Source organism: Triturus cristatus, chromosome 3_1 (genome assembly GCF_964204655.1).
Source record: "Triturus cristatus chromosome 3_1, aTriCri1.1, whole genome shotgun sequence".
Lineage (NCBI taxonomy): Eukaryota > Metazoa > Chordata > Amphibia > Caudata > Salamandridae > Triturus > Triturus cristatus.
The window spans coordinates 258,880,147-260,033,579 of NC_140583.1; the positions used below are offsets into that span (position 1 = coordinate 258,880,147).

The 1,153,433-nt window shown below is 46.7% G+C and overlaps 1 protein-coding gene across 7 annotated transcripts; it reads right to left on the minus strand.

Annotated features, from left to right (window-relative positions):
* Positions 1-70,402: 70,402 nt before the first annotated feature.
* Positions 70,403-892,718, minus strand: SIN3A (SIN3 transcription regulator family member A). 7 transcript variants are annotated; one of them, XM_085643840.1, is made up of 22 exons: positions 892,614-892,687; positions 885,815-885,867; positions 776,057-776,270; positions 719,646-719,822; positions 666,725-666,831; positions 636,698-636,986; positions 635,527-635,775; positions 635,068-635,220; positions 591,987-592,157; positions 586,712-586,801; positions 492,434-492,552; positions 467,955-468,165; positions 439,714-439,830; positions 359,648-359,886; positions 234,043-234,226; positions 232,745-233,321; positions 167,005-167,174; positions 153,552-153,725; positions 144,744-144,836; positions 138,081-138,175; positions 72,476-72,674; positions 70,403-71,675 (listed from the first exon to the last, which is right to left on the minus strand). In XM_085643840.1, the coding sequence occupies exons 3-22, from the start codon at positions 776,237-776,239 to the stop codon at positions 71,445-71,447; spliced, it is 3,828 nt and encodes a 1,275-aa protein (XP_085499966.1). In that variant the 5' UTR covers positions 776,240-776,270; positions 885,815-885,867; positions 892,614-892,687; the 3' UTR covers positions 70,403-71,444. The 7 variants fall into 7 exon arrangements, with proteins under 7 accessions (XP_085499966.1, XP_085499968.1, XP_085499964.1 ...); XM_085643842.1 differs by lacking the exon at positions 885,815-885,867 and having other exon boundaries at positions 892,614-892,718; XM_085643838.1 differs by lacking the exons at positions 885,815-885,867; positions 892,614-892,687 and adding an exon at positions 892,357-892,494 and having other exon boundaries at positions 591,987-592,145.
* Between the last annotated feature and the right edge of the window lie 260,715 nt (positions 892,719-1,153,433).

The following is a 1,153,433-nucleotide window of genomic DNA, read 5'->3' on the forward strand; positions in this document are numbered from 1 at the left end:
AACCACTTTGCGGAGCCATGGTTCCAGATAGGCCATCATGTTCCCATTTTCGACCCCCCCTCCAGCAGGCCTAGGATGGCGATATTGTTCCGCCAACTGGGCCCTTCTCTATCCTCTGCCATGCGCTCCAGTGTCTTGACCCGGTTTGTAAATTCCGCCACTTGTTTTGCCATCACCTGGTGGGCTGGGGACAACTCCCAGAGACTCTACTCCACTACTTTCTCCCTTTGATTGAGTTTCTGATGCTCTGCACGTAGGACACCCAGCCCAACGACACCGAGCTTATATCTTGGTGCAATTACTCTTTTGTGTCTGATATTGCCTCCAGGATCTTGGCAGTTGTTGCTGAATGGGGTCTTCAAGCTGTTGCGGCCCGAATTACTCTAGGCCCACTAAAGTAGGTCTTCTTCTGGTTCCGGGACAGTGTCAGTTGGCTTCGTTCTGGACTTGCCTCTCCTTGCCTCTCAGATCAGTGGTAGCTGTGAATGCCCCTAGGCTCTACTTGGTTTGTCCTCCAGGGGGTGTTTGCCTCTGAGCCGTAGGTATGCGGCGCCCCATGCTCTGCTTTCAACAATCCCGCGCAGGGGGGCCCCCTCCCAATTGGTAGTGAATTTGGATTCCACACTGTGCACCACAGTCCCCGCAGTAGTCTCTGTCCCTTTCCACACGTGGCTCCCATAACCCAAGTGTCAGGCCTCGCCCAAATTGTGGCCAAGCCCACCAGCGCTGTATTGCAATGTCAAGTGGAGCCTCTCAGGCCTATGGCCTCTGCGGCTTTTTCCCAGTGTAGGGGTTCAGATGGCTCTCACCTGCTTCGCATCAATCATCATGCCTCTGCCCGGAGCTTCTCTGCTGTACGATTTCAGTGCTGGTCTGCTCAGGCCATGCAGGCTCAGGGGCACTGCGTCGTAATCTCCAGGCATCTTCACTGGGGTACAATCCTGTGTGCCATGCAGCAACGGGCCCTATCACCGCAGCCACAAGGTCCAGGAAATTTAGTGGGGCTGGGCCTTACTCTGGTGGGAGTCACCCCACCCGCGCCCTGGTATGTCCAACTGTGCCCAACTAGGTCTACCAGGTCCAAGGCCGAGGCCGTAAGCCACTATCAGCTCCCGACCCTCACGCCGCAGTCTGGGGGATAATTGACCGCTCCACAAGTTCTACGGCGCCTCTGGCTTCTGCAGGCCTACTTGATGCACCGATCCGCCAACACCACTCTCAATAGAGGTTGTCTTCGCCGCCGCAGAAGGCTGACTTCTCGACAAGGGAGGGCAGGAGGGGGGATCCCTGAAGCAAGCCGGGCAAAGCAGCTCTCAACGCCTGCTCTCGGGTCCGCTCCCGCCAGTGATCTTCCTGATGTTAGGCTCAGCACTCGCTCAGCTCCAGGCCAAGGCTCAACCGCCCGTTCGCCCCGCCAGACGCAGCTCTCATGATGATCCCCGCGGGCTCACAGCGAGTATGATTTCGCCCACCAGGGTCAGGCTTCCGCCTCTGCAGGCTGTAGGCTTCCACCAGCAAAGATGGATCCCAGGCAGGTAGGCAGGCCCATTGCACAACCCAGCCCCCAATCCTGCGTCCGTCACTGCAAGCTTTCCTTTCAGGGCCCCGTTTTCGTTTGGCTCCCACGGGCTCAGGCAGAGCACAGCCCCCTGTCCGTCGTACACCCCCTACGAGGTCAGCAGCCTTTCCCTGAAACAGCGATCACGTTCTGGAGAGTGCCAGTTACATCGCTTATGGACGGATAATTGTAGGGTCGGTGCGGAGCCACCAGCTCACACATCCTCCATTGCTGGATGCCAAGCCACGCCCCCCTTGTCAATACATCATCTTAATGATTAATAATTTGTGTAATCTCTAAACTTGATGGTTGTCAATGTGAGTTACCTAATATAGAATGATTCAAAAATGTAAAAAAAGTTCCTCATTTTTGGTTAGGCCAGTCTGTGTCTTTGTTTTGAGTCTTATTATATAACGATATTCTAATTGTCGTAATCTTTTGGTTTTGTCTCCTGTTAGAAATGGAGACCCCTGGTTGGCGTTGGTAGTGCCAGCGACAAGCAGGGAACCGTCACCTCTAGTCAGGGCGTAGGATTACCCTAAGAATAACCCCTGCTCACCCTTAAGGTTGCGTGGCGCGAGCAGACAAGGCTAATCCCCAGGCGGTATACGGTTAAGCATTTGAGAGCATCCACACAGCAAACACATCAGTTGTACCACAGAGGGACACCAGTCGGGTTTTTATAAAAATATGTAGACTTTTTGAAAATAGATATATTCTTATTCAGGCTTAAGTACAAGACCGTCAATAACGTTTTTAGATGCACACAATAATGGTTTGGATCAAGAGTTCTCTTTAAGTAATGCTTCGTATCAGGTTCTGTGCAGAGCGGGTCTCTGTGTTACGGACCCTCTGATCCGCGGCGCGCACTTTCCAGTGCGGGGGCACAAAATACCTGGCAGTGACTTGGGACGATGCGGGGCCACGAATGGGCGGTCGTCGGCAGCTCACAGGCAGGTCCGGCTCTCAGCAGCGCCGCGATGCGGGCGTTGGGGCGGGACCTCCGGAGGAGCTGCGGCAGAGTCCGGCTGCGGCAAAGTCCAGCAAAAGGGGGAGATTCCTTCAGGATTGAGGCTACTTCACCCGGGGCGGAAGGCGGCACTTAGCGGCGGGTACGGGTCGTACAGGACGGCTCTTTAGGTGCGGCGCGGCCTTGGGGAATGAGACAGTGCAGAGATACGCTTGTAGGTGCCCGCACAGGGTCGTCTTCTCGGACTTGCGCTGCGAGGTCGTGGCGGCTGTCGGCAGTGGCGGTGCGGCTCAGACGTGAAGGGGAGAGCGAGCCAGGTGCAGGGCGGCCCCAGCAGGACACGGTGGTGCGAGCTACGGCTTACTCAGCGGAGGCCCGCAGGGTCTGGCGGCAAAAGCACGGACTAGAAGCACTTCAGGGCAAAACAACGGTTGCAAGGCACACTCAGCAACGGCAACAGCGGGGCACGAGCACAGGCAGTCCAGCAGCTCGTTTTTGAAGGGGGAGAGAGCCCAATGGTCCTGGGGCTCAGTTCAGGGGGCAAGTTCACAAGCAAGCCCTTGGAGATTGTTCACAAAGCACAAGTTGATTCAAAAAGTCTTTCTCAGTCTTTTCCTCTCCTTCTTGCAGCAAGGCACCCACCACAGGCCAGTCTCTCAGGTCAGAGACAGTAGTCCTCCATGTAGCTTTCACAGGTCCTTCTCTTCGGGTAGAGGTTCTTCTTGGCGTAAACAGGATCTGCTTTCTTAGGAGCAGGGCTCCCTCTTTTATACAGCAATTCTTTTGTTCTTTGTCGCCAGGGGGGCCTTGGCCTGGCTCAGTCCGGTTTTGGAGCACTTTGTTGTGGTGACTCTGCTGTTTCCTTTCAGCAGCAGGCCAGAGACATCAGCCGCTCCACACGGGGCGGAGCCGGCATTGTGGTGGCAGAGCACAGGTCTATTCAGAGTCACGGTGTACTCCTCCCACCCATCCTGGTGTAATCTCTCTACCCACCACCTGGCAGCCAGCCTGTCTCCTGGAATTCCCCAGCCCTGCTCCTCACTGTTACTAGGCAGAACACACACACACAGCAGAGGCGGACTGAAATGGCCAGGTCAGTAAATACTAACTTTCTAAAAGTAGTATTTACAAACACAGGATATTAAAATAAACTTTCCTAAAAGAAGTATTTTAGGCATACTAAACTTGACTTTCTACCAGCTCTCTGAGTCCACTGGGATCACAGCGTGTAGTAATTCCAGCAGCCCATTCTGGCCTATGGAGAGCAGGTAGCCTTCAATAGTGAAAAACGAAAATGGCTGTAATTCACTATTAGGACATGCCACACACATCATGGCATGTCCTACCTTATACCTACAATGCACCCTGCCCTTGGGCCTACCAGAGGGGTGACTAATATGTAGTTAAGTGAAGGTTTGGGGACTGGCAAGTAGGTGCACTTGCGCAATCAGCGCGACAGTACCAGACCGCGCGCAGGTTCTGCAGTGGCAGACCTTAGACACATTTTGCTAGGCCGCTTCTGTGGGTGGCACAACCAGTGCTGCAAGCCCACCAGCAGCATTTGTATTTACAAGCCCTGGCACTCCTGGTGCACTTTACTAGGGGCTGATAGTAAACCAAATAAGCCAAACATGGACACCAATCAATGTATACACTTTTCAAAGGGAGCACTTGCACTGTGGCACTGATCAGCAGTGGCACAGTGCCCTGAGCAGCTAACACCAACAAAACAAAAGAAAGGCACATCTGCAAAAAGTGGAAGGGAAACTCACGCCAAGGTGCCAGGTCTAACATCTCCCCTACGTTCATCTGCGTCCAGTCCAAAAAAGCTCATTGCTCTCTAATCTGCATTCTGACATTGAATCATATGTTTTGCTGTGGCATAGTTGACATCCTTGTTCTCGAAAGGTCTTACATGCACCAGTGTTCTTTTCTTTAGCATACATGTAGTGCTTCCTCTATAATATGTCAACAATGGTTGATATCAGGAGTGTACAACACATGAATTGACACCAAATCGTAATAGTATTGTTTGATTAACAACACTGTTACTTTCACATGAATATGGTACTATACCATCAAATGTGGCATGTAAACAAACGTGATAAACAAAAGATCCAAGACAAGAAAACCCTGCTGGATCTGGATAGTTGAGAGGGCCCTTTGAATGCAAAGGGGGTGGAGGGATATGTTCTTCCACGCTAAATCAATTCAACCAAAAACTATGCCACCAAGGGTCATGGGGGTCGTAATATATGATGCACGGGACACGGGGTAGGGTTAGGTCACCCCACGTGGGTATGCTTGCTCCTAATGGCTTGTACGGGGATGGGAAAAAATCCTTTTTTAAATATAAACCTCACACACTCTAGTAGTGTCAGGGTGGGCTTAACTGTATTTCAGGGAGCACTTATTAGAAGAGTGACCTGGGGGCTTAACTAGAGATTAAAAATTGGAAGGCTCTCAGGTCTGGTCTCTGGTATGGAGATCTGGTGACCCTAGACCAGGAAGCCAGATCAGAACTTTCATGGTGGCTGGAGAACTTGGACGCCTGGAATGGGAAAGCTATCTTCGGATCTGCTCCGGAATTTGTTCTGGAATCAGATGCCAGCCTCCATGGTTGGGGTGCTCGCCTTCTCGACCAGAACACTGGTGGCGCTTGGTCTCTCGCGGAATCTTCCAATCACATATATTTCTTAGAACTGACTGCAGGTCTGTACGCGCTTATGAGCTTCAAACACTCACTCCATGGGAGATCTGTTCTTCTGAAGATGGACAACATCTCCGCAGTCTCTTATATCAACCGCCTTGGTGGTACCAAATCTGAAGACCTATCCTGTTTAGCCAAGAAACTTTGGATGTTTTGCTTAGAACACAAGATCTCTCTGAAGGCAGAATACTTTCCCGGGTAGTCAAACCTTTCTGCGGATTGGAATTCAAGATTGCTTTCAGACCTCACCGATTGGAAACTCAACTCGAATGTTTTCAATGTTCTATTTCATTTTTGGGGTCCACTGGACGTGGACCTGTTTGCCAGCAGATTAACTTTCCAACTTACGCAATATTTCAGCTGGATGCCGGACCCAGGCGCTCTGGCTGTGAATGTCTTCCTCCAATGCTGGACCAATCTTCAGGCCTATGCCTTCCCTCCGTTTGCTATGATCCAAAGGGTCCTACAGAAGGTCAGAAAAGACCAATGCTCCTTGGTGCTGATAACCCCCTTTTGGCCATCTCAGGCATGGTTCCCGACGGCTCTGGAACTGTCCTGCGACATCCCCTTTCTCATTCCAGCGAGCAAGTGACTGGTTTCCAACGCAGACGGAGAAGATCATCACCTAGTCTCCTCAGGGACTTTGAACCTTCTTGCTTGGAAAGTGTCAGGCAATCTAACGAATTGTCTGGACTTTCGTCATCAGCTCTCACTCTCCTCGGTGAATCATGGGCACCTGGAACGCACTATAGATACAATAACATCTGGAAAAGATGGGTTTGTTGGTGCATGGAGAGGAACCTGGATCCCGTGGAGGCTCCTATCGTCAATATAGTTAATTTTCTTGTCGAACAATTCGATAGAGGATTATCTTATAGATCTATCAATTGCTACAGATCAGCAATTTCCGCTCGACACTCCCTTGTCAACAATAAGACGGTAGGTAAAAATGTTATTATTTGTAGAGTTATGAAAAGCATTAGACTCAAAAGACCACCTAAACCTAAATACCAGACTATTTGGGATGTTAAAGCTATCATTGACCTTTTCTCTGCTTGGCCTGATAATGCTTTTCTTAACAGGAAATGCCTTTCGCTCAAACTTGCTACTCTTTTATGTTTAATTTCTTGTCGTAGAGTCTCTGATGTCAAATGCCTAGATATTTCTTATAGACAATATGATATGTTTGGAGTTAAATTTGATATATTTAGAAGGACTAAAACCATGTCAGACTCTATTTTCTATCCTTGTTTTGATCTCTGCAAGAGACTGTGTGTTGTAGACTGTATGAAAGAGTATGATCTAAAATTTAAAGACCTTCGCCCTTTAGATGCTAATCAACTCCTTATCTCTTTTGTTAAGCCTTTTAAACCTGTTTCTTCCTCGTCTATTGCTAGATGGGTCAAGTCAGTTATGAAGCTAGCTGGTATTGACCTTTCTAGATTCCAAGCACACTCTCTCAGAGGTGCCATGGCAAGCAAATCATTCTGGTTTGATGGTAAGTTGAATGATATCCTTAAAGTGGCTGATTGGTCAAACGCTTCTACTTTCGCCAACCACTACTGTAAACCTATCGAGCACATGTCTGATGTGTCCTTCAGGGCAACCAACATGCATAATGTAGCCTCCGGTCTTGTAATGAAATTGCGATTCTCATATTAACATGACTAGAGAATCTAGATTTCATTAAAGACACAGAGGCTATCATTATCCGTCCCGTCCCACCCTTGGATGGAGTAACTTTTGAACTGTTTTAATAGAATTTGGCTTATTTGTATATACATGTGCTTGTAATTCTTTTCATCTGATTGTAATTCTTTACATCTTCCTCTTAGCGTATTTACATTTCATCTTTCTTTTCAGACCGCTCCACATGATGTCCTGCTTCATTCCTCCAGGTTCAGACGTCTCTCCTTCTTCAGTCTCAAGTTCAAGTTCGATTTCTTCTTTGGACTTCCGCTGTTTTGCTTCATTTAAAAGAGGCAGTCTGTTTGTCTCTCATGCCTTTTATTGCTTCTGCTCACTGCATTCTAGAACGGTTTTGTCTTTATGATGTAGTGCGGCTGCTTGTGACTGCATTAAAGGATTAATGCATAATGATAGCCTCCGTGTCTTTAATGAAATCTAGATTCTCTAGTCATGTTAATATGAGAATCGCAATTCCTCACCTTGTCCTAGGTATCCCTTTATTCATTGAGATGGTGGGGAGACTAAAACAAGAGCTCGTGGGTAATCCGGATTGCTATGGTCCTATGACCCTATATTTGGACCAACATGTTTCAGCTCTACTCTAAGGCCCAAAGAGGTCCGGGGCTTTAATCAGGGTATCAGTTCAGTACCTCCCTGGTTTGTAGGTCAAATTAACAGCTGGCAGAATGGTGCCACGCACTTGTAAAGGGGCAGTGCTAATACTTGCCCGTCAGTGGTCTGTACGAGAAAATATTCAAGGCAGGTATTATGTAAAGCATACATATGGCATTCTTGCAGAATGAAAATTCAGGAGGCATGCATATCACACTGCGTGCGAGTTTAAAACGTATCTACGTGAGACAGTCATTCAAATTCATTGTGCATTTACTTATTAGAGATGATAAACGTGTAGTCCTTCTCATCACTCTATCATTCAGCCACGCAGATTATGTGGTTCTTCTGTTATGGAGCAATATATTTGTTGCCCTAGCGATATCATTTCAGTGTATCATTTTCATGCATATTATGGGAGGTAAATAGGTTCCAAACTCCCAAGCTAAAGTGATCACCATCAAATCTTAAAATCATACATTTATATTAAGTTCTCTGCGCAACATAAAATAATAATTATAAAGCAGGTGAATGCGTACAGAAATACTCACCCACAATTACTGGGTATCAAGTGCCTGAGGAGCAGGGAAGGGGTGCACTGTAGTCACACACTAAGGGCAAAAAGTTGTGGGAGTAAGCAGAGTGGCAGGTATTAGAGCCAGAGGGTCATAGGTGATCTTACCTCTTAGATTGGGTGCGACACCCCGCCACCGGACTAGCTAAATCCGGTCGTGCCACTTACTTCATCAAGGGTGTAGCCCCGGCTATTAGCCTGAATTGCCCTCCGTGTCTCCCAGCTTTCTGTAAAATGGGGCTGTGAGGCACCGGTATTTATGTTACAGCGTTGCTCAGTAATTGCTTGTCTGTTCTGCATTCACGTGAACAGTGTGCGGCATGATTAGCGTTCAACGTGACGTAGGACTACAAAATATCTCTTGAATGATTGGCAATGTAGTTGGACATCCCGGAGACCCGGAAAGGAACCAACGAAAGAATCAGATCGTATGAAATTCTTCATGGCTAACACCTATTTGCTATCTATCCGCATATTATAGCAATCGAGGATGGTTGACACGAGGCGCGGTGTGGGAGGATAGCCACCGCAGGATAACGCATGAGTGTTATACATCCTCTACATGTATATGTATGAAAACAAGCATTGAAAATACAATAGGTTTTGCCTTTAATTAAGTTAAAGCCATTTGCTTTGCTAATGGTATTGTATAGCAAAGTAAATGGCTTTAACTTAATGAAAGGCGAGACCTATTGCATGTTTAATGCTTGTTTAAACTGGTTTTCTTTCGTCTCTTTATCATCTTTTCTTTTTTGTACTGTCGTTTCCTCATCTTGTTTTCCTTCTCTCTCTCTGTTTAATACCGCTCACTCCCCATCTGTCCATTTCCTCCCTTTCTTTTGTTCTGTTTGCGCCATTTTTATTTCTTTGGGTCTTTTTTACTGTTCTCTCCCCATTTTTTTGCTCTGCTCTTCTCGCTTGCTACGCTCTCAATTACTTTTCTGCCTTCTCGCTTTTGGAGCTATTATTTCATGCTCTGTATGTTTGGTGCTTTAAATGGAAATATACAAGTGGTGGTAACTGGGAGCCCTAATCATGATACACATGTGCATAAACACACAGCTATGCTGTTTAGCATGGGCAATTTATGTTTTTTAATTTTCTGGTTTGAAAGAGCATTGGCAAAACCCATTTGCAAAGCCAATAAGTCTTCATTAGCAAAGCCAAGAGGGAAGCCCTAACAATTGGCTTTGCTAATTCTTGTTCTGCTGGTGACTCCCTCTCTTCCCCTCTTCCCACACATCTCTCCATCTCCTTTCCCTATTCATGGCTTAATTTCTCATGCTCTTCCTATGTCTTGGTGTCTCTTTTCCAGCCTTTCTTTCTTAACCCGTCTCCAACTCTTTCTTTCCAGACGAATCTCTGCCTTTTCCTATCTCACTTTTCCTATCTCTTGCGACTTGGCCTAGCTCCTCTTCTCCCTATACCTGCGGATTTCTCTGATTTATTTTATTGTCATTATTTTGTCTTCCTCCCTCCCTTCATCGCTGCCTCTTTCACTTTTCCTGCCTTGCTTATGTCTCTAGGAATCTCTCTTCTTTTCTCCCTCGCTTCTCGGGTCTCTCTTCCTGCCCCACCCCTCTCTCACATTAGGGTTTTTTTCTTGAAGTCCTCTTCCATCCTTTGCTTCAGTTCTGTCTCTTTATGTCAGCTTATCTAGTTTTACTCATATTTCTTTCTCACGTCTTCCTTTTTTCACCTTTCTTGTCTCTCTCCCTGCTTTTACCTCGCTCTCTTCATGTCTCCTTCACCTGTGTCTCTCATTATGTACCCTCCCCTCTGTTATCCTGTCTCTTTTCCTCCTCATGCTCCCTGTCTCCTTGCCTTCATTTCCTCTCCTCGGGTCCCATCCCTGCCTCCTCTTACTCTACTCCCCTCTCTCTAAGTGTCCATCTCTCGCTTTACCTCCAGCTCTGTCTCTCTCTCGAGCTCCTCTATATTCATATATATTCCTGACACTGCTAACACCTCGCCTGCGGCTAGCCCATCACGCACAGACCGAGGAACTTGAGGGGGGGCGGGGGACGACACAAAACACAATATCTCATCTCACGCTCTGCCAAAGCGGAAGTCAGGCAATAACTGGCCAAAAAGCAGGTGGCCAATGGGACGCCCACATTTAGGAAGGAACGATTAGGATGTAGATATGAATTATAGTTTGTAAATTCTGGAATTCAATGAAAGCCATGCAAATTGTGGCGATTTACGCTCATTTAGAAAAGGCCAGCAGGTGTAGTGGCACCAGGGCACCACAGCTACAGCAGTCTTTGCACAAAAGACACAGGAAGGAAGCATTTCCTCCTGGTTCCACTTATTTGCACCATTGCTAATCTGAGCGGGCAATTGGCCAACCCGAAGAAATTAATTTTCTTACTATGCCCGAGCCCACGTTAAGATGGGAGTTCCTTTTGGGTGGGAAGCAGCCTGACTCCTGCAACTGCCACTCTCCCACTATGTGTATGAAGCAAGAAGTCTCACAGCGTGTGCGCTCACACTTTGAGTGCCAGGGGTTCTCTCACACTCAAGAGTATCAAGGAGTTCTCTCACACTGTGAGAGTGAGGGTCCCCCTTTTACTGTTAGTGTCAAGTCAGCGCGGGAGGTTTGTATCAGGCTCTTCTCTCGATCAAAGTGCATCTGTGGGGTCCTGCCCACAGCCTCCTGTGGCTGTCTCTTTGGATGCAGCGGGTGTCTCTTTTAAATAGTGAAAGTAATTGCTCGGTGAAGTTAGGCAGCCACGGTGAGCTGACGTCTTTCTAAGCTCTCTCTGACGGTGGATGTCTCCTTCAAGTTGTAGGCAGCTAGTCACCGGGTGCCTCCGTCCAGTTGTAGGTTGTCCGTCTCTCGCAGTGGGCGTCTAGTCTCGGTACAGCTGTGAGTGGCATGTCTCTGGCGGTGAGTGTCTTTGTACAGCTGCAAGTCGCCAGTCTCTAGCAGTGCGTGTCTCTGTACAGCTGTCGGTCTCCTTTCCCTGGTGATCAGTCTATAGCGCGCTGAGTCTCGCCATAGCTGCATGTTTATTTTTCGGTGGCGTTGTGCTGTCTCTGCCAGTCTGCTCCCTCCGTACATGCCTGCGGTCTCGGCTGGCAGTCCATGCGCCTCTCTTTATTACCTACCGCCCCTCCCCCAGGGCCCTGCAGGCTGTAACCTAACCCTTGGGAGGCGCTGAGCAACATTTTGGCAGCCACCCCGAGCCTTGTATCAGATCCCAGCTTGTTTCTAGTAGTGAAATGCAATCTCCAGAGAATGTGCAAGAAGAGGCTGGCGCAGAAACTTGGCTGGAATCTCAGCGTCTGCTAAGCATCGTGTGATTCTGGGCAAATCACTTAATATCCCCGTGCCTAAAACCCCTGTTTAATGTATCTGGTGCTCACGCTCCAATACCTCCGGGACCATTTTTCTCTAAATAAAACTACAAAACAAACTAAAAACGGGAGCAATACATTTGTGCTGCCCATGTTTTAGCGCTCGCCAGTGAAACGAGTGAAATGCAATCTCCAGAGAATGTGCAAGAAGAGGCTGGCGCAGAAACTTGGCTGGAATCTCGGCGTCGGCTAAGCATCGTGTGAGTCTGGGCAAATCACTTAATCTCTCCGTGCCTAAAACCCCTGTTTAATGTATCTGGTGCTCACGCTCCAATACCTCCGGGACCATTTTGCTCTAAATAAAACTACAAAACAAACTAAAAACGGGAGCAATACATTCGTGCTGCCCATGTTTTAGCGCTCGCCAGGCAGCTTATGTAGATTTTTCTGTGTCTGCCGTCCCACTTGGACGGCCTGCTTTCCTTCTGAAGTAAAAGGTTTATTATCTTTATGGGCCAACGTGTTGCTCATAAAGATAAGAAACCTTTTACTTCAGAAGGAAAGCAGGCGAGCCAGTCCAAGTGGGAGGGCTCAAAAAGAGAAAAGTGTACGTCACAAAGAGCTCTTTCCCAACGGCTGGCCACCGTTTACCATAAATGGTGACGCCGGCCAATGGGCAAGAGGAGCGGGGCTTAAAGCCCGATAGTCAAAGCCCCTTAAAATTATAAGATCTCGCCAGCGAGACTGCGCATGTGCGCAGCCTACGCAGGCGAGCCCTAAAAAGGGTGTATACCCTCGTAGTCCTCATGGAATATATCACTACACGGGTGGTAACATTGGTGTAAATTTAGTTGACCGCTGGCATATAAAGGAAAAACAAAACAAAAATAAAACAGTATATTTGGATTAAATTCCAGCTGGTAAGTAACTCCCTACTCAGCCTGACAGTCTCCTAAATCAGTTTCACATATATATATATATATATATATATATATATATATATGTCTCCGTGGGCTTGCACTGGTTAGTATCTCAGTTGCCCCCATGGAATTTCATCATTTATTCCTGATTTATGTGTCTGTAACTTATATACCCAACGTGGTTCTTTGGTCAGTAGTTTCTTTATTAGGGCCCTAGTGTTGTCCATTCGTTCTAGTATCGTCCACTTAACATCCATGTCAGAATGTCCCTTCTCAAGGAAGTGTGTCGTTAATTTCGTGGACTTTCTCTTGCACCGTATGGGGAAAACTGAGATACTAACCAGTGCAAGCCCACAGAGACACATATAGATGTATATATTTGAAACGGATTTAGAAGACTGTTAGGCTGAGTAGGGAGTTACCAGCTGTAATTTAACCCAAATACGCAGTTTTTTTCTTTAAATGCCAGCGGTCGACTAAATTCACACCAAAGTATCCACTCGTGTAGGGATCTATTCCATGAGGACTACGAGGGGATACACCCTTTTTTCATACATATACATATAGAGGATGTATAACACTCATGCGTTATCCTGCGGTGGCTATCCTCCCAAACCGCGCCTCGTGTCAATCATCCTCGATTGCTACAATATGCAGATAGTTGGCTTACACCTCAAATACTATTTGCTGTGAAAAATTTCATACAATCTGATTATTTCGTTCGTTCGTTCCTTTCCCAGGTTTCTGAGACATCCAACTACATTGCCCATCATTCAATGGGCATTTTGTAGTCCGACGCCACGTAGAACGCCACGTAGCCTGCCAAGGAGTTTAAATCTGCCCTCATGGATGCCACCTGCACGCTAGCAATGTGCGCAGCCAACTTCAGCATTTTGGGTGATCTTAACTTGCATTTCGACCTTCACCATGATACTGAAATCGGCAGCTTGCTCGCAGATCTGGCGGCCTGCCAATTAAGTCAATTGGTCTCTGGCCCCACCCATACAGCCGGCCACTTGCTGGACCCCGTTTTTTCTAATATTCCTTCCGCTTCTGTATAGACACCCAAGCCAGTAGGTTGGTCTGACCACTTTCTGGTCTCTATGTTTTTCCCTGTCTTCGAGCCCCCGCTTGGTGCAAATTGAGGCTAGAGGATTTCCACGCCCTTCTTGCTGTCAACTCTCCTAAACTACACAGTGATTCTGATATGTCTTATAGATCACTTTGTAACTGGATTGTTCAAGCGCTGGATTCTCTCATCCCAGCCAAATGGTTTAAAGGTCACAAGTCGGACTCGAGTCCATGGTTTAATGATTCTCTGGCTGCAATACGTAAATCTTGTAAGAAATTGGAGCATGCCTGGAGAAAGGACTATGACCCCGTGGCTAAAAGTTGCAATCTGGCCGCTATTAAGAGCTACCATAGGACCATTCACACCGTCCGGGTGGCTTACTTCGCTAATGAAATCAAGCTAAGCCGCAACCCGGCCAAGTGCATTTTCAAAATACTCAAGGACCTCAGAGTTAGGAAAAACTCTTCTGCCTCCGTGATTATGTCTGAGCAACACTGTGAGGACCTGGCGACCTTCTTTGTTAATAAAGTAGAAACCATCTAGAGGTCTTTTCCTTTGGTGCCTCCACCTCCTGTTGCTCCCCACAGATAACCTCCAAAGAATGAAAAGGAGGCTATTTCCACCATTACGCAGGAATAGTTCGTACTACTGAATGGGAAAGTCAAATCTGGCTCTCCGGTAGATCCTTTAAAACCAGACCAGTTTAGGAACTATTTATCTGTGCTCCTGGCTCCTTTGTGCCAGGTTGTTAATACATCTCTCTCCACAGCTGTGGTCCCTGAGCTATGGAATACTTAAAAAAACCTTTGTTGGACCCGGCTAAAGTGGTAAATGTCTGTCCAAACCCTCCTTCCATGGGTAGCTTAGATCGCTGAGGCTCACGTGAATAACATCTTAACTGGGTTTTTGAATACTAATGGCACCTTGGATCCCTCCCAGAATGGCTTCCGCCCTGGTCACAGTACAGAGACTGCTCTCTTGGCTGTGACCGAACATCTGCGGACCATTCTTGACTCAGGACACACTGCGGCACTGATTTTGCTTGATCTCATTGCCGCATTTGACACGGTCTCCCACGGGATTCTTTTACATTGTCTGGAGGAGGCGGGTGTCGTAGGCCTAGCTCTGGAATAGTTTAGATATTTCCTGTCAGGGAGAACATTCCGAGTGACTGCCCCCCCGTTTCTCTCCCGTGTCCATTCCATCAGTCAGGGTGTGCCTCAGGTCTTTGCTCTGAGTCCCGTACTTTTTAATCTGTACATCCATCCTCTTGCTACGGTGGCTATGAACAAGGGCCTCACCATGGTCTCTTACGCGGACGATACACAGTTGGTGGTGGCCCTCTCCGACGGCTTCGCGCAGGATGCTTCCAAGTTTAGGAGCGGCCTGGCTGCTGTCGCAGAGTGGATGACCACCAACTGTCTCCAGCTGAACTCTAATAAAACGGATGTGTTGCTGGTAGGGAAAGACAGGGGACTATGGAGTGAGCAATGGTGGCCCACCACTCTTGGTAGTGCTCCCACCCCTAACATGGTGGTTAAGAACCTAGGGGTATGGATGGATATTACCCTCAGTTTCCAGGATCACATTAAGAAAGCGGCTAGCACTTGCTTCGGCCTTCTTCAGGGACTTAGGCCCTTGCTGGGGTTCCTTGATTCACCTACCCGTCAGCTGATTGTTCAATCAGCCATCTTATCTAGATTGGATTATACAAGCTCGCTCCTCTTAGGGCCTAATCAAGCTGTGGTTTTGCGCTTGCAGCGTGTCCAAAATGCTGCAGCCAGAGCCCTGTTGGGGCTCCCGCGTAGCTGCTCGTCTACCGGTGCTATCCGGCGGCTACACTGGTTGCCCATGGCCAAGCAGATTGAATTCAAGGCCCTCTGTCTGTCCTTTAAAATCTTGAAGCTTGCGTCTCCCAGGCTTCTGGCCAACCTGTTGGTACCTTATGTTCCTAGACGCCAGCTGCGTTCTCTGGGGCAACATTTGGTTCTGGTCCCCCGAGTGAACAGTCTCTGTGCTGGAGGACGGTCCTTCCGCTGTTTGGCAGCCAAACTATGGAACTCCCTGCCCTTCCAGATTCGTAGTTTGGACAGCTTGCTGGCCTTCAGTAAAGCCATTAAAACATACCTCTTCCCCTCGGCTTAGCCCTCTTCTCTGCCCTATGTGCACTATTTTTTTGCACCGACTTGCCCACTTTCTTAGCCTCTATGCTTGTCTGCTGTCCACGCCGTGACGCCTCTTCGCTGAGGCAGCTGTGCGCTATACAAGTCTAGTTAACATTAACAAATGTTATCACACAATCAAAGACTGAATCCAGGCCATTTGTAAGTATAAAAAAGTTATACTTTGCATTTTATTTAAGACCCAAAAGGTTACTTAATGTAGGTAAGTTGTAATACTTCCAAAGTATCAGTGTTTTTAAAATAGAAAGGTTTGTAGAGTTTCAAGCAGTACTTTTCAGTTGGAAAGAAAATAATTGGTATTCAGTATATCCAGTTAGAGCAATACATAGAGAATGCTAGGCAATCCTGTGGGGAAAAAGACGGTGATGGACTTACAAGTACCCGATTTACAGTTCCGGACTGTGGGCAATGTCGTTCGTGTGGAACTGGGGGCACGCAGACATGCGGGTTTCAGTATCTATGCTGCATCGGGTGATACCAGCAATGAGATTTACCGTTGTGGTCAGCGTAAAGTAATGTAGTAGGTTACTTTTCAGTAGACCACCAACATGGCTTCCGTCGTGGTCGCTGGCGTCTGGTGTTCGGCTGAAGGAATTCCACCATCGTCAGACTATCACGGGGAGGTCACAGTCAAGCAACAGAGCCAGAGGAGGCTGACAGGACCACTTGCAGGAGGGTACGGGTTCTCAGCTACAGTTTGGGTCGTGGGGGCCGAGAGGATCCCTTGAGGTAGTACAGGCCGTCCGGCTGGGATGCTTCACTTCTAGCAGGGCAGAGACGCGTCGACACAAGTGTCAGTCCTCTACCACTGTGGTCAGGGAGTTCTTTTGTAGAAGTAAGTTACAGCTACACCAGTGTCGGTCCTAAGTGTGGTGGTTCTGGTACCGGAGGATGCTGGGGACTACAGCCTCTAGTCCGAAGGGAGATTTTTGGACTAAATAAGGTGCGTTACCTTAATTTTTACTTTTAAAATGTATAATAAGAATAAAAGTGTGAATAAAATGTTTTTATAACTTGTAATAATGTGTATTAGTAAAATTGTATACAATTTATGTATAAAAAAAGAACGATGAAATTTACTAAAAACAAAGGTTACAGGGACGTACTAGTTAGGAAATAGAATTTAAAAAAAACAGAAATTTTCTGAAAAAAACAAAGGCAACAGGGCTCAGATTTTACACACACAAAACCAAAAAAACTGCAGCTGTAGTTAACTGAGATAACTATAACTCACACCCCAGCAATGCACGGATTATGACCTTACATATCACATCACTCATGGTCAGTGACATCACTGATAGCATCACTCATGCCATCACTGGTTACATCATCCTGTGAGTGTGTTTCTTATATGTTTCTGAGACTTAAAGATATATACTAAGCTACTGCATAAGTAAAGTTACTATTCTTTCGCTAATAATGATTGAATGGGGGGATGCTTTCCAACACTAGGGGAAAGTGCTACAATTCGCCTGGCTGTCATTACAAGTGGAGACTGTTGCTTGGTTGTCCGTGTTCAGGAAAAGGACTCTGCTGTGTCCAGCGCTACTTGGGGAGAGCCTCGGGTGATGCTATCGCTGCTTGGGACTTCTCATCCCATAATTGCCCTTGTGCAGAGCAGCTGTGATTGATTAGCTGGCGCTTTAAAAAGTCCCTTTAGTTCTCCCCACTTGGATCCCGGGAATCAGTGGTGAGAATGGATTTGATTCCTTCCTGCTGACTTCGCAGACTAGGTACGGTGTCTGTCCCTTAATTGATCTATGGACACCCATCGTCATTGCTGGCATCTTGTGTGTTGATAAATTGCTAGTAGTAAACATCAAATAAAGATTAAAAGCCTTTTGAAATGGGCAAACGTAAGTCCGCAGAAGTGCTAGTAGGGATGAAAACCAAAAGCAGCAAGATGGTATTGCCACAGGACCCATCCATCCAAGCTGAGTCTCCCTCCAAATCTGAATGATCTTGATTCTTAATTTGATGAGGTAAAAGCATTTCTGAGGGTGATAAAGGTAGCTTACTGCCAAAGACTTAACCCAAAGTTGCTCCAATGTTTGTTAAACGAAGGAAACCGACATCGCAAAATGGCTTAAAACTATCAAGAGGCAAGATGCCAGCTGGGCCCTCGGCCTGAACCTCCCAGCCTGTTCGGCCTAATGCAATTGACATTTAAGAAGGAAACCCATGTTATAAATCCCAAGCATGCTCCAAAAGATTTGGTGTTCTTTCGACCTTACCTCCATTGCAGGAAGTTGAAGGAGGGCAAGGAGGTTCCCATTATGATCTCAAGCATGTCAAAACATTATAGCTCCCAGGTGTGTAGGTAAATGCAGGCCCTTTATGTCTGACTCCACCAATAAAAGATGTGGCAGGTGAGCCTGCCGAAGCCCAGAGCTCTCCTCATCCTGGATCCTCAGAAATGTTTCTTTTGTATTAAAAAAAAATGCAGGAACAGATAATGATTTTAAAGGTGCAGGTAGCTTCCCTCACAACTGAGACAGGAAAGGTGCCCTGTTTTAGTCGGAGCCAAACTGGTGACGCGGGCCTCCCTATAATTTACATGCAGTTAATTTCTGAGCATAATAGGCACAAAGATATAAGTATGGGTGGTAGCGTGAACAAAAATCTTACTTCGCACATACAGTCAAAATGCTAGGATGGCCTATTAGAAGAGCGACCCCCTCTGCCCACAGTTTCCATCCTTATTCCCCAAACTGTCCAAAATACCCTATTAGCCATGAAAATGAAGTCCCAAGAGAGGTGCCCAAAGGGAATGAGTATAGAACAAGATCTGTTTTTTGCAAAGATCTATCTGACCAGCCAGTAAATGACAAGATCAGAGGTGCTGGGGTAAATTCTGTAGGGACAGGTTACCTGACAGGAGTCCCAAAGTTACCCCAAGTATGAGGAGCAGGATGTATTAAACAATAATGCATTATGATGTCTTTTGTATCTAATGTCAACCTGGCATTGTATTATATGAATTACATATGTGCTTGCAATTACATAGTCATGGCATTTTGTACTTAACTGCTGCATAAATTTCAATAACATTTTTTAAAAAAGTATGACGAGCAGGAGCAATCTCTAATTAATAAATCTACCCATTACATCAGGTGTGTTAGATATTGTTACTCAATTATAACGTCTGATATTTTAAACGCAGAACGCATCAGTAGCGCCAATAGTGTAGAGGGGGGCTATTCTTGTCCCTCTGCGAGGGTTAGAGCTGGCGGCTCATTTTCCTCAGCATTTCAACTGCACCAGGGCACCAGACAGGGATGTCCTCTTTCGCCCTCATTGTTTTTGCTGGCCATTGAGCCGTTTCTCTATCGCTTGAGAACTAACAAGGGTATTGCTGGAATCCCATTTGGAGATTGTGTCATAAAGTTGACCGCATATGCGGATGATGTCCTAATAGTGTCAGAACGGGAGGAGAAAGCTATACCGGCCCTCATGTCTACCATTGATGATTTCTCCAGGGTGTCTGGATACAAATTGAATAAAGATAAAACAGAGGTTAAAGTGCTGAATAATTTGGGTAACAGAGAGATTATGGGGGAATCTGGTTTGACGTGGCAGCAAGGCTGCTTTAAGTATTTGGGGCTGGAATTTGACAAAGATCTAATTACAACTTTGGAGGTTAATGAAAGTTTGACTCTGAAGAAAATATCTAAATTGTTAGAGGGATGGTCCCCGAAATTCCTTTCATGGTGGGGAAGGGCGGAAACCTTAAAGATGATGGTGACCCCACTAGTGAATTATCTGGCAAGTATGTTGCCAATGACATTCTCGGAGGCCTTCTTGAAAAGGGTGGACGGGCTATTTGGTGGATTCTTGTGGCAGGGGAAGAAGCCCAGGATATCTATGAAGAAGCTACAGCTATCAAAGGGGAAAGGCGGCTTGGGTCTTCCTAGCTTCAGGAACTATCAGACGGTCTTTCTATGTAAACAAGGGGCACAGTGGTTAAATGAGGACGTAGATTATACTCCGCTGTGGATCACAATTGAAAAATCACTGATTGGTACTGCCCCCCTAATGGCTTTACTCTCTATGGACCTCTCCCATCTCCCCCCACTCCAAATACATCCTATTAAATACTAGAAGAGCACTTCTAAGACTAGATCAGGCTCATAAAGTTGGTTTTCTGTGGAGGAAGTCTACTATGGTATCTTTATGGTATAATCCATCGTTTAAGCTGGAAGGGTAACCTCTGCAGTGGGGGGATTGGTCTAAGAAGGGCATTAATTTGGTGAAAGACTTATTTGAAGGGAGACATCCATTGCCGTTCTCCTCGCTCCAAGCCAGTCACCAATGGATTTTTATGACTTTTTGAAACTCAAGGTTATACTGTCTACTCGCTCCCTCAGCGTGAGTGACCCTTGGCTTCAGACCCAGGTTCCACGACTTTTGAAGTCGGGTCACTTTGTCTCTAAAATTTATAAATTACTTCTCCCTACCCCAGGGAAGGCGTGTAAGAAAAATGAATCCAAGTGGGAATCTGAGCCTAACTCTACCGGTTTAGTATTCGACTGGGATTTGATAAACACTGCTGCCCTAACTAATAAGATTTCCCCGATTCTAGCCCAAACTAAATATATGCTCATCAATAGGACATACTGGACGCCAGAAAAACTCCATAGACTCCATCTGAGAGATAGCCCCCTATGTTGGAATTGTGCTTCAGAGGTGGGAGACTTAGCCCATATGCTCTTTGGATGTCCTGTGCTGGGATTATTTTGGGGGAAAGTGTTTGATTGCATAGATCATATCTTCAAGGTCAACTTTAAACGAGAATTTGTTTATGTTATATTGGGGGTACTGGACCAGGAGCTTCATAATGACAATGATCGTCAACTGTTAGATATCTTGCTCACTTTAGCTTGAAAGGTGGTAGTATGCAAATGGAAAAACGCCGCCGAGGTCTCATTCAGGATCTGGCAGGAATGGCTCTCGTTTCTAAGAGGAGCTGACGACCCTGCTCTACACTCATCCCCATGGCGCGCTTCCCATAAGAGGCTCTGGAAATCCCTGGACAGATCTTCGTTCTCATTTGACCCGCCCTGAATAGATGTGATAGGCTATAAAGTAAGGGGTGAGGTGGTGGCGGACAGGCAACACACGAGGAGATAAGGCATTGGCAGTCATGGAGCGCATTTTCAATAGCGCAACCGGAGTTTGTGGGCTGAACCTGGATTCATGGCATATTTTAATTTAATTTAATTTGTTTTAAGTTCGTTCATGTTCTTTTGAAGTGAGGAGCTGATTTACGGACCGGCTTACGGATCCTTTGATATGTCGAGGGAATGTGATTTCATATATGTCTGGGTTGGGGGCGATTCCCCTATAGATTTGCCAGCTCTCTGGTCCCTTGGGTCTGTTTGCCGGGAATTGTACATGTCATTTATTGTCATTTATGGGTTGTTTTGTATGTTTTGTCATTTTTTCTATTTCTTTATCAATAAAAAAGATTTGAAAAAAAGAAAAAAAAAACTCACACTGAGATCAAACTCTTTAGTGGAGGGCCTATTCAGTTTAGCATGGTGTATGGACCCCCATATGAATACTTTTATTCGATTTAAGCAAAACCCAGCCGAGAATCTAATGTTGCAGCCTAATGTAAACTTAGTAACCCCTGCCATCTCAGATACTTCTATGGTTGATTTACTGGGAGGAGAGATATTACATATCTGTGAGAGGGAGGCTAAAACTGTGTCTCACAGAGATCTAGAGCCAATGATAATGATCCCATATGGTGCAAAATCAATCCAGAGTCAAACTAATGTTGGAACTATGGCATAATTGCCTCAGCCCAGGGTAAAATTAAGCAATACTCTACGTTTCCTGAAACGTAGCTGGGGTACGTTGTAAATTAGATGTTTGTTTTGGTTTCTGTAAAGCACGAGTGCCCGAGGGCTTATCAATGCTAAATGAGTGTTGCGAGCAAGGGTGGGCCATTGGAGGTTAAAGTGGGAACAGCCACACCTTAAGTTTCTTCCTAAAGCTGGGCTCCTCTTTTAGCAGTCTCAGCTCCCGAGGCATGGAGTTCACAGCTTCGGGACCAGGTGTGAAAAAGATCTGCCTCCCCATCTTGATCTCTTAGTTCTTAAAGTTCTCATGAGGTGGTCTTATGCAGACCTAAGACATCTCATCGATACATATGGGGGGAAGAGGTCTCTGGTTTTACAAGTGTCCCTGCCATTCATTGCTTTTTGAGCCAGGCAAAGTGATTTAAACTTGATCCTGGCATCAATGGGCAGCCAGTGAAGCCGTTTCAAGGACGACTTTACTGATTTGTATTTTAGGATTTTGAGAAGAAACCTGCCCGCCGTATTTTGTGCAACCTGCAGTCTATTTGTGACATATTTTGGTGAGCCCATATAAAGGGAATTGCCATAGTCGAGGCAGGACACCACCAGGGATTGAATCACAATTATTTTTAGGTGTTTTGGGATAAGCCCTATAATCTTCCGGATCATTCTAAGAAGGCCAAAGCATGTGGCCGCTAATTTGTTAGCTTGATCATCCATTGTTATTGCTTTGTCCAGCCACATACCCAGGTTCTTTATGGAGGATTTGGGGACGGGAGGGTTTTCCATGCCCTCTGGCCAACTCATCACAGGCCTGGGATAAAGGTTATACCCCAGCATCATCAGTTCTGTTTTGTCTCCGTTTAATTTGAGGCAACAGTTGGCCATCCAGTTCAACACCTTTTCCAGACAGGGCACTAATTGATGATGTTTCGAGTTCGGGCCATTCGCGAAGGAGACCACCAGCTGTGTGACATCTGCATAGGAGATGACAGCTAGCCAAGACTCCTGTACGATTTTTGCCAGCCATGCGCATATAAACGTTAAATAACGAGGGGCTGAGAGACAAGCCCGGTAGGACTCCACATATAGCTGGCATAGTGTAAGAGAGACAGGCGGTATCCATGCCATGCAGCTTTGCCAGCCCAGGAAGTGACTACATCGGAAGATATAAGGCACTGAAATTCGGAAGTTACTGGGAATTTTCCTGTATTCTATTCAAAAGTGTGAAGTGGAAAGAAGAGCGCATCAAAATCGGTGAGCACATGGTACGTTTGCATATTTTGTGATATTACTAATCATTGCATAAACTCACAGGGAGGCAGGAGGGTGGTGAGAAATCTGCAGAAAGAAATATTTAACAGAACTATTGTTACCAAAGTAACTTTCCTTTCAATGGAGACGACTACTCGCAGATTTCCCACTTTGAAATATTATCCTATATGGAGAAGATCGACTAGTGTTGATTAACCGTGTAAAAGCTAATATAGCAAACAATATATAATTGCTAGCATGAACCGCCCCTAGTGATTGCAGTAGACACTGCCATGGTTCTTTAAAAGTAGACACAAATGTCACCCAAAGAGTTTTTATTGACCAAGGTATGGGAGAGCTAAATGCAGACGGTAATCAAACAAGTGGCAACTTAATACAAACAGACTGGTCAGGAAAGTACATAAAGGACGATAATTCAGCTAAATAGAGGTTAACAATAAGAGACCAACAAGCCTTGTAGGGCAAGATAGAGCGAAGTGTAGAAACGCTCTAACCACGAAAAATCCAAAACTGCTGACTTGCACCAGTTAACAACCTTACTCAGTGGCCTGCATAAATTAGTGTTGTAGTTGGTTTATCTGCAGTCAAGATGTTCTTCAGTTCTCCAGATACACAGAATATATCTACTTTTTCAACAAACCACCCTGCTGCTAAAGCAGGTTCACCCTCAACAGGAGACGAAAAGGGGAATGAATACTTAGATCAGCATACCAATAATACCACACCTAGTCTGGAGGGATGGCGTATCAGCTATGTTCAATCATCCCTCACTCTGCAGGATTCTAGACAGAAGCAATCATTGGGAAAGAGTAAAGCAGACCCCGAGAACTGTGAAAACTAAGAGCCATCTCTAGGGAACCATTTTGGGGGGATGGAGGAGAAATTGTATGGCCGAAGAGATCCATGCATAGATATCCTATTCTGGAGAAGATCACATCGGTTAACTAGGGGTGAAATCTCACTCATGGACGTCTAAGGAAGTACTCAGAGCATCTGCACTCACTCTGATGGGGTCAACGAGGTGGTGAGCAAGTAGAGCAACCGGGAAAATTTTGTTTCAAAGCCAGTGACCACAATCCTATCACCTCCCAACACAGTGCCCAAGGCCCCACACCATCTTGCCTGTTGACATAATGGACGGTTGTTGTGTAATCAAATTGAACTTAAATAGTTTTATCCGAGATGGAAGGCAGGTGGGCGTTTAGGGAAAAGGCACAAAACATGCAATCACAACACATTTAAGTAGCAGGACTGCTCTGCTGGGGACCACAGGCCTCTCACCATGGTATCACCCAGGTGAGTACCCCAGCCCGATGAGGTGGTACTTGTAACCACAATAGCCTGCACAAATGGAGACCGGACTTGAAAACCCACCAATGGATTTGATGTGGTATCCACCATTGCAGATCAATGAAGAAAGGAATTGTAAAAACGGTTCCCAAGAAGATAGTCATGCTGGATCTATTGTTTCCTGAAGCAAGACTGAAGGGACTTGACCTATCATCTGACAAGTGACACCAACAGGATGCATGGCTAACAGGTATAAGAGCTCCAGAACGGGAATCAGTGTCTGATCCAGAAATATTGGAGCCATATCCTAAAGGTTTGCAATTGGTGGTCCTGCATGCTGGTAGGTGGTACCATGCGGCTACACGCCGTCAATCCGCTCTGGAAGTGACAAGTACAGCCACATATGCACACTGATGTCAGTTAATTTCTTAGGCTGTTTACGCCCTCAGACGCAGAGCCTATTGGCATGACCAGTGTCCAGATCTCCAAGTTTGGACCTTGTTGGATGGTAAGAGTCCCATACACAGAACGGGGAGTGCTGGTGGGGAATCTGCAGTTAGAGTATCGACCATAAGAATCGTTACTGAAAATAAGGAACTTGTTCTTCTGATGGTAGAAAAAAAGTCCTGTAGGACCGTGCAGGAAAAATACCTCTCTCAGCAGACTATTGAGGCAATAGTGCTTTGCAAACGTATCTACCAAAGATCATGTAGCCACCTGACAAGAATCCAAGACAAGCACTCCACGTTCCAGCACATTGGTAGCAGCTTTGGCTCGAGAGGCTGCTTCTTAGCCAGTGCGTAGCAGAGCTTTATGTATAGAACAATCCATTTGGAGAAGGTTTGCTTATGCACCGTCAACCCTTTCTGTGTCCCATAGAAATCCACAAAGAGCAGAATGTCCACCTGATTTTTTTGGGGTGGAAACTATATCAAAGATTAGTGCCCTTTTAGAGTACAAACAATGGAGTCTCTCTTCCTCCTAAGAGGGATGAGGTAGGGCAAAGAATGCTAGAGTGGTGATAGCCTGCCCAACATGATTTGAGGTTCCTCAACACTAACTTATCTGTGAAGAATATTTTGTAAGGTAGGTTGACAAAGAGCCTGCAACTCACACACACGCTCAGCCAGTGGAATGAAAAAGACCGTTTTCAACTACAGAAATCTCAAAGGCCAACAGTGCAGCAACTGAAAAAGGGTGGACATTAAATGTTAAATGTTGTATACTTGTAAAGCGCACAGCTGCCCCAGCAAAGGGGCGTCCCGGCGCTGTATACCACTGGGGAACCCATCCTGGCTTTCCCTGTGAGATGGTCCCTTACTGGGCATCTCCAAGGTGAAGACCAAGCATCCCCAGCGCTGATGGGGCCGTTAGTGGAGATTAAGCAAGCTATTGCCCAGAGTTGCTGAGTGTGATCCATGATTAGAGTAGGCACCGAGGCGAGAATTATCGAGTCCGCTGACCTTGGCCCAAGACCCTGCCGCGTCGGGAATCGAACCCTGGTCCCTGACCGACCTCTGCTTCCGGGTCTGCCGCCTCTAACCAGTGAGCCACACCACTAAAAAAGTGAGAACCAAGGTCAAGTCCTACTGTGACATCACAATGGGTGTTGGTTGAAACAGATGTAAACCTTTCAGAAATCTTATTACAACAGGTGATTTAAATAAAGAATACTGGCTCGGCAACTGCAAAAAAACCTGAAAGAGCCAACAATGCCCAAAGCAAGGCCTTTCTGGGTCAGCAACGAAACCAACAGAAACACTTCAGACAACTTGCACTGCTGTGGATCAATCTGGCAGATGGCACACCAACCTACAAATTTGTCCCAGTGGGGTACAACAATTTCGGAGAGGGTGCCTTGCCGCCAAGGTGACAATGACCTTTGGGTGTGACTGCCATTCATGGTCTGCTATGTGTCGGCGGCCGAGGCTGTCCACCTTGGCATTTAGAGATCTTGCCAGGCGATTTACCACCAGAGAAATTCCCTGTTGGCAAAGCAACTTTCAAAGGCATAGAGTCTCCTGGCAGAGGACTCAAGGCCCCACCCGCCCTGCTTCTTGAAGAACCATATGGCAGTGGTGCTGTCTGTGACTTATTGCACCAGCCTTTCTCTGATGGTGGACAGGAAGGCCTTTAAAGCAAATTGCCTTCAACTCCTACAAATTGATGTGGACTTCACCTTCTGCTGGGAACCAGAGTCCTCTGTTCTCCACCTCTCTCAATCGCTTTCCCAAACCACGAGCGATGCATCTGTGACCACGGTCAAATCTTGGTGGGGTTAGGTGAGGGGTCTGTCACTGACCCAACTGCAGTTCAGCAGCCACCACTGAAGATCTTTTGCAGATTCACTACTACAGTGGCCACTAGGACTTCAGGTCCCACTGCAGAGACTACATATGCCATCTAGCATATTTTAGCAGCAGTTATCAGGCAGCCAACTATATCAGCATCCTAAAGAGTGAAAAGCACCAACATCCAGGACAGAGCCTGAAACATAGGTAGCATAGTTTGAAAGTGCTGAACTCTCCGCTTGGGGGGGTCGGGGGGGGGGGGGGGGAGCCACGGAATGGCTCAGATGAAAAAGAGCATCTGCGTAGTAAGATGTGACTTTGGCACATTGATATTAAACCCCAACAAAATGAGGAGGTTTACTGTTGATGCTAAAGTGTGTTCAACTTTGTTTGGTTACTTAAATCCATTACAAATTAAAACAGCATAAACAGTGCATTACAATTTCATATGCAAGAACTTTGAAGCATTGAAATTAATCTGTAGTACTCCACTGATAAACAATTTTGCTTCTACAGGAAGGCTCAGGTATCAAGCCACCCTGCAACCAGCTCCAAGGTCAATGGTTAGCTTAAGGAAAAAAGTAAATTGTATCTATAAAAGAAAAGGAGAGGGGGGCGTGGCCAAGAAGGCAGCGTGGTAGGACGCACTCTTCTCGGCTCCTGCCCGTCGCCTGCCCGGATCGGCGTAGCCTGGCCCCTACGGGGCACAAATAGCTCGAGGTGATCCCGGGACCCAGCCCGGAACGCACCGGACCCGAGTCGGGCCCGAAAACCCAGTGTGGGGAGCGGACGCAGGCATCCCACCGAGGCCGCAGAGAGACGGACCCAGCCTCCCCGAGACGGGGCGGCTCCAACAACACAGTGGTCCACGTCTTGGACCATCGGGGCCAGCTACTCCTCTTCCGCCCGCCCCGGAACGAGCGACTCGCACAGCGATCCCCCCGGGCGCCGGGACTCTCATCCGGAGCGCAGCGCCCCAGTGAGGCCGCAACCGGGCTGTGGGTGTGGCCCGCTCCGCCCCCTATGCTATGGAGCAGGGGGAAGCTCAACTGGAAGACACCCGGGCGCCGCATCGGAGCAGATCAGGAGAGCAGCAAGATTCGCCGCAGGGCAAGGATGGAGTGCTGATTGCGGCCTGGTGGCCCTGCCGACGCACCGGGCCGCGCAGATCTCCGGGTTGGAGTTGGAAGCGAGTCCGCCGCAGAATGCGGCCGCGGCCTAGGCAAGGACACGGCCTCAGAGGCAGAACCCCGACGACGATCCTGATCAACTGCACTTGAGGACCAGACTGGTGCAGCCCCTCCCCCCCTGCTGTCACCCTCGCCACAGGCTGACCCTTTCCGGATGGACAGGGGCGGCCTCCCACGTGGTGCTGGGCCTGGTGGGCCCACACTGGCTGGCGGAGGCGAGTCCATCCCTGGAGACATGCGGGAGCCGCGGAGCACACAGTGAGCGGCTCGCATGCCTTGGCGCTGGACTGGTGCAGTGACTTTTGCCTGACTTGCGGGACCTGGTGGCTCAGTAGCGTGGGAGGCCCACCAAGGGGGAAGGAATTCTAGCAATACCCCACCACCCCTGGCTGGTGACTGAATGTGCATTGTGCGGGACCCGAGAGGCATTGAAGCGACAAGGGGGCCCTTGTATGTACGCCTGCGCCACCCCTCCCCGAGGTACCGAGCACGTGTCCCCAGTCCACGGCTGGGCGCTGCGGATCTCCCCCTCAGCCCTGGGCCAAAGTACCAACTGGACTCCTTGGGTCCCCACAGAGGCAACGGCCCGGGCCGCACTACTCCTGGCCAACGCGGATTCCCCCCAACAGCCCCGCAACGAGACCACGCGCAAGGCCACAACGCAGTAGAAGAGCCATAGTAGAAGAGACATAACGGTTTGAGAGCTGACTGACTCGGAAAACCAGCATCACAAGTGCTTAACGCTGCAGGGGGAAGACTGTGGTGGGACCCCACCTAATCGGCTGAGACCAGCGCCCCCAGCCACAGACTCCAACTTGCTGGCGAGTGCCCGAACCCCTGCCCTCCATACCGGGAGCTGGCTGTTTACTCAGGCAATAACTGTGGAGAGTGCAAGTGAGCGACTACGCCACCGAGTATTGTGGGTTGGCCCCACTCCCTACCTGAGACATCTACATTGCTGCAAGGCAGAAGGGTCCCAGCGAGAGCATAGCGGGACGCCACCGGCCCCTCTGGGTGACAAGAGCCTCTTGTCAGACGGCTTGCGTCCTTCAGAGCGGCCCACTGACTCTCTGACACCACACCGGTGAGCGCCTGAGAGGGGCGGAGGAGCATGTCCAAATCCAGGAACAACAAGGTGAAGCCCCTGAAAGACATCTTCGGCCGCTCACAATCCATCCCCAACATGGCTGCCGCGGCTCCTTAAGCCGAGGCCTCAACACACCCTACAGCTGCTGGAGATGAACCCATCACAAAGGCTTTCCTAGAGTCGCTGTTCCTCACTCTTAGGGAAGATATCCAATCAGGGAAAAACGAATTTGCCACGGAGATCAAAGAAATTCGCCAAGATGTCGACGGTGTTGGGGAGCGGGTGGCCACCCTCGAGGAGAAAAGCGACACCACAGCAACTGAACTGAACATGCTCCAGCAGGAAGTAATCCGGCTACAGGACCAGAATGTGGACATCCAAACACACCTGGAAGACCTCGAAAATCGATCCCGAAGACACAACATCCAGATCCGTGGAGTAAAGACCTCAGAAGACACTCTGTACCTGTTCACCTTCACAAAAGGCCTCTTCCATTTCGCCTTATCTTTCGTTACAATGGCAAACTCCACCAATTCCATTCTCTAGTAGACTCTTGCTGCCTACTGTGCCTAGCGACACCAAGCGAAAAAGACGACGACTGTAGCACCGCTTCAGGGCCCGAGATCTCCCCATCGGGATGGCGACGACAGGGCAGAAGACACCATCCTCGGAGACCGCCCAAATCAGAAATCGCTAGAAGCCAACAGGCAGCACTGACCGCAGCCACGGAGGCCCTCGCTGGAGAGGGCTGCACTGCCAAGTGAAGTCCCGGAGCTTTTTTTTTTCTCCCCTTTTTTGGACCCTCTCAATGCGTCACTGCTGATTCTGGATGGGCGGGGGTGCCCCTCCACTTGGCCACACTACGGACCCCAACTGGCTGATTGACCAGTCGTCCCGGGACGACGGACTATCTTTGTTAACTGTACTTGTTCGAACTGTTCTTGGGTTAGGGAGGGTTGGGTATTTTCTTTTTCTAGGGTTTTTGGGCTGTTTTGGAGCTAGTTCCCTTCGTCCACCTTCCCCTCCTTTCCAGATAGTTGGCCCTACTGACAGCGAGCTGAGACCCTCTTTCCCCAGCTATGTACGCCAGAGGCTTCTGCTGGGTATGGTATAGCCAGTGCTTCTTTTTCACGCTAGATGCCACATAAACCGTTCAGGATCCTAACACTCAATGTCCGAGGCCTCAATAATCCAATTAAACGCAGGGCGGTTCTCCACTATCTGGAAGTCTGCCGCAGACATATGCCTCCTACAGGAGACACATCTCATACCCATAGACCACCATAGGATGAAGTCCTGCGCTTTTCCCATGCAAATGTTCTCCTCTAACTCTACTAAGTCAGCTGGGGTTGCCATCCTCGTCCCCCGCTCCTTTCAGGGCAGAGTACTCCAGAAGGAAGCTGAGATTAAGGGTCGTTTGCTTACATACCAGTTTCTAGTAGCAGGAGTTTCCCTTATAGTGGGTTCCGTTTACGCCCCAAATGTGGGACAAGACAAGTTCTTCCACGCAGCACTCACTGAGGCGACGGCTAACACAGAGCGGTGCCTGCTACTGGGGGGGGGGGGGGGGGGGACCTGAACCTGGTGTTTGACAATCTTAAAGACCGTTCTTGTCAGTGCACAAATCAGGTTGGGGCTCTTTCTCAGGCTGGGCTGGCCCGTGTCCGGGAGTTAGGACTCACTGACCAGTGGTGCCACTTTCACCCTCACAGTCGGGCCTACACTTACTATTCAGGGGCTCATAAAACGTACGCCAGATTAGACTATTTTCTCAGCTCCGCCCCGCTGCAGGCGCTTGCGACTGATACCGAGATTCTCCCCGTGTCCTTATCAGATCACTCTCCAGTCCTGGCTTCCTTTCAGTTCCCGCGCGTCCCGCTACCATTACAACACTGGCGTTTGCGTGACACATTACTATACCAGGCCTCCACAGTTGACCCAATTAAAACTGCCATTTCAAATTATCTTGCCTTCAACGCTAACTCGGACACATCCCTTGCGACAATGGACTGCTCTTAAAGCCGTTCTGTGGGGATAATTCATTGCCATCTCGACAGCCAGTAACATAGAACGCAGTCGAAAATGAGCCGAGCTCACTAAACGGGTTGCAGAACTGGAGCAGATGCACCAACGCACTGGAGCGGCCAGAGCCTGGCGCCAACTCTGTGCGGAACGGAAGCAACTCGCAGCACTAGATCAGGATAAGGCCGAATACGCGGCTCTCCGTCTTTGCCATTCCTACTATACTGGGGGCGATAGGTGCGGCCGTCTTCTGGCCCACAAATTGCGAGAAGCACGGCAGCGTCAAGGGGTGCAGGCCATCCGACCATCAGGGGGCGAGCTTACTTCAGACGACGCAGCCATTGCGGAAGCCTTTCGAGACTTTTACGCAGAACTTTACTTGAGCGATCCCCTGGAAGCACTCCACAGTTCTGACTACCTAGAGGCCACACAGATACCCGCCCTTAACCCAGCGCAAGCGGATCATTTCGACAGGGACATAGGAAGTTATCGCGGCTATCTCCCGCCTCCGGCTCGGTAAATCGCCTGGGCCAGATGGCTATTCGGCAGCCTTTTATAAAACTTTCTGTGTACAGGTGGCCCCCTTATTACGGGATCTATTTAACACCTACGCACAAACTGGAGCCATCCCCGAGGAAATGCTAGAAGCGTCCATTGTAGTCATACCCAAGCCCGGGAAAGATAAAACACTTTGCAGTGCCTATAGACCAATCTCCCTCCTAAATGTAGATATTAAGCTCTACACGAGTATACTTGCGACTCCTGGTTCAGGCAGGTTTCATACCACAAAGAAAAACAAGTGATAATACAAAGAGGGTCCTACACCTCATTGAAAAAGCGTCTCGCACGCAGGGGGAATATATGTTATTGGCCATCGACGCAGAGAAGGCCTTCGATAGGGTACACTGGCCCTATTTAGAGCAGGTCCTGTTGAGATTCGGCTTCGGTGAGAAACTGCGCGCGTGAATACTGAACTGCTATCGCTCACCCAAAACCACAGTTCGAGTGAACGGTCAGACATCCTCCCAGTTCCCCATAGGTAGAGGCACGAGTGCCCTCTCTCTCCCCTCCTCTTCGCGCTTTATATGGAGCCGCTGGCGCTGCGGGTCAGACACCAACCCCTCATAACCGGGATCAAATTCGGCGGGGATGTCCATACTATCAGCTTATATGCGGACGACATCATGCTCTCCCTTTCTAGCCCGATCCAGGCGCTGAGGGCGCTCTTCATCGAATTACACTGTTTTGCGCAGGACTCGGGTTTTTAAATCAATATGGACAAATCAACCACCCTTAACATTTCTCTCACTCCACACACGTTGGCTTATATACGGGAAGAACATCCTATACAGTGGTCTGCCTCCACAATCCCGTACCTGGGGGTGCAATTAGGCTACTATTCAAGCTACCATCACCGCCAACTACGACAGGCTTCGCGCCCACATTCGCAAAGAATTAGGCCAGTGGAAACATCACACCCTCTCCTAGTTGAGCAGAATAGCGGCCACTAAGATGACTATACTACCCCAGATTTTATATCTCTTCCAGACACCACTTCGTCGTCGCCCCCCCGCTGGCTGGATTCAGCAAACTCAGTCGGACTTAGCACACTTCATATGGCAGGGCCGTAAACCTAGGTTCAAGAATGCGATAGCGGTTCTGCCGCCGGAACGGGGAGGAGTAGGGATCCCCGACTTACAGCTGTATTTTTACGCCACGCAGCTTCGCTACTTAGTGGAGTGGAGCCGCCTCGAATCCGAGAAGCATCAGTTGTTCCAAGACCAAGCAGTTGCAGCTAGGCCCCTGCAGGGTATCCCCTTCCTCCACAAGACACATAGGCCACCTAACCTCTACCAGGGGTGTGGAATTTTCCAAATAATCTACTTGTCCAAGGGACAAAATGCAACTGAGATCTACATGTCCTGGAAAATCCACTTGTCCCACCTACTTCCGTCCCACATCAAACATAAGGGCTCCGGCTGACAGAGAAACATTAATATATTTTTGTTTTATTAAAATCAGTAAACCATTTAAATGCTGTGCAATAGTAATGCTTAAGAAAAACTTGACAAGCGATATTATCCCTTTTAAACATATAGAAACCCCCCCCCTGTTTCACACAAGCACAGTCAAGAGTGATCTAGTTGTGTTCATTGGCAGAGCTCTGCATATCTGTTTGTATAAACTAGCACATACCAAATGAACACACCACCAGGATTGAACTCCTGTCAAGCGAAATCAGCATTTTCTCTTCTTCTTTAATGGTAGTACCTTTCATATCTTCCTCACCACCTCCCGATTTCACTTGTTTCCAATATTCTAGCCCGAGTTATTTTAAGACTTTGACTATGCTTGCATATGACCTCGAGAGTGAGACTGTCTCTGAGAATGTATTTTTAATAAAAGAATGACTTTTTTTTGCAGTTTAATAGCGCAAACTCGACCTGAACATATTGGAGCGCTTTAGATGAGCGCCAGTTACATTACTACACTTAGTTAAGCAGCGCCCTTCCGTACCAAATAAGCACGCGCCTGCAGTTAACTTTATTATGCCACTGCATGCGCTTTCCTTTCCTCACGCCTCCACGTGCTCCATCTGAGGTTTTTAATCTGCTACTGTATGCGCGCCTCTATCTTCTCCCCATGCCAGCGCTGCCACACTTTATGGCGCCGGAATATTAAGCTGATTAATTGCCCAGCCAAAACACAAGCACCATAGATGCCTCCTTGGTGGTGGAATTGGAGAGCCGTTTGTGACCTTTTGCGATGGAGGGAGCGTTCTTCAGCAGAAATACTGATTTCCAATACTGGTCACAACGAGCATTACGTAAAGCCTTCAGCATCAGAACATTGAGGCGGCTACTTTCGCTTTCGAAAATCAAATGTATTTTTAACCCCCGCAGATGAAGTCCAGGCACTAATCATTATCCTAAATCCTGCAAAGAGCCAAGGCTGATGAACCTCCACCAATCGGCACCAGACAGTTTTAAAATCCAAACCTTGTGCAGAAACCATTAATTCCGAGCCTGTTCTCGCCACTTCGCAAAGAAATCAGCGGTCCCGCCAGAGTGTGAGGTATCAAACAGTGAGAAGAGGACTGTCTGGTTTAATTTAATTTAAATATTTGTAAAGCACATGTCTGTTACTGGGGTACTGTTTTTCTGGCGCTAGGAGTTTTTCATAATTGAGATAGGAGTCTTTTAAATAAATATAACACACACGTTTTCATCGCTCTGTTGAAACCTTCCTCCATCCGAGTGGTGCACATTAGTGGGAGGGCGTACACGGTGGATTTAGAAGTGAAAAGGAATATGGAAAACTCTGAAGGGAGAGGGAACACGCAGGGTTGTTGGTGCAGAGGGAAGAAGCGGTAAATTACCCGTACATCTTTAAAAACATATTTCATTCTTAATTGGAAATCTGCCCCGTTTGTGAAGGTAACAAGTGCATTATGGGCGAGGAGGTTTTGACGGAGCAGCCCTGTCAGAAGGTAGGTGAAGGTATTTCATGTCATTACACCTTGAAGGACCAGGGGGTTGGGGAGGTTTCAGTCACTATGTATGCAGTGCGCCGTCGGCGATAAATTTAATTTGGACTCTGGTTAGCAAAACATTACGCACTCATGTTTGTTTCAGTTCCTTAATGCAGCCCTTTAGCAATCCCGTTTGGGCGGATGTACCCTGACACCAATCAATGAGAACATCTATCAGCAAGGGGAAATGAAAAGCAGTCCCGTGAAAGCAGAGGCTCTTGATTGCATTGTGAAGCATGTTGTGCGCTGGGCCAAATCATGATTCAGACACCGACAGGTGGGGATGACACTGTCAAATGGGTTTCTCGGGGCTGTAAATAGTTAATTTACAAAGTTTGTGAATGAAATCTTATTCAGAACATACTACGCGGCGCACAGTTTGGGAACAACTGCACTAATGTGATGCAACTTGATATGTGCAGTGCCCATGCCGCCCGCAATGTCAAGGGAACAGTTGGGTCCTTTTACAATTATGAAAGAAACTGCAGCGAAGACGCAGAGGCGCCGCTGCAGTTTAAAAAAAAATGCGTACAACGGGCTAAATTAAGCCCGAAAAATAGGCACTGGCCAATTGAGCATTTTCTCACACAAATGGGATAGATATCGCCCATTTGTGAGACAAATTGCCCAATCTGTGTCAGACATCTGGTATGAAAGGGAGTTTTAATCCACTCTGCATACCAATAGAAACGTGCGCAGTCGGCAGTAGCAGCGATTAGCCCGCACTTTCTGCAGCCGCAATGACGCCGCATTAGAGACGGTCCGTCAGCAGGCAGACAAGTTGTATTACAATATTTCAGTGCAATTTGTATGCACGCTGGGCAAAATAACACTAGCAGTGGTGGCAGGCGCTATGGCAGTGATTCATTTTACCTCAGAAATGTAATTGCCTCGCTCGCGGCGGTCTCGAAGTTCAACTGCTTGCCGAGACTGAGTGACGATTCACTCCGCAGCCTATCACTGGCTAGAGCCCAGTGAAGTCATGGGCTGCTAGCCAATCAGAGGCCTCCAAAGGCTCTCGGCAAGCTTGTTTGATTGGCTGTGAGCTCCAGAGTGCCCACAGCCTATTTTCTTTACGTGATTTAATGTCTACTTGTCCGTTGGACAAAATAGACATTAAATCTTCTTGCCCACGTATAAAAACTACATGGTTCGGGCGTCGGGCGATATGATTCCCCCACCCCTGCCTCTACGCATCCTATATGACGAGTACGACTATGGAGGCCTGGGACCGCACTGCCACCACCCACGAGCTGACATTTCCCTCCCCCCTAACGCCATTATTTAATAATCCAGAATTCCACCCCGGCATGGACGGTAAGGCCTTTGCGAGTTGGCGCCCCACTCCTTGCTGATCTTTGGGTCACCTGTTTGGCCTGGAGGGAATCATTCCATTCCCGCAACTCCGGACAGACTATGGTATTACGGAAATGGAGAGACTGCCCTATCTACAGCTCAGACATTGGGCTCTGCAGCCACAAGTTAAACCTGGTGCCCAACGACTCCTGACCACATTCGAGAAATGGGTTATTACCCCAGCCTCTGACAAAAAGCTAATTTCTGACCTTTACATACCACTACACTCACATATAACGCGGGGCAAGCGCGATGGGAACGGGAGCTAGGCTGGTCTCTCACCCACAAGGAATGGGACAATATCTATTATAGGGCTCGACACTCAGCGTACCACGCAGGCCTTACTGAGACACTGACTAAGGTGGTTACCTATTGGTACTACACACCAGAGCGCCTCCATCACTTCGATCCCCGTCAGAGCGCTCTGTGTTGTAGAGACTGTGGGGAGGTGGGAACCCTGGAGCACCTTTTGTGGAGCTGTGACGGCATTCAACCATATTGGTCCCACATCCTCGACGAAATAGATTCTCATCTTGATACGCAACTCCCACGCTTCCCTGCCTACATCCTCTTGGGCCTACCCAATCCGATAACGTATCCTCTAAAATCCCAAAAGGGCCGACTGATCGCTATCGCCCTGGGGGCGGCCACTCAGAATATACTGGCGCTCTTCCCAGCCCCCACCACACTCTGGATGGTTGCAGAGACTCTGGCTAGTACTAGGGATGGAGAAGTTAACTCTCACTCTGGCGGGCAGGGGGTCCGAGTTCCCGTAGCTGTGACGCCCCTTCCTAACATTGCTCATAACTGAACTCGGGGAACTGACCTGCCCCGCTACCTCAGACTTCTACGACTTGCTGAACGCAAATCCCACAGTAGGGCTCTTCGCGTAAATCCAACCGACCACGATAACTGTTCCATGATTCCTTTCCCCGATTTGTTCTGTTTGGTGGACGAGAGGGTGGAGGGTGGTAATGTTGGGTTTTTTATTGTGCTGCTTTCTTCTGTCTTTTTTAATGCTTTTCTTGCAGACCCGCTCCGTGCATATTACCTTGGTAATGCCATTAATCGCAACACTTGGTGTCTGTATTACACGGTCCCTGGGAGCAGGGGGTCTTGTTTTTTTTCCTCTTTATATGTTCTGAAAATCAATAAAAGATTTAAACCATAAAAGAAAAGGAGAGAACTACATCATAGAGGCAGGGTTGTGCAAAAGTGCAAAGTAGCAACCGACTTTTTGGATAGAGAAGTGCAAAATGCCAAAAAGCAGCTCGCTTTTTTCAATAAGAGTTGGGTGCCAGGGACGTTATCCCCTTTGTAGCTAAAGCATAATTGGGCTTAGAGCGCTATATATAAATACCTGGAAACTCAGAGTATGCTTCACAGACCTATTCGCACAATACTTTAAAATGGGTATTTTATAAACGAGTTCCACTGTAAAAGAAGGTTAAAAAAAATAACTGGTGCAGGGGTGTGGACTCCGCAGGGCAGGATTCTTCCCACATTGCAAGGTCCGCAGGTAAGAGCAATGACCATGCACCTCCATGGCACTGCTGGGTGGCCCTTCTTTTGAGCCGGTGCTTCTGTTCTTAGATCGTTTAACTGGACAATTTTGCCTCCATGGGCTGTAGAGCTGACGCGCTGTTGTGTAGGATATTTGAACTTGAGGGTAATGCCACACTACGGGTTGTGTCCTTCCTACTTAGTTTATTAACAGTGATGGCCACAACCTTGGCCAGCAAGATATCATAGAGGTGTTATCTGGATTAAGTGCGTTAATAATAGACTGCCGCCACGTACTAGTGCCTAGTATGTTCCATTCTGGCCGTAAGAGTTCTTTCCGTCCCTCCAACACAGAAGGGCAACTGCAAGCGATATGTTGCAAAGATTCCTCGTACCCACTGCAGCCCATTCCCATTATTGCTTCTAGAGGTCTGCACCATCTAGCCAGATGTTCTGAAATGGCCAGTCACCTAGCCTACGAGTTATAAACTTTAGGTTTATATTTAAAGTAGGTATAGGCCAGATATGGTTGTTGATGCCACAGCTGGTAAGAGTTGATAACTGCCCAAGAGTGCGTAGGCTTTGCCACAATATCTAGGGCAAGTTGGCATGAGAGATGACATACTTCCCTTCTGATGCTTTGCTTAAAGACATTTTGGGACACGTGTGAGGCCCAGACCTCTCTGGCATTTAGCGGATTGCAGCATTCTTCGAAGTAGAGTGTGGTTGTCTGCCACCACTTGATTGAATTTCATCCCATAATAGGGCCTCCAAAATTCCTCCTCTGGCCAGCCTAGCTTGTGACAAAAATTAAAAAACGCACCTGGCCGCTCCACCTGTTGGCCAATAATACTTAGATGAGTGGGAAGGGTAGTGGTTGAGATGCAAATTTTCCGACAATCACACTTGCATATCATGTTAACTATTATATGAGAAGCAGCGCATGAGAGTGACTTAAGGGCAAAGGGAAAGGAGTGTGAATTGTGAGGGGTACTTTAAACACAGTATTTAGTCAATTTTGCTTCAGGAGCAAGTCGCCAAAGTACAGGAAGGTATGGTTTCTTACCTGTAATCCAAGTTCTCTCTTTGGGGAATCTGCACTGAAGAACAAGTTACTTACCTTCGGTAACGATGTATCTGTAAGAAACATTAGTTAGTTAGATTCCTCACCTTAGAATATCCCCAGGCGTCAGACTGGATCCGGAAGATTTTTCGTCAGCAATACCCCTTGCGCGTCGCTAGGCGTCGTCTGCGGCTCCGCGTCCGTCGTCGGCGTCGTGCGCCGGAATGACGTCGGAGTACTTAGACGCCGCCCTCGCGCGCTGACGTCAGTTCTTGTACATAGCTTTCCGCGCCAGGAACGCAGAGCCATGCAAAGACCGACACTGGTGCCAAAAATAAAATCTAGGGGCCTGAAAAGGACAACCTTAACCCTAAATGTCAGTTCGCAGAACGGGGAGGATGGGTGGGTCGGTGAGGAATCTAACTAACTAATGTTTCTTACAGATACATCGTTACCGAAGGTAAGTAATTTGTTCATCTGAAAGAAACACGTTAGTTAGATTCCTCACCTTAGAATAGATACCCAAGCAATACCATCCCCGGTGGTGGGTCTGCGAACCAAGATCACACCAGAAAGTCCTGGAGGACAGAACGGCCAAAGAAGCCATCCCTCCGGACTTGGCTGTCAAGGCAATAATGCCTGGCAAACGTGTGTAACGAAGCCCACGTCGCCGCCTGACAGATGTCCTGCAAAGGGACTCCCCGTCCCAAAGCAGTAGTAGCCGCTGTGACCCGAGTAGAATGGGCGCGCAGCCCAACAGGAGGGTCCTTTTTTGCCAAAGAATAGCAAATTTTGATACACAAAACGACCCACCGAGAGATGGTCCGTTTGTGCACAGCTTTCCCCTTCTTAGCGCCCACGTACCCAACAAAAAGCTGGTCGTCCACCCGGAACTGTTTTGTGCGGTCCAGATAAAAGGAGAGCGCACGTTTTGGGTCCAGACGGTGGAGCCTCTCTTCCTCTTTGGAAGGATGCGGAGGCGGAAAGAAGGTGGGCAAGGTGACAGACTGCCCAAGATGAAATGGAGTCACCACTTTCGGAAGAAAGGAAGGACGAGGCCGAAGGACAACCTTGTCCGGATGAACAGAGAGAAAAGGAGGCTTTGAAGACAAAGCCTGGAGCTCACTCACCCGTCTAGCCGAGGTGATGGCTACCAGAAAAGCAGTCTTAAGAGTCAGAAGACGAAGAGGACAATTGTGAAGAGGCTCGAAGGGAGCGCACATCAGGAATGTCAAGACCAGATTCAAGTCCCACTGAGGCATTACAAAAGGGACAGGAGGGAACGTGTGAGTAATGCCTTTTAGAAAGCGTGTAACCACAGGGGACCTGAAAAGAGAAGGCTGATCAGGAAGCCGTAAGAAGGCGGAGATGGCAGCAAGATAACCTTTCAGGGTGCCCAGGGCAGAGCCCTGCCGGGCCAGAGAAAGAAGAAAGAGGAGAACCTCAGAAAGAGGGGCGGAAAGGGGATCCACAGCCTTTGCTGTACACCATGCCACAAATTTGTTCCACCGGCAGGCGTATACCGTCTTTGTGGAGGGACGCCTGGCTGCCAGAATGATATCACAGACTTCAGGAGGCAAGTCAAATGGCATCAACTGCCGCCGCTCAATCTCCACGCATGGAGGTGGAGGCTGGACAGGTTCGGGTGGAGGACCGTCCCCTGCTGCTGCGACAGAAGATCCTCCCGAAGGGGCAGACGTATCGGGGGATCGGTCAACATACTGAGTAGCTCGGGATACCAGTATCTTCGTGCCCAATCCGGAGCCACCAAGATGACTTGGGCCCGGTCGTGCCTGATCTTCTTCAGCACTCTGGGCAGAAGTGGTATAGGCGGAAAGGCGTACAACAGACCGCAACTCCACTCGTGACGAAAAGCGTCGCCGAGCGAGTGCCGCCTTGGAAATTCCAACGCGCAGAACTGCTGACATTGCGCGTTCTCTTCGGTGGCGAATAGATCTAACCAAGGCTCTCCCCACTGCTGAAAGAGACCTTGCGCCACGTCGGAGTTCAGACGCCATTCGTGATCCATCATGCACCAGCGGCTGAGTTCGTCCGCTCTGGCGTTCAGAGAGCCCGCCAGATGTTGAACCACTAGGGTGACGCCCTGGTGTTCCAGCCACGTCCAGAGGCGCAGAGCCTCCTGACAAAGGGTCCACGACCCCACCCCGCCCTGTTTGTTGCAATACCACATGGCGGTGGTGTTGTCCGTGAACACCTGCACGACACTGCCCCTGACAGAGGGAAGGAAGGCTTTCAGTGCAAGTCGGATCGCTCTCAACTCCAACAGGTTGATGTGGAGACGAGACTCCGCCGGAGACCAGAGGCCTCTGATCTCCGCCTCTCCCATATGGCCACCCCAGCCCAGGAGGGACGCATCCGTCACTACGACATGCTCCGGTTGGGGAAGGGAGAGGCTCCTGCCCATGACCCAATCGCGGTCCGTGAGCCACCACTGCAACTGTTGTGCAGTGCCCTCCGAGATCAAGACATGGTCGGACAGGTTGCCGTGATGCTGGGCCCACTGAAACTTCAGGTCCCACTGCAGAGCCCGCATGCGCCGCCTGGCGTGATGCACTAGTAGGATGCAGGAGGCCATCAGCCCCAGAAGCCGCAACACTAGCCTGACCGAAACCCAGGATAGAGGCCGAAAGATGGGAATCAGGGCCTGTATATCCCGGACCCGCTGTTCCGGTGGATAGACCCGGAACTGCGCCGAATCGAGAACTGCTCCGATGAAGAGGAGCTTCTGAGAGGGACTCAGGTGTGACTTCGGCACGTTGATGGAAAATCCCAGCAAATGCAGGAGATCCGCCGTAGTCTGGAGGTGGGAGACGACTGCCTGGGGCGAGCCCGCCTTCAACAACCAGTCGTCGAGATAGGGGAAGACTGGAACCCCTGATCTGCGCAGATGAGCTGCGACCACCGCCATCACTTTCGTGAACACCCGAGGGGCACTGGTGAGGCCGAAGGGGAGCACGGTAAACTGAAAATGCTCTTGGCCCACCGTGAACCGCAGGTAACGCCGGTGGGCCGGCAGGACGGGGATATGGAAATATGCGTCCTGCAAGTCCAACGCTACCATCCAGTCTCCGGGGTCTAGGGCAGCTAGAACCTGAGCCAAGGTTAACATCTTGAACCTTTCCTTTCGGAGGAAGGCATTGACGTTCCGGAGGTCCAAGATGGGGCGTAGGCCCCCCTTGCCCTTCTTGGGAACCAGAAAGTAGTGGGAATAACAACCACGACCTACTTCTGGACTCGGAACGCGCTCGACGGCCCCCTTGGCCAAGTGGGCCGAAACTTCCTCGCGGAGAAGATTCAAATGATCCCCCGAGATACGGTGGTGCTGCGGTGGCATGGCTGGAGGGGTCGTCTCGAAGGGGAGGGAGTAGCCCCTTCGGACGATTTGCAGCACCCACCTGTACGATGTAATGGACCGCCAGTAGAGCAGGTGATGGCGAACTCTGCCGCCCACTGGCGTGGAATGGGCCTGAAAGCTCGGACTAGGAAGGCTTTGAGGCGGATGCTGCCGGGGTGGATGTGGGCTGACCACGTCGTCCTCCAGATCCGCCACGGCAGAAACCACGTCCGCGACCGCGCGCAGGTTGGTTCTGCGGCTGGTGGCTTGGCGGACGTGAGGAGGCGCCCCTTCCTTGGCCACGAAAGGGGCGAAAAGCGGAGGTGTGCGCCCGCGGAGCCGAGAGGCCCAAGGACTTGGCCGTAGCCCGGGAGTCCTTAAAGCGGTTCAGCGCACTGTCCGCCTTCTCACCAAACAGGCGAGTGCCATCAAAGGGCATGTCCATGAGGGTGTTCTGGACATCCCCGGAAAATGACGTGGACCGCATCCAGGCGTGGCGGCGGAGCGCCACCGTGGTGGAAATCGCCCTACCCAGCGAGTCCGTGGTGTCAAGCCCACATCGTATGGCGTGCCGCGCTGCATCCCTCCCATCGGCCAAAGCCTGGGTAAGACGTGTCCGGACCTCCTCCGGACACAGGGGCAGCACGTCCTCCACCGTATCCCACAGAGAATGGGAATAACGGTCCAAGAGACAGGCGGTGTTCAAAGACCGCAGGCCCAAACTAAGGGACGAGAACAGTTTCTTGCCAAACTGCTCGAGTCTCTTGGAATCCCGGTCCGGCGGAGCGGTCGGGAAGGAGGATTGGGAGGTAGAGGCCTGGATAACCAGACTCTCGGGGGTGGGGTGTTGGGACAGGAAACTGGGGTCGCCCGGAGCAGGGCGGTGGCGCCTGGCAACGTTCCTATCCACAGGAGGAACTGTGGAGGGCTTGGACCAGGTGCCCTGCAGAACGTCAGTGAGGGCCTCATTGAACGGCAGCAGAGGCTCAGTGGAGCTTGCTGCGGTTTGAAGCACCTCAGTGAGGATGTTAGTCCTCACAGCCACGGCAGGCAGCTCGAGCCCAAGGGCTTCGGCCGCCTTGCGCAGCACCACAGAAAATGCTGCACCCTCCTCCGAAGCCACAGTCGGAGGAGAAGTGAATCCAGTGTCTGGCGAGGTATCCAGACCACTGGCCTCCCCCAGTTCATCTGCCCAGTCCTGTGAAAGCTGCGAGTGAACAGCCATAGGGTCCTCGAACCCCTCCCAGTCGCCCCCGTCTTCCGATTCCTGATAAACAGGAGAAATGATCGGAGCCGGACTGTAGAGATGATAGGTCTCAAGCGGCGCCGGACGCGGCGTCGGTCGACGCCGTTGCGGCGCCGGGTCCGGAATAGGGCTAAACTGGGGTTGGACGTCGTCCGGAGTCGGCACCGAAGGCGTCGGAGGTGTAGGCGTCTGCGCCGGCGTCGGTCGTTCATTCGCCGGCGCCGGTGGAGGAGTGGTTAGGTCAACCGGCGTCGACGGGGGCCCAGGCATGGGCCCCGCGGGGACCTGCGGCGTCGAGACCGGAGTCGTCGACGGCGCCGAAGCCGCCGGCAGGCAAGGTCGCCCAGTCGAGTCCGCGGGGCCCGAAGGCGCGCCAGCGGGCGTCGACGGCGGGGCCAGGCTCCTCATGGCCGAGAGGAAGGCACTGACCTCCGCCGGCGTCACGTTAGTCCCAGGGACCGGAGGGTATGGGGACGGGCGCGGCGCCTGCGGCTCCACCGGAGCCGCGGGGGTGGAACCACCCGGACCCTCGGCCGAGTCGCGCGACCGGCGAGGGGAGTCCGAAGAGCGATGTCGCCTCTTGGACTTCTTAGAGCGTTTGGACTTACCCGACGACTTGGAGCCCGACGATCGATGGTGGCGTCGGCTAGGGCTCCGCGAGCGATCCTTGGACCTCCTCCTGGACCGGGATCGCGCACGACGCGGAGCCGAGTGGCGAAGCTCGAGAAGCTTGCGGGACCGCTCCCGCCGAGCCTTCGAAGTCCGGGCCTGGCAATCGGAGCACGACTCCGCGTCGTGGTCGGGGCCTAAACAGTAGAGGCACCGGCAGTGGTGATCGGTCACCGACATCAGTCGATGGCAATCCTCGCAAGCCTTGAACCCAGGCATCCTACCGGCACCAGATGTCGACAGACAAGGATCAAAAGTGATCAAAAAAGATTTAGTCAAAAAAGACTAAAAGGGGTAGCTCTCCCGGATCTGCGCTTACTGGCGCGGAAAAAAGAAGAACTGACGTCAGCGCGCGAGGGCGGCGTCTAAGTACTCCGACGACGTCATTCCGGCGCACGACGCCGACGACTGACGCGGAGCCGCAGACGACGCCAGCGACGCGCAAGGGGTATTGCTGACGAAAAATCTTCCGGATCCAGTCTGACGCCTGGGGATATTCTAAGGTGAGGAATCTAACTAACGTGTTTCTTTCAGATGTCATAGGCGTTTGAGTAGTTTTGCCCACGTGCAGGAATCCCAAAGAACTTTTTCATATATATCCTCTTAGGAGTAGACGTTCGCTTTTCTTTAGGAAGGCCTGCAGATACACTTAAGAAATATCATATTATGAAGCATATAACATAGGCTACAATGGAGGAATTCTTCAGGTTTTACTTGCAAAAGGGTGGGAAAAAACATACATAGTATAACATTAAAGCAAATATTGAACACAGTAAAAATCTTTTTCACAAACCCTTCTTGCAAAAGTAGATGATGAAGGATAGCAGGACAGTGTAGCCTCATAGGCTGCTATTATGCGAGTTTAAACCGCTGTCTGTGTATTTAAGGATTCAGAGACCACCAGTATCCCATCATGTCCTGTAGATGCCAGTTGCAGTTCTTTTTGACTGGGATGGGGGAGGATCGCTTATGACTTCAGTGGAGATTCCCCGAGAGAGAACTGGGATTACAAGTAAGACACCATACCTTCTCTCTTGGGGGATCTCCACTGATCGTCCCAAGTGTTTGAATAGACTACCAAGCCAATCCCTATCAAAGGTGGTGGAAAAAAATAGAGGAGAAAACACTAGGGTTGTATTAAGCAAACATATTTCTGAGGGAAGCCTGTCCCACTTGGGCATCTGCTCGAGCACTGGAGTCTAATAGTGCTTGCTGAATGGGTGCACAGAGCGCCGTGTAGTCGCTTTATAGATCTCCGTGATAGAGGCATTATGCATCAAAGTTTCAGTAGGTGCTTTACCTCTAGTAGAATGTGCTTTCGGTTTAGCTGACAAAGTCTTGTTGGCTTTTAGGTAACACAACAGCATGCAAGAGACTATCTACCTGGAAATTAATTGCTAGGAAGTGGCCAAACCTATATAGCTTATAAACAGCTGGTCCGATCTGCGGATGTCTGCAGATGCCACGTCTTATCCAGATAAAATTTGAAGACGCCCCTTATATCCAGGGAATGGGGATATTGTTCAGCCAGGGTTGAAGGATTCTGAAAGAATGTTGGCAAAGATATGGTCTGATTAACATGAAAATCAGACAAACTTTGGAAGGAATTTAGGGCGAGTCCAGAAGACTACCTTGCTTGAGTGGAAAACTGTGAAAGGTTCATTAGAGCATAAGGTCTGGATTTCGCTAACCCTATGAGCTGATGTTATTACTACAAAGGAAGAGATTTTCCATGAGAGAAGCTGAAGGGATGCCTTATGAATGAGGTTGAAAGACTCCCGGATGAGACGTGAAAGGCCTGTTAGGCTCCCAAGAAGGGGAAGAGCATCTAATGAGAGGGAAAACTTTCTTTATGTCGTCTAAAAGAATTCTTAATTACAGGGATCTTGAATAAAGAAGTTTGCGAAGGACATTTTCTGGAGGAAGTAAGGGCTGCCAAATTAACTTTTATGGATGAGAACTGCAACCCAGATTTTACCAGATGGAGAAGGTAGGGAAGAATCACATCTTCCTGGCAAGATGTAGAGTCTATGTTCTTGGAAGAACACCAAATGGAAAATCTCTTCCATTTGAAGGCATAGGCTGAGCAGATTGAAGATCTTTTTGCCCCTTTGAGGATGTCTTGTGGCAGGTTCAGATGTCCATACTGCACTAGCTCATGACCCATGCGGCCAAATTCAAGAAGAGGTTGGGGTGAACCATCAGCCTTCGAACTTCGTTAGCAGGTCTGGTCTGTATGGCAGCTTAAGATGTTGATGCTGTGGCTGGTGAAGAAGGTCCGTAAACGACCAGTAATCAGGCCATTTGGGGGCTATGAGGAGGAGCTTGGCTTTCAAGTAGGAAAGTTTTATTAGAACTGACAGGATCAATGGTATCAGCAGAAAGGAGTAAAGAAATTTGTTGGACCAGTTGATCCATAGGGCATTCCCCAGAATCCCTGGTTGGAAGTATTGCGAGGCGAAGTTGTGGCATTTTTTGTTTTCCGTTACGGCGAACAAATCAATGTATGGCACACCCCATCACCTGAAGATATTTTGTACGACGTTGTCGTGAAGGACCCATTTTTGGTTTTCTTGCAGAACCCTGATGAGTATGTGAGAAGCTCACCTGGTATATGATGTCCACTAACGTAAAGGGGCACCTTGCACCAGTCCAGAAAACCCTTATGGTGATTTAGGAGTTCTTAGACAATCTTAGAAAGCTCTTTAAGTGGTAGCTGTGGAAGGCAGCCTTCAGGTTTAGTCCAGAAGGGGTGTAAAGCAGCTTGTTTTACCAGAATGCAATCTGGTAAATGTGAAAAAGAACCACACAAAGTATTTATAAAAATATGTATTTATTATAGAATACTCTCTAGTATGTTCTAATATCTCCAACACGGAGAATAAAACACAATGCACACAATACTTTAGCAAAGAAACACAGTAAATAGCACGAAATACAGTGGACCACAGGAGGGAACCAAACCATATACTATGAAGTGGTATAAAAACCACGACTGACCGGCACGTTGACCTCCAGTACCGCCTCGGCAGAATCCACGTCCGCGACCGCGTGCAGGTTGGTTCTGCGGCCGGTGGCTGGGCGGACGTGAGGAGGCGCCCCTTCCTTGGCCACGAAAGTGACGAAAGGCGGAAGTTTGCGTCCACGGGGCCGAAAGACCCAAGGACTTGGCTGTGGCCCGTGAGTCCTTGAACCGAGCCAGCGCACTGTCCGCCTTCTCACCAAAAAGGAGAGTGGCATCAAAGGGCATGTCCATGAGAGAACTCTGGACATCCCCCGAAAATGACGTGGACCTCAGCCAGGCGTGACGCCGAAGCACCACCGTGGTGGAAATCGCCCGACCCAGCGAGTCCGTGGTGTCAAGTCCACACCGTATCGCGTGCCGTGCTGCATCTCGACCGTCAGCAAGTGCTTGAGCGAGGCGTGCCCGGGCCTCCACCGGGCACAAGAGCAGCACGTCCTCCACCGTATCCCACAGAGTGGGAATAACGGTCCAAAAGGCAAGCGGTATTTAAAGACCCCAGCCCCAAACTCAGGGACGAGAACAGTTTCTTGCCAAACTGTTCCAACCTCTTGGATTCCAGATCCGGAGGAGCGGACGGGAAGGAAGATTGGGAGGTGGAAGCCTAGATAACCAGACTCTTGGGGGTGGGGTGTTGGGAGAGGAAACTGGGGTCGCCCGGAGCAGGGCGGTGGCGCCGGGCAATGTTCCGGTCCACAGGGGGAACTGTGGAGGGCTTGGACCAAGAGCCCTGTAGAACGTCTATGAGGGCCTCATTAAACTGCAGCAGAGGCTCAGTGGAGCTTGCTGTCGGTTGAAGGACCTCTGAGGACGTCAGTCCTCACGGCCACAGCAGGCAACACCAGCCCTAGTGCTTTGGTCGCCTTTCGCAGCACCACTGAAAAGGCTGCACCCTCCTCCGAGGCCACAGTCGGAGGAGAGATGAAACCAGCGTCCGGGGAGGTATCCAGACCGCTGGCATCCCCCAGTTCGTCTGCCCAGTCCTGTTAAAGTTCACCCTGGAGGGCCATAGGGTCCTCAGAACCCTCCCAGTCGCCCCAGTCATCTGATTCCTGATAAACAGGAGGAACGATCGGGTCCGGACGGTAGATGAAACGGTCATCCATCGACGTCGGGTGCGGCGCCGTGCCGGCGTCGGGTCCGGACAGGGGCTAAACCGGGGAACTGCGTCGTCCGGAGATGGCGCCGGAGGGGGAACCGGTGTCTGTGCCGGCGGAGGAGGCGATGTGTGGTCGACCGGCGCCGACCGAGATCCAGGCCTGGATCCCTCGGGGACCTGCGGCGTCAGGGCCGGAGCCGTCGACGACGCCGCCGGCACACAAGGTCGCCCAGTCGAACCTGCGTGGCCCGAAGGCGCGCCTACAGGCGTCGACGGCGGAGCCAGGCCCCTCATGGCCGATAGGAAGGCACTGACCTCCGCCAGAGTCGCGTCAGACCCAGAGACCGGTGGGTATGGGGACGGAGGCGGCTCCTGCAGAGCCGCGGGGGTGGGACCACCCTGACCCTCAGCCGAGTCGCGCGACCGGCAAGGGGAGTCCGAAGAGCGATGTCGTCTCTTGAACTTCTTGGAGTGCTTCGACTTACCCGAAGACCCCGACGAGCGATGACGATGACTGCGGCTCCGCGATCGGTCCTTGGACCTCCTCCTGGACCGGGACCGAGGCGGAGCCGAGTGCCGAAGCTCGAGAAGCTTACGGGACCGCTCCCGCCTAGCTTTCGACGTCAAGGCCTGACAATCGAGGCAAAACTCCGCATCATGGTCGGCCCCCAGGCAATAAAGGCACCGGCGATGGTGATCCGTCACCGACATCAGGCGATGACAGGCGTCACAGGCCTTGAAACCAGGCATCCTACCGGCACCAGAGTCGAGTCGATAGACCAAAAGAAGTCAAAAAAGTTAGTCAAAAAATGACTAGGGGCAAGCTCTTCCCGGATCGGCGCTTACTGGCGCGGAAAAAAGAAGAACTGACGTCAGCGTGCGAGGGCGGCGTCTAAGTACTCCAACGTCGTCACTCCGGCACACGGCGCAGACGACGAACGCGGAGCCGCAGACAACGCCTACCGACGCGCAAACAGTATTGCTACAAAAATCTTTCCGGATCCAGCCTGACGCCTGGGGATATTCTAAGGTGAGGAATCTAACTAACGGGTTTCTTTCAGATCTCTATATACGATTGCTAAGCCCCCACCCCTCTTGTCAGGCCGGTCGGCTTTAAGAATAGCATAGCCTGCCGGGATGGCTTGCACCAGATCGACATTTGTAGTTGTATCCGCCCAAGTTTCGGTCACAAATGCTAGATCGAGTTTGTGGGACCCTACCATCTCTGCGTATTCCAAATTGTGTTTAACAAAGGACCGTGCGTTAATGAGCCTGGTCGAAATCAACGTTGTGACTCTTGCTTGCGGCTGTTTATGGGACCTTATAGCTGAGCATTTTTTAATTTTGGCAAAGCTAAAAGTTAGCTTGCACTGTTTGCAGAGTCTAGGTTCACTCTAAGTAAAGCAGTGCACACTTGGGCTTATAATTGGCCATGTTGCATGTCCTATTAAGAGACAACAAAGCCTCTCTGGAGAATAAGCGGCCAGGAGCAACACCAGTCGGAAAACGGACAGGGGTTATGACCCTGAGCCCGGCCGAGCTTGGACAGGCGCAAACGAGCTTGCCTTAGGCGTGCCTGCGTCAGCTCAGGCATCTCACCTAAATAGGTGTATGCGGCGGGAAACCACGCCCTGCCCCACCCAGAACTCAATCGGCACTAGCCGTGATGGAACGGGGCTCAGATCAGGACTGCCAGCAAAGTAAAGTGCAACGTATAAGATAAGCAAAGGTTTAAAAACAAGAATTAACACGAGGATGCAGAGCGAGAGAAATTGTGCAAATGAGCAGTTTTAAAATACCAATCAAAATGACAAGCTAAAACCCAAAAGAGTCAGACTAATAAAAGTGTAATTCTCAGACTAATGGCCCTCGGATTCAAAAGTCAGACTCCTTAGTGCAATTTATAGTATTTTAAAATGAGGCAACCTCACCATCAGTGGCCATCAGTTTTGACCCAAAAGCAACTTTTTCTCCTCCAAGGCCCTCTTAGCCCTCTTCTTTCCCATGGCCAGTTTTGGAATATCATCCAAAGCTGGGGGCTGCACCTTGGTAATCTCACAGTGAGACAGACCTGGTGAGGGCCAATGCCTAATTCAGACTGGAAACAAGTACTGGAGTCGGAACCAGTGCAAGTGCAGCTGGAGCGGTTAGAATGGACTAGGCCTCCGGGTAAGGGGAATAGGTGGATAACCAATGGGTGTTGCTGGGGTTGGACCGGCCACCAGGAACACAACTGGAGGCTCCCCCAAGGCTCTGTGTATTCTCAAGGCAATCCAGAGGGAGCCGCCATTGCCCTGAAAAATTGAAGCACAGCTTCTCTAAAGGCTGTGGGGTTGACAATGGCTGGGGAAACAGAGTGCATTGGGACCAGCCTCGACATATGAGGATAGCAGCAGAGCCTGTCCTTAAAGTGCTGACTGAACAACTCCTCCCTGGAGCAGGATTAGTGGGACAAAGGATGAGTCCTATTTAACTTCGTGCACTTGTGGCAAGAATTAGCCCTCAATTTACCCTCAACCTGGAGTAGGACAGAAACCTGGATCCAGAACAGGCTTTAAATTTGAAGCAGGTCGATGACATGCCTTTTTGTGTTCAGCAATGTATAGCTTTACCTCTTGCACCCGGATGGTCTTCAGGACATGCATCATGGAGCATTTGTCGCATGACACCACACAGTTAAATGCATAACCAACATCTTTTTCCTGCAGTCACAGCACAGTCTGAAGCCTGTGTTTTTTGTAGGGGACACTTTGATGCAATTTTGGGTGATGGGGAACAGACAAAGTTGAGAGTAGAGCCCTAGATCAGTTAAAAGGCATGGAAAGGAAGAAACTAATGTAATCAAGCTGGATTGACACCTATATATATCGTCACTTCTAGATGTAGAGTCAGTTTTCCATGAAGTCCGATAGTGCCAGCCTGGTGAAATTCATTCAAAAGGTGAAGAATATATAGGTGAGGAAAACATTACCTACCTGTAACAATTAATTTGCCACTTGTAGTGATGTAGATTCAGACCACCTAGTTTTAAGTGCAGGCATTGCAAGATGCTTTATTTAGGAGAGGTTTCGAGGTGACTTTTGATCCTTGCCCAAAACCCACAATGCATGAGGGTGAAGGCTACACCATTAGCTTGCTTTTCTTAAAAGAGGTGAGGGAAGGTATGTGGAGTGTTGCGTACCAGAAGTGTGTGTTTACAGGTGCATTATTAATATGATGATTTAAGTCTTTATAGGGTGAGGAAACAGGTATGAGCTGGCGAGCAGGGAGGGTGCACATGAATCTACAGCAAAAAATCCTAACAGACTGAAAAAATAGCCCTCACCCTAAATCAGTAACTTGCAGGCAGATGTGGAAGATGCATTAAACAAGGTTTTAATGACTGTTTGCCTGATCTGTGCTTCTTGTCCCACATTAATGTCTACACTGGGAGTCTCCAAAGAGAAGCAAGTCAGCTACGGATAGTTCACCAACACCCTAAAAGTAGCACTGTGAGATAAGGTCAAATCCTGCACCCCATTCAGAGGATACAGCTTATTAAAAAAAAAAAAAACAGAGGCACAGTTCGCCTGCAGACCTTTAAAGTGGCGGTCAGCCAAACAAAGGGCAGGGTCTTGTAAAAATCTTCTCTAACACACACACACACACACACTCAGCCTAAGTGTGGTCTGGCACATGACCATCTGTCTCCACTCTCAATTTGGAAGTCACAAGGAGATTGGCCATTGTAGGCCCTGCTCTATCAGTCACACAATATGTGATAAAAATGATCAAGAAGAGTGCCAGCAGTAGCCATTGTAGGCTCAAATAAGTGCTGGACCGCAGGAGCCACAGCAAAAATATGAGAATGGTATGCAAGATAAGCCTAGGAGCGGAGAAGAGCACAGTATGGGTCCAGAGCGGAGACAATTAATGTAATTATTAATGAAATGTGATGTATATGTATGATTATGTATCAATGTGAATGTCGATCCCAGGTATGAGTACTGGGAATAAGTTATTGAGCTTGTTCCAAATTTAATTAATCTGCCATGATTGGTGATAAATATTGGTGATAAATAGATACATTTATTGGTCACTAATTTGAGTATTTACTGTGTTAAATAACTTTTTCCTACAGTATACCAATTTTTCTGTTGAGTTTCCTGACAAACCATGGAGAAATGGTCCTCCATTAGTCGTTCTTTGAAAAGGCATTTCCACAAATGGAATGGCATACCGGTTCTGCACAATTTGAAGCACTCACTTGTTGGAGGTAATTGCAGACCATTGGGGCAGGTGGTGCCTGATCCTGCCACCAACATGATGGGTATGCTGGATGTAGGGTGCACTAAAGAGGCTTAGAGGCTGCAGCAGCCATAGGGGTGGGGGATTGGCTCCTGCGTCCTCTTTAGTATCCAGACCTCGCCCACGAAAGGACGGGGTAGGTTGCTGGACTTCCCTGTATGGTTGGTATTGCAGACGCACATACATGCCCCAACCAGATCATGTTAGGAGCAAAAGGATTGCTACTGAGCTCGGGCAGTTACAGACACCCCGAGAGCCATAGCAGTGATCTGGTTCTTATTCAAGTGCTCTAGCGCTGTGTTGACTTTGTCACCAAATAGGCGAAAACTATCGAATGGCATGTTAATCTAGGATAATTTGACATCCACCGATAAACCAGTGGACCGCAATCAGACAAGGCGCCGCAGTGCCATCGCAGAGGCCATGGCTCTGCCCAGGGAGTCTGTAGTAACTAGTCGACACCTGGTGGCAAACTTCTCTGCATCCCAACTGTTCACTTGGGCTTGGTTGAGGATGGCTCAGCCCTCCTCGGGAAGCGTGGAAAGCAGTGGCACAACAGATCCTGTAATGCACAGGAGTATCAGCCCAAAAGACATGCCGTGTTCACCGACCTCAAGGCCAAGCTAGTGGAATAGGAAAAGCATTCCTAAATGTGTCTAGGCTCTTAGATTAGCTGTCAGGTGGAGTGGAAAGAAACATGTTAGGGGTGACCTTATTTGTTGAGGCCTGTACAACCAGGTTCTCGGGATAGGTGTGCAGGGAGAGGAAGGCTGGATCTCCTGGGTCAGGACGGTGGCAACGGGCAATCATGTATTGCACAGAAGTCACTGTGCAAGGTTTCGGCCAGGTCCCCAGTAGAACGAAGGGAAGCAACAGTTCAGCCAAGCCCGCTCCAGGGTGAAGCATCTGTCAAGATGTTGGTTTTGACCTCTACTACTGGCAGCTGTAGATCAAGGGCTAACCCTGCACATCACGGGGTAAAGGACGCACCTTTTTCTGCAAAAGGGCCTGGAGTGGAAAGCAAGCCAGAGTCTGGAAAAGTGTCCAAGCCACTGTCATCACCAATCTCACCATACCAGTATTCTTCTGGCTCAGGGTTCTCCTTCAGAAGACCAAACCCTTCCTCCTCACTGCCTTTTTCACGAAGGAAGGATCTATCTAGGGACGGTAAGCCAAAAGGTAGGTATGGTTTGGGCGGCGCCCGCGCGGAGTTGGGGTTGATGAGCACGTCATGAAGCGGCACCAGGAATGATGCCAGATGGAAATGAGCAAGGATGGAAGAGGGCACCCACGGCAGTGCCAATCTGAATCCAGGGGCAGATCCAGAAGACCCAGCTGGCATGGGTGGTGGACCCACTGGTGGTAACCCAGTCAGGGCACCAAGGCACGCTAGAGGGAGATGGTGGTCCAAAGATGGCATGCATAGCATCCTAGAACTCCTAAAACTGAGCAGGAGTCCCATGGGCCCCAGGAAACTGAAAAGCGTAGAAGAGGCCAGACGCCAACTCCGTAAATAGAGTGTGGGGCCTCAAAATAACAGGTTGGGAGGAGGAACCTGAAGCACACTACGATTACTTCTTGTCTTTCTTCGACTTACCAGACTTCGAAGAGGACGTCTTGTAGCAAGATGAACCTCCCCGGCAACGGCTCAATCTCCCTCATAAACTGAACCAGCAGAACCTGCTTCTGCTGCACCGCCAGGAGCTACTTCGACCGCTCATGGATCAACTTGAGGTACATGGATGTGCACTTGGCGCAGGTCTTAGGGTCGTGACTCGGCCCCATCGTCAAACAAGTGAGGATTTAACATTGACATGTGTCTGTGACAGTTTAAAACTGGTAGGTTTTGGAGGTGACATGTTCCTAAACACACAGAAAAAGGGGTCAACAAAAGGAGAAAAAAAAAAAAAAAAAAAAAGAAAAGTAGTCAAAAGTGACTGATTAGCTCTCCGAATCCATGGTGTTAGCACATAAAGAAAGGAACAGCTGCCAGCATGCCGGAGTGGTGCTTATATTGGCCTGGTGACATCACTTTCAATATGCAGGATGCCAAAGCAGAATCGATCGACGCTTCCCATCAGCATACAGATGTACTGTTCAAGATTTTACAGTTCCAGCCTAATGTTAAAGGACAATTCAAAGGGGAGGAACCTGTAGTTAAAAATCTCTACCAGAAGATAACAAGCTGATGCCTAGGAACTGTGTACTTCCTAAAAATGAAATCTGACATTTCAAAAGAAAAAATTACATCTTTTCAGAAAAGGTTTTTCATCTAGAAAATTGAGTTTTTTGCACAAAATGGAAAGTGCAATTTGCCAGAAACAGATTTGCCTTTCCAAAACACAGTTAGAACTGTTGGTTCACCTGAAATGCTTGGGTGGTCGCTATTGATTATCCTGCATAAGGCAGTCACTAGTTTTAATATTAACACATGGTAACTATGTTTCAGTGCTAAAGCTTGCTATAAGCTACGGAGAAATTTCGGGGGGCTGAAGAAGCTCCCATTACGTAAAATGTTGGAGACCCCTGGTATACCCAGTAGTGCTCTGAAAAGGGATGAGGTGACAAAATTGCAGCTTTACAGATGTCTGGTAAGAATACCATTGTGGATAGGCACATTCTACCACTCAAATATACTGGATATTCACTCTTGAGAGGCCAGATTTGGAGATTAGTTTTCTTAAGCAGGCCTTTGTAAAAACTACAAACCGTTGCGTTGCATTGCATTTGTTGTAGGCCCTCTCTCTGGCAGTGTGAACCACCAAGGATGTGGGAGGTACATAGCCTCTGATGTACAAATAGATCTCCGGTGGTGTATTTTACTTCTTTACGACCCTTGGGTTTACAACCTTTCTTGTAACAGGCTCTTTGGAATTTTTGGCCACACATGCTAAACAACATCAGGCTGTTTAGCATGAGGAAGAACTGAAACAATCTTTCAGTATTGGAGAGTGTTTCGACCAGAAAGTCATCTTTCTCCACAGCTATATACAGCTCCAGTTTCTGGGTATCCACAGCTCCATCAATAATGGCGCAATATGCCATAGCATCACCCAGCGGAGAAGCCTTCATTGGGTAGGGCTCAAAAGAGGGGTTATCCTGGGGTACACGCTCTGGCCATGCCAGAGTTTTTCTCCATCATCAGTTAAGACTGGCTCTTCATATGGGTCAGGAAAATCTAGCCCATACTCAGTCTAAAAAGTCAGTGTGCAGTGACTGTTGTGATGAATGTGAGTTTGTTAGCAACTCCACTGGAGATTTAAGACTAATGTCTCTAGACTGGCCTTTTTTTGTGTGTCTGGAACATTCCTTCAATGTGACCTCATAAAATGGTGTATTTTCTTAGGTTGTGCGGACTCAGGCTCCTGCTTGTGGGGATGCACAGGTATTTACCATGTGTGGGTACTCGAGTCCAGGTCAATTTCTAAGCGGGAGTAAAGTGTTTGTGTAGTGTTTCTGTTGAGAAACATGACTTTGTTCCTCGGAGTTGAGCGACTGTCTTCAGTAGTGTGCTGTTCCCAGGGTATGAAAGTATGGCAAACATATAAAATCTAGCTTCTTGACACGGCTAAGCCACTGTGTCTTATGCTTACCAAGACATGGTGGGGAGAACTTTCGAATCCAGACGTCGCCATGGCAATTCCGCCTGACTATAACGTCTTCAGGAAGGACAGAGCGAAGGGTAGGGGCGGTGGAGTGGCACTGGTGGTGAAGAAAGGCACGGCTTGTACTATCTTGCCAGTGGAGGATATTCGTGGCTCGGAGTCCCTTGCTTTTTCCATCGCTCTGGCTCCGCATCAATCAGTCAAGGGATTATTGGTCTACAGACCGCCTGGCCCACCCGGAACATTCTTTGAAGATCTTGACTCCGTTTTACTGGGACTGGCCCTGAAAGCAGAACATTGCATCGTGGCCGGAGATTTCAACTTTCGGATGGATGATCCATCCGATGCGGCCGCTATTAAAATCTCTGAGGCTATGGCACCGCTGGGTTTGCTCCCCTATTTGCAGGGGCCGACGCACGACAAGGGGCACACTCTTGACCAGGTTTTCTCGACTTCCTCTTTGGAGGTCTTAGAGATTATCCCGGTACTATGGTCAGACCATCTGCTGGCTAAATTTTCGATCAAAGGCACAGGTAAATTGGCTGTTGCCGCCCCACAGCAGCTTGGTCGCACCCATAGGGAGTACCATCGAGTGACCCCTGAGATGCTGGCTCAGGCTGCCCTGGATCACCCCTGCCCCCTTTCTGGCGACCTGTCGAAGGATCTGGAGTCCTTGCAGGCATGGCTTTCTGACAGGCTTAACGATCTGGCCCCGGAATTGGCCCCCCGTCTTACTCCCAAACGAGTTTCCGCCCCTTGGTTTACCGCAGCACTGTCAGCTAGGCGGCAGCAATGCAAGGTAGCTGAAAGAGCCTGGCGGGTAAAATATGACTCGGATGCTAAGTTGACCTATAAGAGCGTGGTTAAGGAGTATCACCGGGACATTCGCCTGGGTAAGAAAGCCTACTTGGCAGGGAGGATAGAGGCTGCCTCCAACTCCTGTAAGGAGATCTTCTCTATAGTTAGAGAATTTATTTCTCCACGGACTAACATCTTTGAGGAGAGACCCTCTGATTCTTGGGCCTCTGATCTTGCTAGTTTTTTTTACTAGCAAGATCCAACTTATACAGGATTCTTTTCCATCGGTTGTATCTGTGGAGCGAATTAATTCTGAGGCCAATCGATCGTCCCCTGCTTTGCCAGGTTTGACGCTGGGCGTATTTCCACCTTTATCTGCGCCCGCCTCGTTAGCACTTCTGGGCAATTTGAAATCGGGCTCGCCCTTGGACCCATGCCCTGCTAAAATTCTGGCAAAACTGGCCGAGGTGGTTAATCCACTGGTTAACCCGCTACTGAATCTCTCGCTGAGTCAGGGAGTGGTTCCGCAGGCTTGGAAGCAGGCAATGGTCATCCCGCTGCTCAAAAAGCCTGGTCTGGATCCAAAGGCCCCAGTCAACTACCGGCCTATCTCTCTGCTGCCGGCTCTTACGAAAGTTGTTGAAAAGCACGTGCAGACGGTGCTGTCCAACTTTCTAGAGTCGAATGAGATTTTGCATGCCACTCAGTCGGGTTTTCGCCCAAATCTCAGTACGGAGACTGCGCTCCTCGAGGTCTCAGAAACCATTAAAGGGGTTCTGGATACTGGGGGCAAAGCCATGCTGGTGATGCTGGACTTGTCGGCGGCTTTCGACACCGTCCCCCATGATGGTCTTCTCATAAGACTCTATGAGATTGGACTACGGGGGACGGTGTTTAGCTGGTTTTCCTCCTTTCTAACGGGCCGCCGGCAAACGGTCTGGGCCTCGCCTGATTCCGCCGTGATGCCGCCTCTGGGAGTCGGGGTCCCTCAGGGCTCTATTTTGAGCCCGACCCTCTTTAATATCTTCATGACCCCTTTGGCGGCGTTGGCGGAGTCGTTTGGGGCCCGGATCGTATCCTATGCAGACGACACCCAGCTCCTCTTCTCGTGTAAGAGAGGAGGAGACTTTGATGGGGAGAGTATCCGGGATTGCCTTGGGGCTGTGTTTCAATGGTTTCAACTGAACAGCCTCAAGTGCAATTCCGATAAGTCCGAGGTACTTTTCTTTGGGTGCGATACGGAGCCAGTCTGGCAGGCTTGGTGGCCTACCAATATGTTCCCCCCAACTTGTTCATCCCAAATGGCTAAGAACTTGGGGGTCAAGATGGACAAGGGGTTGACTATGAAGTCTCAGATCCTGGGGGTGTCGGGCACTTGCTTCGGCCTCCTGAGGATGCTACGGAGGTTTCTTCCCCTCTTATCGGAGGAGCACAGGAGGCTGACTGTGCAGGCTCTGATAGGCTCCAGGTTAGATTATTCTAACGTTCTGTACCTGGGCCTGCCAGAGTACCTGTTACAGTGGCTCCAAATTGTGCAGAATGCTGCGGCGAGAGCGATCTTTGGCTTGAACAGACGCGTCAGTGCTGCGGGCTTGCTCCAGACCCTGCACTGGCTTCCAATCCGCAAGCGGATCGCCTTTAAGGCTTTGACCCTGACATATAAGGCCCTCCATGCGACGGGAGCAAAATACCTCCAAAGGAGACTTGCTTTCTACCGACCGGCTCGTTCTCTGAGATCAGAATCCCTGTTTTTGGCGTCCGTCCCGCGAGTAAAGAGAGCGCGCTTGGGAGGTCGCTCTTTTGGACTACTGGCGCCACAGCTGTGGAACTCTCGGCCTCTTACACTTCGGGGAGCCACCAGCTTACTAGCTTTTAGAAAGGATCTCAAATCCTGGTTGTTTACTCAGTAGGTCTTGTCTCGTTCGTTGTTTTTCTTTCTGTCTGTGTCACTTTCTCTTTTAATGTGTTATGTTAACATACTGTAGTCTACCTTAAATAAAAGCGCCGGGACACTCTTTTTGAGTAGCCGTGCGCTCTATAAAAGCCATTTTAACATAACATAACATAAGGTGGAGTTTTTGTCCTGGTCAAACAGAAACCTCTGCTTCAAAGAAAAACACGACACTAGATGGCAAGTATGCTAGCATGTGATCTAAAGCAGAACATGCTATCTAGTACTTTGAATTTTATATGAATTAGCACATGAAAAGTGGGCAAGGGCCATCTTACAGAAAACGAAATGCAGACTACCTTTGAAAAGTAAATGTTTATAACTGTACAAACTAGGACAGAACCCGGGACAGCCTTGTGGAAGAAAGAACAAGATGTATAAAAGGTTTTAGAGGGCCTCAGGGATGAAGCTGTGCTAGTTCACAGGTTACACTTCCTCAAAGTAAGCTTGAACTGCCCAGTGAGAAAGGTAGATTATGCCAATATTTCGAGAAAACATTTTGCTGTAAAGGTGATTAGTTATCTAAAATGTTTCTCTCCAAATATGCAGTTTTTATGTGACGAGTCTTGCTATGTAGCACAACCAAAGAGTAGGTTGACTAATGTTTTCATTTTACCATCTTTGGTATGATTTTAGAGGCTATTGGTTTCTGCACCATTTATCTGCTTACAAAGTGACGGTACTCACGGACTAAGGAAAACGCTACTTACCAGTATGCATCTGTTCTTGGCATGTAGGGCTGCAGAGTCACACACTAGTGCATAGATCGCCATCTGGTAGTGGGCCCGGATGATTACACTTTGTTGTTGTCCTGGAAGAGTCTTTGTATGGTAGAGGACTCCTCCTCCGTAGCATAGTGCGCATGGGCATCGACTCCATCTTCAGATTGTTTTTCGCCATTACGAGAAATTATGGAGTTGTGTGAGAACAGAAAGAGATGCCCATGAATAATGTATCTAATTAAGATATTACTGGAACAGATAGAGGCAGCCGGGGAGGCGTGTGTGACTCTGCAGCCCTACATGCCAAGAACAGATCCATACTGGTAAGTAGCATTTTCCGTTCAAGGCATATGGGCTGCAGATCACACACTAGTGCATAGATTGCATAGCAGTTCTCTCCCTTAGCGGCGAGTACCAGTATCTGTTGCAGTGGTTTGAAATAGTGTTTTGAGTGGAGCCTGGCCCACACTAGCTTGTTGTTTTGCTTGCACATCTACACAGTAGTACTTTGTGAATGTGTGCAGTGTAGACCATGTAGCTGCTTTGCAGATATCATCTAAGGGAATGTTCCCTAAAAATGCCATAAATGCCCCTAGTTTACGGGTGGAATGAGCCCTAGGGGGGAATGGATAGAGGCAGCACGGATGTTGTTACCTCTGCCTCTAGTATTGATACCTCTGTATCTTCCTCTGTAAAAACCTCTATTGGGCGAGGATTGGGTGGGAGTTTTGTAAGAAGAGGATGCAGTGCTGGTAGGAAAAGTTGTTGAGGCGCCCCTATATGAGGAGCGACGAAAGGACGCTCTGGGAGTTGGATGTTGTAAAGCCCCCATGGATTTTGCGGTGTCAGTGTCCTTTTTCAAGAGAGGTGTCAACTGAGGGGCCAAACAGATGCTGTTGGTCAAAGAGTTGATTAAGAATACTTGTTTGTACTTCTGGTTTCAAACCAGAACTACACAGCCTGCCTGCGTAAAAGTATGCCAGTATTTATTGCTCTTGAGGCTGTGTCAGCAGTATCTAGAGCGCAACGGATGGAAGTATTAGTAATAACCTTCCCTTCTGGTATTATATCAGTAGCCCTGGTCTTGTATTTGTCTGGTAGATGTTGTAGAAGGTTTTCAAGCTCATCGTAATGAGCCCTATCATATCTTGCCAACAGAGCTTGGGTGTTGGCAATTCTCCAGACATTGGCTGCTTGAGATGTCATGCGTTTCCCTGAAGCATCTAATAGTTTGGATTCTTTATCAGGGGGTGGAGCGTCGCCTGTGTGAGAATTTGCTCTTTTCCGTGCGTTGGAAACCACTAAAGAGTCTAATTGTAGATGGCCCTTGATACAGGTTGGGTCAGATGGCCGCGGCTTTCTATTTTTTCTCCAACCTGGGGTTAATTACCCTAGCTCTGACGGGATCTTTGAATACGTCTGGTGCGTGCTTTGTAACCCCTTTGAGCATTGGTAAGATGGTTGTGGTCTTATGAGAGGGCAATAGTGTGTCCATAAGGAAGTCGTCATCCACTGGGTCAGTATGGAGATCGACCCCATGAAAGGCTGCTGCTCTGTGAATGAGTTGTGTAAACCCTATGGTGTCATCTGGAGGAGATGGCATAGAGGGGTATACATCATCTTGGAGTAGATCAGGGGCATCTGGTGCATTGTAGTCTTCCCGAGGATCACCTGATGGGACAGGAATATCGTCTTGGTCCTCTAAGGGTTGCTAATCTTCTATTCCCTCAGAAATATCATTGTCATCAGGGTTATGTGGGCTGAGTGGTGAGTGTGTGGGGGAAATATAAGGATTTGGCAGTTCTGGTGAAGGTACCCTTATGGGAGAAGTTTGAGCATTTTTTTTTTGTGGAACTGAAGGTGCAGGAGGAGGTTCCAGTTGTCTTTTGCAAGGTACAGTGATTACATGTGCAGTCTTTGGATGGATATGAAGAGTCTTTTGTTTTGGGTCTGGGCAGAAAAGCTCTTCTATGGAAGAATCCTTCTTCGGGCCGATTTGTCCTGTTTGGAATCGAGCTGTTTGCTTGGTTTACCGATGTCCGGTACAGTCTTAGGAGCGGATTGAGGTTTGGGTTCTGAAGACTTGTGGTCGGAAGCTTTTTTCAGCTAAAATGTCTTCGGTTCGGAATTTTTTTTCGGATCCGGAGTTGTTGGTTCCGCAGCTTGTTTCGGGTCGACAGTTTTAGGTGCCGAAGTGTGCTTAGATGTCAAAGTTGGCTTCGGTGCCGAGCTTGGCATTGGTTCGACCGTTTTAGGTGCCAGAATTTGTTTTGGCGCCAGACTTGGCTTCGGTTCGATTGTTTTAGGTGCCGAAGTGTGTTTCGGTGTTGGACTGGACTTTTGTTCGACAATTTTGGGTACCAAGTTTTCTTCGGTGCCGAAGTCGGTATTGGTTTTACTTTCCGTTTGAAAACCTTTTGTTTATCGAGGTTGAGTGAAGGCTGACTCGAGCCCGGGTCGCGTATAGGCTTTTTGGAAGTTCTCATTGCCGGGCCGGAAGGCGGGACATCGGAAGTTTGTGATCGGTGTGCATCTGGGCTCGAAGGTGGAACCGAAGCCTCACGAGGTGTTGGGGTAGGAATAGGGTCGTTGTCTGTACTTGCGACCGGTTGACCAGCTGGAAGGGGATCGTCATCTTCTGCCTGCTCGTCGGCTCCGGAAGCTGAATCCTCTGCTTCAGAAATGATGACTTCTTCCTGCTGTTGCTTTTCTTCGGACTCCAACTGGACTAGAGTCTCCTGGACGAGGGTGTCTGGTGCCGATGAAGACTATTGTGCCATGACTTTCTGAGCTCCACGGTCCCTTATTGTCTTTTTGGACCGGAACGAAGCACATGCCTGGCAATCTCGGCTCTAGTGCTCTGGGGACAAGCCCAGATTGCACACCTCATGTAGATCAGTGTGGGGGAATTTGTGTTCACACCGAGGGCACTTTTTGAATGGTGTTCTTTCCATGAGCCGAAGGCCCAATGGCGCAGTTGGGTCCGACGGCCCTCGACGAGCACAGGAATCGAAAAGTGCAGGTTGTTCGAGATGTGTGTAGAAGGAAGTCTCGCTCGAAAACAATACCGACGGTAGGGATCGGGGAATGCGCGTCGACAAGAGATCGGTAGCAAAACCGAGCGGGAGCGACATACACATCCGAGCCCGATGGCGGAAAAAACAATCTGAAGATGGAGCCGATGCCCATGCGCACTATTCTCAGGAGGAGTCATTATCTACCATACAAAGACTCTTCCAGGACAACAACAAAGTGTAATCATCTGGGCCCACCACCAGATGGCGATCTATGCACTAGTGTGTGATCGGTAGCCCAAATGCCTCGAACATAAGTCTTTGGAGAAAAAACACCAAGTAAGCTCATCGAGGTATCACCTGATCAACTGACCTCCAGAATGAGAATGACGATCTTTTTTCAGGCCACGCAGGGGAATACAGACTACTGTGAAAAATATCTGAGAGATGCTACTGAAGGCAATTGATGGGGACCTAATCTTACTTGATCTCCCTGCACCATACATTACTGTGTACCATCCTAACCTATTACAATGCCTCTACAACTATGTAGCACATAGAGGAGTTGCCTTCGTTTCTACAACAGGTAATGGAACTAGTAAAACTGGAACCCGAAAGTACAACTAATGCACTGAGCAAATCTTCAAAGATCATCCATCTCTTCCTGTCTTTACAATATACACTTTCTCCCAAGGAAGGCACTTATGAGCAGTACAAGAAAACTCTCTTGACCTATGCTAAAGATACCCAGCTCATGTTCTGACTGGGTGCCAACAACTCAACCACCCGAACCATGCTCAGTAATGGGTGAAAGAACTGGAGATAAAAAACCAAAGTGTTACTCATTGGTAAGTTGAGCCACAGCTAACTAATATTCCAATGGCTAACAACTTGGGGCTATAACCCATTCCAACCAATAAACTGAAGGAAAAAAAAAATCAAAAACAAATCTGAGAATCCTCATGCAGGTGAATGCGGTGAAAAACAAAAAAACACACACTAATGCCCAGCTTCCAACATATGGTGGACCTGGTGTTCTTGGATGGACTAATGAAATAAAGTGTTTAATGGTCTCGTGAAAAAGTTCGTAAAAATCCTCAAGTTGAGACCTGACAGATGACGCCCTGAAACGCCAACCTAAAGGCGACAGAGCAATAATGTGGTTATGCTGGGTGCAGCTAAGTTGGCAGTGTCTGCGGTCTGGAAAAAGAAAGAGGTTCCAGCCTCATTCCAATTTGTGGCGGTCCCTAAGCATGGAAAAGATGATGGATTCTTTCCAACTTGTGGCGGTCCCTAAGCATGGAAAAGATGATGGATTCTTAGATGATTTAAAAAACTCAGAATTTACTTGGGGGCACTTAGTGTCCTATCTCTCAAAAGCCCGCCCATTATTTATTTTCCTTTAATGCTTTATTTCTCCTCTTGAATCTTCTTCCTTTTTCTTTCATTGTAATGATCGATGGGTTTAGGCGAATTGGGGACAGGTGGCGGAAAAGTATTTTGCTCGATATGTTTGAGTATGATCGCAATTTCAATTTGCACCAACATTGTTTCAATATTGCTACCTCGCTCTAAGGACACTGTTCAATGCAATGGCTTCTTTGTCAACACTGAGGTGGAATCTATTGCATTTTCTGCTATTAATGGATCTGTGTAAAATTAAAATTAAAAAGATTTGACAAAACAATATATACGTTGATATAGTACCAAGATGTAAGACTAGTATTAGACATAAAAAGACCAGACCACACATCATTTACTTTGTGTTTTCTAGGTTGGCTCACCCATGGAACATACTAATAAGTATGATATTCATGATGCACAAAGTGTACTGGTTCCAAGATTCCCAAATGCTTGAAAAGGTTATGCCTCCACTATAGCCTGGTTAACAATTTTAGATATCAAACATATAACAACTGCAAAGAGTACGTTCAACAAAATTGTTCAGCAGACACATCTCTATGACCAGCTGGCTCCGCAGCATTGAACACAATTTGCCATTTAACATGACCATCAGAGCGCCAGGAAACTGTTACATTACTCTTTCTTCAGTCCTTCCTGGCAGAGTGCAACAATGATATGGCACTAGTCTAGAACCCTGGTCAATCTCATTACACTGCATGTAGAAAAGATTAACCCTAGCAGGCTGCTTACCAAAGAGGGTATGGAATGTGACAGTCAACCGTTGTTTTAACAGGCTAGGCAGCAGTTAGATTGTAGGTGGTGCAATGTACTTTTGAAAAAAGGAATTATCAATCGTGAATTTCTGCCTTGATATTTCTTGGGGGTGCATCTCTGTATTTCAGCATGCAAGACTCATCACCCTTTCTCTGGATATGGATATGGATATATATATATATATATATATATATATATATATATATATATATATATATATATATATATATATATATATATATGGTATGTTTAGTGTTCAAGGGTACCTGCACATAGTGCGGAAGGATTTTGTTACTTACCCTGTAAGCATCTGTTCGTGGCATGTATTGCTGTAGATTCACATGCTCTGTATTCTCCTGCCATCTAGCGTTGGGTCTGGAGTTGTGCAAGTTTTTTTTTTTCCAAAGAAGTCTTTCGAGTCACGAGGTCGAGTGACTCCCTTCTTGGTAATATTGCGCATGGGCATAGACTCCATTGTTAAGATTGTCTATTTTTGAGATAGGCAGCATTTACAATCAGGTGTAACCGTATGGAAGTGTAAGCTAAATTCGCTTTCGGTAAATTTAGCATAGAATGTCTTGCACCATGGCTTTCATTGGACCAACTTGTTAGGATTGGCAGCAGCAAACAAAACGTTTCCATTTTGCTGCATAAGAGGCTCTAGTTGTGGGTCTGCGTGCTTCCTTGAGAATGGTCATACATTCTGGTAGTAAGTCAATATAGTCAAACTCTATGACTTTAGGAGACAAATTTCTAGGTTGACAGTTTTGGGATCTAGGTGTAGGATTTATGCTTGATTCTGTGTGAGAAGGTACGGCCTGTTGGGGAGCTTCTCGTGTAGCTAACTACTAAGAGATCTAGTAGTGATGTGAACGGCACTGATGCACCTAAGTGGGAGCTGCAAGTATTATGGTGAGAGACGTTTGCCTGAGCCTCCGAACCTCCCTGACAAACTCATCCATAGTGTGTTGCCCTTGGATAGTGGGTGTGGGTACCTGAAGGCAAAGTTTGGGTATCTTGGGTTTTCTAGTGTTGCAAAATAGCCGATATGAGGAAACCCTCACTTTGGAAATTAGGGAAAAAGGACTTGAGGGTGAAGTTCCCATTCGTGACTATGTGCTGCATTCTGCCGAGCAGGTGCAAGGTTGTTGTCTGGTCCTGGAAGAATATTCAGCTAAAAGGTAACTGTTGTGAAAATCCCACTTCCATATGGTCTTTTTGTACATGATACATGGCTGTCATATTGTCCACCCAAATTAGCACAACCTTGGGACAGGTGAGGAAGGAAAGTTTTCAGTGCTAGGTAAACCGCCTGAAGCGCCAAGTAGTTGATGTGTAGAGATTGATGTTTGCCAACACAAAGACCTTTCACTGTCAAATCTTGTAAGTGGGACCCCATCCTGTCTGTGATGGGTCCGTGGTGAGAGTGATGTGAGGAACAGGGTCCAGAAAAGCCTGCCCCTTTCACAGGTTGTTGGTGTTCCACTAGTGCTGAGTCTATCAACACTAGATCTTCCAGGTGGCCCTGTGACTGAGACCACTGCTGAACTAGACATTGTTGCAGAGGACGCATGTGTAACCTTGTGTGGGGAATTATGGCAGTCCAAGATGCCATCATTCCTAGCAGACACATGACAGTTCGTACTGTGTGTGTGTGGTTTGGCTGGAACTGGGGAAGAGTTGCCTGAAAGTTCTGAATTCAAGTAGGATTGGGGTAGGCTTATCCTGTGTGTTGAAAATTGCTCCTAAATAAGGTTGAACCTGTAGAGGTTGAAGATGAGACTTGGGGATATTGATAGTGAATCCTAGTCCGAGAAGTGGAGTCTGTTGTTGGCACTGCTCGAGAGTGCTGGTTTTGATGAGCTAGCAGATAGAGAAATATGTGGATATTTTGTCTTTGCAGTTGTGCTGAAACCACTGCTAGGCATTTTGTGAAACCTCAAGGAGTAGTAGTCACCCCAAATGGAAGCATTTTGAATGGATAGTGTTTGCCTGCTATAAAGAAATCTTAGGAATTTTTGGTGAGCAGGGTGTATTGTTATGTGGAAGTAGGCGTCCTTAGGTCTAGTTTTGCCATAAAGTCTGTGTTGCAGAAGAGGAATGACATCATGTAGAGTGACCATATGGAAGTTTTCCAATAGTATTTACTGGTTTAGAGGTCTGAGATCTAAGGTTGGTCTTAGAGACCTGTCCTTCTTGGAAATCAGAAAGTAAAGGGAGTATACTCCTAAACCTTGTTGTTGAAGAGGAACAGGTTCTAGGGCCCCTCTGAGAAGAAGGCTTGGACCACTTGTTTGAGAAGCGTTAGATGTACATGAGAGGTGGAATGTTGGGCAGTGTGGTAATGAGCTCCAGACAATAGCTATGTTGGATATTGGCCAGTACCCATTTGTCTATGGTGATGGAATCCCAGACTGGATGGAAAAACTGTAGTTTGCCCCTGAGAGGTGTTGTGTGGTTGGGAGGTAGGATTGGATAGTCACTGTAAGTAGTGGGTGTTGCTGCTCGTGTGGCGGAACCCAATCCCTTCCTTTGTTATTACTTTCTCCGAAGGAACCTCTAAAATAGCCCTTGGTGTAGAGGGGATTGAGTTTGCTTTTGTCGGGAAGCATCTGTAGAGGTGGATTATATGCCCCTCTAAAAGCCTCTAGAAGCGTAAGCTTGTTACGCTCCCATCACCTTAGCTGTATCAGTGTCCTTTTTTATTTTATCAAGGGTAGAATCCACCTGCGGTCCAAACAGGTGCTCTTTATCAAAAGGCATATTTAAGACTGCCTGCTGGCCCTCTGGTTTGAACCCAGAACACCCAAGTCAGGCATGCCTTCTGAGAAGGGCACTGGTAGTAATACCTCAGGCTGCTGTATCAGCAGCGTTAAGGGCATGGTGGATGGAGTGGTTTGTAATGGCCTGCCCCTCTGTGATAAGTTGCTAACCCCTTTTGTGATGTTCTTCCAGGGGGAACAACAAGAGTTCCTCCATCTCTTCCCAATGGGCTCTATTGCAGTGTTAGTAGGGGCCTTGAATTGGCAAAATGCCAATGGTTGGCTGTCTGTGCTGCCACCCTCTTCCTAGCAGCATCTATGCGTTTGCTTACTTTTTCAGGAGGGGGTATCCCCACTAGCCTGACTGACTGCCCCTTTGCATGCAGTAATTGCAACAATGGAGTCAGGTGGTACTTTAATCTGGATATACAAGGGGTCGCAAGATACTGCTTTTTTATATTTTTTGTCCACCCGCGATGTGGTGACCCGGCCAAGAACTGGCTCCTTAAAAATGTCCTCGGCATGTCTCATCTTGCCAGGAAGCATGGGCAAAAATTGGGTGTCCTTGTGCGTGGAAGAGAGGGTGACAAATAGAAAGACCTATTCTAGGGATTCTTTGCGCAGCTCAACGTTATGAAAAGCTGCTGCCCAAGAGATAAACTTTTAGAAGGAAGTGGCCTCCTCAGGGGGGGCGGGACAAGCTGGATATATGTCTGCATCTGGGGTAGCGGGATCAGTTTTGTATATATCCCAAGGGTCAGGATCACCAAATGACTACCCACTACTCCCCCAGTGTCCAAATTTAGTGACCCCCGAGGTGAAACATTAAGTGGGTTGTGTGTCGGAGAGAGTGGTGGTGGAGAGTGAGGAGGTGGTGGTGATGTTGGCGGAGGATGATAGGCAGGGCTGGTGGCCATGTCCTTAGTTTTCTTTCTTGGAAGAAGGAGAATATCGAGTGCCTATTAAAATTTTAATTTCCTCTTTGGAGGTAGAAAAGCAAGAATCCGACCAGTTCCCTCCTGTATTTGAATTTGTCTCTGATGAATGTCCATTTTTCCAAACTGGGTTTGAGAGGAAACGGGGAAGCCAATTATGCTTTTGAGTTTTGACTCCAAAGGTTTCGATACAGAGGTTTTCGGCTTAGAAGTGGGATGCTTAGTCGGTGCTGAGGAAGATTGGGTCCGCTGCTGAATCGGTAATGAAGATTGGCCTGGTACCGAAGCATGTTCTCGATCTGAAGAGGTCAATACCGAAAGCTTGGCTTTCGTAGAAATCTTCAGCGCCAGGCCCGAAAGTGGAGAGTCCAAAACAGTTTTTCGGATCAGACCATTGCCTGAAGGCAGTGGTGGTCCAGCGACCTCCATTATTAACAGGAGTGCCAACATTTTCTTGGTGGGCTTAAATGGAGGGGCTGATCAGAAGGTAGTTCCTGGGTCTCCATATCTACCTCCAGGTATGAATCAGAGCTTTCATTGATAAAGCCTCCTCTTCTTTGGTAGTCGGCTCCTCTTGAGTGTGTACTGCACTGAAAAGGTCAAGAGTGACTTCTGTGACATTTCCAGACGACTAGCCCTTCAATCCCAAAGGGATTTCCTGGACCGAAACACCTTACACCTGTTGCAGTCAGCTTCCTTATGGTCGGGCGAATGGCACAGGTTGCACACAAGGTGTTGGCCAGTATATGGGTGTTTTGCGTGGCAATGCAGGCAAAACCTGAAGGGTGTACCCTCTATTAGAAACACATTTTTAATGGAGCCAGTGACCGGAAGGAAGGCTGACCCGAGACAGGCAGTGCCCCCAAGGGCGGGAGGCCATAGCCCGAACAGACAAAATTGGAAAATAGCACAAAAGTGGAAAGCACGATCGAAAACAAAACTATCAAGGACAGTACAGAAACCAAAGATTTGTACCAAACTGAGTAGAAACAGCGCAGAGGCACACGTATCTGAACCAAACGGCAGAGAGAAAACAATCTATCAATGAAGTTGATGCCCATGAGCAATATTACCAAGAGGAGGAGTCACTCGACATTGTGACTGGAAAGACTTCTTCGAAGAAAAACAAATTGCACAACTACGGACCCAACACTAGATTGCAGCAGTATGCAGAGCATGTGTATCTACAGCCACACATGCTGTCAACCTTTTTGTAACATTTATTAGGACTATTAATGTCATTTCTACCATGAAGAAACATTGTTTAAGCCATGCTCATGCCAAATCTGAGATTCATATATGTTGTGTGTAAAATTACTTAAATTAGTACATCTTCCGAAACAGTTAAATTCTACATGAACGTAATAAAACTCCCTTTGCCTAATCAGGACTGGGTGAGCTATCTGTATATTCTTAGTATGTGAGGAAAGGCAAATCAGAAGATAATGAAAGTATGCTTTTTTTTTTTAAGAGTAGGCATCTCAATCACTATAACTGTACTTAATGTTTAGACTCTTGTAACCCCTGCCAAACACAAGTCTAAAACACTGGCTTAGTAATGAAAGCAAGCCCCTTAAAAAGAGGAACATTTTATAAGTACTGTGGTTTCTTACCTAATCAATGAAGAGGAACGACTTTGTGCATATACTTCAAATGAAGCCCTTTGTAAAAAGGTACGTGGTAGTTGTAACTTATCAAGAGCAAATATTGTCTGCCTCCCAGAGCTTCTGTTTCTAAACAACTCCACTTCGATACGCATTCTGAAAGCAAGGCGGTGCAGTATTTCAAATAAGAAATCTTTCAATCAACCAGTATCATGCGTGCATCCAAGAATTTGACCCACAGGAGGAGGTTTGAAACCTCACTTGTTTCAAAATGCTTTACCACCCATGGATACGAGAAATTAACCATATCCACACACAGACAAGCAAAATCCAGTGCTATATAATGAGGACAACCACACTTGCTTTCCTGGATTCATTTCATAATGATAGATGCATAATTAGTCTGACAATGTACTCCCTGTGAGGGCTAATGGGATATTATAATATATCCTGAAGGAAACTTAAATTCTGCAACTGTTTTGTGAATGGCAGCTAAGTGAATGAAAAACACAGAAGCCTTTTTTTAAAGTAGCATTCAAGTCTGACTGGTTGTAGAATCTTACAAACCAGTAGTCTCTTCACAGCTCTCATGCATATTATTAACGCAATATCAATGACATGAATCAAACTCCTTAAAGAAACATGAGGAGGACTCTGGTCTAGTGAGCACTAAAAATACATTCTTCGAGAATTTAAAAACAAGTAAGCTACTGAGTGCTGAGGATCTTTCACTATCAACATCCACTTATGACTGGCCATAACCTTTAAATCCTATATTCGAACATTTTAGGGACAAACTAACTTCTAGGTTAAAAAAATCCACAAATATGTACTTCTTAAAAAAGGGATTAATGCCTCCATACTTCATGCTACACAGAGCCAGAAGTCGAAAGGTTTCATTGAAAGATTGGAAGAGCTGTGTAGGTGTGTGTCAGCTTAAATGAAGGAAAATTATATACAGATGATCATACATATATATAATATGCAATGTGATAGTGTGTCTGCACCCAAAGTACAAGACAATATTGCCTATCCAGACCTCAGCTGAGTCAAAAACGTGATAAGCTACAGGCATATCAGTGTCTTAGTTTGTGATTCCCGTCTTACCTGCCTACGTTCGATTATGCAAAAGGTTTCCTGAACGAAAATGATATCTAAAACTTTCAGTTTATTTACATATAAAAAAAGGATGGAGAAGAAAATGGGTTGAAAATAAACTCACACAACCCCCCCTTCCACCTCCCAAAAAATGCACTAGAATATAAGTCCCTTTGGTAAAAACTGTAAGAAACATGGCCTTGCGGTCAGAGGTACTACATTGGAAATCAACTGGTAACTATGGTACACAAAAAAGGCTAGTATAGTCTTGTCACCACATCAAGCAGTTTTCTTTTCTTTAAAAAAACATTTGACACTGTACAGGTATTTACAAACGGCAGGTTCATTAGTGACATGGGGATGGGGTGACATTTAAAATGGTGCTTTAGCTTAGCTTGGAGGGGCAAGTAAAGGTCAGAAATAAAGAAGGATCACTGCTGGTTCACCAACACTGGATCTAAAACTTGGCAGGAGTTAACTATGAAGGTTGTCAATTGCCTCATCCACAAAAGAAAGTAGGTGGATGTAGTCAAGGCAATAGCTTAAATCCTGAACAATCTCACTGGCTGAAAATTGTAGTCGGAGACGTGCTTCCCCAATAGTCCCTGTAGACAGCATAAGGGTTATGACAGTTGGAAAGTAATCCAGATGTAGTGGGGAAGAGGATTATAGAGGAGAGACAGCACAAAACGTGTGTGCTGGTTGTCATTAAAACTTCATGTCTTAGCATTAATTACATATATTTATTTTTAAATATCTCCAGGCCGGGCCAAGTGTGTCCAGGAGTCCACTGTTGCTCCATTGTTCCTAGGTCGCTTCAGAATTACAGAAACAGTTCTGCAACTTCACGTGAGCTGCTGGCAAGTCTCCTCCACTATAAAGCAACAAAAAGTACCCCAGTGTGAAGACGTTCTCCTCCATCTTGCGACTCCAAAGGAGTAATCCTAGCTATGAACTATTAAAATCTGCTGGATGCAGTACTAGCCATGTGTAGCTGCCTCAGCGACGAGCACCAGGATGGGGCAAGGCTCTCAGGCCATTCCTTCGACACACACAAACAAATGATTAGATGCAATGTGTCAGTCCAGGGATTTATGTAGTCTTCAAGGTGCCCCCATATTTGACTCTGTATTTGTTGATGTTTACGTAGTGCAGGATTTCAGCCGCACAGGAAGTGGCACATGGCACCAGACCCTCCAGTCCTTCCCCCATTAGCCATTTGCTTGTGTCCGAAGCCATATCGCGAGTCACATGCTCCTTTGACCACCTGTCCACCCAAGCCTGGAACCTCTGGTGTAGCCGCTTGCTCACTCTTTCATGAGACTAAAGAGGAAATAGAAAATAAATTATTACAACAGCTTTATAGATTTAATGCAGTAAGGCCAGGGCTCGATCAGTGACACCACTTCCATCAAAATATTTTGCATTTCCAAAAATTGTAGCATTTTTTATGTAATCGTAAATTCATTCGTTACTGGCAACATCAATCATAACACACACTGATATGACACTATCACTTAAGGTGTCTATAGTATACTTGTGCTATGATCTTGCATGCACTGCTACTTATGAGCTCCAATTTGTTTCTCTGTTAAACCCTCAAATCTCCTAACGTACACACCACCATTTCATCACTTTGAGTAAAGGGTCCTGTTTGTAAAACACATAGGTTCATCAGAAATTAAGAAACTCACGCTAGCTTCCTTCAATTTAAGAAAAATCTCATTCATACTTCCCCTTTTCACATTACATAAGATACAGGTTTTGTACGGTAGTATTAAGATTTGCATGCACATTCCTCACATGGAAATCCTTTTCCCTGGGTGACAAGACACTTCAAAGGTGGTGAGCCTGTGCTGCACATGGTGAGATAACCTACAGCAGTTATGGGGACATATTATTAAGTGCCTAAGCATTTTAAACAAACAGGCAGTTCTACCAACAGTATTTTAAATGGCCATACTATATGCACACAGAAACCAGTGTGGATTTAATGTAGGACACATGGGAGATAAGAACCACCTCTAAATAAAACTTCTCCCTGGGCTTCCGCCCCCTTGTTAGATGGCGAGGAAGGCAAACTTCTCTCCTGCAATAGACTTTTTGCTCTTCAGTTTTCCTACCTGCTGAGCTCGCAGAAGAGCTGTCCGCCTGTACATGTAGTCCTCCGATTTGATCACGTACACCATCTTGTAAGAGTTGAGCTTGAATTTACATTCAAGTTTGTCCAGGCTTTCCAGGTTCTCCATGGGCTTCTTATTAATCCCCTCCTTCTCCTGCTGTTCCCGGCCCCGCTGGCATCGACGGATCCGCCGCAGGTTCCTGTAAGCCACAAAACCCAAGCAGAGAATTAATGCGCCATTGCCGGGAATGCTTACTGCTATACGTCGTACCATGGGCCTGGCATGTTTGTATCGGAACCAACTACGTGCAAGTTTAGATTCTTAAAGCTGAAAACATTGGGTGATATGAAGCTTACTAGTGAGGCACATGATCAGACATCTAGAAACCACTTAGTTGTGCAGCTGGAATACATTTCCACTGATCTCCCATTCAATTTCACAAATCAATAAATCATGGAGCATATGCTTGATAGTTAAACAGCTTTCAATAACTAATTTAACACAGAATATTCACGAACGTTTTAACAATATTTATTTCAGTTGCACCTCTCTTTTTAGGTAGCTTATCTGTGGGTAACGTGACACTGAATAGGAATAATAACTTGTTACATGTTTGTAACTTTTTTTTCCGTTACAATCCAAATCCTTTAAACTCAAATCAGATTTGCAAATATTCAGAAGGAAGCAGTCTACAGTGTAAAATAGGAGCACAATCTGACCAAGCAGGGTCAACTCAAGACCAGGAGCGCAGATACCGGTGCTTGTCAAAAGCAAGGACACAGTTACCCTTAATAAAGATCAAACTGAAGTTAAACTGCTAAATCATCAGGGCGAAAAGGACATCTTGGGAGAGACATGTCTGGCGTGGCAACCGGGACCAATTAAATATCTGGGTCTACTATTAACTAACGATGTCATAACTACATTGCGAGAGAATGAAAACTCCTTATCTAAGAAAATCTCTGAACTTCTGGATGGATGGTCACCAAAGTTTCTCACGTGGTGGGGAAGGGTAGAAACAATTAAAATGATGCTATCACCAATGATCAACTCCCTTATCAGTATGCTACGTATGATTCTGTCAGAAGACTTCATGAAAAAAAACTGATAGGGTTCTCAATGACTTGTTATGGCAAGGGAAGGAAGCTAGAAGTTCTCTGGCAAAACTCAAAAAGGCCAAAAATAGAGGAGGTACCAGTCTCCCAAACTTCAGAAACTATCAAACTGCATTCCTATGCAGACAAGGGGGAGACCTGGTTTGTGGACAGCCAACATTACCGCCCTTTATGGATGGAAGTTGAAGCTGATTTAATCAAGGGTATCCCACTTCCAGCAATCATGTCTATGCACACATCTATCCTACAGCATTCCAAATATATTATCCAGAAAACACGTCAGGCACTCTGACAACTAGAAACACACTCTACTGTTAAGCTTGCCAATTCAAAGACGGCTGCAATATGGTATAAGGCCAAAATAAGAATAGATGGCAACCTAATCTTCTAGCAGGACTGGTCATGGAAAGGTATCCGTGACCTATACGAGGGCACCTCTCCGAAATCCTTTTCCGAACTACAAATAGAGAAGAGGCCATCCAATCTTGATGTGTACAAATATTTAAAAACTCAATACAACCAGTTGACCCATCTCTATCGCCCAGACTATCCCAACTGCTGAAGAGCGGTCACAGTGTCAAGCATATATAAACTCCTATCCAAATCATATAATAATCTTACAATCAACAAGAAGTGGGAAGCTGGACCCAACTCCACTTCTATTGAATTTGATTAGGAACGCATACACGTCTCCCTTTAGGAATAAAGTCTCACCTACACTCTCTCAAACGAATTATAAATAGGTCTTACAGGACACCAGCTAGGCTCCACAAGCTTAATCTCATCTACTCATCTCAATGCTGGATTTGTGACTCTTACACAGGAGATCTTCTACACATTTTATTTCACTGCCCAATTTTGCAATAATTCTGGGATAGGATCTTTGAATATATAACACACATCATACATATCATTCCAAATAGAGGATTCTCATATATTTTACTTGGGTACCTAAATCCACGACAATGAATGAGACTTACTTGATTTAATACTCACTCTGGCGTGCAAAATAATCCTACGTAACTGGAAATCATTCAAGTCAGTCTCTTTCAAGATATGGAAAGAGTGGCTAATCTTTTTAAGAGGAGCCGACAACACTACTCTACAACTTTCCCCGTGGCACCCATCTCACAGGAAAATGTGGAACGCTATGGACTCTTCCTCCTTCATTTTTAAGCCCCCATGACAACCTTTGACATTCAATTCACCACGGGACACACATGAGAATTATCATATCCTAACCGAACAGTACATTATTATTACCTCGATTGCACGTCTCAGATTACTATCAAGTGCATCTATCTTTGCAATTGGTCTTATTATTTTTTATGTTGTTAGTATTTTTTTTATATAACCTAAAGGTGGTATAGCAAGATCTAATTTTAAGTAAAAGGTCTTAGTTACTTTTATATTGGTACTCGTCCAACTGTATCGCTACACATGCGAACAATGATTGTACGATTTTGATTGTCCACAAGCCTGCCAACACATGTAAATCTCTATCTTGTGTTACAATTGCATAAAATGACAGACTCGGGTACAAGTGTCAACCTGCTGTTAATTTCTTTTATCATTTGGTTTATCTTCTCTTTAGTTCCTTTGGTTGTATTCTGTAAAACTTTCAATAAAAACTATTTGAGAAAAAAAACACAAGGACACAGTCAATATTCAAGCTTTAATTACAATGCAATGGGTTAGTGGCAGTGAAATTTTGCTTTGGCAATGGTGAAGAAAGGAGCAACACATGGCATACTTCAAAGAATACCATTTTGTGAATAGAGATGTTCTTCCACAAATTATTTAAGAAAGTGAAGAACACCGAAGGACTTTTTTCATAAGGTCAAAGCAGATTTTTTTTTATTTAGGTCGAATATGGAGCTAGGGGATATACAGAAGAAACTTTTCATCTAGAAGCAATTCAGCTCTTGTGTGAAAAAAAGTTACGTTTGGTTTGGCAGGGCCATTTCTTATTGCATCCATTGAGATGCTCATATTCTAAAAGCTCCTGAAACGCACCAATTCTTTGATCATGAAAGGTACCATTGCTGATCCTGGGAATACTGATATTTATTCATAGTGTCACCAATATCAGTACACACCACTCAGATAACCTACTTATTCCCTTTTAAGCACTTGACACTTCATGGAGCAAAGTCAAGCATCCAAGGCTGCAAGATACATAGGGGCTGATTTAGATCTTGGCAGACGGGTTTACTCCATCACAAGGGTGACGGATATCCAACCCGCCGAAGTATAAATCTCATAGGATATAACAGGATTTATATTTGGGCAGACGGGACATCTGTCGCTGTTGTGAAGAAGTAACCCGTTCTCCAAGGTCGCTCATCAGGCCCATAGTAAGTAACGGCATAGGACTATATGCAATCAGCGCAATTTTCTGATTTTATTGTTAGGCAATTAAGACAGCATGTAATAAAAGGCAAAAAGGAAATCAAATCAGAAAGAGATCGCTCCTTCTAGTGCCAAGCTACAACCCCAAACATACTTAAACATTTTACAATACAGTGCGCATTATGACTCATTTTATGTAATACGGCAGTGTTCTCTAACAGTTTCAAAGCTGGTTACAATTTTTTTATGCTAGCAATGGTCTATATGCCGAGTAACTAGACAGAGGGGTACAGTTTAGTTTGCTTGCTATATATCTGGCCCCCTACTTCAAACGTTCGAGCATCTCTAGCTGTAAAGGTTGGCAATTCAGTGGTTTATAGACCCTGCCGACAAATTCAAGGCCAAACTGCTTAAAAAACCTAGCAAGCTGAGAACACCCACCGCCGATACTAACTCACAAATCCCACACTTGGTTTTGTAGAGGGGTTCAGATAGCCACAAGAACAAGACCCCAGAGACCAACTTATGTTTAAACTGATCTCGATTTTTAGCTCAAAAGCTCTGTAAGCAGGTAGAGGGTTGTTAGTGTGTTAGCACCTATCGCAAATCAGTTGGTCAAGGTCAAGATTTTTTCAGACTACCAAGACAGTGAGCAAGCACTGGAACAAATGGCTCAACCGGACAGTGTTTGGACCTGGGATTTAGCAATAGGACCAACTGCACTTTAGAAAGAGACTATCAAAGTGTATTTGCAATGGAAAAGATTCAAGCAGCACTCACTCAGGGAGACTGGCCACAACAAATGACAGGCATAACTAGAATAAAACCCTGCATTTCACTAAAGCTGGTCAGGTGTGGCTAAAGACACAATAAGATACATATGCTCCTGGACAACTTCCATCAATCACATAGCTAAAAAGATATCAGAGGACTTCCGGTTATGCTGATTGCCACAATCTTGGGTCTAAAGTGCAAGGCACGTTTAAAGGCTTCCCGGTGGGGCCCTGATGGCCACATTCTTCAGGAACGATTTAAGACCACAATAAAGAACAAATTCACACTCAATGCACAGTTGGTGGACAATGCAGAAACGCTTGAGAGAAACATTTACAATACTAATCTTGTTTAACATATATCTAGGCAGGCTGACATACTGAAAACCTTTAGAGCACATCGACACAAGCAAGAGAACAAACTATGCACACTAGAAAACGATCAAGGGAAAACCTGGAATGAGAAATTGCTATACATTATGTGAGCTAAACTAGGCAAATTCAATGAGATTGTAGACAATGAGCCAAATTACCTAACTAAAGGTATAAAAGCCAGCAAATATGGCAAGAGCGTTAGACTCTGGAAAACACTTGCACAAATAGTTTGCCTCTCTTTTGCTGGCAATTACATTAAAATCTCTTTGTAGCAAAAGACAACCAATATTCTGCAGGGGTGTACCAAATTCTATTCTGATCTTTATACCATCAAAACAAAACTCGTTTAAATAGATATCACTACCTACCTTGTTAACACTGCACTGGCATGACAATTCACCGTCAATACCTAGAAACCTTAATCTGGATTTAAGATATTAAATAGGATATCCAAGGCATGCCGTGTATCAGGTAGTGACAAACTAACTAGCGAATTCTAAAAAGAATATATACACATATTGTCCCTACCTGCTTGCAGTGTGCGTAGAGGCAAGCGCCAACTGGATATAATCCTGTGCAAAGACCCGCTAAAACATAAGGCAAGATAAATTTGCTCACAGTGTGATCATACCACCTTCATTTCCTTATAAGCGCTAAGATGTTTGCTAGAATATAAGCAAAAAGACTACTAACTTTTCCTGAATCTTGTCCCACCGGACCAATCAGGGTTCATTCTGGGCAAACTGACCTTGCTTAACCTATGAACCATTTTTGACCTACTACATATTGGACCCGCATATCAGTGCTACTGCAGCTCTTCTGAACACATCTAAAACCTTCGACTCTAGAGTGGAACCTATTCGTCAATCTCAAGTGAATGGATATGGGAAAGACATTCATTGGTTGGGTCAAATTACTATATAGCAGCCCAGTGTCACACACCCAAAATAACAACTCCGCACCCATAGAGATCCCCAGGGGCAACAGGCAGGGATGCCAATTAGGCTCAAATTTATTTGCTACTGCTGTAGAGCTTCTAGCCTGTACACTCATACAGACCTCTTTGAAATAGAGGTCTCAACTTAACATCAAGACAGCTGCACTCTCTCTGTATGCAGATGACATGCGAGTATTCGTTTAAGATCGGTACATAAACATACCCATTATAGGAGAGTATCTCAGATTTGTCTTACTGTCAGGGATAAACATTAACTAGGGCAAATCACTAGTTCTTCCACCGACACCAAGCAAATCGGAATGCAAACTAGATTTCCAGTTAACATGATGCAACTCTTCCATGAAATACCTGGGAATCTGGGTGAGTAGAGACACCGATGTGTGCTGCGCGAAAACTATGGTGCAGCCATGACCAAGGTAGAAGATCAAGTAAATCTTTGTAATAGCTTTCCACTGACGATGGCTGATATGATCACTCATATTGATGAACATTCATATGCCAATCTCTAGGTGCTTTATCAATTGCCTTTGATCAACAATAGCCAAACCAGCCTGGCTAGGAAACCAGATTAAATTTGAAACCTTCACAGTACAACATGATCAGGGCAGATTCATGGCGCCAGCTTTCAAACTTTATTATTTATGTGCCCAGGCCCACAATACACACTACTGTCACCAAGGAACAGAATATCAACTTCACTTAGAGGTTGAAATAGATATGCAACATTTATTCATAGTGATATACGCCAGACAGTGATTCGCACTGTTGCTGAGAAAGACACAGTGGTATGCACATTATGGGTCTGGGAAAGACTCCGTACTAGAGCTCAACTTTACTCACCGGAAGAACCCCTGCCACCCCCACTACATCCCCTCCCTCAACCCATACCCAGCTGTGACGCACACACTTGACTAAAATTTGTGCACCACATAATATAAAAAAAAGCAGCACATTAACAAAACACTAAGGGGCCAATTACGATGTCGGTCGGAAAGGCTCCGAATGGCATTCGGTTTGTACGAATCAGATTCGGAACCTGCGTTTCCGACCGACTCGGAAACACATCCGACCGACCAATTACGATAGTCCGAAACCATTTGGTCGTTCTGACCCGGTTCCGATCGGCATTCGGAGAAACTGAGTCGGTCGGAGCCGAATCGTACAGGTCTATGGACCCCGTTTCCGACTGAGGCATTACAATGTCTATTCAGACAGTCATCCTGAATCTGTTCGTCCGACACGGATCGGCAGCCTGAATGAGACTTTGGGGGCCCACAGCAGGCCCCCCCCTTCACCCGGAGACCTCTGGTTGGGGGCCGTGGGGGTACCAATGGGTCCCCTCTCTCTAACCATGCATGGTGTGTAGTAGGCACCAAGGGGTGCCCGCCACAGGGTGCAACGTTTTCCGCGACCACCACTTTTTTCAATGGGAGCCTGTGTTGTCGGTCAGAACACAGGCTCCCATTGAAGTCAATGGGAATCCGACCGAACGGTTTTCGGAAACATTGTGATGGATCGGACTCACCGAATCCGATTCGATTGGAAACCAATCCGACACAGAGTCGGTCAGAATGCTTTCCGACTGACATCGTAATGAGGTCCAGAATCTAACCAACTTTAGTGACATTAGCCCAGATGACCGCTTCCTCCCCTTCACAGATCTACAATGTGTAATACGCTGCACCCCACATGACACATTCCTTTATTACAGACTCGAGGATGCCAGAAAATTCACTTCGAAAACATTACCAAACACAACTACTCCACTTAACATCCTGTCATTACTGCTGAAGTCCTCCTCACAACGCCATGCAAAAGGAGGCACCCACCACCTCTTTGTTGGTCAGGAAAAAACGGTGTACTGACCCAAATCACAAGATATGACTGGGAACACTGCTGCGCCAAAACCAGTACTCTCACACCAAAAAGACTCAGATGAAAACATTTCAAATGTATTCACAGGATACAAAGCCCTTAGAAAGTGTAAACAAATGCAGACTGAGGGAAGATTCTAAACATACTAGATGTCAAACTGTTTTTTCATCTCGGCTGGGATTGCACACAAATAGCCATATATTGGCAGAGAATATTCAGACATCTCAGACCCGATGGGGCAGGTCTTCTTGTCATATGTTATCTCTGCTGGCGTTTCTAAAGGACATACTCGCTAGGAATAAGACATTTACACCTTTTGCACTACTTCCTACCAAGAGACAGATTTCATTACACAGGGGGCAACCTTAAACAAGAAAAATATGGCACAATAGTTCCTCGGACATCAAGATAAAAGATGTCTGGGGCCCTTTAAGATCCTATCTTTTACAGTGAGATACAGCTGCAACATGCACGTGATACTAGGTGCAAGGTAAACACATTACACAAATGCTTATCTAGCTAGGAAAGCGGCACAATGCTCAAACTGAATATCTATTATTCAGTGATTATATAAATACATCTGAACTGATATTGTCATTAAAGGCCTTTCTGTGCAAACTACACTGCAATAATTGTGTACTTGCCTCATCACGACGTTCACCTCTGTGGACTTTACTGTAACACTTGAGTACTCGCAAACATTTTCTCAGGGGCCACAAAGTACTGTCTGTGGCATGTCCGAGGGCCACACTGATGCCAGTAATACGTGGGTTGTGGTGATGTAGGGGGATGCGAAGCAGATGCATGGTGTGGACAACAAACAGAGCCTTCACGTGACGTCTGTCTGCCACCAACGCTTTATTCTCATGCACCAAGAATTCAAGTCCAACTATTAGATTCTAATGTAAAATGTGTGAGGGAAAGAGATAATCATCTGGTGGCTGAATTACGAAATGTGAAAACAGAAAACCTGGTATCAGTCCTGGCTTCCCCTCTTGATTAATTTCACTTTGCCTCCTATTTCTTCATTACCACATATGAGAGCCCCTCAAAATATACGAATTCAGGACGTGTGCTGTACAAGACCTTCTCTTGTGTTTTATTTAATAAACTATAATGTTGTTCCAATTACATATCAGCCAAGGCTACACATAAGGTGACCCTGACAAATGACTTGCCTCTTGGTTCAATAATGACATTCGTTTTCAGAATGTGGCGGCAGGAATGTTTCCAAGATCCCGTTTGAAAACTATTACTGCTAATAAATGCTTTGCAATGCAGTGATATAATCTGATCTACTAAGGTAAAACATACATGTATGTTGATAAAATACACTTTCTTGTACTTTGCAGAGAGTTTATCATTTAGTGCAAGACTTCTTTAAAGCTAAAGGTGTTTGAGTTGTCTAGGACACTTTCTTTTCTTCTTTAAGGTTACTTTAGTTAACATGTATATAAAGTATGCCCATGTGTTTCACAGCTTTCTGAATGTTCCTACTCTGTCAAGTGAACAGCAACCCAGTGTTGCTGTTCACCAGGGCTGCAACTTAAGGTTAGTAGGGCCCCATGCAGGCTCCGGCTGCACTTTGAGTATCCCTACTTTAAATACAAATAAAAATACAAAGGAACACTAAGCCACTGGGACGATCTGGTCCTATACAAGTTGGTTATAGACGTTTTTCTGGAAAGCGCCAACGCAGCTCCTTGGTCATAGGTATTGTGCTGCCTTTGGTCTTGGATTCTGACCACTGGGCTTGAGGGATGTGCTGGCTCCCAGAGGACTCTCGTCCAAAAAGAACCAACACAGAGTTTGGTCATGTGAAATTCTTTATGGAGCTTAGGGCTTAGCTTCCCACCTCAGCATGCTGTTGAGCTCCTTTTTTTCCTCTTAGGTCACAGCAACATGGTTCTCAGGAGTACAAGGCTTAGCCACAAAGGGAAAAAAAAAAAAAAAATCCAGCAAGGCATATGAACTAACAAACATTACAGTGATGGTTCATCTTGTAGTTTGACGAAGTACAAATGACTGGGGACTACTTTTTACCCTACTTTGGGGCATAAGCAAATGGCGTGTGCCAACAAATTGCAAGCTACGTTTAAGATTTCTCTTTCTATTGAGGGAAACTTAGAAACCTATTATACAATTGAAGGGATGGCAATTCTCCCCTGAACACCACCAACCAACTACAGTATTGGGGTGGTAGCTCTAAGCAAAGTGATAGGCCTGGGTGTCGCATCCAACATAGATAAATGACAGCCTGAAGGTCATAAACATGCACACTATTGGTGCAACATTCATACATGGTACCGCAAGAAGATCATGCATAGCTGCTGGGCCACCAATGAACAAGTTACTTACCTTTGGTAATGTCTTATCTGGTTGAGACTATCTAGCAGCCAAATCCTTACCTTAGAATGATCCCCAGTTGTCAGACTAGACGCAGAATTGTGTCTTAAGCAGTACCCCTGAGCCTGTAGGTGCGGTCGTTCAGCTTTGCGTGGTGTCAGCCACACCAGAAGTGATGTGTGCGGTGCCTATATGGGTGCCACCCCAGCACGCTAACGTCAGTTACTTTATGTGACTTTCCACGCTAGAAGCGCAAAGCCACAAAGCACACTAACCACTGGTGTGGAACACTAGGGCCCTGAAAGGGGAAAGCCCTGTCCCTAGAAATCCATTCACAGACCAGAGCGGGAAGGATGGGTGGGTAGGTGAGGAATCTATGGCTAGATAAAGTCAATACCAGATTCAGTGTTATCCAAGGTAGCTTTGTCCTCTGATAGACACTTCTATCCGCAGATTCCTTACCTAAGAATAGATACCCAAGCAGTACCTCCCTGGAGATGGGTCTGTGGATCAATTTCACACGAAGAAGTCCTACAGGATCGAACAGGTAAAATTCCTATCCCTACTGGCCTGAATATCCAGACGGGAGTTTTAGGTAAAGGTGTGCAAGGAAGCCTATCTTGGTGCATGGCAGATGTCCAGGACAGGAACTCTGTGTGCCAACGCAGTGGTGGCAGTTTTAGCTCTGGTGGAAAGACCTCGCTAGCCCTCATGGGGCTGTTTCTTGGCCAATGCGTAGCAGATTTTGATAAAGTACAATCCATCATGAGCTCGTTCTTCTGTACAGCCTGTCTTTTCTTCGCTCCAACATACCCCGCGAAGAGTTGGTCATCCACCCGGAACTCGTGTCTGGTCAAAGTAGAACGTCAATGCTCTTTTTGAGTCCAGATAGTGAAGTTGCTTTTCTTCCGTGGAGGGATGAGTGATGGTTTGGCCTCTGTGAAATGGAGTGACCTCTTTCGGCAGAAAGGAAGTCCTCGTACTTAAAACCAGTTTGTCTGGGTAGATCTTTAGGTAAGAAGGCTTGGATGACAAGGCCTGAAGCCCACTGACCCTCTGGGCAGATGTTATTGCCACCAGGAAGGCCATGGCCGTCTTGATGGTAAGGGGTCATGAGAGGACAGTTGTGTAAGGGCTCAAATGGAGCGCATATCAGGAACGTCGGGACCAGATTTTAGGTCCTGCTGCAGCATAATGAAGGGAGACGGAGGAAACATATGATGAAAACCTTTCACAAAGCACAAGTTACTTAACTTCGGTAACTATATATCTCGAACAAACATTAGTAGTGATAGATTCCATACCTTAGAATTACCCCCAGGCATCAGACTGGATCCGGAACGTTTTCGTCAGCAGTACCCTTGCGCGTCGGTAGGCGTCGTCGTGCGACTCCGCGTGCGTCGTTGGCGCAGAGATGACATCGCTGGAGCTACTTAGACGTGCCCACGCGCGCTGACGTCAGTTCTGTACACGACTTTCCGTGCCAGGAATGCAGAGCCATGCAAGAAACTGATCACTGGCGTCATGAAACTAGGGCTCTGAAAGGGGTGACCTTAACCCTAGAAATCAGTTCGCAGAACGGGGAAGATGGGTGGGGCAGTAAGGAATCTATCACTACTAATGTTTCTTACAGATATCGTTACCGAAGGTAAGTAACTTGTGCATCTAACAGAAACACGCAGTGATAAATTCCTTACCTTAGAATAGATACCCCAGCAATACCAACCTCAGTGGTGGGTCTGCGAACCAAGATCACACCAGAAAATCCTGGAGAACAGAACGGCCAAAGAAGGCATCTCTCCGGACTTGGCTGTCCAGGCAATAATGCTTGGTAAACGTTTGCAGCGAGGCCCACGTAGCTGCCTGACAGATGTCATGCAAGGGAACTCCCCGTCCCAAAGCAGTAGTGGCTGCCATCGTCCTGGTAGAATGAGCGTGCAGCCCCACCAGAGGTTCCTTTTTAGCCAAAGAATAACAAGCCTTTATGCACAGAACGATCCACGAGAGACGGTCCGCTTGTGCACGGCCCGACCTTTCTTGGTGCCCACGTAGCCAACAAAGAGCTGGTCATCCACCCAGGAACTGTTGTGCGCGGTTCAGGTAGAATGAGAGCGCACGTTTTGGGTCCAGACTGTGGAGGCTCTCTTCCTCTTTTGAGGGATGCGGAAAGAAGTTGGGCAAAGTGATGTTCTGCCCGATATGAAAGGCAGTGACAACCTTTGGCAGAAAAGATGGACGAGTTCTTAGAACCACTTTGTCCAGATGGACAGAGAGAAAAGGAGGTTTAGAAGAAAAAGCCTGAAGCTCACTCACTCTTCTGGCAGAGGTGATGGGCACCAGGAAAGCTGTCTTTAAAGTGAGAAGACGAAGAGGACAGTTGTGAAGTGGCTCAAAGGGAGCACACATCAGATATTGCAGAACCAGGTTCAAGTCCCACTGAGGCATTATGAAAGGAACAGGAGGAAAAAGATGAGTAATGCCTTTTAAGAATCTATTTACAACAGGGGACTTGAAAAGGGTAGGCTGATTTGGAAGCCGTAAAAAGGCTGAAATGTCAGAGAGATAGCCCTTGATAGTGCCCAGAGCAGAACCCTGCTGTGCCAAAAAAGGAGAAATAGAAGGACCTCTGAAAGAGGGGCAGAAAGGGGTTCCACAGCCTTTGCTGTGCACCATGCCACAAACTTACTCCACCTGCAGGCGTATACAGTCTTAGTGGAGGGACGCCTGGCTGCCAAAATATCACAAACTTTGGGAGGAAGGTCAAAAGAGGTCAACTGCCGCCGTTCAATCTCCACGCAAGGAGGTGGTGGCTGGACAGGTTCGGGTGGAGGACTGTCCCCTGTTGCTGCGACAGAAGATCCTCCCGAAGAGGCAGTAGGCTCGAGGGATCGATAGCCATGCTGAGTAGCTCGGGATATCATACTCTTCGAGCCCAGTCCGGAGCCACAAGAATGTCTTGGGCCCGGTCGCGCTTGATCTTCTTCAGCACTCTGGGTAGAAGTGGTATAGGCAGAAAGGCGTATAGTAGACCGCAACTTCTCTTTGGTGGCATATAGATCTAACCAAGGCTCTCCCCACTGCTGAAAGAGACCTTGCGCCACGTCCGAGTGCAGACGCCATTCGTGATCCATTATGCACTGGCGGCTGAGTTCATCCGCCCTGGCGTTCAGAGAACCTGCCAGGGAAATGCTCTGATGTTTCAGCCATGTTCAGAGACGCAGAGCCTCCTGACGTAGGGTCCACGACCCCACCCCGCCCTGTTTGATGCAGTACAACATGGCGGTGGTGTTGCCCATGAACACCTGCACTACTCTCCCCTTGACAGAGGGAAGGAATGCCTTCATTGCAAGTCGGATCGCCTGAAGCTCCAGAAGGTTGATATGGAGCCGGGACTCCGCCAGAGACCAGAGTCCTCTGATCTCTGCCTGTCCCATATGGCCGCCCCGTCCCAGGAGGGATGCATCTGTCACCACTGTAAACTCCGGTTGGGGAAGGGAGAGGGATCTGCCATTGACCCAATCACGATTCGTGAGCCACCACTGCAATTGTTGTGCAGTGCCCTCCAAGATCTGGACGTGATCGGACAGGTTGCCCTGATGCTGTGCCCACTTGAACTTCAGGTCCCACTGCAGAGCCCGCGTATGCCATCTGGCATGATCCACTAACAGGATGCAGGAGGCGAGTAGCCAGAGGGTCATCCGGACCGAAACCCGGGATAGAGGCTGAAAGATCGGAATCATAGCCTGAATATCCCGGACTCGCTGCTCAGGAGGATAAACCCGAACCTGCGCCGAATCCAGAACAGCTCCGATGAAGAGGATCTTCTGAGAGGTAATCAGGTGCGACTTCGGCACGTTGATGGTGAACCCTAGCAAATGCAGGAGGTCGGCCGCAGTCTGGAGGTGGGAGAGAGCTGCCTGGGGCGAGCCCGCCTTCAACAACCAGTCGTCGAGCTAGGAGAAGACCGGAACCCCTGATTTGCGCAGATGAGCTGAGACCACCACTATCACTTTTGTGAACATGCGAGGGGCGCTGGTAAGTCCAAAGGGGAGCACGGTGAAATGAAAGTGCTCGTGGCCTACCGTGAACCGCAGGTAACGCCTGTGGGCCGGCAGGACGGGGATATGAAAGTAAGCATCCTACAAGTCCAATGCTACCATCCAGTCTTGCGGGTCTAGGGAAGACCAGCCCTGCGGGTCTAGGGAAGACCAGCCCTGAGCAAGTATGAGCATCTTGAACTTCTTCCGGAGGAAGCGATTGACATTCCGAAGGTCTAAGATAGGACGCAGGCCCTTGTCCTTCTTGGGGACCAGAAAGTAGTGGGAATAACGAACACAACCTACTTCTGGCCCAGGAACGCGCTCGATGGCCCCCTTGGCCAAGAGGGCCGTGACTTCCTGTTGAAGAAGAGCAAGATGGTCCCCCGACATGCAGAGGTACTGAGGTGGCATGGCTGGAGGGGAAGTCTCGAAGGGGAGGGAATAGCCCCTTCGGACAATTTGCAGCACCCACTTGTCCGATGTGATGTTGGGTCAGTGGGGGATATGATGGCGAATCCTGCCGCACACTGGCGTTTGATGGGCCTGAAAGGTCGGACTAGGAATGCTTTGCAGTGGATTCTGCGGGGGTGGAGGTGGACTGACCCACCCGCTGGCCCCCAGAACCGCCTCGACGGTTCCCACGTCCGCGCTGAGTATGTTGCTGCGCAGGCCTGTTTCTCTGGAACAAACGTGTTGGGGCACCCCTTTCGTGGCCACGAAAGGAGCTTAAAGTGGAAAGCGGAAAAGGGCGAATGGCCGACAGGCCCAAGAACTTGGCCGTAGTCTGTGAGTCCTTAAAGCGTTCCAACGCACTATCCGCTTTATTGCCAAAAAGGCGAATGCCATCAAAGGGCATGTCCTTCAAAGTGTTCTGGACATCCCCCCGAGAAGCCAGTTCTCAGTCAGGCATGGCGCCGAAGCGCCACCGTCGTGGAAATCGCCCTGCCCAGTGAGTCGGCGGTATCAAGCCCACAACGAATAGTGAACTTCGCTGCGTCTCTCCCAGCTGCTATAGCTTGGGAGAGTACTGTCCGTGCCTCCTCCGGACAGTTGGGCAGCACCTGCACAACCGTATCCCACAGAGAGTGGGAATAACGGCCCAAGAGGCATGCGGTGTTCACTGACCGCAGCCCTAAGCTGGCAGATGAAAACAGCTTCTTGCCAAGCTGCTCCAGCTTCTTGGATTCCCTATCCGGAGGTGCGGAAGGGAACACGCTCTGGGAAGCAGAGGCTTGGACAACCAAGCTCTCGGGAGTGGGGTGTTGGGAGAGAAAGAGGGGGGTCGCCCGGAGCCAGGCGATGGAGTCGGGCCACGTTCCTGTCCACAGGAGCCCCTGTATTGGGCCTGGACCAAGTGCCCAAAAGGACGTCAGAAAGTTTATCATTAAACGGCAGCAAGGGCTCCGAAGAGGTCGCCGTCGGCTGAAGAACTTCTGTCAGGAGGTTAGTCCTGACGGCCATTGTAGGGAGTTCGAGGTGGAGGGCCTCGGCTGCCCTACGTAACACCACTGCGTAACTGGCTCCCTCCTCCGTAGACACGGTAGGAGGAGACAGCATGCCAAGGTCAGGTGATGTGTCAAGACCACTGGCATCCCCCAAATCTTCTGCCCAGTCCGGATCAGAATCACAATGCTGTGTGAGAGGGTCCTCAGACCCCTCCCAGTTCTCCCCTTCCTCCGAAGTCTGCGAAACAGGCTGAAAATAAGGAGGACGGATAAGGGGAAAAAGGGCCCCATCGGCGTCGGAATCAGCGCCGATCCGGCACCGTGTCCGGTTCAGGGCTGAAACTGGGGTCGGAAGTGGTGCCAGTGGGGTGGTGGAGGTGTTATAAGGTCAACTGGCGTCGACTGGGGTCCGATCCCGGAAGGTCATGCGGCGCCGGGGCCGGTGGAAGGACAGGATCCCCAAACGGGTCCGCGGGGCCCATAGGCGCACCGGCGGGGCCAGACGGCCCAAAGAGTCGGGCCATGGCAGCAAGAAACTCTTGCACCTAAGCAGGCGGACCCAGAAAGGGTGGGTAGGCCGGCGGCGACAGCGCAGGCTCCGCCAGAGCCGCGGGGATGGCACCACCCGCACCCTCAGCCGCGTGACGGGCGAGGAGAAGTCGAGGAGCGACAACGCTTCTTTGACTTCTTTTTGGAATGCTTCGACTTACCTGACCCCGAGTGTGAAGACTTAGACCCAGAGGAACGATGGTGACGGCTCTGCGACCGGTCCCTCGACCTCCCACGTGACCTTGAGTGGCGCGGAGCCGACTGCCGGACTTCTAGCAACTTTCGGGACCGCTCCTACAAAGTCTTCAGCGCCATGGCCCGGCAGTCGGGGCATGACTTGGAGTCGTGGTCGCGCCCTAGGCAGTAGAGACACGCGGTGTGGGTCCGTCAATGACATCATGCGGTGACAGTCCCCACAGTTCTTAAAGCCGGGCATCCCTACGACACCAGGAGTCGATCGACTTGAAGAAAATGAGACAAAAGGCCTATTAAAAACTCAGTCAAGAAGTGACTGGGGTACTTGCCCTTCCCGGATCTGCGCTTGCTGGCGTGGAAAAAGAAAGAACGGACGTCAGCGCGCGTGGAAGTAGCTCCAGCGACGTCATCTCGCCGCCGACGCCAACAACGCACGCGGAGCCGCATGACGATGCCTACCGATGCGCAGGGGTACTTTCCGGATCCAGTATGACCCCTGGGGGTAATTCTAAAGTAAGGAATCTATCACTACGGGTTTTTTTTCAGATCCTATTTACAATAAGAGATTAGAAGAGGGAAGGTTAGTCAGGCAATCACAGAAAAGCACAGACAGCAGAAAGTTATCCCTTAACAGTGTCTAGAGCAGAGCGCTGCTGGGCAAGAGAAAAAACAAACAGGAGAACTTGAATCAGGGGAGCAGAAAGAGGCTCAACTCGTTAATCTCTACACCATGCCACAAACTTGTCCCAACAGCAGAAGAATGCTGTTTTGGTGGAGGGATGCCTGGCTGCCAGAATAACATTGCAGTCTTCGGGTGGAAGGTTGAAAGCGGTCAACTGTCACCGCTCAATCGCCATGCAAGAAGACGGAGTGTTGACAGGGGTGGGTGAAGAACCCTCCCCCGCTGCAGCAAAAAGAAGATCCTCCCCAAGAGGTATCCTGATCGGAGGACTGATGGTCATGATCAACAGATTGCGATACCAGACTCTACGGTGCCCAGTTCGAAGCCACAAGGATGACTTGGGCCCGGTTGTACCTGATCTTCTTGAGAACTCTGGGTAGGAGTAGTATGGGTAGAAAGGCATACAGGAGGCCTGAGCTCCACTTGAGATGAAGATAGTCTCTGACCAAGAGCTGCCTTGGAAACTCCAGCACGGAGCTCTGCTGACATTTCTCATTCTCGTTGGTGGCGAACAGATCTAACAAGGCTCTTCCCACTGCTGAAAGAGACCTTGCACCACTTCTGGATGTAGATGCCATTCGTGAGTAGCTAGGCATCTCCAGCTGAGTTAGTTTGCTCTGGCTTTCAGAGAGCCTGCCAGATGTTGAAGCATCAGGGATAAGCCCTGCTGTTCCAGCCATGCTCAGAGACGCAAGGCCTCTTGAGAAAGGGTCCACGACCCCACTCAGCCCGGTTTGCTGCAGTACTGTAGGAAGCTGGCTCTTTGTATGCTATACCAAAATGAGGTATATTGTGCAAAAAGCCCATCTATTACCTTATGAGTGGACAGGGACTTGCACTAGCCATCCCAAGGTGCTCTACTAGAGGGTAGTGTGGTCGAGCAGCCTTAGTCTTATCAGAGAGGAGTATGAGACAACTGCAAATACACACAATAGTCAATAAATGCACACAACTTAAGGAGGCGATCCAAACCAATTTATAAAAATAACACGTATCCTTTATACATGTTTAGACACCAGAATAAATATGAGGCAAGTACGATTTTCAAGAGAAATACTTTGACGCTTAAAAAAAACAACAACTGGTGCATTTTTTAGAAGCTGCAATGTTGTGAAATCGGAGGAAAAACAAATATGGCTTTCAGGTAGAGTGCAGAGACTTACTGGACTAATTTCCTGGACTTAAGGGGAGTATGAGGCAAGGGCCAAAGCAGCACCAGCACCTCCAGGGACACTAGGTAGGGCTGCCGGGTGCAGTGGTTCAATACAGCGTCGGTTTCGCAATGCTAGTCAATGGGGATCATTTGCAGGAAAAGAGGCTACAGGTTTTAACTGGTAAGTCAGTCAGGCTGAACCAACAAGAGGTATCAAGTCTTGCGATGGTGGGGGACATGGGGACACTGGTGGTCCTCTTCTCCTTGGGCTCGGGCGGCCGGGTGCAGAGGGTCTTTGATGTGTCGGGTTTCTTATTCCGGGAGCATTTGAGGGTGGCTGCAGGCGACGACCGGGAGTTCACGAGGGGTGAAATCAATGTGGACTCTGTCTCTTGAGGGGTTGGGACCACGCTGACACCAATGGCCCACTTCTTGGATGCCCACGGCTTGGATGCCGTGGTGCCTGGCAGTATTGGGTTTTGGCAGTTCTGGAGTCTTCGCGGTTCTTCTTTGGGTTCCTCCAGGATGCCCTTCCGCTGCTCCACAAAACTCCTTGAATCTTTATTGAAGGCATGCAGTCCTCCCAGGCTTTGGAGGCACAATAACGTGCAGGACGAGACAACTTTAGTGCAATTCGATGGGAAACAGCAAACATGCTGGCAGGGCTGGTGCCAAGTCAGTTGCTTTTCTTCCGTCTTTGCTTTTGCGGCTCTTCAGTGTCCTTCATAGTTTGGCAGGAACTAATTTTCTGGTGCCAGAGGCTACCCTAAATACAGAATTTAGGGGCATTAGGGGAGTGTATGGTAGTAGCCAATGGGCTACCTACTCCTGGGGTCACTATGCCCCCTATACGACAACTTCCTGTGGGAAGGGGGCACAACCCTGTCCTAGAGTTCCTATGTTTGCCATCACCAAGATGGCTAACTTTGAAAAGTTGCCTCCACTTCAGTGAGCCCACCTTAAGGGTGGTACTAGACTGGGGGTGGACACACCTATCTGACTAATTTTCCCACCTGTTCAGGTGCCAAAGGTGGTTGGCTTCTTCTCTGGTGAGAGAAGGCATTCACATACCAAGGGTGGTGAGCTCTTTGAAGCTCCCCTGCCTTGGAATGCTAATCTACACTGTTAATCTGCAGCTCATTTTGTGGCAGGCTTTGTTTACCACCTCTTAAAAGCAAAGGCCCTCACCCTTGGCGGGTGAGAAACTTGTCTCTGGTGGCAGACTGACAAAAACCAGCCAGTCCGCACACCAGTAGCTGGTAGGTTTTCAGGGGCACCTCTAAGGTGCCCTCTGTGTGTAGGTATTAATAAATCCAACACTGGCTTCAATATTTGTTTATTAATACGAGATGTTTGATACCAAAAATCTCTATTTTTAGTGAACCCAACATGTAGCTGGGAAACTCGGTTTCACCAGTGTACTGCACATGCACTTAAAATGTCTTCCCTGTTCACTTGTACTAGCAGCTGACCAGCACAGGGGCATATCCTGCAGATATGTCCTCACATGCAGTATAGTGCACCCCGCCTTGGGGCTTCAAGGCATGCTGTAGGGGGTGACTTACCTATACTACAGGCAGTGTCTGGGGCCACAGCACACAGGGAAGTTTGCCATGTTGTTTTCTCACTTTTGTCTGCCCTAAGACAAGCAGCCTGCAGTGGCGGTCTGTATGTGTTTGGTGGGTGGTCCTTTAGGGTGGCACAATTTGTGCTGCAGCCCTGAAAGGCCCTCTTTAGCCTCCTGGACCTAGGTACCCCTTACTAGGGACTTACAAGGAATGCTAAAGGTATTGCAATTGGGGTACAATTGCACAGCTTAGGGAAAGAGATCTGGAACTGGGGACCCGGTTAGCAGGAACACAATGCACTTCCAGTCGAAATCATATCAAAAAGGTAAAAAGTGGGGGTGACCATGTAAAAAGAAAAGGCACTTTCCTACAAGGCACGTGGTGTTAATGGACTACACATGGGGTGGTGTTGTCTGTGAACAACTGTACTAGCCTTCCCCTGAAGGAGGATAGAAAGACTTTCAATGACTGGTGGATTGCCCGGAACTCCAACTGGTTGATGCAAAGTCCAGATTCTGCCAGAGACCTCAGATCGCCACCACTCCCAGATGGCCTTACCATCCCAGTAGTGACACATCTGTCACTACAGTCAAATCTGGTTGGTAAGGAAGTGGGATCTACTGCTGACCTAATCGCAGTCCGTTAACCACCAAAGCATATCTCGTGGAGTTTCCTTTCAGGTCTGGACCACGTCTGAGAGATTCCCACTGCAGATCATGTATATGCCAGCTGCCATGCGTCACAAGCAGGATGCAGGAGGCCATTAAGCCCAGCAGCCCCATTGTCAGTCTCACTGAAATCCAGGATAGAGGCTGAAACATCGGTATCATAGCCTGAATATCATGGACTTGCCGTACAGGAGGATAGGCTTGAAACTGCACTGTGTCCAGAACAGCTCAGATGAAAATGAGCATTTGAGAGGTAATCTGGTGCAACTTCTGCACGTTGATAATGAGACCTAGCAAATGCAGGAGATCTGCCGTACTCTGGTGGGTGACAACAGCCAGGGGTGAGCCCGTCTTTAAAGCCAGTCGTCGAGGGACACTGGTAAGCCCAAAGGGGAGCACAGCAAACTGAAAGTGCTTGCGGCCCACTGTGGAATGCAGGTAACATCTCTGAGCAGGTAGGTCAGAAATGTGGAAATATGCATCCTGCAAGTCCATCGCTACCAGCCAGTCTCCCGGGTCTAGGACAGATAGGACCCGAGAGTGAGCATTTTTAACTGCTTCTCGAGGAAGAAACTGAAAGAGCGCAGGTCGAGGATAGGACAAGACCTCCAGTCCTCTTGGGCACTAGAAAGTAGAAGGAAAAGCAACCACAAACTACATGTGGTGTCAGAACTCTTTCTATGGCTCCCTTGGCCTAGGGAGCTTGTACTTCCTGGCAGAGAAGGGATAGGTGGTACTACGTCAGCCTGTCGTACGAATGTGGCCTGGATGGAAGGGGAGGCAGCCCCTTTTGATGATCTTCAAAACCCACTGGTCTAATGTTATAGACTGGGGGGCAGGTGATGGCGGATCCCCCCCCCCCCCCCCCACCCCCACTGGGGTGTCCATGAAGAGGGCAGACAATAAAGGTATGGAGGCTGCAGCTTCCGGGGGAGTGAAGGACTGGCACGACTTCTGGCTGCCCGAACCATGGGGTCTGTAGGAACAGCCACAGAGAGACAGGGAAGCTAGCATGCTGCGGTGGTTGGGAGAGTACAGACGCAGCTGGAAGCCCCTTCAGAGGCCACAGAAGAAAAGAATGGAGGTGACGAGGGTCCAAAGAAAGGCCCAAGGGCCTGGCAGTAGCTCTGCTGCTCTAAAAGTGCTCCAGCGCTGGATCCGCTTTGTCTCCGAAGAGACAGGAGCCATCAATGGGCATGTTCATAAATGATGCTTAGACATCGCCAGAAAAGCCAGTAGTCCTTAACCAGGCGTGCCACCGTCGACTAAACGGCCCTGCCTAAAGAGTTGGTGGGGTCCAGTCCACAACGAATGGTGAACTTAGCTATTCCTCCTGTGGGCAACAGCCTGGGAGAGTACGGCCCAGGCCTCCTCAGGTACTGTTGGCAGCACCTGCGCAACCGATCCCACAAAGAGTGGGAATAGCGGCCTAAAGGCACATGGTGTTAATGGACTGCAGTGCCAGGCTGGTGGAAGAAAACAACCTCTTGCCTAACTTGATTCCCGATCTGGGGAGGTGGTTGGGAATGCGCAAGGACTTATTTGGGAAGAGGAGGCTTGAAACACCAAGCTCTCCAGGATGGGTGTTCCGTGAGGAATTTGGAGGTCCCCTTAGTGGTGAGATGGAGACAGGCTATTGTCCTGTTCACAGGAGGTCCTGTGTTGAGATTGGACCAGGTCCTAAGCAGGACATTAGTAAGTTCTTCATTGAATGGGAGAAGTGGTTCTGTAGGGGACACTCCCAGCTGAAGCACTTCCGTCAAGACGTCAGTCTTGACTATAGGAAACTGCCCTTTCTGACATGGTCACCCCCACCTTTTGCCCTAGTACTGATGCTTTTTGACTGAAAGTGCACAGGATCCCTGCTAACCAGCCCCCCATGCACTTTTCCCTAAAACAGGGTAAATGTCTAATTGTAACCCACTTGGCAAGGACTTTACAACCCCTGCAAGTGCCTAGTAAATGGTACCCCTGGTACCTAGAGCATGGGTACTAAAGAGGATCCTCAAGGGCTGCAGCATGTATTATGCCACCCTAAGGGACGCACACCCAAACAGCACACAGACTAGCACTAAAGGCTGCGTGAAATTGTGCAAACCATTCTGAAAACTCCAAATGGCAAACTCACTCTGTATCATGCCAAGGTACACTGCATATGCTATATGTAAGTCACCTCTACCGAGGGCCTTAGAGCTTTAAGGCGTGGTGCATTATATTATATGTGAGGGCACATCTGCATGAGCAGATAGGCTCCTGTGATGTCTAGTTCCATTGCTAAATATTGCAAGTGATCAGGCAGCCATCTTAAGGGCATGCACTGGGCCCTGGTCATTACAAGTTACCCAGCTACAAAATGGCTGCACTGAAAATAATTGTTTTTTTATCCTACTGGGGTGAGTTTGTACTAGGAAATTTCTGGCGCTCACAAAATTACGTCTTTTTAATTATATTTCACAGACCCAATTAACTGCAGTGCTCCAGGGGAGGGGAATCACCCCAAACACTCCAAATCGTGACCCTTAAATCCTTACAAGATAAATGCAATCCTCAGCACACGCATGATTATAAAAGACACTTCATTAATAATAATCGCACATGAAAATTTGTATGTTTTTTCTGGTCTGTCTCTTTAATTTTCGGTGCCCAGCCAACACGTGTTTCTTTGATAGGAGCATACCCCACGACTTCTTCAGTGCTATAAGAACCTGATAAGACCAATTTCAAATTCCAACCATATACAGCATATTACGCATTGCAATTAACACTACAGATCAAATCACCAGGGATGGTTTTGATGCACTCTGCATTATAGGTGGGAGACTTAGACAGAAATTGCGAGCCTGACAGGTAGGCTCTCTTATTATTTAGAGAGATTTGGGGACAATTTCCTTGTTGATCTCCAGGTTTCACACAAATATTGCAGGTGTATTTGAGATGTTGGGCACCACCAAATGGAGTCACTGAGATGGGGTGACGTAGTTGAAACCACATAATTAGGGGCTGCACATTTATAATACTATAACATTAACATATAAAGAATATTTCATGCATGAGTTTCCACAGTACAACATTGATTGTGATATCCCCTTTTCATGTTCACATCAACTGAAAGGATACTTCACAGTGGTTAGATGTTTCTTCACCATTTGTTAAATGCACTGTATAATATACAGTATATGGTTGGAATTTGAAATGGGTCTTATGTTCTTATCGCCCTGAAGAAGTCGGGGGGTATTCGCCTATTGACGAAACACGTGTTGGCTAGGCGCAGAAAATTAAAGACAAAGACCAGAAAAAACACACACATTTTCCTGTGCCATTATTAATAATGAAATGTCTTTTATAATCATGCGTGTGCTGAGGATTGAATTTATCCTGAAAATAATGGCGTTTGGTATCAAACACCTGGATGCCAGTGTCAGATTCATTGTGAAAGGCACCAAGAGGGCACCTAAGAGGTGCTCTCTGAAACCCTATTAGTCCTCTAGTGTGCTGGCTGACTGGCAATTTCCAGCCTGCTCCCAGCAACTAGCCCCCACTTTGGGCAGGAAAATCGGTGGAAAAATCAAGTTGGAAGGAGAAGTGTGCCCACCTTTGCCAATCCCACCCCTCAGGTGGGGGAGGTGAAGTGAAGCACAACTGTCAGTTGCCGCGATCTTGTAGATGGGGTGACCCAGCCAACCAGAGTGAGGCATATGCCTCTTCTCACTGCAGTGCGGCATAATAGGGGGTGCACCCACTCCAAGGAAGGGACCCATTGGTTCCGACCTGTACCTACCTGTAAAGCCTTTAAATCTAGTATTTAGGGGCAACACCAAACTTTGCCTCCTCAGACAAGAAGAGAGAAGGACAATAGAAGCCACGCTAAACTAAGAGTAGGACTCCCACTGACATGGCCCCAGCCATACCGGCCTGTCCCCACCTCGAACCTGCTCCAGTGAAATCCCGGCGTGTTCTACATCCAGCAGCCCCCAAGAACACGGAGGACCTGCCCTGCCTTAGCAAACAAGACTGTCTTCTGTTAGCACCGATCAGCTCGCCACAGGCTCTGGCTGCAGCCAAATCCGTGAGTCTGCAACACTCTGCACCAGAAGCCCAAGTACGAGTGGCTCAACACCACAAGGAGGTCTCCCCGGTGAACCTGACCTTGATCTGGTGATCTCTGACCTGCCTCGAATCTCCAATCGACGCCTACAGCCCCTTTCTGGAGGATCCCCCGACCGCAGCTGGAGCCGGTAAGAAAAAACAGACGCCTAAACACACCCCTGCACCAGACGTCTCATGGCCTTGGGTGGCCCAACCAACGGAGTCCCAGCATCCCCAGGCATCCCAACTTACCTCTCCAACTGGTGGTTGCCTCCAGAAGATCTTCGTCCCTGAGCCTGCAGTCTTTGTTCCAACCAGGGAATCCCCTTTGAAAGCAACAGGGCACCCAACGCCAGACCAGCACCCTGCCCCTGTGGGTCCACCTTGTGTGCTAAATCAGACCCCCCCTTTGCCTTGAGCCTAACACCAGGAGGTTTGCTCCCACAACATTGTGGCCTGCTGGTGAGCAGCCACCAACCGGAGGCCTCCTATCCCCAATTGGATAACATTGTGCCTCGACACTCTGCACCCGGCCGCCCTAGTGCCGCTGGCATTGCTTTGAGAGTGCATCCTCGACGTTGGTGGAACCCTGGTTCTAACCCCAGAAACCCAACTCCCACAACCAAGTACTTACCTGTAAACCGATAACTTCATTTCCTCCCATAGGATTGCACTGACTGCTTTTCTTTGAAAATTGTTAAGTGTGGAGTTGGTTTATATGAAACTCTAAAACAGCAAATATACAAAAACTTTTTAACTTACCTTTTCTCTAAGAAGTGTCCCAGTGTGATATCTAGGCATATCACACTGAGTAGAAGAAGTAATCTGAAAATCTGCAAAGTAATCAAAAGTAATTTAACAGTAATTTCAACTGTATTCAAAGTATTTACAAACCTGTAATTTGACACATACCCAGCCAATCAGACCACTTGGATATGTACTTACTTTGAGGAACCTCCACAAATTCAGATTTGCAGGTCAGTTGCAAATTTAGGGTCCTAACAAAATACCCCTTCGAGGCCCACCCAACATCTTTTTGTACAGAAAATGTCTTGTAACTACTGAATGGATTTACATTAAGCTACAAAAGAATGTAAATCCATTCAGCAGATGTTGGTGCAATGGACAGAAACAAATCCTCTATAGTTGAAAATGCTATTTTATATCACTTAGAAACCCAGCTAGATGGGTAAAGAGTTTCCAAAATTTCATGCACATTCATCAAACGGCAACTTCAACTTTACTTTAATATCATGTAGGATACAGGTCACGATCTAAAGAGATCAGAACGAATCGCAGCCCAAAGCAGAATAGATTCCAACCTCCACTGATTGTCCTTGATACAACCATTTTGCCATATTCTTCAATGCTCTGACATGGCTAAAAGGTGATGTGCCGGATATAAATCTTGTTGGTCCAATGTGGCCACCACCCTCCTGTGAATAGTTCTGCACTTTAAACATGTTTGGAGTAAAAACACCTACAAAGGCCCAAAACCCAACACTTCACCATATAAATCAAGAACTATAACACAACAAAACTACACTACCGACACATACAACCATCACAGATTTGCAGTAGAATAGAAAAAAACTAAAATCTTTTCTAACCAATATACTGAAAAGGCCTTACCCTTTAGATCAGTTTTGATTGTAAGCATAAATATCAAATTTTTAATATTTTTTTGTGCCAACCAGATTGGTCTGAAACCCACCAATGACAAGGCTTCACAGAGCTCACTCGCAAGACGGTAAAGCTGGAATATGGAACTAAAAGGATGAGTTAATCACTAGTAAACTCATCCTTCGAGTTCCAAAACCCAGCTTTACTGTCATGTGATTGAGTTTAGCAATGGAGGAAGTAAGAGCTGGCTGTTGGCTGTATTCCTCTATTAATTTCGTGCAACGTAGACTTCAGTGAGCAACTTGTTTAAAATGCCTTAAATTCTTGTAATTTTTGTCTGCTGAGCTCTGCTGCTTTGGAATTATGAGTTCATGGGAAGTAGACGGCTGTTATGTGGTTTCGCACCACTATCACTAAATGCCAGCCTTAGCTACCCCTCTCTACCTATTATGGCATCACTTGACAAATCCTAACCATCACTGGAATACGTCTCTAAGACAAACCATATAATGTGAACCTTTCTAGGATTAAGAGCCCACTTCTAAAGAGGCAGACAGTGGGCGAGAGAACAGGTGAGAGGAGATTTACCCCAAGAAAGAAAAGCAAAAGCCCAATTTTACCCCCCTTCAAAACACACCAAAGAGATGCTGATTTACAAAGATGTGTAATCAAATTAAAAACCTTCTTCAGATGTCAATTATAGCAGTAATTTTGCACCTAAATAGGCATAGTGTTCTCAGGAACCCTTGCTCTATGGAGCAAACACGTCATCTAACCTGCAAAACAGATCACGATGGTACAGAGCAACTTCTGTAAATCTTAAGTACGCAAAGGCAATACATCTTTCAACATACAAATGTATATCTATGGCACCACCCTTGCTTCTCTTTCATCATGTTTTCTATATGGAAATGTTTAAAAAGCAAAATGTTTTAATTAAAATACGTCCAAGAAATCATACATAGTGGGTGATATTCAGTTTACAACAACCCCTTTTCAAAATGAACACCCCCAACTCTCCCTCCCCAGGACAGGTACCTGAAAACTAGTCTTCATCCAAACCAACATTACGTATTGAAAAGTTATCGGATAGTGGCAGGGTTATGTAGCTTACCCTACCGCGCCCTGAGCCCCACCGGGCCGCACCCCCTTGTATTTTGGCTTGAGCAAAAGCCCCAGTTCAGATGTAACTGTCCGCCTGTCTCTGTAACGTGGATGGTAGACCCCATAGTTGATCTCACTGTCCGGATCTCCGCCCGTAGCCCGATGGTCCCCCGACTTTCCTCCATCGTTTGCCCCGCTTAGGCAATGTCGTCCGCCGCCTGAGGTGTTACTTCCGGCAATTCTAATTCCAAGTCCTCATTCGCACTGGCTGCCAGTGAGATTTCCGATCTATCCATTTCAATTCCGCTTTTGCTCGATCCAAGGCTAGAGCTCCCCTAAGTTCTGCAACTGCCTGCAGCACTCTGCACCCCTCAGATCTCCACTCCTTGGGAGACGGGGCACGATTTGGTAGTTTGCTATTCGCTCGCTGTTGTGTCAGGTCCGGGGATGGATTGCATCGCTCCTGGCCCTGACGAGAGTCCAGCCATTCCCACGCCTCTTGTGGAGTAGTAAAGAACTGTACCCCACTTTTGTTGGCCACTCGGAGATGCACCGGAAATAGCATTGCGTACGGGATCTGTAGTTGCCGGAGCTTCTTTTTGAGAGCTAAGAATGACGCTCTCTGACGCTGTTAAGTCTGGCAAAATCATTATCTTGTGATTGTCCATCTGTAGATCTTGTTTTTGACGTGCATGAAGAATGTGGTCATGATCCCTGAAGTGGAGAAGTTGCACCACAATTGGGTTTGGGCGGTCTGGCTAGTACTCTGTGAGCCCTCTCCAGGGTATAGAAAGGAGAGCACCCCTCCGGGGCCACCTCAGTCTTGAGCCAGTCCTCAAGAAAGCACACCGCATCCGTGCCCTCTGCTCTTTCCAGCATTCCCACTATTTGTATGTTTTTTCTGCGGGATCTGCCCTCTGTTCGTGCCTCTAGTATTTTGACCTCATCTTCCACCTCTCAGAGTTTTTTGTAGTGTAGACACCACTTCCGGAATGTCAGTGAGTTTTTTTCCGGTAACTGCGACTCGTTCTTTGAGTTTGCAGTGGTCATCTTTCAGCAAACTAAGGTCCATTCCTATCACATCGATTTTTGTCTCCAGTACTTCCCTGGAAGCCGTGATGGCCTGCATGATGTCCACTAGAGTGGGTCTCGCAGGATAAGCATCTTTCCCCATCTCTCCTGTTTCATCCTCATCATCAGTCTGATTTCCGCCCCCCCCCCCCCCACCCCCCATACTTAGGGTATTGAGCCCTTTTTTCCGGTGAACTTTGCCCATGCTCCAATCTCAATATTATCTTGTCAGGTCCCTGAGGAATCCACCTACTCAGGCAAGGGTTAGGTAGTGTCTTCCACTCCCTCTTGGATGTGGGATCCAGTACTGGTATTGCCTAATAGTACATTAATCAGGTGGGCAGCGCAACCCACTGAGGAGGCAAGGTCTGATAAGTCCCTCAGCGATGTCAGGGAGCCAGGGTGTGCTAACAGCTGCAACTCCTCGGCCTCACTCCACTAGTCAGAACGAGGTTCACTCCGCCCTCCCTGGAATCAGTCTGTCGTTCTCTGCTGTGCCTCTTCCCGGCTCTCCCCCGCGAGCCAGGAGCCTCTGGTCAGTAAATTCGCAGCTCCCCTCTAGACCAGGGCCAGATAAGGTCAAAATTTCCCATGAGCCTAGGTAACAAACAATTCATCTCGCCTCAGGCCTCTGCCATTAAATGGTCCCTGAGGCGTAGGTAGCTTGCAGTGCTGGGGGGGGGGGGGGGGGGGGGGGGGGGAAGAGACAAACAAGCAGTGCCACTTCAGCTGCTCACCTCTTCTTAAAAGATCTGCCTTGGATGTTCCCAGATTAGGACCTCAATTTAGGGCCAAGCTATGTGGCGTGGTGTTGTAGGCTAGCCGGGGACTTCTCTGTAGTCTCGGGCCTCCGCCCCCTCCTCATAAGCCAATTCAGAGGGCCGGGACCAGCTTCAGTGCCAGCTGGGGATCACTGGCCACTCCAGGTCTCAGGTGCGAGCCGTTTTTCTTGTGGAGGCAATGAGAGCTATCCGCCCTCGTCTCTACAATTTGCGGTTGTCCCCAGCAATACCACTGGGTGTACTACTGATAGCACCCCAGAAGAAAAAGATGGTGAAGATGCAGATATTCAAAAACTAGCCAAGAGGATAGCATTAAGGCTAAACTCCTAGCTATAGAAAAGGAAAGAGGTGAGATAGGCCTAGGACCTATCTCTGGTGGCAGCAAAATCATAAATAGGGAGAAGGATGAAGCTTTCAACCCGAAGATCTCCAAAGCGATCGTCCCAAAATATTCAAAGGTGACGATATCCCCAAATGGTTTACAGCCTTTGAGAGGGCCTGTAAAATGAGACAGCTCAACAAAACATATTGGGGCTCTTCTTTGGGAGCTATTCTCAGAAAAGTGTAGGGATAGACTCCTGACACTGAATGAGGCAGATGCTGAGCCCTATGACCTCATGAAGGATACCCTGATTGAGGGCTTTAGACTCACCACTGAAGAATACAGGATCAGGTTCAGAGAGACTCGAAAAATCCAAAATCAGACCTGGGTAGATTTTGTAAATTTTTTAAGGACTCTAGGTGGCTGGTAAAAAAGTAGCAATGTACAGGATTATGATGGGCCTTATAAAGTAATTTTGAAAGAGCATCTGTTAAGTAATTGTGGACCTGAGAAATAACATCAGTACCTGCTAGACCTAGTTCCTCTTTCTCCTTGGGGAAGAAGTCAGACCACTGGGCCACAACAATGGTGGCCAAAACTACTACTGGTGGGGTGACCAATTTAAATGGGTTGCCAGAGAAAGATGGTGAGCAAACAAAACAACAACAAAGACTTTTAAAGACCCCCAAAAACCTGCTCAGGAGCGTGGGCCCCGAAACTCCGCACAGTCTAAAGGTGGATACCAGGGTAAGAACTGGGATCTCAAGAAGGCTTGGTGTCATTGTTCTAAAGCTCTTGGACACTGAACTGGAGACTTTAGCTGTCCCAACAAAAGGAATATGCTACTTACCAGTATGCATCTGTTCTTGGCATGTAGGGCTGCAGATCTACACACTTTTGCATAGATCGCCATCTGGTGTTGGGCCCGGATGTTTGCAGTTTGTTTTTCCTCTTGGAAAGTCTTTGGAAGTCACGAGGTCGGTGACTCCTCCCTTGGTTCGTATTGCTCATGGGCTTCGGCTCCATCCTCAGATTGTTTTTCGCCAACAGGGAAAGATGGAGCGTAGTAATAACAGTGAAGAAACCCATGTGTGTTGTATCTAAATAAGATAGACCGTAACGGATACAGGTAGCCGGGGAGGCGTGTGTAGATCTGCAGCTCTACATGCCAAGAACAGATGCATACTGGTAAGTAGCATATTCCGTTCGAGGCATAGGAGCTGCAGATTACACACTTTTGCATAGACTATATAGCAGTTCCCAACCTTAGCGGCGACCACCGGTATCTGTTGCAGTGGTTTGAAATAGTGTTTTTAGTACAGCCTGGCCCACACTAGCTTGTTGCTTGGTTTTCACATCTACACAGTAATGTTTAGTGAAAGTGTGCGGTGTTGACCATGTAGCTGCCTTGCAGATATCATCTAATGGGATGTTCCCTAGAAAGCCATAGAAGCCCCTATCTTTCTTGTAGAGTGGGCTTTAGGGGGAACAGATAGCGTGCGTTTTGCTTTGTGGTAGCAAATCTGTATGCATTTCACAATCCACCTAGCTATCCCTGATTTAGAGATGGGGTTGCCTTTATGAGGTGGAGAGAAAGAGACAAACAATTGCTTTGTCTTCCTGAAAGGTTGTGTTCTCTGGACATAGGAAAGCAAGGCTCTTTTAACATCAAGTGTGTGTAGAGCCCTTTCAGCAACAGTTTGAGGTTGCGAGAAAAAAATGGTAGTTCTACCGATTGGCTTAGATGAAAGGGTGAGAGAACTTTGGGTAGGAATTTTGGGTTGGTACGTAGGAGAACCTTGTTCGGGTGCATTTGGAGAAAAGGTTCTTGTATAGCAAGTGCTTGTATTTCACTGACCCTTCTAAGGGAGGTGATGGCTACAAGGAAAGCTGTTTTCCATGTGAGGAATTGCAGTTCGCATTTATGCAAGGGTTCGAAAGGTGGTCCCATTAGCCTTGTGAGCACTATATTTAAGTTCCACACAGGTGAGGGTGGCACTCTGGGGGGAATTATTCGTTTTAGGCCTTCCATAAAGGCTTTAATGGCAGGCACTCTGAAAAGTGACAGGTGCTGTCTGTTTTGTAAGTAAGCAGCAATTGCTGCGAGGTGTAGCCGAATGGATGTATATGCTAGGTTACATCTGTGTAGGTGTAGTAAGTAGCATATGATGTGCTGTATGGATGCGTCTAGAGGGTTGATTGTGGAGTTACGGCAGTAAACAACAAATCTTTTCCACTTGGCAGCGTAGCAGGCTCTAGTGGTAGGACGTCTAGCTTCTCTGATAACATTCATACAGTCGGGGGGAAGGTTAAGGTATCCGAACTCTAGGATTTCATGGAGCCAGATCGCAAGGTTGAGCTGAGCTGGGTCCGGGTGTCTGATCTCTCCATGGTTCTGGGTTAGGAGGCATGGTGAGAGGTGTAATTTTTGGTGTGGCACTAATGAGAGTTCCAGCAACGTGGTGTACCATGGTTGTCTGGCCCATGTTGGAGCTACTAGAATGAGTGTGAGGGAGTGCTGTTGTAGCTTTCGCACCACTAATGGAATTAGTGGGAGAGGTGGAAAGGCGTATGCAAATTTGCCTGACCAGTTCATCCATATCGCATTGCCTTTGGACAATGGGTGTGGGTATCTGGCGGCGAAGCTTGGGCATTTTTTGTTTTCGTGGGTGGCTAATAGGTCTATCTGTGGATGCCCCCACATCTGAAAGAACGGGTGAAGAACCTGCGGGTGAAGTTCCCACTCGTGGATCTGCTGCATCTGTCTGCTGAGCAGATCTGCCATGGTGTTCTGGACTCCTGGGACATGTTGGGCTAGGAGAAAGATTTTGTGTGGAATTGCCCATCTCCATATGCTCTGTGCTAGTTGAGAGAGCTGTGGAGTGTGTGTGCCGCCTTGTTTTTGGATGTAGTACATGGCGGTCATGTTGTCCGTGCGGATAAGGACTGCCTTGCCTAAAATCTGTGTGTGAAAGGATTTTAGGGCTAGAAAGATTACCAGTAGCTCCAGAAGACTGATGTGGAGTAACTTTTGTTGCGGCGTCCATGTGCCTTGCACTGTGAGGTGTAGTAGATGAGCTCCCCAGCCGGAGAGCGATGCGTCTGTTGTCAGGATTATTTGGGGAACCGGGTCCAGGAACGGTCGACCTCTGGAAAGATTTGTGGTGTTCCACCACTGCAGAGAGCGATGGGTGCGACCGTCTACCAACACCAGATCTGTCAGTTGCCCCTGGGCCTGGTTCCATTGGCACGCTAAGCACTCTTGGAGTGGACGTATCTGGAGTCTTGCATGAGGTACTATAAAAATGCAAGAGGCCATCATTCCTATCAGTTGCATAAACACTCTTGCTGGGAAGGAATGTTGAAGTATGAATGTTTGACGCAAAGCTTGAATGCTTGCGATCCTTGCCGGATTGGGGTAGGCAATGGCTTTTGAGGTGTCTATGGTGGCACCGAGGTATTGCTTTATGTGGGATGGCGTAAGCTGGGACTTTTGGTGGTTCACCGTGAAGCCTAGTTGGTGAAGTAGCTGGATTGTAGTGGCAGTGTGGTGTACACATTGGTTGTAGGACGCGGCTTTTAGCAGCCAGTCGTCCAGATACGGGAAGACGTGAATGTGCTGCCTTCTGAGGTGTGCCGCCACTACCGCTAGGCACTTGGTAAATACCCGTGGTGCTGTTGTGACCCCGAATGGGAGCACCTTGAACTGGTAGTGTTGCCCGTCCACTACGAATCTGAGGTACTTTCTGTGGGCATGGAGTACCAGAATGTGAAAGTACGCGTCTTTCAAGTCCAGTGTGGTGAGAAAGTCGTCCTGGGAGAGGAGCGGAAGTACCTGCTGAAGTGTTACCATGTGAAAATGGTCCGAATGTATGTATGTGTTTAGAGGTCGGAGATCTAAGATAGGTCGCAGAGTCTCGTCTCTTTTCGGTATTAGAAAATATAGGGAGTAGACCCCTACATTTTGCGGATTGTGGGGGACCTGTTCTATTGCGTGTTTTTGTAGGAGGGAAATCACCTCCTGCTTTAGTAACGTGGAATGTTCTTGTGACATTGGGCGTTGCCTGGGTGGAATGTTGGGGGGGGGGGGGGGGGGGGAGGGGTTGATGTGAGTTCTAGGCAGTACCCTGAACGAATAATTTGGATCACCCACTTGTCTGATGTGATGGACTCCCAGACGTGAAGGAAATTTTGTAGTCTGCCCCCGACCGGAGTGGGATGGTCTGGGGGGAGCAGGGGAAAGTCATTGGGTAGGCGGTGTGGCAGAGCGGGCAGTATTTGTTTTGCCTCTGCCTTTATTGTTATTTCCTCTATATCCGCCTCTTTGATAACCTTTTGTGAAGGTGGACTGAGGAGGGGATTTGTAGGACGTGGACGCGCTATCTGAGGAGTAGCCTCTGCCCGTGCCACGAAAGGAAGAGCAGCGAAAGGAGCGTCTAGGAGGGTGTGACTGTAGGGCTCCCATAGATTTCGCTGTATCTGTATCTTTTTTCATCTTCTCGAGGGCTTCATCTATCTTTGGCCCGAATAAATGTTCCTGATCGAACGGGTGGTTTAATATAGAGGCTTGTACCTTGGGTTTAAAGCCGGACACTCTCAGCCAAGCGTGTCAACGGAGTAGGACACTGGTGTTAATGGCCCTGGAAGCTGTGTATGCTGCGTCTAAGGCACAGCGTATAGAGGTATTGGTTATGGTCTTACCCTCTTGGATTAGTTCATTGGCCCAATTTTTATATTTTTCTGAGAGATGGTGCATGATGGTTTCTAGCTCATCATAATGCGCCCTGTCGTATCTGGCCAATAGCGCTTGAGTGTTGGCGATACGCCATATGGTAGCTGCCTGTGACGCAGTGCGTTTTCCTGATGCGTCCAGGAGTTTTGATTCCAGGTGGTGGTGCTTCGCCTGACGCCTGGGAATTTGATCTCTTTCTTGCGGTGGATACCACTAGGGAATCCAGTGGCGCTGGCCCTTTGATGTAGGCAGGATCTGTAGGGGCAGCTTTATACTTTTTTTCTATACGTGGGTTTAGGACACTCGCCCTGACTGGGTCTTTAAAAACCTCTGGCACATGTTTTATTACCCCTTTGAGCATAGGTAGTATAGCAGTAGACCTATGTGCTGTATCAAAGGTGTCTAGGAGGAAATCTTCCTCTACTGGGTCAGTGTGTAGCTCTACCCCGTGATAATGTGCCGCCCTCTGAAGTAGGTGGTGAAAACCTAGTGAGTCTTCTGGTGGTGATGGCCTGGATGGATATAGGTCATCTTGTGGGACATCTGGACTGTCTGGATTATTATAATCATCCCAGGGGTCTGGGGATCCTGTAGGGGTGGGGTCTTGTGGCACATCTGCTGGGTCGTAGTATGGGTCCCCCTGATCATCATGGTCTGGAGACGGGGTCGGAGAGCGATGAGGCAGGGGTGGAGAAGGTGGAGGGGGCGGAGGTGGAGAGGGTGGAGGAGGCAGGGAAGGCACTCTGAAAGGGGAGGTAGCACAGTCTTTCCTCTTTGGAGGTGGAGGTGGAGCTGGTCTGTCCAAATGTCTCTTTTTAGAAGACAGTGAAAAATGTCCAGTTTTTGGATCCTTGGTAAGTGTCTTTTGTAAAGGATCCGGTGTAAAAAGTTCTTGGGACACTGGTTGTTCGGTCGGCGCCGACGGCTTCTTAGGCTTGTCTGTGCCGTGCTTTTTGGGAACCTCCGATTTTTTGTTTGGTGCCGATACAGGCCTCGGTGCGGGAGTATCGGTGCCGGGGGCCTTATGATGTTTGGTCAGCACCGTGAGGCTGGGTTTCGACACCGAGGGCTTTGGTGTGGAGCTCGGTGTCGAGGTAGAGGCCGATCTTTTCTTCGGTGCCGAAGGGTGTTTTTCGGCACTGCTGGCAGGCTGGCTCGAGCCCGAGTCGCCGGAAGGCTTACTTGGCTTCATCACCGGGCCCGAAGGTGGGGTGTTCGAAGCAGTGTCTTTGGTCTTGCCTAGGCCCGAAGGCGAAGGCGTGACCGAAGCCTTTTTGGGTGTCGGCGCGGGTGTGGGAGGGGGTATTTTACTCACGACCCTCTGCGCCGGGGTGATGTCCTCCACATCCGAGTCGTCGGCTTCGGAAGCACTGACTAGGTCCTCTTCGGTGTGCTGGTGTCCCGGAGGTTCGAAGTCGTCCCCGAAGATGTCGACTGGAACGGAGGTCGAGGAGTGCGCCATTTTTCTTCTGGCCCATCGATCTCGAATAGTCTTTTTAGATCTAAAAGACTTGCAGGCGGGACAGTCTCGAGCCTCATGTTCAGGGGAGAGGCAGAGGTTGAACACCTCATGAAGATCGGTGTGGGGGAATTTGGACCCACATCGAGGGCACTCCTTGAATGGAGTCCTTTCCATCAGCCGGGACTGTTGCCTGGAGAGGCCCGAAGGCCGCCGTCGATGACTGGAATCGAAAGTGCGTCGAAGAAGAAGGTGATTGAGGTAGATTAGTATATAAACAATACCGCGGAGAGCGAGGATTTCGCTTCGATTGTCGAACTGGAATGTTCGGAGCCGGAGCGCGAAGTATTACATCCGAGCCCGATGGCGGAAAAAAACAATCTGAGGATGGAGCCGAAGCCCATGCGCAATACGAACCAAGGGAGGAGTCACCGACCTTGTGATTTCCCAAGACCTTCCAAGAGGAAAAACAAACTGCAAACATCCGGGCCCAACACCAGATGGCGATCTATGCAAAAGTGTGTAATCTGCAGCTCATATGCCTCGAACATAATGCAGTAAATGCAGTGGTAAGTCCATAAGTGTCCAGATGGGATCACAGGTGAGCACTGACCATGTCAGATAGCTCACTGAGGCAACTTTAGTTTGAGAGGCTGGTGTAGATGTAGCTGCCCAGGCTGTCTGGCCCAGTAACCTGGAGAAGTACAGACAACAGCCACATATCAATGGGGTGAGAGTTGAAGTACTGAGAGATAAAGGTACACGTATCCTATGGTGACTGACTGAAAAACAGATATCCCCAGAACTATACCTGACCGGTGAGACACATACAGTCCACAATGCTGATAATCAGGCTAAGGTACATCCAATGGTGATGGTATCCTTAGAATGGGGAGGCCTTACTGGCCAAAGGTAGTTGATGGTATCCTCAACTATTTTTGTACAATGTCTGCTAGGCAACCATTTGTAGTCCTCAGCATGGGCTGAGGTCAACAGAAAGACCTATGCCTCTATGCACACCTGAATGGGTGCGTGTAAAAACAAGGAGCACAGTGCAGAGTCCATGGTGAAAAAGAGCCTGAGATAATGGAGCAATCTTCCAAGAGAAAATGGAAGAAGACTGGAAAACCAGCTTCTGAACAGACACCAGCTCAAGGAGAAGACCTGCCAGCCTTAGAGGGAACTGAGCCCCAGGACCTTACACAGCAGCACTCTTGGGCCCAGGGGGATGCTCTAGGGAATACCTGTACCAGGGACAGAGGACCTGTCCCACTCTTGAAATTTTAAGACAGCAAACTGCTACTCAGGAACATGGAGAGGTCATTGTCTCCCACTGGACCTACTGGGAGGCAGGATTCTTTTACACGGAGGCCAGAGACCCTAAACCTGGTGCCATTAGGAGAGTGGTGGTGCCTCACCAGTATAAAGAGTTTCTCCTCGCATTCGCCCAAGACACCCCCCTAGCTGGGCATCTTGGCCAGGCAATAACTTGGAGGAGGTTAGTCATCTACTTCTAGGGGTCAGGCATGTCCCAGAAGGACACCTGTCAAGCCATTAGCAAGACAGGTGGCCACCCAAAGCCCCCCCTAATTTCAGTTCCAGTGGTTGGGGTTCCTTCTGAAAGGGTAGGGGTTGACATTGTCAGTTCCCTTGACCCTTAAACTGCATCAGAAAACAGATTTATACTAGTAGTAGTATACCAGGTATCCTGAAACAATTCCCCTGGCTAGGGCACTCATTGGCTAGGGCACTCATTGGCATCTTTACCAGAGTGGGTTTGCTAAAGAAGATGGTGTCAGGCAGAGGTACAAACTTCATGTCTGGTTACCTAAACACACGAGGGCAGAATGTGAAGTGATCTATACGTTCACTACCCCATATCAACCACAAACAAATGGTCTTTTTGAGAGATTCAACAAGACCATGAAAGGTATGATTGGTGGACTCTCTGAAAAACTCAGGAGATGGGATGTCTTACTATCATGCTTGTTTTTCGCCTACAGGGAGTGCCACACAAGGGAGCAGGGTTTTCCCCTCTGTAGAAAGCTGGCTCTGTATATACTATAGCACCATCAGGTATAGTGTGCACAGTCTAGTGGAACCCCAAAGGTAGGCAGAGGTAAAAGTAGATAGCACCTTACTCTCTATTTGTGGTAGTGTGGGCGAGCAGTAAGGCTTTATCAGAGGGTAGTGGTAAGCATTTGTTGTACACACTCGAGCAGCAAATGCTGTCACACTGTCAAAGACTAAACTCAGACCAATTTGTTTGTATCAAAAGGAATATGCTACTTACCAGTATGCATCTGTTCTTGGCATACTTAGGATAGTAGATCGCCATCTGGTGTTGGGCTCGGATGCTTGCAGGTTGTTGTTGCCTTCGGAAGAAGTCTTTGGTCACGAGATAGGTGACTCCTCCCTTGGACGACAGTGTGCATGGACATCAACTCCACCGTTAGATAGTTTTTCGCCATGATGGGAAATGATGGAGTTTGTAGAAAAGAGAGAGATGTCCATGTGTGTTGTCTAAGTAATACAATGCTGGAACAGATACAGGTCCCGGGGAGGTGGGTGGGCGTGTGTGGCTCTGCAGCTCTACATGCCAAGAACAGATGCATACTGGTAAGTAGCATATTCCGTTCGAGGCATATGAGCTGCAGATCACACACTTAGGATAGACTATATAGCAGTATCTCCCCTAGCGGTGGTCACCTGTATTGGTTGCAGCGGTTTGAAATAAAGTTTTAAGGACAGCCTGACCCACAGAAGCTTGCTGCTTTGCTTGCACGTCAGCACAATAGTGTTTAGTGAAGGTGTGTGTTGTAGACCATGTGGCTGCCTTATCTTCTAAGGGAATGTTTCCTAAGAATGCATTGGAAGCCCCTATTTTGCGTGTGGAATGCGCTCTAAGGGGAACCGTTAATGTGCGTTTAGCCTTGTGGTAGCATATTTGGATACATTTAACTATCCACCTAGCTATCCCAGATTTGGAAATGGGGTTGCCTTTATGTGGTGGAGAGAAAGCAACAAACAATTGTTTTGTTTTGCGGAATGATTTGGTTATGTCAATGTAGTAAAGAAGGGCTCTTAACGTTTAAGGGATGAAGAGCTTTTTCAGCTACTGAGTCTGGATTTGGGAAGAACACTGGTAACTCTACTGATTGGTTAAGATGGAAGGGAGATATGACTTTTGGAAGGAATTTCGGATTTGTTCTAAGAACCACTTTGTTACGGTGTAATTGTAAGAATGGTTCTTGTATGGTTAAAGCCTGGATTTCACTTACCCTTCTGAGGGATGAGATGGCGATAAGGAAAGCTACTTTCCATGTGAGGAACTGTAGTTCGCATTTATGGAGAGGTTCAAATGGAGGTCCCATGAGCCTAGTAAGAACAATGTTGAGATTCCACACTGGAGAGGGTGGTAATGTCGGAGGAATAATCCTTTTTAGTCCTTTAATGAAGGCTTTGATCGCATGTACTCTAAAGAGTGACAAGTGTTGTCTATTTTGTAAGTAGGCTGCTAATGCTGCTAGGTGGAGACGTATGGATGAGTATGCCAAATTACATCTTTGCAAGTGCAGTAAGTAGCAAATGATGTCCTGGATAGATGCATCCAGTGGGTTTATCTGATTGTTAGAGCAATAAATGGCAAATCTTTTCCATTTTGCAGCATAGCAGGCTCGAGTGGTAGGTCTTCTCGCCTCTTTTATAATATTCATGCAGTCTGGGGGCAGGTTAAGGTAACCGAACTCTAGGACTTCAGGAGCCAGATCGCCAGATTCAGTTGACTTGGATCTGGGTGTCCGATCTCTCCATGGTTCTGGGTTAATAAGGACGGCGAGAGACGCAGTTTTGGTGTGGAACTAGCGAGAGTTCCAGTAGTGTTTGGAACCAGGGCTGGCGTGCCCATGTGGGAGCTACTAGGATCAGTTTGAGAGACTGTTGCCCGAGCTTGCGTACCACTAATGGAATGAGTGGGAGAGGCGGAAAAGCGTACGCAAATCTGCCTGACCAGTTCATCCATATCGCATTGCCCTTTGACTCCGGGTGGGGAAACCTGGCGGCGAAGGTTGGACATTTTGCGTTTGTGTGTGGCGAACAGATCTAGGTCTGGTTGGCCCCATTGTTGGAAAAAGGGCAGGAGGACTTGGGGATGTTCCCATTCATGGATCTGTTGAGTTTGTTGACTTAACAGATCTGCGATTTGGTTGTTAACCCCTGGAAGGTGTTCTGCAAGTAGGTATATGTTCTGGGGAATGGCCCATCTCCAAATGTTCTGTGCGAGCTGGAACAGCTGGAGAGAATGTGTGCCTCCTTGTTTTTGTATGTAATACATGGCTGTCATGTTGTCTGTCCGTATGAGGACTGTTTTGTTCTGGAGATGTAGTTGGAATGATTTTAGCGCTAGGAACACTGCTAGCAGTTCCAGGTAATTGATATGGAGCACTCTCTGTTGAGTGGTCCATTTGCCCTGAGTGGTGTGGCCGAGGAGATGGGCTCCCCAGCCTGTGAGCCATGCGTCCGTTGCCAGCACTATGTGTGGAAGAGGCTCTAGGAACGGCCGCCCTTTGGACAGGTTTGTTATGTTCCACAATTTCAGAGAGCGATGTGTGCGGCTGTCTACCAACACCAGATCTGTAAGTTGTCCGTGAGCCTGGTTCCACTGACGTGCTAGACATTCTTGCAAGGGAAGCATTTGAAGTCTTGCGTAAGGCACAATGAAGATGCATGACACCATCATGCCTAGGAGTTGCATGAACACTCTTGCTGGAAGGGAGTATTGGACTTGAAATTTCGTGATAAGAACTTGTATATTGGTTATCCTGGGATATGATAAGGATACGTAGGAATTGCAGTATACAAACTGGTTTCATTAAGGAGTTGGATAATCTCCAAAAACGACTATTACAGAGAGGATATCCTAAAAATATTCTTAACAAAGCCAGGGACAATATAATGAAGGTTGAGAGAAATACCACCCTGGTACAGAAAGACAGAAGTAGCTCTGCTGAGCGAATATCATTTGTAACGACCTATTGTTCACAAAAAAATGAAATTTTTAAGGCTCTGGGAAGAAATTGGGGTCTTTTGAAAGGTGTATCGGGTTTAATCAATGTCAAACCTGGGGTGGTATACAAACGCAGTCCTACTATAAGAGAAATGATCACAAGGAATTATATTGAACCTATAGCAAATGTGAATTTAAATTGGTTTCCCAAGCCACCAAATGGTTTCTTTACTTGTGGATCTTGTAATGTGTGTGATTTGGGCATCAATAAGATTAAGAACTTTATGTACATGAGAAGATACAATATTAAGGAATTCATTAATTGTAACAATGTGGGCGTTATTTATGCCAGAATATGCGCATGTGGAAAGATCTACATAGGAAGTACTAAGCGTAGTTTAAAGCTTCGAATACAAGAACATAGAAGATCTATAATGAATCATGATAACAGATCCCCACTGTATTTACATATTAAGGAGAAACATCCAGGGGAGAATGGTATCAAGTTCCATGGTATGCAGAGAATCTTACCAGGAAAAAGAGGAGGAAACTGGGAACTCAAGATTAGACAAAACGAAGCTAGATGGATAATACATTGCAGATCGGTAGAGCTAGGGCTTAACAGTGATACAGAGCTCCATTACTTTTTGGAATGTTGAATATTGATAATAATACGCTGTAATGTGGGCCTGTATACACATGACGATTTGGGACACAGTTATTATGAGTCATTCTCATAACATTGGTGTATATGGTAAGCGTGTAGGATAAACGGTTACTTCATTTCATCCTTTGAGGAATATATTATTTACTAAACTAATAAACATTCTTTGTCCTCACGGATTGAAATTTTATTATTCTTTGAGTAATAGGATATTTGAAAATAATATCTGGACTGATAAATGATATAAACTTGAAAGAGATAGAAACTTGGGATATGCAGATAGAATGTGGATGTACTTTAATTAATAAGGACCATTCAGGATTCTCGATGTTTTTTATTGGGAGAATATAATAATCGCTTAAACTTTATCTCAAATATATTTAGGTGTTGATTTGTATGAGGAATCTGTTTATGGGCAATATTGGCTAACCGCTATGTCGTTGACGGCAATGTATATGTAACACAACTAATCTGATTGGTTAGCGGAATGAATAGACGAAAACGTTTGTGACTAGTTAGCGAAGTGGGAAAACCTCTGTGCGTTTTTATAATTATAGACCGCCGAGGGTTTTTTAGCAACGGATTCACACGCTGATGTTAAAAAGAGACAAGATAACATCATTGTTGCATTGAAGAAAAAGCATCGTAATACGCCTCTATGTGGGTTTACGAGTAAGCATGTTTAATGGACCACTAATGTGCTTTAAACCAAGGATATACACGCTCATTATATTTATGTCGTTGACGGCAAAGTATATGTAACACGACTAATCTGATTGGTTAGCGGAATGAATAGACGAGAACACTTGTGACTAGTTAGCATAGTGGGAAAGCCTCTGTGTTTTTGTAATTATAGACCGCCGACGGGTTTTTTGGCAACAGATTCACACGCTGATGTTAAAAAGAGAGAAGATAACATCATTGTTTCGTTGAAGAAAAAGTATCGTAATACGCCAAATTTGATTGGCCACCGTTACGCGGACCGAGCAGGAAGCAATCGTAAACTATGCAAATAGAAGGCTTAGCGAGTTGGGAATATGATTGGTTAATGACACATTAAGGAAACGCTTTAGATTGGATAGGATACACCAGTTTTTACGTTTGAAGGAGACAGGCTGAATACTGATTTTGATTGGTTGGTAGTTTACGGACCAGATGGGAAACAGTTTATGATAATTAAGGAGTTCACCGGCGGGGAACGGGATTGGTTAATTTAAGATATGTGAAAGATACGAAGTAAAGCGGTGATACTCGAATGGAAGTGGAGGCCACTAGGAAGTCGTTGCTATAGGAAAGAAGGTATGTGGATATAAATGAATATTCTGATATAACATGACGGTACTTTGTTGAGTTAGGTTTAGAAAGGAATACTGACTTGGTCCTTTTGTGTCATTTTATAGGATTCATTTCGTGGAGGACACTATATAAATGACAGGAACGGATGTAGAATGAGCTGAGGATTAGTCATTGGCTATATGGAATACAAAAGTGAATAGTAATAAGGGAATAATGGATTATCATGTCTTATTTATTTAGAAAACTTAATTTTATGAGAAAATAAAAGACCATAATGAAACTGGCAGGTATGTGAGAGGTTATTATATACAATTAATAATCAGTGATAATAAGGATGAAATTAGATAGCCAATTACAACAAAGTTCAGGAATAATGAATAATATGCTTTGTCCTGAGATGGTTAACAGGCGAATTAGTGACAAGATTATAATATGACAAATTGTGATGTTATTCTTTATCAACACTATATGATTATGTTTTTGGGTAAATGCTTTAAATTTGAGATTGTTATATAGGCAGGCTATGGATGTTATATATGTATTAAACAATATATATTTGACTGTTAGCATGATTTTGGGGAACAGAGACATATGATGTATGTATTAGTGATATTTTCTTTTCTATTCTTGCAGCCCTGATGAGGTCCCAAGGGGGACGAAACGCGTTGGCTGTGTTTATGTATAACTAAGAGTTTGTTTGGACTTCTAAGAATGTGTTGAAGCATCAAATTGAAAATAATTTGAAAGAATAAAGAAATTTATTTGGAAGAAATCTCTTGGACTACAAAAAATATTTTTTGGACTACAATAATTTATTGTTAATTACTTACCCACTCCTTCCATTGATTGATATATTATTGGTTATCCTGGTTGGGCTGGGATATGCTAGGGCTATGGAAGTGTTTATGGTGGCTCCTAGATACTGATGTATGTGAGAGGGTTCGAGATGAGATTTGGGATAGTTTATTGTGAATCCCAAGTTGTGTAAGATTTGGATGGTTTGTTGAGTGTGTAGAACACATTTGTTGAATGACTTGGCTTTTATTAGCCAGTCGTCTAGATATGGGAAGACATGAATTTGTCTTCTGAGATGTGCTGCTACTACTGCCAGACATTTCGTGAATACTCTGGGTGCGATTGTTACCCCGCATGGAAGGACTGTAAACTGGTAGTGTTGTCCGTCCACCACAAACCTTAGATACTTCTTGTGGGCAGGATGTATGGGAATGTAGAAGTAGGCGTCCTTGAGGTCTAGTGTGGCAAGGAAATCTCCTTGTTGCAGTAGTGGGAGCACTTGTTGAAGAGTGATCATATGGAAATGATCTGAGTTGATATACAGATTTAGGGGTGTGAGGTCGAGTATTGGTCTTAGAGTCCCGTCCTTCTTGGAGATTAGGAAGTAGAGTGAGAATGCCCCTGTACCCTGATGTTCTAAGGGAACTGGTTCTATTGCGTGTTTTTGAAGCAATGAGAGAACCTCTTGTTTGAGGAGCGTAAGCTGGTCTGGTGACATGGAACGCTGCTTGAGCGGTATGTTTGTGGGGGGCGGGGGGGTAGTTGTGAGTTCCAGGCAGTAACCATACTGGATAATTTGTCTTACCCACTGGTCTGTTGTGATGGAGTTCCAGACAGGTAGGAACTGTTTTAGTCTTCCCCCGACCGGAGTGGAATGGTCTGGGGGGAGTGGAGGAAAGTCACTGTTTTGTGGCAGGGGAGGTACGAGTGTTGGTATTACCTCGACCTCGCCCCTTGTTATTTCCTCTGTATCCGCCTCTAAAATATCCTCTACTGGGGGATGATTGTGTAGCAGGTTTGAATGTAGAGGAGGTGTCCGCTCCCATATTTTTGGAGGCTCCTCTATAGAAGGAGCGCCGAAAGGAGCTACGTGGTTGGGGAGACTGTAATGCTCCCATGGACTTAGCCGTCTGTGTCCTTCTTCATTTTTTCAAGGGCAGTATCTACTGCTGGCCCAAAGAGCTGTTCCTGATTGAATGGCTGACTAAGTATGGTAGTTTGTACCTCTGGCTTAAAGCCTGAAATGTGTAGCCACGCATGTCGTCGAAGGAGCACACTTGTGTTAATTGCTCTAAAGGCGGTGTCTGCGGCGTCAAGCGCACATTTAATTGCTGCATTTGAAATACGTTTTCCTTCCTGGATAAGGTCATTTGCTGGGTCTTATATTGGTCTGGCAGATGTTGTAAGAGAGTCTGTAATTGATCGTAGTGGGCCCTGTCATAGCGTGCTAGTAGGGCTTGGGTGTTGGCAATACGCCAATGATTAGCGGCTTGTGCTGCTACTCGTTTGCCAGAGGCTTCTAACAGTTTTGATTCTTTGTCTGGGGGTGGTGTATCTCCTGTGGTTTGGGAGTTGGTGAGTTTCCTAGCATTGGAAACGACCAAAGAATCCAAAGGGAGTTGCCCTTTGATGTAATTAGGGTCTTCAGCGGCAGGCCTATATTTCTTTTCTATCCTTGGGTTGAGAACCCTGGCACGAACGGGGTCTTTAAACACTTCGGGGGCGTGTTTTATGACTCCTTTAATCATGGGTAGAACTTGAACAGACTTTTGAGATGGTTCGAAAGTGTCTAATAGGAAGTCTTCCTCTGGTGCGTCTGAGTGCATTGTGACGCCGTGGTAAAGTGCCGCTCTATTTAATAATTGGCCAAACCGCAGGTGATCGTCAGGAGGCGATGATTTAGAGGGAAATGGCTGAGGGTCAGGCATGTCTGGTAGAGGAAATGCCCAATCATCCAGTGGGGAGGTGTCTGGATCCGTGAACGGATCATTAGGGTCACCCCCACCCCCTAGGTCATCATCATCATCATGTGGAGGTGGTGTATGTGATGGAGAGGGAAGGTTGGTGAAGGCAGAGGGGGTGGGATAGGAGTAAGGAAAGGAGAGGAAGGAGGCATAGGGGATGTTGCAGAGTCCTTCCTGTTAACAGGAACCGGGGCAGGTGGTGTGTCCAGTTTCCGTTTTTTACAGGGCACCGCGGGGACATGTCCAGTCTTGAGGTTGATATAAATCCTTTTCTGCCTTGGGTCGATGGGATCTGGAGGAAAAAGTTCTTGTTCTTCAGGAACAGTCTTTGGTACCGATCTTTTCGGTTCTGATCGAGGTTTTGGTTGATCGGTGGATTGTTTGGCTTTAGGAGGCGTATGAGAGTCCTTAGCCATTGGTTTCGGTACCGATGATGGTTTCGGTGCCGATGTCTGTTTCGGAGCCGAAGGTGTATCTGTGGGCTTGGAACCTTTGGTGCCGGTTTATCTATTGGCCTTGGTGTTTTCGGGACCGAAGGCGTTAGAGCCGATTTCGGTGCAGAGTAGACTTTTGTCTTCGGTGCCGAGGGTGCCGGTTGGACAATGACATGCGGTTTGCTCGGTCCCGAGCTACCGGAGGCTTATGTTTCTTCAGCCCAAGCCCGGAGGCGGGGCTTCTGAAGGGTGTTTTCGGTCTCGACTGGGGCCAGCAGGCGAAGTCTTGACCAATGCCTTTGGTTTGGGTGGGGTTGGGGCAGGGGCAGTAGTACTCACACGTTGCCCAGGAGTGATGGGGTCGTCTGAGTCGTCTGCTTCGGAAATTATTTATAAATCTTCGGAATCTTCTTCCGGGACATCGGGGCCTTCATCAAAGATGTCCTCTGGTTCCGGAGCTGTTCTCTGTGCCATGATATGTCGTCGAGCCCTTCGATCTCGGATGGTCTTTTTGGATCAAAAGGATGCGCAGGCTGGACAGCTGGACTCGTCATGTTCAGGTGATAGGCACAGGTTGCAGACTTTGTGGTGGTCACTGTGCGGAAATTTTGCTCCACACTGGGGGCATTTTTTGAAAGGCGTCCTTTCCATGAGCCGTAGGCCACACGGCGTGGATAGGCCCAGCGGCCCGCGTCGACGTCCGGAATCGAGCTGATTAAATCGATGTCGAGAATGAAGGTGCTTCGATGTTTTGTATGAAGTTTTGCGCTTCGAAAAGCTTGGAATTGATATTTCCAACCGGAGCGGAAAAGTTGCATCCGAACCCAATGGCGGAAAAAAACAATCTAACGATGGAGTTGATGCCCATGCGCACTGTCGTCCAAGGGAGAAGTCACCTATCTCGTGACCAACAACAACCTGCAAGCATCCGAGCCCAACACCAGATGGCGATCTACTATCCTAAGTGTGTGATCTGCAGCTCATATGCCTCGAGCATATTATTTAGTTATTTTATTTCTAGAACCAAGCTAAGCCTGGTGCAGGTAAGTGAAATAAATGCTTTGGAAAATCTTATGCAATGTTGAATGCAGATTCGAATTCAGTTGATTGAATTACAGGTAAGTCAATGTTTCAAAATTACTTTTCAGTTACTTTACTAATTACTTTGCACTTTACTTTTCAGATTGCTTTTTAAGTTACTTTTTCCACTCTGTGTGATATGCCTAGATCTCACACTGGGACATTTCCTAGAGAAAAGGTAAGTAAAGCAGTTTTTGTACATTTGCAGTTTTACAGTGTTTCGTACAAACCAACTCCACACTTAAAACAATTTATGAGAAGGCCACGAGGTTGTGGGAGCAAAGCTCCTGGACTTAAGCTCAGGGAAAATGGGGTTTCAAGATCGCACAAAAGGTGCACCCTCAGCTGCACTTGGGTGGCTGGAAGCAGGGTGCTGGTTTGACGTCGGGTGCCCTGTTACTTTCAATGGGGAGTCTCCGATTTGCAAACACACTGCAGGCTCGGGGACGAAGGTCTTCTGGGCGCGACCACCACTTGCAGAGGTAAGTTGGGATGCTGGGGGTCGGTTAGACAACGTTGGTTGGGCCATCCAAGGTCGTGGGGCGTAGGGGTGTCTTTTAGGGTCAGATCTTCTTACCAGCTCCTGGGTGCAGTTGGGGGAGGGGGGGGGGGGGGGGAGGGGGGGTGGGACACTGGATGCTTGAGGCAGATCAGGAATCATTGGATCTCGGGTCAGGATCACCGGGGAGACACCCCTCTTGTTGTTAGGCCACTTGAACTCGGGCTGTGGGCGTCGGGTGCAGAGTGGGGCGGACCTTGGCGTCTGTTAACGGGAGACAAAGTCTTTTCCTTGGAAGGCAGGGCAGGTCCTCAAGGTTCTTGAGGTTGCTGGCTGCAGGACACACTGGAGTTTCGCTTCTGCAGGTTCGAGGTGGGACACGCCTGGATGGCTGGGGCCAAGACAGTGGGTGTCCGTCTCTTCTTAGCTTTGGCACAGCTGTTCCGTCCTTCTTTTCTTCTTGTGGTTTCTCGTCTGACTTCTTGATTTAGGGCTGCCCCCTAAATACTGTATTTAGGGGGTGTTTTAGGCGTTTCAAGGTCAGTAGCTAATGGCTATTGACCTTAGGGTGACTACACTCTTGGTGTGCTCACCCCACATGGGGGAGTGAGCACAATCCCTAATCCTGATTGGCGAGTGCCTGCCGTCTGCAAGATGGCGGGCATGGAAGAGTGGGCATCACCTCGCCTCCCCCACCTGAGGGGTGGGCACACGTTCTGGGCTGGCTGATTTTTCTCCGCCTGTCTTCCCGCTGAAAAGGAGGGGAGACAGGAAGGGGGCCTGCTCCTGATAGCAGGAGAGTTTGGGGGTCACATTACAAAGGCTACAAGTCCTTTGAAGCACCCCTACCACAGATGGCTCTTCCTGGCCTGGGGGAGGTGTGAACACCTCCGCCCAAGAAAGGCTTTGTTTCTGGGCTCAGGGAGCAAAGGCTCCTACCCCAGGTGTGCAAACATGTCTTGTGGTGGCAGGCTGGTGTGTACCAGTCAGAGAACTCACCAGAGACTGGTAGTTTTTCAGGGGGCACCTCCAATGTTCCCTCTAATTTTTTTCCTCTGTGCGCTGCAGCCATGGCTATGTGCGCCAGGAACCAGACCGCGCGTGTGGGTGCAGCGCTAAATATCACTCTAAACTTTTGCTTAAAAAAGTGAAAAGACGTTGCATTTCCACAAATACAGCACCACGTTAAGGGTCTTAAGGCATGTTTGCAATTTGGATACACACGCCATGACATAAATTGGTGACAAAGGCAAGTACACTTCGAGTTTAGAAAAGCACATGACTTCAATGGTGGTACCATCATAAGATTTTACTGCTGTAGGTGTAATGTTACTTGTTGTATTATAAATCTGGATGCAGAGACAGAAAGATGCAGCAAAATACCAATTTCCATTCTTGCCTGTCTGCTTTCTCTTTTTGTGCCTGTTTTCATGTCTTTCTCTTCCTTCTTCTTTCCAGTTGGTGTGTTTCTCTCTCTCTCTTGCTCGCAGTCAATATGAGATGAGGAAAAATAAATGCCAGTCCCTAAAAAACGAGTGAGGGTGAGACCACCAGCTCAAATTAACCACTGGGCACATGTAACGAAGAAAAACAGGTAAAATGTAATGGGTATTATCATCTTCCTTTAAAGATAGTGAAGGGTTGTAGTGAAAGGATAATAAATTACTGAGCCGCAAGGAGGAGAAGTTTGCACGTCACCTAAATCCTGCGATGGCTTTGTAGCACGAAAACACAACATGGATAAAAATCTGTACTTTCCATTGGTTTAAATGTTTAAGTAACAAAAATAAAAGTGGGATGTTCGAATGGTTTGTTAATGCCCCCAGAAAACACGTGGTTTATGCCAGGTGGCTAGCTTGTTTTACTATGGCATGAAACGGATATCAAACGTATATCAAAAGCAGTAAGTTGTAAACTATTGGTAGATGACAGCGGCAAAAAAAAAAAAAAAAAAAAAAAGATTAACTTCTTTCTGTTAATCATTATGCGGAGATTGTGTGTTTTTTTCATTTTAAAATTGCTGTTTTAAATGCATATTTAGCTGTCTGGAGGGGAGATTTTATGCCGGCTTCCTGCAGTGTTAAACAACATACACCCAGCTGCAAAGGAAGTTTTTTTCCCCCCCCCACTTTTTAGAGCCAGAGTAGGAGGTTACTCCGGTTGCCTGTAAAGCTCTTTATTCAGACCGTAGTCTGCCTCAAAGAACTGTAAGAGGGAAGGTAAGGGGGATTTTTAGAAGTGCTGGCTGAACAAAGAGGAAAAAACTCAATCTCAGTGATGTTTTTAGCTCACTACACACACCTAGCACCCAAGGACATGCAAGGACTGCTCGCCACTGGACATCTGATGCATCAACAGGGTGGCCATGTGTCTGCATGTCATCATATGCTTCCAGACACATACTTACTTTGCCCACCATCCTGGGAGACCTGGAACATAATTCTATCCTGGGCCTAAAAAGGGGTTCCCCAGCTACAGTGTTGCTGTATTTTTACAAACCCCATTGCAATGGCAACCTTCTCCTATTTAAACATTCTGCCTCAGTGCCAAAAAACACCGAAGCAGGGCAGCACTCTTGGGGAGTGGTTATGTGGTGAGTGACTCCAGGACGGGTAGATCAGATGAGTTGCATGTCTGGTGAGTAGGCAGGCCCAAAGTGAAACTAGATCAAAGAATAGTATTCCGGAGATGCAAGCAAGTAAGGGGGGGAAAGGCAGAAAACAAAGCTGGTTTTATTTAGTGTAGATGCTCAGCCCAAGTAACATTCAGCTTGGCCAGTCCACCTCCTATAAAAAATAAAATCGTTGTGCGATGGATAAAAAAAAAAGCAATAATTCACAATGTATTCAAAACCCAACATGCTCCTGTGTATATGTCCTGGTTTTAAAACAAACTCCCAAAATGTATCTATTAAGTAGGTTAACTACTATGATCATCATGCTACATACAACACACAGGCCATAACAGGCAGCAGGCACCACCAAACAATGTCCAGCAGCCTCTGTGGCGGCACTCACTAAAGAGCCAAATAGAGCAAGGCTGAGGGCTAATTGTGGGCCATTGTAAAAATATTCCTGGTAATTGCAGCGCAGTAGGGTGCTGCAATTAACAGGAATACATTCAGAGGTGCCCACAATCAGCCCACAGCCACGATCCATTAAGAGAAGAAATGCAGCAAGCCCAAAAGCACGACGTGCGCTTTACACGTCGTGCTTTTAAACTTGATGCATGTTTTTCTTAATTCTTTTTTTTGTTTTTAATAGAGCGCAGTTGCTGGCTGATTGTGGGCACTTGTGAAGGTATTCCTGTTAATTGCAGCACCCTACTGCGCTGCAATTAACAGTAATATTCTTACAATGGCCCACAATCAGCCCGCAGCCATGGTCCATTCAGAAAGAAAAGTTGCAAGTGCAGGAGACACTTGCTTTAGAACTTGACCCTGGAACCTGAAAATGACAGTTTTTCCCGCCGCTCATGTTTTAAAAGCGGCGGTGCGAACACTCTCCCGGTATGTGTGCGCGCTTCACTCGGGGAACACTGCGCGCTCGGGGTCACTGAGGTGTGCGGGCGCGCACCTTACATGGAACACTGGGCACCTCTAAGATGCCCTCAGAGTGCCTTTTTCATTAAAACCCACACTGGCATCAGTGTGGGTTTAATGTGCTGAGAAGATTGATACCAAACTGCCCAGTTTTCAATAAGGCCATTATGGTGCTGTGGAGTTCGTAATGACAAACTCCCAGCTCCATATATTCTTAATGGCATTACTGCACTTACAATGTCTAAGAATTGGCTTAGACACTGTAGGGGTACAGGGCTCATGCACCTGTACCCCCACCACTTGTACGGTGCACCCAGGTAGAGGGGTGGCTGACCCATGCCAGGGCAGTGGGTTGTAGGCATGGCACACAGGGATGTGTGCCATGTCGACTCTTCACGTTGTTCTGCACCAAAACACACAGCCTGCAATGGCAGCGTGCGTGTGTGTGTGTGGGCATGTATAACCCACACTCTGGGGACCGGCTTGGTCCTTATAGCGTGGGTTAACCTTGACAAAACCAGACAAAAACTATCTTTGTGAGGCCCGGTGCGCTATGAGGCCCGGTCCCCGTAGTGTGTTTAGGTACTTTCGAGGGAGTGTATCAAAACACTAAAAGTGCAGTTAGGTTTGCTTCGGTCCGCTTTATAACCTTCCCTACTATTAAGGCGCGCGTGGAGTTAAAATAGTAATTACACACTTCATTATGGTCAATGTCCGGTCCTCATAGTGAGAGATATATATATATATATATATATTCACTGAAAAAACCATAGGTTTCATACACGTTATAGTTAGGAGTTCGCATTTAAAAAACCTTGCAAATTCACTAAAAAAACCATAGGTTTCACACGTTATAGTTAGGTGGATATTTCACTCGTAAAAAACCAATGAAATTCCCCCGTTATAGTTAGTTCAGATAACTATAACTCGCGCGCCCGCAATCCTGCTCATGACGTCACATATTACATCACTCATGACATGGTCAGTGGCATCACTCATGACATCACTGATCATCCTTGTGATAGAGTGGCGGTCGCGCGAGTTATAGTTATCTGAACTAACTATAACGGGGGAATTTCATTGTTTTTTTACGAGTGAAATATCCACCTAACTATAACATGTGTGAAACCTATGGTTTTTTAAGTGAATTTGCAAGGTTTTTTAAATGCTAATTCCCAACTATAACGTGTATGAAACCTATGGTTTTTTCAGTGAATCCGTACGGTTTTTTAAATGCTAAGTTATGTATGTATTTTTATTTTTTTTGTATATTTATTTCACAATAAAAAAATGTTTATTGGTTTTTCACCGTGCGCGCACATTTCACAGATGAAGGGAACAGAGTCTTCCTCTTGAACTTTAGACTCTGCATCGGTACTTACTTGTAGGTACCACAAAAAAAACACTTCATAAACACAACGGCTCTTTTTAGAGCCCCCTAATATCTAAACACTTAAATGTGATTTTTATTTCTTTTTTTTTAATGTTTTTTTTCTGCCGTGCGCGTACGGTAAGCTTACCGTACGCGCACTCCGCGATTTTTTAAAAAAAAATGTAAAATGTATTTTTCATACTTTTGGGTCCTTCTTGGACCCCATGACAAACGCTAGGGGGTCTGCAACTCTCTTCTTTGCCTCCTTTTCACGTTCTCCACCTTTGTTTATCAGGGCAGCCGACACTTCCTGATTTCGACCGATTCGAATGTTTACAGTCATGTAACCACTAATCAGAATTGAGCTCGCGCACGGCCGCGTGCGCGTACGGTAAGCTTACCGTACGCGCTCGGAGCGCGCTTATAGATATATATATATATATATGCTTTTAAATGCTATTTTCTCAGGAACTACTGAACAGATTTACACCAGACCTGCAAAAGGCACATCCCTGACCTGAGGACTACCTCTCTGCCAAATTTCAAGTAATTCTGTTCAGCCATTCGGGCTGTAGCTTGGACTAAAGGTCCTATGGGAAAATGCCTGGGGAAAACGCGTTTTGGGACCCCCCCTTTTTCTCAGCCCCCGCTTGACGAATCCCCCCCCCCCCCCGAGACTTTCAGGGAAGGAGCGGAGCGTCCCACCTATTTTGAAAATTTCGCGAGGATTCGTCAACCGGCGCCAAAGTTATTCCAAATAGAATGTTGCGGATTTCCTATGGAAGCACGGTCCTAACACACTTATGCATAGATCGCCATCTGGTGTTGGGCCCGGATGTTTGCACTTTGTTATTGTCCTGGAAAGTCTTTGGAAGTCACGGGATAGGTGGCACCTCCTTTAGACAATAGTGTGCATGGGCATCGACTCCATCGTCAGATTGTTTTTTCGCCAAGAAGGGAAATGATGGAGTTTTGTAAGAAACAGAAAGAGATGTCCATGTATGTTGTATCGAAATAAGATAATACTGGACCAGATAAAGGTAGCCGTGGAGGTGGATGGGCGTCTGTGGATCTACAGCTCTACATGCCAAGAACAGATGCATACTGGTAAGTAGCATTTTCCGTTCGAGGCATATGAGCTGTAGATCACACACTTATGCATAGATTGCATAGCAGTACTCCTCCTTAGAGGCAACCACCAGTTTCTGTTGCAGTAGTTTGAAATAGTGTTTTAAGTACAGCTTGGGCAACACTAGCTTGTTGTTTTGCCTGCACATCTACACAATAGTGTTTTGTGAATGTGTGCGGTGTAGACCATGTAGCTGTTTTGCAGATGTCATCTAGGGGAAGGTTCCCCAAAAATGCCATTGAAACCCCTATCTTTCGGGTAGAGTGGGCTTTAGGGGGAATAGATAGCGTGCGTTTTGCCTTGTGGTAGCAAATTTGTATACATTTGACAATCCACCTTGCAATGCCAGGTTTTGATATAGGATTGCCTTTACGTGGCGGTGAGAAGGATACAAAAAGTTGTTTTGTTTTACAAAAAAGTTTTGTTCTGTCTATATAGTAAAGGAGTGCTCTCTTTACGTCCAGTGTATGAAGAGCCCTTTCTGCTACTGTTTGTGGTTGCGCAAAGAACACTAACAACTCAACAGATTGGTTCAGATGGAAGCGAGAGAGAACTTTAGGAAGGAATTTGTTCTGAGAACTACTTTGTTATGATGGAGTTGTACAAATGGTTCTTGAATGGTTAGTGCCTGTAGCTCACTGACTCTACTAAGAGATATAATGGCCACAAAGAAAGCGACTTTCCATGTGAGGAATTGTAGCTGGCATTTGTGCAGAGGTTCGAATGGAGGACCCATTAATCTTGTGAGGACGATGTTTAGGTTCCACACGGGGGAAGGAGGTACCCTGGGGGGAATTATTCTTTTGAGGCCCTCCATAAATGCCTTAATGGCGGGCACCCTGAACAGTGATAGGCGCTGTCTATTTTGTAAGTAAGCTGCAATGGCAGCGAGATGTTATCTAATTGATGTGTATGCTAGATTACATCTCTGAAGATGCAGAAGAGAAAATATGATGTGCCGAGTGGAGGCATCTAGAGGGTTGAAATCTTTTTCACTTGGCTGCATAGCAGGCTGTAGTGGTGGGGCGTCTAGCCTCTTTGATAACGTTCATGCAATCAGAGGGGAAGATTGAGGTAACCAAACTCTAGGACTTCAGGAGCCAGATCGCTAGGTTGAGCTGTGCTGGATCTGGGTGCCTGATCCCTCCACGGTTCTGTATTAAGAGTTGTGGGGAGAGGCGTAGTTTTTGGTGCGGGACTACTGATAGTTCGAGCAATGTTGTGTACCAGGGTTGTTTGGCCCACGTTGGAGCAACTAGGATCAGTGTGAGCGACTGTTGTTGCAGCTTGCGTACCACTAATGGAATGAGTGGGAGAGGCGGAAAAGCGTACGCAAATCTGCCTGACCAATTCATCCATATCGCATTGCCTTTGGACAATGGGTGTGGATATCTGGCGGCGAAGCTTGGGCATTTTGTGTTGTAATGCGTGGCGAAGAGATCTATCTCTGGCTGCCCCCACATTTGAAAGAACGGTTGGAGAACTTGTGGGTGAAGTTCCCACTCATGAATCTGTTGTGTCTGTCAACTTAATAGATCTGCCATGTGATTTTGAGTTCCTTGGAGATGTTGTGCTAATAGGAAAATGTTCTGAGGAATGGCCCATCTCCATATGCTCTGTGCTAGTTGAGAGAGCAGGAGAGGGTGCGTCCCCCCTGTTTTTGTAAATAGTACATTACTGTCATATTGTCTGTGCGGACTAAGACATCTGCCTGATAGCTGTTTCTAGAATGATTTTAATGCCAGAAAGATTGCTAGTAACTCCAAATGATTGATGTGGAGTAGCCTTTGCTGAGGTGTCCATGTGCCCTGTATGGTGTGATGAAGTAGATGAGCTCCCCATCCGGTGAGCGATGCGTCTGCTGTTAGCACGATCTGTGGAACAAGCTCTATGAACGGTCGCCCTTTGGAAAGGTTTTGGGTGTTCCACCACTGCAGAGAGCGATGTGTGCGGCCGCCCACCAACACCAGATCTGTCAGCTGACCTTGAGCTTGGTTCCACTGACATGCTAAGCATTCCTGTAAAGGGTGCATCTGGAGTCTTGCATGAGGTACTATGAATATGCAAGAGGCCATCTTCCCTATTAGTTGCATGAACACTCGAGCTGGAAGTGAGTGTTGCAGTTGGAATCTTGCTATAAGAGCTTGCATGCTTGCTATCCTGGCTGGACTGGGATATGCAAGGCTTTTTGAGGTATCTATTGTTGCACCCAGATATTGTTAGATGTGGGATGGTTGGAGGTGAAACTTTGGGAGGTTTATGGTAAACCCCAAGTCATGAAGTAGTTGTATTGTGGCGTGTGTGTGATTTACACACTGGATATGTGACTTTGCTTTTATGAGCCAGTCGTCTAAATATGGGAAGACGTGAATCTGTTGTCTTCGTAAGTGGGTTGCTACCACTGCCAGACATTTTGTGAAGACCCTGGGTGCCGTGGTGACTCCGAACGGGAGGACCTTGAACTGGTAATGCTGGCCGTCTACCACAAACCGAAGGTATTTCCTGTAAGCAGGGTGAATGGGAATGTGGAAGTAGGCATCCTTGAGATCTAATGTGGCAAGGAAGTCGCCTTGTTTGAGTAACAGGAGGACCTGTTGAAGAGTGACCATATGGAAATGGTCTGATTGTATGTAGAGGTTAAATGGTCTGAGATCCAAGATGGGTCTTACGGTTCCGTCCTTCTTTGGAATAAGAAAATACAGGGAGTAAACCCCTGTGTTCTGGCGATGAAGGGGAACTGGTTCTATGGCATGTTTTTGTAGGAGGGAAAGTGCCTTCTGTTTTAGAAGGGTCAAATGTTCTGCTGACATTGGACGTTGTCTGGGTGGAATGTGCAGGGGAGTGGAAGTGAGCTCCAGGCAATAACCGGATTGGATGATTTGTCTCACCCACCTGTCTGTGGTAATGGTGTTCCAGACAGGTAGGAACTGTAGCAATCTTCCCCTGACCGAAGTAGAGTGGTCGCGGGGGAGTGGAGAGAAGTCATTTTTTAGGGGTGGAGGCAGTACTAGTGTTGGTAGTTTTGCCTCTACCCTTATTGTTATTGCCCCTGTAGCCTCCTCTGTAATAGCCTCTTGTAGATGAGGTCTGTGTTGGACTTTTGTACGAAGTGGAAGGGTTTTCTGTGGAAAAACCTCTAGAAGAGCCTCTGTAAGAGGAGCGACGAAAAGAACTTCTGGGAGCTTGCGATTGCAAGGTTCCAATAGATTTGGCAATTCGACACCGAACTGGAGCGTGATGAACACATCCTAGCCCGATGACGGAAAAAACCAATCTGACGATGGAGTCGATGCCCATGCGCACTATTGTCCAAAGGTGGAGCCACCTATCCCGTGACTTCCAAAGACTTTCAGGGACAACAACAAAGTGCAAACATCTGGGCCCAACACCAGATGGCGATCTATGCACAAGTGTGTGATCTACAGCTCATATGCCTCGAACATATATATATATATACACACACACACACACACACACACACACACACATATACATACACACACAGGGCCTCTAAAGGTGGCACAATAAGTGCTGCAGCCCTTATTATGCCGCCCTTAGAGGCCTTGTACCTTTACACACACACTGCCTTTGCAGGCTGTGTGTTTTAGTGCAGAACAATGTGAAGAGTCGACATGGTATACATCGCAGCGTGCCATGCCTACAACCCACTGCCCTGGCATAGATCAGTCACCCCTATAGCTGGGTGCACTATACCTGTGGTGAGGGTACAGGTGCATGAGACCTGTACCCCTACAGTGTCTAAGCCAATTCTTGGGCATTGTAAGTGCAGTATTGCCATTAAGAGTATATGGTGCTGGGAGTTTGTCATTACGAACTCCACAGTACCCTAATGGTATTACTGAAAACTAGGAAGTTTGATATCAAACTTCTCAGCACACTAAACCCACGCTGATGCCAGTGGGGCATTTAATGAAAAATGCATACAGAGGGCATCTTAGAGATACCCCCCTGAAAAATGACCTACCACTAGTCTCCAGGCTGAGCAGCTGCTCGCCAGCTGCCACCACCAGACATGTTTCCTGGGACGAGGTGCCAAGCCTCCACCCCCAGGATGGGCAGGGTCCACGAAGGGGAAGCTTCAAAGGATTGCCGCCTTTGTGAGCTACCCCAGCAATACTTAGCAACATAGTTTCCTGCCTGTAGTACAGGATTCTTTACATTTAATATGTGAAATGGTTTCTGTCTGTGTCTGACTGCTCAAACATGGGTAGTTAGATGGATAGGTGGACATGGAATTATGATACTCCCTTTGGGACAAATTGGAGATTGGTTTTCAACACCAGGTCTGTATGTATTTGGAGATCAGGTGTGTGGATAGTTTGCATAGATATGATCGTTATTAAAAAGGTCGTCTTTCATGAACGGTGCTTTAGAGTTGTTCTGTGCAATAGTTCAAAACACTGCCTCATTACTAGTGATTGCAATAGTTTTAGGTTCTATTTTCAGGTATAACTGACTTGGGTGGGTAAATTCTATTTGTTGCCTCCATGGAACTCTAAACTATAGGTTCACATCTGCAGTACCCATAGTTTATGCAATTACAGCATACTAATACAAACTAAAAAGAAGCATTACACATGGTATATCTCAGTAAATGAATCAGATATTTGTAAATGGAAAAACAAATGTCTACCCTCTTTGTAGATGCATAATTACTACAGCAAGACAAAGGAGGAATAGTGTGATAACTTCCTACTACCACAAACCTGGGGTGCTTTTTGTCAAGTAAATATAAATGTAAAGAAAGCATCTTCAATATCTATGTCATAAAATTGTCTTTCTATAGTGACTGAACATTAGCTTTTAAAGTTAGCATTTTTAATCTTACAAACTGTTGTCCTAAGAAATAAGGAAAAATACATGCAGTACACTCACTAGTTTACTCAAGAAATGGGGATGGACTTTAATGCCCACTGGTAGCAATAGAGAAAAGCAATTGTAGGATGACCCTATGGCTAGAAAGAGGCAGGCTATGGTTCTGAATTGATGCAAAAGTAAGATGTACCTTTGCATCAATGCTGAGCCTTAACCTGTTAGAAAAGAGAGGGATGCAAAACGTCAGACTATCCTGGCCTAAATATCTAATATTTAACTTTACATTTGAAGTAGAGCCAACACAACTGAATTTAGAATCAGTGAACATATATATTCCATAATGAAATAATGTAGTATTAGATGTCCCCTTAGTACAACTAAGCATTTTTGTCCAAGTAGAGGGCTGCAAGCCAACACTTGCTAGTTCTAGCAAAGAAAGGGGGAAACCAATGGGGGCATGAGGTTCCAAAGTCAGTCTACCCTGTGCAATCTCTTTTTAATAGCATCTCTGTGCATCATGCCTTCTTAGATGGAATAATCCTCTAAACAGTGTTGTTGTTCAATATAATTCCCTGCCACTGTTAAGATGTATGCCATCCATATTCACTAGAAAAGGTAGGCTGCCTTATCAATATTGAGACTGTACGTAATTCGAAAAGCTGGGTGTCAATATAAGTTTGGTTATTTTCATCCTGTTGAAGCCTTTCAATGTGAAATACAAGAAAGCTTATGTATAATTAGTGAGACTTTTTCTTTAGCTGTAGAACAAGTTACTTAGCTTCGGTAACGATGTATCTGTAAGAAACATTAGTTAGTTAGATTCCTCACCTTAGAATATCCCCAGGCGTCAGACTGGATCCGGAAGATTTTTCGTCAGCAATACCCCTTGCGCGTCGCTAGGCGTCGTCTGCGGCTCCGCGTCCGTCGTTGGCGTCGTGCGCCGGAATGACGTCGTCGGAGTACTTAGACGCCGCCCTCGCGCGCTGACGTCAGTTCTTGTACATAGCTTTCCGCGCCAGGAACGCAGAGCCATGCAAGAGACCGACACTGGTGCCAAAACATTCTAGGGCCCTGAAAGGGATAGCCTTAACCCTAGATGTCAGTTCGCAGAACGGGGAGGATGGGTGGGTCGGTGAGGAATCTAATTAACTAAGGTTTCTTACAGATACATCGTTACCGAAGGTAAGTAACTTGTTCATCTGAAAGAAACACGTTAGTTAGATTCCTCACCTTAGAATAGATACCCAAGCAATACCATCCCCGGTGGTGGGTCTGCGAACCAAGATCACACCAGAAAGCCATCCCTCCGGACTTGGCTGTCAAGACAATAGTGTCTGGCAAACGTGTGTAGCGAAGCCCACGTCGCCGCCTGACAGATGTCCTGCAAAGGGACACCCCGTCCCAAAGCAGTAGTAGCCGCTGTGGCCCGAGTAGAATGGGCGCGCAGCCCAACAGGAGGGTCCTTTTTTGCCAAGGAGTAACAAATTTTGATGCACAAAACGACCCACCTAGAGATGGTCCGTTTGTGCACAGCCTTCCCCTTCTTAGCACCCACGTATCCAACGAAAAGTTGGTCGCCCACCCGGAACTGCTTTGTGCGGTCCAGATAAAAGGAGAGCGCACGTTTTGGGTCCAGACGGTGGAGCCTCTCTTCCTCTTTGGAAGGATGCGGAGGCGGAAAGAAGGTGGGCAAGGTGACAGACTGCCCAAGATGAAATGGAGTCACCACTTTCGGAAGAAAGGAGGGACGAGGCCGAAGGACAACCTTGTCCGGATGAACAGAGAGAAAAGGAGGCTTTGAAGATAAAGCCTGGAGCTCACTCACCCGTCTAGCCGAGGTGATGGCTACCAGAAAAGCAGTCTTAAGCGTCAGCAGACGAAGAGGACAATTATGAAGAGGCTCAAAGGGAGCACACATTAGAAATGTGAGAACAAGATTCAAGTCCCACTGAGGCATTACAAAAGGGACAGGAGGGAACGTGTGAGTAATGCATTTTAGAAAGCGCGTAACTACAGGGGACTTGAAAAGAGAAGGCTGATCAGGAAGCCGCAAGAAGGCAGAGATGGCAGCAAGATAACCCTTCAGGGTGCCCAGGGCAGAGCCCTGCCGGGCCAAAGAAAGAAGAAACAGTGGAACCTCAGAAAGAGGGGCGGAAAGGGGATCCACAGCCTTTGCTGTGCACCATGCCCCAAATTTGTTCCACCGGCAGGCGTATACCGTCTTTGTGGAGGGACGCCTGGCTGCCAGAATGATATCACAGACTTCAGGAGGCAAGTCAAATGGCATCAACTGCCGCCGCTCAATCTCCACGCATGGAGGTGGAGGCTGGACAGGTTCGGGTGGAGGACCGTCCCCTGCTGCTGCGACAGAAGATCCTCCCGAAGCCTTTGCTGTGCACCATGCCCCAAATTTGTTCCACCGGCAGGCGTATACCGTCTTTGTGGAGGGACGCCTGGCTGCCAGAATGATATCACAGACTTCAGGAGGCAAGTCAAATGGCATCAACTGCCGCCGCTCAATCTCCACGCATGGAGGTGGAGGCTGGACAGGTTCGGGTGGAGGACCGTCCCCTGCTGCTGCGACAGAAGATCCTCCCGAAGGGGCAGACGTATCGGAGGATCGGTCAACATACTGAGTAGCTCGGGATACCAGTACCTTCGTGCCCAATCCGGGGCCACCAAGATGACTTGGGCCCGGTCGTGCCTGATCTTCTTCAGCACTCTGGGCAGAAGTGGTATAGGCGGAAAGGCGTACAACAGACCGCAACTCCACTTGCGACGAAAAGCGTCGCCGAGCGAGTGCCGCCTTGGAAATTCCAACGCGCAGAACTGCTGACATTGCGCGTTCTCTTCGGTGGCGAATAGATCTAACCAAGGCTCTCCCCACTGCTGAAAGAGACCTTGCGCCACTTCGGAGTTCAGACGCCATTCGTGATCCATCATGCACCGGCGGCTGAGTTCGTCTGCTCTGGCGTTCAGAGAGCCCGCCAGATGTTGAACCACTAGGGTGACGCCCTGGTGTTCCAGCCACGTCCAGAGGCGCAGAGCCTCCTGACAAAGGGTCCACGACCCCACCCCGCCCTGTTTGTTGCAATACCACATGGCGGTGGTGTTGTCCGTGAACACCTGCACGACACTTCCCCTGACAGAGGGAAGGAAGGCTTTCAGTGCAAGTCGGATCGCTCTCAACTCCAACAGGTTGATGTGGAGACGAGACTTCGCCGGAGACCAGAGGCCTCTGATCTCCGCCTCTCCCATATGGCCACCCCATCCCAGGAGGGACGCATCCGTCACTACGACATGCTCTGGTTGGGGAAGGGAGAGGCTCTTGCCCTTGACCCAATCGCGGTCCGTGAGCCACCACTGCAACTGCTGTGCAGTGCCCTCCGAGATCAAGACATGGTCGGACAGGTTGCCGTGATGCTGGGCCCACTGAAACTTCAGGTCCCACTGCAGAGCCCGCATGCGCCGCCTGGCGTGATGCACTAGTAGGATGCAGGAGGCCATCAGCCCCAGAAGCCGCAACACTAGCCTGACCGAAACCCAGGATAGAGGCCAAAAGATGGGAATCAGGGCCTGTATATCCCGGACCCGCTGTTCCGGCGGATAGACCCGGAACTGCGCCGAATCGAGAACCGCTCCGATGAAGAGGAGCTTCTGAGAGGGACTCAAGTGTGACTTCGGCACGCTGATGGAAAATCCCAGCAAATGCAGGAGATCCGCCGTAGTCTGGAGGTGGGAGACGACTGTCTGGGGCGAGCCCGCCTTCAACAACCAGTCGTCGAGATAGGGGAAGGCTGGAACCCCTGATCTGCGCAGATGAGCTGCGACCACCGCCATCACTTTCGTGAACACCCGAGGGGCACTGGTGAGGGCGAAGGGGAGCACGGTAAACTGAAAGTGCTCTTGGCCCACCGTGAACCGCAGGTAACGCCGGTGGGCCGGCAGGACGGGGATGTGGAAATATGCGTCCTGCAAGTCCAACGCTACCATCCAGTCTCCGGGGTCTAGGGCAGCTAGAACCTGAGCCAAAGTTAACATCTTGAACCTTTCCTTCCGGAGGAAGGCATTGACGTTCCGGAGGTCCAAGATAGGGCGTAGGCCCCCTTTGCCCTTCTTGGGAACCAGAAAGTAGTGGGAATAACAACCACGACCTAATTCTGGGCTCGGAACGCGCTCGACGGCCTCCTTGGCCAAGAGGGCCGAAACTTCCTCGTGGAGAAGATTCAAATGATCCCCCGAGATACGGTGGTGCTGCGGTGGCATGGCTGGTGGGCTCGTCTCGAAGGGGAGGGAGTAGCCCCTTCGGACGATTTGCAGCACCCAGCTGTCTGATGTGATGGACCGCCAGTGGAGCAGGTGATGGCGAACTCTGCCACCCACTGGCGTGGAATGGGCCTGAAAGCTCGGACTAGGAAGGCTTTGAGGCGGATGCTGCCGGGGTGGATGTGGGCTGACCTCGTCGTCCTCCAGAACCGCCTCGGCGGAAACCACGTCCGCGACCGCGTGCAGGTTGGTTCTGCGGCTGGTGGCTAGGCTGACGTGAGGAGGCGCCCCTTCCTTGGCCACGAAAGGGGCGAAAAGCGGAAGTGTGCGCCCGCGGGGCCGAGAGGCCCAAGGACTTGGCCGTAGCCCGGGAGTCCTTGAAACGATTCAGCGCACTGTCCGCCTTCTCACCAAAAAGGCGAGTGCCATCAAAAGGCATGTCCATGAGGGTGCTCTGGACATCCCCAGAAAATGACGTGGACCGCATCCAGGCGTGACGTCGAAGCGCCACCGTGGTGGAAATCGCCCTACCCAGCGAGTCCGTTGTGTCAAGCCCACAGCGAATGGCGTGACGCGCTGCATCCCTCCCATCGGCCAAAGCCTGGGAAAGACGTGTCCGGGCCTCCTCCGGGCACAGGGGCAGCACGTCCTCCACCGCATCCCACAGAGAGTGGGAGTAACGGTCCAAGAGACATGCGGTGTTCAAAGACCGCAGGCCCAAACTAAGGGAAGAGAACAGTTTCTTGCCAAACTGCTCGAGTCTCTTGGAGTCCCGGTCCGGCGGAGCGGTCGGGAAGGAGGATTGGGAGGTAGAGGCCTGGATAACCAGACTCTCAGGGGTGGGGTGTTGAGACAGAAAACTGGGGTCGCCCGGAGCAGGGCGGTGGCGCCTGGCAACGTTCCTATCCATAGGAGGAACTGTGGAGGGCTTGGACCAGGTGCCCTGCAGAACGTCAGTGAGGGCCTCATTGAACGGCAGCAGAGGCTCAGTGGAGCTTGCGGCTGTTTGAAGCACCTCAGTGAGGATGTTAGTCCTCACAGCCACGGCAGGCAGCTCAAGCCCGAGGGCCGCGGCCGCCTTGCGCAGCACCACGGAAAATGCTGCACCCTCCTTCGAAGCCACAGTCGGAGGAGAGGTGAATCCAGTGTCCGGCGAGGTATCCAGCCCACTGGCCTCCCCCAGTTCGTCTGCCCAGTCCTGTGAAAGCTGCGACTGAACAGCCATAGGGTCCTCGAACCCCTCCCAGTCGCCCCCGTCATCCGATTCCTGATACCCAGGAGGAGCGATCGGAGCCGGACAGTAGAGATAATGAGTCTCAAGAGGCGTCGGATGCGGCGTCGTCGGATGCGGCGTCGGGTCCGGAACAGGGCTAAACCGGGGTACGACACCGCCCAGAGTCGGCGCCGGCGCCGGTGGAGACGGCGTCGGCGGCGCCGGTGGTGTGGGCGTCGGCGTAGGTGGTTCAGGCGTCGGCGGAGGAGGCGTAACGAGGTCGACCGGCGTCGACGGGGGCCCAGGCATGGGCCCCGCGGGGACCTGCGGTGTCTGGACCGGAGTCGTCGACGGCACCGGGGCCGGAGCCACCAGCGCGAGGTCGCCCAGTCGAGTCCGCGGGGCCCGAAGGCGCGCCAGCGGGCGTTGACTGCGTGGCCAGGTTCCTCATGGCCGAGAGGAAGGCACTGACCTCCGCCGGCGTCGCGTCAGTCCCAGGGATCGGAGGGTATGGGGACTTGCGCGGCACCTGCGGCTCCGACGGAGCCGCGGGGGTGGAACCACCCGGACCCTCGGCCGTGTCGCGCGACCGGCGAGGGGAGTCCGAAGAGCGATGCCGTCTCTTGGACTTCTTACAGTGTTTGGACTTACCCGACGACTTGGAGCCCGACGATCGATGATGGCGTCGGCTGCGGCTCCGCGACCGATCCTTGGACCTCCTCCTGGACCGGGATCGCGCAGGGCGCGGAGCCGAGTGGCGAAGCTCGAGAAGCTTGCGGGACCGCTCCCGCCTAGCCTTCGAAGTCAACGCCTGGCAATCGGGACACGACTCCGCGTCGTGGTCGGGGCCTAGGCAGTAGAGGCACCGGCGGTAGTGATCGGTCACCGACATCAGTCAATGGAAATCATCGCAAGCCTTGAATCCAGGCATCCTACCGGCACCAGATGTCGATAGACAAGGATCAAAAAGGTTTAGTCAAAAAAGACTAACAGGGGTAGCTCTCCCGGATCGGCGCTTACTGGCGCGGAAAAAAGAAGAACTGACGTCAGCGCGCGAGGGCGGCGTCTAAATACTCCGACGACGTCATTCCGGCGCACGACGCCAACGACGGACGCGGAGCCGCAGACGACGCCTAGCGACGCGCAAGGGGTATTGCTGACGAAAAATCTTCCGGATCCAGTCTGACGCCTGGGGATATTCTAAGGTGAGGAATCTAACTAACGTGTTTCTTTCAGATTGAAATTATTAATACTCTAGTATACTGCAGTAATGAGCTATTGCATATCTGCATCATCCACAGATATCCTGAGCTACTTTGTTTTATTTTTGCAAGCATGACAACCTATTGGGTCTTCACAGTTTATAACAAAGGCCTTACAAGCGCTGGATCCAGTCAGTTTGTTATCTTATTTAAGGAACGTGAGCAGAACTTGAAAGGAGTTTTCCCTTGTGGAGGACCAAAAGTTGAAATTAAGTTATAACAAATATCAATATCATATCACAGGGTCTTTAGAATGTCATTTTAATACCAATGTAGGCTCAGCTGCATATTAAAGCTTTGAAGTATAAATGTTAAATTGCCTCAGGGTGGGGGAAAATAAGAAAAATATATTTAGGATCCAAAGGCTGAAAAATATTGTGAAGTGTGGGCCAGCAGGATTTTGGTCTTCCAGTTTATTTTCAGGATCTTCATTACATTCTTCAAAAACTCACTTGAACCTATCACAATGCCAAGCTCATGCATAGAATGCAGATTTCAGAATAGATACTGCAAAGTGATTTTGTGCAGCACAGACTTCCAGCTACATACATTTTAGTACCCAATGTCATGTGTGTGTGCAGGGATCAGGACCATTTCTGAGAAAGGCTGGTAGGATTGCTATCACATGTAATACATTCTGGAAGTGTAGCATGGGGCAAACTTTTACGAGATTTCACAATATCTAAACAATTTTTGATGCATGGTCTGTAAAACGTTGCTTAGTGAGTGCGCACGCACACACAGCTCGTTTTGTAAGTTTGTGGACATTTCATTAATTTCCACCAGAGTACTGGTGAGTGAACAAAAAGTTCTTGTAGATCAGATGGCGAAAGTTTTTCACACCTGATCATTACAAAAATATATATATATCACAATTTCACAGTCTTTCACCCTTTGCCAGCCCTTTATGCATAGAACATTACAGTTCCCGACTTGATTCATCCCTTCTTAAATGGGATGTAAAAAAATAACTCACCTGGGCAAAAAAACTGGCTTCTGGGCTAGATGTTCCCGTAGTTCAGGGGAGGTCGAATCAGAGTTTCCATATCGCTCCACGTAGTCAGACCAGCGCTGAAATCACGCACAGAGCAAAAGGTGGTTACCAGAGGGGTCAATATCCAACCCAGAAATTAAGTCTGCCTTGGCCCCAGCAGATTATTGCCAGGTCCTACACAAAACCCATTTTAAATTGGTGGACGGGGAGCTTCTGTTTGAGATCAGAGGGAAATTTTCCAACATCAGAATTTACACCTCTTGTTCCAAATCTAAAACCATCCAAAGTTTCCGCTCTTGCCACTTATGTATTTAACACCCTCACCTTGTATCAAATCATGAACAAAAAAAACTGTTGTGTTTCTCGTCCCTTCCAAGTGGAATCCCAACAGCTTGGGAACAAATCCTCCTGGCGCTCACTCCAGGGATACAGTAGGAATGTGCCCACAGATTAAGCTCAATGCTGCCCACCATAACAGTACCTTACTCGCTCTGTACTCAGTCCTGGGACTCCTTTCCTTCATCATATGGGATATCCTTACCAAGGCAGTGAAGAGAATAAAGATGTGAAAACTGGTTAAATCTCTCAAAATATATATTTTTTTAAAGTGCATTTGCGACCATAACCACGCAAAAGCCTTCACCTTACCAGTGGGTAAGCCTTACCCCTTACTCTACCAGGATGAACTGACTGGAGACGAGTGGAGAGGGCAGGTTGTGTGAAGCAAGTTAGGTAAAAGATTAAGAGCACAGAAGTTTCCAGTAACAAATGTTTACTTTAACTTTCTCAGCTCCTTTCTTTGACACAGTAAGGAGTGCTACTCAACAGAACAAGACTAAGGCAGCTCAATGATTCATACAAACAAGCACTGGATAATATGAGCATTTGCTCTGTAAAAGGTGTACAAGACAATAAAAAAAAGAAAGGTAATAGAACTTGCTGCCTTGCAAATTACTTCAAAAGGAAAATGCCACTGAACAGCAAATGCCGCCTCAGCCAAGAGGGAGCAGTAAACTATATATAAAGATTGAAAGCCTTTCACTCAGGGTAAGTACCACCATAATTAAAAGATCGTCTGCACGAAGAGACAGACTTGGCATGCTCCAGGTTCAACTAGAGGGGGTCTCCAGTGACAGATCTACAGCAAATGAGGTTGAAAATTATATGTTGTGAAGGGTTTCCAGGAAGCCCCAATGATGACTTTCTTCTGAAAGGCAAAAAAATACCATCAAGACAGTAGAAACCAAACAGGCGGCAAGCTCATCAATAAAGGGAAATGTTGGAAAAACTGTCAAACCCTGCTGAGCAAAAATCTATTTGCTTCTCACCACACCTTTATGAGCCTTAAAAATACATCTTATTCTGACTCACAAGAGTGATTAAGTAACTTGAATAGTGAGCATCTATGGTAATTGCCTATCACATTTGGACCAATCGGAACTAGGGCAAGAAAGGTATAACAAATTATCCTAATTCAATTTAGGAAGGGATTGCCCAAGAGATGCATGCATTTGTGGGTAGGAATCAAACGTCATGTCCTCCCTAAAGTCTAATAGATAGCCACAGTAGTAGAACAGACATATCACACCCAAAGAGCATACAAAGGTCTGCTTCACATTTGCAGTTGGAGGAATCCTGATATGGGAGTAGCAGAAAGGGGTCCCACATTAGGCAGGTCTAAAACACATTTGCACCGCTGATTTACACAGCAAAACAGAGTGGGCCAAGCTCTGCCTTTTCCTGCAGAGCACTGGAGAGTTGCCTTTAAAGAGAAGGATTCTTGCCATGAACAGAAGGGAAGATTGCCCTGAGGGAGAAAACTGCTGTGGATTGTTGCAGTTGCCTGTCCTCCAGGGCCAGTTTTATGGCTCTGAATGGTTCTAAATGTAGCATAACAGTCCAAGACTAACAATCAAAGATCAGTAACAAAACCAGTTTCAGCTGATGAAAAGGTACCACAACCAAGAGGTAAAGTTTGTTTATCCTCCAATGGGGATATTACTGGTGGGAAGTGAAGAGCAGGAGGCAGAAGATCCTTCTGGAGCACAAAGCTGAGAAAGAGGAGAAGTATTTTTGAAATACATAGTGTGGCCAAAGTAATATTCTAGTCATTGGAAGACATAAGGACTGTGGAATTTCAAATGTGTACTCTGTCACGTCTGCCGTTTGGATAATGTTTGACAGACATTTCTTACTTTAACATTTAAAGATGCATTTGGGGAGTTCTACAGCGTAAAGGGATACCAAATAATGTTCAGTTATTGGTTAAGCCCAAGAAAGTGATTTACCACCTGTCTACATAAACCTCCTTTAACAAAAGTAGATATACGGACAGCAGTCACTGGCTTTAGGCAATTTATAGAATCAACTCAAACTACTGATCCAAGTACAGATTTGGGTCCTTCTCAAGTGAACTGACACTGCTTATATAAAGGCTTTGGGCAGAATATACACCAAACTGGAGCACGTTTAAAAATGAGAAGGAAACTTGAAGAAATGTTTGCCGTGGATGCCATGTAAGGACATTACAATAGGAACCATTTCACTGGCACAGAGCTAATACTCAAGTTGGAGAGGCTATGATTTGCCTCAGGGTTACCATGTTGAGCTCCTCCATTAGTCAAAAGCTATATATTCATAGAAAGAAACTTTGGATAAACAGCATGATTGAAATGACCAGGACATATGCTATTTTACAGAGGAAAAGGAGTTACTCCACCTTTGAAAGGATGCAGAGTAAGGGTGTAAAAATTGGTTACACAAAAATATTACAACACAGGCGGTAGAGGGAGTCTGAATCCCTGCGCTGCTACAGACGAATATTTTTGGTCCAGTGGAAGAAAATAACTATCCCCACCCACAATGCATTGGTGATCTTTGATGAAGACTTTCAAAACAAGGGGGAACTCTGTTCTGCTTGTTAGCCTAATCAAACTAGGAACCTGAGGGAGTAGAAGTGGGCAAACGAAGAGCATTAACTAGGCTGGAATGCTCTGGTGGCTTGTATGCCTAGACTAGTTGTGCCTTTCAGAGGCATACATAACTAATCATGTCCATTTATGAACTAATAGTATGTCCATTTATAAAACAGCTCATGAACCTGGCTTGTTTCAGAATGGTTCAGTACTTTTCAAGTAATACATCATATGGGTGCTTGTTTTTTGGCTAAGCTAGCTAGCACTAGATCCATTGTCTAAAAGGGGTACTCGCGTACCTTGAATCACAAGCTGTTCATTGCACAGCCTACCTAAAAAAGGGTGCTATGTTTTTCTCCTCCCATGTACTAGTAATTGACTGTCTGGAGCAGGGAAGAACAAGTTCCTTTCTACTCACTCATCCCCATTATACACTCACTTCATAGGCACCAGTAAGTTTTTAGCAACAGCCAAGTGTGGCACTGAAATCTGAGACACAGAGATGGGCCCTAGTAAGGGGGCAGCTGAAGTTGCTTTGGATGGGCCCTGAAATAGAACCATTCTACCTGTTACGTGTCAAACACCTGACTGGCAACCAGGCCCAGAACTTCTGAGGTACTCACAAACCAACCAAGCCCTCGTGATATACCATGTAGGGGCTAAACCCACTTGTGGCAGAATTTCGAGTACTTGTGGGCATGTGGGTTTTAGTGGTAGCCCCTCCTTAGTTAATAAAGAACACAGCGCTCTTTCATTTGTTCTAGGATACTTCAGGAGCTCTGCATGGTGCTCACTGTGGACAATCTGAATGGAGACAGTGAATCATCTATGGTAGACGGCCTGCAAGAGCAGTGAGCTCTCAGACTCAAGTCTCCTTCTACCCCAGGCAAGGGTCTGCATAAGGAAAAAATTTCGATGGGTTCACGATTTCTTACTCTTTGATGTTTCTTGTCCACATCAATACGAACGTTGTGCAAGCATAAATCTCAAAGAAATGTCATTACTGTCAAAAGTGTTGGTAGCTCTTTCAAAATTAGAGAGTTGAAGGTGCTTCAAGGAAAAGGTTGTAACATGGCCCAGTTTTTAGAAGTACATCCCATTTTAATGATGTAAGAGAGGGCAACACATCAGCCAGATATTTTAAAACTGGCAGATACAGTTTAATTAAGCTCAAAAATGGGGGGACGGGAGGTTGGGGGGGGGGGGGGAGAAAAAAATATAAGTCTGGATAAAAAAATGTGTTCTATGAAGATGTTTCCATTCCTATCAGTACTAAAGAGAGAGCCAAAGTACGAGAGCCATGCATACATAGGAATTCAGTTTTGAAAGTTGCCTTGCAAAGTCTTAAGTCTCTTTCCTATTTACGGAAGGAAATCCCATACACTGAAGGAAGGGGGGCTGAGGACATAGTATCTGTCTGTACATAAATCCAGCAACATTATAACATGTGCCACCCCTTTTATGCATTTTGAATAACTGAAAATAAACATTTAAAACATGCAATAAGCATCCACACAAACAATTCATGGCCACTTTCCAATCTACATTAGCAGGAAAAAAAATCCAACAGTCTGCCTTCAGAAGCCAGGAAGCAAGTAGAGATGTAAGCATTTTACAGATACACATTTTCTTACAATTTATTTTAATAGCAATTAAAGGTTTAGCAAAATGGCGGCAAATCCACAAACTTCACTATGTGCCAGAGCACCGCCAGATAATTGCAGCTACTTACCCAAAGAGACATTTACAATTCAATGGTAAATTCTACACTTCTGTCAAGCAGGCAAAGCAAGGAGGAGTGTGAAGGCATAATAGTTTAAAAGGCATTCTTATTGGTTTTAAACAGACAAATAACTTTATAACCCACTTTTAAAGAGCTGAAAAGCAGGGTCCTATCTTCACTACTATGTTTTGACCAATATGCCATTTCACATCCGGCAGCCAATTAGGTTACAAAAAAATACTTTATATGTTATAATTTATGAATTGTCTGCAGAAGGCAGTGCATGTGTTTTTTAATTCCGCCTTAACTAAACACTATTCTATCTTTGTGAATCACCCTGGAAAACTCTACCTTCTACCAACCAATTACAATAGGACAAAACAAAAAAGGCAGAGACAGGAAAGTCAAACAGAGAAAAGGAAAGGCAGAATAGAGTAGTGTGATGTTAAAAGGCTGAAACCATCTTTAAAATCTATAACTAATTAAGATGAATTACGACGTTTGGTAGCAAAAGACAAGGCATCAGACTATGTGCAACAACAGCCTGTAGGGAGCCTTCAAAATGTGTCTATCATCAAACACAGACCTATGGTTTGTCTTTGGAAGATTACGGATCATTGGTACATAGACAATCGGTTTGCAACTTTGTCATTTGTCAAGGCCATGACACTGAAACATGTTATTTGTATACCATTCATTCATTACAAAAGATAGCCCTTTTTTAACAATGATGCCCTTGTACACTAGCCTTTCAATGTCCCTAAAATCATTGACAGAACTTTCTTTTTTGAATAAAGGGCACTTTTCTTGTTTGCATAGCCTTTCATAAAAAACATCCTGCCACAACGATTTTTACATCCAGCAAACACGTTCCAACATGTTTCAACTTTGAGAAAGTGGCAGCTACACAAAACGGGGTTATCAGTAAACAAAAACGTTCTTGCAATATATCGACAACATGTATTTTCTTCAAAATTCCTATTTAAGACACAAAAATAACTTTTTTGTAGTTTTTACAAAAAGGAAACCAGAATTTTTCTCCTACTTCCTTATAAACAAGTCTTACTGGAACGGTTACACAGTTTCTCTTTTCTGCTTTGTTTGTACCTACCCACAGCGCACTATCAAAGGAAATAGACAGTGGTGTTAAAGTGTTCAGGGGGCATATCATTAGTAAAAAACGCAATTCCTTTTAAATCTCAAAAATATGGTGGCAGCTTCTCTATTCGTCCAATTCAAAAGGCGATGCACGATCCTTTTTTAATTTTTGCTGATGTTTGGGCATAAACGGGGTCATCATTACATTCAAGTTTATTCTATTCAGTTTTGACAATTCGGCCCTAAAAAGAATCAATCTAGTCATTGAAAATATCAAAACCAAAGCCACATTGACCAACTCAATCATATTAAAAGGGATGAAAAGGATAGAGTGAGGAAAAAGTTGAGACATGGGAGTGCCTGAAAGGACAAGTGGGAGTAGCAATTACCTGATTATATGTAAAAGGTAAAGAAGAAACAGTGGGGAGAGACTGGTAAACAGAAGATAAAGAAGGAAAGCTGATTTAGATACGATGGAGAGGAAAAATAAATTAGAAAAGGAAATGAAAAAAAATTGTGACACCTAGAAATAAGAAAAGGAACAAAGGAAAAAAATCACTATACTCACTGTAGATCGTTAAAACTTTTTATTTTTATATTACAAGTTTTTTTCTTGATTGTAACAAACCACATGGATAACAAAAATGCACATCGATTTGGCCTATGAACAAGTTTGACTGGACAATGAGACCATCGCTGGAAGGAAGTTAATTGCACATTTCAGTGTTTGTGTTTTCCCAGCCTGATTTTCTTAAGTATTTACAGTTAGAAATTGTCCCTAAAAAAAATAAATAAAAAACACCAAAAAGTCAGATTTCCACCCTGAATGGCCCGCTGTGAGCAAGGTTTCCAAGAGCGTCCTGTGCAGCATGAGCTGCACTGAGAGTCTCACGTGAGAGCCGCTCTTACCTCCGCCTCAACAGGGTCATCTGAATTCTCCTCCTCTGTGTCCAGCAGCTCAATAGTTAAGACAACCTGGCCTCGACTCTGGTTGAATATAAGCTGCAAAAAGAGAAAATGTATTCAGAAGAAAAGTCCTAACAAACCAAAAGATTTGCATACATTGATAACATCCACTATGTTCTGTTTGTTTCAGCCAAAGAATAGGTAGGTCATGAAGTCTGTTATTTTATTGGCATCTCCTAGAATGATGGTTTAAAGAACAAGTTACCTACCTTTGGTAACGCATTATCGGGTAGAGGCTGTTTCTAGCCACAGATTCCTTACCTTAGAATTATCCCCAGGGTCAAATTGAATTTGGAAACTTTTTGTGAACAGTACCACGGCTCGGTGTGGCGTTGTCCGTCTCGGTGTGGTGTCACAAGTGACGTGCGTGGTGCCTGTATAGGTGTAACCCCAGCGCGCTGAGGTCAGTTTCTTTTTGTGACTTTCCACGCTAGGAGCACAGAGCCACGAAGAACACTGACCACTGGTGTGTAAAACTAGGGCCCTGAAAGGGTATATTCATGTCCTTTAGAAATCCATTTGCAGAGCGGAGACAATGGATGTGTCAGTATGGAATCTGCGTCTAGATAAAAGTCTCTACCAGATAAGGTGTTACCAAAAGCAAGTAAGCTGTTCATCTGATAGAGACTTCTAGCCGCAGATTCCGTGCCTTAGAATAGATACCCAGGTAATACCAATAGGAGGTGGGTTTGCACAACAGTTTCACACTAAAAAGCCCTGCAGGACATAACGAGCAAAGAGCAGGGCTTCGAAAAATCCACTTGCCCGCTCGCAAAATGCACTTGCATTTAAGAGCCAGATTTAATTAGGACAAGCTATTTTAGGTCCGAGTAGAAGACATACTGACATTTGACCTCTGTCTCTGAAAGCCGAGCAAATGTGACAAGATAGCAATAAAAATGCCTTTAAATCTTGTTAAGTGGTCACATTTCCATGACTTTTAGAGACAGAGGTCAAGTGTATTACAGTTAGGTTGAGTAGATTTTTTAAGTTACTAGACCCGCAGGTCTAGTAACCATTTTTAGATTTTTCGAGCCCTGAAGTGACTGGCAAAACTGCTGCCATTGCCTGTTTTAGGTGGTGGCAAACCGATCTAACCAAGGCACTCCCTACTGCTGAAAGAGACCTTTCATCACCACCTTCAGATGGAGAGGTCATTCCAGATTGGCTAGGCATCTTTGGCGGAGTTCATCTGCCCTGGTGTTCAAAGAGCCTGCCACGTGTTGAACCACCAGGGACATGCCCCGATGTTCCAGCCATATCCAGAGGCGCAGGACTTCTTGACAAAGGCTCCACGGACCCCACTCCTATTGTTGCAGTATCACATGGTGGTAGGCAGTTCATAAACACCTGCACTAGCCTTCCCTTGGAGGGTAGAAAGGTTTTCAAAGCCATCTGAATCACCTGGAGCTACTGAAGGTTAATGAGGACCCAAACTCCGTGATGCAGGTGACAGACCTAGCACCAAATGGTGGTCAACTACACCGAAACAGAAAAAGAAAAAACAGACTATTCTGGACCCAACGACTAGATGGCGGAATGATGCACAGCATGTGAATCCAGAAAAGGATTCACGCTGCAAAAGTGTAACTGTCACACTGAAGAGTTAGAAATAAACTTGTTAAAGTAACCCAGAGTATTCCCAAGATGATCTTAGCATGAGCCAGAAAAAGAACTGAGACTATGAGGCAAACTGCCAGTACGATGCATGCAGGAAGGGAAGCTTCGTGCTCCTTAAAGTACCAGTGTATTTTTCTCTTACACTCAGTGAACTCTAGACCAGAGGGGGAACAGATAGCGTGCGTTTTGCTTTGTGGTAGCAAATCTGTATGCATTTCACAATCCACCTAGCTATCCCTGATTTAGAGATGGGGTTGCCTTTATGAGGTGGAGAGAAAGAGACAAACAATTGCTTTGTCTTCCTGAAAGGTTGTGTTCTCTGGATATAGTATAGCAAGGCTCTTTTAACATCCAGTGTGTGTAGAGCCCTTTCTGCAACAGTTTGAGGTTGCGAGAAAAAAACCGGTAGTTCTACCGATTGGTTTAGATGAAAGGGTGAGATGACTTTGGGTAGGAATTTTGGGTTGGTACGTAGGAGAACCTTGTTCGGGTGCATTTGGAGAAAAGGTTCTTGTATTGTAAGTGCTTCTTTTTTCACTGACCCTTCTAAGGGAGGTGATGGCTACTAGGAAAGCTGTTTTCCATGTGAGGAATTGCAGTTCGCATTTATGCAAGGGTTCGAAAGGTGGTCCCATTAGCCTTGTGAGCACTATATTTACGTTCCACACAGGTGAGGGTGGCACTCTGGGGGGAATTATTCGTTTTATGCCTTCCATAAAGGCTTTAATGGCAGGCAATCTGAAAAGTGACAGGTGCTGTCTGTTTTGTAAGCAAGCAGCAATTGCTGCGAGGTGTAGCCGAATGGATGTATATGCTAGGTTACATCTTTGTAGGTGTAGTAAGTAGCATATGATGTGCCGTATGGATGCGTCTAGAGGGTTGATTGTGTTGTTATGGCAGTAAACAACAAATCTTTTCCACTTGGCAGCGTAGCAGGCTCTAGTGGTAGGATGTCTAGCTTCTCTGATAACATTCATACAGTCGGGGGGAAGGTTAAGATATCCGAACTCTAGGATTTCAGGAGCCAGATCGCAAGGTTGAGCTGAGCTGGGTCCGGGTGTCTGATCTCTCCATGGTTCTGGGTTAGGAGGCATGGTGAGAGGTGTAATTTTTGGTGTGGCACTAATGAGAGTTCCAGCAACGTGGTGTACCATGGTTGTCTGGCCCATGTTGGAGCTACTAGAATGAGTGTGAGGGAGTGCTGTTGTAGCTTTCACACCACTAATGGAATTAGTGGGAGAGGTGGAAAGGCGTATGCAAATTTGCCTGACCAGTTCATCCATATCGCATTGCCTTTGGACAATGGGTGTGGGTAACTGGCGGCGAAGCTTGGGCATTTTTTGTTTTTGTGGGTGGCGAATAGGTCTATTTGTGGATGCCTCCACATTTGAAAGAACGGGTGAAGAACTTGCGGGTGAAGTTCCCACTCGTGGATCTGCTGCATCTGTCTGCTGAGCAGATCTGCCATGGTGTTCTGGACTCCTGGGACATGTTGGGCTAGGAGAAAGATTTTGTGTGGAATTGCCCTTCTCCATAAGCTCTGTGCTAGTTGAGAGAGCTGTGGAGAGTGTGTGCCGCCTTGTTTTTGGATGTAGTACATGGCGGTCATGTTGTCCGTGCGGATAAGGACTGCCTTGCCTAAAATCTGTGTGTGAAAGGAGTTTAGGGCTAGAAAGATTGCCAGTAGCTCCAGATGATTGATGTGGAGTAACTTTTGTTGCGCGTCCATGTGCCTTGCACTGTGAGGTGTAGTAGATGAGCTCCCCAGCCGGAGAGCGATGCGTCTGTTGTCAGGATTATTTGTGGAACCGGGTCCAGGAACGGTCGACCTCTGGAAAGATTTGTGGTGTTCCACCACTGGAGAGAGCGATGGGTGCGACCGTCCACCAACACCAGATCTGTCAGTTGCCCCTGGGCCTGGTTCCATTGGCGCGCTAAGCACTCTTGGAGTGGACGCATCTGGAGTCTTGCATGAGGTACTATAAAAATGCAAGAGGCCATCATCCCTATCAGTTGCATAAACACTCTTGCTGGGAGGGAGTGTTGAAGTATGAATGTTTGACGCAAAGCTTGAATGCTTGCGATCCTTGCCGGATTGGGTAGGCAATGGCTTTTGAGGTGTCTATGGTGGCACCGAGGTATTGCTTTATGTGGGATGGCGTTAGCTGGGACTTTTGGTGGTTCACCGTGAAGCCTAGTTGGTGAAGTAGCTGGATTGTAGTGGCAGTGTGGTGTACACATTGGTTGTAGGACGCGGCTTTTATCAGCCAGTCGTCCAGATACGGGAAGACGTGAATGTGCAGCCTTCTGAGATGTGCCACCACTACCGCTAGGCACTTGGTTAATACCCGTGGTACTGTTGTGACCCCGAATGGGAGCACCTTGAACTGGTAGTATTGCCCGTCCACTACGAATCTGAGGTACTTTCTGTGGGCATGGTGTACCGGAATGTGAAAGTACGCGTCTTTCAAGTCCAGTGTGGTGAGAAAGTCGTCCTGGGAGAGGAGGGGAAGTACCTGCTGAAGTGTTACCATGTGAAAATGGTCCGAATGTATGTATGTGTTTAGAGGTCGGAGATCTAAGATAGGTCGTAGAGTCTCGTCTCTTTTCGGTATTAGAAAATATAGGGAGTAGACCCCTACATGTTGCTGATTGTGGGGGACCTGCTCTATTGCGTGTTTTGTAGGAGGGAAACCACCTCCTGCTTTAGTAACGTGGAATGTTCTTGTGACATTGGGCGTTGCCTGGGTGGAATGTTGGATGTGAGTTCTAGGCAGTACCCTGAACGAATAATTTGGATCACCCACTTGTCTGATGTGATGGACTCCCAGATGTGAAGGAAATTTTGTAGTCTGCCCCCGACCGGAGTGGGATGGTCTGGGGGGAGCAGGGGAGAGTCATTGGGTAGGCGGTGTGGCAGAGCGGGCAGTATTTGTTTTGCCTCTGCCTTTATTGTTATTTCCTCTATATCCGCCTCTTTGATAACCTTTTGTGAAGGTGGACTGAGGTGGGGATTTGTAGGACGTGGACACGCTGAGGAGTAGCCTCTGCCCGTGCCACGAAAGGAAGAGCGGCGAAAGGAGCGTCTAGGAGGGTGTGACTGTAGGGCTCCCATAGATTTCGCCGTATCTGTATCTTTTTTCATCTTCTCGAGGGCCTCATCTATCTTTGGCCCGAATAAATGTTCCTGATCGAACGGGTGGTTTAATATAGAGGCTTGTACCTCGGGTTTAAAGCCGGACACACTCAGCCAAGCGTGTCGACGGAGTAGGACACTGGTGTTAATGGCCCTGGAAGCTGTGTCTGCTGCGTCTAAGGCACAGCGTATAGAGGTATTGGTTATGGTCTTACCCTCTTGGATTAGTTCATTGGCCCTATTTTTATATTTTGATGGTTTCTAGCTCATCATAATGCGCCCTGTCTTATCTGGCCAATAGCGCTTGAGTGTTGGCGATACGCCATATGTTAGCTGCCTGTGACGCAGTGCGTTTTCCTGATGCGTCCAGGAGCTTTGATTCCTTGTCAGGTGGTGGTGCTTCGCCTGACGCCTGGGAATTTGATCTCTTTCTTGCGGTGGATACCACTAGGGAATCCAGTGGCGCTGGCCCTTTGATGTAGGCAGGATCTGTAGGGGCAGCTTTATACTTTTTTTCTATACGTGGGTTTAGCACCCTAGCCCTGACTGGGTCTTTAAAAACCTCTGGCACATGTTTTATTAACCCTTTGAGCATAGGTAGTATAGCAGTAGAACTATGTGCTGTATCAAAGGTGTCTAGGAGGAAATCTTCCTCTACTGGGTCAGTGTGTAGCTCTACCCCGTGATAATGTGCCGCCTTCTGAAGTAGGTGGTGAAAACCTAGTGAGTCTTCTGGTGGTGATGGCCTGGATGGATATATGTCATCTTGTGGGACATCTGGAATGTCTGGATTATTATAATCATCCCAGGGGTCTGGGGATCCTGTAGGGGTGGGGTCTTGTGGCACATCTGCTGGGCCGTAGTATGGGTCCCCCTGATCATCATGGTCTGGAGACGGGGTTGGAGAGCGATGAGGCAGGGGTGGAGGGGGTGGAGGGGGTGGAGAAGGTGGAGGGGGCGGAGGTGGAGAGGGTGGAGGAGGTGGAGGAGGCGGGGAAGGCACTCTGAAAGGGGAGGTAGCACAGTCCTTCCTCTTTGGAGGTGGAGCTGGTCTGTCCAAATGTCTCTTTTTAGAAGACAGTGCCAAATGTCCAGTATTTGGATCCTTGGTAAGTGTCTTTTGTAAAGGATCCGGTGTAAAAAGTTCTTGGGACACTGGTTGTTCGGTCGGCGCCGACGTTTTCGGGGCCGATGGCTTCTTAGGCTTGTCTGTGCCGTGCTTTTTGGGAACCTCCGATTTTTTGTTTGGTGCCGATACAGCCCTCGGTGCGGGAGTGTCGGTGCCGGGGGCCTTATGATGTTTGGTCGGCACCGAGAGACTGGGTTTCGACACCGAGGGCTTTGGTGTGGAGCTCCGTGTCGAGGTAGAGGCCGATCTTTTCTTCGGTGCCGAAGGGTGTTTTTCGGCACCGCCGGCAGGCTGGCTCGAGCCCGAGCCGCCGGAAGGCTTACTTGGCTTCGTCACCGGGCCCGAAGGTGGGGTGTTCGAAGCAGTGTCTTTGGTCTTGCCTAGGCCCGAAGGCGAAGGCGTGACCGAAGCCTTTTTGGGTGTCGGCGCGGGTGTGGGAGGGGGTATTTTACTCACGACCCTCTGCGCCGGGGTGATGTCCTCCACATCCGAGTCGTCGGCTTCGGAAGCACTGACGAGGTCCTCTTCGGTGTGCTGGTGTCCCGGAGGTTCGACATCGTCCCCGAAGATGTCGACTGGAACGGATGTCGAGGAGTGCGCCATTTTTCTTCTGGCCCTTCGATCTCGAATAGTCTTTTTAGATCTATAAGACTTGCAGGCGGGACAGTCTCGAGCTTCGTGTTCGGGGAGAGGCAGAGGTTGCACACCTCATGAAGATTGGTGTGGGGGAATTTGGACCCACATCGAGGGCACTTCTTGAATGGAGTCCTTTCCATCAGCCAGGACCGGAGCCTGGAGAGGCCCGAAGGACACCGTCGATGACTGGAATCGAAAGTGCGTCGAAGAAGAAGGTGATTGAGGTAGATTAATATCTAAACAATACCGCGGAGAGCGAGAATTTCGCTTCAATCGTCGAACTGGAATGTTCGGAGCCGGAGCGCGAAGTATTACATCCGAGCCCGATGGCGGAAAAAAACACTCTGAGGATGGAGCCGAAGCCCATGCGCAATACGAACCAAGGGAGGAGTCACCGACCTCGTGACTTCCAAAGACTTTCCAAGAGGAAAAACAAACTGCAAACATCCGGGCCAAACACCAGATGGCGATCTATGCAAAAGTGTGTAATCTACAGCTCATATGCCTCGAACAGTAAGTTCCAGGCCCCTCACCATGAGGCCACGCCAGCTTGTACCACCCATTGCCCATGCCAGTGTTGCCAATTACAGTACATACACAACTACTAGCCATCACACTGCTACAAGTGTGACAAATCAGACTGTTCGAGGCCCCCCCCTCAGAAATGGCTTGTGGGGCAGGTATGAGTTGTTTCAATGTCTATTTGAATAATAAACACCTGTTGTTGTGCTCTTCTCTATATTACATAAACAGTGCCACCATATGGCTGCTGTCATGAGTGCCGGTGTTGACAATTAAGTGCAGGTGCAGAGCACAGGAAACCATCAGTTCAAATGAAGCACTGCTGTTCAGCTAGAAAATGGTTTACATTACTGCTAGTATTCTTCGGTAAGAATTTTGTCATGCAATTAATGTTAACAACATGCTTATATCAGCTCATCAATTTGGATCCTCCCTTACATATGAGCACCATCCACTCATGATTTCAGAGCATCTTCCAATCTGTTATTTGTAACCCACACTACTTATTTTTCTTTTGTCAATAAGTACCTTCAGACTCAATCAAAGCTTGAAGAGAAAATTTATTTCTAGAAAAAGAAGCAGCAAATCAGCACTCGGCTCAGAAACCAATTCTTTTCTGGAAGTGTAATAATGAACCACCAAAGAGTAACTGCGCACAGAAAACAGAATTGCAGAATATTACAGCTGAATCGTGCATGAGGAGGCAAGCAAAAGGTAAAAAAAAAAGATCATCATTAGGATGGCCCTGAGTAATACCTTCTTGCGTTTGGGTGCTCCACAAATCATAGTACATACTAAGAAGCTATAAATAGGCATAAAGCAAAGAAAACAAGGGAGTAAATAATTGATCTTGCACTTTTAAGAGCCAGGCTCTCTAAAGATGAGGAATCCTTCCCCTTGAAGAATAAAGCTCAGTTCTGAGAACCCTAAAAGTATGAAATCTAACTGCATTAGAGACCACATATCCATTGGAAATAGCATGCGAGTATCATCCAAAAAGAAACAAATGGGTAAATTAGGGAAACGGAAATCACCAGATTTCCATATATGCGGGGAGTTACCCAATATTTGGTAGGTATTTCTCATTATTTGCCTTGAGCTGTTCCCCCCAGGGCAGCCTTTTTCACAATGCAAACTTGCCACTTTTCAAACCTTTACTAAAATATTTAGGAAATGTGTAACTTCATTGAGTATCCTAGAACTGGAGTTAGAATGGTAAACTTAAGTTCCCAGTGCCGCCATGCCCACTGCAGTTCAAATCCAGAACACAAACATGCTGTTTAGGGTATCAATTAATAATCCATGAGGTAGAACAGACAATACTCAAAGGATAGGCATTAAAAAACAAATAATACAACACAACATGCACATTCTCCGGAGTATACTAATTGAACTAAAATAATATTCTTAATAACAAACTTAAACCTGTTTGACCGTTCAAATTCCCTTGGCTGTCTGGTCTGCTCATTTTTCTGCCTATTCCTGAAAGAGTCCAGGTGAACCGATGCCCTTGCTGTGTCACTGTATCCCTGTGCCTGCTAGGCCTTTATGGAGTAACTGAATCTTTCTGTCCCATATTGGGATACCTTTGCCATCCTGAGAGTAGGGTTTATAGCAAGGGTGTAATCTGTAATCTAATGGAGAAGCCCTGGTCTTCTAAGAAACGCTGCATTAGGTTTCTTGACACATTTTCAACATTGCTACATACCTTGAAGCAGTTCTCATCAGCCATAAGTTGCTCCGCTTTTCGCTGGAAGTTGGCTTCAGCAAGGGTGCGGGATGACTGCGTGCCTAGAAGACCTCCAGTTGCTCCACAACTGCTCTCTGACAAATAAAGTTCCGTCACTTGTACACAGATCTCATCGCTCACTATATGCTGAAGCTAGGAAACAAAATGGTTGATTAGTAGCATAATTGAAAAGTTAAGGAGACAGATAATAAAGAAGGAAAAGTGAATCCCCAGACAAGGATATCTACATTAAATGTATAAACATTACAATATCTCCGCATGTGTGCAGTTACCAAAATTGGTATTGTAAATATTTTAATGAGCACAATCAAACCAACTGATATTAAGCATAAATTGGAGAAAGCAAGTGGGCTAGTTAAGACCTATTAATCCTTTCGAATTGGGAGAATGACGAGAGGGAGTGCTCAAGATAGCCACTAAGTTAATAAGTCTTGTGAGAACTGGCAGCCTCCTTATTGTGCCTTGTGCCAAATACCACCAAGATAGAATACCATTTCTAATCAGAAAGCCTTGGGTTGCTTCGGGAGCCAGACAGCGGGTGAGAGCTCTGAACCTGCTGAGTGCAGCCGCTTGGGCTGCGTGCGGCTAATTCAGCTGCAGCAAGCACCCACAGGAGGGGCGCACTCGGGAACTCCAGCAGCTTCATTTCTGCCGGTGTGGGTAAGACTGGTTTGAGGACTGCCGGCCCAGGGGAACTTGTTGCTAAGTTAGCGAAGGAACACTCTTAACTTTACATTAGAGCCAAAGTGGACTTTTGAGACTTGGTCTACTAGTGGGGCATACCCTGGATGTTACCAATTGTGAATGGGGAATAACCACATTCACTAGAGAGAAGAGGGATCGGGAAACGGAACCTACAAAGAACCACTGGAGCCACAAATTCAGAAGGCACAGTATAACTGTTTGTGAATGTGATTTTTTCTGTGTGTGGATAGCGGAAGAAATCGAATACGTCTACCTTTTTATAAAAGTGCGTACATGGCTGGGCAATGATATATTGTTGTGTGCATGTTGAGTTGTGAACATGTGACCACTAATCTGTATCTTTGCCACTCCCACCCATGCCAGGGGATCCTTGCAATGTCTGGATCATGCTATCCTAAGAGTCAATTGCAGAAGCAGTACTTGGCCAGTTACTCAGGATCCATAGTAATTAGGCCCCGGGACCTTGGGAGTAGAAGACTTCAACCACCATGGTTGGGCCTAGTAGCTGTGTGCTCCTTGGCCCTGTGGAAGGGGTTCTGAAATGCACTATCCAGCCTGTGTGGGCTTAATCTGTGGAAGTAGTTACAGAATGAGGCTTCTTGTTGAATACCTTTCCCTTTGACACGTTTTGAACATTACACTATATCCTTTTCCTATGAAATCTTCCTTTAACTATCACCAGATTCTCCCAGTTAGTTCGTAGTCTGTCATTAATTTTGTAACCCTTCTTGAAGTGGTCTTATGTGTAATATGGAGAATGGGATAAATGGTATGCAAGAGACCATCACACAGTAGTTTCATCACTCTTTTTACTGCCATTGTCCCTTCTGGTAGAGGAGAGCCTATTCTGTTAGTGCAGTGATTCTTTTTTATAAAAGGAAGACTTTCCCCTTTTTGGAGTTGAAGGTCGCCCCTAGAAAACCTTTTCTCAGGTGTGGGATGATTTCTCCAAATTGAGGGTAAAACACAACCTATGAATGGTGTGCATATCGTCCCCTGCCTTCTTGAAGTGAGCTGCCACCATCATGAGGCACTTTGTGAATACCCTTGGTGTTCACTTTATACCAAAGCGCAGCACTTTGAACTGGTAATAGGAGTTGCTTACCATAAACCTGAGATATTCCTTGCAATGCGAATTCATTGGGGTATGAAAACAGGCTTCTTTCAGATCTAAGGTAGCCATGCAGTCCCTTTCTAGCATGGTTATGGCCTCCTGGAGTGAGGTCATTTTAAACTTTTGTGTTTTTATGCATTTGTTTGCCTCATCTTTTGATACTGTTTTTGGACCACGATATACAAGGAATATGCCCCTTGTCACGCTCCGCAGGCATACTTAATCTATGGGTTGCTTTTGTAGCAGTTCCTTTAACTCATGATGTAGCCATTAACAAAATGGTTACTTACCAGTAGGAGTAGTTTTGCAGCTTGAAGAGTTTTCTGGATTCATATGCTGTGCATTATTCCGCCATAGTGGTTGGGTCTGGAATTGTCCATTTTCTCTTTTTTCTTTCTTGATTTGGTCGCCGTTTACCACCATTTGGTGCCAGATACGTCCCCTGTGTGACGTCAGAGGGTATCCTGGAGGTCGACGTGCGTGGTAGCCATCTTCGGATTCTTTTTTCTGTGTTACTTTGTTTTGAAATCCTTCTGATGGTCCTTAATAAACATTGATGTAGTCTTTTTTTCTTCCTACCTGTTTGTTGCCTTTGCAGTGGTAGGCTGGGTGGGTGGCATGTGAATCCAGAAAACTCTTCAAGCTGCAAAACCCCATTTTGTTTTGCAGCGTGAATACTTTTCTGGATTCACATGCTGTGCATTAGATTATGTAGCGGTTTCTCCCGTCCTGGGGAGGCTGTGGTACAAGGAAGTTTTTGAAAACAGGTGTTGTGGCACTCTGTCCAATTTGAGCTTCATTATTCATTTGTATGTCCACACAGTAATGTCTTGTGAAGGTGTGTAGTGATGCCCATGTTGCTGCTGCGCAGATGGCATCGATGGATACGTTGGCCATAAGTGCTAGTGTTGCTCCTTTCTTTCTAGTGGAGTACGCTGTAGGTTGCATGGTCAGTTCCTTATTAGCCTTTTTGTAACATAGTTGAATAGCTATTATCCATCTTGCAATTGTTGCCTTTGTGATTACAGATCCTGTGTTGGTGTGTGAGTAAGCCACAAACAATTGTTTTGTTTTCCTTATTCCTTCTGTTTTTTTCAGATAGTAACGCCCTCCTTACATCCAAGGTATGGAGGATTTTTTCTGCTTTAGTTTGTGGATTTTTAAAGAAAACTGGTAGCAGGATTTTCCGATTTAAGTGATATTGAGATACCACCTTTGGTAGAAACTGTGGGTTGGTCTTTAAGATTACCTTATCTTTGTGGATTTGCAAGTAGGGTTCCTGTATTGTTAAAGCGTGTAATTCACTCACTCTGCGTAGTGATGTAATCGCTATGAGGAAGGTTGTCTTTAGGGTGATATGCTTGATGTCTGCTTTCTGCATGGGCTCAAAGGCTCCTTTCATTAGTTGGGAAAGTACGGTATTTAAGCTCCATGTTGGTACTGGTGCGGCTCTTGGTGGAGCTATCCTTTTTGCTCCCTCTAAGAATCTTTGTATGACTGGTCTTGTGAAAAAACTCTTGCATGATTCTCCTCTTGTGTATGCCACTATGGCAGCCAGGTGCACCTTTAGGCTTGAGAAATGTATGCCGCTGTCCAAGAGGTAAGTTAGATATGTGATAACTGTTTCTTGGGTTTTTACGATACTTGTCATGTTGTTGGCGACGTACCATGTGGTATATCACTTCCACTTTGCTGTACAGCATTTTCTTGTGGATTGCTTTCTTGCCTCCGAGTATCTCCATCGTTCGTGATGGTAGATTGAGATGACCAAATTCTATGTATTCAGGCTGTTAGTTGTAGCGTTGCTGGCTCTGGGTGACAGATCTGACCCGGTTGTAATGTCACTAGGTCCTTTTTGGGCTTGATCCTGATCATTTGTCCCTTGGATAGTTCCAGGAGGGTTGAGAACCATGTTTGTCTTAGCCAACGAAGGGCGATGAGAATCATGTTTGTCCCTGGTTCTTTTGCCCTTTGCAGTAGCCTTTGTATTAGGGGTATTGGTGGAAAAGCGTAAACAAATGTCTGAGACCAGTTTAGTGAAAGCGTATTTTCGTTTGACAGGTGGTGTGGAAACCTCGAGGCAAAGCATTGGCATTTCTTGTTCTGTACTGTTGCAAATAGGTCCAACACTGGTGTTCCCCAGATGCTGAATAGGTACTGGAATATTGTTTGTTTCAGTTCCCATTCGTGTGAGCAGTTGTTCTGTCTGCTCAGTTGGTCTGCTGTGATGTTGTCTACTCCTGTTAGATGTACAGTTTGCAGATGTATGTCTTGCAGTATTGCCCAATGCCATATTTCCTGTGCGATATTGCTCAGAGGGAAGGACTTTGTTTCACCTTGCTTGTTCAGCTAGAACATGGTGTTAGTATTGTCTGTTTGTATCAGGATTGTTCTCTTCTGAATATGTTTCTGGAATGCCTTTATTGCCAGAAGAACAGTTTTCAACTCCAGGTAGTGTGTGTTTCGTGGAGTCCTCCTCGCTCCATTGTCTATGTATTTTTAAATTGCTTAGATGTGCCCCCCATCCGTTGAGGGATGCATCTGTTGTGATTGTCACAGATTGAGTTGGATCCCTGAAAGGTCTCCCCTGTGCTATGTTGTTGGATGCCCACCGTTTTGTCTGTGCTTGCACCCCTTGTGTAACCACCACTAGATCCTCCCAACTCCCTGTGGCTTGCGACCAGCTGTTGGTGAGCCATTCCTGGAATAGGCGCATGTGTAGGCGAGCGTGGGGAATGAGTGGGATGCATGATGCCATCATGCCCATAGTTTCATCACCTTCCTCTCTGTCAGAGACTGTCCCTTGTGATAGAGGGCTGATTTGTTGTGGATGGCTTGTATCCTCTCCTGTGTGGGATAAGCCTTTGCATCTTTTGTATTGAGTCTTGCTCCTAGAAATCTCTTTTCTCTTTCTGGGGTGATTGAAGATTTTTTGTGGTTTATTGAGAAACCCAGATTTTCCAGTGTCTGAATTGTCTTCTGGACATGAAGGAGGCATATTTGTTTTGTGCTTCCCCTTATTAGCCAATCGTCCAAGTAGGGGTATACGTGGACCTTGTCTTTTCTTAGGTGTGCGGCCACCGCTGCTAAGCACTTTGTGAACACCTGTGGAGCTGATTTTATTCCGAACGGGAGTACCTTGAACTGGTAGTGTGTTCCGTTGTGTAGGAATCATAGGTATTTTCTGTGTCCTTTGTTTACTGGGCTGTGCAGATAAGAGTCTGAGTTCTAGTGTTGCCAAGAAATCCCCTCTTTGGATTTGTGGTGGTATTTCTTGAAGTGTGCACATTTTGAAGTGTTGAGTCTGTATGAATTTGTTTATGAATCGTAAGTCCATGTTTGGCCTTAGGGTTAGGTCTTGTTTTGGTACCAGGAAGTATTGGGAGCAGTTTCCTGTGTGCCAATCTTGTCTTGGTACTCTCTCTATTGCCTGTTGTTGGTACAGTTCTTTGATCTCTATGTTTAGCAGAGTCTGTTCTGAAGTTGTGATCCCTTTCTACTGATTGTGGTAAAGAGATCATCTTCCCCCCACTGGTGTCTTGTGTGGGTCCTTTCTTGTGTTGGAGTCAGTTTGAGCCATTTCCTCTCCCTCTGGAAGTTTGGCCTCTTCCTCTCCCGTTACCTCACCCTCGTAAGGGCTGTTTCTGCTGCTGCAATCCCTGGTAGCTAGATTGCTGACTTGTTTGCTGGTTAGGGTTTTGTCCCAGGCTTTGTTGGAGTGGCTGTTGGACTTGGCTGAAGCTGCCTCTTCCGGTGGTCTTTCTGTTAGAGAAGCCTCCTCTTTTGAAAGAACCTCTTTGTTGCAGGTCCCCCATTGCCCCTGCTGTCTCGTTGTCCTTTTTAGTTTGTTGTAGTGATTCATCCACTTCCTTTCGAAATAGCTCTTGTCCATTAAAGGGTCTAATTACTATTGATGTCTGAACTTCTTGCTTGAATCCAGATATCCTGAGCCAGACATGTCTTCAGAGTATAGTTCCTGTGCACATTTGCCTGCTTGTGGCATCTGCTGCATGTAGTGCAGATTTTAGTCATGTGTTGACTATGTTTTTTCCCTCTTGGATTACCGCCTTTGCTCTCTTCCTGTCATCCTCTGGGAGTTTGTTGATCAACTCCTTCATTTCGTCCCACTGTTGGTGGCCACATCTGTTGAGCAAGGCATTTGAGTTGGCAATGCGCTACTGTGTCGCTGCCCCCTTTTCCATTCTTCTCCCCACTAGGTCCATCCTTTTGCTCTCCTTCTCTGGAGGAGGTCCTGTGTTGGAGACCGCATTTGTTCACCTCCTAGCCGTGGTTATAATGATTGAATCAGCTGTGACGTTTCCCTGTATGTATTTAGGCTCTTTTGTCGAAGTTTTGTACTTCTTCTCGACTCTTGGAGTGATCCCCTTGATGAAAGCTGGTTCTTTGAATGCCTCCTTGCCTTGGTCCAAAATACTTGGGAGCATGGGGAGGTATTGTGTGCCTCTTGTTGTAGGTGCCAGACTTTCCAGCAGGAAACATGTATCCCCTTTTTCTTCGTCTAGGGGCACCCCAAACTGGTTTGATGCCCTCTTCACCACTTCGTTGTAGAAAGCGATGTCATCTGAGGAGGATGCTTTCGAGGGATAGCTGCAGATTCTGCAGATTTCTTTCTCTGGACTCTCGGAGTCACGATCGTTCCAGTCATCTTCGAAGTTACCTTCATTCTCGTTATCCTCCGGTAAGTTTTTGTATTCCTCGGGGCCTTCGCTTCGAGGTTCCGGTGTTGGTGGAGAGTTGAAGATAGTCTCTTCCTCCTCCTCGGCTTCTTCTCCCTCTTTGGCGTCGACGTTCTCTGGTTCTGCTTCCAGTGCATTAGGGATTCGAAAATCTTTTAAAGATTCGTCGAACTCAGTCTTTCTTTGTAAGAGAGCAGCCATTTCTTCCTCGAGGCTTCTCCTTTTGTTTTGGACTTTCCCTCATCGGAGACCTTTTGATGGGTCCCGTGGGTTTCTTTTGATCGCGGGTGATCTTCGATCGCCTTTTTGTTAGACGTCAAGGCTGCCTTTGCCGGCTTTGGATCGTGGCCCTTCGGTTCCGACAGATCTTTGTTTCTTACCTTCTCAGTCTTCTTTTTCGACTCCTTCGCCTTCTTATCGGCGTGTCTCTTTTCGGCATCCTTTTCTATGAGTTCAACGTCCGAACCTTCGTGTGTCGATTCTGCTGGAGCTGCGAGCTCCTCCTCGTCGCTGGAGAACCCCATTTCGCTCATGCTAGGTTTCTTCAAGGCCTGCAACATCGTGTTGTAGTGGGCCTGTCTCTGGTTTCGGCGCGTCCTTGAGTGCCTTCGGCAGGAAAGCTGAACAGGCCCCACAGTCTTCGTCTTGGTGTTCTAACACCAGGCAGAGGTTGCACACGGTGTGTGGGTCTCGTTCTGCATTTTTGTGATGGCACTTAGGACAAAATTTGAAGGGTGTATTCTCATTGGCCCCTCCCTTGCCATTTGTGTCCTGGAGTGTTCCTCGTGTCGTTCTCAGACGATGTTCCGTTGAACTTTCAATGATAATCTTCCTTCTTGAAGTTTTTTCGGGCAAAACGCAAAACTTTCTTCCGAGCTTCACGTCGTGCTTCCAGACCCAACGACGGAAAAAAGAATCTGAAGATGGCTACCACGCACGTCGACCTCCAGGATACTGTCTGACGTCACACAGGGGACGTATCTGGCACCAAATGGTGGTCAACAGCACCAAAACAAAAAAAAAAAAAAAAATGACAATTCCGGACCCAACCACTAGATGGCGGAATAATGCACAGTGTGTGAATCCAGAAAAGGATTCACGCTGCAAAACGTTCTTTCCCCAAGTAAAAGCTTTTCTTTTACATTTGGTGGCTTGTGTTCCAATTCTGTGGAATATCCATACTGTATTATGTTTAGTACTGATTTCCTGGAGGAATTGTATAATTTTTCCCCCTACCGGTGTTATTTATTCAGGGGTCTTTCTTAAACAGTCATTTGGAGGTTAATGTCCCCTGGGGGTCTGGCACTTGCCCTCACTCTTAAGGCTGCCTTTAGTATTGTTAGGACTGCCATGATGTGGCAGATCCCAGGGCCATGGTGGCTTGTGTTGTTTATATCTGTACCTGTGGTTGGGCAATGTGGAAAGATGCTCTGCTAGGTGTACCGCTTTTAAAAGGAACCCATGAATTGCGAGGTACCCATGGCCTTGGTCATGTTGTTTCCTTTCACCTTTCTTGAAGTTTTTTGTCCACAGCTGACCCAAACAAGTTCCCCCTGTGAAGGGTATGTTAATTATAGAGGCCGGCATCTCAAGCTTAAACTCCAAATAATCTGAGCCATGCATGTCTCCTGAGAGTGGTACCTGTGCACATTTATGCGTTTGAGATTTCTGCAGTGTCAAAGGCAGATTTGAGGAATGTGTTAGCTATTATTTTGCCTTCTTGTATGACCCCTTCGCCTTTTTCTTACACTTATCTTGGAGGTGCTGCATCAGTTCTCATCACCTCTCAATTGTTAGTGGCAGTACCAGTTGATAAGAGAAATTCTGTAGGAAAGCTTATTATTTGAGGTAGACACGAGTCCATCTCAAAGGATAAGGCCACCATCTGCTAGATGACACACAAATTAAATAAAATAAACATGTGCTCAATCCCTGCTAACATGACACAAAGCAACCAGGCTTAAATCTAAGGTAATGTGAATAGTATCTAAGCAAGGCATACACAGAAGAAAAAGTTGCCCAAAACACACAATTCCACAACCTAGTTAAAATAAAGAGTAAATCTTAGGAGGAGAACAAGACCATGACATAGATATTAATGTCTGAAGAGTTTAGTGAAAATATAGCCACAAGAAAAAAAGCACAAAGTAGCAACAATAGTCAATCGGTTGGAGTGGTAGACAGGGAGCTAGGCAAACTGACAGTGAGTCCTGGTAGAATACACCAAATGGATTGGTCACAGTGAAAGTATGTCCCTTTTTAAGATGAAAACAACTCCGTCAGCAGGCTGCTGCTGAAACTGTAGCTGCCACCATGCAAATGGAAAGCGAATACTTGAAGCAGGTTAGAGCTTCGGAGACTTCTTGCTAAAAATTGATTAAGGCCAAACCCAAAATAGTACTTGATAGTTTTTTCGGAGGAGCTAGAAGCCTAGACTGGGATGAAGCTGAAATTCAATCCAATGCTGGGGAACTGCCAGTTGGATACTTTGCCCCCTAAAGCTCTGGAGAAAAAGTTTTTTTTAAAGTTTCCATATTTGTTTTGGTTCCCCAACAATCACATGGGTACACTTCAAAAGCCCCCAGGACTTATGGGGAATGCACTTGGAGACTCTCCGGGTGTCGGGCTGAGGCCAACAGCAATATGCAGTTGTCATTGGTCTCAGCTGCATACTCCAAGGAAAAGCCTCTTTCAACTTTGTTGCGTCTCTGTAGCTACAAAGGAGCTTGTCCCAGCTGACAACTAGAGTCTACTTCTTTGTCTTGGATACAAGAGGGAGCATGTTCAGTCCTTCAGCACTCCTCTAATGTCCTGCTGCATACAATGTCAGAGTGCCCCCAACTCTCAAAATCCAAGATGGGGAAAGCTGTCCCCCCCTTGTGCAGAGCCTGTGTGCCCACACATAGATATAGCCAAAGTAAAGAGCAGTCCCCTCTTATGTTGACACTCAAAATCTGTTTTGCGGGTAGCTTTCCTACTTCTGGGTTTAGTGACATCCTGACTACAAGGACAAAAACTGTGACTTTACATGTGTAACCTAAAATTTGTTTGTTACAGCACAGGATCCTTCGAAATTATTTAACTTCTTTAAAAGTACCCCCCAAAAAACCTATCACTATCTAGTTTGCTGGCTGACTGGTATCATCCAGCCTGCTACCACAGTTTGAGCCCCTGCAGGTAAAAGCCCACGCTGAGACAAGAAACAATGCCTGCTCTGGAGGAAGGTGTTCACACCTCCTCCAGCACAATGTGAAGGCCCGAGGTTTCAAAGCCCCCGATTCTTTGATATGCAACCCCAGCTTCCACAGACTTGGGAGTGTTCACCCCCTGCCCGGAAGCCCATTTGTCACCAGGACAAGCAGGAAATTAGCTATGCAAGTAGGCGTGTTGCACCACCAAGCTAGCACACCCCTAAGGTGGGCTGCCAGATGTGCTCCACGAAAGAAGGGTCCGACCATCTTGTTTTTGGTATAATTAGGAGCTCTGGGACAGAGGAATGCTTACTCCCCACAGGAAGCGGTCATATAGGGGGTGGAGTGACCCCAAGGGTAAGTAGTCCATTGGCTACTACCCTTCATTCCCCTTAATACCCCCTAAATTCAGTGGTGGTCCCTGACACCAGGAACTCAGATGCAACATACTACAAGAAGAAGGACAAAGAGCCGAAGAACGCAAGAACTGTAGACTAGCTGAGGACTTGGCACCAAACCCTGCCTGCCTGCTCCTGTCCCGACAATTGCAAAGACAGACTCATCCTGCAGCTGTGCATCCCCCCCAAAGCCTCTGAGGGCTGCCAGCACTTCGCCAACCAGCCAGCATCTTCCTTGAAGTGAAGGAGCCATGTCCCTGTTACCTGCAGGGAAGTGGAGGAGCCACTTCCCTGTATCCTGCAGGCACCGCTGGCATGCACCGATTGCAACATTTGGTACACAGATTTGCTGACCACCGGGCCAACCGACACATAAGCTGCCCAAGAAGAGGTCACCGTCCTCCAAGAGCACAGATCCGTCTCCTCACCAAGTTTGGATACACCAGGACCCACCTTGCACCAATACCAGGGGTACCGCAGCCCTTGCAGCAGCTTAGCCTTGTCTATAAGATGCAAAATCAGTTTAGTGTTGTCCGCGTAATGTCAGTTAGGGATAAAACCCGCTTGATCAGGGCCCACCAACCCAGTCATTAAAGGTGCGAGGCAGGCTGCTAAAATACCCTTGAATAGTTTTACATCAACATTTAAGAGGAAAATGGGTCTATAAGACCCACACTGTTGCTTGTCCTTGCCTGGTTTCGCTGAACCACTATGGAAGCTTCTGTCGTGGAAGGGGGGGTGGGGTGGGGGCTAGGGAGGCCCTTATGCGTTAATTGTTCTGCCTAGATCTATTTTTCAGATTCTCTGCATGGCACTGTAGGTCTAGCTGCTGATCTAAGAGGCACAGTATTTCCTGTTGCAATTACTCTATTTCTTCATCCCGGGTAATCTCATGGTTTTCCAACGCATCTACTCTATCTCCGATGTCGGTCAACTTTTTTCAAACCACATGTAATTCACGCACTAGATCTCTCTTGACCACCAACAGGTCATCCCGCAATGAGGCAAACAGGGTCTCCAGATATGGGCCACCCCACCTGATGCCATCTGCCCGTCCTTTTTCTGGGGGCCCGTGGATTCGCAAACATGTCCTTGAGTGTGCCCCCCTTGTTGCGTTTGGACGTCATGTAGCCAACTAAGTCTGTATCGGTAGACAGATGTCAAATGTCCTCAATCCAGAGTCCGCACCGGTCCCTGATCCAACCTCAACTAGTCATGCTGCACCTCATAGGGGAGTGGGCTCTCTCCAGTCAGTCAGTCGCAGGGCCCTTTCCACAGACCCTCACTGGAGCGAAGCATCCCGTTCAAAAAGGCCAGCCACGCACCTGATCATCCTGCGTCTCTCCGCCCCAGCGGCCAGCTCTCACAACAGGGTCTCTTCACCTACGTGATCTAGGCTTCAGGCGAGTTCCCTCGCCGGAGAAACCTCAGGGGCCCCCTCCGCCTCAACACCAGCCTCCGTGATCTCGGAGGGCTTAACTCGGGGCCCAGTTTCAACTCCAGGCCCTCAACTGCACACTGCCTCTCTTCCTGCCGAACTTTCAGAGCCTGCTGTCAGCCCCCAGCACAAAGGGCCACCCCCAGCCAAGACAAGGGGGGCCCAACCAGTCAGGCAGGACGCAGCCCTCTCCAAATGCAACCCAGGAGCACAGCCGTCCGGCTCCTCCGCCACCACCACAGAGAGGCTTTCCTAGCTTTTAAGGCCAAATCACATCAGGCGGCCCACTTTGTCGCTATGTGTGGACCACCACTGCTCTTCAGGTCCTCCAGGGGCCAATTAGAGGGGAACCAGCCCAGACCTTCGGCGGCCAACCACCCCAGCGGGTCGCAGCTCCAGCAGGCAGAACGACGCGGCCCAGACCTTCAGGGGGTTGGTGGGCAGTCGCAGGCTCAGCAGCATCTAGTCTGTCGCACCGCTCCCGCCGTCTTAGGTCTGCGCAGGCCCAGAAGCCTCCTTGCCAAGCCGCACGGTCTCAGCCCGAGAGTACAGCTTTGCAATAAGTTCGAGGAACCCCGTAGGGGGCTCCGCCATCCACAGCAGCAGCTCTTCCCCACAGCTCCTTGCTTGAGAATGATTGGGGGGACAGGCGGAAAGGCCGGGTGGCAGCAAGGATGGAGGGACCGAAAAACACGTCATATCCGTCAGCCATCTTGGCCACGCCCCACCATGTACCTTTTCACATGCATTGAGGATTGATTAGGAGGGCTCTACGAGTCAAATAGGGTATTGTATGACTCCTTGTCCTTGCGTAAAGCCAGGTTGAGAAGGTGTGCTCTCAGTGGTGTCCTTTGTTTTAGACTTTGAGTATCTAGGTTAACTCTGCCTTCTACTATCGTCTGTTTTGGCATCAAAGTGGCTTTTGAACCCAAATGCAAGACCTCAGTTCAGAACGGCTTTGATCTTGAGGTCTTAGGTTTTTTTGTGGTGTTTCCACACCCTTGTGTGGCTTCCTGTGCAGCGCTTTCCCCCCATGATTGTGGCAATTCTTTGACATCTGATCCTTGATCTCCCTGGGGGTATCTTAAACAATTTCAATTGATTAGGAGATTCCCAAGTCCGTAAGTGAGTGTTGGGGTTGTCTTGATTGCACCATTGCATAAGGCATCCAACATTGTTCCTCCCTCACTTCAATGTTTCAGGGAAAGAACTCAGAACACACTTACCTCCCTTTCAGCTGATGGTCTTTAAATAGTCACAAATTGCACACCTTGCATTACTTTCTGCACAATATTGTGGTGCCATTTGAGGCAAAATCTAAAAGTGGTGTTCCTTCACCAACATCGCCATGCTGTCAATTCTCTGACCATGTGGCCTAAGCCCAATAGAAAATCTGTGGTTTTCAAAGTTTTTTTTCAGTTGCGACTCCCCCCTTCGGGGTTGTTCCTGATCAATGACAACAGCGCTCTTTCGGTGCTTCCATGATTTTTCTGAACTTATGATCCACAGCTGTAGACCTTGCTACCGTAATTAAGAACGGAAAAAAGAATGTGAAGATGGTGACCACGCACTGAGGGTTCAGGGTGCATCTGAAATAGCCAAGGACAGGCATCCTATTAGTCATAGAAAACAGGAGTGGAAGGAATTTCCGAACCAAACCAAAAGATGGCGGAATCACGCACAGTATGTAAATTCAGAAAAGATTCAAGTTGGTAAAAACAACTTTTATTGAGCTTTTTGGTCTACACATTCTGAAATGGCTCAATGTTCGTTAACAATCAACTAAATCAAGATTAGCAATTAATGTAAGCTTCCAGCCTACACAGTACACGATCAAAACCCCCATTCCCATGCAGAAACAGTCTCACCTGTCGGACGATACTCTGGATAAGTTTGTCCATGGTAAAGGCAATAAAGGCATGGATGGTAAACATCTCTCGCAGGGAGTCCTCATACTGAAGTGCTTCCATATTGCCATCCAGAAGATTCCTCACCATGTCAAGAAATGCAGGATAGTAGTCCTCCACATCTATATCCACTGCAAAGAGAAAGGAAATGGAGCATTGGGGGGAAAGGATCATACACCACTTGCCTGACCAAGGCAAGAAAGAGACCACATCTCAGCTCCAGCTGAAACAGCATGTATCCTGGAAGCCTATTGCTGCAAAGCTGCAGAAGTGCACAATAATTACAAACAGAGGATGACAGGAAATCTCAAATGGCGAAGGAAGGAGCAAGATTGCCATCAAACTTATGATGGGAATTAATGTTCTGCAAATTCAGGCACTGGACCACACTAGTGCAATAAAAAAAAAGTCTTCTCCATTCATTAATGCATTCAACAATGAGAAGCTCCAAAAATTAACTTGTTGGTCATCCATGAAAATGTTTCATTAGTATGGATTTCCCAAACAGAAAGCGTTCAAATCCAAGCATTTTACACAATATTGGTTACGTCACTGGGTTATCCAAAGCTTTGTGTAATGAACCACTATTTTATTTTTAACACACCACAGGTCAATAGATTTGGCATGGAGGATGAAGTGCTTTCAGTATGAAAGAGGTAATACTTCAGGACAGCTTTAACTAGTGGCTCTGAAGGAAAATCTTGGGCTTTAAATAAACACTACTACAACAGTAAAGGATCAAAACAGGTACTCAGCACATCGCACAGTGTCAAATAAGACTATTAGAAGCGGGCTTGGTAGGCCATCAGAGCGATATACAAAACAAATTAGGAAAAGGAGAAGAACTCTATTATGTCTTTTTTGGGGGGGGGGGGAGGGTGGGGAGGAGGAGCGATTCGGATTGGTAGAAAGCTTGCTCGTTGTGAATTTCAGGATTAAGTTGTGATTTAAAGGAATAGTCATAGGAATGAACTTCAAAAGTGGTCTAGTTTAGAGAATTTAAGGTAAAGATTTTGATTTTGGATTGGTTTGAGGAAACACGAGGCATATCTTGCAACTGTTAAGTAGAAGAAGACGGACCATTATGACGCTATTTAAAATAAATGATGAGAAACACAGGTTGGTGTAGAAGGTCACTCTCAATTTGCATCAGAAATTGCCCGTCTGCTGACTCATCAGATTATGAGAAAGTGCTATCAATAAGGGGTACATAACTTATTTCACCTGGATGATCAAGAGGCAACATAGAGCCATTCAGTACCTCTTGTAAGTCAGATGTAGGGATGTAGAAGAGAATGAGAAGTGCATTTTAAATTTTCTTTACTGTGAGTGTAAGAATCTGTCTATTCGTATGGTTTCTTCGATTTGTGTCTATTGGGATTCACTAGAAAAAGCATTAGGGCACTATCTGAATATTTATCAAGAATCCAAAACCATTGTGACTATAAAGAGAGCTAGATGTCAAAGGAGCTCTTATGTTCCACACTGACAGGACCAAGCCATTCTGTAAATCGGACCAGCTTTTTGTCTTCCTGGCAAAGTTCTCACAGAGAACATCCCATCTCCAAGGAAGGCATAGCTAGATGGATAGTTAAATGTATTCATATATTGTATCATAAAGCAAAGAGGGGTTCTACCTGCTCCACCCAGGCCACACTTCACCTGCAAGAAAAGGGAAACCATGGCCTTCCTAGGAAACATCCTACTAGTGGATATTTCTAAGGCAGACACAGTTCAACAACACACACCATTAACAACCATGAGTTCCTCTTAACCCAGCCAACAGCCATGGTGGGCCAGATGTTAAGAATCTTGTTTCAGACATCAGCATCATAGTCGTCACCACTTTACAGTCTATGTTAAGCACGCAGATGCAGGGTACAATTTCACTACCAAGCGCCCAATGCTCTTCACTGGAGTCTGCAGGCATCACACTGGAGGTTGCGAGAGGGAGACTTAGAAAGTGCCCTCTTTTTACATGGTTTCCCCCACTTTTTCCCAAACTGCTGATGTACTTTGAGTGTGCCCTGGGATCCTGCCAAACAGGTACCCATGGCCTATGCGCTTTCCCTAAAACTGCATTGAGACAAAACCCAATTGGCACTCTTTGGCCACATGTCAGTCCCTTGTAAATGGTACCAAACATATCAAGGGCACTGTGGCCAGGGATGGCCTTTTAGGGCTGCAGCAGTTATTATGCCACCCTTAGAGGCCCTGTACCTTTACACACATACACAAATAGACACACACTGCCATTTTAGGCTGCATGTTTTGGTGCAATACAGAGTGAAGTATCGACATGGCACATATCTCTCTGTGCCATGCCTACTGCCCTAGCCTAGGTCAGCCATCCCTCTAGCTGGGTGCACTATACCAGTGGTGAGGTGCATGACCCCTATACCCCTAGAGTGTCTAAGCCAATTCTTGGACACTGAGTGCAATAATGCCATTAAGAGTATATGGTGCTGGGAGTTTGTCATAACAGACTCCAAAGCACCATAATGGCTTTCCTGAAAACTGGGAAGTTTGGTTTAAAACTTCTCAGCACATTAAACCCACACTGATGCCAGTGTGGTATTTAATGAAAAAAGCACTCAGAGGGCATCTTAGAGATGCCCCCTGAAAAAGGACCTAGCTCTAGTGTCCTGGCTGAATGGCTGCTCGCCAGCTGCCACAACCAGACATGTTTCTGACCCCCTAGGTCGAGGTGCCAACCCCCCTCCCCAGCCCCACAAAGATGGGCAGGGTCCACGAAGGAAGAGCTTGCCGCCTTAGTGAGCTACCCCAGCCCATAGCTGCTTCTAGCAACTGGCTCCCACTGGTTCAGACCCCCACTGTGGGCGGGAGAATCAGCGGGAAAACCAAGTGAGGAGGAGAGGTGTGCCCACCTTTGCCAACCCCGCCCCTCAGGTGGGTGAGGTGAGGCACAACTCTCAGTGCCCGCCATCTTGCAGATGGGGAGACCCAGCCAACCAGAGAGAGGCATATGCCCCCGTCCCACTGGAGGCCCATTGGTCCCAACCTTTAATTTACCTGTAACACCCCTAAATCTAGCATTTAGGAGCAACCCCAAACCTTGCCTCCTCAGACAAGAACAGACCAGAAGAGAAGAAGGACCGAAGAAGCCGTGCTGAACTAACAGGACGCCCAGTGACTTGGCCCCAACCTTACCGGCCTGTCCCCACCTCGAACCTGCTCCAGCGAAATCTTGGTGTGTCCTGCAGCCAGCAGCCCTCAAGAACCCGAAGGACCTGCCCTGCCTTCAAAACCCAAGACTCTGTCTCCTGTGAGCACTAAATTTGCTCATATACAGACTCTGGCCCCTGCCAAAACCATGAGTCTGCACCACTCTGCACCCGACGCCCACAGCCCAAGTTCGAGTGGCCCAACACCAAAAGGAGGTCTCCCCCGGCGATCTTGACCTGAAATCTGGTGATCTCGAATCTCCAATCCATGCCTGCAGTCCCTTTCCGGAGGATCCCCCTGACCGCGACCGGAGCTGGTAAGAAAACCCGACACCTAAAGACAACCCTGCGCCCGACGTCCTACGTACAGCCTTGGGTGTCCCACCGGACGGTGTCACACCATCCCCAGGCATCCCAACTTACCTCTCCAACCGCTGGTAACCTCCAGAACATTTTCGTTCCCGAGCCCGCAGTTTCTCTTGCAACCAGAGAATCCCAATTGAAATCAACAGGGCACGCGACGCCAAAACAGTACCCTGCCGCATCTGTGCCACTGCGGGTGTACTTTGGGTGCTAACTATGATCCACCTGTGCCCTGAGCCTAACCCCAGGAGCTTAGCTCCCACAACCTTGTGGCCTGTTCATGAGCAGCCACAAACCGCAGGTCCCCTATCCCCCACTGAATAACATTGGGCCTCCGCACTCTGAACCCGGCTGCCCTAGTGTCACTGAGAGTACTTTGAGAGTGCATCCTCGACCCTGGGGGAACCCTGGTTCTAACCCCAGAATACCAACTCCCACAAACTTGTAATTACCTGCAAACCGATAAATTCATTTCCTCCCATAGGATTGCATTGACTGCTTTTCTTGAAAGTTGTTCTAAGTGTTGAAATATTGAAAAACTGCATATGTACTAAAAGTGAATTACTTACCTTTTGTCTAGGAGATGTCCCATTGTGACATCTAGGCATATCACACTGATTAGCAAAAGTAATCCGAAAAGTAACGTACATAAGCAATCTGTAAAGTAACTAAAAAGTAATTCCTAACTGTTGACTTACCAGTAATCCAATCAATTGCATTTGAACCTACATTCAACTATACAACACTGCATACAATTTTGCAAAGCATTTATTTCACTTACCTGCACCAGGCTTGGCTTGGTTCTAGAAATAAAATAAATAATATTTTTTTATACAAACAAATTGGTCTGAGTTCTGTCTTTGAGTGTGAGACATCATTTGCTGCCTGGGTTTGTACAACAAATGCTTAACACTAGTCTCTGATAAAGCCTTACTTCTAACCCACAATACAACAAATAGTTAGTAAGGTTGTAGGAAGCTGACTCTGTATATACCATAACAAAGTGAGGTATAGCGTGCACAGAGTACAGTGGAACCCCAAAGGTAGGCAGAGGGAAAGTAGATAGCACCTCACTCTCTATTTGTGGTAGTGTGGTCGAGCAGTAAGGCTTTATCAGAGGACAGTGTTTAGCATTTGTTGTACACACTCAGTCAGCAATTGATTTCACACACTCAAAGACTGAACTTCAGACCAATTGTTTTTGTATAAAAAATTCTTTTAGTTATTTTATTTTCTAGAACCAAGCAAGCCTGGCACAGGTAAGCAATAAATACTTTATAGTAGTAATGCAGTAGTAACAGTTTGGATTGCAATTGTATATGCACTGCTTTGGAAATTACATTACACATACTTTGTAAAGGCTTTTTGGTAAAATGACCAGTAGATTACTTTGTAGATTAATTTTCTTACACAGTGCAGTATACCAGGATACTGCACTGGGACTTTTCCTGTAAACATGTGCGTAAAAGGCATATGCTACTTACCAGTATGCATCTTTTCTTGGCATGTAGAGCTGCAGTTCTACATTCTTTTGCATAGATTGCCACCTGGTGTTGGGCCCGAATGTTTGCAGTTTGTTTTTCCTCTTGGTAAGTCTTTGGAAGTTACGAGGTCGGTGACTCCTCCCTTGGTCCGTATTGCGCATGGGCTTCGGCTCCATCCTCAGATTGTTTTTCGCCAACAGGGAAAGATGGAGCGTAGTAATAATAGTGAAGAAACCCATGTGTGTTGTATCTAAATAAGATTGACTGGAACAGATACAGGTAGCCGGGGAGGCGGGTGGGCGTGTGTAGATCTGCAGCTCTACATGCCAAGAACAGATGTATACTGGTAAGTAGCATATTCCGTTCGAGGCATATGAGCTGCAGATTACACACTTTTGCATAGACTATATAGCAGTTCCCAACCTTAGCGGCGACCGCCGGTATCTGTTGCAGTGGTTTGAAATAGTGGTTTTAGTACAGCCAGGCCCACACTAGCTTGTTGCTTGGTTTGCACATCTACACAGTAATGTTTAGTGAAAGTGTGCGGTGTTGACCATGTAGCTGCTTTGCAGATATCTAATGGGATGTTCCCTAGAAAAGCCATAGACGACCCTATCTTTCATGTAGAATGGGCTTTAGGGGGAACGGATATCGTTTGTTTTGCTTTGGGGTAGCAAATCTGGATGCATTTTACAATCCACCTAGCTATCCCTGATTTTGAGATGGGGTTGCCCTTGTGTGGTGGAGAGAAAGAGAAACAGATGTTTGGTCTTTCTGAAAGGTTGTGTTCTTTGGATATAGTAAAGTAAGGCTCGTTTGAAATCTAGCGTGTGTAGAGCCCTTTATGCAACAGTCTGAAGTTGCTAGAAAAATACCGGTAATTCGACAGATTGGTTTAGGTGAAAAGGGGAAATGACTTTAGGTAGGAATTTTGGGGTGGTACGGAGAACAACCTTGTTCTGGTGCATTTGAAGAAAAGGTTCTTGTATGGTAAGTGCTTGTATCTCACTGACCCTTCTAAGGGAAGAGATGGCTACAAGGAAAGCTGTTTTCCATGTGAGAAATTGCAGTTCGCATTTATGCAAAGGTTCGAAGGGCGGCCCCATTAGCCTTGTGAGAACGATATTTAAGTTCCACACAGGTGAGGGTGGTTCTCTGGGGGGAATTATTATTTTTAGGCCTTCCATGAAGGCTTTAATGGCAGGTACTCTGAAAAGTGATAGGTGCTGCCTGTTTTGTAGGTAAGCTGCAATTGCTGCGAGGTGTAGCCGAATGGAGGTATATGCTAGATTACACCTTTGTAGGTGGAGAGTAAGTAGCATATGATGTGTTGTATAGACACGTCTAGAGGCTTGATTGTGTTGTTATGGCAATAAACAACAAATCTTTTCCACTTGGCAGCGTAGCAGGCTCTAGTGGTAGGGCGTCTAGCTTCTCTGATGACGTTCATACAGTCAGGGGGAAGGTTAAGGTATCCGAATTCTAGGATTTCAGGAGCCAGATCGCAAGGTTGAGCTGAGCTGGGTCCGGGTGCCTGATCTCTCCATGGTTCTGGGTTAGGAGGCATGGTTAGAGGTGTAGCTTTTGGTGTGGTACTACCGAGAGTTCCAGCAGCGTGGTGTACCACGGTTGTCTGGCCCATGTTGGAGCTACTAGGATCAGCGTGAGGGAATGCTGTTGTAGCTTTCGCACCACTAATGGAATTAGTGGGAGAGGTGGAAAAGCGTACGCAAATTTGCCTGACCAGTTCATCCATATCGCATTTCCTTTGGACAATGGGTGTGGGTATCTGGCGGCGAAGCTTGGGCATTTTTTGTTTTTGTGGGTGGTGAATAGGTCTATTTGTGGATGCCCCCACGTTTGAAAGAATGGGTGAAGAACCTGCGGGTGAAGTTCCCACTCGTGGATCTGTTGCGTCTGTCTGCTGAGCAGATCTGCCATGGTGTTTTGGACTCCTGGGACATGTTGGGCTAGGAGAAAGATTTTGTGTGGAATTGCCCATCTCCATATGCTCTGTGCTAGTTGAGAGAGCTGTGGAGAGTGTGTGCCGCCTTGTTTTTGAATGTAATACATGCCCGTCATATTGTCTGTGCGAATGAGGACTGCCTTGCCTGAAATCTGTGTCTGAAAAGATTTTAGGGCTAGAGAGATTGCTAGTAACTCCAGATGGTTGATATGGAGTAACTTTTGTTGCGGCGTCCATGTGCCCTGCACTGTGAGGTGTAATAGATGAGCTCCCCAGCCGGAGAGCGATGCGTCTGTTGTCAGGATTATTTGTGGAACCGGGTCCAGGAACGGTCGACATCTGGAAAGATTTGTGGTGTTCCACCACTGCAGAGAGCGATGGGTGCGACCGTCCACCAACACCAGATCTGTCAGTCGCCCCTGGGCCTGGTTCCTTTGGCGCGCTAAGCACTCTTGGAGTGGACGCATCTGGAGTCTTGCATGAGGTACTATAAAAATGCAAGAGGCCATCATCCCTATCAGTTGCATAAACACTCTTGCTGGAAGTGTTGAAGTATGAATCTTTGTCGCAAAGCCTGAATGCTTGCAATCCTGGCCGGATTGGGGTAGGCTATTGCTTTTGAGGTGTCTATGGTGGCACCGAGATATTGTTTTATGTGGGATGGTGTTAGCTGGGACTTTTGGTGGTTCACCGTGAAGCCTAGTTGGTGAAGTAGTTGGATTGTAGTGGCGGTGTGGTGTACACATTGGTTGTAGGACGTGGCTTTTATCAGCCAGTCGTCCAAGTATGGGAAGACGTGAATGTGCTGTCTTCTGAGGTGTGCCGCCACTACCGCTAGGCACTTGGTGAATATCCGTGGTGCTGTTGTGACTCCGAATGGGAGCACCTTGAACTGGTAGTGTTGCCCATCCACTACAAATCTGAGGTACTTTCTGTGAGCATGGTGCACTGGAATGTGGAAGTATGCATCTTTCAAGTCCAGTGTGGTGAGGAAGTCGTTCTGGGAGAGGAGCAGAAGCACCTGCTGAAGCGTTACCATGTGAAAATGGTCTGAATGTATGTATGTGTTTAGGGGCCGGAGATCTAGAATAGGTCGTAGACTCTCGTCCCTTTTTGGTATTAGAAAATATAGGGAGTAGACCCCTAAATTTTGCTGATTAACGGGAACTTGTTCTATTGCATGTTTTTGTAGGTGGGAGATTACCTCCTGTTTTAGTAATGTGGAATGTTCTTGTGACATAGGGCGTTGCCTGGGTGGAATGTTTGGGGAGGGGGGGGGTAGATGTTAATTCCAGGCAGTATCCTGACCGAATAATTTGGGTCACCCACTTGTCTGAGGTGATGGTCTCCCAGACATGAAGGAAATTTTGAAGTCTGCCCCCGACCGGAGTGGGATGGTCTGGAGGGAGCGGGGGGAAGTCATTGGGTAGGCGGTGTGGCAGAGCGGGCGGTATTTGTTTTGCCTCTGCCTTTATTATTATTGCCCCTATAGCCGCCTCTTTGATAACCCCTTGTGAAGGTGGACTGAGTGGGGGATTTGTAGGAAGTGGACGCGTTATCTGAGGAGTAGCCTCTAGATGTACTCCGAAAGGAAGAGCGGCGAAAAGAGCGCCTAGGAGGGTGTGACTGCAGGGTTCCCATGGACTTCGCCGTATCGGTGTCCTTCTTCATTTTTTCGAGGGCCTCATCTACCTTTGGGCCGAATAGGTGTTCTTGGTCAAAGGGATGATTCAGGATGGAAGCTTGTACCTCTGGTTTAAAACCTGATATTCTTAGCCAAGCATGGCGACTGAGGAGGACACTAGTATTAATGGCCCTGGAGGCTGTGTCTGCTGCATCTAAGGCACAGCGTATAGAGGTGTTAGTTATTGTCTTACCCTCTTGAATTAATTCATTGGCCCTAGTTTTATATCTTTCAGGGAGGTGGTGCATTATGGTTTCTAATTCATCATAATGTGCCCTATCGTATCTGGCCAATAGCGCTTGGGTGTTGGCGATACGCCATATAGTGACTGCCTGTGACGCAGTGCGCTTTCCTGACGCGTCCAGGAGCTTTGATTCCTTGTCAGGTGGTGGTGCTTCGCCTGACGCCTGGGAATTTGATCTTTTTCGTGCAGTGGAAACCACTAGGGAATCTAGTGGCGCTGGCCTTTTGATATAGGCAGGATCTGTGGGGGCAGCTTTGTACTTTTTCTCTATGCGTGGGTTAATGACCCTGGCCCTGACTGGGTCCTTAAAAACCTCTGGCGCATGTTTTATCACCCCCTTGAGCATAGGTAGTATGGAGGTAGACCTATGTGTGGTATCAAATGTGTCGAGGAGGAAATCCTCCTCCACTGGGTCAGTGTGTAACTCTACTCCATGATAGTGTGCCGCCCTTTGAAGTAGGTGGTGGAAACCTAATGAGTCTTCCGGTGGAGATGGCCTGGAAGGGTAAAGGTCATCTTGTGGGACGTCGGGAATATCTGGGTTATTGTAGTCGTCCCATGGGTCTGGGGATCCTGTAGGGGTGGGGTCTTGGGGCACATCCCCTGTATCGGGATATGGGTCCCCCTGATCATCATCGTCTGGAGACGGGGTCGGAGAGCGATGGAGAAGGTGGAGGGGGCGGAGAGGGTGGAGGAGGTGGGGAAGGTATTCTGAAAGGGGAGGTAGCAGAGTCCTTCCTCTTTGGAGGTGGAGGCGGAGCCGGTTTGTCCAAATGTCTCTTTTTCGAAGAGAGTGCCAAATGTCCAGTTTTTGGATCCCTGGTGAGAGTTTTTTGTAAGGGATCAGATGTAAATAGTTCCTGTGACAGTGTTTGGTCCGTCGGCGCCGAAGTCTTCGGTGCCGATGACTTTTTAGGCTTGTGCGTGCCAGTATGCTTAGCAGTGGGCTTGGGAACCTCCGATTACTTGGTCGGCGCCGGGGTGGGCTTCGGCTTGGAAGTGTCGGTGCCGAGGGCCTTATGGGGTTTGGTCGGTACCGAAGATGGCGTCGGTACGGAAGCGCTGGGTTTCGACCCCGAGGACTTCGGTGCGGAGCTCGGTGTCGAGGTAGAGGCCGGTTTCTTTTTCGGTGCCGAAGTGTGTTTCTCGGCACCGCTGGCAGGCTGGCTCGAGCCCGAGCCGCCGGAAGGCTTATTTGGCTTCTTCACCAGGCCCGAAGGTGGGGTGTGTGAAGCAGTGTCTCTGGTCTTGCCTAGGCCCGGAGGCGAAGGCGTGACCGAAGCCTTTTTGGGTGTTGGCGCGTGTGTGGGGGGGTATATTACTCACGACCCTCTGCGCCGGAGTGATGTCCTCCACATCTGAGTCGTCTGCCTCGGAAGCACTGACTAGGTCCTCTTCGGTGCGCTGCTGTCCCGGATCTTCGATGTCGTCTCCGAAGATATCGACTGGAACGGAGGTCGAGGAGTGTGCCAAGTTTCGTCTGGCTCTTCGGTCCCGAATAGTCTTTTTCGATCTGAAAGACTTACAGGCCGGACAGTCTCGAGCCTCGTGTTCAGGGGAGAGGCAGAGGTTGCACACCTCATGAAGATCGGTGTGGGGGAATTTGGACCCACATCGAGGGCACTTCTTGAATGGAGTTCTTTCCATCAGCCGGGACCGGAGCTTGGGTAGGCCCGAAGGCCACCGTCGAAGACTGGAACCGAACATTTGTCGATGAGAAGGTGAGTTGATTGAGGAGATCGCGATCGAAACAATACCGCGATGTGAGGTGAGGATTCCGCTTCGATCGTCGAACCGGAAAATGTTCGGAACCGGAGCGCGAAGATTACATCCAAGCCCGATGGCAGAAAAAAACAATCTGAGGATGGAGCCGAAGCCCATGCGCAATACGATCCAAAGGAGGAGTCACCGGCCTCGTGACTTCCAAAAGACTTTCCAAGAGGAAAAACAAACTGCAAACATCCGGGCCCAACACCAGATGGCGATCTATGCAAAAGTGTGTAATCTGCAGCTCATATGCCTCAAACACGTTTTTTTTTATTTAGTACAATTTTAAAAGGATTTCTTAGGTTTTCCAACTCCACGCTTAAAAACATTTCACAGAAAAACAGTCAATGTTATCCAATGGAGGAAAGGGAAATGCTACTTACCAGTATGCATCTGTTCTAGGCATGTAGAGCTGCAGATTCACACACTTAGCATAGATCCCCATCTGATGTTGGGCCCGGATGTTTGAACTTGTTTTGTCTTGGAAAAGTCTTTGGAAGTCACAGGACAGGTGACTCCTCCTTTGGACTATAGGGCACATGGGCATCTGCTCCATCCTCAGATAGTTTTTCGCCAGCAGGGAAATGATGGAGTTTTGTAAGAGACAGAAAGATGCCCGTGTATGCTGTATCTAAATAAGATAGTACTGGAACAAGATAAAGGTACCGGGGAGGCGGGTGGGCATGTGTGGATCTGCAGCTCTACATGCCAAGAACAGATGCATACTGGTAAGTAGCATTTCCCGTTCGAGGCATATGAGCTGCAGATCACACACTTAGCATAGATTGTATAGCAGTAACTATCCTTAGCGGCAACCACCAGTACCTGTTGCAGTAGTTTGAAATAGTGTTTTGAGTACAGCCTGGCCCACACTAGCTTGTTTTGTTTGCACATCCACAGAACAATGTTTTGTGAATGTGTGCGGTGTAGACCATTTAGCTGCTTTGCAGATGTCATCTAAGGGAATGTTCCCTAAAAATTCCATTGAAGCCTCTATCTTTCGTGTTGAGTGGGCTTTAGGAGGAACAGATAAAGTACGTTTTGCTTTGTGATAGCGAATTTGTATGCATTGAACAATCCATCTAGCTATCCCAGACTTCGATATGGGGTTGCCTTTGTGTGGAGGTGAAAATTACACAAAAAGTTGTTTGTTCTTACAAAAAGGTTGTGTTCTTTCAATGTAATAGAGCAATGCTCTTTTGACATCTAGGGTATGAAGAGCTCTTTCCGCGACTGTCTGTGGCTGTGAGATGAGCACTGGCAACTCTACAGACTGATAGAGGTGGAAAGGATGAATGACTTTAGGAAGGAATTTTGGATTGGTTCTGAGAACAACCTTATTGCAATGGATTAGTAGGAAAGGTTCCTGAATAGTTAACGCTTGCAGTTCACTAACTCTTCTAAGAGAAGTGATAGCTACTAGGAAAGCAACTTTCCATGATAGAAATTTGAGCTCACATTTATGCAGAGGTTCAAAGGGAGGACCCATTAGTCTTGTGAGAACGATGTTTAAATTCCACACAGGCGAGGGTGGTACTCTATCCTTTTGAGACCTTCCATAAAGGCTTTGATGGCAGGCACTCTGAAAAGTGATAGGTGTTGTCTATTTTGTATATAGGCTGCTATGGCAGCGAGGTGTAGCCTAATAGATGTGTAGGCTAAATTGCACCTTTGGAGATGTAGTAGGTAACCTATGAAGTGTTGGATAGGCACGTCTAGGGGATTGATGTAGGTATGACAGTATATTACAAATCTCTTCCACTTGGCTGCATAGCATTCTCTAGTGGTGGGGAGTCTAGCTTCCTTAATGACGTTCATGCATTCAGGGGGTAGATTAAAGTAACCGAATTCTAAGACCTCAGGAGCCAGATCGCAAGGTTGAGCTGAGCTGGGTCTGGGTGTCTGATCTCTCCACGGTTCTGGGTTAGGAGGCGTGGGGAGAGGTGTAGTCTTTGGTGCGGAACTACAGACAGTTCCAGTAGTGTGGTGTACCACGGTTGTCTGGCCCAAGTTGGAGCAACTAGGATGAGAGTCAGTGCTTGTTGCTGTAATTTGCGCAACACCATTGGAATGAGTGGGAGAGGTGGAAAGGCGTACGCAAATCTGCCTGACCAATTCATCCATATCGCATTGCCTTTGGATAATGGGTGTGGATACCTGGTGGCGAAGCTTGGGCGTTTGGCACTTGTGGGTGGCGAAGAGGTCTATCTCTGGTTGCCCCCACATTTGAAAAAATGGCTGAAGAACTTGTGGATGAAGCTCCCACTCGTGAATCTGTTGTGTTTGACGGCTTAACAGATCTGCTATGGTGTTTTGGACTCCTGGGACATGTTGAGCTAGGAGAAAGATGTTCTGGGGTATAGCCCATCTCCATATGCTCTGTGCCAGTTGAGACACTTGCAGAGTGTGTCCCGCCTTGTTTCTGTATGTAGTACATGGCTGTCATGTTGTCTCTGCGGACTAAGACAGCTTTGCCTGACTTGTTTTTGGAAAGCCTTTAAGGCTAGGAAAATGGCTAGTAGCTCCAGGTGGTTTATGTGGAGTAACTTTTGTTGAGGAGTCAACCTGCCTTGCATGGTGTGATGTAATGGGTGCGTTCCCCAGCCAGAGAGCGATGCGTCCGCTGTCATGACTATCTGTGGAACTGGCTCTAGGAACAGGCGCCCTTTGGAAAGGTTTTTGGTGTTCCACTATTGCAAAGATCGATGAGTGTGACCGTCTACCAACACCAGATCTGTTAGCTGACCTTGAGCCTGGTTCCATTGGCGTGCTAAGCACTCCTGGAGAGGACGCATGTGGAGTCTTGCATGAGGTACTATGAGTATGCAAGAGGCCATCATCCCTATTAGCTGCATGAACACTCTTGCTGGGAGAGAGTGTTGAGGCTGAAATTTGTTTACGAGAGCTTGCATGTTTGCTATCCTGGTGGGGTTGGGATAGGATAATGCTTTTGAGGTGTCTATTGTGCCACCGAGGTATTGTTGTATGTGGGACGGATGAAGATGAGATTTTGGGTAGTTTACTGTGAACCCCAAGTTGTGGAGTAGTTGGATAGTGGTGTGAGTGTGATGAACACACTGATTGTATGAGCTGGCCAGTCGTTGTGAGAAAGTGGCTCTGTATATACTGTTCCCAAATAGGTACAGTGTGTTCAGAGTCCACAGTCCCCAGAGGTTTGGCAGAGGCTAAAGTTAGATATAACCTTACTCTCTAAAGTGGTAGCTTGGTCGAGCAGTAAGGCAGTATCAGAGGACAGTGTAAAGCATTTGTTGTACACACTCAAGAACTGAACTCTAGGCCAATGGTTTATATAAAAAAAATATATGTTTGTTTTATTTTAGAAGCAACAATAGGTATTAAAATATACTTTCTCAGAATGAGATGCTTTAGGTAAACACTTTTGCAATATGCAATTGACTTTTGTAAATACTGGTTACAGATTGTTGCAATAGGCAACACAATTTCAAACACAATAATGCATTGAACTCAATGGAAGTTGTAAGTTATTTGCAATAGATTACTTTCAGGATTACTTTTGTAACTCCAGGACTGGTTCCTAGATTAAGCCCTGGGACAGTTCTTAGAAATAAGAGATAAAAGTCGACTTAGTTACTGTTGTGATTTTTAGGCAATATTTTGCTATTTTAAAAGTTGACAGAAGAAATTTGACAGAAAAACAGTCAATGATTTCCTATGGAAGAAAATTGGGTTAATGAGAAGTACAGTTGCGAGTACTTTTCAGGGTCAGTGCTGGGCACCAATACCCAGCACTGGGATCTCTCCTAATAGCAGGTGAGTAGTTTCTCGGTTGATTTTTGGTGAATATTTTAAGTTTTAGAAACTCTACACTTAGAAGAAATTTCAGAAGAAACCAGTCAATGTTACCCTATGGAGGAAAGGAATATGCTACTTACCAGTATGCATCTGTTCTTGGCATGTAGAGCTGCAGAGTTGTACACTTAGCATAGATCGCCATCTGGTGTTGGGCCCGGATGTTTGCAGTTTGTTTTTCTTCTTGGACAGTCTTTGGAAGTCACGAGTTTGGTGACTCCTCCTTCGGTCCGTACTGCGCATGGGCTTCGGCTCCATCCTCAGATTGTTTTTCGCCAACAGGGAAATGATGGAGCGTAGTAATAACAGTGAGAAACCCATGTGTTGTATCTAAATAAGATGTACTGGAACGGATACAGGTAGCCGGGGAGGCGGGTGGGCGTGTACAACTCTGCAGCTCTACATGCCAAGAACAGATGCATACTGGTAAGTAGCATATTCCGTTCGAGGCATATGAGCTACAGATTGTACACTTAGCATAGATTATATAGCAGTACCCAACCCTAGCGGCGACCACCGGTATCCGTTGCAGCTGTTTGAAAAAGTGTCTTTAGTACAGCCTGGCCCACCCTAGCTTGCTGCTTGGAATGCACATCTACACAGTAGTGTTTTGTGAAGGTGTGCGGTGTAGACCATGTGGCTGCCTTGCAGATGTCATCTAAGGGTATATTCCCTAGAAAAGCCATAGAAGCCCCTAACTTTCTTGTAGAGTGGGCTTTAGGGGGAACAGATAATGTTCTCTTTGCCTTTTGATAGGAAATTTGTATGCATTTTACAATCCACCTAGCTATCCCTGATTTTGAAATGGGGTTGCCTTTATGTGGTGGAGAGAAGGAAACGAACAATTGTTTAGTCTTCCTGAAGGGTTGCGTTCTTTGTATGTAGTATAGTAACGCCCTTTTTACATCAAGCGTGTGTAAGGCCCTTTCTGCAACAGATTGGGGTTGCGAAAAGAAGACAGGTAATTCCACTGATTGATTGAGGTGGAAGGGGGAAATGACTTTGGGCAGAAACTTCGGATTTGTGCGAAGTATGACCTTGCTGTGATGCATTTGTATGTAGGGTTCCTGTATGGTGAACGCCTGTATTTCACCAACCCTTCTAAGGGAAGTGATAGCTACAAGGAAAGCTGTTTTCCAGGTGAGAAACTTTAGCTCACATTTGTGCATTGGTTCGAAGGGCGGACCCATTAGACGTGTAAGAACCAAATTTAGATTCCATACAGGGGAAGGTGGTGCCCTGGGAGGAATTACTCGTTTAAGGCCTTCCATGAAGGCTTTAATAGCGGGCACTCTGAAGAGTGATAAATGCTGCCTGTTTTGTAGATAGGCAGCGATCGCTGCTAGGTGTAGGCGTATGGATGAATATGCCAGGTTACACCTGTGAAGATGGAGCAGATAGCATATTATGTGCTGTATGGATGCATCTAGAGGGTTGATTGTATTGTTACGGCAGTAAATTACGAATCTTTTCCACTTTGCGGCATAGCATGCTCTAGTGGTAGGACGTCTGGCTTCCATGATGATGTTCATGCAATCAGGGGGAAGGTTAAGGTATCCGAATTCTAGGATTTCAGGAGCCAGATCGCCAGGTTGAGCTGAGCTGGGTCCGGGTGCCTGATTTCTCCATGGTTCTGGGTTAGGAGGCATGGGGATAGATGCAAGTTTTGATGTGGTACCACTGACAGTTGTAGTAGCGTGGTGTACCACGGCTGCCTGGCCCACGTCGGAGCTACCAGAATGAGTGTGAGGGAGTGCTGTTGTAGCTTCCTGACCACTAATGGAATTAGTGGGAGAGGTGGAAAGGCGTATGCAAATCTGCCTGACCAGTTCATCCATATCGCATTGCCCTTGGACAATGGGTGTGGGTATCTGGCGGCGAAGCTTGGGCATTTTTTGTTTTCGTGGGTGGCGAAGAGGTCTATCTGAGGATGCCCCCACTGTTGGAAGAATGGGTGAAGAACTTGTGGATGCAGTTCCCATTCGTGTAGTTGTTGTGTTTGTCTGCTGAGCAGATCTGCCATGGTGTTTTGTACGCCTGGAACGTGCTGTGCCAGGAGAAAGATGTTTTGGGGAATTGCCCATCTCCATATGCTCTGGGCTAAGCGGGAGAGCTGGGGAGAGTGTGTCCCCCCCTGTTTTTGTATATAATACATCGCAGTCATATTGTCTGTGCGAATGAGGACTGCTTTGCCCGAAATCTGTTTTTGGAAAGATTTTAGGGCTAGAAAGATCGCCAAGAGCTCCAGGTGGTTGATGTGGAGCGATTTTTGCTGTGGCGTCCATAGACCTTGCATGGTGAGGTGTAGGAGGTGCGCTCCCCAGCCGGAGAGCGATGCGTCCGCTGTTAGAATCACCTGAGGAACCGGGTCCAGGAACGGCCGCCCTTTGGAAAGGTTTGTGGTGTTCCACCACTGCAGAGAGTGATGTGTGCGGCCGTCCACCAACACCAGATCCGTCAGCTGACCCTGGGCCTGGTTCCACTGTTGTGCTAGGCACTCTTGAAGTGGACGCATGTGGAGTCTTGCATGGGGCACTATGAAGATGCAAGACGCCATCATTCCTATGAGCTTCATAAACACTCTTGCTGGAAGAGAGTGTTGAGGAAGGAATGTTTTGCGTAAGGCTTGAATGCTTGTGATTCTGGCTGAGTTTGGATAGGCAATACCCTTGGAGGTGTCTATAGTGGCCCCGAGATATTGCTTTGTGTGAGATGGTATGAGGTGGGACTTTTGGTAGTTCACCGTGAAGCCTAGCTGGTGGAGCAGTTGGATGGTGCTGTTTGTATGCTGCACACATTGGTCGTAGGACGCGGCTTTTATCAGCCAGTCGTCCAGGTAAGGGAAGACGTGAATGTGTTGACGTCTGAGGTGTGCTGCTACTACTGCTAGGCATTTGGTAAACACCCGCGGTGCGGTGGTGACCCCGAAGGGGAGAACCGTGAATTGGTAATGTTGTCCGTCCACCACGAACCTGAGGTATTTCCTGTGAGAGGGGTGTATTGGAATGTGAAAGTATGCGTCTTTCAGATCCAAGGTTGTGAGAAAGTCTCCCTGGCAGAGGAGTGGGAGGACTTGCTGTAGGGTGACCATGTGAAAATGGTCTGAGTGTATGTAGGCATTTAGAGGCCGGAGGTCGAGAATGGGTCTGAGGGTCCCGTCTTTCTTTGGTATTAAGAAATATAGGGAGTAGACCCCTAGATTTTGTTGATTGACGGGGACCTGCTCTATAGCGTGTTTTTGGAGGAGTGAGAGTACCTCTTGTTTGAGCAGTGTGGAATGTTCTTGAGACATTGGACGGTGCCTTGGTGGGATATTGGGTGGGGTAGATGTTAGTTCGAGACAGTACCCTGACCGAATGATTTGGGTTACCCATTTGTCCGATGTTATGGACTCCCATACGTGGATAAAGTTTTGTAGTCTGCCCCCGACCGGAGTGGAATGGTCTGGGGGGAGCGGAGGGGAGTCATTGTGCGGGGGGGGTGGCAGAACGGGTGTTGTTGGTTTTGCCCCTGCCCTTATTGTGGTTACCCCTGTAACCACCTCTCTGATTGCCCTTTGAAAAGGTATTTTGAGGAGGGGACTTGTAGGAGGTAGAGGCGTTATCGGTGGAGGAGCCTCTGCCTGTGCCACGAAAGGACGAGCGTCGAAAGGAACGTTTGGAGGCTTGTGTTTGGAGTGCCCCCATAGACTTTGCTGTGTCTGTGTCTTTCTTCATCTTTTCGAGCGCTTCGTCTACCTTTGGCCCAAAGAGTGTTTCCTGGTCAAAGGGGTGATTGAGTATGGATGCCTGGACTTCAGGCTTGAAACCTGAGATCCTGAGCCAGGCGTGGCGACGAAGCAGGACACTGGTATTTATGGCCCTAGAAGCAGTGTCGGCTGCATCGAGGGCACACTTAATGGAGGTGTTTGTAATTAGTTTACCCTCCTGTATCAGGTCATGAGCCTTGTGCTTGTATTTTTCTGGAAGGTGCTGCATAAGAGCCTCTAGTTCGTCATAGTGTGCTCTATCATATCGCGCAAGCAGTGCTTGTGTGTTTGCAATGCGCCACATGTTTGCAGCTTGGGAGGCGGTGCGTTTACCAGACGCGTCCAGAAGTTTAGATTCTTTGTCTGGCGGTGGGGCATCTCCTGAGGATTGGGAGTTAGCCCGCTTTCTAGCTGTGGAGACAACTAGGGAATCTAGGGGAGCAGGGCCCTTGATGTAAGCAGGGTCTGTGGGTGCCGCCTTATACTTCTTCTCTATTCTAGGGTTCAGTACTCTGGCTCTGACAGGGTCTTTGAACACCTCTGTAGCGTGCTTGGTGACACCCTTAAGCATGGGTAAAATGGAAGTGGATTTGTCTTGTATATCAAATGTATCCAGTAGGAAGTCTTCTTCTACTGGTTCACTGTGCATGTCCACCCCATGGTAGTGTGCTGCTCTCTGCACTAAATGGTGAAACCCTAAGGAGTCCTCTGGAGGAGACGGTCTTGATGGGTATAAGTCGTCCTGAGGTACATTGGGTATATCAGGGTTATTGTAATCCTCCCATGGATCTGGGGTCCCTGGTGGAGTGGGATCCATTGGGGCGTCCGCCGGGTAATTGTCCGGATCCCCATCATCCGGATCTGGGGATGGGGTCGGATCGTAGTGAGGTACAGGTGGCGGAGACCTGTGAGGTGGAGGTGGTGGAGGAGGTGGAGGGGGTAGGGGAGGCGGTAGTGGGGAGGGCACTCTGAGGGGAGAAGTAGCAGAGTCCTTCCTTTTGGGTGGAGGAGGAGGAGCCGGAGCATCAAGGCGTCTTTTCTTGGTAGTTAAAGTCAAAAGCCCAGTCTTAGGATCTTTGGACAAAGTCTTTTGTAAAGGGTCTGGTGTAAACAGAGCCAATGGTGTCGAGTCGTGTGTCGGCACCGGTGATTTCGGAACCGGGGGTTTCGATGGTCTGTGTGCGCCATGCTTTTTTGAGGTCTCCGGGTGTTTCGGCGTCGAATGATGTTTCGGCGCCGGAGCATCGGTGCCGACAGATTTGTGTTTGTGTTTGGTCGGCACCGAGTGTCCAGGCTTCGGCACCGGTGGTTTCGGAGTCGAGCTGGATTTTGCAGTCTTCGGTGCCGGATGCTGTTTTTCGGCACCGGGTGTCGGCTGGCTCGATCCCGAGCTGCCATGAGACTTTGGGAGCTTCGACACCGGGCCCGAAGGTGGGGTGATCGAAGTTTTGGTTTTGGTTTTGCCCAGGCCGGCAGGCGAGGGAGTAACCTGAGTCTCTTTGGTTTTCGGCGTGGGGGTAGGAGGGGGCATATTACTCACGGCCCGCTGCGCTGGTGTAATGTCCTCCACGTCGGAGTCGTCGGCCTCGGAAGCGCTGACGACGTCTTCCTCCTGTTCGGTGTGTGTTTGCCCCGAAGCTTCAGCGTCGTCTCCGAAGATGTCCGGTGGAGCTGCGGAGGATGAGTGCGCCATGGTGCGTCGAGCTCTTCGATCTCGGATGGTCTTCTTCGATCGAAAAGACTTGCAGGCGGAGCAGTCTCTAGCCTCGTGTTCCGGAGAGAGGCAAAGGTTACACACCTGATGGAGGTCGGTGTGGGGAAATTTAGACCCACATTTTGGGCACTTTTTGAACGGAGTCCTTTCCATCGGCCGGGACCGGAGTCGCGGAGGGCCCGAAGGCCGGTGTCGATGAACGGGATGGAGAAAGTGCCGCTTCGAGAGATGAAGATGATGAAGGAACTCGAAGAATCGAGGATTTTCCGTCGAGGCTGGAACCGTAGAAGTTCGAAGCCGGAGCACGAAGTATCACATCCGAGCCCGATGGCGGAAAAAAACAATCTGAGGATGGAGCCGAAGCCCATGCGCAGTACGGACCGAAGGAGGAGTCACCAAACTTGTGACTTCCAAAGACTGTCCAAGAAGAAAAACAAACTGCAAACATCCGGGCCCAACACCAGATGGCGATCTATGCTAAGTGTACAATCTGCAGCTCATATGCCTCGAACATTGGGTTATCGGCTTTTGGGTAAGTACTCGACTGGCAGAGTTAAGGTTCTGGGCACAGACTCAGGGGTCTCCCAGGGTCAGGTAAGTACAGTTGTTACACCCTCAGCGGCACAGGGGCAGCCGGGTGCAGAGAGAGTTAGGCCCAATGTTATCCTATGGGAGGCCTTGGTTGGTGGCTGCTGACTAGCAGGCCACGCGGCTGTGGGAGATGGGCTCCTGGTCACTTGCTCAGGGCAAATGGGGAAGTAGATAGGTGTAGAGGTTACACTGCCAGGGCCACTCGGGCGGCTGGGTGCAGGGTGCTTTTGAGCCTTCGGGCGCTCAATGGATTTCAATGGGAAAGCTCCTGGTTGAACAAAGGCTGCAAGCTCGGGAACGAAGATTCTTCAGGTGCCACCACCACTTCGAGAGGTAAGTTGGGTAGTTGGAGGATAGGTAGGTACCCAGGAGTTGGGCACATGGGGACACAGGGCGCCTTGTGGTGTCGGGAAATCTTACCCTCTGTTGATCGCGGTTGGGGGGGGTACCTGGATCTGAGGCGTCATCAGGAGCGTCGGGGTGAGTCCTTGGGTGCCGGATTCGGGATCAGTCGCCGGGGGGACGTCCTCAGGGTCTTGGTTCACTCTAGCACAGGCCAGGCTTGGCGGGTGCAGAGTGTGCAGGGTTCGCGGTTCCGGGATGATGCCAGGGGTTAGAAGCTGGTTTTGAGCAGAGCCTCTGCTTATGGGAGTCCCAGGTGCTTAGAGCCAAAAGGTAGCCAGGTCCTCCGGGGTTTTTGAGGTTGCTGGCCACAAGAGGTGCCGGGATGTAGCAGGAGTAGGTTAGAGGGTCGACAGGCCGGTAGGGCTGGCGCCAAAGCAGTTGGTGTCTTCCTCTTCTTAGCAGCTGCACGGCAGGTCTTCTTTCTTCTTGCTCTTCTTTGTTTTTTGGAATCTGGAATCTAAGGAAGGAAGGTTCAGGGTGCCCCTAAATACTAGATTTAGGGGCGTTACAGGTAGGTAAAGGGCAGGGACCAATGAGTCCCTGCCCTGGGGTGGGTACACCCCCTATCCTGCCACTCTCATGTGGGAGGGGGGCAGTAGCCTAGTCCTGATTGGGCAGGGCCTCCCATCTTCAAGATGGCGAGAGCCCGGAGATGTGCTTCACCTCGCTTCCCCCACCTGAGGGGTGGGGTTGGCAGGCTGGCACATCCCCTGTCCTTATTTGGGGTTTCTGGCCAGTCTTACCGCCAGAGTGGGGGTTAGAACCAGTGGAGGCCAGTTTGCTGGGTACAGCAAATGGCCTGGGGAAGCTCACAGTGGCGGCATGCCTTTGAAGCTTCCCTCTGTCCATCCTGGGGGAGGAGACCTAGCACCTCGCCCAGGATGTGCATTGTTGCAGGACCAGGAGAGCGGGGGCTCTCCAACCCAGGGGTCCAGCAACATGTCTGCTGTGTGGCAGCCTAGGCTGCCTCCCAGACCAGACGTGGATTGTAGGTTAGGTTTCAGGGGGCATCTCTAACATGCACTCTGTGGTGCTTTGTACATTAAATCCCACACAGGCATCAGTGCGGGTTTAATGTGCTGAGAAGTTTGATACCAATCTTCTCAGTCTTCAGTGTTGCCAGTATGGTGCTGTGGAGTTCGTGTTTGACGAGCTCTCAGCACCATGTACTCTTAAATGGCAGCACTGCACTTACAGTGCCCAGGAATGGACCTGAGTGGGCACAGGGCTCATGCTCCTGTGCCCACACCACTGGCATAGGGCACCCAGCTTGAGGGGTGGCTGATGTATGCCAGGGCAGTGTAGGTGGTGGGCATGGCATACAGGGATGTGTGCCATGTCGACTCTTTGTTTTGTCTTGTACCCAGACACTCAGCCTGCAAGGGCAGTGTGTGTGTGTGTTAGGGTACAGGGCCTCTAAGGGTGGCACAATGAGTGCTGCAGTCCTTAGAGGCCTTCCCAGGTCACAAGGCCCTGGGGTACCATTTACCAGGGGCTGACCTGAGGCCAGAGATGTCATTTGAGTTTTGTTTTCAATGCAGTTTTTAGAGGAAGAACATAGGCCCTGGTTACCTGATTGGCAGCAGCCCAGGGCACACTTTGTCAAAGCACATCAGCAGTTCAGCAAAATGTCGGGGCAACCCTGCAGAAAGAGGGCACTTTCTCACACAGGTGCCATCTACATTTACCTCTGCCTACCTTTGGGGTTCCACTGGACTCTGCACACTATACCTCAGCTTCCTACAGAGACCGACGACAGAAGAGGTAAGCAGAGATGTAGAGGGTTGAGGGGGCACTGTCTAATCAGCTCACAAAGGCGCAGGGGCTTCAGGTGCAGGGGTGCCTTTAGAAGTTGGAGTATTCTTACCAGAGCCATTCGCGGATGGAGCCTCTGGATTCAGGCTGCAGTTGTTGCTGTGGAGTCCAGAAGGGGTCAGCCAACACTGGACTTGAAATCAGGATCGCTGGGAACCTGTTTTGGGTCCGTGGGCCACCTGGACCTGGGCCATAGGAGTCTGGTGCAGAGTGTGCATGACTCATGGTTCCGGAGGGCACTGGAGTCATTTGTGTAGGTTTCTTGGGGACAAAACCGCTGTCCTCGGGAGTTCTGGTCTTTTTCAAAGTTCAGGCAGCCTTCCTCGGGTCACTGGCTGCAGGACAGGCATCGTCATCTCACAGGGTCTTGGAAGCTTGGGCCAAGTAAGCAGTTATCTTCAGACTTCGCTGTACGGCGTCTACTTCGTCCTTCTTAGGTCGCAGGTCACATGTTCTAAAGTCTGAGAGAGCCTCCTAAATACTAGATTTAAGGGGCATTTTAAGGGAGTAACTGGTAGGTATAATGGGCACCTCACCTGGGGTGACTACATTCTCTAATATAAAGGTGGGCACACCTTGTAGCCTTTCTAAGTTTCCCTGCCCAAAGTGGGGGTGTAAACCAGGGGCTGCCATCTGATGCTACCAGCAGAGGCTGAGGGGGCACATTACACAAAGGCGGCAGGCCTTTGAAACTACCTCTTCGAGCACTCAGCCCATCCTGGGGAAGGAGGTGTGACACCCCCACCCAGGATGTGCATTGTTTCTGGTCTCAGAGAGCAGAGGTCCAGAAACATGACTGTGTGTGGCAGGCTGCCAGTCAGTGACCACACCAGGGTCGGGAGGTTTTATGGGGGCACCTCTGAGGTGCCCTCCGAGTACATGGTTTAATAAATCTCACACTGGCATCAGTATGGATCTATTACAAGGAGATGTTTGGTACCAATCACTCCTAGTTTCAGTTAAGCCATTATGGTGCTGGGGAACTTGAGTTGTTGAGTTTCCAGTCCATGTACTCCTTATGGCTTCCCTGGCATTTACAATATTTAAAAATGTACTTCGGTATTGTAGGGGCATATCTTCTTATACAGATATGTCCTCACCTGCGGTATAGTGCACCCTGCCTTATGACTGTAAGGCCTGCAAGAGGGGTGGCTTACTCATATCTTCAGGTATTGCTGGCTGGCATGCCACTTAGACAGGATGCCATTTTACCATGTCAGTTTTCACCTCATAAGGGCAGTGGCATGGTCCTAGTGAGGCGGGGTGCCAGGGGACCCACTTCAGCTCCCAGGTCCTAGGTACCCAGGGTACCACTTACAAGCGACCAACAGGGGGGCAGCAGTATCAATTGTGGATATGTTTTAGGGAAGAAGCACTGGCACAGGGGACCTGGTTGGTAGGGACCCCGTGCACTACAATCGAAACCATATCAAATACCAGGTAGAAAGGTGGGGCTAACAATGGCAAAAGAGGCACTTTCTCACACACACTTTCACTTCACGGTGTGAAAAATACTCTAACAGAATAGATGTACATGTATAATGTACATCAAGAGGAGGAGTGATACCATCTTAAGTGACTCAAGAGACTTCTTCGAACAAATACAACTTGCAAACGTCTAAGCCCAACATTAAATGGCAAAAGTATGCTAAGCATGTGTATCTACAGGCACACATCCTACAAACATGTTGTCTCTATCTCAAATGGATAAACATTCTGACAGAATATGCTGCAAAATGAGCATTGCTTGCTATACAATTTACAATTTGCCTTAGCTGCATAATTTGGTTCTCTATGCCACATAATAGGAAGAATTGAAAGTTAAATCTCTGAAGACTGGGTTGGGGCTGTCATTATGGTGAGGAAATCCATATTTCACAGGCAATGTTCAATTAATGGATCGCTGTGAAGTATTGGTTAGTATGCCAGCCCAAACCGCTGAATAGAATTTCACCAAATTTGGCAAAAAGGTGGCTGTTGGTCCAGAAAGCGACCTTTTTGTGAACTAGTGTTAATCCGTTCAGAAGTTTTGGATAGTAAAGTAAATAAAAAAAATGTATATATAGGGATGCTAATGCTTTGCAAACCTTCCTGATCTCGTGCTGAAATCGGATTGGCTGCCAACACTTTAACCACAACATGTTGTTAGCTATCTTGGGGCTTTGCTTTAGCAGAGTCCCAGAAACAATGTACCAAAAAAGAAAGAAAAGGGAGCAGGTTAGGAATACCCTAACCCTTTAGCTCTGGTCGTGGGATCACAACAGCGCCAAACAGCACTTATAAAAAAAGATTTGCTGCGAAAATGCGATAGAGCGGTGAATCTATGGTGCAAATGTTTTTTGTTTTTTTAAATAGATAAATAAACCAACAGCTCCTGGGAGAGCCAGGTCCCCAGGGCATGCAGGCTTTTTGATAAAAAGGAAGGGGTGCCTCTGGAACTACCACCACCCAATGGCTTATTATTGCAACACAAAGAGGGTGGGGAGGCGCCTTTGCATAGTGGTGGAGAAAGGGGAGTGTGAAGGGGGGAGGCGGCCTACGACTAGCTCTCAGCAATCCAAGTGTTGGACTTATTGGTGGTAACAGGAGAGGTTCTTGGCCCCCAAAGACCCTCAGTATCCCAGGTGACTTCATTCCCCAACCAGTAGTGCACCAGGAGGCGTGTTTGCAGGGTGGTGGAGAAAGGGGGAGGGCAGATGCCTCAGACGAGATCTAAGCAACCCCGCCGTGTGGGACTTACTGGAGGTAACAGGAGGGTGTGTGCACCCACTCACACACCCATTGAGACACTCACTCTCAAAGGTTACAGTTAGGAAATAAAATTCAAAAACCTTAGAAATGCACTGAAAAAAAACAAAGGTTACAGGAAAGATAGAGCTAGGCTCAGATTTCACTTGTACAAAAGTAGTTGAATTCAGCAGTTCTATATCTGAGCTTACTATGACTTACGCCCACACATATTACATCACTGATGACATCATCCACCGAACCACTCACACTCCTATACAACCTCACATGCACCCACTCACACAACTCACAAACCCATTCACAGACCCATACAAGTACTCACACACACACTTACTGATTCATAGAGCCACTCACACAAACACTAACTCACCAATACAGCGACTGATGCACTCAATACAGATGCTCACACATCCAGTCATACAGACACAAAAACACTGATTCATACACCCATACAGCCACTCATACACTGAGTCAGTTACCCATATAGAAACTCACACCTACTCACCCGCCCATTCAGCCACTCACAGAACCACTCACATAATCAAACAGTTACTCACAGACCCACTCACTCACACAGATACTAACACATGTACATACTCAACTATAAAGTCACTGATATAAGCACTCACTGTAGGAAGCCAGCTCTGTATAAACTATACCAAAGTCAGGTACAGTGTGCCTAGAGTCCAGGGGATCCCCAGAGGCTTTTCAGATACTACCTTATTCTCTTTTGTGGGAGTGTGATTGAGCAGTCAGTCTTATCAAGAGGCTGTGTTAAGCATTTGTTGTACACTTCTCAGGCGCAAAATTATTACACACACACTCAAAGACTGAATTCAAGACCAATTGTTTTGTATAAAAATATCACCTTGTAACTTTTATTTCTATAACCAAGAGACACTCAGCTGCAGGTAAGTACCACTTGTAGAATAGCAATACTTTTCAGGTACAATGGAAATGTGTATGCAAAGGCAGTGAAATAATTTACATTGATACTTAAAATACTTTGTGGTGTCAAATTAACAAAAGCTGTAACTTAGCAATGTGAAAGATAGACAGTGCAAATAAAAAGAAATGCAATGCCATCCTATGGGAGGAAAACAGTTTGTACATTGACAGGTAAGTACTCTACTTACACATTCAGTCTTCCGGGGTTTAGACCAACACTATGCTAGAGTCAGATCAAGGTAGGTAGTTCACCACCAGCGGCACAGGGGGGCAGGGTGTAGAGTTTACTTGGCCCAGTGTTAGTCAATGGAGACTAGGGGCACCCACAAGAGGTGCTGGTTGCAGATAAGTATCTGCGGTTTCAGGGCACAGACCCCGGGGGTTGAGGCAAGTACCGGGGGAGCCACAAGGCAGCACAAACCTACACCATCAGAGGTACAGGGGTGGCCAGGAGCAAACACAGCATCTGGCACCCAATGCAATCTTCTGGAGATTCTTCTTTTTGGACATAGGCTGCAGGCATCGAACTGGAGGGTGCAGGCAGAAAGTCAGCAACAGCACAGGCAAGTTGGGAGGTCACAGGGGCACCGCTGGTCAAGTCCCCCAAAGCCCAGGGGCTGCGTGTGCAGTGGTGCCTTTAGACGTCAGATTTCTTCTTATCGGTCCAGTCACAGATGGGGAAGACCCTTCGGATTCACATTGCTGGCACCTTTGTGGAGGTCAGCCAACACCGGACTCGCGATCGGGATCGCTGGGGAGACTTCCCTGGAAAGGTGAGCTACTAAAACTCAGGCCGTGGGCGCCAGGTGCAGAGTGGGCAGGATTTGTGGTTCCAGATGGCACAGGAGTCCTTGGAGAAGATTTCTTCAGGGTAGGTTCACTGTACACAGGAGATTGGAATCTTTAGTGAAGGCAGAAGTCCTCCCAGGATTTTCAGACGACGTTGGCTGCAAGACAGGTCGCCTTTTATTTTGCATACTCTTCAAAGCTGGAGACAGGCCGGTAGGGCTGGGGCCAAGTTAGTAGTCTTCAGGCTTCTCTGCAGGGTTGGCTTCAGAGAGGTCTTCTTTCTTCTTAGGTCATCGCAGATCTGAATTCTATGGTTCAGGATGCCACTAAAGTACTAAACTTTAGGGGCGTTACCGGGAGTTACAGGTAGTAGCCAATGGGCTACTTCCTTTAGGGTGACTACACCCTCTATATTTTTACTCCCTTTGGGAAGTGAACACACCCCTAACCCTATTGGCTAAAATACTTGCATTCAAGATGGAGGATTTTCTAAGGAGGGGTCACTTCAGCTTAGGGGTAGTCCTGGCTGAGAGTGGACACACCTCCCGACTACTAATTTACCTGCTGACCCTGCTGCCAAAAGTGGGGCTTGACCAGGAGGGCAGGCATCTCCACTAGCTGGAGAGGCCCTGGCTAGCATAACAGAGCGCAGGAAACCTTTGAGTCTCTCCACCCTAAATGCTGTTCCTGCTTGGGGGTGTGTGAAGCACCTAAACCCAGATCAGGTTTTTTTTCTGACCCACAAGAGCACAAGGACCCCACTTCAAGGAGTCAGAAACATGTCTGGAAGTAGGAGGCTTGTGCAGACCGGTCATCCGCACACCAGTGTGTTGGTCGTTTTTCAGGGAGCATCTATAAGATGCCCTCCGAGTGTATTTTACAATAAATCCAACACTGGCATCAGTGTGGGTTTATTGTGCTGAGAATGAATATGCTACTTACCAGTATGCATCTGTTCTTGGCATGTAGGGCTGCTGACATTCATATCTGTGCATAGATCGCCGCCTAGTGTTGGGTCCGGATGTTTGCACGTTGTTGTCCTGGAAGAGTCTTCGAAATATCCTTGGATAGGTGACTCCTCCCCTGGACTACAGTGCGCATGGGCATCCTCTCCATCCTCAGATTGTTTTTCGCCATTGTGGCAGTGATGGAGTAGATACAGAAAGTGATGACCATGCTTGCAGTAATTCGGAGAGCTGCAGCTGCGACAGGCGCCGGGGAGGAGGGAGGGCGATATGAATGTCAGCAGCCCTACATGCCAAGAACAGATGCATACTGGTAAGTAGCATATTCAGTTCGAGGCATGTGGGCTGCTGAATTCATATCTGTGCATAGAATACATAGCAGTGCCCTCTATTAGCGGCGGCTACCCGTGCCAGCTGCAGCGGTCTGAAAAAGTGTCTTGAGAACAGCCTGTCCTACAGCTGCCTGCTGTTTTGACTGCACATCTACACAATAGTGTTTTGTAAATGTGTGTGTAGTGGACCATGTGGCTGCTCTGCATATATCATGCAGGGGAATATTTCCTAGGAAGGCCATGGAAGCCCCCAACTTACGTGTTGAGTGGGCTCGTGGTGGAATAGTTAATGTGCGTTTTGCCTTTTGATAACAGGTTTGAATACACTTAACTATCCATCTGGCTATCCCTGCTTTGGAGATGGCGTTACCTTTGTGGTGTGGGGCAAAGGCAACGAACAGTTGTTTTGTCTTCCTGAATGGTTTAGTCCTGTCGATGTAGTACATGAGGGCCCTCCGTACATCTAGTGTATGTAGTGCCCTTTCTGCAACAGTTTGTGGGTTTTGGAAGAAAACGGGCAGTTCAATAGTCTGATTCATGTGGAACTGCGATATTACCTTGGGCATGAATTTGGGGTTGGTACGTAGTACGACCCTGTTGGCGTGAACCTGAATAAATGGCTCTTGAACGGTTAGTGCCTGGAGTTCACTAACTCTTCTTAGGGAAGTGATCGCTACTAGGAAGGCCACTTTCCAGGTAAGGAATTGAATCTCGCATGAGTGTAGAGGTTCAAAGGGTGGACCCATCAGGCGTGTGAGGACCAAGTTGAGGTTCCACATTGGAGCCGGTGGGTGACTAGGTGGAATGACTCGTTTGAGCCCTTCCAAGAATGCTTTGATGGCAGGCACTCTGAATAGAGAGAGGTGCTGCCGGGTTTGCAGATAGGCTGATATTGCGGTCAAATGGACACGTATAGAGGTGTACGCCAGATTGCATCGGTATAGGTGTAAGAGGTAACAGATGATGTTGTGGATGGATGCGTCCAGCGGGTTGATGTCATTATTACCGCAATAAATGACGAACCTTTTCCATTTGGCTGCATAGCAAGCCCTGGTAGTGGGTCTCCTGGCCTCCTTGATGATGTCCATACAGTCAGGTGGCAGGTTGAGATAGCCAAACTCTAGGACTTCAGGAGCCAGATCGCCAGGTTCAGCTGTTGCGGATCTGGGTGCTGAACCTCTCCATGGTTCTGCGTCAAATGCGCGGGTTTGATCCGCAGCCTTTGATGCGGCACCACGGAAAGTTCGAGGAAGGTGGTGTACCACGGCTGGCGTGCCCACGTGGGAGCAACTAGGACGAGTGTCAGGGAGTGTTGTCGTAGTTTGCGAGCCACCAGCGGTATCAACGGCGCTGGGGGAAAAGCGTACGCAAATCTGCCGGACCAGTTCATCCATATCGCATTGCCCTGCGACTTCGGATGTGGGAATCTGGCGGCGAAGCTTTGGCATTTTGCGTTTTCGCTTGTCGCGAATAGGTCTATCTCTGGATGACCCCACTGCTGGAAGTACGGTTGGAGCACTGATGGGTGTAACTCCCACTCGTGCATCTGGTGGCTGTGTCTGCTGAGCAGATCCGCCATCTGGTTGTCCTTGCCAGGGAGGTGTTCCGCCATGAGGAACATGTTCCTTTGAATGGCCCACTTCCACATGCTCTGAGCCAGATGAGACAACTGTGGAGAGTGTGTTCCTCCCTGCTTCTGTATGTAGTACATGGCAGTCATGTTGTCCGTCCGGATCAATACGACTTTGTTGCACAGATGTACTTTGAATGCCTTCATGGCCAGGAAGATTGCCATCAGTTCCAGAAGGTTGATGTGCATCTTCTTCTGTTGTGTCGTCCATAGTCCCTGCACTGTGTAGTGGAGTACATGAGCTCCCCATCCCTGGAGAGACGCGTCCGCTGTCAGTACTATTTGTGGAACAGGCTCTTGGAACGGTCGGCCCTTGCAAAGGTTTTGTGGGTTCCACCAATGCAGAGAGTTGTATGCCCGACCGCTCACCAACACTAGGTCTTTCAACTGTCCTTGAGCCTGATTCCACTGACGTGCTAGGCACTCCTGAAGTGGGCGCATATGTAACCTCGCGTGCGGGACTATGAAGATGCAGGAGGCCATCATGCCTATCAACTGCATAAACACTCGCGCTGGGAGCGAGTGATTGGGTTTGAACTTGGAGATCAGCAGTTGTATGCTGTTGATCCTCACTAAATTTGGCTGAGCTGTGGCCGCCAGAGTGTCTATAGTCGCGCCTAGGTACTGTTGTACGTGTGCGGGCTGGAGATGGGACTTTGGGTAATTTAGTGAGAATCCCAGACTGTGAAGAAGGTGAATGGTGCGGGACATGTGGCTTGCACATTGCTGGGCTGACTTCGCTTGAACGAGCCAGTCGTCTAGGTAGGGGTAGACGTGTATATGCTGCCTCCGTAAATGTGCTGCCACAGTAGCTAGGCACTTCGTGAAAACCCTGGGCGCTGTTGTCACGCCGAAGGGAAGGACTTTGAACTGATAGTGCTGCCCCTGAACAGTGAACCTGAGGTATTTTTTGTGTGAGGGGTGGATGGGTATGTGAAAGTACGCATCCTTGAGGTCCAGTGAGGCTAGGAAGTCTCCCTGCTTGAGAAGCGGAAGGACTTGCTGTAGGGTGAGCATGTGAAAGTGCTCTGAAAGAATGTACTGGTTCAGGGGTCTCAGGTCTAATATAGGCCTGAGCGACCCGTCCTTCTTTGGAATTAAAAAGTAGAGGGAGTAAACCCCCGTACCCTGCTCGTGGATGGGTACGACCTCTATAGCGCCTTTTAGAAGCATACTTTGCACCTCTTGCTGTAAGAGCGTTAAGTGCTCTGAGGACATAGGACGGTTTCTTGGTGGTATTGTGGGTGGAGTGGCGGTTAACTCCAGACAGTAACCGTATTTTACAATATCTTTGACCCACCTGTCCGTGGTGATGGAGTTCCACGTGGACAGGAACCTTTGTAGTCTTCCCCCGACAGGTGTTATGTGGTCGGGAGGAAGGGAGAGGGCGTCACTGCTTGTTCTTTGGGGAGGACCTGGTGTTGCCGTAGCCACGTCCTCTGCCCTTTGTACTGGAGCCACGATATCCACCTCGGGTGTTTTTATCGTAGGTGGTCTGTGTATTGCCTTTGTTATACGTTTGTTGTGACCCCTGTCCTCTACCTGCCCCCTTGTTTCCGGGGCGACGAAAGGAGCCGCTCCGAAAGGACTGAGTTTGGAGGGCGCCCATGGACTTTGCAGTGTCCGTGTCCTTTTTTATCTTTTCGAGGGTGGTGTCAACCTCTGGGCCGAATAAATAGTCGGGGTTGACGGGCTGGTTCAGTATGTTGTTTTGTACCTCAGGCTTGAATCCTGAGATTCGTAGCCAGGCATGTCGTCGCAGCATGACGCTTGTGTTTATGGCCCTGGCAGCCGTGTCTGCAGCATCTAGGGCACATTTGATGGAAGCATTTGTGAGTAGCTGTCCCTCTCTGATAAGAATTTCTGCGCCTTCTTTGAACTGGTCAGGGAGATGTTGGAGTAGTTGCTCCAATGTGTCATAGTGCGCTCTATCATAGCGAGCGAGGAGCGCTTGAGTGTTGGCTATGCGCCATATGTTGGCAGCCTGGGCGGCAACTCGCTTGCCGGAGGTCTCTAGCACCTTGGACTCTTTGTCCGGGGGAGGAGCGTCACCTGTCGTTTGCGAGTGTGCCCTCTTGCGAGCATTCGCTACGACGATGGAGTCAAGTGGTAATTGTCCTTTGATGTAAGTAGGATCCCCAGGTGCTGATCTGTATTTTTTATCAATCCTGGGGTTTATCACTCGTGCCCTGGTGGGTTCCTTGAAAATGTCCTTAGCTGGTTTGAGGACCCCCTTCAGCATTGGCAGAGTTTTTACATGTCTTTCTGAGGATGCAAAAGTGTCCATTAGAAAGTCATCCTCGATGGTATCTGAGTGAAGCTGTACCCCATGGTTATTTGCAGCACGTTCAATAAGAGCGTTGAACGCCGCAGTATCCTCCGTGGGAGATGTTTTTGCCCCATAGAGTTGTGGGTCCTGTGTATCGAGAGGTGCACTGGGGTCTGCAGGGTCGCCCCAAGTTTGATCAGGGTCCTGCTGGTCATCAGGGTCTGTGTCTACATGGTAGGGTGCTTGGTCATCCATGTAGTCCTCCAATGCATCCGTGTCGGAGCGTGTGGGGGAGAACCGGTGTGGATCCTGGTAGGAGGAATGGAACGGTTCGTAAAGGAGAGGTTCTGATTCCACAGGCAGCTTCCTTTTTAGTGGGATCCTGAAAGGGTCCAATGGCGGTTCCGAAGTTATTCTTCGGTCGTGGAGAATCATCCTGCCAGTGTCGGCGTCGATGACACGTGACGGAGACGTCTCGTCCGGTGTAACCGGAGTCTGGGTAACCCGTGTCCTGAGTTGGAACATCTTCGGGATTGTTGACGGAGGCAAGCCGAAGGTAATGTTGGCTGGCCCCGTAGAGGTTGCTGGAGCTCCGATCGGGCCGGAACCCGACGGGTCTTTGAGGGCCGCCGTGGTTTTGTTGCTTTGCGTCGCAGCAGGCCGCACTTGGGGGGTCTTTGAGGCTTTGGCACCGGGCAGGTTCGTAGAGCCGGGCGTGGATTTTTTCGGTGCCGGCGGGTCCTCGAGTCGAGGTGTGGAGATCACCGTCGACGTCCTCGATACGTGAGGCTTCGGCGTCGTCGAGGGAGCGACGCGAGGCGAAGCAGGCGGTATTGCCCTCGGTGTCGTTGGTGTCGGTAGCCGAGTAGGTTTCTCGGTGCCGATGGCCTTTTTCCGTTTGTCGACTCCGATGTCGCCCGACTCCAGTTCGGCACCGAAGTCCCTCTTGGTGCGGTCGGTGCCGACGCGTTGCGCTGGCGTGGAAGGCCTCGATCCGACCAGCGCCACTTTCAGTTTCGGTTTCGGATGAACCGGAGCAGCTTTCGGTTTCGGTTTTGTGGTAGGGAAACCAGCTGGCTTATGCAGCAATGGCTGCCGCTGAACGTCCGAGGCCGGGCCCGAGGGCGGGGCCGAAGAACTACGGGATGGGTCTCGGGTAAGGCCCGAAGGCGATCCCTCGACCGGAGCCAAAGGCTGTGGCGCTGGTGTTTCTTCGGTTTGAACAGGTAGGCCTTGTTCATCATTGGAGCTACTCTCTTCGGCCCCTAAGGCCTCCTCGTCGTCTCCTACCTCGGTGTCGTCTCACCTCTGTGGAAGAGTGACTCGTCGCCCTCGTTCGATCCGGGGTCGTGTTCGGAAACGGGACTGGAGGGTATGACTTCTAATTCTTCGACGTCGGCTTCGTCGAAGATGTCTGTTGGGGCCGGTGCCGCGTGCCGCGCCTCGAGTCTCGCCGCTCTTCGGTTCCTGAGAGTCTTCTTGGAACGGAACCGGGCACAGGCCATGCATGTCGATTCGTCGTGGTCCGGCGAAAGGCATTTGTTGCACACCGGATGGACGTCGATGTGTGGGTACTTCGCATTGCATACCGGACACCTTTTGAATGGCGTCCTGGATTCCATCGTCGAAGTAGTCGATGGACTGGTAAATGCGAAAGAAGTCGGTGCTGAAAGTTAGTAAACTAACAAAATTCTATCGAAACCCGATCGATAAACAGTACCGACGCGAACTAAAGGCCTTTTGGCCTCGACCAAATATTTTCCTAACTTGAGCTAAGATAGCACATCCGAACCCAATGGCGGAAAAAAACAATCTGAGGATGGAGAGGATGCCCATGCGCACTGTAGTCCAGGGGAGGAGTCACCTATCCAAGGATATTTCGAAGACTCTTCCAGGACAACAACGTGCAAACATCCGGACCCAACACTAGGCGGCGATCTATGCACAGATATGAATTCAGCAGCCCACATGCCTCGAACGTTGTTATATTAAACTTCCAAGCATTCAGTAAAGCCATCATGGAGCTGTGGAGTTCGAAATGACAACTCCCATGTACTCAATATGGCTTCACTGCACTTACAATGTCTAAGAACGGATTTAGACATAGTAGGGACATACTGCTCATGCAGCTATGCTCTCACCTGTGGTATAGTGCACCCAGTCTTAGGACTGTGAGGCCTGCTAGAGGGGTGACTTACCTATGCCACAGGCAGTGGTTTGTAGGCATGGCATACCTGGATGTGTGCCATGTTGACTCTTCAGTTTTAGCTGCACCAAAACACAGACCGCAATGGGCATGTGTATGGGTTATGTGAGGGGACTCTTAGGGTAGCATGATACATGCTGCAGCCCTTAGCAACCTTCTCTGGTCACAATGCTCGAGACCACTGGTACCTTTTACAAGGCATTAATATGTGTGTGAGAAGTGTACCAATTGTGGAAACAATGGTACAGTTTAGGGAAAAGTGCAAAAACAACAGTTGATGGACAGAATACAGAACAATGTCATACATTCACCCCAGTACAGAGATCTAGGCCTAAATCCATCGTTTTTTTGCTCACCATGCCGTTCCAGTTTGAACCCAGCCATATGCAAATCAGTCTTGACCCTGTGCCTCATGGGAACAGTCCAGCCCGAACTGCCAAGCCACGGACACGGGTACTGGGACCTGGTTAGCAGGGACCCGGTACACTCAGTCGAAGTTGCCAACTGTTGTCGCTCAATCTCTACGCAAGGGGGTGGAGTCTGGACAGGTTTGGGTGGAGGACCGTCCCCTGCTGCAAAAAATGGCAAATTCAAAGAATTTGTAATAGGATGGCACTTTGATTTATTACTGCCGTTGGACAGTTCTTGCAAATCCTGAGAATGCAGTCTTCCACGTCGCTTCCCCCTCTTTGCCTGCTATGTTTAAATAATGAAGCAGGGATTACATGAAGGTGGAAAATAATTTTTTGTGCACAGAGTGATTAATATTTATGACTTCACGGTTTGCTGGAATGAAACCTTTTAACACAAGTTGCTAGTGGCTGTGCTCAAAACTAAGTATCAGCTGCACAGTTCACGTGCAGCCTGCCACAACCAGTAAGCCAAGCTTACACAACGTTAGAGCGGTTTTGCATGTGCTGGATGCCTGTCCTGAAATATCTTCCTTCAATTTTCGTATTGGTTATTTCTAAATTAATAAAATCTGTTGGCTTGTGAACAGTGGCTTAATGCAATATGATGGGACCAGGCTGCCCTCCGCGAAAGCTAGTGAGGGGCACCTGTGACTACCATATTTTGCAGATATTACAAACCCCCCCCCTCCCCTCCTCCTAGTGAGTCCCAGAGGCAGCAGGGAACTGCATTACTCCCTGCTTGGGAAAACTATTTGCAAACTAATTTTTGACACTCATGCAAACGCCACACAGGGAACGTGAATGGTCGTAGGGCGATACAATACATGTCTTTACCACACATGCCTTGTCCAGGCAGCCTTTACCACGCAAGGTAAATATGATTTGGAAAACACACACATATACTCACTGGTAAAAACTGCGGTTAGTAAATAGCGTTAAAATACCTTTAGAAATACACTGAAAACAATCCAAAGGTTACAGGAACGTTATAATTAAGCAAATTCAACAGTTCTAGTTACTTGAGCTAACTACAACTTACGCCCCTGCAATGCACTGCTTATGACCTCACATATTACATTTATGATTGTTAAACATATATATTAAGTGACTACAAAAGTTAATTTAGTATAGTAGGTGTACTGCTAATGGGTGATGCTGCTTCTAACATATATTACGTGTGACTGTGTATAGCTATGTGTGAGATGGGTGTCTGGGTGGCTGTATGTGTGAATAAGTGGGTGTGTGAGGATATGTCTGGATGAGTTCATGGCTGTGTGAATGGCAGTACTGGGGAGTAAGTGGGTGTGTCAGTGGTTTTATGGGTGAGTGGCTGTGTGAGTGCTTGCATGGATGAGTGGGTGGGTGTCTGAATAGCTTTTTGAGTGAGTAAATGGGTGTGTAAGTGGGAGCATAGGTGAGAGGCTGTTTGGTTAACGGAGTTGGTGTGTGAGTGGCTGTATTGCAGAGTGAGTGCCTGTGTGAATGGCTGTATGGATGATTGAGCGGATGTGGGAGTGCTGGCATGGATGTGTGAATGGGTATGTAATTGGGGGTGCGAGTTCTTGTATGGGTGCGAGTTGGTGTATGAGTGGTCGTATGGTTGAATAAGTGGGTGCGTGAATAGCTGTATAGGAGATTGTATGGCTGAGTAAGTTGTTGAGTGAGTTATGTGAGTGGCTGTATGGGTGAGTGAGTTTTTATGTGAGTTATTGTACAGATGAGTGAATAGGTGTGTCTAGGTTATATGAATATTTAAAGAGGTATGTGAAATGTTCACCAATTACAGAAACAAGCATTCATCAAACAAATACACAAATGATAACGGTTTACATGTTGCTTCTTTATATACACTTTATTGATCTGTTTAATTTGTTTTAAATGTATAAGTAGTTACAGACTCCCTGAGTATGCACTGCGGACCCCCAGATGTCCTCAGACCACAGTCCAAGAACCTCTGAACTAGGGTCACTAACATGGCTGTCCAGGATGTTGCTGCAAGAGTATCAGGATGCTGAAAAGCCATTGATTGTGTTAATCTTTGTTGTAATAAAATAAATGTGCTGTTCGGAAAGAGTAATTACAGCACTCAAGAAAAGGGTAGGAAAAATACAAAAAAGGTAGAAGTTGCCACTTTGTCAGGGTCACCTCAAGCCAATCATTGATCATAGCAGCTCTTTATTCAATCCCATGAGAACTTCAGGGACCACCCAACTATCAGAGTTCAGTGCATAAAAATCACAATAGAATATATGGGGAAAATAGCCACCACATTGAGAAGGGAAACCTTAAAAAGAAAGGCTTCACGGTAACCCATATTTTACTTATTTCAATATAAATGCCGAACTATCAAAACTCAATACACTGTATATACAGGCAACAACAATGTTGTTTCTAGACTACATGATACTGGATAACCAAAAAAGTCTGTTAACATACCTAAAGCCTCATACGACCGTACGGTGACACTCCACTCTGGTAATCATTTTATTTCAGTACTTGCCTAAAAAAATTGAATTATGGAATTTTGTCTAAGTGAAGTCTTTTATGGTCCTCGACTGAAATTTTTTTTTGGTTGGATTGGAATGGAATTTTCTACTGAGCTACACTCCGACTCAGCTGGTTTTTAAAAACCAAATGAATTAAAGTGAATATTGTTTGGTATATGGTGAGCTTAAAAGCCCCAGAAGCCTTGTTCACTTAGCAAGAAAAGAGTTCAAATTACAAGATAAAAGCTATGCTTTGAAATTCTGAATTTTTTATTTTGTATTGCAGTAGAGATATCCCCAAATTCAGCTCAACTCAAAAAGAATAAGGAAACAAGATTTTCTCATTCATCATTAGTAAAGAACAAAGGACGAGCTCCTACAACCACTCTCTAGGGAATACTGTGTAAGGCTTTTCAGAGAAGATTGTGTAGACCACATCAAGAGGCTGATTATGAATATTTCCTGTTTTATCAAAAAGTCTGGTTATTTGCTAAGAACAAAACATGAGCCCCATAACCACCTTCATAACAAAACTGTGTATATGGCTTTGCATATGAGACCGGGTTTAACAGATTCAGATAATGAAGGTCCTGGCTGATTTAGACCTCTGTGTAAGAACTGGTATTATAACCAACACAGTGCATGCCATATCTGTAAATCACCAGGAGAGATAAACTAGCAAAGAGACATACCACCTTATAAAGTAGGCACAATCATTCAAACGAATCATACAAAAACACACACACTAGACAAGCATATGCTCTCCTCACAGGAAGATAGGTAAGGGACTCCAGTTATGGAGAAATGGATATACATTTATAGGGAAGAGCCATTACACAGTTGGCACAGTAAAACAAATAAGCATTTGCAACACAATAGACCATTTGGCTTTGCAAATTATAGTGTTTTTTTAGATTTTTATATTGGTACAAAAATATCCTTACAGTAGCATAGCTCCAAAAGTAAAATTCTTTTTTTTAAAGTTGTGCGTCCACTGTTTTTATTCTATTTATTTACTTTCGTAGCAATTGCGGCATGCCAGGCTTTAGCTTAAGATTATGAAAAGTAAGGTGCTGTGTGCTGCAATTGCTAAAAAAGTAAACCAATAGAAAAGAAATGCGGCATGCGCCCGCCTTTGCTTTTTTCTTTATTGACTTTAGTAGCAATAGTGGCACACCCTGCTTTAGAGGTTTAAAGCTAAGGCGTGGAGTAGTGTGCCACCCAAGTGGTATTTTTCTGCTTCTGTTATTGCATTCAGATATATAATACATCAAGTGACATTACACATACAACAAGCCAGCACTATTGGCTTCGACAATTTGTCTTCGTTGCATTAGAAAAATAAGCAACAACTATGGCTTTGTTGTTTAAAATATTAAAAATGTTTCAGTTCTTAAATGCACGTATGTGTGTGGATTATGAACAGTATGGTAACCAAGCAGGAATGCGGGTTCCCTTACTGAAAAACTATTTTCTAGCAAAGCAAGGTAAAATAAACTGGGAGCAGAGAGGAGCATGCGTCCATTTGAGACTTGTTAAGCTGGGACACTAAAGTTTTCGAACACCTGCTTATGTAGGACACAGGAAGCAATTAGGCGTAGAAAATCAGTGTTATCCGTAGCTCTTGGCACAGCTCGATCGATGTGTGGCCAGATGAGCTATCCAGCTGACAGTGAGCGACTATACTTTCCCGGTTTGTTCACGAGTCTGTTTGCCGAGGGGATGAGCCTGGAGTTTAAAGGTCATTGGGATTTGTAAGAGAAAATAGTCACTTTTTAGCCTGTAGTAGAATATAGATAGGCAGGAGGGAAACTTATTGGCATTAAGATTAATGAGCCAATAACTAGCATATTAATAATGCGCATTCAACAGAAATTCTAAAAATAGTGTGCGACATACCCACGCATGTCTATGTATAAGTCAGTAGCAAGTAAACTTGCACCCACATGCCTTACTTCCGCCTACCACACCATCCACAGTCCTGGCTTCTAACCACATCTAACAACAAAACAAGCATCGGAAACAATTGACGAAAGCCATATTTTGCTCCTTATTTTTGCATGATGACGTGGTTCCGTGCGGAAGTGCTATATAAATTTTACTTAATTCCTACACATCCCTCAGCTGTCAATTCGGGGAAAATGCATGCAATGTAAACAGAAGCATGCGTGCAAATTATGCCCCAGGTTGAAAGAAAACATTGCACTTTAACCAACACTTTCCCTAAAATAGTGGAGAATGGGGGGGGGGGGGGAGGGGGGCAAGGGAAGAAAAGGGATGAGTAAAAGAGCCGTGCAAAAACACATTTTTTAAAAGGGGGTTGCAGAACCCGGACAGCATGTCGTGCAAACAAATACAAATGAAGCTTCCCCAGCGCTTAACAGCCATTGTAGATACATTAATGGTGGATTTCGACAGAGGAGCCCTGGCTCTCTGAAACAGTGGCCGGGGAGGAGGAACTGCTGCTAATAGAAACTGCATGGAGCGCAGGAAGATGGCAGAGGGAGGGCAAACAGCTGATAAGATGTGGGCCTTTTTTTATGTTCATAAATGTATAACATAATGCGTTCACCCGCCAGCTTCTTTTAAATAAAGTACCAGCAGTGATTGCTGTTTTGCTTTCAAATTAAAACGGTTCGTAAACATGCATGCAGTGTAGGCAGAAGCACGTCACTTAAAGCATCGCGTTGAAAGAAAGAAACCACTGCAGTATAACCCGCGCATAACTGAAATATTAAGAGAATGGAAATGTTTACGCGAGTGGGGCGGCGAAGGGAAAGGATAGGAAAGGAGCAGCCTCCACCGCCCCGCCTGGCAGCCTCCTGTCACTCCGTATCCAGGTCTGAGCAGGGGAGAGACACTGTAGAACGGCGGTCGGGTAAAACTATTTTGTTTACTGTGTTCATGGAAGCATAGAGTCCTGCTTTTAAACGTTACCGAGAGAAAGAGCCGGCCAGAAGCCTGCGGTGCGGCACCCAGTATGGCCGCGCACAGAGGAGTTTGAGGGGGGTTGGGGTGCAAAAACGTATCAAACCTCTGAAAGCAAGTGGCGAACAGAGGAGCTTGATGGGGCCTGGGGCAAAAAACATATCAAACCTCGGTAAGCAAGTATAAATAAATACAAACAAGCATTTACAATGCAATGGTCTCGGCAATATTATAGGTAGAGCTATTGGTATTGCTCATTATTTTTTTATCATTATTGTATCCCTAAATAAATGGCATTGTCATTTCTATTGGCATTAGCTTTTGTTTTTGCATATGTGATACCTATTGCATTAGCAGAGAGAGAGTGAGGTAGTGAGATAGAGAGAGTGAGGTAGTGAGATAGAGAGAGTGAGGTAGTGAGATAGAGAGAGTGAGGTAGTGAGATAGAGAGAGTGAGGTAGTGAGATAGAGAGTGAGGTAGTGAGGGAGAGGGATGTTGTGAGCTAGAGAGTGAGGTAGTGATGTTTTGAGAGAGAGAAGTTGTGAGATAGTGAGATGTAAGCAGAGTGGTGTTGTGATGTAGTGAGATAGAGAGAGGTAATGAAAGACAGTGAAAGTGAGTTAGTGAGATAGAAAGAGTGAGGTAGAGAGATAGAGAGTGAGCGATGTAGTGAGTTAGAGAGAGAGTGAAGTTGTGATATAGAGAGTGAGGTAGTGAGAGTGAGGTAGTGATCTCTTTAGAGAGAAGTAGTGAGGTAGTGATATAGAGGGGAGTAGTGATGTATAGAGAGTTATGTAGTGAGAGAGAGTGAGGTAGATAGAGAGTGAGGTAGTGAAAGAGTGAGTTAGTGAGAGGTATTTTCTGACGTAGTGAGATAGAAACAGTGAGTGATGTTGTGAGATAGAGAAAGATTGAGGTAGTGAAAGAGAGAGTGAGGTAGTGAGGGATGTTGTGAGGTATTAAGATAGAAACAGAGAGTGAGGTAGTGAAGTAGTGAGATAGAGTGAGGTAGTGAAAGAGTGAGTGTAAGTGACTTAGTGTATTTGAGAGAGAGAGTGAGGTAGTGAGATAGAGAGAGTGAATTAGTGAGTTAAAAAGAGAGAGTGAAGTTGTGAGGTAGTGAGAGTGAGGTAGTGAAGTTTTGAGAGAGTGTGTTGTGAAATAGTGAGGTAGTGAGAGTGAGATAGAAATAGATAGTGATAGAGAGTGAGGTAGTGAGATAGAGAGAGCGTGAAGTTTTTAAGTAGTGTGTTAGAGTGAGAGATAGTTACTGTGGTAGTGATATTGTGTTGCTGTGAGAAAGAGAGAGTTGAGTAGTGAGTTAGAGAGTGAGGTAAAGAGTTAGTGAGAGAGAGTGTAGTATAGTGAGAGATAGGAGGTAGTGAGAGATAGTGAGGTAGTGAGAGAGAGAGAGTTAGGGAGAGAGAGTGACGTAGTGAGAGAGCCAACCCCACACACATACAGAACCAGCCTCCTCCCCCGCAGGGCCCGCCCTCTAATTACCACCCCGAGCCGGCCAGTCTCTTAAACCCTCTCTGCACTTCCCAGAGACTCGTAAAAGAGGGGGGGGGGGGGGGGGGGACAGAGGGGAGGGGAGGGCACGGGACTCGGCCATCACGGGCCTGGCAACGGAGCGCTATCACTGGGGTGAGAGAGAGCCAGGCTCGTGACAGAGACAGGAGAGGTGACGGGACAGGTACAGAGGGAAGTGCGCGAGAGATAGAGCTGAACCCATAGGCCTCCCAAGAGAAAAAGAGACAGTGATGGACGAGAGAAGCATTAGAGTGGAGGCAGGGAGTTACACATACGAGAGAGATAGGCGCACTGGACTAGAGATATTAGAGATGAGATGCAGAAATGCGAACAAAAATGTAAGAAACGAGAGAGAACAAGAGTGTTAGATATTGGGGGGGGGGGGAAGGGCTGACAAATGCGAGAGGAGAGACAGAACAAGCCATATTACAGAAGAGTGAGTAGGAAATATCAGAGAGGAGTGGGAGACTTACCAGGGGAAATAACGGAGAAATGGAACAAAAATATTAGTGAGGAAGAAGAGATAAAGTATTAAGTATGAGCGAAGGGAGAAATATTACATCGGAGAGAGAGAAAAGCGGACACCTTAGGATCCTATGCGCTCTCCTTGCCGCCACCCCTCCCTCCTCCCCCGCCCTCTAATTACCACCCCGAGCCGGCCAGTCTCTTAAACCCTCTCTGCACTTCCCCGAGACTCGTAAAAGAGGGGGTGGGGAGGGCGCGGGACTTGGCTTTCACGGGCCTGGCAACGGAGCGCTATCACTGGGGTGAGAGAGAGCCAGGCTCGTGACAGAGACAGGGGAGTTGACGGGACAGGTACAGAGGGAAGCGCGCGAGAGAAAGAGCTGGACCCACAGGCCTCCCAAGAGAAAAAAAAGAGACAGTGATGGACGAGAGAAGCATTAGAGTGGAGGCAGGGAGTTACACATACGAGAGAGATAGGCGCACTGGACTAGAGATATTAGAGATGAGATGCAGAAATGCGAACAAAAATGTAAGAAACGAGAGAGAACAAGGGTGTTAGATATTGGGGGGGGGGGGGGAGGGGAGGGAGGGCTGACAGAAATGCGAGAGGAGAGACAGAACAAGCCATATTACAGAGGGGAGAGTAGGAAATAGAGGAGTGGGAGTCTTACCAGGGGAAATAACGGAGAAATGGAACAAAAATATTAGTGAGGAAAAAGAGATAAAGTATTAAATATGAGCGATGGGAGAAATATTACAACGGAGAGAGAGAAAAACGGACACCTTAGGATCCTATGCGGCTCGGTCAGGGGGGACGAGACCAGAGCAGCAGCCAACACGGGAGCCAAGAGCAGGGGGAGAGGACGCCATGAACACCGCCGCCTTTCTCCGAGGCGAAGCAGAAACGCCTCGGAGAAACGCAGCGGCGGTTTCAGATTCAGGGGTGTGGCTAAAAAGTGGAAAGAATAGCACGGAACACGCCCCCGAATCTGAAAAAGACGGAGCCTATTTGGAGGGACGGCTCTCTCCTCCAATGAATGGCCTCAGTTTAGGAAGCCAGCCAATGGAGGAGAGGCAAAAAGAGAGGCGGGCTAAAGAGCCACTCTCAGAAACATTAAATCTCCGACTTCCGGTTCTGCCTTCGGCAGACCGGACGGTCCTCGACCTAAAAACGGTTGTAGAAGCCATACAGCATGTCTTGCCTATAGTGAGGCACCCAGCACGGCCGCAATCAGAGGAGCAGAAACCAGACAGAATGTCCTGCCCATAGTGCGGCACTCAGTTCGCCCACGAACAGAGGAGCTTCACGGGCGTAGGGTGGAGCAGAGCTCCACATAAAAACGGCCGCCATTGTCTCAAGTGCTGTGTGGGCGCACTGCAAATGCAAGAAGCGGCCGACATTGTTCTGCATACATTAGTCATGAAAGGAAATAGTGCCCACCGACTACATAAAGTAGACCGTGTAATACCACAAGTAAAAGGTTCAGTCGTTATGGGCGGTAACAAATGTAGACAAAGAGGTACCAAGGAGGGACTAACAAGCCTACAAACGAATTAGAAGCCATCATTTATGACAAATAATGACACATGCCAATGACAAATCTGGGCGGGGAGTGGGAGGGGTTTCTAGTGCATACCCTAATACTGCATGCCTCTCGACCTAAAAAGGTTTGAAACCCTGGATTCAACAATCATGCTGTCACCGCTGCCAGTTTCCTCATAGCCTGGATTATGGGAGAGTAGCAACCAGACTTAGGTTGGAGAGTTCACTTTTGTAAACAGATCTAGTCTCCACTGAAACAGCATGAGAACACCACTGAATTCACAGGGGGATACACAGAGGGAAGGTCCAATACAAAAAAAAACCCACAAAAAAAACACCCACAAACAGGCTGGGGCAATATAGCTGTTCAAAGACATGGAGAATATATTGATAACATCAGTCTTCAGAACCATTTAAGTTCTGGTTTGTGGAGTGATCATCTAAGCCATCTGGATTTTGTGCTTTTTGAACACCTGATTTTTGAGCTTTTACTGTGAGTGAGCCTCATAAACTGGGACTCACCTACTGTTAACTCATGACAAAATAGACTGAATATGGATTACATTGGTGTCCGCCTTGTGAGATAAGGCCGCTGTGCTGCAGCGAGGGTAAGGGGCTGTAAAAAAGTGGGTTTCTGTTGCAGTAAACCCGCAACTTTTTGCCAGACTACTGATGCACTTTTCTTGGTGTGCCCTGGGTCCCTGCCAATCAGGTTCCCAGGGCCTGTGTTCTTTCCCCAAAACTAACCCAATTGGCATCTCTGGCCACAGGTCAGCCCCTGGTAAATGGTACCACAGGTACCCAGGGCACTGTGACCAGGGAAGACCTCTAAGGGCCGCAGCACTTATTGTGCCACCCTTAGAGGCCCTCTACCTTTACACACACACACTGCCTTTGCAGGCTGCGTGTTTTGGTGCAGAACAAAGTAAAGAGTCAACATGGCACACATTCCTGTGTGCCATGCCTACAACCAACTGCCCTGGCATAGATCAGTCACCCCTCTAGCTGGGTGCCCTGTGCCAGTGGTGAGGGTACAGGTGCATGAGCCCTGTACCCCTACAGTGTCTAAGCCCATTTTTAGACATTGTAAGTGCAGTGCTGCCATTAAGAGTATATGGTGCTGGGAGCTTGTCATTACGAACACCACAGCACCATAGTGGCTACACTGAAAACTGAGAAGTTTGGTATCAAACTTCTCAGCACATTAAACCCACACTGATGCCAGTGTGGGGTTTAATGAAAAATGCACACAGAGGGCATCTTAGAGATGCCCCCTGAAAACCGACCCACCACTAGTGTCTAGTCTGAGTGGCTGCTTTCAGCTGCCACCACCAGACATGTTTCTGGACCCTTTTGTTTTCTCCTTCTCCGTCTGGCTGTAGCATCACACGTGCTTGTCTGAGGCCTTACCAGTCGGTATGCTAGTTGGTCTCATTTCAGCAGCCTCTGCTATTTTTGCTGGCCATTCAGCTCTGCAGTACTTGTTGAACTTTTCTGTACTAGACTTTTGGTTCTAGTTTATAAAATGCAAATAAAATATTTGGAAACAAAAAAGAGTAAGAGGCACAGCTAGAAGTCTGTGCTGATCTTGGAGGCTGGTGCTTTTTACCTGAAATTTAGCTTTAGAAAAAAGAAGACTAAAAGTGTAACCTGATTTACTCCTTACTAGACTGTACCTCACCTGTAACATCTGTACTTTGGGAACCCCACCCCCGAACTCCCTTAGGTGGTTCGGGCTCGCTCGCTGCACTGCTTTACCGTGTCGCAAAATGATGCATGTCTAGAAAGTGTGTCACCAACATGAAAAGTTTGGAAAGCTGTGGTGTAGAGCGTGGTCTAAATATCGAGGTTAATGGTATGTTGTTTTGTATGGTCATACATCAGTAACATTCTTGAAATAAAAAGAGATATGCCTTAAAAAAAAAAAAGAAAAGAAAATTGGCAATGTTATCCTATGGAGGAAAAACAGGTTATCAGTTCACAGTTAAGTAATAGTCTGTGGAGGGAAGGTTCTGGGGTTAGAATCAGGGGTCCCCCAGGGTTAGTGATGCACTTTTGTTTGACCCTCAGCGGCACTATGGCGGCCGGGTGCAGAGTATTGAGGCCCAATGTTATCCAATGGAGGATAAGGGGCCTCCTGTTGGTGGATGCTGGCAAGCAGGCCACACGACTGTGGGAGCAAAGCTCCTAGGGTTTAGGTCAGGGCAAATAGGGAACCAACTTGGCACCAAAGGTGCACCCTCAGCGGCACTAGGACGGCCGGGTGCAGGGTGCTGTTTTGAGGTTGGGTGCCCTGTTTTCAATGGAGAACCTCCGGTTTGCAAAAGCACTGCGAAGGACTTATGGGTGCGACCACCACTTCAAGAGGTTAGTTGGGAAGTTAGGCGTTGGTTAGGCACCGTTGGTTTGGGCACCCAAGGCCGTGGGGCGCCGGGTGCAGGGGTGCCCGATCTTCTTACCAGCTCCGGGTCGCGGTCAGGGAGGCCTTCTGGATTTAGGCTGCAGGTGTCGGCTGGAGGCTTGAGGCAGGTCAGGGGTCGCCGGATCTCGGGTCAGGATTGCCGGGGGGGACCTCCTAGTGAGAGCCCGGGCCGGGTTTGGCAGGTGCAGAGTGGGCTGGATTTAGTGTCTCTGGCTGGTGCCAGAGATTGCTGTTGAACAAATCCGGTGTTCACGGGAGAAACAGTCTTTGAAAGTGAAGGCAGGCAGGTCCTCCGGGGTTTTTGAGGTTGCTGGCTGCAGGACACACCAGGATTTCGCAGGACCAGGTTCGAGGGGAGACAGGCCTGTAGGGCCGGCCAAGTCAGTGGGCGTCTTCCTCTTGTTAGCTGCTGCACGGCTGTTAGGTCCTTCTGCTTTTCTTCTTGTTTCTTGGCTGGATCTGAGGAAGCCAAGTACGGCGTGCCCCCTAAATACTAGATTTAGGGGTGCTACAGGTAGGTAAAGGGCAGGGACTAATGGGTCCCTCAACTGGGGTGGGTATACCCCCTATCGTGCCACCCTCCAGTGGGAAGGGGACAGGAGCCTGTCCCTGGTTGGTTGAGTCCCCCCATTCTCAAGATGGCGGGGACTCAGAGTTGTGCTTCACCTCGCCTCCCCCACCTGAGGGGTGGAGTTGGCAGAGGTGGGCACACCTCTTTCCCTCACTTGTTTTTCCCGCCGGCTCTCCCGCCCAAAGTGGGGGGTAGAATCAGTGGGGACTAGTTGCTGAAAGCAGCAAATGGTCTGGAGAGGCTCACAATGGCGGTATGCCTTTGAAGCTTCTCCTTCGTGAACCCTGTCCATCCTGGGGGAGGAGGCTTGGCACCTCGTCCCAGGATGTGCATTGTTTCAGGTCCCCGAGAAGAGCAAGCTCTCGACCCAGGGTCCAGAAACATGTCTGGTGGTGGCAGCCTAAGCAGCCACTTTGTCAGGTCACTAGGAGTTGGTCGAGATTCAGGGGGCATCTCTAAGATGCCCTCTGTTGTGCACTTTACAATAAATCCCACACTGGCATCAGTGTGGGTTTAATGTGCTGAGAAGTTTGATACCAAACTTCCCAGTCTTCAGTGTAGCCATTATGGTGCTGTGGAGTTCGTAACGACAAACTCCCAGCACCATATACTCTTAATGGCAGCACTGCACTTACAGTGCCCAGGAATGGACTTGGGCATTGTAGGGGTACAGGGCTCATGCACCTGTACCCTCACCACTGGCATAGGGCACCCAGCTAGAGGGGTGACTGATGTATGCCAGGGCAGTGGTTTGCGGGCATGGCACACAGGGATGTGTGACATGTCGACTCTTCACTTTGTTCTGCACCAGGACACGCAGCCTGCAAAGGCAGTGTGTGTGTGGCAGTGTGTGTGTGTCAGGGTACAGGGCCTCTAAAGGTGGTACAATAAGGGATGCAGCCCTTAGAGGCATTCTCTGTTCACAGTGCCCTGGGGACCTGTGGTACCATTTACCAGGGGCTGACATGTGACCAGTTTTAGGGAAGGAACATAGGCTATTGGGTACCTGATTAGCAGGAGCCCAGGGCACACTCAGTCAAAGAACATTATCAATTCAGCAAAAAGTGGGGGCATACCATGCAAGAAAGAGGGCACTTTCTCACAGGAATTCGCCTCCGGTCTTTTATGTGCCAGTGGGAGCTGCCCCCAGAAGAAGGTGATGTCGGGGAGTGCTGTTGCGCCCCCACAAAGGTGCCTATGGGGCCCAGGCTCTCAATCCTGGGCCCCTGAAAAAAAAAAAAAATTCAGGGAGCGCAGTTGCGTGAAATGCCTCCCAGGAGCCTACACTGAGCCCTGATTAAAAATGAAGACGGGGAGTGCCGTTGGGCTCCTGTGAAGCGGTTCCCTGTACCCGGGACCCCATCTCTGGGCCCTGCCGGAGAGGAAGCTGGGGAGCAATGGTCGTGCCCCCGTGAAGAGGTTGGGGCCTGGGATAACATCTCCGGGCCCCGCAGAAGAAAAAGTCGGGGAGCACCGTTGCGCTCCCCATGAAGGTGGGTGGGTCCCAGGACCCTTTTCTGGACCCTGGAGAAAGGAGGTGGGCGGGGGAGTGCTGTCACTCTCCCCTGCGGCAGGAGGAAAATGGGGGGAGTGCCGTTGCACTCCCCAGAGGCCCTGCCCGGCCGGCTGCAGAGTCGGCCCGCTGTTGCGCGCAGTCCGGAATGAAAGGCCGGCTCCCGCGGCCGCACAGGAGGGTGCTGGCCAGATCGGAGAGTCGGCAAGAGCAGCAGGGGTGGGCTCCCCGGGCTGCTGTGCAACTTACCTGCACACGGGGTGCCCTGGTGGGAAAGTGGCGAGAGGCCACCAACGAAGGCAGCGTTATCAGATATGATAAGTACCTATCATTCCAAGTGATGCCTGGACAAGTATTCTTGCTACTTCGTTAGTTGAACAACCAGACTGTCAGCTACAGTGATTTAATTGTGTATATTGTATGGGCAGTATGAGATGCTCAGTCAGGGTTATGTGTTACTATGGAAGGTGTTCCCATTATAAATGCTAGTTGAAATAATGAAGTGGGCCGCCACTGGGGTGTTGCCAGTGGGAAAGGACCTTGCTCCAGGTTATGGTCAACTCACTATATTTGGGGGCAAGATGATGTTCATACATGTGAGTGGTGGCACGAGGGAGGGTTGGGAATGTTTACGCAATGTCAAAAAATATTTCCAACTTCTTATGTATATTTGTAAATTGATGCGTAGTATGGAGTAGTGTGTGTGTAATAAATGTACTCTTTTTTATAAAGAAAGTACAGACTGAACAATCAATTATTGAGTGTTATTTCTGCATACCTCTAAATGGCGATTACTAGCCCACACAACCACTTCAGACTGCTCTGCAACACTACCCCCTGAGAGTCAAGCACTACAACGGGGTATTTGGTTCCCAGGGAAGAACAAATGTAGACTAATTGGTGCAGGCCTCACAACTAATGCCTCGTTTTCCAACAGTTTCAGCTTGAGTACTATAGTTCAAGAGAAGCCATGGTATACAGTGGGAACAGATTTTTACATAAGTTACAGCCACAGTTTCAAAAAACCCTGACACAATCAGAGCACCCGACTCCCATGTGCAGACTTGACTAGCCCAGGAACACAGAGGACTACCAGCGCAATACAATCCACTTCCAGAGCAGCACCAACACTAATCTCAGCCTGGAATGGTTTCAGTAAAGAAGTCCTCCCAAGAGGCACACGGAAGATAGTCTGAAGAACAAGACCTCTCCCCCCCTCCCCCCCCCCGCAAAAAAAAAGGCTTACGCCGCTACCCGAGTGTGTCCTAATCTTCCCAATTGGTGCACTCGGCAGCTTCCTTACCTCCTGGAAGCAACTAAGAGGATCTCCAGCAGAAGACCGTATTTGCAGCTCCAGTGCATACCAGTGTTTGCCAACCAAGTACTTTCTTCTTCCAATGTCCTGAGGAGGCCCACAGCAACAAAGGTCGAAACGAGTCAACACTTTCTTTTGGAGGAGTCCTCCAATCTTAAAACACAATAAACAATGCTTTGGACACACATCTATAAACAAGAGGACAGGATGATCCTCCATGTGCAACCATCCAAAGGACTACTGCCCATGTAGACTGTGCAATAAGAAGTACAGCCACATTAATCAAATCCACGCGGAAGACTGAAGCAAGATTCTAATTGCCATATTAATTTCGTCTTATTTTTGTTGCATGCACTAGTTAGGTGATTGCTTTCCCTCTTTTTTATGTATGTTTATTTTAATGTTTAATGCTAATCTTAATGCACAATCTAGTAGAAAAGTGAAGATTATTACGCAACCCTATGTGCAAACAAAATCATGGTTTTTGAAATTGTATGAAGACACCAGTGATTACGTATTCACTGTGGCAATAACTTATGTAAGATCTGTTCCCATAGCACACCATAGCTTATGTTGAAACTGTTTTCATGCCCAGATATTGTAGAGTCATTAGGATAAACCCAAGATGTTGACACAAATACTATAGCTCATCAGTCTCTCCAGTGGCCATTAACTTGGATCACAGCAGAACTTCACAATTGTCCCTTAACTTGTTTTGTTGGACATTTCACTAGACTGACCCATAACCAATCCTCCTATGGATCCCACGAGACCCTCCCCATACCCTGAAATAAACCACAGCATATAGTGGAATACTGCTCCCTTCTTACGGTTCAAACGGAAAAGTGCTTTTCTGAGATGGGTAATTTTTTTAAATGAAAATGAACATAACATACGAAGACACTAGCAATTCTGCATCTAATATAAACTGCAACTTCATAAACTGCAAACACCAAAAGTCTTTAAGCACACAGAAGTTACTATAACTGCAACTGTAATTTAACATTAAAGGTATTTTCACCTGCTCGTAAGGTAAAAAATGGAGTAGTGCATGTGATTTATGGCATCATATTCATCATCAATGCTACATGAACTTGGTGAACTGGTCTTCTTGGAAGACCATTTTACATAGAGTTTTGTACTATTAAGTATGTTGTTAGTGTTCACTGACACAGCCGATTTGATTTGAAAATAGGTGCTTTGCCTAATTACCTGCTGATTACAGTAAAACTACATTCTTGTATAAGCCCAGAACACATGTATGCAAAATATTACAAGCATTACCTCAAACACACAAAAAAAACCTCAGCTGGGGCAACTACCACACCATTAAAAATAAAATAAAAATAAAGGATAGATATCCTACCTTTGCCATCTTTGAAGCATGAACAAGGGTTAGTGTTACAACAGCATATGTGCAACCTACAGGTCACAGGTTAAAAGAACAGCATGCTAACTTAGCCATATATCCTTGTGAAGCAGGAAACTCCACATACAATTAGTTATGCCTCCGTACAACAGAAAACCACTCTAGTACATGAAAGGACATGTACCAATGCAAAAATCACATTGTCCAAGGAAGTTACTTAACATGCGAGTGTTATAAAGAGATGTTTAGGTTGGAAAGCAGAAATGCGCTAGGGAGACTGCCAAGCCGGCTAAATAGTTGTGATTTTGTGACTGTAAACACCATTATAGCAGCGACTTAACCAACCTAACCTACTGCGTGTTTGGTTAAATGTTAGATTCCATCCGTCTGAAAAATTAAACAAGGTAAGTTTAAAAAACTACTGAACATGCATTAAGAACAAGATACTTACTATCAAGGCTCTTTCTAGTGTATACTCTATCCAACCACAGATTCCCCATCTTTAGAATATTCCCAGGCACCAGACTAAATCTGGAAGATATTAATGGCATTACTACCACTTAGTTCGGCATGAGCAGTAATGAAGGAGCCACTTGTAAGCACCACCCCTGCACGTTGATGTCAATTTGTTGACTGATTTAGGCTCAGGCCAAAGAAACTGCATAAAAGGCAAACTGCCTTTACCATTTGACTTGACTGCCAAGGCAATAGGGCTTTAGGAACATGTGCAATGATACCTACATCAAAACAGGACAGATGGCAAAGACAAGCACTCTGCGTGTCAGTGCAGTGGGCAGTCTTGGAATGGGCCCTTAATCCCTTACGGAGGCTGCTTCCTGGCTAGTGCGCAGCAAATTACAATGCAGAGGGCTATCCACATCAAGAGAGCCCTTTTCTGCTCTACATTGTCTTTCTTTGCCCCAGAGAATACAACAAAGAGCTGATGGTCCACTTCATGGTAATTGATGTGACCTATGTAAAAACCTAAAAGCATTTGGGATTCAGGTAATGGAGTCTTTCCTCCTCATTCGAATGGTAAGTGTAAGAAAGTGCCGTCTTTTTGCATGGCTGCACCCACTTTTTGCTGAACTGCTGATGTACTTTCACGGATGTGCCCTGGGCTCCTGTCAAACAGGTACCCAGGGCCTATGTTCTTTTCCTAAAACTGCATTGAAAACAAAACTCAACTGGCACACTGGCCACAGTTCAGCCCCCGGTAATGGTACCGTACCACAGGTACCCAGGACACTGACCAGAGAAGGCCTCGAAGGGCTGCTGCACTAATCGTGCCACCCTTAAAGCCCCCCACTCGTTCTGACCCCCACTTTGTGCAGGAGAACCAGTGGAAAAACCAAGTGAGTAAGGGGGGTGTGCCCACCTTTGCCAACTCCACTCCTCATTTGGGGGAGGCGAGGTGAAGCACAACTCTCAATCCCTGCCAGCTTGCAGATGGGGGGACCCAGCCAACCAGAGTGAGGCATATGCCCCTTTTCCCACAACTTTTGTGAAACACCCGAAAAATACTAGCGAGGTTGCAGGAGAGGACGGAAAAATTAAAAAGCCAGAACCACAAGTAGCACCTGTTGAACTGCAGGACAGGTACATGAAAGTATTTACAAAGCCACCATCTTGTCTGCTGGATCAAGGGCAGACCGAACGTGGGCCAGCATGAGCCCTTTGCAACTGTCCTTCAGCAAAAAGGTGTTCAAGAGGACAGAGAACTAAAATGATATGAAGTCCTCCATCTTCCTTCAGCAAGAGTATTAGCCATCCCTATGTGTAAGGCCAGAACCCTCTCTATGGCTCATTTGGCCAAAAGAGCCTGCATTTCTTGGAGCACAATGATGTTGTATGCCACAGAAACAGGCTCTAATTTGAGAGTGTCTAAAAGGAATAGCAGGGCCTAGTCTCGTTGAACGATCTGAAACACCCACCTGCCAGATGGTATCTTTTGCCTCTCTTGGAGGAAATGTCTAATCTTGCCTCCCACAGGGTGGCCATGTGCCACTAAGGGCAAACCAAAGCAGGTTGGAGGCTGGTGCAGCAGGGGTGAGGGACTAAGAACTGCACTGATCTTGATAGCTGGGGCGTTCCCCCGAAACGACTGGGAGGATTGCTGCAGGAGCAGTGGACCTTGATGTTGACAAGTACACTAGTCCTCCTGAGTAGCTTTGAAAGAGGAGAAGCTGTTGAGGGTACTGCCTCGGAGGGGAGGAAAGGCCTAAGAGACTCACAGTAGCCCGGTTTTCTTAAAAGCCTGCCAACACTCAATCAGTTTTCTCGTCAAAGCAGCAAGATCCATCAAACGTCTAGTCTATTAAAGATGCTTGCATGTTACCTGAGAAGCCTGTGGATCTCATCTAAGTATGCTGTCGAAGCACCACACTAGTGTTAGCTGCTATACACAAACAGTTGTAAGTGTTCTGCTTAGAATGAATCATAATGACGACCATCCAGGATGGCTTGAGCTAGGTTGGCCCGAAATTGTCCAAGGACTGCTAGCAAGATCTCACCAACCATATTTCATAAAGCATGGTAAAACCTTCCCAGCAAACAGCTGGCATTGACTGATCTGATGGCTCAGCTGGAGGAGGAAAAAAGTGCTTCCAAAAGTACCTTGGTTTGTTTTTACTGTCTGTGGGAGTCGTTTGAGTTGTTTTTACTGTCTGTCACGGTCTGTCAACTTCCCCTACAATTGTGTAAGAAGCAGACTCCTTCTGCCTCTTTGCAGTCTCTAAGAAACCTGAAGTGTTGTCAGTGCTTCACCAATTGCCAGAAGAAACTCCCTTGGAGTAAAGGAGGTACTGCCCTGCAGCCGCAGGCCCCAAAGATGCAAGGTGCGGTCCACAGAGTTGCTGCTTCCCGGCCAGCTCGACACAGCAGCTCTCCAAGAAGAGAACATCTTGCTCCTGAAAGTCAGATCTTTCTCCCCACTGAGTGGAAGGAGACCAGGTTCAACCGAAGTCGCAAAGGACCAATACCTGGGTACCAGACCCCTTGCAGCAGCCAAGGCTGGTTGTGCCCAGTCCGGACAGCAAAGGCGAGGAAGACCGACCTGCACTGTGAGGGGCTTCAAGGACAGTGAGACCCACTTCATGAGTGGCCCAACTGTCATGTTCGTCCCTCTTCTGCAACACAATGAGCAAGACGTGAGTCTGTGACCGCCGCCACCCAACACCTCAAAGCACTTATGCACCCACGCTCCAGAGCCACATTCCAAGAGTCCAAGGGAGGTGACTGTGCCAACAAGGTCTCTAGACCCACAAGAACTAGGCCCACGCTTTAGTTTGCCCAGACTTGACTTCCAGTCACCGCATGCAGCATCTTTCTGCAGGCACCCTCCAACAGCGATAGACACCTGCACTGGAATCCGAACCTAAAACACACCGCAGCACCGAGCCCCCCTCAGTCGGAGAAGTGGAGCTGGGGTGTCCCTGTGTGCCCTAAGATTTCAAGGGTCGAGCCCCCCCTGTCCATTCCCCAAGACTGGACCTCCAGTCCCAGCTTGTAGCTTCTTTGTAACTGGATCTCCCATTGAAGTGAATGGGACACTGGATGCCATGCCACACCTCTGCAACCGGACACCCCAGAGCTTCCAGAGGTAACCTGTTTATGTGGCCTTAATCATTAGCCCATACTCACCTTAAGTCCAGAAGAAGAGTACCGTAAGTCGCTGGCAAGTGCCGGAATACAATACATGTTTTCCTACATAGGAGAACAATGCCGGTCCAGAAAATGCACTGTGTCCATTCGTACAAAAACTGCACAAATTCATAACTCAAAAAGTACTTACCCGATTCCAATGCTCTTAGTATCTTATTTTATAATAAAGCATGTGTTATAAACTGGTGTTTGATTTATAGTTTGTGAGTATCATTTATTGCTCTTGCGTGTGTAATAAATGCTTACCACAACCCTCTGATATGCCTAACTGCTCTCTCAAACTACCACAAAAGAGAGCATTTGGCGTGTAATTTGTGCATCTGCAATTTCTTTGGGCATTTGCCCGGACTCTCTGCACAGTGTACCTAATTTTGGCACACAGAGCAAGCTTGATACACTACAGTCACATGGGGGAAGTGCTGTCCATGAACACATGCACTACCCTTCCCTTGATGGAGGGTAAAAAGGCTTTCAATGGCAGTTGGATCACACAGATCTCCAACATGGCGTGGAGTCTGGATTCTGTCGGAGACTAGAGTCCTCTGTCCTCTACCTCGCCCAGATGTCGGCAACATCCCAGGAGTGAAGCATGCGTCACGCCTGTGAGATCTGGTTGGAGAAGGGAGAGCAGTCTTCCTCTGACCCAATCGTGGTTCGTTAGCCACCACTGCAGGTCCTTTGGGGTTCCCTCTGAGATCTGGACCATGTTTGAGAAATTCCCCTGCTGCTGAGGATGCTGGAACTTCAGGTCCACTGCTGAGCCCACATATGCCACTGGCATGTGTCACTAGCAGGATTCAGAAGGCCATGAGGACCAGCAGCCTCAGTCTTACTGAAAACCAGGATATAGGCTGAAACATTAGCATCATAGCCTGGATACCCTGGACTTGCAGCTCGGGAGGATAAGCCCGAGCTGCACAGTGTTCAGAAAAGCTCTGATGAAAGGGTGAGCCTGAGATGGAGTCAGGTGTGGCTTCGACATGCTAATAGTGAACCCTGGCGTATGTAGGAGGTCTGCTGTAGTCTGGAGGTGAGAGAGGAGTCCGGGGTGAGCCCACCTTCAACAGCCAGTCGTCGAGATAGGGGAAGACTGACACTCCTGATCTGTGAAGATGAGCTGCAACCACCGCCATCCCTTTGGTGACCACCTGAGGGGCACAGGTAAGGTCAAAAGGGGGCACAGTAAACTGAAAACACCCATGACCTACCATAAACTGCAGTTAACGCTGATGGGCAGGCAAAAATAGTTTTGAAAATAGGCGTCCTACAAGTCCAAAGCTACCATCCAGCCACCTGGGTCCAGGATAGGCGAGACCTGAGCCAATGTGAACTTCTTAAATTTCTCCTTTTTGAAGAAGCAGTTGAGGGCGCTGCGATCTACGATAGGACAAAGGCCCTTGTCCTTTTTTGAGACCAGAAAGTAGCAGGAATAGCAACCACAGCGGACTTCTGGCGTCGGAACCCTCGCTGTGGCTCCCTTGGCTAAGAGAGCCACGACTTCCTCGCGGAGCAGGAAGAAAAGATCCTCCGTCAGCCAGTCATTAAGATGGAGGCATGGAAAGAAGCTGCTGTTGAGAAACTAAATGGGGACCCCTCCGACCCTGCATGGCCCAAGGGTACGCTGTAGGGGGTCGGACTACTAAAAAATGGTGCAGGACCTCATAGAACTCTTTGATTTGAGTGGTGTCGCTCTGACTCCTGGAAAACTGGGGAGACGCAGTGTTGGCCCAGGCTCTGAAAAACCAGCCCTTGAACGCAGATGTTCCTTTGTCACGTCAGCCAACAGACGAGAAGTCGAAGCACGCTTCGCCTTCTTGTGCCTTTTACTTCAGTGCCCAGGCAATCTTGAGTGGGATGAAGAGGACGTCAGACTCCTGGAACAATCCAGAGACCTTCCTCTTGAGTGGGACTGTGACTTTCTCGTAGTCGCATGCCGGGTCACTAGCAGCTTCAGGGATCGCACCCTCAAAGCCTTTGGTATCATGGCCTGACAGTCGTAGAACGACTTGGAGCTGTGGTCGTGCTCCAAACACCACAACCACACGAGGTGCGGGTCCCATCACCTATACGATGACAGGCGCTACAGGGTTTAAAACCCGTATTTCTTGAGGATATCCTCAACACACCAGGAGGAAACATAAAAAAAAAACGAACAACAAAACGTCTCAAAAATCCTGCCTAAAACTGACAGAGGGGTAGCTCTTCTCTCAGATCAGCGCTGGCTGGCATGGATATAAAAGAACAGACATTAGTGCACCGAGGTGGTGCTCATATAAGTGAAACAAACGTCACTTTTGGCGATAATTTTTTACTTCTATAGTTGACAATTAAAAATGAAATACCTCCTCTGGCCAGCCTCATTACAAGGGAAACGGAGGTATCAATCCTAGTCTCTTGTGAAAATTCATCTTGATTCTCTGCTTGGATTGCTCAAGATCTGAATACAACAGGTTGATAGGGCAGTGAGTTCAATTGTTGCGAAGGTCTCACTGAATTATAAGTTGGCGCCTTACTGTACTGTGAAGCACAACAGATACAGTAATCCCAAATGAAGAGGCACCCTGACGTCCTTGCGACAAATTATATGGCAGTAAATTCTCGTTTTTACTATAGAAGGCTAGTAGCTCCATTAGAAGTACAAAGTTACAGGCTGACACATAAGCCCCGCTAACTTCTGAATGGGACTACTAAAGCTGGTACTGTTAGGTCAATGGAGGAGGTGTTCTCTCCCAGGTAGGAAGCCACATGGGTGTTCGCACAAAAGGCGAGCTTCAAAGGCGAAGTCGCCTTTGAAAGGCAACTGGGTAACAGGGGCTGCTTTTTTTTTTTTTAAGTAGAAAGACTGGCACTAGGGATAGATAAGAGGAAGCCAGCTGTAAACAGGCTTTCCAGGGGCATGCAGCCCCCTTGGTAGCTACACCTGTGGGTTGGCATAACATGAGAGAATGGTTCTGCCATCTTTGGAGTGGGCAGAATGGTGCATCCTGGGATAGCCTGGTGCCACACTTCCCAGGAAGTGGTCATTAGGAGGGAGGGAACGTTGTAGCTTTTTGGTTACCAACTGCATCCTACCCCGAGGGCATTTTCTGTACATAAATAGGGCACCCCTGACACCCAGAACTCAGACCTCGACTGGATGGAGGAAGGACCGAGGAAGAACTACCCTGCTGCACCAGACCTCTGTTTGTAACAGTCCTTTCAAGGCATAAACCCTGTAGCTTTTGGAGGGGACATGATTGCCGTACACAGGGAAAACATTATTTTTGGGAAAAAAACTCCTCAACTGATGAGAAAAAAGTTGAAAGAGAATTTCAGATCCATGAACCCAGGTAGCGAAAGAAAGGAATGAATATGCTACTTACCAGTATGCATCTGTTCTTGGCATGTAGGGCTGCTGACATTCATATCTGTGCATAGATCGCCACCTAGTGTTGGGTCCGGATGTTTGCACGTTGTTGTCCTGGAAGAGTCTTCGAAGTATCCTGAGATAGGTGACTCCTCCCCTGGACCACAGTGCGCATGGGCATCCTCTCCATCCTCAGATTGTTTTTCGCCATTGTGGCAGTGATGGAGTAGATACGGAAAGTGATGACCATGCTATACAGTAATTCTGAGAGCTGCAGCTGCTACAGGCGCCGGGGAGGAGGGTGGGCGATATGAATGTCAGCAGCCCTACATGCCAAGAACAGATGCATACTGGTAAGTAGCATATTCAGTTCGAGGCATGTGGGCTGCTGAATTCATATCTGTGCATAGAATACATAGCAGTACCTCCTATTAGCGGCGGCCACCAGTGCCAGCTGCAGCGGTCTGAAAAAGAGTTCTGAGAACAGCCTGTCCTACAGCTGCCTGCTGTTTTGAGTGTACATCTACACAGTAGTGTTTGGTAAATGTATGTATAGTGGACCATGTGGCTGCTCTACATATATCCTGTAAAGGAATGTTTCCCAGGAAAGCCATGGACGCCCCTAACTTACGTGTTGAGTGGGCTCGTGGGGGAATCGTTAATGTGCGTTTAGCCTTTTGATAGCAAATTTGAATACATTTAACGATCCATCTGGCTATACCTGCTTTGGAGATGGCGTTGCCTTTGTGTTGTGGAGAAAAGGCAACGAAAAGTTGTTTTGTCTTCCTAAAGTCTTTAGTTCTGTCTATATAGTACATGAGGGCTCTTTTGACATCTAGTGTATGTAGCATTCTTTCAGCGACATTTTGTGGATTCTGAAAGAAAACAGGCAGTTCAATAGTTTGATTCATGTAGAACTGTGAAATTACTTTAGGCATGAATTTGGGGTTGGTACGTAGTACGACCCTGTTTGCGTGAACCTGTATGAATGGCTCTTGAATGGTTAGTGCCTTCTTAATGAAGTGATTGCCACTAGGAAAGCTACTTTCCAGGTGAGGAATTGAATCTCACATGAGTGGAGAGGTTCGAAGGGTGGACCCATCAGTCGGGTGAGGACCAAGTTGAGGTTCCACACCGGTGCTGGTGGGTGTGTTGGGGGAATTACTCGTTTAAGTCCCTCCAAGAAAGCTTTGATGGCAGGCACTCTGAATAAAGAGAGGTGCTGCCTGTTCTGGAGATAGGCTGCTATTGCAGTCAAATGGATACGTATTGAGGTGTATGCCAGATTGCATCGGTATAGGTGTAAGAGGTAACAGATTATGTTTTGAATGGATGCGTCGAGCGGGTTAATGTCATTGTTGTTGCAATAAATGACAAACCTCTTCCATTTAGCTGCATAGCAAGCTCTGGTAGTGGGTCTCCTGGCCTCCTTAATGATCTCCATACAGTGAGGTGGCAGGTTTAGGTAGCCAAACTCTAAGACTTCAGGCGCCAGATTGCCAGGTTCAGCTGTTGCGGATCTGGGTGCTGAATTTCGCCATGGTTCTGCGTTAAGAGTGCAGGTTTGATCCGCAGCCTTTGATGCGGCACCACGGAAAGTTCTAGAAAGGTGGTGTACCATGGCTGGCGCGCCCATGTGGGAGAAACTAGGATGAGTGTCAGTGAGTGCTGTCGCAGTTTGCGTGCCACCAGCGGTATTAATGGCGCTGGGGGAAAAGCGTACGCAAATCTGCCGGACCAGTTCATCCATATCGCATTGCCCTGCGACTGTGGATGTGGGAACCTGGCGGCAAAGCTTTGGCATTTTGCGCTTTCGTTTGTGGCGAATAGGTCTATCTCTGGATGACCCCACTGTTGGAAGTACGGTTGGAGTACTGACGGGTGTAGCTCCCACTTGTGCATCTGGTGGCTGTGTCTGCTGAGCAGATCCGCCATCTGGTTGTCCTTGCCGGGGAGGTGTTCCGCCATGAGGAATATGTTCCTCCGAATGGCCCACTTCCACATGCTCTGAGCCAGATGAGACAACTGTGGAGAGTGTGTTCCTCCCTGCTTCTGTATGTAGTACATGGCAGTCATGTTGTCCGTCCGGATCAACACGACTTTGTTGCATAAGTGTACTTTGAATGCCTTCATTGCCAGGAAGATTGCCATCAGTTCCAGAAGGTTGATGTGCATCTTCTTTTGCTGTGTTGTCCATAGTCCCTGCACTGTGTAATTGAGTACATGAGCTCCCCATCCCTGGAGAGACGCGTCCGCCGTCAGTATTATTTGTGGAACAGGCTCTTGGAACGGTCGGCCCTTGCAAAGGTTTTGTGGATTCCACCAATGCAGAGAGTTGTATGCCCGACCGCTCACCAACACTAGGTCTTTTAATTGTCCGTGAGCCTGATTCCATTGACGTGCTAAGCACTCCTGAAGCGGGCGCATATGTAGTCTTGTGTGCGGGACTATGAAAATGCAGGAGGCCATCATGCCTATCAACTGCATGAACACTCTCGCAGGAAGGGAGTGTTGTGGTTTGAACTTTGATATCAGCAGTTGTATGCTGTTGATCCTCACTAAATTTGGCTGAGCTTTGGCTGCCAGAGTGTTTATGGTCGCGCCCAGGTACTGTTGTACGTGTGCGGGTTGTAGATGTGATTTTGGGTAATTTAGTGAGAATCCCAGACTGTGAAGAAGGTGAATGGTGAGGGACACGTGGCTGGCACATTGCTGGGCTGACTTTGCCTGAACAAGCCAGTCGTCCAGGTAAGGGTAGACGTGAATGTGTCGTCTCCGTAGATGTGCAGCCACTGTAGCTAGGCACTTGGTAAAAACCCTGGGTGCTGTTGTCACGCCGAAGGGGAGGACTTTGAACTGATAGTGCTGTCCCTGAATAGTGAACCTGAGATATTTCCTGTGTGATGGGTGGATGGGTATGTGGAAGTACGCATCTTTGAGGTCTAGTGTGGCTAGGAAGTCTCCCTGGCTGAGCAGCGGGAGAACTTGCTGTAGGGTGAGCATATGAAAATGCTCTAACAGAATGTAATGGTTGAGTGGTCTGAGGTCTAGTATAGGTCTGAGGTCTAGTATAGGTCTGAGCGACCCGTCCTTTTTTGGGATTAGGAAGTACAGGGAGTACACCCCTGTACCCTGCTGGTTGACTGGCACGACCTCTATTGCACCTTTTTGCTGCAATAATGCTAAGTGCTCTGCGGACATAGGACGGTGCTTTGGCGGTATCGTGGGTGGAGTGGAGGTTAATTCGAGACAGTAACCGTACTGGATAATATCCCTGACCCACCTGTCTGTGGTGATGGCTTTCCACGTGGACAGGAACCGCTGGAGTCTCCCCCCGACAGGTGTTATGTGGTCGGGGGGGAAGGGAGAGGGCGTCACTGTTTGTTCTTGGGTGAGGACCTGGTGTTGCCGTAACCGCGTCCTCTGCCCTTGGTGCTGGAGCCACGATATCCACCTCTGTTGTTTTTATCGTAGGTACTCTGTGTGATCCCTTTATTGTATGGCTGCTGTGACCCCTGTCCTCTAGCTGCTCCCCTATTCCCGGGGCGACGAAAGGAGCCACTACGAAATGTCTGCGTTTGCAGAGCCCCCATTGACTTTGCAGTGTCAGTGTCTTTTTTTATCTTCTCTAAGGTGGTGTCAACTTCTGGTCCGAATAAGTAGTCGGGGTTGACAGGCTGATTTAGGATGTTGTTTTGAATCTCAGGTTTGAATCCGGAGATTCCTAACCAAGCGTGTCGGCGTAACATGACGCTGGTGTTTATCGCCCTTGCGGCTGAGTCGGCAGCATCTAGTGCGCACTTAATGGATGCGTTTGTAAGAAGTTGTCCCTCTCTGATGAGGAGCTTGGCTGCCTCTTTGTATTCGTCTGGCAGATGTTGGAGTAGTGACTCTAGCGTGTCGTAGTGTGAACGATCGCAGCGAGCCAGGAGGGCCTGTGTATTGGCAATGCGCCAGATGTTTGCTGCTTGAGCTGCAATCCTCTTGCCTGAGGTCTCCAGCACTTTGGACTCCTTGTCTGGGGGAGGAGCATCACCAGTTGTTTGCGAGTGCGCTCGTTTGCGAGCGTTAGCAACCACCATGGAGTCCAGAGGTAACTGACCCCTAATGTACATAGGGTCCCCGGGCGCAGGTTTGTATTTTTTGTTCAAGCCTGGGGTTCAGCACCCGTGCCCTGGTCGTTTCCTTGAAAATGTCCTTTGCTGGCTTGAGAACACCTTTCAACATGGGCAGAGTCTTGACAGTCCTCTCAGAGGAGGCGAAAGTGTCCACCAAGAAGTCGTCCTCAACAGTGTCAGAGTGGAGTTGCACTCCATGATTGGCTGCAGCACGTTCTATGAGGGCATTGAAGGCAGCGGTGTCCTCTGTGGGAGATGTTTTTGCGCCGTAAAGCTGCGTGTCCTGGGTATCTGTTGCGGCACCCGGGTCTGCAGGGTCATCCCAAGCTTGATCTGGGTCCTGCTGCTCCTCAGGATCTATATCCCTAGGGTAGGTGGTATCATCACCCATGTAATCCTCCATTGCGTCCGTGTCGGAGGGCGTCGGAGAAAAGGACTGGGGATCCGGATAGGAGGTATGCAGGCGTTCATATAGAACCGGTTCCGACTCTGCTGGCAGTTTCTGCTTTAGAGGGATTCTGTAAGAGTCCAAGGCCTGCTCTGGTGTGACCTTCCGTTTTCGGAGCAGGAGTCTGCCGGTGTCGGCGTTGATGAATTGGGACAGTGAAGGCTCAGTAGGAGAGTGTCCAGTAGATGGGGACCTTGTCTGGCGGACACGTGTTCGGATGTCGAACATCTTCGGCGCCGTGGACGGCGGCAAACCAAAAGTGATGTTGGTTGGTGCCGAGGGTGCCTTCGGAGCCTTTTTCGGGTCGGGGCCCGACGTGGACTGGAGGGCTGCCCGTTCTCTAATGCGTTGCAATGACGCCGCAACTTGTCGCACCGAGAACGCCGAAGGTTCTTTGGTGCCGAGTGGTTCTGTAGAGGTAGGCGTGGACTGCTTCGGAGCCACCGGGTCATCGATTCGAGGAGAGGTAGTAGCGGTCGACGGAGTCGATGACTTGACCCGTGTCGCTGCCTTCGAAGTGGACTCCGATGGAGCTGCCATCTTAACTTTGGTGGTCGGGTCCGATGGCTTCGGCGCCGGGGGCCGAGGCGCTTTTGTGGTACCGATGGCCTTCCTTTTCGGGTCGGTACCGATGTCCGCAGCAGCGAGTTCGGCGCCGAAATCCCTTTTAGCGCGTTCGGAGCAGACGGTTTGTGCTGGCGTTGAAGGTCTTCGAGGGCTTCGAGCCGACCACTGCTAGTTTCACTTTTGGTTTCTGTGGAACCGGTGCGACGATTGGTTTTGGTTTCGATGAAGGGAAACCAGTCTTTTTCGGCATTAATGGCTCTTGCTGGATGTTCGAGGCCGGGCCTAAAGGCGGGGCCGAAGAACTTGTGAATTGATCTTGGGTAAGGCCCGGAGGCGATCCCTCGACCGGAGCCGTAGAATGACGCACTTTGATAGCCTCTGTTTCGACGGGTAGGCCCTGCTCTTCACCAGAGCTATCTCCTTCGCCCCCAAAGGCCTCATCGTAGTCCCCTACCTCGTCGTCGGCTTCTTCCCTGTGGAAAAGCTCTTCATTGGCGTCTTCCGATTGGGAATCGTGTTCGGAAGCGGGGCTGGAATGTATTTCTTCCACGCTTTCAACATCTTCGTCCTCGGTGCTGAAGATGTTTGCCGGGGCCGGTGCCGATTGCTGCGCTTCCAATCTCGCTGCCCGTCGATTCCGGAGAGTCTTCTTGGATCGGAATCGGGCACAGGCCATACATGTCGATTCGTCATGATCCGGTGAGAGGCATTTGTTGCACACCGGGTGGACGTCGATGTGTGGATATTTGGCGTGGCATAAAGGACACCGCTTGAATGGGGTCCTCGATTCCATCGTCGATGTGATGTCGATGATCGGATGAAACGAATCCGAAAACTGGAAGAAGTTTCTAAACTAAGTAAGAAAGCTGTCGACACCGAGCGGGAACAGTACCGACGAAAGCTAAAGGCCTTTTGGCCTTAAACTAAATTTTCCTAACTTGAGCTAAGATGAGCACATCCGAACCCAATGGCGGAAAAAAACAATCTGAGGATGGAGAGGATGCCCATGCGCACTGTGGTCCAGGGGAGGAGTCACCTATCTCAGGATACTTCGAAGACTCTTCCAGGACAACAACGTGCAAACATCCGGATCCAACACTAGGCGGCGATCTATGCACAGATATGAATTCAGCAGCCCACATGCCTCGAACCTGATATAACCATGCAGAAGTGGTGCTTATCTGTGGCTCCATCATCACTTCAAGTCGGGAACTAAGTCAGCGAAGAGCCACATGGCACTAACTACTGGACCATAGCAGAAATGCTGTTAAAATCCTACAGATTCAGTCTGATGCCTGTGGATATTCTAAAGGTGAGGAATCTGCAGTGGCTATTAACTTCTGAAGAAGACTGTATGTAGGCCTGGATGGCTTGTCACAGAAAACCTGATATTTGCAGTGCATTATCCGGCAAAAGTTCAGAGCAGCAGAACAGTAGTGGAGATTTGCAAGACCATGCCTCCCCACTGCCCTGCAGACCCCAAATACAATGGTCAGGATACTCTCCTAACACTACCTTCAATAGTCCTTGGATGTTGGGCCTCTCCTCTACAAACCCAGCAACTGCTGAAAGCACTGCAACGAGTAAGGTGAAACCAGAGGGATGATCATTACATCAACATGCATAACATAACCCAGCCCTAAAATACCTCAAGCTAAATCAGGCTGCATGCTTCAGCACAGACTGGGTTAGGAACCAGTTCTGTGCATAATGCATAACCTGACCAAACTGCAGCATCTTTGTCAACCTTCCAATAAGACTGTGTAAGTAAACATCCTGCAAACAGAGTACTGAGCAACAATGTGTCATAGCACAATTGCTAGAACCGTGAAGTGAGCAGTCCTACCAAGCGAAGACAAAACATGAATATAAACATTACAAATAATGTGATATTTCCTTTATACTTTCAAGAATCTTTGTCTTATTGAGCACTAGATGTGCTACATGCTGGATCTTAATTTACTGTGGAAACTGGGAAGGCCTCTCTTTCAGGATGTCACGCCTACCCGTAGCAAATTGAGTTGGGACACTGATCTATCAGTTCCTTTCATTAGTATTCTCAATAAAAATTCTCTTACTTGCCACAAATCATACAACATTGAAAACCATGCCTTAAATCTGAGGGGAGTTGCACCCAGACAAAATTCTGACCTTCCCACCTCCACCCCATCAAAGCGCCATGGGATTAGCATTTAGGAGAAAAGAATGAAAATGGTGAGGGCTCCAAGGTTGCAACCCCTTGCCTAAATTTTACTGCTGCCACTTGCAGTGTTGGGGTACTAGAAATTAACAAATAAGAATGAGGCTGTCACTCACTAGGTTCCTTGAGTCTTAATTGAATGGCTGGGGTCTCGCTCTTGTCCCTCTTGATGCCAAGCACATCTCGCTCCCATTCGCGCTCGCGATTTTCTTCTTCAATCTGTCTCTCTGCTTGGTTATAAATGCGCAACAGCCGTGAGCACAAGATCTGGTGCAGCCGGAGGAAGATGTACCAGTTGCTGTTCACGTAAAAAAGGTTGTACACCTCATCCATGCCTCGCAGTTTCTGGGCAGCAGTGTTGCTGAAGAGCAGTTTGGCTTTGGGAGGGCTACCCCCCACTCCGTTGTGCTTTTTCACAGCCCCTGTGCTTTCATCCACATCCATTTCTTCCTCTTCCTCCTCCTCTTCTACATCTGAGAGTTCACCTCGCTGTGCAAAAAGCAGATCAGGGATGAAATGGTACATGATCTGTTTGATTTTGTACTTGTCCTCCTTCTGGATACCAGTCTGCCGTTTGACATGGTGGATGATGAGTGATGCTGCATCCTCCAAGATGTGCTTGTCCTCGTATACCAATGAAAGTTGTGGGCCGACCGGTGCCCCAGAGTTATCCTCCGATGCCTGTTCTTGCCTCTGAAATAGGAAAAGAGAAAATTAGTTCTTTCATGCTTCCAGCAGCAATCAGATCAGTTTTCATCTCTTGTCCTTTCAACTCATGGCTCAGCAGGTGGCACAGACCTTTCCTTCCGAAATTCCCAAGCAAGGCAATAATGGCTGAACAGGAAAAAACAGAGAACTATCTTTATCATGCTGGTCTCTGAGGCGACACAGATGTCTTTAATAATACATATCATTTGGGACGCTAATATGGCTGTGATGAAGATCACATTTACATGATTTGCAAGTCTATTAATGAACTAATTTTTGTAAGCACCCTCAAATTCAAATTGTGTGACGTATAAGGTTTCTTGAACGAAAGTTATGAGAGGATTCTTTTTGAAGACAATGTAAGGCAGAAAATGCCGAACTAGCAAAGCTCGCCATTCTGGTTTCAAATCTGTTCCTCACAAAGGTTTACCTCAAAACGCAGGAGGAAATTTAGAGTGCTCAATCTACGTTTGTCAATTAGGCTGTGGACACTAGCACTTGAGAAACTGGAATGAGACTAAAATACATGCAATAGTTGAGCAAGAATATGAGCTGGCTGCATGATGGGAAAATACAGGACACCTTGACATATCTTTGTAGGACAGTTAAAATAACTTAAACAATTCATAGTCATATGGTTGAGTATTGTAGAATGCACTCACTATCAATGTTGGAATATACCATTTTTTTCTGTAGTCGCACTCACCTCGTCGTAGATACTTTCAATCTCATTGAGTAAGCTCTTGGAACGCAATGTCTTGGTGTCATTTTGTTTGTAGTTGATACCCTGGTGATCTAGGGATTTTAAGTAGTATTTCTCATTTTGTTCACGCCAGATTTTGTTGAAACCCCGTTGGGCTTCCCGCCACTCCTCCTCTTTCATCTTTAACCTGCAGCACAAATGAGAAAATCTTAACACTGATAAAGACCCTATAATTGTACATGGGTCTACTGTCAGCAAAAGTGAAAGTAAGCAAAACAAGAAAATGGAAAAATACAAGAAAACTTAACATCCTGTGCCTCACGAGAGTAGATGGCTTTAGGGAATGAATACAAAAACTCCTGAAATACTTAAGAAAACAACATTAAACAAAGTAGAAACAAACACCAAAACGCAGCAAGCTGCCAGCAAATGTTTGTTTTGTGGTAGTTAGTTATTTGCTGTTAATACAGCCTTTTACAGCAGTTGACTGCCTCAGCTTGTGTCACTATGGTTTGTCCAGAGCTTTATACTGAAGAAAAAAAAACTTGGGAGCAAGATTTTTCTAAAGTGCTAAATTCCACAATCTGCCAGCACCAAATGCTGAAATTATTTTAAGTAAAGTAAGTGTATTTCGAGATCGGTTTAAACAAAGTTGTTTGCAACAAATTTTGAAATTAATTATTTTAAACAATATTACAAGTAGTTCAAGTACTCATAATTAATCCAATCTACTCAGAAGCATGTCAGTATCAAATCTCCACACTGCCATTCAACTTACACCATGTTTTGGCTGATAAAATGTTACATTACCACACCTTCACAATCATGGTATACCTACCAAAAACTCTACTTTCCCTCCCCCAAAGGTGCTGTTAACAATGCACTTACTTACAACAATCATTCTACGTTATTTGTTTCAGTTTTACTGCATCTTATCTTCCATTAAACCCTCCCAGACTCAATATCAAAGTTCATTAATGCTGACTAGAAGCTCAATCAGCATACAACCTCAATACTATCCTGCACAATAAATCAAATTTAAGTAATGAACGACTTAACTCATGGTAATTTTTGTGTCCATTTCTGTTTCTATACTGCGGTCATTACTTACCAATCTCTGCTGTTTGAACACTAGAGTGCCAATACACCACAATCCTGACTTGAGGAACATGCCCTTTTAGGCTTGGAGGAATATTCTCTGGAAAGGTCAGCCATGCTGTGTCAGTCCTGAACATTTATACTAGCCTGTTCTTTGATTTATCTCAAGTGAATTTAATAATTCGGAGGAGATCCGTTTTTTACTGTACCGTTCATCAGCCGAGCTTAGCTCTGTTAGAAGGGGGTCAACCAGACAAGCCATCAACAGATGACTACTTGTCTTAATCCTAGGCTATTAGTTAACTGTGTGCTGACAGTTACCCACTACTGTCTTTTATCATTCCAACAGGGACATGCAGAGTCCACCTGAAGTACAAATAACTGTCTTCTTGTGACGGTGTTGAGAGGTGGGGGGTGTAGAGATGTGGCTTTTTAGCAAGGATACCTCTTTGTAGAAAACACATAAAAAGTCAGAGTCAAGCAAACAGCAATTCAAAATCAGCTTGGAACTGCATCCTAATCCAGACGTCCTGTCATACCTCCGTAAAAAGAAATTTTTGTCCAGAGATTTATATTTGCTATTGGATCACTAGAGAAATAATTTACCTTGGGTAGAACATTGCTGATCCAGGCCAAGTTTTTCTGGACGACATTTTAAAAAATGGCAGATCTGTTGTAGTGAGGTTTTTAATATTTCAGGAACCATGAGACCTATATACTTCACTTTGGTGTCAAAACAGGTTTTGGGGGTGAAGTCGTTTTTATAGCGCTAGAAAATAACTCCCCAGAGCAACCCTTCAGCCATTTTCCAAAATGGCGTCTATAATAAAGGAAGAAGACACATCTACTAATGAAACAAATAATAATGGTTTTTAATCCTTTTATGTATACACCAGTGTTTAAGATCTAAATATAGAAAAAATATATATGTTTATCCCTCCTGTTTTAGACACATTTTCAGAGTTCTCTTTATTGGTTTTGACAATCGCTCATGGTACATTAGCAGAATCTTGAACTTTTGAGAAGAGCATATCGACAGGGACATTTTTTTGTAGCACAGGTTTTGCAAATAGATGTAAGTTCTGTGTTAGAGGCTTTTCAAATTTCATAGGTTTTAGCACCCCATCAATAGCTTATCAACCAAATTCACACGGATCTCTCTCTACTTAGGCATGATCCAAAACATTTACTCATCTTCCGAACAAGTAGAACGCTCTTTTAATGTGTCCACCCACAGAATAGGACGTTGGTGGAAGGTCCCTTAGCGGAAGTAATCTCTTGAACTCATTATACCGAAGATAGTAAAATGAGTGACAGTCCGAATTCGATTTCCACACAAGCACAAGGTATTTTTCAACGTCTTCAAAGTCACATTCTTCTTCTGTCTCAGCAAATCCTTTCAGAAACTTCACAGGCTCAGCAGTTAAAGCTCCAAGCTTTGTTCCAATTTTGCTCAGTGTCAAACTTTAAGAATATGTACCTTTACAAGAACACTGGGCATATCTGGGTCAAGTTTTTAGTATAGAATATGAAGCGGGATTAAGTGTCTTTTCTTGCCTGTTCCATAAGGTATCCATAACTCTGACAACCCTTGACTTATGAACATTGCAACAAATCTAAGTAGCACAATATTAACATCTGTGTCATTTGACAGTACAATGACTCAATTGGAACCATTTCGATCAGCCTACTCAGCATGTGGCACAAAACAAAGGTCAGCTTGTTCCAATTTGCTGTTAAGTTCTTGAACAATATGGCCCGTACCTTTTGAATATATCGCTGCAGGCGCCAACTCCTCATTGACAAGTGCAATAACTGGAAATTCAGTGTTTACTGAAGGATTAGCAATGTTTTGGCGAGTTAACATCTCCAAGTTCATCTTGTTCGGTGGTGTTGACCAGAATTTATTAAGTTGTACAGGTACAGGTGTAGAATATACGATACATGCAAGGTCAAGTGTTCAACTTGTAGACATTTGTCTGATTTTCTCACATTCTTTGACAGCTGGTTCACGATAACTGTCAAAGACAATATGCAGATTTATGCAAGGTGTCTACTAACTTTGATATCTGTAGAACAGTCTAAACGCCCTCTTCCACGTTTTACATGGATGGAATCTTGACCATTTGCAGTTGTGACAGTCTACAACAGCAGCAGTTTTCAATGAGAACACCTTTTTGAATTGAAAATCTTCAGGTGAAAGTTTTCTTTCGATCTCTTGTACAAGTTTGTGCTTTACTGGTTTGTCTGAATTATCAAATAATGGATTTGTAGGAAGACGATCAAGCAACAGAATGTCCTTGATAAATTCACCCCTTTCTTTTGCTACATCCATCTCTCTATGTGCTTGCGAAAGCATTTTCTTGTGACCTGTTTTGCAGTGCTTGGTTGGAAGAAGCTGGTATTATGGCAATTAAAGCGTGGAAGTTTAGCTTTAGTGATTATGTCAAACAGATTTTTTTCTTTCAATACCAATCTCTCCTGCTTCAGTTCTGTGTATAGTTTGATCCATGTTCCAGGACATCTAGTAGATGTGTCTTCATAAAGTTATCTGCATATCGTTTGGTCACTAAGTTGTGTAGTCACACAGGGTCAGTCATTTCAAAGGGGCTTCCTTGCTGCTGCATGAAATAATGAATGAAGGCTGGCAACATGTTTATTAAAACATTCCCCTCTCTTTCCCACAAGTACGTGGTAAGGAACAGTTTCATGATGGTCCATTAATTTTGAATTTGTCATCTCTCTGAAAACATTGCAAATAGAAAAGACTTCATAGTAAACTAACTGCAATTGAGCAAAATATCACTTTTACGTGTCTGACCAACAGTTCCCTTGGAGCTTTTCCGTGAACTCTGGATGGTCTGTTCCAGTTTCATATCTGGAGCGACAGCATTAAACGTTCCCTCTATCTCTCACCACAAAATGTCCCTGGATAAATTTTCTGTAGAGGTATAATTTTCAACCTCTAGCTTCTTCACTCTTTCCAAATACCAGGACCCAAATCTCAAGTAGTTTATGGAATCGAATTTGAGAAACAAGGTAATCAGTGACTCCACAATCTTCATGCGCAGCTCCCAGTCACCTTCCTGATCAGCATGTAGCACATTTTTCACTAGAGCTATCATGTGTAACACTTTTTTCACTAGAGCTATCATGCGTAAAACAATTCCCCAGTAATTGCAAAGTTCTAATTTTTCAAACGCTACATACTTGGTTTTCAGATTTTGAACTGAGTGTATTGAACATTGCCTGGCTTTGCATTATGTCTTTTGAATGTGGTGCACCCTGTGCCTTGTTCACTTCTGAGATAAGATATGCAAAACCTTATTAGTCATTCTTGTTCCAAAAACCATTCCAACACAATGTTTCTGTAGCCTCAGATATAATGAGCATACCTTGTTAGGAAGAACATGAGTTTCACTCAATACAGACCGGACAGCATTGCTTCCAAAGATTTCAGCCTCAATAAGTGCATCGTCTATGCCACATCCACTGAGATAACTTCCTGCACACCGCAACACAACTTTTCTCATGTGGAAAACATCGATCATTGGATAAAGATCATCAAATTCTACTGGATTGCTCATTAAAAAAGTCACTTACAATACAGAAAACACCTTAATCGCAGAAAATTGGCAGGATAGGCTAGTCTTCAAGCTAAGCACGCACAGTTTGAAACGTAATTTAGAGCTGTGTATACAGTTGCATAGTTAGTGACTTGAGATGGTATTACTGGTAAAACCCCAACCTTCTACAGTGGAACAGTTTTCTGGGAGATCACAGCACAAATTCCAGTCCATGGAGGAACTGGCTTTCCTTTATCATTCAGTCCGCACTGAATAAGTGAATAGATAAATTCAGTTAAATCAGCTTTGCAGACCGTAGCATCAAGTAGAAGAAGATCCTTGTCCGCACCCACTTTGAAACTTACTGGGACGTGTTGATGGCTTGTAGTAGTTTTGCACACATGAGCAAGGCAGTTGGGTTAAAAGTTTGCAGCTTTGTTTGTTTATGCCTACCACAGATTGCTACTTTATTGGTACAGCCTTGGAGAAAGCATCATGGCAGTATCATATGTGCTGGATTCTCCAGACAAAGAAGAGCTATCCTCAAAATCAAAATTGTCAAGAGCAGCAATTGTAAATCCTTTCCTGGTAAAGTGACTTGGAAGTGGTGTGCTGTCGGATTTACAAGATTTTACAACATGAGCTGCTAACAAGCTCCTGCTCTGTACTAAGTCATTATAACTTTATGATACACCAATCATATTTGCACTGGTCATGGATTGTGGGTAGTCATCATGTGTAGCAGCGTTTTTCTTTGCCGTCTCGTAATTCATAAAGCATGATTTGGAAAAGCCAATACATTTGCACAGCATAAGCCTATTGGTTCATAGGATTGTCTTCCACTTCTTTGCTTATATCTTCACAAGCCATCATCAATGTTGCCGGCTTCTGTACTGAACTCAAGAACTTTAGTTTTTACAGTTTTGCTTTGCTGATATTAAATAATAATATAAAAAATGTTACAACATTATCAGGCCTTCTTGTTAACGATCACGATTTGCGAAGCTCTGGGGCATCACAACATTGTTCATTAAGTCAAAAATCTAAATCTTTCAGAATGTTTCTTAAAATGGCTCCTGGTGATTTGACTGCATCCTGTGATTATATTTTGGCAACAAGAACTTCAGGAGTCAAACTAGCAGAGAACACCATTAAGTGGTTCATTCTTTTTGTTAGACTGACAAAAAGAAATTGTCATTGTACATTCTCAACAGAAAAATCCTAATTGCATTATTATGGATCAATACAGTTTCATCAAGGTGGACCATTATTTCTCTGATCTCACTGAGTGTGAACCCATAGCTTTAACACTTCATTTGCTTTTTCAAAGAGTGCAAACTTAACTAAAGGCTGGCGGTTACATTGGTGCTGGAAGCTCATTGAACTTTCATTTTTTTTTTTATTTATGCACGCATGCAGTTCAGGTGGACATACAAATTTGCTGCAAATACATTCACCTCATTGTTTAGATCAGCTACTTGGATGAAAACTGAATCTGGGAAGGAACTAGCTGCAGATAAAAACATGTTTGCCCTTTGAGACTCACATACTCTGTTCTTTCATCAATCCTTTTAGCCCTTGTTCTGGCGAAACCCCAGATAGTTGATCAGTAGCTGGAGGTGGACGACGGGTAGCCACCGATCTTCTAAGTGGATGGGCATATGATTTGGTTGTCATCGCTTTGGCAGAAGACTTGATTTCTTGTTTTGATTCACTGATTTCTGCTATTTCTTGACACATTTGTTCCAGGTTTTTTTCTACTGTATACTACTTGTTACAATGATAAAATATTTGATCCTCTTCACCCATCAGTTTTAATCTTTTGTGAACTTCGTGTTGCTGTATTTCTGCAGCATCTCAAACTCTCTTCTGTCCAGTCGCAGTTGATGTTAGCTTTTCTTTTGGATTAGTTTGGCAGGACACATTTTTCTTTGTGGAAGGAGTCCTCAGATTTTGCTGTTAGCAACACTCTGTCAGGAAGTAAAGATCCTCTGCTACCACCTGCTTTGCTCATATTGACTAATTTGAATGTACAGAAAACCTTACGCAAAAACAATATTAAAATAAATTACAGATCTGATGGCTAAAATACATCATTATAGAGCTGCCAGTTTGGAAAATGGCAGAAGGGTTGCTCTGAGGAGTTATGTTCTGTCTCTATAAGACTACTTGATCCCCAAAACCTATGTTTTGACACCAAAATGAAGTATATAGGTCTCAGTGTTCCTTAAATATATCACTGCAAAACATCTGCCATTTTAAAAAATGTTGTCCCAAACAATTCGACCCTGATTAGCCATGTCTACCCAAGTTAAAGTACTTCTCTTATGATCTAAAAATAGAAATACAAAATGTAAATCTCTGGACAACAATTCTTTGTCGGAGGTATATGAAGGGGCCATGACTATCCCCATTCTTTATGTGCCTTCAAATGACTGCCAGGTTCTAGGCTTAGTTGGTCTGGATATTATAACCCGGTCGAGGGCATTTATACATTGGCCAAATTGGTCAAGCTATAAAGCCCTAGTGCCAGGTAACAAACAGCATGGACACAAGACAGGGAAAGGAAGGGCATTTCACTAGCAGAGTTAATCATGTAATACAGAAGAACATATGGAGATTCTCACCCACCCACCATACAAATCCAGTACACCTCTCCAAGAGCAGCAGATTTTCAAGTCTTACATCCACCACAACCAGGTCCCTCACTCTCAAAAATGGGAAGGCTGTGGAAGACTATAGGATACTTAATTCTCTTAACTGTACATTTTTAATGCGCCAAATCCTATGTAAAATGACCCTCCATATATTATCTTGGACAAATGGCAGGAGGGGATACCAGACATCCTCAATCAAACGAAATGACACCACAGCAAGACAAAAAGAAAGACTAGAGCCATCTATTTTTTTCCAACAAGCACACCAGTGTTTCACCAAAGACTGTCCATAGGAGAAATACTAGCAACAAATTAAAATACAAATCCCTGTGACACTATGTTAAGTAATCGCTAAATTGGACAGAAAGCCTGGCTTTAAATCTCCACCAAGCACTACTCTAATACAACAACTCTGTTCTGGGGGCTATCAGACATCAGAGACAATACCCAACTTCTCTGCCTGCAGTAAGCTATCAAAAAACAAATCAAATTAGGAGATATATTGTTGAAATAAAACAGTACCTCAAAGGCTTATGTCAAACACCAAAGAACTGCCAAACCTTAAAAAACAAAAGAGACAGGAACAGTCCATTCTGAATTGCTAAGCTGGATCCTCTTGAAATCAGAACACAAGCAACCCAAGACTAGTTGGGGCTGTTCAGTTGGGTATAGCTTAGTTCCAGTGGCACAGTAAGCACAGAACCCACATCTGGGAATCCCTGTAGCACTTACGGCGTCACAATGAACATACCAAAAAGTAATGGATATAATGCTTGAACTAATCTCAGCCACTGGTATTTAATCAAGGCTGTATCCCAATCTATTGTTTTTTTGCCCACCATGCGACCTCAGATTAGACGCAGCTATATGAAAATTATCCTTTACCCTGCTACATTAAGAACAGTCCAGACCGAACTGCAAAGCCAGCTCCTTTCCATACCAGAACACAAGCAACCCATGGTCGGTTGCCCTTACTGGGGGCTCTTCAATCGGGTGTAGCTTTACTGCAGGGGCACAGTGAGCACCTGACCCACATCTGGGCCTCCCCACTGTTCTTAGAGAGTCAATATGAAAATACAAACAAAACATGGCTGGTATGCTTGAATTAATCTCAGATTTGCGTGTTTAAGAAATCCATAGGTTTATACAAGTAGGCCTGGAAACCTTACACCTAACAAACTCCCAATGAGTAGCTGCCCCTACAGCTATTCCTTTACACAATGCATCGATTTCTGAAAGGAAGGCAAGGAATAACTGGCAGAAGTCAAGGGAGAGGTGTGGTGCAGCAGCCAGAGCGGCTGACTCCAGAGCATGGGGCTCATGGTTAGGTCCCCGGCACCAGCAGTAGCTCAGCACCCTGTGATTCTGGGCAATAGCTCACTTAATCTGCCCGACGGCCCCCAGCGCCTTGAGACCCCTAAGGGTGATTAGTTTGCGCTTTACAAATACCAGATACATAAACAGGGGAAAAACACCAGCTGCAGTCATTGTGATGGTCTGACCAATGGTATTTAAGGTTGTACTAACCTATGTCCATTTTACCACCTGCCCCCTTTGGCCTGCATTTTCTAGTGCTGAAGTTTGATGGAGAACATACGGTCCACGAAGAGCACAGAGAGGCTCCTGACATCCGCGGCACCTAACTTTAGTGGTCAGTCCTTCTTAAGCACACTGGTGAAGTAGGGAATCGGAGCTGTCAAAGTGTGGACTGGTTTTCCATTGCATCCATATTAAAAACCGACTGTGTGGGCCCGAAAATGAATGAGAAACACAACAAACTGTGATCCGCAATGGTGTATGTCCAAACCTGATAGCTGAAAAAAAAGGACTGAGTCAGTGATCCTGCACATTCACCGCAAATGACAACACATCTTGTAACTAGAAAAATGTTTTCAAAGATAAGGAGATGCAATCATTGGTACACAACACTTGATGGCAAGACGTATCTATATAGAGCCAAAAATGCTACAAACACTATTTACTTTTTTGAAGAGACTCTTTGCTCCCCCCCCCTCCCCTTTTGTTTCTTAATTATATGTTTAATAAATGCCTTCAACTGTACCCCTTGTGCAGATGGGAAATGCTACTTACCAGTATGCATCTGTTCTTGGCATGTAGAGCTGCAGATCCACACACTTAGCATAGATCGCCATCTTGTGTTGGGCCTGGATGTTTGCACTTGTTAGGTCTCGCCTGACCCAGCGCATGCGCTCGTCTGGCGAGACTTATTGAGAGGGCTCCTAAAAGTGCTACCAGGCCAGCCTAGAGCTACAGTGCATGTGCGCGCACCACTTTTACCGCGATTACTTTCACTTTAGCGGCCGCACGGCCGCTTTGATATTTGATTGCGATCACTATCACTTTTGCAGCCGCTTGGCATAGCCAATAGGTCTCACTTTTGGGACCTTATAAGTGTTTAGTTATGCAACTGTTGCATGGCTAAACACTTATAAGGTCTCAAAGGCGAGACCTATTGGCTATGCCAATGCTTGTTTTTGTCTTGGAAAAGTCTTTGGAAGTCACGGGACAGGTGACTCCTCCTTTGGACCATAGTGCGCATGGGCATCGGCTCCATCCTCAGATTGTTTTTCGCCAGCAGGGAAATGGAGTCTTGTAAGAGACAGAAAGATTGCCGTGTATGCTGTATCTAAATAAGATAGTACTGGAACAGATCAAGGTAGCCGGGGAGGCGGGTGGGCGTGTGTGTATCTGCAGCTCTACATGTCAAGAACAGATGCATACTGGTAAGTAGTATTTCTCGTTCGAGGCATATGAGCTGCAGATCACACACTTAGCATAGACTGTATAGCAGTACCCATCCTTAGCGGCGACTACCAGTACCTGTTGCCGTAGTTTGAAATAGTGTTTTGAGTACAGCCTGGCCCACACTAGCTTGTTGTTTTGTTTGCACATCCACAGGATGTTTTGTGAATGTGTGCGGTGTAGACCATGTAGCTGCTTTGCAGATGTCATCTAAGGGAATGTTCCCTAAAAATGCCATTGAAGCCCCTATCTTTCGTGTTGAGTGGGCTTTAGGAGGAACAGATAAAGTAAGTTTTGCTTTGTGATAGCAAATGTGTATGCATTTAACAATCCATCTAGCTATCCCAGACTTTGATATGGGGTTGCCTTTGTGTGGTGGTGAAAATGACACAAAAAGTTGTTTGGTCTTACGAAAAGGTTGTGTTCTTTCAATGTAATAGAGCAATGCTCTTTTGACATCTAGGGTATGAAGAGCTCTTTCCGCGACTGATTGTGGCTGTGAGAAGAACACTGGCAACTCTACAGACTGATTGAGGTGGAAAGGAGAAATGACTTTTGGGAGGAATTTTGGATTGGTTCTGAGAACAACCTTATTGTGATGGATTTGTAGGAAAGGTTCCTGAATAGTTAACGCTTGCAGTACACTAACTCTTCTAAGAGAAGTGATAGCTACTAGGAAAGCAACTTTCCATGTCAGAAGGAGTAGTTTCTTACCTGTAACTCCAGTTCTGTAGTAGGGGTATCTCTGTTATAGTCATAATCTATGAATAGTCCCGCCCATGTGCGGGGACCCTGGAGCAATCAAAATATCTCTTAAGCTGTCCTGCATTTGCAAACCTGCAAAGACACTTAAGAGACAGACAAAATAATACAGCCTAATAACAACATGGCTGCACTGGCCAGCACTTCATCTGAAGTGAACACAAAAGCCAAAATAAAGTTTAAATGTCATTTTTATTCACATCTGACATGTTCCTTTATTGTATCACACTCCCTTCACCAAAATCCCTTTAAACAATAGAGAGGAAGGGGTGGACAGACAAGCCCTATAGGCTGTCATTATGTGTCTGCTAAAAGGATACCGTGCCTTTAAGGAACTCTCCAGAGACCCCCGGTATCCCAGGATGCACAGCCAAAGCAAGTTACTTTCAGTTCTTTTTGAAGGTGTATAACAACAAGCCTGATACTGTCAGGTTACTCCACCGGGGAGGAGGGAGGGTCGCTTATGACTATAACAGAGATACCCCTACTACAGAACTGGAGTTACAGGTAAGAAACAACTCCTTCTGTAGTAGGGGATCTCTGTGTATAGTCATAATCTATGAATAGAATGGCAAGCCCATCCCAACCAACAAACAGCGGTGGAGTAAAAAACCGAACACCAACAAATCACTGTGCAAACAAATTCCTCAGCGAAGCCTGTCCAACCTGCGCATCTGGCCTAGCATCAGAGTCCAGGCAGTAATGCTTTGTAAACGTATGGACCGACTTCCAGGTGGCAGCCTTACAAATGTCAGCAAGTGGAACATTCCTAAGCAAAGCTGTAGTCGCTGCTTTGCCCCTAGTCGAATGTGCTGTAGGCTTACCCCCTAACGTCTTATTAGCTTTCTGATAACAGAGCTGAATACAGGACACAATCCATCTGGAGATGGACTGTTTCGAGGTAGCTAGACCAGTTCTTACTGAACCATAATTTACAAACAGTTGATCCGACCTGCGGATGTCTTTTGTCTTATCTAGGGAGAACTTCAACACTCTACGCACATCTAGCGAATGCAGAGACCTCTCCGCCGGAGAGGAGGGATGCTGAAAAAATGTAGGCAAAGTTATCATTTGATTTACATGGAAATCAGATATCACTTTAGGCAAAAACGTAGGATGAGTACGCATTACCACTTTAGAAGCATGGAATACAGTATACGGCTCTTGACAACACAGAGCCTGAATCTCACTTACTCTCCTGGCCGATGTAATGGCCACAAGGAAGGCAGCCTTCCAGGACAAATGCTGCAGAGAAGCCTTATGAATAGGCTCAAAAGGTTCCCTCATTAATCTGGACAACACCACGTTCAATTCCCATGGTGGAGAAGGTCGTCTAACAGGGGGAAACACCTTACGCAAACCCTCCAAAAAATCTTTAATCACAGGGATTTGAAAAAATGAGGTTTGGGAAGGGCCCTTTCTATACACAGTCAAAGCTGTGAGATGAACTTTAATAGACTGAAAATTAAGCCCAGATTGAGCTAACTGCAGCAGATAAGGCAAAATAACATCTTCTTTACAGGAGGTAGGGTCAATGTCCTTTGCCGTGCACCATAAGCAGAATCTCTTCCACTCATAGGCGTAAGAAGTCCTCGTAGACTGTCTCTTCGCTTCTTTCAAGATCTCCATACAGTCCTGAGGTAGGTTCAAGTGTCCATACTGTACTAGCTCAGGAGCCATGCTGCCAAACTCAAGGACGAGAGATTGGGGTGAACCATCTGTCCTCTGAATTTCGTGAGAAGGTCTGGCCGACACGGCAGGCGCCGGTGAGGCAGAACAGACTGGTGAAGAAGGTCGGTGAACCACCATTGCCTCGGCCACTCCGGAGCAATCAGGATCATCCCGGCTCTGGATTGCGACAGCTTGATCAGCACCGCCGGAATCAGGGGAATGGGCGGAAAGGCGTAGAGAAACCTGTTGGACCAGCTGATCCATAGGGCATTCCCCAATGTCCCTGGTTGGTAGTACCTGGACGCGAAGTCGCAGCATTTGCTGTTTTCTGCCGTAGCGAACAGATCGATATCCGGAGTGCCCCACTCTGCGAAGACGTCTCTTAACACGTCGTCGCTTAGCACCCACTCGTGATTTTCTTGAACGAGCCTGCTGAGCGCATCGGCTTGGGCATTCTGCACTCCCGGCAGATGGGTCGCCATGATCGTTAGGTTCCTGGCCACCAGCCAATTCCAGATCGTCTGTGCCTCCCGAGACAGCGTGCGTGAACGGGAGCCCCCCTGCTTGTTGAGGTAATACATGGTAGTAGTATTGTCCGTCTGAACTAGCAGGGAGTTCGTCTTGAAGGAGGGATGGAACGCCTTCAGGGCCAAGTGTACTGCTCTGAGTTCCAAAAAATGGTAAGACATCTCCGTCTGTGACCATATCCCCTGAATCTGAAGAGGGCCCGAATGCGCTCCCCAGCCCTGGAGAGACGCATCGGTCACTATGGTCTGGACCGGAATATCCTTGTGAAAGGGAGTCCCCTTGCAGACATTCTCTGAGGAGCACCACCATTTCAGAGACTGTAGAGCGTGTTGGGGCAGATGAATCGTGTCCTCCCAACGCCCCCGCCTCTGGTCCCATTGATCCTCCAGACATTCCTGCAGAGGCCTCATATGCAGACGTGCATTGGGGGTGAGAAAGATGCAGGAAGCCATCGACCCCAGTAAAGAGGACACCGTCCTCACTGTAGGAGAGTGGGCTGAGAGGAGGTGCAGGGCCTTCCAACGGATAGATAAGCGTCTCTCCTCCGAAGGACACACGCTTGCGTTCAAAGTATTGACTGAGGCCCCCAAGTACTGGAGACACTGCACAGGGATCGGCACGTGGAAGCTTTGATCAGCCAATCGTCCAGGTATGGATACACAAACACTTTGTTCTGCCGCAAGTGTGCTGCCACCACTGCCATGCACTTGGAGAACGTCCTTGGTGCAGACTTCAGACCAAACGGGATTACCGTATACTGGTAATGGTTGTTGCCTACCAGAAACCTCAGGAACTTGCGATGCTTTTGTGCGATCGGCACATGAAAGTAAGCGTCCTGCAGATCTATGGCGCACAGCCAGTCTCCTCGATGCAACTGAGGATAAATCTGATGCAGGGACAACATACAGAACTTTTCTCTGCGGATCCACTTGTTTGCTTGACGCAGATCTAGGATAGGCACGAACTCGTTCTTGTCCTTTTTTCTGACGAGAAAGAACTTTGAGTAAAGACCTTTTCCTTTTTGCCTCAAAGGAACAGTTTCTATCGCCTTCTTCTTTAACAGAACGTCCGCCTCCCACTGGAGCTCCCGCACCATGAAGGGAGAGCGCACTGGTGGAATCTGTGGAGGCGGGCTGGTGAAACGAAGACTGTACCCATTGCAAACAATATTCAGCACCCACTTGTCCTGAGTTATTGTTCTCCACTCTGCCAGGTAGTATTGAATACTTCCCCCCCCCCCCACCGGAGCGGGTAACGGATGAGGGGGATGTGACCTTTCAGGGTTTCGACCCGGCCGGTCCTTTGTTCCCCGACGAGGATTGATGCTGGCCTCTGCCCCTCTGGCGCTTTTGAAAGGACTGCCTCGGGAACTGTTGTTGTTGACCAGACTGACGCCCTTGGCCGCGTTGTTTAGAATAACGCCTGCCATAGGAACGGAATGATCTCTTCTGTTCCTTGGGGTTTTCCAACCCCACGGCCTTCAGGGTTTCTGCTTCGGCCTTCATGCGGGCCATTTCATCATCCGCATGAGACCCGAACAACGTCGTGCCAGAGAAAGGCAAGTTAGCAATCTTTTGCTGCGCTTCAGGCTTTAGAGAGGTAAGTCTCAGCCAGGAATGTCTCCTCATGTGTACTCCATGACAGTACCCATGGGCCGCCAGCAATGACACATCCCCCGCTGCACTGATGATCTGGTTGGAGACCATCATGCCCTCATTCAACACCTCCTGGAAGTCTTCCCGTTTATCCCTAGGCAGGGAGTCAGCAAACTGTTGCAGGGAGTCCCATAACGATCGGTCATAGCGACCCAGCAGAGCGGAGGCGCTAGCAGCCTTCATAGTCGAGGCCGACGTAGAGCACATCCTCCCCCCCAAGGAGTCCATCTTGCGACTCTCCTTATCCGGAGGAGCTGTGGAAGAGGGCGACGTGGCATGTGCCATCCTAGCCGCGACCACAATGACAGAGTCCGGGGGAGGGTCCACCCTGAGGAACGCCGGGTCCGAATCAGGGGCCCTGTATTTCTTTTGCAACCTTGAGGGGGCAGACTTCACCACGGCCGGTGTCAAGAAGACCTCCATGGCTGGTTCCTCCAGACCGGGAACCAAAGGGAGGAGGGGGCGTGATAGATGCGCCTTGTGTAAAGTCTCGAATATCACAGAGGTAGGGGGAACTGGTACTGTCACTGAGATTCGCAATTTTGCCGCCCCTCTCATCAGAACATCTTGGAAAGTGGCAATATCATCCACTGGCGAGATTCTAATAGGCGGCGTTTCCGATAACGTGGGGGAAAGCCGTCCAGTGCCAGAAGAGTCCGAATACCTCGTGCCTCTGGATCGAGATCTATACCTCCGTCGTCCATGCCTTGTGTGAGTGGACGATCTGTGTCTGCTCCGTGACCTCCGGCGCGATCTAGATCGTGATCTCAGTCTCTTAGGAGCCACTGGCCGCCGAGGAGAAGGCGGGAGCTGTGGCACCGGAGGCGGTGGTGGCGGAGGTGGCGTAGGCCGCTTAGGAGGCGCCACTGGGAGCCGGGGGTCAGGTGGAGGAGGAGGAGGTGGTGCGGGAGGCGTCTGAGGCCGCGGCTGAGGCTGCGGTCGCGGTGGAGGCAGCGGCAGGGGGTCCATTGGAGACTCTCTCCCATCACTCCTTGCGGGAGAACCCGGACTAGCCCTGTCCGGACTTCCGTCCACCCTTCTCTTCTTTGCGGGTCTACTCCGTGAAGAGGCCGAAGTGAACGAGGGGGAGCGTCCCGCTCTCCTAGATCCACGACTGGAGATCATAATCACTGAAGAAGTGTTACCAGGCGATCTCGTCCTCGACGTCGAGCCGTGCGTGGACCTCGTACGGCTTCTCCTCGCCGTTGAGCGCAAACGGCGTCCCCTCGACGTCGAACGGCGTCTTCTCGACGTCGACCTCCTTCGCCTCGACGGCGAACTCCTTCGCCTCGACGGCGATCTCCCTCGACTCCCGTCGCCGGTGGCTTCGTGTCGATGTCGTCGACGTCGATCCATGAGTCAACGGCGAAGGAGGCGAGCGGCGCTGGCTGCGGGGCTCAGTACGACGTCTATGTTGTGTCGACGTCGACCTAGTCCGAGGTCTCGCCGGTCCCTCTTTCGCCGGCGAACGTCGAGGACGCCGAGATCCAGAGCCCTGGATCGACGGCGAACACACCGGTGCTTTACCTTTCGCCGTCGACGCCGTAGTGCTCGACGTCGAACGTGATCTTCCGGCCGGTAGGCGTCGTTTCTGCTCCTTTTTTGCCCGGAGGTCCCTCCAGTGGCTGAAGCATGGGCAGAGGATGGGGAAGGAGATCCTCCATGCCCAGAAGTCCCACCTGTTCTCTGCTGCTCCTGTCCCTGAAGGCGAATCTTGTCTCTGTCCCTTAGGGTCCTTTTGGAGAAGGTCTTGCAGATGTCACATGTAGCAGGGACATGTGAAGGTGATAAGCAGAGAATACAGACATCATGTGGGTCCGTCTTGGCCATTTTCCTCCCACACTCAGGGCATTTATCAAATAAAGCCATGCTAAGAGTGGGTCAAACTGCACCAAATTGCAGGATGCAGCAGAGAAAGGCTCTAGACGTCAAATGAACAAACTTTTTGATCAAAAAAACCAATTTTTATCCAAAATATCCACCCAAAAGGGTAGAGCTCAATGCTCCAGGGTCCTGCTAGCAGGAGCCGGAAAAAAGAACTGAAAGTAACTTGCTATGGTTGTGCATCCTGGGATACCGGGGGTCTCTGGAGAGTTCTTTAAAGGCACGGTATCCTTTTAGCAGACACATAATGACAGCCTATAGGGCTTGTCTGTCCACCCCTTCCTCTCTATTGTTTAAAGGGATTTTGGTGAAGGGAGTGTGATACAATAAAGGAACATGTCAGATGTGAATAAAAATGACATTTAAACTTTATTTTGGCTTTTGTGTTCACTTCAGATGAAGTGCTGGCCAGTGCAGCCATGTTGTTATTAGGCTGTATTATTTTGTCTGTCTCTTAAGTGTCTTTGCAGGTTTGCAAATGCAGGACAGCTTAAGAGATATTTTGATTGCTCCGGGGTCCCCGCACATGGGCGGGACTATTCATAGATTATGACTATAACAGAGATTCCCCTACTACAGAAGTTGGAGTTCACATTTATGCAGAGGTTCAAAGGGAGGACCCATTAGTCTTGTGAGAACAATATTTAAATTCCACACAGGCGAGGGTGGTACCCTAGGTGGAAATATCTTTTTGAGGCCTTCCATAAAGGCTTTGATGGCAGGCACTCTTAAAAGTGATAGGTGTTGTCTATTTTGTAAGTAGGCTGCTATGACAGCGAGGTGTAGTCTAATAGATGTGTGGGCTAAATTGCACCTTTGAAGATGTAGTAGGTAACCTATGATGTGGTGGATAGACATGTCTAGGGGATTGATGATGTTGGTATGACAGTATATTACAAATCGCTTCCACTTGGCTGCATAGCAGGCACTAGTAGTGGGGCGTCTAGCTTCCTTAATGACGTTTATGCATTCAGGGGGAGGATTAAAGTAACCGAATTCTAAGACCTCAGGAGGCAGATGGCAAAATTGAGCTGAGCTGGGTCCGGGTGTCTGATCTCTCCACGGTTCTGGGTTAGGAGGCGTGGGGAAAGGTGTAGTCTTTGGTGCGGAACTACAGACAGTTCCAGTAATGTGGTGTACCACAGTGGTCTGGTCTGAGTTGGAGCAACTAGGATGAGAGTCAGTGCATGTTGCTGTAGTTTGTGCACCACCACTGGAATGAGTGGGAGAGGTGGAAAGGCGTACGCAAATCTGCCTGACCAATTCATCCATATCGCATTGCCTTTGGACAATGGGTGTGGATACCGGGCAGCGAAGCTTGGGCATTTGGCGTTTTCGTGCGTGGAGAAGAGGTCTATCTATGGTTGCCCCCACATTTGAAAGTATGGCTGAAGAACTTGTGGATGAAGCTCCCACTCGTGAATCTGTTGTGTTTGACGGCTTAACAGATCGGCTATGGTGTTTTGGACTCCTGGGACATGCTGAGCTAGGAGAAAGATTTTCTGGGGTATATCCCATCTCCATATGCTCTGTTCCAGTTGAGACAGCTGCAGAGTGTGTCCCACCTTGTTTCTGTATGTAGTACATGGCTGTCATGTTGTCTGTGCGGACTAAGACAGCTTTGCCTGATATTTGTTTTTAGAAAGCCTTTAAGGCTAGGAAAATGGCTAGTAGCTCCAGGTGGTTGATTAGGAGTAACTTTTATTGAGGAGTCCACCTGCCTTGCATGGTGTGATGTAATAGGTGCGCTCCCCAGCCGGAGAGCGATGCGTCCGCTGTCATGACTATCTGTGGAACTGGCTCTAGGAATGGTCACCCTTTGGAAAGGTTCTTGGTGTTCCACCATTGCAGAGATCAATGAGTGCGACCGTCTACCAACACCAGATCTGTTAGCTGACCTTGAGCCTGGTTCCATTGGCGTGCTAAGCACTCCTGGAGAGGAGGCATGTGGAGTCTTGCATGAGGTACTATGAGTATGCAAGAGGCCATCATCCCTAATAGTTGCATGAACACTCGTGCTGGGAGAGACTGTTGAGGCTCAAATTTGTTTATGAGAGCTTGCATGCTTGCTATCCTGGTGGGGTTGGGATAGGCTAGGTGTCTATTGTGGCACCGAGGTATTGTTGTATGTGGGACGGTTGTAGATGAGACTTTGGGTAGTTTACTGTGAACCCCAAGTTGTGGAGTAGCTGGATAGTGGTGTGAGTGTGATGAACACACTGATTGTATGAGCTGGTTTTTATGAGCCAGTCGTCCAGATATGGGAAGACGTGAATGTGTTGTCTTCTTAAGTGGGCTGCCACTACCGCTAGGCACTTGGTGAATACCCGTGGTGCTGTTGTGACTCCGAAAGGGAGTACTTTGAATTGATAGTGTTGGCCGTCCACTACAAACCTTAGATATTTCCAGTGAGCTGTGTGAATGGGAATATGGAAATAGGCGTCCTTGAGATCTAGAGTAGCAAGGAAGTCGCCTTGTGAAAGAAAAGGAAGGACCTGTTGGAGTGTAACCATGTGAAAGTGGTGCGATTGTATGTACAGGTTTAGAGGTCTGAAATAGGCCTGAGAGATCCATCCTTCTTGGGTATGAGAAAATACAGGGAGTAAACTCCTGTTTTTAGGTCTCGCGCCTAGCGTTGCAGTGCGCAACACTGCTCGCGCAGCGAGAGACCTCTTGTACGGGGTTCAGAAATCAAGCCAGGAATCGCACAAGCTTGTGCGCGTGCTTTTCCTTTTGTGGCCCGCAATTGGCCTTTGCGTGCGTCTTTTTATTAAAGACAGCATGCAATTGAACAAAGGCGGGCGTATTGCTCCGCCCAGGGCCTATTGGTGTCTGTTACGCGCACCAAAGGCTATGTGGTTTCAATTATCGTGCCCAGACACGGCACGATAATTGAAACCACATGTCTCTCTGTGGCGCGCGCGCGCACCACTCGCGGGTGTTTTTTTTTTGTTTACTATATCGATCGCTTTCGCGATCACTTTCCCTGCCGCTTGTTTTTAAAGAGCTTCCTAGTCAGGATTAGAGTATCTTAGGAACCACGGTGAGTTTTGTACTTGATACAACATTTCTTTTTCTGCGGGAGATATTGGGTTTTCGGTGGAATGTTGTGACTGGCTTCAGGGCCCATGCGGTAATTGAATACGAGGAAGGGATCGTGACTGTGCACTCTCTAAGTATCCTTGTAGCAAATCGCCCCGCCTTTGTACCGGCCTAAAATCTAAAAGCTCTCTATTCCCATACAGCTGGATGTCATAATTTCTTTTTTCTTTGCTGAAACACAAAATTCAGCTCTTAAGAATTGTCCTTTAGACGATTATCGTGTTATGTGGTGCCAGCAATGCGGCACTAGTAACAGACTTTATGTATATAGTATTGAACTTAAGTAAGATCACTCGCACTCAGCTTCCTTTTATTAGCCGGGCACTGTGGAGGAGGGGTGGGTGTAGGGAAGTTTAGGGGATAACACTTTTTGGAGAGTGAGTTGCCCAGTGATGATGGTCACTGCTTTCTTCCCAATGATAGGTGTGGACACCTGGACAGCCGATGCTGGCTGCAGATGGACGTTATTGCTAGTGTTCATAGTTTAACTTGATGGTAAGTCAGTGCGCGGAAACGTATACAGATGCGATCAGGAGCATACATGACAAGCCTTTAAGAGTTCGCAAAAGGTCCATCTTGCTGAAGCTTTTGGTGACTAATAGTCATTGTCCAAGAGATTACACTATGATTTAGGGAAGGAGGGTTGCTAAAGTCATGTTGTTTGTGATGTTTAACCTTCAAAGGTATTCTTCAGGAGAGCTCCTTAGAGTCCATCTCTCAGCAGAATGTGCCTTGGACGTGTTGCCATTTGACTGTGTGTAGAGTGTCTGAGTTGCTTGCATGCGTTGTTGCAAGTCTGCCAATGGGCTGCTGCTAAGGCACTTGGAAGGGTGGTTCATTCGCAAGGCGTGTCGAAAGTCCACAGCACCGGTGAGGTTAGCATTTCAGTGGTCGGCTGTAGCTTCGGAGCACCATGAATGCTTCTGGAACTGCAATGTTTTATTGGTGGTCTAACTCCAGTCAGATTGTTAGTCACTAGAGATGGCAGTATTAATTTATTTCTGGGAGGAATTGGCAGACTGGTCTTGACCAGTTTAGTAATGCTTTCGACCTGGGTGTCTAAATGACCCAACAAGGCGAAAATATTTTGTTCCATGTGTACAGAGACTGAGTGACCAATTCCCAACCAATAGGCATTGTAGGGTACCCATCGCCTTTGCCTTGGAGAAATATTTAACCTCTTTACTCCTAGTAGTAGTTGCAAGCACATAATAAAGCAGCCTTCTCTTAGTAATATTTTGAGCTAGGCTGCCCATGGCAGCTGTGTTTCCCTCGCCAGCCCTTGTGTTGTTTTCACTTGCCATCCCCTGTGTTGTTTTCACTTGCCATCCCCTGTGTTGTTTTCACTTGCCATCCCCTGTGTTGTTTTCACTTGCCATCCCCTGTGTTGTTTTCACTTGCCATCCCCTGTGTTGTTTTCACTTGCCATCCCCTGTGTTGTTTTCACTCGCCATCCCCTGTGTTGTTTTCACTCGCCATCCCCTGTGTTGTTTTCACTCGCCATCCCCTGTGTTGTTTTCACTCGCCATCCCCTGTGTTGTTTTCACTCGCCATCCCCTGTGTTGTTTTCACTCGCCATCCCCCTGTGTTTTCACTCCCAAACCAGTGTTTCCTTTCTCCAACCCGTGTTGTTTTCACTCGACAGCCCTTGTTGTTTTCACTTCCCAAACACTGTTTTGTTTTCTTTTCCCAAACCCCTGTGTTGTTTTCACTCGCTAGCCCCTGTGTTGTTTTCACTCGCCTGCCCCTGTGTTGTTTTCACTCGCCTGCCCCTGTGTTGTCTTCACTCGCCTGCCCCTGTGTTGTCTTCACTCGCCTGCCCCTGTGTTGTCTTCACTCCCCAGCCCCTGTGTTGTCTTCACTCCCCAGCCCCTGTGTTGTCTTCACTCCCCGGCCCCTGTGTTGTCTTCACTCCCCGGCCCCTGTGTTGTCTTCACTCCCCGGCCCCTGTGTTGTCTTCACTCCCCGGCCCCTGTGTTGTCTTCACTCCCCGGCCCCTGTGTTGTCTTCACTCCCCGGCCCCTGTGTTGTCTTCACTCCCCGGCCCCTGTGTTGTCTTCACTCCCCGGCCCCTGTGTTGTCTTCACTCCCCGGCCCCTGTGTTGTCTTCACTCCCCGGCCCCTGTGTTGTCTTCACTCCCCGGCCCCTGTGTTGTCTTCACTCCCCGGCCCCTGTGTTGTCTTCACTCCCCGGCCCCTGTGTTGTCTTCACTCCCCGGCCCCTGTGTTGTCTTCACTCCCCAGCCCCTGTGTTGTCTTCACTCCCCAGCCCCTGTGTTGTCTTCACTCCCCAGCCCCTGTGTTGTCTTCACTCCCCAGCCCCTGTGTTGTCTTCACTCCCCAGCCCCTGTGTTGTCTTCACTCCCCAGCCCCTGTGTTGTCTTCACTCCCCAGCCCCTGTGTTGTCTTCACTCCCCAGCCCCTGTGTTGTCTTCACTCCCCAGCCCCTGTGTTGTCTTCACTCCCCAGCCCCTGTGTTGTCTTCACTCCCCAACCCCTGTGTTGTCTTCACTCCCCGTGTTGTTTTCTCTCTTCAACCCCTGTTTTCTCTCTTCAGCCCCTGTTTTCTCTCTTCAGCCCCTGTGTTTTCTATCTTCAGCCCCTGTGTTGTTTTCTCTCTTCAGTCCCTGTGTTGTCTTCACTCCCGAGCCCCTGTGTTGTCTTCACTCCCCAGCCCCTGTGTTGTCTTCACTCCCCAGCCCCTGTGTTGTCTTCACTCCCCAGCCCCTGTGTTGTCTTCACTCCCCAGCCCCTGTGTTGTCTTCACTCCCCAACCCCTGTGTTGTCTTCACTCCCCGTGTTGTTTTCTCTCTTCAACCCCTGTTTTCTCTCTTCAGCCCCTGTTTTCTCTCTTCAGCCCCTGTGTTTTCTATCTTCAGCCCCTGTGTTGTTTTCTCTCTTCATCCCCTGTGTTGTTTTCTCTCTTCAGCCCGTGTTGTTTCACTATTACCCTTCCACTCTGTAGCTTTTGCGACCCCTGCAACTCCTCCCATTGCTTTTGTGTCCATCCCATATTGCTTCGCTTCCCCCCCCTGTTGCTTCGCTGTTCCCTCTACCCTACTGTGTACACCCCTCTCCTGCATGTAGTGTGCACCCCTCTCCTGCATGTACCGTGTCCACCCCACTCCTGCATGTACCGTGTGCACCCCTCTCCTGCATGTGCCCTGTGCACCCCTCTCCTGCATGTGCCCTGTGCACCCCTCTCCTGCATGTGCAGTGTGCACTCCTCAACTCGGTGACTCACAACGCAGTGAGAAGCAGCGAGAATACACGTCTGCTAAGGATGTCAGTCTCAGAGGTGGACTCTGCAGGTGCACTGCATTTTATATTATTGTATTTTATATTATCCTCCTGGTTACAAAATAAATGCAGAAATGGTTTAAAAAGAAAAACCCTCTAAAGATGCAGTCCTGGAATGGTTCCTTTGCAGGTCAGTTCTCTGGGGCCTGTGGGACACTAGCTAGTAAGGCGCCCTTGTAAACAAGCCTTTGCAATGCATTAGGTCTCACATTTATGCGAGTTTAATCTATTGGCATTGCAAATGACAATGCCTTTTATTTATGTTTTAAAAACTAAAACAAAAATAAAAGGCATTGTTATTTGCAAACAAAAGAAAGCAAAGCTAGCGGTATCCCTCTGGGACAGCACCGCACAGATGCCTGGTTTCAAACGGGATATAGATAGGTATGAAAAACAATTCCATTGTCCCCTTAATAGTAAACCAACAGACAGGGTAATTCAATTGGAATACACCTCACTATAATCAGTAAGAGGAGCCACATAAATGCTAACAAGCCGGGAAGGTTTCAAAAACGTGCTCCTAGTAAAACAAGAAAGCAGGACCCGATGTATCCGCTTACCCGATTCCGCATCCGTTTTTGTGAAGAGACATCTTGGTTTTAGGCTGTTTTAGGTACCGTCATAAGTTTATTTAGTCTCCAATTTATTCTGCATTTTCTTGCATTATATAGTGGGCGACATGAGGCCATTTTTTACCTCCTAATCAAGTTCAATTCTCTACCTACCAATATGTAGCGTTCCTTTTAGGCATTACTTACTTGGACCATTGTCTCTCTCCATTCTTACCATTTATATTATACCAACTTGATGCTTGGGTTTCAGTTTATTCTAATATGCCCTAATTATCCTTAGGCATCCCTAAGAGCGACATTGCCACTTACATTGTTGGACAGAATACAAATGGGATCCATGCTGGAAGGACAAGACTCGACCTAGCTACTTCGCGAATAATAATTTTTTCCTTGTAATTTGAACTCAAGACACACACCCCTCTGAAGTGAGTACGCATTCCATCATTTAACAACTTGGTGATATGTTGTCAACGTATTCAGCTGGTTTATAACTTGACCCGCTCTTTGGCTTCTTCCTAGTGACATATAATGATGTTCCCAGCTACATGACTTTTGAAACAGAGAAAGACATTAAAAACACTAAGATTAACACAGCTACTCTTTTGGTGGGTATATCCTACTTCCTTAACCTTTGCACATACCTTTGTTGTCTCCCCTTTTCCCTGTACCTAATTTAGATAATTGTCTCCATTGATGACATGATGAGGGCTATCTAACTGTCAGATTTAACCATAAGTGAGGCCCCCGAATCATTCTTTATGAAGCATAGTGAGGATATTTCCAATGAAACCAAATATTTAGGTGATGATACCTCAATTATGCCAAGAAAATGTTATATCCTCCACTGTTTATTGCCAAAGGTCTATTTTGATCAAATTATCATATGTGAACCAAATTATTTGTGTTTATAAATAATCATTGGGATGTTGTGATGTTGTTTTTATGTTGTTATTGATGTGAAGTTTAACTAGGAACCATTAACTATCACAATGATTCTATGGTAGTTGACATCTATAAATAAATGTACATCTCAATGTTGATGATATTGTGGGCCTTTTCAAAATTTGGTCCCTTTGATGTTTGTTTACTGTATCATTTTAATAGTCTGTGCCTGTTGCTCATGTGTGTTATTTATTGTATGTATTTTTTATTAAATTTGTTGCAGCCCTGAGGAAGTCCCGAGGTGGACGAAACGTGTCGGCTGCTTTGGCTGTTTTTGGATGTTTTAAATTGTATATGACAATTGAAATAAAGAAGATTGCTTTGAAAAGAAACCTCACGGATTTGAACTAATTTTGGACATTTAGAGTGGTGCGACTTGTGCTGTTTTCATTGTTATTTGCAATGTCAATAGTTCAAACTTGCGTAAATGCGACACCTATTGCATTGCAAAAGCCTGCTTGTTGTTGCAGGGGAACTGGTTCTATTGCACCCTTTTGTAAGAGGGAGATCACCTCCTGTTTTAGCAGAGCTAAGTGTTGTGAGGACATTGGGCGTGGTTTGGGTGGTATGTGTGTGGGGGGGGGGGGGGGAGGTAGAAGTAAGTTCCAGACAGTAACCTGATTTAAGGCAGGAACTGTTGTAGTCTTCCCCCGATTGGAGTGGAATGGTCTGGGGGAAGTGGAGGGAAGTCATTGGGTAGGGGTGCAGGCAGAGCGGGTGTACTTGGTCTTGCCTCTGCCTTTGTTATTGTTGCCTCTGTAGCCTCCTCTCTGGTAACCTCTGGTAAATGTAGACTGGGCAGAAGCCTTATAAGAGGTGGAGGGGTTGTCTGGGGGTGCCCTTGTAAGGTGAGCGATGAAAGGAACGTCTGGGAGCTTGCAACTGCAAGGCTCCCATTGATTTAGCTGTGTCCGTATCCTTTCATTTTTTCAAGGGTTGGATTTACATTTGGGCCAAATAGGTGCTCCTGATCAAAAGGCTGGTTGAGGATGGATCTCTGAACTTCAGGTTTAAAACCCGAGATGCGTAGTCAGGCATGCCTACACAAAAGGACACTCGTGTTTACTGCTCTGGAGGCGGTGTCTGCCACTTCAAGAGCGCAATGGATGGAGGTGCTGGTGATAAGCTTACCCTCCTGTATGAGTTCATTGGCCCGGTTTTTGTATTTATCCGGGAGGTGCTGCATTATGGACTCTAGTTCATCATAATGTGCCCTATCATACCTGGCTAGCAGCACCTGAGTGTTGGCGATGCGCCATATGTTAGCCGCTTGTGAGGCTGTTTTTTTGCCAGAGGCGTCCAAGAGTTTAGACTCCTTGTCGGGTGGTCTGAAAATTGGCCCTTTTCCTAGCATTGGAAACTACCAGGGAGTCTAAGGGTACTGGGCCTTTAATGTAAGCTGGGTCGCCAGGGGCAGCTTTATATTTTTTGTCGATCCCGGGGTTAACTCGAGCGCTAACAGGATCTTTAAACACTTCAGGTGCATGCTTAATAACGCCTTTAAGCATAGGTAGTGTTGATGTGGATCTTTGAGTGGTGTCAAAAGTATCCATTAGGAAATCCTGCTCTATGGGGTCTGTATGCAAGGCAACCCCGTGGTATTGGGCAGCTATGTGGACGAGCTGATTAAATCCCATGGTGTCCTCTGGAGGGGAAGGCCTGGAGGGGTAGATGTCATCCTGTGGAACATTAGGGACATCTGGCATGTTATAATCATCCAAGGGGTCTGGGGAAGAAGGTGGACTAGGATCTCCTAGTGGCACATCGTCCGGACCCTCCCCCATGTCATCCAAGGTGTCATCGTCTACAGGTGCAGGAGATGGTGTAGGGGAATGGTGTGGTGGGGAGGTGGAGGAGGAGGAGGAGGAGGTGGTGGTGGTGGTGGAGAAGGTATTCTTAGAGGAGATGTAGCAATGTCCCTCTTTTTAGGTGGTGGAGCCGTTGCAGGTGCCTCTAGTGGTCTTTTCCTAGAACCAAGAGTGAATTGACCAGTTTTAGGATCCCTTATGAGTCTTTTGAGCAGGGTCTGGTGTGACCAGCTCTTCTGCTGGAGGTTGGTCTTTCGGTGCCGAGCGTTTCGGTTCCGTAGGCTTCTTCGGCACCGACTCTGTAGCGGTTCTGTGTTGTTTTGGGTTGGAACCGTGCGTCTTTACAGTCTCTGTGGCCTGTGGAACTTGTTGTTTTTTCGGTTCCAAGGCTTTCCTTGGCTCTGAATCAGAGCCCTTCGGGAGTGGTTTTTTGTTCGGCTCCGAATGTTTTTTCGGTGTCGACGAGTCGGTGCTTGTGGGTTTTGGGGTCGTGTGCTTGGATGTGGAAGCAGCTGTCGGCACAGAGGAGGAGGAGGGCGGTTTCTTTTTCGGTGCCGGCGGCAGGCTGACTCAAGCCCGAGCTGCCTGAAGGCTTAGTAGGCTTCTTTGCCGGGTCCGAGGGTGAGGCATGGGAAGTAGTCTCTCGGTGTGCACCTGGTCCCGAAGGTGAAGGTGTGACCGAAGCCTTTTTTCGAGGGTGCAGGGAGGGGGTCGGGGTCGATGTTCTTACTTACGACCCGCTGCGCCGGAGTGATCCCTTCGATGTCGGAGTCGTCTGCTTCTGAGGCGCTGACGAAGCCTTCTTCGACCCGCTCTCGCTCCGGGAATTCGACGCCCTCTTGGAAGACGTCGTCGGGGATTGATGTCGATGAGCGATCCATGGTTCTTCGCACGCGTCGGTCCCAAATGGTCTCCTTTGAGCAGAAAGAGGCACAAGCTGGACAGTCTCTGGCCTCGTGCTCTGGTGAAAGGCAGAGGTTGCACACCTCATGCAGATCGGTGTGGGGAAACTTCGACCCACATTGAGGACACTTCTTGAATGGCCTTTCCATGAGCCAGAAGCCAAGGCCCAGGTAGGCCCAAAGGCCTTCGTCGACTATCGGAATCGAGGACTTCGATTTAGAGAGATGCGCGATGATTAGGGTTCGCGATCGAGACAATACCGTCGAAAGGGTGAAGGATTGCGTGTCGAAAGTGGAATCGGTAACGGTTCCGAACTGGGAGCGCGACAAACACATCCGAGCCCGATGGCGGAAAAAAACTATCTGAGGATGGAGCCGATGCCCATGCGCACTATGGTCCAAAGGAGGAGTCACCTGTCCCGTGACTTCCAAAGACTTTTCCAAGACAAAAACAAGTGCAAACATTCGGGCCCAACACCAGATGGCGATCTATGCTAAGTGTGTGATCTGCAGCTCATATGCCTCGAATTTATTATATATATATATATATATATATATATATATATATACACAAATATTAAGTGTTGAAACAATTCATCTTCATTTATCTTTTTCATTTACTACTGTGTTGATTTCTCTATCATTTACTTCAATTTTTCTCAACTACGTTTATTCACCCTTCGTTCTATTTTATATTTTGAAAACGTTTATTTTGATGTATTATTAACTTTACTCTTTTTTTAATACAATTTTAAATATATAGTTTCTACCTACCTTTATAACCATTTATTTATTAGAAATATATTTAAAGATCCTTAGCAGTAATTGTAAGAAATATTTACATTGGCTTTATTATTCAGAAAATGTTTTATACCGATTTATATATTCATACCTGTAATGTCAAGGCACTAGTGAAGTGACTCCAGGTGCAGCACATCCAATGTAATGCTAGTGATGTGGAGTAAAGGGACTGATGTAGTGGAAGTACACATTCTTGACAGTAAATATTTTCAATGTCAAGCAATTCTTCACAGTCTTTCAGAACACGTATGTTGCAAACACACGTTTTGACAGACCGCAGTAAAAAAAAAAAACAGAAGGAACAAAAAGGGACAGTTCTTTGCTGCACCAAACCTGGCAGTCGTGAAATAAAACACTCTAGGATTTCAGAGCTAAGGCTAAATGATTTGTGGCTAGTTCAAGGTTTGCCATTAACTCTGACAAATTATTTTGCGGAAGGATTATTCAGTGATAACTTATTTTAATTCTTACCTTTTCTGCTAGCTGGTGAGGTGCTCGGTTTCCCAAGGAATGCAGAACCCTTTTGCTCTCTGTGGTATCTATAAATGATGAAGGCTGGTGCGCTTTTTGTGGGTCTCTCTAGCCCCCAAAATGTCTAACCAGCATCGACTATTAAGTTGCAACCACGGCGAAGAGTTGCACCAAAGAAAGGTCAACTCCGTCACCCAAGATGCTGTACATACTAACTTGGGTTCATCAAAGATCAGGAACTCAGACAGTGATGAGGGTCACTATTTTATCTACGGCCCTAATTAACTACTTTGTTTTCTCCATATTACGTGCCTTCTCATTCGATCAAAAGCACTCTAAAATCAAAGAATCTATGCCATTATGTTCCTACACACTTATTTTTAAATCTAAAGGTTATGCTGTGTAATGCGAGGTTATTGAGAAAACATCATTTTCTGATTGCTGAACTTTGTTGTTCACATAATGTTGAAGTTTAATGCCTGAAACATGGTTACAACACAATTCAGATTGCATACTTGATGAACTACAACCATCTTGTTGTCATATCTTGAGATTGGACTAAACTATTTAGTCCGGAGGTGAACCAGCCGTTATCTATTAAATGAACACTGATACTAATTCAAAATCTCTGAAGAAAACATTTATAAGTGAAGCTTTTGTCTGTGAATGCAAAAAAACATCTACTTTTATTTTACTGCTTCCCAAAATCTACCATCTCAGTCTCAAAATATATCATAGAAGATATTAGAAATGTCATCCTCAATGAAAGCATCACTGTCCTGGCAGACTTTAACTATCAACTAGAGAGCCCTCTCAGAGCGGAACAATACTTTTTGAGACAGCTTAAGCCTTTTTTTATATGGTCACCCCCAAGTTTTTTGACTGATGCTGCTGGTGTTTCGACAGAGTGCACGGAGGCCTGCTAAAAGACCACAGTTCCGGTGCCTGGACATTAAGAGTCTATGTCGAATCAGCTATACCCAATTGGAAATTGCTAACTTAACTGTAAGTCCCTAGTAAATAGCTCCCTTATACCCAGGGCATGTAAAGCAGAGGGGTATCCCAGGGCTCACAGCACCGATAGTGCTACCTTTGTGGTCCCCAAGTAAAACAAGTCCCCAAGTAAAACAAGTCCCTGAGTCCACTGCTGCAGACTGGTAGAGCATTGGTGCACAGCTAGTCCGACTTTGCAATTGGAAGCAATGGCAAAGCCACCACTTCCCCTAGACATGTGTACGACACAGTCAGGACATATACTTTACATGTCCTGACAATAAAATAGGCGAAAAAAACAGTTTTTACTGTGGATAGACTTGGCCACTCAAATGGTGAGTAAAGGGTTACAAGCTGACCCTCAGCTGTGCTTTTATCTAAAGTCAAAATTATTGTAACTTGTTGTAGTGAGCAGCTTTAGCAAAGCTGTCAAGTTGTTGCCTTTAAAACTTATGTGCCTTAGCGGGCACACAAGGAGCTTGCTCCATGAGACAATTCCCTGCACTCTGGAAGAGACCTCAGACCAAGTAGGTGTCAACTCCCTCCTGCAGTGAGCCCCAAAAGGCAGGCCTCAAAATGTGAGGCTTCCATTGAATGGCAGATGTATAGCATTAGGGGTGGCGGCTGCCCTATTGTTGAGGTTGACAGGCTGGCAAAAGAGGTAGAGGAGAAACCAGTTGCCAAACCAGTTTTCCCCATAGGCATGTAGCCCTGAGGTAGTCACACCTCCTTGGGGGAGAGCGCTAGGGGGATCCATACACCAGGAGAGGAGTCTTGAAGTGTGACCATATGGAAGTGTTCGGATAGTAGGTAGGGATTTAGAGCCATTGAATCTAAAATGGGCCAGAGAGAGCCATCCTTTTTGTATGTTAAGAAGAATAGGGAATAAATCCCTGACGAACAAGTTACTTACCTTCGGTAACGATGTATCTGTAAGAAACATTAGTTAGTTAGATTCCTCACCTTAGAATATCCCCAGGCGTCAGACTGGATCCGGAAGATTTTTGTAGCAATACCCCTTGCGCGTCGCTAGGCGTCGTCTGCGGCTCTGCGTCCGTCGTTGGCGTCGTGCGCTGGAATGACGTCGGAGTACTTAGACGCCGCCCTCGCACGCTGACGTCAGTTCTTGTACATAGCTTTCCGCGCCAGGAACGCAGAGCCATGCAAGAGACCGACACTGGTGCCAAAAAATCTAGGGCCCTGAAAGGGATAGCCTTAACCCTAGATGTCAGTTCGCAGAACGGGGAGGATGGGTGGGTCGGTGAGGAATCTAACTAACTAATGTTTCTTACAGATACATCGTTACCGAAGGTAAGTAACTTGTTCATCTGAAAGAAACACGTTAGTTAGATTCCTCACCTTAGAATAGATACCCAAGCAATACCAACCCCGGTGGTGGGTCTGCAAACCAAGATCACACCAGAAAGTCCTGTAGGACAGAACGGCCAAAGAAGCCATCCCTCCGGCCTTTGCTGTCTAGGCAATAATGCCTGGCAAACGTGTGCAGCGAAGCCCACGTCGCCGCCTGACAGATGTCCCGCAAAGGGTTTCCCAGTCCCAAAGCAGTAGTAGCCGCTGTGGCCCGAGTAGAATGGGCTCGCAGCCCAACAGGAGGGTCCTTTTTTGCCAAGGAATAACAGGTTTTTATACACAAAACGACACACCGGGAGATGGTCCGTTTGTGCACAGCTTTTCCCTTCTTAGCACCCTCGTAGCCAACGAAAAGCTGGTCGTCCACCCGGAACTGTTTCGTGCTGTCCAAATAAAAGGAGAGCGCACGTTTTGGGTCCAGACGGTGGAGCTGCTCTTCCTCTTTGGAAGGGTGCGGAGGTGGAAAGAAGGTGGGCAAGGTGACAGATTGCCCAAAATGAAAGGGGGTCACCACTTTTGGTAGAAAGGAAGGACGAGGCCGAAGGACAACCTTGTCCGGATGAACAGATAGAAAAGGAGGCTTGGACGATAGAGCCTGGAGCTCACTCACCCGTCTAGCCGAGGTGATGGCTACCAGGAAAGCAGTCTTAAGAGTGAGAAGACGAAGAGGACAATTGTGAAGAGGCTCAAAGGGAGCGCACATCAGGAATGTTAAGACAAGATTCAAGTCCCATTGAGGCATTACGAAAAGGACAGGAGGGAACGTGTGAGTAATGCCTTTAAGAAAGCGTGACACTACTGGGGACTTGAAAAGAGAGGGCTGATCAGGAAGCCGTAAGAAGGCAGAGATGGCAGCAAGATAAACTTTCAAGGTGCCCAGGGCAGAGCCCTGCCGGGCCAAAGAAAGAAGAAAGAGGAGAACCGCAGAAAGAGGGGCGGAAAGGGGATCCACAGCCTTTGCTGTGCACCATGCCACAAATTTGTTCCACCGGCAGGCGTATACCGTCTTTGTGGAGGGACGCCTGGCTGCCAGAATGATATCACAGACTTCAGGAGGCAAGTCAAATGGCATCAACTGCCGCCGCTCAATCTCCACGCATGGAGGTGGAGGCTGGACAGGTTCGGGTGGAGGACCGTCCCCTGCTGCTGCGACAGAAGATCCTCCCGAAGGGGCAGACGTATTGGAGGATTGGTCAACATACTGAGTAGCTCGGGATACCAGTACCTTCGTGCCCAATCCGGAGCCACCAAGATGACTTGGGCCCGGTCGCGCCTGATCTTCTTCAGCACTCTGGGCAGAAGTGGTATAGGCGGAAAGGCGTACAACAGACCGCAACTCCACTTGCGACGAAAAGCGTCGCAGAGCGAGTGCCGCCTTGGAAATTCCAACGCGCAGAACTGCTGACATTGCGCGTTCTCGTCAGTGGCGAATAGATCTAACCAAGGCTCTCCCCACTGCTGAAAGAGACCTTGCGCCACCTCGGAGTTCAGACGCCATTCGTGATCCATCATGCACCGGCAGCTGAGTTCGTCTGCTCTGGCGTTCAGAGAGCCCGCCAGATGTTGAACCACCAGGGTGATGCCCTGGTGTTCCAGCCATGTCCAGAGGCGCAGAGCCTCCTGACAAAGGGTCCACGACCCCACCCCGCCCTGTTTGTTGCAATACCACATGGCGGTGGTGTTGTCCGTGAACACCTGCACGACACTTCCCCGGACAGAGGGAAGGAAGGCTTTCAGTGCAAGTCGGATCGCTCTCAGCTCCAACAAGTTGATGTGGAGGCGAGACTCCGCCGGAGACCAGAGGCCTCTGATCTCCGCCTCTCCCATATGGCCACCCCATTCGAGGAGGGACGCATCCGTCACTACGACATGCTCCGGTAGGGGTAGGGAGAGGCTCTTGCCCGTGACCCAATCGCGGTCCGTGAGCCACCACTGCAACTGCTGTGCAGTGCCCTCCGAGATCAAGACATTGTCGGACAGGTTGCCGTGATGCTGGGCCCACTGAAACTTCAGGTCCCACTGCAGAGCCCGCATGCGCCGCCTGGCGTGATGCACTAGTAGGATGCAGGAGGCCATCAGCCCCAGAAGCCGCAACACTAGCCTGACCGAAACCCAGGATAGAGGCCGAAAGATGGGAATCAGGGCCTGTATATCCTGGACCCGCTGTTCCGGTGAATGAACCCGGAACTGCGCCGAATCGAGAACCGCTCCGATGAAGAGGAGCTTCTGAGAGGGGCTCAGGTGTTACTTCGGCACGTTGATGGAAAACCCCAGCAAATGCAGGAGATCCGCCGTAGTCTGGAGGTGTGAGACTACTGTCTGGGGCGAGCCCGCCTTCAACAACCAGTCGTCGAGATAGGGGAAGACTGGAAACCCTGATCTGCGCAGATGAGCTGCGACCACCGCCATCACTTTCGTGAACACCCGAGGGGCACTGGTAAGGCCGAAGGGGAGCACGATGAACTGAAAGTGCTCCGGACCCACCGTGAACCGCAGGTAACGCCGGTGGGCCGGATGGACGAGGATGTGGAAATGCGTCCTGCAAGTCCAACACTACCATCCAGTCTCCAGGGTCTAGGGCAGCTAGAACCTGAGCCAAAGTTAACATTTTGAACCGTTTATTCCGGAGGAAGGCATTGACGTTCCGGAGGTCCAAGATAGGGCGCAGGCCCCCCCTTGCCCTTCTTGGGAACCAGAAAGTAGTGGTAATAACAACCACGACCTACTTCTGGGCTCGGAACGCGCTCTACGACCTCTTTGGCCAAGAGGGACGAAACTTCCTCTCGCAGAAGATTCAAATGATCCTCCGAGATACGGTGGCTGGAGGGGTCGTCTCGAAGGGGAGTGAGTAGCCCCTTCGGACGCTTTGCAGCACCCACCTGTCCGAAGTGATGGTACGCCAGTGGAGCAGGTGATGGCGAACCCTGCCTCCCACTGGCGAGGAATGGGCCTGAAAGCTCGGACTAGGAAGGCTTTGAGGCGGATGCTGCCGGGGTGGATGTGGACTGACCGCGTTGTCCTCCAGTACCGCCTTGGCGGAAACCACGTCCGCGACCGCGTGCAGGCTGGTTCTGCGGCCGGTGGCTAGGCGGACGTGAGGAGGTGCCCCTTCCTTGGCCACGAAAGGAGCGTAAAGCGGAAGTTTGTGGCCGCGGGGCCGAGAGGCCCAAGGACTTGGCCGTAGCCCGGGAGTCCCTTGAAGCGAGCCAGCGCACTGTCCGCTTTCTCACCAAAAAGGCAAGCGCCATCAAAAGGAATGTCCATGAGAGTGCTCTGGACATCCCCTGAAAAGGACGTGGACCGCAGCCAGGCGTGACGTCGAAGCGCCACCGTGGTAGAAATCGCCCTACCCAGCGAGTCCGTAGTGTCGAGTCCACATCGGATGGCATGGCGCGCTGCATCTCTCCCATCGGCCAGCGCCGAGGAAAGCCGTGCCCGGGCCTCCTCTGGGCACAGTGGCAGCACGTCCTCCACCGTATCCCACAGAGAGTGGGAATAACGGTCCAAGAGACAGGCGGCGTTCAAAGACCGCAGGCCCAAACTGAGCGAGGAGAACAGCTTTTTACCGAACTGTTCCAGTCTCTTGGAATCCCGGTCCGGAGGAGCGGACGGGAAGGAGGATTGGGAGGTAGAGGCCTGGATAACCAGACTCTCGGCGGTGGGGTGTTGGGACAGAAAACTGGGGTCGCCCGGAGCAGGGCGGTGGCGCCTGGCAACGTTCCTATCCACAGGAGGGACTGTGGAGGGCTTGGACCAGGTGCCCTGCAGAACGTCAGTGAGAGCCTCATTTAATTGCAGCAGAGGCTCAGTGGAGCATGCGGCAGACTGAAGCACCTCAGTGAGGATGTTAGTCCTCACAGCCACGGCAGGCAGCTTAAGCCCAAGGGCCGCGGCCGCCTTGCGCAGCACCACAGAAAAAGCTGCACCCTCCTCCGAAGCCACAGTCGGAGGGGAGATGAATCCAGTGTCCGGTGAGGTATCCAAACCACTGGCCTCCCCCAGTTCATCTGCCCAGGCCTGTGAAAGTTGGCCCTGAAGGGCCATAGGGTCCTCAGGCCCCTCCCAGTCGCCCCCGTCACCCGATTCCTGGTATACAGGAGGAATGATCGGAGCCGGTCGATAGACAAATTGTGTCTCTAGCGGCGTCGGATGCGGCGTCGGGCGGCGCAGCACCGGCATCGGGACCGGCCAGGGGCTGAACCGGGGATCGACGTCGACCGGAGTCGGCGTCGGAGGTGGCACCGGTGTCGACGCCGGCGGAGGAGGAGGCGTGACGATGTCGACCGGCTTCGACAGGGGCCCAGGCCTGGGCCCCTCGGGGACCTGCGGCGTCTGGGCCGGAGCCGCCGGCGCGCAAGGTTGCCCAGTCGAGTCCGCGGGGCCCGAAGGCGCGCCGGCGGGCGTCGCCGGCGGTGCCCGGCTCCTCATGGCCGAGAGGAAGGCACTGACCTCCGGGTATGGGGACGTGCGCGGCGCCTGCGGCTCCAGCGGAGCCGCGGGGGTGAAGCCACCCTGACCCTCGGCCGAGTCGCGCGACCGGCGAGGGGAGTCCGAAGAGCGGTGTCGCCTCTTGGACTTCTTGGAGTGCTTCGACTTACCCTAAGACTTCGAGCCAGACGAACGACGATGTCGAGTGCGGCTCCGCGACCGATCCTTGGACCTCCTCCTAGACCGGGATCGAGAGTGGCGCGGAGCAGAGTGGCGAAGCTCGAGCTTACGTGACCGCTCCCGCCGAGCTTTCGAGGTCAGGGCCATACAATCGGAGCACGACTCCGCGTCGTGGTCGAGGCCCAAACAGTACAGGCACCGGCGGTGATGATCGGTCACCGACATCAGTCGTGACAGTCGTCGCAGGCCTTGAAACCAGGCATCCTACCGGCACCAGAGTCGCGAAAGTGACCAAAAAGAGTCAAAAAAGTTAGTCAAAAAATGACTAAAGGGATAGCTCTCCCGGATCGGCGCTTACTGGCGCGGAAAAAAGAAGAACTGACGTTAGCGCGCGAGGGCGGCGTCTAAGAACTCAGACGACGTCATTCCGGCGCACGACGCCAACGACGGACGCGGAGCCGCAGACGACGCCTAGCGACGCGCAAGGGGTATTGCTACAAAAATCTTCCGGATCCAGTCTGACACCTGAGGATATTCTAAGGTGAGGAATCTAACGTGTTTCTTTCAGATCCATGATGTAACATCCTCAGTATTATAAGAAGCTATGCCATACCTGTGGACAGAGACATGGTTGCATCTAGCTCTTTCCTAGACTCTGTCTCTCTTCCTGGTCTCTCTCCCATTGGCTCTGACATATTGGAGAAACCCTTTACTGAGGAGGAAATCGGGGATGCAATAGCTGGCCTGGCTTTTGGTAAAACTCTCCGTCTTGACGGCTTTCCCATCGAATACTATGCCACGTTTCGGGATATTCTTCTCCCCTACCTCGTCCTTATACAAGGAGGTCTGTCAGGCTTGCTCCTTTCCGGGACAACTAGACTCAGCCACTATAGTAGTGATATCTAAGACGCAACCCCCAGCTTCGTCATGTGCCAGTTACCGTCCTATATCACAACTTAGTGAGATTAAGGTTTATGGTATGGTATTGGCAAACAGGTTAAAACAGGTTGTGCCCAAGTTGATACAGCTGGACCGTGTAGCTTAATGCGCTTCCGGAGTACAAATGAAATAAGAACAATTGATGGACAGAATGTTGAACAATGCCATGCATTCACCCCAGTACAGAGATCTGGGCCTAAATCTATGTTTTTTTGCTCCCCATGCCATTCCAGTTTAAACCCAGCCATATGCAAATCAGTCTCGACCCTGTTCCCCATGGGAATAGTCCAGCCCACACTGCCAAGCGAGGTTCTCCCTGGACTAGAAACAAGCATCCTAGGACCGGTGCGGGGTTCCCCCCCATATCAGCCAGGCTAGCTTGACTCCAGTGGCATGGAAAGCATGGGACCCACGTCTGGGACTACCCTTCCCACCCGGGTGACAAATGCAAAAAGAACAATTGATAGACAGAATGCTGACCAATTTCATACATTCACCCCAGTACGGAGATCTGGACATAAATCCATCGCTTTTTTGCTCCCTTTGCCATTCCAGTTTAGACCCAGCCATATGCAAATCAGTCTTGCCCCTGTTCCCCATGAGAACAGTCCAGCCCAAACTGCCAAGCCACGTCCTCCGTGGACTGGAAACAAGCATCCTACGACCGATTTTGGGGTTTCACCCTTCATCAGCCAGGCTAGCTTGACTCCAGTGGCAACGGAGAGCACAGGACCCACATCTGAGCACACATATGTGTGTCTTTTTCTCCCGGAGTACAAGGCATCGTAATCACCCTCTCTGGCCTACCATCACCAACTGTCCAAGATCTAGCATCACTTGTCACGGACGTTGAAAAGGCGTTCAACGCGGTGGATTGGGGCTACCTTCACCTAGTATTGGCTCATGCTGGCTTTGGCCCGTGACTTTGGAAAATGGTCTGTGTTCTTTATTTTAATCCCATGGCACGAGTACGTGTCAACGGAGCCCTCTTGGCTCCCTTTTCTATAGAGCGGGAACCAGGCAGGGATGCCCCGTCACTCCTTCTCTTTGCTCTAGATATGGAGCGGCTGGCCCAACTCAACCGCACAGATCCCCAATACAGTGGATGGGCCTGAAGTACTGGCCACGAGAACCGCATTACTTTGTACACAGATGATGTTCTTCTATATCTTGCAAATCAGTCTGAGAGTGGCCCTCGGTGCCTCCAATTACTTAAGAACTTTGACAGGGCCTCTGGTCTGAGGATGAACCCCTCTAAATCTGTGCTGGTCCCATTGGTACCACCTAGGGACTGTTTCGATTGGTAGACACCCATTTCCCTTCTTCGACTTAGTTTTACATTTTTGGGTGTTTGGGTCCCTTTGCACCAGGAATTCACTTGGGCTCTTAATTTTCAGCCTCTAATCCTGAGGGCAAAGGCAGATCTGACAGGATGGCAAGCCCTTCCTCTTAATGTTAAGGGACACATTGTGTTATACAAAATGATGGTCCTGCCGTGATTTTTGTATATCTTTCTGAACTTACCACTCCAGTTATTACAAAAGTGGTTTTGTGAGTTAGATGGAACTGTGAAAACATTCTTGTAGCCCCACTTGGATTCCTCACATTGTCAACAAGGCCCCTTTGATGGCGGTCTGGGTACATTTAATCTCTACCTGTATTATCTGTCCTCCCACCTTCTTGTCATCCATGCTTGGTTCAAAGGGGGATGGTCCGATCCAGCCTATCGACTGGAACTCTCCCTGCTAGACTTTACCAGTTTGTAAGCTATGCTTTATAGCTCCCCAGTTCCAACTTCTATGCCTTTGGTAACTAAGATGGTGTTTCTTACATGGAGAGCGTCACTCCCACATGTACAATGGGAGGCCTGACATACCCAACAATGCCCTCTTTAGAATGGTACCCGGTTGGGGGGTGGGGGTGGGTGGGTGGGGGGGGGGTTGGGGAGTGAGGGGGGGGGGAGGGGGGAAGTGGCAATGCTCTGTGAATTTACAGCATGGGATCTTACTGGGATCTCGCAACTTGGAGCTCTATGGTCGGGAACACATACGTTCCTTCCAAGACCTTCACAAATGTATACACGTACATAGACCCAAGTTTATTAATATCTCCAACTCAGACACACGCTCCATACTCATGTATGATCAGTTGATCCCCTTCCTCAGTTTAACCCCTTGGAGGCCAAGCTTCTAATGGAAAGCCTGGGAGGCATTTCCCACATTTATCGTACCCTTATAATTAACTCCCTCCGCTCTTTAGAACATCTTAAAACCCATTGGAAGAGCTGGGTGAGCCCCATGGAGAAACATGATTGGCGAGATGCATTGATGGCCCCTCGCGAAATTACAATCTCCTCGAGACTGTGCAGACATATCTTTATTTCGCATTTCTCTCTCACACCCGCCTGTACCAGGCAGGCCTTCGGCCTAACGTGGTCCACGCTGCAGAATTGGGCAGGAAGATTTTTACCACATAGTATGGACTTGTACAGCAACACATCGTTATTGTACGGGGGGGGCCTTTGGCAACCACTGCACATGTATCTGCAGACACTGCCAAGTGAGGGAACGGACAGACTCTTTTTTTTGCCCTGACAACATTTGAGTCTCCAAGATGGCCTGTATGTGCCCACACTAATGGCTTAGTGTCATTTGTATCTAGCTGCATTCACCATGTTATACTGTTTTATGGACACATGCATGGACACAGTCGCAATCAGTTGTGCAAAATGCACCGTTCAATCTATGCCTTGACTTTCTTATTTATATTTGTGCTCTTTTTTCCCTAATTGTTTTTGCATTCTTCATCCTTCTGTATACATTGACAAGTCATAGCATTGTTATAGTGATACTGTTATGACATTGCTGTGATGTCTGTGCTGTTTTAAAACCGTAAAGAAACATTTTTTAAAACATAAAATCCAATAAGGAAAATGCTACTTACCCAGTATGCATCTGTTCTTGGCATGTAGAGCTGTAGAATCTCATGCTTTGCATGAGATCGCCATCTAGTGTTGGGTCCGGATGTTTGCACTTTGATTTTGAGGAAAAGGATTTCCTTAGTCAAGAGGTAGGGGACTCCTCCCTTAGGTGATAGTGCGCATGGTCATCGGATCCATCTTCAGATTGTTTTCCACAGACGGTGAGAGAATGGAGTAGTAGTAAAGAATAGAGATGTCCATGCGTAAGTAGGTTCAGTAAAAACAGAGAACTACAGCAGTTACAGGTACCCAGGGAGGTGGGTGGGCACATGAGATTCTACAGGTCTACATGCCAAGAACAGATGCATACTGGGTGAGTAGCATTTTCCGTTCGAGGCGTGTGAGCTGTAGATCACATGCTTTGCATAGACTATGCAGCAGTCTCCCGGAAGCGGTGACTATCCTGTAACCATTGAAGTTGTCTGAAATAACTTTTTAGCACTGCTTGACCCACATTAGCTTGTTATCTTGCGAACACATCTACACAATAGTGTTTGGTGAATGTGTGTGCTGCTGACCATGCTGCAGCTTTGCAGATATTAGTAATAGGGATATTCCCTAAGAAACCCATTGTAGCCCCTAACTTGCGAGTGGAATTTGCTCTAGGGGGTACTGTAAGAGTCCTTTTGGCTTTCGGGTAACAAATCTGAATACACTTGACAATCCACCTAGCAATTCCTGATTTGGAAATAGGATTGCCTTTGTGAGGTGGTGCAAAATCTACAAAGAGTTGTTTGGTTTTACAAAATGATTTTGTTTTTTCAGTGTAATACAAAAGGGCTCTTCTGACAGCTAAGGTATGTAAAGCTCGTTCTGCAACAGTCAGGTTGAGGAAGGAACACAGGTAATTCAACCGACTGATTGATGTGAAGTGCAGATACAACTTTAGGTAGGAATTTAGGGTTGATACGAAGAACCACTTTATCTTTATTTAACTGGAAAAAGGGTTCTTCTATGGTTAGTGCCTGTAGTTCACCCACTATCCTCAATGAAGTGATTGCAATGAGGAAAGCTGTTTTTCAAGTAAGGAACTATAGTTCACATTTGTGCATGGGTTCAAATGGCGGACCCATTAGCCTTCTGAGGACTATGTTAAGATTCCATACTGGGGCAGGTGGAAGTCTTGGTGGCATTAGCCTTTTTAGCCCTTCCATGAATGCTTTGATGACGGGCACTCAAAATAGCGATAAGTGTTGCCTTTTTTGAAAGCAAGCCGCTATGGCAACAAGATGCAGTCTGATGGATGTATAGGCCAATACTGACTGCTGCAAGTGTAATAGGTAGCACAGTAGGTTCTGTATGGAAGCATCAAGAGGGTTGATATGATTGTAATTATAATAGATGACAAAACGCTTCCATTTGGCTGCATAGCAGGCTCTTGTGGTAGGCTTTCTAGCCCCTCTAAAGTTCATACAGTCTGGCGGAAGGTTGAGATAAACTCTGACTTCAGGAGCCAGATCACAAGGTTGAGCTGTTGGGGAACTGGGTGTTTGATTTCTCCATGGCTCTGTGAGAGGATACTGGGAGTTAAATGTAATTTTGGTACCATAGAGAGTTCCAACAGGGTTGTGAACCAGGGTTGACGTGCCCATGTCGGAGCTACTAGTATTAGCATGAGTGATGTTTGCCGGAGTTTCCGAACCACTGATGGAATCAGTGGGAGAGGCGGAAAAGCGTAGCAAATATCCCCGACCAGTTCATCCATAGAGCATTGCCTTTGGACAACGGGTGTGGATACCTGGAGGCGAAGCTTTGGCATTTTGCGTTTTCTGGTGTTGCGAACAGGTCTATGTGAGGGACTTTCCAGGCTTGAAAGTATGGGTGGAGAACTTGAGGGTGAAGTTCCCACTCGTGTATCTGATAACTTTGCCTGCTGAGAAGATACGCAATTTGATTGTTGACTCCTGGGAGATGTTCTGCTAGGAGATAAATCTTGTGGTGCTTCGCCCACTTCCAGATGTCTTGGGCTAAGTGGGACAGTTGGAGAGAGTGTGTCCCCCCCTGCTTCTGTATGTAATACATAGCTGTCATGTTGTCTGTTCAGGCTAGTACAGCTTTGACAGACAGGTTATCTTTAAAGGCTTTCCTTTGGTTTTTGCTTTGTTCGCCATAAGTTGGCAGGGTATGCTCAGACGTGAGTCCCTTGCTGACTTTGCCACTGGATTCAAGCAAGCCTGGCCGAAGACGGCTGAAATGCCAGAAACCGGTCCTAGGAAGCTTGTTTCCGGTCCAGGGAAGGCATGGCTTGGCAGTTCAGGCTGGACTGTTCCCATGAGGCACAGGGTCAGACTGATTTGCATATGGCCATGTCTGAACTGGGGTGGCAGAGTGGGCTAAAGAACAGTGATGGATTAAACCCAGATCAGTTGACTGGGGGTGAGTGCTTGCAATGTTCAACACTCCGTCCATCATTTCCTTTGGTTTTTGCTTTGTTCGCCATAAGTTGGCAGGGTATGCTCAGACGTGAGTCCCTTGCTCACTTTGCCACTGGATTCAAGCAAGCCTGGCCGAAGACGGATGAAATGCCAGAAACCGGTCCTAGGAAGCTTGTTTCCGGTCCAGGGAAGGCATGGCTTGGCAGTTCAGGCTGGACTGTTCCCATGAGGCACAGGGTCAGACTGATTTGCATATGGCCATGTCTGAACTGGGGTGGCAGAGTGGGCTAAAGAACAGTGATGGATTAAACCCAGATCAGTTGACTGGGGGTGAGTGCTTGCAATGTTCAACACTCCGTCCATCATTTCCTTTGGTTTTTGCTTTGTTCGCCATAAGTTGGCAGGGTATGCTCAGACGTGAGTCCCTTGCTCACTTTGCCACCGGATTCAAGCAAGCCTGGCCGAAGACGGCTGAAATGCCAGAAACCGGTCCTAGGAAGCTTGTTTCCGGTCCAGGGAAGGCATGGCTTGGCAGTTCAGGCTGGACTGTTCCCATGAGGCACAGGGTCAGACTGATTTGCATATGGCCATGTCTGAACTGGGGTGGCAGAGTGGGCTAAAGAACAGTGATGGATTAAACCCAGATCAGTTGACTGGGGGTGAGTGCTTGCAATGTTCAACACTCCGTCCATCATTTCCTTTGGTTTTTGCTTCGCTCGAAAGATTGCCATGAGTTCTAAATGATTGATGTAAAGCAACCTTTGCTGTAGGGTCCACCGCCCTTGCACTGTATGTTGTTGAAGATGAGCTCCCCAGCCGGTAAGGGATGCGTCTGAGTTAACACTGTTTGTGGAATGGGGTCTATGAACTGCCGCCCTTTTGACAGGTTTTGTGTGTTCCACCACTGCAGAAAGCGAGGAGTACGGCCGCTTAACAACACTAGATCGGTTAATAGACCTTGAGAATTGTTCCACTGACTGGCTAAACACTCTTGAAGTGGACGCATGTGTAACCTCGCGTGGGAAACGATCATGACGCAAGATGCCAGCAATCCCTGTAGTTGCATAAATACTCGAGCTTGAAGTGACCGAGGGGGTTGAAATTTCAGAATGAGAGCCTGAATGTTTCGAATTCTGGCTGCCTTGGGATACGCTAGAGCCTTTTGAGTGTCTAGAGTAGCTCCCAGGTAATCCTGAACTTTGTTTCGCTGAAGATGTGTATTTAACACATTGACTGAGAACCCTAGCTGTTGAAGCAGCTGAATGGTTACTGAAGTGTGCTTGTGACATTGCTGATATGTGCCGGCTTTGATGGGCCAGTCGTCCAGATAGGGAAAGACCAGTATGCTTTGTCTTCTGAGATGCGCAGCTACTACCGCCAGACATTTTGTGAAGACTCTGGGGGCAGTGGTGACTCCGAATGGGAGCACCTTAAATTGGTAGTGTTGACCTGCTACTACAAACCTGAGAAATGTGTGGTGAGCCGGATGGATTTGTAGTGAGGTCATGGGATTAACTGCAGACATTGCTAAGTTAGCATTAGTTAGTATATGCTTAGCTGCCATTTTGCCGCTTTTTGCACGTGTTACTATATGGCTTTATTCTCATAAATACTCTGCTGGTGCATTTTCACACGAGAACTGTCTGCCTTTCACACATTTAGCTGTACACTGTGCTCCTCGTCTGCAGAGCGTGTACAAGGTCGAAAAACAATGTATGCTGTTGATTCACTTTTGGCAGTCCCACGCCCATAGACACATCTTATAACACAGCTGCACTACTGAAAGTCGGGTGCTTTTAATAGAGCATTACATGCATGAAAAGGCTCTTGGAGAAAATCATTCCAACGAAGAAAAGCTGTGCTTGCCCTGAGATGTAAATCCCTGCATCTAAACTTGGGGGTACGGGGTCCCCCTGACAAAGCCCAGCGGTCTTCTACAATTATAATAAACTAGCTCATAGCACTGGAGGGTGGTAAGGCGCAGTACTCCTGTTTCCACTGTCATTATAATATGGTTTCCCCTTTTGTGCTATATGGAATTGTAACAATGCTGATTATATTGTTCTTATGCATTTTGCTGCTAGTATTGGCTCGTGTAATGCATTATAGAGCACATTAGTTAAAACATTTTAAACTATACCGTGTCTCTGTTTACTCACGTTGTGGACAAGTATGAGCGTTTGAACGAAAGAGTGTTCTTCCCGCGATTCCTGAGAGGGTCAGAGTGACATGTTCTAGGATGTCTAATCATTGGTAGCTTCGCTGTAGTACAGAGAACGAATGAGACACTACAGCTAGTCGGCTTAGGGTTCTGGGCACCGAGGTGGGTTTTCTGGGACACCACTACACACCGAGGTACTGGTTTCCTGCACATAGTTCTCTGTATGTGCAGAATCCCTGCAACAGATGAAAGTAGGCTTCTTTTAAATCTATAGAAAGAAAATCTCCTTTTTGCATAAGAGGCAGTATCTGTTGCAGTGTTATGTGGAAGTGGTCTGACTGTATGTAAAGATTGAGTTCTCTGAGATCCAATATGGGTCTGAGAGAGCCGTCCTTTTTTTAAATTAGCAAGTAAAAGTAAAAGCGCCCGACCCTTGATGTTCTGGTGGTACGGGCTCTATGACTTGTTTGAGTAACGGGGATTGTACTTCTTGTTTGAGAAGGTCTAGATGATCCTTAGGGGGAATGTTTGGAGGAGGGTTGATGAACTCCAGGCAGTAACCAGAATGGATAATTTGGAGAACCCATTTGTCGTTGTTATTTTGTGTGTTGTGTAGTGTCTCGAAAAGGAAGTCCTCTTCAAGGGATTCTCTATGTAGCGGGACCCCATGGTAAGTAGCAGCACTACTTAACAAATCAACAAATCCTACACTGTCATCTGGTGGAGATGGCCTGGTAGGATATATGTCTGGGTCGTTGTCAGTGGGAGAATCAGTATTATAGTCATATCACACGTCTCTGGGCTGATCGGAATCATTATCCCCATCCCCAACACCCTGATTGTCAGGTGTGTGTGGTGGTGAGTGCTCAGGTGAAGTTGGCACAGGTATAGTCTGGGGTAGAGAAGGTGAAGGAAGAGGAGGAGGGGAAGGATTTGTCCCGACAGTTCTCTTCTTCAGTGGTATGTGATATTCATCTTCTGTAGTAGCACCTCTCTTTAAAGTCACTTTAGTGGTGATATATCCAGTCTTTGGGTGTATAACCAGAATTTTTTTCGGATCCGGTTTGTCCAGTGGATCACCGAAAACATGTTTTTTTAGGTGACTTCGGCGTGTCTTTGTGTTTCGGCTCCAAATGTTTCGGTGCCGATGGTTTCTTGGCTGGAGTTTTCGGATCCGAAGGTTGTTTCGGTACAGACGGCGGGTGTTCGGTGCCAGACTTTTTCTTCAGCTCCGAAGGCTTTGGCTCTGTGCTCGATTTGACATGGGGCTTTTCGGAGCTGGAAGGCTTTTTACTAAGCTTCGGTGCCGAGCCCGAAGGCGGGGCTTAGGAAGCTTGTTCTCGGCGCCCACCGGGGCCAGAAGGCGCAGGTTGGTCCGAAGCATTTTTCTTCGATGGAAGTGGAAGCTGGGGCAAGGTATGGACAGTACTCACGGTACGTTGTCCATGTGGGATGTCTTCATCCTCGTTGGAGCGGTGTTCGGAAATGAAGATGTCTTTGTGTTCCTCATTGGCTCCGATGAGCTCGTCGCCTTCCTCCTCGTCCGATTGAGGTCCGAAAAGGTCCGGAATGGAGCCTGTATGCTGTCTTTCCACGTCGCGTCGTCGGGCCTGTTGATCGCGAAACAGACTTTTTGGAGCGGAAAGCTCGGCACATGTCGCAGTGGTCTTCTCTGTGGTCTGGTGACAAACACAAGTTGCACACCTCGTGTTTGAGTCGTGTATTTTGCGTGGCACAGAGGACAGAACTTGAAAGGAGTTCATTCCATCGACTGCGAGTCGAACCAGGGGCTAGGTTCGACGGCCTACCACGAGCTCTCCGATCAAAATTGTCTTTAGGAATCACGGTCCACGAAGAAAGGGGAACACGATCAGAAACAATACCGTCGAGTGTGAAGTGATATGCGCCGAGAAGGACCTAAGGATCGAAGGATCGATGTCGAACTGGACCGCAGCGAGTTGCATCCGTACCCAATGGCGGAAAAAACTATTTGAAGATGGAGTCGATGACCATGCGCACTATCACCTAAGGGAGGAGTCCCCTACCTTGTTACTAAAGAAAACTTCTTCCACAAAAACAAAGTGCAAACATCCGGACCCAACACTAGATGGCGATCTTATGCAAAGTATGTGATCTACAGCACACATGCCTCAATCAGTTTAATTCTGGCTTAATTCAAGAGATACATAGCAAGGCATGCTTCCATAGGAGGACACTTGTATTAATGCCTCTGGCGGCGGTATCAGCAGAGTCCGGTGCACATCTAATGAAGAAATTAGAAGGAATATGCTACTTACCAGTATGCATCTGTTCTTGGCATGTAGAGCTGCAGATCTACACACTTTTGCATAGATCGCCATCTGGTGTTGGGCCCGGATGTTTGCAGTTTGTTTTTCCTCTTGGAAAGTCTTTGGAAGTCACGAGGTCGGTGACTCCTCCTTTGGATCGTATTGCGCATGGGCTTCGGCTTCATCCTCAGATTGTTTTTCGCCAACAGGGAAAGATGGAGCGTAGTAATAACAGTGAAGAAACCCATGTGTGTTGTATCTAAATAAGATAGACTGGAACAGATACAGGTAGCCGGGGATGCGGGTGGGCGTGTGTAGATCTGCAGCTCTACATGCCAAGAACAGATGCATACTGGTAAGTAGCATATTCCGTTCGAGGCATATGAGCTGCAGATTACACACTTTTGCATAGACTATATAGCAGTTCCCAACCTTAGCGGCGACCACCGGTATCTGTTGCAGTGGTTTGAAATAGTGTTTTTGTACAGCCTGGCCCACACTAGCTTGTTGCTTGGTTTGCACATCTACACAGTAATGTTTAGTGAAAGTGTGCGGTGTTGACCATGTAGCTGCTTTGCAGATATCATCTAATGGGATGTTCCCTAGAAAAGCCATAGAAGCCCCTATCTTTCGTGTAGAATGCGCTTTAGGGGGAACGGATAGTGTTAGTTTTGCTTTGTGGTAGCAAATCTGTATGCATTTTACAATCCACCTAGCTATCCCTGATTTTGAGATGGGGTTGCCCTTGTGTGGTGGAGAGAAAGAGACAAACAGTTGTTTGGTCTTTCTGAAAGGTTGTGTTCTTTGGATATAGTAAAGTAAGGCTTGTTTGACATCTAGCATGTGTAGAGCCCTTTCTGCAACAGTTTGAGGATGCGAGAAAAATACCGGTAATTCTACAGATTGGTTTAGGTGAAAAGGGGAAATTACTTTAGGTAGGAATTTTGGGTTGGTACGGAGAAAAACCTTGTTTTGGTGCATTTGAAGAAAAGGTTCTTGTATGGTAAGTGCTTGTATCTCACTGACCCTTCTAAGGGAAGTGATGGCTACGAGAAAAGCTGTTTTCCATGTGAGAAATTGCAGTTCGCATTTATGCAAAAGTTCGAAGGGCGGCCTCATTAGCCTTGTGAGAACGATATTTAAGTTCCACACAGGTGAGGGTGGTACTCTGGGGGAAATTATTCGTTTTAGGCCTTCCATGAAGGCTTTAATGGCAGGTACTCTAAAAAGTGATAGGTGCTGCCTGTTTTGTAGGTAAGCTGCAATTGCTGAGAGGTGTAGCCGAATGGAGGTATATGCTAGGTTACACCTTTGTAGATGGAGTAAGTAGCATATGATGTGTTGTATAGACACGTCTAGAGGATTGCTTGTGTTGTTATGACAATAAACAACAAATCTTTTCCACTTGGCAGCGTAGCAGGCTCTAGTGGTGGGGCGTCTAGCTTCTCTGATGACGTTCATACAGTCAGGGGGAAGGTTTAGGTATCCGAATTCTAGGATTTCAGGAGCCAGATCGCAAGGTTGAGTTGAGCTGGGTACGGGTGCCTGATCTCTCCATGGTTCTGGGTTAGGAGGCATGGAGAGAGGTGTAGCTTTTGGTGTGGTACTACCGAGAGTTCCAGCAGCGTGGTGTACCACGGTTGTCTGGCCCATGTTGGAGCTACTAGGATCAGTGTGAGGGAATGCTGTTGTAGCTTTCGCACCACTAATGTAATTAGTGGGAGAGGTGGAAAAGGGTACGCAAATTTGCCTGACCAGTTCATCCATATCGCATTGCCTTTGGACAATGGGTGTGGATATCTGGCGGCGAAGCTTGGGCATTTTTTGTTTTCGTGGGTGGCGAAGAGGTCTATCTGTGGATGCCCCCACATTTGAAAGAACGGGTGAAGAACCTGCGGGTGAAGTTCCCACTCGTGGATCTGCTGCGTCTGTCTGCTGAGCAGATCTGCCATGGTGTTTTAGACTCCTGGGACATGTTGGGCTAGGAGAAAATTTTTGTGTGGAATTGCCCATCTCCATATGCTCTGTGCTAGTTGAGAGAGCTGTGGAGAGTGTGTGCCGCCTTGTTTTTGAATGTAATACATGGCCGTCATGTTGTCTGTGCGAATGAGGACTGCCTTGCCTAAAATCTGTCTCTGAAAGGATTTTAGGGCTAGAGAGATTGCTAGTAACTCTAGATGGTTGATAATGGAGTAACTTTTGTTGCGGCGTCCATGTGCCCTGCACTGTGAGGTGTAATATATGAGCTCCCCAGCCAGAGAGCGATGCGTCTGTTAGTGTTATTTGTGGAACCGGGTCCAGGAACGGTCAACCTTTGGAAAGGTTTGTGGTGTTCCACCACTTCAGAGAGCGATGGGTGCGACAGTCTACCAACACCAGATCTGTCAGTTGCCCCTGGGCCTGGTTCCATTGGCGCGCTAAGCACTCTTGGAGTGGACGCATCTGGAGTCTTGCGTGGGGCACTATGAAAATGCAAGAGGCCATCATCCCTATCAGTTGCATAAACTCTCTTGCTGGAAGGTAGTGTTGAAGTATGAATCTTTGACGCAAAGCCTGAATGCTTGCAATCCTGGCCGGATTGGGGTAGGCTATGGCTTTTGAGGTGTCTATGGTGGCACCGAGGTATTGCTTTATGTGGGACGGTGTTAGCTGGGACTTTTGGTGGTTCACCGTGAAGCCTAGTTGGTGAAGTAGTTGGATTGTAGTGGCGGTGTGGCGTACACATTGGTTGTAGGACGTGGCTTTTATCAGCCAGTCGTCCAAATATGGGAAGACGTGAATGTGCGGTCTTCTGAGGTGTGCCGCCACTACCGCTAGGCACTTGGTGAATACCCTTGGTGCTGTTGTGACTCCGAATGGGAGCACCTTGAACTGGTAGTGTTGCCCGTCCACTACAAATCTGAGGTACTTTCTGTGAGCATGGTGTACCGGAATGTGGAAGTATGCGTCTTTCAAGTCCAGTGTGGTGAGGAAGTCGTTATGGGAGAGGAGCGGAAGCACCTGCTGAAGCGTTACCATGTGAAAATGGTCTGAATGTATGTATGTGTTTAGGGGCCGGAGATCTAGAATAGGTCGTAGAGTCTCGTCCCTTTTTGGTATTAGAAAATATAGGGAGTAGACCCCTACATTTTGCTGATTGGCGGGAACTTGTTCTATTGCCTGTTTTTGTAGGAGGGAGATTACTTCCTGTTTTAGTAATGTGGAATGTTCTTGTGACATTGGGCGTTGCCTGGGTGGAATGTTTGGGGGGGTAAATGTTAATTCCAGGCAGTAGCCTGACCGAATAATTTGGGTCACGCATTTGTCTGAGGTGATGGTCTCCCAGACCTGAAGGAAATTTTGTAGTCTGCCCCCGACCGGAGTGGGAGGTCTGGAGGGAGCGGGGGGGAAGTCATTGCGTAGGGGAAGTCATTGGGTAGGCGGTGTGGCAGAGCGGGCGGTATTTGTTTTGCCTCTGCCTTTATTGCTATTGCCCCTATAGCCGCCTCTTTGATAACCCCTTGTGAAGGTGGACTGAGTGGGGGATTTGTAGGAAGTGGACGCGCTATCTGAGGAGTAGCCTCTAGACGCACTCCGAAAGGAAGAGCGGCGAAAGGAGCGCTTAGGAGGGTGTGACTGCAGGGCTCCCATGGATTTCGCCGTATCAGTGTCCTTCATTTTTTCGAGGGCCTCATCTACCTTTGGGCCGAATAGGTGTTCTTGGTCAAAGGGATGATTTAGGATGGAGGCCTGTATCTCTGGTTTGAAACCTGATATTCTCAGCCAAGCATGGCGACGGAGGAGGACGCTAGTATTAAGGGCCCTGGAGGCTGTGTCTGCTGCATCTAAGGCACAGCGTATGGAGGTGTTAGTTATTGTCCTACCCTCTTGAATTAATTAATTGGCCCTATTTTTGTATCTTTCCGGGAGGTGGTGCATTATGGTTTCTAATTCATCATAATGTGCCCTATCGTATCTGGCCAATAGCGCTTGGGTGTTGGCGATACGCCATATATTGGCTGCCTGTGACGCAGTGCGCTTTCCGGACGCGTCCAGTAGCTTTGACTCTTTGTCAGGTGGTGGTGCTTCGCCTGACGCCTGGGAATTTGACATCTTTCGTGCAGTTGAAACCACTAGGGAATCTAGTGGCGCTGGCCCTTTGATATAGGTAGGATCTGTGGGGGCAGCTTTGTACTTTTTCTCTATGCGTGGGTTAATGACCCTGGCCCTGACTGGGTCCTTAAAAACCTCTGGCGCATGTTTTACCACTCCCTTGAGCATAGGTAGTATGGAGGTAGACCTATGTGCGGTATCAAATGTGTCGAGGAGGAAATCCTCCTCCACTGGGTCAGTGTGTAACTCTACCCCGTGATAATGTGCCGCCCTCTGAAGTAGGTGGTAGAAACCTAATGAGTCTTCCGGTGGAGATGGCCTGGAAGGGTAAAGGTCATCTTGTGGGACGTCTGGAATATCTGGGTTATTGTAGTTGTCCCATGGGTCTGGGGATCCCGTAGGGGTGGGGTCTTGGGGCACATCCCCTAGATCGTGATATGGGTCCCCCTGATCATCATCGTCTGGAGACGGGGTCGGAGAGCGATGAGGTGGGGGTGGAGAAGGCGGAGGGGGCGGAGGTGGAGAGGGTGGAGGAGGTGGGGAAGGTATTCTGAAAGGGGAGGTAGCAGAGTCCTTCCTCTTTGGAGGTGGAGGCGGAGCCGGTTTGTCCAAATGTCTCTTTTTGGAAGAGAGTGCCAAATGTCCAGTTTTTGGATCCTTGGTAAGAGTTTTTTGTAAGGGATCCGGTGTAAACAATTCCTGTGACAATGTTTGTTCCGTCGGCGCCGAAGTCTTCGGGGCCGATGACTTTTTAGGCTTGTCCGTGCCGGTTTGCTTAGCATTGGGCTTGGGAACCTCCGATTTCTTGGTCGGTGCCGAGGTGGGCTTCGGCGTGGAAGTGTCGGTGCCGAGGGCCTTATGGGGTTTGGTCAGTACCGAAGATGGCGTCGGTACGGAAGCGCTGGGTTTCAACACCGAGGACTTCGGTGCGGAGCTTGGTGTCGAGGTAGAGGCCGGTTTCTTTTTCGGGGCCGAAGTGTGTTTCTCGGCACCGCTGGAAGGCTGGCTCGAGCCCGAGCCGCCGGAAGGCTTATTTGGCTTCTTCACCGGGCCCGAAGGTGGGGTGTGTGAAGCAGTAACTCTGGTCTTGCTTAGGCCCGGAGGCGAAGGCGTGACCGAAGCCTTTTTGGGTGTCGGCGCGGGTGTGTGTGTGGGAGGTTGGGGTGGGGGATATTACTCACGACCCTCTGCGCCGGGGTGATGTCCTCCACATCTGAGTCGTCGGCTTCGGAAGCACTGACTAGGTCCTCTTCGGTGCGCTGCTGTCCCGGATCTTCGACGTCGTCTCCGAAGATGTCGACTGGAACGGAGGTCGAGGAGTGTGCCATGTTTCATCTGGCTCTTCGGTCCCAAATAGTCTTTTTCGATCTGAAAGACTTACAGGCCGGACAGTCTCGAGCCTCGTGTTCAGGGGAGAGGCAGAGGTTGCACACCTCATGAAGATCGGTGTGGGGGAATTTGGACGCACATCGAGGGCACTTCTTGAATGGAGTTCTTTCCATCAGCCGGGACCAGAGCTTGGGTAGGCCCGAAGGCCGCCGTCGACGACTGGAACCGAAGATTTGTCGATGAGAAGGTGATTGAGGAGATCGCGATCTAAACAATACCGCGATGTGAGTGAGGATTCCGCTTCGATCGTCGAACTGGAAATGTTCGGAACCGGAGCGCGATGGCGGAAAAAACAATCTGAGGATGGAGCCGAAGCCCATGCGAAATACGATCCAAAGGAGGAGTCACCGACCTCGTGACTTCCAAAGACTTTCCAAGAGGAAAAACAAACTGCAAACATCCCAACACCAGATGGCAATCTATGCAAAAGTGTGTAATCTGCAGCTCATATGCCTCGAAGAACAAGTTACTAACCTTCGGTAACGATGTATCTGTAAGAAACATTAGTTAGTTAGATTCCTCACCTTAGAATATCCCCAGGCGTCAGACTGGATCCGGAAGATTTTTCGTCAGCAATACCCCTTGCGCGTCGCTAGGCGTCGTCTGCGGCTCCGCGTCCGTCGTCGGCGTCGTGCGCCGGGATGACGTCGTCGGAGTACTTAGACGCCGCCCTCGCGCGCTGACGTCAGTTCTTGTACATAGCCTTCCGCGCCAGGAACTCAGAGCCAAGCAAAGACCGACACTGGTGCCAAAAATAAAATCTAGGGGCCTGAAAGGACAACCTTAACCCTAGATGTCAGTTCGCAGAACGGGGAGGATGGGAGGGTCGGTGAGGAATCTAACTAACTAATGTTTCTTACAGATACATCGTTACCGAAGGTTAGTAACTTGTTCATCTGAAAGAAACACGTTAGTTAGATTCCTCACCTTAGAATAGATACCCAAGCAATACCATCCCCGGTGGTGGGTCTGCGAACCAAGATCACACCAGAAAGTCCTGGAGGACAGAACGGCCAAAAAAGCCATCCCTCCGGACTTGGCTGTCAAGGCAATAATGCCTGGCAAACGTGTGTAGCGAAGCCCACGTCGCCGCCTGACAGATGTCCTGCAAAGGGACTCCCCGTCCCAAGGCAGTAGTAGCCGCTGTGGCCCGAGTAGAATGGGCGCGCAGCCCAACAGGAGGGTCCTTTTTAGCCAAGGAATAGCAGATTTTGATACACAAAACGACCCACCGAGAGATGGTTCGTTTGTGCACAGCTTTCCCCTTCTTAGCGCCCACGTACCCAACAAAAAGCTGGTCGTCCACCCGGAACTGTTTTGTGCGGTCCAGATAGGAGAGCGCACGTTTTGGGTCCAGACGGTGGAGCCTCTCTTCCTCTTTGGAAGGATGCGGAGGCGGAAAGAAGGTGGGCAAGGTGACAGACTGCCCAAGGTGAAATGGAGTCACCACTTTAGGAAGAAAGGAGGGACGAGGCCGAAGGACAACCTTGTCCGGATGAACAGATAGAAAAGGAGGCTTTGAAGATAAAGCCTGGAGCTCACTCACCCGTCTAGCCGAGGTGATGGCTACCAGAAAAGCAGTCTTTAGAGTGAGAAGACGAAGAGGGCAATTGTGAAGAGGCTCAAAGGGAGCGCACATCAGGAATGTCAAAACCAGATTCAAGTCCCACTGAGGCATTACAAAAGGGACAGGAGGGAACGTGTGTGTAATGCCTTTGAGAAAGCGTGTAACCACAGGGGACTTGAAAAGAGAAGGCTGATCAGGAAGCCGCAAGAAGGCGGAGATGGCAGCAAGATAACCTTTCAGGGTGCCCAGGGCAGAGCCCTGCCGGGCCAGAGAAAGAAGGAAGAGGAGAACCTCAGAAAGAGGGGCGGAAAGGGGATCCACAGCCTTTGCTGTGCACCATGCCACAAATTTGTTCCACCGGCAGGCGTATACCGACTTTGTGGAGGGACGCCTGGCTGCCAGAATGATATCACAGACTTCAGGAGGCAAGTCAAATGGCATCAACTGCCGCCGCTCAATCTCCACGCATGGAGGTGGAGGCTGGACAGGTTCGGGTGGAGGACCGTCCCCTGCTGCTGCGACAGAAGATCCTCCCGAAGGGGCAGACGTATCGGGGGATCGGTCAACAGACTGAGTAGCTCGGGATACCAGTATCTTCGTGCCCAATCCGGAGCCACCAAGATGACTTGGGCCCGGTCGTGCCTGATCTTCTTCAGCACTCTGGGCAGAAGTGGTATAGGCGGAAAGGCGTACAACAGACCGCAACTCCACTCGTGACGAAAAGCGTCGCCGAGCGAGTGCCGCCTTGGAAATTCCAACGCGCAGAACTGCTGACATTGCGCGTTCTCTTCGGTGGCGAATAGATCTAACCAAGGCTCTCCCCACTGCTGAAAGAGGCCTTGCACCACTTCGGAGTTCAGACGCCATTCGTGATCCATCATGCACCGGCGGCTGAGTTCGTCTGCTCTGGCGTTCAGAGAGCCCGCCAGATGTTGAACCACCAGGGTGACGCCCTGGTGTTCCAGCCATGTCCAGAGGCGCAGAGCCTCCTGACAAAGGGTCCACGACCCCACCCCGCCCTGTTTGTTGCAGTACCACATGGCGGTGGTGTTGTCCGTGAACACCTGCACGACACTTCCCCTGACAGAGGGAAGGAAGGCTTTCAGTGCAAGCCGGATCGCTCTCAACTCCAACAGGTTGATGTGGAGGCGAGACTCCGCCGGAGACCAGAGGCCTCTGATCTCCGCCTCTCCCATATGGCCACCCCATCCCAAGAGGGACGCATCCGTCACTACGACATGCTCCGGTTGGGGAAGGGAGAGGCTCTTGCCCTTGACCCACTCGCGGTCCGTGAGCCACCACTGCAACTGCTGTGCAGTACCCTCCGAGATCAAGACATGGTCGGACAGGTTGCCGTGATGCTGGGCCCACTGAAAGTTCAGGTCCCACTGCAGAGCCCGCATGCGCCGCCTGGCGTGATGCACTAGTAGGATGCAGGAGGCCATCAGCCCCAGAAGCCGCAACACTAACCTGACCGAAACCCGGGATAGAGGCCGAAAGATGGGAATCAGGGCCTGTATATCCCGGACCCGCTGTTCCGGTGGATGGACCCGGAACTGCGCCGAATCGAGAACCGCTCCGATGAAGAGGAGCTTCTGAGAGGGACTCAAGTGCGACTTCGGCACGTTGATGGAAAACCCCAGCAAATGCAGGAGATCCGCCGTAGTCTGGAGGTGGGAGACGACTGCCTGGGGCGAGCCCGCCTTCAACAACCAGTCGTCGAGATAGGGGAAGACTGGGACCCCTGATCTGCGCAGATGAGCTGCGACCACCGCCATCACTTTCGTGAACACCCGAGGGGCACTGGTGAGGCCGAAGGGGAGCACGGTAAACTGAAAGTGCTCTTGGCCCACCGTGAACCGCAGGTAACGCCGGTGGGCCGGCAGGACGGGGATATGGAAATATGCGTCCTGCAAGTCCAACGCTACCATCCAGTCTCCAGGGTCTAGGGCAGCTAAAACCTGAGCCAACGTTAGCATCTTGAACCTTTCCTTTCGGAGGAAGGCATTGACGTTCCGGAGGTCCAAGATAGGGCGCAGGCCCCCCTTGCCCTTCTTGGGAACCAGAAAGTAGTGGGAATAACAACCACGACCTACTTCTGGACTCGGAACGCGCTCGACGGCCCCCTTGGCCAAGAGAGCCGAAACTTCCTCGCGGAGAAGATCCAAATGATCCCCCGAGATACGGTGGTGCTGCGGTGGCATGGCTGGAGGGGTCGTCTCGAAGGGGAGGGAGTAGCCCCTTCGGACGATTTGCAGCACCCACCTGTCCGATGTTATGGACCGCCAGTGGAGCAGGTGATGGCGAACTCTGCCGCCCACTGGCGTGGTATGGGCCTGAAAGCTCGGACTAGGAAGGCTTTGAGGCGGATGCTGCCGGGGTGGATGTGGGCTGACCACGTCGGCCTCCATTTCCGCCACGGCGGAAGCCACGTCCACGACCGCGCGCAGGTTGGTTCTGCGGCTGGTGGCTTTGCGAACGTGAGGAGGCGCCCCTTCCTTGGCCACGAAAGGGGCGAAAAGCGGAGGTGTGCGCCCGCGGAGCCGAGAGGCCCAAGGACTTGGCCGTAGCCCGGGAGTCCTTAAAGCGGTTCAGCGCACTGTCCGCCTTCTCACCAAACAGGCGAGTGCCATCAAAGGGCATGTCCATGAGGGTGTTCTGGACATCCCCGGAAAATGACGTGGACCGCATCCAGGCGTGGCGGCGGAGCGCCACCGTGGTGGAAATCGCCCGACCTAGCGAGTCCGTGGTGTCAAGCCCACATCTTATGGCGTGCCGTGCTGCATCCCTCCCATCGGCCAGAGCCTGGGTAAGACGCGTCCGGACCTCCTCCGGACACTGGGGCAGCACGTCCTCCACCGTATCCCACAGGGAATGGGAATAACGGTCCAAGAGACAGGCGGTATTTAAAGACCGCAGGCCCAAACTAAGGGACGAGAACAGTTTCTTGCCAAACTGCTCGAGTCTCTTGGAATCCCGGTCCGGCGGAGCGGTCGGGAAGGAGGATTGGGAAGTAGAGGCCTGGATAACCAGACTCTCGGGGGTGGGGTGTTGGGACAGGAAGCTGGGGTCGCCCGGAGCAGGGCGGTGGCGCCTGGCAACGTTCCTATCCACAGGAGGAACTGTGGAGGGCTTGGACCAGGTGCCCTGCAGAACGTCAGTGAGGGCCTCGTTAAACGGCAGCAGAGGCTCAGTGGAGCTTGCTGAGGTTTGAAGCACCTCAGTGAGGATGTTGGTCCTCACAGCCACGGCAGGCAACTCGAGCCCAAGGGCCTCAGCCGCCTTGCGCAGCACCACAGAAAATGCTGCACCCTCCTCCGAAGCCACGGTCGGAGGAGCAGTGAATCCAGCGTCTGGCGAGGTGTCCAGCCCGCTGGCCTCCCCCAGTTCATCTGCCCAGTCCTGAGAAAGCTGTGACTGAACAGCCAGAGGGTCCTCGAACCCCTCCCAGTCGCCCCCTTCTTCCGATTCCTGATAAACAGGAGGAATGATCGGAACCGGACTGTAGAGATGGTAGGTCTCTAGCGGCGTCGGATGCGGCGTCGGCGGACGCCGTGCCGGCGTCGGGTCCGGATGAGGGCTAAACTGGGGCGTCGGCGTCACAGGCGTCGGCGGCGCCGGTGACGGCGTCGGTGGTTCAGGCGTCGGCGCCGGTGGAGGAGTGACAAGGTCAACCGGCGTCGACTGGGGCCCAGGCATGGGCCCCGCGGGGACCTGCGGCGTCGAGACCGGAGTCGTCGACGGCGCCGGGGCCGGAGCCGCCGGCACGCGAGGTCGCCCAGTCGAGCCCGCGGGGCCCGAAGGCGCGCCAGCGGGCGTCGACGGCGGGGCCAGGCTCCTCATGGCCGAGAGGAAGGCACTGATCTCCGCCGGCGCCGCGTCAGCCCCAGGGACCGGAAGGTATGGGGGCGGACGCGGCACCTGCGGCTCCGCCGGAGCCGCGGGGGTGGAACCACTTGGACCCTCGGCCGAGTCGCGCGACCGGCGAGGGGAGTCCGAAGAGCGATGTCGCCTCTTGGACTTCTTTGAGTGTTTGGACTTACCCGACGACTTGGAGCCCGACGATCGATGGTGGCGTCGGCTAGGGCTCCGCGAGCGATCCTTGGACCTCCTCCTGGACCGGGATCGCGCACGACGCGGAGCCGAGTGGCGAAGCTCGAGAAGCTTGCGGGACCGCTCCCGCCTAGCCTTCGAAGTCAAGGCCTGACAGTCGTTGCACGACTCCGCGTCGTGGTCGAGGCCTAAGCAGTAGAGGCACCGGCGGTGGTGATCGGTCACCGACATCAGTCGATGACAATCCTCACAAGCCTTGAACCCAGGCATCCTACCGGCACCAGATGTCGACAGACAAGGATCAAAAATGATCAAAAAGATTTAGTCAAAAAAGACTAAAAGGGGTAGCTCTCCCGGATCTGCGCTTACTGGCGCGGAAAAAAGAAGAACTGACGTCAGCGCGCGAGGGCGGCGTCTAAGTACTCCGACGACGTCATCCCGGCGCACGACGCCGACGACGGACGCGGAGCCGCAGACGACGCCTAGCGACGCGCAAGGGGTATTGCTGACGAAAAATCTTCCGGATCCAGTCTGACGCCTGGGGATATTCTAAGGTGAGGAATCTAACTAACGTGTTTCTTTCAGATCATTAATTTTCCTTCTTGCACTAGTTCTTGCCCCTTCTTTTTATGCTCCTCTGGGAGACATTGGAGGAGTTCCTCCATCTGATCACAATGAGCTCTGTCATACTTGGCCAACAGGCCCTGTGTATTTTCAATTCTCCAATGATTGGCAGATTGTGCGGCAACCAGTTTGGATTCCTTATCAGGAGGAGGTGCGTCTGCTGTAGTTTGTGAATTTGCCCTTTTACGAGCATTTGAAGCAACTAGGGAGTCTCATGATAGCTGGTCTCGAATAATAAGTTGGTCAGATGGTGCAGCCTTACGTTTTACATCTACCCTATGGGTAATGATGCGAGCACGTGCATGGTCCTTAAAAATAGAATATGCATGGCGCATCATGCCTTTCAACATTGGAAGAACTTGAGACGTCCAGTGTGTGGTGCACAAGGTCTCAAATAAAAAATCTTCCATGGATTTTTTGTGTAGTGTAACCCCATGGTATGCTGCTGCCCAAGCTATCAGCTCCTGATATGATGAAGTATCATCAGGAGGTGAGGGTTTAGCAGGATATAGGTAGGGATCTGTATCCCCCTGGATGGTCAATGTCATAATCATGCAAGGGGTCTGGTGGTGGTGGGGCTCCATAATTATCTTCTGCATTTACATACGAGTCTGTGTGTGGAGATCCCAGAGGTGTAATGTTTAGAGGATTGTGTGGTGAGGGAGTGTGAGAAAATAGGGTTCTGTTGCAGTACCCCCACGCCCTTTTTACCAGATTTTTGATGTAACTTTGACTATGGAGTACTAGATCCCTGCTGTCCAGGTTCCCAGTACTAGTGCTTTCCCTAAAAGTGATCAACAACTGGCCCTTCAAGCCTCCTATTAGTCCCAAGTAAAAAGTACATGGGTCTAGGTATTGGGACTGAAAAGGGTCCACTAGGGACCCCTCGCCTAGGCCATGCAGACTGCCACTGCAGCATGTGGCCTGGTGCAGACAAAACAACAAAGTTCACATGGCACACTGCCTGTGTGTCATGCCAGTAGGTAAATCGCCCCTCTAGCAGGCCTGCTCAGCCCTAAATCAGGGTGAACTATATCACAGGTGTGGGCATATCTGTAAGAGCCCCTACAGTATATAAGGGTCTATTCTTTAATATTGTTAGTGCCAGAGAAGACATAGAGAGTACATGGGATGGAAACCTGAAAACTCTAGATCCCCAGCACCATGATGGCTTCACTGAAACCAGGATTGTTTGGTACCAAACAACTCCTTGTAAATCAATCCACAATGATGTCAGTGTGAGATTTATTAAACCATGTACTCAGAGGGCACCTCAGAGGTGCCCCCTGAAACCCTAATGACCCTGGTGCGGTCACTGACTGGCTTCAGGCAGCCTGCCACACACAGATTGTTTTCTGGGCCCCTGGGTGGAGAGCCTCAGCTCTTTGGGACCAGACACAATGAACATCCTGAGCAGAGGTGTCACACCTTCCCCTCCCCCTCCTCTACTTACCTTTGCTGTCTCTGGTCTCCCTTCTGCAACTTCTGGTGCAACGCCTTCAGTCTTGTTTGACAGAAACCTCATTGAAGAGCATTGGGTGCCCAATGCTGAAATTGTACCTTGCACCCGGCCGCCTCTGGTGGTGTATGTTTGATGAAGCTTTGTGGCCCCAACTGTGCTTAACCTAACCCCCAATAGCTTGGCCCCTGCAACCGATTTACTTACCTGCAGGCAGTGTGGCTTCGAGCACCCTCTGTCTCCATTGCAACACCTTGGAATGAACTCCAATTTTGACCTCTGCACCAGACCGCCCCAGTGTCACTGGTGCTGAAGTTTTGCTACTCACCTGACCCTTGCCCCTTGCTGACCTTTTGTCCCAAAGACTGGAACTGTAAGTGTGATACCTACCTGTTTAGCAGCAATTGTGTTTTCCCCATAGGATAACATTGAACGTTTCCGAAATTGCTCCATGTGTCAACTTTTGAAAGTGAGAAGTATTTATCTTTAAAAACGTACTTACCTGGCGAAGATCTTGGTCTTAAAATGAAGTACAAAGTATATTTTTCTAAAATTGGGGCGGATCTCCTTGAGAAGGGTGTCCATTATTGATCAAAGTTGTGCAATCAATGGCTTACGCCACTCTGTGTTAGGCCCAAGGCTGCTCGCCCACACTACCACTAATAGAGCACTTAAGGTTTTACATTGAGCCCTGTACACTTTTGGGGAACCCCTGAACTCTGTGCAAGGTATAACCACCTAGTGGCATACCATATACAGAGCCAACTTCCTACAGTGAGGTACAAGTGGTGGTATACGAGATGCAGAAGGAGGAGAAAGAGGCTGCAGAGGTCTGATTGCTTTGTTCTTTTTCTTATTTTTCATTGATATTGGGAAATCAATGTCCTGTTGGAAAGGGATTTCTCTCTTGGTAGAAGACAATGACGCAGTCTTTATGATAATACTGTCAGTCTCTGGATGTATAGGGATCCGATTTTGTTTTGGATCGAGTCTTTTCTGCATTGTCTCCAAAGTATGCTCCGGGAGTGTAGCGGGAGCGGATTTCTGTTCGGTGCCGAAGGTTTAGGAACTGAACCGGTTTACACTTTCGGAACTAGAGTGGTGGGAGCCGAAGAGGTGTGATCTCGGCTCGGTGTGGAGGCAGAAGGCTTTATATGTGCTTTTGGTGCCGAGCAGGTGGGTGGGCCAGCTAAAGCTAATTCTCTGTGCCTACCATGGCCAGATGGCAATGGTGGCCCGGAAACCTTTTGTTTTGTAAGAACCGAAGGTATTGGTGTGAGCAGGTGAGGGATTTGAGTACTCACTGCACCTTGGCCTGTCAGAAGATCATGCAAGTCTCTTTCCTAAGAACTAGACAACAGAGCAACCCATATTGCTAAAAAGGCTATTTTCATGCCCGTCATCTGAGCAAGTCACTGCGCCAGGATACCCGTAGGGTGACAGCATACGCTATATAAATCTAAGATACAATACAATACAACAAAAGTCCAAAACTATCTCCAAATCGGAGTTCGAATCTTGAATCGAAAAGGCCCCTTTCACTTCAGCAGCTGTAGCGTCGAGATATTCCTCTTTTGGTTTGATATCTTGCAGTCCAAAGACATCGAGCGTGAGATTTCACATCTCTGCACTTCTCTGCGTCATGTTAGACGGTCCAACAGGGTCTTTTTGGATCGAAGTGACCAACAGGCCTCATAATTTTCTTGTTTGTGCTGGGGTGATAAGCACAGATTGCAGACTTTGTGAAGGTCGGTCCGTGGGTACTTGGAACGGCATCGCGGGCAGAATTGAAATGGAGTCCATTACATCAGCAGAGTATCACTGATGGAGTTGAATGAGTAAGGTAGCCCGGACGGGCGAGGCCCGCAGGCTGCTATCTGATGTTCCAACAGAGGTCACCCGAATTTTGATATGACGGGATAGAAACACGTTCGAAAAAACAATAGCGTGGGTAGAGTGAATTACCCACCGAAAGGATCCCGTAAACAGCCTCGAACCGGAACCCTGAAATACATGTCCGACCCTGATGGTGGAAAGAAGACAATCTAACAACAGAGTCAATGCCCATGCGCACTATTGCCAAGAGGAGGAGTCACCTTACCTCGTGACTCGAAAAAATTCTTCAAAGAAAAACTTGCACACATCCAGACCTAACACTAGATGACCGCAGTATGCAAAGCACGCGTATCTACAGCCACACGTTAGTATCCCAAAAGCACTGATGTGACATCAACTATGTATTGAGTAGGGTTATGTGGTGCTACAATAACCTGTCTTTCACATTCAATCACTGGTGCTTTGAACTAAGTTCCCTCGTGTCACCTGTGGGTGTGAAAGCAAACCTTGTGGAGCTAAGCCAAAGTGTTTGTTTATGAAACACGAGGCCAATAAGCCTCAGAGCTGGCAGTACATGAACCCAGCAGGGAGCCCAAAACTTCACCATCAAATCCTAATTGTCCTGAGCTACTTGTGGAGGTGAAAACACAAAGCATGCCACTGTGCCCAGAATGGCCCCTATAAAAAAGGACCCTCATTGTAGGCTAGAGGTTGACAGAAAATCACAGGGAGGACAAAATGATGATAGTAATCAGCATATGGTCCAAGACTAACTGTGTCAGCAGTCAGTCATCAAAGTATGTATGGGAATACATGCATCCAACCTGCAAAGGTGGGCTGCAACCACAATCACATTCGTAAACATCTGAGTGGCTGAGGTTAGGCCGAAGGGCAGGAAAGTGACCTGAAAGTGTTCTGACCACACAACAAACCAATTTACACTGTTTATAAAGTACTCCAGCTCAGCGTATGCTGCAGACCAAAATACCTAAGCACGTCACATAGCATATCCATAAGGGATGCTTACACGCAATCAGAAAATCCCAAGGCAGGCATGTATTACAATGCCTCTGGTCCATCTTGCATTTTGTGAGCAGGGGAGTTAATGAATTTGGCTGGGACAGTCAGTAAGATTTTACTGGACATGTCTCACAAGGGATGCATGCAACATCCCAGAAGGCAGAAGCCATTCAAGGACCACAGAGCCAGCTGGAGAAGGAAAATACTCTTGCTCAACGTGTCCAACGATTCAACTCGCCCCGAAAACGCAGTGGAAAATGCACTGTAATATATCTTGCAAGTGGCACCCTGAACCACCAAGCTCTTTGAGGTTAGAAAAAGCAGTGTCCTCTGGAGAAGGTCTCTACCACCTAGCCTCCTGACGACATACATAGGGAGCTAAGTCAAAGCCTCAATAAAATGTTCAAGGGTTCTGAAATAACAGGTCAATATTGCAATCTTTCTGATAAGGGAATTGCCTTAGCTTCTATGGTAGGCAATTTGAGATCCAAAACTTTGGCTACACTACAGACTACTACCGTCAAGGGATACCCTCTCAATGTGGGCATGACGGGAAGCCCAAATGAGTCTCAGGGGAGTTACTAAAGCCACTGCCATTCTGTAGATCTAAGTAGAGGCCAGCATCTGTGTAACAAAGAGGGAACACATTGTCCACCTCCTAGTCATCATCATTTGGAGCATCTTGGAGCCCTTCAACATCATCAGACTACAATGTGAACAGGGCCTCCAGCCTATAATAGTACTAAGGTCTGGGAAGAGGACAGGGTCCAAACATGGTCTGGAGATGGATCTTGGTAATCCCTGTAGGAAGCTGGCTCTGTATATACTATACCAAATGAGGTATAGTGTGCACAGAGTTCAGTGGAGCCCCAAAGGTAGAAAGAGGTAAAAGTAGATATCACCTTACTACCTATTTGTGGTAGTGTGGGCGAGCAGTAAGGCTTTACCATGTGTTGTACACACTCAATCAGCAAATTATGTCACAATCTCAAAGACTGAATTCAGACCAATTTTCTTTGAATAAAAATATTAAGTTATTTTATTTCTAGAACCAAACCAAGCCAATCCTAGCACAGGTAAGTGAAATAAATGCTTTGCAAAATCTTATGCAATGTTTTACAATTTTTAGGCAGGTTTAAATGTAATTTATTGAAATACAGGTAAGTTAAAACGTCAAAATGTAAGTTACTTTTTCTATTCAGTGTAATATGCATAGATATCACACTGGGACATTTCCAAGAGAAAAGGTAAGTAAAATCCATTTTGTACAGTTGTAGTTTTTCAGGTTCTCATACAAATCAACTCCACACTTTAAGGGAAAACAGTCAATGTATGGAGAGAAGGGAAATGCTACTTACCCAGTATGCATCTGTGTTTGGCACGTAGATTCACATGCTTTGCATAGCCTGTCATCTAGTGTTGGGTCAGGATGTTTGCACTTTGTTTTTATTCAAAGAAGTCTTTTCCAGTCAAAAGGTAGGTGACTCCACCTTTAGCTGATAGTGCGAATGGGCATCATTAGATTGTTTTCCCGCAGAGGGTGATAATGCAGTTAGTAAGAGTAGTAGACTGAAGATGTCCATGACTATATATCTAAGTAAGGTATTACTGCAACAGGTATAGGTACCCAGGGAGGCGGGAGGGCGCCTGTAAATACACAGCTCTACATGCCAAGAACAGTTGCATACTGGGTCAAATAGCATTTTCCGATCATGGCATGTGAGCTGTAGATCACATGGTATGCATAGACTATGCAGCAGTAATCTCCCAAAGCGGTGGCTAACCTGTAGCTGTTGCAGTGGTTTGAAAAAGTGTGCGTAGAACTGCCTGGCCTACATTAGCTTGCTGTCTAGCTAACACATCTGCACAATAATGTTATGTGAAGGCGTAAGGTGTAGACCATGTTGCAGCCTTGCAGAAATCAGCAATGGGGCAGTTTCCTAAGAAAGCCATAGAAGCCCCTATTTTGCGAGTGGAATGCGCTCTAGGGGGTATTGTTATTGTTCTTTTTGCTTTTGTCTAGCATGTCTGAATACATTTGAGTATCTACCGTGCAATACCTGATTTTGAAATGGGATTGCCTTTATGAGGTGGAGCAAGAACGACAAATAGTTGTTTAGTCTTATAGAAAGGTTTTCTACGTAATAGAGTAATGCTCTTTTAACGTCTAAAGTGTGTAGAGCTCGTTCTGATACAGAATCTGGTTGAGGGAAGAACACAGGCAACTCAACAGATTGGTTGACATGGTAGGCAGAAATTACTTTGAGTAGCAATTTAGGATTAGTCTGAAGAACCACTTTGTTTTGGTGTACTTGTAAAAATGGTTCTTCTATGGTTAGTGCCTGAAGTTCACCCACTCTCCTAAGTGATGTAATAGCAATGAGGAAAGCAACTTTCCAAGTGAGAAATTGCAGTTCACATTTATGCAATGGCTGAAAGGGTGGACCCATTAGTCTGGTGAGAACAATATTAAGATTCTATACTGGGGCAGGTGGAAGTCTTGGGGGGATTTACTCTTTTTAGTCCCCCCATAAATGCCTTAATAACAGTCATCCTGAAAAGAGACAAATGTCTATTTTGAAGGTATGCGGCTATTGCAGCGAGATGTAAGCATATGGGGGAGTATACTAAACGCATACGTTGTAAATGCAATAAATAGCAAATGATGTTTTGATTTGAAGCATCAAGTGGGTTGATCTGGTTATTACAATAAATAACTAACCGCTTCCACTTTGCTGCATAGCAAGCCCTTGTTGTAGGACGTCTAGCCTCTTTAATAATGTTCAAGCAGCCTGGCGGAACATTGAGGTAGCCAAACTCTAGGACTTCAGGTGCCAGATCATAAGGTTGAGATGACCGGGATCTGGGTGTTTTATCTCTCCATGGCTCTGCGTGAGGAGATTGGATGTGAGATGTAGTTTTTGATGAGGAACTACTTAGAGCTCCAACAGGGTCGTGAACCAAGGTTGATAAGCCCATGTGGGAGCTACTAGGATTAGTGTCAGGGACGCTTGCCTGAGCTTCCAAACCACTAGTGGAATGAGTGGGAGAGGCAGAAAAGCGTAGGCAAATATCCCTGACCAGTTCGTCCATAGTGCATTGCGTTTGGACAATGGGTGTGGATATCTGGAGGAGAAGCTTGGGCATTTTGCGTTTTGGTGTGTGGCAAACAGATCTATTTCTGGGAAGCCCCACATCTGAAAGAACGGGAGGAGAACTTGAGGGTGGAGTTCCCACTCATAAATCGGTTGACTGGCTGCTAATTGTCTTATCCTGGCAGGTTATCTGCAAGGAGATATATTTTGTGACGTATGGCCCACCTCCAGATGGACTGTGCAAGTGTGACAGCTGGAGAGAGTGACCCCCCCCTTGTATATAATACATGGCTGTCATGTTGTCTGTACGTGTCAGGACAGCTTTTCCTTCGAGGTGAACTTGAGAGGCTTTGAGCGCTAGAAAATACTGCTAGAAGCTCTAGATAATTTATGTGAAGCTGGTTTTGCTGCAGACTCCACATGCCCTGAATTGTATGAGTTTGGAGATGAGCTCCCTAACCAGTTAGTGATGCGTCTGCTGTTAGCACTGTCTGTGGAACCGGGTCAATGAAGGGCTGCCCTTTGGAAAGGTTTTGTGGATTCCACCACTGCAGAGAGCGATGAGAGCGGTCGACCACAAACACTCGATCTGATAACTGACCATGAGACTGATTCCACTGATGTACCAAGCATTCCTGAAGGGGACGCATTTGAAGTCTTGCATATGGGACTATTAAGCTGCAAGACGCCATCATTCCCAGTAACTGCAAGAACACCCGAGCTGGCAATGTGTGTTGAGGCTGGAACTGGGAAACTAGAGTCTGAATGTTGCGGAGTCTGGCCTGTGTGGGACAGGCCAGAGCCTTTTGTGTATGGAGAGTGGCTCCCAAGTACCTTTGCGTGTTGGAGGGTTGGAGATGTAACTTGGACAGATTTATTGTGAATCCAAGATCGTGGAGCATCTGCACTGTTTTGTAAGTGTGTTGTAGACAGTATGCTTGTGATCTGGCTTTTACGAGCCAGTCGTCTAAGTATGGGAAGACGTGAATGTGTGGTCTTCGTAGATGAGCTGCGACTACTGCCAGACATTTGGTGAAACCTCTGGGAGCAGTAGTGACTCCGAATGGGAGCACTTTGAATTGGTAATGTTGTCCTGCTATCACAAACCTGAGGTATATGCAATGAGCGGGGTGTATTGAAATGTGGAAGTAGGTGTCCTTTAAATGTGAAGTGGACAGAAAGTAGGCTTGCTGAAGGAGTGGGAGCACTTGGAGTGTGAAAGTGATCTGATTGAATGTATTTATTCAGATCTCAGAGGTCTAGTATATGTAGGAAAGTGGGTTTCTGTTGCAGTAACCCACCCTCACTTTTTGCATGGCTATTGATGCACTTTTTGTTGGTGTGCCCTGGGTTCCTGCCATTCAGGTTCCCAGGGCCTGTGTTCTTTCCCCCAAATAAACCCAATTAACATCTCTGGCCACATGTCAGCCCCTGGTAAATGGTACCACAGGTACCCAGGGCACTGTGACCAGAGAAGGCCTCTATGGGCTGCAGCACTTGTTGTGCCACCCTTAGAGGTCCTGTACCCTGAAACTCACACACTGCCTTTGCAGGCTGCGTGTCTTGGTGCAGAACAAAGTGAAGAGTTGACATGGCACACATCTCTGTGTGCCTTGCCTACAACCCACTGCCCTGGCATAGATCAGTCACCCCTCTAGCTGGGTGCACCATACCAGAGGTGCAGGAGTATGAGCCCGGTACCCCTACAGTGTCTAAGTTCATTCTTAGACATTTTTCAGTGGAGTGCTGCCATTAAGAGTATATGGTGCTGGGAGCTTGTCATTACGAACTCCACAGTCCCATAATGGCTACACTGAAGACTGAAGTTTGGTATCAAACTTCTCAGCTCATTAAACCCACACTAATGCCAGTGCAGGATTTAATGTAAAATGCACAACAGAAGGCATCATAGAGAGGCCCCCTGAAAACTAAACTACCACTAGTGTCCAGGATGAGTGGCTGCTTTCAGCTGCCACCACCAGACATGTTTCTGGACCCCTGGGTGGAGAGCCTGCTGCTCTCTGGGGCCTGAAACAATGCATATTCTGGGATGAGGTGCCAAGCCTCCTCCTCCAGAATGGGCAGGGTTCACGAAGGGGAAGCTTCATAGGCGTGCCGCCTTTGTGAGCTTCCCCAGGCCACTTGCTGCTCTCAGCAACTGGTCCCCACTGGTTCTGACCCCCACTTTGGGCGGGAGAACCAGCGGGAAAAACAAGTGAGGAAGAGAGGTGTACCCACCTCTGCAAACTCCATCCCTCAGGTGGGGTAGGCAAAGTGAAGCACAACTCTCAGTCCACGCCATCTTGAAGATGGGGAGACTCAGCCAAACAGGGACAGGCTCATGCCCCCCTTCCACTGGAGGGTGGCATAATAGGGGGTGTACCCACCTCGGGGAAGGGACCCATTGGTCCCTGCCTTTTACCTACCTGTAACACCCCTAAATCTAGTATTTAGAGGCACCCCTGAACCTTGCTTCCTCAGACAAGAAGAAACTACAAGAAGGTGGAGGAGAAGGACAAAACAGCCGTGCAGCAGCTAACAAGAGGAAGACGCCCACTGACTTGGCCCCAGCCCTACCGGCCTGTCTCCCCCTCGAACCTGCTCCTGCGTAATTCCAGTGTGTCCTGCAGCCAGCAACCTCAAAAACCCAGGAGGACCTGCCTGCAACTACAAAGACTTTGTCTCCTGTGAACACCGGATTTCTCTATCTGCAACCTTTGGCTCTGGCTGGACACCGTGGATCCGCCCCACTCTGCACCCGCCATCCACAGCCCGGGCTCGATAGGGCAAACACCACGAGGAGGTCCCCTGAGTTTACCCCCAGAACCTTAACCCCTTCGATGCTCATGACGGAATGGTTCTGTCATGAGCATCGGTGCCCCTGTGCTCATGACGGAACCATTCCGTCATGAGGCCAGGGGCACGAAATCCCTCTGCTGCAGACAGCAGAGGGATTTCTATTTAATCCCTGTGACCTTGGGAGCTGGGGAAGAGCTTCCCCAGCTCCCGAGGTCCCCTCCCTGGTTTCTGTGCCATGAAGATCAGCGCACACGTTGCGCTGTCTTCATTGCACAGAAACCGAAACTGAATTTGCTAGAAAAAAAATCCCTGGCATCAAGTAGGCTTAATGCCCAGGGGCAGATGGGGGCATCAGCCCTCAATATGTCCCCGGGGGGGGCGGCAAAAAGCCCAGGCCCAGTAGACGCCAGGGATTTTTTGGGCAAATTTTAATTAGGGTGGGGGCATTGGCATGCCCGTTTTGGGAAGCCCCCACCCTAATTAAAATTTGCCCAAAAAACTCCCTGGCGGCTAGTAGACATTCAGCCCCTCCTGGGGGGCAGATGGGGACATTAGCCCCCAATCTGCCCCCCAGGGGGGGCTAAAAGCCCACTAGACCCCAGGGATTTTTTTGGGCAAATTTTAATTAGGGTGGGGGCTGCCCAAAACGGGCATGCCAATGCCCCCATCCCCACCCGCAACAATTACAGCCTTTCTGCCCCCCCCACATTCCCGGGGGGGGGGCAAAATGCCCACTAGACGCCAACAATTATGCTGACAAAGTGCCTAGCTGTAGTTTTTGAACCCTATTTCTGCCGGCACCTAGGGAAACCTACCAAACCCACACATTTCTGAAACTATACACCCAGGAGATTCCAGGGAGGTATGGCTTGCGTGGATCCCCCAAGGTTTCCTTACCCAGAATCCCCTGCAAACCTCAATTTTAGCAGAACAAAAACACTTTTTTCACACATTTTGTGTGGGAAAGTTGTGGCATCACCGGGCTGACACAAATTTCCAACCACCCAGCATTCCCCCATGTATCCCGATAAAAATGGTGCCTCACTCGTGTGGGAGGCCCAAGTACCCGCAACAGGCAAGGGCCCAAAACATATTGAGGCGACATCAAAATTGCTTATCACCAAACAACCTGGTTTTGCAAGGGCGGTCGCCTGGGTTTTTGGCCACGTGCTCGGCGGCCATCTAGGGAAACCTACCAAACCAATGCATTTCTGAAAACTAGACTCCAGGGAGGTATGGCTTGCATGGATCCCCCAACGTTTCCTTACCCAGAATCCCTTGCAAACCTCAATTTTATTTTTAAAAAAATCACTTTTTTCACACATTTTTGTGTGGGAAAGTTGTGGCATCACCGGGCTGACACAAATTTCCTACCACCCAGCGTTCCCCCGGGTCTCCCGATAAAAACGGTGCCTCACTCGTGTGGGTGGCCCAAGTGCCCGCGACAGGCAAGGGCCCAAAACATTTTGTGATCGGCAATTTTGATGTTGCCTCAATACGTTTTGGACCCTTGCCTGTCACGGGTACTTGGGCCTCCCACACGAGTGAGGCACCGTTTTTATTGGGAGACCCGGGGGAACGCTGGGTGGTAGGAAATTTGTGTCAACCCGGTGATGCCACAACTTTCCCACACAAAAATGTGTGATAAAAGATTTTTTAAGCTAAAATTGAGGTTTGCAGGGGATTCTGGGTAAGGAAAAGTTGGGGGATCCACGCAAGCCATACCTCCCTGGAAGCCTCCGGGTGTCTAGTTTTCAGACATGTGTGGGTTTGGAAGGTTTCCCTAGGTACCGGCAGAGCTAGGGATAAAAAACTACAGCTAGGCACTTTGCCAAAAAAGGGTCATTTTTCACTGCGAAATTGAGGTGTCCCCACATTGCGTTTTGCGCCGTTTCCTGTCGCGGGCACTAGGCCGACCCACACGTGAGGTACCATTTTTCTCGGAAAACTTTGGGGAGCGCGGGGTGGGTGGAAATTTGTGGATCCACGTGGATTACAGAACTTTCCACTACAGAAATGTGGGCAAAATGTGTTTTTTTTGACAATCATTTAGGTTTGCAAGGGATTCTGGGTAACAGAATCTGGTGGGAGGGAGTCAAGTCACCTCGCCCTGGATTCCCCTGGGTGTCTAGTTTTCAAAAATGTATAGGTTTGCTAGGTTTCTCTAGGTGCCGGCAGAGCTATGGTTCAAAAACTACAGCTACGCACTTTGCCAAAAAAGGGTCATTTTTCACTGCGAAATTGAGCTGTGTCCACATTGCCTTTTGCGCCGTTTGGGGAACGCAGGGTGGGTGGAAATTTGTGGATCCACGCAGATTCTAGAACTTTCAACCACAGAAATGTGGGGAAAATGTGGTTTCTTTTGACAATTTTTTTAGGTTTGCAAGGGACTCTGGGTAACAGAACCTGGTGGGAGGCAGTCAAGTCACTCCATCCTGGATTCCCCTGGGTGTCTAGTTTTAAAAAATGTATAGATTTGCTAGGTTTCCCTAGGTGTCAGCAGAGTTAGGGTTCAAAAACTACAGCTAGGCACTTGACCAAAAAAGGGTAATTTTTCATTGTGAAAATGTGGTGTGCTCACGTTGGGTTTTAAGCCATTTCCTGTCGTGGGCACTATGCCTACCCACACAAGTGAGGTACCATTTTTATCGGGAGACTTAGGGTACTTCAGATTTGTAAAGCAACTGCTATTACCTATTGACTTTCGATGCATTTCTGCCTTCCAAACGAAAGACATTGTGTAAAAAAGTCATTTTGAAAAATGACTGATAATTCTCAAGCTAGCATTAGAATTCCCAATTTCGAAAATGTGCAAATATCTACTGTTTCTAAACTCTATAATTTGTTCCCATTTCAGAAATACATAGGTGTCTTTCATACCGATTTTTCCATGTATAAATGTTCCCACAATAATTGCTATATACCCGGTAAATAATAAAAAGCCATTGCAAATTGCTGCTCAGTTTTTGACTCTGGGATCGTCGGGTTCTTGGTGAACCTACAAGTCCTATATATCCCCACAACCAGAAAGGTCCAGCGAATTTAACGATATATTGCTTTCAAAGAGCTCTCATAATTAGAAGAAGTTACAGGTGAAAACGTTGACACAAAAGGCTGTTTTTTTTAACTAATTTTCAATTTTTTCTAAATTTAACTGTTAGTTTCTATAAAGAAACCTTGAAAGATCTACACAAATGATCCCTTGCTGAATTCAGAATTTTGTCTACTTTTCTAAAATGTATAGCTTTCCAGGACCCATTATTGCTTTCATACCCATTTCTACCATTAACTGGAAGGAGGTTGAAAGCACAAAAAATAGCAGAAATAGGCTATGTCCCAGAAAAATGCCAAAACTGTGTAAAAAATGTTGGTTTGCTGACAAAAGTCTGTCATTCTCTAAAAGCTGGGAAAATGGTGATTTCAGCCCCACAAACCCTTTTTTGATACCATTTGCAGGGAAAATCCCAGACGCTTTCATTTGAAGCCCTTTTCCTCAATTTTTCCCAAAAAAACCCCCAAAATTTAGCTGTATTTTTGCAAATTTCTGGGATCCCTCCAGGGGAATCCACAAACCCTGGGTACCTTTAGAATCACAGGTTCAGATGTCTTTATTTCGACTTGATATCATAAAAGACGGTACACACAGGAACAATAATATATACATACATTACATTGCATTAAAACATTAAAAACAGCCTATATTCAGCATTTAAGAAAAACATTAAACAAGATATTATAGACTTGATGTATGAAGAACCCTTATATTACGACAAAACAAAACAATCAGGCTACCTGGAAATGTCTGGCTCTAATGACCCAAGCCCACCCAAGGAACTTTGCAACACCTACTACCACAGTCTCCGAGGTATTGGTTTGCAGAGACCACAAGGCCTCTGAGCTCCTTCTCAATTTCAGCATTTGACAGATGGGCCTAATCCATCTATGCCTAGGGGCATGATAGGCAGGGCATGCAAAAAAGAAGTGCCCCACACTCTCCTTGTGGTCACTACACCAAGGACAAAATTCATTTGAACCAGACCAATTCCTAGAAAAAAACCTTACAGGTAGGGACCCAACTCTAAACTGATGGTATAATTTTTTATCCAGACTCTTGGTAATAGTGTCCCAATAGTTTTCCAAAGAGGAATCGGTTTTAAATACCAAAAATCTACCTGTTAGGGTAGCAGCACCTGACCGTGCAACAGAAAGGGATCTGGCAGAAGCCCAATAAAGTGCTTTAAAATCTTGTTTAGGGGGGGAATACATTAGAACCCGGGGAAACCCAGAGTTGACTAAGACCCATATCTTCCAAAATTATTTTCACCTCACGTAGCCATGGTATATTCGCAGAGCCCAGAGATGATCTAACTTCCGCCAATTCGCTGGCAAAAAGACTGAGATCCGGCGACGTCCAGAGCCGTCTCCACAGTGCGACTAACCGATATCGAGCCATCTCATTAATGGGCTTACAGCCCATATCTAATAAGAGGGGTTTAATCGGTGTGGATTGGGGGAGTCCTACCAGTTTGCGCATAAATATGTTCTGGACTTTAACCAAGGGGGTTAAATCCATATACCCCCACAAGTCAGCCCCATACAAAATGGCAGAGCTAATTTTGGCCTCATAGATCTTAAGTACAGGTGTAACCCGTTTAGCTAAGGACATTTTTTGCTCCTGGATTAGACAGCCCGAGAGGCGGGCAAATCTTAATTGAAGGGCTTCAACCTGGGGTTTCCAACGTAGGCGATAGTCTAAGGTAACTCCAAGGTAGGTCATAAGTTCCACTTGTTCAAGACTTACGCCATTCATACTAATGTGGCTTTTAATGGGGCGATTTTTCGTTAAGACCATAAATTTGGTCTTGCTCACATTAATTTGCAGATTATTAACTTGACAAAACTCCTCAAACCTATTTATTGCTATTTGCAGCCCCCTTCGTGTCTTTGAGAGGAGTAAATTATCAGCAAAGATGAGCATAGGGAATCTTGTCCCATCCAATATAGGAGCATCAGTCGGGGTGTTATCAAAAAACTTCACCATCTGATCAATAAACAATAAAAAAAGGGTGGGTGCCAGAACGCACCCCTGGCGAACACCTCGCGTTACGGGTAAACTATTTGTCACCTGTCCTTGGGCTCCCCACCTCACCCTGGCAAAGTTGCCCTCATGCAATCTATAATAAGTTCAAGGAGATCCAACGGCATCCCTAAGTTACCCAAGACTGCCCACAGTTTTGCCCTAGGCACAAGATCAAAAGCGGACTTAAGGTCCACAAAGGCGGCATAAATGGATCCTCCGCCCAACAGCACCACCTTCCAGTAAATCAGAGTAAATTTGAAGACCTGGTCGATGGTGCTGGTACCTGATCTAAAGCCAGCCTGTAGTGGGGAGAGAATGTTCTCTATCGCCATCCACCCTTGAACTCTAGCAAGGACCATTCTAGCAAAAAATTTCTGCACAGAGTCGATGAGGCTAATAGGGCGATAATTCCCCGGGACCGAACGGTCCCCCTTTTCAAAAATGGGAATAATTTCCGCCCCTTTCCAAGACTCTGGGATCCTAGCCCACCCTTGCTATGGCATTTGCAATCTGAGTTATGTAGGGAATCCAGAGTTGGAGATCTGATTTAAATAGGTCTGCCGGGATGCAATCCATCCCGGGAGCTTTCCCTGCTTGAACCAGACATAGGGCTGACTCTGTATCAGTATTCGTAAACACTAATGGTTTGCCAGGAGAAGTGGGCAGAGATATCCTGTTCCCTGGGTCATTATGAAATTCTAGGTCAGGGTCCTTAAACTGGGATGAAAAAAAATCCACCCATGCTTCCACAGGGACATAATTTATTGGGGTTTGTGAATCAGGATTCCTACCCCCATTTCACTACTTCCCAGAACTTAACCTGATTTGAGGATAGACAAGCCTCGTAGAGGTTGGTCCAATGGTTCTCATCCCACTCCCTCTTTGCCTCCCACTGGGCTTTCTTGTACATTTGGCAAGCTAATTTAATATCAGAAGTCACCCTGGATTTAATAGCTTTTATTAGCCCATTATGTGCTTCCCTACATTTTTTATTGTACCAATTTTTGCGGCGACCTGTAGCATTCGCTTTTTCTTGCTTTATAGGAAGAGTTAAAAGGGCCTTAAGCTTAATAAAGCACTGTTCATGAAGGTTACAGATTTGATTTGGTGCCTCCAAATTTGGGGAAAAATTCAATATGGCACTCAGGGTAGATGCAACTTCCAACGATATGCCATCTAACAGGGCTGGGTCCGCCACTACCCTACACCATTTAAGCCTCCTATCATTAATCAGAATAGCATCTGCTGTAATACACTGGGCTGGAGGAGACCTTCCGGGCCCACCTGGGAGCTTTAACCTTAAAAACAATGGATTATGGTCACTCACCAGACGAACCACAACTTCCATGTCCTCCAGGAGGGACCAATACTCCATTTTAACCAGAATATAAATCGATTCAACTTTTGCAGACCCCGTTATCAAAAGTCGGAAAACCGGCCTTATCCGAGGGGGTGCGACCATTTGCTGCTCTCAAGCCCCACTCCAGGCACAATCCTGACCAGTGTAATGCTGCCTCTGTACCCTTTTTAATATTATTCAGAGACAACGACGGATATTCCACACTACATCCTCATCAAATCCCAGACTCACATCCTCACATAATAAGGGTTCAAAGGTACAGTTTAAATCCCCAGCTATAAGAATTATTTTGTCTCTCCCAAGCAATTCAAGGAACGTGTCCAACTCCTCTATGATTTTCGGTGAGCGCCCACCTGATCGTCCTCGGGCGTAAACATTAATAACAATAATGGCCTGATGGTTCTCCTTACATAACCTAATCCCCAAAATATCCGGGTTATTCACAAAAATTTCTGTCGGGCTATTACCAATAGATTGCCTGACCCAGATTACCAGGCCCCCTGACGCTCTACCTCTTGTACCCTGTATGGCTGGTTTATAGAAATTTAAGAAACCTGCCCTAAATATTGAATCAGGGGCCCAGCTCTCTTGGAAAACCAAAATATCAAAGGTATCGATGAAATCTGCCCAGTCCTCTGAACCGATCCGCCCCTTCAGCCCAGCTATATTCCATGAGGCAATCTTAAGTACCGTATCCAGACTGGCAGGAACTACTAAATTCAGGACACTCGGCTCTATTCCTATCTCCCCACCATCGGAGGAATAGGAGCCACCCCTCATATTGCCATCCATATCACTTGCAATAGCCATCCCCGACCCCTTCTCAGGAGGACCACCATCCTGACAAGTTGGACAAGCCGTACTGTGGGCACCAACTACCACCTTAGCATGGTTACTGGGGTGGCCCCCTCCACCAGATACGGGGGGAAGTCAATCGATGCCCTCCAAACCAGATAACGGTTCGAAGCGATTACACAATTGGGGGAAAAAAGGAGAATGTAGAACCCCTTCTGATGATAGTCTCCCGACAGCTCTTCGAGATATTAGAGGGTTATAGTACGGCACACCATGTCTTTTGGGATAAAAATAACTAAGACCCAGTGACTGCACGTCTCACAATCTCCCATACCTAGCTTCCCTGCGTATAAAATCCACCACCCATGGGTCTTTAAAATTTATGATAACGCAATCCCCCTCCAGATCCTTCGGACAATGACCTACCCAGTTTACTCTTCTCACGCTCAAGATCTTCGTAGCAGAGAAGGGTGGCAGGGGTCTATGTTTGTTTAACCAATAAACAACTTTATTTTTGAGATCCCCATGAGACTCCGGTAAACTCCCCAAAACTGGAGCTACACCTGTTAAAATGATCGTGTAGGGGGTAGCTTCTAAGGGTAAGTCAGTACTGAGGGGGCCCGGTTTGGTGACGTTCTGCGGGTGGGTGGAAGAATTTTTTTATGACACTCCCGATGCACCAATACTTGGTTTAGTCTGTGTAGTTGGATTATGGCTGCCCCTCACAGAATCCTGAGGCAAAGTAACATCGGTAGGCTTAGCGGTACTTGGCTGGGGCAGAGGTGTAGGTTTAAAACATGCCTTCATTTGAATCGTATCCTGGGCAGTAGAAACCAATTTGGGAAAAATATCATTATTTGGGCTCCCACCCCTGGAGACCGTGGAACCTATATTATTAGAGGCAGACCGGATATTAGTTGGTATAGCAGAGGCTAAATGGGGCCGCTTAACAATAGCAACAGGACCCTGTGATTCAAAGATACTAGATGGAATAGAAATTGGCGATGCAACTTGAGCATTTACTAACTTATTTAACAATCCAGAGTTAGTATTAACAACATTCTCAAGTGCATCTAATTTAGAATTCATAAGTCTAGTTCTTTCTAGTAGGGGAAGCATAAGAGTTTTTAATAATACCTCCATTTTACCCAAAAGGTCATCAACATTATTATTGCTTCCAAGGCGGGAATCTAAGATCCTAGGTAAATCATGGGAGGGCGGCAGTGTAGCATTAATAGCCGATACGAACTGAGAGCCAGGTGGCTGTGGTGTACTATTTGTTTTAAGAATTTTTGAGACTCCACCCCTCTTGCGGCCCTTACTTCTCTTCCTCTTGCGGGGCAAATTCCTTGAAGATTCCCCGTTGAAGGATGAGTCCAATAACGGTGGGCTCACTAATAACGCACTTCCCCCACCCCTACCAACAACAGAATCTCTAGCATTTGAATCACTATCGAAGGAATTAGAAGGCAAATCCTCAGCCTCAGAGTGGACATCCACCAAAACTGTAACCAAAGGAGCATTAGATCTCGTAAGAGGTATTTGGGGGGCTAGCCACTGAGGCAATAGGGCCTAGGGAAGAACGTTTCCCTGTAATAAGATCGATAAAAAGTCGTTTCTCAGCAAAGGCAATCTCCTTCTCTAGGATTCCTGTTGCTTTTATTAAAAATGCATCCAAAGGACCAGTGACTACCCCACTCGAAGTCTGCAGTTGGACATTTCGCTCCTTCCCAGAACGTAAAGACATAATTCTAACCGACTAGTATAGCATAAACAACAAAGAAAGATAAATAAGCAAGCAAACCAAGGGGGGTGTCCCAACCCAACCTCGGCCGACCACGGACGGCCACGCCCTTGTCCCGCCCTTGTCCCGGTCTTCTCCCGGGACGCTTCCGCTCAGCGGGGGAAGATGGCCTGATGAAATAGGGGTAGGTAATGGCTGGGGGGCGGGGCTATCAGGGAGAGCGGCCCAGGTGTTTCGTATCAGGGTAGGAGGGACTCCTGGGAGATGGAGTCCCTGGTTACAACGCTCGCAGCCCTGCAGCAGCAACCGCACACCCCACAGCAGACTCCAATGGCCCAACCCCTCTTCCGTCCAAAGTCCACAAAATCAATCAGGGAACAAGATGTGGGGCTTTCAGGAACAGCGCTCAGGCAGCAGGGGAAACCTGGACCACAGAGACCCAGCAAGTAAGCAGCAGCAGAGTCCCAATGATGTTGGAAGAAAAGAACGCACATTTGGCGTGGATACCTTATGTGGTCAAAAAGTTACAGGGGCCTAAGCGCGCACTACCCCAAATAGCCACAAAAAAAAGGCTTAGCACAGGGGGGGGGAGGGGGGGTTTGGGAGGGAAGGCCTAGCAGCTAAGGGGTTAACTACCACTACCAAATGCTTACCTCAAAACCGATAACACTATTTTCCTCAGTGAAGCCTCTCTTCACTGGGTACTTTGTGCAGCAGCGTGGTCCTTCAGTCCACCCGAGTTCTGGGTTGCCCTTTCTATGCCCAGAAAATGCTCTCAGGAGAGGTTGTGGTCATTAGCCAATGGGCTACCAGGTTCCCTCCCGCCTGATGACAACTTCCTGTGCAGTGGGGCCTCTGACCATCCCAGGCATTTCTATTTTGCTCACTTTCAAGATGGCAGAACCCCATCTCTTGGCATGTAGATCTCCCTAGCCCTACCAAAAGGTATCATTACAAAGAGGGCTACACGCCCCTGAAAAAACTGTTTGACAACTGGTTTCCACTCTCTGTCCCGAGTGCCAGCCTGTCTACCTCAATAGAGCAGACACACTTGAGTGTATACCATTTGCCCTTTAAAAGTGGCTTCCCCTTTGAAGTTCGCCTTTTGGGCCAACACCCATGTGGCTCCCTGCCAGGGAGAGGTAACAGCAGTTTTCTATTGCGACCTTTCCTGGCAGTCGTTTGCACCTCAGGAGACAGCCCCATAGGTGCAACCGTCAACGGGCACAGGAGACCTACGGGCAAGAAAGTGGCAACTTTGAAAGTGTTGCACACTACAACATTACATTCATTTCAACTTGAGCATCAAGTTGGGCTTCATGTAACGTGTTGTAACAGTATCAACTTTAGTAGTCCCAGTCAGAAGTTACCAAGGCTGAGGCATCGGCTTGTAACTCTGCACTCGCCAATGGGGCTACTAGCTTTTTCCACCGTAAAAAAAAAAAGACAATTCCTTGTTTTTACTGCTGGGAGATGCAAAAGTACATGTTTCACTTTATATTAGACAGCACCATGCCTTAGGGCTTAATAGGTCTGCTTTAGGGGTGAATTACATACAATATGGAGGATTGGGCTTTGCTATTGCTTTAAATGGCATTAAAGCATAGTTGAGTTACCAGTTTAAAAAAAACTTTACAGTCTGCAGTGGCAGACTGGAAGCAATGTTTTACTTTTGTTACAACTAGGGTGGCACTATCAGTGCTGCAGTCCCTGTGGCGACTCTCTAACTTACAGGCCCTGGGTACCATATACGAGGGACTTACAGGTAAGGTAGCTTATAGGAATTGGCTATAAGCCAAACAAACACACACTTTAAAGTCAAGGCACTAAGGTCTGATTAGTAGGCCTCAGTGCACTTTCAGAGCCGAAACAACAGCAACATCAGTCTAAAACTTTGGGGGTGACCATATAGAAAGAGGCATTGCCTTACAATAGGTCACCAAATGAAATGTTTTTAAGGAAAACCATTGAGGTTGCTATCTTGTGGTCAGAGTAGAGCTCTTTTGGAATTTAGTGTGCGAAGAGTCCTTTCCGCAGGAGTCCGGGTGTAAGAAGAACACTGGTAGTTCAATAGCCTGATTAAGGTGGAAGGGGGATACCACCTTAGATAGAAACTTTCGATCAGTCCTAAAAATGACTAGCACTAAGTACTTAGAAGTAGGGTTCCTGGAGGGTAAGAGCTTGCAGGTTACTTACTCCACTAAGGGACGTTACGGCAAATAGGAAAGCCACCCTCCAAGAGAGGAACTGGAATGAGCACAACTGAAGAGGCTCATAGGAGGGCCCAAGAGTCTAGTTAGGACAATGTTAAGGTTTCAGACTGAGGCTGGGGAGGGCGGGGGTACAACCAAGGTGTATTAAATCATTTAAGCTCCTCCTTAAATGCTTTGATGATTGGGACTCTATATAAGGAAAAGTGCTCCATTGTAGAGATAAGCTGCAACTGCAACCAAGTGGAGACAGATAAAGAACAAGTTACTTACCTTCGGTAACGCTTTTTCTGGTGGATACAGTATCTGCCTGTGGATTCCTCATCTTGTGAATATCCCCTGCGCCAGCATTCCACGGAACTTTTCTTCCCCAGCACTCCACGTCGACGTGGGCGACGTCATAATGCATCGGCTCCGCTCGCGACTCCGTTCGACGTCACCGAAGCCATAAGAAGCCCACGTCGGCGTGATGACGTCAGTTCCACCCATTTTTTCCCCGTGCCTTCGAGGCGAACAGGTGGACTAACGACAGACTCAAAGTATACACAGTATACAATAAACCATAACATATATATATATATATATATATATATATATATATATATATATATATATAATATGCAAAGGAAAGGAGTGCAAAGAAAAACAAGCATTTCCTACAACTGTACCATACAGCAAAAACACATATCTACAAGACCTTTTTCATGGCATATGAAGGTGGACAACGGGGAGGCGGGTGGGCCAGTGAGGAATCCACAGGCAGATACTGTATCCACCAGAAAAAGCGTTACCGAAGGTAAGTAACTTGTTCTTCTGATGGATACATCTGCCAGTGGATTCCTCACCTTGTGAATAGATTCCCACAGCAGTCCCCACTCCCGGAGGGGGGTGTCCACCTTCCTATACCAGAAAGTCTTGCAAGACAGAGCGCGCAAAGTGGCCCTCCCTCCTCATCTCAGAGTCCAAGCAATAATGCTTTGCGAAAGTATGGAGGGAGGCCCAAGTCGCGGCTTTACAAATGTCTGCCACCGGAACACCCCGGGCCAAAGCAGACGTAGATGACTTAGCTCTAGTTGAATGAGCCCTAATGCCCTCAGGAGGGGTCTTACCAGCCAGGGCGTAGCAGATCTTGATAGCCAGTATTATCCATCTCGACAGCGTGCGCTTGTGCACCGCTTTACCCTTAGAACGACCAACGTATCCAATAAAGAGCAGGTCATCAAGGAGAAAATCCTTGGTTCTGTCCAAATAAAAACTCACAGCCCTCTTTGGATCCAGGCGATGGAGTCTTTCCTCCTCTTTGGAAGGATGAGGAGGTGGGTAAAAAACAGGGAGAGTAATGGACTGCCCCAAATGAAACGGAGTGACAACTTTAGGCAGGAAAGCAGCCCTGGTCCTGAGAACCATCCTTTCAGCATGTAAGGTAAGAAAAGGAGGTTTGGAACTAAGAGCTTGAAGCTCACTTACCCTCCTTGCCGAGGTCATGGCCACAAGAAAAACCACCTTAAAGGACAACAGCCTCAAAGGACAACTATGTAGAGGCTCAAATGGGGACCCCATTAGAAAGGTTAAAACAAGATTAAGGTCCCACTGAGGCATTACAAATGGAGTAGGAGGAAACATGTTTGTAAGGCCCTTGATGAACCTCAGAACAACCGGAGATTTAAATAGTGAAGGTTGATCTGGGAGGCACAGAAATGCCGATAAGGCCGAAAGGTAGCCCTTGACCGTGGCCACAGCAAAGCCCTGCTGAGCCAAGGAAAGAGCAAACTGGAGCACATTGGAAAGATGAGCCTTTAAAGGGTCAATGGATCTCTCTCCACACCATTTTACAAATTTTGACCACCTGTAGGAGTAAATGGACTTGGTGGAGTGTCGCCTGGCCGATAAAATAACGTCCACCACATCAGGTGTGAGAGAGAAGGAACTCAGGTTGCCCCGTTCAATCTCCAGGCATGAAGGTGTAAGCTCTGGAGGTGGGGGCGTAGAACCTGCCCCTCCGACTGCGAGAGGAGGTCTGCCCTCAGAGGGAGACGGAGCGGAGGGCACGAGGAGAGGTGGAGAAGATCTGTGTACCACACTCTTCTTGGCCAATCCGGGGCGACCAATATGACTTGGGCCCGGTCTTGGCGTATCTTCCTCAGAACCCGAGGAATCAAGGGTATGGGAGGAAACGCGTAAAGGAGTTGCGAGCCCCAACTCAACTGAAACGCGTCCCCCAACGCCCCCTGCATCGGATACTGGAGACTGCAGAATGACGGGCAGTGCGCGTTCTCGAAAGAGGCAAACAGATCCACCCGAGGAGTCCCCCACGTCCGAAAGACGTGACAAACTACCTCCGGATGGAGCCTCCACTCGTGGTCGGCGGCGAACTGCCGACTGAGACTGTCCGCACGCACGCACGTTCAGCACCCCGGCCAGATTATTTGCCATCAGACAAATCTGATGGTCCTGAGCCCAGGACCATAGACGTAAAGCCTCTCTGTAAAGACAAAGAGACCCCACTCCTCCCTGCTTGTTGACATACCACATCGCGGTCGTGTTGTCTGTCAGGACTTGAATCGACTGACAGGGAAGGGAGGAAGGCCTTGAGCGCCAAACGAATCGCCCGCAATTCCAGAAGGTTGATGTGAAGCAACCTTTCCTCTGGAGACCAAAGACCTTTGATCTCCAGGTCCCCCAGATGCGCACCCCACCCTAAGGTGGATGCATCCGTTATCACTGTGGCCACCAATGGAGGCAGATGAAAAGGCTTTCCTTGAGACAGATTTCCCTCCACGCTCCACCAAGACCGATCCGCTGCAGCTTCTCTGGAGATCCTGATCGACTTCCCGAGATCCCCGTTGTGCTGATACCACTGCTTGCGGAGGCACCACTGGAGCGCCCTCATGTGCCAGCGTGCATGGTTGACCAACAGAATGCAGGAAGCGAGCAGGCGAAGGACCTTCAGAACTGGAACAACCGCTCCATTGTGGAATAAAGGGACCATCTCCTGAATGTCGAGAATCCTTTTAGGTGGAGGGAATGCTCGACACACAGTAGTGTCCAGTACTGCCCCTATGAACAGGTTGCGTTGAGAGGGCACCAGGTGAGATTTGGGCACATTGATCGAAAAACCCAAGTCGAATAACAGCTGAGATGTTACCTGCAGATGACGCTGCACCATCTCTGGGGACTCTGCCTTCAGAAGCCAGTCGTCCAGGTAGGGGAAAACTGGAATCCCCGACCTCCTGTGATGAGCAGCCACCACTGCCATCACCTTCGTGAAGACCCGAGGTGCGGAAGTAAGACCAAACGGGAGGACCACAAACTGGTAGTGTTGCGACCCAACCGTAAAACGGAGATACTTTCCTGTGCGACTTCAGGATTGGGACATGAAAGTACGCGTCCTGCAAGTCGAGCGACACCATCCAGTCTCCTTGCTGCAACGCTTGAAGAACCTGCGCAAGGGTCAGCATCTTGAATTTCTCCTGCTTCAGGTAAAAATTCAAGATTCTGAGGTCCAGGATTGGACGCAATCTGCCGTCCTTTTTGGGAATCATGAAATACCGGGAGTAGCATCCCTGACCCCTTTCCTGCTCCGGAACCACCTCTATTGCACCCTTCTGAAGCAAGGCCAGAACTTCTTTCTGTAGGAGAAGCAGATGGTCTTCCGAGCAATAACCTTGGCAAGGAGGGTAAGGGGGAGGAAATTCCCGAAAGGGAAGGGCGTACCCAGTCTCTACGAGGTTCAAAACCCAAAGGTCTGTTGTAACAGATTTCCAACCCCGTAGAAAGTAGGACACCCGACCCCCCACAGGTCTTACATGATCCGGGATGGGGGATCTAGGGCTGCTTCCCTGAAGCTTCATTGGGAGCAGAAGAGGAGGAGGAAGAAGAAGAGGGGTTGCGCCCAGAACCTCTCCGACCCCTTTGTCTCCCTCTATAGGACTTATAGAGGGGATTCTGCTGCTGTTGTTGCTGCTGCTGTTGGGGCTGCCGGTAAGAGCGAAAAGACGATCTTCAAAAACCCCTACATTTTCGAAAAGACGAACCCCTAGCAGGAGCTTGCAGTCCCAAGGATTTCGCAGTCAACCTGCTGTCCTTAAATCGCTGCAGGGCAGAGTCTGCCTTTTCCCCAAACAGCTTCTGTCCGTCGAATGGCAGATCAACCAGCGTAGCTTGCACATCAGCTGAGAACCCAGAGGTACGGAGCCAAGCCTGCCTCCTTGCGGCAACAGACGACCCCATGATCCTTGCCACAGAGTCCGCAGTATCCAACCCTGATTGGATAACTTGTCTGGCAGCCGCCTGAGTGTCCGCCACAACCTCCAAAAAGGACGACTTATCCCCCTGAGGCAACTTAGGGGCCAAAGACTTAATGGAGTCCATTAGCGCTTGCACATAACGCCCCAACAGGCATGTAGCATTAGTTGATTTTAACGCCATACTTCCAGTGGAAACGGTCTTTTTGGCTGCCTGATCAACCTTTTTAGATTCCCTGTCAGCTGGAGACTGAGGGAAGGCACCCGAAGCATGCTTGGAACATGAAGCCTGCACAACCAAGCTGTCCGGAGATGGATGAGTTGACAAGAAGTCAGGATCCCCTGGTGCAACCTTGTACCTTCTTGCCACCTGCCTACACACCGCCAGAGATGAAAGGGGTTTCTTCCACACTTCCAAGACCGGCTCCAAGATGGCCTCATTGAAAGGCAACAAAGGCTCTGATGTTGATGATGGAGAATGCAACACTTCTGTAAGCAAGTTGGATTTATACTCCACAGAAGGCAGCTGCTAATCCAAAAGTTCTGCCGCCTTTTTGATCACTACATGATAGGGAGCCAATTCCTGAGGTGGAGAAGACCTGGCAGATGCATGCTCCTACTCTGGGGTTGTATCCAATCCACTAGCTTCATCAATGCCTTCAAATTCATCTGAGGAAGAGTCAACCTCACCTTCTTCCACATCTGTCCGATATCTCCTTTCCTCCAACACCCTCTGGGCCTCCCTCCCCCACCGGATCCGGCGTCGACGACGTCGTACGCGGCGTCGGAGGAGCTAAAGGTACCGGAGTCGGCGGCGCCATAGGTGGAGTCGGCGGCGCCGGACGCGGCGCCGAGGAAGGCTCCGAAGTCCGCTGGTCCTTCCGAGGTCGAATCGGATCCCAAGACGGCGCCGGAAACTGCCAAGATGGCGCCATCGGCATAAAGGGGGCCTGAGCATACTGCTCCAGCACCCCTAGTGTAAATGCCATCGGACCCACGGGACCAGTTGGTGCTCCGGATGGGTAGGCCGCCCTATTAAAAATGCCATACATAGCATTTAAGAAATTGGTAGAATCTGTACCTGGAGCCGGGAACTGAGGAAAAGGAACAGGCCCTGTATCCCCTTGTGGAGTCACCGGCGTCGGCTCCGCAGTATCTTCAACCGGAGCCTCAGACTCTTCAGGCACCGGAACAGACTCTTCCTGCTCCTGTTCATGCATGGAAGCATCCGACTCCACTCGAACCGGAGTCGATTCCTTAGACGGATCCGATGACCGCGTCGGAGACTGAGCCGGAGTCTGCTTCTTCGAAGGAGAACACCTCAGTGACTTCAAAGATGAAGGAGAAGGAGACAAGCATTTGCTCCGGCGTCGAAGGGGCGAAGCCGACCTCGACTTCCTGGACCTCGAGGACCGACGTCGAGAAGAATGTTTCCTCTTCTTGTGGTGCTTCTTCGACCTCGAAGACTTCGAAGTCGATGACCCCCTCTTCGACTTCTCCTTTTTCCTCCCTCTCTTCTCCTCACCGATCCTCTTCATGAAGAGCTTAGTCTTCCTCTCCTTGAGTGCTTTCGGGTTCATGCTTCTACAGCATCCGCACTCCTCCATATCATGTTCCGAAGAGAGGCACCATAAACAGTTCTGGTGTGGATCCGTCATCGACATCAGACCTCCACATTCCCTACAGGGCTTAAATCCCGACTTTCTAGTCGAAGACATACTCGAATTAACAGATTAACACGGCTAAACTACAAAGTAGCCAATGAGCACTGGAAAAAAAACGTTGCGCGTCGAAGGCGCGGAAAAAAGGGAACTGACGTCATCACGCCGACGTGGGCTTCTTATGGCTCCGGTGACGTCGAACGGAGTCGCGAGCGGAGCCGATGCATTATGACGTCGCCCACGTCAACGTGGAGTGCTGGGGTAGAAAAGTTCCGTGGAATGCTGGCGCAGGGGATATTCACAAGGTGAGGAATCCACTGGCAGATGTATCCATCAGAAGGTATAAGCAAGGTCTGACATTGGCAGCTGCAGCAGGTAACAGACTTAGACCAATGGTTTTAATGGATCAACGCGTTTCAGAAGGTAGTAATGGACAAACCTCTCATTTGGCGGCATAACAGGAGCGTGTAGTGGGCCTAAAGGTCACATTAATGACAGTAACACATTCTGGAGGCGGATTGAGGTAGCCAAACTCTGAGACCTCAGGAGTCAAATTGCATGATTGAGCTGCCTGGAGTTAAGTGTCTGATGGTGCTGTGGTTCTAGGTTAGATCTGACCAGATAGGCATTTTGTTGTGGGCAACTAGGGACACGCCAACAAAGGTAGTGATCAAGGATTGTCTGGCCCAAGTGGGAGCCACCAGGATGAGTGTGAGGGATGCTTGCTGAAGCTTGCAGAGCACAAACGAAAGTAGTGGGAGAAGAGGAAAAGAATCGGCAAATATCTCTAACCAGTTCATCCATAGCGCACAGCCCCGTGGACTGCGGGTGTGGAATCCGGGAGGCAAAGTTTGAGCATTCTGCATTTTGTGTGGTAGTGAAGCAGTCTACGTCGGTGAATCTCAAACGTTGGAAGTACGGAGTAGGACTTGTGGGTGGAGTTCTCACTCGTGGACTTGTTGCCATATCCTGTCGACCAGGTCAGTAAAGTCGCCTGCTTTCTGGAGGTAATATATGGCTGTAGGAAATTGAGTTTTTGTTGCAGTACCCCCCACTGTTTGCCAGGTAATTGATACAGCTTTGACTGAAGTGTACTTTGTTACTGCTAACCAGATCCCTGGTACCAGTGTTCTTTCCCCAAAAACCTACAACTGTTCTCCCAATTAGCAAATCCTTTAGCACACTCCAAGTCCCTAGTAAATGGTACCCCTGGTACCTAGGGCCTGATGAACTAAAAAGGGTCCCCTAAGGGCAGCAGCACGAATTGTGCCACCCTAAGGGACCCCTCACCAAGCCTGCCATTGAAGACTGCGTTTGTTGGTGCAGACAAGAGTGAAAACGACATTTCACACAGCCCTGTGTGCCATGTTCCTTACCAATGCACGTAACATTTTAAGTCACCCCTACAGCAGGCTTAAAAGCCTCAAGACAGGGTGCTGAATATTACATGTGAGGGCAAACCTGCATGAACTGATATACCCCTGTACTGGTTAGTCTTATTACTGCCAGTACAAGCGATCAGCGAAGCCATTTTAAAACATGTGCTCGACTTCGCTCATGCACCTATAGTCACACCATTGGTATAGTACACCCAGCTAGAGGGGTGACTGATCTATGGAGGGCAGTGGGTTGAAGGCATGGCACACAGGGATGTGGGCCATGTTGACTCTACTGTATTCTGCACCAAAACACACAGCCTGCAAAGGCAGCGTGTAAGTGTAATGGTACAGGACCTCTGAGGGTGGCACAATATGTGCTGCAGACCTTAGAGGCCTTCTCTGGTCACAGTGCCCTGGGTACATGTGTGGTGCCATTTACCATGGGCTGACCTGTGGCCGGAGATGCTAATTGGGTTTAGGCTTCAATTCAGTTTTAGGGAAAGAACATAGGCCCTGGGCACCTGATTAGCAGGAGCCCAGGGCACACTCATTCAAAGTACATCAGCAAATAAGGAGAAAGTGGGGGCAACCATGGAAGAAGAGGGCCCATTCTCACAGGGATGCACTTGGCCTCCACAAACAAGGTGGCCCAAGTATACCATTGTTCCCTGCCCTATCTGGCATTTGAATGCCTTGCTAGTTAGGCATGCAGTTTGCAGGGCTTTTAAAACCTTCCCCAGGTGGATCAGGTGATCCTGCCAGGTGAAGTTAAAAGACAGCAATATCATCTAGATATGCTGCACTAAAGGCCTCCAATCTAGCAAGGACTTGATTCACCAACCTTTGGAAAGTGGCAGGAGCATTCTTTAAACCAAAAGGCAAAACATTAAACTGCACCTAATTTGTCTGACAACTCATCAGCTCTTGGCATAGGGTGAGCATTTGTCTTGGTGACAGGGTTGAGACCTATATAGTCCACACAGGGACAGGGGCTCTCAGACGGTCCAATAACCCCTAACTCTATCCATTTGCTGAATTCAGCTCTGATGTTCTCCTTAACTTTAACAGATAGATTGATAGATCTTGTTTTGACAGGTACAGTCACACATCATGGGCGCACCAGTTTGTCTGACCAGGGGTTAAGGAAAAGAGCTTAGCATTCTTCTGCAAGACATGCATGCAAACAGCGTGCTGTTGGTCAGAGAGGGTGTCTGAATAGACGACTCCATCCACTGACCCATCTTTGGGGTTGTAAGAGAGTAGGTAAGGAGAGGTTCACTCTCTGTCTCTTGATCTTCATCTGATACCCTCAGCATGGTGATGTCAGCTCTGTCATGGAAAAGCTTTAGGAGGTTCTGTAAGAAAGTTGGTTTCTTTTGCAGTAACCCCCCCCCCCCCCTTGTTTGCCTAATAGCTGATGCACTTTTCCTTGTTGTGCCCTGGGCTCCTACCAATCAGGTGCCCAGGGCCTGTGTTCCTTCCCTAAAAACTGCCTAACAGCCAAAACCCAAATTGGCAAACCCTGGCCACATGTCAGCCCCTGGTAAATGGTACCCTAGGTACCCAGGGCCTTGTGACCAGGGAAGGCCTCTAGGGCTGGAGCACTCATTGGGCCACCCTTAGAGGCCCTGTACCCTAACACACACACACACTGCTCTTGCAGGCTGAGTGTCTGGATACAAGACAAAACAGAGAGTCGACATGGCACACATTCCTGTGTGCCATGCCCACAACTTACACTGCCCTGGCATACATCAGCCACCCCTCTAGCTGGGTGCCCTATGCAAGTGGTGTGGGCACAGAGGCAGGAGGCCTGTGCCCCTACAGTACCCAGGTTCATTCCTGGGTCCTGTAAGTGCAGTGCTGCCATCTAATAGTATATGGTGCTGGGAGCTTGTCAAACACGAACTCCACTGCACCATAATGGCAGCACTGAAGACTGAGAAGTTAGGTATCAAACTGCTCAGCACATTAAATCCACACTGATGCCAGTGTGGGATTTAATGTACCAGACAGCACAGAGGGCATCTTAGAGAGGCCCCCTGAAACCTAAACCTACAATCCACGTCTGTTCTGAGGCTGCCACACAGCAGACATGTGTCTGGACCCCTGGGTAGGAGAGCCCCTGCTCTCCTGGGTCTGCAACAATGCACATCCCGGGCGAGGTGCTAAATCTCCTCCCCCAGGATGGGCAGGGGGAAAGCTTCAAAGGCAGCCGCCTCTGTGAGCTTCCCCAGGCCACTGCAACCCCCCACTCTGGCGGGAAGCTTGGTCAGAAACCCCAAATAAGGACAGGGGATGTGCCAGCCTGCCAACCCCACTCCTCAGGTGGGGGAGGAGAGGTGAATCACATCTCCGGGCCCTCGCCAAGTTGTAGATGGGAAGCCCTGCCCAATCAGGACTAGGCTACTGCCCCCCTCCCACAGGAGAGAGGCATGATAGGGGGTGTACCCACCCCAGGACAGGGACCCATTGGCCCCTGCCCTTCACCTACCTGTAACGCCCCTAAATCTAGTATTTAGGGGCACCCTGAACCTTCCTTCCCCAGATTCCAAAATCCGAAGAATAGCTAGAAGAAAGAAGACCTGCCCTGCATCTGCTAAGAAGAGGAAGACACCAACTACTTTGGCCCCAGCCCTACCGGCCTGTCGACCCTCGAACCTGCTCCTGCTCCAACCCGGCATCTCTTGTGGCCAGCAACCTCACAAACCCCGGAGGACCTGGCTACCTTTTGACTCTAAGCCCACTGGGACTCCCATGAGTAGAGGCTCTACTCAAAATCTACTTCTAATCCCTGGCAGCAGCCCGGAACCGCGAACCCAGCACACTCTGCACCAGCCAAGCCTGGCCTATGCCGGAGTGAACTAAGACCACGAGGACGACCCCAAGGCGACTGTGACCCCAAGTCTGGCACCCAAGGACCTCCCTCGACACTCCTGAAGAAGCCTGCAGCCTCAGAACAAGGTGCCCCCCCAACTGCGATCAACAGAGGGTAAGATTTCCCAACACCAAAAGGCACCCCTGCACCCCGCGGCCCACTGTGCCCAATCCCGGGGTACCTACCTATCCTCCAACTACCCAACTTACCTCTCGAAGTGGTGGTGGCACCTGAAGAATCCTCGTCCCCGAGCTTGCAGTCTTTTTCTAAACCGGAGATTTCCCATTGAAATCAATTGAGCGCCCAAATGCTCAAAAGCACCCTGCACCCAGCCGCCCGAGTGGCCCTGGCAGTGCAACCTCTACAACTATCCACTTCCCCACTTGCCCTGAGTAAGTGACCAGGAGCCCAGCTCCCCCAGACGCGTGGCCTGCTAGTCAGCAGCCACCAACCAAGGCCCCCCCCTATCCCTCATAGGATAACATTGGACCTTTATCTCTCTGCACCCGGCCACCCTAGTGCCGCTGGGAGTGAACCAACTGTACCTACCTGACCCTGGGGGACCCCCGAGTCTATACCCAGAACCTCAACTCTGCTAGTCGAGTACTTACCTTTAAACCGATAACTATTTTCTTCATAGGGTAACATTGACTGGCTTTTTCCTGAAATTTCTTCTAAGTGTGGACTTTTCAAAACTTAAAATATTCACCAAAAATCAGTCGAGTAACGAAAACGAAAATACTCACCTGCTCTTAGGTGAGCTCCCAGTGCTGGATCTTGGTGCCCAGCACTGACTCTGAAAACTACTTACAACTGTACTTGCCAGTAACCCAATTTTCTTCCATAGGAAATCATTGACTGTTTTTCTGTGAAATTTCTTTTAAGTGTCAATTTCTGCAATCTTCAAATATTCTTTAAAAATCGTATAATATCTGAAAACGTAATTACTTACCTGTTTTGGATAATGGTCCCAGTACTGAGTCTAGGCACCCAGTACGGGATTACAAAAGTAACGAGAACATACTATACCTGTAACTTGAATTTTCTGCCATAGGGAATCATTGACTGTTTTCTATGAAATATTTTTTAAGTGTCAACTTTTTAAATAGCTAAATATTGTCTAAAAATCCTTACAGTAATTAAGTCTACTTTTATCACTTGATTCCAAGTACTGACCCAGGACTGAATCTAGGATCCAGTCCTGGAATTGCAAAAGTAATCCTAAAAGTAATCTGTGGCAAATAACATGAAACTTCCATTGAACTCAATGCATTATTGGGTTTAAAATAGTGTTGCCTATTGCAACCACTTGTATCTGTTTACAAAAGTCAATTGCATATTGAAAAAGTATTTATATAAAGCATGTAATTCGGAGAAAATATATTTTAAATCCAATTGTTGGTTCTAAAATAAAACAAGCATATATGTTTTATATATAAACCATTGGCCTAGAGTTCAGTTATTGAGTGTGTGAGACCATTTGCCAATATGGTGCTGTGGAGTTTGTGTTTGACGAGCTCTCAGCACCATGTGCTCTTAAATGGCAGCACTGCGCTTACAGTGCCTAGGAATGGACCTGGGTACTGTAGGGGAACAGGGGTCATGCTCCTGTGCCCACCCCACTGTCATAGGGCACCCAGCTAGTGGGGTGGCTAATGTATGCCATGGCAGTGTAGGTGGTGGGCATGGCACACAGGGATGTGTGCCATGTCGACTCTTTGTTTTGTCTTTTACCCAGACACCCAGCCTGCAAGGGCAGTGTATGTGTGTAAGGGTACAGGGCCTCTAAGGGTGGCACAATGAGTGCTGCAGCCCTTAGAGGCCTTCCCTGGTCACAAGGCCCTGGGTACCTAGGGTACCATTTACCAGGGGATGACATGTGGCCAGGGTTTGCCAATTTGTGTTTTAGGGAAGGAACATAGGCCCTGGGCACCTGATTGGCAGGAGTCCAGGGCACACTTAGTCAAAGTACATTCAGCAATTCAGCAAAAAGTGGGGGCATACCATGCTAGAAAGATGGCACTTTCTCACACTCACTCTCCTCAAATGTAGGTACAATGCCTTTGGGGATTTTAGGTACATAAGATTGCTCTCTATCCTTGCTTATTAAGTTGCTGCCACCATTGATGGGTGCTAGGCCCATCTCTGCTCTCCCTTTTTCTAGAGCCAGGACTCTGGTCTCCAGATCTGATCTGTTTGTCAACCTTACTAAAAGGTTGGTCTCCTCATTGAGGCTGTCCTCAATGGGCTCAGAAGCACCTGACCCACTTGTGTGGGATCTGAGTACTGTGAGTTGTATTCTTGGATTAAGGCACTGGGGCCCTTCTCTCCCTATGAAGTGGGGTGGGGGGTTGGAAGTTACCCTCATCCCCTCCATCATCATCTTCCTCTGAGAGGTCTTCACCTTTCTCAGAGGGATGGTCCTCAGCATACCTTGTCAAAAGCTACTGGAGCTTTTGTTTGGAGGGATGTGACTCCATGTTTATATTTTTAAATTTACAGAGACACTTAAACTCCCTGAATTCTAAGGGGAGGTAAGGGGTGAGGTCAAGCTCCTCAACCTAGTTCTCAATATCATCGTTATCTTCACCATCAGCTGGGTTCATGTTAAGAGACATTCTAACAACAATTCTAACCCCTCTAATCCCTAACTAAAGTGAGCTTTCATTTTTCTAAAATTCTAAAGGGACTTAACCAAAGCCCTAACAAGACTTTTAGTAATTTGGAAAAAGTAGTCAATTCAAAAATTCCTAATTTCTAAAGACAATTTAGGATTTCTGGTGTGTGATCAGGTGTTGACCAAGTCCTTCTAACATCCCACTGTTGATCCACCAATGTAGAAATCTGGCTCTGTATATACTATACCAAATAAGGTTTAGTAAAATTAGATAGCATCTTGCCCTCTATTTGTGTTAAGGCCTTAACAGAGGGTAGTGTTAAGCATTTGTTGTACACACTCAATCAGCAAATGATGTCACACACTCAAAGACTGAACTCAGACCAAATTTGTTTGTATAAAAATATTTATTTTATTTCTAGAACCAAGCAAAGCCTGGCACCGGTAAGTGAAATAAATACTTTGCAATATATCATGCAATGTTGACAAGTGAATGCAAGTTCAAATGCAGCTGTTTGAAATACAAGTCCAGGTATTGAAATTACTGAACAGATTACTTTTTAGATTATTTTTTAAGTTACTTTTTCTACTCAGTGTGTTATGCCTAGATATCACACTGGGACATTTCCTAGAGAAAGGGTAAGTAAAATCAGTTATGCACAATTGTAATTTTTCAGGTTTCCATACAAATCAACTCCACACTTAACATTTTTCAGAGAAAAATGTCAATGGATCCCAATGGAGAGAAATTAAGTTATCGGTTACCAGGTAAGTACTCTGTCTTTGGATGCTGATTTGTTTTTTAACTTGGGCAAAATAGAGGCCGCAATAGGTCGAATAGTGCTGTTCAAAGCTGCAGGGCCAGATGGCAACCCGGGGGGTTTATTTCTAACTGACATCCCAAGTTGGGCCCGCTATATCTCGCTCTTGTCAAATGCGATAGCTAGCGGTGCCCCAGTTCCCAGGTCTTGGAAGGGCGTAGAGGTGGTCCCAATTTACAACAAGCATTGGCATAGCCAATAGGTCTCGCCTTTGGGACCTTATAAGTGTTTAGCCATGCAACAGTTCATGTTGTTGCAGTAAGGATATTGTGCTGCTTAACAGCACCCGCAGGCAACTACGAGCTATTCATAGCCGCAGCACAAAAACAGCGCGTGCTGAGGGGAGTCTGGTCAGAGGTGAACAGGCCACTGAATCAAAGGGGGAGGGAGGTCTTCAGACGCGGCCCTGAGGGGGAACACATCTGGATATCCCGCATTGTTTAATTCCTCGGGAAATGAACTAGGTATATGGATCACTGTTAACAAGGGTGCTGTAAAGGGAAATGACGTAGGCTCTCCCATGGTGGCCAGCAATAACAACATCATTATAGTGCTCTATTTTAGTACAGAAACCTGAGTTCGGGGGCTCGAAAAAGGAAGGAAAAAAACGTAAAGTGGGGGAATCTGAGTAGAGATAAACTGGAAGTATGACCGCAGGGTAGAATAGCAACAAGCATTGGCCGTGCAGCAGTAAAAGTAACGCCGCGCAGCCGTAAAAGCGAAAGTCATCGCGATCGCTCTGAATGCGAAAGTGATCGCGATGACGCGCTAAAGCACAGTTTTCAAAGTGCTGCTGAAGGCTGGCGTTTCGCGCGTGCACGATTGCGTGCACGCAAGCGCTAGGCCAGCCAGCAGCACTTTGAAAATCCCACTTACAAAATGTCTCTCCGAGCCAGCGCATGCGCTGGGCTCAGCGAGACCTAAAAAAGGAGCCAGAGATGAACCCTCAAACTATAGGCCTATTAGCCTGATTGACACCCTTCAAAAATTCTTCTGCAGAGCCGTGCTGCAGAAGATCCAGCTATGGGCGGATGATAATGCATTCTTATCCCAGGACCAGGTTAGCTTTAAGGTGAAGACGGGGACCATCGACCAGGCATTCCGGCTTCTACTCTTTTATTGGAAAGCAGTAGTGATCAGCAAGGCAGCCTCTATTTAGCCTTTATCTCTTTAAAGACTGCCTTTGATTTAGTCCCAAAGTGCAAACTTTGGCAGGCACTCAAGGACATGGGAATCCTGTTAAACATTCTTTACCAGGTAGTTCGGCTGCATGAAGGGAATTAATTACAGATTAGATGGGGGTGTAAGGGCAATTGACCAAGTGCAACCCAGTCAGCAGGGGGGTTCGATAAGGTTGTGTCCTGGCTCCCACCCTATTCTCCCTGTACATGAATAGAGTTGGTTAGCTTCCTGCAAGAAGAACCAGCCGATGCGCCAACCTTGGGGGGTGACAAGGTGCAGACTCTTCTGTTTGCAGATGATAACCTGCTGGTGTCAAAGACCCCTGCAGGGTTGCAGCAACTAATTAGATTTCATCTCATTTGTGACAATAGGGGGCTGGTCATTAACACTTCAAAAAAAAAATTCATTGCCTTTAACCCCCACAAGTCTTACAAAGGCAGCCCAATATTAGGAGGGACTCACTTGGAAAGAGTTAGCACTTATCTCGGTATTCAGATTTCAGACAAAATATCATGGAAGCCTCACCTAACCAAGATGTTATTAGGCCACAAGTGGGTAACGTGATGCCTAGGAAAGGCAGCGCACTCCGCTCACTCCCCTCGCCTGCTGCTCTTCTGGGCTCGCATAAGGCAGCTTGAGCTCCTACCCTATGCGGATTAAGTAGCAAAGTGTAGTAAGTAGCAAATTTTGTTTTGGATGGAAGCATTAAGTGGGTGTATGTCATGGTTAGTGCAGTAAATGGCAAATCTTTTCCATTTTGCAGCGTAACAGGTTCTAGTGGTGGGTCGTCTGGCCTCTTTTATAATATTCATGCAGTCTGGAGGTAGGTTGAGGTAACCGAACTCGAAGACTTCAGGAGCCAGATCGCTAGGTTCAGTTGATGGGGATCTGGGTGTCTGATTTCTCCATGGTTCTGTGTTAATAGGGACGGGGAGAGGCATAGTTTTTGGTGTGGAACTAGAGAGAGTTCCAGGAGTGTTGTGAACCAGGGCTGGCGTGCCCATGTGGGAGCTACTAATATGAGCTTGAGAGACTGTTGCCTGAGTTTGCGTACTACAAACGGAATGAGTGGGAGAGGCGGAAAAGCGTACGCAAATCTGCCTGACCAGTTCATCCATATTGCATTGCCCTTCGACTGTGGGTGGGGAAACCTGGCGGCGAAGGTTGGGCATTTTGCGTTTTCGTGTGTGGCGAACAGGTCTATGTCTGGTTGGCCCCATTTTTGGAAGAATGGGAGTAGGACTTGTGGGTGTAATTCCCATTCGTGGATCTGTTGGGTTTGGCGACTTAACAAGTCGGCAATCTGATTGTGAACTCCTGGGAGGTGTTCTGCTAGTAGGTAGATATTCTGGGGAATTGCCCGTCTCCAAATGTTCTGTGCGAGCTGGGACAGCTGGAGAGAATGTGTGCCCCCCTGTTTTTGTATATAATACATGGCTGTCATGTTGTCCGTGCGGATGAGGACAGCTTTGTTCTTTAGATGTAATTGGAATGATTTTAGTGATAGGAACACTGCCAGTAGTTCCAGGTAATTGATATGGAGCACTTTCTGTTGGGTGGTCCATTTGCCCCGAGTGGTGTGTCCCAGGAGATGGGCTCCCCACCCTGTGAGGGATGCGTCGGTTGTCAGCACTATCTGTGGAAGAGGCTCTAACAACGGCCGCCCTTTGGACAGGTTTATGGTGTTCCACCATTTTAGGGAGCAATGTGAGCGGCTGTCCACTAACACCAGATCCGTAAGTTGTCCGTGAGCCTGATTCCACTGTTGTGCTAGACATTCCTGTAAGGGGCGCATTTGAAGTCTTGCATAAGGCACAATGAAGATGCATGACGACATCACGCCTATGAGTTGCATGAACACTGTTGCTGGGAGAGAGTGTTGGGGTTGACATTTTAAGATGAGAGCTTGTATATTGGCTATCCTGGCTGGGCTGGGATAAGCTATAGCCTTGGAGGTATTTATGGTGGCTCCCAGATATTGCTGTATTTGGGAGGGTTGTAGTCGAGATTTGGCATAGTTGATGGTGAATCCCAAGTTGTGTAAAATTTGAATAGTTTGGTGGGTGTGTAGAACGCATTTGTGGAGTGAATTGGCTTTTATGAGCCAATCGTCCAGATATGGGAAGACGTGAATTTGTTGTCTTCTGAGATGCGCTGCCACTACTGCTAGGCATTTGGTGAATACTCTGGGCGCAGTTGTCACTCCGATTGGGAGTACTGTGAACTGATAATGTTGCCCGTCTACCATGAATCTTAGATACTTCCTGTGCGCAGGATGTATGGGAATGTTAAAATAGGCATCCTTGAGATCTAGTGTGGCAAGGAAGTCGCCTTGCTGTAGTAGTGGGAGCACTTGTTGAAGAGTGATCATATGGAAATGATCTGAGTGTATGTACTGATTTAGGAGTCTGAGGTCTAGTATAGGCCTTAATGTTTCGTCTCTTTTGGGGATTAGGAAGTAAAGCGAGTATACCCCTGTGCCCTGGTGTTGTAAGGGGACTGGCTCTATTGCGTGTTTGTGAAGCAATGAGAGAACCTCGTTTGAGTAGCGCAAGATGGTCTGGTGACATGGGACGCTGTTTGGGAGGTATGTGTGGGGGTATTTGTGAGTTCTAGGCAGTAACCATACTGGATAATTTGTCTTACCCACTTGTCTGTTGTAATGGAATTCCCGACAGGTAGGAACTGTTTGAGTCTTCCCCCGACTGGAGTGGAATGGTCTGGGGGGAGTGGAGGAAAGTCACTGTTTAGTGGCGGGGGAGGTACGAGTGTTGGTGTTGCCTCGACCTCGTCCCTTGGTGTTATTTCCTCTATATCCTCCTCTAAAATATCCTCTATTGGAGGATGTTTGTGTAGAGTTTTTGTTGGAGGAGGTGTCTGCTCCAGTTGTTTTGGATGCCCCTCTATAGAAGGAGCGTCGAAAGGAGCCACAAGGTTGTGGAGACTGCAATGCTCCCATAGATTTAGCAGTCTCTGTATCTTTTTTCATTTTTTCTAGTGCAGTATCTACTGCTGGTCCAAACAATTGGTCTTGATTAAATGGTTGGCCGAGTATGGTACTTTGTACTTCTGGTTTGAAGCCTGAAATACCTAGCCATGCATGGCGTCTAAGAAGTACGCTTGTATTTATTGCTCTAGAGGTCATGTCAGCGGCGTCAAGAGCACATTTAATTGAGGCATTAGAGATGAGCTTTCCCTCTTGTATAAGGTCATTTGCCTGGGCCTTGTATTGGTCTGGTAAGTGTTGTAGAAGGTCTTCTAACTGATCATAGTGAGCTCTATCATAGCATGCTAATAGGGCATGTGTATTGGCAATACGCCAATGGTTAGCTGCTTGTGCTGCTACCCTTTTGCCTGAGGCTTCTAAAAGTTTGGATTCTTTGTCTGGGGGCGGAGTATCTCCTGTTTGGGAGTTATCCCATTTCCTTGCATTGGAAACAACTAAAGAATCTAGAGGGAGCTGTCCTTTAATGTAAGGAGGATCTTCTGGGGCAGGTCTATATTTTTTTTCAATTCGAGGGTTAAGTACCCTGGCCCGTACGGGGTCTTTAAAAACTTCAGTGGCGTGTTTGATGACCCCTTTAATCATGGGTAAAATCTGAACTGATTTTTGGGACTGCTCAAAAGGTGTCTAGGAGGAAGTCTTCCTCGGGTGCATCAGAGTACATGGTGACGCCATGGTAAAGTGCTGCCCTATGCACTAGTTGTCCAAACCCCAGGTGGTCATCTGGGGGTTAGGGTTTTGAAGGATATGTAGTAGGGTCAGGTATATCCGGCAGGGGGTAAGCCCAGTCGTCTAGTGGTACAGCATCCGGATTTGTGAAAGGATCATTAAGATCATCCGGATTCACCCCTCCCGCTAGGTCATCATAATCATCCTGTGGAGGTGGTGTATGTGAAGGAGATGGAAGAGGTAGTGGAGGAGGGGAGGGGGGGTTAATAGGTGAGACAGGAGAGGAAGGAGGAATGGGGGAGGTGGCCGAGTCCTTCTTTACAGGAGCTGGAGAAGGTGTTGTGTCCAGCTTCTTTTTCTTATATGGCACAGCAGTGACATGTCCTGTTTTTGGATTAATATAGATCCTTTTTTGTGTTGGATCTGGGCGGAAAAGTTCTTGTTCTTCCCGAAGAGGCTTTGGCGCCGATTTTTTCGGTTCCGATCTAGGTTTTGGGTGATCGGTAGAGTCTTTGAGTTTAGGAGGTTATGAGATAGCGCTTAGCTGGTTGTTTTGGCATCGATGAAGGTTTCGGTGCCGAAGAAGGTTTCGGTGCCGATGAAGGTTTCGGTGCCGATGAAGGTTTCGGTGCCGATGAAGGTTTCGGTGCCGATGAAGGTTTCGGTGCCGAAGTGGAATCTTTGGGTTTGGGAGCCTTCGGTGCCGGTTTATCTACTGGCCTGGAAGGTTTCGGTGCTGAAGTTCCCGGAGCCGGTCTCGGTGCCGAGAGCTCTTGCACTTTCGGTGCCAGTGGGACAATAATATGTGGTTTGCTCGGAGCCGAGCCACCGGAAGGCTTGTATTTCTTCGGAGCCGAGCTCAAGGAGGGGCTTCTGAAGGTTGTTTTCGGTCGCGACTGGGGCCAGCTGGCGAAGTCTTGACCAATGCCTTTTTTGGAGGGGTTGGGGTAAGGGTCTCAGTACTCACGCGTTGCACCGGAGTAATGGGGTCGTCTGAGTCGTCTGCTTCTGATATAATTTGAAGCTCCTCGGAATCTTCCTGCGGGACATCGGGACCCTCGTCGAAGATGTCCTCCGGTTCCGGGGCTGGTCTGTGTGTCATGATATGGCGATGAGCTCTTCGATCTCGAATGGTCTTCTTCGAGCGGAATACGGCGCAGGCTGGACAGCTGGACTCGTCGTGTTCCGGTGACAGGCACAGGTTGCAGACCTTGTGATGGTCACTGTGCGGGAACTTTGCTCCACATTGGGGGCATTTTTTAAACGGCGTCCTTTCCATGAGCCGTAGGCCTCACGGCGCGGATAGGTGGAATCGCCAGAGTCGACGTCCGGAACCGGTCCGATGAACTCGATGTCGAGTGAAGGTGTATGGATGAAGTTTTTGAAGTTTGTGTCGCTTCGAAAAGTTCGATTTAAAAGTTTTCTACCGGAGTGGAAAAGTTACATCCGAACCCAGTGGCGGAAAAAAACAATCCGAGGATGGAGTGGATGCCCATGCGCATTGTAGTCTAAGTGAGGAGTCACCTATCTCGTGACCAAAGACTTCTTCCGAAGACAACAACAACCTGCAAGCATCCGAGCCCAACACCAGATGGCGATCTTATCCTAAGTGTGTGATCTGCAGCTCATATGCCTCAAACATCTTGCTTCTAGAAGATGATCTGGCCCTCTTAGAGCCCTTTCTCACTGGTGACCTGCCTCTGGAAGATGATTTATCCTTTTCTGCCAGTCCATAAAGACGGATATGCTCTCTGTCTTTTAGAGTTCTGTTAGATAAAGAATGGCAATGAGGGCAAGTCTTGAGGACATGGTCCTTAGGTAGACCAAGAATACAGACTGCATGAGAGTCTGACCTGATCTTTTTTCCACAAGAAGGGCAGGGGCAAAAAGAGATGGCATTTGAGTGGAAAAAATGCCCAAATCTGTCAGAAAAAGACAGCACCTTACATGACAAGTTGAAAAACGTTGAAGTAAGACAAATTTTTCCAGAAAACTGAAGATTATTTCTGACTAAAATAAGAAAGAAGTGGAGCTGTGTAACTAGGGTCCTGCCTGAAGGAGCCGGAAAGAACAACTGACCTAACTATCACCCCTGAGGCATGATGGGAAGCTAGGGGTCATGGCTGCCTTAAAGGCACAGTGCCGGTTTATTTCTATGTTGCTATGAGTTAGCTTTTCAGCCTTTCTAGGCTATGTTTTTCTGCAATGCAGCCTGGGAGCTGTCAATGCTTTCAGTCCTATCTGAGAGTTTGTGGTAAGTGCTAAGCATTAAAACAGTTTTCAAACATGCTTTGCTGTTGTTTTCCCCTGGTTTTTAATGTATTGTTTATGATATACAGGGGAGTCCTTACAGCATTATTCAGCTCCAGTTATGAAAGGCTGCATTTGATATATATATATATATATATATATATATATATATATATATATATATATATATATATATATATATATATTTATGGCTCCAGGTCTCACCCTTAACCTGTTTAACTCGTGGCGGGTGCTATTCTTCCACGAAACGTGAGGGTGAGGTCACGGAAAATATTCAAGCTGCAAATGTGGAGCACTCACGTGACTCAGTCAGTTGAATTTATTTAAGCAAATGCATTTCGGCGTCTAGCCTTCTTCAGTGCATGTCAACTTGGCATTAGACATTGCGCAGGTTTTTTTTTTTTCTGTCCTCATACTCAACCCATTAGGAACCACCCAGGCTTTGGAGAGAAGAAAAAGAATAACACCGCCTCAGTACACTGGATTTGTAAACTTTATCTTCAGACAAGCTTACCGGTGCTTCTTTTACTCAAACAATGGCCAAAGGCAATATCCACTATGGGGCCCATTGCTCAGCCTTAGAGGCGGTGGCAACTCATCCATGACCTGCATTTAAGGGAGAGAGGATCTGTCTAGGAGAAAGGGCTATGTAATCCTTGGACAGGGGAAAAAAACCCAAAAAAAAAAAACCCTATCTCCATTTCATAAGTTTCCAAAATTCTTGCTTCTTCTTACTTCCTGGTCTTGTAAGGTCCATCTTGGATATCCTTAGGAGAGAAGCCTGCCAGTCTTGGAATTCCGGAGGTTTAGGATCTTTCCATTTGATACAAATCTCTCTTCTTGCTATTAGGATGGAGTAAAATAGCAGATTCCTAGGTGGACCAACCAGGTTGGGTATTAACCCAAAGAAAATCAAAGGTAAGTCAAACGTAATAGGTATCCCTAAAGAACTGAACAGCATTTTCCCTACTTGGTACCAGAAGCACGACAAGAGAGGGCAAGTCAAAAACATGTGGACGTCTGAAGCAGCCTCTTCTCCGCATCTTGCACAGCAAACGGGAGGACCTTCTGCGAATTTAGTTAGCCTCTGTGGTGAAAAGTAGGCTCTATGTATCGTGAAGTTGTGATTCCTTCTTAACCAAGCAGGTTTTACAATATCCCACAGCGTCTTGCAGGAATTAAGCCATAACAGTTCAAGGTCAACCTGTGGGATACAGCTATTCCACAGTGAAGATGGTAGTTTAAAGTCTCCATCCATCTCGTCTAGGATAGTACGGTACCAGAATCCAACCTCTTTTCTAAATGGGGGTTTCTGCATGGCCTGTGTCTCCAACTGTGTAACCTTGCCTAAGATGTATTTACTTCTAATAACGTAATTTGAGGCGGCCCAGCTAGAAAGTTGGAGATATTTGAACCTAGAGAGAGAAGAACCTGTATTCTCCCGGAGGACCTCCCAAGGAATCAGTGAGCCTTCCACAAAAAGTTCACCCCAGCTCACTATGCCTGCCGCCCTCAACGGTAAGGACAAACTATCTTTTAGGCACTCTGGTGTCCCTGGAGAGTCCCAGATTGGAGCTAAGCTGGAAAAATACCCCATCTTCATTGCGGCACGCAGTTTGACCCAAGTTTTTAGCAAACCCCATAATACCTTTAATCTAACTTTTTTTTAAAACTTGGGATCTCCATATTTAAGAAGTAAGCCATCTTCGGGAAGGCCACTCCCTCTTAGCATGGACAGGAACATCAATCCCATACCGCTACTTATTGGCCTCTTTAGTAGCATCCGCGAGTGGGCAAATTGAAAGGCCCAAGCATATATTTGCAGGTCTGGAGCAGCCAGGCCGCCCTTCTCTGCGTCTTCTTATTTTCTTCCAGGCGATCCTAGAGCCCAGAGAAGCCCAGATAAAAGTATTAAGTTCACTCTGTATTTTTGCTAGAAGAGAACTGTCAAAAAATAAGGGGATGGAATCAGAGAGAAAAGTGAACTTTGGCAAGATTGACATTTTGATCAGATTGACCCTGCCCAGCATAGACAGAGGCAGGTTGGCCCAGTTTTTCAATAATTTCCGAATTTCTTTTATGATTAATGATTAATTGTGGGAGGGGATCTTGTCAATTTCATGGAGGATGTGGATACCAAGATATCTTATAACAGTTTTTAGAGGAGGAAGGGGAGAATCTACGTACATATTCCAGGCCATAATTTCGGTTTTCGATGTATTGATCTTGTAGCCTGAAACCAATCCAAATTTCTGGGCGAGCTGGATGACAGCTGGAAACGCCATATTCAAATCTGCTGTAAAGATAAGAATGTCATCGGCATATAGTGCCACTTTCCTTTCCCACTCTCCATATTTAAATGGAGACACCCTGGTATCATCTCACAACATCTGTGCGAAAGGCTCAATATACAAGTTAAATAATAGAGGGGAAAGAGGGCAACCCTGAAGCGTGCCCCTTGTTATCACAAGGGATTCTGTGAGGGAGCCATTAACCAGAATATTGGCCGATGGATTACAGTATATGAGAGAGATGGCTCGTCTAAATTTGTCACCTACTCTGAATTTGGCCAAGACCTCCGACATAAACAGCCAGTTAACCCTGTCGAAGGCCTTCTCCGCATCCAGTGTCATCCCTGCCAATGGGAGAGACCATGTTGAAGCCATGTCAATGGCTCCAATGAAATCATAGGTTTGATCTGACAGGTGACGGCCCTTAACAAAACCATTCTGGTCTAGATGTAATAATTCACCTGCGACTACTCCAAGCCTACTGGCCATAATGGATCCGAAGATCTTATAATCGGCGTTCAAAATTGAAATTGGCCTATAAGATTCGCAATTTGTGGCCGATTTCCCTGGCTTCAAAATCAATGATATTGTTGCATTATTCCAAGAGGGCGGAGGAGGAATGCCTTCTTGTAAGATTTCATTAAACAAGATAGTCAGAAATGGAGCAATCTCTTTAGCCAAGCATCTATACATTTCCGAAGGGAGGCCATCCGGCCCCACTGCTTTCCCCTTTTTTGAACCCATTATAGCCCTAAATACCTCATCATGGGTGATTGGTATATCTAATTTCGTTTGTTGGTCTGGGATTAACTCAGGAAGATTTATACTATTTAGCAAAAACTGAACTTTAGCAGGGTCAGAATTCCCCTCTTCCCTGTATAGATCCGAGAAGAAGGAATAGAATTGTGTTTTAATATCCTCATCAGAGGTATACGATACCCCCACTTAGTAACTGAGCTGATGTAATTCCTTGCCCGGTCCGATCTAATTTTCCAGGTAAGAAGTTTCCCAACACCTTCCCCATACTCAAAGTGGGCGATCTTACTAGCTTCCCATCTTTGCAATAATCTAGAATTGAGAACAGACTCTAGGTCCCCCTTCAGGGACCGTAGAGTCTCTTAAGCACCCTCAATACTGTCTGGGTTGCCCAAATCGATTTCTACTTGGATTGCTTTGATCTTACTCTCAATGTCTGAAATGTCCGCCTTAAATCTCTTTGACCTATAGGAGGAGATACTTGTCATATGTCCCCTCAAATAGGCTTTAAGAGCCTCCCATATAGATACCGTCGAGGCAGATTGGGCATTTCTAACTAAAAATAGTTCAGTTTCTTCTTGAAGGTCCACTATTACCTCTTCCAGCATAAGGAGGGCACGGTCCATTGACCATGTCCTCGCTACAGGGGGTGCCGGTTTGTTAATAATTAGGCTAACCGCAGAATGGTCCGAGAGGTGGGACGGAAGATAAGAAATATCCCCTACCCAACTTTTTATTGATTGACTCACTAGAATAAAGTCAATCCTAGATTTATGTCTATATTTGTAGTTGCAAAACAAGTACTCTCGTTTAGGGCCCGACTTTATCCTCCATATATCTAGATAACCCAGTTGTTTCATAAAAGCAATGAGACATGTTCTAGTTTTATGGGATGTAGGTGCCCGATACTGTGAGGTTTTATCTAACAGGGGATTCAATATCATGTTAAAATCCCCTGCCAAAATAACTGGGCTAGAAAACGCTATTAAAGCAGATGTCATGCTATTAAGGGGTAAAGGGTCGTCCTGATTTGGGCCATAATAACCTGCGATTGTTATCCTTACATCCTTTAAGTGAAACTCTGCTATGGCCCAGCTACCCCCTGAGTCCACAACTTTAGAAAGAAGTATTGCATGGGCCGCTTTTTTGACCAAAATAGCCACACCCCTGGCGTTAACAGATTGAGTGGTGCAAAACGGCGAAATCCAACCACCCCAACCTCTTAACCAAGACAGATAATTCTGGCTCGGTTAAATGCGTCTCCTGCAGTATAATGATCCGCGCACTACTGTCACGTGAATATTGAAAGATCCGATGCCTCCTAGGATTAGTGCGCAGGCCATTAACGTTCCAGGAGAGAATGTCTAAACTATTCATATCGCCGAGTCATCCTCATCATGCAAAGAGATCCTCTTAACAAAGGACCCCACATACCACTTATAGCAAATCTATCACCAGAAAAAAAACAAAATGGGCTATAAGAAAGAGAATGAGGACTTTTTTTTCCCTTTTTTCCCCCCAATGCAACACCCGCCCCAATCACCCCCCCCCCCCCGTGCCCTATTCCCAACCCCACCCTCTCCTCCCCTGGCCACCCACCCTCTTTCCCACCCGTGGAAACCCTTGCCCCAAAAATCTGGACCTAGTCCAGAATTCGACACCTTAACTGCATAGTGCCAAGCACTCGACTGTATTGAGCTACGTGCCTATACTATTTTTTTTTTTTTTGCTTATTTTTTTTGTCATCCAGAGAGCAAAGAAGGTAAAGGAATAAACTTTTTTTTTTTTTTTTGAGTTATCTTCCCCTAAGTTGTTGTAGAAGCACATCCGCTGCCTCCACAGATCTTAAATTGTGCATTTTATTGTTATACATCACTCTTAAGGCAGCGGGAAACTTCAACTGGGCTACTGCACCCAGTTTATGGAAATCTTCCAATCTTTTACCTAGCTCCCATTGTCTTTCAAGAGTAATTTTTGAGAGGTCTGATCTAATCTGGAAAGTGAAGCCTTTAGCTGAAAGTGACTTCTGTTTAAGAGCCAGGGTTAGTAATTTCTACTTGAGGGTGTATGTCATGAAATTAATTAAAATTTTCCTGGGCTTCTGTCTTTGCGGGGATTTGCGAAATGGTTCTCTATGGATCCTTTGTATATCCTGCAGTAATTCCACTTCCGATATATCTGGACCCAAAGCTTCTTTTAGGAGGGAAACAATAAACTGCTTGATATCGCCCCCTGCTCTATCCTCCGGAACATTAAGAAGTCGGAGGTTGTTCCTCCTACTGTTGTTTTCCAGGGTCTCCATTCTCTCAGCTAGGGTAGCTTCACTAGTTTTAAAGGACTTTATTTCATCCTCAGCTTGTTGAAGACTCGAAGTAAGATTAGTGACATTACTTTCTAATGCGACCGTTCTGGTATTTAGAAGATCAATTTTTGTCTCTAAAGATTCACAAAAACTCCTAATCTCCAGCTGATTAGCGGTCGAAGCCTGAAACCCTAATTTGATGTCTTGAGAGAGTGCTCTTAACATTTGCCCAACGGAGTACTCTGGATGTTCATCTATTGGAGACAGAGGGGGCTCCACACTGGGATAGGACTCCATTGTACCATTCTGCAAGTCAGTTATAGCGCCCCCGCACTGAGACTTAACCCCCTGTTGAAATTGCGAGGGCTCCCCTAGAACCAGATCATCCTGAGGAGAACAAATTGATAATTCGGAGGAGCATGGAGCAGGCAGGTCTAAGGAGTCTTGCATTAAGCTAGTGCAAGAAGTAGGACTTTTAGGAAGTGCCAAAATCTGAGGTAACACCTTAAAAAAGGGCCTCAAAGATGGTGTAATTTTGAGAGTCCCCCCCAGTTGGCTTTTTCGCTTCTGTTTTAGGGTTCGTACTTTGCAGGCCACCGGGGCCAAAGCTAAAACAGGAGATGCAGCAGGTACAGAAGGTTCTAATTCCGTAGGATAAATGTCATCTGAAAGAACTTCCAAGCTATCTGACTTAAACTGGCCAGATAACTTACTAGTAGAACATGTCTTCTGCTGCAGCTTCTTAACAGTGGCAACAGTAGCAACAGTGGCGACGATATTTTTAACTGGTTTAATTACACTCCTTTTCACCCCCTTTCTTTTATTTTTAGGGTCTTGTTTATCTAGGGTAACCGCCTGCCCCCCCTGGCGCTTAGAGCTTCGGGTGGCACAGGAAGTCTGGCCTTGCTTAACATTCGCCGTTCCCCCTAATAGGCTTACCACCTCGCACACTTTGCCTTCAGTTGCCAGCAGCTGCTCAGCTGCCTTTGGGTTGCTTTCTGTATCTCCCTCCGGATGACGCCTCTCACGAAAGCAGAGTGGAGCGTCCAACCCCCGCGTCCAGCCTCGCGTGAAACACCACTGTCCGCTCCTCGCTCTCCGAAGCTCCTGTGACGCCCGAATCCAGCGAGGGACTCCGGGGAGGATCAGAGGCTGCAGCGAAAGCCCGGAAGAGAGTCCGCACATTGATGGAGTGCGGGAGCAGGCCGCCACGATAGAAACAACGTGGCGACAACGGCAACAATAATCCCTTTAGGGAAAAAGGCAAAAAAAAAAACCAATTCACGTCGGACTCTCAACCTCTCAATTCAACGCATAGGCTCCATGTTAATTCACCAATGTCGAGCGCCAGGCATCACACAGGTTCAGGCGCCGCGACCGCTAACTCATGGCTGCCATGTTTCCCTCTCGCCTCGACCGCCGACATTGCGCAGGTTTAAATACATTTTAAATTGATCTCATTGGAGAGGCACATGATCATAGCCAGTGATGAGGGACAAACACAGTTCAAGGTCAAATACCTCTCTTCCTGGCTGCCATGTTTGCGTGTGTTACTTTCTTCACAGCCTGATGGAAAGCATTTCGTTTTTGTAATTCAAAGTTCTTAATTTCTCATGTACAATTGCTTTGATGAAATGTGCAATGTCATTTCCACGCTGCAAGGCTTATCTGGCCCCTCAAAAATATTTTTGCACCCGCCACGAGTTCAGCAGGTTAAGGGTGAGACCTGGAGCCATAATCTACTACTGCTAGAACCACCGAGAGAAAAATGAATAAGCATCCTACCAGCGCAGCTGACAATTATTGAATTGGAGGACATAAGTAATACATACGGAATCCTGTAGGATGGTGCAACATTTAAGATCCTGGCAGGCGAGGGACTTCAATATTACATCATGGCACTGACAATTGGAGGCACTATGGCCGGATTATTTTTAAGGGGCCAGATAAGCCATGCAGCGTGGAAATGACATTGCACATTTCGTCAAAGCAATTGTACATGAGAAATTAGGAACGAATAGTTTCTTACCTGTCGGTGTAGTTTTGCAGCTTGAAGATCTTTCTGGATTCACTATGCTGTGCATTATTCCACGGTCTGGTGGTTGGGACCGGAATCTTAGTCTTTCTTTTTTTTTTTTTGTAGCCCAGGTGGGCGTCGATGTCCCACCATTTGGTGTACTTCTCGTGACGTCGGCATGCTTCCTGCGGAAGTCCCACCTTGGGGCGCCATCTTCGGGTTCTTTTTTCCCTTTTTTTGAACCCTAGGCATTCTTTAGCATTTTCCTTTTTCAATGTGTCCACTTTCAGTAATCTTTTGTTCTTTTACTCTCTGTCCTTCCACCTTCCTCTCCTGCTCATCTTTCTGGCGGAGGTGGGTGGGTTCGCTAGTGAATCCAGAAAGATCTTCAAGCTGCAAAACTACACCGACAGGTAAGAAACTATTCGTTTTGTAGCGTGAATCTTTCTGGATTTACTATGCTGTGCATAGACTTTGTAGCGGTTTGTCGTCCTTGTGGCGGCTGGGTGGAAGATGAGCGTTGGTCGTTGAATATATGTTGAAGCACCCTTTGCCCTACTTGTGCTTCCTTGTTCATTTGTATATCCACGCAGTAGTGCTTAGTGAACGAATGCACTGAAGCCCATGTTGCCGCCAGGCATATGTCTTGAATGGGTGTGTTTGCCAGAAAAGCAATCGTTGCTCCCTTCTTTTATGTGGAGTGGGCCAGTGCCCCCTCCGTTAGCTCTTGCCCTGCCTGTGTGTGGCAGAATTGTATTGTTAGTGCGATCCATCGCGCGATGGTGCTTTTTGTTACTGGTCTACCCAGGAAGCTGGTTGCGAAGGACACAAAAAACTGCTTGGTTTTCCTGTGCTCCTTTGTTCTCTCGATGTAGTGCATCACCGCTCTTCTAGCATCTAGAGTGTGTAGTGCCCTCTCTGCGCTTGTGACTGGGTTTTGAAAGAAACTAGGTATTTGAATAGTTTGGTTCATATGGAATGTTGACACGACCTTAGGCATGAAGTGTGGGTCAGTCCTCATTACGACTCTGTCCTTGTGTATTTGGATGTAGGGCTCTTGCAGCGTTAACGCTTGCAGTTCGCTCACTCTGCGCAGCGAGGTTATTGCTACCAGAAAGGCGGTTTTCATTGTCAGCATTTGTAGTGAGGCCTTGTGGATGGGCTCAAAGGGCGCCTTCATAAGTTCTGTCAGGACTATGTTGAGGTTCCATGCCGGCGGCGGAATCCTCTTTGGTTGCGCTATCCTTTTTGCCCCTTCCAGGAATCTCTTTACCACTCGTGACGTAAATAAACTTTCTCGCGTCTCACCTCGTGTGTAGGCCACAATCGCCGCTAGGTGGACTCTTAGCGAAGACGAGCTTAGCTTGGCTTTTAGTAGATGCGTGAGGTATCTAAGCAATCTATTTCAATTCAATAATCTTTATTCTCGGTCATTTAGACCATCAAAGATATAAATGCATAACATTATTTAAAATTTACAATGTTTTTAAAAAAGATTTTCAGTTACACACAAGCTTAAAAATTACATAGTTCAAACATTAAAATCCATAATAAAGATAAACCAATATCTTGTAACTTTATACAATACCCCCCTCTTTTAAAATACGAGATCGTGTGTGCCACATAGCCATTAAATACTTTGCTACAGCAAAGACAATCGGGGGTGACAAGTCAGTTTTAAGGATTCTAAACGCGGGCAGATATTTCCTGAAGCCCATATTTTTGAGAATAGGTAGGAGCCAATGCCTCCTCGCTCTTTGGTAGGCTTTACAGAAGAAGAGCACATGTAGGTCACTCTCATGAGGATGTGTGCAGGCTGGACACTGCTCTACTGCTGGGGGGTTGGACCAAGAGCTAGTGAAGGCCCTCAAGGGTAAAGAGCCATATCTCCAGTGTAGATATAATTTTCTTGCCAGCACGGGACCCATGCCATCTAATACACTTTCCATTTGGTAGGAATCTTTGAGTTGTATGAATGTGTGAGTCAATGATCCCACCCGTGTATTACCTATATCAGTAGTCAACTTCAACTGATAGTAAAGTTGTGAGAGTGCCTTTCGGGAGGTCCTCCTACTTGAGATAGCAGGGTCAGTCCATAGTAGGGAGACCTAGGCTTTCGCATGTGCTCCTTATGTATTTTAGCCAGGGAATGTTACTGGTGTTTGGTAAAGCCAAGAACTCTCGGAGCTCACTTCTATAATCACCAAGATCCAGGCTGCTCCATATTCATCGCCAAAAAGCTAAGGGCTTTAAACCCAACTCCTCAGCAATTAGCCTTAGACCTAGATCCAATCTGAGGGGAAGCAGTGGGGTACTCGAGGGAAGGGCCACTAACTGTCTAAGAAATTTGTTTTCTGTGATTGATAAAGTTTTTACAGAAACATGGCCCCAAAGTTCCGCCCCGTATACAACTGAGCCCCGTGCTTGGGATTTATAAATCTGTATCATAGGGCCCAGTGGGCGGTAGATAGATTTACCCGCTATTCTCAGGACACCCCCCGCCTTCTGCGATAGTTTCAAATTTGCCTTAATCGTATGTGCCCCCCATGTCATTTTCTCATTCAGGGTTACCCCCAGATATTCGAATGTGGTAACCCTCTCCAGTCGCACCGTGCCTAACAAAGGGTTGGGGCGTGTGGAGGGGGTAGGGTTCAGGATCATAAATTTTGTCTTGGAGGCATTAATTTCGAGGCCCCTCTCAGTACAAAACTCTAAGAACCCGTCGAGTATCCGTTGGATTCCCATGGGGGATTTGGAAAGCAGCAGGGTGTCATCTGCAAACATTATGGCAGGCACCCTGCTGCCATTCAATTTGGGGGCGTCAATGTCTTCTAACCTGGACAGATGGTCGATGACCCCGTTGACAAAGAGGCAAAACAGGGTGGGTGCGAGCACACATCCCTGCCTCACCCCCCTGTCAACGGGGAATCTTTCAGTTAAGCCCCCCATCCTGCCGCACCTGACCTGCGCAAAATTGTCCTGATGTTGTTTAATCAGAATAGCCAGGATGTCTGGCGGGACTCCCAAATCGCCCAGGACGCTCCAGAGTTTGAATCTAGGCACCAGGTCGAAGGCGGCCCGTAAATCCACGAATACCGTGTACATGCAGCCCCCCTCCACAAGTGCCGTCCTCCAATAAATAAGATTAAGGCGAAAAATTTGGTCCATAGTGGATACCCCCCTTCTGAACCCAGCCTGAAAAGGGCTCATAGTGGCGGTTTCCTCTATCCAATTCTCTAACCGGTCTAGGATGAGCCTTCCAAAGAGTTTTTGCGACACATCTATCAGGCTGATGGGCCTGTAGTTGGATGGGAGCAGGGGCGATCCTTTCTTAAAGATCGGGACCACCTCTGCGCCCAGCCAAGTACAGGGCACCTGCATACCCTTTAGAATCGCATTAAATAGCACCAAGAAATAAGGGGCCCATATATCTGGCTCCTGTTTAAAAAGATCACCAGGGAGACCATCCAGGCCGGGTGCCTTTCCGGTTGACAAACCTGTTATGGCAACCTGAACCTCCCTTATTGTGAATGGATCCCCTTCCATGCAATTATGGACTGACGGGATGGCGCTGCAGCCCCCACGGCCTGGTGCCTCTGTATACAGAGATTGGAAGTGCTCCTGCCAGGTCTTAGAGGAAATATTTGGCTCTATTGCCGGGACAAGTTCCCCAGAACCTGAACTGACAATTTGCCAGAACTTCCTTGAGTCCATGGAGGCTAGGGATCTAGCGAGTTCTTCCCATTTATTCTGGTCCCATTCAATCTTGGCGTTAGCAATCAGCCTCTTATATTCGCGTCTCCTAGTTTGGATCTCCGACCTGTCTTTGCGGTTCTTAATACTCAACAAGAGATCCCTCCTTGCACTGCGGCACGTCGCATTATACCAAGTGCACTGATTCCTTCCACCCCCCCTCCTTGGACCATTATTAAATAAATCTGCAGATAAAGTCGTTACAAGTTCTTCGTGATACAGCCAAATTTGTTTATTATTGGCCTCTGAACTTGGTTTATCACTTAAAACGCCATATTCTCCAAAGTGGGAATAAGGTTATTATAAAACCGAGGGAGCTTGGCTGTGCTTGCTGCTAATTTTTCCCACTTGATTCTTTTCCTGTTACTCTCAAGGACTAGGTCGTCGTTTGGCTTGGGCAATTCTACTTCCCCGCCGGCCCAGCCAGGGAGGAGAAAGTCCAATTCCAGGGCGTTATGATCGCTATCTTCTCTGTCAATGACCCTAAAGTCAGCGACATACGACCAGGAAGAAAGCTGCACTAGAATGTAGTCTAGTCTTGATTCCCTGCCTTTTCGGTTAAATGTGGGTTTGCTCGGGATATCAGATTTAACTCGCCCGTTGCAAGCCCTGAGACCATATCTCAGAGTTAGGGCAGTAATCTGCACTGCCAGTGGGCTCCAAGCTTTTGGCGGGATGGATACTATCGATGGTACTTGCCATCTTACCTCTTCCTCTAGACAGGCCCCGTCTAAAAGACCTGGTAAAGGTTCATAATGTGAATTCAAGTCCCCACCCACTACAAAAGGGAACCCTTGAGGGAGCTCAGCCAAAAGATCCGCTAATTTGTCGATGGTAGGAGACTCCTGTGAGATGGTAACCGGCCTCGAGTAGACATTTACCACCGCCAGTCTACAGGAGTGGGACCATTCCAGTAGTACCACAAGTATATCTTCTGATTCCACTGGGAAACGCGTGGCCTTACATCCCAAATGGACTCCGACCCAGGTTTCAAGTCCGCCCGATGGACGCCCCCTTCCCCCCCATTTCGCAGGAATGGAGAATACTGCGAAGCCCTGCCTCGCATGTTCCTCTCTTTCCCAAGTTTCCTGAAACATACATAAATCCTTAGAGTCAGTATATTCAGTCCATTCCTGGGAGTCAGACTTGTTTCCCAGACCCGCCACATTCCAAGACAATATTTTTAGTGAGAGGGGCCTAGCACTCCGAATAGTGGTGTGAGTACAAACATCCCCATTATCACTGGTCATGGTCTCTGTGTTTGTTAAGGGGATGCTTATTTCTTCCCCCACATTATGACATACCTTGCCAGTCGGATTACTCAAAGCCACTTGGTGTTCAAGGGGATTGGGCGGCTTTGTTTCTTGGCTAGTTTCATCCGCAGTCTCCCCTGCTACAGAGTTAGACTTCCCACTTGTATATATGGGCAGTCAGTCTACCATGTCTAATTGGCTGTATCTATTCTGGGTTGGAAGATGGAAATGCTGGGGGGGTCTCCGGGGATGATGATTTTGCTCGTCTGCGCCCCAGTTACCAACTCTACCATGGCAAATTTCCCATCCCTCGTCTGCCATACTGGAGGTATAATGGGCAAGCTCCTGCCTTCGAGAATCGGGTGGTACTCTCCATCCTCTTGGCAGCCCCCCACCCAATCTCTCCAAGTGTGTGTGGTGTATATTCATTTCAGGGTTCCCTAGGTATTGGCTTCTGGGATAGTAAATGGCTCCCCTTTTTTTAGAATCTCCCCACCTGACCGGTCTTTGTATCTGGGCCCCCCAGATCTCGTCCTCTCTATCATATGCTAGAGGAGGGTAAAAGAAGGAGAGGGGTAAAGATTGAATAGTGGTCCCCTCTTCCTCAATGGGCCATCCACATATATGCAGGACGGCCCTTTGGTCTTTAAAATTGACTATAATGCAGTCACCGTTTATGGATTTGGTTAGATTACCCAACCACGGGACCCTTCGTACCATGAGAACAGGGCTCACTATACCTTCCGGGAGCGGCCTATATGTACATAGCCAATTTATCACCTCATTCTTGAGGGAGATAGTGGATTCTTTAGAGGTAGCGTTTAATTCTGGTACCCCCACCAGTACAACAGTATATGGGGCTGCCTCTGGGGGGAGGTGTATTGGTCCAGGGTTTGATCTCTCACTCACACCCTCCATCGTTAGTTTCGCATTATTAGATAAATTGGTAGGAGCAGAATTGCTTTCCCCAGTTTGAACTACCCTAATTGAGGGGGAAGGTGTGTGATTAAACTGATTTGCATGTTTATTTGGAGCATCTACCATCAAGTCAATGTTAGTACTTGTAGACGAGATGGATGTTGCCTGCTGCACTATATGTGAGGCACTTTGAACCCGATTTATTGGTTGAGGGGATCCCCTTTTTGCTGCCCTATCGGGAACCTTTATTCCACCTTTATTGGCTATTTTCAAACTATCGGCTAGTTGGACTGTTGATTTTTCTATAACCACTAGCCTGGCTTCCATTTTCATTAGCCTTTCTTCCAGTGGACTTAGGTTTCTTATAAGGGCACCTATATCCGCAAGGGTAACATCCTCCTCAGTATGTTCAAGTAGATTTAATTCAGATTGGTTTCTTGTCTTCCTTGCTGAGTTAGAACACATAGCCTCAGCTCTACCTGTTTGCGGTTTTTCCCTAGTGTTTGAACGGGAACTTTTTGGTAACGTGTTCGTGGGTGGAACTAAGGTGTTTGGCTTTCGCGTACCCTTAAACCCTCCGCTTTTTTTCGGGATAGCTCCTTCTCTAATTACCTTTCGCTTGTTTGGTTTGGGGCCTGAAGAGTTAATAATATCAGGGTCTGGCGTGGGATTTATAGTAGATATAGGGTGGGGTTGGGCTGGGGGAAGAGTTAACATGCTAAAATCTACGGAATCACTAGGGTCCTTACTACTTGCCTGGGAAATACAATTTGATATATTCAATGACCCAGAGAGATCATTGATGCCATCCACCCCTGTGTCCAACGCAATGAGTTCTGAGCTTACCACAGGAGACTCTGCCTGTGCCAAGGGGCCCATAGACGACCTCCGCACCCAGTCCAGCTCTTGGGATATTCGCCTCTCAAGGAGCGTGATGTCCTCAATTAACAGTGACCCGGCTTTCACGAAGTAGTTGTCCAATGTTCCCTTTGATGTAGTCGCAAGAGCCGTGGCGCTTTTACTCCTTGTTTCTCTTGTCGACATCTCTGCAGGGTAGGACCAGTAATATCCCTCTGGGTCCGGGAAAGTTCCAGGGGGGATGGCCCTGAGTCGACCACTCCCGTCCTCAAACGGCCCGCTCTTTGCCCGGTCTTCGCCCCGGCCGTCGTCCCGCGCGCGTCCCGCTGGCGCGTAGGTAAGGGTCGTCAAAATAGAGGATGGAAAAGGAGGAGGAGTTGGCGGGAAGAGGGCCCAGGTGCAGCGGTGATCGCCGCGCTCAGCACTCTGGTCCTCGCAGTCCCGCCAGCGAGGAAAACGCACACACCAAAGTTCCTTGGAGGAATCAGGGTCCAAATATCCACAGCAGGTGAGTGGGTTATCAGCTTTCCCCCAGCGGCAGGAACCCTCAGCAACAGCTACGAGCGGCGCCGTTGATTCCCTTGTCAACTTATTTTGTAGTTTATTTTTTCTGCACCACAGTGTGAACCTCTTCCATTTTTCCCCATAGCATTTCCGTGTTGTCGGTCTCCTTGCCTCCCGGAGCACTCGCATAGTGCTTTGGGGTAGCTTAAGGTGTGCGAACTCTATGTCTTCAGGAGCCATGCCGCTAGGCAGAGGCTCTCTGGCTCTGGGTGTAGAACTTCTCCGTTCTGCATGGAGAGTAAGTCTTTTCTTCTTGTGAACTTGTGTGGTGGCCCCTGTGCCATTTCCACTATTTGCGAGTACCATGTCTGTCTTGCCCACAGTGATGCCACTAGGATCAGCGTCATGTTGCTGGTACTGCACTTGTTGAGTTCCCTGTGTATCAGTGGCATCGGTGGAAAAGCGTAGGCAAATGTTCTTGACCAACTTATCCATAGGGCATTCCCCTTGGATAGTTTTCCTGGTTGTCTGGATGCGAAGTTTTGGCATTTTGCATTCAGGTGTGTTGCAAACAGGTCTATTGTCGGTGTGCCCCACCTCTTGAATAGCTTTTGCGTTTCCTGCCCATTGAGTTCCCACTCGTGGGATGCTGAAGTCTGCCTGCTGAGCCAGTCTGCTTCTACATTGTCCTTTCCCGGTATGTGTATGGCCAGCAGGTCTATTTTGAGCGCGATGGCCCATCTCCAAATTTCCTGTGCCAGGTTGGACAGGGGGAACCATTGTGTCCCTCCCTGCTTGTTTATGTAGAACATAGTTGTAGTGTTGTCCGTTTGTATCAACACCCTTTGGTTGTACAGTTTTTTCTGGAAGGCCTTCAGTGCTAGCAGTACGGTCTTTAACTCCAGATAGTTGATGTGTCTGACCGCATCTGCTGGAGTCCACAGACCCCTCACTCTGAGCTTGTTCATATGTGCTCCCCATCCTATCTGGGATGCGTCTGTGGTGATGGTCACTGTTGGGCTTGGTGGTGTTAAGGGCTTCCCTATTGTTATGTTCTCCCTGTTCCACCATGCTATCTCTTCTTGCACTGCGTGCGTTACAACCACTAGATCCTCCCAACTTCCGTTTGCTTGTGACCATTGCTGTTGCTGCCATTCCTGGAATGGTCTCATGTGTAGGCGTACATTGGGAACTGGGTGAATGCATGACGCCATCATCCCCATGATCTTGCTCGCTGTTCTCACTGTCAGAGCTCGCCCCTTCTGGTAGAGGCGCGTCTCCTTCAGCAGGGCTAGTGTCCTCTTCTCGCTGGGCATCACCGTTTTCTTTACGGTGTTGATCTGCGCCCCCAGGAAGATCTTCACTTGTTCTGGTTCCATTGATGATTTCCCCCAGTGTATTGAGAACCCCAGTTTTGTCAGTGTCCTTGTGACACGCTGTGCGTGTTCCTCGCATTTTTCGCGTGAACTCGCCTTTATTAACCAGTCGTCGAGGTAAGGATACACGTGAATTCCTTCCCTCCGCAGGTGCGCTGCTACTGCTGCAAGGCATTTGGTGAAAACCCCTGGTGCGGACTTTAGACCGAATGCCAATGTTGTGAATTGGTACTGATCCTTGTTGATGGTGAACCTTAACAGATTCTTGTGCAGCCTGTTCATTGGGATGTGCAGGTAGGCATCTTTGAGATCCACGGTGGACATGAAGTCTCCATCTCTGATTTGTGGGAGCAATTCTTGTAGGGATGTCATTTTGAAATTTTGCGTCCTTACGTACTTGTTTAGGAATCGTAGATCCAGGATAGGTCTTAGTGTTTCGTCCACCATTGGTACCAGGAAGTAGTTTGAGTACACTCCCTTGTTCCTTTCTTTGAAAGGTACTGGTTCGATGGCCTCCTTTTGGAGTAGCTGTAGTGCTTCCTCTACGAGTTGTGCTAGCTCTTGTCCTGAGTGTTCCCTTCTCTTTGGTTTTTTGTTTGGGGGTCTCCTTTCCAACTCTATGCAGTATCCGTACTGTATGATGTTGAGTATCCATTTGTCTGTTGTTATTTTTCTCCATTCTTGGAGGAAAAATCTGAGTCTGCCGCCCACCGGTGTTGCATGCTCGTAGGCGTTTGGTCCGTGTAACCCTCTTTTGTTGGTTCCTTTGTGCTCTATCCTTTGAGGGGTGTTGTGGGTGAGCACTGTCCTCCGTGCGAAGTCACTTTGAGGCGGGTTGGTCTCCCCCTCTCCTTCTTTGGCCTCGTCCGTTTCCCCTACTGCGAAAGGACTGGCCCCGAGGCTGGTACTGCCAGTTCGGTTTCTGCTGCCCCTGTTGCCCGTGACTCTCGCATTGCTGGCCTTGCTGCAATGTTTGATGTGACGTTCCAGGCTGGTTTCCTCCCCTTCCGTACGGTCTCCGTGTCGGGGTACCTCTTCTCATCCCTCTGAATTGCAGGGCCCCCATGGACCTCGCCGTCTCATTCTCTTTTTTGAGTTGGGTGAGTTTCTCATCGACTGGTGCCTCGAACAGCGTTTCTCCGTTGAAAGGGGTGTTCAGGATGTTGTTCTGTACCTCTTGCTTGAATCCTGAAATTCTGAGCCAGGCCTGTCTCCTTTCAGCGATTCCTATTGCCATCAGCCTGCTTGATGTCTCTGCCCCGTCCAACGCTGTTTTAAGGCATGAATTTGCTATATTCTTCCCCTCTTCCACTAGATACGAAGCTCTTTGTTGGTATTGCTCGGGGAGATGCTTGATTAGGTCCCCCATTTCGTCCCAATGTTGGTACTGGTGCCTGTTCAGTAGTGCATTGGAGTTCGCCATGCGCCAGTGCATTGCCGCGTTTCCCTCTATTTTCCTGCCAGTGAGGTCCATCCTTCTGCTCTCCTTGTCAGGAGGTGGCCCAGAGGTTGCAGGAACATTGGCCCTCTTTCTGGCTGTAGATGCGATAATGGAGTCTGCTGTGACAGATCCATTGATGTATGGAGGGTCCTGAGAGGAATGTTTATACTTTTTCTCTGTTCTGGGTGTGATGGATCTGCATGTTGCAGGATCCTTGAACGCCTCCTTCCCCTGGTTCATAACACTCTGAAGCATGGGGAGGAACTGGCTCCTAGTTTGGATGGGGAGCAGTGTCTCGAGTAAAAAATCCGCTTTCGGTTTTTCCTCCTCTAGTTTCACGCCAAAAGCTGCAGCCGTGCTCTTTACGACCATGTTGTAAGCCCCAATATCATCGATGGGCGAAGGCCTCGAAGGATAAGTCTCCACGGGCTCTTCTGGATTTTCGGCGTCGAGGTCCTGCCATTCCAGGTGTAGCGTCGTCGACGGCGCCGAGCCGTAGTTCGATTGCTGTTCCTCCTCTTCTTCTTCTCCCTCATAGTAGAGTTCATCTTCCTCTTCTTCGGGAGTTTTCGACTGCTCTTCGGCGTCGAACTCGTCCTGGTCTTCGACCTCGATAACAGTCGGTGGTTTCGTGGGGATTGTAAATTTCTTCATCTTCTCGTCGAACTCCTTCTTCTTTTAAAGGATGCTCTCCATCTCCGCCTCGAGCCTTCTCTTTTTCTTCTCCATTTCGGAGGCATGTTCGGCGGCGAGCGCTGGCCTTTTCGACGGAGCTTGCGTCGACGCGACCTTGTCCTTCGTCGTCGAACGACCAACCTCGTGGACCTTTTTCGACAAACTTTGTTTTTCAGCGGCCTTCGGCACCTGGGAGTCCTTCTCGAAGGATCCGCTGGGCCTTTCGTCCTTGGATCCACTCGCAGTCGTCGAAATTTTCGGCGCCGGTGTTCCTTTCGAGGACTTAAGACTCTGTTTTTCGAGAGTCAGTCTCTGGTTTTCGGGGCCCTTTCAGGGTTTTTGTGCTCGGCGTCTCTCCTACCTTGTCAGACGTCTTCTTATCGGTCTCTGCGACCGTGAAGTCATCAGGTCCCTCGGCGACGTTGTCTTCATCGTCGGTGGAGAGGCCAAGTTCGTACAGAGACGGGGCCTTACCCTTGCCTTCCATGTTGTAGTTGGCTCTCCTCTGCCTCTCTCTCACCCCGAGTGTCTTCGCTGTGAAGGCGGAGCAGGCGTTGCAGTCTTTGCTCTAGTGGTCGACTGGCAGGCAAAGGTTGCAGACCGGATGTTGGTCCTTCTGCGCGTACTTGTGGTGGCAGTTACGGCAGAATTTAAAAGGTGTTTTGTCCATTCCTGCGCTCAGTGTCCCCTGAGTGCGCATTCTCCGTTGGACGTCGAAGATCGAGGTTCTCCTCCTTCTTCGTCGTCCCGGCTCGATGTTCTTTCTGTCTGAAGTCTCCTTTAATTTTCCTCCGATGAAACTCGTGCTCTTCTTCTTTCTTCGTTAAAAAACTCTGGAGCTTCTCGGTGACGATCCAGACCCAAAGGCGGAAAAAAGAATCTGAAGATGGCGCCCCAAGGTGGGACTTCCGCAGGAAGCATGCCGACGTCACGAGAAGTACACCAAATGGTGGGGAGTCGACGCCCACCTGGGCTACAAAGAAAAAAAAAAAAGACAAAAGAAAGACTACTATTCCGGACCCAACCGCGGAATAATGCACAGAAGATTCACGCTGCAAAACTTTGAATTACAAAAACGAAATGCTTGCCATCAGGCTGTGAAGAAAGTAACACACGCAAACATGGCAGCCACGAAGAGAGGTATTTGACCTTGAACTGTGTTTGTCCCTCATCACTGGCTATGATCATGTGCCTCTCCAATGAGATCGTTTTAAAATGTATTTAAACCTGCGCAATGTCTAATGCCAAGTTGACACGCACTGAAGAAGGCTAGACGCCAAAATGCATTTGCTTAAATAAATTCAACTTACTGAGTCCCGTGAGTGGGATAGTCCTGGAACGCGGTACACTGTGACTGAGTAGAAGCTCTTCTGACTAACCCCTATCCTACTAAGGACGCTAGTCTGCTGTACATCAGATCGGTATCCTGACACATGCTTAGGTACTGGGGATTAGGCTATCTCAATGGATCTAGCAGAGGTTACTCCCACTATGCTCTTGAAGGAAGTTGGTTCTGTATATACTGTACAAAAGTGAGGTATAGTGTGCACAGAGTCCAGTGGATCCCCAGAGGTATGGTAAGAGCTAAAGTAGTGAGAATACCTTGTAAGAAAGTGCCCTCTTCTGGCCTGGCTGCCCCCACTTTTTGCTAAACTGCTGGTGTACTTTGACTGAGTGTGCCCAGGGTTCCTGCCAAACGGGTACCCAAGGCCCATGTTCTTTTCCTAAACTGCAATTAAGACAAACTCAATTGGCACTCTTTGGCCACAGGTCAGACCCTTGTAAATGGTACCACAGGTACCAAGGGCACTGTGGCCAGGGAAGGTCCCTAAGTGCCTCAGCACTTATTGTTCCACCCTTAGAGGCCCTGTACATTTGATCATACACACTGCCTTTGTAGGCTGCATATTTTGATGCAGAACGAAGTGAAGAGTCGACATGGCACACATTCCTGTGTGCCATGCCTACAACCCACTGCCCTGGCATATGTAAGCCACCACTCAAGCTGGGTGTACTATACCAGTGGTCAGGGTTCAGGCGCATGAGCCCTGTACCCCTACAGTGTCTAAACAAATTCTTAGACATTGTAAGTGCCGTAATGCCATTAAGAGTATATGGAGCTGGAAGTTTGTCATTACGAAGTCCACAGTACCATAATGGCTTGACTGGAAACTGGGAAATTTGTTATCAAACTTCTCAGCACATTACACCCACACTGATGCCAGTGTGTGATTTAATGAAAAATGCACACAGAGGGCATCTTAGAGTGGATGCTCGCCAGCTGCCACCACCACCAGACATGTTTCTGGACCCCTGGTTCGAGAGCCTGCTGGTCTGGGGGGGACTGAGGCTTGGCGCCTTTGTGAGCTTCCCCAGGTCTTTGCTGCTTCCAGCAACTGTCCCCCACCTGTTGACCCCCACTTTGGGCAGGAGAATCGGCGGGAAAACCAATTGTGGAAGGGAGGTGTCCCCACCTTTGCCAACCTCTCAGTCCCCGCCATCTTGCAGATACCCAGCCAACCAGAGTGAGGCACATGCCCCCCTTTCACGGGAAGGTTGCATAATAGGGGGTGTGGGTGTCATAATAGAGGATGTACCCACCCCAAGGAAGGGACCCATTGGTCCCAACCTTTACTTACCTGTAACGCCCCTAAATCTAAAAATTAGGGCCACCCCTGAACCTTGCCTCCTCACACAAGAACCGAGCAAGAAGTGAGAAGAAGGACCGAAGAGCCAAGCTGAAACTAAGAGGAGGATGCCCAATGACTTGGCCGCAGCCGTACTGGCCTGTCCCCACCTCGAACCTCCCCCAGTGAAATTCCGGTGTGTCCTGCAGCCAGCAACCTCAAGAACCTCGAGGACCTGCGCTGCCTTACACAAGAAAATCCACGAGTCTGCACAACTCTATGGCTAGAGTACGAGTGGCCCAAAACCACAAGGAGGTCTCCCCGGCAATCCTGACCTGATATCTGGTGATCTCGGATCTGCCTCGAATTCCCAAGCAAAGCCTGCAGCCTCTTTTTGGATCATTTTGGTATAGTATATACAGAACCAGTTTTCTACATACCTTACTCTCTTTTGTGGTAGTGTAGTTTAGAAGGCTTATCAGGAGGGTAGTGTTAAGAATTTGTTGGACACACTCAGGCAAGAAATGATTTCACACACTCAAGACTGAATCCAAGATTCAGGTTGGCATTCAAGGGGCACCACCAACGGCACTAGGGCAGCTGGGTGCAGAGTGGATGCTGCCAATGGGCAACCTTGATTGGGAACAGCTCACGGGCAGGCAACTCGGTCTTAGGAGCCAAGCTCCTAGGGTTAAGATCAAGGCGAAGGAGGTCCCAGGTTAGCACCAAGTCCACATCACCAGAGGTGCAGAGGCATCCGGGTGCTGGGTGCTTAGTAGGTGTCGGGAGCCCAATGCGTTCCAATGGAGGATGTCAGTTGCGAAAACAGACTGCAGGCTGGAGCCAGAAGACTTGACAAAGGGAACCAACAACTGGAGGATGAGGTTAAAGAGTTGCTGGACACCAGGACACATTCGGTTGAGCATCTCAAGTCACATGAGCTAGGGATGCAGGGTTGTCCTTTCATGTCAGGTTCTTCTCACCCGGTTCCAGCTGCGCATGGGGGACCCTTTGGATTGAGGCTGAAGGCGTCGAGGCTGGTGGAGGTCTTCCAACGCTGGTACTCAGGTTAGGATCGCTGAGGGGACTTTGCTGGCGTGTTGGGCCACTCGGACCATGGGCATCGGGTGCAGAGTGGCGAGGACTCACGGATACGGTTGGACAAATCCACTGTCCACGGATAGTTCTTTGTGAAGGCAGGTCTCCGGGATTCTTGCAGGACACGCCAGGTCCAGCTCGCCGGGGTTCAGAGCAGTAGACAGACCGGTAGGGCTGGGGCCACAGCAGTGGTCATAGTACTCTTCTGCAGCATGGCTCTTCGGTCCTTCTTGTCACATCGAATCTGAAGAGGCAAGGTTTAGGGGTGCCCCTAAATACTAGATTTAGGGGTGTTACAAGGGTGTGCAGGTTGGGACACTGTCCATTCCCTGGGGTGTCTACACCCCCTAGTAAGCCACCCTTCAGAAGAGGGAGTATAAGCCTCTTCCAGATTGGAGGGGTCCCCCCACTTACAAGATGGCAGAAACTGAGATGTGTACTTCACTTCGCCTCCCCCACGTGAGGGGTAGGGATGGTAAAGGTGGGCTTACCTCCCTTCCTGGTTAGGTTTTCCCGCTGGTTTTCGTGCCCAAAATGGGGGTCAGAACTGGTGGGAGTCAGTTGCTGATAGCAGCAAAAGGCTGGGAGTAGCTAACAAAGGTGGGATGTCTTCGACGCTCCCTCTTCGAGGACCCTGCCCATCCTAGGGGAGGAGGCATGACACCTCTGCCCAGGATATGCTTTGTTCCTGGACCCAGAGAGTGGAGGGCTCTCTACCCAGGGTCCAGACACCTGTCTAATAGTGGCAGAAGGCTGGGAGCCAGTCAGGAACCACACCGGAGTTGCTCGTTTTTCCGGAGGCATCTATAAGATGCCCTCTGAGTGCATTTTACCTTAAATCCAACACTGGCATCAGTATGGGTTCTTTGTGCGGGGTTAGTTGGATACCAAACTTCCCAGACTTCAATAAAGCCATCATGGAGCTGTGGAGTTCATGGTGACAAACTCCCAACCCATGTACTCAAAATGGCTTCACTGCACTTGAAATGTCTGAATGGCACAGACACTGTAGGGGCATAGCGCTCACCTGTGGTATGGTGCACCCTTCCTTTAGGGCTGTAAGGCCTGCTAGAGGGGGGACTTACCCATGCAACAGGCAGTGTTGGGGGGCATGTTGACTCTTTTGTTTGGTCTGTAACAAAACACCCAGTCTGCAATGGCAGGGTGGGAGTTCTAAGGTGAGGGGTCTCTGAGAGTGGCATAATACATTCTGCAGCCCTCAGAGGCTCTCTTCGATCACCAGGGGTAGCTTTCACAGGGGACTTACATGTGGCCCAGAGGTGTGCCGATTGTGGGTTCAAGGGTATGATTTTGGGAAAGAACACTAGCGCTGTGGTCTGGTTAGCAGGATCCCAGCACACACTCAGCAAAGTTGGCAACAAGTATCTGGCAAAATGTTAGGGGTTAACCATGCAAAAAGGGGCACTTTCCTACACATGGGTCTGGCAGAGGGTACCCCACTATGCTGAGTATTAGGTAAGAGTATAGTCACATAGTAGTGTTATAATGGTTGAACTGTTCATCTTTCTCACCATTCTCGTAATGCTGGTTACAAAGCTTTGCTTTTTCTGCCTAATAATTGCAACACACTCTTTCTATACAAGAATAAGATTGTTTAATTAAATGTTTTAAAAGCCATATTCATATCTTTTTTGTGTTTACCTTGGGCATGCAAAAGTAAACAACGAAAGGGTAAAGCGGTTTCCACAATTTTCTTGGGGAATAAGAGTGGTCATGTTTGAGGTTCCGGATATCATTTGGTACCCTGGCAAGGTTAGGGGTTCAGATAAGGCACTGTGAGCTAGCTAAGGAATGGGCCAACATTTTCTGATATGTGTGAAATTAGTTCCTAAATTCTGAAGGTTATGTTGCCCAGATACAGAGTCCTACTTAATTTGTAGGAACTGTTAAACAATTGTCAACCTCCGCACCAGTGGCAGCTTCAGATTAGAAAGAGGTTTTACGGCAGCATGCTGCCTACTCTAAGGTGATTTTGATGCAGAGTGTGACTTTTCAGTGCCTTGGTGCTGAGGAAGCTGCGCAGCATGGTGAGCTCCGGTGCACTTAAGTGGAGTCTTCATGGGCACCAATGCAGCTTGTGGTCCAGCCGGGAAGTGCTGGACTTAAATGTTTATGCAGTTATGGCGTTTCACAGTTGTTGGCCCGGCATGAAAACACATAGGAAACAGAAGTTTTCCGTTTACAAATAAACCTGGAGGGCCACAGTGCGAAATAGGAGGTGCTCTCCAAGGAATCCGATTTACCCCTTGAGAGAACCGACAGGAATCAGTTACCTTCGCATGCCCACAAGCTTTACAGCCCTGAAGAAGACCATCCCTGAAATACATCATAGGCCCACCTTGAAGGTCAAAACGCGTCAACGCACTTATAAACCGGGCCATGGGCAATCATTGAGGGCAACATCGGCGCATTAAATTGTGCATCACGGTTAACAAAATGAAAGATCCAATCCGTACACAAGTCTAAGCTCTGACCACCAATAGAATAGGGTCAATTAGCACTGCTGCAGACTACAAGCATGAGGACTACAGTGATAAATGCCCAATAAATCTGACAGTGTAGGATACTGGACACACAACTGTATCTTTCTTCCTGTAACTTTCTTATTTAATTCCTTTACAAATTATGTTATGTAATGTTTTGTGTCTATACATGTCTTGTCCTAAACGAAACTCTTCTTAGATGCAATGTCTGTTAAATGAATGTAAAACTCCCCATGTAAAATGTCTTTATATGTTTACAAGTGTTCTTTCAAAAAAACAAAATGAATTGAGAAAGAGGACTGTTGATTTTCTTAAAAGCATTTGGATTAATCGATTGTGGCGTCATATAGTTCAGTGTACACAACTGAATACCTCATTAAGTAAAAACTTGCTGAATCATGGATGCTTGAAGAAACAATTTAGTTTCTTCAATAGAGAAAAGATTTGATTGATGGTCTTGGAGGCATCTCTTTATGACAAAAACTTCCAGCACGACTGGCACCATGCCAGACTCTACGGAAGAGTTGCTCGCTTAAGACTGACCAACAGGCGCGACGAGCAAGAAGGGTGAATTCTCTGTTGGCCCCTGGGGCTGCCATGTGCTGCACCTCTAGCTTGAGGAACTGTATAACCTCTTCATTGTCAGAGGTGGCAGGTAAACATACATTTGAATCTTCTAGTGCTGTGCATGGCGGGATGCATGCAGGGCCTCCCTCTTCCTCCTGGCTGCAGAGTATGTCTTCGGAGTCAAACTGTTAACCATTCCCGACAGGACTTGCCTCTGCATGTTGTGGTGTAACTTTGGAATGGAACACGTTTTCTAACATTGTCCTAGGTGCATTCTTGAGTCACTTGTTCGAGTCTGGAGAAAATCTGGTGGAGCCAGTGTGCTTTTGCATTGTGGACAAAGAATGGAGTTATAACAAGTTTTGTCACTATAATTTCTTTGAAGAAAAAGAAGTTGCAGAAGTCAGAGTCCAGCACTAGAGGAGTAAGCAGGCATGTGAATCTAGAGCAGCACATGCTACAAACATAAAGCTGTATGTAACAGGTGAAATAACGCATGCAAAATACAACTAATAGCACAGCTAGGATTGTACATGAGGATGTAAAAGAATTTTTAAAAAAATACTAAAAAGATCAAAATTAAACCATGCAAATATAAAACACATTTCACCTCTGAACATACCTTTTCAGTACAATAGGAACAGCAACAGATGGGTTTTTCTTCAGCCCGTCAATGATATCTGCAGCCTTGTCAGCGTATATCCTCTGTAGAGCCTTTCGGTGGATGACCTCTGATGTGCCCCCCAATGTATTGTCCAGCCGGAACTTAGCCTGTTCCTCAGCAGACAACCGCGAGAGCTTCTTCTGTACTGTCTCCAGCACCCGGATTGTCGCAAGATTGGTCTCCAGTACGACATCCAGCTGAAAATACAGGGACTCTTAGGTCAGACAACCTTATTTCGGCCTCAGATGACACAGCTAACTAAAGGACAGTCTCAAAAAGTCACTCCACAGTGACACTGAGTGAGGCCACAAAAGTTACAATTAGTACATTTCTGAGATCTAACAAGTATGTGACGTCTGTAAGAGTAGCTGTGCTTTAGTCATTGGCATTAGGTATTATGCTACTTACCCAGTAAGCATCTATTCTTGGCAGGTAGAGCTGTAGATTTACATGCTTTGCATACTCCTGATGTTTGCAAGTTGTTTTTCTTCGAAGAAGTCTTTCCAGTCATGAGGTATGGTGACTTCTCCTTTCGGTGATAGTGCGCATGGGCATAAACTCCATTGTTAGAAGAAAAACAACTAGCAATCATCAGGAACATGTAAAGCATGTGCATCTACAGCACGCATGCCTCAAACTGACTGATACCAGATGCTCCGACAACAATAGGTATGAAAGACAGCAGACCTATTTCTTGGACATTAAACCAAACAAGGATTCCCAATCAGTATCATGCTTTAACACTCTAGAGTACTCTCAGATTCAAGAATGGGCCACTAGATGATGGAACTGGTGATAAGAAGCGGCTTATAAACTATACGGCTACTACAGCTAAACACTTGTGCAATTTATTGCCATCAACAGATTACAAATCACAGGCTGCTACGGGAAAGTAAATGTTTAAATCAATATCAAATTCCAAGCTATACAAATTGGATCATCAGCCAGGTAAATCTTTAGAAACAACATCCACAATAGTGCTTGTACAATGCATGTGAATTAGTCTGTATAGCCGATCCGAGATCTCTGTGCAGCGGACAGGCTTGGGAAGTCTAAGATTCTGGCCTGGGAGGATAAATCAAGATCTCTCTACTGGAAGCTGCATCAATTGGAAACTTAAAGTAAATTACCTTCAGCATTCAGGAGCTTTACAGTCAACGGCATGAAGGAGCATCAGAAAGGACTCAACTCCCTAGCATGTTGGAGACTCAGGCATGGATTGGTTCATTTAGTACAGAGACCTTTGCTCTACAGAAGACAACAATGATTTGACATTTTAAAAAACCTGAACATTCCTTATATATGAACCCTTCTAGGAGCCAAAGACCGGATTCAGAAAAAAATCCTGAAATCAGCCATCACCCTACATTGAGGCTCTATCTCATTCCAGATATAAAAAGGTGCATATAGGTGCTATCCTACACACAGACATCCTTTTTCCCCCTCATTATTTCAATGGCTTCAGTAGTATAGCATGACTCACAAGACTGATGCTATCACTGTCACTGAGTGGATTTATTTACCAGAAGTCCACTCTGTGCAATGGAACGTTAGGATGAGAATCTGCACGTAGATACAGCAAACACAAGAAAAGCATTATCAAAGGTAAGCATCATATTCTTCTGATGGATACTTCTACTTGTTCCAAACAGGAAGCGGAGTCTGAGGATTGCACTTCAACCAGTAAGTGATAAAAAAAAAACGAATAAGCAAAATGGCTCTCCCTGCAGACCTGAACATCAATACAGTAGTGCCTTTTGAAAGCATGGACAGAAGCTGACATAGTGGTTTTGCAGATGTCCAAGAGAGAAATAGCTCAAGCTATAACTATTGTTGCAGCTTCCACCTTAATGGATTGAGTCTTAAGGACCTCAGGAGGGTCCTTTTTGCCCAAAGCATGACAGTTTGATGCAAAGGATAATTCACTGGATGAAGTTTGCTCTGCACCACCTTTCCAATCTTCTCACCAGCAAAACCAACCAACACCTGATCATCAACCCAATACTCCTTTATTTCAATATAGAAGCTGATGGCAGGCATGGGTCAAAGTACCAAAGAAGGTGGGAGGCATAATGGACTGCCCCGCATTTAAGGGTAACATCACTTTCGGAAAAAGGATTTCATGTTTGAAGAATCAGTGTGTCAGAAAGGAACAGTTTATATGAAGGTTGAACTAACAAAGTCCTAATCTCATTCATGCACGACGCGGATGTGAAGGAATAAAGAACGAATATGTTACTTAACCTGTAATCATCTATTCATAGCATGTAGTGCCCTAGATTCATGCCCTGAATTCATTTCCTTAGGACACGCCTTCCATCTAGTGTTGAGCTCAGACGTTTGCAACTTGCTTTGCTTCAAAGAAGTCTTTAGTCACGCTGTAAAGTGACTCCTCCTATTTTCTGTATTACGCATGGTCATCAGCCTTTATTAGATTGTTTTGGGCTGATCGGTGAGTTCAGGATAGGAGCAGTAGAAAGATAGTAAAGATGAACATGCATTTTATAGTTTGATAAAGATAAGTGTTGAAGAAGAGTAGTGTGCACGTCAACCATTAGCTTCCAGGGAGCAGAATGGGTGCATATGAATCGATGGCACTACACGCTGCAAATAGATGCTACAGGGTAAGTAACATGTTCCATTAATAGCATGTGCTGACGATATATGTATATATGCTTAACACTGAATTTAAAGAAGTGCCCCCGTAATGCGGTGGCTAGCTAATGGCTGACAGATGTTTAAACTAGTATTTGTAATACAGCTTGACCCACTCTATCTTGCTGGTTAGATAAGACATCAACACAATGGTGTTTTGTAAATGTATGTGGGTTATTCCATGTAGCTGCCTTACAGATATCCATGAGTGAAATGTGTCCTAGAAAAGCCAAAGAGGCTCCTTTTTAGGTCTCGCCTGACCTAGCACATGCGCTGTCTGGCAAGACTTTTAGGGCCATATGTAGGTAGCCTAATACCGGTCGGTAACGGCCGATTTTCGGTAAATATCCCGTTACCGACCGGTATTTAGGCTCTTGCTATGTAGGGGGAACATTTCAGGATTCGGTAAAATTACCGAATCGGTAATTTTACCGATTCGGTAAATACCGAATCCTGAAATGAGATGTAGGTGACACTCAAATGAGTGATGTGTAGGGAAAATAATTCGGTATTTAGCACCAAATATATGTTGGTGCTAAATACCGAATTCATTGCAAAAAGCAATATTTTGCTGGACTAACAGTGCCATGTGGCAGACATACATGCCCTTAGGGCATGTATGTGCGCCACATGTGCACACACGCAGGAATCAGGGGTGCAACAGGGTATCAATGTGACACCCTGCCACCCTTGAATGTGCTCCCCCTATTACCGAATCGGTATTTACCAATTCGGTAATGAGGCATACCTTCCCATTGATTCCTATGGGCCTCCAGGCCCATAGGAATCAATGGGAAGGTATGCCTCATTACCCAATCGGTAAATACCGATTCGGTAATTACCGAATTTCTCCGATTCGGTAATATTTACCGAATGATTACCTACATACGAGTTACCACTTCTTAAATACCGAATCGGTAAAGTTCGGTATTTAAGAAGTGGTAACTTGTATGCTACCTACATATGGCCCTTAGTGAGGGCTCAAAAAAATGCTACCATGGCCAGCCTAGAGCTACAGTGCATGTGCGTGCGCTTAGGAGCAGAGGTACCATATGGCAAACCTCATCATGCTCATTAACCCCTTCGATGCTCCGGAACGGTTCCGTCATGAGCATCGGTTGGGCTGTGCTCATGACGGAACCGTTCCGTCATGAGGACAGCCCCTGGGGGAAGCGCTGGCGCTTCCCCCCTTGTGCATCGATCTTGCCCCCCTTTACGGGGGTGGCAGCGGAAGAGCTTCCGCTGCCACCCCCGAGCCCCCCCACGCTTTCTGATGACGTCAGCGCGCACAGCGCGCGCCGGCGTCATCAGGAAGCGTTGGACGCGCTGGAATCCATTTCTTCCAGCGCGTCCAAGGCAGCAACAGGTAGGTTCCCTTGTCCGGTGGGGGCCGCGGGGGTGATTTCTTTTGTATTGAGGCATCGGGGGAGAGGAAAGAGTATTTCCTCTCCCCCGATGTCTCAATACAGGGCATTCCTGCTCCACGATCGCGCACAGCGTCGCGATCGTGGAGTAGGGATGCCCCACTAGACACCAGGGATTTGTTTCTTTGAATTTGGGAAGCGACCCCTTAGGCAAGGGTCGCTTCCTTGGGGGGCCAAATAATTCGAAGACTTTTCTGCCCCCCCCTGGGGGCAGATCGGTCTTCTTTCTGCCCGTTTCTGCCCCCAAGGGGGGCAGAAAAGCCCACTAGACACCAGGGATGTCTATTTCGTTATGTAGGAAGCGACCCCTTGGGCAAGGGTCGCTTCCTTGGGGGGCAAAATAATTCGAAGACTTTTCTGCCCCCCCCGGGGGCATATCGGTCTTCTTTCTGCCCGTTTATGCCCCCAGGGGGGGGGCAGAAAAGCCCACTAGACACCAGGGATGTCTTTTATGTTATGTAGGAAGTGACCCCTTGGGCAAGGGTCACTTCCTAGGGTGGCAAAATAATTAGAAGACTTTTCTGCCCCCCCTGGGGGCAGATCGGTCGTCTTTCTGCCAGTTTCTGCCCTCAGGGAGGGCAGAAAAGCCCACTAGACACCAGGGATGTCTTTTTCTTTATGTAGGAAGCGACCCCTTGGGCAAGGGTCGCTTCCTTTGCGGCCTAATTATTTAGAAGACTTTTCTGCCCCCCCCTGGGGGCAGATTGGTCGTCTTTCTGTCCGTTTCTGCTCCTGGGGGGGGGGGGCAGAAAAGCCCACTAGACACCAGGGATATAAATATTATTGTAGGAAGCGACCCCTTGGGCAAGGGTCGCTTCCTTGGGCCCCTAAATTTTTTGAAGACTTTTCTGCCCCCTCTGGGGGCAGATAACGGTTTTATTTTTTTGCCGTTTCTGCTCCCATTGGGGGCAGAAAAGCCCACTAGACACCAGGGAATTAGTTCAATTAGAAATAGAAGTGACCCCTCGCTTCCAGGGTGCAATTTGTTATATGTATTTGGCTCACCCGCCCCGGGACTGAGTAGCCTTTTTTTTCCTGCTGTTTTCTGCCCCACCTGGCACACAACCCGATTGACAATTTGGGTAGTGACATGGCATGTTATAATGTTTATTGTTATATTTTTTGTGATTTCCAATTGTAATGTTTTTTTTTTGTTTACTTTTTTGTTCTAGGTGAAGGCTTTTCTTCTTTTCACGTTGACGTTTTGGTACTGGTGGTTCTGCTGTTTGTGTAGTTTGGTAAGAGACTGTTTTTTTGTACAATGTAAATGTGTTTGATTTCTCTGCCTGTTTTTTTTTTGCAAATGGTGTAATAATAGCAGTATGTTTGGTTTTTGAGTGTCAAAAACTTTTTGCATTGGTGCTCGATGTGTATTTTGTTGTCTTCTGAGTAATTTGTTTTTTTTTCTTCTTTCTAGTTTGATATCGTTGGTCTTTGCTGTGTCACTGCAGAGTTTGTTTCTGGTGAGTGCAGCTGTCTCTTGTAATTGGATTGTATAGTTTTTGAGTACATTGATCTTTGTGATAAAAGGTACACATTTCTTTACTTACTTGGTTTGCACATTGTTGGTTGTTGTTGACTTGTTTGTGCAGTCTTCTATCGTCGTAAGTATAATGGCTAGCCGCAGGATGACTGCTCAGCAGGTTGTTGGTTTGCTGTTTGAGTCTTCCTCTGATATTGGGTCAGAGACTGACTCTGCTTCTGAGGGAGAGGAGGTAGGGGACGATTCTGGCAGTGAGTTTTCTCTCCGTATGGGGTCATCGGATGATGAAGATACTCTTAGTGCGGATGAAGTGCCTGTGTTAGAGGAGGAGACTGATGTGCCGATAGTGCAGCAAGAGGCATCTGGGCTGCAGCCTGCGGCTGCAAGGCTTCCCGTTGGTGTAGTGCGGCAAGAGACATCTGGGCTGCAGGCTGGGGCTGCAAGGCTTCCCGTTGGTGTAGTGCGGCAAGAGGCATCTGGGCTGCAGGCTGGGGCTGCAAGGCCTCCCGTTGGTGTAGTGCGGCAAGAGGCATCTGGGCTGCAGGCTGGGGCTGCAAGTCTTCCCGTTGAAAGTGATGACCTCTGGGTTGCCCCTGGCATGGTGCAGCCGGAATTTCCAGAGTTTACTGGTGTTCCAGGGTCTAGAGTGAATACTGAGAACTTTTTGCCTGTAAATTTTTTTCAGTTGTTTATGGACGATGTGTTTTTGGCAGAGATTGTTGAGCAGACTAATTTGTATGCCGAACAGTTTTTGAGGGACAACAGTGCCAGTCTTAAGCCACACTCTAGAGCTACCCGGTGGACTCCCACAAATGTTGAAGAGATGAAGAAGTTCTTGGGTTTAACTTTTTTGATGGGCTTGCTAAGGAAGCCATCATTGGCTTCATATTGGTCTAGCAGTCCCCTTGATGGCAACGTCTATTTTTCCGGCAGTCATGAGTCGTGACAGGTATTTGCTTCTGCTTCGGATGATGCACTTTGTTGATAATGGTTTAGCGTTGCCACGAGATCACCCTGATTGTGACCGTCTTTTTAAGATTAGGCCTGTCCTTGATCACTTTGTTGATCGATTTTCTGAGATTTATGCCCCTGGTAGAGAAATTGCAGTGGATGAGTCTTTGGTGTTGTTCAAGGGCCGCTTGGTTTTTAGGCAATACATTCCTAGTAAGAGGGCACGCTATGGAATAAAGCTGTATATGCTGTGTGACAGTAGGACTGGATATGTCTCTAATTTCAGGGTGTACACCGGTAAGGAATCTAGGTTTAACCTCCCTGGTTGTCCGTCCACTTTTGGAGTGACTGAGAAAATTGTTTGGGAACTTGGTAGAGGATTTTTTAACAAAGGCCACCATTTGTATGTAGATAACTTCTACACTGGTGTGCGGTTGTTCAGGGAATTGGCCAAAGTGGACACTTTTGCTTGTGGCACAATCCGCTGTAACCGTAAAGGTTTTCCGAAATAACTTGTTTGTCAAAAGCTTGTGCGGGGACAGTGCAGTGCGTTGCGTTGCCAGGAGCTTCTTGCTGTGAAGTTTACAGACAGGAGAGATGTCTACATGCTGACTTCCATCCATGATGAAAGCACTGTGACTGTTTGGGGTCAGGTCGCTGAAGTGCGCAAACCTGTGTGCATTTTAGACTATAATAGGCACATGGGTGGTGTTGACAGAGTAGATCAGAGGTTGGAACCTTACGCTGCTCTTCGTAAGGCTTACATTTGGTACAAGAAGTTGGCTATCCATCTTTTCCACTTGGCAATGTTTAATGCTTTTGTTGTGTTCCAGGATTCTTGCCCTGAGTCAAAGTCACACAAGTGAGGCACCATTTTTACCGGGAGACCTGGGGGAACGCTGGGTGGTGGTAAATTTGTGTGAGCCCGGTGATGCCACTACTTTCCCACCCCAAAATGTGTGAAAAAAGTGATTTTTTGAACAAAAATTGAGGTTTGCAGGGGATTCTGGGTAAGGAAACGTTGGGGGATCCACGCAAGCCATACCTCCCTGGAAGCCGCCGGGTGTCTAGTTTTCAGAAATGTGTGGGTTTGCTAGGTTTCCCTAGGTGCCGGCAGGGCTAGGGTTCAAAATCTACAGCTAGTCACTTTGCCAAAAAAAGGGTCATTTTTCACTGCAAAACCACGTTGCGTTTTGCGCCGTTTCCTGTCGCGGGCACTAGGCCGACCCGCACAAGTGAGGTACCATTTTTCTCGTAGGACTTTGGGGAATGCGGGGTGGGTGGAAATTTGTGGATCCACGCAGATTCCAGAACTTTCCATCACAGAAATGTGGGGAAAATGTGTTTTTTTTGTCAATTTTTTACGTTTGCAAGGGATTCTGGGTAACAGACCATGGTGGGAGGCAGTCAAGTCACCCCATCCTGGATTCCCCTGGGTGTCTAGTTTTCAAAAATGTATAGGTTTGCTAGGTTTCCCTAGGTGCCGGCAGGGCTAGGGTTCAAAATCTACAGCTAGTCACTTTGCCAAAAAAAGGGTCATTTTTCACTGCAAAACCACGTTGCGTTTTGCGCCGTTTCCTGTCGCGGGCACTATGCCGACCCGCACAAGTGAGGTACCATTTTTCTCCTAGGACTTTGGGGAACGCGGGGTGCGTGGAAATTTGTGGATCCACGCAGATTCCAGAACTTTCCATCACAGAAATGTGGGGAAAATGTGTTTTTTTTGTCAATTTTTTACGTTTGCAAGGGATTCTGGGTAACAGACCATGGTGGGAGGCAGTCAAGTCACCCCATCCTGGATTCCCCTGGGTGTCTAGTTTTCAAAAATGTATAGGTTTGCTAGGTTTCCCTAGGTGCCGGCAGAGCTAGGGTTCAAAATCTACAGCTAGTCACTTTGCCAAAAAAAGGGTCATTTTTCACTGCAAAACCACGTTGCGTTTTGCGCCGTTTCCTGTCGCGGGCACTATGCCGACCCGCACAAGTGAGGTACCATTTTTCTCGTAGGACTTTGGGGAACGCGGGGTGGGTGGAAATTTGTGGATCCACGCAGATTCCAGAACTTTCCATCACAGAAATGTGGGGAAAATGCGTTTTTTTTGTCAATTTTTTACGTTTGCAAGGGATTCTGGGTAACAGACCATGGTGGGAGGCAGTCAAGTCACCCCATCCTGGATTCCCCTGGGTGTCTAGTTTTCAAAAATGTATAGGTTTGCTAGGTTTCCCTAGGTGCCGGCAGGGCTAGGGTTCAAAATCTACAGCTAGTTACTTTGCCAAAAAAGGGTCATTTTTCACTGCAAAACCACGTTGCGTTTTGCGCCGTTTCCTGTCGCGGGCACTATGCCGACCCGCACAAGTGAGGTACCATTTTTCTCGTAGGACTTTGGGGAACGCGGGGTGGGTGGAAATTTGTGGATCCACGCAGATTCCAGAACTTTCCATCACAGAAATGTGGGGAAAATGTGTTTTTTTTGTCAATTTTTTCCGTTTGCAATGGATTCTGGGTAACAGACCATGGTGGGAGGCAGTCAAGTCACCCCATCCTGGATTCCCCTGGGTGTCTAGTTTTCAAAAATGTATAGGTTTGCTAGGTTTCCCTAGGTGCCGGCAGGGCTAGGGTTCAAAATCTACAGCTAGTCACTTTGCCAAAAAAAGGGTCATTTTTCACTGCAAAACCACGTTGCGTTTTGCGCCGTTTCCTGTCGCGGGCACTAGGCCGACCCGCACAAGTGAGGTACCATTTTTCTCGTAGGACTTTGGGGAACGCGGGGTGGGTGGAAATTTGTGGATCCACGCAGATTCCAGAACTTTCCATCACAGAAATGTGGGGAAAATGTGTTTTTTTTGTCAATTTTTTCCGTTTGCAAGGGATTCTGGGTAACAGACCATGGTGGGAGGCAGTCAAGTCACCCCATCCTGGATTCCCCTGGGTGTCTAGTTTTCAAAAATGTATAGGTTTGCTAGGTTTCCCTAGGTGCCGGCAGGGCTAAGGTTCAAAAACTACAGCTAGACTCTTCGCAAATAAAGTGTAAATTTTCAGTGTGAAAATGTGGTGCGTTCACCCTAGGTTTTGAGCCACTTCCTGTCGTGGGCACTATGCCTACACACACAAGTGAGGTACCATTTTTATCGGGAGACTTAGGGTAGTTCAGATTTGTAAAGCAACTGTTATTACCTATTGATTTTTGATGCATTTCTCCCTTCCAAATGAAAGACATTGTGTAAAAAAAAAATATCATTTTGAAAAATGACCAATAATTGTCATGCAAATATGAGTATTCCCAATTTCGAAAATGTACAAATATGCACTGTTTCTAAACTCTGTAATTTGTTCCCATTTCAGAAATACATAGGTGTCTTTCATACCGATTTTTCCATGTATACATTTTCCCACAATAATTGCTATATACCCGGAACAAAAAAAAAAAAACATTACAAAATGCTGCGCAGTTTTCTACTCTGGGTTCGTTGGGCTCTTGGTGAACCTACAAGTCCTATATGTCCCCACAACCAGGAAGGTCCACCGGATGTAACGGTACATTGCTTTCAAAGAGATGTCATAATTCGAAGAAGTTACAGGTGAAAACGTTGACTCAAAATGCTGCTTTTTTCAACAAATTTTTAATTTTTCCTATATTTACCTGTAAGTTTCTATAAAGAAACCTTGATGGATCTACACAAATGACCCCTTGCTGAATTCAGAATTTTGTCTACTTTTCAAAAATGTATAGCTTTCCAGGATCCATTATTGTTTTTGTACCCATTTCTACCGTTAACTGGAAGGAGGTTGAAAGCACAAAAAATAGCAAAAATAGGGTATGTCCCAGAAAAATGCCAAAACTGTGTACAAAATGTTGGTTTTCTAACAAATTCTGTCATTCCCTAAAAGCTGGAGAAATGGTGATTTCAGCCCCACAAACCCTTTTTTGATACCATTTGCAGAGAAAAACCCAGAAGCTTTCATTTGCAGTCCGTTTTTCCAATTTTTCACAAAAAAAAACAAAATTTTGCTGTATTTTGACTAATTTCTGGGAACCCTGTAGGAGAATCCACAAACCCTGGGTACCTTTAGAATCCCCAAGATGTTGGAAGAAAAGGACGCAAATTTGGCATGGATACCTAATGTGGTCAAAAAGTTACAGGGGCCTAAGCGCGCACTACCCCAAATAGACCAAAAAAGGCTTAGCACAGGAGGGGAAAAGGCCTAGCAGCGAAGGGGTTAAGCGCCCGCGATCACTTTCGCGGCGTCCCGTTGATGTTCTCGTTCAAAGAACATCAAACATCAAAGAACATGTTGTTGTGTTAATGCTTTGCTGCGCCCGTTTGACTTACAATGTGCTTTCTCTTTCCACAAACTCGATGTTTGTGTTCCTTTATTTTGATATGCTTTTAGTATTACTGTCACACACACAACCCCACACACACAACCACACCCACACAACCCCACACATACACACACCCACAACCACCAACCCCACAACCACACCAACAACCCGACACACAACCACACAACACCACACCAACAACCCGACACACAACCACACAACACCACACCAACAACCCGACACACAACCCCACACAAATACACACAACCACACCCACACAACCCCACACACATACACACAACCACACCCACACAACCACATACACACCCACAACCACGCCAACAACCCCACACACAAACACACACAACCCCACACACAACCCCACACACAACCACACACACCCACACATACACACACACACCTGCAACCCCACACACAACCACAACAACCCCACACACACAACCACAACAACCCCACACACACAACCACAACATCCCCACACACAACCACAACATCCCCACACACAACCACAACAACCCCACACACAATCACACAACCCCACACACAATCACACAACCCCACACACAACCCCATACACACCCACCCCCACCCACACCCACACACAACAACCCACAACCACACACAGCCACACTGTGAGAAAGTGCCATTTTTCTTGCATGGTATGCCCCCACTTTTTGCTGAATGTACTTTGACTAAGTGTGCCCTGGACTCCTGCCAATCAGGTGCCCAGGGCCTATGTTCCTTCCCTAAAACACAAAACCCAAATTGGCAAACCCTGGCCACATGTCAGCCCCTGGTAAATGGTACCCAGGGCCTTGTGACAAGGGAAGGCCTCTAAGGGCTGCAGCACTCATTGTGCCACCCTTAGAGGCCCTGTACCCTTACACACACACACTGCCCTTGCAGGTGTCGGGTGCCCCACAAGTTACCTGCTTCTTGTGGAGCTATCTCACAGAGACGACATGAGCTATCGCCCCACGCCAACCCTATCCCACTCTGGGGTGATCAACAAGCTAGGATAGGGATGGAAGCGGGGAAGGTAGCCTAGAAAATGGCTGGACGATGTCAGGAAGATGGTAGCGGATGTCCCTCTGGTTGGAAACGCCTTGGGCCCCCAGCTGGACAGGGAAACAAGGGAACACCTGTTACCCACAGCACAACACCCGTATTACCATACACTATCACACACTCATGCGGGAGCCAGCAATTACCTCAAACGGGGACATCACGGTCTGTCCCCATTAAGAGTCACGAACATAGTCTTGCCATAATCATCAGCGCTCCTGTGCACTCCTCAACGTAAATTCAAAGCAAATTAGCGCTCCTGCGCGGCTGAACAGTACATCAACTAGCGCTCCTGCGCAATATGGCAAGTGAAGGACCAAGGAAAATAACAAGAACCCCGGCGCTTGGCAGCAATAATGGCGTACAGGTAATCCAGGCAGAGACACAGGCACCTATAGGCGCTCCAGCGCTGTACCACTAGGGTACACAAGTCAGGAACAGAAAACAAATGCGCTCTAGCACTGGGGATTGCAGCAACCCAAGGCTACAGTAGAGAAATGCTCCAGCGCTGCAAGTCAATAAATCAGGAAGCGCTACAGCGCGGCAAGTCCATAAACCCAGAAGCACTCCAGCGTGGTAGGTCAATGGATCAGGAAGCACTACTGCGCGGCAATTCTACGAACCCAGAAGCGCTCTAGCGCGGCGATTCAACGAACCCAGAAGCGCTCCAGCGCGGTGATTTCCTGAAGCACCCAGGTCGCAAGACAGGCTTCCGACGTCGGGACTGGCGTTGATGCGAAGCGCAACACCGGGGGAAGCCGCTGCTGACATGCGGATTCCTCCCGGAAGCGCTGGTGACGTCACGGCGGTTCCGGCAAGGAGTGGTGGACCGCTAACCATCTGGACACCGGAAGTGAGGGGATTGCATCCCGCATGAGGCAATACACAAGCGCTCCAGGCACTCAGTGACAAAGACGAGAGGGGAAGGTGGGCCAGCAGACGAACCATGACCGCACCCCCGCCCAAAACAAAACCCCCACCTGTAACAGCAGAATCACACAGTAGTGGCGGGGCGAGGGCTGGATGGGTGACGGATATGGAAGGCGCGAACCAACCGGGAAGTGTGGCGGACATGCGACAAGGGCTCCCAGGACCTTTCCTCCGGACCATAACCCTTCCAGTCAACCAGGTAAAAGCCTCCCCCGGGAACGACGGGAACCAAGAATAGCCCGGACCTCGTACTCAATGTGATCATCCCTAAGAACAGGAGCAGGAGGGGAGGACACCAGGCATGTAGGAGGGGAGGACACCAGGCATTCAGGGTGCACGGGGCGCAGAAGGGAGACATGGAAGACGAAATGAGCCATTTTCGTGAGGGGGTCCACTATGGTAAGGACGGTGGTGTAACCCAACGTGGTGGCTGATAACTCCACTACGAAGTCCATGGAAATGGTGTGCCAGGGACAGGGAGGAACAGGAATGGGATGTAACAGTCCAACGGATGGCCCAGACACGTGCTAACCCTGGGCACATAATGGACAACGCGCGACGTGTGCCCTAGTGTCTTCCTCCAACGTGGGCCACCAGAAATGCCTCTGTAAAAGGTCCACAGTTTTGTGATAACCCGGATGGTTGGATAAAACATGGTCGTGGCACATGTACAGGGCCTGCTGTTGGCGAGCTACCAGAGGAAGGTAGTATTTGCCCTCTTTATACAAGAACCCGTTCTGTGCGGTGATCCCTTTGTGGTTCTGGGCCAAGGAAGATGGATCGATCTGTGAGACGTCGTCATGGAGTCGGGAGAGGAAATCCGCAGACAGCACAACACCCTGGAAACAATGTTCAGGAATGATGGGCATAGGTTCGGTGGTTGACACAGGGTCGTTGGCGTCCACAAGGCGGGATAGTGCGTCGGCCTTAACGTTCTCTTCCCGGGCGATACGTGATGCGGAAGTCGTACTCATTGAAAGACAGAGTCCACCGTAGCTGTCTGGAAGTGAGGGCACGGGCCGAGCGAAGGAACTGTAGGTTACGGTGGTCCGTGTAGATAATCACGGGATGTTTGGCGTCCTTCACTCCACTCTTCGAAAGCAGTCTTGATGGCCAGGAGCTCTCGGTCAGAGATGGTGTAGTTACGTTCGGCTGGTAGGAGCTTCCTGGCATAGAACACTACGACGTAGAAGTCCTGTCTCGGTGTCCCTTTGTGACAATACCCCTCCAAGAGCGTCCTGCAAGGCGTCGGCCTCCACAATGAACGGTTGTTCGGAATCGGGGTGTTTCAACACGGGGGCTGTGGTGAATTTTCGTTAAAAGTCTTGGAAGGCATGCTCGGCCTTAGTGTCCCAGCAGAATTGAGCCCCCTTACGTAGCAAGCGGGTGATGGGGGTAACAATCCCGGAAAAGCCGGTGATGAAGCGGCGGTAATAATTGGCAAACCCTAGAAACCGCTGTATGTGCTTCACCGTAGTGGGAGAAGGCCAGTGCAGGATGGCTTCTACCTTTTTGATATCCATTCGGATGCCAGCTGGGGTGATGACATGTCCAAGGAACTCGACAGACTCGGTATGAAAGACGCTTTTCTCCAATTTCACATACAACCCATGTTGTTCCAGCTGTCGGAGGACAGCGCGCACGTGTTGGACGTGGTCTGCAATGGTCTGTGAATAGATCAGTATATCATCAATATATACGATACAAAAGATATCGATGTAGTCCCTCAGAGTTTCGTCGATAAAAAACTGGAAAGCCGCGGGGCGTTGCAGAGTCCGAAAGGCATGACCTGGTATTCGAAGAGGCCAAATTTGGTTAGGAATGGCGTTTTCCATCCGTCACCCTCTCGGACTCTGACTAGATGGTATTCCCCCCTGAGATCGAGTTTGGTGAAAACTGAGGCATTCTTCACCTGGTCCAGAAGATTGGATATCAGCGGCAGGGGGTACCTATTCTTGGTGGTGATGGCGTTCATAGCCCTGAAGTCGATGCACGTCCTGAGATCCCCCTCCTTCTTGGCTACGAAGAAAAGAGGAGAGGACACAGGGGATCTAGAATGGCGTATGAACCCGTTCAAGTATTCGTTCAGGTAGGAACAGAGGTGCTTGTTCTCCTTTTCAGTGAGCGACTATATACGGCTACAAGGGAGCATGGAGCCGGGGATCAGGTCAATCCGGCAGTCGAATGGACGATGAGGAGGAAGGGTGTTGGCTCCTTTCTTGTCGAACACCGCAGCCAGGTCATGGTATGCTTCTGGTACGCTGTCCTGTGTAGTCATGCCGGTTCCTGTCATGGAGAGGGTGTGGGCCTGTATGGTACGCACACAAGGGGAGCCGGTAGAACCATAACAAGAAGTGCTGCAGTAAGCTGAGTCCAAGACTAGGAGTCCGGATGCCCAGTTTATTCGTGTTGTGGCACACCAGCCATAGCAGGCCCAATATTACTCGGAACTGGCGAGTATCGATTACGTCGAAAGCGATGGTTTCCGTGTGTTCGTTCTTGAATGCCATGCTCAAATCCTCCATTTGGTACCAGATAAGGCCAGAGGTAAGGTCAGTTCCGTCTACTGCCTTGACAGTCTCTGGTCTCGTCTTCGATATCGTAGCCATACCCAGACTTTTCACGAACTGGGTGTCTATAAAGTTGCCGGTGGCTCCCGAATCAAGGAGGGCGGTTACCTGCCATACCTGCCCTGTCCTGGCTCGCAGAACCACCTCTACTCCCATGTGGTGGCTGCCACTAAAAAAGGCAGGGGTCGTTATCTTGTTGGACGAAGAACCCAGTAGCTGGACCCCACTACCTACTGGGTTTCTCCGTTTCCCGCCTTCACTACCTTGGACACAGGCAGAGCAAACGGCCTTCCTCCTTTAGCTCGGGTAGGTTTTACGGGGCATTCCCTGACGAAGTGCCAGTTTTTACCGCAGTAGAGGCACAGGTTCTTTCTTCTCCTTTTCTCTCGTTCCTCGTTGGTGAGAGGCCCTCGTATCCCACCTATCTGCATTGGTTCCGGCACATCACCAGACAGGGCTGGCTCGTCCTTGGTTTTCTCCATGAAGGACAGGAATCGGTTATCGCCTCCTTTGTTTCTCTCATTTCTTCGTTCCTGTAATCTGTAGTTGACCTTAACCACCAGATCAATGAAGGGACCTATCTCTTCCGGGGGATCAGGCATCTGAGAAATCAGGTCATTTAGGTCATCGCGCAGACCCCTGTAGAACACGGATACCTTTTTGGTCTCAGGCCAGCGGGCTTCTATGACTAGCCTACTGAAGGTCGTGATATAATGGAGCAAGTCAGTGTTGCCTTGTTTTAGATTGAGTAGTTCATTATCCGCGGCTTGGACAAAGGTGTGACGGTCGAACATTCGCCGCAGTGCTTCCTTGAAAACCGGCAGGTTGTAAAGCATGGGGTCGTCGTTTTCTACAAGGGAAATGGACCATTGTGCGGAGTCGCCACCCATGTAGGAAAGGATGAAAGCGATCTTGGCAGCGTCATCCCGAAAGGCAGTAGCTCTAGCCATGAAGTGCAGATGGCACTGGTGGAGGAAAACACTGTACTTGGTGCTATCGCCATTAAAGCGTTCGGGTGGAGCTAGTTGGACGGGATGGGGAGCAATAACATGTATGGCGTTCTCTTGTGGCGTAGCGGTGGAAGCGCTCCCAAAGGTGAATAAGGGCGGTCGTAGCACTCCCTTCTGCCTCGCTCTAGCAGAAGGACCCCAGGGACCCGTAACCCCAGCCTCTACCTGACCCTGTAAGGTTGTCATGTCTTGGCGCAAACTGAGGTTTTCGGCCTGTATGTTCGCAAGCATAGCCGCTATGTCTTGCAGGATGATCTCAGGATCGCTCATGTCGTCTGGGCGAGATGATTAGCTTGGGCTTTGCATTCTGTCGGGTGCCCCACAAGTTACCTGCTTCTTGCGGAGGGATCTCACAGAGACAACATGAGCTATCGCCCCCACGCCCACCCTATCTCACTCTGGGGTGATCAACAAGCTAGGATAGGGATGGAAGCGGGGAAGGTAGCCTAGAAAATGGCTGGACGATGTCAGGAAGATGGTAGCGGATGTCCCTCTGGTTGGAAACGCCTTTGGCCCCCAGCTGGACAGGGAAACAAGGGAACACCTGTTACCCACAGCACAACACCCGTATTACCATACACTATTGTGAGAAAGTGGCTCTGTATATACTGTTCCTTAATAGGTACAGGGTGTACAGAGTCCACAGTCCCCAAGGGATTGACAGAGGCTAAAGTTAGATATAACCTTACTCTCTAAAGGGGTAGCTTAGTCGAGCAGTAAGGCAGTATCAGAGGACAGTGTAAAGCATTTGTTGTACACACTCAGTCAGCAAATGGTCTCAAACACTCAATAACTGAACTCTAGGCCAATGGTTTATATAAAACAAATATATGCTTGTTTTATTTTAGAACCAACACTTGGCATTAAAGGAATATGCTACTTACCAGTATGCATCTGTTCTTGGCATGTAGAGCTGCAGAGTTGTACACTTAGCATAGATCGCCATCTGGTGTTGGGCCCGGATGTTTGCAGTTTGTTTTTCTTCTTGGACAGTCTTTGGAAGTCACGAGTTTGGTGACTCCTCCTTCGGTCCGTACTGTGCATGGGCTTCGGCTCCATCCTCAGATTGTTTTTCGCCAACAGGGAAATGATGGAGCTTGGTAATCACAGTGAGAAACCCATGTGTGTAGTATCTAAATAAGATGTACTGGAACGGATACAGGTAGCCGGGGAGGCGAGTGGGCGTGTACAACTCTGCAGCTCTACATGCCAAGAACAGATGCATACTGGTAAGTAGCATATTCCGTTCGAGGCATATGAGCTGCAGATTGTACACTTAGCATAGATTATATAGCAGTACCCAACCCTAGCGGCGACCACCGGTATCCGTTGCAGTGGTTTGAAATAGTGTCTTTAGTACAGCCTGGCCCACTCTAGCTTGCTGCTTGGAATGCACATCTACACAGTAGTGTTTTGTGAAGGTGTGCGGTGTAGACCATGTGGCTGCTTTGCAGATGTCATCTAGGGGTATATTCCCTAGAAAGGCCATAGAAGCCCCTAACTTTCTTGTAGAATGGGCTTTAGGCGGAACAGATAATGTTCTTTTAGCCTTTTGGTAGCAAATCTGTATGCATTTTACAATCCACCTAGCTATCCCTGATTTAGAAATGGGGTTGCCTTTATGTGGTGGAGAGAAGGAGACGAACAATTGTTTAGTCTTCCTGAAGGGTTGCGTTCTTTGTATGTAGTATAGCAAGGCCCTTTTTACATCGAGTGTGTGTAAGGCTCTTTCTGCAACAGATTGAGGTTGCGAGAAGAAGACAGGTAATTCCACCGATTGATTGAGATGGAAGGGGGAAATGACCTTGGGCAGGAACTTCGGATTTGTGCGAAGTATGACCTTGCTGTGATGCATTTGTATGAAGGGTTCCTGTATAGTGAACGCTTGTATTTCACCAACCCTTCTAAGGGAAGTGATAGCTACGAGAAAAGCTGTTTTCCAGGTGAGAAACTGTAGCTCGCATTTATGCATTGGTTCGAAGGGCGGACCCATTGGTCGTGTAAGAACTAAATTTAGATTCCATACAGGGGAAGGTGGTGCCCTGGGAGGAATTACTCGTTTAAGGCCTTCCATGAAGGCTTTAATAGCGGGCACTCTGAAGAGAGATAAATGCTGTCTGTTTTGTAGATAAGCAGCGATCGCTGCTAGGTGTAGGCGTATGGATGAATATGCCAGGTTACACCTGTGAAGATGGAGCAGATAGCATGTGATGTGCTGTATGGATGCATCTAAAGGGTTGATTGTATTGTTACGGCAGTAAATAACAAATCTTTTCCACTTTGCGGCATAACATGCTCTAGTGGTAGGACGTCTGGCTTCCATGATGATGTTCATGCAATCAGGGGGAAGGTTAAGGTATCCGAATTCTAGGATTTCAGGAGCCAGATCGCCAGGTTGAGCTGAGCTGGGTCCGGGTGCCTGATTTCTCCATGGTTCTGGGTTAGGAGGCATGGGGATAGGTGCAGTTTTTGATGTGGTACCACTGATAGTTGTAGTAGCGTGGTGTACCACGGCTGCCTGGCCCACGTCGGAGCTACCAGAATGAGTGTGAGGGAGTGCTGTTGTAGCTTCCTGACCACTAATGGAATTAGTGGGAGAGGTGGAAAGGCGTATGCAAATCTGCCTGACCAGTTCATCCATATCGCATTGCCCTTGGACAATGGGTGTGGGTATCTGGCGGCGAAGCTTGGGCATTTTTTGTTTTCGTGGGTGGCGAAGAGGTCTATCTGAGGATGCCCCCACTGTTGGAAGAATGGCTGAAGAACTTGCGGATGCAGTTCCCATTCGTGTAGTTGTTGCGTTTGTCTGCTGAGCAGATCTGCCATGGTGTTTTGTACGCCTGGAACGTGTTGTGCCAGGAGAAAGATGTTTTGGGGAATTGCCCATCTCCATATGCTCTGGGCTAAGCGGGAGAGCTGGGGAGAGTGTGTCCCCCCCTGTTTTTGGATATAATACATTGCAGTCATGTTGTCTGTGCGAATGAGGACTGCTTTGCCCGAAATCTGTTTTTAGAAAGATTTTAGGGCTAGAAAGATCGCCAAGAGCTCCAGATGGTTGATGTGGAGCAATTTTTGCTGTGGCGTCCATAGACCTTGCATTGTAAGGTGTAGGAGGTGCGCTCCCCAGCCGGAGAGCGATGCGTCCGCTGTTAGAATCACCTGAGGAACCGGGTCCAGGAACGGCCGCCCTTTGGAAAGGTTTGTGGTGTTCCACCACTGCAGAGAGTGATGTGTGCGGCCGTCCACCAACACCAGATCCGTCAGCTGACCCTGGGCCTGGTTCCACTGTTGTACTAGGCACTCTTGAAGTGGACGCATGTGTAGTCTTGCATGGGGCACTATAAAGATGCAAGAAGCCATCATTCCTATGAGCTTCATGAACACTCTTGCTGGAAGAGAGTGTTGGGGAAGGAATGTTTTGCGTAAGGCTTGAATGCTTGTGATTCTGGCTGTGTTTGGATAGGCAATACCTTTGGAGGGGTCTATAGTGGCCCCGAGATATTGCTTTGTGTGAGATGGTATGAGGTGGGACTTTTGGTAGTTCACCGTGAAGCCTAGCTGGTGGAGCAGTTGGATGGTGCTGTTTGTATGCTGCACGCATTGGTGGTAAGACGCGGCTTTTATCAGCCAGTCGTCTAAGTAAGGGAAGACGTGAATGTGTTGACGTCTGAGGTGTGCTGCTACTACCGCTAGGCATTTGGTAAACACTCGTGGTGCGGTGGTGACCCCGAAGGGGAGAACCGTGAATTGGTAATGTTGCCCGTCCACCACGAACCTGAGGTATTTCCTGTGAGAGGGGTGTATTGGAATGTGAAAGTATGCGTCTTTCAGATCCAAGGTTGTGAGAAAATCTCCCTGACAGAGGAGCGGGAGGACTTGTTGTAGGGTGACCATATGGAAATGGTCTGAATGTATGTAGGCATTTAGAGGCCGGAGGTCCAGAATGGGCCTGAGGGGCCCGTCTTTCTTTGGTATTAGGAAATATAGGGAGTAAACCCCTAGATTTTGCTGATTGATGGGGACCTGCTCTATAGCGTGTTTTTGGAGGAGGGAGAGTACCTCCTGTTTGAGCAGTGTGGAATGTTCTTGAGACATTGGGCGGTGCCTTGGTGGGATATTGGGTGGGGTAGATGTTAGCTCGAGACAGTACCCTGACCGAATGATTTGGGTCACCCATTTGTCCGATGTTATGGACTCCCATGCGTGGATAAAGTTTTGTAGTCTGCCCCCGACCGGAGTGGAATGGTCTGGGGGGAGCGGAGGGAAGTCATTGTGTGGGCGGGGTGGCAGAACGGGTGTTGTTGGTTTTGCCCCTGCCCTTATTGTTGTTGCCTCTGTAACCACCCCTTTGGTTGCCCTTTGAAAAGGTATTTTGAGGAGGGGATTTGTAGGAGGTAGAGGTGCTATCGGTGGAGAAGCCTCTGCCTGTGCCACGAAAGGAGGAGCGTCGAAAGGAACGTTTAGACGCTTGTGTTTGGAGTGCCCCCATAGACTTTGCTGTGTCTGTGTCCTTTTTCATCTTTTCCAACGCTTCGTCTACCTTGGGCCCAAAGAGAGTTTGTTGGTCAAAGGAGTGATTGAGTATGGACGCCTGGACTTCAGGCTTAAACCCTGAGATCCTGAGCCAGGCATGGCGACGAAGCAGGACACTGGTATTTATGGCTCTAGAAGCAGTGTCGGCTGCATCGAGGGCACACTTAATGGAGGTGTTTGTAATGAGTTTACCCTCCTGTATTAGCTCATGAGCCCTACGCTTGTGTTTCTCGGGGAGGTGCTGCATAAGAGCCTCAAGTTCGTCGTAGTGTGCTCTGTCATAGCGCGCAAGTAGCGCTTGTGTGTTTGCAATGCGCCACATGTTTGCAGCTTGAGAGGCGGTGCGCTTGCCAGACGCGTCTAGGAGTTTGGATTCCTTGTCTGGCGGTGGGGCTTCTCCTGAGGACTGGGAGTTAGCCCGCTTTCTAGCTGTAGAGACAACTAGGGAATCTAAGGGAGCAGGGCCCTTAATGTATGCAGGGTCTGTGGGTGCCGCCTTATACTTTTTCTCTATTCTAGGGTTTAGTACCCTGGCCCTGACAGGGTCTTTGAACACCTCTGCGGCATGCTTGGTGACACCCTTAAGCATGGGTAAGATAGAGGTTCATTTGTCCTGTATGTCGAATGTATCCAGTAAGAAGTCGTCTTCCACTGGTTCAGTGTGCATGTCCACCCCATGGTAGTGTGCTGCTCTCTGCACTAAATGATGGAACCCTAAGGAGTCCTCTGGAGGAGACGGCCTGGATGGGTATAGGTCGTCCTGAGGAATATCGGGTACATCAGGGTTATTGTAATCCTCCCACGGGTCTGGGGTCCCTGGCGGAGTGGGATCCATTGGGGCGTCCGCCGGATAATTGTCCGGGTCCCCGTCGTCCGGATCTGGGGACGGGGCCGGAGAGTAGTGAGGTAAAGGTGGCGGAGACCTGGGAGGGGGAGGGGGAGGGGGTGGAGGAGGTGGAGGAGGTAGGGGAGGTGGTAGTGGGGAGGGCACTCTGAGGGGAGAAGTAGCAGAGTCCTTCCGTTTGGGTGGTGGAGGAGGAGCCGGAGTATCAAGGCGTCTTTTCTTGATAATTAAAGTCAATAGTCCAGTCTTTGGATCTTTGGACAGAGTCTTTTGTAAAGGGTCTGGTGTAAACAGAGCCAATGGCGTCGAATCGTCCGTCGGCACCGGTGATTTCGGAACCGAGGACTTCGATGGTTTGTGTGCGCCATGCTTTTTTGGGGCCTCCGGTTTTTTCGGCGTCGAAGGAGTTTTCGGCGCCGGAGCGTCAGTGCCGACAGATTTGTGTTTGTGTTTGGTCGGCACCGAGAGTCCAGGCTTCGGCACCGGTGGCTTCGGAGTCTAGCTGGATATTGCTTTCTTCGGTGCCGGATGCTGTTTTTCGGCACCGGGCGTCGGCTGGCTCGATCCCGAGCTGCCGTGAGACTTTGGAGGCTTCGACACCGGGCCCGAAGGTGGGGTGATCGAAGCTTTGGTCTTGGTTTTGCCCAGGCCGGCAGGCGAGGGAGTAACCTGAGTCTCTTTGGTTTTGGGCGCGGGGGTGGGAGGGGGCACAGTACTCACGGCCCGCTGCGCCGGTGTGATGTCCTCCACGTCGGAGTCGTCGGCCTCGGAAGGGCGGACGACGTCTTCTTCCTGCTCGGTGTGTGTTTGCCCCGAAGCTTCGGCGCCGTCTCCGAAGATGTGCGGTGGAGCTGCAGACGATGAGTGCGCCATGGTGTGTCGAGCTTTTCGATCCCGGATGGTTTTCTTCGATCGAAAAGACTTACAGGCGGGCAGTCTCTGGCCTCGTGTTCTGGAGAGAGGCAAAGATTACACACCTGATGGAGGTCGGTGTGGGGAAATTTAGACCCACATTTGGGGCACTTTTTGAACGGAGTCCTTTCCATCGGCCGGGACCGGAGTCGAGGAGGGCCCGAAGGCCGGTGCCGATGTACGGGATGGAGAAAAGTGCCGCTTCGAGAGATGAAGATGATGATGAAGAAACTCGAAGAAACAAGGATTTTCCGTCGAGGCTGGAACCGTAGAAGTTCGAAGCCGGAGCACGAAGTATCACATCCGAGCCCGATGGCGGAAAAAAACAATCTGAGGATGGAGCCGAAGCCCATGCGCAGTACGGACCGAAGGAGGAGTCTCCAAACTCGTGACTTCCAAAGACTGTCCAAGAAGAAAAACAAACTGCAAACATCTGGGCCCAACACCAGATGGCGATCTATGCTAAGTGTACAATCTGCAGCTCATATGCCTCGAACATACACTTTCTCAGAATGAGATGCTTTATATAAATACTTTTGCAATATGCAATTGACTTTTGTAAACAGTTACAAGTGGTTGCAATAAGCAACACTATTTTAAACACAACAATGCATTGAGCTCAATGGAAATTTCAAGTTATTTGCAACAGATTACTTTTAGGATTACTTTTGGAATTCCAGGACTGGATCCTAGGTTCCGTACTGGGTCAGTACTTAGAATCAAGTGATGAAAGTCGACTTAATTACTGTGATGATTTTTAAACAATATTTAGCTATTTTAAAAGTTGACACTTAGAAAATATTTCATAGAAAACAGTCAATGATTCCCTATGGAAGAAAATTCAAGTTGCAGGTACAGTATGTTCTCGTTACTTTTGTAATCCAGTACTGGGTACCTAGACTCAGTACTGGGACCTTTATCCAAAACAGGTAAGTAATTACGTTTTCAGATATTATACCATTTTTAAAGAATATTTAAAGATTGCAGAAATGGACACTTAGAAGAAATTTCACAGAAAAACAGTCAATGATTTCCTATGGGAGAAAATTGGGTTACTGGTAAGTACAGTTGTAAGTATTTTTCAGAGTCTGTGCTGGGCACCAAGATCCAGCACTGGGAGCTCACCTAAGAGCAGGTGAGTATTTTCGTTACTCGGTTGATTTTTGGTGAATATTTTAAGATTTGAAAAGTCCACACTTAGAAGAAATTTCAGGAAAAAGCCAGTCAATGTTACCCTATGAAGAAAATAAAGTTATCGGTTTAAAGGTAAGTACTCGACTGGCAGAGTTGAGGTTCTGGGCATAGACTCAGGGGTCCCCCAGGGTCAGGTAGGTACAGTTGGTTCACCCTCAGCGACTCTAGGGCGGCCGGGTGCAGAGAGAGTTAGGCCCAATGTTATCCTATGAGGGATAGGGGGGCCTTGGTTTGTGGCTTCTGACTAGCAAGCCACGCGGCTGTGGGAGCTGGGCTCCAGGTCACTTACTCAGGGCAAGTGGGGAAGTAGGTAGGTGTAGAGGTTGCACTGCCAGGGCCACTCTGGCGGCTGGGTGCAGGGTGCTTTTGAGCCTTCGGGCACTCAATTGATTTCAATGGGAATCTCCGGTTTAGAAAAAGACTGCAAGCTCGGGGACGAGGATTCTTCAGGTGCCACCACCACTTCGAGAGGTAAGTTGGGTAGTTGGAGGATAGGTAGGTACCCCGGGATTGGGCACACGGGACCGTGGGGCGCCGCGTGCAGGGGTGCATTTTGGTGTCGGGAAATCTTACCCTCTGATGATCGCGGAAGGGGGGGCACCTTGTTCTGAGGCTACAGGCTTCTTCAGGAGTGTCGAGGGAGGTCCTTGGGTCCTGGACTCGGGGTCTCAGTCGCCGTGGGGTCGTTCTCGTGGTCTTTGTTCACTCCGGCACTGGCCAGGCTTGGCTGGTGCAGAGTGTGCTGGGTTCACGGTTCCGGGCTGCTGCCAGGGATTAGAGGTAGGTTGTGAGTAGAGCCTCTACTCATGGGAGTCCCAGGGGATTAGAGCCAAAAGGTAGCCAGGTCCTCTGGGGATTGTGAGGTTGGTGGCCACAAGAGATGCCGGGTAGGAGCAGGTTCGAGAGTCGACAGGCCGGTAGGGCTGGGGCCAAAGCAGTTGGTGTCTTCCTCTTCTTAGCAGCTGCAGGGCAGGTCATCTTTCTTTTTGCTTTTCTTTATATTTCGGAATCTGGGGAAGGAAGGTTCAGGGTGCCCCTAAATACTAGATTTAGGGGCGTTACAGGTAGGTGAAGGGCAGGGACCAATGGGTCCCTGTCCTGGGGTGGGTACACCCCCTATCCTGCCTCCTTCCTGTGGGAGGGGGGGCAGTAGCCTAGTCCCGATAGAGTAGGGCTTTCCATCTTCAAGATGGCGAGAGCCCGGAGATGTGCTTCACCTCGCCATCCCCACCTGAGGGGTGGGGTTGGCAGGCTGGCACATCCCCTGTCCTTATTTGGGGTTTCCGGGCAAGCTTCCCACCAAAGTGGGGGGTTAGAGTGGCCTGGGGAAGCTCACAGAGGCGGCATGCCTTTGAAGCTTCCCCCTGCCCATCCTGGGGGAGGAGATTTAGCACCTCGCCCAGGATGTGCATTGTTGCAGGCCCAGGAGAGCAGGGGCTCTCCCACCCAGGGGTCCAGCAACATGTCTGCTGTGTGGCAGCCTAGGCAGCCTCAGAGCAGACGTGGATTGTAGGTTAGGTTTAAGGGGGAATCTCTAAGATGCCCTCTGGGGTGCTTGGTACATTAAATCCCACACTGGCATCAGTGTAGGTTTAATGTGCTGAGAAGTTTGATACCAAACTTCTCAGTCTTCAGTGTTGCCTTATGGTGCTGTGGAGTTCGTGTTTGACGAGCTCTCAGCACCATGTACTCTTAAATGGCAGCACTGCACTTACAGTGCTCAGGAATGGACCTGGGTACTGTAGCGGCACTGGGCTCCTGCTCCTGTGCCCACACCATTGGCATAAGGCACCCAGCTAGAGGGGTGGCTGATGTATGCCATGCAACAAACAATTGATGGACGGAATGCTTACAATGCAGACATTCTCCCCCAGTCAAGAGATCTGGGTTAAATCCATCATTCTTTTGCCCACTACGCCACCCCAGTTTAGACATGGCCATATGCAAATCAGTCTTGACCCTGTGCCTCATGGGAACAGTCCAGCCCGAACTGCCAAGCCATGTCTTCCCTGGACCGGAATCAAGCATCCTAGGACCGGTTTCTGGCTATCAGCCGTCATCAGCCAGGATAGCTTGACTCCAGTGGCGTAGTGAGCACGGGTCCCACGTCTGGGAATACCCATCCCACTTAGGGCGAAAAGCGTTACAACAAACAATTGATGGACGGAATGCTGACAATGCAGACATTCTCCCCCAGTCAGGAGATCTGGGTTAAATCCATCGTTCTTTTGCCCACTACGCCACCCCAGTTTAGACATGGCCATATGCAAATCAGTCTTGACCCTGTGCCTCATGGGAACAGTCCAGCCCGAACTGCCAAGCCATGTCTTCCCTGGACCGGAATCAAGCATCCTAGGACCGGTTTCTGGCTATCAGCCGTCATCAGCCAGGATAGCTTGACTCCAGTGGCGTAGTGAGCACGGGTCCCACGTCTGGGAATACCCATCCCACTTAGGGCGAAAAGCGTTACAACAAACAATTGATGGACGGAATGCTGACAATGCAGACATTCTCCCCCAGTCAAGAGATCTGGGTTAAATCCATCGTTCTTTTGCCCACTACGCCACCCCAGTTTAGACATGGCCATATGCAAATCAGTCTTGACCCTGTGCCTCATGGGAACAGTCCAGCCCGAACTGCCAAGCCATGTCTTCCCTGGACCGGAATCAAGCATCCTAGGACCGGTTTCTGGCTATCAGCCGTCATCAGCCAGGATAGCTTGACTCCAGTGGCGTAGTGAGTACGGGTCCCACGTCTGGGAATACCCATCCCACTTAGGGCGAAAAGCGTTACAACAAACAATTGATGGACGGAATGCTGACAATGCAGACATTCTCCCCCAGTCAAGAGATCTGGGTTAAATCCATCGTTCTTTTGCCCACTACGCCACCCCAGTTTAGACATGGCCATATGCAAATCAGTCTTGACCCTGTGCCTCATGGGAACAGTCCAGCCCGAACTGCCAAGCCATGTCTTCCCTGGACCGGAATCAAGCATCCTAGGATCGGTCTCTGGCTATCAGCCGTCATCAGCCAGGATAGCTTGACTCGTTTTGGGTTTGCACATCACCTGATGCTGTTTGCACAAGTTTCCTACATATTTATTCAAAAATACTTGCTTTAATACCCTAACATAGGAAACTTAATTAATTAAGTATAATATAAATCAAAAATACTCAAAGAATTGACTAATTAATGGATCCTTAAAAAGTCAATTCTTTATGAGTATTTTTGATTTATATTATACTCCAGCCAAATTGATGAAATGGAAAGCTAATAGGGGTGATAAATGCAGTTGATGTAAATTTCTTGGTGCAAATGCTGCTCATATGTTTTATCTCTGTCCAAATCTAACTCAATTTATTTCTGAAATTCAAATGTTTTTGAATAATATCATGAATTCATCTGTTATCCTCTCCGCTGAATTTGTTATCTGTGGTGTCCAATCAAATCCTGTTAAATTGTGGTCAATTGCTGAAGAAGGTTTTTTATTTATATCTATGTCTATTTTTAGATACTGCATTACCTCCCATTGGCTAGATTTTGATCCTCCCTCATTCATTCAATGGCAATCGAAATTGCTGAATATTTATCAGTTAGAGCAAGCTGTGTATCGGTTAAAGGGGAGGAAAAAGAAAGCCTTAGGTTTAAAAATTTGGTCCCCTATTAGTAATTGGATTCAATCTTAGAAGATTAATTTCTTTTTTTCTGTTTCTTCTTTATTGCCTTTGTATTTTAATGTTTTTCTAAATGAAATCTGGTCTGATCTTATTCAATTTATGTTAATTCTACGTACGACTTGTAGAGCTCGATCAATTATTCTTGCTGCTGTAAAAACCTAATAAAGATATATAAAAAAAAAACTAAAAAAAAAGGAAACTTAATTAGGGGTACCCTTGTTAGATTACATATTACTTTCTCACAACTATCACACACTCATGCGGGAGCCAGTCCCCATTAAGAGTCACGAATATAGTCTTGCCATAATCATCAGCGCACCTGCGCTCTCCTCAACGAAAATTCAAAGCAAATAAGTGCTCCTGCGCGGCTGAACAGTACATCAACTAGCGCACCTGCGCAATATGGCAAGTGAAGGACCAAGGAAAATAACAAGAACCCCAGCACTTGGGGCTTGGCAGCAATAATGGCGTACAGGTAATCCAGGCAGAGACACAGGCACCTTTAGGCGCTCCAGCGCTGTACCACTAGGCTACACAAGTCAGGAACAGAAAACAAATGCGCTCTAGCACTGGGGATTGCAGCAACCCAAGGCTACAGCAGAGAAATGCTCCAGTGCGGCAAGTCAATGAATCAGGAAGCGCTACTGCGCGGCAATTCTACAAACCCAGAAGCGCTCCAGCGCGGCGATTCAACGAACCCAGAAGCGCTCCAGCGCGGTGATTTCCTGAAGCACCCAGGTCGCAAGACAGGCTTCCGACGTCGGGACTGGCGTAGATGCAAAGCGCCACACCGGTGGATGCCGCTGCTGACATGCGGATTCCTCCCGGAAGCGCTGGTGACGTCACGGCGGTTCCGGCAAGGAGTGCTGGACCGCTAACCATCTGGAGACCAGAAGTGAGGGGATTGCATCCTGCATGAGGCAATACACAAGCGCTCCAGGCACTCAGTGACAAAGACGGTAGGGGAAGGTGGGCCCGCAGACGAACCATGACAGCAGGCTGGGTGTCTGGGTAAAAGACAAAACATATCCCTGTGTGCCATGCCCACCACCTACACTGCCATGGCATACATCAGCCACCCCTCTAGCTGGGTGCCCTATGCCAGTGGTGTGGGCACAGGAGCAGGAGCCCTGTGCCCCTACAGTACCCAGGTCCATTCCTGGGCACTGTAAATGCAGTGCTGCCATTTAAGAGCACATGGTGCTGAGAGCTCGTCAAACACGAACTCCACAACACCATAATGGCAACACTGAAAACAACCCGCACTGATGTCAGTGTGGGATTTAATGTACCAAGCACCCCAGAGGGCATCTTAGAGATGCCCCCTAAAACCTAACCTTCAATCCATGTCTGTTCTGAGGCTGCTTAGAGATGCCCCCTAAAACCTAACCTTCAATCCATATCTGTTCTGAGGCTGCCTAGGCTGCCACACAGCAGACATGTTGCTGGACCCCTGGGTGGGAGAGCCCCTGCTCTCCTGGGCCTGCAACAATGCACATCCTGGGCGAGGTGCTAAATCTCCTCCCCCAGGATGGGCAGGGGGAAGCTTCAAAGGCATGCCGCCTCTGTGAGCTTCCCCAGGCCACTGCAACCCCCACTCTGGCGGGAAGCTTGGCCGGAAACCCCAAATAAGGACAGGGGATGTGCCAGCCTGCCAACCCCACCCCTCAGGGTGGGGGAGGCGAGGTGAAGCACATCTCCGGGCTCTCGCCATCTTGAAGATGGGAAGCCCTGCCCAATCAGGACTAGGCTCCTGCCCCCCTCCCACAGGAGAGAGGCAGGATAGGGGGTGTACCCACCTCAGGACAAGGACCCATTGGTCCCTGCCCTTCACCTACCTGTAACACCCCTAAATCTAGTATTTAGGGGCACCCTGAACCTTCCTTCCCCAGATCCCAGATTCCGAAATCCGAAGAAGAGCTAGAAGAAAGAAGACCTGCCCTGCAGCTGCTAAGAAGAGGAAGACATCAACTGCTTTGGCCCCAGCCCTACCGGCCTGTCGACCCTCGAACCTGCTCCTGCTCCAACCCGGCATCTCTTGTGGCCAGCAACCTCACAAACCCCGGAGGACTTGGCTACCTTTTGACTCTAAGCCCACTGGGACTCCCATGAGTAGAGGCTCTACTCAAAATCTACTTCTAATCCCTGGCAGCAGCCCGGAACCGCGAACCCAGCCCACTCAGCACCCACCAAGCCTGGCCTGTGCCGGAGTGAATAAATACCACGAGGACGACCCCACGGCGACTGTGGCCCCGAGTCCGGCACCCAAGGACCTCCCTCGACACTCCTGAACAAGCCTGCAGCCTCAGAACCAGGTGCCCCCCCAACCGCAATCAACAGAGGGTAAGATTTCCCGACACCAAAAGGCACCCCTGCACCCGGCGCCACGCGGCCCACTGTGCCCAATCCCGGGGTACCTACCTATCCTCCAACTAACCTCTCGAAGTGGTGGTGGCACCTGAAGAATCTTTGTCCCCGAGCTTGCAGTCTTTTTCGAAACCGGAGTTTTCCCATTGAAATCAATTGAGCGCCGAAGGCTCAAAAGCACCCTGCACACAGCCGCCCGAGTGGCCCTGGCAGTGTAACCGCTACACCTATCTACTTCCCCACTTGCCCCGAGTAAGAGACCAGGAGCCCAGCTCCCACAGCCGCATGGCATGCTAGTCAGCAGCCACCAACCAAGGGCCCCCCTACCTCTCATATGATAATATTGGGCCTAACTCTCTGCACCCGGCCGCCTTTGCACCGCTGAGGGTGAACCAACTGTACCTACCTGACCCTGGGAGACCCCTGAGTCTATACCCAGAACCTTAACTCTACCAGTCGAGTACTTGCCTTTAAACCGATAACTCGATTTTCTCCATAGTAACATTGACTGGCTTTTCCTGAAATTTCTTCTAAGTGTGGACTTTTCAAATCTTAAAATATTCACCAAAAATCAACCGAGTAACGAAAATACTCACCTGCTCTTAGGTGAGCTCCCAGTGCTGGATCTTGGTGCCCAGCACTCACTCTGAAAAAATACTTACAACTGTACTTACCGTAACCCAATTTTCTCCCATAGGAAATCATTGACTGTTTTTCTGTGAAATTTCTTCTAAGTGTCAATTTCTGCAATATTGAAATATTCTTTAAAAATCGTATAATTTCTGAAAACGTAATTACTTACCAGTTTTGGATAAAGGTTCCAGTACTGAGTCTAAGCACCCAGTACTGGATTACAAAAGAAACGAGAACATACTATACCTGCAACTTGAATTTTCTGCAATAGGGAATCATTGACTGTTTTCTATGAAATATTTTCTAAGTGTCAACTTTTAAAATAGCAAAATATTGTCTAAAAATCATCACAGTAATTAAGTTGACTTTTATCACTTGATTCCAAGTATTGACCCAGGGCTGAATCTAGGATCCAGTCCTGGAATTCCAAAAGTAATCCTAAAAGTAATCTGTGGCAAATAACTTGAAACTTCCATTGGACTCAATGCATTATTGTGTTTAGAACTGTGTTGCCTATTGCAACCACTTGTAACTTTCTACAAAAGTCAATTGCATATTGCAAAAGTATTTATATAAAGCATCTCATTCTGAGAAAGTATATTTTAATACCTATTGTTGGTTCTAAAATAAAACAAGCATACATTTTTTATATATAAACCATTGGCCTAGAGTTCAGTCATTGAGTGTGTGAGACCATTTGCTGGCTGAGTGTGTGCAACAAATGCTTTACACTGTCCTCTGATACTGCCTTACTGCTCGACCAAGCTACCACTTTAGAGAGTAAGGTTATATCTAACTTTAGCCTCTGCCAAACATCTGGGGACTGTGGACTCTGTACCCCCTGAACCTATTTGGGAACAGTATATACAGAGCCACATTCTCACATTGGTGGATCAGCGGTGGGATACAAACTTGCATTTGTTGGACTACTTGGTTACCATCTGATCACACGACAGAACTCCTAAAATTGCCTTTAGAATTCTGATTGTTCTTTTCCAAAAATACTAAAAGTCTTGCTAGGGCCTTGCTTAAGTCCCATTAGAATTTTAGAAAAATAAAAGTCACTATAGTCAGGGTAGAGGATTAGAACTGTCAGGTTAGAATGACTCAAACAAACCCAGCTATTAGTGAAAATAATAACATGGACCTGGTGGTGGAGCTCGACCTCACACCTTACTTGCACTTGTCTTTCAAGTAATTGAGATCCCTATGCAAACTTAAAAATATACCATTGGGCCTGCATCCAACCAAACTAGGGCTACAGGAGCTCTTGGCTGAGTATGCTAAGGACCACCCATCTGAACATGGTGATGGCCAGTCAGATGAGGAAGGGGAAGAAGAGGAGGTGGATACTACCCCCCCTCCCCCCACACACACACTATTCCCTAGGGAGGCAAGGGCACCCATACCCTTCAATCCAAGAATTAGCATTTGGGGACCTAGAGATCACACAGGTGACTCTGGTACCAGAGAGATCACTGGGGGACCCACCAGTGAAGAGGACAGCCTTGTAAGGCTGGCCAAAAGATTAGAGCTAGAGTCCAGGCTCCTGGCTCTAGAAAAAGAAAGGAGAGAGATGGGTTTAGCATCCATCAATGGTGGCAGCAATAATAAAAAAAACAAGGATAGGGAGGAAACTTCTGACCTTAAAATCCCCAAAGGAATTGTCCCTAAAGTTGAGTAAGGTGATGATATCACCAAATGGTTCACAGCCTTTGAGAGGGCTTGTGACATCAGAAAAGTAAAGAAACCTCTCCGGGGGGGGCACTCCTGTGGGAACTGTTCTCTGGTAACTGCAGAGACAGGCTTCTGACCCTCTCTGGGCCAGAAGCAGGATCCTATGACCTCATGAAGAAAGCTCCGATTGAGGGATTTGGATTCACTACTGAAGAGTACAGAATTAGATTCAGGGGGGGTTAAAAAACCCAGACCCAGTCCTGGATTGACTTTGTAGACTTCTCAGTAAAGACACTGGATGGTTGGTTAGCTGGACATGGTGTGCAGGATTTTACTGGATTGTACAATTTATTCATGAAGGAACATATATTAAGTAACTGCACAAATGAAAAGTTGCATCAGCATTTGGTAGACCTAGGTCTAATTTCTCCCCAAGAATTGGGAAAGAAGGCAGACCACTGGGTCAAGACTAGGGTGACAAGGACAATCTCTTTTGAGGGTTTGAAAAAGTTACTTAATGTTGAATTTTACGAAAAGGTTTTGTCCTGTTGATGTAGGATATTACTGCTCTTTAACATCATGCATGTGTGGAGCTTTTTCCGCTACTGAGTCTGGTTTCAGAAAGAACACTGGGAGCTCAATGGTCTGGTTTACAAGAAACTACTGGGGGTGACCAGAAGAAAGTGGTCACAAAGCCTCCCCAGGGGAAAGGTGGTGAGAATCCCCAAGACAAAAAGTCTGAGTCTTCCAAAGGGCCCCAAAAACCTGTTCAGGGGGGTGGGACCCAAACTACTCCCTATGTGCCTCAACCCTATAGGGGGAAGAACTTTGATCCCTTAAAGGCCTGGTGTAATAACTGTAAGAGGTCAGGACACCTAACTGTAGATGCATCTTGCCCCCACAACAAAGCCCCTAAGGCACCCAGGACAGCTACTCCTGGGGCAGCAAGCCCACACACACACCACCACACACACACACAGCCACACACACGTACCCACACACACCCGCACCCAACCACACACACCCGCACCCAACCACACACACCCGCACCCAACCACACACACCCGCACACAACCGCACCCACACACAACCACATACACCCGCACACAACCAAAACCACACAAATCCCCACACACAACCACACACGCACCCACACACAACCACACCCACACACACAAAACCACACACACACACACCCGCCCCAACCACACAACCACACACACAACCACACACACACACAACCCACCACAACCACAACCACAACCACACACACACACACACACCCACCCCCACCCCCACCCACACCACCACACACACACCACCACACCCACAACCACACACACACACACACCCACCCCCACCCCCACACACACACCCACCCCCACCCCCACACACACCCACAACCACCACACACACACCACCACACACACCACACCCACAACCACACACACCACCACACACAACCACCACCACCACACACACCCACACCACCACACACACCCACAACCACACCACCACACACACACACCACCACAACCACACACATCACCACACACACCCACCACCACAACCACACACACCCACACACACCCACACCACCACACACCCACCACACCCACAACCACACACACCACCACACACAACCACACCCACACAACTACACAACCACCCCCACACACCCGCACCACAAAACCACACGCACACCACACACACACACCCAACCACCCACACACCCAACCACCCCCACACCCAACCACATAACCACACACACCCAACAACCCCCACACCCAACCACATAACCACACACACCCAACCACACCACAACACCCACACCACCACACCCACAACCACACACACACACACCACCCCCACACAACCACAACCCCACACACACACCACCCCCACACAACCACAACCACACACACACCACCCCCACACAACCACACACACACCACCCCCACACAACCACACACAACCACACCCGCACCACACAACCAACCACACAACCAACCACCCACACACACACACACACACACACCCAACCACCCAACCACATAACCACACACACCCAACCACACACACCCAACCACACACACTTAACCACAAACCACACAACCACACACAACCACACCAAGCATTGGCATAGCCAATAGGTCTCGCCTTTGGGACCTTAGAAGTGTTTAGCCACGCAACAGTTGATGTGGTTGCACCAAGGATATTGTGCTGCAAAACTAAATACTTAGAAGGTCCCAAAAGCGAGACCTATTGGCTATGCCAATGCTTGTTTACGTGTGGGATGAGCTCTCGGGGCTGCTAGTAGAAACCGTTCAGCTTTGTGGTAGCAAGCTTGTATTCATTTTACTATTTACATTGCTATCTTAGATACTGGTGAGCTCTTTTGAGGGTTTGAAAAAGTTACTTAATGTTGAATTTTACGAAAAGGTTTTGTCCTGTTGATATAGGATATTACTGCTCTTTAACATCATGCATGTGTGGAGCTTTTTCCGCTACTGAGTCTGGTTTCAGAAAGAACACTGGGAGCTCAATGGTCTGGTTTACAGGAAACTACTTTAGGGAAAAGTGTGTGGTTTGTTTTTAGTACCAATTTATCTTGAGAGATTTGGAAGAAAGGTTCTTCTAGAGTGAATGCTTGAAGTTCACTTATCCATCAGAGAGACGTTAGAGGCAATAAGAATGCTACCTTCTATGTGAGCAACTGCATAAACATGAATGTAGTGGTTCAAACGGAGGTCTGGTGAGAACTTGATTAAGATTCCAGTCTGGTGCTGGTAGGATGGAGGGAGGAATGACTTTTCAATCCCTCCATAAAGGCTTTTATGACTGGATTTTCAAACGCGGACGTGTTGTCTATTTCGCATGTACGCAGCAAGTGCTTCTAAGTGCAACCTAATAGAGCTGTATGCCACGCCTGTTTGCTGTAAATGGAGTAGGTAGCAAAGGAGGTCATGTACCTTAGGGGACAGCGGTTGGATTTGTTTTGCTCAACAATAATGCCAAAATCTCTCCTATCTAGCTGCGTAACATGCCCATGTGGTAGGTCTGCAAGCTTGTTTTAGAATCTTGTGGAAGTTTGAGATACCATGAATTCCAACACTTCAGGAGCCAAAAAGCTAGATTCAGTTGTTTGGGGTTGGTGTGTATGTCGTTTCCCTTCTCATGAGTTAGAAGATGTGTCCAGAATGGCATCTTCTTGTGATGCATGACTGATAGTTGGAGTAGGGTTGTGAACCATGCTTGTCGAGTCAATGTTGGGACTATCAGAATAAATATGAGGGATGTTTGTGAGCTTCTAAACCATGTATAGAATGAGTAGGAGAGGAGGAAAAGCGTAAGAAAATATCCCTGACCAGCTGATCCATAGGGCATTGCATTTGGATTGTGGGTGAGGAAATCGGGAGGCAAAGCTTTGGCATTTCGATAGAGGTCTATCTCCGGGGTTCCCCACTGATGGAAGTATGAGTGGAGCAGTTTTGTATCGATTGCCCACTTGTGTACCTGCTGCTGCATCCTACTGAGCATATCTGGGAAGTCGTTGTTCACCCCTGGGAGGTATTCTGCTAGGAGATGTATGGCATAGTGCCATATGCGCTCCGCTATGCGAGAGCTGTATGAAATGCATGCCTCCTGCTAGGAGATGTATGTTGTGATGTATGACCTAGTGCCATATGCGCTCCGCTATGCGAGCTGTATGAAATGCGTGCCTCCTTGTTTCTAAATGTAGTACACGGCAGTCATGTTGTCAGTGCGGACTAGAACCACTTTGTGGTGAAGATGTTGTTGAGAAACTTGGAGAGCTAATTGAATTGCAAGAAACTATACACGATTTATATGTAAATATTTATGCATTGGGGACCAGTGGTCACGCACTGTAAGATCTTGCACATCTGCCCCCCAACCGTGTAAGGATGCGTCTAACATAATGGTCAAACAGGAGTTTCGAAGGGGAAACCCTGCAAAAGATTGTTGCTGTTTCGCCACTGCAGACAGTGATGTGTTGCTGACCTTATCAACACGAGATCTTGTAGGTGCCCCTTCGCCCGAGACTATTGTAATTGGAGACATTGTTGGGGGGGAGGGGGGGAGGAAATACGCTGTCGCACATATGGTACTATGGAGATACATGAGGCCATCATACCTAAAAGGCTCATCACTACTTCGACCATCACGACAACGTTGAAAAAGAGGCAAAGCAAGCTGGATCTTTTGTACTCTTGCAGGATTGGGATAAGCTTTTGCTAAGATAAGAGTCTAGGGTTATGCAAGGATTTATCCGAAGACTCCACGATAGACTTTTGCCTACGCGACCGACAAAATTTGGATGTTAAGACATGATTTCTTTATAAATCTGAAAATGCACAGACTAAATGCGGACACTATGTTGTTGGATTGTAAAGATTAGCCTTGAGAAAGCCCTGGCTCTACCTGCTACATAGGGCGAAACACGTGTCGGCTGTTCATCTTCTCTCACATTTTTTCCTAATGAAAGATTAAACAAGCATTGGCATAGCCAATAGGTCTCGCCTTTGGGACCTTATATGTGTTTAGCCATGCAACAGTTGCATGACTAAATACTTATAAGGTCCCAAAAGCGAGACCTATTGGCTATGGCAAGCGGCCGCAAAAGTGAAAGTAATCGTGGTCAAGCGCGGCGCGCCCGCCCGCGCCCATGCACTGTAGCACTTTTTGGAGCCCTCTTAATAAGTCTGGCCAGACCAGCGCATGCGCTGGGTCAGGCGAGACCTAAAAATGTGTGAAACTGAAGCAAAGAAATATGGTGAATAAAAAGAACCATCTTTCACTCTGAATTCTTGTATTGATTTGAAGTAAGGAATTATCCTCTTTGACAAAAAGATAACCGTGGAAAGGAGGAACACTCGCTCACAACCCCTTCTACATTTGTCCTTTCAAGGCTGTTATGGTCCAGAGCCATGAGCAAAGTTCCACCACTGTCATTTAAGGATTCATATCCAACATCAGGATCCCTGGGCCGTTCACCCTTCCTTTATCCTTACCTTCTTAGTATCATGCATACATTGTTTGCTTGCCCTCTTTATCGCCCAATCGTCTAGGTATGAGAACATGTGTGCCCTCCCCCCGCATCTGAGATGAGCGACTACTACTGCGAGACATTTTGTGAACACTGTTGGTGCAGTAGTGACTCCGAATGGCAACACTTTGAACTGATAATGCTGGAAACTTACTTGAAAGCCTAGGTAGTGTTGGTGGGCTGGGTGGATTAGTATATTAAAGTAGGCATCTTTGAGGTATATGGCAGTCATGCAGTCTCCTTGCTGCAACAGTTGTATGACTTCTTGGTGCATTACCATGTGGAAGTGCTCCGACCGACAGGATGCACTTGAGTGGCCCAAGGTCGAGTATTGGCCTTAAGGTGCCATCTTTCTTTGGAATGAGGAAATACAGTGAGTATACCCAGTGTCCTGGTGGTGCTTTGGGACCGGCTCTATGGCCCCATTTGAAGCAGAGCTCTAACTTTCTCTTGTAGGAGTGTTAGATAGTCTCCTGACATTGCTTGCGCTCACTGTAGGATATTGGGTGGGGGAGATGTGATTTTGAGACAATAGCCATCCTTAATTATCGAGAGGACCCACTGATTTGATGCAATTTGTACGTAATCTGCGTAGTAGTCCTTTATTCAACCCACTACTGGTGTGGAGTGAGTGGGATTGCGGTGGATGCGGATAGAGTCAGCGTAAGTGGTCTTCATGGAAGCGGATCTACAACCTCAACCTCTGTATTGTGTTTTATAGTATGCTCGTCGAGTGTACTGCGATTGGTAGGAGCTTTGTGGCTTTTGAGAGGTGGCTGTGTCCGTGGAGGTGGCAGTTATGAATGCCCTTCTGTATTGGCCCCTCGGAAAGGAACCATTGTGCTGATATGATTAAGGGCACCCATGGCTTTACAAGTGTTGTTGACCTTTATAATCATTTTGTCTACTTGTGGGCCAGATAGGTGTTCCTCATCAAATATTGCTAGGCATCTAGCTTAAAGTGTGATATTAGCCAAGCATGGCGCCTAATGATAAGGCTGGTGTTGACCTTTCTTGCGCTTGTGTCGGCTGCATCAAAGGCACAATGAATTGTTGGATTGGATAGGACCCTCTTCTCCTAATTGTGAGCCTCTTGGTTTGTTTTGGTCAAGAAGGATGTGTGTGGCCCTTTTTTTATTCAAAATGGGAGTAGAGCTGAGTGTGGCGTTTATGGCAGCGGATATTACTCTGATGTTCCATTACTCTGGTCTTTGCCATTCTAGTGGTCATGCCTATAAAGCGTAAATTTCAGGAGCAAGTCAAGGTGTAGATGCAATTGCTTGCGTTGCAATTTGTGTGTCTCATTTGTAGACATTTAAATGAGGGGGTTAACTTCACCTCCTTTATAGAGTCTGTGAGGGTACAAACAGTACATGATCCACAAGAAAAATGACCCGTCACAAGGGGGAGACCCCATAGTGGGCGTTGGATTGCAAGGTTACTCGGTGGTGGTCAAGTGAGGATATCTTTGAGGTTTCTAGTGCACTTGAACGCGAATCTTGGAGGCTGGAATGTGAGTTCGCCTGTTTGGAGGATACCCCAATGATTCTTTATGAATTTTTGTATTCTGTTGGAGTTGGGAGTAAAGGTAGTGACACATGTAAGCGTGTCTTCAATGTTGGTATTGTTTACGTTGTCATTTATTAGTGCCTACCTACTGTCATTACTGGCTTGTTTTCTGGCGATGTTTTATGCAATGTGTGGGGTAGTGTTGTAGCCTAAGATTATTAATCAGTTGGCCAGCTTTGGTATCGTAATCTTGGACCGTGCTACAATTGCGTCGTAGCCGTAAGAACTGACCAAATGGGAGGTTCTCTCTCAATGCTCTGGGGTGGGTGCTGCAGTAGATCAGGAGACTATTGCAATCGGTCGGTTTCTTATATACTGTGGTGTTTAGTCGACTCTCTAAGGGTGATCATTAAATCTTGGAAGGGAATACTAGTATCGGTTATGGTGTTCGTGAAGTGGAGATATGTATTGAGTGTGTTCACCAACCCACAGAATTCCTCACATGACCTCACATCACCTTTCCAGAAAATTAATTTGTTGTCAATGTACCTGCTCTAGAGCAGGATGTTGTTGATGTAGAGGTTGGATGTATCAAAATTACCCTTTTCTCGAAAGCCGCCATATAGAGGCATGCCATGCTGGGTGCGATTGAAGTAGCCTTGGTTTGATGGTAGAGTTGGTTTTTGAAAAGAAAGACATTTTCAGTCAAGGCCAAGGTTGCATATTCCGTAATGAAGTGAACTGGAGTGGGGGAATCTCATGTCTCAGCTAGAAAAGCAGCCTCTACAACCTCTAATGTTGCTATTTGAGGGATGTTAGTGTAAACACTACTCACATGTTGAAGAAAAGGGCCACACACCTGACAGCCTTAAATGGACCATCCTAGAGGCACCTGTGAAAACAAACCCCTTTCAGAAAGGTATAACGCTGGATTTTCCGCCTGTCCTGCGATACTATAGGGCTGAACGAAAACATCCCATGGTCGGTAGAGAATATTTAGGACTCGTCATCTTTTTGGTTTTTGTATGAGGACTCCTAAGGGAGCTGAGTTTCTTTCTCCCGTCCCCCTCAATGCAGCCCTCCATGTCACTTAGCTCACTATAGTATTAGGCTCACTATAGTATTATAGTATTAGGAACATTCCTTAATTTACCCATCCATAAGCATTTCTTTTTAATAGGACACCTCCCATATCTGGGCATTGTCAATTTGTTATACTTCTGGACCTGGGGTACCTTGAATCCCATAATATTCCACGTAACCATAGCATTCCTTATGTGCTTTTATATTTTTTATATTCTTTATTGACTGCCCTATTCAGGCGAATCATGACAATTTAATTTATTTTAGATGATGTGTTCTGCACGCTCTTTGATATGTTAATTGAGCCGGATATTCATATGTGCACTTTTCTGAGCCACGGCATATTTTCTCACCGATGGCCTAACTACTATCCCCCACACCCAACATGGTGTCCACCGTTTACTTTGGAAGCCATGGAAACCTCGTGATCTCAATGCCCCGCATTACATGACGCCTTCAGGGTCTCTGGGAACCTCTGCTCACCACTCGCATTGCGGCAGGTATTTAGGACGGATTTCCACCTGCCCCTCTTCGCTTCCGATCTGGTGGAGGACGGGGTAGGTCCCGGCCTAATCAGCAACTGCTGAACTGTGAGTATCTCTGTCCCTTTGCTTCAACAGGACGCCGCGTACTACTGCGACGGCCTCCGTCCACCCCGGGCAGTCCTTCCTTCCCTGGGAGGATCCTGGTTACCATTGTTCTCCTGCCTTTCAATTAATCTAGACTCTGTTTTATTTTATTGTTTCACCCTTACAAGGACACAAACAATTTTAGCGTTTCCTCAGTCTATGGTTCAAAGGAGCCAGGTATTCGCCCAAATGGGGTGAGTGTTCTTGCTACATACATTTCACAGTGGTGGTTTTACCACCATTTTCAGTTCTACCCTTCTTGTGTTACACGTGTGCCACTGCACCCAAGAGCCTGGGATAAACAGATTACTGAAAAAGAGCCCCTCATAGGGTGCCCATCAGGCATTGCATTCCCGGCCTGACGAGGAGCATGCCCCATTGTATTGTAATGTAATTGCATTTATATAGCATGATGAAGCATAAAACAGCCGGGCGTGTGAGGGCCCCACTTCCCAAATTGGAAGACCCCTGTCTCTACAATAGTGTTAGGTCAGTAAACCAACCTGGCCTCTTCATGCTCTTTTGACCTTCTCCACAAGAACTGCATACCTGGTTTGTTTACTAGCAGAACAGGTTGTGGAGGAGAGGGTATAGGTAGCGATGGAGTAGGTGGAAGTTACAGTGGAAACTGGATGGGGCAAGGCTCCATGATTTTCTCCTCAAACATGTTTTTCCTCTTCAGCATGGTCTCTGTAGGTGTGAAAGGTGGTTTAATTACCACCCTTCCTGTGTCCCAGTATATAACCAGGATTTTCTGTTTGGACAGGCTGAATTGTTTGGTTCTGTGGAAGTGTATGGTGTTTTTGGTGCTGAGAATGCTTTAGGCGCCGAAACTTTGGAGGCTGAAGAAGTTTTCGGTTCAGGGAGTGTTTTCGGTGCCAAGACTATCAGAGACTGAAGATATTTTCGGCGCCAAGGGTGTATTTGGTCCCGGGTTTTTATGAGGTAGGTTTCGCCTTCAAAGACTTTGAAGGCTTTGTAATTAGGGGTTAGGGTTTTAGACCTCAGGGCAGTGGAAGGGGTTGGGGTAGTGTAGGAAGCTGGCTCTGTATACCAAAGTAAGGTATAGTATGCACAGAGTTCAGTGTATCCGCAAAGGTTTACAGATGTACAAGTAGATAATACCTTACTCCCCATTTGTGGTAGTGAGGGTGATCAGTAAGGATTTATAAGAAGCTAGTGTTAAGCATGTATTGTACACACTCAGGCAAGAAATGATGTCACACACTCAAAGACTGAACTCAGACCAATTGTTAGTATAATAAAATATTTCTTTAGCTGTATTTTATTTTTAGAGCCAAGCAGGACTTGGTACAGGTAAGTGGAATTGTACTTTAAGACAGAATGATAAAAAAAGCATGCTGGGTGAAACTGACTGGGTTACAGGTATGTAAAATATTTCAAAACAATGGGTATTTGTAATTACTTTGAGATTACTGTTGATTACTTTTCAGGATTACCTTTTCTACTCAGTGTGATATGCCTGGATATCACACTGGGACATTTCCTGCATAAATGGTAAGTAAGTTAGTTTTTCTCAAAACACAGTTTCTTAGGTTTTCAAACAATTCTCAACTCCACGGCTGAAACTTTTTTCACAGCAAAACAGTCCATGCAGTCCTATGGGAGAAAATGAGGTTATCGTTTTAAAAGTGAGTGATCGGTCTTGGAAGCTGAGTTTCGGGGGTTAGAACCTGGGTTCTCCAGGGTCAAGGATGCATTCAAAGATCACCGTCAGCGGCACTTGGGCGGCCGGGTGCAGAGTGCTGAGGCCCAGTTTTATCAAATGGGGGATAGGGGACCTCTGGTTGGTGGCTGTTCACGGGCACTTGGATGATTGAGCAAAGGGAGGGGGGGGTGGGGGGGGGAATATCCCTGCAGAGGGTGCAGGCGACATCAGGGAGTCGTGGAAGTGAAACTCACAGTGGACTCAGACTCTGGAGCACTGGGGGACCTCACTGGGACCAGTGGGCTACTCAGGCTCGGGCCGTAGGAGACTGGTGCAGTGGTGGTTCCAGGGTTGAGTTTGTCTTCGGCAGGCTCGGAGTCTTGCTTTGGAGTTTCTTTAAAACAGAACTGCTGTTCATAGGAGACCCGGTCTTTGTTGAAGGCAGTCATTCCTCCTAGGGGTTCTAGTGGTCGCTGGCGGCAGGACAAGGCGACTTTTGGCACAGGATCTCTGGAAACTGCAGAAGGCCGCTAGGGCTGGGGCCCAAGTCAGTTCTTCTCTGGAGTCTCCTCTGCTGTGCGTCTTCTTTCGTCCTTCTTCGTAGGTTGCGAGAATCTGCCTTCTGGGTTCAGTGCTGCACCCAAAATACTATATATGGGGGCGCTTTAGGGGTCTCGAGGTAGTAGCCAATAGGCTACTTACCTTAGGATGACTACACCCTTGGTGAGCTCACGCCACGTGGGGGAGTGGGCACAATCCTTTATCCTGATTGGAGAGTGCCTGCCATCTGCAGGATGGCAGGCACTGAAGAGTGGGCTTCACCTCCTGGGTTGCTCTCATTTTTACCACCTGTCCTCCCGCCGAAAAAGGGGTGAGTCGGAAGGGGGCCTGCTCCTGATAGCAGGAGACGCTGGGGGTAGTTTCACAAAGGCGGCAAGGCCTTTGAAGCTCCCTTGCCACAGATGGCTCTTCCTGACCTGGGAGAGTTGTGAACACCCAGGGGTCCAGAAACTTATCTCATGGTGGCAGGCAGGTGTCTACCAGTCAGGGAACCCACCAGAGGCCGGTTGTTTTTCACGGGGCATCTCTGAGATGCCCTCTGAGTGCACTGTATAATAAACCCCACACTGGCATCAGTGTGGGTTTATTATGCTGAGAAGTTTGCTACCACATTTCCAAGAATTCCGTAAAGCAATTATAGTCCTGTGGAGCTCGTAATGGCAAAGTTTCAGACCATATACTCTTTATGGCTTTACTGCACTTACAGAATGGACTTAGACACTGTAGGGGTACAGTGCTCATGCAACTGTATCCTCACCAGTGGTATAGTGCACCCAGCTAGAGGGGTGTCTTACCTATACCATAGACAGTGGGCTGCATGCATGGCACACAGGTATGTGGGAAGAGAGCCAATGAACAATTAGTTCAACAGATATAGGGCGCACAGCCCAACGATCGGCCTACCATTCCTTGTAACTCCATGTAAAAGTTTGAACAAAGTCCTCATTTTTTCTATATTTTTTATCAAATCTTGTCCATATTTTTCAATCCAAATTTAAATGAGTTGAGCCATGAATATTCAAAACTTACAATTTTAAACATCACAACGTTAATAAAATATGGAACAGGTATGTGTGCCATGGTGACTTCACTTTTCTCTGCACCAAAACACGCAGCCTGAAATGACAGTGTGTGCGCGAGTTAAGGTACAGGCCCTCGAAGGGTGGCACAATATGTGTTGCAGCCCTTAGAGGCCTTCCCTGGTCACAGTGATTTGGGAGAACAAAGTACAGTTTTAGGGAAAGAACATACGCCCTGGGCACCTGGATGGCAGGAACCCAGGGTACACTCAGTCAGAGTACATCAACATTAGTCAAAAGGGGGGGGGCAACCATGTAAAAAGGGGCACTTTCTTACCTCAGAGAGGTTATAGTCGTCTGTAAGGTCATGGACATCAGACATGTCCATTGGAATGGAGGGGGCAGGATGTTATCACGGAGGAAAGTCAGATCATGCAAGTTTGTTTTGCAGTCTTTTTTCCCAGTGTCTCAGTTTCTTTGGCTGGAATTTATTTCTCACAGATTCTGAGATGAGAAAGGTGATGCAATGGTGGTCTATCCAGTCACACCGGACAACAGATTCAAGATGAATGGTGTTGACATTACCAATAACTAGATCTAAAGTAGCTCCTTTGATGTGAGTAGGGCTGTCGCATATTTGTATTAGGTTATGGTCTACTAAGAAGGATTGAAGGATACAGATTGCAGAGTCATTCATGTCATTCCAGTGGAGGTTTAAATCTCAGAGGAAGATCTGGGTGCTGTGAAGATGATTTCCATGATTTGTTCTATGAAGGGAAGGTTGTCTCGTGGAGGGTGGTGCAGGGTGTGGAGTTTGCATACTTGCTGCTGCTGCGACAGAAGATCCTCCCAAAATGGCAGCCTAATCGGAGGAGCGATGGCCATGCTCAACAACTCCGGATACCATACTCTCCGTGCCCAATACGGCATCCCAAGGATGACTTGGGCCCGGTCGTTCCTGATCTTCTTGAGAACTCTGGGATAGGAGAGGTATAGACGGAAAGGGGTACAGGAGGTCTGAGCTCGACTCGAGACTAAAAGCGTCTTCAAGTGAGAGCTGCCTTGGAAACTCCAGCACACATAACTGCTGATACAACACATTAAATAGATCTAACCAAGACTCTCCCCAATACTGAAAGAGACCTTGCTCCAGCTTCGGATGGAGACACCATTTGTGATCCACTAGGCAACGTCAGCCAAGTTTGTCCACTTTAGAGTTAAGAGAGCCCGCCAGACCTTGAACCACTAGGGTGTGCCCTGCTGTTTTAGCCCTGTCCAGAGACGCAGGGCCTCTTGACAAAGGGTCCACAACCCTACCCAGCCCTTTTTGGTGCAGGATGACATGGCAGTGGTGTTGTCCGTGAACACACACTACTTCCTTGGATGGAGGGTAGAAAAGCTTTCAATGCCAATCGGATCACTTGGAGCTCCAACAGGTCGATGTGGAATCCGGAGTCTGCCACAGACCAGAGTCCTCTTATCTCCACCTCTCCCAGATAGGAAACTGGCTTTTATGAAGTACACTATGTAGAATGTCCATATGACCCTTATTGGCTAAAAGGGCGTAAATTAATAATACAAAATGCTCTACATTTGTGGTAGTGATGACGAACAGTTCAGACTTCTCAGAAGGTAGTGTTGAGCATTTGTCGTACACAGTCAAATGAGAGACACTAGAGAAGAAATTCAAGACCAATCTAGACATACATTCTAAAAATAATTTTAGTCACCAACATCTTTGTAACTCGGGTAACTAGACAATAGCACATTTTACACTAGAAAATGATAATGTTATCCTATGGGAGAAACATAGGCTGCATAGAAGTCACTTGCAAACTGTAGAAAAGTGCTGCTTTTTGACATGGCCAACCCCACTTTTTGCCTGGTACTTGAAGCAATTTTGAATGAAGTGCACTGGGTTCCTGCTAACCAGGTCCCCAGTGCCAGTGCTCTTTCCCTAAAACAAGGTAACTGTGTAATTATACACAATTGACAATACTTTTTTCACCGCTAAGTCACTAGTGAATGATACCCATGGCACCAAGGGCATGGGTACGAAAGAGGGCCCTAAAGGGCTGCAGCATTTATTTTGCCACACTAAGGGAAACCTCACCAATCTCATACAGACGGCCATTGCAGGTTTCAAGATATGGTGCAAAGAAGTGTGAAAACACGCCGTGACACATACTTTGTGTGATATACCCACAGAGAAACTGCATGCAATATGCATGTCACCCCTACAGCAGTTTTGGTGCAGACCGAAGTAAAAACACAACATGGCACACAGCCCTGAGTGCCATGGCCACAGACACTGCATGCATGTACGTCACCCCTACAGCAGGCCTTATAGCCCTTAGAGGTCTCCAAACATGTTGGGTAGACTGATCTGACCTCCTGGAGCATGGTGACCTCTTCCTGGGTGACTGCTGTGTCGGTGAACCCAGTGATCAGCAGATCAGTGTAAACAGATGTTGCGGTTGGTGCCTGCAATTAAGTGGCTCCTCCTCTTCAAGGGAGATGCTGGCTGCTTTGCTAAGTGTTGGCAGCCCTCCGAGGCTTTTGGAGGATGCACAGCTGCAGGACGAGCCGGGCCGTTGCAATCATCGGGACAGAAGCAGGGAGGCAGAGTTTGGCGCCAAGTCTACAGCTAGTTCTCAATTATTGCGTTCTTCTCCTCTTCTTTGTCCTCCTCCTTTAGTCACGTGAATCTGAGTTTGTGGTGTCAGGGAACCTCCTAAATAATGCATTTCGGGATTGTAAGGGGAGTTAAGTGTAGTAGCCAATTGGCTTACTCTTGGGGTCACTACACCCCCTATATGACCAATAACCCTGTCCCAGAGCTACTAATTCCACCAAAAACAAAATGGTGGAACACTTCTTTTGAGGCATACATCAGACAGCCAACCCTTAGGGGTGTGACTAGCCTGGTGGTGCAACATGCCTAATTGCATGGCATGGAGGGAGGAGTAGTCTCGAAAGGGGAGGCGTAGCCTCTTCGGACAATCTGCAAACTGCACCTGTCCAATGATATGGACTGCCAGCGGGGCCAGTGATGGCGAATCTGGTCTCCGACTGGGTGCCCAGGATGATAGACTGGCAAACTAGGAGGGTTTGGAGTCTGCGGCTGCTGAAAGGGGGGGTGTGAGAGTGGTGGACTGACCCGACCCACTGGGCCAGAAGTCATCGAAATCCGTGGCCAGGCGGAGGCTGGAAAGCCTGCATGTCGCTTTGGGTGGGCGGGTAAGGATGTGTCTGTAAGCACCTTCCATGGCCATGAAATAAGTGTAAGGCAGATTGAGGGTGATGAAGGGCGATAGAAAGACCCAAAGTCTTGGCCGTGACCCTGCTGTTCTATCGTTCTCCAGCGCTAAATCCGCCTAGTCTCCGTAAAGACGGGAGCCATCAAAGAGCATGTCCGTGAGTGAGGACTAACTATCTCCAGAAAAGCAAGTAGTCATCAACCAAGTGTGGCGTTGCAGGTCCTCTGTTGACTAAACCGCTCTGCCTAGTGGGTTGGCGCTATCTTGTGCACAGCAAATGGTGAGCTTAGCTGCATCCCTCAAGTCAGCAAAAGCCTGGGAGAGCAAAGCCTAGGCACCCTCTGAGACCGCTGGCATCACCTACGAAACTGTATGCCACACGGAATGGGAATAATGAAGCAAAAGGCACGCAGTATTCACAGACAGCAGTTCCAAGATGGGGGAAGAAAACCTCTTCAACAAACTGTCCAGCCTCTTAGATTTCCTGTCCAGGGGTGCGGTAGGGAATGCGCCATAATTTACATGGGACACTGAGGCTTGGACTACCAAGCTCTTGGGGGTAGGGTGAGGAAGTTTGGCTCTTCTGGTGTCGTGTAGTTCCTACCAATCCATAGGACCTGGCCATTGTTCGGACAACATAAACGAAGGGCTTGGTGTCTAGACTGATTCCAGACACCCCCGCAGGATATGTTGGCCTTTAGACCGGCTAACTCACAGTGCCACCGTAAGCCATTCCTAACCTTCCAGGAAGTGGATAGTTTCTGGCAACCACTGAACATGACAACCCTGATCCCTCAGGGATAGTGGAAACAGTACAGAACCTTTAGCTCAGTCACTCATGCTCACTTGTTCTCAGAGAAATATACAGAGAATACACAGTGGGACGTTTTCAATAATATTTATTGAACCAACGTTTTTCTACCATAAAATATGTGCGCGGCATTGAATAGTAGACAGAAGCAGATAAACGTGATTACAAACACCAAAAGCGTATATAGTAGATATAGTTCTACCATTGTGCTGATATATATATATATATATATATATATATATATACACACACACATGCATACAAGGTAGTAATCTAGCGCACTCCTACCATGGAAACCCTACTGTAAGTGTGTATCTAGTGTCTGTGTAGGTGTAGAGCCTAGAATTCCCCCAAGGGACGATCCAACCCCATTACCTGGTTGGATAGAGTGAAGTACCCAGTCTTGGTCATGAAATGGACACCCCTCATGAGATGTTAACCGCTGCATGGTGATTTCTCATCATGCAAGGGCCCTCGGTGTCAGCGAAAGTACCTCCTCTACTAATCTATTGAGATGCTCATCTTTTATAATAAAGGCAGCCTTGCGATGTGCGCATAGATTAGTGATGTTATGGATATGTAGATAGCACTATCGTCCACGTGGATGAAAATAGTGATGACATGTGCGAAACGAGACCTTGTACATGATGTTCAGGACGTTGTGATAATGTTGCGCAAAACTAGATGTGAAAACAAGTTAATGTTCTGAGACAATTTTCGTGCATGCAAATATGTGCAAAAGGTCACAGATGGCAAACCTAGATGTGAGGACAAAGTAAGAAATAAGCTGCTTCGCTACATGGGTCTAACTTGGGAAAATAACACTGGGGCGGGGCGGCGGGCAATCGTCCTATTCACAAGAGCCCCTGTGTTGGGCTTAGACTAGTTACCAAGTATGACGTCTATGAGGGCTTCGCTGAATGGGAGTTGTGGTTCTAAGGGGGACACTCCTGGTTGCAGCACGTGTGTCAAGGCATTCGTCTCGACTGCCACTGAGGTTAGGCTAAAGTCAAGACCTCAGCTGCCCTCCGTACTACCATAACGAACGAAGCCCTCTCCTACGTAGCCATGGTAGGTGTAAAAAACATGACATTATCTAAAGATGTGTTCAGTCAACTGTCTTCACCCAGATAATCACACCAGTCCATGTTTCCTTCCTCATAAGGCTGGTATTCCGGAGGATTAAGAAACCCCTCCTATTCCTACCGGAGTTCTAGTCTGTTAGAATAGGGCTCAGGCTCTGGCGCGAAAGGCATGGCTCCAGTCAGCATTGGGGCTCCATATCGGAGTCAGGGATGAGGATAGAGATGGCCCCACCAGAAGGGAGCATCAGCCTCTGGGCTTGTGTCAGCAAAGGTCAGGATGTTACGACCAGCATCGGTCCAGATCCATCTGTGGATCCCTGGGGCCCAACTGCCTCCAGAGCAGCTAGTGTGAACCGAGAAGAGGCACCTACCAAAGCAAAACATCTTCAAAGGTGTCGGAAGGTAAGGGGACCCCGTAGTATTGGGCAGCAGTGTTAATTAGTTGCGCAAAACCAGTGTTGTCATCTGGTGGTGACGGCTTAGATGGATAGAGATACGGATCATTATGTGGGTCGGGATCTGTATTGTAGTCACCCCAAGTGTCTACGTCATATGGGATGTTATGTGAATGATCATTCCCATGTAGGTCTAGATCTCTACCAGTGTCATCCTCACTATCTGATGGTTGAGGTAAAAATATAAGTAGTGGGGAGTGTGGTGGAGAAATCAATAGATGTGGATTAACTGGAGGGGAGAAGGAGGTGGGGGCGCGTTAGTGCCCATGTCCTGTAGTTTGAGAGGTATAGCAGGTTCTTCTGCAGAGTCCAGTTTCCTCTTTTTTGGAGGCTTGGTGACTAGTTTGCCCGTGTTTGAGTCAATAAACAAAGTTTTTTGCTTTGAAGTTGCCAAATCAGGTGCAGGCTGCGTGGGCAAAATGTCTTTGCTCGGTGTCGAATATTTTGGATCCACACCTTGTTTGGAGGGAGTTTGTGAGGCTTTCCATGGGGTCTTGGACTTTAGGTTTTTTCGGCTCCGACGATTTTTTGGAGTCAGAAGCCTTTTTCGGCTCCGAAGATTTCTTTGGTTCCGAGTGTTTGTCCTTGGTATGCTCCGATACCGAGGGCTCTGACGTCAAGGCTGTCTTCGGCGGGGACAAGTGTTTGAATTGTTGCTTCGGTGCGAGGAGGACTTTCCAGCGTCGGAATGGGTTTGGCTCGAGCCCGAAGGCTTATGTTTAGGTTTCGTAGCCGGGCCCGAGGGCGGGGCGTCTGAAACATGTTGCCGGTGTCGACCCGAGCCGGAGGGCGAGGGTGTTACCGGAGCCTTCGGTTTATTTATCGGGAAGAGGGTTTCGGTACTCACGGACCGTTGAGCCGGGGTGACTGTTTCTTGTTCGGCGTTGGAGTCGTCGGCCTCGGAGACGTGTTCTTCATCACCTGATTGTGCCGGCTGGATATCGGGGTCTGCTTCGAAGATGTTCGGAATCAAACTGCTTCTGCGAGACATTTCGTGACGTCGAGCCCGAGGATCACACCCAGGCCTTGCAGTTTTTACTTTTGTGCTCCGGGGAGAGGCAGAGATTGCACACCTCGTGCAAGTCTGTGTGGGTACTTAGCACCACACCCGGGGCATTTTATAAAGGAGTCCTTTCCATGGACTTCAGGCGTGGTCGGCGCGGAGAGGCCCAACAGCCCGCGCCGAAGATCGAGGTCGAGGAGTTTGTATTAAGATGCGCGTCGAAAATGGAAATGAGATCGAGACAATACCGTCGAGTGGAGAGGGACTACGCATCGAAGGGGGATTCAAAACAGATATCAACCCGGAGTGCAGCAATCCACATCCGAACCCGATGGCGGAAAAAAAACAATCTAAGGATGGAGTCCATGCCCATACGCACCTTCGTTCTAGGGAGGGGTCATCGACCTTGTGACTACAAAGACTTCTTCCAAGACAAAAACAAACCGCAAACATCCAAGCCCCACACCAGATGGCGATCTATGCAAAAGTATACAACCTGCAGCTCATATGCCTCGAATATATAATTTAAGAATTGTTTACAAATCATTATCCATTCACGTGATACTAGGAGAAATGCTTGAGTTGGAGATAGTTGGAATGTTTGTGTATCCAGTTTAAAAATATAAAAAAATGTAATGGCCTGAATGGCAACAAAAGTTCCCCTTCCAGGATAATTTAAATAAGTAGTAATTAAATTGGAGTTTGAGCTACTGGATACAGAAAAACTGGTGTGATCCACTATTGTGTCCCAAGTATAATGTCAAATATCCAATTTTAATCATGAATTCATTTCGGTTTGTGCACGTGCTATCTTCTTTGAAAAGAAGTGCTCTTTGGAGCAGTGTAAACACAGTGGGACAAGATGCCTGGCCACCATGGCTATTACAGCTTCTAAGGTAGAGACTGAATGCTGAATATTGGCGGGTCATTGAATGCCCATCACACTTAAGGCGACACACTAAAGTATACCAAACATTGATGGATGGAATGCTTGAATAAAACCACTGGTAATTACTCAGGGCTGCATTCCAGTCCATTGTTATTTTACACAGTATGCCACCTGTTTGGACGCCACCCATATGTAAATCAGTCTTGGCCCTGCTCCAAAGGGAACAGTCCAGAGCCAATGGTGGATTGAAATACTATTGCTCTGTTTCCTGCGTTTGGGGCTGACACCGGGGGCATCTCTGCCAGCATCTTTGTGGGATCGAAGTCCCAGGGAGTCCTGACTGCTGCTGCCCGCATTTCCGATACCCAGCACCTCACCCTGGTGGGGCCACAAGTCCCAGGGTGCAACGGACACTTTCTCCCGCCGGCGCTTACGAGGGGGAGGCGCCACCAACGCGCACAAAGTGCTGCCTTGCTCCCCGCGGCACGGGACGCGCCCGGGCAAAGCCAGGGCCAAGGGCGGGCCCGTCCTTGCCCGGAACAGGCAGGGCAGGGCCACCTCCCTTGGTTCCTGAATCATCGATCCATCGACACTGGTAAGACTGTTCTGGGACCCTTAATCCAGTAGTTTTTACCCGGCACACCCAGTTCATCTGGCAGAAGCGTTAGCCCGTTCCTTGCAACTACTTGCTGGATCTGGTGGCGATTACAGGGAACTTGTAACCCAGTGTCCCACAAGAACAATATGTGGAACTGCTCCATATTAAGTTGTTTATTAACTGAGGTATATTGTATATGTACATATTGATCTCTTACTATTTTTAGCTTATAACTTTAGTGTTATTGTTTTGGTATACAGCTCGTGTTTTAAATATCTCCCTTTTTCAAATACAATTTTGGTCTTGTGTCTTAGTTGGCTCAACGCCTTATAGGCTTGTACTAGGGGTGCCCTTTCCTTGACATAAACATGGGTAAGCGCATTTGTGCAGCAAAAAAAGGTCCCCAGGTCCCCATCCCAGCCCCTTTGCCCCTAACCTCAATAGACATGATGCTCCAGAGGGCTATTAGGGTGGTATCAACCGAAAAAGAATTGACGGAGAGGTGCCTGTCTCTAACTCCAGACTTATTCAGACCAGGGCCTGAATCACCCATCCCTCAATCAATAACTCCTGGTTCTCCACTGAGACCAACAGAATCCCTTTCTAGAACAATTGAGTCATCCTCACCAACACCTCAACAACTCCCAGTGAAGCCAATAACGCGTAAAGGTGGCACCATCACCACCTCTCTTAAGACCACTAAACGCAAGACTGGAAATGGGGCAGGAATTAAGAGAAGGAAAAACCCAGATATAACTAACAGTGTAGCCGAAATAGTCAGCAGTGAAAGAACGGCAAGCCTCTTACCAACCCCCTAACAACTTCTGATGGTCCTCCTTGGGTGAGGAACCCGATATTGGAGTACCAGATGAGAGCGATTGTAAAGGAAGAGCTTGCGCTTATATTCAAGCACATGGGCGCAGAGCAACTGACTGGGATGAGCAGCAAGGGCAATTCTCCTGGTAGTATCACTCTTGTCCTAGGGAAGAGGAAAGACTGTAGCTCCCAGATAGATAGCATAGCCCAATCTTCCACTTGCAAGGAGGGGCCCACGATGGATCCAAACCCCGCTGCCCAATTGACTGCCGGAAGGGCAGAGGTTCTTAGTGCCGTGCCGACAGCTAACATCTCGGCACATTCTGAAAAACCTGGTATATATCCATCCCATGATCGTAGGGCGACATCCGGCCCTGCCCCTCTTAGGGAAGTTCCACACAGAAGAGGGCCCATCCACATAGAGCAGAGGGAAGGCACGGAGAGGCTACATCCAGCAGTGGCCGAGTATACAGGACCAGTGCTACTGACGACACCGACCATAAATCTACCCCCAGCCTCACTCCCCTATGTCATTATATTAACAGGGGTCCCTGAGATTAACAATGGGCAGAAAGAATCGCAGCTAGACCTAAGGAACAAGTGTCTTTTTTGGTTAACCAGACACAAGCAGTTCACCTATGACCGGTCTGGGGAAATTTTAATGGCTCGAAGATTGGGATGGGTGGGTGAAAATCCCAAAACAATCCAAGGAGATTGCATAGTCATCAATTTTAGCAACCACCTGACCGTACAAACAATTGCAGGCCAGTTTTCTAGCACCCATGCACCGCGCACTGAGGTCCGAGCTCATACTCTGAACTTTTTCTATCCAGGCAATCACATCCCATCTTGGACTCCAGTATACAGGGCACCAATAAATAGATTCCAACCCTACCCAATAGCAGGCCAACCCCATAGACCTCTTTTTAACATCCCAGTGGCAAACGGATATGGGCCCCTCGAGGAGGTGGATTGACTCGGGTTGCAAGACAGCCACAACCCTAACATTGGGACGGGGGATTCAAAAGGGTAGCAGGGGTGAATACTAGTGAGCAACAGAAACAGCATACCCACAGAAGCAACAAAGATGAACCAGGGGACCAACAACTCATCTCTCTGGGGTCCCTTAGATCATGACAAAATAGGTGTAGCCATGCATAATAATCCATCCTTAACTCCTCTGGACCATGTAACCCCCAGCCTAGCTAGGAGTGCCCCTACAACGGAAGAAGCTGAAGTAATCCCTATGGCTCAGGGAGCTGTTATCCAAAGTCCTAGTAAGAACTGTCATGATGCACTTGATGGCAATCCTTCCGCTGGTCATAAGCTAAGGATTCTATCATGAACATCGCTGGAATAAAAAATAAACTGCACTGCCCAGATTGGGGACAGTTCGTAGGCACCCACGATGTGTGTATGTTTCAGAAGACTTGGGCAAGAGAGGAAAAGTGTGGGGGGGGCTATGCAACCTTCAACCTGCTGGCCACCTCAGGCATCAGACCCTCGAGGGGCTTATGCACCTGGGCTGCTACCCACCTGGATTGCACTGCGGTTCAGTTGAATACCGTATCCAACAATATCCAGTGAATTGTACTCACTTTCCCTTCCAGCTTAAAACGTGCTCTTATTAACATCTATTCCCTTCCTGTAAACATCACACAGGAATCCCCGACCATAGACTTACTTAACACCTTCAACGACACAGCACCCCTGAATGCTAGATTGATTATTGGGGGAGATCTTAACTGCCAATACGAGCCCCTGGCTGCCCCAATTGATGCTCCTTCTAGCGATGAGGATAGTCTTTGGCAAATCCCTGATCCTCAAATTCCAACGGTAAAGGCCTGGACTCCTCTGGTACTTAAGATAAATGCAGTAACCTTAACCCACTCTCTGAGGGCGTGTAATGGCCATACCAAGTCTGACCAGCCAGGGAAGCTAACTTTTAACAGACCAGGACAATCTTCCCGCTGGATTATATTTTAGTGGAGACAAGCATTTGGCGGTGGGTGGTCAACTTCGCTGTCTTGCCAAGACTTGACAGTGATCATAACCCCCTGATAGTGTAGCTGGAGCCTCCAGAACTTTACAATCCCACGACTATTGGCACCCTTGCAGGTACTGTGAGAATGTGGCTCTGTATATACTGTTCTCAAATAGGTACAGGGTGTACAGAGTCCACAGTCCCCAGAGGTTTGGCAGAGGCTAAAGTTTGATATAACCTTACTCTCTAAAGTGGTAGCTTGGTCGAGCAGTAAGGCAGTATCATAGGACAGTGTAAAGCATTTGTTGTACACACTCAGTCAGCATATGGTCTCACACACTCAATAACTGAACTCTAGGCCAATGGTTTATATATAAAAATATATGCTTGTTTTATTTTAGAACCAACAATAGGTATTAAAAAATACTTTCTCAGAATGAGATGCTTTCTATAAGGAATATGCTACTTACCAGTATGCATCTGTTCTTGGCATGTAGAGCTGCAGATCTACACACTTCTGCATAGATCGCCATCTGGTGTTAGGCCCGGATGTTTGCAGTTTGTTTTTCCTCTTGGAAAGTCTTTGGAAAACACGAGGTCGGCGACTCCTCCTTTGGATCGTATTGCGCATGGGCTTCGGCTCCATCCTCAGATTGTTTTTCGCCAACAGGGAAAGATGGAGCGTAGTAATAACAGTGAAGAAACCCATGTGTGTTGTATCTAAAGAAGATAGACTGGAACAGATACAGGAGGCGGGTGGGCGTGTGCAGATCTGCAGCTCTACATGCCAAGAACAGATGCATACTGGTAAGTAGCATATTCCGTTCGAGGCACATGAGCTGCAGATTACACACTTTTGCATAGACTATATAGCAGTTCCCAACCTTAGCGGCGACCACCGGTATCTGTTGCAGTGGTTTGATATAGTGTTTTTAGTACAGCCTGGCCCACACTAGCTTGTTGCTTGGTTTGCACATCTACACAGTAATGTTTAGTGAAAGTGTGCGGTGTTGACCATGTAGCTGCTTTGCAGATATCATCTAATGGGATGTTCCCTAGAAAGCCATAGAAGCCCCTATCTTTCATGTAGAATGGGCTTTAGGGGGAACGGATAGCGTTCGTTTTGCTTTGTGGGAGCAAATCTGTATGCATTTTACAATCCACCTAGCTATCCCTGATTTTGAGATGGGGTTGCCCTTGTGTGGTGGAGAGAAAGAGACAAACAGTTGTTTGGTCTTTCTGAAAGGATGTGTTCTTTGGATATAGTAAAGTAAGGCTCGTTTGACATCTAGCGTGTGTAGATCCCTTTCTGCAACAGTTTGAGGTTGCGAGAAAAATACTGGTAATTCTACAGATTGGTTTAGGTGAAAAGGGGAAATGACTTAAGGTAGGAATTTTGGGTTGGTATGGAGAACAACCTTGTTTTGGTGCATTTGAAGAAAAGGTTCTTGTATGGTAAGTGCCTGTATCTCACTGACCCTTCTAAGGGAAGTGATGGCTACAAGAAAAGCTGTTTTCCATGTGAGAAATTGCAGTTCGCATTTATGCAAAGGTTCAAAGGGCGGCCCCATTAGCCTTATGAGAACGATATTTAAGTTCCACACAGGTGAGGGTGGTACTCTGGGGGGAATTATTCGTTTTAGGCCTTCCATGAAGGCTTTAATTGCAGGTACTCTAAAAAGTGATAGGTGCTGCCTGTTATGTAGGTAAGCTGCAATTGCTGCGAGGTGTAGCCGAATGGAGTTATATGCTAGGTTACACCTTTGTAGATGGAGTAAGTAGCATATGATGTGTTGTATAGACATGTCTAGAGGATTGCTTGTGTTGTTATGACAATAAACAACAAATCTTTTCCACTTGGCAGCGTAGCAGGCTCTAGTGGTGGGGCGTCTAGCTTCTCTGATGACGTTCATACAGTCAGGGGGAAGGTTTAGGTATCCGAATTCTAGGATTTCAGGAGCCAGATCGCAAGGTTGAGCTGAGCTGGGTCCGGGTGCCTGATCTCTCCATGGTTCTGGGTTAGGAGGCATGGTGAGAGGTGTAGCTTTTGGTGTGGTACTACCGAGAGTTCCAGCAGCGTGGTGTACCACGGTTGTCTGGCCCATGTTGGAGCTACTAGGATCAGTGTGAGGGAATGCTGTTGTAGCTTTCGCACCACTAATGGAATTAGTGGGAGAGGTGGAAAAGCGTACGCAAATTTGCCTGACCAGTTCATCCATATCGCATTGCCTTTGGACAATGGGTGTGGATATCTGGCGGAGAAGCTTGGGCTTTTTTTGTTTTCGTGGGTGGCGAAGAGGTCTATCTGTGGATGCCCCCACATTTGAAAGAACAGGTGAAGAACCGGCGGGTGAAGTTCCCACTCGTGGATCTGCTGCGTCTGTCTGCTGAGCAGATCTGCCATGGTGTTTTTGACTCCTGGAACATGTTGGGTTAGGAGAAAAATTTTGTGTGGAATTGCCCATCTCCATATGCTGTGTGCTAGTTGAGAGAGCTGTGGAGAGTGTGTGCCGCCTTGTTTTTGAATGTAATACATGGCCGTCATGTTGTCTGTGCGAATGAGGACTGCCTTGCCTAAAATCTGTCTCTGAAAGGATTTTAGGGCTAGAGAGATTGCTAGTAACTCCAGATGGTTGATATGGAGTAACTTTTGGTGCGGCGTCCATGTGCCCTGCACTGTGAGGTGTAATAGATGAGCTTCCCAGCCGAAGAGCGATGCGTCTGTTAGTGCTATTTGTGGAACCGGGTCCAGGAACGGTCGACCTTTGGAAAGGTTTGTGGTGTTCCACCACTGCAGAGAGCGATGGGTGCGACCGTCTACCAACACCAGATCTGTCACTTGCCCCTGGGCCTGGTTCCATTGGCGCTCTAAGCACTCTTGGAGTGGACGCATCTGGAGTCTTGCATGGGGCACTATGAAAATGCAAGAGGCCATCATCCCTATCAGTTGCATAAACTCTCTTGCTGGAAGGGAGTGTTGAAGTATGAATCTTTGACGCAAAGCCTGAATGCTTGCAATACTGGCCGGATTGGGGTAGGCTATGGCTTTTGAGGAGTCTATGGTGGCACCGAGGTATTGCTTTATGTGGGATGGTGTTAGCTGGGACTTTTGGTGGTTCACCGTGAAGCCTAGTTGGTGAAGTAGTTGGATTGTAGTGGCGGTGTGGTGTACACATTGGTTGTAGGACGTGGCTTTTATCAGCCAGTCTTCCAATTATGGGAAGACGTGAATGTGCTGTCTTCTGAAGTGTGCCGCCACTACCGCTAGGCACTTGGTGAATAACCTTGGTGCTGTTGTGACTCCGAATGGGAGCACCTTGAACTGGTAGTGTTGCCCGTCCACTACAAATCTGAGGTACTTTCTATGAGCATGGTGTACCGGAATGTGGAAGTATGCGTCTTTCAAGTCCAGTGTGGTGAGGAAGTCGTTCTGGGAGAGGAGCGGAAGCACGTGCTGAAGCGTTACCATGTGAAAATGGTCTGAATGTATGTATGTGTTTAGGGGCCGGAGATCTAGAATAGGTCGTAGAGTCTCGTCCCTTTTTGGTATTAGAAAAGATAGGGAGTGGACCCCTACATTTTGCTGATTGGCGGGAACTTGTTCTATTGCCTATTTTTGGAGGATGTAGATTACCTCCTGTTTTAGTAATGTGGAATGTTCTTGTGACATTGGGCGTTGCCTGGGTGGAATGTTTGGGGGGGCTAGATGTTAATTCCAGGCAGTATCCTGACCGAATAATTTGGGTCACCCATTTGTCTGAGGTGATGGTCTCCCAGACCTGAAGGAAATTTTGTAGTCTGCCCCCGACCGGAGTGGGATGGTCTGGAGGGAGCGGGGGGGGAAGTCATTGGGTAGGCGGTGTGGCAGAGCGGGCGGTATTTGTTTTGCCTCTGCCTTTGTTATTGCCCCTATAGCCACCTCTTTGATAAACCCTTGTGAAGGTGGATTGAGTGGGGGATTTGTAGGAAGTGGACGCGCTATCGGAGGAGTAGCCTCTAGACGTACTCCGAAAGGAAGAGCGGCGAAAGGAGAGTGTGACTGCAGGGCTCCCATGGATTTCGCCGTATCAGTGTCCTTCATTTTTACGAGGGCCTCATCTACCTTTGGGCCGAATAGGTGTTCTTGGTCAAAGGGATGATTTAGGATGGAGGCCTGTACCTCTGGTTTGAAACCTGATATTCTCAGCCAAGCATGGCGACGGAGGAGGACGCTAGTATTAAGGGCCCTGGAGGCTTTGTCTGCTGCATCTAAGGCACAGCGTATGGAGGTGTTAGTTATTGTCCTACCCTCTTGAATTAATTCATTGGCCCTATTTTTGTATCTTTCCAGGAGGTGGTGCATTATGGTTTCTAATTCATCAGAATGTGCCCTATCGTATCTGACCAATAGCGCTTGGGTGTTGGCGATACGCCATATATTGGCTGCCTGTGACGCAGTGCGCTTTCCTGACGCGTCCAGTAGCTTTGACTCTTTGTCAGGTGGTGGTGCTTCGCCTGACGCCTGGGAATTTGACCTCTTTCGAGTAGTGGAAACCACTAGGGAATCTAGTGGCGCTGGTCCTTTGATATAGGCAGGATCTGTGGGGGCAGCTTTGTACTTTTTCTCTAAGCGTGGGTTAATGACCCTGGCCCTGACTGGGTCCTTAAAAACCTCTGGCGCATGTTTTACCACTCCCTTGAGCATAGGTAGTATGGAGGTAGACCTATGTACGGTATCAAATGTGTCGAGGATGAAATCCTCTTCCACTGGGTCAGTGTGTAACTCTACCCCGTTATAATGTGCCGCCCTCTGAAGTAGGTGGTGGAAACCTAATGAGTCTTCCGGTGGAGATGGCCTGGAAGGGTAAAGGTCATCTTGTGGGACGTCTGGAATTTCTGGGTTATTGTAGTTGTCCCATGGGTCTGGGGATCCTGTAGGGGTGGGGTCTTGGGGCACATCCCCTGGATCGTGATATGGGTCCCCTGATCATCATCGTCTGGAGACGGGGTCGGAGAGCGATGGGGTGGAGAAGGCGGAGGTGGAGAGGGTGGGGAAGGTATTCTGAAAGGGGAGGTAGCAGAGTCCTTCCTCTTTGGAGGTGGAGGCGGAGCCGGATTGTCCAAATGTCTCTTTTTGGAAGAGAGTGCCAAATGTCCAGTTTTTGGATCCTTGGTAAGAGTTTTTTGTAAGGGATCCGGTGTAAACAGTTCCGGTGACCATGTTTGCTCCATCGGCGCCGAAGTCTTCGGGGCCGATGACTTTTTAGGCTTGTCCGTGCCGGTTTGCTTAGCACTGGGCTTGGGAACCTCCGATCTCTTGGTCAGTGCCGAGGTGGGCTTCGGCATGGAAGTGTCGGTGCCGAGGGCCTTATGGGGTTTGGTCGGTACTGAAGATAGCGTCGGTACGGAAGCACTGGGTTTCGCCACCGAGGGCTTCGGTGCGGGGCTCGGTGTAGAGGTGGAGGCCGGTTTCTTTTTCGGGCCGAAGTGTGTTTCTCGGCACCGCTGGAAGGCTGGCTCGAGCCCGAGCCGCCGGAAGGCTTACCTGGCTTCTTCACCGGGCCTAAAGTTGGGGTGTGTTAAGCAGTGTCTCTGGTCTTGCCTAGGCCCGGAGGCGACGGCGTGACCGAAGCCTTTTTGGGTGTGGGCGCGGGATGGGGGTGGAGGATGGGGTATATTACTCGCGACCCTCTGCGCCGGGGTGATGTCCTCCACATCTGAGTCGTCGGCTTCGGAAGCACTGATGAGGTCCTCTTCGGTGCGCTGCTGTCCCGGATCTTCGACGTCGTCTCCGAAGATGTCGACTGGAACGGAGGTCGAGGACTGTGCCATGTTTCGTCTGGCTCTTCGGTCCCGAATAGTCTTTTTCGATCTGAAAGACTTGCAGGCCGGACAGTCTCGAGCCTCGTGTTCAGGGGAGAGGCAGAGGTTGCACACCTCATGAAGATCGGTGTGGGGGAATTTGGACCGACATCGAGGGCACTTCTTGAATGGAGTTCTTTCCATCAGCCGGGACCGGAGCTTGGGTAGGCCCGAAGGCCGCCGTCGACGACTGGAACCGGAGATTTGTCGATGAGAAGGTGATTGTGGAGATCGCGATCTAAACAATACCGCGATGTGAGTGAGGATTCCACTTCGATCGTCGAACTGGAAATGTTCGGAACCGGAGCGCGAAGATTACATCCGAGCCCGATGGCGGAAAAAAACCAATCTGAGGATGGAGCCGAAGCCCATGCGCAATACGATCCAAAGGAGGAGTCACCGACCTCGTGACTTCCAACAATTTTATAAGTGGAAAAACAAACTGCAAACATCCGGGCCCAACACCAGATGGCGATCTATGCAAAAGTGTGTAATCTGCAGCTCATATGCCTCGAACATACTTTTTCAATATGCAATTGGCTTTTGTAGAAAGTTACAAGTGGTTGCAATAGGCAACACTATTTTAAACACAATAATGCATTGAGCTCAATGGAAGTTTCAAGTTATTTGCAATAGATTACTTTTAGGATTACTTTTGTGATTCCAGGACTGGATCCTAGATTCAGTCCTGGGACAGTAGTCAGAAACAAGTGATAAAAGTCGACTTTGTTACTGTTATGATTTTTAGACAATATTTTGCTATTTTAAAAGTTGACACTTAGAAAATATTTCATAGAAAACAGTCAATGATTCCCTATTGCAGAAAATTCAAGTTGCAGGTATAGTATGTTCTCGTTACTTTTGTAATCCAGTACTGGGTGCCTAGACTCGGTACTGGAACCTTTATCCAAAACAGGTAAGTAATTACGTTCTCACAATTTATACGATTTTTAAAGAATATTTAAAGTTTGCTGAAAACGCCACTTGGAAGAAATTTCACAGAAAAACAGTCAATGGTTTCCTATGGAAGAAAATTGGGTTACTGGTAAGTACGGTTGTGAATGTTTTTCAGAGTCAGTGCTGGGCACCAAGATCCAGCACTGTGAGCCCACCTAATAGCAGGTGAGTATTTTCGTTTTTGTTACTCGGCTGATATTTGGTGAATATTTTAGGTTTTGAAAAGTCCACACTTAGAAGAAATTTCAGGAAAAAACAGTCAATGTTACCCTATGGAGGAAATTGAGTTATCGGTTTAAAGGTAAGTACTCGACTGGCAGAGTTAAGGTTCTGGGCATAGACTCAGGGGTCTCCCAGGGTCAGATAGGTACAGTTGTTACACCCTCAGCGGCACAGGGGCAGCCGGGTGCAGAGAGAGTTAGGCCCAATGTTATCCTATGGGAGGCAGGGGGGCCTTGGTTGGTGGTTGCTGACTAGCAGGCCACGCGGCTGTGAGAGCTGGGCTCCTGGTCACTTGCTCAGGGCAAATGGGGAAGTAGATAGGTGTAGAGGTTACACTGCCAGGGCCACTCGGGCGATGGGTGCAGGGTGCTTTTGAGCCTTCGGGTGCTAAATTGATTTCAATGGGAAAGCTCTGGTTTAGAAAAAGACTGCAAGCTCGGGGACGAAGATGCTTCAGGTGCTACCACCACTTTGAGAGGTAAGTTGGGTAGTTGGAGGATAGATAGGTATCCCGGGGTTGGGCACAGGGGGCCGCGGGGTGCCTTTTGGTGTCGGGAAATCTTACCCTTTGTTGATCGCGGTTGGGGGGGCACCTGGTTCTGAGGCTGCAGGCGTCTTCAGGAGCATCAAGGGAAGTCCTTGGGTGCCGGACTCGGGGTCACAGTCGTCGTGGGGTCGTCCTCGTGGTCTTTGTTCACTCCGGCACAGGCCAGGCTTGGCGGGTGCAGAGTGTGAAGGGTTCGCGGTTCCGGGCTGATGCCAGGGATAAGAAGTAGATTTTGAGTAGAGCCTCTACTCATGGGAGTCCCAGGGGCTTAGAGCCAAAAGGTAGCCAGGTCCTCCGGGGTTTGTGAGGTTGCTGGCCACAAGAGATGCCGGGTTGGAGCAGGTTCGAGGGTCGACAGGCCGGTAGGGCTGGGGCCAAAGCAGGTGGTGTCTTCCTCTTCTTAGCAGCTGCAGGGCAGGTCTTCTTTCTTCTTGCTCTTCTTTGTTTTTCGGAATCTGGAATCTAAGGAAGGAAGGTTCAGGGTGCCCCTAAATACTAGATTTAGGGGCGTTACAGGTAGGTGAAGGGCAGGGACCAATGGGTCCCTGTCCTGGGGTGGGTAAACCCCCTATCCTGCCTCTCACCTGTGGGAGGGGGGCAGTAGCCTAGTCCTGATTGGGCAGGGCTCCCCATCTTCGAGATGTGCTTCACCTCGCCTCCCCCACCTGAGGGGTGGGGTTGGCAGGCTGGCACATCCCCTGTCCTTATTTGGGGTTTCCGGACAAGGTTCCCGCCAGAGTGGGGGGTTGCAGTGGCCTGGGGAAGCTCACAGAGGCAGCATGCCTTTGAAGCTTCCCCCTGCCCATCCTGGGGGAAGAGATCTAGCACCTCGCCCAGGATGTGCATTGTTGCAGGCCCAGGAGAGCAGGGGCTCTCCAACCCAGGGGTCCAGCAAAATGTCTGCTGTGTGGCAGCCTAGGCAGCCTCTCAGACCAGACGTGGATTGTAGGTTAGGTTTCAGGGGGCATCTCTAAGATGCCCTCTGGGGTGCTTGGTACATTAAATCCCACACTGGCATCATTGCGGCTTTAATGTGCTGAGAAGTTTGATACCAAACTTCTCAGTCTTCGGTGTTGCTATTATGGTGCTGTGGAGTTCGTGTTTGACGAGCTCTCAGCACTATGTACTCTTAAATGGCAGCACTGCACTGACCGTGCTCAGGAATGGACCTGGGTACTGTAGGGGGCAGAGGGCTCCTTCTCCTGGGCCCACACCACTGGCATAGGGCACCCAGCTAGAGGGGTGGCTGATGTATGCCAGGGCAGTGTAGGTGGTGGGCATGGCACACAGGGATGTGTGCCATGGCGACTCTTTGTTTTTTCCTGTACCCAGACACTCAGCCTGCAAGGGCAGTGTGTGTGTTCGGGTACAGGGCGTCTAAGGGTGGCACAATGAGTGCTACAGCCCTTAGAGGCCTTCCCTGGTCACAAGGCCCTGGGTAACTAGGGTACCATTTACCAGGGGCTGACATGTGGCCAGGGTTTGCCAATTTGGGTTTTAGGTTTTTAGGGAAGGAACATAGGCCTTGGGCACCTGATTGGCAGGAGTCCAGGGCACACTCAGTCAAAGAACATTCAGCAATTCAGCAAAAAGTGGGGGCATACCATGCAAGAAAGATGGCACTTTCTCACAGGTACCAACTTAACACTTGCCAATAATCGAAGGAAAATCAGGTGGGGAAAACTCAAGCAGTCACCAGATAAGGCAGCCGCATTATATTCTCTAATCATCCCGCCCTTAGTGGAAATGGAGTCGGCTGCTGCAACACTCCACAAACCATTAGTAGACTAGAGGCACTGCATGAAGAACTGTCAACAAGCCTGACCAATATTTTTAACCCTTTGACACATTCTAAGCCCAACAAGGGTACGAAGCAAACCTGGTTTAATAACTCTTGCCGCAAGGCAAAGTGTGCCCTCATAGATGCTATTAAACTTAAGGATGGCTCCTTAATCAAATCAAGCAGGGCTGAGAATCGAGATAGTATTAAGCTAGCCGAGAAGAACGAATAGTTTCTTACCTGTCGGTGTAGTTTTGCAGCTTGAAGATCTTTCTGGATTCACTATGCTGTGCATTATTCCGCGGTCTGGTGGTTGGGTTCCGGAATCGTAGTCTTTTTTTTTGTAGCCCAGGTGGGCGTCGACGTCCCACTATTTGGTGTACTTCTCGTGACATCGGCATGCTTCCTGTGGAAGTCCCACCTTGGGGCGCCATCTTCGAGTTCTTTTTCCCTCCCTTTTTTTTTTTTTAACCCTAGGCGTTCTTTAGTATTTTCCTTTTTCAATGTATCCAGTTTCAGTATTCTTTTGTTCTTTTACTCTCTGTCCTTCCACCTTCCTCTCCTGCCTCATCTTTCTGGCGGAGGTGGGTGGGTTCGCTAGTGAATCCAGAAAGATCTTCAAGCTGCAAAACTACACCGACAGGTAAGAAACTATTCGTTTTGCAGCGTGAATCTTTCTGGATTCACTATGCTGTGCATAGACTTTGTAGCGGTTTGTCATCTTTGTGGCGGCTGGGTGGAAGATGAGCGTTGGTCGTTGAATATATGTTGAAGCACCCTTTGCCCGACTTGTGCTTCCTTGTTCATTTGTATATCCACGCAGTAGTGCTTAGTGAATGAATGCACTGAAGCCCATGTATGTTGCCGCCAGGCATATGTCCTGAATGGGTGTGTTTGCCAGAAAGGCAATCGTTTCTCCCTTCTTTCTTGTGGAGTGGGCCCGTGCCCCCTCCGTTAGCTCTTGGCCTACCTGTTTGTGGCAGAATTGTATCGTTGGTGCGATCCATCGCGCGATGGTGCTTTTTGTTACTGGTCTACCCAGGAAGCTGGTTGCGAAGGACACAAAAAACTGCTTGGTTTTCCTGTGCTCCTTTGTTTTCTCGATGTAGTGCATCACCGCTCTTCTAGCTTCTAGAGTGTGTAGTGCCCTCTCTGCGCTTGTGACTGGGTTTTGAAAGAAACTAGGTATTTGAATAGTTTGGTTCATATGGAATGCTGACACGACCTTAGGCATGAAGTGTGGGTCAGTCCTCATTACGACTCTGTCCTTGTGTATTTGGATGTAGGGCTCTTGCAGCGTTAACGCTTGCAGTTCGCTCAATCTGCGCAGCGAGGTTATTGCTACCAGAAAGGCTGTTTTCATTGTCAGCATTTGTAGTGAGGCCTTGTGGATGGGCTCAAAGGGCGCCTTCATACGTTCCGTCAGGACTATGTTGAGGTTCCATGCCGGCGGCGGAATCCTCTTTGGTGGCGCTATCCTTTTTACCCCTTCCAGTAATCTGTTTACCACTCGTGACGTAAATAAACTTTCTCCCGTCTCACTTCGTGTGTAGGCCACAATCGCCGATAGGTGGACTCTTAGCGAAGACGAGCTTAGCTCGGCTTTTAGTAGATGCGTGAGGTATCTAAGCACCGTTGATTCCCTTGTCAACTTATTTTGTAGTTTATTTTTTCTGCACCACAGTATGAACCTCTTCCATTTTTCCCCATAGCATTTCCGTGTTGTCGGTCTCCTTGCCTCCCGGAGCACTCGCATAGTGCTTTGGGGTAGCTTAAGGTGTGCGAACTCTATGTCTTCAGGAGCCATGCCGCTAGGCAGAGGCTCTCTGACTCTGGGTGTAGAACTTCTCCGTTCTGCCTGGAGAGCAAGTCTTTTCTTCTTGTGAACTTGAGTGGTGGCCCCTGCGCCATTTCCACTATTTGCGAGTACCATGTCTGTCTTGCCCACAATGATGCCACTAGGATCAGCGTCATGTTGCTGGTACTGCACTTGTTGAGTTCCCTGTGTATCAGTGGCATCGGTGGAAAAGCGTAGGCAAATGTTCTTGACCAACTTATCCCTAGGGCATTTCCCCTTGGATAGTTTTCCTGGTTGTCTGGATGCGAAGTTTTGGCATTTTGCATTCAGGTGTGTTGCAAACAGGTCTATTGTCGGTGTGCCCCACCTCTTGAATAGCTTTTGCGTTTCCTGCCCATTGAGTTCCCACTCGTGGGACGCTGAAGTCTGCCTGCTGAGCCAGTCTGCTTCTACATTGTCCTTCCCCGTTCGGTGTATGGCCAGCAGGTCTATTTTGAGCGTGATGGCCCATCTCCAAATTTCCTGTGCCAGGTTGGACAGGGGCATCGATTGCGTCCCTCCCTGCTTGTTTATGTAGAACATAGTTGTAGTATTGTCCCGTTTGTATCAACACCCTTTCGTTGTACAGTTTTTTTCTGGAATGCCTTCAGTGCTAGCAGTACGGTCTTTAATTCCAGATAGTTGATGTGTCTGACCGCATCTGCTGGAGTCCACAGACCCCTCACTCTGAGCTTGTTCATATGTGCTCCCCATCCTATCTGGGATGCGTCTGTGGTGATGGTCACTGTTGGGCTTGGTGGTGTTAAGGGCTTCCCTATTGTTATGTTCTCCCTGTTCCACCATGCTATCTCTTCTTGCACTGCGTGCGTTACAACCACTAGATCCTCCCAACTTCGGTTTGCTTGTGACCATTGCTGTTGCAGCCATTCTTGGAATGGTCTCATGTGTAGGCGTACATTGGGAACTAGGTGAATGTATGACGCCCTCCCCCATGATCTTGCTCGCTGTTCTCACTGTCAGAGCTCGCCCCTTCTGGTAGAGGCGCATCTCCTTCAGCAGGGCTACTGTCCTCTTCTCGCTTAGCATCACCGTTTTCTTTACGGTGTTGATCTGCGCCCCCAGGAAGATCTTCACTTGTTCTGGTTCCATTGATGATTTCCCCCAGTGTATTGAGAACCCCAGCTTTGTCAGTGTCCTTGTGACACGCTGTGCGTGTTCCTCGCATTTTTCGCGTGAACTTGCCTTTATTAACGAGTCGTCGAGGTAAGGATACATGTGAATTCCTTCCCTCCGCAGGTACGCTGCTACTGCTGCAAGGCATTTGGTGAAAACCCTTGTTGCGGACTTTAGACCGAATGCCAAGGTTGTGAATTGGTAGTGATCCTTGTTGATGGTGAACCTTAACAGATTCTTGTGCTGCCTGTTCATTGGGATGTGCAGGTAGGCATCTTTGAGATCCACGGTGGACATGAAGTCTCCATCTCTCATTTGAGGGAGTAATTCTTGTAGGGATGTAATTTTTTATTTTTGCGTCCTTCCGTACTTGTTAAGGAACCGTAGATCCAGGATGGGTCTCAGTTTTTCGTCCACCTTTGGTACCAGGAAGTAGTTTGAGTACACTCCCTTGTTCCTTTCTTTGAAACGTACTGGTTCTATGGCCTCCTTTTGGAGTAGCTGTAGTGCTTCCTCTACGAGTTGTGCTAGCTCTTGTCCTGAGTGTTCCCTTCTCTTTGGTTTTATGTTTGGGGGTCTCTTTTCCAACTCTATGCCGTATCCGTACTGTATGATGTTGAGTATTCATTTGTCTGTTATTTTTCTCCATTCTTGGAGGAAAAATCTGAGTCTGCCGCCCACCGGTGTTGCATGCTCGTAGGCGTATGGTTCGTGTAACCCTCTTTTGTTGGTTCCTTTGTGCTCTACCCTTGGAGGGATGTTGTGGGTGAGCACTCTCTTCCGTGCAAAGTCACTTTGAGGCGGGTTGGTCTCCCCCTCCTCTTCTTTGGCCTCGTCCGTTTCCCCTACTGCGAAAGGACTGGCCCCTAGGCTGGTACTGCCAGTTCTGTTTCTGCTGCCCCTGTTGCCAGTGACCCTCACCTTGCTGTAATGTTTGATGTGACGTTCCCGGCTGGTTTCCTCCCCTTCCGTAAGGTCTCCGTGTCGGGGTACCTCTTCTCATCCCTCTGAATTGCAGGGCCCCCATGGACCTCGCCGTCTCATTCTCTTTTTTGAGTTGGGTGAGTTTCTCATCGACTGGTGCCCCGAACAGCGTTTCTCCGTTGAAAGGGGTGTTCAAGGATGTTGTTCTGTACCTCTTGCTTGAATCCTGAAATTCTGAGCCAGGCCTGTCTCCTTTCAGTGATTCCTATTGCCATCAGTCTGCTTGATGTCTCTGCCCCGTCCAACGCTGTTTTAAGGCATGAATTTGCTATATTCTTCCCCTCTTCCACTAGATGCGAAGCTCTTTGTTGGTATTGCTCGGGGAGATGCTAGATTAGGTCCCCCATTTCGTCCCAATGTTGGTACTGGTGCCTGTTCAGTAGTGCATTGGAGTTCGCCATGCGCCAGTGCATTGCCGCGTTTCTCTCCATTTTCCTGCCAGTGAGGTCCATCCTTCTGCTCTCCTTGTCAGGAGGTGGCCCAGAGGTTGCCAGAACATTAGCCCTTTTTCTGGCTGTAGATGCGATAATGGAGTCTGCTGTGACAGATCCCTTGGTGTATGGAGGGTCCTGAGAGAAATGCTTATATTTTTTCTCTGTTCTGGGTGTGATGGATCTGCATGTTGCAGGGTCCTTGAACGCCTCCTTCCCCTGGTTCATAACACTCTGAAGCATGGGGAGGAACTGGCTCCTAGTTTGGATGGGGAGCAGTGTCTCGAGTAAAAAGTCCGCTTTCGGTTTTTCCTCCTCTAGTTTCACGCCAAAAGCTGCAGCCGCGCTCTTAACGACCATGTTGTAAGCCCCAATATCATCTGGCGGCGAAGGCCTCGAAGGATAAGTCTCCACGGGCTCTTCTGGGTTTTCAGCATCGAGGTCCTGCCATTCCAGGTCTTGCGTCGTCGACGGCGCCGAGCCGTAGTTCGATTGCTGTTCCTCCTCTTCTTCTTCTCCCTCATAGTAGAGTTCATCTTCCTCTTCTTCGGGAGTTTTCGACTGCTCTTCGGCTTCGAACTCGTCCTGGTCTTCGACCTCGATAACAGACGATGGTTTCGTTGGGATTGTAAATTTCTTCATCTTTTCGTCAAACTCCTTCTTCCTTTAAAGGATGCTCTCCATCTCCGCCTCGAGCCTTCTCTTTTTCTTCTCCATTTCGGAGGCATGCTCGGCGTCGAGCGTTGGCCTTTTCGACGGAGCTTGCGTCGACGCGGCCTTGTCCTTCGCCGAACGACCAACCTCGTCGGCCTTTTTCGACGAACTTTGTTTTTCGGCGGCCTTCGGCACCTGGGAGTCCTTCTCGAAGGATCCGCTGGGCCTTTCGTCCTTGGATCCACTCGTGGTCGTCCAAATGTTCGGCGCCGGTGTTCCTTTCGAGGACTTAGACTCTGTTTTTCGAGAGTCAGTCTCTGGTTTTCGGGGCCCTCTCAGGGTTTTTGTGCTCGACGTCTCTCCTACCTTGTCAGACGTCTTCTTATCGGTCTCTGCGACCGTGGAGTCATCAGGTCCCTCGGCGACGTTGTCTTCATCGTCGGTGGAGAGGCCCAGGTCGTACAGAGACGGGACCTTACCCTTGCCTTCCATGTTGTAGTTGGCTCTCCTCTGCCTCTCTCTCACCCCGAGTGTCTTCGCTGTGAAGGCGGAGCAGGCGTTGCAGTCTTTGCTCTAGTGGTCGACTGGCAGGCAAAGGTTGCAGACCGGATGTTGGTCCTTCTGCGCGTACTTGTGGTGGCAGTTACGGCAGAATTTAAAAGGTGTTTTGTCCATTCCTGCGCTCAGTGTCCCTGAGTGCGCATTCTCCGTTGGACGTCGAAGATCTCGAGGTTCTCCTCCTTCGTCGTCGTCCCGGCTCGATGTTCTTTCTGTCTGTAGTCTCCTTTAATTTTCCTCAGATGACTCGTGCTCTTCTTCTTTCTTCGTTAGAACTCTGGAGCTTCTCGGTGACGATCCAGACCCGACGGCGGAAAAAAGAATCTGAAGATGGCGCCCCAAAGTAGGACTTCCGCAGGAAGCATGCCGACGTCACGAGAAGTACACCAAATGGTGGGACGTCGACGCCCACCTGGGCTACAAAAAAAAAAAAAAGACAAAAGAAAGACTACGATTCTGGACCCAACCACCAGACCGCGGAATAATGCAGAGCATAGTGAATCCAGAAAGATTCACGCTGCAAAACTGGAAGCTTGAAAGGTGGGATAACATTAAGGCAACACTCTTAAATAGGGACATTAAGAAGTTTTGGTCATTAGTGAGAGCAGACGGCAGTATAGAGAATTCAGCGTTAGAGCAAAACATCGCTGCAGCCGCATGGAAGTTGCACTTCCAAGTTCCCAATTCTTCTGAGGAACCCACAGAGCCCAAAGACGCAGCGTCTTTCGCAACTTTAGGGAATCTCAATGAAGACCCCCAATGGATTACTCTCAAAGAAGTTTTAGATGCAATTAGGAAGCTCCCGCAAGGAAAGGCCCCTGGTTTAGATAAGATCCCTGGGGACTTATTCAGGGAAGAACCTAACATCTCGGGACCCTATCTTTGGGCAATATTTAACACTATTTTGTTAGGCATGAAGATCCTAGATACGTATCATGGGGCCGAAATCTTCCCAGTCTTCAAGAAAGGCTCACCCTTCTTGCCCTCCAACTATAGGCAGATCAGCCTGATAGATGTCACCCAGAAATTGTTAACCAGGATCCTCCTTGAGCGACTCCACTCTTGGATGGAAGAGCGTGAAGTTCTGAGTGCGTATCAGGCTGGGTTTCAGAAGAATATTTCCACCATCGATCCGCTCTTCAGGCTCCAACTATTATACTGGAAGACGGTGTCAATAGAGGGTGGCAGCCTCTATTTGATATTCGTTGACCTTAAATCTGCTTTCGATCTGGTCTCCGAGCCAAACTGTGGGAGGTTCTTGAGCAGCTGGCTATCCCACCCTACCTGTTGTCACTGATTATGCGAATGCATACAGGCAACTTTGCCGAAGTCAGGTATGGGAAATCCGGAGAATTGACCCCCGCTTCCAAGTTAACAGTGGAGTGAGACAGGTGTGTGTGTGCTGGCCCCTACCCTGTTTTGCCTTTTTATTAACGCTCTGGTGGCCCAATTAAACGAAGTAACGGACAATGACGCCCCGAAGCTGGTGCAAGGTAGGGTGCCAGCAATGATGTTTGCGGACGACACTTTGCTGTTGTCCAAGTCCTCTATGGGCATTCAAAGGATCCTGGATAGTTTCTCTATATTTTGTAAAAATCGAGGGTTGGAGATTAACACAACAAAGATTAAATTCATGGTCTTCAACCCAGCCAAAACATCTCGCCCAAACCCCTCTTTAAATGGCACCTTGTTAGAGAGGGTGAATGTCTTCGATTACCTTGGTGTCACGTTGTCCGAAACATTCGAATGGGGCCCAAAACTAGACAAGGCAGGCTTGAGGCTAGTGCAGATGGTGGGGGGAATCACTAAAACCTTTGGGAATTCCCTATACAAACCGCCTGGCCCGGTTGCTGAAATATATAAAGTACAAGTAAGGAGTGCTGTAAAGTACGGGGCGGAACTATGGGGTCACCGCCCCTCTGGAGGATTGGCCAAAATAGAGAACCAATTTATGAGAAAGCTCTTGGGCTTACCGCCTAGCACTCCCCTCATTCCCCTGCGCCTGGATCTAGGCATCAAACTCATTGCAGAGGAGATTGGACTAAGACCACTGATCTTCTGGCGCAGACTGTGGGCGACCCCTGAACTAGCATCTTACCAAACAGAACTCAAGGGGGTCCTGGGACTTCTGGGGGCCGGACAATTGTCATGGTTCAAGTACATAAAAGAAGCATGCGCCAGAATAGGCATGCCTAACCTGTGGAGTAATCCCAAGGAAATGTTCCCGATAATATCTCGACTTCAACTTGTAAGAGCATATTGATCGCTCAAGCTAGTCGATCTGCAGGGTAACATCAAACTCAGGCACTTAAGGACTGATTTTCTTTACATGAAAGCTGAGTATCTCTTTGAGCCTTTTATGGATGATATACAGCCCTTTATGGCTAGAAAGCTGTATATCCAGTTTAGAATAGGGACCCTTTGTTGGGTGTCCCGCTTGCAACAGTCCTGATGAGACCGACATTCATGTTTTTTTTTTGCCCTGGCTACAAATCTGCCAGACGGCGTTGGCTCATACCATTTTGTAGAAACATGGGCTGTACACAGTGTTTGGAGGTCTATAGAATTCTAAGATGTGACACCCCCCCACCCCCATAGTTTTTACCATGTCCAGATTCCTCAATTCTATGTGGCACAGGCGTAGGGCCTTTTTAATACATCTCAGCAACCGTAAAAAAATGTCCCCCGCACTCGTCGTTTTTAGTTTTAACATTTTTATCTGGTTTTAATCATACTCGTTTTTAACTGGACAAACTAAAACGTTTCTCTGGCTATATTTTGTAACCTGTTATCAATTAAATTTGATCTCTCGTCTTAATAGAGCTTTATATGTATTTGTATTTTTTACTTTTTATGGCCTCTTCTGACCGAAATAAAGTTTGTTGAATGGAATGGAAATGCTATCCTAAGCAACTGCCAGAGGTTCATCTTGTTACAAGTATTCACCCATCACCTTTTGTGTTTGATGTACCGCCCTAAGTAGCCAAAGGTTTGCCCAGATGTGGGTCCCTTGCTCACTGTGCCACTGGAACCAAACTACACCCAACAGAAAAATGGTTTTGAGTTGCTTTTGTTCCTGTTAGGAGGACCTGGCTTGGGAGTTCGGGCTGGACTGTTCCTATTGGAGAAGCATCAAGATTGATTTGCATATTGCTGGGTCTAATCGAGATGGCATACTGGGCAAAAGAGCAATGTGTTGAAATGCTACTGCCAGTGACTTGTTGCACGCATTCTCCCATCACTTTTTGTGTACTTATTAGAACATCCTCATGTGCACCCGGTTGTAAATAGCAGTATGTTCAATCGTCCATCTTTCAGGCTGACAGTCACAAACCCATCGCTGATTAACTCCTCCTCCTAGTGGTCAAAGGGAGTCCTGGGATTTGGAGTGCAGTGTAAGCAATCACTCTTCTGAACAGAGACAAATGGCTCTTGGTTGCATGGATAACCAGTATTGTGAACAGCTCGGCGCCTAGTTTCTGTAGTAAAAACCACAACTTTAAACAGAAATCCAATCCATTCATCTTGCTGATATACAAAAACTGTACATATTTTCCTGCTGTCTAGCACCCAGATATTGTAAACACACAGCTATTAACAATGCCAGGCAAACAGGTGTCCTGTACTATAGTTAAGGTTTCCCAAGGTGTGAAGATTCTGTCGAAAAACCTGGGACTTGATCTCCCACTAATGAGCTTGCCGAAGACTTGTGAGGAAATTGCCAAAGTTGCTAACGCTATTCTCTTGGCATGTGTTCCACTACAAGTTGTAGATACATATAAAGCAATAGTTCACCAAGGATCTATTTAGCAGGAAATTATGGAATAAATAGCAGATCAAGTTACTTTAAGTTAATGACGAATCTCAAATCAGTAAATTAATGGCCTTGCTACTATATATGCAAACATCAAGTTAATTCATAACAATAATTAGTACAGATTGGCATAGTAAGGTTAGGTATCCTAAAGACGCAAACAAGAGCAAAATATACCCAGTGATCACACGGCAAGAAAAATCAGGAATACATGTATAGGTAATTAATCTAACGACTGATCTGCATAGTACGGTTGCTTGAACAGAAATAAAGCATCTCACAGAACAGGCCAACAAATGGTCTACGAATAAAAAGTTCTGAGCTGTCGATGTTTGACCCTCTGAGTCTGAGGTCACATTGGGACAGGGAAGACAACCTACAAATGCTATATTACAGAATAACCAGGGAGTGCCAAGGACCCCAGGAAAAGGCCACACAGCCTATTTGTACATGCCAAACTAACACCATCACATTTGTACACATGCCAAAAGAAATATGCTACTTACCAGTATGCATCTGTTCTTGGCATGTAGAGCTGCAGATCTACACACTATGCATAGATCGCCATCTGGTGTTGGGCCCGGATGTTTGCACTTGTTTTTGTCTTGGAAAGTCTTTGGAAGTCACGAGGTAGGTGACTCCTCTTTTGGATCATAGTGCGCATGGGCATCGGCTCCATCTTCAGATTGTTTTTCGCCAGCAGGGAAATGATGGAGTTTTGTAAGAAACAGGGAAGATGACCATGTATGCTGTATCTAAATAAGATAATACTGGAACAGATAAAGGTAGCCGGGGAGGCGGGTAGGCGTGTGTAGATCTGCAGCTCTACATGCCAAGAACAGATGCATACTGGTAAGTAGCATATTCCGTTCGAGGCATATGTGCTGCAGATTATACATCATGCATAGATTGTATAGCAGTTTCCCGTCCTAGCGGCGACCACCATTATCTGCTGCAGTAGTTTGAAATAGTGTTTTGAGTACAGCTTGGCCCACACTCGCTTGCTGTTTAGTTTGCACATCTACACAATAGTGTTTTGTGAATGTGTGTGGTGTAGACCATGTAGCTGCTTTGCAGATATCGTCTAAGGGAATATTCCCTAAAAATGCCATTGAAACCCCTATCTTTCGTGTAGAGTGGGCTTTAGGAGGAACAGATAATGTAAGTTTTGCTTTGTGGTAGCAAATTTGTATGCATTTAACAATCCACCTAGCTATCCCACAATTTGATATGGAGTTGCCCTTGTGTGGTGGTGAGAAAGACACGAATAGTTGTTTGGTCTTACGAAAAGGTTGTGTTCTCTCTATGTAGTATAGCAGTGCTCTTTTGACATCTAAGGCCATTTCTGCGACTGTTTGTGGCTGCAAGAAGAATACAGGCAGCTCCACAGATTGGTTGAGGTGGAAGGGAGAAATTACTTTAGGGAGGAATTTAGGATTAGTTCAGAGAACAACCTTATTATGATGCATCTGCAGGAAGGGTTCCTGAATGGTTAGAGCTTGTAGTTCGCTAACTCTTCGTAGAGAAGTAATGGCTACTAGGAAAGCAGTTTTCCATGTCAAGAACTGTAGCTCACATTTATGTAGAGGTTCAAATGGAGGCCCCATTAGTCTTGTGAGAACGATGTTTAAATTCCACACAGGTGAAGGTGGTACTCTGGAGGGAATGATTCTTCGGAGTCCCTCCATAAAGGCCTTTCTGGTAGGTACTCTGAAAAGTGATAGATGCTGTCTATTTTGTAGATATGCTGCTATGGCAGCAAGATGCAGTCTGATAGACGTGTAGGCTAAGTTGCATCTTTGGAGGTGTAGTAAGTAGCCTATGATGGGTTGGATAGACACATCTAGGGGATCAGCATTGTAGTTGTGACAGTATATTAAGAATCGTTTCCACTTGGCTGCATAGCATGCTCTAGTGGTAGGCCTTCTAGCTCCTTTAATGACGTGCATACAGTCATGAGGAAGGTTAAGGTAACCAAATTCTAGGACTTCAGGAGTCAGATCGCTAGGTTGAGCTGAGTTGGGTCTGGGTGTTGGATCTCTCCATGGTTCTGGGTTAAGAGGCGTGGAGAGAGGTGTAATTTTTGGTGCGGAACTAGGGATAGTTCCAGCAATGTGGTGTGCCATGGATGTCTGGCCCACGTTGGAGCAACTAGGATGAGCGTTAAGAAGTGTTGCTGTAGTTAGCGCACCACTAGTGGAATGAGTGGGAGAGGTGGAAAAGCGTACGCAAATCTGCCTGACCAGTTAATCCATATCGCATTGCCTTTGGACAATGGGTGAGGATACCTGGCGGCGAAGCTTGGGCATTTGGCGTTTTGTTGGGTGGCGAAGAGGTCTATCTGTGGTTGCCCCCACATTTAAAAAAACGATCAAAGAACTTTCGGATGAAGTTCCCACTCGTGGATTTGTTGTGTTTGACGACTCAACTGATCGGCTATTGTGTTTTGGACTCCTGGGACATGTTGGGCTAGGAGAAAAATGTTCTGAGGTATAGCCCACCTCCATATGCTCTGTGCCAGCTGAGAGAGCTGCAGAGAGTGTGTCCCACCTTGTTTTTGTATATAATACATGGCTGTCATGTTGTCCGTGCGGACTAAGACAGCTTTGCCTGATATGTGTTTTTGAAATGCTTTAAGGCTAGAAATATGGCTAGTAACTCCAGGTGGTTCATGTGGAGTAACTTTTGTTGAGGTGTCCACCTGCCCTTCATGGTGTGATGTAGTAGGTGAGCTCCCCAGCCGGAGAGCGATGCGTCCGCTGTCATGACCATCTGTGGAACTGGCTCTAAGAATGGTCACCCTTTGGAAAGGTTCTTGGTGTTCCACCACTGCAGAGAGCGATGGGTACGACCGTCTACCAACACCAGATCTGTTAGCTGACCTAGAGCCTCGTTCCATTGGCGTGCTAAGCACTCTTGGAGAGTACGCATCTGGAGTCTTGCATGAGGCACTATGAATATGCAAGAGGCCATCATCCCTATGAGTTGCATGAACACAAGCTGGAAGGGAGTGTTGCGGTTGAAATTTGGTGAGAAGAGCTTGTATGGTTGCTATCCTGGCGGGACTGGGATAGGCTAGCGCCCTTGAGGTGTCTATTGTGGCACCGAGGTATTGTTGCGTGTGGGACCGTTGCAGCTGGGACTTGGCGTGGTTTATTGTGAACCCCAGGTCTTGAAGTTTTTGAATAGTGGTGCGAGTGTGTTGTACAAACTGATTGTATGAGCGGGCTTTTATGAGCCAGTCGTCTAGATATGGGAAGATGTGTATGTGCTGTCTTCTTAGGTGTGCTGCCACCACTGCTCGGCACTTGGTAAACACTCTTGGTGCTGTGGTGACTCCGAATGGGAGTACTTTGAATTGATAGTGCTGACCGTCCACTACGAATCTGAGATATTTTCTGTGAGCGTTGTGAATGGGAATGTGGAAACAGGCATCCTTGAGGTCTAGGGTAGCAAGGAAGTCGCCCTGTGAAAGCAGAGGAAGGACCTGCTGAAGAGTGACCATGTGGAAATGGTCTGAGTGTAAGTATAGGTTTAGGGGTCTGAGGTCTAGAATAGGCCTTAGAGAGCCGTCCTTTTTTGGTATGAGAAAATAGAGGGAGTAAACTGCCTGGTTTTGTTGGTGCAAGGGAACTGGTTCTATTGAACTTTTTTGTAGGAGGAAGATTACCTCCTGCTTTAGCCGTAACAGATGCCATGTGACATTGGACGCTGTTTGGGTGGTATGTTTTGGGGGGTACATTTTAGTTCGAGACAGTAGCCTCATTGAATTATCTGTTGCACCCACCTGTCTGAAGTGATGTTTGCCCAGGCAGGGAGGAATTGGTGGAGTCTTCCCCCGACTGGAGTGGAATGGTCTGGGGGAAGTGGAGGGAAGTCATGGGGTGGGGGTAGAGGCAGAGCGGGAGTTGTTGTTTTTGCCTCTGCCTTGGTTGTTGTTCCCCCTGTAACCACCTCTTTGGTAACCTCTAGTAAAGGTGGAATGGGTGGGAGCCTTGTAAGGAGTTGGGGTGGCTATCAGAGGAGTAGCCTCTGTGGGTGCTTCTGAAGGATGAGCGACAAAAGGACCGTCTGGGAGCTTGCGACTGCAAGGCTCCCATAGATTTGACTGTCTGTATCCTTTTTCATTTTTTCAAGTGATACATCCACATTAGGGCCAAATAGGTGTTGCTCATCGAATGGCTGATTGCGTATGGAACTCTGGACTTCAGGTTTAAAACCCGAGATGCGTAACCAGGCATGCCTACGCAGAAGGTCACTGGTGTTTATTGCCCTTGAGGCGGTATCTGCTACATCTAAGGCACAACGGATGGAGGTGTTAGTGATGGTTTTACCTTCCGTTATGAGTCCATTGGCCCTGTTTTTATACCTGTCAGGAAGGTGCTGCATTATGGACTCAAGCTCATCATAATGTGCCCTGTCATACCTGGCTAACAGCGCTTGGGTATTGGCAATGCGCCATATGTTTGCTGTCTGTGACGCCGTTCGTTTGCCAGAGGCGTCCAGGAGTTTAGATTCCTTATCTGGTGGTGGTGCATCACCTGATGTTTGGGAATTGGCTCTCTTCCTTGCATTGGAGACTACAAGGGAGTCTAGAGGTGCGGGGCCTTTACTGTTGGCTGGATCAGTAGGGGCAGCCCTCTACTTTTTTTCTATTCTCGGGTTGATGACTCGGGCCCTGACTGGGTCTTTAAAGACCTCTGGTGCATACTTGATGACCCCTTTAAGCATGGGTAAAATTGAGGTGGACCTTTGTGTGGTGTCAAAAGTGTCCATGAGAAAATCTTCCTCCACGGGGTCTGTATGAAGGGCAACCCCGTGGTACTGGGCAACCCTGTGGAGGAGCTGGTTGAAGCCGATATTGTCCCCTGGAGGGGAAGACCTGGAGGGATAGATGTCATCTTGTGGGGTGTAAGGGATGTCTGGGACACTATAATCATCCCAGGGGTCTGGGGAGCCAGTAGGGGTAGGGTCCCATAGGGGTTGATCGTCTGCACCTCCCCCTGCATCATCTGAGGTGTTGTCATCATCATCATCTACTGGAGTAGGTGATGGTGTAGGAGAGTGGTGGTGAGGAGGAGGAGGAGGAGGAGGAGGAGGCAGAGGAGAAGGGATCCTTAATGGAGAGGTAGCAAAGTCTCTCTTTTTGGGTGGTGGAGCCGGTGCAGGCGTATCTAGGGGTCTTTTCTTGATGCTAAGCATTAAGTGACCAGTCTTCGGATCCTTCACAAGAGTTGTTTGGGCAGGATCTGGGCGAACCAGTTCTTCTGTGGGAGGCAGATCCTTCAGAGCCGACGGTTTGGGTGCCGTAGGCTTTTTCGGCGCAGACTCGGCAGCGGTTCTGGGTTTGGAACCGTGCAGTTTTGCAATGTCTTTGTCCGATGGAACCGGTTGTTTCCTTGGTTCCGAGGTCTTTTTCGGCTTCAAAGCATGCGAGTCGGGGCCCTTTGGTGGCAGTTTTTTTGCTCGGCTCAGAGTGTGTTGTCAGTGTCGAGGAGCCAGTGCTAGTCTTCGGCGCCGATTGCTTAGATGTCAAAGCAGTGGTCGGCGTGGATGAGGAAGAGGACGACTTATTTTTCGGTGCCTGTGTAGGTTTTTCGGCACCGAGGGTAGGCTGACTCGAGCCCGAGTCACCTGAAGGCTTTGTAGGCTTCTTTACCGGGCCCGAAAGCAGGGCATGGGAAGCAGTCTCTCGGTGGGCACCTGGGCCCGAAGCCTTTTTTGATAGTGTCGAGGGGGGTTGGGGTCGACATCTGTACTCATGGCCTTCTGAGCTGGAGTGATGTCTTCGATGTCGGAGTCATCTGCTTCGGAGGCGCTGGCAAGTCCTTCTTCGACCCGCCCCTTCTCTGGCACATCGACGCCTTCTTGGAAGATGTCGTCGGGGATCGAAGATGACGAGCGAGCCATTGTTCTTCTAGCTCGTCGGTCCTGGATCGTCTTCTTGGAGCGAAAGGAGGTGCAAGCTGGACAGTCTCTGGCCTCGTGCTCCGGTGAGAGGCAGAGGTTGCACACCTCATGCAGGTCGGTGTGGGGAAACTTCGACCCACATCGAGGACACTTCTTGAACGGCGTCCTTTCCATGAGCCAGAAGATGAGGCCCAGGTAAGCCTGAAGGCCTTCGTCAATGACCGGAATCGAAGAGTTCGAAGTTGAGTCGCGTGGATTGGGAAAACGCGATCGAGACAATACCGTCGAAAAGGGAAGGATTGCACGTCGAAAGAGAAAACCGTTAACGGTTCCGAACTGGAGCGCGAGAAACACATCTGAGCCCGATGGCGGAAAAAAACAATCTGAAGATGGAGCTGATGCCCATGCACACTATGATCCAAAGGAGGAGTCACCTACCTCGTGACTTCCAAAGACTTTCCAAGACAAAAACAAGTGCAAACATCCGGGACCAACACCAGATGGCGATCTATGCATAATGTGTAATCTGCAGCTCATATGCCTCGAACACTAATATACATCAATAACTCTACAAGCAATGCACTCAATATTTGAATGGTAGTTTTCCCAGTCACCCAAAGACACACAATACATAAAAGTGCCTCACCTCAAACCGCTCATCCTCACACCTGTAGATATGTTCCTCGTACTGGGTCTTTTTGGAACTGACAAATGTAGAATCCTCAGACCAGGAGGGGAAGGACACCCACGTATCGTTCAGAACCTTTGTGGGGAGAACAGTAAAAGAGGGTACAAAATGAGTGAAGAGCATGGACCAACAACAGAAACCCAAATAAACTATTTACTTACCTTTGGTAACGCCTTTTCTGATTTATATTCTAACTGCAGATTCCTCACCTTTAAAATATGTTCAAATGTCAGAACGGATTCGGAAGAACTAATGGGTATTGCTCCCCTGCTCTTGTAGGTGGCATCCTGCAACTCTGCAATCACTTTGCTTAGCCTTGAAAGTAACGAAAGGAGGCGCATAGAAGCCCCACCTATGCCGGTTTCCTGTCAGTTTCTTTCTCAGCTCTGTCCCTCTGAGTTAAATAACACTTAGCGATACTAGTGTGCAGATTTGTAGCGATAGGACATTTTTAGATAGGAAAAGACCATTCCTCAGAACAGGGGAAGAGGGAGGGAATTGGCAGTTAGATAGAACAAACTAGGAAGCTGGCTCTGTATATACTATACCAAAGTAAGGTATAGCGTACAGAGTCCAGTGGATCACTAAAGGCTTACAAAGGTAAAAGTAGATAATACCTTACTCTCTATTTGTGGTAGTGTAGGCAAGCAGTGAGGCTCTATCAGAGGGTAGTGTTAAGCATGTACTGTACACACTCAGGCAAGAAATGATGATTTTGAAAGCTTTTTCCAAACAAGACTTTCGGAAATTTGAAAAATTGTCAATCAAAAATTCTGAATTCTAAAGACAATTTAGGAGTTTGGTCGTGTGATCACGTGTTGACCAAGTCAGTCCAACAAATGCAAAATTGTAGACACTACCGCTGATCCACCAATGTAGGAAGAAGGCTCTGTATATACTATACCAAAATAAGGTCTAGTGTGCACAGTCTAGTGGATCTCCCAAAGGTTTATAGAGGTAAAAGTAGACAATACCGTATTCTCTATTTGTGGTAGTTTGAGCAGTAAGGCTTTATTAGAGGTTAGGGTTAAGCATTTATTGTACACAGTCAGGCAAGAAATGTCACACACTCAAAGACTAAACTCAGACCAATTGTTTGCATTAAAAATATTTTTTAGTTGTATTTTATTTTTAGAACCAAGCAGGACCCGGTGCAGGTAAATAGAATTGTACTTTCAAGACAGATTGATCAACAAGCAAACTGGATGAGAATGACTTTTATTACAGGTTTGTAAAATGTTTAACTACAGTTGAAATTGCTTTTAAGTACTTTTTAGAGCACTTTTTGGATTACTTTTTGTACTCATTGTGATATGCCTAGATATCATACTGGGAAATTCCCTAGATAAAAAGTAGGTAAAACACCCTCAACACTTAAAAGTTTTTCAGAGGAAAACAGTCAAAGCAATCCTATGGAGAAAAATGAGGTTATCGGTTTGAATTGAAGAAGATTTATATCGCGCATGGCTGCCTCAGCACCGAGGCGTCCCAGCGCCACCCAAGTACAGATGACCAAGGAACAACTGAAGAGAGGAATTATGCCGGGAAGAGCCAGGTCTTTATGGCTTTACGAAACGCAAGGTGGATCTTGATCCCTCTGATGGACACTGGGAGAGAACTCCAAAGTCTAGCTTCTAAAACTTTAAACGAACGGCCTCCAGCTCTGGCTCTTAGGACTCGAGGAGTACATGCAAGCACTTGGTCTGCTGAGCATTGAGGGCGCCTTGGGATATAAAGCGTTAGCAGATCAGCCAGAACCAGAGGTGCTTGGTGGGTCAAAATGTTATGGCGATGCACAGCGTCTTAAACTGAATTCTTTTTTCAATTGGCAGCCAGTGTAGCTTAGGTAAGAGCTTGGAAACGGAGCATGATTTCGGGAGCGCTAGAAGAATGCGAGCTGTCGCATTTTGTATTCTTTGAAGGCGCTCAATACTGGATTTATTGGCGCCTAAGTAAAGCGACTTTCCGTAATCAAGCCTAGACAAAATCGTGGCCTGAATGATAGTCTGGCGAGTTTTGGACTCAAAAAAGCAGAGTAGAGGTTTTAGTCCACGCAAGAGTCCAAAGCAGGTCCCTGCAACAGATTTGGATCGCGTGCCAAAAGACAAACGACTATCAATCCAAAATCCTAGGTTTTTAACTGCCTCTTTAGGTAAGGGTTCCGGTTTTAGCTTATCTGGCCACCACTGCTCTGACCACAGATCACAGTCTCTCCCAAACAGTAGTATCTATGACTTACTTGCGTTCAGCTGCAAACAGTTTGCGGCCATCCAATCAGCGATCGCTAACAAATCCTCCTTAAATTTAACGAGGTTGTTTTTACATTTCTTGGAAAAAGCAATAACTAATTGGGTGTCGTCGGCATACACCACCAAGGACAGCCCTCTGCTTTTAGCTACGATGGCTAAGGGTTGTACATAAATATTAAAAAGCATAGGGCTCAATATAGAACCCTGCAGCACCCCATGTTGCAAGGCATACTCTCGGGAGTGGAAGGGTGGCACAATTACCTGAAAGGTTCTGCCCGCCAAAAATGATCTGAACCATGCCAAGGCCGACCCCTTAATCCCCATCTCCTGCAAACGGCTCATTGGTATCTTGTGGGAAACAGTGTCGAAGGCGGCACTTAAATCAAGAAGGATTAAGGCCGCAGAGTTTCCCTCATCAAGACAGCTACGAATTTCCTCCGTAACTGCCAGTAAGGCAGATTCGGTGCTGTGGCGGGACCTGAAGCCGTTTTGAGAAAGGTCCAGAATTTCATTTTGTTCAATAAACTCTGAGAATAGCATATACATGCGATTTCACCGCCTTGGCCAGGAATGGAAGTTGTGATATGGGACGGTAAGAAAACAAGTTACTTACCTGTAACTGTAGTTCTCCAGTATTGGAAGCTTTCATATATTCACATGCCTGAATCATTCCCCGTAGTCGAGACGGGAGTCTCCGGTATATAAAAAAGCAATGCTTAGTTGGATAGCAAACTGAAAAGAGGCCTAGGCCCATTTCCCTTTTGCAACCCATAACCTTCGTTATGTAAAAGAGACCAAATTTGTCCCTGAACAACACTCCTGAGAGAACCGTTTGCCCCTCAGATTTTCCTGCACTTGTGCCTTAGACATGGTCACATGTGAATCTATGAAAGCTTCCAATACTGGAGAACTACAGTAACAGGTAAATAACTTGTTTTCTTACTCCAGTATTGGAGCTTTCATAGATTCACATGACTGAATCGGAATAAAGAGCAGTAAATCAGAGCACATTTTTTTGTCACCAATAAAGGAAGGAGGGATGGTAAAGAGGGCTCACCGTCACTGGAAAAGGTTTCTCAGTACTGCTTGTCCCACTGCCACATCCTTCTCTGCAGCTGCATCGAGGCAGTAATGTCTGGTGAAGGTGTGCGTACTCTTCCAGGTAGCAGCTCTACAGATATCCTGGATAGGTACTCCCGCAAACAAAGCAGTGGAGGTGGACACTGCTCTTGTAGAATGAGCACGAACACGTGCATCAACGGCTTCCCAGCCGCCCGATGACAATATTGTATTGCACTTGAAATCCATCGGGCATTTCCCCTCTTTGATAAAGGAAAACCCTTCCTGGGTGCACTATTAGAAACAAACAGTTGAGAAGACTTGCGGAAAGGCCTTGTCTTTTGCAAGGAGAACTTCAGACAGCGCTGAACATCTAGTGAGTGAAGAGCTTTTTCCGCTGCCGTTGACGGTTGAGGGAAAAATCTCTTAAGGATCAGTGGTTCATTCAGATGAAAGTCTGTTGGCACTTTCGGAATGTAGTTAGGATTAGTCCTGAGAACGATCCTGTCCTCCTTAAAATGTAAGAACGGTTCTTGTGTAGTGAGGGTCTATATTTCCCCAACTCTCCTGGCTGAAGGGAGAGCTATGAGAAGAGCTACCTTCGAGGATAGAAATTTTAGGTCCGCCCTGTGAATTGGTTCGAAGGGCTGCTTCATCAATTGAGATAGAACGATGTTCAACTGCCAAAGAGGTGGAGGTGGTTTTATGGGAGGAAAAGTTCGAAATAGTCCTTTCATGAACTGTTTCATGATTCTTTCGGACCACAACTGAGGAAGTTCTTCTATATCGAGATATAGCAGCGAATAATAGAAGCATGGGCCAAACCAGATTTTGCCAACATTAAAATATATGGGATAATTTCATGAGCCGCTGAGTTGAAAGGATGAATCTTAAGCTCTTGGCACCACAAACAGGACCTCTTCCATTTCATCTTATATGTCCTGTTTGTACTGTCCGCTCTGGCATTTGATAATATATTTCTGCATTTTGATGAAATATCTAGGTGTTGAAATTTGCAGTGTTGAGGAGCCAGGCCGCTAAGCGTAGTGATTTCGGATCTGGATGAAGCACTTGTCCCTGGGACATCGTCAAGAGTGACTGTATTGGTTGTAGGCGAATCGGGTGAACCTCTGACAGTAGGAGTAACTTCATGAACCAGTGTTGTCTGGGCCACCACGGAGCTATCAGTATTATTTTGCACGGTTCCATCTTTATCTTTGTAAGACCACGTGGCATGAGGGAAATCGGAGGAAAGGCGTAGGCAAAGACGCCTGAACATGCCATCAAAAACGCACTCCTCCAAGATCCCCATTGGTGATGCCAACTTGCGAAGAACCGGCATTTTTTGTTCTGAGCTGTCGCAAAGAGGTCCACTGTCGGTACTCCCCATTTGAAGAAGGTGCTTTGTAAGATATCCTGGTTGAGCTCCCACTCGTGGCAGGTTGACTATAGTCTGCTCAGTGTCCGCTTTGATATTTTGATCCCCTGGAAGATGTTCCGCTTTTAGAGACACTCCATGTTTAACAGCCCATTCCCATATTTTTTGTGCTTCCTTCGACAGGGAGAGTGATCTTGTACCCCCCTGTTGTTGAGATAATGCATCGCTGTTGTGTTGTCTGTCCTGATTAATACAGCTGATCCTGGTATCCTTGGCAGGAAAGCTAGTAATGCCAAGCCCAATGCTCTGAGCTCTAGCAAGTTGATATGAAGTTGTTGTTCTTGCAACTTCCACTGACCTGAAGGTCCTGAAGGAATGCTCCCCACCCTTCCAGGGATGCATCGGTGGTAATCACTAGTAGAGCCAGTTCGGTAAGGAAGGAAAGAAAGACCCACTGGAATATTTCTTTTCTGGGTCCACCACGCTACCGCCTGGACCATGGCCGGTGTGATTTTCACCATATCGTCGAAGGATCCCTCTGCTTGATGCCATTGCTGATCCAGTTGTTCCTGTAAAGGACGCATTTTCAATCAGCAAAAAGGAACAAGAGGAATGCAAGAGGACATTGTTCCTAGTAGTTACTTGTAACGGCGTACTGAAAGATACTTTTTTCTTACAAATGCCTGGGAAAGAGATATTAGTACCAATTGCCTCTCTATGGAGGGAAATGCCTTGTTTACTGTGGTGTCCAGAATTGCTCCCAAGAACGTGATGTTCCTTGAAGGTTGAAGGGATGATTTTTCCGCATTCAGAGTCAGATCCAGTCTGGCAAACAATTGTACGCATGCTACTGTTGATGCATGGGCTGATGTTAGTGATGGCGCTTTGACTAACCAGTCGTCCAGGTACGGAAACACCTGGTGTCTGTTTCCGTAGAAAAGCCGCCACTGGCGCCAGATATTTTGTAAAAATTCTCGGGGATGATTTGAGGCCAAACTGCAGTACCTTGAACTGGTAATGGTCTCCGGCTACTGCAAACCGAAGATACTGCCTGTGGGAACGATGAATGGGGATGTGAAAATATGCATCCTGCAAGTCTAGGGTGGCCATATGATCCCCTGGGTTTAAGAGCAGCAGAATGTCTTGGAGGGACACCATCCGAAAAGACTGCTTTTTGAGATTAGTATTCAGAGATCTCAGGCCTAGAATAGGACGCCATTGGAGAACATTCTTCCGGACTAGGAAAAAACAGGAATAAAACCCCCTTCCTTTCTGGGAGATCGGCACCAGTTCTATTGCTCCCTTTCGGAGCATTGCCCGAATCTCTCGACACATCTGAAGTAGATGTTTGACCTCTTGACGTGTCAGTGGAGTACAAGGGGGGAACTGAAGGAATTCTAGAGTATGTCCGAATTGTATTATATTGAGGACCCACCGGTCCGTCGTTATTTTTTGCCAATGATGGAAATGGGGAGCAATTCTTCCACCCAGGGGAACTTGTGGAGGGGGAAGGAAAACATGCAGCCGGATCTGAAGGTTGTCATTGTCTTCTGGCATTGTCATTTCCTTGACGACCTTCTCTTCCTCTAGGAGCAGATTTTGTATAGCTCCCTGCCTGTAGTTGACCATACTGTTGACGGTATGGCTGAGAAAAAGTGGAATGAGAGGGGTATCTGCCCTGCTGGTAACCTCCTCTATATGATGGTTGGCCTCTACCTCAGGACCCCCGAAAGGGCACCTTGCGGTACTGTAGTGTTCCTAAGGCCTTTGCGGTGTCTGTATCCTTCTTGATACTTTGAAGTGCCTCATCCACCTGTTTTCCAAACAAATCCTCCCCATCGAAGGGGAGATCCAGAATTTTATTTTGGAACTCTGGTCTAAAAGCAGTAGGTCTCAACCATCCCCGACGCTGTAGTACAGCCGCTCCTCCAAGTGATCTGCAGGCCGTGGTAGCGATATCCATCGCGCAGTCAATGACTTCAGCCGAAGCCCTTTCTCCCTCTTGAAGGATCTTTTTTACCTCCTACCTATTATCCTCCGGGATGAGGTCTATGTAAGGCGTCAAGTCACACCACATCTGCCTATTGTATCTGCCCAGAATGGCAAGGGCATTAGCCGCTTTAACTAGAAGAGCAGACATGGACGAAAATCTTTTTCCTGTATTATCTAAACGCCTACCCTCTGTCGGGAGGCGCTGATATCGGAGCTGAGGTTTTTTTTTTAGATGTTTGCTGTGCCGCTTGAGATCTAACCGAATCCGGCTTGGGATGGCTCAGTAAACAAGCCGAAGCGTCTAAAGGCGCTTTATATTTCTTCTCCAGTCTGGCGAACACAGGCGTGACTGTCGCTAGTGTCGTCATGATTTTTAAGCCTTCTTCCCACACATGGCTAACAATCGGGATAGCCCGAACAGACTTGCGGTATGGTTCCTTGAAATCATACAAGAAACAATCCGTTTGTGTCGTCGACATCGGAAGCTGAAATCTCTTTGCAGCCCTCTCCATCAAATTATGGAATCCGATGATGTCCTCCGGCCGAGAATCAATAGGCACTGGTGAGGGAGATGAAGGCGATGGAATAAGATAATCATCCCATTCTTTGTTAGGGTCTGTTATCTCTCCCTCCTCTTGGTCATCGTCAGTGGTGACAGGATCCTGTTGGTGTACTGGTTGGGAAAACCTAGGTGCAGGGTCTGGCAGTAACTCCCTGCTTCTAATCGGAGTAGTAGGGATGGAGCGTGGATGCGAAACAGGTATTTCCTGAGGCTGGAGTTGGTGGAAACCTCTTTCTATAGTCCGCCAGCATAAACTGTAGATTTATCATCAAGGAAGATGGCATGCTAACCATCTCTTCCTGGTAGCCCTGGCGATAATGTTGTGGAGGATATTGATACTCCCCGTATCCCTCCTCAAAGTCATCCTCCTGACACTTAACATGTAATTGGGAGGGGCTACTGGCGTATCCAAAGGGTCCTTCATCTTCCGCTTCTTCTGAATCCTGCTCCTCTAGCAGGTGTGATGGCACAAGAGGAGTAACTTTGCTTGGGGAGGTGATATCTGGCTTAATCCTCTTCCTGACAATTTCCACCTTTTCTGGTGTTTTTTCTCTCGTCGATGAGCCCGTCGTCGAGAACGTAGTCGATGAGCCCGTCGACGAGAACGTAGTCGATGCCACAGTCGACACCAAGCGTACTGCTGTATTCGCCGTCAATGACAGTTACCGTCGTCAATGTCGCCGTCGACGACCCCGTCGTCGCCGTCCACATTGTCTACACTGTCGTCGTAGAAGTCGTCGTCGAAACCATCAGCTGGCTCTCCGTCGACGGCGAGCCAACTGACACAGGCAATGACTGCTTCTTGGAAACTAACTTCACCTCAATCTTCGTCGACGACTATGACTATTTCGTCGTCGACGATCCCGTCGAAGATGCAGGTTTCTTAGATTTTTACCTCAGAAGGCACAGAAGACTGCTTTCTGAAGGAGAGGAGGATGCCTCATCACTATCACTGGACATAACCTCCTTTCTGGCCTTAAGCTTTATAAGCCATATCAAAAGGCGCCCTTCACAATCCCTCAGAGTTTTACTTGAAAAGGTACGACACACCTTACAGTCTTTAGCTTGATGATCCGGATAAAGACAGTAAATGCAATCAGCATGAGGGTCATCCGTGTAGAGCCTTTTCTTGGAACAAATGGCACAGGCTCTAAATAAACCTTTCTTCTCCTTTCCAGACATTCTCAGAAGAATGAAATAGAAGGCAGCAAAGAAGAGTATATATTCAGATGAAATTCAAAGAACAAAGTTCTCAAATCAAGTTGAAAAAAGTAGAATTTGAGCAGAGCTACAAGGAGACTCCCTAGCACAACGTGCGGTAGAAAATCTGAGGGGCAAAAGGTTCTCTCAGGAGTGTTCTAGAGGGTGAGAGGTTCTGATTGGTTCAGGGACAAATTTGGTCTCTTTTACATAACAAAGGTTATGGGTTGCAAAAGGTAAATGGGCCTAGGCCTCTTTTCAGTTTGCTATCCAACTAAGCATTGCTTTTTTATATACCGGAGACTCCCGTCTCGACGACGGGGAATGATTCAGGCATGTGAATCTATTAAAGGACCAATACTGGAGTAATTACCCGGCTCGGAAGGCTTTAGACGGCTTCTTCAGAAGAGGCATTACTTTGGCGTGCTTCTAAGAAGGTAAGGGCGCTGAAGTCAGAGATAAATTGATCAATTCCCTACCCACTGGTGAAATGAGGGAATGAAACTGGCGAAATTGATCAGGTTTCAGCGGATCTGCTGGAGAGCCTGATTTAATTTGACAGAGAGACTCAAACTCAATAGAAGACAGTGGAGGAAAAGGACTATTTTTTTCGCCGTGGGTCCACTGTCCCAATGCTTTTCTACAGGGACAGTGTTGGCAATTACCGGTGCGAGACTATTATAGATAGTTTCCACCTTGATCACAAAGTAGCAGGCCAATTTGTCACACTGATTGTTGAAGGTGACCGGAGAATCGGCCTTCCGACTAGAAGTCTTCATGGCCTTGAGAAGGGTAAAAATAGTTTGAGGGATTGTTACTCTTCGAGATTTTACCAGCAATATACTCAGCTCTGGCTCTCCGAGCCAGTTTGTGGTATGACTTGATGGATGCATGGTATATGTTTTTTGCTTTACCATCGTAGGTGCGCCTCCAGGCTCGCTCGAGTTGTTTACAATGTTTTTTTTTTGCTTTAATCAAGGATTCATTGAACCAAGGATTAGACTGCCCACGTTTTTTTGCACTCTGTTTACAACTATCCAGGACTTGAGTGAGCCAATCCTGGAAGAGTGTATTTGCAGCATCTATATTGAGTTGTAACTGAGGCTTGTACCTTAGCAATAGATCCCAAAAATGGTTTGCATCTAATTTATGCCAAGGCCGTTTTAAAACTGGCGACGGACAGTTCTGTACTAGCTTTCCTTGCCAAAGCAGGGAAAACGAAACAAGAAAATGATCCTTCCAGGACATGGCAATCGGGGAGAACACCTTAATCTCACCTAGGTCGGAAAATATGGGATCCAACAGATGGCCTGCTAAGTGTGTGCTGTTCGAAACACATTGGACCAGCTGAAAGGCCTCTAAATATGCCCAAAAACTTGAAATGTCGGCCTTGCCGTACTCTTCCAGGAGTAAATTAAGGTCACCTAAGATGGTAAAATTTGCCGCTTTGCTGGCATAAATCGTTACCTTGTTCAATAGTTCTTCCCTAAAAACTATAGATGACCCGGGTGGTCGGTATATAAGGAGACCAGAAGCCGCAAGATTGTGAATTAAAGTGATCTTGAAAAGAGCACTTTCGCAGTCAGGGATGTCCTCTATTAAAAAGCTGCAAAGGTAGGACTCCTTATGAATTACTGCGATACCACCCCCTCTGTTATCTACTCTGTTGATTTGATTAATAATATAGCCATGAGGGAGAGCCAGCGAAGACTCCGCAACAGAATCCTGCGTAAGCCAGGTCTCCGTCAAGAATAGTACATCTGGGGACTCTTCTATTAATAAGTCGAAGTCCTCAGCGTGATGTTTAGCCAACGACCAGCAGTTTATGCTTAAAAACAAACTCAACAGAGTCGGGGGGAGGTACACCTATTTAATCTATTCTAATTTGAAATAAGCATTGTTTACATTTAAGAAAACACACCCAGAGGAGACCAAATGTGGGGCGAGCAGGTAGAGCAGATAGTGTTAAGAGACGGAAGCTCAGAGCGGGAGTATTGTAGTGTGTCGTTTAGGGATTGATCAGGGTGCATGGCGCCTGGTGGCGTCCCGGCGCAGACTGGCTTGCCTTTAGCGCCTTTGGCGCGCCAGCTGCGAGTCTGCATAAGGTGTATTCTAAATAGCCGGTGGGCAACAACAGGCTCCTCCCGACTAGCGTCTGATTGGCCCGTGACAGCCAATCAGCGCTAAGCACTCTCCGTTCCACGGAAGCAAATGCTTCAAAGTGCGATGTGCAAAGAAATCAGTTAAAAAATAACTCGACAGGCTCTCAACTTAATTAAAATTAGCTTTTCAGTAAAAAACAGCTATTTCAAAGCAGGCAAGGTAAGTAAACTGTCTTGAAGGTAGAGTTTCTGGGGATACAACAAGGGTAACCCCCCCCTTTCCTCCTGGGTCAAGGATGCACTCAAAAAGCACTCTGTGCACTAGGGAGGCCGGATACAGAGTGCTGAGGTCTAGTGTTATCCTGTGGAATGAGTGTGAGTGTGTGTAGGTGTAGGTACAGGGCCTCCAAGGGTGGCACAATAGGTGCTGCAGTCCTTCGAGGCCTTCCCCGGTCACAGTGTCCTTGGTACCCATGGTACACTTTACAAAGGACTTGCATGTGGCCAGAGAGGTGCCAATTGAGGTGGCAAAGGAGCAGTTTTAGGTAAAGATCATACGCCCTGGTTATCTGGTTAGAAGGAACCCAGGGCACACTTAGTCAAAGAGCATCAACATCAGGCAAAAGGTGGGCACTTTTCTATAGAGTCTCCACCAGAAACAATGTTACATATCCTGTAAGCATCTGTTTGTGGCAAGTAATGCTGTGGATTCACATGTGCATTATCCTGCTATCTAGTGTTGGGCTCGGAGGTGTACAGGTTGTTTTTCTTCAAAGAAAGTCTTTCGAGTCACGAGGAAGTGTGGTGACTCTTGCTGGTAATGCGAATGGTCATCGACTCCATTGTTTGATTGAGGGGCAGGTGAGTATGAAGTATAAAGCAAATCATAGTATAGAGAGATGCCCATGCAAAGAGGGAGTAAGAAATATTACATTGACTGCAACACTAACACAGGCGCCCGAGGAGGGTGGGCACATGTGAATCTACAGCACTGTATGCCATGAACAAATGCTTATTGGGTAAGTAAACTTTTTCGTTCAAGGAACCTGTAGCTGTAGATACACATGCTGTACATAGACTGTAAAGCAGTCCTTTCAAAATAGCGGTGCATAGACTGTGGAATGCAAATGTGATTGTATCTTGCTGGTGGTTTCAAAAGTTGATAAAAATTTGTAATAGAAAATAATATTCCATCTAGCAATGCCTGGTTTACAAACGGCTTTACCTATATGGGGTTTGGAGGAAACAATAAAAAGCGGTTGTGTTTTTCTAAAAGATTTAGTTCTGTCAATATAGTACATGAGAACTCGTTTGAGGGAAGAATACAGGGATAGATTGATTAAAGTGAAAATGCGAAACAACATTTGAGAGAAATTTAGTGTCTCTAGGTATTTGGAAGATGGGTTCTTCCATGGTTAGGGCCTTTGGAAGATGGGTTCTTCCATGGTTAGGGCCTGAAGCACACTGACATGTTTTAAGGGAATTAATGGCAACCAAACAAGTTAGCTACCAGGATAGAAACTGGAGGGGGTAGGAGTGGAGAGGCTCGAATGGAGAGCCCATTAAATTTGCTAATACAATGTTAAGATTCCATGTCAGGTCTAGTGGTACCAGAGTAGGAATTACTCTTTTAAGACCTTCCATGAAGGCTTTTATGACCGCAATTTGGAATAGGGTAACGTGTTGCCCGTTCTGAAGATAAGCAGCTACAGTCACTAGGTGAAGTCCTATGGATGCAAAGGCTAAGTCAGACGTTTGCAAGTGAAAGAGGTAGCAGGCAATGTCTTTTATTAGGTTGCTAAGGGATAAATATGACAATAATGAACAAATCTTTTCCATTTAGCAACATAACAGGCATGAGTAGTAGGCCTGCGCCTCTTTGAGACTGTCCATGCATTGTGGTGGGAGATCAAGGTATCCAATTCTAGGACTTCAGGAGCCAGACTTCAAGATGGAGAGACCTGGGATACAGGAGCCTGATTTCTCTATGGTTATGAGTGAGAAGGTCCTGCCTTTTGGAGTGTCTCTCGTGTGGGACCATGGAGTTTGAGGAGGACGATGAACCATGGCTGTCGTGCCCATGTGGGTGCCACCATTATGAGGGTGAGAGTTGTTTGATGGATTTTTCGAACCACGAATAGAAGTAGAGGGAGAGGAGAAAAAACAAGCAAATATCACGGACAAACTCATCCATAGTGCATTGCTCTTGGACTGTGGTAACCTGTAGGCGCAGTCTGAGTATTTGGCCATTTTGCGGTGGCAAAGAGGTCCATGTCTGGCAGTACCCAACACTAAAAGTAGTGGAAGAGAATATGAGGGTAGAGTTTCCACTTGTGGACTTGTTGCTACATACTGCTGAGGAGGTCGGCGAAGCTGCTGTCCACTCCCAGTAAGTATTTCGCTAAGAGGTTGATCTTGTGATGGCGAACTCATTTTCTAAAATGTTACTGGCCATAAAAATGAGGTCCAGTGTGTGTCTTGCGATGTGCGTGGGGTATGTGACTAGCTGAGTTAAGCTAAGGGTGTTCATGCTTTTTCGAGGAATTTGGCAGTGCTGGTGTCATCAAGGTTGATGAAGTGGAAATTGAGGTCTCTGAGGAAGATGTAGTACTTGAAGTCTATAGCAAGCGGGCCGATGAAACCGGGGATGGCACCACAGAAGCTGGGGCGAGGTACTGGAGATCTGTAGGCGAGTGTGCCTCTGATGATGGATTTGTCATAGGTGCGGAGTCGGACGTTGAGATGCTCCATGATCAGTTTGGTGTTGTCTGTGGTGGATGAGGGCCATCCCTACTTCGTAACTGTTGACGCGTTCGATGTTTTATCTTGTAGCTGGTGTGTATGGCTAAGGCTATGCCGGGAACTGATGTGGGGTTGATCCACATCTCAGTGAGGAAGTGTCTCTCTGGTGCGCCAGAGTAAATGTTTGACCATTAAAGGAGAGTTGCTCTGCATGGGGTAGTGGCGTTGGTGGAGGCATGGCTACTGTACTCATAAGGCTGACAGAGGTGCTGCAAGATCTTGTATTTCCATGTCGGAGCTGTCGATGGGGAAAAAGGTTGTTTCGTCAGCAGATGTTTGCGCATGGGCGCTTCCCCCTGGATGTCCTCAGTTTCTAAAGGGTTTGGTGTGTTGTCCTCGCTCAGTCGTGACATTTTGAGTCCAGTGGTTGCAAAGAGTTTTCTTCGAACTGAAGGAGCGCAGGCGTCGCAATCAGACTCATAGTGTTCGGGGGAAGAGACAGATTGCAGACCTGGTGGCGATTGGTCTAATGGCATTTTGCGCGACACCAAGGACAGTAGTGGAAAGTGCCTGTTACATCACCGTGTGAACACGGTGGAGATAGGCAGCTGCTTTTATGTAGCATATCAAAGGATAATGTCACTTACCCAGTAAGCATCTGTTCTTGGCATGTAGAGCTGTAGATTCACCTGCTATGGATAATCCTGCCATCTAGTGTTGGGTTTCGATATTTGTAAGTTGTTTTTCTTCGAAGAAGTCTTTCCAGTAACAAGGTAGGTGACTCCTCTTACGGTGATCGTGAGCATGGGCATCAACTCCATTGTTAGATTGGTTTCCTGCAGAGGGTGAGGATGGAGTTAATAAAGGTAGAATAGAGATGTCCATACGTATGTATGTAAATTAAGAAAACTGCTACAGGTATAGGTACCCGGGGAGGTGGGTGGCGCATGTGAATCTGCAGCTCTACGTGCGAAGAACAGATGCTTACTGGGTAAGTAACATTACCCGTTCGAGGCATGTGAGCTGTAGATCACATGCTTTGCATAGACTATACAGTAGTAAACTCTGAAAGCGGTGGCTAACCTGCTGCAGTGTTTTAAGTACTGCCTGGCCTACATTAGCTTGTTTCCTCAATAACACATCTACACAGTATTGTTTGGTGAATGTGTGCATTGTAGACCATGTTGCTACCTTAAAGATGTCAGCTAGGGGAATATTTCCTAAGAAAGCCATAGTAGCCCCTATTTTGCGGGTGGAATGCACTCCTGGGGGTATTGTCAAGGTTCTTTTCGCTTTCCGATAACATGTTTGGATACATTTTACAATCCATCTTGTAATGCCTGATTTGGAAATGGGATTGCCTTTATGTGGTTGCGAAAAAGCAACTAAGCTGTTTTGTCTTACGAAAATCTTTTGTTCTTCCCACATATTATAGTAGAGCTCTTCTAAGCTCTTGTGTGTGTAGAGCTTGTTATGCTATAGAATTAGGTTGAGGAAATAACACGGGTAACTCAACTGATTGATTTATGTGAAAAGCAGAAACCACTTTAGAAAGAAATGTGGGATTGGTTTGAAGAACCACTTTGTCTTTGTGAAGTTGAAAGAAAGGCTCTTGTATAGTTAGTGCCCGGAATTCACTAACTCTCCTTAAGGAAGTGATTGCAATACGAAAAGCAACCTTCCATGAGAGAAACTGTAGTTGACACGTGCATTGGTTCAAAAGGTGGACCCACGAGCCTCGTAAGTACTATGTTGAAGTTCCATACTGGTGTAGATGGAGCTCTTGGTGATATTACTCTTTTTAGTCCTTCCATAACGGCTTTAATCACTGGGACTCTGAATAGAGAGAAGTGTTGTCTGTTTTGTAAGTATGCAGCTACTGCTCCTAAATGTAATCGAATGGATGTGTAGGCTAATCCAGATTGCTTTAAGTGTAAGAGATAACAGATGACGTTTTGAACTGAAGAATCAAGGGGATTGATATTGTTACAGTATATAACAAATCGTTGCCATTTTGCTGTATAACATGCCCTAGTAGTAGGATTGCTAGCCTCTTTTAGGATATTCATACAGACTGGTGGTATTTGTAAATAACCAAACTCTAACTTCAGGACGCAAATCGCTAGGTTGAGTTCCTTGGGATTTGGATGCCTTGATGTCTCCGAGGGAGGAGACTGGAGTTGAGATGCAGCTTTTGGTGTGAAACTGCTAAGAGCTCTAGCAGGGTGGTGAACCAAGGAGGACATGCCCATGTGGGAGTTATGAGAATGAGTTTGAGGGATGATTGTCTGAACTTCCGAACTACCAGCGGAATGAGTGACAGAGGCGGACAAGCGTAGGCAAATATCCCCAACCATTCTATCCATAGGGCATCGCCATTGGAGAGAGGGTGTGGGAACCTGGAGGAGAAGCTTGGGCATTTTGCGTTTTGAGCTGCCGCGAACAGGTCTATGTGAGGAAATCCCCATTCCTGAAAGTAGGGAAGAAGAATTTGGAGATAAAGTTCCCACTCGTGGATTTGCAGTCCGTCTGCTGAGAAGGTCTGCAATTTGATTGTTTACTCCTGGAAGATGTTCTGCTAAGAGATAAGTTTTGGGATGTATGGCCCATTTCCAAACGGCTTGTGCTAGGCGGGACAGACTGCCCTCCCACCCCCCTGGTTTTGTATATAATACATAGCTGATATGTTGTCGATGCGGACTAAGACAGTTTGTCCTTGTGGTGAGTTTGAAAGGCTTTGAGCGCTAGAAACACTGGTGATTTATATGGAGGCTCTTGTACTTTAGAGTCCAAAATCCTAGGATTGTGTAACTATGTACGTGAGCGCCCCAACCAGTGAGCGATGCATCTGCTGTTAGTACTGTCTGTGGAACAAGGTCGAGAATGGGCCACCCTTTGGATACATTTTGTGGGTTCTACCACTGCAGAGAGCGATGGGTGCAGTCATCTACCAACACTAGATCGGTCAACTGACCCTTCAACTGGTTCCACTGACTTGCTAAGCATTCTTGAAGGGGATGCATGTGAAGTCTTGTGTGGGGAACAATTTTAATGCAAGACGCCATCATCCCTAACAGTTGCATGAATACTTTTGCTGGCAATGATTGTTTGGGCTAAAATCGAGTGAGCAGGAACTGCTTTGAATCCTGGCTGTATTGGAAGAGGCTAGAGCTTTGTGAGAGTCTATTGTGGCTCCCAGATAAGTTTGTGTGTTGGAAGGCACAAGATGAGACTTCAATGCATTCACTGTAAGGCATAGTTGGTGAAGCAAGTGAATAGTGGTTTGAGTGTGTTGGAGACACATTTGGTAAGTGCTGGCTTTGATGAGCCAGTCATCCAGGTATGGAAAGACATGGATGTGTTGTCTTCTCAGATGTGCTGCAACAACTGCCAGATTTGAGAAAGTGCCCTCTAACTGCATGGTTGCTAACCAGGAACCCAGGGCCTATGTTCTTTCCTTAAAACTGCATTGAAGACTAAACCCAATTGGCATCTCTGGCCGCAGGTAAGCCCAAGGTAAATTGTACCACAGGTACCCAGGGCATTGTGACCTGAAAAGACCTACAAGGGCTGCAGCACTTATTGTGCCACCCTTAGAGGTCCTGTAACCTGACACTCACACACTGGCTTTGCAGGGTGTGTGTCTTGGTGCAGAAAAAAGTGAAGAGTCGACATGGCACACTACCCCTAAGTGCCATGCCTTGCCTACAACCCACTGCCCTTGCATACATCAGTTACCCCTCTAGCTGGGTGCATTATACCAGTGGTGAGGGTACTGGTGTATGAGCCCTGTACCCCTACAGTGTCTAAGTCCATTCTTAGACATTGTAAGTGTAGTGCTGCCATTAATAGTATATGGTGCTGGGAGTTTGTCATTACGAACTCCATAGCACCATAATGGCTACACTGAAAACTGAGCAGTTATCAAACTTATCAGCACATTTAACCCACGCCGATGCTAGTGTGGCATTTATTGAAAAATGCACACAAAGGGCATCTTAGAGATGCCCCCTAAAAACTAACCTACCACTAGTGTCCAGGCTGAGTGGCTGCTTTCAGCTGCCACTACCAGACATGTTTCTGGACCCCTGGGTCGAGAGCTTGCTGCTCTCTGGGGCCTGAAACAATGCACATCCTGGGAAGAGGTGCCAAGGTTGGTAAACTCCTCTCTACAAAATCTGGATCACCTAAAGTCCCCTGTCCTGCCATGGTGTTACACTCGGTCGCTAGTAGAATTGGCGACGAACTGATGCCGCTAATTAATCAAGTCCTGGAGTCTGGTAGCTATCCACTAAGCTGGAAAAATACTACGATCAGACCCATTATTAAAAAACCTACTTTAGACCCTACGGAACCTAAGAATTATCGACCGATTGCCGGTCTGCCTATAATGGCTAAGATCTTAGAAAAGTCAATCAACAAGACACTGATGGATTATCTGGACGCTAATGATGTATTGGACGCAACTCAACGTGGTTTTCGATCTAACCACTCGACCAAATCAGCCTTAATTTTAGCAGCTGAGGAGATTCGTAGGACAGTTGATAGTGGGGCTAATGCAGTTCTTGCGTTGCGTGACTTGTCGGCAGCCTTCGACACTGTGAACCACACGGTGTTGGTGCAGCGGCTGCGGGAGGTAGGGATCGGGGGTTCGGCTCTATCCCTCCTATCCTCATTCTTGGACGGGAGAGTACAGAGCCTGTACTGGGAGGGCCTGCGGTCAGATAACTTATCTGCCCTGTGGGGTTCCCCAGGGTTCAGCATTATCACCAACTATATTTAATATCTATATACTGCCCCTGGCCAGTCTCATTAGGAAGCATGGTTTTGCTTTCGTGTCATATGCAGATGACTCCCAGCTCATAATCTCAATGGCTAAACAACCTGAAGACACAGCCATTAGGTTTCACACCCGTTTGGAAGAGATTATGACCTGGATGAATCATACCTTCCTAAAAATTAATACGGATAAGACGGAGGTTATTGAATTTGGCCAGGGGCAACCCCAGTGGGATGCTTCTTGGTGGCCAATGACATCTGGTGAATGCCCCAGTCCTGCTCCTAAGGTTAGAAATCTGGGAGTTATTTTCGACCGTCAACTAACCTTCTCCGCCCATGTAAACAGCCTCGCCTCCTCTTGCTTCTTTTTAATTAAAACCTTGAAGAAGATTTTTCCCTTTATCAGGAAGGAATTACAGAAGTCAGTGGTAGTGGCTCTTCTGTTGTCTAAATTAGACTATTGTAATAGCCTGCTATTGGGGATTAACAAATCCCAAATGAGCAGGTTACAATCACTACAAAATGCCGCTGCCAGACTACTCCTAAACATACCAAGAGGTCAACCAACCTCCGCTGGAATTCGAGCCTTACATTGGCTTCCTATCCAGCGGCGAGTTGATTTTAAGGGCTTGTGCTTGGTCCACAAGGCATTTTACGGTGGAGGAGCAAAGGCTATTCAAAAAATGTTAAGACCCTATACTCCAGCTCGATCATTAAGATCCAGCACATTGGGTCTTCTCCACATTGATAGGATTAGGAAGGTGAGATGGGGTGGGAGAGCTTTTTCCCATTGCGCAGCAAAGCTGTGGATTACATTGCCAACAGCCATGCGTTTTCAATCAAACAGACTAGTATTTAGGAAAGAATTGAAGACCTGGCTATTTGCTATAACATAGGCGTATGATACAGGCTGTAATACTCGTACTCACCCTAGCACCAAGACGCCACGGCATTCGAGCACTCTAAAAACACATCCTATTCTATCCTATCCTACACCCGCCGTCCATGGCCAGAGCTTGAGTGGGCAAACACCACGAGGAGGTCCCCCCAGCGATCCTGACTCAAGATCCGGCCACACCTGACCTGCCTAAAGCCTCCAGCCAATGCCTGCAGCTTGAACCCAGAAGGCCCCCCCCCGGACCGCGACCAGGAGCTGGTAAGAAAATCCGACCCCAAAAGGCACCCCTGCACGCAACGCCCCACGGCCTTGTGTGCCCTAACCAACGGTGCCTAACCAACCCCTAACTTCTCAACTTACCTCTCTAAGTAGTTGTCGCACCCAGAAGACCTTCATCCCTGAGCCTGCAGTGCCTTTGCAAACCGGAGGTTCCCCATCGAAACCAACAGTGCACCTGATGTCGAAACAGCACCCTGCACACGGCCGACCTAGTGCCGCTGAGGGTGCACCTTTGGTGCTGCTTTGTTTCCCCATTTGCCCTGAGCTAAAGTCCAGGAGCTTTGCTCCCACAACCCAGTGGCCTGCTTGCCAGTAGCCACCAACCGGAGGCCTCCTATCCCCCATTGGATGACATTGGGCCTCAGCTCTCTGCATCCGGCCGCACTAGTGCCGCTGAGGGGGTAACAAGAGTACATCCTTGAACCTGGGAGAACCCTTGTTCTAACCCCAGAAGCTGAACTCCAAAGACCGATTACCTGGTAACCGTTAACTTAATATCTCTCCATAGGAACCTATCGACTGTTTTTCTCTGAAATTTTGTGTGGAGTTGATTTGTGTGGAAACCTGAAAAATAAAAATTGTGCAAAACTGATTTTACTTACATTTTCTCTAGGAAATGTCCCAGTGTGATATCTAGGCATATCACACTGAGTAGAAAAAGTAATATAGAAAGTAACGTAAAAGTAACTTACCTGTAATTATTGCAAAATCGATGCAGAGTATATGTACAGCATTTCATTACCAGTAATTCAAACTGTAACCATTTCAAAGTACATTTACAATTGCATGTCAAACTGTATATTTACTGCAAAGTATTTATCAACTTACCTGTGCCAGACTTGCTTGGTTCTAGAAAATAAAATAACTAAAAATATTTTTTATACAAAACGAATTGGTCTGAATCTCAGTCTCAGTGTGTGAAATCATTTGCTGATTGAGTGGGTACAGCAAATGCTTAACACTGTCCTCTGATACTGCCTTACTGCTTGACCACACTGCCACAAATAGAGAGTGAGGTGGTATCAAGTTTTACCTCTGCCTACCTTTGGGGTTCCACTGGACTCTCTGCACACTATACCTCACTTCGTATAGTATATACAGACCCAGCTTCCTACAGGAGCCACTAGAATTAGTGTGAGTAATGTTTGCCTGAGTTTCCGAACCAGAAATGGAAAGAGAGGGAGAGGCGGAAAAGCATAAGCAAATATCCCTGACCAGTTCATCCACAAGGCATTGCCTTTAGATAGATGCTGTGGGAATCTGGAGGCAAAGTCTGGACATTTTTTTTGAGTTCTCTGCTTTGGCAAAGAGGTCAATGTGGGAAACTTCTAATTTTTGTAAGTATGGAAGGAAAACATTCGGATGAAGTTCTCATTCGTGGACTGGCTACTGCATCCTCCTGAGGTCGACAAACTGGTTGTGCATGCCTGAAAGGTATTCTGCCAGGAGATTAATTTTGAGATGTATCGCCCTACACCAAATGGTCTGAGAGAGGTGTGACGATTGTAGAGAATGTACCCCCCTGTTTTTGTACATGGCTGTCATATTGTCCGTGCGGACTAGGACAACGTTAATTATGAGATGAGGCTGAAAGGCTTTTAGTGTTAGCTAAAAACTAGACGCTCCAAGTAATTGATGTAGAGACTCTTGCTTAATATCCCATAAACCCTTGAATTGTGAAATGATGGAGATAGGAACCCCACCCTGTGACAGATGCATCTGCTGTTAGCACAGCTTGTGGAATGGGGTAGATGAAGGCCATTGACGGGTTTTGTGGGCTCCACTGTAGCAGAGATCAATGAGTGTGGCTGTCTACCATCACTAGATCTGTTAACTGACCCTGTGATTGATTCCACTGACGTGCTAAGCATTCCTGTAGAGGAAGTACGTGTAATCTTGCATGAGGTACTATTGCAATTCTTGATGCCATAATTTGTAAAAATTGCATGAAAGTTTTGACTGTTAGGTATTGGCTGTTTTGAAACAGTAGTAATAAAAATATAATTTTTTTAATTCTGACTGCATTCGGAGAGGTTAGAGCTATGCAAGTGTTTAGCATTGCTCCCAGATATGTTTGCAGTTGGGAGGGTTGAAGATGGGACGTTTGTGCATTGACTAAGTCCCAGTTGATGGGGAAGGTTTAGGGTATTTTGAGTGTGTTGTAAGCACTTTTGATGTGTGATGGCTTTGATGAAACAATCGTCCAGATATGGGAAGACATTAATTTTTTGTCTTCTTAAATGAGCTGCTACTACTGCTAGATATTTTTTGAATACTCTGGGTGCAGTAGTCACTCCGAATGGGAATACTGTGAATGGATCTGAATTTCTTGCTATCACAAATCGGAGATATTTGCGAAATGCTGGATGGACAGGAATATGGAAGTATGCATTCTTTAAGTCTAGAGTGGACATGAAGTCACCTTGTTGTAGAAGTGGAAGCACTTGTTGAAGGGTAACCATATGGAAGTGCACTGACCGTATGTATACGTTTAACGGTCTGAGATCTAAGGTTGGTCTTAGGGACCAGTCTTTTTGGGAATTAGGAAATCAAGGGAGTAAACTCCTGATCCTTGTTGTTGTAAAGGAAGTGGTTCTATAGGTCCTTTAGTTAGAACAGCTAGTACTTTTTGCTTGAGGAGCTGTTGGTGTTGTAATGAGATTCTGCGAGTACGAGGGGGAAAATTGGGAGGATTTCTGGTAAGTTCCAGGCAGTAACCATGTTGGATAATGCCGAATACCCATTTGTCCAATGTTACTGGTTGCCAAATGGGAAAGAGTTGTTGTAATCTTCCTGTGACAGGTGTAAAATGGTCAAGGGTGTTGTGAACAAGTCACTGTTTGCTGGAAGATGGAGGTACGCACTGGTGTACCTTTTCTTCTGCCCTTGAAATTGTTTCCTCCATAACCCCCTTTATAAACTCCTGTCGATGGCGAGGGTTGGATGTTTGAACTTCATGATGACGCATTTACATCTGAGGAATTACCTTTGGATCCTCCTTTGTAAAATATGCGGCGAAAGGAGCCTATATTGGATGGTGACTGAAAGGCTCCTATTGATTTTGCCACTTCTGTGTCTTTTTTTCATTTTCTCACGTGACTCATCTACTTGAAGTCCAAAAAGATTCTGTTTATCAAACAGGGTATTAAGAATGGTATGTTGAACCTCTGGTTTAAAACAAGAGATTCTAAGCCAAGCATGTCTAAGAAGAATGCTGGTATTGACACCTCTTTCTGCTGAATCAGCAGCATCTAGTGCACATCTGATAGATGAATTAGATATCAGTTTTCACTCCTGCACTAATTCTTGCCCTTTTTTCTTGTGGTCGTCTGGGAGATATTGAAGTAAGTGCTTTTTAATCCAAGTGGCGCCTATCATATCTAGCTAATAGGCCTTCTGTATCAGCTATACGCCAATGGTCGGCGGATTGTGAAGCTACCAGTTTCCCTGATGCATTTATTAGTTTAGACTCCTTGTCTGGAGGTGGTGCATCTGCTGTAGTTTGGGAATTTGCCCTGTTCAGAGAATTTGACACAACTAGGGAATTTAAATGCAACTGTTGGGGGAGGTTTGACTTTCTTATCGACCCTAGGTGTTAAAATAAGAGCCCGCACAGGGTCTTTAAGAAACTCATCAGCATGGCGCATCATGCCCTTTAACGTAAGTAAAGATTTGTGATCCTCTGTGATGTTCCTATGGTCTCAAATAGAAAATACTCCGCCAAGGATTCCTTATGAAGTGTGACCCCATGGTATGATGCTGCTCTGGAAATTAACTCTGGATATGCTGTGTTGTCATCAGGAGGTGATGGCTTTGTAGGGTACAAGTCAAGATCATTATCCATTGGAGGATCAAAATCGTTTCATGGATCTATAGGTGGTGGACTATCATCACCTGTGTAATCAATATCAGGCTGTGTATGTGGTGAACCCTGCTGTGTGATATCTAGAGGTTGAACCTGGTGGTGGTGAAGATGGTGGAGGGGTTTAAGAACAGGGTGAATAGGGCTTGCAGCTATATCCTTCCTCTTTAGAGAGATTCTGTAACTTAAATTCTCTGAAGGAATGTTCCTTTTCGAAGGTGTAACATGTTTAGGTAATATGTGTCCAGTGTCTGTATTAATGTAGATCCTTTTCTGCTTAGGATACAGTTTTTCTTGCATAACCTCTATGATTGGTTCTGGAGGTTTAGGATGTGCATCTTTTGCTTTCAGTGCAGACATTTTCGGAGCCGAGATAGATTTGGCCTTTTTCTCCACTGGAGCCGAAGATTTAGGTGTCGAAGGATGTTTTTCTCGGCACCGAGCCGGAAGGCTTGACTGTGTTTTGGTGCCGAGCCCGAGGGCGGGGTGTTGGAAACAGTTTCTCAGTGCCAACCATGGGCAGAAGGCAGTGGTGGCCTAGATGTCTTATGTTTGGGGGCAGAGAGGAGGAGGGGGAGAGAAATCTTGAGGGGCAAAGGGGCTTTGTTACTCATTGCACCTTTTCCCGCTGGAACGTCTTCGGACTCTAGCTCAATTTCTAGTTTGGAATCCGATTCTTGGATAGAGAAGGTCGCCTCCTCTTTTGCTGTCGATGCCTCCATTTCCTCGTGCTCGGTATCTTCTCCGAAGATGTGCGGGTGCTTGGAGTGGCACCGAGGACAAAACTGTAACTGAGCTCGTGCCATCAGCAGAAGACTGGATACTACGAAACAGAGTGCAAGAATAGTGAAACACATACGAAGCAATGCTGACGAGGGTACAGAGTGTTGCGCACCGAGAGGATCCCAAGGAACGGTGTCGAACCGGAGCGTCGCAAACCACATCTGAACCAGATTGAAGAAAGAAAACAACAATGGATTCGATGCCCATGGGCACCGTCACCGAAAGGAGGAGTCACCTTATAACGTGACTTGAAAAGACTTATTCGAAGGAAAATAACTTGCAAACATCCAGACCCAACACTAGATGCAGGAGTATGTGTATCTACAGCACGTATGCCTCGAAAAAATTGTTTAGTTGTATTTTATTTATAGAACAAAGCCAGGCCTGGTACATGTAAGTGTAATAGAACTATGCAAAAATAATGCAGTTAAATACAGTTGGAATGTAGTTGAATGCAATTGGATTGGTTACAGGTAAGTCACTTGTTCATAAAACAGTTGAAATAACTTTTCAGTCACTATTGAGATTACTTTCTAAGTTACTTTTCAGATTACTTTCCAAGTTACTTTTTCTACTCACTGTGATATGCCTAGATATCACGCTGGGACATTTCCTGGATAAAAGGTGAGTAAAACAGTTTTTGTAAATTTACAGTTTATTAAGGTTTCATACAATTTTCCAACTCCACACTTAAAACATTTTTTCACAGAAAACAATCAGTCAATTTACTGTATTCGATGCTTAAAATATAAGATGATAAAAGTACAGTAAAAAACATCTATACACAATACACATATGCATAAAAAGATAAAAAAGATAAAAACATCGTAACAAACACCATTAGGGAACAGTTAGTAAAAGCCAGCTAATGGGAACAGTTTAGAATTCATTCTCCGGTATTGTGCAATTTCCTAATTGTTCGTGATCGGATTAAAAAGGACCACACAGAAAAACAGACTTTAGGATTAGGCAAAGATTGTAGAAAATACATTGCGACGCGACATTGTTTAAAATCATATTTACGCATCATAGGCAAGATAAATCTTTTATGTGGTTCTGCATAAAACTTGCAAAAAAAGAAAACATGTAGATTTGATTGAACAGAAACACCATCGCAAGGACAGAATGGCAATTCATTCATGGAATAAATTCCAGCTGGATGGGCCAGCATACATGGAATAAAATTGAAACGAAATCTAATTAGAAAAAATCTGTGACGTAAATTTGTCACAGTAAAAATATAAGATGTTGGGCCTTCCTGTAACATTGGACTTTCTAAATATGCTTTGACCCATACTTTTGTACAGTTTGCTTTCAATCTTGCTTCAACCCTTAATTTGAGGAAACAGGATTTTAGCTCTCTTTTTGGAAAACTCACACAGTCGCTAGGGACAGAGAATAGACGTTCTAATCCTAAAGATGAAAAAGTAGATCTAATGTAGAAAATCCAAGGGATCTTGCGGGCATTTTCCAAGGATAGGCAGTCGTCAATTAACTTTTGTGTGATATGGATAGATTCCCTTCTCCATATAGAATGCCACAACATTATCGGAGCCAAAGCAATTGTGTCGGTCACATAAGGGACATCCAATTCTGCATAAGCAAGGAGACTTGAACAGCTTACGGGGTGGCCCACTAGTTTTTCCCCAAAATATGTCCTCTATAATTTGGAGGACGCAGTCAATGCAATCCTTTTCGAGGAAATTAAGTTATTGCTTTAACGGTAAGTGCTTAGTTTTGGTAGTAGGTTTTATGGGGTTAGAAAAAAGGGTTCTCCAGGGTGGAGGATGCATTCTCAAAGCACACTCAGCGACACTAGAGTGCTGAGGCCCACTTTTATCCACTGGGGCACAGGGGACCTCCGTTTGGTGGCTGCTCACGAGCAGGCCACAAGGTTGTGGGAGCAAAGCTCCTGGAATTGAGCTCAGGGCAAAAGGGGTCTGAGGGGGGGGGTTTAAGTTAGCACCCACAGCGGCACTAGGGCGGCCAGGGGCAGGGTGCTGTTTTGGCATCAGGTGCCCTGTGACTTAGTCTGGTTGGGGAAGGCAGGGCAGGTCCACCGGGTTCTGGGGGCTGCAGGACACCCCAGGATTTCGCTGTAGCAGGTCGAGGTCGGGACAGCCAGGTAGGGCTCAGGCAAAGTCAGTTGGTGTCCTCCTCTTCTTCCAACAGCACAGCTCTTTGTTCCTTCTTGTTTCTTCTGGTCTGAGGAGGCAAGTTTCAGGGTTGCCCCTAGATACTAAATTTAGGGGAGTTACGGGTAAAGTTTGGGACCAATGGGATCTTTCCTTGGGGTGGGTACACCCCCTATTATGCCACCCTCCAGTGGAAGGGGGCATAAGCCTCAGTCTGGTTGGCTGGGTCCCCCCATCTGCAAGATACGGGGACTGAGAGTTGTGCTTCACCTCGCCTCCCCCACCTGAGGGGTGGCGTTGGCAAAGTGGGCACACTTCTCCTCCTATCTTGGTTTTCCCACCTATTCTCCCACCCAAAGTGGGTGTCAGAAACAGTGGGGGCCGTTGCTGGGAGCAGCAAAAGGCTGGGGCAGCTCACAAAGGTGGAAAGCCTTTGAAGCTTTCCCAGAGTTGACCCTGCCCATCCTGGGAAAGGAGGCTTGGCACGTCTGTCCTGGATGTGATTTGTTTCAGGACCCTGAGAGCTGGAGGCTATCAACTCACGGGTCCAGAAACATGTCTAGGGGTGGTAGCTGGTGAGCAGCCAGTCAGCCAAAACACTGGTGTAATGTTGGTTTTCAGGGGGCATCTCTAAGATGCTCTCCGAGTGGATTTTACATGAAATTCAACCAACTGCATTAGAACCTACATTCAACTGTAAATCATTGCATTAGAGTTTGCAAAGTATTATTTCACTTACCTGCACCAGGCTTGCTTGGATTTAGTAAATAAATAAAACTAAATATTTTTATACAAATCAAATTGGTCTGAGTTCAGTCTCTGAGTGTGTGACATCATTTACTGATTGAGTGTGAACAACAAATGCTTAACACTACCCACTGATAAAGCCTTACTGCTCGCCCACACAACCACAAATAGAGTCAGGTGCTATCTACTTTTACCTCAACCTACCTTTGGGGTTCCACTGCATTTGTATATACTATACCAACATGAGGTATAGTGTGCACAGAGCCAGCTTCCTACAGAGACCTACACCTATTTCCTGTAATCGCAGCAGGGTCTGAAACCTGTAGTCCTAGGAGGGAACATTGTTCCCTAGCACATTGCATTTCTCTTTTAGGAGTTGCACTGTAGGGCACTGAAAGAAAGGAACTGACAATGTGCAGTGTGCAGAGGTGGCACATGTGCAGCTTTGATCAGTCCCTTCCGGTGCGGTGGGGAGCAGATACGGAGCAAAATAGGCCTACCGTTGCGTGGGAGCATTGCTGGCAAAAGCTTTCCAGATCAAAGCTGGACCCTTGGGCGTATTCTAAGATGAAGAATCTGCGGTTAGAAATAGACATCAGAAAATGTATGTGGCTCAACTAAGTGGCACTGCCTTTTTTGCCAAAGCTGATTTTCATTATGGATTTGGATCATGTCACAGATTGTCCCAAATAGAATTAAGGTGTTGGCAGTCTTTACACTGAGGATTTAGCCACTCAAAATGACATACAAACTATGAAATTGATATTCTCATGCTGAACATAAGCACAAAGTGCATTTAGCAATATCACTTTAGTGTTTGGACAAGCAATAGCCATTTCCCTCTAATCCACACTCCCTCCATAATTCAATTCTACTATATCTGAACATCATGTCCACAGACTGGAGAGGACATAAAGACTAATATGAGTATCTGTTTTCGAATATATATATATATTTTTTTAATGTAAGTTTTACATTCTAATGTCAGAAGCTTTGGTCCACCAAATCCATGATGCAGTACAATTGCTTCACCTATAATTAACAAGCATATTTTGGAGGACATAAAAAACAGCCATATTTCCATTTGCAGATCTAAATGTTTTTGTTTGTATTCAAATTTAAAAAGGGGACATATTAACCAGGACTTGCAAATATTTCTTCATTAATAAAAATGAGCCGCTAAGTAAAGTGTGCTATTGAAAACCATCCATTGGCACAAAGATACAAAAATAAAGACGAGTTGAATATTAGCGATTCGGGTTCAAAAGGCATTTAGACAGTCCTTTAATGATGTTGCCTAAATAATTAAAGAAGTTCGCACTCGAATGCAAGACTAAAGATTGTGACACGGTGTGGCTCACAAGGATGAGTTACCCTAACAGTCAAAGCAAGCAATAGAGAAAGCATACCCCCATTCTTGTAAACCACTAACCTCTTTGCAGAGTGGGGTCCTCCCTGTGCACTTTGGCTGCTGGTAGCTTTTGGGCAATGCTCGATAGCTGGAGCCCAGTCTTTTGCAGGAGGCATAGTCTATCTCCATAGCAATACCCTCTGTTGCCCGCTCCTTGGGAAATGGCTCAATGTGAGACGATTCCTTGTAGCCCAAGAAGGTTTTGAACCAGGTAAACAACTCTGGAAATTTTCTGTAGGGAAAGAACATTCAATCAAGACAAATTAGCAATCCAATTAGCAAAATGTCACAACACTGAATTGAGCCCAAATAGAACAGAGGTTGGTAGAATGATGGGATGGCCAAGTAAGGATTGGAATGGGTGCTACTCATGTAGTTCAAAGAGAGGGCAAGAGACAGTAACATTTTAGACAGGTACCAGAGATTGTGTGCCTCGTTTGCAGTTTAGTATAACAAGATGTGAAAGAAAGCCATAGTTTTGGCAATCAGTTACAAGAACACTTTCACATTTGAAATATCATAGAACAACTTCAAGCCAATCTGTGATTTAGATGGGCATATAAGATTTAAGGGGTACAGGTAGCAACAACTTTCACAAAACACACTACCCTACTAAAACATCAAAAATATATCTGGACTTCGATTACCGCTATTATTTCAATAAAACTGAGGCAAACTGATAAAGGTAACACTTACATGAATATGCACATCCCAAGCCGGTCTAAGCAGAAAAACTATTTTTTTTAAACTGATTTTCTAACCTGATGTAAATGGCTGGACTAATAACTTCACATGTAAGGGAAGCCTGTGAAAGTACTGTGCTTTCTTCAAATCAATCTTCTTTGATATACACCAAAGCTATTGTCAGGCTTAGATAAACAGATGTCCTCACTTATTAAGCCTTTCTTTAATATTTGACCACTGCAATTGCTATTCGAGAAAGAAAACCTTTACATTTCTCTGGATTACGGATGTCTCAATAAATCTTTAATTATAATTCTGTAAATATATAATGTGTAATGAGAGCAATGCTAGTCTTTTTTTGTTATATAACACTTTATTTTCCAAATAAAGGAGACAATTCACATTGCATTGCATATGGTTTTTGCACAACCAAAAACGAATCGTGCCTGACAGTTTGTGATACAATAGTGGACAAAATAGCGACCCATACAGTGGCAACACACAATGGACAACGGATCCTGACACCTCCCCCCGCCCCCACCCACCGTCCCATTCCGAACTATAATGCTTTAGGCCGTCGATTTCTTGCAAACACTGAGCAGCAGCCTCACATCGAGTTCCCGCCACGTCATGCCGTGCAACAGTGTGTTCAGCACCTGCCCCTCAGCCCACACCCTCTGGCACTATGCCATGGTCTGTATGTGAGGTGGAGACTTGCTTGGCTGCGTCCAGGTGTGCTCTCAGCGGTCCCCATATGTCTGTAGGGCGGGATGTCGGTGGCATTAGACTGGCATATAACTCTGCATTGGTGTTGCAGTACACTAAGCTACGCAGCCAATTTTGTAGTTTGGGGGCCGTTTTCCTGCCCCAGTGGATGGCCACCTTCCTCTTCGCCAACAATAGCCCCAGGGACGCCAATTTCCTTACTTTCTTGGGAATCTGAACTGTATAACCTAGGAGGGCAATTTCAGGAAGGGGGACAAGTGGAATCCCAATTATTTTCCCCAGTGTCTAATGGACCTCTGCCCAGTAGGTCTGTAAACGAGGACAGGACCAAGCCAGATGCAGAAAGTCATCATGTGGGGAGGTGCATTTTAAGCAATTGTGAGATTAAGTAGCATCAATCTTGTGGGCCATGGCTGGTGTGAAATAAGCACGGCGGAGAAATTTTAAATGTAGTAACTTATGGCGGCTGTTAAGCGAGATGTCCCTGGTAACCACACAACACTTCTTCCATTGGTCGTCTATGATCACCCCACCCACATCCGCCTCCCATTCCTGTCTAACCTTGGAGTCATCTACAGGGAGGAGCTGGGCGCAGGTCTTGTACATTTTAGAAATGAGGCGTGCGCCACTTGTGCTCTCCAGGACCAAACTAAGCGGGGGAAACGAGTCCGGCTCAACCGGGTATGAGGGGAACTCTGCACACAAGGCGGATTTCATTCTGCACATTAGGAAGCGGGTCATAAAACTGCAATCCAGGAATCTGTCGTCTTCGTCTATTGTGAAAACATGCCCCCCAGGGAACAGATCGCCCATCTTAGCTATGTCTGCTGTTGCTAATGTAGGCTGTACAAGTCGCTCTCCAGTGAGTGGGAACCATCTGGTATTGGGCAAAGGCAGGGCGGAGGAGTATAAAGATGTGGCACCCGAGCGCTTTCTCAGCTTGTCCCAGGCCCAAGCAGTTGTGGATGCTGTCTGAATATGCCACTTGTCCCGTGGGAACCCACCTGGCAGCACCTCCCTCAATTTGTCCGGAAGAACTAGGTCCGCCTCTGGTCTTAAAAACTGGATACGTGCATCGGGGTGAAACCAGTTGGAAGTCTGGGACGTTAAAACCCCCTCTGTCGTATGGTAGGGTCAGTATGGACCAACGAACTCGAGGACGTCTACCTACCCCATACCAGTCGGATCATAAGCGACCATAGAGTGCGAAAGAAGCCATTCCACTGGGATATATTAAATAGATATAACAATTTGGGGAGAGCCACCATTTTTAATATGGGCACCCTGCCAGCTAGTGACAAGGGTAGTCTCAGTCATCTGTCCACCTGTTCTTCTATTTTTTGAAAGGTCTGCCCATAGTTCAAGCGTATAATCTGAGTGGTGTCCAGGTGGATGTGGATGCCGAGATATTTCACAGAGTCTTGGCACCATTCAAGAGGGAATTCGCAATCCCACCTGACTGTGCTCTCTGTTAGCGGGAATATGATGGATTTGTGCCAACTGATGCCCAGCCCCGAGAATCTGCCAAATCGGATAACTTCACGAATTAGAGGAGCCAGGTTTAGGTGGGGCTCCCGGACATACAGGACGGTATCGTCCGTGTATAGGGAAGCTAAAAGCGGGCCCGTTTGGAATTGTAGCCCTCTATGCAGATGGCGTTCTTGGAAATGCCCGATTAGTGGGTCCATTGCTATAATGAATAATAGGGGGGATAGGCGACAACCCTGCCTAGTCCCGCGGTATAAATGAAACGGCTTGGACAGAGTACCATTCAAGCGGAGTCGAGCCGAGGGGCCGCTGTATAGTAAGGAAACAATTGTGATGAAACTATAAGGTAGGCCCATGCGCTGCATTACTTCTACTAGGAATGGCCATTCCAAAGAGTCAAACGCTTACACAGCGTCAAGCAACACCGCCGCTGCAGGAACCTCCGGTTGGATTCTGTGCAGCACAGTGAACAGTGTTCGGAGGTTCAAGGATGTGGAGCGTTTGGGGACAAAGCCAGACTGCATTGGGGAGATGATGTACTCCTTCAGCTGTGAAAACTTGTTGGCGGGCACTTTCGCCAATATTTTGTAGTCCAAGTTCAGTAGGGACAGCGGTCGGTAAGAGCCGCACTGTCTATGATCTTTACCTGGCTTCGGAAGTAGGATAATCACAGCTTCACGCATTGTGGGGGGGAGACTTTGCTTTTCCAAGGCCTCCGCATACACCTCAATCAACTGGGGGGCCAAAATGTCTTTGAACTCTTTATAGAAGTCCCCGGTGAATCCGTCTAATCCCAGGGCAGTAGATCCCCGCATGGTGTCTATGGCTAGTATAACATCAGCGACGGAGATTGGCGCTGACATGAAGTCAAGCATATGTTTCTCCAAAAACACCAATGCGATTTTGTCTAGATACTCAGTCTGTGCTGTACCGTCAGCGTTTGCTCTAGACGTGTAAAGTGTAGTATAATTATCTAGGAACACATCTCGGATAGCCACCGCGGAAGTGAGAGTGGTGCTGTCTGCGGAGTGTAATTCCGTGATATAACTTTTACTGTAAGGTGGTCTCAGCATTTGCACAAGGACTCTGCCGGGCCGCTAACCCTCCCTGTATCGTCTAGCCGTATGGTATTTCCCCATGTATAGGATCTCGCAATCCGCTGGGTCCCTGTATTCAGTCAGTAGGGCAAGTCTCGCAGCCAGAGCAGCTGTGTCAGGGAGTGTCACAAGTTGGGAGTCTATTGCAGCTATTTCTTGCTCGATGTGAGCCATCGTCTGGCGAAGATCTCCAAGTACCCCCGCCTGCTTGGAGATGCACACTCCCCTGATAACGGCTTTAAAGCCTTCCCAAAGAACCGCCGTGGTGACCACCGAGCCGGTGTTAAGCTCAAAATAGTCCTCTATCACCTCCCTGACCTAAGCCTTGAACAGATCATCTTAGAGGGCTCTACCAGGGAAGCGCCACGGTTTCTTGTACCCCTCTGGCCGTGGGAGCCTTAGATGTAAAACTATCTGTGAGTGGTCAGAGTACGTGCAAGGAAGCGTAGTATGGGAGTCAAACCAATCGCAACCGTGGGCGAGATCAGCCAATAATCTATCCTTGACCAGGTGTCGTGTGGGCCAGAGTGATGGGTGTAGCTGTGAAGGGCGGGGTTACGCTGCCGCAAAATGTCAATTAAAGTGTGTTGCTCACAGAGGTCCCTCAAGGCACGCCGCGCCTTAGAGGTGCTGCCCAGGACGGTGTCTATTAATAAATTGAGGTCCCCTCCCAGGAGCAATGCGTGGGGGTCTAGTTTTGTGACCCGTGCATTTAGGTCATGGAAAAAAATCAGGGGCATCTACATTGGGAGCATAAACATTTACCAAGGTGACTTTGTGGCCTTTTAGGATATCCGTGACTATCACATATCTGCCCTCTGGGTCTCGGGCCACATCTGTAAGTGTAAAGGGTACTCTCCTGTGAACCAATATAGCTGTGCCCCTAGCGTAGTTGCTGTAATTGGCAATGGGGAGATGTGTCTCTTGTAAGTATGCTATGTCAACCTTATGTCGCATGAGATAATGGATCACCTGCCGCTTTTTACTGGTATTATTGAGCCCCCTGACATTCCAGGACATGAAGGTGACGGCCGAGGGCCCCTGTATGCTACCTAACCGTGGCATTTGACCAGTGCATAAACCCTTGTCTGTCAGGACGTGTACTCAACGGCAACGTGGCAAGCAATGCTACAATAAAGTGTGAACAATAACCAAAACAATGCGTACTTCTGCCCACAAATAGACCGGCCAAGTGACATGTCAGATAATAACGTTAAACAATACGAAATTCCCAGAGCAAAGTATTAATGCAATCAAATACACTGAAACCATCATCCAGTTCCAGAGTTAGAAAAAAGTTCAGCGCTAGCATCCGCTGTGTGGCGGTGAGGCGAGCACGCCCTCCGTCTAATTCTGCGTGCTCCGCGCCTTATATGTGCAACAAAATTCCTGGGCCTCTGTAGGAGTGTCAAATATTTTGGACCTACCGCCAAAGTCCTTTCAGTCTCCCTGGATAGAACATTCCATATTTAAGCCCAAGGTTGCAAACTGTGGCCTTCACCCCCTGGAATTTCTGGCTCGCCTCCTGAACCACTGGAGTAAAGTTTGGATAGAAGGACATCTTCGATCCCTGCCATTCAATTATTTCCCGTTCTCTCGCCATCCTCCACGCTGTGTCGCGGTCTCGGAAGTTCAGGAGTCTTGCAATGATGAGCCTCGGGGGCTGGCCAGGATTTGGTCTGGGGCAGAGTAATCGGTGCGCTCTTTCAATGACAAAGCCGGGAGTGAAAGCATCACTGCCAAACAGGTCTGTAAGTAGCTTCTCGACGAATTGGTCCATCCGGCCTGTGGACGTTGTCTTAGGGATTCCCATTATGCGAATGTTGTTGCGTTGCCCACGTGCTTCCAAATCCTCGTTCTTGATGGCAACCTCCTTTAGCAGGCGTTCCATCCGTTCTAGTCTCTTCAAAGATTGGGCAGTCTCATCTTCCAAGTCCGGTACCTGTGCTTCCACCACATCCAAACGTCGGTCGTGGGCCTGGACTTTGGCGCCCAATGACGAGATAGTGCGATCCAGTGAGTCAAAGCGGGAGTCCAGCGCCTTAAAACCTGCCCTCATCTCAAGCAGTAGCTATGCAAGAGGCCTCAGGAGGTTCCGGTGCTTCCACAGTGTGCGCTTTGTCCGCCATCGCAGTGGGAAGTGATGCAGTTCCCTCAGTCGTCTTCCCGAAAGGTAGGGTACTCTGTCTAGGATCTTTTCGTCCCATACCTTCAAGGTGGCGCCGTTCCTGAAATGGGCCCCGTCAATCAAATGAGTCATGAATATGGCGGGGGCAAATGGAACTGGCCATGAACGCCTCGGGCAACGTGGGCACTCTGGGCTGTAAGGTAACAGCTGTGCACGGTACGGTCGACAGTTCCCGGCTTTTGGGGAGATCAGGAGACCAGCAGGAGCAGTCCCATCAGTTGCAGGGCAGGTGAGTCGCACCCGAAGCTCCACTGGGATCGGATGGCAGTGTTGCAGGGCAGGCGTAGTGCTGATAACGTGAGGGTCTGATGCCGCATGCGGTGTGCCTCTGGCCTGGCGCGTTGCTTGCAGTAATGGAGGTACAGTTCAAAATGGCCCCGGCGGGCACACAGCAATGTCACAGCAAGGAGCATTAGACGGTCGCACCACCCCTCCCCAACGGTCCGTCCACCGCCCCAGACCGGCGCCCCAGACCGGCGCCCCAGCCCCCAACGGCTTCGGCGCGTGGGCCCTGTCCCCACCGCGTCGGTATATCTCCCGCTGTATCTATGGGGGGGCGGGGAAGCCGACCCGAGCGCAGACCGCGGGCACCGGCTGTCGGCTGGAAGGGGGGATTCAAAGTGCGCCGCCTAACTCACCCGGGGTCCCGTAGACGAGGGTCTCAGCCTCGGCAGTCTCCCGCGGGGAGCCTCGTAGTTTGGGCCCGCCCAGGCGCTCGAGGTTGCAGCGCCGGCAGGCCCGGTCCTCCAGTCGGTTGGTCGCTCTGCTGGTCCGTCTGGGCCTGGATCAATGTACTTTGCTCCGAAGGAGCAGCGACGCATCCGCTGTCCACAACCACTGAAATGGGGCGGATTACACCGCCAATTACGGGGGAAATCGCCGCTAGGCCAGTCTGATGTGGAGAGCCTCTCTACCTGGTGGTCATCTTCGCCGCCGGCTTGGCCACGCCCGAGCGATGCTAGTCTTGAATCAAACACTTTGATTTTATTTTAAAATGTACACTAGTCAAAGCTGCAGAATGCCCTTGAATGGTTCTGTCCAAGTTATACAACAAATGGCTAACTATCTATTCAGAACAATCCAAGTTAAAATAATTTTGATAGTCTATATACATGACAAATAAAATGGACCATTGGAGTTTTAGTTCTCGCGTGCGTTGCAGCGCGAAGTGCTGCTTGCTCGGCAAGAGATTTTGTGGAGGAGGGCTTTACAGAAAGGGACTTGAAGCCCAGCCCCTCATTTCCATTGGCTGGCATCACCGTTTATGCTAAACGGTGGCCTGCCATTAGAAATGAGGATTTTTGGTTAACGCCCTTTCGCCTCCGATCCGGACTGGGTCGCCTGCTTTGCTGCTGTTGCAAAGCACTTTCTTATCTTTATGGAGCCAAGTGTTTCTAATTAGAAACACATGGCCCCATAAAGACAAGAGAGCCCCATGCTCTGGCTGTAGCGCGGTCATCTTTTACTTTCAGAACCGCGCTTGTTAGTTTTGTTGATGGTTAGATGCGAGTGCGCATACCCTGTTTGATTGTATAAGTAGGGGCGTCCGTGTGCCCCTACACTTTTAAGCGCACTATAAGGGCGGGATTGTGCATCCTAGTGTGTGTGTATTTTTAATTTTTTTTGTTATCTGCACAATGTGTGCTTGCGTGTTTATTTGTGCGGTCTGTGCTTCAGTTTCCCTCCTTAGATATACGCATCTACTCATTAACAAGGCAGAACACTCAAGTCAACTCGTGTTGCGAGTGTGTATTTTGTGGGTGAGTGTAAGAAACTGTCTCTATATATACTGCACCAAAGTGAGGTACAGTGTGTATAGAGTCCAAGGGTCTCCAGAGGTTTGGCAGAGGTTAAAGTTAGATAGAACCTTACTCTCTAAAGTGGTAGCTTGGTCGAGCAGTAAGGCAGTATCAGAGGACTGTGTTAAGCATTTGATGTACACACTCAAGTCAGCAAATGAATTCACACACTCAAGAACTGAATTCTAGGCCAAATGTTGTTGTATAAAAAATATACTGTTGTTTTATTTCTAGATCCAAGCAAGCCTGGCACAGGTAAGCATAAAAATACTTTGCAGTAGTAGATTACTTGTATGAACACAGTTCAAAATTGCAGTATAACTTGTACTGATTTTGGTTACAGTTTAAGTAAGCAGTTTGCAACACTTAGCAGGTATAGGACATTCGAATGAATGGGCTTTTTAAGTAAAATGCAATTAATTACTTTTCAGATTACTTTTGCTAACACAGGGCTGGATCCTAGATTCAGCACTGGGACATTTCCTGAAAAAGGTTCAGTAAATTCATTTTAGTTTGAGGTACGATTTTTAAAGAATATTATTGTATTTCAAAAGTTGACAGAAAATGTTTCACATAGAATCACCAATGTTACCCTATGGGAGGAAATTCACTTAGCAGGTAAGTTACTTTAACAATACTTTTCTTACTCAGTGCTGGATACCTAGATTCAGCACTGGGACATCTCCTGAAAACAGTTGAGAAAATGCGTTTGTTAATCGTGTGATTTTTAAGGAATATTCTCAGTTTTCAAAAGTCGACACTTAGAAACTTTTTGGGAGAAAAAGTGTCAATGTTATTCTATGAGGAAAAAGAGGTTATCGGTTTCCAGGTAGGTAATCGGTCTTTTGAGTTAGGGTTCTGGGGTAAGACTCAGGGGTCTCCCAGGGTCAGAGATGCACTGTTGTTGCACCCCCAGGGGCACTAGGGCGGCCGGGTGCAGAGTGTTGAGGCCCAATGTTAAGCTATGGAGGATAGGGGGACTCCGGTTGGTGGCTGCTGGCAAGCAGGCCACGGGGTTGTGGGAGCAAAGCTCCTAGGGTTAAGCTCAGAGCAAGTTGGGGACCAAGTTAGCACCAAAGGAGCACCCTCGGCGGCACTAGGGCGGCCGGGTGCAGGGTGCGGTTTTGAGGTCGGGTGCCCTGTTGATTTCAATGGAGATTCTCCAGACAAAGAAACACTGCAGGCTCGGGGACGAGGATCTTCCAGGAGTGACCACCACTTTGAGGGGTAAGTTGGGATGTAGAGGGTTGGTTAGGCATTGCTGGTTTGGGCACAAAAGGCCGTGGGGCGTCGGGTGCAGGCGTGCCTTGGGACGTTGGATTTTCTTACCCGCTCTGGTCGCTGTAGGGGGGGATCCTCTGGATTGAGGCTGCAGGCGTCATCAGGAGGCTTGAGGCAAGTCAGGGGTCGCCGGATCTCGGGTCAGGATCGCCGGGGGGGGACCTCCTTGTGCTATTTGTCCACTTGAGCTCGGGCTGGATTCGGCGGTTGCAGAGTGTGCGGGATTCGCGGTTACTGGCTGGCACCAGAAGCTGCAGTTCAAACACGTCCGGTGTTCGTGGGAGAATGAGCTTGGAAAGTGAAGGCAGGTAGGTCCTCCGGGGTTTTTGAGGTTGCTGTCCGCTGGACACGGCGGGGTTTTGCAGGAGCAGGTTCGAGGGGAGACAGGCCGGTAGGGCTTGGGCCAAGTCAGTGGGCGTCGTCCTCTTGTTAGCTCTGCACGGCTTCTCGTCCTTCTCTTCTTTTTCTTGTAGTTGCTGGATCGGAGGAAGGAGCGTTCAGGGTACCCTCTAAATACTAAATTTAGGGGGGTTACAGGTAGGTAAAGGGCAGGGACCAGTGGGTCCCTTCCCTGGGGGGGGGGGGGGGACACCCTCTATTCTGCCACTGTCCAGTGGGAGTGGGGCAGGAGCATGTCCCTGGGTGGCTGAGTCCCCCCCATTCTCGAGATGGCGGGGACTCGAGGTTGTGCTTCACCTCGCCTCCCCCACCTGAGGGGTGGAGTTGGCAGAGGCGGGCACACCCTTTCCTCACTTGTTTTTCCCGCCGGTTCTCCCGCCCAAAGTGGGGGGTAGAACCAGTGGGGACCAGTTGCTGAAAGCAGCAAATGGTCTGGAGAGGCTCACAAAGGCGACATGCCTTTGAAGCTTCCCCTTCGTGAACCCTGCCCATCCTGCGGGAGGAGGCTTGGCACCTTGTCCCAGGATGTGGATTGTTTCCGGTCCCCCGAGAGCAGCAAGCTCTCGACCCAAGGGTCCAGATACATGTCTGGTGGTGGCAGCCTAAGCAGCCACTCAACCAGGTCACTAGTAGTTGGTCGAATTTCAGGGGGCATCTCTAAGATGCCCTCCGTTGTGCATTTTACATTAAATCCCACACTGGCATCAGTGTGGTTTTATTGTGCTAGGAAGTTTGATACCAAACTTCCCAGTCTTCAGTGTAGCCATTATGGTGCTGTGGAATTCGTAATGACAAACTCCCAGCACCATATACTCTTAATGGCAGCACTGCCCTAACAGTGCCCTGGAATGGACTTGGGCACTGTAGGGGTACAGGGCTCATGCACCTGTACCCTCACCACTGGCATAGGGCACCAGCTAGAGGGGTGACTGATGTATGCCAGGGCAGTGGTTTGTGGGCATGGCACACAGGGATGTGTGCCATGTCGGTTCTTCACTTTGTTCTGCACCAAGACACGCAGCCTGCAAAGGTAGGGTGTGAGTGTCAGGGTACAGGACCTCTAAGGGTGGCACAACAAGTGCTGCAGCCCTTAGACGCCTTCTCCGGTCACAGTGCCTTGGGTACCTGTGGTACCATTTACCGGGGCTGACATGTGGCCAGAAATGCCAACTGGGTTTATTTTGGGAAAAGAACACAGGCCCTGGGAACCTTAATGGCAGGGACCCAGGGCACACCAACAAAAAGTGCATCAGTAGCCAGGCAAAAAGTGGGGGGTTACTGCAACAGAAACCCACTTTCCTACAGTGAGCATGTACGTATTTGTTTGTCTGTGAACTGTATGTGTCTCTCCTTAGAGTGTTGCATACAAGCACACCTATTCTAACCAGGGGGTGTGTGCTTAAAGTGAGAGAAGTCAAAGTGTGTGTGGGTGTTTGCGAGTGCGTACGTCAAAATACGCTAGTGTGTGTAGAATCGCCATTTGGTGAGTGTAAATGGGTGTTTTGTTGATCTCTGTGTGTTGGAGAGTCAATGTTGTGCGCCTGCTGGTCTGCTGTCTTGGACAAGTCAATCTTAAGACACAACAAAAGCATAACACCGACTTGAGCGTCTGAATTTAGGACAGACGCACTGTTTCATTAGGCGTTCTTTCTGCCTAGGACATTCTGAGATTTGCTCGAAAAGAGTGCATTTCTGAATGGATTATCTCGCACATGGGCTCCTCGAGTCAGGTCCAGTGCTTCTCGGAGGAGTAAGGTAGCAGTGAATGCCGGTCACTGTCCCAGGCACATCTATACTAAAAGTAAGACCAGTTAGAATATGAGCCATTGCTACACCACTTGTCAGTGGTGGATTACCCTGTTTCTCAAGATTCCAAGTTGTTCACAAACGAAGAAGATAGATTTCACTTTTTCGTAAGTGCAGAGCAAAGTTGTTTGTAAATATATACTGCGCAAGGCAACAACAAGTTTTTGACATCCTACAGCAAAACACTTCCTAAGTGTGCACCTGGCACATCGACCAGAGAGAAGCAGAAGTGTGCATGCCACGCTAGTATGAAGAAATGTCTGAGCTGACTTGCACAATCTTCAGATATATGCGTGGGTCGGCCAGAGTTCCTCAAAATCTCGAACAGCCAATTCGTTCAAGGGTGGGCGATAAGCGTGACATTACAGTTAGTTAATGCAGCACAGTGCTTTTTGCTATTGTGAGAACTTGTCATGATATACTGGAGCTCTGCATGCATGTTTTACCTCTGTAACAATATACTATTACCAATACACGCTGCAGAGCGCCGTCTGCACCATATCCATTCTCACTCGAGTTACAATAGGAGCACCGCACTGCACCACTTCGATACTACACATATGGACCACGACCTCCGCCCACTTTACCGTCAAATGGCTGTGATATTACATATGGGGTGGCAGAGAGATCGTGCTTTTGAGCGCACAGATGATAGACGGAGGGGAACAGAGTGTGTGAGCACGAGTGGGGCTAGAGAGACGGGGAGGGTTGTAGGTGTGTACCTGTAGAGAGAAAAACAAGACAAATGGAAAAAAGAGTGGGAGAGTAACGGGGAGAAATTGAAAATGCAAGCCAGAAAGAGACCGACAATATACATGGAAGGACAGATACAGCAATAAAGTGAGAGAATGCCCAAAGACACACCCGAAATGGGGATAGCCAACATTATGGATGGCACAGCAGAGCCCGGAGGCACAAGATAGCGGACTAACCAGCAGGTGATTCCCCTACCTTGGGCCCGGCCTGCCATCTTATCCTACATGAAGTGTGCAGGAGGAGAGGTGGGGGTCGGCCAGAGTGGTCGATAGGCCTAGCCAGAGGGCAACACAGGTAAAAGGCGCAGCTAGGCAAACATCGGACTCTTTGCTCCAACCCTGCTTGCAGCAGAGACCGTGGCCTCCGCACACACGGAGACCCGCAGTTTAGAAGCTACTGCATGGCGGGGTATCTCTTCTTTACTCAGCCACCCATTCCCGAAGTTAGTAGACTCAATTTGAAGTAAGTTTTTCATGTTATGTTATGTCAGGTTCCTCCCGTCATAGGTATGAAGCTGTTGTGAGCTGCAGTCGTTTTCAACTCTCCGTTTCTGCTTCAGGTAGATCCTATGTTCGTTATATTAGTTTAATTTGTTATGTTATGTTTTTTGTCATATTAAGACGAGGTGAGTTCATGGTTTTCGGGTAGTTACAGAGGACAGAAATGTCTTGTGGACCTCAAAGTGGGTGCTTTTCAGGGGTTGGACTAGTTGCTTTCTTTGTCCCTTACCCCACATTTCAGTCATGCGCAGTTGGCGCTTCGAAACACTGACTTTTTGGTGATGTTTTTGGGATGGGTCTGCGCCAGGGGACCATTGCCACGTTGCCCAGACTAGCTCACCAGCGGGTGTAAGGGGTGCCCCAGGTAGGGTTGCTCTGTGGTGAGCAGGCCTCCTGCTCTACTATAAACAGCAAATATTCCCTTAAGAACAGTTGTGCTACTCACGCCCTGAGTAGAGCCCCCAGAGGGGTTAGGAAGGTCTGAGGTGTTGGCGGCAGAGTCGAAGGGTAAACCGCAAGTTCACAGAATGATTTTTGATCTACAGGGAAGTATAGGAGTTGTAGGTGACTCAATGTCGAGCAGACTATATATTGCGAGGAAAAAAACTGTGCTGCAACCTGTATATAAGTGCTATACGGTGATGATGTGAATTTGTATTTATGTTAACTCAATAATGAATATGCTACTTACCAGTATGCATCTGTTCTTGGCATGTAAGGCTGCTGACATTCATATCTGTGCATAGATCGCCGCCTAGTGTTGGGTCCGGATGTTTGCACGTTGTTGTCCTGGAAGAGTCTTCGAGGTATCCTGGGATAGGTGACTCCTCCCCTGGACTACAGTGCGCATGGGCATCCTCTCCATCCTCAGATTGTTTTTCGCCATTGTGGCAGTGATGGAGTCGATACAGAAAAGTGATGACCATGCTTACAGTAATTCTGAGAGCTGCAGCTGCTACAGGCGCCGGGGAGGAGGGAGGGCGATATGAATGTCAGCAGCCCTACATGCCAAGAACAGATGCATACTGGTAAGTAGCATATTCAGTTCGAGGCATGTGGGCTGCTGAATTCATATCTGTGCATAGAATGTATAGCTTTGCCCTCTATTAGCGGCGGCTACCAGTGCCAGCTGCAGCGGTCTGAAAAAGGGTTTTGAGAACAGCCTGTCCTACAGCTGCCTGCTGTTTTGCACATCTACACAATAGTGTTTGGTAAATGTGTGTGTGGTGGACCAGGTGGCTGCTCTACATATATCATGCAGGGGAATATTTCCTAGAAAAGCCATGGAGGCCCCTAACTTACGTGTTGAGTGGGCTCGTGGGGGAATAGTTAATGTGCGTTTTGCCTTTTGATAACAAATTTGAATACACTTAACTATCCATCTGGCTATCCCTGCTTTGGAGATGGCGTTACCCTTGTGGTGTGGGGCAAAGGCAACGAACAGTTGTTTTGTCTTCCTAAAGGGTTTAGTCCTGTCGATGTAGTACATGAGGGCCCTCCTTACGTCTAGTGTATGGAGTGCTCGTTCCGCGACAGTTTGTGGGTTTTGGAAGAAAACGGGCAGTTCAATAGTTTGATTCATGTGGAACTGCGAGATTACCTTGGGCATGAATTTGGGGTTGGTACGTAGTACGACCCTGTTGGCGTGAACCTGTATAAATGGCTCTTGAACTGTTAGTGCCTGGAGTTCACTAACCCTTCTTAAAGAAGTGATTGCTACCAGGAAAGCTACTTTCCAGGTGAGGAATTGAATCTCGCATGAGTGTAGAGGTTCAAAGGGTGGACCCATCAGGCGTGTGAGGACCAGGTTTAGGTTCCACATTGGAGCCGGTGGGTGGCTTGGTGGAATGACTCGTTTGAGTCCTTCCAAGAATGCTTTGATGGCAGGCACTCTGAATAGTGAGAGGTGCTGCCTGGTTTGCAGATAGGCTGATATTGCGGTCAAATGGACACGTATAGAGGTGTACGCCAGATTGCATCGGTATAGGTGTAAGAGGTAACAAATGATGTTTTGGATGGATGCGTCCAGCAGGTTAATGTCATTATTACTGCAATAAATGACGAACCTTTTCCATTTGGCTGCATAGCAAGCTCTTGTAGTGGGTCTCCTGGCCTCCTTGATGATGTCCATACAGTCAGGTGGCAGGTTGAGGTAGCCAAACTCTAGGACTTCAGGAGCCAGATTGCCAGGTTCAGCTGTTGCGGATCTGGGTGCTGAATCTCTCCATGGTTCTACGTCAAATGCGCGGGTTTGATCCGCAGCCTTTGATGCGGCACCACGGAAAGTTCGAGGAAGGTGGTGTACCATGGCTGGCGTGCCCACGTAGGAGCAACTAGGACGAGTGTCAGGGAGTGTTGTCTGAGTTTGCGAGCCACCAGCGGTATCAACGGCGCTGGGGGAAAAGCGTACGCAAATCTGCCGGACCAGTTCATCCATATCGCATTGCCCTGCGACTGCCGATGTGGGAACCTGGCGGCAAAGCTTTGGCATTTTGCGTTTTCGCTTGTGGCGAAGAGGTCTATCTCTGGATGACCCCACTGCTGGAAGTACGGTTGGAGTACTGATGGGTGTAACTCCCACTCGTGCATCTGGTGGCTGTGTCTGCTGAGCAGATCCGCCATCTGGTTGTCCTTGCCCGGGAGGTGCTCTGCCATGAGGAACATGTTCCTCTGAATGGCCCACTTCCACATGCTCTGAGCCAGATGAGACAACTGTGGAGAGTGTGTTCCTCCCTGCTTCTGTATGTAGTACATGGCAGTCATGTTGTCCGTCCGGATCAACACGACTTTGTTGCACAGATGTACTTTGAATGCCTTCATGGCCAGGAAGATTGCCATCAGTTCCAGAAGGTTGATGTGCATCTTCTTCTGTTGTGTCGTCCATAGTCCCTGCACTGTGTAGTGGAGTACATGAGCTCCCCATCCCTGGAGAGACGCGTCCGCTGTCAGTACTATTTGTGGAACAGGCTCTTGGAACGGTCGGCCCTTGCAAAGGTTTTGAGGATTCCACCAATGCAGAGAGTTGTATGCCCGACCGCTCACCAACACTAGGTCTTTCAACTGTCCTTGAGCCTGATTCCACTGACGTGCTAAGCACTCCTGAAGCAGGCGCATATGTAATCTCGCGTGTGGGACTATGAAAATGCAGGAGGCCATCATGCCTATCAACTGCATGAACACTTGTGCTGGAAGTGAGTGTTGGGGTTTGAACCTGGAGATCAGCATTTGCATGCTGTTGATCCTCACTAAATTTGGCTGAGCTGTGGCCGCCAGAGTGTCTATAGTCGCACCTAGGTACTGTTGTACGTGTGCGGGCTGGAGATGGGATTTTGGGTAATTTAGTGAGAACCCCAGACTGTGAAGGAGGTGAATGGTGCGGGACATGTGGCTGGCACATTGCTGGGCTGACTTCGCTTGAACGAGCCAGTCGTCCAGGTAAGGGTAGACGTGTATGTGCTGCCTCCGTAGATGTGCCGCCACAGTAGCTAGGCACTTTGTAAACACCCTTGGTGCCGTTGTCACGCCGAAGGGAAGGACTCTGAATTGGTAGTGCTGTCCTTGAACAGTGAACCTGAGGTATTTTTTGTGTGATGGGTGAATGGGTATGTGGAAATACGCATCCTTGAGGTCCAGTGTGGCTAGAAAGTCTCCCTGCTTGAGCAGCGGGAGGACTTGCTGGAGAGTGAGCATGTGAAAATGCTCGGAAAGAATGTATCTGTTTAGGGGTCTCAGGTCTAATATAGGTCTGAGTGACCCGTCCTTCTTCGGTATTAAAAAGTACAGGGAGTACACCCCCGTATCTTGCTCGTGGACGGGTACGACCTCTATTGCGCCTTTTAGAAGCATGCTTTGCACCTCCTGCTGTAAGAGCGTTAAGTGCTCTGAGGACATAGGACGGTTTCTTGGAGGAATTGTGGGTGGAGTGGAGGTTAGCTCTAGACAGTAACCGTATTTGACAATATCTTTGACCCACCTGTCCGTGGTGATTGAGTTCCACGTGGACAGGAACCTTTGTAGCCTTCCCCCGACAGGTGTTATGTGGTCGGGAGGAAGGGAGAGGGCGTCACTGCTTGTTCTTGGGGGAGGACCTGGTGTTGCCGTAGCCGCGTCCTCTTCCCTTTGTACTGGAGCCACGATATCCACCCCGGGTGTTTTTATCGTAGGTGGTTTGTGTATTGCCCTTGTTGTATGTCTGCTGTGACCCCTGTCCTCTACCTGCTCCTCTATTTCCGGGGCGACGAAAGGAGCTGCTCCGAAAGGACTGAGTCTGGAGAGCCCCCATGGACTTTGCGGTGTCCGTGTCCTTTTTTATTTTCTCAAGGGTGGTGTCAACCTCCGGTCCGAATAAATAGTCGGGGTTGACAGGCTGGTTGAGTATATTATTTTGCACCTCCGGTTTGAATCCGGAGATCCGCAACCAGGCATGTCGTCGCAGCATGACGCTTGTGTTAATGGCCCTGGCAGCCGTGTCTGCGGCATCTAGTGCACACTTGATGGAAGCATTTGTGAGTAGCTGTCCCTCTCTGATAAGAATTTCTGCACCTTCTTTGTACTGGTCAGGGAGATGTTGGAGTAGTTGTTCCAATGTGTCATAGTGCGCTCTATCGTAGCGAGCGAGGAGCGCTTGAGTGTTGGCTATGCGCCATATGTTGGCAGCCTGGGCGGCAACTCGCTTGCCGGAGGTCTCTAGCACCTTGGACTCTTTGTCCGGGGGAGGAGCGTCACCTGTCGTCTGCGAGTGTGCCCTCTTGCGAGCATTCGCTACGACAATGGAGTCCAGTGGTAATTGGCCTCTGATGTAAGTAGGGTCCGCAGGCGCCGATCTGTATTTCTTATCGATCCTGGGGTTTATCACTCGTGCCCTGGTGGGTTCTTTGAAGATGTCCTTGGCTGGTTTGAGGACCCCTTTCAACATGGGCAGAGTTTTTACATGTCTTTCTGAGGATGCGAAGGTGTCCATAAGAAAGTCGTCCTCAATGGTGTCAGAGTGAAGCTGCACTCCATGATTATTTGCGGCACGTTCGATAAGAGCGTTGAATGCTGCAGTGTCCTCTGTGGGAGATGTTTTCGCCCCATAGAGTTGTGGGTCCTGTGCATCTAGAGGTGCACCTGGATCTACAGGGTCGCCCCAAGTTTGATCAGGGTCCTGTTGGTAATCAGGGTCTATGTCTCCGTGGTAGGGGACTTGGTCACCCATGTAGTCCTCCAACACATCCGTGTCGGAGTGTGTGGGAGAGAATGATTGTGGATCCTGGTAGGGCGAGTGGTAAGATTCGCTTAGGAGAGGTTCTGAGTCCAAAGGCAGCTTCCTTTTTAGTGGGATCCGGAAAGGGTCCAAAGGTGGCTCCGAAGTTATCCTCCGTTCGTGGATAACCATCCTGCCGGTGTTGGCGTCGATGACATGTGACGGAGACGCCTCAGCAGGTGTAGTTGTGGAGTGGGTGACCCGTGTCCTGAGTTGGAATATTTTTGGGATCGTGGACGGAGGCAGGCCAAAAGTAATGTTGGCTGGCGCCGAAGAGGCTGCTGGAGCTTTTATTGGGCCGGAGCCCGACGTGTCCTGGAGGACCGTTTTGGTTTTGCTGCTTTGTGCTGCCCCAGGTCGCACTTGGAGCGCCTTTGAGGCTTTCGCGCCGACCAGGTCTGTAGAGGCGGTCGTCGACTTTTTCGGCGCCGGCGGGTCATCGAGTCGAGGGGCGGGAATGGCCGTCGACGTCTTCGATGCATGAGGCTTCGGTGTTGCCGTGGAAGCGATGTGAGACGCAGCCGGCAGTGTGACCTTTGGTGTCGGAGTCGATGGCATCGACGCCGGGAACCGATCAGGTTTGTTGGCACCGAAGGCCTTTTTCCGTATGCCGACTCCGACGTCGGCCGCTTCAAGTTCGGCACCGAAGTCTGGCTTGGTGCGCTCTGTGCCGACGCGCTTCGCTGGCGTCGAAGGTGTGGAAGGCCTCGATCCGACCAGCGCCACTTTTGGTTTCGGTTTCGATTGAACCAGTGCAGCTTTCGGTTTCGGTTTGGAAGAAGGGAAACCAGCCGGTTTAGGTAATAATGGCTGCCGCTGAACGTCCGAGGCCGGGCTCGAGGGCGGGGCCGAAGAACTGCAGGAGAGGTCTCGGGTAAGGCCCGAAGGCGATCCCTCGACCGGAGCCATAGACTGTGGCACTGGGCTCTCTTCAGTCTGAACGGGTAGGCCTTGCTCGTCATTGGAGCTACTCTCTTCGGCCCCTAAGGCCTCATCGTAGTCTCCTACCTCGGTGTCGTCTTCATCTCTGCGAAAGAGTGATTCGTCGACGTCGTTCGATCCGGAGTCATGTTCGGAAACGGGACTGGAGGGTAGGATCTCCAATTCTTTGACATCTTCGGTCTCGGCGTTGAAGATGTCTGCCGGGGCCGGTGCCGCGTGCTGCGCTTCGAGTCTTGCCGCTCGTCGATTCCGTAGAGTCTTCTTGGAACGGAACCGGGCACAGGCCATGCATGTCGATTCGTCGTGATCCGGCGAAAGGCATTTGTTGCACACCGGATGGACGTCGATGTGGGGATATTTCGCATTGCATACCGGACATCTCTTGAACGGTGTCCTCGATTCCATCGTCGATGTCGTCGATGGGCAGGTAAGAAGCGAAAAGTCGGTGCTGAAAGTTGTTAAACTAACAAAGGAGTATCGAAACCGATCGAGAAAACAGTACCGACGCGAACTAAAGGCCTTTTGGCCTCGATAAAGTTTTTCCTAACTTGAGCTAAAATAGCACATCCGAACCCAATGGCGGAAAAAAACAATCTGAGGATGGAGAGGATGCCCATGCGCACTGTAGTCCAGGGGAGGAGTCACCTATCCCAGGATACCTCGAAGACTCTTCCAGGACAACAACGTGCAAACATCCGGACCCAACACTAGGCGGCGATCTATGCACAGATATGAATTCAGCAGCCCACATGCCTCGAACATATGGCTTCAGATTTCTATATCTCTAACCAAACAACAAAGGTTGGTCTCAGGCTGTCATTGGGAACGGGGAGATGTTTGTAGAGGGTGGTGATAGGAGGAGGCAATCTAGTGGATAAGGGAGAGAAGCAGAGAAAGCCAGCAAGATTGTATATGTTACTGAATGCACTCTTTAATTTTGTCGAATTTTGTGAAATTTAATTGGTTCAGAATCAATTTTCCTGGATTGTGCACCATTGCTTTGAGTAGGAAATGCCTTTCAAGAACAGTGAAATCACCAATGTGACACATTTTGTCCTGTTGTGTGATAGTAGCTCACATTCGTTTTCAGACAACAATCATTTTTTCATTTAAAGTGTAGTATCGTTAGGTACTAAAGTATTTGACTCCCACTGACGACTCAAGTGTACAGAAATTATTTATTCATGAACTAAAAAATTTATTCGCGAAAGTATCAAAATATAGCTGGACGAAACTGCCTGGCAAATTTGAGGAAAAAGAACTGCTTCTAGAATTGCGCTTCTGTACACGCACCTGTGGGGACACCCGTTTGAGATGGTGGTCGGGGGCAACCATCATTCCTTGGTGTCCTGACCCAGAACAATCTCCTTCCTGCTGGACGGCTCACACCACCCTCAAACAGCCATCTAGGAGGGGGCAACCACCAATCTTAGACCTATCCCCATACCATGTAGACCGTAAGGATTGCAACTAGAGAGTCCAGTGATATATCCCATGCACTCTGGCATGAGAGAGGCTAATAACCTCGGCCTCACGCACGGAAAGTTATGCAAGTTGTTACTCTTCTATAATAATTATTTAAGTTCAAGATTGCACAAACGTAATCCCCCTCATACGATCAAAAATAAACCCACAAAAAAACCTCCCTATCCAGTCAAATGATAAAAGGCCGGGACAATTTAGATTTTCACAGCCTGCTGGGCAGAAAATCTGGATTTTATTAAAGGCACGGAGGCTAATATTATGCAAATCGCCTTTATTGCCACAGCTAAGCAGTAACAATGAAGAGAATACAGGACTTCTGAACATTCTAGATATAGCATATCGTCCATGAGCACACAGCCATCATCCTTCTTTGTTGCTGCTGCTCACACAGATAAGTACCTCTTTCATTCATGCTTATTCAGTGCGTGTGTTCGCTTGATTTTGACTACTTGACGCATACCTGGGTCCAATTGACCCTATCATGCGATTACTTTCTTCTTTCCCTTTTGTTTTAAATGCCTCTTTTCTTTTGGCTCAAATCCCCCCGTTTTTTCTCTCTATTCTATAATGATAATGTAATTCCTTTTAATTTTAGATTGCATGACCCCCTTAACGCGCCTGCCGCTGTCTTCTCGGCCTTGTTCCGTTCCCGATATTATCTTTACACGAAATCTGGTGATTTCACCCTCACTCGCGTCCTTTGAACGACGCGACCTCATTCTCGCTGCCTAGCAACGCAGGGAGCGCGGCGGACATACCTGCCGTATGCGACCACGCTTCCTTTTTCCTCCAACCCGCTAACACATACGAGTTTGCTGCCCCAAGCGTGTATGTCCTCTTTACCCTTGAGCTCTGTAGAAGCAGCTCGGGTCCCGCGTTTCTCCACGAGACTCGGAGGCGTTTTAAATCTCTCGTTTCCCCTCCGCGGTCCACCTTTAATAGCGTACCGCGGAGGGGACGTGCTTTTGAGGAAAGGCCCTTAGTAGCGACCACGCTCGTATCCGTACCTGGTTGTCTGGGTTACAGCAGTAAACTTTGACAGTTGCTGCTGTCTAACTCGACATTGAAATTAACTTATAAACCCTCTCTTTCACATCTACAATCCAGGTATATTCTGTACCACTCAAAAAAAAAAGAAAAAAAAAAAAAAGAAGTTGGTAGGGTTGAACACATTTGTCTGGTGTATACTATCTCTACAAAAAAAAAAGGGGGGGGGGGCGAGGAGACAAGCTTGGACATACTTGTCTTTATATAATTATTCCCCCCCCCCCCCCTTTTTCGTTATGTTTTCCAACCCTGATACCACCCTAGAAGGAAAATTAGAGCTAATGGTTTCCAAAGCCATGGATAAAGTAATGACACCGCTAACAAAAAAATTGAAATGTTTACAAGGGCATGGCCCTCTACTAGCGGCACGCATAACTTAGGTGCAAAAGAAGGGACAGTTAAGGCCCCATAGAAAAGAGCCGCAGCAGAGCAACCTGGCTTAACCTCCAAAAGGACAAAGGTGTCATCGAAATCGGCTCAATCTCGCTTCCCAGGCGGAGACCAGAACGATGCCCCGGGCATCACAGAGGGGCAAGAGACAGGCCCACAGTCCCCTATACATATTGATAGAAACGAAGCGGAGATAGATCTCTCTTGCTCATCACCATTTGATTCGGACATTGAGGTCCAAGAAGACAATTCAATAGAAAATTCTGAAGAGGCAAGCAAGGCCTCAGGATCCAAAATGAGTATCACTGACCCTTTCGGAGATAATATGTTCGATCCATTGTTCATCAAACATCCCCTATCTCCCAAATGGCTACCGTCCCAACATGTAGCAGATTATATTAGCTTTTGGCTAAGAAGGGAGATCCCGAAAGAAGTAAGATCCAAGTTAAGATCAGAATACCCTCGTCCATCCCTTCCAGACAAAATAGCTTTCACCCCTGAACTCGACCCTAAGGTAGTCGCCTTTATAGTCAAAGGTGCAAAGGACCCAAGGAAGGGCATAGACAAGAGTCTTGGGTCATGTCAAGACCATCTACTTGATATAATTGGTCCCCTAACTAAAATATCTGACCTGGCCGTAAACGCCTATGTTGGTAGTATTCCTATTGATCCCAAGGAGTTACGTGAATGGGTCCAAAGATCCATCTGCCTTCTTGGCAATGCAAACGCTGCCATATCAAACGAACGAAGGAAGGGGATACTCCTTAAAATAGATCCCAAACTAATAGAGTTGGCTAACAAAGAGGCAGGACACACCTCACAAGGACTCCTATTCGGAGAAGACTTTATCCGCGATATGGCCAAATATGGTGGGGCGTTCAGCTCGATACAAAAGTTCCAAAGCGAAATTAAAAAAAGTGTTCCAAGACACAATTTTTGGACGGGCAGGGAGAATGCGTGGTGGATTCCCCAGCCGTGGACAATCCACCTCAAGACCCTTTCTGGGACGAGGATCTAGGTTCCAACTAACATCTTTCTACGGGAACCAAACCTTCTACGCTCAGAGACAAAGCAACAGGGGAAGATCATTTTGAGGCGAGAGGAAGAGCAGAAGTTTCTCAACAGGTAGGTGTATCGGCAGACCGTTCAGATACCCCTGTAATGGTGGGAGGGAGACTAGCCCTTTTCTCTGGCAACTGAACATTGATAACTCAAGACCCCTGCGTCCTACAAACCGTCAAAGGTTACAAAATAGACTTTACAGACGTTCCCTTCCAATCAAAAACACCCCACGAGATATTCTTCAAGAACAGAAAAAACTAGTATCTCAGGAAGTCAAGGATCTTCTCACCAAAGGGGCTATAAGAGAGAGCTCACAAACAGGTTTCATCAGCAATATTTTCTTGGTCGAAAAGAAAGACAAGACACAGAGACCTGTAATAAACTTAAAGTCTGAACGGGTGGGTATCTACCACCAGTTCAAGATGGAGGGAATACACCTCCTCAGAGCCGTATTGAGAAAAGGTGACTGGCTAACACACCTAGACTTAAAGGACGCCTACTTGACAATTACAATCTGGCCCCCACACAGGAAGTTCCTCCAATTCACCTAGGAGGGAAAACTCTTGGAATTTTGCAGTCTTCCATTTGGACTGTCATCAGCCCCTTGGTGCTTCACCAACGTCTTACGTCCGGTAGTAGCATGGCTTAGGGAAAGAGGTGTAAGACGAATAATCAATCTAGACGACATCCTTATCGTGGCTCAGTCCAAGGCGACAATTTCTCAACACATCTACCTTACTATCCGCCTTCTGGAGCATCTAGGCTTTGTCATAAATACAAAGAAAACTTGCATTATCCCTTCTCAAGAAACACAATTCCTGGGGTTCATGGTAAACACGATATCGGGAGAATTGAAGTCACCAAAGGAAAAGATAAAGAAACTCAGAAAGGAGTTAAAAAAGATACTTTCTCTGGAATTTTTCCCCTTGAGACTTTTAGCGAGAATTCTAGGTCTCCTCTCCTCAACCATTCAGGCAATTTTTCCGGGCCCTCTTCACTACAGGGCCCTACAGAGACTCAAAGCGAAAGAATGCCAGGGCAGAAGCAGAACAAGCATTAAAAATGCAATAGGTCTTGCCTTTTATTACGTTAAAGCCATTTGCTTTGCTATATAATACCATTAGCAAAGCAAATGGCTTTAACTTAATCAAAGGCGAGACCTATTGCATTTTCAGTGCTTGTTTTATGTTGTCTACAAGTTTGCTAGGGACTCAGTGCCTCCCCAACCTAAGAATAGAAGCAACCCAGGCATACTCAGTAAAGTCATGTTTTTCACAAGCAGACCACAAATAAATTGTGTATTACTAGACTGAGTTTAAATGAAAGTCTTCCAAATTATTTTAATCAGAACGTTTAGTATGGGTTCCACTTTATTTGAAAGAGAAAAAAAAACTCAGACAAACTAATTTTCTCAATTACCAGCCCTTAAGAGCATAATGCTCTAGTCATATAGCTAAGAATCTTCAGTGCTCAAAAGCAGAGCAGTCATTCAGTAATATGTTATAGGAAAGACAATTCGTAACATCCAGGCGTATACATATTCACTATGCCCTTTCAGTGTGATTTACAGAAGAAGAGTGGGGCTAGAGCACCACAAGTACTTACCCCAAGAAGGGCGAAACCAGCTGCACCAGCTCCCCTCGGGAGATCACTTCTTGGTTAAATATCACTAAGCAGCGCAGGAAGTTTTCATATGCTTCAACACTATGCAGAGCCTTTCGAACCTAGCAGAGTAGACATTCAAAGAGATGTTGGGAGGGTTTTCTTCTAAAGAGCTATGGGCCAAATGACATCAACATGGAAAACGCCATGGCTGCAAAATACAATTCAATTGAATCACTCTGCACTGGGCATCAAGCACAATCTTAACCTTTACTCTTGTTAGAGCACATTTAGAAGCAAAGTTCAATCTGCATACAGTTCGATCTTTCCATGGGCCAAGAGACCAGATTAGTCTTCAAGGTCGTTCAAACAATAACCTTCACTAAGCTCCCAAATGCATTTTGTACCCAAGGGGAGTAAAATATTTCTTACCTGCAACAATCCAGGAAATGTGGCTAATAACAGGGTTTTTTTTTTTGGTTTACAAAGAAAAATTACTTCATAGTGCCTCATCCTCAGAAAATGGCTTTTACTTAACCCTTCGTAACTGAGCAGGATGGCAGCAGAGGGTTAGATTAAACGTAATTAGCAAGATCAAAATGGGGCTAATGGATTTAATCTGCATTTGAGGACCAAGTGAATTTCAATAATTTCCTATGATGGATTTTGCCCCGAAGCCCATATTGGATGGAAAGTCTGAGCTTTAGTTCTTATAAGTGAAAAAAGACTATTTGTAATAACCCAAATGTTTTTCTACATTGAGCCCTTACTCCTCTGGAGCATTATATAATGTGCTCAAACTCGTTTTTCACATTTCTCTACACCTGAAGAAGTCAGACAGGGAAGACGACAGGGGAAATTAATGCTGAAAAAAACTGTATCCCGTCTGGACTACAGGGGTGCAAAGAGTGAGTCAGAGTTCCCACTGGCTTACTTAGATAAAACCTTCCTTTGATGGTGTCTGTTAGGACTTGAACATATTTTCCAGGACAGAAAGGAAAGATGTCCGGCCTACTGAACGATCTTGGGATTGATGTAGTGAAGGTGCTGGATCTCTGCCATGGGGAGTCTAGAGGCTAAGACTTACATGATGTAGGAAAGTGGATTACTATATGGTGAGGACAAGTGTCTACCTCAAAAGAAGAGGACACCACCTCCAGATGTAATGGTATGCAGATTTGTTGAGCACATTATCACCTGGGAGGGTATCCTGGCCCTGAGGAGGTGAGCCTAGCCAGACCTAGCGATTTTCCGGGACTATTCGGAAATCCTGGTCTTCAGCTTCTTGCGGAATTCAAGAAATGAGGATGAGGCGCTTTATGTAGTGGCAGGTCGTTCCATGCTTTAAGAGTGATGTAGGAGAAAGCTCAAACACCAGATCCTTTTTTTCTGTATGCGTGGGATGTGTGCAAGTAGGAGTCCGGACGAGCGGAGGTGTCTGGAAGGTTTGTGAAAGCAGATGCAATTGTTAAGGTATGCTGTGCAAGTGTTAGGTAGTGCCCAGAAAGTGAGGGTGAGGAGTTTGAATTGTACTCATTTGTGTATGGGGAACCACTGCACCACCTTCAGGTGTGTTGTAAGTGTAGTGTGGGAGTTTGAGAGTGTTACTGGCTACCGAGTTCAGAATGATCTGCAGCCTTCTGGCGATTTTTTTTTGGTGACCAGGGAGTGCGAGAATCTTTTGGGTGTTGATTGGGAGCCATTTGAAAATCTTCCTCAGAAGCTTCAGGATAGGGAAGTATGAGGCAGTGACTGTGTTGACTTCGGCAGTTATGTGGAGTTTGCTTTCGATCACCATCCAGAGGTTCTTGCAGTGAGTGGCGGGAGTCCGTTGCAGTGAGTTGTGGGAGCCAGTTGCAGTGGGTGGTGGGAGTCACTCCTAGCTCTGCTAGCCATCAGGTGGAGTCCCAAGGTGAAGTGCTCTTCCTGAAGATTGCAGTTTCGGTCTTGTTGTTGTTCAACTTCAGATAGTTGGTCTTCATCGAGTGGGGGATTTCAGTCATGCAAGCACTGAACTTGATCCAGGTACTGAGTGTATTTTACGCGAGGGAGAGAACGAGTCATCCGCATAGGAGAAGATGTTGATGTTGTGAGAGCGGATAATGCTGGCTAGAGAGATCAGTACCTCCACAATGCTGCAGATAAGGCTCTAGATTCTATGTACATGCATAGGTACCTCAACGTTTTACGTCAAGAAGTCCGACAACTTTAGAAACTCCCGCCAAGTATTTGTCACTTTTCTATATCAGAAAGGGTGTGCCTTTTCCAAGCAGGGGATCATAAGACAGGCAGTGGCTGGTACTTTCTACCCAGTGCGTCCATCCTCATGTCGAAGTCCAGGTCATTGCAAATTTCTATGCTGCCATTACCACCATCTAATCAACAATTTAAGATCTGAATGATCAGCTCTGCATATTCTTGCAGCTTTTTGAGAGGATGAAATCATAAGGACAGTGTCCATGAAGACCAGGAACCAGAATACTGTGGGTTTCGTTTAAAGAGACCACTTAGTTTTCCTCTTCTAAATTGTTTCTCCCCAATAAATGACATGAGGAGGGGGATTATTAAAAAGGGTTTGAGGAAGCAGTCCTGCTCAATTTTCAAATCTATTTGTAATTCCACATTTTGTGTTAATTTATTAACATCCATCTATTTAACAAGATTACAAAATGGGAAGCAAATGTTGCCTTGACAGACTTTATATTTTGATTTGTTTGGAGGGTTTATTTTTCTATTTCTAATTGTTTCAAAGGATAGCACATGAAGGAAGGAATATTAAGTGTTTATGGATTTCATGAAGTCAAATGGTCTTTATTCGGATAAAATATCCATAAAAGTACACGTCATCACCGCCAATAAGATATAAATATGCAATAGCATAGAACAAGAATTAAAAACAGGATCGATTTCATGACAATATTACTAATAACGTGGGCAGAGTGTGTAAAAATGGCAATAGAGTGCAAATAAATTCAATGTACATAACATGTAAACATGAAGATAACCTTGTAAGGCAAATTGTATAACAAGTAAGGAAAATGCTACTTACCAGTATGCATCTGTTCTTGGCATGTAGAGCAGCAGAGTTGTACACTATGCACAGATCACCATCTGGTGTTGGGCTCGGATGCTTGCACATTGTTGTCTTGGAAGAGTCTTTTGTAGTCACGAGATCGGGGACTCCTCCCTTGGACGATAGTGCGCATGGGCATCGGCTCCATCCTCAGATTGTTTTTCGCCATAATGGGAAATGGAGTCAGTAAGAAGTCCATGTGAATGTATCTAATTAAGATAACACTGGAACAGATACAGGTTCCGGGGAGGCGGGTGGGCGTGTACAACTCTGCAGCTCTACATGCCAAGAACAGATGCATACTGGTAAGTAGCATTTTCCGTTCGAGACATATGAGCTCCAGATTGTACACTATGCATAGACTGTACAGCAGTGTCTCCCCTAGCGGTGGTCACCTGTATCTGTTGCACTAGTTTGAAAAAGTGTTTTAAGAACAGCCTAGCCACGAGAAGCTTGTTGCTCACCCTGCACGTCAACACAATATGGTTTGGTGACGGTGTGTGGTGTAGACCATGTTGCTGCTTTGCAGATGTCAACTAAGGGAATGTTCCCTGAGAATGCCATGTAAGCCCCTAGTTTGCGTGTTGAATGCGCTCTAGGGGGATTTGTCAATGTGCGTTTAGCCTTTTGATAGCATATTTGAATGCATTTTACTATCCACCTCGCGATCCCAGCTTTGGAGATGGGGTTACCTTTATGAGGTGGGGAGAAGGCTACAAACAGTTGTTTTGTCTTACTGAAGGGCTTAGTCCTGTCAATGTAATAAAGTAGGGCTCTTTTGACGTCTGGGTTTTGGAAAAACACCGGTAACTTAACTGACTGGTTAAGATGAAAACCGGAGATTACTTTGGGAAGGAATTTTGGATTTGTTCTGAGAACCTATTTATTACGATGTATTTGTAAGAATGGTTCTTGTATGGTTAAAGCCTGGATCTCACTTATTCTTCTGAGAGAGGTAATTGCGACAAGGAAAGCTACTTTCCATGTGAGGAACTGAAGTTCACATTTATGTAGAGGTTCAAATGGGGGACCCATGAGTCTGGTAAGAACAATGTTTAAATTACACACCAGAGAGGGTGGCAGTCTGGGAGGAATTATTCTTTTAAGGTCCTCCATAAAGGTTTTAATTGCAGGTACTCTAAATAGTGACAAGTGTTGTCTGTTTTGTAAATAAGCAGCAAGTGCTACTAGATGTAATCGTATGGATGGATATGCTAGATTATATCTTTGCAAGTGTAGCAAATAGCAAATGATGTCTTAGATTGAAGCATCTAGTGGATCAATCTTATTGTTATTGCAGTAGATGACAAATCTTTTCCATTTAGCTGCATAGCAAGCTCTAGTAGTAGGGTGTCTGGCTTCTTTAATGATGTTCATACAGTCCGGCGGAGGGTTAAGGTAACCTAACTCTAGGACTTCAGGAGCCAGATCGCTAGATTCAGTTGACCTGGATCGGGGTGTCTTATCTCTCCATGGTTCTGCGTTAGCAATGTTGAGGAGAGGCGTAGTTTTTGGTGTGAAACTACTGAGAGTTATAGTAGTGTTGTGAACCACGGATGCCGTGCCCATGTGGGAGCCACCAGGATCATCTTGAGAGACTGTTTGTCTGAGCTTGCGTACTACTAGGGGAATCAATGGGAGTGGCGGAAAAGCTTACGCAAATCTGCCTGACCAGTTCATCCATATCGCATTGCCTTTGGACAACGGGTGTGGAAACCTGGCGGCGAAGGTTGGGCTTTTTGCATTTCCGTGAGTGGCGAACAGATCTAGGTCTGGTTGACCCCACATTTGGAAAAATGGTTCAATAACTTGGGGATGAAGTTCCCATTCGTGTATCTGCTGTGTGTCGACTTAGCAGATCCGCAATTTGATTGTGAACTCCTGGAAGATGTTCTGCCGGAAGGTATATGCTTTGTGGAATGGCCCATCTCCAAATGGTTTGTGCGAGCTGGGACAGCTGCAAAGAATGTGCTTCCTTGTTTCTGTATGTAATACATGGCTGTCATGTTGTCCGTCCGGACTAGGACAGTATTGTGCAGTAGATGTACTTGGAATGATTTTAGTGCTAGAAATATTGCAGTAATTCTAGGGGATTTATGTGGAGCACTTTCTGCTGCATGGTCCATTTCCCTTGAATCGTGTGGTTTAGGAGATGGGCTCCCCAGTCGGTGAGTGATGCGTCTGCTGTTAGCACTATCTGTGGAACCGGCTCGACTAACGGCCGCCCTTTGGAAAGGTTTTGTGTGTTCCACCACTGCAGAGAGCGATGTGTGCGGCTGTCCACCAACACCAGATCTGTAAGTTGACCTCGAGCCTGGTTCCACTGACGTGCTAGGCATTCCTGTAAGGGGCGCATCTGAAGTCTTGCATGAGGTACCATGAAGATGCAAGAGGCAATCATCCCTATGAATACCCTTGCTGGGAGGGAATGCTGTGGTTGAAATCTGGAAAGTAGTGTTTGCATACTGGCTATCCTGGCTGGATTGGGATATGCTAGAGCTCTGGGGGTGTCTAATGTGGCCCCTGGCCCCTAGATACTGATGTATGTGGGAGGGCTGAAGATTTGACTTGGGGTAGTTTACTGTGAATCCCAAGTCGTGTAGCAGTTGGATGGTTTGATGAGTGTGATGAACACACCGATTGAATGACTTGGCTTTTATTACCCAGTCGTCGAGATATGGAAAGACATGGATTTGTCGTCTTCTCAAGTGTGCTGCTACCACTGCAAGTAACTTTGTGAACACTCTGGGTGCGGTGGTCACCCCGAATAGAAGGACTTTGAACTGATAGTGTTGTCCGTCCACTATGAACCTTAGATACTTTCTGTGACCAGGGTGTATGGGAATGTGGAAGTAGGCGTCCTTGAGATCTAAGGTGGCAAGGAAGTCGCCTTGTTGAAGTAGTGGGAGGACCTGGTGGAGAGTGATCATATGAAAATGATCTGATTGGATATAGAGATTGAGGGGTCTGAGGTCGAGTATTGGCCGTAGGGTCCCGTCCTTTTTGGGGATTAGGAAATACAGTGAGTAAACCCCTGTTCCTTGATACTGTAAGGGAACTAGTTCTATTGCCTGCTTTTGAAGCAGTGAGAGAAACTCTTGTTTTGAGGTGTTCCGTGGACATTGAACGCTGTTTGGGTGGTATGGTGGGTGGGGTTGCTGTAAGCTCCAGGCAGGAACCATACTGGACAATTTGTCTTACCCACTTGTCTGTTGTGATGGAATCCCAGACAGATAGGAACTGTGAGAGTCGCCCTCCGACTGGAGTGGAATGGTCTGGAGGGAGTGGAGGCAAGTCACTGTTTATTAGTGGGGGAGGCGCGAGTGTTGTTGTTACCTCGGTCTCTCCCTTTGTCGTCATTTCCCCTGTATCCGCCTCTAAAATATCCTCTGTTGGGGGATGTTTGCGTGGTGTTTTTGTAGGAAGAGGAGGCGGTGTCTGTTCCAATGTTTTTGGATGCTCCTCTATAGAAGGAGCGACGAATGAAACCACGTGTGGGTGGAGACTGTTATGCTCCCATAGATTTAGCAGTCTCTGTGTCCTTTTTCATCTTCTCTGGAGTGGTATCTACAGCCGGTCCAAAAGGTTGTTCCTGATTGAATGGCTGGTTGAGGATAGTGGTTTGTACCTCCTGTTTAAATCCTGAGATGCGTAACCAGGCATGTCGTCTGAGTAGCACACTAGTGTTAATGGACCTAGAGACTGTGTCAGCTGCATCAAGGGCACACTTGATTGAAGCGTTAGTTATTAATTGGCCTTCTTGAATTAAATCATTTGCCTGGCTTTTGTATTGGTCAGGGAAATTTTGTAATAGGGCTTCTAGTTGGTCATAGTGAGCCCTATCGTACCTAGCAAGTAATGCTTGGGTGTTGGCTATGCACCAGTGATTAGCTGCTTGGGCAGCAACTCTTTTGCAAGAAGCATCTAGCAACTTAGATTCCTTATCCGGAGGTGGTGCGTCACCGGAGGTTTGTGAGTTGGCACTTTTCCTAGCGTTAGTTACCACTAGTGAGTCTAAGAGTAGCTGCCCTTTGATGTAGGTGGGATCATCGGGAGCAGGTTTATATTTTTTGTCTATCCTGGGATTGAGAATTCTAGCTCTCACAGGGTTTTTGAATATGTCGGGGGCATGTTTAATGACCCCTTTTAGCATTGGCAGGATTTGGACAGTTTTCTGTGACTGTTCAAAGGTGTCTAGGAGGAAGTCATCGTCTGCAGGGTCTGAATGCATCTGAACACCATGGTAGACAGCAGCACTATTTACAAGCTGACCAAAGCCAATATGGTCATCTGGTGGAGATGGCTTTGTTGGATATGGCTGGGGATCCGGGAGGTCTGGGGGATCTATTGGGTCATCATAATCGTCCCAATCCTCCTGTGGTACATCCGTGTCATCATCAGGGTCAGTGAAAGGGTCATCATCGTCATCCTGCGGTGGTGGTGAATGTGGTGGAAGTGTTGGAGGCTGTGGAGGAGAGACAGGCTTAGGAGGGAGTACAGGCTCAGGAGGAAGGACAGGAGAAGAGGGTCTTATAGGTGAAGTGGTACAGTCTTTTCTTCACGGGCACTGCAGGAGTGTCTGGTGTGTCCAGCGTCCTCTTTTTCTGTGGAACAGCAGCCACATGTCCTGTTTTGGAGTCTATATGGAGTTACTTCTGCTTCGGATCGACAGGATCCGATCGAAAAAGTTCTTCCTCCTCGGTAACCGCTTTCGGCGCCGACTTCTTTAGGCACGTGCGGGGTTTGGACTTCTGCTCCGAGGCCTTAGGAGGGGGTTTGGGGTCCTTTGGTTTGGCTATGGAGACGGAAACCTTTTTCGGTTCCTAAGGCTTTGGTTTCGGATCCGATGGCTTTTCTTTCGGCGTCGAGGTAGTCGGTGCCGACTTCTTTTTGGGAGTAGGTTGCTCTCCCGTCTTCGGTGCCGAAGGCACCTGCGGGACACTGAGATATGGTTTGCACGTTCCCGAGCTACTGGAAGGCTTGTCCTTTATCTTCGGAGCTGGGCCCGGGGCTTCTGAAGCTTGTTTTCGGTCGCGACTTGGGCCAGCACACGAATTCTTGAACAGGACCTTCTTTGTTTCGGCTTGAGTTGGGGTAGGGGCAGTTGTACTCACTCGTTGACCAGGAGTGATGTGGTCATCTGAGTTGTCTGCTTCGGACACGATTGCCAGGTCCTCAGAATCCATCGGGGCCTTCATCGAAGATGTCCACTGGTGCCGGAGCTGCTCGCTCCGCCATGATGTGTTGTAGGGCCCAGGCGATCATGGATGGTTTTCTTGGATCGAAAACAGGCACAGGCCAGGCAATTGTTCTTGTCGTGCTCGGGCGAGAGACACAGGTTACAGACCTTGTGATGGTCACTGTGTGGGAATTTCACTCCACACTGGGGGCATTTTTTGAAGGGAGTCCTTTCCATGAGCTGTAGGCCCAAACGGCGGTGAAAGGCCCAGCGGCCCACGTCGAAGACTAGAATCGAGTAGCTCAGATGCATGTCGAAGATCACGCAATCGAAAACAATACCGTCAAGTTGTAGATAGTTTGCGCGTCGGAAAGGTTTGGAGAATAAGGTGCCAAACCGGAGCGCAAAAGTTACATCCGAACCCATTGGCGGAAAAAATCTAAGGATGGAGTCAATGCCCATGCGCACTATCGTCCAAGGGAGGAGTCACTTATCTCGTGACTACAAAAGACTCTTCCAAGACAACAATAACGTACAAGCATCCGAGCCCAACACCAGATGACGATCTATGCATAGTGTACAATCTGCAGCTCATATGCTTCGAAACTTACTTTTCCTTTTTAGCCAAAGGTAAAGGTGTTCTCTTCCAGGGGTATACTCATCAAGCCATAAGCACCCATTTGTGCATAACATGCTAAAGAAAATAAATGAAGACGCAGGAATGGAGTCTTTGTTCTCGTGTATTGCTGGCTAACCGGAGTCACAACAACTTGCAAATGTCCATATCCAACACTAGATGGCAGGAGTACGCATAGCAAATGTATCCACACCACTGTAAGCTACAACAAATAGTTACAGGGTAAATGAAAGTTGTATTAACTTTACTGCTCTGTAAAAATAAGGCATGAAATGAACTTCAATGCTTGGGCTTTAGACTGAGTTAAAACTGACTGCCACCTAAAGAATTCCTGAAGCTACCCTTGCCCCACTGTGAACAATACTATTATTCCCTTATTTTTTCTGCTTGGTGAGCAAGGTTCTCTTTCAGGGATGCTCATCAATAGTCATTAGCACTGAATAGTCCCACCCACATGCGAGACCCCAGAGCATTTACAAAATACATATCTGTGTGTGTAGCCCAAAACATGTACATGGTACCTTCAAACATACATATGTACATGTATATTGTGAGAAAGTGGGTTTCTGTTGCAGTAAACCACCTCCCCCTTTTTTTTTTGCTGCCAGACTACTAATCCTCTTTGACTTGAGGTGCTCTGGGGCCCCGCCAATCAGGACCCCAGGACCAGTGTTCCCTCCCTGAAGTCTGAATTGAAGCCTAAACCCAATTGGCATCTCTGGCCACAGGTCAGCCCCAGGTAAATGGTAACATAGGTATCCAGGGCACTGAGACCAGAGAAGACCCCTAAGGGGTGCAGCACTTCTTGTTCCACCCTTAGAGGCCCTGTACCCTGACACAAACACACACACTGCCTCTGCAGGCTGAGTGTCTGGGTGCAGAACAAAACACCAAGACTACATGGCACACATCCGTGTGTGCCATGCCCACAAACCACTGTCCTGGCATACATCAGTCACCCCTCTAGCCGGGTGCCCTATGCCAGTGGTGAGGGTACAGGTGCATGAGTCCTGTACCCCTACAGTGCCCAGGTCCATTCCTGGGCCCTGTAAGTGCAGTGTTGCCATTAATAGTATATGGTGCTGGGAGGTTGACATTACGAACTCCACAGCACCATGATGGCTACACTTAAGACTGAGAAGTTTGTTATCAAACTTCTCAGCACATTAAACCCACACTGATGTCAGTGTGGGATTTAATGTACAATGCACGACAGAAGGCATCTTAGAGATGCCCCCTGAACCTAACCTACAATCCACGTCTTGTCTGAGGGGCTGCCTAGGCTGCCACACAGCAGACATGTTGCTGGACCCCTGGGTAGAGAGCCATCCGCTCTCCTGGGCCTGCAACAATGCACATCCTGGGCGAGGTGCTAGTCTCCTCCCCCAGGATGGGCAGGGGAAGCTTCAAAGGCATGTCGCCTTTGTGAGCTTCTCCAGGCCACTTGCTGTACTCAGCAACTGGTCCCCACCGGTTCTGACCCCCACTTGGCGGGAAGACTGGCGGGAAACCCCAAGGAAGGAAAGGGGGTGTGCCAGCCTCTACCAACCCCACCCATCAGGTGGGGGAGGCGAGGTGAAGCACATCTCCGGGCTCTCGCCATCTTGAAGATGGGAAGCCCTGCCCAATCAGGACTAGGCTACTGCCCCCCTCCCACAGGAGAGGGACAGGATAGGGGGTGTACCCATCCCAGGGAAGGGACCCATTGGTCCCTGCCCTTTACCTACCTGTAACGCCCCTAAATTTAGTATTTAGGGGCACCCTGAACCCTTCCTCAGATCCAGATTCTGAAACAAGCAAGAAGATCAAGAAACAAGAAGACCTGCTGTGCAGCTGCTAACAAGAGGAAGACACCAACTGATTTGGTCCCAGCCCTACAGGCCGGTCCACCCTCGACACTGCTTTTGCTAAACCCCGGCGTCTCCAGTGGTCAGCAACCTCAAAAACCCCGGAGGACCTGACTGCCTTGTGACTAACTGGGAATCCCACGAGCAGTGGTACTGCTCAAAGCAAGTAACAAGCCCATGGCATCAGCCAGTAACCGCGACTCCTGCACACTCTGCACCCGCCAAGCCTGGCCTGTGCCGGAATGAACAAAGACCACGAGGACGTCCCCCCAGCGACTGTGACCCCGAATCCAGCACCCAAGGCCCCACCTAGACGCTCCTGACGACGCCTGCAGCCTCAGAACCAGGGACCCCTCCAACGGTGCCCAGCAGAGGGTAAGATGTCCCGACGTCAAAAGGCACCCCTGCACCCGGCGACCTGCAGCCCTATGTGCCCAACTCCTGGGTGCCTACCTATCCTCCAACTTCCCAACTTACCTCTCGAAGTAGTGGTCGCACCTGAAGAATCTTCGTCCCCGAGCTTGCAGCCTTTGTTCGTCACTGAGCTTCTCCATTGAAATCCATTGAGCGCCCGGAGGCTCAAAAGCACCCTGCATCCAGCCGCCCGAGTACCCCTAGCAGTGCAACCTCTATTCTAATCTACTTCCCCACTTGTCCAGGAGCCCTGCTCCCACAGCCGCGTGGCCTGCTAGCCAACAGCCACCAACCAAAGGCCCCCCCATAGGATAACATTGGGCCTAACTCACTCTGCACCCGGCTGCCCCTGTGCCGCTGAGGGTGTAACAACTTTACCTACCTGACCCTGGAAGACCGCCGAGTCTATGCCCAGAACCTTAACTCCGCCAGTCGAGTACTTACCGAAAAGCCGATAACTCACTTTTCTTCCATAGGGTAACATTGACTGGTTTCACTTGGAAATTCTTCTAAGTGTCGAGTTTTTAAACTTTAAAATATTAATCTACAATCAGCCGAATAACGAAAACAAATTTACCCAGCTGCTATCTGGAGAGATACCAGTGCTAGATCTTGGTGCCCAGCACTGACCCTGCAAAGTAATTACAACCGTACTTACCGCCAATTTGATTTTCCTCCACAGGATAACACTGCCTGGTTTTTACCAGAAATTCTTCTAAGTGTCGATTTTGCAAACTTACAAATATTCGGTAAAAATCGCCTGTATAACAAAAACGCATTCTTTCAACTGTTTACAGGAGATGCACCAGTGCTGGATCCAGGATCCAACCCTGAGTAAGAAAAAGTACCGATAACCCTACTTACCTGCTTAGTGAACTTTCCTCCAATAGGATAACATTGGTGATTCTATGTGAAAAAGTTTAAGTGTCAACTTTTAAAATACAATTATATTCCTTAAAAATCACAACTGTAACCAAAACGTTTTTACTCAACTGTTTACAGGAGATGTCCCAGGACTGAATCTAGGATCCAGTCCTTGTAGGAAAGTGGCTCTATACATACTGTTCCCAAATAGGTAGTGTGTATACGGTCCACAGTCCCCAGAGTTTTGACAGAGGCTAAAGTTAGATATAACCTTACTCTCTAAAGTGGTAGCTTGGTCGAGCAGTAAGGCAGTATTAGAGGACAGTGTAAAGCATTTGTTGTACACACTCAGTCAGCAAATGGTCTCACACACTCAATAACTGAACTCTAGGCCAATGGCTTATTTATAAAAAATATATGCTGGTTTTATTTTAGAACCAACAATAGGTATTAAAATATACTTTCTCAGAATGAGATGCTTTAGTTAAATACCTTGCAAAGGACAATTGACTTGGAATGCAATAGTTACAGTTTGTTGCAATAGGCAACACAATTTCAAACACAATAATACATTGAGCTCAATGGGAATTTTAAGTTATATGCAATTGATTACTTTCAGGATTACTTTTCTAACTCCAGGACTGGATCCTAGATTCAGCCCTGGGACAGTTCTTGGAAACGAGCAAATACTTTTTAGTTACTGTTGTGATTTTAAGCAATATTTTGCTATTTTAAAAGTTGACAGAAACATTTTCTGATCAAATTACCAATGTTATCCTATGGAAGGAAATTCACTTAGCAAGTAAGTGGGGTTATGGTTACTTTTTCTAGGGCAGTGTTGGATCCTGGATCCAGCACTAGTGTACCACCTGTAAGCAGTTGAGAAACTGCGTTTTAAGTTATACAGGCAATTTTTACGGAATATTTATAAGTTTGCAAAATCGAAACTTAGAAGAAATTTCACAGAAAAACAGTCAGTTTCCTAAGGAAGAAATTTCGAGTTACGGGTAAAGTATGTTCTCGTTACTTTGGTAATCCAGTGCTGGGCTTCTAGGCTCAGTACTGGGACATCTATCTAAAACAAGTAATTACGTTTTCACAGTTGGTACGTTTTTTAAAGAATATTTGTAGTTTGCAAAAATCAACACTTAGAAGAAATGTCACAGAAAAACAGTCAATGGTTTCCTATGGGAGAAAATTTAGTTAGTGGCAAGTACGGTTGGGAGTACTTTTCTGGGTCAGTGCTGGGCACCAAGATCCAGCACTGGGATCTCTCCTAATAGCAGGTGAGTATTTCCGTTTGTTATTCGGTTGATTTTAGATGAATATTTTAAATATTAGAAACTCCATACTTAGAAGAAATTTCAGAAGAAGCCAGTCAATGTTACCCTATGTAAGAAAAGTGATCTGCTTTTGGGTAAATACTCGACTGGCAGAGTTAAGGTTCTGGGCACAGACTCAGGGGTCTCCCAGGGTCAGGTAAGTACAGTTGTTACACCCTCAGCGGCACAGGGGCAGCCGGGTGCAGAGGGAGTTAGGCCCAATGTTATCCTATGGGAGGCAGGGGGGCCTTGGTTGGTGGCTGCTGACTAGCAGGCCACGCGGCTGTGGGAGCTGGGCTCCTGGTCACTTGCTCAGGGCAAATGGGGAAGTAGGTAGGAATAGAAGTTGCACTGCCAGGGCCACTCGGGCGGCTAGGTGCAGGGTGCTTTTGAGCCTTCTGGCGCTTAATGGATTGCAATGGGAAAGCTCAAGGACAAACAAAGACTGCAAGTTCGGGGACGAAAATTCTTCAGGTGAGCCCACCACTTCAAGAGGTAAGTTGGGTAGTTGGAGGATAGGTAGGTACCCAGGAGTCGGGCACAGGGGGCCGCAGGGCGCCGGGGTGCCTTTTGGTGTCGGGAAATCTTACTCTCTGTTGATCGCGGTTGGAGGGGGGTCCCTGGTTCTGTGGCTGCAGGCGTCGTCAGGAACGTCGAGGTGGGTCCTTGGGTGCCGGATTCGGGGTCACAGTCGCCGGGGGGACGTCCACGGGGTCTTTGTCCACTCCAGCACAGGCCAGGCTTGGCGGGTGCAGAGTGTGCAGGGTTCATGGTTCCTGGCTGATGCCAGGGGTTAGGTACTTGCTTTGAGCAGAGCCACTGCTCGTGGGAGTCCAGATGCTCAGAGTCCCAAGGTAGCCAGGTCCTCCGGGGTTTGTGAGGTTGCTGGCCACAGGAGGTGCCGGGATTTAGCAGGAGCAGGTTTGAGGGTCAACAGGCCGGTCGGGCTGGGGCCAAAGCAGTTGGTGTCTTCCTCTTCTTAGCACCTACACGGCCGGTCTTCTTGCTTCTTGATCTTCTTTGCTGTTTCGGAATCTGGAATCTACGGAAAGTAGGTTCAGGGTGCCCCTAAATACTAAATTTAGGGGCGTTACAGGTAGGTAAAGGGCAGGGACCACTGGGTCCATGTCCTGGGGTGGGTACACCCCCTATCCTGCCACTCTCCTGTGGGAGGGAGGCAGTGGCCTAGTCCTGATTGGATAGGGCTCCCCATCTTCAAGATGGTGAGGGCCTGGGGATGTGCTTCACCTCGCCTCCCCACCTGAGGGGTGGGGTTGGCAGGGCTGGCACATCCCCTGTACTTACTATTGAGGTTCCGGCCAGTGTTCCTGCCAGAGTGGGGTTTTAGAACCAGTAGGGGCCAGTTGCTGAGTACAGCAAGTGGCCTGGAGAAGCTCACAAAGGCGACATGCCTTTGAAGCTTCCCCTGCCCATTCTGGTGGAGGAGACCTAGCACCTCGCCCAGGATGTGCGTTGTTGCAGGCCCCAGAGAGCTGATGGCTTTCTACCCAGGGGTCTAGCAACATGTCTGCTGGGTGGCAGCCTAGGCAGCCCCTCAGACAAGACGTAGGTTAGGTTCAGGGGGTATCTCTAAGATGCCCTCTGTTGTACATTAAATCCCACACTGGCATCAGTGCAGGTTTAATGTGCTGAGAAGTTTGATACCAAACTTCTCAGTCTTCAGTATTGCCATCATGGTGCTGTGGAGTTCGTGTTTGACGAGCTCCCAGCACTATATACTCTCAAATGGCTGCACTGCACTTACAGTGCCCATGAATGGACCTGGGTACTGTAGGGGCACAGGGCTCATGCTCCTGTGCCCACACCACTGGAATAGGGCACCCAGCTAGAGGGGTGGCTGATGTATGCCAGGGCAGTGTAGGTTGTGGGCATGTCACACAGGGATGTGTGCCATGTCGACTCTGTTTTGTCTTGTACCCAGACACTCAGCCTGCAAGGGCAGTGTGTTTGTGTCAGGGTACAGTGCCTCTAAGGGTGGCACAATAAGTGATGCAGCCCTTAGGGGCCTCCCCTGGACACAAGGCCCTGGGTACCTAGGGTGCCATATACCAGGGGCTGACATGTGGCCAGAGTTTGCCAATTTGGGTTTTAGGGAAGGAACCTAGGCCCTGGGCACCTGATTTGCAGGAGTCCAGGGCACACTCAGTCAAAGTACATTCAGCAAAAAGTGGGGGCATATCATGCAAGAAAGATGGCACTTTCTCACAGTACTGTGGTAAGACAAAAAAATCCAAAAAGTAATCAATTGCATTTAACTAGAAATTCCCATTGAGCTCAATGTTATATTGTGTTTGAAATTGTGTTGCCTATTGCAACAACTAACTATTGCATTCAAAATTCTATTGCCTATTGAAAAGTATTTATCTAAAGAATCTCCTTCTGAGAAACTATATTTTGATACCTATTGTTGGTTTTAAAATAAAACAACCATATATTTTTATATACAAACCATTGGCCTAAAGTTCAGTTGTTGAGTGTGTGAGACCATTTGCTGACTGTGTACAACAAATGCTTTACACTGTCCTCTGATACTGCCTTACTGCTCGACCAAGCTACCACTTTAGAGAGTAAGGTTATATCTAACTTAAGCCTCTGCCAGACCTCTGGGGACTGTGGACTCTGTGCACACTGTACCTATTTGAGAATAGTATATACAGAGCCACTTTCTTACAGCCCCCCAAAAACCTGTCCAGGAGGGTGGGCCCAGAGACACCTCACAACCTAAGCAAGGGTACCAAGGCAAGAATTGGGACCCCAACAGAGTCTGGCGTCACAACTGCCAAACGGCAGGACATCACACTAAGGACCCTAGCTGTTCTAAAAACAAGGCCCCTAGTGCAGCCCCAGGCGTTACTACTGTGACTCCAGGGGTTGCCAGTGTAGCATGGGAGGAAGGTTCCTCAGATGAGGAGCCTTCAACTGGAGTATGGGCCCAAACGGTAAGCTGGAAATTCCAGAGGGGAGTAGACACTTCCACCACCTACTGGTGAACGGGATTCCAGCCACTGCCTTGAGAGACACCTGTGCCAGTCACACATGCCAGGTTAGTTCTCTCAAACCAATATATCCCAGGGGAAACCAGAAGAGTAAGGACTGTGCCAGGGGGAGTCACTGTTAGGCCTGTGACTGTAGTGCCCCTAGAGGTAGCTGGGTGCCTTAGATGGAGAAAGGTGGTAGTCAGTAGGGACCTCCACCTGGATTGTCTCCTTGGGAATGAACACCCAGGGGTTGGTCTCAACCAAAGGGGGGTACTGGGCCAGTGCCAGACCTCACCCAAGAAACCTGGGGGGGCTGAACCTGCAGTTAGTGCAGCCAAGCCCCACAAGAAAAAGAGGAAGAAGTGTAGGAAAGGTAGGCAACTGTTAGCCACAGTTCGAGGGGGCCAGGGAGATTCTATCCCAATAAGGGAGAATCCCAAAATTGGCACTGGTAAAGTGCCCCCTAGCCAACAAAAAGACTTGACTACTCAGGCAACTGTCCTGACTGGTGGCTCCTCAGCTGGCAGAACAAAGGGTGGAAGAAGGGTGTTGACTACCAAGTGTGGTGACCCCCTCCATAAAACAGCAGACACGCCTCCCCAACCCAAGAAAGCCTGTGAGTTAGCTATGTCACCTATCAGGGAAGAGCTAAAAGAAAGCCCACTGACCCTATTGGTCATGGTGGGGTTGCTCAAGTTGTGGGCAACCTCTGTGGGTAAGCTGGGCCTTGCCCCAGCTAAGTTAGAATTTGCAGAAGTGGGCACCTCTGAACCCAAACTAAAAAGATGGGGTGAGGACACTAAAGAGCTAGTTCCCATTCGTGTATCTGCTGTGTGTCGACTTAGCAGATCCGCAATTTGATTGTGAACTCCTGGAAGATGTTCTGCCAGAAGGTATATGCTTTGTGGAATGGCCCATCTCCAAATGGTTTGTGCGAGCTGGGACAGCTGCAAAGAATGTGCTTCCTTGTTTCTGTATGTAATACATGGCTGTCATGTTGTCCGTCCGGACTAGGACAGTATTGTGCAGTAGATGTACTTGGAATGATTTTAGTGCTAGAAATATTGCAGTAATTCTAGGGGATTGATGTGGAGCACTTTCTGCTGCATGGTCCATTTCCCTTGAATCGTGTGGTTTAGGAGATGGGCTCCCCAGTCGGTGAGTGATGCGTCTGCTGTTAGCACTATCTGTGGAACCGGCTCGACTAACGGCCGCCCTTTGGAAAGGTTTTGTGTGTTCCACCACTGCAGAGAGCGATGTGTGCGGCTGTCCACCAACACCAGATCTGTAAGTTGACCTCGAGCCTGGTTCCACTGACGTGCTAGGCATTCCTGTAAGGGGCGCATCTGAAGTCTTGCATGAGGTACCATGAAGATGCAAGAGGCAATCATCCCTATGAATACCCTTGCTGGGAGGGAATGCTGTGGTTGAAATCTGGAAAGTAGTGTTTGCATACTGGCTATCCTGGCTGGATTGGGATATGCTAGAGCTCTGGGGGTGTCTAATGTGGCCCCTGGCCCCTAGATACTGACGTATGTGGGAGGGCTGAAGATTTGACTTGGGGTAGTTTACTGTGAATCCCAAGTCGTGTAGCAGTTGGATGGTTTGATGAGTGTGATGAACACACCGATTGAATGACTTGGCTTTTATTACCCAGTCGTCGAGATATGGAAAGACATGGATTTGTCGTCTTCTCAAGTGTGCTGCTACCACTGCAAGTAACTTTGTGAACACTCTGGGTGCGGTGGTCACCCCGAATAGAAGGACTTTGAACTGATAGTGTTGTCCGTCCACTATGAACCTTAGATACTTTCTGTGACCAGGGTGTATGGGAATGTGGAAGTAGGCGTCCTTGAGATCTAAGGTGGCAAGGAAGTCGCCTTGTTGAAGTAGTGGGAGGACCTGGTGGAGAGTGATCATATGAAAATGATCTGATTGGATATAGAGATTGAGGGGTCTGAGGTCGAGTATTGGCCGTAGGGTCCCGTCCTTTTTGGGGATTAGGAAATACAGTGAGTAAAACCCTGTTCCTTGATACTGTAAGGGAACTAGTTCTATTGCCTGCTTTTGAAGCAGTGAGAGAAACTCTTGTTTTGAGGTGTTCCGTGGACATTGAACGCTGTTTGGGTGGTATGGTGGGTGGGGTTGCTGTAAGCTCCAGGCAGGAACCATACTGGACAATTTGTCTTACCCACTGGTCTGTTGTGATGGAATCCCAGACAGATAGGAACTGTGAGAGTCGCCCTCCGACTGGAGTGGAATGGTCTGGAGGGAGTGGAGGCAAGTCACTGTTTATTAGTGGGGGAGGCGCGAGTGTTGTTGTTACCTCGGTCTCTCCCTTTGTCGTCATTTCCCCTGTATCCGCCTCTAAAATATCCTCTGTTGGGGGATGTTTGCGTGGTGTTTTTGTAGGAAGAGGAGGCGGTGTCTGTTCCAATGTTTTTGGATGCTCCTCTATAGAAGGAGCGACGAATGAAACCACGTGTGGATGGAGACTGTTATGCTCCCATAGATTTAGCAGTCTCTGTGTCCTTTTTCATCTTCTCTAGAGTGGTATCTACAGCCGGTCCAAAAGGTTGTTCCTGATTGAATGGCTGGTTGAGGATAGTGGTTTGTACCTCCTGTTTAAATCCTGAGATGCGTAACCAGGCATGTCGTCTGAGTAGCACACTAGTGTTAATGGACCTAGAGACTGTGTCAGCTGCATCAAGGGTACACTTGATTGAAGCATTAGTTATTAATTGGCCTTCTTGAATTAAATCATTTGCCTGGCTTTTGTATTGGTCAGGGAAATTTTGTAATAGGGCTTCTAGTTGGTCATAGTGAGCCCTATCGTACCTAGCAAGTAATGCTTGGGTGTTGGCTATGCACCAGTGATTAGCTGCTTGGGCAGCAACTCTTTTGCAAGAAGCATCTAGCAACTTAGATTCCTTATCCGGAGGTGGGGCGTCACCGGAGGTTTGTGAGTTGGCACTTTTCCTAGCGTTAGTTACCACTAGTGAGTCTAAGAGTAGCTGCCCTTTGATGTAGGTGGGATCATCGGGGGCAGGTTTATATTTTTTGTCTATCCTGGGATTGAGAATTCTAGCTCTCACAGGGTTTTTGAGTATGTCGGGGGCATGTTTAATGACCCCTTTTAGCATTGGCAGGATTTGGACAGTTTTCTGTGACTGTTCAAAGGTGTCTAGGAGGAAGTCATCGTCTGCAGGGTCTGAATGCATCAGAACACCATGGTAGACAGCAGCTCTATTTACAAGCTGACCAAAGCCAATATGGTCATCTGGTGGAGATGGCTTTGTTGGATATGGCTGGGGATCCGGGAGGTCTGGGGGATCTATTGGGTCATCATAATCGTCCCAATCCTCCTGTGGTACATCCGTGTCATCATCAGGGTCAGTGAAAGGGTCATCATCGTCATCCTGCGGTGGTGGTGAATGTGGTGGAAGTGTTGGAGGCTGTGGAGGAGAGACAGGCTTAGGAGGGAGTACAGGCTCAGGAGGAAGGACAGGAGAAGAGGGTCTTATAGGTGAAGTGGTACAGTCTTTTCTTCACAGGCACTGCAGTAGTGTCTGGTGTGTCCAGCGTCCTCTTTTTCTGTGGAACAGCAGCCACATGTCCTGTTTTGGAGTCTATATGGAGTTTCTTCTGCTTCGGATCGACAGGATCCGATCGAAAAAGTTCTTCCTCCTCGGTAACCGCTTTCGGCGCCGACTTCTTTAGGCACGTGCGGGGTTTGGACTTCTGCTCCGAGGCCTTAGGAGGGAGTTTGGGGTCCTTTGGTTTGGCTATGGAGACGGAAACCTTTTTCGGTTCCTAAGGCTTTGGTTTCGGATCCGATGGCTTTTCTTTCGGCGTCGAGGTAGTCGGTGCCGACTTCTTTTTGGGAGTAGGTTGCTCTCCCGTCTTCGGTGCCGAAGGCACCTGCGGGACACTGAGATATGGTTTGCACGTTCCCGAGCTACTGGAAGGCTTGTCCTTTATCTTCGGAGCCGGGCCCGGGGCTTCTGAAGCTTGTTTTCGGTCGCGACTTGGGCCAGCACACGAATTCTTGAACAGGACCTTCTTTGTTTCGGCTTGAGTTGGGGTAGGGGCAGTTGTACTCACTCGTTGACCAGGAGTGATGTGGTCATCTGAGTTGTCTGCTTCGGACACGATTGCCAGGTCCTCAGAATCCATCGGGGCCTTCATCGAAGATGTCCACTGGTGCCGGAGCTGCTCGCTCCGCCATGATGTGTTGTAGGGCCCAGGCGATCATGGATGGTTTTCTTGGATCGAAAACAGGCACAGGCCAGGCAATTGTTCTTGTCGTGCTCGGGCGAGAGACACAGGTTACAGACCTTGTGATGGTCACTGTGTGAGAATTTCACTCCACATTGGGGGCATTTTTTGAAGGGAGTCCTTTCCATGAGCTGTAGGCCCAAACGGCGTCGAAAGGCCCAGCGGCCCACGTCGAAGACTAGAATCGAGTAGCTCAGATGCATGTCGAAGATCACGCAATCGAAAACAATACCGTCAAGTTGTAGATAGTTTGCGCGTCGGAAAGGTTTGGAGAATAAGGTGCCAAACCGGAGCGCAAAAGTTACATCCGAACCCAATGGCGGAAAAAATCTAAGGATGGAGTCAATGCCCATGCGCACCATCGTCCAAGGGAGGAGTCACCTATCTCGTGACTACAAAAGACTCTTCCAAGACAACAATAACGTACAAGCATCCGAGCCCAACACCAGATGACGATCTATGCATAGTGTACAATCTGCAGCTCATATGCTTCGAAACTTACTTTTCCTTTTTAGCCAAAGGTAAAGGTGTTCTCTTCCAGGGGTATACTCATCAAGCCATAAGCACCCATTTGTGCATAACATGCTAAAGAAAATAAATGAAGACGCAGGAATGGAGTCTTTGTTCTGGTGTATTGCTGGCTAACCGGAGTCACAACAACTTGCAAATGTCCATATCCAACACTAGATGGCAGGAGTACGCATAGCAAATGTATCCACACCACTGTAAGCTACAACAAATAGTTACAGGGTAAATAAAAGTTTTATTAACTTTACTGCTCTGTAAAAATAAGGCATGAAATGAACTTCAATGCTTGGGCTTTAGACTGAGTTAAAACTGACTCTGCCACCTAAAGAATTCCTGAAGCTACCCTTGCCCCACTGTGAACAATACTATTATTCCCTTATTTTTTCTGCTTGGTGAGCAAGGTTCTCTTTCAGGGATACTCATCAATAGTCATTAGCACTGAATAGTCCCACCCACATGCGAGACCCCAGAGCATTTACAAAATACATATCTGTGTGTGTAGCCCAAAACATGTACATGGTACCTTCAAACATACATATGTACATGTATATTGTGAGAAAGTGGGTTTCTGTTGCAGTAAACCACCTCCCCCTTTTTTTTTTGCTGCCAGACTACTAATCCTCTTTGACTTGAGGTGCTCTGGGGCCCTGCCAATCAGGACCCCAGGACCAGTGTTCCCTCCCTGAAGTCTGAATTGAAGCCTAAACCCAATTGGCATCTCTGGCCACAGGTCAGCCCCAGGTAAATGGTAACATAGGTATCCAGGGCACTGAGACCAGAGAAGACCCCTAAGGGGTGCAGCACTTCTTGTTCCACCCTTAGAGGCCCTGTACCCTGACACAAACACACACACTGCCTCTGCAGGCTGAGTGTCTGGGTGCAGAACAAAACACCAAGACGACATGGCACACATCCCTGTGTGCCATGCCCACAAACCACTGTCCTGGCATACATCAGTCACCCCTCTAGCCGGGTGCCCTATGCCAGTGGTGAGGGTACAGGTGCATGAGTCCTGTACCCCTACAGTGCCCAGGTCCATTCCTGGGCCCTGTAAGTGCAGTGTTGCCATTAATAGTATATGGTGCTGGGAGGTTGACATTACGAACTCCACAGCACCATGATGGCTACACTTAAGACTGAGAAGTTTGTTATCAAACTTCTCAGCACATTAAACCCACACTGATGTCAGTGTGGGATTTAATGTACAATGCACGACAGAAGGCATCTTAGAGATGCCCCCTGAACCTAACCTACAATCCACGTCTTGTCTGAGGGGCTGCCTAGGCTGCCACACAGCAGACATGTTGCTGGACCCCTGGGTAGAGAGCCATCCGCTCTCCTGGGCCTGCAACAATGCACATCCTGGGCGAGGTGCTAGTCTCCTCCCCCAGGATGGGCAGGGGAAGCTTCAAAGGCATGTCGCCTTTGTGAGCTTCTCCAGGCCACTTGCTGTACTCAGCAACTGGTCCCCACCGGTTCTGACCCCCACTTGGCGGGAAGACTGGCGGGAAACCCCAAGGAAGGAAAGGGGGTGTGCCAGCCTCTACCAACCCCACCCATCAGGTGGGGGAGGCGAGGTGAAGCACATCTCCGGGCTCTCGCCATCTTGAAGATGGGAAGCCCTGCCCAATCAGGACTAGGCTACTGCCCCCCTCCCACAGGAGAGGGACAGGATAGGGGGTGTACCCATCCCAGGGAAGGGACCCATTGGTCCCTGCCTTTTACCTACCTGTAACGCCCCTAACTTTAGTATTTAGGGGCACCCTGAACCCTTCCTCAGATCCAGATTCTGAAACAAGCAAGAAGATCAAGAAACAAGAAGACCTGCTGTGCAGCTGCTAACAAGAGGAAGACACCAACTGATTTGGTCCCAGCCCTACAGGCCGGTCAACCCTCGACCTTGCTTTTGCTAAACCCCGGCGTCTCCAGTGGTCAGCAACCTCAAAAACCCCGGAGGACCCGACTGCCTTGTGACTAACTGGGAATCCCACGAGCAGTGGTACTGCTCAAAGCAAGTAACAAGCCCATGGCATCAGCCAGTAACCGCGACTCCTGCACACTCTGCACCCGCCAAGCCTGGCCTGTGCCGGAATGAACAAAGACCACGAGGACGTCCCCCCAGCGACTGTGACCCCGAATCCAGCACCCAAGGCCCCACCTAGACGCTCCTGACAACGCCTGCAGCCTCAGAACCAGGGATCCCTCCAACGGTGCCCAGCAGAGGGTAAGATGTCCCGACGTCAAAAGGCACCCCTGCACCCGGCGACCTGCAGCCCTATGTGCCCAACTCCTGGGTGCCTACCTATCCTCCAACTTCCCAACTTACCTCTCGAAGTAGTGGTCGCACCTGAAGAATCTTCGTCCCCGAGCTTGCAGCCTTTGTTCGTCACTGAGCTTCTCCATTGAAATCCATTGAGCGCCCGGAGGCTCAAAAGCACCCTGCATCCAGCCGCCCGAGTACCCCTAGCAGTGCAACCTCTATTCTAATCTACTTCCCCACTTGTCCAGGAGCCCTGCTCCCACAGCCGCGTGGCCTGCTAGCCAGCAGCCACCAACCAAAGGCCCCCCCATAGGATAACATTGGGCCTAACTCACTCTGCACCCGGCTGCCCCTGTGCCGCTGAGGGTGTAACAACTTTACCTACCTGACCCTGGAAGACCGCCGAGTCTATGCCCAGAACCTTAACTCCGCCAGTCGAGTACTTACCGAAAAGCCGATAACTCACTTTTCTTCCATAGGGTAACATTGACTGGTTTCACTTGGAAATTCTTCTAAGTGTCGAGTTTTTAAACTTTAAAATATTAATCTACAATCAGCCGAATAACGAAAACAAATTTACCCAGCTGCTATCTGGAGAGATACCAGTGCTAGATCTTGGTGCCCAGCACTGACCCTGCAAAGTAATTACAACCGTACTTACCGCCAATTTGATTTTCCTCCACAGGATAACACTGCCTGGTTTTTACCAGAAATTCTTCTAAGTGTCGATTTTGCAAACTTACAAATATTCGGTAAAAATCGCCTGTATAACAAAAACGCATTCTTTCAACTGTTTACAGGAGATGCACCAGTGCTGGATCCAGGATCCAACCCTGAGTAAGAAAAAGTACCGATAACCCTACTTACCTGCTTAGTGAACTTTCCTCCAATAGGATAACATTGGTGATTCTATGTGAAAAAGTTTAAGTGTCAACTTTTAAAATACAATTATATTCCTTAAAAATCACAACTGTAACCAAAACGTTTTTACTCAACTGTTTACAGGAGATGTCTGACTGAATCTAGGATCCAGTCCTTGTAGGAAAGTGGCTCTATACATACTGTTCCCAAATAGGTAGTGTGTATACGGTCCACAGTCCCCAGAGTTTTGACAGAGGCTAAAGTTAGATATAACCTTACTCTCTAAAGTGGTAGCTTGGTCGAGCAGTAAGGCAGTATTAGAGGACAGTGTAAAGCATTTGTTGTACACACTCAGTCAGCAAATGGTCTCACACACTCAATAACTGAACTCTAGGCCAATGGCTTATTTATAAAAAATATATGCTGGTTTTATTTTAGAACCAACAATAGGTATTAAAATATACTTTCTCAGAATGAGATGCTTTAGTTAAATACCTTGCAAAGGACAATTGACTTGGAATGCAATAGTTACAGTTTGTTGCAATAGGCAACACAATTTCAAACACAATAATACATTGAGCTCAATGGGAATTTTAAGTTATATGCAATTGATTACTTTCAGGATTACTTTTCTAACTCCAGGACTGGATCCTAGATTCAGCCCTGGGACAGTTCTTGGAAACGAGCAAATACTTTTTAGTTACTGTTGTGATTTTAAGCAATATTTTGCTATTTTAAAAGTTGACAGAAACATTTTCTGATCAAATTACCAATGTTATCCTATGGAAGGAAATTCACTTAGCAAGTAAGTGGGGTTATGGTTACTTTTTCTAGGGCAGTGTTGGATCCTGGATCCAGCACTAGTGTACCACCTGTAAGCAGTTGAGAAACTGCGTTTTAAGTTATACAGGCAATTTTTACGGAATATTTATAAGTTTGCAAAATCGAAACTTAGAAGAAATTTCACAGAAAAACAGTCAGTTTCCTAAGGAAGAAATTTCGAGTTACGGGTAAAGTATGTTCTCGTTACTTTGGTAATCCAGTGCTGGGCTTCTAGGCTCAGTACTGGGACATCTATCTAAAACAAGTAATTACGTTTTCACAGTTGGTACGTTTTTTAAAGAATATTTGTAGTTTGCAAAAATCAACACTTAGAAGAAATGTCACAGAAAAACAGTCAATGGTTTCCTATGGGAGAAAATTTAGTTAGTGGCAAGTACGGTTGGGAGTACTTTTCTGGGTCAGTGCTGGGCACCAAGATCCAGCACTGGGATCTCTCCTAATAGCAGGTGAGTATTTCCGTTTGTTATTCGGTTGATTTTAGATGAATATTTTAAATATTAGAAACTCCATACTTAGAAGAAATTTCAGAAGAAGCCAGTCAATGTTACCCTATGTAAGAAAAGTGATCTGCTTTTGGGTAAATACTCGACTGGCAGAGTTAAGGTTCTGGGCACAGACTCAGGGGTCTCCCAGGGTCAGGTAAGTACAGTTGTTACACCCTCAGCGGCACAGGGGCAGCCGGGTGCAGAGGGAGTTAGGCCCAATGTTATCCTATGGGAGGCAGGGGGGCCTTGGTTGGTGGCTGCTGACTAGCAGGCCACGCGGCTGTGGGAGCTGGGCTCCTGGTCACTTGCTCAGGGCAAATGGGGAAGTAGGTAGGAATAGAAGTTGCACTGCCAGGGCCACTCGGGCGGCTAGGTGCAGGGTGCTTTTGAGCCTTCTGGCGCTTAATGGATTGCAATGGGAAAGCTCAAGGACAAACAAAGACTGCAAGTTCGGGGACGAAAATTCTTCAGGTGAGCCCACCACTTCAAGAGGTAAGTTGGGTAGTTGGAGGATAGGTAGGTACCCAGGAGTCGGGCACAGGGGGCCGCAGGGCGCCGGGGTGCCTTTTGGTGTCGGGAAATCTTACTCTCTGTTGATCGCGGTTGGAGGGGGGTCCCTGGTTCTGTGGCTGCAGGCGTCGTCAGGAACGTCGAGGTGGGTCCTTGGGTGCCGGATTCGGGGTCACAGTCGCCGGGGGGACGTCCACGGGGTCTTTGTCCACTCCAGCACAGGCCAGGCTTGGCGGGTGCAGAGTGTGCAGGGTTCATGGTTCCTGGCTGATGCCAGGGGTTAGGTACTTGCTTTGAGCAGAGCCACTGCTCGTGGGAGTCCAGATGCTCAGAGTCCCAAGGTAGCCAGGTCCTCCGGGGTTTGTGAGGTTGCTGGCCACAGGAGGTGCCGGGATTTAGCAGGAGCAGGTTTGAGGGTCAACAGGCCGGTCGGGCTGGGGCCAAAGCAGTTGGTGTCTTCCTCTTCTTAGCACCTACACGGCCGGTCTTCTTGCTTCTTGATCTTCTTTGCTGTTTCGGAATCTGGAATCTACGGAAAGTAGGTTCAGGGTGCCCCTAAATACTAAATTTAGGGGCGTTACAGGTAGGTAAAGGGCAGGGACCACTGGGTCCATGTCCTGGGGTGGGTACACCCCCTATCCTGCCACTCTCCTGTGGGAGGGAGGCAGTGGCCTAGTCCTGATTGGATAGGGCTCCCCATCTTCAAGATGGTGAGGGCCTGGGGATGTGCTTCACCTCGCCTCCCCCACCTGAGGGGTGGGGTTGGCAGGGCTGGCACATCCCCTGTACTTACTATTGAGGTTCCGGCCAGTGTTCCTGCCAGAGTGGGGTTTTAGAACCAGTAGGGGCCAGTTGCTGAGTACAGCAAGTGGCCTGGAGAAGCTCACAAAGGCGACATGCCTTTGAAGCTTCCCCTGCCCATTCTGGTGGAGGAGACCTAGCACCTCGCCCAGGATGTGCGTTGTTGCAGGCCCCAGAGAGCTGATGGCTTTCTACCCAGGGGTCTAGCAACATGTCTGCTGGGTGGCAGCCTAGGCAGCCCCTCAGACAAGACGTAGGTTAGGTTCAGGGGGTATCTCTAAGATGCCCTCTGTTGTACATTAAATCCCACACTGGCATCAGTGCAGGTTTAATGTGCTGAGAAGTTTGATACCAAACTTCTCAGTCTTCAGTATTGCCATCATGGTGCTGTGGAGTTCGTGTTTGACGAGCTCCCAGCACTATATACTCTCAAATGGCTGCACTGCACTTACAGTGCCCATGAATGGACCTGGGTACTGTAGGGGCACAGGGCTCATGCTCCTGTGCCCACACCACTGGAATAGGGCACCCAGCTAGAGGGGTGGCTGATGTATGCCAGGGCAGTGTAGGTTGTGGGCATGTCACACAGGGATGTGTGCCATGTCGACTCTGTTTTGTCTGGTACCCAGACACTCAGCCTGCAAGGGCAGTGTGTTTGTGTCAGGGTACAGTGCCTCTAAGGGTGGCACAATAAGTGATGCAGCCCTTAGGGGCCTCCCCTGGACACAAGGCCCTGGGTACCTAGGGTACCATATACCAGGGGCTGACATGTGGCCAGAGTTTGCCAATTTGGGTTTTAGGGAAGGAACCTAGGCCCTGGGCACCTGATTTGCAGGAGTCCAGGGCACACTCAGTCAAAGTACATTCAGCAAAAAGTGGGGGCATATCATGCAAGAAAGATGGCACTTTCTCACAGTACTGTGGTAAGACAAAAAAATCCAAAAAGTAATCAATTGCATTTAACTAGAAATTCCCATTGAGCTCAATGTTATATTGTGTTTGAAATTGTGTTGCCTATTGCAACAACTAACTATTGCATTCAAAATTCTATTGCCTATTGAAAAGTATTTATCTAAAGAATCTCCTTCTGAGAAACTATATTTTGATACCTATTGTTGGTTTTAAAATAAAACAACCATATATTTTTATATACAAACCATTGGCCTAAAGTTCAGTTGTTGAGTGTGTGAGACCATTTGCTGACTGTGTACAACAAATGCTTTACACTGTCCTCTGATACTGCCTTACTGCTCGACCAAGCTACCACTTTAGAGAGTAAGGTTATATCTAACTTTAGCCTCTGCCAGACCTCTGGGGACTGTGGACTCTGTGCACACTGTACCTATTTGAGAACAGTATATACAGAGCCACTTTCTTACAGCCCCCCAAAAACCTGTCCAGGAGGGTGGGCCCAGAGACACCTCACAACCTAAGCAAGGGTACCAAGGCAAGAATTGGGACCCCAACAGAGTCTGGCGTCACAACTGCCAAACGGCAGGACATCACACTAAGGACCCTAGCTGTTCTAAAAACAAGGCCCCTAGTGCAGCCCCAGGCGTTACTACTGTGACTCCAGGGGTTGCCAGTGTAGCATGGGAGGAAGGTTCCTCAGATGAGGAGCCTTCAACTGGAGTATGGGCCCAAACGGTAAGCTGGAAATTCCAGAGGGGAGTAGACACTTCCACCACCTACTGGTGAACGGGATTCCAGCCACTGCCTTGAGAGACACCTGTGCCAGTCACACATGCCAGGTTAGTTCTCTCAAACCAATATATCCCAGGGGAAACCAGAAGAGTAAGTACTGTGCCAGGGGGAGTCACAGTTAGGCCTGTTACTGTAGTGCCCCTAGAGGTAGCTGGGTGCCTTAGATGGAGAAAGGTGGTAGTCAGTAGGGGCCTTCACCTGGATTGTCTCCTTGGGAACGAACACCCAGGGGTTGGTCTCAACCAAAGGGGGGTACTGGGCCAGTGCCAGACCTCACCCAAGAAACCTGGGGGGGCTGAACCTGCAGTTAGTGCAGCCAAGCCCCACAAGAAAAAGAGGAAGAAGTGTAGGAAAGGTAGGCAACTGTTAGCCACAGTTCGAGGGGGCCAGGGAGATTCTATCCCAATAAGGGAGAATCCCAAAATTGGCACTGGTAAAGTGCCCCCTAGCCAACAAAAAGACTTGACTACTCAGGCAACTGTCCTGACTGGTGGCTCCTCAGCTGGCAGAACAAAGGGTGGAAGAAGGGTGTTGACTACCAAGTGTGGTGACCCCCTCCATAAAACAGCAGACACGCCTCCCCAACCCAAGAAAGCCTATGAGTTAGCTATGTCACCTATCAGGGAAGAGCTAAAAGAAAGCCCACTGACCCTATTGGTCATGGTGGGGTTGCTCAAGTTGTGGGCAACCTCTGTGGGTAAGCTGGGCCTTGCCCCAGCTAAGTTAGAATTTGCAGAAGTGGGCACCTCTGAACCCAAACTAAAAAAATGGGGTGAGGACACTAAAGAGCTAGGAGAGGAGCATTGGGGATTAGGCCCTTAAACTGTTGAGGTAGGCCAGCTCCCAAAAGGGACTGGCCTGGACGAAAGGATGTAAGCCAGGGTAGGCCCTGCAACTTTCAAACCACTTCCCCTACTTTTCCTCTCCCGAAAGACTAGGAAGACTCACCCAGCTTTGGCTGAGTCTCCTGGCCTTTGGGCTGGGGGGGCTTGTGTGAGAAAATTGGTTTCTGTTGCAGTAACCCCCCCCCCCCCTTTACTTTTTTTGTTGCCAGACTACTGATGCTCTTTGACTGGAGGTACCAGAGAAGACCCCTATGGGCTGCAGAACTTCTTGTGCCACCCTTAGAGGCCCTGTACCCTGACACACACACACTGCCTCTGCAGGCCGAGTATCTGGGTGCAGAACAAAACACCACCACGACATGACACACATCCCTGTGTGCCATGCCCACAAACCACTGCCCTGGCATACATCAGTCACCCCTCTAGCTGGGTGCCCTATGCCAGTGGTGAAGGTACAGGTGCATGAGCCCTGTACCCCTACAGTGCCCGGGTCCATTCCTGGGCCCTGTAAGTGCAGTGTTGCCATTAAGAGTATATGGTGCTGTGAGTTCGACATTACGAACTCCACAGCACCATGATGGCTACACTGAAGACTGAGAAGTTTGGTATTAAACTTCTCAGCACATTAAACCCACACTGATGCCAGTGTGGGATTTAATGTAAAATGCACGACAGAGGGCATCTTAGAGATGCCGCCTGAACCTAACCAACAACCAGCGTCCTGACTGAAAGGCTGCCACCCTGCAGACATGTTGCTGGACCCCTGGGCAGAGAGCCATCCGCTCTCCTGGGCCTGCAACAATGCATATCCTGGGCGAGGTGCTAGGTCTCCTCCCCAGGATGGGCAGGTGAAGCTTCAAAGGCATGCCGCCTTTGTGAGCTTCCCCAGGCCACTTGCTGTACTCAACAACTGGCCCCGACCGGTTCTAACCCCCACTCTGGCGGGAAGACTAGCGGGAAAGCCCAAGTGAGGAAAGGGGGTGTGCCAGCCGCTGCCAACCCGACCCCTCAGGTGGGGGAGGTGAGGTGAAGCACAACTCTGGGCTCTCGCCATCTTGAGGATGGGGAGCCCTGCCCAATCAGGTCTAGGCTACTGCCCAGCTCCCACAGGAGAGTGGCAGGATAGGGGGTGTACCCACCCCAGGGAAGGGACCCATTGGTCCCTGCCCTATTACTACCTGTAACGCCCCTACATTTAGTATTTAGGGGCACCCTGAACCTTCCTTCCTCAGATCCCGAATCCGAAACAAGCAAGAACAAAAAGAAAGACCACCTGCCATGCAGCTGCTAACAAGAGGAAGACACCAACTGACTTGGCCCCAGCCCTACAGGCCTGTCGACCCTCAAACCTGCTCCTGCTGAAACCTGGCATCTTCAGTAGTCAGCAACCTCGAAAACCCCGGAGGACCTGGCTGCCTTGTGACTCTAAAAGACTGGGACTCCCACGAGCAGTGGTTCTGCTCAAAGCAAGTAACAAACCCCTGGTGCCAGCCAGGAACCGTGACTCCTGCACACTCTGCACCCGCCAAGCCCAGCCTGTGACTGAGTGAACAAAGACCCCGAGGACGTCCCCCGGGCGACTGTGACCAAGAATCCAGCACCCAAGGACCCTCCTCGACACTCCAGATGACGCTTGCATCCTCAGAACCAAGGACCCCTCCATCCGCGACCAGCAGAGGGTAAGATTTCAAGACGCCAAAAGGCACCCCTGCACCCGGCACCCTGCGGTGCCCTGTGCCCAACTCCTGGGTGCCTATCTAACCTACAGCTTCCCAACTTACCTCTCGAAGTGGTGGTCGTACCTGAAGAATCTCCGTCCCCGAGCTTGCAGCCTTTGTTCATCTGGTAGCTTCTCCATTGAAATCCATTGAGCGCCCGACAGCTCAAAAGCACCCTGCACCCAGCCGCCCGAATGCCCCTGGAAGTGCAACATCTATCCTATTCTACTTCCCCACTTGCTCTGTGTAAGTGACCAGGAGCACAGCTCCCACAGCCGCGTGGCCTGCCTGCTAGCAGCCACCAACCAAAGGCCCCCTCCCCGCCACAGGCTAACATTGGGCCTATCTCTCTCTGCACCAGGCTGCCGCTGAGGGTGTAACAACGGTACATACCTGACCCTGGGAGACCCCCGAGTCTATGCCCAGAACCTTAACTCTGCCAGTCGAGTACTTACCTGAAAGCCGATAACTCACTTTTCTTCCATAGGGTAACATTGACTGGTTTCACTTGGAAATTCTTCTAAGTGTCGAGTTTTGAAACTTTAAACTATTCACTAAAAATCAGCCAAACAACGAAAACAAATGTACTCACCTGTTATCAGGAAAGATCCCAGTGCTGGATCTTGGTGCCCAGCACTGACCCTGAAAAGTAATTACAAGCGTACATACCGATAACTTGATTTTCCTCCATACGATAACATTGCCTGGTTTTTGTCAGAAATTCTTTTAAGTGTCGATTTTTGAAACATACAAATATTCCTTAAAAATCGCCTGTGTAACAAAAACGATTTCTTTCAACTGTTTACAGGAAATGCACCAGGGCTGAATCCAGGATCCAGCCCGGATTAAGAAAATCATACGTAAAGTAAATGAAATTGCATTTACTTAAAAACTCAAATTGAGCTCAATGTTATAATTGTGTTTGAATTATATTGCCTATTGCAACAACTGTAACTATTGCATTTAAAAGTCTATTGCTTACTGAAAGTATACAACTACAGCATTTCATTCTGAGAAAGTATTTTGATACCTATTGTTAGTTCTAAAATAAAACTACTATATATTTTTATATACAAAACAATTGGCCTAGAGTTCAGTTCTTGAGTGTGTGAGACCATTTGCTGACTACGTGTGCACAACAAATGCTGTACACTGTCCTCTAATACTGCCTTACTGCTCGACCAAGCTACCACTTTGGAGAGTAAGGTTATATCTAACTTTAGCCTCTGTTAAACCTCTGGGGACTGTGGACTCTGTGCACACTGAACCTTACTTTGGTTCAGTATATACAGTGCCACTTTCTTACATATATACATAAACATTCAGCCTCAAACCATTCAACAGGCTCTCCTCTAGTGTTCCAACATAGCCTTTAATTTTCAAAGAAAAAGGCAAGTAATAGCAGGCAATTAGCACACAGGCTGCATCCATAAAAACACAACATTGATAAACTGGTGCGGTGCCTTTAAAACCTCCCTGCTCCCATCATGCGCCATAGGTAACAGTTAGGTCAGGTCTTTTTTACAGTGTACTAACATATAGGAATCATGAAGCAAGAAAGAAACGCTACTATACTACAGCTATTCATCCGGGGAGATGGGCGGGTTGCTTATGACTTTGATGAGTATACCCCTGGAAGAGAGCTAGGATTACAGGTAAGTAACTTACCCTTCTCTTCCAGGGGATACTCATCAATAGTCATAAGCACTGAATAGAATAGCAAGCCCATACCCACTATCCTGTTGACAAACACCAGTATAATCACATCAAAACACTCCAAGGATAAATCATCCAAACTGATTCCTTAAAGAGGCTTGTCCAAACTGAGCATCCGCCTGAGTGTCAGAATCTAAACAATAATGGCGAGTAAATGGGTTGCACCGATCGCCATGTGGCAGCATTACGAATTTCTGCAATAGGTAAATTTCTAATGAGAACCGTGGTAGAGGCCTTTCACCTGGTAGAGTGAGCCTTTGGTTTACCAGGGAGATGTTTGTTGGCCAACTGATAAGACAATGCGATACATGAGACTATCCATCTAGAGATGGACTGTTTGGAAGCTGCACAACCAGTACTTATGGAACCATAGTTTACAAACGGACAGTCTGGTTTTCTTAACACCTTGCTCTGGTCTAGGTAGAATTTCCGAATCCTCTTAAAGTCTAGTGAATGTAAAGCCCTTTGGAGAGGATTTAAAGGGATAGGGAAAAAAGTATGAAGAGTGATTGTTTGGTTAATATGAAAATCTGAGCGACCTTACATGACAAATGCTGCAGAGAAGCTTTATGAATAGGTTCGAATGGGGCCCCCATCAATCTAGCAAGAACAATATTAAGTTCCCATGAAGAGGACAGGGATCTGATCGGTGGGTAAACGTTTTTTAAACCCTCAAAGAATTCTTTAACCACAGGTATTTGAAAGAAGGAAACCTGCATAGGAGATTTTCTGTATGCTGTATTAGTCACTAAATGGACCTTTATAGAAGAAAGCTGAAGCCCTGATTTGGCCAAGTACAGTAGGTATGGTAAATTCACCTGCTCAAGACCCAGAATGGGATCATAATTATTATTACCATAAGTAAAAAAGCTTCCATTTGAAAGTGTAGGACTTTCTGGCGGTTTGTCTTCTCGCTTCCTTAAGAATGTTCTAACAGCGGACAAATCTAGATGCCCGTACTGGAGGACCTCAGGAGCCATGCCGTCAATCTTAGAGATTAGAGAATGGGGTGGAACTCTTTTCCCCGTGTTTGGATAGTAAGAGGAGTTGGCACGGTAACCTGTGTGGGGGTCTCAGATAGTTGAAGATCCGAATACCACCACTAGCGAGGCCACTCTGATGCAATCAGTATCATTCTCGTCTTGGCCCTGTAGAACTTGTTGATCACCAGAGGAATGAGTGGAATCGGTGGAAAAGCGTAAAGTAAGGTCTACAACCGTTTTATCAAAAGCACATTCCCTCTGGGGCCTGGTTGGTGAAACCTGGATACGAAGAAGGGGCATTTTGAGTTTGTTGATTCTGCAAACAGGTCGATGTTTGGAAAACCCCATCGATCGAAGATGTCGTGGGCAATGTCGTTGTTTAGCACCCCGTTGTGAGCTTCGACGAAGTTCCGACTTAGAGCGTCTCCATGGACGTTGGGAGCACCTGGGAGATGAATTGCCAAAATGATTAACTTCCTTGGAGGATCCACTTCCATATGGTTTGAGCCTTATGTGAGAAGTGTCCGGTTCCGCCCTGTTTGTTCAGATAATACATGATTGTGTTGTCTGTCTGATTCAACAGGGAGCGTGTAAGGAGGGACAGGAGCAATGACTTGAGTGTAAGATGTACAGCTCTCAGCTCTAGTAGGTTGATATGATACCCCTGCTCCGTCTCTGGCCAGAGTCCTTGTACTTGAAGAGGGAGACCCATGTGAGCCCCCCAACCTTGGAGGGAAGCGTCCGTGACAATTGTCTGACTGGGAAGATCCCGATTGAAAGGAACTCCTTTCAGCAGATGCGATTGTTTCATCCACCAATCCCTGGCTGACTGAGGAAGAACCACAAAGTCTTCCCAGCAGTCCGATACTTGTGACCACTGGTCCTCCAGTGTGCTGCAGAGAACGCATTTGTAGTCTGGCATTCGGGACAATGAAGATGCAGGATGCCATCGAGCCAAGAAGTGAGGACACTAGTCTGACTGTAAGATGACGAGAGCCGAGGAGAGTGCAGCACTTGTTGTGTATTGAGGATAACCTCTTCTCCGAAGGGGTCACGCTTGCAATTACGGTATCAAGAGAAGCACCCAGGTAAAGGATCTTTTGAGTCGGATTGAAAATCAACTTCCTGTGGTCGATTTGCAGACCCAGATTGCCTAGCACTCGTATGCAGCATTGGAGGTCAGTCTGCAGCAAAGTGGGTGACGAGCTTTTCAGCAACCAGTCGTCCAGATACGGATAGACGAAGATCTTTTGCTTGCGAAGAGAAGCAAGTACTACTGCCATGCATTTTGAGAACATGCAGCGGACTTATTTGAGACCAAAAGGGAGGACTTTGAACTAGAAGTGTAGAGGCAACCTGAAAACGCAGGAATTTCCGATGTTTTCTGGAAATTGGTATGTGAAAATAAGCCTCCTGCAGATCTATGGAGCACATTTAGTCCACTAATGGAGTTGAGGAAAAATCTGGTGTAGTGGGAGCATCCGAAATTTCGCTTTGCAGATTAACTTGTTCAAATGTCTCAGAGTATTGGTCTGTACACTTGGGTAGGGCCTCTTTTTGGCGACAGAAAGTAACAGGAATAAATTCCCTGTCTCTTTTGCGACGAATGAACTTTTTCTATAGCGTCTTTCTTGAGCAGGGTATTCACCTATGCCTGTAACAAGTGATGTTGTTGGACATACCGTCCCAAGGTGGTACTGATGGAGGTGGGGATTTGAATCTGAGCAAGTAACCAGTCTGCACAATATTAAGGAGCCACTTGTCTTTTGTGATCTTTCTCCACTCTACCAGGTGAAACAGAATACATCCCCCACAAGTGTGGGCAACGGAGATGGGGGAAGTCAGTCCTCGAACCTGCAGAAGCGAAGCTTCGGTGTGTCCGGCAGCCAGCAGCCTCAAGAACCCCTCGGACCTACCCTGCCTTCAAAAGAAAAGACATTGTCCCCAGTGAACACCGGATTTGTTCACCCAGAGATACCAGCTCCGGCAAAGTCTGAGTCTGCACCACTCTGCACCCGATGCCCACGGCCCAAGTTCAGGTGGCCCAACACCATTTTTTAATTTTGCATACGGACCTTACTTCCTTAGAAATTAAGTGGAGGTAAGTGGTGGGGTCGAGCTCCTCAACCTGGTCCTCTATGGCATTGTTGTTATCTTCACTAACAGCTGGGTGCCTGTTAAGAGACATTGTTAAAAAAAATCCTAACCCCTCTTATCCCTAGCTAAAGTGACTTTTTATTTTTCAGCAATTCTAAAGGGACTTAAACAAAGCCCTAACAAGACTTAGTAATTTGGAAAAATGTATCCATTCAAAAACCAGAATTCTAAAAGACAATTTAAGAGTTCTGTTGTGTGATCAGGTTGGTCCAACAAATGGAAAGTTGTATATCCCACCGTTGATCCACCAATGTAGGAAGCTGGCTCTGTATATACTATACAAAAGTGAGGTATAGTGTGCACAGAGTCCAGTGGAACCCCAAAGGTAGACAGAGGTAAAAGTTGATAGCACCTCACTCTCTATTTGTGGTAGTGTGGTCGAGCAGTAAGGGAGTATCAGAGGAAAGTGTTAAGCATTTGTTGTACACACCCAGTCAGCAAGTGAATTCACACACTCAAACACTGAATATCAGACCAATTGTACATTTACAAAAATATTCTTTTAGTCATTTTCTTTTCTAGAACCAAGCAAGCCTGGCACAAGTAAGCAATAAATACTTTACAGTAGTAATTCAGTTTGTAAACAGTTTGAATTATAATTGTATATGCACTTTGTTTTGACTTACAGTATTGTTGCAGAGACATGCAATGCTTTGTAAATACAGTACATAGACTTGAATGGGCTTTTCAGTAAAATACCTGGTAAGTTACTTTTTATATTACTTTTCTTACTCGGTGTAGTATACCTTGATACCACACTGGGACATTTCCTGTAAACAGGTAAGTAAAAGCGTTTTTGTTAAATAGTACAATTAGGTTTTCAAACTCCACACTTAAAAACTTTTCCAAGAAAAACAGTCAATGTTATCCTATGGAGGAAAATAGTGTTATCGGTTTTAGGGTAAGTATTCAGTAGTGAAAGTTAAGGTTCTGTGGTTAGCCTCAGGGGTTCCCCAGGGTCAGGAATGCACTCTTGTTACACCCTCAGCAGCACTAGGGCGGCCGGGTGCAGAGTGCTAAAACCCAATGTTATCCAATGAGGGATAGATGTCCTCCGGTTGGTGGCTGCCGACGAGCAGGCCACTTGGTTGTGTGGGCAATCCTCCTGAACTTTAGCTCAGGGCAAATGGGGAAGTAGTACCAAAGATGCACCCTCAGCAGCACTAGGGATGCCGGGTGCAGAGTGCTGTTTCGACGAAGGGCACCCTGTTTGCAATGGGGATCCTCTGGTTTGCAAAGGCACTGCAGGCTTGGGGACAAAGGTCTTCTGGGTGGGACCACCACTTCGAGAGGTAAGTTGGGGACTGGTTAGGCACCGTCGGTTGGTCCACCCAAGGCCGTGTGCGTCGGGTGCCTTTTAGGGTCGGATCTTCTTACCATCTCCTGGTCACGTTTGGGGGGACCTTCCGTATATAGGCTGCAGGCGTCGGCTGGAGATTTGAGGCTCGTCAGGGGTTTAGGATAGCCGGGGAGCCCTCCTCGTGGGGTTTGCCCACTCGAGCTCAGGCCGTGGACAACGGGTGCAGATTCGCGGTGTTCGGCCGGAGCCAGAGGTTGCAGATGAACAAATCCGGTGTTCACAGGAGACACAGTGTTTGTGGTTGAAGGAAGGCAGGTCCTCTGGGGTTTTCGAGATTGCTGGCTGCAGGACACACCGGGATTTCACAGGAGCAGGTTCAAGGTGGAGACAGATAAGTAGGGCTGGGGCCAAGTCAGTGGGCGTCTTCTTCTTTAGCTTCGGCACGGCTGTTCGGTCCTCCTTTTCATGTAGTTTCTTCTGGCCTGCGGAAGCAAGGTTCAGGGGTGCCCCAAAATACTACATTTAGGGGTGTTACAGTAAGGTGAAAAGTTGGGACCAATGGGTCCCTTCCCTGGGGTGGGTACACCCCCTTTTAAGCCACCCTCCAGTGGGACGGGGGCATAAGCCTTTCTCTGGTTGGCTGAGCCCTTGCCCCATCTGCAAGATGGCAGGGACAGAGTTGTGCTTCACCTCGCCTCCCCCTCCTGAGGGGTGGAGTTGGCAGAGATGGGTACACCTCTCTTCCTCACTTGTTTTTCCCGTCGGTTCTCCCGCCCAAAGTGGGGGTTCAGAACTAGTGGGTACAGGTTGCTGAAAGCAACAAGTTGCCTGGGGAAGCTCACAAAGGCAGCAAGCCTTTGAAGCTCCCCCTTCGTGGACCCTGCCCATCCTGGGGGACGAGGCTTGACACCTCGTCCCAGGATGTGCATTGTTTCAAGCCCCCGAAAGCAGCAGGCTCTCGACCCAGGGGTAAGGAACATGACTGGTGGTGACCGCAGAAAGCAGCCACTCAACCTTGACACAAGTGGTAGGTTGTTTTTTAGGGGGCATCTCTAAGATGCCCTCTGTGTGCATTTTACATTAAACCTCACACAGGCATCAGTGTGGGTTTAATGTGCTGAGAAATTTGATACCAAACTTCTCAGTTTTCAGTGTAGCCATTATGGTGCTATGGAGTTCGTAATGACAGACATTGTATGTGCAGTGCTGGCATTAAGAGTATATGATGCTGGGGGTCTACCAATGGACTTAGAGACACTGTAGGGGTACAGGGCTCATGCACCTGTACCCTCACCACTGGTGTAGTGCACCCAGCTAGAGGGGTGGCTGACCTATGTCAGGGAAGTGGGTTTCAGGCATGGCACACAGGGATGGGTCCCATGTCGACTCTTCAGTTTGTTCTGCACCAAAACACACAGCCTGCAAAGGCAGTGTGTGAGTGTAATGGTAGAGAGCCCCTAAGGGTGGCACTTTAAGTGCTGCAGCCCTTAGAGATCTTCCCTGGTCACAGTGCCCTGGGTACCTGTGGTACCATTTACCAGGGGCTGACCTGTGGCCAGAGATGCCAATGGGGTTTGGGTACAGTTTTGGGGAAAGAACACAGGCCCTGGGTACCCCGTTGGCAGGGACCCAGGGTACATCAAGTCAAAAGTGCATTAGTAGTCTGGCAAAAAGTAGGGGTGTTACTGCAACAGAAACCCAGCTTCTCACAATATGGCATATGTAAAGGCATTTCAGAAGGAGAGCTACCAGATGACATGAGCGCCGCAACTATAGTTCTGATCCCGAAGGCCGGCAAACCCCCCAGATAGATGCAAATGGCATGAAACCGTCTAATTATTACTGAATGTGGATATCAAAATCCTGGCCAAATAGCTGGCTGCAATGCTGCGGGCGGTTGTGTTGGAATTAGTGCATTCAGACCAAAACGGATTTATACCAGGTCATTTGACCAAGCTGAATCTCAGGTTGCAGCACAATAATTTGGCAGCAGCCTGATGATCAACAGTGGGAAGGGCGATTGTATCCTTGGATGCAAATAAAGCTTTTGATTCAGCGGAGTGGTCCTACCTTTTTGGGTCCGTGGCAAAGAAGGGGTATGGCCCGAATTACATTAGGTGGGTCAGACAGGAATTTAGCATATGGAGGGGAAACCGGTCAAGGGTGTCAACTCTCACCGTTGTTGTTCGCCCTGGCTATTGAAGAACTGGTAAGATAGAAATAAGGAAGACAAATGTAAGTGTATTTAGATAAGATTCTGGTGTAGGGTTGTAACGCTTCGAGTTTTGGCCATGGATATAATTGAGGCTTATGAGGCTGGTAGTTCATTGATAATTAATTTTGTAATTTTGTAGGTTGTCACCACCTCTAGTTATCTATTAGTATGTGGACATTGGTGATGGAGGCCTGTTTTAAGGCTAGGTACTTATGCATTCTTTGTTTAATTTTGTCTTTTACCTTTTCACTATTTCTTTCAACGAGTCACGTGCGGTTGATGGGATATAAGGTTCTTTTGATTCACTTTGGAGGGGTCCTTTGTGGGATCTTGGCACTGTGTGCTCTGCTTGGTCACCATTCCGGGTCCCGGGGAGGATCTGAATGAGAGTAATGTTGTTCCCCTTCCCTCTCTATTGTTATAGTTGTCGTTCAACCCCTGTCCTGAAGAGGCCATAAGCTAATTCTGGCTGAAACGTGGTCACGTCGACAGACATTGGATGGAGGAGTCACCAGAGCTTGAGTGATTTACAGACTGTGGCTGGGACACTTGTAAAATCTTGGGCCTTTTATTTGCCCCCTTTGCTTGTGTTTTCCCCTCCTTATTTGACTACCTCCCAGTGGTCCTCCTGCTATTCAGAAGGGGACACTGTTGGGAATAATGTATATTTGGGTTAATCGTCATGTGTAGTAGATGTTGTGTGCTATGTATATAATTGATGTTGTATGATATATGTCATTGTGTCTTTCTTTGAATAAGCGCCTGTTTTTGTGATATTTTGAAAACGATGTCAGATATACTCAAAATGAATATTTGATACTCTTGAAGGGGTAATTAAATGTGCCCGCTTCATGAATGATTGATGTATTATTTCCTTGATACCTTTTTCTCTTAGATATATATATTGAAGAACTGGTGGCATGGGTGCATCTGGATGGACTGGTGTGGGGCTGGACAAATGCATCTCATTGTATGCTGCTGACATTTCTTTATTTGAGTAATGTGGCCCACTCACTGGATAGGCTACAAGTTATCTTCCGTATATTTAGGAATCATTCGCAATAAACAGAGAAATCGCGACAGTTTCCGATGGAGGGATGAAAATGGGGAGAGATACTCCCCCTGCCGCTGAGGATAGAAAAGTTGCAGTTCAAGAATTCAGGAACCTGGCTAACTAGACACCTGGACGCACAAAACGGGGCAAACTTGGAACACTTGCTTAAACGTCTGGAGCAAGACGTGAGACACTGACAATCGCTACCCCTCTCCCAATTGGAGAGGGTGGCGATGTTCAAATGGTGCCAATCGCACTCTTTCTATACATACTCCAGAATAGCCCATATAAAATACCGACGGCCTTTTTTGCAAAGGTAGACGCATTGGTCCGAACATTACTCTGGGCGGGGGGGGGGGGAACAACGCAGAATAGCCGTGGGAGTCCTGCATAGGTCAAAATATGAAGGGGGTATTGCCTTACCAATTGAGCGGAAATATTACGAGGCAGCACAAGTGAGTGGGATGAAGGACTAGCAGGAAGTGGACCGGGACGACTCAGCATTTAACAGGACAAAAAAGAAAGGGGGCAAAGAGTTACCCCCACGCACTGTATGGGGGCAAACTGGCAAACAAACCATGCCCAGGGACAGAAACAGTAGTGAGGACGTGGAATAAACTCACCAGGGATATGGAATGGAGTCGTCAGTTGACTCCTAAAACACCATTTTGGGAAGCCACAGGTTGCAGCCAGTGGCAGTCTTGCAGGGATTTAAAGGATGGGACACAATTGGCATTTCTACACTGGCAGATGTGAGGGATGCAAATGGGGTTGTACTCTTCTCCGATGTCAGACAAAAATACCAGTTGTCAGATACCCAGTGGTTACGATATGGCAGGTTGTGGCTTGACCTCGGGGAATGTGTATCCCTAGAGAAAGAAATGCAAGAAGATTCCCTATTAGAAACCAGACTATTGGATGGACGGGTAGAAAAGAAATCGATCTCACTGACATATGGCACAGTGATGAGAAATCGACTGTCCTGCAGCTGTCAAGTCCCCAAACCCAGAGAGACCTGCCAGCACTTCACTTAGGAACCAAGACCTCGAGAGACGCAGCAGACCTGCTTCGCTGCATCCAGCAGGCACCCAAAGACCCCTGGAAGGACTCTGGGACCACAGAAACCAGACGCCTGAAGACATCACTGGCCCGTCGCTCCAAGTGCAAGTTGAAGTGGGCAAACGGTGTCAGCGTGGTTCTCCCAGCACTCCAGAGACCGAGTCCAGGGTGGTGACACCTCTTATGGATTTCCAGACGTCCCCTGCAGCTTCTGCACACAGGCCCCCTCTACCATGACTGCTCCTAGTAAGAAAACCCAAAGCCTAAAGACACCTCTGCACAATTCGCCCCTGCACCACGGAGAAGAGGAGGACCACAGGTGTCTCTCCGTCCCCGACCATCATGAGGCCAGAGCCCCCCTGTTGGTACAGCCCAAAAGGCCCCCATTTAAAGGCTGCAGCCTCTTTTTACCTTGATCATTCTCTATAGAGTAACACTGGGCACTGACGCGGTTTTGAACCTCTGCACCCAGCCCACAATTCACCTTTACTCCTGAATAAGGGTCCCTTAAGTCGCTGCACTACACCTGAATGCTGCATTGATTTTTTTTTTAACTCTAAAATATTTCTATTAAAAAAACACTTACCTGAACAAATTATTTCTGGTGCCAAAGCATATAGAAATATGCTGGTTATTTTTATAAATTTGTGTGGTTCTTCTTGAGTTGTGTCTCACTTATTGACCACTGTCTGTATTTTCAGCTGTCTTGCACTCCTCTGTGATAAGCCTAAGGCTGCTCGACCACACTAACCCCTAGAATAGCACCATGGGATTGCCAGAGCAAGACCCTGTCACATATAAGGGAATCCCTGGAGTCTTTGCACGATATGGAAAATGCTACTTACCCAGCATGCCGCTGTTCTTGGCATGTAGAGCTGTAGAATCTCATGCTTTGCATATGATCACCATCTAGTGTTGGGTCCAGATGGTTTGCACTTTGTTTTTCTGGAAGAAGTTTTCCCCAGTCACGAGGTCGGGGACTCCTCCCATAGATAAGTACACATGGTCATCGGATCCATCTTCAGATTGTTTTCCGCAGAGGGTAAGAGAAAGGAGTAGTAGAAAAAATAGAGATGTCCATGTGTAAGTATGTGTAGTAAAGCCGAGAACTATAGCAGTTACAGGTACCCGGGGAGGTGAGTCGGCGCATGAGATTCTACAGCTCTACATGCCAAGAACAGATCCATACTGGGTAAGGAAAATGCTACTTACCAGTATGCATCTGTTCTTGGCATGTAGAGCTGCAGATCCTCACACTTGCATTAGATCACCATCTGGTGTTGGGCTTGGATGTTTGCACCTTGTTGTTGTCTTGGAAGAAGTCTTTGTAGTCAGGAGATAGGTGACTCCTCCCTTAGACGATAGTGCGCATGAGCATCGACTTCATCCTTCGATTGTTTTTCGCCATAATGGGAAATGATGGAGTTAGTAGAAAGAAAAAGATGCCCATGTGTGTATATCTAGGTAAGATGGAACTGGAACAGATACAGGTCCCGGGGAGGTGGGTGGGCGTGTGACGATCTGCAGTTCTACATGCCAAAAACTGATGCATACTGGTAAGTAGAATTTTCCGTTCGAGGTATATGAGCTGCAGATCACACACTTGCATAGCCTGTACAGTAGTATCTCCCCTAGCGGTGGTCACCTGTATCGGTTGCAGTAGTTTTAAAGAGTTTTCAAGAACAGCTTGGCCCACAGAAGCTTGCTGCTTGCTTGCACATCAACACAATAGTGTTTAGTGAGGGTGTGTGTTGTAGACCATGTTGCTGCCTTACAAATGTCTTCTAGGGGAATGTTCCCTAAGAATGCCATAGAGGCCCCTAGTTTGCGTGTGGAATGCACCCTAGGGGGAATTGTCAATGTGTGTTTCGCTTTCTGGTAGCATATTTGAATACATTTAACTTGCAATCCCCGCCTTGGAGATGGGATTACCCTTGTGCGGTGGGAAGAAAGCTACGAACAGTTGTTTAGTTTTGCGAAAGGATTTGGTTCTGTCAATGTAATAAAGCAGGGCTCTTTTTACATCTAGGGTGTGTAGAGCTCTCTCCGCTACGGAGTCGGGGTTTGGAAAAAACGCTGGCAACTCCACTGATTAGTTAAGATAAAATGAAGAGATGACTATAGATAGGAATTTTGGGTTTGTTCTGAGAGCCACCTTGTTTAGATGTAATTGTAAGAATGGTTCTTGTATGGTTAAAGCCTGGATCTCACTTACTCTTCTAAGAGAGGTGATGGCAATGGATCTCACTTACTCTTCTAAGAGAGGTGATGGCAATAAGGAAATCTACTTTCCATGTGAGGAACTGCAGTTCACATTTATGTAAAGGTTCAAATGGTGGTCCCATGAGCCTGGTAAGAACAATATTTAGATTCCACACTGGAGAGGGTGGTAACCTAGGAGAAATTATTCTTTGTAGGCCCTCCATGAAGGCTTTAATTGCAGGGACTCTAAAAAGTGACAAGTGTTGTCTGTTTTGAAGATAAGCAGCAAGTGCTGCTAGATGTAAACGTATGGATGAGTATGCTAGATTACATCTTTGCAAATGCAGTAGTTAGCAAATGATATTTTGGATGGAGGCATCCAGTGGATCAATATGGTTGTTAGTGCAGTAAATGGCAAATCTTTTCCATTTTGCAGCATAGCAAGCTCTAGTAGTAGGGCGTCTGGCTTCTTTAATGATGTTCATACAGTCCGGTGGTAGGTTAAGGTAACCGAACTCTAGGACTTCAGGAGCCAGATTCAGCTGACCTGGATCTGGATGTCTAATCTCTCCATGGTTTTGCATTAGCAGGGATGGGGACAGGCGTAGTTTTTTGTGCGGAACTAGTGAGAGTTCCAACAGTGTTGTGAACCACGGCTGTCGTCCCCATGTGGGAGCTACTAAGATTAGTTTGAGTGACTGTTGTCGGAGCTTGCGTATCACTAGTGGAATCAGTGGGAGTGGCGGAAAAGCGTACGTTCATCCATATCGCATTGCCCTTAAACAATAGGTGTGGAAACCTGGCGGCGAAGGTTGGGCATTTTGCGTTTTCGTGTGTGGCAAACAAATCTATGTCTGATTGGCCCCACTTCTGGAAAAATGGTAGAAGAACCTGGGGATGTAGTTCCCATTCATGAATCTGTTGTGTTTGTCGACTTAACAGATCCGCAATCTGATTGTGAACTCCCGGAAGGTGTTCGGCAAGTAGGTATATATTTTGTGGGGTGGCCCATCTCCAAATGTTCTGTGCGAGCTGGGACAGCTGCAGAGTGTGTGCCTCCTTGTTTTTGTATGTAGTACATGGCTGTCATGTTGTCCGTCCGGATCAGGACAGCTTTGTTTTGTACATGTACTTGGAATGATTTTAAAGCTAGAAATATTGCTAGTAGTTCCAGGTGATTGATGTGGAGCACTTTTTGTTGAGTGTTCCACTTGCCTTGGGTTGTATGTCCGAGGAGATGGGCTCCCCATCCTGTGAGTGATGCGTCTCTGGTGAGTACTATCTGTGGAACAGGTTCGAGGAACGGCCGCCCTTTGGACACGTTTTTTGTGTTTCACCACTGCAGAGAGCGATGTGTGCGGCTGTCTACCAACACCAGATCTGTAAGTTGTCCTTGAGCCTGATTCCACTGATGTGCTAGACATTCCTGTAAGGGGTGCATTTAAAGTCTTGCATAAGGTACAATAAAAATGCAAGATGCCATCATGCCTATGGAGTTGCATGAACACTCTGCCTGGGAGAGTGTGTTGGGATTGAAATTTTGTGATGAGGGTTTGTATACTGGCTATCCTGACTGGACTGGGATATGCTAGTGCTGTGGAGGTGTTTATTGTGGCCCCCAGATATTGGTGTACATGAGAGGGCTGGAGATGGTGTAGTTGACCGTGAATCCGAAGTTGTGTATTGTTTGGATAGTTTGGTGAGTGTGTTGAACACATTGGTTGAATGACTTGGCTTTTATTAGCCAGTCGTCCAGATATGGGAAGACTTGAATCGGTTGTCTTCTCAGATGTGCTGTGTGAGAAAGTGCCATCTTTCTTGCATGGTATGCCTCCACTTTTTGCTGAATGTACTTTGACTGAGTGTGCCCTGGACTCCTGCCAATCAGGTGCCCAGGGCCTATGTTCCTTCCCTAAAACAAACCAAACCCAAATTGGCAAACCCTGGCCACATGTCAGCCCCTGGTAAATGGTACCCTAGGTACCCAGGGCCTTGTGACCAGGGAAGGCCTCTAAGGGCTGCAGCACACCTTGTGCCACCCTTAGAGGCCCTGTACCCTTACACACACACACTGTCTTGGCAGGCTGAGTGTTTGGGTGCAAGACAAAAACACACATCCCTGTGTGCCATGCCCATCACCTACACTGCCATGGCATACATCAGCCACCCCTCTAGCTGGGTGCCTTATGCCAATGGTGTGGGCACAGGAGCAGGAGCCCTGTGCCCCTACAGTGCCCAGGTCCATTCCTGAGCACTGTAAGTGCAATGCTGCCATTTAAGAGTACATGGTGCTGATAGCTCGTCAAACACGAGCTCCACAGCACCATAATGGCAACACTAAAGACTGAGAAGTTTGGTATCAAACTTCTCAGCACATTTAACCCACACTGATGCCAGCGTGGGATTTAATGTACCAAGCACCCCAGAGGGCATCTTAGAGGTGCCCCCTTAAACCTAACCTACAATCCACGTATGCTCTGAGGCTGCCTAGGCTGCCACCCAGTAGACATGTTGCTGGACCCCTGGGTAGGAGAGCCCCTGCTCTCCTGGGCATGCAACAATGCCCATCCTGGGCGAGGTACTAAATCTCCTCCCCCAGGATGGGCAGGGGGAAGCTTCAAAGGCATGCCGCCTCTGTGAGCTTCCCCAGGCCACTGCAACCCCCCACTCTGGCGGGAAGCTTTGGCCGGAAACCCCAAATAAGGACAGGGGATGTGCCAGCCTGCCAACCACACCCCTCAGGTGGGGGAGGCGAGGTGAAGCACATCTCCGGGCTCTCGCCATCTTGAAGATGGGGAGCAATACCCTATCAGGACTAGGCTACTGCCCCCCTCCCACAGGAGAGAGGCAGGATAGGGGGTGTACCCACCCCAGGACAGGGACCCATTGGTCCCTGCCCTTCACCTACCTGTAACGCCCCTAAATCTAGGTTGATGTGATAATGATTGCAATAGATGACAAAACGCTTCCATTTGGCATGCCCTTGTGGTAGGCCTTCTAGCCTCTCTAACAGTGTAGATACAGTGTGGTGAAAGTTTGAGATAACCAAGCTCTATGACTTCAGGAGCCAGATCACAAGGTTCAGCTGTTTGGGATCTGGGCGTTTGATTTCTCCATGGCGCTGTGTGAGGAGACTGGGAGTCAAATGTAATTTTCGGTGTGGTACCAGAGAAAGTTCCAACAGGGTTGTGAACCAGGGTTGACGTGCCCATGTTGGCACCACTAGTATTAGCGTGAGTGATGTTTGCCTGACTTGCCAAACCACTGATGGAATGAGTGGGAGAGGAAGGAAAGCGCAAGCAAATATCCCTGACCATTTCATCCATTGAGCATTGTCTTTGGACAAAGGGTGTGGCTACCTGGAGGCAAAGTTTTGGTATTTCGCGTTTTCGGGTGTTGCGAACAGGTCTATGTCAGGGACTCCCCAAGCTTGGAAGTATGGTTGGAGAACTTGAGGGTGAAGTTCCCACTCATGTATTTGATACCTCTGCCTACTGAGGATGTACGCAGTCGGATTGTTGACTCCTGGGAGGTGTTCCGCTAGGTGATAAATGTTGTGGTGAATAGCCCACTTCCAGATGTCTTGGGCTAAGTGGGACAGTTGGCGAGGGATAGTGTGTCCCCCCCCTGTTTTTGTATGTAATACATAGCTGTCATGTTGTCGGTTCGGACTAACACAGCTTTGCCAGATAGGTGATCTTGAATGGCTTTGAGACCTACAAAGATTGCCATGAGCTCCAAGTGATTGATACGGAGCATCTTTTGCTGGTGACTCCACAGTCCTTGCACTGTGGTGTTGAAGATGAGCTCCCCAGCCAGTAAGGGATACATCCGCTGTTAACACTGTCTGTGGAATCGGGTCTATGAACGGCCGCCCTTTTGCTGAGCGATGAGTACGGCCGCTTACCAACACTAGATAGGTTAATAGACCTTGAGACTGGTTCCACTGACTTGCTAAACACTCGAAGTGGACGCATGTGTAGCCTAGCGTGGGAAACTATCATGATGCCAGATGCCATCATACCCAGCAGTTGCATAAAGACTCGAGCCTGAAGTGACTGAGTGGGTTGAAATTTGAGAATGAGCGCCTCAATGTTTCGAATTCTGGATGCATTGGGATACGCTAGAGCCTTCTGAGTATTTAGAGTGGCTCCTAGGTAATCCTGAACTTTGGCTGTAGATGTGATTTTAACACTTCGACTGAGAACCCTAGCCGTTGAAGCATCTGAATGGTTAGTGAATAGTGCTTGTGACATTGCTGATATGTGCTGGCTTTGATGAGCCTGGCGTCCAGATAGAGAAAGATATGCTTTGTCTTCTGAGATGCGCAGCTAGTACTGCCAGACATTTTGTGAAGACTCTGGGGGCAGTGGTGACACCGAATGGGAGCACTTTGAATTGGTAGTGTTGACCTGCTACCACAAACCTGAGAAATTTGCAGTGAGCAGGATGGATTGGAATATGAAAGTAGGCGTCCTTTAAATCTAGAGAAGAAAGAAAATCGCCTTTTTGCAATAGAGGTAGTATTTGTTGCAGTGTTACCATCTGGAAGTGGTCTGATTGTATGTAAAGATTGAGTTCTCTGAGATCCAGTATGGGTCGGGGAGAACAGTCGGTTTTTTGGAATTAGAAAGTAAAAGGAGTACACGCCCGACCCTTGGTGTTGTGGTGGTACGGGCTCTATGGCTTGTTTTAGTAGCAGGGATTGTACTTCCTGTTTGAGAAGGTCTAGGTGATACGGTGAAAGTCTGCGTGGCTTTGGGCGAATGTTTGTAGGAGTGTTGATGAACTCCAGGCAGCGACCAGAATGGATATTTTGGAGAACCCATGGTGTTAAGTGGTCGGGGGGGGGGGGGGGGGGGAACTATGGGCAAGTCACTGTTTTGTATTGGTACGTGTGTTGGAACCTCTACCACTGCCCTTGCCGTAGTTTCCTCAGTAAGTGCCTCGGAAGAAACCCTTGGAAACTGGGGGCTGGTTATTGCCCTAATAGTTGGATGCAGTGTCTGAGGAAGTAGTTTTGGATCCTGCTCGATCAAAAGAGCGACGAAAGAAACCACACCCTTGTGGAGACTGAAGTGCTACCATGGATGTAGCCACTTTAGTATTGTGAGAAAGTGGGTTTCTGTTGCAGTAACCCCCCCTTTTTTTTGCCTAATAGCTGATGCACTTTCCCTTGTTGTGCCCTGGGCTCCTGCCAATCAGGTGCCCAGGGCCTATGTTCCTTCCTTAAAACACACAAACTCCCAACTGGCAAACCCTGGCCACATGTCAGCCCCTGGTAAATGGTACCCTAGGTACCCAGGGCCTTGTGACCAGGGAAGGCCTCTAAGGGCTGCAGCACTCATTGTGCCACCCTTAGAGGCCCTGTACCCTTACACACACACACTGCCTTTGCAGGCTGAGTGTCTGGGTTCAGGACAAAACAAAGAGTCGACATGGCACACATCTCTGTGTGCCATGCCCATTACCTATACTGCCAAGGCATATGTCAGCCACCCCTCTGGCTGGGTGCCTTATGCCTATGGTGTGGGCACAGGAGCAGGAGCCCTGTGCCCCTACAGTACCCAGGTCCATTCCTGGGCACTGTAAGTACAGTGCTGCCTTTTACAAGTACATGGTGCTGAGAGCTCGTCAAACACGAACTCCACAGCACCATAAGGGCAACACTGAAGACTGGGAAGTTTGGTATCAAACTTCTCAGCACACTAAACCCACACTGATGCCAGTGTGGGATTTAATGTACTAAGCACCCCAGAGGGCATCTTAGAGATGCCCCCTTACAGCTAACTTACAATCCACGTCTGCTCTGAGGCTGCCCAGGCTGCCACACAGCAGACACGTTGCTGGACCCCTGGGTGGGAGAGCCCCTGCTCTCCCGGGCCTGCAACAATGCACATCCTGGGTGAGGTGAGAAATCTCCTCCCCCAGGATGAGCAAAGGGAAGCTTCAAAGGCATGCCGCCAGTTGGAGTTTCCCCAGGCCACTGCAACCCCCCACTCTGGCAGGAAGCTTGGCCGGAAACCCCATACAAGGACAGGGGATGTGCCAGCCTGCCCACCCCACCCCTCAGGTGGGGGAGGCGAGGTGAAGCACATCTCCGGGCTCTCGCCATCTTGAAGATGGGAGGCCCTACCCTATCAGGATTAGGCTACTGCCCTCCTCCCACAGGAGAGAGGCAGGATAGGGGGTGTACCCACCCCAGGACAAGGACCCATTGGTCCCTGGCCTTCACCTACCTGTAACGCCCCTAAATCTAGTATTTAGGGGCCCCCTGAACCTTCCTTCCCCAGATTCCAGATAGAAAAACTACAAGAAGAGCAAGAAGAAAAAAGACCTGCCCTGCAGCTGCTAAAAAGAGGAAGACACCAACTGCTTTGGCCCCAGCCCTACCGGCCTGTCGACCCTCGAACCTGCTCCTGCTCCAGCGCGGCATCTCTTGTGGCCAGCAACCTCAAAAACCCCGGAGGACCTGGCTACCTTTGACCTCTGATTCCCTGGGACTCCCATGAGTAGAGGCTCTACTCGAGAAACCTATTCCTAACTCCTGGCAGCAGCCCGGAACCACGGACCCAACACACTCTGCACCAGCCAAGCCTGGCCAGTGCCGGAGTGGACAAAGACCCTGAGGACGACCCCACGGCGACTGTGACCCCGAGTCCGGCACCCAAGGACCCCCCTCGACATCCTGGACGAAGCCTGCAGCCTCAGAACCGAGTGCCACCCCAGCCGCGATCAACCAGAGGGTAAGATTCCCGACGTCAAAAGGCACCCCTGCACCCGGCGCCCTGCGGCCCCCTGTGCCCAATCCCGGGGTACCCACCTAACCTACAACTACCCAACTTACCCCTCGAAGTGGTGGTGGCACCGGAAACATCCTCGTCCCCGAGCCTGCAGCCTTTTTCCAAACCGGAACATTCCCATTGACTTCCATTGAGCGCCCGAAGGCTCAAAAGCACCCTGCACCCAGCCGCCCGAGTGGCCCTGGCAGTGCACTCTCTACACTAACTTACTTCCCCACTTGCCCTGAGTAAGTGACCAGGAGCCCAGCTCCCACAGACGCGTGGCTTGCCAGACAGCAGCCACCAACCAAGGCCCCCCTATCCCTCATAGGATAACATTGGGCCTAACTCACTCTGCACCCGGCCGTCCTGAAACCGCTGAGGGTGAACCAACTGTACCTACCTGACACTGGGGGACCCCTGAGTCTATGCCCGGAATTTCAACTCTGCCAGTCGAGTACTTACCCTTAAACCGCTAACTTCATTTTCCTCATAGGGTAACATTGACTGGCTTTTTCTTGAAAAATCTTCTAAGTGTGAACTTTTCAAAACTGCAAATATTCACTAAAAATCAGCCAAGGGACAAAAACGAATTTACTCACCTGCTCTTAGGTGAGCTCCCAGTGCTGGATCTTGGTGCCCAGCCCTGACTCTGAAAAGTGTTCACAACTATACTTACTTCTAACTCATTTTTCTCCCATAGGAAACCATTGTCTGCTTTTCTGTGAAATTTCTTCTAAGTGTCTACTTTTGCAAATTTGAAATATTCTTTTAAAATCGTACCATTTCTGCAAACGAAATTACTTACCTGCTTTTGATAAGGACCCCAGTCCTGGGTCTAGGCACCCAGTCCTGGATTACTAAAGTAACGATAAAGTACTCTACCTGCAATTTGAATTTCTTGCCATAGAGATCCATTGAATGTTTTCTGTGAAATATTTTCTAAGTGCTAACTTTTGAAATAGCTAAATATTATTTAAAAATCATTACAGTTATTAAGTCGACTTTCATTCCTTGATTCTGAATACTGACCCCAGGCTGGTTCTAGGATCCAGACCTGGAATTCCAAAAGTAATCTAAAAAGTAATTTATCACAAATAACCTGAATTTACCATTGAGCTCAATGCATTGTATGTTTAGGAAATAGGATTGTTTATTGCAACCAACTGTGACTGTTTACACAAATTTATTGCTTGAAACAAAAGTATTTATATTCAACCTCTCATTCTGAGAAAGTATATTTTTACCCCCTTTGTGGTTCTAAAAATAAAACAAGCATATATTTTATATATACAAATCATTGGCCTAGAGTTCAGTTATTGAGTGTGTGAAACCATTTGCTGACTGAGTGTGTACAATAAATGCTTTACACTGTCCTCTGGTACTGCCTTACTGCTCGACCAAGCTACCACTTTTTGAGAGTAAGGTCATACCTAACTTTGACCTCTATCAGCCTCTGGGGGACTGTGGACTCTGTACACCCTGTACCTATTAGGGAACAGTATATACAGAGCCACTTTCTCACATTGGTGGATCAGCGGTGGGATACAAACTTGCATTTGTTGGACTACTTGGTTACCATCTGATCACACGACAGAACTCTTAAAAATTGCCTTTAGAATTCTGATTGGTTTTTCCAAAATTACTAAAAGTCTTGCTAGGGCCTTGCTTAAGTCCCATTAGAATTTTAGAAAAATAAAAGTCACTATAGTCAGGGTAGAGGGTTAGAACTGTCAGGTTAGAATGTCTCAAACAAACCCAGCTATTAGTGATAATAATAACATGGACCTGGTGGAGGAGCTCGACCTCACACCTTACTTACACTTGTCTTTCAAGGAATTGAGGTCCTTATGTAAACTCAAAAATTTACAAATGGGTCAGCATCCAACCAAACAAGGGCTCCAGGAGCTCCTGGCTGAGTATGCTAAAGACCACCCATCTGAACATGGCGATGGCCAGTCAGATGAGGAAAGGGAAACAGGGGAGGAGGACAGCAACCTCCCCATACTATTCCCTAGGGAGGAGATGGCACCCATACCCTCCAACTCAAGACATAGCATCTGGGCACCTAGAGACCACACAGGTGGCTCTGGTCCCAGAGACAACACTGGGGGTCCCCCCAGTGAAGAGGACAGCCTTATGAGGCTGGCCAAAAGAATAGATCTAGAGTCCAGGCTCCTGGCTCTAGAAAAGGAAAGGAGAGAGATGGGTTTAGCACCCATCAATGGTGGCAGCAATAATAAAAACAAGGATAGGGAGGAAACTTCTGACCTTAAAATCCCCAAAGGGATTGTCCCTAAATTTGAGGAAGGTGATGATATCACCAAATGGTTCACAGCCTTTGAGAGGGCTTGTGATATCAGGAAAGTAAAGAAACCTCTCTGGGGGGCACTCCTGTGGGAACTGTTCTCTGGTAACTGCAGGGACAGGCTTCTGACCCTCTCTGGGCCAGAAGCAGGATCCTATGACCTCATGAAGAAAGCTCTGATTGAGGGATTTGGATTCACCACTGAGGAGTATAGAATTAGATTCAGGGGGGCTCACAAAACCCAGACCCAGTCCTGGATTGATTTTGTAGATTTCTCAGTGAAGACACTGGATGGTTGGTTAGCTGGACATGGTGTGCAGGATTTTACTGGATTGTACAATTTATTCATGAAGGAACATATTTTGAGTAACTGCACTAATGAAAAGTTGCATCAGCATTTAGTAGACCTAGGTCTAAAATCCCCCCAAGAATTGGGAAAAAGAGCAGACCACTGGGTCAAGACTAGGGTGACTAGGACGTTCACTGGGAGGGACCAGAACCAAGGGGTCCCAAAACCTCCCCAGAAGAAAGAGAGTGAACCCCTTGTGGATAAAAGAAAGGAGTCCCAGGTAGCCCCCCAAAAACCTGACCAGGAGGGTGGGCCCAAAGACACCTCACAAACTAAACCAGGGTACCAAGGTAAGAATTGGGATCCCAACAGAATATGGTGTTTCAACTGTCAGAAGGCTGGACACCACACCCAGGACTCTAGCTGTCCTAAAAATAAGGTTCCTAGTACAGCTCCAGGGGTGACTAGTGTAGCCCCGGGGGTTGCCAGTGTAGCTTGGGAGGGAGGGTCCTCAGATGAGGAAGTCCTCCTAGCTTTCAACTGGGGAATGGGCCCAAGAAGCAAGCTGGAGATCCCAGAAGGAAGTAGACACTTCCACCACCTACTGGTGAATGGAATCCCAGCCACTGCCCTGAGAGATACCTGTGCCAGTCACACTGTGGTACATGACAGGTTGGTATTCCCACACCAATATGTCTCAGGGGAAACAAGAAGGGTAAGAACTGTCCCAGGGGGAGTCACTGTTAGGCCTGTGGCTATCGTGCCCCTAGCCACAGCTGGGTCCCTTAGATGGAGGAAAGTGATAGTCAGTAAAAACCTCCCCCTTGATTGTCTCTTGGGGAATGATCACTTAGATGTGGAACTGAGCCAAAGAGAGGTGCTGGCCCAATGCCAGGCCTCGCCCAAAGAACCTGTGGGGGCTCAACCTGCAGTCAGTGCAGCTGAGTCCCAAAAGAGTGAGAAGAAACAGGGTAGGAAAGGTGGGCAACTGTTAGCCACAGTTCCAGAGAGCCAGGGAGATTCTATCCCAGTAAGGGAAAACTCCCACAATGGCACTGGTAAAGCCCCCCCTAGCCAACAGCAAGGCCTGACTAGTCAGGCAACTGTCCAGCCTGAATTAGTGGCTCCTCAGGTGGCAGAACAAGGGGTAGAGGAGGGGTGTTCCCTACCAAGAGTAGGGACCCCCTATCCTCAAACAGACCAACAGCCAGGACCCAAAGAGAACTATAAAATAGCCCCCTCACTTGCCAGTCAGGAGCTAAAGGTATGGTACTGGGCACTGACAGCTGTCAGCAGCCTCTGCTGGGTGTTAGCCTTCATGGCAGCCCTATCCTTGGCATGGTGGCCTAACCCCCTGCCAAATAGCAAGTCAGGCCCCCTGACCTTATTGGTCATGGTGGGGTTGCTCAAGCTGTGGGTAGCCTCTGTGGGTAAGCTGGGCCTAGCCCTGGCTAGGTTAGAAACTACCGAGGTATACACCTCTAAACCCAAAATAGAAAGATGGGACCAGGACAGTAAAAGACAAGGAGAGGAGCCTTGGGAGTTAGGTCCTGAAACTAATAAGACAGGCCAGCTCCCCAAAGGGACTGACCTAGGCAGAAGGATGTAAGGCAGAGTAGGCCCTGCAACTTTCAAACCACTTCCCCAACTCTTCCTCGCCTGAAAGACTAGGTAGACTCTCCCAGCTTTGGCAGAAGTCTCCTGGCCTTTGGGCTGGGGGGGGCTTGTGTGAGAAAGTGGGTTTCTGTTGCAGTAACCCCCCCTTTTTTTTGCCTAATAGCTGATGCACTTTCCCTTGTTGTGCCCTGGGCTCCTGCCAATCAGGTGCCCAGGGCCTATGTTCCTTCCTTAAAACACACAAACTCCCAATTGGCAAACCCTGGCCACATGTCAGCCCCTGGTAAATGGTACCCTAGGTACCCAGGGCCTTGTGACCAGGGAAGGCCTCTAAGGGCTGCAGCACTCATTGTGCCACCCTTAGAGGCCCTGTACCCTTACACACACACACTGCCTTTGCAGGCTGAGTGTCTGGGTGCAGGACAAAACAAAGAGTCGACATGGCACACATCTCTGTGTGCCATGCCCATTACCTATACTGCCAAGGCATATGTCAGCCACCCCTCTGGCTGGGTGCCTTATGCCTATGGTGTGGGCACAGGAGCAGGAGCCCTGTGCCCCTACAGTACCCAGGTCCATTCCTGGGCACTGTAAGTACAGTGCTGCCTTTTACAAGTACATGGTGCTGAGAGCTCGTCAAACACGAACTCCACAGCACCATAAGGGCAACACTGAAGACTGGGAAGTTTGGTATCAAACTTCTCAGCACACTAAACCCACACTGATGCCAGTGTGGGATTTAATGTACTAAGCACCCCAGAGGGCATCTTAGAGATGCCCCCTTACAGCTAACTTACAATCCACGTCTGCTCTGAGGCTGCCCAGGCTGCACACAGCAGACACTTTGCTGGACCCCTGGGTGGGAGAGCCCCTGCTCTCCCGGGCCTGCAACAATGCACATCCTGGGTGAGGTGAGAAATCTCCTCCCCCAGGATGAGCAAAGGGAAGCTTCAAAGGCATGCCGCCAGTTGGAGTTTCCCCAGGCCACTGCAACCCCCCACTCTGGCAGGAAGCTTGGCCGGAAACCCCATACAAGGACAGGGGATGTGCCAGCCTGCCCACCCCACCCCTCAGGTGGGGGAGGCGAGGTGAAGCACATCTCCGGGCTCTCGCCATCTTGAAGATGGGAGGCCCTACCCTATCAGGATTAGGCTACTGCCCTCCTCCCACAGGAGAGAGGCAGGATAGGGGGTGTAACCACCCCAGGACAAGGACCCATTGGTCCCTGGCCTTCACCTACCTGTAACGCCCCTAAATCTAGTATTTAGGGGCCCCCTGAACCTTCCTTCCCCAGATTCCAGATAGAAAAACTACAAGAAAAGCAAGAAGAAAAAAGACCTGCCCTGCAGCTGCTAAAAAGAGGAAGACACCAACTGCTTTGGCCCCAGCCCTACCGGCCTGTCGACCCTCGAACCTGCTCCTGCTCCAGCGCGGCATCTCTTGTGGCCAGCAACCTCAAAAACCCCGGAGGACCTGGCTACCTTTGACCTCTGATTCCCTGGGACTCCCATGAGTAGAGGCTCTACTCGAGAAACCTATTCCTAACTCCTGGCAGCAGCCCGGAACCGCGGACCCAACACACTCTGCACCAGCCAAGCCTGGCCAGTGCCGGAGTGGACAAAGACCCTGAGGACGACCCCACGGCGACTGTGACCCCGAGTCCGGCACCCAAGGACCCCCCTCGACATCCTGGACGAAGCCTGCAGCCTCAGAACCGAGTGCCACCCCAGCCGCGATCAACCAGAGGGTAAGATTCCCGACGTCAAAAGGCACCCCTGCACCCGGCGCCCTGCGGCCCCCTGTGCCCAATCCCGGGGTACCCACCTAACCTACAACTACCCAACTTACCCCTCGAAGTGGTGGTGGCACCGGAAACATCCTCGTCCCCGAGCCTGCAGCCTTTTTCCAAACCGGAACATTCCCATTGACTTCCATTGAGCGCCCGAAGGCTCAAAAGCACCCTGCACCCAGCCGCCCGAGTGGCCCTGGCAGTGCACTCTCTACACTAACTTACTTCCCCACTTGCCCTGAGTAAGTGACCAGGAGCCCAGCTCCCACAGACGCGTGGCTTGCCAGACAGCAGCCACCAACCAAGGCCCCCCTATCCCTCATAGGATAACATTGGGCCTAACTCACTCTGCACCCGGCCGTCCTGAAACCGCTGAGGGTGAACCAACTGTACCTACCTGACACTGGGGGACCCCTGAGTCTATGCCCGGAATTTCAACTCTGCCAGTCGAGTACTTACCCTTAAACCGCTAACTTCATTTTCCTCATAGGGTAACATTGACTGGCTTTTTCTTGAAAAATCTTCTAAGTGTGAACTTTTCAAAACTGCAAATATTCACTAAAAATCAGCCAAGGGACAAAAACGAATTTACTCACCTGCTCTTAGGTGAGCTCCCAGTGCTGGATCTTGGTGCCCAGCCCTGACTCTGAAAAGTGTTCACAACTATACTTACTTCTAACTCATTTTTCTCCCATAGGAAACCATTGTCTGCTTTTCTGTGAAATTTCTTCTAAGTGTCTACTTTTGCAAATTTGAAATATTCTTTTAAAATCGTACCATTTCTGCAAACGAAATTACTTACCTGCTTTTGATAAGGACCCCAGTCCTGGGTCTAGGCACCCAGTCCTGGATTACTAAAGTAACGATAAAGTACTCTACCTGCAATTTGAATTTCTTGCCATAGAGATCCATTGAATGTTTTCTGTGAAATATTTTCTAAGTGCTAACTTTTGAAATAGCTAAATATTATTTAAAAATCATTACAGTTATTAAGTCGACTTTCATCACTTGATTCTGAATACTGACCCCAGGCTGGTTCTAGGATCCAGACCTGGAATTCCAAAAGTAATCTAAAAAGTAATTTATCACAAATAACCTGAATTTACCATTGAGCTCAATGCATTGTATGTTTAGGAAATAGGATTGTTTATTGCAACCAACTGTGACTGTTTACACAAATTTATTGCTTGAAACAAAAGTATTTATATTCAACCTCTCATTCTGAGAAAGTATATTTTTACCCCCTTTGTGGTTCTAAAAATAAAACAAGCATATATTTTATATATACAAATCATTGGCCTAGAGTTCAGTTATTGAGTGTGTGAAACCATTTGCTGACTGAGTGTGTACAATAAATGCTTTACACTGTCCTCTGGTACTGCCTTACTGCTCGACCAAGCTACCACTTTTTGAGAGTAAGGTCATACCTAACTTTGACCTCTATCAGCCTCTGGGGGACTGTGGACTCTGTACACCCTGTACCTATTAGGGAACAGTATATACAGAGCCACTTTCTCACAAGTATCCTTCATTTTATCCAATGAAGTATCTACCACTGGCCCAAAAAGGTGTTCCTTGTCATAGGGTGTGTTTAGAATGGAAGTTTGAACTTCCGGTTTAAACCCTGAAATGCGCAGCTAGGCGTGCCTTCTTAAAAGAACACTAGTGTTTACAGCTCTGGCAGATGTATCAGCAGCATCTAGGGAGCATCTAATTTGGTTATTAGAAATTAACTGCCCCTCACAAACCAGGTCTTGTGCTTTTGATTTGTGCTCTTGAGGGAGAAACTGGATGAGTTGTTCCATTTCATCCCAGTGTGCACGGTCATAGTGTGCTAGCAACGCTTGTGTATTGGAAATACGCCAGAAGTTAGCAGCCTGGGAGGCTATCCTTTTTCCTGACGCCTAAAGACGTTAGACTCTTTATCTGGTGGTGGTGAGTCTCCAGTAGTCTGGGAGTTTGCCCTTTTATGTGCATTAGAAACTACTAGTGAATCTAATGATAGTTGACCTTTTATGTAAACTGGATCTGATAGGGCAGGATTGTATTTTTTTTATCTACCCTCTGGGTAAGGATACGTGCTCTAACAGGATCCTTACAAATGTTGTCTACATGTCTGGTCATGCCTTTCAACATGTGTTTCGTGTGTTTTGTACAGCCTCTTTAAGGGGTTCTTTGTGTAATGGGACTCCATGGCAAGTAGCCGCCCTACACTTAACAACTTGACAAATCCTCCACTGTCATCTGGTGGAGAGGGTTTGGTAGGATATATGTCCGGGTCGTTATCAGTGGAAGAAATCAGTGAAGGTGAAGTTGGCACAGGTATAGTCTTGGGTAAAAAACAGGTGAAGGAAGAGGAGAAGGGGAGGGATTAGTCCCCACAGTTCTCTTCAATGGTATGTGGTATTCCTCTTCTTTAGTAGCACCTCTTTTTAAAGTCACTTTAGTTGTGAATGTCCAGTCTTTGGGTGTATAACCAGGATTTTTAGTTTCGGATCCCGTTTGTTTAACAGATCCCCGAAAACATGTTTTTTGGTGACTTCGGCATCTCAGTGTGTTTTGGCTCCAAATGTTTCGGCAGCGATGGTTTCTTGGCCGGAGTTTTCAGATCCGAAGTTTGTTTCGGTGGCGACAGAGGGTGTTCGGTGCCAGACTTTTTCTTTGGCTCCGAAATCTTTGCCTCAGTGCCCGATTTGATATGGGGCTTTTCGGAGCCTGAAGGTTTTTTACTATGCTTCGGTGCCGAGCCCAAAGGCAGGGCTCCGGAAGCTTTTCTCTGCGCCCACCGGGGCCCGAGGGTGCAGATTGGTGCAGAGTTTTTTTTTCTATGGAAGTGGAAGGTGGGACGAGGTAGGGGCTGTACTCCCGGTACGTTGTCCCTGCGGTATGTCTTCATCCTCATCGGAGCTATCTTCGGAAACGAAAATGTCTTCCTGTTCCTCATCGGCTCCGATGGGCTCGTCGCCTTCCTCTTCTTCCGATTGAGGTCCTAAGAGGTCAGGAATGGAACCTGCTTGTTGTGTCGTCCAGCCCGACGATCGCTGAGAGTCTTTTTGGAGCAGAAAGCTCAGCATGCGTCGCAGTGGTCTTCTCTGTGGTCGGGTGACAAACACAAATTGCTCACCTCGTGTGAGTCGGTGCGCTGGAATTTCTCGTGGCACTGAGGACAGAACTTGAAAGGAGTTTGTTCCATCGACTGCGGGTCGAACCAGAGGCTAGGCCCGAGGGCCTACCACGAGCTCTCCAATCGATATTTTCATTAGGAATCACGATCCGTAAAGAAAGGGGAACACGAACGGAAACAATATCGTCGAATGTGATACGCGCCGAGAAGGACCGACGTCGAACCGGAGCGCTGCGAAGTACATCCAAACCCGATGGCGGAAAAAAACAATCTGAAGATGGAGCCGATGACCATGCACACTATCACCTAAAGGAGGAGTCCCCTACCTCTTGACTATGGAAAACTTCTTCCAGACAAACAAAGTCCAAACATTCGGAACCAACACTAAATGGCTATCTTATGCAAAGCAGGGTTCTTTCTTTATCGGTGGCAACTTTTACAACAGGATTCTGGAAGAGGGCTCCAAGACCAGCTCAGCAGTCATGTCCATGGAGACCCACACCCTGAAAATAGAAGATGCTTTTGGTAAGCGTAAGGCCCTATGCAGATGCTCGGTTTGGTGTTTGGGAGGACAGCACGGATTCAGTTAATTTCAGCATTTGTGTTCATTGTTATACATGTCAGTCTTCACTTTAGTTTGGTTTCTTCATACTCGTTTTCCTTTCCTGTACTCCTTTTTCTTTTCCCCTTCCCCTTTTTTGTTCTTATCCTTTCTTTTTCTATCATAACTTTTTATCTGCACAATTTCCTTCCTTTTCTTTGTTTGCTTCCTTCTCTCATCCTAAGTGGGAAGATTGGGTAGGAGATGATCACAAGAATCTGGAGAGAGAAGTTTGTTTTGTTATAGGCCTGATACCTTTACTTTCTGTGGTGATACTTATTCAAGCGAGAGAAAAAAAACATAGACCAAGTTCTATCTTATAATGGTATAGTGTCTCCAGGGAGAGAGACCGTGACAGGAATTTGCAAAATGAGCTTTGTCTTCTTGTTGGCATAGTGCCTCAAGGATGATAACAGTCACTGGATGCTGCAGTTTGAGTGCTGCATTCTACGTATGGTTCATTCAAGGAGGTAAGTAATCTCATGGAGCTTTCTGACCTCTGCTTCCTGGTATCTGTTTCCTCTAGAGAGGAAAGCAGTCAAAGGATGCAGCTGGCTGACCTGGGCCTACTTATAATGTAGGTATGATTTTTTCATTGAGAATTCTGGGATTGTACAAAACTGACCTACTTGAATTAAAGCGGTACAAAAGGGGGTGGTGATGGACGGAGCATCAGAACCAATCAAACACTCACATCCAGTCAACAGATCTGGGTTTGATCCATCACCGTTCTTTAGCCCACTCTGCCACCCCAGTTCAGACATGGCCATATGCAAATCAGTCTGATCCCGTGCCTCATGGGAACAGTCCAGCCCGAACTGCCAAGCCATGCCCCTTTTGCAGTGGTGGTCTGTCCAGGTGAGTTCGGTGGCGTGGCTGAAGGCTTGAGGAGAAGATGGGATCTAGCGTGTGTCCGGCGATGTGGGTCGGCGTCGTGACGAGCTGTTTTAGTCCGAGGTTGGCGAGATTGTCGATCAGGGTGGAGGAGTAGCTGTCGTTGTTGTTCTCCAGGTGATAGTTCAGGTCTCCGAGGAGGATGTAGTCGGTGGAGGTCAGCGCATGCATGCTGATGAGGTCGGCGATGGAGTCGCAGAATTGAGGCCGGGGTCCTGGCGGTCTGTAGACGAGGGTGCCTCTTAGGGTGGTTTTGGGGTCTGTGTGGATCTGGAAGTGCATGTGTTCGGCGGTGCGGAGGGCGTCGAGACCTTGATGGTGTTTTTATGGACGCCATTTGACAGTGGACCCGTAAACTGGTCTCAAATTGTGCGAGTCTAGGCAAATATTTTGTCTTATGGAGTCGCCTTTTTCTTCATTACCACATAAGAGAGCACCTAATATGCTCACCATTTCTGCTGTGCCAAAAACCTTTTTATTTACTAGACTAAACGTTTCCTCCAGGTATAATAAGAATTGGGCCCACATATAGCGTACACATGATGCCTCTTAATTAATTAATTACATTGTCATCTGGGCAGGAATATTTCCCAAGTCCGACGCAGGCACGGCACTACAGATACCTTACATGCGGAGACAACGTCCGATTGAAGGCAACTACTGCAAGCGGGGCAGTATGGAGAGTATCGGCACCCGCAGAGAATAAAGCAGGGGATCCAGTCCGAGAGCCAGGCGGCAACCCTGGGTCAGCCCACACTGAAACGGGCACAAAATACTTGATAGGAGCGAGGGGGCCCAAGTAATAGAGGTCCGACGCGGAGGAGTCAGTTGCATGACCCCAAGATGGCGTCCGGTCGTGACGCTCCTACAGATCACAGGCCCAATTACAGCAAGTGAAGGGACAAAGCAATAAATTAAAGGTGATGCAGACGCAACCTAAACCTGTCCCCACAAGGAATTCAGCAAACCTTGGCACAGGGATAATACACATCAGATGTAGAGTCTGAATACCTTACCTGACCCTAAGATGGCTGCCACAGTTTTCCCTACCACCTAACTCCGACCAGACCTTGATCACATCCCCCATCGGCCTAAAAGGCAGACCCAGCTCCTTCTCTGGTTTGTTTTTACTCCCTCCCCTCACCTCCTTCCTTTACCTCTATCCTCTAGAGGGGGACGAACAATAGTTACTTACCTGTAATCTGTGGTTCTCCAGTATTGGTGTCTTTCATAGATTCACATGCCTAAATCATTCCCCGTCGTCGGAGTGGGAGTCCCACGGTACATAAAAAAGCAATAATTATGCGTATAATAACCAAAAAACCTTAGTAACATAAAACCAGGAAGTAAAGTAGCTCTAAGCTACAAGAAAAAAACTTCCACACTTATGACTATCATAGTCATTATGTACAGTCCAAACTGCAGCCAATCAGGCAACAGCACCCACCAGAATGTTCTCCTCAGAGGCTCAGGCTCTCAGATTTTCTCCCACAGGAGTGAACCAAAGTATAACCGCCTAAACCAGCCTCTGAGGGGTGGTGGGCAGGTTGCATGTGAATCTATGAATGACACCAATACTGGAGAACCACAGATTACAGATAACTATTGTTCTTCTCCAGTATTTAGGGTGGCTTTCATAGATTCACATGCCTGAATCAGAGTAGATAGCAGTACAGAACATAATGCTCATAAGACGCCCCTTTGTACCATAGTAAATATACATCTCTCTCTCTATATATGTATATATATATATATACACACATATATATATATATATCTATATCTATATATATATATCTTGTCATGTAGAGCTGCAGATCTACACACTTGTGCATAGATCGCCATCTGGTGTTGGGCCCAGATGTTTGCAGTTTGTTTTTCCTCTTGGAAAGTCTTTGGAAGTCACGAGGTCGGTGACTCCTCCTCTGGATCGTATTGCGCATGGGCTTCGGCTCCATCCTCAGATAGTTTTTCGGCAGCAGGGAAAGATGGAGCGTAGTAATAACAGTGAAGATGCCCATGTGTGTGCTATCTGAATAAGATAAACTGGGACAGATACAGGTAGCCGGGGAGGCGTGTGTAGATCTGCAGCTCTACATGCCAAGAACAGATGCATACTGGTAAGTAGCATATTCCGTTCGAGGCATACGAGCTGCAGATTACACACTTGTGCATAGATTATATAGCAGTACCCACCGTTTGCGGCGACCACCCGTATCTGTTGCAGTGGTTTGAAATAATGTTTTGAGTACAGGCTGGCCCACACTAGCCTGTTGCTTAGTTTGCACATCTACACAATAGTGTTTGGTGAAAGTGTGCGGTGTTGACCATGTAGCTGCTTTGCAGATATCATCTAATGGGATGTTCCCTAAGAATGCCATGGAAGCCCCTATTTTTCGTGTAGAATGGGCTTTAGGGGGAATGGATAGCGTTCGCTTTGCTTTATGGTAGCAGATTTGAATGCATTTTACAATCCACCTAGCTATCCCTGATTTTGAGATAGGGTTGCCTTTGTGTGGTGGAGAGAAAGAGAAACAGTTGTTTGGTCTTACGCAAAAGTTGTGTTCTTTGAATGTAGTAGAGTAAGGCTCGTTTGACATCTAGTGTGTGAAGAGCCCTTTCTGCAACGGTCTGTGGTTGCGAGAAAAATACTGGTAGTTATACTGTTTGGTTTAGGTGAAAAGGAGAAATGACTTTAGGGAGGAATTTTGGGTTGGTACGGAGAACAACCTTGTTGTGGTGCATTTGGAGAAAAGGTTCTTGAATGGTAAGTGCTTGTATCTCACTGACCCTTCTAAGGGAAGTGATGGCTACAAGAAAAGCGGTTTTCCATGTTAGGAATTGTAGTTTGCATTTGTGCAGAGGTTCGAAGGGAGGCCCCATTGGCCTTGTGGCAAAGATATTTAAGTTCCACACAGGTGAGGGTGGCACTCTGGGGGGAATTATTCTTTTAAGGCCTTCCATGAAGGCTTTAATGGCAGGTACTCTAAAGAATGATAGATGTTGCCTGTTTTGTAGGTAAGCTGCAATAGCTGTGAGGTGTAGTCGAATGGACGTATAGGCTAGATTGCACCTTTGTAGGTGGAGTAAGTAGCCTATGATGTGTTGAATGGACACGTCCAGTGGATTGCTGGTGTTGTTATGGCAATAAACAACAAAACTTTTCCACTTGGCGGTGTAGCACGCTCTAGTGGTAGGTCTTCTAGCTTCTCTGATGACGTTCATACAGTCAGGGGTAAGATTTAGGTACCCGAATTCTAGGATTTCAGGAGCCAGATCGCAAGGTTGAGCTGCGCTGGGTCCGGGTGTTTGATCTCTCCATGGTTCTGGGTTAAGAGGTGTGGAGAGAGGTGCAGTTTTTGGTGCAGTACTACAGATAGTTCCAGGAGTGTGGTATACCACGGTTGTCTGGCCCACGTTGGAGCTACTAGGATTAGTGTGAGGGAGTGTTGTTGTAGTTTGAGCACCACTAGTGGAATGAGTGGGAGAGGCGGAAAAGCGTATGAAAATCCGCCTGACCAGTTCATCCATATCGCATTTCCTTCGGACAATGGGTGTGGGTATCTGGCGGCGAAGCTTGGGCATTTGGCGTTTTCGTGGGTGGCGAAGAGGTCTATCTGTGGATGCCCCCACATTTGAAAGTACGGGTGAAGAACTTGCGGGTGAAGCTCCCACTCGTGGATCTGTTGGGTCTGCCTGCTGAGCAGATCTGCCACTGTGTTTTGGACTCCTAGGACAAGCAGAGCTAGGAGAAAGATTTTCTGGGGTATTGCCCATCTCCATATGCTCTGTGCTAGTTGAGAGAGCTGTGGAGTGTGTGTGCCGCCTTGTTTTTGAATATAATACATGGCTGTCATGTTGTCTGTGCGGATCAGGACTGCCTTGCCTGAAATTTGGGTTTGAAAAGATTTTAGGGCTAAGAAGATTGCTAGTAACTCCAGATGGTTGATATGGAGTAACTTTTGTTGAGGTGTCCAGTTGCCCTGTGTGATGAGATGTAGTAGATGAGCTCCCCAGCCGGAGAGCGATGCGTCCGTTGTCAGTACTATTTGAGGAACCGGGTCCAGGAATGGTCGACCTATGAAAAGGTTTGTGGTGTTCCACCACTGCAGAGAGCGATGGGTGCGACCGTCTACCAACACCAGATCTGTTAATTGACCCTGGGCCTGGTTCCATTGTTGTGCTAAGCACTCTTGGAGAGGACGCATCTGGAGTCTTGCGTGAGGTACTATGAAGATGCAAGAGGCCATCATCCCTATTAGTTGCATAAACACTCGAGCTGGAAGGGAGTGTTGTGCTATGAATTTTGAGCGTAGAGCTTGAATGCTTGCAATCCTGGCAGGATTGGGGTAGTCTAGCGCTCTTGAGGTGTCTATGGTGGCACCAAGGTATTGTTTTATGTGGGATGGTTGTAGATGGGACTTCTGGTGGTTTACTGTGAAGCTCAGTTGGTGGAGTAGTTGAATGGTGGTGGACGTGTGTTGTACACACTGATTGTATGACCTGGCTTTTATCAGCCAGTCGTCCAAGTATGGGAAGACGTGAATGTGTTGTCTTCGCAAATGTGCTGCCACCACTGCTAGGCACTTGGTGAATACCCTTGGCGCTGTTGTGACTCCGAACGGGAGAACTTTGAATTGGTAGTGTTGTCCGTCCACTACAAATCTGAGGTACTTCCGGTGAGCTTTGTGCACTGGAATGTGGAAATAAGCGTCTTTTAGGTCTAAAGTGGTCAAAAAGTCATTTTGGGAGAGGAGCGGAAGTACCTGCTGAAGCGTCACCATATGAAAATGGTCTGAGTGTATGTATGTGTTTAGGGGCCGGAGAACTAGGATGAGTCGCAGAGTCTCGTCCCTTTTTGGTATGAGGAAATATAGGGAGTAGACTCCCATATTTTGTTGGTTGGTAGGAACGGGTTCTATTGCCTGTTTCTGTAGGAGGGAGATTACCTCCTGCTTTAGGAGTATTAGATGTTCTTGTAACATTGGGCACTGCCTGGGTGGAATGTTTGGGGGGGGTTAGATATTAGTTCTAGGCAGTAGCCTGAATTATCTGTGTTACCCATTTGTCTGAGGTGATGGTAGCCCAGACAGGAAGGAAATGTTGGAGTCTGCCCCCGACTGAAGTGGAATGGTTTGGGGGAGGGGGGGGGGGGGGGGGGGGGGCAATGGGGGGAGTCATTGTGTAGGCGGTGTGGCAGAGCGGGCGTTCTTTGTTTTGCCTCTGCCTTTATTATTGTTACCCCTATAGCCGCCTCTTTGATAACCCCTTGTGAAGGTGGACTGAGTAGGGGATTTGTATGAAGTGGATGCGGTGTCTGAGGAGTAGCCTCTAGACGTACTTCGAAAGGAAGAGCTGCGAAAGGAGCGTCTAGGAGGGTGTGACTTTAAGGCTCCCATGGATTTTGCCGTATCCGTATCCTTCTTCATTTTTTCTAGGGCCTCATCCACTTTTGGGCCAAATAGATGTTCCTGGTCAAAGGGATGGTTAAGGATGGAGGCTTGTACCTCCGGTTTAAACCCTGATATTCTTAGCCAAGCATGGCGACGGAGGAGGACGCTGGTATTGCTGGCCCTGGAAGCTGTGTCCGCTGCATCTAGGGCACAACGTATGGAGGTGGTAGTAATAGTCTTACCCTTACCCTCCTGAATTAGTTTGTTGGCCCTAGCTTTATATTTTTCAGGGAGGTGGTGCATTATGCTTTCTAACTCGTCATAATGTGCCCTGTCATATCTGGCCAATAGCGCTTGAGTATTGGTGATACGTCACATATTGGCTGCTTGTGATGCAGTTCGCTTTCCTGATGCGTCCAGTAGTTTTGACTCTTTGTCAGGTGGTGGTGCTTCGCCTGACGCCTGGCAATTTGCCCGGGTTAATGACCCTGGCCCTAACTGGGTCCTTAAAAACTTCTGGTGCATGCTTTACCACTCCTTTGAGCATAGGCAATATGGAGGTAGACCTATGTGTGGTGTCGAATGTGTCGAGGAGGAAATCTTCCTCCACGGGGTCTGTATGCAAGTCTACCCCATGATAGCGGGCTGCCCTTTGCAATAGATGGTGGAACCCCAATGAGTCTTCCGGTGGAGATGGTCTGGAGGGGTAAAGATCATCTTGTGGGACGTTGGGGATATCAGGGATATTGTAATCGTCCTATGGGTCTGGGGATCCTGTAGGGGTTGGGTTCCCGGTGGGTAGGTCCTGGGGCACATCCCCTATGTCATCATATGGGTCCCCGTGATCATCATTGTGTGGAAAAGGGGTGGGAGAACGATGAGGTTGGGGTGGAGAAGGCGGAGGGGGTGGAGGTGGAGAAAGCGGAGGTGGAGCAGGCGGATGGGGTGGAGGTGGGGAAGGTGGAGGAGGTGGAAGGGGTGGGGAAGGTATTCTGAACGGAGAGGTAGCAGAGTCCTTCCTCTTTGGAGGTGGAGGTAGAGCAGGCTTCTCCAAATGTCTCTTTTTGGTAGAGAGTGTCAAATGTCCAGTTTTTGGATCCTTGGTGAGTGTTTTTTTTCCAAGGGATCCGGTATAAATAGGTCTGGTGAGGCTGGTCGGTCCGTCGGTGGCATCAGGGCCGTTGACTATTTAGGCTTTTCTGTGCCGGTTCGTTGTTTGGAACCCGGTTTGGGAACCTCCGGACGCTTGGTCGGCGCAGAGATGGGTTTCGGCCTCGAAGTGTCGGTGGCCTTGTGTGCTTTGGTCGGCACCAAAGGTGGTGCCGAAGAGCTGGGTTTCGACCCAGAGTGCTTCGGTGCGGGACTCGGTGTCGATATGGAGGTTGGCTTCTTTTTCGGTGCTGAAGCGTGTTTATCGGCACAGACGGTAGGCTGGCTCGAGCCCGAGCCACCGGAAGGCTTGCTTGGCTTCTTTACCGGTCCCGAAGGTGCGGTGTTGGAAGCAGTGTCCTTGGTCTTGCCTAGGCCCGGAGGCGAAGGTGTGACCGGAGCCTTTTTCAGTGCGCCGGGGTGATGTCCTCCACATCGGAGTCGTCGGCTTCGGAAGCGCTGACGAGGCCCTCGTCAGTGTAACGCTCTGGAGCGTCGATGCCTTCTCCGAAGATGTCGTCCGGAATCGTCGAGGAGTGTGCCATAGTTCTTCTGGATCTTCAGTCCCGAATAGTCTTTTTGGACCGGAAGGACTTACACACCAGACAGTCTCGACACTCATGTTCAGGGGAGAGGCAGAGATTCCATACCTCGTGGAAATCGGTGTGGGGAAATTTGGACCCATATCGAGGGCACTTTTTAAATGGAGTCCTTTCCATTAGCCAGGACCGGAGCTTGGAGAGGTCCGAAGGCCGCCGTTGACGACCGGAACTGACGGTCTGTGCCGATGAGAAGGCGCGTCGAGTGGGGGAGATCGCGATCGAAACAATACCGCGGTTTGGGGTGAGGATTGCGCATCGATCGTCGAACTGGAAGCTGTTCGGAACCGGAGCGCGAAGATTACATCCGAGCCCGATGGCGGAAAAAAACAATCTGAGGATGGAGCCGAAGCCCATGCGCAATACGATCCAGAGGAGGAGTCACCGACCTCGTGACTTCCAAAGACTATCCAAGAGGAAAAACAAACTGCAAACATCCGGGCCCAACACCAGATGGCGATCTATGCACAAGTGTGTAATCTGCAGTTCATATGCCTCGAGCATATATATTTGTGTTCAACATATGCAAAACAATTTCAAGACATAGAAACAGAATGTAATAAGCGTCTTATAAAAAAGAGCATAGTGGAGGAGGGAGAACAGAGGCTCACCTTATTTGAAAAGATTGCGGAGAACAGCTTGTCCCACTGATGCATCTGCATCACTTGAGGCCTCTAAACAGTAGTGCTTGGTAAAAGTGTCTGTTGGACCAAGTTGCCGCTCTGCAGATTTGATGAAGAGGCACACCGGCAAAGAGAGCGGTAGATGAAGGAATTGCTTTCGTAGAATTCGGTCTTGGGGTTGCCTGCAAAGGTCTTCCCGCCTGTTCATGGCATAGACTAAGCAGCAGAAATCCAACGAGCTGTGGTTGGTTTGGAAACAGAATGTCCTTGACGTAATCTACCATAGGCCACAAACAGTTGGTCTGATTTACAGATTGTTGCAGTCCGTTGTAAATAGAACTTGACATCTTCTAATGTCAAGGGAATGCAAGGCCCTTTCCGCAGCTGTCAGCCGATTTGGGAAGAATGTCTTTAAAATTATTGGTTCATTAAGGTGGAAGTCCGCAGGTACTTTAGGCATGAAGCTGGGATTGGTGCGTAGCACTACTGATTTTGAGGTAAATTGAAGAAAAGGTGGATTAATAGTGAAAGCTTGAAGTTCACTGACTCTCCTTGTTGACGTCAGAGCCAATAGCAAAGACATTTTCCAAGAAAGGAACTTTAAGTCCACTTTATGAATAAGTTCGAAGGGGTGCCGCATAAGTTGTGTAAGCACTACATTAAGATGCCAGGATGGAGGTGGGCGCCGAATAGGGGGAAACATCCGAAACACTCCCTTGAAGAATTGCTGAATGTCTATTTGAATAAAGAGAATTAGATCTATCCTGCCAAAACCTTGAAATCGCCGCCAAGAACACTTTCAAAGTAGAATGGGAGAGGCCCGATCTCGCCAAATGAAGAAAGAACGGTAAAATTTGTTCTGGTTTTGCATGAATCGGGTGTAGATTGACAGGTTGGCACCACATGCAAAATCTCTTCCATTTTAGCTTGTATGTTTTAATAGTGGCAGGCGCTCAAGCATTAGCTAAAACTTCCTGACAGTCCGCAGGAATATTTAGGTGTGCGAATTCAAGGTGTTGAGGAGCCATGCTGCTAATCTCAAAGATGCTGGGTCCGGGTGACAGATTTGTCCGTTCTGGATGGACAGAAGGTTCGGTATTGGTTGAAACTGAATGGGATCGCACTCCGAGAGGAGGAGAAGTTCGGTGAACCTGTATTGGCGAGGCCATCTGGGAGCAATGATTATCATGCAGCAAGGTTGTTTCTTGATCTTGCGGAGAACTCGTGGAACCAACGGAATCGGAGGAAAGGCGTAGGCATATATCTGCGACCAGTTGATCGAAAACGCATTCCTGCATGAGTCGTGGGGAACCCAACTTGCAAAGGATGGGCATTTGCGGTTCTGGCTGGTCGCAAACAGGTCTAGATCGGAGTGGCCCCACTCTCGAAAGACTCTGTTTAAGGTTGGTTGATGTAACTCCCACTCGTGATTGGATATTGTTGACCTGCTGAGGGAATCTGCTAGAACATTGGCGACTCCTGGAACATGAATAGCTGAATGGCTGATCTTGTGACGAATCACCCAGTCCCAGATCTCTTGAGCTTGTTGAGACAATAGGGCTGACTTCGTCCCTCCCTGCTTGTTCAAGTAATGCATACTTGTAGTATTGTCCGTTCGAATTAGTACCGAGGCTCCCCGAATGATGGTTCGAAATGACCTCAGGGCCAAGAAAATGGCTCGCAACTCCAGATGGTTGATATGCCACTTTTTGTTGTAAGCTCCATTTGCCGTTGACCGTCATCCCTTGAATGTGCGCCCCCCCCCATCCCTCGAGGGAAGCATCTGTGGTTATAGTGAAATCCGGCAGTTCGACAAGGAATGCACATCCTTCCCTTACGTTCTTTATTTGATTCCTCCAATGAAGGGCTTCTTGCATCCGATGAGTGATGCGAACGATATCGTCAAAAGACCCCGAAATCTGCAACCATTGAAGGTTGAGTTCTTCTTACAATGGTCTCATTCTGTAACGGGCAGTTGGGTATCAAAGGGATGCAGGAAGAAATCATCCCTAGGAAAGACTTGTACAAACGGACTGAAACGCACTCTTTTGATAGCAATAAGCGAGCTAGTTTGCAGATCTTGAGTGGTCTTTCTTTTGAGACGAAGGCCCGAGTCAGCTGAGTGTCCAATGTGGCTCCCAGAAAGGTCTTTCTCTGTGATGGAGTTAGATGAGATTTTTCGAAATTTATGGAGAGACCCAGAGATTGGAACAGTAACAGACACTTCTGAACATGTGCGTTTGTGGTTTGAAAAGAATTCGCCTTGATATGGTAGTCGTCCAAGTATGAGAAAATTTGAATTCTTTGCAGGCGAAGGTGTGCGGTCACCGGTGCTAGGACCTTTGTAAATACACGGGGTGCTGATCGTAGACCAAATGGAAGGACTCTGAATTTAAAGTCTCTGCCAGCCACTCTGAACCGTAAACATTTTCTGTGTCTGGGTAGGATTCGTACATGAAAATAAGCGTCTTGGAGGTCGAGGGTGACCATGTGATCCCCCGCCGAAAGCAATTGAAGGATTTTTTGAAGTGTTAACCTTCAGAAAGATAACTTTTTCAGGTATTTGTTGAGGGCGCGAAGGTCGAGAATGGGACGCCATTCTCCCGACTTTTTTAGAATCAGGAAAAATCTCGAATAAAATCCTGCTCCTCTTGGTAAAGTAGGGACCTTTTCGAATCATCAGATTTATTTGGGAAAAAAGCTCCTTGAGATGAGCAGGAGGTGGTCCTTTGGGAGGAGAGTTTGGGGGAATCTTTATGAACTCTAGAGCATGCCCTCTGGCCACTATATCTAGAACCCACTTGTCTGTTGTAATTGCGGACCAGTTCGAGTAGAAGTGGGATATTCTTTCTCCAACTTCTAATTGTTTTTTATTTGAATCCCGTCCACGATAGGAGGGCTTCCTTCTTGATTGTGAGTAGGAGTTACCTCGCTGCCCGTATGACAGCTGCCTGTAGGGTTGAAATCTTTGATTACCTTGAGAGGTTTGATATGATCTTTGCTGATTGTAACCTCCCCTATTGGAGAAGGATCCACGTCCTTTAGCACCTCGAAAGTACGACTTCCGAAATTGAAGGCTACCAAGAGATCTCGCCATCTCCGTGTCTTTTTTAATAGCCTGAAGGGCCTCATCGACATGTTGGCCGCATAGTGACTCCCCATCAAACGGCACGTCAATAATTTTTGTTTGGACCTCTTGGCGAAAAGATGTAGATTTCAGCCAACCTTGTCTCCTCAGTACTGCTGCACCCGATAACTGTCTAAATCCTGTGGATGCAACATCCACGGCTGCGTCAATGATTTCCGCAGAGGTACACTCTCCTTCCTGTAAAAATCTTCAAGGCCTCGGAAGGTTCTGGCAGCATGTTAATGTAGGGGGGAGATGTCTGACCACATCTGCCCATCATATCTCCCTAGTATGGCTAGGGAATTTGCAGCACGGACAGTCGTCGCAGCCATAGTGGAAACCTTCTTTCCAATCGAATCCAGCCGTCTGCCATCCCGGTCTGGCGGAGCTGTTATAGGCAAAGAGGGGTTCCTGGCACGTCTCTGCGCCGCTTGGGCGATGACAGTCAGCTTTTGGCTGACCGATGAGGCACGCAGGTGAATTACTTGGTGCCTTATATTTTTTGCCTAACCGAGGCAAGACTGCAAGAAGAGAAATCAGTGCTGCCATGATCTTCAACCCTTCCTTCCAGATGAAGACTATGATGGGAATTGTCCTCATCTGCCTTCGTGGTTGATCTTTAAAATCGTAAAGAAAGCAATCATCTTTCTTTGTCTCCATTGGTATGAGAAACCTTTTTGTCGCCCTCTCCATAAGGAGATGAAAACTTCCGATGTCTACAGGAGGAGAGTCAACGGGAGCTGGAGCTGACAGTGATGGAGTTTGAATTTGGTATTCGTCCCACTCCGAAAGAACAGACGGATCATCCACTTCTCCCTCTTCCCTGTCATCGTCCGTGGTATTAGCATCATGGGAATGACGAGATGGTACTGGAGAAGGTGGTCAAGGAGATCCTAAAGAAGATACAGGAACCCTAGGCATGGGCGTTGATGGAATAGACTCCGCCGATTCAGAAGGAGGGACACGACGATAATAGTCTTGCAACATATATTGTAAATTATTAAGCAAGGCCAAAGGCATTTGCGCTGTGGGAACCGTGGCAGGAGCTGGAGTTTCAGGCTCAGGAAAATGTGCTTCCTCCTGGTCGTCGTCTTGATACTTTATAAACAATTCCGACAGACTCCTAGTCATGCGGAATCTGTCATCCTCTCCAGATTCTTATTCCTCCTCAGAATCCAGTAATTGCCCAGGCAACTTCAATGGGGAAAGAGCTTCCAATGAGGAGCCACGACGTTGTAGCAAAGAAGCCGCCGCTGTAGGCAGGGCGGAGGAGGCAGTAGCCGATGTTGCAGACCAAGCTTGCAAGTCTGTGCAAGAAGACAAAAAAGGCGTCGACGAATGTGCCGTCGACGAGATAGTCATCGATGGAGCTGGAGTCAGGAAAGTGATTGACGACGAGGCAGCTGTTTTCGTCGACGAGGCAATCTTCGTCCACGACGACGAGGCAATCTTCATCGACGAGTCAGTCTTCATCGACTAAGAGGCAGTCGTCGACTAAGAGGCAGTCGTCGACTAAGAGGCAGTCGTCGACTAAGAGGCAGTCGTCGACGACGAGGTGGCCGTCGACGCGGCAGTCGTCGACGAGATCATCTTAACCTTTGCCGTCGACGGAGCGCTGATGAGAGATGAAATCTCCTTCGTCGATGAGATGGGTCGAACAGCAACAGAGACCAGCGTCGACGGAGAAGAAGCTGAAGCCATGATCATCTTGGGTCTCGGCGACGAGAAGGTAACCGTCGACGTAGAAGTAGCGTTGACGATGATAATCGTTGACGAACGAGCCGTCGACGACGCCGTCAACGATGGAGCTTTTTGCTGAGGTAAATCTTTCTCAAGAAGTATTTTTGATGCCAGAGACTTTCCAGTCTTTCTCGGGGGCGTAACAGGCTTAGACTTTGAAGGTGGAGAAGCCTTTTTTGAAGAAGAAGTAGAAGGCAAGCCAGAGCCCTTAGCAGGCTGAACTTTTCTCGACACCTTAGCCCCAGGAGATGATAAATCTTCCTCAGCCATCCTCTTTCTAGAGGACATAGATGAACCAGAGGCCACACTTCCCACCTCCGATAAGGAGTTATCCTTGTCCTTGACCTTCTGTAGCCACAGAAGTAGGCGCCCTTCTCTATTTCTGAGGGTTTTCTGAGGGAAGGTCCTGCAGATCTTACAATCTCTCACCTCATGATCCGGATAAAGGCAGTAAATGCACTTCTTGTGGGGGTCTTCTGAAAATAGCCGGAGCTTCCCACAAGATTCACAAGGCCTAAAGCGAGATCTCTTAGCAGATGACAATTTGAAGAGAAGCAAAAATCCAGAAAAATTTGAAGTACTGAGCAGAGCTCAGGGAGACTCCCTTCACACGACGGGCGGTAGAAAATCTGAGAGCCTGAGCCTCCGAGGAGAACATTCTGGTGGGTGCTGTCGCCTGATTGGCTGCAGTTTGGACTGTACATAATGACTATGATAGTCATAAGTGTGGATGTTTTTTTCTTGTAGCTAGGGGCTACTTTACATCCTGGTTTTATGTTACCAAGGTTTTTTGGTTATTATACGCATAATTATTGCTTTTTATGTACCGTGGGACTCCCACTCCGACGACGGGGAATGATTCAGGCATGTGAATCTATGAAAGACACCCTAAATACTGGAGAAATGCTCTTGCACTACTTGACTCTGTTTCTGTAGCCTATGTATCTATTCAAAACGTTTTTTCCCGAACGCTGAGACCTGAGCAACATGGCTGATGCCTAGTGGAGTTGCTAGACAGCTAATGAAGAGATTGGCCCTGGTTTCCCCCTCGACCGTCAACTACCCAGCCAGACATTGGTCACAGTTCTTCCTCGTCTCCCTGCCATGGCTCCTTCCTCCCCTCCTTTCCTACAAATTCTCTCAACCTCGTTGTTTGTTTACTACACCTTACTACACTTTTTTAACTGATGCAACTTGTAACGCAATGCTCTTCTGGTATAGCGCTCTGATACCTCAGGGTCTAGCCAGCTCGATATAAACCTTTTGAGATATTCCTTGCAATGCAACGATCCTCTGGTTAAGCGCTCCGATACCTCCGGGTCTAGCCAGCGCTATATAAACTTCTCAAATCAAATAAATTCAAAACTGGTTTTCCTGAACGCTGAGACCTGAGCAACATGGCTGATGCCCGGTGGAGCTGCTAGACAGCTAATGAGGAGATTGGCCCTAGTTTCCCTCTTTACTGTCCACTACCCAGCCGGACATTGGGCACAGTTCCTCCTCTCCTCTCCCCACTATTACTCCTTCCTCCCTCCCCCCTACGAATTCTTTCAACATTGTTTATGTGTACTGTACCTTACTATGCTCTTGTAACTGATATAACTTTAAACGCAACGATCCTAAATGTAAAGCGCTCCGATACCCTCCTGGGTCAAGGTCAAACTATATTAAACTTTATAAAATAAAAAAATTAAAAATGTTTAAAAATTCACTTTTCAAATATATATTATTAAAGCTTGATGTGGTAGTGGACGTTCATTTACAGATAACACATTTTCCATTGAAATGGCCACAAAATGTTCCCACCAACATGTAGTTTTACTGATAAAACTATATAGCAAATAAAACAATGTTTTGAAATTGGGTTTCAGTAAACATGTTGGGAATTTGCACATCATCAAGTAAAGTGTTCCGAGTTGTTTTTTCTCCACAGAATTACAAAAATGTGACTTCATAACTAGTGAAATATATTTGAAATGTTTTAATAGTTCACTTATTACCTATTTCAGTGTTGTGCTAGAAAAAAGCCTGAATTCTTACAACCTTTCATTTCACATGCTTTGCACAGCCTGATTGTCACACAGTTCACTTTACAAAACGCTCCAACTTCAGTCACCGAAAGAAAAGTAAATGTTGGAAGACAAACTGACTTTTGTCTCTGAAAGCTGAGCAAATGTGACAAGATAAACAGATTTAAAGCCATCTTTATTGCTCATGGGTGCGTAGGCCCTAAAATTAGCTCACCCCGATTAAATCTGGCTCGCCATAGCGAGTGGATTTTTCTTGCCCTATATGCATACTTCTGCCATCCAGTGTTGGGCCCAGACTCTGTCTCAAGTTGATTTTTCTCAAGGAAGTTTTATGATTCGCATCGTGCGTCGTTTCTCCTCCCCCTCAAGGTATTGGGCATATACAACGGCTCCTTTGTTAGAATTTTTTTTTATCCGCCATCAGGCTCAGACACAGCATTTAATACCCTCACGGCTAATGGTAAAAAAAAAAAAAAGTACACGACTGGTGATCCTGTAGACAACACTCACAGATTCTAGGAGCTGGGGACACATTACTCAGCACCCAACACATACACATCCGTCTAGTAAGATGGTCTCTGGGTGATGGAGACGAAAAAGAAAACAAGTTACTTACCTGTAACTTTAGTTCTCCAGCATTGGTAACTTTTATAGATTCCCATTGCTTGCATCATTCCCCATCGTCGAGATGGGAGTCCCCGGTAAATAAAAATATCATAGAGATAGGTACAAAAGAAGAAAAAGGCATAGGCCTCATTTCATTTTGTGGCATAGCCACCTCTTTTTGCAAAAGAGACCAAAAGTAATGAACGACCAATCAGAATAGCCTCACCCCATAGAAACTTGCTGAGAGCCTCAGATTTTCGTAGCCGTTGTGTAACAGTATATACTGAAAGCTGAGCTTTCCCAGGGGAGGAGGGTGGGCACATGGGAATCTATGAAAGTTACCAATACTGGAGAACCAAAGTTACAGGTAAGTAACTTGTTTTTCTTACTCCAGTATTGGAACTTTCATAGATTCCCATTGCTTGTATCAGAATAGCTAGCAGTAAGAACGCACATTTTGTGCAATAATACATCGTTGTAAACCTTGCGAAATGCATACAGTCAACAAAGCAACAAGAAAACAAAAAAGTAGTCAGTGAACATCATGATTTACAAAATGTGCTAATAACCAATAAAAGGAAGAAGGGTTAGAAGGGAAAGCTCACCACTTATTGAAAGAGGTTTCTCAGGACAGACTATCCCACTACATCATCACTCCGCGTGGAGGAGTCCAAGCAGTAATGCTTCATGAAAGTATGAACAATGCTCCATGTTGATGCCCTGCAAAGGTCTTTGATCGGCACTCCGGCGAAGAGAGCAGCTGAAGAAGAGATGGATCTTGTAGAGTGCGCCCGGACTCTCCCTTCTAAGGGCTTACCAGCTGCTTGGTGACAGTATTGGATCACGCTGGCAATCCATCTCGCAAACCCTTGCTTAGAAAGAGGGAAACCCTTGCGAGGGGTGCGGAAAGCAACAAATAGTTGTGTAGATCTTCTGAAGCCCTTCCTACATTGAAGGGAAAATTTCAGACACCTTTGAATGTCCAGCGAGTGAAGAGTCCTCTCCGCTGGAGTAGTGGGTCGAGGAAAAAAAGATTTGAGAATCACTGGTTCATTCAAATTAAAGTCTGAAGGAACCTTCGGGATAAATCTTGGGTTTGTTCTTAGAATCAAAGTGTATTTTTTAAACTGCAAAAACGGCTCCTTAATAGTGAAAGCTTGCAGTTCACCTACACGCCTGGCCGATGTTAAGACGAGAAGGAGGGCCACCTTCCATGAGAGGAATTTAAGGTCCGCCCTATGAATTGGTTCAAAAGGCGGCCTCATGAGTTGAGCAAGGACTAAGTTAAGCTGCCACAGAGGAGGAGGTGGTCTAACTGGTGGAAAAACTCTAAAAAGACCTTTAAAAAAATGTTTTACGATTCTGGCTGACCAAAGGGAAGGTCCAGAGGAAGTTTGTCTGAATCTAGAAATGGCTGCCAGGTACACCTTGATATAGGAATGAGCGAGACCTGACTTAGCCAATGCCAAAATATAAGACAGAATTTGATGAGGAGCAGAGTAAGGATGAATGTTCTCTCGCCGGCACCACAGGCCCAGGCTTGAGCCAGCACCTCTCTACACTGGCGAGATATCTAGATTCTGAAATTTTCGGTGCTCAGGAGCCACGCTGATAATTGAAGTGAGCCTGGATCCGGATGGACCACTGGGCCCTGGGACATCGTCAACAGAGCTGGAATTGGGCGTAGATGAATTGGATGATCCAGGGAGAGCAGGAGAAGCTCCGTAAACCAGAACTGGCGGGGCCACCAGAATCATTCAGCAGGGCTCTGCTTTGAGTTTCCTGAGAAGCCTGGGAATTGGTGGGATCGGAGGAAAAGCGTAAACAAAGGCACCTGACCAGGCCATCGAAAGTGCATTCTTCAATGATCCCGGATGGTGTTCCCTGCTTGCGTAGAACCGGCATTTCTTGTTGCCTGGAGAGGCAAAGAGATCTATGGGTGGCGTGCCCCAGAGATTGAAAATCCTGTCCAGAGCGTGTTGGTCTAATTCCCACTCATGGCTCACCGACGTGAGACAACTGAGCGTGTCTGCTGTCTTGTTGAGGGCACCTGGAAGGTGCTTCGCTAAAAGTGAAATTTTCCTTTGGATAGCCTATTTCCAAATCTCCTGAGCCTCTTTGCACAGCGGACGAGACCTTGTTCCTCCCTGCTTGTTCACATAATGCATGGCCGTCGTCTTGTCCGTACGGACCAAGACAGTGGCTCGTCGGATCCGCGGAAGGAAAGCCTGTAAGGCCAGACGAAACGCTCTGTGTTCTAAAAGACTGATGTGGAGAAGGCAATGCTGGGGCAGCCATCGGCCGCTCACTAGATCTTGCAAGATTGCTCCCCAGCTTTCTAGAGAGGCATCCATTGTAATTATTAGAGGAGCTGGTGTGACTCTGAAGGTGAGACAATGAGAGATTGTCTCTGAACGTCCACCACCTGGCTGCCTTCTTCATAGGCTGAGTTATCTTGATCTTGTCCTCAAAAGAGCCCTCTGCTAGGCGCCATTGCAAATCCAGTTGCTCTTGAAGTGGGCGCAGCCATAATCTGCAATTTGGAATCAAGGGAATACAGGACGAAATTGACCCTAGAAGGGACTTGTAGAGGCGAACTGAAAGTGACCCTCTTTTTTGCAATCGACGGGCAGAGGCCATCAATTTTGTTTGCCTCTCTTTTGATGGGAACGTTTTGCAACAAGACGTGTCCAGAATAGCTCCCAGGAACTTGGCCGACTTGGACGGGCACAGGACCGACCTCTCTGTGTTGAGCCGGAGACCCAGGTGCCGGAAGAGCCGAGTGCATGACTTGACAGCTTCTTCTGTTGCGTGATGAGATGAAGCCTTCACCAACCAGTCGTCCAGGTAAGGAAAAACTTGAAGCGTCTGCTTCCTGAGAAACGCTGCAACTGAGGCTAGAACCTTCGTGAAAATCCGCTGGGCGGATCTTAGTCTGAAAGGCAGGAGCTTGAATTGAAAGTGGCTCTTGACTACTGTAAAGCGTAAGAACTTCCTGTGGGCCTGGTGGATGGGGATATGGAAGTATGCGTCCTCTAGATCCAGGGTGACCATGTAATCCCCTGGATTGAGGAGCCGTAAAATGTCCTGTAAAGAGACCATCCGAAAAGAGAGCTTTATGAGATAGGTGTTTAGCTCCCTCAGGTCTAAAAATTGGGCGCCATTTTTCTACGGTTTTTGGAACATGAAAGAACCGGGAATAAAATCCTTCTCCCCGTTGGGATAGGGGAACTGGTTGTATCGCCCCCTTGAGAAGCAGTTGGTGGGCTTCCAGACGTAGAAGGTGCAGGTGTTTGGATTCGGTGGCGCGTGGGGCTTTGGATGGTGGTTGATGTTGGAATTCCAGAGTATGGCCTGACAGAACAATATTGAGAACCCACCGATCTGATGCGATACATTGCCAGTTTGTGGAAGTATTGGGATATCCTGCCCCTCACTGGTGTTACAGGGGAACCAGGAACAGTAAGAAGAGCCAAAAAGCAGCTACTGGCGCTTAGAGGAATCCCTCTCCTGACGCCCTTGTCTGCCTCTGGATGATGACCAAGAGAAAGAGGAAGACTGGCCTGGTCTCTGAGAATATTGCGGCCGGTAAGATTGGGAAGGCTGCGAATAAGAGGAATAGCGCTGTTGCTGTTATCCGCCTCTACAAGAGGAAAAATCTCTACCTCTTGCTCCATGGAAGGGAACCTTGCTGTATTGCAGAGTTCCAAGGGACTTTGCAGTTTCTGTGTCTTTTTTTATATCTTCCAGCGCATCATCAATGTGCTTCCCAAAGAGCGCTTCACCGTCAAAGGGAAGATCTTGTTCTGGACTTCTGGCCGGAACCAAGTGGCACGAAGCCAGCCTTGGCGTCGAAGGACAGCTGCCCCTGCGAGGGAGCGGAATGCTGTAGTGGCAATGTCCATAGCACAGTCCATGATTTCCAAAGATGTTCTTTCCCCTTCTTGAAGGATCTTTTTTGCTTCTGCTTCAGCATCTTCAGGCAGCTGGTCCAGATGCGGAAAGAGATCGCACCACATCTGGCGATCATATCGCGCAAGAATAGCCAAGGCATTAGACGCTCTAACCAAGAGGCTGGATATGGAAGAAAACCTCTTACCCACATTATCCAACCGCTGTCCCTCTTTATCAGGTGGCGTGGTAAGAGGCGCCGCTGGATTCTTGGATTTTCTCTGGGCCGCCTGTGAAATCACTGAAAAAGGCTTCAGATGGCTGACCAAACAAGCGGGGCTACTGTCCGGAGCTTTGTACTTCTTTTCCAGACGAGGAAGCACAGGGATGACCGTGGCCAGCGACTTGATTACCTTAATACCCTCACTCCAGACATGGTCCACAACAGGGATCAAGCGAACAAATCTTTTGAAAGGCTCTTTAACGTCATACAAAAAACATTCTGACTGCACTGATGGGATAGGCAGATCAAAACGCTTAGACGCCCTCTCTCTTAAATTGTGAAAGCCTCCAATATCAGCTGAAGGAGAATCAGCCGGTTCCGGAACAGGAGAGGCCAGGCCAGGAATAATGTAGTCATCACATTCTCTGTCCGGGCCAGGGATCGTTATAGTACCCTGATCATCATCGGATGTGTCGTCCTGTACTGTAACCACATTCTGCTGTGGGTCCGGTAAGTCCAGTAATGGAATCTGTTGAGTCTGAGGTGTAAATGGAAGAGCAAGTGGTGTTGGAGGCACTTGACGTGTTTCCTGGCCAGAGGATTGTGTTGGAATCCTCTTCCTGTAATCCGAGAGCATGGACTGTAGGTCTGTAATGAGGGAAGATGGCATACAGACCATGTCCTGTTGATGATGACCTTGATATCTGGATTGTGGCATATATACTGTTGCTGCTCCAAGTAATAGTCTTCAGAGTCCGAATCCTGATATTTCACATTCAGCTGAGACGGGCTATGTGCATCACCATAAGGACCCTCATCGTCCTCGGAAAACACCTCTTCCAAAAGGAGGGCCGGAAGCAGGGGTGTCACTTTCCTTGGAGAAGTCATTTCCGGGGAAATGTTATGTCTCCTGATAGAAAGTGCCACATTATGCATCGTCGACGAGGTCGTTCACGGAGCTGCCGGCAACGATGTCTGAAACGTTGACGACGAGACATCCACCGTCGACGGGACCGTCGAGACTGTCGTCATTACCAGGCTGGAAGTGGTCGACGTCGTCTATACCATCATCGTCAACATCCTCGTCGACGTGGAAGTTGTCAAAATCGACGTCTACGATAGAATACAAGGTACCTCAGCCCGTTTCGTCAACGATGTAGTCGTCGTTGACAAAGCTAATGCAGGCGAGGGAACTCTCGTCAACGAGCCCGTCGACGGAGCCGAAGTCGACGCCGATGAGATTTTTGAAGTCGCCGTTGACGGTACTGATGTTGTCGTCGTCGACAAGCAAACTTTCCTGTCAGCTTTCCCCTCAGGAGGGACAGAAGCTGTTTTTTTTTTAAAGTCTTTGGCTTCTCAGAAGGTGAAGAAGACCCATGGCTTATCTTCTCGGCAGGTGCTATCTCCATAGCAAGTCCTTCCCTCTCCTTTACACCTCGGTGAGGAAATTTGATGGGACTATGCCCGTCAGACCTATCAGAGGTCTTTTGTAAGGCTTTGGAAGGGGGTTCTGCAGACGTAGAAGGAGAAGACCTACCCTTTTTTGCGATCTCCTCGACGATGTCACAGAAGAAGCCTCATCACTGTCACTTGAAACAGGATCTTTACGTGGCTTTAATTTCTGAAGCCAAGTGAGCAGATGTCCCTCACGGTCCCGTAAGGTCTTAGTTGGGAAGGTCAGACAGATCTTGCAGTCAGTAGGTTTATGGTCCGGATACAAACAATAAATAAAGTCTTTATGTTTGTCCTCAACATAAAGTCTCTTTTGGAACAGGTGGCACAAGCCTTGAAAGAGCTTTCTTTTCCCTGCCTGACATGTTGAAGAAGAGTTGAAGATGAAAAAAGTAGGTTGTTGAAGGAACAAACTGAGCAGAGCTCAGTGGAGACTCCCTTGCACAACGTGCGGTAGAAAATCTGAGGCGCTCTCAGGAAGGTTCTATGGGGTGAGGCTATTCTGATTGGTCGTTCATTACTTTTGGTCTCTTTTACAAAAAGAGGTGGATATGCTACAAAATGAGATGAGGCCTATGCCTTTTTCTTCTTTTGTACCCATCTCTATGATATTTTTTATTTACCGGGGACTCCCATCTCGACGACGGGGAATGATACAAGCAATGGGAATCTATGAAAGTTCCAATACTGGAGTAAGGACCTCTTCCTACATTGCTCTTGGTCGGAGCCAAATACTCCCACTCTGATATACATGAGGTATATAATTTATGCCACTCTCCAGAGTTTAAAGAGGACGAATGTGTGGTTTGCGCATTATTCAAAAACATGAAGACTCTTTGGACCCGTAGGGATCGATGCCTGGCACACACCATGGAACTGGCAGCCAAGGTGGCATTCTCGCATGGCAGCAATGTAGGTGTGCTGGTAGAAGGTGGGGTGGTTATCTCCAGCCCCCACTTTGTTGCTTCCGATTCATTCTCTGGAGAAGAACACGCTCCAGTGCACGAAGAGGGACCCACATTGCCAGGTCCCATCACTGATTCCGGTAAGAGGCCAATACAATGTCACGTGCTAGGAGTACAGTCGACCCCCATGTAAAGAAAATCTTAGACTCATATCCACCACCCCTGCCACTCCATAGTGCGCCTCAGCCCTCTTGCTCAGGCCTACACTGTGAGCACGCCTTGGAGCTGAGAAGGGACGAGAATGTTCTCAATCCCAATCAGGCTAACAGGCCATAGCACAGAGGCAGTTTTGGCACTTCTCCGTTACGGAAGCATAAGTCAATTCGTTTGAGCCACCAGCACCTAAGCACAAGTCGGCACCAACTGACTCACCGGTACTGGAGCATAAATCTGCACCGGCAAGCACATCGGCACCAAAGGATGCCAAGTAGGCGGTGATCCCAAGAAAATTATTGGATAAGAAGAAACCCTTTGGCTCGTGGGCATCGGAATCGAAGCAGACCTTGGTTCAGAGTACTGAAAAACAACAAGGACACTCTTCTGACCACAAGAAAAGTCTCGGCCATAGGGTTTTCAAGCCAAACAAAGTGTCTGAGGACACCACCAGCTCCAAATAAACTAAAGTCTCCTACCCAGAGAGTAAATGACAAATAAGGCATTGTCTTTGAAGGACTGCATCAATTTATGCAGGAAAAAGGTAAAGAAAATGCCAAGAGGCCAGCTTGGGATCAATCCTTGCCACAGCTACCACCATAAAAAGTGTCACAGGGGCCAAAACTCCAATGTCTTTCAGCCCCACAGAGTCACCCCAAATACAAGTACCCTCTCCACAAGAGCAGTAAGAGGGGAAGATACAGGACATACTCTCAGGGAACACAGGAAACCCAACGTACTCCTGGCCCTTGACATGGTTATGATGTGGTCCTGCCTAACCTAAATATGAAGCTGCCAATACCTATGAAAGCTTCACCTCCAGGTGACACATCCTCATACCAATGTCATCCAAAGAATGGCAGAGTACTACAAGCTCCTCATGCAAACTACGTAGGAGCCAACCTATTTCCTAGTGGAAACATTCTCACGCACAATTCAATATCTCCCATTGACTGGCTCCATCACTAAGGTATCCAAAGACCTCTTCAAGGACCCATTCAAATCCAGGGTCCTAACTCCTCGCATTGAAAAGAAATAAGCCATCTCCAACTGACCCCATTTACATATATGGACATCCCCCAGGAGGTTTCCTAGTTATTACCACAGCCAGGAAAAGAGCAGCAGCACAAGGTACTAGAGAGGCGCCTCCTCCAAACAAAGAAGGCAAAGGAATTGATGCAGCAGGCAAGAGAAGTAGCAAGTCACGCAAAGCACTGGAAGATCGATAATTCAGTTGGCCTACTTTCCAAATACAATAGGGCAACCTGGGATGAGATGTAAGATCTGATACAACATCTCCTGAAAGAATAAACGAGGAGAAGACCTAGTGAATGAGGGGAGAGAAATATCAAATTCAACAAGCAAATGTGCATTAGATGGAACTGACACTGCTGCAAGAGGCATCCATACATCAATCATGCTCCACAGACCTGCGTGGCTACGCATATCTAGGTTCAACCCCAAGGTACAGCTACACATTCTTTTTTTTTTTAAACATTTATTTATATAAAATGAAAGGCACAGTCATTTCTTTAAATGCTGCAATTACAGACCACTTATTGTACATATATTGTCATACTCTATGAACAGAACAAAAACAGTTATACTTAATCTATTACATACACAGCGTTACCACATTCAGTGTCAGACACATTTAATTATTCAATTTCTTGAGTTATTAAGGGCAATTCGCAAATATCTCTTCTATAAGTATTTCAGCTCCCCCATTTTTTTAATCCATTTTCTGGGACATCCACTGTGAACACACACTGTCTTTTCCGCCACCATGACAGTGTCCATGTCCTTACACCATTCCACTAACGTAGGGGCGGTTGCCCCACCCCAGTGGCTGGCAACGTTTCTCTTGGCTATCACGATACCCAGAGTAGCCCAGGTCTGCAACGTGGAGTTCAAATCTGTTGCATCCCAGATGTTAAGTAAACAGCATTTGGGCTACAGCTGCACATTCTTAATGTCCCATTCGATGGGGAAAACATTTTTGGGCCAGCTGTAGACACACAATTGGAGATGAGAAGACACAGATTCAGCCAAATCCATGGGTGCCTTACAAACGGCAACTCAAAAGCAACAGCCCTTTTGGCATTACCCAAGGCGAGGGGCAGCAAAATCCTCTACTCTACATATCCGTGCCAGCAACATCAATATCAAATGAAAGGGCGTAGATACTATCGTGGAAGATACAAAAACAAGGGGTGAGGTAGAGGTACCCACAGCAGGGGCACCTCTACACCACCAGCTAAATGACTTGCCAACACTTCCCAACCACAAAACACATGTCAGGGAAGGCAACACTGATTTCACCATTTATGACCAAATATCACATCATATCAATGGGTACAGCAAATAATCAGGCATCGATATTGGATAGAATTAACTCGACAACCACCAGATAACCTGCCAAAATGGCAGACGTTAAATCCACAACATCTACATCTGCTAAAAGAAGAAGTAAATGTGTTACTGCAAAAAGGGCCCATAGAACTAGTCCCATTCAAACATTGAAACTCTTTATTTCCTCATACCAAAGAAAGATGGATCATTACGGGCATTCTGGACGTGCGACAACTTAATCGCTACATACTATTCGAAAACGTCTATACGGTCACATTGCAAGATGTAATAAGACTACTAGAAGACGACGACTTCATGACTGCATTAAACCTGAAGGACGCTTACTTCCACATTGCAATCCATCCAGCACATTGAAAATAACTAAGGTTTGTGGTAAGTAGACCTCATTATCTATGCATCTATATACCTTCCATGTACTTGGTTCTATATATTTATTCCTTTTCTCCTAAAAAAGCATATTCAATGCACTAAACTATTTTTCATCCTATATGTCTATCAATATCTTTAATCTCCATATACCTACCTCAGTGGTGCATTTATATACTTTCAATGTACTTATGGATCTATATATTTAGCACTTTATTTATCACTTTCTTCTAATTCAGCATATCCAATGCACTACCCTATTGTTCACCCTATTTCTCTCTCAATAGATCTTCTATCCCAACTTTCTGACTCATCTTAAACTTCTTTTTACTACTCTTTCCAATGCACTACCCTATCTCTCACCCCATACATTTATCAATATATCCTCTACATCCACTCTCTCATTTATCCCAAAAACCATACCACTATGAACCCCAAAATAACCCTTTCTAGACTCTCTCCTACTCTACCCCTCCTTGCATCTTCTGACACCTCTTTTACTATACCGATCCCCCAAAACAAACCTTTCTAAACTCTTACCTCTGACTCCTCTCCTCCAAAACCCCTTTTTACTCATCCAAAAGCCTCCTCCTACTGGTAGGACCTAAAAAAAAAAAATCCAAATCCTTCACTCTATCCCTCCACTATCCTTTTCAATAAAAATAAAAGACTAATATGTTCACTTCTCAAAGTCCATTTTCCACTATACTAATTCACCACTAATCCTTAATGGGTTCCAGAGTAGCGTGCTACTTGCCAATAAAGCGTTTCAACAACCCATCAGGGTTACAAGCGCTATATAAACGCAACCCTTTTTCCCTTTTCTACCCCTCCCCAACCCTTCTCAATGCAAATAACTGACTAACCTATCCACCACTCAAATTACTTTCATGTTTCACGATACTAATTCAGCACTAATCCTTATGGGTTCTGGAGTAGCGTGCTACTAGCCAGAAAAGCGCTTTAACACCCATCAGGGGTAACCGGTGCTATATGAATGCAAACCTTTCTTCCCCTTTTATCCCTCCGCTATCCTTCTCACTCCAAATAACTGACTAATCTCCACTACTGAAATGACTTTCATATTTCACCATACTAATTCACCACTAATCCTCGGGAGCAGCGTGCTTCATCACACCATCAGGGGTAACAAGCGCTATATAATAAACCTTTTTTTCCCTCTTCTATCCTTCTGCTATCCTTCAGAATCCAAATAACTGACTAACCTATCCACTACTTAAAAATTACTTGCATGTTTCACTATACTAATTCAACACAAATCCTCTATGGGTCCCAGAGTAGCATGCTACTCACCGTAAAAGCGCTTTGACGCCTTGTCAGGGGTAGTAAACACGATATAAATGCAATTACAATACAATACAGCTCACATGCCTCGAACATATAATTTTGATCTCTCATATAAAGAGCCAGCTTCCTACAGCGTGAATTCTTCCGGTGACTCTGGAGGCAGTGAGCGAGGGGATGGAGGTGTAGGAGGAGGAGGACAAGGCAGAGGAGGAGTTAGAACATATTTGGGGGGTGGGGTGTGTTCCAGTGCCTATATCTCTATGCCTTTTAAGCTTGGAAGCTGGAGGAGGTTCCGAAGCTAGCTCCTGTTCAACTGTTAGCATTTCTCTTCCCAAGACAGAATATCAGAGAGGTTCAGCAGAGGCAGCTTTGTCAAAATCTTTTGAGTCGGGGGCGTGGCTTGGTGAGCCAAGATGGCGGGCGCATCTTAAGCCGGTTCCCGCCCGCCATATTTATCCGCCAATTTATCCTTGCCCCTGGAGCTGCGGCGCCCTGCTAGCAGGCAGAGACTGCGGACGAGTAGCGGCGGCGATAGAAGTGCTCCCAAAGTCTTGGGTCCGATGTGGGGAGGCCGAGAGACGATTGCGGCCTAGAGCGGTGCCGGGAACCACGGCCTCGAGTGAGTGAGGAGGCCGGGCCGGACCTGCCCGAAAGCGGCTGAGCGGAGCGGCGCCCTGCGGAGGCGGCTGCCGGACTGCGTGGCTGTGGAGCTGACAGTGGGGTGACGACCTGGCCCCGACCACGGAGGTCCAGTGGAGGCGGTATGGGGTGACCCGGCTTGGAGGGGCCTGCGAGACTGAGGCGTGCTGCACGATCCGGCCCGGAGGTGAGGTGGCGCCCTGGTCCCGGGGTGCTGCAGCTGGTCTTTCCCCTCCCCCCCTGGATGAGCCGGTGGTCCCTGGGGGTTCGGCGGCTGGTTCGGGTCACGGCGGGGGGGGGGGGGGGGGGTGCATGGCTAGGAGCAGCGGCCTGTGGGTTCCTGGTGGCGACAGGGCACGGCTGACCTGGCCGGCTGAGATGTAGTGGACGTTGTGCCTGCCTGCCCCGAGCCATAGTTGGAGAAGCAGCGCCTCGGGGCGGTGCCAGATAATGCCGCCCTCCTGGCGGCCATAACGCAGTCCCGGGACATGTTGGATGCCAAGATCCAGGCAGTGGGTTCGGACGTAATGCTGCTGCGTCAAGACCTGCGAAACGCGGTGACCAGCATCACAGAGGCTGAAACCAGGGTGTCGAGCGTGGAAGATGAGGTCGCGACGCTGAGGAAGCAGGTAGCGATCCTAGAATCCACCCAGCAGGGCCTGGCAGGCAGGGTTGAGGATGCAGAAGGGCGGGCCCGCAGGAATAACTTGCGCTTTGTGGGATTTCCGGAGGGCTGCGAGGGGAACAACATGGAGCGCTTACTCTCCCAGTGGCTGGAGGGCTGGCTCCCGGCTGACTCGCTGCTTCGTAGTGGAGCGGGCGCACCGGGCTCTGGTTTAGAGGCCGCCGGTGGGGGCCCGTCCCCGGCCGATTATCTCCAAACTCCTAAACTACCACAACAGGGATGTCATCCTCCGCCAGGCCAGAGAGAGGGAGCCTCTGCAGTTCGAAAACTCTCACATACTTATCTTCCCGGACTATACACGAATGGTCCAACAGCAGCGTCAGTCCTTCCTGGCGGCCAAGGCCAGGCTCCGGAAACTCCACTTATCCTACGCTCTTCTTTATCCAGCACGCTTGAGGGTTGTATATGAGTCCCGAACACTGTTCTTCGAATCGCCAGAGGAAGTAAATGGAAAGATGAGACTGTGAAGCTACGTCCTCATACACCCCCGGGTAGAGAATCAGACTCATCCCAAAATGAGGTAGCAGGGACTATCGCTAAGAAGCAGCGGCGCTCCAGATCCCGCCGCCGGCATAAGTCCGGGGGAGCCCGGCGGGGGGCTGGCCCGGGGGCGAATCATCAGCCGACTGGACATTGAGGGTCCGGAGGTTTCTTGGGGGCGAGTCTTCTTGGTCTTCGCGTCATGTACATGCCGCCGGCTGCTCTACACTTCTAGATGCAGTGGGCTGTTTTGGTCCGGGGGACAGACGTGAGGGCGACAACTGCCGTAGCCAGTTGCGGGCGGGGTCTTTGGGAAGTGGTGGTGGAAGGGCATGTTGGGGATCCATTGGTTGAGGACTACTGAGGTTCATGGTTTGGGCCTGGGGAAGTTTCTCACCGCGACAGGTACTTCCATGTTTGTGTAGTATGGGGTGGGGGGAGTTGGGGTGGGGGGACTGTTGGGACGTTGGGGTTTTAGATTAGGGGTTGACCGCACCTTAGTACAGTACTGGGCATGGGCGGGGGCGGACGTCGGAGTCCCCGAGTGGCCACTATGTTTTGGATATGCTTTCTATGGCAACCGGCTCCATGGGGACTAGTGGGCGATTAGCTACAATCAAGGTTCAGAGCTGGAATGTTCGGGGTGCCCTTGATAAGATCAAGAGGGGCGATCCTGCAGTATGCCAAAAGGGCATCGGCGGACGTGTTACTCCTACAGGAGACACACCTATTGGGGACGAGGGTGCTATGCCTACAACGCTACGGCTACACACAGGTGTTTCATGCAGGGTTTGTTCAGGGCTCCAGGGGTGTGGGTATCTTGGTTCACAAGCGGGTCTCGTTTGTACATTCCCAGACGTGGGCAGACACATATGGGAAGTATGTCTTTGTTTTGGGCCGGATTGGATCGGAGCGGGTGGTGTTCGGTAGTGTGTGCGCCCCCCCTTTGTCCTGGTCATTTGCGGAGCAGCTCAAGGCGCGTTGGGCGGACATCCCGGATGTCTCGGGGATCATAGGAGGGGACTGGAATGACGTGATGGATCTACATGGGGACCGGCTGTCAAGGGGGCGGGAGAGAGGGGGAGGGGGACAGACGAAACTTCACGCACTAGTGGGTGGCCTGGCGTGGGTGGATGCCTGGAGGCGGTGTCATGGTGTGGATAGTGCTTACACATATTTGTCGGCGGTGCATGGCTCCTTCTCCCGGCTAGACTAAAATTCTGGTGAAGGCTTTGGCCAATCGCCTCCTGCCATACATTGCCTCGCTGGTCCATCCGGACCAGGCGGGGTTCATGCCCTCCCGTGCCATGCGACATAACATACGGGGGGCCCATGTGGCGATTGCTGAAGTGCAGCTACTGGGGGTCCCAGCAGCCCTATTGTTGGCAGATATGGACAGGCGTTTGATTCCCTTAGTTGGCGCTATTTGTTCCTACTGCTGCAGCGCTTGAATTTCGGGCCACGGTTCCGGTCTTATGTGCGACTTCTCTATACGGAGATCACGGCCTCGGTTCGGGTGGCGGGTGCGTCCTCGCTGCCGTTCCCCATACGGCGTGGGACGCGCCAGGAGTGTCCCCTGTCCCCGTATCTGTTCGCCCTGGCCATGGAGCCGTTGGCGGTATGGGTGCGCATGGACGCGCAGATCTCCGGATTTGAGAGGGAAATTGGCTTGGCCGATCGGATAGCCCTTTACGCGTATGATGTCCTCTTTTTTCTGACGAACCTTGATCGTACGGGGCCCCGGCTGCTTCGGATCATGCAAATCTTCGGTGAGACGTCGGGTCTCTTTATGAATCCCCGGAAGTCCACGCTGTGGGTACTTGGGGGTCCGACTCCGGTGCAAGAATGGGCGTCCTCGGTGCAGATCGCGGAAGGGGGGCTTCAGTATCTGGGGGTGTTCTTATCACCTACTCCGGCAATTTCTTGGGGGCGAAACGTGGTGCCCGTGTGGGAACAGGTTTGTCGGGACATCAAGTTGTGGACTCGCATGCCACTCACTATCTTTGGCCGGTCTGCGATTTTTAAGATGGTGGCTCTTCCCCGCCTCCTGTATCAACTGCAGAATCACCCTTATACGATCCCGTGGGAGTGGTTTCGTCGGGTGAACTCTACTCTGGGGCAGTTTTTGTGGAAGGGCGCGGGTAGCCTTACGGACGTGCTTCCTTTCAACATATACTGGGGGTCTGGCAACATCGGATCTGCTCTCATATTATCATGCCTCCCACTTGCTGGTGCTGAACGAGTGGTGGTATGGGAGGGTGGGGGGTGGGGGGGGGTAGACCCGGCGTATGCAGTGGAGCGGCGGCTTATGGCACCACACTCACTTCACACCTTGCTGTATTCCGCGGTCCGTCGGGTGCGGTTGCCACCGGTGACGCAAGTGGTTTTCCAACTTTGGCGTCAGGCGCTGACGCGCATTGGGTGGTGGGGCGTGCTCACGCAGGAGACCCCACTGTGGCACAATGGGCAGTTACCGCAGTTGGCGGCCCTGACAGTAGTTGAGGGGTGGGATCGGATTGGCATCTCCACCATAGGTGATGTGGTATGTGGGTGTGTTCTGAAGTCTTTCCAGGATCTTCAACAAGATTTCAGCATGCCCCGGACGCAGTTCTATAGATATCTACAACTGCGCCATGCACACTCCCCCAGTCTAGTGGGATTAGACTCCATAGCAGACTTCAGCCCTGTGGAAGCGAAGCTTTTTATGGGGGACCTCCATGACAAGAAAATCTCCAAGATGTATCGATCGCTAGTTATCCACAGTGCCCCGTCGCTCCAGCAGCTCAAAGGGAAATGGGAGAACGATGTTGGGCCCCTTGATGAGACGGACTGGACTGATGCACTTGCCTCGCCACGGGGAGCAGCCATAGCTATCCGACTCAGTCTTATACAATTTTAATATCTGCATAGGGCGTACTATACCCGGCGGAGGCTGTGGCGGGCGGGATTGATTGCCTCTCCGGAGTGTCTCCGCTGTAGACGGGAGGAGGGTTCCTTCTTTCACACCGTGTGGCTTTGTGGGTCACTGTATCGGTTTTGGAGAGGGGTGTTGGCTTGTTTATCCGAGGTGTTGGGGTGGGATCTTCCCGCGGACCCCAGGCTGACACTCCTGCATATCATGGAGGACATTGGTGGCAACATATACAAGCGACACCTATTGCTGCTGGGTCTCAAACTGGCCAAGAGGGATATCGCCAGAGCATGGAATGCGCCGACTGCCCCCGCGCTGAATGTCTGGAAGAGTGGTTTGGACTTCAATATGGGCCTGGAGCTTCTCATCTTTGCAGCTAGGGGGTGCCCCCATAAACATTATAAGATTTGGAAGAGGTGGGCAGACTATAGGGGTCTCCGCCTGGAGCCAGTTCCGGAGGAATGGGAGGAGGGGCGCATCTAGTTTCCCCCGGAAGGGGGGGTACACACAGGGACTGGACATGGAGGTGTCCGGCTTATGCTCAATACATGATGTCGTTGGTTGGGTGCAATACGGTGCGGTCGGAGGGAGGGTGTTGGGAGGGAGGGGGGGGAGGGGGGTGGGAGGGTGTTGGGAGGGGGGGGGCTGGGGAAGTTGGTTTTCATCTGAAATGCATTCAAAGTATCATTTTATGATAAAATTGTCAATGTCATGATCAATGTGTTGCTTGGGCCGATACCCCTGGGGCTACAGGGGCCAGCAATATATGTGTTCGTTGACTAATAAAAACAATCTTCAAAAAAAAAAAATATCTTTTGAGTCTGGGGATGGATAAGAAGTATCTTGCCTGGCATCAAATTCCTCCTATAGCCTTTAGAGAATCAGTGGCTCCTATCTGTCAGAGCCAGTCGTCTAGGGAGCCTTCGATGTCCATGGAAAGTGATAGCTTTGGCACCAGCATCGAAGAGGCCTTCAGCTTTGAATGGAGGCTTGTGGAGGATCTTGTGGCTTGACTGCTGTTCAGGGGTCGATAACCAAGGATGGCAGCTTTGTCAGCTCCAAGGCCTTTGGTCACTGTCAACCAGAGCTCAAAGACGGCAGAGGCCTTGAAGGATGCAAAGATTTTGATATGGAGCTTGACACTCAACCTCTTCGAGGGGAATGCTCTACTTCAGTGTGAGGCCTCTTTGAAGAATTAGTGTTTTAGAGTCAAACGTACTCACGACCTTAGCAGAAGCCTTTGTTAGAGGGCTGGTGGTAGTGGCTAATGGGACCTTTTCCTCTTCCTTCTAGTCTGAGTCAGTGTAAAAGGCCACCCCCTGGCTGGCTGTCAGCCGTGAGGTGGAATGCCTAAAGGGCTGGTATTCTCATCTTCTTCAACATCAAATGGCACCATTCCACTAATAGGTCGGTAGTGCTATCAGAGGATTGCAGCTGCATCTTTTAATTTACCCAGAGCTGCTCCCATTGGTATCGGAGGGTCTTCTTCGGCTGGAAGGTGAGGCAGGCTTTACAAGCAGTGTTATTGTTATGTTAATGAGTACCTCTAGAGCGCACATTCACCAAAAAGGGTGCTTGAAGTCTAGGGATAGAAAGAGATTACAGACCTTGTGATGATTGGACCACAAAACTTGCATGGCACTAGAGACAGTACAGAGGGGCATTCATTCAATCCCTAAATATGTATTCTTTGCAAAAAAGTCAAAGACATGGGGCACGCAGCCCCAATCAGGGCCCCATGTTTGACAGACATGGTCTCTGTAGAGTGTTGCCTAGAAGAGCAAGGAGAACAAAAGCTTTTCCCCAAAATCAGAGGTGTCAAATTGGACTGTGTGGGCCTGAAGAAGACTTGGAGAACAGCTCAAGTCTCTCATCCCTCTCGGCACATGTCTGAACCAGATGGCAGCAAAAACACTAACCTGAAGTCAGTGCCCATGCGCACCACCAACTAAGGGTGGAGTCACAGTGCTCTCTGTGACTCAAAAGCCTTTCTTTGCAAAAAACTATTTGAAAACATCCAAGTTCATTCTTAGATTTGAGGAATATTCAGAACATGTGTATCTACAGCAACACATTCTACAAATATACATTTTCTACTAAAAAAAGTATCTCTACCTAAAGATGGATTCACATTCAGACAAACGCAAATGTTAAACATAACAAATTTGATAAGACCAATCTCTCATACAGCGAACCCCAAGCACAAAAGGAATATAATTTTTAAATGTCATAGTTCCAAGTTTTAAGACCCTCTCTAGTCTTACAATCTGGCAGAGTCTGCAGGGTTTCGTGAGCCATCATTCAACTCACCTTGTCAAAAAACAATGATTCGGTTCCAACACCATGCTTGCCTGAATCTGCCATGCTGGGGTCCTTCATGCCTGGCAGCTTGGGCTTCTTCTGCAGTTTAAGAAGAAGTAAAACAGGTTAGAGTTGGTGTAACAAACATACCACTATGTACTTTTAAATACTTCAGATACAATTAGAAGACCCTTCAAACAAATGCACAACTAATAAGTATAAATGTATAGTATAGATATTATAAACTTTCACGCCAGTAGCAAACCAATCTTAACAGCCTTTTTGACTTAACAATTGTCCTTCAAAGAGAAGGTGCTGTAGCTATTCTCGTAACTCTATGGCTACCTTCATTTAAAAAACAGATCAGGTCAAAGGTTGAGCTTTAAGATTGTTATGCTGCCTTAATCTGTCAATCTATACAATTTGGGAGGCGATAAAGCCCAAGGCGTTGCCATAGAAAAATCAGTGCAACCTAGGGAATAAATCAGTTAAAAGCCATTAGTCCCCAAGACCTGAAAATCACAATGAAGAAAATTCCTGTGCTGAAGATATTAGACCCTGTAAGGTCTGTTTAGACAAAGTGATCGCTAAAATGTCTTCTCAACTTTGCATTGTAAGAGCGCAAGATCTTCTAGGAACTTGAAATGTAAAATATACATAATTTTCAAGACCGCTGTGTAGCCAAAGAACAAGCTATTATAGGCATAGACCCCGTTAGATGGAAAAACTAAATGGTTACTTACCAGCGGGAGTAGTTTTACAGTTTGAAAAATTTTCTGGATTCACATGCTGTGCATTGGGTCCGGAATGGTCTTACTTTTTAGTTTTTGGGTTATTGAAGAAAACCAGTAGGATGATATTTTGATTCAAGTGATATTTTGACACCACCTTTATTAACACATGTGGGTTTGTCTTTAAGATTACTTTATCCACGTGGATTTTTAGGTATGATTCTTGTATTGTTAGAGCTTGTAGCTCACTCTTCTTAGGGACGTTATAGTGATGAGAAAAACTGTTTTTAGAGTAATGTGTTTGAGGTCCATCGCAAGCATGGGCTCGAAGGGTTTTTTCATTAGCTGTGATAGTACTGTATTTAGGCTCCATGTGGGTACTGGAGCTGCTCTTGGTGGAGCAATTCTTTTCGCTCCTTCTAGAAATCTTTTAATAACAGGCCTTGTAAAGAAGCTTTTACATGTCTTTCCTCTTGTATATGCTACTATGGCAGTGAGGTGCAACTTTATGCTTGAGTAGTTGATGTTGCTGTCTAGGAGGTACGTGAGGTATGCAATTACTGTTTGAGTGTCAATGGAATCGACCTTACTGTTAACGGTGCACCAGGTGGTATATTGCTTCCATTTTGCTGTATAGCATTTTCTTTTTGACTACTTTCTTGCCTCCTTTAGAATTTCCATTATTCGTAGAGGCAAATTGAGGTGGCCAAATTCTATGTACTCAGGCGCCAGGCTGCCAGGTTCAGCGTTGCTGGTTCTGGGTGAAAGATTTGGCCTTGTTGCATTGTTAGTGGGTCCCAGTCTGCTTTGAGCTTCACCCTCTCCCCCTTGGATAGTTCTAGGAGGGTTGAGTACCATGTCTGCCTTGGCCATTGAGGGGCAATGAGAATCATGTTTGTTCCTGGACCTTTTGCTTTTTCCAACACTCTTTGCATCAGGGGTATTGGTGGAAAGGTGTAAGCAAATGTCTACGACCAGTTGAGGTTAAGTGCATTTCCCTTTGACAGGCAGTGTGGAAACCTCGAGGCAAAGTAATGTTGTCTACTCCTGGTAGATTTACTGTTTGTAGATTGATATTCTGTGCTACAGGCCACTGCCATATTTCCCTGTGCAAGTTTGCTGAGGGGAAAGGACCTTGTACCTTCCAGTTTGTTCAGATAGAACATTGCTGTTGTATTGTCTGTTTGGATTAGGATAGTCTTCCCCTGGATGTGCTTCTGGAATGATTTCATTGCCAGAAAGACCATTTTCATCTCCAAGAAGTTGATGTGTTTTATCGAATACTGTTCTTTCCATTGACAACGTACTTACAGCTGGTTGCAGTCTGCTCCCCAACCGTTGAGGGCATCGTCTATGGTGATTGTAACAGATGGAGTTTGGTTTTTGAAAGGTCTCCCCTTTGCTATGTTGTTGGATGCCCACCATTGTATCTCTGCTTGCACCCTTTGTGTAAACCGCTAGATCCCCCCAACTCCCTTTGGCCTAGGGACCAGCTGTTGGCAAGCCATTTTTGGAATGGGAGCATGTGTAACCGGGCATGCCATTTTTGGACTGGGCACATGTGTAACTGGGCATGAGGGATAAGTGGGATGCATGATGTCATCATGCCCATTAGTTTCATGACCTTCCTCACTGTCAGATATTGCCCCCTCTGGTAGAGGGCCGTTTCTAGCTGGATAGCTTGTATCCTGACTTGTGTGGGGTACGCCTTTGCCTTTGTTGTGTGCAATATGGCTCCCAGGAATGTTTTTTTCCTTTCTGGTTTTGTAGAGTTTGGATAGCTGTTTGAACATGTTTTTGGCATGTTTGCTTTGAATGTGCCCTTATGAGCCACTCGTCCAAACAAGGGTATACGTGGATTCCCTCTCTAATTAGGTGTGCCGCTACTGCGGCTAGGCACTTTGTGAATACACGTGGGGCGGACTTTATTTCGAAAGGTAGAACTCTGAATTGGTAATGTGTTCCGTTGTGCAGGAATTGAAAGTAATTTCTGTGTCTCTTATTCACAGGGATATGTAGGTAGGAGTCTTTGAGGTCCATTGTTGCCATGTAGTCTCTCCTTTGAATTTGTGGTATTATTTCTTGAAGAGTACACATTTTGAAGAGTTGTGTTATTATGAATTTGTTTATGAATCTTCAGTCCAGGATTGACCTTATTAGGTCTTATTTGGGTATTGGGAAATATGGGGAGTAATTTCCATTGAACCATTTTTGCCTTGGTACCAATTCTATTGCCTATTTTTGGTATAGTTCCTTGATCTCTGTCTTTAGCATTATGTGTTCGGATTTCAGAAATCTTTGTCTTTGGTGGGTTTGTAGGTCGTTTTCTTGTCAGCTCTATGCAATACCCGTACTTTACCAAATTTAATATCCAATTGTCTGTTGTGATATTTTTCCACTGTTTGAGGAACAAGCATATTCTTTCCCTCATAGGTGTTTTGTGTGGGTCCTTGTGAGTCAGTGGAATCCGTTTCCTCTTCCTCTAGGGGCTTGGCCTCTCCCTCTGCCACTAGCCCGAAAGGGCTGCTTCTGCTGTTGCTGCCAACCTTGGTAGCCTGACTGCTGACCTATTTGTTGTCCTGGGTTCTGGCCTTGTGGTTGCGGTGACCTAAATTGACCCTGCCCTCTACCTGTGGGCTTTCTACAATTGAATCCACCCCTTTTAAAGGAACCTCTTTGCTGTAGTGCTCCCATCGCCCTAGCTGTTTTGTTGTCCTTTTTAATCTGTTGAAGGGATTCATCCACTTCCTATCCAAAAAATGCTTCCCCATTGAATGGTCTATTAAAGATGGAGGTTTGAACTTCCTGTTTGAAACCAGATATTCTGAGCCAGGCACGTCTTCTCAGGATGATTACCGTACACATTTGCCGACTAGCAATATCTGCTGCATCCAATGCCGACTTAAGGCAAGTGTTTGCCATGTTTTTTCCTTCTTGGACACTAGATCTTGCTCTTTTCCTGTCCTCTTCCGGGAGTTTGTTAATGATCTCCTCTATCTCATCCCATTGTTGGTGACCGTACCTGTTTAGTAGGGCATTGGAATTTGCGATGCGCCACTGAGTTTCCTCTTCCTTTTCCATTCTTCTCCCCACCTTATCCATCCTCTTACTCTCCTTTTCTGGTGGGGGGGCCGGTGTTTAAGACTGCGTTAGCGCTCCTTCTGGCTGTGGTGACAATAATTGAGTCAGGTACTGTGTTTCCCTGGATATATTTGGGGTCCTTTGAGGAGGTCTTATATTTCTTTTCTCCACTGGGGGTTACCCCATTGTTTGAAGCTGGTTACTTGAAAGCTTCTTTGTCTTAATCCAGAATGGTAGGGAGCATAGGAAGATATTGAGTGCCCGTGGTACCTGGGGCCAGGGTTTCTAGAAGAAAACGTGTCTCCAGTTTCTTCCTCTAGAGCGACTCCAAATTGATTTGCTGCTCTCTTGACTAGGTCATTGTAGAAAGCTATGTCGTCTGGAGGCGAAGCTTTTGATGGAAAGCTACAAATCTATTCCTCTGGGCTTTCGGTGTCGAGATCGTTGCACGAATCCTTAACATTTTCGGAGATTCCTTTCTCTTCAGGTACGTCCCCGTATTCCTCTGGTTCTTCGTCTCTAGGTTCTGGGGGAGGGAGTGTGGGCAGAGAGTCGAAGATACCTTCTTATTCTCCCACAGCATCTTCTGCCTCTTCGACATAGACGTTCTCCTGGTCGGCAACCGGTACCTTTGGGATTCGAAATTCTTTCAACGTGTCAAACTCCCTCTTTCTTTTGGAGGAGTGACGTCATTTCGTCTTCAAGTCGTTATCTTTGTCTTTTGACTTCAAGAGCCCTCTCGGCATCGGAGGCCGGAGATTTTCTTTTCTTCTCAGCGTCGATGTTAGCTTTCGACAGTGTTGTGGTCTTTTTCGCGGGTTTGTGTTCGACTCTTGATTTCGGCGTTTTTTATCAGCCATTTTTCCTCCTCGGTAACCTTTGTTGGGTTCCGTGGGATTCATTTAATCGCGGCTAACCATCGATCACCTTTTTGCTCGGCGTCGGGCTGCCATGTGCACCTTATTTTCGTGGCCCTTCGGTTCTGATGAATGTTTATGGTGTCTTTAAATCTTCGGAGCTTCCCATTTTGCTTCCAGACCAAACGGCGGAAAAAAGAATCTGAAGATGGCTACCATGCACATCGACCTCCAGCATACCGTCTGACGTCACACAGGGGAAGTACCTGGCACCAAATGGTGGTCAACAGCATCCAAAACAGAAATAAATAAAAAAAAAACTACTATTCCAGACCAAACAACTAGATGAGAGAATAATGCACAGCACGTAAATCCAGAAAAGGGTTCGCGCTGCAAAACAAAGCTTACAAATCTAAGCAGGATACACGTGCTGGAGGCACCAACTTCCCCAACCCGCTTGAATTTTTCGAAATCTGTCTTGGAAGACTGCAAGCAAGCACAATTCAATGCCATATATTTGATCAAAAACTTGAACTGAAAATGAAATGGCCACCACCTTATGGACCATTCACTTTATCCGTAGAAGAGTAGCATCCAGTACAGATTTCCACTTACCTTTACTGGAGGGGTGATCCCTGACCCAGAGTGCCGTCGGATCTGGCAGCCATTCTGACTGGGCCTTTGCTGCTTGTTGTTCAACTGGGGCTTCTTCACTGTGCCACCATGGTCATTTCTGACCGACTCCACTTTCTCTGCAGTGGTCTTACTAAGCAGCTTGTTAACGAACAAGAGAAGGAATAAGAACTACAATTAGAGATCTCAGCTTCTTAAAATTGTCAAGACAAAACAAGAGGACAAGTCACTGGAGTGTTCCGGAGTAATGGGAAAAATAATCCTATGTTTAACCCTAATATCCGCCCTTTTCATACCTTCCTGCAAGTGGATATGAGACTAATTAGAACAAACGTTATTTCCAGAAAAATGGATAATACGTCTTTTCACTGTATGCTTGTAATTTTATATACATGTCCAAGTAAATACTGTCAATGAAAAAATAGTCCTGGGTCTGTAAACTAAGACATATGGTGGTACTCCAATCCAGACACTAGCATTAAACGGTGCAGTAGATTTCCTTATTTTTGATTCAATGAAGCTGCATCACCATTCCATCTACTGTGCGAGAAGCAAAGAGGCTGAAGTTATCTTAATTCTAACATCCTTCATGCCAGTTTCCATCCGAACTACCAGGGTCTGCTCTACTTCAAACAATGTTCCTTATGCCCAACTTAGCTGCAAAGAATATTGAAGTGCCGACATCCTATTTATCAATAAAAAGAACAAATAAAATATAACAAACAGGTCTGGTGAATACTGCATCTTCACTGCCCATTCCATATTATAATGCTCAGATTCGAATAATAATTGTCAGAGGTGTGAAATATTTAGCAGTATATAACGTCATTAACTGGCATACTACCATTCTGAAGCACTGAAAAAAGTATAGCTCTAAAAGAAACAATAAAACACAAAGGCAAATATAGATTAACTTCTGGTGGTAAGTGCAAAGTAGTATTAAGAAAAAGTTGATGCCCTGTAATACTAGCTCTACTTCAGGGGAATCTCCACCGAAAACATCAGCAATAAATTGCCCTGCCAAGCGCTGAATATTAATATTTAAGACTTTTCAACATAAAAGCCAATTTGTCAAAAAGAAATTTAAAACAAATGACAGCTTGTCAAGGCTATATTGTGCAAATTCCATTTATTTCATAAACAAAAGGTTTTTATTCAAAACTGACTATTAAAGGAAGTTGAAAAAAAGGAATATGCTACTTACCAGTATGCATCTGTTCTTGGCATGTAGAGCTGCAGATCCACACACTAGGACAGTAGATCGTCATCTGGTGTTGGCCTCGGATGCTTGCAGGTTGTTGTCGTCTTTGGAAGAAGTCTTCGTGGTCACGAGATAGGCGACTCCTCCCTTGGACAACAGTGCGCGTGGGCATCAACTCCATCGTTGGATTGTTTTTCGCCATGATGGGAAATGATGGAGTTTATAGAAGAGAGAGAGAGATGTCCATGTGTGATGTCTAAGTAAGACAATGCTGGAACAGATACAGGTCCTGGGGAGGTGGGTGGACGTGTGTGGATCTGCAGCTGTACATGCCAAGAACAGATGCATACTGGTAAGTAGCATATTCGGTTCGAGGCATATGAGCTGCAGATCACACACTAGGATAGACTATATAGCAGTATCTCCCCTAGCGGTGGTCACCTGTATCGGTTGCAGCAGTTTGAAATAAAGTTTTAAGGACAGCTTGGCCCACAGAAGCTTGTTGCTTTGCTTGCACGTCAACACAATAGTGTTAAGTGAAGGTGTGTGTTGTAGACCATGTGGCTGCCTTACAAATGTCTTCTAAGGGAATGTTTCCTAAGAATGCCATGGAAGCCCCTATTTTGCGTGTGGAATGCGCTCTAGGGGGAACTGTTAGTGTGCGTTTAGCTTTGTGGTAGCATATTTGGATACATTTAACTATCCACCTAGCTATCCCAGATTTGAAAATGAGGTTGCCCTTATGTGGTGGAGAGAAAGCTACAAACAATTGTTTTGCGGAATGATTTGGGTCTGTCAATGTAGTAAAGAAGGGTTCTTAACATCTAAGGTATGAAGAGCTCTTTCAGCTACCGAGTCTGGGTTTGGGAAGAACACTGGTAACTCTACTGATTGGTTAAGATGAAAAGGAGATATGACTTTTGAAAGGAATTTCGGATTTGTCCTAAAAACCACTTTGTTACGGTGTAATTGTAAGAATGCTTCTTGTATGGTTAAAGCCTGGATTTCGCTTACCCATCTGAGGGATGTGATAGCGATAAGGAAAGCTACTTTCCGTGTGAGGAACTGTAGTTCGCATTTATGGAGAGGTTCAAATGGGGGTCCCATGAGCCTAGTAAGAACAATGTTTAGATTCCACACTGGAGAGGGTGGTAATCTGGGAGGAATAATTCTTTTAAGTCCTTCCATGAAGGCTTTGATCGCAGGGACTCTAAAGAGTGACAAGTGCTGTTGATTTTGTAAGTAGGCTACTAATGCGGCTAGGTGGAGACGTAGGGATGAGTATGCTAAATTACATCTTTGCAAGTGTAGTAAGTAGCAAATGATGTCCTGGATGGATGCATCCAGTGGGTGTATATCATTGTTAGTGCAGTAAATGGCAAATGTTTTCCATTTTGCAGCAAAGCAAGCTCTAGTGGTAGGTCTTCTGGCTTCTTTTATAATGTTCATGCAGTCTGGTGGCAGGTTAAGCTAACCAAACTCTAGGACTTCAGGAGCCAGATCGCCAGATTCAGTTGACCTGGATCTGGGTGTCTGATCTCTCCATGGTTCTGGGTTATTAAGGACGGGGAGAGATGCAGTTTTTGGTGTGGAACTAGAGAGAGTTCCAGTAGTGTTGTGAACCACGGCTGGCGTGCCCATGTGGGAGCTACTAGGATCAGTTTGACAGACTGTTGCCTGAGCTTGCGTACCACTAATGAAATGAGTGGGAGAGGCGAAAAAATGTACGCAAATCTGCCAGACCAGTTCATCCATATCGCATTGCCCTTTGACTCCGGGTGGGGAAACCTGGCGGCGCAGGTTGGGCATTTTGCGTTTTCGCGTGTGGCGAACAGATCTATGTCTGGTTGGCCCCATTGTTTGAAAAAGGGCAGTAGGACTTGGGGATGTAGTTCCCATTCGTGGATCTGTTGTATTTGTCGACTTAACAGATCGGCTATCTGATTGTGAACCCCTGGACGGTGTTCTGCAAGTAGGTATATCTTCTGAGGAATGGCCCATCTCTAAATGTTCTGTGCGAGCTGGGACAGCTGCAGAGAATGTGTGCCCCCTTGTTTTTGTATGTAATACATGGCTGTCATGTTGTCCGTCCGGATGAGGACAGCCTTGTTCTGTACATGTATTTGGAAGGATTTTAGTGCTAGGAATACTGCTAGCAGTTCTAGGTAATTGATATGGAGCACTTTCTGTTGAGTGGTCCATTTGCCCCGAGTGGTGTGTCTGAGGAGATGGGCTCCCCATCCTGTGAGCGATGCGTCTGTTGTCAGCACTATCTGTGGAAGAGGCTCTAGGAACGGCCATCCTTTGGACAAGTTTGTTATGTTCCACCATTGTAGAGAGCTAAGTGTGCGGCTGTCCACCAACACCAGATCTGTGAGTTGTCCGTGAGCCTGGCTCCACTGACGTGCTAGACACTCTTGCGAGGGACGCATTTGAAGTCTTGCATAAGGCACAATGAAGATGCATGACGCCATCATGCCTATGAGTTGCATGAACACTCTTGCTGGAAGAGTGTTGGATTTGAAATTTTGTGGTTAGAGCTTGTATACTGGCTATCCTGGCTGGACTGGGATATGCTAGGGCTGTGGAGGAGTTTATGGTAGCTCCTAGATACTGGTGTATATGAGAGGGTTGGAGAGGAGACTTGGGATAGTTGATTGTGAACCCCAAGTTGTGTAAGATTTGGATGGTTTGGCGAGTGTGTAGAACACATTTGTTGAATGACTTGGCTTTTATTAGCCAGTCGTCTAGATACGGGAAGACATGAATTTGTTGTCTTCTGAGATGTGCTGCTACTACTGCCAGACATTTCGTGAATACTCTGGGTGCGGTTGTTACCCCGAATGGAAGGACTGTAAACTGGTAGTGTTGTTCGTCCACCACAAACCTTAGATACTTCTTGTGGGCAGGATGTATGGGAATGTGGAAGTAGGTGTCCTTGAGGTCTAGTGTGGCAAGGAAATCGCCTTGTTGCAGCAGTGGGAGCACTTGTTGAAGAGTAATCATATGGAAATGATCTGAGTGTATATATAGATTTAGGGGTCTGAGGTAGAGTATTGGTCTTAGAGTCCCGTCCTTTTTGGGGATTAGGAAGTAGAGTGAGTATACCCCTGTCCCTTGATGTTCTAAGGGAACTGGTTCTATTGCGTGTTTTTGGAGCAATGAGAGAACCTCTTGTTTGAGGAGCGCAAGATGGTCTGGTGACATTGAACGCTGTTTGGGTGGTATATGTGGGGGGTAGTTGTGATTTCCAGGCAGTAACCATCCTGGATAATTTGTCTTACCCACTTGTCTGTTGTGATGGAGTTCCAGACCGGTAGAAACTGTGTTAGTCTGCCCCCGACTGGAGTGGAATGGAATGGTCTGGGGGGAGCGGAGGAAAGTCAGTGTTTTGTGGCAGGGAAGGTGCGAGTGTTATTACCTCGACCTCGTCCCTTGTTGTGGTTTCCTCTGTATCCGCCTCTAAAATATCCTCTACTGGGGGATGTTTGTGTAGTGGCTTTGAATGTTGATTAGGTGTCTGCGCCCATATTTTTGGAGGCTCCTCTGTAGAAGGAGCGCCGAAAGGAGCCACGTGGTTGTGGAGACTGTAATGCTCCCATGGACTAAGCCGTCTGTGTCCTTCATTTTTTTCAAGGGCAGTATCTACTGCTGGCCCAAAGAGCTGTTCCTGATTGAATGGCTGACTAAGTATGGTAGTTTGTACCTCTGGCTTAAAGCCTGAAATGCGTAGCCGGGCATGTCGTCTAAGGAGCACACTGGTGTTAATTGCTCTAGAGGCGGTGTCTGCGGCGTCAAGCGCACATTTAATTGCTGCATTTGAAATAAGTTTTCCTTCCTGGATAAGGTCATTTGCCTGGGTCTTATATTGGTCTGGCAGATGTTGTAAGATTCTCTATCTGGTCGTAGTGTGCCCTGTGATATCGTGCTAGTAGGGCTTGGGTGTTGGCAATACGCCAATGATTAGCGGCTTGTGCTGCTACTCTTTTGCCAGAGGCTTCTAGCAGTTTGGATTCTTTGTCGGGGGTGGTGTATCTCCTGTGGTTTGGGAGTTGGCGCATTTCCTAGCATTGGAAACGACCAAAGAATCCAAAGGCAGCTGTCCTTTGATGTAATTAGGCTCTACAGGGGCAGGCCTATATTTCTTTTCTATTCTATCCTAGGGTTAAGAACCCTGGCACGGACGGGGTCTTTAAATACCTCGGGCGTGCTTAATGACTCCTTTGATCATAGGCAGGATTTATACTGACTTTTGAGATTTTTCAAAAGTATCCAAGAGGAAGTCTTCCTCTGGTGCGTCGGGAGTGCATTGTGACGCCGTGGTAAAGTGCCGATCTATTTAATAATTGGCCAAACCCTAGGTGATCATCTGGAGGAGATGGTTTGGAGGGATATGGCTGCGGTTCTGTCATGTCTGTTGGGAGAGTGAATGCTTAATCATCAAGTGGTGAGGTATCTGGATCCGTGAACGGGTCATTAGGATCACTCCCACCCCCTAGGTCATCATCATCATCTGGAGGTGGTGTATGTGATGGAGAAGGTATAGGTAAGGGTGGTGTAGGCAGAGGAACTGGGTTAGAAGGCAGTATAGGAGAGGAAGGGGGCATAGGCGAAGTTGCAGAGTCCTTCCTGTGTACAGGAACTGTGGCAGGTGGTGTGTCCAGTTTTAGTTTTTTACATGGCACAGCCGTGACATGTCCAGTCTTTGGGTTAATATAAATCTTTTTCTGCCTTGGATCGATGGGATCTGGGTGAAAAAGTTCTTGTTCCTCGGGAACAGTTTTTGGTGCCGATTTTTTCGGTTCCGAGCGAGGTTTTGGCTGATTCGTGTAGGTTTTGGCTTTAGGAGGTGCATCATAGTCCTTAGCCGTTTGTTTTGGTGCCTATGATGGTTTCGGAGCCGAAGCTGGATCTTTAGGCTTGGGAACCTTCAGTGTTGGTTTATCTATTGGCCTTGGCGTTTTCGGGGCCGAAGGCGTCGATGCCGATTTCGGTGCAGAGTGGTCTTTTGGCTTCGGTGCCGGAGGGACAATGAAGTGCGGTTTGCTCGGTCCAGAGTTACCGGAAGGCTTGTTTCTCTTCGGAGACGAGCCCGGAGGCGGGACTTCTGAAGGATGTTTTCGGTCTCGACTGGGGCCAACAGTCGAAGTCTTGACCAATGCCTTTGGTTTTAGAGGGGTTGGGGCAGGGGCAGTAGTACTCACACGTTGCCCACGAGTGATGGGGTCGTCTGAGTCCTCTGCTTCGGAGATGATTTGGAGATCCTCGGAGTCTTCTTCTGGGACATCGGGGCCTTCATCAAAGAAGTCCTCTGGTTCCGGAGCTGGTCTCTGTGCCATGATGCATCTTCGAGCCCTTCGATCTCGAATGGTCTTTTCGGATCAAAAGGATGCGCAGGCTGGACAGCTGGACTCGTCGTGTTCAGGTGATAGGCACAGGTTGCAGACTTTGTGATGGTCACTGTGTGGAAATTTTGCTCCACACAGGGGGCATTTTTTGAAAGGCGTCCTTTCCATAAGTCGTTGGCCTTACGGCGTGGATAGGTCCAGCGGCCCGTGTCGACGTCCGGAACCGAGCCGATGAAATAGATGTCGAAGATGAAGGTGCTTCGATGGTTTTTGTGGAAGTTTTACGCTTCGAGAAGCTTGGAATTGTTATTTCCAACCGGAGCGCAAAAGTTGCATCCGAACCCAATGGTGGAAAAAAACCAATCTAACGATGGAGTTGATGCCCACGATCGTCCAAGGGAGGAGTCACCTATCTCGTGACCACGAAGACTTCTTCCAAAGACAACAACAACCTGCAAGCATCCGAGCCCAACACCAGATGGCGATCTACTATTCTAGTGTGTGATCTGCAGCTCATATGCCTCGAACAAAATGGTTACTTACCTTTGGCAGCAGTTGTGCTGCATGATGAATTTCTGGGCTCACATGCTGTGCACTATTCCACCATCTAGTGGTTAGGTCCAGATTTGATTCTATGTATTTTTTTTTTTTTAGAGAACGTTGACCATTTTGTGCAGTTCCTCCCCGAAGAAGTCAGATATACACTCAAGAAGCCCCACGTCATGGTCACCATATTCAGATTATTTTCTCCAGCGCCCCTACCTTTGTAGCTTCCATCATATTGGATTTATAATCTCTGTGGCAAATCTCTGCACTCGTTTTCTGGCCTATATGCAACACAGTGGTTTTGCTTCCTTGTATGTGCATACAGCAATGTTTGGTAAAGGTGTGTATTAAGGACCAAATAGTAGCCAAGCAGATATCTGTGACAGTTATGAAGACCAATGGTGCCCCTTTCTTCCAAGTAGAGTGTGTCCCTTTGCCTTTCCCCAAGCGTCACAACTGCTGTTGTGTGGCACCTTTGTATTGTCTTAACTATTACCTTAGTATGGCCACCTTAGTCACTGGTGCTACCTTAGTCACTGGTGACCCCTTAGTCACCATGCCAAAAGAGACAAAGAACTGGCTGGTCTTCTTTAACTATGTTGTTTCCTCTATGTAGTACATCACAGCCCTTCTTAATTACTGGTGTGTGCAGGGCGTGCTCTGCTTACAACTTACAGTCGAAGTACCACAGGAGGTGCATTGCTTGGTTTACACAGAAGTGCAATAACACCTTTAGTAGGAACTAGGGATTAATTCTTATTACTATTTTGGTCTTGTGTACTTGAATGTATGATTCCTGCACTGTTAGAGTCTGGAGTTTACTAATATTGCATAGTGATGTTATGACTACTAAGAAGGCCCTTTTTAAGGTGAGAATTTGGAGTCCTGCGCTATGCATGGGTTCAAGGGATGACCGTCAGTTGTGCAAGAACCAGGTTGAGATTCCATGGGTGTGAGCTTACTAGGACGCCTCTTGTGTACACTACAATGGCTGCCAGGTGTACCTTTAGCATTGCGTAGTTGTGCCCCTCGCCGAGTAGGTGAGTGAGGTAGTTTAGAATTGTGACATCTTCTCTCCCAGTATGTGTGTACGTCCTGTTTCGTGCACCATTTTCTAAATCTATGCCTCAATAAAACCTCTGTGTCATCTGTCTTCTCGCTTCTTTAAGAACCTCCACGGTGCTTTTGGGCAGCAGGAGGAGTGCATACTCTCTCTTCAGAAACCATGCTACCAAGCTGAGTCTGTTGTATTCAAGGTGAACACCTTGCCTTGTTGCATGGTTAGAATATCCCGTCGGTAGAGGTATCACAATTCCCCAAGCCACCTTCACTTAGTTGGATAACCATGCGTGGCCCATCGCGGAGCGATGAGGATCACTGTCGCCTGTTTGCGCTTCTATATTAAAATGGAAATCCGTGGAAAAGCATTTGCAAATCTCACTGACCATTCTATCGAAAGGGCAATTACCAACGACCGGTGACTTGGGTTTCTGAACATGAAGTATTTGCAGTTTGCACTTTGTTCTGTTCTAAACAGCTCCACGTGTGGAGTTTCCCATCTTCTGAAGATCTGGTGTAGCATCTGTGCATTTGGTTTCCATTCGTGGGAGGTGTTTTACTGCCTGCTTAGTCTGTCTGCTTCTGTTTCTCCCAGTAAGTGGATTGCCACTAGCGCAAGGTCCCTCTACAGTGCCTACATCCATATCCTGCTCTGCTAGAGTTGACAGGACGAGTGATCCTGTGCCCATCCAACCCGGATGTTTGTTGACGTAGAAAATTGTTCTGCTGTTGTTTCTATTTGGATTTGCTTCACTCTCAGCTATGGCTGGAAGGTTTTTAGGGCATCTAACTCTGTCTTCAGACGGACACCTTCTTGAGCTCTAAGAGTTTAATTTGCATCCTCCATGCTCCACAGGTCCCCATATGTGGTCTCTACCCCATGTGAAATGCATCTGCCATGATGGTGTCTGTGGGAGTTGGTTGTCTTACAGTTCAGCCTATTGCGATGTTCCTGCTGTTCCAGCAATGTATTCCCTTGTGGACTCTTTCTGTTACGAACACTAGATGTTCCAAACTCCCCGTTACCTGTGACCAATGTTCCTACAGCCATTGTTACACCAGTCTTGTATAGAAACAGGCATTTGGTATGAGTGCTATATGCATGATGCTATAATGACTGAGTTTCCCCACTGTCAGAGTTTGCCCCTTTGTGCAGTGACAAACTTCTAGTGCCATTGCTTGGACCATTTTCGTTAAGCAGAAAGCATTCTCCTGCCTTGGGTATAGCCAGACTAATAGGAAGATATTTTCCTTTTCTGGCACTGTGAATGACTTTTACAGGTTGATAAAGAAGCTGATCTGGTTTGTTTTATCAAAGCACTGCTGGTACGATTTTGCTTTTATGAGTCAGTCGTTCAGATAGGGGTATGACTAATCTCAGGAATTACGTCTGTCCTTTGTTCATTGGCACATATTGGTACTTATCCTAAAGGTCTAGTGTTGTCATCTAGTCCCCCACCTTCTGATGAGTGGAATGAACTCTCGCAGTGTAGTAATGTGAAACTTGTGTGTTTTGCTCTACTTGTTTAGGTCTCCGAGATTCAAAATGGGTCTTAGGAAACCATCTTGTTTTGGCACCAAGAAATAGGCAGACTACAAACCTTGTCCCTTTTTTGACAATGGTAGCTTTATATACCTCTTTACCACAGTAGGTCCACGGTTTCCATTCTTAAGTGTGTAGTGTTCTCTTTGCTTTGGGGTCTCGCCCATGGTTGGATGTTGGGCACTGATTTTAAAAGTTCAATGGACCATCGATGTTGGATTATGTTGAGTATCCATTTGTAAGAGGTGATGTCCTGTTATTACTTGGGGAAGCCTCAGATTAGCCACCTAGAGGTGTTGAGTGCCAGGGCAAAGGCATCTGGGAAGCCTCTCTCGAAAGAGCTACCTCTGTTGTACACTGTATTGCCAATGTGTCAGTGTGCAGGTTGCTGCGTGTTGTAGGATGTAAGGGAAGTAGATGGCTGTGAACCTCCTTATGTGCTACTTTTCCTGCATGGGATGGTTGTTACCCTACATTGCAGTGGGTCAATGGTCTTGGCTGTGCCATTCTCCTTCCTCATTCATTGAAGACACTTGTCTAGCGCCAATCCAAAGAGGGATTCTCCCGTGAAGGGTATTAGTTACAGTCGCTGCCTGCACCTTCTGCTTGAATCAAGATATCCTTAGCCAGACGTGCTTCTGTGCTTAGTGCCCTTCCAGAGCCTCCCTAACCTGATCCAGTATGCATGGCAACATTGGGAGAAATTGGCACCTTTGTTGAGATGGGGATAGGGTCTCACATAGAAAGCAAGACTTTTCTAGTTCTCCTCACGTTTGACAACTTCTGTGTCCGCTGCCCATTTCACCACTGATATGTTGTCCAGTGGCGACTGCATTGAAGGAAATGCGTCCACATTTTTCTCTGGAGAATGGGTGTAAAGGTCCAACCAATCCTCTGAAGTGTCCATCTTTAAGCAGACCCTCCTCGTAGGGGTTTTGGTGAATTCCTACACAAATTCAAAGGCCTCTCCCGGCTTTTCTGATGGCGGGATTTCTAGAGCTGGCTTAGCCGCTTCGGTCTCGACAAGTGCTTCCTTCTGAGGCTGGAGCAGAATCGCATATCCCTCTAAGTCGTCAAACTTTTTATTCTTTCCGTTTCAGTCCAGATCTTGGAGGGCACTGCACGCCAATTACAGTGGTGGCTAACAAACCAGGATTGGGTCACCGGCAGATCCCTCTCCCTTCCCCAACCAGAGTTCACAGTAGTGACAGATGCATCACTTCTGGGGTGGGGCGGCCATATTGGAGAGGCCGAGATCAGAGGCCTCTGGCAGAGTTTGGGCTTCACATCAACCTTCTGGAGAGCCGGCCGATTAGTCTTGCAATGAAGGCATTTCTTACCTACTCCGGGGAAGAGTAGTGCAGGTGTTCACGGACACCACTGCCATGTGGTACTGCAACAAAAAGGGCGGGGAGGGGTCATGGACGATATGTCAAGAGGCTCTCCACCTTTGGACATGGCTGGAACACCAGAGCATATCTCTGGTGGTTCAACACCTGGCAGGTTCCCTGAACGCCAGGGCGGACAAACTCAGCCGCAGGTGCATGATGGATCATGAATGGCATCTTCACTCGGAGGTGGTACAAGGTCTCTTTCAGCAGCGGGGAAAGCCTTGGTTAGATCTATTCGCCACCGAAGTGAACACGCAACTTCAGCAGTTCTGCATGTTGGAATTTCCAAGGCGGCACTAGCTCGCTGACGCTTTTCATCTCAAGTGGAGTTGCGGTCTTCTATACGCCTTTCTACCTATAACACTTCTGCCCAGAGTGCTGAAGATCAAGCGCGACCCGGCCCAAGTCATCCTTGTGGCTCCTGATTGGGCACGAAAAGTCTAGTATTCCGAGCTCTTACACATGTCCATTGATCTTCCGATCAGACCTCTTAGGGAGGATCTTCTCTCGCAGCAGCAGAGGACGGCCCTCCACCCGAACTTGTCCAGACCCCACCTCCTTGCGTGGAGATTGATAGGTAACAGTTGACAGATTTCGACCCTTCTCTCGAAGTTTGTAACGTTATCTTGGCAGCCAGGCATCCCTCCACCAAAACAGTATATGCCTGTAGATGGAACAAATTTGTGGCATGGTGCACAGCAAAGGCTGTGGATCCCCTTTCTGCTCCCCTTTCAGAGGTTCTCTTCATTCTTTCTTTGACTCAGCAGGGCTCAGCTCTGGGCACTTAAGTGCTCTTTTTCGGCCATTTCGGCCTCTCTTTGGCTTCCTAATCAGCTTTCTCTTTTCAGATTTCTTAAGGTCATTACTCATCCCTTTCCTCCTATTCCTTTCGTAATGCCCCAGAGGGACTTGAATCTGGTTCAAACGTACCTTTTGTGTGCTCCTTTCGAGCCATTACATAATTGTCCTCACAGACTCTTGACTCTCAAGACTGCTTTTCTGGTTGCCATCATCTCTGCTCACAGGGTGAGTGATCTTCAGGCTTTTTTTTCTAAGCCTCCTTTCCTTGCTGATCATCTGGACAAGGTTACCTTCCGAACTTGACCTTCTTTTCTTCCCAAAGTGGTTTCCACATAGGACAGACCATCACTTTGCCCGCCTTCTTCCTGCCCCCGCATCCTTCTAAAGAGGAGAGGCTCCACTGTCTGGATCCAAAGCGTGCGCTTTCATTCTATCTGGATCGCACAAAACAATTCCAGGTGGATGATCAGCTCTTTGTTGGCTATATGGGCGCCAAGAAAGGTCAGGCTGTGCAGAAGCAGATCATCTCTCGATGGGTCGTTTTTTGCATCAAAATGTGTTATTCCTTTGCGAAAAAGGAACCTCCAGTAGGGTTGTGTGCCCATTCCACCAGGGCGATGGCAGCCACTATAGCTTTGGGACGTGGAGTTCCCCTTCATGACATCTGCCAGGCAGTCACGTGGGCTTCATTGCACACGTTCACCAAACATTATTGTCTGGACAGCTAAGTCCGGAGAGACGGCTTCTTTGGTCTTTCAGTTCTCCAGGACTTTCTTGTGTGAACTTGGTTCAAAGACCCACCTTCGGGGTTGGTATTGCTGGGGTATTTAGTCTAAGGTAAGGAATCTATAACTAATAGTCTTTCAGATGAACAAGTTACTTACCTTCTGTAACAATATATCTGTAAGAGACATATTAGTTATGGATTCCTTACCGCCCCACCCATCCTCCCCGTTCTGCGAACTGACTTCTCGGGTAATGGACTTCCTTTAAGTACCCTTTTGTGCACCAGTGGTCAGTGTCTTGCATGGCTCTGCGCTTCTGGTATGGAATGTGTAAAGAACTGGCATCAGCGCACGAGGGCGGCGTCTAAGTAGATACTGCGACGTCATCCCGGCGATAATGACGCCGACGAAGAACGCGGAGTCAACTGACGCCATAACGCAGGGGTGCTGCTACGAAAAAATGTCTACGGATCCAGTCTGACGCCGGGGGTAATTCCAAGGTAAGGAATTCTAAGTTAAGGAATCCAAAACAAATATATGTCTCTTACAGATATAGCGTTAGCAAAGGTAAGTAACTTGTTCTCTGAGGAAGGGATATTCAAACCCGACTCAGCCAAATAAAGATGATTAGGAAACACCACTACTTTGTGGAGTCCATTATGTTCTTCAGAAACGAGAAACAGAATCTATTCCACTTGAAAGCCTAGGAAGTCCTTGTAGGAAGACACCTCATTTCCTTTGAGATTTTCACATATTCCTGAAAAATATTCAGGAAACCATATGTAGGAGTATAGGACCCATGCTACCAAGCTCAAGGAAAGGAACATTGCATAGCAGATCTGGCACTTGAACTTGCTAGCCTGCACAGAAGCCTCCTGAATGGTTGTTCTGACAGGTGAAGATCGATAAACAGCAATGTCATGCATGGTCAGTCCAGTGCTTCAAGTACCAACCTTGCTCTGAAGTACGGCAATTGAAGACCGATATGGTTAGGGTTTTTTGATGAAATGAGTACAGAAACATCCCTGACCAGTTAATCATTCCTGAATGGTAGAACCTGGAAAGGAAGTTTTGGCATTACTGGTTCTCGCCATCTGCAAAAATATGCAGCTGAGCACAGCCCTACTCACCTTCAGACGCCGCCATCAGCTCAGGCGTGCGAGCTAAACCACGCCCACCTGATAGGCCACGCCCTCTCCTTCTCCCCTATATAATGTGTATGTTTAGGAAGCGCAGCGGACGAGCGCAGCGGGAGCGCCGTTTGCGCGCCGAAGGCGCGCCTAAGGCAAGCCCGTCTGCGCCCGTCCGCGCCAAGACCGCGACAGGCGCAGGAAACTCTGTCCACTCTTCCTCCCACATTCGTTACCAGTCCAGTGACCTCCGTCATCTACAGGGCTCCAAGCACTGCCCCTGCATACTAGACCCAGCCACTCTAACCGGCTCAGTTAGCTGCAAGCTCTGCCGTTGGACCTCTACTAACTCAGGCCTCACTCCAGCCGCTCCATCACCCACCAATGCTTCCCAGCCTCTATTCAAAGGAGGACTAATTAACGCACGATCCATGTGCAAGCACAATCAAGATATACACGATCTCATCATTGACTCCGATCTTGATTGCTTAATGGTAACCGAAACATGGTTAACGGAAGAGAGCAACCCCAATATTGCTATCGCCCTACCCCAAGGCTACTCGTTTTTCAGACAAGACAGAGCTAAGGGGAGAGGTGGTGGGGTCGCCATTATACTTAGAAACAACTTTTCCTGTCATACTTTCAATCTAGAACCATTGAAAAAAACAGAAGGTTTAGGCTTTTCAATTAAATTAAATGAACACACCTCCTTCTCAGGCGGCCTTATCTATCGCCCACCCGGAAACGCTACTGAGTTTGACTCATTATGTGACTCCTTGGGACACTTCTCCCTAAGATACTCACATTTTACCCTACTCGGCGACTTCAATTTACATCTTGAATCTAAAACCGACGCCCAATCCGTCCATTTTTCCCAAACCCTGGATATGTTTAACATCCAGCAGCTCGTCACTCTTCCTACGCACTCTCTTGGTCATACCCTTGATGGTGTGTGCACCAACCTCTCTTCTTTAACCACCCTTCCCCCTCTGCCACAGATCTGGTCTGATCACTCTTTGATCCCATTTCACATTAAGACTGAGAATCCGCCCCCCTGCAATAAAGCCATCCCCCTCCTTACCAACTCCATCAACTGGAAAAAGGTCCAAGAAAACATTAGTCTCAAACCCCTAATGCCTTCTCAATCCCCCACTTTATCGGGGAACGTCGAAATCGACGCCGACCTTTTCCACAACTGGATCTCACTGGAAATTAAGTCCAGAATCCCCCCCAAGCGTCCCGGTTCCTCCCAACAAAAAACCAAAACCAAGGCCCCTTGGTTCACACCTGACCTAGCTAACGCTCATTTGCTATGCAGGAAGGCGGAACGTAAATGGCGCAAGACGTATGATGAGGTCAATCGCCTTGCATATACTCTAATAAGGAAAACGTATCTCTCAAAAATTAAATCAGCCAAAAAAACCTTTTACGTTAACGCCATCAAAGATGCCAGCCAAAAACAAAAGACGCTGTTTAAAATAGTAAAATCATTTACTCAACCCAAAGCACTCCTACCGGAAATTCCCCCATCTCAAGATCTCTGTGACCAAATCTTTGAAGATAAAATTGCCTCCATCCAAAACAACTTTCCCACCCCTTGTTCCCCCCCTCCCGGACTCTAGTGTCGGCACTCTCAGTAGCTTCTCACCGGCCACGTTAGCGCAAACCAGAGAAATCATCCTGGCCTGCAAATCTGGCTCACCATCTGATCCCTGTCCCCCAAAAATTCTGCACCAACTAATCGAGGTGTTGAATCCAACGATCAACAAAATAGTTAATTCCTCACTCCTCACAGGGTCTGTCCCCAGCCGATGGAAGAAGGGAATTGTCAAACCCCTTATGAAAAAGGCCAATAAATCCCCGACAGATCTGACCAACCTCCGCCCGATTTCACTACTCCCTGCCTTGGGAAAAATAACGGAGCAACTAGTCTACAGAGAGTTAAAACGCCACTTGGAAGAAAACAACATTCTCCACCCCAAACAATCAGGTTTCCGTCCAAAACACTCGACTGAAACCGCACTGATAGAGCTATCAGACACCATCAAATTGTTACAAGATCAGAGGAAAAATTCAATTCTTATCCTCCTTGACTTAACGGCGGCGTTTGACACCATCTCCCACTCCATCCTTATCAGTAGACTGATGGATATTGGCGTCACCGACACGGTTTTAGCCTGGATTAAGTCTTTCCTCACCGATCGCTCACAAACTGTCACCCTAGGCCCCTTCCACTCGAAAGAGAAGATGGTCTCGTCTGGTGTACCACAGGGGTCCATCCTGAGCCCCCTCCTTTTCAATATTTATCTCATCCCACTCCTATCCCTGATCGATTCCTTCGGTATACCAGTCACCTCGTACGCCGATGACACACAACTCATCGTGCCTCTAGAGGACAATTCCACTGATGCCGAGCTCAACCTTAAACTCTGTTTAACTGAAGTCTTCCGCTGGATGGATCGCAACCATTTAAAATGCAATTCCAGCAAAACTGAGATCCTTCCAATTGGAAAAAACGCGTCCTTCTGCCCACCCCTCTGGTGGCCAGATGATTCAGCTGCTCCCCCCCAGACTGTTACATCCGCCAGAAATCTTGGCGTTATCTTTGACTCTGACTCTCCTTTGACATACATGCTAGAACGGTAGCTGGCAAATGCTTTGGAACAATCAAATCACTCAGAAAATTCTTCAACTTCCTTCCTACCGATGCCAGGAAAACTGACAGTAGCGCTTATAATTTCCCGCCTAGACTATTGCAACGGCCTTCTTGCAGGGGCAAAAAAGAACACGCTATCAAAACTTCAAAGTGTGCTTCACTCCGCCGCACGATTGGTACTCAGGCTACCTCGCAGATCCTCTATCTCCGCTGCCCTCCGTTCGCTACACTGGCTACCTCTCCATAAGAGAATTCTCTTCAAAATACTAATCATTGCCTTCCGTGCCTTCAACAAAACCGGCCCTAAGTACCTCTCCAGACGCTTTCCCCACTACACCCCCAGCCGTTCCCTCCGCTCGTCTCTTGACAATCTCATCCTCCCTGCCAAATATAACCTAAAGACTAAGGGCGGCAAAACCCTAAGCTCTCTGGCCACTAAAGCATGGAACAGCTTGCCCAAAACTCTCCGACATCAGACGCTTGAAAAATCCTTCAGAAAGCTCTTAAAGACCTGGATCTTCAACCTCTCCGATGATTACGCCAAATCGGCCATCTAAACCCCCCTTCAACCTCAGGATTGATTAGTCAGGATCTTCAGCGCCAAGATGCTCCCTCCGGAGCGAACGTCGCGCTCTACAAATAACCCCTCAAATATCAAATATCAAGTAAGTTGATTAACACATTACCATTCATGATCCACTCCCAAATCTCTTGAAGGACAGCTGTGTGAATGTACATCCATGTTTTGAACATACCACAGTGATCTGTACTTCTATGGCTATCAGCCACCTGCAGAATGCCTGTGCTTCAAGGACAGCCTAGGCACTGTTGCAGAGGTCATAAGTTCAGCATGAGGTACCAGAAATCTTGAAAACAGTGACGTGTATTCAGAAGATTTTGACACTTCCAGTGGGTGGACAACAGTCTCTCCTCCAAAGTATATACTCTTGTTGTCCGATTGTTCTGCACTGCCCCAAGCAGTAGAAGGACTGGACTGCAGAAGTGTCTATTGAGCATTATTAACTTGCACACCTAATGAAAAATAAAAGGGGGGAAACACGCAGTATTCCTAGGAATCTGGGTGCCACTGGAAACAAGCTGAGTGACAAGCCCCAACTAGGGAGAAACCGGTCTTGTGTTGCTTGCGCTCCAGTACAAAGAAGACCTGGCTTGACAACTCAGGCTGAACAGTTCCTATTGGAGCAAGTCCAAGATCGATTTGCATATGGCTGGATTTAATCGGAGGGGGTAAGGTGGCCAAAATAGAAAAAGGCTATGGACTCCTCCTTTTTCCTATAGAATGCGGTATGCGGTAGAGATGTCAGCTGTCCCTTCTCCTTTTTGTCTTGACCATAACACTGAGAATATGCCCAACTGACAGGGTTTTGCTGGCCTAAGAAGCATGGAGAAAAGATAGCATTGTAAGATTTGCTAATCTCCAGCATACACAAACCTCCTTTTGAAGGCTGATGGAGAAACTCCAGATATATGGTGACGCCCTGGAGGTAAAGGATAACTGGCCCAAAACCACATACACACCTATTACAGGCAGCCTTCCACCGCAAGTTTTCAACTTGTGCCTGCGTATGGCCACAACACAAATTCTCTACCTAGGGCTCCAGGTAACATGCCACCAACGTAAGGACAGACATTTTAAAATAAACTCCTTGATGCAGCGGAACACAGAAATATCTGGAAGCTTGGGCTTTACTGTTGCGCTCCATAACTTATAAAGAAGCACCTTGAAAGATGATAGTGCTCCCTAGATTCTGGTGTACCCTACAAAATTATCCCTGGTCTCCCTCGAGTTTGCTAAAAGCAGTGTACTCAACCGGTCTACAAGGGTAGACTGGGGTCCCAGACCTTCGTTCCTATTCAGTACTCACTATTTGGAGACTGATATGATCATGTGTTCAGGCTAGAATTAGAAACACTTAAACATTTTACATGTTTTTTCTTTTAAAGAGGGGTTTTTGGCCAGCTGTATGGAGGTGCTACACCAGGTCACAAGAATACCTATACTATGTTAGCAAGAAGCTCTCAAACATATCAATTGGATGAATACATTTAGTAACCAATCCTCCTTGTGGTTCAGTACAAGACTAAAGCACGGTGCACAGCTGTCGGGGTTCGAGGCTTGGGATCTTAGACATCTCGGACTTGGAGGATGACTGGGCTATCAAACACATTAAACCCTTTCAGCAGTTGGTGGAAGACTTCGAGCTACACATATCATACATGTACAGATACTTGCAACTCTGCCATGCTCTGGAAAATTGCGGCAAATTACAACCAAGACTTCGAAGCAATCAGGAGCTACAATCCCCTTGAAATAAAGTTGATTATGGAACCACTAGGGCGTAAAAGAATTTCTAGACTCTATTGAATTCAAATACTGAGCATACCAGACCAACTCACAGATCTCAGAAACGCATGCACAAAGACCTAGAAGAAGTAGATGATGATTGGCAAGAGGCCAAAATGGCAGCACGAGTACTGGCTATCTCTTCTAACTTTAGACTTATTCAGTTTAAGTATTTATATAGGTATACAGTTTAGGTATTTTTATAGGGTGTATTACAGCCCCAATAGGTAGTCCGGAACATACACGCTGTAAGGAGGATAAAGGGTACCTTCTACCACACAGTTTGGGACGGTTACCGCATACATGGACAGGGCTCGAAATATCCACTCGCATTTGCTAGTCAGATTCAATAAGGATGAGCAATTTTTAGGTCCTATTCGCCCTTTCTGGTGAGTAGGAAGACAAACTGACGCTTTACCGCTGCCTCTGAAAGCAGAGCAAATTTGACAAGACAGTAAGATTTAAAGGCATCTTTATTGCTCACAAAGTGAATGAGCAATAAAAATGCTTGTAAATCTTTTTAACTTGTCACATTTGCTCAGCTTTCAAAGTCCGAGGTCAAGTGCATTTCAGTTAGGTCGAGTAGATGTTTCATGTTACTAGACCTGCAGGTTTAGTGCAATTTTTAGGATTTTTCGAGCCCTGATGGGTATAGGCAAATGATACACAGAGCGCCCTGATGGAAGTCCTAGGTACTCCCACAGAACTGCACACCAAGGTGGAACTATTGGGGAATAATGGAAGGAGGCTAACTCAAGCCATCAGAGGTGAATGGCTGGCTTTGGGCTTTGACTGCTAAAAGATACAAATCGGTTCCTGGCAAAGTGATTCTCCCTCCTCTCACCCAATGGCTGCCTAGTACAACATCAAGGGTTACTGTGCTGCTGTGGGGAAAAACTGGTGTATAAATGGAGGGGATTAGCAACAAAACCTGCTGAGATCTTAGGTTGGTGGACAGCTAGTCAAACTGGTTAATGAGGCAAAATTGGCTTCCTTCTACACTATCTTCCTAAAGATGATTATGTATCAAATGACTGTGTTGAGATGCACTGTTAATGTCAGGTGCACTCTGATCGCTCTAGATTGTTTTGTTATATATGTTTTTTCGAAACACCAAAATATTTATATTAAATAAAAAAATTACCATGCACTGGTATGCAGCCCTGGGAATATCAGTGCCTGAGATTAATTCAAGCATTCTAACCATCACTTTTTAGTACTGTTTCCTTCAAATCAGACCCAGCATCTAAGCTTGAAAAAGAAAAGCCTGGGACACCAGTGAAGAAAATAAGTTACTTACCTGTAACTATAGTTCTCCAGTATTGGAATCTTTCATAGATGTACATGCTTGAATAATTTCCCATCGTCGAGATGGGAGTCCCTGGTATATCAAAACAGCAATGCAAAGTTAGGATAAACTAGAAAAACAGGCCAAGGCCCATTTCAGTTTTGTAATGTTCATATTATGTGTTGAATGTTGCCACGCGAACCTTTGCATGACAGCCCTTGATGTAAAATGTGTTCTTATCGATTGCAAATAGCTACTTTTTAAAAACTGTACATTGAATTGGAAGCCTATTTTAAAATAACTCACTGTTAATTCCTGACGATCCTTGCCCGTTCTCCAACCCCTAGGCCTTAGCCAATCGGCCGTAAGGAGGAGGAGCTAGAGGCGGGCCAGGCATAAAATGCTCACCATCACGCGGGAACGCAGCGGACGTCCGCAGCGTGCGCGTCTGCGCCCGTCCGCGCCCCGCCGGGCCAAGGGTCTACGGATTGAGGACAAATTACCAGCTATCCCTCTAAAAAGCTAAGGTCACAAGCGCAATATTCCACCCCTTAGACCCTGTTGCGTATAGTCGCATCTTGGCTAACGGCATCCTTCAAACTCAGCTGGACCACGTCCCCCCACCCTCTCCCATCGCTTATTTTCCCCCTATTATCACTCCCACAATAGCAAATCAAATTGCCTTTCGTATTCTTTACCTCAACACACGCTCCATGGTAAAGCACCAACTCGATATCTTTCTGCAGCTCACCTTGGAAAAACCAGATGCTTTCTTGATCACCGAAACCTGGTTAACCCAGGATTCCACGCCAGAAATCTTAGCGGCACTTCCCTCAGATTACTACATCCTGTCGGCCAATCGGCCCCTAGGGAAGATGGGTGGCGGTGTTGACGCTATCATACATAAAGATCACAAATTTATCGACACTGACACGGGGTCGCTGGTGCTAGTGCTCATTTACCGACCCTCCCTCCCCTCCCCCCCCCCCCCCAGGCAATGCCCACTTTCCCTCTCTCCCTAAGCGAACAAATGGCCACCCTCGTCGTAAATCATGCTAAGGTCCTACTTATTGGAGACTTGAACTATTGATTCAACGACATCTTGGGCGGGCCACTAGCAGAACTCTCCGAGCTACTCTCTAACTTGAACCTGGCCCAGCATTTATCCTCCCCCACTCATGAAAAGGGACACATCTTGGACCAAATATGGTCCCATAATCTCTCACTGTCGGCGCCCATAATCTCCCCATGTATATGGTCAGATCACCACTTAATAAAATTTACAGCCACTATCAACGGTAAGACCAAGTCCCCCACAGTGGCGGGAGGCATGATAAGAAAGTGGAGAACCCTCGATAAATTGAAATTCATTAACACCTTGTCTAGGTCATTACCCACCTTTAGCCCTGATGTCAACTCCATGGAAGAGAACATCTCTGATTGGCTACTGTCGGCAAGTAACGCACACGTCCCACTTGCTAAATTCTCCCGTGCTCGCCACTCAGACGCTCATAAATGGTTCACCGCTGAACTTAAAGAACAAAAACTCGAGCTTCGTCAAAAAGAGAGAAAAAGGAGACTAAGATACTCCACAGAAGATAAGGAGCAGTTCTGGCTAGCTCGAAGAGAGTATCAAAAAGCCATCTTGGGTACTAAAGCAGCTTACTTATCTACCAGAATACTAAATGCCCACAACAAATCTAAAGAAATCTTTATGATTGTGAACGACCTGTGCAATGACGAGAGAACATTGCCCAGTCAGGCACCTACTCAAGAGCTCTGTAACTCCTTGAATAATTTTTCTTGGACGAAATTTCCGCCATTAAAGCCAGCATCTCCAACACTGCCAGCACGGAACCACTGGAAGATGTATCTAGTAACCAATCCACACTAGACCGCCTTCCGCCTATCTGTCCCAAGAGATTATTAGATCTAATGACTCGTGTTAAATCCGGGTCTCCTAATGACCGTTGTCCACCTTATGTCTTGAGAGACATTTTCTCCGTCATTCCTCACAGCGCACTCCCTTTCCTTAATGAGTCACTTGTTCAGGGCAAGGTACCCAGTGCATTCAAGAACGCTACAGTAGTACCTCTTATTAAAAAACCAGGCGCCGACCCCTTGAATCCCTCGAACTACCGCCCTATATCTCTCCTCCCCTTCCTGGCCAAGATCTTGGAGGCCCACATGGCCAGGTGCCTGCCCAACTTAATTGAACAATCAGACTACTTAGAGCCAAATCAAGCGGGCTTTCGGCCGGCGCATTCAACTGAGGCAGTGATCCTCGCAGTTCTGGACACTCTCAGAGCAAATGCGGACAGGGGTATCCACCAGGCTCTGGTGCTCCTGGACCCGTCGGCCGCGTTCGACACAGTTGACCACAACAAATTGTTGAACCGTGTCGAACAGGCAGGTCTACGAGGGCCTGCACTCAGTTGGATTAAATCCTTTCTCGCCAACCGAACCCAAGCAGTAAGATTTGGAACTTTCACTGCCCCCAAGCTCACCTCCACATGCGGAGTCCCGCAGGGCTCATCTCTGTCCCCATTATTGTTTAATCTTTATCTCAGGCCCCTGATCCACTCCTTAAAAAACAGAAAGATCTCCATTTTTAACTACGTAGACGACCTTCAGCTCGTATTTCCACTGGATTCCGTTGCCGAATTCCAAGCTATCATGCTTCATATCCAGCACTTGATGGATCTGAACTACTTGAAGCTTAACCCAGGCAAGACGGAATTAGTGTTGCCTGGGAAGAGCGAGACCTGCTGGGGCCCGCACTACTGCCCGACCGAACTTGGATCACCCCCTACTCCCTCCCCCTCGGTGAAAAGCCTAGGGGTCACCATCAATGCAGACCTCTCGCTCAGAGGACAAGTGGGCGCAGTGGTTTCCTCCAGCTTTTTCCAACTGCGTAAAATTAGGAAAATCGCCCACTTGCTGACCCATTCAGCCCTCATACAGATGGTGATAGCTTTGGTTCTTTCCCGTCTGGACTTCGCGAATTCAATCTACCTCGGTCTGCCGCTGTGTCTACTCAAACGCCTACAAATTGTTCAGAACCAGGCAGCATGACTTATCCATAAACAGCCTAAATGGCTGTCTGCCAGACCTTGGCTGCTTAAACTCCACTGGCTACCGATGGCCCAACGGGTAGCTTTTAAGACAGGATGTTAAGCCTTTAAGGCCCTGCACTGTAACCGCCCCAAATTCATCAGTAGCATGATCATAAAGCACGAGCCACATCGAAGTGTACGATCGGCTCACCTTCACCCGTTAACCACCACGACCATTAAACGCAAACGGCAAGGAGGGTGCCGTTTCCCTTACCTCACCCCTAAATTCTGGAACTCCCTACCCCTGGCACTCAGGAGCTGCGACAACCTCCTGGGTTTCAGAAAAGCTCTGAAAACATGGTTGTTCGAGCAAGCCTATGCATAGTTCGATCTGCGGCGACACTACTCATGATTAGCGCCATGAAACCTCCGGGTGACCGTGCGCTTTAGAAGTTTTTATTAACATAACATGTAAGGGAGACCAAATCTAGGCTTTAGCCAATCAGAACACAGCTAAGAGAACCTCAGAGCTTCGGGTTTTTACAGAACCAGAGCAATAAGAAGATCCGTAAAGGTCGTAAAGGGGAGCTCCTCAGGGGAGGAGGGTGGGTCACATGTCAATCTATGAAAGATTCCAATACTGGAGTACTATATTACACGTAACTTATTTTCTTACTCCAGTATTGGAACTTTCAAATATCACATGCTTGAATCAGAGTAGCTAGTGTGGGAAGCTGGCTCTGTTAATACTATCCCAAAGTAAGATGTAGTGCACAGAGTCAGTGGAACCCCAAAGGTAGGCAGAGGTAAAAGTAGATAATACCTTATTATCTATTTGTGGTAGTGTGGGTAAGCAGTAAGGCTTTATCAGAGAGGTAGTGTTAAGCATTTATTGTACACACTCCGGCAAGAAATGATTTCGCACACTCAAAGACTGACCTCAGCCCAATTTGTTTCTATGAAAATATTTTGTTATATTTTATTTCCTAGAACCAAGCTAGGCCTGATACAGATAGGTATAATAATAATTTGCAAGATTTATGCAGTGAATTACAGTTGAATGCAGGTTCAAAATTAGTTGGTTGAGTTACAGGTAAGTCAACAGTTCAAAATTACTTTTCAGTTACTTTGTAGATTACTGTGTATGTTACTTCTTGGATTACTTTTTAAGTTAGTTTTGCTACTCAGTGTGATATGCCTAGGTATCACACTGGGACATCTCCTAGAAAATAGGTAAGTAATTCAGTTTTTAGACATACGCAGTTTGTGTTTTCATACAAACCACCTTCATCACAGAAAAGCAGTCAATGAAGTCCTATGGGAGAAAGGAAATTGCTACTTACCCAGTATGCATCTGTTCTTGGCATGTAGAGCTGTAGAATCTCATGCTTTGCATAAGATCGCCATCTAGTGTTGGGTCCGGATGTTTGCACTTTGTTTTTCTGGAAGAAGTTTTCCCTAGTCACGAGGTAGGGGACTCTTCCCTTAGGTAATAGTGCGCATGGTCATCGGCTCCATCTTCAGATTGTTTTCCGCAGAGGGTAACAGAATGGAGTAGTAGTAAAGAATAGAGATGTCCATGCATAAGTATGTGTAGTAAAACAGAGAATTACAGCAGCTACAGGTACCCAGGGACGTGGGTGGGCGAATGAGATTGTACAGCTCTACATGCCAAAAACAGATGCATACTGGGTAAGCAGCATTTCCCGTTTGAGGCATTTGAGCTGTAGATCACATGCTTTGCATAGACTATACAGCAATCTACCGGAAGCGGTGGCTATCCTGGAACTGTTGGAGTTGTCTGAAATAACGTTTTAAGTACTGCTTGGCCCACATTAGCTTGTTGTCTTGATAACCCATCTACACAATAGTGTTTGGTGAATGTGTGTTGTGTGGACCATGTTGCAGCTTTGCAGATATCAGTGACAGGGATATTCCCTACGAAAGCCAGAGTAGCCCCTAACATGTGAGTGGAATGTGCTCTAGGGGGTACTGTGAGAGTCCTTTTGGCTTTCTGGTAACAAATCTGAATACACTTGACAATCCACCTAGCTATTTCTGATTTGGAGATAGGATTGCCTTTGTGAGGTGGTGCAAACGCTACAAAGAGTTTTTTTGTTCTACAAACTGATTTTGCTCTTTTAGTGTAATACAAAAGAGCTCTTCTGACATCTACGGTATGTAAAGCTCGTTCTGCAACAGTCAGGTTGAGGGAAGAATCCAGGTAATTCAACTGACTGATTGATGTGAGCTGTAGACACAACCTTAGGAAGGAAAATAGGGTTGATATGAAGAACTACATTATCTTTATGTAACTAGAAAAAGAGTTCTTCTATGGTTAGTGCCTGAAGTTCACCAACTTTCCTCAATGAAGTGATTGCAATGAGGAATGCTGTTTTCCAAGTAAGGAACTGTAGTTCATATTTGTGCATGGGTTCAAATGGCAGACCCATTAACCTCGTGAGGACTATGTTAAGATTTCATACTGGGGCAGGTGGAAGTCTTGGTGGTATTACCCTTTATAGCCCTTCCATAAATGCTTTGATGACCGGCACTCTAAATAGCGTTAAGTGTTGCGTATTTTGAAGGTAAGCTGCTATTGCAGCAAGATGCAGTCTGATAGATGTATAGGCCAATGCTGACTGCTGCAAATGTAATAGGTAGCACAGTATGCTCTGTATGGAACCATCAAGAGGGTGGACATGATTGCTATTGCAATAAATCACAAAACGCATCCATTTGGCTGCGTGGCAGGCCCTTGTGGTAGGCTTTCTAGCCTCTCTAATAATGTTCATACAGTTTAGTGGAAGGTTGAGATAACCAAACTCTATGACTTCAGGAGCCATATCGCAAGGTTCAGCTGTTTGAGATCTGGGTGTTTGATTTCTCCATGGCTCTGTGTGAGGAGATTGGGAGACATATGTAGTTTTTGGTGTGGTACCAGAGAGAGTTCCAACATGGTTGTCAACCAGGGTTGACGTGCCCAAGTTAGAGCTACTAGTATTAGCGTGAGTGATGTTTGCCTGAGTTTCCGAACGACTAATGGAATGAGTGGGAGAGGCGGAAAAGCATAGGCAAATATCCCTAACCAGTTCATCCATAGACCATTGCCTTTAGACAGAGGGTGCGTATACCTGGAGGCGAAGCTTTGGCATTTTGTGTTTTTGGGTGTTGCGAATGGCTCTATGTTAGGGACTCCCCAAGCTTGGAAGTATGGGTGTAGAACCTGAGGGTGAAGTTCCCACTCGTGTATTTGATGCCTTTGCCTGCTGAGGAGGTCCGCAATCGGATTGTTGACTCCTAGGAGGTATTACGCAAGGAGATAAAAGTTGTGGTGAGTAGCCCACTTCCATATGTCCTGGGCTAAGTGGGACAGTTAGAGAGAGTGCATCCCCCCGTTTTTGTATGCAATACATAGGTTTCATGTTTGCCAGAAAGGTGATCTTGAAAGGCTTTGAGAGCTAGAAAGACTGACATGAACTCTAAGTGATTGATGTGGAGCATTTTTTGCTGGCGACTCCACAGTCCTTCCTCGGTGTGTTATTGAAGATGAGCTCCCGAGCCAGCAAGGGATGCGTCCGCCGTTAACACGGTCTGTGAAATCGGGTCTATGAACGGCCGTTCTTTTGATGAGCGATGAGTACGGCCGCTTACCAACACTAGATTGGTTAATAGACCTTGAGACTGGTTCCACTGACTGGCTAAACACTCTTGAAGTGGAGGCATGTGTAGCCTGGCGGAGGAAACGATCAAGATGCAAGATGCCACCATTTCCAGCATTTGCATAAACACTCGAGCTGGAAGTGACTGACTGGGTTGAAATTTGAGAATGAGCGCTTGAATGTTTCGAATTCTGGATACGCTAGAGCTTTCTGAGAATCTAGAGTGGCTCCTAGGTATTACTGAACTTTGTTTGGCTGAAGTTGTGATTTTAACACAATGACTGAGAACCCTAGCTGTTGAAGCAGCTTAGTGAAGTGTGCTTGCGACATTACTGGTATGTGCTGGCTTTGATGAGCTAGTCGTCCAGATAGGGAAAGACATGAATGCTTTGTCTTCTGAGACGCGCAGTTACCACCGCGAGACATTTTGTGAAGACTCTGGGGGCAGTGCTGACTCCGGATGGGAGCACATTGAATTGGTAGTATTGACCTGCTACCACAAACCTGAGAAATTTGCAGTGAGCCGGATGGATTGGAATATGAAAGTAGGCTTCCTTTAAATCTAGAGTAGCAAGAAAAAGGCCTTTTTGCAAAAGAGGCAGTATTTGTTGCAGTGTTACCATGTGGAAGTGGTCTGACTATATGTAAAGGTTGAGTTCTCTGAGATCCAGTATGGGTCTGAGAGGGCCATCCTTTTTTGGAATTAGAAAGTAAAAGGAGTACACGTCCGACCCTTGGTGTTGAGGTGGTACAGGCTCTATGGCTTGTTTTAGAGCAGGGATTGTACTTCCTGTGTGAGAAGGTCTAGGTGATCCGGTGGAAGTCTGTGCGACCTTGGGGGAATGATTGGATGAGCGTTTATGAACTCCAGGGAGTAACCAGAACGGAGAATTTGGAGAAACCATTTGTCTGTTGTAATTGACTGCCAATTTGGTAGAAATTGTGACAGTCTTCCCCCTACAGGTGTTAAGTGGTTGGGGGGAACTATGGGCAAGTCACTGTTTTGTATTGGATGGCGAGGTACGTGTGTTGGAACCTCTACCTCTGCTGTTGTTTCCTCTGTAATTGCCTCGATAGAAACCATGGAACCTGAGGGCTGGTTATTGCCCTTATAGGTGGACGCAGTGTCTGAGGGATTAGTTTTAGATCCTGCCTGATAAAAGAATTGACGAAAGGAACCACACCCTTGTGGAGACTGAAGTGCTCCCATGGATTTAGCCACTTCAGTATCTTTCTTCATTTTATCCAAAGAAGTGTCTACCACCGGTCCAAAAAGGTGTGCCTTGTCAAAGGGTGTGTTTAAAATGGAAGTTTAAACCTTCGGTTTAAACCTGGATATGCACAGCAAGGCATGTCATCTTAAAAGATCACTAGTGTTTACAGCTCTGGCAGGCGTATCAGCAGCATCTAGGGAGCATCTAATTTGGTTGTTAGAAATTAACTGCCCCTCACGGACCAGATCTTGCGCCTTTGATTTGTGTTCTTCAGGGAGAAACTGGATGAGTTGCTCCATTTCATCCCAGTGTGCACGGTCATGGCGTGCTAGAAATGCTTGTGTATTTGAAATACGCCAGAGGTTAGCTGCCTGGGTAGCTATCCTTTTCCCTGAAGCATCAGGGAGTTGAGACTCTTTACCTGGTGGTGGTGCATCTTCAGTAGTCTGGGAGTTTGCCCTCTTCCGTGCATTAGAAACTACAAGTGAATCTAATGGTAGTTGACCTTTTATGTATACTGGATCTGATGGGGCAGGCTTGTATTTTTTATCTGCCCTCGGGGTAAGGATACATGCTCTAACACGATCCTTAAAAATGTCATCTACATGTCTGGTCATGCCTTTCAACATGGGCAACATGTGTGTAGGTTTTTGTGTGGTTTGTAGAGTCTCAGAAAGAAAGTCCTCCTCAAGGGGTTCTTTGTGTAGTGGGACTCAATGGTAAGAAGCAGCCCTACTTAACTCTCAAACCCTACACTGTCATCTGGTGGAGAGGTTTTGGTAGGATATATGTCAGTGTCGTTATCAGTGGGAGAGTCAGTATTATAGTCATCCCACACGACCCCAGGCTGATCGTCATCAATCTACCCTGATTGTCAGGTGTGTTTGGTGGGGAGTGCTCAGGCGAAATTGGCACAGGTATAGTCTTGGGTAGAGAAGGTGAAGGAAGAGGAGGAGGGGAAGGATTGGTCCCATCTGTTCTCTTCTTCAGAGATATGTGGTATTCCTCTTCTGTAGTAGCACCTCTTTTTAAAGTCACTTTAGTGGTGATATGTCCAGTCTTTGGGTGTATAACCAGGATTTTTGTTTCGGATCCTGTTTCTCAATTGGATCACCCAAAACATGTTTTTTGGGTGACTTCAGCGTCTGTGTGTTTCAGCTCCAAATGTTTCAGTGCCGATGGTTTCTCGGCCGGGGTTTTCCGATCCAAAGTTTGTTTCGGTGCAGACGGAGGTTGTTCAGTGCCAGACTTTTTCTTCGGCTCGGTGCCCGATTTGGCTTGGGGCTTTTAGGAGCCGGAAGTCTTTTTAGTACCCTTCGGTGCAGAGCCGGAAGGCGGGGCTTCAGAAGATTGGGGACCTGGGGGCGCAGGTTGGTGCGGAGACTTTCTCCTGGATGGAAGTGGAAGGTGGCACGAGGTAGGGGCTGTACTCACGGTGCGTTGTCCCTGTGGGATGTCTTTATCCTCATCAGAGCTATCTTCGGAAACAAAGATGTCTTCCTGTTCCTCATCGGCTCCAATGGACTAGTCACCTCCCTCCTCTTTCGATTGGGGTCCGATGAGGTCCAGAATGGAACCTGCTTGTTATCTGTATGTGGCGTCGTCGGGCCCGACGATCGCGACAAGTCTTTTTGAAGCGGAAAGCTCGGCACGCGTCGCAGTGGTGGTCTCGGTGATCGGGTGACAAGCACAAATTGCACACCTCGTGTAAGTCGATGCGCGGGTATTTCGCATGGCACCAAGGACAGAACTTGAAAGGAGTTCGTTCCAGCGACAGAGTCGAACCAGGGGCTAGACCCGACAGCCTACCACGAGCTATTTGATCAAAATTGTCTTTAGGAATAACGATCTGTGATGAAAGGGGAACACGAACGGACACAATACCATCGAGTGTGAATGTGATGCGCCCAGAGAACGATCAAAGGATCGACGTCGAACCAGAACGCAGAACGCAGCACGGTACAGCTGAACCCGATGGCAAAAAAAAATAACATTCTGAAGAAGGAGCCGATGACCATGTGCACTACCCTAAGGGAGAAGTCCCCTACCTTGTGACTAGGGAAAACTTCTTCCAGAAAAACAAAGTGCAAACATTCGGACCCAACACTAGATGGCATTTTATGCAAAGCATGTGATCTACAGCTCACGCCTCGAACATAGTGTAATCGGTTTATTGTTAAGTAATTGGGAGTTGGTATTCTGCGGGTCAAAACCAGGGTCCCCCCAGGGTCAAGGATGCACTCTCGAAGCACCCTCAGCGGTACTACGGCAGCCAGGTGCAGGGTGCCGTGGCCCAATGTTATCGAATGGGGGATAGGGCGCCAGTGGTTGATGGCTGCTCACAAGCAGGCCACAAGGTTGAGGAAGCAAAGGTCCTGGACTTAAGCTCAGGGCAAAGGGGGATCCAGATTAGGACCCAAGGTGCACCCACAGCTGCACTAGGGAGGCGGGGTGCAGAGAGCTGGTTTGGCATTGGGTGCCCTGTTAATTTCAATGGGGTTTCTCCAGTTTACAAAAGACCTGCAGGCAGGTTCAGGGACGACGATCATCTGGAGGCGACCACCACTTGGAGAGGTAAGTTGGGATCCTGGGGGTTTCCTGGACACCTTCGGTTGGGCCAACCAAGGCTGTGGGACGTCGTGGTGTCCTTTGGTGTGAGATGTTTCACCAGCTCCTGGTCGGGGGCACCCTCCGGATTGAGGCTGCAGGCCTCGGCTGGAGGCTTGGAGGGGGGTGGGCGCACACTGCCTCACACTCCAGCACTCAGTTTGCCCCGATGCATCATGATAATGCAGTGCATGGTAACACTTTGTTCGGTGTCAGGCTTTAGTTTTTCACCCTTGTTGGTGCAGCTAGTGCTGTGTATCTCTAGACACGAGTTTCAGGATAATTGTCCTTCAGTAGAGAGCAGCACTTTTTTTGGGGGGTGCTGAAGATGCTGCCCAAAGTCTTCTCAGGTCTCAGTACCACTCCATGGGCGCAGGTGCATCGGCTGGAGGCTTGAGGCAGGTTAGGGGTCGCTGGATCTTGAGTCCAGATCGCCAGGGAGATCTTCTCTGGGTGTTGGGCCACTCAAGCTCGGGTCATCGGGTGCAGACTGGTGGATCTGGCTGTGGGAGAGCAAATCCAGTGCTCACAGGAGACAAAGTCTGGTTTGAGAAGGCCGGGCAGGTCCTCCAGGTTCTTGGGGGCTGCTGGCTGCAGGACACACCGGGATTTCCCTGTGGTCAGTCGAGGTCGGGACAGGTCAGTAGGGCTGGGGCCAAGTCAGCTGGTGTCTTCTCCTCTTCTTCATCAGCTTCATCGGCTTTTCGGTCCTTACGGTTTCTTCTTGGTAGAGGAGGCAAGGTGTAGGGTTGCCCCAAAATACTAAATTTAGGGGCGTTACAGGTCGGGACCAATGGGTCCCTTCCTTGGGGTGGGTACATCCCCTATTATGCCACCCTCCAGTAGGAGGGAAGCACAAGCCTCAATCTGGTTGGCTGGGTCCCCCCATCATCAAGATGGCGTAAACAGAGTTGTGCTTCTCCTTGCCTGTGCCACCTGGGAGGTGGGGTTGGCCAAGGTGGACACACCTCTCCTCTTAACTTGGTTTTACAGCTGATTTTCCCGCCATAAGAGGAGGGTCAGAACCGGTGGGGGCCAGTTGCTGGGAGCAGCAAATGGCTGGGGTAGGCTCACAAAGGTGGCAATGCTTGGAAGTACATAGCTCATTTAATGTATCATATATATATATATATATATATATATATATATATATATATATATATATATATATATATATATATATATATATATATATATAGAAGTTATGGAATCACTGAGACTGGACAATCAAGTTGATAATACTCAAAGAAAGGGGGATCAAGTACAGAGAACGTTACAACTAGGATTTGACCAAGAAAAAGATACAAGTGATTTCAAACCAACTTCACAATTTCTGCCTCAGTTACCCCCTGATGCCATCGATGTTTTTGCAGAGGCAGTCAATAAAGATCTTATACGACTGCGAAGAAAACAATCTGGATTGAAAAAAACTCAAAATATAACCAAAGAACAACGGGAGGCCATTGAAAGTCTAAGTAAGGACAATATGATAATTTGCAAACCCTCCGACAAAGGTGGCAACATAGTTCTACAAACTAGAGAGAACTATAAAGCTGAAGCACTAAGGCAATTGTCTGACAATAGTTGCTATCAGAAGATCTCTAAAGATGTGTACCTGGACAGTATACAAAGATACCATGAGATGATCAAATTTTGGTTTGATAAATCTATGCTTGACATGGAAGAATATTTATTCCTTCGATGCCTAAATCCAGTGGTGCCTACTTTCTATCACATTCCTAAAATACACAAAAACTGTACAAAACCACCAGGGAGACCTATTGTCTCTTCACAGGGTGGACTTACGGAACATTTATCAACTTTCATTGATTTTTTCCTTTTCCCTTTGGTTAAGACGTTGCCTGCATATATTAAAGACTCACGGGATTTCCTCATGCATATTGAGAGACAACAATGGAATCCAGAATACAAATTAATTGTATTAGACATAACAAGTCTGTATACTCGGATCCAACATGAACATGGCCTTGAAGCAGTGGCACATTTTTTGAAAAAGAAGCCATTAAAATTCACTGAACATAATGAAATGATTCTTCAATTCACAGAATTTTGTTTGAAAAATAATATTTTTGTCTTTGGCGAGGATTTTTATCGTCAGATCTCGGGTACGGCGATGGGCACCTACTTCGTCCCCAGCTACGCGAATTTATTCGTGGGTTGGTGGGAGGAGCAGGTGTCCAGAACGCCCGACGATGCCAATATGAGAAGGGTGATTTCCTGGTATCGTTATATAGATGACCTATGTATAATCTGGGATGGATCAGAGCAACTAGCCAGGGAATTTATTGATGAGTTAAAAAGGAATGTAGTGAATTTGGAGTTTAGTGGGGAAATCAGTTCAGAAACAGTGATTTTTTTGGATCTTGGAGTGAATATCGATAACAACAAAGTATATGTGTCACTGTATCGTAAACCTACAGCCGGAAACTCGTTATTACATGCGGCAAGTAACCATCCATCAGAGCTGGTCAAAAGTATCCCCTATGGGGAGTTTTTAAGATTGAAACGGAATAGCACTAGGGAAGTGGATTTTGAAGAAGCTGCACAAGCCAGTGTTATCAGATTCCTGATCAGAGGTTACAGTAGGGATCTTCTGGACGTAACCCTTAATAAGGTTAGGAATATGTCCAGAGAAGACCTCTTTACCAAGGAGAAAAAGAGGAAAGATGAAATGGGGATAAACAAATTCAGGATGATCACTACCTTTTCAAGTGATGCCAATGAATTAAGAATTATGAGAAAAAACTGGCACATCTTGAAAACAGATATCATAGGTTCAGATATTCCATCAACTCCTCTGTTAACTTTCAGAAAGGCCAGATCACTAAAAGATAGTCTTGTCCAAAGTCATTTATATATTAAACCTAACACAGGGGGGCCTTAAGGGAGCTTAAAGGTTTTTACCCTTGTGGTAAATGCAAGGCTTGTGTGAGTAGCAGAAGGACACTCACATACCAGGTAACTGGTCTTAAGAAGCCCAAGTTTATAAACAAGTTTATAACGTGTAACAGCGCCTATGTGGTTTATTGTCTTGAATGCCCATGTGGACTGCGTTACATCGGCAGTACTATCCACCCAGTAAAAGTAAGAATCTTAGAACACGTGAGAGCAATAGCAAAAAATGATGCAACCTACTCAGTGGCAAGACATTTCGCTGAGAAACATGAAAGCAACAGGGAGCTGTTGCGTTATTACGGGCTAGACCAGATCCTTATGAATATAAGGGGAGGGGATAGGATCAAGCAGTTACGTAGACTGGAATCAAGATATATAATTGATCTGGGCACTAAGATACCTAAAGGAATGAATGTAGGGGAAGAATTGGCAGTGCATCTGGGTGACTAATTTTAGTTTGAACAAGTAACTCTATGATTGCTCAGCCAGATTTATGTACTCTTTACGATCGTTTGTACAATGTGGTCTACAGTGCAATATGGAAAAGTAGTGTTTAAGCCGATAAACGGCATAATGTAAGAGAACACAACTCAGGATCTATAGCCGATACACGGCGTGATTGATTTGATCCCGACAAACAAAAATCGTTAATTGTATGTAATATTTTTTAACTTTGTTTGCAAACAATGTGATCCACACGTTTTTTGTTAAAGTTACATACTCTTTGTTGAAAATAACTCAGCAATGTTTGTTTTTACATATCGGGCCTGATGGGGGATTATACACTCCAATATGGCTACTGAATATGAGTTTAGTGGTCTCTCTTTGATTTCCAGGGTAAAATGCATTATGTGACCATTGACGTATTTTTAAATGTCAGCCGCTTTTCGGCGCGAAACTTGAAAACATTAGACTAAGGCGTCAGCCGAAACGCGTCATGTTTCAAAGCGTATGAAATAAAAAGAAACTCGAAAGAAAACCCCTGTGAGTGCTTTCCTTATGCCAGAAGGGATAAAGGAGTGAGCGAGTATATATATATATATATATATATATATGATACATTAAATGAGATATTACCTACTGGCGGTCGCCAGTAGGTAGTTATAGTTAGGACCCCTTTTCCATAGGAAAACCTTAACATTCTATTTTGAATAACTTTGGCGCCGGTCGATGAATCCTCGCGAATTTCTCAAAATAGGTGGGGCGCTACGCTACGCTCCTACCCTGAAAGTCTCGGGGGGATCCGTCAAGCGGGGGCTGAGATAAAAGGGGGGTCCCAAAACGCGTTTTCCCCATGCATTTTTCCATAGGACCTTTAGAACGAGCTACAGCCCGAACGGCTGAACAGAATTACTCGAAATTTGGCAGAGAGGTAGTCCCTAGGTCAAGGAAGTGCCTTTTGTAGGTTTGGTGTAAATCTGTTCAGTAGATTCTGAGAAAATAGCCTTTAAATCAATATATATATCTGAGCCCGCTTACGGTACGCTTACCGTACGCTTACCGTAAGCGTACGGTGGCATGCGCGAGCGCGATTCTGATTGGCTCTTAGATCTTAGTAAACATTCGAATCGGCCGAAACCAGGAAGCGGCGGCCGCCATTTTGTGTATTTCACTCAGAAAAAAAGAGTGAAAACAAGAAAAGGGGGCAATGAGGAGAGTTACAGACCCCCTTACATTTGTGAGGGGGTCAAAGAAGGACTGTAAAGTAAAAAGAAAATATTTATTGATTTTTAAAAAAATCACGGGGTACGCGTACGGTAAGCTTACGGTAAGCGTACGGTAGAAAAAAAAAAAAAATCAGATTTAAGAGCCGTTGTGTTTATGAAATGATTTTTTAGTGGTACCTACAAGTAAGTACCGATGCAGAGTCTAAGGTTCAAGAGGAAGACTCTGTTCCCTTCATCATTGAAGTGCACACCATCTCCTCTATAAATGTCTTGCATGTCATAACGCAAGTTGTTGTGGTAAATGGCACCCATACCATAGTCACGGAGGAAAGCAGAAACAGATTTGTTGACGTGCTTTCTTGCTTTGTCATCGCACCGCGTGCCCACCGTGCGTGCACGGCACTAACTGCGTAAAGTGGGCGCGCGGTGCGCGAAGCGCACCGCGTGCTCACTGTGCGCGCACGGTGCGCGAAGCGCACCGTGTGCGCACGGAACGAACTGCGTTAAGTGGGCGCGCACGCCACGAATGGCGTAAAGTAACTTAGCATTTAAAAAACCGTACAAATTCACTGAAAAAACCATAGGTTTCACACACGTTATAGTTAGGAATTAGCATTTAAAAAACCTTGCAAATTCACTGAAAAAACCATAGGTTTCACACATGTTATAGTTAGCGGAAATTTTACTGATAAAAAACCAATGAAATTCCCCCGTTATAGTTAGTGCAGGCAACTATAACTCACGCGACCGCAATCTTCTGCTGATGACATATGTGTCTTTATGAAAAAAAAATATTTGTAATATATGTATAGCTAAAAATGTATGGAAGAAGACATGGGCAAATAAGTGTCTAAATACAGTATTAGCATCAGCAGAGGATTGCGGTCGCGTGAGTTATAGTTGCCTGCACTAACTATAACGGGGGAATTTCATTGGTTTTTTATCAGTAAAATTTCCGCTAACTATAACATGTGTGAAACCTATGGTTTTTTCAGTGAATTTGCAAGGTTTTTTAAATGCTAATTCCTAACTATAACGTGTGTGAAACCTATGTTTTTTTCAGTGAATATATATATATATATACACACACATACATTTTTTATTATACCAATATATTGGTGATGAAAAAAGAATACAGTCAGAAAAATAAAAGGAAAATGTGCAAGGTCTTTAGAAAGTAAAGGGAGGAGGAGTGAAAAAGAAAGCTCACCGTCAATTAAACGGGTTCCTCAGTACCACCTGGCCCACTGCAGTGTTACTGCGAAACGACGTGTCCAAGCTGTAATACTTGGTAAAGGTGTGGATACTCTTACTGGTCACCGCCCTGCAGATCTCCTGGATTGGCACGCCGGCAAACAAGGCTGTTGAGGTAGAGACCGCTCAAGTAGGATGTGTACAGAGCCTCGCCAGGAGGGGCTTTCCTGCTGACTGATGACAGCACTGGATGGTACTAGAAATCCAACTTGCAATGCCTCGTTTGGAGAAAGGATGCCCCTTACGAGGGGCACTATAGGCCACAAAGAGTTGGGGTGATTTTCGTAAGATTGTATTCCTCTGGAGATAGAATTTTAGACAGCGCTGAATATCTAGAGAGCTCTCTCTGTCGTTGTAGGTTGCGGGAAAAAAAGTTTTTAGAACCAGTGGTTCATTTAAATTTGAGGCCGTAGGAACTTTAGGAATGAACTTGGGGTTGGTACGTAACATTAGTCTGTCATCCCATAAATTGAAGAAAAGCTTCTGGACTGTGAGAGTCTGCATTTAACAAACTCTTCAAGCAGATGTCAAAGCCAGAAGTAGAGGCACTTTCCATGACAGAAATTTCGTCTCCGCCTTATGGATAGGTTCGAAGGGATGTTTCATGAGTTGAAACAGGGCCACGTTAAGGTGTCAGAGTGGTGGGGGAGGCTTGACAGGTGAAAAAACCCTAAAAAGTTGGTTCATAAATTGTTTGATGATTCTCGCTGATCATAAAGAAGGGCCACAAAGAGGTTCTTCTAAAACGGGAAACTGCCGCAAGATGGACCTTAAATAGATGCATGAGCCAGACAAGACTTCATCAATGAAAGGATGTAAGGAAGGATCTCATGAGCTGAAGAGGAGAAAAATTGTACACCCAATTCCTGGCATCAGAGACACAACCACTTTCATTTAATTTAATATGTTTAAGTGCTCTGCGCCCGACATGACAAAGAATATCCTTGCATTCAGTGGAAAGGTTCAGATGATCAAACTCTGTTCAGGAGCCATGCCGCTAATCAAAGCAATTTGGGATCCGGATGCAGTACTTAACACAGAGTCATAGTCAATAGCAATGGGATAGGATCCAAGAGAATCGGCTGACTCGAAGAAAAGGAGTTCTGTGTGCCAATAGTGGTGCGGCCAAGATGGGGCTATGAGAATCATCCTGCAAGGGTCTGTCTTCCTCTTCACGATAAGCCTTGGCATGAAGGGAATGGGAGGAAAACTGTAGGCAAAGGTGCCCGACCATGCCATCGAAAACGCATTCCCCCAGAATCCCGGATGGTGATGCCAACTTGCAAAGTACTGGCATTTCCTGTTTTCCGGAGTCACAAACAAGTCTACGGTTTGTGTGCCCCAGCGCCGAAAGAGGTTGTCTAGTGTTCCCTGGTGCAATTTCCATTCGTGGCATGCAGACTTGAGCCTGCTGAGTGTACCTACTGTCGGGTTGACATTCCCCGGAAGGTGTTCTGCTCTTGGTGAAACTCAATTCTGGATCACCCACAGCCAGGTGCACTAAACCGATGAGTTATGTATCCTTGGTAAGTATGCTTGCAGGGCTATACAAATTGCTCTTAGTTGCAGCAAATGGATGTGGAGAAGGTGATGATGTTGCTGCCAACAGCCACCGATTTGAAGGTCTTGCAGGATCTAGAGATGCTTCTGTGGTTATTACTCACGGAGCTGGGGATGTCAGAAAAGACAGCCCGTTTGAAATGTTTTTCTACTGGTTCCACAGAGAGATGCCTTGAACCATAGTCAGAGTTACTCTGATATCTTCCAAAGAACCGACCACTTGATACCATTGTAAGTCTAGTCGTTCCTGAAGGGGGCGCATGTTAAGCCGGCAGAAAGGAACGAGGAGGATGCAAGATGACATTGACTCTAGGAGAGACTTTTAACAGTGAACTGAAAGTGAATTTCTTCTTAGGAGAAGTTGGGCCATTGATATCAGTTTGGTTTTTCTTTCGAGTGATGGAAAGCCTTTGTTCAGTCGTGTCCAATATGGCTCCCAGAAAGGTAATGCTTTTGGTTGGTTGTAGGCTTGATTTCTCCTTGTTTAAGGTAAGGACTAGACTTTCTAACAGACTTGTGCAAGACGCCATGATCACCCGGGCTGCCGAAATAGACTCGTCCAAGTAAGGAAACACCTGGCGATGTGGCCTTCCGAGGAAAGCCGCCACCGGGGCCAGACACTTAGTAAATATCTTTAGCATGGATCTTAGGCCAAATGGTAGGACCTTGAATTGGTTGTGGCTCCTGGCTACAGTGAAGCAGTGATACTTCCTCTGTGATGGATGAATTGGAAGATGGTAAGCAACCTGTAGGTCTAGAGTGGCCATGAAATCTCCTGAATTGAGAAGCAGTAGTAGGTCTTGCAAGGAGACCATGCAGAAGGACTATTTCTTGAAGTAGGTGTTGAGAGTCTTCAAATCTAGGAAAGGATGCAACTTTCTGAACGTCTTCTGTACCAAAAAAGAAACCGGAGTAGAACCCTTTCCCTCTGGGATGCCGGAACTGGTTTCATTGCCTCTTTTTGAAGCATAAAACGGGCTTCAAGCCGCAGGAGGGGTAGATGCTTTGTCACTTGAACGCGAGGTAGAGTGGAAGGTGGAATTTGAATAAACTCTAACATAAAGCCAAACTGAATAATGTTGATCACCCATTAATCCGTTGTTATATTTCACCAATTCTGGATGTATAACGAGATTAACCCCACCCCCCCACGGGTGCCTGAGCATGGGAAGGAAAACAAGCATTGGCATAGCCAATAGGTCTCGCCTTTGGGACCTTAGAAGTGGTTAGTCATGCAGTGAGGGTAGGAGAGGACCAGGGCAGTGCGCTCAGGCACTCTACTCGTGGAGGGTAGGGAAGCAGTGGACTGCGCTTAAAACATAATCAAAGGCATCATTATCTAATGCTCTTGAATGGTGTACCTCTGCCGTGTTCAAACAGCTCTCACATATTGCACTTGTCTACAAAAACACCGGGGGGCAGCACAGCTTTATGTACCCATTATAGTTATTTTTTTTCCACAGAAAAGCAAAACAACTTGAGCTGCAATCTTTCGAACAAACGCATACAAATAGTTGAAATTTAAAAACTATGTGTTCTACTTATTAAAAAGGCAGTGCTAGTTTTCAAAAGTGTTGTATGTATTACTTTCTATACATTTTTAATTTGCATTACAATATTAAAGTACATTGTTTCTTTAAAACGTAAAAACCTTCATATGTTTACCAAACATTCAAAGACGTCTAGCAGCTAGGCCATTGCTAAAAGTTAAGTGGATCTTATATTTCCAAATAGGAAGGTTTAACAGGGACCGGGGTTAACTAGGCACGGGAAATGATCGATATGATTTAAATGTACATTGAACTGTGACATTGGTTTTCACGAGGTAATGGTGTTGTTTTAAACATTTGCAGTAAATCCCTGACGAAGGGCGGAGAAAATGCCCGAAATGCATTGGATTGAGGATGTTTTTAAATGTATCCGGCGTGTTGCAGGAAGAAAAGTCCTGTGTTGGCAAACTGCAACATTTAAAAATTTGGAAAGACATTTGCGTGTCGCACATGTGATTGTCGATTCACATTTAAGTTACATTAAACATTGGAGGAACGTGGAAATAAACACAAAACAAAATTGGATTAAATAGAGTCATCGTTCGTTCAAGGGCTGTGCGTCCGTTTAGGAGTGCAAAACGCGCTCCATTCTTGACAGATTAAATTACCCAGTGGTTGGAAGGCAAACCCATATTTCTCGGGCTGCACGCGAAAAAATGATAATTTATAAAAGCAACTTTCAAGAAGATTGGATAACTATAGTGTGCATTTCGTCATCCTTGTATGTTATCAAATAGGCAGGTAAACAGTAACACAATAACGATTTTACAACTTTGAGAAAATTTCAAATGTTGGAAGATGTATTGAACACATCTCTCTCACTTGGTCTCCAAATATGAAGGGGTGTACATAAGTCAAACTGTGCTACTCTAATACAGCTATGCATGAGATTGAATCGAGCTTCAAAAACAGGTGGTTTATAGTAAGTATGGTGAAAGAGACTCAATTTTGGCAGCATACAAAAAGTTACGTTTCGTAGCTGAGTCGAACAATCCATAAAAAGTCCAAGTGTTTTCTTTTTCTGCAAGTAAGAATAAAAAGTCATGTTTTCTTTTTAGACGAGCTGCGTATGGAGCTATATTAAAAACGGATGTGATACTGCACCAACGAGACAAACGGAAAAAAACAGTAGAGAAACGCTGTTTCATTTAACATGTCACTTAAAAGCTTTTCTTAATGTCACAAAAAAAATGCTAATCGTTTCTCTGCATCAGTTAATGTAAAATCAGACAACTTTGCAGAAATACTGCCAATAAGTCTACCTGAGCCATATCCTCTTTCAATAATATTTACTTAAGTTTTGAATGCAACACAGCAGAAAAGGAGTGCGTGCATCGTAACAAAGGCAGCTGAATTTGTGTCGGTGTGAGTCATTTGGCGCTGGACTACATGCAGTGAAATATTATACGTTTATATAGGTCAAGTAAAACCAATACCAAATGAAAGCATTACAGTTAAGCGACTCAAAGATGCGACATGAAAGCAAGACTACAAATCATAGTATACAACGTGCTATTGGGCAATATGATAATAACTCTGGTTGATTGTAACATTATGTTTTGGGGACTCGGGCCATGTTGTAATCATTTACGGTCATTAAAAGTTCTAACTGGAATTACCAAAGAAAAATCAATTGTTGCCCCAAAAAACAAGTGCATATTCCAAGAACCTCGATTTACAACTGAGCCAAGGCACTTCAGCCAGGAAGAGCAGCACGCATGACAGGGACAATATAACCAAAACAAAAGCATGTCAGTTTATAAGAGCTCCCTTTACATTCTTTCGGTGTCGAGTGACATTTACATCTTGGTCGCGGCAATCACACGTGTGGCGCAAAGGTCTGTCCTACTAAGAAGGAAAGAGTCGGGGGCGTGCTCAGTATCGTTGACTTAAGAACACAGCTGAACGACAAAAATATTAAAAGACGCAGGTTGTGTCACTTCCTCCGGAAGATGAATGGATAGTTATTAGAATCGAATAGTTGATTTAATTATTTTTTACATAATGACATGTAATGTTTCGTTCGTGACAGACAATAGTTTGCTTGCTCTGCGACTGCAGAAACAAAACATCAAGATTATGACTGAAAGCATGCACTCCCCATAACCCCTCCCCTTTCAACTACATAACAAATTCTAGAAAACAAACAGATCCATGCCTTAACTCGGCTGCACCGTTATATCAAAGGTCGTCAGATTATCGCCTGCCAAAGGGCCATGAATCTGTCAGTTTTCTCATAACAAGAAGTACACAGTACACATATATTGTGTGCTTAAAATGCACGTATCGAAAAGGAAGTCACGGCTCTTGTTAAAATGAAACGACCTCAACTTTCATAAGTTGCAGTCTGAGACAAACATCCTCTTCTTAGATGCAGACACAAAAAGCACGCCTGTGCATACAAGGGGGCTAAGAAGGGAGGAGTAGCTGCACTGTGGGATCTGAGAACGTGCTGGCAGAGGTCCCGGACTAAAACAAGTGCAGCAGCAAAGCGATGTCAGGAATGCAGCTGGCATCCGGCCACGCTGCTGCTCGCTCCCGAGCTCCCTAGGGGAGTTAACATTTGAAGAGAAGGCGGGACATGCACCCACCTTTGGCCAATTGTGTGCTGCCTTCTTCAATCTACAATCCTTGGCCTTGTGGTTAGTGTACAGGCAGAAGATATCAACACAACGTCTTTTCTTAGAGCAGGTGGCACAGGCTCTAAAAAGACACTTCTTGTCCGACATCAGGAATGTAGATTAAGAAAGCCAAATAAGTAGAATAGTGAAGAAAAGGTTTGTAAAACCTCGCAAAAGAGTAAAAAAGGAAAAAACTAAGCAGAGCTCAGTGGAGTCTCCCTAGCACAATGTGCGGTAGAAAATCTGAAGGTCTGAGGTTCTAGAGGGTAGGGTGTTCTGATTGGCTAAGCCTACATTTGGTCTCTTTTACAAAACAATATGGATATGTTACAAAACTGAAATGGACCTAGGCCTGTTTTTCTAGTTTATGCTAACTTTGCATTGCTGTTTTGATATACCGGGGACTCCCATCTCGACGACGGGAATGATTCAAGCATGTGAATCTATGTAAGTTCCAATACTATAGTAAACCCTGTGTACATTTTTATTTATCAGGAATGAGAAGGACATGCTTACTGCGTGATAAAAATACCCTTTAAAGGTCAAAGAACTGTAAAAGAGGAAGGCATAAAAGCAATTCAGAAGCTAATGCAGTTTTGCACCCTTAGCACCACTAAAAGATTTGGAGAAAAAAACAACTCTTACACCTACATGAAGCTTTTCAACCGCAAAGTATAAAACTGGGGAAAATGAACACTGGAAATGAACAGCCAAATAATATGATAACCAACGAACTAAGGATAAAGTTTAGTTTGCACTCTTAGAAAACAGAACCCAGAGTAACAGACTGCATATTTTCAACTTCTCTATACCTCATGAAAACTACAAAACTTTGTTATGGCTCCCCACAGACATCTAGAAAGTTAAGGGTCTGCAGTAGTCCCAAGGATTCACAACACTCACTACTGAGCTATTCGCATCTGGCAGGAACTGTCCAAACTCCGAGAGCAGGTCCTCTTGATTCTTGAAAAGTCTGGCCACTTGTGCATACACCTCCTGCTCAGTTAAGGCCGGTGTGTAGTTCCCACCTGCTTCCTTGGCATTCCGCTGCTCTTTCTGATTCCGAAAAAGGGGGATAAAAAGACACAAAATGTTACAAAGAATGTGTAAGCTTAAATACGAGAGATATACACAATGGTAGATGCTGTATCCCTCTGCATAGGCCCTTTAATGCTATAGTTTTCTAACTGATGTCCAGGGCTACAGAACTTTCAATAATCTCACAAGACATGAGGGATCGAAGAGGAGTACAAAACATTCTGAGATAAAACTACTTCAAAGCTCAATGATGACAAGACAAAGCTCCCATCAAGTCGCTTCTCCACCCTCCTCTTGCTCATTCCATCCAGAATCACCACTCACCTGGTAAGTGTGCAGGATTTCCAGGAAGGCTTTGTAAATATCTGGTTGCCCCTGAAAGCGGTTTTTGATTTTGTTTACATAGTTGATGGCGTGGTTGAACTCCACAGGCTGGTTGTTCTGCAGGGATGGCGTGTTCCCGTGGGAAGCAGGCACAGGTGTGTGTGGCTGCACAGGGGAGCGTGGTGAGGGAAAAGGCAGGGCTGGAGGGGTCTGCTGGCTGGTTGGAGTATGTGCCTGAGATGGCGAAGGCTGGGGAGAAAAGGAACAATCTTCTATTTAATCACCTTCACAAATAACACAGATTCAGGTCTTCGCTTTATTGAAATTCAAGAAGGTGACAACCAATCACAAAGCAGAGTAACTCAGCATGAATAGGGAGCTGCGTTACCAAGAGGAAATTCACTTATGGCAGCACCACCCAAACCCTATCTACTAAGTTTAAATGCCAGGTTTAAAAAGTTATAGCCCGACACACTGCTTTACTATCAGCATGATTAGTTTACTTCATAATGCTACTGCTAAATAGACTGAGGAAGTAAAACTGGTGCAGTTATTGTGTAGTATTTTGTTGTTGGAATGTGACTAAATGTGTCTTTTATAAAGCAGAACCAAACATCTTAGCCTTTGATCCATCTCAATGCAACTGCCTACCCTAATCGCTGGTAAAACTGGCACATCTCTTTGCATCCAAGTGAGATATTGGTAATCTCAATTAGCAGGCTTTATACCCCCACCAGTAAGACTGCTCTAGATCCTTCCTTTTTCAGTATGGAACAAAATCTATTTTATTAAGTTGATGCAACACACAGACCATGGTACACCGACCTGGCACCATAGCAAGAGACCAACCCCAAACCCACCATCAATATTCTTGTTCCTACAATTCTTACCTAGTTAACTCACACCTGCTTACCAATTAGGAGGCTCTGCCCATCCCCATCTCTTTCAATTAGATATCCCCAATAAGCTGGACTTCGTCTTTCTCCAACTCGTCATCTACCCTAGACACATCAATGTGAGCTGGACCTAGTTCACTGTTTTAAGAAATCTTTCTTCCCCTCTGGCAAAAAGCCCCTAGTTGTTCTTAAAGACAGCTCTTCTTCGTATTGTGCTCGGTAATCTAGCGTTAGTTCTGCCTTCCAACCATCAAAATGAATGTTACTCTCCTCACCTTGCTGACTTTGGCAGGAAGCGGCTGTGGTGCTGCCTGAGATGGGGTTGGTGTAGATTGTGCAGAGGGCTGTGGTGGTAGTGGTGGTGGTGGTGGTGGAGGAGCTTGAGGCTGAATGCCATGCGTGGAAATCTGGTGGACCTGCCCTGGAGTGGTCACGTTTACCAAGTCGTTGGTCTGCACCTCAATTTTGTAGCCAGGTGGTAAGAAGGTGTTAAAGCCCATGATGAGATCTGGATGGCCCTTGAAAAGCTGAGACACTCTGCTAATCACTCCAGGTGTGTCAATGCTGAGATGTTTAAAACAAATGAGAGAATAAAAAAAGGTTTTCTGATTTACTGCCACACAAGGAAAACAATGTCAAGTATACACTAGTCATATGCTTTTTATACATCTCTTAAAGGAAGAAGTGGAATTGGAGAGCACAAAACCAAGTAAGCAAGGATACACCAAGTGAATGTATAAAGAAATGAGATATGCGTTTCAACAGCAGTCAAGAAATGGGTACACTGGATGGCTTGATGGGTCTCATCAAGTATTGAATATGCTACTTACCAGTATGCATCTGTTCTTGGCATGTAGGGCTGCTGACATTCATATCTGTGCATAGATCGCCGCCTAGTGTTGGGTCCGGATGTTTGCACGTTGTTGTCCTGGAAGAGTCTTCGAAGTATCCTTGGATAGGTGACTCCTCCCATGGACTACAGTGCGCATGGGCATCCTCTCCATCCTCAGATTGTTTTTCGCCATTGTGGCAGTGATGGAGTAGATACAGAAAGTGATGACCATGCTTGCAATAATTCTGAGAGCTGCAGCTGCGACAGGCGCCGGGGAGGAGGGAGGGCGATATGAATGTCAGCAGCCCTACATGCCAAGAACAGATGCATACTGGTAAGTAGCATATTCAGTTCGAGGCATGTGGGCTGCTGAATTCATATCTGTGCATAGAATACATAGCAGTGCCCTCTATTGGCGGCGGCTACCCGTGCCAGCTGCAGCGGTCTGAAAAAGTGTTTTGAGAACAGCCTGTCCTACAGCTGCCTGCTGTTTTGACTGCACATCTACGCAATAGTGTTTTGTAAATGTGTGTGTAGTGGACCATGTGGCTGCTCTGCATATATCATGCAGGGGAATATTTCCTAGGAAGGCCATGGAAGCCCCCAACTTGCGTGTTGAGTGGGCTCGTGGTGGAATAGTTAATGTGCGTTTTGCCTTTTGATAACAGATTTGAATACACTTAACTATCCATCTGGCTATCCCTGCTTTGGAGATGGCGTTACCTTTGTGGTGTGGGGCAAAGGCAACGAATAGTTGTTTTGTCTTCCTGAAGGGTTTAGTCCTGTCGATGTAGTACATGAGGGCCCTCCGTACATCTAGTGTATGTAATGCCCGCTCTGCAACAGTTTGTGGGTTTTGGAAGAAAACGGGCAGTTCAATAGTCTGGTTCATGTGGAACTGCGATATTACTTTGGGCATGAATTTGGGGTTGGTACGTAGTACGACCCTGTTGGCGTGAACCTGAATAAATGGCTCTTGAACGGTTAGTGCCTGGAGTTCACTAACTCTTCTTAGGGAAGTGATCGCTACCAGGAAGGCTACTTTCCAGGTAAGGAATTGAATCTCGCATGAGTGTAGAGGTTCAAAGGGTGGACCCATCAGGCGTGTGAGGACCAAGTTGAGGTTCCACATTGGAGCCGGTGGGTGACTAGGTGGAATGACTCGTTTGAGTCCTTCCAAGAATGCTTTGATGGCAGGCACTCTGAATAGAGAGAGGTGCTGCCTGGTTTGCAGATAGGCTGATATTGCGGTCAAATGGACACGTATAGAGGTGTACGCCAGATTGCATCGGTATAGGTGTAAGAGGTAACATATGATGTCGTGGATGGATGCGTCCAGCGGGTTAATGTCATTATTACCGCAATAAATGACGAACCTTTTCCATTTGGCTGCATAGCAAGCTCTTGTAGTGGGTCTCCTGGCCTCCTTGATGATGTCCATGCAGTCAGGTGGCAGATTGAGATAGCCAAACTCTAGGACTTCAGGAGCCAGATCGCCAGGTTCAGCTGTTGCGGATCTGGGTGCTGAACCTCTCCATGGTTCTGCGTCAAATGCGCGGGTTTGATCCGCAGCCTTTGATGCGGTACCACGGAAAGTTCGAGGAAGGTGGTGTACCACGGCTGGCGTGCCCACGTGGGAGCAACTAGGACGAGTGTCAGGGAGTGTTGTCGGAGTTTGCGAGCCACCAGCGGTATCAACGGTGCTGGGGGAAAAGCGTACGCAAATCTGCCGGACCAGTTCATCCATATCGCATTGCCCTGCGACTGCGGATGTGGGAATCTGGCGGCGAAGCTTTGGCATTTTGCGTTTTCGCTTGTCGCGAATAGGTCTATCTCTGGGTGACCCCACTGCTGGAAGTACGGTTGGAGTACTGATGGGTGTAACTCCCACTCGTGCATCTGGTGGCTGTGTCTGCTGAGCAGATCCGCCATCTGGTTGTCCTTGCCGGGGAGGTGTTCTGCCATGAGGAACATGTTCCTCTGAATGGCCCACTTCCACATGCTCTGAGCCAGATGAGACAACTGTGGAGAGTGTGTCCCTCCCTGTTTCTGTATGTAGTACATTGCGGTCATGTTGTCCGTCCGGATCAACACGACCTTGTTGCACAGATGTACTTTGAAAGCCTTCATGGCCAGGAAGATTGCCATCAGTTCCAGAAGGTTGATGTGCATCTTCTTCTGTTGTGTCGTCCATAGTCCCTGCACTGTGTAGTGTAGTACATGAGCTCCCCATCCCTGGAGAGACGCGTCCGCTGTCAGTACTATTTGTGGAACAGGCTCTTGGAACGGTCGCCCCTTGCAAAGGTTTTGTGGATTCCACCAATGCAGAGAGTTGTATGCCCGACCGCTCACCAACACTAGGTCTTTCAACTGTCCTTGAGCCTGATTCCACTGACGTGCTAGGCACTCCTGAAGTGGGCGCATATGTAATCTCGCGTGCGGGACTATGAAGATGCAGGAGGCCATCATGCCTATCAACTGCATAAACACTCGCGCTGGAAGCGAGTGATTGTGTTTGAACTTGGAGATCAGCAGTTGTATGCTGTTGATCCTCACTAAACTTGGCTGAGCTGAGGCCGCCAGAGTGTCTATAGTCGCGCCCAGGTACTGTTGTACGTGTGCGGGCTGGAGATGGGACTTTGGGTAATTTAGTGAGAATCCCAGACTGTGAAGAAGGTGAATGGTGCGGGACATATGGCTTGCACATTGCTGGGCCGACTTCGCTTGAACGAGCCAGTCGTCTAGGTAGGGGTAGACGTGTATATGCTGCCTCCGTAAGTGTGCTGCCACCGTAGCTAGGCACTTCGTGAAAACCCTGGGCGCTGTTGTCACGCCGAAGGGAAGGACTTTGAACTGATAGTGCTGCCCCTGAACAGTAAACCTGAGGTATTTTTTGTGTGAGGGGTGGATGGGTATGTGGAAGTACGCATCCTTGAGGTCCAGTGATGCTAGGAAGTCTCCCTGCTTGAGAAGCGGAAGGACTTGCTGTAGAGTGAGCATGTGAAAGTGCTCTGAAAGAATGTACTGGTTCAGGGGTCTCAGGTCTAATATAGGCCTGAGCGACCCGTCCTTTTTTGGAATTAAGAAGTAGAGGGAGTAAACCCCCGTGCCCTGCTCGTGGATGGGTACGAGCTCGATAGCGCCTTTTAGAAGCATACTTTCTACCTCTTGCTGTAAGAGCGTTAAGTGCTCTGAGGACATAGGACGGTTTCTTGGTGGTATTGTGGGTGGAGTGGAAGTTAACTCCAGACAGTAACCGTGTTTTATAATATCTTTGACCCACCTGTCCGTGGTGATGGAGTTCCACGTGGACAGGAACCGTTGTAGCCTTCCCCCGACAGGTGTTATGTGGTCGGGAGGAAGGGAGAGGGCGTCACTGCTTGTTCTTGGGGGAGGACCTGGTGTTGCCGTAGCCACGTCCTCTGCCCTTGGTACTGGAGCCACGATAGCCACCTCGGGTGTTCTTATCGTAGGTGGTCTGCGTATTACCCTTGTTATATGTTTGTTGTGACCCCTGTCCTCTACCTGCCCCCTTGTTTCCGGGGCGACGAAAGGAGCCGCTCCGAAAGGACTGAGTTTGTAGGGCGCCCATGGACTTTGCAGTGTCCGTGTCCTTTTTTATCTTCTCGAGGGTGGTGTCAACCTCAGGTCCGAACAAAAAGTCGGGGTTGACGGGCTGATTAAGTATATTGTTTTGTACCTCAGGCTTGAATCCTGAGATACGTAGCCAGGCGTGACGTCGTAGGATGACGCTAGTGTTGATGGCCCTGGCAGCCGTGTCTGCAGCGTCTAGTGCACATTTAATGGCAGCATTTGTGAGTAGCTGTCCCTCTCTGATAAGGATTTCTGCACCTTCTTTGTAGGGGTCAGGGAGGTGCTGAAGAAGTTGCTCCAGTGTGTCATAGTGCGCTCTATCGTAGCGAGCGAGGAGCGCTTGAGTGTTAGCTATGCGCCATATGTTTGCAGCTTGTGCGGCAACTCGCTTGCCGGAGGTCTCTAGCACCTTGGACTCTTTGTCCGGGGGAGGAGCGTCACCCGTTGTCTGCGAGTGTGCCCTCTTGCGGGCATTCGCCACAACGATGGAGTCGAGTGGTAATTGGCCTCTGATGTAAGTAGGATCCCCAGGTGCTGATCTGTATTTTTTATCGATCCTGGGGTTTATCACTCGTGCCCTGGTGGGTTCCTTGAAAATGTCAGTGGCTGGCTTGAGGACCCCCTTCAACATTGGCAGAGTCTTTACATGTCTTTCTGAGGATGCAAAGGTGTCCATTAGAAAGTCATCTTCGATGATATCAGAGTGAAGCTGTACATCATGGTTGTTTGCCGCACGTTCAATCAGAGCGTTGAACGCCGCAGTATCCTCTGTGGGTGATGTTTTTGGCCCATATAGTTGTGTGTCCTGTGCATCAAGAGGTGCACTGGGGTCTGCAGGGTCGCCCCAAGTTTGGTCAGGGTCCTGCTGGTCATCAGGGTCCGTGTCCACATGGTAGGGGACTTGTTCATCCAAGTAGTCCCCCAACGCATCCGTGTCGGAGCGTGTGGGGGAGGCCCGGTGTGGATCCTGGTAGGGTGAATAGAAGGGTTCATACAGGAGAGGTTCTGAGTCCACAGGCAGCTTCCTCTTTAGCGGGATCCTGAAAGGCTCCAATGGCGGTTCCGAAGTTATCCTTCGGCCGTGGAGAATCATCCTGCCAGTGTCGGCGTCGATGACGTGTGACGGAGACGGCTCGACAGGTGTAACCGCAGTTTTGGTGACCTGTGTCCTGAGTTGAAACGCCTTCGGGATTGTGGGTGGAGGCAAGCCGAAGGTAATGCTGGTCGGCACCGACGAAACCGCCGGAGCCGAACCGGAACCCGACGGGTCCTGGAGGGCGTCCTTGGATCTGCAGCCTGGCATCGCGCCAGGCCGTACTCGGGGCGCCTTAGAGGTCGTGGCCCCCGCCAGGGTCGTCGAGGCGGCTGCAGATATCTTCTGCGCCCGTGGCGCATCGAGTCGAGGTGCGGAGATCACCGTCGACGTCTTCGACACGTGAGGTTTTGGTGTCGTCGAGGGAGTGCTGCGAGGCGTAGCAGGCGGGACGGCCCTCGGTGTCGGTGGCGTCGACGCCGGTAACCGGGCAGGTTTGTCGGCGCCGATGACCTTCTTCCGTTTGTCGACTCCCATGTCGCCCGTCTCGAGTTCGGCACCGAATTCTCTCTTGGTGCGGTCGGTGCCGACCCGGTGCGCTGGCGTCGAAGGTGTTGAAGGCCTCGATCCGACTAGCGCCACTTTCAGTTTCGGTTTCGTAGGAACCTGAGCAGCTTTCGGTTTCGGTTTCGTGGAAGGGAAACCAGCTGGCTTAAGCGGTAATGGCTGCCGCTGAACGTCCGAGGCCGGGCCCGAGGGCGGGGCCGAAGGACTGCGTGATAGGTCTCGGGTAAGGCCCGAAGGCGATCCCTCGACCGGAGCCATAGTCTGTGGCGCTGGTGAAATTTCGGTCTGAACAGGTAGGCCTTGTTCATCATCGGAGCTACTCTCTTCGGCTCCTAAGGCCTCCTCGTCGTCTCCTACCTCGGTGTCGTCTTCACCTCTGTGGAAGAGTGACTCGTCGGCCTCGTCCGATCCGGGTTCGTGTTCGTGTTCGGAAACGGGACTGGAGGGTAAGACTTCTACTTCTTCGACGTCGTCAGCCTCGTCGAAGATGTCAGCTGGGGCCGGTGCCGCGTGCTGCGCTTCGAGCCTCGCCGCTCGACGATTCCGCAGAGTCTTCTTTGAACGGAACCGGGCACAGGCCATACATGTCGATTCGTCGTGGTCCGGCGAAAGGCATTTGTTGCACACCGGATGGACGTCGATGTGTGGGTACTTCGCATTGCATACCGGACACCTTTTGAATGGCGTCCTGGATTCCATCGTCGAAGTAGAGTCGATGGACAGGCAAATGCGAACAAAGTCGGTGCTGAAAGTTAGTAAACTAACAAAAAGTATCGAAACCCGATCGATAAACAGTACCGACGCGAACTAAAGGCCTTGTGGCCTCGACAAAAGTTTTTCCTAACTTGAGCTAAGATAGCACATCCGAACCCAATGGCGGAAAAAAACAATCTGAGGATGGAGAGGATGCCCATGCGCACTGTAGTCCATGGGAGGAGTCACCTATCCAAGGATACTTCGAAGACTCTTCCAGGACAACAACGTGCAAACATCCGGACCCAACACTAGGCGGCGATCTATGCACAGATATGAATTCAGCAGCCCACATGCCTCGAACTTAAGTCTGTGTTTTGGTTACTTTTTAGCCATTCTGTCTCCTTAAAGAGAAGACATCAGGAAGCTTCCCTAATCCCTTAATTTACCAAAGTTAATCTAGCACTTAAGAAACAGTCACAAAAGCCATGTTCCTTACCAGAAATATGGCCACACAAGAGAATAATGAAGTTGCCTTTAGAGTAAGCCTGTCACTTGCCAGATCTTTTTGATTTAAAAAAAATAAAAAAATAGAGCCAAACAATGTGTTTCCTAACAGGTGCTGACAGGACAGCAGGAGGAAAATGACAGGAAAGAACCTCGAGACTAAAGGCAACAATCACTTTCAAGAGAATTTTATTCTATTTTCGAAACCTGGGACTTTTCCATTTTCAGCCTGTGGGACGATTCCACAGCAAATGAGAACGGCAAGGGAGGAGTATAAGAGCACAAGATCATTTTTCATCCCTTTGTGAGAAAACATGCAGACCACGGTGTTGATGGAATGCTTGTGGGGTAGCTGCCCGACAGAGATATACCACCGGCATGCAGAGGTACTGCTCAAGATTTTCCAGATTCAGTCTAATGCCTGGGGAATATTATAGGGTGAGGAATCTGCAGTTCAAAGTCTCAATCAGAAAGACTGGTCAAAAAATGACAGAGATAACTCTCCGGATCCACGCTGTTGGTTCAGAATAAAAGGAACTGACGTCAGCACGCTGGGGTGGTGCGCATATAGGCACTGCAACGTCACTTTCAATGCAGAGCCGAACCATGCCACCTACAGAATGCAGAGGCACTGCTCAAGTTTTCCAGATCCAGTCTGACACCTGGGGAATATTCTAAGGTAAAGTCTCTTTCAGAAATAGTTTGCAGTTTTTTTTGTGTTTTTAAAAAAAAGAAAATTCATGATCAGAGTGTTCCTTTGAGCAAAATATCAAGTATACATCACTTCCTATGATGATTGGTTGTTCAGATCACCTTATTTGAGAAATTCTGTTTACAGGCTCTAATAGTTTAGCTAATTTGATGAGGCACGATTCATGGGCTCAACAAATAGTAGCAACAATTCCCATAAATTCTATGAGGATTATGGAGGGTGTTAACATGTCATCCAATTAACTTTCGCTAGAGCCTACATAAATTGTACTCCACAGTAAAATGTAAATCTCAAGACTTGGGAAGAATATAGTCTTTCAAAGCTCAAACTAATTTATAGGTTTGAAGGTCATTATTACACTGAGACTTTATTGCAGTGGTTTTTAACCTTTTGACTTCTGTGGACCCCTCTGAATCATTAAGAAATAGGGGGGAAAGCAATTTTTATGATTTTATCCTCAAAACAGACGTGAAAATACAGAAACTACACAAATTATTACATATAGTCTGTAGTCTTGAGTCTTCAGGGAAAAAACCCTCATTTCAGAGGCGGTGTGAGGGTTCGATGTGTATCAAGAAAATTCTTGCAGCTGCAAAACTTCTCCCAACAGGCAAGTTACCATTTCGTTCAGCAGTGCAAATGTTTTCTGGATTCACGTGCTTTGCATCAATGGTGGTGGTGTTTTTACCTCTTAGAAGGCTAGGTTGACTTTTTTGTATTTGCAAACAGATGTTCAATACTCTTGTTCCACCAGTGCCTCCTTGTTTTACTTGGATATCCACACAATAATGTCTTGTGAAGGTGTGTACGGAACACCACGTGGGTGCCATACAGATGTCATTTGTGGGAACATTCGCTATGAATGCCAGCTTTGCAACTTTCTTGAAAACTGTGCTCTTTATTTTTGACCAAGCGCCACTCCACTGTCTCCTAACTTGTCTGCATTTTTGCAGAAGTCGTCTTGGTGACTGGTGAGCCATTGATTGCTTTGGGGGAGGGGGGAGATGAGAAGGAATATGCTACTTACCAGTATGCATCTGTTCTTGGCATGTAGAGCTGCAGATTTACACACTTTTGCATAGATCACCATCTGGTGTTGGGCCCGGATGTTTGCAGTTTGTTTTTCCTCTTGGAAAGTCTTTGGAAGTCACGAGGTCGGTGACTCCTCCCTTGGTTCGTATTGCGCATGGGCTTCGGCTCCATCCTCAGATTGTTTTTTGCCAACAGGGAAAGATGGAGCGTAGTAATAACAGTGAAGAAACCCATGTATGTTACATCTAAAATAAGATAGACTGGAACAGATACAGGTAGCCGGGGAGGCGAGTGGGCGTGTGTAGATCTGCAGCTCTACATGCCAAGAACAGATGCATACTGGTAAGTAGCATATTCCGTTCGAGGCATATGAGCTGCAGATTACGCACTTTTGCATAGACTATATAGCAGTTCCCAACCTTAGCGGCGACCACCGGTATCTGTTGCAGTGGTTTGAAATAGTGTTTTTAGTACAGCCTGGCCCACACTAGCTTGTTGCTTGGTTTGCACATCTACACAGTAATGTTTAGTGAAAGTGTGCGGTGTTGACCATGTAGCTGCTTTGCAGATATCATCTAATGGGATGTTCCCTAGAAAAGCCATAGAAGCCCCCATCTTTCTTGTAGAGTGGACTTTAGGGGGAACAGATAGCGTGCATTTTGCTTTGTGGTAGCAAATCTGTATGCATTTTACAATCCACCTAGCTATCCCTGATTTAGAGATGGGGTTGCCTTTATGAGGTGGAGAGAAAGAGACAAACAGTTGTTTTGTCTTCCTGAAAGGTTGTGTTCTCTGGATATAGTAAAGCAAGGCCCTTTTAACATCCAGTGTGTGTAGAGCCCTTTCTGCAACCGTTTGAGGTTGCGATAAAAAACAGGTAATTCTACCGATTGGTTTAGATGAAAGGGTGAGATTACTTTGGGTAGGAATTTTGGGTTGGTACGTAGGACAACCTTGTTCGGGTGCATTTAGAGAAAAGGTTCTTGTATAGTAAGTGCTTGTATTTCACTGACCCTTCTAAGGGAGGTGATAGCTACAAGGAAAGCTGTTTTCCATGTGAGGAATTGCAGTTCGCATTTATGCAAGGGTTCAAAAGGCGGACCCATTAGCCTTGTGAGCACTATATTTAAGTTCCACACAGGTGAGGGTGGCACTCTGGGGGATATTATTCGTTTTAGGCCTTCCATGAAGGCTTTAATGGCAGGCACTCAGAAAAGTGATAGGTGCTGTCTGTTTTGTAGGTAAGCGGCAATTGCTGCGAGGTGTAGCCGAATGGATGTATATGCTAGGTTACATCTTTGTAGATGTAGTAAGTAGCATATGATGTGCTGTATGGATGCATCTAGAGGGTTGATTGTGTTGTTATGGCAATAAACAACTAATCTTTTCCACTTGGCAGCGTAGCAGGCTCTAGTGGTAGGACGTCTAGCTTCTCTGATAACATTCATACAGTCGAGGGGAAGGTTAAGGTATCCGAATTCTAGGATCTCAGGAGCCAGATCGCAAGGTTGAGCTGAGCTGGGTCCGGGTGTCTGATCTCTCCATGGTTCTGGGTTAGGAGGCATGGTGAGAGGTGTAATTTTTGGTGTGGCACTACTGAGAGTTCCAGCAGCGTGGTGTACCACGGTTGTCTGGCCCATGTTGGAGTTACTAGAATGAGTGTGAGGGAGTGCTGTTGTAGCTTTCGCACCACTAATGGAATTAGTGGGAGAGGTGGAAAGGCGTATGCAAATTTGCCTGACCAGTTCATCCATATTGCATTGCCTTTGGACAATGGGTGTGGGTATCTGGCGGCGAAGCTTGGGCATTTTTTGTTTTCGTGGGTGGCGAATAGGTCTATCTGTGGATACCCCCACATCTGAAAGAACGGGCGGAGAACCTGCGGGTGAAGTTCCCACTCGTGGATCTGTTGCGTCTGTCTGCTGAGCAGATCTGCCATGGTGTTTTGGACTCCTGGGACGTGCTGGGCCAGGAGAAAGATTTTGTGTGGGATTGCCCATCTCCATATGCTCTGTGCTAGTTGAGAGAGTTGTGGAGAGTGTGTGCTGCCTTGGTTCTGGATGTAGTACATGGCAGTCATGTTGTCTGTGCGGATAAGGACTGCTTTGCCTAAAATCTGTGTGTGAAAGGCTTTTAGGGCTAGAAAGATTGCCAGTAACTCCAGATGATTGATGTGGAGTAACTTTTGTTGCGGCGTCCATGTGCTCTGCACTGTGAGGTGTAGTAGATGAGCTCCCCAGCCGGAGAGCGATGCGTCTGTTGTCAGGATTATTTGTGGAACCGGGTCCATGAACGGTCGACCTCTGACAAGATTTGTGGTGTTCCACCACTGCAGAGAGCGATGGGTGCAACCGTCTACCAACACCAGATCTGTCAGTTGCCCCTGGGCCTGGTTCCATTGGCGCGCTAAGCACTCTTGGAGTGGACACATCTGGAGTCTTGCATGAGGTACTATGAAAATGCAAAAGGCCATCATCCCTATCAGTTGCATAAACACTCTTGCTGGGAGGGACTGTTGAAGTATGAATTTTTGATGCAAAACCTGAATGCCTGCGATCCTTGCCGGATTGGGGTAGGCAATGGCTTTTGAGGTGTCTATAGTGGCACCGAGGTATTGCTTTATGTGGGATGGTGTTAGCTGAGACTTTTGGTGGTTCACCGTGAAGCCTAGTTGGTGAAGTAGCTGGATTGTAGTGGCGGTGTGGTGTACACATTGGTCGTAGGACGCGGCTTTTATGAGCCAGTCGTCCAGATACGGGAAGATGTGAATGTGCTGTCTTCTGAGGTGTGCCGCCACTACCGCTAGGCACTTGGTAAATACCCGTGGTGCTGTTGTGACCCCGAATGGGAGCACCTTGAACTGGTAGTGTTGCCCGTCCACTACGAATCTGAGGTACTTTCTGTGGGCATGGTATACCGGAATGTGAAAGTACGCGTCTTTCAAGTCCAGTGTGGTGAGAAAGTCGTTCTGGGAGAGGAGCGGAAGTACCTGCTGAAGCGTTACCATGTGAAAATGGTCCGAATGTATGTATGTGTTTAGAGGTCGGAGATCTAAGATAGGTCGCAGAGTCTTGTCTCTTTTTGGTATCAGAAAATATAGGGAGTAGACCCCTACATTTTGCTGATCGTGGGGGACCTGTTCTATTGCGTGTTTTTGTAGGAGGGAGATTACCTCCTCTTTTAGTAACGTGGAATGTTCATGTGACATTGGGCGTTGCCTGGGTGGAATGTTGGGGGGGGTAGATGTGAGTTCTAGGCAGTACCCTGAACGAATAATTTAGGTCACCCACTTGTCTGATGTGATGGACTCCCAGATGTGAAGGGAATTTTGTAGTCTGCCCCCGACCGGAGTGGGTTGGTCTGGTGGGAGCAGGGGAAAGTCATTGGGTAGGCGGTGTGGCAGAGCGGGCGGTATTTGTTTTGCCTCTGCCTTTGTTATTTCCTCTATAGCTGCCTCTTTGATAACCTTTTGTGAAGGTGGACTGAGGAGGGGATTTGTAGGACGTGGACGCGCTGTCTGATGAGAAGCCTCTGCCTGTGCCCCGAAAGGAAGAGCGGCGAAAGGAGCGCCTAGGAGGGTGTGACTGTAGGGCTCCTATAGATTTCGCCGTATCGGTGTCTTTTTTCATCTTCTCGAGGGCCTCATCTATCTTTGGACCGAATAAATGTTCCTTATCGAACGGATGGTTTAATATGGAGGCTTGTACCTCGGGTTTAAAGCCTGAAACTCTCAGCCAAGCGGGTCGACGGAGTAGGACACTGGTGTTAATGGCCCTGGAGGCTGTGTCTGCTGCGTCTAAGGCACAGCATATAGAGATATTAGTTATGGTCTTACCCTCTTGGATTAATTCATTGGCCCTATTTTTATATTTTTGTGGGAGATGGTGCATGATGGTTTCAGGTTCATCATAATGCGCTCTGTCGTATCTGGCCAATAGCGCTTGAGTGTTGGCGATACGCCATATATTAGCTGCCTGTGACACAGTGCGTTTTCTTGACGCATCCAGGAGCTTTGATTCTTTGTCAGGTGGTGGTGCTTCGCCTGACGCCTGGGAATTTGATCTCTTTCTTGCGGTGGCTACCACTAGGGAATCCAGTGGCGCTGGCCCTTTGATGTAGGCAGGATCTGTAGGGGCAGCTTTATACTTTTTTTCTATGCGTGGGTTTAGGACCCTAGCCCTGACTGGGTCTTTAAAAACCTTGGGCGCATGCTTTATTACCCCTTTGAGCATAGGTAGTATAGCAGTAGACCTATGCGCAGTATCAAAGGTGTCTACGAGGAAATCTTCCTCTACTGGGTCAGTGTGTAGCTCTACCCCGTGATAATGTGCCGCCCTCTGAAGTAGGTGGTGAAAACCTAGTGAGTCTTCTGGTGGAGATGGCCTGGATGGATAGAGGTCATCTTGTGGGACATCTGGAATGTCTGGATTATTATAATCATCCCAGGGGTCTGGGGATCCTGTAGGGGGGGGGGTCTTGTGGCACATCTGCTGGGTCATAGTATGGGTCCCCCTGATCATCATGGTCTGGAGACAGGGTCGGAGAGCGATGAGGCAGGGGTGGAGAAGGTGGAGGGGGCGGAGGTGGAGAGGGTGGAGGAGGCAGGGAAGGCACTCTGAAAGGGGAGGTAGCACAGTCCTTCCTCTTTGGAGGTGGAGCTGGTTTGTCAAATGTCTCTTTTTAGAAGACAGTGCCAAATGTCCAGTTTTTGGATCCTTGGTAAGTGTCTTCTGCAAAGGATCCAGTGTAAAAAGTTCTTGCGACACTGGATGTTCGGTCGGCGCCGACGTTTTCGGGGCCGACGGCTTCTTAGGCTTGTCTGTGCCGTGCTTTTTGGGAACCTCTGATTTTTTGTTCGGTGCCGAGACAGGCTTCGGCGCGGGAGTGTCGGTGCCGAGGGCCTTATGATGTTTGGTCGGCACCGAGAGGCTGGGTTTGGACACCGAGGGTTATGGTGTGGAGCTCGGTGTCGAGGTAGAGGCCGGTTTTTTCTTCGGTGCCGAAGGGTGTTTTTTCGGCACCGCTGGCAGGCTGGCTCGAGCCCGAGCCGCCGGAAGGCTTACTTGGCTTCGTCACCAGGCCCGAAGGTGGGGTGTTCGAAGCAGTGTCTTTAGTCTTGTCTAGGCCCGAAGGCGTGACCAAAGCCTTTTTGGGTGTCGGCGCGGGTGTGGGAGGGGGTATTTTACTCACGACCCTCTGCGCCGGGGTGATGTCCTCCACATCCGAGTCGTCGGCTTCAGAAGCACTGATGAGGTCCTCTTCGGTGTGCTGGTGTCCCGGAGCTTCGACGTCGTCCCCGAAGAGGTCGACTGGAACGGAGGTCGAGGAGTGCGCCATTTTTCGTCTGGTCCTTCGATCTTGAATAGTCTTTTTAGATCTAAAAGACTTGCAGGCGGGACAGTCTCGAGCCTCGTGTGCATGGGAGAGGCAGAGGTTGCACACCTCATGAAGATCGGTGTGGGGGAATTTGGACCCACATCGAGGGCACTTCTTGAATGGAGTTCTTTCCATCAGCCGGGACCAGAGCCTGGATAGGCCCGAAGGCCGCCGTCGATGACTGGAATCGAAGGTGCGTCGAAGAAGAAGGTGATTGAGGAGATCAGTATCTAAAACAATACCGCGGAGAGCGAGGAAACCGCTTCGATCGTTGAACTGGAATGTTTGGAACCGGAGCGCGAATTATTACATCCGAGCCCGATGGCGGAAAAAAAAACAATCTGAGGATGGAGCCGAATCCCACGCGCAATACGAGCCAAGGGAGGAGTCACCGACCTCGTGACTTCCAAAGACTTTGCAAGAGGAAAAACAAACTGCAAACATCCGGGCCCAACACCAGATGGCGATCTATGCAAAAGTGTGTAATCTGCAGCTCATATGCCTCGAACATTGTTTTCCCTTCCAGATGTGGCTCATTTCCTTCCAGTAATACAGGACTACCCTTCTGCTATCCAGAGTATGAAGCACATTTTTGTAAACAATCTTGTTTTTTTAGATTGCTTAGTTAGCATGAAAATGGGACATGACCTTTGGCAGACGTTGTGGGTTTTGGTTTGTTCTCACTAACTTTTCTCAAAGAGGTGATGGCAATCAAAAGAGCTGACTTGAGTTTTGAGCAGTTTCTTATGCATAAGCTCCAAAGACCAACACATCAACTTTAGGTCGAAGTTTAAGTTCCACAGTGCAGTGGTTACTGCCCTTGGTGAAGCTACCCTTTTTGCCACCTATAGAAATATCTTGATCACCGGTGTGTGAAACAAACCTCTTCCTGATGCCCCACTGTATGAACCAATAGACCATCTGCATTCTCTTAGGACTTCAATGGCTCTCTGTGGAAGCCCCACATGTCCAATCACTAGATCCCCACGAACCATGCTGCTAGGCTGAGGGTTGATGGTTCAAGGTGATATACCTGTACCCTTTGCATTGTTAACAAGTCCTGATGACCTGGTAGTGCCATCTCCAAGAGATCGGAGAACAATGTATAGCCCATTTCTGAGCGATCAGGATTAGTGTCATGGTTACTTATCTGCACCTGAGCAAAACCAGTGATATGAGTGACCTGGGGAAACAAATAATGTAGGAAGCTGGCTCTACATATACTATACCAAAGTGAGATATAGTGTGCACAGAGTCCAGTGAAACACCCAAAGGTAGGCAGAGGAAAAAGTAGATAATACCTTACTCTCTATTTGTGGTAGTGTGGGCGAGCAGAAAAGCTTTATCAGAGGGTAGTGTTAAGCATTTATTGTACACACTCAGGCAAGAAATGATTTCACACACTCAAAGACTGAACTCAGACCCATTTGCTTGTTTAAAAATAATATTTACAGTTATATTTTATTTTCTAGAACCAAGCCAGGCCTAGTACAGGTTACTATAAGGACACTGTGAAAGAATAATGCAGGTAAATACAGCTTGAATGCAGTTGCATGCATTTGGATTGGTTACAGGTAAGTCATTTGTTTAAATTACTTTTCAGTTACTTTTCAGATAACTTTTGTAGTTACTTTTTCTACTCGGTGTGATATGCCTAGATACATCACTGGGACATTTCCTAGAGAAAAGCTAAGTAAATTGCGATTCTCCTATTACCATGACTAGAGAATCTGGATTTCATTAAAGACACGGAGGCTAACATTATGCATATTTCTTTTAATGCAGTCCCCAAGCCGTATATGTCCCCCCCTTGCAAAGTTGGCGGAGGCAGGAGATGCGAAGATTATATCCTATGCGGACGACACGCAGTTGTTGTTCACTTGTGGGAAGGGTGAAGACTTTCAAGGTCAGAAGATTAGAGCCTGCCTGACCGAAGTGTTCCTCTGGTTTCAATCCCACCAACTCAGATGTAATCCAGAGAAATCTGAGATCATTTTCTTTGGTTCCCCTCCATCGGACATCTGGAAACAGTGGTGGCCTGACGAAATGTCACCACCCCAGACGGACGTTAACCTGGTTAAAAATCTGGGGGTGAAAATGGACGATATGTTATCAATGAAAACACAAGTCCAAACTGTGACTGGTACTGGTTTTGGCTTACTAAAAATGATTAAGAAATTTCTTTATCTCCTGCCAATGACGCATAGAAAGATGGTTGTGCAGGCCCTTATCACCTCTAGATTGGATTATGTTAATGTCCTATATTTTGGCATACCGGAGGGCTTATTGAGCAGACTTCAGGTCGTGCAGAACTCTGCGGCCAGAGCAGTTCTGAAGCTGTGAGTCAGAGAACGGATTTCGTCCCACTTGAAGAAATTACACTGGCTCCCGGTTCGCTGTAGGATTCTTTTCAAAGCACTATCCATTGCTTTTAAAGCTTTGCACGGGTTAGGGGCTCATTACTTTCGTAAAAGAGTTCTTTACTACACCCCGTGCAGATCGCTTAGATCAGCCCATCAACATTTGATCTCAGCGCCAAGGTTTTGCAGAACACGCTGTGGAGGACGGTCTTTCCAGGTACAAGTGGCTCGTGCCTGGAATACTCTGCCTCTCCCCCTTAGACTGACTACCTCCCTTTTGGAGTTTAGAAAACAATTAAAAATTTGGATGTTCCAACAGCTAATCTAATCCGATTCCCCGCTATTTCAATAGTTTTGGGTGCATAGCCTTACCTCTGTCTTTTACTGTCATAGCGCCGGGACACTCTGTTGAGTAGCTGTGCGCTCTATAAATCCCTGATTAACATAACATAACAACATACGTCATAAAGCAAAGGTTCCAGAGTAGAACGTTAACATCAATAAAAGGCATGAGCCCATAACAATCTGCCTCTTTTTAAATGAATTGTAGAGCAGGATAAGTTCCAAAAAATGTCCAAATAACTTTGTTAAACCACCAGTAAAAATAGTAGAGCAAGAACGATGAACATGCGAATGTCAAAATCCTGAAGTTAAGAGAGATTATCTGAAAGAAAGAGAGAGATGCAAGTAACTCTGGAATAAATAAATGGTAAAGAGAGGAAGCAAACAATGTGATTAAACAGAGGTATATCAAAGGACAAGCATTAATAAAATTCATAAGAAATTTCAATTACAAATATATCAGAAATGTTTAGACTAAAATATATATACTTTAGGTTATAAGTATCTAAGGGAAAGTGGAGGGAGGGATAATGTTAGCCTCCGTGTCTTTAATGAAATACAGATTCTCTAGTCATGGAAATAGGAGAATCACAATTTCATTACAAGTCCGGAGGCTACCATTATGCATGTTGGTAGCTTTGTAAGACTACATCAGACATATGAGAAATTGGTTTGCAATAATGGTGAGCGAACATTCTAGCATTAGACCAGTCGGCAGCCTTAAGAATATCATCCAACTTACCTCGGGACCAGAAGGACTTACTGGCCATGGCGCCTCTGATAGAATGAGGCTTGAACATTTTTAAATCGATACCTGTTAAGTTCATAACAATTTTAACCCACCTAGCAATAGAAGCAGAAGAAATAGCTTTGTGAGGCTTGACGAAAGAAATAAGTAACTGATTTACACCTAAAGGACGGAGAGAATTCATTCTGCAGTCGTACCTTTTCATACAATCCACAACACAAAGTTTCTTGCACAAATCAAAGCGTGGATAAAAAAATAGAATCAGACATCGTCTTGGTTCTTCTAAACAGGTCAAAATGGGCTCAAAACATGTTGTAGGATCTATTAGAGATTACGAGAGCTTTAACATCAGAGACCCTACAACAAGTTACTAGGCAAAGCAGAGTGGCAAGTTTAATGGAAAGATTCTGGTTATTCAAAAGAATATAATCAGGCTAGCTAGAGAAAATATCGAGAATCAACTTCACATCCCATAGAGATTGATATCAAGGTCTAGGAGGTCTCCTAAGTCTAATACTTTTGAGGACTCTACAAATAATGGCGTTCTCACCTACAGTTTTACCATTGACGAGAGCATGTCCGGCGGAGATGGCCGATCTATAACAATTGATAGATCTATAACTAAGACCTCTTTCGAATTGTTCCACAAGGAAGTTAACTATGTCAACGATAGGTGCTTCCACGGAATCCAGATTCCTTTCCAAGCACCAACGAACCCATCATTTCCAAATGTTGTTATACCGGTAGTGTGTAACGGGGGCCCAAGATTCTCCAAGGAGAGTTGAAGCTGTTGACGAAAGTCTTGCGAGATCGTTGGATCTCCTGACGCTCCAGGCAAGAAGGTTCAAATTCCCGGATTGAACCAGGGGGTGATTTCGACCGTCTACGTCTGTAAGGAGATCCCTGAGGGAAGGAATTAGGAAGGGAAAGTAGTATGCAAGTTCCAGGGTGGTGGGAAACCAGGCCTGGGTGGGCCAGAAGGACAATCGAGCAGCGTTCGTGTCTGATTTTCTAGAGTACTCTCTCTGTATCATTGCAAAAGGAGGGAAAGCGTACCCGTTGGTCTCTTTCCAACACTGAAGAAAGGCATTCACTGCTAGAGCACCCGGGTCTGGCATCCAGCTGTAGTGATTCTTGAGTTGGAAAGTTAACCTGCTTGCAAAGAGATCTATTCCCAGAGGACCCCAAATATTGTTGAGAGAGTTGAAGACAGAGGGGTTGAGCTTCCAATCGCTGTGGTCCAAGAGGAACCTCGAGTTCCAATCCGCCAAAATGTTTGTTTTCCCTGGAAGGTATTCGGCTCTTAGAGAGATTTTGTATTCTAGACAAAACAACCAAAGTTTCTTGGCTAGGTTCAAAAGATCTACTGACTTTGTTCCACCTAGACGATTTATGTATGCAACTGCGGACATATTGTCCATCTTTAGAATGACAGATCTGCCTTGAAGAGATTGTTTGAAACTCATCAAAGCATAGAGTCCGGCGGTCAGTTCCAGGAAATTTATATGGTGGGAAGATTCTTCCGGAGACCAAACTCCGCTCCCCAGCCATGGAGGCTCACATCGGATTCTAAGACAAATTCTGGTGTTGAACCAAAAATTGCTTTTCCGTTCCAAGCATCCCGGTTCTCTAACCACCAATTCAGTTCTAGTCTCGCTTCTTGGTCCAGGGAGATGAGATCCCCGTACCAGAGGCCTGAACGAAGGGCCCTCGCCTTTATTTTCTGAAGAGCACGATAATTTAGTGGGCCCGGAAAGATAGCTTGGATGGAAGAAGAAAGGAGACCGAGTAACCTGGTTAGTTCCCTTAAGGATAAGTTCTGTTGATTCAGAACAGGTCTGATCTCTTTTTGAATTTTTTTTCTGAGGGAGTAGAAGAAGACATTTCGTGGTAGCTACGGTAAAACCAAGGAATTCCAAAGATCTGGAGGGGGATAGTATTGACATTTCTGTGTTTATAATGAACCCCAGGTTTTCTAGTAGGTCTATTACAGTCTTCAGGTCCTGAATGATTTGAGAGTGGTCTTGGGAAAGGATAAGGATATATTCGAGGTAAATGATCATACGAATACCCTTTTCCCTTAGGGAAGAGGCGACTGATCTCATCACTTTGGTGAAACACCATGGTGCTGATGAGAGTCCGAAAGGGAGAGCTTGGAATTGAAAGAGATGGTTTTGCCACAGGAATTGAAGAAAGAGTTGATGAGACTTGGCCATAGGGATGGTAAAATAAGCGTCTTTTAGATCTAATTTGACTAGCCAATCTCCTTCTAATAGTAAGTCCATGAAAAGGTGAATGCCCTCCATTTTGAAATGTCTGTAAACTAGGTATTTGTTGAGTTCCCTTAAGTTTATGACGAGTCTCCAACCCTTGTCTTTTTTCTTGACGAGGAAGAGTGTGCTTATACATCTTAACATCTCTAAGGGAACTTCTCTGATAGCACCTTTCTAAAGCAAGGAAGAAATCTCCTCCTCTATTATCTTTTCCTGATCTAAGGTAAGAGGGATGTCTCTCGAGAAAGAAGTTTGGGAAGGGATTTCTGTAAAGTCTATCATAAACCCGCTCACAGTATTTAGAACCCATGGGTCGTGAGTTATTAATTTTCAATTGTGAAAAAAGAATTTGAGTCTCCCTCCCACTTTTGGGGAAAAAGGAGGGGAAGGGGAAAGGAAAGCAGGAATTGTACTCACTTTGATGGTTGTTGTCGTTGGATGTACCGCGTAATTTGAAGCTTCTGGAGCGAAATCCTCTTCCTCTTTGTGGGAAGAACTGAGGGGTAATTGAGGGTTGGTAACCTCTTCCTCCGTATCCTCTGAATCTAGGGTAGGTTCTGCGGTTGAAATGGCCAGAAGGGAGCCCCCTTCTTCCGGCCCTTCCAAAAAGGTTATTGGTGTTGAAGACCCTTTTCATGTTTTGGTGAGCCTTGGCTAAAGCAGTGAAAGTAGACACTTATTTGCCTAGTGTCTTGATAAGATGTTCCCCAAAAAGAAGACCTTTAGGGTTGAGGGAGGGTTCTTTGTCAGCTAGATCACTTAGTTTAGGAGAAATCTTATTAAGGACTACTCTTCTCCTTCCAGAGTTAAGGCTGGCATTGGCGTTACCCAATAAAATCAAGGCTCTCTGGCTTAGGCCTCTAATTATCTCGGTGTTAAAGGGGGGTCCCATTGATGTTGCGGTCTTCTGCTGTATCAATGATCCTTGCTAGGGGGAAAGGATATCGAGGACCCGGTCTTGACAACCCTTAAGAGATCTCTCCATCCCTTTTCTTGGGTCTCTTCCAAGTTTAAAGAGATATTTGATAAGTTCAGGGTCCAGGTTTGGGGTTTGGCAGGTTTTGTCATTTATAGAAGGTCTTGAGCATTCAGCTCTCAATAGATTCCGAGTATTTCTCTCTAGAGGGAATCTTATCAATTTTTTTTATGAATTTGCTAACGTGTTCGTGGGGAAACCATTCAGAACTCCTAGGATGTTTTATATTAAGGGGAGAGAACATCTCTTCGCCTAGAGGTTCTACAATATTTTCCTTGGAAGAGGAAGGGGTTTCTTCATCAAAGGGTTGAGAGTAAAACTCTTGGTCATCTTCATCGAGGTCCAGGATATATTCGTCTGGAGGGTCAGAGGTATCATCGTCGGTATCCTGGAATTCCTCGTCTCCCAATTGGAGATCATTTTTGTGCGCACTTCGATAATTTGTGCCGCAAGGGAGACCCGGATAGTCTGTGCCGCTGAGGACACCTTTAACATTTGTGCCGCCAAGGACACCCGTTGAATTTGAGGTGTGGTGACCTCCCATAAAAGTTGAGGTGCTGGGCCCTCTCATAGTGCTCTTGGGGGTTGCATGATCGGTATTCTTGTTTTTCTTAAGTCTTTTCCCCTTTATTTCAGTGAGATCTTCAGTAGGTAGGATATCTTGGATCTCAATAGTATCAAACTCATGAGAGGGGAGAGATCTTTTAGAAATCATAGCTTTAGAAAGGGTTTCGAACATACAAGATCTCATTTCTTTGTGGATCCTGCTTTTGAATGTCTCGTTATCCATGTTAGGGATGGTAGCGTTACCCTCATCAGAATCAACGTAGATGACCAGGAGTGTTTTATCATATTATATATATATTTGCTGCGACGAACCCTGGGACTCGGGGTGAAGCCTGAGAGAAGTTTTGTTATATATATATATATATTTAATTATTTTAAATAGGGTTAAGAAAAAAGTTCTCTCTATATGGTAAAATCTTAAATATATATAATTATTTTATATATTTAATTTAAAGCCAAACTTTCTAGTCATGAAAAATGAATTGGTACTAAAGATTACAATATTTAAGTTGGTAAACGTTAGCCATAAGGGTTTGATAGGAAAATAATTATTTTTTTTAGTAAGGAAGCCGAATGCTTATAAGGTTCTGAAAAGAAAGCGTTATTAAATGAGTCGCCCGATCTGCGAGCGAGCAACTGTCAAAGAGCTCACTCGCACGATCGGATCAAACGCTTTGAGGGGTGGAGGAAGAATGCACCTTAGCACCCCGGGTACGTGACGCGTGTGTTGCTAACGTGCATTCCTTTAAAGAGGCGTTCTCCGTAAAGAGGAGGAATCGGAAGGCCGCAAGAGGGTATACGGGCTTCCAATAAACATTTGGTCATGATTGAAGACGAAGGTTTCAAAAAAACGTGCAAAAGCGAATTAAGGTGAATGAGGTAAGGAGAGTCAAGGGGGAGAGCCGCCGTTGGGAGGCAGGGCTCTCCCCCGAGAAAGCAAGTGATAGATTTGCGCAAAGTAAGGCGAGAGGGGAGAAAATTAGGTCATAAGCCGATCTCCGTAAATTGGAGGTCGGTTGACCGAAAAGAGGTTTGGGAGGAGGGGGCTTAGGACCCAAGAAGTTAAAGAGTAGAAATAGGAATAGGAGCAGTACACGAGGCTAGATAAAGGAGACAATATAATACAGTATCATTTTAGAACAAATTAGAGAAAGATAAATGATATTATACAGTATTAAATGAGAGAAGTAATGTAAAGAACTTATCTGCTAGGAGCCACATTTAAAAAAAGCAGATTGTTATGGGCTCATGCCTTTTATTGATGCTAACGTTCTAGTCTGGAACCTTTGCTTTATGATGTATGCGGCTTGGGGACTGCATTAAAAGAAATATGCATAATGGTAGCCTCCGGTCTTGTAATGAAATCGCTTTTTGTATATTTGCGGTTTCTTAGATATTCATACAAACCAATACACAACACAATTTTCACAAGAAACCAGTCAATGCAATCCTATGGGAGGAAATGAAGTTATCGGTTTCAAGGTAAGTACTTAGGTTTGTAGTGAGGACGGGTTTCTATGTGCACACATTGCTAGGTTAGCATAAGCACTTTAGATGTAAAACGCCATCTTGCCACTTTTGCACACGACACTGCAGGTAGCTGTTATTACAAGAAAAACTGCTTGCTTGCTTGCTTTTTCTTCACATGAGAACGGTCTGTTCACAGCCTTAGACGTGCACCGCGACCTTAGTCTGAACACTGTGTGGAGAAGCCGTCCAGGTCAAATAATCTACGCTTTTGAATTCAGGTTGATCGGCCCACGCTCTAGCCATAACACGCACACAGCTGAAAATATCTGAAACTCAGGTGCCTTTAATATTGCATTTGCATGCATGATTCAGACACTTGGAAAAAAACCTTTCCAGACACAGAGAGCAGAGCTGATCGTGTGATGTGATTCACCTAAGCTGATATTTACGGTATGGGGTTCCCCATTCAAGCCTAGAGACCTTCTATTAGTTTCATAAAACTAGTTTACTAGCAAAGGGAGGGTGGTTATTTTCCACTATCATTTGTAATATGATTTCTCCATTCATTTTCTATGGTATTGTGACAATGCTGATGGTTTTGTTTTTAATCATTTGTCTGCTTATATTAGCCAAAGTACTGCACCTTAGAGCACGTAGTTAAAAATAAACATTTTAAACTTTACTGTGTCTCTGATTACTCTTGTTGTGGACTGATATGAGAATAATAACGAAAAGGTGTTTCTGATTCCCACCATTCCTGAGAGTACTTTAAGTCGCTTGTTCTGGGTTGTCTAATCATTGGTAGCTTCGAGATGATACGGAGAACAAATGAGACACTGATGCTAGTCGGATAGGGGTTCTAGGTACGGAGGTGAGTTTTTTGGTACACCACAATTCATTGAGGTCCTGGTTTCTTGCGCATTGTTCTGTGTATGAGCAGAATCCCTGCAACAGGTTTGGGAGTTGGCTTTCTGGGGTTAGAACAAGAGTTCCCCCAGGGTCAAGAATGCACTTTCAAAGCACCCTCAGCTGCACTAGTGCAGGTGGGTGCAGAGTGCTGAGGCCCAATGGTATCCAATGGGGGATAGGGGACCTCCGGTTGGTGGCTGCTCACAAGCAAGCCACAAGGTTGTGGGAGCAAAGCTCCTGGTGTTAGGCTCAGGGCAAAGGGGGATCCATTTAGCACACAAGGTGCACCCTCAGCAGAACTGGGGCTGCCGGGTGCGGGGTACCGATTTGTCGTCAGGTGCCCTGTTGATTTCAATGGGGATTCTTCAGTTGCAACAAACACTGCAGGCTCGGAGATAAAGATCTACTGGAAGAAACCACCAGTTGGAGAGGTAAGTTGGGATGTCTGGGGATGCCGGAACTCTGTCGGTTGGGCCACCGAAGGTCAGAGAACGACAGGTGCAGGGGATCCTCCAGAAAGGGGCTGCAGGCGTCTGTTGGAAACCTAAGGCAGGTCTGATTTCATCAGATCCCAGGTCATGATCGCCAGGCAGACCTCCTCATGGTGTTGGTCCACTCGAACTTGGGCAATGGGTGTCGGGTGCAGATGGTGCAGACTTGTGGATTCGGCTGGAGCCAGAGTCTGAGGGTAAGCTAATACGATGCTCACGGGAGATAAAGTCTGGTTTGGGAAGGCAGCCAAGTCCTCCGGGTTCTTGGGGGATATAGGACACACCAGGATTTCACTGTAGTCGGCCGGGGCGGTAGGGATGGGGCCAAGTCGGTTGGTGCCCTCTTCTTAAGCACGGCTCTTTTCGGCCCTTCCTCCGGTTTCTTCTGGTCTGAGGAGGCAAGGTTCTGATTTGCCCCGTAATACTAAACTTAGGGGCATTACAGGTAGGTACAGGTCGGGACCAATGGGTCCCTTCCTTGGTGTGGGTATACCCCAAATTATGCCACCCTCCAGTGGGAGGAGGCATAAGCCTCACTCTGGTTGGCTTCCCCAAACCCCCCCCATTTGCAAGATGGCAAGGACAGAGTTGTGCTTCATCTCGCCTCCCCCATTGGCAAAGATGGGCACACCTCCCTTCCTCACTTGGGTCTTCCCACCGATTTTCCCACATAAAGTGGGGGTCAGAACCGGTGTGGGCCAGTTGGTTAGAGCAGCAAACGGCAGGAGTAGCTCACAAAGGCAGCAAGCCTTTGAAGCTTCCCCTTCGTGGACCATGCCCAACCTGGGGGAGGAAGCTTGGCATCTTGTCTCCGGAAGTGCTTTGTTTCAGAACCCCGAGAGCATCAGGCTCTTGACCCAGGGGTCCAGAAACATTTCTGGTGGTGGCAGCTGGCGAGCCGCCACTCAGCCAGGACACTAGACTTAGGTCGTTTTTCAGGAGGCATCTATAAGATGCCCTCCGAGTGCATTTTTCATTAAATCCCACACTGGCATTAGTGTGGGTCAACTGAGGAGAGAGGAGGAGGAGAGAGGAGGAGAGAGGTAGGGAGGAGGGAGGTAGGGAGGAGGGAGGTAGGGAGGTAGGGAGGTAGGGAGGTAGGGAGGTAGGGAGGAGGGAGGTAGGGAGGTAGGTAGGGAGGGAGGGAGGGAGGAGGGAGGTAGGTAGGTAGAGGTCCTCTAAGTGTGGCACAATAAGTGCTGCAGCCCTTAGAGGCCTTCCCTGGTCACAGTGCCTTTGGTACCTTTTGGACCTTTTATAAGAGTCTTCCAAGTGTCCAGAGAGTTGCCAATTGGATTTTGCAACTGTACAGTTTAGGGAAAGAACATAGACCCTGGTACCTGGTTGGCAGAAACCCAAGGAATACTCAGACAAAAGTACATCAACATTGGGGCAAAACTGGGGCGCAACCATGCAAAAAGGGGCACTTTCCTACACATAGTGCAACTTTTCATGACCTGTCTATCAAAAGGGCTTTTCCCGGTGACCAATTGTGCGGGTACCTTGATGTGAAGTTTTGAAATTTTACATATTGCTGTGTTGCAAAAATATCCATCTGTGGCATGCTGCATTTTTTAACAATTCTGTTTTAGCTCCCACTCATGTGAGATGCTTGCTTGTCTGCTTAGCCTGTCCACCTCTGTGTTCGAAATCCCTGGCAGGTGACCCCCTTCTAATGTTATTCTTCTCTGTATAGACTATTTCCATACATCCTGAAAAAGCTGGAACAGTGTGTGCGTTACCTTGTTCCTCCCCTATTTGTTGGTTGAGACAAAGTATAGTGACTGGCTTGTCTGTCTGCATATGAACCATTCCTCGCTGATTTGTTTCTGGAAGGCTTCTGGAGCCAAATAAAACTGTCTTCAGTTCCAACATGTTAATGTGTTTTACTACTGTTTCTGGAATCTGTAGGCCCTTGATAGTAAATAGTCCCATGCGCAACCCCTTTCCATGTGTTCAATGTCTCTGTTGTGACGGTTCCTGAGGGAGTTGGTTGTAAAAAGAACTGTCCACTGTAACGTTTTTTGTTCACACTATCTTTTTGTATATTCTCTGGGAAAACCACTAGATCTTCCCAATTCACGGGCATATGTGACCAACAGTGCAGCCAATCCTGGAGAGATTTCATGTGTAATCTGCTATGGGTTATCCTCTTGAATCCGGTGTTCATCAGTACAAGCAGGTAGGCACCCTTGAGGTCTCTGGTTGCCATGTAGACTCCTTTGAACATGCAGAATTACCTCCTCCATAATGGCCATTTTGAACATATGCTTCTTTATAAATCTGTTCAAAGCATGTATGTCTAGTACGGGTCAGAGTGTATTCTATGCTATTAGTACGAGAAAATAAACTGAACAGATCCATGATGCATTTCTTCCACAGCAACCCTCTTAACTGTATGCTTGTTTCAAAGGCCCTTGTCCTCTTGCGACAGAAGCAGCATCCCATCCTTGCAAGTTCTTGCTTGATGCTTCGAAGTTTTCGTGACGGTTCTATACAATAACTAAGTTGAAATATGTTTAGAATCCCATTGTTGGAGGAGACTGTCCTCCATTCCTGAAGGAACTCTCCGATTCTGCTCCCTTTGGTGTTGTGTGGAGGGGTGGCTGAGCAATGTACTTGCTTGTGTGTCCTGACCCTCTTTCAGTGGGATCTCTCCCTCTGGCTCTTGAAAGGGTTGCTTTGGTGTAACGCAGTATTGCAACTGTAATGGAGCATTTTGGGAGAGGTTTGTATTGTAATGGTGCATTTTAGGAGCTGGTTTGTATTGTGAAGCTGCGCTTTTGGGGGTTGACAAGCTGTGAGTCATCTCTTGCAGGCAAATTTCTTCTTGCTTGAAGTTGACCCTTTTCAAAACCAGTCTCTGAAATGTAAAGCACCTGCTGCCTTTTGCTGTTTCACTGTATTTTTCATCCTCTATAGCCCGGCGTCCGCTGCCAGGCCGAAAAGTTTGTTTGTGAAAGGCTGGTTCACTGTCGCTACTAGTACCTCCTGCTTGAATTGAGGCACTCTCAGTCATGCAGGCCATCTTATGGTGAGGTCGGTGCGCAATTGTTTGCTGGCTGTTCTACTACGACCAGTGCAGATTTTTCACCAAGTGCAGCGATTGACTTGAGGTCCTGGACCTTTGCCCTCTTCCTGTACTGCTCTATTCCACTTCCTCTGACAGTTGGTGCCCATACCTACTGAGCCGTGTACAAAAGTTGGTAATGCAGCACTTTTGGGCAGCTGACCTCTCCATTTCAGCACACCATCTCCATCCTCTTTGCTCCCCTTGTCTGGTGGAGGCCCCATGGTGGTGGATGTGTTGCCTCAAATGTGTGCCGTGGTCACTAAGATCGAATCTGCTTTTACGTTACCCACAGATTTACACAGGGTACTGGAAGAATATGCATCATTATTCTCTGCCCTTGGTGTTATGGTCTTGATTGAGGCTGGCTCCCTAAAGATATCTTGCTCCCGGTCAGGATGCGGTGGACCACTGGGAAGAACTCGTTTTTATTTTGGGATAAAATTAGGGTTTCTATGAGGAAATAGGATTCCCCCGTTCTTCCTCCAACTGCACCCTACAGGTGTCTGTTGCGCTTTTAACCAGGGTGTTGTACACTGCGATGTAGTGGAGGCAGAGAGGGTATTGGCGGTGCTGGAGGAGTGTGTGCCCACACCTTTTTCAGGGGAGTTTGTAAGCCCTGGCCACCATTCCTCTGCTGACTTCAGGGCATGAAAAGCATCCTTCTCAAATTGACATCCTTCACCGTAGAGGTGTTCTTCTTCTCCTCTTCTTGGGTCTCAGGTGTCAGAAGCTTCAATTTAATGTATTCCATCTCCTGATCCCACTTACGTGGGGTTCAAAATCCCTTTAGGGAGTCAAACTACTTGCTCCTCAGAAGGGCCTTCATCTCTGCCTCAAGCCCACGTTTTTTCCTCTCAAAGTGTTGAACTGAGACCTTCCTTTTCAGTACAGAGGCCCAACTGTCTCTGGAATCTTCAACCTGTTCTCCCCTTTTGGAATCAAGGCCAGCTCAGACAGTTTAACGCCAACAGTGTCTTTTGACCTCAAGCCATGGGGTCTTTATGCATGAGGTTGCACTCAATCAACAGTTTCAGTGTTGGGGTATCCCTTGAAGACGGATCCAAATGCTTTGGCTAGGCCCCACTGCTCCCTTGTGGTGTTACCCAACACTTCTTTGCCTCGCCCCCTAGACACCTTCTCCCTCTCTGTTTCAGCGACCCCCTCAATGTCAGAACCCTCTTATTGTGCCCCTCTGTTCCCTCATGGTTCTCCTCATCACTTGAATGACCAAGGTGTGTCAGCAATGTTTTCTGCTGTGATTGTGTCATGTTACAGTGAGCCTACCTCGCTTTCTCCTTAGTCTGCAGGGTCTTAGGCAGGAACTGTGCACATACGTCACACCCTTTCGAGTAGTCGTTCATCCTTGTGGCGGCAAATCAGGCACAATCTAAGGGTATGGCTCCATCCCAGATGTTCATGGTCAGAGTCTACTGGTTCATGTCATTCCATGTCAAACCTTCAGTTCCGTTCAGTTATTTTCGGTTCAGTCGGTGATCCATCGACAATCTCAATTTTTCCTCTGATGATTTCCACTCTCCTGGCTTTGCCTCCAGACCAAACAGCAGAAAAACATAATATGAAGATGCTGACAGAGTGGCTTCAGGGACATGTATCTGATGTCTCAAGAGGATGGAGAGGACACCAAATAGTTGGCTCCACACAAGAAGGAAGATGAAATACGCGCTAATACAGACCGTTCTGGGCCCAACCACTAGATGATGGAATGACACAAGGCATCTGAACCCAGCAAATATTCATGCTGCAAAAATTAGGCCATACTGGCAAAACAAGTGTTGGCTAAATTACAATATTTCAATACGTTTACAGAAGCTATGCCGCAAAACGATTTTTTTTCGTCAAAGGGTCTTATCAATGTGTGTGTCAGGAACTCCTGTATTGCATATTGAAAAATTGGTGATTAAGTTAGGTACAGCAGGCCCCCTTATCTTGTGCATGCATACAACACATCCCATATTATTTGCACACAATGCAGGAATAAAGGGCCGCAGCAGTCAGAGGAGGGCACACTGCAATAGAGGCCCAGTTATATAGGCAACAGATGCAAAACTGGGTTAGTGGCGGCCTTTAAACAATAAAGGAAACTGTTTCAAATTAGCATAAATGTGGTTACCTTGCATTCGCTGACGTATAAAATCTACATTTTAAGCAGATACTCTCCAAGAGTCCTTCCCATGATGTTTCGCATATTTTTTAAAGCCTTGAAAGCCTACTCCAGATGCAATTAATTTAGTAGGGAATATGAAACAGTTAAGATAAAAACACTGCTTTGTAAAAACATTTGTTTCCAAGTGTCCACCTGACAATGCTGAACAAAGAATTACTGTCCCACCCACACAATTTTTTCAAAGGCTAAATATTTCATGTAACAAGAAACTATGACTGATTTTGGATTAATAACAGTTTTCAAAAACTAAATCGCAATCAAAACACACCACAGGTTGCAATTCATTCGCTTCACAGGTGACAGGAGTGATAGCAATTTCTTAGCATTTATATAATTAAGTTGTTCTTTCCCAACTTCTAGTTTTTCCAAGTAACCCATCCTACTCGCAGTTAAGTAGCACAAGCGTCACAATAAGATTTCCTAGACAGTCTTGTTTACTCCATCCTAGGCTGTTCCATGTCCCCAATGTTCCAGGAAAATCAAGTGCATTTCCAAGAGAGTCCAAAAGGGCTCCCTTGTGCAAAAGCAATAATTCCCTATGGTGGAAGCGGGTGGAACTCACCTCTGAGATTTAAATTCCTTCATGATGTCGAGGAAGTCATTGTAGACCTGTGGTTGGCTTCCAAACTGCAGCTTGACCTGGTCTAGATAAGACAAAGCATCCTCCACCTTAAGTGGGGGAAAAACAGCTTGAATGTTGACAGTCTCACAGGGGGTGAGTATAATGAAAGATTATTGGTTTATGCTCAGATGCACAGTGAAGGATGGTATCAATAAATGCAACACAATATCTAAAATAGAATAAAACTATGGTGCGCTAATCTAATCAGCATAAACTTTATAAATGGCAAGATAGAACTAAAGGAGATGCAGATACATCTTGCTTCATAATTCATATACAGCTGTAAATGTCATTTTAAACCAATATTCCTACATGCACATTAAATGATTTATTTCGAGATTTTAAATCCGTAATAAAAACATAAATTTGCTAAGTTATAAAATTGGTCTTTTTTTCCCTGCACTGGTAACTAAATGAAAACCAACACCTTGGTCTTTCGTTACGGGACTTCAGGCAATGCTTTATTCGCTAAACAATTGCAGGCACCTCCGAACCACTGTCAGACTTTAAATAAGGCAGTACACAGCAGGCAAGACAGTCCTGTGGATTACTAACACCCATCATCTCCTAAGAATATATAAACAAAATAAGCCAGTCAGAGGCAACATTCTTTCACACTTCAGCAAGCAGCAGTTTGTCTACAACTGTACAACCTATTTCAAATTTAGCCATCTTGAAAGAGTAAACATTAAATTGCACTCAAAAAATGTAACATTCTTATTTGGCATTCGACCGTTACATGGTTCTGTGGAAAAAGACAAGGGAAAAAAAGGTTATACTTATTTTAAATAACTGTTAAATGCATGATATTTCAAATTTAAAATAGAGTTTCAGTGTAGAATGAGAAGACTTTGGTAACAGAGAGATGAACAAAGACAAATGCTCACCCTTGATGCGCCATAGGTGGGCTATTCTGTGTATTTAACTTTCCATTTCCCTTGCACATAAGAATTTGTGCTTTTCATTTTCAAAGTTACATTCGTAGGTCTTACAATTTCATCTTAGTCCATGCACAGCAGTGCAAAGAATAGGGGTATGTAAGGCACAGTGTACGCGTAGCGTGCGCATACGGTAGAAACTGAAAAATTCCGCGAACTGCGTAACTTGGTCGCGCACCGCGCGCGTACGGTACGCGCACGGTGAAAAACCTTAAAAAAAAAAAAAAAAAAAAAAAAAACCCCATAACTTAGCATTTAAAAAACCGTACAAATTCACTGAAAAAACCATAGGTTTCACACACGTTATAGTTAAGAATTAGCATTTAAAAAACCTTGCAAATTCACTTAAAAACCATAGGTTTCACACATGTTATAGTTAGGTGGATATTTCACTCGTGAAAAACCATTGAAATCCCCCCGTTATAGTTAGTGCAGGCAACTATAACTCACGCGACCGCAATCCTCTGCTGATGACGTCAGATATTACATCACTGATGACATATGTGTCTTTCTGAAAAATAAATATTTGTAATATATGTATAGCTAAAGATTAATGGAAGAAGACATGGGTAAATAAGTGTCTAAATACAGTGATGTAATATCTGACGACATCAGCAGAGGATTGCGGTCGCGTGAGTTATAGTTGCCTGCACTAACTATAACGGGGGAATTTCAATGGTTTTTCACGAGTGAAATGTCCAGCTAACTAGAACATGTGTGAAACCTATGGTTTTTTAAGTGAATATATATATATATATATATATATATATATATATATATATATATATATATATATTTTATTTTTTTCTCCTAATACCAATGCAGCTCTCATATAGGAGGCTAAACAATATAATAAAACACAAACTGCTTTTAATATATGTATAAAAACACATGAGGGCAAGAAGCACTTGAACTCTGTTTTTAATGAGTAAATCTCATGAGTAGACTGCAAAAGAAAAGCAGGCATTGTTAGCCTACAGGCTGCATTGTAAACCAAAATAGAAAATTAAAGCAATCTTCCATAAAAACTGGCACTGTGCCTTTAAGGCAGCCATGACCCCTAGCTTCTCATCATGCCTCAGGGGTGACAGTTAGGTCAGTTGTTCTTTGCGTATCCCTTAAGATCAGGGCACCAAGATAATATTTAACAATTAAATAATCTCATTTGCCTGGGGAGGTGGGTGGGTTGCTTATGACTTTGATGAGGATACCCCTGGAAGAGAACTAGGATTACAGGTAAGTAACTTCTCCTCTTCCAGGGGATCCTCATCAATAGTCATAAGCACTGAATAGAATAGCAAGCCCATCATCCACCTGCAGGCAAATGAGAAACGAAGTCCGCTGTTGAACAGATTCCTCAAGGAGGCTTGACCTACTTGAGTGTCCACTCTAGTATCGGAGTCAAGACAGTAATGCCTTGTAAATGTATGCACTGATCTCCAAGTGGCTGCTTTACAGATCTCAGAGAGCGGCACATTATTGAGAAAAGCAGTCGCAGCTGCTTTCCCTCTCGTGGAATGAGCTTTGGGAGCGGACAAAAGAGGCTTCTGTGCCAACTGGTAAGCCAATTTGATGCATGAGACTATCCATCTGGAGATGGACCGCTTTGATGCTGGGAAACCTATTCTGATCGAATCATAATTAATAAATAGGTGACCAGACTTCCTCAATGGATTCGACCGGTCAAGATAAAACTTCAAAACCCTTTTAAGGTCTAACGAATGTAGAGCTCTCTCAGCAGGAGTGGAGGGATTGGGAAAAAAGGTTGGAAGAGAAATTGTTTGATTTACATGAAAATCAGACACCACCTTTGGAAAGAAGGATGTGTTCTGAGGACTACCCTATTGAGATGGAAGACCAAATAGGGCTCTTTAGAACAGAGGGCCTGCATCTCACGAACCCTACGAGCTGAGGTGATAGCTACCAAGAAAGCTACCTTCCACATAAGGTGTTGTAAGGTTGCTTTGTGGATAGGCTCAAAGGGTGGACCCATCAATTTTGACAGTACCAAATTCAGCTCCCAAGGAGGTGAAGGAGGTCGGACCGGAGGGTAGACATTCTTGAGACTCTGCAGGAAATCCTTCACCACCTGTAACTGAAAGAACGAGGGTTGAGAAGGAGAACGTCTGCATGCCGTAATGGCAGCCAGGTGTACCTTAATGGATGAGAATTTCAAACCTGCTCTGGCTAGGTGAAGCAAATAGGGCACAACTACCTCCTCCTGCCCCTTGGTGGTATTACAATTATTTTGCATACACCAAATGTAAAAACGTTTCCATGTGCAGGCATAAGAGTGTCTTGTAGAAGGTCTCCTTGCCTCTTTCAATATGGTCATACAGTCCTGTGGGAGATCTAAATGCCCATACTGGAGGACCTGAGGAGCCATGCTGCCAAGCTCAGTGACGGAAGGTTGGGGTGACAGCAGGTCCGGTCTGCACGGCAGCCTCTTGTGTGGGCAGACTGACAGATGTAGAAGGTCCGGGTACCACCACTGTCTCAGCCAGTCCGGAGCAATCAGTATCATTGTGGTGTCCGAGTGAGATAGCTTAGTCACCACCTTCAAGATGAGAGGCAGGGGTGGAAATGCGTACACAAATGCCCCTGACCAGCTGATCAAAAGGGCATTCCCCTTCTATCCTGGTCGGTAGTACCTTGAGGCGAAGTCTCAGCAGTTTGTGTTTTCGTCGTCCGTGAACGGGTCTATGCGTGGACGGCCCCAAGCTTGGAAGATGTTGTCTACCACCTCGTCGTTGAGGTCCCAGTCCTGCTGTTCCTCGAAGTGACGGCAGAGGGCATCCGCTTGAGAATTCTGCTCTCCCGGCAGGTGAACTGCTGTGATGGATAGATTCCTCGCCAAAGGGTCTGTGCCTCCAAAGAGAGTTCTCGAGCGAGTTCCTGTTTGTTTGTTCAGGTAGTACATGGTGGTGGTACTGTCCGTCTGTAGTAGGATGGAACTCGCCTGAATCGAAGGGAGGAAAGCCTTGAGAGCCAGATTAACAGTCCTTAGCTCCAGCATGTTTATGTGGTACAACTGTTCCTTTGAGAACCATAGGCCTTGCGTCTGGAGAGACCCCATTTGGGCTCCCCATTCTTGCAGGGATGAGTCTGTGATCAGAGTTTGAGAGGGTGGAGTTTGATGGAACGGTACTCCTACCCTCAGGTTGCCCTTCTTCATCCACCACGGAATGGATGCTCTGGCTGCGTGTGATAGACAGATTTTTTCTTCCCAGCGAGACCATTGATCCCATTTGTCCTCTAGATCCTGCTGTAGAGGACGCATTTTCAATCTGGCATTAGGCACCAGAAAAATGCAGGATGCCATCAATCCTAGCAGGGACGCGATCTGACGCACCGAAGACAGGTTGCTCCTTAAAATCGGTCTGCCTTTCTGAATGATGGATAATGGTCTCTCCTCCGAAGGAAACACTTTTCCTCGCTCGGAGTCTATCAGCGCCTCCAGGTAGTGGATTGTTTGAGTGACTGGTTACGTCGACTTCTCGAAGTTCACGTTTAGGCCCAGTTTTCAACAAAGCCCTAGACACTGCTGGAAACGGTTCATCACACACTGGTGAGAGGGGCCTTTCAGCGACCAATCGTCCAGATAAGGGTAGACGAAGATGCCTCTGCGTCGCAGACCGGCTGCCACTACTGCCATGCACTTTGTGAACACCCAGGGAGCTGACTTCAGCCCGAAGGGCAGCACTTTGAATTGATAGTGGGATGTTCCGACTATGAATCGTAGATATTGCCGGTGATGCCGATTTATCGGTATATGAAAATAGGCATCTTGCAGATCCAGTGAACACATCCAATCCCCTTTGCGGAGGTGAGGATATATTTTGGTGGAGAGCCAACTTTGAACCCTCTGTTGGAAGGAGCGGCGATCAGTATTGCGGTAATTGCGACAAAACTTTTTTTCGTCTCCAGCCTCACCGCCTTCAGGGTATCTAGCTTGGTCTTCATCCGTGCCATCTCTTCATCGGTGTTTGAGCCAAACAACAATGAATCCGACAATGGCAGGTTGAACACCCGGGACTGCGCCACTGGCTTCAATGCTGTCAGGTGAAGCCATGAAGATCTTCTGACACACATTACGTGGGCGTAGGAGTATGCTGAAAGTGTAGCTCCATCGCCGCAGCACTAATTACTTGATTTGCCACCAAGCTGCCCTCCTGTAAAACTTCCTCAAAGTCCTTATGGTCTTCCTTGAGTAGCCTTTCTGTAAAACGCTGTAGAGAGTCCCATAAAGTTCTATCGTAACACCCCAATAGAGCTGACGCACTGGAAAATTTCAAGCATGGATGCAGAAGTGCCACATACATTTCTCCCCCATGAGTCTTGCTCTCCTTGTCTGGTGGTACTGTAGACGAGGAGGCCACTGAGTGGGTCTTTCTGGCAGCAGCCACAATTACAGAGTCCGGTTTTGGATCTGACTTCAAGCAGGAGGAAGATACTTCTTTAAAATTCTCGCCGGTGCAGTCTTGAGTGTGTCCGGCGTAAGAAAGCTGTCCATAACAGGTTTAAGAAGTCCCGGTACCAATGGAAGTAACGGGCGAGAGGATGTCTTCTGGTTCTAAGTTTCGAAAATAACCGGAGAAGTACTCTGCTGAACAGGCATAGGAATGTTCAGTATGGTAGCCACCCTGGAAAGCACGTCCTGGAATGTGCTTACATCGTCCACCGGAGTGATCCTCAACGGTGGACTGTCAGTAAGGGTGGGCGAGTAGTCTCTCTTTGAGGAGTATGTAGGAGGTGGAAGGCGTTGGGAGATCTGCGTCTTCTCCTTCTGCTGTGTGATCTCGATCTCCTCCTGGATGGTGGTGCAGAAAAGAGAGTACGAGCTCTTCCTCTTAGTGGAGAAAGATCCACATCTTGTGCTAGGCGAGCCAGAGGGGACTTGTGAGCAGGACTGGGATCCCGTCTAACCCCAGCCGCCTGTGTATGATCAGCCCAGAGGTGCAATGGTCGTATCTATTTGGGAGAGAGGTGAAAGGATGGAGACTTCCCGCTCTAACAGGAGAACCACGTGGAGATTTCCGCCCTTCCTGATGAGCCTTTTCTCCTGAACGTTGATGCCCAGAGGGAGAGTCCTGGCTACTTGAGGACGAAATAACCACCTCTGGAGAACCGGACCTAGCGATGGAATGGTGGGAGCCTGCTCTCGACGTTGATGAAGGAGACGGAGAGAAACTTAGAGGGACTGACACCGACGGAGACCTCTGCTTCGACGTCGTCCGTGACGGAGATCTTGGTCTCGACGTCGATCTTCTAGATCTCGGCAGAGACCTGCAACTCGACGCCGACTGCCTCGACAGAGACCTGCGTCTCGACGTCAATCTTCTACTTCGCTTTGACGGAGTACTCGACACCAAGCGTCGCATCGACGTAAACTCCTGCCTCGACGCCGATCTTCCTCGCTTCGACAGAGGACTGTGTCTCGACACAGAGCGTCGCTTCGACGGAGAGTTCATCCTCGACGTCGAGCACCTTTCCTTCGACGGAGACTGCTGTCTCGACGTCGAGTGTCTTGCTGACGTCAACGGAGACCTCTGCCTTGACGATCGAACATCCGATGACCTCTGCTTCGACGTTGATCTGCGCTGAGACGCCGATGGGGACTTCGGTCTCGACGTCGAAGATGTTGACTTACGTCTCTGCGTCGATGATCTGTGTCTCGACGTTGATCGTCATTGAAGAGTCGACGGCGGAGGATCTTGTCTTGACACCTGATGCTGTTCTAACGCCAATGGAGACTTGGTGTTTCAAGTTGAAGAACGGTGCTCCTGCACCAAGGCCCTCGACGATGACTCCGCCGCCGGTACCTTCGACGTCAAATCAGACGCCGAAAGAGAACATATCAGGACCTTGCTCCTCGACGTCGTACGCGTCCTCCTCTTTGTTCTTACAGGAGACCTACCACTTTCTGAGAGGCCATAAAGACGGATTCTCTCCCTCTCTTTGATGGTTCTTTTAGATAACTTCCTGCAGTGTTGACAGGAGGCAGGAGAGTGAGACTCAGGTAGGCAGAGAATGCAAACAGCGTGTGTGTCTGACTTGGCCTTCTTTTTGCCACAGGCAGGGCAAGGATCAAACAAAGAAGGCATTTTTGACAGAAAATATCTCTGTCACAAAAAAATGGTTTAACCCTCACTCTATTATCAAAAGAAGTCGAGTGAAATCAAGACAACCACAAAAAAATTAGGGATTTTTGACAGAAAAGTCAAAAAAGGAGAGAGCTGTGAGTCCAGGGTCCTGACAGAAGGAGCCGGAAAGAACAACTGACCTAACTCTCAACCCTGAGGCATGATGGAAAGCTAGGGGTCATGGCTGCCTTAAAGGCATGGTGTAAGTTTTTATGGAAGATTGCTTTCATTTTCTATGTTGGTTTACAATGCAGCCTGTAGGCTAACAATGCCTGCTATTCTTTTGCAGTTTACTCATGAGATTTACACATTGAAACCGGAGTTCAAGTGCTTCTTGCCCTCATGTGTTTTTATACATATATTATGTATATTTGCAAAAGCAGTTTAAGTGTTTTATTACATAGTTTAGCCTCCTATATGATATATGTTTATATATATATGTTTTTCATATATAATTTTTATTATTTCTGGGGTCCCCGCACATGGGCGGGAATATTCAGTGCTTATGACTATTGAGGAGGATCCCCTGGAAGAGAATCATACATTCGTCAGGTTGTAGGAAGCTGGCTCTGTATATACTATACCAAAATGAGGTATAGTCACTACAGAGTCCAGTGGAACCCCAAAGGTAGGTAAAGGTAAAAGTAGGTAGCACCTTACTATTTGTGGCAGTGTGAACAAGCAGTAAGGCTTTATCAGAGGGTAGTGTTAAGCATTTGTTGTACACACACAGGAAGCAATTGATATCAAACACCCGAAGACTGAACTCAGACCAATTTGTTTGTATCAAAAGTAATATTTAGTTATTTTATTTCTAGAGGCAAGCGAAGCCTGGTACAGCTAAGTGAAATAATACTTTGCACGTTTTTATGCAGTGAATTACAGTTGAATGCAGGTTCAAAAGGAGTTGGTTGAGAGACAGGTAAGTCAACAGTTCGAAATTACTTTTCAGTTACTTTACAGAGAACTGTGCACGTTAATTCTTAGATTACTTTTTAAGTTACTTTTGCTAACCTGTGTGATATGCCTAGATATCGCACAGGGACATCTTCTGGACAACAGGTAAGTAATACAGTTTTTGTATAATTGCAGTTTTTCAAGTTTTCATACAAACCAACTCCACACTTTAAAGATTTTTCAAAGAAAAGCAGTCAATGCAATCCTACGGGAGGAAGGAAAATGCTACTTACACAGTATGCATTTGCTCTTGGCATGTAGCGCTCTAGAATCTCATGCTTTACATAAGATCGCCATCTAGTGTTGGGTCCGGATGTTTGCACTTTGTTTTTCTGGAGGAAGTTTTCCCTAGAAGTAGGGGACTCCTCCATTAGGAGATAGTGTACATGGTCATCGGCTCCATCTTCAGATTGTTTTCCACAGAGGGTAAGAGAATGGAGTAGTACTAAAGAATAGAGATTTTCATGCGTAAATATGTGCAGTAAAACAGAGAACCACAGCAGCTACAGGTACCCGGGGAGGTGGGTGGGCACATGAGATTCTACAGCTCTGCATGCCAAGAACAGATGCATACTGGTTAAGTGGCATTTTCCGTTCGAGGAATGCGAGCTGTAGATCACATGCTTTGCATAGACTATACAGCAGTGTCCCAGAAGCAGTGGCTAGCCTGTAACTGTTGAAGTTGTCTGAAATAACGTTTTAAGTACTGCTTGGCCCACATTAGCTTGTTGTCTTGTTAACACATCTCCATAATAGTGTTTGGTGAATGTGTGTGGTGTGGGCCATGTTGCAGCTTTGCAGATATCAGCAATAGGGATATTGCCTAAGAGAGCCATAGTAGCCCCTAACTTGCGAGGGGAAGGGGCTCTAGGGGGTACTGTGAGAGTCCTTTTGGCTTTCTGGTAATAAATCTGAATACACTTGACAATCCACCTAGCTATTCCTGATTTGGAGATAAGATTGACTTTGTGAGGTTGTGCAAAAGCTACAAAGAGTTGTTTGGTTTTACGAAATGATTTTGTTCTTTCAATGTAATACAAAAGAGCTCTTCTGACATCCAAAGTATGTAAAGCTTGTTCTACAATAGCCATGTTGAGGGAAGAATACAGGTAATTCCACGACTGATTGATGTGAAATGTAGATACAACCTTAGGAAGGAATTTAGGGTTGGTACAAAGAACTACTTTATCTTTATGAACTGGAAAAAGGGTTCTTCTATGGTTAATGCCGGTTGTTCACCCACTCTCCTCAATGAAGTGATTGCAATGAGGAAAGCTGTTTACCAAGTAAAGAACTGTAGTTCACATTTGTGCATGGGTTCAAATGGCGGACCCATTAACCTTGTGAGGACTATGTTAAGATTCCATACTGGGGCAGGTGGAAGTCTCGGTGGTATTACCCTTTTTAGCCCTTCCATGAATGCTTTGATGACGGACACTATAAATAGCGATAAATGTTACCTATTTTGAAGGTGAGCTGCTATGGCAGCAAGATGCAGTCTGATAGATATATAGGCCAATGCGGACTGCTGCAAATGTAATAGGTAGCACAGTATGTTCTGTATGGAAGCATCAAGAGGGTTGATATGATTGTTATTGCAATTAATAACAAAACGCTTGCATTTGGCTGCGTAGCAGGCCATTGTGGTAGGCTTTCTAGCCTCTCCAATAATGTTGATACAGTCTGGTGGAAGGTTGAGATAACCAAACTCTGACTTCAGGAGCGATATCACAAGGTTCAGCTGTTTGGGATCTGGGTGTTTGATTTCTCCATGGCTCTGTGTGAGGAGATTAGGAGTCAAATGTAATTTTTGGTGTGGTACCAGAGAGAGTTCCAAGAGGGTTGTGAACCAGGGTTGACGTGCCCATGTTGGACCTATTAGTATTAGCGTGAGTGATATGTGCTTGAGTTTCTGAACCACTAATGGAATGAGTGGGAGAGGCGGAAAAGCGTAGGCAAATATCCCTGACCAGTTCATTCATAGAGCATTGCCTTTGGACCAAGGGTGTGGATACCTGGAGGCGAAGGTTTGGCATTTTGCGTTTTCGGGTGTTGCGAAAAGATCTATGTGAGGAACCCCCAGGTTTGGAAGTATGGGTGTAGAACTTGAGGGTGAAGTTCCCACTCGTGCACTTAATACCTCTGCCTGCTGAGGAGGTCCGCAATCTGATTGTTGACTCCTGGGAGGTGTTCTGCTAGAAGGTAAATGTTGTGGTGAATAGCCCACTTCTAGATGTCCTGGGCTATGTGCAACAGTTGGAGAGTGTGTGTCCCTCTAAGTTTTTGTATGCAATACATAGCGGTCACGGTGTCGGTTCGGACTAACACAGATTTGCCAGACAGGTGATCTTGAAAGGCTTTGAGAGCTAGAAAGATTGCCATGCGCTCTAAGTGACTGATGTGGAACATTTTTTGCTGGCGACTCCACAGTCCTTGCAATGTATGTTGTTGAAGATGAGCTCAACAGCCAGTAAGGGATCCGTCCGCTATTTATATGGTCTGTGGAATGCGGTATATGAACGGTCGCCCTTTTAGTAGGTTTTGTGTGTTCCACCACTGCAGAGAGCAATGAGTACGGCCGCTTACCAACACCAGATCTGTTAATAGACTGGAGACTGGTTCCACTGACTAGCTAAACACTCTTGAAGTGGACACTTGTGTAGTCTGGCGTGGGAAACTATCATGATGCCATCATTCCCAGCAATTGCATAAACACTCGAGCCGGAAGTGACTGATTGGGTTGAAATTTGAGAATGAGCGCCTGAATGTTTCGAATTCTGGCTGCATTGGGATACACTGGAGCTTTCCGAGTACCTAGAGTGGCTCCTAGGTAATCTTGAACTTTGTTTGGCTGAAGATGTTATTTTAACACATTGACTGAGAACCCTAGCTGTTGAAGCAGCTGGTCAGCGAAGTGCGGTTGCGACATTGCTGTCTTTGATGAGCCAGTCGTCCAGATAGGGACAGACATATATGCTTTGTCTTCTGAGATGCGCAGCTACTACAGCCAGACATTTTGTGAAGAATCTGGGGGCAGTGTTGACTTCGAATGGGAGCACTTTGAATTGGTGGTGTTGACCTGCTATCACAAACCTGAGAAATTTGCGGTGAGACGGATGGATTGGAATATAGGCATCCTTTAAATCTAGAGTAGAAAGAAAGTCGCCTTTTTGCAAAAGAGGCAGTATTTGTTGCAGTGTTACCATGTGGAAGTGGTCTGACTGTATGTAAAGGTTGAGTTCTCGGAGATTCAGTATGGGTTTGAGAGAGACTTACTTTCTAATTCCAAAAAAGGACAAGGAGGACACGCCCAAACCTTGGTGTTGAGGTGGTACAGGCTCTGTGGCTTGTTTTAGTAGCAGGGATCATGCATCCTGTGCGAGAAGGTCTAGGTGATCCGGTGGAAGTCTGTGCGACCTTGGGGGAATGTCTGAAGGAGCGTTGATGTACTCCAGGAAGTAACCAGAATGGATAATTTGGAAAAACCCATTTGTCTGCCACTTTGGAAGAAATTGTGACAGTCTTCTCCCTACAGGTGTTAAGTGGTCGGGGAGGAACTATGGGCAAGTCACGGTTAGGTATTGGATGGCGAGGTACGTGTGTTGGAACCTCTGCCGCTGCCTTTGCCGTTGTTTCCTCTGTAATGGTCTCGATAAAACCCCTTGGAACCAGAGGGCTGGTTATTGCCCTTATAGGTGGACGCAGTGTCTGAGGAAGTAGTTTTAGATACTGCCTGATAAAAGGAGCGATGAAAGGAACCACGCTCTTGTGGAGACTGAAGTGCTCCCAAGGATTTAGCCACTTCAGTATCTTTCTTCATTTTATCCAAAGAAGTGTCTACTACCGGTCCAAACAGGTGTTCGTTGTCAAGGGGTGTGTTTAATATAGAAGTTTGAACCTCTGGTTTAAACCCCGATATGCGCAGCCAGGCATGTCTTCTTAAAAGAACACTAGTGTTTACAGCTCTGGCAGATGTATCAGCAGCATCTAGGGAGCATCTAATTTGGTTGTTCGAAATTAACTGCCCCTCACAAACCAGGTCTTGCGCCTTTGATTTGTGTTCTTGAGGGAGAAACTGGATGAGTTGCTCCATTTCATCCCAGTGTGCGCAGTCATAGGGTGCTAGTAATGCTTATGTATTGGAAATACGCCAGAAGATAGCAGCCCGGGTTGCTATCCTTTTCCCTGAAGCATCAGGGAGTTGAGACTTTATCTGGTGGTGGTGCGTCTCCAGTAGCCTGGGAGTTTGCCCTCTTCCGTGCAAACTACAAGTGGATCTATTGGTAGCTGACCTTTTATGAATACTGGATCTGATGGGGCAGGCTTGTATTTTTTATCTACCCTCGGGGTAAGGATACTTGCTCCAACAGGATCCTTAAAAATGTTGTCTACATGTCTGGTCATACCTTTCAACATGGGCAACGTGTGTAGATTTTTGTGTGTTCTGTAGAGTCGCTAAAAGAAAGTCCTCCTCAAGGGATTCTTTGTGTAGTGGGACTCCATGGTAAGTAGCAGCCCTACTTAATAACTCTACAAACATTACACTGTCCTCTGGTGGAGAGGGTTTGGTAGGATATATGTCTGGGTTGTTATCAGTGGGAGAATCAGTATTATAGTCATCCCACACATCCCCAGGCTGATCATCATCATTGTTATCCCAATCACCCTGATTGTTCGGTGTGTGTGGTCGTGAGTGCTCAGGTGAAGTTGGCACAGATATAGTCTGGGATAGAGAAAGTGGAGGAAGAGGAGGAGGGGAAGGATTTGTCCCAACTGTTCTCTTCTTCAAAGTTATGTGGTATTCCTCTTCTGTAGTAGCACCTCTACAAGTCATTTTAGTGGTGATATGTTCAGTCTTTGGGTGTATAACCAGGATTTTTTTGTTTCGGATCCGGTTTGTCAATTGGATCACCAAAAACATGTTGTTTCGGTGACCACCGTTCCGGCGCCGATGGTTTTTTGGCCGGGGTTTTCGAATCTGTAGTTTGTTTCAGCACAAATGTAGGCTGTTCAGTGCCAGACTTTCTTCGGCTCTGAATTTTTCGGCTCTGTGCCCGATTTGGCATGGGGCTTTTCGGAGCCAGAAGTCTTTTATTATGCTTTGGTGTCGAGCCAGAAGGCGGGGCTTCGGAAGCTTGTTCTCTGCACCAACCGGGGCCAGAGGGCGCAGGTTGGTGCGGAGCCCTTTTCGAGGATGGAAGTGGAAGGTGGGGCGAGGTAGGGGCTGTACTAATGGTACGTTGTCCCGGCAGGATGTCTTCATCCTCATCTGAGCTATCTTCAGAAACGAAGATGTCTTCCTGTTCCTCATCGGCTCCGATGGGCTAGTCGCCTCCCTCCTCTTCTGATTAAGGTCCGAAGAGGTCCAGAATGGAACCTGCTTGTGGTCTCTGCATGTCGCGTCGTCAGGCCAGATGATCGCGAAGAGTCTTTTTGGAGCGGAAAGCTCTGCATGCGTCGCAGTGGGCTTCTCGGTGACCGGGTGACAAGCATAAATGGCACACCTTGTGTGAGTCGATGTACGGGTATTTCGCATGGCACCGAGGACAGAACTTGAAAGGAGTTTGTTCCATCGACTGCAAGTCGAACCAGGGGCTAGGCCCGATGGCCTACCACAAGCTCCCCGAACAAAATTTTCTTTGCCGCCCCGCTCCCGCCTCCCAGCTGCTCCTCCCTCCCACCTCCCTATATATGCCGGCCGCTGCCCGGTGAAAGGGGCGACCTTTGACCCTGCTCTCAGGCAGGTCGCTCTCCTCGCCTCCGCAACAGCTCCACCTGGTGTGAGCGCCCCCCAGCTTGCTACTGCTGCCTGTCGCGAGTTCGAGGCTCGCTCGCTGCACTTGGGTTGTATTGTCCTGTGTTTTTGCCACCTGCATTTCTCCTTCATCCCCTGTGATTTCTGCGCCCTGTCTATTGTCATTTGTTCCCTGTTTTAGTTTTGCCTGTATTTCCTTTCCCCCCCCCGTATTCTGTGCCCCATTGCCCTCTTTTTCCCCCCCGCTGCTCCTCACCCGTTTTTTCCCGCCGGTGTGTCTCTGCGGCCCTGCCCTCTGCTCGCCCATTCGCTGCCCCGCTCCCGCCTCCCAGCTGCTCCTCCCTACCACCTCCCCATAAATAACGACACCCTCAGCATCGCCGAACACCTGCACTTCCAGATCCACACCGATCCCAACACCACCCTCATAGGAACCCTCATCTACAGACCCCCCCCCCCCCCCCGGCCCCCGACCACAGTTCAGCGACTCCATCGCCGACCTCGTCAGCACACACGCCCTCGCCTCCACGGACTACATCCTCCTCAGGGATGTAAACTTCCACCTCGAGAACAACAATGACACCAACTCCACCACCCTGATCGACAACCTCGCCAACCTCGGACTCCGACATCTCGTCACAACACCCACCCACACTCTGCCGGCCACACACTTGACCCCATCTTCTCTGCAAGCTCCCACATCACCTTCAACCACACCACTGAACTCCACTGGACTGACCATCGCTGCATCCAAAAGACCAGCTAACCACCACCCTCGCCAGGAACCCACCCCCCCGACCCCGACACCGCCGCCCGTAACCTCAGACAGTGGATAGACTACTGCGTCAACACCGTCGCCCCGATCAAGAAACCATCCAACAGTCACACCAGCAAGAAAGCCAGCTAGTTCACTGAAGACCTCCAGGCCTCAAAATAATCCGGTCGAAAGCTAGAGAAGAAGTGGCACCGCGAACGGACACCGGACAGCTACGCAGCCCACAAGAACTCCACCCATAGACACAATCACCTCATCAGATCCGCAAAAAGTGCATCCTTCAAAGACCGCCTAGACAACAATGCAAACAACAGCAAAGAGCTCTTCAGCATCATGAAGGAACTCTCCAACCCCAGCTCCAAACACCAACGACATCCCACCCTCGCAGGACCTGTGCGACTCCTTTGCTACCTTCTTCCATCGTAAGATCGCAGACATACACGGCAGCTTCAACGCCACAACCGCCCGGACAACCACGGAGACCTCCACCCCCACTACCACCACCCGCATCCACCGCCTGCTCTCCTGGACCAACATAAACGACAACGACACCATCAAAATCATGAACACCATCCACTCCGGTTCTCCGTCAGACCCATGCCCACACCACATCTTCAACAAAGCCAGCACCACCATCGCACCCCATCTCGGGAAAGCCATCAACATCTCCTTCGAGACAGCGACCTTCCCGGAGAGCTGGAAGCACGCCAAGATCAACGCCTTACTCAAACAACCCAAGGCAGACCCCAAGGACCTCTAGAACTTCCGGCCCATCTCCCTGCTCCCTTTCCCGGCGTAGGTCATCGAGAAGACTGTCAACAAACAACTGACCCGCTACCTCGAGGAGGACAGCATCCTGGACCCGTCCCAGTCCGGGTTCCGCAGCAACCACAGCACCAAAACTGCCCTCATCACCGCCACCGATTACATCAGGGCCCTGCTGGACAACAGAGAAACCGCGGCCCTCATCCTCCTGGACCGGTCTGCCGCCTTCGACACAGTCTGCCACCGCATCCTACGCACATGCCTCCACGATGCTGGTTCCATGAGAAGGCCCTGGACTGGACTACCTCCCTCTCCGGCAGAACCCAGAGCGTCCGCCTCCCCCCATTCCGCTCCGAAGCCACCTAGATCATCTGCGGCGTACCCCAGGTCTCATCCCTCAGCCCAACACTGTTCAGCATCTACATGGCACCACTCGCCCAACTGCACGACCTCAACATCATCTCCTCCGCCAACGACACCCAGCTGATCCTCTCCCTCACCAAGAACCCCCACACTGCCAAAACCAACCTCCACGAAGGAATGAAAGCTGTCGCTGAGTGGATGATGAACAGCCGACTGAAGCTAAACTCGGACAAGACAGAAGTCCTCATCCTCGGATCCACCCCCTCGGCCTGGGACAACTCCTGGTGGCTGACCGCACTGGAGTCAGCTCCAACACCCACCGACCACGCACGCAATGTAGAGTTCATCCTGGACTCCACCCTCTCCATGACTAAGCAGGTCAACGCCGTCTCATCCTCCTGCTTCAACACCCTCCGCTTGCTCCGCAAGATCTACAAGTGGATCCCCACCAAGACAAGAAGATCAGTCACCCAGGCCCTCGTCAGCAGCAGGCTGGAGTAAGGTAACGCCCTCTAAGCAGGAGCTTCAGCCAAACTCCTGAAACTACTTCAACGCATCCAGAACGCCTCTGCACGCCTGATCCTAGACATCCCTCGCCGCAGCCACATCACCCCCCACCTGAGAGACCTGCACTGGCTCCCCATCAACAAGAGGATAACCTTCCAGCTCCTCACCCACGCACACAAGGCACTCCACAACACCGGACCAGCGTACCTCAACAGACGACTCAGCTTCTACACCCCCACCCGCCAGCTCCGCTCTGCCGACCTCGCCCCAGTCGCCTGCATCCAAAGAGCGACCTCCAGTGGCAGATCGTTCTCCCACCTCGCCGCCAAGACCTGGAACACCCCCCTCCCCCCCACCCCCACCCCCCATCCTCCTACGGCAGACCCAAGACCTGCTGACCTTCAGAAGACTCCTCGAGTCCTGGTTCCTCGAGCAGTAGCAGCAGTCACCCCCCCCCCTCCCCCACCCCACCCCTAGAGACCCTCACGGATAAGTAATGCGCTTTACAAATGTCTGATTGACTGATTGATTTGGAAATAACGATCCGCAATGAAAGGCGAACACGAACGGAAACAATACCGTCGGGTGTGAATGTGATATGCGCCGAGAGGGAATTAAGTCGAACCGGAGCGCAGGAAGGTACATCCAAACTCGGATGCACCTTTTAAGCACCCTCAGCGGCACTAGGGCGGCCTGGGTGCAGAGTGCCGAGAGTAGGAAGCTGGCTCTGTATATACTATACCAAAATGAGGTATAGTATTCACAGAGTTCCGTGGAAACCCAAAGGTAGACAGAGGTAAAAGTAGATGGCACCTTACTATCTATTTGTAGTAGTGTGGGAGAGCAGTAAGGGTTTAACAGAGGGTAGTGTTACGCATTTGTTGTACACGCTCAAACAGCAAATGATGTGACACAATCAAAGACTTAATTCAGACCAATTTGATTTGCATAAAAATGTTATTTAGTTGTATTTATTTCCTAGATCCCTGCAAGCCTGGCACAGGTAAGTGTATAGGATAATTATCAAGGCAGGTTGGACAATACATGCAAGCAGAATGAAAACGACGGTTACAGGTTTGTAAATGCTTTCAACACAGTGGAAATTACTGTTAGATTACTTTGGATTGCTTTACAGATTACTTTCTGGATTACTTTTTCTACTCAGTGTGATATACCTAGATATCACACTGGGACATTTCCTAGAGAAAAGTTAAGTAAGCAGATTTTAGTTAGTTGCAGTTTTTTAAAGTTCCATACGAAACCAACTCCACACTTTTTCAAGGAGAAAAATGAAGTTAACGGTTTGCAGGTAAGTACAAGTTTGTGGGAGTTGGTAATCTGGGGTTAGAACCGGGGTTCCCCCAGGGTCAAGGATGCACTCTCAGCAACATGGCGGAGTAGACGCGCTGAATGAGAGCTCCGCTGGCCCCGCTTGTAATCCTGCTTCTCTTTGTTGATTCGATGGCTGTCCTGGAAGGCGTAAATCTATCGGTCGACGGCAGTGCCGCCTCTGGGTCCTGCGGTGCCATCCTGATCCGGTGATCGCGGAGCTGTCTGGTGCTGGGGCTGAAGTGCACTTGCTTTCAAAATGGCGGCTTTACCTCGTGAACCGGAACCCGGCCCCTAAGAGAGAGCCGTTCCGACACTGTGACCGCCCGGAGGGGGAGCCTGGTGAGATCATCCGGACCTGCGATCATGCGGGGACCGCCTGGAGCTGTGCCGGCGGTCCCTCCAGGAGTTTGAAGAGACCGCGACAAGACGCCTGCAGTGTGTGCTCCCGCGGCGCGGACGTAACCACCCGCAGCAGAGACGACAGGGGAGGCGTTGCCGCTTGTTCCTTGCGGTGCGCTGGGAACAGCACAGGCGCTGTTGACGCCCTCCTAACTTCTCTGCTTCTCTGAGGCGGCCTGGCCAAAGACAACGGTGGTGCTTCCTTCTTTGGAGTGTGCTCCTGTACCTGTGTCATAGTGTAGCATGCTTACTTCTGCTTCTCTCTAGCCTGGAGTGTCTTCAGCTCGAATATCGCTAAGACGTTGCAGCCTTTCATTACTTGGTGCTACGGTAGACACAGGTTATGCACCGGATAGCTGTCCTTTTGCATAAAGTTGTGGTGGCAGTTAGGGCAACATCTAAATGGTGTTTACTTCATGTCCCAACAGCATTCTCCAGTCCATGCACATAGGTTGTATGAATTGAGAACCAAGAGGTTTTCAGTGTACAACGGATTTTTCATGGTCCTTAGTGCCCTTAAGTGCTCGTATCTTTGGTGGTGAACAAAACTAGTGTTCTTTTGCTTGCCTGGGAGCTCTCTCCTCTGCATCCAGAGGTAGGAAAAAGAATCTGAAGATGAAGACCACTCTGTGGGGCTTCCAGGACACACGTCGGACTCCAGTATGAGAGGGACATAGCACTCAATGGTCGACTACAACACCCACTCAAAAAATAAAGAAAAGGACAAAAAGAACAATTTGCGAGCCAACCTCTAGATGACTGAATAAGGCGCAGCATGCGAGTACAGAAAGATTTGCGCTGCAAACTGAAATGGTTATTTACCAAGAGTTGTAGTTTTGCAGCCTGAATAATCTTCTGGATTCACAGGCTGTGCATCTGCTCTGCCATCTAGTGGTTGGGTCCGGAATCATGTTTCTTTATATCCCTTTTTCCCTCCACTTTCAGCATCATCCACCACCATTTGGTGGTAAATCCATTCCCTGTGTGACATCAGACGTGCACCCTGGAAGTTCCTGTGCGTAGTCGCAATCTTCAGATTCTTTTTTCCCTTTGGTGTCCTCAGTAGTTGGAACCTTCTTTTTCACTGAAGTGATGTCGACCTCCCCTGTTTGTTCTCTCGAATTTCCTTCGCAAGTGAATCCAGAAAACCTTTAAGGCTGCAAAACAAAATTAGTTACTTAACTGTAACTGCAGTTCTCGAGTATTAGCATCTGTCATAGATCACATGCTTAAATCATAAGTGAGAGTACCATGGTACCATAGTAAAGCACCATCTAATAGTCACATAGTCCACAATGGCAATGCAAAGTCACCTTAATAGCATATCCATCCTTTTATTTAAAAAAAAAAAAAAAACACGTAAATATAACCAATCAGGCGGAGCACCTGCTAGAACACTCCAAACAGAGGTTGAGTTCCTCAGATTTTTCAGCACAAGTGCGAATAAATAATACCAATCTAAAAGGGGATCCACTACGGGGAGGAGGGTGGGTCGCATGTGAATCTAAGAAAGAAACCAGTACTGGAGAACTGCAGTCACAAGTAACTAGTTTTCTTTTCCAGTATAGGTTCTTCCATACAGTCACATGCTTGAATCAGATAAGCAAGCAGTATAAATTATATATTTTGCACCGCTTAATTTTGGAGTCCTTTCCAACTTCTGTGAAGTTGTTTGCTATAATGAGATTCTTTGCGGATAGATAGATAGATAGATAGATATATATATATATATATATATATATATATATATATATATATATAGTTAAGTACCTTGAGGATGTAGGGTAATAGTTTAGTACATGTCCACGACCATACAAATGTGTATCTATAAAATATAGGCATAACTTAAATTAAGTTAGGCATATTGGAATAGACAATAATGCAGTATACAATGTTGTGAAATAAATTAGCAAAGGCATATCCCCATCAATTGAGTTTAAAGTGGCTAACCTCACTGGAATGGGGGAGGCAAAAAGGCTTGTCCTGTGGCTGCTTCTCGTCTATGCACTGATTCTAGGCAGTAGTACTGCGTGAATGTGTGGGTGCTCCTTAATGTTGCAGCGCGGCATATCTTTTCCAGCGGGACGCCTGCAAAGAAAGTAGCTGAGGGAGATACTGCCCTTGTGGAGTGCGCCTTCGCCATTGTTGAGTGGTTTACCAGCTTTGCTGTGACAGAATTGTATAGCGTCAGAGATCCATCTGGCGATGGTATCTTTCGTGACTGCAGTCCCTTTATGAGAGAGTCCGAAGAGACTAAAAGCGGATCAGATTTTCTGAACTGCTCGGTACACAATGGAGTTAAAATTTGAGACAGCGCTTAATGTCTAAAGTTTGGAAAGACCTTTCTGCTGGAGATTGCGGTTTCAGAAACAAAGTGTGCAGTATAATAGGTTCACTGAGATAGAATTGTGACAGAACCTTGGGGATGAACTTTGGGTTTGTCCTGTGAAGCCCAGTCGCCAGTGAAGCGCAATAAATGTTGCCCAAATTGTAAAAGCTTGAATTTCACTGACTCTTCCAGTAGACTTGAGAGATTAAAATAAAGTAGCCTTCAAGGTAAGATATTTTGCACAGGAAAATGCTTGAATGGCGGCTTCAAGAACTGTGAGGGAACCACATTGAGATACCTTTCTGGGGGAGGAGCCCTTACTGGAGCGAAGAGTCCCTTCATGGATTGTTTAACTAATATAGTCTAACAGAGAGGGAGAATGAGACAACCTCCTGAATCTTGAAATTGTGGCTAGGTGAACTTTTACAAATGCATGCACCAATATTGATCTAGCAAGAAAAAGAGTAGGAATGGCAGAATTTGTTCAGGTGACGCTTCCAATCTGTATGTCTTGTTTGTTGATTCGGCCCTCAATTTGTCCGGAATTTTCCCTGCAGTCTTGGGAGAGCTTTACATCATGAAATTAATTGAATTCAGGAGCCATGCATGTCATTTGAGAGAGCTTGGTTCCAGGTGTAGGATCTGTCTGTTGTCCCGTGTTAGCAGGTTGTGGATCCGGGGCAGGCAGATGGTGTTGGTCTCACAGAGCAGAGGGAGCTCTGTAAACCAGCACTATCTGGGACAACTTGAAGCTCTTAGAATGAGGCTCTACATATTCATCTTAGTGAGGATCCTCTGTATGAGAGGGAAAAGCATGTGCATAAATCCCAGACCATCTCATTGACAAGGCATTCCCCCATGATCATAGGAAAGGGAATCGAATGGCATAAAACTGGCATTTGGCGTTCCTGTTAGTCACAAAAAGGTCAAGTGCTGATTTTCCCCAGTGTGAGAAAACCTTGTCCAACACCAGCTGATCCAGTTTCCATTCTGTACAGCTGTCTGAGATTCTGCTGACAAGTGTCCGCCAAGGTGTCGTTGACACTGGACACGTGCTCAGCTTTTAAAGTTGTGTCACGGGCTGTCAGCTTATTCCAAAGAACTTGAGCCTCTTGAGACACACACGGGAACCTTGTCTCCCATTGCTTGTTGAAGTAATACGCGCTGGTCACATCGGTGCTTTCGGCGATGATGCTGCAGTCGTTGATGCTGCAATTGTTGGTATCAATCGGTGTTGTCGACGGTGCTGAAGGTGGCGCTGCTGTCGATGTCATTGTCAATGGTGTTTCTGTCAGCGATGTGTTTGTCGGAGACTTTTTTGTTGTTGGACCAGCTAAAGGAAATTCCGAAATCGATGGCGATTTAGAGGAGATCACTTTGGTCGACAAGACAGGAGCATTAATCGCGGACTTAATCGAAGTCCTCGACGGCGATGGTTTCATCGATGAGACTGTGGTAACGGTCATCGCCGTTGATGTCCACTATGTGCTGAGAGGATTTTTAGACCCGGACATCAACGGCTCTGAGGAGGGAGAATAGTTTTGCTCCGATTTCTTTGCAGACGGAGTAGGTGGTTTGGAGGAGGCCGCCCCTGTGGAGATTTGCTTAAGTTTCTCCTTTCTTAGGGGATCTTTATGGTATGTCTTCAAGGCCTTTTACTCCCCTCAGAAGCCCCATGGTCATAGGATCGTGACCGTTTGTGGGGTCTGTCAGAAGGATCGCTGTCCTCCTCAGACGAGCTGGAAATTTGAGATTTTGACTTCTGTATCCACAAAAGTAGCCTTCCCTCTCTGTCTCTTAACGTCTTTGTAGAAAAAGTACATCAAATCTTGCACTCCTTTACCTGATGTTGAGGGTAGAGGTAATAGAGACGTGTTTGTGTGGATCATCCACATGAGGCCTTTTCTTCCCACAGGATTTCGAGGATCAGAAGATGCTTTTTTTTTTTTTTTTTTTTAAGAACAGCCTGACATTGTAGATTAAAATATACTAGGAAAAACTGTGCAGAGCTCAGGGAGACTCCCTTCATGCAACGTGTGATAGAAAGTCTGAGGAACTCGGCCTCTGTTTGGAGTGTTCTAGACGGTGCAGTCATCAGATTGGTTAATAGTTCAGGTTTGGTTCTATGGTACCGTGGGACTCCCACTTCGACGACGGAGAATGATTCAAGCATGTGATTTTCTGAAAGATCCAATACTGGAAAGTAACCATTTAGTTTTGTAAAATTAATCTTTTTCTGGATTTACATGCTGTGCAATGTAATGCTGCTTGCCTCCTTAGGTTGGTCAGGCTGAAATGTACTTGAGTTTGGAAACAGCTGTTGTAGCACTCAGTCACCATGAGCTTCCTGGTTTATCTGGATGTCCACACAGTCAAGGTGTGTGTTGATGACCATGTCGTAGCCATGCAGATGTTGCTGATGGGTATATTTGATAGGAATGCCAGATTTGCGCTTTTTTTTTCCTTGCGGATTGTTCCCGGGGTTGTGTAGGCAAAGCTTTCCATGCCCTTGTGCAGCAGGTTGAGATTGTATCTCCTATCCACTCTGAGATTGTACGCTTCATTACTGGTGTGACCTTGAAAAAGAGAGAGTTGGTTCCCTTTTCTGAGGGTCTGTCTCCTGTAGGTACAGGAGTGCTCTTAAAAAGTCCACCGGTGTAATAGCCTTTTGTCCTGGATCTTGGGTTCCAAGAAAGATGCCGGGAGTTTGATACTCTGGTTGATACGAAATTGTGATACTAACTTTTTGAAGGAACTGTGGGTTTGTACTTGGTAGCACCCAAACCTTGTGGATTTGTAGATAGGGCTCTAGGCTGGTGAGCGCTCACCCTGCAAAATGACATGATTGCTAGTAGCAATGCAGTTTTTAGGTTTAGGGATTTTATTTCTGCATGGGCTCAAAGGGTCCTGTCATCAGTTGTGTGAGTACTATGTTCAAGTTCCACACTGGTGTTGGTGCAGCTCTCAGTGGCGCTACCTGCTTTGATCCTTCCAGGGAAAGACTGTTCCTCTGGTGTATGCAACTATAGCACCTAATTGGACCTTTAATGATGCGAAGGTCAGACTAGTGTTCAATAGGTGGATGAGGGATGTTAGCACTGTGCTGTTCACTGACATTCTGTCCAGTTACTCACGGTCACTGCACAAGTGGCTGTACAGACCCACTTGGCAGTGTAGCATTTCTGTGTGTTTGGTCTACTTGCCTCCCTAAGGATCACCTTCCTGGAGGAGGGCTGAAAGTGGCCAAACTAGATATTCAGGCGCCAAGCGGCTACATTGAGAGCTGCTGGTTCTGGGTGACATATCCTCGCGTTTTGCATTGTAAGCAACTCCTGCGATGCCCTTACGGGTATGAACTGTCAACTGGATATCTCTAGTAGGTTGGAGTACAATGTCCGTCTGTGGGGAAATAGACATTACTGACATCTTTTGACAGCTTAAAGTTTTCCAGCAATATTGTGATCGGGGAATCAATGGAAAGGCCCATACAAATCTCTCTGGCCAGTTTATCAAAATGACATTCCATTTCAATTGGTGGTGTACATATCTGGATGTAAAGTCTAAGCATTCTGCGTTTTCTGGAATTGCGAACAGGTTATGCTTGGTGTGCCTCATTCCTGAACATGTCATCCAGTACCTCTTGCTTTATTTCCCACTCGTGAGAGGCATTTAATGGTCTGCTTAGGTAGGTCTTGTAGGAAGCTGGCTCTGTATATACTACACCAAAGTAAGGTATAGTGTGCACAGAGTCCAGTGGATCCCCAAAGGTTTACAGATGTACAAGTAGAGAATACCTTACTCTCCATTTGTGGTAGTGTGGGCGAGCAGGAAGGCTTTATCAGAGGGTAGTGTTAAGCATTTATTGTACACACATAGGCAAGAAATGATTTCATACACTCAAAGACTGAATTTTGACCAATTAGTTTTGTACAAAAATATTTCTTTGTTGTATTTTATTTTTAGAACCAAGAAGGGACAGTTCGATATGATTGTACTTTTCAAAGCAGATTGTTAAAAAGCAAGCTGGATGAAGAATGACTTTTCTTTCAGGTTTGTAAAGCTATCCTGGCTGATGACGGCTGATAGCCAGAAACCGGTCCTAGGATGCTTGATTTCGGTCCAGGGAAGACATGGCTTGGCAGTTCGGGCTGGACTGTTCCAATGAGACACAGGGTCAAGACTGATTTGCATATGGCCATATCTAAACTGGGGTGGCGTAGTGGGCAAAAGAACGATGGATTTAACCCAGATCTCTTGACTGGGGGAGAATGTCTGCATTGTCAGCATTCCGTCCATCATTTGTTTGTTGTAAACAGGTACAAATGTAGTTGTAATTACTTAAGGATTACTTTCGATTAAGTTTCAGAATTACTTTTTCTACTCAGTGCGATATGCCTAGATATCACACAGGAACATTTCCTGGATAAAAGGTAAGTAAGTCTGTCTTTCTCAACACACAGTTTCTTAGGTTTTCATACAATTCTCAACTCCATATTAAGAACTTATTCTCCAGAAAAACAGTTAATGCAGTCCAATGGGAGAAAATCAGGTTATCGGTTTAAAGGTGAGTAATCTGTCTTGGGAGTTGAGTTTCTGAGGTTAGAACCAGGTTATCCCAGGGTCAAAAATGCACTCAAAGAGCACCCTCAGCGGCACTAGGGTCGCCAGGTGCAGAGGTTCAATGTTATCCAATGGGGGATAGGGGGCCTCCAGTTGGTGGCTGCTCAAGGGCACGCCACTTGGATGTGGGAGCAAAGCTCCTGTGGTTTAGCTCAGGGCAAAGGGGGATCCGATTTAGCACACAAGGTGCACACACAGTGGCACAGGGGCGGCCGGGTGTAGGGGGCCAATTTGGCATCGGGTGACCTGCTGTTTTTCATGGGAGTTTTGGCTGCAGGCAAGGTCCAGGAAGTCTTTCGGGAGGAACCAACAACAGGGGCTGGCAAGTTGGAGGGCTCAGAGACATAGGTGCACCTCAGGTCCTATTCTCCAGGGCGGCCAGAGGCAGGGGTCCCTTTGGTGGTCTAATTTCCCCTTACCCGGTCACTTGCAGATGAGAGGGTCTTCGTGCAGAAGCTGCAGGCGACGTTGAGGGTTCAACCCATGATGGACTTGGACTCTGGAGTGCTGGGGCACCTCGCTGGGACCGGTGGGCCACTCTGACTCAGGCCGTAGGTGTTGGGTGAAGTGGTGGTTCCGGGCGTCGGGTTTCTTTGCCCTCAACAGGCTCAGAGTCTTTCTTTGGTGATTCTTTTGAACAGAGCTGCTGTTCACAGGAGATCCGGTCTTTGTTGAAGGCAGTCAGTCTTCCCAGGGGTTCTGGAGGTTGCTGGCTGCAGGACAAGGCGATTTTCGGGGCAGGATCTCTGGAAACTGCAGAATGGCCGGTAGAGCTGGGGCCAAGTCAGTTCTTCTCTGCAGTCTTCTCTGCTGGGCGTCTTCTTTCAACTTTCTTCTTGGGCTTGTGGGAATCTGCCTTCTGGGTTCAGGACTGCCCACTTAACACTGTATTTAGGGGGTGGATTAGGGGTCTTGAGGTCAGTAGCTGATGTGCTACTGACCTTAGAGTGACTACACCCTTGTGTAGTCACGTGGGGGAGTGGGCACAATCCCTAACCCTGATTGGAGAGTGCCTGCTATCTGCAAGATAGCAGGCACTGAAGAGTTGGCTTCACCTCGCCTACCCCACCGGAGGGGTGGGGTTGGCCGAGGTGGGCACACCTTCTGTGCAGTTCTAATGTTTCCCGCCTGTAATCCCGCTGAAAAGGAGAGGAGACAGGAAGGGGACCTTCACCCGATATCACGAGAGGCCGTGGTCGCGTAACAAAGGCCTTTGAAGCTCCCTTGCCACCACCGCCCAGGAAAGGCTTTGTTTCTGGGCCCAGGGAGCAAAGGTTCCCACCCCAGTGGCCCAGAAACATGTCTCATGGTGGTAGGCTAGTGTCTACTAGTCAGGGCACCCACCAGAGGATGGTTGTATTTCAGGGGGCATGTCTTAGAAGCCCTTTGAGTGCATTGCCTAATAGATCTCACACTGGCATCAGTGTGGGTTTATTATGCTAAGAAGTTTGCTACAAACTTCCCAGTATTCAGGAAAGCCATTATGGTGCTGTGGAGTTCGTAATGACTAACTCCCAGACCATGTACACTTTTATGGCTTTACTATTCTGAGAATGTCTGACAAGGTCTACGAATGGACTTAAATTCTGTAGGGGTACAGTGCTCCTACAACTGTATTTTTTGTATTTGTATTTGTGGGGTATTTATAGAGCGCGACGTTCGCTCCGGAGGGAGCATCTTGGCGCTAGGGAACCTAAGTGAGCCAGTCCAAGAGGATTAGATGGAAGCTTTGGAGTGATCGTCCGGGAGATTAAAGATCCAGGTCTTTAGCAGTTTTCGAAAAGGTTTTTCCTGGGTTTGTTGTCTGAGGGTTTTGGGTAGTTTGTTCCAGGCTTTAGTTGCAAGGAAGCTGAGGGTCTTCTCACCCTTCGTTTTCAGATTGTATTTGGGGAGAAGAATGAGGTTGTCGTTGGTTGAGCGAAGGTGACGGCTGGGCAGGTAGTGGGGGAAGCGTTTGGTGAGGTATTTAGGGCCTGTTTTGTTGTAGGCACGAAAGGCTATAATCAGGATCTTGAAGAGAATCCTTTTGTGAAGGGGGAGCCAGTGAAGTGAACGAAGTGCTGCAGAAATAGAGGATCTGCGGGGAAGGCCCAGGACAAGACGGGCGGCTGTGTGTAGTGCGCTCTGCAGTTTTTGGATGGTGTTCTTTTTGGCTCCTGCGAGCAAGCCGTTGCAGTAGTCCAGTCGCGAGATTATGAGTGCTACTGTCACCGTCTTTCTGGCATCGATGGGAAGAAAGTCAAAGAACTTTCTCATGGATCTGATCATTCCAAAGCATTTGCCTGCGACGGTTCTGGCATGCTGATCGAAGGAGAGGTCGGAGTCAAAGGTAACGCCGAGGTTCCTGGCCGACGAAACTGTCTGGGGGGGGGCAACAGAATTGTCCGGCCACCAAAGTGCTGGACAAAAGGAGATATTTGTACCGATCGGAAGGATCTCCGTTTTGCTCGAATTGCATTTCAGGTGGTTATTGTCCATCCATCGAAATACTTCAGTCAGGCAGTGTTTTAGGTTGAGTTCAGCTTTGGTAGATAGTTTGTCCAATGGCACAATGAGCTGAGTGTCATCGGCATAGGAGGTAACAGGTATGCCGAATGATTCTATTAGATTAAGGAGGGGAATGAGGTAAACGTTAAAAAGGAGAGGGCTCAGGATGGAGCCTTGCGGGACACCTGAGGAGACAAGTTTGTCTTTGGAGTGAAATGGACCCAAAGAAACAGTTTGGGAACGGTCGGAGAGAAAAGACGAGATCCAGGATAGGGCAGAGTGAGAGATGCCGATGTCCCAGAGTCTGCTGATAAGGATGGTGTGGAAGACAGTATCAAACGCCGCCGTAAGGTCGAGAAGGATGAGGATGGAGTTTTTTCTCTGATCTTGCAGGGTTTTTATAGTGTCAGACAGTTCAATGAGAGCGGTTTCTGTCGAGTGCTTGGGGCGGAATCCGGATTGTTGAGGATGGAGAAGGTTGTTTTCATCTAGATAGTGTTTCAGTTCATTGTGGACTAGATGTTCCGTGATTTTTCCCAAGGCCGGGAGTAACGAGATTGGGCGGAGGTTGGTGAGATCCGTCGGGGGTTTATTCGCCTTCTTCATAAGGGGTTTGACGATTCCTTTTTTCCAGCGGCTAGGAACTGTGCCTGAGCTAAGCGAGGAGTTGATTAGGTTGTTGATGGTCGGGTTAACCTCGTCGATTAGTTGGTGAAGTATCTTGGGAGGACAAGGATCAGACGGGGAGCCCGATTTACAGGCCAGGATGGCTTTTTTCGACTGCTCAAGAGTGATAGGGGAGAAGCGACTTAGCGTACAGCTTTGGGGGACCAGTGGGGGGGTGACTGGGAGAGTGGCGGGGGGGGGGAAGTTGATCTGGATCGAGGCAATTTTTTCCTCGAAGAAGTCAGAAATTTGATCACAGAATTTCTGGGAGGGGGGGATTTCAGGCAAAAGAGCCTTGGGTTGCGTAAATGATTTGACTATCGCAAACAGCGCCTTTTGTTTTTGGCCTGCGTTATTTATGGCGTTGATGTAGTAGTTTTTCTTTGCCAGTTTGATTTCCGAAAGGTAGTTTTTCCTAGTTGCGATATAAGAGGTACGATAAGTAACCTCGTAGGCCTTCCGCCACTTTCTTTCTGCCTTTTTACAAAGCAGATGTGCATTAGCGAGTTCTGGTGTAAACCAGGGGGCATTGGGTTTAGTTTTGCCCCGGGAGGTGCGGGGGCGTGAGGGCGGGATTCTGGATTTTATTTCTTGGGTGATCCAGTTGTGAAAAAGATCGGCGTCGGTATCAATATTACCGGAGAGGGTGGGGGCTTGAGTTTGTATTGACGGATTGAGAGTAATGTTATCCTGGACCTTTTTCCAATTGATGTGATTGGCGGGGAGGGAAACAGATTTGTTGCGGTTGGATAGGTTTTCGTTCAGGATGTGAAATGGGATCAAGAAGTGATCAGACCAGATCTGGGGCAAGGGCGATAGTGTGGTCAAGAGAGAGAAGTTTGTGCAGACTCCATCGAGGGTATGACCTAGGGAGTGGGTGGGTGAGGTGACAAATTGCTTAAAATTGAATATATCGAGGGTTTGAACGAAATTGATGGTATGAATGTCTGTTGTCGATTCTAGATGGAGGTTAAAATCACCAAGGAGGGTGAAGAAAGGGTATCTGAGTGAAAGTTGTCCTAAAGAGTCCAGTGGCAGTGTTTGCAACTGACTGGGCCTGAAAGTGCGGCTGGGTCGAGTATACATGGACACTGCTTAGTGACCTGTAGTTGAAGGAGGTCGTTAGAATGGTAGGAGATGTGGGAGGTGAAATGGGCAGAGTTTCCTGCGCCTGTCGCGGTCTTGTCGCGGACGGGCGCAGACGGGCTTGCCTTAGGCGCGCCTTCGGCGCGCAAACGGCGCTCCCGCTGCGCTCGTCCGCTGCGCGTCTTGTATAGGCACATTTATGGGAGACCAAGGGGGGTGTGGCCTCAGAAAGGGGCGGAGTCAGCGTGCACGCCGGTGGTGATGGCGGCGGCAGGCTAGAAGAGCCAGGAAGGGCGCGAAGCAGCTATTTCCATCAGCTGTGCGCGAGCGCTGAGTGAGGTATGAGGCTTAGGTCTTAAAATACAAGTGATCAAATTGTGACACCACACAGAGAAATTTTAAAAGAACAGAGTACCTCCAGTTCCCGGCTTCCGCCTCAGGAACTGGGTCAAAAGGTTTCCGGTTGCAGCTCGAGAATCGGCTGTTTATATACACTGAGCGGGGGGCGTGGCCTCAGAAAGGGGCGGAGTCAGCGTGCACGCCGGTGGTGATGGCGGCGGCAGGCTAGAAGAGCCAGGAAGGGCGCGAAGCAGCTATTTCCATCAGCTGTGCGCGAGCGCTGAGTGAGGTATGAGGCTTAGGTCTTAAAATACAAGTGATCAAATTGTGACACCACACAGAGAAATTTTAAAAGAACAGAGTACCTCCAGTTCCCGGCTTCCGCCTCAGGAACTGGGTCAAAAGGTTTCCGGTTGCAGCTCGAGAATCGGCTGTTTATATACACTGAGCGGGGGGCGTGGCCTCAGAAAGGGGCGGAGTCAGCGTGCACGCCGGTGGTGATGGCGGCGGCAGGCTAGAAGAGCCAGGAAGGGCGCGAAGCAGCTATTTCCATCAGCTGTGCGCGAGCGCTGAGTGAGGTATGAGGCTTAGGTCTTAAAATACAAGTGATCAAATTGTGACACCACACAGAGAAATTTTAAAAGAACAGAGTACCTCCAGTTCCCGGCTTCCGCCTCAGGAACTGGGTCAAAAGGTTTCCTCACCAGTGGTATAGGCCACCCAGCTAGAGAAGTGTCTTACCTATACCATAGGCAGTGATTTGCGGGCATGGCACATAGCAACGTGTGTCATGTCGACTCCTCAATTTTCTCTGCACCAAAACATGCAGCCTGCAATGGAAGTGTGTGTGTGTTGGGGTACAGGAACTTCAAGGGTGGCACAATGTGTGCTGCAGCCCTTAGAGGCCTTCCCTGGTCACAGTGCGCTTGGTACCATTGGAACATTTTACAAGGGACTTGCATGTGGCCAGAGAGGTGCCAATTGGGGTACAAAGGTACAGTTTTGGTTAAGAACACAGGCCCTGGGAAACTGATTGGCAGGGACCAAGGGCACATCAAGTCAAAGTGCATCAGAAATCTGGCAAAAAGTAGACGTGAGGGGATTAACTGCAACAGAAACCCACTTTCCTACAGGTCTGCTTTTGTGTTCTGTTTTCCTAGAAGGTTTTCAATGCTAGGAAGACAATCTTGCATTCCAGCAGGTTTATGAGCTTCACTGCATCTGCTAGGGTCCAGAGGCCCCGGTCGCTTGTAATGTCATCGTGGGAGTTTGTTACTTAAAGGATCTCACTTCTGTTACACCCTTGTATTCCACCATTTAACTTCTTTCTGAACCTTTGTAGCGACAATCACTAAATCTCTCCAGCTCCCTATGGCTTGTGAACATTTGTTGCAGACACATTCTCTAAGGGTCGCATGTCCCAGCGATTTTGTGAACACCCTCTGTGCTGATTTCATACTGATGGGTAGAACCCCCACAGCCAGTAGGTATTATCTATCTCTATCTAGCCATCTATAAGAAGAAAGGCAGCTATAAAAATGGAAAGATAACAAGAGATAGATATCCATCTAGCTATCTATACTGGAGTTTTGTCTAGTGGCTCTTTTGACATGAGTATTTTATGCGGATAGCCGAGTTGATTAGTAAAGCCAGGCGTTACCGGCCCTTTAAAACAAAAGAAACATATGTGAGAGAAGGGCTATCGGCACTTATTTTGGGTGGGAGTGAGGGAATCGAAGGTGGTGGTCAAGGGAGGGGGGTGTCAAAAATGATTGTCACGCTGGGCTCCACCAGCACTAAAGGCTGAGATGATGGGTATGTGGCAAGGTGAAGTAATAATGTATTTTCCTAGTGTCTTTGGAGAGCCTGCTGATTTAGGGAAGAGGACAAGGTAAGGTGGCCAGCATTATTTATTGTGGATCACAACACACGCAACAGTTTTAGACCAAACTATCTACCAGCGCAGTGATCTCACAACATTTGATTTTTAACTCCATTTGAGATTTGCAGGGGATTCTTGGTAAGAAAACGTAGGGGGATCCATGCAAGCCACACCTCACTGGGTTCCCTAGATGGTAGCCTAACCCAGGACCAAAAACGCAGGCCATTTTGTGACAGATAATTTTGATGTCTCCACAATACGTTTTGAACAGTTTCTTTCGCGGGCACTCGGCCTACCCACACAAGTGAAGTACCATTTTTTTTTATTTATTTATTTTTTTTTTTTTTAATTTTTTTTTTTTTTTTTTTTTTTTTTTTTTTAAATCGGGAGACTGGGGGAATTCCGGGTACATGGAAGTTTGTGGTGCCTCGCAGATTCTAGAACTTTCCAATACAGAAATGTGAAGAAAAGGTGGATTTTTAGTCAAGGTTTGAGGCTTGCAAGGGAATCTGGGTCACAGAACTTAGTGAGAGCCACACAAGTCACCTCATCCTAGATTCCAATGGGTGTCTAGTTTTCAAAAATGTACAGCTTGGCTAGGTTTCCCTAGGTGCAGACTGAGCTATGGTCCAAAAAGTAGAGCTGCCTAATAGGGTTTTCGGTGAGAGGGAAAAAAAAAAACTGCGTCCAAGTTGTGTTTTCGACTGTTTAATGTTGCGCCCACTAGGTCTATCCACATAAGTGAGGTACCATTTTTATCAGGAGACTTTTGGGATCATAGAATAGTAGAACATTTGTTATTACCAATGGGATTCCGCTACATTTGTGCCTTTCAAATGTAAAACAGTGCAAAAGAAAGATGGCATTTTGAAAAGTTACTTTCCAAATCATAGGCTAGTAGGGGTACCCAGAAATGTAGAAATAACTACTGCTCCAAAGGTCTATCTCTTGTGCCCATTTCAGAAATACATGAGTTTCCTTCATACTTATTTTTCACTATGCCTATTTTTCTATAAGAATTGGTCTACACTAGGTACTCAATGAAAAGCCAGACACTTTAATTTGGAGCACTTTTTTCCTATTTCTTAAAAAAAAAAAACCTCACAAATGTTTCTATATTTTGCCTATTTTCTCAATCCCCTTCAGAAGAAACCACAAACTCTGGGTACCTTTACAATCCCAAGATGTTGGGATAAAGGATGCAAATTTAGCATGGATATCTTATCTGGAAAAAAGTTTGGGAGCTCTTAGTGCGAACTACCCCAAATATTCAAAAAAAGGCTCAGTCTTGGGGTGTGGGATCCAGATGTTAAGGAATTAAGGGGAGTGAAGGGTAGTACCCAATGACTTACTTACCCTTGGGTCACTACACCCATTATATGACCACTTTCTGATGGGAGCGGGCATGACCCTGTACCAGAGTTCCCAATTCAACCAAAATAAATAAGTTGGAATTCTTCTTTCATGGAGCACATCAGGCAGCCCACCTTAGGGGGGTGACTGGCCTCTTAGTGCAACACACCTCCTTGCATAGCTAATTTCCCAACTGTCTTGGTGCCAAATGGGACTCGGGGGAGGCGGAGGCATCTCCCAAAACTGGGGGAAGCCGGGGTCGCTTATTAAAATGTGGCAGGGGCTTTAAAGCCTCTGGCCTTGACATACTATATCACTAGCCATCTGCCGGAAGAAGTGTGAACACCTTCCACAAGGGCAGGCATTGTTTCTGGCTTCAGGGAGCATGGGCTCTCACCTACAGGTGGTCAGAAAAATGTTTGTGGTGGCAGGCAGGACTATGCTAGTCAACCAGCAAACTAAGAGGCTGGTAGGTTTTCAGGTGACACCTCTAAGGTGCCCTTTGGGTACATGTTTTAATAAATCCACTACTAGCATTGGTATGGATTTATCCGGCCAAGGTGTTTTATACAAAACACCGCAGGTTTCAGTAATACCATCATGTAGCTGAAGAACTCGTAATGATCAGTGCACAGGTCATATAGTGAATATGCTACTTACCAGTATGCATCTGTTCTTGGCATGTAGGGCTGCTGACATTCATATCTGTGCATAGATCGCCGCCTAGTGTTGGGTCCGGATGATTGCACATTGTTGTCCTGGAAGAGTCTTCGAAGTATCACGAGATAGGTGACTCCTCCCCTGGACCACAGTGCGCATGGGCATCCTCTCCATCCTTAGATTGTTTTTCGCCATTGTGGCAGTGATGGAGTAGATACAGTAAGTGATGACCATGCTATACAGTAATTCTGAGTGCTGCAGCCGCTACAGGCGCCGGGGAGGAGGGTGGGCGATATGAAAGTCAGCAGCCCTACATGCCAAGAACAGATGCATACTGGTAAGTAGCATATTCAGTTCGAGGCATGTGGGCTGCTGAATTCATATCTGTGCATAGAATACATAGCAGTACCTCCATTAGCGGCGGCTACCCGTGCCAGCTGCAGCAGTCTGAAAAAGAGTTTTGAGAACAGCCTGTCCTACAGCTGCCTGCTGTTTTGAGTGTACATCTACACAGTAGTGTTTGGTAAATGTATGTATAGTGGACCATGTGGCTGCTCTACATATTTCCTGTAAAGGAATGTTTCCCAGGAAAGCCATGGATGCCCCTAACTTTCGTGTTGAGTGGGCTTGTGGGGGAATCGTTAATGTGCGTTTAGCCTTTTGATAGCAAATTTGAATACATTTAACGATCCATCTGGCTATACCTGCTTTGGAAATGGCGTTGCCCTTGTGTTGTGGAGAAAAGGCAACGAAAAGTTGTTTTGTTTTCCTAAAGTCCTTAGTTCTGTCTATATAGTACATAAGGGCCCTATTTACATCTAGTGTATGGAGCATTCTCTCTGTGACATTCTGTGGATTTTGAAAGAAAACAGGCAGTTCGATAGTTTGATTCATGTGGAACTGCGATATGACTTTGGGCATGAATTTGGGGTTGGTACGTAGTACAACCCTGTTTGCGTGAACCTGTATGAATGGCTCTTGAATGGTTAGTGCCTGGAGTTCCCTAACTCTTCTTAACGAAGTGATTGCCACTAGGAAAGACACTTTCCAGGTGAGGAACTGAATCTCACATGAATGGAGAGGTTCAAAGGGTGGACCCATTAATCTGGTGAGGACCAAATTGAGGTTCCACACCGGTGCCGGTGGGTGTCTTGGGGGAATTACTCGTTTGAGTCCCTCCAAGAAGGCTTTGATGGCAGGCACTCTGAATAAAGAGAGGTGCTGCCTGTTTTGGAGATAGGCTGCTATCGCGGTTAAATGGATACGTATTGAGTTGTATGCCAGATTGCATCGGTATAGGTGTAGGAGTTAACAGATGATGTTTTGAATGGATGCGTCCAGCGGGTTAATGTCATTGTTGTTGCAGTAAATGACAAACCTCTTCCATTTAGCCGCATTGCAAGCTCTGGTAGTGGGTCTCCTGGCCTCCTTGATGATATCCATACAATCAGGTGGCAGGTTTAGGTAGCCAAACTCTAAGACTTCAGGAGCCAGATTGCCAGGTTCAGCTGTTGCGGATCTGGGTGCTGAATCTCGCCATAGTTCTGCGTTAAAAGTGCGGGTTTGATCCGCAGCCTTTGATGCGGCACCACGGAAAGTTCTAGAAAGGTGGTGTACCATGGTTGGCGCGCCCATGTGTGAGCAACCAGGATGAGTGTCAGTGAGTGTTGTCGCAGTTTGCGTGCCACCAGAGGTATTAATGGCGCTGGGGGAAAAGCGTACGCAAATCTGCCGGACCAGTTCATCCATATCGCATTGCCCTGTGACTGTGGGAACCTGGCGGCAAAGCTATGGCATTTTGCGTTTTCGTTTGTGGCGAATAGGTCTATCTCTGGATGACCCCACTGTTGGAAGTACGGTTGGAGAACTGACGGATGTAGCTCCCACTCGTGCATCTGGTGGCTGTGTCTGCTGAGCAGATCCGCCATCTGGTTGTCCTTGCCGGGGAGGTGTTCCGCCATGAGGAATATGTTCCTCTGAATGGCCCACTTCCACATGCTCTGAGCCAGATGAGACAACTGTGGAGAGTGTGTTCCTCCCTGCTTCTGTATGTAGTACATGGCAGTCATGTTGTGCGTCCGGATCAACACGACTTTGTTGCACAAGTGTACTTTGAATGCCTTCATGGCTAGGAAGATTACCATCAGTTCCAGAACGTTTATGTGCATCTTCTTTTGTTGCGTTGTCCATAGTCCCTGCACTGTGTAAGTGAGAACATGAGCTCCCCAACCATGGAGAGAGGCGTCCGCTGTCAGTATTATTTGTGGAACAGGCTCTTGGAACGGTCGGCCCTTGCAAAGGTTTTGTGGATTCCACCAATGCAGAGAGTTGTATGCCCGACCGCTCACCAACACTAGGTCTTTTAATTGCCCGTTAGCCTGATTCCATTGACGTGCTAAGCACTCCTGAAGCGGGCACATGTGTAGTCTCGCGTGCGGGACTTTGAAAATGCAGGAGGCCATCATGCCTATCAACTGCATGAACACTCGCGCAGGAAGGGAGTGTTGAGGTTTGAACTTTGAGATCAGCAGTTGCATGCTGTTGATCCTCACTAAATTTGGCTGAGCTGTGGCTGCCAGAGTGTTTATGGTCACGCCCAGGTACTGTCGTACGTGTGCGGGTTGGAGATGAGATTTTGGGTAATTTAGTGAGAATCCCAGACTGTGAAGAAGGTGAATGGTGAGGGACATGTGGCTGGCACATTGCTGGGCTGACTTTGCCTGAACAAGCCAGTCGTCCAGGTAAGGGAAGACGTGAACGTGTTGTCTTCGTAGATGTGCTGCCACTGTTGCTAGGCACTTGGTAAAGACCCTGGGTGCTGTAGTTACTCCGAAGGGGAGAACTTTGAACTGATAGTGATGCCCCTGAATGGTGAACCTGAGATATTTCCTGTGTGAAGGGTGTATGGGTATGTGGAAATACGCATCTTTTAGGTCCAGTGTAGCTAGGAAGTCTCCCTGACTGAGTAGCGGGAGAACCTGCTGTAGGGTGAGCATATGGAAATGCTCTGAGAGAATGTATCGGTTGAGGGGTCTCAGGTCTAGTATAGGTCTGAGCAACCCGTCCTTTTTTGGGATTAAGAAGTACAGAGAGTACACCCCTGTCCCCTGCTGGTTGACGGGCACGACCTCTATTGCACCTTTTTGCAGCATACTTAGCACTTCCTGCTGCAATAATGCCAAGTGCTCTACGGACATAGGACGGTGCTTTAGCGGTATGTTGGGTGGAGTGGATGTTAATTCGAGACAGTAACCGTGCTGGATAATGTCCCTGACCCACCTGTCTGTGGTGATGGCTTTCCACGCAGACAGGAACCGTTGGAGTCTCCCCCCCGACAGGTGTTCTGTGGTCGGGGGGCAGGGAGAGGGCGTCACTGTTTGTTTTTGGGGGAGGACCTGGTGTTGCCGTAACCACGTCCTCTGCCCTTGGTGCTGGAGCCACGATATCCACCTCTGTTGGTTTTATCATAGGTACTTTGTGTGCCTCCTTTAGTGTATTGCTGCTGTGACCCCTGACCTCTAGCTGCTCCGCTATTCCCGGGGCAACGAAAGGAGCCACTACGAAACTGCTGCGTTTGCAGAGCCCCCATTGATTTCGCAGTGTCAGTGTCTTTTTTAATTTTCTCGAGGGTAGTGTCAACTTCAGGGCCAAATAAATAGTCTGGGTTGACCGGTTGATTTAGGATATTGTTCTGAATCTCCGGCTTGAAGCCTGAGATTCTCAACCATGCATGCCGTCTTAACATGACGCTTGTGTTGATTGCCCTCGCCGCTGTGTCGGCTGCATCCAGTGCGCACTTGATGGATGCATTGGTAAGTAGTTGACCCTCTCTAATGAGGAGCTCCGCTGCCTCTTTATATTCATCTGGCAAATGTTGGAGTAGTGCCTCTAGTGTGTCATAGTGGGACCTATCATAACGGGCCAGGAGTGCCTGTGTGTTGGCAATGCGCCAGATGTTGGCTGCTTGCGCTGCAATCCGTTTGCCAGACGTCTCCAGCACCTTGGACTCCTTGTCTGGGGGAGGAGCATCACCTGTTTGTGAGTGGGCTCTTTTGCGAGCATTAGCAACCACCATGGAGTCCAAAGGTAACTGACCCCTAATGTACATAGGGTCTCCGGGTGCAGGCTTGTATTTTTTTTCAATCCTGGGGGTTAGCACCCGCGCCCTGGTTGTTTCTTTAAAAATGTCTTTTGCAGGCTTGAGAACTCCTTTTAACATGGGCAGAGTCTTGACAGTTCTTTCGGAAGAGGCGAAAGTGTCCACCAAGAAGTCTTCTTCGACAGTGTCAGAATGGAGTTCTACTCCATGATTGGCAGCAGCCCGTTCGATGAGGGCATTAAAGGCAGCAGTGTCCTCTGTGGGAGATGTCTTGATGTTATAAAGCTGCGTGTCATGGGTATCGGGTGCGGTACCCTGGTCTGTGGGGTCATCCCATGCCTGATCTGGGTCTTGCAGGTGATCATTAGGATCGATATCCCCAGGGTAGGTGGTATCATCCCCTACATAGTCCTCTACAGCGTCTGCCTCTGAAGGCGTAGGAGAAAAGGACGGTGGATCCTGATGGAAGGGTTGAAAGTGTTCATGAAGCACTGGCTCTGACCCTGCTGGCAATTTGTGTTTGAGAGGAATTTTGTAGGAGTTCAATCCCCTCTCTGGTGTGATTTTCCGCTTTCGGAGAACCAACCTACCAGTGTTGGCGTCAATAAATTGTGGCTGTGAAGGCTCGAGATCTGTTTGTACTGTGGACGGGGACTGTGTTTGGCGGACACGTGTCCGAATCTCGAACAGTTTCGGCGCCGTGGGCTGCGGCAACCCAAACGTGATGTTGGTCGGCGCCGAGGGTGCTTTCGAAGCCTTGTGCGTGTCGGGACCCGGCGTAGAGTGGAGGGCTGCCCGTTCTCTGATGCGTTGCAACGATGCCGAGACCTGTTGCACGGTGAACACAGATGGCTCTTTGGAGCCAGTCGGCACCTTGGAGGTAGGCGTCGAAGCGGCCCCCGACTCTTTTGCAGTCACGGGGTCATCGATCCGAGGTGAGGTATCGACGCTTGTTGGAGCCGATGACTTGGCAGGCGCCGCTGTTTTAGACGTCGACGCAGACTTGGTGGTTGGGGCCGATGTCTTCGGTGCCAGAGGGCGAGGTGCCTTGTGGGGACCGAGGGCCTTTTTCTTCGGCTCGGCACCCGTATCCGCTGCGGTGAGCTAGGCACCAAAATCCCGTTTTGCGCGGTCGGAGCCGATGACCTTTGCCGGCGTCGAAGGAGTGGAGGGCTTGGAGGCCGTCGAGCCGATCACAACCGGTTTCACTTTCGTTTTCGATGGAACTGGTGCGATGGATGGTTTCGGTTTCGCTGAATGTAAACCAGTCGTCTTCGATAATAATGGCTCTTGCAAAATGTTCGAGGCCGGGTCTGAAGGCGGGCCCGAAGAACCGTGAGATTGATCTCAGGTAAGGCCCGAAGGCGATCCCTCGACCGGAGCCTTAGGACGACTTATTTGTTCGGCCTCCGTATCGACGGGTGGGCCTAGCTCCTCGCTGGAGCTATCTTCCTCGGCCCCAAAGGCCTCATCGTAGTCTCCTACCTCTTCGACGACTTCTTCTCTTTGAAATATCACCTCATCGTCATCTTCCGATCGGGAATCGTGTTCGGAAGCGGGGCTGGAGTCTACGTCTTCCACGCTCTCGGCGTCCTCGTCTTCAGGGCTAAAGATGTTGGTTGGGGCAGGCGCTGATTGCTGCCCCTCTAATCTCGCTGGCCGTCGATTCCGGAGAGTCTTCTTGGAGCGGAATCGGGCACAGGCCATACATTTCGACTCATCGTGATCCGGTGAGAGACATTTGTTGCATACCGGGTGGACGTCGATGTGTGGGTATTTCGCGTGGCATAAAGGACACCTTTTGAATGGAGTCCTCGATTCCATCGTCGATCGAAGTGTGATGTTCGGACCAAGCGGATCCGAAAAGCTGGAAGAAGGTGCGAAAGCACTAAGAAACTAGTCGACACCGAACGGAACAGTACCGACGATAACTAAAGGCCTTTTGGCCTTAAATTGAATTTTCCTAACTTGAGCTAAGATAAGCACATCCGAACCCAATGGTGGAAAAAAACAATCTAAGGATGGAGAGGATGCCCATGCGCACTGTGGTCCAGGGGAGGAGTCACCTATCTCGTGATACTTCGAAGACTCTTCCAGGACAACAATGTGCAATCATCCGGACCCAACACTAGGCGGCGATCTATGCACAGATATGAATTCATCAGCCCACACGCCTCGAACTTAAGATGGCTTCCCACTTCACTTCTACTATCTAGCACTTGAACTAAACAGCACAGGGGGGGATATCTGCTCTTGTAGATATGTTGTACATGTAAAACTGCACCCTGCCTTAGGGCTATAAGGCCGGTTGTTGGGGTGACTTACATGTATTGCATGCATTGTCTGTGGCCATGGCACGCATAAGTGCCAGGTTGTGTTTTCACATTTGTTTGCATCATTTCACGCAGCCTGCAATGGCAGTTTGCATGAGCTTGGTGGTAAGTCCTGTAGGGTGGTACAATACATGCTGCAGCCCTTATGGACCCTATTTTGTACCCATGCCCCAAGAATCAGGGGTACCATTTACTAGGGACTTACAGAGCTGAGAAGGCCATTGCCAGTAAGGGGAGCAATTAAACAGTTATCTTGTGTGAGTAAGTACCATCTTTCTTGCATGGTATGCCCCCACTTTTTGCTGAATGTACTTTGACTGAGTGTGCCCTGGGCTCCTGCCAATCAGGTGCCTAGGACCTATGTTCCTTCCCTAAAAACTATGCTGAAACCTAAACTCAAATTGGCAAACCCTGGCCACATGTCAGCCCCTGGTATACGGTACATCAGGTACCCAGGGCCTTGTGACCAGGGGAGGCCCCTAAGGGCTGCAGCACTTATTGTGCCACCCTTAGAGGCCTGGTACCCTGACACAAACACACTGCCCTTGCAGGCTGAGTGTCTGGGTATAGAACAAAACAAAGTCGACATGGCACACATCCCTGTGTGCCATGCCCACAACACACACTGCCCTGGCATACATCAGCCACCCCTCTAGCTGGGTGCCCTATGCCAGTGAGGAGGGTACGGGAGCATGAGCCCTGTGCCCCTACAGGTCCATTCCTGGGCACTGTAGTGCTGCCATTTAAGAGTTTATGGTGCTGGGAGATCGTCAACACGAACTCCACAGCACCATGATGGCTCCACTGAAGACTGAGAAGTTTGGTATCAAACTTCTCATCACATTAAACCCGCACTGATGCCAGTGCAGGATTTAATGTACAATGCACGATAGAGGGCATCTTAGAGATGCCCCCTGATCCTAACCTACAATTCATTTCTTGTCTGAGGGGCTGCCACACAGCAGACATGTTGCTGGACCCCTGGGTAGAGAGCCATCCGCTCTCCTGGGCCTGCAACAATGCACATCCTGGGCGAGGTGCTAGGTCTCCTCCCCCGGATGGGCAGGGGAAGCTTCAAAGGCATGCCGCCTTTGTGAGCTTCTCCAGGCCACTTGCTGTACTCAGCAACTGGCCCCTACTGGTTCTAAACCCTCACTCTGACGGGAAGACTGGCTGGAAACCCCAAGGAAGGACAGGGTGTGTGCCAGCCTCTGCCAACCCCACCACTTAGGTGGGGGAGGCGAGGTGAAGCACATCTCCGGGCCCTCGCCATCTTGAAGATGGGGAGCCCTGCCCAATCAGGATTAGGCCACTGCCCCCACCGGAGAGTGGCAGGATAGGGGGTGTACCCACCCCAGGGCAGGGACCCAGTGGTCCCTGCCCTTTACCTACCTGCAACGCCCCTAAATTTAGTATTTAGGGGCACCCTGAACCTCCCTTCCTTAGATCCAGATTCCGAAACAGCAAAGAAGATCAAGAAGCAAGAAGACCTGCCATGGAGCTGCTAACAAGAGGAATACACCAAATGCTTTGGCCCCAGCCCTACCGGACTGTCAACCCTCGAACCTGCTCCTGCTAAATACCAGCATCTCCCGTGGCCAGCAACCTCACAAACCCCGGAGGACCTGGCTACCTTGTGACTCTAAGCATCTGGGACTCCCACGAGCAGTGGTACTGCTCAAAGCAAGTAACCGACCCCTGGCATCAGCCAGGAACCCCGAACCCTGCACACTCTGCACCCACCAAGTCTGGCCTGTACTGGAGTGGACAAAGACCACGAGGACGTCCCCCCGGCGACTGTGACCCCGAATCCAGCACCCAAGGACCCACCTCGACGCTCCTGACGACGCCTGCAGCCTCAAAACCAGGGACCCCTCCAACCGTGACCAGCAGAGGGTAAAATTACCCGAAAGGCACCCCGGCGCCCTGCGGCCCCCTGTGCCCTACTCCTGGGGACCTACCTATCCTCCAACTGCCCAACTTACCTCTCAAAGTGGTGGTCGCACCTGAAGAAGCTTCGTCCCCGAGCTTGCAGCCTTCGTTCGTTCTTGAGCTTCTCCATTGCAATCCATTGAGCGCCCTACGGCTCAAAAGCACCCTGCACACATCCGCCCGAGTGGCCCTGGCAGTGCAACTTCTACTCTAACCTACTTCCCCATTTGCCCTGAGCAAGTGACCAGGAGCTCAGCTCCCACAGCCGCGTGGCCTGATAGCCAGCAGCCACCAACCACAGGCCCCCTGTCTCCCATTGGATAACATTGGGCCTAACTCACTCTGCACACGTCTGCCCCTGTGCCGCTGAGGGTGTAACAACTGTACTTACCTGACCCTGGGAGAACCCTGAGTCTATGCCCAGAACCTTAACTCTGCCAGTCGAGTACTTACCCAGAAGCTGATAACTCACTTTTCTTCCATAGGGTAACATTGACTGGTTTCACTTGAAAATTCTTTTAAGTGTGGAGTTTCTAAACGTAACGAAAACGAAAATACTCACCTGCTATCAGGAGAGATCCCAGTGCTGGATCTTGGTGGCCAGCACTGACACTGCAAAGCAATTACAACCATACTTACCGATAACTCAATATTCTTCCATAGGAAACCATTGACTGTTTTTCTGTGAAATTTCTTCTAAGTGTCGATTTTTGCAAACTACAAATATTCTTTAAAAATCGCACCAACTGTGAAAACGTAATTACTTACATGTTTTGAGATAGATATCCAAGAGCTGAACCTAGGAGTCCAGCACTGGATTACAAAAGTAACGAGAACATACTTTACCTGTAACTTGAATTTTCTCCCATAGGAAACCATTGACTGTTTTTCTGTGCAATTTCTTCTAAGTGTCGATTATGCAAACTTACAAATATTCGTTAAAAATCGCCTGTATAGCCTAAACGCATTCTCTCAACTGCTTAGAGGTGGTACTCTAGTGCTGGATCCAGGATCCAACACTGAACTAGAAAAACTAACAATAACCTCACTTGCCTGCTAAGTGAATTTCCTCCCATAGGATAACATAGGTGATTCTATTAGAAAAAGTTTCTAAGTGTCAACTTTTAAAATACCAAAATATTGCTTAAAAATCACAACAGTAACTAAAACGTATGTACTCACCTGTTTCGAGGAACTGTCCCAGGACTGAATCTACGCTCCAGTCCTGGAGTTAGAAAAGTAATCCTGAAAGTAACTAATTGCATTTAACTTGAAATTCCCATTGAGCTCAATGTATTATTGTGTTTGAAATTGTGTTGCCTATTGCAACCACTGTAACTATTATATTCAAAAGTCTATTGCCTATTGAAAAGTATTTATCTAAAGCATCTCAATCTGAGAAAGTATGTTTTGATACCTATTGTTGGTTCTAAAGGACAAGTTACTTACCTTCGGTAACGCTTTTTCTGGTGGATACAGTATCTGCCTGTGGATTCCTCACCTTGTGAATATCCCCTGCGCCAGCAACATTCGGAAACTTCTGTAGCAGTTCACGCCGATGAGGTCGAAGACGACTTCACAGAGACACGGCTCCGCTCGTGACTCCGCTGACGTCACCGGCTCCATAAGAAGACCTCGTCGGCGTGATGACGACAGTTCCGCCCTTTTTTCCCGTGCCTTCGAGGCACACGGACGGACTGACAGCAATATATACACAGTATATAATATACAAAGTGACACACACACTGTGGATAATAAATAGAAAGGCAAAAGAAACATCACAATGCCTTTGACAGTAACAAATACATCTTGAAACACCATCATATACTAAAGGTATACAAGGGTGGACAACGGGGAGGCGGGTGGGTCAGTGATGAATCCACAGGCAGATACTGTATCTACCAGAAAAAGCATTACCGAAGGTAAGTAACTTGTTCTTCTGATGGACACATCTGCCAGTGGATTCCTCACCTTGTGAATAGATTCCCACAGCAGTCCCCACTCCCTGAGGAGTGTGTCCACCCTTCTATACCAGAAAGTCCTGAAGGACGGAACGAGCAAAATGTCTGTCCCTCCTCACCTCGGTGTCCAAACAATAATATTTTGCGAAAGTGTGGAGGGAGGCCCAAGTTGCCGCCCTACAAATGTCCTCCACAGGAACACCCCTAGACAAAGCAGAAGTGGAAGACTTAGCTCTAGTAGAATGAGCCCTTAAACCCTCTGGAGGTTCCTTACCAGCCAAAGAGTAGCATATCTTGATGCACAAGACAATCCATCTTGAAAGGGTGCGCTTGTGCACCGCTCTGCCTTTCCTGCAGCCAAAAAAGCCCACGAAGAGCTGGTCATCAACTCGAAAGTCTTTTGTCCTGTCAAGGTAGAAGCTCACCACTCTCTTAGGGTCCAAGCGGTGAAGTCTCTCTTCCTCCTTTGAAGGGTGAGGGGGAGTATAGAAGGTAGGAAGGGTAATGGACTGCCCCAAATGGAAGGGAGTTACCACTTTAAGCAGAAATGCAGCCCTGGTCCTGAGTACCATTCTTTCAGCATGAATGGTCAAAAACGGGGTTTTGAACTTAGAGCTTGAAGCTCACTTACCCTCCTTGCCGAGGTGATTGGAATGAGAAAAACCGTCTTAAAAGACAACAGTCTCAAAGGACACTTGTGTAAGGGCTCGAAGGGAGAACCCATAAGATAAGTTAAGACAAGGTTTAAGTCCCATTGAGGCACAATAAAGGGAGTAGGAGGAAATCTGTTTGTAAGGCCCTTTAGAAAACGTAGAACAATAGGTGATTTGAACAATGACTGCTCATCCGGCAAGCAAAGGAGAGCCGACAAAGCCGATAAGTATCCCTAAACAGTAGCCACAGCAAATCCTTGCTGAGCAAGAGAAAGGGCAAACTGCAGAATGTCAGATAAACAAGCCCTCAAAGGATCAATTGACTTCTCTCCATACAAGAGTACAAATTTAGACCACCTATCGGAATAGATAGATTTGGTGGAATGACGCCTGGCAGACAAAATTACATCTACCACATCAGGCGGGAGAGAAAAAGAATTCAGGTTGCCCCGTTCAATCTCCAGGCATAAAGGTGTAAGCTCTGGAGGTGGGGGTTTAGAACCAGCCCCTCCGATTGCGAGAGGAGGTCTGCCCTCAGATGGAGACGGAGCGGAGGGCACGATGAGAGGTGGAGAAGATCTGTATACCACACCCTTCTTGGCCAATCCGGGGCGATCAATAGGACTTGGGCACGGTCTTAGTGAATCTTCCTCAGAACCCGAAGAATCAAGGGTATGGGAGGAAAAGCGTAAAGGAGTTGAGAGCTCCAACTCAACTGAAACGCGTCCCCCAATGCTCCCTGCATCGGACACTGGAGACTGCAGAATGACGGGCAATAAGCGTTCTCGTGAGTGGCAAACAGGTCCACCCGAGGAGTCCCCCACGCCCGAAAGACATGACGAACCACCTCCGGATGAAGCCTCCACTCGTGGTCGGCGGAGAACTGCCGACAGACTGTCTGCACGTACGTTTAGAACCCCGGCCAGATGATTTGCCATCAGACAAATCTGATGGTCCTGAGCCCAGGACCAGAGACTCAGAGTCTCTCTGCAGAGACAAAGAGACCCCACTCCTCCCTGCTTGTTGACATACCACATCGCAGTAGTGTTGTCCGTCAGGACTTGAACCGACTGACCGTGAAGGGGAGGGAGGAAGGCCTTGAGTGCCCGCAATTCCAGAAGGTTGATGTGAAGCAACCTTTCCTCTGGAGACCAAAGAACTTTAATCTCCAGATCCCCCAGATGCGCACCCCACCCTAAAGTGGATGCATCCGTTATCACTGTGGCCACCGATGGAGGTAGATGAAAGGGCTTTCCTTGAAACAGATTGCCCTCCACGCTCCACCAAGACAGATCCGCCGCAGCTTCTCCGGAGATCCTCACAGACTCCCTGAGATCTCCTTTGTGCTGATACCACTGCCTGCGGAGGCACCACTGGAGCGACCTCATGTGCCAGCGTGCATGGTTGACCAACAGAATGCAGGAAGCAAACTGACCGAGCAGGCGAAGGACCTTCAGGACTGGAACGACCGCTCCATTGTAAAATAAAGGAATCATTTCCTGTATGTCGAGAATCCTTTGAGGGGGTGGGAATGCTCGACACACAGTAGTGTCCAGAACCGCCCCTATGAACAGGTTGCGCTGAGAGGGCACCAGGTGAGATTTGGGCACGTTTATCAAAAAACACAATTTGTACAACAGCTGAGTTGTTACCTGCAGATGATGTAGCACCTTCTCCGGCGACCCAGCCTTAATCAGCCAGTCGTCCAGATAGGGGAAAACTGAAATCCCCGACCTTCCGAGATGGGCTGCCACCACTGCCATCACCTTCGTGAAGACTCGGGGTGCAGTAGTAAGACCAAACGGAAGGACAGCAAACTGATAATGTGATCCTACTGTAAACCGGAGATACTTCCTGTGTGACTTCAGGATGGGGATGTGGAAATACGCATCCTGCAAATCGATCTACACCATCCAGATCTCCTGATTCAGCGCCTGAAGAACCTGCGCAAAGGGTGGGCATCTTGAACTCTTGCTTCAGATAAAGATTCAAGATCCCGAGGTCCAATATCGGACGCAATCTGCCGTCCTTTTTCAGAATCAGGAAATACCGAGAGTAGCATCCCGGATCCCTCTCCCGCTCTGGAACCACCTCTATCGCCCCTTTCTGTAGTAACTTCAGGACTTCCTCCTGTAGGAGAAGACGGTGGTTCTCTGAGCAAGCCCCTTGACAAGGAGGGTAATTTGGAGGGAATTCCCGAAAGGGAAGGGCATACCCATTCTCTTCAAGATCCAGAACCCAAAGGTCTGTAGGTACGGATTCCCAATCTTGTAGAAAATGGGTAAGCCGGCCCCCCACAGGACCAGCATGATCCAGAATGGCGGATCTAGGGCTGCTTTGCGGTGGTCGCAGGGGCTGAGGAGGAGGAGAGTTGACGGCCACGTGCGCGACCCCCGAGTCTGCCTCTGTACCCCTTATACAGAGCGCTGTGCTGTTGTTGCTGCTGGGTCTGCCTGTAAGAACGAAAGGTTGCGCTTCCGAAACCCCTATATCTTTTAAACGATCCCCTTGATTGGGATTGAAGGCCCAAAGATTTAGCCGTAGCCTTACTTTCTTTAAAACGTTCCAGTGCAGCATCTGCCTTTTTGCAAAAGAGTCCAGAGCCATCAAAAGGCAAGTCCAACAGTGTTGATTGTACATCAGGGGAAAACTCCGAAGACTTAAGCCACGCGCTCCTCCTAGTGGCTACAGAAGACCCCATGACACTAGCTACCGAGTCAGCTGTGTCCAGTCCACTCTGTATTACCTAACGCGCTGCCGCCTGGGCGTCCGCCAGGACCTCATTAAAACCAACCCTATCCTCCTCTGATAGTGTTGGAGATAATTTCTTTGCAGAATCCATGAGCGCATGAATATAGCGTCCCAAGAGACAAGTGGCATTTGTAGACTTGAGAGCCATGCTGGCCAAAGAAAATACCTTTTTGGCCGATTGATCTAATTTCTTAGCCTCTCTGTCACTTGGAACCTGGGGAAAAGCACCTTTAGATCTCCCTGAACAAGCAGCCTGAACCACCAGGCTCTCAGGCGACTGGTGTGAAGTTAAAAACGCTGGGTCCCCCGGAGCTGCCCTATACCTCCGGGCAATTGTCTTTCAAACTGCGGGAGCAGAAAAAGGCTTACGCCACACTTCCATCACAGAATCTATGATGGCCTCATTAAAGGGCAACAAGGGTTCCGAAACAGTAGTAGGAGAATGCAGTACCTCTGTCAAAATGTTTGACTTGAATTCAGTAGAAGGCAACTGCAGATCTAACAGCTCAGCTGCCTTCCTTATGACTGCATGATATGGTGCCACATCCTTTGAGGGTTCATCAGAAGGTGGAGTAATTTCCCATTCCGGAGATAAATCCAAATCACTAGCCTCCTTTAGCTCTTCAAAAACGTCATCCGACTCCACAAGCTCTCCTTCTTCTGCCTCTTCCAAAAAGGTACCTTTGTTCATAGAGCACCCTTTGAGCCTCCCTCCTAGACCGGATTCTTACAACCGGCGTCGGAAGCGCCGTGATCGAATCCGATGGCGCCGGTGCCGGTGCCAAACATGGATCCACAGGAGCAGCCGGCGTCGAGCGAGGTCGAGTCGGCGCCGGCGAAGAAGGGAGCGGCGTCGATGTCCTCGGTGCCGGTAGATGCCAAGACGGCGTCGCCGGAAAAAATGGCATGAAAGGGGCCTGAGGATAAGCATGAGGCACCCCCAAACTGAAGGCCATGGGACCCGTAGGTGCACCAGTGGAATACATGGCTCTTGAAAATACCTCGTACATAGCATTTAGATAATGCGTGACCTGGTCCAGGGAACGCAGGATACTGATCAGGCATCACCGGAATCGGGCCAACCGGCGCAGACGGTGGAATTTGCGGGGCCGAAGGCTCACCCGGAACTGGAAGCTCCTCAACCGGAGCCGGAGAGGAAGCCGGAAATGGAACCGGCGTCGAAGATGGAACCGGCGTCGGAGATGGAGCCGGAGAATGAACCGGTGAAGCCACTGGAGAAGAAGGGCCAACAGGTGAAACCGGAACGGGTGTGGGAGATACAGAGTCCTTACGGCGTCGAGAAGGTAACTTCGACCTCGGAGCCGTACTCTTGTCAGAGTGACGTCTAGAAGAATGTCTCCTCCTCTTCTTCTGCTTCTTAGATCTTGAAGCATGCCCCGAAGTCGACTTCGACGCCGACCTCAATCTCGACCTCGATCTTGACCTCGTTCTTGATTTTCTCCTACCTCTCGTCTCTTTTTTCATCCTCGCGATGAAAAGCTTCGCCTCGCTCTCCTTGAGAGCCTTGGAACTCATCTTGCGACAGCAAGAACACCCATCCACATCATGGTCTGAAGATAAGCACCATACGCAGTCGTCATGTGGATCCGTGATAGACATATGCTTTCCACATTCACAACAGGGCTTGAATCCAGACCTTTGTCGACATTTTCTCAATAAAGGACAGAGAAAGCCAGTAGAAATACAAAGCAACAGTGAAGCTACAGATAGAGATTCCAGAAATCCGTTGGCGTCGACAGCGCGGAAAAAAAGGGAACTGACGTCATCACGCCGACTAGGTCTTCTTATGGAGCCGGTGACGTCAGCGGAATCGCGAGCGGAGCCGTGTCTCTGTGACATCGTCTTCGACCTCATCGGCGTGGACTGCTACAGAAGTTTCCGAATGTTGCTGGCGCAGGGGATATTCACAAGGTGAGGAATCCACTGGCAGATGTATCCATCAGAAATAAAACAACTACCTATTTGTATACAAAAACCCTTGGCCTAGAGTTCAGTTCTTGAGTGTGTGAGACCATTTGCTAACTGAGGGTGTGCAACAAATGCTTTACACTGTCCTCTGATACGGCCTTACTGCTCAACCAAGCTACCTCTTTAGAGAGTAAGGTTATATCTAACTTTAGCCTCTGCCAAACCTCTGGGGACTGTGGACTCTGTACACGCTGTACCTACTTGGGAACAGTATATACAGAGCCACTTTCCTACATCTTGTTTTAGGGAAAGAACACTGGCAGGGGGAACCTGGTTAGCAGGAACCCAGTGCACTTCAGCCAAAATTGCGTCAGATACCAGGCAAAAAGTGAGGGTGACCATGTCAAAAAGGGGCACTTTCCTACAGGCATGAATCTGCTTGATATTTCTGGTGTCATAAGTGTCTGCAGTCCTTTTTAGGTCTCGCCTGACCCAGCGCATGCGCTGGTCTGGCGAGACTTATTGAGAGGGCTCCAAAAAGTGCTACCAGGCATGCCTAGAGCTACAGTGCATGTGCGCGGGTGCGCACGCCACTTTTACCGCGATTACTTTCACGGGCGCTTGGCATAGCCAATAGGTCTCGCTTTTGGGACCTTATAAGTGTTTAGTTATGCAACTGTTGCATGGCTAAACACTTATAATGTCCCAAAGGCGAGACCTATTGGCTATGCCAATGCTTGTTATTAGTGCTGTGCGAACAAATGATGGGTAGAAAATAGTCACACGAGTCAAGAGATCTGGGTTAAATTCATAGTTCTTTTGCTCACCATGTCACCCCAGTTGGAACCCAGCCATATGCAAATCCGTCTTGACCCTGCTCCTCATGCTCCTCATGGGAACAGTCCAGCCTCAACTGCCAAGCCAGGTCCTCCCAGGACCGAAAACATGCCGCTTGGGACCCGTTTCGGGGTATTGCCCCTCATCAGCCAGGCTAGCTTGAATCCAGTGGCACAGTGAGCAAGGGACCCACGTCTGGGGATACCCATCACACTTAGGGTGAAAAATGCTGCCCATTCAAATGATGGATTATTCACCCCCCAGTCAAGAGATCTGGATTAAATCCATGTGTTTGCTATAATTGGGTATATATGGCTGGGTAATTGCTCTCTAGGTTATATTGTTTTTGAGATGGGCCTACGATACAAACTTGTGTCAAAGAATATTTTCTTGTCTGGATTGCTTTTCAAGGTCGGGTCCTGATCAGAACCATACCTGTAGCCTATGGAGGCCAGAGATCAAGGCATTATTTGGGTACTAAGATACTGTAATTACTATTCCCAAATATTAGTAAATTTTGGCCTGTAATCGGAGCGATTATCCCTATTTAGAGGTATTTGATAACTAAAATCCAGGCGTGACTATCCCTAACGACTAGGAGAATTTCGCTGATTCGGGTTGATACTTGATAGCTGAAGCAATGGTCTAACAACTGGGAAATGGAGGCTTGAGTTTAGTGTTGTGTTAGAGAAGGAGAGGTTTTGGCCTTAGGCCCTTTAAGACCCTCACAGACCAAAACAGGGCAGACACCAGTGGGAGATACGCTTCATCTCTCTGCCCTTTGTACAGATGCCATGGATGGAGGCGTTAAATGGAATGCAAGCTTGCATAAGGAGGGCGCCATTGCCTCGGAGATCAGGTCATGTAACCCTAGATGATACTCCCTCTTGAGCCTACAGCCAACTGAAAGGCTAACCGGGCCATACAAAAGGAAAGAAGTGAAGCGAAGCGAAGAAGGTTGGGCGAAGAGTCCCCCATCTAGCAGTAACCAAATTGTCTGACTCTATTTGTGATGAAAATGGTCAGCAATACAGACACTCTAAAATCAGGCCTTTTGCATAATATAACTAGAATGCTCAATTCACTATACAGTCTGAGCATTTCCTTAAACAACAAAAAAAAAAAAAAAAAAAAAAGGAGAGTACCTTAATACACATGAAGCTAAACAGTACATATAGAATCCCAGGTATATAAGCAATATATAATTGGCAACATAAGATACCATATTTTACAGATGTGCCTGATAGAATAACTATTAAAAACCCATCACGAAGAAGGCCTAGCAGATAACCAGTGACAAGTTACAGAAGAACTACATACTTTGTCAGATCAGTCACAATCGATAATGAAGGCCCACTACCTTTAACCTCTTCAGTGCCCATGACGAGATAGTCTCGTCATGGAGCACGGTTGCGCTGTGCCCATGACGAGACTATCTCGTCATGAACCCCACCCACTAGTGCAACGCCCGGCACAGGAGGGGGAAAGGGCGTGGCACTGAAGGGGTTAATACAATACTTACCACAATAATTCCATGTTTACAGGTTGTCTATGACAATCTACAAAATGTAGAATCATTAATAAAGGTTATCTCACCTCCGAGACCAAGATTTCAGTAAGCAAAGCTATAAATACATTTGCACATTAACAATACGCCCCTTGAAGACTAGCCAAAAAAAACGTCTCTAGGCATAATTTATTTTCCTCTCATTTATACTGTTTGTTTTTTTAGAAACTGTCATGATGCGACAACAGAAGTGGTCTCTCACTCTCAAAGCCTCCAAAAGCAGTGCAGCACCCTAGCCTTTCGGAGGTCCCGGACATCTGATATTCAAATTTAGGACCTACCCCTGCTCCCAGTACCTTATTGGGCACACCACAAGCTTCTGTGGAAGCACCCATCTTTTTGCTTCTTCAACAGGCTGGGACTACTCTAGTTTGGAAGACAACAATGTGAATTCCAGAGATCCATCTGTAGAACTGGTTTCAGGCTGTTTTGACATTTTGTTTACTAGTCCCAGACTGATCATGCTAAATTATTTGTCACTCAAATGCAGCAGGAACAGGGGTTGTAGTTGCATGCCCCTCAACGGGAGAATCCGAGCAAAAACAAAAAAAGGTACAAAAGAAAGGGACATCCTCCTGAGATGCCTATTAAATTTCTGGGGTTGTGCATGCAGCACTATAGGGTGAATCATCAAAACAATCAGATTATAATGAGTTGTACCTAAGAAAGCTTCTACTTGGCTCTCATTGACCCTTTAGTGAGGTCTCTGGGTTGCAATTCACAGCTGCTGAGAGACATCATAGATCCTCTTTTGAGCTTTGGATTGCATCTGCCTTCCACTTTAAGGAGAAAGCTCCTACCTCCCTCACCTCATTCTGGTCATTATAGAACTGCTATTTCTTCCTTGCCTTCAACACAACCTGGATTTTGTTTTTATGTCAACGGTGGGATGGCAAAGGAGCCCTCATTATTGTTCTTATTTCTAAGACACAGAAAAAAAGGGAAGACTATGATGAAGGCTTACTTGCCACCTGATCTTTTAACACATTAACAAAAAGGGCTGTATTCAAAGCAAGCGTTTTCAACTGATGAACCTGTGTTTCCAGGCAGGACCTGGTGAAACTAAAGAAAGCCATCAAAAGGGGACATAAGGGGGGAAAAGGAGGGTTGAAAGGCGAAGAATGAGTAGGGGTGGTGGGTAGGACAACAAGTAGCATACTCGGTAAAAGAGGGCGAGAGAATGGGAAGAGCAGAAGTGAACACAGAGAAAAGAGGACAGAAGGCAGTCAGTAGGAGCGGACACAAAAGGACAAGTGAAAGGGACAGAAAACCAAGACCTAAAAACGAGCAGGAAGCATAAGTTAAACAGTGTAAACATGAGGCCTGGGGCAAAACCAGGGACAGCGCAGCAAATGTTGGATGCAAACACACAGTAATACAATTATGTTTTCACAGTCCCTGTAAAATGTATCCGAGGCAACGGTTTATCATATACACACTCACTTTCAGCCTCTGAAATTGTTGCTGGCCTTGCACAGGAGCTGCTGGTGGGGTGGTGTGCGTGTGGCTCTGTACTACAGGCGTCCCATGAGCCTGAACTGGCGTAGTGTGATGGTGACCACTGTGCACAGTGGCAACGGCAGGACCATGGTTGCTGGAGTTCTGCTGGACAGCTGACACCTTTGGAAAAAAAAGGAATATAAAGTAGCAGTATTTCAAACTGATGGGGATGCCTTATTTAAAGGGGGGGGGGGCAAGAGCATGAGTGAATTTGGTCTTTGCTCACAACTTTAAGAGAATTACATTCAGATTCATGTATTAACACAATTTTAGAGAAAGTACACAAAAGCCAAAACAATCTACAGTCAACTATACGAAAGAAATTTATCGATGACAGAAATGAAACATTTTCTCAGTGTAGACTATACTGTCATTTTGTTCAACAAAACGAGTAAGGTAAATTAATATTCTTTGCTTCTAAGTAAAAGCACAGATATTAGTGGTGGTTATATCGTTAACTGAACAGATTACAACAGTGCCCTCTACATATTAAAGAAGCAGCACAAGTGTGCATACACCCAGTCTATAGTTTAAAAAGAATACACTAGATTTCAAAACGGTCTACCTCTATCTTTACAAGTATGCTCGTAGTAAGCCTCTGAATGCATTACAACAAAATAGAAATTCCCTTGTTTATTAACGGTGCAGCCTGAATAGACTTTGGAGATTAGTTTTAGAGCATTAGGTTAGGGAAAGTGCCTCGTAATTCTAATGTTTGTTGAATGTAAAAAAACGGCCGCAGGAGGCAACATGCTTATTTGTTTTTTAATATACACATCAGCCACTAAAACATTTTCAAAATGCAGTTCTCGAAAGAAAAAAAAAAAGCAGGAAACTGTTTTCTTATTGCTATTCGCATTTACAAAAAAAATAAACACTGCAACTTCAAAATTTGTAGAGACTGACTACACCGTCCCATCGTGCACAGTAATGATTAATCAGGCAAGTTCATTTTTTTAAAGTGAATCAGAGAACAGAGCTATAAGTAACCAAACAAGCAATGGCAAGGCAGGAAGCTGCAGCTTAATAATTGAAAATGTCTCTTCATCAACTGGTGAGCCAATTCACTTAAGTCATTACAGTAGCACTATCACACGTCCTTCCATTCACAGATCCAACTGTTCACACACCGACTTATTTTTTTTATTCATTCACTTATCATGCCATATTAAAAACACACATACACAAACTCAAAAAGAATGTGCAAAACACAGTCAAATATAAGTATGACAAAGCAATTCCACCACAAATCCACAGTGGAAAATACTTGGAATAAAAAATAACATTATACACAGTGGAGGGCGGCCATCTTGCAAATGGTATTGTACACAGTGTATCAACTCTAAACTTCCAATATTACACCTAAGTTTAGAAACAGGATGGAATATGCTACTTACCAGTATGCATCTGTTCTTGGCATGTAGAGCTGCAGATCTACACACTTTTTCATAGATTGCCATCTGGTGTTGGGCCCGGATGTTTGCAGTTTGTTTTTCCTCTTGGAAAGTCTTTGGAAGTCACGAGGTGACTCCTCCCTTGGTTCGTATTGCGCATGGGTTTCGGCTCCATCCTCAGATTGTTTTTCGCCAACAGGGAAAGATGGAGCGTAGTAATAACAGTGAAGAAACCCATGTGTGTTGTATCTAAATAAGATAGACTGGAACAGATACAGGTAGCCGGGGAGGCGGGTGGGCGTGTGCAGATTTGCAGCTCTACATGCCAAGAACAGATGCATACTGGTAAGTAGCATATTCCGTTCGAGGCATATGAGCTGCAGATTACACACTTTTGCATAGACTATATAGCAGTTCCCAACCTTAGCTGCGACCACCGGTATCTGTTGCAGTGGTTTGAAATAGTGTTTTTAGTACAGCCTGGCCCACACTAGCTTGTTGCTTGGTTTGCACATCTACACAGTAATGTTTAGTAGAAGTGTGCGGTGTTGACCATGTAGCTGCTTTGCAGATATCATCTAATGGGGATGTGCCCTAGAAAAGCCATAGAAGCCCCTATCTTTCTTGTAGAGTGGGCTTTAGGGGGAACAGATCGCGTGCGTTTTGCTTTGTGGTAGCAAAACTGTATGCATTTTACAATCCACCTAGCTATCCCTGATTTAGAGATGGGGTTGCCTTTATGATGTGGAGAGAAATAGACAAACAGTTGCTTTCTCTTCCTGAAAGGTTGTGTTCTCTGGATATAGTAAAGCAAGGCACTGTTAACATCCAGTGTGTGTAGGTAGAGCCCTTTCTGCAACCGTTTGAGGTTGTGAGGAAAAAAACGGTAATTCTACCGATTGGTTTAGATGAAAGGGTGAGATGACTTTGGGTAGGAATTTTGGGTTGGTACGTAGGACAACCTTGTTCGGGTGCATTTGGAGAAAAGGTTCTTGTATAGTGAGTGCTTGTATTTCACTGACCCTTCTAAGGGAGGTGATAGCTACAAGGAAAGCTGTTTTCCATGTGAGGAATTGCAGTTCGCATTTATTCAAGGGTTCAAAAGGCGGACCCATTAACCTTGTGAGCACTATATTTAAGTTCCACACAGGTGAGGGTGGCACTCTGGGGGGAATTATTCGTTTTAGGTCTTCCATGAAGGCTTTAATGGCAGGCACTCTGAAAAGTGATAGGTGCTGTCTGTTTTGTAGGTAAGCGGCAATTGCTGCGAGGTGTAGCCGAATGGATGTATATGCTAGGTTACATCTTTGTAGATGTAGTAAGTAGCATATGATGTGCTATATGGATGCGTCTAGAGGGTTGATTGTGTTGTTATGGCAATAAACAACAAATCTTTTCCACTTGGCAGCGTAGCAGGCTCTAGTGGTAGGACGTCTAGCTTCTCTGATAACATTCATACAGTCGGGGGGGAAGGTTAAGGTACCCAAATTCTAGGATCTCAGGAGCCAGATCGCAAGGTTGAGCTGAGCTGGGTCCGGGTGTCTGATCTCTCCATGGTTCTGGGTTAGGAGGCATGGTGAGAGGTGTCATTTTTGGTGTGGCACTACTGAGAGTTCCAGCAGCGTAGTGTACCACGGTTGTCTGGCCCATGTTGGAGCTACTAGAATGAGTGTGAGGGAGTGCTGTTGTAGCTTTCGCACCACTAATGGAATTAGTGGGAGAGGTGGAAAGGCGTATGCAAATTTGCCTGACCAGTTCATTCATATCGCATTGCCTTTGGACAATGGGTGTGGGTATCTGGCGGCGAAGCTTGGGCATTTTTTATTTTCGTGGGTGGCGAATAGGTCTAGCTGTGGATGCCCCCACATCTGAAAGAACGGGTGAAGAACCTGCGGGTGAAGTTCCCACTCGTGGATCTGTTACGTCCGTCTGCTGAGCAGATCTGCCACGGTGTTTGGACTCCTGGGACGTGCTGGGCCAGGAGAAAGACTTTGTGTGGGATTGCCCATCTCCATATGCTCTGTGCTAGTTGAGAGTTGTGGAGAGTGTGTGCCGCCTTGTTTCTGGATGTAGTACATGGCAGTCATGTTGTCTGTGCGGATAAGGACTGCTTTGCCTAAAACCTGTGTGTGAAAGGCTTTTAGGGCTAGAAAGATTGCCAGTAACTCCACATGATTGATGTGGAGTAACTTTTGTTGCGGCGTCCATGTGCCCTGCACTGTGAGGTGTAGTAGATGAGCTCCCCAGCCGGAGAGCGATGCGTCTGTTGTCAGGATTATTTGTGGAAACGGGTCCAGGAACGGTCGACCTCTGGAAAGATTTGTGGTGTTCCACCACTGCAGAGAGCGATGGGTGCGACCGTCTACCAACACGATCTGTCAGATGCCCCTGGGCCTGGTTCCATTGGCGCGCTAAGCACTCTTGGAGTGGACACATCTCGAGTCTTGCATGAGGTACTATGAAAATGCAAAAGGCCATCATCCCTATCAGTTGCATAAACACTCTTGCTGGGAGGGACTGTTGAAGTATGAATTTTTGACGCAAAGCCTGAATGCTTGCGATCCTTGCCGGATTGGGGTAGGCAATGGCTTTTGAGGTGTCTATAGTGGCACCGAGGTATTGCTTTATGTGGGATGGTGTTAGCTGGGACTTTTGGTGGTTCACCGTGAAGCCTAGTTGGTGAAGTAGCTGGATCGTAGTGGCGGTGTGGTGTACACATTGGTCGTAGGACGCGGCTTTTATGAGCCAGTCGTCCAGATACGGGAAGATGTGAATGTGCTGTCTTCTGAGGCGTGCCGCCACTACCGCTAGGCACTTGGTAAATACCCGTGGTGCTGTTGTGACCCCGAATGGGAGCACCTTGAACTGGTAGTGTTGCCCGTCCACTACGAATCTGAGGTACTTTCTGTGGGCATGGTGTACCGGAATGTGAAAGTACGCGTCTTTCAAGTCCAGTGTGGTGAGAAAGTCGTTCTGGGAGAGGAGCGGAAGTACCTGCTGAAGTGTTACCATGTGAAAATGGTCCGAATGTATGTATGTGTTTAGAGGTCGGAGATCTAAGATAGGTCGTAGAGTGTCGTCTCTTTTTGGTATCAGAAAATATAGGTAGTAGACCCCTACCTTTTGCTGATCGTGGGGGACCTGTTCTATTGCGTGTTCTTGTAGGAGGGAGATTACCTCCTGTTTTAGTAACGTGGAATATTCTTGTGACATTTGGCGTTGCCTGGGTGGAATGTTGGGGGGGGGGGGGGTAGATGCGAGTTCTAGGCAGTACCCTGAACGAATAATTTGGGTCACCCACTTGTCTGATGTGATGGACTCCCAGATGTGAAGGAAATTTTGTAGTCTGCCCCCGACCGGAGTGGGAGGGTCTGGGGGGAGCAGGGGAAAGTCATTGGGTACGCGGTGTGGCAGAGCGGGGGGTATTTGTTTTGCCTCTGCCTTTATTGTTATTTCCTCTATAGCCGCCTCTTTGATAACCTTTTGTGAAGGTGGACTGAGGAGGGGATTTGTAGGACGTGGACGCACTGTCTGAGGAGTAGCCTCTGCCTGTGCCCCGAAAGGAAGAGCGGCGAAAGGAGCGCCTAGGAGAGTGTGACTGTAGGGCTCCCATAGATTTCGCCGTATCTGTGTCTTTTTTCATCTTCGAGGGCCTCATCTATCTTTGGACCGAATAAATGTTCCTTATCGAACGGATGGTTTAATATGGAGGCTTGTACCTCGGGTTTAAAGCCTGAAACTCTCAGCCAAGCGTGTCGACGGAGTAGGACACTGGTGTTAATGGCCCTGGAGGCTGTGTCTGCTGCGTCTAAGGCACAGCGTATAGAGGTATTAGTTATGGTCTTACCCTCTTGGATTAATTCATTGGCCCTATTTTTATATTTTTCTGGGAGATGGTGCATGATGGTTTCTAGTTCATCATAATGCGCTCTGTCGTATCTGGCCAATAGCGCTTGAGTGTTGGCGATACGCCATATATTAGCTGCCTGTGACGCAGTGCGTTTTCCTGACGCGTCCAGGAGCTTTGATTCTTTGTCAGGTGGTGGTGCTTTGCCTGACGCCTGGGAATTTGATCTCTTTCTTGCAATGGATACCACTAGGGAATCCAGTGGCGCTGGCCCTTTGATGTAGGCAGGATCTGTAGGGGCAGCTTTATTCTTTTTTTCTATGCGTGGGTTTAGGACCCTAGCCCTGACTGGGTCTTTAAAAACCTCAGGCGCATGCTTTATTACCCCTTTGAGCATAGGTAGTATAGCAGTAGACCTATGCGCAGTATCAAAGGTGTCTAGGAGGAAATCTTCCTCTACTGGGTCATTGTGTAGCTCTACCCCGTGATAATGTGCCGCCCTCTGAAGTAGGTGGTGAAAACCTAGTGAGTCTTCTGGTGGAGATGGCCTGGATGGATAGAGGTCATCTTGTGGGACATCTGGAATGTCTGGATTATTATAATCATCCCAGGGGTCTGGGGATCCTGTAGGGGTGGGGTCTTGTGGCACATCTGCTGGGTCATAGTATGGGTCCCCCTGATCATCATGGTCTGAAGACGGGGTCGGAGAGCGATGAGGCAGAGGTGGAGGGGGTGGGGGTGGAGGAGGTGGGGAAGGCACTCTGAAAGGGGAGGTAGCACAGTCCTTCCTCTTTGGAGGTGTAGGTGGAGGTGGAGCTGGTTTGTCCAAGTGTCTCTTTTTAGAAGATAGTACCAAATGTCAAGTTTTTGGATCCTTGGCAAGTGTCTTTTGCAAAGGATCCGGTGTAAAAAGTTCTTGCGACACTGGTTGTTCGGTCGGCGCCGATGTTGTCGGGGCCGACGGCTTCTTAGGCTTGTCTGTGCCGTGCTTTTTGGGAACCTCCGAGTTGCATAGTGGTCAGCCAGCACACCAGTAGGAGATAACAGAACGGTTGGCGACACTCAAAACTTCAAGAACGTCTGATGGCTGTGAAGAGTATGGAAACAACTCCATCATGCTCACTGCTGAGGATAAGGCTCCACACAACATGAAAATCATTTGAGAAGCCTCCAAAAAGCAGGGAAGGAGCAGATAACGCTGACCAATGTCCACTACATACCGTGATAGGAGATGTGTTACTCTCCAAAATACCCTAACCCTGAGATTGACAGTCTGAACTTGGGATAGCCTTCGTCGCAGCACAAGACTTGACTGTTTATATGTTAGTCAACTACCTATAGCCTAAAACTCGACTATGCCTCTGACATGAGAGTATGTCTCTGGCTAAAGCACATAAAAAGAATCACAATAGTTGACTGGTACCCCGACAGTAGGTTCCTTACACTGCAAAATGCCACTAGATGTTCGTCACTCAAAGTGTTCCTTTGCTACTGGCTTTGTGTCAAGTGTAGGGGACTACACAGCACATTCCTGCATTCTGCTTCTCAACTACATACACTAAATAAAAAGTTGGACTCTTCCACCTCTAAGAAATCGATTATGTGTTTATAGTCTACCATGCAAAACAAGGCACCAATAGATTTCAAGACGGCGCGATCTGCCTGTGAGACCGAATTAAGACTGCTCTTTTAGACGAACAATGGTGCTACTGCTCCACCTATAGGCTATGATTGATATATGTTAAATATATTTGTAAAATATCTCTCTTGTACTGCTGCATAATATGGACCTACTGAACAACTCATTTTGGGTGCACTGTGGCACAGTTTGCGCTGATTTTATGCATCTGGTCTCGATGTGTCAAAGGGTGGCTACGTTTTGCTCACTGATATTTGATATTGGCGTTGAAACCACAGATAATGTTCAGGTATCCCACAAGTTGCACTGTTGTATTATGTTAAGGATTTCCCTGCTGGAGTGTACTGGCTCACTGCCCTCATTTTCCTATTGACTAGGCGCTAGTAGGGATTCAATGGGGTCATGGAACCTCCCCCAAAGTGAAGTGATGTGAAAGGATGTGCTGTATTGTTAGGAAAAACTCTAATATTTGGCCTTGATGCCAACTTGATTCGGACCAAAAACATCTGGGGACAGTTTATTACATACCTGGTTTAGTGTGCAGAGAGAGAGAGCTATCACAGGCTGGGCACGGAACCACATGATACGACATTATAAACTTGTCCACATATGCTACTACATGCTATAACGCAAACAGTCTTGTTGCACACCTTTATGTTTACTGGGACAGACCAAAAACTCAGATGTTGGTGAGAAAATAAGTAACTGGTAGTCTCACTGGGTACTGTGCCCACTGTCAAAGTCATATCGTCTGGGAACATTGCTGATTTAAACCACTGTCTTTCCTTTCTTAACTGACAACTAACTAAGTCTGTTTGGGACTGCTGCACAGCATGGACCTGTAGTCTGCTATGATCCGTCACCCCATGGACTCTGACGTCTCATATTTGATGTTGATCTACAGAAGAAAAAAGAAAAAAAAAAAGAAAGAAAAAAAAAGGAGTATGGAAGGAAGCAATAAGCATCCGTATCACTAGATCATGCCACAATCTTGGCAAATGGATGATCTTCAGCACACCCTCACAGCTAACACGGTCACCTTAGTCTGTAATGAATGTGTGCTACAGTATGTCTAAGCTCTCAAGCCACTGTCAGCCTTTGTCTGCTGTGTTGCCCTATGCCTTCTCCAGACTGGGCACATCCTACCCCAGCTAAAGCAGCACAAAACTGCATCTTGATTATTTCATAAACTAATATCCAATTGTCAACATACCACTAATTGATTAGATCACAGAAAAGTTATACGGCAATGAAAGATCAAAAACCTTGTTGGAACAAAATTCATCTGCATTGCTTGAAAGAGCTGCGATGTACTTGAAAATCTTGATTACATAAGAGGGGATTAATATTGACTTGCTGCTGGTCGGCAGAGCTGTGCTCTGGTGTTTTATTTGCCACTGTTGTGAATGGAGTCCATTAGAAAATCCAGGTGCACGGGTGCACATGATGATGTAGCTCCTGCGGGCTGTCTTAATCCATGGTCTAATTACAGCCTGAAAGTACCTTTAACCCCTTCCCTGAAACCTGTTGGATAAAGGAGGTTTCCTATTCCTTTCATTTGTATAGTGCAAATTTCCCCAGCTAGATGGAGCAATTCTACCACTTTCACATTTCTATGTTGTTGACCTAGCGCCACCTAACAATGGTGACCTGCTCTTGGGCTATCTCCTCGAACAGCAAAGTCCCTTCGCCAGTTCAGAATTGTCTGAGCTTGGAAACCCTGCAAAAAAAGCATGCAAAAAGAATAAACACTGGTTGGCTCGTGCTTCCTTCTATGATCATCTAAATCAGTCAAACACTAGCCTACTCAAAACGGTTTTCGGGACAAACTGCAGATACTGGAACAGCTCAGACTAAATGTGTTGCTATAGACCGAAGCTCTGTCAGGTCCCTGTTTCACTATCGGACTAGGGAAGAGCTTAGGTTTCTGATGACCCTTGTGCTGTCAGTTGGGGGTAAAGGAGATAGCGGACTGCCTACGAGAAGCTTTTTTTCTGCACAGTTGGAGATATATATATCTCTATATATATAGCTATATCTAGATCTATAGATACACACACACACATATATATATATACACACATATATACACACATATATACACACACACACACACACACACACACACGTAAGCGGGGTGCACGGGGGAACCCATGCATTAGAGCTGGGGCTCTATGGGCCGCAATCTTTTGTTACTTACAACTCTACTTTATTGGCACACTAGCGCGCACCACCACCCCACACTATAACTTGATGACATGGAACGTGCGGGGTATGGCCACTTCTACAAAGATACCGGGTGCAAGCATTACCATAAGCATAAGTCAGAAGGTGGATGACAGAAGTTAGTCTTGCACAAAAAGTCACTGCAACATCATTTACTGCGCGAAACTCAAGAGGTAACTCAACAGATGAGCTTGATGCAGATGGAGTTGCATAGGATAAGGGCAAAGTGGAAGGGACAGATGTCATTGGCGTATGCGGGGGAAGGAGGGGTGCTCATCTGGATTGCCCCTGAGGTCCCATTTGCGACAGGTACACACAGTGCCTACACAGTAGCCAGTTATGTAATAGTGGAGGGCCACATGAATAGGGCACCGCAGACTCTGGTGGCCATTCTCTTTTTGTGGTAGTGTGGTCGAGCAGTATGGCAGTATCAGAGGACAGTATTAAGCATTTGTTGTACACACTCAGTCAGCAAATGAATTCACACACTCAAAGACTGAACTTCAGAACAATTGTTTTTTTATAAAAAATATTCTTTTAGTTGCTTTATTTTCTGGAACCAAGCAAGCCTGGCACAGGTAAGCAAATACGTTGCAATAAATATACAGTTGTAACACAGTTTCGATTGTAATTGTATATGCACTTTGTTTTGATTTACAGTACGGTTACTGAGAAATGAATGCTTTGGAAATACAGTATATATACTTTGAATGGGCTTTTTAGTAAAATGACCAGTACATTATTTTCAGATTACTCATCTTACAAAGAGTAGTATACCTGGATACTACACTGGCACATGTTATGTTAGAGTATTTGTAAAGCGCATGGCTGCCCCAGCAACGGTGCGTCCCAGCACTAGAGATTAACACGGAGTGAGGCGACAGAAAGAAGGGAGATAACATTGTGTGAAAAGCCAGGTCTTCACCAGTCTTCTGAAGGTTAGGTGATCATGGCGGATGTGGGTAGGGAGCCAACAACTTAAAAGATCGACCGACCGCTCTGGCCTTCCGCATCTGAGGAACTCTGGCCAGGAGCAGATCTGCCGAGCGCAGCGTGCATGTGGGAGCATAGTAGGAACATATATCACTCAACATTATAGGACCAGTGCCCAGAAGGATTGTATGGGTGATATACAGCGTTTTGAAGCGCACTCTCTGTTCCGGGGGAAGCCAGTGTACGCGACAGAGGTGTCTGAAGATAGGACAGTGTTTGGGGAGGGCAAAGATTTTGTGAGCAGCAGCATTCTGAACGCACTGCAGCCTTTTAATTACAGATTTGTTGGCTCCCAGAAGAAGCACATTGCAGTAATCCAATCTGGCAAGGAAAGATGATTGGATGATCAGCTGCCGAGTCTTGGAGTCAAAGAGACCTAGTATTAGTTTGAGGCCACACAACAGTCCAAAACATTTCCCTGCCACTGATTTGGCGTGAACCTCAAAGGTGAGATCACCGTCCATCATTATGCCTAGGTTCTTCACCACAGGTTTGGGTATAGGGGGTACTCCAAGAACAGGAGGTCACCACTAATTGCCCCAGGATGGGAATCCCTACCTACCAGAAGGATCTCGGATTTGGCCAAATTTAGCTAAGTAATTAGCGGCCATTCACTCCAAGATGACTGTTAGATCCTGTCTAAATTTTACCATGTCCAGGCTAGGGTTGTTAGGGAAGGCAATCACCAGCTGGAGGTCATCTACGTACAACACCAGGGAGATGGCCCGGGCTTTGGCCAGCAGAGCCAGCGATCTCACATAGGCATTGAATAAGGTAGGGCATAATGCAGAACCCTGGGGCACCCCACAGTGCAGTGGATGAGTGCAGGAGTGGAACGGAGGGGCAGTGACTTGGAAGATCCGACCATCTAGGAAGGATGAAAACCAGGACAGGGCTTCGCCCTTGACACCTATCTCCTACAGACGTAGGAGCAGGATCTCATGGGAGACCGCGTCGAAGGCCGCACACAAATCCTGCAGAATTAATGCTGTAGTTCTGTCAGCGTCCAAGGAGGTCCGTAGTTGTTCTATGACCCCCAGCAAAGCGGAATCAGTGCTATGCCGAGGCCGAAACCTGTTTTGAGATATGTCAAGTATTGAGTTTGCTTCCAGGTAGTGAGTTAAAATTGAATTGAAATAGGATTCCGTGATTTTGGACAGGAATGGAAGTAGCGAGATAGGACGGACGTTTTCTGTCATGGAGACATCTAGTGTTGGTTTTTTCAATAGGAGTGCTTCCAAGGATTAGGGACCACCACAGAGGATAGGGACAGATTAATTAGCTCCAAACATTCATGCAAGAGACATTGTTGAGATTTCCGGAAGCCATCGGGTTTCACAGGGTCGTCTGGGGACCCTGAATTCACTTTGACAAACAGTGCTTCCATGGCTTGATGGGAAATATGGGGGGAGCAATGCGAGCTAGTAGGTCTCAGAGCTTGCCGACACGTTCAGACCTGTGCCCCGGGAGGTATCTTAAGTGGAAGCTGCTGTAGATGCGTTCTACCTTCTCCAGAAAGAATTTGGCCAGTACTTCACATTGTAGACTGGAAGATATGGTACTGTCTGAAGCAGAGGGGGGGCTTCCATTTCCTGTAAACAGGTAAGTAAAAGCGTTATTGCTATTTATTACAGTTGTAAAAGGATTTCTTAGATTTTCCAACTCCACACTTAAAAACTTTTCATAGAAAAACAGTCAATGTTATCCTATTGAGGAAAATAGCGTTATCGGTTTAAAAGTAAGTACTTTGTTGTGGGAGTTGGTGTTCTGGGGTTAGACTCAGTGGTCCCCCAGGGTCAAGGATGCACTCTTGTTACACCCTCAGCGGCACTAGGGCAGCTGGGTGCAGAGTGCTGAGGCCCAGTGTTATCCAATGAGGGATATGGGGCCTCTGGTTAGTTGCTGCTGACTGGCAGGCCACTGAGGTGTGGGAGCAAAGCTCCTGGACTTAAACTCAGGGCAAATGGGGGTTTAGGTCACCACAAAAGATGCACCCTCAGCAGCACAGGGGCCGTCGGGTGCAGTGAGCTGATTTGGCGTTGGGTGCCCTGTAGCTTTCAATGGGGAGTCTCCGGTTTGCAAGCTCGAGGACTAGGGTCTTTTGGGTCAGGCCACCACTTTGAGAGGTATGTTGGGAGTAGGCACCTTCGGTTGGGCCACCCAAGGCCGTGGGGTGTCGGGTGCAGGGGTGCCTTTTAGGGTCAGATCTTCTTACCAGCTCCTGGTGGCGGTTGGAGGGAGACCTTCCGGTTTGAGGCTGCATGCGTCAGCGGGAGGCAAGTCAGGGGTCACCAGATCTCTGGTCAGGATTGCCGGCGGGACCTCCTCTTGGTGTTGGGCCACTCGGACCATGAGCGTCAGGTGCAGAGTCGTGCAAACTCACGGATCCTTGTGGAGCTGGAGTCTGTTGAACAAATCCGGTGTTCACGGAAGACAGAGTCTTTGGGATGGAAGGCAGGCAGGTCATCTGGATTTCTCGAGGCTGCTGGCTTCAGGACACACCGAGATTATCACTGGAGCAGGTTTGAGGTGGGGACAGGCTGGTAGGGCGGGTGCCAAGTCAGTGGGTGTTAGCTTCGGCACAGCTGTTCAGTCCTTTTCTTTTTTTGGTTTCTGGTCTGAGGAAGCAAAGTTCACGGGTGCCCCTAAATACTAGGGGCATTACAGGTAGGTAAAAGGTTGGAACCAATGGATCCCTTCCCTGGGGTGAGTACATTCCCTACTATGCCACCCTCCAATGGGAAGGGGCATAAGCCTTTTACTGGTTGGCTGGGTCCCTTCCCCCATCTGCAAGATGGCAGGGACAGAGTTGCGCTGCACCTTGCCTCCCCCACCTGTGGGGTGGAGTTGGCAGAAGTGGGCACACCTCTCTTGCTCACTTGTTTTTCACACTAGTTCTCCTGCCCAAAGTGGGGGTCAGAACCAGTGGGGACCAGCTGCTGAAAGCAGAAAGTGGCCTGGGGAAGCTCACAAAGGCGGCATGCCTTTAAAGCTTCCCCTTCATGGACCCTACCCATCCTGGGGAGGAGGCTTGGCCCCTGGTCCCAAGATGTGCCTTGTTTCAGGCTCCCAAGAGCAGCAGACTCTTGACCCAGGGGTCCAGAACCATGTCTGGCGATGACATCTGAAAGCAGCCACTCAGCCTGGACACTAGTGGTAGTTAGTTTTTCAGGGGGCATCTCTAAGATGCCCTCTGTGTGCATTTTTCATTAAATCCCACACTGGCATCAGTGTGGGTTTAATGTGCGGAGAGGTTTGATACCAAACTTCTCAGTTTTCAGTGCAGCCATTATGGTGCTGTGTAGTTCGTAATGACTAACTCCCAGCACCATATAAACTTAATGGCAGCACTGCACTTACAATGTCCAAGAATGGATTTAGACACTGTAGGGGTACAGGGTTCATGCACCAGTACCCTCACCACTGTTATAGGGCACCCAGCTAGAAGGATGACTGATCTATACTCACTTTGCCAGAGCCCCCTGAACCTGTGGAGAGGAGACCACATGGGAGTTCTGGCGGGCACCCTAGGATTAATGTCCCTGCCCGGGGTACACACTCCCACTGGCCTGTAAGACTCCTCACTATTGTCACAAGACATTTCCTTGGCACCAGAGGGTGGTGTTCTGGGGTGCCCCTCCAGAGACCTTCAACTTGGTGGATAAGATTACGTATTCCGCCAACCATGTTTATGTTCTCCCACAGGCAGGAGAAAAGGAAGCTATGGAAGTCCCGGTATCAGCAGCCCATACAGGCAGCCCTATCACTAGCATGGGATCCTTCACTTGTTTAATCGCCGGTATGTTCTGGGGCAAGACTGTTACCACAATGGCGCACCTTCACATCTATGCTCCAGCACACATTAAATTCTATGCCGGGACCTGAACACCAATACAGTAATTCCCGCTCTCTGATGTCATTATCTAAAATGGCCACCTTGTTAATATCATTTTCAAAGAACCAGAACAAATCTGTTGGATCCCAGCTTATAGACCCCTGTCCATGGTAGAGATAGATGTCAAAATTCTGGCGAGGGCGCTTGCCACTAGACTGCACAGTATAGTCACCAGCCTGGTTTACGATGACCAATGTGGCTTTAAGCCAGGACGAGGGACCCACATGAATCTATGGAGGTTGTATCATGTAATGCACTCCGTCGCTGATGGCAAATTGGAGGCAGCCTTGATTACTTTAGTTGTCGAAAAAGCATTTGCCACTCTGGATTGGGAGTACCTGTGGAAGGTTCATCAGAGGATGGAGTTTGGACCAGTATTTCTGTCTTCAGTGAAATTACTTTGCGCCGGCCTAGTCGCCTATGTTCCGACAGGCTCCGTAGTGTCAAAGTGTTTCCTTATTGAGAGGGGTACCAAACAGGGCTGCCCCATGTTGCCACTTCTTTTCATGTTGGTGATGAAGCCACTGGCCATATGTCTTTGCTACAACATGGCCGAGGTATGGGGGTGGAGGTTCGAGGTGGGGGCGTCACCCATGTTATCTCACTAGATGCGGACGACACGTGTGTATGTTACCGGCCCTGAGCAGTCGGTGGGGACCCTACTGCAGATCATGTCTGAATTTGGTGTGGTGTCCGGTCTTTGTATCAATAAACAGAAGACGGTGCTGTTCCCGCTGGCCGCTCTCGTGTTCAGCGCGAAAAAGACCGTTTCGATATTTGGGGATCCAGATAGCAAGTACTCTGGTAGGTGGATATCAACTTAATCTGGGTTGAGTACTCAGTGGCCTGGAGGAGTCTATCCATATCTGGGTCCATCTGTCGCTGTCGGTGATGCGAAGGGTGTAATTGAGCAGAATAGAACTTTTGCCCCGCTGCCTTTGAACCTTACGAAATGCCATCTATGAAAGTCCGTCGTCTAACTTTGCCAGACTTAACCTCCTTGCGTCCCTAGAGTAGGCGTGTGAGCACAGCAGGGTCAAACTGGATCATCTGAAGTTAGACACTGACCTAGATGAGCTTGGTCTCCCAGACCTAAGACTGTACTATTATGCAAGCCTGGTGCAATATGCTGCTCAGTGGTGTTCTGATGGTCCTAAAGGAGAAAACCTAATGGGTGCAGCGGCAGACCTCCAACGCGGTGGTTTGTTGGGGAAGAGACCGGTGGCTACAGCCTGGGAACATGCCCTCACAGGTGCTACATCAGGCCCCCTATGCTAGACTTTTGCCGTTACGTTGGTTTGAACCCATACGGCCAATCCAATCCGTGATGGACTTGACACAATTGTTCGAGGGCGATTGTACTACTGTTGGGGACCTATACTCTACCAGTGTTTTCCTCACGACTGAGAGCTAGCGATGTGTTTGGCCTTTACTAGGGCCAGTTCTTACACTGTGCCAAAGTATCCCATACGATCCGCGAGATAGGACTGATCTTTCCCATTGAGCTTGGGGAATCTGTAACTCTGCAGATTATACTGGAACCTGGGCAGACCAGAGGCGTGACCAGAAGTCTGTATAGGGCTCTTAAAGAGGATCGCCACACCAACGTGGCAGCGGTTCAGGACAGGTGGGTGGGGGCACTGACAACGCCGCTCATAGATGGGGCCTGAAAAAGAGTTTGCTTAAGTTACGGAAGTGGCAACCAACGTGAGGTTTAAACGTATGCAGTTTTACTTCTTATACCAAGTCTACCTGACCCCACTGCAGTTGCAGGGGATGAACGGGGCACACTCTGGGGTTTGTCCCCACTGTGGGTCGACCCCAGCATCCTTTCTTCATATGTCCTGGACTGTGCCAAAATGCAAGGAACTGTGGGGAGGTCCTGAGAATACTGCAGGGAACCATGCGGGTGTCAGCGGAGGACTCAGTTGAACACTTTGTTGGGAAAGTACACCCGAACTGTAAACGAGCGACCCGCATATGCCACAGGCTTGTACTGCTGGGTCTAGTGCTGGCCAAAAGGAGGGTGGCCACACACTGGATGCAGCATGCAGCCATGAATAGCGGTAAGTGGCTGCAGGAATGGGGTGTGGCGGAGAAGAGACGGCTGCGAGCCATGCACACAGACGAGCATGCGGAGCATGATTTGGAAATATGGGCAGACATGTTGACCGGCCAGTCAGAGGTAGATGAGCTGACCCCTTACCCTTTCCGGTAGCTCTAGGGACTAAGGGTCAGGGACCACCTGCATGGTGTGCTTGCGAGCTGTGTTGTAATTGGAGCCCGGATAGGCAGTTACGTTTTTGGTGTACAGTGGAATGATTGTGTTGGGGAGACTGGGGGCCCTGGTCATGCACCCTGCCCCACACCAGTGTCAATCCCCTTCTGGCCCTCGCCACCTCCTCCCCGCCCTCCCCTCCCCCCACTGTCCCTATAGTCCATATTGAAATTTATCTGCTGCGTCATCTGCTGTATCATGCTGTATCTGGGTGGGTAGTGGGAAGGTTCCTCAAGTTGTAAATAGTCACCTCCTTTTGATACTACAGCTGTTTATTTATGGTTTGCTTTACATGCATCAATTATACCTTTTTTAAATTGGTTATGGTAGGCACTGGATTACTTAATTCTTTTTTCTGATCATGCTGGATGATGTGCCTAGCACGTTGATGCCCTGCGTGGTTGTGTGTTGCCCAGGCTATTCACGTATACAGTGCTGTGTGTCAAATACTAATAGTCATGATTTTAAAGAAAAGAAAAAAAAAAAAAAGGTTTTTGAGCTACCCGTTCCCCTCATTAATTTGGCTCATCCTTACAGTAGATTGTGCACAAAGTTGAGAAAAGTGCGCGCGCAAAAATTGCTGCTGCATAACAGACAAAAATAATTAGAGGGAACATTGCAGGTGAGTGTCTTTTTTGTTGCAGAAAGACCAGGGTCCACTTCAATGATGGCAGCCACCACAACCACGGACTTTGAGATAGTTCGGACAGGTCAGGACTCTGTCTCCCAGCATGCACTTAAGCGTCCTAGCAGCTGGGCTCTCACAAGTGCAGATTTCCTTCAGCCTCTGTATCTCTGGTGCTGAACAGGCGACTTCCCATCTAGCCCTTGGGGTCACTTCTACGGACTTGGCACAAGTGGATCCCTTTTTTTTTTTTTACATGTGGCCACTGCAGGGACAGTCTTCTTGGTGAGTCCCTCGGATTTAGCAGACGCAGTCCTATCTTTGGTGCCGCCTCTCTTTGCTGAGTCCAGAAAGCAGCAGGGTATTCTTCCTTCCATTCTGGACACAAGTGGAACACTTCTTCCACAAGTGGACACAGTAGGCATAGTCCTCCTTGCCAGCCGCTTGATTTGAGCGGATGCAGTCCTTCCTTGGGGAGACAATGCTGGGTTCCGGAAGCAGCAGGGCAGTCCTCCTGTCTTCTTTCCAATCTGGCAATGATCTGAGGACCGCTAGCCAATGGGGAAAGGGTTCCCACGGACTTATGCAGCTGGAGAACTAAAACCTCTTAATATCCTGGGAGAAACAGACTCTCGTCTAGTCAATATCTAGGTTATGACGCAGTCTTTAACATTAAGTGAGAAAAGTGAGGGGAATGGCCAGACTAGATGCAGAAAGTACTAAAGCTTCTATTTACAAGAGAGGAAGTACCAAGTATGTAAACTCGTGTCCTGGTTCAACAAGGATCTTCTCACAGTTCAACCTAAATGGAATGAGGGAGGCCAGAAAGGGAAACTTCAGCATGAAGCAGAACTACAGGGAGTTAAAGACAACCCTTGGACATGCTCACCAGGTCACTAGTAATGCTAGATTTAAGTATACCCAATTCAACTATCTGCACGGGACTTGACACCTCACAAAATAGGATGCTTTTCTCCAACAAGATAACCTGTCCCACATTGGAATGGCAAGTGGGAAAATAAACACATGCATTATTGAACATCACAGTACTATAAAATCGGGAAAGATTTCAAACAAGTGGGTCACTCTCAAGGTGATGTACACTACACAGTTATTGAGAGGGACAATTAGGCCTCGATAAGCGTCCCCTTTACAATTTCGAACAGTGGTAGGTGTATAGATTGGGCTCCCATTTCAATGTCCTCAATAACCACATCAAACGATAACAATTACGAACGTCTCAAAACACCGAGTGACCTGAAAGTATGAAATGGCTACATAATGTAACTTAAAACAAGTAATGACCTACTAATAATCGATCAAACCAGCATAAGAATATTTATACTGTCCCAATTTAGTCCTTAGCACATCAATTCAAAATGAAGACCCATTGATTTACAGAAATATTTTTTTTAACACTCTGGGGATGATTTCTCTAGGTTCAGGAAAAAAACCTAATCTGTGGAGTGTTTCCCTCACTGTATCAATTATCTCCTAGCACTCTCCTTGCCCTGTCTGAACTACTTCGCTTTTAGACACCATTTGTCCAGGTTGGGATAGATATCCCCTGCCTCAAATGCGCAGCCACCACTGCACAGCATTTTGTACAAACCCTCGGCGCAGATTTATTTAAAAAACAGAACCAGGGATGTGCAATTCCTATAGCCCGACGCCCGGGACATATTGTTTGGGATCAAGGGCAACAACTTTTCTTGCAGCACAAACCCTTTGGCTGCCAGTTTACACTTATGGATCAGGAAAAGGCATTGCCTGCAGTTAAGGTAATATTTGTGTTCATGTGTTAATGCTGTTCAAACTTGTATTTATGGTTCATTATTGAAAGCCTTTATTATTAGGGTGAGCGCTCTAAGTAAATGTTGTAAGTTCAGACTGCACTACTGACAGTGGTTCCAGAAAAAGAAAAAAAGTGTACACACGTTTTCAATGTTTAGCAATATGAGGCTATGTATAGTGCTCCTAGAATGCTCTCTTGTTAGATGCAAATATTTGCCGAAGCTTGAATGCAAGATTGATAATGCTTTACTTTCAAAATAAAATGTTCACAAAAATGCGAAAACATTTAGCTAAACTACTGTAAAATGTTAGGTACTATTTCTTTGCAGCATCATTTAGTCAAATGTTTTGATGCATAATAGTATTTCCCAAAAATATTCACAATGGAAAAATCAGTGTAACCAGTTTTAATGAGATAATGGGAAACCTAAAAATAAAACAAGCATTGATAAAGCCAGTAGGTCTGAAATTGTTGGTCAGTCTTTTTGTTTTGTCAATGTGTGACTTGTTTTGGCATGATTTTTGTAAAACCTTATTGGTGCGGGAGCTTCCGGGCCCTCACCATTATAACAAACATTGGCAAAAGCAAACTTTTTTTTTGTCTCAAAAGGTACACATTGCCACAGTAGTTCCTGGCACTGAAAAAACAACTGTCAATATGCTCCTTGTGGAAGAACAGAATGCTGTCACTCTCAGTGAAGCTAGTCGATAGACAAAGAGAGAAACACAAAAGGTCATGGTTAACGCCAGACCTAATTAGGGCCCAATTATTAAATAAAGTTTTACGGTGCACCCATGTCCTTGCATTAAGTGCAGATATACGGCTTTCAGGATTTCACAAGACTTTACAGAAGTAGGAAAAGAAATAGTACACCTAGAAAATATTTATGAACTGTTTAGCATGAGCAAATATGCAGGTGTAGATTTGCTCGTGTGAAAATCTGAGCGTTTGCAAGTTCACTTTCCCTCCAACCCTGGAAGAAGTTTTAGGTCTGCCATTGTCAGGAGTAAATTTCCAACCTTTCTCAGTATGGGAAAAATTAGAGAAGAGTTGGTGAAAACCCTTAAAACATGCATGTTAGTAGGTTTGCACAGACTCAAAAAGGCATTCCATCCCTGGAACTATTGCTTACTATTAACTTCGCCCCAGTATGCAGATCTGCGGAAAAGTGGTAACATGAGGGAAATTCTAGTATTCAAACCCTACTTTAGAAGGAGCTCTGGCATTATCAGAGAGGCTATTTCAGACCTCTTATATAATGAGATTGCTGCCATAATTTGTCGTTGCATTACATGGCACAAAAGGGACAAGTGAAATTTGTTACAGGACAAGTAGAATTAGGAAGCAACCTGCCCCATGGACAAGTAGATATTTTATTAAATTCCACACCCTTGAGAACACTCTTAACTGGTAATGTAGGCTGTACAAGACAAGCACCTGGAACTTAGACAGACTTCTTGGAGATCTATGGCTCCCATGTAGTCCGCTTTCTCCAGCGACAGAATGATTTCATGCAGCTTGGTTATCTGGATTTTTGTGTCTTGATGAACTTGTTTAAAAACACATAAGTCTACGATGGGTATGGGTGTCCTGTCTGGCTTTGGCACAAGGAAGTAACATAGTTTTTTACCTGTCGGAGTAGTTTTGCAGCTTGAAGAATTTTCAGGATTCACATTTGGTGCATTATTCCGCCCTCTAGTGGTTGGGTCCAGAATTGTTGCATTTCTTGTCTTATTTTTTTTGGGTGGATGTCGATATGCCACCATTTGGTGACCTCCTGTGACGTCAACGTGCTGCCTCCGGAAGATCCCACCTATGGTCGCCATCTTCATATTCTTTTTTTTTTTTTCTTCTCCCTCTTGTCTCATTTTTAGGTCGAGGGACCATCCGGTCTGCCGAAGGCAAAACCGGAAGTCCGGAGATTTAATGTTTTGGAGAAGAGTGGCTTGAACGCGCCCCTCTTCTCCATTGGCTGGCCTCTTGAATGCTGGCCCAGCCATTGGAGAAGAGGTTTGCCTCTCCGAACAGGCCCCGTCCTTTTCGTATTCGGGGGCGTGTTTGTTGCTACTTTTCTCATTATCTCCTCCAGCCAATGGCAAGAGGAGAAAAAAAGAAAAACACGCCCCGAATCCGAAACTGCCGCTGCCTTTCTCCGAGGCATTTCTGCTTCGCCTCGGAGAAAGGCGGCGGGGTTCCAGGCTGTCTGCCCCCTGTTTAAACCACTGTCTGCAACATGTGATGCCCCCTCCGCCTACACTCGCCCCTGCTCTTCATGCCAGCCGTGACTAAATACACACGTAGAACAAATGTGCAGCGGGTGAGCCGTGTTTGAATAAGTGTGCACTTTCTGCGTACGTAATGAAAACGCTGTAACTACGGAGTATGTAGATAGGCCTTTTATTCAACGTGCACCACGTAGGAGGCAGTGTATCGTCCTTCGCCTCTAGGCTGCCAATCCACGGGACCCGCTCAGGGGGAGGGGCCCAGTGTCGGCCCCAGAGTGGTCACATAAATGCATTTGAGGGCAGTGGTGGGCGAGCACACCTGGAGCCGGACCCCTCCCCTCTCACCCCGCTGGAGCGGGGGCCCAGAGATCAGCGAACCAGCCCACCAAGGACCGCGCTCTGCTGGGGTCACCTCGGGGTAAGTATGCGCAGGTGCACGCAGTGGAGGCGTGCAGGCCAAGTAAACAGGCTCGAAAGCGGGAGCAAGCGAGGCAGGTAGCACATACTGCCGCCGGCCTTGCGATGCGTGTTACCGCCTTGGTTTACAGGCGGATTGTTACTATCCACGGGGAAGTATAGTCGTTCGCTCAGTATAGCGTGTGCACCCCGAGCCTGGCTCCTTAAGTGCACCATGGATGTTTGCTTGACTAGTGAGCTTGAGATGTGTATAGTGCATTTCCACGACTCCCAGGCCTTCAGCCTTTCCCATGCACTGCGTTTTAGATTTTACTCCCTCGATGTTTGCAGCCCTCTAGGCAAGGAAAACCACTCTCAAGCCATACCATTGTTATCCGTTTGGGTTGGAAGTCATCCAATGAGGGGGTCCTTTCCCACTTACGCTTTTTTCTTCGGTACTCATGCAAAGGTTACAACTTAACGCAAACTGCACAGGGACATTAACCATAAATTCACTGTGGGATTTCCAACTTGTCTCAGGACGAGAAAACTGATTTTCATGCATATATTGAAGACTTCATCTCGATCTACCGTTAATAAAGGCCACGGTACGGAGTTACATTTGCCCATGTTTCGAAAGGGTGGGCGGGGAGGTAGATTCAGGTGGGCGGCTGGAGGTTGCAGGGATGGAAGGCAGGCAGAGAAAAGCGTGGGTGGCCACGAGCTTTATATCTGGTTGTGGTGGTGCGCGAGTGGCTTCCAGAAAGGCAGGTAAAGAAGTAAAATGGGGAGAAAAGTAGGCCAGTCTTCGGGGAGGTTTGTAGACATTGAGCATTCAACAGTCATGGCAGACAGAAAATGGCAGGGGGTGTGCAGAAGAGGCATGATGGGGCGGGGCAGGCAAACGACAGGGGTGTAAGTGGCGAGTTATGGAAACTTGGGGGAAGCAGATTGGGAGAGAGGCAAGCAGATCGAGAAAGAAAGAAACGCGAAGACAGTTTGGAATTAACAACCTATTTTTCACCCCCTGGTTAGCTCTATAGAATTGGTGTTTGCACTCTCAACGAAACATATGGTGCCCAAACTGTAATTGGTTACGCCACTTGTTTAGCGGTACCGCTAGACGCCTCTGTACAAACTGCTCTCCGGTTTGTTTTTTTGGCACGAGCGGGGAGTGCTGGCCGTTATCTTTCGTATGGTAATGAAACGCACACAGACGGAAGTTGGGGTAAGCTTAAAATATTGTTGGCTCCGCAAGAGAGTTTTCGATCTTTTGTTCGCCGCCCAGTGTTAGTTAGCAAGACGCGGTAGGAGGGCTTTATGCAAAATCACGCACTCCATTAAGTGGCCTGGGGAGAAAGCGCCTAGACATAGAAAATCACATGGTGCACAGACACAGCAGCGCGCGAGCAACCACACAAACTCTTGGTATTCTGGAAGCATGTGGTATACAAAATGCATTATTGGGTCGCACAAAATTATATACGCAGGGTTGGAAAGTTGAAATAGAGCCCAGACGCTTGTAAAGCATCAGAATGCGGGGGACTGTCTTTTCTCTAACTTTTGTTATTTATTGTGCACACGGAGATGCCAGTGGCCAGACCTATTGTATTTTATCACATGGCGGAGTATTGTTTTGTACCTCGTTATATGGCATTGGAAGCATGTATGTGCAGCACGGACAGTCCTTTATTATAGGCTTGTTATTGCTGATGGTTTGTAGAGCATTTTTCATTACAGTTACAAAGGCGTGCTTGGGTGAGAGCCTACATCGCACTGTCAATACCTTTGTTCCTTAAATATGTGTAGATAGAGTGCTATAGAGACACGCCGCCAAATCTATTTACTGAATGCAATATCTTGATTGACCTGGGGGAAGGTGAAAGCTGCCTTGTAGAACACGCATTTCAATGCAATAGGTCTTGCATGTTCGAGAGTTTAAGCTATTGTCATTGTAAATGGCAATGCCTTTTATTTATCGTTTTTGATAATTAACACCTAAATAATAGGTGTTGTCATTTACAATGCCAATAGCTCAAACTCTTGTAAATGCAAGATTTTTTTTAATTTTATTTTTTATAAAGCGTCCGCCATTGTCCCGGGCTGCTTGGAGAGTGAAAGCGCGCATGGCACGCCGTCTGTTGCAGGAAAGCATGTTGTACCTGCAGTAGAAGAAACTCATTAAAGAAAGGAATATGCTACTTCCCAGTATGCATCTGTTCTTGGCATGTAGAGCTGCAGAGCCACACACCAAGGATAAGATCGCCATCTGGTGTTGGGCTCGGATGATTGCAGGTTGTTGTTGTCTTCGGAAGAAGTCTTTGGTCACGAGATTGGTGACTCCTCCCCAGGACAACAGTGCGCATGGGCATCCACTCCATCCTCAGATTGTTTTTCGCCATGATGGGAAATGATGGTGTGTAAGAAGTAAAGAGAAAGGATGTCCATGTGTAGTGTCTAATTAAGACAATGCTGGAACAGATACAGGTCCCGGGGAGGCGGGTGGGCGTGTGTAGCTCTGCAGCTCAACATGCCAAGAACAGATGCATACTGGTAAGTAGCATATTCCGTTCGAGGCATATGAGCTGCAGATCACACACTAAGGATAGACTATATAGCAGTGTCTCCCCTAGCGGTGGTCACCTGTATCAGTTGCAGCAGCTTGGAATAGAGTTTTTAGGACAGCTTGGCCTACTGAAGCTTGTTGTTTGGATTGCACATCAACACAGTAATGCTTAGTGAAGGTGTGTGTAGTAGACCATGTGGCTGCTTTGCAAATGTCTTCTAAGGGGATGTTCCCTAAGAATGCCATAGAGGCCCCTATTTTACGCGTGGAGTGCGCCCTAGGGGGAACGGTAAGAGTACGTTTAGCCTTTTGGTAACATATTTGGTTACATTTGACTATCCATCTGGCGATACCCAATTTGGAAATGGGGTTGCCTTTGTGTGGTGGAGTGAAAGCAACAAACAGTTGCTTGGTTTTCCGAAAAGGTTTGGTTCTGTCGATGTAATAGAGCAAGGCTCTTTTAACATCTAAGGTATGAAGTGCCCTCTCGGCTACTGAGTCTGGTTTAGGGAAGAAGACTGGCAGTTCCAGAGACTGGTTTAGATGGAAAGGGGAAATTACTTTAGGGAGGAATTTTGGATTCGTCCTAAGAACCACTTTGTTCCGATGTAGTTGTAGGAAGGGTTCTTCGAGAGTTAAGGCTTGTATTTCACTTACTCTTCGCAGGGATGTGATTGCGATGAGGAAAGCCACTTTCCATGTTAGGAACTGCAGTTCGCATTTGTGCATTGGTTCAAATGGTGGACCCATGAGCCTTGTTAGAACAATATTAAGGTTCCACACCGGGGAAGGCGGTAACCGTGGAGGAATGATTCTTTTAAGACCCTCCATAAATACTTTAATAGCTGGTACCTTAAATAGGGACAGGTGTGGTCTATTTTGCAAATAGGCTGCTAATGCCGCTAGATGTAGACGTATAGAGGAATACGCTAAATTGCATCTTTGCAAGTGCAATAAATAGCAAATGATATTCTGGATGGAAGCATCCAGTGGTTGTATGTTATTGTTAGCGCAGTAAATGGCAAATCGTTTCCATTTTGCAGCATAGCATGCTCTAGTAGTAGGTCTCCTGCCTTCTTTAATGATATTCATACAGTCTGGAGGAAGGTTGAGGTACCCGAACTCTAAGACTTCAGGAGCCAGATTGCCAAGTTCAGTGTTTGAGGATCTGGGTGTCTGATTTCTCCATGGTTCTGGGTTAAGAGATCCGGGGAGAGATGCAGTTTTTGATGTGGAACTAGCGATAGTTCCAAAAGTGTGGTGAACCAGGGTTGACGTGCCCAAGTGGGAGCCACTAGGATGAGTGTCAGCGACTGTTGTTTCAGTTTGCATACCACAAATGGAATGAGAGGGAGAGGCGGAAAAGCGTACGCAAATCTGCCTGACCAGTTCATCCATATTGCATTGCCCTTTGATCGCGGGTGTGTGTACCTGGCGGCGAAGGTTGGGCATTTCGCGTTTTCTGGTGTGGCGAACAGGTCTATGTCTGGTTGTCTCCACTTTTGGAAGAATGGGAGTAAGACTTTGGGGTGTAGTTCCCATTCGTGCAGCTGCGGTGTGTGGCGACTTAAGAGGTCGGCCACCTGGTTCTGAACCCCTGGGAGGTGTTCTGCTAGCAGGTAGATGTTCCAGGGAATTGCCCATCCCCAAATTTGTTGCGCCAGTTGGGACAGTTGTAGAGAATGTGTCCCTCCTTGTTTCTGTATGTAATACATTGTGGTCATGTTGTCCGTGCGGATGAGGACAGTTTTGTTTTGGAGATGCACTTGGAAGGATTTCAGTGCTAGGAACACCGCTAGAAGTTCTAGGTGATTGGTGTGGAACTGTTTTTGTTGAGTGGTCCACCGTCCCTGAGTGGTGTGTTGAAGGAGGTGGGCTCCCCACCCTGTGAGAGATGCGTCGGTGGTCAGCACAACTTGTGGAAGGGGCTCCAAGAACGGCCGCCCTTTGGACAGGTTGATGGTGTTCCACCACTTCAGTGAGCGGCTGTCCACCAACACCAGATCGGTAAGTTGTCCGTGGGCCTGATTCCACTGTTGTGCTAGACATTCCTGTAAGGGACGCATTTGAAGGCGTGCGTAGGGTACTATGGAGATGCATGACGCCATCATGCCTAAGAGTTGCATGAACACTCTTGCAGGGAGAGAGTGTTGTGTTTGAAATGTTTTGATCAGACTTTGTATGTTGGCTATCCTGGCTATGCTGGGATAAGCTACGGCTTTGGCTGTGTCTATGGTGGCTCCCAGGTATTGTTGTACTTGGGAGGGTTGTAGTTGAGATTTGGGATAGTTGATGGTAAATCCCAAGTTGTGCAGGGTTTGAATAATGCAGTGGGTGTGGTGAACGCATTTGTCTAGAGTATTGGCTTTTATGAGCCAGTCGTCCAGATAGGGGAAGACCTGGATTTGTTGTCTCCTGAGATATGCTGCCACAACTGCCAAGCACTTGGTGAACACCCTTGGTGCAGTTGTTACTCCGAATGGGAGAACTGTAAACTGATAGTGCTGACCGTCTACCACGAATCGTAGATACTTCCTGTGAACGGGATGCATAGGGATGTGAAAATATGCGTCCTTGAGGTCTAATGTGGCAAGGAAGTCTCCTTGTTGAAGTAATGGAAGGACCTGTTGGAGAGTGATCATGTGGAAATGATCTGATTGTATATACTGGTTCAGTAGTCTGAGGTCCAGTATGGGTCTTAAGGTTTTGTCCTTTTTGGGAATGAGGAAGTATAGAGAATATACTCCTGTGCCCTGATGTTGTAGTGGAACAGGTTCTATTGCGTTTTTCTGAAGCAAAGACTGTATTTCCTGTTTGAGGAGTGTGAGGTGGTGAGACATCATGGGACGGTGTCTGGGTGGTATGTTTGGGGGCGGGTTTATGAGTTCGAGGCAGTAGCCATATTGGATAATTTGTCTTACCCGCCTGTCTGTAGTGATGGTATTCCAAGCAGGTAGGAACTGTTGAAGCCTGCCCCCGACCGGAGTGGAATGGTCTGGGGGGAGTGGTGGCAAGTCACTGTTTGGTGGCTGTAGAGGAGCGGGTGTTGTTGTTGCCCTGTCCCCGGCCTTTATTATTGTTTCCCCGATACCCCCCTCTAAAATATCCTTTGTTAGGGGATGTTTGACCTGATGCTTTGAAGGTGGAAGAGTTGTCTGTTCCCACACGAAAGGAGCCTCTGGGTTGAGTAGACTGCAATGCTCCCATAGATTTTGTAGTTTCATTATCTTTCTTCATTTTTTCTAGGGCAGTGTCTATTGCAGAGCCGAATAGTTGCTCCTGATTAAAGGGTTGAGCAAGAATGGAAGTTTGTACTTCCGGCTTGAAGCCGGAGATGCGCAGCCATGCGTGGCGTCTAAGCAATACGCTTGTGTTGACTGCCCTAGAGGCGGTGTCCGCTGCGTCTAATGCACATTTAATGGAGGCATTGGATATTAGTTTGCCCTCTTGTATGAGGTCAGTGGCCTGTGTTTTGAAAGGTTCAGGCAGGTGTTGCAAGAGATCCTCCAGTTGATCATAATGGGCTCTATCATAACGAGCCAATAGGGCTTGTGTATTTGCGATACGCCAGTGGTTAGCCGCTTGAGCGGCAACCCTTTTGCCGGAAGCCTCCAGGAGTTAAGACTCCTTGTCTGGGGGTGGCGTGTCTCCGGTTGTTTGGGAGTTGGCCCTTTTTCTGGCATTGGAGACGACTAGTGAGTCTAGGGGGAGTTGCGCCTTGATGTACGCAGGATCTTGTGGCGCTGGTCTGTATTTTTTTTCTATTCTGGGGTTGAGAACCCTGGCCCTGACAGGGTCTTTGAAAACCTCAGTGGCATGCTTTATCACTCCCTTAATCATGGGTAGAATGTGGACTGTTTTCTGGGACTGCTCAAAAGTAGAAAGTCCCCCTCAGGGGTGTCGGTGTGCATGGTGACACCATGAAACAATGCTGCTCTGTTAATAAGCTGACCGAACCCTAAATGGTCATCAGGAGGGGAGGGTTTTGAGGGGTATGGAGCGGGGTCAGGCACATCAGGCATAGGGTAAGTCCAGTCATCTACTGGTGGTGTGTCCGGGAGTGTAAAGGGATCAGTAGGATCAGTGGGATAAGTAAAGAAATCTGGGTCTCCCCCTCCCCCAAAATCATCATCATCCTGTGGAGGTGGTGTATGAGAAGGAGATGGTAGAGGTGCAGGCGGTGGGGGTTGGGGGGGATGGAATAGGAGGTAATGTAGGAGAGGAAGGACGTATGGGTGAAGTGGCACAGTCCTTCTTCTTTGGAGGTGCTGGAGTAGGTGGTGAGTCCAGCTTCCTTTTCTTGTAGGGCACCGCTGTGACATGTCCAGTATTCGGATTTATGTAAATCCGTTTTTGCTTAGGATCAGGTCGAAAGAGTTCCTCAGTGTCCGAAGGCGGCTGTGGCGCCGACTTTTTCGGGTCTTTATGGACGTGTTTTGGCACCGAAGATGTTTTGGGTGCCGAAGAACCTTTCGGTGCCGATGAGCTTTTCGGTGCCGACGAGCCTTTCGGTGCCGACGAGCCTTCTGGTGTCGGTGGAGACCTCGGCGCCGAAGAACGTTTCGGTGCCGGTGGAGATGTCGTGACCGAGTGACGTTTCGGGCCCGATGGAGATTTCGGTCCCGAAGCCTGCTTTGGTGCCGAAGGTATTATAGGCACAATGACATGAGGTTTGCTCGAGCCCGAGCCACCTGCAGGCTTACTTTTCTTCGGAGCCGGGCCCGAGGGCGGGGCTTCAGAAGATGTTTTTGGATCGCGACTGGGCCCAGTTGGCAGAGTCTTGACCAATGTCTTTTTGGGTGGTGTAGGGGTAGCGGGGCTGGTACTCACAGGCTGCCCCGGATCTGAATCGTCGGCCTCGGACACGATTTGGAGATCTTCGGAGTCATCGTCAGGGACGTCCTGTGCAAAGATGTCTTCTGGTTCCGGAACCGGCTTGGCCATGATATGGCGTCGAGCTCTTCAGTCCCGGGTGGTTTTCTTCTAGCGGAATGCGGCGCAGGCTGGACAGCTGGATTCGTTGTGGTCTGGTGAAAGGCACAAATTACAGACCTCGTGGTGATCGCTATGAGGGAACTTTGCTCCACATTGGGGGCATTTTTTAAAAGGTGTCCTTTCCATTAGCCGCGTCCGGAGTCGGTCCGATATGGTTTTCGACGTCGAGTTTTGAAGTTATGAGAGTTGTAGTGATTGCTATAAGTTTTCTGCTGGAGCGGAAAAAAGTTCATCCGAACCCAATGGCGGAAAAAAACTGAGGATGGAGTGGATGCCCATGCGCACTGTTGTCCAGGGGAGGAGTCACCAATCTCGTGACCAAAGACTTCTTCCGAAGACAACAACCTGCAATCATCCGAGCCCAACACCAGATGGCGATCTTATCCTTAGTGTGTGATCTGCAGCTCATATGCCTCGAACATAGTGCTTACAGACTAAGTAAGACATACCGTTTAACAACAGAAGGTTACAAATGAAAGGAATCCGGTACTAAGGAGGGACTAACAAGCCTGTTAACAAATCAGAAGCCGCCTGTTGACTAATCAGAATCCAGCATTTACAGAGGACCATGAGACAAGCCAATTAAAAATATGGGTGGGGAGTGGGCAGAGCTTCAAGTGCATACTCCAATACAGCTTGCCTTGCAGACACTGACAAAGTGCACACATCAAAGCTCACCTTTGGCATTGGTTTTTATAGGGCGTTGGCTTGGTCTAATGCGAATGTGCAGGTGATTGGTGGTATTTAACTCTTTTTAGCAAATTTATGGGGCTGTAACCTCCAACTATTTTTTTTTTATCTTCAATATAGATGAGCATATTGGTAAACTGCACCTGCATAGCTTACAGGGAAGCTATGTTAAAGGCGAGCATTCAGAACTCTGCGCCTATCTTTTTTCATTTTATAGGTTGAAACATGAATTGTAAGAGGGACATCACCCACACGGTCTTATAAGGGATTGCAGAAACTCACTTTGACACTTGTGTGTCACAAAATCTCACTGTAGACAAGGTGGATGATCATAGCGCTGTAGTGGGCATGCTCCCAGGAGGTTGTGTGTGTGGGTGGCTCTATTTGTGTGTGTGGCTCTGTGTGTGGGTGCACATGCAATAGGTCTCGCATTTGAGAGTGATTAAGCGATTGACATTGTAAATAACAATGCCGTTTCTTTAAATGTTTTAAAAACAAAAATAATGTCATGAGCAATGCCAATAGCTCTAACTTTAACAATGCCGAGACCGTTGCATTGTAAATGCTTGTTTTGGGGTGGAGGAGGGTGGGTTCGCTAGTGAATCCAGAAAATATCTTCAAGCTGCAAAACTACATTGACAGGTAAGAAACTATACGTTTTGCAGCATGAATCTTTTCTGGATTCACATGCTGTGCACAGATTTTGTAGCGGTTTGCCAGTCTTGTAGTGGCTGGGTGGAAGATGAGAACTGGTTTGTAAATATACATGTTGTAAAACATTTTGTCCTACTTGTGCTTCTCTAGTCATCTGAATGTCCACACTATAATGTTTTGTGAACGTATGCACTAAAGACCAATTTGCAGCTAAGCAAATGTCTTGAATTGGAGTATTTGCTAGAAATGCGACTGGTGCTCCCTTCCTCCTTGTTGAGTGAGCCCTTGGTGCTCCTTGTAAAATCTGTCCTGCTTTTTTGTGGCATAATTGTATGGCTTGAGCAATCCATCTTGCGATGGTGTTCTTTCTAACAGGTCGTCATAGGAATCTGTTAGCAAAAGATATAAAGAATTGCTTTATCTTCCTGTATTCCTTTGTCCTTTCAATGCAGTACATGACTGCTCTTCTAGTGTCAAGAGTGCGCAAATCTTTTTCTGCTTGTGTTTTGGGATTTTGGAAGAAACTTAGAATTTGTATAGTTTGGTGGAATTTTAATACCACTTTTGGCATAAAGTATGGATCTGTTCTCGTGAAAATTCGGTCATTATGTATTTGGAAGTAGGGTTCCTGTAGCGTTAGTGCTTGCAATTCACTAACTCGACAGAGATGTAATTGCTACTAAAAATGCTGTTTTTAGTGTGAACATTTGTGGCGTTGCTTTGTGTAGTGGTTCGGAGAGTGCTTTCATCATCTGAGCCAGAACTATATTTAAGTTCCATGTGGGCGCTGGTACCCTTATTGGAGGTGCTATTCTTTTTGCTCCTTCTAAGGATCTTTTCACTACGTGAGAAGTGAAGGAATATGCTACTTACCAGTATGCATCTGTTCTTGGCATGTAGAGCTGCAGATCTATACACTGTGCATAGATCGCCATCTGGTGTTGGGCCCGGATGTTTGCAGTTTGTTTTTCTTCTTGGACAATGTTTGGAAGTCACGAGTTCGGTGACTCCTCCTTCGGTCCGTACTGCGCATGGGCTTCGGCTCCATCCTCAGATTGTTTTTCGCCAGCAGGGAAATGATGGAGCGAAGTGATAATAGTAAAGAAACCCATGTGTGTTGTATCTAAATAAGATAGACTGGAACGGATACAGGTAGCCGGGGAGGCGGGTGGGCGTGTATAGATCTGCAGCTCTACATGCCAAGAACAGATGCATACTGGTAAGTAGCATATTCCGTTCGAGGCATATGAGCTGCAGATTATACACTGTGCATAGATTATATAGCAGTACCCAACCCTAGCGGCGACCACCGGTATCCGTTGCAGTGGTTTGAAACAGTGTCTTTAGTACAGCCTGGCCCACACAAGCTTGTTGTTTGGAGTGCACGTCTACACAGTAATGTTTTGTGAAGGTGTGCGGTGTTGACCATGTGGCTGCTTTGCAGATGTCATCTAAGGGTATGTTCCCTAGAAAAGCCATAGAAGCCCCTATCTTTCTTGTAGAGTGGGCTTTAGGTGGAACAGATAATGTTCTTTTTGCTTTGTGATAGCAAATTTGTATGCACTTTACAATCCACCTAGCTATCCCTGATTTTGAGATGGGGTTGCCTTTATGCGGTGCAGAGAACGAGACAAACAACTGTTTAGTCTTTCTGAAAGATTGCGTTCTTTGTATGTAGTAAAGTAAAGCCCTTTTAACATCAAGTGTATGTAGAGCCCTTTCCGCAACAGATTGAGGTTGCGAGAAAAAAAACGGTAATTCCACCGATTGATTGAGATGGAAGGGGGAAATGACCTTGGGCAGAAATTTAGGATTTGTGCGAAGAATCACCTTGCTGTGATGTATCTGTAGAAAGGGTTCTTGTATAGTGAACGCTTGTATTTCACTAATCCTTCTAAGGGAAGTGAAAGCTACGAGAAAAGCTGTTTTCCAAGTAAGGAACTGCAGCTCACATTTATGCATTGGTTCGAAAGGCGGACCCATCAGCCTTGTAAGAACTACGTTTAGATTCCACACAGGCGAGGGTGGTGCCCTGGGCGGAATTACTCTTTTAAGGCCTTCCATGAAAGCTTTAATAGCAGGCACTCTGAAAAGTGATAAATGCTGTCTGTTTTGCAGGTAAGCAGCAATTGCTGCTAGGTGTAAACGGATGGATGAATATGCCAGGTTACACCTTTGTAGATGGAGCAGGTAGCATATGATGTGCTGTATGGATACATCTAAAGGGTTGATTGTATTGTTACGGCAGTAAACAATAAATCTCTTCCACTTTGCGGCATAGCATGCTCGAGTGGTAGGCCGTCTGGCTTCCCTGATAATGTTCATGCAATCAGGAGGAAGGTTAAGGTATCCAAATTCTAAGATTTCAGGAGCCAGATCGCAAGGTAGAGCTGAGCTGGGTCCGGGTGCCTGATTTCTCCATGGTTCTGGGTTAGGAGGCATGGGGACAGGTGCAGTTTTTGGTGTGGTACCACCGAGAGCTGTAGTAGTGTGGTGTACCACGGCTGCCTGGCCCATGTTGGAGCTACCAGAATGAGTGTGAGGGAGTGCTGTTGTAGCTTCCTTACCACTAATGGAATTAGCGGGAGAGGTGGAAAGGCGTATGCAAATTTGCCTGACCAGTTCATCCATATCGCATTGCCTTTGGACAATGGGTGTGGGTATCTGGCGGCGAAGCTTGGGCATTTTTTGTTTTCGTGGGTGGCGAATAGGTCTATCTGTGGATGCCCCCACATCTGAAAGAACGGGTGAAGAACCTGCGGGTGAAGTTCCCACTCGTGGATCTGCTGCATCTGTCTGCTGAGCAGATCTGCCATGGTGTTCTGGACTCCTGGGACATGTTGGGCTAGGAGAAAGATTTTGTGTGGAATTGCCCATCTCCATTTGCTCTGTGCTAACCGAGAGGGCTGTGGAGAGTGTGTTCCCCCCCCTGTTTTTGAATGTAGTACATTGCAGTCATATTGTCTGTGCGAATGAGGACTGCTTTGGCTGAGATTTGTTTCTGAAACGATTTCAGGGCTAGAAAGATCGCCAATAACTCCAGCTGGTTGATGTGGAGTAACTTTTGTTGTGGCGTCCATATACCTTGCACTGTGAGGTGTAATAGGTGTGCTCCCCAGCCGGAGAGCGATGCATCCGTTGTTCGAATTACCTGAGGAACCGGGTCCAGGAACGGTCGCCCTTTGGAAAGGTTTGTGGTGTTCCACCACTGCAGAGAGCGATGGGTGCGACCGTCCACCAACACCAGATCCGTCAGCTGTCCCTGGGCCTGGTTCCATTGGCGTGCTAGGCACTCTTGGAGTGGACGCATGTGGAGTCTTGCATGAGGCACTATGAAGATGCAAGATGCCATCATCCCTATTAGCTTCATAAACACTCTTGCTGGGAGAGAGTGCTGAAGGATGAATCTTTGGCGCAAGGCTTGTATGCTTGCGATTCTGGCTGAGTTGGGATAGGCTATAGCTTTTGAGGTGTCTATAGTGGCACCGAGGTATTGCTTTGTGTGAGACGGTATTAGCTGGGACTTTTTGTGGTTCACCGTGAAACCTAGCTGGTGGAGTAGTTGGATGGTAGTGTTTGTATGTTGCACACACTGGTTGTAGGACGCGGCTTTTAATAGCCAGTCGTCCAAGTAAGGGAAGACGTGAATGTGTTGTCTTCTGAGGTGTGCCGCCACTACTGCTAGGCATTTGGTAAACACTCTTGGTGCGTTTGTGACCCCGAAGGGGAGAACCTTGAACTGATAATGTTGCCCGTCCACTACAAATCTGAGGTACTTTCTGTGAGAAGGGTGTATTGGAATATGAAAGTATGCGTCTTTCAAGTCCAGTGTAGTGAGAAAGTCGCCCTGGCAAAGGAGTGGGAGAACTTGTTGGAGAGTTACCATGTGAAAATGGTCTGAATGTATGTATGCATTTAGAGGCCGGAGGTCTAGAATGGGTCGCAGGGTCTCGTCTCTCTTTGGTATCAGAAAGTACAGAGTAGACCCCTAAATTTTGTTGATTGATGGGGACTTTCTCTATAGCTTGTTTTTGCAGGAGGGAGATTACCTCTTGTTTCAGCAGCGTGGTATGTTCTTGTGACATTGTACGGTGCCTGGGTGGAATATTTTGGGGGGGGGTAGATGTTAGTTCGAGACAGTACCCTGACCGAATAATTTGGGTCACCCATTTGTCTGATGTTATGTTCTCCCAGGTTTGAAAAAAGTCTTGTAGTCTGCCCCCGACTGGAGTGGAATGGTCTGGGGGGAGCGGGGGAAAGTCATTGTGTGGGCGGTGTGGCAGAACGGGCGGTGTTGGTTTTGCCCCTGCCTTTATTATTGTTCCCTCTATATCCACCTCTTTGATAGCCCTTTGTGAAGGTAGTCGGAGGAGGGGACTTGTAGGACGTAGAGGCGTTATCGGCAGAGTAACCTCTGCCAGTGCCTCGAAAGGAGGAACGGCAAAAGGAGCGTCTAGGAGTGTGGGATTGTAATGCTCCCATAGACTTCGCCGTATCTGTATCCTTCATTTTTTCCAGGGCTTCGTCTACTTTTGGGCCAAATAAGTGTTGTTGGTCAAAAGGGTGGTTCAGTATAGATGCTTGGACCTCCGGCTTAAAGCCTGAGATTCTGAGCCAGGCGTGGCGGCGAAGCAGAACACTGGTGTTTATAGCCCTGGAAGCAGTGTCTGCTGCGTCCAGTGCACATTTAATAGAGGTGTTGGTAATGAACTTTCCCTCTTGTATCAATTCATGAGCTTTATTTTTATATTTTTCTGGGAGATGTTGCATGATAGCCTCCAGCTCATCATAGTGCGCTCTGTCGTACCGTGCCAGCAGCGCTTGCGTGTTGGCGATGCGCCACATATTGGCAGCTTGCGAGGCAGTGCGTTTGCCAGACGCATCTAAGAGCTTGGACTCCTTATCGGGTGGTGGAGCCTCCCCCAATGACTGAGAATTGGATCGCTTCCTAGCTGTGGATACCACTAATGAGTCTAAGGGAGCAGGTCCTTTAATATAGGCAGGATCTGTGGGGGCTGCCTTATATTTCTTCTCTATTCTAGGGTTTAGGACCCTAGCCCTGACTGGGTCTTTGAAAACCTCTGCCGCATGTTTGGTCACCCCTTTAAGCATGGGTAATATGGCAGTAGATTTATCTGCGGTGTCAAAAGTGTCAAGTAGGAAGTCTTCCTAAACTGGATCACTGTGTAACTCCACCCCATGATAATGTGCCGCCCGTTGTAACAAGTGGTGGAACCCCAGGGAGTCCTCTGGTGGAGATGGCCTGGATGGATAAAGATCATCCTGAGGCACATCTGGGACATCTGGATTGTGATAATCCTCCCATGGGTCTGGTGTTCCCGGAGGAGTGGGGTCCTGTGGGGCATCTGTTGGATCATAGTATGGATCCCCTTGGTCATCAGGGTCTGGAGACGGGGTTGGAGAGCGATGAGGCAAGGGTGGAGAAGGTGGAGGCGGAGATGGGGAAGGTGGAGGAGGTGGGGAGGGTACTCTGAATGGGGATGTGGCAGAGTCCTTCCGTTTTGGCAGTGGAGGAGGAGCTGGCTTGTCTAAATGTCTTTTCTTTGAAGACAAAATCAAATGTCCAGTCTTTGGATCCTTTGTTAAAGTCTTTTGACGAGGATCTGGCATGAATAGCTCCTCCGGCACCGATTCATCTGTCGGTGCCGATGTTTTCAGAGTCGACGGCTTCTTCGGTTTATCCGTGCCATGCTTTTTCGGGGCCTCCGATTTTTTGTTCAGTGCCGAGGCAGGCTTCGGCACGGGAGCGTCGGTGCCGAGGGATTTATGTTTGGTCGGCACCGAGAGGCCAGGTTTCGACACCGATGGCTTCGGAACGGAGCTTGGTGTGGTTTTCTTCGGTGCCGAAGGGTGTTTTTCGGCACCGCTAGTAGGCTGGCTCGAGCCCGAGCCGCCGGGAGACTTATGATGCCTCTTCACCGGGCCCGAAGGTGGGGTGATGGAAGCGGTATGCTTGGTTTTGCCTAGGCCCGGAGGCGAAGGTGTAACCGGAGTCTCTTTCGGTATGGGCGTGGGAGGGGGTAGAGTACTCACGACCCTCTGCGCCGGTGTGATCTCCTCCACGTCGGAGTTGTCGGCCTCGGAAGCGCTGACGATGTCGTCCTCCTGTTCGGTGTGCTGCTGTCCCGAAGCTCCGGTGTCTTCTCCGAAGATGTCAGGTGGAGCAGAGGTCGATGAGTGCGCCATGGTGCGTCAAGCTAGTCGATCCCGAATAGTCTTTTTCGATCGAAAAGACTTGCAGGCGGGGCAGTCTCGGGCCTCGTGTTCGGGAGAAAGGCAGAGGTTGCACACCTGATGTAGATCGGTGTGGGGAAATTTAGACCCACATTTTGGGCACTTCTTAAAGGGAGTCCTTTCCATCGGCCAAGACTGGAGTCGAGATAGGCCCGAAGGCCGCTGCCAATGCCTGGAATCGAGGAAGTGCCGAAGAGAGAGATAAAGAAGATGATTCCGTCAGAAGAATCTCGATGGACGAGGATTTTTCGTCGAAGGTCGAACTGGAACGGTTCGAAGCCGGAGCACGAAGTATTACATCCGAGCCCGATAGCGGAAAGAAACAATCTGAGGATGGAGCCGAAGCCCATGCGCAGTACGGACCGAAGGAGGAGTCACCGAACTCGTGACTTCCAAACATTGTCCAAGAAGAAAAACAAACTGCAAACATCCGGGCCCAACACCAGATGGCGATCTATGCACAGTGTATAATCTGCAGCTCATATGCCTCAAACAAAACGTTTCCCAGTTTCCCCTCTTGTATAGGATACAATTGCGGCTAAGTGTACTTTTAATGATGTATAGCTCAGATTACTTTTTAGTAAATGCGTCCGGTATTTTAGAATGGTCTTATCCCTTGTGATCCCTTTTGAGAGGTTTTTCCTAAGGCACCATCGGGAGTATCTTTTCCATTTTGCTGTGTAACATTTTCTTGTCTTGGTTTTCTTGCTTCTCTTAGTACTGCCATTGTGCTTTCTGGCAGATTGAGGTGTCCAAATTCTAAGCCCTCAGGAGCCATGCTCCTAGGCTTAGGCTCTCTGGTTCTTGGTGAAGTACCTTTCCGTTTTGCAATGTTAATAGGTCTTTTCTTTTTGGAAGCATGTGCACTGTTCCCTGTGTTATTTCCATTATCTCTGAGAACCAGGTTTGTCTGGCCCACTGTGGTGCTATGAGAATCAGTCATGTGGCTGATCATGCATTTTTAGATCACCTTCTGGAGAAGTGGTATTGGGGGAAAAGCAAAGGCAAATATCCCTGACCAGTCTATCCATAGCGCATTCCATAGAGACTGCTTGCAAGGTTGCCTGGATGCGAAGTGTTGACATTTTGCATTGTGGTGATTTGCAAATAGGTCGATTTGCGGAGTCACTCATTTCCAGAGTATTTTCTTTAGTTCTGATTGATTCAGTTCCCATTCGTGGGATGCTGACGTCTGTCTGCCTGTACATTGTCCTTTCCTGGCAAGTGTACTGCCGTTATGTCTATACTCTTTGAGATTGCCCATTTCCATAGTTGTTGAGCTAGCATTTAAAGTGCTAAAGACTGTGTGCCTCCTTGCTTGTTAATGTAAAACATGTTGGTTGTGTTATCTGTTTGTATTAACACTTTCGATCCGTAAAGCTCCTTCTGAAAGACTTTTAAGGCTAGGAACATTGGTTTTAGCTCCAGGAAATTGATGCGTTTTACAACATCCTCCTGTGACCACAATCCTCTTACTTTGAGGCTGTTCATATGTGCTTCCCATCCTATTTTGGAAGCATCTGTTATGGTTACTGTTGGGAGTTGATTGTGTGAAAAGTCTACCGCTTGCTATATTTGGTTTGGTCCACCATGCCATCTCCTGATGAACGGTTTGCGTGAGAACCACTAGATCCTCTCAACTCCCTGTTGCTTGTGACCATTGCTGTTGAAGCCATTCCTGGAACGGCCTCATATGCAAGCAAATGTTGGGGATTAAATGAATGCATGAAGCCATCATTCCTAAATTCTTCCCCACTATCCTCACTGTCAGAGCTTGCCCCTTGCGGTACCGATGCTTCTCCTGCAGCAGTGCCTATGTACTCTTCTCGCTTGGGAACACCTTTCCTACCATAGTGTTGATCTGTGCTCCTAAGAACACCTTCTGTTCTGGCTCTGGTGATGACCTGTCCCATACTCGGATTGAAAATACGAGTTTATCCAGTGTCTCTATCACTTGTTGTATATGGTGTTTGCAGAGACTGTAGGAGTTTGCTTTTATTAAGCAGTCGTCGAGGTACCGTTACACATGTATCCCCTGCCTTCTTAGATGTGCATCTACTGCTGCTAGGCATTTTGTGAAAACTTCTGGTGCGTATTTAAGGCGGAATGTTAGCACTTTGAATTGATAGTGTTTTTGGTTGACCACAAACCTTAATAGATTTTTGTGTTTTCCGTTCATAGGAATGTGCTAGTATGCATCCTTCAAGTCTATGGTTGCCATGTAGTCTTTTTGCAACGGAGTTATCACCTCTTGCAACGTTGTCATTTTGAATCTTTGTGTTTTTATGAACTTGTTGAGAAACCTTAAGTCTAGTATTGGACGCAATGTTCCGTCTACTTTTGACATTAGGAAGTACGCTGAGCAAATTCTGTAGTTCCTTTCCCCTTGAGGTACCTGTTCTATGGTTTCTTTGTTTGAAGTTCTTGCACCTCCTGGAGTAACTGGGATATTTCTTTTTCCGAATGTAACTTTTTAGTGGAGGTTGCTTTGTCAGTTCTTTGCAGTAACCGTACTGTATTATGTTTAATATCCATTTGTGTGTAGTGAGATCTCTCAGTTTACGGAGGAAGTATTTTAACCTGCCTCCTACTGGTGTAGTATGTTGGAGGAACAGTTTGTTTTAAGGATGAAGTCTTTTTTCTGATCTTGTCCTTGGGGGACTCCTCAGTGATATTTTTGGTGGGTGGCCCACTTTTCGAATACAGTCACTTTGCTGTGGTCTGTGGTCATCCTTGTTGAGTTTGCCCTCTTCCCCGAAGGGGGCCCTCGAAGGGATTGTCTTCCCTGTTGGAACTGCCAATTTTGCTAGTGTCCCTGTTGCTGGCCCTGGCTTACCACTTGGTAAGGTTGCTGGTAGGTTTTGTGCGAGGCTGTGGGTTGATGGGTTCCTCTGCCTTCTGGTCTCCTTGAGGTTGAGCCTCTAAATTGTAATGCACCCATAGACCAGGCTGTTTCATTGTCCTTCAGTTGATTAAGCTTTTCATCTACGACGCTACTAAACAGCTGTTCTCCATTGAACGGGGAGTTTAGTGTGTTATTCTGCACTTCTGGCTTGAAACCTGATATTCTCAGCCATACATGTCTTCTCTTGGTAATGCAGATCATCATCTGTTTGCTAGGTGTGTCTGCAGCGTTTAGGGCTGATTTTAAACATATGTTTGCCATGTTCTTTCCCTCTTCCTCTAAGTGGTGTGCCCTTCTTTGGAACTGATCAGGCAGGGGCTTTCTACTACCTCTTACCAATGCTGATATGCGTGTCTGTTTATCAATGCATTTGAGTTTGCAATGTGCCACTGAATTGCTACACTCCTTTCGACCTTTCGACGCATAAGCTTCATCCTCATGATCTCCTTGTCTGGCGGTGGTCCCACATTAGTTGATACATTTGCCCTTTTCCTGGCTGTAGACATAATGATTGAGTCAGCTGGCACAGACCCTTTGATGTACAGTGGGTCCTTCGAAGAAGGTTTGCATTTCTTATCACCCCTTAGTGTGACTGCCTTGCAAGTTGCTGGCTCTTTAAATACTTCTTTCACTTGATCCAGTACACTCGGTAGCATGGGTACAAACTGGCTCCTTGATTGTGTAGGTAGTAAGGTTTCTAGTAGAAAGCATGATTGTGGCTTTTCTTCTTCAAGTTGCACTTCATATGTATTTGCTGCCCTTTTTAGGTCTCGCCTACGCAGCGCGCATAGGCAAAAAGACCTTTAGCGATCGCTTCTTTTCAGCCAAAAACGTGCACGCGTTCCATTGCCTTCAAAGGCAACGCGTGCACGTCTGGAGATTCACTTGCGGGAGCGAGCGGCTGGCGCCATATGTTATCAATTATCGCGGCGCCAGCCGCTCGCTCCCGCAAGTGAATCGCGCAGGCCCCCTCCTCTCTCCCCCTCCCCCTGCTGCTGTGCGAGGCGCGCGCACGCTTGTGCTTGTTGTGCTAGCTCCGGTCACCGCACCCTCACTCCTTATGCCGGATCCCAGACCCCTACCTCTTGCTCCTCTCACTCCACCACCCCCCAGGCTGCTCCGTCCTACTCCCCTTTTCAGATTGCATCCTATCATGCCACACTTCCCATCACTCATCTAATTATCATCCTCACTCAAGCCACCACGAGCTCCCATCAAGTGCCCTCTTGTTTTTCTTGTACCCCTTTTCATAACACTTCCTCCTTGTCTCAGGCCACCTTCACCCCTACTCTGCCTTCCAGCCATAAGCTTTCCTCTACCTAGTCTCTCACAGGCCAACACATGTTTCCTGCCACCCCGTCTCATACCACATTCCTCACGGCTGCAATCTTCTTCCTAGCTTATACTACACCCATCACTTTCAGCACACCCGCCCCGCGTAAGCCCCCTTTTTCCACCTCCTTTCACCCCACTTCCTCTGCCTCCCATGTCACCCATCCCTCTTCCTCTGCCTCCCGAGTAAGCAAATTTGCCTCTGCTTCCCATGCCACCACCTCCCCCTCATGCCACCCATCCCTCTTGCCCCACGGCCTCCTTGTTCGCATGTCATTTCGCACTCATGTCCCATCATCCCACCTCTTGCTTTGCCCCTCATACTACCACCTCTGTCGCCTCCTGCTCCCCTTCCTCTGCTGCTTCCCACCCTGCTCCCTCGACTGGCTCCTGCACCTCTCCCGCCACCCCTCCTGACGTTTACGGGTGTTCTCTTCTTGCCCCTTCTCACTCTCCTGACGCTCGGCCCAAAACTGAATCAGACAATACCAAAAAGCCCGTACCTTTTCTTCACCTTATACTTGAACCAGAGGCGGGGCACAGAGAAAGGGCGAAACTGAGGGGTTAGGGGCGGGTACGTCAGTAACCTAGGAAACGGTGTTGGTTTGCTTTCTGATCCTGCAACGTTCAAGACGAAAACGGAAACAGCTGAGAGCCTATGTATTAGATGTGTCAAGGGAAAATGACAGCCCGTCGTCTGTTAACGTAGCTCATACTACCGTCCGTTGTCTTTGTTGGTAGCACAACGCCATTGAGATAGAACTAGAGCACTTACTCTCTCTTAGAATGTGCCAGCACCGGGGCCAAGCTGCTAAATAAAACCTCTGTGCATATAGCATAGCACAATAGCATAAGGTCCCTGTGCGGTGGGAACTTTTCACCAGGGCAATGCTTACATGCAGTAGCAGTGAAAGCAGAAATAACTTTATTAATAAAACATACCCAGGGCTTTAAGAGCTGGGAGGTCGTCAACATGAACTCTACAGCACCATGATGGCTACACTGAAGACTGAGAAGTTTGGTATCAAACTTCTCAGCACAGTAAACCCACACTGATGCCAGTGTGGGATTTACTGTAAGATGCACGACAGAGGGCATCTTAGAGATGCCCCCTGAACCGAACCTACAATCCAAGTCTTGTCTGAGGGGCTGCCTAGGCTGCTACACAGCAGACCGGTTGCTGGACCCCTGGGTAGAAAGCCATCTGCTCTCCTGGGCCTGCAACAATGCACATCCTGAGTGACGTGCGATGTCTCCTCCCCCAGGAAGGGCAGGGAAAGCTTCAAATGCATTCTGCCTTTGTGAGCTTCTCCAGGCCACTTGCTGTACCCAGCAACTGGCCCCTACCGGTTCTCAACACCCTCTCTGGCAGGAAGACTGGCCAGAAACCCCAAGGAAGGACAGGGGGTGTGCCAGCCTCTGCCAACCCCCACCCCTCAGGTGGGGGAGGCGAGGTGAAGCACTTCCCCGGGCTCTTGCCAACTTGAAGATGGGGAGCCCTGCCCAATCAGGACTAGGCCACTGCCCCCCTCCCACAGGAGAGTGGCAGGATAGGGGGTGTACCCACCCCTTACCTACCTGTAACGCTCCTAAATGTAGTATTTAGGGGCACCCTGAACCTTCCTTCCTCAGATCGCGATTCAACAACTAAGCAAGAAGATCAAGAAACCAGAAGACCCGCCGCGCAGCTGCTAACAAAAGGACGACATCAACTGACTTGGCCTCAGCCCTACCGGCCCGTTGATCCTTGAACCGGCTCCTGCGGAACTCCGGCGCCTTTAGTGGTCAGCAACCTCAAAAACCCCGGAGGACCTGACCACCTTGAGACTCTACCAAGACTGGGATTCCCACGAGCAGTGGCTCTGCTCAAAGCAAATTGCTAACCCCTGGCATCAGCCCGGAACCGCAAACCCTGCACTCTCTGCACCCGCCAAGCCTGGCCTGTGCCGGAGTGAACAAAGACCCCGAGGACGTCCCCCCCGGCGACTGTGACCCCCGAATCCGGCAACCAAGGACTCACCTAGACGCTCCAGACGATGCCTGCAGCATCAGAACCAGGTACCCCCCAACCGCGATCAACAGAGGGTAAGATTTCCAGACATCAAAAGGCACCCCGGCGCCCGGCGCCCGGCGTCCTGCGGCCTCCTGTGCCTGACTCCTGGGTACCTACCTATCCTCCAACTACCCAACTTACCTCTCGAAGTGTTGGTGGCACCTGAAGAATCTTCGTCCCCGAGCTTGCAGCCTTTGTTCAACCTGGACCTTTCCCATTGAAATCCATTGAGCGCCCGAAGGCTCAAAATAACCCTGCACCCAGCCGCCCTAGTGGCCCTGGCAGTGTAACTTCTACTCCTACCTACTTCCCCATTTGCCCTGAACAAGTGAATTGGAGCCCAGCTCCCACAGCCGCGTGGCCGGCTAGTCAGCAGCCACCAACCAAGGGCCCCCTGCCTCCCATAGGATAACATTGGGCCTAACTCACTCTGCACCCGGCTGCCCCTGCGCCGCTAAGGGTGTAACAACTGTACTTACCTTACCCTGGGAGACCCCCGAGTCTGTGCCCAGAACCTTAACTCTGCCAGTCGAGTACTTACCCAAAAGCCGATAACTCACTTTTCTTCCATAGGGCAACATTGACTGGTTTTCTCTGAAATTTCTTCGAAGTGTAGAGCTTCTAAAATTTAAAATATTCACCTATAATCAACCGAGAAACGAAAATGGAAATACTCACCTGCTATTAGGAGAGATACCAGTGCTGGATCTTGGTGCCCAGCACTGACCCTGAAAAGTACTCACAACCGTACTTACCTTTAACTCAATTTTCTCCCATAGGAAATCATTGACTGTTTTTCTGTGAAATTTCTTCTAAGTGTCGATTTTTGCAAACTACAAATATTCTTTAAGAATCGTACCAACTGTGAAAACGTAATTACTTACCTGTTTTAGACAGATGTTCCAGTACTGAGCCTAGGAGCCCAGCACTGGATTACAAAAGTAACGAGAACATACTTTACCTGTAACTTGAATGTTCTTCCATAGGGAACCATTGACTTTTTTTTCTATGAAATTTCTTCTGTCGATTTTGCAAACTTATAAATATTCCTTAAAAATCGCCTGTGTAACTTAAACGCAGTTTCTCAACTGCTTACAGGTGGTACACTAGTGCTGGACCTAGGATCCAACACTGACCTAGAAAAAGTAACCATAACCCCACTTACCTGCTAAGTCAATTTCCTTCCATAGGATAACATTGGTAATTTGATCAGAAAAAGTTTCTAAGTGTCAACTTTTAAAATAGCAAAATATTGCTTAAAAATCACGACAGTCAATGCGAGTGGGACAACTGATTGGCAGAAGTGGGAGAGCAAGATTAGGCGGAGGTAATGTGATCACAGGGAGTTGGGGGTGGGAGGGGGGAGTTTAGGGAGGGGAAACTAAGTGTTCTCGCATATACAATTGTCATTGGCCTGCATGTAAATGTATAAGAGATATGGCAGACGTCTCTGGAGAGCAGAGCCCTGCGTTGTGATAGTCAAATTGACAAAATAAAATATGTTTTGGAAAAAAAAAAACACGACAGTAACTAAAACTAATTTACTCACTTGTTTCCAGGAACTGTTCCAGGACTGAATCTAGGATCCAGTCCTGGAGTTAGAAAAGTAATCTTGAAAGTAATCAATTGCATATAACTTAAAATTCCCATTGAGCTCAATGTATTATTGTGTTTAAAATCGTGTTGCCATTGAAACAAACTGTAACTATTACCTGCACAAGTCAATTGCCTATTACAAAGTATTTAACTAAAGCATCTCATTCTGAGAAAGTATATTTTAATACCTATGGTTGGTTCTAAAATAAAACAAACATATTTTTAATATAAACCATTGGCCTAGAGTTCAGTTATTGAGTGTGTGAGACCATTTGCTGACTGTGTGTACAACAAATGCTTTACACTGTCCTCTGATACTGCCTTACTGCTCGGCCAAGCTACCACTTTGGAGAGCAAGGTTATATCTAACTTTAGCCTCTGCCAAACCTCTGGGGACTGTGTACACACTGTACCTATTTGGGAACAGTATATACAGAGCCACTTTCTCACAGGATCTCCTTCCGTCTCGATCCAGACCAACCACAGAAAAAAACGGCAGATAGAAAGAATCTGAAGATGGCGACCAAACGTGGGCGCTTCCAGAGGAAGCACGTCGATGTCACAGGAGGACACCAAATGGTGGTAGGTCTACGCCCACCAACAAAAAAACAAGCATTGGCATAGGCAATAGGTCTCGCCTTTGGGACCGTATAAGTGTTTAGCTATGCAACAGTTGATGTTGTTGCACCAAGGATATTGTGCTGGTTAACTAAACACTTATAAGGTCCCAAGGGCGAGACATACTGGCTATGCCAATGCTTGTTTATTTATGTTTTAAAAACAAAAATAAAAGGCAGTTATTTGCAATGTCAATAGGTCAAACTTGCGTAAATGTGAGACCTATTGCATTGCAAATGCTTGTTTTGTAAGGAGTTAGATGAGGAAAGAAGGCTTAGCCAGCAAACAATGAGTGTGTCCTAATGGTGGTATTTTCAACTACATGTTGTGTAACAATTGCCATATACGAGCGTATACAAAGCGCACGCACAAAGAGGTGGTTACAGATACGAAACAACTAGATTTCCTAGTATTTTAATTCGCTGTGTAAATCCATCTGAAAATGTCGACAAAAACCAAGAGGCTGCATCGCAAATAAATAAAAATAGAGAACTTAAAGTGCTTGTTACCAGCTGGAGAAGGAATTTGAGCTTCACCTCGTTGTAGATTTTGTCCGTCAGTTTCTCTTTCCAGCTTGTGAAAGGAGTCCTTGGCAGGTGTATTCTAAAGGAATGTTGACTCGAAAGGTGTATTACAGTCTAGAAAACTGACACTTTTTTCCAACTATATTCACTGTTGTTTCCTGAAAGTTGCCCTTGAGTGAGTGAATCAGCTAGGAGAGACCAGAGACATGCGGCCGGTAGGTGGCGCTGTTATATCCAATTTGAAATAGCCCACTAGGAATGCAACTTAAAACTTAGAAACAAAAAAACACGACAGCAAAAGTGAAAGCCAAGCGACTGCGCTGTCATTAGTAACATGATCCAAGGGAAGAATGCAGCTATGAAAAAAAGTCGGGGGGGGGGGTGAGTATTTCTCCCAGCAATAGGCCGAATGAGACAGTGGAAGCAGTGACTCAAGATCAATTAAAGTGACAAGCCTATCTTTAAACAGCATCACTTAATGTTGATACCGTGGCATTCTCTATAGAAATAGGAGTCTTAGTATGAAGCATATTCCGAGCCTCTGAACAGTAATCTGAAGCCATCAAAGGTCCGGGACAGAAGCCTGTCCCCTTCTCAGATGTGACTATTCTGTCAGATTCAAGGATTTGAAAGATGACTAATGTCTCAGCTGTCACTTTAGGAAATCATAACGTGAGGGGCGTGGAGGTAAGTTTCTATCGAATCACTCGTCTCTTATGAAAATGTGCAATAATTTTACCTACAGTGTTTAATAAAGGTGCACACAGCACACACTTCAAATTATATGAAATGTAAATATTGAATTAAAAAAAAAATGTGAGTTTGTTGAGCTCGGTGGCTCTCAAGCAGTCGCAGAGCAGCCTTCCCTCCAGTGCATTAAATGCTGTGCATCATTAAACACAGTGCGCAGCGTGTCGACTCAGTGAACAGAGATTGAAATGTCTCGAGCGTTTTGGGACAAGGTCAGTGTCACTGCTGGGAATGCAGCGTGGTATTGGAAGACGCTGGGAATCATGTTCTGGCTGCAAGCCCCTGGCGCAGCTTCCAGCTCCTAAAGTGCCTTTCGACGCTGCTACAAATGAGTGAGAGTAGTGGGAAGGAGTACGGACTCAATTCAGTGACAAAAAACTGGAAATGTATTTGGAGTGAAAATCAATGAAACTGTATAATTTTCCTCTGAACGCGAGTTAAACACGTTTGATCTTAAGCTTACATCTCAAAAAATATGAAATTAGAATTTCCCCCCGCGTTGTTTAATGGAACCGGATATGAATGTCATGTTTATGAATTTGAAAAACAGTATCTATTTGACTGGTTTATCGATTTGTGGAAGAGAAAGAACGGGAGTCACTAGAGAGAAGGAAAAGCTGTATGAGAGAAAGTGTATGAAAGAAAAAACAGAAATAAAGATCGAAAAAAGAATAAAGAAGCAAAAAGTTTAACAGGGAAAAGGAGAGAGTGGCATGCTGCAGTATAGAGAGGCGGGGGATGAGGGGGGGAAGGGGGGGGGGGGGGGAGTTGAGGCCAGCAGAGTAACGCGAACTGTGGTGGGAGAGGGGGAGGGAATTGAAGCGCAAGCCAGGCGGAGAGAGGCACGCAAGGCTTAATGAGCCTTGACAGAAACCCACATGGTGGCTGCGCGCGTGAACGCAAGCTTGAGGCCAGGAAAAGCCTGTGGTAGCACTTTCAAAAGCCACTCACTAAATTTCTCGCAGAGCAGCGCATGATACAACAATTCCGGACCCGACCACTAGATGGCGGAAAAATGCAGAGCATGTGAATCCAGAAAAGATTCACGCTGCAAAAATGGAGTAGCCCCTTTGGATGTTTTTCCTCATTTAAAACTATCCTTATCGCTTGTTTTAGGTCTCGCCTGACCCAGCGCATGCGCTGGTCTGGCGAGACTTTTTGTGAGGGCTCAAAAAAGTGCTACCACTGTAGCCTAGAGCTACAGTGCATGTGCGCGGGCGCCTCACTTTCGCGACGCACGGCCGCTTTGATGTTCTCTTCGCTTTTTTTTCCTGTTTATTACTTCTATGTAGTAATGGTGGCACCCGTGCACCGCCATTACTACAGAGCAGTAATAAACAGAAACAAGCATTGGCATAGCAAATAGGTCTCGCTTTTGGGACCTTATAAGTATTTAGTTATGCAACTGTTGCATGGCTAAACACTTATAAGGTCCCAAAAGCGAGACCTATTGGCTATGCCAATGCTTGTTTAAGAAGGTCCTTGACTTTTCATTTTCAGGGACTTTTCCTTGATGCAGTTTCTTGCATAGGACCTATTGTTGGCGGCTTTAGCACCAGATCTATACAATAGAATGGTTTTGTTACTGTCCATTTGTCTGTAGTGATTGCCCTCTGCTCGAAGAAGCCTCCAATTTTGCACTGTACTGGTGTTATGGGTGGGGGAAAGCTCTGCTGCAAGTAACTCGATTTCTGGTCCCCAATCCCCTTAGGTTGTGATGTCTTTCTCCGAGACATCACTTCCTCAAAAAGGCCTTTAGTGTTGTCAGGTATACCCACTGCAGTGGTGCACTGTTGGTGCTTGCATGAAGGTGGAACGTGCGTGACAAGCTGCTACAGAACTCTTGCAGGTTTACTCCTTGGTGTGGCTCTCTACCTTGAAACCGATACCTTAACTCCAAGGCAGCCTTCTCCTTTGTAGTCTGGCTGCCTTTCTTTATTCTCTAAAGTGACTCATCCACTGCATTCCTAAATAGGTTTTCGCTAGTAAAAGGCATGTTTTAGATTGCCATCTGCAATTTCTTCTGCTTGTGTTTGCTTTGTTCGCCCTTAGTTGGCAGGGTATGCCCAGACGTGGGTCCCTTGCTCACTTTGCCACTGGATTCAAGCTAGCCTGGCTGATGAAGGGTGCTGCCCAGAAACCGGTCCCAGGATGCTGGATTCCGGTTCAGGGAGGACCTGGCTTTGCAGCTCCGGCCAGACTGTTCCCATGAGGCACAGGGTCAAGTCTGATTTGCATATAGCTGGGTCTGAACTGAGGTGGCGAATAGATCTAAAGAATGATGATGGATTCAACACAGCTCTATGACTGGGAGCGAGTGTCTGAAATGTTTCAGCACTACGTCCATCATCTCCTTGTGTTTGTTTTAAATATCCGCCTACAATTTCTTCTTAAACCCAGACACCCTCAGCAAGGTGTGTATTCTTAGGCTAGTGCCCAAGCACAAGTGCCTGCTGGCTGTATCCTCCACATGCCGAAGATATTACCTGTTGCTTTCTCAATTCTCCCACTTTTTGCGATTTCTCTCTAACAATTTATAAGACCTTCTCAGCAGCGGACTCTCCCCTTGTACCACTTCTGTTTCCACAGTATACACTTGGTCGGATGACAGGTCTCGTCCTTTATCAACGGTTGTGAGAAAGTGGCTCTGTATATACTGTTCCATAATAGGTACAGGGTGTACAGAGTCCACAGTCCCCAAGGGTTTGACAGAGGCTAAAGTTAGATATAACCTTACTCTCTAAAGGGGTAGCTTGGTCGAGCAGTAAGGCAGTATCAGAGGACAGTGTAAAGCATTTGTTGTACACACAGTCAGCAAATGGTCTCACACACTCAATAACTGAACTCTAGGCCAATGGCTTATATATAAAAAATATATGCTTGTTTTATTTTAGAACCAACAATTGGAATTAAAATATACTTTCTCAGAATGAGATGCTTTATATAAATACTTTTGCAATATGCATTTGACTTTTGTAAACAGTTACAAGTGGTTGCAATAGGCAACACTATTTTAAACACAATAATACATTGAGTTCAATGGAAGGTTCATGTTATTTGCCACAGATTAATTTTAGGATTACTTTTGGAATTCCAGGACTGGATCCTAGATTCAGTCCTGTGTCAGTACTTAGAATCAAGTGATGACAGTCGACTTAATTACTGTGATGATTTTTAAACAATATTTAGCTATTTTAAAAGTTGACACTTAGAAAATATTTAATAGAAAACAGTCACTGTTTCCCAATGGCAGAAAATGCAAGTTACAGGTATAGTATGTTCTCGTTACTTTTGTAATCCAGTGCTGGGTACCTAGACTCAGTACTGGGACCTTTATCCAAAACAGGTAAGTAATTACGTTTTCAGATATTATACGATTTTTAAAGAATATTTAAAGATTGCAGAAATTGACACTTGGAAGAAATTTCACAGAAAAACAGTCAATGATTTCCTATGGGAGAAAATTGGGTTACTGGTAAGTACAGTTGTAAGTATTTTTCAGAGTCTGTGCTGGGCACCAAGATCCAGCACTGGGAGCTCACCTAAGAGCAGGTGAGTAATTTCGTTTTCGTTACTCGGCTGATTTTAGTGAATATTTTAAGGTTTGAAAAGTCCACACTTAGAAGAAATTTCAGAAAAAAGCCAGTCAATGTTACCCTATGAAGAAAATAAAGTTATCGGTTTAAAGGTAAGAACTCGACTGGCAGAGTTGAGGTTCTGGGCATAGACTCAGGGGTCCCCCAGGGTCAGGTAGGTACAGTTGGTTCACCCTCAGCGACTCTAGGGCGGCCGGGTGCAGAGTGAGTTAGGCCCAATGTTATCCTATGAGGGATAGGGGGGCCTTGGTTGGTGGCTACTGACTGGCAAGCCACGCGGGTGTGGGAGCTGGGCTCCTGGTCACTTACTCAGGGCAAGTGGGGAAGTAGGTAGGTGTAGAGGTTTCACTGCCAGGGCCACTCGGGCGGCTGGGTGCAGGGTGCTTTTGAGCCTTCGGGCGCTCAATTGATTTCAATGGGAAATCTCCGGTTTGGAAAAAGACTGCAAGCTCGGGGACGAGGATTCTTCAGGTGCCACCACCACTTCGAGAGGTAATTTGGGTAGTTGGAGGATAGGTAGGTACCCCGGGATTGGGCACAGGGGACCGTGGGGCGCCGCGTGCAGGGGTGCCTTTTGGTGTCGGGAAATCTTACCCTTTGTTGATCGCGGTTGGGGGGGGTCACCTTGTTCTGAGGCTGCAGGCTCCTTCAGGAGTGTTGAGGGAGGTCCTTGGGTGCCGGACTCGGGGTCACAGTCGCCGTGGGGTCGTCCTCGTGGTCTTTGTCCACTCAGGCACTGGCCAGGCTTGGCTGGTGCAGAGTGTGCTGGGTTCGCGGTTCCGGGATGCTGCCAGGGATTAGAGGTAGGTTTTGAGTAGAGCCTCTACTCATGGGAGTCCCAGGGGCTTAGAACCAAAAGGTAGCCAGGTCCTCCGGGGTTTGTGAGGTTGCTGGCCACAATAGATGCCGGGTTGGAGCAGGAGCAGGTTCGAGGGTCGACAGGCCGGTAGGGCTGGGGCCAAAGCAGTTGGTGTTTTCCTCTTTTTAGCAGCTGCAGGGCAGGTCTTCTTTCTTCTTGCTCTTCTTTGTAGTTTTTAATCTGGAATCTGGGAAAGGAAGGTTCAGGGTGCCCCGAAATACTAGATTTAGGGGCGTTACAGGTAGGTGAAGGGCAGGGGCCAATGGGTCCCGGTCCTGGGGTGGGTACACCCCCTATCCTGCCTCTCTCCTGTGGGAGGGGGGCAGGAGCCTAGTCCTGATTGGGCAGGGCTTCCCATCTTCAAGATGGCGAGAGCCCGGGGACGTGCTTCATCTCGCCTCCCTCACCTGAGGGGTGGGGTTGGCAGGCTGGCACATCCCCTGTCCTTATTTGGGATTTCCGGCCAAGCTTCCTGCCAGAGTGGGGGGTTGCAGTGGCCTGGGGAAGCTCACAGAGGCGGCATGCCTTTGAAGCTTCCCCCTGCCCATCCTGGGGGAGGAGATTTAGCACCTTGCCCAGGATGTGCATTGTTGCAGACCCAGGAGAGCAGGGGCTCTCCTACCCAGGGGTCCAGCAACATGTCTGCTGTGTGGCAGCTTAGGCAGCCACAGAACAGACGTGGATTGTAGGTTTAGGTTTCAGGGGGCCTCTCTAAGATGCCCTCTGTGGTGCTTGGTACATTAAATCACACACTGGCATCAGTGTGGATTTAATGTGCTGAGCAGTTTGATACCAAACTTCTCAGTCTTCAGTGCTGCCATTATGGTGCTGTGGAGTTCGTGTTTGACAAGCTCCCAGCACCATATACTCTTAGCTGGCAGCACTGCACTTACAGGACCCAGGAATGGACCTGGGTACTGTAGGGGCACAGGGTTCCTGCCTCTGTGCCCACACCACTGGCATAGGGTACCCAGCTTGAGGGGTGGCTGATGTATGCCAGCACAGTGTAGGTTGTGGGCATGGCACTCCGGGATGGGTGCCATGTCGACTCTCTGTTTTGTCTTGTATCCAGACACTCAGCCTGCAAGCGCAGTGTGTGTGTGTTAGGGTACAGGGCCTCTAAGGGTGGCACAATGAGTGCTGCAGCCCTTAGAGGCCTTCCCTGGTCACAAGGCCCTGGGTACCTAGGGTACCATTTACCTGGGGCTGACATGTGGCCAGGGTTTGCCAATTTGGGTTTTGGCTGTTAGGCAGTTTTTAGGGAAGGAACACAGGCCCTGGGCACCTGATTGGCAGGAGCCCAGGGCACAACAAGGAAAAGTGCATCAGCTATTAGGCAAAAAGTGTGGGGGGTTACTGCAACAGAAACCCACTTTCTTACAAGGGTTGCTTGTGATGAGACTGCCATGGCGTAATGTGCCCACCTCTGCTTCTCCCTTGTGCCTAGGGGAGGAACTTGGTGCAACCTTTTGAGCAGTGATCGTTCAGTAAACCAATGTTGCACACCTTGTGGTTGCATTTGAGGGAGAACTTGTGGTGGCACTTTGGGCAGAATCTAAATAGGGTATGCTCCGTCCTCAGTGTACATTCTCCGACCATGTGGCTGAAGTTCTCACATCGAGAAAAGAGCTTGAAAGCCTCAATTTTCATCTGTGCTTTCCCGTTCCTTCAACATCTGTAGATGCTTCTGTTTCTTTGTCTGCTCTCGTTTTTTTTCCTTTCAATCTCTGACAAAACTCTGCTCTGGTTCCTTCACAGTTCCTGAGCTCAAGACCCTGCTTCCAGACCAAAAAGCTGGGGAAAAGAATATGAAGATGGCAAACATGCACAGGTGCTTCCAATGTGTATGTAAAGATCTCAGAGAATACAAACTACCAGGAAACTAAACATCAGACAAAAGAAAATGGACAAAGTTAGTAAGGTGGGCAAAGTAAAGGGAAAACTAAAAGTTGAGTGAAAATATAGAAGGGGCACTCCCTTCAATGTAAAAATGGTAAAGGAATGTGATCATTAAAAAAATGATAGCAGGGAAAACAGAAAAGCAGGGAGTTACAGTGGTGGTCTCTGTAAAAGAAAAAAGAACAAATAAAAAGAGTACAAGATTGGAACTTTAAATGAAAATGGCAAAATAGTAGATGTTGGTAGATGGCAGCCTCAGTAGATGTTCCGACACCATTTACAAGTTAAAAAAACAAAACACTAATTTAATATTGCATTAACCAAGACTAAAAATGCTAAATTAACGAAAACCACTATAAAAATAATATCCCGAAATGAAACTCAAATGCTAAACACAAGTAACCTGGAATTATATTCCCACTCAAAGCCTGCCGGCTTCTCCTTACCAGAGTTTCCTTTGTGTTACTTTCCTGATACCAAGCTTCTCTCTGTAGAAATCCTCTTTTCCAACCTCCTCCTTCACCTCATGCTACAATGATCTCATCTCTTCTTTACCCCTTCAGACTTTTATTGCTCGATCTCAGTATTTCCCCCTAAGTACTTCCCTCAATTGCTTGGTAGAAGGTTCTATTATATAAATGTCATACACCCAAATAAATTGCCCCTCCCGAACCACGTACGGCATTTTTTTGCTTTACAACTAGTTTCAAACTCTTCAGAACTACCTTACATATCCATGCACCTACAGAAGTATTTTTGCATTGAAATAAAAAATGTTATTGCTTGCAGTCTTGATAAATGCTGGATAGGAAAAGATGTGATCAGTCAGTCACCCTGGTTGAAGTCAATGAGAAATGCTCTGAACCCTTCCACCAGTGAGATAAACAGGACCGGATTTTAGCAGGGCATCCCCAAAGGCCACTTCCCTCCTTTTTCGCAGGCTCAAGACAAGACCACCAGATTTTCCCCCAAAGGAAGGATCAGCACCAATTCGCCAATTTTCAGCAGGCCCCTTAACACAAGAAAAGTGGAGCGAGAGGGGATATTTAAAACTTTGTTACACTTCGGAACACTCGGTTCCTGAAAGGCGGCGTGACCATTACTGCCTTGTGACACTTTTCTTTCTATTTGGAGGCATAATGAAAGAGGAATAGCTACTTGCTTATGCACAAGGATGGGTCTCCAATGACTATTTACTAGTTCAAGAAGGTCCTAGATAAGCCACTGATACAGGTAGGCGTTCTCAGGAAAGTTTCACAACATACTTTAGGGAAGCAACGACCATCTAAAAGAAAATGAGCTGTCAAAGGATAATATAAGAAAAATGATGGGAGGTGGGACATATATTGCATCACACTCAACATTCGCCATATGAGCAAGCTTGTTTCTTAGTTTGTAATAATAGACTAATATTTTTGCAAGGATTTTGATAGTACGTGCTATTAATAACTAACAACTGACGTTTTGATCCTGGTTGCTTTTTTGGTTTTTTTTCAACAGCAAATTTGTTCGTGAAATTGTGGTTTCCTAAAAATGCACGTAGGAGGAATAAATCAGTCTTGACATTACTTGATCATAGAAAATTAACTTGCATAAAAAAATGGATTTTGCTCGACCTTAATTCCATACAAATATCTTATCTGCTTACAGTCAATACAAGCAATATTAACAGAGGCCAAACAGAGTCCAGGAGAAAGTTAAATGGTATCATGTTTTAACTTCTTAAACAACAAGAGAAAGGGTAACGCAAGATCAAATTGAAACGTAAATGTCCCTTCCAACTATGGCCCACATAGAATTCACCTCTCTGAGATGGGAACTGTTGAGCTATCAGTCCAGTACATATGACATTCTAATCACAAAGGGTTGTAAGTTGACTGGGAAACTGAGTAAAAGGCCTGGTTGACAACTAACAGCCTTGCTGGCACAGAAAAAGCCAGCAAAGCGTGGTGCAAATTTACTAGCAAATCCACTGCAAGTGCAAGGTGAGCTCCCAGCCTAGGTTGAGGTACCAAAGAGTCCTGGTGATACAATGGTCACTATGACCAAGTCAAGGTAATAAAACAATATAAAGCTATGACATTGAATTTAGAGCACAAATAAGTGAGGTCTTTATTATTGCAACTCAGGTGGGCAATAGGGTGACTAGGGCCCACCTATATTGTGAAATAAATGTATTTCAAAGAACTGTTTAAGAAGCGCCAGGACATTATCATATCCATGCCACAGGTTATCAAAAGAGGGTAACTGATCGAGAATGTAAAATCTTGCATTAGATCCCGTTGGGTTTCCCTCTATAGCAAACCAGATTGAGCTAAGGCTGTCCATGAAGATTATGACATCAACCAAAAGTAAACTCAACTTGGGGTCAGAATGTGACTGCAAAGCTGGGTTCAGGTGGCACTTGCTATAAGAAAACCAGGAGCGGAAATGATTAAGCAAAGTAGGTTCACTGAACTTCAAATAAAAAGATAATCATACACAATAATCCACATTACTTTTTTGTATAAACAGATTTTAGGCGCAGTTCCAGATTCTATCACATTGTGGTAGATTACCACAACAGATGGCTTTTAGAAGAAAGCAGAATGGAAGAATTACTGCATAAGAAATATATGTGCAGGAAAATATGGCAATCCAAATAAAATACTGTAAGAGAAACTACACCCGGCTGGTCTGAGTATAGGCACATTTGCCCCCATCTATACCAGACAATCTTATTAAATGAAATTAAAAAAAGAAATCTGAAAAACGTCAGCCTGACGGCATTCCCATTTTAAGTCAGACTTTATTGAAGCATCCCAAACACCTTCACAGATTTCTCCAGTGTTGCAGATTTGTCACTGCGATGGCAGAGGTTAAAAGTAAAAATAAATGAAAGGTAGATGGGCCTAATATTCAACCTAGATTTAAGGACAGAAGAACCCCTTTTAGATGACTCAAAATATTACGAACATAAAACAAAATCCAGCACATACAATTATTTACATTAAGAACGAGAGGAATACACAGCTGACCAACTATTTGACTTCATATTTAACCTCTTCGGTGGAGGAAGAAGGGTCGAGGAAGCTGTCGTAAATAATGACTTATTTGCTTCCTTACATTTTTTTGCTTTAAAAACTGTTTCTAAATTGGAATAAATGTACTGAATATGAATTTATAGACTGCTGGTAAATAAATAAATAAATAAATGGGAGCATGCTAAAATACATATCACACCAGCCACTTGGAAGGGTGATTAAAACTAACTGCTTGCAGCTTCCATGACGCTAGTGAGGCTTTACATTTTACAAGCTGTGAACTAAATCTAAAAATATGTGAAGTTAGGTTGCAAAGTCGGTTTATGAAAAGTGCTCAATTTTAAGAATGAAGGTGGAAATCCTCTACTACGGTCTAAATTTCTCCCAATTCTATAATTATGCATTAGCTGCTTAGGCTGGGTCAGAAGACTTGGATAGCGCCTAATTTTAAGCAAGCATCTTTGATTAGGTTGTTATACACACTTCTAGATAATATTTCACAGTACTGATTACTTTGCTGTACATGGCTAAAGGACAGCAGTGAGCAATATCATACATTTGTGCAACAAAACTTATCGGTTTACACCACTGCATCAAGTCAACAAACAAAAGCTGGAATCTTGACGAGATCTAAATGTCTAGATGACAGCAGCCTACATAGCATTTAAAGCTTCTAATTCAAGGAATCAACCTGTGAGAGCTTTAAATGTTAGTTAGACAGCATACCTGGTAGCTGGAAGTGACAGAGTACTGAATACTCGGTGCAGGCTGCATGGCCTCGGAAACTGCCTCATAGACGGGTGGCGCTGGAGCCAGCACACGGTGCTGGTAGGCGTCCGTGCTACTGGCAATTCGGCGCTGAGGAGGCGGGTACACAGGGGACTCCGGTTCATCCAGTCGCCGCTTCATTTTAAACGCATAGTCGGGAAAGTGCAGAAACCTAAAGAAAAGATGAGACAGAATGGGCGGATGTGATGAGAAAGCAGAATTGAGACTTCATGCTATGCAGTAGCCCATGCACATCAGAAAACAACACTTAAAAGTCACCTTTTAACAACACACTGATACAAAAATTCTTTTATCTAACAGGGAAAAGTAAATACCGTGGGTGAGTTTTCAGGCAACAATTTAGGCGCACTACAGTTTGAGCACATGCAACCTACTTTGAGACGAACCAAAACAGGTTGGCTTCCAAACTACTTAAGGGAAGGCCTAACAATAAATATAAGATTAGCACAACGCATCTGTAATGTGAATGTCAATGGAGCTGGCGTCGTTTTCTCCCTGTAATAGAGTACGTTTGTCTGTGCGGTTCTTCATGTCATGTTTCTTTAGTATTTGGGCATTCTGAATTAAGCTGGAGCCTAATTTTTTATGCAATGAGGAGGCTGCTTCTTTCATGGTTCCCTACAGTTATTGTTGCTATGATATGAAGGACCCTAAAAAGGTAGCTAAAAGTCAGTTACTGGTTTGACCACAAATGAAGTTCCAAACTGCCAAATACTTGTGATCTGCTGGGCATTCTACTATTCCACGTTCATCACACAGCTGCACGGGCACTTGGGTTCCTGAAGTCTCACTCTAGTTCATAACATCTTGAACATACAAAACTTTCCTTCATGGCACACATCAAAACTTCATTCATTTACAAAGATGATTATGTTCCTCTTTTGGGCACACCATTGGGTTTGACGGAGCTGGTAATTCTGGCTGCTCTGAAATGCTGACAATCTAAATAGACACACAATTGATGGACGGAATGCAGAACAAATCAAAACATTCACCCCCAGTCAAGAGATCTGGGTTAAATCCATCATTCTTTTAATCACCATGCCACCCCCGTTTAGACCTGGCCATATGCAAATCAGTCTTGACCCTGTGCCTCATGGGAATAGTCCAGCCCGAACTGCCAAGCCAGGTCCTCCCTGGACCGGAAACACGCATCCTGGGACTGGTTTTGGGGTTTCACCCCTCTTCAGTCAGGATAGCTTGATTCCACTGACACAGTGAGCCCAGGACCCACGTCTGGGCATACCTGGCGCACTTAGGGCGAGAAAGCAAAAGACACACAATTGGTGGACGGAATGCAGAACAAATCAAAACATTCACCCCCAGTCAAGAGTCAATGATGGATTAAACCCAGATCAGTTGACTGGGGGTGAGTGCTTGCAATGTTCAACACTCCGTCCATCATCCCCTTTGGTTTTGCTTTGTTCGCCCTAAGTTGGCAGGGTATGCCCAGACTGGGGTCCCTTGCTCACTTTGCCACTGGATTCAAGCTACCCTGGCTGATGACGGCTGATTAGCCAGAAACCAGTCCCAGGATGCTTGTTTCCGGTCCAGGGAAGACATGGCTTGGCAGTTCGGGCTGGACTGTTCCCATGAGGCACAGGGTCAGACTGATTTGCATATGGCCATGTCTGAACTGGGGTGGCGGAGTGAGCTAAAGAATGATGATGGATTAAACCCAGATCACTTGACTGGGGGTGAGTGCTTGCAATGTTCAACACTCTATCCATCGTCCCCTTTGGTTTTGCTTCCTTCGACATTAACCAATCTGTCATCCTACATACAATTCACAAGGGGCCAGTCGAATACATTGACTGATACGATCTGATCAAATAACATGACATTAGATACCTTAGACTCTGTTCCCAGTTTGTCAATATACCTAAATCGAAGGGACAAATCCGTCCAACACTTTCTTTCACACAGAACAACCACTTTGTATGAACACACCAATAAGATTTTGGATATGATTAATCTAGTACTAGAAACTAACGTCTTCAACCACAATGGTAAATGATATAGACATGTCCAGGGCGTAGTCATTGGTGTGAAATTTCCATGCTCTTATGCAAAGCTATACATGGGTCACTTTGAAGAATTTCATCTGTGGTAATCAAGCCCACCTGCCACGATCAATATTATTGTGTTTTGGGGCAGCTATATAGACTATATTTTTATGATCTAGACTAGCAAAAAGCACTCTATCAAACTGTTGCTGAATCCTCTTAATGACCATGATTACAACTTAAGATTTGCTCAAAGCCCTAGAAAAACATCTATTTCGTTTCTTCATGTTGCTCTGTACAATAAAAAAAGGATACAATACGACATTATCTAACAAATCAAATGAGAGAATACTAGGAGTACACAGATTTAAAATACTTTCGAAGAGAAAATATACCTAAGGACACCAAATCCATCCGTCCTACTCTTATTGCATATGTAAAATCCTACTTTAACATTGGCACATTGTAGGAAAGTGCACCTTTTTGTACAGTCACCCCCCACTTTTTGCTCCAAATGCTGATGGTTATGACTGGTAGCACACTGGAGTCTGCTGCCCAGACCCTAGTGTTCTCTTTCCCAAAACTGCTATGATCGACTTGGTAATCCAAAATTGGCAAAGACTTTACCCCCTTATCAGTCCCTAGTATGTGGTGCCAGAGATGCCTAGGGCTTTGGTGGTAAAGGAGTCCCCAGGGCTGCAGCACAGTTTTGTACCACCCTGGGTGACCGGCAACAAATGATGGATGGAAGGCTGAATGAATCAAACATTCAACCCCAGTTAAGAGATCAGGGTTAAATCCATCGTTCTTTTGCTCACTACACCAACCCAGTTTGGAATTTTGGCCCAGATCTCTGTACTGGGGTGAATGTTCGACATTGTTCAGCATTCTGTCCATCAATTGCTCTTTGTGCACCATGGGTGACCCAAGCAAAACTAAACTACTGAGGGTGGACCTGCCATTGCAGACTGCAGGAACAGTTTAAACTGCTCGTACTCGACTGTACCCCCGCCATGCCTTGCACAGTTAAATGCACAATCTGTAATATATGTCAGACACCCCTAAGGTAGGCCTCCTCACCCTATGAGGCAGGTTGCAGTATATTAAAAGGTGAGGACATACAAGTGCAAGCTTATATGTCCCTATAGTAGTGATCCCTATTGGAAACTACTAGAAGTGTTAGAGTCCATAGAATAACACGGGCTGCCACCTAGGCATTTCTGAAGTTTATTTATTTTATGAGTTTTATATAGCGCTGGCCGGACCCGGGGGTATCGGAGCACTTTACAGCAGTTTTAACAGCAAGAGTCATATAATAGAGCCTTTTATCTTGTTATACATATTGGTTCGAAGTCCAAGTGCGCTGTGCAGTATTGAGGTAGTACGTGAGTCCTGAGATCACCTCGATTAGTGCACGTTGTCTTTGGTTGAACCACAGCAGTTTCTTGTAAGAGTCATATAGTAGGGGGGCGGAGTTTGCTCGCGACAAAGATGGCCGCTTGAGCGCGTAGCTCCACAACACCTGCACACCATCCGTTAAATGTTTGCCTTCAGAGGTGCTAAACACGATCTGCCACGGCGGGCATTGCACCCGAAATTGATGAGGTGCGGAGCGCTTTTACTCCGACAGCGTGACGTCGTCTGATGACGGAGGGAGAACAGCTGGAGTGAGGCGCGCATGACTGGGCCTGGATCCCCGGTCTCCCCTGACTGACGGGGTCGCGTTGGAGCTGCGGCAGCGAGCTGTATCCGGCCCCCGGAGCGGAGGTCCTCCCAACTCCCCCTCTGTGACTTCTACGCAAACTGGAGTGTACCCCTCCTCGAGACTCATGAGCACCAATCTTGCCTGGCTGGGCGGCTTGAAATGTGGTGGAGGACAATGGCGCCCTCTAGCTTACGCCTCGGCTTGGAGTGTCGCCGCGGCTGCAGCAGGAGGTGAGGTGGCCTGGGGGACCTGGCGCTGAGTGCTTGAAACGACTTTCCCGTGGAGCCAAGAACCCGCGCCCTGTGCCGCATGTCTGCAATCTCCGCTGCCAGCCACACTACATCCGGGCGCCTTGCAATCAGGGGCAAGAGATAGCCATATTAGCCTGCTGAAGCCCTGCCCTGCCCGGATGAGCATGCTGCCCTGAAGCGCGGTGAGAGTGAGCCTACTACAAACATTAGTGTCGCTGGGGGGAACCCTGCGGAGTAGGCGCAACTCCCTAGGACCACCTGCGATCCCTCCCTGCCCTTCTGCAAACCTGGGCATGTGACGCCATCTTGCGGAGCCGAAGCCTCCTGCTGGCCACACAGACTCCTGAAGCTCCTGAGGTAGGGCTGCTAGGCCGTCATCTCGGTTTCCCATTGCGTGGGCTTGCACCGGTAGACGCATATCTGCAGGGAGCGGTGGGGAGCGACTGCCCTCCTAGCCATCACTGGCAACCTGAGGGGAGTGGGACCCTCCGTTGCCCTACCTACCGCTACACTTCAGTGGATTGCCCACTCTCCTTGCCCTGGTGTACTTCTGCTGCGTGTGCTGGCCCAGACGAGCCCGGTCACGGACTGCTGCTGCCCTTCCACTGCCGGCCGGTGGAGTAGTGAAATACTGCTGTAGAGCAACTGGGCGATCCAGAGCTGCGACTGCTGGGCGCTACTACTGGCTCCGTCCACCTGGAGGTGACGCTTTCTCTGCAAGTGCCTCGATACTTAAATCCCCCTCCCGCACGCCTGGCACCTACGGCGGACATTGAGAGACATACTTGCTGCACCCCCGGGGGGGACAATACTTTATTAAACTGCTGGACTGAGGGAAGATCTGGACTGCCTGCTAAAATCAGGGGGTGACCCGGCCTGCTACGGTACTTGCCCAAACAGCTGCCATAAAAGCTTGACTGCCCATCTTCCTACACCGCGGCATCACCACACTTGCACTGGGCAGAGATGATAAAACACAACCGAAGATCTCCTTCGACCAGAGCAAGTCTAAAGAGCAAGACACTGTGATGGAGGAGGTTGAGGACACGCATGACCAGCCTTAGGAGGAACCTGAGAGCGACATCCGCTCTATGCTTGCAGCAATGGAGAAGGGCCTACAGGGCAGCCCCTCGGTGTTGGGCACTAAGGTAGACTCTCTCTCCTATCGCATGGATAGAATGTCTGAACGAATAGACAATCACGCGCAGCGCCTTGATATGGCGGAGCGCCGTGTCACGGAGGTCGAGGAGGCGCAACAGACGCTAGATGTGGGCCACAAACAACTGGGGAAGGTTATGCAGGTCCTACAAGACAAGACGGAGGACTTGGAGGCGCGATCGAGGCGTAGCAACCTCAGAATTACAGGCCTTCCGGAATCCACCCCTACCGGCAACATGGAGCAGTTTATTGAAAAACTTTTGGTCACACTCCTTGGGCAGGAGACTTTTTCATCAATGTTTGTCGAAAGAGCGCATCGATCCCTGGGACCAAGACCGGTTCCAGGAGCTTCCCCCCCCTCCCCTCCCCCTCCCCCCAAAGACTGATCATTGCAAAGCTCCTTAACTATCGCGACAGAGACTGTGCACTACGCGTGGCCAGTAGAAAAACAACCCCTCCAGTTTGAAGGCTCTACTATATCGTTGTTTACTGACTTTATCATCAAGGTGCAGGAGGCACGCCGACAATTTGCACCCTTGAAGAATCAATTGCAAGAGAGCAACTTTGACTACGCTATGCTGTACCCTGCCAGACTTCGCATCAATCGTCAGGGTCAATCGCGCTTCTTCACAAATCCGAAGGCCTTACAGAAGGCAATGAAGTAATGGGCCAGAGACAAACAACATGACCGGGACCGGAAGATCCTGGGAGAGGCGGCTGGAGGAGCCCTTGAGAAGCAGGACTAGCCGTGCTCTACTGTACCAAGCAGTTAAGATGACTATTATTGTTGGCTGTGGGCGGGGTGGCATGGGATGCAGGGGATAAAGTTTTGTGGGATTGCGCTTTGTGCCTTACTGATCTGAGGCAGTGGCGGGGAGCCACGGGGACGAGCGGTGACTGTCAGAGGGGGGAGGTGTCAGCTTGGCTATGTACATTGCTGGTAAAGATTGCCCGGATGTGGATTGTTAGCTGTGGGGTTTCTCTTATACAACGCAAACCTTTGAAGATGTTAACACGTTGAGGGTGTGTGGCGCAGAGGCGTGGGTGAATCCCTCCACTTTATGACCTGGATGCGAGCTACCTCTGCCCACGAGTGCGATGCACTACTGGGGTATTGTTTTCAATGGGGGGTGGGGGGGGGGGTAAGGCCTCTTGGCGCTGTACTGATGTCTTTGCTCTTGCCATTAGCTTCTGGTGCTGCTCAGGAGGTCAGTTGGTCAGTTTTTTGACTAGGTCTAGTTGGGGTTGGCCCAGCGTGGGTGGGGGGAGGGGCGGGGTTTCCAGTCAGGCAGGGTTAACGGGAGACACCACAAGATTTGTACAGTTGCTATGCACACAGCAGGATCTTGTGGCTGACACTGACGGGGGCAACTCGACAGGGTTTGACAACGCAGAACGCTCCCCTCGCAGGGTGGGCGCACAGGGCACTTCACGCGCACTCACATGGAATTATGTAAATTACTGGCATACCTGACTAGACACAACATAGATGTCGCACTACTACAGGAGACACACCTACCTCTCACTAGCCTGTTGCTTCGCAGCAGAGGCTTGCACGGGAAGACGCACACTGCGGGATTCACCACGCATGCCCGGAGGTTGCTAACCTGGGTTCGCCCAAGATCGGCCTACACTCTGGAGCCCTTATATACAGACAACAATGGCAGATATATGTGATCTCTAGATGCAGGGGGAATGGTCTTGACTTGCTGATTATTAACTTGTATAGACCAAACTACAATTGCCCGGATTTTTATGTGGAGCTGTTGGACAGAGCGCAGGCATATGAGGGAGGGCACCAATTATGTGGCCGGGACTTCAACTTAGTTTTAAAGCCAGAATGCGTCCGCTCTGGGGGACCGGTCAGACATGCTACAGCCTCGGCTCGCACACTCACAGCCTCTATGCTACACACTGACCTGTGCGATGTATGGAGACAGCGGTTTCCAGATAAGGGGGGGTTTACACACTACTCGGTAGATCACAACTTGCACACACGCATTGATTATTGGTTGGTCTCTAGACGGCTGTATAATCAGGTGCGTATATGTGAGGTGCTTGCGCACACCCTCTCGGATCACTCCCCGGTCCTAGTAGCCATCACCACTCCCTCTAAGAAAATTCCTCCATTTACTTGGAGATTTCCCCCTTATTCTTTGCTGGACGCGGCATTCAAGGCAGACTTAGCAGAAGCAATAGAAACATACTTTGACAATAGTGTGGGCTCAGTAGACAGCTTCCAGGGGGTGTGGGAGGCGTTCAAGGTGTATATCCGAAGTGTCACGATATCCTAGCACTCAGGAGTTCTTAAGGCGTTACGCAAGAGGCTATCAGATCTTGAGACCACATTGGCAGGCCTGGAGACGCGGCAGCAACAGGGTATGGATGAAGAGGTGATGCGAGAATTCAAAACGCAACTGAAGGAATTTCACGATACCGCGGATGCCGAAATAAAACATGCCACTGCTCGCACTTACGGAGAGGGTGAGAGACTGGGTGGAGTTCTTGCACAATTGCGGATGAATCGCCGGATCCACTACGGAGTCGCAGTGCTGCACTCTGAGGAGGGGGACCCACTAACAGGCGACCTTGCTGTAACAGAGCGATTTCGACAATTTTATTCATGGTTGTATTCTTCGCGTAGCACAGGTTCCGAGGAAGAAATTTTAGACTATTTGGCACATATCAAATTGCCCTGGCTGACCAATACACACCGTGAATTTCTGATGCGGTCAATAGAAAAGGAGGAAATACTTCTTGCCCTCTCTGGTATGAGAGCGAGCAGCGCCCCGGGGATAGATGGCCTGACAGTAGCTTTCTATAAAGCATTCCTTGACCTCCTGCTGTAGTACTTGGCATCTTTATTTGATGATAAATGTGTGTCCGACTCTCTCATTGAGGGCGGCATGGTGCCTATCATAGTTACCATCTTAAAGCCGCCGGAGGAGTGTTCGTCATATCGACCCCTCTCACTGCTCAACGTTGACACCAAACCCTTTGCTAAGATTCTGGCCAGTCGACTTGTCCCTCTTATCCCCATGTTGGTTTCCCTGGAACAGGCCAGGTTTGTCCCAGGACGCAATATCACTTCTAATCTACGCACAGTGTTCAGCGCCCTTCAACACACCGTTCCGGAGACTCGCACAGTGGCGGTGTTTCTTGGTATGGAGAAGGTATTTGACTCTGTTGAATGTCCCTTCATGAGACAAGTCCAGGTTGGTATGGGCATTGGTGAGGTTTTTCTACAGCTCCTAGGAATACTCTATAGCTCACCCACGGCCCGCATAAAAATAGGAGATTTAGTGACGGACCCGATATGCATCTCACGAGGCAGGGCTGCCTGCTTTCTCCGATCCTTTATGCTCTGGTTGCTGAGCCCTTGGCCTGCGCTCTGCGAGAGTATCATAGATATAAAGGTATCCGTATCCCAGTGTATGAACTCATAGCCTCCGCGTACGCCGATGATACGCTACTTTATGTGCACGACCCGGAACGACACCGATCGTCTGTCTTGAGGGAGGTGGTGCTCTTTGGGTGGGGTGTCGGGATTACGTGTGAACTGGTCCAAACCCCTTGTCTTCCCTATTACCCCTTCCACTGCCCAGTTTGACCTGGATTACCCACTCCTGTGGACGACAGATTCAGTGGTTTATCTTGGTATCCAAATGCACTCGGACGTGGTGTTCAGGGAGAATTGTGGTGTATTGGTGAGCAAGCTGGAAGAAGAGGTGGACCATCGCAGAGATCACGGGGCGGGCGCTAACGCCGGACCCGGCTCTTGTGCTGCTGGGCTACTCCAAGCCCCTGCCTAAGGGAGTGTGCAGGCTGGTAGACATGGGCCTCCTGATGACTAAGCGTAGAGTAGCTATCTGCTGGTCAAGGGGCCCGCTTCCTAAATTAAAACAGTGAGCTTCTGACATGCTATATGGCTCTACCCAAACAGAATGCTATAGCGACCTCCTACGCCCCCGCAATAGAGCTAAGAATTTTTGGGTACTGTATACTACGTATCAGGCCAGACAAAGTAATGAGGACGGTGACCCCCCCCCTCCGGGTGACGGGCGGTCAAGTAGTACATGACTCAGTAATATATCATTCCTGATGTAGCGTGCGTGGTTCCGGCTTGTCCTCACAGTGTCTTATGTGTACGAGGGAACAGGTGACATATCACAAGATGGCGCTACTGTATGTCAGTGGTGACGTGCCGCTTTCTGGTCGCCCTGCTATGGGAGGTGGGTATGAGTTGGAGTGGGACTGTATAATTTCGCATGTTCTAAGCCCTGTCGTGCTATGTACAATTTGTCTTCTCATGAAGCATAGCGTTTCACTGTCTAGATAATTGAAAAGTTTTAGAAAAATGTGCTGTGTACCATGTAAGTGGTGCTCCTCCTGTCATTGTTATAATACAATAAAGTATTTAATAAAAAAAATAATAATAATAATAAAAGTCATATAGTAGAGCAGTGATATACATATAGGTTCGGAGGTCCAAGTGTGCTGTGCAGTATTGAGGTAGTAATAGAGTCCTGAGATAACCTCGATTGGTGCACTGTGTCTTGGGATGAAGATGGCAGCTCCATTATGGTACCGCAGAAATGTCATGGTTGGTATCAAACAACGTGCCTTCTCACCGCTAACACGACTCTCGTGCTATGGGTGACGTGGCATGCACCTAGGTGGCGACCTTAGAGTTTGCCCACCCCGTTGTCCCAGATTCACTGTGTTCTGGCTGACCAGCCCACGCCTTTTTTCCCTGTTCCTGCTGCCACCAAGACTGGATTGTGACCTCCTGCCAGGCAGTCTGATCACTCCCAGGAGTCAGAAACAAAGGCTTGGGAAGGAAGGAAGTCATACCTCACTACTCCCAAACAGGTTAGTGAATTGGCACATAAGGCAGTGAGATTCAAAGGTTGCACCGGTTCTGATGCGCATCTGGGCTGACTCCCAGGGGAGGAAACAGTCCTCCCCAGGCACAACTGTATCCGGGCAGGCAGGAAATTAGCTAGGCAGAAGGGGTACACCCTCAGAATACTGGTCACACTTGCAGGTTGAGAACCCTGGTCGGTACACCACAATTCGACTTCTGGCATCTTTAGGGATGGCAGGATAGGGGGTTCTGGGTAGTGAACTACACCCCCGGATGTGGTCACCTCGGGGCAGACTAGCTGCAGGGACTAGTTGCCCACTGGATACCAGCGCCCACACATCTAACTCCCCTAAATCTAGACTTTAAAGAACACCCCTGACACCAGAATCTCACATCTGAACAACTTGCAACAGAGGGATCAAGAGGAAACAGGATTTTTACCACAGCAAAAGAGGGATAACTTTGTCCCGGAGGCAACAGACTTGGAACTGAGTGATTGACCCTCGACCTTGGCTAAACCTCGGCACTCCTCAACAGAGGGACCCTTGTGGAAGCCAGAAGCACCCTTAGACTGCCCTGGACTAGTGGCACTAGTCCCCTGCAACATGCAGGTAAAAACGCTTGCCCGATCAAAAGAATCGCTAGCCATTGAGCCCTCCGTCGGATTAGCCAAATCCAGGTTGTTCAGTGCATTGTGGGTGTTGTAGTCTCGCCTGTCCTAAAGTTACAGAGCGCTACCTCACTTCCCCAGACCCAATGAAGTTCCGGTACCTTTTTGCTGTGCTTACCTCTACCAAGGCTTGTTGATCACCAATCTGATAACCAACTCCCACACTCGAAGCTGCATCTACAGGGAACACTGTGCAACCTTCATCCGACATCAGCAGCTGTGCGTTTGCATTATTTTTAGCAGCACTGTGTAAGCGGTAGAATCAGCACCACCGCAGCTCCCGTTCAGCACCAAGGACAGCCAGGAAAATCTGCACCCGGACTCCATGCGCTAGGAAAAATTGATAGGACTGTTGTGGCCTGGCCCAAGGTCCCACATGACCATAGCCCTGTAAGGGTTCCACGCAATTTGGCCTGCAAGTGACAGATTGTCACTAGTGGTTTTTTCCCCCCATTGACGGCAATATCTTTTTCAAGCATTTTTCTGCACTGATTTAATATTGCTTCAACAATCTATAGCACCAGTTATATGTCTGCTATTCCATTTGTTTTGGTGTCTGAAACAAATGAATAAAAATAAGAGTATATTTTAATCTTAATTTAGAGTCGTGTCAATTACTTACCGTCCATGTTCGTCCATGTTGGTACTCTGAAATGCTTAACACATGCTCCTCTAGTAAAGCCCGACTGTCTTTGCCACACTACCAGAAATGAGCGAATAATTTATAGGTGTGAATCCAAACATCATCTTTGGTATACTACGATAGCCTTACATGGTGAGGTTTAACCCTCACACCACATAATACTCCACTTTCCTACATTGGTGTCACTACAGTGAGGATCCAGAACCTGTGTTTTGCAGTACCAGTTTGTCATTAGTGATTTTGCAGGAGAAATCCACTTAATTGCCTGAGGGGGGAACTGAAGCCGATTATTTCGATTTTACTAATTGGATTGTTAGGGCCCTGTCCTGAGCCCTAAAACAGACCCCCAGCCAAAAACAAACTACCAACTCCCCAGCCCTCAGCCCTAAAATCCAGCCTCCAGCTCTACTTACCAAGCAGAGTCAGGATCCTTCCTGTTCCTTCCATTCTCCACGTCTATCCACTCTGAATCTAGAGCGCGGACTGTTTTTACCCCGCTTACGCGCGGCAAAGGCAAGTGTTGTAACGCTTGTGTGGTAATGAAACGTGTGGTTCCGTCCGCGTTGTTAATGCCGTTTCCGCCTTAGCTTAGAGTGACAGCTAAAAAGGAGGAACTTGAGAAGCTCCTTGACTCATATGAGAAAGAAAGGATATAGGGAAGGTCAGCCCTCTGAAGAATCACCTGAATAAGGCGAGGATGAGGCCCTAGCTCAAATTGAGAACTATGGGGAAGAAGGTGACAACCTTAACTCTCCACTATTCCCAGACCCCCTTCACCAATGGGAAGTGACAGGAGTCACTCCAGCAGACCTCCCAATGGTTAGGTAGTAGGAATCCATCAGAATGAGTTTGACCTACTCTATCTGGAGGAGAAAAGCTTAAATTTGAGGAGAGGAGACTAGTCCTTGAGGAAAGAAGGGTTAAGATGGGACTTTAGCTCAAAGATGGTGGGAACAACAATAGTACAAAGGAGAAGGAGGAATCTTTTGACCCCAAGATCACCAAAAGGATTGTCACCAGGTTGAGTGATGTTGACTATATTGACAAATGGTCAGCAGTCTTTGAGAGGGTCTGCAAAATGAGATGAACAGCACACCTGCACTAGGGCTCTCTACTTTGGGAGTTATTCTCAGTGAAGGCCAGAGAGAGACTTCTGACCCTTAATAAGGAGGCATCGGAGTCCTATCAGCATATGAAGGATAGCTCGATAGAAGAATTTGGACACTACTGATGAATACAGATTGAGGTTTAGGGACACCTATAAAGGTCAAAACAAAGACATTGGTGGACTTTTCAGACTTCGGTCAAAGTACTAGAAGGCTGGATAAAAGGCAATGAGGTGGGACTTATGATGGGCTACATAATTCAATTATGAAGGAACTAACTGTACCACAGAGAATTTGCATCAGTATTTGGTGTATTCCAAGTCGTCTTCTCCTAGAGAGCTAAGGAAGATAGCTAACAAATGGGTCACAACAAGGATTGCCGAAAAGACCCACGGTAAGAGTGAACAGAAAAAGGGTTCACAGACTTCCCAGCAGGGGGAGGAGGGGAGCACCAAACCAGACAAAAGAAAGGAGCTTTCTAAAGGCCCCCAAAATACTTGTCAAGAGGGTGGGCCCAGAGACTTCTTCCAGTACAAAGGCAAAGAGTTCCAAGTTAATAACTGGGATCAAGCAAGGACTTCTGGGTTTTGTTCGCACTGTCATCAGGTAGATCATAAGAAAGGAGATTCAGCATGCGCCAGAAAGTGCCCCAGTGGTGGACAATCCAAGAGATTGGCTAGCATAGGAGTGGGGGTACAGGTGTATTCTGGACAGGGCAGAGGATACATAGAGGCTACTTTAGTTTACCTGGATGAGGTGGATATTAAAGCCCTAGCTGTCTTGCCTCTAAGCTTGGTGAAGTATAGACAAAGGCCAAAGATCAATGGTACGGAGGTACTGGCTCTGAGGGATACAGGTGCCAGTGTCACTATGTTGGCAACTAGACTGATTTCTACAGACCAACTGTTGCCTGGTGTCAGCCACCAGGTTAACAATGCTGACAATGAGATAAAGCTAAATCCAATGGCCTTGGTAAGCTTAGAATGGAGAGGGGTTACTGGCCAAAAAAAAGGTGGTTGTGTCCCCTGCAACATCAGTGTAAAGTCTGTTGGGCAATCATTTAAAGACTTCTGCATGAGAAGAGGTGGAGTGTTGTGTGTTACTACCAGAGCACAGGCAGCATGTCAGGGAAGTAATGGGAACTTGGACTCTGAAACAGTGGATCAAGAGATCCAAAGCAAGAGAGAGGACACAAAGTCCACTAAGGCAACTTCTAAAAGGTCACAGGTCCAGGAGGAGAGTTCTCCTGAGATGCCCCAGTGCCCGAGGAGGGAACTGAAGCTAATTGAGTCTGGCCTGCCAAACTCGTTCAGGAGAACCCTCTAGGAAGAACCTATGCCAAGGGTAAAAGCTATGCCCTCATCTTAAAGGCCTTATGCAGCAAGCTGCAAAGCAAGAAGAGGGTGATGTCAGTGGTATCCACAGGGTCTGCCATGAGGATGGGCTTCTGTACACTGAAGCTAGGGACCCCAAAACAAGGGGCAGTCAGGAGAGTGGTGGTCCCCCAAATGTACAGAAAGTTCATCCTTACCTTAGTCCAGGATATCCCCTTGGCTGGATGTCTGGGGCAGGTCAGTTGCCCATTTTCATTGGCCAGAGAGGTCTTTAAAAGGAGTTGTGTCACTCCTGTGTGACCTGTCAGGCCAGTGGCAAGACAGACGCACAAACAAAGGCTCCCTTAATTCTTCTACCAGTGGTTGGGACTCTTTGAGAGTGTAGGGACCGACATTGTTGGTCCCCTTGAGCCTCAAACTGTATCTGGGAATAGATGTATCCTAGATGTAGTGGACCATGCCACTAGATACCTGGAAGCAATTTCCCCTCAGGACTGCAACTGCTCCTAATATTCAAGGCCCTCCTTGGAATTATCACCAGGGTTGAGTTTCCTAAAGAGGTGGTCTCCGATTGAGGGACTGACTTCATGGCTGTATACCTAAAAGCTATGTGGGATGAATGTGGTGTGTTCACAAGTTAACTACCCACCCTCCCCCATCACCCTCGGACCAATGGTTTAGTTGAAAGGTTCGACAAAACCACGAAAGGCATGATTATGGCCCTCCTTGAAAAACGTAGGAGCCTATTGTTTGCCTACAGTGAGGTGCCACAAAAGGGGGTTGGAGTCAGCCCTTTCAAACTTTTGTTTGGTCATCCTTTACGGTGTCCATTGAGTCTTGTAAGGGAAGGATGGGAAAATCTCTCCAAGAGCCCAAGCAGGACATAGTGGATTATGTACTAGGCATACGTTCACGTATGGCACAGAGTACATTAAGAGAGCAAACAAGAACTTGTAGGCCAGCCAGGAGATTATCAAGCGCTGGTATCACCGGAAGTCAGCACTGGTGGAGTACCAACCAGGTCAGCTTGTGTGGGTGTTTGAGCCTGTGAATTCCATGGACCCCACGACAAGTGAACTAGGCCCTAGCCCATCTTGGAGAAGAAGGGGAGGGGGGTCACCTACTTGGTTGACTTAGGCACCTCAAGGAGTTCTCAGAGTTCTCCATGTAAATTGCCTAAAACACCACAAGCAAAGAGCTGGCATGACCATACTCATTGTCACGGATGGAGGCCCAGAGGAGGAAAGTGAATCCCTCCCTGAGCTGCTGTCAAACAACCCACAGGCTGGGTCAGTGGCAGATGTTTCATCTGACATCCTCACTGCAAAACAGCAACCTGACTGCAGGTAAGTCCTACATCATTTTGCGGAGCTCTCTTCCTTGACCCGTGGTCAGGCAACATAGTGTACGCATGATGTAGACACTGGTGACAGCCTCCCTGTCAAAAATAAGTTCTGAATGTTGTCAGACCAAATTATGGCTTGCATAAAAACTGCAATTTTCAAGATGTTAGAGCTTGGGGTTATTGAACCCTCCCACAGCCCCTGGGCTAGTCCAATGGTACTGTTCCCCCAAAACTCATTCTAAAGATGGGAAACCTTAAATAAGATTTTGTATTGGTTTAAATGCAGCTACCAAAACTGATGGTCACCCCCATCCCAAGAGCAGATTAACTAATTGACAAGCTGGGTGCAACCAAGTCTTTGAGTACCTTTGACTTAACATCAGGGGACTGGCAAATTGGACTCACCCAAGAAGAAAAAGAGGTCAGCATTTTCAACCCCAGAAGCCCACTATCAGTTCAGTGATACATTTTGGATTACACAATGCATCTGCCCCCTTCCAGAGGTTGGTGAATGGAGTCCTTTCAGGCCTGGATGATATAGGTATCATTTGCTCCACCTGGTAGAATCACCTGGTTCATCTCAAGAAAGTATTACAGGCTCATCAGGCAGGCCTAATTAGCAAGGCCAATAAGAGTTAGATAGGACAGAGCTCTGTTGTGTACTTGTCCACCTCGTAGGTGGGAGCTAAGTCCAACCTCTTCGAGCTCAAGATCCAGATCATTCTGGACTGGGAAGCTCCTAAGACCCAGACTTTTTTTTTTTTAAACTGATAATCAGGACCACGCCGTAATTCATAAATACATAATATGCATAAAACCAATTATTATATATAGTAAATTAGCCATGTACAAAATTTTTATTACCATTTCAAAAATATATTTATCCAGACAAGAACAAAAACAAGAGAACCAAAAAGAGGTAAAGAGAAAAAACAAGAAAGAATATTCTTATACATTGCTGCCGTCCTTTATTATCTCCTCTCTAAAAAGAACCCTTATTTCCTCAGTTTTCTTGAGGGCACCTACCCTTTGGGCATATAGTTTCCTTACCCGATTCATTTTTAGTATCTAGCTTTCGTATGATGGTGGAGCCAAAAATTTCCAGTTCTGCAAAATCAATGATTTGGCTACTAGTGGCCCAATATAAAAGAACTGTTGTCGTTAAGTCGCACAGCAATTCAATGGCACGATTCCAATAATACCCCTTGCAGATCTGGTTCAATTTGGACTTGTCCTTTTTTACCTAAAAATGCAAAAATCTTACTCCGAAAGTTAAATGATTTAGGACAGAGAAAGATGCGCCCAGTCTCGTCGGGAGTGCGCACATCTAAAACAGCTAGCTAACTAGGTACTTCATGTATAAGCGGTGAGGGAAATAAAATACAGCTCATTTTGGGTAAAAAGCCCTATGCCTAAAATTGGCTCTGAGCACAGCCTTATAGGGCATAAGAGTATCTCCAAGCTTGCACTGTCCATCCCAGGGGTATAGAATTTAATAAAATATTTACTTGTCCATGGGGCAGGTTGCTTCATAAATCTACTTGTCCTGTAGCAAAATCCATTTGTCCCTTTTGTACCATGTAATGCGGCGACAAATTATGTCAGCAATCTCATTATATAAGAGCTCTGAAATAGACTTTGATTATGCCAGGGCCAGTTCCACAGCAGGGTTTAAATACTAGCAATTCCCTTATATTGTCGTGTTTCCGCAGATCTACATACTGTGGCTGAAGGTAATGGTAAGCAACAGTTTCAGGGTTGGAATGCCTTTTTCAGTCTGTGCAAACCTACTAACTTGCATGTTTTAAGTTTTTCACCAACTCTTCTCTGATCGTTTCCCATACTGGGATAGGTTGGAAATTTTCTCCTGACAAAACTTCTTCCAAGAATGGGAAAAAAGTGGCTGGAGGGAAAGTGAACTTGTAAACACTCAGATTTTTTGCATTAGCAAACGTACACCTGCATATTTGCTCATGCTAAAATGCAGAACACACATTTTCTAGGAGTACTATATCTTGGCCTACTTCTTTAGAGTCTTGTGGATTCGCGAAAGCTGTACATCTTGTACCCAATGCAAGGACATGGGTGCATTTTTGAGACTTCATTTAATAAAGGTTTTAAGCTGTCCTCCCAATAGAAATGTACCTAGAGTAAAATATCCAGCCTTCTCTCATTACTTGAAAGCGCAGTTCTGAAGGGATAGGCCTAATAATCCACTTTTGTTCAAAGGTATTGATGGGTGGGTCAGGGGAAAGTGGCATACTTCTTGGAGCTGCCTAAATCTCCTAGTAATCATGCGAGAAAGTTTGTACGAAGATAGTTTGGGCAACTTCAGAATTTTCAGTAAAGCAGGTAGCCGAACTCAATATTACCGCAGCATCCGCTGAAGATGAAAACAACTCGAAGAAGGATGCCCCACCGCTGCCCGATTGAGCAAATCGAGAAAGGCAGCTTGATAGTAATTGCTCACGCAGGGAAGTGCTAGCCCTCTGACTGCTCCAGGCAGCTGGAGCGTCAGTAATTTAGTGCAGGTTTTTTTTTCAATTGGTCAACCTCTGCAAAAAAGGCCTGTTTAACCAGAATTCCTACAGTGAAAAAGACAAAAACAAGTAAAAGAAGAATTGACATTTTGATGATCGCTACTCCTCCAATGATGGACAGAGGTAGATTCTGTCAACTTTTTAGCAGTCCACGAATAGCAGTGTAGTTAAATTTAAACAAATCTGAAAAATCGTGAGAAACAAAAATCCCTAAATATCTTACAGGACGAGAAATCAACAACTTTTGTTGCATTTCGATGGGAAGGATCATGGGGGGAGAGAATGGTATAACAGGACCTCAGAATTAGCCTGGTTAATCTTATAACCCCCATTTCAGAAAATGATTGAATTCTGCAAAAAGTGTTTTCTAGATTGTAGGCAGTTCTTGCCAAATATAGAATAGCATCATCTGCAAATAGTTTCACTTTAGGGGCACCCGGAAGTGGTGGCCGAATTTCTGGGTCTTGTCTAAGAGCCGCCAATAAAGGCTCGACGAACAGAGCAAATATTACAGGTGATATCGGGCACCCTTGTTGCGGCAAATGGAGATAACGCCTGCCGGCTGTGTGTTGACCACTATTTTTGTCTCTGCTTTGACAGATGGGTTTCTCAACAGAGTAATCACTAGAAAAGGAAATCCAAAGCACCAGAGAATTGTAAATAGTACGTCCCACTGCACACAGTCAAACACTTTCTCGGCATCCAACATAATTATAGCTGCTCCGACCTTATTATTACAGTAGTAATCTATTGCTTGTACAAGGAAGTTCGTGTTGACTGAAAGTTCTACCTGGCAGAAAGCCATTTTGATTCCTATGTACTACTGTCCATGTGGCAAGGGTTAGTCTTAACATGATAATCTTTGCAAAACATTTATAGTGAGAATTTAAAAGACTTATAGGGCAGTAAGACTCTGGCTGTTCCGCAGACATGTGTTTTTTGAGAAAATTCACAATCACCGCCTCCCCAAATTCCTTTGGAATTTCGATGCAATTTAAAATTCAGATGGTATGCCATCGCTGCCACTGGCTTTGGGAGAACTCTTTATGGCTTCTAAAATTTCCCTCAGCATAATAGGAGCTTCAATCATCTCCCGCAAATCTCTCTCTAGGGAAGGGAGTTTAAATGAGTGAAAAAAAAGTCTGCACCAGACGAGGAATTACAGTCAGAGGTATTCAAATGAGGATAGTGCCCCAGAAATACCTTGCCTATCTGCTCCAAGTCTGATAATACACGATTCTGCTTCATATCCTAAATTCCTTTAATAGTCCCTTGATTACATTTCTTTTTTAATGACCATGCCTCAGTGTTTTTGAAAGCAAGTTTTCTGATTCACTATATCTCGAGAAAGAAAATATTCTCTGAGCCGGCTGACTTGCCTTCGCCAGACTATCAATAGACTAATTTGTATGTGCCCTGAGGACTACACACCTGACTTGCACAAGTTTGAGTTGCAAAGTGGAAATTTCTTCGGACCGGACTATTATTTTGGGCACTTGAAATTACCCTCCACATATAAACTATGTGCATGCCCTCCGCAGACATAATAATTAGCTGATGTATTGACATTGCACTAGAAAAACTAAGTTAATACCGCACGTATAATTGTGACCCAGCCCTCCAGCATAAGTAGAGATTTGTCTAGATACCAACATGGCCTTACTTTATAGGGGCCGGTTATTTTGAAGTCGACGTACGGAACTGAGCGATCCAAAATTGGATTTGAAAGAATGCCTGAACCAGACTTTCTCCAGTTAGAAGATAATAAAAAGTAATCAATATGTGACGCTGAGCTGAAACATTTGGAAAAACAAGCATACTCCCCCCTTGTAGGATAATCGACTCTCCAGGGATCAATCAAGGCAAAGTCAGGAACTACACTAGACATGGCCCTTGCTGATTTCAGCTTATTCTGATGTTTAAGTGAGAGCAATCACAACCCACTTGTTGAATAAAATTGAAATCTCCAATAAATGCAAGTCCTGTGAGTGGTGTTCGAATGTTATAAATATCTTCAAGTGGCGTTGCCTCGTCTTCTATAGGCCCAGAGAAGATAAAATATATTACCTGATCGTGTGTCTTTAGACTTACCATGATCCACCTAGCGTTGAGATCACGTATTACCTGTATCACTTTACTCACAAACTTTTTTGTGAGCAAAATAGCTACCCTTCCTTACTACAGCATTTGCTGAAGCAAAAAATGCCTCCAATATGAAACTTGGCATCTTTGGAAGTTTGGCCGATGCTTTTAACTCTGTCTCCTGGAGCAAGATTATCTGAGCACTTGACACCTTCAACCATGAAAAAATAGATTGCGTACCTGTTTATGCTTTTATACTAGTGCTTCCCTCTGCCAACCCTTGATCCCACACCCCTGAGACCCACCTCCTCCCTTGACCTTCTTCTATCCTTGGGGTATTAGGAAGGTTCCCCTCCCTTTCCCTCTTCGTGCACCCCTTAACCCCCCAGCCGTGGTGCTGTGACCGGGCAACAATGCTGTCTTGGGCAGCGGACTGTAGTGCTTAGCCCTAAATCAAAGGGCAACGGGCAATCATCCAGTAATAGAGCTAAAATCAACAAAAAGAGGGAATCTTATTTGGCAATAAGAATGTCATTCGACCCTCCCCCCTGTTGCTGCAGAGAGTGGAGAAAATCACATGCCCAGCCTCTAGACTGAAAGCTATCTGCCTGCCCCTTGTATAAAAACTGTCAACTTTGATTGTTGAATAATGCCTGCTGTAGCACCAAGATTTTGAAAACAATAATTCAGGCCTCAAAAATTCTCAGATTTCTGAAGGCACAGGCCAAGGTCTGTTCCTTGACCCTGAATTCCCCAAATTTCACAATAATAGTTCGAGGGTACTTTGCATTTGGATGCTCAATTGCTGCAACACGATTGGCCCGTGTGAATGTAAGGTCTAACTTTTGGACAGCTGTCTCAGGACATAAATATATAAAAATAAGGTCCATTACTACAGCGGCTACTGACTGGCCGTTCTCATGTCTTTTGGGTACTCCTGTAAATCGCAGATTGGATCGCTGAGATCTGTTCTCCGCATCGCCAACCTTTATCTGAAGCTTGGTCAGTTTAGATTGTAGTTTAGTCACCTGGGCTACTTGGCAAGACTTATCTTCAAGATCTGAAGTTAGTTGTTCAGTCCCAGAGATAACTGTACTAAGCTGTTATGTTGGCTTGAATCGGGCTCAACTGTATCTGTTTGTTATGCGTTTCTTCTTGAGATATTTTCAAATCGTTTAGTTCTTTTAGAATATGTTGGAGCAGCAGGTTCGTTGAGCCTGGTTGGCGTTCACCCTTCCCAAAATTTTGATCTTGCACTTGAATCTGATATAGTGTCGAGGCCACAGCTAGTACTACAGAGGCAGCTGGGCCCTTTGTCTGCGTGCTATTCCAAACTATTGGTAGAAAAGAAGGATCTGCTGCATTGACTGCCGTATCCTAAACATCCAACACATAATTGGTGGCTCTTCACTTCTCTCTGGGCCCGCTATCGCCACCACCACCCCATCTCCAAACACCTCCCGCGTTTTATTAGATAGACTTGAAAAACTAAAGAAAAAACAAATCAGAACCGAACTCCATGCTCAAATGCTCACAGAATACTTAAAATCAGGCGTCATCCCATTGGGTCTCCAAATCAGGAACACTCCAGCCATATTCACCCATGACCCCAAATTTCGGACTGGCTTTAGTCATCTTACCACAACTTGCTCACACCATTGGATGGTTTTAGGAATTGACACAGCAATTGAACATAGCCGCAAAGAACTGTAAAAGATGGCAGAACTAGAAAAACTCATTCTGGCCGACACCACCATCACAGATACCAAAAATCTCCTAGAAAAAATAAATACAACCATTACCACCTTCAATACCTTTGAACTAAATAAGAAAATCACCCAAATCCAGAAAGATATCAAATTCTACAACGTAGAGAAAACATATCCCTACCTACGTGACTAATTCTACAACACCCCATACATTCCACCCAGGACCCGCAACTGGGGTAGGTACCGCAATAACCAACAGATCACCTTCTCCGACTCTTCCAACACATCCATTGAGGACTCTGACGGAAGTGACGAACCCAGCACATCCCGAGCTGTCAAAAGATTACAACCCCTACTACCACCTGGTTTTTAGGACAAGGCCGTGGACGCGGCCAACCCCAAACCCGATCACAGAACAACCGCCAATACCAACCTCAATTCTCAGGAGAAAGACAAACTCGATACAGATTCTACCAATGAGGCCCTCAACAATAAACGACCAGATGGATACCCGGCCCACACCCGCTTCCTCCACCGCACCGAACTTGGACCCACAATCCATACCCATATTTAACCTCTCAGATCATCCTATCTCACGACGAGACTCAACTTCTCAGCAGAGGCCTTAGTTTTGTTCCCACAGAACGGACCAACTTTTTAGACCTACAGTCTAATCTACTAATGTTTTTTCAACGAATCTGACTCAAGCAATTCTTCTCTGACAAAGCTGCATCCATCCAACCAGCTGGACCACGGTTCCACCCACCTTCCACCTTCAACCCCCATGCCACCGGAAATACTAGCATTCGAAAGTCTGGTCCTACAGGAATTTGCAGACCTCCAAGCTCAATTTGAATATGTCCCCTATAACCTACCCCTCTCAGAAAAAAACAAGCCTAGATCAACCTCAAAAATAAACCTGAACTCATAATCAAACCAGCAGACAAAGGCGACGGAATCGTGGTTATGAATGCAAGGAAATAGGACGTAGAAGTCAAAAGACAACTATCCAATCTCAACCACTACCGCCCCCTCACCAAAGATTCCTTACCGGATCTCTGAACTAAAATACAACACACCACTGGACAAGCTAGATCCCTCAACATCATATCCCAAAAAGAATTCATCTTCCTGAACAACCAACACCCCCGCACACCTGTGCTATATGTACTTCCCAAGATCCATAAAGACAGCACCAGCCCACCGGGTCGCCCCATCGTCTCAGGATGCGGTTCCATTCTTGAACCACTGGGAAAATATATTGATGTCATCATAAAGGAATTCGTACCTTCTACTGACACATTTATCAGGGTCACCATGGACCTCATCCTTACCATCGAGGACAGACCTTTTGACATGAACACAGACCTCATGGTTGGATTGGACATCGAATAATTGTACACCAACATCCCGCACAGCGAAGGACAAAGTCATTGAGTCACTACTTGAAACCAGGCCTAGACCCACCTTGATCCATACTGAATTCATCATGGATTTGTTACATATTGCCCTTGAAAATAACTATTTTCTTTACCGCGACACCTTTTACCACCAAGTCAAAGGTGTCTCCATGGGAGCGTGCTTTGCCCCAAATTTTGCTATACTCTTCGTCCACAATCTCGAGAAGACTCACATTCGCACAGCCACAAATCCTTTTCTGAGCCATATCACTCTTCGGTGACGTTATATTGATGACATTCTTCTACTATGGAAAGGTACTACTCAGACCCTCAACCCCTTCATCGATTGGCTCAATCAATCGCAAGTTCACCTCAAAATTTACTTGTGAGTCGAAACCTAATGACTTACCATTTCTGGATGTCTTGATACATGCTGAGGATGACAAAATTGGTACTTGCCTCTATCGTAAGCCCACTGAAAGAAATACCCTTCTTCAATACTCAAGCTATCACCCTCGAGGTCTCCGGGATGGGCTACCCTTTGGCCAATTCCTACGCATCCGAAGGAACTGCAAATGGCGGAAAGATTACTTCAGTGAATCCAACATCCTCATCAACAAACTCATCGACAGGGGATACCTCAAACATCTAATAACAAGAGCAAGTAAGAGAGCCTGGTACTGCCACCGTGAACATCTTCTCACCTCAACCCAAGAAAACCATGACCAGGATACCATTTGTTTCCAAATTCAGCCCATGCAGCAATAAAGTCAGCAAGATCATCAAACGCAACTGGAGTCTACTACGATCTTTCGAAAAATTTAAAGAACCACCTCTCTTCTCATACCAATGTGGCAATAATCTAGCCACACATCTAGTACATGCCATTACATGGCCCACCAACACTGCTGAGAAGAACACAATCACTGCCACCTGGGGTCTACCCCCTGTCATTGGACACTACAAAAGCCAAAACTGCGCCGTATGTGATCTCACAGTGAACACAAAAGATTTCAAAACCAACAACAAATCCTACAAGCTCAAGACCCTTACAAACTGTAGATCACAAAACGTCATTTACGCGATTCGCTGTCCCTGTGACCTCATTTACATCGGCCAGACCACCCAAATGGTAAAACAGCGGATAATTCAACATAGAAGCAGAATCCACTGCAAAGTCCTCACTGCACCATTGGTTGCACACTACATTGAGAAAAATCACTGCAAGACAGACATCACCTGGCAGGTGATAGACCAACCTACCCTACCCATCAGAGGCGGTGATATCAAAGCCCTCTTAAACAAATGCGAATGGATCACCGTATGCAACTCGGTCAACACTGGCTTGAACACCATTGATGAATGGAACAGCACCATCTTGCTCTGACCCTAATTTTATACATCTAACTTCCTCCTACCTCGCACACTGTACCGTGCACCTAGGAAGCTCTTACTGTATTCCTTCAGCTACCTTGCACCTGACTGTATTATTTTTATCCTCCTCTATTCCCCTTTACGGTTGCCTTAACCATGGTACTTTGTGAGTTTGTCTCACTCTCAAACGTTAGCCTTGCCCGCAATCGAGTGTTGAATCTAACCTGGCACACTGCGCTGTGCATTTGGTAGCTCGCACACCTGGACTGCCTTTGTCCAGCTCATGTTCCCATTTTAATTCATATTGCCATTTCATTGTTGTTTCTTTAATGCACTTTTACAAATTTCATTGACCGATGGCACACGGTTCTTTGTTGTTGTCCCAATGCAAATTTTAATCAGAACTGTCACATACTTTTATTATACCTCTAACACGACACAGCCCGAAGACTTAATTGTGAACTTTTTCATGTCCTCCCGTCCTGTTCCCCCGCCCGCACCTCCCACGTCACTGTTGACAACCCTCCCCCCCCTCCCCGATACGTCATGACCCTGTGACGTATGTCCCCGGAAGCAGCCTCACTGGCTTATAGCCAGGACACCGCAGCCCAGCTCCGACACTCCACACACGAACGTGGCGGTCCGGATTCAGTCCGCTTCACTAGGTAAGCCCCACCGATCCTTGGTCAGTTTCCCCTTTCCCGACCGTTTGCTGACTCACTAGCCCCGTCGCCTCTTTCCACAGGTCTCCCCAATCTGTTCCTTGATCGTGGGACACAGAGGAGCCTCCATTCTTCCCCGCCAATGTGCCTTCGAACACGGCGCCCGTAATTCTACATCCACCTGTTTTTTTTACACTAAAAGGTAACCATCAGTCTCTTCCAGCGCTTCCGCTTTTCCTCCGTGAGCCCCGGCATGCACGCTCATGTCTATTTCTCACCCCCGCAGGATCTCCGTTCCCCAGTGGAGACCTTCTACCCCGGCAACACGCAATTGATGAACCGTGTCTTTTCCAGGTAGCGTTTTCCTCTGACCTGCCTTCCGGTTATCCACGCCTTCATTTATTTTTATTATACACATCACCCTGCTCTAATCACTTTGCCTGCATTGCCAGCACCCTACCACCGGTGCTCGTTATTTTCCATTCACCCGTTCTCCAGCGTCATTCACCATTATTCCTTCCCCACCCACACAGTGACTGCCCTTCCTGTTTTTTAATTTTGTCTCCACTCCCCGCTCCAGTCTCTGTAGCCACCGTAGGTGCACAGACGCTCCATTGGGATTCTTACCAGTCCGTCGCTGTATTACTGACCTGCACTCCCGCTCACAGCTGCATCCCAGTTTTTCTCCCTAGACTGACGTGACCTACGCGTTTCACTTAACATGCTTCCCCACCACCCCCCTTGCTCACATGCGCAGCTCATCCCCCGCCCCTCCCTTACCCTTCTCCTTTCCCTCCCTGTACAGCACCGCTATTACCCACAACCCGGTCCTGAAGATGATCCTGATTTATAGGATCGAAACGTCGTTGACTCCTCAGCACAACTGATGGCGCATTTCCTTCTGTGGCTCAAATAAAATTGCTTCAATTTTGCAATCTAACATTGTAAATCATGGTCTTGAGCCACAACATCGACTGTTTATATTTGTTCACATCTGCACCTTGCGCCGTTTTCGCTGATTTCACAATTGTCACTTGCGTCGCCACCTGTTTGTGGCACGTACACAATTGAGCACCAAGTCCAACTGTTCACGCATTATTTGCTTACAGTGCTGCTACAACTATACCTTTAATCTTGAACATAATTATATGATGCCATGTGCACATTTCAAAATCATTTCAGTCTCCCGCTTTCTTTCCACGTAATGTTTTATACATACACGTCTAATCGTCCTCTATAGTGCTACCAGTTGAGATACTATTTTTCTTTACGTACCTACCCTAATCTCAACGTGGTATCCTAGACAGTGGCGCCTCCCTGCCCTTCTAAAAATGTGCTTCCCTTGGGTATCATAGAATCCGCTTCATGACGCGGATCCCTGGTGCTAGGGGATAGGTTGAGGGCTGCTTGCTTCCCGAGAAGCCGTTGAGTGGCTGAGCTTGCCTTACTGAGGAAGTACTAGATCTATTGTTTTTTGTTAAATTAGTGCTTAATGCATCAAAATGCATTTCTGTAATGTTACCGGTTTCCGTGGATGCAGGGGACGCCTTGCTGAATATTGGTTCTCTGCTCATATATTGTCAAACAGTTCTCGCATTTACCGTGTTGAATTCAAGGCAGGGCTCCTGTCTGCCCGAATCGTCTGAGGAGCAGCTCTTAGATTCTCTTCTGAATAGATCAGACCTTGCTCCCTTTACAGAGGATATGCAATTGCGATGTTTTGCGCTGCAGGTTGAATTAGGGACTGCACGATTCTTGGCTGACATGTCTTGTGACAGCATCTTAATTACTTTCCCCACAACAGCGCTATGGGGATACTTGTGGGGGACACACGACGCACCAGTCACTATACAGGCCACTTTCGCACTCACCCACCAGTGCCTTCTCGCAGAGGAAGGCCTAATGCCCAACCCCCAGGTACACTAGAGTTGCTTTGTATGCACTTTGAGGCGGTTACTACTTAATAGCATAGAGTACATGTAGTAGTTCATGCAGCTCACTACTTGCTGCCCCCCCCGCTAGTATATTCACCTGATTAAGGCCCTATCAGTACCAATACCTTGTACAAATAATAGTTCCTGTGGGTTGCCCGCTTAGTAAGACATGTTTATTGCACAAGGAAGTACGTATCTGTTTGGGGCTTTTTCTTGTGCTGTTTCGGTCATGGTGCTCAGGTTGCTCCTGCTTGCTGCCATCTGCAACATCCAAAGGCAAGCAAAGATGTTCTAAGAACAGGAAAAGTACACCACCTCTTACTAGCGACTGTTCTGACCCTGCGAGAGCCGCCCAGCTGCTAGAAATGACATCCTCAGTATCCATGCTTGGGGGGATGGGGGGGGCTCCTCCTGGTCCAGCTAATATGTAGTGCTGGATACGCCCATTTCCAGATGCCACTCTTGCCACACACACTTCTTAGTCTGACTTGCTCGCAGTGTCAGGGGTGGTGCCAGAGGGCTTTCTGTCTGAGAGTAAGTCGCTTACTCCGGGCTACCTTGAATCCCTCTTCTTTGGGTGGGTAAAGGAAAGTGTCGGGGAGAGGCCGCAGCTGCTGAAACTTTCCTCACTACAGGGGACCTCATTCTCATGCACAGTACAGAATAGCATGAGATATGCCCTCCATCTTAGCAGCACACTTCTCAGATGAGTGATGCAGTTGAAAGGAGAAAACCTCAAAATGTTGAGGTGCTCCAATTCCCTACAGGGTATGAACTTTACAGTGGAACACAGAGCACACACATCTTGATGGATGACACTACATTGAAACAAGTCATTTCTCACAAATGCAAAATCAAAAAGAGTAGAGGACAAAACATACAGGACTTACAAGTTTTTTTGCCACCAAACCCTGACTTTACTCAACAATCTTTGTTAACCCACAAATCATCAGGCGTTCAAAAATGTGGCAAATGCTACATATCCCTTTGCCATGGACAATATATCAGCATTTCATTGCAATAGTAACAAGAAGTATAAAATCAAAGACTGTTAACTGTAACACTAAATTTGTTTCATACATCATATGTCCAGCTCACAGATCCACATAGGGAGAAGCCTCAAGAAACATATACAAGGGCATATCAGAGCCATATGTAATGGAGATAACTCCTGCCCATTTGTAGTCGCTTATAAGTAAATGAATGCCATTCTGGGTGTCATTTTAATCAAATCCCATGCACTAGAATCCCTAAAGGTCAAACCAGGGTTTGGAACAAAACATCCATATTACTGAAAAATGAGGGCAAGTGGAAATTTAGACTGCGATCAGAGGACTTCATCAAGACAGGGAACTTCATCACATCTTGAACTCGCACTAAACTGTATATGAAGTCAGACTTTATTTTACTGTAGAACAATGGATCGTTCAACTTTTACAGTTACTTGCTGCGAGCACTGCTATGACTCGATTAGACACAACGTATACCACGGTCACCACCCCCCTGTGCTAATGATATCAATTGCGTATTTATACCTTTTGAACAGTCGTATGACCATTCGGTTTCCATTTGTACTACCTGTTCAACTATCAATACAAATGTATCTTTGTTAATTATGATGATATATAAACCTTTGATCCTTTCACGCAGTGTCCATATTTATAATCGAACAATTATCATTGTCTAATCCTAAAAATATGCTATGTTTTGCACATATTTGTCAATTCGTTACCTCCATAATCTGGCAACATGCTTACACTTCACATCTGCTATCTGCAATATGGCATTTACCTTCTTATACTGTGGTCAAAGCTATTATTTACAATGTTATTTTCCTATCTTTACTTTTTGCATCCCACATCTTTTATTGTTAACCAATTCCCAACATAGGCACATGGGACTAGCTGTAACACCTACTGAGTTCTAATGGATTAGCTACAGCGTAGACGCAGTTTTCATTCCTTCAAGATGGCAACAATTTGCGAGTCACTCACTAAAGATTATCAAGCACACGCACAACTTTTCAGTTTTCTTTTACTTCTTCAAACCTTTTAAACAAATAGCCTTCCGTACATTAATTTGCACAGTCTCTACAATTTTTGGATACGCATTTACTAATATTTTCTGCCCGTTTTTTGTACCTTCACCCTCTATGGTAACAATTATTGAATAAAATACTCCTTTTTCCATATCGCCAGCCGCAGTTAAAGGAACGCCTGATATACGACACCACAGAATTTACTGACTCCGCCGGAGTACACCGGCACCACTTCACCTGTTCCATTTATTACTCTACCTGAATGTAGTACTATATATTGGCACTTAGCACGGCTTCTTTGTGTGAGTTCACATTATCAATGTTTAAAGATGGTCTCTCCATTAAGTATTTTCATCCTGCTAAGCAACCATTTTCCAAATTTTTCACAGATATGCATACTCATATACCTTACTATATTTAGCCTTCTCTTTACTTTTCAGTTGTGCGCTCCCTTTCTATGTCCTCGCCACAACTATGGAATGTACTTACTAAGCAGAAACATAATGTTCAGTACGATTTGGTTTTCATTGGTCTTAGAAAAGAGCTCACTTGCATCAAGCTGCCCTTTACTCTTTTCTACCACCATAAATGTACTTATTTGCAACATACACATGAGTCAACATACACAGTTCAATCAATCAAACCAACTTTATTTGATTTACACGTCAAACCATATAAGTACAGCATCATATTAAAACATTCATCAATAATATACATAAGATCTCATCAGACACATACACAATATGTCAAAGTTAAAAACATGAGCATATTTCAAACATCACCTAGAGCACGCATCACTGACTGCTCCCGCAAGAAAACAGACAACTGAGTGACAACCCTTCATGTGCAGTAAAAGCTTTAAATATAAGAGCTCTGGAATAATCTTTTTAAAATTTACCATCTTTAAAATAGGGCAGATAAAACTGTTGCTTAAAGCACTGTATACTGGACGGAGCATAATAAAGTGTGTTGTGTTCTGCGTGAAATTATCATCACAACAACAAGGGCAAATGTCCGATTAGTTAGTCCATTCTGACAGTATTGTCAATAGTTAATGAAAAAGATTCATCCTGAATCTTGTGAGAAGGTATGTATGAAAATTAGATGGAATCACACACAGATATGGCTCAATTGACAATGTAGTTTGAATCATGACGGAATGTCTTACTGACGATTTCAGCACCGCCCCACCTCTCTCCCCATCTGTTTTCTCTGGTCCAAATCACATCAGTCTTAGTGATCTTACTTGGTTGATTAAATAATTCAGGCTGCCCAAGAGTCCTAAAATTCAACTCAATAAATTCCAGACACGGTATTGAAAGCTTTTGAAACTAGTGAGCTCATGACAATTAGCTAGCATGACATGATTCAGCATGGTATGCGGTTAGGACCTAGCCTTGACCCATACCAAGGGACATAACTATATCAAGTCAGATTTACAGCTCATGTCGAATTATTCATGCCCCGCCTCCGAGGCTACGCTATTAGGTAAAGATATTAGCCTTCTAAAGAATATGTTCTCTATCTGAAGCGATTGAATAGAAACATCCCCTGATGTCATGTTCATAAGCAAAGACACCGTATACCGCACCGTAAATAACAGATGATTGTGTTACAGGAGCAAGGACCACCTCAAAGAGGCATCAAACAGGATGCGGAGATAAGAAAAGGGCCATACGTTGTTTAAATGGCCATTCTTGATGTTAACGGTGCTACAGGGGTGTGGAATTTAATAAATATCTACTTGTCCATGGGGCAGGTTGCTTCCTAACTCTACTTGTCCTGTAACAAATTTCACTTGTCCCTTTTTTGCCATGTAATGCAACAACAAATTATGGCAGCAATCTCATTATAGAAGAGGTCTGAAATAGCCTCTCTGATCATGCCAGGGCTCCTTCTAAAGTAGGGTTTGAATACTAGAATTTCCCTCATGTTACCACGTTTCCGCAGATCTACATACTGGGGCGAAGGTAATGGTAAGCAATAGTTCCAGGGATGGAATGCCTTTTTGAGTCTGTGCAAACCTACTAACATGCATGTTTTAAGGGTTTTCACCAACTCTTCTCTAATTTTTCCCATACTGAGAAAGGTTGGAAATTTACTCCTGACAATGGCAGTCATAAAACTTCTTCCAGGGTTGGAAATAAAGGAGTTGGAGGGAAAGTGAACTTGCAAACACTCAGATTTTCACATGAGCAAATCTACATCTGCAAATTTGCTCATGATAAACAGTTCATAAATATTTTCTAGGTGTACTATTTCTTTTCCTACTTCTGTAAAGTCTTGTGAAATCCTGAAACCCATATATCTGCACCTAATGCAAGGACATGGGTGCACTTTGAGACTTTATTTAATAATTGGGCCCTAATTAGGTCTGGCGTTAACCATGATCTTTTGTGTTTATTAAAATTCTCTCTTTCTGTCTATCGACTAGCTTCACTGTGAGTGACAGCATTCTGTTCTTCCACAAGGAGCATATTGACACAGTTTTCAGTGCCAGGAACTACTGTGGCAATGTGCGCTTTTTGAGACCAAAAAAACATTTTTGCTTTTGCCAATGTTTGTTATAACGGTGAGGGCCCGGAAGCTCCCGCACCAATAAGGTTTTACAAAAATCATGCCAAAACAAGTCACGCATTGACAAAACAAAAAGACTGACCAACAATTTCAGACCGACTGGCTTTACCAATGCTTGTTTTATTTTTATGTTTCCCATTATCTTATTAAAACTGGTTACACTGATTTTCCATTGTGAATATTTTTGGGAAAAACTATTATACATCAAAACATTTTACTAAATGATGCTGCAAAGAAATAGTACCTAAAATTTTACAGTAGTTTAGCTAAATGTTTTTGCATTTTTGTGAACATTTTATTTTGAAAGTAAAGCATCAATCTTGCATTCAAGCTTCTGCAAATATTTGCATATAACCAGAGAGCATTCTAGGACCACTATACATAGCCTCATATTGCTAAACATTGAAAAAGTGTACACTTTTTTTTTTTAAACTGGAACCACTGTCAGTAGTGCAGTCTGAACTTACAACATTTACTTAGAGCGCTAACCCTAATAATAAAGGCTTTCAATAATGAACCATAAATACAAGTTTGAACAGCATTAACACATGAACACAAATATTACCTTAACTGCAGGCAATGCCCTTCCCTGATCCATAATGTGGTACTGTAAACTGGCAGCCAAAGGGTTTGTGGCGCAGGGGGTTGGGCCTACTTGTCCCATGGACAAAATACACAAGAAAACCTGTTTCCCTCTATCTCAAACAATATGTCCCGGGCGTCGGGCTATAGGAATTACACATCCCTGTGCTAGATCTAGTGTTTCTGGGTCCAACAACCATAACCTGTGATTTTTGTTAACATTAGTGCTTAAGTTCAGGAATTCAACAAATGAATCCAAGAGCCGCTGCAAACTCATGGTAGTTCACAAGATCAACACAGCGTCATCCGCATACAATAGAGCAGCCACTGGACGCTTGCCCATAATGGGCATATCTATACCAGCCTAAAGCAAACGCTGCTCCAAGAAATTAATATAAAGGATAAATAAGAAAGGGGCTAAGATACAGCCCTGTCGGGCACCCCTTTTCAAACTAAAAGGTTAAAGAACATTATCCCTCCTCACCATATCTAACTTAAGCCGTCAAATTATAAAGCAATGCTCACATGAGACTTAATATGTCCCGCTCCACCCCCAAGTATCCCATAACAGCCCATAACTTCTCTATTCACTCTACGAAAAGCTGAATTGAGATCCATGAGAGCAAGGCTGAGTGATCCTTTCTTAGCAAATGTACACTTAGACCCTATTAAATACAGATTTAGACAGTGATGAACAATCCCCACTATGTATATCACATAACACATTTTGTTGCTTAGCCCAGGTACCTAAACAATTTAGAATCACTATTCCTAATATTTTCACCTCTGTGCCGATTAGTGAAATGGGCCAATAATATGCTCTAGTTGTAGGTTTTCTGGCTTCTTTTAGGATATTCATACAGTCTGGTGGTAATTGTAAATAGCCAAACTCTTATGACTTCAGGAGCCAAATCGCCAGGTTGAGTTCCTTGGGATTTGGATGCCTGATTTCTCCATGGCTCCGAGTGAGCAGGCTCGAGTTTAGATGCAGCTTTTGGTGTGGAACTATTGAGAGCTCTAACAGGGTAGCTCTAGCAGGGTGGTGAACCAAGGTTGACGTGCCCACGTAGGAGCTATGAGAAGGAGTTTGAGGGGTGATGGTCTGTGCTTTCGAACTACTAACGGAATGAGTGGGAGAGGCAGAAAAGCATAAGGATATATCCCTGACCAGTTCATCCATAGGGCATTGCCTTTGGAGAGCGGGTGTGGTAACCTGGAGGCGAAGCTTGGGCATTTCGCGTTTTGAGCTGTGGCAAACAGGTCTATGTGAGGAAATCCTCATTCCTGAAAATAGGGAAGAAGAATCTGGGGATGAAGTTCCCACTCGTGGATTTGCTGTCACGGTCTGCTGAGAAGGTCTGCAATTTGATTGTTTACTCCTGGAAGATGCTCTGCTAGGAGATAGATTTTATGATGCTTGACCCATTTCCAAACGGCTTGTGCTAGGCGTGACAGTTGGAGAGTGTGTGCCCCCCCGTGTTTTTGTATATAATACATAGCTGTCAAGTTTGAGCGCTAGAAACAGCGCTAGTAGATCTAGGTGATTTATGTGGAGGCTCTTGTACTTTAGATTCCACAGTCCTTGGATTGTGTGAATTTGTAGGTAAGCACCCCAACCAGTGAGCAATGCATCTGCTGTTAGCGCTGTCTGTGGAACAGGGTCTAGAAATGGTCGCCCTTTGGATACATTTTGTGGGTTGCACCACTTCAGAGAGCGATGGCTGCAGCCATCTACCAACACTAGATCGGTCAACTGTCTCTGCAATTGGTTCCACTGACTTGCTTAGCATTCTTGAAGGGGACGCATGTGAAGTCTTGCATGGGGAACAATTACAATGCAAGACACCATCAGTCCTAGCAGTTGCATGAATAATTTCGCTGGTAATGACTGGTTGGGTGAAACTGAGTGAGAATGGAGTGAATATTGTGACTCCTGGCTGCACTGGGAGATGCTAGAGCTCTCGGAGCGTCTATTGTGGCTCCCAGATAAGTTTGTGTGTTGGACGGCTTTAGATGAGACTTCAACTCATTTACTGTAAACCCTAGTTGGTGAAGTAAGTGAATAGTGGTTTTGAATGTGTTGGAGACACATTTGGTAATTGCTGGCTTTGATGATCCAGTCGTCCAGGTATGGGAAGGCATGGATGTGTTGTCTTCTTAGATGTGCTGCAACTACTGCCAGATATTTGGTAAATACCCTGGGAGCAGTGGTGACTCCAAACTGGAGTACTTTGACTTGGTAATGATGACCTGCTATCATGAATCGGAGGTATTTGCGGTGAGCGGGATGTACTAGAATGTAGACATAAAATCGCCCTGCTGTAGAAGTGGGAGCACATGTTGAAGTGTTTACATTGTGAAAATGCTCTGACAGTATGTCAAGTTTTAGTACTCGGATGTCTAGAATAGGTCTCAGGGAGCAGTCTTTTTTAGCAATGAGAAAGTACAGGGAGTACACACCTGTTCCTTGATGATACAACGGCACAGGTTCTATAGCTCCTTTGGACAGGAGAGACTGGACCTCTTGCTGAAGTAGATGTAAATGTTCTGGTGACATTTTGTGAGAACGTGGCGGAATGTTTGGAGTATTGTTGCTAAGATCCAGGCAATAATCATGTTGGATAACGCCCAGCACCCATTTGTCTGTAGTTATCGATTGCCAGATGAGGAGGAATTTTAAAAGGCGTCCCCCGGCAAATTGTTAAATGATCGGGGGGGGGGAGGGGGGGAAGAGTGTAGGCAAGTCACGGTTTGTTAAGAGAGGGGGAGGTACGTGTGGTAGAACCTTTACCTCTACCCTTGGCATTTTTACCTCTGTACCTTCCTCTAAAGAAGCCTCTCAAGGAGGAGGATTGATTGTTGCCCTTTGAGGGTGCAGAAATAGTGTCTGAAGAGATGGTCTTGGACCCCCATGATAGAAGGAGTGACGAAAGGAGCCCGATTAGAGGGAGACTGTAGGGCTCCTTTAGATTTAGCTACTTCCGTATCCTTTTTCATCTTTTCTAAGGACGCATCTACTACGGGTCAAAAGAGATGCGTTTTATCGAATGGTGTATACAAACTGGATTGGTTGGACTTCAGGTTTAAGTCCAGAGATCCTTAACCATGCATGCCTCCTTAAATAATACACTAGTATTGATTGATCTAGCTGCAGTGTCAGCAGCATCTAAAGCACACCTAATTGAAGAACTCGAGATGAGCTTTCCTTCTTGGACTAGGTCTTGAGCTTTAGCCATATGCTCATCTGGTAGAAATTGGAGCAATTGCTCCATCTCGTCCCAGTGTGCCCCATCATACCTGGCTAGAAGAGAATGTATGTTGGCAATACGACAGTCATTTGCTGCTCGGGCAGTTTGGACACTGTCTGGAGGAGGGCGTCCCCTAAAGTTTGTGAATTGACCCGTTTAAGGGCATTAGAGACTACTAAAGAGTCCAGTGGTAGCTGGCCTTTAATTAAAGCTGGATCTGATGGGGCAGGCTTGTACTTTTTGTCTATCATGGGGGTGAGAAGGTGAGCACAAACAGGGTGTTTGAATATATCGTCTGCATGTCTCATCATGCCTTGGATCATAGGGAGATTATGAGTGGACCTTTGTGAGCTACTAAGGGTTTCAAAAAGACAGTCCTCTTCTAGGGATGCTTTATTTAATTGCACCCCACGATACTCTGCAGCTCTAGAAAATAATTATATGTATCTTACATTGTCATCAGGTGGGGAAAGCTTTGTATGGTAAAGGTCTGGGTCATTATCTGTGGACGAGTCAGTGTTCTAGTCTTTCCAGGGGTTTGCTGGTAAAGGATCATCCTCACCATTGCCGTCATCCTCATCACCAGGTTGTGGAGAAGAGTTAATTGGTGTAATTAATAAGTGATGTAACTGTGGGGAAGGAGGTGATGGAGATGATGGAGGAGGAGGAGAGGGGTTAGAACCAACATGCTTCCTCTTCAAAGAAATAAAATAAGTGTCCTCTGACTCTGGTTTACGTTTCTGAGGCAATTTGGTAGAAAGATGTCCTGTCTGAGAATTAATATAGAGTTCTTTCTGTTTGGGGTCTGATTTCGGGGATGGGCCCTCGAAACAGGAGGTCCTGCTGCTGCAGAGGAGCATCTTTCTGTTTCGGACCCGAAATCTTCGGTGCCGGAATCGGATGAATTTCGGTGCCGAAGGTTTAAGTTCAGAAGCCGGTTTTGGATGTTGCAGCTCCAAAGCGGTTTTCGATTTCGAGCCAGACTCAATCCAGAGCCGGAAGGCTTTGGTGTGTGTTTCGTTGCCAAGCCGGAAGGCGGGCGTTGGAAACATCTTCTCTGTGCAGGCTGTGGCCCGAAGGTGGAACTGAGCCTTCTATTTGGGCTGAATAGGTATTTGGGGCAAAGGGTGTTCAGTACACACGATACGTTGACCTTCCGGCACGTGTTTTTCCATGTCAGAGTTCGATTCGAAAATGGATACAGTTTTCCGATCGAAATAGAAGTTTTGTTGACCGATACGATAAGCGGAGAAGTGGGATACGAGTACAAAAATAATACCGTCGAGGGTAGAGTGGATGTCGCACCAAGGGGAACTCGAAAAACAGTTTTAAACCGGAGCGCAGCAATACACTTCCGAACCTTATTGCGGAAAAAAACAATCTAACAATGGAGTCGATGCCCATGTGCACTATCACCGAAAAGAGGAGTCACCTACCTCGTGACTGGAAAGACTTCTTCGAAGAAGAACAAATTGCAAACATCCGGACCCATCACTAGATGGCAGGAGTATGCAAAGCATGTGATCTACAGCTCACATGCCTCGAACAATCTATAATCATTACACTGCCTTTCCCTGTGAAAGTCAGTATACCCTTGCTCTCGTCCATCACACAAGCCGGCTGATGTATGGTTAAAATATCTAAATTGAAATTAGCCAACAATTAATTCAATATACCCCCTTCTTGGAGTGCCTAAAGTGCACAGTGCCTGTAGTTACATCATCACATTTGGAAGAATCAAAAACATGGCAAATTTCTTAAAGGTGTAAGTTAAAATCTTCCATAAGCATTATGAAAACGGAATTCACCCTACTGTCATAATAGGGAGCTAAATGCTTTTGAGTGCTGTAACACGAGTATCCTTATCTGAGATAAAATCAGATTCATAAAAAGTCAAATTTAGTAAATAGCCAATGGATTTAAACCCAAGAAGGACAGCGGCTAAATTCTAAGAACGAGTGTCCACAGACTCGATATGAAAATTCGGTCTCAGAGCTGGTAGAATTAACAAACCCCCTTTCGCGCTCCCATGCAACACAGGAGTCGTTGAAATATAATAACTGCAGACACCTAGCACAAATTTACATTCCACATTCCAAGCTTCCTATAGAAAAACTACATGGAATTCGTTGTGTAATCTACACCACTGACTGTCCTCTGTCTTGTTCCCTAGCCCACCAATATTTCAACTAGGACCCCTAAATAAATGTGCATCATCCAAAGGCAATAAAGAGGCCGGGGGTTGGTGGGAGGCGATTGGTCAGGAAGAGTGATAGTACCTAACAAATGCAGCCAATCCTGGGGTGTCCAAGTTACTCAAAACCTCAAATCTATTAGAAGTAGAAATAGGGTCCATGTCTCTCCTAACAGCCCAAATCACTGGGTACTCTATAGGGAAGTCTCTCCACCAGGGTGGGCATAGCTAGTGATCTATAATTAAAAAAACACAAAACGTTAGTGCCACAATGCCGGAGGTCCTAGGTCTTCTTATGGTAGGATAACTCCTTAAAAAGACTACCCACCACACAAGCATTATTACAATTCACCACGACTAAATTCCCTTCAAAGACTGTCCTCCCTGACCACCCATGAGACCCATCTTACCAGATTTACTGGATCGTAGAGGGGCAGGCTCCTAATCCTACGTTGGTGAAACCAGTTCTGTAAAACTTTCTCTCCCTTCATTACTATGTGGCAGCACACTGGACAGCACCAATACAAAGGGGGTTGCTGCTGGAGGTAAATCCAAGGTTATAACAATAAATGAAGGCCTAATCGTACCACCAAATGGCGCCCTCAATAGATTGGCTCAATGAGGTATATGACACTCTGCCTTCAAGGCACGTCTTACCAGATTCTTCTTACAAATTTCACTGAGAACCATCCAATAAGAACACTGTGGCAACTTACCATGCCCCTCCCTGAAATGCAAACATTCTCCAGACAGCCTGTAGACTCCTAATGACTGAATATGTACATGTGAGATGGTGCTAGGAGTCAACGGCTGGAGGCTTTTCACAGGATTTTCCCTAGTGACAGTTGCACCCAAAGAGAAAAATTTGGATTCAACCACTCCAATCAAGCGTCCCCCAATTTGGAGATCATAACCTCGATCTTATTTTACCACTGATTACAGGAGTCAAAAGGAGTCTCGCACCAGTGCTTATAGTCTAATAAGGCCCTCCTCTTCCGCTGCACGAGGCCACCGTGCAGAGACTGAATTTCCTAATATGGGCTGTTTCATAGGGTTCTCTTTATTCCTGCTCCTCGAGCTAATTGAAATAGACTGTAAAGACAGAGGTTGGACCAGGTCAGACCCACAGTCTGAAATTTTTTTATTTGCATGTGCCTTAAAGCTACCTTAAGTGGAGGCACCTCTTTGGTAGTAAAGGCCTCAAAGCTACATTGTTAAACTGTTCACTCTGAACCAAACCTAGTTGCTCCTCTACCGTGGTGTTTTCTTGTGCGATAGCTCACACAGCCGAACTGAGGTAAGAAAGAATAGTGGTATTTTAATATGGGTGTTTGTCTATAGCATGGGACGAGTTTGCTTTCCACTTACCCATAATGCCTGATGGAACACAAAGTTGGAGCCTAGAGGGGTGGCCCAGCCTAGCAGCATCCAGGTTCAGACAGATGTAGACGGGCCCACTCATGGCCCGGTCTTCATCTGGGTGTGTCCTGCATCTCGGGAAACTGCATCGAATTTAAACCACCCGCTCAGCCTCTAAGTGGCAAGGAGGTCTGTTGCTTAAAGTCCGTCCCCCTGCAGCAGACCAAGACAGAAGCCCCAGACTGAAGTGTGCCATGCTGCGAGAAACCGCATACAATTTAAAGCTTCGGCGCTGCCTCCCAGTGGCAAGGTGGTCTGGGGCCTGAAGCCCATCCCTGTAGCAGGCCAAGACAGCAGCCCCACATTGATGCATCCGGCGCCTCGGGAAACTGCATCAATTTTAAAGCTCCAGTCTGCTTCACCCCACAGTGCCAAAGAGGTCTGGGGCTTGAAGATCGCCCCCGCGCAGGCCAGGACAGCAGCTCCACATTGATAAGTCCCTGGGGTTTTCAGAGCTAATAACTCTTGATGGAAGTATTTTTGGAGCTGTGGGTGATCAGAAGGAAGAGAGTGAGGGATTCTGCTGCGTGGCACAGGCCAGACACAGATTGGCATAGACAGTCCTGCTTTGGCGGACCTTGGGCACATTGAGGGCATACCTGCTACACAGTTATTCTTTTCCCGGCCACAACAGCTTTTTTCTATGTTATATTTATTGTTCTAACATAGCATGTCCTTTTTTAACAGGATTTTTTCATGCCTTTTACTTTTATCGCTCAGTTTCATGCACCACTTAACCCACTGTATACCAATAGGCACGGTACAATGCTCTGTTCACTTACACTATTGATAGTATAATATATCGCCTCTAGACCCCAATTCTAATTAAATTTTACTCTTGTTTATAGAGCCTAAAAGTACTAAACCGATTATTTTTTACCGGTTGGCTGCCACGGTTAGTCATCTTATTTAACAAGGATCACCAGACTTCAATGCACTATACTCATGGTTAATTATCAACTAAGTCATACACTATGAGTACCATTCTAATTTTCTTTACGATCCCTCACCTGATGCCAGGTTTGACATGTGATTCCATTTGTTTGATTTTTCCACCAATATAAATTACTGGCCATTAAGTGCATACGGAGTAATCGCCGCACTCAAGCCTATTGTACCATAGACTACCTATCTTGCTGTTTGAAATAGGTATGCACATCTCGGTTTACCTCGAGCACTTTGACCACGACGGTTACAGATATATTAGTAATCCCAATTAGCTATATGAATCAAGTCAAGTCACTCCGTTGTATTGTCAATCCTGTAACTACGAATGTCTATGTCTCTACTGGGCAACTCTTTTACCATCTGCATGACACCAATGGTGTAACTAGGTCTAGGAGGAAGGCTATCCCTTCTCTATCTAGAGGTTGCACTTCTGTCTACCATCTTTTGGTCCACTTTCAAAATACTCATTTTACAGTTTTGAAAAATTCAGAGTGATGAAACATGTGTCTGCTGTATCTGATGCCATTTGAAATCACTGGGAAAATTGGCAACCCATCATAGTATACAATATTAGCAACAATCGGTTAGTTACCAATAATGATATTCTTACTACTAGAATGTATTGTGTCTTGTATGCCATTATCAATGAATAGAGGATACAGATATTGATGGCATACACAATTAAAAAGAACCACCCTTATTATACGATAAAAAAAGGACTTACATTATATTGTGCAGTATCAACTTACTTGCTGTGCTCCAGGAAATTATTTCTATTTCAAGTCAGTGATGGTCTTGCCATAATTCCTTGTACACCATCTGGTAGCAAAGGTGTAGTCTGTTGTAGAATCAGCTAGACTGGGCTCGTTTATCTTGTGCACTATACAACTAGCCACGCTAACTTAGATATGTGCAGTTAACTAGTACCACTGCTCCCTACATAATAGTTTAAGACTTCATTCCACTTCCAAAGTCAAACCGTTTGAGCATCCCTCTACAACTTCACTGCCATCTACAGATCCCCTACAGAGCATTATAAATTTCTAGTGCAATTAACTATTCTAAAGATTAGTAGTGCGCATATGCCAAAGTTCAGTGGTGCTGTAAATTACCGGATGGTAAATTGTTGTAAAACAAGTCTTTTCTCATGGTTGATAGGAAAAAGACTAGGGGGGTTTCTAAAGCAATGCATAAGCTGGATAGTGACACAAGGATGCTGAGAATAGAAACAAGCATTTGCAATGCAATAGGTCTCGCATTTACGAGAGTTTGAGCTACTGGCATTGTAAATGACAATTCCTTTTATTTATGTGCTGATTTTTTAAACATAAATAAAATGCATTGTCATTTACAATGCCAATAGCTTAAATTCTCGCAAATGCGAGACCAATTGCATTGCGAATGCTTGTTTTGTTTGATTTCTTTAGCCATGCTGCTCGGACAGAATGCGGAACCAGAAGCAGCCCCGGCAAACATTCAACCAACCTCACTCCCTGCGTCTCCTTGGACCGTCTCTTTAGTTCCATCCACCCATCCACTCTCTCCTTCTCTCTCATCCGTCTCAGATTGCCTTCTCTCTACCTTCCCGCTCCTTCCCTCTCTGCCTCCACTTGCCTACTACAATTAACTTCAGGGAGCTGGGGAAAGAGATGGCAGTACCAGGAACAGCTCCAGCGTTCAAAACCACCACATAGGGCTCCAGGCCCCCCCCCCCCCACCCCAGGAATACCCGGTGGAATAAAAGGTTTATCTGGCCCGGCATGCTGTACAGGATGGCTAAAAAACAGTGGCAAACCCAATCGGTCCCAAAGGTGAGACCTACTGCCTTTGCCAATGCTTGTTTGAAACCCTTTGTTTTCTCTAATCTGGCGCCCCAGCTAAGGTCGTTCTTGGGGCGTGGGTCGGCCCTCTTCCAGGCAGTGAATAACACCCTGGCTCCTGGGGCTGACCTCACTTCCGAAGAAAAGAAAAAAAACGCCTTCCAAATCCCAGAGCCTGTTTGATGCAATTGTGCAAAGCAACCCCGGTCCCTTCTGCTGTCCCGTGTGGGTTGGGCGGTTGGAGTGGGACCTGAAAGATCTTGGCCCCCCTCCCCAACCCGCCCTTGCCACCCCACCCACCCCATGTATGCTGGCGCCTTTCTGCCAGAGGCGTAGTTATCACTAGTGCAGCAGGTGCAGTGACAACGGGGTGTGATCGGCCCGCAGCATCAGTGTGACTGATTTATAATACTCAGGCATTGGGGTGTGGGGTTGGGATCCTCCTGCCGACCAACAGGGCCCCCGGCACCGCCTCTGCTCGCTGCCTTGGACAGCCCGTCCCGGTGACGTGTCACTGTCCCTACGCTTGCAGAAGAGCGAGTCCCCACCTAGCACATGTCGAGGATCAGACATGCATCAAGCGCCGGCTCCCTGAGGCCGCAAACAGCCCGACCAGGAGGCTGCACTCATGGCTCTGGCACCCGGCACTCATTCCTTGGGAGGTGGTTCCTTCCAAAAAGGTTTTGTGCAGCAGAAGAACATATTACTTCACAGCCTGAGGAGGGGCAGAGGCAGGGGAAGGAGAGATGGACAGGATCAGGGGTGAAGGGGAAAGCCGGGAGTGGACGAGGACACAGGGAGTAGGGACAGATACTACTTAACCCCTCACAGAGCGCCCTGAAACCACAACAGCAAGGAGTCAGTGGGCAGAGGGGACACTGGGAGGAGGGGGGGCCGTGGAATGAGCTGGAAGAGGAGGAAGAAAGAGACTGCACCGGTGTCATCTGTCACTATAGACAAAGGCATCTTATCCATGCAGTTTCCATTCAGATATGTCTGGCCTCTCAGCTGACACTTCTCATCATAACTAATCATTATAATTTGTCTCTGTAGCTCACACATCTCATTGAGGCAGTTCAGCTCCATCAAACCTCAGGCTCTGCAGCAATCAGGGGTCACCGCTCCCTACTATGCCAGACATCCTTAACAATATTAACTGTAGGAGGTCTTTGGTTACAGTCCTACTAGAGGTAGGATAGTGACACAAGGATGCTGAGACAGGCATCAGCAGAACCGTAAACACTCAGCAGATGTTATGAAAAATCGAACGCTTATTTTTGGTGCAAAAGTGATTCACTTTGCTGATTTACGAAAATGCAGCTATTTGAAAAGAAACGCCCGTTTCAATTACACGCCCACCCTTCGCCTCTTCCCGCCTATGTTAGGAGTGCTTACAGCTTTCCATGGAGACTGCATCGCACGTGCACTGTGCAGTCAACCTCTTTGGGTGAAGGTGGTTCCTGGTGACCTCCCCACAACCAACCACTCAGAGTACCGAAGGAACAGACGTATACAAGGGACACAGTGGGGTTGTTGAGCCAAGAATTCACTGGAACCGGGAAGACTAAAAATGTCAACGTGACGTTTCAACACATTCCAGTGAGGAAGGGAACGGACTGTTTGTTGTTCCGAAGATTTCACAGATTCCTAGAAATTTTTTCGCATGACTGATGGATACTGAGGGAGCACAGACATAGTAATGAACACCTACTCAGACACAGGAAAAGAGACACACAGGAGACACTCAGAGACCAATAGAAACACACAAACTGAAGCAAACAGAGAAACGCGCAGGCGCTTTAGAAGACAAGCGCTCGCCAGGCAGAAAAAGGTTTCTTATCTTTATGGGGCCATGTGTTTGGCCCCATAAACATAAGAAAGCTTTCACGGCAGAAGGAAGGCAGACGAGCCCATCCAAATGGGACGGCTCAGAAAGCCGAGCAAAGACGTCACCGACACCTCTTTTCCAATGGGTGGCCACAGTTTAGCATAAACGGTGATGCCGGACAATGGGAAAGGGGGGCGGGGCTTAATGCCCCTTACAGAAAATCCCTCAAAACATTAAATCTCGCGGGGCTAGACTGCGCATGGGTGCAGCCTACGCCAGGCGAGACCTAAAAATGCTAACAGGATGATTAAAAACAATTCTTTTACATCAAAATGAAAAGTGTGAAGACATGAGTAAAGTAATTATGCTGAATTAAACATAGAAAAACTGCCAGACGATAGCAAGGGGATTAAGGAGAGAAAAGGGTTGTGCTGAACGTGACTTGTCAGTTCAGGATTGGACACTGCTAATAAAGATCAAACTGGCAAAGTATACAATATTTTTTCCACAAGAGGGATTTTTCCTACGGTAATGAAATATCTGAAATGAGGCAAATCAGTATTCCTAACTAGGATCCCAAATTAAGTATTCCAGGCTAACCTCAAAAGGGTGGGGATTTGTTCCAAGTGTCACTCTTCCACTCCTGAAGATGAATATAATTGTTTGTATGTTGGAGCAGGGAAAAGAAATAATCCACTCAAAAAGAACAAATCCTTAAATGATCTGTCTACCATTACTGGAACAGGTGGGGTGGGAATTCTCATCACAACTTACACTCAAGCTGACTGAGCGATGTATTAGGTACTAACATATTTTATCACCTAATCACAAGCTTTAAACTAATCTACTATTGATCTGTAGGTCACTCTGGCCTGGCTTGATAAACAGTATCATAATGAGAAAAAGGCTGCTACCAATCAGTAAATGTAAATTATTATTAAACAAAATGAACAACAGGCATGGTTTTCTGCGGATATTCTTATACCAGATTGGAAATTAAGGAGAGAATTTAGGGTAACATCAAGGACTTGTAGTGGGGTTGACAGAGGTTTAATCTAATCCCAAATTAAGCTATGTTTTGCTGATATGGCAAAAATCACTGATTTTTGCAGTAACTTTCTTGCAACAAAAAAATAACAGAGGGAATGTACTTCAATATGCATACAATACAATCACTGATGGGACACAGAAAAGGTTGGAAAAAACAGGTCAGTCCAAGATTAGCTTGAGTGCATAAGGAAAAATTAACTATTATTAACCAAGGCGTTATTCTCTAGAAAGAAGAAGTTGGAGTTTAAATGAGCAATAGGATTAGATTCCCTAGAGGAAGTTAACTATAACTATGTAGAACTAATAAACAAACCATTCGCTACCTGTAACAATTTGTTTGCCACTTGTAGTGTTGTAGAATTCACATGGTGTGCATACTCCTGCCATCTAACGTTCGAGCAGATTTTACATGGTTTTCTTCGAAGAGGAGCTTTTGGTTTCAAGGTGACTCGCAATACTGTCCCCTCCACCCCTGAACTCTACAATACAACTTGACATACGCGCCATGTTAAATTAAGCTGTCCAAAAGCAACAAACATCTGCTTGATTTTCCTGAAGGTTCTGATAGGACAATATACTAAATTTAAGCTCTTAACATCTAAAAGTACTTAAGCACCATTACACGGCCAACCGTATTTGAAAAAATACGGTAAATTAATAGACTGACTGACATGGAGAAGGAAGACAAACTTAGCCAGAAAATGAAGATGTGTTTTGAGAACAACTCAATGTTTGTGCACTTTCAGAAATGGCTCCTAACCTGCTATGGCTTGCAGCACACTAACACTGCAGAGGGAAGAGATTACAGAGAGGAATATTACTTGCAAAGAAGGGAACTAGAGGACAAGAATGTATTGGTTTAATTGGTATGGGAGCAGCGGTAGCTTTTCGTGGGATGCTTTGCCATTGCCAAGAGTAGCTGGTACCACAGATACCATGACCAAGAGGGAGGTATTAACCTCTTTGATGCACGACTCAGTTCCTAAACTACATCGGAAAAGTGTGGTAGTGGGGAAAAATCACAAACAAACCCTGGCACTTCATCCTTAAATAAAATAATGTACAAGAGGGTATGCTTCATCCTTAGTGCACTGCCCATGGAATGTGACTGTGGATACCTGGAGACAAAGTTTTGGCATTTTGCATCCTTCACACTGCTGGGATTACCCAACAGTGGTAGTATTGTTTAAGCACCTGTATGTCGATTCCCTACTTGTATGATTGGTGAGGCAGTTTGCTTATCAGGTCCACAAAGTTATTGTTCACTGATAGGAGGTGTTCTGCAAGGAGGAAGACCCAATGATTAACAACCAGGTGCCAGACTATCTGTGCTAGCATGAATAATTGAGACATGCGAGTGTCCCCTTGCTTGCTTGTGGTCAAGTTACCTGTACAAATAGGCAGACTTGTATTGTAATTTATATAGCGCTTACTACCCCCGACGATGCGTCAAAGCGTTTTACGCTGGGCAGCACATTGCTCCAGAACCCAAGGTTAACCGTTAGTTCAGTGTTATTGGTTACTGTTGGAAACCGGGCAACCGGGTTAGCAGTCACCAGGTTCCCAGCACAGTGGTAGCTTGGCTCGAGCGGTTGGGGATCAGGCACCGTGTTAAGCGTACGTCACACCCTCACAATAACCATGCGTTCATCCGTTCCAAAAACGACACTACACCGTAAAAATTATGAAAGACAAGATGAAAATATATATGTCTTTATCTTATTTTCTCTTAGTTGCAGATTTTATAACAAATACAATACAATGGGATTTTCCTTCAAAAGAGCAGGTCAAATAAATAATACTACATAGGAATTTCAATAAATAGGGTCAGGTCATCATTACACAAAGAATAAATAGATGTGCAATAAATACAGATGGCAAATAAATACAGTCAGACAATAAATACAGTGCAGGAATAAATTAGTGGATGACAATAAATAAAGCACCTCAATAAATAAGGTAAAACAATCAATGACAGTTACAGTTCTCATGAAAATGATTTGGTCACTTGGTCTTACTTTGCCCATACACAACTTAAGGACACTTGGATGGTATGGGGGTGTCCCACCTAGATTGATCAAGGCTGGGGCCCAAGCTGAGGCAGAACAAGAGTAACCTAAAGATCTGGCCCTCCAAACCACACAACCCTTTATGGAGGTCACTGTACCAGTCTCAGTTCACCCCTGGCACTCTCAGGCTGGTTCTAGCACCCCTTTTAGCCCCTAGAATGGTCTTTTAGGGCTCCACGGGGCCTTAAACACCCCCTCTACCACTTACTGCCCTTTTCACGATGATCGGCTCCACTCGGCACCGTGTCGACGCCGTGAGGCGGCTCCGGATCGATGTCGCTGGGCGGTCTCGGCTCGATGTCGCTGGGCGGCCTCGGCTCGATGTCGCTGGGCGGCCTCGGCTCGCTGTCGCCTTCCGGCGTCGCAGGGACTCGGACTCCCCACTTCCTGGTGTCTCCGGAGTGCGATCTCCACTCCCGACCTCCGGCGCGCTTCACCTCAGTTTCCGGCGACTCCGGTGGGCGGACTTCACTCCCCCGTCGACGCCTCACCTCGACCTCAGGTGACTCCCGACTCGACCTCCGGCGCCTCTCCACGACCTCCGGTGACTCTCCATGACCTCCGTCGGCGCCCTCACTCGACCTCTGGCGGCTCCGGGTACGACGTCTGCCTTCTGTCAGCGCCGCTTCTCCACTTCAGGCCCCAGGTCTCTAGGCTTCTCGACGTCAGGACTCCAGTAGGACACTGCTGAACAGGTCAGGAATTTGCTGTTCTTCTTCTTTAAGGCCTGTTCCAAATATTCAGTTCTTTAAGATGGTTCTTCTGGTCTTGATCCCACACAGGGCTCTAGGCTGGGCTTGGTCAGTAGAGACTAGCATCAAGGGTGGGTTTCTGGACCCCACTCCAAGCACTGGTTTCCACCTCTGCTGCCTTACTCCGACCTCCTTCTAACTCTGTCCTCTCTCTTCTCCAGTCAGATGCCAACTGCCACTCTGAGATGGCCTCCCAACATTCTAAACTGCCTCCCTCTGTCACAGGGTTCCAGAATGTTACGGAAGGTTCTAGAAATCTCCAGTGGGTTCTGATGATGTCACAGGTGACAATGGGTGGCCACCATTTTGTGTCTCAGGCCCTCAGACAGAAGTTCCAGGGGTAGGGAAAATGGCTCCCTGACCCTGCATCAACACTAAAAAGTCTGGTGGTTCCCAAAAAGGAAAAATTATAACAGGGTTTGAGGCAGAAGTGGGACAAAATAAATAATGATGAGGAGGGACCACCCAAAGGGCTGACAGGTCTAACAGTTACTGTTTGTTATTGGGATTAGTTTTGTCGCTCATATTAAACCATTCCATGTAGTCATTTCACTTATTGCGGTGGACTAAAGTATTAGTGTTTGGTTGCAATCATTATTAAGGGGGGTGAGCTCAAGCACACGGCTGGTGGGATTAATACAGAAATTGAAGGCGATTAGGTACCGTTAGGTTGTATAGGTATACTTTTCAGCGGAAGGAGAGTAAATAAGTTGAGGGAAATTTGCTGAAATAGAGAATAGCCAACCGTGCACATGTCAAGCGTAGTTTGTGTTAAAACAGGAAGGCATGAAGCGGATGGAAAGGAAAGAGGGGGACATTCGAAATAAAAGAAACAAGGAGAGGCGACAAAGAGGTTTTAATTAAAGGACTGTTTTTTAATGCCGGATTTAAAGAATGCAGTGAATATTTGAGACCGCATGCAGTTTCTGGAAGCAAGAATGTAGGAAGAAACAAAATTATTCACATGTGTAGATAGTGCTATATATGGAAATTTTTAATAGGTACTAGGATCAGGTAGATCATCTCTTTTGCTAGACTACTGCTAAACCACCGCTCCAGTCAGGTCAGTTGATCAGCTCATGGGTTGTAAGTGAAATATAATGGTTGTGTTGCGAATGAGGCTATGAAACGCTCGCTGCTCCAGGTTAACTGCCATCAGATCCAGTACATTGATGTGCAGGTATTGTTGGTGCAGCTGTGTTGATGGTCACTTGTGGCTGGTGGTCATAAAACGACATGCCTAGTAAGAATTACTTCTTGGTCCACCGATGTAGCTTGTACTAACACTGTGCTCCACCAACAGAGACTGCCCAGTCACTTTAACCATTGATCCACAAGGCACTCATGCAAGGAGCAAATGTAACATCAGGCGTTCAGGCTTCGTTTAATGCAAGACGCCATCATTCACAATAGTTATATTATCACGTTTCCATTGTCTTTTCAGGTCTTTCTTGCGTTTGCGTTTAACACAGAATTGACTCATGGCATTAAGAACAAGTTACTTGCCTTTGTTAGTGCTCTTTATGTGGATACTTCATTCCGGTTTAAATAACCCTAGGCACCAGACTAGATCTGGAGTTTTAACAGCAACTGCTCCAGCATGTCAGTAGGTGGCACCGTCAGCAGGGATGTGGAATACCTATAGCCCAACCTACAGGACATATTGTATGGGGAAACAAGTTTTCATGTGTATTTTGTCCTTGGACAAGTAGGCCCAACCCCCTGCAGCCCAAACCCTTTGGCTGCCAGTTTGCAGAACCACATTGTCAGAGGTAAATTTCCAACATTTCTCAGTATGGGAAACGATTAGAGAAGAGTTGTTGAAAACCCTTAAAACTTGCAAGTCAGTAGGTTTGCACAGACTCAATAGGGCATTCTAACCCTGGAACTATTGCTCACCTCCAACTCCAGCCCCATTATGTAGATCTGCGGAAACGTGGCAACATATGGGGATTGCAAGTACTCAAACACTACTATGGTATGAGCTCTGGCATAATCAGAGAGGCTATATCAGAGCTCTTATATAATGAGATTGCTGCCATAATTTGTCGCTGCACTACATGGCACCAAAGGGGCAACTGGATTTTGTTTTGTGTTCCACACCCCTGCTTCAGTATCGGCGGCAAGTCCCCCACCCAAACGTTATGGTGTGGAGCCACGTATACATGCCACCCCTACGAGTTTATGAACCATGACAGACTGGATGTGACACTGTGCCTTATCAACTTGGGACTTTCAGAAGTCACCGGAGTTCACCGAATAGAACAGGGAGGAAGGGCTGTGAGGAGTCTGCAGTTAAACTGTAAATCAGAACGTGCGTTATTGAAGGCATTTAACGTGTTTTTCTGATCATTACTTCTAGATTTCCAACAATTTGAATATATACCAAATCAGTTGCTTCCAAAAGGGACAATCCGAGGAGCGGATTCAAAAAGAAATGCTGCAGAACAGCAAGGCAAAATGGCCATAAAAGACTACGCTGGAGAGACAGTAGTGCTTGGTGAATGCATGTACTAGTGCTGGTGTTGCCGCTTGGCTGAAGTCTAGAACATTAACTCCTCCCCCTCCCCCTCCAATGCAGAGGTAGCACCTTTGAATCTGGAGGAATGATTGCTCCTTCTTCGCCAGGCATTGAAGCCCTTTACGCAGAGGATAATCAAACTGAGAAAATTGTTCATTTCTGTACCGCCTTTAACATTTTTAGAATCAGCAAACTTCACAAAAAGCTAGCCATCAACTCAGTACGGTCTATGTAGAAGATAGGAGCTCTCTCTGCGTCTAACCTCTCATTCCTCTTTAGAGAAATGTAGTGCAAAGACAAAAAGGCAGGTAGAGCAATGGTTTGACCCACGTGTAAAGGAGTAACAACCTTCTGCAGAAAGGAAGCCGGAATCCTCAGCACGAATACAATTTAAGCCTATAGCACAATTTTCCATACTCCTACTTCTTTGTTGTGTTTTGTGATCAGTAGTGGAGGTCGAAATAGGAGCCATCCCTCTTTCCCTTTAATTGAGTGTGATATACCAATAGATTTAGTGCCTTTACCTCACTGACCAACAAAAATAGATAACAACAAAAATTTCAACTTTCTTCATGGCGAGCCGCTGTAGAAAATAGTTGTGCGTGAGTTTGATCATCTGGAACAAAATATCCAAGTTAATGTCCTACTAAAGCAGTATGAAAGGAGTCCATTGAAACGTGCATCAGTCGTTTTGGAATCTCATCACGGGTGATTTGAACAAATAAGATTGTTTAACCGTAAGATGTCTGAGAAAGCCAACATATAACCTTCAGCTGTGCCCACTGCAAAGCTGTGCTGGGCTGAAAATAAAACCAAAAACAAAATATCAGCAGCTCTCCTGCAGGAGATCAAACTACCGGTCCTCACACCAGCCCAAAATCTTTAACCAATGACCAAGATAAACAAATGCGGTCATTGTATATCCCGCTGTCAAAACTCACAGCCACAATTTCCCACGGTACGCATAAACTGCTCAGATTTTACAGCAAAAGCTGCACGCATAGGTGCAGAGTCCGGTACTGTTGCTGAGACTGGAGGGCTTCCAAAGGATATGGGAAGATCAGGGGGTAAACGCTCAGACTCAACTGATCAGGGCAGCATACTCTCCTGGGTCTTACTTGAGCAGTCAATAAGACTTGAATGCAGTCTTTCTTGATCTTCCTCAAAACTCGAGGCAGGGATAGAAAGACTTACAGAATCACTGCAACCCACTGCAGAAAATGCATCCCCTAGCAATCTTTAGCACGAACTCAAGTTCACAGTACTTGTGAAACAGCATGTTCTCAGCTGCCAAGAAAAGATCGAGCCAGGGTACACCCCACTCGACAAAGATATGAGCCGCACCGACAAAGGGCACCAATTGTGGTCTGCCAGTTAACATGTGCTGGGCTTGTCCACCCGGTCACTGAGCAACTCCGCTAAATGACTGGCGAAAAGGGAGATTCCACTGATGGTCTAGTCACCTCCAAAAAGCGCAGTGCCTCCTGGAACAAGATATACGACCCCATGTCACCTTCCTTGTTGCAGTGCCACATGCCAAATCAGGTTGTCCGTCAGGATCTGTACCAGCATGTCCATGAAGGATAGGAGAAAATTCAAAGTTCTTAAATTGTTTTTTTAGGTCTCAATTGAGCCAGCGCATGCGCTGCTCTGGCGAGACATTTAGTGAGTGGGTTTTCAAAAGTCCAACCACAGCTTTTGGGGTGGCATAGAGCGTGCAGTTACGAGCACAATGACGAGCAGAGGCGCCATCTGGTTTTCCTCTCGTCATGGTGTGCGCACATTGCTCGCGATCACTTTCACTTTAGCCACGCGCACCACTAGCAGGCTCACCTCCTGCTCCCCCTCGCAATTAACACATTAACTTTCGCGGCCATGGGCCGCGCTTGTGTTTTAGCGGTTGTTTTTTTTGTATACTTTCGGCGTGCACGTGCGCACCACTCGCGTGCTTGCCGCCGTGGCCACCCCCGACCCCTTTGATTGTTTCTTTTAACTTTAGGACTTGCAGTTCTCCGTGTACAAGGGGAAAACTATTCACAAGCGCTCGCGATGGCCGGCACCGCTGCAATAAAAAAAAATTAAAAAAAACTTATACAGCGCGGTGTCATGACAACTGCAGCGCTGACTCCGCCCTTCATTCGTCCAAGGAAGATAATGTGAGCAACCATAATTTGTTAGATACGAACACCTTTTGTTCAGAGCACTGTAAAGCTGTGAGCATGTGATACAAAGTACCACCAGAAAATGTATAATTATAATTGTTTTATTATCATCATTTCAACAATAACTTAATGAGAACATGACACAAGCTAGACTCTCTTGGAGCTAAACTTTAAGGACACAGCTTGCTTTTAAAACAAACTATCTAAGAGAAAAAAAACGTGATGGGCTTGAGAACTGACATCTAGGCACATCCAGAGTAGAGAGCCAGCAAGTAAATCCCTTCTCAGAAACAGCCATAGAACATTAATGGCCAATAGCAGCACGCTGGGTGCAGAGGGTCCGTCACAGCTTTTTAGAACAGCAGCTGCAGTGCCTTGAAGGTGGATGAACGTTTGGCAGCACTGTGGCTCTCAAACGAACTGATAACAATAAGTACTGTTTTCATAGTGTCAATAGCGTGTCACGCGCAGATTAGGAACAAAGCGCATTAACCTTCTGCGCTATCTTGCTGCGGTTAGAACCTGGGATCTGTAGATTACACACGCAGCTCTGCAGCAGGCGCATTGACTATCGTGGCGAAATTTAAGCCAAGAGCTTGTAAGTCGTCATCCACAAATGCCTGTAGAAGGCGCATCACATTTCTGGGCTGGTACACTGGGGTTTAAACCTATGACAGGCAGGCTGCACGTGAATCTGTGCAGGTGGCGCATTCACCCACTGAGCTAGCGTCCTCTGTGGCCAGTGCAGCTCTATACCGCGCGCGGGATGTGACTGGACAGCTGCAGGTGGGGGTGCTTGACCTGTGCGGTGTAGAACATTATCCTAGCGTGCCCTGGCCTAGGAATGGAGTTCATGCCTATCATCGCGTGCGCAGAAGTTTACATGTTTTAAAAGCGCAGACCCTGGAGGGCGATGGGTGCACAGGGCATGTTTACAAGGATATTTCATGAGTTATTCTGTCGGACCGATATCGCAGACTCAGCATCAGCTCAGCTACAACAAGCGCCTAGAAGCCAATCTTTCAAAGGGTGATCTACCAAAGGTATCAACGGCCCCCAGCCCGACCAACCCCCACCCCCGTTAGATCAAGCTCACCCGACCTTCTGCAAAACGCTTCCCCCCAACTGGTTCTTATTCCTGTCTTCCCATAGCTCTATAGGCGTCCTATGTCAGACATAAGTTGCTTGCACAGCTCTGTGTTTTTTCTTTTAACTTTAGAAATTGTAGTTCTCCGTGTACAAGGGGGAAACTATTAACAAGCGCTCGCACTGGCCTGCCGCGCTGCAATAATTTTTTTTCTTAAAGAAACAGAAAGCGCGGTGTCATGACAACTGCAGCGCTGACTCCATCCTTCATTCATCCAAGAAAGATAATGTGAGCAACCATAATTTACTAGATACTAACACCTTTTGTTCAGAGCACTGTAAAGCTGTGAGCATGCGATACAAAGTATCATCAGAAAATGTATAATTATAATTGTTTTATTATTATCAGACATGAAGAAGGATAAAAAGCATTAGCATAGCCAATAGGTCTCGCCTTTGGGACCTTATAAGTGTTTAGCCATGCAACAGTTGATGTTGCACCAAGGATATAGTGCTGCATAACTAAATACTTATAAGGTCCCAAAAGCAAGACCTATTGCCTATGCTTGTTTCTCCATTTTATGTAGCGTGAACTTGGCCCGATGGCATCAGAAATCTTTATAAGAGAACCTGATTACGCAACATATTTTAAGATGCAGGGAGATTAAGTGATGATCACAGGATATCGAGACGAGGCTGGGATTCTAACCTGTCTCCCAAGTTCCAAAGTCAGCAGCTCTAGCCTAGTGGCAACATCTTCTCCCATACAACATTATATTCGTACCAGTAATAGACTAGAGGGAACAGGGATACTTTATCAGTCAAAATCAGAAATGCAAGGAGAACTTACAGAATATCCAACTGCTTAGTAAACCTTCCGTACTTTTTGAACTGGAAGGTTGTGATAAAACACATGCGGAGCATAGAAATGAACATACACCGGAGATTAAGACAAAACATGTTTATTTCTAGATAATCGCCTGAAAACAAAGTTTGATTCTAAAGCTATCAAAAAAGGCCAGTTGTGTGTGCCTGAACTCTGAAGCACGTGGCTAATAAGCTTCATTAAATAAATGTTTTACAGGTTTTGTAACAGTCTACAAAAATATAAAGCTAGCACCCCCCTTCCTTACATAAAATATACAAGGAGATGCAAGGTACTTCACCTACGGTGAATCTGTGTGTGAAATTAATAGACAACATCGATACAGTAGTAGAAATAATTCTTGAAAAAATAAAGAGCAATACAACTTTATTGGCTATTCAATAGTGATATGTGGTGGCTCCAACAAAAAAAAAAAGAAATACAAAAAGAGGTGGGGTTACTAAAGATTACTTCTTATGTTTGTATCTCCATGGAAATGAAGACCTTCTACACCAAGCTACCAAAACACGAGTTAAAACCTAGATCAGGCAAGGAGAGCAACTAAAGAGCCATTAAGCAAGAAATGCAGACAAATAAAATCGGGGGGGTATCTTGGGTAAGAGACCAGAGCTCTCTTCCAAAGGGGATGACCTATCAGTAACGGAAAGGGGAGAGATAGGTCAAGGAACATCTCAACAGCCCTTTCAAAAGAAGAAGACTGATGCTACCAGGAGACACGATGTCTCACACAAAGGAGGCCAGTTGATAAACGGGTGGTGGGCAGGAGCTGTCCTAGAGGGTGCAGAGAAAATATCAGTAGTGTGCATTAAGCGCAAGTCACTTCTAAACGTGGAGGGTATTAATGACTTTCTTCAGGCAGAAACACCGGATAGACATCTGAATGAACCAGATGTATTCTGGAAGCAGAAGAAGATATTGAGCAGATAACCTCAACTGACTGATTTATATGACATACTGATGGTGGATTAACACTGGGTGTCACAAGTTTATAACTTTTTTACAGGAATTTATATCTTCTCAAGTTTCTCAGTCACTTAAGGACTGGTATGCAGCAAAGTGGGCGTTTAAGATGGCTCCAGCTCTATGTAAAAATTATGCAGATTTCGCAGGAACACTGTTCTACATAAAAGTCCCTTCTGACATTGATTGCAAGCCCAAAAACATTATCTGATGAAACCCGAGGCCAAATGGGACTCAACTGATTGTAAATGTAATGAAACATCAGAGAATCACCACCCCTTGCTCAACAACAGTGAACAACATGATTTTGTAGTGAAACAAGGTAAGTTTTGTGGAGTAGTTCTGAAAATCACAACCATATTCTGAACAGAATGCACATAGAGCTAGATTAATTACGCAACTCAAAAGGAAAAAAAAATACAATAGACCTAGCAAATCCATGGCCTTAACCTCATTCATATTGAGGGGAACAAAGTACAGCATAACAGTATCCCAACAGCCCATGGGTTTTCTCAGCCCAAAGAACGTAGTTATTGCAAGATAATTTGAGTGTGTTCTCCTGTGCCAATGAGATATCCCTGACTAAGAAATAGATGAACACCTTCAACATGTAGCTGGGACAGTCACAATAGTTGTTGAAACTAAATTTCAAATATAGAACATACTTCTTAAATGTACGTTCTCTGTGTAACAAGTTATCCAGTGATGGAAAGGGAATTGCATAAGGAATGCCAAAGAGATGTGCAACACTAGACCCTAAACAAGCTGCAAGCTGTAAAGGGATTTCTGAATTTCAGTCAAATGTACCTCCCACATTATGCAGAGTGGGACAAAACGCTGCACCCCAACGTTTACGTGGTAAGACTGGAATGAATAACACTCAAACCCTCAAAGACTTGCAAAAGCATATAATTGCAACAGCACGTGTGTGACAAGTTCATTCTAGTGATACAAATAGTTCCAAGCCAGTTAGGATACACAGATCATGTACAATGAACAGACTACATCAATGCATGTTATAATTTACACTCCGTAGCAAAGCGTGTGTTTCATTATAAAAAAGTTTTCACAGTGGTTCAGACAGCAGTCATTATAGCATGCAACTTGCAAGGCAAGAAATACAATTGTGGCAACACCTATACCATCTTTAGAGGCTGCCTCTAAAGCACAGATACTGAATGTGCGTGCCTTACACATGTACTGTGTGCAATGGGCCATGAGGCAAACTAATATGGATGTAAAATCGCAATATGGTCCAACATTATCAACAGACCATTTCCGAGACATTGTCGGTAAAGCGACTGCACGAATATTATCATTTATTTTTTAACATAGATGAATCTGCTCTGCCTGAAAAAAGCATTATACAGCGGTACTCTGCTGCCTCTGCAGCTGCACAAGAAGTTTGTGGATTCTGAATTTAAAACAGCAGCACACGTGAAACTCGAAGGTGACTTAACTGTAAATATCAACCCATTGTTAATAAAGTAAACTAAAATATAAAAAATAAATTGTATAATATTTTGGTGGAGGCGGGGGTTATATAACGCCAACTAGACCTGAAGGTATCACAGCCCTATACATGAGCACCAGTTGCATTACAGACAGCTACATTCTATTTTTTGTTAGTCACTGGGAGATTTATTGATTTGCCCAGAATCACAGGATGTTGAGCGTCCCTGCCGAGACTGGAACCCGGTTCCCAAGCTCCGAGGTTGACCAGTCTGTCAGAGATATATATCCATCTCCACAGAAAGTTTAGACCAGCACTCATGGGAAAAGAATCAACCTCTTATTGGATTATTCGTGCACTAACCACAACAGACACGTTTTGGCAAAGCGCCTGTTTCAATATTGGCAGCAGTCATTATTTTCACTCCTTTTGTGTACATTGCTTTATTACGTCATATCAGCAACAGTGAAAACAGACTTTTTCCAATCCATCGAATATCAAATACATCTTGTACCATGAAAATGCATTTTGTATTACGGTGCGTTTCAAATGTTACTCATTTTATTTTCAGTTACATCACTTGAGCTTTATAATTTTTTTCCGTACCTAAGATTTCAGTAATTCTGGCACAGTATTACAGCAGACATTTGAGGGAGTGTCGCTTGTGTTGAGGGTGCTCTATACAGGAGCTGCTTTCCAACTAAACTTGAGAACTACTCAGAGTTCTCTGCTTCTTTTTTTGAATAATTTGTGTCACTCTATGCCTAAAAGGGTATTGTTTTGACTTATACTGGGTGCTCCCTTGTGTCTGGACAAAGCTATACCTCTCTAAAGAGAGCGGAACAAGTGTCGGGGGTTGCTTTCATTCATTTCAGGTTGGCTTGGTTGGTATTTTACCAATTCAAAGCTATAATACTGTGCCTGGAGAGGTAAAAGGCCTTTGTCATTTTACAGCTCGGCATGGATGGTACTGTGCTAGTCCTACGCTTAAGGTCTTTGCTGTAGAAATGGCAAAAGACTTTGTATTTTTCGATCATTGAGTGGATGGCACTGTGTTAATCATATGCCTAAAGACTGATAGAAAATCAGACATTTGAGGTGAACAAATCTAGTGCGTCACTGGTGTGGAACTTTGTTGCATTAGTTATGTTCCACTCTATGCCTGAAAGGGTATTGTTTTGAGATATATATCTTATTAAAGTTTCCAGGGATTTACTTGGGAGTGTCCAGATATTAGATTGATGAGGTATGAAATAAATCTATTGATGTAGCAGGCAATTGTCAAACTACATAGCAGTTCATGGGTAAGACAATTAGTGTTAAGGTATATTTAGCTAGTAAATAGTCTTATTTATTAGGTTAGCAACAACGTAAACTTATGATGACATTCAATTCCAATAATCCAGATCAAGTTTTGTGATGCAGCAATTTGGTGTCCGATCTGCTCTTTGGTGGGAGGCAGAGAAATGGTTCCAGATATTTCCAAAGGTGTTTTCAACTTCCATAGGATTATTAAACGGCTTCTCTCAAAAGAGAATATTCCTATATGAGGTTACTCCTAATGCACAAGTGGAATGCACCCATTATTGTGAGAAAGGCCTCGAGAGAAAATTACAAACAGCTATGGAAGGAGAGAATATAATTAAGAAATGTAGTCAACTGAATAGTCACCTTCTGTAGTGCTAGAACAAACCCAATGGTAAGACCAGATAGTACGTAGATTTTACTGGAGTGTGGCAAATCTAAGAAAGAGCAGAATGACATGTTATTTAGGGTCTCGCCATACTGGAAAATAGTGGGTTATCGATAATTAAAGGAAAAAAAAAACATTAATGTGGAATCAGTGGAATAACTAGGCTTACGCAAAGACTTTAGGTCCTGAAAAAAAAGTTTGGTACAAGCAATTGAAGACGAACCTAAGCCGGCAGATGAAGATCCACTCAAATAATTTCTGAATTTAGCCAAGTATGAAGCGAAGTATATAGACCTACAAGATAAATTTGAATGGTGGAGTTAGAGTACAAGGAAGTTAGAGGTCATAAACAAACAATAGCAAATGCACCTGCTTTGAGTCCATTTAAAAAAAGGGCAAAGTGGACTATTTTGACCAAAGCCAGTAATATAGGTATCTCTGCACAGCATTTAAGGGAGGAAGACTGACCGTAGCATATATTTCTAAACAATAGAGTACTGAATGTAACTAATCTACACTAGACGAAGAAACATTAGCATGCTGGTTTCATTATTCGCAACAAAGGGGTGCAAAAACATTAGCATGGCTGGTCACCACCACTGTTTTTGTGAATGAAGATGCATTATAAAAAGCATCCAAAATGGCAAAACTAATAGCGGCAGCCTCAAAACATTGACTAAATGACACATTTTGGTAATTAACGTAGGTAAGCCTTGAAGGTGTTTAAAGAAAAAATATCCACTAAAAAGTGAACTAATCAATTTTCTATAACAAGGACCTTTAACCGAACCTCAGGTACTTGCTCCTGTAATATGATTAGGCTGAAGACTTCCTGCCAGCCAGCAAGATGTCAAGATTCTCTGTAGAGGCCTACATGAGAAAACATGTAATCAAGCAGCTATGCTGATGAATTTAGAATTTGGTTTTGAATCCTGATCTTGCCACTTGACTGATAATAGCTTGACTCTATGCAAATTGCTTAATCTCCATCCCAAAAACAGAAAACAATGTTCAATACAAAGATGCAACCCGCCCTTCCCCACTTGATGTACGCAATGGTCTATCATTTTCCTACAATGCCCATAATGGACAAAGCGCTAGTGCACTCTTACAAAGTTTGGCTTCATAGCTCGATTTTCGCTACATACATACCAATATAAACTACATGAACAAAGACTGGCTCTTTAGGGACAGCGCGCGAGGTGAGCAACGGTAGTGGAGGATGAAGTGTTTTCTGACTGAATAGACAGAAGGCTGCTGCTCTTGGAAGGATGAAGCAAATTAAATTGGTGCACGAACCAAACCTTTCAGCCCCAACTAGGAGCCACTAGATGACAGAAGACCCAGAGGTTTCTGACATATCAACGAAAAACAATCCTTTGCAGTCTATGGTGTTGGTGGACGATTGTATTCAGTCTTCGTACAGAAGTTCTGCAGTTTATGGCAAAGTTGCCAATTGTAAGGAGAGGTAAGAAACCTGCTTAGGCTATCTGCCCCGGTAACAATTACTCCAGTACTCAATAACTCCAGTACTTTAGGAGTTTCCACTCTTTCTAGAGCTCCACTGCCAGTCTCAAGAGGAATGGGAGGAATGTCCAAATATTGTGCATACAAAAGAGGGCAGGGGTGTTCCTCCATGTGTACCATCACTACTATAGATCTCACCTCCGGTGGACATCGGAGTTGTGTTTTTAGCTCCAAAACAATTATGTGGAGACACAAATCTGATCTGGCTAACATGTTGATGAAGGTTTTCAGAGTTAGCTCTCCGACAAAACTCTGAAGAGTCTGTGGTGACCATGATTGCATGCAAGGCAAGAAGAGGCACAGTGTCACTTCTCCCATCATTGGGTTGCACTGCAGTGGACGCTCTGACCAAATAATCCTTACTCAAACAGATTTGTTCACGTCGCAAGCATTTCACAAAACAGAACTTCTCACAGAGTTCCTTGTTTCCCTACATTCTGATCAGCATGCCGTAGTCCACCATTACTAATTTTCTTCAGACCTTTAGGATGAAACATCAACACGAGTTGCTTCTTCCATTTTGCAGCTAGGCATTGTAACTCTCTCCCTCACAAAATAGGTAACAGTAACGATTATTGCAAAAGGATCGATACACTTCTCTTTCAGACCAGCGAGCTCCATAGTAGGGTAACAGAGTACTTTATCAATATTTAAAGACAAGTTAATATAAATCTGCTGACCATCACAAAGGGAAGACCAAGGATGGAAACAACATGAATGGCTTGGACTGACTAGAACATATCAATACGCTCTACCAGGTGGAGTCCATCTACATGCATGTGCCTTGAAGTCTTTGGAATCCCTCAAGATGAAAGGTCTTGTTCAAGAAATGGTCCACAATCCAACGATAAGCACTTTAGAGATGGAAAGCTTTTGTCAGGCTCGAATCCAGCACTGCCCGGTGAACTAAACCACTTGGAAGATATGGAAATTTGTCACTTTCAAAAAACATTGAAATGTAGGGGTCTGGAGAGCAAAGACTCAACCATACTCTGCTGCCACACGAGTTGACCACTCAGATGTGCCAGTCACTCTAATAGGGTTAACAGTGGACCTTCGATAGGCACAAGGTAATCAGACATTAGGGCCAGAATCTTGGTAAAGCCCTGAGGGCACATGGAGACTACAAAGCAACGTCCCATGCTAGCAGTGTTTGTTCCCAACTGTGAAAATGAACTACTTTCAAGTAGACTTCTTGCATAACTATAAAAATTAAGTACCATACAGACTTCCAGAAAACAGACTGTCATAGAAGAGATGAGAAGGTCAGGGCACTCTAAAAGACTGCACTAATCAAAAAATGTGATGCAGTATTGTTGATGAAAAGAGATGTGGTGCAAGAAGCCAAGGAAGTGACCCTCATGCGCCCCTAATATTTGGTGTAACCCAAAAATTGCACAAGACAGAAGTGGCTCAGCACACAACTTAAATGCAAATATAACGGACAAAATTATTCGTCATAGTCAATGAACAAACAAATGAGTAGTGTATCCCCAAAGATTCACGATAAACTTCGAAGTCTTGAAGGTGAGTTTCTCTTTATTTGGTAATTCAGATTTTTCATTTAAAATTACAGCATACAATTCATAGCCAGTTCATAGCCGACGCGTTTCGTCCCAACGGGACTTCTTCAAGGCTATAAAAATACATATATAAAACATACATTATATACAATTAAAATTATCAAAAATGATAAAGAAGAACAGAAGAGACTGTTATTACTTCAAGACCTTACGCAATTTTTGAAGCAATATATTTGAACAGTTTAAAACATTTATTTTACAAACAATTATTTACAGCAATTTTTGAAGGCATTTTTTAGGTTCTGGCCATCGTACCTTTTCCTATTACATTTCACTCCATACCGACACTGGGTCTAGGCCAATATTGAGGTATGTTCCTTGTACCACATGTATATAAAGTTCGTGTTCTGAGTAAATGATGCTGACTGTTTAATTTACAAGTTTAATATGTTGATAAGTCTTTTTGACATTGTCAGAATACGAACTAATTGTTTGACTTAGATACAAGCCGAGTAATTGGTATGTTTTTTTAGTCAAGACAATAACTCTTCGTGAATTGTTTGTGATTCTGACGTATAATTTGTCGCAAATCTCTGCTCTTTGTAGATCTTATACATCTGACAGTATAATTACAGAATAAGAGAAAATGGAACACTCTAATTTGTGTGGATTTTACTAAAATTACTGTTCGCAAGGTATGTAAAAAATTGTAATTTAATTGATTAAACAATAGGTTCATTTTTTTATGTTGGTTATTACTATATAGGATTAACTGAAATAAGCTTCACCAATAGAACTTTGGCCTATAATTGGCCTATAATATCAAATTGACCAATTTGAATCAAATTAAAAATGAATACAAATTAAAACTAGCAGGTCAATAATGAATATAAATATACTTTGCTTGTTTTACTTAAAAAGATTAGGGACATCCTGTCAGAACCTAAAAAATGCCTTCAAAAATTGCTGTAAATAATTGTTTGTAAAATAAATGTTTTAAACTGTTCAAATATATTGCTTCAAAAATATTGCGTAATTCCAATTCACATTAGGCTGTATCCCCCAGTCTGCTTAGATTCACAGGTTATATTGGGTATAATAATTGTGTTAAGACTATACCTCAGGTCTTGAAGTAATAACAGTCTCTTCTGTTCTTCTTTATCATTTTTGATAATTTTAATTGTATATAATAATGTATGTTTTATATATGTATTTTTATAGCCTTGAAGAAGTCCCGTTGGGACGAAACGCGTCGGCTATGAACTGGCTATGAATTGTATGCTGTAATTTTTTTTTTTTTTTTTTTTTTTTTTTTAAAAACCTTTATTTGTGCATAGTAAAAGAACAAATACGGGCCTACAACCATCAGGCCGGCCACAATACGGTTGAGCACAGAGACAAACAATACATCCCCTGTGCGTCAAGGTCAAGATTAGCAACGATTCAGGATTCATACACTGGAGGGAGCCTTGACACCGGGGGAAGGAGAAGTGAAGGTTAATTTTAAGGTTTTCAAAAAAAATTTTATCGGGAAAAAAGTCAGTAAAGGATAGAAACAAGGAGATTCGAGTCCGCAAGTCGGCTTCATACACTGGAGAGCAGCAGCATCATTAAAACCGCCATAGAAAATATCATACAGTAAGGCGATGCAATTAGATAACAGGATCATCACAGTAGTAAATACGCACCCCCTAAAAGCCGCCCCCACTCAATCCACCCCACACCCGGACCCCGAATCGAAACAAGTATAGCGCAGAGACATGAAAGAAAGAGGCCCATAGAACTAAAAAAGAAACAGTAAATTACCCCCCCACCCTACACCAATGCGGAGGCTATGGCCTACCCCCCCCCCAGCATAGTGCCTGTCGCCCAATGAACCCGAAATATAGACGAGAGAGAAAGTAGGAATAGAGTAAAGAAACTAAGAGAAGAAAGAAGAAAGGAGGCGGGGAGGAGCCCACGTATCCTCAGGAGCGCCCGACACCACCGGCCAACCAAGCCTCCACACACTGAAACCCCACTACACCCAAAGGCGGTCGTGGGAAGATAGCATGTAACACCACGGAAATGAAGGCAGACAGATCGCGACGAGTGCGCGCAACATAAGTAGACAATTCCAGTCCCAGTCCAGCCCGGCCGTGAAGCCATGATGATAGAAAGTAATCTAGCCCTGGCCCGATCGCGGGCGTACGATTAGACCCGCCCCCTCGTGAATGCCCCGCATCCCGCACAGACAAAGACAATATGGCCACTTGGGAGAAGATGGAGAAGTAGAGTCACAAAATGGCCGCCGATCATCTATTGAGGTCCCCTTGCACACCATATAAAATCCAGACCTGGCTTGTAAAGTACATGAGTTCCACATAAAAGGAGTCGTAGGCCACCGTGAACAGTTCCTCGAGGTCGCCAGGTGTAGTTCAGCTGGAAACTCCTGCAGGCACGGTGAGGCAGGCAACAACAAAGCAGGCGGCAATGACCGGGGAAACAAAGTATCTGCCATTGAGCAGGAGAGCGATTGATCCTGAGCGCAGGAAAAGCCAAATGCAGACACCAGTGTAGCACCGTTATACCCAGTCGTTGCTTCCCCGCAGGAGGACCACAGCACTGGCAGACTCACGTCTTGTTGATCACAAACGGGGCGCTCACGGCCCGCAGCAGACAGTGTAGAGTCGAACCGCTCACTCAGCGTTTGCAAGCCGACACACAATTGCAGACGAAAGTCCCGCAGGGCAGCCAGAACGGAGCCGTATGTCAGCGGAAGCTGCGCCCCCCCAACGGCAGCAATCCGGGACGGCACTGGGGAGCTGGAGTCTGGTAGAGGGAGGGCGAAGCGGGCAGCGGGCGAGACCGGAGCATCACCCCCCCGCAGCGAGCAGGCAATCAGCGCCATGTTTTACCGTTGAACGGTACCGTGGCCAGGGGGGGGATCGTGACAAGGAGGCAATTCCCAACAGGTCTGCGCCGCAACAGGTGAAAGCCAGCAGTCTCTTCCCCTCCCTCAGGCTCTCTTTGCAGCCGACTAGACCATAGAAGAAGGGGGTCTGCAGCCTTCTACAGCGTGATCCACAGAGCGGGGTAGGAGACCCGCCACACCGGGGCTTACCCTCTGGCTCCAGCCCATCAGATGCAGGGTACAGGAGGTGTCCGGGCGTCTCTCTCCCGGCTCTTCTGGCGACCGTGCGTGGCGTGAGGCGGGATCGGGACCTCGGGCTCAGATTTGCACCAGCGGGTCCGGTGACTGCAACGATTCCAGGGGGTCGGCCGAGGCCACAGTAGAGCAAGGGTCCAGGGCGGGGAACAAAGGCACCAAAAACTCCGGCATCCGGGCGGGCTAAGACTTCGGGAAAGCGGCGGCGCGGTCAGCGCGTCGTCGCACGCGTTGCACCTCGAAAATCGGCAAGGATAGGAATCAGGATGATAGTCCGAGGCCAAGGGCCGACGGAGCCGGGCGCTCAAGCGACTGCTCCGGTCGCCATCTTGGCTCCTCCACTCTATGCTGTAATTTTAAATGAAAAATCTGAATTACCAAATAAAGAGAAACTCACCTTCAAGACTTCGAAGTTTATCGTGAATCTTTGGGGATACACTACTCATTTGTTTGTTCATTGACTATGACGAATAATTTTGTCCGTTATATTTGCATTTAAGTTGTGTGCTGAGCCACTTCTGTCTTCAGAAAACAGACTGTCGTCGTCCTGGACAGTTTCCCCATTTCAGACAGCAGGACAGGCTTTCTTGTGCCAAAACAGAAGAGGCGTCACTTCCAAAAGTTATTGAAACCCTGACTGGGGTAGATGTGCCCTGCACGCAGATGGACAAACTGTAGAACAACTGCTGCAACCCGCAGAGAGAACCCATTCATCAATGTAATGTAGGTGATTGGACCATAATTTTTTTTTTTTTTTAACGCACTCACTCCTTTTCAGAGGTACATGCATCTTAAGATGATAATGAATAGTGTGGCTGATCCTGTGGGAAGTCATTAGAACTTCTTCAACTCTGGTAAAATAGTAAAGGCTAGTTTGTTCTTCACTCCAAGCACCTCCTCTTTACAGAGTGGCACCTCAGGAGAGAAGGTCTAAGGCAGAGGGTTGGCATGAAAGGCTGACCTAACGTTAGAGACTTGACCCACATATAATAGCACAGGGACTGATCTGAGTTCAAAGTCATGGTGGTGGTGGTAATGAAGGCCACTGGAACAGTGCATCTTTTAGGCAATAGTTTCAATATTTTGCATGCTTGTCCACATAGGAAAACAAAATATTCCCTTGAGGAAATCAACTATGACCACAAACCTGCTGTGGTGGGGGTACCCAGAGACACTGGCTGATGCATTTTGACTCACTATCTTTGAAATTAGATTCTAGCTTTACATGGCCTACTAGCCCTCTGTATAGAGATTTTAAAAATACAAAAGCTTGCCTATATGAGAATGGACCTCTTAAAGCAACTGATTGGGCATGAAGGACCAAAACCTAATTTGGAAGATGGTGCTTGAAACAGTTCAGTGAAATGTTTGCCTTGTGCATATTCCAATAAAAGGTTAGTGAGGAGCTGATTAAATCTTTCAAAATACAGGGAGGAGCCAAGATGGCCGACGGGACGGACGCTTGAGCTCCCGGCTCCGTGGACCGTCCGGCTTCCTTTGATAATCCTGATCAATTCTCCTGACCTGCGCCGCTCTACCGCCGCGGATTACCGGCACTGAAGTGACTGGCGTTCTCCTGACACCTTTGTCGGCGGGTTTGGTAGCAGACTCTGTGTTTGCTTCGACCTCCGGCGCTCCCCCTGGTCCCTGCGTGTATGGCCGCCGCTGGACGCCGAGGGATGTGGACGGGGTGCTGAGCTGGATTACTGCGGGTGGTCGCGGGGGTGACGACGCTGGCCGTGCGACTGGAGTCGGACCCTTACGTCCGGGTCGGACTCCCCCCCGCGCTGGCAGTGGTGTGGACGACGTTGGAGCCCCCTAATACTAGCTCTCCTCAGCCACCCTGAAGAACAGCGAGCGGACTCCATTTTGAAGTGTCTTCCTGCGGCGAACGGCCGGTCCTCACGGCAACCGAGGGGCGCTCTCGCCCTGTGCAGTTCCCGAGTGGAGCACGAAGTTTTTCCGGTGTCTACATCCTCGGATCTCCGGTATACATGGTCACTTTTGTCCCGCTACTAAGTGCCTGCAGTGGAGATGACGATGGCGCCTGTTCTTCTTGCTGAGACGCTGGCTGACCCTGGACTCGCAGGGTCTGCGCGCCCATGTGCCCCGGAGCTGATTGCCGCATCGGAGGAGCAGCGGGATAGGGCGGACCGATGCATGGTACAGAGAGACCCGACCTGTGGGGATGTATTGGCCGCCCTCGTGGCGTTAAAAGTGGCGATGCGGAGTACTTGCTGGGCGCTGACCCGGAGAATCGATGAGGCACTGTTCGCAACGGGACGTTCCCGGCTGGAGGATCCCCCGCCGCCCATGTTTTCTCCTGGAGGTGAAACAATGTTGCAGAGCGGAGGGGCAGTGGCGCGGAGTCCTCCTGGCTACAATGTAACGCGTCAACCCATCGACACGGATACAGTTGCAGGGACACCCTCCATTTTGAACGCTGTGACTCTGCCTACGAACTACCTGTTGAGACCTAGCCTTTCACTTCCCTTGCCAGATGTTACCCTGAAGGCACCTATCGCTGGAGCTTCTGTGGCATGTTACTGCTGCGTTTGGGACCCTGAGGTACGATACGGCTTTATTGTCCCCTTTCCTCGAGAGCGGCCATCTTGTCTCTTTGTCCTGGCTGAAGGTGACTCGCAGCAATGGACGGGCCTGAACTACATCTGCCGGTCCGGACAGGGGTGATGGCGGGCTCGTTGTCGCTTTGGTTGGATCGGCGGACGGAGACCTGGACTGATACACGTTTTGCTATATTGGCTGAGTAGTTTTTAATGACCTGTCTTTTGCTACATGTCGCTGTGATTTCGCCCCCTGTTTCCTTCTTCTGCCGGGGGGCAGACTTGTGACGTACTGAAGTGCTGGGGGGTATTGATTCGAGACCACCGGGTTTACGTGGGTCTTTTGATACTGTGCTGTACATGGCGCAGGAGGTATGGGCGGCGCGGGAGTCCGGGAGTTCGGCAGTGGGGTGGGCTCCTCCCCGCTCTCCTTTTCCTGGGAGTAATAGGGTAGTGCACTCTTCCTTTTCTATGGTTCTTTTTCCTTTCTTCTTTTCTTAATTCTACATTTCGGGTTCCTATGGGGCGACAGACACGTAGCTAGGGGGGGGTAGGCCATAGCCTCGGCATGCGTGTAGGGTGGGGGGTCTTCTTCGGCACATTTTTTTTTATTTCTATGGGCCTTCTTTTTCCTTTTTCCGTCCTTTTCTTATGTCTTTTTCTAGGGTCAGTGGGGGGGACTGCTGTTAGGAGGGTAGCGGCTGGGAGGCACACCTCGCTGCGTATCTATATCCTGGTATTATAGTTTCGTGCCCCCATTTTAGATGTGTTCACTGTTAGTTGACTCTCCTGTTGGCTGTTACCCATTTATCATATGATCGTCTGTTCTGTACACTGATCCGTTCTAGTTTCTGTATCTCCTTACATAAAAATTTTTAAAATTAACCTTGCTGTCTCCTGCCACTCGGTGCACGTGGATTTATTGTAACTTAGGTCGTATGCTTTTATGTGCTGCCGTGCCACCGAGTGGACATATACTTTGCTATCAAGCTTCAGAAGTGTCGAGGCCGGCCGGATGGTTGTAGGCCCGTATTTGTCTTGTACACAGTGCTAAATAAAGGTTTAAAAAAAAAAAAAAAAAAAAAATCTTTCAAAATATGTTCCCTGGAATTTCTACACAGATCATTCAGCAAATACATGACTTAGGGCAACATCACCTTTATAACCGCAGTACGATTAGCGGAAAGAAACAGTTTTAAAGCAGAGCATCCGACCATGGTTTCCTTAACTGACCACAGGAGTCGAAGTCAAACGAATGCCAAATTAAACTTTTTGAACCCACTTACCCCAAATAACTTCCTATCGACCAACCACTTGCCAATAAATGGTTTTAATATGAGAGGCTTATGCCAGAACAGTTACTAATTAGAAATCGGTCCCCAGGTGGAGCAAAAACATATACATCTCATGGGCTTAGTCTAGAAACAACGAAGAACACCAATCAAGCTTCTGGCAGAGTTAAAGCCAATGCCTAGCACTTTTGGCAGTGGTCTAGCGGACAAATAGGCAATCCACAACCACAACCTCTTTTAGACACATGTTTTACGATTTTGCAAGCTTGTCCATATTGAGAGAAAGTATTTCCACTGAGAAAAACAGCCATTGTCACAATAAAGTGAGTTCTGCATTTTAGAGACCAATATTTATAACCCAAGGGCTTGAGCTAAGAAATAGAGTGCATGGCTTCATCTGGATCTCAGAAGCTGTGACTCTTTGGCCAGATTTGGCTTTGAGGTGGAAGCCATGGTTGTCAGAGCATAGATGCACTGCTTCTCTGGCAAGTGCTCTGCTGCTTGAAGGAGGCTTCCAGAAGAAGATCGGAGGCTAACAGGTGGGTCAGCAACAACTCTAAAGGATGGGGGGGGGGGGGGGACAACTGTCAGATTGCTACCAATCATTGTATGCAGAGGACCCAATAGGAGCAATGCCTAAATCAACATCTCACCACCTCTACCACTGATCACAAATACAAAAATATGATGGCAAGTGATAGAAGCAGAAAGGGCGGAATGGGATAAGAGAGCGAACAGAGATACAATACTACATCACTTTTGTCTTGTCACATGGCCAAGTCATTAGGGTGCGCGGAAGATAGTGAGTTCTTGTTGTACAAAGATATCTTAAGTGGGCTACCCTTCAGAGACTTAAATATAGGTACAACTATTAAAAGATGTGCCTGAACTCCTCTGTGTAATCAACTCTCTGAATTTCAAAATTAAACTAGAAATTCCTGAAAACTGAGCACACAAACAATTATCTCCGGAGTTATACATGTTTATAAGCATTAACGTTTCTATGTTTTTGATAACTACCTTAAGTGCGATCATTACACGCTCTCTGGTGAAGATGAATGTAGTCTCTACTTGAACCATGTAAGCTTACTTATGAAATTGTGAACATTATATATATATATATAGTTTCTAAAGTCACTAAAATGTAATTACTGTGGGAATGGTATGTACCAATAAAGGGAAAGAGGGATAATCTAGAATGGAGGTAGGGCATAATTACAAATGAGTCGCGACAACAAAATACATTGGTCTTTTCCCAAAAAATTTGAAATATTGAAGATTTCAATATGACTTTCCATATGGCCATGTTTTCTTACCCTTCAGAACATGATGAGGAATTAGCAAAACGCAGCAGTCCAAACCAGTAGAATGAGTGATACATATGTAACAAATATAACACAAGAAGGAATGAACTGGATATTTGTGACATATGTAGATTAGTATGTTATACGAGCAGTGGTTCTGACACGATAAGAATCAATATATATCTTACTTAGTCCTCACAGTGGTAGGACTACAATTAATGATCCAATGATTCACAACACTGATTGTATAAACCAAGAAACACACAACTGAATTGAATAGTGTTAATATATTGAAAAAGAAAATCACATTTTTTTAGTGACTGAGTAGTACAGAACATGACGCATACCCAATATACACAACAAACAAAAGTATTTTTTTACAATGGTGACAAAAGAAAAAGTGACTGAAGTGGTTTTTATACATGTATCAACAATACAAACTATACATAACAAATATAACAGACCAAAAATTCATTGTATAGCGTTGTATTAACAGTGAGAAGCCCTAGAATGACCTATAATTCATTTTCAGTATAAAAGGACTAGTTGGGCAACAAGGCTTGTTTAGAACGTCGACGTTTCAAACCCCTATTAACATGTGTATATACAAAACATCACCGTGGGGTCTTCATCAGGACAATGGAACAGTTGTGTACTGCCTTCTGAAAGAATGAAGAGGCAGCTAGCCATGTCGATATTCAGTAACCTGTACTTTCTATTACAGGCGAATAATTGCCAAATGCCCAAAGGGGCTAAAGATGCTTCACCAAATTTTGAGATTGGAGTCATCTTCCTCCTTAAACCTATAAAGCCTCAATAATCAGGTGGGAGATTTGTCAAAAACATAAGTCCTATTGGTGATAAATTATCAGGGCACAAGTGCTCCTATGTAACCTCCGACATTACGCTCTCGGAGAATAATGAAAGGGCATCTTACACCACTAATGGCGCGCACACAATTGAACCAGCTAGCGGGGCCTGCGGCCTATTCCCGCATATAACATCAGCCTTCAGGAGTAATTCTCATACCCTTGACTTCTCCTGCGTTTCTCGCTCGGAGTAACCTGAGGAAGCACTATGTAGATTAGTAAGCAAAACGTCTTAGAAACCTACGGGAGAGAGAATTACTAGTGCACTGTAAACATTACAATAACAGGCACCCACCACAGTTGTAGTAAGTGTATTAGATAAATATTTGAACCATGTTGATATAAAGCAAATCAATATAAATGAAGGAAGTACAAATGAAAACATTACCGGCGACATAATAGAACACAGATGAAGGGAGAGTTATATGGAAAATGTAAGGTAGGAACGTATGCATGACTATACTAATAAAAGGCAACATGAATGATTTTCAAAGTATATAATAAATGAAAACACAGATGTCAAAAAGATATTGTTTTAATGCAGATATTGTTTTTAATTGTCAAGCTAGATTTTGAAATATTGATATGTTGGCTACAACCAATTGTGAGAATGTAAACATGGAAGAATAAAAGATGATATGCATTCATGAAATTGAATTGATGTGCATTGCCTGCTAAAAATGAAATTTGAATTATGGACTTAGATATCTGAGCCCAATGAGGGTATGAAGTACAATTGTTTAGTATAGTTTCGAAGTGTTCAAATTGATTCAAGATAGTTTCCTTCAGCAACCAGACGTGTGTGCTCACTGTAACAATGTATTGAATTAAACTCTAGTTTCAATAGTTCAAAATTAGTTAAAGTACAAAGTTTGCTTTCATCAACAATAGAGTTTCAGGATACTTCTTTGTAGTCCACTCGTTTGTACAAACGATTCTCAACAGGTAACTGACCTCTGCAAATAGAAATTCAGGTTGTAGTCGCAAGTCCTGGCGTCAGCAACACTACAGCATAATTGCCTAGCAAGGACACGGTCAACCATGAGGCAAGCTATGTCCAGTTATCCACCACAGTGTGTAAATAACAAGGACAACCCTATATGATGTAAATAGAATCATCATTGGAGGACTGCATCGCCTGCACTATTATGACTCACCTAATTGTTTGCTACATATGATTGGATTCAAAGCATTTCAGAGGGGAACTATATGTGTCTTCTGCTTTATTTTGGAAATGAAATTTGTATTGGAAAAAACATTCTGATCATTTTGATATCCTTTTAGGTTTTTATGAGGTTTTGGCAGCTAAATGAATCCCATAGGATAACTGTCTTATCAGTAGAGTTCCCCAACATAGCCAGCAACTCTCTGGAACATTAAAGATTTCAGATTCCTGGGATTCGTGGTTTATATCCAATGTACTGCTGTGCAGCGCACCCCCTATACATTATACCTCAATCCACACCGCATGAGCACTCTGCGATGGACATTGACTCCCCTCGACAACATGACACAGAGTGTTTAGGCTTCACACACCGCCTCCATGTGCGCACATCACACAGAACAGTAAGCAGCTCTTTGAGCACAGCTTGCCGATTGAGAACTCTCCTCCCGCAAGCTTCTTCGTTATATAAAAAGCCATCTTTTTCATGTCTATTCACTTGTTTCGTTAACCAGATTTCTTGATCTACATCGTGACTTTCTGTATGTAATTTAGTCAAAAATTACTCTACATTATGCAAATCTACAGAATGATCAGAGACTCCCTTTTGAGGCAAATTTACCAACAGTTCTTTGGTCACCTCGTGTTCATTCTCCAACTGATCTTATCACGAGGCATCAACCAACCTCTTTTTTCTTACACATTTCAAAGACCATAAAAAACATTTATGCTTCTCCTCACCTGTGCCTCATTTAGGAGAACCAAAAATGTAAAGTGAACCGATTTGGTGTAGCAGTAAAGGATTTTCCTCTCCATCATGCAATCTGTTATGTGACAATTAACTGTAAGTTTACAAGTCCCATCTCGTTACAAAATAAACTTGACATTCATTCGCACCACACTAAGCAACTTCAGTGAGCTCAAGGAGGACAAAATTCACTGTAGAAAAACGAAGCAAGTAACAAAAAAGGAATATAAAAGTTTGAGTCTGCGATGTTTCCCTGTGGGGTTTATGCAAGTGTTTAATTTTCTAATGGCTGTGTTAACAAAAATATAAAGAAGACAAGCTATGAATACAGCAACACAAAATCTAAAGATATCAGATATCACGGTTAAGGCACTACCTTCACCTAATCACCAACGCTAGCTTGTCAATTCAACTTTAACAACTACCATGGCTTGTGAAAGGTAGAAATGAGATTTGGGAGGGAATGTAATTTTGTTGGAAGAATATATTCTTCACCTTTATGTTCATATATTGTCACTTATAACACTCCCTATATGTGTATTACTACTTTGTATATTGTACATCAGCTTCACACAGTTTTGTGGCTGAAAGACTTAAAACCTAGTGGGCATGAATATGGACTAGCAGCTGCCCTCAACCCTGCCTTCCTAGCCAAAGACCTTATACAGCACTAATGGGTCCGTACATGCCAGGTAGAGATCATTTTGACAAAAAGAACTTGGGTAGCAAAATCATTTTAGTCCAAAATTATTGCCAAGGAGGCTACTGTAGTGTTACAACCCTCTCTACACGTATATCCGATATAGGAACACATTCCAAACAAGCATTGGCATAGCCAATAGGTCTCGCCTTTGGGACCTTATAAGTGTTTAGCCATGCAACAGTTGCATAACTAAATACTTATAAGATCCCAAAAGCGAGACCTTTTGGCTATGCCAAGCGGCCCTGCGGCCGCGAAAGTGATCGCGATCAAACATCAAAACGGCAGTGCGGTCGTGAAAGTAACCTCGGTCAAGCGCGGCTCGCGTGCCCGCGCACATGCACTGTAGCTCTAGGCTGGCCTGGTAGCACTTTTTGGAGCCCTCACAAAATGTCTCGCCAGACCAGCGCATGCGCTGGGTCAGGCGAGACCTAAAAAGATGTATGTTCCTGAAATAGGGAAAAAATAACGAGCCCAATGTGCAGGAAGTTTTCTGTGGCAGACGGACCGCTGCAAAAGATAATGTGCAGGTGGAGCCCGCATCCCCCATTGTGAAAACCTGACACTTAAAGATGGCAGGAAAACTAAACGTGAAACATGCTGTCCCTAGTTGCCCCTTTAAGAAACTAACATGTGGTAGCGGTATGCATTCTAACAAAAACTCTTTTGTAATTAAAACAGGTATATTTAATAAATGTAACACAAAGTTTATGTGAACCATATCGTCAGGTATTAAACCAACAAACACTAAGTGCATTTGCTCCCCATCCTATTGACCAGTAATGAATAAACAAAACTTAAGAAGAACTCACTCTCAAAATAATAGAGCTGGGCAATGCACCACAGTACCAGTTAGTTTCCATGGCGAAACTAAAACATTGTATGAACACTGCACACGTCAAAAAAAGCTTCAAGAAGAGATGCAAATAAGCGGGAGGTAAAGAACATAATAGCACCTAGATGTCAATCAGGGGAAGAGTATAGAAGGTACATACTCAAGTATTTCCTTCATGCCATTTCAAGTGCAACCCATCTCTAGAAATCACAAAAGGGATCCTGGTTCCCTCGTCCATTGGCACCTATTATAAACACGACCACGAACCTATAAAGGATCCCATTACGCATCCAGACAAGTACTCCGATCTAAAGTAAGGGAAGCAACCGTACGGTCGAACTGGTAATACTACACTTACCGTTAACCAACATACATGAATTGAATGAGATATAAACAAACATCTAATGATGAATGTCTTCAGCTCTTCCGACACTGACCTGGAAACTTCCCTGCAACCGGCTTCCAATCTAGCCGACTCGACCAGTGGCTTTACCCTGGTCGCTAACTATACTGTAATCCTTAAACTTATTTCATCTTCGAAAACACTTGCACCAAAGACCAGCCACAAACACCACTCCCTACCCTTCCAAGTGCAATTCAGCCCCTTGTGGGTCGAATACACTTAGCCTACGCCTAGCATATAGGAAAGGCGGGTCATAGTTAACAAAACACGCCCTCGGAAACACGAGCGCTTGCTTGCTCAAGTACGCTTTAACAATTCAGAAAACACCACGCCTACACCAGGAAGCTACGCCTATGCAACACAACCGCGCCCCCTTCATCTGACATGGGCCAAACCCCCGGAAGCAACGGGTTCCTCCCCCACCGTAGCTCCTCCCCGGGCTTGCTCACGATCGCTTAATCCAACCTCTTTACTATTGGTAAAACCAGACCAAATCCCACCCACTTCGCTAATGTCTATCCATGGGACGGCTTTCCCCCGCCCATTCCCTGCCTAATGACAAACCCCCTAGCCTTGCCTCCCCTTAGTCTCCGCCCACCAGATAGTATAGCTCCGCCACCTCATATTGAACACAACAGTGACAAAGATCCACCCACTGAAGAAGTAACGCCCATATTTCTGCGTGAATCCACCCCTTCAGCGATCCCTCGCAGCTGCACAATAACGGCTCGAGCCCGGCCCCCCAAACCCAGCAAGAGCACTGACAAAGTGGCGCCCCAACGGATCAAGCAGCAGGCACGAGTCCTGTGCGCCAGAATCGAATACACAAAACCCAGTTACCAAGATGTGTCTCGCAACCTCCACAACAGGACAGAAGCACTCACCTCAGACCCTGCAGTCACCTCCTGCTGGTCTCCCCATGCCAGAGACTGACAGCCCTGGAGCTGCTGCCGCTGTCCCCTCGCAGCCCACCAGCCCTGCACAGAGCCTGCCTCCTCACACAGTAGGTTGGGGGCGCAGTACCGCACAGCGAAGATGGAGTAACCGTCTCTCGCCCGCTTCACTGTCACCCGGGAAATCCCGCCTCTCCCTCCTCCTCCAGGGGGGCCCTGTGCCCAAATGACACATGCATTAGCGTTGGTTGTAGCTACTGCCACTCAACATCGCCTCGCTCCGTACACCCAACCCACGTTCGCTCTATGGGAGGATCTTGGTTATGGCGTTTTCCATTGGTTAGAGCAGGCCCCGCTAAGCCGAAGCAATCGATTGGTGTCGTGGAAAATGTCCGTAAAGGAAATGGAGGGAATGACACGCCCACTGGCTCGAATGCCCATCTTGAACACGCTCCGCCCACACCGTACATTCGCACTGGTCGGGAGTGGAGAGGAGTGGTTTCATAGGGCTCCACCCACTGCTCCCTTAAAGGGCAATGCCTCGACTGTCCTTGTGTGGCATGTTTACATCTCGTCACAGAAGCTTTTTCCCGAGCAGGCATTGTAGCACCAGTGGCTCAAACAAGAGTTGGAGCTCATGTATTATATACGAAAGCATGTTTGAATGCAGACAGCATAAACCTCCGGAATTTACTTAGCCCTTTGTTGTGTGGAGAGTAGCCTCTGACAGACATACCCGAAGTAAACCCAAAATAGAAAAATATTATGCACTAGTATTTTAAGATATAATAATACGTCTTCCCCCAAACAGCTTGCTGTAAAATAACACAAATATTACGACCATCACAAAACAACGCCCCTAGAGGCACATCTTTAACCCATCTCCTAAATGATCCTCCATATCATCAAATATTACTGTTAACCACTACAAACAAGCACTGGCATAGCCAATAGGACTCACCTTTGTGACCGTATAAGTGTTTAGCCAGAGCTATTGGCTTTGGTAATGTTTTTAAGCTATAATGCTTAGTGATACTGAGGGGATGGTGCTGTGCTGGTGCTTAGGTGTTGTGTGCGGTGATGCAGAGTTGTTTTGCTGATGTGTCGCTGCGTTGGTGCTGAATTGCTGTTGAGGCAGGGTTGTGCTGATGCTAAAGTGGGGCTGTGTTGATGCTAAGGGTGGGGCTGCACTAGTGCTGATTTGAATTGAATTGTCCATTTATAAAGCGCACAGCTACTCACAGAGAGTGTCCCAGCGCTACTAGGTATGCCCCAAAGAAAAAGATCTAGGGATCTAAGCCCTAAATCCCTGATAACCTCTGAACAAAAAGATCTTCGATTCCCTTTTCAATGTAGTTTCTTCAGGTATTGGTCTAAAAGTAATCAGGGAGTTTGTTCCACAGATTTGCTGCTATAACCGTGAAAGAAGCGCCTCCCATACCCAGTTTCCAAAAGTGCGGTGAGGCGATAAATCCAGTTGAGCTTGAACACAGCAGTCTCCCTGGGCAGTAAGCCTTGATGCAGTCCCTTAAGTACCTAGGGACCATATTGTGGAGGGCTTGATGAGTTATGGACAGAGCTTCATACCCAATTTGCTGACGAACTGGCAGCCAAGGCAGACTGACTTTTCCTCAACATGCAAAGGATCCAGAAACAGGATTTCTCCACCGTTGACACCTGTGCACGGAGTGCAATCTGGGTGTCGAACATTACACCCAATTCTTTTGCCACAGCTGTTGGTGGGGGCGTCAAGGGGTGCACTTTCAGGCCAGGCCCCCACCCAACTGGGAAGGGGATTTCGTCTGAATAATAAGACCTCCAACTTATCCGGGTTGTATTGCAATTTGTTAGCCCTCAACCAGTTTAACAGTGCTACCATACAGTTAGCAAAAGCAATCTTCGCCCTCTCGGGCTCCCACTCATATGTGAGCAGGGGTGGAGTATCATCCGCATAAGAGATGATCTTGATGTTATAGGATTCCACCAGCTGCTCCAAGGGAAACCTATACATATTAAAGAGAGTAGGACTAAGGGAGGAGTCTTGAGGCACCCCCATTTCAACTCTTTACCTCCTGAGGCATATGGTTTCATCCAAACCACCTGCTTGCGACCATTAAGGAAATAGCCCAGCCAACTCAGGGCAGAGCCCACCACTCCCAGATGTTTTAACCTGTGCACCAGAATATGATGATCCAACGTGTCAAAAGCTGCTGACAAGTCCAGCAGCACCAGAACCACATTACAGCCAGAGACCAAATTGATCTTGATGGACTAAGAGATCTCAAATAACGTGGTCTCGGTGCTGTGGCCGGTTCTAAACCCTGATTGCGAGAGGTGGGGCAAGTTGTTTTCAGCTAAGAAAATGGTAAGTTGCCAGTTTACCACCTTCTCCAATACCTTAGAAGCTGCTGGCAGCAGCAAGACTGGCCTATAATTTGCTAAACAGTCAGGGGCAGCAATAGCCTTTTTAATGATGGAATCACCCTGGCCTTTTTCCAGTTATTGGGCACTACGCCAGAATCAAGGGTAATTGCAAATAGTGTCTGATACACTGGAGCAATAATATCCGAGACTGCCTACAAAATATAGGCTGTATCGGATCTATTGGGGACCCTGACCTGCAGTTCGAAAATGCCACTGTTACCTCCTCCACTGATGGTGCTAAAAAAGTAACCAGTGGGGCATGTGGTAAAATCTCGGCTGGTTCTTCAGCCACTGAACTAGTCAGAGTATTGTTATCCCCGGTCAAGCTCAGCTGGATTCTTATAATTTTCGCCTCAAAAAAGTCACTCAGACACAAACAATGGGACTGGCTGGGTTCTAGTGGGGGGACGTAGCTTTAGAATCTGTAAAATTAGATACAATTTTGAAGATCTCCCTCCCATCATTCTTGGCTTCTTTAATGCAATGTGAGTAAAAAGTACTATGAGTTATCTGGATATTCGTATGGTAATCTTTTAGGAACCGTTTATAAATGGCTTTATCGGAGTCAGCATATGTCCGCCGCCGCGTTCTTTCTAGTTTCTGACATTCAGCTCTTTCCAGTGCTAGCTTGTTTGTAAACCAGCGAGCTGAAAACGTCTTTGTCTTCTTTCTAGAGTATGAAGTCGGAGAACAATATCAGCCCCCCTTTAAGCCAGGCGCTGATCGCCCTGTCCCCTTCTCTAATGGAATCCTGGATCTTGGGTTTATAGTTCATAAGAATACTCCATGACTCATCCAGATCAGCCATGCTCCAGCATCTACTTTCAAACTGCGACTGAGCAAGGCGGGGCTCATTTAATCCATCCAGCTTCAAAGCGAAAGGAACAGGAAGTGGTCTGACCAAGGCACTGGCAGAGGGGATTCCCCTTTAAGGGTAGTATTAGAGAATATACTGTCAATCCTATGACCAGCAATATTCGTAGGCCCTGTAGTCGTTTTCACTCGATAGAAAGAGGCTAGAGACTATTATGCATTTCAATAGTGGCTCCTTTACCAATTATAAGTGGATATTAAAGTCTCCAAGCAAGGTGAAATTAGAGTATGAAATGCATTTACGGGCTAATACTTGGTGTAGCAGTTGGTGCAAATGTGGTGGGGAAGTGATGAGGAGGTAGTGTTATGCTGATACTGACAGGGTGCTGTGCTGCTGCTGAGATGGTGCTCAAGTGGTGTGTGCTAATTATGGGGTGGTGCTGCACTGGTGCTTAGTGATACTGAGGTGGTGCTGAGTGGTGATGAGGTGGTGGTGCTGTCTAGGTGCTTAGGTGTAGTAGAGTGATGCTGAGTTGTGGGGAGGTGATGATGTAGTGCTGCGCTGATGCTAAAGTGGTGCTAAGGAGGGGTAGTGCTGGTGCTGAGGTGGGGCTGTGCTGATGCGGAGTTGGTGCACTGGTGGTGGTGAACTGATGAGGAGGTGGTGCTGTGCTGATGCTAACATGGTGCTGTGCTGATGATAAAGTGGGGCTGTGCTGGTGTGCTAATGCTGATGTGGTGCTTAGGTGATGGTGTTCTAATGTTGAGGTGGTACTGCACTGGTTCTGTTGTGGTGTTGAATTGCTACCGAGGTGGGGTTGTGCTGGAGCGGAAGTGGTGTTGTGGTGGGGCTGCGCTAGTGCTGAGGTGGGGCTGTGTTCTTGACGCCTTGGTGATGCATTATTATTTTTTTTAAAAACATTTGTATTGGTTTTTGTATCATATATGTCACATCTGTACGTTACGTATCATATATAATCATTACAGTGTATCATAAGTATACATTTTATCATCTCGATGTATCCGTTCCTTGTACAATGTCAGTGATTCTCGTGAGTTTGCAAATGTCCACTGGTCTTCCGTGTTATTACAGCAGTCTCAGTTCTTGACTGTACTTATTAACAATATTTCAATAAACCCCCTGTAACTCCCCCCACCTTCAACTCCCCGGTCTCATGTGCACCATAAACGTCTTAAAGATTTCATACTAAGCAGCTCAGCTCATAAACGTCATATTTACGTGGCTAACACCATTTTCCCTGTTCCACATGCAAAGGAGGGGTGTCCTAACATGCATTCAGGTTCTTGAATCAAATAGGTTACTGAGCGATGTCAGTTGACTTCAAGGCCTCAAGCATCACGTCCCATACTAGTGCTATTGGTGTCTTGCGCAGGCCTCCAAGTTCCTCTGTGCGCAATGCAGCACTTTCAGCCCTGCCCCAACGCAGCAGCTCAGCATGCCAGGTTAATATGGCCGGAGATTTGCGCGATTTCCATCGCATAGTGATGGCCTGAATAGCTAAAATAAGCACCATGTTTATAAAACGGTATTGTACTTTATGTTTAGACACTTGTTTATGCAGGCCCAAAACACATTACTCTACAGTGTTCAGTATGTCATGGTGTGCAGCTTCCCCTGTCATGCTCCTACCGGTGTCCCAGTACCCCCGCACTTTTGGACAAGTCCACAACATGTGAATTCGGTCTGCCCCTTCTAACAAACATCTCGGGCAGCAGTGGTGCGTCTGAGGGAACATTCTATCTAGTTTATGCGGAGTTAGGTAAGCTCGATGTAACACCATTGTCTGAATACATTTTAACTTTGCATTCCTCGATCTTTTCCTTGGGTGCTCTAGCACATTGGCCCATTCCTTATCTGTTAAGACCCTGCCTATGTCCTCGGTCCATGCAGTCCGCAACGTGCCCAGGGTGATTCTTGTATGCGAACTTAGGCCTGTGTACAGCCATCTACCCATATAATAAACCATCTTGACTAGATCATAGGTGGGGGGTTCCTGTCTCTGCGGGGCCCAATGGGTTTTTATGTACTGAAGCAGCGCTACATGTAGCAAATATAAATGTGCCGGGGCCCCGGTTTCGTTAACAAAGGTGTCGTGGTCTAGCAGCATCCCGTCCCCAAACAAGTCTGCCACTGTACTAATCCCGGCATCCAGCCAGGGTGTTATTTGGTGATGCATTATGAATGACTCTTATGGTGTACACTTGTAACAAACTGTAGGCAAAGGTGAGGAACCTTGCAGCATAATACGATTTTTGAGATGCAGATTTTAAATATGTTAGCGGAGTTAGGGAGAAGTCACCCTACAGTAGTGATCTGCAGTGGAATTAATATGGAGAGGTCACCCCTTAGCAATAGTCTAAAGTGGAATGAACACAACCTTTGGGCATTTGTTTGTGAAATATTTAGACACACACTAAAGTGGTGTTCCGGTCCCATGTATGAACATCAAAGAGCTTCCAACTTTCAACGCTTCAAAGTGCAAAGTTTTAAATTGGAAAGTTTGAAAGTGTACAATGCGGTCCCGCGCTCCTTAGCTATCTTGAATGTAACACCCAAGGGTTCCCAAAAAATAAATTAAACATGTGAGGTGGGCTGGGGAGAGGTCACTATAATTAAAAGACCGTTGTTTGAAACTGCTAGCGATGCGTTCGGAACATAAAAGCATTAATAACCAAGAATACAAAACCGCTCCGAACTATGCAGCTCTTAGTGCACATATCAGTTGAGCACAGTATGATTAAAATATTCTCAGGGCCAAGAAACACCAGAACACTGCGAAGCGGACAGGTTTATTATTTAGAAAAAGGGAGACATTTAGGGCGAATTTACAAATGTTTATTTAAAAATTAATTAAAAAATGACGTACGATTAGCTGGGGTAAGGCCAGCTTTTAGGTGCGCTAACCCTTTAACAGCATGTCTTGTCTATGCCTCCAACTTTTTGTAGGAGAGACAAAAGAGGAAGCTTGAACTCCTTTGCAGATTGCCACATATTAAAGTTTTAGATATGTTAGATGGGCTGGGAAGAGGTCACCTTGCTATTGACCTGTGCAATACTTAGGATACTTATGGTGTGCACCTTGTCTGTATACATCTGTGTATGTGCACGTACACTGGTTGATATAGATTACATCAATTAGGCAATGGTAAACACACACACACAAGCTTATCTTTCAAATATAAAATATACATAATGTATGCGCATATACATTCATACACACCGATTCGAAAAACTGAGTTATGCAATGACCTACACACACAGTAATCCTATATATGTACATAATACGAAAATATACACATCTTGATTGATAAAGAATATATAAATTATGATATGGCACATATTTATATATTTAAGGAAGGAAGAAATTAATGATGAAGGAATGAAATAAGAAAGGAAGGAGCATGGGAGGGAGGGAGTATGAAATATGAGTGAGTATCAGAAACTGAAAAAATGCCTAACTGCACATCACACACACTTTTTAAACATAAGCCTCTCAGTCTTAAAAGTTACAATACAGTACACCGCATTAAGGACTTGGAGAGTTTCAGGTCGCGAAAGTAATTAGTTTATTGTAAACATACCATATGTAGTGTTGATAAAAGCATTCTTTGCTTGAATCCGGATTTTGTTCATTTGTGCCCCCTACAGATTCCACATTGCTACAAGTGCCCGTACCACAGAAGTTGCCAAAACGACGTAACAGCAAAAAAGCGGTGTAATTATTTTTGCAGCAGCAGTTGTTAAATATGTAATCTATAACAATATCTTCTTCGATGAATAATCACGTGCAGATACAATTTTAACTGGGCACATTGCATTCACACAACATTTGCACGGGTGGAAGCCTGGGAACTTCCATTAATTGTGCATTTTCCTTCCATCCATGTCACAAATGTGAAGTCCTCTGGGCTTTGCTTTTACAACCGGAGTTAATCAGACTAATCATAATAAGAAACAATCTCTGTTATGGGGGTGTTCCTGGTGTTTAACAAAAGCACTCTTTGAGCCCCTCCAGTCGGCCCTTTACAAACAAAAGCAGACCGCAAAATGTAAACACAGCGTCTGTAAGTCTTAGCCATTACCAAAACATACAAAAAACACTAGTGCGCATTACATTTATAACAATGGCTCACTGCAAATGTGTAACATTTGTAACATGTAACATTAGTTTATTAAATTGGCACAGTTAATTAAAACCATTGCAGTAAAATGTCATCATAGCGCGGTTACCACGTTAAAAGCAGAAACAAAAAAAATATCACATTTAAGTTCATATACATATTACTGGTGAGGCAGTTTTTTAGTTACTATTATAATCACGACTGGTTTCCAGAGCCGAGGATAAAATAATTTGGTACAGGGATACTAGGACAGGGGACGAAAAAAGTCTGTGATAAGTTTTTTGGGGGGAGGAACTGGAAGGGCGGAGACAGGAGGGGGTAAAAATAGATTGTCCAAGAGTATCACATTTTCCAGCCCTTGCAAGCACTTGAATATCTAGGGAAGTAAAGCAGAGGGCCGATGCCTCCCAACATGTACTGGTGCCCCTTTTTAAATATAAAGGTTTTAAAAGAAGTCTTCTGGGAGCGCCAAGGGTGGGACAACAGCACAGAAGATGCAACCATGATTCAGACCTGTAGTTGCACAGTCTGCAGGCCCCCTCCTCACTTGATGGAGCCCATCGGTTGAAGGCAGTGGAGCGCAAACTTAAGAAACGCATGAACATTATATTCCTTCGGGCCACTGCGTTCAGACTTTCCAGGAGGTAAAATTGAGGTACCCCAGGGAGGTAGGAGTAATTCACGGGAAGCAGGATAGTTGTTGTATTTAGGACCTGGATGGCCATCTGGTAGGAAATTTGTCTAACCTGCTTGTTGATAGCCCTTTTCCAGACTGTGTATGGAATAGGGTCTGTGGTTAGTAATGATTCGTCGATGTGTAGCGTTCTTATAGCTTTTACAATTTGACGGTTCCACGGATTCCCAGAGCTGGCAAGAGTTTCTTTTAACCGGGCTTCAAGGGTGTTGTCTGCGGCTTTTAATGACCTTATAAAATATTTCAGGGTATCAGCCTCACAAAAAATAGATTGTCTTTGGAGGCCCAACTCCAGTCGTGGTCTTGCCCTGTGGATGTAATTCGGGAGATGAAAGATTTTTTTATAAATGGAAACCTGGGCGTGGTCAAGACTGGCCGAGCATGTGCCAGGAAAGGCCTGATGCCCATAACTTAAGACGGGGAGAAGAGTGGCTTTAAATACCTTTAGTATGGGTTCGGCAGAAGGACTACTCAGGGACTAATTGAGTCGGGTCAGGCTGTACGTTACTGCTCCAGCTCTCTTTTTTAAGGCAGCCAAGTGGACTGATGATCTGGAAGACTAACGCTAAACCAGACCCCCAAGTAATTGTATTTTGATGTTATTTTGATCTTTGCTGCCCATTCTGATAGAGAACAAGATCGAATACTCCAGGGAACAGCTGCTTAATATAGGTAAAAGGGAGGACAGGGGGCACCATGAATATCCACCTGTCACGGGTCATGATAAAAAGCCTTTAAATTGTGGGCTGATTAATAGTAGATCCCTGATAAAACATAACCAAGAGGTGTCTCACCTGTTTGAGGACATGGATTTGGATGTCCTCTTTCTAACAGAGACATGGACTAGTTCTGATTCCTCTGTGGAAATGGGCTTTGCTTGCCCTGAAGGTTATAGAATCTTTCACAAACCGAGGGCTGTTGGAAGAGGAGGAGGAGTTGGAGTGATTTTCAAGGAAAAGTGGAATTTTGCTCCGCTACAGGTAGACGATGTTACAGGGATCGAACTCCTTGGTTTTTCCCTGCAGGAGGCTAAAGGCAGGCTTCTCACAGGAATGGTCTGCTATAGACCCCCAGGACAAGATACTCAATATGAAGCACTTCTGGATACTATTACTAATCTGACCTTAACCCACTCTAGAACGATTCTATTGGGGCATTTTAACTTATGGGACAATGGAAACTTAGGCAACTATTTGAGAGATTTATGGCAAACATGTGTGAATCTCAACTTACAACAACTGGTACAAGAACCAACTCATCAAGGGGGGCATATCCTAGATCTCCTGTTCGCTAATCAGACCGAGACTGAGGTGACAGATATACTGCCTCAAAGCTGGACTGATCACTATCTAATCCACTTTAACATCACGATACCCAGGTCAGAGGATAATCACAACCGATCGTTGACATACCGAAAGGGAAGAGAGTGGGCCAAATTAGTAAAAAACAGGACTTACCTGACCTTTCCAAACCTAAATCTCTTTGCTCCTTCTATCTCCATAGAGGAAAATTATCAAATATATTGCAACCACATAGCCGGCTCTCTGGACTTGCTGGTCCCATTAAAAAGACTCAAGAATAGGAATAAAGCCTCAGCCCCCTGGTATGATGAGGCACTGAAACTATTGCGAGCAGCATGCAAGAAGGCTGAGAGAAAATGGAGAAAGAACTACTCAGAGCTGGATAAGAAAGAATTGAAATTAGCACAGGCCAGATATAAGGAGTCTATCTCTAAATCAAAAGCAGACTACTATGCTAATTCTTTTCTGCAGGCACCTAACAGCACAAAAGATCTCTTTAACATCTTCAGGGATCTCTCTAGCCCAACTTGTATGAGCAATAAGGTGGCTGCATCGCAGAAACTCTGCGATGAGATTGCCTCCCATTTCGAAGAAAAAATTGCTAAAATTGTTGGAGATCTTTATCCCAACAATAATAGTGACCAGGATAAACTTCCCCGGAAGCTAGACGAAGAACCCCGGGTGGACACCTCCCTGGAATACTTTCAAGCTCTCACGGAGGATTCTTTTAATAAACTTGCTCACAGTGTGTCCCCCGGGTTCTCCTCTTGACCCCCTCCCACACAGAATTTGGAAAGTATTCAGACAAGAAACCTTTCCTTGGCTGCAACAGATTTGCTGCCAATCCTTGGAAGGAGGAGTGGTTCTGGAGGTATGGAAGCAGGCAGTAGTGACACCTCTGCTCAAGAAATCCTCACTGGACCCCACGATTCCAGCAAACTTTAGACCTATCTCCCTCCTGCCATACCCGATTAAAATCCTGGAAAAAGCAGTCAGTAAAACCTTATCATGCTATCTTGAGGATAACCATCTGCTGGATAGGGACCAATTTGGGTTTCGCCCAGGTCACGGCACGGAGACTGCTCTGGCAACCGTAATGGACAACCTACGAATGCGAGCCGACAATGGGAATGCTACCGTCCTAGTGTTACTGGACATGTCGGCCGCATTCGATACAGTGAGCCATACAGTACTGGTGGAAAGACTGGAGAAGATAGGGGTGAAAGGACTGGGTCTACAGTGGTTACAGTCTATCCAGAAGACAACAGGTGGTGACCATGACATCGTTCACTTCCAGTAAGTCTCCGGTACACCATGGGGTGCCGCAGGGCTCTGCGATCAGCCCTATTCTTTTTAATATCTGTTTACTGCCCCTGTTCCCCATTATCAAATCTTTTGGAATTGACCTAGTCAACTACGCTGACGACACTAAATTGATGTTATCCCTGGAAGGGAAACAAGCGGTATCCATGGATACCTTCCAGGACTGTATGCGTCAGACTGCTGGATGGCTCAGGTAAAATTAATTACAATTTAATGGGGGGAAAACAGAGGTGGTATACTGTTCCACTGCTAGAATGTCTCAGTATGTACCATTGGAGTTCAAGCTCACTCCTTAGGAGGAACCCCTGGCTCCAGTCAATACGGTGTGCAATTTGGGGGTCTTGGTAGATAATAATCTCCAAATGGAGTCACAGGCTAACAAAACCATTGGCGTGTGCTTTTCTTTGATGCGCATGCTACGGCAGATCCTCCAGCTCCTTCCAAAGGATTCGCGCTCCCTCGTAGTAAGGAATATAGTGCTGAGTAGGCTGGACTACTGCAACTCTTTGTACTTGGGAGCACCACAATATATCTTTCAGGGGTTGCAGAGAGTCCAGTCCATGGCAGCAAAGTTGGCACTAAATAGGCAGCGTAGGTCTTCTACAACTCTGGCCTTGAAAGATCTTCATTGGCTGCCTATTAAGGAAAGAGTTTGTTTTAAATCGCTCTGTATTGAATACAGAGCAGTACATGACTTGGGCCCAGTCCCATTGCAGGAGAAGTTTACTTGGCATAACCCCAAGAGGCAGCTTTGCTCCTCTAGTGCAAATCTGATGACGACTACCAGATTCAAACGTTCTAGGATGGGGGGCAGAGCTTTTAGTGTGGCTGCCGCACATTTATGGAACGAGCTGCCCCAGAGCACTAGACAAGCCAATTCCCTGACCGAGTTCAGAAAGAGTCTGAAAACCTGGCTCTTCCCAAGGACGGAACTTTCGTTTTCTCCATCGTTATTTCGGTCTGCTCATATGGCGGTCTCACTCAAGTCTAAGCGCCAGGATACCCGCAGGCTGGCAGTTTGCGCTATATAAGAACCCAATACAATACAAATCAATACAAGAAGAAATGGTCAGTTTAGAATCTGACCTTTTGGCTGGGCCGTTAGGAAGGATTTTGCTAGGAGCATGCGGTTGGAGGCTTTCGATGGGAGTGCCCATGGCGGCTGTAAATATTATGGGAGGCAGAGAGACTGGGTTTACAGCTCACCAAGCGTTGATTGTTATTACATAAAATGTTTATGAGATTATCCGCTTTAGATGCGTCTGGCAGCCACACGTGGGTTGCACCCAGAGTCCCCTTCAGTACGCTGGTGTACGGCCTCACTGGGTCATCCTGAAGAAGAACGTGGGGATATTTTTGTTGTGGCGGGTCCCACAGTTCTATACCCCATTCTTCAAAGAGGCTGGCTTCCCCAAAAATTGAATCCCTTAGGGAGTCTTGTGACCAAGTTGTAACAGTTGCTTCCGAAGCCCCCTTGCCTGGTACTGAGGCAAACTTGACTGATGTAAGATCAGATGAAGTAACCCCGGAGAGCGCCGGGACATGCTTGAATAGGCAAAGGGACCTTAAGATGTTGGGATGTAAGTTCAGATAGACAATGATTCACCACCAGTTGACTTTGCCCTCCCGAGGCATGTATCGATTGAGACTGAGAAGGCCTCTGCATTTGTATAGGGTAGTCCCGAAGAGTTTTGGTCGGGTCACCTGACGAGTAACATAAAGAGGGACCCGTTAGTACACTGTCTGTTGTAATTTGGAAAACGACGTTGGTTTGTTTTGCATTTTCGAGGCACTGGTTTGGGCCGTTCCATGTGTTTGGGATTTCCCTTAGGGGCTGAGTTATGCTGTCTTGCCTGCCCAGGCTTTGGCCTTGAGAGGCTGTCCCCTTAATTTTTGTTGAAAAAGATCCATGCTTCATGATTGTAGAATATAGTTCAGTGAATCCAGAGGCCTGAGGGTCCTTTTAGGCGCTTCCTGTGTTGGTGACTGGAGGTTATCGGTGGAGTCGTTATTGTCAGTGAGAGTCATTCTAGTCTCAGGGGTTTTCAATTTAAGCTTTGAGGCCTGGTTAAAAATGGGGTACTGGGAGAGACCCCTCGCTTCAGTGGCTGGCATACTAGTGGCCCCTGTCCCGTCAAGCCCCGATCTCCGTTTTGCAAGACGTTTTTTGTTTTGTTTTTTAAGTTTCTTTCTCTGCCTCCTAGACAATGGTGGTTTTGTGGGGAGATTAGAGGGCAAGTGGGAGACGTTTAAAGGGGCTCTGTCAATGTGATCAGACTGCAAAAATCGCTAATGGGATGGTCATTAGTCTGCTGATGATAGTGGTCTCCAAGCCAGCTTTGGGATCACTTGAGCCGGTGGCCAATGACTGGCACGGCAAGAAAGTCGGATTTTTTAGGTCTGATTCCAGGGGGGGAAACAGTTCTTCTTGCTGATGATAAAGAATCCAATGCTGCTAAGCACAGGAACTCTTCAGAGGGAGAACCAGTTTGAGCCGCTTGAGTAGATTTCGGTTTCCCGTTGCTGTTGGTATAAAGCTTCACGCTGTCCAAAAGCGAGCCCAGAATTTCTGGAAGAGATGAAAGTTTGTTAATTAATGGACAGCAGGAACAAGAGTTCGAACTATCGGAAGGCCCTACGGACCTTTCGAGAGAACTTAGCGGGGAGCCCAAGTCAGACAATGTTGAAGCCAAAGTTTGAATTAAGTCGATCTGTAGTTCCATTTTCTGGGATTGCCATAACAGAGCTGTTGCAATCGAGTCTTGTTTCACATGAAGGGACATCAACGAGATCGAGAAAGGACTTTTGGGCCCAGAGGGCGTGGGCATAGGTGGATCCTTGTCTTCTTGCACAGTACTGAAAGAATTGTAACGAGGGCTGAAGCCCAGTGTGTGCGCTAGGGAAGCCTCAATTCGGGCTTCTAGGGAGGCCAAAAATCGATCGGATGGGGTTTTAGATGACAAGGGTCTTTAATACATTGGGCTCTTCCTTAGAGATGAAGGATCACTGGGCTAGATTTGATGTGCACCTGAGCTGCAGCACAGCGCGGGCTTAGATGATGAGTGAGCTGCTGCCAGGTCTCCGCTGCTTTCTTCAAGGTTTAAAGGGGCAGACAAAGTGCCATCATGGACTTGAGCTTGAACTTGTAATTTGGCTGCAGTAGTTGCAGTGGTTTTTGTAAAGTCTGAGCCAGAGACTGGTGCAGAAAGGTTTCCAGCGCCGATGGGGTGAACTCTTAGTGAGTCAATAGGAAGAGACCTGGACCGTGATGGCATCCTCCTGGAAAGGCCTGCGCTGCTGGCGATTCTCAGGTGTGACCTGAGCATCAGGCGAGCACAAGCGAGGTCTTTCAGAAAGTGATCTTTTGACCGGGGCTGTGGGAGGAAAGCTGGTCATGCACCTGTGCTTCCGCATCGTACTGCAATGTCGTGGTAGGGGCAGGGCCAGTTTGAGTGGCGGCCTTACCGAAAAACTCACTGATCCGTGCTTGTGACAGTTGGCCGCCGGGGTATGATATTTTGTCTTGCAGTGACAGCGACTGTTGTGGAGCCCCCCGGGGGAGACAGCTCGAAGGTTATTACCCTTTCTCCGGGGAAGTTTCCTTAGTGGCATTGTGACTTGCCCTTCCATAAAGCACCGGGAGGTACTGCTTGCAGATTAGCAGCTTGGAGCTTGCGCTTTCTCTGTCAACAACACCTCTGCACTCAGTGAAGATGGCAGACTAGCTTTAGTTCTAAGCAGTCCATATGACATGGTGGTGGAAAGCACAAGCAGGCGGATCTGAAGGTCAGGGGCACTCACTTACAGCCCCCGAGGCACTTGTGGCGATTGTAGCGTTTTGCAAGGCCTTCTTTTCCTCGCTTTGCTGATGGGTACGCTAAGCTGGGTAAGCTGGGCCAAGCACTCTCTTATGTCTCTTGTGTTCGCTGGCCACTCCGGCCTCCTTGCCGTCAAACGGTCTTCACATGGACACAGGCTGGAGCTAATAGCTGTGGCTTGTGCCAATTACAGTACTTTTGCGGGGCGTAACAGTCCAGTGGTAGGGTGTATAGACCAGCCATGGAGGAGGTTCAAAGGGGTTCAAATGCACTGACGGGCAGCCTTTTCCCTTGCAGCCTGAGACCCAACTGGGCGTCTTCATGTGCTGAGGGCAGGTGGCAGTGTGGCAGCGCCCTCTCCCCCAACTCCGCAAGGCTCTGCTTTCGCACCACTCACCACCTTATTACTTGCTCAAGTCTGCTTCGCATGTGGCCGAAGCCAGACATCGCCCGGAGTGTCAGCCTAGGCAGGAATCATTGCTGGTGAATCACTCGTAAATCACTCCACATGAGTCCTCGAAGATCCTGCTTGCAGCGGCCATGCGGGATAAATCCAGTAAATGTAATGAAAATATAATGAAAACCCTTGGCTGGCTGGCTGGCTGGTTATACCCCCTCGGATTGTGCCCAGTCCAGTCCAGTCCGGGTCTACTTCCAATCGACCGTGGGGGGGCGGGGCTCTGATCCCCTGCTCTGCACCACTTACCCCTACACGCTACGTGAGGGAGGAAGTGGGGATGGTGAGCGAGACGGGGGAGCAGGAGAGAATTACTGCCGCCACACCAACCTGTGCGGCTTGACCCTGCTTAACCCCTCAGTTCAAACCCAGCCCCTCAATCTGTTCCTCCAATGCCGACTCCGACCGCAGCTCTGCTCGGTCTACACAGGCGGCGGCTGAATGTGCGGGGACTCCTCCTTTCTCACAGGTGAGCGCAATCTGCAGCATGCAGCAGACAGAGGAGTGTAAAGGAGGTCTTCTTTAATAAGCCATCACCAAAAGAAAAAAAGTAGTGCGCACAAATCCATATTAGTTAAAGAATGTGGACAACTACATATAGCAGGGGCAGTCCTAAGGGAGGATCGAAAACAACAAAAGGTGAGAGCAATTAGATATACTAACCAAACAGAAGCATGCATTTATAAAAGGCAGGAATGTGACCCAATTAAAAAAAAGAGGAGGGGCTTTTAGCCCCAGTATAAATTATAGCATACCTCGCAGAGCAGCGCATGCGCAGGCTTAACCTAAATATGACCCTTCTAATTGACAAACTTTACCTATTGCTTAAGAACCATTACGGCTGTACAACTATCTTATACAGCAGCAAAGTCAATCCAAGCACTTTTGTTTTGCTCTAGGCAAAGTGCCATTTTTTGCCCCAAACAGGCTATGATGCTTCTATGAGCAATAAGACGCACATTAGCTGGAGGCACTGTTGTTGGAGGTACTCGAGGTTGGCTGGTGCATCCAGTCTACCACAAAGGTCATTAAGGGCTGAAGCTGTGAGGTTTGTAAAATGCAAACCGCACAGCTTCAGCCCTCAAAACATTGGTTTGCCAGCAATTATCTGCATTTTGATGGTTCAACAGACCAAAACCGTCTTAGTTAATTTGCTCTAATGCACCAATTGGATCTGCCAATCCATGCCATGGCAGTATTCCTCAATGCCATCAAGGTATTCCACTCATTAGAATGGTACTTCCCATTTGCCACCCTAGTCAGAATTGGAATTCCAGTAGTCTTCCTGAGACGGGTCAGGTTATTTTACTTTGACGATACCACAAGACTTCGTCTACATGGGCTCCTCTCCATCAACATCAAGCGAGGCACAAGGCAAGGCTGCCCCTTTTCCCCAATCTTATATGCCACAGCCCTCGAACCTATTACCAGAGCAATTAGACAGGGACATGCTACCAGAAGACAGCACACTATTCCTCCACAATCTTACCATAAATCTTAGCCTGTTCATAAAGCGAATTCTCTGCATTTGGAAGCAGTCCATTTATCCATACACTGAAATAATCAATGTTATTCCTGCTTACGCCTCGCACACCACTAGATGCATTGGAATCCCCCCTCCGCTGGTGTACAACCTCAGTAAAATACCTAGGCATCTGAGTAAGTCAGGGTAAAGACACAATTATGTTTGAAAACTTCAGAGTTGTGATGGCCAAAATAGAAGAGCAGGTTAAACATTATTGAATTTCTCTCCATCATAAGTAGGCTGAATAGCCTTGATGAAAATAATTCCTTCTCAAATTGCTCTAGCTCTTCTATATTTCCGAATAACTGGAAACAAACCCTTCTCTGAGCGTGTGAGCGCCTGCATGGTAACTTGGATGTTGGTGGGAGGATGACTCAGGGTCAGCTGGAATGTTCTTAAACTGCTGTATGATGGGGAGGCTTTGTTGCATGCTATTTTAAACTATAGTACAACAGCGCAGAAGCAACATTTGTGTATTACTGGCTACACCTCCCCCCTTCATTGCACTTGTGGCAATAGAGAAGGGGACAGAAATGTCCTGCAGTACTAAAAACTCTGGTTGGGAGGTGCCCAGCGTGCAGTTCAACCCCCATAGACTCAGTGACATGAACTCACACACCCTATATGCCCAGAAACAATTGATAAGCAACCAACTGGCGCATCCACTTCCAGAAAAGCACACGGTTCTTACACAATTACAGCGCTGAGGCCTCATTAGGATATGACACATGTTTACAGAGATTCATTTGGTAGAGCTCTCAACCATCAGAGACACACTCTGCTTAACGTCCTGCTATCCTATAAAGGCTGCGCATTCTACAGAGTGACCTATCCCTTTCCTCAGGAAACCCACACCTGCAAAACTTGGTTTCTACTACTCACTCTCAAAACAAACAAGCACACCGTCACCAAATGATACAGCTCAGTACACGAGAAGACCCCCATTACGGCCCTGGCAGTCAAAGAGAAATGGGTAACAGACCTTCAGCATCCTTTCTCAGACAAGGAATGGTGCTTCTGCTGTAGGCAGATGGGTACCATAGCCCCCAGCAGTAGGCTGTACCTTATCCACTTTAAGTTCCTACAGCAAGTATATAGTACCCACTGAGCTCAGCGGCAATTTGGGGTCACCGAGGATTCCAGATGAATGTGATGTTGCTCCCCAATAGCGAACTCCCTCCATCTCACGTGGACATGGCCTGAAATAAATAAACACAGTCTTGCGATCTTAGCCCAGGTTTCCACCAAGCTTGAAATGATGATATCACTGCCCCCTCATCCCCATGCTAGCACTACTAAGAAACACAGAGGATGTCAGGAGGCCCTTCTGTTGAACAAGCCCTGAGTGGCTTGGGTATTAGGCCGGGACTGATCCCTCACAGTCAAAGCCTGTTCGGAGGACCTATTCGATTGCAAGAAGCAACTGGCGACTTATCACTCTAGAATTCCTCTTGCCACCAGGACTCAAGACATATTGTCTCCGCTACGAACATTCCTAATAAACACCGCTTTGCTAGTCTTGACATTACAAGACCATCAACTGACGGATAGCCATGGATGGCCAGGATAATTAATACTCTGGGGAATTATGCACATATAAAACATTAAGTATAGTGATTGTGGATGATGTAGCATGTCCTCCTCTCCTATATATTATGCAAACCCTGGCTAGCTAGTGGACGGATTTCAATGTATTGTGCACGATGTAAAATGCCTACCATGTGTAATCCAAACTGATCTTCAGGTGTTATGTAGTCTGTGACGTTATATTTTCTTTCCTTTTATTACCTGTGTTTATCTGAGAAAATCCCAATAAGTAAATAGTAGTTAAAGAAAAAGTGGAACACCCACGCCTGAACTCCTGCAGTTTTTAACCACATTTCTTTGTTCTAAAAATATTCTATTGAGTTTAATTGTAACACACACTTATTAAGTGCCAAAAATTAGCTGTGTGCTATGCAGTTACTATACTTTTAATTAGACACAAAGATCGCCACAGACATTCCCAGAGATCTCCAGATTGATTGCACTAGTCTAGCTGCCCATTATAATGGTAGTAAACCCATTTCAGCCAAATCACGGTGTAACCTGGTTCTGGAACCCAAGCTGACACACAGAGACCAGTACCTGTTTTAATCATTATAGCGAATGTCATAGAACACTACTCTTTGTTAGCCCTCAAGTGCATGGGACTATAGACATAGCATTAATTTAATTGCAGCTCGACTACAGGAACATCATCTAACCAATACTGATGACATTTTGAATTTATTACAGGTGATCCCAAATGCAGAAGCTTGCCTACTAAGGACACATTTTGTGTACTTTTAGACCACTCCACTGACTACTAGTATACAAGAAAAGTGGAGTTTAAGGCTCTGGCCCCTATACACAAAGTTAAGCACTAGGAAATGTCTCAATTTGCTGCAAAAGGTTTAGACGGCACCGTCCCAAAAGAACAATGAGATCTACAAGCCTGGCATTAATACAGGTCCCAGCAACCAACCTATGAGAATTGTTAGTAAAGCCTATTCTATCACTACAGCTTGGCTCCGCAAATGTTTCACTCTTCCCTTGCACAGGGACTCTTTACTGTTGACATTCAGACAGTCACGAAAACATGGATATTTCCTACAATGTCATACAGGCAATATGGATTATGTTGGGATGGAAAAGAACTTCACATTAATAAGAGTAAACCCGATGCCCAGCTGCGGTGATAGCTTTGACCATCAGTAACAATTTGTAGTCATTGGCAAACACGGATCATGCAGGTCTCATGGACTGAGGTCTGGTTACACTACTATGGGTGCACAATGCAATACCCTCATAGTGGTAAAGGGCTACTGCCATTACCAAGAGCTAAGTAGCACAAGCACGGGGAGAGAACATACAGTTTTGCAATAAGTAATACAACCAGGGCTTTTTACCTATTATATGGGAGCGGGGCCTAGAGGTCTACTCTAGTAAAGTTCCACTGATGTGCGCTTAGCTCACTTCTGGAATACACCAGAATGGATGTAGTGCTGGCAGAGTGAGAGTCTGTGTGCATTGTGCTGGCATGTATGTGTGCCTGTGGGTGCAGTACATGGAAGGCTACAGCACCCAAGTATGAATGTATGTCTGGAAGTGGAATAGTGCATGGAGACATGTGGGTTCCATATTGGGAACCCCAGGCTCTGCTGGAGAAGAGATGTGGAGGCTGAGGAGCTCCCAGGCGGGTTTGTGGATTGCTACATTCCCGAGAGATGGGTGGGACACAGTCACTGGACAAAGGGAAAGGCAGGCGCTTTATGCACTCCAAAGAGGCCTGGGCATTTCTCAAGAAGGAGATGGGACTGATAAGACAATCAATGAGTATGGCAAGGGCCCCTTGCCAAACATTTGTTGAGCATATATCAGTGAGGCTGACATCAAGGTGTGAACCTTGAGACCTTCGGACGACTTGTATTGTGGTGCTATTAAACTTTGGAGTCGCTTCTACTGTGACAGACTGCTTCAAGGACAAAGGACAGGGGGCACATCAAAAGGAACAACACCCATAACACAAATTTCAATGACTACGACACTAAACCAAATTTGTGTGTGGAAACAGATTATAACAAGCATTGGCATAGCCAATAGGTATCGCTTTTGGGACCTTATATGTGTTTAGCCATGCAACACTGGATGTTGTTTAATCAAGGATATTGTGCTTGATAACTAAACACTTATAATGTCCGAAAGGCGAGACCTATTGGCTATGCATTGGGGGGCCTTATAAGTGTTTAGGAAGAGCTATTGACTTTGCCAATGTTTCTAAGCTGTGCTGTAGAGAAGTGTGGCTGCTGTGCAGCATGCTGAGAAGTTATAATAAAAAAGTGTAAGAAGCACGGAGTGATGCTGTGCTAGCCCTGAGTGAGGCGGTGGTGGCGCAGAGTGAGGCGGTGGTGGCGCAGAGTGAGGCGGTGGTGGCGCAGAGTGAGGCGGTGGTGGCGCAGAGTGAGGCGGTGGTGGCGCAGAGTGAGGCGGTGGTGGCGCAGAGTAAGGCGGTGGTGGCGCAGAGTGAGGCGGTGGTGGCGCAGAGTGAGGCGGTGGTGGCGCAGAGTGAGGCGGTGGTGGCGCAGAGTGAGGCGGTGGTGGCGCAGAGTGAGGCGGTGGTGGCGCAGAGTGAGGCGGTGGTGGCGCAGAGTGAGGCGGTGGTGGCGCAGAGTGAGGCGGTGGTGGCGCAGAGTGAGGCGGTGGTGGCGCAGAGTGAGGCGGTGGTGGCGCAGAGTGACGCGGTGGTGGCGCTGAGTGACGCGGTTGTGGCGCTGAGTGACGCTGTGGTGGTGCCGAGTGACGTTGTGGTGGTGCCGAGCGATGCTGTGGTGGTGCCGAGCGATGCTGTGGTGGTGCTGAGCGATGCTGTGGTGGTCCTGTGTAATGTTGTGGTGGTGCCGAGGGATGCTGTGGTGTTCCTGTGTAATGTTGTGGTGGTGCCGAGTGATGCTGTGGTTAAGGTAAGTGATGCTGTGGTGGGCCCTGAGTGATGTTGTGGTGGTGCCGAGTGATGCTGTGGTGTTCCTGTGTAATGTTGTGGTGGTGCCGAGTGATGCTGTGGTGTTCCTGTGTAATGTTGTGGTGGTGCCGAGTGATGCTGTGGTGAAGGTAAGTGATGCTGTGGTGGGCCCTGAGTGATGTTGTGGTGGTGCCGAGTGATGCTGTGGTGTTCCTGTGTAATGTTGTGGTGGTGCCGAGTGATGCTGTGGTGAAGGTGAGTGATGCTGTGGTGAAGGTGAGTGATGCTGTGGTGAAGGTGAGTGATGCTGTGGTGGCCCTGAGTGATGTTGTGGTGGCGCTGAATGACGCTGTGGTGGCGCTGAATGACGCTGTGGTGGCGCTGAGTGACGCTGTGGTGGCGCTGAGTGACGCTGTGGTGGCGCTGAGTGACGCTGTGGTGGCGCTGAGTGACGCTGTGGTGGCGCTGAGTAATGCTGTGGTGTTCCTGTGTAATGTTGTGGTGGTGCCGAGTGATGCTGTGGTGAAGGTGAGTGGTGCCGTCTGTGGTGGCCCTGAGTGATGTTGTGGTGGTGCTGAGTGATGCTGTGGTTAAGGTGAGTGGTGCTGAGCGATGCTGTGGTGGTGCTGAGCGATGCTGTGGTGATGCTGAGCGATGCTGTGGTGGTGCTGAGCGATGCTGTGGTGGTGCTGAGCGATGCTGTGGTGGTGCTGAGCGATGCTGTGGTGGTGCTGAGCGATGCTGTGGTGGTGCTGAGCGATGCTGTGGGGGTGCTGAGCGATGCTGTGGGGGTGCTGAGCGATGCTGTGCTGGCCCTGAGTGATGCTGTGGTGGTGCTGAGTGATGCTGTGGTGGTGCTGAGTGACGCTGTGGTGGAGCTGAGTGACGCTGTGGTGGAGCTGAGTGACGCTGTGGTGGCGTAGAGTGTTGCTGTGGTGGCGTAGAGTGTTGCTGTGGTGGCGTAGAGTGTTGCTGTGGTGGCGTAGAGTGTTGCTGTGGTGGCGTAGAGTGTTGCTGTGGCGGCGTAGAGTGTTGCTGTGGTGGCGTAGAGTGTTGCTGTGGTGGCGTAGAGTGTTGCTGTGGTGGCCCTGTGCGATATTATTGTGGCCTTGAGTGACGCTGTGGTGGTGCGCAGTGTTGCTGCTTTGGCGCCGAGTGATGCTGTGGTTATGTGGAGTAATGCTGACGCATATGTGTAGGAGGTCAGAAATAACTTGCAATTTATGTGGCAATAACCACTGCTTTGATTTTTTTTATGTTTAGATTTCCTTTGTAACGTGCCACTCCCAGAAATACCTAAACTCCCAAACCTGACCTTAAATTTATGTATGTGATAATTCTGACATACTGACATACTGGCAGAATTTGCACACTCGTGAGGGTACGTTATAAATGTAAAATTCAGCTAAACCTGATTCTCTCATTTCAATTTGCGATTTTAAAATCGATAAATTTCTTACTTGATGCATGAATTCGACTTTGTTTGGTAAAACAATGCATGGATCGGCCCTCTTTCTTAAGAAATTGTGTAAATATGTTTGTACATGTTTTAAAAAGTTATTCAGGGACTAGGTTTTAGTTAAAAATCTGCTGTCCGTATTAAAGTTTTTATAAGCAATAGATGTGTGATGCATTTTTTGCAATTGGTTCATAGTCTGATTCCTACATTTATGCCCTGATGCAACAATCCTTGTGCAAAATGAGCATGTACACAATCTAGCGGGCTGTCGAGCCCCCACCGCCCGGCCTGCTAGGAGTGGCCCGGACAGCGAGTGTGCTGGGGGGGGCAGAGGGCAGAAGAGCAGGAAGCCTCTTATCGCTCACAGACTGTCAGACGAAGAGCAGTCACCCTGCCATAAATCCGTGTACTGTAAATACACCTCGAGAAGGGAGGCGAGAAAGAGGGTGGAATGAGGGAAGACAAGAGGGGAAGGATGGACGGGAAGAGGGGAGGAGGAAGAGGTGGAGCGAGGAAATATTGAAAATAGGAAAGAATGCTGAGAAGATGGTGGTATACGAGAGGGAAACAATTTGTAATAAGCAAGGTGGAGACACATTTTACTGGTAAATCTGGCAGAATTTAAATCATCAGTAGAGAGGCAGCGTCTATTTCATGAAAATAGTTGCTTCCTACTGACATCCGTGTGCTCTGCAGATCACAAGTTTGAATCTAATTCTCGAGTCAAAAGGGAAGTTTAAGATACGGTTCATGCTGACACAATGATGAACTGGTGATATTCGAAGTCTGTGACATATGATGGGCGCGTGACTCCCTCCTGCGCACCACACAGCCATGTGGATGGTAAGGCACTACCAGCTAACAGCTTTTCTGGCGCCACACGTCTCAGAACCACTCGGAGAATGTTAGCGTAGACACACCGTGCCCTCCAGCGCCTCATCGCATCAGTACTGGTTACGTGGCTGTCTCGGAAACACTCTGCGCGGGTCAGCTAGGGACAGTTACCCTGGTCAAAGACGCGCTCTGTGGTGAGGGAGGGGGAGGGAGTTGAACAAGCGCAGCTGGGCTGAAAGTTGAAAGACGCGCTCTGTGGTGAGGGAGGGGGAGGGAGTTGAACAAACTCGGCTGGGCTGAAGCATTGGTCGCGCGGCCGTGAAAGTAATCGCAAGCAATGCTGAGGAAGAGATAGGAAAGCCAGATGGCAGCTACGCGCGCGTAAGCTTGAGGCCAGCAAAAGCTTGTGGTAGCACTTTGAAAACCCACTTACTAAATGTCCGCGCAGCACCGAATGCGCTGGCTCAGGCGAGACCTAAAAGAAGGGGAGCGTTAGGCTTCCAAATTGTCAAACTAAAGTTCTAGATCATCGTGGAGAAGCTCAGCACGACTTAAGTCTCTTGTGACCAGGACTGTGGGTCTGCAAATCTCCCTGTTAAGTGAGGAGGCATCACCTAGGAGAATCAAGAACACTCGCCCCGGGGCCTGGAGCAAAAGCATCTACCTGAGCCTAGATCAGAGGACCCTGTGGGGAGAAGGAGATCGCTTAGAGGGAGTGCAGTCTAATGAGGATCCTGCCAAATGAATCATGGGAGCGGAGTACGAGATTCTGACCATTTGGGACCAGCGCACCAATCAATCGATATGCGCTGTTCGTCACCCCCATTTACAAGGTGGCGGCAGCAGAAAAGTCTAAGAGTCATCATCTGGTGCCCCGCTAGGACGAGAGAAGGACTATCGCTCTGTGCATCAACATGACCTAAAGACGGATATCGCCTTATCTGTGGTGCTCACAACCCCCATATGCCGTGTGGGGGCCAGAGTGAAGATTGAGGCTGTCGCCCAGGTGCATTACTGGAACACGAGGAGGGCTACTGCCCTGTGCAGTACTGTGACCTGAAGTGTCCGTCGCCCTGCGTGCTGCTGTTTGTGACCCACTCCGACTGCTGGGAGGGGGCTGTGGCAAATGAAAGGGCCTTCGCCCTGAAACAGCATGCATCTGAGAAGCAGTGGGTTGTGACCACAGAAAGAGCAACTATTTAACTACCTGAATCCAGGAGCACGCATGAGCTGCCACCGGACTTCGGCAGACTTACCGTGTGATCAGAGGAGTCGTGGATGGCTGCCACTCCAACCACAGCATCGCCAGACCGAGATGTGCACCCGATCCCTCCGCACTGCCACTAGCAAGAGTGGGGAGGACTGAATACCAGGTCTGTGGAGAAACTTGCTGTGAATAAAGTGCCATCGCATGGGACACTTTGATTTTCTCAAAGCCATTGTGGAACTTCTAAGACTTGAACTCACTAGCATGGCCTAGCTTGGATGTCTCCTTACGTGAAAGGGGAATAACAATATTCCTTAGACAAAAAGTGGGACTTGAGAGCAGACCCGGGTAACACAGGCGTGTCATATTATACTTTGTGGGCGTGCATATAAAAGTACTACAGAGTTGATCCCACTGCAGTAAACTCTTTTCAATGTTGCATTGTTTTACTCTCACAGTGCTAGAACCATGATGTTGCAGTTTCCTTCGAGCGTAGCCTAAAGGTCCTGGATATCTCCCTGTATATGGGTTCAGCCGTTACTTCATGCTTTGAACCCCTGAGCATCCTCTAAACTCCTTAAGCCCTGCATCAAAAATGTACCTTGACTTGAAACTTTAGACTGTTGCCTCTCCTTTTTTCCCCCTTTCAAATGACTCCCTCCTTGAAGTCCTTCCTCTGCATGCCTCCTTTGAGTACACTGATCTTTAAGACCTATGCATGTTTCCCTTTCTGTTATTGTATTTCTGCAAATTGTCCATAACACATATCAAGGATCACAATCTCTGAATCGTCAATAGCCATGCCCATACCAACTTACAATGCCTACTCCCCTCTAGTCCATCTAATAATCCTGCCAACCATCTGCATAAGCTCACATATCCCCCACTAACGATCACACCCATCTCCTATTAATTTAATTGACCACAAACTGGAGGAAAATCACGGAATGGTTTCCTTGAGAGCACAAGACTAATTCTGATAACCAAAAATTACCCATAAGCACTGAATGAATCACTAACCCCGTGTTTACGAGCAATTACATGCGTGTGCTTTAACACTTTATCAGACGTAGTAAGCACTATTTAAATTAAATGACATGACACTTTGGTATAAGTGAAATTTATGAATGAAAGGCAACATAACATACCAAACATATATACCTTCCAGGATTACAAAAAGAGGTTTGTCATGTAAAACATTTGCATATTTTAGTTTATTTTTTGGTCAGCTAGTGAAGTGACGTGCGTGACATCTGTGCTTCCCTGGGGACTACTAAATTTGGTGACAAGATGTGAGCGGTCCGTTATGCTCCCAGCCAGGCACAACTTCAATAACACGAATTGCCGATTGTCTTGACAGTATCGCATGTTTGAGTCTCTGGTACTAATAGGGGAAAGTTTCTGATTCATTCCAATGTGTATTCTGTATTCATACAACCACACCTATTCCTACAGAGGACCCGCTTCTGTTTTCCCAATACCTCAAGTTCGCAATACCACTTGTGGAGTGGGTGTGAGGAGCAGCCCTGTGATAAAGCAGCCAGGGGGAGGGGGTCTTCCGACCTTCCAATTGAAAGAGCCAACAGACATTCCGTCTCCTTGACAGTCGTGACCAAGTGTACTCGTTATTAAGAAGTCGTGGTCCTTCGTCATGGCATTAAAATAGCGAACAGAGCCGGATTCCTTTCCAGAGGTATATCTCTCTATGCCAGCAAAAGCGAGCATGGGTAGTCATCGCAGGCTCGAGCTTGGTCAACTTTAGAACGTTGTGGCTCAAACTTTAGTATAACTCGGGGCCCGTTGGGTTCGACTTACTGGAACTAAATAGCCGTCAACCAATGACTTACTCCAATCGTTTCTTCTGTGCACTCTGCACTAACGTAATTTGTAAATTGTTGAGAGCGATGTTTCTTAAGTACACTACCCATACGTAAAAAGTCTCCTAAAATCAGTTTCCCTAACGTGGATTACTTTGCGTCTATGCACAAGATGCACAAACGTTCAGAGCTGCAACAGTTCAGTTTCTTCAGCGGTTCTCTATAACTCAGATGAACTGTCCGAAAGGTCCAAGTTGACAAGTTATTAAACTGTGTTGAAAGACGACACAGCCATTCAAAGATGGCCGCCAAAATCCACCGTCCAGCCATTCGCATCTCCGACATTCCGGCAGTCGGGGTTACAAACCGGCATGAAAAATTGTTGACTGAGAGCTAATGATATAAACCAGCGAGGACTAGCAAACCGGTTTTGATTTGTCTCTAGTCAGCCCATTAGTTCGGTGTGTCAGCTGCACTCTGGAACAATCATCTAACCATCCTCTTCTAGTTGAAAGCACATCACTTCCTTTATCACGTAGCACTAGTTAGGGCGGCACTTGATGACCAACATGAATCCCACATGGCAAAAGAGGGGCTGGTCATGCACCCACTTTACGTCACCCGCCACTAGATGTCCTCGAATAGGATGCCTGTATTAGCCTTTTGACTGACGTCATAGCCACGCCTCCCAAGGAGCGGAGAATCGCCGTGCACGAACGCGGTTGTAGCCGTCTGGGCAGTCAATTACGTTGCTGCTGGTTACTTTAATCACGGCAAGTCAGAGAGAGCCAGTTTAAAAAAACATGAAATAACTCGAACACGAATATATACGCGGGCTAACTCATAAGACGCCTGTGCTGCAACAACGAGCCCAACTGTGTTCCTGATCTGGCTAGGCATCCCAATATAAAACCCCCGTTTTAACTCAGCAAAAGAACTAGACCTGTATTCGTATTACGGCAGTTCCCCATTTAAGAGATTGGGACTTCGTCCACACTAGATCGAACTCAGGTCCGATATGACCAGACCACAAGCCGCATTTGATTTAAGCTCGCTGAAAAGGGAAACCCCACCTCCATGACGGGTAACACGACGGACGCTCACAGTTTTGACTCAACATCTGACGCAGCTGCACTATATACTACTTCCACACCCTGCGTCTGCGGGTCTCCCACATAGTACAAAATGCCTATGTAGACATTTGTTTTTTTCTGCACAATTGTAGCAAGATGAGGTGAGCGCTAGGAACCAAAGCTCTGTTAAGTATGAACTACCGCCAGGGCAGTGCTTACATTTGTGAGTATAACCCTGGAGTGGCCCTGTGAGGTCATGGACCCCTAATGACACTAATGTGACACTATGACCACCAGTGTACTGTATCACAGGCCAGACAGGCCTCCCAATTGGCACACAGAAAATAATGATAGGTGGCTGCTACTCTAGAATGCAGTTTATATAGCGCGAGTACTAAAGTGATAAGCGGCTATCCTAGAGCGCTGAGACAACAAGCATTTGCAATGCAATAGGTCTCGCATTTACGCGAGTTTAAGCTATTGGCATTGTAAATGACGATGCCTTTTATTTATGTTTGAAAAACGAAAACACAAATAAAAGGCATTGTTATTTGCAATGTGAATAGCTCAAACTCGCGTAAATGCGAGACCTATTGCATTGTAAATGCTTGTTGTTCCTTTCACTGTAGCAGTGACCTGGTTTGTTTTTAAAAAAATAAGACCTTTGGCCTCACGCTGTTTGTTCATTTGCATCTCACTGATGCTGGGAACAAAGAGATAGCAATCTTTACTGCCGTGCGGCCGGCGAAAGTGAAAGCAAACGAGTGCTTTCAGGCCTCCAAATGGTGCGCGCGCCCGGCCGGCGCACATGCACTGTATTTGGAGGCCTGAAAGCACTCGTTTGCACTTCCAGATCCCCCATTTACAAAAGCTCTCGCGAGAGCAGCGCTAAAGCGCTGTCTCAGGCGAGACCTAAAAAGTAGAGTGATAGGTGACTGTCACTCTAGAATGCTGCCAGATAAAGAGATAAAGTAAGCCAAAATGATGACTATAGCATTATTGAAGAGAGATGTTACACACTGCTGGCCACCAAAGGGCTCCAACGTTGTCCACCACTGCAGGGCTTAACTAACGACATACTATGATCACTTTTTAAATATTTTACAATCACAAACATACTAGGGACATTGCAATATAATACATCTGGGCAGAATCTCTCCCTTCCACCTACGGCTACTCGGGACACTAAAATGTCAGAATGGACGACCTTGTGCAGGAACTAGTATAGTGGACTGTTAACATAAAGTATACTGTAAAGGGACGTAGAGCTGCGCAAAGCTGTAAAGATATTGCTAGTCATAAACTGCACTGCTATCCTTCGTATTTCTACATCCATCACATACGTCATTCAGGGCTGGACCCAGTAATAGGATAATCGTACCTTGGACATTACACACAAACATGTGTTTAACACTCATCACATAGGATCTAAACTGTATACAATTCCCTTCGAATCACACACTCTACAAGGTGTATTGGGATACCTGTGCAGGCAAGCACTTTAGCACTCCCCATAGGGTTAGTGACCTCTATATGAAAGTGCTTTCCATTTATTATTTCTCTCACTAACATGCCTGACACTGCACATAATGTTGGAAAACTACCTTAAACAAAATAGCCTTAAATCCTTGCATGAGAAATTACCTTTGACCTATTTCCATAACTCCTCTCTCTTTATCTATTTACTTGTGCACGACCTACTCTCAATCTTATTTAATCTTATTCAAAATGCAAACCTATTGGTTTACATGTGTCTCCTGTAAACGACTCACACCCTCCTGCTTATATGCAATCCTAGGTTTTTAAACAAACATTGCATGACAATATACTGCTGTAAATACTCTAAACTCCTCAGTCCCATCACCCTACATATTATCGTACATGAATTCACAAATCACTTCCTAATTTACCATGTCTAACTGATACTGATACCATAACAAGAAACTGGTCTTAATACAAGGAACATCAGATATAGTAGCACTGTTCAAACTGTTCAGATTCTGTCAGTGGGACATTGCTTTCTGTGAATTCCACCGGCACTGGTTGCAACATGATATCCATCTGCATTGCTGAAGAAAGCATGTGTAATGTGGCAATGCGTGGATATTACTTGTCCTTTGCGGTCCGCTGGATCCTGAGGCACTAAGGGAGGAGGATCAGGTGAGGGAGGTCCTCACTTGGGGCTGCATCTTCGCTGCAACCTCAAGTAGCATACTCTGCAGAACTCTGCAAATGGCTTTGTGTTCATTTTACAACCTGCCTTACATTCTAACATAATGCATGCAACCCAAACAAGACCACTACAATCTCCATCACACATTAAGCACGCAAAAAACTAAAATAAATAACTCCACTTGAACCATCCTCTGCTGAGCCACTAACCAGATTTGAGGTCCTTCATGTTTCAGGTATCTCTTCACACGTGCACATAGTTCTCCATCCTGACATCCAACTCCACCGCCCAGGGTGAGAAATCACATCTTTCAATAAGTCTCCAACCTATCATTTTGCTTATACAGCCACCAAAACTTTTATCGTCCTTGATTGCATGCTCCACCAGTGCTCCTTCTCAGACACTCCAAAGTTATCCCACAAATCTAATGCATCTAAATTTCTAGCACCTCGGTTCAGAGAACCACCCAACTTTGGCAGATGAGACATATTCCATAATGTGCAATTCATACCATTGTGACACAAACCCTGTTGCATGTTGATGCCCTTTGGGACCTCATTGTTAATCCCAGGGACTGTACAGGATGTTTATCTGACCTCGTCTGTGTGGGGCCAGTTGCCCGCCATGCTGCCCCTATGCCAGTACATGTTAACAGCAAGCACAAACAGACATTACTGGAGAGTTTATTCATTAACCATGCCCCATACTCCAACAGCAGATGCTATTTTAAAATTAAAGAATGAGAACCTCCTCCATTCCTCTACCTGTTAGACTGGCCATCTTTTGCTGTGGTTTCCCCAGTCTTTTTGCTTCTGGCCTCCTGTTTTTGATTGTGTCCTGGGTTTCGCTTTTGCTGGTGTTTGGACTTTGGACACTTTACCACTGCTGACCAGGGCTAAAGTGCACATCCTCTGTGTCTAAAATGTAATGGCATTTGGTTTCTCTATGATTGGCATACTTGATTTACTAGTAAGTCCCTTGTACTATGCACTAAGTGTACCCAGGGCCTGTGAACCAAATGCTACCAATGGGCCTGCACCACCAATTGTACCACCCACATGAGTAGCCCTACCAACGTGTCTCAGGTCTGCCTATGCAAAGCCTATGTGCACAGTTTTTAACTGCCATGTCGGCATGGCATGTACTCCTACTTGCCGGGCCCCCACCTTCCCTTTTATAACATGTAAGGCGCTGCTAAGGTAGTCCCTAGGTAGCCACAGGGGCCAGGTGCTATGTATTTAAAAGGTGGGACATGTGCTTTTATGTTTTACATGTCCTGATAGTGAAAAGGCACTAGATTTGCTTTTCACTACAGCAAGGTCTAGCTCTCCCCTAGGTTAGCATTGGAGCTGCCCTGTAGCATATTACACTGGCATCTTCCAATTCATAGCGGATAGAAAATTGGAGTTTAGTGCCTCTGGACTCACAACTGAAAAACACATCTTTTAGTAAAGCTAGTTTTAAACTGCAGGTCTGAAAATGCCACTTTTAGAAAGTTGCAATGGTCTTCCTTTAACCATTTGGTGCCTCTGCCTGTCCCTAGAATACACGCCTGGGTTGGACGACAGTTGGGCTTTGTGAATTCACTCTAGACAGTCACACAGAAAGGGAGCTAAGTTGTGCCTCGCATATCCCATCACCAGGCTGATGGGTCTTCCTGAGCTAGACTGGTGGGTGGAGTTGACGCCTGAGCAGGGCTGTGCCTGACCCCACACTGCATATCCCCCTGTAGCGTGTCTGGAGCCAGGGCCAGGAAGGGCAGCATCATGTCCACTGCAAAGACCTTTCTTTGAAGCCTCCCTGCTGCAAAGGCCAACATGGGTATAAGTACTGTACCTCCGACACCATATACTCAGAAACACATCTGGACTAAGAACATTCTGCCAGAAAGAAGCACTGTTGTACTGCCAGGAGAGACTGCGATTTAGCTGCTCACTTTGCTAGGTTGGTCTGCTGTCTGCTGATTCTTGCCTAGGAGTGAGAGACTGGAATGTACTCTCTGCATCCTGCTTTCTAAAAGTTTCTCCAAGGGTTTTAGTTCAGCTTGCCTCCTGTTGGAAGTCTCAGGGACATCAAAGGCATCTTGCCACCAGGAGCCGGGCTCCTGTGCCTGGAGTCCTGCCCTGTCACGTGGTGCCAAACCCAGTCCTGGACCCTTGAGAGGTGATTCTGGTGCTGCAACCAAGAACTCAACGCATAAACTCCAAGCAGCACTTCTGAACCAGCGCATCCCTGCGAATTCAATGCATTGCCACCGCCTGCACCAAAGGCATGGTCCCCGATCGCTGAATGCGCAACGCAACTAACAACGCAAGCCACGATGGTACCGCAGTGCCGCCAAAGTACCACTGCTGCAGGAGTCCTGAGCACCGTTTCACCGAAGTCCATGAAGCACCGCTCCGACGCAGCTCCTGCGGCCTGGTGGTTCGACATCAAAGCACTGCACTGTGACATCAACGCATCATCGACACCGCGTTGTCTTCAGGACCCGAAATCTCGCACCTGCAACCTACCCCTCACCTCCCCAGTGCCCTGCATCATCCCCGGGAGTTAGCTGCTCAACAACCTCGCACCCGCCTCCATGAACCGACGCATCAATTCGCTACAGTGGCGCCTCACCTCTTTTGCGCAAATCATCTTCCACGAGTGCCATAGCAGCAAGAAACTGATGCATCTCCTGCCTTTGCGATGCCTCACCTACCCTGCACACCACACCGTCTTTGACTTTGTGACGTATCTAAGGTAATTTACTATGGTCCGTGTGGCTCCTGTAGCCGGCCCGCGCTCCATCGCTGTCAAACTGAACTTGTGGATTTGTCTCGGTCAAGCACGACCAAATAGCCTGGTTTTCTAAATGTTATAGCTGCATTAATTATTGAAGGATTTATACCTTGACTTATGTATGTTGGGTTTGTGTAAATCTAGTCTTGGTGTGGAGTACTTTTGTGGTGTTGTCACTGTGTGCGTGCACAAATGCTTGACACATTTAAAATAAGTATACACAAGAAAATTGTAAACTGAATGCAGACCTTTGTAATGTGATGCTGGTTATTTCCAATACAGAACAAATTAGAAATAAGAGATGATAATTCATATATTTTTTGGAACCAATCTAGGCCAATGATTCCAACTTGATTATACAGGATGTAGTTTGCGAAAATGTTAGAATTCGGCATTTTGAATATAAGGGGTAAAAGGTAGAGAAATCACTACCATATTCCATGAGTCTGTAAAACTAGGTACCAAACCCCTGGAACAATGTAAAGGAACAGTATTGTTGCTCTTAGAGATAAATAGGAACAATCCAATAGGTTGTATTTTAACATATTGCCACCCCCCATACATAAGCACACTACTTTGAGTGGCTAGAAAAACAAACCTTGCTTGCTCAAACACAATATAAAACATGAGGTAATGATGAAGTATGTTAACATTTAAGGAGAGTGTCGTAGAAACGTGCCCCTTTTTGACATGGTCACCCCCACTTCTTGCCTGGTATTCAATGCAATTTTGATAGGAAGTGCACCGGGTTCCTGCTAACCAGGTCCGCAGTGCCAAATTGCTTTGCCAAAACTGTATAATTGTTTCCCCAATTGGCAATACCTGTAACACCCCTTGTATGTCCCTAGTAAATGGTTCACACGTTAATAAACCCACACTGATTCCAGTGATGGGTTTTCAGTGGGCACCGTAGAAGAGTCCCCTGACAACCTATCAACTACTACTGTGCTGGCTGACTGGTTCTGACCAGCTCGCCACCACAGACCAGTTTCTGAACTACAGGGGTGAGGGCCCACGCTCTATGGAGGTCAGTAACTAAGCCTTCTCCGGCAGAGGATGTTTTACACCTCCTACAGAAGGGTGACCTGTATATTAGTACTCCAAGGCTGGAAGCTTCAAAGAGAACATGGCCTTTGGTATGCAAATCTGTCTTCCATCAGAGTTGATGCCCTCACCCTCAGGCTAGTTCCACCCCTAAGGTGGGTTACCTGACATGGACACAAAAATTAAAAGTCTGCCATCTTTGAGATGGCAGAATTAGGAATTCTGATACAGGGTTATACATGCTTCCCACAGGAAGTGGTCATATGTAGGGCGCATAGTGACACCAAGGGTAAGTAGCCCATGATATTGCAACGTTGCTATTAATCCTGAAGCTATCCTTGCTACTCCTTTGCACTTAAAATGGAGCAAAGACAGTTCTCAAAATTGGAACAAACATAAACAAATAATACAAAGAAATAAATAATATCACCTAGTGAGAACCACTGAAAAACTATATTAATAAAACCAATAAGACACAAAATGTTCCTAGCACACTATTTAAAGCTATTGAATCTCAACAGCTCGCGGAGGCCTGCCCTGATTCTTTAGTAAAAACAGTTAAGTCACAGGTAGCTCTGTCTTTTAATGACATCATTAACCATTCCCTTATAACATCGATCATTCCCACTTCCCTAAAATCAGCCATTATTCGATGTATTCTTAAAAAATAGACTCTTTATCAAGAAGCTCCTACTAGTCATAGGCCTACTTCATTATTAACTTACTTGGCAACACTTTAAGAAAAGTTGTTAATGTTCAAATACAGAAATTGTAGAACTAATAATCTTCTGAATAAAGCACAAGCTGGTTTCAGGGTATTGAATCTCTTTTGATTTTCGCAACTGATGATCTGCGGATGATGGTCAGTGGCAGGGAAGCAGTTATTTTATTACATCTCTCTACTGGCTCGATACCATGGACCATCATATTCTCCTACAGGACCCAGAAAACTTTGAGATACAAGAGATCCACCATGAGCGGATAACGTTCTTCCTTGAGAATAGGACACAAGCGGTCCAATTGGGTTCCCTAATGGCAAATGTCAAACCTTTGAGTCAAAGTTTTTCGAGGATCAGCCAAACCACCGGCACATTTTAATGTCAATGTTAAATCTTTAACAAATGTACTAAGTCAATTCAATGTAAACACCTATTACCACATGGATAATATGCAATGCAACTAACAATTAGCTGAAACAAATATGGGGTCCTGTCAGACCTTCCTTTGACATTGGAAGCCACACAAACCTGGAAAAATTAAACATTTATAAAAATGTCTCCATACGTTACCAGATCTTTCCATTTCACTCTTTTTCCCAAAAGGAAGAGTCACTTCTTGACGTCTGTAACAGGCATATCAAAGAAAACTATTCAGTACCTGCTGAAAATGTTTAATACCACTGCTAATGCGACATTTCCCATAAAGAAATCTGAATTTATGTCCACCGTCATTTGCAAGCTTCAGTGGCTGCCCATACATAAAGTAATTAATTTAAATCAACTTGTGCAAGATTCCACCTATTTCTTGGGACAGTATTGAAACTTCTGAGGAAAATATTAATAGATATGACTCTATAAAATGATTGTGAATTACTATAACCAAGGACATTACATTGGGAGAGAAAGCATTCCAAATGTTAGGGGCTCAACGCTGAAATAATATTCCCCATAACATCTGCTTCAAGAAAAAACTGGTGTTTCATAAGATCCTCAAAACTTGGCTTTTTAACCTCAGCCTTAAACACATGCCCTAGGCTTTGTGAGTTAATTTTCTTGCACCTAGAAACTATCTGGGAATATTGGTGCTCTTTATTAATCCATAACCTAACAGCCACATTTTACAAACTACTCTAGCTATGGTAACAAACCTGCTGGAGACAACCAAGTGGTTCCATCAGCATCGTTCTAAATCATTTTCCCCAAACCATTGACACGTGGACACCCTAGTGTCATTTTTATATGTTCTCTGCAGTAAAAGGTGATTTGTTGAAATGCTTGAATTAATATTAAAAACTGCAAATTCATCTGGGTAGTATTCCATAGTATAGGTTATCTTCTCAAAGAATGGGGGAAATCATATGCAAATACTGTCGCTCCCTTACAGACCAGGCTCACCCTACCCTCACAACCTCTCCTGGGATATCTATTTGTACCACTCTATGTGTACAGACTTCAGCTGTCCCGTAGCTAGGTTCACTCTTTCGAAAATCATTACATATTTGCACAAGTACACATAAAGCAGACCAAACCTAGTATTCCAAAATGCTTCAATAGATTACATTTAAATTTGACGTATATATAATCTCAGGAGCCGTAACCATCAGCATAGGTGGGTGACCACAAACACCATACAATGCTCATCTTTGTCAATGTCAAGGCTGCCAACTTCAAGGAGCCACAAATACCCTGTTTGACAAGTTGTACCATTTATGTCAATTAGAACACTCAAATTAATGTTATCACTCAAATAGTTCGATAAATTGCATTTCTACAATCCTAGAACCCATTTACTGTTGCTTTCCGAACTGCGGCCCAACTTTTATCAGAACGTTTGATTGGATAAGGGTTTTCTGTGGTGTTATCCATTTTTGTCACAGTATGAGAGCTTATGCAATAATTTTTGTTATGTAGAATAACTGACTACATGTAGGTATCGCCTTATCAGAGATTATGACTGCCACCGTTTTTTTGCCCTCATTAGATTTTGATATGGCTGCATTCTTTCCAAAACGTGCTATTTGTTGTACAATGTTTGAATTGTATTTGGAGAGAGGGGGTACTTGCTATCACATAGTTTCTAAATGGTCACTATCCCTTCCTTCATTCAAATAGCTGACATGTGTGGGGCTTGGGAAGGGTTGTTTAGGTCTCACCTACAGACAGCTTTATCTGTTGAAAGATCTACTGTGCAAAGTGTTAATACTTACAGTGATCTTTGGGCGAGCTCATTGCCTATCACTGGTTGACTTACGTGTCATGCTTCTTATGAGAATGCTTTCCTTTCTCTACTTCCATTTGTCCCTCTACTGGGGCATATCTTTTTTACTATCTTTGGATTGGATGACTTATACCGTTCTACGACTGACACCAGGGAACTACTTTTTTCTTTCAGCACTCAATGAGGAGTGTTTGTTTTTTAGCTCTCTCTCTCCAATGCTGCTTCCCCACACACTTCCCCGGCCCCTGTGCTCCTGCAGGTTTTCTCTTCCTCTGAACGTTCCACTGTGGTTTTTTTTTTTTACCCTAACCCACTCCCTCCGAAAGCTCCTCATCTGCTCACTGTTAAATGTCGCTCCCGGCCACTTGGCAGCACTAACTTGTCCCCCTGTGTCCCCATCCTGCTTTTTGTTTTTTTACACTTGCATTTCTTTTCTTTTACAAAGAGCCCTACACCTGCAATTTGTTACTTGGCAACTCCTTTCTCTGCCAAGCGTTTTCACACACACTTCTGTTTTTTAACTTCCAGTTCAAGAATGGTTTTATCCAATATTGGAGCAGTAAATTAAAATGTATAATTGTATTAATTCAATTGTTAAATTTCTTGTCAAATAGGTTTAGGACATCTAGAGTGTTCACAAGGGAGTTGGGAGATACTGTTGCCTAGCGCATCTTCAGCAAGCTTAGAGATGAAACTAGTATTGGAGACACTAAGGGGCATATCAACAAGGGCTTTATCTCTGCTTTTTTGGCTTTAAAAGCCAAAAAAGCAGAGATAAAACTAGCGCCCTATCAACAACAGGGTGCTAAGACGCAAATTTGCATGTTAGCACCCTTTTACTCTACGCTTCCCCTTGCATCTCTAATGAGATGCAAAGGGGGCGTTCCAGAGTAAAATAATAGGAGAAATGTCGCTAAGCGACATTTCTCCTATTATCAAGAATGTCGCTAACCCTGTTAGAGACAAAAAAAAGCAGCGCTAACCGCGGTTAACGCTGCTTTTTTACGTCTGCTAATTTTCAGACTTAGCCATGATATCCTATGGAAGGAGGATATCATGGCTAAGTTTGCCTGTCCCTATCAACAAGGTAACGTGTGATTATCGCTGGGTTTCCAGCGATAATCTCACGTTAGCCTGTTAGCGTGTAGATTTTTATCGCTATTGAGATAAGCGTTGCTAATAGCACGCTATCTCAGCGATAAAAATTCACGCTAGCCGGCGATAATTATCCTCACGCTAAAAGCGCTGAGTGATAATTATCGCCGGTTGTTGTTGATATGCCCCTAAATCTCTTTTAAATTGAAGGCACTGAGGTTCACTGGCACTCTGGTAACCAGGCTTCAACCTCTTACTCTTATAATCTGCATTTAATTTTAATCGAGACCTGTCCAGTTACTGCCAAATGCACAAACATTCACCTCTCAATAAACTTCCCCCTTTTCTCACTCTTAACATAAGCCTACCACCCATTCATAAATGGTGCACAAATTAAGAAAGTGTCTCAGTGGTATGCTAATGGTTAAAAAAAAAAGCCCTGGTAATATAACAGGTATCTGTATGGAAAAAAGCACTGGAAGGACATGACATCTAAACCTTGTGTTTGCTCTATCTGTAATATATTTGCTATGTCTGTACGGTAGCACCTCCTAGAGGGACAGACTGTCAAAGGGCCTTGACTCTGCATCTGTATTATAACAAGGCTGGGATCGACGAGAGGCTGGACCCTCGATTCCCTGAATCAGTGTGGCAACAAAATCACAGATTAACCCAACTGTACCCTTGGAACACAACATAACACACATGACCAAAAAAGCTCAAACATGCTTTCAATAGCCGTCATGTGATCCCGACAGTGCTCAACATTAACAAATCCTCATACGGAGCACTAAAGGCAACTCATGGCACCGTCATACGAAAAACATGCCTCCAACCATCAAGCTGTTAGCCACCTCAAAGATAAATCAATTCACATCTCAATAACCACTTGCCAATAAAACAGCATTATAGCCTCAAAAAGAGGTCTATAAGCAGAACAACCACCTGAAATGGAGTAAAAGCCAACGAGTCACTGTTGAATGAAACAGATTGCGATGACCTTTAGCGCACACATACATTCTCATAAATGAAATACTTCACACTGATCCATATTCTAATCATTATCAAATGAGTTCCAATAATTTAGTCTACTCCACCTTTGCTGACAACCACCTAATATCACAAAAGACATCCAAATATAAATTTCAAAGGACCACTTTGATTCCAGAGAAGAATCTCATAGCAGTAAAGGGCACCCCGATTCCGATAGCACATCCAGTACACATAAATGATGGGAACGTGCTATACAAATGCACTTAACATAACCTCACGGACCCTGCTATCATAAAATCGAACAGATAATGAAAAAGTTCCACAGCTGCCCATAATGTTCTCTCACTACCACATTGACACCATGCCCTGTCTGCCAGAGATGTCCTTCATAGTTCAGAGAAGAGTTGGGCTAACAATGAAAAAAACAAGAACTACTAAATCGGAGCCAGAATGCTGTTCTAGCCAAAACAGTGGAAGTAGGGTAAGTCTCTTTTCACCTTATTGTCCCTTTTCACCCTGAAATGCCATTCACTACTGATAATAAACATTGAAGTTGTTCTGGGAGAACATTTTAGGTCAGGGGGATACCTCATTATGTAAACTAGAGAGAATAAGTGTTTCTAGAATCCAAGAAACATATTGGGCACATTGGGCTGACCACAGCAGGGTTACATAGGGAAAGCCGATTCACTCTTGCACTTCCAGGGCAACAACTTGCCAAGTGCTTCATCTAACCCTTACATGTGTAGGGTGCCCATCTAGCTGGGATCTAGGATACGACCCCATTAGGGCTCCCTTCACCGAGGCTCATCAACCTTTGACAGGCTCGGAGGGATTTGGGGAGTGAACCCCTGCTCAAACTTTAGGCTTCCTTAAGCCTAGGAGGAGTAGGTGGAATCTGAGTCTTTCAAAGCATTTAAATAGGAGTGAATGAGGTGTGAACTTGCTCCCAGGAGCAAAACAATAGGTTTACCTGAATGGGCAGAGATTACCCCTCTGAGCCTGACCGAATATGCAAGGGGGTCTGGGATGGTCTTTTTTATATTAAAGTGTATATTCCAGGTTGATTGTCACATCCTGCATGATCGGTCTGCTGGCGCTTTTAATATGCCACTTAGAGAGCACGTCAAAGAAGCCTCACCTGTCACGGGGAATCTTAGTTGACACTTGGTTAGTGCCATTCTTTTGTCTTCCCAGCCAGTCAGGCACCAACTACAGTGGACCTCTTTTAATATTACTGTGTCACAACCCATTTGACAGGTCTGCTGGGTGTATATATAACATTTGGGTAACACTTCAAATGGTGGAAACAGAATGTCAAAACAATTTGTGCATATCCACTGTCTAGTTCTTAAAATCTCAGCTTTGTTATACCAGACTTTGGACTCTGAGATTGTTGTGGGTATAGGCACTAAATCAAATACATTTTGGTGTTAGATTTGGAAGTACACTGGGATGACCATAGTATTTTCCTCACACACACCCAAAGTTTAGTGTGGCCAAACTCTTCGCCACCTTGAAAATACCCAAAGTAGGTAGGGTTAGCCCAAGGAACCTTATCCCCTTGGTTAGGGCATCCCAATGGGTCATTTCCATTCACAAGCTTGTGCCAGGCATAAATGTGGCATTTCAAGCACTGGCTTTCTGCTCTCTCTTTTGTACCCAGGACAAAGGAGTGGACTTCAAGGGTCGTAGCGCTGATCCACCCTATTCAAGCCACAGGGAAACAAGAAGTTACAAAAGGCCTTTCCTACAACTGCCCCGTGGCAACTGGACTGGACCATGACTGCCACCCTGTGATTCTCTAAATGCCACCTCTGAGGTCCTGGGCGTCTTCAGAATTGTACTTCTGTGGTGGATTGGTACTTAAAGGACACAAAAGTCAGAAGATAAAATTGTTAAATCGCCCATGAAATAACCTGACAGAATCTTTACCTGGCACATGTGGCTGTCTTAATTACTGGGCCTTCTCGGAGTAATCCCGCCCCTCCCATTTTGCTGTATGGGCACACAGCCTGGAGGCTAAACATGTTTGTCCTAATTATAATTTGCACATCTATCTCTCACATACCCTCACCCATCATACCGCCAGGAGCTGCGTCCCACTACACGATAACAGCACCTCGATAACCGCACCTCGGTGGTCTTCACAAACCACATGAAAATGCTTCCCATAAAGGCTCAAAACAAAAACACCTCACGGTGAAGCTTGCTATCCGTTCAGGTAAGTACTTCAGCGCCCAACACAGGGGTAGTTAGCGCCGTACAAAGGCTACAATCTGGCATAGGGCCAAAGGTACCGTGAGCCACAGATCCCAACCCGCTTTGACCACTTTTTTTGTCTGCCACATCTGCACCTGTCAACGCAGCCATTCATTATTGAGTGTCACAGAATTGTGGCCCGCCATCTCCACCGTATACGTCCGGTAGTCCCTTACATCAATAAACCGCAGGGATCGGCGCCGGTGATTCTGACGGCAACAGGCTTACTGCCACCAACCTCCCCCTCCAGGAGACCCTCTGACAGAGAACCGGAAGTCGGGGGTGGGCTTCAGGGATCTGCAGACAGACCATGCGTCCCTGGGCAAGCCAAGCACCGAGGCGTCCGCCCCTTAGACACCACGGGCGCACACGTGCCCGCTGTTGCCAACACCAGCTTCACTGTTTCCCAGCCTGGTCCGCGCTCTGCCCGCTCGCAATGCTGATCTGTGAAGGCTCCCCCTCTCGTATGGACCCCCCTCCACCCTCGCGTGCGATCCAAACCCCTTCTGATCTGAGCCCTCTTTTACCGATCTGAACCCCTTACCCCATCTCGTTCACCCCTTCATACATGGCCTTGGTGTATACATGCCGCACTTCACTGCCTCCCCTCTCGGTGTGAACGCCGTTTCCTCGAACAGAACTCCCGCCCCTGAGGACTCCCCGGGTCTGCGTCCTCCCCAAGTCTGATCCGTGGCCCCCGTGCCTGACCCTCACTTCTGAACCAACCAACCGCCCTCCCAGCAGTTGCAGGCGAGCCCCAGCGCAGTGGTACCGCGGATTTTCAGGGGCAGCAGCTGTTACCTGGAAGCCGGGTGAGGATCGCTGAGGGTGGGAGAGAAAGGTTCGCCTCCTCGGGGCGGGTCTGTCGTGCGGCCAGCCTCCCATGGAGGGCGGGCCGAGAAGTTAGGCAGCCCAACCTCTCGGGGCGGAACCAGCAAGCACCTTCCCCTTTGGGGGCGTGAACAAAATGCAGCCACACACACCCCTTTCACCGTGGGCGGGTCACACGTTCACCCGGCAGACGCCCCTTTTTCTGTGGCGGCAGTGGTGCGTCGACGGGTCTCCCTCTCCTCGGTGCAGTGTGGGACCAGCCAGCCGTCTCTAAAAGCCATATACATGTAGTGACCCGCATCAGCACTAGAACTCCCCATGCCCTTCCGCTGGACCAGGGTGGAAAATGAACCTCATTCTTTGGACGGTTTCACCCCACGGTGTGACGGTGCCCATGGGGGATAACAAATTTGCGATCCGCGCTCTTCGATCGGAAGCCAGGTCCCTCCGTGCTCCATCCGCCCCCTTCACTCCGAAGGGTGCAAAAATAACATTCCTACAGCCATACCACCCGCTTCGAATGAGGAGTTATACACCATAGTCGTCCGTCAACACGGAGAACTAGCCAAAATTGGGAAGGAAGGTAGAGACGAAGTGGACCGACAAGCAACCATACAAGGGCGTTACACGGGCCTCTGCAGCCCATGTGGTGTAGGGGGGGAGGATGCTTCCATTCAACCCAGGGGCCAGTGAATATATGTAAGATACGGAAGACTGGGACCGCCACTGCAACAAATCCCAGTTTATAATCTATTCTCATGCGCTAAGTATTGCTAAGGGAATCTGAGCATTCTAACCGTGGCGCCAAACCTCAAACATGCACATTTTCGTGCAGATCCTTGCAGAGGGAAGCAAGCATTGGTAGAGCCAATAGGTCTTGCCTATGCAAGGGCAATTGACTTTGTCGATAGTTTAGCTATGTTGTACACCAGCGTGGCTGCTGTTCAGCATGTCTAATAAAAGTTAGTGTGGTCGAGAAGAGTGGGGGTGGAGTGGCATAGACTGGGGTACAGTGGGGTGGCATCAGGGCCGGACTGGGATCCAAAACCGGCTCTGGCAAACTGCTCGGCCGGCCCCCCTGGAAGGGGAGGAGGAGGATGCAGCTGAGCTGTTTGCTACAGCCGGTTTGGGGCAATTTTTGTTACAGGGGCCTATATTGCCAGTAACAAAAACGGTCCCACAGGGCCCAAAACCGCCCCCACCCTGGCGGACCACTGGGGAAACGCCCGGTGCCAGCTACGGCCACTCCGGCCCTGGGTGGCATAGAGGGAAAGAGTAGAACGCGTAGTGTGAAGTATCGTAGACTGGACTGGCACAGAGTGAAGTGTCGTAGAGTGGAGTGGCATGGAATGCTGTAAAGCAAATTGCGTCGAGTGAAGTACAGTGTCGCAGAGTGGAGTAGAGTATCGTAGATTGGATTGTTGTGGAGTAAAGTGTGAAGTGGCATAGTGGGAATTGCATAGAGTGGTGTGTCGTAGAGTAGGGTGTAGTAGAGTGGCGTAGAGGATTTTGCATATAATGGAGCAGAGTATTGTAGAGTTGAGGGGCATAGAGTGGAGTGGCGCAGGATAGCACAGAGTGGAGTGCTGTGAAATGAAATGGCGCAGAGTGTCATGGATTCGCATAGAGTGGCATATAGTAAAGTGACATAGAGTGTAGTGGAGTGGTTAAAGTAGAGTATGCTTGGTGTGTTAACACACTGCCATTATAGACAACTCGTTTTCAATTGAAATGATCATTACATTTGCATATACAGTTTTACTGATAAAACTATACAGTGCACAAAAGAGAATGTGTTGATTTTTCTTATTGGATCGTAGTAAAATATATTTCCACCACACTTAACCCCTTCGCTGCTAGGCCTTTTCCCCTCCTGTGCTAAGCCTTTTTTGGGCTATTTGGGGTAGTGCGCGCTTAGGCCCCTGTAACTTTTTGACCACATTAGGTATCCACGCCAAATTTGCGTCCTTTTCTTCCAACATCATGGGGATTCTAAAGGTACCCAGGGTTTGTGGATTCTCCTAGAGGGTTCCCAGAAATTAGTCAAAATACAGCAAAATTTTGTTTTTTTTGTGAAAAATGAGGAAAAGTGGCTGCAAATGAAAGCGTCGGGGTTTTTCTCTGCAAATGATATCAAAAAAGGGGTTGTGGGGCTGAAATCACAATTTCTCCAGCTTTTAGGGAATGACAGATTTTTGTCAGAAATCCAACATTTTTTACACAGTTTTGACATTTTTCTGGGACATACCCTATTTTTGCTATTTTTTGTGCTTTCAACCTCCTTCCAGATAATGGTAGAAATGGGTAGAAAAGCAATAATGGATCCTGGAAAGCTATACATTTTTGAAAAGTACACAAAATTCTGAATTCACCAAGGGGTCATTTGTGTAGATCCATCAAGGTTTCTTTATAGAAATTAACAGGTAAATATAGGAAAAATTAAAAATTTGTTGAAAAAAGCAGCCTTTTGAGTCAACGTTTTCACCTGTAACTTCTTTGAATTATGACATCTCTTTGAAAGCAATGTACCGTTACATCCGGTGGACCTTCCTGCTTGTAGGGATATATAGGACTTGTAGGTTCACCAAGAGCCCAACGAACCCAGAGTAAAAAACTGAGCAGCATTTTGTAATGGTTTTTTTTTGTTCCAGGTATATAGCAATTATTGTGGGAAAATGTGTACATGGAAAAATCGGTATCAAAAACACCTATGTATTTCTGAAATGGGAACAAATTACAGAGTTTAGAAACAGTGCATATTTGGACATTTTCGAAATTGGGAATACTCATACTTGCATGACAATTATTGGTCATTTTTCAAAATGACTTTTTTTTTACACAATGTCTTTCATTTGGAAGCGAGAAATGCATCGAAAATCAATAGGTAATAACAGTTGCTTTACAAATCTGAACTACCCTAAGTCTCCCGATAAAAATGGTACCTCTCTTGTGTGGGTAGGCATAGTGCCCACGACAAGAAGTGGCTCAAAACCGAAGGTGAACACACCACATTTTCACACTGAAAATTTACACTTTTTTTGCAAAGAGTCTAGCTGTAGTTTGTGAACCCTAGCCCTGCCGGCACCTAGGGAAACCTAGCAAACCTATAATTTTTGAAAACTAGACACCCAGGGGAATCCAGGATGGGGTGACTTGACTGCCTCCCACCATGGTCTGTTACCCAGAATCCCTTGCAAACGTAAAAAATTGACAAAAAAAACAAATTTTCCCCACATTTCTGTGATGGAAAGTTCTGGAATCTGCGTGGATCCACAAATTTCCACCCACCCCGCGTTCCCCAAAGTCCTACGAGAAAAATGGTACCTCACATGTGCGGGTCGGCATAGTGCCCGCGACAGGAAACGGCACAAAACGCAACGTGGTCACACCTCAATTTTGCAGTGGAAAATGACCCCTTTTTGGGAAAGTGACTAGCTGTAGTTTTTGAACCCTAGCCCTGCCGGCACCTAGGGAAACCTAGCAAACCTATACATTTTTGAAAACTAGACACCCAGGGGAATCCAGGATGGGGTGACTTGACTGCCTCCCACCATGGTCTGTTACCCAGAATCCCTTGCAAACGTGTAAAATTGACAAAAAAACACATTTTCCCCACATTTCTGTGTTGGAAAGTTCTGGAATCTCGGTGGATCCACAAATTTCCACCCACCCCACGTTCCCCAAAGTCCTACGAGAAAAATGGTACCTCACTTGTGCGGGTCGGCCTAGTGCCCGCGACAGGAAACGGCGCAAAACGCAACGTGGTCACACCTCAATTTTGCAGTGGAAAATGACCCCTTTTTGGCAAAGTGACTAGCTGTAGTTTTTTAACCCTAGCCCTGCCGGCACCTAGGGAAACCTAGCAAACCTATACATTTTTGAAAACTAGACACCCAGGGGAATCCAGGATGGGGTGACTTGACTGCCTCCCACCATGGTCTGTTACCCAGAATCCCTTGCAAACGTAAACAATTGACAAAAAAAACACATTTTCCCCACATTTCTGTGATGGAAAGTTCTGGAATCTGCGTGGATCCACAAATTTCCACCCACCCCGCGTTCCCCAAAGTCCTACGAGAAAAATGGTACCTCACTTGTGCGGGTCGGCATAGTGCCCGCGACAGGAAACGGCGCAAAACGCAACGTGGTCACACCTCAATTTTGCAGTGGAAAATGACCCCTTTTTGGCAAAGTGACGAGCTGTAGTTTTTGAGCCCTAGCCCTGCCGGCACCTAGGGAAACCTACCAAACCCACACATTTCTGAAAACTAGACACCCGGCGGCTTCCAGGGAGGTATGGCTTGCGTGGATCCCCCAACGTTTCCTTACCCAGAATCCCCTGCAAACCTAAATTGTTGCTGAAAAAATCACTTTTTTCACACATTTTGGGGTGGGAAAGTTGTGGCATCACCGGGCTCACACAAATTTACCACCACCCAGCGTTCCCCCAGGTCTCCCGGTAAAAATGGTGTCTCACTTGTGTGGGAGGCCCAAGTACCCGCGGCAGGCAAGGGCCCAAAACATAGTGAGGCAACATCAAAATGGCCTATCGCAAAACAACCTGGTTTTGCAAGGGGGGGTCACTTGGGTTTTTGGCCTGCTGCTCGGCGGCCATCTAGGGAAACCTACCAAACCCACGTATTTCTGAAAACTAGACACCTGGCGGCTTCCAGGGAGGTATGGCTTGCGTGGATCCCCCAACGTTTCCTTACCCAGAATCCCCTGCAAACCTCAATTTTTGCTGAAAAAATCACTTTTTTCACACATTTTGGGGTGGGAAAGTTGTGGCATCACCGGGCTCACACAAATTTACCACCACTCAGCGTTCCCCCAGGTCTCCCGGTAAAAATTGTGCCTCACTTGTGTGGGAGGCCCAAGTACCCGCGGCAGGCAAGGGCCCAAAACGTAGTGAGGCGACATCAAAATGGTCTATCGCAAAACCACCTGGTTTTGCAAGGGGGGTCACTTGGGTTTTTGGCCCGGTGCTCGGCGGCCATCTAGGGAAACCTACCAAACCCACGCATTTCTGAAAACTAGACACCCGGCGGCTTCCAGGGAGGTATGGGTTGCGTGGATCCCCCAACGTTTCCTTACCCAGAATCCCCTGCAAACCTCAATTTTTGCTGAAATAATCACTTCTTTCACACATTTTGGGGTGGGAAAGTTGTGGCATCACCGGGCTCACACAAATTTACCACCACCCAGCGTTCCCCCAGGTCTCCCGGTAAAAATGGTGCCTCACTTGTGTGGGAGGCCCAAGTACCCGCGGCAGGCAAGGGCCCAAAACGTAGTGAGGCGACATCAAAATGGTCTATCGTAAAACCACTTGGTTTTGCAAGGGGGGTCACTTGGGTTTTTGGCCCGGTGCTTGGCGGCCATCTAGGGAAACCTACCAAACCCACGCATTTCTGAAAACTAGACACCCGGCGGCTTCCACGGAGGTATGGCTTGCATGGATCCCCCAACGTTTCCTTACCCAGAATCCCCTGTAAACCTCAATTTTTGCTGAAAAAATCACTTTTTTCACACATTTTGGGGTGGGAAAGTTGTGGCATCACCGGGCTCACACAAATTTACCACCACCCAGCGTTCCCCCAGGTCTTCCGGTAAAAATGGTGCCTCACTTGTGTGGGAGGCCCAAGTACCCGTGGCAGGCAAGGGCCCAAAACGTAGTGAGGCGACATCAAAATGGTCTATCGCAAAACCACCTGGTTTTGCAAGGGGGGTCACTTGGGTTTTTGGCCCGGTGCTCGGCGGCCATCTAGGGAAACCTACCAAACCCACGCATTTCTGAAAACTAGACACCCGGCGGCTTCCAGGGAGGTTTGGCTTGCGTGGATTCCCCAACGTTTCCTTACCCAGAATCCCCTGCAAACCTCAAATTTTGCTGAAAAAATCACTTCTTTCACACATTTTGGGGTGGGAAAGTTGTGGCATCACCGGGCTCACACAAATTTACCACCACCCAGCGTTCCCCCAGGTCTCCCGGTAAAAATGGTGCCTCACTTGTGTGGGAGGGCCAAGTACCCGCGGCAGGCAAGGGCCAAAAACGTAGTGAGGCGATGTCACAACTTTCCCACCCCAAAATGTGTGAAAGAAGTGATTTTTTCAGCAAAAATTGAGGTTTGCAGGGGATTCTGGGTAAGGAAACGTTGGGGGATCCACGCAAGCCATACCTCCCTGGAAGCCGCCGGGTGTCTAGTTTTCAGAAATGCGTGGGTTTGGTAGGTTTCCCTAGATGGCCGCCAAGCACCGGGCCAAAAACCCAAGTGACCCCCCTTGCAAAACGAGGTGGTTTTACGATAGACCATTTTGATGTCGCCTCACTACGTTTTGGGCCCTTGCCTGCCGCGGGTACTTGGCCCTCCCACACAAGTGAGGCACCATTTTTACCGGGAGACCTGGGGGAACGCTGGGTGGTGGTAAATTTGTGTGAGCCCGGTGATGCCACAACTTTCCCACCCCAAAATGTGTGAAAGAAGTGATTTTTTCAGCAAAAGTTGAGGTTTGCAGGGGATTCTGGGTAAGGAAACGTTGGGGAATCCACGCAAGCCATACCTCCCTGGAAGCCGCCGGGTGTCTAGTTTTCAGAAATGCGTGGGTTTGGTAGGTTTCCCTAGATGGCCGCCGAGCACCGGGCCAAAAACCCAAGTGACCACCCTTGCAAAACCAGGTGGTTTTGCGATAGACCATTTTGATGTCGCCTCACTACGTTTTGGGCCCTTGCCTGCCGCGGGTACTTGGGCCTCCCACACAAGTGAGGCACCATTTTTACCGGGAGACCTGGGGGAACGCTGGGTGGTGGTAAATTTGTGTGAGCCCGGTGATGCCACAACTTTCCCACTCCAAAATGTGTGAAAAAAGTGATTTTTTCAGCAAAAATTGAGGTTTGCAGGGGATTCTGGGTAAGGAAACGTTGGGAGATCCACGCAAGCCATACCTCCCTGGAAGCCGCCGGGTGTCTAGTTTTCAGAAATGCGTGGGTTTGGTAGGTTTCCCTAGATGGCTGCCAAGCACCGGGCCAAAAACCCAAGTGACCCCCCTTGCAAAACCAGGTGGTTTTACGATAGACCATTTTGATGTCGCCTCACTACGTTTTGGGCCCTTGCCTGCCGCGGGTACTTGGGCCTCCCACACAAGTGAGGCACCATTTTTACCGGGAGACCTGGGGGAACGCTGGGTGGTGGTAAATTTGTGTGAGCCCGGTGATGCCACAACTTTCCCACCCCAAAATGTGTGAAAGAAGTGATTTTTTCAGCAAAAATTGAGGTTTGCAGGGGATTCTGGGTAAGGAAACGTTGGGGAATCCACGCAAGCCATACCTCCCTGGAAGCCGCCGGGTGTCTAGTTTTCAGAAATGCGTGGGTTTGGTAGGTTTCCCTAGATGGCCGCCGAGCACCGGGCCAAAAACCCAAGTGACCCCCCTTGCAAAACCAGGTGATTTTGCGATAGACCATTTTGATGTCGCCTCACTACGTTTTGGGCCCTTGCCTGCCGCGGGTACTTGGGCCTCCCACACAAGTGAGGCACCATTTTTACCGGGAGACCTGGGGGAACGCTGGGTGGTGGTAAATTTGTGTGAGCCCGGTGATGCCACAGCTTTCCCACCCCAAAATGTGTGAAAAACGTGATTTTTTCAGCAAAAATTTAGGTTTGCAGGGGATTCTGGGTAAGGAAACGTTGGGGGATCCATGCAAGCCATACCTCCCTGGAAGCTGCCGGGTGTCTTATTTTCAGAAATGCGTGGGTTTGGTAGGTTTCCCTAGATGGCCGCCGAGCAACGGGCCAAAAACCCAAGTGACCCCCCTTGCAAAACCAGGTGGTTTTGCGATAGGCCATTTTGATCTCGCCTCACTACGTTTTGGGCCCTTGCCTGCCGCGGGTACTTGGGCCTCCCACACAAGTGAGGCACCATTTTTACCGGGAGACCTGGGGGAACGCTGGGTGGTGGTAAATTTGTGTGAGCAAGGTGATGCCACAACTTTCCCACCCCAAAATGTGTGAAAAAAGTGATTTTTTCAGCAAGAAATTGAGGTTTGCATGGGATTCTGGGCAAGGAAACGTTGGGGGATCCATGCAAGCCATACCTCCCTGGAAGCCGCCGGGTGTCTAGTTTTCAGAAATGCGTGGGTTTGGTAGGTTACCCTAGATGGCCGCCGAGCACCGGGCCAAAAACCCAAGTGACCCCCCTTGCAAAACCAGGTGGTTTTGCGATAGGCCATTTTGATGTCGCCTCACTACGTTTTGGGCCCTTGCCTGCCGCGGGTACTTGGGCCTCTCACACAAGTGAGGCACCATTTTTACTGAGAGACCTGGGGGAACGCTGGGTGGTGGTAAATTTGTGTGAGCCCGGTGATGCCACAACTTTCCCACCCCAAAATGTGTGAAAAAAGTGATTTTTTCAGCAAAAATTGAGGTTTGCAGGGGATTCTGGGTACGGAAACGTTGGGGGATCCATGCAAGCCATACCTCCCTGGAAGCCGCCGGGTGTCTAGTTTTCAGAAATGCGTGGGTTTGGTAGGTTTCCCTAGATGGCCGCCGAGCACCGGGCCAAAAACCCAAGTGACCCCCGTTGCAAAACCAGGTGGTTTTGCGATAGGCCATTTTGATGTCGCCTCACTACATTTTGGGCCCTTGCCTGCCGCGGGTACTTGGGCCTCCCACACAAGTGAGGCACCATTTTTACCGGGAGACCCGGGGGAACGCTGGGTGGTGGTAAATTTGTGTGAGCCCGGTGATGCCACAACTTTCCCACCCCAAAATGTGTGAAAAAAGTGATTTTTTCAGCAAAAATTTAGGTTTGCAGGGGATTCTGGGTAAGGAAACGTTGGGGGATCCACGCAAGCCATACCTCCCTGGAAGCCGCCGGGTGTCTAGTTTTCAGAAATGCGTGGGTTTGGTAGGTTTCCCTAGATGGCCGCTGAGCACCGGGCCAAAAACCTAAGTGACCCCCCTTGCAAAACCAGATTAACTATTGTTCCTACAGCTTGAGAATTTTGGAATAAAATTGCAAAGAAAATGTGGCAGACTTTTTGAGGTTTGCAGGACATTGGGGATGAAAAAAAACTTTTTGAATTCACAAGAGAGACATCACCATGAACTCCCATGGGTTTTCGACAATATCTACAGTGGGTGGGTTATTCTTACATGGAAAGTGTACCTTGGCAGAGAAACTAAAGACAAAGATTGCTGCACAACCATCTATTCCTCAAACACACACACATACTGGTTGGATTTGGCACGAGGGCGAGTCATGGTTCAGTGTATTAAATTTTATTAACTAGAGATTTCACAAAAATGAAATGCACTGTCAATAATTAAATTCACAAAAAACCAAACCAATGACTCGCAGCTCTTGAGCTGTAAAGCCACGTCAAGGCACCAACCACTTTACAGGCCATTCACACACCTTTCATACGTGATACAAACAAGACCATTCGCACCACCAGGTACAAAAGCAACACATTACAAAATTCACCAAAAAGGGACAAATGACACCCTGCTTCAGAAAGACAAATATTACTGCACAGACATCTAATCCGCAAGCACACACACATATTGGTTGGATTTGGCACGAGGGTGAGTGATGGTTCAGTAGATACAATTGTATTAGCAAGTGATTTCACAAAACATGAAATGCACTGGTAATAATTGAAAGGGCGAGAAACTGAACCATTGACTCACAGCTCGTGAGCTGTAAAGCCACGACAAGGCACCAACCTCTTTACAGGCCATTCATACACCTTTCATACGTGCGAGACATACAAAACCATTCACACCGCCAGCCGCGGGCCCATCACATAACAAAACTCACACCAGCACACAGCGCCATTCAAGGGCCCATCACTTTCACACGCCCACAATCCAGACACAGCAACTACACATGCTGATGGATTGCGTGGAGTGGCACTCAGCTAGCAGTGTGTGTAGTGACCAGCAGAAAGTCACTACTCACACACAGCCAGCCGAGCTCCAGTCCACACACACCGCTAGCAGAGCACCAGTCCACACACACCGCTAGCAGAGCGCCAGTCCACACACACCGATAGCCAAGCGCCAGTCCAGGCACACCGCCAGCCAATCGCCAGTCCAGGCACACCGCCAGCCAATCGCCAGTCCAGGCACACCGGCAGCCAATCGCCAATCCACGCACACCGCCAGCCAAGCTCCAGTCCACGCACACCACCAGCCAAGCACCAGTCCGCACACACCACCAGTCCACGCACAAGGCCAGCCAAGTACCAGTCCACGCACACCGCCAGCCAAGCACCATTCCACGCACACCGCCTGCCAAGCTCCAGTCTACGCACACCACCAGCCAAGCTCCAGTCCACGGACACCACCAGCCAAGCACCAGTCCGCACACACCACCAGTCCACGCACACCGCCAGCCAAGTACCAGTCCATGCACACCGCCAGCCAAGCACCATTCAACTCACACCGCCAGCCAAGCTCCAGTCCACGCACACCACCAGCCACGCACCAGTCCACGCACACCGCCAGTCCATGCACACCGCCAGTCCACGCACACCGCCAGCCAAGCACCATTCCACGCACACCACCAACCAAGTGCCAGTCCACACACACCAACAGCCAAGCGCAAGCCTACACACACCGCCATCACATTTAGGATTTTTTTAGAAAAAAATAAAAACACAAACAAATCGCAAATAGATACAAATCTTCTAACAGAAAATCAGCAACTAAATACATTGCACTAACACCAACCTTGAAACAGAATCAAATTATCCAAAGAATACAGACCAGGCAGTTCACTTTACCACTCATGAATGCTCCCAATAATTCTTTTGCATGTGGTACGCTCTAAAACAAGCAGGGAGACACAGTGCAGGATGAGAAGGACAGTCGGGGCAGTACATACGACTCTCCTTCCGCGTACCTCTTCGCCAACAGACTCTACATCTCCTACTGGGAAAATCTTTTGAGGGTGTGGGAGGAATGTGATCTGGAAAGTGGCGATCTTTCAATCTAGCAACATCCTCCACCACTCCAACTCTAGGAACACTTGCCTTTTCCACTACAACAAGGCTGCCTATTACAGACTCCTGAAACTTAGCAAAAGTCATCTTTGACCCAGGGCAAGAATCCTGGAACACAACAAAAGCATTAAACATTGCCAAGTGAAAAAGATGGATAGCCAACTTCTTGTACCAAATGTAAGCCTTACGAAGAGCAGTGTAAGGTTCCAACCTCTGATCTACTCTGTCAACACCACCCATGTGCCTATTATAGTCTAAAATGCACACAGGTTTGCGCGCTTCAGCGATCTGACCCCAAACAGTCACAGGTGCAGTGCTTTCATCATGGATGGTAGTCAGCATGTAGACATCTCTCCTGTCTGAAAACTTCACAGCAAGAAGCTCCTGGCAACGCAACGCACTGCACTGTCCCCGCACAAGCTTTTGACAAACAAGTTCTTTCGGGAAACCTTTACGGTTAGAGCGGATTGTGCCACAAGCAACAGTGTCCACTTTGGCCAATTCCCTGAACAACCGCACACCAGTGTAGAAGTTATCTACATACAAATGGTGGCCTTTGTTAAAAAATCCTCTACCAAGTACCCAAACAATTTTCTCAGTCACTCCAAAAGTGGACGGACAACCAGGGAGGTTAATCCTAGATTCCTTACCGGTGTACACCCTGAAATTAGAGACATATCCAGTCCTACTGTCACACAGCATATACAGCTTTATTCCATAGCGTGCTCTCTTACTAGGAATGTATTGCCTAAAAACCAAGCGGCCCTTGAACAACACCAAAGACTCATCCACTGCAATTTCTTTCCCAGGGACATAAATCTCAGAAAATCGATCAACAAAGTGATCAAGGACAGGCCTAATCTTAAAAAGACGGTCACACTCAGGATGATCTCGTGGCAACGCTAAACCATTATCAACAAAGTGCATCATCCGAAGCAGAAGCAAATACCTGTCACGACTCATGACTGCCGGAAAAATAGACGTTACCATCAAGGGACTGCTAGACCAATATGAAGACATTGATGGCTTCCTTAGCAAGCCCATCAAAAAAGTTAAACCCAAGAACTTCTTTATCTCTTCAACATTTGTGGGAGTCCACCGGGTAGCTCTAGAGTGTGGCTTAAAACTGGCACTGCTGTCCCTCAAAAACTGTTCGGCATACAAATTAGTCTGCTCAACAATCTCTGCCAAAAACACATCGTCCATAAACAACTGAAAAAAATTTACCGGCAAAAAGTTTTCAGTATTCACTCTAGACCCTGGAACACCAGTAAACTCTGGCAATGCCGGCTGCACCATGCCAGGGGCAACCCAGAGGTCATCACTTTCAAAGGGAAGCCTTGCAGCCCCAGCCTGCAGCCCAGATGCCTCTTGCCGCACTACACCAACGGGAAGCCTTGCAGCCCCAGGCTGCAGCCCAGATGCCTCTTGCCGCACTATCGGCACATCAGTCTCCTCCTCTAACACAGGCACTTCATCCGTACTAAGAGTATCTTCATCATCCGATGACTCCATACGGAGAGAAAACTCACTGCCAGAATCGTCCCCTGCCTCCTCTCCCTCAGATGCAGAGTCAGTCTCTGAACCATGGTCAGAGGAAGACTCAAACAGCAAACCAACTACCTGCTGAGCAGTAATCCTGCGGCTAGCCATTATACTTACTAAGATAGAAGACTGCACAAACAAGTCAACAACAACCAACAATGTGCAAACCAAGTAAGTAAAGAAATGTGTACCTTTATCACAAAGATCAATGTACTCAAAAACTATACAATTCAATTACAAGAGACAGCTGCACTCACCAGAAACCAACTCTGCAGTGACACAGCAAAAACCAACGATATCAAACTAGAAAGAAGAAATAAAAACAAATTACTCACAAGACAACAAAATACACATCGAGCACCAATGCAAAAAGTTTTTGACACTCAAAAAACAAACATACTGCTATTATTACACCATTTGCAAAACAAAAATCATGCAGAAAAATCAAACACGTTTACATTGTACAAAAAAAAGTCTCTTACCAAACTACACAAACAGCAGAACCACCAGTAACAACACGGCAAACTGAAAAGAGCAAAAGCCTTCACCCAGAACAAAAAAGTAAAAAAAAAAACATTACTATTGCAATTCACAAAAAATATAACAAACATTATAACATGCTATGTTACTACCCAAATGGTCAATCGGGTTGTGTGCCAGGTGGGGCAGAAAACAGCAGGAAAAAAAAAGGCTACTCTGTCCCGGGGCGAGTGGGCCAAATACATATTATAAAAAGTGCCCCCTGGAAGCGACACTTGCCAAAGGGGTCACTTCCATTTTTATTTACACTAATTCCCTGGTGTCTAGTGGGCTTTTCTACCCTCCCCCCCCCCTGGGGCCAGAAACGGACCGAAAGTGGACCGATCTGCCCCCAGGGGGGGCAGAAAAGTCTCTGCATAAATGATTTCCCCTGGGACGCGAACCTTGCCCAAGGGGTCGCTTCCCAAATGAATAACACGACATCCCTGGTGTCTAGTGGGCTTTTCTGCCCCCCCCTGGGGGCAGAAACGGACCGAAAGTGGACCGATCTGCAGAAAAGTCTGAGCAATAATGATTCCCCCAGGGAAGCGACCCTTGCCCAAGGGGTCGCTTCCCAACTGACGAAATGGACATCCCTGGTGTCTAGTGGGGCATCCCTGCTCCACGATCGCGACGCTGTGCGCAATCGTGGGACAGGAAGGCCCAGCATTGAGACATCAGGGGAGAGGAAATACACTTTCCTCTCCCCCGAAGCATAAGGCCTGTGAATTCCGCCCCCCCCCGCCACACCACAGCAAAACACTTACCCTCCTCGTTGGACGTTGGATGTCGGCGCGCGCTGTGCGCGCTGACGTCATCAGGATGCGTGGGGGGCTCGGGGCTGGCAGCGGAAACTCTTCCGCTGCCATCCCCCTCTGTGGGGGCACGATCGATGCCCCAGGGGGGGAGCGCCAGCGCTTCCCCCAGGGGCTGTGCTCATGACGGAGCGGTTCCGTCATGAGCACAGCCCAACCGATGCTCATGACGGAACCGCTCCGTCATGAGCATCGAAGGGGTTAAGACTTACAAAAAAATGAGTTTCATTTGTGCTTTCCTAATTCTGATCTATTCGCACAGTTCATTCACAGAATTTAAGTTTTGTTACGTGCTAAAACATTTTTTTTCTTTTCAGCCCCTAGAATCAAGTAAGATTGTCACAATAATCCTCTCACTTTGAAGTCTGCGACAGAAAAGTAAACAACAAGCTCCCGCTAAAGACAGAGCCAGACATTTGGCTTCTCTCTTTGAATGCGCACCAAATTTGACGAGAGAAGAACAAAATGTAAACAAACAGAGCTCTGGTAAACAGGCTATCCTCCACAGGAGGGTCAAAGACATGCTGGACAGCCTAAAACAAAATAAAGCCAGCAAATTGAAAGCAAGCAAATACTAGTTCCAAGCCACAAATTCAATGGTAAGCAATTGAGAGGAATGCATTCCCAGGGAACCTTTCAGAATGTCTCCAAGAAGTCTTTTTGCAACCAGACAGCACTGCTGTGTGGTAGGCTTCGACCTATAAAGGTTAAGGAGTAATGTGAAAAAGGCATATTTTTCTTTATTTAGCTTAAATAGGAAAATTTGCCCACACCTATAGCCCAAATCAATGAACTGGTTTACGCCAGACATAGTGTGAAAGTAAACCGTTACTCTGTAAGTGTACTTTTGTTTATGTGTATAAATATGTTCAGTTTTTAAAAATGTAAAGTGTTTTAAAAAGTTGTTGAGGGAGCTTTAAAGGGTCAATTCTTGAATATCTGTACAATTTAAAATTGTCATTTGTCATTCACGACTTGTGTCAACCACATTTTGAATTTTGTGATTGTAGTGTTTTGAATTTGTATCTGCTCTCTGGAACATTGCAATTTGGAAGAAATAAACATTAATTCACGTTTTTTGCAGTGTGGGGGAAAAAATACCAGAGATATGGGGAGGAGGCACACACTGGGGTGCAACTCCAAGGGAGTGCTGAGGGGTACCCAGAGGTGTGGAAAACTCGAGTCCTACACTAGGAGAAAATGTAAAAAACAGAGCACAGTTTGCCACTCAAAAAGCAATTGTGATCTCACCAGCCACCATTTTAGGGGCCATATTTGACAGCCATTTTGTAAATAATTCGAAAATCAGGTATGACTTGTGGTTTTTATATGTTGGTTAAAAAAAATTACAGCGAAGGGAAGAAATACCCAAGTGTCTAACCCCAGCGCACATGAAGTAGAGACCTAGACACATCAAAAACACAAGGCTGCCCGCAGCTGGTTGGGCGCAGGGTGGGCTCTAACGGTTGGTGTAAGGAAGCAGGCTTTTTGAAAGTTTACCCCCACCTTTTGCCCCCATTTGACTACAGGATACTGGTGCATTGGTTCTGAAATTTGCTGATCCCTACTAAAAAGAACTCAGTGCATGTGTTCTGATCCTTAAAATGGTGCATGTTTAATTGGCTTGTCCCAAACTGCCATATGCAAAATCAACAATTGATGGACGTAATGCTGAACAATGTTAAACACTCAGTACAGAGATCTGGGCCTAAACCCATTATTTTTTTGCTTACCACGCCGCCTCAGTTGGGACTTATCCATTTACAAATCAGTCATGACCCTGCTCCCCATGGGAACAGTTCTGCCCAAAACTGCCAAGCGCTCTTTAGACCGGCAACAAACATCCTAGGACTTGTTTTGGGGTATCACTCCTCATCAGCCAGGTTAGCTTGAATCCAGTGGTATGGCGAGCTCGGTACCCAAGTCTGGGCATCCCCGTTCCACTTGGGGTAACAAATGCATTGATGGACGAAATGATGAACACTGTCAGACTATCCCAATACTGAGATGTGGGCTTAAATTGTTAGTTTTTTTCCTCACCATGCCACTTAGCCATATGCAAATCAGTTTTGACCCTGCTCTCCATGGGAACAGTCCAGCCCGAACTTCTAAGCCAGGTCCTCCCTGGACTGGAAACAAGCATCCTGGGACTGGCTTCGGGGTATCGCACCTCATCAGTTAGGATAGCTTGAATCCAGTGGTATGGTGAGCACGGGACCCACTTGTGGGCATCCCCGTCCGACTGTGGGTGACAAATGCAAAATTAACATTTGATAGACGGAATGCTGAGCAATGTAAAACACTCACCCCAGTACAGGCTGGCTCCAAACTGGAATGGCATGATGAGCAAAAAAACTATAGATTTAGGCCCAGATTTCTGTATTGGTGGTAAATGTTTGACAATGTTCAGCATTCTGCCCACCATCTTTTTGTGTTGCTATAGTAACCCAAAGTGAGAAGGGTATGCCCAAATATGGGTCCCATGCGCACTATGCCATTGGATTCAAGCCAGCCTGGCTGATGAGGGTGACACCACGAAACCGGTCCCAGGATGCTTGTTTCTGGTACCAGGAGGACCTGGCCCGGCAGGTCGGGCTCAACTGTTCCCATTAGGAGCATGGTCAAGACTGATTTGCATATGGCTGGGTCTAAACTGGAATGGCATGGTGATAATAAAATGAATTTAGGCCCTTATCGCTGTACTGGTGGTAAATGTTTGCCAATGTTCAGGATTCCGTCCATCATCTTTTGGTGTTCCAAACTAGTATAGCCTAACTTACCTGAAAGTCCCTAATATATATTACCCAGAGTACCTAGGGCCTGTAGTTTAGAGTGTCTCTGCAGCACTTGTTATGCCACCATAAGTGGGATGAGGTAAAACGTGGCCCACAGTCTGCCACTGCAGACTGGAAAGGCAGTTTTAATCTGTTTTCTCAACTTTGCCATTTCTGATAATGGCAAAGACAAAACCTCCCCTTTTAATGTATGTAAGTCAACCCACAAGCTAGGCCTAACAAGTCCTGAGGCAAGGGTGCCATATGTTAAAAAGTGGAATGTGCACTTTATATGTTTCAGAAATAAAATCCCTAAATTGTCATTTTTTCATTTTTGAAGTGAGAAGGCTAGTAGCCCCATTGGGAAGTACAGAGTTACAGACTGACACCTCAGCCATGCTAGCTTCTGAATGAGACTACTAAAGTTGATACTGTAAGGTATAAAAAACATCAGGGCATTAAGACTGATTTAATGGTTAAATCAAATTTAATGTCACTGGTGGGCAAAGTGCAACTTTAGAAGTTGCCACTTTAGTTGCCCAAGGTTTCCAGTGCCCATTTACTGTTGTACTCGGGGTATGTCCTGCAGACAGCTTTCTGCCCTCCTGGGGAGACTGATAATGACATCCAGGGAAGGAAACAATAAAGGGTTGCCACTGTGGATTTGGGGGACCACCCAAAGGTGCAGTGTCACCCTATAGTCCACTGGTCCGGAATACAAACAGACCAACACTGGAGCACGGAGAGAAAGGATATTTATTACAATCTCATGAGAGAGAAAGCATCAACAGCACCCATATCTGTCTGAGGAGGCAGTCTGCTGAGTGCTTTGGTTCTGCACCTTATATATCCTTCATCCCCACCCTGTGCGTGCTAGGTGAACAATAACAAACAACAATAATTTACAGATAAGCAATGGTCAGTTCTGATACAATCAGCAGGTGGTGGCTGTTTGGCCCCTGCAGGGCATAGTTGAAAAAGGCATGATTATATGTCAAACAAAGGTTAATCAGTTAAGTCCACAGATGGTAGCGGTGAGGCCCCTGCAGGGTGTAGGCAAAAAGCATGTTTTTACGACAAGTAAAGTTCGATCGGATAAGTCCGCAGATGGTAGTTGTTGGACCCCTGCAGGGCACAGGCGAGAGGAATGATTACACAGCAAGCAAAGGTCAATCTGATAGGCCTGCAGATGGTAGCCGTTGGACGCCTGCAGGGCATAGTGTGCAGGGTGAGGACGATAAACATCTGTGAAACTCCCTGTCCGACTGGTTGAGCATGGGCTGGTCAGTTTGTGGCAGGTCAAAGCATGAACAGGGTGTGCGCGTCCGTACAGGAATGTGGGAGGTCAAAAGTGGAGCTCCAGAGTGTTCGTGATACAGAGAGAAGGTCAGTCATGAAGGGTATAGCACAAAATGGCGGAGTGAATGGCAAGATAACAGACCTACTTTTCCACACCACTGGAGGAGGTGTTACCTTCCCCAGGCAGGAAGCCACATTGGTGTTACCCCAAAAGTCAAAGCCCCCTTTAAAGGGCAAATAATGAACACTTCGGAAAGGGGCTGCTCTATTGATAAGGTAGACAAGCTGGCACCTGTGAAGGAGAGAGCAAACCTGTTTTCAAACCATTTTTTCAGAAGGTTGTAGCCCCCTTGATATCCTCACCTCTGGGTTGTTCTAGGAAGATCTGAATGCCGAGAGAGGGGTTCGGCCATCTTGGGAGTGGGAAGAATGGTGCATCCTAGGATAGCCAGATGCTGCACTTCCCAGGATGGGGTCATCATCTTAGGTAGCAAACGCATCAGCACTTTATGCCAATGAACCTACTTAAGCATAGAGTTACCATTCCACCCTATCTCCTAACTATAATGTCCCTCCCTCGTGCACCTCTAAAATATTGCAATTTATTGATTAGATTAATGTTTGTTATTATAATGTATCATGAGGTAAGGTGGGTAGTGCCTTTTGATACCAACAACCTTAACTTTATCGACTTGAGCTGATATGTTCCCACACCTGCACCCGAACCCACGCAATGCCTCTTTTGGCGCTTTAAGGCTGAAATTGAGTTTATTCAGCGGGTCAGTCTCTCCATTGAGACCGATCTAACGCTTCGCTTAGGCCTTTAAAAGCAAATTAAGGCCATGCCCGTTGCTACAGCAATAGGACTTCATTGACAAACAACCTGTCAGCCAGACTCAGCAACCTGAGACCGACTCGCGGAAACTAATACCCAGAGTGCAACAAGTGTGCTGAGTGACGTGTTGCGTACCTACCTGCCTTGAAAATAATAACCAACAGGCTCCGAGGCCTATTAGCGAGAGCGGTGAACGCCGAACAACGTCACGCACCTAACCAGCCTAAAAAAAAACAATAAAACATAATTGGAATTGGAATTGGAATTGCACCAATGGGCGCAGAAAGCCATCTGTCTCCCAGGGAACCCCAACACAGCCCTCTCAAATGAGAGAAGGAAAAGTGTTCTGCACAAAATAGACCCAAAACGAGTGGAACTGGAGAAGGAGGAGCAGCGTCTCAAGGTCTGCTCTTTGGAGATGATTTCATTAGAGACATGGCAAAATACGTAGGGGAATTCAGCTCCATCAAAAAGTCCCAGAAGGACAGCAAAAGATTTTTTGGCAGGACAGGGAGAATAAGGGGACTGTTCCCTGGCCGTGACCAAAGCTCTTCAAGACCGTACATGGTACGAGGCCACAGATTTAGACAACCAGGCTTCGGCTCGTACTCCACCTTCTACCCATAGAAACAAAGAGCTCTTGGAAGAGGATTCAGAGGCAAGAGGAGACAAAGAGGCTTTTCGACAGGTAAGAAATACCGAAGACTTTTCACATACCCATATAAAGGTGGGAGGGAGACTGATCCAATTCTCTGGGAATTGGAATATGGTTACCCAAGCCCCTTGGACCTTATAAACACTAAGGGGATACAAAATCAAATTCATTGCTACCCCAGGAATGGTATTCTCACACAAAGATACACTCATAGTATCACAGGAAGTAGAGGACCTAATAACCAAAGGGGCATTTCGAGAAGGCATGCATTGTGAGTAATGAGCAATATCTTCTTGGTAGAAAAGAAAGACAAAGGTTTAAGACCAGTGATCAACTTAAAAGAATTGAACGAATGGGTGGTTTACCACCATTTCAAAATGGAAGGAGTACACCTCCTAAGAGACGTATTGAGAAAAGGGGACTGGCTAACCCGTTTTGGCCACCACACAAAAAATCCCTACAGATTACCTGGGGCAGGACAGTTTGGAAGCTGTACAGCCTCCCATTCGATCTATCCTCAGCCCGTTGGTGCTTCACCAAAGTTCTTTGCCCCATAGCGGGATGGCTCAGAACAAGGGGAATAAGACTGATAATCTACTTGGACGACACCCTAATAATGGCCCAATCCAAGGAAATGTTATACCGCCACACAGACTGTACCATAAACCTATTAGAACATTAGGGATTATCATAAACAAGAAAACATCTTGCATAGTCCCAAACCAGTAAACGCAGTTCCTGGGCTTTGTCTTAAACACAACACAAGCAGAATGAAATTACCTGGGGAAAAGCTAAGGAAACTGCGTAAAGAATTGAGAAAAATATTAGGGAAAAAGGAATTTCATCTAAGAATTCTAGCAAGGATTCTAGGTCTCCTATCCTCAACGATCCAAGCTATCTACCCAGGTCCCTTATACTACCGAGCTCTCCAAAGACTCAAAGCCAAACCCTTAAGACTAACCCAATACTATTCCCAAATAATAGCCCTAGAGTTGGACTCAAGGAAGGAAATACTCTGGTGGTTAAAGAATGCAGAAGCATGGAATGGGAGAGCCATCTTCGGGGAAGAACCAGAGATAGTGATAGATTCAGATGTGAGCTTAGAAGGATGGGGTGCAAGATGCGGCAACTCAGCAGCAGGGGGCTGCTGGACAGAACTGCTTTGAGTTACTAGCAGGCCCCTTTGCAATTCGCTGCTTCATAAAAGACTTAATTAAATGTTCTGTAATATTGCTGATAGGCAACGTATCGGCAGTCAGATATGTTAACAAAATGGGGGGCCCTCACTCTCAAGGGTCTGGTGGATTTGGCAAAGTTCTTCTGGGGTTACTGCCTTAATAAAGGCATTTCAGTAGTAGCAGAACATATTCCCGGCCTGAGCAAAGGGGTCGCGGATTAGTTCTCCAGGAATTTCTGAGATTCCAGCAATTGGAGGTTACACAAGGGAATCTTCCGCAGTATCTGGTTGATATGGGGAACCTTCGGGGTGGATCTCTTTGCAAACAGACTGAACACTCAATTATCAAAATTCTTCAGCTGGAGGCCGGACCCTCAGTCATTGGGGGTGGATTACTTCTTTCAGAATTGGAAGGGACTAGCACCTTATGCTTTCCGTCCGTTTGTCATGCTACCAAGACTATTGCTTCATGTCCGCAGGAACAAAGAAATTACTGTGGTAATGTGACGAATCACAAGGATCAAACTGTACACGGGATCGAGTAAGTTTAGGTTTTATTTCAACCACTCTTTTCTTGGAGGAGGCCAGAGTTAGATACTACAGATAATAGGCAGTTTTACAGCCCTGCTGTACTTCACAGGCGTCTTCTGTCTCTCCTGTTAACCTTCACAGGCGTCTTCTATCTTCATCCCCTCATGGCTCTCGATTATCCCCGGGGCTTTCCAGCATGTAAAAGAAATGCAAGCGCTCGTGAGGGCAGTGTAATAGGCAAGGAGTGGGGGATCACCATGACCATAAACTAAAAATTCTGCTACGGTGAATGAGTGTAAGGAACCGGGATATGTGAGGTGGTATTGGAGGTGTCTTCTGTCTTCACCCGCCTCCCCATCCACCCCGTAACACGCTCCCATACCTGTTGGAACCACGCTCCTCCTGGAGCGTGGCGGGGCGCGGCACCTTGTCGGTGGCCTCCTGGCTCGTCTGCTTCTGGTTCTCTCCTCGCCGTTACCAGCAGCACTGCTCGTTCTTCCCTCAGTCGGTTCGCTCCGTCCTCCCGCGTCTCCTTGCGTTCTTCTCCCCCTTTTCCGGATTCTTGCTCTCCGTCGTCTTTTTTCTCCCTCGACCCCATTGGTTTATTGTGGATGACGTCCGTTCTCTGGGCGGGGCGCCCGGAGTTGTCATCCCAATTAAAGGGGCCAGGACCAAAAAACACGGAATCCTCCTTGCATCTGATCTCCTCAGCCGTGTCCCAGTCATCCGGCTGTAAAGAAAGGAAAGGGTTGGGTTCAGGGGGTACAGCCCACCAGTCCTTATCATGCTCCTTCCCCTCCCGTGGCGTCTGGAATCGTCACAGGTAATAACACCCCCCTGGAGATCCCAGAAACCTGAAACGGGTGATGTGATTTATTTGTCCTTCGAAGGACAAATTGGTGTCAATAATCACCCTAAGGTTTTTTGCTTTGTCACTGGGGGTAGACATAGCCCCTGGTTCTCGGGGCCACCAGTTGTTAGACCAGAAAGAGGGATTGTTGCTGAACAGCAGGACCTCCATCTTTGAGGAATTTAGTCTAAGACAATTGCTGCTCAACCATTTCCGATATGAAACATGCAATCGTGAAACTGAGCTGCAGTGGCTCCAGGGTTGTCAGTGACAGATACAGCAATCTGCATATCATCCCCGTAAGAAACTGAGGAGAAGCCAAATGATCTAATTAGGACTGCAAGTGAGGTAACATAAAGATTGAACAAGGTGAGGCTCTGAGATGAGCTCTGGGGGACCCCACAGGGCAATGAAAAGGCTGGTGAGGTGAATTCACCAAGAGAGACCGTCTGGATGCGGTCAGCCAAGAAAGAGGAAATAAACTTAAGTGTGTTGCCTTTGATCCCAATTGATTTGAGGCGATCAATTAGGAGAGCAATGTTGACCATATCAAATGTGGCTGAAAGATCCAAAAGGATCAAAGCCGCATTACCTCTGTTGTCTTTTGTCTGCATGATTTCTTCCGTAGCTGTGATCAGCGCCAGCTCGGTACTATGGTGACTTCAGAAACCGAACTGTGTAGAGTCCAGACAGTTGGTTTTATCTAGAAAGGTGCTCAGTTTATTGTAAAAAAAAGAATTCGACCAGTTTGGCAGGGAATGGAAGTCGAGTGATTGGTCAATAGTTATTGGGGTCACCCATGTCTCGGTTGGTCTTTTTTAATAATGGCAGGATAGAGCCTACCTTCCAGTCTTTAGGATAATATCCTGCTTTAAATAGATTGTTAAACATGGCCGTGAGGTGAATGACTGTCACCCCAGGGACAAAGTGAATAATTCTGGCTGTACATGGGTACCGAGGAGAACTTGATTTAATCTGCATCAGTGTCTTTAGCGTCTGATCCATCGTCAAAGGCCCAAAATGGGATAATGTGCTGACGTTGAGAGGGCTCATCGGGGACGTGCTATTTAGATCGTCAGTTTGACTGATGTCTAAGACGGAATCATAGCTAGATTTAACTTTGTCTTGGAAGTGGAGTGCTTACTTATTACAGAATTGTTGTTTGTGTTTTGGTTCTTAGAATCTGGGAGCGAAAAGTTCTTTAGAGGAGTTTATAGCTCCTTCTATTTTTGCTACGAAGTAGATCTTTTTTACTATTAGTATCATCTTTTTGTAAGTCTGCAACTTGGTCTTCTAGAGCTCTTTATCAACTCACTTGTACTCAAGTCTCCCTTTACGCTCTGCTCTCCAACATTCCTGTTTTATCTATCTAAGATCATCATTGAACCAAGGTTCAGAGTGATTAGACTTATGGCTATGAGATTTTTTTGCTGGGGCTAGCTGAGTTAGTGATACATCCAGCCATTGACGGTAGTTGCGAACAGCTGTATCCAAATCAGGGCAGACCAATGGGGTGGATTGAATTAGGGATATGTTGAGCTGCCCAACATCAATGACACATTTACCTCAAACATGATTGCTTTGTGGTCTGACCATGACAGGGGGAGAAAGGATATCCAATGGAGCAGAGGATTATCCGTAAAAATGACATCTAAAAGAAGACCAGCTTTGTGTGATGATCACTGAACAATTTGTGTTAGACCTGCCCTGGCCATGTGATCCTAGAAAGACATCTATGTATTTTGGAACATCTTCTAGGATATTAGCCTTTGCTGAAATAACTGGTCACCCAAAAGAGGCAAGGGTATTCCTCTATTTATGAATTTTAGGGACTAGGTATTAAACAGGGACAATAGTATGATAATTTCTCAAAAAGAGGTATTCATTATTCATATCAATCTTGCATGTATACATTCAGATTTAGTTTCGTTGCTATATATTTTTCACTATTAGTTGTTTCATACTTTTATCCACACTGAATTGCTTAACTATTTATTAATTGTATAATACCTCTGGCCACAAAACAGCATTGGCTTCCTTGTCTGAGGGTTTCTCCTCTTTGTGTGATTCATTTTCTAAACTTGTGAACAGGTACATGATACGCCTTATTTAGTTCTTTCCAATTATTCTGTATATTCTTTTTTTTTAAACTTATTTTTATTGCAATTTTCCAAAAATAAGCAGAGGCCACCAAGCACACTGTAAAGCATGTTGTCAAAATGTTGATATGCAAATTGACATATAGAGTGACAGTGGCTAATAAGACATCAACAACAAAACTACAATGCAGGTGCATTCAGTAATAAATCTTGATGAATCAGTTCATTACAATCGGCTAGCTGACACAGCAGTTCTTTTTGCAATGGGAGACACATCAGTCAGTAACTTCAGGATGCAGCAGCAAATAAAAGCGGAGTGTCTGCCAAATATTTTTGGTCGAGTGGTGATAGGTAAAAGAGATGCATAGATGTCGCTGGTGGTGTCGCAATACATCAAGTCTTTCAACCAGGTCTTCACCATCAGTGGGGAAATCCCGGCCCAATGCAGGGAGACTTGTCTCTTGGCCAACAGCAACGCAATTGCAGTAAAGCGTCTAATCCCAGGAGAACATACCCCAGCAGCGCCAGCAACAGCGAGGAAGTACGTTCGGTGTCGACCATTAGTTCCAAATGCCCAAATACCGTCTCCCAGAATGCCAGGACAGTGTCAAATCCACGTAAACTCCTCGGGATCCGGTCGATGTACAAAGGGGTCCACCTCTTGACATCCCCAACTCTGCCACCAAAGACACAGAGCATTGAGGCAATCAAGTTAGGGAAAGGAATTAGGGTGGGAACAGCCAGGAAATGGAGACCTGTAACCAAAAACAACATAGGTTAATACAAGCCTGTCATTCTAACTACTCTCAAAAAGGTCTTACTAAGGGAGGACTAATACCTGTAATACTAGTTCCACCAGCCATGGTGTTCCTTTGCGACCTTTCTACTTCCCAAATGATTCGTCTTGCATAGGAGTAGGTTTCACCTATGATACAAAGCACACAAAGCACACAAATTACTCCACATTCAACAACTCCTTCCAGTTTCTTAATAACAGCCTCTTCTACTCATACATACCCTCGTTGTAAAATTCCCCGTAAAATTCCCCGTAGTTTATAGAAAACATAATCAAGGACAAAAATGTTGAAATGTTGCCAGTTGAGATAAGGTTCTGTAGGCACCTCACAAAGAATAGTAGGAACTCCCAAATCCAGTGAGTCTTTAAATATAACAATAATTCCTTGAAAGGTAAAACCAGCAAATTCCTGCATTTGCCAGCATCAACGTTAATCCCAATCCAAATCCTGAAATTGCATTCAGTACTTTTTTAAAGAGTCAAAGTCTTAAATGCCCCTGAACGGTATTATCTGCATACCATCAGCGCCTCTCCTACAGCTCAAATCAAAGGCTGTATAACTGATACACTAGCGCGGCGGCGCAGGCTTCACAGTTCAGCACCTCACACGCCAGAATCCAATTGGAGGACTTCAACATCCGTTGAGTCCTTTCTTACACTCAACCCGAAACGGCTAACCAATGCAGCCGCGGGAAACGAATTGGTCCGCTCCTTCTGATGGGACGGACGATCTTCCCCAATGTCGGGAAGAAACAGCTACAGAATTACGCACGCCGCTTGCCGTGCGTGCATGATAGAAATACCCTCCCCTAGGGCCTTCTTGGAAACGTAGTTCATGAAATGGCCACTACGAACAGCGTGCTAAGCAGACGCTCCGGGTCATTACCTAACAGACAGAAGGGCAGTTCCACGCTAAACGAATAAAATCAGCAGGCGCCATCACGCATCTCTGGCAATTGTCCGGCTTATTAGTCTGTATATTCAACGTTTTTGTAAGATCACCAATCAGTAACTCATCAAAAATGTCAATAGAGTGTAATGGCATCTGTGGGACAAAGTTCAACTTTTGTCTGAACCTTGTATCAGCAAAGTTATGTTCTGGTATGTTATAGTTATTTATAGAGCACCCGACTCACCCAGGACGGTATCTTGGTGCTGAAAACCAGTGGAAGCAAGGGCTAAGCAAGGCTGAAACCAGGTGAAGAGCCATTTCTTCAGTTTCATGCTAAATTGAAGAACTGTGGGAGGAAGCTCTGATGTGTAGTGGTAGGTTGTTCGAGGCTTTGGGAGCAAGGTAGGAGAAGGCACGGCTGCCGGATCTGTTTCTGCATATACTAGGGATGAAGTATGTAGGAATCTGTTGGAGAAAGGGTGTTGGGTAGGCATGTGGGAATTAAACCGATGGTTGAGGTAGGTGGTGCTTTGTATGTGTGAATGAGGAGTTTGAAGATCACCTTTTTGTTGAATGGGAGCCAGTGAAGGTCTTTGAGGTGCGTGGTGATTTGGGTGCAGGGGGGAAGTCTAAGTGTTACTCTGGCAGCTGATTTGTGTATGGGGTTCAGCCTTCTGGTCATTTGCGCATTGATGCTTACATGGTGTGCATTGCCATTTTCTAACTTGATGGTGATAAGGACCTGGAATAAGGATCTGCAGGTATTGAAAATCTTCAGCATCTTGACTGTGTGGAAACAGAAGGCAGTGAGTGCGTTTCCTTGGCCTGTCATAGCAAGCTGGTTGTCAACTACTATTCTGAGGTTCTTTGCATGGGTGGTTTGGTTGGATCTGTGTCCGATATAAGAAGATGAAGTCCCAAATCAAGGTGTCTTTGCTGAAGAGGACTACTTCTGTCTTGTCTGTGTTGAGCTTGTGCAAATTGTTTTTCATCCATCTGACGACTTCGGACATGGAGGTGGAGAAGTTAGTCCGGGTGTTGGATGCTTTGTTGAAGAAGGAGAAAATGAGCTGGGTGTCATCTGTGTAGGATATAATGTTGATTCCAAGAGTGCAAATGATGCTGTTGAGTGAGGCCATGCAGGACCTGAACAGCATAGGACTGAGCAAGGATCCTTGTTGTTTTGACCGTGGCTGAGGTGAAAGCATCCAGCCTGAGCATCTGAGTGTGGTTCATGAGGAAAGAGCAGATCCAGCAGAGGGCTGGTCCATGAATGCAGTGTCATGTAGGCATTGAATGAGCATGGGGTAAGAGTTGGTATTTAAGGCATCACATACAGCCAGAGGGATAAGGTCAGTAGTGTTTCCTCTGTCCATGATCAGGCAGATGTCACCCCTGGAGGTGGCTAGTGCGGTTTTAGTGCTGTGGTTGGGTCTAAAGCTGTATTGGGTAGTATAGAGAAGGTTGTTTGGAGGTGGGCAGCATGATCTCATCCATGACTTTTGCCGAGAAGAGTAACAGGTAGATGGGCCAGTAGTTTGCTAGTGTTTTAGGGTTTGCTTGAGGTTTCTGGGGGGGAGGGAGAACTGTGGGGGTGCTTCCAAGTGTCTGGGAAGGTGGCTGTGTTGATCGAATCCTTCAAGATCAGAGAGAAGCTAAAGTTGATGAGGTCCTGTCCTTTAATGAATACATGATGATGGTAGGAGTCCAATGGTAATTATATCCAAACAGATTGCTATTACTGTAATAAGTACTCCTTCGCTTTCTGATTTCCTTGTTTCAAGACTTGCCAGGGTTCTTATCTCATGAAGGTCTCTATCTCTAGATTACTTCCAGCATTGGATCCGACCACCCATATTGACTCACAACAACAAAGGGTTTTACATTGCATTCATGTTTTTTGCTTATTTTTATAAATGTAGGAATGGAGGTATTGTCAAATACATGAAGGATGGTATTGAAAATATTACAATGATGTTGAATACCCTATTGTTTAGAAACAACTGACGTATTTCTTCTATTTCCATGATATGCACTGTAATGGGATGAAAAACAATGAATTTTATTGTAAAAGAAAATTTTAACATCTAATGAATTATTATGTTTCATAACAACAGTAACACAGTCTGGAGTACGATATTCATGCTTGCAGGCTCACCTGAAAACTGTATCGACAACCACCTGTATGCATGTCCTTGTCCTGAGTTCCCGCAGAACTTCTGTCCTGTGTTTGCTCTTCAGGATTGAGTCGCGACAAACCCTGCCCATGTCTATGCGCACATTCCCAGCTGCCAAAGAGTTGAGTGCTAAGGGGTAGTAGAGGTGCTGGTTGTGGTAGGGAATGATAGGGTAAGTTTGTTCCTGTTCGCCGCACTCCCTTGAGTGTATCCCAGGGTGTATAATGAGACAGGCTCGCTGTCTGTGAACTTGTGGATTTTGTGACTTGTAGACCTGAACTACGCTGTCTTTTGATCTGCCATACGCTAGCTTATAGTTTGCAGTTTTCCACTGCGCTACAGTCACTGGTTTGTGGGATTCACCCTTATGAGTACTCTCTACCTTGAAGGTGGATAACCACCTCGAGGTGGAGTCTCTCATAGATGGAAAGAGATAAAGATAACAGTTTACATCACTCATGACATGGGCAGTGACATCACTCATTACATCACTGATGAAATCTCAAATGACATCACTGATGACATCACCCCGTGATTCTCAGTGTTTTCTAAAAGTTAGTGAGTGTGAAACATATATACTAATGTAAGTGGCTGTGGTAGTGCCTGCATGGGTGAATGAGTGGGTGTATAGTAACCTCGGGCAGAGTTCACGTAGCCGCGCTATGCGAGGCTACGTGAAGCGGGAAAAAAACACCGCAACGCTACGCGGAGTTAAGCGAGCATGCGGAGTTGCTTGTTCCGCATGCTCGCGGGATGTTTTTGACGTTCGGCAACGCAGATTGCGTGTTCAGGGGAAATATTGCGCGAACTTCACCACGCGGTCGCCAATGGGCATGGCCATCTTATTTTCCTACTCTTTGCATGGTTCTGGGGCCTGTTTCTCATCCTGCTCTAATCTTTTCAATCCGTTGATTTTTACACTGTTTTTCTAATCTTTTTTATTTATCAATCCCTCTCTCTCCCTAAGTGTATATTTTGGTATTATTTCTACTTTTACTGCATTTTTAAAAACCTTTTCCTACTGTTTTATATTACTTGCTTTTTTACTCTTCTACTTCTTCTCCTGACTTTATTGTTTACTCCTAAATTTTATTTTCTGTCCCCGCCCACCCAGAACCATGGCTAAGGGTACCACTACCTCCTCCACTAGCAAGGGGAAGGCGCCTGCCACAAAGAAGAGCCACCTACCTTGCGCAGACGGCGCCCGGAAAGGGTGCAGCCCCGGGTGCTTTTTACCGAGGCAGAGGTGGCCGCTCTTGTTTTTTTGTTCATGCAGGCTCCCCTTGACCTTGGTAGCAGGTGGCAGGCCCGGCTCCAGTTACGCTACCCAGGAGCATCACCGCCGGTGGGCGAGGGTGCGCCAGGCAGTGTTTTGCTGCTCTGGGGTCCAGCGCACCCATAACCAGCTGACTCACCGGTGGTCAGACACCTTGGACCAGGAGCAGGATATGCTGGACCTGCTAGGTGTTGAGGTCGTGGAGCTTGGTGAGTAGCTAATTATAGTAGTATTGTGTGTTCTGTTCTGTGTTACTGTTATTGTAAATATTATTTTTTTCCCAAATAGCAACTATGCTGCTGCTCACATTGCAGGTAAGTTACGTTTAAAAATCCCGCAGCGCTGGGATGCTTCCGGGTAGCCATGCGCTATATAAGAAACACTTTCATTTCATTATTCTTCTAGACACTAGACTGGTGCTCGGCGCTACTAATCTTACTTGTTTGCAACTTTGCGCTCGCTTGTGCTGATTATGTAAGAGAGTTTAGAGAACTTAAGTTAGGTAATGCTAGAGAGACTCTAGTCCTTTCCTTTGTCCTCCTGTCACTAACATATTGGTGGATTGACAGGTAGTTTAGTTACTTAGTATTAGTTGGTAATTTTTTAGCGGTCTGCGTGACGCATCCTCCATCACGTCACGTGCTGCTGAGTGCTGACTCCAGTCCTTAGTAGAACCTTTTGTAGTTTGTTAGTGAGTGAGTAATATAGCAACTGAGTCATCATCAGCAGAACATCAGCAGCAACCAACCAACAATTTGGTGTATGCAGGTTTACAAATGCGTCCTCCATCTATGCATTTTTGAGGACTAAAATAAATGGAAATGCAGACTTAGTGAACAATTGGCCCGCCTTGAATATATGGGATAGGTCAGGTGGTGCTTAGGTTTAGGATTCTGTAATCAGAATGGAACACTGGATTAGTTCATAAATAATAATTAGATGGTCCACGAATCCCGCGATACTACTAGTCGATCAGATTAGATAGGTCAATTTTATTGCACTTGTTGTTTCCCCCCAAAAAACTTTGAGCTTTTTCAAATATTTGTTTCACACCAATCATCATGTTTTTCTCTTTATTTATTCAATCTTAAATGATCAACACCTAGTGGCAAGAAGACGGGGTCGGAGTTGGTGGGAGCTGGAGAAGATGCCTCCCAGGGTCAGGACTGCTCCTCTACCGAGGGCTCTGCTGCTGGCCCCAGTGAGTCCTCCTGTTGTTAATATTAATAATTATATTTCTCTAACTTTTACTGCACCTTATTTTTTCCGAACTATTATTTCCGTTTCCTCATTCTATTTTTTACATAATCTTCTTCGAACTATCTGTTTCTAAATTCTTGTTATCCCTGCCTCTCACTACCTCTGCTCTGACTCTCTGTACTACGACTATGAGTCTGTCTGTAGCCAGGCTTGCCCAGTTGGCCACTCTTTATTTTTAAAAAGATTCAAAACTTAGATTCACAAATGGCTCTAGCCACTGAGTCCAGTCCTTTGGGTTGTCCTCTGCTAGTCTTCTTAAAAGGCTTTTCGACAATTGCCACCAGCAAAATGCCCAACCAGATATTTTACTATTTTTGATAGGATAGGACATACTACTACTGTCTACTCTACTCTAGTACCCGATTTGTACTAGTGATGTATGTGGTGTATGTATGTATTTTAACTGTTTTTTCAATCTTGCTAGTGAAAAAGAATAAATAGGGGGCGGCGTATATGGCATCTAGAAAATGTTTAATGTTTTTTCTAGGCATACCGACCACCAGTGCCAGGGCCAGCGGCGGGGCAAGCGACTCCAGACAGGAGGTAGCAGAGGATGCGGCAGCTGCCACAGGGGTAAGTGAGCCAGCAGCAGTGGTGGGCGGTGGTAAGTTATACTTATATTCCTTACTTATTGACAATAGTTACACACTCACTCGAAGGGTGTACACTGTATGTTGAAAGAGACTAAGTTGTTGTGAACAACGGTTGAAGAAGAAGACACCCTTTACTTAGCATTAGAGCAATAGCATTAGCGGCTGGAGTTGAGTAACTAATGGCCTCTTCTATCTAACTTCAACTCTGCTGGGAAAGGTTTATGGAGAAGACTAAAAGTCAGACAACCTTGATGGATGGGTTCAACGAAAAGGAAAAGAAGGATGGAAGGAGGAAGGATGGATGGGCGAGATGTAATATATGACTGGCAGAGAAGAATGCGTGGGATGCATAGGTGGCTGATAGGAATCAGATGCATGGGTGGTTGAAGGATGGGTGGAAGGTGAAAGAAAAGATGCCTGCCTGGGTGGGTGGGTGAAACTGTATGTGTGATAGGAAGAATCCTCCGGGATGTTTCATTGTTCAAACTCAAAGGCAAGCAAGGAAGGAAGGACTCATGGGTGGTGGTATAAAAAAAAAAATGTTGGTTAAACTAAGGATTCTTGAGAGATTAAGAAGAATTATATACATATTTACTTTGAATGGATGGATGCCTGGATGGTATTCATCATAGCATAGGTGGAGACTGTCACTGGATGAAGAGTCTTTGGAGAGAATGTAAAAGAAAAATAAACTGCACCAGAGTAGCAAAGCCAAGGAGAATAGAAGATTAGAATTGAAAAAATATGAGGCTAGAAGAGGAAGAGCAATGTAATGATTGATAAATGGAAAAATCGCTGGGAAGAGAAACAACAGGACTGTTTTTTATGCAAGGTTTTTGATTCAAGGTTGTATTTTCAGAATACTCCCATGCTTCACAGTAATTTGTAAGCACAGCATATATATTGTGTATGTATGTTATCAAGTGCCTCCCTCTGACTCCGAGGCCCACTCCCTACCTATGTCATTTATTTTCGACAGTGTCAGCCAGCCTGTCGTGGGTGGCCTATCGGCAGCATGGTTACACAATCAATCAGAAGTACCTCATGTCGTCCCATATATAATCAATGATCATTTGGATCAGATATCATCTGCCTTGTTGTAGTAGTCAGGGTGAAAGTGAAATTGAGCAGTTGCCCTCATGTAACAGAGTATGGCCACCCGTAATATAAAAGTAAGATGATTGTGTAGTCAGCTTCCCCACCTGCAGACAGTAGTAAATAAAAATAATGTGAGTCTATGACACAAGTATGTATGTCTAGGGTGCAAGCTGACTGAGCTGGCATGCCGGCTACAACAGGGTTAATTTGGCTAAACAAGAGACAGAAGAAGAAGACTGGTCTACTTCCTAGTGCCTAGTAGTAGTAATGCCTGAAACAACCACAAATGTTAGAGGCCGAGGAAGTGGGAGTATACCACAAATATTATGTACTGTGCTTGCTAGTGCTACTGTGCCACTATGTGTAGAATTAATTTTGTGTTATTGTTTTGCTAAGAGTATTGGTTACAATAGTCTTTTGTCTTTCTTGATATAGCTACTCCTTCCCAACCAATAAAATCAAAACCGGACAGGAAGGAGTTGGCAGCCATGGCCCAGCGCCGGAAGCTGGAGGCCATCTGCAAGGAATTTCAGCAGCTGGTGGTTCTGGCGGAGGAGGATGAGGAGGCGGCAGCAGCTGCAGCCTCCTCCAATGCCCCGGGCCCCAGCCAGGCTCCTCCAGTGGTACGGGGCCGCAGTCTGGCAGCCGCGCTTCATCATTCAACACTGCTGCCCCCCCCGATGCAATTGCAAAGCTTTCAAGCGCATCGTGCTCCTCTGGATTGGGCACCTAGAGGAATGGATAAAGGTCCTGGAGGGTAACAAGTAAGCACGCCGATAGAGATTCCGTTAGATTGCCCCTTTTTTAATCTTTTTATTTGGTGGGTGGGAATTGGGCGTTGGTATTGGGGAAAAGTTGGGGTTTATATTTATTATTTATTATGGGCAATTGAATTCACTGGACATTGGTTGGACTTTTTCTTCATTTTTTGGGACATTGGTTGGGGTTAGGGAGAGGGGTGGGTCAGGTCTTGTGGGATTTTTACATTAGTTTATTTTGTTAGGGGATTAAATTATATTTATACTTAAAGTTTACATACGATGTAAATGTTTTGTGGGGGGGTTACTCTTTTATTTCACACAGTTTCCTTTGCTGCTGCAGGGCCGCAGCCAGTTTTTGATTTAAATAATCTACGACAGTATAACATAAGAACAGATAGATGCGGTACCCTCACTTGTGAGTGACTTGTCCTACTAGAACTGTCAGTCTCTCCTCCTAGTCTATGCAGTCTGCAACTGGACTCGGAAGGGTGTGGGTGTGTGAATTAATGAAGTAATTTCCATTATTAATTAATTCGTCTCTTACCAATAATGGTTGATGTTTATTTAAACTTAGGCAAAGCAATGGCTGCATGGTGGTGATGGTTTGGTTTCCCAAGATGCCATGGCGATAGTAGTAGTAGTAGTAGACACTGGCAGTATCATTTGCAAAAAAAGAAAATGAGACAGTCAGTCGCCTGAGTGAGAGTCTGAAAGGAGAAGTAGGAGAAAGTACAGTACACAAGAAGACTTGGAAACAAGAAACCATAATAATGATTAGCAATGCTAAAGTAAAATAAAACATAATGGTGGTGGGGACAGACTAGTACAAGTTACAAACTGTAGTTGACTCGACATATGAAGTGGACAAGCGTAACCTTTAGTGCTGTAAGAATGATGAATCGATGCTGGCAATTAATTATGATGGATTATGTTCCTCTGGAAGAAAAATTGCCTTGCAAATACTGAGCATGGGTGGGCAAGCAGAAGAAGATCCTGCCTTGAGTTAGTGTTGCTTTCTCCACATCCGCCCCAACAAGTGTGTGATCAATTATTGGACTAAATTAATTTAAATGAAAAGATATGAAAGTATGCTGTTCCTAAAAAGAGCTATTGGTGAACAAAGAGATGTATGTGTCCCCGAGGTCAGGAGGAGAGCCCTCCTTTAGGAAAAAGACCCTCACACACCCGGCAGACTAGCTGTCATATGTCGTCAGCATGTGGCCCAGATGTTAAGTGTCATCATCGGGTCTGCTCCGAATCGGGGCGGCGCTGCAATCCCCGATCGGCGACCCCAGTGGCGCCTTTTTGTGGAGATCTTTATTCCATAGTTGCCGGTGGGTGAATGCAGGTGAGGGCCTTCAAGTGAGGAAGTGTGTGGTGAAAGGAGTGTATTAAAAATAAGTAGTGGGGAACCTAAATAGTGTTTATTAAATGACGGGGGTCCCACTCTTATTCTAAAAACAATAGAGTGCGTAATATAACAGTTAAAATGACTGTTTTACGCTGTGGTCATAAATGGTCAACATGTTTCTTGCTTAAGTAAAGTAACCGCAATTCTTCAGGACCAGGTGATTCACACACTTATTGGTAGTGGTAGTGGCTACTGTGGCACTTACCACACATACAGCACCCTAATAAGTGGTGACTAGTGGAGGTGAGGTACAATGCCCTTAACTGCAGGGCTACGAGATCCAACGAGCTGGCGCTGGAAGCAGACACCGGATAGTACAGTGTCAGAAGTCCGTAGAACAGGACGCCTTCCCACCTACCCTTGATCCGCGCCGACTCGGGGGTCCCCCGAGTCGGCGCGGATCAAGGGTAGGTGGGAAGGCGTCCTGTTCTACGGACTTCTGACACTGTACTATCCGGTGTCTGCTTCCAGCGCCAGCTCGTTGGATCTCGTAGCCCTGCAGTTAAGGGCATTGTACCTCACCTCCACTAGTCACCACTTATTAGGGTGCTGTATGTGTGGTAAGTGCCACAGTAGCCACTACCACTACCAATAAGTGTGTGAATCACCTGGTCCTGAAGAATTGCGGTTACTTTACTTAAGCAAGAAACATGTTGACCATTTATGACCACAGCGTAAAACAGTCATTTTAACTGTTATATTACGCACTCTATTGTTTTTAGAATAAGAGTGGGACCCCCGTCATTTAATAAACACTATTTAGGTTCCCCACTACTTATTTTTAATACACTCCTTTCACCACACACTTCCTCACTTGAAGGCCCTCACCTGCATTCACCCACCGGCAACTATGGAATAAAGATCTCCACAAAAAGGCGCCACTGGGGTCGCCGATCGGGGATTGCAGCGCCGCCCCGATTCGGAGCAGACCCGATGATGACACTTAACATCTGGGCCACATGCTGACGACATATGACAGCTAGTCTGCCGGGTGTGTGAGGGTCTTTTTCCTAAAGGAGGGCTCTCCTCCTGACCTCGGGGACACATACATCTCTTTGTTCACCAATAGCTCTTTTTAGGAACAGCATACTTTCATATCTTTTCATTTGTATCTGGGCTATGTATGCTGGACCTGTCATAAACAGCCCCTGTTCCTCCTCTTTTTGAGAATCACTAAATTAATTTAGTCACACCTCAATATAAATCACACAGCCAGGGGGAAGAGGGTTAGGGTTTGATGAATGGTTGGGAAGGGGTATTTGAGGGAAAGGTTTGACAACACATGGACAACACACAATCTTGGCAGACGACCATCATATTCATAAATCTGTTAAGGGAGAACAAGGAAATGCATGCATGATGATGACTTGATGGTTAATGATAAGTAGTACTAACTAGACTAGTAAACAGTACAGGGCAGCAGTATATTATTAATTATTATTATGCAATTGCCTTGCCTGTCTGCCCTCAGAGAGACTAAGAGAGCCAAATTACATACATTTTATGTTCTGTTGTACCGGGCTTCCTTTTAAAGCTAGCAAAGAAAATTAAAAAATAGCTCTAGGGATTAATTATAAGCAAAGAGCAAACATAATAAACAACAACACAGGCGTAATGATTGAAGAAAAAAATTAATTACATTAATTAAAAGATGATGAATGATACTAGGTTACTGTATTTTATCCTGGTCAAATTGAAATTGGGGAGTTGCATCTCGGCATTCCTCTTGGTCCTCCCTTCCATGGACGCTCCGTCCGTCAATCTTGGGTGCCACTGCCTGCCTGGCGGATGCGGATTGGTAAGGTAAGTGTGAGTTGTTTTTCCCGGTATAGCACGGGGTAAAGGCTGGCATGTAAGTGTAGATGGAAAATTAAAGGGATATTGAAAAATCAAGGAGAAAAAAATGCATAAATTACGGAGGAGTGCAACAAGATCACTTTCAGAGGCGGCATGGCTAAATCATGTCTACTACTCTGTTTTCCGCATTAACCGACAACAACAACAGACCAGAGCAGGCCCACAGCACCCACCCAACCTCCACTTAGCTTAGATTTTGAGCCAGACAAAGCACACATATACAGCACCATAGCATTTTCCAAATGAAGTAACTAAATCAATGCACCACTGTCAGTCATACCACTACACTCGCCTCCACCACTACATAGACATGTAGGTCTACTGTGGTTGTTGTTGACTCTTTTACCTTTTAGGCCTCTTTATGAAACACCCAGAGTTATTCCATCAATCATCTCTGATCCTACTGACTGGCTGCAATGTATAGTATGGTTATCATCATCATGGTGTCCAACTCTGTAGTGTACAGAGTGAGTCCAGAAAAGATTATATATTAAAAAATACAATGGATCGGCCTGCAGTAGAAGTACAATTTTGTTATTAAACAACAAGAAGGGAAACATTGACTTGAGTCACTTTTTTGTGTGTAGATTAAATAATACTAGTACACTTCATGCACAACAACAACAACAACACAAACACCAATCACTCAGAGTCAGCGCCCAATGTATGCCATCCATCATTACCTGTTGTTCTTAAGGGGCAGTCCCTCTCGGCTCGGAAAGGAGGATAGCTATAGTCATGTTCTGTCGAGGGACTCGACGAGGTAGGCACACATTTCTTGTACTATTCTCCATCCAATGTCTGGCTTGAGGGATTTGGGGTGAGTCAGGCTGGAGCAGGACTTGGAGGAGTGGACTTATTTCTTTAATAAATGCACACAGTTGCAACTCTAATACGGCAATAAAAAGAGTAAGGCGGTGGTGATGGATTTGCTGTGACTTGAAGCAGAAAGACAGAGACTCACACAAATAATAAAAGTAAATAAGGGAGAACGTAACAAGTTGAAAGCCTAGTTGTCAGGGAAGTAGAGCTTGTACTCAAACTCTGGTGGTTCACCTAGCAGTAGGTCATCTAACACACTACTTCCATGACCTAAGTCGCTGTCATCGTCTTCATGCTGTGCTACTTCAGGTATGGTGTAATCCAGTGGTATAAAGTGCTGATTCATTTTGATCATGGTTAACCTCTCCACATTTTGGGGCAAGAGACTGGTCCTTTTCACTGTTACAACGGCACCAGCAGCACTGAAAACACTCTCAGAAGAGACACTTGCGACAGGGCAAGCCAGATAGTTTTTCGCCAACATGCTGAGCACTGGCCAGTGGCGCCTTTTCCCATACCAATACAGCAATTGGTTTTGATCAAGGTAGACCTCTGTTGGGTCATCCAGATAGGCTTGGACCGTCCACTCAATGCTCAGGGGTGCTTCACTTTGCTCTACCTCTTTTGCCTTAGCTTCAGCACTGGACCTAACAAGCCCTTACTGTAGAAACCATTCCTGTGCCGATTTTGGTGGGGCCGATGCTCCTGTTGTGGTTGTTGATGTTGTTCTTGGTGTTGGTGGTTTTGGCTGCTGTGAGCCAACCGCACTGCCCTCAGGCTCTAAAGTTTAACTTGAAGCCGGCTGCCCTGCAGTTCTTGTTGTGGCCTGGAGTAGCGGGCCTCTAATTGCCGGCCGTTCTTTTTCTAATTGACTGGCTTCCGCAGCTATCCAAGTTTTGTACTTGGTAACATCAACTTCTGAAAAAAGGAATCAATGTGTTAGTGTTCAGGACTGCTCGGTACCGTGGATCCAGAATTGTGGCAGAAATGTAACGGTTGGATGACACAATTTCTCTTTGCTCCCTTGTATTTTCAGATAAGCGAAGGGTTAAGCTCTCCACCAACTCATATGCTTCTTTTTTTTCCTCCACACCTGCGTACATTGCAGACACCCCCTTCAGCTGTTCCTGTAGCATGTGCAACAATGGGATAGCTTGGCCCATAGTACAGACCTCCTTGCTGACTTCACGTGTAAAGAGCTCGAAAGGAAGTAGCATTTCTGTCAGGCATTTAACTAGGCCTCATTGGTCAATCTCAACGGTCATGCCTTTCACAGAAGCATCCCCTCTTTGCATGACATATTCGCTGATTGGTTTGTACTGCTCAAACAGACGTTCAAGCATGTAATAAGTTGAGTTCCAATGTGTTAGCACCTCCTGGATGAGTGCTTTAACTGGCACTCTACGCGCACGTTGAATAATCCTCAGCTGCTTCTGGGCTTTAAAAGAATGGCTGAAATGTGTGCAGATTCTTCTGCAGGTGGTCAGTAAGTTGCTGACTCAGTCTTCTTTTTTCAGAAAGGCTTGAACAATAATGTTAATGCAGTGCGCCAAACACAGGACCTTGAAATAGCCACCATTGGACATGGCCCTAACTATATTACTGCCATTGTCCGTGGCAACAAAACCAATGTTAAGCCCTCTTGGGTGCAGCCATTCAAAGACCTTGCCGTTAAACTCTTCCAAAAAATTTGCAGCAGTATGAGATTTCTCCATGGCGAACATGGTTACAGTTGCATGTTTCCGAGTGGCATTAAAAATCTCAGCAGTCTGTGGATGGCTGGGGTCCCCCATTCGGGGAGCACGTGCTGTTACTGTCGATTGCGGGTTGCCTTGCGGGTGTGGTTTTTGTGTTGTTTGTGTAAAATGAAACCGTATTGTGGGGTCAGAGTAATGTGGCCCACGACGCTGATACCTCCTGATTTTGCTCCTCTGCAACGCCAAGTGTTTTTGTATATATGTCATATGCTCCTGTCATTCTAGCGGCCGGCCGGAAGGTTGTAGGCCCATACCTGTATATTCTTGAGATTGCAATAAACGGTTTCAAAAAAACAAAAAAACAAAAAAAAAAAAAACATCTCAGCAGTGTCAACACCTGCAGATATCTTTTCTCTAACCCCCACAAAAGAGATCCAGTGTGCAGTGATGCACATGTAATCAGTGGCTTGGCAACTGGTCCACATGTCTGTTGTCAGGTGGATAGTGTGAACAGCACTCTGCTGCAAAACTCGTCCAAGCAATTCCAGCACGTCGTGATGAAGTGCCGGAACAGCAACTTCTGGCTAAATAGGACCGGCTGGGAACCTTCCATTTTGGGCAGATGGCTGTCACAAATTCAAGAAACCCCACCCTTTCCACAATAGAAAAAGGGAGGAGGTCCAACGCTAATATTTTAGCCAGCTTGGCATTGTACAAACGTGCTGTTGGGTGGTTGCGTTCGTACTGCCCCTCTGACCTAAACATGCTGAGAATGGAGGGCTGGATTTGTTTCTTTTCTGGTGCCACTGATGCAGGTGACTTCCTGGCGCCAGATGTTGTTAGGCTCAACGCCGCACATTTTTTCGTTGCGGTACTCTCTTGCCTTAGTGTCCCAGCCTGACTCTTACTCCTGTGCCACTGAGATGTTGCTGAGGCTGATGAAGATGTGAACGGTACCACTGAACTGCTGGGGACAGGGCTACTTTCTGTTCCAGAGAAAATGTCTCCCTCTTGTTCACCTTCCACCGCGTTCGTATCTTCTACTTCTTCATCACTACCAACAGCAATGGGTGCAGTTTTTTGGCCTTTAAGATGCGCCTCCCACTGGATCAAGTTGTTCTTTTTCAGATGGGTTGTTTGGCCTCCGGTACCATAGTTTGTACCAATCTTACCCCGACTTACACCTTGTCCGCAAATGGAGCATATAGCAACGTTCTCCTCCTTACTGCTAACCGAAAAGAAGTCCCAAACTGGGGAGCTGAACTTTCTGGTGCTACTGGAGGTGCTAGTTGCAATGCCAGATGAACTGGATGGTGGGCGTGGTGGAGTTTGACTCTCTGCAGACGCAATACCTACTTCTACTGAGGTGGTTGTGCTGGATGTAGGTCGCTGCGAGGCCTTTGCAAATGCAAATATGGAAGCTGCAGGGGGTGTTGGTGTTATCTGTGTTGGTGGTATCCATGTCACATCCCTCACAGCAATTTGGGATGGGGTAATAATATCGGTCTCCACTGGGGCAGGACTAATGTCCATGATGACTGGCTCGTCATCCTCCTCCTCATCTACATCTACCTCCATAACTCTAACGCTTTTTGGAACCTTCCTTTTCCCTAGCCTTCTCTCGTGGCATGTCTCACCCTCAGACTGCGGTGGTGGCATCCAATTGGCATTCAGATCATCAGAAGGGGGCTTGCAGAAGAACTCAATGGACTAACCCTCCTTTTCCTTGCTGGGGATCTGGTAGACAATGGATCTTCTGAACTAGTGGCTTGCTCTTCTTCCTCTGCAGGAAGCTCTATGTCCTGAACTGCCCCTACTTCGGGAGGAACAACTACTATTGTGGGCGGTGGTTGCGGCTGTTGTCCACTTATCTGAGTTTCCTGTGTTGATTGGCTACTACTTTGCGATAACGATAAGTCAATTTAAAAATTACTGCTCCTCGGCGTTGTCGTGATTAGACTGGCTGCCCCTGCGACTGACATAGGCTTGGGCCTAGGTTTAAGGGATGAGTCCACCGAAGAAGGGGTGCTGCTCCCAGCTTGCTCCCCGGACACCGCTGCTGCAGGCTCAGTTTTTTCTTTCCAAAAAAACATCTTGGGCGGCACACCAGTCTTGGTAATTGGCAGTTCCTTCTTCTCACTGGCAACTTTCTTGGTACTGGAGGACCTCATACCTTTCTTTGGGGCCCTCTTCTTCAGATGTCAGCAGCACGCAGTGGCACAAGTTGAAGAGATGTCTGTCTGTGGTCACACATCACGTGACGTCGTGAGCAGAGGGACTTCTGTCTGGCAGTACAACGGGTGATAATGACACCTCCTCCTAAGTCTTTTGTGCACCTAAAAGCAAATAAACCAGAAGAACATCAGTAAAACGTGGCATTTGTTGTTGTGGTTCAATTCCTACCAGTACAAACAAACAAATTCATATAATAATATATAACTTAGTGTGTGGTCACACTTGTTAGTGTTATTATTAATATTATTACATTTTATTAACTCAGTTTAGTTATTAACAAAACATAACAACAGTGTAGCCATTTGTGAGACTTTGACAACAAGAGCTTTCATGGTGTACTGTGTACAGTCAGGAAGGATAGGAAAGGAGAAAAACAAAAAAAATACAAATGTAATGGAACCTGTTTGCCATTTTGCATCACGTGGGATGCAGCATTAATGGAGCTGCAGCTGGCAATGGGGATGGAAGCAGTAAGACAAGAGGAACAAAGGAAAGTCATGTAGGCCTATGGCAAAAGCAGCACACTAACTAGTACTACCATACACACAATGGCCACCAGCCACATGGTCGCTCACAGTCACAACAAACAAGAGGCATAGAAAACAATGAACTCAAGCAGGCCCCATATGGCCAGACAAAGGAGGCGTGCTAAACAAAACAGCTTTAATGCAACAATGCAAAAACAAAAAACCACAGGGCTAAAAAAGGTTTGCAAGTTATACAACAACTACACCACACACATCCAGCAAAGGCATTTAATTAACACATACGAAAAAAGTGAAATACCCCACAAAAACACATTTTGCAATTCAATTCAATGCCATCCATGCCCTAAATGATGTTTAAATTCAACAGAAACATTTGCTTCATGCACTCATGAGTAGCTCTGGGCCTATTGGTTGGAAAACCCATTGGCAGACTAGGCCACATAGTGAATCAATTCAAATCAATAATATTGCAAATTTATTAGAAAATGTAGTGAACTGTGATGCATTTTTTGCTGGGTAAAAGAAGAACAAATTGCATGCAAATCAACAACAAGGCATGGGCACCACAAAGAAGGCTTGCAGGCCTAATAAAGAAGCACACAGGCTACCTTAACAAAATGGACACCAGCCACATAGCCAGGCCACCACAACAACAAAAAAGGGGAGACAGACAATGCAGGCTTATGGCAAAAGCACACTGACTGCCTTCACAAAATGGCCGCCAGTCACATGGCCAGGCCACAACAACATGAAAGGGAAGACAGACAATGCAGGCCTATGACAAAAGCACACTGGCTGCTTTCACAAAATGGCCGCCAGCCACATGGCCAGGCCACAACAACAAGAAAGGGAAGACAGACAATGCAGGTCTATGGCAAAAGTACACTGGCTGCCTGCACAAAATGGCCACCAGCCACATGGCCAGGCCACAACAAGAAGAAGACGTAAGCCAAGAGGAACAAAGGAAAGACATGCAGGCCTATGGAAAAAAGCAGCACACTAAGTACCACCACAAAATGACCACCAGCCACATGGTCATTCACAGTCACAACAAGCAGGAGGCCTGGAAAACAATGAACTCGAGCAGGCCCTATATGGCCAGACAAAGGAGGCATGCTAAACAACACAGCTTTAATGCAACAATGCAAATGGCTAAAAAAGGTTTGCAAGTTACACAACAACTACACCACACACATCCAACAAAGACATTTATTGAACACACATGAAAAAAGTGAAATACCCCCCAAAACACATTTTGCTATTCAATCCAATGCCATCCAGGCCCTAAATGATGTTTACATTCAACAGACACAATCGATACAGTTTGATGCACCCATGAGTAGCTCTGGGCCTACTGGCTGAAAGGCCTATAGTATTGGCAGACTACTGGGCTAGTGAATTAAATAAATATGGCAAATTAATTAATTTCAAAATTTGGAGACAATGCAGTGAACTGCACACCATGTTTCCTATATAAAAGATGACAACTTACTTACAAAGAAATAACTAGGCGCCTACTGAACTACAGACCACCCACCACAATAAAGTTTTAAAAAAAGATGAAAAGTACCAAAAAATTTAGGTGCAATGCCCCAATCAAACAAACAACACCAATTTTCCAACTTACTTGTGAAATCTAAGATTCAAAAGTCCTCAAATCCAATGATATATGATGCCGCAGCCACAAAGAGTGATCCTTCCAGCTCCAAATCCAAATGAAAACTGAACAGGAGATGGACAAAGCACCGGGAGGAGCCAGCTGGAAATGAGCAGGAAGTTAGAGACTCTGGGGCACTTCCTTCCTCTTAAAAAAAAAAGTCAAAAAAGAAAAAATACTCCTTGTACAAAAAGTACAGCCGAATGTAAATCTGAGGAGTTTTAATCAGAATCACCGTTTAGAGAAGGTTTTGTTGCTGCTCGAGAGAGATTCTTCTCCAGATTGCAAATTCTGCATGTTTGGGATCGCGATCTTTGCAAAACTTCCGCCGGAAGTCCAGTGGCGCGCCCGAATGACGTGTTCACGATCGCACACTCTCGCGGGACCATGCAGCCGGCTACCAATTCTTGTGGCACTCGCGAACAGATGGGAAATCTCATCGTCGATCGCAGGCATCCCGTAAGATGCTCCAGCGCACGTGAAAACGCATTTTGAGATCGCGAACACAAAAAAATCCTCTGCTCTGCTGCAGAGCGGGGAGTTTTCAGTAACTCCATGTTCTATGCAGAATGCAGAGTTGCCAAAAGTCCGCAAACTCCTCGAGCAGAGTAGATTTTATACCCAGGCTTAGTGTATAGAAGAGTGAGTGGGTATGTGAGAGACTGTATACATGAGTGAGTGACTGTGAGTTTTTATTTGGGTGGGCGAGTCGGTGTGTCAGTGGCTGTAAATGGTGAATAAGAGGGTGCAGGAGTAGCTGAATGGGTGACTGAGCAGGTACATAAGTGTCTGTATGGGTCAGTGACAGGGTACATGAGTGGGTGTGTAAGTGGCTCTATGGATGAGTGAGTGGGTGTGTGAGTGGCGGTATGGGTGAGTAAATGGGTGTGTGAGAGTCTGTATGGGTGAGTGAGTGTGAGAGAGGTTGTATGAGAGAGTATGTGCTCATCTCAGTGACTGTATAGGTGAGTGAGTACATGTGTTAGTATATCTATGAATAAGTGAGTGGATGTGTGAGTAACTGTATGGGTACATGAGTGAGTAGGTATGTGAGTATCTGTATGGGTGACTGATTCTCTATGAGAATGGATGTATGGGTATATGAGTGGGTGTGTAAGTGTCTGTAGGAGTGAATGTGTGAGTGGCTGTATTGATCAGTGAGTAGGTGCATGAGTGTCTATGAGTGTCTGTATATGTGAGTTAGTTGTTGTGTTAGTGGCTAAATGGGTAATAGTGTAATGGCCAGGCCCCGGGACATGGGATCCCCGTGGCTGAAATCGGCCCGGGCGGTTGGGGGCACGAATCCTCCCTCCCTCCAGCGACTTCTTTCGGGCTGGCGTGCTTTACATTTAAAAAAAAATATTTTCTAATGTTCTAATGAGGGAAGGAGGATTTGTGACCCCCCTGCCTGGGCCGATTTCAGCCACGGGGACCCCATGTCCCGGTGCCTGGCCATGACACTATGGGGAGGGGTGCTGCACGGCCCCCCTCACCAGGTTGATTTCGACCCAGGGAACCCCATCCCCTGGGGGCCGGCCTCTTTATTCTGGGTGCCCCTAGGGTATGTGATCAAGGCCTTTCTGGCCGAAATGCGTAATGCGGACTACCTGCAATAAACAATTCTGCACTAGCAATTGAGGTCCGTGTCCTTCTTCTTTCTGATGGATGGAAATGATAAGGAGCGGAGAACGTGATATATATATATATATATATATATATATATTCACTGAAAAAACCATAGGTTTCACACATGTTATAGTTAGCTGGACATTTTACTGATAAAAAACCGATGAAATTCCCCCGTTATAGTTAGTGCAGGCAACTATAACTCACGCGACCGCAATCCTCTGCTGATGCTAATACTGTATTTAGACACTTATTTGCCTATGTCTTCTTCCATTAAATTTTAGCTATACATATATTACAAATATTTTTTTTTCATAAAGACACATATGTCATCAGCAGAGGATTGCGGTCGCGTGAGTTATAGTTGCCTGCACTAAGTATAACGGGGGAATTTCATTGGTTTTTTATCAGTAAAATGTCCAGCTAACTATAACATGTGTGAAACCTATGGTTTTTTCAGTGAATTTGCAAGGTTTTTTAAATGCTAATTCCTAACTATAACGTGTGTGAAACCTATGGTTTTTTCAGTGAATTTGTACGTTTTTTTAAATGCTAAGTTACTTTACGCCATTCGTGGCGTGCGCGCCCACTTAACGCAATTAGTGCCATGGATGGGCCATGTACGCTCGATGCGCTTCGCGCACCGTGCGCACGTGGTGGACATATTATGCGCTTCGTTGTGAAAGATAAACATTTATATTCAGTTTAAATTATATATAATATGCCATGCACAAATGGTGCACTTCGGGCACCATTTGCACACGGGGTGGGGAGAGTGTGGATAATTTTTTTTTTTATTAATTTTTTTACCGTGCGCGTACGGTAAGCGTAATCAGCGAATTTTCGTAAAAAAATAAAAATGAATTTTTGGCCTTGGGGCTTCAGTGGGGACACATTTAGCAAACCGAGGTGGTTGGGAGCTGTCTAAACAGTCCCTTTACATGTTTATTCTCTTTGTTTTTCATCCCCCCCATAGAGTCCGAGAGAGAAAATGGCGGCCGCCGCTTCCTGGTTTCGACCGATTCGAATGTTTACTAAGATCTAACAGCCAATCAGAATCGCGCTCGCGCACGTCACCGTACGCGTACGGTAAGCGCACCGTAAGCGCACCGTAAGCTGGCTCAGATATATATATTGATTTAAAGGCTATTTTCTCAGAATCTACTGAACAGATTTACACCAAACCTACAAAAGGCACTTCCTTGACCTGTAGACTACCTCTCTGCCAAATTTCAAGGAACTCTGTTCAGCCGTTCGGGCTGTAGCTGTGTCTAAAGGTCCTATGGAAAAATGCATGGGAAAAACGCGTTTTGGGACCCCCCTTTTATCTCAGCCCTCGCTTGACGAATCCCCCCGAGACTTTCAGGGTAGGAGCGGAGCGTAGCGCCCCACCTATTTTGAAAATTTCGCGAGGATTCGTCGACCGGCGCCAAAGTTATTCAAAATAGAATGTTGCGGTTTTCCTATGGAAACAGGGTCCTAACTATAACTACCTACTGGCGACCGCCAGTAGGTAATATATATATATATATATATATATATATATATATATATATATATATATATATATATATATATGTATATATATTGCTCCCAATGAAAAACAGAACGCACACAAGAATTGCATGAATATGGCTTCTTCAATATAATGGGCCTCCCATGACCCGGCAGCCAAGAGAGACGCGTTTTGGCTGTTACGACAGCCTTTGTCAATCTCAACTGCTCTAAAGAAACACGGATCACTCACAGGGTATGTTGATTGCTGCTTTAATCCTTAACAAGCACGTTTCAGCAGAAAGGCCTTTATCAATGTTATTCAATCAAATGCAGCCAGCACTCAAAATTCATGTTGTTTTAAAATGTCCAAAACCACTTCCCTTAGCCGCTTAGCACAGTAAACAGTGACAAAGGACTACACGTTCTCGTTTTGGATGCCCAATTCATATCTGCCATGTTGGACTGGTGTTAATTTCTCACAATTCAATTAGCTGCCTTTGTACCCATGCTTAATGATTTTCAATTTGCAGTTCAATACCTTTATACACCACAACATCTTTCACAGGTTTTCAGATACTACAGGCCTTTCAATTGAGTGGACATCCATGATGTTACATTGGCACAGTCCTGTCACTTTCCATTGCATGCATAAACATAACGCCCATTTGTATAACCAATCATCCTTGAATTGAATAACATTGATCAAGGCATTTCTTTCGAAACGCGCCTGTTAAGGATTAAAGCAGCAATCAACATACCCAGTGAGTGCTCTGTGTTTCTTTAGAGCAGTGTTTATTCCGTGAGTCCTACCCTCACGTCACGCTAGCACCCGCTGTGAGTTCGGCACTTTTGGTGGGTTTTGGAGCAGAGTATGTTTAATTAAAGTGCCAGAACCACCCCAAGAGAATGATGTCTGCGCCTGAGGCTGGCTTATTGAACTCATGGTTGCTTGGTTATACAAACGGGCTCCTGCAGGTATGAATTTCAAATTGTGGCAAACAAAGGGGTGTTTATGCATGCAATGAAAAGTGACAGGACTGTGCCAATGTAACATCATGGATGTCCACTTAATTGAGAGGCCTGGAGTATCTGAATACCTATGAAAGAGCTGATGGTGTATAAACATATTGCATTGAAAATCATTAAGAATGGATACAAAGGAAGCTAATTAAATTGTGAGAAATTAACACCATGCCAACATGGTGGATATGAATTGGGCATCCAAAACGAGAACTTGTTGTCCGTTGTCACTGTTTACTGTGCTAAGCAGCCAATGGAAGTGGTTTTAGACATTTTAAAACAACAGGAATTTTGCGTGCTGGCTGCATTTGATTGAATAACATTGATAAAGGCATTTCTGCCAAAACACATCTGTTAAGGCGGGAGAGCTTTCTCCCACATCGCAGCCAAGACATGGAACGTGCTCCCCGTGAACATCAGACGCTCCCCAACCCTACACACTTTCAGGAAGGACCTCAAGACCTGGCTCTTCGACTGATCCGGAGTTCCCCCCCACAGCGCCTAGAGACCCTCATGGGTGAGTAGTGCGCTTTATAAACCCTTGATTGATTGATTGATTGTTAAGGATTAAAGCAACAATCAACATACCCCGTGAGTGCTCCGTGCTTTTTGAAAATTATATTTGATATACCAATGGAACAGGACTTTGTACTAATTGCACTAGACAAAACAACTTTGTACACATGCATTGCTCACAATGATGGTTTAAGAGCTATGGAATTCTTCCTGAGTGACAGATCGGTCAGCTTATGGAAGCATACACAGATGTTGTTGGCAATGGCAAAAAGGTGTCTTGAAGATAACTTCTTTCTATTTAAAGGTGTGTTGTACCAGCAGAAGCGGGGGACAACGATGGGTACCTGTTTCGCCCCCAGTTTTGCATGTTTACATGGAGGTTGGTGGGAGGAACAGGTTCTCCGCAGGGAACATGCACAGGCATGGGAGAACCACGTAATATTGTGGGCCAGATTTATAGATGATTTATTTGTGATCTGGAGAGGAACAATTGACTCCACAGAACAGTTTGTCAGTCATTTAAACAACAACAATGTGAACTTAAAATTCACATTCACCATCAGTAAGAGCAGTGTAATATTTCTAGATGTGGAGGTGTATGTGGAGGAAGGGAAACTTGAGACCAGACTTTACAGAAAGGCAACAGCAGGCTGCACAACTCTGCACGCATTTAGTTTTCATCCGGCCCATACAAAACAGAGCATACCGTGTGGTGAAATGCTACAAGCTAATAGAAACTGTAGCACACCTAATGACTTAAAGAAATGCCAGAAGGAGATGAGTCAGAGATTCCATGCGAGAGGCTATGGGGAAGCAATGTTGGAGGTAGCAAGGCAGGCAGCAAATAGGAAGAAACGTGAGGTAATTTTATTTTCCAAAAAGGAATCCAGAAAGGAAAAGATAGAACCGCAAATGCGTTTTCTTACCACATACAGCACCCAGAATAAGGAGTTCAGGGACCTTGTCAAAAAAAACTGGCATATTGTGAAAACAGATCCAGTGATTGGGAAAATATTGCCTAGACACCCACCCATTACGTTTCGTAGAGCTCCAACCCTAAGAGATGACATTGTCAAATCTAGCCCTGAAATGGAACGTGACCCAGGTTGGTTGAGGCCTGCACCTGGCTTTAGGAAGTGCAGCAGGTGTAGAGCTTGCAGTATAGGTCAAAATACTACAGCTTATTCTACATCTTTTGGTGGGAGGGAGGTGAAGATCAGAGGGGCCTATAGCTGCAAGACTGAATTTGCAATCTATGTACTGACCTATACCTGTGACGTGCAATATGTGAGCAGCACAACATTGCAAGTCCATAAAAGGATCCTACAGCATATGAGGGCGATCACAAATGCTGATAGAACATACCTTGTAGCTCGGCACTGCAAAGCAGTACACCAGAAAGACCCTACACAAGTTAAATACTTTGTAATAGATGCAGTCCCGGCAAACAAAAGGGGTGGTGATCGTGTAAGAACATTACGGGAACTTGAAACAAGATATATTCTTAGTCTGGACAGCAGAACACCAAATGGGCTAAACTTTGATGAGGAATTCCATTCATGCCTTTAATTTGAACTCGAATTGTCATTTAAAATGTAACTTTCACTTTACTTTTCTTGTGATGACCCGTCGTATATAGCTGGGGGTCTACATATGCGACACTAGCGATGAATGTGAGAGTGAGTTCATAATGACTACAACTCCCAGAATAACGGGGGAGAAGCCAGCTCTGACCACGAGGCAATATAAGTCCTGCCATAACAGGATCGATTGCTTATTAATCCTGGTTCATGATTGCGAAGAGCGACATCGCCCTTTGTCTGCAATGGTGCGCTTGCCCTAAGGAACTGCTGTTGTTTCTTTGATTGCGCTGAGGAGTTGTGTACCCTACTGTAGTGATGTTCTTCTTGGCAGCCGCTGTGCCCGTTCATGTCAGTACGCGCTGTGCGCACTTAGTACAGAGTCGTTGGGAGGCTCTGCTTCACCTGCTGCTGCATTTCGTCCCGACCTTGCTGGGACGCGTTTGGGTCTTTTCACCGCACTGGAGCACTTGTTCCTTCGGTCATCCGAGGGCCCTCCGAGACACGCGGAGGTGGCATTAGAGTGCTACCCGTGTATATACTTGCGGCCTTGCTTGAGGAAAGTGAAAGAGGAATTTCCATTCTTCATTTGTTCTCGGCCTGAAGGCCGATGCTCTGCCAGGATGCAACGGTAACAAAAGAACAGATAGTTCTGTGAAGTAAACAGAACACGTGGAATTCCTACAGTCCAGATAAGTACATTGTGTTGAACAGGATTCTTTATTTATCTTATCATGTATGGAGTATGGAGTAGGAAATAGACTTGTGTGTTTCCCAGCATTGAAGCTTATCTCCTGAATGCTCATTTCCAGTGACCTTGGATATTTTTTCTTTTGGTTATTTTTGTTTTCTGTTTTTTACATGAGGCTGTTTGAGGCAGAGTGGAAGTAAGTGTGTACACGTAGACATATGTTTTCTACCATGCACGTGGGTATGTGTCGGGTGGTACAACACATCTTTCTTTTGTCTTGCTACAGGGAACACGGGGCTAGATAGCCTTAGCAGAGGGAATAGAACTGAAGCCCACCATCCTGTGGAAGGTCTCGCCTCTTGTGTCTTCCACACCACAACCTTATTTGTTCTGTTTGAGTGCTACTATGTATATGCTCTCTGAACATTCCATGCAAGGGGTTAGGGTGGCCTAGCATCATACATCGCCCCTGCTGTAATCAGGACCTTAGGTTAGTACATTTTCAGTCTGTACTTGACATTTCTGTTCCAAAAGATAAGAAATCAGTTGTAACAAAGTGATGTAAATTGACGTCTAGCAGACATAGTCTACCTCCGAAGGTCTAAAACTGCAAATGGCATCATCTGGCACTAGCCATAACTAAAGTTGTTGTGATAAACATATATATTTGAGTACTTGGGCACTAGCCTGCAATTTTGAATACTATGCGTGATTAGGGCAAATGAAATGTGCATCTTATCAGGATATTAGTTTGTCACTTGTCCCGTTTAGTCTAGAGACTTGAAGTCTGATTTATGAATGATAGAAAAACACTTGATTTTTTATTTTATTTTGCACAGTATGCCTAAATATCAAAACTGACATGCAACATGAATAATGTGATGTAATTATTTAGAATGTAATATTGAGTGAATGTAACTCGTAATGGAAGATAGTACTTGTCAACGGTGTGCGAAACGGGTAGTTTTTCCTTGTTGGCAGTATGACCTCTGCAAAGATAAGGCCAGTGATAGGCAGGCCAACTGTGTGTGAACAAGGCCGCTGTGTCGGCTGAAACGCGTTGTGGCTTGCGTATAATAAAGTCCTTTGAACCGCATGGAAGTCGGCCCGTTTGTTGGAAGTGTACCAAACGTTACAGTGATATATATATATATATATATATATATATATATATATACACCAAATTCATCTCCAGCAACGAAGAAGGCACGTACTCAGGTCTGCTAGGATACGACAATTTTATTATCGTGGGTCTGCCTCGACCATGAAACACAAGAGAGAAGCCTTTCTCAATCTGACTGGCGCCAAAATTAAAATTTGATTGTATATATAGCCCCTCCTACTGCAGCATGCATAATCACAGAAGACATACTATGATGCAATGTGATGGTATAAAACCTGAACGATGCAACAATGCTCATTGCATAAGTTGCTAAGACATGAGGCTGATAACGTAAAAAGATGACATAATGTAATATCATTATTATTCTTGTAGTGTTTCTCCTTAATAGGTAAATACAAAACATGACTAAATGTATAGCCTACCAACCTCAAACATCGCATTTGCAGTGTAAAAATATGAGCAAAGCAGGCAAGAAATATATGAATGTAAACGTGAAACTGCAGTAATTTAAGGAAAATGCTATGCTTGAAAATAATGCCGCCAATCTCCCAACTCTATAGCCATTATGAGTCTAACTAAAATAAACATCTCATAAAATCATGCTGCCTGTAAAATATATATGTTGGACTTGGCCCTTTTTGGCTAAAGGTCCTTAACCTTTTTGCTTTCCCCCTAGACCTTTTTTCTGACATGGTGTTGGCAATTTAGATGCTTTGGTCACTTTGCCACTGCTGATCAGTGTCAAAGTGCAAGTGCTCTCTGTGTAAAGTGTAATGGGAATTGGTTGTCTATGATTTGTATGTCTGCCTTACTAGTAAAGTCCCTAGTAAAATACACGAGGTGTGCCCGGGCTGGTAATGCAAATGCTACTAGTGGGCTTGCAGTACTAATTGTGCCACCCACACAAGTAGCCCTAAAGAGAGAACTCAGGCCTGCCCCTGCAGTGCCTTCGCGCAGTTTGTTAAACTACCATGTTGTCCGGACAAGTGCACCCACTTGCCAGGCCTTCCCCTTCCCCTTCTATGCACATCTGACAAGGTGCCCCCTGGGCAGGGTGCAGTGTATGTGAAAGGTAGGACATATACTGAGGTGTGTACCATGTCCTGACAGTTAAATACTCTCCATTTCGTTTTTCACTGTTGAAAGGCCATCTTGTCCATAGGATAGAATGAGGAGGCTGTGTAATATGTTTCCAGCCTATCTTCGCAAAGGCTTAAGATGGAGAGTGAAAGTTTAGTGTGCCTAAACTCACAATTCAATAACATCTTTTTGTGAAGGTGGTTTTTGCATTGTGTGTTTAGAAACTACTCTTTTAGAAGTGGCTGGGTTTTTGTGCTCTAACATTTCTGTGTGTCTCTGATTGACTGTCTGTATCTGACAGTGATAGGATCTGGGGAATGTCTTGACTCAGGGGAGGAGGTGAGACAGCATCAGGCTGACCTGCATCTGTAGTGTAGGTGGAAGGAGTAGACCCTGGAGGTGAAGAGGCCTGGGCTGCCGCCATAAAACAATGGCTCCATCTCCTGCTGAGTGGTTGAGGATCCAGACCCCCACTATATAAGGAATAAGGTGTCACTGGCAGGGAGACACCCAGAACTGGTTTAGAAAGGGGTCAGTGCCCCCCTGAAAACAAAGACTTCAAAGACACTTAGGGGTATAACAATGAGAGCGGAAACCCCTGAACTGTTCAAGACTGTAAAGGATTGAAAGTACTTCGTGGTGAAGAGGAACCTCTGCCAAGGATGAAACAGCTGAATAGACTGAAGGAAAGGACTGACCCTTGCTGTGTGTTCTGGGGCTGGCCTGCAGTTTTCTGCTTTGACCAAGGAGAGGCTAAATGGACTTTGCTGTGTGCTGTGTCCCCCTGCTTGAAAGGACTTTGCTGTGCTGTGTCCTGAAGTAACTTAACCCCAAGGGCCCGAGGAGAGCTGGCTCTCTGTTGTGGAAACTCAGGAACACAAAAGTTTCCAGAAGTGTCTCAGCGGCGCTTTGTCCTTGTGCTTTTTGCAGCCTGAGACCTTCGTAAGAAGTGCTCTGTGATCTTGGGCACCTGGAGTCCACGCGAGTTTCAGCGACGCTGTGTACGTGTGCTTCGTGGAGCCTTAGACCTTCGTGAGGATTGCACTGTGATCGTGTGCACCCGGAACTCAAGTGAGTCTCAGCAACGCTGTGTGCGTGTGCTTCTTGCAGCCTGAGACCTTCGTGGGGATTGCCCTGTGATCACGTGCACCCAGAACTCAAGTGAGTCTTAGCAACGCTGTGTGTGTGTGCTTTTTGCTGCCTGAGACCTTCGTGAGGATTGCCCTGTGACCGTGCACACTCGAAGCTCAAGGAAGTCTCAGAGACTCTGTGTGCGTGTGCCCTGTGGCAGCCTGAGGTCTTCGTTATCGCCACTACTCGGAATCCACAAAGTTGCAACGGAGGCCCAACTCGCGAGAACAGGAGAGGAGAGCGAGGTTGCACCCCCCAGGTAACGTGGGTCGCCACCTGGGGCGGAGTGCGGGCTCGGAGAGAGACGCTCTCCGCCTCTCCCATTCTTGCAGCGCGAGCCTCTGCTTCAGCTCGTATCGCGGCCCGTACTTGCCACGGAGTGGCAGTACCGGGGCCGGAGTGCGGAGCTGCAGTTTGGTTTACACCATATCCGTGTTGCGGGCATATGTTGGCATAAGCTGACCGCGAGTCAGTACGAGAGGCGAAGAGACCGTCTAAAGCACCATGATCGGTGCTGGAGTGTATTATGCATTGCATTATTTCTGCATTACGAACTATCTGATTGTTTCATTATGCATTGTGTTATTTCTGCATTAGGAACTGCCTGAATGTTGTATTACGCATTGCATTATTTCTGCATTACGAACTACCTGATTGTTGTATAATGCATTGCATTATTTCTGCATTACGAAATACCTGATTCGTGTATTACGCATTGCATTATTTCTGCATTACAAACTGCCTGTTTTTTGCATTACGCATTGCATTATTTCTGCATTACGAACTGCCTGATTGTTGCATTACGCATTGCATTATTTCTGCATATCGAACTACCTGATTGTTGCATTACGCATTGCATTAGTTTGCATAACGAACTGCCTGATTTGTTGCATTACGCATTGCATTATTTTGGCATACAAACTGCTGGATTGTTGCATAACAAACTGCATTATTTTTACATTGCGAAGTGCCTTATTGTTGCATGCGAACTGCATAGCATTGCATTAGGACTGCATTGGATCATCTAGAATTGCTCATTAATATTGCCAGAACCTACAAGGCCTGGCTGGCCTAATAACCGGCCAGGAGGAATATTACAAATTTGCATATGTTGGATCTATATCGTGTGGTCTCATCGTATATCTTTTTATATAAACTTATACTTGTTTTTCTATGAAACTCGTGTGGATTCCTCTTGTGGTGTCATCATCGGGTCACTGAGAGCGTGGTTGCAAATACTTTACATATTTGCCTTGTAGATAATCCTGGCTGCTCGTGCCAAGCTACCGAGGGGGTGAGCAGGGGCTATCTGAGGCGGTGTCCTTCCTTTCCCTGACGTGGAAGCGAGGGTCCCCACTTGGCCTAAGGTACCTACCTCAGCCAACTAGGGAATCCCAGTGCTAACAGTATATATATATATATATATATATATATATATATATATATATATATATATATATATATATATATATATATATATATATATATATATATATATATATATCTCGCTCCAAGGTTTTCCTCTCTCCCGTCCGGGAAGAAGATAGCAGCACTCACGGGTTAGGTTGGTTACCAGTTTTTATTAAGCGCTTCACAAACGCGTTTCGGGTCTTCCCTTCGTCAGTGTGTTATATGACAGATACAGCGCGGCGCCATTTTATATACAAAAAATGCATCACATTATCCATTACGGGCAGTGGAAAGCAAGGAAGGACTGTTTCCCACAGAGTTACTGTGGGCGCCATCTTTCAATATGCACATATTGTGTTCACACTGATTTGTTAAATAAAGTTATATACAATATTTACAATATTTACAACAAAATTGTCGTCAAAATTCATTCTTTATGAAGTGTGCTTCCTCGCAAGTTAATTCCAAACGAAATTAAGATCTCGCCGTGGATCGGCATTAGTGGCTCCATAGAACCACCCTTTCCCTCCTTACTTTCATGAATCTTGCCGTGTATCGGCTAACCCGCATAATGTGTGTACTTTTCATTAAGAGGTGTGTACAGATTAATCCATTTTAACATAATTTTATCACCTAGACCCCCAGGTGTACCGTTAATTCTTCATTACTATTTAAACCTTTTGGGCTTTTTGTTTGTAGATCAATAATAAATCTCGACTCTAATCTCCTCAATTTGAGTACCCTGTCCCCTCCTCTGGTGTGAAGAGGCACATGATCAAGCCCAAAGAATTGAAGTAGGTTCCTGTTGCTTTGGTGTTTTATGGCAAAGTGTCTGGCAACTGGGTAGCTCATGTCCCTGTTTGTGATAGCACGCATGTGCTCTAGAATTCTAATTTTGACACTGTGTATCGTGCTCCCGATGTATTTAAGCTTGCAGGGACATGTCAGACAGTAGACTACATGCGTGGTTTGGCACGTGATAAATTTTTTGATGGTTTGTCTTTCTTTCATACCCTTAATTTCATAATTAAGGGTTCTTTTGCTGAATGCACAGGCTTTGCATTTCCCACACGGGAAAAATCCCCTTAGTTCCCCAAATGCCCCTTGTTTCACTGTGGGGTTTTCTAGATGGCTATGGACCAATTTGTCTTTTAGTGATCTCGCCTTTCTAAAAGTCATTAATGGGACGGGTGGAATATCCTTCCCAATAATCTGGTCAGTTTTCAAAATGTGCCAGTTTTTTCTGAAAATGCGTCTTAAGGAATCTGCATCCTCAGAAAAGGTCGTAATTATGCGAAATTTGCCCTCATCTTTCTTTTCATCCTTTGTGTTAGCCTCCAACAGTTTTCCTCTTGATATCTTATTAACCTTTTCTAGGGTGTTATCTAGTAACTTCAGATCATAGCCTCTAGCAGCGAATCTATCCATGCTCTCTCTGGCTGCATTCATGAAGTCGCAATCCCTTGAGCAGTTGCGTTTCAGACGCAATAGTTCCCCATATGGGATGCTTCTCTTCAATTTTTCTGGGTGGCCACTAGTTGCATGCAAAGTGCTATTGCCTGCAGTCGGCTTTCTATATAGGGCCGTAGTGATCTTATTCTCTTGAATCCTTACTTCCAGGTCGAGATAGTTCACTGCCACCGAACTAATCTCGCCTGTGAAGTGTAGATTAAGGTTGTTGTTATTCAGGTGGGCTATATAGTCTTTGGCACTATTGGCAGACCCTCTCCAGACTATAAAAAGGTCGTCAATGTACCTATGCCAGGTCACTATATTGGCTGTCCATGCGGCATTGGTGGGGGACCTGACTACCTGCTCCTCCCACCAGCCCACGAACAAGTTCGCGTAGCTGGGGGCGAAGCAGGTACCCATCGCGGTCCCCGACACCTGCCTGTAGAGGTCACCTTGGAAAAGAAAAATGTTATTGTATAGGCAGAACCGTATAAGCTCAATAAGCATCTTGCTATGTTCACATAATTTGATCGCCCTTTTGTTCAGGAAATATTCCACCGCCTCCAGTCCCTGTTGGTGGTCTATGCATGTGTATAGTCCTGTGATATCCAGTGTTATAAGGACAAATGATGACTCCCATCTAACTTTCTCAATGCATGAAATGAAATCTTTAGTGTCTCTTACATAAGAGGACAATTGTAGGACAAACTGAAATAGAAAATGGTCCACAAATACAGACATCTTTTCAGTTAGACTGCCCAATGATGAGACTATGGGTCTGCCGGGTGGATTCACTCTGTCCTTGTGGACCTTAGGTAAATAGTAGTACGTTGGAATTATAGGATTGATGGCTCTCAGAAATAAAAACTCATCCATAGTTAGCATCGATTTGTCCTGCCAATTCTTAATCATTTGATGGTACTCATTGATACTCTCCTCATATCTCTTCTTGGTTGTCAGTTCATAATTATGTGTGTCAGTCAGTTGACGTAGGGCTTCCCTCACATATTGTTCCCTCGGTATCAGGACAATGTTGCCCCCTTTATCAGAGGGTTTATAGACTACTGCCGGATCCCTTTGTAGTTCTCTCAGAGTTTTCTCTTGGGCTTTAGTCAGGTTGCGTTTTATAGTTCTGTTATTTTCTTTCTCTCGCAGTTGCACGAGATCCTTAATCACCGATTCAGAAAAAACATCAATCGCATCTTGAGGCATTTGAGGTAAAAATTGTGAAACCGGTTTAAAGTTGCTGCATGGTGCCTCCTGATCAAACCCCAGGGTCCTGGCTCTTTGTGTTGTTGTCAATTCATTTTCTTCTGTGGTCAATTCCTGTCCTTGTCGTAGTTCTTCTAACAGTTCCAATGTAGTGAGATCGTCCACCGTTAGTAAATCAGTCTCTTTCACATTTCCTTTGATTATTCTGGCTTCTTTATTCGTTGGTTTTATCTTAAAGAATTTGTGTAGCTGCGAGAGAAAGAAAATAACAGAACTATAAAACGCAACCTGACTAAAGCCCAAGAGAAAACTCTGAGAGAACTACAAAGGGATCCGGCAGTAGTCTATAAACCCTCTGATAAAGGGGGCAACATTGTCCTGATACCGAGGGAACAATATGTGAGGGAAGCCCTACGTCAACTGACTGACACACATAATTATGAACTGACAACCAAGAAGAGATATGAGGAGAGTATCAATGAGTACCATCAAATGATTAAGAATTGGCAGGACAAATCGATGCTAACTATGGATGAGTTTTTATTTCTGAGAGCCATCAATCCTATAATTCCAACGTACTACTATTTACCTAAGGTCCACAAGGACAGAGTGAATCCACCCGGCAGACCCATAGTCTCATCATTGGGCAGTCTAACTGAAAAGATGTCTGTATTTGTGGACCATTTTCTATTTCAGTTTGTCCTACAATTGTCCTCTTATGTAAGAGACACTAAAGATTTCATTTCTTTTTTTTTTTTTTTTTGAATATTTTTATTGAACAGGCTGGTGAATAAAGCATACATTAATACATGCATTTGTTTGCAAAACGAGAGGAGGGAAGAAACAAGAAAAAAAAAAAAAAAAAAAAAAAAAAGGGAAAAGGGGGCCGACCCAGTAAACAGAATTGAGCACACAAGGGGACAGCGCTATTCCATAAATGATCCCCAATTCTTTTCATGTTTCATCAAAGACCGAGTCCCCCTGAGATTAGCTAATGCAGCCTCCATTGAATAAGTCTCAATTACCAGTGACCACCAGTCCCAGACTGATGGCGGGTCAGAGCAAGTCCAGGCTCTGGCCAAAGTTAGTTTAGCACAGGACATAAGAATTGAAGCCAGAGCTGCCTGGGGAAAAAAGGTGGGATGAATATCTAGCAAAACAGAGGAGGCAGTGAATGGAGGGAGCTGGGTTAACCTAATTTCTAAAACCTTGCGAATGTCCAACCAATAATCCTTGAGGATAGGACAAGAAAACAGCATATGTGTCAGATCGGCTGCGTGGGCAGAGCATTTGGGGCATTTAGTGTAATCATTGATAGAGTTATTAAGAGACCATCTAGAAATGATTTCCGGTGTATAATATAGCATGCAGGTCGTTCTAAATTGCTGTAGCCTTAGACTGGAAGAGTGAACGCTATTATTGATATTCGATAAGGAGCGTTCTATATCTTTCGATGTAACGCTTATGCCTAATAGCCTGCCCCATTTGACAGCTAATTTAGAACAATCATTTGGTTTAAAGTTGATTAAAAGACTATAAATGTTGCTAATTGCAGACTTAGTTGTTGAAGAGTAGAGATGTATCCAGATATCGCAGTCAGTAATCTCGAGTAGTCTTTTTTTATTCACTAGATAGTCATGTATCTGCCGGTGTTTAAATCTCATAGCTTCGGGGAGATCATAAAGCAGTTTGAGTGTATTAAAATCTAAGAAGCCTTGCGTGCCATATAGGTCCCCTAGCTGACTAATACCCCGTCTTGTCCACGTATAAGAGTTGTGTTCGTTAAAAATTCCCGGAAGACCCGGATTGCCCCACAGCGGTAGTTTGTGGTGAAAAAAAGTAGTTTTGCAAAAAGTGAGTATGTTATCCCAGATTTTTACTATATCTCTTGCTGTCTTGAATTTTACTCTTTTAAAGTAGTTGGGGTCGTTGACTCGTAGTAAAAACTTATTGGAGTCATGTTTTAACATAAAAAAATGAAAAAAGAGTGCCCCGTCCTGGTTTAATAGAGAGCGAATGCGAAATACAAAAGCAGACCAAAAATATAATTTAAAATCAGGAAAATTAAGCCCTCCCAAGTTTGTGTTATTTTTCAGAGAATTCAATGACCTCCTCGCTTTTTTGTAGCCCCAAATAAAGCTACTAAATGCGCCGTCTAGCTGTTTGAAAAACAAATTGTTTAAAGCCAATGGAATGGAGCGAAATAAGTACAAAAATTTAGGTAAAACCTTCATTTTGATTAAGTTGATTCTGCCGATAATATTTAATGGTAGTCGATGCCATTTTTTTAAAAGTAAGATAGTGGATTTAACTAATGGATTATAGTTTATATTATTGATTTCTTGAATTTGAGCCGTTAGTTTGACTCCTAAATAAGTAGCGCTTTTACATATCTCAGGAACTGTAACGGTAGGAGTGTAGTTAGCTATGATTTGGGTCTTCTGTATGTTGAGCTTATAGCCAGAGACAGCTCCGAATTTTTCAGCCTCGAAGACGATGCCTTGAAGAGCCGCCACAACATCATGTGAGTAAACCGCGATATCGTCGGCATATGCAGTTATTTTTAAAGTTTGGGTACCTGATCTGAAAGGAACAATTTGGGTTTGTAATTGGAGAGCATGCAAGAATGGTTCCAGTGAAAGGGCGAATAAGAGAGGAGAGAGAGGGCAACCCTGACGGGTCCCCCGTAAGATTGAGAACGCTTGAGAGGACAGACCCCCATAGGATGTATAGGCTGTTGGGTTGTCATACAGTGCCTGTATAGCTCGTAAGAATTGTCCCCCGAAGCCCAACTTAGAGAGGACACACCAAAGGTAGTCCCAGCCCACTCGGTCAAAAGCCTTCTCGGCATCTAATAGGATCATGCCGAGTGGGGTGGATTCTATCTCTGCTACATCAAATGCCGTAATGGCCATGTTTACGTGTGCTGTTGTGTCCCTCCCTGTTATGAACCCGTGTTGCTGAGGGTTAACAATTAAAGGCAGGAGGGGGGACAATCTTATAGCTAATATTTTAGCAAATATTTTAGCATCGGTATTAATCAATGAGATAGGTCGGTATGATCCTCTCTCCTCCTTTGGTTTATTCTTTTTCAAAAAGAATACTATTTTTGCCCGATTCCATGATTTTGGGGCCTTTCCATAGCAGCCGACAGCTTGCATAACCTCCAGTAATAAGGGTCCCAATTCGTCTAAGCAGATTTTATAAATCTCCAAAGGAATTGTGTCCTCCCCTGCAGCTTTCCCTGTCGGTAATAGTTCTATTGCCTTTTGTAGTTCATCTCCTGTAATAATGTCTGACATCGATTCTTGTATTGTGTTGGACTGTGGTTTGATTAAGAACTTGTCAACGTAATCTTGAATTGCTTCTGGGTTGGAGATACTTTCTGGGGTATATAGTGTACTGTAGTAGTCCGCGAATTGTTCTATTATTTCTTTCTGCTGATTATATATTTTGCCATCGCTGCCTCGAATGCTTGTTATCAGTGTGTGGGCTCTGTCTTCAGCAACCTTATAGGCAAGAATTTTGCCAATTTTATCTCCACTGTCATATTGTGAGATCTTATATTTATGAATATTTGCACTGCTCTTTTGGATAAATTTATTTTTGGCCTCATTCTTAAGTGAACGAAGTTTAAGGCCGATCTCTGTGATCCCAGGTGAGTTTAAGCGGAGTGCAGAAGCCAGAATTTCTTCTTGGATTGCAATTTTAGAGATAATCTGTGCCTTCTGCTTTCTAAGTGCAGTATTTTTTCTGATTACATATGCTTGGGTAAAACCCCTGATGCCCGCTTTGCAAGCGTCCCAGACCATAACACATGGAGCAGAATTGACATTAGTATACAAGAATTCGGTCAGGTGTGATTTAAGCTGTTTCACAAATTGTACATCTGAGAGTAAGTGTCTAGGGAAGGAAAATGGTCTGGGAGGAGTCCTAATATGTGGTGTAGTGATTGCTAAGATTATGGCATTGTGATCCGATGAGATTCGAGGGCATAGAGTCATAGTGCTATGTTTTAATAAATTGTCACTAATTAGTGCCATATCTAGCCTAGAGCATGATCTGTGTGGTGCCGAGTAATACGTATAGCCTGGTATGTTCGGGTGTAGGTATCGCCAAGCGTCCTTGATGTTGTGAATGCGACAGATGTCGGATATGGCTGACCTAGTTTTGCGCATCCTGTGAGAACTTCCTGAGTGGGTTGAGTCTATTTTGTGGTCCATTATGCAATTGAAGTCCCCCATAATAATGGTTTCTCCATCCCAATCCAGAAGTTTTATGTTCAATTGATCGAAAATACTTGGATCATCTGTATTGGAGCCGTATACTACACACAGGACATATATATGGTTTTCTAAGCGGAGTTGGACCAGTGCCCATCTTCCGTCTTGACTATGAAACGTCTGCAATATTTCGGATTTAAATCTTTTATCTGTAAGTATGGCTACCCCTCTTATAGAGAGCCCGAAAGTAGAACAGACCAAAATGTGATAGCCCAGTTGTTTAAGTAACTTTTTGTCCTTGCCGGCGATATGCGTTTCTGAAAGAAGGACAAGATGTGGACTGTGAAGTTTCAGTTCTTCTGAGATCAGCATTCTCTTATTCTTGCTATTGAGGCCTGCTACGTTCCAAGCCAAGATCTTTATTTCGTGCATTTGTGGATATTTAAATTTTTTAGCCTAACGACTGGTATCTTAAAGTATTCGTAGTTACTTATATATGAGGTCATATATGTGGGCCAGATGAACAGGATTGATTTATACTCAAAACATTCTTTCTCAACAGCCTGAAACGTATTTTTATTAATTTTACCCCACCCAATACCCCCCGTTCCCTCCCCCCACCCTGATTCTCGCCCCGAATGGGGAAGAACCACCCTTGAGTAACAGCTGCCGCTGGAAGGGCAGCACACAAGACAGAGCACCTAGGAGTACCCCCCCCCCCAGGACCCTCTCCCAAAAAAAAAAAAGGGGGAACATATACAATGTTTCCCCGGGCTGTGCCAAATAGCCTGTAATGTTTCTATATACAACAAGACACACCTGATGCCGAAAAATTTCCTAAGACAGTGTGAGATCTAAGTGGTGCCCATTCTAGAAACGTAAGCTTCAGCTTCTTTGGCATCGCTAAAGAAATAAGTGTGACCATTTTTAATAACCTTAAGACGCGCTGGCTCCTGTAGGAATGCCTGGCCCCCACTGGATTTAATGGGATCTATCATTTTACGTAACATCCAACGCCTGTCCATTGTTTCTTTGCATAGATCTGAACGGACAAAAAAAGAAAGCGTCCCTACAGTTACAGGGGCATTAGGACGGGCTCTCTGCCAGACAGCTTGACGCAGTAAGAAATTGCCAAAGAAGATTATAAGGGGTCGAGGGAGTTGATTTTCTCTATTTCTGTTTCTCATAGCCAGAGGAAGACGGTGAGCACGTTGGATTTGTGTGTCCCAATCCCAGTCTGATAGGTCTGGAAAGGCCTTTTGGAACACTCCCACTAAGTAAGACCTCGGGTCAGACCCCTCAGAGCCCTCCGGAATGCCAAAAAGTCTCAGGTTGGATCGCCTCTGTCGATTCTCCAAGTCTTCAACTTTTGATTGTAGTGCCAGCAGCTGGGTGTCATGTTTCTCTATTACGACAGTTGTATTTAGATTGGCCTCCTCAATCTCAACTACGTGTTGCTGGAGACCCTCGATGTCTTGGGTGATCCCACCTAGCTTGGAGGCAAGTTCTTGTAGTGAAGTATGTATTTTGCTGTTGTCCTCCCTCAATTGAATATAGTGTTCTTTAGCTTCGGCGCGTTGATCTCTCAATATTTGTAATATAGTATCTACTGAGGCAGAGTCTGCTGGTATTTGCCCTGGCCCTTGCCCGGGTCTATTTTGGGAGAGGCACTTGGGTGTTCCGTTTTGATGAAGTAGAGGAGAGACGATGGTAATAGTAGCAGAAGGGCTCTCGGTGAGGGAGGGCAGAGTACGATGTATTAACGTGGAGTTTGAGACTGAGTTAGATGTTGTATCTGTACTCGCCAAGGAGCCGAACCTGGGTATTTGAGTCAAAATTGATTCTTGTTGAGTTAGCCCACCTGATGGCAACTTAGGTGGGACAATTAAGGTGTTGTTCTCTGTTGGAGCAAGGATATCCGGGGAAGGATTTATTGCTAGTGAGGAAGAAGAATCTGGGGGCTCTAAAGCTTCGATTGAGCTGGCCCCTGATAGTCTCTGTGACAGGTTCTTAACCAAGCCTTTTGCTACGATCCATTTTCTTAAAGGGCTTTTGTCCACAAAAGCCTTCTTTTGGTCCAGAATGCTATTGGTAAGAGGTCGGGTTGATAGAGTTGGTTTACGGCCTTTTTTGGCTCGAGACTTGTTTTTATTTTTAAATTTGTTGCTTCTCCCTACTCTGGATTTTGTCTTGGAGTCACGAGGCCCGTTAGATGGTTTTTCCCCTCCTAGATCGTCTTCAGACTCAGCCTCGCCCTCTGTACTGGTCTCAGCATCAGAGTTCTCGGAAGGATCTTGTTCATTGGTTTCGATGTGTTCTGTGTGCAGTATTGACTCTGGAGAGACCACAGAGACCACAGGTTTGCTGAGACTTGCGCTTTTGATGGGGCATGTCTTAGTTACAGGTAAGTTTGGACCTCCGGATGTGGTAATAGCAGTTGTCGTAGCAGGCAGAGAGCCCGTAGGGGGTAGTGCTGTATCAGAGCCAAGTATGGCTATCACAGTTACTGATGTAGCCCCGATCTCAGTTTCATGCATGAGCTGCATGGGCGGCAAAGACGAATTAGTCAGGGAATTAATGGGTATCGTGTCACAGGTTAAGGGCTGGCGGTGCTTCAGCTGTTCAGCCCCCTGCGCATTGCCGGTTTGTTTGCTGTTAGAGGATACCACTTTAGGATCGATAGAGGTGTTCTGGGCGCTCTGGGCAGTGTATTCCGAAGCTGAGGTTGACGGGGGTGAGCGACTATTTTTGCCTGTGACAGACCCCCCGCTTCTGCCCGGGGGCTCGACCAGAGTTACAGCGAGTTCTCCTCTAGACCCCTTAGAGTAAGACTCAACAGACAGAATTGGAGGTCTCAGTACCTGTTTACTCGCGCTCCCTCTGCCTGTCGTTGCATGCTCCGAGTTGGTACAGCCGCTGTTTATGGATCCATCAGTGTCAGCGTTGGTCGTGGCAGCCGGAGGAAGCCCAGATATCGACGCTCCTGTCTCCGGAGCAGCTCCGGCCCCGACCCCAGCTGACAAGGCTCCTGTCGGATGTTTGCTGTAGCGGGTTGCGCGGGATTTGTTTCTCAGAGGCATCTTGTTCGTCAGAGAGGTCGAGGAGAAAGAACGAGAGACAGTCCAGAAGTACAGGCTTAACCAGTTGAGCCCCGAGCTCCGTAGCAGACCTTGTGTGATCCTTCGAAAGATTCGTGTTGTCCTTAGTAGTTCTAGCATGTAGAGCAGCCTCTGTTTTTCCCCGTAGCTGTGTAACAATGTTGCAGAGTCAACAGATACAATGTATGAAGATCTGCGCTTAGTTTCTGGGTCTGTTATGCGCTATGCCGAGTAGAGTAGAGGAATATTCGGTTGAAAGCTACAGGCATTTCGATAAAGGAGAGAGGGAGAAGGGGGAGAGCCTCCTGGTGCGCTGCTCAGCACGGATCCTCACTCCGCCATCTTGGAAAGATTTCATTTCATGCATTGAGAAAGTTAGATGGGAGTCATCATTTGTCCTTATAACACTGGATATCACAGGACTATACACATGCATAGACCACCAACAGGGACTGGAGGCGGTGGAATATTTCCTGAACAAAAGGGCGATCAAATTATGTGAACATAGCAAGATGCTTATTGAGCTTATACGGTTCTGCCTATACAATAACATTTTTCTTTTCCAAGGTGACCTCTACAGGCAGGTGTCGGGGACCGCGATGGGTACCTGCTTCGCCCCCAGCTACGCGAACTTGTTCGTGGGCTGGTGGGAGGAGCAGGTAGTCAGGTCCCCCACCAATGCCGCATGGACAGCCAATATAGTGACCTGGCATAGGTACATTGACGACCTTTTTATAGTCTGGAGAGGGTCTGCCAATAGTGCTAAAGACTATATAGCCCACCTGAATAACAACAACCTTAATCTACACTTCACAGGCGAGATTAGTTCGGTGGCAGTGAACTATCTCGACCTGGAAGTAAGGATTCAAGAGAATAAGATCACTACGGCCCTATATAGAAAGCCGACTGCAGGCAATAGCACTTTGCATGCAACTAGTGGCCACCCAGAAAAATTGAAGAGAAGCATCCCATATGGGGAACTATTGCGTCTGAAACGCAACTGCTCAAGGGATTGCGACTTCATGAATGCAGCCAGAGAGAGCATGGATAGATTCGCTGCTAGAGGCTATGATCTGAAGTTACTAGATAACACCCTAGAAAAGGTTAATAAGATATCAAGAGGAAAACTGTTGGAGGCTAACACAAAGGATGAAAAGAAAGATGAGGGCAAATTTCGCATAATTACGACCTTTTCTGAGGATGCAGATTCCTTAAGACGCATTTTCAGAAAAAACTGGCACATTTTGAAAACTGACCAGATTATTGGGAAGGATATTCCACCCGTCCCATTAATGACTTTTAGAAAGGCGAGATCACTAAAAGACAAATTGGTCCATAGCCATCTAGAAAACCCCACAGTGAAACAAGGGGCATTTGGGGAACTAAGGGGATTTTTCCCGTGTGGGAAATGCAAAGCCTGTGCATTCAGCAAAAGAACCCTTAATTATGAAATTAAGGGTATGAAAGAAAGACAAACCATCAAAAAATGTATCACGTGCCAAACCACGCATGTAGTCTACTGTCTGACATGTCCCTGCAAGCTTAAATACATCGGGAGCACGATACACAGTGTCAAAATTAGAATTCTAGAGCACATGCGTGCTATCACAAACAGGGACATGAGCTACCCAGTTGCCAGACACTTTGCCATAAAACACCAAAGCAACAGGAACCTACTTCAATTCTTTGGGCTTGATCATGTGCCTCTTCACACCAGAGGAGGGGACAGGGTACTCAAATTGAGGAGATTAGAGTCGAGATTTATTATTGATCTACAAACAAAAAGCCCAAAAGGTTTAAATAGTAATGAAGAATTAACGGTACACCTGGGGGTCTAGGTGATAAAATTATGTTAAAATGGATTAATCTGTACACACCTCTTAATGAAAAGTACACACATTATGCGGGTTAGCCGATACACGGCAAGATTCATGAAAGTAAGGAGGGAAAGGGTGGTTCTATGGAGCCACTAATGCCGATCCACGGCGAGATCTTAATTTCGTTTGGAATTAACTTACGAGGAAGCACACTTCATAAAGAATGAATTTTGACGACAATTTTGTTGTAAATATTGTAAATATTGTATATAACTTTATTTAACAAATCAGTGTGAACACAATATGTGCATATTGAAAGATGGCGCCCACAGTAACTCTGTGGGAAACAGTCCTTCCTTGCTTTCCACTGCCCGTAATGGATAATGTGATGCATTTTTTGTATATAAAATGGCGCCGCGCTGTATCTGTCATATAACACACTGACGAAGGGAAGACCCGAAACGCGTTTGTGAAGCGCTTAATAAAAACTGGTAACCAACCTAACCCGTGAGTGCTGCTATCTTCTTCCCGGACGGGAGAGAGGAAAACCTTGGAGCGAGATATTTTACACGGGGCACCACCGTGTGAGCAGCACCCGCCAGCGAGTGATCCGTTTTCGAAAGGTGCATGGGAGCAAACATATATATATATATATATTGCGCTTCGTCTCCGTAAGCAGCTGTAGTTTTTCACTGCCTTAAATCAGAGTGCAGACCACAAAATCCTTTTCGCCATTCAAAATTTTATTCAGCCACAGCTCACACGGTCGGCATGACGCGTTTCGGTCCCAGAAGGACCTTGATCACATGACGCGCTCACACATCTCGTGGTGTCTTAAATTGCATTTTTTTCACATTTTTTTACAATTTGTTTAAAGGGGACATGCATATGAAGTTCGGTTTGGATCATGGACATGGAAGAAATCTCCTGAGTGAGTTATACATTTTATGTTATCTCTCACTTGGTGTGCAAATAGTAATTGTTAAAATTGTTACAAAATTGCTAAAATACATACAACAGTCAACTAGTACACATACTGTTATGATCAGCTCTAAATCTTGTTTTTGAGCAATCAGCTAAGTTTAAAAATTCAACCTCATTTAAATAAATAAATAAGCTTAAAATCCAATAAATATTGCTGATGCGCCAAAGAAGTAGCCATAAACAATTAATACATAAATGTATATGTGTGTGTATATGTCAACGGCAACGTCCGGGTATAAATACCATAAATGAATATATCTAAAGTAGATTCACTGGAATTTGGACAATGCGGTAAAGCCTTTGCAAAGGTCCTGATCAGTATCTATCAACCTTGTACCTTCTTATTTGCATGTAAAGTTAGTGCAAGTGAGAAGAAAAACAATTTTTTTCTAAAGTGTTTAGTGCTAATGTGTAAATTTATCCCAAAATTTAAAAAGATTTTTTATTGATGTTTGAAAGACCCGATGTGTTAGTGTAGTGTTTGAGAAAAAAACATGTGCAAAGCAGCATAAGGAAATATGGAATATGAACATAGTATTCCATCATGTGTTCTTTATATATCTCAGTTTCCTTTACTAAATCTAGTATTTCCCAATATTGGATCGATCCTGTTATGGTAAAGCTACATAACTCTATAATCACCTAGACATTGCTATGATAAAGGAATGTATTGGCAGACATTCAAAGGCAAGTATAAAGATCTTCGGTTTGGTTGAGACCATTAGGGTGTTTAGTATCTAAATTAAGGATATATCTGGTCTCTAATTGTCTAAATGCTCTGACCCGGTCACCTCCTCTTTTTTTGTGTGGAATATTGTCAATCAAGAAATATTTTAAAAGAGTGGGGTCAGAATTGTGGAGGTCCTCAAAGTGTCTTGCGACAGGATACGTTGGACCAGAATTCTTGATTGCCCTCAAGTGCTGGAGTACCCTCTAGTGCCCTTGGAGGATGGTACTCCCTACATACCTTAGTCCACAGGGGCACTCCAGCACATAAATGGCATGATCCGTTTTGCAGGTTAGGTATTTTGTGATTGGGATTTCATCTTTAATGAAAGGTGTCTTGAAAGCAGTAGTATTAACGCCCTGTTGGCATGCTTTGCATGATTTACACCGAAAAAAACCCTTTCTTTGACTGAGCCAAGTGACTTGGGTTTGATTTTCCAAGTCATTACTGACCAGAGCATCACGCATAGATGGCGCTCTGCTAAAGGTTATTGAAACTCTCTTGGGAAGTAAATGACCAATAATGGGATCGCCCAATACGATGGGCCAGTTTTTGTTAATTAGATTTCTAAGGGTTTTGCCATGTTTACTGAAATTTAGAATGAATCTAAATTGATCCTCAATTTTTTGGGGCTTTTCCTTTGTTTTGAAAAAGAGTTGCTCTGTCTAGGTCATTGGTTTTCTCTATGGCTTTGTCAATAATCTTTTGCGAGTATCCTCTTGCCAGAAATCTTTTTCTACTGGCAGCCTGCACTTGTATAAGGTCAGTGGTGTTACTGCAAATACGTTTAAGGCGCAGCATCTCCCCAAAAGGGATACTTTGTATGAGGTGATGCGGGTGTGCGCTGCTGGCATGGAGTATCGAATTGCCTGCTGTTGATTTTCTGTGTAACGTAGTATGGATCTGACCTTCATTGATGTAAATCTGGACATCTAAAAAATTGACTGATATTGAACTAATGTCAGCTGTGAATTTTAAATTCAGATTGTTCTGATTGAGACTTTCCACAAATGTGATAGCTTCAGAGGTGTCACCCCGCCAAATTATGAACAGATCATCAATAAATCTGACCCATTTGACTATGTTGTTGTTGAGTTGCGTGGAGTATTGCCTTATGAGGACCAGTTCCTCCCACCAGCCCATATGCAAACATGCATAGCTGGGAGAGAAACTGGCCCCCATTGCGACACCTCGTTGTTGTTGATATAAGGAATTATCAAAGAGAAACACATTATTGGTAAGACAAAATTTAACCATGTTGGTTAACATATTGCTATGGTCCTCAAATAGGACACCCCTCTGTGCAAGGAAATATTTCATTGCTCGTAGCCCGTCTTGGTGGTTTATCGACGTGTAGAGTGATGTAACATCTAAAGTCATTAGCAGATATTCTTTGTGCCACACACACAGCCTCATGCATCAAGCCAAAATCCAGTCGGTAAAATACCGATTCGCTAATAGCTCCCGGTATTGAGTTAAAAATACCCAATCCCAATGCATCAACCCAAAAGCAAAAATCGCTATTTAAGGAATCCTTAAATAGCGATTCCTTAAATAGCGATAGCATTTAAGGAATCCCAAATTGAGATCCCTTAATTTAAGGAATCTCAATTTGGGATTCCTTAAATGCAATGCATGAAAGTTAAAAAATTAGCGAATTCGCTAATAGGGGGAGCAAATTACCATGAAGATGAACTGCATGGTAATTTGCTAAAAGTTTGAAAAATGCACTTTTGTGCATTTTTCAAAGTTTCATGTTGCGCACACACATGCCCTTAGAGCATGTGTGTGTGCAACATATGTGCACATATCAATTTCAGGGGTGCAATAGGGTGTCATTTTGACACCCTTGCACCCTTGAAATTGCATGAGCAATTTGCAAGAACCTACTGGTACTCGCTATTTGCTCATGCAATCTCCAATTCATTCCTATGGGCCTGGAGGCCCATAGGAATGATTGGGATGGCATTCCTTAATTGCTACTCGCAATTTGCTAGTAGCAATTAAGGAAAGTTAAGGAATCGCTATTTGAATAGCGATTCCTACATTCAGAGCCTTTTGCTATTCCTTATTAGCGATTCCTTATTTTTCGCTAATAAGGAATCGCAAATGGCATTGTTGATGCATGTGCCCCACAGTCTTTAATTTTTGAGAGGAAATCACTGGTGTCCCGGATATAGGAGGGCAAAGTTTGTACATGGGGTTGGAGAAAAAAGTCAACATATCTCGAGGTTTTTTCAAGGAGACTGTTACGAGCTGATATTATTGGTCTTCCTGGTGGTTGTAAAGGATTTTTGTGTACTTTAGGTATGAAGTACATAATCGGAATGGTGGGGTTGTCATTGCGCAGGTATTTGTATTCATCTTCGGTTAATAGCCCCGCACTTTTCCAGGCTATTAGTTTCATTGCAAATACCTTGTACATATTTTTCAGTGTCTGGAAATCACATCGCGTATAACACTCTCTATCCTTTAACTGAGACATTGCCTCTTCCACATAGTCTTTCCTGTCCAACAGTACAATGTTGCCACCCTTATCTGAATTTCGGATGATTACCTCCTTGTCTTTTTTGAGTTTGCTTATCAATTGTTGATATTGTACTCTTTTTATGTTCCTCTTAGTGTTTGTCATGGAATTTACAGCGTAATTAAGTTTCTTAATACCGTTGACAACTTGCTCATTAAAGATATCAATTGAATCCACAGTCACTGTGGATTGAATGTAGAACGGGGTTTGAAAGGTGTGCAAACCTTCTTTGCTTGTGCTGGATTGTCCATTTGTGAAGACATATCATTCTCCTTGGCCAGATCTTGTAGTACTTGTAGCATCGGTAGATCCCTCGGAGTAAGGTTCACCAGTGTGGACTCTGAGCATTGCGTGTCAGGGATTGATTTTTTGCTGCTGTTTTGTTCCAAATGGAGGAAGTGTTTTTTTAGTTTTAATTTGCGAATGCTTTTAAAGATGTCCATTCTTGTAGAGGCATAGTTGAATGTACTCTCAGGACAATAGGATAGGCCTAGTGCTAGGAGCTGTTTTTCCGCTTCTTTTAATGTGATGTGGGATAGATTGATGACAGTTTGACCGGTTGATACCTGTGTTTCTTCTATCTTCCCCAATTGCGCCTTGGTTGCTTCCTCTGTGTTTGTTTTTGTTGTGGTGCGTCGTTGTTTTGCTTGTCTTCTCTCCCTCCTTTTTCTTGTGGAGTTACTACTTGTTTGTTTTTTATTCTTGGACGTAAAGTGTCCCTGCGTTCCAGGCATAAAAAATCTACCTCGTCCGCCAGAGAGATATTCGCTGGTACCTGTGACATAGCTTGTGCACGACATTCTAGTTCCGAATCACTTTCTCGTCCTGAGCTAATGCTTGACACGGAGGTTGTTTCATCCGGTCTGTCTGATCGCATTTGGACTGTTGATTGGCCCTGTGTTGTATTGCCATACTTGGATATTTTCAATCTGTCATATTTTTTGGCAAAAGTGAAAACTCTGCCACATTCATAGTCCATGCGATCGCGATGAAATTTATACGTTTTTCTTTCCCTTATTTTGTCTTCCTCCCTTTTCAAGCGTTTTGCCATTTCATCTTTAAGTTTTTTGATTTCCTCCTGTTGGCCCATGGCATTAAGATCAATATTCAGTTTGTCAATTTCAGCTTGTATTTTAGTGCGGTCCGATTCAGCATACTTAACTAGTATGACCATCAACCTCATGGACGATTCCAAATTAGTCTCTGCCCATTCCTTCATCATTTGCTTATCCGGGTTTTCATAACTGGGTGCTAAAAGAATTCGTAGGCCCCTTGGGACTCTTTTGACGTCTAAATACCTCTGGAGGGATTTACCCTCCCACCACTTGCTTAATTCGCTTTTCATTAATTTTTCAAGTTGTCTCACTTTATCACGAATGCTGGTATTGCGGATATTCGGTGGTGCATTGTGGGTATTTGAGTCCTGTGCTGGCGCTTTACTATCATCGAACATATTGGCTGTCGCTTCTTCTCTCTCCCTTAGCGCGTCTGCCGACATACTGTTGCTGTGCAGGTTATAATAACAAAACTGGTTGCAGTTGTGTAGGCGTAGAGCGCAAACAAGAAGCTGTGAATAATTTCTTCGCTCCGGTGTGCTGCTCGTTAGTTTACCTCCGTACCCAGCATTGAATATTCAGATCCCACCCTTTCACATGGTAATGGCGTCCCGTGAGTCCACCGACTCGCGTTCGCTTACCTTACGGTGTTTGTGGGTCTCTTCACTGGATGCTCGCTGGGGGGTCCAAGCAAAAACGCTCTCTCAGTTCGTCCTTCTGACTTCTGAGAAAACGCGAATCATGGCACATAATTGACATGCAAACAAGATGCCCATGGGGCCACAACCAGGATGGGGAAATGATTATACATTTACAGGAGGGATACCCGAGTCTATATGAGCCTCACTATATCCAAATACAGTTAGCTGTTTACTAGTTAACTCTTTTAATGTATATCGATATGTGTGAATGTTGAGTAGTTTTTTTTACCTCAAGCTAGTTTCATATTTTAACCCTCACCTCTTTCTCTTATTTACAGGAGGAAAGGAAGGTACCGACACTCATCTGTATGTAGCAGTAGAGGTCACCTACCCTTTTCTTCACGATTTGTAGGAACCAGAACTGATCACGGTAAAGATAAGACTAAATTAACCAATTGTTTATTTTAATCCTGATAGTTTAACATAGTTTGCACAATTTACACATTTATTATCACAGTTTTTTTATATTTGCACAGAATACACAATGCATGGGAGAGTTTTCAGATATCCATTTGCTGACGTTGGGTGCACCTCCTACTGTGAGCCTACTCAAATTTTGGGACAGCCACCTCAAGATCTAGATACCTGAGGGAGATAGAAGGCTACTAGAATGCTAACATGTAATCTAGGACCAGCAGTCATTACGTGCCATATAGTAAGACTATATACATATGCCCTACTAGGTAGTATCACAGAACACTACACCATCCCTTGCCACTAGAGCGAGCACAATGCCTCTCATTCTTCCTCAGATACTGGGGTGGAGTATAGCAATCCCCACTATGGGAACTATACGAGGATTCAGCGTAGATGATGCTTCTTCCACTATGGACCGACAATGGTATTTACATTGGTGACATTAAAAAAATTAAAATGTTAAAAAAATTAAACTTGTATGCAAAAGATGTATCTACTGTATCATCCAAAAATGTACCAATCATATTTGCATGCATGGCAGAACGTTTAATCACAAAACAAAAAGGACATCGTAATTGTGACTAGTAAACGCCTATTTAGGAGTTAAGTTGGTCATACTCGGATACCAGCTTCATGGTATTAATACGTTATGATTATGAAAGAAAATACACAAATGTATTGCATTTGAACCAGACACCCTTTGCAACCAATGTTATGAAGTAATAATATGCATGTGTGTAAAAAAAGACATTTCAAAATGGATGCCGTGGTTTCAACAAAATACATCACTCTAGAGAAGTGAATTGTCCCTCAACTATGTCTAGGCATTATATGTATGGCAGTGCAACCCACTGACCAGTGTGTGAGCAAGGGGACTGTGTTCCCCGAAACGCATAACTGGTTTTAAAAACTTTGCAACTGGAACAAACTGAGAGAGCGTTTTTACTTGGACTGTAAAAATAATTGAAATTCCGGTGGGCTTTGCTGGAGCACGCTCAATTTACCACGGGCCGTGTGGGGTGGAAGGAGCAATACAAGGAAGAAAAAGAACACAATTTATATATATATATATATGCGCCTGGAAACGCGCGAGAAATGCTTCGTTTGACATATATGTATATATATATATATATATATTATCTATTGGCGGTCGCCAGTAGATAGTTATAGTTAGAACCATGTTTCCATAAGAAAAGCATTTTTTGATTTCCTAATAACTTTGGCGTCGTTTGACGAATCTTTACGAAATTTTCCAAACAGTTTTTCTTTTTTGATCAGCTCCTATCTTTAAAGTTTGGGGATGATTCGTCAAGGGGGGCTGAGAAAAAAGGGGAGTCCCAAAACGTGTTTTCTCAATGCAATTTCCATAGGAAACTTTAGACAAGGCTGCAGGTCAAACTGCTGAATGGAATTACGCCAAATTTGGCAGGGAGAAAGCACGCTTTTGTTGAAATGGGGTAAATCCGTTCAGTAGTTTTAGAGAAATATCAAAATTTACAGATATCGATATTTGAGAATCCTGACATCTGATTGGCTGAGGCGTTACGAGCACGACCCTGCGGCTGATTGGCTGTGAACTTTGGCTGTGAACTGTTGAAACTAGGAAGTGTTGGCAGCCATTTTGCGACTAGGTTGAAAGGCGTAGGGCAGAAAAAAAGAAAATAATTGTATAAGAGGGTATAGTAGGAACACTGTGGTCTTTGTTTAAGCAGTCTGTACGGTGCAGAGGCAGGGAGTTTGAATGTTGCGTAGGCTGTGGAAATTATGCAAGCAGAACAACGGTGCGCGGTATTGCGGCAAGGTTGCGTAGGCTCTGGAAATCCCGTCGGAAAAACAATGCGCCGTATTGCGGACAGCAGTGTGTAGGGTGCACACACAGGTAGTGTGAATCTGCTGTATTGCGGCAATGTTCAGTAGGCTGTGTAACATGCACACACAGGTAGTGTGAATGTGCGGTGCAGAAAAAAAGAGAATAATTGTATAATAGGGTATAGGAACAGTGTGGTCTTAGTTTAAGCAGTCTGTGTGGTGAATATAATGCGCAGTAATGTTTACTTATAATGCGGTGTTCACTTTTATCACGGACAGTGTCACTTTCTTAGACGGAATTTAATATTATGTGGCACTATTGAAAGTAGAAGTGTTGTCAGCCATTTCCGCCCCTTCCGCGGAGTAGCAGGGACATCTGATTGGGTAACGTGTTCCAAGCAGGAACTTCCCAAACTTAATGTTCATTGACTGCGAAACATTGAAAGTAGAAGTGTTGGCAGCCATTCCCTCCTCCTCTGCGGAACACCATGGACATTTAATTGGCTAAAGTGCTACGAGTACAAGATTGCTCCTTATTTTGTGGGAACGGTTCACTGTTGTCAGCCATTTTGTGATGCAGTTCAAAGGAGTTCCGGAAAAAAAAGTAGGGGAGGGTAGGAACACTATTAGCTCTGTACAGTGCTTGCAAGGTGGTTTATAGGGACTGTAAAGGGAAAATTTGCTTTTTATATATTTTAAGGGCCATTTATATAATTTGAGTGTGTTGCGGACTTCTCTTAATTAAGTCTGCGGGTGGGATACTTCCCAGAAGCACTATTTACTTAGAATGTGGTGTTTACTTTTCTGACGGGGAGGTGTGGTTGCGCTGCAAAAATTTCAGTCTAGGTTTGAAACAGTTTTTATTAAGCAATCACTAATATACTTTCTTATGAAAGTGAAGCTGTATATATCAGAGGGGTGACAAATAAAAACGCAACTCATAAAATATCCCTTAAGCGTGGCCACACCCTCCCTTTTTTGTCGGCTATAGTTTGTAAAAGTGTTGCCCCATATTCTTGTTAATATACAAGGCATCAGTTACTTTTAGCTAAAGTAGAGAAGAAGTGCTACAAGAAACACTCCCGCACTACATCATCTGAGGTCACAACAACAATCACCAGTAAAAAACTGGTAAACACAAATGACGTGATTTTACATAGAAATTTACGCTTCAGCAAAACATTACATGAAGCACTATGTTTAGAATTTTTTTTTGCACCTACTTTTTGATGAAACATTAGCCGTGTAACAATCTGTGAGGTACTAAGTTATCTACAGAAATAACTATAGCATGTATTGTAAATTTGTCGCACAGATAGATGTCCAATCCCTTTGAAATACTATAAACACACAGAATATGAATATACAGGGTGAGTTTATAGTAATCCACAGGAGAAGAAGGATAAGGGTCCTTACAAAAAATACAAACTTTTTATAATTTGTATTCTGTTGAGCGCGGGAAAGTTTTGTCGTAGTGCTTAGAGGTCGCTGACTGCTCTGCTGATAGATCAGGTACTCCTTTAAGAATATATAGGATAATAGTATAATATACACTACTTTTCCAATATGTTCTATAAGTAGAAGGAGAATAACAAAATATTTTCCAGCTGTGAATATGTTCAAAGCTTCTTTTCTCCGGGACTTCAAAATCTTTTGTCCTTGCGCTGACTGGTCATGAAGTCTTCTGAGATCAAAATTACTGTGAATATTAGAATATACATACTCACACTATATTATCCGGGGGAAACAATGTTAGAGCGAGAAGCTGCTGATGTTATATATACATTTTGAATTTTGGCGCCCACGGGTCACCAACACGTCTGTGGTCAAGTATAGTGTCACTATTATAATATAGAAAATCACACTATATGAGCTCAAAGGAGCCAGTAAAGGAACAGTGTATCCTCTATTCTGTCAGTTTCTGAATACAAGCTGCTGACGTTACATATAAATGGCAAAAAAAAATAATAACACTTTTTTGTAAATACAAATCTTTAAATATTCACAAATAGCTACGTATTATAAGTATCTACTATGCCATAATGAAACAACTTACAACTCCGTAATATCTTTTGTTGTCGCAAAAGAAGAACTATACGAGGATTCAGCGTAGATGATGCTTCCTCCACTATGGACCGACAATGGTATTTACAATGGTGACATTAAAAAAATTAAAATGTAAAAAAATGAAACTTGTATGCAAAAGATGTATCTACTGTATCATCCAAAAATGTACCAATCATATTTGCATGCATAGCAGAACGTTTAATCACAAAACAAAAAGGACATCGTAATTGTGACTAGTAAACGCCTATTTAGGAGTTAAGTTGGTCATACTCGGATACCAGCTTCATGGTATTAATACGTTATGATTATGAAAGAAAATACACAAATGTATTGCATTTGAACCAGACACCCTTTGCGACCAATGTTATGAAGTAATAATATGCATGTGTGTAAAAAAAGACATTTCAAAATGGATGCCGTGGTTTCAACAAAATACATCACTCTAGAGAAGTGAATTGTCCCTCAACTATGTCTAGTCATTATATGTATGGCAGTGCAACCCACGGACCAGTGTGTGAGCAAGGGGACTGTGTTCCCCGAAACGCATAACTGGTTTTAAAAACTTTGCAACTGGAACAAACTGAGAGAGCGTTTTTACTTGGACTGTAAAAATAATTGAAATTCCGATGGGCTTTGCCGGAGCACGCTCAATTTACCACGGGCCGTGTGGGGTGGAAGGAGCAATACAAGGAAGAAAAAGAACACAATTTATATATATATATATATATATGCGCCTGGAAACGCGCGAGAAATGCTTCGTTTGACATATATGTATATATATATATATATATGTATATATTATCTACTGGCTAGAAAACAGAACCGGCATCACAGAATGGACACACGTAAATAACTCGCAAAAACTAAACTAATCGAGCAACGGGTGTGGTTTATATACTTTTTGGTTATTCAGTAGTCTATGGAAGAAACATGAGGCTCAGCCCATTTAGATATCACGTTTTACAGTTGACACATGCTCACGTTTTCACTGTTTAACTTGTGCACATGTTGGGAAAGGTTACAAAATGTGAAGCGGTAAAGATTTCGATTTCGATCCTCACACGTATATGTATAACGTTGGAGAGATTAAAAACTGTTACCCGGCAAACTGTGTCATTTCCTTTCTCGTGACTAAAAACATCTATTAATTGCCGTATTTCTAAATAGAAGACATAAAAAAATCGTTCAGAATAGAAGAAACATAAAATCCGTGCTAATGTTGTCATCACTATGGTTTTAAATTAAAAAAATGCCAGGATTTGTAAAGTGTACAGCTACCTCCAGAGAGGTGTCCCATCGCTCGGGGGCGTCGGGAAGATTAAGCAAGATATTGCCCACAGTAACATAGTGGTGGGCTAACGTGCCGCCGGAGCTGGGAATCGAACTGTGAACGCTGTTGTTCGAAGTCAGGTATCATAGCTGCTGCGTCACAGTTTTTCTACACTTACATTTTAATTAGTGCTAATTAAGTTTTAAACATTGTTAAATTATAACTTATATCAGACTACTGTTACAGTTAGTTTTCGACTACAAAAAGTATGCACGTCTTTTTAAAATTTACTTAAGAACAATATAGGTTTCAGGGACATTGTAGTTAGAAATTAGCATTTAAAAAACCTTTGAAATTCACTGAAAAAAACCATAGGTTTTACAGTCGTTATAGTTAGAAATTAGCATTTAAAAAACCTTAGATATTTATTGAAAAACCATAGGTTTCAGGGACGTCATAGTTAGCTGAACATTTCTCTCGTACAAAACCAGAGAAATTCCACCGTTATAGTTACTTCAGCCAACTATAACTCGCGCACCCGCAATGCACTGCTCATGACGTCACATATTACATCATCCATGACATGGTCAGTGACATCACTGATGACATCTCAAATGACATCACTGATGACATCATCTATGTGAAAAACTGATGAATCTCCTCACACTCTAATATAACCATTAATACACCCACTGTAAAATACAGACAACCATTTTCAAAATCGTTAACACACCAATACCAGTTACTACATATGTACTCACTGATTGCTAGGTCTACATACACATCTACTCATTCATCCATACAATCATTCATACATGCAGTCACTCATAAATACAACACGGTCATATGCACTCATACATCTATACAGACAATCACACACCGCCAATCATCTATGCAGTTACTCACACACCTACTTAGTCATGCAAAGAATGTATCACAGTCCCATTTACTCACCTATACAATTATACACACACAACCTCACTTATTCATACAGATACTAACACATACTTACTCTATTGTATAATCTGTGATACAAGTACACACTCATCTATACAACCAGTCTCAAAATCACCAACTATCATGTAGAGTCCTTTATATACTTCAACTCTCACATACACTGCCTTTTACATATGTAGTTACTTGGACATGTACCACTGAGACATCCATTCACTCACCAACACACCGATACACACACTCACACACCCATACAGGTGTTTCCACATGCACTGTTGAACCCATACACCCAGTGAATCAACCACTCACACATCTATGCACAGAGTCACACACCTCCCACGCACCCACACCCACACTCAGTCTCCCAGGCAACCAATCAATAACCTATATAGACTCTCATATAGCTACTGACCAACCCATGCAGCAGCTTTCACAACAACAGACAGACTGATACAAAAATTCACACAGTTTAGTCACTAAACCATGCATTCAGTAAGACACATTTAATCACTCACTTATAGAGTCAGTCACCCATCTACTAAATCGTCCATCCAGACACTTATACACCCACTCATTCTTCAATACACCTAGGAATATGTATAAAACATATTTAAAAATTACAGAAATACACAGTCACGGGATGATGTCATCAGTGATGTCATTTGAGATGTCCTCAGTGATGTCATCAGTGATGTCACTGACCATGTCATGAATGATGTAATATGTGACATCATGAGCAGTGCATTGCGGGTGCACGAGTTACAGTTAGCTGAAGTAACTATAACGGTGGAATTTCTCTGGTTGTGTACGAGTGAAATGTCCAGCTAACTATAACGTCCCTGAAACCTATGTTTTTTTCAGTGAATATATATATATATAGAGCCATCTTTAAGGAGGGTGGAAGAAAAAGGAGGAAAGGAAGAAAACACTGGTCAAAAAGAGTTGAGGAGACATTTGTGCGGGTTGCTTGGGATTGGATTTTCAGAGGTCATTCAAAGAAAGAATGTGAAATAGTATGGAGTTTCCACAATATAGAGAGAGCAGAGGTTGACATAGATTGTCAGTGTATATTATGGGTAATTTATAGATGTCGAATGTAATTAAAATCTTATACCATATACAGATGGGAGATAGATGCAGCCTATAGTTCAAATTGTGAACCTGAGCTGTTGAAGCCAAACTCTTTGTACAGCTTGGAAATCGATGCTGCAATTTCTGTCTGGTTTCTTCTGACTTGCAGTGTATTTTTTCTTCAACAGACTCAAAGCCTAATTTAGATCTTGGTGGACATGTTACTCCATTACAACGGTGACAAATATCTAATCTTCCGAAATATAAATCCCATTATATCCTACGGGATTTGTATTTCGGCGGAGAGAATGTCCGTCACCGTTGTGGCAGAGTAACCCATCTACCAAGATCTAAAGCAGACCCTCATTTTCCAATTAACACTGGTCGAGTTCTTGCATCCAGTGGGTGGTATTGGTCTCAACCGTGTCCCTCTCTTGAAAAAATGTTTACCCATATTGTTTAATACCCCAATTCCAAATTTGGTGCTGAGCCACTCATTCATCTGTTTTCATTTCAATATATTTTAACAACATGAAGAATAGTCCTATTACAAACCTATGACTGGAGCCCAATAGCCACATTTAAGTGGATACAAAGAATCTTGACACATAAAATTGATTACATTATTAAACTTGGGTGGGACAGTTGTTCTTTGGGTTATATATATTTTGGACTAAAATAGTTTTTGAACATATATCTGGGGCATTAGTATCAAGAGTAAGAGACATTCAAATAAGAGACCAGATATGCCATAGCAATGCAGCTACATTCTGTGTCTCTGTATTGGCACCCCCTCTGTCATGACGATTTAACAGTGTACAGTGTCAGTAGAGTAAACCGGAAGATTGCATGGATCACTGTATCACTGCCCAGTAGAATAACTTTGGCCATCATGCTCAATGTTATTGAAAAATCTAGTGTGTAAAGGTTCTAAAATGTTCGGAGGGGAGTTCATTTGTCTGCCCCAGAAGATGTTAACACTTTCTGGCATTGATTGTATTAATAGCCCCATTTACTTACCTCTTTATTAGTACAAGAAAAGTTCTATTCCTATTTGAAATTACAGCACTGGCTGGACATCGAGGTTACTGTGCCATTCCTGTTTCTGAGTTTCTAACCCCTACCAACTCCTACAGTAATGCCTTCAGTTGTCGCCGCCACAATAAAGAGGGGGTGGAGTGGGATTGGGGGAGCATCAGAGGGGGAGCACGCACAGGGGCCAAGAGATTATAATAAAAAATAAAAATGTAATTAAAACTTACCTGGAGCTGCCTCCTGCCTCCCGTGTCGCACTCAGCATAGACTTTTCTGGTCCCAGAAAGCACTGGGACCACGTCAAGGACTCCCTGCAATTCCCGCACTGCTCTCACGGGAGAGCGGTGTGGGGATTGGTCTGAGTGGGCAGGAAAGATGCCCTGCTCAGACCAGGGAGTCTGTGAGGTTTCTCCAGCCCGGCCGCTCGATGTGGCTGGGCAGGAGAAAACCTAAGTGTGCATGTGTGTTTTGGTCGGCCTCAGACGGGAGGCCAAAACACATATGCACACTTAGGGACTGGAGTGCATATCACGCTCCTCCTCCCAATGCCCCCCTACCTTCGCATGCTGGCTCAGAGATAGAAAATGAAAAAAAAAAATGATGACAATGTTTTATTTTTCATTTACTGACTCTTAGCCAAGCAGTAGGGCGACGCTCCTCCGCCATTACGGAGGAGCCGCCACTGTAAGCCTTGAGTGCTTCACTGCCACTGGAGAGACAAGAGCCAAAAGGGAGTAATCTGGATATCCCGTTGTAGTGCAACAGTATTGGCGGACTTGAGACATCGCTGGTGAATGACTGTACCCAATAGGATTCTGTCCAGTAAACAACAGCTGAGGTCTCCAAGAAAATGTCTTATCAAAATGTGTTTATCGCCATCTGTAAATTTCATGGAACATAAGCAGTTTTATGGAGTGAATGTTTGAAATCCCTCATGGGTAGGGAAAGCAGACACCTGAGTAACTGAGTAAAACAACGACTCTGTGCAACTTCAAATTAATTAATCAAGAAATCAGAAACATTTATGTTATGTTTAAATGTTTTATTTATTTTCCATGGTGCTTGTCTTTCAGAAAATCTCATTATCTCAAACTGTAATAGACATTCCATGTTATCATCTGGAATGTCCAGGGCACAATATTATAAAACTTCAGGAATGGCTTCCTTGACAAGGTGAAAATAAACCGACAGAAGATACAGACCCGAAACATCGTGATAGGGTGCCTTGGAGACTCCAACAGCTTGGATGGAGTAGCTACTGTGATTTGGTATAAAGAGAGTTTCTAGTAGTGGACCCCAAAAAATGTATACAATCTGTACAGGTAACAACTTAAGTTTCCTAATTGCTGCTATCTTTTGTTAGTGGTTTCTGCTATGTACTCGGAGAGAGGCCCCATGGATGCTTGCTGACGATCCAAGGTGTGAATCAGTATAGCAGTAGCAATCTAGATGCACACCCGGTTTGTCTCTGGAACTGCCCTCCAGGGAGAGACTTTCTTTATTAGGCCAGCTAGGTCACAGGTGGCACCCCACTTACATGTTTAGAGCCAACACAGGACCCATGAATCCTATCCAAAAGAGACCTCATGTCCCTGGTGTTAGGCTCAATATCCTTCCTAAAGCACGGAAAATAAAGTAACAATAATAAGAAAACGAACATGAGATTAATACAATTTAAGAAAAAGTAAAAAGCCTGGTAGCTTGCAAAGTACTTCAATCAATATGCGGCAGTGGTGGTGGAACAGGATATGATTCCTGCCCTTAGGTACTACAGTTGTGGAGAGTTACCCATGTATATTGTCAAAATGCACTAATCTTTATGGCGATGCCAGTGTCACTATATATTATGTTATGGTGTGTTATATTATGCGATATTTGTAAGGCAAAGCTTTTGCCAGTTACTTGGCCTGTGACATTTACTAAGATTGCTACCAGTGGTTGTGTCTTTGCCATTATAGTAACGCACATAACCTTTTACCTTGTAGGAAAAATTAGATCATTGTCTAAGATGAGAGCTGTAGGTTTCTGTAATGAAGATAGGATTTTATGAAAAGTGAGAGGACCATTGGAGTTGATGAATGTGGAGTCTGAGGAATGAGGGGCAGAGAGGGTTGCACAGTGGAAACAGAAGTTTGCTTCTGGAGGTAACTGGCATATCCAGACATAAGTTTTTATCATGGACAATGGTCCTTGTAAATAGTAAATCAGGTTAAATAAATATAGAATGGAATCAATTCTATATGTTGACTATCCAGCCGGATAGGGAATTAATCCAATTTATTCTTAATTAACAAAGCACAAAAAATAGAAAGTGGGATACAATCCTGTACCCAGAGGCATAAAGGTGAGGTAGTTTGTGACATTAGGACACAAGGAACAAAAACATTTAGGCAAAACAAAACAAAGAGGCTAGTTAAAATTATAAAGAATGAAACAAGCGTAATAGTTAGCACAACCGTGACACTAGTATGAGAAAAATAGTAAGTGTGCATGTTGCTTACAAAGGTTTGACCTTTGTAAACAACGTGCACACTTACTATTACAGTGGTGGTTGGAAAAGCTAGGACAATGAAGTTATCTATGCTTCAGAGGCATAGCTTACCTTCAATTGGGGAAAGCTGGATGTGCCGGCATTGAGGGCACAATGAATTGTTAGGATGAGGAGCGGCATAGTTTATGGATAGCGTGAGTATATATCTGAGAGTGGTTTGCTATGTTTTTCTTTAGGCGGACTTCAGGGCTCAATAGTGTAGTGTAGTTTGAAATAGGATGTGCATATGTTATGACATTTTTTGTGGGGTGTGTGGAAGGGATTCATATTAGTTCAGAGGATGTCATGGAGTGTGACTGAGTAGAAGAGCTGTGGAACGGTGTCTATTATGAATGTTTAAAACTGTGGAGTTTTGTACTTGAATCACACAATGAGTGGGGGGAATTCAGGAGTGGTATTTTCCAGTGCAAGAATTAAGGCTGAGTTCAGCCAGCTAAGTGGTACAATCCCCTAAAGATTGTGTAAAAGTCTTTTTGTGGCTGGAATTCTCCCTGCCTCATGAGACCACATACTGCTGCACATGCTGCGGGATATTGCTGCTTAGTTCCAACAGCTGGTATATAGTCATACTGATCAAGAGGCAAAATATCACTGGGTACAGAATATTCTTGTTCCTATTGGAGAATTTCTTGTGTTTGCAATATTGGGTCAAAGACATAGTCAACATCATTAGCTGTAAAGGAGGTGGCCTACTCTATGATGTAAGGCTTTCACGTTAGGAACGCTGGTCTTTGTGACAGCCTCTAAAGCTGAAATGGGAGTAACCACAATTATGGTGTTTCCCGTAAGACAACGATCTTTCCTTTATAACAGCTGTCTGAACTGCAGTAAGTATTTTTTCTGTCGATGCAAAACGCATTTCAGCATTTAAATGTATGAATGCAATTTGTACGCAATCAGTGCAGTGTCACCTTTGTTGAAAGTGACATATATATAGTCAGTGCAACCCCTGGTTATGCAGATCACTAAATTAGTTGTGTTGACACGAGTGTGTGAGTATCTGGATGCAAGAATGTCAGTTATGCAGTGTTCTCTGCATCTGTGTATGTTCTGGTGTCCAATGTGTACTGGAAAAGTCTGGACAAATTACATCATAAAATGGTTTTACCCATTGTACATAATCTGGTATGTATGTTCTACCAAACTTGAAAAAGTCTAAAAGCGATTGTACTTATTAATGGTGTTTGGTGTTTGTAAGAGGGCACATTCTGCAAGAAATGTGGTGCTAGGCTTTTGCCTTCATTCGTCAATTTGTATCTCGAGACTAGTACATTGAGAAAAGCAATTGTTGCTTTTTGAAAATTACATTTGTAGCCCTGTTCATCAATCTGAAAACTATGCCATCTACTCTGGCTAGATGTGTATTAAGTTCTCATCCGCAAGATATATGTCATCGACACAGGACAATGCTTCTGAGACAATTTCATGTCAAATTGATGTTGTTCAGGCAGAAAACAGACCTGGGCTGTTCTTATACCCATGAGGAAGTTGGCAGAATTTGTTCTGGACACCTAAAGCAGTAAATACCATTAATTGCCTGCTTTCAGGTGCCTTGTGTTGGCAGAAAACGCCCTTTGAAATGTCCAAAGTGGTTTTGTATGTTGTTCATTAGTGCTGCACTGTGTGAGTTTTGTATTGCAAAGGTGCATGTATTACTGCTTAAATGTCTGGAGTCTAAGACTAGATGATAGGAATGGTCTGATTTTGCTACCGGAAACAAAGAATTGTTCATTGGAGGGATACAATGCTCATTTACGCCTAGATAATCTAATTATGTTAAAGTTTCTCTAACCGGGCGTTTAGCTACATGCTTAAATAAGCATTAAGGTTGTACTTGTGGACTGGACCTCATAGGTATAATGTAATAAGGTGAGTTCTTATATCAACCTACATGATTAGGTATAATGCCAGGGCTTGTGCAAGAGCCCAATATGTGGCTTACGCTTGTTTGTCAAGTTCAGGATAAAAAAGGATAGTATAATGATATCTGCTCCTTGTGGAACTTTCCTAAGAAACTCGAATGGCCAATCCACTTCATCCAAGAGAATGTCATAAGTGTTGGTTACATTTTCCCAGAAAATGACTTTAATAGTACATGTATTTCACCCTAAATTTGCATGTCCAAATCATACAGTCTGACAGGAGGGCTAACCCGCTCATCTGTTGTTTCAACTTGAATAAATTCATTAGTTGCCCTTGCAACCAGAAACTCTTGAAGATTCTGGTGAACTATGGTAACCTCTACTGCCCTGTCTAGCAGTGTCAATGCCTGCGTCTTGTTCAGAAGTAGTGTTCTCAATATATGTGGCATATTTATTGGAAATGCATGCCACTTTCTTCTTTTTAAATTGGGGTTTTTGTTGTGGAAGTTTCTCTTCCTTTTTAGGTCTCGCCTGACCCAGCGCATGCGCTGGTCTGGCGAGACATTTTGTGAGGGCTCCAAAAAGTGCTATCAGGCCAGCCTAGAGCTACAGTGCATGTGCACGGGCACGCGCGCCGAGCTTGACCGAGCTTACTTTCACTTTCCGCTCTGATGTTTGATCGCGATTGCGATCACTTTCGCGGCTGCACGGCCGCTTGGCATAGCCAATAGGTCTCGCTTTTGGGACCTTATAAGTATTTAGTTATGCAACTGTTGCATGGCTAAACACTTATAAGGTCCCAAAGGCGAGACCTATTGGCTATGCAAATGCTTGTCTTGTTTTATTCCCAATGCTGTTCTACATTGCCAAAAAGCATATTTTAAGTTTTCCCAATGCCAAACAGATTCGGGGGGAAAGCATTGACCAAGCTAAATGTTTGGGTAATTGCATTGACAAACTAGACCTTTGTGAATGTTTGTCCTTCGGTCGTCACTCAGCAGACACTTATTCTGGTCACACAACATCTCTTTGAAACCATCATTTACTCAGAACAATGGGCGCCACTACCACACCCAGTGAGAGTACCCACCAGTGGCAGGACTGTCCTTGCACTGTTCGAATTGTAGGCTCAGGTCAGCAGGGGTCTGTGGCGCGTGTCTTTTCTCTGAATTCTCAAATTATGTGGCAAAGTTTATGGCTCGGTATTTGCCAAGCCCGGTAAAGAGGTGAGGTGCATTGTGCAATGAATGGCCCAGGCACTGTGCTCCACCCCTGGCCGCCCCCCAAAAAACTTACACCCGGCCTTTGGCTGTATGCTGCGTGCTCTGCGTGCACGGAATAGCACACTGCACGGTTAAAGAGAGGGGTCAAATAGTTTGAGCACATCATGCCCAAATGTGGTATCTCAAGCTTTGTGTCAATGTGTCAAACTGCCTCAAATGTATTAGCAAATCTTCTCCCCTCGTAATACCGTTCATCCAACCGCCGTTCACAGCAAATGACTCCATGTGCTGTCCTCTGGTGGACACGCTTGCTACACACTCCTGAAGAGGTAATGCGTGGCCAGCGACCCTGAGGATCACTGCGTACGTCCAGACCCTCATTCAGGTGTTTTACTAATGAGAGGGGTCGCGCTGCCTCTTCTGCTTGATGAATGCAAAAACAACAATTGATGGACAGAATGCAGAACAATGTCATACATTCACCCCAGTACAGAGATCTGGGCCTAAATCCATCGTTTTTTTGCTCACCATGCCATTCCAGTTTTAACCCAGCCATATGCAAATCAGTCTTGACCCTGTGCCCCATGGGAACAGTCCAGCCCGAACTGCCAAGCCAGGTCCTCCCTGGACTGGAAACAAGCATCCTAGGACCGGTTTCGGGCTTTCAGCCCTCGTCAGCCAGGATAGCTTGATTCCAGTGGCATGGAGAGCAAGGGACTCACGTCTGAGCATACCCTTCCCACTCGGGGTGACAAATGCAAAAACAACAATTGATGGACAGAATGCAGAACAATGTCATACATTCACCCCAGTACAGAGATCTGGGCCTAAATCCATCGTTTTTTTGCTCACCATGCCATTCCAGTTTTAACCCAGCCATATGCAAATCAGTCTTGACCCTGTGCCCCATGGGAACAGTCCAGCCCGAACTGCCAAGCCAGGTCCTCCCTGGACTGGAAACAAGCATCCTAGGACCGGTTTCGGGCTTTCAGCCCTCGTCAGCCAGGATAGCTTGATTCCAGTGGCATGGAGAGCAAGGGACTCACGTCTGAGCATACCCTTCCCACTCGGGGTGACAAATGCAAAAACAACAATTGATGGACAGAATGCAGAACAATGTCACACATTCACCCCAGTACAGAGATCTGGGCCTAAATCCATCGTTTTTTTGCTCACCATGCCATTCCAGTTTTAACCCAGCCATATGCAAATCAGTCTTGACCCTGTGCCCCATGGGAACAGTCCAGCCCGAACTGCCAAGCCAGGTCCTCCCTGGACTGGAAACAAACATCCTAGGACCGGTTTCGGGCTTTCAGCCCTCGTCAGCCAGGATAGCTTGATTCCAGTGGCATGGAGAGCAAGGGACTCACGTCTGAGCATACCCTTCCCACTCGGGGTGACAAATGCAAAAACAACAATTGATGGACAGAATGCAGAACAATGTCATACATTCACCCCAGTACAGAGATCTGGGCCTAAATCCATCGTTTTTTTGCTCACCATGCCATTCCAGTTTTAACCCAGCCATATGCAAATCAGTCTTGACCCTGTGCCCCATGGGAACAGTCCAGCCCGAACTGCCAAGCCAGGTCCTCCCTGGACTGGAAACAAGCATCCTAGGACCGGTTTCGGGCTTTCAGCCCTCGTCAGCCAGGATAGCTTGATTCCAGTGGCATGGAGAGCAAGGGACTCACGTCTGAGCATACCCTTCCCACTCGGGGTGACAAATGCAAAAACAACAATTGATGGACAGAATGCAGAACAATGTCACACATTCACCCCAGTACAGAGATCTGGGCCTAAATCCATCGTTTTTTTGCTCACCATGCCATTCCAGTTTTAACCCAGCCATATGCAAATCAGTCTTGACCCTGTGCCCCATGGGAACAGTCCAGCCCGAACTGCCAAGCCAGGTCCTCCCTGGACTGGAAACAAGCATCCTAGGACCGGTTTCGGGCTTTCAGCCCTCGTCAGCCAGGATAGCTTGATTCCAGTGGCATGGAGAGCAAGGGACTCACGTCTGAGCATACCCTTCCCACTCGGGGTGACAAATGCAAAAACAACAATTGATGGACAGAATGCAGAACAATGTCATACATTCACCCCAGTACAGAGATCTGGGCCTAAATCCATCGTTTTTTTGCTCACCATGCCATTCCAGTTTTAACCCAGCCATATGCAAATCAGTCTTGACCCTGTGCCCCATGGGAACAGTCCAGCCCGAACTGCCAAGCCAGGTCCTCCCTGGACTGGAAACAAGCATCCTAGGACCGGTTTCGGGCTTTCAGCCCTCGTCAGCCAGGATAGCTTGATTCCAGTGGCATGGAGAGCAAGGGACTCACGTCTGAGCATACCCTTCCCACTCGGGGTGACAAATGCAAAAACAACAATTGATGGACAGAATGCAGAACAATGTCATACATTCACCCCAGTACAGAGATCTGGGCCTAAATCCATCGTTTTTTTGCTCACCATGCCATTCCAGTTTTAACCCAGCCATATGCAAATCAGTCTTGACCCTGTGCCCCATGGGAACAGTCCAGCCCGAACTGCCAAGCCAGGTCCTCCCTGGACTGGAAACAAGCATCCTAGGACCGGTTTCGGGCTTTCAGCCCTCGTCAGCCAGGATAGCTTGATTCCAGTGGCATGGAGAGCAAGGGACTCACGTCTGAGCATACCCTTCCCACTCGGGGTGACAAATGCAAAAACAACAATTGATGGACAGAATGCAGAACAATGTCATACATTCACCCCAGTACAGAGATCTGGGCCTAAATCCATCGTTTTTTTGCTCACCATGCCATTCCAGTTTTAACCCAGCCATATGCAAATCAGCCTTGACCCTGTGCCCCATGGGAACAGTCCAGCCCGAACTGCCAAGCCAGGTCCTCCCTGGACTGGAAACAAGCATCCTAGGACCGGTTTCGGGCTTTCAGCCCTCGTCAGCCAGGATAGCTTGATTCCAGTGGCATGGAGAGCAAGGGACTCACGTCTGAGCATACCCTTCCCACTCGGGGTGACAAATGCAAAAACAACAATTGATGGACAGAATGCAGAACAATGTCATACATTCACCCCCGCCATTCCAGTTTTAACCCAGCCATATGCAAATCAGTCTTGACCCTGTGAGGCACAGGGTCAAGACTGATTTGCATATGGCCATGTCTAAACTGGGGTGGTGTAGTGGGCAACAGAACGATGGATTTAACCCAGATCTCTTGACTGGGGGAGAATGTATGCATTGTCAGCATTCCGTCCATCATTTGTTTGTTGTAACGCTTTTCGCCCTAAGTGGGATGGGTATTCCCAGACGTGGGACCCGTGCTCACTACGCCACTGGAGTCAAGCTATCCTGGCTGATGACGGCTGATAGCCAGAAACCGGTCCTAGGATGCTTGATTCCGGTCCAGGGAAGACATGGCTTGGCAGTTCGGGCTGGACTGTTCCCATGAGGCACAGGGTCAAGACTGATTTGCATATGGCCATGTCTAAACTGGTGTGGTGTAGTGGGCAAAAGAACGATGGATTTAACCCAGATCTCTTGACTGGGGGAGAATGTATGCATTGTCAGCATTCCGTCCATCATTTGTTTGTTGTAACGCTTTTCGCCCTAAGTGGGATGGGTATTCCCAGACGTGGGACCCGTGCTCACTACGCCACTGGAGTCAAGCTATCCTGGCTGATGACGGCTGATAGCCAGAAACCGGTCCTAGGATGCTTGATTCCGGTCCAGGGAAGACATGGCTTGGCAGTTCGGGCTGGACTGTTCCCATGAGGCACAGGGTCAAGACTGATTTGCATATGGCCATGTCTAAACTGGGGTGGTGTAGTGGGCAAAAGAACGATGGATTTAACCCAGATCTCTTGACTGGGGGAGAATGTATGCATTGTCAGCATTCCGTCCATCATTTGTTTGTTGTAACGCTTTTCGCCCTAAGTGGGATGGGTATTCCCAGACGTGGGACCCGTGCTCACTACGCCACTGGAGTCAAGCTATCCTGGCTGATGACGGCTGATAGCCAGAAACCGGTCCTAGGATGCTTGATTCCGGTCCAGGGAAGACATGGTTTGGCAGTTCGGGCTGGACTGTTCCCATGAGGCACAGGGTCAAGACTGATTTGCATATGGCCATGTCTAAACTGGGGTGGTGTAGTGGGCAAAAGAACGATGGATTTAACCCAGATCTCTTGACTGGGGGAGAATGTATGCATTGTCAGCATTCCGTCCATCATTTGTTTGTTGTAACGCTTTTCGCCCTAAGTGGGATGGGTATTGCCAGACGTGGGACCCGTGCTCACTACGCCACTGGAGTCAAGCTATCCTGGCTGATGACGGCTGATAGCCAGAAACCGGTCCTAGGATGCTTGATTCCGGTCCAGGGAAGACATGGCTTGGCAGTTCGGGCTGGACTGTTCCCATGAGGCACAGGGTCAAGACTGATTTGCATATGGCCATGTCTAAACTGGGGTGGTGTAGTGGGCAAAAGAACGATGGATTTAACCCAGATCTCTTGACTGGGGGAGAATGTATGCATTGTCAGCATTCCGTCCATCATTTGTTTGTTGTAACGCTTTTCGCCCTAAGTGGGATGGGTATTCCCAGACGTGGGACCCGTGCTCACTACGCCACTGGAGTCAAGCTATCCTGGCTGATGACGGCTGATAGCCAGAAACCGGTCCTAGGATGCTTGATTCCGGTCCAGGGAAGACATGGCTTGGCAGTTCGGGCTGGACTGTTCCCATGAGGCACAGGGTCAAGACTGATTTGCATATGGCCATGTCTAAACTGGGGTGGTGTAGTGGGCAAAAGAACGATGGATTTAACCCAGATCTCTTGACTGGGGGAGAATGTATGCATTGTCAGCATTCCGTCCATCATTTGTTTGTTGTAACGCTTTTCGCCCCAAGTGGGATGGGTATTCCCAGACGTGGGACCCGTGCTCACTACGCCACTGGAGTCAAGCTATCCTGGCTGATGACGGCTGATAGCCAGAAACCGGTCCTAGGATGCTTGATTCCGGTCCAGGGAAGACATGGCTTGGCAGTTCGGGCTGGACTGTTCCCATGAGGCACAGGGTCAAGACTGATTTGCATATGGCCATGTCTAAACTGGGGTGGTGTAGTGGGCAAAAGAACGATGGATTTAACCCAGATCTCTTGACTGGGGTAGAATGTATGCATTGTCAGCATTCCGTCCATCATTTGTTTGTTGTAACGCTTTTCGCCCTAAGTGGGATGGGTATTCCCAGACGTGGGACCCGTGCTCACTACGCCACTGGAGTCAAGCTATCCTGGCTGATGACGGCTGATAGCCAGAAACCGGTCCTAGGATGCTTGATTCCGGTCCAGGGAAGACATGGCTTGACAGTTCGGGCTGGACTGTTCCCATGAGGCACAGGGTCAAGACTGATTTGCATATGGCCATGTCTAAACTGGGGTGGTGTAGTGGGCAAAAGAACGATGGATTTAACCCAGATCTCTTGACTGGGGGAGAATGTATGCATTGTCAGCATTCCGTCCATCATTTGTTTGTTGTAACGCTTTTCGCCCTAAGTGGGATGGGTATTCCCAGACGTGGGACCTGTGCTCACTACGCCACTGGAGTCAAGCTATCCTGGCTGATGACGGCTGATAGCCAGAAACCGGTCCTAGGATGCTTGATTCCGGTCCAGGGAAGACATGGCTTGGCAGTTCGGGCTGGACTGTTCCCATGAGGCACAGGGTCAAGACTGATTTGCATATGGCCATGTCTAAACTGGTGTGGTGTAGTGGGCAAAAGAACGATGGATTTAACCCAGATCTCTTGACTGGGGGAGAATGTATGCATTGTCAGCATTCCGTCCATCATTTGTTTGTTGTAACGCTTTTCGCCCTAAGTGGGATGGGTATTCCCAGACGTGGGACCCGTGCTCACTACGCCACTGGAGTCAAGCTATCCTGGCTGATGACGGCTGATAGCCAGAAACCGGTCCTAGGATGCTTGATTCCGGTCCAGGGAAGACATGGCTTGGCAGTTCGGGCTGGACTGTTCCCATGAGGCACAGGGTCAAGACTGATTTGCATATGGCCATGTCTAAACTGGGGTGGTGTAGTGGGCAAAAGAACGATGGATTTAACCCAGATCTCTTGACTGGGGGAGAATGTATGCATTGTCAGCATTCCGTCCATCATTTGTTTGTTGTAACGCTTTTCGCCCTAAGTGGGATGGGTATTCCCAGACGTGGGACCCGTGCTCACTACGCCACTGGAGTCAAGCTATCCTGGCTGATGACGGCTGATAGCCAGAAACCGGTCCTAGGATGCTTGATTCCGGTCCAGGGAAGACATGGCTTGGCAGTTCGGGCTGGACTGTTCCCATGAGGCACAGGGTCAAGACTGATTTGCATATGGCCATGTCTGAAATGGGGTGGTGTAGTGGGCAAAAGAACGATGGATTTAACCCAGATCTCTTGACTGGGGGAGAATGTATGCATTGTCAGCATTCCGTCCATCATTTGTTTGTTGTAACGCTTTTCGCCCTAAGTGGGATGGGTATTCCCAGACGTGGGACCCGTGCTCACTACGCCACTGGAGTCAAGCTATCCTGGCTGATGACGGCTGATAGCCAGAAACCGGTCCTAGGATGCTTGATTCCGGTCCAGGGAAGACATGGCTTGGCAGTTCGGGCTGGACTGTTCCCATGAGGCACAGGGTCAAGACTGATTTGCATATGGCCATGTCTAAACTGGGGTGGTGTAGTGGGCAAAAGAACGATGGATTTAACCCAGATCTCTTGACTGGGGGAGAATGTATGCATTGTCAGCATTCCGTCCATCATTTGTTTGTTGTAACGCTTTTCGCCCTAAGTGGGATGGGTATTCCCAGACGTGGGACCCGTGCTCACTTCGCCACTGGAGTCAAGCTATCCTGGCTGATGACGGCTGATAGCCAGAAACCGGTCCTAGGATGCTTGATTCCGGTCCAGGGAAGACATGGCTTGGCAGTTCGGGCTGGACTGTTCCCATGAGGCACAGGGTCAAGACTGATTTGCATATGGCCATGTCTAAACTGGGGTGGTGTAGTGGGCAAAAGAACAATGGATTTAACCCAGATCTCTTGACTGGGGGAGAATGTATGCATTGTCAGCATTCCGTCCATCATTTGTTTGTTGTAACGCTTTTCGCCCTAAGTGGGATGGGTATTCCCAGACGTGGGACCCGTGCTCACTACGCCACTGGAGTCAAGCTATCCTGGCTGATGACGGCTGATAGCCAGAAACCGGTCCTAGGATGCTTGATTCCGGTCCAGGGAAGACATGGCTTGGCAGTTCGGGCTGGACTGTTCCCATGAGGCACAGGGTCAAGACTGATTTGCATATGGCCATGTCTAAACTGGGGTGGTGTAGTGGGCAAAAGAACGATGGATTTAACCCAGATCTCTTGACTGGGGGAGAATGTATGCATTGTCAGCATTCCGTCCATCATTTGTTTGTTGTAACGCTTTTCGCCCTAAGTGGGATGGGTATTCCCAGACGTGGGACCCGTGCTCACTACGCCACTGGAGTCAAGCTATCCTGGCTGATGACGGCTGATAGCCAGAAACCGGTCCTAGGATGCTTGATTCCGGTCCAGGGAAGACATGGCTTGGCAGTTCGGGCTGGACTGTTCCCATGAGGCACAGGGTCAAGACTGATTTGCATATGGCCATGTCTAAACTGGGGTGGTGTAGTGGGCAAAAGAACGATGGATTTAACCCAGATCTCTTGACTGGGGGAGAATGTATGCATTGTCAGCATTCCGTCCATCATTTGTTTGTTGTAACGCTTTTCGCCCTAAGTGGGATGGGTATTCCCAGACGTGGGACCCGTGCTCACTACGCCACTGGAGTCAAGCTATCCTGGCTGATGACGGCTGATAGCCAGAAACCGGTCCTAGGATGCTTGATTCCGGTCCAGGGAAGACATGGCTTGGCAGTTCGGGCTGGACTGTTCCCATGAGGCACAGGGTCAAGACTGATTTGCATATGGCCATGTCTAAACTGGGGTGGTGTAGTGGGCAAAAGAACGATGGATTTAACCCAGATCTCTTGACTGGGGGAGAATGTATGCATTGTCAGCATTCCGTCCATCATTTGTTTGTTGTAACGCTTTTCGCCCTAAGTGGGATGGGTATTCCCAGACGTGGGACCCGTGCTCACTACGCCACTGGAGTCAAGTTATCCTGGCTGATGACGGCTGATAGCCAGAAACCGGTCCTAGGATGCTTGATTCCGGTCCAGGGAAGACATGGCTTGGCAGTTCGGGCTGGACTGTTCCCATGAGGCACAGGGTCAAGACTGATTTGCATATGGCCATGTCTAAACTGGGGTGGTGTAGTGGGCAAAAGAACGATGGATTTAACCCAGATCTCTTGACTGGGGGAGAATGTATGCATTGTCAGCATTCCGTCCATCATTTGTTTGTTGTAACGCTTTTCGCCCTAAGTGGGAGGGGTATTCCCAGACGTGGGACCCGTGCTCACTACGCCACTGGAGTCAAGCTATCCTGGCTGATGACGGCTGATAGCCAGAAACCGGTCCTAGGATGCTTGATTCCGGTCCAGGGAAGACATGGCTTGGCAGTTCGGGCTGGACTGTTCCCATGAGGCACAGGGTCAAAACTGATTTGCATATGGCCATGTCTAAACTGGGGTGGTGTAGTGGGCAAAAGAACGATGGATTTAACCCAGATCTCTTGACTGGGGGAGAATGTATGCATTGTCAGCATTCCGTCCATCATTTGTTTGTTGTAACGCTTTTCGCCCTAAGTGGGATGGGTATTCCCAGACGTGGGACCCATGCTCACTACACCACTGGAGTCAAGCTATCCTGGCTGATGACGGCTGATAGCCAGAAACCGGTCCTAGGATGCTTGATTCCGGTCCAGGGAAGACATGGCTTGGCAGTTCGGGCTGGACTGTTCCCATGAGGCACAGGGTCAAGACTGATTTGCATATGGCCATGTCTAAACTGGGGTGGTGTAGTGGGCAAAAGAACGATGGATTTAACCCAGATCTCTTGACTGGGGGAGAATGTATGCATTGTCAGCATTCCGTCCATCATTTGTTTGTTGTAACGCTTTTCGCCCTAAGTGGGAGGGGTATTCCCAGACGTGGGACCCGTGCTCACTACGCCACTGGAGTCAAGCTATCCTGGCTGATGACGGCTGATAGCCAGAAACCGGTCCTAGGATGCTTGATTCCGGTCCAGGGAAGACATGGCTTGGCAGTTCGGGCTGGACTGTTCCCATGAGGCACAGGGTCAAAACTGATTTGCATATGGCCATGTCTAAACTGGGGTGGTGTAGTGGGCAAAAGAACGATGGATTTAACCCAGATCTCTTGACTGGGGGAGAATGTATGCATTGTCAGCATTCCGTCCATCATTTGTTTGTTGTAACGCTTTTCGCCCTAAGTGGGATGGGTATTCCCAGACGTGGGACCCGTGCTCACTACGCCACTGGAGTCAAGCTATCCTGGCTGATGACGGCTGTTAGCCAGAAACCGGTCCTAGGATGCTTGATTCCGGTCCAGGGAAGACATGGCTTGGCAGTTCGGGCTGGACTGTTCCCATGAGGCACAGGGTCAAGACTGATTTGCATATGGCCATGTCTAAACTGGGGTGGTGTAGTGGGCAAAAGAACGATGGATTTAACCCAGATCTCTTGACTGGGGGAGAATGTATGCATTGTCAGCATTCCGTCCATCATTTGTTTGTTGTAACGCTTTTCGCCCTAAGTGGGATGGGTATTCCCAGACGTGGGACCCGTGCTCACTACGCCACTGGAGTCAAGCTATCCTGGCTGATGACGGCTGATAGCCAGAAACCGGTCCTAGGATGCTTGATTCCGGTCCAGGGAAGACATGGCTTGGCAGTTCGGGCTGGACTGTTCCCATGAGGCACAGGGTCAAGACTGATTTGCATATGGCCATGTCTAAACTGGGGTGGTGTAGTGGGCAAAAGAACGATGGATTTAACCCAGATCTCTTGACTGGGGGAGAATGTATGCATTGTCAGCATTCCGTCCATCATTTGTTTGTTGTAACGCTTTTCGCCCTAAGTGGGATGGGTATTCCCAGACGTGGGACCCGTGCTCACTACGCCACTGGAGTCAAGCTATCCTGGCTGATGACGGCTGATAGCCAGAAACCGGTCCTAGGATGCTTGATTCCGGTCCAGGGAAGACATGGCTTGGCAGTTCGGGCTGGACTGTTCCCATGAGGCACAGGGTCAAGACTGATTTGCATATGGCCATGTCTAAACTGGGGTGGTGTGGTGGGCAAAAGAACGATGGATTTAACCCAGATCTCTTGACTGGGGGAGAATGTATGCATTGTCAGCATTCCGTCCATCATTTGTTTGTTGTAACGCTTTTCGCCCTAAGTGGGATGGGTATTCCCAGACGTGGGACCCGTGCTCACTACGCCACTGGAGTCAAGCTATCCTGGCTGATGACGGCTGATAGCCAGAAACCGGTCCTAGGATGCTTGATTCCGGTCCAGGGAAGACATGGCTTGGCAGTTCGGGCTGGATTGTTCCCATGAGGCACAGGGTCAAGACTGATTTGCATATGGCCATGTCTAAACTGGGGTGGTGTAGTGGGCAAAAGAACGATGAATTTAACCCAGATCTCTTGACTGGGGGAGAATGTATGCATTGTCAGCATTCCGTCCATCATTTGTTTGTTGTAACGCTTTTCGCCCTAAGTGGGATGGGTATTCCCAGACGTGGGACCCGTGCTCACTACGCCACTGGAGTCAAGCTATCCTGGCTGTTGACGGCTGATAGCCAGAAACCGGTCCTAGGATGCTTGATTCCGGTCCAGGGAAGACATGGCTTGGCAGTTCGGGCTGGACTGTTCCCATGAGGCACAGGGTCAAAACTGATTTGCATATGGCCATGTCTAAACTGGGGTGGTGTAGTGGGCAAAAGAACAATGGATTTAACCCAGATCTCTTGACTGGGGGAGAATGTATGCATTGTCAGCATTCCGTCCATCATTTGTTTGTTGTAACGCTTTTCGCCCTAAGTGGGATGGGTATTCCCAGACGTGGGACCCGTGCTCACTACGCCACTGGAGTCAAGCTATCCTGGCTGATGACGGCTGATAGCCAGAAACCGGTCCTAGGATGCTTGATTCCGGTCCAGGGAAGACATGGCTTGGCAGTTCGGGCTGGACTTGTTCCCATGAGGCACAGGGTCAAGACTGATTTGCATATGGCCATGTCTAAACTGGGGTGGTGTAGTGGGCAAAAGAAAGATGGATTTAACCCGGATCTCTTGACTGGGGGAGAATGTATGCATTTTCAGCATTCCGTCCATCATTTGTTTGTTGTAACGCTTTTCGCCCTAAGTGGGATGGGTATTCCCAGACGTGGGACCCGTGCTCACTACGCCACTGGAGTCAAGCTATCCTGGCTGATGACGGCTGATAGCCAGAAACCAGTCCTAGGATGCTTGATTCCGGTCCAGGGAAGACATGGCTTGGCAGTTCGGGCTGGACTGTTCCCATGAGGCACAGGGTCAAGACTGATTTGCATATGGCCATGTCTAAACTGGGGTGGTGTAGTGGGCAAAAGAACGATGGATTTAACCCAGATCTCTTGACTGGGGGAGAATGTATGCATTGTCAGCATTCCGTCCATCATTTGTTTGTTGTAACGCTTTTCGCCCTAAGTGGGATGGGTATTCCCAGACGTGGGACCTGTGCTCACTACGCCACTGGAGTCAAGCTATCCTGGCTGATGACGGCTGATAGCCAGAAACCGGTCCTAGGATGCTTGATTCCGGTCCAGGGAAGACATGGCTTGGCAGTTCGGGCTGGACTGTTCCCATGAGGCACAGGGTCAAGACTGATTTGCATATGGCCATGTCTAAACTGGGGTGCTGTAGTGGGCAAAAGAACGATGGATTTAACCCAGATCTCTTGACTGGGGGAGAATGTATGCATTGTCAGCATTCCGTCCATCATTTGTTTGTTGTAACGCTTTTCGCCCTAAGTGGGATGGGTATTCCCAGACGTGGGACCCGTGCTCACTACGCCACTGGAGTCAAGCTATCCTGGCTGATGACGGCTGATAGCCAGAAACCAGTCCTAGGATGCTTGATTCCGGTCCAGGGAAGACATGGCTTGGCAGTTCGGGCTGGACTGTTCCCATGAGGCACAGGGTCAAGACTGATTTGCATATGGCCATGTCTAAACTGGGGTGGTGTAGTGGGCAAAAGAACGATGGATTTAACCCAGATCTCTTGACTGGGGGAGAATGTATGCATTGTCAGCATTCCGTCCATCATTTGTTTGTTGTAACGCTTTTCGCCCTAAGTGGGATGGGTATTCCCAGACGTGGGACCCGTGCTCACTACGCCACTGGAGTCAAGCTATCCTGGCTGATGACGGCTGATAGCCAGAAACCGGTCCTAGGATGCTTGATTCCGGTCCAGGGAAGACATGGCTTGGCAGTTCGGGCTGGACTGTTCCCATGAGGCACAGGGTCAAGACTGATTTGCATATGGCCATGTCTAAACTGGGGTGGTGTAGTGGGCAAAAGAACGATGGATTTAACCCAGATCTCTTGACTGGGGGAGAATGTATGCATTGTCAGCATTCCGTCCATCATTTGTTTGTTGTAACGCTTTTCGCCCTAAGTGGGATGGGTATTCCCAGACGTGGGACCCGTGCTCACTACGCCACTGGAGTCAAGCTATCCTGGCTGATGACGGCTGATAGCCAGAAACCGGTCCTAGGATGCTTGATTCCGGTCCAGGGAAGACATGGCTTGGCAGTTCGGGCTGGACTGTTCCCATGAGGCACAGGGTCAAGACTGATTTGCATATGGCCATGTCTAAACTGGGGTGGTGTAGTGGGCAAAAGAACGATGGATTTAACCCAGATCTCTTGACTGGGGGAGAATGTATGCATTGTCAGCATTCCGTCCATCATTTGTTTGTTGTAACGCTTTTCGCCCTAAGTGGGATGGGTATTCCCAGACGTGGGACCCGTGCTCACTACGCCACTGGAGTCAAGCTATCCTGGCTGATGACGGCTGATAGCCAGAAACCGGTCCTAGGATGCTTGATTCCGGTCCAGGGAAGACATGGCTTGGCAGTTCGGGCTGGACTGTTCCCATGAGGCACAGGGTCAAGACTGATTTGCATATGGCCATGTCTAAACTGGGGTGGTGTAGTGGGCAAAAGAACGATGGATTTAACCCAGATCTCTTGACTGGGGGAGAATGTATGCATTGTCAGCATTCCGTCCATCATTTGTTTGTTGTAACGCTTTTCGCCCTAAGTGGGATGGGTATTCCCAGACGTGGGACCCGTGCTCACTACGCCACTGGAGTCAAGCTATCCTGGCTGATGACGGCTGATAGCCAGAAACCGGTCCTAGGATGCTTGATTCCGGTCCAGGGAAGACATGGCTTGGCAGTTCGGGCTGGACTGTTCCCATGAGGCACAGGGTCAAGACTGATTTGCATATGGCCATGTCTAAACTGGGGTGGTGTAGTGGGCAAAAGAACGATGGATTTAACCCAGATCTCTTGACTGGGGGAGAATGTATGCATTGTCAGCATTCCGTCCATCATTTGTTTGTTGTAACGCTTTTCGCCCTAAGTGGGATGGGTATTCCCAGACGTGGGACCCGTGCTCACTACGCCACTGGAGTCAAGCTATCCTGGCTGATGACGGCTGATAGCCAGAAACCGGTCCTAGGATGCTTGATTCCGGTCCAGGGAAGACATGGCTTGGCAGTTCGGGCTGGACTGTTCCCATGAGGCACAGGGTCAAGACTGATTTGCATATGGCCATGTCTAAACTGGGGTGGTGTAGTGGGCAAAAGAACGATGGATTTAACCCAGATCTCTTGACTGGGGGAGAATGTATGCATTGTCAGCATTCCGTCCATCATTTGTTTGTTGTAACGCTTTTCGCCCTAAGTGGGATGGGTATTCCCAGACGTGGGACCCGTGCTCACTACGCCACTGGAGTCAAGCTATCCTGGCTGATGACGGCTGATAGCCAGAAACCGGTCCTAGGATGCTTGATTCCGGTCCAGGGAAGACATGGCTTGGCAGTTCGGGCTGGACTGTTCCCATGAGGCACAGGGTCAAGACTGATTTGCATATGGCCATGTCTAAACTGGGGTGGTGTAATGGGCAAAAGAACGATGGATTTAACCCAGATCTCTTGACTGGGGGAGAATGTATGCATTGTCAGCATTCCGTCCATCATTTGTTTGTTGTAACGCTTTTCGCCCTAAGTGGGATGGGTATTCCCAGACGTGGGACCCGTGCTCACTACGCCACTGGAGTCAAGCTATCCTGGCTGATGACGGCTGATAGCCAGAAACCGGTCCTAGGATGCTTGATTCCGGTCCAGGGAAGACATGGCTTGGCAGTTCGGGCTGGACTGTTCCCATGAGGCACAGGGTCAAGACTGATTTGCATATGGCCATGTCTAAACTGGGGTGGTGTAGTGGGCAAAAGAACGATGGATTTAACCCAGATCTCTTGACTGGGGGAGAATGTATGCATTGTCAGCATTCCGTCCATCATTTGTTTGTTGTAACGCTTTTCGCCCTAAGTGGGATGGGTATTCCCAGACGTGGGACCCGTGCTCACTACGCCACTGGAGTCAAGCTATCCTGGCTGATAGCCAGAAACCGGTCCTAGGATGCTTGATTCCGGTCCAGGGAAGACATGGCTTGGCAGTTCGGGCTGGACTGTTCCCATGAGGCACAGGGTCAAGACTGATTTGCATATGGCCATGTCTATACTGGGGTGGTGTAGTGGGCAAAAGAACGATGGATTTAACCCAGATCTCTTGACTGGGGGAGAATGTATGCATTGTCAGCATTCCGTCCATCATTTGTTTGTTGTAACGCTTTTCGCCCTAAGTGGGATGGGTATTCCCAGACGTGGGACCCGTGCTCACTACGCCACTGGAGTCAAGCTATCCTGGCTGGTGACGGCTGATAGCCAGAAACCGGTCCTAGGATGCTTGATTCCGGTCCAGGGAAGACATGGCTTGGCAGTTCGGGCTGGACTGTTCCCATGAGGCACAGGGTCAAGACTGATTTGCATATGGCCATGTCTAAACTGGGGTGGTGTAGTGGGCAAAAGAACGATGGATTTAACCCAGATCTCTTGACTGGGGGAGAATGTATGCATTGTCAGCATTCCGTCCATCATTTGTTTGTTGTAACGCTTTTCGCCCTAAGTGGGATGGGTATTCCCAGACGTGGGACCCATGCTCACTACGCCACTGGAGTCAAGCTATCCTGGCTGATGACGGCTGATAGCCAGAAACCGGTCCTAGGATGCTTGATTCCGGTCCAGGGAAGACATGGCTTGGCAGTTCGGGCTGGACTGTTCCCATGAGGCACAGGGTCAAGACTGATTTGCATATGGCCATGTCTAAACTGGGGTGGTGTAGTGGGCAAAAGAACGATGGATTTAACCCAGATCTCTTGACTGGGGGAGAATGTATGCATTGTCAGCATTCCGTCCATCATTTGTTTGTTGTAACGCTTTTCGCCCTAAGTGGGATGGGTATTCCCAGACGTGGGACCCGTGCTCACTACGCCCCTGGAGTCAAGCTATCCTGGCTGATGACGGCTGATAGCCAGAAACCGGTCCTAGGATGCTTGATTCCGGTCCAGGGAAGACATGGCTTCGCAGTTCGGGCTGGACTGTTCCCATGAGGCACAGGGTCAAGACTGATTTGCATATGTCCATGTCTAAACTGGGGTGGTGTAGTGGGCAAAAGAACGATGGATTTAACCCAGATCTCTTGACTGGGGGAGAATGTATGCATTGTCAGCATTCCGTCCATCATTTGTTTGTTGTAACGCTCTTCTGCTTGATGAGCAGGTGTGGATTCGTTCTGAAATGCTTCTGGATTGGCCCAGGCGAGCTAACCAATGGCGGCTGATTTGCTCCTCTGGAAGTGTACACGTTTATAGCCCATGTTTTCGACTCGTCATTTCCTTCATATTGTAAGATGTAGATTCTTTGGTGTTGCTCCTAGTGACTCAGAGTGTTCCCTGCTGCTCTGCTTTTTGTGCCCTAGGGATTCATACCACAATCCACAGATTTGGTCACTGTGCACGTTGACACACACTGCTGTTTTGGCCACTTTGCCTATGGACTCATACACACTACTGCTTTGGTCACAGTGGCTATGGACTCAAAGTGCACCCCAGTGCTTTGGACACTGTGCCTACGGACAGATGCTACTGCCCACTTCTGTGGTCAATGTGCCTGTGGACTCATACACCATATTTACTTTGGTCACTGTACATTTGGACTCATACAACTATTCTCTGCTTCGATCACTGTGCCTATGGACACAAAGTGAACACTTTTACTTTGGTCAGTGTGCCTTTGGGCACAAACTGCACCCTATTGCTTTGGTCACTGTGCCTATGGACTCATATTACAGCCCACTGCTTTAGTCACTGAGCCTATTGACTCAAACTCAATGTTTTGGCCATTGGACCTGTGGAAAGACACTACACCCCAGTGCATTGGTCAGTATACTTATGGACTCATACTACACCCCACGGCTTTGGCCACTTTACCTATGGTCTCCTACATAACCCTACTGTTTTGAACACTATGCACATGGACTCATGCAGCACTTCACTTCTTTGGTCACTGTGCCAAGGGACACAAACTGCACCCCTCTGCTTTGATCACTGTGCCAGTGGACGTATACGACATCCCACTGCTTTGGTCACTGGGCTTAGGGACTCACTGCAGAGTCCCATTCACAGGGGTGTCCGTGGAGAGGTTTCGCTCTTTGTGGGCATTATGTTTACTTCTCTCATGGGTACTTAGTTCCTCTGTATCACTGAACATATACAAAGACACTGTGGACTACTGCAGGAAACGGCCCATCGGTTTACAACCGCACACTCAGTCATTTCTCATTTGTTGTTGAAGCATTGCAGAGTTCACATACTTTGGAGTACAGAAAACAATAGTATGGATACCAACCCCCTGACCCGCTCTATCAGACTGCATGGTTCATCATAAGGGATTTACATTTAATAAGCAATAAGGCTGACTAATGCTAAGAAGATTTTTTTTTTTTTTTCTCCAAAAGATGACCATGGACCTTCTTTCTCACACCCAATGAAACCACTGGTTTAGGGTGACCACTATCTTCAGGTCATTGTGGAGTGTTTCCAATCCTAAACGTTTGTGAGATAAACCAGTGCACTCTGGGTCTTGTAGTCTTGCTTTACTTTCATTGAACCAATTAGTGAGAGTCACCTTGAAAACGTGCTTTCTTCGTGAAAAGTTCAGGACTGGAGACTGTGTTCCTAATTACCTGGATTTTGCTTGGCCAGACTAGCCACAGTGGACCTTACCCCGTGTACTGCCCTGTGTACACACTGCGCACCTCTGTAAGCTGCCTCTTTAATCCCATCCTGCTGAGTAAGTTAGGGCGACTGCTCTGCTTCCTGCATGTACCGGCAGGGTCACTCATTTTATGCAATTACACCTGGAAAGATCATTCTGAACATGATTAAAACAGAAAAACCGCAGCAGGGCGGCTGCTGTCATTTGGGACGAACTTTGGAATGTACTCATGTACCATATTGGCATTTTTGCAAAGCACAATGCAGCTCTGTGGGTTCTGAGACGCTCAGCACATAGGTAAAAAGTTGCAGAATTGTATTTGGTGGCATACTCACAGAATGTATGGAATGCTGATATGGCAACAGCCATTTGAATTGCCCACAAAGCTGGCTCTAACTACTGTTTCTTACCTGCCGCCTGGGTTCTGTGACAGGGGCATGAATCAACAAGCATTGGAATAGCCAATAGGTCTCGCCTTTGGGACCCTATGAGTTTTTAGCCATGCAACAGTTGATGTTGTTGCACCAAGGATATTGTGCTGCATAACTAAATACTTATAAAGTCCCAAAAGCGAGACCTATTGGCTATGCCAATGCTTGTTTATAGTATCAGAAGAGCATTGTGAGTCTGTTCTCGATTTCACATGCTCTTCTTGTCTGCACTATGATTGTCCTCCGCTCGCTGAGCATTTGCCGGGTGACAGTCCTGAAATGAACAAGAAGGACATGCATCAATATACCGATATCTATCAGGCTGTTAAAGTGAATCATGCTTATGCAAATGATAACAGCAAGACACATGTTTCGTGCCTATATAAGACACATTGCACCTTCAGTCACAGCTTGGCTTAGTTTATTCCTACTGATCACTCGCCTGGCTCTAGCTGATCCTCTGCTCCAGTTCTCGATCTAGCATTTTGTTTCTCCTCTTCCTCCGATGCTTCCCTTCCTGCTTCTGCAGGGCACAGTAGTTCCTGTAAGAGAGGCACAACACAGAAGGTGACTTAATGTTATCTCATGCTCTGCGTGCAGACTGCTTTCCTCACATGATTGAGGTAACAGATTTAGGACCAGATGTGCGAGCATGTCATTTAGCGACTCGCAAATTGCGCTCAGTTGTGAGTTGCAATTTGCGAGTCGGTAAATGCCATGTACAACAGAGTCTGTGACACTGTTAGCGATTCCTAATGGGGTGGCAAATGTTATGCCTCGCATATTAATGAGGCAATCGCAATATGCAACCCCATTAGGAATGGCTGGCCCTCCCATGTATGGTGGCCTGCTGGGCTCAGCAGACCTCCATGTTTGGGACTTCTTTTAAATAAAGCAGTTTATGTTTTTTTTAATGCAGACCGTTGTCCTTAAAGGAAAACGGGATGCATTTTAAAAAAGAAAGATGAAACGTTTTTATTTCTTTTGTTAATGCAGGTAGTGGTCCCTGGGACCAGTGCCTGCCCCTAAAAAATATTTTCCCCTGCATTTGCAAAAGTGAAGGGGTCCCTCTGGGACCCCTTCCTATTTGTGAGTGCTTTACCACCCTCTTGAAGAGGGCGGAAAACATTCTTACATAGGCCTCTGAGTTGCTATTAGGAAGGGATGTCCTTGGAACGCCCCTTCCTATTAGGGACTCCCAATTCCGATTTAGTGACTCGCTAAATAGGGATTGTACATGGCTCTATTAGATTTTGCATGCGCAAATGGGTCGCAAACCCATTTGCGCATGCAAAATAGGTCGTACATCTGGTCCTTAACCTTTGAATATATTACAAGTACTCTGGCAGTGTTTAGTCTTGCAAGCTTTTGGGCACAGAATCTGGTCAGTGCTTGAACTGAAAGGCACTCCAGCAATGCAATACAGAAATACAGAAAATACATATTTTTTGTAGTAATCGTGCCTTCAAACTGAAAGACATTTAAAGACTGATTTCAACCTTTGGACTCCAGAAGTGAACTGTAAACCCAAAGACTGAAAGGCATTAATAATCCATAAACCTTGATCAAAATACAGGATTTAATGTGCATTCTTTGGCAATAAATCAAGCTAAAGGACAAGCAAAAACTGTATATGAGTAATGCAGAATAAGACAGTCTTCTGGAAAATTTGTTATATGCACAAATCCTGATACCTGTGTATGTATTTGAGAGTGTGACTGTAATGTAATGCTGAGTACCGTTATGAAACCATCTAATTGAGTTTTTCATCACAGAACTAAAGCCTCCATTCCTATACCTGGCACAAGTCCTCCCAATCTTGCCTCAACGCCCTGTCTATCCTTAACTCAGAAGTTCACGGCCTAGAGAAGCAGTGCTACCAGCAGCACCAGAATGTCTCTTCTCTCTATCTCTTTCCAACCCCCTTCCCCATGGGAACTTACGTGGACGTAGTGTGTTTGTTCACTGCTACCGCGTTAGGTCCCTTAGGGATTGGAGACTAAACGTCACCACATCGGAACCACCTGGAGTTCACATGAGTGGCCGGCAGCAGTTTAATGATGCTAAATTTGGGTATGGTGTATAGCCAGCTATGACTGACCAGGTTGCCCCATCATTGCTGAAGGTACCCATTCTTACATTGTTTAGTGGATGTGGAAGGGCACCTTGAAACCAATTTAAATGTTCCTGAAATGTTAATAGTTTTTCTAAATATTTATAAGGTCTATATGCAGGTGGAACTGCTGCTTCAGTGTTTTTCTGAAATCTTCATGTATTAGCATCGTTGCAGGAAACTGAACCCAAGAATAAAATACTTTGCATTTGTAAGCTTTGTGTGGCTCAAACACGAAGGTAACATCTCCACTCCCAACAGGGAGTCCTTGTGCCAGTAAATGTGCTCTAACAGCATGTCTCCAATTAATAGGAATGGTAACTGCTAGCACCATATTGAATGAATGGAATTCATAGAAAGGAAACTACTATAGCTGAGTAACGCTTTTAAAGGTTCAAGCTTGAACCTTCCGACTTAAAATAGGGATTTCCGATTAAGCCCAGGAGAATAATCCCTAACACCATGGACGTCCCCGTATAAAAGTGAAAAGGGGAACCTGGGCACATGGGAGAACTACTCAGGAGATCCATTGAATACGTACCTGACCTAAACGTTGGTGGCGCCAAGTTATACGGTTCCTATCAATTAAGAAGGACTGCATATCAGGTCAACATGCACTTCAGAATATAGGGACTTAGTCCCCACATACCATCAGAAAATGTTGACACAATTCCTAGCTTGCTCACTGGGCCTCATCTAAATCTCTGCTGATAGTAGCACAGAGGCCGTTTATATAATAAAAGCACCATTCATATCACACTGTATCAAAGGTGCAGAGCTGATGCGATGGTTTCTGTTGAGCTTTAGAACTGTCTCCAACAGGCAAAATAACACAAGGGTATCAGGTTCTGTGTGGATAGCCCTGGACAGAGTGTACAGACAACACAGCAGCTGTGCTTACTAGGACTAAGCTGCACATACAGTAGTTTCTCAGTACAATATTGTGTTAATGTAAAAACATGTAAAAAGTCACCAACAAAAAAAGATATCAAGCTAAATCAAAATCTAAAATAGAGACTCAGTGCAGGCGCTGATATACTTCATCACATGGAAGAGGCTGCCTGTGGCATTGGTGCGGCTGTCGGGCCCCCAAGAGTTCCACCCAGGAGTGGGCACTTCCACAAGGAGTAACCTGAGCCCTCTCCACCTGGGAGGCCTACAGTATACTACAGGGCGATGTGCAGGATCTGAGAGAGGGTGCATGGGTGTTGCAAGGCTGCTCCAGAAGATGTAAGGGAGGAGTGAAAATGACTCGTAGGCCCCACAGAGCGGTGAGCAGAGAGGGTGGGGTTGAGGTCAGTACCTCCAGCACTAAAGAGTCAGCCGAGGGACCTCACCATTGGGAGGAACCCCCAAGAGAACTGCTACAAGTGAACACTCGGCCCAGCTACAGCAGCAGAAAGGTGCAGTGGACGGCTGGGTGTAGGGCCCTAAAGCCAGGATGCAAAGGTCTGGCTGACCCGGGCGGGCCACGGTACCAAGAGGGAGAGTGGCGCCACATGCCTGCCATACCCTTGAAGAGGCCTGTCTGAGGGGGCAGGCGTACTCTCTGCCGCCCCCTGACGACTGGATGGATTTTTACATGTGTGAGTCAATATGGTGCGCCCCAAGACCTCAAAAATGACACAGGCCCCAGAGGCCTCCCGCCCAACAATGGCAGCCAGGACAGAAGCCGTCTCTGAACTGTCAACAAATACAGAGAGGGTTCTCTCAGCGATACAGGAGCACAAAATAGAGGCAGCGACAATGGATGTGGGGCTCCTCCGCATCAACCACAAAGAGCTAGCTGACAAGGTGAGAGAGACAGAGGGTTCGCTATCCAAGGTCAAACCCATGGTAGTGTATGGAGCGACCAAACTACAACAGCTACAGAAAGATATCAGCTTTTGATGGCCAGACGAGAGGATGCTGACGGCAGCTTCTGACGTAACAACATACACTTGATTGGGGTCCATGAAAAAGTAGAAGACCACAACACAGAGCTCTATGTGCAGCAGCATTGTTTGCTGTACACAGTGCTTGGTTGCCAAGCCTCAAAACTATATACTGTTGAATGTGCTCACAGGAACTCTGGGTGACCCCTGGCACCGGTAACACCACCAAGGCCGATCATTGCTAGGATGCTTAAGTTCTGCGATTGTGACCACATACTCCAGGTCACATGGGTACACGGCCCCAGGCAAATTAAGGGAAGTTCAGTAAACATCTATCCAGATTACACGAACATAGTCTAGCATCAACGTGAAACTTATATAGCGGTAAAGAGGCATTTACGTGCTCCAAATTTGAAATATGCATTGTTTTTCCCAGCAACGCTGAAGGTTATTGCCTAGGAGAAAACACATTTCTTTCATATGATGACAGCAATGTGGGAGTGGCTGGAGACTGCAGTTTATCCGATGCTGAATAAGCGGAAGCAAGTCCCACAGACCTGGGGTTCCAGACTCTCTCCTACTAAAGACCAACAATCTCAGAAAGGGCAAGAGTGGTTGACGAGGTACAACAGGGACACCCGCCGCTACACAAGGGCTCTGTGGCATCGGAAGAGAGCACAGAAACTCGGGGCGAAGGAGCAGAGGTCCTACAGCTGCCAAAAGTTACACCAATGGCAGCGGACGAGAATGCCTTAGAGACGCTATGCTGAGGGACCTCTCTAGTCTGGAAGGGTTCAGGGGCTGTAAAGGTGCTACAGATGGGACTGTGGACTGGATTATCTGCGGGGTGGAGCCTCGGTGGGGCGACATGATTATCCGTCTTCATTAGGTGATTCATTTTTGCAGGGGGGCAACAGGCATCTCAAGTATTGAGGGGGTGGGTAGTTCTGAACCGGTCGCCCAAGGTGATTGGGAGAAGGAGACTTCAGGGTTTATACAAGAGCATCCCAAGTGATTAACTCAGGGTAGCCATGAGTGGAATGCTGTAACTGGTCCACGCATGCCAGGCATACTGGGTATGGATTGCAGAAGTGATACAAAGCTAAAGGTGCTGTAATGGAAAATGAACAAAGGCAATAAAGTGATAAGGGGGGTTGTTATGACTTACCTTATCCAAATATCACTGGATGTTGTCCTCTCACAGGAAATGCATCAAAAGGGCAACAGCTGCACCTTCCTGGGTAGAGACAAATACAAGCTCCTATTTCACGTGGGGTACTTGGCGTGTGTCTGTGGCACAGGCATACCAGTCTGGAGATCTCTACCGTTCCAGATGACTAGGTGATGGTGTGACCCGCGAGGATGCTGAAGGGTGGTGCAGGGTAAGTGGCATATGTGAGAAGTTGGCCTGGTATATGCTGTCCACTACTTATAGTGGGTACCTTGCACCAGTCCAAACTACCCCTTATTGATGATAGGTTAAAGACAACCTTTATTGAAAGCTATCCTAGTGGTAGCTATAGAGAGCAGCCTTCAGGCTAAGTCTTTAAGGAATGTAAAGCAGCTTGTTTTCCCAGTCTATAATCTCTTGAATCACCAAATGAAAGGCAGCCACACCAGGTATATATATACAATATATGTATTTATTTCTAAACACACCCCAGTAGACTCTTTATGAGGCTAGAGGTCTAAACACATAAGTTACACTTCAAATATTACAGTAAAATAGCACAAATACACGTCAGGCCCTAGGGGCGAGCCAAACCATATACTAAAATAGTGGTATAAGAGCCACGACTTAACTAGACACAAGGCCTAGAGCCTGTAGAATCACTGGGACCCCAAGGATTCACCCAAGGTAGTGACACAGGGGACCCACAGGGGCCGTGTGCAGTGTGAGAACACAGCCGTGAGCTCCCGTTAGTTTCTATGGGGAAAGTCGCGGTTAGAGTTTTAAAGATTAGGGACACTTAGAAATGAGTCAGGACCAAACCCTTTGGGACTTAGGAAGTTCTAGGGTCAACACCCACGGGAACACCGGAGTACTCGAGTTACCTCACCCAGGGAAGCCGGGTGCATAGGTGTCAAAAAGTGTCGGGACACGTCGTCGTTTTCAATGGGAGCTGGCAAAGATGTGCTGCTGCCGGGAAGATGCGAAGTGTCTGAAGAGATCTAAGCCTGGATCGAAGTCGAGAAGAACCTGAAAGCAGAGGGGACACTAGCCAGTGACCAGGCGCACAATAGGCGAATGCCCACCGATGTCGGGTGATTTCAGGTTAAGGAGGTGAAGCTTGACTCTTCAGCCACGATTACCAGGAGGCGTCGAGGATGACCAGGAGCTGGATTCCAGCTGTCCCATGAAGGATGTCGAGTGCTGCAGTGTCGGTGCCCGGATTGGACACAACAAGCCTTGGCAACAGGAACCCATGCAGAAAGGAGAAAGATGCTTCGGTGCAGACCAGCACGGTCTGAGGGACTCACCACTTGGTAGGGAGTCAGGGCACGTCTGGAGAAACTAGAGAAGCCCAAGGAAAATCAAAGTGCCTTCACAGGGACCCACCAGTCGATGGTCCAGGGAACGCAAAGGGACCTCAAGAGGAATCACAAAATGGCAGCACACAGGTCACTTGGGGTGACTAGGCTGACAATTTTCGTGGATTCTCTGCTCGAGGTGGGGGATACAAGTAACCCCAAGCACGATTTCAAGAAACGTTGAGAAGTCAATGCACTTGCAAAAGTGCACGGTGACCAGGAGTTCCGGTTCCACATTGCTCACGAGGGCTGTGGGTCTCAGCTTTACTGGGGACTCGGGTCGGCTTCTGAGAAGTCTGGAAATCCTCTTCCTGTGTTGCAAAGTCTTCGGCGTCCGGCGGGAGCTTCGGAGATACAGACCGGCAATTGCTTCGTTGGTGCCTGCCAAGCGGGGGAGTCACTCCTTGACCCCAAGGGAGATTTCTTCAGTCCTCTAATCTTGAGTAGAGCGTCGAAGTTCCAGGATTCAGTTGCAGAGTTTCGTTCAGGGATATCTAAAGTCCTGTTGCCAGGGGTTCCTTACTAAGGAAGGGGTTGGACTAGCTCTGGGGACCAACCTATGGGAGGGTTTGGAAAGAGGGGTGGCTACACCCATTTCCTTTGTCCAGTATCGCGCCAGAGCAGGGGCTGGAAGTCCCTGAACCGGTTTGAGCTGGACTATGCACAGGGACACCAAATGTGCCCCCAGTGCAGGACTTCAAAGCACTCTGAGAGTGCTCCCACCCAGCCACAATACACATCAGCCTGTCTGGGAGGTGGTTGCACCTCCCTGTGACAGAAAACCTATTGTCCAGGCCTCCCCTGCTGGAGTTTCGGTCGGAGGCCAGACCCATGTCTGTGGCTGCAGCATCCATTTTGTGATGCCAGGGCTCTGTTAAGTTGGTACCGGGTATACCGGTGCTGTCATGTCTCTCCCTCTAGAAGGGTGGGATCATATTCTCACATCAGGAATTGATGTGGGGGTATGATTCCAAGGTGTTTGACACCAAACACGACATGTTTCCATGCAGCCAGTCCAAAGTTAGCATTAACCGTTTTAGTCACAATGCACTTAAGAGTACATGGTCAGAATGCACCACAGACAACCCCGGAGGATAGATTTCGAAGGCTGCAGAGGGGCTCAGCTCATGCCTGGGCACCCTCTCACATATAACCAAGCACCCTGCCTTCAGGATTGATAAGGCCTGCCAAAGGGGTGACTGATAGGTTTCTATGTGCAGTGATAGGTGAGATATAGTGAACCTATATCTCAGTAAGGGGTGCATGCACCACCTTACCCAGGCTGCAGTAGCAGACCTGTGGTGTCATTTTGGAGGGCTTTCCAGGGGTGGCATAATACATGCTTCAGCCCCTGGTAGGCCTTTGGGGTACCTCAGTATCCAATCTGTGATGTTCCTAAGGTACATGGAATCAATTTAGAGAGAAAGCAGATAGGCTGGGGACCTGAAGAGCAGGTTCCCAGCCAAACTATGTCAAAAACCATCAAAACACCAGGAAAAAAGTGGGGGCAACCATGTAGTCAGATTCCACCTTCCTCCAGCATAGAAATGAACTGATATTAGCTTCATGGTACCTGCCACTGGGATTACAGTCCACAGGGCTGGCAAGGTTAGAGGACTGGAAGACTAAGACACCAGAGGCCCTTTTAAGTGTGGTGGCTAGGGACCTCAATTTGATGCTGCACAGTAACATTGATAGAATGACCAGGACAGCCACAGAGAGGATGTGCAGCTTTCATATTTTGATGAGGCGCTGGGCTTGGTGGACCCATGGCAAGCTGTGCACCCTGGACTGAGACAGTATTCCTATGCAACCAACTCAATGCAGTTGATGTCGTGCCTGGATTACTTCCTGTCACCATTGCAGTACACCGGGAACCAAGGTACCTGCCTCTGGGCATATCTGACCACTTTCCGCTCAGTATTCAACTGGTGCCACCAACAAGGTCCCCACAGTAAGCTGGAGACTGAAACCCTGGATATTGATGGACTGGCAAATAAAATGTTTCACCCAAGAGGCAACAGAGGCATATTCCAGGCTTAACTAAGGGTTGGTGCAGTCCAAAACAACTCTCTGGGAGGCCTACAAAACAGTGGTGGGAGGCAAATTGATATCCCATTTCACACTGAACAGATACACACTTCTCTTCTGCAACATGGCTTTGAATGTGGCTAGATAGGACATTATCCAGATGTGGGAGGGTTGACACCCCCGACTGTTGGCCAGTGGGTACCCAATATGAACTGGTGTATGCGGGCAGAGGAGCAGATTTACAGAACCCAGGCCTGCCCCCAAAACGTTGTCAAAGTGTGGAGTCCGTGGAGAGAACTGAAGGGTTTAGTGCTGCTTGGCCTGGCTACTGCACCCGGTATCCTGTCCATCGGGTGAGGGTGGGTCAAGATACAATGGTCATAGTGGTCAGCTCGGACATCTACAAAAGATTTGGAGAAACAAGCCCAAGTCCATGAAGACGAAGATACAACCGGGATATATGAGGGGGAGATTCTCCTGCTTCAAGGGTTGATAATGGATGCTGTCAGGGGGAGGGAGCTTCTGTTTTGCTATTACGTGTTGTCATAATGCTAATAAAACAGATTTTCAAAAACAATGTGGCAACAGTTGATGTATGGACCTCCATGGTGGCAGATGGATAAACAGATGGTTTTTGATGGCCCATCCACATCCGCTATACTCTCACTCAGGTCTTTAGTTCATTCTCACTTCCAAACTGTTTCTCCCGTGAACACCGGACGTGTTTGAACTGCAGCTTCTGGTGCCAGCCAGGAACCACGAATCCCGCACACTCTGCACCCGCCGAATCCGGCCCGAGCTCGAGTGGACAAATACCACGAGGAGGTCCCCCCGGCGATCCTGACCCAAGATCCGGTGACCCCTGACCTGCCTCAAGCCTTCTGACAACGCCTGCAGCCTCAATCCAGAGAACCCCCCCACCGCGACCAGAACGGGTAAGAAAATCCGATGTCCCAAGGCACCCCTGCACCCGACGCCCTACGGCCCTGTGTGCCCAACCCAGCAGTGCCTAACCAACCCTCAACATCCCAACTTACCCCTCGAAGTGATGGTCACTCCTGGAGGATCCCTCGTCCCCGAGCCTGCAGTGTTTCTTCGGAGAATCTCCATTGAAATCAACAGGGCACCCGACCTCAAAACAGCAGCCTGCACCCGGCTGCCCTAGTGCCGCTGAGGGTGCCCCTTTGGTGCTAACTTGGTCCCCAACTTGCCCTGAGCTTAACCCTAGGAGCTTTGCCCCCAAAACCCCGTGGCATGCTTGCCAGCAGCCACCAACCAGAGTCTCCGTATCCTCCATAGGATAACATTGGGCCTCAACACTCTGCACCCGGCCGCCCTAGTGCCACTGGGGGTGCAACAACAGTGCATCACTGACCCTGGGAGACCCCTGAGTCTTGCCCCAGAACCCTAACTTCAAAGACTGAATACTTACCTCGAAACCGATAACCTGTTTTTCCTCATAGGATAACATTGACACTTTTTCTCCCAAAAAGTTTCTAAGTGTCAACTTTTGAAAAATAAGAATATTCCTTAAAAATCGCACAAATATCCTAACCAAATTTTCTCAACTGTTTGCAAGAAAGGTCCCAGTGCAGAACCCAGGTGTCCAGCACTGAGTAAGAAAAGTAACTAAAAAGTAACTTACCTGTGAATTGAATTTCCTTCCATAGGATAACATCGGGGGTTCTTTGTGAAAAAGATTTTGTGTCAACTTTTGAAATACAAGAATATTCTTTAAAAATCGTACAAACTACAAAAACGTAATTACTTACCTGTTTTAAGTAGATGTCCCAGTGCTGAATCTAGGAGTCCAGCCCTGGATTACAAAAGTAACACAAAAGTTATTTACCTACAATTTACAGGAAAAGCCTATGTATTTCAATGTACTGGTCCAAAAAGTTTTTAAGTGTGGACTTTTGAAATCTGAAAATATTCTTTAAAAATCGTACAAACTACGAATACGTAATTACTTACCTGTTTTAAGTAAATGTCCCAGTGCTGAACCTAGGAGTCCAGCAGTGGATTACTAGAGTAACGCAAAAGTAATTTTACATGCATTTACTTTAAAAAGCCATTCATTTCAATGTACTGCATTTACTAAGTATTGCAAACTACTGCATCCCCTGTAAATCAAATCAAGTACAATCTTCATTGCTTTTTAAAACTGTTGACAACAAGTAACTTATTACTGAAAAGAATTGAATGCTTACCTGTATCAGGCTTGCTTGGTTCTAATAAAATAACAGTATATCTTTTTATACAAAAACAATTGGCCTAGAGTTTAGTCCTTGAGTGTGCAAATTCATTTGCTGACTGAGTGTGTACATCAAATGCTTAACACTGTCCTCTGATACTGCCTTACTGCTCGACCAAGCTACCACTTTAGAGAGTAAGGTTCTATCTAACTTTAACCTCTGGAGACCCTTGGACTCTATACACACTGTACCTCACTTTGGTACAGTATATATAGATGGGCCCAACGTTACTTGGTCTGAAAACATGCAGTATGTTTTTAGTTTGAACAAGCCCACGAGTGGTGAATAAAGTGGTCTGTTGGTGACTGTGGGTCTTATCTCAATTTTAACTACACGGGGTTGAAGTGTGTGATCTTTACACATAAGTTCACCTGGCTCACTGGTTTTCTGGACACCAATTTTTGTTTTGTTTTTTACAAGGTAGCAACCTATGATGATAAACGTGGGCATAACTGGTGATATTTAACCAGCAAGCTCCCCTTGGTGGTGCACACCTGAGGTGCTTCCTTGTTTTTGCACTTTTTTCATTGTGTTACACATTTTGTGACATATACACCTGTCAAGGTATGGGGTATTTCTTTTTGAACCATGTGACTGATGACTTATAGGTTGGTTCTTTTAAAATAAAGCATACGGCGATTATGAGTAGGGACAATACTCCCAAGATAGTGCAGGGAAATTGTTGAGGAAGAAAATAAACTTCCATTCCCTCTCATGAAGTAAATATAAAGAATTGCCGCTTTGACAGATTAGGTCCTTGTGGTTGTATTCACAGTATATATAGAGCCAGTTTCTTACAATTCTGGAATATCTCAGCCGCGGACGAGATCCCAAAGTTTAATCTTTTGTAGCGGCGTAGGCCTATGTGCATCGAGAAGGTTGTAATATACCGGCTCTCTTCGGCTAGTCTCAATCGATGATATCCCGCGTTGAGATCTAACTTGGAGAACCAGCGGGACCAGTTCAGGTCAGCTATAATCTCATCAATGGTCTGGGTTAGATGCCTTTCCCGTTTGATTGCCTGGTTGGACAGGCACATGTCTATGCATCGCGGTATTTTCCCCGGCTGCTTTGGTTTTTCGGCTATCACCATCGGGGAAACCCAGGGTGTCGGTCCAGTGACCTTCTCAATCACTCCTTGTTGCTCCAGATTGTGAAGTTCTTCTTCGACTAGTGGTCTTAAATGAAATGGTATGTGCCTGTGCCGCAGGGCAACTGATTTCACCGCCTTGTCTATGTGCAGCTTGACCGGTGGTCTCTTCAAGCTAGTGAGTCCCTTGAAGAGCTGTGGGAAGAGTTAAAGGATGTCCTCTGTTTGCAGTGTTTTGACTGCTCGAGCGAACCCTTATATGTCTACACAATGCTTCTGATCACAGATTAATTCACATAGGATCTTGTAGCATATGTGAAAAACCATAAAGACATATCAAGAAATAATGTATCTTTCTATTCCACTTATTCACTTTTACCGCATTTGAAATATATTGTATATACTATTTATCATCACATGTCACTTTATCACCACAAGTCACCAATATTTTGCTCTTTTGAACTTATGTATTATGACAGCCCATAATACTTTATTCCCTTAAATTACCAAATTGCAAACTTTTTATTGGTGTGTGCTTTTTTCCTCATTTATCTGATATCTGTTACATGTAATGAATATTTTTTGAACTTTCTAAAAGAAATTAGAAATTCCCGACAGAACAATTGTATTTATATAATACGCCCACCCAGGTTCTGAGGGACATCGGGTCACCCCATTATTTTTGCTCAAAGACTAGCGATGTGTGGCACGGTGCCTGTCTGTTGTGCTGCACGTGTGTGCATGAGATACGGAGCTGCCACGTTGGCCTTGCCGTCCGGCTTGCTTGGGGCTGGTGTGCAGGTGATGCAGGCGTGCGGCTGAGGGGTTTGCCTGGATTATCCAGACACAGACGGCCGCGGCTTGCTGGACGGCAGACGTGGGAGCACATGGCCCGGAGAGTGGGCAGGCTGGGCTTGCGTACCTGCGGTGTTGCTGCAGCAGCGACGTTGCGCTTTGACAAAGCTGGCGCCTCTGACGGCGATCTTGGATTCCTGCCGGCAGCAGCTGGTCATAAGCGGTCTTGTGCTTTCGAGTCTGCACGCGGTGCAAGCGTCCCGCTCACGGCGTGCATGCCGGCCTGTGCTGCGGTCCTCCTCGTGTCTCGAGATGTCGATAGACGTAGGGGGCAGGACAAAACAAGGTGGATCAGGGTGGCAATTGGCAACCACCCTCGTCCCCAGAGTAACAGGCCACTTAAGTGATACTGAGGCCTAGCACATGGAGCAACTCAAACACACGAGCACACAGGCCGGACGTCCAGAGCGACCTTCGCCCGTTTATTTAAGCTCTCTGGCCACGCCTGAACAGAGAGTGATGCAAATTATGCAGAGTCCTTCCGGGCCAGCATCCGGGTCCCGCCTGCGCGTTGCCCAGATCACTACACAGAGGACTTCACATTTTTTGGGTCTCTATTAAATACTATTAGTAAATATATACTTTGAAAGCACTGGTTTCATTTGAAACACTTAATCATTTTGTGGCAGTCTATCTTATAATGTGTGTAGCACAGTTTTAAAATATTGACTTACATATTCACAGTGCTTTCTGTTACAAGCAGGGAACTCGTAGCACTATAAATACACAAGCCTCTGTTCCCCTCTATCCCAACCAGGATTCAGTTCTGTGACTCTTTGGTCACACACACAAATATCTGCAGCAATTGCGTTAACAAATTCAGGTTTCATAAGGTAAAAGTGTGCATTTCCCATTGATTAGTTTAACTTGCATTTATTTTTCATTTGAGGTGTGCGTTACTTTATCTGCAGTTACCTGAAAGTGAAAAAATAACAAAATAGTAACAAAATATTTTGTTCTTTTTAGTCATGTCTTTGACCCTGCCAACATGATCACAGTTCTTACTTTTTTGTATACACTTCAACTGCTGCTTGTAAATTAAGACAACATGGGCTCTACCCCCTCCAGCCGGGGCCCTTGCAGGTAAGAGCGGTGGGGCGGTAGGGTCAGGTGGGGGGATGTTGACACACAATAGCATGGGAAAATTAATTCTCTATTTAATTTTTGCTCTTCATCGTTCGTTGAAAACTCCCCTACCCGGCCCCACCTCTCTTACCTGCACTGGCCGCGGATGACCTCCTCCGCTTAGTACGACTCCTGGTGTCCCACATATCTTGGACCTCCCCACACACCCACAAACCACACACAAAATCTCGGCATCATCTTGGACTCCTCGCTCACCATGAACCACCAGATCAACGCCGTATCATCATCCTGCTTCAACATGCTACGCCTGCTCTGAAAGATCTTCAAGTAGATCCCCACCGAGTCCAGAAACACAGTCACCCACGCACTCATCAGCAGCAGACTCGACTACAGTAACGCACTATACGCCGACATCACCCTAAAGCCCCTCAAGAAACTGCAAAGCATCCAGAAGGCCTCCGCCACACTCATCCTAAACATCCCCTGCCGCAGCCACATCACCAGCCACTTGAGACCTCCACTAGCTCCCAGTCAACAAAAGAATCACCTTCAAGCTCCGCACACCTGCCTCCAAAGCCCTACACAAGACAGGACCTGCATACCTCAACCACTGCCTCTCGTTCCAAGCACGCACCAGAGACCTCCGTTCCACTCACCTTGCCCTGGCTGCCATCCCACGCATCTGCAAGACCACAGCCAGGGGAAGATCCTTCTCCTACCTCGTTTCAAAGACCTGGAACACCCCGCCTCTCTCCCTAAGTCAATAACCGTCACTGCCCCAATTCAGAAAGGACCTCAAGACCTGGCTCTTCAACTGAACCACAGTGTGTTGCAACAGATTTGCAATTCCCCCAGCGCCTTGAGACCCTTATGGGTAAGTAGTCCCGCTTTACAAGCCACTTGATTAAATAAACATTAAATACGCAAAGTCGGGCTTCCAGGCCATCTTTGTTGACAAGTACTTAATAAGGCATTTGTGCCCCCAGCCTGGTAAGGCAGCTATGGGCCCCAGAGGGATACGCCCCACAGTTTGAAGACTTTTGGGTTAGTGTATTGCGCTTGTGTCCCGGCAAACGCTGGAAGGTAAGCCACAGCTCATGACAAGAACATTCTGTTGCTGCGCATGGAGCACTTCTTTCCGTCTTGAATGCGCATGGCTTTTGGGAATGTTTTGATACTTCCCTTTGCACTGTGTCCAGTCTTTCAATGAGCATTTACATTATTGGCGCCTGAATGGATTCAGAGATTCTAATGGAAATGCTATTGTCATGAGCCCCCCACCTGGATCCCAGATGATTCCAATTGGGTGGCAACGCTAGTTCCTGAGTCCTCCTGAGACTTGCCCTCGGTTTACAGGAGGTGACACTGCTCCGGCGGAATATCCAAGGGGGAAGGGGTTTGGGATGGAGAGAGTGTGTAGAATCAGAGATGCTGTGGCTCATCTACTCAACAGCAACACTGCAGCAGGAATTCACCAATGTCTGATGAATGATACCGGCAGATATGGTACCTATAAACAAACAAATAATAAGACTTTAGTATAGTATTAACTCTATCTCTTGAGGTATCACCGCACGAAAGCTTTTCAAATCTCAAACAACCTTTAGTTTTGTTGTTCTTTTGTTTTCATTTAGATTGTCTGTAAGGGCTCCTTGATCAACATTTTTGAAACTGTAATTAGTATGATTTCAGCATCAAACCCAAAAGCAAATTTGGTTGGGGTTAGCTTCACACAAGTCCTCTCTGGCAGAGCCCTGCCAACAGTTTGTACAAGTTGAACAAAAACACTGGTTACCTTTGTTTACAGCACAATGTTGCGACTGACCTCAGCCCATAGTAAAATAAAGTCTGTTAATGCACCTCTCCTTTCTTCTAGTTCTTTTTTCCATCCAGGTGTGAGACTAATTCAGGGTATTCTTTGTGGTGAGGTCGAAGTGGGAGGATCGAGGGAGCTGGCAAGACAGAGTCCTGGAAGCTGAGAAACAGGTAAGTGGCAGACAAAGAGGTTACGCGAAGGAGAGGAGTGTGGATGGTTTTTAAATAACACTGCTTTAGAAGGTTCATAAAGGTCACATTCTAATTGTTTGTTTCAAGGAACGGTGCAGATAATTTACTTGATGAGGTTGCCTTCTAGAAGCGGCTTTAGAATATTTACAAATGTCGCGTTCTAATTGCTTATTGCAAGGAACAGGTGCAGATGATTAATTTAATGAGGCTGCAAAGGTTGCATTCTAATTGCATAGAACAAGGAACAGGTGCAGGGGGTTAATTTGATGAGGGCTGTCTCCCGGAAGGTTCACGTTTAGGTCACCTATGCCGGTTGCTTGATGCTTATTCTGGTGGATTTTCTGGATGTTTCTGTTGTGTCTGAACCTGATCTTTCTTATGCATGGTAAAATATTTATAAAAGCTTTAAAGCCTTTTCAAACAAATTGAGGAACACCAGCTGCAGCTAGCTATTACGAACAGCATATAATATGGCCAAAAGTCAGGGTACACGATGTTCATTCATAAGTGTTGGGAGGAATGATATGATTCATGCTGGTATATTGTGATAGTCAAGAGAGGTGAGCTGTGGCATGAATCCTAACAGCTATCAAGCATAAATTGTTTTGGGGAAAGGTGGCACATCTTAAAGAGAGTTTGCCACGGGCTCATGTAATTCATAAATTGAGTCATCAGCGTGTTGAAGTACACGTGGAAGGGAATTTACTGTCTGATGAAGTTCCAAAAGCAGTTGTTCAGTAGCTGCAAATACTCGTTCACACATGAGGGTGGATGGTGACATCATGGTTGCTGTCAATGCTTTATGCAGTTGCATACCATTACCTAAAACATTTCCATCAAAATATTCCTATCTACTGACTGCTCAAAACGTACCTTTTCCTTGCATTCTCAGAGTGGTGGATCAAGTGATACCAAAGCAGTACCACAGGCCAGAATTAATCTTAGCTACTCATGAGGGGTTAGCGTCTGCTTGTGTAGGTGTGGCAGTTACAGTTTCCTTACTACAGAAACACTATTGGTGGCATGGTCTTTACAAACAGACTAAATGTGTCCTCAGCTGTGACATTTGTCAGCAAAGTAAAAGTTCCACCGCAGCTCGCCCACCGCAGACTCCTCTTTTAGTGTAAAATAAACCTCTAAATTGTATCTATCTGGATCACTGCAGACGGCTGCATTCAAATGGTTTGTTTAAGTTTATTTTATTGGCAGTTGATTCATGCTCTAGATTTCTATGGGTGTGGCCACAGTTATCAGCTAATGCTCGAATTGTTATAAAAGATTTGCAAGTCTTTATCAGGACATATGCAGTAGTCGCTTTCCATTCATACCAGGGCTCAGTGTTTGCCTGTAAGGCTTACTGGGATATCATGGAAATTCTCGGTGTGGCTGTGCATTATTCCTCCTCCTATCATCCTGATGGGAATTCAATAGCAGAAAGGAAAAAACACACGGAACTAAAAGCAGTCCTTAACAGCTAGAGTGTTAGCTTCAGACTATAGTTGGATCCATCACTTATATGGAGTCTAGCGCGATTTAAATACTCTGCCTAGAAGATCCTTGGACAGCCGGACCCCCTGTTTGGCACCCAGATGTAAATTTTAGATCTCGATAGTCCTGGCACAGTGCCGGCAGATACGCCTTTTGACATCAATGAACATTTCGCTGTTACAGTAACTATAATTCTTCCGTGATGAGCACTCAAATTAAACTACTAAATGTTCTGATGAAGTAAAGGTGCAACCAGGAATGTCTGGCTGGATTCCTAATGTTGGGGATCTAGTTCGAGAGAAGATTACTGAGAAGAAGGAGTTTGGCCCATTGTACAGAGCACCAGTGCCAGTCCTTGGCACTGCAGGTACCAGAACTGTGATTTTGCCACCTCTTGCTGGTGGTAGAGATAAACGGTTTGTATCAATTGATCTTGTCAAACAAAACTATGTGGCCAGTACTACACAGTAGGCCACTAACAATCCTAATTAGTTAGCTATCTCCTCTCAGTAACATACAGGAAACACCTCTACAAGCATTAAATAATACAAAAATTGCTTCTGCCAGTCAGGGGACTTCAGATGCTGAAGCTTTACTACTTCCTGTCACTACTACAAACACAGAATGCTCACCAACTGTGAATTTACAGTCTACTACAACTACTCCTAAAAACAAAGTTGTTTATGATGAACCACGTTTGGAACTGTTTGCCAGTTCACATGTACCAAGTAAGGTCCCTGTTTTTCCACAGACTGCCTCTGGCTACTTTGCCGACATTGAAGATTTTTCATCAGATTCATCATATACTTAATTGCATGGCATATGTGCATTCCTCTTCTGGCTGAACAGACTTATCTGATGCCACCATCGTCATATATTTGTATTTCCATTCCTCTGTTGTTCCTATTCATTTGGATTGGATTTGTTTAACTTTTCTTTTTGCTTCTAAATGGACATAATCCCCCAGAACGCTCTACTGTTGAACTGTTGGCTGAGGTGCTGAAGCCTCACTCTTTTTCACATAAAGTGCAAAGAGATCTGTTCCTTGTGAACATTTCTGCATTTCCTGTACCTGATGGAATTGTTTGGGATTAGGTCCCATTTGATACTTTTGGCCCAACAGAAACATTACAGATTCCTTATATATTTAAAGTCTCTAAGGTTGACATCATCACTCCTGGTAGTATTTCTGATGACTGGGATATGAACATTGTCAAAAGCATGCTTTCTGAACTAGAATCTTATACAGTATCTGAAACTGAAGATTTGTACTTACATTTTGCCAATTATGGTGAAATATTTTGTTATCATCACTATGCCCACCATTATTTACACAGAGCTAGTACTCCTTGTGCAGTTTTCAATTACACACAATGGGAACATTGCCCGACACCAAAAGTGGGTAGTTTGCATATTTTTCTGGTAACTGTATTTTAGATCCAGTTTGTCATTATTATTGGCTTACTCCTTTCCCAGCGAAGTAAAGTATACGGACCTAAACAAAATACATTTATTTGCACTCATTTATTTCACAGCAAGCTGTGCAAGGCTATGAATATTGGAAGGAGAACATTGAGTTAAAATAAATTTGGAGAACATGACAATGGCAAGTACACGGCGATGATTTGGAGCGCGGCTGGATTGAATTACCCGCTGTTGGAACGGTGGCTCCGGCTAGGATTGTCCGACTGCCGGCTGCCGACTGCGGTGTGTGTTCATATGGTGCCCCCCCCCCTCTGCTCAGAAGAATTGGAAGAGTGCTGCAGAGGGGACCGGCAAGATTAAGACGGATAGCGGCAGTTGTGCGTGTAGCGAGGGAGAGCGGAGGTTCTGGCAGGGTGATCACGGAAAACCGTCCCAGGAGTGTCCCAGGACAGGTGCACGGAAGCCCGCAGTGTGAGTGGTGAAGTTGCACAATGGCCCGGGGGTATCCTGGAAAACTGCATTATGCCTCATGGCCCACGTGTTAACAGAGCCGGGTGAGAGCTAGAGAGAGGCCGGCTATACTGGCTATACTGGTTGTGACAATCAAAAGACAGTTGAGAATGGCGCGCTGCTTGTGAGGCTCTCAAATAACTCACACGGATCCACACAATATTAGCATTGAAAACAGGGTGCTAATAGGCGGAAAAGTGACCGGATTGGGGTGACTGTTGAGACTGCTGAGATAGTGCACAGGTGGGATATAAGGCAGCGTCATCAAGGTTCTGTGTTTCCTGCGTTTCCTGCATAGGGGGGGCCGATAACATTGACGCTCTCTACCCGAAGGAGGTCTGTGTAGGACTTCCAGTCCCAGGAGCCCCGTGATTGCCTCACCTGAACTCACCTGAATTTGGGCCTCCCCAACACCCACTGTCTTCCAGTTAAGAGGCTACTTATTCGGCGCGCTGGAGAAAATGTCCGGGGCAGGGGCGGGACCTTTTAAACGCAAGTTTGTGCCCCTGTGTTAGGGGTTGTGTGCATTATCATTATTAGTATAATCTCTTCTCTTGCATTGTTTATTTGATTATGGCAGGTAGCCGTGAATCAATTGGGAGAAGCTCTAACATAGGTGTTGCTGGGACATTAGATAACTTTATTATAAGAGATACTTCGGTCCTGGAAAAGGAGATCGCATTAGCGGAACGCCGAGTATCTCTTGAATTGGAGTATACTAAACGTTCCTCGTTGGGGAGATTGGCCAGAGTTTCCTCCCCGGTTCAACTTCCACCTGATGGTCTAATGCAGTCCCACCCGGTAGACTCAGCTCTGTCCCTACCTGATCAGACTGTTCATCCAGCAATTGAGGGACTACCACAGAGTTCTGCTTCAAACCCTGTGACATCACGGGTGTCAACGAGATCTACACCACATTTGTTACCAAATAAATCTGTGCCCTCCCCCCTAGGTGCTCATGCAGGTAAACGTAAACGGGGTGGAGGCTTATTGAGACAGATAAATGCGAAAGCTGGTAAATCAAACAATGGTACCAAAATAGGGAAAGGGAAGTATAGTGACCCTCCTGATCCCCCTACCAATAATGCCACCCCGGGCTTGGTGCAGATACCCCCACCCAATGAAACAAGGGATGTTCCATCTTCAAATTTTGGTGCTAGATTCTGGGAAGAAATGGAAAATGTGGTCTCTTCAATTGTCTCTCCTCTAAATGAGCGGCTAATGTGTATTGAAGAGCAACTCCGAGGCATTGATATGAAGGTGGGCTCAAATGTTGATGCGGTGAATATATTAACAACAAAGAGGGAGAGTTTATCCGCACCACTGTCGGTGCCATGTCAGGAATCCTCTTCAAATAACCCAGGGCTACTAGTTGTGCAAGCAGGTGTTTTACCATCTCCCTATAACATTCCTATTACAATTTGGTTGCAGCACCTGTTAACACTGATGCAGCGGACAACATATCGCATGAGAATAGGGGGTTCCATCCTTCTGCCCCTAGAGTTGCTAGTACTGGAAGCCAACTGAGCAGTGCTCGAACTGTAACAAAGCCAAATAGGGTCCTTTTGGACTTACCTCCAGATTGTGCACCCTATGTAGTAGTTTTGTCTGGGGTTCCAGGGCTTGGTAGTAATACCCCAGAATCTTATGACGAACTTAAGAACAAATCCTTACATTGGTTGAACAAACATAGACCCTTACCTTTACATGTGTTTAGTGAGATCATTCATGTGCGTAGAGTAGGTTGGGTGGGAACCCGAAAGAAGGATTCTACAGGTGATTGTATTGTTCTCAATTTTAGAGATAAACGAGCTGTGAAATTTATCTGTGAATGGGGAATCGAGGGTATGGCATCTTGCATTAAGTCCCATCCTCTCTCTTATTTTTACCCTCATGGAAATCACTTGGGAAGGCAGAAACGGTCGGCCCCAGCTTATGACACCAGGGAGTGAGAAAAGGGGTGGTTAAACGATTGTTTATATAACATTCCCATAAACAATAGTTTTGGAGTTTTGGATCAAGTGGTTTGACTCTCCCTTTCTACAGGGAGTTCTGAACCCAATGCTGGGATGGCTTTTTGGGATGGTGGGGGTGGTAACAGGCCGGAAAATATTGATGGTGAGATTTTTGGTGATTCCACAATGGGTTTTGGTGAATTAGAAAGGCCGGCCATTGTGATCCCTGTGTATGAGGGTTCAGGTTTGGGAAGGGAAATATCCCAGGGCCAAGTGGTATTGGAAGTCCACACACAGTCTGTAAATGCTCACTTTTTGCCAGGCCAGAGTAGTTATCCTTCTTTGTTCACGTTTGCTTCCTGGAATATTTCAGGTTTACAGCGCAGACTCCCGGTAACAGAGTGGTCAGACTTTGTGGAGGAGTGTGACATCTGGGCTTTTCAGGAGACATGGGTTGTCGAACCTACTCACCGCTTAGGATATCTAAAAAATGTTAAAGCAGCAGTGAGAGGGAAACTAGGTAGGCCCTTGGGGGGCCTTACACTTTGGGTTAGGCAATCAACCAACTATTGTCTGGTGGAGATTCCTACAAATAGCCCAGATATCCTCGCTGTTAAATTACACCGTCCTGCCCTACAGGATATTCTTATTGTAAACATATATATGCGAGGGATGCCAGGGGGGCAGAGTTCGAAAACCTTTGCTGATTTTGACTCCTTTTTTGATTTAGTGGAGCACGATTGTATCACGATCATAGCGGGGGATTTTAACTGCACATTTGAACCCCTAAACCATGAAGGGGAAAATATTATGGATGAGGGGGACGCCGAGTGGAATATTCCTCCTCTCGATTTACTACCTATAAAGAAATGGTCTGAATCGGCCTTACTACTGCTGGGATTTTGTTTGGAACGTGGCTTTGGGGCAGCCAATGGACGATCAACTTCAGACAAAATGGGTAGGGCTACTTTCGATAATGGTCTGCATAAAAGCAGAATTGATTACATTCTAATCAAGATTGAGTACTGGTCTATTTTCGGTGACATGTCGATCCTTGAACGTCCAGAAAGTGATCACAATCCCATGCTTCTTAGTCTCAATCTTATTGTAACGTCGACTGGTAACGAAAACAGAGGTGGCCACTGCTGATGCCCTACTAACAAATGATTTACGTAGGGTCCGATGGGCAGGAGTGTTTGATGATATGAAGGCCCTAGAAAATATAAGATCAGAGGTTGCACGGTCATTGGTTATACTGCGATCCCTTAAATCTCAGGCTGAAATTAACGATAGTATCCTCAATATTCATGAAGACCTATTTTTGAGTTTAAAATCCCATTTTTCTAACACCACTAGACCCCAGAAAGCAATGAGTCAGTGTAGAGATAAATCATGGTACAATAAATTGTGCCGTGAATCTTACAAACTCTTGTCTTTGGCAATTAGGTCTAAACTAATGCCCAATATTAGGACGGCCAGGCGAAACTATAGAAAAGTCTTGCATTGTGCCAAAAAAGAATGGGATGAGCAGCATTGGAAAGATCTTCTCGATGCTAGTAGATTAACAAACATGGCCAAGTTCTGGCATATTGTGAAATGGGGTAATGGTACACAATCACAATCCCCCGCAAATTATGTTTCCCCAGACGACTGGGTAAATCACTATGGTGCCCAGTTTTCTGTGTCGGGGGTAGTGACTGATCCCTTGCTGTCTGATTTATTATTGGAGCTTAATTTTTGTACTCCAACTAATAATCATATTTTACCGTTTGTCAGTAAGGAGGCAGAGGATGCCATAAATAAGGCCCCCAGTGGTAGGGCCTCGGGCATGGATTGTGTTCCTGTGGATCTTTTCAAGTATGATACTGCCAACTGGGTGCCCTATATAGTATTTATTGCGAATGCAATAGCTAATGGGGCACGCATCCCAGATTCATGGCGGGGAGCCGAGATCTTGCCAATTTACAAGAAGGGTGACCGCTCCAATCCAGGAAATTACCGTCTGATCAGTTTGATCGATTGCATACAAAAAATAGTTGCAAGGATGGTTCTCGCGAGAATACAGAGTTGGATGGAGCTTGACGACATATTGTCCCCACTACAGGCTGGGTTTCGACCATGTGTAGGCACCATCGAGCAAGTCTTTAGGTTTTTATTGATTTATTGGCGTGTGGTGAGCTTGGGTGGTGGTACCATCTATGCTGCCTTCATTTACCTCAAGTCTGCGTTCGACTCGGTGCCTAGGAGTAAGCTATGGAGGGCATTGAGTGAAATGGGGATGCCTTTGGATTTACTGGCCTTAGGTATCAAGCTACATGAGGAAAATTTTGCACGTGTTCGCTAGGGTCTACAATGGCAGGTTACAAACAAATTTACTGTGTCACGCGGGGTTAGACAGGGGTGAGTTCTAGCGCCAACACTCTTTTTGTTGTTCATCAACAGGGTAATGGAGTACTTTTCTGCTTTTCCAACGGATGCTCCATCCCTGGATGGCACCAAAGTACCGTTACTTATGTTTGCGGATGACACTCTCTTGTTATCTAAAACCCGGACGGGATTGCAACAGGCACTGAACACATTTGAAGAGTTCTGCTCTGACAATGATCTACAGGTTAATGTTGATAAAACCAAATTTATGATCCTCTCCAAGAATAAGCAAGTGGATGGCTCTGTAACTATGAATAATACCAAGTTAGCCCAGACCAATGTAATGACCTATTTAGGAATTACATTGGAGTCCAAATTAAAATGGAAACCTCAGATTGATGTTTTTTCCCTCAAGTTCGCCCAGTTGGCAGGGTGTCTAATTAAAGAACAGCAATCGTCCTTGACCAAAAGGATAGGTCCTGCCCTTAAAATTTACAATTCTAGGATTAGCTCTGCGATCCTGTATGGAGCAGAGCTATGGGGCTTCTCTGACCTAATCATGTTGGTTAAGGTTCAAAACAAATTCTTGAGGAATCTTATAGGTCTTCCTGGTTCTACTCCATTAAAGCCCCTCTTAATGGATTTGGGATGTTATTCCATTGAGGATGTGGCACGTTACAGGCCGCTGACTCTTTGGCGGCGGATATGGATTACCCCAGAACTTGATCTATTTGCCAGGGCAATCCTGGATGTTAGATCAGTAGCAGGTTCAGGAAACATCCCATCGTTTAAGGAACGCTTTTGGTGGATATGGGGATGAGTAATCTGTGGTTAGATCCTTTTAATAGCCAATTTCCTACAAAAAAGGTTTTTAAAGAAACATACTGGGCATTAGTGTGTCATAAATATAAACTGAAGACTGAGGCTACTTCCCTGACAGGACTATTCTTCGAACACAAGATCGTCCCCCTTATGGAGGACTATTGGGACATTATCACTAGGTCTTGTGATCGTAAATTGTATCACCAATTTAGGGTTGGTAGCCTTCCCATCAAAACCTTCACCAAATCTTGGAACGACCTGCAGGATGATGTCTGCAAATGGTGTATGGGCCATAAAGAATCTGTTGCCCATATATTCTTTGTATGTCCAGCCTACACTGCCCCACGTAACAAGTGGCTGATACCTATTTGTCGAAACCTAGGCACACGTGTAGGTTCTGAAGCGCTGAGGATTCTGAGAACTAACACCCAGGAATCCTTGGTTATAGCGATTGCTAAATTTCTTGGTTGGATGTGGATTATTAGGGCCGGGAATATACAAACAACAATAATCTAATTTGGGGTCCTCCTGATTGTTGCCAATAGAGTTGTTTTTCTGCTCTCATCCTGATAACTGGCGCTATAGATCTGATAATAATCGTGTGGTTTTAACATACCGAGAATTTTTATTAACAATTTTTATCTTTATATTTATTTTTAAAGAAATTTGAACCTTATTGTATGGTATTTTTAATCAGGTCTAATATGTTTTATGAACAAACTGGATTACATTGTATGGTATTTTTAATTATGACGATTGTCATTTTTATTTGTTCTTTTGTTATTGATATGTCTTTTATGATGAAATATCGAAATAAAGACTAATGAAATGAAATGATGCTTTATTTAGAGCTTGTCTAATTCCTATACAAATTATTTTTCTTAACAAGACAGTGCAGCAAACTACCTGCCTGGGTTTGGCTAAAATTAAGGACATGGACACCACTAATATTCCTTCTTTTGCACGTTTTGCAGGTTCAGGTGGGTGGTTAGTGTGGCCAGTTGGCACTAATGGTTGTCATGCACATTTTTGAAAGACCCAACAAGGTTTAAAACTAGCAGACACAACATTCAGGAGTGGTCACTACCTATAGCATATGAAAGTTATGCCAGCAATGGTTACATCATTCCACTTTATCTACAGTTAAATATCTGACTCTCCTTTCTGATGACATGGATTTACAAGATTTCGTGCTGGGTCCTGGATCACCACGTTCTAAACGCTTCATAAATGCAATATATTATGAACTTTGGAAAGTTTCTCAGTACGAAGCTGCTGAACTCATGAGAGAACTTGACAGGACAAATTTGAAAAAAACATTGGCTGATTTGGACAATGGCATGAATACATTATCAACTCACATATATTCTTTGAACAATATTGTATTGTCAGTATTTGAAATAATACAGAATTACATGCCTCTCCTCTAGCATGGCCAACGTCATCTGAGATCGATTATGAAATTCACTTGGACATTGCAAGTTTTAGAATCAAACCGTGTCAAACCGTGTGCCCTGAAGATATCTGAATGCAACAGAGTTGGTTTTGCCTTATCATTTCACACACACACACATACACACAAAGACTAATGGCAAAATAAAAATGCAACTTACACAATGTTAAACACAGAACATTTAGAAAAATTGCCCTTAACAGTAGCACAAACACCATCAGCTGTATGGTTGATACATGAGTATACCTCATTTCCCATATCAATGTTTAATTTTACATCTTGTTTGAAACACTCTCAAGTAGGCAGATATGAAGCTTTAGGGAAGAATTTATTCCATAAGAACTGGTTTCTAGCTTTCAATTATAGGTGTCTGAGTGGAGAAACAGAAGTATTTCTAAGCAGAAATTAATGTGAAACTTCGTTCGACCATTAAATTAATTTGTAAATAGGTGGGGAGCAATGCATCCATAGCCAAATTGGCGTGTTATCTGGAAGGTGTCCCAGCTGTCTTGATTTAGCCAGTGGTCTGGTTGCTTTCAAATGGAAGTTATTTGATCCTGAATGACCAAGGTTGTTGTAAGATGAAACCGAGAGTGCCATATGTGGTGACAGTATCCAGGGTCGTGAACTGTTGTAATAATGTGTTATTTCTGCCCACACACAAAACCAAGGACGTTTCCTTGTGGCTTTCAATTCCTATTTTTGACATTAACTTTGATTAGTTAAGCCGACTGAAAGCCTTATTGTTTCAAAAGGACGGTGGTCCCACATCTGCTAGAGGGATGATTAGATCTCCAAGTTCCAAGGTCTTTCGCTGAAATACAATCGTTACAGCGCACAAATCGGCCACAACGTTTTGGTGAACTTGTGCGCAACATTGTGAGAAAGTGCCATCTTTCTTGCATGGTATGCCCCCACTTTTTGCTGAATTGCTGAATGTACTTTGACTGAGTGTTCCCTGGACTCCTGCCAATCAGGTGCCCAGGGCCTATGTTCCTTCCCTAAAACAAACCAAACCCAAATTGGCAAACCCTGGCCACATGTCAGCCCCTGGTAAATGGTACCCTAGGTACCCAGGGCCTTGTGACCAGGGAAGGCCTCTAAGGGCTGCAGCACTCCTTGTGCCACCCTTAGAGGCCCTGTACCCTTACACACACACACTGCCCTGGCAGGCTGAGTGTTTGGGTACAAGACAAAAACAAAGTCGACATGACACACATCCCTGTGTGCCATGCCCATCACCTACACTGCCATGGCATACATCAGCCACCCCTCTAGCTGGGTGCCATATGCCAATGGTGTGGGCACAGGAGCAGGAGCCCTGTGCCCCTACAGTGCCCAGGTCCATTCCTGAGCACTGTAAGTGCAGTGCTGCCATTTAAGAGTACATGGTGCTGAGAGCTCGTCAAACACGAGCTCCACAGCACCATAATGGCAACACTAAAGACTGAGAAGTTTGGTATCAAACTTCTCAGCACATTAAACCCACACTGATGCTAGTGTGGGATTTAATGTACCAAGCACCCCAGAGGGCATCTTAGAGGTGCCCCCTTAAACCTAACCTACAATCCACGTCTGCTCTGAGGCTGCCTAGGCTGCCACCCAACAGACATGTTGCTGGACCCCTGGGTAGGAGAGCCCCTGCTCTCCTGGGCCTGCAACAATGCACATCCTGGGCAAGGCGCTAAATCTCCTCCCCCAGGATGGGCAGGGGGAAGCTTCAAAGGCATGCCGCCTCTGTGAGCTTTCCCAGGCCACTGCAACCCCCCACTCTGGCGGGAAGCTTTGGCCGGAAACCCCAAATAAGGACAGTGGATGTGCCAGCCTGCCAACCCCACCCCTCAGGTGGGGGAGGCGAGGTGAAGCACATCTCCGGGCTCTCGCCATCTTGAAGATGGGGAGCCCTACCCTATCAGGACTAGGCTACTGCCCCCCTCCCACAGGAAAGAGGCAGGATAGGGGGTGTACCCACCCCAGGACAGGGACCCATTGGTCCCTGCCCTTCACCTACCTGTAACGCCCCTAAATCTAGTATTTAGGGGCACCCTGAACCTTCCTTCCCCAGATTCCAGATTCAAAACTACAAAGAAGAGCAAGAAGAAAGAAGACCTGCCCTGCAGCTGCTAAAAAGAGGAAGACACCAACTGCTTTGGCCCCAGCCCTACCGGCCTGTTGACCCTCGAACCTGCTCCTGCTCCAACCCGGCATCTCTTGTGGCCAGCAACCTCACCAACCCCGGAGGACCTGGCTACCTTTTGGCTCTAAGCCCCTGGGACTCCCATGAGTAGAGGCTCTACTCAAAACCTACCTCTAATCCCTGGCAGCAGCCCGGAACCGCGAACCCAGCACACTCTGCACCAGCCAAGCCTGGCCAGTGCCGGAGTGAACAAAGACCACGAGGACGACCCCACGGCGACTGTGACCCCGAGTCCGGCACCCAAGGACCTCCCTCGACACTCCTGAAGAAGCCTGCAGCCTCAGAACAAGGTGCCCTCCTACCGCGATCAACAGAGGGTAAGATTTCCCGACACCAAAAGGCACCCCTGCACGCGGTGCCCCGCGGCCCCCTGTGCCCAATCCCGGGGTACCTACCTATCTTCCAACTACCCAACTTACCTCTCGAAGTGGTGGTGGCACCTGAAGAGTCCTCGTCCCTGAGCTTGCAGTCTTTTTCTAAACCGGAGATTTTCCATTGAAATCAATTGAGTGCCCGAAGGCTCAAAAGCACCCTGCACCCAGCCGCCCGAGTGGCCCTGGCAGTGAAAACTCTACACCTACCTACTTCCCCACTTGCCCTGAGTAAGTGACCAGGAGCCCAGCTCCCACAGCCGCGTGGCTTGCCAGTCAGCAGCCACCAACCAAGGCCCCCTATCCCTCATAGGATAATATTGGGCCTAACTCTCTCTGCACCCGGCCGCCCTAGAGTCGCTGAGGGTGAACCAACTGTACCTACCTGACCCTGGAGGACCCCTGAGTCTATGCCCAGAACCTCAACTCTGCCAGTCGAGTACTTACCCTTAAACCGATAACTCTATTTTCCTCAGAGGGTAACATTGACTGGCTTTTTCCTGAAATTTCTTCTAAGTGTGGACTTTTCAAATCTTAAGATATTCACCAAAAATCAGCCGAGTAACGAAAACGAAATTACTCACCTGCTCTTAGGTGAGCTCCCAGTGCTGGATCTTGGTGCCCAGCACTGACTCTGAAAAATGCTTACAACTGTACTTACCCGTAACCCAATTTTCTTCCATAGGAAATCATTGACTGTTTTTCTGTGAAATTTCTTCTAAGTGTCAATTTCTGCAATCTTTAAATATTCTTCAAAAATCATATAATATCTGAAAAGGTAATTACTTACCTGTTTTGGATAAAGGTCCCAGTACTTAGTCTAGGCAACCAGTACTGGATTACAAAAGTAACGAGAACATACTGTACCTGCAACTTGAATTTTCTTCCATAGGGAATCATTGTCTGTTTTCTTTGAAATATTTTTTAAGTGTCAACTTTTAAAATAGCTAAATATTGTTTAAAAATCATTACAGTAATTAAGTCGACTTTCATCACTTGATTCTGAGTACTGACCCAGGACTGAATCTAGGATCCAGTCCTGGAATTCCAAAAGTAATCTAAAAAGTAATCTGTTGGCAAATAACTTGAATTTTCCATTGAGCCCAATGCATTGTTGTGTTTAAAATAGAGTTGCCTATTGCAACCACTTGTAACTGTTTACAAAAGTCAATTGCATATTGCAAAAGTATTTATATGAAATATCTCATTCTGAGAAAGTATATTTTAAATCCAAGTGTTGGTTCTAAAATAAAACAAGCATATATTTTTTATATATAAACCATTGGCCTAGAGTTCAGTTATTGAGTGTGTGAGACCATTTGCTGACTGAGTGTGTACAACAAATGCTTTACACTGTCCTCTGATACTGCCTTACTGCTCGACCAAGCTACCACTTTAGAGAGTAAGGATATATCTAACTTTAGCCTCTGTCAAACCCTGGGGGACTGTGGACTCTGTACACCCTGTACCTATTAAGGAACAGTATATACAGAGCCACTTTCCCACACACATATGTTATGCTTCAATTACCGCAGGAGTGGTACACTTTTTTAAGACGCTTGGGACTGGCTTTGTTGGCACGTTCCAGAATGTATTCAGAGTGATTCTGTCCCTTTTACACTCTTTGGTTTCCAGTGTATTTGGAGGCATACCACTTGTGTTTTTTCAGACTGTTGGAATTTTGTTTCTATTTTTGCTGCTCCACAGTGGATGTACCACCTTGAGGCTAAATGGAGATGGAATTACAACACGTCCTGCTGTGTCCTGTACGCATGATACAGTACTTTGGAGTATCTTTATTGCAGTAACTGAATGATAACTGGTCTTTTTCCTTTAGACTGATATGGTTACAATGTGTGCAGCCCGTGTTACACTGTCTGCTGTGCCCTTTTGAGTTTGCACTTAATATATGTCTTGCGAGGCAACTGGTTCAATCTACGGCTCATTTTCAGTGCTGCCCTATGAAACTACCATTGCTACAGGATGCTTACTATGAGCCGTTCCTGGATGCTCTGCCTCTTGTATTCCTGAAATCTGGTCCACCACTATGGTTACACTGCCGGCTGACACAATATCACCATCTGCTGATTGGGCTGGATTTGACCATGTTTGTTCTTGGGAACTTGCTGTTCAGACCACTGTGGAAACATTATATGTGGATGCGTATTCCTTCTAGGATCTCATGGACTCTCTGAGCTTAGGAAACATGTGGGAGCCTCCTAGTTTTCAATTCAGCCCCTTGTTTTTACAGCAAATTGACATTTTTTCTTTCATTTTTATTAATGGCACAATTGTAATTTAATGTTAATGGCATTATGGCCTCCATTGGCTTTTGTTACAAAAGTAGATTTTATAATAATATTAATAGACAATTTTAGGCTATTTTTATGCTTTTAGTTTGAGGGAAGTCTTCCCCCGGTCAAAGGGTGGGTGTCATAAGGTTCAAAACGGCCAGAGCACAGTCTCCATTTTTAGCTACACGTTTTAATTTGACATCTCTAATGGTGACTTTTTACATGCTTCGCACTTAAACTACATTATACATAGAAATGATTCTGCATGCAGCACGTAACTTAGTAAGCATATTTCATGTTGCTGGTACACTCTGCCCAAGGCTAGGAATATTGACCACAATCCCTTGCATTTGGTTGTCTAGTTTGAGACAGCTCTGAGACTCCAGACTAAACATCACACCAGCTCTGTACCTTTGATATAGTGGAATTAGAACAGTGCTTTTAATATATAAACTGCCTTTGAGCCAAATTTGGCAGAGGAGCACTTCCGCTGGAATTAATCTGGAACGCTGTGTACTGTGACAGGGATGCAACCCTGCTGACTCTAACCATCATCCTGCAAAGTACGAAAGCCTGCTCTACATCAGATCAGCTTTCGGATACATCTTACACATTCACGGGGGGTTGGCTGTCCAAAGAGATCTTGCAGAGGGTACTCCCACTATGCTCTCGATAGTGTATGTAGTATTAGATAGGAGTATAAATATAATCATAATCACACAGTGATGCTATAATGGTTGAATTATTTATCTTTTTCACCATGCTTGTAATGCTGGTTCTAATGCTGTGTTCATTCTCCTAATAATTGCAGCTCACACGTCTATACAAGAATATGATTGTTTCATTAAATATTTACACAGCCAACGTGTATCTTTCATGTGTTTACCCTGGTAATGTGAAAGTAAATAATGAAAGGGTAGATCTGTTTCTACGATTTCCTTGGGGAATTAGAGTGGTCAAGTTCTAAGGTTGCAGATACCAATCCGTACCCTGATAAGGTTAGGGGTTCAGATGGGGCACTATGAACTAACATACTCTGATAATATGTGTGGACTCAGTCCCCATATTCTGATGGTTCTGTTGTCTGGATACACAGTCCTACTTAATTTGTAGAAACCGTATAACATCCCCACCTCCAATGTGAATGCCACATACAAAAAGCCCTCACAACAACACCCAAATTCCTTTAACATGCATGGGAAACAGAATAAACTACATTCCCCAGATTGCAGCACACAGGAAATCACAAACCCTGAAAACTGAAGTTAAGATAAGCAACATCTTGAAATATGCAATCACGTATGGCAAACAACATTTAACAAAACTAAATATATCTACAAGTAAATGAGAGACACAACATGTTCAAGTAGACCTTTTAATAAAAATTAAAAGGGACAGCAAAATCATCTTACTTCAGGTTGAATAAAGTCTTTAAAAAAAACCATTTAAATAAAAGTCCTGGGATGGGTAAGACAAAATAGTGGGCTGTAAGTCTGAGTTTTATGCCCCAGGCCCCCATCTTGCCTCAACACCTTTGTAGTAGTGGCCTCCTCATGAGGCTCTTCATTCTCCAAGAGGAAATGCATGTTAAGGCTCCTACATTTTTGGACGGAATGGGTTTTTTAGGACTTTGTTTAGGGGGTTGCAGGGCCATGGGCTTCTGGGGAGGAAAAATGAGGTTTTGAAGAATAGGAGTGTTCTGGTGTATGACATTTTTAGTGGCATGTGGTGTTTTCAGGACACGTAGAATAGTGGAGGAATAGGGTCTGCAGGAGAAATTAAGATGAGCTTTGGAATGGGGGTTAGGACTTCGAATGGGAGCAGGTGGTGGAATGGGGTCAGTGGTTTTAATGAGAGCAGAAGGAAGAATAGGGACAGGTGTGCCAGAAGCACTAATGTCAGCAGAGACATTAATTGTAATGGCAATTGTAAAGCGCTTACTACACCAGACGAGGCGTCAAAGTGCTGTTTGGTGAGTAGCATGTTACTCCGGAACCCAGAAAGGATTAGTGGTGGATTAGTATAGGGAAAAGTGTCTTAATTTGTGTGGTGGACATGCAAGCCTCATAGCTGGATTGAATAGGATAATGGAGGGATAGCTGAGGGAAGAGTCTAGACAGTATTATTTGTGAGATCATAGTAGTAAGAGGAGGCTTGGGATGAGTAAAGGGAGAGATGGGGGAGGGAAGAGTCTCTAGAAAGGGATTAGGGAAATAATAATAATAGTAGTAAATGAAGTTTGGGGTGAGTCGAATGAAGGCTACATGAGAGAAAAATTTGGAGAGGTTTGCTTTGGAGATCATGGTAGTAAAATGAGGTTTCAGGTGAGCCAAGGAGAGATGGGGGGCAGAGTCTAAAAAGGAGTAGCAGCAGACGGAGGTTTGGGATGAGTCAGAGAGTGGAGGGTATATTGAGAGAGGTATAAGGTGAGACAGAGTCGTGCATTGGAGAGAGTCAAAGGTGTTTTTTTTTACAGTAGGAGTAAAGTGATAAATATATAGATACATAACTAGATAGAAAGGGTGTACATATATATATATGTTATATATATAAATATATAAATATAAATATATATATATATATATATATATATTCACTGAAAAAACCATAGGTTTCACACATGTTATAGTTAGTGGAAATTTTACTGATAAAAAACCAATGAAATTGCCCCGTTATAGTTAGCGCAGGCAACTATAACTCACGCGACCACAATCCTCTGCTGATGCTAATACTGTATTTAGACACTTATTTGCCCATGCCTTCTTCCATACATTTTTAGCTATACATATATTACAAATATTTTTTTTTCATAAAGACACATATGTCATCAGCAGAGGATTGCGGTCGCGTGAGTTATAGTTGCCTGCGCTAACTATAACGGGGCAATTTCATTGGTTTTTTATCAGTAAAATTTCCACTAACTATAACATGTGTGAAACCTATGGTTTTTTCAGTGAATTTGCAAGGTTTTTTAAATGCTAATTCCTAACTATAACGTGTGTGAAACCTATGGTTTTTTCAGTGAATTAGTACGGTTTTTTAAATGCTAAGTTTTTTTCCCTTATAATAAGCCCTGTACATTTGGTGGCCTACGGCCACCAAAAGCACAGGGGGTGGGGTAAGTGTGGATAGTGTTTTTTTCCATTGTAATAAGCCCAGCACATTTGGTGGCCTTCGGCCACCAAAAGCACAGGGGGTGGGGTAAGTGTGGATAGTGTTTTTTTTATTTTTATTTTTTTACCGTACGCTTACCGTAAGCGTACGGTAAGCGTACCCCGCGAAATTGCCGAAAAAAAAATAAAACCGTTTTTGCACTTGGGGGATGTTTGGGGACTCCCTCAACATGACTATGTGGGAGGGAGTTGTCAAAACAGCCCCTTTACATGTTTTTGGGCTTCCGATTTTAAAAATCTCTCTCAGTGCGAGAGACAAAATGGCGGCCGCCGCTTCCTGGTTTCGGCCGATTCGAATGTTTACTAAGATCTAAGAGCCAATCAGAATCGCGCTCGCGCACGCCACCGTACGCTTACCGTAAGCGTACGGTAAGCGTACCGTAAGCTGGCTCAGATATATATATTGATTTAAAGGCTATTTTCTCAGAATCTACTGAACAGATTTACACCAAACCTACAAAAGGCACTTCCTTGACCTAGGGACTACCTCTCTGCCAAATTTTGAGTAATTCTGTTCAGCCATTCGGGCTGTAGCTCGTTCTAAAGGTCCTATGGAAAAATGCATGGGAAAAACGCGTTTTGGGACCCCCCTTTTATCTCAGCCCCCGCTTGACGAATCCCCCCGAGACTTTCAGGGTAGGAGCGGAGCGTAGCGCCCCACCTATTTTGAGAAATTCGCGAGGATTCGTCGACCGGCGCCAAAGTTATTCAAAATAGAATGTTGAGGTTTTCCTATGGAAACGTGGTCCTAACTATAACTACCTACTGGCTATCGCCAGTAGGTAATTTAATTTTTTGTATATTCCCCCACAACGGAAAGAAGGTGAGCCGCACTTGTAACGTAGCTTGTGCATTAGTATTTAATTTCTTGATTTCCGTAGCAGCATGGCAATCCTGATGCGTTTCGTTCTACATAGAACTTTCTCAAAGGTAGCCAACACCGTATACACCACAGCTGTGCACAAAATAATGTCTGCTTTACTTTTAACATCCTCCAGTGGATAATGTTTTCAGTGCATTTTGGGACATGTGGTCCAACTCGGGGTGCATGACTCATACCGTCCGGTGGGCGGTGTTTTTTTCTTTCTTTTTGCTGTTTTATCCGCATTTATTTTCAAATTTCAGTTTGTTGTTCCCCACAGCAGTTTGTTACTCCCTGGTCAGTCCCATTTTCAAGGCTGATGGGGATCCAATACCGAAGACAGTCTTCGGCGGCACCGCATTCCCCTATTTCGTTTTCACGTGCATCAAAAGAGGTCCAAGGCGGGCAAAGATGGTGCTCTTGTGGTGGTGCGTCGCTCTTCGGTGGGACCAAACCGATGCAATGTTTGTAAATTCCCCCACAACGGAAAGAAGGTGAGCCTATATATATATGCAGCAACTCGTCTTCACTTTCTTTTCCTGATGAAACAAAACGAGCGCAGACCCAGTAATTCTTGTGCTGTATTTTATTTTATTTAGCCAATTCCGCCATTACGCGTTTCGGGCGATCCCGCCCTTGATCACATGACAACTCATTAGCTTGTAACCACACTATTTAAAGTGCAAGTGCAAGTGGCTTAATTAATGGACATAGAAAAAACATTACAATGTAACGAAGAGGTACTGTAAACGGTACAATAATTACATAAATGTAAACATTTAAATTTCCCTTCTTTTCATTTTTTCATAAATACTAACATAATTATATATATGTACCCCAACATTGCCCCAAGGATACTATTTTCCTAGATATCCTGAGGTACTAATATTAGCATAAATGCTTGTATTCATTCCATGTTTCATTGTGTCCAAAATTAACATTTGACAGAAGTGGCTGCCAGAATAAAATAAAAATAAAGTGCAAATAGCCCAATACCAATATAATAAACAATACAAAATTTCAGATTATCAAAAAAGGTGACCAATCCAGATCTCAGTACCTTACCAACCCCACTTATAGCATCATATCAGCTCTAATGTGGGTTGAAAGGATGTACAAACAGCAAGAGTATTTTTAAAGTGCAATAGACTCAGGATGACAATAAATAAATATTTAAATATATTAGGTAGACCCTTCCAGAAATCATTCCAAAATATGTGGAAGCATATAATATGCTTTCCTTTACCAATTTCTAAAATCAATCCTAAAACATTATAAATATATAAATATATAAATATCATCCTAAAATTTGCCTTAAAATATCTTTTTTTGTAATGAAGATCGATAATGTGCACCTTTAAAGGAAGAACCTATAATAAAGAACAATATTATCCTTCTTGTGTCCTATATATTATGTTTTGATTCCCCAAAGGGTAATGTATGTCCTTTGCCCAACTATTATAAAAATGTATATAGATCTTCAATGTTATTCAGACTCCTGGGGTATTTGGAATCAAACTGGCGTATATACGTTGTTCCAGCCTTCTCAGTTTTGATTCCCTATCCCCTCCTCTTCTTTGTGGGGTAACAGTATCAATAACATAATATTTCAAATACTTTGCGTCACTGTTATGGTTAATCTTAAAATGTCTTGCAACCGGATAATTCTCCTCATTGTTGCATATTGCTCGTATGTGTTGAAGGATTCTTTTATGCACAGGCAACTTTGTGCTTCCTACATATCTTAAATTGCAGCTGCAAATAAGCACATAAACTACATATTCTGACTTGCATGTAAGGAAATGCCCAATTTCACATAATTTAGACCCAAATGCTGTAATATAGGTCTTAGTGTTGATTGCATGTTTGCATGCCTTGCATGATGCACATTTAAAGAATCCCTTTCTCGTCGTCAGCCATGAGCCTTTACTGCCCGTCTCCAGGTTGCTTTTGACCAGTGCCATACCCATCCTATTAGTTTTCCTGAAAGTGACCGAAGGATTATTGGGTAATAATTCTCCAATCATTGGGTCATCTTTCACAATGGGCCAGCTTTTTCTCACTATGGTCCTTATTTGCTTTTCTTGATGTGAGAATCCTAAAATCAACCTGATGGGTTCCTCTCCTCTTTTCTGGCTAGCTGAAATATCTTTATATTTCAACAAATCATGTCTAGCCAAAGACTTAGATTTAATAATGGCAGACTCAATTACATCTGAGCTGTATCCCCTGTCCAGGAACCTAATACGGCTCTACCTCTGTTTTATATTGCATTCTTCCTCCTCACTACATATGCGTCTAATGCGGAGCTTCTCCCCATAGGGGATGCTCTTAATGAGGTGTGGAGGATGTGCACTAGAGGCATGAAGTAATGTTTTACCCGCCGTAGGTTTCCTAAAAAGGGTCGTAGATAACCTATTGTTTGTTATCTGGATCTGCACATCCAGAAATGTGACCTTTCTTTACTTATATCTGAAGTAAAATTCAAATTGAGCGAATTGTCATTTAACACTTCAATGAAAGATGTGGCACTTTCATCATCGCCATCCCATACTATAAACAGATCATCAATATAGCGGAGCCAGGTAACTACTCTCCTAGTAAAAATCTGCTCGTGTTGTTGCATGAGGACCAGCTCCTCCCACCACCCCATAAATAAACAGGCGTAGCTAGGAGAGAAGCTGGCCCCCATGGCTACTCCCTGGATCTGTTGGTACATTTTACCATTAAACAGTAACAAATTGTTTTCCAAGCAGAATAAAAGCATTTTAAGGAGAATTTTGTTATGATGAAAAAAATCAATCGGTCTATTCATCAAGAAATATTCCACAGCCCTCATACCATCATTATTCCTGATACAAGTATATAATGAGGACACATCAAGTGCTATCATTAAATAAGTATTTTTCCATGTGATGTTCTGCACTTTTCTCCCAAAAAAAAATATATATATTCACTGAAAAAACCATAGGTTTCAGGCACGCAATAGTTAGATATTAGCATTTAAAAAACCTTTGAAATTCACTGAAAAAACCATAGGTTTCAGGGATGTTATAGTTAGTTGGACATTTCACCCATAGAAATTCCCCTGTTATAGTTAGTTGAGCTAACTATAACTCGCGCGCCCGCAATGCACTGCTGATGACGTCACATATTACATCATTCATGACATGGTCAGTGACATCACTGATGACATCTCAAATGACATCACTGATGACATCACTGATGACATCATCCAGTGAATGTGTGTTTCTATATATGCCTTGGTGTATTGAAGAATGAATGGGTGAATAAGAGTCAGGATGGATGATTAAGTAGGTGTGTGACTGACTGTATAAGTGAGTGATTAATTGTGTCTTGCTTAATTCTTGTGTTAGCGACTGATACAGACATTCACACAGTTTAGGTTGTCAGTTGGTGTGTAAGCAGTTCCATGGTTTGGTTAGCAACTAAATGAGGATCTATATGAGCTATTGATTGCTTGTCTGAGTACCTGTATGGGTGCCTGAGTGTCTGTGTAGGTGGGTGGGGGGTGTGACTCTGTGCATAGATGTGTGAGTGGATAATTCACTGGGTATATGTGTTCAAGTCTGTATCTGTGAAGGGCTGTATGGCTTGGTGAGTAAATGGATGCCTCAGTGGTACATGTATGAGTAACTCCATATGTGTAAGGCAGTATATATGAGTGTTGGACTGTATAAATGACTATATGTGAAAGTGAGTGATTGTGAGAGTGCCTGTATGGATCAGTGTGTGCTTGTATTAGTTGTTGTATTAGAGTGTAAGTATGTGTTAGTATATGTTTAAATAAGTGATGTGGTATGTGTATAACTGTACAGGTGAGTAAATGAAAGTGTGATTGATTATTTCCATTACTGACTAGGTGTGTGAATAACTCTATGAATGAGAGGCGGTGTGTGAGTGTCTGTATAGACATGTGACTGGATATGATAATGCTGTATTGATGGCTGGCTGTATGTATGAGTGACTGTATGGGTGAATGAATGGATGTGTGTGTAGACCTAGGAATTAGTGAGTAGATATGTACTAACTGGTATTGGTGTGTTCATGGTTTCGAATATTATAGTCTCTATTTTAGAGTGGGTGTATCAAGTGTTATACTAGGGTCTGATAAGGTTCATCAGATTTTGACTTGGATGATGTTATCAGTGATGTCATCAGTGATGTCATCAGTGATGTCACTAACCATGTCATGAATGATGTAATATGTGACGTCATCAGCAGTGCATTGCGGGGGCGCGAGTTATAGTTAGCTCAACTAACTATAACAGGGGAATTTCTATGGTTTTCTATGAGTGAAATTTCCAACTAACTATAATGTGCCTGAAACCTATGGTTTTTTTAGTGAATTTCAAAGGTTTTTTAAATGCTAATTTCTAACTATAACGTGCCTGAAATCTATGTTTTTTTCAGTGAATTTCTAAGGTTTTTTAAATGCTAATTTCTAACTATAATGTGCCTGAAACCTAGGGTTTTTTTCTGTGAATTTCTAAGGTTTTTTAAATGCTAATTTCTAACTATAACGTGCCTGAATCCTATGGTTTTTTCAGTGAATTTCAAAGGTTTTTTAAATGCTAATTTCTAATTATAATGTTCATTAAACCTATCTTTTTTTTTTGTGTTTTTTAACTAACAACCCATTCTCAACTTGGTGAAAACTGCAAATCTCACCACTATTCCATCGATACCTTATGCCAACAAAATCGCCACAAACGAGAGCCACAACTAACGCTAATGAAATGCAAAGTAGGCATTCCTGTGCAAAAAAACCCACAAAAACACCACTTCCCCATATTTTCAACGGCCAGCCAAATCTGCAATGCGATCCAAAAAGCAGGCGATAAGCCGAGTTAGCAGTAACAAATTAACATCAACCTTTAACTGGTGTAAGGAGGTTGACTATCTACTCCGTGAATTGGACCCAACTCACAGCTACATCTAAAGACCAACACGTGATAGAGCTACTGATCATGCAGGTCGGACATGCAACAAGACCACAACACCCAGCGCCACCACCACCAGAACCTCTCCCCTGCACCACCCCCCCTACTACCACCAAGGCAGCGCAAAACAGGACAACGGACATTCCCAAAACACCATGCCCCTCAGCCACACAATAGCTGAATGTTGGGAGATGTGGCAACCAACTATATATGAAGGAGGCAAGTCACCCTTCAACAATAAAGCACACAATGCCAAGTGTAATGCTGATGTGCTGCACAGACCTCACTATGCAAAGCACAAACCTCTCCATGTGGAGATATACTGTTGACACTTGTAGTGTAGTGCACAGTGGACGCAACCATGTTACCTAAGGCAGTGGGAAAGATCTCGGTCATGTAGCTACGTTGTCCCCCCCTGGAAGCGGAGTGGGCTACTCTAACGCACGCCACTCCAGCGTAGCAGTATGAATAAATAGGCCAGGCCCTAGGAATGGTTCACTTGAGGGAAGACCAACGTGTCTGTCACAGCGGCAGCCCTCACCCTGGCACATGGCTGCCGCCATAACCGCGGGCCTCCTCGACACAGACCCCCTGTAAACCCAGCGGCACAGCACCGCAGACTTATGTCTGTACCGACTACTGCCTTCGATCTACACTGCGGACAGCAGCGCTCACAATTCAGATGCAGTGGCGATTGCAGATGTCGCAGTCCAGTCCACAAGACACTTTGCTTCCAGTGCGGGCCGCCCAGACCACGCATCATCGCACGGTGGGCACACGCTGTGTGCTTCAGGTGCTACTAACTCACTGCACCATAAATCATCGCCACGTAGATGTGCGCCCATCCTGACCGCTGCCTCCGCCCTACACTGGGGTTACACGGTTCACAATTCAAGATTAGAAGTAACGCAAATTGTGTAAGACACAATAATGGGTTAAGAAGACCACATGCTCACAATCTGTGCTGCTCAAGCCAACGTCACCTGCCTGTGGGCCTTTGCTGACTGCTGCCTCCGGCCTACACTGTGGAAGCCCGACAACACGTGGTGCCAACTAACCCTGTTCAACACAAGCCGATCCCACATGTGTAAGTGTGTCCTGAGTCCTGAATGGCAGCGACCACAGCACCAGACTCCCTTCGATCAGTGAGGGATATTTCCATATGGAAGGCCGGCGACACATGGTGCCACTGAACCTGCACTACGAGGCCGGTGGGGCCACCAACGTATGCACGTGGCTGTGGGCCCTTACTCACCGCTACCTCTGGCCTAGACTGTGGAAGACCGGCGACAAATGGTGCCACTAACCGTCTTCAACACAAGCCAATCCCACATGTGGAACTGTGTCCTAAGTCCTGAATGGTAGTGACCCTAACTCCGTGAGACAACCACAGCACCAGACTCCCTTCGATCAGTGAGGCATATTTCCATATGCAACGGCGGCGACACGTGGTGCCAATGACTCTGTTCAACACAAGCCGATCCCACATGTGTAACTGTGTCCTGAGTCCTGATGGCAGTCACCCCAAGTCCGTGGCAGCGACCACAGCACCACACTCCCTTCGATCAGTGAGGCATATTTTGATATGCAATGCCGGCAACACATAGTCCCCCTAACCCTCTTTAACACACGTCGATTCCACATGTGTAACTGTGTCCTGAGTCCTGAATGTCAGTGACCCCAAGTCCGTGGCAGCGACCACAGTAGCATACTCTTTGATCAGTTAGACATATTTCCATATGCAAGGCCGGCGACACATAGTCCCACTAACCCTCTTTAACACAAGCTGATCCCACATGTGTAACTGTGTCCTGAGTCCTGAATAGCAGTCGCCCCAAGTCCGTGGCAGCGACCACAGCACCAGACTCCCTCTGATCAGTGAGGCATATTTCCATATGCAAGGCCGGCGACACGTAGTTGCACTAACCCTCTTCAACACAAGCCGATCCCACATGTGTAACTGTGTCCTGAGTCCTGAACGTCAGTGACCCGAACTTCGTAACAGCGACTACAGCACCACACTCCCTTCGATTAGTGAGGGATATTTGCATATGGAAGGCTGGCGACACTTGGTGCCACTGAACCTCCACTACACAGGCCGGTGGGGCCACCAACGTATGCATGTGGCTGTGGGCCCTTGCTCACCGCTACCTCTGGCCTACACTAGGGTCAGCACGCCTCACAATTCAGATAGAGTCCTGATGCCACATGACACAGTCCAGTAGTCAAGACACATTGCTCCCAGTGCGGCCCGTCCACACCAAGCATCATCACAGGCTCATACAGTCTCAATACTTGTGGTGCCACTAACCCTCTTTAACACAAGCCGATCCCACATGTGTAACTGTGTCCTGAGTCCTGAATGGCAGTGACCCCAAGTCCGTGGCACCGACCACAGCACCACACTCCCTTCGATCGGTGACACATATTTCGATATGCAAGGCCGGCGACACGTAGTCCCATTAACCCTCTTTAACACAAGCCGATCCCACATGTGTAACTGTGTCCTGAGTCCTGAATGGCAGTGACCCCAACTTCGTGGGAGCGACCACAGCACTAGACTCCCTTCAGTCTTATTTGTTGTTCTTTTCTGTAAATCATTTTTTTTATATGTAAATCTATACATGACTAAGATTCTTCTTTGTCCAACCGCACAGGGACACTTCCAGGCCCAAGAAGGTTGTTGGGGGTATGATGGTAATGTGGGAAGAGGGTGCGTTACCTGCTGATGTGGGGAGAGGCAGCGTCAAAGGGCTATCTATCACAGAAAGAACTCCAATATGTTTTCACAAATGCCTCGGACAAATGCCAGCTGACGGACTGAATCACAAAATGGTTTTTCAATGCTTATGTAGTGTGAGTTATAAACAGTTCGCACCCAGGCTCGCAGAGGGCCATCTGCGGCCCGTCCGCTCGACTCACAGACGCAGTACTTCGAGCCGTCAACGTTATTGTAGCTATCCCTACCCTGTTCCGTTGTACGCCACGCCACGCCCACGCCACTGTGATTACGTTCCGACGTTGGCCCCACATAGCTACCTGTCGCAGGCATACTCGCTGTTGGTGTGCAGGTCAGTGGTCTAGTTCTCAACATCTCACGGCCACTCCCTCAGGGCAGGTTTGCACACACACCACACCCATCCGGCACATGCGTCACAGGCCATGTGACCACGCAAATATAATAGATCGGCAACGTCACATCCTTTATTGCCGGTGCTGACTAAATGGCGGACGCCTCACGTGTCTCAACCATAAAGAGTCTTTGAAAAGTTGCGCAAAAGGTTAGTCGCACCCTGATCAGTATAGCCATCAGGGGCCTTCCACCCCCTTGGCACGGACTTCAGATGCGCAGGGTTAGTACCACCCAAACCTCATATGGCCATCAGAGGCCTACCACCACGTGCACACACTTGAGTTCCACAGGCTTAGCGGCCCCAAAAGCTGATGTGGTCTCCGCCATCTATGACTCAGGACTCAGCGACATGTGTGAGATCTGCTGGGCCGCGGAGAAGCTGATGTGGTCTTCGCCATTCATGACTCAGGACTCAGCGACATTTGTGAGATCCGCGGAGAAGCTGATGTTGTCTCCGCCATTCATGACTCAGGACTCAGTGACATATCTGGGATGTGTGGAGTTTTGATGGGCACGTGGAGTGCCCACTGCTGCACACTCCGGTGGCACCAGGTAATTATTTGCTTATGGATGCGCAGAGGCAGCAGTGTCTGTCTCTCTCTCTCTCTCTATCTCTCTCTTCCTTCTTTTCCTTCTATCTCTCTAACTCTCTCTCTTCCTTCTCCCTTTCTCACTCCCTTTCTTTCTTTCCCTCTCTTTTTTCTCTGGCTTTTTTTTCTTTCTCTGTTTCTCTGTGCCTCTCTCCTTTGATATGCCCATTACCCACGTCCTTATTTTGTGCTTTATTTTCCAGGCTCTGTCGTCGACATCCATGGTCCCCACAGGAGTGTTCCGCCTTCTTGTTTTGTATTATTTGTATTACATTTTGTTTATTAGTTTATCATTTATATATATGTTAATAAAAAAATAAATTTTGCAAATAGTTTTTCATTTTTCGTTTACATATATATTTATAAAAAAAATAAAGTTAAAAAAAATAATAATTACGTTTTTGGTTGTTCTCTTCACTGCTGTGTGACTCTTTCTTGTTCTTATTACTGTTATTTGATGGAGTCCACCATGGTGTTAAATTTTGGGGCACTTATCGTGGGAATACTGGTGATGTCTGCAGTTTACACCAACTTCTGAATAGTGTTAGATTTATCTCAATTTTACTTCCATTAAAGTGCTGATAATGAAATGCAGACTAGCCGTTCCCGTACAAAAAGACACAAGGTGCACCTTTGCGATTTATTCTAAATACTAAAATCCTGAATTGAATTGCACTGAGGTAGTGGCTGCACTTACAATGTACACACAAAATCAATTAAGAACTCTCATTGTATTTATATTGATTGGGAATAGTGCGTCAAGTGCTGGATCTTGACGAGATACACTGCTCAGTTCGTATATTGGTCTGCACACAAAAAAAATCACATCACAACTTTCACACCAACTGCAATGCGAAACAAATTCCGGCGATATGCCACATTAGCACCAGGTATTTTACACCTGCTTTCTGCTGGTGTTAAGCAGGACGACTACCTGCACCATGGAACGGAACACAGCCAAGAGCCACACCAGAACACCCACAGGTGCCATAGAATGAATGAGCATGATGCAGGGATACCCATGAGGGCCACAAGACTCATCGCAACAACTCCAGGACCGCCAACGCCCCCCAAACCCGCATCTGAGCAAGTGTGTCCCTGTGGTCATTGTCTAGCATGATAGGCACGAGCCCTGCAACATCACAGTGTGCTATCACCTTAGCGTTGGCAGTGAGCCTGGACATGTAGCTACGCACGCATCCTCCTGCATGCACAACCGGCATGTGCTGGTCCGGAGTACACAGGTCAGCGCAGGGGTGTGTCTATTCGGCAAGGGGAACAGGGTGTCTTGGATATGTCAGTGTAAAGGAAGTGTGGTAAGTGTGTCTCTGTGTTCTGGTGTGGCCTGCCACAAAGGCCGCAGCACTCGATGTTGTAAAGAGCCATGCACAACCTCCAAACGGCACTGTGATGGTGTAGTTTGAATGTAGCAGGACATGCGTGAATAGGCATTACAATGGTGTGCCGTACGAGTGCACGAGATACAACAGCGCACCGTAGAAAAGTGTGGGGGCTCGTGGGAGGGAGAAGCAGCTGTTTGGCAATGTAACACACAGTGAACTCGCCCATGTGCCACGTGCTGGGCATCTCATCCATGATAACCACGGTCGCAGACATCCCACAACACCAACGACCGGCCTTTGTACCCATCCTGAATGAATGCAGTGTGTTTTTCACTTCTATGCTCGTTCAGTGGTGTGATGTTGGCGGGTTGTGTGACTTGTGCTCCTTGTTGGGGTGTTTCATTTTGGCCATTGTTTGTCTATACTTGTGCATGTGTGCCATTCTGCCCATCTCCCCCGTCCCCCCACTCTCTGCTTCTTCCTCTTCCTGGTGCAGTTGTGTCTATAATTTTGTTGCTCCACACATAAACACATGTAAAGAACAAATTAGAATAGTTCCTTGGGGGCATATTATCAAGAAACGGCGTTACAATTATCGCCGCTTTAGCGGTCGAAAACAGCCACTAAAGCAGCGATAATGGGCTTGATAATATGCCCTTGAGAATTCCAATAGAAGCCCATGTTGACACCAGAACATGGGCTTCTATTGGAATTCTCAAGGCAATATTATCAAGCCCATTATCGCCGCTTTAGCGGCAGTTTTCTGCCGCTAAAGCGACGATAATTGTAACGCTGTGCTTGATAATATGCCCCTGGATTCTTTTAGGTTTCAAAACTTCTCTCTATTGGTTTCTTTTTAATTTTCCATATAAACCTTTTTTTTAATATTCAACAACACATAGAAGTCAGAAGTGCAACGTATTCTATCAACACACTTTCTAGAACATTCTACAACACGTGCAGGTTAAAAGTTCATCAATTTTTTTAAACGTAACTATTTTTTTTGCAACATTTTCTCGAACATTGAACGGCACGTGCAGGTTAAAAGTTCACAATTGTTTTAAGTTCGAACAGTGCCTTCCAAATGCAAGTAGCAGCTGTGATTCAGTTGAGCAAATTTTATCCTATGATATGTACTCCACGTTGAAACTGCTTTTTCTTAACCAATCACAAAGATGCTTTTCCACAAAACGAATGTGCACCCTACTTTTAAAAAAGAATGCTTTTCAACTCCCAATCACGCATCGTTTTGTATGGCAAAAAAAAGTACTTCCCCATCTTTAAACATATCTCTTATTCTACCAAGGAACTGCATGAGCTACAGACATCATTCCAACCATACCTTCAAAATGCTACTGTGGATCGTAGGACATAGCTATATTTTCAGGTGCAAGAGGTATGCAGAACACAGATGTATTGACTTAGACCTAGGTTTACAAAATGTGGACATTAAATGGTTTACACAAAGAAGATTGAAGTTGCACCAATTGCTACCTTTGGTTAAAACCTCTTTGCATCTTCCACGCCCTGACCTCATGATTGTGCATTGTGGTGGAAATGACCGAGGCACATTGACTGGGGTAGGTTTGGAAATGCTTATGAAGGACACCTTTGGAGACCTCAGCTCAGCACCATGTGACTCTGGGCAATAACTCACTTAACAGCTCACATAATTTCCACGCCGGCCTCAAGGGCCTTCAGACCCATAGGGGTGAGTAGTTTGCGCTTTACAAATACCGTATTGATTTGATATGCGCAAATTTACCTTCGTACTCCCTGTATAACACCCTCTAAGCACCATACACAAGTTACAATGTTCAAAACAAAAGTTCCTCCGAGTAGGTATAACTACATGCTGACACTACTTGACAGATGTGGCACATCGGCCAGAGCACATGACTTCACAGCATATGACACACAGTTTGGACTCAAGCTTTCATCCCCGACTACGGCAGCGCCTCAGCTTAGCACCATGAGACTCTAGACAATACCTCACATATTTTCCGTACCCCAGGACTTTCAAACCAGTAGGAGTCAGTAGTTTGTCCTAGTAGGTATAAACACACTACTTCCACAGGTGTGCTACTGCGGCCAGGGCATATGACTTCACACCATAAGACACACAATTTAGGCTCACGCTTTCATCCCGACTCCCGCAGCAGCTCACCTTAGTAGCATCAGACTACGCAATACCGCACTTAATTTCCGTACCCAGCATTTTCAGACCGGAAGGTATGAGTAGTTTGCTTCGAAGTTGGAAGCGTAATATTTTGGGGGCTGCCCTGCCCGAGCATGCACCACTCCGCGATCAATGGGGCACGCTGATTTGGTAACTACTGAATCTTTCGCGGGAAGTCAGACTGGATAGGGAACAGACCCGCATTTCGAGGCCCATTTGAGGGCTTTCAATTTACAAGCAGTAATGGTGCTGGCTTCGAAAGGAGAGGCGCTCTGGACTACCACGCCCATAATCCTCTTCACAGACTCACCTGGGCAGTCCCATTCAGGGCTGGCAATTTTGACTGAAAAGGGCAGCGGAACCAGAGCGTGCACACTCACAGCGCCTGAGCCTCTGAGGAAGAAGCTTTCATAACTTCGAAACGCGTCAGGCATGGAGGCGCAACGAGCTGCTAATGAGTTTTGGGATGCTGGAGATGTTCTGCACCAATAAAGGCTTGATATCTAAGCAGGATAATGAGCGCTGCATATTGTTGAAAACCGGCATTTTCAGCTCCAAACATTTACAAGTTCCTGACGCGTTTCAGAGCCCCCAGGCTCTTTCTTCAGAGGATGACACTGCCGAACTGAAATGCAAGGTAGGCGCCATTAACTGCATGCATTATATATACAGCCCACGTGGCTTCTCATGTGAGTCACGATTGCAGCATGCTGGTACCTGTAGTTTTGAGTCCAAGCAAAGTGTTCCCCATGTGGGTTCAGTTTAGGTAACGGTGTCCTTTCTTTTAAACGAATAAAATGCCACAGTGGGTTTCGGAATGAAATCCCCAGTTTTCTTTTTCCATAACTCAGCTGCGCCTAAAGGTCATGAATGTTCAAACCTCTATGCCTCATTTTGACTCCATGGTGAGGCATCCTTATCGGCCAGGCTGCCGAGTATAAATCCACAAAAAGGTTTGCCCTGAAGCAAGGACGCAACTTCCCAGCTGAGTTGCTTTTCAAAAGCCTTTATTGTTGAAAACCGGCATTTTCAGCTCCAAGATATAGATATAGATATATATATGTATGTATATATATATATTTATAACGTAATATATATATAGATACATAACTACACGGAAAGGGTATACATGTATAAGGAAGATAATATATCGAGATTTTACGCTGTACGCTGTACTGTACAAACTCAGACATTTAAGTGTTGCAGTACCTGAATCTACTGAATTATTTTGAATAACTTTTTTAAATTTTATCGTTTCCTCAAGATTTCAATAGTTAAGCACTTTTAGCTAAAAAAGTTATGATAATATTTACATATTGTGATCGGTGAATAAAACAGAGACCCATAAGCATCTAATCAATACATTATTTGAAAACTATGCAGTGACCTATAAACATGTAAAGCAAAGAATAATACATTAAAATATATATTTAGCTATAAGTAATATATATATATTTCTTAAGCAGACCCAAAGAATATATATATGTTTTAAAACCATAGTTACTATACATATTTGTACAAAGAAATACATATATCAAGATACATGAATATAATCAAATTATAAATGTATACAAACACAGGGGCATGCTGTACATTAGGTTTTAGTATGGTTGTTATGTAGGAAAGAGCGAACACTTGAGTAGTCTTCTGAAGGTAAGATAGTTATCTGTTGATCTTATGTTTAGGGTAATGAATTCCATAGTTTGGCTGCTTGAACCACCTATAGTTTTTTCTTGTATGGTGGGGTTTTGAGGCGTAGTACTAATCATGAGCGAAAGTTCCTTTGTTAAATGTATTTGGTGATTTTATTCCTGATTAATATGGTCCTGTTCCATGTATTGCTTTGTATACAAAGCAGCTTGATGGTGGAACTTCTGGCAACCGGTAACCAATGTAGGACCCTCAAGGCAGGGGAGATGTGGGCTTGTGGCTTTACATGTAGGAGAAGTCTGGCAGCAGAATTCGGAATTCGTTGTCATCTTTTCATAGTTGATAAAGATGAACTGTGGTAGATGGAATTGACATAATCAAGTCTAGACAGTACAAGAGAGATACCAGCCTGGACCATGTGTGGAATTCCCAGTTGGGGAAAAATGTGTCACAGGGATTTCATGGTAATGAAGCCTGATCCTGCTAATTTGTCAGCTTGGGCATTCATTGGAGTCTATGGTATTTCCAAGGTTTCTTACTTCCTTAAATACTTTGGGGCAGACTTACAAGCCCCATGCAACACTTTTGTGCCGCTGTTGCGTCACTTTTGTGATGCGGCGGTGTAAAAAATGCGGCCAATTTACAACATGACGCATCTAGGGAGATGTGTCACGTTGTAAAGCCCTGCATCACGTTATACCTGCGTCAGGTATAATGTATGCAGGGTGTTCCCACGCAGGAAAGCATAAAAATAACGCCGTGAAATCTACAAGATTTCACTGCATCACTCTCAGGACGCCACTGCGTCAAAACCATATGCCTGCTTGAAGCAGGCATAAGGAGTGACGCAGTGTAGTGGGAATAGGCCTCAAAATGCCTTGCTGGAGTTGTGTCATGCTTGCGACACGACTCTAGCAATTTGTGACTTTTGCCCCAAAAGATGCTGAGGTTCTGTAGCGATCCGAGCCCGTGTATTCGGTATCGTAGTACTGACACGATTTTGGTACCAATGAACCGTAAATGATCCATTATATGCATGACAGTGTTTTCGCTGCGCTACGAGCATGAATTCACTGAGAAACAGGGCATTCTGTTGTAAAATCATGGCATCCATTTTAGATACGGCACCCATTTTGTTTCTTGCCCTCACAAAGTCAATGGACGAGCGATGACCCCGGCAGAATCACCTTGTTAAGGACACGTAAGCTCAAGCCCAAGGAAGCTGACGCTGCGTGACTAGGCAGAATCAAGCTGCCTCCCCTGCCTGAGGCCAATCCTGCTATACTAGTTCTCGTGTCCATTGTCCTGATTGAGAGGCCGAATACGGTAGCCATGCCCGTTTACGATCCATAAACATCTCTTATCCTGCTTTTCTATCCCTTGCACCTGGCTCTGCTCCTCTCCTTCTGGGCTTTTACAATGGGGAGGATACGATTTTTATGATGGGGAGGATCGGTCAAAGAATGGAAAACTGACAAGGAGACGTGATCGAATACCGAAAACCTACAACTGATTATTGTTTGATGTCTGTTTATTGTCTGTTTGGGGTACCGGATTGGGCATGAAAAATATTCGTGTAATGTTGCCTAAAGACATATTTCGTGTATTTAAGGAGCAACCCACTTCTTGCAATTTGAACAGTCTCGTAGATTCAGCTTTTGTGTGGTTCCTATGACTTCTGTGTCCCTGCAGTAAATAAATCTTGATCTCTGACGCCACCATCGAGAAGCCCGCGTCTCTGTTTATTTGTGCACCAAGGCAGGAAGGAACTCAGGGGTCTTTGGGTGTTGTTTCCCTGACACCTCTGGACTCTAAAAAGTCCAGAACCTCAATTTGGCGCCCAACGTGGGGCGACGTCATCCGGTACCGGTCCAAAGCCTGAAGATTTCGAGGAGCTTCGTGTGAAGATTCCGGAGGGAGGTACCCCGCTTCAGCGATCCCTGTATGTCGTAAAAGTGGCCCGACGATCTCTTCCACGAGGGTTCACGTTTCTAGACGGCTACCGAGGACCGCTGCCCTGACTGTTGCCCTTTCTTGGACCCGAGGTGCAGACCTTAGTACGGCGAGACGTAGACGGGTTCTCCTTGGTGACGTCTTCCATATTTCAGTTAAGTATTAAGTGGGTTGCGCTCAGTCTGGTTGTGCTTTGTTGCTCTTGTTTTGCTCTCTGGATACGTTTGTTTTTGAATTCGTAGATTATCATTGGTTGCTCTTGTTAAGATAATCTTTGTTTTGGTATTGGTTCATTTGGTAGGCCTAAAGTTCTTTGCGCATTTTGGTTGGAATCTGTTCTTAGTTTATAATGACTAACAGTAGAAATTGTTTCCTGTCCTGGTTAAGTTGCAACGGGGATTCCCGGTTGGAGGATCCGTGTTCGGTTCCTCCGATTGGAACTCCTACATATGAGCACTATTGTAAACATGGTGTAGGTCCTATCGCTTATAATGAAGTATGGGTCCATTATACCAGAAAAGATGGTGTCCTTAGTTGGCCACCGCATGGTAGCTTTGAAATTGAAATTCTAGACAATCTAGAAATGAAGTTGTTTAAAAAGAAAGCCCGGCCCGCAATGTTTGATGCTTTTCGCGTATGGCGTAAAGAAGCCAAACAGAGAGAAATTAGGAAGATGAAGAAGGAACAGAAAGAGAAAGGGTTGACATTAATGGAGTCCGCTAGACAGTTGCATGTCAACGAGACTGAGAAAGCAATAGAGATAGCGAATAGAAAACATAATTTGGCGATTGATAAATGCTACCCTGTCTTGCCATCTTGTCCTGCTAAACCGATAGAGGACCCTGAAAAGAATCCTCTGTTGTCTTATCTGTTGAGATCACCCCCACCGTATGCACAGGGTATTACAGCACCACAGTTACTACCTGTTGTGCAGCCAGCTGCTGGTCAGCCTGGAATAGGTGCTCCACTTCCTTTGATTCAAGCTCCTGTCCTTCCTGTGGTTAATGTTCCCTCGGCACCCCCTCTTCCTGGGTCGCCTATTCCGCCTTTGCCTGCCATTTCACAAACTGTTTTACCTGCCACTCCCACCCTTACCATTTCATCTGCTCCAGCTTCCTTGTTCCCGAACTCTGTAAACATTCTGACTCCGCTTTCCGTTCGTCGGAAAATAACCGACTCTGTAACTAATATCTTAACTCCTCTCTACAGGTCTTTAATTGGGACCCCCGTTTCTGACTCTACACAGAGACGTAGCCAGTTTCCTGGTCCCCAGGAACGAGAAATATTAGATTCGACAGCTCTTAGGTGGATGTCGAAAGCTGCGAAGTATGATGCACGAAGAGTGTCAGATACATTTATGCAATGGAATGAACCAACTCAGCGTTATGTCTTTGACGTGATGTGTTCTCTTGTGCGTGAGGAATGGGACGATGATGACTTAGATTCCGTCCCCTCTGATTTGATAAATGTTCAGCAAAAGTTCGCCGCAGGAATGGTGATAGGTTCAGAAGTAAGGGAAGCGATAGAACTGATTTTAGCTTATAGGGATGATTCTCCTCTTCGAGCACCAAGAGACTCTGATGGTTCACCGATTACTAGGAAAAGACGAGGTCAATATCCGATGAGGGAAGTTCCACCCATATGGCGCGATGCAGTCCAAGCTGATGCGGCTAATGGTATTGCAGCTGCTCCGGCACATTTCCATAGAGTGTGGATACACATCCCTTGGAAGCGGGCCGAAGTATTAGCAGTAAAACAGGCATTGCCGGACCCGCGTAAAAATCCTGCTGGTTATTATAAAGAGTTAACGCAGACAGTTCAAGCATGTGTCATGAATTTAGCAGACATCGAAATGCTATTTGGTAATGTAGTGCCATAACCCATATGGGCCAAGATCCGGCAAGAGAACCACCCAGTCGCCTTAGGAGGTGATTGGCCAGCTATTATAGCGGCAGACGCGCAACAAGTTGGTGGTGCTAAACCTGAGCCTCTGATTGCTGCTTTACCTGGCAGAATAATTAATCTGATGAAAACGCTGATGCCAGCGTTACGGGTCAACTGGGATAAATTATCAGCATGCAAGCAGAAGAAGGACGAAAGCGTCTCTGACTTCTTCACTAGATTTGAAGAGACCTTCGTAGACCACAGTGGGCAAGATATGAGTACTGAGGGAGGTCAGAGGTTGTTTGTCGACAAGTTTGTGTTTAATTTACTGCCTGAGCTTAGTAACAAGTTAAAGGATTCTGAGAGTGCATGGGCAGTGTCGACGACAGCACAGATACTTGCAACTGCTCAGTATTACGAGAATAGAGAGAAAGAAGAGAAGGAAAAGTCAGAAAAGAAGACAAAAGATTTGAAAACTAAAGTTCTTTTGCAACAGGCGTACCCGCCTCGCTCAAATCAGTCAGATTCACAGCAGCGACCCCAGTTTCAGCAACAGCCACAATTCCAGCAAGGGATGTCCCGAAGATTTGATTATGGTCTTCCCCGACAACAGTTAGCATGGAATCAGTGTGCCTATTGTAAAAAGGAGGGTCATTATAAGAACGAGTGTCCAGTACTGCACACACAAACCAGTGGTGTCCCAGCTCAGAGAAGTAGTGGTGGGTTTATGCAAGCTCCTAGAGGTAGAGGACGTGGTACAATGACTCCACAGGCTGATCGCCCATCAAATTATTTCGATCAGCGAAATGTACAATCTACGCAACCAGGTAGATCTTCACAGTATCATGTTGAGGATTACTATGAAAATAATGAAGAGATTCATAAAAGCGAGTACTAGGACAGCCACAGGCAAAGAGAGGGAGTAGTATCAGTTCCAGTTGATCAGAGTGGACCTTATGTCGCAGTAGTTACATCAGGCGTGGTCGAACCGTTTCTGTTGGATACTGGTGCGGCAAAAAGTTCAATTATGCATGCGAAACTCCCTGGCGCACCTTTGTCTGGCTTAACGAACACTTCAGTAGGTTTCTCAGGCGCCCCTGTTCACAATCCTGTTTCTAGTCCTTTTTCAGTTTCTGTTGGGCCATGCGAACTAGAAGCACCCCTTATTCTAACAACCGGTTGTAATGAGAATCTGCTTGGTTTAGATCTGTTGAAACGCCTGCATGCGACACTGTACTGTTCTCCTTCGGGAGTACAGCTCACGTTGGGTAAGAGAGTCATTTCTCCAATGTACATGTCAATGAATAAGCTCCCACCGGAGCTGCGTTCTCTCCCTGATACTCTTTGGGCGACTGGTCCTAATTATGTAGGTCTTTTGAAAATTCCCCCTTATGTGGTAAGTCTGAAAGCGAATGTTAAATTCCCACGAATCCCACAGTATCGGATTTCGAATGAAGGTGAACGTGCACTTTTACTGATCGTGAAAGACTTGATACAGAAAGATGTGATAGAGGAAACTAGAGGAAATGTCTGCAATAGTCCTGTTCTGCCGATTTTGAAACGCACTGACCCTTCCAAACCTCCAATCTACAGATTTGTGATTGACCTCAGAGAGGTTAACAAAATAGTGATTCCACAGTTTCCTGTGGTACCAGATATCACTGCATTATTGACGTTGATTCCTGCCTCAGCCTCATGGTTTACAGTGATAGACTTGAAGAATGCCTTTTTCAGCATTCCGATAGCCGAGGAAAGTAGAGACATTTTTGGTTTCTCCTTAGGTGGTCGCAGTTTCAGGTTCAAGCGCGCTCCACAAGGTTATTGTGAGAGCCCTTCAATTTACAGCCAAGCATTAAAAAGCCAATTAGATGCTCTTGTACTTCCTCCTGGTGTTGCTCTGATCCAATACGTAGACGATCTTTTAGTGGCTGCTGATGACAAGGAAACTTGCAAAACAGCTACAATTTCTTTATTACGTCATTTGTCAGACTTACATCACAAGGTTTCACCTTCTAAACTGCAATATTGTTGCCAAGAAGTGACCTACTTAGGTCATCTTTTGTCAAAGGAGGGAAGAAGGTTGACCCCAGAGAGAATCAAAGCAATTTCGCAGATGACTGTACCAAGCACACAGAGAGAAGTGCGTGCGTTTTTGGGTATTACGTCATACTGCAGGCAATGGATCCCAAATTTTTCTCTCATGGCAAAACCATTGGTAGCCCTGACTGGAAAAAGTGTTCCGAGCCCTTTGCCATGGTCTGATGAATGTCAACAGAGCTTCTCCGACTTACGTGATGCGCTGTGTTCAGCTCCTGTGTTGGGTACTCCTGACTACAGTAAGCCGTTTACTTTATATGTCCATGAAAGAGAAGGTTGTGCGTTGAGTGTTTTAACGCAACAATTTTGTGACAAACAGCGACCTTGTGCATATTTCTCATCCACATTAGATCTGGTAGCCAGAGCATTGCCAAGTTGTTTGAGAGCTACAGCAGCAGCTGCAGTGTCTATTCGACAGTCTGCTGGACTAGTCATGAACAACATGTTAGTAGTCATGGTTCCACATGCTGTGGATACACTCATGAATCGAACGAAAACTCAACACCTCACCAGTGCTAGACTATCAGGCTATGAGCTGACGCTTTTGGCAAGTCACATTCAGATCAAGCGATGCAACATATTGAATCCAGCAACGCTGTTGCCGACTACTCAAGAGTCGAGTGATTCAGAGCCCCATGATTGTTGTTTTAGAACTGAGGAAGAGACAAAAGGTAGGATTGATTTAAAAGATACTCCGTTACTAGATCCAGATGGCACTTTGTACGTCGATGGGTCATGTTTTAAACTACAGAATGGTGATGTGACGGCCGCATATGCAGTTACGACCTTGAGTACGATTGTTGAGACCGCAAGAGTAAGCCAGAATTCTGCCCAAGCTGCAGAATTAATTGCATTAACAAGAGCGTGTGTTTTAGCTGAGGGAAAGAGAGTGAATGTGTTTACTGATAGCCAATACGCCTTCGGCGTAGCACATAGTTTTGGACGTCTGTGGAAAGAAAGAGGTTTTTCTCACGTCCCATGGGACTAAGATCCAACATGGACAGTTAGTCAATGACCTGTTGGAATCTCTGACCCCACCGAATGAAGTTGCGATTGTGAAATGCAGTGCACATCGAAAGATTACGGATGATGTTGGCCGTGGAAATGCGTTTGCTGATGAGGTCGCCAAAGAGACGGCGAAGAACATGATGAGCCGAATGTACGTTGCAACGTCTGCAAGATGGATTGCTGAATCAGGAATGTGTGAGAATACGATTGAAAGTGTGAAGGCAATCCAGAATGAAGCAACTAAAAATGAGAAGAATGAATGGAAGGAGAAAACGGGTAAAATGGATTCAAGTGGATGTTGGGTTGATTTGTCTGAGCAGCAGCGTTGGATGTTACCTGATGCGTATGTACTTGCGGTAGTCACGATGGCGCATGGAGCGGCGCACATTAGTTCGAAAGGGATCTGTAAAATGTTAGCTCCAGTATGGAAGAACGAAGGAATTACTAAGTGCGCGGAAAGAGTGGTGAAAAATTGCATGATATGCTTGATGCATAATCCTGGCAGCACCCGCCAGCCCTGATCAGCTACACCTGGGCCGCTCTCCCCGACCCCTCCTACCCTTCCACCGAGCCCTTATCATCTGCTCTCGCTGAGACGGCGAGTGGGACGCCTTGCTGCTTTTGTTTCTGCCCGTTTGGAATCGCCTGCTGCCAGCCTACTTCTTGCGGAACCCGCTCCGCGGGTCCCGCTGCGTGAGGAGTGTTGACCGCAGCGCCTTGAAGGGGACACCGAGGGAAGTACTTGCACGGGGCTGCGAGCGAGTGCGTGAGCTCCTTGGGACTGCATTTCCCAGGAGCACCCGCCAGCCCTGATCAGCTACACCTGGGCCGCTCTCCCCGACCCCTCCTACCCTTCCACCGAGCCCTTATCATCTGCTCTCGCTGAGACGGCGAGTGGGACGCCTTGCTGCTTTTGTTTCTGCCCGTTTGGAATCGCCTGCTGCCAGCCTACTTCTTGCGGAACCCGCTCCGCGGGTCCCGCTGCGTGAGGAGTGTTGACCGCAGCGCCTTGAAGGGGACACCGAGGGAAGTACTTGCACGGGGCTGCGAGCGAGTGCGTGAGCTCCTTGGGACTTCATTTCCCAGGAGCACCCGTCAGCCCTGATCAGCTACGCCTGGGCCGCTCTCCCCGACCCCTCCTACCCCTTCCACCTATTGTGTTCATACTCCTTATTAAGCCACAAGTACTCCCGCAGCGCGGGAGAGCGCGCGGGAGAAGCCCGGGACAAGGGCGGGACCGTCTGTGGCCGTCCGGGGCCGAAGGAGGCCGGGCTGGGCCACCCCCCTTACCAGTGACATATAGTATCACCTCCAGTAAGTGGCTTAGAAAAGTTGGATTTGTTTAGTGTTTAACATGGCAACGTCTACATCAACAAACTCTGTAAATAGCCATCAAATAACTCCTCCTGTAGAGTCTGGTCCACTGGCAATTGGCCCCTTAGATAAATTTTTCTTTAATCGTTCACTGGTAATAGACAAAGAGTTGACCTTGGCAGAGAAGCGCGCAGAGCGTAGGCTGTCAATCGAAATACTTAAGAATTCAACGGATAAGTTTTCAAATCTAGCTTACCCCACCCTGGTAACTCCTCTGTCATCAGTGAACCTGCCAGTTGTAAACGACCATTTTGAGGTCCAGGCCCAAAAACCAAACAAGGATGTTGTGATAGAACTAAATAATCCTTGTGGCGGCAAAATCCTACCAGCACCGCTCACTGATTCTGGCGCCCAGGTTATATTGGCCCAACCCAAAATCGGGTCCAAACGGAAACGACCAGCATCTGTAAGAAAATGTAAAAGGGTGGTCAAACCCCCTCAAAAACTCAGGAAGTTACATAAACTCGTGAACACAGGAGAGGTAGCTACTAACGAAACTCAAAGCACAGAAAGTGTTACACCTACTAATCTTGTCTCCTTGAACAGCCAGGACGGAGATGACAATCCTTGTACCGACTCCACTGTACCATGTAAAGATAAGGAGCAATCACTTGTAATTGTTCTCCCTGAACTGGAAAAATTGTTTAGATCACTACTCACCCCCATTGAGGATAGAATTGCAAAGCTTGTAGATAGGCTAAACCATTTTGAACAGACTACCTTAGACAATTTTTATTCCACAAAATCACTGATTAAAGCGAATAGGGTGGAAGTAAGCACAAACTCTCAGGTCCTAAACAACCCTGTTATTCAGGATAAGGGAAGAAATCACCGAAATAGCTCTCCTTTACCTCCCAAACTGAGCAAACCTACAGTTAAAGCCATTACAAAATCCCCAGACAGAACAGAGAGAGCAAACGTTGGCCCTGATTTACCTCAGTCGACCATAATACACCCTACACAGCCCACAATCCCCCCGACACAAAATCCACCAATCGCAATGAGTGCTGAGGCTACAGTGCGTCACCAAGCGGGAATAGTACCAACAAACGCAAACGTAACTAATAGCACGCAGAAAGCTCAGAATATTCCGGTGGGAGGGAATAGGGCTAACACAGGTTTGTTGGTAGGTAAAACTTCAGTACCGTCCCAAATAAATAACAAACAACAGGCGCTGAAGCCTGTCCCCCAATATGTCCCCCAAGTTCCCAAATCTATCCCACCGCCCGTGGCAAAACAACCCTACAGAAAACCACCAATTAATCTCACCCCAGACTCCTTTCCATATGTAGCAGTTCTTATAAACGTCCCACCATTACCCCCAGGACAGAGAGAAACTTTCCAGATGCTCAAAAACAAGATCATGCACTGGCTAAAGGAAAATCGTCCTCTGCCTGGTGACATCGACGGGCTAATCATAGGGGTAAGGAGAATAGATTGGATGGGATATACATCGAAAACCTTGGGTGGGGATTGCATAGTGGTCAATTTCCAAGACCCAAGGGTGGCGGGATGGATAACAAGGCAGGGATGGGGAACAAATAAGGGAGGTATCGGAATTGTAGACCTTACCTTTTTTTACCCCCGACCGACTAGTGTAACGACTAGTTTACTCAATGAACCCCTTATTCCCCCTACTGTATCATGGCCAGTCAATCCCTTACCACCTCCTCCTGTAGGTCATAATCATACCACTTACACATATTACAACCCTCATGTAGGATGGCAGGAGCTGGGATGGAGATATTGACAAACCAGTACTGACAGTTTAGGAGGGAACACTAACGAGCCAGAAGGGCAATGTGATGTTCATGGTAATACAACTGTTACAAACTCATTGGTCAATTACATCGAGATGGGGGGTTTGGTCGAAGAAGGTGGTTTTAGACTGGGAACCCTAAATACAAATGCCAAGATAACATACCCAGCCAATACGACAGTGGATCCGACAGATGACCAAGAAAGGCAGACTAATTCTACTGAAAGCCCTATGTTAGCCCAAGTATTTCCATTGACTAACACCCGAGATGGGCTAGATGCTAGCATTGGTACGCTTTTATCTTGGAATGTCGCTGGGCTGGCAAGTAAATTGGATTCCCAATCCTGGGTGGATTTTATAAGTGGGTATGACATCTGTTGCTTCCAAGAAACCTGGGCTTGTGATCCCCTTTTCTGTCTTGGTTATTTGAACTATTGTATACCAGCGTCAAAAGGGGGAAGAGGGCGGCCCAAGGGAGGCTTAACTGTTTGGGTTAGACAGGACCTGCAGGTCAACATCAAAATGTTGGACCTGGGAAATTGTGATTTGCAATTATTAAGAATCTCCGTAGCAAAGGGTCAACTAATAGATTTGTACAATGTCTACGTGCGAGGTAGCAACGTAACCAATTTACCCACCATTGAGCTGTTGTCTACTGCCATTGAGACCAAGTCCCAGGAAAGTGTAACGATAATTGTAGGGGACCTCAACAGGACTTTTGAACCTCTGGACTGTACAAATGACCTCTTGGAGAGCGAAGAGGACAATCTCTGGGGAGTACCACCTCTATGCCTAAAACCTGTAAGGAGATGGACAAAAGAGATCTTATCACTGAATGGAATTTGTATGGAACATGGCTTAAGAGCACTGAACGGGAGAACACCTGGGGACAAGGAGGGCAGCTACACTTTTGACAATGGCAGCAACAGGAGCCGAATCGATTACATTTTGTGCAGTCTCCAACTGTGGAAAGGGGTTGTTGACATGACAGTTAGGCCCCAGGTTGAAAGTGACCACAACCCCCTCTGTGTGACTCATAGGTGGTGGAATACTGGTGCGGGTAACCCTCTAGTGATATACGATGAAACCCCTGTTATGAGTAATGATGAACGCAGGTTAAAATGGCCCAAGGTACTGGCAAACGAGGCCACTATGACTTACATCAATAATGCTGTTGATTGTGCAATTTCGGCGATGGAAACAGCGGTTCCAGTGGTTCCAGGGGATAGTGGAATCACCGAAATCCACAATAAGTTATTCTCCCTCCTGAGACCATGCTTCTTCATTAAAAAAAGGAAAGGGAAGAAATCTAAAGAAGTGGGAAGGTGGTTTGATAGTCATTGTAGATCAGCACGATTAGCCCTGGGACAAGCCATAAGGAATAGGGACCGCGCCGCTGTGACAAAGAATAGGGAACTGTACAAGATGGCCATCTATCGTGCAAAAAAGAATTGGGATGAAGGCCACTGGGCCGAACTAAAAGAGGCCTCTGATAGTAAAGACTCCAGGGCATTCTGGAAAATCATCAAGTGGGGTAGTGGAGCCGGTCCTGCGAAGCCAGACAACAATGTAGCAGAGGAAGCTTGGGTTGATTACTTCAGACCTCAGTACGCGGAAGTTAACCATCCTGTGGCAGCTGATAGTATAACACCGGTTTATGCAACCGATGATTTGTTCTCCCTTAGAGAAGTGGAAATTGCCATTGGTTCCGCGAAATGTGGGAGGGCGCCAGGTCCAGATGGCATTCCACCTGATATTTTTAAACACGATATGACCAGATGGGCGAGATATATCCTCCTTGTAGCGAATGCCCTAGCCAAGGGGGAAGTGGTCCCAGACCTCTGGAAAGGCGCAACCATTATCCCCATCCACAAGAAGGGAGATCGATCACTGCCTGCAAACTATAGGCCCATAAGCTTAATAGCCACCATACAGAAAGTAGTTGGGAGAATGGTAACAAACCAGCTTATGGACTGGGTTGAAGTCAACAACGCCCTTTCTCCATACCAAGCGGGATTCAGGCGAGCAACCAGTACCATCGATCAGGTCTTCCGCTTTACCATATTAAGGTGGAAGACCGTTGTACTGGGAAGGGGCTGCCTGTACGTCGCGTTCGTCGACCTGCGGACGGCGTTCGACCTAGTCCCCCGGTTTAAGTTATGGTTGGTTTTGCAAAAGTTGGGGATCCCTGCTGATCTGCTAACATTAATTATGCGACTGCACGAATCCAACTTCGCTAGAGTCCAGTGGGGGTGGAAACGGAGAGACAACAGAGGATTTCCCAGTGGAAAGGGGTGTTCGACAGGGCTGTTCCATGGCCCCTTTACTTTTCTCGTTATTTATTAACGGAATCGTTGAGAGGATGCTGAAGGCTAGTGTTGATGCCCCATCGTTAGCGGACACCAGGGTTCCGATCCTGATGTTCGCTGACGACACTCTTATCTTGTCTAAGACCCCCATGGGGCTGCAACGTGCATTAAACATTTTTGATGCTTTTTGCACTGAGCATGGGCTAGAGGTAAATGTGGGAAAAACAAAACTAATGGCTTTTTCCCCCGGACGCAGGAACTACCCCAAGGTAACCTTAAACAGCAGTAGGTTAGACATTGTCAAAGAATTTATGTACCTGGGTGTACAGATCGCAGAGGGCACTGGCTGGACGCATCATGTAGATAAAGTGGTCTTAAAGCACCAGCAGCTTTCTGGTGCTTTAAGGGGGGAACACCGCAAATCCAAAACAAAACCCATAAAACCCGCATTAATAGTGTATGACGCGAAGGTTTTGGGTGCCACATTATATGGCGCGGAGCTATGGGCCTGGGATGGTTTAGCGGCTCTTCAGACTTCAGAGAACAAGTTTATGCGAGGGATTACAAGACTCCCACAGAGTACCCCCTTAACCCCACTGTTTTTGGAGTTAGGTAGACGCACCATCGTAGATAGAGCCCGATTGCGCCCAGTCCTTTACTGGAGACGCCTCTGGACGACTCCAGAAATAAGACAATATGCGGAGGGTTTTCAATGGATTATCAAGGAAGATACCTTCCATAAGATAAAATGGCTAAAACATCTGAAGTCCATGTTAGTAAACTTAGGGTTTTCAAATCTTTGGAATAACCCTGAGGGAGAGATCTTCCCTAGCAAAGAAGCCCTTAAAGAACAATACTGGGATTGGGTTGGCGGTAAGATGCTGAATGACACCAGGGCCGACTCTATGACTGGTCGCTTCCTGGAGATAAAATTTTTTCCTGCCCTGGAAAATTACTGGGACAACATCACGGTACCAATGGACAGGAAACTTGTATTTCAGCTAAGATCAGGATCTATCCCCTTCAAGAAACTGACATCTGGCTGGCACAGACCCACCAATAACTTATGTCCAGCATGCGAAAATGCCGAGGAGAGCATAGGCCATTTTCTTTTCGTATGCCACGCTTATGTGAATCCGAGGAGAAAATGGCTCTCGCCAGTATGCAAAAACTTGGGGACACGAGACAGCACAGTGGCTCTAAGAATTCTACGTACAACAACTCAGGATTCGATAGTCATAGGGGTAGCTAAATACCTGGGTTGGGCATGGGCAATTAGAAGACGGTCCCTGGGGGGAAGCAGGTAACAAGGTATTCCTCTCAACAATGATTAATGTAATACTATTTGTAAATATGGTTTTTATATGCAAATGTTGTATGAGCTGTACTCTATGTTTAATGAATTTTTAATCCGTAATAATGTATTATTGTATAACTGTGTTGATTTTATGTGCTTTTATGAGAATTGTCTCGAATAAAGCTTAAAAAAAAAAATTAAAAAAAAAATAATAATCCTGGCAAGGGAACCCCAACCCCAGCTGGTCACTTTGCTCCCCCTTCTTGTCCCTTTGAAGTGATTCAGTTGGATTTTATCCACATGGACAGGTGTAATAATCTTAAATATGTCCTAGTGGTAGTCTGTGCTTTTTCAAGATGGATTGAGGCGTATCCGTTAAAGGATAACACTGCTATGTCTACTGCCAAAATCCTCCTCAAAGAGTACTTCCCCAGATATGGTATGCCACGGATTGTATGGTCGGACAATGGAAGTGAGTTTGTAGGGAAAGTTATGAAGAGTGTGTGTGCGGGTCTGGGAATTACCCAGAAATTCCACAGTGCGAATCACCCACAGTCAGCAGGTTTGGTTGAAGGGTACAATGGTACCTTGAAGCTGAAACTTGCTAAAATTCAAGCTTCCACTGGTCTATCTTGGCCAGACGCACTGCCTTTAGCTTTATTGTCCACCAGAGCGATTGTACACTCTCGAGTAGGGCTTAGCCCATATGAGATTGTGTTTGGTCGTCCTGCTAATATCTGGGGAGTCCCTAGGCCAAAGGAATTCAAACAGATCGAATATCCAATGTTGATTGATTACCTTTTTGACCTGACTGCTAAATTGAGCCTTATTCATCAACAGGTATTTGAATCCTTGCCTAAACTGCCAAAGAGTCCAGGCCACACGTTGAAACCCGGTGATCAAGTTGTGGTGCGGAATTTTGAGCGAACCCGGAACCTCCAGCCAAGATTCGTGGGCCCGTTTCAAGTGCTCCTGGCCACAAGAACTGCTGTACGCCTAGCTGGAAGGAAGAATTGGGTGCACGCTAGCCATACGAAGCGTGTCCCTCTCCCACTCCCTTACGACAACTGGGTTAGACAGGGATTTGGTGTATCCGAGACAGAACCTCTTCCTAGGCTCATTCCCTTCAGTGATGCAGAGCACATAACGGACCAACGAACTGAAACGCAGAACTCTGATACCCCACCAGGAACTGTTCCTTCGAACCCTGAACAGAGTGTTGTACAAGGTGAACATTTGTCACCTGTGGATTTGAGCATTACTGCACCTGTAGATCAATTGTTTCAAGATCAAACGAGACCAGGAAAATTTAGATACAATCTACGTTCTCATTTTAGAAAACAATAGCATTGCGTAATTACCTTTCCATTTAAAAAAACTCTTTCACATTTCCATTCAGTCAGGAAGTTTGCTCTATAATTTTTGTCCTTTTTTGTTTTTTTGTGTTGTTCTCTCACCTTGCCATCTGGGTTACCGTAGGGTCGTAACGTGTGCCTTGTTTTAACTTGCAGGGAACCAGACACAAGGTCGGTTTCTTCTGTTTATTTTGGGAACTCCCAGGGTAGACAGAGGCAATTTTTTAACAGGTACAAACCATCCGTTGCGAACGGTTGTAGAAGATGGAGCTTCCTGAACTGCGACGGGCTAACATCATAAATGCTCGCAAGACAAAACTGTATGAAATATTGTATAGCAAATGTTTCCTAATGCAATGTGCTCTGACATTTCTGATTGTTTTAATAACTCTGGTAGGCGGAATTATTTTTGGTATTCAATTGATCTTTGCACCTGTTACATCTACAGTACCTCCCCATGTTTCTGTTTCTCCGACTGATGTTTCTTTTCATTCTTTCCATCCTTTTCCTGCACATGAGCAAGCTCGACGCTCTGAGTTTATAAATAACACTTTCATTCAGCTCTTGCACCAACACCAACTAGTAGTAAACACAACAAACTGCTGGGTGTGTGGCTTGATACCACATACCATGGACAAGGGTATCCCTTATCTGGTTCTGCCCTTTAGTTATAATGGATCATTCTGGGCATTTCAGACCATGTTCGTCTATGCTCTAGAGACCTATCCCCCGCGACCTCCGCGTTCCACTAGGTATAACTCCGCTAATAGAGCCTTGGTAAAAGGAATTACTGACATGGTTAGAGATGTCAATAACACTCCGTTTATTCCCAAGGATGAATTGCGAGTTTACATGGGTTGGAATGTTACGGAATATGGCATTACTTTGGGTGAGAACAAACGTAAAAGCTCGACTCCGATCTGGGTCGTACCCCACCAAGGTCAGGTCTGTTTGCAAGGAAATGGGAGGAATCCGAAAGCTCGACTAGGGAAGAGTGACTGTACCGAAACATACGTTTTCCCGTCACAGTCTTCCCCTGCATTCTTAGCTGCTAAGGGCACCTATTTTGTTTGCAAAGACAGAGCATACACATGGCTACCTGCTGACTTCTCAGGCTCATGTTATATCGCTCAACTATTGCCTCCGACATACACTGCTGCACCGGATTATCACAAAACTAGAGTTGTGAGAGGTGTTCTCAATAAGGAAGACACTGCTGGCCAAGAAGCAGGAGACTTCTTCAAGGGTTTCCTTCCGTTCTGGGGGCCTATGGCCAACAGTAGAAACTTACGTCAACTAACACGGGTAGTTGAATCCACTATTACCGAAACTGCGGGTGCCCTTAGTAACCTGACAGCTGAGCTTCAGGCGGATCGCCTCATGACGTTACAGAATCGTATGGTCCTTGATGTATTACTTGCAGATCGAGGTGGGGTATGTAAGATGATCCAATCGAGTTGCTGTGTTTTTATCCCAGATAATGCGCCAACGGTATATAAGGCCATTTCTAAGTTACACAAAATCTCTGACTCTATTCATGTAGAGGAAGGTGACTGGTCACTAATGGGATGGTTCTGGAATCTGTTATCTGCGTGGGGATGGAAAGTTCTGATAGTCATTGGTGTTACGTTGGTGTTTTTATTCTCGTGCTGTCTCATTGTTCAGTGTGGTCCTGCCTTGTGTGGCCTTTGTGTTTCAACATGCGTAAGAAGACCACCTGTTTTTGGAGATACGCCACAAGATAGAATAATGCTCCAGCAACATATCAGTGACCTGATGAACATAGAGATGGACTCTGATATAGAGTAAGTTATTGCCTATGTAAGGGCAAAAGGACGGTCTGAGGTTCTGTAGCGATCCGAGCCTGTGTATTCGGTATCGTAGTACTGACACGATTTTGGTACCAATGAACCGTAAATGATCCATTATATGCATGACAGTGTTTTCGCTGCGCTACGAGCATGAATTCACTGAGAAACAGGGCATTCTGTTGTAAAATCATGGCATCCATTTTAGATACGGCACCCATTTTGTTTCTTGCCCTCACATAGTCAATGGACGAGCGATGACCCCGGCAGAATCACCTTGTTAAGGACACGTAAGCTCAAGCTCGAGGAAGCTGACGCTGCGTGACTAGGCAGAATCAAGCTGCCTCCCCTGCCTGAGGCCAATCCTGCTATACTAGTTCTCGTGTCCATTGTCCTGATTGAGAGGCCGAATACAGTAGCCATGCCCGTTTACGATCCATAAACATCTCTTATCCTGCTTTTCTATCCCTCTGCTCCTCTCCTTCTGGGCTTTTACGATGGGGAGGATACGATTTTTATGATGGGGAGGATCGGTCAAAGAATGGAAAACTGACAAGGAGACGTGATCGAATACCGAAAACCTACAACTAATTATTGTTTGATGTCTGTTTATTGTCTGTTTGGGATACCGGATTGGGCATGAAAAATTTTCGTGTAATGTTGCCTAAAGACATATTTCGTGTATTTAAGGAGCAACCCACTTCTTGCAATTTGAACAGTCTCGTAGATTCTGCTTTTGTGTGGTTCCTATGACTTCTGTGTCCCTGCAGTAAATAAATCTTGATCTCTGACGCCACCATCGAGAAGCCCGCGTCTCTGTTTATTTGTGCACCAAGGCAGGAAGGAACTCAGGGGTCTTTGGGTGTTGTTTCCCTGACACCTCTGGACTCTAAAAAGTCCAGAACCTCAATGCGTCAGAATTTCTGATGAATCTGTCAATCCTTGCCCCATGGTGCGCCATGTTGTAAATACGACGCATCCTTGGTGGCGCAAGGGTTTCTCAGAGTTGCGCAGGGAAAGTGACGCATCTCTACAGATGCATTACTTTCTTCTAAATCTGCCCCTTTGTGAGGGGGTCCCCAATAGTCAAGCGAGGCACAAAGTCGTTATTTTTCCAATCGCCACATGGGGGTATTTCAGTTTTAGAAGCATTAAATTTGAGATCGCTCAAAGTCATCCATTGGTCATTGGCTCTGAGGCAACTGAAGATTTGTGAGTTTCCAATGTCTTTGTGGCTTTCCAGTTTAAGGAGTATTTGTGTGTCATCTGCATAGTTATAGCATGCGAGGTGAAATTCAGTGCCAGTAATGACTTTGTGTAGATGTTGAAAAGCATGGGTGAGATAATAAAGCCTTGAGGGACCTCTGCTTTTGTAAAGTACGGTTTGGATGACAAAGGGGGAGATTGGATGACATTTCTTCTGCTTTGAAGGTAGGATGTGATCCAGTTGAGAGCAGTCCCCTCTATGCCGGCTTTATAGAGTGGTCAACTGTGTCGAAGCTAGCTGAGAGGACCAACAGAAGTAGTGCAGAAACCCTGTTCTGGTCCACTATATTTTTAAGGTCACCCCACATGGCAATGAGAGCAGATTCTCTGCCTCTTCCTGGGCGGAATCCTGTTTGGTAGTCTGAAAGTATGAAGTTATCTTCAATGAATTGTGACATCTGGGCGAATGCTGCTCTTTCAGTCAGTTTGCCTAGGAAAGTTCCGTTTGTAATTGGTCTGTAGTTGTTGGGTTATGCGTGTCCAGGTTGTCTGGGTTCAGATCTGCACCACAGATAAACCGATATCCTCAGGAGCGAAGAGAGAGCCCCCACTCTCCCCTAAGGTATAGCCAGCTCTAGACTTGACCCCAGCACTGCAGTATAACAAAAAAACAATAAACCAAACGAAAAAGAGAGACAAGGGTTAATCACAAATACCCACTTATAACAGTGTGCTAGACTCTAAACAATAGCAGAGGTTAGCGAGGGCAGGTTGTGTACACTCCCAGACTCACCATATTTAGAAAGTGTCCCAAAAGAAAGAGAGGTCTCTTATCTTCATGAATAAAAATCAAGAAACTGGCCTCACTTTGGTCAGTGTTAAGTAGTACAGAACTTAATGATAGGCATATGTCTGCCAAGGAGGTAGGAACAATGTGGGAGCAACAGCTGAAGGTAATTTGTAGGAGTTCAGCATTTTCCAAATATTTTATGGAGTTCAAAGCACACAATAAACAGATATTGACAGCAGAGTCCAAACACTAGAGGCAACTGAAATAACCGTCTATTTCTGAGCTGCCTCTTAGTAGAAGGAAAAGAAAAATAACCTTCAAGCTGCTTCAACAGCAACGAAATAAAATAAAAAATAAAAAATGCTAACAGCGCTTCCTCGCGCTAAGAAGAGGAATTCACTGCAGGGTCCAGGGGGTATATATCTCAGGAGCAAAAATGGTGACAGCGCGTCCTCGCACTGAGTTCAATTACGTTCAAAGTAGGGAGGGAGCAACAATGGCAGCTTGTCCTCACGCTGCGATTCCACACAACAGGAGAGGCAGCGCATCCTCGCCCTAAAGACCAATAATTCAGGCGGGGATAGGGAAGTACACTTGTAACAGTGGTGAGTTTTCTTTAATAATGGGCATAGGTATGCCTTTTTTTGATCTTCTGGAAAGATTCCTGTAGTTAAAGAATTATTGATAATTCTTCTTACTAGCAGGACAGCAGAGATAGGTAAAAGAATGTTATTGAAGATTTGTGGTTGACGTGGCTGAGAAGGTCAGCCGGCTGGCCTGCTTGCTTTGACCAAATCCATACATTCACTTTGTGATATTTGTTTGTAGGAATGCAGTGGCTGGGTTAGCCTACTCTTGGAGGGGATCTTTTTAAATAGGTTGGTGCTGGTGGTTTTGCTTTGTTTTAAATAGGAGTCCAACATGTCTGCTTTAGTTGTGTAATGATTTGCCAGTTTGTCAGTGAAATCTTGACTAATCGGATGAGTTCCTTCTGTGCATTTAGGTTTACAAAATTCAGTGAGAATTGTATAAAAATAATTATTTGCACATTTAGCATTTTGAATTCTGTCTGACTAGTACCTTTTTTTTATTTAGCTTTGTGAATTGTTAAGTTTGCGTAGGTGAAGTTTGTCTTGGTTGCTGTTTGTTTTGGATCAGGTCCGTTGCAACTTTCTAATTTGGTGTTTTATCTTTTTTAGTCCTGTATTTCACAAAGGTGCTTGTTTTCTGTTGCCCTGTTTTGTTGCTCTTAATGGTATTAGGATATCAAAAGCTTCCTGTAGCCACTTATAATGTTTTTGAATGGAATTTATTGTGTGTAGATCTGTGTTAGATTTCTTGTGTCTAGATCTGTATTGGATTCCAAATTGAGTTTGTTCCATGGTCCATAGTTGGATGCATGTAAGGTGGTCTTAGGTGTTGATTTGTGGTATTTTATGTTGGAAAGGTAATGAGTTTTGGATTTGCAAAAATGACAAGGATGTGTCTTTGGATGTGTGTCTGTCCATTACTTTTGTGACAGACTAACCATATGCACATCTCAAAATTATTCACAATATCTTTTAATTAACTATTTTCAATTAAGGCTAAAATTCCAGAAGCATTCCTAATTCTTACTAATTCGTGTGCTACATCTATACAGTTTGATGGAGGGAATGCTCTGTCACAATTATTACATACATTTTGGCCACCACATCAGAAGTTAGATAAGCTTCAGTGCATTAGGAAATTGTGCATGTGTGTTCTGCCATGTTTGTGAAGGAGTATCCCATCTGTCATAATCAGACACATATTGGTTCCTTTTTACTTTGAAATATTGTTGACAGCAATGTTCCGCGAATGGTGTATCCTCATAACCCATATGCCCATCCTACACATTTGCACATATCCGCTATCACATATGCAAATCTATTTGAATCTACGCTCAAACTTAACATGTGTGTGAATGTGAAGAGCTACATCACGTTTGGATCAATAGTGTATTTATACACTTGCCAGGCCCTGGTCCAGGACCAGGGCCTGACGTATTAGCCTAGGGATATTATCCATGTCACAGATTATTATTAATAGCACAGTAGTGGAGACTCGTCATGTTTAATAAAGATGTGAGAAGGTCAAAACCTTTTTTGTGCACCACGGGTCAGGAGCGGCTGGCATGGACCGGGGGTGGTGCGGCAGTGAGGGGGGAAGGGAGTAAAGAAAAAAAAACGTACCTCCTTGCAGCGTCTCTCCTCTTTGTCCCACTTTGTCGTCCCTCTGCTCTGGACGGAACAGGAAGCACCCATGCTCCCCTAAGCCAATCACAAAGCTGCAATGCAGCATTGTGAATTGTCTGAGCACCGTGGTTCGGCGCTCAGCCAGGGGATGGGAGCATGGTCATGTTCTCCACTAAGCCTGTAATGCAGTCTGGGTGGAGAACATGCAAAGTGTGCATGACTGTTCGGCCGGGATGAGACGGCCAGCCAGACATTCATGTACACTTTACAGAGTGCCCACCATTCCCCCCCTGCTCTGAGAGTAGAGCAGCCCCGCCCTGCCAAGCTGTCACAGCAGGAACAAAAAAAAGTACAATAACGAGTTATTATCATTTCATTTTTCATTTATTCCCACTGCTTCACAGCGGTGGGGCGACGCCCCTCTGCCTTAGCGGAGGAGCCGCCACTGCCACAGGGGTGTGAGTCTCATGAACCACTTTATGAAAAGGCAGGTTGCAACTTTTTACTCTATCGGTAAAATCATGAATATCCCAGCTGCAAAGTTACAAATACATCATTTCCAATGGGCCTGATTTATAGTTTGATGGTTGTGTTAATGCATCACAAATGTGATGGTTATCCCATCCGGCTTATTACAAGTGCATTATATCAAATGGCTCTTGTAATAAGACGGACTAAATATCTGGTACGTTTCTGAAGCAGTTGTTAAAAAAACTACAAATCAAGGCCAAAGTCTGTTATATTCCATGACACTTGTGAAAGAAACCTCTGTATCTTTTTAAATAGTTTGATTATACGTTAACCTGAAAGCTATACAGAATAGTTACAAACATAATTTTTCATGTAAATAAACGTACCCCCCTTTTGCTGCTCCAGGGCCTTCAGCTCCCCATCCACGTAGGGGTAGGACACGGTCAGAATGCACCGGGTCGTGGAGGTCAGCGACAACTGCACCCGCTGTTCATTTGCAGGGAGGACCCTTCAGGTTTTCTTGCACTTGCCTAGAAATGGCCTGCCAAATCTTATAGTGGGGCTGACCTATAAGAAAAACAAACAAAGTATATATCAGTAATCATGTTTTGGTGAACTTCGCAATTTTTCAAACACAATTATGTGTATATAACATGAATTATATTTAACATACATCTGGGCTGATTGTGATTTTGTTTGAGGTATTACCGCACCACAAATGTGGCAAATGTACCGTCCACCCTATTACAAATGCATGATGTACTGTGTAACTTGTAATAAGGTGGAAGGGATATCCATTACATTGTGAAGTAGTAACATGTCATATATAAATCAAAAGGAGGGAGGAAGAAGGGGTTGTGACCCACTCAGCTTCTTTTTACAAATGTCTAAATATCAGGTAGAGAGTGGATCACTGGTCCTGAAAGAACCAAGGTTAGCATCAACAGTACCGGGCACTGTTAAGAAACCCTCAATCACGTTTAAGGCAGATGGGATTACAGCGGTATGTTCGATTATCCGCTTGTGCTTAACAACGTGACAGCATCATCATCGGGTTAATGTGTGCTTCCTCCACCCGGAGGTTTTTGCCTCTGGTTTTTTCAGTAGTGATCGTAGTAATGAAATGTGGAACCGTGTGTAGTGAAGCGGTTCAAGTGAGTGAAAATTAAAAAACTCGTAAAACCAGTAAATCATTTTAATAAAGCTGGGTTTGAGTTTGTTAAAAACGCTTTTCGTGCATGAGGCAGACACTTTAGGGTCTGGTGCACTATGAGAAGATGTCCAAAGAGAAGGTCGACATGTTTCAGCCCTATCTCGTGCCCCTAAGGGTCAGGTGGGCTTTCATCAGGACCTAGTGTATGTGTGGAGGACCCTAATATTAATAGGACTCCTTGCGAAGGAGATGGAGTGAGTTGTTCCACCAGCACATGTATGTTCAATTTGAACCTGTTTAAAATTATGTAGCGTTTCCAGAAGATAATCCGTTTGAGGAAGGGATTGGTGGGACTCTGTACGTGGTTAGCTTCAAAATCGCTCACGTATAGTCCGTCCACGCTCGGCGCGAAAGTACTACCCATGGAAGTACCATGGCATTGACGTCTTTAACTTAATTAATACTACCCTTACAACAGAACAAGAAGACATTCTTAATAAAGGCCTGAGCTATGTCCCTACTCCATCTTTGGATATCTTTAAACTCCAATGTGAGATGGCCAAGTTCTGTAGAAAAATCAAGCTCAAAGCCTTCTTTAAGGAACAAGAACAACCAATGAGAGACGGCGACACCACCTTACGCCGAAAGTCTAACTTTTGTCCTCTGAACCACCAAGTCCCAGTGGAGATTCTGGCTTTCAAACAGGCTATCATGAGAGAAGTAGAAGGCCTCAAAGATCAAACAAAGAGACCATTTATGAATGTATCCAAAGCCGAACAACTAGCTTTGGATACACTGTGGAAAAATGGTGACCTGGTAATAAAACCTGCCGACAAAGGCGGAGGGATTGTACTGCTCAGCAGAGAAGGGTATTGATAGAGATCAGGGTACCTAAAATAAACCCACTACCACGGATAGAGTAATTTCACAGTTACACGCACATACATTCATCATACGCTAGGGCCCATTTCACTAACATACGCTCAAATACTCTACCAGCATAAGACCTGTGGGAAGAAAAACCCTGCATCTATATCTAGGACGATAGGACCTAATTATGATGGTTATCCTTAATCATACTCTATACAATCTATACAACAATAATCAAAATATACTCAATAATTGACAAGAAAGAATATTCAACACCATGTTTAAAGTTATATTGCTTTATCTAAAATTAGTCAAAGTAAATCGGAATAAATCATTTCTCATAGTTACCTATTCTAACTAAGTGTCAGAACAGGTCAGGACCAGTCTCTCGGTAAAGTCTATCAAGACAGAGTCCTCAGCATCAATCCTCAGCAACGCGTGAAGGTGGCCAAAAGAGTGGGAGAGCCCTCCCTAAACTAACAGTTTTTATAGTGAAAAATACAATAGAAACACACATAAAGTTGGCTGAATAAACTGTATCACTGAGCAGAACGAGAAGGAAGAAATGTAACATTGCTACATCTGGAAATCTCCGCTCAGGAAAAGTCACAGGACGTGAACTACGGAACAGGAACCAAGAAAATAAAACATGTAACACATTTAATCCAGTTTCCCTCGGCCATCGAGCCACAGTTCAGAGTTTCCCTCTAAGGCTCCTTTGTCTTTCGAGATTGCCAAGGACACCTTCACTTTTCTTGGAGAACACCCAAAGCTGCTGCCATCCTCATGGAAAATTTCATAGAAGGACCATGGTCAGTTGTCTTTGACCTTTTTCCAGCAGGGGTCTCTCTCGTCACGTCTTTCACATATTCACTCGAGGCCAGGCTCTCAAAATTAGCCATCATGGATTAGGCCTCCATAGGCCACAATAGACCATCTCAATTTAAAGAAATAAAAAAAACAACGTTACTACAGCATAATGATTAAACAGTGTAAACCCCACTAATACCCTTATGTGTATGCATTTATCTAGCTTTTGCGACATAAAAAGCATTAATTCAGACAGCGTTTTGTGCTCAAAATAAATAGCACACAGCAACGTTTAAACATGAAAACTTGCACGTTATTGTAAATACAAGAACAGCACAAATAAGCTAACCCTCATGTAACTTTCTCTTATGTTAGGACAAACGGGTTGATTAGTAAAACACACTTGCACAAGACAAATAATTAATTGTTAATTATTAATAAATTAATAAAACGCATAGACATGCCAGAGCTTCAAAAGCCCCAGAATTTTCTAAAAGAAAACTCTGCTCCAGCAATCCCCCCTCTGGTGATTTTATCACCAAATAAACCCAAAAAAAAAATTAGTGAAAATTTAGTCCCATTTTAGGAAATCAGAAATGTCTCTTCCCTTTAGACAACATTAAACACCAGTCACTCTTTCATCATCTCTCTTTGTCTCTAAATAAACACTCTCCCTCAATTCTTCTAGTTCAATCTCTTCTGGTTCTCTTTTTGAAATTTTCAAATTCTTGTTTTTCTTTTCATTTTTCAATTTCTCTTTCCCTCTCCTGTTTTTACAACACACACACACCAATCTTAGTATCAGTAAAGCAACAATTATACAAGACAAAGGAAACAATACTCTACCTATTATAGTACTACCTATTTTTGCAATAAAATCCTTAACAGCTATCATCTTATTAGCTAGTTTAGTCCATAAACTCCCAGTTTCAAGTGGTACTAATTCTTCATGTAAATCAGTAATATTTTTGATATAGACCTTCAGGTCTTTACTTTCGTCAGGAATGTAAGTGCAACAATGTTGAACTTTCAAAATTCCACAGACTCCACCCTCCTTGGCCAAAAGAATATCAAGGGCAAGTCGATTTTGCATTGACATGGCACGTACGGCACTTAATTCCGTATTCACCAAAAGAAACCCTCCTGCGGTATTTGTCGATAAGCGATCAACCACTGTGGACAGTTTCCGAATTCCATAAGCATTTAAAGAAATTCCCACTGCTGGAATCAAAACCCCCAAAATATCACCCACAATTTCAGACCAAGTTTCTCTCTTAAAACGTGTTAATAAGTTAATATTTTCTACATCTTTTATTTTATCTGTATGAAAAATCTTAGGAAAAACCAGGCCCACATAACACGTGCCATACCAATGGTCAGGCAACTTGTAATAAGCCTTGTTCCCACAAACATAGTACACTCCTGGAAAAATCGTATCTTCTCCACCTCTGAAACCCCAACCTGTCGCAATGAAGTATGTATCATGGCACTCACTAGTTCCCACAAAATATGTATCATATTGGGATTCCCTTCTGGTAATGCATAGTTTACCCTTCTGCGGTGCATCTAGAGCCAAAGTTGGACTAACCCCATTCCTCAACTCTTTTCCCATCTCAATGTCCCAAATTGTCTCACTCACTTCATATTTTCCCCCTTTTCCATGCATGTTCACTCTCCTTTCCTCAACCATATTCAGGAAAGCTTTCTCCTCTTCTTTCAGACTGCAAGTTAAATTATTCTTAAAAATGTAATCTAATGTTAGTCCTTTTTCTTCAATAAAAATCTCACCAAAAGTGTTAGCTTCTTTAGCTGGATTCAGCTCTTTGTTCATTGGCAAGTGCCCAAAAATACTATCTCTGTTAGACATCTTATAATCTATTTTCCCTAACAAATAAAAAACACTACTTAATATACTACAAGAAATACCATATGTAGCTGGCAAATGGTGATAAGTAACACCCTCTGAGACGGATGCAGGTAACTGCATGCAGACATAGCAATCCCTCACTTCCATCGTCTTCACATATTCATATAACAGTTTAGAAAAAACAATACTAGAAAAATTATTAATCGACCTATCTTTGTGTATGTAACTACTACTTCTAATTGGATCTACTTTTTGTGAATTCTTCTCAATATTAGTCATGTTTTCTGTGTCCATTCCAAATTCAATCTTAAAAGTTACTAATAAAATTAAAACACCCCATAGAAGCATTAATAATCCAGTACAACAGCAGCACATTCTGCACCACCTCTTAAAAAAGGCACATCTATTTCTATTTTCCTCTATGTTAGCCATTTTAGTTTTGCCTCTACTACTCCACTACTGTTTGAACTTCTTCAATTCTCCAACAATTCTTCAGCTTTCAGTTTATCCAAATGATCTCTTCGTTCACTTGATCCAAGTGAATCCTTCTTTCACCCAGTTTGGATACTTGTCATTCTTCACCTCAATTTCTTCAACATCAAATTGTATCAGATCTCCAACGTCGGAATCCTCAGTACTCGACTCTTCTCCAATGTCAGTCAAGAGTACTTTCAGAATTTCACCAGTATCTTCCTCAACCACTTTTCTCAAGACCACTTCCGGATTATCTCGAGTCACTGTTTCTTCTTTTCCTTCTTCAGACAGTGTCACATAAGACCATTCCGGTGATCTGTACTTTTGGTTGGGTCTTTTAACTCTTCTTATTTCTACTAGTTCTTTTGATTTCTTTAATTCTTCTTCTTCAGCTCTCGAAGTTTGGCTTGATACTTCATTCACTTGTTCAGCTTTTGATGAATTTGCTCTTATTACTCTGTATCTCACCCTTTTCACTCGGTTGTTAGGCCAACGATCTCCTTTCACAACCTTTTTCGGCCTCAATTCTTTAACACTCTTCTCTCCAATCGAAGTTCTCTTTCTCAGAACTCGACCTTCTGTTTGTTCATCTTCATCATCTGTTTCAAGAGCCTCTTGTTTCCGTTTCCCAGTAGCTTTTCTTTTCTCCACAGATTTTCCTACCACTGTTTGAGACTTCCCTATTTCTGTCCCTCCTCGGGTCTCCGACACGCAATCTTCTTGCTGCTTACTTGTCCCTTCACCTAGCTCCTCATTAATGTTCCCTACACCTCCTCGGGAGTCTTCCGCAATCTGTCCCTCTCTATCTTCTTCTGACCCTGTTTCTTCAAGAATAATCTCAAGTGGTTCTTCAATCTCCTCCTCTTCTGATTCAGGAGTAGTCTCTGTGTGATTTCTCTTTTCTTTTCTTTTTTCTCCACTGCTACTCGAAACTTCAGGCTCCGTAACAGAATTTGATTTTCCCTCTGATACTCGCAGTGAATCTCTTGAAGCTCTCTCTGCTTCTTTTCTCACTGATTCCGTATCTTCAGGATCTTCACCATCACTGGAATCTGACTCTTCATAATACTCTTCACCAGTTCCCTCTCTTGGGCTTGGAACTCTCAGAGTATGACTTGCATGTACCCAGTGCTTCACTCCAGCACACTTTACTGCAGTCGTTGTAGTCAGAATGACTTGTCTCGGCCTTCCCCACCTTGGAATCAAGCAATTTCTTCTTCTGTGCACCTTAATCCTCACCCAGTCACCTGGACTCAGATCATGAGCTTGCTTCTTCTCAAGTGTGGTAGCTTCTTCTCCAACCTGGTGAAACACAGAATGAACTGCGTCAGCCAGGCCTTTACAGTAATCCAAAATCATGTCATCAGTTATTGCCACCAATTTATTTACAGGCACGAATGCATGGCGCATTGCACGTCCCATAATTATTTCATGCGGGCTCAAACCTGTAGTTCTATCTGGAGTAGATCTCATTGTCATCAGGACTAGAGGTAACACATCTGGCCATTTCATGCCAGTGGCAAAACACATCTTTCCAATTCTATTCTTGATTGTGCCATTGATCTGCTCAACCACACCAGAAGCCTCTGGTCGGTATGCACAATGTAACTTCTGCTGTATTTTCAATGCTTCACAAATCAAACCAATAAGTTCATTTTGAAAGTGTCTACCTCTGTCAGACTCAACTGTAACTGGAAACCCGTACCTAGGAATCAATTCCCTCAACAGTAATTTTGCCACTGTTAATCCATCATTTCTTCTAGTCGGGTAAGCTTCCACCCACCTTGAAAACAAACAGACTACTACTAGAACATACCTCAGTCTGTTCACTTGTGGCATTTCAATGAAATCAATTTGCATTCTTGTATAAGGACCTCCTTCTCTGCCAATTGTCCCTAGACTCACCACTGTCTTTTTCCCTGTGTTGAATTGCTGACAAATCAAACACCTTTGACAGATGCTCTCCGCAATTGTCCTAAACTTTGCATTGTACCAGGTTTGTTTAAAGGACCTTACCATCGCGTCCCTCCCCAGATGTCCCTGGCCATGATACATCCTTGCCATTGACGACAAAATTGAGTTTGGCATTACTGGTCTGCCATCTCTGTAGACCCAAACATGGTCTGTTTCTCTTGGAGCACATCCTGCCTTAACCCAATCTTGTTTTTCTTCTTCTCCTGCCTCATCTTGTAACTGCTTTACTTCATCCCACGTTTCTAGGACATTAGTAAACATCACAGAAAGAAAAGACATTTCTTCCATCCTATCCCTGTTAATCGACTGGTTTGTTTTGGCGCAATACTGCGCCACATCGTTGGCATACCTGTTACCAACAGTGATAAAATCATCCCCTGAACCATGTGCAGCACATTTTACAACCGCTAACTCTTTAGGCAGCTGTATCGCCTCAAGCAATTTTCCAATCAACTCAGCATTCTTTATCGGAGTTCCACCCGATGTCAAGAAACCTCTTTGTAGCCACAGTTGGCCAAAGTCATGCACCACTCCAAATCCATACTGACTATCTGTCAACACGGTTGTTCTCAAGTCTTTCCCAATCTCACAAGCTTTTGTCAATGCCACTAGTTCAGCAACTTGCGCAGATTTCACTCCTTTCAATGGTGATGCTTCCATAACCTCTGAAACTTTGCACACTGCATATGCTGCACATAGCACTCCATTATCATTTCTCAGGCATGATCCATCCACAAACAACACATGGTCATTCTCAGGTAAGGGAAGATCCCTTATGTCTGGTCTCGGTTTTGTACAGTACTCAAGCACATCCAAACAATCATGATCATCTTCCATCTTTATACCCACATTTTCAATATCCGGCAAGAGTGTTGCTGGATTCACATTCACACATCTCTCAAGAGTCACGTTTGATGCTCCCAGAATCACTTTTTCGTACTTAGTCAGTCGACTATGTGACATATGCTGAGTTCTGCTTCTTGTCAAAAGAATTGCCACATTGTGAGGTACGAATACCCTTACAGGATACCCCATTATGATCCCCTCACTCTGTTCCAGGCTTCTGCATGTCGCAGCCACAGCTTTCAGACAACCTGGTAACCCCACGGCTACAGTGTCAAGTGTCGATGAGAAGTATGCAATAGGCCTTCTCAATTGCCCATGTTTCTGGATTAACACTGAAAGTGCACATCCATTTCTCTCACTGCAGTATAGTTCAAACTCTTTTTCGTAGTCAGGCATACCCAAAGCTGGGGCCTCACACATTTTAGTTTTGAGCTCTTCAAATGCTGCCAATTGTTCTGCATCCAGATCTAACGGATCTGTCATTTCACTTTTTGTCAATTTAATCAATGGCTTAGCTATCAGGGAAAAATTAATTATCCACTGACGACAATAACCCACCATACCCAGGAACATTCTCACTTCTCTCTGGGTCTTTGGAGCTTTCATTTCTCTGATTATTCTGATCCTGTCAGTAGTCACTTTTCTCAGACCTTTTTCAATATTGTGTCCAAGATAATGAACCTCTTTCTTGCAAAATTGCAATTTGGCTGGAGATACCTTTAACCCTCCATCTGCCAGATGATTCAGTAAAGCTATGGTATCCACTTCACAAGCTTCACGTGTCTTTGATGCCACCAGTAGGTCATCAATATATTGTACTAGCACTGAGCTCTCAGGCATGATCAGACTTTCCAACGATTTTTTCAATAACTGATTGAATATCGAAGGACTCTCCGTATACCCCTGTGGGATACGACACCATGCTAAAATACGCTGGCCAAACCTAAATGCAAAAATCGGCTGGCTGTCATGATGCAATGGAATTGAAAAGAACGCATGACACAAATCAATCACTGTATACCACTCAGCATCATGTGGAATTTGATACAGAATCACTGACGGATTTGGCACAATGGGACAACATGCCACCACAATTTGATTAATTTTTCTCAAGTCTTGCACGATCCTGAACTTGCCATTGGGCTTTTTCAGTCCCATTATCGGTGAATTACACGGACTACTCAGTAGTTCTCTTAGGACTCCTTGCTGAATCATTTTCTCAATTATAGGAGTTATCCCTTCAATTATTTCTGGTGTCATTTTGTACTGAGGAATGTTAGGATATGTGATTCCCTCTTTCACTGCAATTTTCACTGGATCTACATTATTCATCAATCCCACATCCTCTCCTGTAAAATCCCAAACTGCTCTTTTCACTGTGTCTCTCAGCACTTGAGGCAAATCCTCCGGATTAAACACTGCAAATGCACCAATTAACTCACTTTCTTTATTCTCTAGAGTCATTCGGTAGAAAACATCATCATCTGGTGTCTCAAAAGCTATTCCATCTGGTGTACAAAAAATAGTGCAGTTCATTTTACACAATAAGTCCCTACCTAACAGGTTCACTGGACTCGTGTCACAGACAATAAATCTGTGCATGTCCGAAAATTTCCCTATCTGAACTCTTACTGGTTCAGTAAGACGTGTTCTGATTTGTGTATTGGCTACACCAACTACTTGGATTGCTTCATCCGAGAGAGGAAGATTTCTAACATCTGTTGACCTGACAGTTGATCTTGTTGCACCTGTGTCTACCAAAAAAGTAACACTCTCCTCATTTATTTTCCCATCCACAAATGGTCCTGCCTGGTCTATTTCTAGAGTTGCACCAAGTATGCACTCTTCTTCCTCTCCTCGGCACCGTCAATAATCACCCTCAGACTCACTCCCTTCACTTTTTAACAAGTACTGCTGTACTTTGTTAGTACGTCTCGGTTTGTTTACCTGCTCATCATTGAAGAATCCTGAATCCTGATTGTACTTTTGTACCCCTCTATTCTGCGGTAAGGGCGGTTTTGGCTCTTGACTCTGCTGCCTCACAACTTTCTGCTGTTGTTGCTGCTGGTTATTCCCTTCATTCTGCACCTGTTGATTTAAGGATTTACCCTCATTATTCAATAATGGTGGATTAGGACATTCAGATCTCCAATGTCCCAGCTGGCCACAGTTGTGACAAGGGAACTTCTTTTTGGCTTCCTCAAGACTTCCCCTTCCTTTTCCTGCAAATCTCGGTCTATTTCCTCCATTATTTCCTGGATTATTTGCCTGTTCCACTAACTGTGCTTCCTGTCTTTCTGCAACTTTCACTTGTGCCCACATTGCTTTCTCTTTCAGTTTTCTTTGTTTTGCTTCAATTTCATCACTAAAGTATTTTGCATGTCTCAGAATCTCATCTACTTTCTTACTCTGCCAATCCACTGTGTGCTCACGAATTCTCTCACCAATTTCAGGTCTAAGGCCATATACAAATCTATATGACCAACAATGTACGGACCTTTTATCTGACAGGAAGTTCTATGAAATTATCACAACAGATCCTACAGAACGTCTACAAAGAACCATCACACTGATGGTTGATGAAGCTGAAATAAACAACTGGATCTCCAAGACCGAAGCAGAGTTCCTGGTAGCCCGAACACCTAGGATGCCGTATTTCTATTCCCCTCCCAAGATTCATAAGGAACGAAGACCACCGCCGGGAAGACCGATTGTTTCAGGGATCGAATCTGTCCTGGAACCTCTGTCCCAGTTTGCGGACCACTATCTAAAACCACTAGTACAACAGACGCCCACTTATCTTAAGGACACCAAAGATCTCCTAAACCTTCTTCGAGATCAGCAATTCTCAGAAGGAAGAATGCTACTAGTAGGTTTAGATGTCGAAAGTCTGTACACCAGCCTCCCACAGAAAAAAACACTGGATACCCTAGAAGAGTTACTGTTCAATCAACAATGGAATCATAAGACACCTAGACATTTCATTCTTGAATGCTGCAGACTAGCGCTTACTGAGAACCACTTTGAGTATAATAACATCATGTACCGTCAATGCCATGGTACTTCCATGGGGTGTACTTTCGCGCCGAGCGTGGCCGGACTATACGTGAGCGATTTTGAAGCTAACCACGTACAGAGTCCCACCAATCCCTTCCTCAAACGGATTATCTTCTGGAAACGCTACATCGATGATGTCCTGCTGATTTGGGAAGGGGACATGGGAACCCTCATCGATTTCCATCAGTGGCTGAATACCAGAGATGAATGGCTGAAATTTACTCAGCAAGTCCTAACAAACTCGATTTTCTGGATGTTACAATTTTTATTGACAACAAGACCATCCAGACAAAGACTTTTTTCAAATCCACTGCCAAGAACAGCCTACTCTCATTTAAGAGTTTCCACCCTCGTCCAATGAGGGAGAACCTCCCGTACGGTCAGTTTCTCCGACTAAGATGCAACTGCAGCAATATTCAGGATTATAAAGAACAAGCAAAAGATCTTAGCGAGAAACTGAAGAACAGAGATTACCCTCCACGCACAATCAAAAAATGTCAAAAGAGGGCTAGAAATCAACAGAGAGAGACCCTCATGGAAACAACTGTGAAAGAACCCATGAAAGATCTGGTCACTTGTGTCAGCACTTACAGCCCGGTATCCAACGACGTTAAGAAAATCATTAACAAGAATTGGAAAATTCTAACGTCAGGGGCCTTGAAATGGCCCAAGCCAAGGTTCTCAAACAAGAGAACTAGGAATTTAAAAGACATACTGGTACACACAAGACCTCCATCAAAACCAAGATTGGAAACTCCCCTGAGTCTCTGGAACAACACACCAGTAACTGGCCATTACCAGGGGCGTAACACAGGCCCCCGCAGTCCCCGCGGTGCGGGGGGGACCAAAGCTCCAGGGGGCCCCCTGAGCACAGCACTCTGGCTGCAGGGCTCCTGACTGAGCCCGGAGGGGGGCCCCACAGGTGCCTTGCAGGGAGGCCCCCTCAAGGTTCGTTACGCCAGTGGCCATTACCCATGCGGCTCTTGTTCCGTCTGTCACCTCACTACGGCAACCAAAACCTTACAACTATTGCCAGATCTAAAATGGACCCATACCAATTGTAACACGACCCACGTGATCTACATGATCACATGCCCTTGCGAACTACGCTACATTGGGATGACATGCCGCAAAGTCAAGCAACGACTTTGCGAACACAGGAGCAATGTCAAATGTAAAAGAAGTACTACCAAAATGAGTAGCCATTATCTTGAGAAAGGGCATACAATCAATCACCTACAATGGGTAATTTTGGAGACACTAACCATCAAAAACCATAACGCAGAAGACATTCTGTTTGAAAAAGAACAAAGGTGGGTCTACCGTTTACGTACTCATGTACACGGATTAAATGATAACATCCCGTGGTTAAGCATTAAGAAGTAACAACTTTAGCGTAAAAGATGAATCATGAACCACACCATGGATAAAGGATTCACCTTATTGCCATGACGAGTCTCACGATAACACCAGAATTAACTTCTTACCACCATTCATAATCTTGTCACATGAGCAATGTCTCACGTGGTAGTATTCGACTACCAATGATCTTGGCCGCATCCAGGGTTTGGCAACCCACTACTTTTGCACTGACAGGAGCCACTGACGATCTAGACCAACACTCTCCTTTTTAGAGTTTTCTTTTTCCAAAAGCCTGGAACTTTTTTGTATAGCTCCTTGAGATGTTTTGAAAAGATATACTTTAAAAGATAATATGGAACTACTGAAACAAACAAGACTTTATTGAGAAGGTTACGGTGTGATATGAAAATTCCGTTTTTAGAACTGACAGAACAGAGTCGGTGTTACTTGAGTGCAATTACGTCACAGCTCATACGCTACAACAACTTTAATCATTGTTAGCGAAGCTCGTTGATGGTCAACACAAGCTAGTAATAATATTGTCCGTTCTTTTTGTTCATTCGTGTTATGGCCCTGCCTCTTTAAATTCTGACCTGGTTATACTGTTTTCTATACCGGGTAATGAGAGGCGGCGGCAGAACAAGTCACTCACTCCCCTGCGAAAGGTACCGGCTCGAACACACGAGGACGCCGATGAAGGAACGTAATGTATAATATCTCCTAATACCTTTTCTGTTTTTCTTCTGTTTTTTAAGAGCGGGGATTAGCCTTCTTTACCCGATGGTATCCTCCACTTGAGTATACAAGGTATTCTCTTCTTCCTTACTTTGACTTTATGAAAAACGCCGAAACCTTTTCTTGTCGAGCGTATATATACGGGGGTAACGTTCCTATGTATAGCGCCACTGTTTGTTCCTTCAACATTATTTAAACGTTCAGAATACATTTGTAATCTTATTTATAATGTCTGACTATGCACGTAATACCAATAATGGAGAATTTATCGAGAGCTATTACGCCAGCAACTTGAAGCCCTTTTGTGTGTGACTCAGCCTTCCAAAAAATATCGTGAGAGACTTAATAGCTATTGTTAAGTTTTACTGCTTTGCACATATTGATCTAAGACTCTCTTGTGGCAACACTCTCATTTTTCACCAGCAAAATCCCACTTGATCTCCGCAGCGTAACATCTAAATACCTACACAGGTATTAACAATGGAAATTCTCTCCCTTAACTAAGCGTTTTCTGCAAAGCAGAGCCTTATATTTTATAAGAATGCCTTACACCTGTTCTTCTTTCTATGCACAACAGTCCACCATTCCCCCAATGAGTAAAACACCATTTAATCTGAAATGATAGCATTATGCCAGGACGTCGCGTCACGTTCTTCATAAACCTAACGTGAACGGTCCCTGTGTTTCCCCTTTCATGACAAAATGGATGTTGTATTGTGTTTCTGTGTTTTTGTGTTTTCTTGCATATGAAGTTCAACATAAAAGAGGGCTGATTTTGCCGTTACTTAATGTCAATATGAGCCTGTATGTCGATTGGCATAATTACATTTAAAGTATTGTCATTTTTTAGTTGCTACAACAGTTGATGCTCTTAGTTTTGAACACAGCTACAGCATACATCTTGACTGAATACAGTCTTTATTATTTTATTCTTTCTCCCCCCCCTTTTTTTCTGCTAATTTTAAACAGGTTCAAATTGAACATACATGTGCTGGTGGAACAACTCACTCCATCTCCTTCGCAAGGAGTCCTATTAATATTAGGGTCCTCCACACATACACTAGGTCCTGATGAAAGCCCACCTGACCCTTAGGGGCACGAGATAGGGCTGAAACATGTCGACCTTCTCTTTGGACATCTTCTCATAGTGCACCAGACCTTAAAGTGTGTGCCTCATGCACGAAAAGCGTTTTTAACAAACTCGAACCCAGCTTTATTAAAATTATTTACTGGTTTTACGAGTTTTTTAATTTTCACTCACTTGAACCACTTCACTACACACGGTTCCACATTTCACTACTACGATCACTACTGAAAAAACCAGAGGTAGTAACATGTCAAACAACTTACAAATCATGACCATCTAATATTGTTGTGAAAGGTGTAAGCTACTCCAGAACAATGTGATGGATAGGCCATCCACCTATATATAGGTGTCTTATATAAAATATAACTTCTAATCATGTGTATGGGCTGTATGTTACATTGTGATGGAGTATTCTTTCTGGCAATCGTAACTCAGGACTTTTGTGTTTTATGTGAAGGGTACTCAATTCCAAATATCAGAGAGTGCTCTGATCCCAGCAAGAACATATTCAATGTCATCCGTATAGTCAAGTGTACTGGGATTGGTTAAAAGATGTAGTCCCCATTGGCTCGTCAGGTGGAAAGGCTACGTCCGTGGCTCAGAAAGTACCATGTCCTAAATCATTTATGACAATAAATCAACATTCAAAAGAAAACATGGCGTGCTTTGTGGCACCATGGGTCTTAAATGATTTTGTCACTCTCATTGTTCTTGCCATGGTCGGCCACACAGCTTTCCTATGCGAAAGGGAGGTCTTGTATGCACTCACCAATATCTGACTAATATGATTTTGATCACATCATACTTGGCTGGTTAAATACTGTGGCTCACCATTTAAGGTTTGTGTTAATTTTTCAATAGTTAATGTTTGTGGAGTACATTACCTACCAAACCTTGACGTACTCTAGTTCCAAATATATAAACCAGACCTGGATTAATGTTCGAGGCAGGGGTTTGAGAATGTAAAATATATACATGTACTTTTTTGGTTGGGTATTGAAATTTCATAGTTAAAGCTGGGCGATCGCCCAGGGAGCTTAGTTTAATATTTCTCAGTAAAGTACATGTGAAATATATTAATCACAATCACCTTTTAGACCCACAAGCTACATAAAAAAATTGATTTAGCAGTAGCTTTTAAGTAAAGCGCAAATTGTCGGATCCCAGAGTTCTAAACATTGTTTTATATGGGTGATGTGGCATTTAATACAACAGGATCAAAGTGTTAAGTCACGATATTCTTAATAACTAAATTAAAACGTATTTGGGTGCTTTTCATGTATGTAGCTTACTTGCCTATCTGATGGCCCATTTCGCTGGCTGCAGTTGGCCCCACCTTCGGCGAGCATGTCCAGCTCCTCAGGAGTGAAAGTGGGGCGCGCTCACCTGCCGCGTCAGGCCTGGTGGGTCGCAACAGAAGTACATGAGCAGCAAAAGCTGAGAAGGTTCACTGCAGTTGATGATCAGGAGGCACGTGACCTAATGGGTTAAAACATGTGCACCAACATCCGGATATAGAGACTGTGCTTCAAAAGCATATCATTAAGAAGGACAGGCTGAACCATGCCCCCTGGAGGCTCTGGCACAGCAGTTTCAATCTGAACTTCTGCCAGACGTCAGAATTCAGACTGCTATCACAACACTTCTAATGATTATGGAGGGTTACGTTTCTGTCACAGTCACTTTTTCAACTGCTCAACCAAGTCGTGGATGTGATGCTCAGACATATGGATAACTACATTCAATTTACCAATGGATAATGCATCACGGAACAATATCAAAGTGGAGCACTATGTACTGGGAAGTATACCACATGTGGCTGGCGCCAACCAATGACCAGCGGTAAGTGTGCCACACTAGCAAGCATTTTCACTCCATTAATGTGCAGGTGGTTTGCATAGCAATTCTCTACATCTCCAGTGTGTGTGTGTGTGTGTGTGCAAGATTTCTGGGTTCCACCCATAACCTGCTAATGCTACGCCACAGCCGCATACCACAACAGATAGCGGGCCCTGCACCAAGTAGGGTCCGGCTTATTAGTAAATTTCAAACATTATGTAGATTTAAATTGTTGTTGGAAAGTTCTGCCCTTTCACATGTAATTTCTCTTACATTTGCTATTATATTTTTTCTGGGGACTCAGCTTATCCAAGTCCTATGTGGCTTTCAACACCGCTGGCAGACCCAACAATACCCGAGGAAGTCCACTCAATGAGACCCATATGCGAACGAGGGGTCCGGCCGGGTGGGAGTTTGTGCTCCTGAGGGCCCTGTTCAGGTGCACGCTCAAGACTGGATGGGCTCTCCTCTACTTTCCTGGCAAGGTTTGCAATATTATCGTGTTATGTTTCATGCTTTACAATATCGCCCTACGAAGAAACATTCCTTTCAATCTTGGTGATGATTACCATTGGGAGCCCCTGGGTAATGCTGGTGACATGCATCAGCAAGTTGACAGTGATGAAGACTGACACATTGACCTCAGGAGTGAACTCATTGAAAATATGTTTGCCTGATGTTAGGTGACCATAACAAAAAATTAATTTATTTGTATTCCCTTTGTTGATCACATCCTCTTTTCGACTTTATACTAATAATCCTAAAATTACATTTCAGATTTTATTGTTTTCATTATATTCAAAGTGTTTAAGACTGTTATATGTGTTTTGAATATACTTTATTATATTTGCAGTATTTTACATAAAATTTAGAGCATGCTATACGAAAAATAATTTTTGCAGCTGTTGCTGTTTCCTTATCCAAACTTTTACTATATTCACAAATGACAATATAATGTTACTCAGAATCATATTTATATTTCTGCTTAGTTCTTCCTAGGTCGTGTCACCCTGTCATCTGCTGGGGCACTAGAAAGTCAGAGGTGGATATCTTGGAGTGTTGCACAGATACTGTTTATATAGAAATCTGCAGTGCAAGTTGCATGATCATATGTGAAAAGGTCCTGAAAAAAATAGTAGCACACTTTCTCTCAGTCACGGTACCTAACACGTGGTGTATGTGTCAAAGACTATAGCACAAAGTCTAGAAATGTGACTAGTTGGTGTCAGCTGTAGCATATCTGTTGATATCTGGTGTAGGTTATGACTGCGTCGGAGCTTAATGTTTGTGTGAAATATGAGGACAGCCCAATGTGTGGCAAAAGACTACTGTTTGTGTTGCTAATATATTTGGAGGACCAGTACATTAGAACTTAACTTTTTGCATTTATTGATGGTAGGTTATTTGGTGTTGCCCTCAATTGGTCCAGATGAATGACCCCTCCTCAGGGCCACTGAAGCTCTCTGACTGTCAATAGGGACTGGTGACAGGTGGCTTCACGTGTAACAGTGTCCCGCTTTCTATGCAGCTGCCTGCTGTACATGTTTTTGGGGTCAAGCTGGCAGCAGAAGGTGCTTGGCCACGGAAAGCAGCAGCTAAATCAATTACTGCTGCAGACAGTGTAGTAAGGCCATCCTGCACCACCCCATAATGCAAAGTGTGGACACTCAGGTGATGCTCCAGGAGATCACCCTGAGCCCTCATTAGCTCGTTCTGAACCCTTATAAGTTCAATAAACTGGCCCAGCTAATATTCCTGCATGCAGCTAGACCCATCAGGTCTCTACTCTTGGTGTTCACATTGGAGCCCATACCCTGAACCTCATTCCCCGCATCAAGTCGAGCCCCAGGCCTTTGCAAACCGCTCTGTGACCTTGAGGGGTTGGCCACATGTGTAGTATGCACTGGATGCAGGTATTATGACAATGGTTGTCACAGGAGCCAACACATGAATAGCTACAGTTGTTGGGAAAGGGGACCATAGGGGTTGTAATGGGGACTGGACTCTGCTGGATTTAGTAAGTCTTGTGTCCTCCGGGAGCGGCGTGAGGCCGCGTAAGTCACTGGGGCCAACACAAACCTGATGAGCCAGGCTGGTCTTGAAGACCATCCTCATCGGCAGGAGTTCTGCTCCCACTGAAGGCTTGAAATCTTCTTTCCTCAGGTAGAGTGGCCAACACAGTTGAGTTGATGGAGTGAGATCCTGCTGCTTCACCTTGAATTGAAGGTTCAGAAAACAGTATTAAAATTAATATATTTAGAATGATTGATTCAGAGTGAATGAAGTTATTTGGAGTTTCACAGGTCAGGACTGGCCCAGAGAATGTGATCCTTGGAACCTAGAGTTGTTTAGTTCTCCAGTCATAGGAATCATCATACTGTGCCTGTTAGACCTGTCAACCTAAGGGTGGTGTTTCCTCAAACTTTTTGCCTTCTCCTCCTATTTTTGTGGAATTTGTTTTTGTTGGCCTAAGGACTCTGTGCACTTAACCACTGCTGACCAGTGCTAAAGTGCTTGCGCTCTCTCCCCGAAGCATGGTAGAATTGGCTCATACCCAATTGGCACATTACATTTACAAGGAAACCCCTAGTGAAGTGAAACCCCATGCACCCATGGGCTGTAAATGAAATGCTATTAGTGGGCGAGCCAGTACTTACTACTACTCCTTGATTGCTACTATGCCTCGTGCGCGTTATTTCACGCAATTATGCCTCCCTAGACTTGTCTTTTGATAATTGTAGATTGAATATAAGCATATATGACCTTGCCCCTTGCGATATATATATTTTAATCTAATTTCCTCCCCGTTTCTCTCCACACCCTTTCCCTACCTTCTCCACCTATACTTATTTTAGGCAACTTCCCAGGCACTTGTTTCATCACTTAGTCCTGATGAGATCCCAATACCTAGCTGGGATCGAAACGTCGTTGACACAAACATCTTCAACTCTATACTGTAATTTGTATCTAATTGTGGAGTATGAGATGTAATTCTGATTGTGACTTTTTGCTTACCTACATTTTCACGAATTGAAAAGTCAATTTTTAAGTCACTTGCCTGTGGTAAGGAAATCGGCTGATTTCCCATTACCCTGTCACGTCCTGCTCACTCACTGTCCGTATACTAATTTTTTGCGTTGAATTTAATTGTTAATAAACCTCTTTATCTTTCCATTTAATACACTTGTAATCCCAATTTTGATTGTAAAATTGCGATATTGTACCAATTTACCTTGTATGGGACTATTGTTTTTCTTAACATTAGTGGGCGTACAGCACTAATTGTGCCACCCAATTAAGAAGCCCTGTAAAACATGTCTCAGGTCTACCATTGCAGCCTATGTGCAGTTTTAAACTGCAATTCTGACCTGGCAAAATAAACCTTTTGCCAGGCCCAAACTTTCCTTTTTAATACATATGTCACCCCTATGGTATGCCCTGAACAGCCCAGTGGGCAGGGTGCAGTGTATTTAAAGAGCTGGACATGTACTTTTAAGTTTTACATGTCCTGGCAGTGAAAAACTCTTAAATCAGTTTTTCAGTACCACAAAGCCTACTTGTTCCACAGCTCAACATTGGGTTTCCTTATTATATTTAAAAAAGGGTAACTTTCAATTAGGAGCAGGTAGACAGTTCGAGTTTGGTGTCTAAAGAATTGTAATTTAAAGCCCTCTTAAGGTTGGATTTTAAGTCACAGTTCTTGAAATGCGACATTTAGAAAGTTACACAACAAAAAACTTAGCCGCCACATTCAATGCTGTTATCTATTTAAACAGACAAAGGACCCAACCTTGATTCATTGGTCCTGGTTATTTATTTAACCACTTATTTCATTTGTTTCTATTTTTTCAATGTCATGAACCTCTGAAATTGAGAAAACCCTTTCTGTTTCAACACAATACTTTACATTGATTGGACATAAAATAAACAACAATACATTAAACACATGAAAACAATTATGATAATCTGAATTGTACATCAGTCAGACTTTTTTAGAAAGTTCATACATGCAGCAATCCTAATTCATATAATGTGTAAAGTTCTGTTTGTTAGGATGCTGCCCATTGGGCAAAAGAATTTTCAAAAGCAAAGCCAACTGGAGAAGAATGTTATAAAATTACCCTCAAGGCTGCTTATATTCATTAAAAAATCCTTAATGGTAGAAAGATGCCGACACGTTTTGAGACCCGGTGTTACTCCTGGGGCTCTCTTCAGGGCTTTGACTTGGTGTAATCTAAAAAAACAAAAAAACACGGTATTGCTATTTTTTATCTAATTCCCCCTTTCTATTGTTCTATGTGTCAATTTAAATGGGAGCTTACTGCACTGTACCTAAATGGTACTCTGAACTTGATTGCTAGAAGTCTCTTCGTCATTAATGTGAAGAACATTTGAATTCACAGGCTGTTCTGTTAAATGCTATCAAAAAATAATAAAAACGTGTTGTTACTGCATGGTATTGGCAGTACTCTGCCCAACATTGTGTGTTTTGTGGATATCTTACTTCAATCTAAGTGGGCATCGCCGCAGGAATCATATCGTCTTGATTTCAGAAACTATTCAAAAGAAGTGACTGTGTTCCCTCCTACAAATGGAAACACACTATTTAGAAAAATATCATATGTTACCACATTCCGTTTGTTTAATCAGTTTCACGTCACAATACTCAAGCTTACTTGTAAGTCTGTGAGGCTGTGGCTCTCAGTCAAAATTCCCAAGCGTACTCTGTGTTAAACGTTTTCGAGAAGAACTCCGTATTTTCTTTCTATTTGAAAGTAATCCGACACGCGGTTAGGGAAACCTTTTGCTGGCAGCAGTGCAACATTGTATTTAAGCAAAACGAAAGAGGCTTACTTCTTTCACTTGTGGCGTTCCAACTTCGTCTTTCCCAGTTCTGACGTTGGCGGTTACTTCCTGCTTTGTGTGGGATCTTTATAAAAACCAGACACCGGACTGCGGCCGCTCTGGTTTATGTTGTGAATTGAGTTACTCTTGAAACAAGAGAAAATCCTTTTTTAGGGATGCTCAAAGATCAACAACACCACTACATTCTATTTTAGCCATATCATAGTCAACACTTAACGTATCTGTGCTCCATAAAAAATTCCTATATTCCGAAGCTGATTATGATGCATTATGGGACTTTGAGTTCTGTAAATGGAGGCCATTATGTCTTAGATAGTTCTGACATTTCATTTAAGCCATTAGTCGTACTGTTGAATGTTAATGAGGTACACCTCTTTTTGTAGCAAACAGGCTTCTGTGTCTCCGCCTCAAGAATTTTGTTTAATCACTGCGAGCACTGTCCATTGAAGTTTCTTCTAGCTATGGTTCTTTTCCACAAACCATGGGTGCTGTCATCACCTTTTTTTTCATTCTGGAGCGGTGCTGGACTATGCGTTGATTCACTTGTTGGTTTGGTTTTCCAATGTATATTTTGGGACATTGGCAAATAACTGCATAGATGGAGTTCTTTGTTTTACAGTTTGAAAATTCTTTGTGAGACCACTTCTGGGTGTTATGTCTGAATTAACTTCCTTCAACTGTGGATTCACAGACCGAACAATTGCCACATTTATGGTGCCCCTCAATTGGTTTTAAATTCCATTGGGCCTGTAGGTCCTTCTTTTGACTAGGCACAGCCACCTCCGCTCTTACAATGTGTTGGCCAATGCTGGTATTCTTCCTCATTGCAAATATTGGACTTTTAAACGGACATTCCAAATTTTGGAGAAGGTGCCAATTCTTCAGCACAATCTGATGAAATTTATTAGTGTGTGGGCCATAGGTCGAGACACAAACCAGATTTTCTAAAGGCTTTTTTGTTTTGTTCATCAGTAGATCTTCACATGGAGTGTACCAAGCTCTTTTAATGGCATATTTAAGTAAGTTCTTTGGATAACCCCTACTTTTCAATTGTTCGCTAAAGGCCATAGCACGAATTTCAAAATCTTCTTTGCTGCAGCAATTTCTCCTGATCTTTAATAGCTGACCATACGGTAGTTATCTCTCCTGTTCCTCGGATGGGAGCTCTTATAGTGAAGAATTGTGTTTTTATCCCTGGCTTTTCTATGTAGAGTGGTCATTAGCACATTTCCTTGGGGAATTACTTCAACGTCCAAGAAATTTTATGTCCTCATGTCTCGTGTTCAACTATCCATGAAACTTACTAAGATCTTCCTCTGACCCATTACAGAGGCACCAGATATCATCAATATATCTGTACCACTGGAGCAAGTGCTCCTTAAAGGGGTTTCCATTGACAATGAATCTGTCTTCGAACCTGGCCATGTAGAGTATCACAATTTCTGTGGCGAAGGGACAACCCATCGCAGTCCCCTTCTTTTGGATGTAAAATGCGTCCTCGAACTCGAAGTAATTTTTCTTCAATGCTACCTCTGCAAGTTGAAGTATGAATTCGGGAGGCACTCCGTGCGGACGTGCTCGTGTCTACAGATCAATTTCAATCACTTCCAAGACCTCCTCTTGGGGAATCTGCGTATACAGAGAAATTACATCAAAGGAAACCAACCATTGTTGTGAAGTATTGAATTCTTGACCATCGATTTAGATTACGAAATTAGTTGTGTCCTGTAAAATATGAGGGATCTTCTTTCAAAAAGGGTTTTAGAAAGATGTCCAAGTACTTGGAAATTGGTTCCATCAGGGAGTCACACCCCGATACAGTTGGTCTTCCAGGCGGTTCCACTAAAGATTTATGAATCTTAGGGAGAAAATAGATAACGGGAATCCCTGAATGTTTCTTATTCAAGAATACAAATTCTTTAGATCCCAAGATTCCTTAATCTAGGCCTTCTTTCAGTATTTTTGCTATGATACCGCCCTGAAAGACTCTGCATTGGAACCACTGCGCGCTGCATCTCTGACGCAAGACTTTGCCCCACAACTCATCGGAACCGCTGCTGCATGATGCATCTCCACACAATGACCTCGCAGCACTCACCTGCTCAATGGAACTGCTGCTGTGTGATGCATGTCCACACAAGGACCTTGCATCGCCCACCAGCCCCTTGTACTGCTGCTGCACGAGACACTTCCCACCGCAGCTCCTCGGAACCGCTGCTGGGTAATGCATCTCCACGCAAGGAACTGGAATCAACTCTGCTGCACGACGTATCCTCAACTTGGGAATCCACATTGCTCTGCAACCAGGATTTAAGATACTTTGCTCAGCAGGTCTCTGTACCCGGCCTGCGATCCGTTGTGGTTGTCCTGAACTTGTAATTTGTCCTGGTCTAGCGCGACCAAATAACCACAGTCGGAGCTTTGTGCTTTTCAGGACTTTTTTTCACTTAAATCCTTAAAATCGCATATCTCTGCTTCTAGTGATTGGATTTTTGTTGGTTTGGGCACAGGTTAATTTGGAGTTTGCTTGTGACTTCACCATGACAAGCATTTTGGTTGCTGCTTGAGTAGGGGTTCTCCCCCCTCAACACTCCTCAACCAGTACATTTCTGGCAGGCAATATACAGGTGTGTTTCAAAGACATGTAGGCTAGCTGATTCCCTGTAACTCCGCCAAACCCCTTTTGTAGCATTGAGTCTATACACACAGATATATACACATTAGCGGTGCAGCACTACCTCTCCGTTCTTACATAGTATCTATGAGCGTATTGTTCCTACAGACTGACAATTTCTGTCCACAATGTGGCAACAGTATGTCATCCACTGACAATCTGTTGTTAGCAGAGGTATGTTGTGCCACAGTTGAGTGAGACATTTTGCAGTTTTTTTGAGTGACTAATATATACATCTCTGTTTTTCCACTAGAATGTAGAAGAACCCATGGATGTGTGTCTGTATTTTGAATAAAAATGGGTAGTCTTTGCAAGGAGCAACATAATCAATCAATTCAATCTTTATTCGGTTTATAATAAAATAAGCCATAAACACCCAAGATCATGTAATCATAAGACAATATTAATCAACATACAATGAAATCTATATTCCATCATATAAGTTCATATCAAAGTAATAAATTAGGTTCATAGTAAGAAATATGTTCATTGAAACACAATATCACATAGGCATGCGATCATAGAACAACATTAATTGATAGTCATTAAAAATCTACATTCCATTATAAAAGTTCATTCTAAAAATGATGCACCATTTACCTCTTTTAAACAAGCAACATACACAAAGTTATGATAATGTCTTTCTGAGTGGAGTGTTACTTAGCAGACAAAATGGGCCAACTTCACTATGACTTCACTTTTTTATTCCTTAGCTTTTATGTGTCATTTTAATCATGTTTGTTTGTTCAGTAATCTATATTAAAGAATACAAATCAACCAAGAGAATGAAGTGATATGTTAATTACAAAACCAGAACTAAAATATTTTTGTACTGCTGACATGGGTTCATCTGTTTCAACTTACACTACCACAACGTTTTCATTTTATATTGTCACAGAGAGATAGTATATGTTATTTAAATATGAGTGAGTAGAGCATACACTGTTATGAGTAACCTGATAGCTGTTGTTGATACATGGGTGTGGCGGGGGTGATTTGTTGTCTAAATGCAAGATCACAACCGTTTGATTGTGTTTCCTATATGAGTTGGGTAAGGAGATTGTTGTGCGAGAGTGAGTAAATGGTAAATTACGAATACATAGAGCATGTAGTGAGTTGTGAGAGACATCAGATAGACTTGTATTGTTTGTCATTATTTGATACATTTGTGTTAGGGATTAGGGGTATGAGAGTGGGGAGAGGGTGAATTAGTTATTGTGATAGAGCTAATACTTGTACTTACTAATTTTCACTCAGCCTAGAATTCTCATGATGCCTTCAGTGTAGAGTATGGACAACACTTTTTGTCTCTCCAAGGCTTGAGGTTGAGGAGCTTTGAGACCCAACACCAGTTGCCAAGGCTCTTGGTGTGCCTTGGAAGCGATGGCAGGAACTCTCCCACATAGGTCATTCCATCGCTTGCACATGTACTCCTGTGAGAGTCTAGTGTTGGAGACAGCATTCACCTTATCCTCAATTCTGGCCCATATTTCCCTTCTCTGGCTCATGGTTGTTGACGGGGATGTGCTACAAACAGCTGGGACTCAAACCTAATTATCTTATCTACCATCACAGTGAACTCATTTCCATAGAATCTGGGTTCTCATCTTCCAGACATTCTATCAAATGATAAAGACATGATATGAAGCTGGAGGTTCATGTGGTGAGTGGTTAATGGTTTGCGTGGTTAGAGAAGTGTCTTTTGTACAGGGAGCTGCAAATGTTGATGATGACATTTTGATCAGGTGTGTGTGGACACAACTCAATGTTGACTAATGTGTCCGCTGGCCTCTTTGTTCCACTGTGCCGGCAGACCGCCTAAATGTGGATAGATTTCTGCCATACCAACACTGATAATGAGTGGTGTCTGTCGATGGATGGACCGATAACAGGGGACAGATGGCAGTCCGTCAGGCTAAACCTTAAATATGTAGGATGGATATATGCCGGCTTGACTGATGAATCAGATCCCTCAGTACAAAGGAACAACGGTCCATTCTCTAAACCCTAGATCAGGCTCTAAGGCACCAACTTTATGTTTCTTGGTCTGAACAAGTATGTAAACTACTGCAGATTAAGCATATTGGAACTGTAGTGTACCATTACCAAACAGATGGTTTGGTGAAATTGTTCAATCAAAAATAATCAAGCAAATGATAATAAAAGACACATCACTGGTGTCAAGACATCTCAAACCTTACCTTGAGCCCGCGGTTTAGGCCTCGCAGAGACGATGTGAACCAACTCCACAGTTCCCTTCCTCTTACTTGTGATTGTGTGTCAAAAGGACAAGGAAGGAGACTAGGGCACGGGGGAGGAGATCCTGCATATAGAAGTGATATTCCCTCTACATGTACGCTACTGCACCTTAAATAAGGAGGGACAAGGTTAGCAAATAAATATAAATATGCCACCCCAAGTGAACCCACCCAACCCCAGTCACTGTTATCTAATGATATGAAATGAAATACCAGCATTTGTAAAGCGCACAGCTACCTCCGGAGAGGTGTCCTGGCACTGGGGGCCCTCTGGAAGATTAAGCGAGCTATTGCCCAGAGTCACATGGTGCTGGGCTAACCTGCCGCCAGAGATCAAACCGTGAACCCCCTGGTCTGGAGTCAGGCACCCTAGCCGCTGCACAACACCTCTACCTGAGGAAAGAAAGGAGCGAGTGTACATACATCTGTCAGGGCATTAGGTGCAGGTTGAGCAAAAAAGGAAGTTGTTTGTGGAACCATTAAGGACGAAGGAACCTTGAGGTGGTAGGAGTCTTTATCCGTCCCCAGGAAACGCCAGGTTATATGACTCAGTTAAGGTGTTACTGAATACTTTTTCCCAACGCCCCACACTAGTATGTGCTGGTGAAATTTATCATCAGAAATTAAATGCAGGTAGCCAATGCAGGTACGCGTTGAGCAATGCCACGACCAGAGAACATCAGTTGAGGAATCACCAATGTGATCTTGTTTATACAAGAGGTACTTTAGGCACCTCTATCATCTATGCAAGGAATCAGTAGGCGCTCTACGCACGTGAATTCAAACCAGGAGCAGAAAACCAATGAAATAAGCGCTCCATGTGCGTGTATCATTAACAAGAAAAACAAATGAAGACACGCTCCATGCATGTGTACAACAACCGGGAGTATCAACTATGAGTAAGCGTTCCTTGCTCTTGCACCATAAACAGGTAAACAAATGAAGATGCGCTCCATGCTCTGCGCATGATGAGCATGTACAAAACCTGGAAAAAACAATGAACAAACACTCCTAGCGCTTCTAGTTGGCTCCTTGCACGTGTAGCCCGAGCACGAGTACTCACGGAAGGCGGAAGTGCGTTGCTCCGATAATGCTCATCAGCATGTTCAGGACAACAGAAACAGAGAACTGAGAACTTAGGCAGCTGTGGGGCATCAGACAATTGATCTGGGAACAAGACCTCAAAACAGTGGTGCAGTCCTCTGGTCCTTTCCAGACTAGATGATGGAATTGCACTTCTCTCAGGCATTCTCAGAGTTCATCTAGGCCCACTGAGAGCAACACTACATACTGCAATGCGCTTTGTGTTAGGTCTCAAGAAATGTGACAACATTTTCCGGGCGCTGCTAGCCCTCCAATGGCTTCCTATTGAAGCTTGGGCCCAGTTAAAAAAAACCTGCATTACCCACAGACCACTGCACTCATCTTCACCCTCCTATCTAAGTAAGAATCTGTAAATCTCTGGAGCAAATAAATAGGGGTTCTAGAAATACCCCATCCCTGCTCCTGGAACCCCCCTACCTTCAGTCGAGAATGGTACATGAGCCAATCATTCTCAAGAAGTGCCACAAGAATCTGGAACTCCTTACCTGCATAGCCACCTTCAAAAAAGACCTGAAGCTCCTCCACTTTGACTGACACCTGGGTTAATTCACCCCCAATCATACCCAAGTACTCTATCCAGGAGACAAACTACCTTCACTGTATGTCCCCACCATCCTAATCGATGCTTGAACCTTGTACGTCCCTTGTCCAAAGGCTGCGTTTGTCCTGGCTGCAGCTACTGATGCAAATGTCTGAACGTAATTATTGTAACTATAACTTGCTGTACCCTGTATCATGCTACTTTTGTAAAGCACTCTGATGCCTTCGGGCCATATCCTCTCTATATAACCCGGGTCGGGTTAGAGGTGAAGCGACTTCCGGTCTGTGAAAGCCGGCTTTTAGCATGTCACAACCTGGAAGCACACCTACACAACTTTGACCCTGCAGAAAGTCTTTTAGGCGAGATGCATGTACTGCTAAGAGTGAAGGCAGCAGTATAGGAAGTGTAACATGCCTGTGGCCACAGATGCGGCAAGCCCTGTACCCTGCAGTTCAACAGCAAGAATAAAAGGTAACACACATAACCCCAAACATACCATTCCTATAACGATACTGGAAAGGCTGGACATGTCAGGGTATGATCCTGTGCATCTACGTTACGTGCTGTTTCCTGTTTATGCCTATGGGAACTACAACTCCCAGAAGGCCTTGGTGGGAGGGGCCTCTTGGTATTTCGCCTGTGAGCGCACGTCAAGCAGTGTGCGTAATTCTGGAGCCGTGAGGGAGGCGTTTGAGTCGGAGGACGTTTTTCCGCCCTGAATGAAGGAGCGGATCGTTGCTTTTTTGACGGCTGCCTTTCGGATTTAGGCGAGCCGTTACTGTGTTCAAGGCGGACTCGCGGTTCCTGTCTACACAGGAGTCGTCATATTTTGCGAGCACCGAGGGAGGCGTTGCTGAGTGTGAAGCAGCGAGGCTTCTGTCAACCTGCACTGGGTAAGGATGAGCCGCAGTATTGCCTGGGCGTGTGATGCGCTTGACTTTGGAAAGTCGCGCTCACGCTCTGAATTTACTTTGAAGCCACTCATGACATTGCAATTTGTGTGGTTTGTGTTATAGGTGTATCATCCTCCTGTGCAAGACGAATTGTGCCTGAGGTAAAGAGGTACAAAGAATCACTGCGGCTGGTGGAACTTGTTTTACAGGTATTAGCTACCCCCTAGTGAGACCTTTTTGAGAGTAGCTAGTATCACAGGCATGTATTAATCTATGTGTTTCTTGGTTACAGGTATCCCTTTCCCTGCTGTTCCCACCCTAATTCCTTTCCCTCCCTTAATCGCCCCAACACTCTGTACCTCAAGTGTTAGAGTTGGGGATGTCGAGAAGTGGACCCCTGTGAGAACTGGCTGGATTCCGAGGAGTTCCCGTGATCTTGACAGGACAAGGCAATGGGGGTCTCGCATGCCCAGAACCATGACACTTGGACAGAAAAGATTGGGATAAAGTACTGTTCTTAGAGTTCCTCACTCTAAGCGGAACTATTCCACTAGCTTCTCTTCATTTAACCTGTTGTTTGGGTGACAATCATCACGAATCATCTAAGAACTTGCTACACAAGAAGGGACAGACCATGAAGAGACAATGTTCTTTGTAGCCTATGTCCTAGCTCTGAAGGATAAACTTCAGGGCATCTGAGATGTTGCGGATTTGAATGTAGAACAAGCACAAAAAACTCAAAAGGCCCCTTACAGTAAATGAATCTGATTAAGAAACCCGTTACCTGTATTAAAATTCTGATACTATTATTTAGCTCTTACAGTAAGTTGCTAGCTGTATCACTTTGGTGAAGATTGGCCATGTATTTTATCGTTTTGACCAACCAGGAATGGTGGTGGTTGATTGTCTTACAAGAAAGAAACCTGTATGCGAGATGACATTAGGTGGTACTTAAATGTATATAGTTGCAGATTGCACATCCCCTTTCACTATTTTTAACAAGGATGTTTGGATAGAAAAATGTATTAAGAAGCTAGGGAATTAGTTGGAGTCAGCTGATGTAAGGCCAAACATCTTCACTAACAAGCCAATTAAAGTACTGGGGCAAAGTATAGGTCAGGAGGAAGGTTGTATGTGGCAGCAAAATTGTCTTCAGTTTTGGGTGGATTGAGCAAGGAATGCCGGACAATGTCCTAGACCCCAATAGTCTTGAGTCCATTCTGGTAGTGGTCTGGGAAAAAAATTGTTTGAGGTATTTTCAGCTGTATGCTCCGGAATTGGGAAAATATATGTCAGTAGGCACTATTACAGATAGGAGTTTGTCTTATTGGGCGACCACTTAACTGTTGTGAGACATGCGAATGGTTAGGTGCATCTGTAAGTAGAGATTTGAGTGCTAACATATTAGTGAACAAGTTTCCTTTGCCAAGGATTAATGAAATGCTAACTATGAATAGAGGAGTTGAATGGTTTTCCACCATAGATTTGTCTGCAGTTTATTGAGAGTACTACTGCATTCTGTGAGTAAGAGACCGGCAACCTTTATGACATGAGTGAGGTGTTTCCAGTTTTGTTGGGTACTTTTTGGCCTAGCGCCGGCACCTGTTGTATTACAAATCTAATGTATATTATCTTTAAAGAAGCCACAACAGTAATTATATTCTAGGATGATATCTTGGTGATGAGTAAAACCAAATCTGATCACAATGATACATTTAGTGAAGTTTAAAAAAATCTGAAAATGAATGGGTCAATGGCAAAACCCCTAGCTACAAATTGGCAAGACGCAGGATACTTACTTGGGGCATGAGAGCAGAAGAGAGGCAATACAACCTAAGTAAGATCTTTTGGAAGCCACAGTGAATAACAAGGACACAATGAGGGCCTCTTTGGGTTTGGGAACATTTTACAAAATGTTTATGAGGAAATTTGCAGTAAGAAAGTAAGTAAGGCGATTGCTAAAAGCTAAGACAAAGTTCGAATGGACTGCAGTGTGTCAGGAGGCACTTTAGAATATCAAGAATGACATTTATGAAGCTCCGCCTCTGCATGGTTTTGACGCTGCTGGGAAGAATACTGCCACCAATGATGCGAGCGGCAAGGGTTTGGGCAGTTTTTCCCCAGGTAGAGGAGAATAGAAAATAAACTTTAATTGCATTTGCTTCTTGCTCCTTGATCCCAGGAGAGAAGAAGTTGTCGGTGATAAAGAAGGAGGCTCTTGCATATGTTTAGGGCTTGGAGCACTTCTGCCAGTTTACTTGTGGCTCACTGTTGTCTTGTGGTATGGCCACAAACATTTAGTTAAGGTTCTCACTACAGGGGGATTGTTTAATTCAACATTGTGCGTTGCACAAATGTTTTTAAGGATTTAACATTATAACTGTATTGTGTGTTATGTCCCTGGAAAATAAACAAAGTTGCAGACTTCTTGAGTTGCATGCACTTACCTACTAAATAAATACTGGTGACTGGAACAAGATTGCAGAAGGCACTGGAAGAGAATTAAATTATTGCTTGGTAAAAGATTTGTGCTTCACTTTTGTGGGGGATTGTGCGAGAAATAGTTGGCCAGTGAAGAGTAGTGTTGAAAGACGTTTGAAGGTATTTTGGGAAGTCAATGTTGAATTGGTCATGGAGGGTGAGTTGCTGATGAGAGGGGAACATGTTGGAACATCTTGCAGTGGTTTTGACCAAGTGGAGAGCCAAAGGCTTGTATTGATGGCCAAGGATAGACAAAGAAGTGTTGTGAGGTACTGTGTGGAATGTGAACATTCTGGCAAGGTTGAAACCGCCACTGTGGTCCTTTATTTATCCCAGCATGCCATGGGAAAGAATAAGAATTGATATCATGGGTCTCATGTAGGAAGAGAATGATTATACCAAATATATGATTGTTCTTGTTGATCATTTCTCCAAAATGGGCAGATGTGGAAGTGGTGAGAAGAGCTGATGCAGATATGGCCTTTACATTCCTGGAACAAGTTTTTGTTTTTTAGGGAAGGTCTTTCTAAGTGTGTGACCTGTGACAACAATAGGCCACAAATTGTTTCTGACTCTGTTGGAGATTTTTTGAAGAGGAATGGGGTCGCGCATAGCATCACTTCAGTTTACTATTCTACAGGGAACAGACAAGTGGAGAGATTTAACAGGATTCTCAATGGAGTGAATAAATTGGCCTCATGCAGCAAGATGTTTTGTGAAATAGAGATGCATACAGCATTATGCCTGGCGATGTGTCTGGATTTAGCCCCTTTGTGCTAGTCCCTTCGTGCTGATGAAGGGGAGAACACTGTTTCCCAAAGCCATTTTTGAGCTGGATGCCAATATCAAGGCCAGTGGTGAGGTCCCCTGATGAAGTCAATAGTAATACTGAGAAATCGCAGCAGGTGTACAAAAGTGAATATGGTGTGAAGAAAGTGTGGCAGGGGTCTGATTTCATTCTCAGAATGTGTTATGATGTAAAAGAACATGAGGGTAGGGAAGTTCTAGGGGAATACCAGTGGCAGGTGATGGTGGCTAAGGCGTTGGAACAAAGCTGTACTACTGACTTTGACTTGTGCAGTGCTTTATTCGGAATACAGATGTCCAAACCTTTTTTGATAAACTTCTTTTTATTGTGGTTTGCGGCATAGAGAACAATATCAAGAATAATATACAGCAGTGCAGTGAACAAGGCATCAGTACCTGCAATCAGGAAAGCATCAACAGGCAATTGCAAAAACCCTCCCGTCCCCTCCCTTCCTCCGTCCCCACCCTCTGCGCTCCCACCCTTCAAAACAGGCCCCCCAACCATTTCCCCCATATCTTGCGGAATTTTTTTGGGCAGCCCCGTGCAGCGTATAGCGACCGCTCCTGGGCCGCACACCAATCCACCCCTCTACTCCAGGTAGCCACTCTGGGCGGGTCTGGCTGTGACCAAACTGCCGCTATATCTCTCTTAGCCACCATAAGGGCAGTGGTGAGGAAGTACTTCTCATTACGGGACCCGTCCATCCCGTCCATGATGCCCAGCAGGGCCATTCTAGGCTCGTGGGGGACCTCCCAACCCAGGACCTCCGCTAGTTCGGCTTCAATCGCTGCCCAGTAGTCCTCCAGACGGGGACAAGACCACACCATGTGGAAAAAGTCCGCCGGAACCACCCCACAGCGAGTGCAGGAGGCGTCCACGCGGAGGCCCGCACGATACAGGCGGTCCGGGGTCAGATAGGCAGTGTGGAGGTAATAGAGTTGGATAAGCCGCAGCCTAGCGGAGGTGGTAAGCGACCGAGGGCCCATAAGGGCGTCCCTCCAGTCCGCCTCATCCAGGGGTCCCACCCAAGCCTCCCATCGCTGTTTTAGCCCGCTCCAGTCCACCGGTGTATTGTTAATCAGGGATTTATAAATGCGGGATATGCCCCCCTTCCCAAGATACCCCAACATCACCTGGGCCTCAGGCGGACTATGGGAAGGCAGTCTGGAATCTAGAGGGACGTGAGCCCGAACCGCGTGGCGCAATTGAAGGTAGCGGTAGAATTGAGAAGGCTGCAGCGAGAAGCGGGTCTGAAGCTCCTGGAAGGAACACATGCGGCTTCCACGCCATATATCGCCCAGACAGGAGATACCGAGAAGATCCCACTGCCGAAAGCCCGTTAGTCCCACCACCTCCCGCAGCCACGTCCCGTGCCAAAGCGGAGTGAGTTGCGTGGACGTCCCCGACCATCTGGTGTGTCGCAAGGCCGCGCGCCACGCGAGAAAGGGAGCCCGTACGTCGTCGGGGAGTGACAGGGGGATCGTTGTGCCATAGAGCATGTTTTGGATGGAGGAGAACCCGAGGCAGTTCACCTCGAGTCGATAAGCTGGGTCGCCCCAACCACCCGAGAACCAGTCGTGGACCACCAGTAGTTGGGTGGCCAGATAGTAAAGGTAGAGGTTAGTCATGCTCAGGCCGCCGTCGTAGGAGGGGACCCTGCAGCGATCCAAGGCCAGCCGAGGCCTACCACCGCCCCAAAGGAATTTGGTCACCATCTTATCCAGGTCCCGGAACCACGGGCGCGGAAAGGGGCATGGAGTGTTTTGTAGCATGTAAAGAAACTTGGGGAGGATCATCATCTTATATAAGGCGACTCTCCCTAGCGGATTCAATGGGAGGGCCTGCCACCGGAGCATATCTGATCTGGTTTTGTTGACTACTGGAGCCACATTGAGTGCCCAGCAGAGTTCCGGGAGGAGGGTGACCCAAATCCCCAGGTACTTAAAGGAGAGTCTCCGGAGGGGGATATCCGATTGCCAGTCGAAACATTCCCGCGACGGGTGTAGCGGGACTAGAACGGATTTTTTGGGGTTCAGATGGAGACCCGACGCCTGGCCAAACCGATGGAGGATCCGGCGGACCCGGGGCCCCGAGGTCGCTGGATCGGAAAGATAGAGGAGGACATCGTCCGCGTATAGGGCAATCTTATCGGGGGCCGCATCTGGCCATTCCCATCCGCGAAGAACGGGATCCGCGCGAATCAGCACCGCCAGGGGTTCCATGGCCAACGCGAAAAGGAGGGGCGAGAGCGGACATCCCTGGCGCGTCCCCCGACCTATCGGAAACGGGCGAGAGAGAGCCCCGTTGACCAACACACGGGCTCGCGGGTGCGCATACAGGACCGCTACCATGGCACGGAACCGGAGACCGAAGCCCATGCGCTCCAGGACGTCATCCAAGTACGCCCATCCCACGGAGTCGAAGGCCTTTTCAAAGTCGACCAGGAGGAGGGCCAGATAGGGGGAAAGGCGGCCGCGGTGCGCCATCGCAAGATGCAGGCGCCGCAGGCAGTGTCTGGTCCCCCGCTCCGGCATAAAGCCACATTGATCCGGGTGGACCAGGGAGGCAAGCGACGGGCGCAACCGCTGCGCCAGGACCGTAGCATAGATTTTGAGTTCGGTGTTGATAAGGGATATCGGCCGATAGTCGGAGCAGGACCGCGAGGGAGGCTGAGTCTTGGGGAGGGCAACTATGGTTGCTGTGTCCGTCTCGGGCCGGAACGAGCCCGTCTCCACCACGGCTGCAAATAGGTCCCGAAGCCTCGGGGCCAGCATCTCACGATAGTGAGCGTAGTACTCCTGGGGGAACCCGTCGGGTCCTGGGGTCTTCCCAGGCGCCAGGCGGCCCGTTGTCCAAACCTTAAAAGGAAGTTGTTTGGGAAATGAGGAAGTGGGTGTGAGTTAAGAAGGAGGAGTTGGTGAAGAAGGGTAAATACTCCAAGCCTTTGAAGGTGGAGAAGGTGTTCAGTAATTCGGAGTCATTAAGCAATTGAAGGGTGTGGCATAAGGGATGAATAACAATGTGCAGTTTAACACTGCAGATATTACCTGTCAAAATAATTCCTTTTGATAAGTCAATATCTTCCTTTTATATATGTATAAGTCACTCCTTGGTAGACCTTATTTCCCGTAAGGCAGGGTGCATGGTATTTAAAAGCGGACATGTAGGTATTTAATGTTTAACAGTGAAAACGCCCCAAAAGCTATTTTCAGTGTAGGCAGTCTCTTGCATAGGAAAACAATGGTTTACTATGTTACATTTAATAGTCCTCATTTTAATGAGGAAACAGAAAATAATTAAACAACAATTTTTAATAGTTATTAAAAGTCCAATTTGATAGCAAAATAATTTGATTTCTGATCATTATTAAAGAAAAAAATACTTTTGGAAAGTTGCCTTTTCCCTTCCTAAAGCCTCTGGAGGCAATTTCCATTTGTTCTCATACTTCTGACAGCCAGTAATTAGCATTTGTATAAGTGGACCTGAAGGGGCAGAGATGAGCCCTCTGAACCTGACAGAATATGCAGGGTGAGGTTGTGAGCATTCTATATCCCATTACAGTGTCAATTCCTGTGACGGGTTATTTAAAGTATTTCAGCAGGTTCTTACCTTCCTGTTCCCGGTGACGCCCAAGATCATGCTCCTCAGCCTTAAACCCCTAATCTGACACGCATGACCAGGGATGAACAGCACATGTGCCTTCGCATTCCTTGGGGTTGCAAAACTTACCATAGCTCACAACTGAAAGAGCCCATAATGCCCTCCACACATACAATGGAGGCATTGGCTGTGGAGAGCTTGACCAGTAACATTCAGGGATCACATCTAGCTTTTGAAGGCAAATGGATACCTCTGGTACAGCATCTCAGTGGAGGGTCGCATAGTCTGGTCCTCCCTCAATGCTGGAAAGCACTTGATCTTTTTCAATAACGCAGCAGGCATGCATGGAGATTGGCTTTATAGGCTATGGTGGCTACACTGGGTATTGTCAGGCTTTTGCAGTTGTGTGGCCAGAAGCTGGAAGGAAGGGAGATGGGGGGGGGACATCAAGTAACGTGTGAACAAGGTGTGGGAAAATGGATGGGAATTCACCGTATGAGTACAGGATGTTGAGCTCGATATCACATACTTTAGCAGACTGTGTGGGCCATCTACTTTGACCAATCTGTGCTGTCACGTGTATGTGTTGTGTTACAAGTTTGTTTGTTGTAAAAAAACAATAAAAAATGTATAAGAGAATATCAAATACTGCTTCACAGGTCTGCTGGATTTTCACAATATACTTGGGGTGCACTTCAAAGGGTGAGAACAGGATCCAAAACAATTCTTATCTATCTACTGTCTGGCTCCTGGAAAACCCTGCTTTGTTCTACCAGACTTCTGTCTCTGCTCTTTTTGATGGTATAATGACTGCTCTAAACTGGATTTTAGTGTTAGAGGTGGGAGGACACTCGGATTACCATAATACACTTTCCACATTCCCAAGTTTATTCTGGCTGAAGACTTACACCATCTTGAAAATGCCGAAAATCGGTAGGGTTGGCCCATGGACTTTTACCCCTCAGGGTGTGCCCACGAGTCATTCCCAATGACCAGCTAGTACCAGACTCAAATGTATGGCATCTCCAGGCACCCACTTCAGAACACTCCTGGAACTGTAGAAGATCATAAAATGACTGAACATGTTGACTGAGATCTTGAGAAGAGCCCTAAAGGACTGGGCTTGCTCTCCCTCCTGTAGCCAGGACAAAGAAGCAGACTGCAAGGATCATAAGGCTGACCTCCTGTTCAAGCTACAGGGATACAACAAGGTACAAGAAGCTTTTTCCTGCAACTGCCCAGCTGACTGGTGGCAACTGAACTTGGACTGGACCCTGTAGCAAACTCTATGAGTCTCGAAGTGCTTCCTCTGAGTGGCTATAATAGTGTGCCCCTGTGTTGGACTGGAAATTTAAGGAGTAAAGTAAGAAGGTAAGATCTATGACCAGGACGAACATGGTTGGTGTTTCTGACCAATGCTCCATCGCTGTCAGACTCAAATTGCTTCTAGGTCCTGGTCTACCAGGATCAATTAATTTCATTGACACTTTATTCTTCTTGGCACTTGTGAAGAATTTGGTTGTTGATTGACTGGTGTGTGAGCCCTGGTAAAGCAACAGCCACAATCCCTTGCAGGGTGAGCCACAAAAAGTCACTAAAATAACCTGTGCTTAATTCTGGGTTTCATGGCACAAAAAGCAGTCAGGCTTAACTTAGAGGCAAGTGTAAAGTATTTATGCAGCACACAAACATAAATAAAGTGAAAACACAACACAATAGTAATACCAAACCAATTTACAAAATCGAGTACATTTTAATAGATTCTATGACGCCAAAACAACAACAATCCAATCAGTAGAACCGGATTTATGAATTTTTAAAGTTTAAGGGTCAAAATAGAGCCTAAAAGATCAAAGCGCCAACCGATGACATCTAGTCACGCGAGACTGGGTCAAAGTCAAAAGTTAAGGCCGACCACAATGGAGCAAGGTTCTGTTACAAGAGTGGATTGGGCCTTGTCAGGTTAGAGAAAATTCTGAAGAAAAATGTTTGAGAAGGTAAAATTCAGCGGGGCATGGTTGCAGGAGGTGTCCGAAGAGGTAGCTTTGACGTCAGGTGTCCTTGGGTCATAGCCGCGGTGAAGATTTCTACATTCAGACTTAGTCACCGAAATGAAAGCCGCTAAACTCCAGCGGGACAAAGCAGAAGTATGTAGCCAAAAACAGTTCCACGAGATAAGATACTCCTTTGGTGAAGGACCGCTGAAAAAGATTTGCTGCTGCGGTGAAGAACGCAGCAGGAGAAGCTGTGAAGTCAATCCGACCAGTGATGCGCCTCGGGCGGATAGGCGAGCAGGCTGGTCCCGGTAGCCTTCTGGTTCTCAGAGCACTTTGTGGCCAATTTTGTCTAAGTCCTCAGTTTTGGAAAATGGTCATCTGACCATGTTTCTCACCACAACCAAGGGCTCAAATCTGATGGGACACCTCTTGGGGGTTAGAGACTCACTCAGGCTGAGTCCAAGTGTGGGTTCTAGAAGATGGGAGACTGTTATGTCCATGTGGTTCTGAGCAGGATGCCAGGAAACTAGCTCTTGGAGTCACTTCTGTAAGTCCTGGGTGAAGGTATAGATTCAGGGCTCAACAGCAGGGCTGGCCCGTGGGGATTCCAGGTAGGCCCCTGGCAGCAGGACAGTCTTTGCAGGTTCAGCAGAATCCTAGTGGTGCACAGCATGTCACAGCAGCAGTAGGCTGGAGAAGCTTCTTGAAATGTTCTTTGAAGTGCATGGAATTTCCTGACTCCGCTGCCCAGGCTCCAAGCTGACTGCAGTGACAATACAGCAGAAGTCTGGTGGTACACAGCCGGTCACAGCAGCAGTAGGCTGTCTTCTGAGAGCCCTTCTGCAGGTCCCGTAGTGAACTGAACAGTGGGTCTGAAGGTTCTATATTATACCCTGGTGTCCTTCTTCTGGAACGATGGGACAAGTTTCAGGAAAGAATAGCGCTGACCGCCACGCCCCCACGGACACAACCCCCAGATGCGGGCTTTAAGCAAGCTCTACAGCGCATCTGCACAGCCACACTGGAGGTAGATTTCTCTTGCCACGCTCTACCCTTTTTATTTACTTGTGCTTTCAACAGGAGGTGCCTAGCTCCTGCACTGCCATCAGCGGCCATCTGTGAAGTCCTCTGCCTTATTTTAAATATCATTTGTTTTATGTTTGAATACTATTTTTCACTGTTATTTTTCCCATATCAGTAACTACATGTTATGTTATGTTATATAATACTTATAGCGCGCACTAATACTTGAAAGTGTCCTGGCACGAATGCTGCAAGCAAAACCTTGTGGAGAGGCCACTAGAGTGCCCCTAGGAATAGAAAAGTTTTCAATTGCTTTTTGAAAAGCCTAAGGTCTTGGATGGCACGAAGCTTCAAAGGTAATGCATTCCAGGCAATGGCTGTTTTGACTGAAAAAGATTGTCCACCCAAACGAACCCTATGGAAGCGCGAAACTGTCACCTGACGTAAGGAGGCGGATCGCAACATGCTATTAGGAGTAGAGAAGGCGAACCGCTTTTGAATGTAAAGAGGGCCAGTATTGTACAACGCTCTGTGAGCCAAAATCAGGGATTTAAATTACACTCTTTGGAGGACATCCCTCAATGGAGCTTGTGGAGTATAGTAGGGGTCGCTGGACCCTTGCTCAATCGTTCTTCCCTCCCCCACTGTTTTTATTGTTGCTCCCTGAGATGCCACCTCGGATGCCAGGCTTTAAATCAAGCTCTACAGCGTGCCCGCGTGCAGCCGACATGCTGCTGGTGTGCCAAAGGCGTGTCTCAGGGCAAGCTCATCTGTGCCCGTCCGCTCAGACAGCACTCAGCGCTAGTCTCCCTGCCGGATGTGCCTGCCATCCAGACATTATGCCCAGCTACTGAGTCTTAACCTCCCAGGGAAGAAATGTCATGGCTCCACTTGGGAACCCATAAGGGTCCGCTGAAACTCCTAAATGTTTGAGCTGCAATCCTTACCTAACTAATGTTAAAGCCAGGACATATAACCCTCTCAGGCTCTTCACTTCTGAGCCATCAAATCGCTCGCACATTAGTCATTATATGCTAATTCACATCAGATCACTTATAAATAAACAAAATTTAATTTGCTGACTTTTTGGATTCAAATACTTTGGACACAGTATTCATATCTGAAACATGGGCCAGCACTGCCTCAGGCCCTGACTTGGTCTCCACGATCCCGGCCAACTACTCCTTATTTAGGCTGGATTGCCGGAAGACGAGGGGGGCCTAGCTGTAATTTATCACAACCACCTAAAAGCCACCTTTTTAGAAATCCTCTCAATACTCGAATGTGAAGCGATCTCCTTTAAAATTGAACTCAGCAAAAACTACTCTTTTAATGGATTACTCATTTACCACCGCTTGGCCCTGGAGCGACCTTCACCCATGCCTTTAATCATCAAATGGAAATTAAGGTTAATTTCATAGATTACATAGTCCTTGGAAAACACATTGGACTAAGACTCTGAATTGCTCATTGACATGATGACCAGTTTAGTCCTAGCACAGGTGGTCAAGGGCCCTACTCACTCAGCAGGTACTTGCTGGATGTGATTTTCACTGACAATCCACTCCTTCGTCCTTCATCCTTGTTTCCACTCATATGGTCTGACTATGGCAGTTATGTTCAATCTGGAAATAGCAGCTAAACCCCTGATACCCAACTTGCCCCCACCAAACAGGGCACGTCGTCCATGGCAAAAGATAAACGCAATCAAGCTAAACTCAGCATTAGCTCGAAGGCTGCCCACAGTCTCCAGTGACTTAGATGTAGCCACTACCAACTATCATCTTTGGATTGGTTCTACAGTAAATCAACTGGCACAAGAAAAAGCGTATGAAAGCTGTGGCGCCACTCCTTCCGAGCCTCGGTTCTCTGAAAAAACGTTGACTCCAAAGATAACTTTGCCTTAAAAAAAGCAAGAACGCAGGTAAAAAATAATTTATGACATCACAGAAAAAAAGACCTACAAATGCACTATCACTCCGTACAAAGAACTAATTCATAAGGAAAAACTCTTAATTTTACCCTTAAAATCCAGACATCTAAAAATGCATTCATAGTTGTTTGCCACAGTAAAAAAACAGGCCAACTTCCCTGACAAAAAGAACAACATGGCCAACCAATCCTTTTTGTCATTGGCTAGCCTCTTTTTTCCGCATCGAGGTAAAAGATGTGTATAATATTTTTCTTCCAGATGTAGTTGTCCCTTCCAGTATCCCCGATTCATTTGATCCTTCCTTGTGTCCTTCCAACGACTCCACTCTACTGCCATCATTTTCCCAACTAACATCGGATCAGGTTCAGGGCCTACTTAATTTAATCAAATCTGGTTCCCCACTGGATCCATGCCCTTCAAAAATAACTCAGCTGGCTCCAGATATCACAGCCCTACAACTAACTGATATTTTCAATCTAATGTTTACAACTGGTTATTTTCCTAAGGAGTTGAAAAAAGCCTCAATTCTTCCTCTCCTGAAAAAGCCTAATCTAGATGTTTCAGACCCCAATAACTACAGGCCAATTTCTCGCCATCTTTTCTCAGCAAAAGTTGTAGAAAAGGCCTTGAATCAGGAACTTGCCTCCTTCATCAACAACTGTCCTCTTGGACTGACTCAGTTCGGCTTCAGTAGTGAGCACAGCACTGAACTTGGTATGATTACTGTTTCTGAGGAAATTAGATACTCACTTGACAGAATCAGAGCAGCAGTTCCTCCTATGTCAGACCTCTCAGCGGCATTTGACACGGTCAATCATAAGTTATTGATTGACCGTCTTCATTCCATTGGAAGTAGGGGACGGGCTCTCGCCCTCTTGAATTCATTTGTTCGGAGTGAGAGCAATTCGTCACTTTAGACGAATTCACATCACCTCCCCTTCTCACTACCATGTGGTGAACCACAGGGTTCGTCTCTAAGTCCTCCCCTTTTTAATCTTTACGTTACCCCTTTGGCTTGTCTCAGAAAATCCTTTAGCTTTTTTGTGGTCTCCATAATTGCATGCTACAGGTCAGCAGATAGATGAGCGAATATTGCCTGAGTCTGAACTCGGGTAAAACTGAAGTTCCCATGTTCAGAAAGTAGACCTCTTTCTGGTCCCCCAGCTGGTGGCCTTAGGAACTGGGCACCTTACCCACACCAGTAACGAAAGTCAATAATTTAAGAATTCTATTTGACACCAATCTCTTGTTCAAAATCAGATCAATGCCATCACTTCCTCCTTTCCTACCCTGATGCTACCCAGGAAAGTGTTCCCATTCTTCCCACCTGAGCTGCAGAAAACCATGGGAGCAGCTCTTGTTTTATCCACGTTGGACTATTGTACAGCTCTCTTTATCAACCTGCGAAAAAAGAAAACGAGTGAATGCAGATCTTACAGAACCCGGCAGCCCGGCTGCTATTAGGGATCCCTATGCATCAATCTGCCGCACAAGCCTTGACTCAACTTCATTGGCTTCCTATAAGGAAGCGTATTGATTTCAAGGCCCTATGCATCGCGTTCAGGGTATTACATGATGCTGGTCCTAAGTAGCTTAAACACAGGTTCCAGTGGTATGCGCCTCCCAGATCCTTACGCTCTACCACAGCCAACCTCATAGTAGACCCAATATTCAGACAAGTTAACTGGGGCGGCAGAAGCTTTGTGACCTGCACTTCCAAACTCTGTATCACTCTTCCGCCTTACCCAAAGAATATGACAGGCCTGTTTCCTTTTAGAAAAGCGCTTAAAACATGGCTTTTTAGCCAATAGGCATTATATCCCATACATCAGCTCAGGTTTTCTTTCTTCTTTTTTCTTTTTCACCTGCATCAGCAGATGTTTAGCACCTAGACGCCTCCGGGCATCTGTGCGTTTTATAAATTTCATTTTCGTTTCATTTTCATTTCAATTTCTTACAGTCACCAACCCTACCATCATGGACTTCATTGCGCCGCTTTGGAGAAATAATGCCTTGTCTTGAAATGAACTATTGAGTCCTTAAGATAGTACATCCTCAAGGGACGTTTTACAACTCAGAATGATCCTGTCCCTCTGGCTGGTTGGTTACCCATATGGACTTTGGCCATCAGCTCTTGCGGCGGTTCATGTCCCTCCAACAGTTTCTCCTTTTCCAATGAACCCACAGCAATGCTGATTTCATGTTCCTACCGCCTGGTTCACTCGACTCAAACACCAGATTCTAAAGGGGGCGTATGTGTGAGGTTTTCTCTAGGAACAGAGGTTGGATGACAGACGGGTGTCTCACAAAAAATCTACACCAGATGGTTGGGATAAGGAAAAGGTGGCTGTTTTGTGGAGCATGCGTTATAGAGTATCTCGTCAAACATCCACCGCCATACGAGTAAGATGGGGGGGAGCGGCTTATCTACCCTATCATACTCTGTCTTACTGCTGCTGACTCCCCGGTTGGAGATTGATGAAAGAAGTCCTCTGGTTTCCCCTGTTGCATACTGTGTCTGTTTGTTTTAAAGGCAGAGGGCAATTCCACCATCTGCTCACTTGTCAGTAAATGATGACAGTAGTCAGTCTCAACCAAATTATGACTCACGTCTGCCATGTGATTACTCTTCTTTTGAGAGGGCACAGAGGGGACGTTACTCCTACCAGGGGAAGGCATTGCACACCTGTCACGTCTGCAAGCTGCCATCACTTGCGGTTCCAAAGGCTATTTTTCTGGGGGCAAGTTATACGCCCTCTGTTTCACCCGTTACTCACTCCTTTAGTGCTACAGGCATGGGAGAGTGATGACTTTGCTGACTAGTTCAGCCCATTATTCTCCTCCTGTTGCACTTTCCTCCCCCACTTCAGATCACTAATGCATGGAAGGAACAGCCGCCCTCACTGAGGGACTCAGCTTCCCCATATCCAGTCATAGTGCCAGCTATGGAGCCAGAGGTGTCCTGAAGCACTGTGCAGCATCAGGACCACTCCACATCTGGGGCATTACTAGCATATCTTGTGCTGTCATGCCCAATTCAGAGCCCAAGAATGAGACCTTTGCTGAAGTGTTGGTAAGACGCATCCGCTTGGGCCTCTCCTCTGCGGAGGTCCAACCTCCCCGACCATCCCACCAACTGAATCTTGTACTTCAACCATTCCAAAAAGATTGCATTTCCTGTGCTCTGTGCAAGACATCCTGTGCATTTCCTATCCTACTGACGTGTAAAAGCTGCGTTGTTGGAGAAGGGAAGACAATGATTAACGTGTGATCCAATAGAAGAAATTAGAAGCATTGCAAGTGGAAGCAGGCCATGAATGAGGAACTGGCGAAGCATAAGTGAGAGGATTCAGAAGAAACTCATTCACTGCATGAATGTGGAGGCCTTTCTGTATTGGCTTGAAATAAAGAGCTGGCAATGTAAGCAGCCTTGCCTCGACAAGCAGATCCAGACAACCTCAAAGGTTGCATGGAGAGAGTCATGGAAGACATGCTCCATGGCGGACACTGGTACACTGAAAACACCAGAGCTCTCTGTATACCTTCCTGGGACTGAAGCACAATGCAAGCTAAGTTTCTGGCACCGAACGAGCAGCAGTCAGTGTAAAGGAAGTGCCAGTGAATGATTACAAAGGAGTGAGTTATGAAGACTTTAATACAAGCAGAAAAGAACATTTTGTGACGACCAAAAGGCAGGTGCTTAAAATCCAGATAATCAAAGAGGAAGTTGAGATGGGTAACAATAAACCTGTCGAAAGACACCCATGGAAGTTAATAGGCACACTACAAAATATGGTTGTTATGTTAAGTTAAGATAAAGCACATTTTGCTACTTTCGGTACCATCAGAATAGCAAGTAAAGGGTCCGGACGGGACAACTCTGACAACATTGTCAGAGCCGGAGTCCTCTTTAAGAGGGGAGAGATCGGCATTATTTTTCTTAGAGCCTCCAAATAAATCCTTCTTATGGTGGATCATGTGGTGTTACCTGAGGCTGTATCCTTCAGGGGATTTACCACATCTGAGGTCAGTGTTTAGGGAACTCCTTAGCATCTACACTTGAGATGGTTTTACCATTTTTGTGATTTCTGACCAAGGATGTTTTTCTGGATAAATGCCACCTGGGAGCTATCCCTTCTCCACATCCTACCCTACACAGTAATCAATTGATAATAGGAGAGATTTACTAAAACCTTAAAAAGGCATAATAGGTTCTTTGGAAGAACCTTAAACGATCTTGTCCCATATTTGGCTATTGGAAAGGGACTCAGAAAGGAGTAATATTCAGCCCTTTTAAACATCTTTATTGACACTCATTTGTTGGACCCCTTACTTTGATAAAAGGGTGTCCGGAAGAAAGCCCGTGACCACCTACCCATGATGAGGTTAGTGAGGTGCTTCTGTAAAAAAACTCTCATGACAGTCACAAACTGATGAGCAATAGTTTAATGAAAAGGAGTCACTTACTTGTTACCAAGAGGGTAATGCAGACCTGATTCCCAGGCAATTTCCGCTCATGATCTAGAGGGCAAGTAGGGTGAAGCCTTCAAGGCAATCAAGAAAGTAAGTGGAATCCCTCTCCTTCTAACAAAATCTTAGTAGAAAGTTTGTCCTGCTTGGCATACTGTTAGCAAAACTCTGCATTGCTATAAAATGGCGGAACGGAACCCCCAAGATATGTGGACTGGCTCAGATATGTTTCTGCATTGGCGACTGCTGAGGAGGTGCGCATAAAACATGTCTTGCAGGGATGAGAAGCTGGAGGATGACTTGAGGGCTTGGGCAGCCATGTTGGCTGACTCAAGAGAACCCCCAGAGGGAGTTCCACCTGGGGTATCAATAGTATGATGTACCTGACCGCCTCAAAATCACTGTGATGGAGGGGAAAACAAGTCACTATCCCTCAATATTAGATGTAAACATGTTTAGAATTTGGAACAATGTCCCTGTGCACTATCAGTGATCTAACCAAAGAGGGCATGAAAGAGGTGAAATTGGATCACAAATCCAAAGATGTTCGGAACAGGGGCCCCTAATATATGTTTGGCCCACGGCCCTGAAATCCTTAAGATGTCCCTGACTGAGTCACCATACCACATCAGTACTCAGGGGCCCAACTCCGACTGGCTCATAGTGCCTTACCTGCCCTCCTAACCTCCACAGAGTAACAGGTAAATTGGCACCCCAGAACCCAACTCCCTTATCCCAAGGGGAACCATGGAAACAGATCATCACCTTTCGTTTTCTCACTCATACATGTCCATATTAAGCAAAGACCTTTCCCCTTTGCATTTTTGTTCACGCCAAACCTGTCCTATGATACCCTGGGAGCATTTTAAGTGTACTCCATTCTGTCTAAGAGTGGCTTTGGCCATCTGAACCCAGGCTATCTGGTAACTGGCAAGGTGAGACAATGATTGTAGTCCGAGACACTGGCCTTTTCAAATGTACACCTATGTTTACCAGCTATTCCTTATGAATGGCCCGTTTAGTCCACTACAGACTTACCAGTGGTCCTTTGCCTTCATCATGTTTGTGACATGTATGGGACTTGTATGGTGGGTGACATTTACAATTTTGGGTACATCATTTACTCATCACTAAGCAGGACTACACACCTGTGCAGGAGAGAAGACTATAGAAACAGGGGTAGGAGTAGAATCTCTGCTGGACTGGTACACTCCTTTCAGACGCAACCTAAATCTGGAAACCCTGCAGAGTCACCTTCGTGCTGTGACATGGGACGAGAAGAAAGAATATACCTGCCTATGAGAGAACAAGGAGTGTCTGCGATCAGAAATGACCTGATTTAGGGAATATCTGCGCACGGCTCAGCTGACTGAAAAGACATGTGTGAGGACAGCTGATGCATTGAGACTGCTCAGGAGATAGGATGTCTCCAGAGACCAGCTTCCCAGAAGAGAAGGAAGGAGGATGTGTGAAGCAGTACCATCTCCTTCACAGATCATGAACGAGGAGCCTGCATCGTCCCTGACCCATAGCTTGCCTGTAGTTTGCCCCTACTCACCATCAGTCCAAGAGGAACCAGGGGACAGCGAGTTTTAAAACCTTCTGATGTCCAGTTCCCCTGGCTGGAGGAAATCATCTTCATTCTAGAATCATTTGAACTATTGTTCTAGCCATATCCGATATATTGCCGGTTGAAGTAGGTGTCTAGACTAAGCCAAACTCCTGGCTACTGTGCCATCAGTCTGCTATGAGTGTTAAGTCTCAGGGGATTCCCCAGTACTGTGAAATTGTGCCTGTGAATGGTAGATTCCTAGAAAGATGCACCTGAACTTAAGCAGCCTTTGGGACAATTTATATTCTCTTTTCCCAAGATAGGGAAGCTGAACCAGCTGAGATAATAACTAGTCCCTAGATATAGTAAGCTGGATTGTATCCCCAAGTTGAAAATACGCCGTTCCCGCCAGGGAAAGAGGTGCAAGTATTTCAAAGGTTAACCCCATGGTCTCCCTAAACGGATGTTTCTAGAGTTAAAGAATTGTGAATAACTCTAAAAGCTATGCGGGGAAAAGGGGTTTAGGGTAAAGGAAGATGGAGAAGACACAACGCATCTTTAGTCTGTCTCAGGTGTAGTTTCTCAACATCCATACAGGTAATGGTGATATCAAGGTTAGGTATGGGGCTAAAATGTGCCCTATTATAATGAAGTAGCATAACATCCATAATGAATTAATTAACCACAGCGCAACACACACACATATATATGGGACAAAGTACCCCTTGCCGTACATTATAAGGATATTGCAAGTCACTAAGGAGTACTACAATCATAGAGAGGAATGAGGTGTCTTGCACTTTCATGTTATTGCACATAAGAAGTATAAGTACAAAATCTGTAGCACAAATGAAACACACCAAAAAGCAGTAAGCAATTTTTGTAAATAGAAATTAGAACCAGTTTAACGGAATTCAGATTAAAAAATGCTGTAAGCCCTGACTGTGTGGAAAAATGCAGAGATTCTGTCTTTCCTGTAATCACTTATAGCATGAAAAATAATAAACATGTTGTGGTAAACATATACTTTCTGCTGCTGACTTTTTCTTTCTCGAAAAGATGTTAGGAGAAGGATATCCCAGTTCCCCCTTTCCTTGTTTAAACTACAGCTGTAGTCATGCTCCATGACCTGCCTTAGACCCTGGCTGGTGGCCCTGGCAATAGGCATTGTGATGTCAGACGTTAACTGTAAGAACGCATCACAGTTGAGCAGCTACCAGGTGACTAGATACATCACAAGTTGCCTGTAATAAGGACCATGCTTTTATACGTGGATTACAGGCTCTCTCGAATATATCTATCATAGAGGTGTGGTACCCATTCAGAAAAGATAATGTCGACAAGCCCAGAACGCACCAGTATGCACCCCAGAACACTGAAGACACCAGCACTATGAATACCATCAGATCACTGCATTAGGTCACGAAGTAGAAATCTTCTAGTAGAGCTAACAGATACAAGCTTATGGACACTTTGTAGGAGGGCAAGCAGAGGAAAGCACAAAATCAAGAGGGAAGCAAAATGTGGAAAGTGAGGGACGAAAACTTTGAGACAAACTAAATGAGAATGTGTTGTAACCGCAGTTACTGCCGCATGCCATGACCATGGCACACGACAATAACTGACTGCAACTCACCTGCACGTGACATGCCCATGTTGTCATACCTCCCTCCCTATTGGTACCCCCAACATTCCACATTCTAAGGTACAACATTATGCGGTTATGTTAACGTTCTTTCGAGAGTTGTACTGATCTGCGCTGCTGCTCAGACGTGTATAGGGCTGATGTATGAAAGCTCAACTTCGAACCTCATTGGTCCTGCCTCGGTATTACAGAAGGGGATCCCTATAACAAACAAGAAGTTGCCAGGCGCCATCTTGCTAGTTCTTACTCTTTTTTTATAGGAACCTGGATCCAATGAGCTTGCTCTGCTGCCTTTGCTGCCTTAAGCCATAAGGGAATGTTTCTGCAGCCCTGTTGTGTGTGCTCCTGCCAGCAAGAGTCAGTCCTCCACAATCCAGTCTTTCTTACCAATACCTATTTACTCTATCTACTTAACAGAGATTCTTTTTTAGGTCTCGCCTACACAGCGCGCATGCGCTGCATAGGAGGGCCTTTAGCTGTCGCTCTTCAGTTTTTCAAGCACTGCACTCGTGCTTGTGGCGGCATCCACCATGCTTGAGCGTGCAGCGGTGCGCCACAAGCACAAGTGCAGTTCTTGAAAAAGTGAAGCCTGCTCTCCCAAGCGTGCGCGCGCCTACTGCTGCAGCCTGCACGCCTTTTAAAAAAATAATAATTTCAGCACGCACACTTGTTCTTCTAGGTTTCCTCTTGTCTGACTAATTGCACCTCATGCTTCCAATTTTCCAGTATGTTTGCTGTCCCCAAAGTTGCTTGTTTTCACTGTTAGTCATTCCACTTTTCCCTGAGTCTGCTTGCTTTCCAGCCTCCCTTCTTCGACTGCTTTCCCCGGAGTCTGCCGTTTCTAATCCTTAGCCTGCCCTTTTACCGCAGTGTGTCTGTTTTGCCCTCAAGTCTTTCCATGTTTCCCTCGAATCAGTCCACGTATGATCTCTTTCTCTCCTCAGTGTTGCCTGGCTCCCCGGCAGTCTCTCTGCTCTCATCTGTCACCGCCGGTCTGTTCTCTTTCTCCCCAGTGTTGCTGCTCTCCATGCATGTCTCTATCCTTGCCACCCTCATTCTCTTCTCTCTCTCCTCAGTCTCCCGGCTCCCCTGCGGATCTCCGCTCTCCTCACTGCCACCCTGCTTCTGTTCTGTTTTTCTCAGTTTCAACGCTGTCCCTGCTGGTCCTTCTGCCCTCCTCCCCGTCACCTTCATTTTTTTCTCTCTTCCTTCTGCCTCTCCTTTTAATCTCCTCACTCTCTCTGTCAGTCTAAGCACTCACCCCTTCCACCCTTATGTTCTTTCCCCCTTCATCTCTCCCTCTCAGCGCCTCTCCTCCGTATCTCCACTCTCTCTGCCTGTCTTCCCATCCTTGGTCAGTTCTCTCTACCGTCGGCTTCTCTTCAGTCTCGCATCTCTCTTCTCTCCATCTGCCAGGATTGGTCTGTTCTCTCTCCCTTCCGCCTCACCTCTCTCCCTGCCAGTCTTTGCTCTCCTTCCTGCCATGCTAGTTCTGTTCTCTCTCCCTTCAGTCTTGCCCCACAACATGCCACCCCCTCCACCTGTCACCCTTGTCTCCTCACCGTTACTGCACTCTCAATCCCTCCACTCTCCTCCCTGCCGCCCTCATGCTGTTCTTTCTTCTCCTCAGTCTGCCTGGTTCAGGGGTCAGCAATCTGCGAGGAGCTGTAAAGTGATGTATAGCGAGATGTGTTGGTCCAGGCAGATGCATGGTTAATGGGGACGCTCAAAACTCATTCTTTTAATGGGAATGAAAAAGATTGCAAATGTACGAAAGGTATATTTCTGATGTCAAAGACATCCAGTCTCGCGCGTTGGGGGTGAGACTCAAATATTTGGAGGTTAGTTTGAGCTCTGTCTCACTCAAGGCATATGCCACACCACCTGTGAAGAGTGGAACCTGGTCTAAATATACCTCTTTTCAGACCTCTACTTTGTGCAAAGCAACTCCTGGGAGCTGCAGAAGTTTCTGGAAGCAACACCATTTTTGGGGAGTCCTCCTACAGACTCCTTCCTTTAAGGGGAGTAGCCGCTTTGAAAACTTATTCCTACTGCTCCACAGATGTTGTCAGCCATTCGTCTATAAAGAACAACGAGGGACCCTGAGACAATAAATAGGAGGGGAAAGGAATCAGGGAATAATCAATACAAAAAACAGAGGCACCTTCCCCCCACTGGTACAATATTCATAGGCAGTAAGTCCATAAAATAAAGTGTACCCACAGACCAAGAGTAATATTTATATTGTTTTTACTTTCATTTATTTATCAAAAATAATTGTATACATTTTGATATGAATATAGAAGTGATGTTACTACTAATGTTCATTTTTCATAAAAACCAGACTCATTTTAAATTTGCAATTAACACAGTATGTAGACTTAAAAAAGAAAACTATCCATATACCCGACAGGAAAAAGACAATTATACAAAAAGTCAATGCATACAGAAAGTTACTGCATACAGAAGGCACAAAGAGATACCTAGGGAGAACAAATACTAAACAATGCAGAATACAATAGGACATACATAGGAAACAATAAACAGAACAGAAAAGCGCCTGAAACAATAAACAGAACAGAAAAGCGCCCGAAACAATAAACAGAACAGAAAAGCGCCCGAAACAATAAACAGAACAGAAAAGCGCCTGAAACAATATCAGAACAGAAAAGCGATTCAGCCATTCATCTACCTTAGTGTCGTCTTTGTGTTATTCTTTTCATTTTACATTCATTTTGATTTTTATAGTTAACCTGATATCAATTCCTATGTTGTCATTCATGTCAAAGTTAAAATATTAGCGCTTCCTGTGATGTTCTAAAATATGGCAATTAGTACTCTCATTACATTTTTTTTACTTGAGAGAACTGTGATGTACTTGTTCTCTCTTTCATGTGCGTCACTCCACCCTCCGTGCTGCTCCCTTTCTTGCGTACTGCCTTCCCCTCCTCTCGCCTTTATGTTTACTTTACACACTCCCACCCTGTTGCCTGCCAATCCACTCTGTCTTTATTCATAAGAGGGTCTAGCAGCAAATAAAAGTCACCCACATGATTTTTAAGCGTATGTCACTGTATGTTCTGTCTTCTTCTTCGATCTTTGCTTCAGGGCTGCCTTGAAGTATATTTTGTGGTCTCATGATGCTGCGCTCAGATCTGTATTACCAGAGCATTAACGGAAACGTAATGCCGATTACACCACATCATTCTCATGCACTGATGCAGAGCAGTGCTTGGTTTGTAGTGCTGTAAGGTCCTGTGTTGGGGCATTCCGTATTATCCAAATGTTTCAGCCTCTCTGCACACCCTGCCAATGAACATTCCATGCAAGATGCCTCTGCACCTCCAAGTACAGCCAAGGCATAGGCGCTTGATAATCCTGGTGTTGAGTTAGAGACCCACCAGTGTTTTACTGGGAGACAGCTACAGTATGCCCATCAGAATCCCCCTTCAACTTCAGCCCACCCTCTCCTGTGTGGCCACCAAGTTCTTTTTATTGTGCTATTTTTACTTTTCTTTGTTCTCTCATTTGCAGCACTAAAGTCGCTGCACTGTTTATTTGCCATCCCCTTACTGTGCATCTCTTTATGTATTTATTTTTGATAATAATACTTTGTAGTTTTGTAGTTTGGAACTGGAACCCTAGGCAGTCATCTGAACACTGCAAATTAGTGAAACTAAATCACAAAAGAGAACAGAATCTGAAATTTGGAAATACTCTATTCTGTACCTTCAGAAATGCAATTCGAAAAACAAGAACCCCCACTAATTCTAAGCATTACAACAACTACAGAAAAGCTTTTGAGCCGACAAATCCCGAGACCAGGGAATTATTCCCCACTGATATTCAGACTGTCAGGCCCACTACAGTTTATTGTCCACTGCCGCTCCTTGGGGGCTTCATACTGGAGATTATTTCTGGTGTCTAACCCTCTGGATTGTGAGCTGACCTCCATCTCTGAATGTTTGACATGGTCAAACAGAAAGGTGATTTTTATTCAGTTAGTGGCTTGAGATGCCAGAGTTTGATGACTTTCCATTCTGTAGGTACTAGAGATGAGTGTCAAGATGTATTTCATGTTGCCTTCTTGAGATCTATTTGGGTGTCATTTAAGCAAATGTTCACAAGAATCAAGTTTCCATTAGTTCTTATTGGGGTTTTAGGTATATATTGATTGATTGATAAAGGCCGAGTCTTGATTTTTTTTTACTGGACGAGATAATCCTCTTCTCCATGCATCATTTCACAGTATTGAGGAGTCTATTGCAGTCAGCCATCTTGAATTGTCAGTGAGATTTTTATGTCCTGCCTCACTGCAGTATTTGTGGTTATTCACTAGTTTCCTTTCTGTGATTCTTGTTAGCAGATGATTACAGCTGTGCTTGGTCTTGAAAGCTCTATGCTTTGGATCAACTTCTCTTCAAGCTATATGTATACTTATGGCCTTACAAGATGACCTGCTTAATCTTCTATGAGTTACAGTGTTCTCCATTCTGCACTGCAGAAAGGCACTGTAGCAGCCCTGAGCCACTTTATTCACTCTATGTTTTGCGGTGTCATGGCTGGATCATTACAATCTCTCACAGAGCTATTGCTCTTTGACCCTTGGACTTAATCAATGTGATTATTTAGTTTTTGAATGCTTTAGGGATTTGGGTATTTCATGTTTAAGGTGCCTCTGTTATATCTTATTTTACTAAAACTCTTTTTTAATTCATTAGCCCGTATAAAAGCACCTCCAGATATAGAAGTTCAGACTACCAGTTTTACAAAAAAACACTTTAGGTATACTTCTCAATGCAGTTCACCTATTAGTGTCAAAGCTTCTTTGTTAAAGAAATACACCTTTAAAAAAAAAACAAATTGAAGTGACTTTATTATTTTTTCATTAAATAGCACAGAAGCCCATCCTTGGGGGTGTGTGGCCGTTCACCACTGGTACTTGAAGTAACAATACAAGTTGTAGCACAAATGATAATGTTCTGCATGGCGAAATACTTGTAAGGTCCAAAAAGCGAGACCTATTGGCTATGCCAATGCTTGTTTATGCATCTGTTGGACCTCAAGTCAGTATATCAAAGTAGAACTCATCTTCCAAAATCCTTAACTGTATCTGGCCGAACATTCACTGTAAAAATCGTAGAGATTTGAATGTTTGCAATGAACCTTAAGTCAACCCATGCAAAGTACAACTGGATAACATCGGACTCGGGGCTTTTGCCATCCAGAGAAATAACTCCAGTGCTTGGAAAGGATAAGCACTTTGTAGTGAATATTAAGCAGAGTATCCTATTGCTACCACTCACGGCAACAATCGTGGCAAAGAAAGTAAATGCTCACACATCTCATTTGGTTGAATCCCATAATTTGCTTGACTCTGCACCGTCCAGGTTTTGTCCCTCAGTTGGCACTGCGTTGGCACTCAGATGGCTTTGTTAGCAGTCACAGAGGACCTTTGTGTCATTCGTTATCAAGGAAAAAGGGCTACTCTCATCCTGTTAGATATGAGCACTTCCGGTAGTACTGTTTCACATGAAATACTAATTCAATATATGAACCTTCTAGGGATTAGAAAAACATCACTCTCCTGGCTTCAGTCTTTTTAACTGATCAATAACAAGCTGTGCATCTTCTTCCCTTCCTGTCTGCCTTCAAGCCCATTACTAGAGATGTCCTCTCTCAGGCCCACCCTGTTCAATCGTTCCATTAACCTCTCATTGTCTTGGTCAAGTCCTTTGGTTTCACCATTGTGTCCTACACTGATGACACTCAGAATATAGTATCCTTTAACAACAACAATTTAGTGGATGCATGAGCACATTTAAAACTTTGCATATCCGAGGTGGCAAAGAGGATGGTATCCATTCTCTGAAATTAAAAAACAATAAGAATGAAGTTCTTATCTTTAATGGCCCTCCTATCTGAACTCTGGCATGGAGGTCCTCGGAGCAGAGACCACCCCTTCTTCAAGCTAGATATGCGTGTAAGTTGGGTATAACATTTGATTTCTAGCTCTCTTTCTCCAGCCATGTTACTAAAATGCCATCTACAGGTTTTCACCACCTGCATGTTTCACAAAACATTGTCTCTGCTCCCTTCTAAATATGGCAAGACAGTTATTTAAACCATCATTATGTGGAGAATTGATTATTGCAACACCATTTATTTGGGTCTTTTAAACCGCACCATTCGTTGATTTCAAAAGTACAGAATTTGGCTGCCCGGCTGATACTGGGGTGCCCTCGTTGTTCCTCTAGCTCTACTCTTCTAAACTCCTTGCGTGGTTTCCTGTGTCTACCCCATTTCTTCTTCGTCGATGATACTTTATTAATCGCTAAGACACCGCAGGGCCTACAACTGCTCTTGGACCATTTTTCTTCATACTGTGCTGAGACAGACCTCAAGCTAAATGGTACTAAAACAAAATACATGTTTTTTTCTAGGGCCAGACATATTTTGGTGGGAAGCATGCCTATCGATCGTGTGTACTCCTTATATTATTTAGGCATATGGTTGACACCTAACCTGAGCTGGGCCCGCAGATTTAAACGGCCCAGTCAACGCATACCCAACAGTCTGTAAATCTGGTGAAGGTTCACAGCAGAACTTCTTCCAGGTGGGTGGCTCCTGTTCTGGAGTTTTAAAGCGTCAAAGTTATTGGGTCTGTGTTGTATGGTGCTGAATTACGGGGATAATCAAACCATAATAGCCTTGCTATGGTTGAGCAAAGGTTTGTGAGGTCTAACCTCTCACTCCCAATGAGTACTCCTCTTGTCCCTCTGTACCTAGACTTTGGCCAGAGGAAGCTATAGCATAAAACTGATTGCAGAATGTTATTGTTTTGGTAATGGTATTGTTTATGGTCTACAGCTGATCTTGAACCCTATCGTGAAGGTGTCAGAGATCTGATGACCCATCCGGGTGTAGTTAAAATGCCCTGGTTTCATACTATTAAAACTCTTACAGTGGTTGAGTATTGAAGTTTGCTGGCTTTTCCCAGATCAATTGTGCCAGTTATCTAGAGAAAAGATAAAAAATCTTTATTGCGAAGCAGCAGCTAAAGTATAGAGGCCAATAGCACAGACAGCCTCACATTGTATAGTTCTGAGGTATCAATCGATGAAATTGAACATTCTCTTGCACAAAACTATATATGCAGTTTAGATATCATATCCTTTCGGTCAAATCCTTTATTTCTAACTGGTCTGGAGGGAGTGAAGGTGGTGATAATCAATGTCCGGCATGTGGTGGGGAAAGACTCACTGGAAAATGAATTGTTCTTTTGCCCCCAGTACACCAGTTTGCGAGCAAAGTGGATTGTCCCACTGTGCAAGAATCTTGGTACTAGGAGATACCAGGTTGCGTTTAGAATTTTGAGTGCCAGTACATCCAGGCCCCATGTTATCGGTGTGGCAAGATTTCTCATGGCAACCTAGATAAGGCGCTCCAAGTGCCTATAAGATGTGGTAGTCACCTCCCGAGCAGCTACAATAGGGATGAAACCAGTGGAGCATTTTGCAAATTGTAAATGTGTTTAGCCTATGAACTGCTCTACTTTGTCTTAATAATTTTATCTGTTTTATGACAACAGCTGGACTGATTTTTATCTATTTTGCACTTTATAAATTGTGTTATATTTTTCTACTTTGTTGATCTGTGTTATCGGAATGAAGTATTTTGACTGACTGAAATGCTACTGGTGCCAGCAGCACCTATTGTGCTCCCTACTTAAGTAGCCCTCTAACCATGGCTCAAGAATGCTAATGCAGAGCCTGTGGGTGCAGTTTACTCTACCATTACGACCTGGCAAGATAAACCTCCTGCCAGATCTAAACCTTCCATTTTGATACATATAAGTCACCCATAATGTAGGCCTTGGGCAACCCGGCGGACAGGGTGCAATTTATTTAGAAGGTAGGTGTAACGCCCTGAACGTCTCAGGATCGTTTAACAGACACGATAATGAGAACGCAACCACTTGTGAAGGTTTAGTTATTTTAATGAAGGCAAAAACAATACAAGGAATAAACAAAGGTTATAGTCACTGGAATCCTCCAGGCTAAGTACGTTACCAGCCCACAGCACGGATGGTCCTAACCGTCCTCTGCATATACGCCGATCCCGGCGTATGCCAACAGAGGGCAGAAATGAAATGGCCGACAATGCCAATCGGTAGGCTGTGAGGGGCACGAAGAGTGTTGGGGAGAATCGAGGAGTCAGGGAAACACCCAGCCGGGGTCTCTACCTGAAGGGAGCAGCCGCTCAACCTCTTCCTCAGACTGCACCGGGACGCGGAGTCACCTCCTGGTGATGCGTCACCGCTACCCCAATCACAAGCAAAGAAGACTGAACCGAGAGCAGCCGCTCGATCGATCCTGTGGACTTCCGAGTCTGTAACGCGGCAAACACCTCCTGGTGTGCGTTACAGCTGGCAGTCCCTGTATCTCTGGTCGGGCTGGGAGTTACGACTCCAACCAGCAAAAGCGCCACTGCGCTTTGACTCAGCCGAGTCAAAAAGCGAAGCTCAATGGTTATCCGGTAGAGCTTCCGGGTCCTTCACAGGTGACGATGGGGAAAGACACGGCCCAGGGAGTAACGACTCGACCTACCTCCGTTCTTGCCTTACTGGAGCACCACTCCGGAACACTGCTCTTCACTAAGCAGGTACGTCGGTGTAAACACAATATCCGACAGCGTTGTACCTCCCGGTTCCTCCCTTTATAGGGCGTGTTTTCCTTGAGTTGTGTAACAGCTCTCCTGTTTACATAAGGGCGTGTTTTCCTTGAGTTATGTAACAGCTCTCCTGTTTACATAAGGGCGTGTTTTCCTTGAGTTATGTAACAGTTCTCCTGTTTACATAACCTCTCAACCGCTAAGCATCCTGGGAGATGTAGTCCGTTTTCGCTGGTTACCGTTTCCTCCCCTTGCAGGACAGGAATTCTTGACAGTAGGACATGCACTTTTATGTTTTGCATATCATGGTAGTGAAAAGGCCTATCTCTCCAATAGGATAACATTAGGCTACCTTATTGCATTATTTAAGTGTAATTCCGAGTTGCAAAGAGTTAGATTTTTTGGGTTTGGTGTCTCTGAAATCACAATTTAAAACCACAATTTTTGGTGAAGTCAGGTTACTAATTGCAATTATGAAAATGTCATTTTTAGAAAGTTTCATGTTAAAACTGCACTAATATGGAGGATGACTAAGGACTTTCTATGAAAAGTAATTATTTTTCTTTCATTTTCCATATTTGATGATTTTGGAACCTATTATTGAAACCTGGAGTGTTAAAAGGGGTCAGTCTGGTGTATAACTTTGGACTGGTTAAACACTGATTGGTGCTATTTTTGATTTGTGTCATCTTGTTGATTAATGTGTGATTTATTTTGGGATATGGAAAAAGTTTGTATAGGTTTGCGATTCTTTTTGTTATCTCTCTCTGTTCTTAAATATTGAAAAATGTTATGTCAGGATTGTAAAATGTTGTAATTGATTTACAGGTCATGTTTATTAAATAGAATGATCTCGTGTGAAACGTAAAAAAAAAAACAGACAAACACAACCACCATCTGTTTTGGTTTTTGATTGCATATAGAGGTCCATGGTAGTTGCAGATAAGGCCCCAACTCCCTTTTGTTGTTTTTTATTTTGAGAAAGTTGGTATTTTCTTACTTTAGCCATTTGGTGGGTGCTGCCTTTCTCCAACCATTCTGGGGTGTGTGACAGCGGGACTTTGTATATTCCCGCCAGACAGCCACACACAATGGGAACTTAGGTGTGACTTGATGGACTATCCTGGGTGGATGGGAGGGAGGAGCTGGGCACACCCTCACAAATACAACTGAATAGGCTGTGTCCTGTCCCCACACAAAGGGCTGCATACCACCTACACCCCCGTAGTAAGTCAGGAGACAGGGCAGGAAGGGTGGACCTCGGTGTACTTCAAAGACCCTTCTTTGAAGTCTACCTCATTTTAAAGGCACAACCCCCGTAGTGAGTCAGGAGACAGGGCAGGAAGGGTGGACCTCTGTGTACTTCAAAGACCCTTCTTTGAAGTCTACCTCATTTTAAAGGCACAACTGGGTATGCGTACCAGACCTCTGACACCACCAACTCAGTACACTTCTGGACCTGTTGAAGACTCTGCCAGGAAGAAGGACGGCTGTGCTGCTGAAGGACTGCCACTCTGCTGGACTGCTGTTTTGCTTGACTCCTGCCTTGCTGTTCTCCTGCCTGGGTGAGAAGGACTGGACCTGCATCACTTGAACCCCAAGTGACTCCCAGGGCTAGCTGGCTTGCCTCCTGATCTGAAGTCTCATGGACATAAAAGACTTCCAGGCATCCTACTCCTACACCTGGACTTTGCAATCTGTGAGTCTGTCCTACCAAGTGGTTCCACCCCAGTCCTAGAACCTTGGAAAGTGGCCTAAGGTGTTTGCCCCAACAAAACCGATGCATCATCTGCTAGGAGAGCAGAATCAACGCATCGCTGCTGTTGCGGGAACAGGACCGACACATCGCCCTGAGAACCAGCGCATCGTCTCCAGAACTGGTGCTTCAGAGCCAACGCATTACTGCCACTGCATGGATAAAATTGATGCATCATCTTTACTGTATGGAGAAACCTGGTGCACCGCTTCAGGAACCGCCACATCTCGGAACCACTGCATCGCCTTTAGAGCTGACGCATCGCCACCTTGTCGTGGAGAAAATCGACACATCACCCTGACTGAGTGGGGAACACCAACGCATCATTCTGCTGCACCCTGCACCTTCGTCGACGCAACCTGGATTAAGGTCATTTTTTCAGGTGACTTTACTGGGTCCCTTTTTGCGGCCCGTGCTCCATCGACAGCCCACCCCTTCTCCAGAATTTCAAGGCATGTGGGAGTACTTCCTCGCTGTCTTCAGTGGGGCTCATCAACGTCGGGAAACCTGCATCTAAGATGAGGCCATCACAGGAGTTAACATTTTTTAGCCAGGAGTTTGTGTCTTACAATGCTTTCAGCACAACAGGCACGTGTGCCCACTTCTTCACAAGCACTATCCGGGATTGGGTGTTTTTCTGATGACGTTGTATGCGGGCCACCATTGAAATAGAGGAAAGACTAAGCATGAGTATCATTTTAGATTTGGCACATTTTCTGATGAACGTCATTTGTGAGCCACTTTTGAAATATTTGGTGGCCATCTTTACGGGGACAGTGATTTATTTTTTTCTGGTGCATTTTCTTTCTAACAAAGGATTGGCCTCCTCCTCATTACTACAAAGTTCTCTTTCTAGAAACCTAGGACTGTGAGCACCATACTGAATTTCCATTAATTGTAAATAATGGAAGGCATATCTTCACCACCTCCTTTTCTTATTGATCCAGGATCACCGCCATTAGCCTGGCTTACATAGAAAGAAGCTTTTAAAGTCTACTTGGACAAAATTAATGGAGCTACCTTCACAAATACGAATAAATCATTATTGATACATAACTGAGGACCATAAGGAAGAGCCACACTAAAAACATACTCTTACAAGTGGTCAACACACAGGTTCAGCAAGAAGGTGCAGCTGGTGAAAGAACACCATTTGAGGTTGTGATTGAGGCGTATGCCTCAGTGATGAAAATTTTAAACAAAAGATTTCTACCTTCTAAGAATGAGATGACTTTGTTAACTTCCCTGATGAAACTGGCTTCTACCTGTAACTATCAGGAGTTTAAAGATAACATTATTACTGATCAGTTAATCGAGTAAACATCCAACAAGAGAATACAAGAAATACTGCTTTCCACAGATGATCCCAATCTAAAATAAGCCTTAACCATTGCAAACTCTTTTGCTTGCTTCAAGGAAGTATCAGTCACAGCAGTTACATCAACCAACAGATCCATCAAAGAGGTCAATGTACTTCTTGGGAAAGAAGCCAAAAAAGGCCAGTGATGCAAACCAGAATGCACATCTGAAAGAAGAAAAGATGGTGAATCCACCACTAGTTTTAGATGTGGTAGTCGTTCCCATTAGCTTTGGGAAAGAACTGCTCTTCCTTGCATCAGCCTTGCTCTAATAGGAAGGGTCACTTTTCGGGAATGTGTCACAGTGTATGCACAGCCACTGTAGCTCAAGTGGAGGAATATGGTCTGGGTTAGGCTGGGCAGTATGTAGAAATGAGAAATGATGTCTGATGGGTCAATGAATGTTGATGTTGATTGTGCCGTACAGATTACCACACTTAAGCCATTTAAGAGCAAACCTCCTTATTGCAATGTTAGAGATTAATGTGCAACTCATGGCTGATTCCTGATCAAGACTGAAGGGGAATTTGAAGGTGTACTGTAACTTGATGGTAAAAAGGCACAGTGTGTGGTTAATGTGGCTAAAGAAGGATCAAACGTATTGGGTTGGAATAACCAAAGGCAATTTGTCATTATTCTCAGTCCAAAACATCCTGAATATGTAATTTGCAAATCAAGGCTCCTCGTATGACTGTATCACCTATAAGTCAATCGGTCAATAGGTTCCCTATTGCATTTTCTACTGTACATAAGGTCGGAAAAGTACCTTTTTCTTTAAGAGTTGACTTGCACGTAGAATTGGATAGACTGTGCATACTGGATGTGATTGAACTGACTGAAGGGTCTGAGTGGCTGGCGCCTCTTTTTATTCCTTGCAAATGAGCCAATTCTATACTCCACTGTGAGGAGTTTTGCAACGTTAATCAGCAGTAGCTGCAGCCCCCCCCCCCCCCTTTAGCGCCTAGAGACCCTCGCAGGTGTGTAGCGCGGTCTATAAATACTGTGATTGATTGATAATATTTGGGTTGAAAAGAGAACCCCTACTGAATATTTCTGAGATGTTATGTATGTTTGTAAGAAAGTGCCCTCTTTTTGCATGGTTGCCCCCCACTTTTTGCTAAACTGCTGATGTACTTTGACTGAGTGTGTCCTGGGTTCCTGCCAAACAGGTACCCAGGGCCTATGTTCTTTTCTTAAACTGCATAAAAATCAAAACCTAATTGGCACTCTTTGGACACAGGACTGTCCCTTGTTAATGGTACCACAGATACCAAGGGCACTGTGGCCTGGGAAGGCCTCCAAGGGCTGCGGCACTTATTGTGCCACCCTTAGAGGCCCTGTACCTTTACACACACACACTGCCTTTGCCGGCTGCGTGTTTTGGTGCAGAACAAAGTGAAGAATTGACATGGCACACATCTCTGTGTGCCATGGCTACAACCCACTGCCCTGGTATAGGTCAGCCACCCCTCTAGCTGGGTGCACTCTACCAGTGGTGAGGGTACTGGTGCATGAGCCCTGTACCCCTACAGTGTCTAACCCAATTGTTAGACATTGTAATTGTAATAATGCCATTAAGAGTATATGGTGCTGGGAGTTTGTCATTATGAACTCCACAGCATCATGATGGCTTTACTGAAAACTGGGAAGTTTGGTATCAAACCTCTCAGCACATTAAACCCACACTGATGCCAGTGTGGGATTTAATGAAAAATGCACGCAGAGGGCATCTTAGAGATGACCCCTGAAAAACGACCTAACACTATAGTCTAGGCTGAGTGGCTGCTTGCCAGCTGCCGCCACCAGTCATGTTTCTGGACCCCTGGGTCAAGAGCCTGCTGCTCTCAGGGTTCTGAAACAATGCACATACTGGAACTAGTTGCCAGGCCTCCTCCCCCAGGATGGGAAGGGTCCATGAAGGGAAAGCTTCAAAGGCTTGCAGCCTTTGTGAGCTACCCCGCCTTTGCTGCTTCTAGCAACTGGCCCTCACCGGTTCTGACCCCCACTTTGGGCAGGAGAATCAGCGGGAAAACCAAGTGAGGAAGGGAGTTGTGCCTACCCCACCCCTCAGTTGGGAGAGGTGAGGTGAAGCACAAGTCTCAGTCCCCACCATCTTGCAAATGCAGGGACAAAGCCAACCAGAGTGAGGCATAAGCCCCCCTCCCACTGGAGGGTGGCATAATAGGGGGTGACCCACCCCAAGGAAGGGACCCATTGGTCCCAACCTTTACCTACCTGTAACATACCTAAATCTAGTATTTAGGGGCAACCCTGAATCTTGCCTCCTCAGACAAAAATCCAGAAGAAGAAGAACTAAGAACCCGTGCTGAACTAAGAAGAGGAGGACGCCCACTGACTTGGCCCCTGCCCTACTGGCCTGTCCCCATCTCAAACCTGCTCCAGCGAAATCCAGGTGTGTCCTGCAGCCAGCAACCTCAAGAATCCGAGGACCTGCCCTGCCTTCCAAGTCAAAGACTTTGTTTTCCGTGAGCACCGGATTTGCTCACCAACAGACTCTGGCCCCAGCCAAAACCGTGAGTCTGCACCACTGCACCAGACGTCTTTCGCACGAGCTTGAGTAGCCCAATACCACAAGGAAGTCTCCCTGGCAATCCTGACTTGAGTTTTGGTGACGTCTGACCTGCCTCATATCTCCAAGCGAAGCCTGTATAACTCGATGCCTAAAGACACCCCTGCACCCGAAGCTCCGTGGCCTTGAGTGGCCCAACCAACGGTGTCCCAGCATCCCTAGGCATCCCAACTTACCTCTCCAACCAGTGGTCACCTCAAGAAGATCTTCGTCCCCGAGCCTGCAGTCTTTGTTCTAAACGGAGAAACCCCAACTGAATTCAACAGGGTACCCTATGCCAAAACAGCACCCTGCACCCAGCCGCCCCTGTGCAACTTCGGGTGTACTCTTGGTGCTAACTTGGATCCCCCTTTGCCCTGAGCCTAACACCAGGAGCTTTGCTCCCACAACCTTGTGACCTGCTTGTGAGCAACCCCAACCGGAGGCCCCTATGCCCCTTTGGATAACATTGGGCCTCAGCACTCTGCACCCGGCCACCCTAGTGCCGCTGAGTGTGCCTTGACAGTGCATCCTTGAACCTGGGGGAAGACTGGTTCTAACCCCAGAATACCAACTCCCACAACCAAGTACTTCCCTGTTAACCGATAACCACATTTCCTCCATAGGAATACATTGTTTTTCCTAGAAAATTGTTTTAAGTGTTGAGTTGGTTTTGTATGAGAGCTTGAAAAATTTCAAATAACTAAAAACTGCTTTACTTACCTTTTTCTCTAGGAAATGTCCCAGCGTGAGATCTTGGCATATCACACTGAGTAGAAAAAGTAATCATTAAAGTAATCTGTAAAGTAACCAAAAGAGATCTAACAGTAATTTCCACTGTATTGAAAAGATTTACAAACCTGTAACAAATACATTCTATTCAGCTTGCTTGTATTGTTGAACCTGCCTTGAAAAGAGCCATTTACACTTACCTGTACCAGGCTTGATTGGTTCTAGAGAATGAATATAGCAAAATAATATTTTTGATACAAACAAATTGGTCTGAGTTCAGTCTTTTATTGTGTGACATCATTTGCTGCCTGAGTATGTACAACAAATGCTTAACACTACCCTCTGATAATGCCTTACTGCTCGCCCACACTACCACAAACAGAGAGTAAGGTACTATCTACTTTTACCTCTGCCTACCTTTGGGGTTCTACTGGACTCTGTGCAAACTGTACCTCATTGTGGTATAGTATATACAGAGCCAGCTTACTACATTGGTGGCAGCGGTGGGATATACAACTCTGCATTTGTTGGACTGACTTGGTCATCACCTGATCACATGACAGAATTCTTAAATTGTCTTTAGAATTCTAATTTCTGAATTTGACACAAATTACTTAAAGTCTTGTTAGGGCCTTGGTTAAGTCCCTTTAGAATTTTAGAAAAATAAAAGCTCACTTTAGTTAGGGGTAATAGGGGTTAGAACTGTTGTTAGAATGTCTCTTAACAAGTACCCGGCTGTTAGTGAAGAGAACCATGGCATAGAGAACCAGGTTCAGAAGCCCAACCTCACCCCTTATCTCCACTTAGAATTTAGGGAGTTAAGGTCTCTATGCAAACTTAAAAATATTACCATGGGGTCCCATCCCTCCATACAAAAGCTCCAGGAGCTATTGGCAGGGTATGCTTAGGGCCATCCTGCTGAGAACGATGAAGACCTCTCAGATGAAGAAGAGGGAAGGGATGAGGATAGCTACCCCCCCACTTCATAGGGAGAGAAGGGCCCTAGTGCCCCTCAATCCAAGAATACAACCCGCATAGGTGGGTCAGGCACTTCTGAGGGCATTGAGAACAGCCTCAATGAGGAGACAAACCTTTTAGTAAGGTTGACAAAAAGATTGGATCTGGAGACCTGGCTCTAGAGAAAGAAAGAGCAGGGATGGGCTTAGCTCCAATCAATGGTGGCAGCAATTTACTAAATAAGGATAAAGAGCAATCTTACGATCCTAAAATCCCCAAAGGGATACATATGAAGAGGGTGATGATATCACAAAATGGTTCACAGCTATTGAGAGGGCCTGTGATATAAGAAAAGTGAAGAAGTCACACTCGTTTGGGAACTGTTCACTGGTAACCGCAGGTACAGACTCCTGACCCATTCTGGGGCAGATACTGGGTCTTATGACCTTATAGAGAATACTCTGATTGAGGACTTTGGACTCACAACTGAGGAATATAGAATTGGATTCAGGGGGGCTCACAGAACCCAAAATCAGTCTTGGATTGACTTTGTTGACTACTCAGTTGAGAAAGTAGATTATTGGTTAACTGGAAATAATGTGCATGATTTCAATAGACTTTACAATTTGTTCATGAAAGAACATATTTTAAATAATTGCACTAATGAAAAGTTACATCAGCATTTGGTACATCTAGGTCTAATTCCTCCTGAAGAATTGGGGAAAGAAGGCAGACCACTGGGTTAAGACAAGGGTAACAAAAACAGCCACTAAGGGTGACCAAAAGAAAGGGGTTACAAAACCTCCCCAGGGAAAAGGGGGTGATAATCCCAAAGATAAAAAGCCTGAGTCTTCAAAAGGCCCCCAAAACCCTGAACAAGGGGGTGGGTCTCAAAACTCTTCCCAGTCCAATAATAGGTACAAGGGAAAGAACTTTGATCTTCTAAAGGCCTGGTATCACAACTGTAAGAAGTTGGGACACAACTGGAGAAGCTACTTGTCCCAACAAGAAGCACTCTAGTCCTCCTACAGCTACTACTGGTGTAGGCAGGCTCCAGGTGGGATCATCAGTGTGCCCAGAGCTAATCAGGGTTCACACTGAAGCAATTCTAGTCACAGAGGGTGAAGTTGAGTTTGTCATTATAGCTGTGTGGCCACCCAACTTAAAGAAGTCTTTGCAATACCCCTGGATCAATGGGACTGTTATAGAAGCCCTGAGGGATACAGGTGCCAGTGTCACTATGGTGAGAGGCACACTGGTTTCCCCATAGCAATGCCTGAATGGAAACACTTACCCAGTCACCAAAGCTGACAGTGTTACTACTAACCATGCCATGACTATGGTGACATTATACTGGGGGGTGGTTACTGGCCTTTTGCAGGTAGTGGTCTCTCCAAAGCTCCCAGCTGCCTGTCTGCTTGGTAATGACCTGGAAACCTCAGCATGGGCTGATGTAGAATTGAAAACCCATGCAGCAATGCTGGACATCCCTGAGATTGTGTGCGTCAAGACTAGAGCACCGAGCCAAAAGCATGGTGAAAATAAAGTGTTGGAGCCTGAAAGAATGGCCCAACCTTCCAAGAGGAAAGGTAGGAAAACTGGGAAACCAGCTTCTGAACAGCAAAATAATCAGGACCCCTCTCCTCAGGGAGAGGACTTGGAAGCCCCAGAGGGAACTGAGCCTATGGAACTCGACCCTTACCTGGTTGAGCTCTTAGGCCCAGGGAGACCACTAGGGAAGAGCTGTGCCTTGTACAGCAGTCCTGTCCAGCTGTTAAGAGCCTGAGGCAGCAAGTTGCTGCACAGGATAAGGGAGATATCAGTGGTACCAACAGAGTCTAGTGGGAGGAGGAACTGCTGTACATTGAGGACAGGGAGCCTAACCCTGGAGCTGCTATGAGAGTGGCAGTGCCTCAGAAGTACAGGGAGTTCTTACTAACTTTAGCTCATGACATCCCCCTAGCTCGACATCTGGGCCAGACCAAAACTTGGGAAAGGCTAGTTAGCCACCTTTGCTGGCCCCAGATATGTCAGATGGTAAAGGAGTTTTCCAGTTCCTCTGTCACCTTTCAAGACAGTGAGAAACAGGTCGACACCCAACGGCCCCCTTAATTCTACTATCAGTGGTTGGAGTACCCTTTGAAAGGGTAGGTGTGGACATCGTGGGTCCACTTGAACCTCCCACAGCATTAGGAAACAAATTCATTCTGGTGGTAGTGGATCATGCCACCAGGTATCTTGAAGCAATTCCCCTTAGGACTACTACAGCTCCTGCAGTAGCCAAGGCCCTCATTGGTGTCTTCTTCATGGTAGGGTTTCCTAAGGAGGTGGTTTCAGACAGAGGGTCAATCTTCATGCCTCCTTGCCTAAAACATACTTGGAAAGAGTATGGAGTGCAGTACAAGTTTGATACACCCTATCACCCACCAACCAATGGTCTTGTTGAGAGGTTTAACAACACATTGAAAGGCATGATCATGGGGCTCACTGAAAAGCTCAAAAGGAGATGGGATGTCTTCTCACCATGCTTGCTTTTCACCTACAGAGAGGTGCCTCAGAAGTGAGTAGGGGTTTCCCCCTTTGAACTTCTGTTTGGCCATCCTGTTAGGGGACCACTCTCTCTTGTAAAATAGGGTTGGTAGAAGCCTCTCCAAGAACCCAGACAAGATATTGTGGACTATGTACTAGGCCTTAGTGCCAAAATGGCAGAGTACATGGAAAAAGCTTCCAAGAATCTTGAGGCCAGGCAGGAGCTCCAGAAGCACTGGTATGACGAAAAGGCTAGACTGGTGGAGTTCCAACCAGGGCAAAAGATGTGGGTTTTGGAGCCTGTGGCACTAAGGGCTCTCCAGGACAAATTGAGTGGCCCTTACCCCATCTTAGAAAAGAAAAGTGAGGTCATCTACTTGGTTGACATGGGCACAAGCAGGACCCCCAAACCACCTTAAGCATTTCCATGACAGGGCTGACATCACCATGCTGATGGTGACTGATGAGTATCAGGAGACAGAGAGTGAACCTCTCCCTGACCTCCTCCCTTACAGCCCCAAAGATGGGTCAGTGGATGGCGTTTGTTAGTCAGACACCCTCTCTGCCCAACAGCAGGCTGATTGCAGGCAAGTCTTGCAACAGTATGCTAAGCTCTTTTCCTTGACCCCTGGTCAGACAAACTGGTGTACCCATGATATGGACACTGGTGACAGTTCACCTGTCAAAAAACAAATGTATCGCCTGTCTGATCAAGTCAAAGAAAGCATTAGAGCTGAAATCAAAAAGATGCTGGAGCTAGGGGTTATTGAACCCTTCGAGAGCCACTGGGCCAGCCCAGTAGTGCTAGAACCCAAACCTCATCCACAGGATGGAAAGAGATAAATGAGGTTCTGTGTGGACTATAGAGGGCTCAACTCTGTCACCAAGACGGATGCTCACCCAATCCCAAGAGCTGATGAATGGATAGATAAATTGGGTGCAGCCACATTTCTAAGAACCTTTGACTTAACGGCAGGGTACTGGCAGATTGGCATGGAGCAAAAAAAAGACAGCATTCTCCACAGCATTATGAGTTTACTGTTATGCCTTTTGGTTTGAATAATGCCCCTGCCACCTTCCAAAGGTTGGTGAATCAAGTCCTTGTTGGATTGGAGTCCTTAAGTGCAGCATATCTAGATGATATTGCTGTCTTTAGCTCTACCTGGCAGGATCGCCTGATCCACCTGTGGAAGGTTTTAAAAGCCCTGCAAACTGCAGGCCTAACAATCAAGGCATTCAAATGCCAGATAGAGCAGGGAACAGTGGTCTACTTGGGCCACCTTGTTGGTGGAGGCCAAGTGCAACCCTTCCAGCCCAAGAAACAGGCTGTCCTGGACTGGGCAGTTCTGACAACTCAGACACAAATCAGGGCATTCCTTGGCTTGACTAGGTACTATAGGAGGTTTGTGAATGGATATAGGTCCTCACCAAACTCACCTCCAAGAAGATGCCCAAAAAGGTAAACTGAACAGTTAGCTGTCAAAAGGCTTTTGACACCCTGAAAGAGGCTATGTGCTCAGCACCAATTCTCAAAGCTCCAGACTATACCAAGCAGTTCATAGTGCAGACTGATGCCTCTGAGTTAGGGATAGGAGCAATCCTATACCAGACCAATGATGAAGGCAAAGACCAACCTGTTTTATAAACAGGAGGCTTTGCCCCATGGAGCAGTGTTGGAGTGCCATTCAGAGGGGGGCCTTTGTTGTGGTTTGGTCAATGAAGAATACTGAGACCATACTTGTTTGGTACTCACTTCCTAATTCAGACTGACCACAGACCTCTCAAATGGCTAATGCAGATGAAAGGTGAAAATCCTAAACTTTTGAGGTGGTTCATCTTCCTACAGGGAATGGATTTTATAGTGGAACACAGACCTGGGACTGCACATGCCAATGCAGATGGAGTTTCCAGGTTCTTCCACTTGGACAATGAAGACTCTCTAGGGGAAGGTTAGTCTCATCCTCTTTCGTTGGGGGGTGGGGGGATGTGTAAGTAAGTGCCCTCTTTTTGCATGGTTGCCCCCACTTTTTGCTAAACTATTGATGTACTTTGACTGAGTGTGCCCTGGGTTCCTTCCATGTTCTTCCCTTGACTGCATTACAAACCAAACCCAATTGGCACCCTTTGACAACAGGTCAGTCCCTTGTAAATGGTACCACAGGTACCATGGGCACTGTGGCCTAGGAAGGCCTCTAAGGGCTGCCGCACTTTGCCTCCCTTAGAGGCCCTGTACCTTTACTTACACACACACAAACACAGGCTGCGTGTTTGGGTGCAGAACAAAGTGAAGAGTGGGCATGGCACACATCCCTGCGTGCCATGCCTACAACCCACTACCATGGCATAGGTCAGCCACCCTTCTAGCTGGGTGCATTCTACCAGTGGTGACGGTACAGGTGCATGAGTCCTGTACCCCTACAGTGTCTAAGCCAATTCTTAGACATTGTAAGTGCAGTACTGCCATTAAGAGTATATGGTGCTGGGAGTTTGTCATTACAAACTCCACAACATCATGATGGCTTTACTGAAAACTGGAAACTTGGTATCAAACTTCTCAGCACATTAAACCCACACTAATGCCAGTGTCGGATTTAAGGGCAACTTCGAAATCCCCCCTGAAAAACGACCTACCACTAGTATCCAGGCTGAGTGGCTGCTTGCCAGCTGCCACCACCAGACATGTTTCTTGACCCCTGGGTTGAGAGCCTGCTGCTCTCGGGGGTCTGAAACAATACACATCCTGTGACTAGGTGCCAAGCCTCCTCCCCAAGGATGGGCAGGGTCCACGAAGGAGAAACTTCAAAGGCTTGCCGCCTTTGTGAGCTACCCCAGGCCTTTGCTGCTTCCAGCAACTGGCCCCCACCGGTTCTGGCCCCCACTTTGGGTGGGAGAATCGGCAGGAAAACCAAGTGAGGAAGAGAGTTGTGCCCACCTTTGCCAACCCCAACCGTCACATGGGGGAGGCGAGGTAAAGCACAACCTTCAGTCCCCACCATCTTGCAGATGGAGGGACCCAGCTAACCAGAGTGAGGTATATGCCCCCCTCCTACTGGAGGGTGGCATAATAGGGGGTGTACCCACCCCAAGGAAGGGACCCATTTGTCCCAACCTTTACCTAGCTATAACGCCCCTAAATCTAGTATTTAGGGGCAACCCTGAACCTTGCCTCCTCAGACAAGAATCAACAAGAAGAAGAGAAGGACCGAAGAACCCATGCTGAACTAAGAAGAGGAGGCGCCCACTGACTTGGCCCCAGCCCTGTTGGCCTGTCCCCACCTGCTCCAGCAAAATCCCGGTGTGTCCTGCAGCCAGCAACCTTAAGAACCCCAAGGACCTGCCCTGCCTTCCAAGTCAAAGACTTTGTTTCCCGTGAGCACCGAATTTGCTCACCAATAGACTCTGGCCCCAGCCAAAACCGTGAGTCTGCACCACTCTGCACCCGATGCCTACGAGTCGAGCTCGAGTGGCCCAACACCACAAGGAGGTCTCCCCGGCGGTCCATCTCTGACCTGCCTCTAATCGCCAGGAGAAGCCTGCAGCCTCTTTCTGGAGGATCCCCCGAACGCGACCGGAGCTGGTAAGAGAACCCGAGGCCCCTGCATCCGATGCCCCACGGCCTTGGTTGACCCAACCGACGTTGTACCAGCATCCCCAGGCATCCAAACTTACCTCTCCAACTGGTGATCACCTCCAGAAGATCTTCGTCCCCAAGCCTGAAGTCTTTGTTCTAACTGGAGAAACCCCAATTGAATTCAACAGGGTACTTGACACCAAAACATCACCCTGCACCTAGCCGCCGCTGCTCTGCTGCGGGTTTCCTTTGGATTCTAGACACCAGGAGCTTTGCTCCCACAACCTTGTGGCCTGCTAGTGAGCAGCCATAAACCGGAGGAACCCCTATCCCACATTGGATAGCATTGGGCCTCTGCACTCTGCACTCGGCTGCCCTAGTGCCGCTGAGGGTGCATTGAGAGTGCATCATTGACCCTGGGGGAACCCTGGTTCTAACCCCAGAATACCAATACCCACAACTTACCTTTTCACCATAGGAATACAGTGACTGTTTTTCCTTTAAAATTGTTCTGTGTGGAGTTGGTTTTGTATGAGAACTTGAAAAACTGCAAATAACTAAAAACAGTTTTACTGACCTTTTCTCTAGGAAATGTCCCAGTGTGATATCTAGGCATATCATACTGAGTAGAAAAATTAATCCATAAAGTAATCTGTAAAGTAATCAAAAGTAATTTAACAGTAATTTCCACTGTATTGAAAAGATTTACAAAACTGTAACAGAGACATTTTCATTCAGCTTGCTTGTATTGTTGAACCTGCCTTGAAAATAACCATTTACACTTACCTGTACCAGGCTTGATTGGTTCTAGAAAGTGAATATAACAAAATAATATTTTTGATACAAACAAATTGGTCTGAGTTCAGTCTTTGAGTGTGTGACATAATTTGCTGCCTAAGTGTGTATAACAAATGCTTAACACTGCCCTCTGATCAAGCTTTACTGCTCGCCCACGCTACCACAAATAGAGAGTAAGTTGCAATCTACTTTTACCTCTGCCTACCTTTGGAGTTCCACTGGGCTCTGTACACACTATACCTCACTTTGATATAGTATATACAGAGCCAACTTCCTACAATGTTATATATGTTCCGAAATGCCTCATTGTTCACAACTTTGGATCAGTCTACCACTTATCACCAGGTAGTATTATGTGATGAATCTAGAGATATCACTTTCTTCGCTACATCTGAGGGAGCATTTCATTTTAAATGTATGCCTTTTAGTTACCTTGTTTCAAAGGCTAATGAAAGAGATTTTAAGAGATTGTGATGGGGCTCATTATTTCCACAATAATATGCTGATATATGACAATAGAGTAGAGCAAAATAATGATATGTTGAGGAGGATTTTACAAATTTTGCACAACCAGGGTTTAACGCTTTATAGCAAAAAATTTAAATTTGAACATCTTGGTGTTGATTATTTGGGGCATCACATTTCCGAAAGCAATGTTAGATCCATAATGAAACTCTTGGAAGCCATTCAGGAGGCCCCTAAATGTAATAACAAGGTCCAATTGAGATCCTTTTTGGGGTTGGCTAGATTTTATTTTAAATTGTTTTCACGTTTGTCTTACAAAGCCAATCCCCTTAGATTCTTATTCAAGAAAGATGTGCTGTACGAATGAGATGAAAATTGTCAAAAATCATTTGAAAAGGTGTGCAATGACAGTAAATGCTTAACAGTTTAAACCTTTTGATACTAGGTATATTAGTCTTATTGTCACTACTGCATGCGATATCTGAAAGAAACACGTTAGTTAGATTCCTCACCTTGGAATATCCCCAGGCGTCAGACTGGATCCGGAAGATTTTTGTAGCAATACACCTTGCACGTCGCTAGGCGTCGTCTGCGGCTCCGCGTCCGTCATTGGCGTCGTGCGCCGGAATGACGTCGCTGGAGTACTTAGACGCCGCCCTCGCGCGCTGACGTCAGTTCTTCTTTTTTCCGCGCCAGTAAGCGCTGATCCGGGAGAGCTTACCCCTAGTCAATTTTTGACTAACTCTTTTTGACTCTTTTTGGTCGACTCGACTGTTGGTGCCGGTAGGATGCCTGGTTTTATAGCCTGTGACGCCTGTCATCGACTGATGTCGGTGACGGATCACCATCGCCGGTGCCTCTTCTGCCTGGGGGCCGACCACGACGCGGACTCGTGCCCCGACTGTCAGGCCTTGACATCGAAGGCTAAGCGGGAGCGGTCCCGCAAGCTTCTCGAGCTTCGCCATTCGGCACCGCGCCGTTCGAGGTCCCGGTCCAGGAGGAGGTCCAAGGACCGGTTGCGGAGCCGCAGCCATCGACATCGCTCGTCGGGATCTTCGGGTAAGTCGAAGCACTCCAAGAAGTCCAATAATCGACTTTGCTCTCCCCTCGCTGGTCGCGCGACTCGGCTGAGGGTCCAGGTGGTTCCACCCCCGCGGCTCCACCGGAGCCGCAGGCGCCGCGTCCGTCCCCATACCCTCCGGTCCCTGGGACTGACGCAACGCCGGCGGAGGTCAGTGCCTTCCTCTCGGCCATGAGAGGCCTGGCTCCACCGTCAACGCCCGCCGGCGCGCCTTCGGGCCCCGTGGACTCGACAGGGCGACCTCGCGTGCCGGCGGCTCCGGCCCCGGCGCCGTCGACGGCTCCGGCCCCGACGTTGCGGGTCCCAGAGGGATCCAGGCCTGGATCCCTGCCGGTCGACCTCGTCACGCCTCCTCTGCCGGCGCCGGCCCCGGTTCCGGCGTCGTCCCCGGACGACGCCGTTCCCCTGTTTACCCCCATTCCGGACCCGACGCCGATGCCGGCGCCGATGGATGAGCATGTCATCTACCGTCCGGCTCCGTCCCTTCCTCCTGTATATCAGGACTCGGATGACGGGGGTGACTGGGAGGAATCTGAGGATCCTCTGGCCAGACAGGCCTATCTTTCTCAGGACTGGGCAGACGAACTGGGGGATGCCAGTGGTCTGGACACCTCCTCGGACGCTGGTTTCATCTCTCCTCCGACTGTGGCGTCGGAGGAGGGTGCAGCTTTTTCAGTGGTGCTGCGCAAGGCGGCCGAAGCCCTTGGGCTAGACTTGCCTGCTGTGGCCGTGAGGACTAACGTCCTCACTGAGGTGCTTCAACCGACAGCAAGCTCCACAGAGCCTCTGCTGCAGTTTAATGAGGCCCTCGTCGACGTTCTCCAGGGCACTTGGTCCAAGCCCTCCACAGTACCTCCTGTGGATCGGAACGTAGCCCGGCGCCACCGCCCTGCTCCGGGCGACCCCAGTTTCCTGTCCCAACACCCCACCCCTGAGAGTCTGGTTATCCAGGCCTCTACGTCCCAATCCTCCTTCCCGTCCGCTCCTCCGGACAGGGAATCCAAGAGGTTGGAACAGTTCGGGAAGAAACTGTTCTCGTCCCTGAGCCTGGGGCTGCGGTCTTTGAACACCGCTTGCATCTTGGACCGTTACTCCCACTCTCTGTGGGATGCGGTGGAGGACGTGCTGCCCCTGTGTCCGGAGGAGGCCCGGACACGTCTCTTCCAGGCACTTGCTAACGGGCGAGATGCAGCACGACATGCCATACGGTGTGGACTTGACAACACGGACTCGCTGGGTAGGGCAATTTCCACCACGGTGGTGCTTCGGCGTCACGCCTGGCTGAGGTCCACGTCATTTTCGGGGGATGTCCAGAGTTCCCTCATGGACATGCCTTTTGATGGCACTCGCCTTTTTGGTGAGAAGGCGGACAGTGCGCTGGCTCGGTTCAAGGACTCCCGGGCCACGGCCAAGTCCTTGGGTCTTTCGGCCCCGCGGCCGCAAACTTCCGCCTTTCGTCCCTTTCGTGGCCAAGGAAGGGGCGCCTCCTCACGTCCGCCCAGCCACCGGCTGCAGAACCAACCTGCACGCGGACGTGGATTCTGCCGAGGCGGTACTGGAGGTCAACGTGCCGGTCAGTCCACATCCACCCCGGCAGCATCCGCCTCAAAGCCCTCCTACTCCGAGCTTTCAGGCACATTCCACGCCAGTGGGCGGCAGAGTTCGCCATCACCTGCTCCACTGGCGCTCCATCACGTCGGACAGGTGGGTGCTGCAAATCGTCCGAAGGGGCTACTCCCTCCCCTTTGAGACGACCCCTCCAGCCATGCCACCGCTGAACCACCGTATGTCGGGGGATCATTTGCATCTTCTACGAGAGGAAGTTTTTGCCCTCTTGGCCAAAGAGGCCGTCGAGCGCGTTCCTGGGCCGGAAGTAGGTTGTGGTTGCTATTCCCACTACTTCCTGGTTTTCAAGAAGGGCAAAGGGGGCCTACGCCCGATCTTGGATCTCAGGAGCATCAACGCCTTCCTCCGGAAGGACCGTTTCAAGATGCTCACCTTAGCTCAGGTTCTGGCTGCCCTAGACCCTGGAGACTGGATGGTAGCGTTGGACTTGCAGGACGCTTATTTCCACATCCCTGCCCTGCCGGCCCACCGGCATTACCTGCGGTTCACGGTGGGTCAGGAGCACTTTCAGTTCACCGTGCTCCCCTTCGGCCTCACCAGTGCCCCTCGGATGTTCACGAAAGTGATTGCGGTGGTCGCAGCTTATCTGCGCAGATCAGGGGTTCCAGTCTTCCCCTATCTCGACGACTGGCTGTTGAAGGCGGGCTCGCCCCAGCAAGTCGTCTCCCACCTCCAGACTACAGCCGACCTCTTGCACTCGCTGGGGTCCTCCATCAATGTGCCGAAGTCGCACCTGAGTCCCTCCTAAAAGCTCCTTTTCATTGGGGCGGTTCTCGATTCGGCGCAGTTCCGGGTCTATCCGCCGGAACAGCGGGTCCGGTACATTCAGGCCCTGATTTCCATCTTCCGGCCTCTGTCCTGGGTTTCGGTCAGGTTGGTGCTGCGGCTTCTGGGGCTGATGGCCTCCTGCATCCTGTTGGTTCCTTACGCCAGGTGGCGGATGCGGGCTCTGCAGTGGGACCTGAAGTTTCAGTGGGCCCAGCATCAAGGCAACCTGTCCGACCACATCTTGATCTCGGAGGGCACTGCGTACCAGCTGCAGTGGTGGCTCACGAATCGCGATTGGGTCAGCGGCAGATCCCTCTCCCTACCCCAACCGGAGCATGTCGTAGTGACGGATGCGTCCCTCCTGGGATGGAGAGACCATGGGAGAGGCGGAGATCAGAGGACTCTGGTCTCCGGCGGAGACTCGGCTCCATATCAACCTCTTGGAGCTTAGGGCGATCCGACTTGCACTAAAAGCCTTCCTTGGTGCAGGAGTTCACGGACAACACCACCGCCATGTGGTATTGCAACAAACAGGGCGGGGTGGGGTCCTGGACCCTTTGTCAGGGGGCTCTGCGCCTCTGGACATGGCTGGAACATCAGGGCATCACCCTGGTGGTTCAACATCTGGCGGGCTCTCTGAACGCCAGAGCAGACGAACTCAGCCGCCGGTGCATGATGGATCACGAATGGCGTCTGAACTCGGACGTGGCGCAAGGTCTCTTTCTGCAGTGGGGAGAGCCTTGGTTAGATCTATTCGCCACCGAAGAGAACGCGCAATGTCAGCAGTTCTGCGCGTTGGAATTTTCAAGGCGGCACTCGCTCGGAGACGCTTTTCATCGCGAGTGGAGTTGCGGTCTGTTGTACGCCTTTCCGCCTATACCACTTCTGCCCAGAGTGCTGAAGAAGATCAGGCGCGACCGGGCCCAAGTCATCTTAGTGGCTCCAGATTGGGCACGAAGGTACTGGTATCCCGAGCTACTCAGTATGTTAACCGATCCTCCGATACGTCTGCCTCTTCAGGAGGACCTTCTGTCGCAGCAGCAGGGGACGGTCCTCCGCCCGAACCTGTCCAGCCTCCACCTCCATGCGTGGAGATTGAGCGGCGGCAGTTGATACCATTTGACTTGCCTCCTGAAGTATGTGATTTCATTCTGGCAGCCAGGCGTCCCTCCACTAAGACGGTATACGCCTGCAGGTGGAACAAATTTGTGGCATGGTTCACAGCAAAGGCTGTGGATCCCCTTTCGGCCCCTCTTTCTGAGGTTCTTCTCTTTCTTCTTTCTTTGGCCCAGCAGGGCTCTGCTCTGGGCACCTTGGAAGGTTATCTTGCTGCGATCTCTGCCTTCTTGAGGCTTCCTGACCAGCCCTCTCTGTTCAAGTCCCCTGTAGTTTCACGCTTTCTTAAAGGCATTACCCACATGTTCCCTCCTGTTCCTTTTGTAATGCCTCAGTGGGATTTGAATCTTGTCCTGACATTTCTGATGTGCGCTCCTTTTGAGCCTCTTCACAATTGTCCCCTTTGTCTTCTGACCCTTAAGACTGCTTTCCTGGTAGCTATCACCTCGGCTAGATGGGTGAGTGAGCTCCAGGCTCTATCGTCGAAACCTCCTTTTCTATCTGTTCATCCGGACAAGGTTGTCCTCCAGACTCGATTTCTTTTCTTCCGAAAGTGGTGACCCCCTTACACATCGGGCAATCTGTCACCTTGCCCACCTTCTTTCCGCATCCTTCCAAAGAGGAAGAGAGGCTCCATCGTCTGCACCCAAAACGTGTGCTCTCCTTTTATTTGGACCGCACCAAACAGTTCCGGGTGGACAACCAACTTTTCGTTGGATATGTAGGTGCTAAGAAGGGGAAAGCTGTACACAAACGGACCATCTCGCGGTGGGTCGTTTTGTGTATAAAGGTCTGTTACTCTTTGGCAAAAAAGGACCCTTCTGTTGGGCTGAGAGCCCATTCCACCCGGGCCATGGCGGCTACTACTGCCCTGGGTCGGGGAGTCCCTTTGCAGGACATCTGTCAGGCGGCGCCGTGGGCTTCACTGCACACGTTTGCCAGGCATTATTGCCTAGATAGCCAAGTCCGGAGGGATGGCTTCTTTGGCCGTTCTGTTCTCCAGGACTTTCTGGTGTGATCTTGGTTCGCAGACCCACCACCGGGGTTGGTATTGCTGGGGTATCTATTCTAAGGTGAGGAATCTAACTAACGTGTTTCTTTCAGATGAACAAGTTACTTACCTTCGGTAACGATGTATCTGTAAGAAACATTAGTTAGTTAGATTCCTCACCGACCCACCCATCCTCCCCGTTCTGCGAACTGACATCTAGGGTTAAGGTTATCCTTTTCAGTCCCCTAGACTTTTTTGGCACCAGTGTCGGTCTCTTGCATGGCTCTGCGTTCCTGGCGCGGAAAGATATGTACAAGAACTGACGTCAGCGCGCGAGGGCGGCGTCTAAGTAGTCCAGCGACGTCATTCCGGCGCACGACGCCAACGACGGACGCGGAGCAGCAGACGACGCCTAGCGACGCGCAAGGGGTATTGCTACAAAAATCTTCCGGATCCAGTCTGACGCCTGGGGATATTCTAAGGTGAGGAATCTAACTAACTAATGTTTCTTACAGATACATCGTTACCGAAGGTAAGTAACTTGTTCTTTGGGCATGGTGTTGTCCTTATGCAAAGGAGGGGAGACTGCAGAGAGGATATTGCTGCATTTGCCTCCGTGGGTCTTTGGGGAGCTGAGCACACATACTCAATCATTGAGAAGGTGGCGTTGCCATTGAAGGTGAATATGCAATACTTCAAGGACATACTTTTGGGGTTTTCTGTTATCCTCTGCAATGGCCGCAAATCCTTAATTCATCTATTTAACACAAAGAATGAAGGTAAAGCCATACCTGGAATTGACAAGTAGCAATACTTCTTACTAAGACGTTGTTACAAAACTAGAGGAATGTGTGGCAGATTTCTTGTACCGAAGGCCTCTGAATGAAGGAGATGGCGTGGAATGTGATGATGGTGAGAAAGTATGCTTCACCAACCAAACTGAAAGCACGATGAATGGGTCACTTGGAGAGAATGAATGGACGAAACGTTTGGACAAGGATAAAGTTCTTAAGAATGTCATGGTATGCGTCATACAGAGGTAGCCCAATTCCAATAATCTGAGTCAGAATGCTAGGCCTTATGCACAAATTTCTTCAGAACTATTTGTGATTAAGGTTTGCTATACAGGCTCGGTCAGTTGGTAGTCTCGTCTTCCCTGAGGAACAAGATTTAAGAGTTAGCTCATGAAGGCTACATTGACATCCAAGCAATGAAATTAAGGTTACATGAAGATTTTTGGTGGTCCAGGGTTGATAAGGCCATCAAGTGTTTTTGTAGGAGATTGTGGCCCTTGCATTTTAAGTTACAAATCCCAAGTTACCAAGCCTTTTGGTCATCCCGGTTGCTGTTCCCTTATTTTCATGGTCTGAACTATTTGCAGACATAGCTGGACCTATAAACATTTGGAGGAAAATTCCAAGTTTGCCATTTGTACTTGTATACATGTCCAGATGACCTAAAATAGCACCAACACTGGCACTGGTATTCAATTTTTGTAAAATGAAATCTCAATGAAATTGGATAGGATAGGATATGGTTTTATATAGCGCACGAATGCCGAAGCGTCTTGGCGCTGGTATACACAGAGGGCGATGTGAACTTCAAATAGAGATCTCTTGAAAAAGCCGTGTCTTTAGCAATTTTCTGAACGCTTTGTGATTTCGTGTGGATTTTAAGGAATAGGGGAGCTTATTCCAGACGGACTGAAAAAGCTCTGCCACCCCATCTAGCTTTCCTAATCCGGTTAATCTTAATGAGACTAAGGGTGCTAGACCTTAGTGCACATCCAGCGGTATAGGGGATGAAAAGTTTCTGAACATCCTTAGCACCTCCTCCAAAAACGGCCTTATGCACTAGGCATATAGACTTGAAATCTATGCGCTGTTGGACAGGAAGCCAATGTAAAGCAGTAATTCCCCCTGAGATGGATTGATCTTTTGGGACATCCAGTAATAGCCTCGCTGCGGCATTCTGGAGAGTCTCCAATCTCCTTAACTGAGTCTTATTTATCCCTAACAGTAAGGCGTTGCAGTAATCCAGTCTGGATAGCACAAGACCAACTACAACAGCTTTGCGCATCTCCAGACTGATGAAAGGTAAAACTTTACGCAACGTCCTCATCAGGATGAGGCAAGGTTGTTAACGTGAGCTGAAAGATTTAGCTGGTTATCGAACACCACTCCCAAATTTCTCACTTTGGGCACAGGACAGGGGCACTCCCCGGCCTCTGCAGGCCACCAGGATCTGTTCCACAGGGGACTGCCATGACCAAACTCAATAATCTCAGTTTTCTCGGTATTGATCTTTGGGAAGCTGTCCTGCATCCAACGCATAATTTCAGACAGGCAGCAATGGAATTTGAAAGCCATGTCAGTTGATTGTTTCACCGCGGAACTTATGAGCTGGGAATCATCAGCATAAGACTCTATGGTGAGGCCATGTTTCCTGATAAGAGTTGTCAGGGGAGTCACATAAATGTTGAACAGCGTTGGTGATAATGCTGAGCCCTGTGGAACACCACACGGCAGATGGTAGCTGGCCGACTGTAACCCCTCCCATAGCAGACTTTGCTCCCTACCTTCCAAAAAAGAAGAGAGAAGGGACAGTGCAGTCCCCCAAATACCGATTTCCTGAAGCCTTTGAATCAACACTGCATGATTTACGGTGTCGAAGGCTGCTGACAAATCCAGCATCACTAGGATTGCCTTGCCTCCCTTGTCCACGATGTTACGAATTTCTTCTGCTGCCACAAGAAGTGCTGACTCCGTGGAGTGTTGTGCACGAAATCCGTGTTGAGTTCAATCCAGTAGATTATAAGTACCTAGGTATTCTGTCAGGGATCTGTTTAACTCCCTCTCCATGATTTTAGCTGCAAACGGCAGCGTGGCAATTGGACGATAATTCTTTAGTATAAGGGCGTCCAGTGAGGGTTTTTTTAGTAAAGGTCTAATAATTGCGGTCTTCCAGCTTAAAGGGTATATACCGGACTCAATTACCTGATTAATTAGAAGAGAGAGTTCTCCAGAAATCAAGTCTGCAGCAAGATGCATGACGACAGGGGGGCAGGGATCTTTAGATGAACCCAATTTGGTAAGGGTAATCAATCTGCATATTTCCTCTCTCATAATGAGGGGGAAGTTGCTGAAGTCAGGATGGCTGTCCATATTGGTTGACAGCAACTGCGTCTGACTGTCTAACCCAGAGTGCAGATTCATGAGATCCTTATAAATTACCTGCACCTTGTCTTGAAAAAACAGTGCAAGCTTCTGACATATTTCTTGGTCTGGCCGATACGTATTGTCCGAGGGAGGCTTAGAGAGCGCAGTAATTGTCTTAAAAAGCTCCTTAGCTGAGTTCCCTGCGTCCTTAATTTTAGTCTCGTAGAAGGTACTTTTAGCTGCTATTATTGCATCTCTATATGCTGCTAGGGCATGATTATAACTAGCCTTGCCCTCAGCACAGTACTCCACTCTCCAACGGCGCTCAGCCCTCCTGCATGTACTCTTCAGCACCTTAAGCTCCCTATTGTACCAGGGAGCAGATGGTTTGATCCTGCTCATGCCAAGTCGCTTCTCCGGCACTACTTCGTCGACTGCAACCGCCAGCCATTTGTTAAAAAGCATTGCCGCCTCAGAGTTATCACTGCTGTGAAGGGGGCCTGAACGGCCCAGTGTGGTAGTTAAATTATCCACATTTGTCTGTGACCAGAGTTTGATTATTTCCTTCTGCGGCTTAGGGCGGGAGGAAACCACTGGTGTTCCTGTCCTAATATTAAAATGAACTACACTGTGGTCAGACCAGGGGAGAGCTGTGATGTTAACAATTTCCAGATCAAGATTGTTCATAAAGATACCGTCTAGAGTGTGGCCCATTCTATGGGTCGGACCCTTAACTACTTGATAGAAGCCTAATGCTGCCAGATTTTCCAGCAGCAAGGCAACCTCTGGTTGATCAACCAGTTCCAAATGGTAGTTGAAATCACCCAGAAGAATAAAAGGATAAGGATCCAAACGGGATTCCAGATAGCTCATAAGCCTTGCGGGGAAAGTAGACTTCGGCCCAGGTGGTCGATAAAGTAATAGGCCCTGGAACTTGAAAACATTACCTAAATATATGGTAAAATAGAATGCTTCTGCTGGAAAATCAAGGTGTGTTTCTAGTCGTAGCTTTAAATGTGCACGATGAACCACCGCTATCCCACCGCCCCTCTTGCCAATTCTATCTTGAGTGGTGACCGCATAACCGGTGGGCAAGGCGGTATTCCAATCTGGGCCGGATGTATTATCGGTCCAGGTCTCAGTTAGGAAAATTAGATCTGGAGCGCAACTTTCCAGTAGATCCCCGATTTGATATCTATTCTTATGGAGAGAGCGGACATTTAAAAGAATACACCTTAAGATATAGGGCTGATTGGCTCTGGGCTTTGTTTGTGAATTATCTCTACCGATGGTCTCTACCTCAGGTATGTGCGTCACAGCCAGGAAATTGTCTGGACCCCCCTCCTTTCGACCACACCTAAACTGATGTAAACATTTAGTGCAGGTCCAGTTCACTGTTCATGAGATAACACCTTGTCATGAGGCTTGCATAGGGTAATATCTAGAGCCATCAGCTCAGCTCTACCATAATAAAATACCTGGTGAGATGCAGGGGCACTGGCGCTAGGCGCGCTCCGGGCGCGGACGGGCGCAGACGGGCTTGCCTTTGGCGCGCCCGCTCGGCGGACGCCCCAGCGCCCTTTTTGTGTGAACAGTTATGGAAAATATGTTGTGAGCCTATAGGCCAACACCCAATGTGATCACAGGAGTATGTGCTTCGGAGAGGGCATAATCCTAGTTCCAAAATTAACAGAGTGTGGATGGAGCACTATGGGGTTGATTCTTCACATTTGTCAAGGGTAATTGATGTTCAGAAAAAAAGTCCAGTGTGGATATAGAATTCTCATGAGAAAAACGATTTATGGCATATGGTGGTGGGGCGATGGATCAGCGTGAGGATCCTGGAGGTGTATCCAAGGGGGGAATCTTCATTTTATTCTCCTGTACAAATTGTACATGTACTTCCTAGGGTTGTAGAGTATGGAACAGGGATAGGGATCCGTTAGTGCCTTGTGATAAGGAACACTTTATTCATACTAATGTTGGTGATGAGTCCATTCTTAAAGAGAACCACAGATGACACCATACATGCGGGCAAAGTTCTAGGCAAACACCATTAAATTACAACGAATATGTCATAAGATGATCTGTTGATAGTGTGTTCAATGTTCAGTTAAAACATTTCTGTACTGGAAACATGTTATACAATGTTTGCATGCTAACTTTTTTTTGTGTTAGGTCCACCATTGTTTCTTCAACCTGTTTCATATATAATTTTGTGCTCCTATGTATTATCTGCTTGTAATTTTTCTTCCATCACCTCTGTGCACGCTATTTAAAAAAAAAAAAAAGATTTGTTTGTGTTTGTTTTGTTATGGGAGAAGATGTGCAGTGATCCTCTTCAAGCGTGCCTCCTTTGTGAGGTCAACCTCGGAATGTTGGAGAAGCAACGGTTGGGGAGTTGGGAGTTGATATGGGGGATGTGGGGGTGGTCGGTTGAGTAGGCACCCGTATTTATAATAAATCCATTATACTTATCTTTCAAGTTGGGTTGGTGAGTAGCTTTCCACACTGGCATTTGCTTGCAGGGTCAGTGTTATTCTGACCAAGGGAATCATTGCAATAAAGTGTCATTGAGTGATCTCACCCTGGTTCCAGCTCCTCTTCACCTTCCTTCAAACTCTCAATATTCCAATGTGTCCAATAAGAAGCCTAGACTCTTGACTTCTGCTTTGGGTGCAGGTTGTTTGCCCATAGAATGTGGCCAATTGAGTTCCATCAACCTAGCAGTGTTATTAACCACCACCAAGACTTCAGTTTTCTCCCCATTTAGCTTGAGACTGCTGGATAACATCCAGTCTACAACAGTTATTGAGCTGGTTGGAAGATCTGTTCGCTTGATGAGAGGTAGAAAATAATGTGGGTTTCATCTGCATGGGATATATCGATAAAAGACCATGAGACTTTATAATCTCTCAGAGAGGAATGACATATAGGTTGACAAAAGTTGGGCTGAATGAAGACCCCTGTGGTACGCCACATCCCAAGAAGCAACTTTCCGAAAATATAGTTTCCTCACAGATTTGGAAGGTTCTTTTATGGAGGTAAGAGGTGAGCCATTTTAGGACTCTTCAGACTGTCCCTGCCTCTTCCTCTTCATGCCTTTTTACTAACACTGGGTAGGAAACAGTGTCAAAAGCCGCACTCAAGTTCAACAGGATCAGAACAGCTGTTCCCCCTTCATCCAGAATGACCCTAAGTTCTTCTGTGGCTGCAAGCAAAGCTGTTTACGTGCTGCTACCCAGTCTAAAAACTGTTTTAGATGGATATCATTTATCTCTAGATATCGCAAGAGGTTTCTGTTAACAAACTATTCAAGAATTTTGCTAGGACCTGGGGATGGGAGATTGGGCAATATTTTTCACACCTTAGGGTGTGTGCTGGTGGCTTTTTTGGCAAAGGGTTGAAAATGGCATTTTTCCAAGCTGAAGGGACCGTTCTGGATTTGAATGTGAAGATAAACATATGTGTTAAGAGAGTTATAACTTCCTTTCCACCGTTAAGCATGATGTTCTGAGGAGCAGGAGCCATCGGACAGCAGGATTTGAGGATCTCAATGGTAACTTCTTGGGTAATTTCTGGAAACATGCTTAATTGTTCATGCCACTGTTGGGGAGCATTGACTGCTCCTTTCACCTCTCCAAGTGTAAGGAGGATATTATTGACCTTCCCCATAACGTGGGTTGCTAGTATATAACAGTAGTGAGCTTCGTTCTGTGGGTTTGTGGTAAAGGCTCCTCTCGAGCTTACCTTAATATACTCTAATGGTCAAGTCCAAAAAGGGTAAATTGTCTCTCCTATATTTAACTGTAAATGTGAGGTGTTGGTATGTCAAGTTAAGCCAATTGATGAACTTCATCAGAAATGTATCCCTCCCCCCAAACCATAAGGATATTGTCTGCGTAATATGTCCACATGTGAATGTTTGTGAAGTATGGATTGCATGGTGTAAGTGCAAAATTTGTTTCAAAATCATCAACATAAAAAATCACAAAACTGGGAGCAAAACGAGCACCCATGAAACCACTTTTTTTCTGGCAAAGGGTAACTACAAACAGAAAATCTTTTCTTGTCAAGGTTAATTACAGGACTTGGGCATGATTTGAGGCTGACTGTGATACACTAACCAGGTTCCACCCTGTTGGAAATTTTACCTTAGGGTTTAGTCTAAAAAATGGAAATCTAAAGTCTTCAGCAGGGCAGGGCAGCCGGCTGTAGCCAAAGAGAGCTCCATGAGGTTGGAGAGCAGTCACACAAGTTCCCGGTGAATCCATTGGCTTTTGGTTGGAAAGCTCCGAGTGAGAGAAATTTAAATTTCATGCCCAAGGATGGTCTCTCACTGGCAGGATCAAGATTTCTTTGCTTGTACTTAGTTGCTTTTTTCAAGCTTGGTTCTTCCAGCAGGGCAAAAGTCCAAGCTGTAGCCGAAGAGGAGTCCACAAGGCCGGATAACTGCTCTGCGAGGTCTTGTTGAATCAGATTTGCTGCTGCAGATTCTGTAGCATATCGGCAACGCTCCCTGGTTGGACAGACTTGGCAGGTTTGTCCCAGTCTTCCGGAGGTCTTTGGAGCCAAACAAGTTTCTAAGTCTCAGGATTTCAGGGGTGATAGAAGTCCAGACAGACACAGCCAAGTGTTCTAGGACTTTATGGGGTGGCTGAGGCCAACAGCAAGGTTCAAAGCAGGGCTATTTGAAACTGTTGTTGTTGTGTCGCTGTAGCGTGAACTGGAGGTCTGCGTTATATCCCTTGGAGTTCACTTCTTTGTCTTGAGTACAGGAAAGAGCAGGTACAGTTCTTCAGGTCTCTTCTCAGATACCAGGTTCAGTCCTCTCCTGATCTTCCCCAGTTTCAGTAGTGTTCCGAGGAAGATACTAGGGATGCCATATTTATGCCTGGCACCAGCTTGTGGGCGGGAATGACTCCTGGACCTCTTCCTAGCCAATCAAGTAGCAGTTGGAGGCTAATGCTAATATGCCTCTAAAGACTTTGGGCAGGCAAACGGTAACGTTATAAAACAACCTTTCCTTATTATTCTAAAACAACCTTTCCTTATTATGATTAAACATCTAACTTGACCAGTGAATTGGTCTTTTAATAAACATTACAGAGTCCAAGAATGAAATATCTAGCTGTGTCCTAGACAAAGATTGCATTTGATGGCTCAGTGGACTAATGCGTCCACTGCAGGGGCCTGTGTTCGACCTCATGGTCATAGGTTCAAATTCCAGCGGGTCCACTCAGCCTTTCATCCATCTGAGGTCGATAAAATGAGTACCATTGAGTTGGCTAACAATAAACATCTGTTATTGAGCGTTAAGATACCTACGGGTGAACATGCGCTTTACAAATACACATGTTATGTTATTATCAAATTTAAGATTGTATCCTAGTGTTTCCCTATGGAACAGTTAGCTTTGCTGCAGTGAAAATAGCTTTTAGGTGCTAGTCACCATAAGGACATGTTTGATATAAAATGTCTATATGTCCAATTTTTAAATAACATGCACCCTGCCTTTTGGGTTATACTGCCTACTCAGGGGTAACTTGTTAATAGTTGAAGGGAAGGTGTAGGCCTGTCAAAAGGTTAAATTGAAGTTTTAAAACTGCTCTAATCAGGCTTCAATAGTAGACCTGAAGCCATGACTGCGTTGACACTGATGTGGATGAAACAAAAGGTTTTGCAGTCCACCAGTGGCATTTAACGTACAGGCCATGGGTACACTTTGTACCACATAGTAGGGACCTATAGGTAATTTAAACACAGCAAATTGGATTATGCCAACTATAATATGGTTAACAGGGAGGCACAGTCACTTTGTTACTGGTTAGCAGGGGGTAAAGTGCAGAGAGCTCAACATCAAACAAAACAGATAGGGAAAAAATCTGGGGTTACATGAAGCAAAAATGTTCATT

Coding starts and splice junctions, on each gene's coding strand:
- SIN3A (XM_085643837.1), bottom strand. CDS start 892,382: ATGTATGAAGGGGTGAACGAGATGGG. Junction 635,221..635,526: donor AAATCCTGCACACTTACCAG/GTGAGTGGTGAT, acceptor TTTCGGAATCAG/AAAGAGCAGCGGAATGCCAA. Junction 492,553..586,711: donor AATCATTGTTTTTTGACAAG/GTGAGTTGAATG, acceptor CTACTCTGCTAG/GTTCGAAAGGCTCTGCATAG.